The sequence below is a fragment of the Schistocerca gregaria genome, chromosome 3 (genome assembly GCF_023897955.1).
Source record: "Schistocerca gregaria isolate iqSchGreg1 chromosome 3, iqSchGreg1.2, whole genome shotgun sequence".
Taxonomy (NCBI): Eukaryota; Metazoa; Arthropoda; class Insecta; order Orthoptera; family Acrididae; genus Schistocerca; species Schistocerca gregaria.
Window position 1 is genome coordinate 612,750,048 of NC_064922.1, and position 1,105,762 is coordinate 613,855,809.

The window sequence follows — 1,105,762 nt, forward strand, 5'->3', positions numbered from 1 at the left end:
GCAAAAGATCATGTTATTATTGTATAGTGGTCAGTCTGTGTAGTTGTCTCTGAATACATATTATCTGATGCCCTCTGTTCTTTCAAATTTTTCTTGAAAGTGTACTATTGCCCCCTTCAGCTGCAATACCCTTGAAATAACTGAGCACAAAACGTACCTTTATAAAATCGTCCTACCATTACGGAAGCAACCTAGAGGATACACTTGGGAAGTAAGTTGGATGCAGCTCACTGTGGTTGGTAACTTAGGAAATCGTTTGGATACATTTGACTTATTTCCTACTTTTAATTATTCAAGCAATTCCGCTGACAACCCATTGCCAACACTAGCTTTCTTTCTGTTTAATTTCTTTTTGTCTTTTTGAGTTCCTCCCAATTTTTCTGAAATTCCTTTCACACTTTCCAAATCTGCAGAGTAGGATGTGCGGACCGTCAGAACTACCTTTTCATCAGTTATGTCACACACTCTCCCCTTCAAGTTAGCCATCACTTTAAATTTCCATTTGTTAACCACACTCAATTGTATATCATCATTAGCCTCTCAAAATTATTTATCAACTTCGTTTCTCACATCACATTGCTTAGTTATTTCTGACCACAACTCATCAGTAGTTGTTTGCAAGTTATAAACCATATTATGAGTTTCCTCTTTCCCATGTCTACATTCCTTTATATGTTTTTTTAAACTCAAAATCACTGCAGATAATTTTTGTTCTAAGATATGCCATTTCCATATCATCCATAGTAGATAGTTCTGTTCTAAGAACTACCATGTTTGTATCTAACCCTTCAATTGCCTCATAGAATTCCACAGTCATATCTGTAAAAACATTTTCATCCATCTTCCACAGCTTGTGACATAATTCAGGTGACTATAGACATACACCAAACAAAAACAAATTTACTGTTAAACCTTCACTGTGGTCAACTGTCTCAGCATTCATTGACCTTACGCTGCATCAAACAAACAAACTTAATAAGACAATTGCATTCCTGATTATCTCACCACAACACTGCAATGACACACACGCACAGCAAGTACATTTGAGTCAAACACAGCTCACCAAAGGTTTGTGAGAACTCACCGCAAAGAGCCGCTATTGAACACAATGGGTTAACTGCTACTCTGCTGTTGTCACTTAGTGAACAGCTGACCAGACCATAATTGGTTGCCAAACATTGACAATAATCACAGATCACCCTAACTGTGAACTTAATCCCCCTTTTGATTCTCAAGTATTGATAAAAACTCTTCAATCGTTTGACTCCTTGTTGCAAATTTTCCATTTCAACTGCTGTGCTAGTAATGTAACCCAAGCACTGAGTAATTGGAGTTACTAATTGCTATGGACAACAACTAAAAATTTTGGAGGAAATTTTCTTAAGAGAATGATATCCATTTAATTTTGTCTTCTTCTCAGTCAAATTGCATTACTTGTTGACTCATACACATCTGTCCGTGCTGCCGTGATCACCAGATACGGAATATATGGAGCAGTTGTAATGTTTTATTTGAGTATATATTTTATGGTTGGTGTAGATTATAAACTTTACATCCTTGAACTTGGAAGCAGCTGCAGAAGTACCGAGGCTTCACTCTCTTTTTCCTCCATTGTGATGCCTATGTCAGCAACTGCTACTGAATGATTTTGGACTCTCTTTCTTTGCAATGCTTGTATTTAATTCCCATTACAACAAATACATTGCATTTTTACAGTTGTGTACAAAATAGAGTACAGTTGCTTACAAATCCAAGTTATAGAACATTAGCCTTTTACTACGCCTGTCAGCTGATTTTTTTTCCTAGAGACATCAACAGCAAAGTCTCCCACTTGAGATTCCGTGGACCTGAGCAAACCTCCTAGGTGGGATGTAAGTGGCACTGAATAATTGCTCATTGCAGCAAGTGCTGCAACACACTGTGATAGAGCCACCCCATTTGGCAGATATGCTGCACTCCAGCTCAGGATACATGTACAAAGAAAACAAAAATTCCGTACTTGGAAGGCAGGTCACAAATGTCTAGTAAGTGAAATAGAAAATTCTTTGTAAAAACTGTGGACATCATGTTCAGATTGAAAGAGCAAGGTATAACACATCACTTTAAACCAAATCTATTTGTTACACATTTTGATATATCCTTGAGCATTTTTTCCCGTTTGTGAGATATGAGCTGAAACAGTTCAGAGGGATACTCTGATGCCATACAACTGCAGTTTAGGAGAATTTTGTAGTCTAAGATGTCAAATGCCTTTGACAATTGGAAGAACCCAACTGTGTATGGCAAAACTCAGGCGATATGCTTCTTACATGACAGGAGAGAAAATGTAACATGCTCTCGATCTTAGCTAACGTATACTGTAATTAAAAACAAGAGTGATGAAAATTACTGACATTAACAAGGGTAATTTTTCTGCATCAGCTACTTGTGGTGTAAAAGCACACTGGTGATTTGCTATGTAGTTAAATATTGAAGCCACCAAAGGTGTTAACGTCAGTTGTCTGGTAATGTCTGAACTCCTTCCATATCAGACTCCGAGGAATACATTACATTTCAGTACTGCTACATTGATAATGAGGCAATCAGCAATAGAAACCCAAGCCACCAAACAATCCACATTTCCGTCTCCTCTTTTATGATGTGCTGTTCTGCGCTTCGCAATCATTCAGCAGAGATGTGTCACAAAGCGTCATGCATTAGTTCCAGTATGTTTGGCAGCTTAAATGTTTTGTTATTTCCCACGACTAATTCCTTAATTTGGCTCCAGATCAATTCTGTTGGGTCCAGATTGCTCTGTTAATGTGACAACTGTAAAAAAGCAGCATTTGTACAGTGTACTCAAAAATTGTTTTCCATATTTCTATGACGCTTGTCACTCTGGCTCGTGTGAAACCACATTTCTCCTACAAAACAATTGGCATATTCAAATAAAGAGTATTTGATTTTTCATTTTTCTCCAAAAAGTTCAATTGAGTAATGTTTTCTTAACTTCAGCAATCTTTTATAAAATACCAATAATCAAGAATGTATATTTGCAATGACAACCAGAATTTTGTGTGCAACGCATAATTAGAAACTAGAAGACAGGCATTTTTCTTGAAAAATTATGGTTACATATGAGTTAATTAAAGCATATTTGATGAATTTCTCATTTAAGTGATTTAGGTATTCAAACCGAAAAGAAAAAAAAATGTTTATTACAATGAGTTTCAAACCACCGCCCACTAACATACATGATTATCGTATCTGGAAGCTACCATTTACGTGACACATACAACAATTATAATGCTTCTTATATTTAGTATACTGTTTCTCGAAAAAGTAAAAGCTGATTTTTCTCTTCAATCTTGTGACAAACATTAAGAAAAACTTGTTTCTTGCCCTTAACGGTGTTCTGCGTGTGTTTCACTATTAAGCAGGAAGCAGTGTCATCTACTTTCACAGTACCTGTGAACGGTGAGACAAATGGAGCACAAATAGCATTTACAGAGACTGTGATTGTGCACAATTTTTGAAATACAAATTAGGTAGCTCAAGTATGATGAAAAAAACATTGGCTGTTTAATATGCCAGAATGTGTTTGGTTAACTTCCGAGAGCAGAACAATGCCAGTGCATGACAGCTATGGCTGCTGACAAATCATTGCGTTTGTGTTTGTTAACATCAGGTATATTCTTATGATAAATGAAGTATAGTGTCTGTAAAGTTGTTGTGGATGAGATTAGAGATTTCTTGCTTACAAGGCAGTTGATTTGTTTCATATGTTATGATACTCCACACTAGTTTTGTTTTGTCTGAGGATGTTGTCACATACATTTGTAAGACAAAAATAACAACACACAATGAAAGAATTATCTGAATGAGATGGAAATCGGCAGATGTGATTTACTTGTAGAGACAAACAAATGATTACAATTTCAGAAAAAATCGAATGATTTATTGGGATTTGCATTAATTGACAGAGTTGTTGGTTGTCCTCCTGAGGGATATTTTGCCGAATTCTGTCCATTTGATGTATTAGATTGACAAAATCCCCAAGCTGATTGGCAGGCCTGACCCACAATGATCCAAACATTCTCAATTGGGGAGAGATCTGGTGACCTTGCTGGCCAACATAGAGTTTGGCAAGCATGAACCCAAGCAGTAGAAGCTATTGCCGTGTGCAGATGGTGATTATTGTGCTGAAATGTACGCCCAGGATGGCATGCCACGAAGGGCAACAAAACGAGGTGTAGAAATTGTTGACATATCACTGTCCTGTAATGATGCTGCAGATGACAACCAAAGGATCCTGCTATTAAATGAAACGGCACCCCAGACCATCACTCCTGGTTGTTAGGCTATAAGGCAAGTGACAGTCAGGTTGATATCCCACTGCTGTCTGGGGCATTTAGAGACATGTCTTTGGTCTGAATCTCATTTACTGGAGCAGAAATGTCTTCATTGAATATTGAATCTGGCTTCAAACTGAATCCGGATGATGGGCAAAGACGTGCCTGGTGACACCCAGACCGCAGTGGGATAGCAACCTGATTGTCACCTGCCATGCAGCCTGACAGCCAGGAGTGATCATTTGGGTTGACATTTCATTTTGTCCCTTAGCTTGTCATCCACAGCATCCTTACAGCACATTGGTACATTGGCAATACTCTTCACCCTGTTTTGTTGCCCTCCATGGCAAGACATCCTGAGCTGACATTTCAACAAGACAATGCCACCCACAGAGTTCTACTGCTGGGCTTCATGCTTGACAAACCCTACCTTGTGGTCAGCAAGGTAGTTGGATCTCCACAGTTGAGAATGTTTGGAGCATTATGGGCAGGGTCCTCCAAACACCTCGGAATTTTGACGATCTAATGTGCCAATTGGACAGAATTTGACGCAATAACCCTCCGGACATCCAACAATGCTATCAAACAATGCCAAGCCGAATAACTGCTTGCATAAGGGGTAGAGGTGGACCAATGCATCTGTGTCTGTACAGCACATCTTCCAGTTTCCATCCCATTCAGATAATTCCTTCATGATGTGTCCCCCTTTCCTTTTTTTCTTTTGTCTTAAGAGTGTAGTTATCATTTGTCGTTCACTTGGTGTGTGCTATAACTTTCTTAATGACTTTGACATACTGCTTAATATATCTCTCTTGGGGGGGATTGTTGTTTAAGTATTTCAACATCTCTATCTTCCTTCTGCACGATTTCTTTATGCCAATTGTTATCCGTGACTTCCTTTTGTGTTATTTTAATTTAATATGTGTCAGTTTGAGAGGAAAAGCAATATTGAAGTGGTAAGGAACGTATGCTAGAGTTCTGTTATTTTCATTAATGTAATTTCCTGCTTTGGTTGTGTATTTTTTGCAGTATCCCAAAGGGAGGGCATTTGTAGAGGAGCTTGACATTGTGATCACTATAGTCTGTATCCACAGGTGCTGTGGTCACGTTGAGATAGTTCATCTGGTCCAGAGTTGTATTGGTACGATTTTTGCACCTTGTGGAGAAGCTTACTGTAGCTTTGTGAGATTCAGTGGAGATTCTCTCATATGCCTTGTAGACTGGATGTCAACATTAAAGTTGCCATAGAAAATTAGTATTTTTTTGGTTTAGAGAAGTTGGTTTTAGGAGTACTTCAAGATTTTTGAGGAAGATATAATCATTACATTGCCTCTTGGGAAATGGTAAAAGTATGCAGTAATTATATTTGTTTCTAAAATTTTGGTAGCAGCTCGGTCAAATTCCTGTCTTATTCAAAGAACTAAACTGATCAAAACCTCTACATTTTACAGAATTTTTACAAATATGCCAGACACCACCTTTCTGACTTTTTCTGCAATAGGTAGATTCTAACATGTAGCCAAATATGTAATCTGAGCAAATTTGGTCTCACTTCAGCCATTGATCTATAATGCATATGACATTTGCATATTTCAATTGTGTTGACAATAAGAGTTCAATGTCAGAAAACTGGTTTGTTATTGACAGCACATTTTGATGCTATAAAGAAAAATTGCGTCTTTTACTTTTTTGGCGGAGGTTGCATACTATATTATTGCCAATGCTACCTTGGTGATCGATTGTTTGTTGTGACTCCATCATATGTCTTTTTTCCAAGGTGTGTCTCCTCACATGCAGATACCGATGGCTCTTTATTATTACCTCTCCTGGGATAGAAGCACATTCTATCCATTCATTCAAGCAGAACTTTCAGGATGTGAAATGAGTCAAGATACATATTAAAAGTAAGAGAATTACAGGTATATGTAGGGTGCCCCAAAAAACACCAATAGTGCTTAAGTATGTTGTGCTTGAAGGCAACCTGTTACAACGTCAAGTTGAACAAATATATTTCTAAGACGACACAATACATGTAAGTCACAGAGCAAGTAAACAAGGTAAGATGAGTGTACACTGTAACAATCAAATCAGCACTGAGTCCAAGTCTAGCGGCCGCTGGCTGGCTGGCTGGCTGGCTGCTTAGGTGGCGCGGCTGCTGCATGGCTGGCAGATAGCACCGCATGTAGAGGATGCGCATATCTGCGCGGCGGCATTTTGAAAGATCGGTGAGTCACAAAACTTTTCCCCCCTTTGAATTTATTGCACAGGTCTTGATGGAGGTGGCCTGGAGATTGCTAACGTCCATAGGTGTTGCTTGACTGGCCGTAAAGCCTTGAGGAGGAGGCTTTCTGTACGGACGTAAGTGTTCCCAATGATAACGGGTTGAGATGACAGGAGACATAGGGGTCAAATCTGCTGGGGTTCCATGCACCAATTTGCCCGTAGCAGCAAGTCCGGTTGTTATAACAGGAGACATGGGCGATGTGTCGGCGTCCGTAGGAGAAGGAGGCGAGTAGAGTTGCTCCAACAGATGATGGTCATCCGGTTCCTGGATGGGCATGTCTCCTGGTGGCATTCGTTCTTGTGCTGGCACCGAGATGATGGTGAGAGGACTGCGTTGTGAGTAATGAGAGATGCCAAGATCCTGAGTGTCAGGTAGAGCCGAAGGTGGTGTGGCGGCATTCAAAACAGGCGTTGCCGCGGCACAAGAGGCCGAAGCTGGTCCGAATGACGCACTGCAACACCCGTGTCCGTCTGGATTTCATACAGGCATCGGCCACGGTGTCGTAAGATGCGGCCAGGACTCCATTTTGGCTGCCTGCCATATCCCCGTACCCATACAAGGTCGCCGGCGGTGAACCAGCCAAGCGAAGGCACCCGCGGCCGTGAGGTGGAAGGCCGCAGAAGATGAAGTAGCGTGTGGGGCTGTCGGCCATGTAAGAGCTCAGCCGGGCTATGGCAGCCCATGAGGGTGAAATGGTAAGAAGCCAGAAATTGGAGAAGAGCATCATCAGCAGCAGAAGTCAGGAGTTTCCTCATCTGAGCCTTAAATGTGCGGACCAGTTGTTCAGCCTCACCATTTGATTGTGGATGGAACGGAGGGGCATCAATTACGAGCAGCCAATAAGTACCTAAAAAAGGTCCCACGAAGTCTGCATTAATACGCTCCCAGGGCACGAAGGCCACGGTGCCAAACATGACTTCGGGGCAGCGGCCTGTGATGCACAACGGCCACAGGCAGTGACCATGTGTGCAATTTCAGAGTCGATGCCGGGGCAGTACACATGAAGATGCCCCAGAGATTTTGTGCGAGAGACACCCCAGTGCCCTTGGTGAAGGAGGCGTAAGACCGAAACATGCAAAGACGCAGGTACCACAACACGCGGCGAAGCACTGTCGGTGGAAAGGAAGATAACACCATCCCTAGCCGTGAGGCAGTAGCGCAAAGCGTAGTAGTTCCGCAACGGATCAGAAGTCTTAGCAGATGGCCGATCTGGCCAACCCTTCTGAATACAGCGTAAAACCTGGGAGAGGGTAGGATCAGAACCCGTAGCAGTCGCCAGCCGGTCCCCGGTGATGGGGAACCTGTCCACAACCCACTGCTCGGCAACATCCAGATGGAAGCACAAAAGTTCGTCCCTATTGAATGTCAGATCAGGACCCATGGGAAGGTGAGACAGTGCATCAGCATTCGCATTTTGAGCCGTCGGCTGGAAATCAGACTCATAATTGAAACAAGACAAGTAAAGAGCCCAACGCTGGAGGCGGTGTGCAGCCTTGTCGGGAAGCGATGTTGATGGATGAAACAAGGAAACAAGTGGTTTGTGGCTCGTAACAAGACGAAATTTGGATCTATAAATAAAAACACGAAACTTATGAAGAGCGTAAATAATGGCCAAAGCTTCTTTTTCAATTTGTGAATATTTTCGTTGGGCATCTGTGAGTGTTTTGGAGGCATAAGCAAGAACCGTCAGAAAAACGGTGCGCAAGGACTGCACCAACTCCATATTGAGAGGCGTCCATGGCAAGAACAAGATGTTGGCCAGGTCGATAAGTAGCCAGGCACGGGGCCTGTTTCAGCATAGTCTTCAATTTCTGGAAAGCTACACCGTATGACACAGACCAGTGAAAGGGCACATTTTTATGCAACAGGCGATGCAACGGCTGAGCCATTGAAGCAGCAGATGGTAAAAACCTGTGATAGTATGCTATTTTCCCCAAGAGGGCCTACAGTTACTTAACAGATGTAGGGTGAGGAAGGGCATCGATCGCAGCAACAGTTTGCTGAAGCGGACAATACCATCCCAAGAGATTTGAAACCCCAAGTAGATGATAGATTTCTGAAAAAATTTTGATTTCTGAAGGTTACACTTAAGACAGGCAGTCTGTAAGACATGAAAAAGTGTGCAGAGATTCTGAAGATGTTCTTCAATGGTGGAGCCAGTGACAACAGTGTTGTCCATGTAATTTATACACCCAGGGACAGGGAGCAATAATTGTTCCAAGAATGGCTGAAAGAGAGCAGGGGCGCTCGCTCGCAACCCCGAATGGTAATCGTTGGTATTGATAGAGGCCGAAAGGCGTGTTAAGTACCAGGAACTGCCGGGAAGCAGTGTCGAGAGGAAGTTGATGATAAGCTTTTGACAGGTCAAGTTTAGAAAAATAATGGCCTCCAGCAAGTTTAGTGAACAATTCATCAGGTCGAGGCATAGGGTAAGTGTTGATAAGGCATTGAGCATTTACAGTGGCTTTGAAATTGCCACAGAGACGAATATCACCATTGGGCTTAGCAATGATGACGACAGGAGAGGACCACTCACTTGAAGTAACAGGAAGCTAGACTCCTGAATCAGTGAGACGCTGCAGCTCCCATTTGACCCAATCACGAAGGGCCACAGGAATGGGCCAAGCCGGAAAAAACTTAAGCCGAGCAGTGGGTTTGAGCGTGATATGAGCTTCAAAGTTGTTTGCACAGCCCAACCCAGGAGAAAAAAGGGACAAAAATGCCGTCAACAAGGAATCCAGTTGAGCATAAGGAATGGCATCAGAGACGATATTTACTGAGTCATCTGTGGAGAACCCAAAAACGCGAAAGGCATCGAAACCAAAAAGATTCTCCGCGTTGCTATGGTCGACTACAAATTTGGTAACAGTGTGAATGACAGATTTGTAAGATACTTCAGCATTAAATTGTCCCAAAAGAGAAATCATCTGTTTATTGTACGTCCGCAATTGCCAAGTGACAGGTGGTAGGACTGGAGAACCCAACTGAAGATACGTCTGAGAATTGATGATAGTGGCAGCAAAACCAGTATCCACCTACATGCGAACATCCCGACCAAGGATTCGGACAGTGAGGAATAGCTTCCCTGAAAGGGAGGAAGTACCATTGACAGACAACACAGAAGTAGAATCAGCGTCATGTTCATGAACGTCAGGTATGCGGTCAGATTTGCAAACGGATGACACGTGACCCTTCTTTTTGCATTTGTAACACACAGCCCAACGTTGTGGACAATCTTCTTGCGAATGTTGCATAAAACACTGCGGACATGAAGGAAGTTACCATGAGTTTTGCTGCGGTTTCTTAGAGGTTTGTTTACGGTTAGGCTGAGGCTGCGCCTGGAAGCGTACTGCGGCCACGTCGGCTGTTGGGACACGCCGCACACTTCGTCAATAGCGCACAGAGGTTGTGCTTCCCCGACGTCACCCAACGCCTCTATTTGCGCCCCAGCGGCGTGAGAAATTTCAAAAGACTGAGCAATGGATAAGACTTCATCGAGAATCAGATTTGTTAACTGAAGGGCACGTTGCCTAACTTCTTTGTCGGGCGCCGATCCGATAATAGCATCCCTTACCATGCAATCGGCATAGGATTCTTTGTGAACTTCAGTAACAAATTGACACTTTCTATTGAGGCCGTGAAGTTCAGCAGCCCAAGCGCAATAGGATTGATTCGGTTGTTTTTGACAATGACAAAAAGCAACACGAGAGGCTACCACATGCAATTGATTTTGAAAATAGACGGACAGAAGTGAGCACATCTCAGCAAAGAACAAAGACGCAGGATCTTTCAAAGGAGTCAATTGCGACAACAACCAATACATTTGAGGTGAAATCCATGAAAGGAACAGAGACTTACATGTTTGTTCGTCTGCGACATGAAATGCCAAGAAGTGCTGTCTAAGATGTTTTTCGTAATCAGACCATTCTTCTGCCGTCTCATCGTAAGGAGGGAAAGGAGGTATAGACAATGACGAGAGATGTCCCGCATTTGATGCCACGACAAAATCACAAATTGCAGATGTGGGAAGCATTTGCTGTTCAACGAGACCTTGCAATAGTTGCTCTAAAGTAGCCATAAAAACCAGTGGGTCAACGACAAAAAAGAACAATCCACTACCTCACCGCCAATTATCAAGTTGAACAAATATATTTCTAGGACGACACAATACATGTAAGTCACAGAGCAAGTAAACAACGTAAGGGGAGTGTAGACTGTAACAGTCAAATCAGCACTGAGTTCAAGTCTAGCAGCTGCTGGCTGGCTGGCCGCTTAGGTGGCACGGCTGCTGCATGGCTGGCAGACAGCGCCGCATGTAGAGGACGCGCATAACTGCACGGCAGCACTTTGAAAGATCGGCGAGTCACAACACAAACTGATCAGATTTCAAGAAGGAACCCATATCCGGAAATGCACAGCTTGGGCACTGAAGACTGTTGAAGTCTGAGAACGAATGGTTGTCTCAGTTTGTTGTGATTCGTTTTGGAAGATATGCAACACTTTAGACATCTGTGTACTGTGGATAGATGATATGAGCCTAATAACATTCCTGGGCATATGCCGCATTCCTCCACACTTCCCTTGTGCGTTTCTTACTTCGGACCTTGTGTCGTCTGCCAAAGAGGTAATGTCATTGACAGCAGTGCAACTTGTACCAATAGATAGCTGTGGAGGTGATGGACATGGTGCTTGCATACAGCAAAGCAGATTGCATTGGAAGAGCTGCTGCAAGATTGTATCTGGAATACTTCAAGAGACGCCTCACAGAAGCTGGAAAGTTGCATATAGGTATTTTCTGTCTGAGATGTGTTCACCATACAATAAAGTAGAAGTACTTTGTGCTTGGTAATTGTTTTTGCTAATCCCAGTCTACTGTTTTTCCTCTGGTAAGTACTGAAATGTGATGTGGGTCGTCCATGCTACTACTGAACACTATAGCTGGAGGAAAATATGCTGACAACATTTCAAGAGGACCCAGCCACCAGCACTCAGCAGTTGGCATAGTCTCTGCACATGGGTGTAAGTGCCATGTGGCATGTTGTCCCTGAACACTGGCTCCATCCATATGATCTGCAGGAAGTCCAGGCATTACGGGAGGAGGAATACCCATGATGGGTACAGTTTGTGCAGTGGTACTTACAACACTGGTTACTCCAGCTACAATTCCTGAGCTTGGTGCTATTCATGAATAAATACACGTTTACTGGAGCTGGTGTATTACACTTCCACAACATGCATGTTTGAGCGGATGAAAATCCGCGTCACAGTTGATTTAAAATCACCAAAACAAAATGGATATTAGCATGTGGATCAGAATACTTGGTGACCATATCTACTGTCAAACAGACAAATAGGGCTAATCCACCTCACATGTTTTGCCTACCCAGTTGGATATAGTGCCACTAAACGTTCAGATGGGAATATTGAGCTCGTGAAGACAAGTCGTTAATTCTGTAATAACTGTCAATTGACTTAATATTATACTTTAACAAAGTTAATTAGAACCTATTTCATCCTATCTACTGAAGTTTCAATGTATTTTTCGGGGGGGGGGGGGGGATATCCTAAGGGTCAGCTTCCGTGTACTTTATACGTAGTTTTCATACAAATTTAAAATGTTTGCATAAGTATTAAGTGAAGAATTTAGGTTGTTTCCATTACACATATATTTGGTAGTCCCATATATACTCAGGAAATTAAAGGTTTTTATGTTCTATCTTTTATTTCGTGCATACACTGTTGTAGGCTTAATTTTTCGGTACACAAGTTCAGAGTTTTAACATTACCATATGTGCTTTAGATTTCTATATTAATAGTATACAGATATATTAGTGTTTCACATAACTTCAGTGGCTGTGATCTGTAGTTAATAGAATATTATTGTTACCGCCCATATAAATTTTGAAAAAAGATTGTGCACAACCATGAGTGAGAAGTATCTGAGCTGACATGGGAAAGTTAGTTCTGGGGTTCTATGGAGCTGTTGTGACAGATGGTTACATTGGAGGGGGGGATGTTGTGGCATATGGGAATTGGGGAAGTAAATGGGTCTCTTCCATGGTATTAAAAAGCATGCTCGAGCTGAACAGGAAGGGAAAGTTAGAGCCCTCAAGGCGAACTGGTTAGTGCTACGGACAAACTGATGAGGGGATTAAGAGTGAAGAAAGGTGAAGACAGATGGGAAATTGTAGCCAATGACAGTACCTGACAGTTTCATCATTGGCACAAACAATAAATTTGCCTTGCTACTTCAGTTAAATAAGAAAGGGGCTCGGGTAGATGTAAGTGTAGTTGATGCTCAACAGACCTTCACCAGGAAACCAACTGTTTAAAAAAAAAAAAAAAGTAGAAAGTAGGAGGAAAGTTCTGTTGTTAGGTAGTAGCCATGGAAGCGGTTGCAGGCCAGTTCTTGCAGGAAAATTTAGATGACAGTTATCTGGTCACACGTCTTTTCAAGCTCAGTGCATGTCTATGCTAAATTATAGAGGATGTAGGATTGTTGTGCAAGTGTTTTACAAAGCAGGATGATGATGTGATAGTGGGTGGAGCAGGAAATAGTACTGATAGGCACCAGGGCTACAATGTTGAGTGTGCCCAGTTACAAATAGCATCTGCAACAGATCATACAGATGTTGGCTTGGTTCCTGCTTTCATGCAGTATTATCGGCCCAAATTGAACAATGCTGTTAGGAGGGTCAATATGGAGTTAGGTATAGGTTTGTTTCCTGTTGATGCTATTAGTTGGTGGGACTTCATGAGGCATGAGGCATGGCCTGCATCTCAGTAGGAAAGGGAAAGGTAAACAGACTGGGATGGTAGCAAAATTTTTAAGGGGACTGGTTAAGATCAATATCCAAAGATTAGACATTGAACAAAATTACGCTTAATGAGAAACTCGGACAGGCAGGTACTAGAGATGTTAAAATATCACAATATTCTCATAAAAGTACATCTATTTGACATCATATAATCATAATGTGGAAAATGAAAATGCAGGTGGCTATAACATTTCAGCACATGTAAGTAGAGACACTATGTAGAGAGGAGGAGTTGCTATCTATGTTAAAATTTATCATAGCATGAAAAATTTAGAAATAAAAAAAAATGTGTAGAGCATACAGAAGAACGTGCCTGTGAGCTTAAACTAAATAATGGTACATTCATAGCTGCAGTTGTGTATACGTCCCCACTGGGAAATTTTCCGTTATTCTTCAATGTAGATTTTCTGGAAGAGTCTGACAGAAAACATCACCTTGAAGTATTACTTGGTTCTTTCAATTTGACATCAGTTATTGATTTTACTACTTGGGCAGTACAGGAAAGCACCACACTGAGAGATAATGCTTTTATAGACCAAGATAAATTTCATCAAATAAAAACTTTTCCTATTAAGAATGCTCTTTCAGCTCATGATGGACAGCTACTTTCAGTATATGACATACCTCCATACAGTAACACAAAAATGGCCCTCCAAAATAGTGCATTCATTTAACGATTTATCAGTTGCAAATTTTAGGGGAAGCATGCAACAGTTGGACTGGGATGAGGTGTACAGGGAATTTGATGCCATTTCAAAATTTAACCAATTTCATGATACCATTGTGAGTATATTTGAAAACAGTTTCCCCAAGAAAACTGTGAAGCATAGCTGTAAGACACCATCTAAAAAGTCCTGGCTTACTAAATGGATAAAAGTATCTTGTAAACAGAAAAGAGAGATGTGTCTTATAGCTAGAAGTAGTAACGATCCAGAAACAGTTAAACATTATAAAAATTACTGCACTGTGTTAAGAAAAGTTATTAAACATCCAGAAGTATGTGCATTATGTCTGATAATATTATCATCTTGTATAATAAAATTAAAACAATTCAGAATATTGTTAAATGGGAAACAGGGCAATGAAGAATACAGGAAGACTGTACTTCTATCAGTCTCAATGAAAATTTTGTTAACAAAAAGAGTAGAAAATATTTTTAATTATCATCTACTAAGTGTTGAGAGAAAATATGATCCAGCTGTCCATTAGAATATTCAAGGCTGTATATGGAAGAAGCAACACCTACGCAGTTTAATAAAATTGAAATTCACCTCACATCTCCTACTGATATTACGAAAATAATAATTTCACTGAAAAGTACAAGCTTGCATGGAATTGATGGTATTTTCAACAGAGTACTAAAAGCTTGTTTCCAACAGATGAGTAGGATTCACAGCCACATGTGTAGTAGCTCACTGAAACAGGTCCTTTTTTATGACAGATTGAAATATGCTGTTGTTAAACCACTGCACGAAAAAAGAAGGTAGGTGTAATGCTAAACACTACCGCCCTTCACACTTCTGAAAGCTTTATCCAAAATTGTTGAAAAAGTGATGTATTCAAAAGTAGCTTCACATATTTGTAAAAATGAAGTACTAACAAAGTATTAATTTGGTTTTCAGGAAGGTTTTTCAACAGCAAACACTAGATATGCTTTGACTGATCAAGTATTAAATGCTCTGAATAACCGAACATCACACATTGGGCTTTGACTACATGAATCATGAAATTCTTCTAGATAAGCTTCGGTATTGTAGTATGAGTGCATAAATGGTCTGATTCATGTGTAACTGGAAGAATGCAGAACATTGAAATTAACCATTTGGCTGCTGCAGCTGTGCATCCATCTAGCAGGGTCGAGCACGCTGTTGAGGCCGCCTAATCCTGGTACCTGCACTAATGGTTTTCCCCAGGTCAGGAGCACACAGGTGCCACTAAGGCGGTGCGCATAAACACGTTCAGAGTACAAGGTGGAAGGACTGCTGGCGCACGTAAATATGTTCAGAGCACACAGGGTCAGGTACAAAGGCACGCGTTAACACAACCATAGCAGTTAAAGGTTTAACAGTGCAGCAAGGCAATTAGAAACAATCAGGTAGGCCATTATGGGAGGTCACACTGCTGTTGGCTAATGCATACATTGTCAGTGGGAATAAGGTCCTATCACAGTGCACGAGGGTTTTAACACCATCATCATAAACTGTATGTTGTTAATGGCTGATGCACATTATTAAGCTTCACTTAATTCAAAAATTATAATAAATATACATTCATATGCCACCTTCAAAGACTTTACATAAAGAACCAGAACATGTTACTGTGTTCATACAGGATGGCAATACTGAACTATCTGGAAAGAAAAAAAAAAAAAAAAAAAAAAAAAAAAACGTAAATTAGTTACAAACTACAGTGTGCACACACTTTATTCAACATGTAAACATCGCTACAGATATTCGGTAGCAAAATTCCGCATGACCTGCTGAGGTGTCAGAACATCGACGCTGCTGATGACCTCCTGACTGGCTGTTTGCAGCTCAGCAACAGTTTTGGGGTTATTGCTGTACACCTTGTCTTTAAATATAGCCCCACATAAAAGAAGTCACGTGTGTTCAGATCCATAGAATATGGTGCCCAATTGAGGTCTAATGCCAGTGGCCTCTGGGTACCCTAGAGCTAGAATGCGGTCCTCCAAGTGCTTCTTCAGGACATCAAACACTCTCCTGCTTCAATGGGGCTGAGCCCAATCTTGCATGAACCACATCTTATTGAAACTGTGGATAATGGGGATGAAATCATCTTCCAAACCCTTCACCTACCATTTTGTAGTCACTGTGTCATCAAGGAATATCACACCGATTATTCCGAGACTGGACATTGCACACTACACAGTAACCCATTGAGGGTGAAGATACTTCTCGATCATGAAATGCAGATTCTCAGTCCCCCAAATGTGCCAATTTTGCTTATTGACAAAGCCATCCAAATGAAAGTGGGCTTTGTCGCTTAAGCAAATCATACAGCACACAATAATTCCCATCACCCCCGTGGCAAACTGTGCAGTTTGAACATCCTAATGCAAACCATTTAGAAATCATGACTATTTTACTTCCTATAGTTCAACAACTGTTACCCTGTAAATACTCAACGTAGCTCAGGAAAATCACGATGCAGCCCACTGAAGATTTTTCTTTGGGACAAGTTTTCTGTTTCCTGTTTTAGCTTGTATGTTCAGATGACTTATCCTAGTGAAGGTTCTTGGCCTTAAGTAGAGAGAAACCACTTTGTGACACATTTTGAGAAATTTTGAAGTTATTGTAAAAATTGTCTTTTGCATTGCTCCATCACAATTACCAACATGTTGCCCATTAAAAATGCAAAATATCACTTAAAACTCCTTTATATTATTGAACCTGTCAACTGAACGAGAAGTGAGCCCCCATCTGGATACTACGAAGATCTAGTCATTACTGGTGGTGTAATCTGAATCTGAAAGAACTTTCTCTGAGACTGGCCAACTACCAATGTAAAATCAAATCTTGCCTGCTGAGAAACATCTCCTGATTTGTTGTTTTACTGCAGAAGAAAATTGGCAATTGACTCTAAATAATGAAAAGTTTGAAGTCATCCATATGAATACTAAGAGGAATCTGCTAAATTTTGGTTACACAATAAATCACACAAGTATAAAGGCTGTAAGTTCAACTAAATACTTTGGGGATGAATAACTTAAATTGGAACAACTAGAAAGATAATGCTGGATGGCAAGCAAAGCAGAGACTGCAATTTATTGGTAAAGTGCTTAGAAAATGCTACATATCTGCTAAAGAGATGGCTTACACTATGCTTGTTCTGGAGTGTTGCTGTGCGATGTAAGATCTGTGTCAGATAGAGTTGACAGAAGGCATCGAAAAAGTTCTAAGACGGACAGCTCATTTTGTATTATTGCAAAATAGGGGAGAGAGTGTCAAAGATATGATAGGCGAATTGGACATGATCTCTCTGCAAGAGAGACACTCAGTAGCTCGGTAAGGGCTTTTGTTGAAGTTTCGAGAACATACATTCACTGAGGAGTCAAGCAGTATATTACTCCCTCCTATGTGTATCTCACGGAGATCATGAGGATAAAATCAAAGAGATTAGAGCCCACAGAGTGGCATACCAACAATCTTTCTTTCCACGAACAATACGAGACTGGAATAGAAGGGAGAACCGATAGAGATACCAAAAGTACCCTCCGCCACACACCGTCAGGTGGCTTGCGGAGTATGGATGTAGATGTAATAGATGTAGATCTTATCATGAAATTTCATCGCCAACTTTCTTCTCCAAACGTGAAAACATTTTGTTGGCATCCACCTACATAGGGAGGAATGATCATCATCATCATCATAAAATAAAAAGCAGAGCTCGCATGGAGAGATTGAAGTGTGTGTTTTCCTACCGAGCTGATTGAGAGTAGAATGGTAGAGAAATAGCTTGAAGATGGTTTGATGAACCATCCGCCAGCCACTTAATTCCAACATGCAGAGTTGTCGTGTGGATATGCAAAAGAAGTAAATCTATTTACTTCCACAACACTCATGGAATACTTGGTCGGTAGAACCTTGTTACTTCTTTTCAAAGCATATTGTTCTCACATCAGCAGTTGTATCTCAGTTTTTAATCTCTCTGTTTCATATTCAGCAGTAATGTCTAGGTCCAGAACTACTTCTGTGCTGATCCAACATAATTTTCTTCAGAGATAAAGCTTCTAAGGTAGACAGTGTACCCCGCTCCGCCCCTTTCAGTGTTCTCGCTTCTTGTATTTCTAATGACAAGGTGCCACTTCATTTCGCCAGAAGTCTGCACGAGAGGCCAATGTGGCACCCCCTTCAAAAGTCAGCAGAGTCCTCTGACTGTAGAGGTATCAAGAATGGTATCCCACAGGGTTCAGTCTTGGGTTCCTTATTGTTCTTAAATTATATTAATGACTTTCCACTCTATATTCATGGAGATACAAAGCTAGTCCTTTTTGCTGATCACACACATTTAATGGTCATACACACACACACACACACACACAAACAAACAAACAAGAACTAGCAGAGGAAATTGTAAATAATGTTTTCCAGAAAATTATTAAGTGGTTCCCTGCAAATGAGCTCTCGCTAAATTTTGAGAAAACACAGTATACACATTTCTGTGCAGTAAATGGCATAATGCCGTTGATAATACAGACTTTGAACAGAAGTCTGTAGCTAAGCAGAATACTCAGAATTTCTAAGTGTGTGCACTGATGAGAAATTGAACTGGAAGAAACACATAGATAATCTGCTGAAATATTTAGGTTCAGCTGCTTATGCTACTAGGGTTATCACAAATTTTGGTTATACACATATCAGTAAATTAGCCTTCTATACCTATTTTCATTCATTGCTTTCATATGGCAATGTATTTTGGGGTAATGTGTCATGAATTCAACAAAATGAGTAAAACAAGAACCAACTCCTTTCTTTTTAGCGAATTACCAATAAAATATGCTGTACCGCAGGGCTCAATCTTAGGTTCACTACTCTTCTTGATTTATGTGGATGACTTAGTTGAATATATGAGTCCCACAAAAACTATCCTGTTTGCCGATGACACCAGCATATTGCTCACTGGATCCAGCCCAGAAACTTTGCAGTCCACAGCAGAAAGTTCTATGAAAAGACTTTCTGAGTGGTTCACAAAAAACAAACTCATTATAAATACTGAAAAATCTGTGTGTGTCGATTTTCATTTAATTCCTCCAACTAATCAAATGTCTATTCAACCCTAATTAAAAAATGATCCCCTAGAAAATGTGTCACAAAATTTTTGGGTCTATGGGTTCAGCAAGACTTAAAGTGGGACTCGCATATCAATAACTTGTCTAGAAAACTGTCATCTGTGTGCTATGGCGTAAGAATTTTAAAGGCTACAACAAGCAAAACAACAGTACTGCAGGCATACTATGCACAGTTCCACTCACTAATCCGATTTGGGGTCGTTTTCTGGGGATACTCAACTCACAGTGTAAATGTTTTTAGAATGCAAAAAAAAAAAAACCAACTCTAAGAATAATTGGTGGCCTTAAAAAGACGGAGTCCCATTTTACTAAGCTTGGTGTTCTAAATGTTCCAAGTTTATTCATTTATGTAACCATCTTGTTCACTAAGGACTACCTCCTGAAAACAGGCAAACAAAAATGTACACAACTATAGTACCAGAGGGAAATCAAATATACATCAAAAATATCACAGAACAACCACCTATCAGAGGAGCATAATTAACATTGGTGTAATACTACACAATAAGATACCAGAGGACATCAAAAATGCTACTCATCCAATATTTAAAGCTAAACTAAAGGGGTTTCTAATAAAGCACTGTTTCTATTCTGTCAGAGAATTTCTGAATACATAACAAGATTAATTGTAATAGGTACCTATTTTTAATTTGCCTACTATTTTGCTAATACTACATATTATTGTAACTTATCTTTGACCTGTCCAATATCAATTGTACAATTTGTGCTGTATGATAAAACTAAACCAATAAAAAATCAAATCAAATCAAATCAAATTAAGAGAAAAAGTATTCAGTGCATAAAAGCAAGTAATCAGAATAATAGCTGTAGTCCATCCACGATCACCTTGCAGACATTTATTTAAGGAACTTGGGGTACTCACAGTATCTTCACAACACATATACTCACTTATGAAATTTGTTATTACTAACCCATCCGAACTCAAAAACAATAGCAAAGTGCATAGCTACAACACTAGGAGAAAAAATGATCTTCGCTATTCTGGGTTACATGTGACTTTGGCACAGAAATCTTTGCTCATTTACCAAATAGCATTAAAAGTCTGACAGATGGAAAACCATGCATTTAAAAATTATCATGTAAAGAAAACCTATGTTAATCTGATGAATTCCACATAATTACAAAATGTTGTATTCATGATCTGTGGAACAAGTATTAATATAATGTAACAATGGACATGACTCTGCACCACAACAGAGATCCAGCACACTTTGATCTTGACATGTGGAACCACCTCAACATCGCATATCCCAATCGATCGACTGGTAGAGGTGGACCATCTCCACAGCCAGCGTGGTCTCCAGATCTGACACCTCTTGACTATTTTTGTGGGGTAATATGGAAAGTATGGTGTATGAGGCACCAGTAACGCCAGTGGAGGACCTTATTGTTCAATTTCATGGAGCGATTGAACTATTTAAAAGACACGTTCTGGCCTAAATGTGTGAGGCTCAGCACCACTGATGTATGTTCTGCACTGAAGTAGGAAGCGCACAGTTCGAAGCCTGCTTGTAATGTAGACAGCACGAAGTGCTCCTCATGTTGAGTTTATTGGTGTAATGAGGAATGCATACCCATCTCAATCTTCAACTCTTTCTAGCACACAAGCCATGCATTTCTGGATACGGGTCCCTTCTTCAGAACCAATCAGAATGCCTTCCTGCACAACATACTAAAAGTTGTCATTTTTTCCCACTTAGGGCATCCCGTATAATGCACTAACAATAAACTAACTATAGTGCTTCATGCCTATACCATCCCGATTTAAATAAAACTAGAAAGAAAGCTGCTCCTATTGTTGATAGTTTAATATTTAGTTAATTACAATGATTTATTTCAAAGAAAATATTTAATAACACCTCTAAACTCTGAACCCTATTTATAGTCTGTTAGATGGGTCACACAAATCTGGAGAGCAGAAGTTTATTTATTAAAGATTTTTCATACACTTCTAGAAATGGCTTTACAGAGATTCCTCTAAATTAAACATTTAAACCATTCCAGTATAACTCAGACAACAATGAGAAATATACTATGGCTTCAGCAAGTGCTGCTTAACTTGTATATAAGGTTGGTACGTTGTTCATGAGAAAGTATGCCTTTTCCTTTTGCACAGCTGTGTTTTCGTACTGATCTAAACTCAAGGCAGATGCAAATCATTACAGAACAGTACTGAAACAGCCCCTAATCTTTATTATGTTCATTCCTGGTACCAGCTACTGTTGGGTACAGATCCAATTAGTGGGGACTATCCAATTCTACGTGATGTGTTGTTCGGACTAGTCTGCAAAGAATGTAGTCAATTTGTATGGTAGGTGTGTCTTTTCAAGGCCTTTGCACAATACTGTCAGTCTGAAAGGTAAGACACAAAACATTAATTAACCCCAACATTGTACAAATGAATTCATTAATTTTGTATAGAAGCTTTAATTTTTTAAGTTTCCAGAAAAATCTGTTATTTAAGACTTTTCATAAATTGTTTATTATAATTTTTCACAATTTTTTGCTTTTCCAAGCACATAATCAGTTGTCTTGTGAGCTTTTGTAGTCAATGAGATCAACCATGGATCCACAGGTAATTCTGATTGCGCCTTCTGACTTGACAATAAAAAGAAACTTCTGACTTGACTATAAAAAGGAAAAGTTTCATTTTGAAGGTCTGTAAAGAGGCCTGAAACAACAATTTGACAAAAAGACTATTTGTTGTATTACATAGTATAATATAATTGAATTGATAACAAATCTATCACCAAGCAGCAGCTGGAGAAAACACACACAAAATTTAAGGAAATGTGCGAGCTTTCAGAGCCAATGGCTGCTAACTCTTGACAAGAAGGGTTGAAGAGGAAGAAGAAGGGATAAAGTAAAAGGACTGATGAGGTGTAAGAAATAGGGAGATTTACACAAATTTTAGCGAGAAACCCAGTCAGGGAAGACTTACCGGATGAGATGAGAAGGAAAGATTGGTTGTCTTGGACTGCACCGGACAAGATTTGAAAAACTAAGAGCTTGAAGGTAGAAAATAGGGTGATTAGCAAGACAGAAATTACTCACAAAACATCAAGCAAGAGTTAATAAGAACGGAAAGCTAAGTGAGTTAGACGCAGAAGAGGTGTTGGAGAAAAATGACAGGTCAGGAAAAAAAGAGATAGAAAACTAAAATGGAGTAATGAAAGGAAAAGAAGAATTGCTGAGACTGAAGACATTAGTGTAAATAAGGCCTGGTTGTCTCTGGAGCACAGCCTTGTAGAAGCACTGTCTGTGTGGGTGGGGAGGCTTGTGTGTTCGCAAAAAGCTGAGGGCTATGCAGGTAGTAGCACAACTACTGGGAGGGTCTCCCATGCGGGACAGGCCTCAGTGGACTGACAAGGTGAAGAGTGTCTCATAATGCCCCATTTCTCCCATATCCAATCTCATAGGCCCAAACATTTCCCCAAATACTCAACCCAAGCTGTGATGCGATCCATGCCAATGAGTGTGCAGCACACAAGAAGATGTGTCATTAACAAAGCTTCAGGGAGATGAGGCTTATTACCTTCACATTGCATGGGGTTCTATGGTATTGACTGAATTGGCTGTTACATGGTAATCAAAAGGCCTTGGTGGAATTTAAATAACAGGACGAGTAAAGCTAACCACTCACTGTATAGTTGATATATTGAGTTGTCAATACACACGTATGCAAGACTAAGATATTGCTAAGCCTTCAGACAAATCCCTTCACAGCTAACGGAATACATTTACATTATTATTATTATTATTATTATTATTATTTATTGAAGAATCAAGTTTGCCAAGATCACTAGCAGTTCCTTTTATTACTATGACCAATTTCAACAGATTTATGATGTCATAATTGGATCTTGCAACATTATTAGTAATAAAAAGAACTGCTATCAATTTTTACAAACTCAATTCTTCTAGAATAATATAACTTTCAGATCATGCCCAGCAACTGACATAATCTCAAACGTATATAAGATGTGACAATGACAGCATAAATCTGTTGAAAACTGGTTGTAGTAATGAAAAGAACTGCTACCGGTTGTGGCAAACTTGATCCTTCAAGAATAATGTAACTTGCAAATCGTTCCCAACAACTGACACACACACACACACACACACACACACACACACACACACACACACCTGTATGGCTACATTGTTCCAACAGGGGCAATGTTGTTGAGCAGATGTATATGTATTATGCCTATCAATGACTTACTCCCTTAGCTATATAAAGATTTGACTATTACTTCAAATCTGAAGATAAATTAACTCATTCTGATACGACAGGTGATGAGTTTGTGTTGCAACACCAAAAATATTCAATCATAGAGGTTTTGTCACTTGGACAGGTATCTTGTACAAAAAATATAAGTAAATGGAGTAATTAGCTGCACCTCTTGACCAAAATGCCATGAAGTATGGCTACGGTGACTAAGGGAGGCGTGTCATTGGTCGTGTTTGTGTGTGTGTGTGTGGGGGGGGGGGGGGGGCACACACACACATGTGTGCAAACATGTTCATTGAATTATACATTAACATGTGTTCTACTATATCTGAAATTCTCTTATCATACTACACATTGACATTAAAGCAGCGCAAAAGATTCACTAATGAAAACAGAATTACAGTGACTGTGTACAAGGCACTTACACAACGATTAATTTTCTGTATCTTATACAAAAAAAGATTTTATTTGATTCATACACTGCTGCAGGAACTGCATGTGCCATAATGAAAATACAATAATAGTAATCAAACAGTACAAAATGTACTTAAAAAATTGAGCATAATTGTTTCTACTTACAGCTGTCAAATAATTAGACTTAAAAAGGAGTATTAAGGAAGAGAAAGGCAAAGAATGAACAGCAGAAGCACTACAAACAGTTCTTTCTTTCTTTCTTTCTTTCTTTCTTTCTTTCTTTTTTTTTTTTTTGCAATGAACACTCGAGTAATGAAGTATGAGCAGTATATCCTATATTGCAAATACCATTTCACTATTTTGAAATATGTTGTGATCATTACTAATTATTATGAGGCAATAATATTGTTGGAATGCAAGAAATATAATAGCTTTAGCAATGATGACAAAAAACAAATGAAAGAACAAAGTAAAAAACAAATGATTTTTTTTAAATTAAAGTTTTCACAAATTCAGTGGCTAATAAGCATTTTTTTCCAGAGGTTTTTTTTTCCTTGCTACAATGTAGATCCTGAAAACAAAATGTTTAGTATAATTCTTTCATGCCACCCTTGCCAAAACAACGAATTTATCAGTAGTTTCATGAGTTTACTGTTTACTTGCTTCCTTACAGAAAACTACAGAAATGAAGACTGCATCTAATGTGGAACAATGTTGCAGTCTGCTATCAGTAATTTAATATTTTATCTGCTTAATAGATTTATAACCAGGCAAAGTTTGCCTTTCACATTTTTCAGCAGAAATACGGCACTGTCATAAAAAACTCAAATCCATTGCTTGTACAAATCATGGCATTTGAAAGGTTATACTTGACCTATTATTCACTCAAGGTCACAAAACCTCACTGATAAATGTTATACTGCATCTTTTTTATGTGATGCAGGCAAGCGGTTATGAAGATACCATGTTACTGCAAACAAAAAACCACCAGGACTTCTGACATCTCCACTGGCCAAATACTGCTTTACTTCATCCACTGTCATTTCAATAACTTCAATGAATTCACCTTCTTCTATGATTCCACCACCTATATTAAAATTACATCATGATAAATTCAGTACTATTTACGCCTTCACAAAATTTTTGCACATAAAATAAACTGAATACTACTGTAAAAAATAACATGGCCAAGTACAGATATATCATAATAATTAATAAAATAATCAGCAAAGTTCTGCTTCAGCTTTGCAGTTCCCTATCTTTCACTTCTCTCACTTATTTTATCTAACTTCCTCACAATTTATAACTCCCTTGCATCATTAAACTAAAAAAAGTAGGTCAGCTTTCTTATCTTTTCTTAATGATAATTAATTGAAACCCTCAGCTGCCGACAGGTGTTGTTGATATACCCCGATGGGGACAGCTGAAAATGTGTCCCCCAACTCCCGACTGGGACCCGAACCCAGGATCTCCTGCTTACATAGCAGATGCTCAATCCATCTGAGCCACTGGCGACACAGATGAATAGTTCGACTGCAGGGACTTATCCATTGTTTCAAGTGCCACCATTCCCCAAAGGAGAGGAGGTGGTCAAAATGAGAGGAGGTGGTCAACCAAAAGTACAACAGCAGATGACTGCTATATAGTACAACAGGCAAGAAGGGGAACCACCCAAACAGCTGGTGCAATTGCAATCACATTTATCAAGCACACACTCTCAAATTCCACAGTAACACAGTGACTACATGGGGGCAATCTCTCTGCCTGATGACCAGTATGTCATGTTCCGCGGACATCTATGCACTGGCAACACCATTTGCGATCGTGCCAAGAGCAGTGAGACTGGAGCAGTGTGGAGTAAGAGCATGTGCTCTTCTCGGATGAGAGCAGATTGTCTGAGTAGCGATTCTGGATGCACCCTAATATGGCAAGAGGTGGGATCACACAATGCAGCCACAAACATTGTCAAACATGTTGCATTCACTGGTCAACATTATTCACTTTACTCTCTTCCCATTAGCATCTGTTCAAGGGTGCATCCAGCCCAATTTCATTTTTATGGATGACGATGTGTGACTGAATCAAACAGTACAGGTGGAGGAGCTCTTGGAATGAGGGGCTATTTGGCAAATGGACTGGCCTACCCACTTCCCCAACTTAAATCCCATCGAACACACGTGGGATACGTTGGGGAGACGTATTGCGGAATGTTCACATGCACCAATGACCATCCAGTAGTTGTCAACCATACTGTTGGAGGAATGGATTGCCCTACAACACAACTCCTACCAATCTTGTTGCCAGCATCAGAGCTTGTAGCAGGGCATGCATTGTTGTTCACAGTGATAATACATCTTATTATGATGCATATCCCGCTCTCTGGGAAGGCCAGCAGACCATCATAAATTGTGGCAACTTCAATGTAATTATTGTCTTTGAATAAAAGTATCATTTCTGTTCAACTCACTGTGTATTTTCTTCAATTACTTCTATACTATATGAAACAGTTCTTTCAATGTATGGTTCTAGTGCCATTGAGTTGCAGTATTTGGCAATGACACTGCATGTGAAAATTACTTTTCTCCTTAATTTTTGTACACTAGTGTAGTTATGCTTCAAGGCTCACTGATTTAGAAAAGAAAAAGTATGGTTTCAAATTGAATTTCTTTGAATCAACATAAGAAAATGCCCACCACCAACTATATCAATGATTTTTTAACTATTTTTGAATGCCCTATTTTTCAGATGTATATGGATTTAGGTATCTGAGGTCGTTTTGCACTGTCTACTGAACTGCAGTATACTGGCAGGAACATTTCGCATATTAAAAACCTACACATAAGAAGAAACTTCAACAAAAAGATTTGTTCATGCTCAGTAATAAGTTAAAACAGATAGAATGGACTTTTGATCACTGTATCCCAAGGAATACATATTTTGACAAATTCCTCAATAGTTTTCTAGGTATTTTCACTGAAACATCTCCACTTAGTATTTGGGACAACAATTAAAATGTAATAGGCTTACTGATTTCACCGAATACGTCTCTATAAAAAGGTTAAAAACCATTCAAAAGCCAAAAATGCACAATTTTTAAATTTAAGACAACCGATTTAAACACTTTTAGCCATTATCTTCAGGTCTTAAGTCAAGTGGATACAACTCAGCACATTATAAATGTCTGTCATCACTAAAATATTGAAAAACACACAGCAACTTGGCCAAAAAGCCAAGTCTATATACACATAAACATGTTGCTTACAGATGCTTCTTATATGATGCAAATATAGTACACATTAGCACATCTGTTTATATAAGCGGTGTCCAGCATATATAAACAGATGTGCTGTTGTGTACTGTATTTGCAACATGTAAAACGCATCTGTAACCAATATGTATATGGACATGGCCTTTTGGCCAAGATACTGTGTTTTTAAATATTTTAATTATGTCAAACATTTATAATGTGCTGAGTTTTATCAACTTGGCATCCTGTGCATGAGATCAGCGTAAAATGAACATGTTTTGCTAAAAAAACCAGTTAAGGCTGTTGAAACCGGTTGTCTTGAATGAAAAGTATTTTGTGCAATCTTGGCTTCTGAGTGGTTTTTAACAATTAAAACAGGTTACCCTTCAATACTCTCACATAATGAGAAAATTCATTCTATAAAAATGATAGCCTGCTACCACATAGAGGAAGCAGTGATTCACAGGCAGACACAATGGGTGCTGAGGGTAAAGAGGTGACATGGAGTGAGGTGGGGGAGGAATAGCATGAGAGGGGTAGGGGAAGATACTGTGCTGCTGTGGGAGCAAGCAGGGACATGGTCGGGACAGGATAGGGTTGCTAGGTGCAGAGTTGGAAGGCTGTGCTGGGGGGAGGGGGAGGGGGAGGGGGATGGAGAGAGGAGAGATGTAGAGAAGGGGAAAAGACTGGTAGATGTGTTGGTGGATGTAGCACTAAAGTTAGCAGGTCAGGGGGTGGAAGACAGGGACTAGTGAAGGTTGAGGCGAGAGGGGTTACACAAGTGAAGGATATGTTGTAGGGGAGAATATGTTGTAGGAAAGGTTCCCACCTGTGCAATTCAGAAAAGCTCGAGTCAGAAGGAAGGACCCAGATGGCAGTCACTGAAGTGGGCAACATGTTCAACAATTGTGTGGTCCAGCTGTCTTTCGGCCACAGTTTGGCGGTGGTCACTCTGGTGAACAGACAGCTTGTTAGTTTTCATGCCCATGTAGAAAACAGCACAGTGGGTGTAGCTTAGTTTGTAGATCAAATGGCTGCCAGACAGCTCTGCCTTTGATAGGACAGCGGATGGCTGTGACAGGAGTGGAGTAGGTGGTAGTGGGAGGATGTATGGGACAGATCTTGAATATGGATTGGGAGCAAGGGTGGAGTGTCAACGGACAAGAATATTGGTTAGGTTCAATGCCTAGCAGAATACCACTGTGGAAGTGGTGGGAGAATATAGGGTAGGATAAGCGTCATTTCAGGGCAAGACGTGAGATAGTCAAAACCCTGGCGGACAATGTGATACAGTTGTTCTGGTCCTGGGTGGTACTGACTCACTAGAGGTGTACTCTTTTGTGGCCAGACAGAGGGCATGTGGGAGGTGATAGGTGACTGGAGAGCACCCAATCCAGGTTGCTGCTCTCGCACATGCAGATGCAACCTGCAGTTTGGCCTGACTGGCTGTAGACAATAGCCATGCGTGTATCAGTCTTGCTTGCGTGAGTGTGGTATGTGTTTCCTGCATCTGAAGGAGGACTTTCATGCCTGAGAACAACAGATTTAGCTGTCTTTTCATTGAGTCTGCCTGTGTGAGTAGAAATCTATCATTTTAATATTGTTGTTCTTTCATTCTGGAATTTCAATTGTTACTCTCATATAAAATTATATGTAAAAGAGATGACAAGAGAGAAAAATGATTGGGAAGCAGTAAGATACTTTTAAACCTCAAAAATAAGATAAAAGCTGTGTGGTTAGTCATTATACCTGAAGTAAATGTTAAATGGAATCTTAGCATTGGAAAGTACCTGTGAGTTGGGATGAAATAGCATATAAAGTTATTGAAACATCACACATACATTATCTCAGGTAATTAACCAATGTCTTATAGAGGGCTAATTTCCACAGATACTGAAATATGACAAAGTTAGAGTACTTTTTAAAAAGGGATCACAACAGTCTGTGGAAAATTATTGTTCTATCTTAATTCTCCCAGTCATATCAAATATATCTGACAAAGCTGCGGTTGGTTTTCAACAGGGGAGAAGTACAATAGATGCAATAAACAGTCTTGTTCAGAAAGAAATTACATCTTGTGACCTCACAAAGGCTTCTGATTATGTAAACCATTCCTCACTTACTTACAAAATTGACAAGGATGACATTTGGGGCAACAGTCTACAATAGCTGAAATACTATTTACAGAACAGAAAACAAAGAGTAATTGTTGCTTATAATTGGACAAATAGTTATTCTGGTCAATAAATATTCCTCAGGGTGACCCACAAGGTGCCACATTAATATTTGATATTCGCTGGTAAATCAAACACATACAACAGAAATAGGACTTTCTGTCGTATGTGAATGATTTAACAGTAAATATCAACTCCCCATTAGTTTTATTTGTTTGTGTGTTAGTAGCAAATCAGAATGCAAAAAAAATCCTGTTTTATTAATCAATATTCTCAGTAGCTTAGAAACTCAGTTTCAGCTAAATGGGTTGAATCTGAACATATCTAAAACTCATGTGATGCATACAATACAGGTTTTCACAACCAGTATCTGCATCCTTGATGATTTTTGTTATATGAGGGGCAGTCAAATGAAAACCAGACACCTGTCACAACTGGACCATGAAATGGTTTCATTCAAAAGTAACTGCCACCTGCCTTATGACATTTATCCCACTGGGAGATGGAATGATCAGTTCTTGTTCTGTAGAATGCGGTTGGCTGCTGATAGATACACAACTGCGCCCACTCTTGCCCTTCTTCATCCAATTGAAACAGATGTCCATGCATGTCTTTTTTCATGTTGCCAAAGATGTGAAAATCACACAGGGAAAGATCGAGTTGTATGGAGAACATTGCAGTTTTTCCAACCAGGGGAATGGGCATCAACATGCAACAGGATGAGTCCATCCAGCAGCATTCTGACAGCCCAAGAGCAAATGGCAAAGCCAGCAGTGGAAACATCCCACATCTTCCCCACCAAAGAAATCTGAAGCTGCTTGCACAAGTTCTGGTAAAATCATGATGACCTTGTCCTTTGACAGCAGGGGGCCTTTGCTCATCGAGTTCCTCAGTGTGGAACCACCATCAGTGTGCAGCACTATAAAGACACTTTGCTAAAACTGCAACTTGCCATAAAGTCTAAATGCCCAGGAACACTGTTGGACGGAATTATCCAGTTGCATGATAATGCCCGCCATCACACTGCCAATCTGACAAAGGTTACGCTTCAGTGATTTGGTTGGGAAACACCGCAACATCCCCCTTACAGCTCAGATCTTTCAGCATGTGATTTTTTGCAGCTTTGGCAACCGAAAGTTTGTTTCAGTTAGACGAGGAAGTGAAAGAATGGGTGGATCATCTCATCTCCTAGTGAGATAAATATCTTAATGTGTGTGGTGATTACTTTTGAATGGAACTATTCCATGGACCCCTTGTGGTGGGTGTTTGGTTTTCAATTAACTGCCTCTTGCATGGATATTATGTCTCTAAGGCATGTTTCTGTGTCTAACATTTTGCCTCCTTATGCTGGAGACATCATCAGATGCTCTAAAAGTTCAGATAGTATTTCAGACTGAAAAAACTTCAAAAACCTTCACTGTTGATATGTATCCACACAACAGTCAAGGATGTGATTACATCAGATTGCTTACTAAGATCATAGAATCAACACTGTTTTCTACATTTAGCAACAAGGCCAACAACTTGTCTAATTTCAATCCTCCTACTTTTCTGTTCAAGTTGTTGAGTACTGAAATTAACAAGTTGTAGGCCTTAGCACTAAACATTGCAAACAGTGCTGAATCTGTGATCTTAGGAAGCAGCATTATTACACCACAAACTGACTGTTGCAACAATATGTACAAATAGTTCAGTTTTCTGATCTCGTTTGAAACAACTATCTGAGTCCATAAAGCCTCTAAGGAAGTCTCCAGCATTAGGAGACAATATCCAACGCATAGAAACATTCCTTGGACCATGGCCTAATGCCCATATAAGAAAACTCATCAAGGATTTCATGATGTGTTCAAAACCAAACAGTCTGAATGTTACTAGAAAGATTCCAGACTGGAATTTTCACCCTGCAGGAGAGTGTGTGCTGATACAAAACTCCTTAGCAGATTAAAACTGTGTGCTGGGCTGAGACTCCAACTCGCTATCTTTGTCCTTCACGAGCAAGTGCTCTACCAACAGTTTTAATCAGCCAGTAGGCTTCATATTAGGGCACACTCCACTACAGAGTGTTTCATTCTGGAAACATCCCCCAGGCTGTGACTGAGCCATGTCTCCACAATATCCTTTCTTTTGGAAGTACTAGTCCTGCTAATTTTGCAGGAGAGCTTCTGTGAAGTCTGGAAGGTAGGAGATAAGGTAATGGCAGGAGTCAAGCTGTGAGGACAGGTCGTGAGTCTTAGTTTAGTAGCTCAGTTGCTAGAGCACTTGGTCACGAAAGGCAAAGGTCCCAAGTTTGAGTCATGGTTCAGCACAGAGTTATCATCTGCCAGGAAGTTCCAAATTAAGATTATTCACAAGAACCAATATATAAAAGAAACTGAATCTAACATTATTAGGATAGAATTTATATAAATATGAGATGATAGATGCACACTGAGAATTTAGAAAACAAAATAAGCAACTTTGTATTTCCTGTGAAAATATTATCAACTGAAACTAACATGAAAATGGACACGGACATGTGAGAAGTGACACACAGAAGTTATTTTGAATCTATTACTAGATACAGCACTATTTTTTGGGGAAACTCAGCTAACACAGAGTAAATACACACTCACACAAACCCAACTAGCACACACGTCTGCAGTCTCAGAGAACTGAAATCACACTGTGAGCAGCAGCACCAGTGCATGATGGGAGTGGCGACTGGGTGGGGGTAAGGAGGAGGCTGGGGCAGGGAGAGGGAGGGATAGTATGGTGGGAGTGAAGTGTTGCAGTTTAGATGGAGGGCAGGAGAGAAGGTGCGGAGGGGGGAGGGGGTAAGTAGCGGAAAGGAGAGAAATAAAAATAAGATAAATAAAAAGAAGAAATTAGTAAAAAACTGGGTGTGATGGTGAAATGACGGCTGTGTAGTGCTGGAATGGGAACAGGTAGGGGGCTGGATAGATGGGGAAAGTGACTAACGAAGGTTGGAGCCAGGAGGGTTACGGGAATGTAGGATGTTCCCACCTGCGCAATTCAGAAAAGCTGGTGTTGCTGGGAGGGATCCATATGGCACAGGCTGTGAAGCAGTCACTGGGATGAGGGATATCATGTTTGGCAGTGTGTTCAGCAACAGGGTGGTTCACTTGTTTTTTGGCCACAGTTTGTCAGTGGCCATTCATGAGGACAGACTGCTTGTTGGTTGTCATGCCTACATAGAATGCAGCACAGTGGTTGCAGCTTAGCTTGTAAATCACATGACTGGGTTCACAGGTAGCCCTGCCTTTGATGGGATAGGTGATGTTAGTGACCAGACTGGAGTAGGTGGTGGTAGGAGAATGCATGGGACAGATCTTGCATCTAGGTCTATTAAGGGGTATGCGCCATGAAGTAAGGGACTGGAAGCAGGGGTTGTGTAAGGATGGACAAGTATTTTGTGTAGGTTCGGTGGATGGTGGAATACCACAGTAGGAGGGGTGGGAAGGATACTGGGTAGGACATTCCTGATTTCAGGGCACGACGAGAGGTAATCGAAACCCTGGCGGTGAATGTAATTCAGTTGCTCCAGTCCCGGGTGGTACTGAGTTACGAGAGGAATGCTCCTCAGTGGCCGGACTGTGGGACTTTGGGAGGTGGTGGGAGAGTGGGAAGAGAAGACACGGGAGATTTGTTTTTGTACAAGGATAGGAGGATAATTACGGTCAGTGAAGGCTTCAATATATTTAGAGAGGGACTGCTCGTCAATGCAGATGCGATGACCACTGGTGGCTAGGCTGTATGGAAGGGACTTCTTGGTATGGAATAGGTGGCAGCTGTCGAAGTGGAGGTATTGCTGGTGGTTAGTACGTTTGATATGGATGGAGGTACTGATGTAGATATTTTTGAGGTGGAGGTCAAATTATAGGAAGGTAGCTAGTTGTGTTGAGTAGGACCAGGTGAAGCAAATAGGGGAGAAGTTGTTGAGGTTCTGGAGGAATATTAATAAGGTGTCCTCACCTTCAATCCAGATAGCAAAGATGTCATCAATGAATCTGAAGTAGGTGAGGGGTTTAGGATTCAGGGTTTTTAGGAAGGATTCCTCTAGATGACCCATGAATAGGTTAGCATAGGATGGTGCCATGCGGGTGCCCATAGCCATACCATGGATTTGTTTGTAGGTAATGCCTTCAAAGGAGAAGTAATTGTGGGTGAGGATATAGTTGGTCATGGAAACTAGAAAGGAGGTTGTTGGTTTGGAATCCATAGGGCGTCTGGAAAGGTAGTGTTCCATAGCATTAGGAATGTCAGTGTACAGGGAGGTGGCATCAATAGTGACGACCAAGGTTCTGTGTGGTAAAGGGACAGGAACTGTGGAGAGTCGGTCGAGGAAATGGTTGGTATCTTTTATATAGGAGGATAGGTTCTGGGTTATAGGTTGAAGGTGTTGGTCTATAAGAGTAGTGCTCTCAGTGGGAGCACAGTAACCAGCCACAACGGGGCGTCCTGGGTGATTGGGTTTATGGATTTTAGGAAGCATGTAGAAGGTGGGAGTGCGGGGAGTGGTAGGGTAAGCAGAGATATGGACTCTGGGGAGAGGTTCTGGGATGGGCCTAAGGATTTGATTAGTGACTGGAGATCCTGCTGGATTACTTGAATGGGATTGCAGTGGCATGGTTTGTAGGTGGAAGTATCTGACAGCTGACGGAGTCCTTCTGCCACATAATTCTTGCAATTGAAAAAAAAAACGGTGGTGGAGCCTTTGTCTGCATGTAGGATTATAAAGTCTGGATCAGTTTTTAGGTGGTGGACTGTGGTTCTTTCTGCAGATGTAAGGTTAGTTTGCATGTTGAGGGAATTGTGGAATGATAGTGAGGCAAGGTTCGAGGTTAAGAAATTCTGGAAAGTTAACAGGGGGTGGTTTGGAGGCAGCGGGTGTGGATCACGGTTGGATGGAGGAGTTAAATGAGTTAGGCAAGGTTTAATATCATCGGTCTTTGGTTGAGAATGATTGGTCGGATTGGTGCAAAAAAGTGTTACCACTGTTGGTCCAATCAAATAGTAGATATACCTTGCAAAAGGTGGGGTAGAAGAGTTTATTTATTCAACTCGTTCATATGGTTGAAAAGATTAGAAAACCGAGTTTCGTCAACAAAATTTCGCTTGGGAAAACTTTCTGCATCCAAAAAACTTCGAAAATTTCGGACTTTTTTCAGTTTTTTCAAAATATTTCAATTTCATTTGCTCCTATTGCTTTAATGTCTAGTTTCATTTTTAAAGAGCACAAAATTCTCTATAAATATGATTCTTGCCATTTTTTTTCTACTCCCAATATCTAAAGGCGCTACAGCGCCTCAAAAAATACCAATTTTTCAAATTTTGAGCATAGTGGCAAGATACCTTATTTTTGAACACTACTTTTTCAGTTTCTGTTTGTATAGTATAAATACATTATACATCATGTTATAAGTTGGAATTTACCACCTCACTTTCAGGTATTCAATTCCTCTGCATGCAACATGAGGATTGCTGGCCACCCAACAATTGTGATTCTTACATAACTACCTGAAGTTCACTAGGGGCCACCTCAGCCCTAGTATTTGTAAAACTATAAATGTTAAAATACATCACTAAGAGACATAGACACACACACAAAATAAATTGTCTCAGGAAACTGAACTATTATTAGCTGCAATAGGCAACCTAATTAGGTAGTTAATTATTCTGGTGTATAAAAGCCACACGGTTGACATTAAAAATAAGTAGCTTTATTACAATTACAATGCATTGTCAGTCACTAAAAAATGTTGACAGTTCTGGGTGTGTAATACTTTTAATATTGCACTTAAGCACACTTGAGACATATATGAGCACCACTTCCAACGTTTTGATGGGCCAGGTTCCTCAGTGTCACCAGAAATACCTTGAGTTATGGATTCAGGGTCTGTACGTAGAGTTGATCCCAGATTGACCTCCTCTTTAAACAGCGAGTCAGCCTCAGCAAGTTCTTTGGCTTCGTCAGCGGTTTCCTCAACATCCTCCATAACATCTTCTTCATTGTCTTCATATAAAAATTTTGGCTCGTTTTCATAGTTGACCCCAATACATTTCTTGCAAATTAAAGAACATTTCAAACCCGCTTTTCTGCAGGAGCACGCTCCGCCACAGTTCAGCTTGCATGAGCATGAAACAATGTGAAGAAGTGCTTCAGGTGCTGAATCTTGGCTCATTATAACGGGTATTGGACCGTGGTCACTCTGATTCCAGCCCCTTGGACTTGTTGGTAAGTCCGCAACGAATGATGTTGTGCAGCATCTTGTGTAAGTGGCAACCGTGCAAGATTCAGTTTGCTTTTTGTGGCAGACTTGGCGAATAGCTGGTACCGCAAATGGTCTAGTGTGTTGGTACTGCTGACACCTCTACTATACAATGCGATAGTAACCTGTTCTCCTGCAGTTATTATTTCTTCACGGGTAGCATGTGGTTTATTGAACGTGCAATGCGCTGAGGTTAGATGTTCTTTTTTCGCAACAATATTGCAGCACATAATTTTTCCTAGACCAAAAAAAAAGCAGATGTTGTATCACATCTGCTAAAGGCGTGAGTGAACAGAATATATTCTCTGTCAAACTTATAAGATGCAGTGGAAAACCACTTGTCTTCTGCATTTCCTCTTCCTGGCTTTAAGAAAAATGTTTTCAATGCCTTTCCCCAAACCGGTCATGAGCACAAGCAGGTCAACATCTTCTCCTACAATGACAACACTTCCAAAACCTTTGGTTCTTGAAATGGCAGATGTTACAATTACAACGTCAGCATCTTCTTGTGCCTGGTGCACTTCAATGCTACACTCCAGAAATTCCATTTTAAGAAGTGTGATCAAACACATCTTGTTTCGTTCGTTGTACAAGTACTTGTTCTGAGGGACTTGGTTCACCGTCTCTGATTCAAACACAACGTCAACCGCCGAATGTTGTGTGGACCTACTAATCCTCTCAGTACTCTTTGTGCTACATTTGTCTCCCTCACATGATACCCATCAAATACAATAGCAAATTGAGATCCAAAATGACGATGCAGGTAACAAACATAGCTTTGGGCTATTGACTTGAAGCAAACTCTTCGAGTTCGAGTCACTTTGTGGATAAGGTACCCTCCACCAATGACAAAAAATTTACTCGGTCCAGCTGACTTCATATCTTCCACTGGAACTAATGCATTGTAGAATGAAGATTTTGTTCCTTTTCGCATGCCTTTTTCTGAGAATAGGGACATTGGGTAAGGAGCAAGTTCAGATTTCAGAAAGGCTTTTAACTCTTCTTCACTTTGTTTCATTAAACAAATCCTTTGGAAAAGAGTTAAAGGATCAACAGGAGTAATTTTAGTGCTCCCAGCTTTTACAGAATTGAATGCAGAAAGCAGAGTCACAAGTTTATCTTTTCTACGGAGCTTAACATCGTGGAAATAGTCACCAACTGTTCTTTGCTCGAAATTTAAAAAATTGGTATTTTGACGAGCCGTAGCGCCTGAGGTACTGGGAGTAGAAAAAAAATGGTAAGAATCAAATTTGTAGAGAATTTTGTGCTCTTTAAAAAAGAAAATAGGCGTCAAAGCAATAGGAGCAAATGAAACTGAGATATTATGAAAAAACTGAAAAAATTCCAAAATTTTCGAAGTTTTTTGACTGCAGAAAGTTTTCCCAAGAGAAATTTTGTTAGCAAAACTCGGTTTTCTAACCTTTCCAACAATATGAACGAGTTAAAAAATAAAATCTTCTACCCCACCTTTTGCAAGGTACAGGCTTTTTTTTTCTGACAGTTTCACTGGACTATGTAGGGACCGTGAGAAGGAGAGAAGGTCTTTAACTAGTCCTGCATGGTTGAATTTGGGAGTGGGGCAAAAGGTGAGGAATTTGGAAAAGACTGCTATTTCTGTGGGTCTAAGGCTTCTGGAGGAAAGGTTCATAACTCGTGTTGTGGGTCTGTTTAGGTTCTAGGTTCTGTGTGGTGGTGGGAGGGAGCTTTGGAGGGTGGAGTAAGTGTAGTAGAGGTCTGTGAGACAGGGTTTGTCAACTATGAGGGGGTGTGAGGGAGTAGGAAGTGAGCAGGATGTAGAGCTTTTTGAGGTGGCGTTGTGCATGTTGCTCAAGTTCCTGCAGGACAAGAGTTTCAATGTGTGTTATGGGTTACAGGAATTTAGGATTGCATAGCAGGAAAATTTTGCGGATGGTGAGAAGGTGCTGCAAGGAGGATTGGGCTTGGTTGATATGGTTTTGTACAACTATGTTGGTGAGGGCTAAGGATTGGTGGAATCTGAACAGGTGGAGGTCATTGTGGATCGAGGGGTGGCAACCAGAGATGGGTAATTTGATGGTAAGGCCATTAGGGGGGATATCATGAGCAAAGCAACAACACACGGAACAGTATGTCAGACTGGGACCTGGCTAGGGATAAGGAAACTTTTCTGTATTGATGCAGATGGAAGGAGCAAGGATCCATGGTGGTGCAAAAAATGCGAAAAATTATGTAAGACAGTGGAATTATGTCCGAAAAATTACACAAAAATACACCCAAATACGTGTGAGTGACAACTTTCCTTCTCTGGTATTGTTACATTCCATCCTGGATTTTCCATTGTTTGACAGAGTAGATACTAAAGATATAGAGAAAATTATTCACAATACATGCACCATAGATCAGAGAGAACCATGTTATCTATTATGTAGAAACATACAGTTACGTATTAACTCTCCTCAGCATATAGATTTATGAAATTATCATCATTCTGTACACCTGAGAGGAATGATTTAAGAAATATAATTTTGTTCACATATAAGACACATGAAATAAAGGAGACTGAGTTTCCCACTCACCAACTCAAACAACATGCACTAGACTCTCAATATATGGGAATCGAAATTTATAATAAACTATAAAAAAAAATGATAAATCAAAAGGGAACAAGCTAATGCAGATGAAGTTAACTGCACTGAAAAGAAAGCTACATCTGGTATTGATGCTAGCAGTTCATACAAATCTCATTTTAGTGTTCTATTATTATTTATTACTGTAAATATTATTGTAACTATAATGTAAATTTCTGAAATGTAACTAAACAGATTCCAAATGTATACCACGAGGTGAATAAACCACAATTCATAATTGCTTTGAACTTACATGAAAAATAGACTTTCTTGGTTTATTCAGAAATGTTTATCCAACAAATTTCCTTTCATATCTCTCACAACTATGATCTGTGTAACTCACATGTTTAAAATATAAAATTAAAGAAAATCTTTTGAGATTTAAGAAGCTCACAGGAAACACAGTGCAGATAAGTGATGAACAAAGACAATGTACTTATTTCTAAAATAAATAATGCATTACAACACACTGAAGACTGTTGAAAGGTTTACAACAAGACAATGAGCATTTCATAATTTAAAATCTCACCTGGGCCTTTCTGCATTTCATCAGTAACCTCAGCATAGAAAAGTGTTTGTCTGTCTCCAGTAACACCTATCCCAGATCTGTAATATAAACAAAATATACATTAATGTAAGCAGTCAAGACACACACACACACACACACACACACACACACACACACACAAAACAGTTTAAAGCTTGTAGGATAATGGAGACCTGAACTTAAATATCTAAAATTAATCATTATTTGTATATGTACGTCACTTGACAATCTGGAATGTGTCATGAATATTATACTTCAAAGGGAAACTCCTGGAAAGACTTCTCTATAACCGCATTGCCAACAAAATTCTGGAGTCAGTTCCCGTGCAGCAAGCCAGGTTCCAACCTATGTGCAGCTGTACAGGCCAGGTTATGTAACCAACATACATCGAGTCTTGGTACCAAAGGAAAGTAACAACATCAGCTGTTTTCATAGATCTGTCTACTGCCTACAACACTGTCTAGAGACATGGCTTATTGTAAAAATTCATGCGAACAATCCCTTGCCCTACCAGACTTATAGATGCCATGCTTCCTGACAGAACATTCCAAGTAGTAACAGGAGCACAGGTAAGCGCCCAAAGAACCCTGAACAACGGCCTACCGCAGGGCTTGTTGGCTCCACTACTTTTCAGCCTATATATTGCCGATATGCCATCCACATCCAGGGAGTTTGGGTACGCAGACAATTGAGTCTTGGAAACACAACACAAGAACTTTGATGTCATGGAAACAACACTATACACTGTGACATGCCTGACCTGGAAAGAAACAGACTTCGGTCTAGACATCCAACAATGATAACTGCCAAGGAATTGCAAAGTATAGACTTTGAAGCAATAAAGACCTGGAGGGAATAGTGGCGAGAGGTGTGTCCTGAGCATTGTCAAGCCCTCCCCTGCATCACTCAGAGACCACCCGGATATGAACTACTACGTAAAATATGGTCATCCCTTAACAGAATACGGACAAATCACGGAAGATGTGCAGATAACCTTTACAAATGAGGAAAAACACCAACTCCTAACTGTGACTGTGGAGCCAACAGACAGACCATCCGCCACATTGTCCAAGTGTGCGACAGAAGAGCATACAGTGGTAAGTTCAGTGATTTTCTGATGGAAAAAGACACCGCAAAAGACTTTATTATATATATTGTATTTAATTGTATAGATCATATATAATCTTGATGTCATTATTTAATTGTATTGCCCATTATCTGTATGTTTTATTGTGTTTTTTATGTATATCTTCGTTTAAGAAGATAAAATGATGTGCACTGCCATATGCCAAATAAAATAAATAAAGGGAAACTGTATTATTTCTAGGGATTGTCTTTGAATATTTGGTGCTAAATAATAATAATTATTATTATTAGTATTATTTTATTATTATTATTATTATTATTATTATTAAAAATTAGTTTGCATTGGGGCATAAATGTTAATTTTGTTGCTGAATCACAAAATACATCTGATGTACGTAACCACATGATTACATTTCTTAACTACGCTACTGACTGTTCAAAATACTTGAATGAGTTGTCATACAATCAAGGGATCTTTTTAAAGCTGAAACTGCCTTATTCCCACACCTTCAACAATCCAGAAATTAGCAACATGTGTCAAATTAAAGATCCCAGTAATTTAAATGTTTTAAAATACATGTTGAAGCAAGACTCCTGGATTGAGGTGTTCAATGATGATATATGTAAACAAAAATATTTGATGACAATGTCTGTCATTATTTTGATGTTACCAGTCCCCTCAAAAGACCGCAAATCGAAATCATAAGAAGAACAGTTCATAAAGAATGGATTACAAATGGGAAAATTATCTCCCATGCAGTGAAAATAAAATTATATGCAGAAAGCAAAGAAAACAATTAATCCACTTAAAAATGACAAAAAGATCCTTAGTCAATTCATAAGCAAGGCAAAGAAAAATCTGAACTAGCAAGAACGTAAGGAAAACAAACACACCTCTAGTACCATAAATAATGCAATGTGGGTTGTCAATGGTATCCTTGGAACAAAAATATTAGAAGGGAAGGAGATAAGTGGCACTTTTAATTTATGTTTTTCAAACACTGAAGCTAAGCTCTCATCTCAAATCACTTCACCATCACTCTCTATTCTCAATGAGCTTACAAGTTGAAACATATAACTTTTACTAACACCAGTGACAGCAAAAGTGGTACTGTAAATAATCAGAGAAAATAAGAACTCATCTTCATCTAGGCTTGATGCTATGTCTGATATCTTAATAAAAAGACTGCTGTAGCATTAAGAAGCTTGTTTGTGATGTAATTAACAGTTCACTAATCACAGGATGTTTCCCAGTCACATTCAAAACTGCAAAAGTAATTCCACTGTATAAAAAAGGAGACACAAATGATTCCAACAATAATATACCAATCTCTGCTCATCTTGACAAGTCAAAGATACTGGGAAAGGTCATGTAGAACCATGATACTAATATCCTGCTCACACACCATCATTTTGGGTTTTGCAGAAACAACTCCACCAACAAAGTGCTTTTTTTCATTTACAGATCACTTCCTTAGTCCTTTTAATAATAAACATCATATTTTTTTATCTGATCATTGCTCAGACTAAGGCCTTGAATTAGTCAGTGACCCATTGCTGCTACAAAAAATGGATCCATTTGGTATTAGAGATACTTGCAATCAGCAGTTTCAGTTTAATTTCACAAACAGAAGACAGGTGGTTGAAAATTCTAGTAAAGTGGCTACTAAAGTTCTGTCCGATGAAACTGTGATGAGATATGGTTTTCCTCATGGCTGCTCAGTTCTAGGGGGGCTCCTTTTTATTTATCAGTGATCTACCTCTGAACCTGACTGAAGTCTTACCTATACTGTCTGAAGGTAATACAAACCTTTTAAAATTCATTGATTCAAATATGGAGAGATGGATTAACTCACTCCATAAAGACACTAATTTCCTGGTTGTACAATAACAGACTATTATTAAATAAAAGCAAAACTACTTATATGCTACTCAGTGGCTCCAAAAATCATCCTACTTGTATGGACCCCATACTAGTAAATGATGAAGCAACAAAAGAAGGAAAGGAAATAAAATATCTTGGCGTATGGACAGCCAGTAACTTATAACGGAAGATTGAGCAGTCGGTGCTATGTTTATTTTGCAATAGTACATTCAAGTATTTCTTGTGGCATTCCATTAAAATGCACATTGTGTGGTAACTGGTAAAATGTCAGCCTAGTCAGCATTATTTAGATGCTTGTGAAATAATACAGGAAATATGAAACAAGGTCAACAGTCTTCTCAATAAAGACTACTATGGTATTTTGTATGATAGTCTCAGCCAAGGCCCAAGAAATCAGTGTTCTCCTAACATGTCTTCCTCAGGTAATCAGGACAAGAGTGCTCATACAACAGTTTGTAGGGTGGACTTATATCTGCGGGTGTGGTGTATTTTTAATATCTCAGAACACAAATAGCAACTTGTAAGTAGCCATAAAAAGTTCTAGTTTTGACCCTGCTAAAAACTTACATAATACTGACTTCTAAATCATTTTCTTGAAAGAAAAACACCCGACTGTACTATATTTTTTCCTTTCCCAAAGAGCTAGATCTGAGGCGCGGCCCCTCCTTGTCCCCCGGGTATGGCCTTATCAGGGATAAGGAACCATTTAAGTGAAACCCGAAAAGTTTACGGTAAAGTCTGTGGTGCGTGCCCCGAACTAGGCGATTGGCCTGACTGCATGCAGACAGAATCCTTTCTTCACTGTGGCAGTAGGAAGGAGAAGGTAGCAGGCCAATTGCGCTAGCAGCCTTTTCCTCCCTAGAAAGATTCTCGATGCTCATTTGACAGTAGGCCGAGTGCTTGTGGAACTGTTCTGGAGGAAATGGAATGAGGAAAAATCCCCACCCCTTTCAAGGATTGGACATGGGTCCTCAAAGGCTGCAGTCAAGTGCTCGACCTGCTAGAACACTGTATCCGCAGCTTTCACTTATGAAGAGTGAAGGAACTGTATACTATTGTGTAGTGAAGCGCATGAACAGGCATTTTGAACTGTTATGGTCATTTAACAAATAATGCATGGGTTGTCATCAGTGATGACTGAATGACAAAACAGAAGAAAAATTATGTTGTTGTTGTGGTCTTCAGTCCTGAGACTGGTTTGATGCAGCTCTCCATGCTACTCTATCCTGTGCAAGCTTCTTCATCTCCCAGTACCTACTGCAACCTACATCCTTCTGAATCTGCTTAGTGTACTCATCTCTCGGTCTCCCTCTACGATTTTTACCCTCCACACTGCCCTCCAATGCTAAATTTGTGATCCCTTGATGCCTCAAAACATGTCCTACCAACCGATCCCTTCTTCTAGTCAAGTTGTGCCACAAACTTCTCTTCTCCCCAATCCTATTCAATACCTCCTCATTAGTTACGTGATCTATCCACCTTATCTTCAGTATTCTTCTGAAGCACCACATTTCGAAAGCTTCTATTCTCTTCTTGTCCAAACTAGTTATCGTCCATGTTTCACTTCCATACATGGCTACACTCCAAACAAAAATTTTCAGAAATGACTTCCTGACACTTACATCTATATTCGATGTTAACAAATTTCTCTTCTTGAGAAACGCTTTCCTTGCCATTGCCAGTCTACATTTTATATCCTCTCTACTTCGACCATCATCAGTTATTTTACTTCCTAAATAGCAAAACTCTTTTACTACTTTAAGTGTCTCATTTCCTAATCTAATTCCCTCAGCATCACCCGATTTAATTTGACTACATTCCATTATCCTCGTTTTGCTTTTGTTGATGTTCATCTTATATCCTCCTTTCAAGACACTGTCCATACCGTTCAACTGCTCTTCCAAGTCCTTTGCCGTCTCTGACAGAATTACAATGTCATCGGCGAACCTCAAAGTTTTTACTTCGTCTCCATGAATTTTAATACCTACTCCAAATTTTTCTTTTGTTTCCTTTACTGCTTGCTCAATATACCGATTGAATAACATCGGGGAGAGGCTACAACCCTGTCTCACTCCTTTTCCAACCACTGCTTCCCTTTCATGCCCCTCGACTCTTATGACTGCCATCTGGTTTCTGTACAAATTGTAAATAGCCTTTCGCTCCCTGTATTTTACCCCTGCCACCTTTAGAATTTGAAAAAGAGTATTCCAGTCAACATTGTCAAAAGCTTTCTCTAAGTCTACAAATGCTAGAAACGTAGGTTTGCCTTTTCTTAAACTTTCTTCTAAGATAAGTCGTAAGGTCAGTATTGCCTCACGTGTTCCAACATTTCGACGGAATCCAAACTGATCCTCCCCGAGGTCTGCATCTACCAGTTTTTCCATTCGTCTGTAAAGAATTCGCGTTAGTATTTTGCAGCTGTGACTTGTTAAACTGATAGTTCGGTAATTTTCACATCTGTCAGCACCTGCTTTCTTTGGGATTGGAATTATTATATTCTTCTTGAAGTCTGAGGGTATTTCGCCTGTCTCATACATCTTGCTCACCAGCTGGTAGAGTTTTGTCATGACTGGCTCTCCCAAGGCCGTCAGTAGTTCTAATGGAATGTTGTCTACTCCGGGGGCCTTGTTTCGACTCAGGTCTTTCAGTGCTCTGTCAAACTCTTCACGCAGTATCGTATCACCAATTTCGTCTTCATCTACATCCTCTTCCATTTCCATAATATTGTCCTCAAGTACATCACCCTTGTATAAACCTTCTATATACTCCTTCCACCTTTCTGCCTTCCCTTCTTTGCTTAGAACTGGGTTGCCATCTGAGCTCTTGATATTCATACACGTGGTTCTCTTCTCTCCAAAGGTCTCTCTAATTTTCCTGTATGCAGTATCTATCTTACCCCTAGTGAGATAAGCTTCTACATCCTTACATTTGTCCTCTAGCCATCCCTGTTTAGCCATTTTGCACTTCCTGTCAATCTTATTTTTGAGACGTTTGTATTCCTTTTTGCCTGCTTCATTTACTGCATTTTTATATTTTCTCCTTTCATCAATTAAATTCAATATTTCTTCTGTTACCCAAGGATTTCTAGCAGCCCTCGTCTTTTTACCTACTTTATCCTCTGCTGCCTTCACTACTTCATCCCTCAGAGCTACCCATTCTTCTTCTACTGTATTTCTTTCCCCTATTCCTGTCAATTGTTCCCTTATGCTCTCCCTGAAACTCTGTACAACCTCTGGTTCTTTCAGTTTATCCAGGTCCCATCTCCTTAATTTCCCACATTTTTGCAGTTTCTTCATTTTTAATCTACAGGTCATAACCAATAGATTGTGGTCAGAGTCCACATCTGCCCCTGGAAATGTCTTACAACTTAAAACCTGGTTCCTAAATCTCTGTCTTACCATTATATAATCTATCTGATACCTTTTAGTATCTCCAGGGTTCTTCCAAGTATACAACCTTCTTTCATGATTCTTAAACCAAGTGTTACCTATGACTAAGTTGTGCTCTGTGCAAAATTCTACTAGGCGGCTTCCTCTTTCATTTCTTAGCCCCAATCCATATTCACCTACTATGTTTCCTTCTCTCCCTTTTCCTACACACGAATTCCAGTCACCCATTACTATTAAATTTTCGTCTCCCTCCACTATCTGAATAATTTCTTTTATTTCATCGTACATTTCTTCAATTTCTTCATCATCTGCAGAGCTAGTTGGCATATAAACTTGTACTACTGTAGTAGGTGTGGGCTTCGTATCTATCTTGGCCACAATAATGCGTTCACTATGCTGTTTGTAGTAGCTTACCCGCATTCCTATTTTCCTATTCATTATTAAACCTACTCCTGCATTACCCCTATTTGATTTTGTGTTTATAACCCTGTAATCACCTGACCAGAAGTCTTGTTCCTCCTGCCACCGAACTTCACTGATTCCCACTATATCTAACTTTAACCTATCCATTTCCCTTTTTAAATTTTCTAACCTACCTGCCCGATTAAGGGATCTGACATTCCACGCTCCGATCCGTAGAACGCCAGTTTTCTTTCTCCTGATAACGACATCCTCTTGAGTAGTCCCCGCCCGGAGATCCGAATGGGGGACTATTTTACCTCCGGAATATTTTACCCAAGAGGATGCCATCATCATTTAATCATACAGTAAAGCTGCATGTCCTCGGGAAAAATTACGGCTGTAGTTTCCCCTTGCTTTCAGCCGTTCGCAGTACCAGCACAGCAACGCCGTTTTGGTTAATGTTGCAAGGCCAGATCAGTCAATCATCCAGACTGTTGCCCCCACAACTACTGAAAAGGCTGCTGCATTAATGCTGTTTAAAGAGGAAGGAACTCTTTTATTTCATGTGAACCGTTCAAATCAAGTTTGCTCAGTTACTGTCATTATCATGTCTTGTGCACGAAGATGACAATAAGATGCGCAAAAAGCTCTTCAAGTAAAATTTGTTGTTAGGAAGTTAGTTAACCATTTATCTTCTATGGATCATAATCGTGACTACTCACTATTACGTAAAATGAATTCACTTTATAATTAGAGTACTCTTTCTCAGTGGAAAATATGGCAACATGTTGACTGGTTGCACAACTTATTAAGATTTTTTTTTTTTGGGCATGTTTACACTGATTTATACTTGCTATGTACTACATATTCAAAATGTGTCTTCAATGTCTGCACAGACACTGGAACTTAGTCCTTGAGAAACAGGTAATTTATATTGAACTACTGTCATGAGGTACTATCAAATAAATATGGAGGCAAGAATAAAATGAGAAAATAGTGTGTGTATTATTAATTAAATGAACTTTGTATTAAACAAATATGATGAGCCTGCTTTAGAATGGTAAAAGTAATGCTGTGAGTAAATCAGATTTTGGGTAACATAAGCAGTAAAATATCAGAACCTTGAGTAGAAATGAAAATATCTGAGGTGACTATATGTTATTGTCTTGCATACCTGTGAGTACTGATCTTGCGCAGAACTGAAAGTGGTACTTCATAGCCACATTCCTCTAGCAATTCATCTTTTGCAATCTCTTCCAGGCTTTTTTGCTTGTCCACAATGCCAGCACAGAGTTCAATTGTAAAGCCCTTTTCTACAGGATACTTATCGGTATCAACTGGGCTGTTTACATCAGAATCCGCAATATCATCAAAGTAAACAGCTAAAAACAGTTCACTAAATTATCATGATATATAAACAAATAAATGAGCATACAACACATTTAATTCACACACAATTTTTTGTACATCCAATCATACATAAGAGAATTTAGGGATGTGGAACGAGTTAGTTTATACATCAACCAAAGGAATTTTTCCTAGATTAATATATTAGCAGAACAGCAGCTAATTTTCAAGTAGACAACACTATTTCTCATGTATTTTACTACAAGGGTTCCTATTTTTGTGTTGTGACTTTGGATGTCCGCAGTGGATGTCAATGGTGTAATGCTAACGCTTGAACCTTCCTCTTTCATTAGTAGGTGGTTCTGTTGTTTTGTGGTTGTTGGTGACAGCAGAGAAGTGTTCCAAAATAGAGTCTGATATGGAAATATGTACACAACAGCGATGTGTAATTGAATTCTTGCAGAAACTGCCACAGAAATTGAGCTGATTGAAATTCATCAATGTTTGCTAAAGGTGTATGGAGATGATACAACAGACATGAGCAATGTGAGGCGGCGGGTACAGCATTTTCAAGGTGGTGAGAAGGGTGTGCATGACAAGCCATGGTCCGGTAGGCCCTGCACAGCTGTCTTCCCTTGGAATGAAGAGCTTCTTGGTCAACTCATCCATCCATGCTAGTTGGTGGATAACAACCAGAGAATTGTGTGCGAAGCTGAATGTCAGCTGTAATGCTTGGAAACAGTGTTGGAACATCTCGGTTATCGCAAAGTCTGAGTGAGACGGGTGCCGTAGATACTCACAGAAGAACAAAAAACTCATCAAATGGAAATTTTTCGGGACCTGCTGGACCAATTTGAAGCTGAAGGTGACAATTCTTTCTGAAAAGCATTGTCACCAGATATGAGACATGGTGTCACCACTACGAGCTGGAGACCAAAAGGCTGTCCACGGAATGGCGACATGTGAATTCTCTGTCACAGAAGAAATTCAAGACGATGTGCACAGTCTCCTGGGATAGCCAGGGTGTGGTTCTTTTGGATGGCCTGGAGCCTGGAGAAACTGTCAATTCAGCACACCAAGGATGACACTGGCTAAGCTGAAAGCCCGAAATTCCAGGGTACAGCCAGAGAAAAAGACCAAATTTCACCCGCAGCATGGCAGTTTTGCGGCCACGCAACTCGCTGCCTTACAACATCCACCGTACCATTGCAATTTAGCACCTCCAGTCCTCTGAAAGATGGACTATGTGATGAACATTTTCAAGACCTAGATGCTGTTGTCAAAGCCGTAAGGAAGTGGTTAGCCGTAAGGAAGTGGTTAGCCTCAGCTGGTTCCAATTTTTACAATCACAGCATGCAGGCTCCGGTTCATCGTTAGGAAAAAGTGCATAACGAATAATGGCGACTAACTGGAAAAATGACAGTATGTAACTGAAATATTGCTCTATTTAGTTGTGCTGTTGTAATTTATGCTATCAGAATACTATCAGCCTCTCCATACACTATAAAAGTTAAAACTTCTTTAATATCAACATCAGTGTTAACTGAAATTTACATACCCTTGTTCAAATTTTCAAGTATATTGAGAGACTTAAGATATGGCTACACTCATGCAAGAGGAATGCCTTTAATACTATAATGTTTTAGTTTGTCTAGTATGATTTTACGGTATCCAAAGGCCGTGGCAAAGTCACTGGAAATGCCAAGGGGGTAATTTTTCTCGTTTAGTTATTTTCTTTGTTGATACTCCCTTATGGAAGCCAAACTGAGCTGTTGTTAAATGGTTATTATCAGAACAGTAATTCAGAATCGTGTTATGACTTTCTCAAAAAAATTGCAAGGAGGTAGATGGGACTATTATTAGAGGTAATTTTTTTATCTTCAGTTTATAAATGAGTGGTACTAGTGTATATTTCAGTCTTGCAGGAAATACAGTTTACTCGTTGACTAATTATAAAGGTAACTCAAGAAGGCATTATCGAGTACACTTAAGATTTCAGTGCTTGGTTTCAAATTCATTTGCAGTCATCATATACGTTACTGATTTTCAGTGACATAAAGGGACATCTATTAATTACATGTGGGGTTGTTTTTTTTTATCTCCTCCTCCCCCCTTGGTGAGATGAAGTGGGGTCACACACCATCCCACTACACATGAGGTTTACCCTATAATGTTACTATACTACAATTTAAGGACAAGTTGTTCTTTAATGTTGTTACCAAAAATATTGAAAAGTTCTTGATCGAATTACTTCAGATTTTTACCCATTACTCTAATAAATAATTGGCCAGACATAAGATGCATATTTTCTAATATGTCTGGTATATAAATGTTTACATACTATACAAAGGGGAAAGGTTTCAAGAAGTTCTTAACTGATTTACTTCAAATTTTCACACAATACTCTAATAAACTTTTGGACACACACAGGTTGCATATTTTTTAAATATATTTGGTGTGTAACATTGCTAACATAAATCTCGAAACGTTCCTGACCTATTTTCTTCAGATTTTTATATAATATTCTAGAAAATGTTTGGACGAACATAGACTACGCATATTTCAATATATTTTGTATATAAATATTTATATGTACACTACTATATAAAGAAAAGTTGTTTAACTTTGTTACAAAAAACCAAGAAAAATTTTTGACCAATTTAATACAAATTTTTACACAATACTCTAATAAACATTTGGACAGATAGATATTTGTTTAAATATATATGGTATATGGTATACAAACACTTCTAAATTAAGACAAATCGTAGTTTAATGCTTTTACCAAAAATCTCAAATAATTCTTGACAGATTTTCTCCACATTTTTACACGATATTGTAAGAAATATACTTTTAATGAGAGAGAGAGAGAGAGAGAGAGAGAGAGAGAGAGAGAGAGAGAGAGAGTAATGCTGATGCTGGTGTGGGTGTTGCAGTAGATGGGTGCTGTGATACAACAATAGGTTCTCCTTGGAATACATATACAGGCTTCACTTGGTCCAACTAAATGGTACAGGGCTTGTTGTCAACAAGGACACTGATGATTCTTTTGCCTCTGTTGATTGCGCGGTGAAGGCCTGTGTACAGATGTGTCATTGCTGGTTTCGCTCCATCTACCCTTAGCATGACATGTGTGGATGATTTGCAACTCATGGTGCATATAGGTGGATGAGCTGCCATGGCTTGATGCAGTCAGATTTGAACGATTCATTCCCTGAGCCAAAAAACAAAATCTGCATGGTTGATATCATCTACGTGGACTGCCTGTGAATCGTTTAATTCATCCAGTAGTCACAGTGTTTCTTCATAAACCAGTTCAGCTGGCAAAGAGTCCAGGTCCAATTAATAAGTGCTTCACAGACCAAGCAACACCAATGGTAATGCTGTTGTCCAGTTTGAATTATTAGACACAAGCATGGTCATTAGAGAACAGTGCCAACATTCTACCTTCTCGATACTGACCAGGTGATAATTATTTATGGTGTATAGTGCCACAAAATTTGTTAAGCTGTGTGAACAGGTCAGATTTAAATGGAAGTCTGTGGTCCATCATGACATGCAGAGAGCAGCAGAAACACACTATCCAAGAGGGTACGAAGGCAGAAGCTAAAATCTCTACTGAAATGTTACTTACCTGTGCTGCTTCTGGCCTTCTGGTGAAGCGATTGTTCACCATCAATATGTAGCATTGACCACTGAAGGAAGGCAAATGGCCTGCTGCATCAATCTGGATGTGAGCAGTCATGTCCAGAAAGCCACCTATAGGTGTATGCGCGTGGTGGTGAACTTTGCTGCATTGACACCTGAAGCACATTTATGCCCATTCCTGGCAATCCTTATGGATGACGGCCACAGAAAATAGCTGGAGACTAGGTGAGTTGTTGGCTGGGCTCCAGGGTGGCACAGATTATGTGAGCTGTCTTCAAAATAAGTAAGTTAGAAAAAGATACGATTTATTACAGGACGTGTTACAATATAGCTTGATGTCAGCTCCAGGAACAGTAACTAAGTGGAGGTCTAATGATAAAGATGAATCCTTGAGCAGACTGTGCAGTTCTTGGTCAGTCAGTTGTGCTTCTGCAAGTTGACTTAAGTCAATCAACAGCGACTGTGAGGTGCTGTTACCATAGGAAAAGTAGTCAGTTACAATTTTTTTGACCGCAGAAATGTGCCTCACATATGTGCAAAACTGTGCTACAGTAAACCAGCTGATTGTGATGTCGATGTGAACAATTGACGTTCTTTTGGTGAAAGGCGTACGTCAGTAGCTTGTGGTCAGTATAAATGGTGAACACTCTGGCTTCAAGTTGAGGTCTGTAGTATTTAGTGGCCTCAAAGATTGCTAGAAGCTCTCTATCACAGGCACTCCATTTTCATTGTGACAATGAATGTTTATGTGAGAAGAAAAAGCTAGCAGCTGCTATGTGTCATCACACTGTTGTTATAGTGTTGCACCAATTTCTGTCTGGTTTGTATTGACCACTAATGCCAAGGGAAGATTTGGGCAGGTAATGCAGCATCTATTATGCTCTGTTGGCCATCTCAGAAGTGTAGATCATACTATATGAGAACGAGACAGTTGAGTTGCCTATAATCTTTGGGCCAGTGAGTGCAGCCATTAATGGTTCGTGCAATTTGGGTGCATGTGGCAGATGTTGGCAGTAAAAATTAAGAACACTGAGGAACAGACGCAATTCTGTGAGACAGCAGGTAACAGTATTGAACCTGTTGACGAGATTTTATGGCCCAGTAAATTGATCTCTGTCTGACGAAAAATGCACTTATTGGTGTTCATGACTACCCTTTACTGCTGGTAGTATGTCAGGAAATCTCCTCCCTGTGGACACCACCTTGATGAAGCACTGTCTGTGTGAGTGGAGAGGCTTGCGCATCTGCATGAGGCTGAGGGCTGTGCCGAAGAGAGAGGACCTATTGCCAAAAAGGCCTTAGCTGATGGATCAGATTGAGTGTTCCACAACACGTGTCTTCCTTATCCACTCCTAGTCCTTACCTAATTCCCTTCCTCAATCCAAGGTGTGATGCAATCTGTGCCAAGAGGTGCACGGCACATGGGAAGATGTGCCACAAATGGAGTCTCAGGGATACTGGGCAACCTCCCTGAGTAAGTAGCCTTACACCATGTGGGGCTCCTGTGGTGTGGACTGTGTAGATCCCCAAATCTCATGGGATCAAGATGGACACAACAGAATAAAATGAATTACAATGAACTGAGGGGCAAACTAAGACCTCAGACACCCAAAAATTGGGGTCAGGACCAATGGAATGCACTCCCACTAGTGAATCAGGGTCTAGAGCTGAGCAAGAAGTGTGAACTGTGATTGAGAAGTTGGACCAAATCAAGGGCTCAGAGGAGGAAACTTCTCAGGGAACAGAAACTAAAGTAAGGAAAAGAATAGCTTCCCAAACATAAGTGGAGGGAATTAAAAGGGCTTGAGCTCAAGACACCCAAGAAGAAACTGTCTCAGATCCCCACAATGTCAAAGACAGGTAACAAGAGGATAAGGAAGGAATCTAAGACTTCCTCCTCTCAGGATAAGCAAGACCAGAAAAAGCCGAGGTAAGAAATAGGGAAACAGACCTGTAGTACTACAGTCTTGGTTTTTAAGATGGCAGTTATCCAGGAAGGCTATCCACTGGTAGACATCAATTCGCAGCAGCAGGAGCTCGTACAGATGGCCCTCTTTGAAAAGATTGGACGGGGAGGGTAGGTGGAGGGGTAATGGATGGACGATGGTCCAGGACCCAATTTCAGGAGTGTCTATCTAGATTGCGGTGCTCTCATTTTTGTCTGCGAGGGTGTGCATATGATGGAATGGTTCAAGGACAAGGTTCCCCTGATATCCCCATGGGAGGATGCGAAGCTGCTGGTCAAGGCGACAGCTGAGATGCTTAAGACCACAAAGGTATCAATATGGGTACCAAAGATCCTTAAGGATGTCTCTCCAAAGACTCTGTTCGTGAAAGTACGGGTCTAGAACCGAAAAGTCTCAACAGAGGATTGGAGAGTAATCAGCCAGAAGGCTGTACTGGAAGGGTGTACCCTGGTGGTAGAAGTCCCTGAAGGCGGTGCGAGAGCAGGACCTGAAATTGTTTTTAGTGTTCTTGCAGGTCGTCGTCAGGGTAATCAAACACCTCAAAGGCAATAATAGCAGCAAGACGGAGACTGAAGATGCTGCAGATCAATCTGCAGCACAGTAAAGAGGCCACTGCAGCCCTTGGCCATTGCCTGGGGAGACAGGAAGTGGATATGGCCCTACTTATATGAAGGGGGCGTATGGGGCCTCGGTGGTATTGAAGGTAAGCTGATTTATGCTAGAAATCTAAGAAACTCCAGAACATGCATCTATGTGAGAAATGGAATTTCTTTCATGCCAATGAAACAACTTGGAGGTAATCCTTGGCAAATTTAGTGACACATTGAGGAATACGGCACAAGGTGCATTGGACATTGTCCAAGAATGGTGCATTAAACAAGATCTAAGGGTTAATCCTAAGAAGACTGTTGTGGCTCCATTCACGAAGAAGCATATCCAACACTCAAGTTGGAATCTAAAGTTCTCCAATGAAACTCTGCCTGTGAAGGGGATAGTGAAATATCAAGGATAATCTTAGATAAGAAACTAACATGGACCCTTCACATTAAGAGCATTTGCTCCGAGGCGAAAGGTACTCTAGTGAGTACTAGAAGAGCTTGTGGAAAAAACTGAGCCCTAAGCCCCATGGGTATGCATTGAATATACATCACAGTAGTTAGACCTAGGATCTCCTATGGAATTGTAGTGTAGTGGAAGAAGGTAGAACAGCACGTTAGAGCTAAGGAGCTTGCTAAGGTGCAGAGACTACTGCTTAGCCATAACAGGCAGAATTAGCAGCACACCAACCACTAGGATGGAAGCTATGCTTGACATGCTTCCACTACACCTTTGGGTCAAGATGGAGGCAGCAGCTGGTGCATACAGACTCAAAACTGTTAAAAACTGGATCTCATTGGGATATCCAGAATCACACACTAAAATAGTGAGTGAGGTAAATATAGGAATGGTTGCGGAAATGCCGGCCGACTACATCATAACTCTCAACTGCTTCAACAAACCTTACAATATATAATAATAGGTAGCATCTACAACTATTCAGACAGCAAGGCAGCCCTGAAATCATTGGTAACTCCTACAACAAGATCTAAGATTGTTGCAGAATGTCAGGGCTCTGGTGGAGCTAGCAGAAAGCAATAGGGTAAACCTAGTGTGGGTTCCTGGCCACTCAGGGATTGATGGCAATGAACAAGCCGACAGATTGGCCAGGATGGGGGCAATGACTCCATTCATCAGACTGGAAGCTGTCCTGACAATCACCAAGGTTGTGATCAAACTAGAATTACGATACTGGCTCAGAAGACAGTGTGCAGAATACAGAACCAAGGTCTATAAACAAAAACATGGCAAGGTAATGATGCCAAAGCTTTGTTTTAAAAGAAGCTCTGTAATCCTGGGCTTGAATAGGAAAGAGACTAAACTCATGGTTGGACTGATGACTGGCCATGGGAATTTCAAAAAACACCTACATACAATGGGTCTAATGGAAGAAGACCCTAAACGTAAGATCTGTGACAACAGTGAAGAAACTGCATCACACTAATCTTCCAATGCACGGTGTTGGAGAGCAAGAGCAAGAGAGAGAGAGAGAGAGAGAGAGAGAGAGAGAGAGAGAGAGAGAGAGAGAGAGACTACTTTCGAGACAACTAGACGTGAAGAAATTGTATCTAACAAAAAACTGGTAAAGGGACTCCGTGCACTATTTAAGGACACTGGTTGGCTTTATTAGATGTACAGGGAGTGACACCGCACAAAAAGCTCGGTTTCTGTTTGCGTAGTGTCGGGTTAGACCAAAACTATTTCAGCTTCCCTGCCAAAATCAAATCAAGTCAGATCAGGAAAACTGATCCTATTATGGATTCCGATACATCGGTGACCATAAAATCCCACCTCAGGTCACATGGCAGTCTGAGGTGAAGCATTATATGCAGCATGGCTTGCATCGTTATTGTTGAATTATTAGCTGCAATCAGGCAGAAAGTGTATGGTGGATGCTTGCTGTGTAGGTGTGTGCATGCAAGCACAAATAGGTCAGATCCAGTGTCCACTATGTATTTTTGTTCTGCAATGTAATCTGGCAATCAGTCGACATGCCTTGGCATTTGGATGAGCACACAGTATTTTACATTTATGTGCCTACTCTCTAAATATTCTGCGATACCAGCAGACGGTATGTTGGCCAGTCCCAGAGGTTGAGGAAGAAGTAGAAGAGTGGTTTCTCAAGCACCTCCGAAGGAGTTTCTATCCTTGCTGTGGTCATGATGGGTCAACAATTCACCAATCTGCTTCATCAACAAATTGACCTTGGCAGCCAGAACATCGTAATCCATGTGTGAAACCACTGGTGACTACAAGCTGTTACATGACACTACCACTGCACTTATTGGTGCAAACATTATTGTGGCAAATATCTTGTCCACCAATTCAGCCACTGCACCCAAGACCATGTCAGTTTGTGATGCAAAAATGGCTTTCACTTGAAGTTGTAGACAGCTGCTCCACAAGGTACGTAGTAGGCTATCAGGCAGTGTATCAGTATCAACTTTACTCTGTAAATGCCTCGAGTACTGTGACAGCCTCCTGTTGCCCATATCCTGTTGCATCAAAAGTTGCTAAACTCATTCCTCTTGTGAGGTGGACACCTTACAGATCAGTTCTATCTTCAATTTTTCGTAAGCATCAGTCACAAGTGGGGCTGTGATTACATCCTCAATTCTTGCAGATTTCACAGAGTCCACCATAATTCCTGCATAGCTACCCTTAACTTGCATGAACCACAGTACTGGATTGTGCAGACAGACAGGCGGTAAATACACGGCGAGCCAAGAGAGTGAAGGTACAGTTTCCGTTGGTGATTCAGTCATGCTAAATCTTTTCTTCCAATGTACAATGCAGCTGAGTTATGTAGAGGTCACAAGTTTCAAAACTTCTAGAAGATTAGCTGTTCGACAAACACTTGTGCATGTACTTGAAATTTTGCTGTAATACAAAACATAAATTCTGACATCACAGGAAAGGAAGAACTCTTTTACCACACAAAGAAGAACACAATCTCGTATGGAAATCAGTATTTCGTAGCAACTGAGAAGTTAACAGCAGTATGCAAACTGTCTCAAAAAACTAGAAAGAATCAATTTCTAAGAACAACTATCACAGAAAGTCATATAAATCACGCAGCACTAAACCAATGAAAGTGATAAACCAACAAAAAAACCATGTCTTTGACAGAGAGCACAAGAACTCTTTGACAGTTGATGTGTACATCAGCCGACAGCAAGTAGTGATTTTTTTCACTACAGAGTGACAGGACAGTCATTGGACGTACTACTGGTTGTGTATTCAATAGCCACATTATTTCAGTGTGCAACCTTATCATCATTAGATGTTCTCACAAACACCATGTGGGTGACTTATATCCCCTCCCTCACATCTCTGGAGCATGTTTCACATGCCATTCACACTCAAAGATGTGCACTGTCTGGGCTGATAGCAGTGTGTGATGTGCAACTACAGAGGTAGCCTCAGCAGCATCTCTTTTGGTGCTCTAGCCGCCTCATAAATCATTTCATGCTTGCTGAATACCTTATGCTTATCCTTAATCATTTTGAGGGCAGTTTCCCAGGCCTCATATAATCGAAGTTTATCAGTTAGTACTTGGTCCCAATAGTAGGGATTAGATTTGAAAAAAAGGAAGTGGTGGTGGCGGCGGTGGGGGTGGTGTGTTATTTCACAGAAAAAATATAGTGCCTAGATTTAAATAGGTTGATAAACAGTAATTTTAACATGTGGTTAAAAACACTTTATTTTAAGCGTGTGAATCCAGAGTAGTATTCAGACGCACAGGCACATATACAGACAGAGACAGACAATTGGAGAAAAAGCTCTGCATTGATGCACACAGAAGTCATTGGTGGCAGACCAATTATTAGTAGCCTAACATTTTTACTCTAGCAATCATTCTATATGTAAAACCTGCCCCCTATACCTGCTCACTACCATCTAATCCAGTCTAACCGCTAATAGAGCACACAACATCAAAAGCAAATAACTTACAACACCAGTTACGTTGTTTATTAACCAACAAGTGTCCACCGTATAGTGTGTTAGATAGCAAACACCACCTCTACACTGGCTTGTACGCATGAATGAGCATGGAAGAACTGTCCACCTTGGGGACCCGGAGTACACAATTGCTGAACACGTGCTACAGCAAGGATAGCCAAGAATTTTGCATGTGTGCAGTTGGTTGGTTGATTTGGGGGAAGGGACCAAACAACTTCATCAATGGTTGCATCAGAATAGGGAAGGATGGGGAAGGAAGTTGGCTGTGCCATTTCAAAGGAACCATTCCACATTTGCCTGAGGCGATTTAGGGCAATCGCAGAAAACCTGACTCAGGATAGTTTCCCGAATGTGAGTCCTGTGTGCTAACCATTGTGCCACCTCGCTCAGTTATGTGCGCAGTGCTCTGACTCGTGTGAAGTTGTCGCCTAGCTGCACACTTCCCACACTATCATGCCATGCTGTATGAGTTGGGAAAGGACGTAAGTGCCATTGCATCACATGTCAATGGCAATGCAATCACACAAGGAACACTGAATGATTTGAGTGTGGTTTGGTTTCATAAGAACATAGATCACAATCAAAAATAAATTCAGTATTATTTAACACTTCAGTGATCATGCCCAAACATAGCTCAGGCCCCAATGATGAGTTCAAAATACTGCACCTGAGTATATAACTTGGAATGCCATTTTCTTGATGTGTGAGCCACTTATTGCTCAAAAACTAAACACTTTTGTATGAGAACAATGTACAGACTCCTTGCTACCTCTCTCTTGATACATGCTACCTTCTGTTGTCAATTTCTACACCTACATCTATGTGATTACTCTGCTATTCACAATAAAGTTCCTGGCAGAGGGTTCAATGAACCACCTGTCTCTCTACTGTTCCACTCTCGAACAGCATGCGGGAAAAATGAGCACTTAACTTTCGTTTTATCATGATGATCATTTCTCCCTATGTAGGTGGGTGCCAACGGAATGTTTTCACAATAAGAGGAGAAAATTGGTGATTTAAATTTCATGAGAAGATCTCATCGCAACGAGAAACACCTTTGTTTTAATGATGGTGGTGGTGATGATGATGATGATGATGATGATGATGATGATGCTGATGACGAAGTCCCATACTCTGAGGAGTGTAGGGGACGATGCAAGAGACCCACACTGCCATACTGGGCAAGGCCCTAGAGGAGGTGGTTTGCCATTGCATTCCTCTGACCATAATGGGGATGAACGATGATTAAGACAACACAATAACACCAAGTCATCTCGAGGCAGGAAAAATCCCTGACCTCGCGGGGAATCGAACCCGGGACCCCGTGCATGGAAAGCGAGAATGCTACCACAAGATAGCCACTCCAATTCACATATCATGTCTCTGGCACTATCTCCCCTACTTCATGATAATACAAAATGAGCTGCCCTTTTTTGTACTTTTTTGATGTCATCCGTCAGTCCCATCTGATGCAGGTCCCACACCGCACAGCAATACTCCAGAATAGGGTGGACAAGCATGGTGTAAGCAGTCTCTTTTATAGACCTGTTGCACCTTCTAAGTGTTCTGCCAATGTATCGCAATCTTTGGTTGGCTCTACCCGCAACATTAGCTATGTGATTGTTCCATTTTAGGGTGAATTGTAATCCCTAAGTATTTAGTTGAATTTACATCATTCAGATTTGTGTGACTTATCACATAATCTAAATTTAGCGGATTTCTTTTAGTACTCATAACTTCATACTTTTCTTTATTCAGGGTCAATTGCCACTTTTTGCACCATACAGATATCTCATATAAATCATTTTGCAATTCATTTTGAACATCTGATGACTTCACAAGACAGTAAATGACAGCATGATCTGCAACAATCAAAGATGGCTACTGAGATTGTCTCCTATGTCGTTAATATAGATCAGGAACAATAGAGGGCCTATAACACTTTCCTGGGGAACAAAGGATATTATTTCTGTTTTACTCGATGACTTTCTGTCTGTTACTATGAACTGTGACCTTTCTGACAACAAATCACGAATCCAGTCACGCAACTGAGGCGATCTTTCTGTTTAGCGAGTGGTTGTATATAATTGCTAAATATGGAGATATTGTATCAGCATACTCTGAGAGGAACCTGATTGGTATACAATCTGGACCAGAAGGCTTGCTTTTATTAATTTCTAGAATTATTTAGTATGAAAGAGTGGTAAAAGTAATAGCTGTTGTTGCCACTGGCTGAGCCATTGAGACATGTGTGACTGCAGTGTTAGGTTTGTGCATGTACTCTCACGGTTTGCAGTCATACATGTATGTCTCATTTGATGAGTGAGCAAGAAATTTTGGAAGCTCAGGAAGGAGAAGTCAATGATTCTGGATCAGAAGGAGAAATATTTGAGTGGAATCAGAATGAAGAAGATCGATATTCAGATAAATTGCAGTCTATTATAATTTTTTGTCACTAATATTTTTGTTCATATACTGCTGCTATAATTACAATTTAGTTCTGTTTTATTTGTCTTAATCTTGCCCCCCCCCCCCTTTTTTTCAGGCGAATCTCATGACAATACATGTCCCAACACAGGTTTCCAAGATTTATTTGCAAAAGACAAGACAATTTACTGGCAAAACAAGCAGGAAATAAACAAACTAGTATTGCTCTGACTGCAGCAAACCTCTTTGTTTGCTAAAATACTTCACATTTTTCCATACAAATGCAAATTACATATGAAAGCACACACTTTTTGCAAGGATAATTACACAGTCCATCATAATTATTTTAAGATTTCACAAATTTTTGTCAATCAGGTTGCCACATAATCGTGACTCAAAAGCCTTTCATGCACATATGTTGATTGAAAAATTGTAGGTATCATGTCTGCACCCTTATTATGGAGATGTGGAAACTCTTCAGGGTGAAAACAATGTAGAACTTGTGGACAATTTTATTGTAAAAGAATTTATCTTTTAAACAGGAATAGCATTAGAGATCCATCAGTTCCATCTGCACACATACAGAGACTCTTGCAACTGAAATGGCAACTCAAAAACAGATGTGAGATTGGTAGTGTCCTCAAAATATTAGAAAACTATTCCTGCGATTCTTCCAATGACACAACAAACTCTTCAAAATTCATGTTTTCTTTTAACATATGGGAGATCAGGGAAATGGATGTCTTTTCTAGTCAGAAGTTGTCCCTTCTGTAATGCAGTTTAGTTTTTAAAAGCATCCCCGTAAAATCAGGAATACATTATTTCTCTACCTGCAAAACCTTATTGTAGATAGTGTGCAGTCAAGTCCACTTAAATTGAGATGTCTGCAATCCATTCTGGATGTTCTAATTTTTGCTCCTGTCTTCTTTTTTTCTTCAGAACCTCAACAATAGCGGGTCAAAAAAAAGTAAGTAAGTGTGTGTCTGACTTAACCAACGTTCTTTGCAGTAATATTTAATGTTTCCATACTTTGCTCAACTTCATCAAAACCTATTGCAGCTGACAGTGTAGTAATACTTGGACTTAGTAAAATTTCCTACTGCTATCACCAATTTCATTACATGCACATGCCTTCTACTTTTGGTTGTACTGAAAAATGAATGGCACACAAATCATCTCTCAACCGTTGTAATTTTTTGGTTTTTCATTGTCAACTAAATCCTTAAATTCTTTCTGCATTGTGTTGCATTGCTGTTACACAGTAAATCTGCAGTACCCATTGATTATGCAACTGCACAAAAGATATTGGAAACTCTCACCTGTTTCTTCGGGGGGTCCCATTTGTTTTTAAAGGTTTGGATGGTTGATCACTAGATTGCATGTTTTTGTGCGAGCCTTTTCTTCTGTGAGTCCCATTTGCTTTTAAAGGGTGGGATGGTTGTTCACTATATTGCATGTTTTTGCGCAAGCAATTAATGGACATATGAACTCCCTTCATACCACAAATAAACAGTGAAAGCTAACACCTCTTACACCATGATTCTGCAGAACTGAAAGAAGTCGTGACAACTGCAAAATGCCACACCAAATGCTGGAAGAAACTGTTGCACCACACTGTTGAATGATATGTAGTGCTGTCCTGAGTAGTTCAGGAAAGGACCGAGTAAAGCTGCGACGGGCTGAGCCTTGGAACACACACTTGCAGCACACCGTTCATGGGTAAAGTTCTGTATGCCATGGCCAACTCTGCTCTAGAGTATGACCCAAGAGACCTGAGAATAAATGTAGATAACTGCAACTAAGTCAACTAACAGACATGTCTGCTAGCATATGTTATGCAGATATTGCAATGATAAAATCAGAATAACAAATTTTATTTATGGTGGTTTAAAGAACATATTTCTTTCTGTGTTACATCCTTCTATGAATAAGGAACACAGTATCTGCTGCTTTCTGTATGTACTACAAAAGTAACCAGAGTTCCAGTTTTATTTGTCATCCAGTGAGACACCTAATGATCTGCTGAATTCAATGATCATCTTGGGAATTTATATCCTTAAGCACTAATTTTTCTGCAGGATTAACTGCTGTGGTACAACTAAATACTGAAATACTGTCTTAGTTTTATGTGGAACTATTAGTTAAACTAATTAAAATAATGAGAAGAGTTTCTACATACAGTGTACTCCCAATTATTTGTATGCAGATTATTCATGAAAAAAAAGCAATACTTTTGCCTAGCAAAAACGATTAAGGAACCCTCAATGAGACAGTAAATGCCATTTCCACTGTTTAAATGACTGCTGTGTGACAACAGAGTATCGTTTCCATTTTTATTGGCCAGTCTGTTGCGCACAAATCGAAAACAAACTCAGTTTTCTGATGTTAATTGGCATGTAAGTGTCGATGAAGCAAGTTGAAAGAAATTTGTACAAAAGATGATGGGGAAATTAAAACACATGTGCTAACATTAAAATAAAAATTAGAATTAATTGGAGGAAACTGCTGCTAAACTAATGTTGACTATGGTACTGAAATGAAGATAGTTCATGGCATTAAAAAGAGTACTGTAAGTAGAAAACACAGGATTTTCTCAGGAAATGTGACTGGTTCTGGACCATCTCCACAAAAGAACCATGAGGAGATCTACATTTGATGAATTAATGCTATTCTTTTGCAACGTTTAAGCCAAAAATGAGCAGAAGATATCAATGTTTCTTATGCGATGTTTGCTGAAAAAGGTAAATTTTTTTCATGAAGCTCTTGGGTTAGATGTAGAATTTAATGCCTCATCTGGATGGTTTACCAGATTTAATAACATCATTGGATTCACAAACTTTCTGTGCAAGCAGAGTGGCTTGGTCCAAATGTTGCAGCAGCTGATTGCTTCCGAGAAGAGTTCCAGAAATTTGTGGCAGAAGGGAATGTTAGACCAGGCAAAATTTATAACGCAGGCAAAAGTGGTCTCTATTGGAAATGTCTGCCAACCAGAATCCTTGCTATTAAGACAGAAGTTCATACTCCTGGATATGAATCATTTAAGGAATTCATTACAATTTTGTGCACTGCTAATTCTTGGGAATAAGCTGATATTGTCAACAAGAAACAAGAGCAAAGAATATATATATTCCAGAATGAGATTTTCACTCTGCAGCGGAGTGTGCGCCGATATGAAACTTCCTGGCAGATTAAAACTGTGTGCCCGACCGAGACTCGAACTCGGGACCTTTGCCTTTCGCGGGCAAGTGCTCTACCATCTGAGCCACCGAAGCACGACTCACGCCCGGTACTCACAGCTTTACTTCTGCCAGTTTGGAAGGTAGGAGACGGATACTGGCAGAAGTAAAGCTGCGAGTACCGGGCGTGAGTCGTGCTTCGGTAGCTCAGATGGTAGAGCACTTGCCCGCGAAAGGCAAAGGTCCCGAGTTCGAGTCTCGGTCGGGCACACAGTTTTAATCTGCCAGGAAGTTTAATATATATATATTGAGAAGCCAATGTCAGAATACCAAGAGACCAATGTCAGAATAACCAGACTAATTAACACGGGGCAACAAGAGGTTCGTAAACTTACACCATTTACTGCCTGAACCCCCTGTTTCTAAGCCAAAAATATCCTTTGGGAATGGGAAGAGTTACCCTAAAATATAATACCATATGTCACATGCAAATGAAAATAAGCAAAGTACACTATTTTTCATGCTGAACTATCACTTACTTCAGATACCATTTGAATAGTAAAAATGGCAGCATTCAGTCTTTTAACTAGATCCTGAACATGAGCTTTCCATGACAGTTTACTATCTATCTGAGCCCCTAGAAATATGAACTGTTCAGTTTCACTAATCATATGCCCATTCTGTGAAATTAAAATGTTGGGTTTTTTTGAATTGTGTGTTAGAAAGTGTAAAAAACTGAGTCTTACTGTGATTTAGCGTTAGTTTATTTTCTACAAGCCATGAACTTATGTCATGAACTGCACTATTTGCAACAGTGCCAACATTGCACACAACATCCTTTACTACCAAGCTAGTGTCATCAGCAAACAGAAATATTTTAGAATCACTTGTAATATTAGAGGACATATCATTTATATAAATAAGGAACAGGAGTGGCCCCAACAATGATCCCTGCTCCCACCCCATTTGACTGTACCCCATATCACAGCCATTCTCAACACTGTGAATAATGACCTTTTGCTTTCTGATGTTAAAATAAGCAACTCACCATATCCCAGTGAACGACCAACAAGGTGCGGAAAACCTGTCCTGGAGGATTTTTGGTACCTCACCAGGGCAAGGAATGGAGTATGACACCACAAAATGTACATACAAATGTAACCAGTTCTCATCCTCATCACCTGCAGATTCTAAGCTTAAACATCCAGTGTCTTAAAAATAAATCATTACAACTTGAGGTAGCTATGAACAGTGCAAATATTGACTTCATGTGCATTGTGGAGCATTGGTGCAGAAGTTTTGAACTAAGTAGCATTAATATTCATCTGTTTAAGTTGGCAAGCCAATACTGTAGAAAAAATACCAAGAATGGAGGTGTATGTATATTTACAAAACCAAGTAACAGCTATCATTTTAAAGCAGCAGCTCTGCAGTTGAATGAAATACAAGGAAAAGTCATAGTCATAGCAATACACAGACCACCTACTGGTGATGCAGACATATTCTTTAACCAATTAGAAATATTGCTTAACACACTGTTCACCGATAGACCTACTGTAGTTGTGTGTGGGGACTTCAATATTAATCTTATGAGTGAAAGTAGAATAAAAGACCAGTTCCTAAATCTGTTATGTAGTTTCAACCTGCTTCCACACATACACACACCCACAAGAATAACAAATAATACAGTCAGTCTTATTGATAATATATTTTCAAATGTAGGACGCACAAAACTTGAAGTAACAAATACTGATTTGGGATTATCAGACCACAATGCTCTTGTTCTCAAAATTCCTTCAAGGCCACTGAAAGAGAAAAAAAACACACTTCGTGTATAAAAGAAATTTTTCTACAGAGAACTGTCTAGAATTCATAAATATGCTAACTAATGAGGCTTGGGTAGAAGTACTATCCCTAACAAATACAAATGATGCATATAACACATTTTCTTCCATTTTCATGGGATATTTTGAAATGTGTTTTCCAAAAACACTGTCAAAAATCAGGTCACATGGCAATACAAAGCCGAGTTCTTGGATCACAGCTGGCATCAAAACTTCCTGTGGAACTCTAAAGAGACTAATTTCTAACATGAAAACATCCACAGACCCACAATTCATAGAATATGTCAGGAATTACAAGAGGGTATATAGAAAAAGTAATTGCTAAATAAATTTCATGAGTAATGATAGTTTTATAAGACAGTCTGTAAACAAATCAAAAGCCATATGGGGTATTGTGAAGACTGAAACGGGGAAGAGTTGTGAAAACCAGGACATTTGCCTCAAAAATTTTAAAAATATCAATATTAGTAAACAAGATCTGCCAAATTATATTAACAATTATTTCATAAATGCAACAACTTCATTTAGCTTAAAATTTACAAACGAAGAAAAACCTGAATATCCAAAAACAGCTTGTAGGATGAGGGTAGAGCCAACAAATGAGGGTGAAGTGTTGAAATTGATACAAAGCTTGAAACCTAAAATGTCGGCTGGCATAGATGAGGTGCCTTTGTCAATCATAACAAGGACAGCACTACAAATTGCAAAGCCCTTTGCACACATAGCCAATTTATCATTCAGTGAAGGAGCTTTTCCAAAAAGGCTGAAAATTTCAAAAGTGAAGCCATTATTTAAAAACGGCGACAAGTACAAGGTAGAAAACTATCGCCCAATATCTCTCCTCCCTGCATTTTCAAAAATATTAGAAAAACTGATGAAGCACCGAATCAACAGAAATCAGCATGGCATCCAAGCACGTAAAAATACCGAAACAGCAGTAATGTGCTACACTGAACAAATAACCAAAAATCTGGAAAAAGATTATAGTGTAGTAGGAGTAAATTTAGACCTCTCCAAAGCTTTTGACACTGTTAACCACGACATTCTTTTTGAAAAATTGGAAGCGTTGGGTATACATGGGATAGGAAAAAAATTGTTTGAATCATACCTAAGAAACACAACACAGGTTGTAGGACTGACATCAACTTACTCCAACCACAAAATAAATTCAGTATCAGAGGCAAAAAATGAAGAAATAGGAGTACCACAAGGCAGCATCCTAGGGCCCATATTGTTTATTGTCTATATAAATGACTTTCACACCTCAGATGATGCAGCCAATGCAATAATATTTGCAGATGATATTAGTGTGATAGTAAGTGTAGCAAAGCAATTGCTACCAACAATTGCTGATAAAGTACTAAATTACATCCACTCTTAGCTCAATGCAAACAGGTTGACACAATGTAAATAAAACAAATTATATGCAGTTTGGGAAAAAGAGGTCAAAATGTAAATCTCAATCTGGTGTGGGGTGACAAAGCCTTAGACAGAGTGACATCCACAAAATTGCTGGGGATTCATGTGGATGAAAACTTAAATTTTAATGACCACGTAATAAAACTTGCACAGAAATTTAATTCAGCCTGCTTTGCCCTCAGAATTATTGCAATTGTTTGTACCTCAGAGGGTGCCAGAGTGGCATTTTTTGGCTATTTTCAATCTCTTGCCATATACGGAATAATATTCTGAAGTTCCACAACAGGGTGCCTAAAACAAATTTTTTTGTTGCAGAAGAGGGCCATCCGAATAATAACTTACAGTCATTCACAGACACACTGCAAACCTATATTCAAAAAGCTTAGAATACTTACTATACCATCATTATACATATACAAATGTGTATTGTATGTCAGGACCCACATTGCAGATTTTCAGACAAATGCCGACTTTCGTAACTACAATACCCGTAATAGCGCAGCACTCCATACTAAGTGAACAAAAAGAACGAATACATAAAAGCATGTGAGCCATATCGGTGCAAAACTGTACAACGCAGTGCCAGTCAACACCAGGCAGTTAGAAGATGATAACAAATTTAAAATAGAATTTAAAAAATTTCTAGTAGAACAATGTTTTTATTCTGTAAATGACTATGTAGGTCAATAAATTTTTTCGGATGATATTTATAAAGGCAAAATGGAAAATACTCTATCTGTACCTAATCATTCATTACATTTACATACTTAAAGGACAGCTGTTGTGTGATGTAAATATATACTTAAGCAGTGTTGTGTACCTAAGGACTTGCCGTTTAGGGAGGACAAAACTAAAGCCTTATGAAAAACAGACTATGCATTTAAAATAACAAGCAGGGATGTATATAGGCTATAATAATTTCGTTGTATTATTTTGTTTTCCACTTTTTTATGCATATATATATATATATATATATATATATATATATATATATATATATATATATATATATATATATATATATATATATATATATATATTGTTTGTGTCCCATTTCTTTGAAATGGCTTACATGTACCCTTGACAACATCGATACAATATTTATTGTCAACGGATGGATAAATAAAATAAAATAAATAAATAAGAGGTGAACCATTTGTGAGCTAACCCCCCCCCCCCCCTCCTCCTCCCTGTATTCTGTAATTGTCCAGCTTCTGGAGCAATATTTTTCTAACTGCACCTGAAGTGCACAAATCTTACACTCCTGCTTCTCTTCAACTTATTTCTGCTAAAAAATACAGCTTCCCCACTGGATCCCCACCCAATGAAAATAATTGAACAAATCTCACATCGTAACCTACTACTCACAAATCTACGACAAAGCCCACACTTCTCACTCACGGCAAAATGTTAACAGTTACTGAAAAAACTAAATGTCTATGTTACCCAAGTTCAATTACAACAGTAGAACTATTTAAAGAACTAACAATAGTTACTTCTCACTCTCTACTAAGAAAGTGACTGCTTTTATTAATACTACAAAACCACAACTAATATCAATACCACAAAAACTTCACACAATTTCTTATCTATAACCAAAAATTCAAGTGACCACTGGAACACTCAATGAAATTAAACACAGCGAAAGGAAGTTTTACTGAAATATTACACTACAAACAATAAGAAATGTCAGCTGAAAACTACCACACTAAATATAGTAAATCACTTCAATACATGAACAACTCTATAAAACACAGTGGGTGAATGTTTCCAAAAGTTTATTAAACTGTTATTTCAACAGAAAGAGCTTGAGACACTGTTGAAAACTGCTAAATTTAATAACCAAATAACAGTGCAAGAACAACTTTGTCAGAATTTACGTAAGAACTCCTACAGCTGCAACTGCAAACCGCAAAATGTAACCACCACTGATAATATTTGGATAAACGACTGACAACTGCCAAATTCAATATTCGTACACAGTGTACAAACAATTTTGTCAGTACTTAGCTTTAGAATCACTACAGCTGCAACTGTGCACCATGAAATGTAAACACAATGCCTAATAACACCCCTGTTTGATAACAACCCTTCACATCCCAATGGGAGGATTCTCATATATGATGATGATCTCATCTTAACTAAGTTTTTACCTTCTAACGTGACTGCCATTACACAGCCAATGTACCCCTAACATGACTGCCTTTAAACAGCCAATGGACCAGGATATAACTGTGCCAGTAAATGGTGCTGCAGGCTGGTGTACTGAGAATATGGGCCTGAGGAGTTTGAGTACAATGGCATTATTACTGTAAGAAAAATTCAAAATGTCAACTCCTCTCAGAAGCAAACCAACATCACAGACTAATTTACAAAATAAACTAGCCTGCCATACCAATGCACAGAACATGAATAAACTTTCAAAAAAGGAATACATATTTGAAAATATTTTGATTAGTTATTTGTGCACCTTCTCCCCCACTCTAACCCAAATAATTGGGAGTATACTGTACTTCATTAGTGAAGGAAAGAAATTCTTTAGATAAGCCCATTATCATTACTTGCATTAATATGTATTTTCTATATAGATTGCAAAATATTTTTATTATTGCACTTTCCAGTCTTGGTTCATACTGTGAACAGAAAAAGACAAAATACAACTGAGATGCAAGACAATACTTAAAACCAGACTGTGACTCACTTAACAAGCCTCTGAACTCAAATATGTAGAGTTCAGAATCAAATGGGTCGTATCGCATAACATCAATAAGAAAGTGATGGCACTGTGAACTGGTGCAGTTGAAGAAAACAAAAATGTGTACGAACAGCGATCATGTGCAGTTATTAAATTGTTCACTTAATAACACAGCAAAGTAAAATTACAACTTGCCAGATCTAGGTATGTATATTCCACACACAAACAATGTCTAGGGAAATAAGTTAAACCAGAAACGTGACTGCTAAACACATGTACCTGTCATGGAAACCACGTTGGTGCTATATAAAGGTAACCTTTTCAGAAGACCACGGAAGCTATTCCATGGCTCTCAGCTGGTACAGATTCAGTGATAGAATGTTTGCTGTCTGGTCCCACTGGTCCCCATCCAAATCCAAAGCAATGGTCCTGGGTGTTGACTTCTATCTCATTAGGGCTCATGTCCAAACTTTGGTCCATGTCAAACCAACTATCAGGCATCAATATTTCTATATCAGCAGCTGCCACCCTTTTCTCACCAAATACCCCTCCCTTACAACCATAGGCTTTTGTGGCCCCAGTCTACTCCAACACCAAGTCTCTCAACACCTATACCAACAACCTTTCCCATGTTTTCATCTCCTGCTAGTCTGACTTTTTCTACAGTCTGACCAACACCAAACAACTTGGACGCATGAATGAAGACAAAACTGCACAGCTTGTAGATGTCCAGTTTCGGTGTAGACTTACCGAATGAATCAACAAACACGAGTGCCAGCTACACCACAACAATGACTTCAATAGCAGTAAATTCCCCAAAATGCAGGGATGGCAACTTGTTCTTCAACAAATCAACTCATGTTGTCACCCTAAGGTCAGCAAACTCCTTTGATCATTTATTCCCTTCTCTCTCTCTCTCTCTCTCTCTCTCTCTCTCTCTCTCTCTCTGATGCAGCTTCCTTGATCTAAGCCTCTGTTCTTCCTCACTAATGGTGAATCCCTATCAACAAAGGATTTGAGTAGATCTTTCCCCACGCATCTTTTCCCATCCTTCCTAAATTACTTCCACTTTTCTCTTTGAAAAAGTGGTATATAAATTCACAAGTTGGACGTATCATTGTCTTTCTCTTAAGTTTTTCTAAATCTAATGACTGAGTAATTTGTACACTTCTGTTGCAGGCTATTTTTCTATGTGTGACTTATGTCATCATTTGCCCATCATAGCCAGATTAGTACTCTTATTGTGCCAAAAAGTTAGAGAATTAAACAAAAAATGAAGTCAATAAACTTCTTATTTGTTTGGACAAACTTGAATACACAAATCATGGAGGTATAATACACATGAATTTCTTTCATCATGTTGTAGGAAAGCAGCCTACTCACGCCATATAGAATTCATATGCTTTCCATAGTGTGCCAGCCTAGTTTGCACTAACTAGCTATGAAGTCACGAATGTTGTGCATTACCTTAAAAGCACAGTAAAAGATCTGAAAGTTAATAGCATGTCAGGCAGGAGTGATGCTAAAATAATAATGTGTTAAGTTTCAGTTTAGTAACTTTAACAGTTTTCGAAATTTGGACATTTTACATAAAAATCATCAGTGCAACAGGAAGGAGCTAGAAACTTCAAAATTTATATTCGGATTCCTTTTTCATTGTAATTTAATGGAAACAGCATGCTGGATCTCACAAAATAATATTTTGGTTGAAATTCATGATTTTCTGTTTTTGCGTCCTAAAAGTACGGAAGCAAGATAGATTAAGTAAGTGATTAGATAAAGCTAGGATGTTTAGATTTAGGTAGAATGGAGATGAGCTATAATAACAAAGATGTGAGAAGTTTCCAAAAGGTAGCTATAAAACTATAACTATTGCATCCATATCTGAATTTTATTACAAATACTTACCTATGTGCTGATAGCACAATTAAATTGAGAGCTTCATTGGCCTTCAGTGAATGAAGTAATTAATTATTTAGTAACTTGAAGTGGTGTTCTGCTAGCCCCAACGGCTAGTCAGGAAGGCAAATGCTGTCAGCTGCGCCTTCAGTGGTCCACACCACGGCTATATAAATAAGAGCGCTGCGAGCTAGAGTAAGGCCTCAGTGCTCTTCTAGATTCATATCAGCATGCACTCCATGTCAGATGCTGCATTGCGTCTGTGCAGTTGCAAGGAACAGCCTTGGATGCCATATTATGTAACTCTGTATGCACGTAAGAATGAGTTTGCATTGTGGTAAAGTGTTAATGCGCAACAACTTCAGTGATTTATTCTCAGTTTGTGTATGTCATATTTTCACATGTCACCACAGGACAGACCTTCTACCATTACTAGCGTGGCATTTGATGAGTATTAACATCAAATTTTGGCGAGCATTCACTTTGAACACTTACATCGATAACAATTATTGAACAGTTTCATTATCTAGGGATAATAGGATCCACGAATAGAATCTGAGCAGCTCTGACAGTACAATAGCCGATAGTAGCACTGCTTGGATAAACATTTGTCTGAAACTTTACGCTTTATCATTTTCAGAATAAAGTGAAAATTGTTATAGTAAACTGCATTTTCTATGAATCCCAATCATCATCCTAAATCTTCAGCATAATGAACTTCAATGATCAATAACTTTATTTCTCCATCAGAGTGGGCACAGTGAACTTTAATTACAGGCATCACGTTTTTAATCACTTTCTGATTGCCAACATTGTAGTTAGAAAGCCTGTGTTGAGAATGGCAACAATAGAAAAATTTTCCACCCACCGCCCCACAATGTGACCACTGAAATAATAGTATTGAATACGCATGGACATAACATACAATTACTGCAGGTCAGATGTGGAGGCAGGAGGAGTTTCTACCTGCATGAACAAAAAATATAAAAAGTTACACTGTTAGGTTTCATGGATGTCAGCATTTTGAAGCTTACGTTGCATAAGCACACATTCATGGAAAGTTGACAGTAATAAATCATCTACGTCTGCACACCGCAAACCAATATAAAGTGCATGTCAGAGAGTAACTTCTTCTGTTCCATGTATTAGGACTTTTTACTGTTTCATTCACGTGTGGTGCATGGGAAGGATAACAGCTAAATGCTTCTGTGCACGCTCTTAGTAGTCCAATGTTGTCTTCGCAGTTCCTATGAGAAATGTACAGGAGGATGTTGTATATTCCTCAAAGTGCTGACTCTATACTGGTTCTTGAAACATCATAAGTAGATTTTCACAAGATTGTTGACATCTATCTTCAGTGTTTGCCAGATCGGGTGTCAAAAAAAATTTGGGACTGTATGTGCTGCCAGCTGTCCAGCTGACAATTTTCAGTTATTCATTATACATACTGTTGCACTGTGATTTTAAAATTTTCCCAGAGAACTGAACATTCAAACATATTTTGGGCTTATAGCCAGTCATCGTTCAATACATTCCTCAATATTTAATCAGGACAGCTAACAGTTATCCTCAGGTAAGCCATTGAAGATTTACAAAGACGTTTTCTGCTCTGCAATATATACAGTGAGTATTCTGCGCATGCATCAAAATCAAGTCGACAGACAGATCACACTAGTCGGCAGCAGTGCCACCGCTGGTGGAACCACGGATCTCAGCTGTCCTAAGGATGCTTCTCAGTGCAGACATCAGCATACTCTGTCATGTTCAAACAGAACAAATTGTGGAGATGACAACGTTCCATGCATCATCCAAATGGTAGCCACTATCCTGGTTCATCAGATTTTTGACCAGATGTATTTCCGCAGATTCTTTAACAGCAAAATCCCTACAGTATGTTGCCATGGCCATAATCATTATTCTACGATACTCCATTGAATGTCAGGTGTAAATACAATGTTTGAAATAGTGGACTTGCTTGGTAGTGAAAGATGAGTGCAACATTGATGTTCAATGCAGCATTCTTTCACAGTACATGTGGTCTGTTCTATGTAATCCATACCATATTGACAAGGTATTTTGTAAATTCTGGCCATCTGCAATAACTTCACTGAGCCCAGAAGGCCTCCAATCTTAGATGGTGGGTGGAAAACCGTTTCACTTCAAATTCACATATTACTCTTGTTATCTTACAGAAAATGTGGTCAAAAAGAAGGAAGAAAAGCTGAAGATGTTGCCTGCATGTTCTCCTGTTTATGCACATCCTGGTTCTTCGTTTTTTTTAATAGTGCCATGTTAATCTTCCGGGTAAAATATCCATTTTCCCTGAACACGGTCTTTAGTTGGTTGAGCTCTTTAGGCCCACCATCTACATCTACAGCTACACCTCCACGTACATACATGTTCCACAAGCCACCATAAGGCAAGTGGCTGAGGGCAACTTGTAACACTACTAGACATTTCCTTTCCTGTTACTCCCAAATAAAGCAAGGGAAAAATAACTTTATACACTCTGAATGAGCCCTAACTTCTGTTATCTTGTCTTTGTGGTCCTTATGCAAAATGTACTTTGATGGCATTAACTGCATTCTGCAGTCAGATGCAAATGCCATGCCCCTAAACTATCAACTCATTCACAAAAAAAATGTTATCTTGCCCCAAGGGGCAAGAAGCATATGTATAACACTCGTGTGTTCATAGAACCTACCATATCTAGCAGCTTGCCTCTGAATTGCTTTGATTGTCTTGCTTTAATCTGACCTGGTGGGAATTCCAAATACTCTGGCAGTACTCAAGAATGAATCATACTAGTGTTGTACATTCAGTCTCCTTTATGAATGCTACACTTTTCTAAAATTCTCACAATAAACCGAAGTCAACCACTCACCTTCCCCATTAATGAGTAATGTGCTCGCTCCATTTCATATTGCTTTGCAGTGTTATGCCTAAATATTTAATCGACCTGATTGCGTCAAGCAGCACACAACTAAAGCTGTATTCAAGAGTTACATGACTGTTTTTGGTACTCATTTGGATTAACTTAAATTTTCTACATTTAGAGCATGCTGCCATTCATGAAACCAACTGGAAATTTTGTCTAAGTCACCTTGCAGCCTTTAAAAGTCACCTCATGATGATACCTCCCAGTACGCCACAGCATCATCGCAAATAGTCACAGATTGCTGCTCAGCCTGTCCACCAGAACATTTATGTATACAAAGAATAAGTGTCTTCCTCTCACACTTCTCTGGGGCACTCCTGGTGATAGCTTAGTCTCTGATGAACACTTATTGTCAAGGACAATATATTGTGTTCTATTACTTAAGAAGTTGAGAACTTACTCTGTATAGTTGGACCTTTGATGATAGTTTGCAGTGGGGCACTGCATGAAACGCTTTTTAAGAAATATAGGAATATGGTATCTGCTGGTTGCCCTTCATCCATGATACACAGGATGTCATGTGAGAAGAGGGAAAGCTGAATTTTTCATGAGCAATGCTTTCTTAATTATGCTGACTTGTAAACAGAGGCTTTTCTATCTCCAGGAAATTTATCAACAATGTAGGAAGAGACAGATTGCTAATTACTGTAAAGAACACATGTTAAGTTGCATACAGGCACAATTAAAAGACACTTACATAAACTTTAGGCTACAGCCTTCATTGCAAAAGAGAGAGACACCCCATTCATATACGTATGCAACATGCACACATGATTGCCAACTTCAGCATCGGGCCTGCCTGCAACTTAAAATGTCTTCTTTATGGTAAGTAGCAATCTCTCTTTTCCTACTTCGTTGATATTCCCACCTAGAGTTGCCATTGTTGGATTTCAAGGAAATTTATTGCATTCGAATTGAGAATACTTTTCAGAATTCGGCAGCAAATCAGTGTTAAGGATATTAGTCTGTGATATTGTAGGTCTGTTCCCTTTTTACATGCAGGAGCCACCTGCACTATTTTCCAGTCACTTGGTACTTTGTGCTGTTTAAGAAATTTGCAATATATGCAAGCTAAATAAGTGGACAATGCCATAGGCACTCTTTGAAAAACTGAACTGGGATTCCATCTGTACCTGGTGACTTATTTGTTTTCAACTTTTTCAGCTGCTTCTCTAAACCAGGAATGCTTCCTATTACTATGTACTCCATCCTGGAGTCTGTGTGATGCTCAAACAATGGTATGTTTGTACAATCCTACTGCACAAATAATTTTTTAAATGTGGAATTTGAAACTTCAGCTTTCCTTTGGCTATCTTTCATTGTCATACAAAACTTGTGAATAAGTGACTGGATACAAACTTTCCACCAGCTTAGCAATTTTATGTAGGGCCAGATTTTTCTCCGGTTTTTGGCAAGATCTTTTGCAAAGGTATGATGGTGGTAGTTGTACGCTTCCTTCATTGATCCTTTTTACAGATGCACGAATCTCTTCTAACTTTTGCCTGTCATCATTTGTGCATTCTCTTTTGAATCGAGAGTGCAACAATCTTTGCTTCTTCAGTATTTTCTGATTTTTTTTTTTATTAAACCACAGTGAATCTTTTCCATCCTTAATCCACTTACAGTCTGCACATACTTCTCCAGAGCACAATTAACAATTCATTTAAACTTTGCCACTAATTCCGCTATACTGATATTACTGGAACTAAATGGTCTCCGTCCAATGTCTAAGTGCGATGCTAACAACTCCTTACCAGCTTTTTTCTAGCATAACTACTCTCCTAGCCTTGTTGAAAGATTTATTAACTTTAGTAACCATCATCACTAGGATGTCATGATCACTAATCCGTGTGTCTATACTGACATCATCAATACGGTCAGTCTGTTTTATGATGTGCTGGAGAGTAATGGTTCTGAATACTTTATTCTGTTCTCAATATCAGCTGAGATATTACTTGTCATGCATAGTCCTTGGTCGACTTTCTAACTTTGCTGATGCAAATTGCAAACCTCTGCCACTAGAGGACTCCAAATTGCAGTGTAACATGTCAGTGTGTCAGAAACAGCGCACTGTAGACAAGTTTTACAATTTCAAAGAGACTGTCCACGCAGGGAACATCCTCTCCTTCAGCATGATAATGCCAGGCCACGCAAAAGCACTGTGACACTTGCAACAATTCCACGCCTTCAGTTCACTGTCACTGATAAGCCTGCACACGGTCCCAACTTCGTCCCACCCGAAAAAATTTTGTGGTAAGGTTTTATGAGACCAAACTTACGCTATGGACAACACACACACCCATGCCCGAGGGAGGCCTCGAACCTCTGAGGGGGAGGGAGACGGCGAGGGGGAGAACTGCACGGACCATGACAAGGTGCACTAGACCATGCGGCTACCCCGCGCGGTGGTCCCATCAGATTTTCAACTGTTTTCAAAATTAAAGAACAGTGTAAGAACTCCACTACCACAGACATGAAACGGTGCAAGTGGAAGTCAGACTGTGGCTGCATCAACAAAGTTAAATATTTTGCAGTGACTGTATCAGATAAATATGATTGTCACCAGGGTGACTATGTTGAGAAATAAACATACAGATGTGAAGAATAAAAATGTAGAATGTTAATAAAGTTTGTTTTATTTAAAAAGAGAGACATTACGTTAAATATGAGACATTACTTTTCAGCATGCCCGTGTAATTACAAGGTCTGAAATATTTCCATGGTGTTTATGCTCTAGAACTAGTTGCTCAAGGCAGTACTTCAGAAGACTGTCTCTCCTTACTCCCTGTAATGAATCCATTGACATCCCACTCTATACTTAGAAGGTTAAAGTGACCTCCTACTAATATTGCATGACCTGGATATTTCCACACTACAGAGCATAATCTTTCTTCGAATGACTCCACAACTGTGATGGTAGGATCAGGTAGCTGGTAAAAACATCCAACAATTAAACTGTTTTCAAGTACACCTGTTATAGGCATCTAGATAACTTCACAGTCACACTCAAATTTGATCCTCCTATGATATCTAATCTGTCTTTCTGATGTAGATTCCATGACTTGCTAAGTATTTCAGAGATCCATATTTAAGATTTCAGAACTTCTGGGCTTAGTGGAGGACAATATGTTACTGCAGAGTATAGCTTAATAGCTTACATGGGCCAGACCGCACACACTCTGAAAGAATACAGTACAGTACTGAACGTCAACACTGCACTTGCCTTTTGCAACCAAGAAAACCTGGTATTGCTGAACATTCAGTGCTGACATTCAAAGGAGAATCATGAAACAAAGAGTCTGACTACAGAAACATTGTTTTTTTGGGACTCCATTATTAAAAAATCCACGGAAATACTTCTGGCAGAAAATCTGATGAACCACGATAGCATTTACCAGTTGCACAGGGTGAGGAACCCTATCATGTCCACAATTAGCTCTAACCAAGTACAACAGAGTATACTGATGGCCACTCCAAGTGGCAACACTAAGGACAGCTAAGTTCTGTAGTTCCACCAGCAAGGGCATTTTCACCACTTGGTGTGGTCTGTCTGTCAACTTGATTTTGACACATGCACGTAATACTTACAGTGCACTATACACAGTGTCTCACAAAGGGGTTTACACTATTTGAACCTTAATAACTCTAACAACAACTATTAATTCTGAAGTCGAATAGAGGGTCATGACATTACTGATGTTTTACTGCTGATGGCATTCAAAACGTCCTGAATCAGCAGCAATATTGTGCCTCAAACACTGGGGAACAGGTCAACATGTGTTATGGTTGCTATTGTAATGGATTCACAGTCCCCTATTCCATGTCATCCAGTGTACATGGCTTTGTGGTGTAGACAGTGTCCTTCAGAGTTCCCCACAAAAAGAGGTCTAAAAGCATTACACTGGGAGATCGAAGTGGAAACTCAATACTTCTTTATTGGTCTAGTCATCTCTCAATAGGTGTTTTATTCAGGAATTGCCACCCATCACAATGGTAAAGCGACAGTGCACCGCATTGTTGAAAACAAAACAATCCTCATCTCGGTACAGTTTGTTCCTGCAACATGGTAGGGTGTTTTGCGTCTGTCATTGTTCCTTAACAAAAGAATGGCCCTCCAAGTCATCTGACAGATATACCACATCACACTGATAACCTAGGAAGGTTATCAGCTCATTCTTCCATAAAATGGAGATTATCTATTGCCCTACACACACGGTTATGATCACTAATAGTTCCATACAATTTGAATGCCGTCTCATCAGACTAAACAATGACACCAGTCAATTGTTATTTGTTGCAAATCTATTCATCTATTCACAAAATTCAGGGGGCCTATTGGGATCTTCCTCAGGCATCATGTGAAACAACCTGGAAATGTAGGGTTTCCACTTGTTTTACTCACGTCTGATTCATGCACAGCTTGCCTTATGGACTTCTTTGGGGATCCTGTGAAAGCTTATACTACCACTCTCTGTCCACCACTATTTCATTCACTAATTATTTCTTCCTTCCACACTGCCCCTTCTTCACAATATGCATACTTCTTTCCCTCTCACATTTGTTGCATAATTTCATTATTGGATAGATAAAAAATCTACTCACCAAGTGGCAGCAGAACACACACATAAAAGAAGGTTAAAATTACGCAAGCTTTCAGAGGCAGTGGCTCCTTCTTCAGGCAGAAGGGTTGAAGGAGAAGGGAGAGAAGTGAAGGAAAAGGACTGGAGAGGTCTAGGAAAAGGTTTAGATTCTGAAAAGCACTCAGAACCACGAGGCAGGCGGAATTTTCCAAAATCTACCCCTTTTCCTAGATCTCTCCAGTCCTTTTGCTTCACCCTTCTGCCTTCCTCTTCAACCATTCTGTCTGAAGAAGGAGCTACTGGCTCCAAAAGCTTGCCTAATTATAACTTTCTTGTATGTGTGTGTTCTACCAGATGGGATGAGAAGGAAAGACTTTCCTTCTCATCCAATCCGGCAAGTCTCCCCTGACCTGCAGTTCTGGGGGACTTTCCCAAAGCATAACCCTTTTCTTAGATCTCTCCAGTCCTTTTTCTTCACCCCTCTTCCTTCCCATTCAATCCTTCTGCAAGAAGAAGGAGCTACTGGCTCCAAAAGCTTATAACCTCCTTTTATGTGTGTGTTCTGCCACTGCTCGGTCAGTAGATTTTTTATCCATCCAATTACATTACATTGTCAAAAATTGTTTTCATTGTTAATAATTTCATAATCATTATACATGGTAGTGGTGCAGTATCAAACTCTCCCCCCCCCCCCCCCCCCCCCCCACTGTCGCTGCACTTCTATCGTGTTTTCACATTTCCAATAACATTTGAAGATTCATTTTCTTTGCTTCAAGGACAACTTTCCAGCCATTATGTTATTTAAGAGTAGTTACTGGCTACACTAGTCATGTGAGCACAATATAATCATAACAGTATCAGATTGTCATTAATAGCTCCTCATTTACTGAAGTTCAAACAGTGTAAACACTTTTGTGGGACACCCTGTATACTGCACAATGGAGGACATCTTTGTCAGTCTTCGATGGCTCACCTGAGGACGACTGGCAGATGCCTCATTGAAATAGCATGGAATGTACTGAAAATTAACTAGCTCAAGACTGAAATTTGTTTCAACATACTGATGCAACATTAAATTTCCTTTTGTCAAAACAGAATGAGGTAATAAATAGTGGATATTTTAATTTTTAAAGTATAGCTATTCTAGACCTATACTTATGAGTCTCTTACCATTTCATACCCCACAAACCAACAATCCCTGAAAAAGAATGTCAATATCTGCAGAGCAAGTTATGAAGAAAACAACTACATGATTAGCATATATGACACTAACTTTCCAAAGAAACTCAAAGGCCACTTGGTGGAACAGTAATTTTATAGTGTTAAAGACTACCTATCAAATTAAATTTGCATAAATTGTTCTTTCCAATCAAGGTGTCAGAGAGACATCAAAATGGTTGCAACTTGTGAAATAAGAGATACTGAATGTTTTCAGTTTTTGATTTGTCTTAAGCTACACATACACTTGCTATATACAATTGAATCTTACAAGATCAAATTAAATTCAACTCAATTCAGACACTACAGTCTAAATCTTCTCGTACAACTTACGAGATTACAGGAATCACCATCACTGCCATTAATATTATTTTTAAAGATATATTAAGGTCGCAAAGTCATAGCATAAGTCCTGTAGCTCATTGCGTCTCACACCATTATACTCAGCTGATGACATTTGTTATCAGGATTCACAACATAAATCAAAAGAATTGAAAAACTAAAAAGCTAACAAATGAAAAATAAATTGAGAAATTAAAAAAAATATTTGCTGAACACAGTATGGGAATATACAATGCCCGACAAAAACACTGAAGCACCCAAAGATATTGTCAGACGTTAATTAACTTCTTACACATGTACCCTATTGACAAGTATGTAAAGGATTAGAGCTGCAGCCCTCTGTAACAGGCAGAACAGCATCAGATGTTGAGTGATCACTGTGAAGGACATGGATATGTTAGGTATTTGTGTGAGACAGCGCTATCAGCACCTGACAAGAGTCTGAAAGGAGCCTTTGTTGGAAAGTAAATGAAGAAATAACTGGATGGATCTTGAGGATATGACCTTCTGCCTGAAAAGGAAAACCTATATTTTGGAATCTAAGAATATAGAAAGACGGGAAGGTTAAGACAAGTTGAAAAAGACATGAACTGCAAATAGGATATATGAAATAGGGTGGCCAGAATCGTGGGAAGCTCAAATACAACAAGGCGGAGTGCTACTGTATGTAAGAGAGAAAAATGGTGAAAATCATAGGAATGATGTAGGGCTATTATTATCTAAAAACTGCAAAAGAATTTACTGGGCTGAAAACCAGTCTCAGGAAGGACAACAGCTGCATGCTTTAAAACAAATGTGCAAAATATCACTGCAATTCAGAGCAACGCACTTACTGAACTTACGGAAGGAAAGTTAAAACAGGCATTTTATGCAGAGCTAAATGGAGTCCCTGGGCAAACTAACTGTAGTGACATAAACATTGAAATGGGAGGCTTAAACACAGAAGTTGGTTCAGATAATGGAGAGCTTGAATGCACCTTGGGTGTTAACAACAATGAGAACAGAAATACTGCTGATATGTATGTGCAGTGAGCATGACCCAGTCATTGGAAGTACTATGTTTCCACATCGCTACTGACAAGGTAACGTGGCATCTTGCCAGATCGTGTTTCTGTAAATCAAATAAATTACATAGCTGTGAGCCATCAGTTTCAACACTATCTGTTAAATGTGAGAAACAAGAGAGAAGTGGACACTGGAAGCGACCACCACCTAGTAGTGATAAATACACTAAGCTTAATCACAGTTCAAAAACATAGATGTGGGAAGATCAAAAAACTGACAAATCAAAGGAAGATTTCCCCTTGAACTAAGACAGATTCCAGATCCTCTGTGAAGAAAACTGAAGCATGTTGGCAAAAATTTAGAGACAATTATCTAGATGTTGGTGAGAATATCTTTGGATTTAAGGGAATCAGTGCAATGCACCTACTGAACTCACAGAAGGAAAGCTAAAATATGCATTTTATACAGAGCTAAATGCAGTCCCTAGGCAAACTAACTGTAGTGACATAAACATTTCAATGGGAGGCTTGAACACAGAAGTTGGTTGAGGTAGTGGAGGGCTTGAACACACCTTGGGTGTGTAGCTTGCACCTACAGTTCCAAACATAAATCGTTATACATCTTAAACTTCTTAATGCATTTCAATGGACATTTTATTATACAAATAATATATCTTAAGCAACATTGCTGTAAATTCAAAACCAAAAATAATTAGTTAATAAATATTAATTTTTTAGTGTTAAAATACAGTGTTTTTAGGTACAATTTTCTCAAAAAGTATATGCTAGTTTTATGAATCTTTACATGTGGCTTGTATGGTATATTCTTGAGAAGTGTGGGAAGAATTATGTCCTTACCCTAAACAGTTCATCAGTTATAATATTTTTGTTTGATAAGGAAGTTATCTGAAAATCTAGTATAGTTTCTCACTCACAAAGCACCACACACTGGGGTGATAGAAGCCATTGGATAGCGATATGCACATATACAGATGGCGGTAGTATGACATTCACAATGTACAGACGGGCAATGCAATGGTGAAGAAATCATTTATACTCAGGTCTCAAGTTATTCACGTGAAAAGTTTTCTGAAACGGATCTGGTCACACAAAGGGAATTAACAAACTTTGAATGTGGATTGGTAGTTGGAGGTAGATGCATGTGACATTCCATTTCACAAATCATTATGGAATCCAATATTTCAAGATCCACAGTGTCAAGAGTGTTCTGAGAATTCCAAATTTCAGGCATTACATCACACCACAGACAATGCAGTGGCCAATGCCTTCACTTAATGATCAAGAGCAGCAGTGTTTGCGTAGAGTTGACAGTGCTGACAGATAAGCAACACTGCATGAAATAACTGAAGAATTCAATGTGGGACATTAAAGTAACATATCCATTAGGACAATGCAGTAAAATTCGGCATTAATGGCCTATGGCAGCAGGTGACTGACGCGAGTGCCTTTGCTGGTACTACATCACCTGCAACGCCTCTCCTGGGCTCAAGACCGTATCAGTTGGACCCTAGTTGACTGAAAAACTGTGGCCAGGTCAGATGAGTACTGATTTCAGTTGGTCAAAGCTGACAGTAAGGTTTCAATGTGGTGCAGACCCAAAGAAGCCATGGACCCAAGTTGTCAACAAGTCACTGTGCAAACTGGTGGTGGCTCAACAATTATGTGGACTCTGTTCACATGCAACAAATTGTGTCCTGTGGTCCAACTGAACTGAATGTTGATTAAACGGTTATATTATGCTTCTCAGAAACCATTTGTAGCCACTCATGGGATTCATGTTCCCAAACAGTGATGGAATTTTTATAGGTGACAAAGTGCCATGTCTCCCAGCCACAACTGTTTGTGACTGGTTTGAAGATCTACCCACCTAATCTTCAGCATTCTTCTGTAGCACCACATTTCGAAAGCTTCTATTCTCTTATTGTCTAAACTATTTATCGTCCATGTTTCACTTCCATACATGGCTACACTTCACACAAATACTTTCAGAAATGACTTCCTGACAGTTAAATCTATACTCGATGTTAACAAATTTCTCTTCTTCAGAAACGCTTTCCTTGCAATTGCCAGTATACATTTTATATCCTCTCTACTTCGACCATCATCAGTTATTTTGCTCCCCAAATAGCAAAACTCCTTTACTACTTTAAGTGTCTCATTTCTTAATCTAATACCCTCAGCATCACCCGACTTAATTCGACTACATTCCATTATCCTTGTTTTGCTTTTGTTGATGTTCATCTTATACCCTCCTTTCAAGACACTATCCATTCCTTTCAACTGCTCTTCCAAGTCCTTTGCTGTCTCTGACAGAATTACATTGTCATCGGTAAACCTTAAAGTTTTTATTACTTCTCCATGGATTTTAATACCTACTTCGAATTTTTCTTTTGTTTCCTTTACTGCTTGCTCAATATACAAATTGAATAACATTGGAGACAGGATACAACCCTGTCTCACTCCCTTCCCAATCACTCCTCCTCTTTCATGCCCGTCAAATCTTGTAACTGCCATTTGGTTTCTATACAAATTGTAAATAGCCTTTCGATCCCTCTATTTGACCCCTGCCACCTTCAGAATTTGAAAGAGAGCATTCCAGTCAACATTGTCAAAAGCTTTCTCTAAGTCTACAAATGCTAGAAATGTAGGTTTGCCTTTTCTTAATCTAGCTTCTAAGGTAAGTCGTAGGGTCAGTATTGCCTCACGTGTTTCAATATTTCTACGGAATCCAAACTGATCTTCCCCTAGGTCGGCTTCTACCAGTTTTTCCATTCGTTTGTAAAGAATTCACAGTAGTATTTTGCAGCTGTGACTTATTAAACTGATAGTTCGGTAATTCTCACGTCTGTCAAGACCTGCTTTCTTTGGGATTGGAATTATTATATTCTTCTTGAAGTCTGAGGGTATTTCGCCTGTCTCACACATCTTGCTCACCAGATGGTAGAGTTTTGTCAGGACTGGCTCTCCCAAGGCTGTCAGTAGTTCTCATAGAATGTTGTCTATTCCCGGGGCCTTGTTTCGACTCAGGTCTTTCAGTGCTCTGTCAAACTTTTCACACAGTATTGTATCTCCCATTTCGTCTATATCTACATCCTCTTCTATTTCCATAATATAGTCCTCAAGTACATTGCCCTTGTGTAGACCCTCTATATACTCCTTCCACCTTTTTGTTTTCCCTTCTTTGCTTAGAACTGGGTTTCCATCTGAGCTCTTGATATTCATACAAGTGGTTCTCTTTTCTCCAAAGGTCTCTTTAATTTTCCTGTAGGCAGTATCTACCTTACCCCTAGTGAGATAAGCCTCTACATCCTTACATTTGTCCTCTAGCCATGCCCGCTTAGCCATTTTGCACTTCCTGTTGATCTCATTTTTGAGACATTTGTATTCCTTTTTGCCTGCTTCATTTACTGCATTTTTATATTTTCTCCTTTCATCAATTAAATTCAATATTTCTTCTGTTACCCAAGGATTTCTACTAGCCCTCGTCTTTTTACCTACTTGATCCTCTGCTGCCTTCACTACTGCATCCCTCAAAGCTAACCTTTCTTCTTCTACTGTATTTCTTTCCCCCATTCCTGCCATTTGTTCCCTTACGCTCTCCCTGAAACTCTGTACAACCTCTGGTTTAGTCAGTTTATCCAGGTCCCATCTCCTTAAATTCCCACCTTTTTGCAGTTTCTTCAGTTTTAATCTAAGGGAGGGGAAAAAGAATAGCAAGAGGATAGACATGCAGCACTAAAGGGAAAAATGCTGCAAAGGCTGGGGCCCTGTGGTAGCCAAGCATGAACCCGCCAAATAGTGGTGTCGGAAGACCATTATGGCAAAACAGAATCATCATATGAAAAACAGGAATTTGCATTTTTAATACAAGTGTGAAGACTTTCTGTACACCAGTGAAAGTTAGAAAGCAGACATGAAGACAGATTCGCAGTTACAGAACTTCATGAACAGATATCTCTGTCACATCCTGGAGATCTGGTGGTCAGATAGAATAGTAATGAGGAGCTCTGGAAGACAAGAAACCAGATACGTTCAGAAGACGGCAGGAGCACACATTGCGAAAGCTAGAGAGAGCAATGTAGAATAAGGTATTCAAATGGAATCCTGAGAGAACAGGGAAGAGATTTATTTATTCTTCATTGCAGTCTCTTACCTGAGAAGCTAAAATAGGCCACATATTCCACATTTCTGTGGATGATAGCAAATACTGAATATGGATTAATTATTTATTCCTGGTATGTAGCTAAAAAAGAATTGCTAATATTAAAATGTTAATACTATACTGCTTGACAATTTCTAAGGAACTGAGACATCATGGGACAGGAATAATCAGAGGCAATGAGGTGGAGTGGTAAATTTGTAACTAAAAAATGGCACACATTTCATCATATGGAAAATACAGGATAACAGACAGATGTAAAGTTCATGTTTGCCTCAGATCATACTCCCAAGATAAAGGTCAATATTGGACTCTCAGCAAGGAATATGCCCTTCCCAGCCACTAATGCACATTTTGCAGCTGTTATTTATGGTATCTACCAAACTGTTGAGGAGTCTTTGGGGGATACTGTCCCATTCCTCTCCTCAAGGCAGTTTCCAATTCTTGCACAGTCCAGGGAGGGTGTGTTTATTCAGAAACACATCTGCATCCCAGGCATGCTCTATAGCGTTTAGGTCCACGAAGTACGTAGGCCATTCTACATGTTCAGTATCTTCATTTTCCAGTGTGTCCGAGACCTCATTGTTGCCGTGTGCGCAGGCATTGTTGCCCATAAACAGGACGTTGGCACCTATCACACTCCTAAAACAGATTGACGTGTTCTGGAATGATCCTCTGCAATACCGCTGTCCTGTAACGGCACCTCGCGCAAAGATATGCAGCAGTGTTTGGCCATAGGGCATAATGTTTGCCCAAACCACAACATCTAGGCAATACAAGTGACTCTGTGAACATTCGGTGGTGCGTAACGTTTTTGCCTCTGTCCCCACACAAAATGGTGTCCAGAATAACTTGCCACATTGAAGTGGGATTCATCAGAAACCGTCACTCTGGACTACTATTGCTGACCCCAACATACACACTTGCTACACCAAAAAACTCTTTCTCGACAATGGCTTGATTGAAATCGGATGCATTTAACTGACTTCCAAGCAGGCAAACTAACCAGATTTAATTGCCAAAAAATGCTTCTGACAGATGTGTGCCAGTAGCAGTTGAAAGGTCCACAGTGATCTGCTTAGGAGGGATATGTCTGTTCCTTTTTGCCACTTGAATTACATATCAATCCCCTTATAGTGTGGTGGTCCACCTATGACCACTGGCATACTTTCGCATAGTGTTTCCACAAACAGTGGCATTTTTTAATACCAAGATGAAATTTTGGACGCACCCTTTACTGTGGCCACAGCAGTGACATTGACCAGCTTTGAGCCTTCCAACTGCTCGCCCATGATTATAAGCACTCAAATGATGACTTGCAGACATGTTGACATACCTCACAGAATGTTTCATTAATCAGTTCCACAACAACGTTCGTCAAACACTGTAATGGATGAACTGACAATGCACACAGAGTGTTTGTGCACAGGCTTCACTGAAGTTAACATGTCCCACCATCTACATTTCCTTTTACTATCACTGGTCCGGTGTAACTTAGCAATTGTCAGTTGTTTCATAGCAACTGGCAGCTGCTCCTTAGCAAGCTTCAGTTGTTCCTTAGCAACTGTCAAGCAGTATACAACTACATTCTACCACTATAAAACTACAATAAAGCCCTTAATCAATTACCCAACTACTAACACTATTGTCTATGTTACAGAATCTGTTCTGTTTTTGTTCATTTATTAGATTACATTTTAACTGTAGGTGGTTGTTTGCAGTACTGGATCTGCCCTCATAATACCATGGTCAACAGCCACTGTCTGCTGGATTCCTTGAACATAGGGCAGCATGTCAGCAGCATTTCCGCTATAACAGCTGTTTCCAAAATTCATTGTAATGTCTTAGGACCCATACTTCCATGGTCACTTGCACCAGTGCAAAGTGCGAAGGAAGAGGAGGCGGCCTACAGGTACACGAAAGAAGATGGTGGAAGGAAAAGCAAAGAGAGTTGCCAAGACCTGGATGGAATGAGGGAAATGGTCAAGACAGAGTTGGATAGCAAGTTCTTTTCGATACTCTACCACCCCCCACTCCCCCTTCCCCTCTGGGACCAAAGGAATTATATAAGTAAGTCATTGTGAGTAGTGTTTGGGTGGTTGGTTGAATCATGCAATATCCAGTTTTAAGGGGTATTCAGGTGTGACAGTGGCCCAGTGTTGGACTGCACAGGAACATAAAGGCAGGCATATTCATTGTCAAGATTATTCTGGTTGACAACATCTGACCACCATAAACAAGGATCACTGGCATCACTGCATCGTGCACTAACACATAACCCCTTCATATCTACACCTCCCATCCAAGAACAAGTAATCGACTCTAAAAAACATTCTGTGCCGTCCTGCACCTTTGGTCCGATACTAGCAGCAGCAGGACTAGCATAGGTTGCCGTTATCACTACAACACAAACAGCTACATCTGGAATGGTCTTGTGACTGGAAAACATAGATCATTAAGGAATTGCCCCGCAGTGCGTTCAGCGATGAGTTGTGTTGTTACACTACCATGGATGACCATCATCAGTGAGAATGGTGGCGATCTGGAAGAGGTCTCACTCTTCTGATGTTTTGGAGAAGCACAACAGTGGTACTTCTGGCATTGTGGTGTGAGAAATCTATACTGGCTCAAAATTAGTACAACATTAGTTCATACCTACAAAGGTATAACTCTAATTTCAACGATTTTCAGGTTATGTTATTGTCAGAATGGCACATTTTCTGATATTCCATGTCACCTTTCATTGATCTTGTACTAATATTAGAAGTTCGTCTTTTTTTAGTCACATAGCTTCTTATATTTTGATGGAAGGTGCTAAACAACTGCTCTTTCAGACCCAAATATTTGTCTAAGATTCAGTATTTGTCTTAGCTAGTAGGTTTTTCAACTGTAACTAGGAATATGCAGCTCTCTCTTTTGGAAGAATTCGCCCTAAGAAGAGACAAAGAAAATATGGGATAGCTCTGGGATGAGATTGACACTGCTTCAGTCAGACTAGAAATTAGCTATGCAAGCAGCTTCTTATCACAAATACTAATTTGTTGATCAGGGAGTGTGTAATGTGAAGGAGTGAGGGACAAGACACTAATCACATCTATGCATAAACCCCACTATCTCATGAACTATTCTCCGAACTCTTTACTAACATAGAACAACTGATGCCAGGTCTGTTTAACAGTATAAAGTGCAACACAATATTGACACTAGTGTGAGGAGTATTCTAAATGGTGTGCGAGATGTCATCCTCAACTACATGATGGTCGTTGTGCTCAAAACTGTTGGCTGCATACCCAGATATAATGATGTGATCTTGATCTTTCCCCAGGTAACTTAAATTACAGGTGACAACACCGAATCTTATTATTAACATATCTAAAATAATCAATTTTTGACAGAATAATGTAATTGGATAGATAAAAAAATCTACTTGCCAAGTGATGCCCCTCTTCTGCTGCCGCATGGGGAGTAAATTTTTTTATCGATACAGTTATATTATATTCACCAGTTTTACAATTTATTTACATTTTCCAGTAACCCAAGATTATAAGTGAACTTTTATTGTCTTTCGTCATTGTGCCCACTTGTACACACATTTTCCTCAATATTTCCTCCTCCAATCAATGTCTGAATTTTTTTTGTATGCATGTTGCCAGTGGTCTCCTCCCTTTCTTCCTTACTGGTGGTTTCTATTCCGTGATGTCTCATCTGAAATACTTTTCATATATCCATTCCACACGACTTGTTTTTCTTCCATAAAATCAGTAATTGAACTTGCGACTTCCACTTTTTTTTTGTGATTTCATATCCGATACTTTCCTGTCTGCAAATCCCTGCAGACTATCTCCAAAAGTCCATCTCAGTTGCCACCAATCTTTTCATTATTTGGGATTTAACTATCCATACTTCTGACTCTTTCTAATAATTATTTTGACAATATTTTTCCTTGGTTTTCCTTTCAAATCAGTTGATCTGTAATACACACAACAAAAAAAAGTTTTGTATCACCTCGGTTCTGACAGTTCTGGAACCTGTACATAAAACTGGAATAGAGATCAACATAATCATCATTTCCACCCTTTTTATTGCTCAGGAAAACCACAGGTTTTATGCTGTACCGCCATACAGCGAGACTTCAGAGGTGTGGTCCAGACTGCTGTCCACACAGGTGCCTCTAATATCCAGTACCACATCCTCTTGCATTGATGCATGCCTGTATTCGTCATGGCATGCTATCCAGAAGTTCATCAAGGCACTGTTGGTCCAGGTTGTCCCATTCCTCAATGGCAATTTTGCGTAGATCCCTCAGAGTGGTTGGTGGGTCATGTTGTCCATAAACAGCCCTTTTCAATCTATCCCAGACATGCGTGATACGGTTCATGTCCGGAGAACATGCTGGCCACTCAAGTCGAACAATGTCGTTATCCTGAAGGAAGTTATTTACAAGATGTACACGATGTGGGTGCAAATTGTTGTCCATCAAGACGAATGCCTCGCCAATATGCTGCCAATATGGTTGCACAATCGGTCGGAGGATGGCATTCACATATCGTACAGCCGTTACGCGACATCCATGACCACCAGCAGCGTATGTTGTCCCCACATGATGCCACTTCAAAACAGCAGGGAACTTCCACCTTGCTGCACTTGCTGACCGGGTTGCCTCCAAACACGTCTCTGATGACTATATGGTTGAAGGCATATGCGACATTCATCACAGAAGAGAACTTGATGACAATCCTGAACGGTCCATTCAGCATGTTGTTGGGCCCATCTGTACTGCACTGCATGGTGTCATGGTTGCAGAGATGGACCTCACCATGGACGTCGGGAGTGAAGTTGCTCATCATGCAGCCTATTGCATGCAGTTTGAGTTGTAACACGATGTCCTGTGGCTGCACAAAAAGCATTGTTCAACACGATGGCGTTGTTGTCAGGGGTCCTCCGAGCCATAATCCATATGTAGCAGTCATCCACTGCAGTAGTAGCCCTTGGGCAGTCTGAGCGAGGCGATTCATCGACAGTTCCTTCTCTCTGTATCGCCTCCATGTCCTAACAACATCGCTTTGGTTCACTCCGAGATGCCTGGAAACTTCCTTCGTTGAGAGCCTTTCCTGGTACAAAGTAACAATGCAGACGCGATTGAACTGTGGTGTTGACCATCTAGGCATGGTTGAACTACAGACAACATGAAATGTGTACCTCCTTCTTGGTGGAATGATTTTAACTGATCTGCTATCTGACCCCCTCCATTTAATAGGCACTGCTCATGCATGTTTACATCCTTGGGTGGGTTTAGTGACATTTCTGAATAGTCAAATGGACTGTGTCTGCGATACAATATTCAGAGCCAACGTCTATCTTCAAGAGTTCTGGAAACCAGGTTTATGCAAAACTATTTTTGATGTGTCTATAACATCGAACGTTAGAATAGTAAACTTCTCAGCATTTATTCTTGAATTAATTTCCTTATCTTGATTATCCTCTTATGTGATTTTTACTCCTAAATATTTGTCCTATTCAGTATGCGCAATCATTCCTCTCCATCCTTCCAGTGTCAAATCTCAGTTTCTTCCTTCTATTAACATTTATTTTGTTTTATCTGTGTTGGGTTCAAGGCCCTTATTTAAACTACTCCATTAATTTCTGGGTGACATATTCAATGTCTTCTTCATTTTGTGCCAAAATTAGCTGGTCATCATCAAACTGTAGTGAAGATATAGTACCATCATTTATTAGAATTCCATGTTCTTACATGTTTTCTTTCAATTTCCCAATGCATTTTCTGAATATATTGTATAAAGAGACAGCGATAGGATGAATCCCTGATCTAATCCCTTTGTAACTTTAAATCCAGGTGAGAGATAGTTTTGTACTTTTGTTCCTGCAGTAGCATTTTCATATAGGTTCTGAATTGCTTTATTTATGGTAGTATTAATATTACGAGACTTTAAAGGCTTCTACAAGTTGCATAACGGTATATCATCAAAAGCTCTTCCTGTGTCTGCAAATACAAAGTGAAGGGGTGATATCAAATTCTTTTATTTTCCAGCATTTGTTGCAAACAAAATATATGGTCCATAGTTAAATCTCCCTGCTCTGATGCTAGCTAGCTTTTGATCTCCTTTTCCCTATATTCTTTCTCTAAAAATGTTTAATTATCCTTCCATAATGTCTTCTAAATATATTAGTGACAGTTATTCCTTGTAATTGTCAACTCATCCTTTTTTCCTTTTTTATGAATTGTTGATATAAATCCTACATCAAAATCTTCTGGGGTGGACTCACTATTTAAAGATGTTTCAAAAAGGTTTCTCAAAAATTCATATAATTTATCTGTACCACTTTATTTAGGGTTTGTCCAATTCTGTAGCTCTTCCAAAGATTTGATTGAATCTTTTACCATCTGTAAAAATGTTTCCATAATTTTTTGGTATTTCTATGTCACTAATAATTGTTTCCAAAAATCCTTCTCTATTTTCTGTCAACAATTATTTAAAATATTTTTCTCATGACTGAATGAAGTGCTTGGTTTAAAAATACTAGTGACCTACTAACCATCACCCAAGGTGTTATACGTGTTTTCGTATTGTCCTTAAATGAACACAATGTAGCACTAAGGAGCTCCCATTCTTTTACACTTAGCTTGCAATTTATACTTTATATTGGCAGACTGCTTCTAAATTTGATGTACTATCTGAATGCTTTCGTCCACAATCTCTAAATTACTAAAACTGTTAGAGATACCCAGACAGCAAGACTATTGACTTTATGTAGCCCAAGTTTAGCAGAAAACTGGCAGAATGTCAAATCTGAATGTAATCTAGGTAAATGCATAGAAAAAGCCAAACATCTTGATCATAGAAAACAATTCAAAAATTTGTAAATAAATATTGTGAAAATACTGCAACACAAATAGTATTTTTCATTGTCATGAAAAAATGAATTTTGGATATTCACAAAACAGTATCAAATGATGGAAGGGGTGAAGCTAACCACTAGCCATATACTTGATGTCGACATCAACTGCATTATAAGATTGAATTCGCAGCAAAGCTTTCAAACAGTGTCCTTCCTTGGAGCTGACAGACTAACAAAAACATGCTTAATCATAAACAAAACAGTCCTGTTGGTATGTTACGTAGCTCTGATTGTGCAGTCCATAATATTATACTTCAGGAAACTAAAATGTTGTAGGATTAGTGTCTTCCCTCTTGCAGTGATGGAATGTTACTCTCATAGCAGAAAGCTGAGCATCCAACTGATAGATTGCGCCATACAAATTCAGAATGCAGGAATGTAAAATGCTGTTCCAAGTGAGCTGAACAGTGGTTAGCATACTGAACCTATATTCCTAAGGGCTCTAGCACCCATATATCCAGCATGATTTAAGGTTTTGGTGTTGTCCCTGAATCGATTAAACTGAAAGCAAGGACTATTTATCTAAAAAGTGCGTTGTTTGTTACCTCTAAAAGAACAAGTTATCCAAATGCTACACCATAAATTCAAAATCTTGTTTATGTGCTTGTTGACTGCTTAACCCACCAGTAACAGGGTGTGCTGTTGCCTTCGCACCTACCATTTTTAATTCCCTCCATGAATTTTCACTGATGTAAATCAACATTTTTAGTCATGTAACCAAATTAGCCTTGCAAAATCTAACCAGCTAATTCACATCCCCCCCCCCTTTTTTTACTGTTTGTCACTGCTGAATACTTACCTGGTCGAAACTGTCTAACAAATACAAACACTTTCCTTGTCGTGTTGAATAGTAAAACTGCTACACTGAAAATCAGAAAACATTGCATTAAATATAGCAATAAGAGTGTTAAATACATATAGGAAGAGTAGAGCATCTGTACCTGTCATGAATTCTCAATAAGTCCCAAGCTTTGCGAATGCCATTCTGTAAAAGAAGATGAATTCTGTAATCGAACTGTTCTCTCTCAGAGAAGTTTCCTAAGTATTTCTAGCAATCTTAGGGATACATTATATTCATACTGCATGAGAAGAAATACTTGCTAGCAACACACACTCCCAGAAACTCAACTGACTAATTTTATAACTAGTTCTGTATTAGTTTGCTAGCTACAAATTCATCCATCTTTATGTTTCATCGGTAACACGATTAAATATACTGATAGTTGCTACTCACCATATAGCAGAGATGCTGAGTCGCAGATAGGTACAACAAAAAGACTATCAAACAAGCTCTGTCTGGCCTTGACAGCCAGAGACTGTGGTTCTGTATGTGTCAGTTGCGTTTGTGTGTGTGTGTGTGTGTGTGTGTGTGTGTGTGTGTGTGTGTGTGTTGTCTAATCTGATGAAGGCGAGTTTGGGTGAAAGCTTCATTTGACAGTCTTTTTGTTGTGCCTCTCTGTGATTCAGCATCTCCACTATATGGTGAATAACAACTATCCTTTTCATAACATTATCCTATCCTGGATTTTCCATTAAATATACTGAGTTAGTTACAAGGAATACAGTCAGTGCTGGCATTAAATAATGGTTGTTTCAAGGCAATTCCAAAATATTAGATTTTTTAGGTACACAAATAACCATTTACTTTCTGTAATAGTTACATCATTTTATGGATAGAAGAATTCTTTATTTTTGCACCCAATTGTCATTTTGTTGATGCATTTTTGTAGACATTGTGGCAGTTTTACAACATCCATGCTATACCAACTCACTGCCATGTCCTTCAGGAAATGCTGAAACTCATCTTTCAGCTCATCATCAGAGCAGAACCACCGCCAGACAAATGTTCTTTCAACTCAGGGAACAGGTAGTAGTCGCATGATGCCAAGTCCAAACTATATGGTGGGAGGGTGGTGACATTCCAATCACTGTTTGCAGGAGATGGATGGTTCAATGGGTGATGTGCAGAGGGGGTGTTTTCACGGAGAATGCTTACACCATTGCTCAACATTCCTCTTCTAAGGTTCTGACTAGCCCTTCTGAGTTTTTTTCAGTGTTTTAGAGTACCTGCCAGCATTTATTCTTGTCTGTTGCCACAGGCTTACTGGCAGACTGTGTTTGCTTTAATTTTTGTAGCTTGGGCGAAGAGGGATGGCGCCACTCTCGTGAGCATTGTTTTGTCTCTAGTGTTGAGTGAAAGTCCAGGTTTCATTACCCATGACAATTGACTCCAAGAAGTTTTCCTTACACGATGAAGAAATTCATGGGAAGATCAACTCGTCATCATTTGTGGTTTCCTGTCAGCATACATGGTACATGTCTTGCACACATCTTCTGATACTGCTACTCTTCAGTTAAAACCCTGTGGATGGCACTTAAGCAAACCTCAGAAACCAAAATGCGGAGAGCACCTAGAGTGATCCTTCAATTTTTGTGCAAAGTTTCCTCTAATTTTATGACTACCTCATCAGAAATTGACAGCCTACTGTTCTTCCTTTGAGACAAATATAAATAAGACTGGCTGTAAACTTTCTCCACTGCTTCCAAATGTTTTTGGATACCCATGCATGACTGTCCATACATACCTGTCAACTGACAATGAATTTCAACCGGTTTAAAGCATTTTGCATTCAATGGGAAATTCACAAATGTCAGTAGCATTCAACAGGAGCTCCATTTTAAGTGGTTGCCATGCCAAGACTGAGCTTCTGACTGAAGTTTGCATGTGCTTATTTTGGAGTGGACGAAGTACCACTCATAAAAGTGTGGCCAACAGTTTCTCTACAGCCCCAAAACAATAGGAGACTTTCCTTGGGAGCGCCCTTAGAAATGAGAACAAAACACAGACCTCCCTAATGTGTCAAAAATGTGTGGAACATTAAGGCATGAACAAGAACCCTTGATGCATGGGCAATGCTCTTACTGAGTAAGTTATCTGGGCATACTTTACAGCCTGATTCATAGCTTGTCATTACCACTCTCCTACTTTCTGTACCCCCACACACCATCTTCAGTGTACCTCACTGAATAAACACCAACGGATAAATGATTCCTTCTGGAAACAACTACAGGATCTACATTCGAGTCCTTGCCTATCACACAGTTTTAGTTTATCAGACATTCTCATTACAGTGTACACAATGATGAAGACTGGAAGTGTCTTTCTGTTCTGCAACAGTAAATAGAGAAAATAGCGGTTGCCCTCATGGGGAAAACAATCTCTCTCTCTCTCTCTCTCTCTCTCTCTCTCTCTGTGTGTGTGCGTGTGTGTGTGTGTGTGTGTGTGTGTGTGTGTGTGTGTGTGTGTGTGTGTGTGTGTGCATGAATAATGAAATTTCAATCACATCTTGTACTGCCCCAATGGAAGTGGATGCAGATGTCACACAGATCGCTGATTCAAGCTCATCCAGCGTGATGGGACAGTGCTTCATAACTGTACATGTTCATTTTTAAATTCACAATAATCTAATGGAATGAGTCTATTTCCAAACTATTCCTCAAGAAAGCAAAATAATTTATTTGGTGCCAAGTGATCTGGCCCAATCTTGCATGAACCAGTCGGTGCCCGGTCGATTCTCCAGTGCCAGCTGTGTGGTGCCAAATTGTTCCAAAATTACAACATAATGTTCACTAATGATCTTTAGTGCATGAAAAAAGGGCCAATAATGACTCTGCTCTACAGCCCAAAAAATAACTTTGGGAGAATACAGTGGTTTTGCTTCACACAAATGGGGATTTTCGAAATCCCAAAATCACCAGTTTTATTTATTCATGACTCCATTCAGGTGGAAGTGTCCTTCACCTGTGAACCAGATGTAGCCAATATCAAATTCTTCATAATCAATTGTGACAATCTAGCTCACAAAGTCAGCCCTCTGTGTCACAGCTCCAACAGTTATGGCCTAGTCACTTTGGACTTTGAAAGGAAATATGTGTAGACTCTTCCTCAGTATTTTCTACATGCTGAAATGCTTCTGCTGCAATGGTTCCAATGGATTTCTTTACATTTCGCTGAATAACTCCAGAAGCTCTGGCAGCAATTTCAGGTGTAACTAAAGGTTGCTGGGTCAACATTCCTCGCTAGATCATCAGACATGCTGGCTATCCACTGAAATTTGGTGAAGAGCTTATGAATAATTTTGGCATCAGGTCTTCTTGAACATTAAACCATGTTTTAAAACAATGTCTTGTTGCCGTAGGACTGTGTTCTAACTTGTGGTATTCTTGTTCCACAAAACCACGTTGTACATTGCAATACGATTTCAACCTTTTCCTTCAGCACACTAACCTCCTTTCATGTTTCAGCAGTTACTGTAATTGCAGCACAATTTGAAAGCAGCTTGTATTTCAAAACTAGTGTAGAACTTCTGTATAATATTCTTACACCTTTCACAATAATCATGCCATTTGCTGCACTTGTCTATCAATCTTAGTTTTCAAGATACTTAATTTTAATTTACTGTTTACTTTTTGGCCTAGACTATTTCTCCCTACTTAATTTTAGTTCACTGTTTGGCATAAACTATTTCTCCCTGCACTTGTTTACTCATCTCCTTCTCCTTATCTTGTTGTCCTTTCCCCACTTTTTTGCCCAATACAACCTACAACCTACCTGCTCCATATCACTTAACTGTCCTTTTGTCTTATTCCACTTTTACATTCTCACACATTCCCACCACATCATTCTCTCCTTCTGTGCCATCTTCTATGATTTTTTTTACTTGTGGTGGACCAGTGTTTACTTACCTAAGTGTAACCTGACACAGCTACTATTACCATCAGTTTCAAAGAATCTGAAGTTCTCTGTCATCCACTCTCTCTTCATCAGCCTTTCTTACCTCCCCCAGCTTCTTCCTCCACTGTTACCATTGAGTAGTACGAGTGGCTGGCAAAGTTAAACCCTCCCTAAGTGTTTTATGGGCCTCTGTATATTCTGTACTGAGAGCTACCACTTCTGAAAATAGCTACTGACCGACTGACCTTTCTTGTTTTGAGAAGCAGTATGGAGGAGGGAACATCCCGGACCATTGTTATCCTTACAACCTGCTTCTCCTTTCCAGAATACTAGGCCAATGCGACATTTGACAGTACTTATGGCCCATTTCTAACATTGAGCTAACACAAATGAGTACTGTATTGAATGCTGACTGGGCCTCGCAAACATTCTACGAGGATACTCTTTCCATTCACATTTAAGGGTAGATCTAAATGCAACATGAAGTGTCTCTCAGTTTCTTTGTTAACACCACAAATGTCTTTGTTGCTTGAGGGTAATAACAAGACATCTGATGCTCAGTTTGTGAAGCCGAATGATAGCTATAATAGGACTCTGATGTTGACCAATATGCAGCACACAATTAATAGCTGTGTAAAAGTATCAGTCCGAAGGCTGGTTATGGTACTGCTACATCAAGCACTATAGCCACTATAATGACCTCATCGTGGTGGATAGTGGTTGAGATCATAAAATAGGAAGGCCTTGCAATGCTATACACTGAAGAATGAAGAAGAATGAAGTCCCATGCTGCTTGACAGAGCGTAGGGGAACGATGCGGGAGACCCACACTGCCATACTAGGTAAGGTCCTAATGGAGATGATGATGATGATGATGATGATGACACAACAACACCCAGTCATCTCGGGCAGATGAAAATCCCTGACCCTGCCGGGAATCGAACCCGGGACCCCATGCTCAGGAAGCGAGAACGCTACCGTGAGACCACGAGTTGCAGACTGCTATAATCTACACAGTCGTAAATAAGTTGCATACAAATAAAGGCTCCATAAAATAGCAACAAACTGGTTCGATCTGCGCCCCAATTCTTATCACTGTTGCACTTTAAGAAGTTTAGTGCCCTCAACTTTTGTAACAGAACAGATACCTGTCAGTAATGAGCGTATTTCTAAAACTTTGAACAGTTATCTTACCAAAATTTACCATACATAAAAAACTCTTTTCTTTCTGTAAAGAGCTTAAAACCATTCTTATGAAACCGCTTCTGAAGCATTCTAAGTCATTGTAACTGACAAGCATAATTCTCAGGCTGGAGGAAGAACAAAAAGCAGTGGAGTCATCCTGAACAGCAAATAGTGTCAGAGTTACTACTGTGGGAAGAAAACACTATTAACCTTTTGACTGTTGTTGATGAGTTAGCTCATCATTCTCCTTTGCTGCTCATGATCTGCTGATGAGTTTAAGTATGGCTTCAAGGCTTTTCTTCTGTGCTACAGAAGAGTTAATTCAGAACTTCCTGCCAACCCCTGAGTACCAGTGATGAGTACAGATATGCCACCATTACAGTACCTCAGTGTTCTGATGAGTAAAAGCATAATGCAATACTTCTGCCCATTATCTCAGTAGCTCTTCACAGTTCTAGATATTGTGTTGCGTTCTGATACTTTGTCTGGAGTGATTTTTGTTTTGCCACATCTGACTACACTTCACATTTTACTGTTTATCGAGCTTCGCACCGCAGTGTTTTTATCATGTATTCTAAAAACAAAATGTCAACAAAATGTGGATGCATTGACAAAGAGATCAGGAAGATACAAAGAGGGACACTGAGGAAGAATTATTCGATGTTGAAGTAGGACCTTCACAGACTGAAAGCAACACTCCTAAGCAGGTTATGTCAGCAGATGTAACACTACAGTTCATGGGTGAATTGCCAGATGTCAAGTGCCCAACAGGCATATATTTTGGCAAACAACCATGTTGCCATCATCGGGTGTGCTTATGAACTGACTGACGGTGCCGGTGCTCACTTTTATCTCCTGCCCCTCTCCCTCTGATCAGCTGCTCCTATTGGCTATCTGCACCCAAAATCCCAACCTCTAATCCTTCTGCTGACACAGTGCTCCATTCTAGGTTCGTGCCCAGATGCACGTACTGGCGACATCAGTTCAATGTCTGATATCTCATTCCTCTTCTTGATCACTCTAGTAACGGAGCCCCATACCTTACTCAGGATGTACCTGCTATCACAATTTATCAGCAGTTCCCTTATTCAAATCTCAATAGATCCCTTAATAACACAGTCTCATAAGCTGCATGTCTGTTTCAGAACCTTGGTGTGGTCATGGGGCATTCCATGCGATTTCATCAGGCAATATTCTGTGACTGCCAACTTGTTAGGTTGTTCCAGTCTAGAGTGCTGTTGATGTTCCTGGCAACGATCTTTGACAGTATGCACCATCTGAGGTACTAAGTATGTCTCACAACATTGACCTGATAAGACCTCAGATTTCCATAGCCTATGATCATCTTTCACCCTAACAAGCAGTGCCCGAGTTTTTGCTGGTGGGCAGAAGACAGTTTTCATTTGGTTTTTCTGGAATATTTGTCCTATCTTCCCAGATAATGTACCACAAAAAGGAATAAATGCAATGGCTGCATCCTCCTGAGCATCCTCTTCTGGTTCCGTCAGTTGTACAGAAGGTATAAGACACAGGGCTCTCCAAATTTGCCACTCCTTGTTGTCATTCTTTTGGAAAACCTCCATCAGATGTTCAAATTCTTTGTTGATATTTTTGCTATCAGAATGGGTGAGAGTCCTATGCACCAAAGTTTTGAGCACACTGTTCCTCTGAGCTGGGTGGTGACAGCTGTCTAAGTAAGTACAGGTCAGTGTACATCTTCTTGCAGTACATGCCGTGGCCTAAAGCGCTGTATGCTCTCCTTTTAACCAGGACACTCTGGTGTATGGAAATGAGATGTACAAGGAAGTCACTTGGCTTGTCTCTTCATGTGGCTGCATGGTAAAAGTGTCATCTACATACCAGAAGAAACAAGTAGGTTTCCACTCAACTAATTCCAGAGCTTCCTTCTCAAAATATTCCATATACATATTGGCAAAAACTGGTGGAAATGGGCTCCCTATGGCTACTCTTTCTGTCTTCTCATAGTTACCATCGTCGAAAATAAAGTATGTCATCAAAATGTATCTAAAAAGGCTGCTTGTCTCTGTGTCAAATTTCTTGACAATAAGTTCTAGGGATTCCTGTAAAGAAACTCTGGCAAAAAAAAAGAAAGATAATGTCGAAACTCTAAAGGATGTTGGTATCTTTAAGCTTATTATTGCGGAATCCCCCTAAATCTACAGACTTGCAAATATGATATGACTACTTCCTGTCATAACGACTAAGCAAATCCTTTCAATACTTAGTGAGTATGTCAGAAGAACAAAGTTGCTGATAATGGGGTATAAAGGAACCCCATCCTTGTGAAACTTTGTCAAACCATAAAGTCCTGGTGGTACTGATACACTCTGTTTTGTTTTTTAACAACCTCTTCTGGCAAGTCAGATTCTTTGAGAAGTGGCACGGTCTTCCTCTCCACCCTCTTGGTCGAGTCAGTGTCGATCTTCTGGTATACACTGTCTTCTAACAGGCTCAGCATTTTCTCAGTGTAATCCTGGCGAGACAGGACCACAGTTGTGTTGCCTTTGTTGACTGGTAAGATCACAATATCAGGATCTCCTCTAAAGTTTCCTTATGGCTATCCTCATCTAAGGCCGTACTGACAACAGTAACTGATATGTGTCACCAGTACTGGCTGGATATTTTGTCCACATGAGAGAGAAATATGTCAGCATGTCATTACTTCTAGAAAATACACGCCATTGCAAATACTGCTTGCATACCTGTGCTGATTTGAAAGTAATCACTGCTCTCATGAGAATGCAAACAGGGTACACAGTATGCTGAAATTCCACACCGAGTGGGGAAATACAGGTAAAAGGTACCTAACATAAAGAAGAAATGGCAAGTCAGACACAGGATGCAGCCAGAAAGTAAATAGTTTCTGGGTGAAGTGTTCCTTAAGTGTGACAAAGATATCAAACCCCACTTCATATATAGCTGACGGACACGCATTTTACGAAAGTGCCAAACTCACAACTTACACCGTTTTCCATAACCAAGGTTCATACGGTGACTATGTACATCAGGACATCTCGATGACGGAGTCGCGCTATCACAGTTAGTGAAAAGCGGCAAAGATGACTGATTACTTATAGACGCAGGTTCAGCACAGGTGCAAGTCTAGTCAAGGAACTCAGCAGACAAGAGAACTTATACTCTTTCCAGTTGTTAGAGGATATTCCCTCATGTCTTTACCTCCCACAGAAAGCCTGATAGTGTAGAAATCTGGGATTCAGGCCATCAGAGGATATGAAATCACAATAAAATTTCACTGTCATCTGAAATATGTCACTGTCTAGTTCACTGGCCACATTCCTCAGAACAACTGGTATGTCTACTTTATTTCTATATCTTTCTTGATAGAGTGGGATAACTGCTAGATTACACCTAGCGCCAACTATGCAACTGATACCTTCAGAACCTGGGAAACTTGAGAATGTATATACTGATCAGCTAAACCATTATGATCACCTAATTAACAGGATGCTGGTACACATTTCAAACACAATATAACAGCGATTCTACACTGCATGGAGTTGACAAGTCCTTAATGGGTTTCCAAAGTTATGTCTCACCAGATGACTATGCATAGGTCACACAATTCCTATAAACTATGAGTCAGTGGTTTGTGGGTCTGGAGCTGGGATTACGGAAGTGTCCGATTCCACCCATCTGCTTTGACCCATGACGTCATCAATATGGTGGAAATGGCTACTCTAAGCGTCTCCAATATGGCCCCTATGATGTCACTACATACACACGGCAAAAAACACGAAAACACATATAAATAAGACAATAACATCGCCCTCCAAAAATAAAACCGCACTAATGGGACAACTGGGAAACTGTGGGTTTTAGCGACAAGCAAGCTTTTCTTTTTTTAAAAAAAAGAAAAACCAACAACCACAATCGTAAAACACACAACATTATGAACAAAATAAAAATTACAAAAATATACAGGAATTGGACACCTCCCTAGACCTATATAGGTCAACCATAGCTGACGATACCTAAACACCAACACTTACAGCAAAAACTACGGAGAATGGAAACAGACAATTCCTTTGACCACAGCTGACAATACCAAAACACCAATACTCGCATATTAAACTGTACGAAAATTGTAATCGGTCATTTACCTTGACCTATTTAGGTCATCCGTAACTACTGATATGAAAACACCAACACTTTCAACTACGAAAAACAGAACCAAAACCACAACACCTCAAAAAATCAATTGTAATCCCTATGTAAACTAACACATTCGATAAACAATAAATACATGAAACATTACAACTCGAGAAAAATAGACAAAAAAAATAATTAATTACCACCAACAAATTTTGGCGCTGTGAAGTAGGTTGGCCATCCCAAACACACACACACACACACACACACACACACACACACACACACACACACACACGACGCCATCAAATACAACATGTACAAACACAACCAGCTCATAAACTGCACGCCTTAATTTTGTCGCACACCACAATACCCTTATGTCATGGGTCAAAGCAGATGGGTGGAATCGGACGCTTTGGTTGACCCGACAATGATCCTAATATTCTGGCTCCTCATTGCATTTCTTCTCCAGTGTATAGCAATGAGAATGATGATCAAGTTGAGTAGAACCCCTGAGCAAATCTCACTTACATGTTGCAGGGGATAGTGTTCTAGAAGTTGCTGGTTAATGACTGTCAACATCCAACTACTACTTGGCATATATACACCCTGTTATTAAAAGCAGGTTTCACAGGGGATTGTATCTTCCTTATGATCCAAGTCCAACATGCAAGAAAATTTTTGCTTAATCTTATCCAAAGCATGCACGATTTTACAGTAACAGATAGACTTCTTAACAGTACTGACAACTCACTAGCTCAGGAATCCAGGTTTCACAATCCAAACACAAACATTAACCTATTTGTTGAATACTCTGCAGTGTTGGATATTTGGTGCCATGCCGGGGAGGAATATTAAATGCAAAGACTGCTAAGTATAAAGTGAAAATGACCCCACCATGCAGTTAATATACATGTAGGCTTAGAAATAAAATCTAGCACAATGTGTCAATTACAGTCAACAACAGACTACTAAAAATGTAGTGTCAGCTGATGTGCCTACATTTTGTCCTTCTGTGTTGAACTTTAGGTAGTATGGTTTAAAGGCACAAAAACATGGAAATTGGGTATCCTTCTTGCGGCAAGTAAGTACGTACACCAATCTGTAACTACTGCACTAATATTTCTTTACATAATAATGGAAGAAGAGCTATTTTGGAGTAACATTTACTCATGAAAAAGAAACAAAAAACTCAAAACAGCATTTTATATCAGAGGGGTAGAACTGTATAATAAATTGCCAAAGGAAGTGAAAAAGATAACTTAAAAACATTTCTTCACATGGGAAGGTCAAATGTTATTCACAAGTAATGCATATTACACAATTAAAGATTACTTAGTTTACTCAGAGAAGTGGACAGTAATAAAAGGGGATAACTACAGCACTTTGACATATTTCAGTACACGGTTATGACTTAGTGATTTCACAAGAATCATGCGTCAAGATGTCTAACGCATGATAGTAATGTTCCCTGGCTTAGATTTTCAGGTGGGCAGTAATTTGGAGTACAGAATTGAGGCAAGGGAGCATAGTAGCATGTTATCAGTCCACGAGTCATTGGTGGGTGTCTTAGTGAGAGTAGCACCGATAAAGAGTGGAACTATGATTTAAGGGGAGTTAGAAGAGTTTTTTTTCATATTTTCAGATTTGTATCTGATTATTAAATTTGCAGTTTTCCAAATAAAAATGGGAAGAATTTTATTGTGGATTGGTGTGTTACAAAGGTTAAATTTCCTGTTTGTATTGGTCATGCCCAGAAGATGATGGGCACCAGGTTGAGGAAGTTGAAACAAAGTTTGAACGACAAAAACTTTCTTATGGTAAAAACCATAAGAGGCAGGCTGACACAAAAATGGTTAATGAACTACAACAATATAATGGGGTAGCCATTATAAATAACACTGAGGACTTGAAAATGAAGCAGGCAATATGGGCTACCTTCTTCCACAGCCTGTCCAATGATGAAAAACTAGTACACCACCTTTGCGCACCTGGGCCTGATTCATGGTGCAATTACCACAATGCCCAGTACTCAAACAGATCATACAGCCATAAATATACCATCCCAGCAGCAGTTATGGATACCATAAAACCTGTTTACAGAGACCTGGTAAATTCTGAATTGCTGAAGAAGTGTCTGCATGGTCAGACTCAAAATCCCAATGCGTCATTCAATAATCTCGTATGGACTCGATTGCCAAAAAATGTTTTTGTTGGAATGAAGACACTAAAGTAGGAAGGGGTAAGGGGGGGTCAGTAATGCTGTTATTGCTTTTAATGATGGTAACACTGGTAGGGTAAAAGTGCTACAGCATATGGGAATTAATCCTGGAGCAAACTGCATTAGAGAACTTGAACGGGCGGACAAAGTACACATTGGTAAATCAGAGTATGCAGCACAGTTGGCCACTAAGAAGTCCAGAAAGAAGAAATAAACTTGGAAAAAGATCAGGAGGATAATATACAGTATTGTGCAGGGTGCTTCTGAGTGACTAAAAATAAATAAAAATAAGGCATATATTAAGTGAGCTAAACTCTTTTGAAACTTTAGAAGCAATTCCTGAAAATTTACATTTTCTGTTGCATTTTCCCCTAAATCTCAGAAACCACTTCGAGTAGGGTATTCAAAATAGTGTCCCTCAAGGATCAGTATTAGGACCCACTGTGTTTCTCCTCTATGTCAATGATCTTATGTACAACAAGTATTGCCAAACTACCCTCCAATTTTCAGACGATACAAGCTTCCTTATCAGTGGTAAAACAGAAGAAAAACTAAAAGACTCAGCTATCCAAACAATGAACAGTGTAGAACAGTTGTTCAGCTATAACAGGCTAATTATAAACAAAGAAAAGACAGTAGCACTGAACTTCTATAATGTAAAAGAAAGACGCAACCCAAACATACAAATAGAACTTACGGACAAAGTTTTTGAAAGTGTTGACAGCATAAAATTTCTGGGACTCTGGCTCCAGAACAAGACAAAATGGGAGGTACACATTGAATATTTGCAAAGAAAACTAAGCAAAACCTGTTACATGATAAGGATCTTAAAAACTTGTTGCAGCAAAGCCAGCCCGTTAAATGTATACTACTCCTATGTGCATTCTGTAATTAAATATGGCATAATCTTCTGGGGCAATGCAACAACAAATATTAAACTTTTCAGGATGCAAGAGAGAATGTTAAGAATTATTGAAAGGGTAAACAATACGAAATCATGCACACCCATATTCAAAAAACTGTCAGTTCTTCTCTTCTTTGCATTTTTATCTACAAAACATCAGTTTTCATCAAACAATATATTGATTGATAGACACCCAGATATCTTATTAAAAAATGAAGATTTACATGCATACAATACAAGGCAAAAATCTGACCTTCGTGACACAGGTGAGAACGACATTGTGCCAAAAAGGCACACTACATACTGGGATAAGGATTTACAATAATCTGCCTAACCATACTAAATCAGCAGGTAAACTCTGTAGTTTTAAGGCTGAAGTAAAGACATATTTAATTGATCATTGCTTTTACAGTCTGAAAGAGTACATAGAAGCCAAATAACAAAAATAAAGATGCATTATGAATATTCTACTTTGTATGTTGCCTCTAATGTTTGTTGTATGTATGAGTCTTTGCTAAATTACTTCAATATCTAGTCCTTAGGATTGCAATACAAACTGTATTTTATCTTGTAAATACCTAAACATGTCCAATATCCTTGTATATGCTCTATACATGTAGGATTTGAAGGACTAAATAAATAAATACAAATTTTTAGTGAGTAATAACATAAATGTCCTGAGCCTACTGAAATAAAATAAAAATATATAAATACGTATAATTAAAATTATTTAGGATAATGAACAAAAAAAAGTACACAAAATTTTAACCGTGTGATTAAACAATTGTATTTCTGAAAGCAGTGGCCGAAATGCAAGTATTGTAGTTCAGTAGACTCACAACATACAGTTTCATATCCTGTAAAAGTTTCATGTCAATGGCTACAGTGGTTCCTGAAATACAGCGAATCCAAGTCACTGAATTTAACATTGTCAGGATAGGGCATTCCAACTCCCCTTAATTTCAAGTCAGCATAAACTGTACAGACATCATCAGCAGGTTTCTTCAGTGTGTGGGCAGTGAAGAAGGAAACTATTTTATATTGCAAGTTATTTGAAACAATTTATGTATAAATGAAGGAACATTACACAATAGATATTACTGAATGAGGTAGTGCAGTTGCTAGGACACTGACTTCATATTCAGGAAGATGCAGCAACTTTGTCCCATCATCCTGATTTGGGGTTTTCTGGATCACTAAGGCAAATGGTTGGCTCTTCCATCTAATTACCTGTAGGCTACCTGTTATACCCTCTTAAAGCATGTTATGTATACTGTGTCCTATATTTTGGTGTATTGATAGGCACTGTATTACATTGGCAGATCCTATATTGTGATATGATCCTTGGATGAATAAAGATAAGCACATTTCAATGAATGTATTACGAGAATGTCTATATAGCTGTTTTATATAGCAATCAGTTCAGAGAGCTTGATTATTTACAATATCTGTAGAATACATATATAAGATACTTATATTTTTGAAAATAAATTGCAATACTTTTTGAAATAGGAATTTGCAGCTTCATAACATCACAACAAGGGATTGCAGCCTCATTTATAGCACATACACAACTTTTGAGACTTACCAATACACTGACTGTTTCATACATGCAATAACAAACATCTTTTGGTTTGTTTGTCCACATAGTATTGTGGATTCCAAGAACACTGAAATAACTATAAAAATGTTTGTAAAGGGCAGGAAATTCTTATTTCATTTGTATTTAACCCAAAAGAGTAGTAATAATAATATGCTACGTACAAAACAGTTACACGACTATATACCATAATAGCGACAATGTGATGGGAAACGGACGAACGATTTTGTGCAACGAACCGATGACGAATAAATGTTACAGTATTTCGGCAGAGTACAGTTCTATTTTGTTGTATAAGCGACGGAGTAGTAGTTGCATGTTCCCTCTAATTCCATCAGTTTGTAGCGGGAAATTTAATCATTACTATGTGCAATGTTGACTAGTTCATTCTTTCTTGTTGCTTGTATTTATCGTTTTGACCGCCAAATAAACTACAGTTATAATTAAATATTCAAAACAGTGCCTACCCGCAACAAACTATGTCAGTTTAAAGGAAAGTTGGATGCCTGTTCAACACAGTTCCTGTGTCGTATTTCTTGATATTTGTCAACCTAAGTTGGTCTACTCGCAAACTGAAATAAAGTTATTTATTGTCATTCCGTCCTCAGCATACTTGTCAGACCCAATTTTGTTTTACTCAGAGAAACAAATTATTTTTTGCTTTCCATATTTTTGTCAAAAATACCTGTGTATAGAGCATTCTCAAAGGTTTGACATAGTTGGATTGAACTAGAGGTTCGAAACTTATATCCTTAATGTTATGCATTGTCCACTTTGCGCTATTTCGATAGATTTCAAGTGCTCCACACCACGTTGATAGTCAAAACTCCTCCCGACTCGATGGAATACCGCGTGACACAACTCATCGAAAAAAAAAAAAAAAAAAATCAGCTGCGATATTTCGATATTATAAACATCGATTGTCAGTGCGGCCTGCAAGCAGGAATTGGAAGTAGAGTGGAATGTTGTGATGGGAAGAGAAGTTGACAAGTAGGGGAGAGGGAAATGTTTTGGTGTCAAAACGTTCATGTTTTAAGAGACTTCGTCGGCGTGTACTTAAGAACAGTGTTGTTGAGGATTTGATGCTGTAAATTAACCTGCCTGGGAAGGTAATATTAATTAGCTGTTTGTTAACGAGATATTCACACAGAACATGTGAATAAAAAGACGAGCGATTATTCTTATTCAGAGCGTTCCTGACATAGTATCCTTTTAGTGGTTTCCATTTTCCCAGCAACTGAAAAGGACTGGACTATGACACTGTAGCTGTCATAATTTATTAGCAATGTCCACTTGTCAGAGAAATGCGATGTAATTAATAGGGTAGACATTGATATTTTGCCAGTTGTCATATTCATCCAAATGCGTTATTCAAATTTTCACACACATAGACTGTAATTCAAAGTACTTTATGAATATTTCAAACCTTTGTGATCGACACATGGTGTATCTGTATATCCTGTAGACTGCGCGCGTTATGTCACAAGGAAGAACATTATTACAATCCCCCTTAACATATAAGGACTGCAAAAATACGTGTTTTGAAGTGAAAATCATTGCATCAGCATAGCGATACATAAAAAATTCATCGGAAATTCAACTTGATCTAAACCAGTTTTATTAGAAGTATGTCATATTGTCGAGAATATCAAGTAGTGCACAGGTTTTGCTGCCACCCCTTAATTACTGACACCTTTGATCAAATTCATTGAGATGCAGCAATGGTTCAAATATTGAATCCTGGTAGATGTATTAAGTTCAAATACGCATTCTACTGTTTTGAGCAAGGCCTTTTTGTTGTTTGCCTAAATTGCTCGTGGTAAATGTTGTAAGAGTTCCTTCAACAAAACCAATGCACATGCCGTCACTCAAATTTCTACATGTACATCCATACTATGGAAACCACCGTGTTGTGTATGGGAGAGAGTATGTTCCATTGTACCAGTTGTTAGGATTTCTTCCCGTTCTGTCCACATTTGGAGCACAGGAAGAGATCATTTGATTGCATCTGTGCTGTAATTATTCTGATCCTTTCCTCACAATCCCTATGTGAGTGATAAGTAGGGGGTTGTAGTGTATTCCTAGAGTCACCATTTAAAGCTGGTTCTTGAAACTTCGTTAGACTTTCCCAGGATAGTTGGTCTGTCTTCAAGTGTCTGTCAGTTCAGTTCTGGCTAACTTATGCACTTCATGAGACATACATGTTGGAGAGGCATTAATTTCGGTTTTCCTTTCATTTTGAATGTGACAACTATGTCATGATCTTTGTACAACTTTCACACACATGACCACTGTTTCTGGCTGCTGATGCCAGACTGCAAGCAACTGTGCATGATGGGAGAAGCAATCTGGACTGTGGGTGTAAGGAGGAGGCTGGGGCAGGGAGGGGTACAGATAGTAGGCTAGGGGTGGGGGGTGGTAAAATGCTGCTTGTGGGATCATACATGGATGAGCTGGTGAGAGGGTAGGACAGATAGGTGCTGTCGGGAGGTTAGACAGGGGAGGGGGGTCGGAGCAGAAAAGGAGATAAGTAAAAAGTCTGTCAGTGCTTTGGCGGACTAGAAGGCTTGGTACTGGGTAGTGCTGGAGTACGAACAGGGAAGGGGATGGAGGACAGTGACTAATGAAGGTTGAGACCAGAGGGGTTATGGGAACATAGGATATATTGCAGGGAGAGTTCCCAACTGCACACTTCAGAAAGCTGGTGTTAAGAAGGATCCAGATGTAACAGGTTGCGAAGCAATCATTAAAATGTAAGACGTCGTGTTGGGCAGCATGCTTAGCAACTGGGTGGTCCAGCTGTTTCGTGGTGACGGTCGTCAGTTGCCATTCATGCAGATAGACAGCTTGTTTGTTGTCCTGCTTATGTGGAACACAGCACAGGGATTGCAGCTTAGCTTGTAGATCATGTGACTGGTTTCACAGATAGCCCTGCCATTGATGGGGTAGGTGATGCTTGTGACCAGACTATTGGTGGTGGGAGGCTGTTCGAGACAGATCTTGCATCTAGCTGTTTTAGAGGGATATGAGCCATTAGGCAAGAAGTTGGGAGCTAGCGTGGAGTAGGTATGAATGAGAATATTGGGTTGGATTGATGGGCAGTGGAATACCATTGTGGGGGCAGTGGAAAGGATAGTGTGTATGACATTCCCCATTTCAGGGCATGACCAAGAGGTAGTTGAAACCCTGGCGGAGAATGTTATTCATTTACTGCAGTGCTTGGGAATGACGTCTGTGACCAGATGATGGGACTTTGTGAGGTGGTGGGTGATTGGAGAGATAAGACGTGGGAAATCTGTTTCTGTACAAGATTGGGAGGCTAGTTTTATTCTGTGAAGGCTTCAGTGAGAACCTTGGTATATTTTGAGACAGACTGCTTATCATTATGGATGTGATGGGTACTGGTGGCAAGGCTGTACAGAAGGAACTTATTGTTGTGGAATTGGTGGCAGTTGTCAAAGTGGAGGTATTGCTGGTGGTTGGTATGTTTGATATGGCTGGAGGTGCTGATATAGCTGTTTTTGAGATGGAGTTCAACATAGTGTTAGGTGGCTTGTTGGATTGATGAGGACCAGGTGAAGCGAATGGGGGAGATAATGTTGAGGTTCTGAGGTATGTAGGTATGTTGTTCTCTAGATGATCAATGAATAGGTTGGCATAGGATGGTGCAGTGTGGGTGCTCATTGCTGTACTGCAGATTTGTTTGTAGATTATACATTCAAAGCTGAAGTAATTGTGGTTGAGGATATAGTTGGCCATAGTGACCGGGAATGAGGTTGCAAGTCAGGCATTGGGGAAATATAGTGTTTTATAGCAGCAAGGCCATGGGTGTTGAGTGTGTAGGGAGGTGGTATCAACAGTAGTGAGTTTGGTGGTAAAGGAACTGGAACATTGGATAGCTGGTGGAGGAAATGTTGATGTATTCTATAGAGGAGGAGAGGTTAAATGTTACAGGCTGAAGGTTTTGGTCCACAAGGGCAGAGATGTAGGGGCAAAGTAACCAGCCACAGTGGGGAGTCCTGGGTGGTTGGGTTTATATACTTTAACAAGCATGTAGAAGGTAGGAGTGCAGGGAGTGGCAGGGGTGAGGAGGGATATATACTCTGGGAGGAGGTTGTGGAGTGCTTATAAGGGTTTGAGGAAAGATTAGAGATCCTCTTGGATTTCTGGAATGGGGTCACTGTGACAGGTTTTCTAGATGCACAAATTTGACAGCTGGCGGAGTCCTTCCACCACATAATCCTTGCGGTTCAAAACTATAGTAGTGAAACCTTCATCAGCAGATAGGATTATAAGGTCAGGGTCAGTTTTTAGGTGGTGGATTGCAGTTCTTTGTGCAGATGCAATGTTAGCTTGCATTTTGAGGGATTTGGGGAATGATGGTGAGGCAAGGTTCAAGGTTGAGAAATTCCGGGGGGCTAAGAGGGGTAACTGGGGGCTGTGGGGTGGATCACAGTCGGATGGAGGAATGAACTGAGTCAGGCAGGGTTCAACACTGGTTTTGTGTTGAGTCTGAGGGGTAGGATTGGTGGCAAAAGTGTGTCAGTGATAGGGGTTGGGAGAAAAAGAGAAGGTATTTAACAAGTCCAGCATGATTTAGTTTGGGAGTGAGACAAAAGTAAGTCTTTTGGAAAAGACAGATACTTCCGTGGGACTAAGGCTTTTGGAGGAAAGGTTAATGACTATGTCTCAAGTCTGTTTAGGTTCTGGATTCTATGTGTTGGCGGAAAGGAGTTTTTGAAGGTGTTGTAAATACAGCACGTCTGCAAGATAAGTTTTGTCAGCTCTGAGGGGCTGTGAAGGATGTTTGGAGGCGGTTGTAGAGATGGTGGATAGTGGAAGTCCGAGGCGAGAGTAGGTGGTGAACAGTTTTAATCTTCGAGGATTTTTTTTTTTTTTTTTTTTTTTTTTTTTTTTCCGCGTTCTATTGCATGGTGGAAATATTATTCTGGCAACACCCCCAGGCTAAGGCTAAGCCACATCGCTGCAATATTCTTTCTCCTGGGAGTGTTAATTGTGCAAGTTTCACAGGAGAGATTCTGTGAAGTTTGGAAGGTAGGAAATGAGTTACTGTCAAAAGTAGAGCACTTGCCCCTGCCAAAAGTAGACCACTTGCCCGTGAAAGGTGAAGGTCCTGAGTTTGAGTCTTGGTCCAGCACACAGTTTTAATTTGCCAGGAAGTTTCACCTCAGCGCACTCTCTGCTGCAGAGTGAAAATTTCATTCAGGAGCTGAACAGATTGGAGAGTTTCTTGAGGCTGCTATAGTTCCTGAAGACCAAGAGTTTGTGTGAGAGATGGGATACAAGAATTTGGGATTGCACAGCAGATAATATGGCTGGAGAGGAGGTACTGCAAGGAGGTTTGGGCCTGATTTACATGGTTTTGCAGGACTAGGTTGGTGTGGGTTAAGGCCTGGCAGAATCTGAATAGGTGGAGGTCGTGTGGAAGGAAGGGTTGCTGCCAGAAGTGGGTAATTTGATAGTATGACTATTTGGAAGGATTCCATGAGCCAGGCAGCAAAGCAGGAACAGAATGTGGGACTGGGTTCTGTGGAGATATCAGGAAACTTTCCTGTATTGGCACAGATGGAAGGAGCAGGGATCCATGGTGGAGGATAAAAATGCATAAATAATGTAGAAAACTGTGCAAAATTTTTTAAGAAAATATACCAAAAATATGTGGGAAAAATCTCATACAGCACAAACAGCTGAAGTATGGGAAAACAAGATGAAACCTGAGGGCGCAGGGCTGACAGTGACAGGCGAAAATGAACTGGCATTGAAGTGAAAACACCTTGAGATCAAAGATAGAAATAAATGAAACAACTATAATGTGGATTGCAGGTCAGTGGGCGGATATGAATGAGGAAAGGGGGAAGCAGAAGTGACTAGATTAGTTAGGTTAGTATGTGCAAACTGGAGGGGGAGAGAGAGAGAGAGAGAGAGAGAGAGAGAGAGAGAGAGAGAGAGAGAGAATGAAGGGGTTGGTAGGATGAGGTAAAAGTACACGTGGCACAAGAAAGTAGAGAAAATAACATGCTAAAGTGACAGAGGAAGAGTGATCCATTTGGAGGTCTAGGATTAATGATATTGGCTGGAGTAATGTGGGACCTAAAGTGCAGCACAAACAGTTAGCACATATGTACCATAAACATCATCAACAATAACACTTTATTATCCTCCCCATAGTCCATGCCAAAAAACCTATCAGTATCATATTTATGTGGCCTTACACTCTCAGAATAATGACATTTATCTCAATGAGCCACCATAAACTTCACAATTACAACCCTGATTTGGCTTGAAATGTCTCATCCATGTCCCTCTTAGTCCTGCAGCCTCCCATTATGATGGAAGGTCTAACTGTTAATTCTTGATCTCTTACTTGTTACACAACAGTAATGTTTCAGAAGATTTATAGGGAGTGCACTCTTTCATTTACAGCAGTTAAAAAATGTGTGGTTTAATTCAAATATGTCGTAGTGCTCTTGACAGTGGTACATAGGATGTCTCAGACCTACAATCAGAGATATTGTGTTGTCTGATGGGCTGTTAAGTGTCTTTGAAATAGTGGAAATCACACTCTTCAGAAGAAAAGAGTTGTTGTGGTCTTCAGTCCTGAGACTGGTTTGATGCAGCTCTCCATGCTACTCTATCCTGTGCAAGCTTCATCTCCCAGTACCTACTGCAACCTACATCCTTCTGAATCTGTTTAGTGTATTCATCTCTTGGTCTCCTATGATTTTTATTGTGTAGTTCATGTGAAGAATCAACTATTAAAAAAAACTTTGGGCAAAATGGACTTTGCATTTGTTGAATGCTGACAGAAAACTGATACTGAAACAAATTTCTCATAAATTTGTACTGTATACAAGATAATTAACCAGTCTGTACCAGAAACAATTTATCAAAGCAGTGGTGGCTAGCCAGTATCTTTGCAGAAAACCAGGTGAAATAGGTGTCATCTATTGGAAAGATAATGGCCTGCATTTGCTGCTATACAAAAGCTATTTTTCTTAAATTTAACCATGAATAAGTAAAACAATTGACAAATGCTGCGACAATCTCATGCACCATATGAATGAATAAACAAATATGAGAAGTGGCCGGCAGCCTCTGTCTTCCAACTGTTTCTCACAACTGAAGAAATCTGTACCTGGAACACAATTTTTTTAAGTTTAATGAAGAGATTGTAGCAGTTGTATGTGTGTCTTGTGAAGACCTTACAAAATCACACTTCAGTGATGTAACTGGAAAAATCTGGACTAAGTAAAGGCTGCGGGAAAAATTTTTTTAACTGAAAATTTGGAGCAAGGTATGCTCAGCATCTATATCTATGGCAGAGCAGGATGTAGGTTCGGTTTGTGAAGATCAACCTTATCTGTACACTCTCACTTGCACCCCACTGGATCACCTACAGTGTTCACAAATGTATATGACATGCATTTGCAGGTGAAGCTGCGAATAAAAAGCTAATAATACAGGGTGATTCAAAAAGAATACCACAACTTTAGGAATTTAAAACTCTGCAACAACAAAAGGCTGAGCTAAGGGAGCTATAAAGTTTCATTTAGTTGTACATTTGTTCGATTGAGGCGCTGTTGACTAGGCGTCAGTGTCAGTTGATGCTAAGACGGCGACCACTCAACAGAAAGCTTTTTGTGTTATTGAGTACGGCAGAAGTGAATCGACGACAGTTTTTCAGCATGCATTTTGAACGAAGTATGGTGTTAAACCTCCTGATAGGTGGTGTATTAAACGTTGGTATAAACAGTTTACAGAGAATGGGTGTTTGTGCAAAGGGAAAAGTTCTGGACGGCCGCCAGGCAGCCCGTGACAGAGCACTTCATCACTGGCCTCCAAGAAGCCCTGATCTTACCCCCTGCGATTTTTTCTTATGGGGGTATGTTAAAGATATGGTGTTTCGGCCACCTATCCCAGCCACCATTGATGATTTGAAACGAGAAATAACAGCAGCTATCCAAACTGTTACGCCTGATATGTTACAGAGAGTGTGGAAAGAGTTGGAGTATCAGATTGATATTGCTCGAGTGTCTGGAGGGGGACATATTGAACATCTCTGAACTTGTTTTTGAGTGACAAAAAACCTTTTTAAATACTCTTTGTAATGATGTATAACAGAAGGTTATATTATGTTTCTTTCATTAAATACACATTTTTAAAGTTGTGGTATTCCTTTTGAATCACGCTGTATATATGTGCAGAAAATTAACTGTAGTGAAATTTTTAAAGGAAGTTCTTACTTACGAACCAAGGGTGTGGTGATGGGAAGTCCATTATCACCAGCATGGCAAACTGATATATGGGACACTTTGAACATCCCTTCTCTCTCTGTCCTATCTGCCAAATTCACACCAGTGTGTTTCTATCGATATGCTGACAGCGCTTTTGTGATCTGGAAACATGGAATGAAAACACTTGAGAAAGAGGGTCAGCTATCTTCCCTTGACAAGTCATTGGATCACAGTGTATATAGAAAACTGATGTACACTGACCTATGTTCTTGCCTCAAGCTATCACCATTCATCACAAATATACTTTATGTGAAAGACTAGTCCATAGAACTTAAACATTTTCAGACAAGGAGAACCTCACCGAAGATTTGCATACCTAATAATTGTGTTTCAAAGGAGTGGGTACTCAGATTGTCAAACTGAGCAGGTGTTACAGTCAAAATTAACAACACCAGAAAAATAGGTTGAGACTGTGACAGAGGAAGAGAAGGCAATACTAGCTAACTGCCTTATGCTGACCCAATATCCAGAAGATTGATAGACTTCTTTGGAAACATGGAACCCAGCGTATTTCTTTCCCATTAGAAAAGAAGAGAAGTCTTCCTTGCAATGTTAAAGACAATCTGGGTCTACAAAGGCCATGTGTAAATTACATTCCATGTGAATGTGACATTTCTTACATGAGGCAGACTATTAGAACAGTTGAGGAGAGATGCAAGGAACATCAGCAATACAGCCCACTAAAACAACTAAGCAAATCAGAGGTAGCTGAACATTGCCTCAAATATAATCATGACATGAAATATGATGAGACTGGTATTGTGGTGCAAATATGAAGTTTTTATGTAAGTGTAGTCAATGTATGTACTGCAATAAAAATATTGGAAAATCTACTAAATAGGGTTGGAGGTGCCAATATGAAGAAACTGTGGGGTCTGGTGCGTAATGAAATCTTCCTGGCTAACAAAACAATCTTTGTTCCTTTTTTTTGTTGTTCTATCAGTAAGTCATTCAAAGTGGCCTCTAGCTCTAGATTAACTGAGATGTCAGTAACAAAGTTATTTTAGATGAAGTGCAAAAGAACACTTTATACACTTCGCCAAAGAACTGTTGCAGTCACAGCTGACTGAGAAATTGTCACAATCTCTCTCTCTCTCTCTCTCTCTCTCTCTCTCTCTCTCTCTCTCTCTCTCTCTCTCTCTCTCTCTCTCTCTCTCCCCCCGCCCCCTCCCCCACCCCCCTGCCCTCACCCCTGGGGGTAAGAATAAGCCCGAGGTATTACTGCCTGTAGTAAGAGGCAACTACAAGGAGTCTCACGTTTCGGCCTTTATCTATGGTTCCCTGTAGGGTTTGTTTTTACCGAAGAGCAAGCCAGTTGGGGAAGGGCACCTTACATGGTACATCGTGTCCATCGTGCCTTGAGATCTGTAGCCCACTTTTTCGCCATCGCATTGCAGTCGTGCTCATCCTCCATCTCTTCAGTGAGGAACCTTCCTGGGTGTGTTTTCCACCATGCACTATCCAGTGCTGCTTTCTGCACTGACGATGACCATGGACTTTTTTGCACCTGATATCCAGCATGGTAGCCAGTCCATTGTGGTGGGGCCGCCGTGTACCCTGTTGGTTGTAGCCCCCGGACAACACGGGGATCGCTCTCCTGATGCCTGTGACGTTAACTCCCCACACATGTCAAGAAGTAGATGCCTGTCACCCTGGGGCATCTGGACTCCCAGCAATGGCTATCCTGCCAGGTGGCCTTTGCTGCAGCTGGGTGGCACCCATGGGGAAGCCCCCTGATTGGAGTGGGTGGCATCAGGGTGGATGACGTGCAATCAAGCATACCACATCATCACTTGCTGGTTATCAAACACCAGCAGTCTCTAAGTGTTCTAAGTCTCAGTACAATGCAAGGAAGTATGACACTAATTCATTCCCCTTCCTGGCAACACCATGGGACGAACGTCAGGCTAAGGATGGCAGCGAACCTTATTAACCCCGGCACCTTGTATGTATGAGAACTGATGGGGACACATTTGTATTGATGAAGCCACAGTTTTTTGTAGACCATTTAGAGACAAGTTTGGGGAGGTGGAGGGCTTGTCCAAAATGCGCTCAGGGTCAGTCTTGATAAAAACAGCATCCTCTGCACAGTCATGGGCATTACTCTCTTGTGACAAGCTGGGGGATGTTTCTGTTACCATCGTGCCCCATAAGGGCTTAAATATGGTCCAGAGTATTACATTCCACAGGGAAATTCTTTTTCGGTCTGATGACAAGCTGCGTGCCAACTAAGAGCGACAAGGTGTACATTTTGCCCGAGAAGGTCAAGGTGATGGTCTACCTCTATGATGTAAAGCCATATGTCCCTCCCCCTATGCAATGCTTTAGGTGCTGGAAGTTCGACCATATGTCTTCCCGCTGTACTTCCAGCGTCATATGTCAAGATTGTGAATGTCCATCACATCCCAATACTCCATGTGCCCCTCCTCCCATCTGTGTCAACTGCAGAGAGCATCATTCTCCTTGCTCGCCAGACTGCAGGATTTTACGGTGTGAAAGGAAAATAATGGAATACAAGACCCTGGACCGACTGACCTACACTGAAGCTAAGAGGAAATTTGAGTGTCTACATCCTTTGGCTATGGCCTTCTCTCATGCCGCCACTATGAGAACAGTTGTAGAAGTGTCCAAAAGTAGCTGTTCGTAGAGCTCCACGGTCATCCTCAGTCCCAGAGACTGACCCAGTCAAGCCCTCCCAGCCAGAGAAACCCAAGGAGCAGTGAGAAAAATCCAAAAAGAAGACCCTCAATACCAAGGGGACTTGCAGTGGCACTCACACCAGTGCTACCTACAAGCTTTGCTTCTGAGCATGAGGTGGAGATTCTGGCGTCTGCTGAGGACTTAGATCTCACCAGACCCTAAGACACCATGGTTACAAACTGATCAGGAAATAAATCGGTGGCAGCAGGAGACCCTGAGGCATAAACTGCCTCATTTAATGTTCCGTGCCTTCCCAGCCTCATGACCATTTCATCCTCCAGTGGAATTGTGGCTGTTTTTTCCACTGCCTGGCTGAGCTATGGTAACTGTTAAGCTTTACACCTGCCTTCTGCATTGCCCTCCAGGATACCGTGTTGTGGAACCCTATCCTCCGCAGCTATAAGGGATATTACAGGAATCTTAGCGACTATAATCGAGTGTTAGGTGGAGTTTGTGTCTATGCCCTGAACTCAGTATGCAGTGAACCTGTGCCCCTTCAAACCCCTCTTGAAGCTGTGGCTGTCAGGATAACGATGACACAGGAAATAACTGTCTGCAATTTATATCTTCCTCCAGATGGTGCAGTACCCCTGAACACATTGGCTGCAATAATTGATCAACTCCCTAAACCTCTCTTACTTTTTGGAGATTTTAATGCTCATGGCTTGTGGCACCATGCTTGCTGTCTGAGGCAAAAACATCGAAAATTTACTGCCCCAACTCGACATCTGCCTCTTAAATACTGGTGCCCCACACATTTCAGTGTGGCACATGGTACATATTCGGCCATTGATCTCTCGGTTTGCAGTCCTGGCCTTTTCGCATCTATCCAGTGGAGAGCACTTGACGACCTGTGTGGTAGTGACCACTTCCCCATCTTCCTGTCACTGCTCCAGCAACAGGCCCACAGTTGCCTGCCCAGATGTGTTTTAGACAAGGCAGACTGGGAAAAACTTTCATCTCTGCTGTCACCACTCCTGTCACCATGCTGTCTCCCCCCCACCTGTAACATCGATGTGATAGTTGAGCAGGTGACTACAACTATCATTTCTGCTGCAGAAAACGCGATTCATTGCTCTTTAGGGTGCCTGCGGCGAAAGGCAGTCACTGAAGCAATTAAGGAGTGTTGGTGAGCTCTACAACAGCATAAGCGGCATCCTTTCCTGGAGCACCTCATAGCCATTAAATGGCTCCGTGCCCATGTTCACCATCTTATCGAACAACGGAAGTAGGAGTGTTGGGAGAGATTGGGTGCCATACGTCACCTTCCCAAGTCTGGGCAAAGATCAAACATGTTTTCAGGTACCAGACCCCAACAGGTGTTCCCGGTGTTGGCATAAATGGTGTGTTATCTACCAACTAAAACACGATTGCTGAACACTTTACTGAGCACTATGCTTGTGCCTCTGCACTGGAGAATTACTCCCCCCCCCCCCCCCCCCCTCCCCCAAGCGTTTTGCATTCTCAAACAGCGGCTGGAAGGGAAAGTGATTTCGTTCACTACACGCCACAGTGACTCCTATAATAGCCCATTTACAGAGTGGGAGCTCCTCAACGTCCTGGCACATTTCCCTGATACAGCTCCTGGGCCAGATTGAATCCACAGTCAGATGATTAAACTTCTCTCATCTGACTACAAGCAACATCTCCTCGCCATCTTCAACTGGATCTGGTGCAATGGCGTCTTTCCATTGCAATGGTGGGAGAGCACCATCATTCCATTGCTCAAACCCAGTAAAAACCTGCTTGATGTGGATAGCTATTGGCTCATTAGCCTCATCAATGTTCTTTGTAGGCTGCTGGAACGTATGGTGTGTTGGCGGTTGAGAATGTATGGTGTTTTGGCGGTTGGGTTGGGTCTTAGTCATGTGGCCTACTGGCTCCATGTCAGGGTGGCTTCCGCCAGGGTTGCTCTACCACTGATAATCTTGTGCCCCTTGAGTCTGCCATTTGCCATCTTTTTTGATTTACAAAAAGTGTATGGCATGACCTGGCAACATCATATCCTTGCCACATTATACGAGTGGGGTCTCAAAGACCCGCTCACAATTTTTATCCAAAATTTCCTGTCGTTTTGTACTTTCCATGTCCAAGTTGGTGCCTCCCATAATTCCATCCGTATCCAGGACAGTGGAGTCCCGCAGGGCTCAGCACTGAGTGTGTGTCTATTTTTAGTGGCCATTAATGGCCTAGCAGCAGCTGTAGGGCTGTCGGTGTCCCCTTCTCTGTATACGGATGACTTCTGCATTTCTTACTGCTCCTCTAGTACTGGTGTTGCTGAGTGGCACCTACAGGGAGCCATTCACATGGAGGAGTCATGGGCTCTAGCTCACGACTTCGTTTTCAGCTGTGAAGTCGTGTGTCGTGCACTTCTGTCGGCATTGTACCATTCATATGGAACCGGAGCTTTATCTTACTGATGGTCCACTCACTGTAGTGAAGGCATATCGATTCTTAGGACTGGTTTTCAATGCTTGGCTACCTCACCTTCGTCAGCTTAAGCGGAAATGCTGGCAGCGCCTCAGTGCTCTCCACTGCCTGAGCAACACCAATTGGGGAACAGATTGCACTATGCTGCTGCAGCTCTAGAGAGCCCTTCAATCCCACCTTGACTATGGGAGTCTGGTTTGTGGTTCGGCAGTGCCCTTGGCATTGCGTTTACTAGACTCAGTGCACCACTGTGGCGTTCTCCCTGCGACAGGAGCTTTTAGAACGAGCTTGGTGACCAGTGTCCTGGTGGAGGCCGGAGTCCCTCCTTTGAAGGTTAGGCATGCACAACTGCTTGCCAGTAATGTTGCACACATTCATAGTTCTCCTGCAAATCCGAATTACCATCTCCTTTTCCCACCCGCGGCAGACTGTCTCCCACATCGGCGGCTGGGTCAGGACTAACAATTGCGGTTTGTGTGCAATCCCTTCTGTCTAAACTGGAGTCCTTCCCTTTACCATCTGTACTTGAGGTCCATTCACGTACACCTCCATGGTGTACACCTAGGCTGCGGCTTTGCCTGAATCTTTCACATGGCCCTAAGGACTCAGTTAACCTTACAACACTCTGCTGCCACTTCCTCTCAATTCCTGACATGTATCGGGGTGATGAAGTGGTTTACCTTGATGGCTGATGGTCAAGTTGGCTTTGCCTATGTTCGTGGAGGACATATAGAACAGCACTCCTTGCCCGGTGGCTGCAGTGTTTTCACTGCAGAGCTGTCGACCGTACTTCGTGCTCCTGAGCACATCTGCTCCTGCCCAGGTGAGTCATTTCTCCTGTGTACTGACTCCTTGAGCAGCCTGCAAGTTATTGGCAAATACTACCCTCATCATCCTTTGGTAGCAACCATTCGGGAGTCCATCTATGCCCTGGAATGTTCCAGTTGTTCATTGGTGTATGTCTGGACCCCAGGTCACGTTGGAATCCCAGGCAATGAACTCGCTGACAGGCTGGCCAAACAGGCTACGTGGAAACCCCTTCTGGAGATGGGCATCTCTTAACCTGACCTGTGTTCTGACTTACACCACAGGGTTTTTTGGCTTTGGGAGATGGAATGGCATAACAGTACACACAATAAACTGCAGGTCATTAAAGAGACTACAAATGTGTGGAAGTCTTCCATGCGGGCCTCTTGCGGGGAATCAGTTGCCCTCTTCTGGTTCCATAGTAGCCACACTTAGGTGACCCACAGTAACCTCCTGTGCCGTGAAGACCCACTTCAGTGTTGGTGCAGCGCCCGGTTGACAGTGGCCCATCTTCCGGCACACTGACCCATTTTAACTGCCCAGTGATGGAATCTTGGGTTACCAGACTTGTTACCACTAATTTTACCTGACGACGCCTCATCGGCATTTTATGTTTTATTCGTGAGGATGGGTTTTATCATTTGATCTAAGTTTTAGCGCATGTCCTTTGTCTCTCGGTGTCCTCCACCCTAGTGCTTCTAGGGTTGAAGTTTTAATGTGTTTTCAGAGTGTCTGGCTTCTCCTTCTTTATTTTCATTGTCAGCCAGCCATGGTAATCTGCTTTATTGTTTTAATCTCTTCATCCTGTTTCTTGCATTTCTGTGGTTTTTATATCCCCTTTTGTCCATTTACATGTTTGTTGCCCTTCATCGTTCTTGTAATTTATCCTTTCATTCTGTTTTGTGTTGTCAATCTCGTTTGTTTTATTCTCACACTTGTGGCATTGTTTTATTCAGAACAAGGGACTGATGACCTCATAGTTTGGTCCCTCCCCCCCCCCTCTTTTAATCCAACCAACCTACCAACCGCCCCATCCCCCTCTCCCTCCCTAACTCTCTTTCTTTCTTTCTCCCCTCCCCTTCCCTCCCTCCAGATATTTGTGTCATGTTGTATGAAAATTAGAAATGCCAGAACCTTGAGATATTACCAGTGCACTGAGCACAAAAAGTTGTTTGTTATTAAACCTCTCGCCACGTTACCACTTGTCGCCTTAAGCCATCTTGCATTTGGCCAGTACTGTTGAAGGTAGTGCAGGACATTTTGTGGCCACTCACTTGATGTCTCTTAAAAGCTTTAACTTTTTAAATTTTCTTTCTTTGATCTTGAGCTCAAGTTCCCGTACTATACTAATGTAAATAATTTATGAGTAAGAAAGACCACACACCAAATAGTGAAAACATTGAGTTGTCAACAGACACATACAAAAGAGAATGATACATTTGCTGTCTGTCTTTTAGAATATTGGTGACCTGCTGTGACTGCCCGATGAAGACTTCTGGCAACTGCCTAGCTGCTCCACCGACAGCTATGCCAGAATGATCCCACTCCAGAAGTCTAAGATAATCTCCAGTCTCTACTGAAATCCTTAGGCCTGTCCTAGAATCTCTCCCTTGAATACCCCCATCCTCACCCAGTGGTTCCCTGCACACCCGCCTTCTACATGCTCCCCAAAATCTACGAACCCAACAATCCCGGATGCGTCATTGTAGCTGGTTATTGTTCTCCCATTGAAGAAAGTTTTGTTCATGTCAGCTAACACCTCTAGCCGCATCCTTCACGGGATCTTGACTACCCCCACCCCGTTAACACCTGGATATCTATTCATCATTGTTGAAGCCTCCTCCCTATACACCAACACCTTTCGTCCCCATGGTCTTGCTGTTCTCAAATGCTACCTTTCCCAATGTTCTTCAGACTCCAAACCCACTACCTCATTCAATTTACAAACTACATCTTTACACACAATTACTTCTCCTTTGAGGGGAAGGTATATTAACAAATCCATGGCACAGCCACGAATACCAGCATGGCACCTTCCTCTGCCAACCTGTTCATGGGCCATCTACAGGAAACCTTCCTAGCCTCCCAAAAACTCTCAACCCCTTGTCTGGCACAGGTTAATTGATGATACCTTGATGACCCAGGCCCAGGGCCAAGAACCTTATCCTCATTCCTCCGCAGTCTCAGCACCTTCTTTCCCATCCACTTCACTTGATCCTCCTCAGTTCAATGTAGAACCTTGCTGTGCATTAACCTCTACCCCTCTGGTGGCTCCATCCATATTAAACCCACTAACCACCAACAGGACCTGCATTTCAGCAGCTGTTGCACATTCCACAAAAGATAAGGTCACTCCCGTACTATCTTATCTGGTCATCTACTGATGGTGTCTCAGCAGTGACAAGAATTGGCCTGCCCAATGTGCTGAAGGTCTCATGAAGACCATCACACACACACATATTATCCCTCCAATCAACCCCCCCCCCCCAAGCCTAGTCTGTAAACAGATTTCCTGTACTGTACCCTCACACACCCATAATCTTCCCACCACCTCCAAGAATCAGTTGCAAAGGAGCACCCCTCATCACCCAATATCAGCTTGGACAACTGAACCATGTCATTCGTAGGGCTTTATCATGATGTGCGGAAATGAGGGACATTCTGCCCAAGATCCTTCTCACTCCTCCTAAAGTTGTATACCAGTGCCCACCCAACATACATAACATCATGGTCCATCCTTATGCCACATCCAACTTCTTCCCACAAGAGTCATATGTCTGTGGAAGACACAGGTGCAAGACTTGCCTGATTCACTCATCCAGCACATCCTATTACAGTCTTGTCACTAGCTTATCCCATCTCATCAGATGTAGATCCACCCATGGAAGCAGCCATGTCATTTACCAGTTCTGCTGCAATCACTTCACAGAATTTTATATGGGTGTGACCACCAACTGTATGTCTACCAGAACAAATGGCTGCTGCCAAAGTGTGGCCAAGAATGAAGCTGACCACCCAGTGCAGCAATATGCTCAACTCCAATAGCTGCTTAACGACCTGTGACATGTGCATCCTTCCCTCCAGCACCAGTTTTTCTGAACTACATAGATGGGAGTTATCCTTGCAACATATCCTTCACTCCCATAATTCTCCTAATTTTAGTGTCTGCTAACCCACTGTCACCACACCCTCTACCCAACAACTTCCCCTTTCTCTGTCCTGTCAACCCCTTCCAATCCACCCTTCCATGTCACCTTCATTGTGTGCTGCACCTCACCGGCTCCAGTACCCATTTTTCACATCCCTAGCCCATGCACCAGCCACCCCATACTCCCAAGTTCCTAGCATGCACACTTGCTGTCTCCCTCCAAGCTTCTACCTAACCATCCCTGAAAATCCCCTCCCCCTACCCTTCTCATTCTTCCTCTGATGTCTTTTTCCCTCTACCCACCACACCCAGCACAATCCCCACCTCAGTCCACATACCAAATTACAGGCCTGACGTTTTGTGTTCAGCCAGCCCAATATAGATTCACATAGTAGAGGCTCCCTGCACTTTGAATTCCTCCTATGTTGTCATATACACTTCGCTGCTTGATGGCCTGACCGAAGCTGAAATAAACAGCCAGGGAGTGACTGCAGTTCACCGCATCATGAAAAGGGTTGATAAAAAATTGGTGGCAACATACATGCTGTTCCTTACTTTTGACCATGCGGTACTTTCAAAAAATAATTATTGCTGGCTATGAAGCTATTACTGCCAGACCATATATCCCAGATCCCATATGTTTCTGTGAATGTCAGCACTACAAACACGCCCATGAATCTTGTGAAAATCCAGCCAAATGTGTAACATGTGGCAGGGACCTTTGGTAGGGATGCTCATGAGGATGATGTCTACCTCCTTTGCCTTACTACTACACTCCTGGAAATTGAAATAAGAACACCGTGAATTCATTGTCCCAGGAAGGGGAAACTTTATTGACACATTCCTGGGGTCAGATACATCACATGATCACACTGACAGAACCACAGGCACATAGACACAGGCAACAGAGCATGCACAATGTCGGCACTAGTACAGTATATATCCACCTTTCGCAGCAATGCAGGCTGCTATTCTCCCATGGAGACGATCATAGAGATGCTGGATGTAGTCCTGTGGAACGGCTTGCCATGCCATTTCCACCTGGCACCTCAGTTGGACCAGCATTCGTGCTGGACGTGCAGACCGCGTGAGACGACGCTTCATCCAGTCCCAAACATGCTCAATGGGGGACAGATCCGGAGATCTTGCTGGCCAGGGTAGTTGACTTACACCTTCTAGAGCACGTTGGGTGGCACGTGATACATGCAGACGTGCATTGTCCTGTTGGAACAGCAAGTTCCCTTGCCTGTCTAGGAATGGTAGAACGATGGGTTCGATGACGGTTTGGATGTACCATGCACTATTCAGTGTCCCCTCGACGATCACCAGAGGTGTACGGCCAGTGTAGGAGATCGCTCCCCACACCATGATGCCGGGTGTTGGCCCTGTGTGCCTCGGTCGTATGCAGTCCTGATTGTGGCGCTCACCTGCACGGCGCCAAACATGCATACGACCATCATTGGCACCAAGGTCGAAGCGACTCTCATCGCTGAAGACGACACGTCTCCAGTCGTCCCTCCATTCATGCCTGTCGCGACACCACTGGAGGCGGGCTGCACGATATTGGGGCGTGAGGGAAGACGGCCTAACGGTGTGTGGGACCGTAGCCCAGCTTCATGGAGACGGTTGCGAATGGTCCTCGCCGATACCCCAGGAGCAACAGTGTCCCTAATTTGCTGGGAAGTGGCGGTGTGGTCCCCTACGGCACTGTGTAGGATCCTACGGTCTTGGCGTGCATCCGTGCGTCGCTGCAGTCCGGTCCCAGGTCGACGGGCACGTGCACCTTCCGCCGACCACTGGCGACAACATTGATGTACTGTGGAGACCTCACACCCCACGTGTTGAGCAATTCGGCGGTACGTCCACCCGGCCTCCCACATGCCAGCTATATGCCCTTACTCAAAGTCCGTCAACTGCACATACGGTTCACGTCCACACTGTCGCGGCATGCTACCAGTGTTAAAGACTGCGATGGAGCTCCGTATGCCACGGCAAACTGGCTGACACTGACGGCAGCGGTGCACAAATGCTGCGCAGCTAGCGCCATTCGACGGCCAACACCGCGGTTCCTGGTGTGTCCGCTGTGTCGTGCGTGTGATCATTGCTTGTACAACCCTCTCGCAGTGTCCGGAGCAAGTATGGTGGGTCTGACACACTGGTGTCAATGTGTTCTTTTTTCCATTTCCAGGAATGTATATCAACTGCGAGGGTGATCATGCTGCTTCTTCCTGTGGTTCGACAATCTACCTCAGTGGGTGATCTGTTCAGGAGATCCAGGCAAAGGAAAAATTTCCTATCCACATTTTTGGAAAATGTTGGCTAACTGCAAACCTTGTTCACCACCTTCTGGCAAGCAAACCTTGTTCACCACCTTCTGGCAATTACAGTACAGTTCTCAGTACACCCCAACCTACGGAGGACATGGCTACAAAGACTTGTGACTTCTAGTTTAGTACCGAGGTTGTGAAATCATTCAGCTCCAGTGTCACAAACTCATCTGCACCCACTACAGGCGCATGCTGTGCCAACAAACCTTCTCCTGTGCTAGCAAAATCATGTGCCTCAGAAACAGAAGCTCGGAAATCTGAAAAGGAGTACTCCTGTGATGACTTTCTGTGCACATCTAGCCAGCCAACATCTGAGTTTGCAACTGACTTATTCCAAGGCTCTAAACAGTCAAACAAGGACAACAGATCTTCCCCTTCTCCACCTCAGCATTTTTCTTCAAAGGTGTCACTATGAGATACCCTCACCTGGCCGATCTCCAGTGGCCAGCTGAAGGCGAATACTAATTGCTCTGTTGAACTAATGGACTAGGATCCTTCAGCCTCTGAACCTGGTTGTTGTGTACATTTGAAATCTGGAACTCAGCAGTCACCAGGGTGACTGGCCCCATATTTTGACCCATCTCCTGTATATCATTGTACATGGTTATTCCATCCCACTATCCCCCTTGCAGCATTCCACGCCCCTGTCTGAGAAGTTCACTCCTAATAGATATCTTCAACCAGCTCAGTCTGATCTGCTAGTACACGAGTACGCCTACATTTCTTTCCAATTTGGCACACTCCTTTTCCCACTTGGATCTTTCGATCTGTACTGCTGAGCTTGTTCACTGTCTCAAGTGGTCTGTTCTCTCCAGACACACATTCAAGTGACCATTTGTGCTTTGTCATTTGTTTGCTATGCCTATTCCATCTGTGCATCCAACCATTGGGCAGCTTTCTAAAGCTGACTGCCAGCTCTACTCATCACTGGCCACTTTCAAACCATTTCCTGTGCAATGATGGCCAGGTAGGATACATTACAAATGCTGCCCTTACTGTCACTTAATATTCCATACCTCACACCCCTTCCTTGGCATGACGTGCCCCCATCCTCTGGTGTACTGAAGCATGCCAAGATGCAGTTTGAGAGTGGAGATGAGCTCTCTGTGTTTTTAAATGCCATCCCACAATCCAAACTTTATCTGTTATAAACAGCTATGTGTGCAGTGTCGCCACATTTTCAGACAGCAAAAAAGCTGGTTGGCTTTCTTTTCAAAGTCTTAAGTTTTGCTCCCCCTTCTGTTGTCAGAGGTAATCTCCATCGGCTTTCAGGAACTGTGGTTTATTCCTGGGTTCCTGGTCTGACTACAGTGTGAAGAAAGTCATCGTAGATCCTTCTGATTTTTCCAATACCTTGGGCTGATATTTTGCAGACAGTGAGTTCCACCCAATACCATCCTACATTCCTTTCTATGGATCTGACAGTGGAGTCAAGGAAGACATCTTTCTCATCCCAGAATCATGAATGCTATAGTACTGCTTTTATTATGAGTGGGCTTAAACATGCACTTTCTTCGTCCTGGTAATCAGCTCCAGGACTGGACAGAGATGACATTCTGATGTTGCATCACCTCAGTGTCATCTGCTCAGATTCCCTCAGTGCTCTTCAGGACCTTTGCGTGGTGTACTCTGTTTACCCTTTAGTACAATGAATCTGAGAATGCCTTCACTCACTTATTGTGGGGGGAGCCAACATTGTTTTCCTGTGGGTTCCTGGTCATGTCGGTGTGTCAGGGAACGAGGCTACTGATGCTGCTGCAAAGGCTTCTGCCCTCCTCCCTCGGCCTTCTAGTCATTTTGTGTCCTTGGATGATCTTCATTTCACTGTCTGTCAACATGTAGTATCACTTTGGAGTACACAGTGGTCTTCACTCCAAGGCAAGAAGCTTCAGGACGTTAAACCTTTAAACCTCTTCCAGTAGTGTGGTCATCTTATTCTCAGCCCTCACTTTCTTAGGTGGTCATTCTAGCCCAGATGTGTATAGGATACTGTCATTTTAGTCACCAACATTTATTAAGTGACGACTCTACCCCACTTTGTGCCTACTACTCTCAACTTATTTGATTTGTTTGGTTTTGCTTTTAGCTAAACAGCCACTTCCCTCAGCAAAACAGAGTTTATTGTGCAATATCACTCTCTGTATATCTAGTAAAGCCAACCAATGCCCTTAAATAGGGCAATGAGTCCCTTTATCAGTTCTTTGTTAGACACAATTTCTTCAGGCCCAGTTGTCCTGAAAATTCTCTCTCTCTCTCTTGCTCTCCAATGCAGAGCATTCAAAGATTTGTTGTGATGCAGTATCTTCACTGTTGTCACAGATCCTACATTTAGGGTCTTCTTCCATTATACTCATTGTATGTAGGTGTTGTTTGAAATTCCCATGGGCAGTCATCAGTCCAACCATGAGTTTAATCTCTTTCCTATTCAAGCCCAGCATTACAGAGCTTCTTTTAAAACACAGCTTTGGCATCATTACCTTGGCATGTTTCTGTTTATAGACCTTGGTCCAGTATTCTACGTGCTGTCTTCTGAGCCAGTATCATAATTCTAGTTTGATCACAGCCTTGGTGATTGTCAGGACAGGATCCAGTCTGATGAATCCTGGCCAATCTGTCGGCTCGTTCATTGCCACCGATCCCCGAGTGGCCAGGGACCCACACTAGATTTACCCTTTTGCTTCCTCCTAGCTCCACCAGAGCCCTGTGACATTCTGCAACAATCTGAGATCTTGTTGCAGGAGCTGCCAATGATTTCAGGGCTGTCTGGCTGTCTTTGTAGCACCTATGCATATTCTCCTACACACACACACACACACACACATACACACACACACACATACACACCCTATGATTTTAGTAATTTCAGCTTGGAATACTGAGACTAGTTTTCCTAGAGAGATGATGCCCTGCAGTCTTGGCTGAACCCCATACATCCCGGTCCCAGCGTCGTGGTCTGATTTCGACCCATCAGTGAACCAGACAATGTTTCCCGTATAGTGTCGAACTGTTTTCTCCCACTGCTCCCTGATTCAAATTATTATATTGTAAGGCTTGTTGAAGCAGTTGGGAGTTGTTATCTAGTTGGCCAGCATTTCTGCAATCATTCCTCTATTTACCTCACTCACTGTTTTAGTGTGTGATTCTGGATATCCCAATGAGATCCAGTTTTTAACAGTTTTGAGTCTGTATGCACCAGCTGCTGCCTCCATCTTGACCCAAAGAAGTAAGGGAGGCATGTCCAGCATGGATTCCATTCCAGTGATTGGTGCGTTGCTAATTCCGACTGTTATGGCTAGGCAGGCCAGTCTCTGCACCTTAGCAAGATCCTTAGCTGTAACCTGCTGTTCTACCTGCTTCCACCGCACTATGACCCTGTAGGAGATCCTAGGTCTAACCACTGTGGTGTATATCCAGTGCATACCTCTGGGGCTTAGGGCCCAGTTTTTTGCCAAGCTCTTCTAGTGTTCACTAGAGAACCTTTTGCCTTGGAGCAAATGCTTTTAAAGTGAGGGTCCATGTTAGTGTTTTTTTTTTTTTTTTTTTTTTTTTTACTAAGATTACCCCTAAATATTTCACTATCCATTTCACAGGTAGGGTTTTGTTGAAAAGCTATAGATTCCAACTTGAGTTTTTGATATGCTTTTTCATGAATGGTACCACAGCAGTCTTCATAGGATTAACCCTTCGATCCAATTACGTGCACCTATCTTGCACAATGTCCAGTGCACCCTGCCATATTCCTGACTGTGTCAGTAAATTTGCCAAGTATTACTATGACGAGGTCATCTGCATATCCTTGGAAAAGCATTGTCTGGAATTTAGTTCCTCAATGATATCATTCACCACTAGATTCAACAATAAAGGGGACAAAATGCTTCCTTGTGGACAACCTCTAGTGGTGTTAATTACCATCTTTTTATTCAACATGGTGGCCTCTACCTTCCTTGCACTAAGCATGGCCCTAGTCCACTTACATTAGTGGTCCCAAGGTCATGCATCTCTGCTGCCCTAACCATGGAATCAAAGGTTGTATTTCTAAAGGGCCACTTGATGTCCAGGAAGATGCAGAGGGCTATTTCTTGAAAGTGAAGTGCTTCACCTTCCCAACAAGTTGGTGAAGAGCTGTCTCACATGATTTACCTGGTTGAGATGCAAGTTGGTTAGAATGTAGAGGAGCCCAAGTTAGCCTCCTCTCCTCAGCATATACATTAACCATTTTTTCCAATGTTTTAAGAATGGAGCAGGACAGACTGATTGGTCTCATATCCTTGGCTTTGATATGATCAGTTCTCCCTGGCTTTGGAATAGAGACAACCTTCACTGCCCTACAGGCATTGGGAATGATTCCTGCTGCTAGGCTAACCCTGAATAACCTGCATAGGACTCTTATAAGTTTCTCTCCTGTTGTTGCAGAAGAGTTGGAAAGATTCCATCTGGGCCAGGTAACTTGAACGATTGGAATGTTTCCTCTGCCCAGTGGATTTTACTGAAGTCGACACACTGCTTGACTGATTCCCAATCCTCTCTTCGAATGCCTGAGAACCATTCTCTCTCATGGATCGCATTCTGGTCTGTTATCCACTAGAGCATATTGATGGAATGAGTTTTGAGGGGCAATTCCAGCGTCTCATATGCTGTCTTTGTATATTCCCCATCTTCCTTCCTCAGTGCACCTCCTGGATTAGTTGGTACCATAGTGAGGATTTTGTGGAGTCTGGCTTGAGCAACTGTGCCCTCCACCTCCTCACAGAAATGCCTTCCAGGATGCCTCCTTTGTTTGTCTAATTGCAAGGTTGTAGTTAACAAGGGCCTCACCATATTTTACCCATTGTCCTTTACGTCTCGCTTTGTTAAACAGTCTTCGTACCAGTCTTCTTTGCATTTCCAAGTTGTTGTTCCATCGAGGCACACTCCTATTGGTGCACTTATTGGTGAGTGCACAGTTGTCCTGGTGACCTCATACCAGGTCTCTATGGCAGAGGTGACAGCCTCTGCTACTTCCTCAAACTCCGCTGGATTCCTTATCGAGGTTTTAATTTCCATAAGCGTAAGTCAAGGTCCCTCCTATGTGTCTTTGTCTGTTTTCCTGGGATTCTTGTAGGCCGTGGTCTGTCTGATTCCTATTTTAACTTTCAATTTGATATACATGTGGTCCAATGAGGATGGCTATAATGCCACGTGCCATTGTTCGAAATAGCTGCCCATCGTAATGGAACCAAAGGTTATGTCAATTACTTCTTCCCTTCTGCTGTTCCTGAATGTAGGTTCATCACCCCTATTCAGGACCTTCAGGTTGTTAGACAAGAGAAATTCCTTGCTGCCCCTCACTAGGTTGTGGACATGGGCATAACATCCAACCAACGGTTGGTCACCTTGCCCATGGCAATCTTCCATCAGTCTTCTCACCTCCAGAGGAAGGGGGGGGGGGGGGGGGGGGGGGAGAGCTGTCTTCAAAAGGAAGGTATGCTGAGGCCAAAACAATTTCCCTCATGATACCTTCCTTACTTTGCTGCATCCTGATGGTCACCAGGTCCCGGGAACCGAAATCCATCATTGGCATGAAAGAAATTCCATTTCTCACATAAATGCATGTCCTGGACTTCCTTAGATTTCTAGCATAAATCAACTCCAGTACCACCGAGACCCTATACATCGCCTTTACGTAAGTAGGTTTCTTGTGTTAGGGCCATGTCCACGTCCTGTCACTCCAGGTGATGGCTCAGGGCAGCAGTGGTCACTTTACTGTGCTGCAGATTAATCTGCAGCACCTCAAGTCTCCATTTTGCTGCCATCATTGCTTTTGAGGTCATTGATGACACTGAAAGCAACCTGTGAGAACATTAAAAACAATTTCAGGTCTTGCACTTGAGTTGCCTTCAGGGACTTCTCTCTGACCTCCACAACCAGGTTTCATCCTTCCGGTACAGCCTTCTGGTTGATTACTCTCCAATCCTTTGTTGACACTTTTGGGGTCTGGACCCTTATTTTCTCAGAGTCTTTGGACAGGCACTGTTAGGGATCTTTGATACCCATATTGATACTTTTGCAGTCTTAAGCAGCTTAGCTGCTGTCTTGACCAGCAGCTTCACATCCTCCCACAGGGAAATCGTGGACACCTTGTCCTTGAGCCATTCCACCGTATACACCCCGTCACAGACAAAAATAAGGGCACCGCGATCTAGATAGAACCTCCTGAATTTGGGTCCTGGACCAGCATCCCCCCCCCCCCCCCCCCCCCCCCCAATCTTTTCAAAGAGGGCCATCTGCATGAGCACCTCGTGCTGTTAGGTGATGCTTATCAGTGGAGAGCCTTCTTGGATAACTGCCATCTTAAAAATCAAGATTGCAGTACTATAGGTCTGTTTCCCAATTTCTTGCCTGGGTTTTTTCTGGACTCGCTCGCTTATCCTGAGAGGAGGGAGTCTTAGATACCACCCTTATCATCTTGTTACCTGTCTTTGATGTTGAGGGGTCTGCATATTCCCTACAACCTGAGACTGTTTTTTCTTGGGGATCTTGGGCTCAAGCCCTTTTAATTCACTCCACTTTTGTTTGGGAAGCCATGCTTTTCCTTCCTTTTATTTCTGTTCCCTATGAAGTTTCCTCCTCTGGGCCCCTGACAAGGCTTTCATCTTGATCTGATCCTACTTCACAGTTACAGTTTCCACTTCTTGCTCAGGTCTAGACCCTTATTCAGTAGTGGGAGTGCATTCCATCAGTCCTGACCCTGGTGTTTGGGTGTCTGACATTTCAGTTTGCCCCTCAGTTTCTTTTAAATTATTTTTGTCAGTTGTGTCCATCTTGGTCCCATGAGATTTGAGGATTTACATGGTCCACCCCACTGAAACCCCGTGTGGTGTAAGGCTACTTACTCAGGGAGGTCACCCAGTTTCCCTGAGACTCCATTTGCGACACATTTTCCCATGTGCCACGCACTCCTCACCATGGATCGCATCGCACATTGGTTTGGGGAAGGGAATTGGGTAAGGAATAGGAGTGGATAATTAAGACAGGATGTTGTGGGACACTTTAAGTCTGATCCATCAGCTAAGACCTTTCTGGCAGTAGGTTCTCTACCTTCAGCATAGCCTCAGCTTCACATGGATACGCAAGTGTCTCCACCCACACGAACAGTGCTTCGTCAAGGTGGTGTCCCCCCAGAGAGGTTCTCAGCCCTTGATGGTGCACCACTGTCTGATCCAGTGCCCACTTTTTAACTGTTTATGTTTATGTCTGTGTTTGCCGTCTCCTTTCTCAGGTGTTTTAGCAGATGACGAGCATTCTGTTGATCGTGTCTTACTTTTTATTTGCCACAGCGGTGCAAATTTTTTTCAGTTGGGTTTTTGCCTTTCACATCTTAGTTTTTTCTTGCATTATGATGTGGGTGGTTATGACCGTAGTAGCTTTGTGCCCTCAAGCACCAACCAAACAAAATCCCTCCAACTATGCTTTGGTCTGCAAGTGTTTCTACCCTGAAAATAATGTTAGATCACTGGTGAAAACAACTTGCAAGCACTTTACTCTGACTGAAATTCATTACAGAATTTGGTATATTACAGTGTTATACTTCATAATTCTTAGAAACTTTCTATAGGTATATAATAAACTGTGTAGGGTATATTTTCAATTCAGAAATAAAAGGGGAAAAGTTAAGAAAACATTAAATGGTCTGCTTATAGTTGGAAATTTGACACACGCTGTGGGAGCTGTAAACTTTAACAAACAAGTAACAAGCTCACAAGAAATACTAATTATAAACCAATAATAACTGAAGTTAGCAAGGCTTTATGGTAAAGAAATTTTCCAAGGGATGAATACCCACGATGAATAAAAATTTCCATAGATTTGCTGTATGCTGTACAACCCTTTTTGTATTTTTGTTTTGCAGAATCTGTGGCAGAAATGTCAGAATCACTGGCATCTGGTTACCAGAGAAACTATGGATCAACAAGTACTGTACCGAATGTTGAAATTGTAGGTCAGCAGTTCAATTCAGAAGCAGTAAAGCATTTATCAGAGAGTGTTGCAACAAATATATACACCATTAACAATGGCTGGAAAAATCTGGAACAAGCATACAAAAGTATTGGAACTGATAGAGATAGTCAAGGTCTCAGGGACAAAGTGTAAGAAAATAGTGATCACTTAAATTAGTTTAGATATCCCATCAGCAGCTGTATTAAAAATAAATAAAAATTAGGTGACAACATTACTTTAGGTTGTAATTGCTTGATCTTTTCCTTCTAGGCATGTCACACAGTTGAGTTGTAATCAGATAGTAGCACAAACTACAAAAGATCTTCATAAAATTACATCTCTTGTGAGAAAGGGAGACAAGCAAAATAAGCTTCGTGTAGAGAAATTAACAAGTGATTTTAAGGAAGCATTACAATGTTACAGTAAATTCCAGAAGGTATGCTGATGACGTAAAAAAAAAAAGGGATCTCTCTTTTGTAATTTACATTTTATTTTGTTTTCTAATTGTGTTGTATTAGCAAGTTGCAGAAAAGATGAAGATACATTTGCTCACAAGGCAGACATCAACAACCAGTTATAATGAGGACACAGAACAAGCCTTTTTTGAGCAACAAGAAAAACTGGCAGCCCAGAAGAATTTACAGAAAAATTTGGAATTTGAAACAGAAATGCTTTTGGAGAGGGAACAGACAATGAGAAAGATAGAAGAAGATGTTTTGGATATAAATGAAATAATGAGAGAGTTAGGTGCAATGGTACATGAGCAAGGTGAAACTATTGGTAAGTGCCACATTTTGAGATAGTGATATGATTTTTCTCTGTCTGTCTGTCTGTCTGTCTGTCTGTCTGTCTGTCTGTCCTCTCTCACACCCTGTTCCCCTCCCCTCATTGCTCTGTATTCCCCCTCCCCCATTGTGTCCCCTGTTTCTCCCCCCTCCAAATCTTCAGTCCCCAATTGCTGCTCCCCCTCTTGATCCCCTTATGAGAAACGCTTCTTGTTGCTGGACAGGCACACCATGAAAGTCAGCAGTGGTCCTTGGTGGCAGTGCTATGGCTGAACCAAAGTGTTTTATTTCTATATATATTGGATTTGCGCCTGCACTACCGACCATTAAATCAACACATCTAAGGTTTCATTCTCACATTCATTGGCTTTGCTAACTTACAACCAGTCACCTTCCAACCTAACCTAGAGCTTGGCCCATTGGGCTGCACTGCAGACATTTGTCACCACCAACTACATTCCAAAAGCTAATATAGACACAAAAGAAATATTGTCAGTGTTCTGTTCTTCTTATATTTTTATATGTATGACTGAACTTACCAGATCATCTTTGTGCTATGGGCCAAAACTGATTCTTGTATCGCTACATTCAATTGACCTAGAGCTACAGTCTTCTGGCCTAGTATCCAATGCATGTTCTTTTGGGTTTAAGACCAGAGCTATAATCTGTCCATTCTAGATACATGCTGTCTTCATGTTGCAAATACTTATCCATAAGGCTAGCCTCGTGTTGTTAGGCGTCATCATTCATCACGTGGAACCAGTTTTGTGTCCACTCTCATTCTTTAAATTCTGTATACTGATGATATCTATCATTGTGGGTTTCATTCCTCCAAAAAGCACTGATAGTTCTTTTTGCTAACAATGGAAGTATTATAACCAAGCCTAATGGAGAAACTTTTATACTTGAAATTGTAAATAAAGCTTTCAATTACTGTGCAAATGGAGTGTTGCTGAACATAGATCAAACTTCATACATGCAATTCTGTACTGCATAATGTCTGTCTACACTATTATACGAGGGCTATCCACAAAGTACATTACATTTTCGTTTGTGTCCGTTGGGGACGGGGCTAGTGCGGCCATCTTGGTGTCATGGCATTCCGCCCCTCAGTCGGCATCCTGCCGTGCTAGTGAGAGGTTCGTGCTGTACTCCGTTGAGTTACTGTGACAGTTTGAAATGTCAGCGTTAATTGAAAATGCCGGGAAGTGTGAAGTGTGTGCTGTAATAAGGTTTCTGACTGCAAAAAACTGTACACCGATAGAAATCGGCAGCTTTGTGAAGTGTATGGGGACAACATAATCACTGATGGTGGAGTGTGTCAATGGGTCATAAAATTAAAAAATGGCCGAACTAATGTTCACGACGAAGAGCAAAGTGGAAGACCCAGCATAGTGACTGCCGAACCTGTCAAAAAAGTCGATGCCGTGGCCTGTGAAAACCGTAATTTCACAATAACAGAACACTCTGAGTTTTCCACAAATATCACGAAGTTTATTGCACGTAATCATTACCAAAAAGCTTGGTTACCACAAGTTTTGTGCAAGATGGATACCAAAAATCTTGACAGGGATTCACAAAAAATCAGCGAATGGCTGCAGCGTTAACGTTTTTGGATGCTTACGAGAAAGATGGTGACTCAGTACTCGATCGCATAGTTACTGGTGATGAAACATGGGTTAAGCATGTGAACTGCGAGACAAAATTGCAGTCAATGCAGTGGGGGCACACAAATTCCCCCCAAAAACCCAAGAAATGCATGCAGACAATGTTGGCAAGGAAGGTGATGGCAACTGTCTTTTGGGACAGAAAAGGTGTGGTTTTTGTGGATTTCCAGGAAAGAGGCACTGCAATAAACTCTCAAAGGTATTGCCAAATTCTGCACAACCTTAGAAGAGCAATACAAAACAAGCGTAGGGGAAAGTTGGGCTCAAAGATCTTACTGATTCACGACAACACCCGGGCCCACACGGCAATGCCACTTGTGAAGTTCTCGAATATTTGATGTGGGAGTTGTTTCCTCATGTGCTGTACAGTCCCGACCTGGCACCGAGCGACTTCCACTTATTCGCAGCAATGAAGAAGTGGTTAGCTATGCAGTGTTTTGATGATGACGCACAGCTTCAAGAAGAGGTAACCACGTGGTTGAAGGTGCAGGCGGCCGAATTTTACAACGAAGGAATTTCCAAGCTCGTCCATCGCTACGATAGGTGCCTTAATTTAAATGGCAACTATGTAGAAAAGTAATATTTAAGTGTGGCTTTCAACTGTATATAATAAGAAAACTCCAATACTTTATTTATTTTTAATTCCAAAACATAATGTACTTTGTGGATAGCCCTCGTAAGTAATACATGAGATCAGTAAATGAAACAGACTATTCTGCATTCTTAGATGTTTACACCCCAGGGGTTCACAACTCTTTTGCAATTACATATGTACTAAGTGCAGGGTCCCAAGGCAATACAGCATCTACTTCTTTTCCTGTGCTGCAATCTTTCATCTCTGCTTCCTTCTTTTGCTCTCTTTTTCATGGTAGCAGCTTTTGATGTCAACCCAGCTATTCCCTGCCGTTTTTTTCCTGGAACATGCTTTCTTTCACCATCTTTGGCTGAAGTAGTTGTGCTTTCTGGACCTGACCTTAATTTTCCAAATTTTCTATAGTGTGAACTGACTAGGGAAACACCTTAAATAATGACTACTGCATGCAGAGTTAAAGATCTGCACAAATACCTCTCTAGGCCCTTATTTTCACTTCAAAGCTAACACAGTTGCCAATCCATCACGACGAGGTTGTCATGTACCCTTTCGATTGAGCATCTCCCCCCCCCCCCCCCTCTGCCCTTGTCCCCACCAATCTCCTCCTACAGCATAGGGATCACACTGCTGATGCCTGATGCCTGAGCTGCTAGTGCCTACAGCCCCATGTGTGCCAAGGAGTAGATGCCCATCTTCCTGGGGCATTTGGGCCCCTGGTAATGGCCATTGTGCCAGATTGCCTTTGCTACAACTGGGTGGTATCCACAGGCACAGCCTTTGTTCAGAGTGGCTGGCATCAGGGCAGACATTTTGCACAGGAAACACACAAAATCACAGTAAAATAAAAGCCATTCTGATTTGGCTGTCTCTTCCATATGGGTATCAAAACTACAGTGTGGACAGTTACACCCCTACTGTTTTCCATATCACTGCTCTCCCATGGTAAGAGGAACAAGTCACACATCCAGGGGTGAAACAGTTTATCCAGTATTTACATACTCAAACTGATGGGCATACTTTTACTGTGTCAAAACCATTATCTTTTGTGGAAAATGTTTAACGTAAATTTGGAGAAATTGAACCATTAGGAAAGATTAGCAATGATCACTATTATTTAAAGTCTCTTCTGCTGGCAATCTACTGCTCTTCAGGCATGTGAACATCTAAGTGAGATATCAGTAACCATTGCCACACACAAGACTGAATATGGTTCAAGGAGTTATCTTCTATCAAGACCCTACACTCCAGAGAGATGAGGAGCTATGGACTAATCTTGAGCAGTAAGGCATACATTTTGTCTACTGCATCCAAAAAAGTCTTGAGGATAACAGAATAGATGCAATTGCTTTTATCTTGACCTTTGAAGGGAATTTCCTCCTGGAAAAGGGCTAATGTGCAGGTGTGACTTGAAACTTTGTGTCTGACTGTCCATGACGTGTTTTCTATGCTTGTGCTTTGGTGATATGTCACCCAGCTGCATTGTGGACTCAAAATGTGGTACTTGTGGATGATCACTTTACAAAGGTAGTCCTTTTGAGCACCCACCTTTGTGCGTAAATGGCGCGGAACACCATCCTTCACATTCAGTGGTTTTCCCAGTCTTCAAGAAAATTAAAGGAAGTATTGGAATATAAATCTGTTGAACACCTGTCATATGCTGAGACAAGTAAAAAATATGAACACCTACATCTTGTTGATATGAGGTCCAGTTTTGTGAAAATCACAGCCATCTCTCCTGCTACCCTCAGTTTTTTCGAAACCAGTTCTCCCACCTCTCTCCTCTCTTGTGGTTCCTTTGGCATGCCTTCAGGGTCCACTTCTCACACTCGGCCGGAGGTATAGCTTCCTCCTGTGGTGTTTACCAGTGACAGGGCTCCCTCTCCATTGAAACCCATAGATCAGATATGCAATGTAGGCCAGTTGCTGTAGGAACTGTGATCTGCGGGTCCCAGGCTGCCCCCTCTTCATCCATCCACACCCTCATTGTGGATAGGCCTTGCAAGAATCCTGGCCACAAAGGCTGTGAAGGAGAAGAAGAAAAAACAACAATAACTGGGACAATGCTGCCCTGGTGACTCCCCTGGCCACGCCATGGGAGGAATGTCAGGCTAAGGATGGCAGCGGATCTTATTCGCCCCGGTACCTTGTATGTTCGAGAGCTGATGGGGAATCTTTCATGACGATGAAGCCTCAGCTCTTTGTTAAGCATTTAGAGGACAAGTTCGGGGAGGTAGAGGGCTTGTCCAAAATACAGGCGGGGTCAGTCTTGATAAAAATGCTGCCCTCTGCCCAGTTACAGTAATTACTTGCTTGTGACAAGCCGGGAGATGTTTCTGTAACCAACACGCCCCATAAGAGCTTAAATATGGTCCAGTGTATCATATTTCACAGAGACCTTCTTTTGCAGTCCAACTATGAGCTGTGCATCAATTTAGAGCAGCAAGGTGTAAATTTTGTCCGGCGTGTCCACCAGGGTCCAAAGGATAATCAGGTTGCCACTGGTGCCTTCATCTTGGCCTTTTAAGGTGATACATTACCAGAGAAGGTAAAGGTGATGGTCTACCGGGGTGATGTAAAGCCCTATATCCCTCCCCCGATATGGTGCTTTAAGTGCTGGAAGTTCAGGCATATGTCTTCCTGCTGTACTTCCAGTGTTACATGCCGTGATTGTTGATGCCCATCACATCCCAATACTCCAAGTGCCCCGCCTCCCATCTGTGTCAACGTGGAGAGCACCATTCGCCTTGCTCACCTGACTGCAGGATTCTCCAGCAAGAAAGGAAAATCATGGAGTACAAGGATCTGGACAGACTGACCTACACTGAGGCTAAAAGAAAATTTGAATGCCTGCATCTGTGCGTATGACATCTTACGCCACCGCTACAATAGTTCTGGCACCATCAGCTCCGCCAACCCAGGTCACCTCTCAGAGCCGGAAGTCTACTCCTGCCCCCTTCATGGTAGGGGGCATTCCCCTCCCTGTTGCTTCTGCACCACCTACTTCGGGAGTAACACAACACCCCCCCCTCTGCCCCCCCCCCCCCCCCCCCAACCATCGGGGACATCTGTCCCCATCCCCACTTCTAAGACGGAGAAGCATAAGTCTTCTTCGGCTTCTCCCGCTAGGAAGGGGTTCCTTCGGTCACTCCCTTCCCAGTTTTATTCTAGTGGGAAAGACGACACCCGTTAGTGGCTGAAGAGCCCAAAAGCAGCTGGTCATACGGCTTCATGCTCATCCTCAGTCCTGGAGACTGAGCCAGTGAAGTCCTCCCAGCCATGGAAACCCAAGGAGCCGCAAGAAAACCCCTAAGACCAAAGAAATTGCGGTGGCACCCACAAACTGCTACCTACAAGCTCTGCGGCTGAGGATGGGATGGAGATTTCGGCATCCACTGAGGACCTAGATCTCACCAGACCCTCAGATACAATGGATATAGACTGCTCAGGCAATAAATCAGTGGCAACAGGTTACTCTGAGGCCTAAACTGCCTCATTGAATGTTCCATGTCTTCACAGTCTCACAATGTGATCCTCCAGTGGAATTGTGGCAGTTTTTTCCACCAGCTGGCTGAGCTACGGCAATTGTTAAGCTTTACACCTGCTATCTGCATTGCTCTCCAGGAAACCTGGTTCCCAGCAATGCGGACCCCTGCCCTCCACGGCTATAAGGGATATTACAGGAACCATAGTGAGCATAATAGAGTGTCAGGTGGAGTTTGCATTTATGTCCTACACTCTGTCTGTAGTGAACATGTGCCCCTTCAAACCCCTCTTGAAGCTGTGGCTGTCAGAATAAGGATGACGCAGGAAATAACTCTCTGCAATGTGTATCTTCCTCCAGATGGTGCAGTACCCCTGAATGTATTAGCTGCGCTGACTGATCAACTCCCCAAACCTTTCCTACTTCTAGGAGATTTTAATGCCCATAACCCCTTGTGGAGTGGTCGCATGCTTACTGGCCAAGGCAGAGATGTGGAAACTTTACTGTCGCAATTTGACCTCTGCCTCTTAAATACTGGGGTTGCCACACATTTCCGTGTGGCTCATGGTAGTTACTTGGCCTTTAATTTATCAACTTGCAGCCCAGGACTTCTCCCATCTATCCACCAGAGAGCACATGATGACCTGTGTGGTAGTGACGACTTCCCCATCTTCCTGTCACTGCCCCAGCATCAGGCACATGGACGCCTGCCCAGATGGACTTTGAACAAGGCAGACTGGGGAACTTTCACCTCTGCTGTCACCGCTGAATCTCCCCCACATGGTAATATCGATGTGATGGTTGAGCAGGTGACTAGCACCATTGTTTCTGCAGCAGAAAACACGTTTCCTCACTCTTTAGGATGCCAGAGGAGTAAGGCAGTCCCTTGGTGGTTGCTGGAAGTCACTGAAGCAATTAAGGAGCATCAGTGAGCTCTACAGCGGCATAAGCGGCATCCTTCCCTGGAGCACCTCATAGCCTTTAAATGGCTCCATGCTCGTGTTCGTTACCTTATCAGACAATGGAAGGAGGAGTGTTGGGAGAGATATGTCTTCACCATTGGTGCCACACGTCACCTTCTCAAGTCTGGGCAAAGATCAAACGCCTTTTCAGGTACCAGGCCCCGACAGCTGTCCCTGATGTCACCATAAATGGCGAGTTATGTACCAATGCAAACGTGATTGCTGAGCACTTTGCTCGAGCCTCTGCATTGGAGAATTACCCCTCAGCCTTTCGCACACTCAAACAGTGGCTGGAAGTGAACGTCCTCTCATTCACTACATGCTGCAGTGAAGCCTATAACACTCCATTTACAGAGTGGGAGCTCCTCACTGCCCTTGCACATTGCCTCAACACGGCTCCTGGGTCTGATCGCATCCACAGCCAGATGATTAAACATCTTTCATCTGACTACAAGCGACATCTTCTCGTCATCTTCAGCCAGATCTGGTGCGATGGCTTCTTTCCAAGGCAGTGGCGGGAGAGCGCCATCATTCCGGTGCTCAAACCCCGTAAAAAGCCGCTTGATGTGGATAGCTATCGGCCCATCAGCCTTACCAACGTTCTTTGTAAGCTACTGGGAATTATGGTACGTTGGCAGTTGGGTTGGGTCCTGGAGTCAGGTGGCTTGCTGGCTCCAAGTCAGGGCAGCTTCCGCCAGGGTCGCTCTACCACAGGTAGTCTTGTGTCCATCGAGTCTGTCATCCGAACAGCCTTTCCCAGATTGCAACATCTGATTGCTGTCTTTTTTGACTTATGTAAAGCATACGACACGACTCGGTGACATCATATCCTTGCTACATTGTATGAGTGGTGTCTCTGAGGACGACTCCTGATTTTTATCCAAAATTTCCTGTCGCTCCGTACTTTCTGTGTCCAAGTTTCCGACTCCCATAGTTGCATCCATATCCAGGAGAATGGAGTCCCGCAGAGCTCTGTATTGTGTGTGTGTCTATTTATGGTGGCCATTAATGGGCTAGCAGCAGCTGTCGGGCCCTCCGTCTCACCTTTTCTGTAAGCAGACGACTTCTGCATTTCTTAAAGGTTGCTCCAGTACTGTTGTTACTGAGCGGCACCTCCAGGGAGCCATCTACAAGGTGGAGCCATGGGCTCTAGCCCATGGCTAACAGTTTTTAGCTGCAAAGTTGTGTGTCGTGCACTTCTGACGGTGTAGTACTGTTCATCCAGAACCCACACTTTATCTTAATGATGATCCACTCATTGTAGTGGAAGCATATCAACTCCTAGGACTGGTTTTTGATGCTCGATTGACTTGGCTTCCTCATCTTCATCAGCTTAAGCAGAAATACTGACATCACCTCAATGCCCTCTGTTGCTTGTGCAACACCAATTGGGGTGCAGATCGCTGTACACTGCTGAAGCTCTACAGAGCCCTTGTCCAAACCCGAATTGGCTATGAGAGTGTGGTTTATGGTTCGGCAGCGCCTTCAGCATTGCATTTACTCGACCCTGTACGCCACTGTGTGGTTCTATTAGTGACAGGAGCTTTTAGGACGAGTCCGGTGACCAGCATACTGGTGGAGGCTGGTGTCCCTCCACTGCAGATCAGACGTGCACATCTGCTCACCAGTTACACAGCACACCTTCATAGTTCCCCTGAGCATCCAAATTACCATCTCCTTTTCCCACCTGCAGCAGTCCATCCACCACATCGGCGGCCCAGATCAGGGCTAACAATTGGGGTTCACTTGCGGTCCCTTCTCTCTGAACTGGAGAGCTTCCATTTACCACCTCTACTTGCCCTCTGTTCACGTATGCCTCAATAGTGTACTCCTCGGCTGCACCTTTGTCTGGACCTTTTGCATGGCCCTAAGGACTCCATTAACCCCACGATTCTCTGCTGTTGCTTCCTCTAGATTCTTGAGGTGTACTGGAGTTCTGAAGTGGTTTACACTGACGGCTCAATGGTTGATGGTCATGTAGGCTTTGCATATGTTCATGGAGAACATACTGAGCAGCACTCCTTGCCAGTTGGCTGCAGGGTTTTCATTGCAGAGCTGGCGGTCATATCTCGTGCTCATGAGTACATCCACTCATGCCCTGGCGAGTCATTTCTCCTGTGTACTGACTCATGAGCAGCCTTCAAGCTATCGACCAGTGGTACCCTCGCCACCCTCTGGTAGCGTCCATTCAGGAGTCCGTCTATGCCCTGGAACAGTTCTGCCATTTCGTGGTGTTTGTGTGGACCCCAGGACATATTAGAATCCCCGGCAACGAACTTGTCGACAGGCTGGCTAAACAGGCGACGTGGAAACCGCTTCTGGAGATAAGCATCTCCGAAGCTGACCTGTGTTCTGTCTTACACCGCAGGGTTTTCCGGCTTTGGGAGACGGAATGGCATAACAGCATGCACAACAAACTGCATGTCATTAAGGGGACTATGAATGTGTGGAAGTCTTCCATGTGGGCCTCTCGCAGGGAATCAGTTGTCCTCTTCTTGCTCCGCATTGGCCATACATGGCTAACGCATGGTTACCTCCTCTGTCGTGAAGACCCACCTCAGTGTTGCTGTGGCTCCAAATGACAGTCATCCACCTCTTGCTGGACTGCCCACCTTTAGCTGCTCTGCAACAGACTTTTAACTTTCCCAGCACCCTGCCTTTGGTGTTAGGCAACAATGCCTCCACAGCAACTTTAGTTTTATGTTTTATCCATAAGAATGGGTTTTATCCGTCTATGTAGGTTTTAGTGCATGTCCTTTGTCCTTCTGTGTCCTCCACCCTAGTGCTTTTAGGGTGGAGGTTTTAATGTGTTGCAGAGTGACTGGCTTTCCCTTTTTATACTCGTGCTTGGCCAGCCACTGTAATCTGCTTTCATGTTTTACTCCCTTCTGTTTCTAGCGTCTGTCTGTTTTTTTCTTGTTCTCTTTTGTTCCTTTTAGTATTCATTGCCTTCCCTTCATTCTTTTGGCTTTTCCTTTCTTTCTGTTTTGTGTTATATGTTTTGTCCATTTTATTCTCACCCTTGTGGCAGTGTTTTATTAGGAACAAGGGACCAGTGACCTTGTAGTTTGGTCCCTTCTCCCGCCTTTAAACCAACCAACCAACCAATCAATCACACGTTCATCAGCTAAAGACCAGTTGTTTGCAGAAGCGTAATGCACTTTTTTTCCCTGCCCATACTTTTTGGATGCAGATCAAGCACTTCTCCATATTTACTGGGCCCTGGTCTAATCCTGACTGGACTATGGCTGCCAGGTTTTGGCTCTGTGATGTCTTCCACTTTTGAAATTGTTAGAGCCAGTCCATCATTGTGGAGTCCATCAGTCCACTGGTGCCTTCCTGACTAGTCCTGTAGACAGACTTTTTTGGTGAAGTGGGTGTCTTACTTCTTCAGTACCAACTCTTTGACTGCTATTCAGTCACAATTAGACAATCCTGTGATCATCCTGTGTGTCCCATTCTTTTTGTATGGACCTCTTGATGCTTGCCCTCAGATGGGATTACCAGTTGGAATGCGCCTCGTGCTTTCTCATGCTTACCTGAACTGGGGTTCTGGGTAACTTTTCTGAACTCTACCCCTTTTCCTAAACCTCCCCACTCTTTTTCCTTCATCTCCCTTCCTTCCCCCTTAACCCTTCTGCCAGGAGGAGAAGTCACTGGCTCTGGAAGCTTGCAAACTGTAATACCTTTTACTTGTGTGTTCTCCTACTGCTGCTTGTTGTTTGTTGAATAGATTTTTCATCTGCCTAATTACATTATGTTTACAGAAGGGAGTGAGATATTCAGTTATAAAAATCATTGTCCACTTGTAGAATTTGCAATTATAGTTCATTGTGCTTGCAAATAACTAACTAACCAGTGGTATATTTATGCAATCTTTTGTGAAAGACAGCTACAAGAGATGTACAGAGAACAGCAAAAAATCCTCTTCCCTGTGTTGTATGAATTAGAAAAGTCTTTCACTCTAGACTTAGCGGTGTTATGAGGATTTTAAGCACTTTTACTTTCTGCACCTTCTGCATAGTGTTGCAGTTCTGACAAGGGCACAAATGAACGACATAAAAGCCACCATCACTAATGATCACATGTATGGTGAAATGTTTCCTGGGTATCTCCGCGACAGTTTTTCTAAGTAGTGCAATACTTTGGACCAGAGGGTAGGCTTCTAATGTCAACTTTTTATACTCTGGAAACAACTTCAAACAGTTCTAGTTGGATGACAATACATTAGCAACAATTGGAGTCCCAATTCATAGCAGACCCTACTGACTTGAACTTCTGTTATTCCTTGACTTTTTCATGTATTGTCATGGCAATCTTTTTCTGTGGAGGCTGCAGCAACTACGAGGTGGGGGTCTGCTGCACGGAGGAAACATTAAGAATAGGAAGTGTGGCCAAAAGTGAGCTACTGCCAGTGTTGCCCCAAACAGTAGCAATGCTGTCTCCATTGCCATTCAGTTAAAATGGACATCAGAGAAACCCCATGCTCAGAGTGCGTGTCTCACTTCCAAACTACATTAAATTGAGTTTCTTCAGCAGTCGACAATCTTCATTTATCAGTCCTAAATACATTGTGCAACACATTACTGTAACAAAGTAGGGTGTTACAGTATGACAGATGAATTGGCCACATCCTACACATGAGTGATGGCACTTTATCAGTAAATCCTCTAAGGCAAGTTCACTACTGGGGGAAGGTGGTGTTTCTCTAAAGTGCTGTAAGAAGCGATAAAATGATGTTGTAGATTATAAAAATAAATCCAAAATACTGGGTCTGCTCTAGCAGAAGCTCATAAGCTCTTGGCACAAAATCACTTCAGGTGAAGTCAGTCCATTAGAATAAGATTATAAAAACGGAAAGTGGCCATCAGCAAAAATGGAAACTTTGGGAAAGATTGTCTGCCTGGTTGAGGGCAGTTCAAAGATGTAGGTGCTTCAGTGGGCAGGCTAATAGGGCCAAACCAGGATAAATTTTCCATGGTATGTCACTCTACTCAGTGCAATTCTTTTAGATTTTTATAAATTATCAGGTAATCAAATGTGTTGACATGCTTCTCACTGGGTAAAACTCACTTTACTAATGATAAACCATAGGTACTAGCATTGAACAAAATGTATTTGTTCAGTCAGCTGCATAGATCATTATTTATTAATCTATTACAAAGGGTTACATTTTTCAAATTTTGCTTCTGTGTAGTCCCTGTGGCTGTATCATACGAATAGTTTGCATATTTTGTGATGCCTTGGATGAGTTGTTCCAACCTAGTTCTCATTTTAGACCATCTGCACCTGATTCACTGTGATTTCAAACACTTGTCTCTGCCTATTGTCAACATTTTCCCCTTTGGTTTGCTCGGGATTCTGGCTGAAAGTGTGTATCCATACACAAGAGTGTACACAATAATATGCTCATATATGTGAGCGGTGGGCACAGCAGGTCAGGTGCAGCATGTCCAAGAGGGTTATGATGTGGACCCATGTAATACTTTGACTAGTAGATGATCATTAACTTTGATGGAATCTTAAATTGTGAGGGAGTTAGTGAGTGCTTCCACAGGAGTGCTTGTCACTATAATTTTGCACTGTTGCATTTGGAATGTCCCCATGAGCAACTTCTCTTCAGAATGTGATACGTGGTGGGACGGTGTGCTCATCAGATGGTATATCTTGTTAACAGTAGCAAAAATCCTGAAGTGTGCATGCTGTAAATGGAGGACTATTGTTATCTGAAAATTATTGCAGCAAGTGTCCCCTCTGTTGCGAATATTGCACAGATGGTCATTGATGTTGTGTTTTGTAACCATCTGTGCTACATTTGGGAAGTAAGAGGGGCCATCGGCAACTAGGAACCTCATTGCTCCCTGGAATCAATGTGCCCTTTTAGCTCAGACTGGGACCAGGCGTTGAGGTGTTGCTCTATGTCTACGTGGTTGTGGGAGCAGCCCTCGTACTTCTGGGCCATATGTGCATGAATGGAGGACTAGTAAATAGGAAACTGTACTGGTGCCTTCTTCTGTGCATTTGCTGTATGAAGCAGCCCAAGTGTGTTGGGACAGTATGTGAGCAGAATAACAACCTAGTATTGAGTCATTTCTAGCTAATTGTGTAGGCACAGTGAGAAAATCGTACACCATACCAGATCGTGTTCTCGTTTCGGGTTCGATTCCCGGCAGGGTCAGGGATTTTCACCTGCCTCGAGATGACTGGGTGCTTTTGTCCCATCATTTCATCATCATTCATGCAAGTGGCGAGACTGGACTGAGCAAAGGTTGGGAATTTGTATGGGCACTGATAACTGTGCAGTTGAGTGCCCCACAATCCAGTAATCATCATCATCATCATCATCATCATCATCTTAGATAAATTCTGTGGCCAGCCATGCTCACCAGCAGTCACTACTCCATAAAATTACAGGTCATGGTCTGTTTCAGTCATTACTACTTTCACCTTGCTTGGGAATTCATCAAGGGCTGTTTGGAGTTAGAGAGAATACAGTACTTTGTGCCTGTCAAGTTTCATGTCTGGTCTGCAAGACAGATGGGGAACAGCATATGTGTTTGCATGCTGAGTGGTGGGCTGATAATTGATGATGTAAATTTTGTCACTAAGAAACAGTGTACACAGTTCTAGCCATTCCACTGTCTTATCAGGAGGCTTAGAGTGGGAAACGCTAAGTGTAATCGGCTTATGATTGGTGATCAAATAAAACTTTGTCCCATACAGCTAAAAATGGAATTTCCTGCTGTCCTATATTATTGCTAGTGCCTCCTTCTCAATTTTTGGATAATATCCAACAACAACAAAACAACATTCATGGGCCTCCAGTAACATTTAAACGCAAATGAAATAGACTGCACTGTACTGTTTGTGCATTCATTTGACAACCGTTGCCAAAATCTGAAAGTTCTGTCATTATGGGAAGGCATTTGCTTGTGGTGAATGCTACTACACAGCCGGCTGTTGTAGGGCAATTTCTAAGCTGAAGGAAGGCTTTCTGGGATGTACAAATTTAACACCATTTCTTTTATGAGACTAAGTGAAAAGCAGATTTGGACACAATGTTGTATGGACTTTTCATAATAATTGACTTTTACCTAAGAACAACTTCAGTTCCCTTAATTTCATATGGAGTGGAAAGATATTAATTGCATACACATGGTGCTGTGAATTAATTGCATCCACATGGTCCTGTGAGTTTGTTAGCCCTTCTTTATGTGTGACAGGTATTTTAAGTTCCGCTTTCAAAAAATAACTTATTGAGGCAGCAAAGCAAGCGATAGGTTGAAGTTCCTGGAATAATGCTCATAGATTTTGCAATTACTGCTTCCATGTGGCCCCTCATGCAATCATGTAAATAGTTTGTGCAATTTGGGATATCCTAAATCAGTTGCTCATTGTTTATCTAAAATATAATCACTAAAAGTTACTTAATTTCATAATCTACAGGCAACTGCAAATAAGTGTGAGCATAATCTGTGATGGCCCCCAGCCAATTTAGCTGGAATCTCGTCTGATCTAGGGATGGAAACAGATCTATGTTTGTTTGGGCATTAATGGGTGACTTAACTCATTACGTGTACTTATTGACACCTTGGTCTTTTCTTATAACTGCCATTGACATTGCCCATATATATTAAGATAGGTGGATATTACTCCCGTGCTTGGTAATTTATCTATTTCTACCTTGACTTGCTTGTGCATTGTAACTTAAGTAATGTTTATTGTTTCAATGATATGTACATTTCAAAGCCTATTGCACAGCCCAATATAGATTCAAACACTTTGTTGCATTGTGCACATGTTGTCTAAGTTCCTGGAATGGAATCATAGTTGAAACTAGATTACTTGCTTTTAAATTTGGAAACCAAAAATGCAAAACTTATAATTTTGGTTGCTATCAACAAATTTGCTGTTAACAAGGTAAATTGTCCAGCTGGTTTTGTGGATCATTGCAGATGCTTTTCTTGCAGACTGGTGCTTTCTTCCATTTAAGAGACTCTTTGTTTTGTCAGAGGGGTCTAGGGTATATTATGGTTAAAAAAAAAAGGGGGCCAACATGGCTGCAAATTCTGTACAGAATGTGATAAGTATTCCATTGGGTCCTGGAACTTTGTCTTACAGGTTTAAGCTGCTTCTTAAAGCCACTTGACTAATATATACAACATTAGTCATTACAGTGGCTCTAGAATTAAACATGGATGACACTTCTGGATTTTATTTTGTAAAGGAGTGTTTGTAAATGGAGTTTAGTATTTCTGTTTATGCTTTGGTACCCAATTTTCAATGCCTTTGTCAGCCATGAGTGTCTGGACTGACCACCATTACATATGGCTAGAATTTCTTTGGGTTATGGGAGAGATCTTACAGTAACATTCTGCTACATTAGACTTTGAAGGCTACACACACTGCTCTTTTGACAACCAAACATGTTTCATTTAGCAGACCATTTTGAGCCACTCATGGACATCATGTTCCTAAACAATGGAATTTATATGGATGACAGTGTGCCATTTCACTGGGTCACAATTGTTTACGATTGGTTTGAAGAACATTCTGACCAACTCAAGCAAATGATTTGGCCATCCAGATCGCCCAACATGAATCCCATCGAACATTTACGAGACATAATCTAAACATAAGTTCATGCACAAACTTCTGCACTGGCATCATTTTCACAATTATGGATAGCTCTAGAGCCAGCATGGCTCAGTATTTCTGCAGGGGACTTCAAACAACTTGTTAAGTCCATGCCACATTGTGCACTCGACAAGAAGGCTGGACACGATATTAGGAGGTACCCCATGAATTTCATCTCCTTAGTGTAATTTTTTTTTAACGTCAGTTACAATTCCTCTACAAGCTCCTGTCAGTGTTTAAACTTCCTCATGCCTCTTTATCTATTTTGTTGAACTTTGGTAATAGCTGCTGCTACAACTGTCCCATGTTCATTGATACCAACTTCAACTACATCCTCAGAGATAAAGTCTATTTGTTTCCATTAGATTTAATACATTTCTGTTGGAGTAGACTTCCAAACTCCAAACTGGTAGTTTTCAGAGGAGGCATTTAGTAATGTTTTGCAGGTTGTCATGCCCACCACTTACAAAACTTTAATTATCTCAATTGATTATTGGATGATTTAACTCTCCCTCATTAATGACAGCATGTTAGGAACATACGTAATAGTGAACTAATGTTTTCTCTAAAGCTTTCCATTACATCTGGAGCTGAGCAGTAGTGGTCAGTAAAAGGATCCTAAATAAGTTCACGCCCACCTTTGATACTGAATTTTGCCCAGATAATATCTCATGTAACTTCAGTTTCTCTGGATTTTAGTTTTCCACCTTCTTGGACACACACACACACACACACACACACACACACACACACACACACACACACACACACACACAACCGTATGCGTGCACTACCACCACCACCACCACCACCACAACCATTTCCACTTCTCATTAGTCTATCCTCTCTATACGCACTAAGATTTTGCCAAAAAAATCTCACTGTTGTTGTTTTGGATTTTAACCTGCTCTCTGTACATAGTATTATGAGCTCCACTGCTATTCAGGGCCAAAGTTGTCAATTTATTAGCATAACCAGTCCAAAACATAACTAAAGCAAGTCCAAAGGATACAGTAGGGCTGAGAGCTAGAGAATAGTATGGCAAATGACAAAGAACTTCACACAAAGGAACGAACGTCTTCGTCTTCATGGAGGGTACTGTAGCCAGATATTTCCACAGAAAACAATATTAAAATATTATAAGACACACCACACACAAAACAGAACCATTAAATAAAATTAGATGTGACAACTGCAGCAAAATGTATTTGACAAACTGGCAGGGATTTTAAGATTAGATGAAAATAATCAAAGTACATTTGCCATGTGTCTAACACATAATAAAACATCATTTAGTTAATAATTATTTATTGCTGAGAGTTTAACAATCATTCAGTCTTCTTTCCAGTGCTGCCTAGTAGTGAAAATGCTGAGTCTGCATCCCTTGAAAGTACAAAGCAGTACATCATTGTCTGATGAGGGGCTCGCTAAGCACAGGTATTGGTATTGCCTGTGGTCAGTACCATAGCCCATAGGAAGGAGCGGTGGCCATGCGTCTCCGCAGCCTACACTGATTGTGGACACCTGTCTGAACCTTAGCGCTCTTGATGAGTAAAACTGTGCTTAGGCTCAGTCCCAGAATACTGCATACCATTGTAGTCTATAGCTGGTTGCTGAGATGGCATGATGATGGAAGACCTAACAAAAACACGAAGGACAACCCGATTTGCAATCCCAAGATACTACCAGTATTTCAGTACTTGTTCTTCCCCAATGGTGGTGACACAGGCCACCAGTGCCCAAGTTAGTTAGCTTTCAGGTGGACAGATTGATTCTACAGCCACAGAAGATTGGCCTGGCCCATCCTCAGTTAGTCACCATTGTGACTGTCAAGTCTTTGGCTTGCAGAGCAGAAGTCCCCTCCATAGCCGATGATGGAGGACTTGAAGCAGTGGAATCCAAGTTCATGACAGCTTCTAGACACTTGTGTTCACCAGAGTATCCTGCAACTTAATAGAGCTGGTCTTCCATCAGAATCTTTGGAGGAGATGTAATGGCCTCAAAATGAGCCTGAGGGAGACAGAGGTTTTATAGCAGTGGGGTCAGCCCTCAGTGTTGACTAATGGGCTCAGAGCAAGGATTGAAACAAAAATCCGAGAACATAGGCACTTCACTCATATTTCCATGCATTTCAAGAACTATGTTTTATGAGATTGTTAGTGCAGATCTGAGCTATAAAAAATTTGTCTCGGGTGGGTTCCTCATATTTTGTCAGATGAACACAAGACCAAATGAATGACAGCTTTATTGACATATCTCACTCACTCCGAAAATGATGGTGATGGGTTTTTTAATCACATTGTCACTGCTGATGAGACTTAGATATCACATTTCGCTCTAGAAACAGTGCCAGTTAATGGAATGGCGTCACCAACAATCCCAATTGAAACCAAAAAAGCAAAACAAATTTTGAGCCCCAGAAAGATTATGACTTCAGCATTTTGGTATCAAAACGGTGTCCTGCTCATTGACTACGTGCCTAGAAGTGAGATCATAAATGCAGAAGCCTACTGGCAGATTCATCAATGGCTTTGCCATGCCATTAAAAATAGCTACCATGGAGTTTAAACCAGTGGAGTCATCCTCCTTCATGATAATACAAGCCCGAATGTAGTCAGTGACACAGGACTTGTTACAGCAGTTTCAGTGGGAAATGTTTCTACTTCCACCGTACAGTCCGGACTTAGCCCAAGTAATCATCAAATATTCCCCAAAACTGAAAGTTTTTTTGAGTGGACAAAACTGTGGATGCGGTGATGAACTTAAAGAGGCTGTTAAGTAGTTGTTCAACAGATTGGTGGTAACTGAGTATGCAGATGGCATAGAAAAGCTGGTAAAATGGTACAAGGAGCGCCAATTTGAATGGTGACTACCTAGAAAGGTAGCTTGTGTATCAAATATCTGTGTGTAGAATACCGTTTCATTTAATTATAGTAAATAAAATTTACTGTTGGGAAAAGATGTTCTTTATTTTATGAGTGACTCATACATTAATTGATTTGTTCACATTAAAAAAAAAGTTCCAGAATAACCTTTAATTTCAGACTTTTCTGAATGTTTTACAGCTACATTTACATCTATACTCCGCAAGCTACCCAACGATGTGTGGCGGAGGGCACTTTACGTGCCACTGTCATTACCTCCCTTTTCTGTTCCAGTCGCGTATGGTTCGCGGGAAGAACGACTGTTTGAAAGCCTCCGTGCGCGTTCGAATCTCTCTAATTTTACATTCGTGATCTCCTCAGGAGGTATAAGTAGGGGGAAGCAATACATTAGATACCTCATCCAGAAACGCACCCTCTCGAAACCTGGCAAGCAAGCTACACCGCAATGCAGAGCGCCTCTCTTGCAGAGTCTGCCACTTGAGTTTGCTAAACATTTCCGTAATGCTATCACGGTTACCAAATAACCCTGTGACGAAATGCGCCACTCTTCTGTGGATCTTCTCTATCTCCTCCGTCAACCCGATCTGGTACGGATCCCACACCGATGAGTAATACTCAAGTATAGGTCGAACGAGTGTTTTGTAAGCCACCTCCTTTGTTGTAGGAGTACATTTTCTAAGGAATCTCCCAATGAATCCCAACCTGGTACCCGCCTTACCAACAATTAATTTTATATGATCATTCCACTTCAAATCATTCCGCATGCATACTCCCAGACATTTTACGGAAGTAACTGCGGCCAGTGTTTGTTCCGCTATCATATAACCATACAATAAAGGATCCTTCTTTCTATGTATTCGCAATACATTACATTTGTCTATGTTAAGGGTCAGTTGCCACTCCCTTCACCAAGTGCCTATCCACTGCAGATCTCCCTGCATTTCGCTACAATTTTCTAATGCTGCAACTTCTGTGTATATTACAGCATCATCCGCGAAAATCCGCATGAACTTCAGACACTATCTACTAGGTCATTTATATATACTGTGAAAAGCAATGGTCCCATAACACTCCCCTGTGGCACGCCAGAGGTTACTTTAATGTCTGTAGACGTCTCTCCATTGATAACAACATGCTGTGTTCTGTTAGCTAAAAACTCTTCAATCCAGCCACACAGCTGGTCTGATACTCTGTAGGCTCTGACTTTATCAGGCGACAGTGCGGAACTGTATCGAACGTCTTCCGGAAGTCAAGGAAAATAGCATCTACCTGGGAGCCTGTATCTAATATTTTATGGGTCTCATGAACAAATAAAGCGAGTTGGGTCTCACACGATCACTGTTTCCGGAATCCATGTTGATTCCTACAGAGTAGATTCTGGGTTTCCATAAATGACATGGTATCTGTTGATGCAAACTGCTTTTGGAAGATAGTGCATTGTAATAAACTGTTTCATTATGTAGTGGTTCAGAATAACTTGACTGCTGGTAGGCAGTGTAGTTGCTTGGCAGTACTGACTGCTAAAATTGGGACTGGTAGTACAATTGTGGCTTATGTCACTGGCAGACATCATCCGTAGCATTAGGTAGCAGTGTGGAGTTGGGGCAGCAAGGTGTTCCAGCTTATGAGTAGTGGGCTGATAAAGGAGATGACTTTCCAGTGTTTGTTTGGCAGCTGCTGCTGGTGGTAGTGTCACATAGCAGAGTTGGCTCATCACTGCCTCAGCACCACCCTCCATATCACATTGCTGCAACAGATGGCAAGCTGCTCTGGCGATGGTGGTACCCACAACCAATTGACATAAGGCTGTGTTGATGTAGCATTACCAGACTCTTGCCACACATTGATGTTATGTGTGGGGCAATTTCCAGATGGACTGTCATCAGTTGCATGCTTTCAGAGCTGAAAGTGGATAACTGTGTCGTGAGATTCCTTTGGCATAACAACACACTGCTCCACGGCAACACATCTTCTCATCAGAGGAATTTGGTTGCCGATAAAAGCTAGATAGATTGTCCACTCTGGGACATTTAGATATGGCAAGTCTCTCTATAGTTTGTATAATTCTACACGGCTGATTCCGAAAACTACATACACGTGCTGTGAACAGACAGTAGGAAAAGCTGATTAATTTATGCATTTGGACTCCAATGGTTACTTGCGTACATGTGCTCTTGTGTGGGTCTGTGTTTTACATAATCTGATTACTGCTTATGTTGTACCCCTGAGTGTCTAGGTAAAGCTAGTCCAAAACACATATATGGTCCACAAAATTCTGTTGTTTGTTCTGCTCGTAGAGGTAGGGTCTTGGCATTCTAGGAGGTTTTGTCCTGTCATGTAATCTCTACACCATACCTATTTTACATGTCTAAAAGTATAGAATTATGTACACACTCATACCTACAAACCCCCCTGTGGGTTCGGGGGTAAGAATAGGCCCGCAGTATTCCTGCCTGTCGTAAGAGACGACTAAAAGGAGTCTCAAACGTTTCGGCCTTCATATGATGGTCCCCTAAAGGGTTTGACCACTACCTTTCAAAATTTTCTGTTAGTGTGTACCATTTGGCGAAGGACGCCTTACGTGATGTATTATATATCCATCTTGTCCTAAGATCAGGCACAGTTGTTATTGTCATGGAGTTGGACTTACACCGAGCATCCGCCCACATCGGTTGCAGTGTGCTCCGGTTAACGTACATTCACTCCATTGTGCTCTTCCATCTTTGCCCTCGTGATATACATGGATATTCGACACCCAACATCCAGCACGGTAGCCAGTCTGTTGTGGTGGCGTCGTCATGTATCCTCTTGGTGGTAGCCCCCTGACTACATAGGGATCGCACTGCTGATGCCTGAGCTGCTACCTCCCCACGTATGCCGAGGAGTAGATGCCTATCCCTCTAGGGCATCAGGACTTCCGGCAAAGGCCATCCTGCCAGGTGGTCTTTGCTGTGGCTGGGTGGCGCTCGTGGGGAGAGCCCCTGGTCAGAGTGGGTGGCATCAGGGCGGATGAGCCGCAGTGAAGCATGGTACATCATCTCTCGCTGGTGGGCCTCCACCAGCAGTCTCTAAGTGATCGATGTCTAACCTCAATGGGAAGAAATTTGATCCGAGATCATTTCCCTCCCTGACCACTCCATGGGAGGAACGTATGGCTAAAGAGGGCAGTGCACATTATTCACCCCGTTACCTAGTCTGTACGCGAGTTGATGGTGACTCATTTATATCGACCAAGCCCCAGTTTTTTGTGGAGCATATAGAGGACAACTTCGGGGAGGTGGAGGGCTTGTTCAAAATGCGCTCTGGTGCAGTTCTCATCAAAACAGCATCCTCTGCCCAGTCACGGAGGTTGCTCACGTGTGACAAGTTGGGGGATGTTTCAGTTAGCATCACGCCCCATCAGAGTCTCAACATGGTCCAGGGTATTATCTTCCACAGGGATCTTCTTCTGCAGTCCGACGATGAACTACGTGCCAAAATAGAACGACGAGATGTTCACTTCATACGGTGCGTCCATAGGGGTCCGAAGGATAATCAGGTAGCCACCGGTGCCTTCATCTTGGCCTTCAAGGGTGATGTCTTACCCGAAAAGGTTAAGGTGATGGTTTACACCGCTGTGATGTGAAGCCATATATCCTTCCTCTGATGCGGTGTTTTAAATGCTGGAAGTTCGGGAACATGTCATCCCGCTGTACTTCCGGCATCATGTGTCGAGATTGTGGACGTCCTTCGCATCCCAATACTCCATGTGCCCTGCCTCCTATCTGTATTAACTGATAGGCCTCATGGTCATTGTCTGTCCCTGAGACTGACCCAGTGAGGCCCTCCCAGCCAGACCCACCCAAGGCACAGCGCGTGAAGCAGACAAAGAAAAAGGCTCCCGAGCATCCTGACATTGAGGTGGAACCTCTCCCACTGAAACCTTCCAATTCTGCGTCTGAGGATGAGGTGGAGATTTTGGCGTCCGCGGAGGACTTGGATCTCGCCAGTCCCTCAGATGAGATGGATAGCTGTTGCACAGGTCGTGACACTCAGTAGCAGCAGGGGCCCAGGAGGCATAATGTGCCTCCCCAGTCCCTTCACGCCTTTCTCAGCCATGGACAATTGGACAATATCATCCTCCAGTGGAACTGCAGCGGTTTCTTCCACCATCTAGCTGAGCTCCGACAACTTATCAGCCTTCACCCTTCCTTCTGCATTGCTCTTCAGGAAACTTGGTTTCCAGCATTGCGAATTCCCGCCCTCCATGGCTATTGGGTGTATTATAAGAACCGGGCAGCTTATGAAATGGTGTCTGGTGGCATCTGCATCTATGTCCCTCACAGTGATTCTGTCCCTCCACAAACACCTTTAGAGGCTGTCGCTGTTTGGGTGTGGACGCCACAGGCTGTTACTGTCTGCAGTCTTTACCTTCCACCAGATGGTCATGTCATGCAGCATGTCCTGGCTGGGCTGATAGCCCAATTTCCGCCATCTTTCTTTTTACTGGGTGACTTCAATGCCCATAACCCTCTGTGGGGTGGGTCAGTGGCAACAGGTCGAGGCGCCACCGTTGAGCATGTATTGGCACAGCTCGAACTTTCCATTTTAAATGATGGTGCCTTCACACATTTCAGTGTGGTGCATGGCACATATTCCGCCATCAACCTTTCGATCTGCAGCCCTAGCCTCTTACCTTCTGTCCAATGGAGTGTGCATGATGACCTGTGTGGTAGTGACCACTTTCAGATCTTTCTGTCACTGCCACAGCATCACTCTCCTAGGCACACCTGCACATGGGCTATGATTAAGGCTGACTGGGACTTGTTCTCCTCCATTGCCGCTATTGGGCCTCTCTCTAATGATGACATTGATGTGGTGGTTCACTCGGTCACCACCAGCATTGTTACTGCCGCAGAATCAGCCATTCCCCATTCTTCTGGGTCCCCTTGGTGGAAGACTGTGCCTTGGTGGTCGCCTGCGATCGCCGAGGCGATTAAAGATCGCTGGCAGGCGCTCCAGCGTCACAAGTGGCATCCATCTTTAGCAAACCTAATTGCATTTAAATGGCTCCTTGCGCGGCCCCGCCACATCATTCGCCAACACAAGCAGGAGTGCTGGGAACGATATGTGTCCACCATTGGCCTCCATGTCTCTCCATCGCAGGTGTGGGCCAAGATTCGACGCCTCTATAGCTATCGGACCCCTGTCAGCATCCCTGCGGTCTCACTGAATGGAGCAGTTTGTACTGACTCCGTCGTAATTGCCAATCACTTGGCAAAGCATTTTGCTCTGAGTTCCGCTTCTGCCAATTACCCACTGGGCTTCCGCTCCATTTAAGAGCAGATGGAATATCGGAGCCTTTTCATTTCGCACCCACCATCCTGAATCCTACAATGTTCCATTCAGTGAGTGGGAATTTTACAGTGCCCTAGCTGCTTGTGCTAATACCGCTCCTGGGCCAGATCGCCCTGATACCGCTCCTGGGCCAGATCGCATTCTCTGTCAGATGCTGAAACACCTTTCAGTGGACTGCAAGCGGCGCCTCCTCGACCTTTACAACCGTCTCTGGGTCGAGGGTGAGTTTCCATCGCAATGGCGGGAAAGCATTGTCATCCCTGTTTTGAAACCTGGCAAGAACCCTTTGGAGGTGGGCAGCTACCGCTCCATTAGCCTCACCAATGTCCTTTGCAAGTTGCTCGAACGGATGGTGAGCCAGCGATTGAATTGGGTACTCGAGTCTCGAGGCCTCCTGACTCCATCTCAGGGTGGGTTCCGTAAAGGCTGCTCTGCCGTTGACAATGTGGTGAGACTGGAGTTCGCCATCCGTATGGCCTTTGCCCGCCGTCAGCACCTTATCGCTGTCTTTTTTTGACACGCGGAAGGCGTATGATACAACGTAGTGCCATCACATACTCTCTACACTTCATGAATGGGGTCTACGGGGTCCACTGCCGATTTTCATACATAATTTTCTGTCGCATCATACCTTCCGCATGCAAGTCGCGGCCTCCCATAGTTCCTCTCAAGTTCAGGAGAACGGGGTACCACAGGGATCAGTCTTAAGTGTCTGCCTGTTTTTAATTGCAATTAATGGGCTCACTACGGCGGTGGGAATGTCTGTCTCCGGTTTGTTGTATGCTGACGACTTCTGCCTCTACTATAGCTCCATTGGCATTGCAGCAGCTGAACGTCAGCTGCAGGGCGCTATCCGTAAGGCGCAGTCTTGGGCTGTAGCTCATGGCTTCCAGTTTTCAGCTGCCAAGACCTGCGTTATGCATTTCTGCTGGCAACGCACTGATCACCCGGAGTCGTGGCTTTATCTTGACGGCGAACTTCTTGCTGTGGTGGAGTCACTTAGGTTTTTGGGTGTGGTTTTTGATGCCCGGTTGACTTGGCTGCCTCATATTCGGCAGCTTAAACAGATGTGTTGGCGGCATCTAAATGCTCTGCGATGCTTGAGCCACACCGGCTGAGGCGCCAACTGATCTACCCTCTTACGGCTCTACCAGGCATTAATCCAGTACCATGTGGGTTATGGGAGCCTGACTTATGGTTCAGCATCCCCTTCGGCGTTGTGGGTGCTGGTCCCAATCCTTCACAGCGGGATACGCCTTGCCACTGGTGCTTTCCGGACCAGCCCTGTGGACAGCATACTTGCGGAGGCTGGTGTCCCTCCACTGCGGTGACGATGCCAATGTTTGCTGGCCGCTTATGCTACGCCTGTTTGTAGCTTGCCCGGGCATCCAAATTATCGTCTTCTGTTCCCACAATCGGTCCATCTGCCAGAACGTCTGCTCCGGTTGGGTTGTACAATCGTGGTCCGCGTCAGAGAGCTTCTCTCCGGGCTTGGGGTTGTCCCTCTTTCACCTCCTTTCCGGGCCCCTTTGCGTACACCCCCATGGTGTATGCCTCGCCCTTGCCTTTAGCTCGAATTGGCACAGGGCCCGAAGGACTCAGTCCCTCCAGAGGCCTTCCGCCGCCGCTTTTATTCCATCCTCGCCATGTACCAGGGCTCTGGCATTGTTTGATGGTTGCTGGTCGAGTCGGTTATGCTCTAACTCTAGGGGACCATTACGAACAACGATCCTTGCCGGCTGGCTGCAGCGTTTTCACTGCTGAGCTGGTCGCCATCTTTCGTGCTCTAGAGTATATCCGCTCCTGCTCAGGTGAGTACTTCGTTATCTGGGCGACTCCCCGAGCAGTTCACGAGCTATTGGCCATTGTTTCCCTCGTTCTCGTCTGGTGATGGCTATCCATGAGTCCCTGCATATTCTTGCCTGTTGCGGCCGATTTGTGGTCTTTATGTGGACCCCAGGTCATGTTGGCATGTTTTCATTGCCGAGTATCCCATCAGTGAACCAACCCTGGAGATTGACCTCCCAGACACTGATTTGCGAGCAGTTTTACGACGCCAAGTTTTCATGCTATGGGATGCTGAATGGCGCAATCTGACCACACCCAATAAACTCCGTGCTATTAAGGAGACGACGACTGTTTGGTGGTCATCCATGCGGGTCTCTCGCAAGGAGTCTGTTGTCCTCTGCCGGCTGCGCATTGGGCACACTTGGCTGACGCACAGCCATTTATTGCGCCTTGAGGACCCACCTATCTGTCACTGCAGCTTTTATCACTCAATCTAAGTGTTTGTCCTTTGTCTATTGATTCTGGCCTTTGGCCTACGATTTTAATGTGAGTTTTTAGTGTGTTTCTCAGTGGTTGGCCTTTCCTTTTTTGTCTCTATGGCTGGCCAACCACTGTCACACTCTGTGTGATTTTAATTTGTTTTGTCTGAGTCTGTCTTGTCCTGTGTGAATGTTTTTAAGTTTTGGAACAAGGGACTGATGACCGTAGCAGTCTGGTCCCTCTTCTCCTACAAACCAACCAACCATACCTACAAAATATTCTCTTTAAATCTGTATTTGTTTTCAACAACAGAACACTCATCAGTGTATTCATATGAAATGTGATTTGTTCATCTCATTACATGTAGTTTTCACATCATTTGATCGGATGTGCAGGAAACATGTCCAGTTTTACAATAAGAATATCTTAAAGGGGAAATACAAAAGTTTATTTTTTATACTTTTCTGAGATACACCTACACAAATACTTACTATAGTACACAAAATATGTCCTCCAGACTGTGAAACTGTCCTCATTGAATTCAATAGAACACCACCACTTTTTCATCTGAAGAGTAAAGAGAAATTTTTCCAGTGAACCAATCTCCATATTAAATATGTTAGGCCTACTTCCTTTTGTTTTATTGTAAAGTTTCAATCCAAAACTACTCCGTTTGAACATAGTTTTAAATGGTGTGTCAAAAGTTTAAAATTATTTCTGTGGTGAGTGCTGTAGTTTTGGTGAAAACAGAAAGTGTCAAGAATATATTTCTTTTTGTATAAGACAATCAGCACCTCATGTATGTGAAGGGAGTGAACGGATAGTGGTTTTGAAGCTTTGATCACTGGTCAGCAGTATACTTGTTGTTTGGCAGCCCATGTTTCTAATTGTTTTCTTTTGTAATACTGGGAGTCTTGTAACATTTGCAGAACTTCTTCAGAAGATTATACCATGATGAGTAATCAAATCGAAGTAGCAGTGATAGACTGTATTTCTGGTGTCTGGGTTTATGGCATATTTCAGAAAACACCTCTTTGTTTTTACTCAGTAATTGATATAATTCTACCTTCTCAACCTCAGAAACCCCCTTTCTACCATTTACTTTACTCCTCTCTTTCTCAATCCCCTTTCTACCATTTACTTTACTCCTCTCTTTCTCAACCTCCATCTTATCCATTAAGCACTGTGCTACATGTAAACTAACCACCAATTCTTCATCATTGAGTGCATTTTTGAATTTAACCCTTTTTTCTCCCCTCAACAATGTTGAGTTCTACCATCTGGTCCTTACAATCTACATATGCCTCATATTTACTCAGGAAATCAATCCCCAACACTAGATTCATACTTAAATTTGGGATCACCAAAAATGAGTGACTAAATACTTCACTTCCAATGTGTGCGCCGAGAACTACCTCCTTTCTCACTGGTTTACTGAAAGTTCCTGTAGCATTTTTAATTCTCAACCCAGTGAATGGGAATTCCACAGTTTCCCTGTTCTTAATATGATCTTAAAAGCTCTCTGCCACCCCAGACACTCAACTTCCAGTATCCACCACACGCCACACAAACAGTTATTATTGGCTGCACCTTTTCAATAAAATCATGCTTCAGTTTTGTTTTGGTCCACAAGTCCTCCTCTATCTCATGTATGCAATTTTTAGTCATGGGGCACACCTGCTCTTCACTAAGAGATTCAATATCCTTATCCCCTGAAAATATTAAATTGAAGGCCTCTTTAATTCCACAGTTACCTACACTCACCCCCCCCCCCCCCCCCCCCGCCCCCCAAGCTTTCTAACAACACTCTTTTTTTCTTCCTCCCAGGTCTCTGGTATCAACTGCTGGTGCAACTTTGCAAACTCCATCAAACTCCTGACCCCACCGACACCTCGCACTCCTACTTCCTAAAATTCACAAACCCAAACATCCCGGCCGCCCCATTGTAGCTGGTTACCAAGCCCCCACAGACCGTATCTCTGACTGCGTAGATCAACACCTTCAACCCATTACATGCAGTCTCCCATCCTTCATCAAAGACACCAACCACTTTCTCGAACACCTGGAATCCTTACCCAGTCTGTTACCCCCGGAAACCATCCTTGTAACCATTGATGCCACTTCCCTATACACAAATATCCCGCATTTCCAGGGCCTCGCTTCAATGGAGCACTTCCTTTCACGCCGATCACCTGCCACCCTACCTAAAACCTCTTTCCTCATCAACTTAGCCAGATTCATCCTGACCCACAACTTATTCACGTTTGAAGGCCAGACATACAAACAATTAAAGGGAACAGCCATGAGTACCAGGATGGCCCCCTCGTATGCCAACCTATTTATGGGTCGCTTAGAGGAAGCGTTCTTCATTACCCAAGCCTGCCAACCCAAAGTTTGGTACAGATTTATTGACGACATCTTCATGATCTGGACTCACAGTGAAGAACAACCCCAGAATTTCCTCTCCAACCTCAACTCCTTTGGTTCCATCAGATTCACCTGGTCCTACTCAAATCCCATGCCACTTTCCTTGACGTTGACCTCCATCTGTCCAATGGCCAGCTTCACACATCCATTCACATCTAACCCACCAACAAGCAACAGTACCTCCATTATGACAGCTGCCCCCCATTCCATATCAAACGGTCCATTCCCTACAGCCTAGGCCTTTGTGGCAAACGAATCTGCTCCAGTCCTGAATCCCTGAGCCATTACACCAACAACCTGAAAACAGCTTTTGCATCCTGCAACTACCCTCTCGACCTGGCACAGAAGCAAATAACCAGAGCCACTTCCTCATCCCCTCAAACCCAGAACCTCTCACAGAAGAACCCCAAAAGTGCCCAACTTGTGACAGGATACTTCCCGGGACTGGATCAGACTCTGAATGTGGCTCTCTAGCAGGGATACGACATCCTAAAATCCTGCCCCGAAATGAGATCCATCCTTCATGAAATCCTCCCCACTCAACCAAGAGTGTCTTTCTGCCGTCCACCTAACCTTCGTAACCTCTTGGTTCGTCCCTATGAAATCCCCAAACCACCTTCCCTACCCTCTGGCTCCTACCCTTGTAACCGCCCCCAGTGTAAAACCTGTCCTATGCACCCTCCCACCACCACCTACTCCAGTCCTGTAACCCGGAAGGTGTACACGATCAAAGGCAGAGCCACGTGTGAAAGCACCCACGTGATTTACCAACTGACCTGCCTACACTGTGACACTTTCTATGTGGCAATGACCAGCAACAAACTGTCCATTCGCATGAATGGACACAGGCAGACAATGTTTGTTGGTAATGAGGATCACCCTGTAGCTAAACATGCCTTGGTGCACGGCCAGCACATCTTGGCACAGTGTTACACCGTCCGGGTTATCTGGATGCTTCCCACCAACACCAGCCTATGCGAACTCCGGACATGGAACTTGCCCTTCAATATATCCTCTCTTCTCGTTATCCACCAGGCCTCAATATCCGCTAATTTCAAATTGCCGCCACTCATACCTCACCTGTCATTCATCATCATCTTTGCCTCTGCACTTCCACCTCGACTGACATCTCTGCTCAAACTCTTTGCCTTTAAATATGTCTGCTTGTGTCTGTATATGTATGGATGGATGTGTGTGCGTGTGTGCGTGAGTATATACCTATCCTTTTTTCCCCCTAAGGTAAGTCTTTCCCCTCCCGGGATTGGAATGACTCCTTACCCTCTCCCTTAAAACCCACATCCTTTCGTCTTTCCCTCTCCTTCCCTCTTTCCTGAAGAAGCAACCGTTGGTTGCGAAAGCTAGAAATTTTGTGTGTGTGTTATTTTATTGTGTCTGTCTACCGGCGCTTTCCCACTTGGTAAGTCTTGGAATCTCAACACTCAGCTTAATTGTGTGGCTCCAGAGATGTGGCTGGTCTCAGTGTTTGGCTACATTTTTTGTCTTGGTGTGCCAGCTCCCACGTGTCATAAACTCCATTTTCAAGCTAGAATAAAAAATAAAACTAAAAAAATGCAGGCAGTTATTGCAGTGAAATTTAAAATATTGAGTTACTCATGTTGATTTATATTTTGAGCAAGTAGTTAATTTCTATTTTTCCACGAATAGTCTTCAATATATTTACTAAACATTTAAAATGCAATCTGAGGTGCTTTTACATAAGTGGCCGTTAATGACAGATGCTGCAAAACTTTGCTACAAAATTCATATGTCCGATCACAGCAGTCTGTTCACAATTCACAAAATACTCTGTTGTCTGCTGTCCTAAACCACTATGTTGCCCTCAACTTGATCTTTTTCGAACATCCCTACATACTTGTCTCTGATCGTTGTTACCAACCCAACACTACCCCCAGATGGGCAGCACATGGGGCGCTTAGCATTGCTCGGACCCCACTGCCCCAAATCTGTATCTGCCACCATTTTTTCACAAATAATGTTCTTGCATGATTTTACTTTTCCTGGATTTTTTATACTAAAAGTAAATAAACAAATAAAATACATCCATAAACACTTTGCTTGCTAATCAGCTGAAACATTGCTGAGATATTAGCTTTTGAACTTCCATAAATTTACAATTTTTATGACAACAATAACTTTTAAGCAGTTATATATTTTTGTGGCACGTCTATATAATTTAGCATTACATATTTTTCTGTCCATGGGTGCCAATACACACCTCCGTGTCACTCTTAGTTCTGTTTTTATTAATTTGTCTCTGGCATATAAATTCACCCAAGCTCGCAAACATGACCATGTGCTCCCCTGCCAAGCTTCCACTTGGGTTTTTCCACGGCCGCATAACTATAACTACTCTACACATCTAAAACAGGTAATGCTGGAGGAAATATATAAGAATGCATGAACTCCATAAAGATTTAAGAATGATTAGCACAGGGATTGATCAGAGTTTTTGGATTGACTTCTTGAATGTTTCATTGTATTCCTCCATTTATAGCCCCCCCCCCCCCTTAATCTCCCACTGCTGCAGAATAATCTACTTGCACAAACATATGTATTGTGTAAGGATAACAAACATAAGTTAACATAATGTAAAAGCTTGTATGAAGGCGAATAATGTTGCTCGATTTATGAGTGTAACAGGAAAGGGAACAACTGGTTATGTAAATGTAATCATAACACTTGAACTACTTCCTGAACGTTAAAGCTTCACCTATCCTCCCAGATAGGACCTTTCAGCGTATTGTGCTCTTTCAGATCCAACCTTTGATACCTTATTTCAACTACTGTTACACACCTATCCCTTTCTCATTATTACATTTTGTCCCCTAAACTTGTCAAGTTCTCCTTTAATGACAGTCTTGATCTTTTGCCCATAATGCCCTACACTGGTTCTGACAATTATCTCGTGCAGATTGTTTGCTATCATAGAGGGTGTCATGATCAATGACCCATCTCTTATGCATGCAGTATCTCAGCTCCAAGCTGTACTGTTTTGAGTCAGACGTTGCATGATGAAAAGACAAAAAATCTTATCATAAGACACTTGCAACTGAGCAGTAACTGTTTGGATTCTGATGCATGCTGCGTCACGTATTTCACCTACCTAACTAGAGAAGAGTATCACAGATAGAAACACAAGGAGTGCAGTACAGAATTAGAAATGTATATAAAAGGTCCGCACACAGCTCTGGCACTCAGTGATATTCAACCTACATTACTAGCATAGATCTCTGGAGGACTGTTAACTATTTAACTTACATGACAGTGCAGACACTTATCTGCTATTTACACTTGCTTATACCTCCACAACATTCACACACCTTTAATCCTGGATTATGGTGTTTTTCTAGCCAGAAAAGAAAAAAGTGGAGAGATACTTAATCAGAAACATAGAACAGAAAACTCACGAGCATCTTAAGTTTGTACAAGTTGCTATTTGCTCATGATGGCATTGATGATGTTGGTAGTAACACCACTGATCCCACTTCTGCCACCAAATATAACAGTAGGGTTTATAATTGTCCATTGTTTCAGAGATGCTCAGCACAAGGATTGATAGTGTTAAAGAAGACTTCTTAATTACTCATCACATTAGGGCAAATACAGACATGCACCCTCATCTGGTGGTTGCAGCCTATGTATAGGTATAGTGAAAGCAGACATGCTTGAAGGACCCAGCTCAATGTTGGGAGGGATTGTGATTGCTTGAAGGTGGTGACACACTGGATGCTAAGATAGCAGACTCCCACTGCTTGCCTGCTACTGGCCAGTGTCATCCACAGCAGCATGGAGGCAGAGCAGCACGATGCCCTGAACTCCAACTTTGGCATACAAGTGATGGGCTGATGATCACGTTGGTTGCTCGGCAGATTCTGGAGGGTCCAGCAGCATAGCAGCCACCTAGTTACAGTCACTGTCTGAAACATCGCTGATGACTGGGTTGGCAGATGTATATGACTCTCAGTGAGCATTTGTTTCTCTGCTGCGGAAGGGGAGGAGGGACCTCATAGTGTCAAATAGGGAATTAAATGCAATGCTGACTCAGCACCACTCTGCATGTCATATTGGTGCAAGACTGCCCTGTTTCAGATGACCAGACGTTTCAGCAGTGGTGGCTTGCACAATCAATTGACGTAATGTTGCATCAGCACGATGTTGCTGGAGTCTTGCCATATGTTGGTGTAAAATGTCAGTAAGTTCAGCTGTTTCATGAACCATGTGCCTTCGGCACGGTGAATGGATCACTGTGTCCCAAAATTCCTTGATGCTACGCCATTCTATCTGTACTGTGACAGTTAGTTAAAGCACAGTAATCTCAGATTCTTTGGTAAATTTGTAAGATGTAGTTGTCCAGAACAAAGTAGGAGCGCGAGCGCGAGCGTGTGTGTGTGTGTGTGTGTGTGTGTGTGTGTGTGTGTGTGTGTGTGTGTGTAAGAAAGAACAATTTGTCCATAAGCTAGCTCTACTTGTACAATATTTCGGCTGAAAACCACTCGGCCATCTTCAGGTGAGTGTTTTGCACTGGAGATTACTAGCGCACATCACTTCCTACAAACAGCATAGTGAACGCATTATTGTGGCCAAGATAGACACGAAGCCCACGCCTAATACAGTAGTACAAGTTTATATACCAACTAGCTCTGCAGATGACGAATAAATTGAAGAAATGTATGATCAAATAAAAGAAATTATTCAGATAGTGAAGGGAGACGAAAATTTAATAGTCATGGGTGACTGGAATTCAAGTGTAGGAAAAGGGAGAGAAGGAAACATAGTAGGTGAATATGGATTGGGGCTAAGAAATGAAAGAAGAAGCCGTCTGGTAGAATTTTGCACAGAGCATAACTTAATCATAGGCAATACTTGGTTCAAGAATCATAAAAGAAGGTTGTATACATGGAAGAACACTGGAGATACTAAAAGGTATCAGATAGATTATACAATGGTAAGACAGAGATTTAGGAACCAGGTTTTAAATTGTAAGACATTTGCAGGGGCAGATGTGGACTCTGACCACAATCTATTGGTTATGAACTGTAGATTAAAACGGCAGAAACTGCAAAAAGGTGGGAATTTAAGGAGGTGGGACCTGGATAAACTGAAAGAACCAGAGGTTGTACAGAGTTTCAGGGAGAGCATAAGGGAGCAACTGACAGGAATGGGGGAAAGAAATACGGTAAAAGAAGAATGGGTTACTTTGAGGGATGAAATAGTGAAGGCAGCAGAGGATCGAATAGGTAAAAAGACGAGGGCTAGTAGAAACCCTTGGGTAACAGAAGAAATATTGAATTTAATTGATGAAAGGAAAAAATATAAAAATGCAGTAAATGAAGCAGGCAAAAAGGAATACAAACATGTCAAAAATGAGATCGACAGGAAGTGCAAAATGGCTAAGCAGGGATGGCTAGAGGTCAAATGTAAGGATGTAGAGGCATCTCTCTGTAGGGGTAAGATAGATACTGCCTACCGTAAAATTGGAGACCTTTAGAGAAAAGAGAACCACTTGTATGAATATTAAGAGCTCAGATGGAAACCCAGTTCTAAGCAAAGAAGGGAAAGCAGAAAGGTGGAAGGAGTATATATATAGGGTCTATACAAGGGCTATGTACTTAAGTACAATATTATGGAAATGGAAGAGGATGTAGATGAAGATGAGATGGGAGATATGATACTGGGTGAAGAGTTTGACAGAGCACTGAAAGACCTGAGTCGAAACAAGGCCCCGGAGTAGACAACATTCCATTAGAACTACTGACAGCCTTGGGAGAGCCAGTCATGACAAAACTCTACCAGCTGGTGAGCAAGATGTGTGAGACAGGTGAAATACCCTCAGACTTCAAGAAGAATATAATAATTCCAATCCCAAAGAAAGCAGGTGCTGACAGATGTGAAAATTACCGAACTATCAGTTTAATAAGTCACAGCTGAAAATACTAACGCGAATTCTTTACAGACGAATGGAAAAACTGGAAGAAGCTGACCTCGGGGAAGATCAGTTTGGATTCCATAGAAATGTTGGAACACGTGAGGCAATATTGACGCAATGACTTATCTTAGAAGAAAGATTAAGGAAAGGCAAACCTACATTTCTAGCATTTGTAGACTTAGAGAAAGCTTTTTACAATGTTGACTAGAATACTCTCTTTCAAATTCTGAAGGTGGCAGGGGTAAAATACAGGGAGCAAAAGGCTATTTACAATTTGTACAGAAACCAGATGGCAGTTATAAGAGTTGAGGGACGTGAAAAGGCAGCAGTTGTTGGGAAGGGATTGAGACGGGTTGTTGCCTATCCCCGAAGTTATTCAATCTGTGTATTGAGCAAGCAATAAAGGAAACAAAAGAAAAGTTCAGTGTAGGAATTAAAATACATGGAGAAGAAATAAAAACTTTGAGGTTCGCCAATGACATTGTAATTCTGTCAGAGACAGCAAAGGACTTGGAAGAGCAGTTGAACGGAATGGACAGTGTCTTGAAAGGAGGATATAAGATGAACATTAACAAAAGCAAAACTAGGATAATGGAAGGTAGTCGAATTAAGTCGGGTGATGCAGAGGGAATTAGATTAGGAAGTGAGACACTTAAAGTAGTAAAGGAGTTTTGCTATTTGGGGAGCAAAATAACTGATGATGGTCAAAGTAGAGAAGATATAAAAAGTAGACTGGCAAGTGCAAGGAAAGCATTTCTGAAGAAGAAAAATTTGTTAACATTGAGTGTAGATTTAAGTGTCAGGAAGTCATTTCTGAAAGTATTTGTATGGAGTGTAGCCATGTATGGAAGTGAAATGTGGACGATAAATAGTTTGGACAAGAAGAGAATAGAAGCTTTCGAAATGTGGTGCTACAGAAGAATGCTGAAGGTTAGATGGGTAGACCACATAACTAATGAGGAGGTATTGAATAGAATTGGGGAGAAGAGGAGCCTTTGGCACAACTTGGCTAAAGGAAGGGATCAGTTGGTTGGACATGTTCTGAGACATTGAGGGATCACCAATTTAGTAAAGGAGGGCAGCATGGAGGCTAAAAATTGTAGAGAGAGACCAAGAGATGAATACACTAAGCAGATTCAGAAGGATGTAGGCTGCAGTAGGTACTGGGAGATGACACAGCTTGCACAGGATAGAGTAGCATGGAGAGCTGCATCAAACCAGTCTCAGGACTAAAGACAACAACAACAACAACAACCACTTACTTTATATCAAAAACTGCTGCAGACACACATGCACAAAGTCAGCCACTACATGAGTGACCTTTGTCGAGTTTTGCACCCTCTTCAAATATTGCTCTATCTGTGGCACGCAGGGCCATGTGTATTGGTAATGCTACATGCCCACTCTTTTGGAATGCGCACTTGCTGAGTTGTAATTCAGATGGCAGAATTAATAGAATTAACTGTTACTAGATGAGTCACTGGTCATGAAATGTATTCTTTCTGAAGAAATTAAAAACGTCATTGAGTCTCACACCTTATCCATTTGAAAGCCACCATCATGATTAATAATATCTTGGGCTAAACATACTTCCACCAATTCCTAATGATTGAATCCCAGAAGGCTCTCAAGGCCAATGTGTCCATGGCAGAGTAATTCATGGAATGTCCTTTGGAGATGCACTTCTTAGCTTCTAACTTACTGTGCAGCAAAAGACAAGTGTGGTAATCACGTTCAATGCATCTTTCAGAAACTGTGCACATTGTTTGACCAAGGTAAGCTTTGCTCCACTGTCAAGGCATTCTGTAGAATCCAGTCTTCCACAATCACAGATCATAGTTTACTGAACCGAGAAGAGCACAGATCTTTGTAGGTGGGTGGAAGATTACTTTGACACGAGTTTCCTTGAGATTCTGCCTAATTTCAATGAAATATTGCTGACATACGGGAGGAATGCCCTGGACTTGCACTGCTTCTTCTCCTCTTGATTCTGTGGGTTGTCGGGTTCCTCCTCCTTAAAGCTGTACTGATCTGATGTGGAGAATATCCATTATGTTTGAACATTGATTGTAGGTGTTCCAGCTCCTTTGCAATGCTGTCTGCCTCACACACATGTGCCTGGAGTACCGACATTTGAAAGATAGCCGTAGTTTGTGTGATTGGTGGTGGCAGCTAAAAACCTGCAAATATAGGTCTGTATGTGTGGGCTTATGGTAAATGGAATGCCCCAATGATACATCCACTTCCTGATTGACGAAGTTGTCCAGAAACAGCAGCCAGCCATCCTTCTCCATTTTCATTTTAAATTTGATATTCTCATGGATAGAATTCAGTTGTTGCAAAAAGGTTACAGTTCTCCTTAACTGTGGGACCACACGGCAAAACTGTCATCCACATATTGCCAGACGACTTCCAGTTTAAGTTCAGCTGAATCGAGTGCCCTCTCCTGAAAGTCTTCTGTAAAAAAAAATTGCTACCAGAGGGGTAGAGGACTACCCATGACAACACTGCCAATTTGCTCAAAATATTCAGTGTTGAATAAAAAGAAAGTTGAGGAAAGGGCATGCAGAAATAGGGCTTTTACATCAACTTTGAACATAATGCCAATGAGTAACAATGAATCGATGAGACACGCCCATATGAAAAGTGAGACAACATGAAAGCTTACGAATAAGTTAGATTCATTGAGTCAGAGTAACTTCATTTTATTAACAAAGTCATCGGAGTCGCAAATATGATATGAACACTTCCCCACTTTCTGTTATCTGTGCACAGTATGCCAGTCTAGTAACGAAAATTATCTTGCCTTCAGTTCAATAGAAAGCAATTATTTTCATCTGGAACCAAAGTGTCAGTTCACATAAAAAGTTTTGTCAGATCTTTGACAGCCATCTGAAATTATGTTGAAACCAGTAGCAGCATGATAAAGCTTACATGAGGAGAAAGATCTTTTGATACCATCACAAGAGGATTGCAAGCAGCTGTAATTGGATAAATAATGCAGGAGGGATTGCTGAAGAATCTTAAGATTTGCTGCTTGTTTATAGTGCACACTTTTTTGGGATAATGTTTTAAATTATGAATTGTGAACTCAATAACTTAAAATTTCTTTACAGATACAATTGAGGGCAATATAGAAAATGTCCATGGTAATGTAGAGGGTGGACGAACAGAACTGCAGAAGGCTGAAGGATATCAGGTAGATAATCATTATAGTCATAACAGAAATTTGTTGCTTGAAATTTGTATTGTCTACAATTAGTTCTCTAATAGAATTCAATTTTCTTTTTCCTAGGCAAAATACCGCAGAAAAATATGTGTGCTGGTCTTTATAGCATTGGTTATCAGCATCATATTGGCAGTTGTTATCGCTGTAGAAGTCAAGTCAAAGTAATGCTCTCAGATAACTGTATTTTTAATGAATAAATTTGCTAGGAAACAATCATGTAATGCGAGTGGCATGCATTTTGAAAGTTGTATGTTTATAACATGAGAATAGTTTGTAACATAGTGATTATAAGATTTTTAAACACTTTTTACTTGTATTCTAAATATTGTTCTTTGTTTATATAGCATCATACTGCTTTGTTAAAGATTGTGCCAAGCTTGAGCATCCAAAAGACTGTATATAGAAAACACACACACACACACACACACACACACACACACACACACACACACACACACACACACACACAGGAAACAGTACGTTTTCGTCTGAGGCCATTTACTGTGTGTGAGTGCATAGTGTATTAAAGTATGTATTCCATGAAAAACATTTTATATTGAAAAAATCATGAAAATAAATTAAGTATTGGTAGACTGTTAATGATTCCATCCTATTTCATTTGAATACTTTCGATAACTGTCTATTGTGCTGCATGGGCTCTTGCTTCACTGATCAAATGGGCTTAGACAAATAATAGGATAAGGTGGTTCTATTTGCCCACAAATATGGGTGTTGCCGAGGTGGTGAACATAACACCTTCATATTACATAATTCCATTATATCATGTAGTGTAAAATAACTTACTATAAAACTACTTTTATCATTTTCCTATTGTCCATAATCTTTACTATTTTGCCACTGTTGGGCAAGGTATTTAAATTTAATGATGCTTTCTGGGATTTGACTGAGGATATATCCTGGTAACATGTTCCACTCCTTTATTCTATTACCAACATAACAGTATTTACATGTGTTATTGTTCCATGATTTTACACTTCGTCCTGATGGTCCTTTGTTACCTTATGTACTTCATCAGTTACATGTATTTGTCCTATGTCTTCAAATGCATCCTCATCACATATGTTTGGTAAAAGCCCTCAAGTCTTGCATTTACCATTCACAGAAAAAACCACATACTTGGATAGATAAAAAAATCTTCTCATGAAGTAGCGGGAAGAGAACACACAGAGGTATTAAAGTTTGCAAGCTTTCGAAGCCAGTGGCTTCTTCTTTTGGCAGAAGGGTTGAAGGGGAAGAAAGAGGGGTGAAGAAAAAGACTGGTGAGTTTTAGGAAGAGGGGTTGAGTTCAGAAAAGCCACCCAGAAGTGCTTGTTTTTCCCACTTGCCATTCAAGAGTGGAATGGTAGAGGGAGACAGCTTAAAGGTGGTTCATTGAACCCTCTGCCAGGCACTTGTGAATAACAGAGTAATCACATAGATGTAGAACCCTGGGTCAGGGGAGACATACTGGATGGGATGAGAAGAAAAGACTGATTGTTGTGGGCTGCACTGGACAAAATTTGAGAACCTGAGACCTTAAAGGTGGCCAACAAGACAGAATTACTGTCAAAACATTATGCTTTAGTTAATAAGAGAAGAAAGCTAAATGCATTGTATGTGCTAGAGGTGGCAAAACATAAACAAATCAGAAAATGAAATATATAAAAAGCTAAAAGGAGTCAAGAAAGGAATAGTTACTGTCAGGAAATGCTGAGACTGAAGAAATTAACAGGTTTTAAGACCAGATAGGTGACGAGAACTAAGGACATGTGTTGCCAGTTCCCGTCTGCGGAGCTCTGAGAAACTGGTATCTGAGGAAGATGACTGTCATGTTGTAGAACAAGCTATGCAATAGGATATTATGTGTTTCAAGTATACAGCCTCTGCCTCTGCACATTCATCTTAACTGATAACTTGATGGTAGCCATGCCGATGTAAAAGGCTGAACAGTGTTTACATAACAGCTGCTATGCGACATGTGTCATTTTAGAAGTGGCTCTCCTTTTGATAGCATATGTTTTGCCAGTTACAGGGCTTGCATGGATGGTGGTAGGAGAGTGCATGGTGCAAGTCTTACAGCAGGAATGGTCACAGAGGTAAGAACCATATGGTAGGAAGATGGGTGCAGAAGGAGCACATGGTATGCCAGACTTCACCTCAAAAAACTGTCTCACCTTCCCCTAAACTATCTCAACAGTGATGTTTCTCTTCCTGCACCTCTGCAATCCCCTGAGCGGTCACTCCATCCACCACTGCTCCTCACCTACAAACCAAGCTTGGCCAACCTCCTTAACCATCCCCCAGCCTTCACCTATGTCTCCCAGACCAATGAATACTCAAAACACCAGAACGAGCCACAATAGTATAGTGCCCCTCACTTCTTGCATAAGTGTCTCTCCCCTCTTAAATTATCTGCATCATCCAAGGGTCTCGCTTTCTGCCCTAAATCTGCTTTTGTGAAGGACGTACTTTCCATCACATGTAGTGTCAATTGGAAATACAAACTTTGCAGTCTGATCCCAAAGCCATTTCAACATATAACCTGTCATTGAGTCCTACCTTGAACAGTTCCGATCGTAATCCGTAGTGAATCCACCACAACTATCTCAAAATTATTCCTTGCTAGCCTTCCAAGAATTCATCTAGAATTGCTTCACAATCTTCCTCAGGTCCTTACAACATGACCCTAAACTGTCCGCTGCAGAACTCCAGGCTCTTCGTTCCCTAAAATCTGATGACTTCATCATTATCCTCCCAGCCGACAAGGGGCCTAGCACTGTGGTACGTGACTAACTGGAGGATGGAAACGAAAGCCTACGCCAGCTGTGTGGCACCTGTACGTACAGAATGTGCCATCAAGAACCCATCCCTGTCATTCAAACTGACCTGCAGTCCCTCCTAAAAACCGTAGGCCCTTTACAAGGATTCCTTACCCCCAACCAAACCACACACCTCCACCTTTAACCTTGTGCATAAGGTTCACAAACACAGTCACCCTGACTGTCCCATCATTGCTTCAAAGCGACCACTGAACATATATCTACCTTAGTTGATCAACACATGCAACCCATAGTGCAAAGAATTCCCTCCTGTATTAAAGACACCCCAGACCACCTGAAATCTCTACCTGTTCCACTCCCACCATACAACTTTCTTGTCGCCATTGATTACCCCTCACTGTACCAGCATCCCCCGTATACGTGGTATGTCTTCTGCTGAACATTTCTTCATTCAATGTCCACCTGATTTCAAACCTATGACATCCTTCCTGCTCACCTTAATTGACTTTATATTTATCAACAACTACTCTACCCTTGAGTGGCAGACAAACAAACAGATCAGGGGCATAGCCATGGGAACCAGCATGGCTCCTTCCTGTGCCTGGCTGACCTGACCTATTAAAATTCCTGGAATCTCTAAATACCTTCTCCCTATTAAATTTCACATGGTCCTATACCAAATACCATGCCACTTTCCTGGACAGTTTTGTCATCATCACCAAAGGTCAGCTTCAAACTTCTGCTCACATTAAACCTACTAACAAGCAACAGTACTTACATTTAACAGTTGCCATCATTTCCACGTCAAACATTCCATCCTATACAGCCTTGATAGTTGGGGCAAATGTATTTGTTCAGATGCAATCAGCAGACTCTTTACATCAAGACACAACAATTCCCACCTCATCCTTCACTGGGTGTAATTTCCTTCCCAGCCTAGTTCAAAAGCAGATTTCCTGGACCACCACATCCAGTGTTAGTACTGCTGATCCCTCCAAGAAACAACTTGGGAGTACACCAGTTGTCACTTAGTGTTATCCTGGTCTTGAATGCATTTATCAGCTGCTTCAACAAGGCTGTTAGTTCCCAAAATCATGCCCTGAAATTAGACCCATTCTGTCTGACATTTTGCACACACCTGGAGTAGCTTTTTGTCACCCTCTCAATGTCGACCATATCCTTGCCAGACAATATGCTTCTCCTGCATCCAATTCCCTACCCAATGGCTCCTACCCCTGTAAACATCACATCTGTAAGATTTGCAATATGCACCAGTCTGCCACCACCTAAACCAGTCCTGTAACTAGCATAACATATACTATCAAAGAGAGAGCCACTTTTGAAATGACAAATGTCATGTACCAGCTGTTACATAACATTTTTCAGCCTTTTACATTAGCTTGACTACCACCGAATTATCAGTTAGGATGAATGGGAATAAGCAGAGGGTGTGTTCGGGCAACACATAATATCCTGTTGCAGACTATGTTTTGCCACGTGACAGTCGTGACCTTGGTGCCTGTTTCACCAGAGCCATCTGGACTCTTCTGAAGACAGCGATTTCTCAGAACTCCACTGATTGGAACTGGCACTACAACATGTCCTTGGTTCTCGCCACCCACCTGGCCTTAATTATGTTTTTTTCTTCACAGTATCGATTACTTTCTGTACTCCCAGTTAGTGTTCTACATCTTTTATTTTTTAACCCCCCCCCCCCCATACCTCTATCACGTACAATGCACTTAGCTTCCCACTCTTAACAACTCTTGCACGATGTTTTGTTAGTAATCTCTGTCATGCTTATTACCCTATCCTTCACCTTTAAGTTTTCAGATTTTCAAATCTGGTCTGGTGCAGTATGCAAAAATCAGTCTTTACTTCTCACCCCGTCCAGTAAGTCTTCCTTGACCCATGATTCAGGTAACTTTTCCGAACTCTACCCCATTCCCTAAACCTCACCAGTCCTTTTTCTTCGTCCCTCATCCTTCCTCTTCAACACTTCTGCCTGGAGGAGAAAAACTTGCAAACTTTAATACCATCACGTGTGTGTTCTCCTGCTCCTACTTGGTGAGTAAATTTTTTACCTGTTCAATTACGTTATATCTTGCTCTTCTATGTGAGAGATCTTTCCCATTTCAATTTCTTAGTCATTTCAGTGACACTACTTGTTCTACAGTAGATTCCCATTATATACTTAGCTGTTCTCTGACTTGACAGGTACCTTTGCTGGGGATCCCATCCGTGCGCAGCATGTGGCAGGTGGGCTATCTCCTTTGTACCTCTGCTACATCTACATCTATACTCTGTGAACCACGGTAAGGTGTATGGTGGATGTATTTATGGCGGAGGTATTCCCATTGTCCCAGTTATTAGGGATTCTTCCTGTTCCATTCACAGATGGAGCGTGGGAAGAATGATTGTTTGAATGCCTCTGTGCATGCTGTAATTATTCTCATCTTATCCTCATGATCCCTGTGTGAGCAATACATAGGGTGTTGTTGTACATCCCTAGAGTAATCATTTAAAGCCAGTTTTTGACACTTTGTTAACAAACTTTCCTGGGATAGTTTAGACTCGTCTTAGTCGGCCAGTTCAGTTACATCAGTATCTCTGTGACATTTTTCCATGGATTAAACAAACCTGTGATCATTCATGCTGCCATTCTCTGTATATGTTCAATATCCCCTGTTAGTCCTGTCTGGCATGGGTCCCACACACTTGATCCATATTCTAGGGTGGGTCGCATGAATGATCTGTAAGCAAACTGTTTTGTGGACTGATTACACTTCCTTAGTATTTTGCCAATAAACCGAAGTTTACCACCTGCTTTATCCACTTCTGAACCTATGTGATCATTCCAGTTCATATCCGTACAAAGTGTTACACCTAGGTATTTATGAGTTGGCCAGTTCCAACAATGACGCATTGACATTATAATCATAGGATACTAAGTTTTTTCATTTTGTGAAGTGCAAAATTTTATATTTCTGAACATTTAAACCTAGTTGCTAATCTCTGCACCATGTTGAAATCTTATCAAGATCTGACAATATTTATGCAGCTTGTCTGCAAGGTCATTAATATAGAACATGAACAGCAAGAGTCCCAACGCACTTCCCTGGGGTACACCCGAAGTTACTTCTACATCTGACAATTACTCTCATCCAAGATAACATACTGTGTCCTCACTACCAAAAAAGGCAGTCCAATCACAAATTTCACTTGCTTGTACTTTTGACAATAAATGTAGGTTCAGTACTGAGTCATATGCTTTTTGGGAATCAAGAAACACTGCATCTACCTTGTTGCCTTGATCCAAAGCTTTCAGTACGTCATGGGAGAAAAGTGTGAGTAGTGTTTCACATGAGGGGTGGTTTCAAAAACCATGCTGGTTGGTGTTGAGGAGTTCATTCTGTTCAAGACACCTCATTATGCTTGAGCTCAGATGATGATCTAATATTCTACAACAAACTGATGTCAAGGATACTGGATGCTAGTTTTGTGGATCACTTCTACAACCCTTCTTGTAGATGGGTGTGACCTGTGCCTTATTACAAGAACTGTACCCCCCCCCCCCCCCCCCCCCCCCCTGCCCTCACCACCACCACCCACCAAGGGATCTACTACAGATTGTAGTGAGAAGAGGGGCTAACTCACTCGCAAATTCAGTGTAAAATATGATAGGGATTTCATCGGGGCCTGGAGCTTTGTCCAATTTTAATGATTTCAGCTGTTTTTCAGCAGCACTGACAGTAATATTTATTTCATTTATTTTTTCTGTGGTACGTGGATTAAATTGGGACAATTCTCTTGGTTTTTCTCTTGTAAAGGAATGTTTGAAAGTGGAGTTCAGCATTTCAACTTTTGCTTTGCTGCCCTCAATTTCAGTTCCTGTCACATTCACTAGGGATTGGACACTCTATACATATGACCAGAATTTCTGTGGGTTCTGTGAAACATCATTTGACAATATTCTGTTATGGTAGTCATTGAAGGTATCATGCATTGCTCTCTTGAAAGCCAAACACATTTCATTCAGCATCTCTCTATGTATAGCCCAACACTTTTTTACATCTATCATGCAATAATCTGTTTCTTTAGCAGTTTCTTTATAGTGGCTGTATACCATGGAGGTTCCCTCCAATTATGAACTGTTCTACTGGGTACATGTCTGTCCAATGTCTTTTAAACTTGAGCCAGAGTTCCTGTACTTGCTCGTGATTTGTGCTGAAAGTTTAAAGTTCCTCACTGAGAAATGACTCTACTGATTTTTTTATCTAGTTTATTGAACATGTATATCTTTCTGCTTGTTCTAGTTGTCCTTTGTATTTTGGTAATCATTGTTGCCACAACCGCGTCATGGGTACTGATACAGTTTCGATGTGGACATCCTCAAAGAGGTCAGAACTCACATTAACATGTGTCAAGACCTACATGCCTCACATATTGCCTCACGTATTGCCTCACTAATGTAGTCTCCAGTGTAATTTCACTGCACTCTGTGTCACACGGAACTGCACTCTGTGTCACACGGATGAGGGTGATTTGGAAAGTTCTCGGAATCATCACGAGAGGTCAGCGCTAGCGCAACAAGTTGTTCATGTGATATTCATTGGACTGTTGCCTGTAAACACGTGTCATGTCAGTGCTCTTGGAAGAGAGCTATGGTGGCGATGTGGCTCTGTTGTTGCTCCCACATAGTGATTTGCGAAGATGGAAAAAATTGAGATCCAAACAGTGATTAAATACTTCGTAAAGAATGGTATGAAAGCAAAGTACATTCATGTCGATTTCCAGAATACACCAGGGGCTCTGGTCCCTTCATATTCAACTGTTGCCAAGTGGACAAATGAATTTTAATTTGGTCGGGAGAGCTTTGATGATGATCCCCACAGTGGTCGGCGAAGATGTGTCACTACTCCAGAAATCATTGCAAAAGTGCACAAAATGGTCATGTAGGATCGCCAATTAAAGTGCATGAAATTGCTCATGGTTGTCAATTGTCATCTGCAAGGGTGTATCACATTTTAACTGAAGAATTAGAAATGAAAAAATTATCTGCAAGATGGTGTCGCGACTCTTGATGCGCCCCCGCACACATGTGCCGTCCCTATGGCAAAATTACATGAACTAAGGTATGAGTTGTTGCCACACACACCTTATTCACCTCACATGGCTCTGTCAGACTTCCATCTCTTCCTAAAACTGAAAATTTTTCTTGGTGGATGAAAATTCACTTCAAACGAAGAATTGCTAGCCGGAGTAGACAACCATTTTGCAGGCCTGGAGGAAGTTAGTTTTCGAGATGTGATCAATGCACTGGAACATCGTTGGACCAAGTGCAATAATCTACAAGGAGACTACATTGAAAAATATTAAAAAAAAGTTTCAGTGACGTACGTACTTTTTTGTATTTTGTTCCGAGAACTTTTCAAACAACTCCTGTAGGTAACAGCATTGTTGGATACTGTGATGTCAGTTCCCAGCATGTAATCATACCATATAACATTCCTGCTACTTTAGAACGTGATTATACTTCTGTGCATTTGTCAACATCCCATTTCTGTGGATCCAGTTTTTGATGACTTGTAGGTCTTTCTGTAGATTCTCATAGGCTTCGAAGTTTTCTAGTTCCTTGCACAGTAAATAAGAGAGAGGAAGTGCACTGGCTCCTCACACTTTAACGCATGTAGCATAGAACAGGCAGCGTGCCTATGAAGTGTGAGTAGGTTTTTCACTTTAGGCACACCTTGGAATTACTCTGCTTTATTGGATGGTGTAGTTTGTGTCCTTATTTTGTGAGTTTGCATTCAGTATTGTGTGAACATTGAGGAGTTGAAGTGTGTGATTCTAAAATGGTGTTAAGACTTCTAGTTATTCATATTCATATAAGAAGTGGCAGAAAAAATGTACACTTATTAAGTTCCAGCCTACCAATCCAGTTGTAGAGACAGTAAAGATAAATATTTTTTAGACCTTCAAAATATGGATTAGTTTAATTTTATAAATAAGAAATCTACTTACCAAGCGGTGGCAGAATGCACACACAAAATGAAGTTATAATTAGGGAAGCTTTTGGAGCCGGTGGCTCCTCCTTCGAGCAGAAGGGTTGAAGGGGAAGGAAGAGGGGTGAAGGAAAAGGACTGGAAGGATCTAGGAAGAGGGGTAAATTTTGGAAAAGTCACCCAGATCTGAGGGCCAGGGGAGACTTATCGGATAGGATAAGAAGGAAAGACTGACTGTTGGGGACTGTATCAGATGAGATTTGAAGACCTGAGAGCTTAAAGGTGGAATATAGGGAAATATGCAAGACAGATTACTGCTTAAACATCGTGCATGAGTTAATGCGAGGAAAAAGCTAAGTGCACTGTAGTAACACATGTGGGAGGGGGTGAAATAGACAGGTAATACGATGAAAGATGTATAAAACTAAAACGGAGTGCAGGGAAGAGTAGTTACTGTGAAGCAATACTGAGACAGAAGAAATTAATGTAAATTAAGGCCAGGTGGATGGCAAGAACCAAGGACATCATGTAGCCCAAGTTCCCACCTGCGGAGATCAAGAAACTGGTGTGTGGGGGAAGAATGCAGATGACTGTCATGTTGTAGAGCACTGCTACAGGATATTGCATGTTGACAGTATATGTGCTCTGCCAATGCCCATTCACCCTAATTGATAATTTGGTGGTAGTCGTGCCGATGTAAAAGGCTGAACAGTGTTTACATAACAGCTGGTATATGATGTGTTGTTTCACAGATGGCTCTCCCTTTGATAGTATAGTTTTCCAGTTACAGGGCTGGTATACGAGATGGTAGTAGGGTGCATAGAGAAAGTAACTGTCCCCACTGCAGGACTTGCTCTATGCACCCTCGTACTACCACCTATACCAGCCCTGTAACTGGCAAAACGTATACTATCAAAGGGAGAGCCACATGTGAAACAACACTTCATATATCAGCTGTTGTGAAAACACTTACAGCCTTTTACATCACCATGACTACCACCAAATTATCAGTTAGGATGGATCGGCATAGGCAGAGCATGTATACTGTCAACGTGCAATATCCTGTAGCAGAGAATGCTCTACAACATGACAGTTGTGACCTTGGAGCCTGTTTCACTACTGGATTCTTCCCCCACACAACGTTTTCTCAGACTTCTGGAGGTGGTAACTTGGGCTACGTCATGGCCTTCGTTCTCTTTACCCACCTGGCCTTAATTTACATCAAGTTTCTTCCATCTCAGCATTTCTTAATAGTACCTAATCTTTTTTTTTCACTCCGTTTTAGTTTTATACATCTTTCATTGTCTTACCCACCTATTTCACCATACCCCTCCCAACTCCGTTACATACAGTGTACTTGGCTTTTCACTCTTATTAACTATTGCTCACTGTTTAAGCAGTAATCTCTGGTGTGCATATTACCCTGTCTTTCACCTTTAAGCTCTCATACTTTCAAATCTCGTCCAATGCAGTCCCCAAAATCAGTCTTTCCCGTCTGGTAAGTCTCCCCCGACCCGCAGTTCGGGGTGACTTTTCCATTATTTTGTGTGTGTGTGTGAGAGAGAGAGAGAGAGAGAGAGAGAGAGAGAGAGAGAGAGAGCGCACGCGCGCTGCCACTGCTCGATGAGTATCTGTCTAATTAAATTATTTTGTCAAATATTGTCTAATTAAATTATTTTGTCAAATATTGATTGTTTTTGTAGTTATATTAAAACATGGAGTAGGATTTCAAAATCAGTGAAAGCAGTCCTATAAATTACAGAGATCTAACCAACAGTTGTGTTGTGTGTGACTTATGTTTCACAGATGAACTTACAACAAAAACTGAATTGTTTATCATTGATGGTAAACAAGTTCAAATTCACATAATAAACTGAGAATAGTGAATGCCAAAATCAATCTTATTGTGAAAGCAATTGAAAAATAATAAGGGAATGTGGTATGAAAATGTTTCATCTGGACGATGTACTCTTAAAAATTAGTTGCTCAAAGGACACAGATGTTCTTTGTGGTGTGAATAGTTCAGTACAATCTCTGAAATTTACTAATGTGGCTCAAATGCACATATAGAATTAACACAGGTGCTGTGGAAGCAATTGATTACTATTTAAAGGTGAAACAAATGCATGGGTGTGCTGATATTACAAGAACAACTGCAGTTCACTAACACTTTGGTGTGAAACTAGTTGTTTCCTGTAATTTTGGGGAATACGCCCCAGACAGTTGTAAGAGTAAACTTGCATATCATGCTCTAGTGCTAGTTTGTTGCTCTGCTTCATAAGTGACTTCAACCTGTTGCAGTGTATGCAAGTTGCAATGCCACTTCTGGTGATGCCATCTTGCAGGTACTGATTCAAGTGATTGTCTAGCTTGAGCAAGCTGAAAAAAAAAAAAAATTATTTAATCAACCCCGATGACAGTCAACTGATTAAAAAGGTCTGTGATGTCTAGGAAATGGTGGCTTAAAAAATAACTCGTTCTATACAATTTACAAACCTGAAGAATATGGGCTTTTCCAGTTTTAATTTAATTATAATTTTTATTGACGAGTTTGTCAACAGGATAATTCTCAAGAATTCACAGGGCTGAAAGTTCACCACAAGTCAACTTCCCATCATTTAGATCAGATGTCAGTTCAACAAATAATGTAAGATTAGTTCTGCAGTTGTTCAGTAACTCATCAGCAAATGACACAATATTCTTTAGAGGAAAAACTGTAGGATTAGAAGTTGGTGAGTTAACAGTATCTCAGCTGATTATTCATTACATGAAGTCCCAAAAATATTGACATCTGTGCAGAAGATATCAAAACTAGATGACAACCAGTGTTCACTGAGATAAATTAATTAAACCCACACATTTTTCATTTCATTACATAAATTTCTGTTAATGAATGAATGAATGAATGAATGAGTTCATGCACTGTGATTGCTGTAGTAAAGTGTGCATCCTTGGGTCACAAGCAGAGCAACTAATACCCGGCAGTGGAACTGGTCAACTAGGGAGTCAGCTCACTTTCTTTTCCATTGCTGTGTTTCTTGTAAACTACTGCAGCATCAGCAAACAGTCTCATCTGTGAGTTTACCCGTTCTCTAATACTGTTGTCATTAATCAACTGCAATTATCCTAATGTACTGCCTTGTGATACATCTCTCTATCATCACTACCACTAATATGAAGTTTCTCCAAACTCACCAACTGTTTTCTGTGGTCTAGTTGTTTTGTCACGCGGCAATACTTTTTCATCAAGAACAGATCCTAGAAGTTTTGTTATAAGTACTGTGTGTTTTTGCCCTATCAGTAGCTTTGGAGAGATCAGTTGCTAAACAGCCAACTTGCCCTCTCCTGTCAATTACCTGTGATACATCCTGCTCTGAATCTGTGCTGCTAGTGACACTTGAACAAGAAGGAAGACTGACCATATGTTCTTATTTTTTAACAAAAGAATATCAAAATTTACATTAATATTTGTGATATTGACATAATGTTCATACTCTGAAATATAATCTTATCACTAATAGTATTGAAACTCAGTGATTTGTTACACTACCCCCTTGAATAGCGGAGAAAATTTCTGTTATAGTACATGTATATACCATTCAACGTCATTTTACTCACTTTACTCAGCGAGTTGGAAACAGTCGACATACAGTAAGAGTAATCGTGCAGCCAGTATTGAAGAAACATGGAGTAGTTTTATTAAAAAATAGTCTTGTTATAGACTAATAATAGTTTCTTGAAACAGTTCGGTAAATCAACGTGACAAGGATTGATCTCTACGCCATGACGTTCGTGCAGCTGATATGAGGACCACAGATTTTCTGAAGTTTTCCAGTATAATGTGAGGTGTGATCAAAAAATAAGGTGAATAATTTCATTAGAAACAAAGTAAAAAGCTTGCATGGAACCTGATTTTTAATCTTCTTCACTGTTGTTGGCTAGCAGTGCACTTATTCCAACATTGAATACATGATTAGAAGCATTTCTGGAGAGCTGCTTTTGGAAGGGTGTTCAACTGCTCTGTTGTAGCCCTCAGAGTATGAGGAATAGTGTCAAAATGTTTTCCTTTAAGCACGGTTTGAATTTTCAGAAAGATTTGAAAGTTGTGCAGTGGTAAATCTGGTGAGTAAGGCTGATGTGAGAAGGCAGAAGCACTTTTTCCGGCCAAAAACTAGCAAATCAAAAGAAAGGTGTGTCACAGTTCTTACCTTGATTAAGAAGGAAGCCATTGGCCCATTTTTCTGGCCTCTTCCTTTGTACATGATTTCACAAATGTAGTATGCCTTTGTAAAATTTGACGTTCATAGCTGTTCCCCTTCGAACAAGCTCTGATTGCATTATGTCCTTGATATTGGGGGAGGGGGGGGGGGGGGGGGGGGAGAGAGAGAGAGAATGATCATGGCTTTGGTATTCCATTTTCACTGACATGCCTTTTTAGGGCACAGAGATTCACTGGTTTTCCATTGGGAACTCCGAATTTTCATGCCACTTTTACACATTTTCTTCTGTTTGAAGTTAATGGAAATCTTGAACAGTGCTTATCTTCTACTGACCCATTTCCACTTCAACACTTCATGAGTTTCTTTAGCATTTCTTCTGTTTGAAGTTAATGGAAATCTTGAACAGTGCTTATCTTCTACTGACCCATTTCCACTTCAACACTTCATGAGTCTCTGTAGCATTTCTTTGCAACTTCAGAAACGGATCTTAATGTTCATGCTTTGTTCAAAAACCATGAAGTGCAACAGACACAGTAAACACCATCACACTCTAGTGACTCTGGATGCTGACAGACAAGTCAGAACGTGTTACAACTTACCGCCGCCTGTCACAACAGCTCCGGCTATTGGTCAAATTGCATTAAATGGTTGTAGCATCAGCAGTTGCTGCCGAAAAAATACGTTCACCGTATTTTTTGATCACACCTCAAACAAGGTGTCTTCACTTAGTGTTAAAGTCTGTATTTAAGAAATTCTCATTCAGTGAATTTATTTCGAATTAAAAACATTGTAGTGCATTTCAAGTGAATTCATATTCATTCAGAATTTTATACAAAATACAATACGACTATTGACTCTTTTACTTGATGGATCCAAGGACAGGATGTAGGTGACAATTGTCAGCTGTACAAGGACCTTTAATGATGGCAAGGATCCAGGCAGTGAGGTCAATGATTGGAACAGCCGGTAGGATGCTCCAGAATAACTTGGCTGCGTCTTGGAGCCATCCGATAACCCCTCATAGTCAGGTTACATACAATTGTTGTACAAAGGAATTGGAACTGCATAATGCATGACAGGAGTTGTGCTGAAAAGAACAACTTTGGTGACACACAAGTAATCTTTCACATTGATAAAAATAATAGAGATGAACTTAAATACGTGGAATGGATCAGTATACTGAGAATGAAACAATATATTATCACTTTGAATCAGTCGAAGAGGTCAATATCAGTTTTGTATAGTCAATGTCCACAATGTGCACTGAGAAAGTGTCTGTCTGGCTTTAAATCACTAATGACAATACAAACTGCACTCCACATTAAGAATCAAGTTTTGCTTTTGGCAGATGGGATTGTCAATTGCTCTAGCTAAAATAGCTACAACACAGTGTTCGTCATGCATCCATCAGAGTCACTCATTGGGTGCTAGTGTCCACACAACACTCTTATCTTACTTGGATAGGACTTCAACCTCTGACACAGCACCTCAAGTGGGATAACAGTTTGTTGATCTCGGCCCAGGTAAGTGCAAAATTCTTCAGTTTTTTTTCCCCTCTCTACCACCATACTTGTTTACCAGCGTCTTAGAGCTGCACTATGCACTCACTGCAAAAAGGTGGGAATTAAGGAGATGGGACCTGGATAAACTGAAAGAACCAGAGGTTGTACAGAGTTTCAGGGAGGGCATAAAGGAACAACTGACAAGAATGGGGGAAAGAAATACAGTAGAAGAAGAATGGGTAACTTTGAGGGATGAAATAGTGAAGGCAGCAGAGGATCAAATAGGTAAAAAGACAAGGGCTAGTAGAAACCCTTGGGTAACAGAAGAAATATTGAATTTAATTGATGAAAGAAGAAAATATAAAAATGCAGTAAATGAAGCAGGCAAAAAGGAATACAAACGTCTCAAAAATGAGATTGAAAGGAAATGCAAAATGGCTAAGCAGGCATGGCTAGAGGACAAATGTAAGGATGTAGAGGCTTATCTCACTAGGGGTAAGATAGATACTGCCTACAGGAAAATTAAAGAGACCTTTGGAGAAAGGAGAACAACTTGCATGAATATCAAGAGCTTTGATGGAAACCCAGTTCTAAGCAAAGAAGGGAAAGCAGAGAGGTGTAAGGTGTATATACAGGGTCTATACAAGGGCGATGTACTTGAGGACAATATTATGGAAATGGAAGAGGATGTAGATGAAGATGAAATGGGAGATACACGATACTGCATGAAGAGTTTGATAGACCAGGCCCCGGGAGTAGACAACATTCCATTAGAACTACTGACAGCCTTGGGAGAGCCAGTCCTGACAAAACTCTACCATCTGGTGAGCAAGATGTACGAGACAGGCGAAATACCTTCAGGCTTCAAGAAGAATATAATAATTCCAATCCCAAAGAAAGCAGGTGTTGACAGATGTGAAAATTACCGAACTATCAGTTTAATAAGTCGCAGCTGAAAATACTAATGCGAATTCTTTACAGACGAATGGAAAAACTGGAGGAAGCCGACTTCGGGGAAGATCAGTTTGGATTCTGTAGATATGTTGGAACACGTGAGGCAATACTGACCTTACGACTTATCTTAGAAGAAAGATTAAGGAAGGGCAAACCTATATTTCTAGCATTTGTAGACTTAGAGAAAGCTTTTGACAATGTTGACTGGAATACTCTTTCAAATTCTGAAGGTGGCAGGGGTAAAATACAGGAAGCGAAAGGCTATTTACAATTTGTACAGAAACCAGATGGCTGTTATAAGAGTCGAGGGACATGAAAGGGAAGCAGTGGTTGGGAAGGGTGTGAGACAGGGTTGTAGCCTCTCCCCGATGTTGTTCAATCTGTATATTGAGCAAGCAGTAAAGGAAACAAAAGAAAAATTTGGAGTAGTTATTAAAATCCATGGAGAAGAAATAAAATTTTTGAGGTTCGCCGATGACATTGTAATTCTATCAGAGATAGCAAAGGACTTGGAAGAGCAGTTGAACAGAATGGACAGTGTCTTGAAAGGAGGCTATAAGATGAACATCAACAAATGCAAAACGAGGATAATGGAATGTAGTCGAATTCAGTCGGTTGATGCTGAGGGAACTAGATTAGGAAATGAGACACTTAAAGTAGTAAAGGAGTTTTGCTATTTGGGGAGCAAAATAATTGTTGATGGTCAAAGTAGAGAGGAAATAAAATGTAGACTGGCAATGGCAAGGAAAGCGTTTCTGAAGAAGAGAAATTTGTTAACATCAAATACAGAGTTAAGTGTTAGGAAGTCTTTTCTGAAGGTATTTGTTTGGAATGTAGACTTGTATGGAAATGAAACATGGACGATAAACAGTTTGGATGAAAAGAGAAAGGAGCTTTTAAAATGTGGTGTTACAGATGAATGTTGAAGATTAGATGGGTCGGTCTCATAACTAATGAGGAGGCACTGAATAGAATTGGGGAGAAATAAAGTTTGTGACACAACTTGATTGAGCAAAAGAAGGGATTGGTTGATAGGACACATTGAGACATAAACAGATCACTGATATAGTGTTGGAGGGAAGTGTTAGGGCTATAAATCATAGAGGGAGACAAAGAGATGTATACAGTAAGCAGATTCAGAAAGATGTAGGTTACGGTAGTTATTTGGAGACTTGCACAGGATAGAGTAGCATGAAGAGCTGCATCAAACTAGTCTGTGGACTGAAGAAGAAGAAGATGACGACAGCAACAATACCAACATGTACTTCAATAACAAATCTTTTAGTTTGGTTTGCTTTTAACATGTGTTTGATTATGAAACCATTTCCCAATAGCCAACAGCCTTGTCAAAGAGGGAGGTTGAGCGGACAGAGGTTCAGAGCACACTCTTGCTTTTGGTGTGAGAAATTGCCCCTAAAGGCAGAAGAAGCAGCAATGATCAATGGCATAATGCTGCAGAAGGCATTGGAAACCTCTGCATTAAAGATACATAATGTGTATCCACAGGACATTTGGCCTCTAAATGAAGAAGTGTGATGATCTCTCTATTGGCAAGAGATACCACAAATTTGGATGTCTGGGAGGATACTGCCAAGGAGGAGGTGGTCAGGAGAACAAGATTGAATAACCAATGGAAGGATTACATCTAAAAGTCAGGGCATCAAATGTCAGAAGTTAGAATGTGGAAGGGAAGTGAGAAAATCTGAAAAGGGAGTTGCTAAGGCTCAATCTAGATACAGCAGGGATTAGTGAACTGAAATGGAAAAAAGACAAGGATTTCTAGTCTGATAAGTAGAAGTAATATAAACAGCAGAGTAGGATTCATTATGAGTAGGTAGGTTGGGCAGTGATTGAGTTCCTATGAACAATTCAGTGGTAGGCTTGTTGAACAACACCAAACCAACAGACAATAATAGTTCACAAGCTGAAGAGGAACAGGTAATTAAGTACATAAAGGGAGGTGGAAATCTAATGGCCATGGGGAACTGGAGGGTGTTTGTAGGGTAAGAAGAAGAAGAAAATGGGGTTGGTACTACGACTTAGAAAGGAGAAAAACTGAGTTCTGCAGTAAATTTCAGCTAGTTATAGTGAATACTCTGTTCAAGAATCGCAAGAAGAGGAGATATACTTGGAAAAGGCTGGGAGACATGTTAAGATTTCAGTTAGGTTACATCATGGTCAGGCAGAGATTCCAAAATAAGATACTGGATTCTAAGGCATACTGAGAAGCAGATATAGACTCGGATAACAATTTAATAACTCTGTATAAAAGGTTGAAATTTGAGACACTAGTTAGGAAGAACTAGATTGCAAAGAAGTGGGATATGGGAGTATTAAGAAATGAAGAGATATGCTTGAAGAGCTCTATAGCTATAGATAATGTGATAAGGAATAGCTCAATAAACAGTTCAGTTCCAGAGGAATAGGCATATTTAAAAAGGATACTCACAGAAGCTGGAAAGAGAAACACAGGTACAAGGAACATAATTTCAAAGAACCTATGGGTAACAGAAGAAATACTTCAGTCGATTGATGAAAGAAGGAAGTACAAAAACTTTCAGGGAAATTTAGCAATACAGAAACATTTACCTTCCCTGCAATTCCTATTTATTTTATCCTAAGGCAAAAATGGCTGAATGAAAAATGCAAAGAAATTGAAAAAGAAAAGATTGTCAGAAGGACTGACTCAGCATAAATAAAAGTCAAAACCGCCTTCTGTGAAATTAAAAGCAATGGTGGTAACATTAACAATGAAATGGGAATTCCACTGATAAACACACCAGGCATGTAGAAAGAGTAGATTGAAGACCTCCATGAAGGGGAAGACTCGTCTGATGATGTGATAGATGAAGATTCAGGAGTCTATGTAGAAAAGACAGGTGGTCCAGTATTCAAAACAGAATTTAGCAGAGGGGATAGATAATATTCCATCGTAATTTCTAAAATCATTCATGGAAGTGGCAACAAAACCAACTACTCACACTGATGTGTAAAATGTGTGTGTGTGTCTTGTTAGGTACCACCTTACTTTCGAAGAAGCATCATCCACACAGTTCCGAAGTTCACAAGAGCTGATGAGCGAAAATTACAGCATAGTCAGCTTAACAGCTCATGCATCCAAGTTACTGATAATAATGTGCAGAAGAATGTAAAAGAAAACTGAGAATGTGTGGAATGAGATCAGTTTGGTTCTAGGGAGGTAAAGGCATCAGAGATGCAGTTCTGATGTTGCGATTGATAATGTAAGCAAGACTAAAGAAACATTGTGACATGTTCATAGGATTTGTTAGCCTGGAAAAAGTGTTCGACAATGCTAAATGATGCAAGATGTTCAAAATTCTGAGAAAAACTGGCATTTGTGCCAGATGTGTGTCTTATGGCAGCAGTGAAAGGAAAAAAATGTTGTGATTAAAAAACACTGCACAGCCACATATATTGTTTGTAGAAAACAAAAACATTAATTTTTTTTTGTTTCAGCACAAAAAGCTGTGCAATGTCTGTTTCTTTTGCAAAAAGATATGTGCACCGAGCAGCCCATTCACTGATAGAATATGACAACCAGTAGGTTAGACTGGTGTGGATTCAGCTCAGAACTCCATAAGGCACAATGTTCTGACTTGGATTTTAGAATTTATGCATTCAGTATCTGCCTTTTCCACATCGTGGAATAGAGCCCCTGGCAAACTTATTGAGAGCACAATGGCTTCTATTCACAAGCTTCCAGCTATCTTCCTGGGTGACTCCATTACCTATCTAGATTCTAGAGCTCCCCCTCCCTCCTTTATGCTTTCCCAGACTTGGGAGGAAGATCCGGCACAGGCACAAGCACAGACGCTAAGATATCCCACACTGGCATATATGTGTCATGAACACTGGGTAGCACCTCACGTCTGTTGCTAATTTAAAAGGGGACAGCTGTGACTTTTTCCAAAAATTCATAAACTCACCATCATCCAACATTCACCCGTGAATGACAATGAATTTACCAGTTCATGAGCATCGAGCACAGTCCCTTTCCACAAAAGAATGTACTAACCCAAGAAATTGGAGACTAACTGAAAAATTGGAAGGGGACTGCAACAAAAAGAGCTTACAATGCAAGACTACTAAGCTCCAGGTTGTTCAGAGCCACTCTACTAAAATTTACAACCTAAATAGAATAAAAACAAGGCAAGAAAGAGAGTTCTGGTGACTCTTATGTGGTGTAACAACAATGTGCTAAACAATTTCATGAAAACAAAAAAAACTTAATCTGCTGCGTAAGATATAACATCTGCATTTCACTGAGGCAGACAATAAAATTAAGTAACTCTACAACATTAAAACTATGACACCAGCCTGTACAAAGATGACACCTCTGATTGTTTTAACAACTCTTTCCTGAACTAGAAACATTTTTAAATGCTTGTCAATAGACCATAATTTTTTGGCAGAATAATTCTTTCACTGTTCAGCACTGTGTGCACTGGTGTGAAACACCGCCTCCCTCCTCCCAATTAAAACCGTGTAGTAGGCCTACACCAGTCCTTGAACCTAAGCTTGCTCTTACAAGTGCAGCTGTTCAGATCAGATACAAAATCCATTTTCACAATTTAAATCCTGCTTATACCTTTCTTTTTCTACCAGACACTATGGAATGAATGATCCATTCTAGAAATAAAAAAAAAACCTATAGCCTGTTTATAAACAATTTTCTGCAGTAACTGTTCCCATAGGCATGTTGGGCAGCAAGGTATGCTGGAGAGTTTGGAAAGTAGAGAAGAGGTTGTAATGTAATGTGTTCCATTCATCTCATAATGTAAAAAATTTCAGAACATATGTCTGATGTACAGGAGACATAGCAAGGTTACAATTTGCTTATTTAAAATTTTGTCACACTTTGTGGATCGTTTACTTACTTGAAATTCGTCAAACTTACAGTATTTACACCTGCTATAACAATCATACATTTTTATTCCATTTTAGGGATCCAGCTCAAAGTATCACTTCATCCTTCATGAAATCTTCCACAGAGTAGTAGCACCGTTCAATTAGAAAATCGTGTAACTTGCTTTTTAAAATATTTATCTTCATATTTATTATGTCACACCCTTTCATTGTGTTCTGAATTTTCATAGCTATATACTGAGGAGTCTGAGCATGCAGTTTTAAGCAATGAGGTGTGCATAAAGTTCTCTCTCTTTCTTGTATCATATGAGTGTTCAAAATGTTTTTTTTTAATTTTTTTAAAACATAGATCAGCTCTGCTGTGTAGGAAAAGAATCACCTCAAAGATGTATAAAGAGGGGACAGTTAATATTTTTAGATCTTTAAATAATGGTCGACATGATGCCCTCAGTTGTGCAGAGCACATGTTGCGAATGATTCTTTTTTGCAACTTTCAAATTCGTGTAACATTTCCCGAGTTTCCCCAAAAAATTATGCCATATAAATGGCACAGGCTAAAATTTCCATTGCAAATGCAAGCCTGTTTAATTTATTTGCTAGATATTCTATATGAGAATTCCAACTCAAAGTTCTGTCTAAGTCTATTCCCACAAACCTGACTGAGTCAAGTTCTTCAATTTTTTTTATTGTTGTTAGCCATATTTCTAGGTTACTTAACGTATTCATGACTCACTGTGGTATACTGTGAGAATTTTCATTTTCAATTAGGGCAGAAGTATCATCTGCAAACAAGGTTAAATGAGTATTTATATCGATAGGCAAGTTATTTACATAGAACAGAAATAAGATGGGTCCAAGGACTGAGCCTTGAGGAACACCTTGTGTGACAGTTGTCCATTCGGAGAAGTCATCTGCTCCATTTGATGTGATTACTACCCTTTGTTTCCTCTCAAAGACATGTGATTCAAATCAAACCATTTTGAAGCAACATCCCTTATTCCATACCTGCTGAGTTTGAAAAGCATCAGGGCATGGTTTACAGAGTCGAATGCTTTTGTAAGATCACAGTATATTCCTGCGACCTTAGCTTTCCCATCTAGTGATGAAGTAAACTCATTTATCACATCTACTGTGTTTTTGCCTTGTTGGAAGCCAAATTGGTTATGTGAAAAGATAGCATTCTGTGTGATAAAGCTTTGTATCTGTAAAACAGTAATTTTTTTTCTAATATTTTTGATAGGACAGGGAGTACAGAGATGGGGTGATAATTCCCCATATCATCTTTTGAACCTTTTTTAAACAATGGTTTTACTTACGCATATTTTAAGAGATAAGGGAAGTAACCTCCTACAAAGGATTTGTTTATTATGAGAGAGAGAGAGAGAGAGAGAGAGAGAGAGAGAGAGAGAGAGAGAGAGAGAGAATGAGCTATTATGTTGTAAACTTTTTTATTTATTCTGGTGGGTATCCCAATCCCATCCACGCCAGCAGGGTTTTTGTCTTTTAACGAGAGTATGACAGTTTCAACAAATTTTGCTGAGACTGTGTTGAGCCGCACGGGATTAGCCGAGCGGTCTTCGACGCTGCAGTCATGGACTGTGTGGCTGATCCCAGCGGAGGTTCGAGTCCTCCCTTGGGCATTGGTGTGCGTGTTTGTCCTTAGGATAGTTTAGGTTAAGTAGTGTGTAAGCTTAGGGACTGATGACCTTAGCAGTTAAGTCCCATTAGATTTCACAAACATTTGAACATTAGACTGTGTTGAATCTTTTGAGACAGTCAGTCATATTGCCTTTTAACCTAAAACTATATTTACTTTCTGCTCATAATTTGCTATGTCTAAATAAGATTTTGGTACATTTATGAAATATTAATTGAAGCACTCAGATATTTGAGCTGGATTTACAACCGATTTTTTTCTGAAGTTTGATTTCTAAAATGTCTTGTTTATGATTTCAGACAACTAATTCAGACTTTTTATTTATTTGTTAATGATCCTTGATGTCGACGTACTACGTTTTGTGATACTGGCTGAAAAGTAGGGGGGGGGGGGGGGGGGAGTTCAACACTGACTACTTTAAATCATGTGGCCGACAGGTGCACATTTGTGTTTCACAGTTCTTTACTTTTATTCTTCACAACCCCCCCAAATATACACAGTTAATATGGCCAGTGCACTATTTGTTAACTTTTGATAAGCCTCATTAATAGTCCCCCCCACCCCCCATGAACAATGGACCTTGCCATTGGTGGGGAGGTTTGCGTGCCTCAGCGATACAGATAGCCGTAATGTAGGTGCAACCACAACGGAGGGGTATCTGTTGAGAGGCCAGACAAACATGTGGTTCCTGAAGACAGGCAGCAGTGTTTTCAGTAGTTGCAGGGGCAACAGTCTGGATGATTGACTGATCTGGCCTTGTAACACTAACCAAAACGGCCTTGATGTGCTGGTACTGCGAATGGCTGAAAGCAAAGGGAAACTACAGCCGTAATTTTTCCTGAGGGCATGCAGCTTTACTGTACGGTTAAATAATGATGGCATCCTCTTGGGTAAAATATTCCGGAGGTATAATAGTCCCCCATTCAGATCTCCGGGCGGGGACTACTCAATAGGATGTCATTATCAAGAGAAAGAAAACTGGCGTTCTACGGATTGGAGCATGGAATGTCAGATACCTTAATCGAGCAGGTAGGTTAGAAAATTTAAAAAGGGAAATGGATAAGTTAAAGTTTGATATAGTGGGAATTAGTGAAGTTCGGTGGCAGGAGGAACCAGACTTCTAGTCAGGTGACTACAGGGTTATAAACACAAAATCAAATAGGGGTAATGCAGGAGTAGGTTTCATAATAAATAAAAAAATAGGACTGCGGGTAAGCTACTATAAACAGCATAGTGAACGCCTTATTGTGGCCAAGATAGACATGAAGCCCACACCTACTACAGTAGTTTATATGTCAACTAGCTCTGCAGATGACGAAGAAATTGAAGAAATGTATGATGAAATGTAATAAATTATTCAGATTGTGAAGGGAGACGAAAATTTAATAGTCATGGGTGACTGGAATTCGGCAGTAGGAAAAGGGAGAGAAGGAAGCGTAGTAGGTGAATATGGATTGGGGGTAAGAAATGAAACAGGAAGCTGCCTGGTAGAATTTTGCACAGAGCACAACTTAATAATAGCTAACACTTGGTTCAAGAATCATAAAAAAAGGTTGTATACATGGAAGAAGCCTGGAGATACTGACAGGTTTTAGATAGATTATATAATGGTAAGACAGAGATTTAGGAACCAGGTTTTAAACTGTAAGACATTTCCAGGGGCAGATGTGGACTCTGACCACAATCTATTGGTTATGACTTGTAGATTAAAACTGGAGAAACTGCAAAAAGATGGCAATTTAAGGAGATGGGACCTGGATAAACTGACTAAACCAGAGGTTGTAGAGAGTTTCAGGGAGAGCATAAGGGAACAATTGACAAGAATGGGGGAAAGATATACAGTAGAAGAAGAATGGGTAGCTGTGAGGGATGAAGTAGTGAAGGCAGCAGAGGATCAAGTAGGTAAAAATAATAAGGGCTTGTAGAAATCCTTTGGTAACAGAAGAAATATCGAATTTAATTGATGAAAGGACAAAAATATAAAAATGCAGTAAATGAAGCAGTCAAAAAGGAATACAAACATGTCAAAAATGAGATCAACAAGAAGTGCAAAATGGCTAAGCAGGGATGGCTAGAGGACAAATGTAAGGATGTAGAGGCTTATCTCGCTAGGGGTAAGATAGATACTGCCTACAGGAAAATTAAAGAGACCTTTGGAGAAAAGAGAACCACTTGTATGAATATCAAGAGCTCACATGGAAACCCAATTCTAAGCAAACAAGGGAAAGCAGAAAGGTGGAAGGAGTATATAGAGGGTCAATACAAGGGCAATATACTTGAGGGCAATATAATGGAAATAGAAGAGCATGTGGATGAAGATGTAATGGGAGATACGATACTGCATCAAGAGTTTGACAGAGCACTGAAAGACCTGAGTCGAAACAAGGCCCTGGGAGTAGACAACATTCCATTAGAACTACTGACAGCCTTGGGAGGGCCAGTTCTGACAAATCTCTACCATCTGGTGAGCAAGATGTACGAGACAGGCGAAATCCCCTCAGGCTTCAAGAAGAATATAATAATTCCAATCCCAAAGAAAGCAGGTGTTGACAGATGTGAAAATTACCGAACTGTCAGTTTAATAAGTCACAGCTGAAAATACTAATGCGAATTATTTACAGATGAATGGAAAAACTGGAGGAAGCCGACCTCGAGGAAGATCAGTTTGGATTCCGTAGATATGTTGGAACATGTGAGGCAGTACTGACCTTACGACTTATCTTAGAAGAAAGATTAAGGAAAGGCAAACCTACATTTCTAGCATTTGTAGACTTAGAGAAAGCTTATGACAATGTTGACTGGAATACTCTCTTTCAAATTCTGAAGGTGGCAGGGGTAAAATACAGGGAGCGAAAGGCTATTTACAATTTGTACAGAAACCAGATGGCAGTCATAAGAGTCGAGGGGCATGAAAGGACAGCAGTGGTTGGGAAGGGAGTGAGACAGGGTTGTAGCCTCTCCCCGATGTTGTTCAATCTGTATGTTGAGCAAGCAGTAAAGGAAACAAAAGAAAAATTCGGAGTAGGTATTAAAATCCATGGAGAAGAAATAAAAACTTTAAGGATCACCGATGATATTGTAATTCTGTCAGAGACAGCAAAGGATTGGAAGAGCAGTTGAATGGAATGGACAGTATCTTGAAAGGAGGATATAAGATGAACATCAACAAAGGCAAAACAAGGATAATGGAATGTATTTGAGTTAACTTGGGTTATGCTGAGGAAATTAGATTAGGAAATGAGACAAAGTAGTAAAGGAGTTTTATAATTGGGGAGCAAAATAACTGATGATGGTTGAAGTAGAGAGGATATAAAATGTATACTGGCAATGTCAAGGAAAGTGTTTCTGAAGAAGAACAATTTGTTAACATTGAGTGTAGATTCAAGTGTCGGGAAGTCGTTTCTGAAAGTATTTGTATGAAGTGTAGCCATGTATGGAAGTGAAACATGGACGATAAATAGTTTGGACAAGATGAGAATAGAAGTTTTTGAAATGTGGTGCTACAGAAGAATGCTGAAGATAGATGGGTGGATCACATAATTAATGAGGAGGTATTGAATAGAATTGGGGAGAACAGGAGTTTGTGGCACAACTTGACTAGAAGAAGAGAACGGTTGGCAGGACATGTTATGAGGCATCAAGGGATCACCAATTTAGTATTAGGGCAGCGTGAAGGGTAAAAATTGTGGAGGGAGACCAAGAGATGAATACACTAAGCAGATTCAGAAGGATGTAGGCTGCAGTAGGTACTGGGAGATGAAGCAAATTGCACAGGATAGAGTAGCATGGAGAGCTGCATAAAACCAGTCTCAGGACTGAAGACCACAACTACAACATGTTAATGGTAATTCTTTCAAAAATGAAAAAAACTAATTTGAGTAGCAGATGGCAAAACACGAGGGGAAATAAAATTATTTCATCTTGCATCACAATTTCTGTACAGACATTAAATAATGCCTAGCAAGTAAATTTCAATTGTGTACTCGCCTCAGTGACACTGCAAGCATTTCTGGAGGAGAAACACACATCTGCATATTAGTGTCTTCAAGTCGTAGATAAAATTGTAAAATTGACAATTTTTCAAACATTGTTCTAGACACCCTGAAAAAATTAACATGTTTTCGTTGTCCTGTTGTAGTTTTTCATATGGCATACTGATGGCATCAAATTTAAATCGTCCTTACAACACAGGATCCACTCAACACTTTATACATTCATGCTGTTCCATTTTATAAAGTAATAGAGTGCAGTGAGGGTGCTAACATGTGTGTCATCTATCCTACTGCTGTCTTGCACAGAGCTCAACTGTAGTACTTCTGGCATGCCTGCTGTCTCTGTAGACAACATTCCCCATTTTCCTACCATCAGGTAGAAATGCTGGTCTGGTGAAAATTCTTGTTGTGGACAAGGGTCCATAATTCTATTCGCAAAACATTTTGCGGACTGTATCCCCAGATGCTGCTTAATGTCCCTACAGAATTACATCATTCTATGAAAAACAGGGCAGGAGATACGTGGTAAATACTGAGATGTATGAAAAACTGCCAAATCGTGCATGAAGTTTTAATACATTTACTCTTTTCTACTAAGTCTCTCCTACAGTCGAGTCAGCTTATGGAAATTCATGACACCAGGCAGTGCTTTGGACAGCTTTCAACTGTGAATCATAAATGAGTGTAAGTGGAAACAATAGCCATCTATAGTCGTGCATGACATTTTAATACATTTATCCTTTTGTACTATGTCTCTCCTACAGTCGAGTCAGTTTAAGGAAATCCATGTCACCAGGCAGTGCTTTTGGACAGCTTTCAACTGTGAACCATAAATGAGAGTAAGTGGAAACAATAGCCATCTATAAAGCTATGAATAGGTGTTGCCATAGAGATGTTTATAAAATCGTGTTGAGACAGATGCGTCCAGTGTACAGAAACACTCCGGGATCATCTCACACCAAGTCTACTGCAAGAGTACTGTACATATAAAGTTTAGTATCCAAAACAAAATTGACAAAATGAGTAACTGGGCAGTGTCAGTTTTCTCAGCTAGTATCCCATAAATAAAGCACAGAACACTCTTAAACATTCAGGATTGAGGTTCTTTTTGATGAAATGAAGGCAATAAGCAGGAATTTATTGTGGGCCCTCTGGAAAGCTCAGCTATTTCGCCCAACAGTTACTAGAAAGAGAGTAATTATTGTCCAGTGATTACTTACACAGAGGTAGGAACAGCTTGAAATAAAAATACACATCGTACATTATTTTCTTCCAATACGAGGGCAGTAAAAGGCATGCTCTGATTTTATTGTACAACAAATGCTCTTTTATGAATTTATGGCTATAATTATAGTACATAATTTTTTTTATTTCTAAAAATTGTTTGTTATGTTATGTTGGTTCTGTTGACAGATAACACAGAAGTATAGGAACTTGGTCAAACATCTCAAACACATAATAATAAATGTTACATTTATGTACACTCACATATACATGAATATACATTTATCAGAAACATATTTTAAAAAATATGTATCAATTTAGGTATTATTACATATTCACACATTCCAGTTTTTAATTCCTGCTTTCTTTATCTATCCTTGGTTAATGCTCTGTACAGTGATACTGACCACACACACATAATGTTGACTCCTTTCGAAGCACTCTCTCAATAAACAGGCTTAAGATTCGAGATTGAGGTTACAGTTACATCTTATGATTGTTGTTCCCATGAGACATTTGCTTCCTAAAGAATGGCTGAACATGTATATATAGTATTAGAGTTTTACAACTGAATTTTACTGACAATTAGAACCACGTCTATTGAGATGGTTTTTATTTCCAATACATCAAGACATCACAGATATATGTGGATCATAGTGTCAGCACTGGTGCTATTTGGCCTTTGGTCGCTGTGGGCTTGCTGACATGTTACGCGCTTTGATGCGTGCTTGAAGAGTAAGCAAGAGTCCAGCTAACACATCATGGCTGTGAAGTTTTTTGCCAAACAGCAGTCTCTTTACAGAATCGTCATATGTTAGCAGTGCCACCATATTCTGCAGCAGAAAGCCTTGACAGTACTCCAGAAGTTCACTAGCATTATAAACCTGAAAAATGTAAAAAGCCAACTTCAGTGCGAGAATGGAGATTTCATCAAAATTGACACAAAAGAGCATATAAATATATTATTTGTCTTTATAATTGCTCAACTATCAATATTTTGAACAAAATCCTCCAAAAATGTGGAATGAGTCAGGGTATGCATTAACAAAGAGAAGCAGCTGGTAGTCAAGAATTAATACGGTGTTTCTGCACTTAAACTTTAATACAGTGTTTGCACTTTTAATTAAACATTGATGTGCAATGTAAATGTAGGTGAGTGCAAACTTTGTGATTTGGCTTTTGTTTGGCAACTTGTATGTCAATTTTAAATTCTGAAATGCAGTGCTAAAAACTAGTGATAAGGATGTGAATTAGTCTTAACACCAATATTATGAGGTAGTAAAACTTAAATTCAGTTTGCATCTTTTATCTCCGTATAGCACAGAAGGCAGCTTTTGCATGGCTGACTATAATAAGTCAGTCCGAATTATTTTGAACCTGTGAAAGTGTGAGATGCTGGAAAGTTAAATATTCATATGTAATGGTACCAATAGTGTGAGAAGACGAATTAGTATCTACGTTCCTGCAGTAAATGCAGTGTTGGTGGGAAGAAAAATGAAGGAAACTTTGCTTCTCACCATATTACTAGTGTGAGAAGTTCCATATTATTCTGTAGGTGGTACAATGGGTAAGAAGTGACCAGCTTATTTAGCATATCCTCTCTTCTGATGTCTTCCATCATACCTTGTAACTATCTTACCTGAGTAGTTTCTCTACATAACTAATCCTGCTATACTGTCACCTATTTTCACTTTAATGCCTTATTGCATTCACAATTGCTGTTACAGTTTAAAATCTTCACCACCAAGAAAGAGTTGTGAAATGTAATCAGAAGTTGGTACACAAGTTTTTACACCTGAAAAATGATATATATTCAAATTTTGTGTCAGTTGCATGAGAGAGGCAATAGCAGTGCCACTATGAGGAGGCAAATCAGGTCTGCTTTAAATACAGACTGTAACAGTTCTGAGCATTACTTACCTTTGAGATTGAATGTGGTGAATTTTAGTCGAGAATGCCTTCAAGATGACAAAGACACCACTTTCAATGCCTCACTAAGTTTGAACAAGATCACATAACAGCACTGTGAGAAGGCGACGATTCCTTCTGTGATAGTGCACAAAGACTTGGCAGGAAGGTGGTCACTGTATGTGATTAGTGCCATTGGATGAGAATGTACAGTTGCAAGATGACTGGGCTTTGGAAAGCCGTATGATACTACCGAAATGGAGGACTATCGTGTTAGGCATTTGGCTCTGGTGCTTTGCACTGCCTCTGCAGCAGCAGTTTGAGCAGCAGTTTGAGCAGCAGTTGGCAGCACAGTGACGCAATGAAGTGTTACAGGTCAGTTACTTCAAGGACAGGTCTGAGCCAAAATGCATGTATTGTGTATTCCACTGGCCAAAAATCACCGCCATATGCTGCTTCAGTGGTGTCAAGTGACAGCTCATTGGGGGTCTGTGTTGGTTAGGAGGAGGCCAGCTGATGGCCTGCAACCAATCTGTCTGCATCCTAAACAGACAGGACCCGCACCTGGAGTTATGATCTGAGGTGTAATTTTGTGTAGCAGCACGAGCATTCTTGTGTTGAGAGGCCAGACAAACATGTGGTTCTTCAAGAGGGGCAGCAGCCTTTTCAGTAGTTGCAGGAGCAACAGTCTGGATGATTGACTGATCTGACCTTGTAACATTAACCAAAACAGCCCTGCTGTGCTGGTACTGTGAACGGCTGAAAGCAAGGGGAACTACAGCCGTAATTTTTCCCAAGGGCATGCAGCTTTACTATATGGTTAAATGATGATGCATCCTCTTCGGTAAAATATTCTGGAGGTAAAATAGTCCCCCATTTGGATCTCTGGGTGGGGACTACTTAGGACATCTTTAAAAGGAGAAAGAAAACAGGCATTCTATGGATCGGAGTGTGGAATGTCAGATCCCTTAATTGGGCAGGTAGGTTAGAAAATTTAAAAAGGGAAATGGATAGTTTATAGTTAGATATAGTGTGAATTAGTGAAGTTCGATGCCCGGAGGAACAAGACTTCTGGTCAAGTGAATACAGGATTATAAACACAAACTCAAACAGGGGTAATACAGGAGTAGGTTTAATAATGAATAAAAAAATAGTAGTGCGGTAACCTACTACAAACTGCATAGTGAATGCATAATTGTAGCAAAGATAGACATGAAGCCCACGCCTACCGCAATAGGACAAGTTTATATGCCAACCAGCTCCACAGATAACGGAGAGATTAATGAAATGTATGATTAAAAAAAAATATATTCAAATAGTGAAGGGAAACAAAAATCTATTAGTCATGGGTGACTGGAAGTTGATTGTAAGAAAAGGAAGAGAAGGAAACATAGTAGGTGGATATGGATTGGGGGCAAGGAATGAAAGAGGAAGCCTCCTGGTAGAATTTTGCACAGAGCATAACTTAATCATAGCTAACACTTGGTTCAAGAATCATGAAAGAAGGTTGTATACATGGAAGAGGCCTGGAGATTCTGGAAGGTTTCAGATATAATATATATAATGGTAAGACAGAGATTTAGGAACCAGGTTTCAAATTGTAAGACATTTCCAGGGGCAGATGTGGACTCTGACCACAATCTATTGGTTATGAACTGTACATTAAAACTGAAGAAACTGCAAAAAGGTGGCAATTTGAGGAGATGGGACCTGGATAAACTGAAAGAACCAGAGGTTGTAGAGAGTTTCAGAGAGAGCATTAGGGAATGATTGACAAGAACAGGGGAAAGAAATACAGTAGAAGAAGAATAGGTAGCTTTGAGGGATGAAATAGTGAAGGCAGCAGAGGATCAAGTAGGTAAAAAGATGAGGGCTAGTAGAAATCTTTGGGTAACAGAAGAAATATTGAATTTAATTGATGAAAGGCAAAAATATAAAAATGCTGTAAATGAAACATGTAGAAAGGAGTACAAACATCTCAAAAATGAGATCCGACCTTGGGGAAGATTAGTTTGAATTTCATAGAAATGTTGAAACACGTGAGGCAATACTGACCTTATGACTCATCTTAGAAGACAGATTAAGGAAGGGTAAACCTACATTTCTAGCATTTGTAGCCTGCTTTTGACAATGTTGACTGGAATACTCTCTTTCAAATTCTGAAGGTGGCAGGGGTCAAATACAGGGAGCAAAAAGCTATTTACGATTTGTACAGAAGCCAGATGCCAGTTATGAGAGTTGAGGGACATGAAAGAGAAGCAGTGGTTGGGAAGGGAGTGAGACAGGGTTGTAGCCTATCCTCGATGTTTCAGAGTAGGAATTAAAATCCATGGAGAAGAAATAAAAACTTTGAGGTGCGCCGATGACATTGCAATTCTGTCAGAGACAGCAAAGGACCTGGAAGTGCAACTGAATGGAATGGACAGTGTCTTGAAATAGGGATATAAGATGAACATCACCAAAAGCAAAACGAGGATAATTGCATGTAGTCGAATTAAATCGGTTGATGCTGTGGGAATTAGATTAGGAAATGAGATGCATAAAGTAGTAAATGAGTTTTGCTATTTGGGGAGCAAAATAACTGAGGATGGTCAAAGTAGATAGGATATAAAATGTAGGCTGGTAATGGCAAGGAAAGTGTTTCTGAAGAAGAGAAATTTGTTAATGTCGAATATAGATTTAAGTGTCAGGAAGTCGTTTCTGAAAGTATTTGTATGGAGTGTAGCCATGTATGGAAGTGAAACATGGACGATAAATAGTTTAGACAAGAAGAGAATAGAACCCTTCAAAATGTGGTGCTACAGAAGAATGCTGAAGATTAGATGGGTAGATCACATAACTAATGAGGTGGTACCGAATAGAATTGGGGAGAAGAGAAATTTGTCGCAAAACTTGACTATAAGAAGGGATCAGTTGGTAGGACATGTTCTGGGGCTCAAGGGATCACCAATTGAGTATTGGAGAGCAGTGGGGAGGGTAAAAATTGTAGAGGGAGACCAAGAGATGAATACACTAAACAGATTCAGAAGGATGTAGGTTGCCGTAGGTACTGGGAGATGAAGCAGCTTGCACAGGGTAGAGTAGCACGGAAAGCGGCATCAAACCAGTCTCTGGACTGAAGACCACAACGACGACATGCAGCTCTTCATGAACAGCACTCCAGGGGATGTTTTTAACAGGATAACATCCGCCCACATAATGCTTTTGCAACCCAATGTGCTCTTCAGAGTGTAAACATCTTGCCTTGGCCTGCTCAATCACCAGATCTGCCTTCCACGGTGCACATATGGAACATAATCGGTCGACAACTCCAGTGTCGTCCACAAACAGCATTAACTGTTGAACTGACCATGCAACAGGCATGGAACTCTGTCGCACAAATTGACATCTGGCACCTGCAGAACACAATGCATGCACATTTGTATGCTTCCATTCAACATCGTGGTGGTTACATTGGTTATTAATGTACCAGCATTTCACATTGCAATTACTTATTTTGGCCTATGATCTTGCAATGTTAATCACTTAAGAACGTTACCTATACTAGTGTATTCCTGAACTTGCATTACTCTACATTAATTATTTTTTGGGGTAGCAGTTTTTTTCCGTAAGTGTATTACAGCACATATAAACGGAATGGAACCTCAATCGAAGAAAGTAGAGGCTACTTTGGAAACCTTGAGCAGTGAAATTACTACACATAATAGAGATCTGATAAACGAAAAGCCACTTTCCTCTATCAATACTAATAAGTTACTACTGTCAGTTACTGCTGACAGATTAGTATCATCAGTTACTACCGACAGATTTTAACCTTCCCTTCCTTCTGAGAACTTTCTGTTATCTTTAAATACTGTGTGTGCCAGCTGACGTCACTATTGAGGTTCGTTGTCATCACCACCATCGTCACATTATTACTACAAGACTGAATTTACTATTGTCAACAAACCAGAGAGAACTTACAGAAAATCTCACATCTGGTTGCTATAATGCCCATATTACTTTTTTATGTAACAATACCAGAGGCATTTTGGAATATTGTGGCTCTGGACTACATTGACCCACAGCCTTTTGGCCCGGGAGAGTAGTAGGCATTTCCACTGGCATGCATTGGTTTAGCTGACACACAATTAGTGACGAGAGATATTACAGGCATGACAGAGGGATGAGATGTAATTTCAGATTTGTGACAAAGCCTTACCAAATGACAGCAACCTTAATTTCAAAATTTAGGGTACTGAAGTATCTACAGGATTTTCAAACCATGTTTTGTCAGCTAGAGAAGTAAACATTTGCATTGCAACAATTTAAGATAACATATTTAGGAAGTTTCATAGATAACAATGTTTTATTTTTATTTTATTTTTTTAACTGTAGGGAACTGTTACGAAATAAGAAAAGCTTATTTGATAATCATAGTGGAAAGAATATTATCACAATTTTCAGTTTTGAAAATAAAATGTAACTGGGTAGACTAAAAAAATCTACTCGCCAAGTAATGGCAGAAGAACACACACATATAAATGTTAAGGTGAGAGCTTAGAGGTGGAAGACAGTGTAATAAGAAAGACAGAGATTACTGACGAAACATGGTGCAGGAGTTAGTAACAGCAGAAAGCTGAAGCGCATCGTATGTGGTAGAGGTAAAGGGTGGAGAAAAGTAGACAGATCAGAAAATAAAAGGTATAGAAACTAAAAGGGAGCGAAGAAAGGAATAGTTACTGAGAATAAATCAAAGAAATAAACCTAAATTAAGACTAGGTGGATGGTGAGAACCAAGGACGTGTTGAAACGCCACTTCCCACCTGCATAGTTCTGAGAAGCTAATGTGCAGGGAAGAATCCAAATGGCACGTGCAGTGAAACAGGCATTGCATTCATGATTATCATGTTGTAGAGAATGCTCTGCCACATGACAGTTGCGGCCTTGGTACCTGTTTCACCACAAAGTCTCCAGCATTGTAGTTATGAATTGCAGCAATTACCAGGCTGATGGACTCCCGCAGCTGTCACAAATGTACACCTACAAATGCTGACACAGTAACGCTATTCCAGAAATCGAGCAGTTCCTCCTGAAATCTTTGGTCCTCCCCTGAGTCTGTTCGTCTCCTCACTCCCACCACTCCAACCTCCTACGTGTTTGCCAAAACTCATAAACCCAACCACCCATAATGCCATGTTGTGGTTGGTTACTGTGCTCCCAAAGAGAGAACCTTCACTCTCAAGTACTAGCACCTCAACCTATTATCTGTAACCTGCCCTCCTCTATATAAGACACCAATTACTTCCTCCACCAACTCTCCTCAGTTCCCATTCCTTTATCATCCAGTGCCCCTTCTAGACTAACATCCCCAATGCTCATGGACTTGCCCCTATTGAACCCTGTCTTTCTCAGCACACACATGACACTAAGCCCACTAACGCCTTTCTGGTCACCTGACCAACTATATCTTCACCCACAATTATTTCTCCTTTGAAGGCACCACACCACCCACAGACAAATCCGGGGTACAGAAACAGGCATCTGCATGGTACTATCCTATGCCAACCTGTTTGTGAACATCTCCTCCATCAACCCGATCTGGTGTGGATCCCACACTTATGAGCAATACTCAAGTATATGTGGAACGAGTGTTTTGTAAGCCAACTCCTTTGTTGATGGACTACATTTTCTAAGGACTCTCCCAATGAATCTCAACCTGGTACCCGCCTTACCAACAATTAATTGTATATGATGATTACACTTCAAATCGTTCCAAACGCATACTCCCAGATATTTTACAGAAGTAACTGCTGCCAGTGTTTGTTCCGCTATCATATAATCATACAATAAAGAATCCTTCTTTCTATGTATTTGCAATACATTACATTTGTCTATGTTAAGGGTCAGTTGCCACTCCCTGCACCAAGTGCCTATCCGCTGCAGATCTTCCTGCATTTTGCTACAATTTTCTAATGCTGCAACTTCTCTGTATACTACAGCATCATCTGCGAAAAGCTAGGTCATTTATATATATTGTGAAAAGAAATGGTCCCATAACAGTCCCCTGTGGCACGCCAGGGGTTACTTTAACGTCTGTAGATGTCTCTCCATTGAGAACAACATGCTGTGTTCTGTTTGCTAAAAACTCTTCAATCCAGCCACACAGCTGATCTGATATTCCGTAGGCTCTTACTTTGTTTATCAGGCGACAGTGCGGAACTGTATCGAACGCCTTCCGGAAGTCAAGGAAAATGGCATCTACCTGGGAGCCTGTATCTAATACTTTCTGGGTCTCATGAACAAATAAAATGAGTTGGGTCTCACACAATCGCTGTTTCCGGAACCCTGAATCCTGGCCAACCTTGGTCACTGCATCTGTAGTGATAAGTGGTGCCTCTCCAAATATGCCCAGGGTCTAATTGAGGCCTTCACAGGCTGAAATTACCCTCCCAGCCTTGTTCAGAAACAAATCTCCCACACCTTGTCTCTCCAGTCACCTACCACCTCCCACATACACAGTTTCCAGCCAAAGAGGAGCACTTCTCTCTGGACTCAGTTCCACCCAGTGCTGGAATAGCTGAATGACATTCTCCGACAGGATTTCAACTACCTGTCATCATGCCCTGAAATGAGAAATATCCCCTCCTCTATCTTTCTCACCCATCCCACAGTGGTATTCCACCATCCACCAAACATATGCAATATCCTTGTCTGTCCCTTTGGGGGTGGGAGCTGGATGGGTATTGGTAACCTCACCAGATGGCAATGCACTGAAAAACCAGGCAGTAGCAGTAGTAGCTCTTCCTTTTTAACTCAATGTGCAAGTCTTAAAAAAAAGAGAGAGACACCTTTGGTGTAGTTAAATGAAATGTGGCAAGCAATTCCCATATGGGCAATGGTACTGTCCACATTCCAATTTAGAATGATGATGCTACAACAGAGTTAAACTTATGAGTATAGAAATGCTTGAGAAAAATATTGTTTGATTTACTTCTCAAATATGGTGCCATCAAAAGCATTTGTTAGTTAACAGACATTTAGTGGATCTACTTGTGTTGGCCTGTACCGATAGGTAAATAAAGAGCCATTTTATTCTTTCTTTTAGCACTGTAAAATGTAAATGGAAACACCTTAGAAACAGAGAGAACAATTAAAAACAGGCAAGATGAGGCCTGGTGATCCAGAAAAAAAGTCTTCTGAAATGCAGTTCCACTTGTCCTTAGGTTCATACTATACTTTTTTAAAAGTTAATATTCCCCATAAGCTGTGCACACTTCTTTTGATGTGAAGACAGGTTTGATCTACAACATGTAGTTATTTGCAGTCTGTGGAACTACAATGATCTAGAACCACAAAAGCAAAAATTTCAAAAAGTATCATGTAGGCATATTGGGTAAACTGCCTTGGATAACATTTAGCATATCAGCCAAATCTGTACTCAGAAACATCTATAAAAATATTTGTACTTTTGGCATCTGCTGCTTTTTATCTCCACATATAAAGTAAATAAGTGGAACGTCACAGGCTTACATTATATTCTGTACACATCAAAAGCTTGTTAAACATTAATTTATTTATGGAAATTTTTCACTTCTTGATACAGCTATGTAATGTATACAAACTGCCTGTTGCCTTCTGTCTCGGGTTCTTCGGCCGACGAACCGAGACAGAAGCCAACACGCAGTTTGTCAACAAGTGGCAATGAAAGCCTTAACAATTTTGTATGTAATGTAAATTCCACTTAATGTAAATTCTGCAGTAATTAATTGCTTGCCTTTTACAGTGTAAAGTGTGAACCATTGTAAGAACACAGAAGGTGATTGTATGGTTTAAAGGGCTCGCTAAGGGAAGATTCATATATATTTGCAGTTTGTATTCACAAATGATTAAAACTGCATGAGGGTACAATGCTAGGCTAGCTATGATCTATAGTAATTCAGTCTCTATACTGTGCAGTTTGGCACTGCATTGAACCTGAATGGAACCCCATCAGTTTGAGATACAGCATTAGAACCGTTCAATAAAACTCATTCACCTCTGAAAGGAGATTGATATCAATGTCTTTTGTACTTACAGCTACGTTTCATTCATAGTAACATGTGGTCTAGAAGATAGCAAATGTTAAGCTGCTTGCTATCACCTTTTATCGATACAAAAGTTGTATATTTACTTGACCAGGGTATAACGTGGACAAGGAAAAAAAATTCCCGGGTTTTTCCCGGATTTCCCGGTTAAAAATAAACTTTCTCCCAGTGACAGTATATTTTCCCTTATCAATCCTTTGAATGGTTATGGTTTTATATATGGGCATACAATTTCCTGGCGCTTTAGAAAACGAAACTCAGGGAAAAAGACACATTTTGGAAATATCTCTGAAGTGCAGCAACATCTACGCTGCGTATTTTCGTATTACAAATGTATACATTAAAATTCCACCAAACACCACATGTTGCTTTCCGAATCACTGAAATCGAGATTTTGATGCGCTTTTCTAAGTCGTTTGTAGCTCATGTCACGTGATCTCGTCAGCCGATGACGGCGGATATTCAGAGCATAGGACACGCGATGTAGTCAACCAACAGCAACACCACTGTTAAGTAGCATGAACACACAAACAGGGAAAGTTAATAGTTTAAATTAATATACATCATGTTACTACAAGAAAAGAAAAGCTTTCACATATAATATTGGTCTCAAGCTGCAAGAGAAGCTAAGCTTTGGCATACAATCTTTATCTTTTTTGCGCGTGTTAGACTTTAAGACATATCACACAATTGTGCCAGTAAAGTTTGTATAATGACATAAATGTCTGATCTTCAGGGTTCGAAATTCTTCTAAATGGCTCGTCATCAAAGAGTTTATTTTTTAAATGAGAGTCAAACGCTCTGTGATTTAATAAATTAATGGTACATTCTTGCACATTGTTCAACTTACATAAAAGGATATTTACTTTTCAAACCACTATTCGCAATATTTTCCGTGACCTGTTAGAAATAGGTTCATTTCAGCAGTTGCTAGAGAGCGCAGATAACAGGCGACACAGTGCTTGGGTAGCTATCATGACATAGGAAGCCCGTACATACGTGTAAAATATTAAAAGATCATACATTATGGCATAAAAGACACAAGACATCAGAGGATACTGCAAGAGCATCAGAATTTCGTAAACCATATTAAAATGTGCACATTTAAAGTGCATACCTAAAGGGCACATTCGTATGTCCAGATTCCCAATGAAGTAGACCTCGACCTGATATTAAACTTTTCGGTATGTAAATTTTCTTGGAGCACCAGTACTGTATTATATCATAAATGGTTAAAATGGCTCTGAGCACTATGGGACTTAACTGCTAAGGTTATCAGTCCCCTAGAACTTAGAACTACTTAAACCTAACTAGCCAAAGGACATCACACACATCCATGCTCGAGGCAGGATTCGAACCTGCGACCGTAGCGGTCGCGTGGTTCCAGACTGTAGTGCCCAGAACCGCTCAGCCATCCTGGCCGGCTATTATATCATTTTAGGGTTCTTTATTATGCCATAATGCCATACGTGCTAGAAGATGAAAATGTGCACTTAAAATGCAGCGAACAGTTGAAACTAGGCAGTACTATGGAATTAAACATTTCGTTTCAAATATATTGACTGTCCCTGCGGAAAAGGTTAACAAAAGTCAAATTTCTTTAGCAAACAGACAAAAATAACTTCATTGTTCCGCAAGGCGATTAATGCTTGACTGTCAGAAATGTGGAAAGAAAATAAAATCTGAAACTAGTGACATATATCAGCCTTCCGTAATTACGTGAATGTGTTTTAATTCACTTGATAGCACCCGGCTACAGATATCCATTTTGTCTTTATTTGACGTGAGAGTAAACGAAGGGGAAACAACAAAATCACTTAATGTAAAGGAGACTACCCACTATAACTCAGACTGCTCTGCACATCAACCCCGGATCCACGACATTTGCGAACCGGGTCAATATCACAAAAAAATCAAATTTTCAAGATATGTTCATCTTGTAGTGCACATCTTTCTCGAAAGTCTGAAACACAGAACATGTGTATTCATGTAAGACATATTATTTGGTCTGAAGTATGCCAAAGTGCAGTGCCACTCCTCTTCATAAAGCATTTTTCTACCACACGTCCAAACTATATTCAGGAGAGTGGAAATTGAAATGTCTTGTAGTGCCTCTCCTGCTCCCAGTCGGCCGGTTTGACAGCCTGCCTCTCTTTTTTTTAAAAAAAAATCTCGCAATTAATAGCTGATGGGATTATTTGTAATCGAGAGAGCAAGAACTCTTCAGAAAATCTGAACTCTTTATTGCCTATTAGTTAATAACTTGTTGTTTTGTGTGACATAAAATCAAATACAGGATATATAAAACCAATACTGACAAGAGATAAGCAAGAAATTACACATTTCTTCAAACCTTAGCTCCTAGCATTTTTTTCTCTCTAATTTTGCTACAGCTTTACATGGCATGCTTTCCTTTCTGTGAAAGAATCTATTACGTCATCAAAGTTCATCAAACATTTTGCTACATGAAAAACCGAAATGTCATTATCTAATACTGAAAAAGCTGTTAATACAAATAATGCCCAAGACTGGTTTGGTTTCTCAATCTGATTACCTCTATTTTGTCATTGTCTGCTAGGTAAAACAAAATAGGCCTTTCTAATATGGCAGCAGTTTTGTAACACACCAAATAAACGAGACTGTTTTGGCACAAATGGCCATTTTTATAACACAACAGAATATAGTCCATGAAGTACCAATATCAAATGCCTATTAGGCCTACTACAATCAAAAATCTGTATATTAGTAAATAGTTTCACATTTCATTCATACGCACCAGCTTCTCAAGCATGAGATTCAAATGTAGTATTACGAAATTTTTATATAAGTTTGGAATCGTCTTATTCTTCCATAATTTGTGTGATGTTCACGTTTCTTTTCCTTCCTCGTTCCAACAAACACTCTTGTCATCACCAATTCTGTAGCCCCTGTTAGAATCACAGGATTAGTTATCCCACGATTATTTCCCGGTTAGGCGTTATTACGTGTTCGAACAACACGTTTTCCGCGTTACTTCAAGAATAGAACTTACGTGGCTGTTAGCCGCAGACTGTACTACTGGTCCTTACTAGTGTAGCGATCTGGCCAAAACTTTTCTGTCAAAATTTCATTTTCTTGGATACACAGAGAAGATAACACGTAATCTTTCTCACCTGTTATTTCTGTCAGCCATTTATTTCTATTCTGATAGTCTGAATCTTTGGATTTTACTAGTAATTATAACAATGCTGATCATTCGCAAACCCAATCAACCACATAATCAGACAGCATTTGGCATTCATCCGTTCGGCTTTACTCTGCTCAGCTCGTATAGCCCCGTCCCCCTTTGTCTGCGGAAAGTTTATTTCTAGAAGCGACAAGGATTCTCCTAACAGAGACATCACGCACACTATGCATGTATTCAAAAGTCAACTTATGGTTCATTCAGAAATCAACTTAAAATATGTTCAAAAACCAACAGGGAAGCCTTTCAAAATCATATGTATAATAGATAGACAAACGTGCGCTGGACACTAGGTGCTTTTTCCTCAAGAATATGAATTTGGCGCTCCCTTTTCCTGGTAGCATCTAGCTGCTTGAACAGCCAACAGCCACATTCCTGTAGCCAGAAGCGGGATAATCTACTACTCAAACATGACTCAACTGCGCATGCGCATGAGCCCGCGTGTAACTGCTAAAACAAATCGAATGTAAACATTTGCGACTTCACGTTCATTGGAGGCAATTTGTTGTTATGAAGCCCTGTATAGTCTTCCTAAAGCCCTTGACACATTTTCATTTGGCAGACACTTGCATGAGCATTGTGTGTCGTTGTATATGGTGCATTTCCTTTGCAAATTAAGTTATTTTCGTTTTTTATCTTGTTTATGTTTTATTGTTGAAGTATTATTCCGCAATAGCGGGATACAGTAACACTCTTTGTTAGAGTATCGGTTCTTACCAGTCAAAATTACAAAGTTTAACTGAAAACTGAAAAATTCCTGGAATTCTTAAAATATCCCGGGTTTTTCCCAGTTTTCTCCCGGATGAAATAATTCCCGGGTTTTCCTGTATCTCCCAGTTGTCCCGGGACGTATACACCCTGTTGACAAATAGTGTCTTTTCGCAATGATTGTTATGAATTATGTACAGCTAAGATGGCACTCTACCAGATGTAAAAAAAAAAGTCAGTTTTTAAACCAAATACTTTCTTTAACATTGAATGGAAAACATTATGGAACTAAAAAGTAATGTGAAATAATAAGTTATCTTTTCTGTTTTGAGAAATACTAAATATTTTGCCTCCTGAAGGTAGGTACATATTTCTACATCATTTGCTTTTTTAGGTGATTTTCCAGTTTGGATGACTTCCCCAAGGCATTTAAATTTCTGAGCTTTATTGATTTTTTTAACAAATTATATTTTTAGCAACTAGGGTCTATTCAAAATGTTGGCCATATGTTTCGCCAGCTAACTCAGCAGTAAGACACTGCAGCAAATACTAGGATGCTTCTTTCGAAAAGGAAACAGCTAACTTCTCTTCCTATCCTTCCCAATCTGAGCTTGGTTTCATCGTTAATGAGCTCACTGTTGACAGAACATCTATACAACTAAACAGCTATCCCAGTTCATGGTTCGTGGTTCTTGGTTTGCCTATCTAATGGCTTCTAAGGGCAACAAAAATTTCACATAATTATTGTCTGAGTTTAAAAATTTAAAAACCTGACAAAATTATGCATTAAGATGTACAATCTTATGTTAAAGGTTTAACACAATAAAACAGTAATTACAATTAGCAACTGTGTATACTTATTGAGACAGCTAACTCACTGCATGCAAGAATGCAGACTAAATTTTCCGTTATTTGAGAATACGAGTACTTAGCGAATTGCAACAAACTTTACACATAATATACACCCCCCCCCCCCCCTCTCTCTCTCTCTCTCTCTCTCTCTCTCTCTCTCTCTCTCTCTCTCTCTCTCTCTCTCTCTCTCTCTCTCTCTCACACACACACACACACACACACACACACACACACACACACACACAGGAAATGATGAATGGAGAATGTTAATCTCTTACTACATTACCACTGTTAAAGTGAAACTGCAGCTGCAGCTTTAAGCAAGACAATTAAATTTACTACTTCTTTAATACGAACCCTGTTTGCAACACATTCTGCCGACAGAATCCACATACACCGCTGAAATAATCCCCACCCCCTTCCAAATAAAATCTTACACAAGCTCGTTGTCCATCAGAAATCACTCTCCTTTTTATCTGTTCTCAACTTACCAAAACAGAAAAGATCACATGGGACAAGGTCTGAGTGCCAAGAAGTTGAAAGCCTACTGCAGCTAAATACATATTTTCCAATGTGCTGAGACAATGGCAAAAAACCACCTAACAGGTATTTTCCTAGATGATGGAGTAAAGCATTTCTGAGACTGAAGATGTGAACTGATCCACATATCACTTCTCAGACTTTCAATTAAATAAACCCATATCTGAAAGAAAATGGCCACCACTGTCAGCAGAACAGAACATGATTTTCACACTACAGCAGGTGCCCTCATTATGAAATGTCTGTGACTTGTTTTTGTCTGTCACAACACAAAAGTAACCACCCCAGCTACTAAAAAGTTCTTTATTTTACTCGTAACCAGTTTCAGCTGTTAATGTGCATACTAACATCTGGGTGCAGCTTTGAAATTGCAGAGTGCCTTTGAAGAAAGCTGCAAATAACAACGCAGTATATATCTAGGAAGCTGGTGTTTCTTAATGTGCACTGCCCGATGAATGTCTTTTTCCCTGGATTTTTGCACTTGGCAATAAATTTCTATTTCTTCATATATATCAATGAAGCACCACTTCTTTACTGTATGAAGAATTACAAGGTAGTTTTAGATACTGGGCACCATGTGACTACCTTGTACGAGATCAATGCTGAAGGTGAATTTCGTTCCTGTGTTTTTCCTTTTTAATATTGTGTAGTCCTTGCAACATGTTTCAAAATTCCTTCCCATCTGTCCAATGTAGCTAGCATTACAGTCAGAGCAGTAGATTTTGTATGCGCCACTGTTTTGTTTATAAGACATGTGTTAAAAGTGTTAGCAGTGAAGGTTGTGAATAATATGCGAAATGTACACTATGTTTGACCAAAAATTAACATTGACCTGGACACAGCATCCCCTACAAGTATTTTACAATTTCATTAAATTTAACAACTATCTTTAATTTTTTGTGGTAAAACACACAATTTAAAATTTCAAACATGTAAAAATATATTTCCTTTTAATGCTAAAACATGCCAGTTTGTAATGTATCAAATTGTATGGTTTTTATGAGTCTGACCCAGCCATTTTTTTATGATATTATTGGGTGTATTACTTTTAAATCTACCCCAACATTTATTCCCATGATCATTTTACTTTGCTTTACTACAGCACAATGCATGTTTTTTTTTTCGTATTTCTGTACTTATACTCCATGTTGTTGTTGTGGTCTTCAGTCCTGAGACTGGTTTGATGCAGCTCTCCATGCTACTCTATCCAGTGCAAGCTTCTTCATCTCCCAGAACCCACTGCAACCCACATCCTTCTGAATCTGCTTAGTGTAGTCATCTCTTGGTCTCCCTCTACGATTTTTACCCTCTACGCTGCCCTCCAATACTAAATTGGTGATCCCTTAATGCCTCAGAACATGCCCTACCAACCGATCCCGTCTTCTGGTCAAGTTGTGCCACAAACTTCTCTTCTCCCCAATCCTATTCAATACTTCCTCATTAGTTATGTGATCTACCCATCTAATCTTCAGCATTCTTCTGTAGCACCACATTTCGAAAGCTTCTATTCTCTTCTTGTTATACTCCACATGTGTACATAAAGATTTTTCTTGTCAAAACTCATATAATCCTCTTCATTTTATTATTATGTACAACATTTGGTTGCATTTGCAATGTCACAGTCAAGATTCCACTACAAAATGGCTTCTACACAAAAGCCAAAATTAGTTGTGGAGTAAAATAATAAAAAGGATAACTCTTTAACAACTCAACTGGTGATTCATCAATTCAGTACACAATTGCAGAGCAGGAGCACTCTCCAAACAGAGAGAAACTAATAATATGGGAAGAGTCCTTTACACTTAACAATGCTGTTCATAAACTGTAGCTTTTTTTAAAGCAAGTAAGCAAACTGCTCCACTGCAACAGAAAGAAAGTTGCACATTTTTATGTGGTCTTCTAGTACGATAAGAATGGTAGCTGATGTAGACGGCCCTGAAGAGTCGTCGTGTGTTACAACAGAATGACCACTGACACTCTTTCACTAATTTTTAGTGTGTAATCTGTTCATTAACAGGTGATGATAGTAGCTGGCCTGAGTGGGGGAAACCTCTACACTCTCAGAGTCATCAGATCATCTGAATATGGTTGAATGTTGCAGATAATCTTCTCAAAGCTCGATGGAAAATGTCTTGAAGCACTAACTATCTGTTATTTCGCAACAAATATTATACTGCAACTCTCTCATTTTCACCTTTGTTTCAAAAAACATATAATGAGGTCGATGGACCATGCTTATGGCAAAATACCAAATTTCTCATTTTCACCTTTGTTTCAAAAAACATATAATGAGGTCAATGGACCATGCTTATGGCAAAATACTATGTTTCTTCAATTCTTGGTTACACATATAGATGTACAAACGGACTATGTCTACGAAGAACAGATTGCTCATACATGCTTCTATTTGCAGAAAAGTTTGCCTTGGCAGTACTTAATTAATAATAAGCAATAAATAGAAACAATAAGAGAAGTAATGACCCAAGAGATCATCTCTATGTTGTGACAATTACAACGTTTTACACCATGTATTGATTGGGTACTTCAATACTGAATATGGTCACATGCTGTGGACCGAGTTCATCATTAAAAGTTTGCACAATAAACTATCGGTATATAAAACTCACTAATTATTGGAAAGCACAGAGGATGGAGTATTCACAGTGCACTTTAATTTTGTCAAATTTATTGCAGAATGTTATAATTCAAATATGATATATGTAAACTGCATTGTAAATCAAAATTCCAAAACACACTTGATTTTCACAAATATTGATACTAGAATCCTATCTGGATATTTACAATACTAAAATAATATATAAAATATAGGAAATCACTTTCATAGAAAAGTAGACATTAAAGCTGACCTTCTATTCAAAGGTTTCAAAAGAACTCGCAAGTTCATATTCCTTGTATTTTTAAAAACAAGAACGATGAATTAGACTTTTATAGCTTTTTGATCACTATGTAACTGTAGAATTATTATGTGAAAATCACCAACATCTATTTAGTATTTAGCATAAATTTAGTCTTTCAGTGGTCACCTGTGTAAGGGGGTTAAAATATAAACACTCTGAACTAAGTTTTGCTTCAACAAGTCAGAAAGAGAGAAGTAGTTCGTATGTTACAGAATGTAGAGATATTTTTGTAGGGCTCACTTATGTTCAAAGTATTGTGGAATATTGGCAATTATTATGAAATGTTCATCACCTCAAATAATATGTGTGGAGTCTGCTGACAGAATAAGCCAGGAGTCTTTAAAATTGATGACAGATCTCTTATTTCTGGCAAACATCTACAACATACCCTGAGCTCCACAACATGGAGAAGACAAATGTGCAGTTTTGAAGCCAATGAGAACACTGAGAGCAGGCTTGGTTTTTCCTGCAAAGCATGGAGTTGGTAGTGCTGGACTCATGTCAGCAGTGAAGGCACATACTAATTCCAGTTTAGGTCTCGAGAAAGTTACATCTACACTTTAAAGTAAGAGGCAGAGGATACATCCCATTGTACCAGCTATACTATCTGGAATTAGAGGCCTAGTCTGTGTAATTAATAATTACCACAATTGAGTTTTTATTGCCAAAATAGGATTTTTTTAAAAAAGCTGAAAAGACTTCCTTCAACAGTTTGGATGTACGCAAATATTCGACTGAGGATTTACTTACAGACTGTAACATACAGATAGGTATTTGTTAGCAGCCTCTCTCACACAAGAATGAAATATTGGCTTCAGATTTTCAGTATGATGAGTTTGGAAGTGTCTGAATCAGTTATGGAATTGTTTGATTAAAAATCTTAAAAGGTGACCATGAGAGCTGAACCTCTGAACATTAAATGGCTTCATTTGATTAATGAAAATATTTATTCTGTCAAGTGTGAAGTTAGACAAATTGTAATAATATAGTTGTAGAACCACCAGAACTAATGCAACAGAATTCAACAGGTTGACAATTAAAGAATGTCATAGATGTCAGCTTCTGTTGAATGCAGAAAGTATAAATAATAGAGCAGTACGCGGAAATGCCAGATAATATGCAAAATGTGCTTCAGTGCAGAGGTGTAATTAAGTGTTACTCAAACATGATGTCACAAAATACTTATTTATAGTGTGTATGCTATTTTACAGGCAGAAGGTGTGAGGTACCCAATAAAAGCAGGAACAATTTATGATATGTATACAACTAACTTTTAATTTAAAAAAAAAAGGGAAAAGGAAGGGGGGGGAGGGTGGTGGTGCAGTAATGATCGTGTTGTCATAGGTCATACTTGAATAAATTAGCAGTTTGTTATGTAAGGCCATCAGCCAGTACATCTTAAGCTAACTGGTTCAGTGGCTATAAACTGAAACCATTAAAGTTGTTGGGTGAAGTAAATGCATCACAATGTCTCCTCAAGAAATGCTGTTAATATTTAAATTTTAGTAGTAAGGTGTCTCCAATATTTGTGTTCTTTCTAACACTTTCTTATTCTTAATGAGTACTTGTCTTGAAGGAAGCCTCCAAAGAATATGTTATGGTAACAAAAGAAAGAGGTGAATTTCTTGGAAAAAATATGTAGTCTTCATTCATAATGCCCAAAATGACAGAGTATCTTTAATGATGAACAGAACAGGGAATCAGTGATCATAAAGCAGTTACTGCATCGATGATTTCAGCCATAAACAGAATATTAAAAAAGGTACGAAGATTTTTCTGTTCAGCAAAAGTGGCAAAAAGCACATTTCAGAGTACTTGATGGCTCAACACAAAAGTTTTGTCTCAAGTACAGATAGTGTTGAGGATCAGTGGACAAAGTTCAAAACCATCGTACAACATGCATTAGATGTGTATGTGGCAAGCAAGATCATAAGAGATGGAGAAGAGTCACTGTGGTGCAACAAACGAGTTAGAAAACTGTTGTGGAAGCAAAGGGAACTTCACAGCAAACATAAACATAGCCAAAGCCTTGCAGACAAACAAAAATTACATGAAGCGATATGTAGTGTGAGGAGGGCTATGCAAGAGGCGTTCAATGAATTCGAAAGTAAAGTTCTATGTACTGACTTGGCAGAAAATCCTAAGAAATTTTGGTCTTATGTCAAAGCGGTAAGTGGATCAAAACAAAATGTCCAGACACACTGTGACCAAAATGGTACTGAAACAGAAGATGACAGACTAAAGGCTGAAACACTAAATGTCTTTTTCCAAAGCTGTTTCACAGAGGAAGACTGCACTGTAGTTCCTTCTCTAGATTATCGCACACATTATAAAATGATAGATATCGAAATAGAGGACAGAGGGATTAGAAAAAAAAAAAAATAGGATTACTCAAGAGGAAAGGCCACTGGACCTGATGGGATACCAGTTCGATTTTACACAGAGTACGTGAAGTAACATGTCCCCCTTCTTGTAGCGGTGTACCGTAGGTCTCTAGAAAAGGGCACAGGTCATCCCTGTTTTCAAGATGGGACGTCGAACAGATGTGAAGAACTATAGACCTATATCTCTAACGTCGATCAGTTGCAGAATTTTGGAACACGTATTATATTCGAGTATAATGACTTTTTTGGAGACTAGAAATGTACTCTGTAGGAATCGGCATGGGTTTCGAAAAAGACAATTGTGTGAAACCCAGCTCACACAATTCGTCCACGAATCTCAGAGGGCCATAGACACGGGTTCCCAGGTAGATGCCATGTTCCTTGACTTCCGCAAGGCATTTGATACAGTTCCCCACATTCGTTTAATGAACAAAGTAAGAGCATATGGACTATCAGACCAATTGTGTGATTGGATTGAAGAGTTCCTAGATAACAGAACATAGCATGTCATTCTCAATGAAGAGAAGTCTTCCTAAGTAAGAGTGATTTCAGATGTGCTGCAGAGGAATGTCGTAGGGCCATTGCTATTCACAATATACATAAATGACCTTGTGGATAACATTGGAAGTTCACTGAGGCTTTTTTTGGATGATGCTGTGGTGTATCAAGAGGTTGTAACAATGGAAAATTGGGAAAATTGTACTGAAATGCAGGAGGATCTGCAACGAATTGACGCATGGAGGGAATGGCAATTGCTCAATGTAGACAAGTCTAATGTGATGCAAATACATAGAAAGATCCTTTATCATTTAGCTACAATATAGCTGGTCAGCAACTGGAAGCAGTTAATTCCATAAATTATTTGGGAGTAGGCATTAGGAGTGATTTAAAATGGAATGATCATATAAAGTTGATCGTCGGTAAAGCAGATGCCAGACAGATTCATTGGAAGAATCCTAAGGAAATGCAGTCCGAAAACAAAGGAAGTAGGTTACAGTACACTTGTTTTCCCACTGCTTGAATATTGCTCACCAGTGTGGGATCCGTACCAGATAGGGTTGATAGAAGAGATAGAGAAGATCCAATGGAGAGCAGTGTGCTTCATTACATAATCATTTAGTAATCGCGAAAGTGTTACGAAGATGACAGATAAACTCCAGTGGAAGACTCTGCAGGAGAGATGCTCAGTACCTCGGTACGGGCTTTTGTTGAAGTTTCAAGAACATATCTTCACCGAGGAGTCAAGCAGTATATTGCTCCCTCCTACGTATATCTCGCGAAGAGACCACAAGGATAAAATCAGAGAGATTGGAGCTCACACAGAGGCATACCGACAATCTTTCTTTCCACAAACAATACGAGACTGGAACAGAAGCGAGAACCGATAGAGGTACTCAAAGTACCCTCCGCCACACACCAGCAGGTGGCTTGTAAGGAGTATGGATGTAGATGTAGATGAATATGAGCTGTTACAGTAAATGCTTTTTCTGGAGAAACTTCAAGAAAAATTCTCTGCCTTCAATTGTAATTGATACTAATAATTCTTGAAAATGTTAATTTCCTTTTAATCTAACACAGTAGCACCTTTTAAGCTACCAATTGCCTAACAACAACATACAAGTGGCAAGAGAGAGGATTAGAGGGACATAAATAATAAAATGAAAGCATTGTTAACATGTTGACCACCGAAAGGCCCCTGGTGGCCACAGCAAAGCCTTATGCCTGACACCGTGTGCTCACTGGCACTCACAGCAGAAACTCACACCTGACAATGTGAGGCAGTGGAACATCCATCACTATGCATGCAGCAGTCAATGTGCTGAATCAGGAAAGCTAGAAGCAGCAGAGGCACGAATCAAGAAGCGAGCAAATGTTTTGAACTATTATACAGGTATTAAAACACAAACAGTATACCTTGGCATGTATATACATAGACACAATGTTGTCTAGGTCCACCATTCCAGAGCACTGTGCTTCACAAAATCTCAGCAAGCCATCAAGTTGGAAGAAGTTTGCAGCAGCCATAAGCTCAAGCACATCTGCTGGCTCTACTCGTAAACCTTCACAGCCTCCATGATACAAATACTGCATCACTAACTGCAGAACACAAAGACAAAAAGAATATATATTGATAGGAATGACTGTCCAGTTTTAATTGATTTTGCAGATTTTTAAGCCATATTTTTATGCAAACAAAATTACCATATGCCTTTATTAGAACTATATTATTTCTGATTAGTGTGACTGCTACTGTACCTGGAATATGTGATATCGTATGTCATTTATGTGCACAACTGGGGGATTTCCATCACAGAGTTTAGAACTAAGCATGGCTCTGAATCTTGGTGACCATGTGACAAGTACTATTTTATGTCCATAAAACACACGTCCTTCCACTCTGAACTGCACGTCACTTAATTCTGGATTATTTACAAACTTGGGGTCTATTCTTGTACCGCCAGAGAAAGAAGTGTCTCTAATGGCTTTAATTGCTTCCCAGCCATAGCATGTTGAAAATATATCAGCCAACAATAATATTGTGCCTTCATTCTGTAAAAAATACAAGAATAGTTAGCAATTAGAAAATTTCGGAAGTTGAAGTACCATCAATGTTCAAAAACTTAAAAATATTGAGGAAATATTGTATTTTAGGCTTCAGCTTACCTTTACACAAAATAGCATATCAGAATACAACTGAAAGTTGCATATTGTTTCACATATAGAATTCAGAGGATTGTGGTACTTATAATGTAAGATTCTGAGTGTAGTGTGGATAACAAAAGAACATCCACTGACAATGTACAATTAATTTGAAACTTTGTCAGTATTTAGTCAACTGTACAATTGTCTAAATATTAATTAATCTAATTCTGATCATATAATTTGAACACCCACAGCTTTTGAATGAAGAGTTATCACACAATATTTTATTTCAGCTCTATTGGAGGATAGTTAATTCTGTGACAGGGAAAATTCAGTAGAGATAATTGTTCAAATTATAAAGGATGGCCAGTACTAAACCTCAGAAGGTACAACTCACAGTAAAGCTGGTAGAAACACCTAAAGTAGAAAACAGTACTGCTACCTTCTTTGCTTCCTTCCCTCTTTACAGCATATGGGTGTGAGTGACCTGCCGCCCCCTCTCGCATGAGAAAGGATACTAGAAGTAATATTTTCTAGTTTAAGTGTTTCTTTTGTTTGTATTCAAGACACAACTCCTGAATGTAAACACTGCCCAGCTTTTCTGTCTTTGTAATTTTATTGAAGGGTAGCTCTATCAAAGGTTTCAGTTTTCATTAGATAAGTGACATTATTCGACATAAAAGTTTTCTGGGTATGGTACCGCATCATAATGTATAAAACTGCTGCTTCTGCAGAAGAACCAACATTTCGGTCATTGTTGCAGCAGCCTTCTTCTGGGTCTATTGGCGCGTTCTAGCTATGCAGTGTCCTTAATATTTTGTTGCTACTGTTCACCGCACATGCCATTACGTCGTCATTTTAAAAAGGTAGTTAGTTTCATTGGTCACTTAAGGAAGAAGAGGAGGGAACTTTATTTTAATAGGTTATTGCGACAGATGGAGAATGTAGCCTCTGTTGTCTCTTGGCTGTTGTGTTTATGTGCCATGACTGGTGGTCACCATTGAATAAGAAGTTGGCTGCTGTTTACCTACTGCTGGACGTAGGTCATGCTGCGGCAGTTATTTGCCAGCAGTACTCGTGCTTCATGTTGACAGTGTGGTCTGTTGGGCTCTGATTGCTGGCAGCCAAGATGGGGTAAGCCTGAGTCCATCCTCCTTATTCATGTTATTAGGGTGTTTAAGTATTTTGATGGCCTCTCTGATTTTGCGTTTCGTCATAACCGGCTGCTTGGCCAACAAACAGGCTTCGCTGAATTTTATTTCTTTTCTGCAGTCTTGCTGATGTTCTGCCACTGCAGATTTGTTGTGTTGCCCTAGACGAATATAGCGCTCATGTTCCCGAATGTGCGTTGCTATTGGCCTACCAGTCTCGCTGATGTATGCCTCTCCACATTCGCATTCCACCTTGTAAACGCCTGCAATGTGTAATGCATACACTTTGTCATTAGTGGAGCCTAGCACGTCCTAGATCCTATGACCACTATAGAAGACAGGCTGCATCCCAACGTGGTGAAGGTATTTGCCTATTCGGCCAGTAACATTTTTCACATAAAATAAGTGCATTGTTGGCTGTGGTTTGTCTATTTCTTGCTTATCTTTCTTACTTGTGTTTGTTGACAAGACAGTAGTTTTATACATTGTGCTTTAGTTTGGTTTATATGAAACAAGACAAGACAATTTTGATGTAATGGCAGCCTCCACATACCATTTATTATACAATGTTTTATTTCTTGGCATAAAAGTTGCTCTCGTGTTTATAAGTTTCAGTTGCTACACTGAATAATTAGTGGCACTTCTCAACATTAAACAAGAAGTGCATGTCATTGCCTTGGATGACATAATCATCTCTTCTGAAATAGTTTTAGATGTGACAAGAGTTCTTCATAGGCCATTGCCTGCACTGTCTTTCTGTTTCTGAAGCATTTGTTTACAAATTATCATCTGGACGTATACTTTTGTACAGGTATACAGAATGCAATAACTTTCAACACTGCATACAAATCTTTCTTCTGTTTTGCCAGTCTTAGTTTAATAACACTCTTAATAAAAGTTTACATTATATTTCCATCACATCCAGCCAAGATAGGTTGTTAAACTTTGCCTGCATACTATCACCCCTTCTCACTTCTCTCTCTCTCTCTCTCTCTCTCTCTCTCTCTCTCATATTGAATCTGGTTAGTGTTAGCTTTTGAGACACGGTATAACAACACCAATAGAAGTATGTTCTGGAGTCTAACTGACACACTTTGGAGGGGATTGAAAAGGATGTCAAAGCTTATACCAAACCCAGACTAATTAATAGCAGGCCTTGGATGACAAGATTTTCCTTTGCCAGCAAATAGAAGCAATTGCTTTTTTACGCAAATATTATGTATACATAGGGACAGGAAAATTTTGCAAAAATGATAAAGTGAAAAATAAGGTGAAATTGACAAGTTTTAGCAAAATAATACTAAATTTGATGTTTTTACAAAATACTGGGAAATTTTGTCATTTTCCCATTTTTTAAAAAAATGTTACAAATCTGAGGATGACAATATACTAATATTTGTAACTGATAGTTATTCTACACTAAAATTACATTCTGACTTCTTTATTCACCAAGGTTGAGGTTTGTGTATGATCTTAAGATGACAGTTCATTTCTTGCTTAACAAACTGTGACGTGACATCGAAAACAGGGGGGAGGGGGGGGGGGGGGGGGAGACTGGCAAAAAATTAACGCAGGGAAAATATGAACAAATTTAACAAAAATATCACCATAATTGGCCTAAAACAACACAGAATTTATCAAAAAATATCAACTAATTTGGATATAAAATAAAACAATTTTTTTCCTGTCTCTATTCACAAACTGTCTCCAAACGGGAAGAGAAAAAGAATGAAATCTGACTGAAAACATACACTGTCCATTTGTGATGCTCATTCGTTCATAGTGAGTCAAGATACACACTTCCACACAAAAGCATCCACTGAAAGCAACTTCAGAGAATACTAACGATAAATTGTACTACTCAAATTGATAATCACAGGTATTAATTCCAGGTTACTTTGTATAAGTATTCATATGTGAGGAGAAAATTGCAAAAAAAGGAGGAGGAGGAGGAGGAGGAGGAGGAGGAGGAGGAGGAGGAGGAGAAGAAGAAGAAGAAGAAACATCGCTCCTCACCTTACAATACTCAGCTGCTAGTTGCACATACTACTTACCCTAAGCATTCATATCAAATAACTGGTTGAAACCATTTTAGCTGTCTACGAACAGGTGGCAGGGGCATGCCACCCGTGTGTGCGATGCAGCACACAGGTGCGAGCTATGCAGGGAGACCCCCCCCCCCCCCCCCTCCTCCCTGATTGTGGCTAGGAAAAACTGTTGGTTTCTTTTAATGAAATGGAATATTTGGAAATGGTGTAATGCAGAACAACACATAACAAAACAAGAAGTCAAAATGTGGCATTTGGATGGTATCATATATTGTGTTATTGATCAGCTACTCATCAGCGTCAAAGATGGCAGTTCCACTGATGCAGAGATGGAAGAAGTAGTATTGGCAAGCTACTCTGCCACACAAAATGTAAGGTTATTATTATATCCAAGCATACACTGCTGAGGCTCCTTGGAAATAAAATCCAGTAAGGTAATAGCAAACACGGAAGAACAAACCATATAATGTTTACATCAGAATTGTTTTTAGTAATTTTGAAAAAAAAAACCAATTATTTGGCTTTTGTTGATGTTATAAGCATGTCTGGTGTGATTTTTCTCAATTAAACATAGAAACAATGGCATGCTACACATATTTTTTACCAGCTAATGTACATTTTCAACTGACAAGGAATAGTTGTTCTGCATGTGTATTAAAAACTCACTAGATACTGTAATTAAATGCATATTTTACCTTGCTAAACCTAAATATATTAAACAGTAGAGGCAAACACTCGTCGACAAACTGAGTGGAGTAATCATCAGGCCAGACTTGAAGAAAATCTTGCAGCAGTTGATCAATAACACTGTCTAGACGTTGCTCGTGTGCTGTCGCCAATGTATGCATCCAACAGTGAAGAGTCCATGGGATACCCAGGTTCCGTAGATCCAGAGTTATATCTGTTGGGAAAATAAGGAATCTAAAACAGCTTGGAAGGCTACTATTAACTGTCAGTGAATAACAAGGCAATGAGTACAAGGCATTACCTGTTTAATATATCTAAAACATACTAAGTCATCACCTTAAAACAGTTAGTGAATGGGGAACCATGTTTGTAGCTGTGTTCTCACCTTCTTTCTGAACTATAAACAAGACACTGTCAGGACACAATTTTTAAATCTCAGATGCTACAATGATTCCAGAATGAGATTTTCATTCTGCAGCAGAATGTGCGCTGATGTGAAACTTCCTGGCAGATTACAACTGTGTGCCGGACAGAGACTCGAACTTGGGACATTTGCCTTTCGCAGGCAAGTGCTCTACCATCTGAGCTACCCAAGCACGACTCACACCCTGGCCTCACTGCTTCACTTGTGACAGTACCTAGTCTCCTACCTTCCAAACTTCACAGAAACTCTTTTGCAAAACTTGCAGAACTAGCACTCCTGGAATAAAGGCTATTGCAGAGAGATGGCTTAGCCACAGCCTGGGGGATGTTTCCAGAATGAGACTTTCACTCTGCAGCAGAGTGTGTGCTAATGTGAAACTTCGTGGCAGATTGAAACTGTGTGCCGGACCGAGACTCGAAATCAGGACCTTTGCCTTTTGTGGGCAAGTGCAAGGAGACCAGGTACTAGCAGAAGTGAAGCTGTGAGAACAGGGCATGAGTCATGCTTGGGTAGCTCAGTGGGTAGAGCACTTGCCTGCCAAAGGCAAAGGTCCTGAGTTCGAGTGTCAGTCTGGCACACAGTTTTAATCTTCCAGAATGTTTCGCTACAATGATCGTTTATGGGGCATATTCCTGCCCTAAAACTGTACTGGTAATGTGTTTTTACCAACTTCTATCTTAAGTAACATGTCCTATGTCCTCTTTTGGTAGTTAAATAATTTGAGGAGCTCATTAGCAAAGACAGACAAGTACATTTTTTAACAAAATATGAATGGTAACTGATTCCAGTAGCACTTTTCAAACTGAATCTAAATTATAATCTTCTCACGCTTAAAAAACAGTCTGAAATGTGTTTAAAATTAATGTAAATCCTTATCTGTGAAAAAAAAGGTTAACTCCATTATATTTCTGTTTCACGTTTGAACAATTTTAGCAAGATCCGGTAAGATGACAGAAATACTTCTCCGGCGTTTCCACACTGCAATTTGAATCCAATATGGCAGAATGTCTTCCTTTGTAAGACACTGTATTGTGAATCATACCTTATTTTAGTAATTTGACATATTTACATGCAACCATGACAAAGACTGTGCAAGACCAAGTACTATGGAACAACGTGGCATGACATTCAGATGTTGCAGTGGTCTAAAAACATACCTGAAAAGAATTCAGCCCAAGGTCAGAATGAAGCTGAAAGTGCTGTCCACAGTCAAAGCTGTGAATCTGAAAATTTACAAGGTTCTGGTCATGAAGAAATTGTGATTTCCAGTATTACCTAGCTCAGCGGCACTACATTAATTGATTTCTGCAAATCTGTATTATGTTTGAGTATAGTTTTCATAAAAAAATAAATTTAAAATTTTAAAAAATTAGCCCACTGTGTTTTTGTTTTGTATATCTAAGTGTTTCATACTATAGGCTGGTAATTTATACCAATCAAACAATGAAAAATCCAGGATGGAATAATGAAAACGGATGAAAAGGATAGACTGCTGCTCACCTTATAATGGAGATGTTGTCACATACAGATACAACAAAAAGACTGTTAAACAAGTAATGTTTCAGCCAAAAGAGCTTCTTCTGAATTACTCAACACACACACACACACACACACACACACACACACACACACACACACACACACATGTATTCATGCAAATGTAACACATACTTTCATGACCACTGTCTCTGGCTGCTGAGGCCAGACTATGAGCAGTAACAATGCACAATGGGATAAGCAATCTGGGTGGTGGGAGTAAGGAGGAAGCTTGGGGGGGGGGGGGGGGGGATAGCAGGGTAGGGGTAGGAGACAGTAAGTGTTGCTTATGGGAGCATACAGGGATAAGGTGGGGAGAGGTCAGGGCAGCTAGATGAGGTTTGAGTGTGTTGATGCAAAAGAAGGCTGTGTAGCACTGGAGTGGGAACAGGGAAGGGGATAGGTGGGTGAAGGACAATGACTAACAAAGGTTGAGGCCAGAAGGATTACGGAAAAGCTTCAGAAGAGTTCCCACAGGCACAGTAGAGAAAAGCTGGTGTTTGAAGGAAGGATCCAAATGGCAAAAGCTGTGAAGCAGTCAATGAAATGAAGAATGTTGTGTTCGGGCAGTGTGCTCAGCAACTGTGTGGTCCAGCTGTTTCTCAGCCATAGTTTGTCGGAGCCATTCATCGTACACACAGCTTGTCGGATGTCGTGTCCATGTAGAATGCAGCACAGTGTTTGCAGTTTAGCTTATGTATCACATGAATGGTTTCACAGGTAGTCCTCCCACTGACAGGACAGGTGATGCTTGTGACCGGGCTGGAGTAGATGGTGGTGGGAGGATGTATGGGACACGCAGTCTATTACAGAGATACGAGCCACGAAGCAAGGGATTGGGAGGAAGGGTTGAGAAGGGGTGGACAAGGATATTGTGTAGATTTGGTGGTCAGCAGAATACCACTGTGTGAGGGGTGGGAAGGATAGTGGGTAAGACATTCCCCACTTGAGGACATGACAAGAGGTAGTTGAAACCCTGGTGGAGAATGTGATTCAGATGCTCCAATCCTGGGTGGTACTGATTCACAAGGGGAATGCTACTTTGTGACCATATGATGCGACTTTGAGAGGTGTCAAAGAATAGGGCAGATGCTGTTCAAAGTCACCCCTTGAAAGACAAACCTTCATATTTTCTTTTACATCACCAAATAATAAATTTAACATTTTATGCTCTCTGTAAATGTTCATTCAAGTGTTAAACTTGCCCATAAAAACTTATTTCAAATTCTAAATTCAAAAATGCTTATAATAATAGGCAAATGTTTTTGCACTTGTGAATGAACTTACATTTCCACAAAATTATTTTATTTTCTGGCGTTTGTATACAATGTTATTTCACATCGACTGTCATATCATCTGAAAATATTGATTATTGGCAATATTTAATGACTCTGGCCTTAGTTTCATATTTACACACTAGAGTGCAGCATTTATTTTAAAAAGATGCTAAATTTCTGTTCAAAGTTCCTCGCTGTTCAAAGTCATCCCACTTACGGTACTGTAAAAGATCAAACACTGCTATATGGAGTGCTGAAAATTATTGTGGAACAACATCAGCAGCACTCCATGATTATGTGATTACATTTGCTTGGTAATTACAGTTTCGCTGTAGCCTAGATCAAAAGGTGATGACTGAAGGAACAGATAAACAAAATTATTAAATTTTGTACCATCAGGAATATTAACTTCTTCCCTTCAAAATTGGTCAAATGGTGTATATCCGCTCAAGGATACTGCATATAAAATTTGAGTAAATAAAAACTGAAACATTTGCTAATGTTCTTAGCATTACATCTGCAACACATTCCTTGACTTTCATTTAATTTTACATTAATTCTAATGAGACAGCAGAAAATGGATGACTGTGTAACATTTTCTTCTGTCATTAACAGACGTCTTACAGAAGCAATCGGAGGCTCTGTGTCTCCCTACTTAAGTGTAATTCATTGCTTCCATATTGCACATTAGTCATCATTCTCATGGAAAAAATATGTTGCCAAAAACAAATAAACTGAAAAACCTATGTAGCAGCCATTCCCAGGATTTTAGTCAAATAGAATGTCCTCAAAATAATTATGATATGCTGTATTTTATTTCCTCCTTCTGTACAAGTTTGTTGAAGCTTTTCATTTTGCTATCTATTTTCACATTCTTCCTGCTTCCTACATTGTAGACCTCTTTTCTCTTACAACCTTCTTTTTCCTATCCATTGCAACTATGAAATAAGTTAGTAGTTTCAAACTGGGATGTAATCTTTTCACCTGCCTCTTTTCTTTCTCTTAAATATTACTTTCATTCTCTCCTGGACACAGAACAAGAAGTTATCTGTGTTACTTTCTCTTCAACATACAACATGTCTTATCAGATGGTGCAAGGGGAATTAAGCTAACTAACTGTGTGAACTGTAATAGGCAAGAGTAGTATAAATCAATGCCAAATATGGTATTATGATCTGTATGTACTACAGGGATATAACTCGCTTGGTTCCAGCCAGGCATAATGAAAAGACACTTACACATAATCTTTCGGCCAATGCCTTCAACAGAAAAGGAAACACTCAGGTAAATACAGATTTCCTACAACTTATACAGAAACTGTACTGCAGTTATAACAGTCAGAAGAAATGAAACGGTGGCAACAGTTTAGAAGAGAATGAGGCAGTGTCACAGTGTTCTCCCGTGTTATTCAATACATACACTGAGAAATTAGTACAGGAAACCAAGAAGAAATTTGGAAAAGGAATTAAAATTCAGGGAGCAGAAGTAAATACTTTAATGTTCATTAATTTTGTTTGTGTGTCTATCAACATGCCAATGCTTTTGTTTGGTAAGTTACATCGTCTTTGTTTTTAGATATATTTTTCCCGCCTGGAATGTTTCCCTCTATTATATTCATATCATTAATGTTCATTCAGGTGGACATTGCCAAACTGTGGCCAAGAGCTGAGTTGACCATCCAGTAGTGGAACACATTGCTGAGCACAATATGTATTTGATTTCATTTTCTGCTTTACAACACTCACCAGCTGGATCATTCCCCCTTAGCACCAACTTTTCTGATCTACATGGATGAGAAGGTATTGTTACAACACATATTTTGTCCCCATACTCCCCCTAACTTCAATCCACACTATCCGGTAATCCCATAACTGACACTCACCTTAAGGACCCTAACTTCACTTATTATGCACCCATGCCCTCTTCCCCACTGTCTCCCCATCATCTGCTCAGTCACCTTGTGCAAATCCACTCATCATCATCATCATCATCATCATCACCACCACCACCACCACTATGTGTGAGACAAACTCACCGCATTCCTATCCCGTACACCTGCTGGATTGCAGCTTATAATGATGTGAAACATGGGTGATAAGCAGCACAAACCAAAAGATAATAGAAGCTTCTCAAATACAGTGCTATAGAAGCACAATGAAGATTATATACGGTGTGATCAAAAAGTAATGGGAATTTTTTAATTTCATGGCCGCTTTGCATCCATTTTTATCGCGTAGCACATCACTTACTGACAATGTGGAAGAAGTAACAAAAATGGTTCTGGAAAATTGCCGTATTAGATCAGAGATGTTGCTGGTGATGTCAGCATATTTTTTCAGATGTCCTGGGAATGAAATGTGTAGTGGCTATGTTTGTTCCAAAACTGGAGAATTTCCACCAAAAACAAAGTTGCATACACATCACTCAGCAATTGTTGAATGAGGTAGAAAATAAAACAGAACTTCTAAAGACGGTTATAATAGATGATGATACATAAGTAACCGGGTATGACATTGAAACTGAGGTCCAATCGTTTCAAAGAAAATTGCTTGAAAAACCAGACTGAAAAAATTCAACAATTTTGATAAAATGTTTTTTTTTCATTTACAATGGGATAGTGCGTCATCAGTTCCTCCTTATGGCCATAAAGTCAAAAAGGAATTTCACCTAGATGTTATGTGCCATTTGCGTGAAGCAATCTGAAGAATAGAGTCAGAAATGTAGCAAAACTATTCATGGAAATTGCATCAAAATAATGCTCCCACTCACACCTCGAGGCTTGCTTGTGACTTTTTAGACAAAAAACAAAACTGTTACATCACCTCAGCCATTACATTCACCTTTTTCTATTCCCAAGGTTAAGGAGAACCATGAAAAGACATCATTTTACCACCACTGATGAGATGAAAACAGAATTGCTGAAGGAGATGAACACCATAACGAAAAGTGAGTTCCATAAGTGCTTCCAAGAGTGGAAAGGCACCGGCATGAGTGAATTTTATTTGAGGGGGATTACTTTGAAAGGGACAAAGTTGATGTTGATGAATAAATAAAGATTCAGACAGACGTTAGAGATAAAAAAAAACATTAAGGCAAAAGGTATTTGCTTGAAAAGTTGGTCAGAGGGAGATTAGAAAATGGACTGAAACACCATGGTCTGATGAAAGAAAGAGACTACATTCTGAAATTATGAAACAAATTTGGATCCAAAGGAAAGTCAACCATCAAAAGTGACATTGATGGATTGTACCTCACTTGGTCCTATTGGGCCCATACGTGAACAATAATAATAATAATAAAGATTCTTTAAGAAAAACAAAAATTCCTGTTACTTGTCAATCACACCTCATATGGATAAAGTTGGTAACTGATGAAGGGATACTGAAGTAAGCCAGAGGGAAAATAAATTTTTGTGGCACAATTGAATAAAAGAAGGGATCACTTGATTGGACACCTCCTTTGAAATCAAAGAATCAGGAATTTGATAACTGAGGGGAAATGTGGGGGCAAAAAGCATAGGAGGAGACTGAAGTTTGAATAAAGCTAGCAGATTCAAGTGTATGTTGGTTGCAGTAGTTAAGCAGAGGTGAAAAGATTTGTGGAAAATAGACAAGTGTGAAGACCTGCTCAGATCTGTCTTCAAACTGAATGTCACAACCACAACAACAAAAAATAAATTGATGCTAGCAACTTACAACAATATCTATGTCTCTACAAGGGTCATTCAGAAATTAAAGAATTTTTTTTCTGTGGAAGTTATTATTTGATGTAATTAAATGAAACTGTATTTTACATACAATTTGATACCCTAGTGGCTCTTCTAGTCAGTTACCATCCAAATTTTACCATCTTTTATATGTATCCTGCGTACTCATTTGGCCACCAGGTGTTGAAGACTTACTAATGGCTTCTTTAAGTTCATCATTAGTTCTGTGGCACTGTCTACTCAAAAAAACCTTTCAGTTTCGGGAATAGGTGATGATCACTTATGGCTATGTTCAGACCATATGGTGGATGTGGATGTTGAAACATTTCCCACTGAAACCACTGAAGCAAGTCCTGTGCCACTCTTGCTGCATGCAGACATTGATTATCATGGAGGAGAGTGACTCCATGGGTTAGCATTCTGCAGTGCTGGTTTGTAATAGTGCAGCAAAGTTGTTGAAGCATCTAATAGTAGTCCACTGCACTTCATTGATTGTGAAACTACTGCCTTGGATTTTTGTTTCAATTGCTGCTTTGAGTCTATCAGTCACTGAGGATCAATCTGACAGATCATCGTAAACATTCTTCGATCGGCCATTAAACATCGTGCACCACTTTTGAACTTATGCTTCATTCATCATATTACTGTAAACCTCAGTTACATGTCTTTAAATTTGGAAAAGTTGGACTTGCATATTTAAAAAGCAGATAACACTGTGCACCTCATACTTAGTGGGATCATCAATTTGTCGCACATTTTAATGTCACACAGCTAATCAGTACTCAACTGTATTGGATTGAAGGCACAGCCAAACTGAAGCAAATGCATACCAAGCAAATGAGTACCAAGTTTGCCGGCCACTGTGGCCGAGCGGTTCTATATGCTTCAGTCCGGAACTGTGCTGCTGCTATGGTCGCAGGTTCGAATCCTGCCTTGGGCATGGATGTGTGTGATGTCCTTAGGTTAGTTAGGTTTAAGTAATTCTAAGTCTAGGGGACTGATGACCTCGGATGTTAAGTCCCATAGTGCTCACATCCATTTGAACCAGTATGAAGTTCAGTGGTTGGTCAATATGGTGGTGGGAGGATACGGTCATGTGTCAAAACAAAATGTCCTTTATTTTCCAAACAACTTTTGTATGTATGATGCCAACAATTCATCACAATAGAAGGTCCTGGCAGCCTTCACTTCATCACTGCTTGTACTGTTTTGATGACAACAAGCACCAGTCCAATCACTACTTGGCACTCTCTTCAGGGAAGCTGCACCAAGAATAAATAACCTATCCAAGCAGCAGCATAAGAATAAATCCTCTATCTAGGTTGCAGAATAAGACGTCTCAAAATATCTATTCTAATAATGTTTCCAAAGTCAAACCAAATGGTCATCTATATTTTTCTTCCCTACACACCATTCAGCATTATGTCTCATACGACTTCCAGTTGCTTCAATAATTATATCAGTCTTCGGTATTGTATTGAAATAGTTTAAAAAGATAGAAGAGAGAAACTTCTGCACTCACCAAGATGATTGTTCTCTGCGCTGTGGTACATTGCTTCCTGTAATGATTTAACCTGAGGTTTGCTTAATTTCAGTGGTTGTGCACTTTCACTGCTAGAGGAGCATCCACTAGCTTCAGGAGTGGAGGAACTAGAAACCTGTAAATAAATTTTGTGGAAGTGTTTTGCAGTGAACAGCAACTAAAAAATTTGTTATCAGATGCATAACAGTGTTTAACGAAAATAACACTAGAAATAGTATTAAAAGCACATAACATATCATACGGCATGGCTCAGACAAGACTAATTTCAAATAGGACATCAGTGTGATGCAGACAGAGTGCTGTGTTTAGTATAGGCTTGTGCTGAAAAGAATAGCCAGTCGCAAGAACAACAAATTGTAAATAAGTAACATTGATGATGATCAACTGCAGTGCACAATTCTTGTGTGTAAATAAACTTCAAGAGGTAGATTCTTTAACTCATAAATTTTACATCAGTTACATTCTAATGAAAGTGTAGTAGTTTTACAGTAAATGTGGCAACTTTTACTAATGAACTATGGGCTCTCAATGAAGCAAACATGTTCCATATGGAGATATAGACTGTGTCCTAACAAATGCCTTGCAGATGCAGATTATTTATAGGAGTTGATGTTTCCACATTCGGAGGGGAAAAAGTCTTATGATGGAGAAAGTTTAGGAGAGAAGCAAAATAAATACTGATAAAACAGTACACTTCTAACTTAAAGATGAAGCAATGATTTGGAGGCAAAATTAGTAAATACGGTCCCTTCTGCAATGGCATAAAAGAGGTAAGGCCAAGCTTTGGAGAGCTCTCACGTTGCCTCATCACTTGACGCAACAGCAGAGCTCCTAGCATTTAAAGTCAAAACTGTATGGTCCATGATATTAAAGATTATAAGGTAATACACTGATATGAAAGAAACCTCTTTCCCAATATGCCACACCAAAAAATTATCCCTCAAGACACATGTTTTTGAGAGTGCATTCATTTTGTGTTCTCTTCATCTTTAGATGTTTATGTTTATTTTTTTCTTTACTTACAATGTTTTATGACAGCAGCCTTAAAAACTTCTGTTGTAAAATTCTGCAATGCTGTTATTAAGGAAACAACATTCACAACACATAAATAAATGTAAAATCTGAAGATGGCATTCTGGGCATTCTGAAATGTCATCATCAAAAAATAAACACTATAAAAGCAACTGATTGCTGCTAATTCATTATAAATTAGACTGTAAATGTGTTTCTCTTTATTGTTCGAATCCAGTGAAGGCAAAACAGCATTGTACATGTGCAGAGTAAGCAAAATTTCCACTGGTCTGGTTGATAGTGTGTGTTGGTGGTGGTGATGATGCCAGAGCATCAGCAATGAGTTTACAAGTAATATCTTTCCCTTTGCCTATTGCTTCTAAATGATTAGACAGTGGAAAGACAGTATGGAATAATACAGTTGGGCACCAATGCCCGGAGACAGCAGCCACGTGTGTGTGTGTGTGTGTGTGTGTGTGTGTGTGTGTGTGTGTGTGTATGCTTCCACTTCAGAAGAAGGACTTTGTGCAAACACTTATAGTAAATATTTTAGCAGTCTTTATCTTGTTCCTGTTTGTCACTCAGTGCCTCCTCTATTTTGTTTCTACAGGATTCTTCTGATTACAATATAGTAGAGATGTTGATTTGCACATAGGCACAGCAAAAAGACGGTCAGAAAGTAAGCTATTGGCCAACAAGACATTCATCACACACAAAATTACGAGCTTTCGCAACCGGCCAGGAAAGAGGGAAGGAAAAGGCGCGTGCGCGCGCGCGCACACACACACACACACACACACACACACACACACACACACACACATTTTGTGTGTGTGTTTGTGTGTTATTTTATTGTGCCTGTCTACCGGCGCTTTCCCGCTTGGTAAGTCTTGGAATCTTTGTTTTTAATATATTTTTCCCATGTGGAAGTTTCTTTCTAAAACAAAGATTCCAAGACTTACCAAGCGGGCAAGTGCTGGTAGATAGGCACAATGAATAAAACATACAAACACACACATAGAATTTGAGCTTTCGCAACTGGCGGCTGCTTCGTCAGGAAAGACATATGTCTGTGTATGTATGGATGGATATGCGTGTGTGTGTGTGTGTGTGTGTGTGTGTGTGTGTGCGCGCGCGCGCGCGAGTATATACCTATCCTTTTTTCCCCCTAAGGTAAGTCTTTCCGCTCCCGGGATTGGAATGACTCCTTACCCTCTCCCTTAAAACCCACATCCTTTCATCTTTCCTTTTCCTTCCCTCTTTCCTGACAAAGCAGCCTCCGGTTGCGAAAGCTCAAATTCTGTGTGTGTGTTTTATTCATTGTGATTATCTACCGGCGCTTTCCCACTTGGTAAGTCTTGGAATCTTTGTTTTTAATATATTTTTCCCATGTGGAAGTTTATTTCTATTTTATATAGAAAGAAACATTCCACATGGGAAAAATAAATATGTCTGCTTGTGTCTGTATATGTGTGGATGGATATGTGAGTGTGTGCGAGTGTATACCTGTTCTTTTTTCCCTCTAAGGTAAGTCTTTCTGCTCCCGGGATTGAAATGACTCCTTACCCTCTCCCTTAAAACCAACATCCTTTCATCTTTCCCTCTCCTTCCCTCTTTCCTGACGAAGCAACCGTTGGTTGCGAAAGCTTGAAATTTTGTGTGTGTGTTTGTGTGTCTATCGACCTGCCAGCGCTTTTGTTTGATAAGTCACATCATCTTTGTTTTTATATGTATATGATGTGAATTACCAAACAAAAGCACTGGCATCTTGACAGACACAAACATACACAAAAAATTCAAGCTTTTGCAGCCAACGGTTGCTTCATTAGGAAAGAGGGAAGGAGAGGGAAAGATGGAAGGATGTGGGTTTTAAAGGAGAGGGTAAGGAGTCATTCCAATCCTGGGAGCGGAAAGACTTACCTTAGGGGGAAAAAGGATATGTATATACTCGCACACACACACACACACACACACACACACACACACACACACACACACACACACACACACACACACATATCCATCCATACATATACATGGATGGATGGATGGATGGATGGATGTGTGTGTGTGTGTGTGTGTGTGTGTGTGTGTGTGTGTGTGTGCGCGCGCGAGTATATACCTATCCTTTTTCCCCCTAAGGTAAGTCTTTCCGCTCTCGGGATTGGAATGGTTCCTTACCCTCTCCCTTAAAACCCACATGCTTTCATCTTTCCTTCTCCTTCCCTCTTTCCTGGCGAAGCAACCGCCGGTTGCGAAAACTCGTAATTTTGTGTGTGTGTTATTTTATTGTGCCTGTCTACCGGCGCTTTCCCGCTTGGTTAGTCTTGGAATCTTTGTGTATGTATATTATGGCCACAATCTCTGGATGCTGAGACCAGACTCAGGTGGGATAGTCTGGCCTCAGCAGCCAAAGCCTGTGGTTGAGCATGTGCGATTTGTATGCATGAGTGTTCGTATGAATGTTGTCTGTTTCTGACAAAGGCCTTGTTGGCTCACTTTCTGAGAATCTTTTTGTTGTGCCTATCTGTGACTCAGCATCTCCACTACATGTTCAGTACCAACTATCCTTTTCATAATACTGTTACATTCTAACTTGGATTTTCAATTGTTTGATTCTTCTTCTTCTTCTTCTTTGTAGCCTTTTCCCATTTCTCTGAGTGGTCAGCATTGTTTTAGATGGGTTTTTGCAATGTTAGTGGTAGTTGATGAAGCCCTTCATGATGCCACAACTCACACCAGGACTGAATTCGTGTGCCCAATCTGTTTGCATGTGGAGTTAATCAAATTTTCATGTGCAAGAATGTTTTTCTAAATGTCTGTGTAGTGTGTCTCTGACGTGGGACATGGTTACTGGACCACTATTCACCTACCTGGATGTGGGAAACTGCTGAAAAACTACATCAAGACTGGCTGACTCACCAGCCCCCTCATTGCTAATATGCAAGGCGAATTGGATCTGGGGCAGGGTTGCTTACCCAACCCTGAAACCAGCAATTTTCACACTGGGTTGTCCAAGTGGTTCTGTTTTTCTTGTTTTTGTAAATGATTCATGGCTCCAAAACAGTAATGTTTAAATAAATAAAGCAGTTGTGTATGTTAATTCAGTACAAATGTCTGGCACTTTAGGATCACTAAGGAAAATGTGCAATATAATTTTGTGTTTTTTTCCGTGCATTGTGCAAGATGAGACAAAACAGCCAGAAGAAATAATTTTAGCATTTAAATAAAATTCTAACTACAATGTGATATCTGCAATCAAAATTAGTTACAATTTGCCTATCTTTCTTCTTGTGACTTCTCCTTACAATTTGCTATCAAAAACAATACATGTTACTACAGAGTAATGTACCTGAAGACGCCCACACTGTCGGCGATCAGCAGTTAGCTGGTTTGCTCCTTCTGCCAAAATCTCTTCAAGTGACAGAACTTCTTTGTTGTTGACATCCAGAGGGTGGGACAGCAACTTATGGAGAGTTGATCGTTGTCCATGAGCTGCTGCAACTGAGATCGCACTGCAATATATGAAGGGCATTTGCTGTATTTCCTTTCTTGTATCTTCACTGTGTCCTTATATTATTAATTCAGAACATATTGAAGCATCTTTACTTGAAAATCAACAAGCTCACTCAGTCACTGCCCACTGTTACAAAACTGAATGAGGCTGCGACAGTTACACAACAGATGTTTGTACTATATCTTTGAGAAGGAATTACATAATGCTTGTTACCATGAAATGATTATTTGATAGTTATCTAATAATTTATTTTTCATCTCATTACTTATGAGTAAATTTTGATAGTACATTTTCTCTCTGGTTTTTAAAATTTGGTGAAAACTAAAAAAATAATGTTGCAACATAGGTGCAGAAGGTCCCATAAACATTAAATTGTGTGTTTGAATAGAAACATGAAAGAGGAAATGATGTTTTTAATTTATGATTTATTTTTGGAAACTACATGATAAAGGTATGAACATGAGGAATGGTGCAGCAGTTAAGCCAAATGAATATTATTTGCGAAGAGCTGGGCATACTAGCAGGCTGCTTCTGGGATCAGAGACACTTGCCAGCCCTGGACCAAATCCATCTCACCAATTACCTATCATGGCCAGTGTGTCAAGCAGCGTTGATGTGATGTTCAAGCAGTTTCCCACATCGACTAGGTGAATACTGGGCAGATATCCACATGCCACATTAGTTATGCAATTTTCAAACATTTAGAAAACATTCCCACACTTTTGCATGAGATAACGTAAGATACAGACAGATGGGCTACACAAATTACATCTCCAGGGAGAAACAGTGGCGTCAGGTAGGGTATCTGACCACCCTCTACCACTAACATTGCTAGATGCAATAAATAACATGTCAGTCCTGTGAAGATAAAGGATAAAGGTCAGGAAAAAGGAGGAGATTAAATTACAATCAAGCTTTCTCGTTTCTAAAGCAGTATACATTTTAGTTGGGCATGAGATTTTTATACATCAACCATGGCCTACCAGCCCAGAAGTTTTAAGACAATACCAGCTGTGAAACTCTACATTGTATGTTATACTTAGATTTATAGGATCACTTATTTTCATTTAATGTTTCAGCACACTCTATTTCAATCTTTTCTCAAAACACTGTAGTGTCTCAGGCCAGGGACTTAAAACCTCTTTCAGTGAACTGCTCCACTACCTTTCTCCTTTACATATGAAAGAAAATCACCTTACAGACTTGTTACAGTGTAGCACATTTATTTTATGGTAACGCTTTAACCTGTGGCTTCTCCTCCATTGATCCAAATACAGCTACTTTTAATACCATCCCATGTGCTGCAACTGCAGCAGCTCTATGTATGTTACCCAATATGTGATTTTTTCTCCAAATTTCCATCAAGTTCTATTTCTGCTCCTTCATCACAGCAGGCACTCTACTGTTTTGCTCAAAATTATACATCTTTCAGGTCTGAAATCAGATATGTGTTCCATATAGAACTGCAATACTCAAGATGAGGTCATGCCAAGGAACAGTATGCCTCTTTCTCGATCTACCCTTGACTGGCCCTTCAAAATTCTCATTATTCGGAGCAGTAAACCATTGGTCTTGCCAACTATTGTTCTCACAGGAATACCTCAATGCAATTTGGTATCAAATGTAACTCCTAAGCATTTAAAATTAAGTGACGCAGAGAGTATATCTTTCCCTAACTTATACTCAAACTGACCACCTGGCTATTACTTACATTGATGCTCATTCCATTTGTGTTTACTCACTTCTCTACTGTTGCAACACCAGCCTTGAGAGTGCCATAATCTCATGTTTGTCTAACACCAGCCAATGATCTGCAAACATTCTAATATTAGATAGATTTCAGTACATATGCCATTTACATAATAAACAACAGAGTCCCAAAACACTTCCCTGTGATACGCCTGACAGCACCTCAACTTTCTCTGAGATATTTTATCCTGGACTCTGCTCTGCAGAGCTACCTTTACCCAAGCTGCTAGTCTTTCTTCTACTTCAGCAGTTCATAATTTATGTAACATGAGTTCATGATGGAATCTGAAAGGCTTTTAAGAGGTCTAGTCACCCCCCCCCCCTCTCCCTCGTCTAATCTGTCTGCTACATCCTGAATGAATCATACATGTCATGATTCATGAGAGGGTTATTCCATAAATCCATACCAAGTATCTTTAATTCATTGCTTTGTGTTGCATATTGTATAGATATACAGTACTTAACTGCTAAACTTTCCATCATTATTATGGCTATGATGTTAGACTGACAGGCCTGAAATTTCCAGCATCATGAGGGTCACCTCCTTTGTGCACAGGGATCATAATGGCTATCCACTAATTGTTTGACACTTACCTCTCTCCAAGCTTAAATAAATAATTATTTCAGGTAGAGCTTCTGGGTCAGCTATTTTGTAGACATCAGCAGACACACTGCTCTACCCACATGCCTTTCCAGTCCTGCTGTATCTGAGTACCGTATTTTCATTATTCCCTTCATATGAGTAAGTATATGGAAATTCTCAGGCCATTTCCTGCTACTTGCCCTTCTAATTCCTTATCATTGTCTGTTCTATGCTCCATAGACTACCCTCCATATTTCTGAACAATTGAGTAAAGGCGCCTGTTTTTCTCCTTACCGTATATTATTGGATCAGCCCCCTCCCCCACAGATATGAAGTATGAGGTGGTACCCAAAAGAAACTGAACTAATTTTTTGGTGGGCAGAGCTTTAGAAGTAAGTACCATAAGAATCCTGGAGATACTAAATGGTTTCAGATAGATTATATAATGGTAAGACAGAGATTTAGGAACCAGGTTTTAAATTGTTGGACATTTCCAGGGGCAGATGTGGACTCTGACCACAATCTATTGGTTATGAACTGTAGATTAAAACTGAAGAAATTGCAAAAAGGTGGGAATTAAGGAGATGGGACCTGGATAAACTGAAAGAACCAGACGTTGTACAGAGTTTCAGGGAGAGCATAAAGGAACAATTGGCAGGAACAGGGGAAAGAAGTACAGTAGAAGACGAATGGGTTGCTCTGAGGGATGAAGTAGTGAAGGCAGCAGAGGATCAAGTAGGTAAAAAGACGAGGGCTAGTAGAAATCCTTGGGTAACAGAAGAAATATTGAATTTAACTGATGAAAGGAGAAAATATAAAAATGCAGTAAATGAAGCAGGCAAAAAGAAATACAAAAGACTCAATAATGAGATCGACAGGAAGTGCAAAATGGCTAAGCAGGCATGGCTAGAGGACAAATGTAAGGATGTGGAGGCTTATCTCACTAGGGGTAAGATAGATACTGCGTATAGGAAAATTAAAGAGACCTTTGGAGAAAGGAGAACAACTTGCATGAATATCAAGAGCTTTGATGGAAACCAAGTTCTAAGCAAAGAAGGGAAAGCAGAAATGTGGAAGGAGTATATAGAGGGTCTATACAAGGGCGATGTACTTGAGGACTATATTATGGAAATGGAAGAGGATGTAGATGAAGATGAAATGGGAGATACGATACTGGGTGAAGAGTTTGGCAGAGCACAGAAAGACCTGCGTAGAAACAAGGCCCAGGGAGTAGACAACATTCCATTAGAACTACTGACGGCCTTGGGAGAGCCAGTCCTGACAAAACTCTTCCATCTGGTGAGCAAGATGTATGAGACAGGCGAAATACCCTCAGACTTCAAGAAAAATATAATAATTCCAATACCAAAGAAAGCAGGTGTTGACAGATGTGAAAATTACCGAACTATCAGTTTAATAAGTCACAGCTGCAAAATACTAACATGAATTATTTGCAGGCGAATGGAAAAACTGATAGAAGCCGACCTCGGGGAAGATCAGTTTGGATTCCGTAGAAATGTTGGAACACGTGAGGCAATACTGACCTTAAGACTTATCTTAGAAGAAAGATTAAGGAAAGGCAAACCTACGTTTCTAGCATCTAGCATCTGTAGAAAGCTTTTGACAATGTTGACTGGAATACTCTCTTTCAAATTATAAAGGTGGCATGGGTAAAATACAGGGAGCAAAAGGCTATTTACAATTTGTACAGAAACCAGATGGCAGTAATAAGAGTCGAGGGGCATGAAAGGGAGGCAGTGGTTGGGAAGGGAATGAGACAGTGTTGTAGCCTATCCCCGATGTTATTCAATCTGTATATTGAGCAAGCAGTAAAGGAAACAAAAGAAAAATTTGGAGTAGGTATTAAAATTCAGGGAGAAGAAATAAAAACTTTGAGGTTTGCCAATGACATTGTAATTCTGTCAGAGACAGCAAAGGACTTGGAAGAACAGTTGAATGGAATGGACAGTGTCTTGAAAGGAGGATATAAGATGAACATCAACAAAAGCAAAACAAGGATAATGGAATGTAGTAGAATTAAGTCCGGTGATGCTGAGGGAATTATATTAGGAAATGAGACACTTAAAGTAGTAAAGGAGTTTTGCTATTTGGGGAGCAAAATAACTGATGATGGTCGAAGTAGAGAGGATATAAAATGTAGACTGGCAATAGCAAGGAAAGCATTTCTGAAGAAGAGAAATTTGTTAACATCGAGTATAGATTTAAGTGTCAGGAAGTCGTTTCTGAAAGTATTTGTATGGAGTGTAGCCATGTATGGAAGTTAAACATGGACAATAACTAGTTTGGACAAGAAGAGAATAGAAGCTTTCGAAATGTGGTGCTACAGAATAGTGTTGAAGATTAGGTGGGTAGATCAAGTAACTAATGAGGAGGTATTGAATAGGATTGAGGAGAAGGGGAGTTTGTGGCACAACTTGACTAGAAGAAGGGATAGGCTGGTAGGAAATGTCCTGAGGCATCAAGTGATCACAAATTCAGCATTGGAGGGCAGCGTGGAGGGTAAAATTCGTAGAGGGAGACCAAGAGATGAATACACTAAGCAGATTCAAAAGACCATAGGTTGCAGTAGGTACTGGGAGATGAAGGAGCTTGCACACGATAGATTAGCATGGAGAGCTGCATCAAACCAGTCTTAGGACTGAAGACCACAACAACAACAACCATGTTTTGCCACTAGAAACACATAGAGCAAACTTCCAGAGTCAGTAAACCGAGTGTCATCACTGAATAACATCAGGACTAGTTTCAGTAGAGTTTATAGTGACAACTGTTTTGTGTGATTGTCATTTGTGCAATGGTTGATTTTCATGAACGGCATGCAGAGATGAAATTCTGTTTCTTACTCAGAAAAAGTGGAACAGAAACTCCTAAAATGTTAAAAATGGCATACAAGGATGACGCTATTGAGAAGATTGATGATGGGCCATTAAAGAAATTGTGGAGCTGCTGGGAGTGACTTAGAATACAGTGCCAACAAATTATGACAGAAGATTTGCAAATGAAAAGGATGGCTGCCAAATTTATGCTAGGACTGCTAACTGTTGAACAAAAACCAGGTCACATGGAAGCATGCTGCACTTTGAAAGAAGAGTTTCAAAATGATCTATTTCTTTCTTTTTTTTTCAAAAATTATCACAGATGAAAAAACTAGGTGCTGTATCAAAGCAACAATCACGCCAGTGGAAGGCTTCAAGTTCGCCTTGTCCCAAGGAAGCTCGTCAGGTGAAATCAAACATTAAGACAATGCTGATTTGTTTTTTTCAGTGTGAGAGTGGTTGTCCATTCATAGTTTGTTCAGCAGTGTCAGACAGTTAACCAGGCTTTCTACTTTAAAGTTTTGAAAAAACTGAGTTGTGGCAGTCGGGTGACCAATTTTTCCATCATGACATTGCCCTTGCCTGTATGACAGTGCTTGACCAAAAATGGTAGGACCCATGTTCCTCACCCAACAATGCCGTGTGTGATTTTTATTCGGTTCCTAGAATGAAAAAAAGACATATAAGGAAAGCATTTTGCTGATGTTGCTGAGGTGAAGAGAAAAATAACAAAGTCACTCTAAAAAAGAGATGAATTTAAACACTGTATTGAAAAATTGGATAAAAGAATAGACAAGGGTAAAGAATAGACAAGGGTATTAGTGTAATGGAGAGTACTTTGATGGGGTCGAAGGTCTGTGCTTAAAATGTCCCTATAAGTTAATGTTTCTCCTACCATGCCCAGCACAAAAGCATTTTTTGATGCCTGTTTTGCTGCCAGAAGTTATCTCCTTATTTATGTTAAATAAAACCTGTTCCCAATCCCTTTTTTGACCCTGTTGTGTTCTCTACAGCATTTTCTTTTTAACCTTCACTTGTTTTTGTTATAATATGCTGGCAGTGTCTTCTTCATATTTCTCCTTTTCAGTACTCACAAGGGGAAGGCCTCAGACACGGCCAACCAATTCGGCTCAAATTTGCCAGGTCACTTGTGTACAACCTAAAACGAAGGAATCTAAGATATTTTGGGTCAACACTCCCGCGTTATGATGAGCATTCGACTCAAAATTGGCGGCATCGAGATAATTGTAAATAGAGCATTTTTCATTATCAGGTATGGGGTGCGAAAACGCATACTTTTGCAGAAATTGAGGTAAGAAACTTTTACAACTGACGCTTCTATACCCACATTCTAACGCTTTTCACCGACAGCACTGATAGCGCAATGGCCAAAGTAACTGGCTGGGAATTGGAAAACCCAGGTTCGAATCTCAAAGAAACCTAGCGGATATTCTTCTTTTGGTTTGTATTTTTCCATATCTCAATTTATAAGGATAGGAGAGTTAATAAGGTAAGTAAATTAATAAGGAATGATAATAATAAGGTATGCAAATAAATTTCTCAAACCTCTTGGGTTAGTAAACAACTAAAATGTTACTCCAGATCACTTTGCAATCGCTCTTCCAGTCACTGATCCGAGTCCTCACTTTTCTTTGAACAACTAGATGGATGGTACTTGTCATATAAACATTCGAAACAAATATACTAACGGCACCAAGAACATCTAATGAATGCAGTCTTTCGACAGCTACACTGTTCCTTCCGAAGAGTCGGCGGAAAACAAACGTGGTTTACATTTAAAAATGTCTTTTACGGGAATTAATTTTGATGCATACCACGCATACGATATCATTCCCTGAAAATTCGGTGATGAAAGTTGGTTATGAATTATGCTGTGAATAGTTATTGCATCTGTGCGGTTGTGTAATTCCCGCTGGATTTCCAGAAGCTCTCTGCAATTCTGAAGACTGGAAATAATCCAGAATGAGATTTTCACTCTGCAGCGGAGTGTGCGCTGATATGAAACTTCCTGGCAGATTAAAACTGTGTGCCCGACCGAGACACGAACTCGGGACCTTTGCCTTTAGCGGGCAAGTGCTCTACCAACTGAGCTACCGAAGCACGACTCACGCCCGGTACTCACAGCTTTACTTCTGCCAGTATCCGTCTCCTACCTTCCAAACTTTACAGAAGCTCTTCTGCGAAACATGCAGAACTAGCACTCCTGAAAGAAAGGATACTGTGGAGACATGGCTTAGCCACAGCCTGGGGGATGTTTCCAGAATGAGATTTTCACTCTGCAGCTGAGCTCTTGGTAGAGCACTTGCCCGCGAAAGGCAAAGGTCCCGAGTTCGAGTCTCGGTCGGGCACACAGTTTTAATCTGCCAGGAAGTTTCACTGGAAATAATGTTTTCAACCTGGCGAATCTGGAATGCCTAGAAAGAGAACTGCCTGCTTTTGGTAGTGCATTGATAATGCATCTGTCTCGCAACACTTTTACAAACCAAAACACAGGGTCGGTAACTTTCCGCTTGCCATCGTCTGTGACAGGCTCCCAGCTATATATTGCAGCACTAGTCGAAAGGTGTACATCCTCCATTATTCAGATTATGCACCTGAAAGATATTCAGATTATGCACCTGAAAGATATCACATAACAAACATTAACTAGTTACTATGGCATAAACAGACGAGCTAATTACTACAAACTACATACCGTACTCGTCATATGTTGCTTACAGAAGAACACTGTATTCATTCACAAAACGTATTTCATACGGCGCATTAACGATGGGAAAATCACTACATGTATCCATGAGGTTTGGGGCAGCCTAATGATGGAAAACAACTGTTTCCGATTGACTTCTATAAGGCTCGTGCTGGACACCTTCACTCTTCCAGGTTCACAACTATAATATGATGAAGAGGCAACCGGGACAAAATTAATCTCCCCATGTGCGTTCTGTCCCATGTCTCGCTGTATACAAGCGTCGTGCGGTTGGCTATCAGTGATCCCTCATGAGGAATACGCAGCACTCTTACTCGGAGTTATTTCCAGGTGACAAAGCTTAAAAGTTTAATACTTTACTAACTCACGGCGTTGGAAAAATTTGTTTGCCTACCTTCTTATCATCATTCCTTATGATTTACTTACCTTATTAACCCTCCTATTCCTATCAGTTGAGATCTGGGAAAAAAACGAAAAGAATAACATCTGTGAGGTTTATTCGAGATTCAAACCCGGGTTTTCCAATTCCCAGCCAGTTACTTTGGCCATTGCACTATCGGCGCTGTCGGTGAAAAGCGTTAGCATGTGGGTATAGAAGCGTCAGTTGTAAATGTTTCTTACCTCAATTTCTGCAAAAGTATGCATTTTCGCACCTCATGCCTGATAATGAAAAATGCTCTATTTACAATTATCTCGATGCCGCCAATTTTGAGTCGAATGCTTGTCATAACTTTTAGGAGAGATTTTCTCAAAAACGCGGGGGTGTTGACCCAAAATATCTTCCTTCGGTTTAGATTGTACACAAGCGACCTGGCAAATTTGAGCCGAATCGGTTGGCCGTGTCTGAGGCCTTCCCCTTGTCAGTGTTACTTTTATCACTACTAACCACCAACAGTTTCTTTATGTAGCACATTTTCTATGATATTAAGGTTATTTACCTGTAACATCCACGATGAGCTGCACCTGAGTAACACAGGGTATCCTTCAATAATGTGGATAAGAAAGTATGTGCTCCATGTGACAAGAGGAGAGCCACCATTTCAGCATGACCACTAGCTACTGACACCTATAACAACAATGTATTTTCACTTGTGATTAGAAATGGAAAATTTATTATAAAAATATAATCATCAGTAAGAAAGATAGTTTGCCATCATATTTAATCATGTAACTGTGCAAGAGCTCACTGAATGGTCACAGAAGGAAAATATGGTTTATCAACATCACTTACAGTCTAAGAGTATTCCTTAACGGTGTACAGAAAAATTTATCCTGTTCTTACATAAGTTTTGTTCATGAACAAATACAAATTACATATTATCTTAAAGAAATTTTGTTGATTTGTTACAGTATTCTTGCCTGCTTCAGAAATAGACCCTTACAAAAATTTTCTGAGCAGCCCAAGTTCCATTCTATGATATGCATATCATAGAGGTTTTCTTCTTCTTGACATATATACATATACCATGAAGTGCTACTCACTGCCACGAGTTTTTCTTTCATCAGGATAATTGAAAAAAAACAATAGGCCACCAATCAGCATCGTTACAAATTTCAGCATAAAGAGTAATGAAATAAAAATTGAGTTAAGTTCAGAAGGAGGAGGGAAGTACCAGCAGAAGTAAAGCTGTGAGGGTAGTTTGTGTGTTATGCTTGGACAGCTCAAGTGGTACAACACTTGTCCACAAAAGATACACTTCCAAAGTTAGAGACCCAGTCTCATACACAATTTTAATGTGCTGGAAACTCTCAAATTTTAAAAACCTTAATAGTGACTGGGTGCTGCAAATAATTCAGTAATAATTCCTCAGAAAATCTTGATAATGTTGCTTTGGAAGGGTGTGAGAACAGTGTGCACATTTATGACATGTAAAATTCATCTGATACAGCTGTATATAAAGGCCAAAGAAGAGTTGTTTTTACAGGAATGGGTTCCAAATTGGAACTAGTGTCAACAGTAGTAACTTAGTTGAAAAGCTTGCAAAAAGTAACTGTTTCTTGTCAAAGTAAGAAATAAAAACACACTATAAGCTCAAGGAAGTTCTGCTCTTAAAAATTTCATTTGCATGTAGGTAAATTCTTAAGTGTTGAAGATAATATGTTTTCCACCGACGGCAAAGAGCAACAACAAATTTCAGCTAGACACAGTTAAGATAGTCTTATCATTAATTTCTGGTAAATATGAAACAATGCATGAACTATTTCCAACTTGTTGAAATGAAATACTAAATTAACTTTAATGGTACAGAAAGTAGCCTGTGTAACAAAGGTTATAAACAAAATATATGGGTCGCTTAGAGGAAGCCTTCTTGGTTACCCAAGCCTGCCAACCCAAAGTTTGGTACAGATTTATTGATGACATCTTCATGATCTGGACTCACAGTGAAGAACAACTCCAGAATTTCCTCTCCAACCTCAACTCCTTTGGTTCCATCAGATTCACCTGGTCCTACTCCAAATCCCATGCCACTTTCCTTGACGTTGACCTCCATCTGTCCAATGGCCAGCTTCACACATCCGTCCACATCAAACCCACCAACAAGCAACAGTACCTCCATTATGACAGCTGCCACCCATTCCATATCAAACGGTCCCTTCCCAACAGCCTAGGCCTTCATGGCAAACGAATCTGCTCCAGTCCTGAATCCCTGAGCCATTACACCAACAACCTTAAAACAGCTTTCGCATCCCGCAATTACCCTCCCGACCTGGTACAGAAGCAAATAACCAGAGCCACTTCCTCATCCCCTCAAACCCAGAACCTCTCACAGAAGAACCCCAAAAGTGCCCCACTTGTGACAGGATACTTCCTGGGACTGGATCAGACTCTGAATGTGGCTCTCCAGCAGGGATACGACTTCCTAAAATCCTGCCCCGAAATGAGATCCATCCTTCATGAAATCCTCCCCACTCAACCAAGAGTGTCTTTCTGCCGTCCACCTAACCTTCGTAACCTCTTGGTTCGTCCCTATGAAATCCGCAAACCACCTTCCCTACCCTCTGGCTCCTACCCTTGTAACCGCCCCCAGTGTAAAACCTGTCCTATGCACCCTCCCACCACCACCTACTCCAGTCCTGTAACCCGGAAGGTGTACACGATCAAAGGCAGAGCCACGTGTGAAAGCACCCACGTGATTTACCAACTGACCTGCCTACACTGTGACACTTTCTATGTGGCAATGACCAGCAACAAACTGTCCATTCGCATGAATGGACACAGGCAGACAATGTTTGTTGGTAATGAGGATCACCCTGTAGCTAAACATGCCTTGGTGCACGGCCAGCACATCTTGGCACAGTGTTACACCGTCCGGGTTATCTGGATGCTTCCCACCAACACCAGCCTATGCGAACTCCGGACATGGAACTTGCCCTTCAATATATCCTCTCTTCTCGTTATCCACCAGGCGTCAATCTCCGCTAATTTCAAGTTGCCGCCACTCATACGTCACCTGTCATTCAACATCATCTTTGCCTCCACACTTCCGCCTCGACTTACATCTCTGCTCATACTCTTTGCCTTTAAACATGTCTGCTTGTGTCTGTGTATGTATGGATGTGTGTGTGTGTGTGTGTGTGTGTGTGTGTGTGTGTGTGTGTGTGTGTGTGTGTGTGTGTGTGTTTTTTCCCCCTAAGGTAAATCTTTCTGCTCCCTGGATTGGAATGACTCCTTACCCTCTCCCTTAAAACCCACATCCTTTCATCTTTCCTTTTCCTTCCCTCTTTCCTGACGAAGTAGCCGCCGGTTGCGAAAGCTCGAAATTCTGTGTGTGTGTTTGTGTGTTTTATTTATTGTGCCTATCTACCGGCGCTTTCCCGCTTGGTAAGTCTTGGAATCTTTGTTTTTAATATATTTTTCCCATGTGGAAGTTTCTTTCTATTTTATTTATATAAAGTGAATGGTTTGACATAATGACGTAAAAGAACCAGTTGTCTGTAACAGGCTCCTAAGAGTGCTAAAATCAGTAAACAACAATATTCATGAACAGGAGTACAGTAGCCAGTATTTGTTATTATAACAGTAGATTACAAGAACATGAAAATACAACAGTTTCAAGTAGGTGCCATTTATCACCAAGTATGTGACACACACAATTAGTACAATAACCTTAAATTAAAGCTCAGTCTACTTAATTATTCAAAAGGAATTGATGAATTACATGATGATGAGGAAGGTGTGTTAGGAGTTCTACATTTGCTGATAATGACGTCTTGTCTCTTCCTGGCTTCCATAATACAATACCATCAATCTCTGTACAATCTAGACAGGTTGATGAAGTCACACAGTGGTAGCAAGTAACAATACGACCTGATATCAACATCATTCATGGAACTCCTAACCCCACCTTGCTCCCCCAAGCAATTGCTATACTGTACCATAAAGTAGGTTAATTATCACTTTTAACCAATCAATTAATTTTGTACATCACATGCCTGATGATAAGAACAAACACAAAACATATCAGATTTTCAAATTGTTACAACATTAAGTTATGATAACCTCGTTTGACTTGTGTGGCACAATTAATAAGTAATTCTGTAATTAATACATGTTCCTAATGCTCACATTCAGTCACCATGGCTGACCAAAAATTAATTTAGTCACCATGCTTGCAATATTACATTTGGTAACTACCTGCAAAGGAGTAAGTGTGCACTTATCCTCACTGAGACGAGCACCACCCTCAACATTAGCACCACGTTCCAACAACAACCGTGCTATATTACAATCCCCCTGGAGGGCAGCATATGTAAGGGCAGTCCAGTGTTGGGTCTCTGCATGCACTGCTGGACAGTTAGTGGAACCATGAGGAGGTGTCTCAATGTCAGGATCTGCTCCTGCATCCAGCAGATTACGTACACATGATTCATCATGGGATATAACTGCTATCATGAGAGGAGTCATTCCATGCTCATTCACACTGTTCAGTTTCTGTAAGTAAGAAATTATGATATTTTATTATGTGTTCAGATGTCTCAACTTTACTGAAATAAAGTGCCTTGCATTAAAAGGTTATGAAGCACTTCAGCAAGATTCCACAATTGAAGATTACGGCATATACTAAAACAGGCAGCTAGGCAATATAGAGAGAAAACAACATACACAGCTAAACCTAGTTTAAAATATAATAAGAAATTATTTCCATAAATTCCTTACCAAACATTACAACAATCAACTCTACAGTAAAAAAAAATAATAATATTTTGGGCTTTTCTTCCAAATGTTACCTTTTCATGGAATAATTCATGTCACATTCATATGAGGCAGTAAAAATTGGCTGTTTGTAAGTAACTCACCTCTATTAAGATGACAGTGTTTATACTAGGTCTACACCACAAACCATGGCAACAACTCAGTTCCTAAAGATTTAACATAAGACAAAAATATATGACAGAATATCCACAGAGTGCAAATTCTGTAATGCATCTAAACAAAAATGATAGGAACCTCATGCAAAGTTCCTGCATGAAGTATGCATGAAAGTCAGTGATGAGCCAGCCATTAGGCAGGAGGTATGTCCTTGCATTTTCAGATGGCAAAAAGAAGAAGAAGCCTTATTAGATTGAGCCTCAACTTGTGACAAAGCAAGATGGGATATTTTTACTTCCCCTCTTGTTTTGCCATCTGTCTTCTTAGAATTCATGTTTTCAGTTTCAACTAATTACCATTAACATATGTAAATATTATCTGCATTTCCACAAAAGAGAAATGTTGGTCCTCAGTTTTATGTATGTAATTGATTTTTTAATTTATTTTCACTATTCCTAGTTAGTATCTTTCATTATAGGGTGAAATCAGTAATTGTTTCGTAACTTAAATTCTACTGTTGACTTACAAACAAATATCAATTGTATAATAATTATAAACATTTGGGGGAACAACTAATTGTATTCTTAAAGTATCTATTTGGCTCTATTTGAAAACATGTTAGCAAAGCTAGTCCTTAACTAATTTCAAAGTAATCAACAGTTTTGTCGAAAGTATTGTTTGCATAACTATATTTATTAATTTCATGAGTTAAACAAATGATTCAGCTTAACCCTTGTAGTAGAAAAACTGTTAACAAGAACCAATTTTTCGATATATTCAGTTAATCGAATGAGTTAAGCTTTAATTGTAATTTCTGTAGATTAAACATCGAACAATGTGACATTTCAGTACCTATTATTGTGATGATATATATGGGCCTGATTTTTGGTGAGGGAACAGTCAGTCCACAGCTGACTTTCAGACATGGAACTGTGTTGGTTAGAATGACAACAATGCATCAACTTAACAATGAAGCAAGTGTTACACCAATAGGTCATGTGTTAAAGCAATGACAGTGACTGTTCAATTTATTTGAAACACTGTGAACTGTGTGGTTAGGATTTTACTGATCGTACATGTACAACAGTAAATTATTCTAGCAGTATGTGGATATTCGCCTGCAAACTATTAATGAGGCTTATGGAAAGTTAAAACTGCAACATGCTTCAGATGTTAATTATTCTCCACATGTTGCGGTTTGCCTGCTTTATTTTCTTCATTTGTTGTCCTCGGTGTTGAGGTACTGCATTGCTACATTTGGTAAAAAATGGGATTTTTAATTGGACACTGACTACAGTAAATAATGTAGCCGACAAGTGCACAGCTGTGTTTCACAGGTGTTTACTTTCACTTTTCACAACCCCCCACATACACATTTAATATGGCAAGTGCACTGTTGTTTAACTTTACATAACCCTCATTAATAGTTTGCAGGCGAACTTCCACATACTGCTAGAGTAGTTTACTGTTGTATATGTATGAGCAGTAAAAGCCTAACCACACAGTCCACAGCTCTTCAATTAAATTTAACAGTCACTGTCATTGCTTTAACACATGGCCTCTTGGTATAACACTTATTTCACTATTAAATTGATGCATTGTTGTCATTCTAACCAACACAGGTTCCTCATTTCAAACTCGACCATTGAGTGACTGTCTCGTGACCAAAAATCGGACTTTTATATTTCATCACAATAATAGGTACTGAAATGTCACATCATTTGATGTTTAATTTACAGAAATTAGAATTAAAACTTAACTCATTCGATTAACTGAATACATAAAAAAATTGGATGTTTTTAACAGTTTCTTCTACTACTAAGGGTTAAGACAAAATATCTGTTTAAATCATGAAATTAACAAATAAAGTTATGTAAAAAATAGTTTTGACAAAACTGTTAATTACTTTGAAATTAATTAAGGACTGGCGCAGATAACATGTTTGCAAATGGAGCCCAATAGATACTTTAAGAATACAATTAGTTGTTCCTCGAAATGTTTATAATTATTGCACAATTGATATTTGTTTGTAAGTCACCAATAGAATTTAAGTTATGAAACAATTACTGATTTCACCCTATAATGAAAGATACTAACTAGGAACTAAGCATGAAATTAGATCTGGTGTTATACTCTTTAAAACTGAGGGCCAAGGTTTCTCTTTTATGGAAATGCAGATAATATTCGTGTATGTTAATGGTAATTAGTTAAAACTGAAAAAATGAATTTTAAGGAGGCAGATGGCAAAACAAGACGGAAGTAAAAATATCCCAGCTTGATTCATCACAAACTATAAGCATTACATCTACATCACGTGTCTCTGACTTGTTTGGAACCATCTGGGAAGTCATGGGTATTGCAGAGTTCTAAAAATGGTTCAAATGGCTCTGAGCACTATGGAACTTAACTTCTGAGGTCATCAGTCCCCTAGAACTCAGAACTACTTAAACCTAACTAACCTAAGGACATCACATACATCCATGCCCAAGGCAGGATTCGAACCAACGACCGTAGCGGTCACGCGGGTACAGACTGTAGTGTCTAGAACGGGTTGGCCACCCTGGCCAGTGCAGATTTCTGCAAATGGATGTAAGAATGCAAGATTTAATGTTTATGATCAACTTTCTCGTAGTATAATTGATATTCAAATCTTTTTTGGTACTAAGATGACAAAGCAGCAACTCAGAATCACTCTGTTTTGAGACTACCTGATGTTAACAGGTAAGATGGAGTTTTTCATGATCTGCAATGCAAATGTTACTAATGCCTCTTTCAGCAGTTCAATTAATTTGAAAAATTATTCATTTCACAGTCTAGTCCAGAAAGCCAGTCTTCTTCAGTTCAATCTTAATTTAGATTCCTACATTAATCCTATTGCACTTTTGTATAAGAAGTGATTTATCCTGTCAACTGGAGTATTAAACAATTGTCAGCTCAAGGAAAAGAACGTGGGTCATTTAGCTAATTAACGTCAGTTACAAATAGTTAGATAACAGAGCAATTCAAGTCTTTATCTTCAGCAGATTCTGTTGATAGTTCAAAGATATCATTCGTGTAATAATACATTGAACTATGATATTTGCACCTGGAATTATAGCTGAACAGACTTCCTAGACACTGAATTCTAGTTACAATTAATTTATGCATTTTACTGAATTCTAATTAGAATGAAAGTATGGCTTTTGCTGGTAACACATTTGTTTATGCTGTGTTGGCGATAACTGCAGATTACTTTAAAATTAAATAATGTGAATATGTCTTGAGCAGTGCTTCTCAAAATCAACAAATATTATTTTAAGAGACTGAGTATCATGGCTTTTTTCACCGCAAGGTTCAGGCTTGATAATTGAACAGTGAATCAACATAAGCAAATAAACTTCAATGATTAATTTTTATTTTGTTCAAATATAGTCAATACGAGATAAAACAAGAAGAAGAATATTATTTTGAAAAATAGTTTAGCTTATTAAATGTTGAAAGTGAACTGTCCGCTGCATTTTATGCATGTACTGGAAATGCTCTGATTCTTTGTGCTGCCTCTGGACTACAAATAAATGATAAATAGATACTCCTTGCAGTCTTATGATTATGCACTGTAATTAATCATTTGTGTTTCTGAACAAACAAACTGTATTTACACATAGATGGCACAGTGGTTAGCACACAGGGCTCACATTTGGAGGATGACAGTTCACACCCACATTCGACCATCGAGATTTAGGTTTTCGGTGATTTCCCTACATCACTCCAGGCAAATGCTGGGATGGCTCCTTTGAAAGGGCATGGGCTTTTCCTTTCCCCACCCCTCATACAATCAGAGCTTGTGCTTCATCTCTAATGACCTTGATGTCGATGGGATGTTAGGTGTTAAACCCAATCTTCCTTCCTTTTCCTTTGTATTTAGACATGATATTTGGTGACCCCATGTTTCCAAATCATCTGCCATAATGGTCACATCACATGCCAGAATGAAAACACAATTTTTTGTGTCAACCATGCCACACAGAACCACTTCTGAACAACCGTATCTTGCAATCAATGCCTATGATGACAAATGTACAGAAACTTGCAAGCACTGGCTTACCACTAGGAAATGTGAGTCTTAGTCTGATAATCTAGTATTGTGGTTTGCCCAATTTGAGAGTCAGTTTGTCTTTGCCCACATCACCTCAGACAAAACTAAGTATAGTCACATTGTAGCTGCACTTAATGAGCTAATGTCTATGGAAGTACAAGACATTCTTATTTCACCATTAAGCACTGAGAAATACATCTCTGTCAAGCATGCACTTGTAATGTGCTTGTCACGACAGAAGCTAAGCAACATGCAAAAAGGGCCAAACTGAAGAAATCGGTGACTGTAACCATCTCAACTACTTCGTCGTCTTTGCACTCTTGCAGGCAATGTAATTAGTGATGATATTCTGCAGAATACACGGTTTCCACGATTGCCCCTGGATGCACAGAAAACACCCTCAGCTTGCACTGCTGACCTCGATCCTTCTGCTCAAAATGCTGACCAAATGCTTGAGATATATCAATTGACAGGCATCAAAACTGTGACCAGCAGAACAGATACTTCTCTGAAGGCACCGTAAGCTCAAGTAACTGAACTACTTAATTAAGTCGTGGCTCCTATGAACACTGCACTCCTCATATGCGATGGTGAGACTTTTCCAGCAGAAAATGGCGTTTGTCCACAGGGGAGAATACCTCTGATGTTACAAAAAAAATTGGCGTTGCAGCTTGGCAGTGTCGACTAATCTTTGACAAGGGAAATGATGCTGGGAACTGGTAGCAATGGTGTCTTGATTTTAAACTGGACAGCCATTGACTGTTTTATAACAGAGTACTCCACAAAGCTACAATTTTTCATTGATACACAAGCTGATCTCTCAGTTAACCCTTCTCACCATCTTCCATGGCAAAATACTGATGGTAGTTATCTGCATACTGCAAATGGGTCTTCCGACAAGTCTTACAGCTACATCAACTTGCATCCAAACTTCAATGTTCAATGTGGGTTCATATGGAGATTCATTGGTGCTGACGTACTGTATGAGTGTTGGAAAGCATTTCTTATCACTGTACAGCCTCTTCCGACATTTTTGTAATCAACAGGCACCACACGTACCTGATTCTATGATACAGTTATCTAGACTTGGGAACCTATATAATGGAAAACATGTTGACATCAAGGTGATGGTGGGTCTTCATCATACAATGACCTGATTCATCAGTTCCCTGTATTCACCTGTCCATCACATACTCCAATACTGGTAAGACACTCAACGGTACATCGTACTGTCACCTCACCAACACCACCATTTCCTGGACAGTTTAGTGTCTGCACAGGCATGACAATGCTGCTGAAGAACACTGTTGTCACAATAAATGGTACGGGCTTACGGTGGCTCAACACCAGGCCAGGAAACAGAGCCCTGCAAGAGGAAACGAAAACTCGTCATGCAAGACAGTCTACAGGAAAGCAGAAAGTCTGAAACTGTATAGAGATGTGCACAGGGGTAAGCATAACAAATGGTAGTTGTGAGTGGCAGACGACTAATCACATGGATACGTCATACGACAATGAGGTGCAAGGCGAGGTTCACAGTGGCTGAACTCAACATCAGAGCTGCCCTGTTGACAGGTAAACACTTCCATCAGCAGGTGTCTTGCCCCCCCCCCCCCCTCTCCCAGTTGTCTGCACTATTCTGCTGTAATAACAAACATCAGTTCACCTGAGTTTATCGTGGGTACTAAACATGGCTTTGCCATCTGCAGACCACAACGCAAGAGTTCTCTCTCAAGATAGCATGAGGAATCTGTCGCCCCTAAAATAGGGCCTCTCCACTCCATATTATCCCTAACAAGAGTAACGAGCGGCACTGCTGTGGTGACCATCGTCACCTTAATGCCAAAATGATACCTGATTGTTATCCTGTGCCACATATTGAAGACCTTGCTAAGCACATTTATGGTAGACTGTTTTATCCATGATGGACCTCATGCGTGCTTTTCATCATATACCAAATGCACTGGATGACAGTGAAAATCACTGTTTGAACTCCCTTCAGACTTCATTAATTTCTCTGAATACCATTCAGGTGAGCTACACTTCCCAGATTTTCCAGCACTTCATGGCTGAAGTAACTAGAGACTTCCTTTTATGTCTACATTCATGACCTACCAAGAACATGATTCAGTGATTGACCCATAAAAAATGTATCTTTGGAATGAAAGAAGTAAAATTCTTAAGGTACCTTATCAATGCATGAGAAATCTTGTCCCCTCAAGACAGAGTGGAGGTTATTTCTTAGTTTCCCCAGCCACTACAATACAAGAATTACACAATTTCTTGGGCTTGACAGACTTTTATTAACATTTAGTGTGCAATCATTCATTGTTGTTAGCACCACTCAATGAAATGCCTCAGCAGCCTGACTGTGGTCATGTGCGTTTGAGTGAGTGAGTGAGTGTGTGTGTGTGTGTGTGTGTGTGTGTGTGTGTGTGTGTGTGTGTGTGTGTTTCATCTGTTTCTAATGAAGACCTTGTTGGCCGAAAGCCCACTTTCTGAGTCTTTCTGCTGTGCCTATCTGCAACTCAGCACCTCCACTATATGGTGAGTAGCAACTATCCTTTTCATCCTGTATTTTCCATTTCTTGAAATGCAAAAAGGTTTGCATAAACATGGAGACATGCTACATTGGACTGTTGAAGAAAAAGCATCTTTGGCCAGAGTGAAAGCTGCTATTTCAGAGGCTGTATTGTTAGCTCATCCTCTTCCTGACTCTTCTCTCGCAGTGGTGGTGGACACATCACCAACTGCAATTGGAACCATTTTACAAAATGTGTAACATGACTGGCAACCTCTAACTTTCTCCGGGAAAAAAATTATCAGTTTCATGGGCAAACTGCTCAACGTACCATCATGAGCTCTATGTGGCATATGTTACAATCAAAAAGTTTAGATACATGTCTGAAGGTAGACTTTTATGCTTCTTACAGACCATAAGGTTCTTCTGTTTGGTTTCTGCCAGATAAGGCACCACCATGCCACTTGCAGCAGTTTGACTTCATTGTGCAATTTTCTATGGATATTTAACATGTTGATGGTGAGCCAATGTGCCAGCAGATGTACTATCTTACAGTAAGTCCACGGCGAATGAACTTGACTTCGTAGCACTTGCCAATGTTTAGGAAGGAAACAGCAAATTGAAGGCATGCATTGAAAATTACAGTTCCAATGTATTAAAATATTGAACTTCAACGTGGTGATACTGCAATGTATCAATGCCACAAGTGCAACCTTGCATTAAGGTAGATTTTTGCAAACAAACATGTTTCTCTCTTCACAGTTTCTCTCACTCAGGAGTATGGGCTACTGTATGACATGTGAAGAAGGACTTTGTTTGGACAAACACTGAGAATGATGGCAAGGCATTTGTTTGGGAGTGCAACACTTGCCAGTACAACAAAATAATTCAGCTTGATACAGCTCTGCTTGGTACTTTCATCCCACCAAGTCAATGTTTTGAGCATGTCCACATTGACATCACTGGACCTTTACCACCAGCAAAAGGGTACTAACACTGCCTGACAATCACCATTTCTGTCATTGATCTGAAATCTAATTTATAAAAAATGCAATGGCAGCAGCTGCACCTACAACCTTCTTTCATGAGTAGATGCCGTGCTTCAGCACTCCTCTCTGCATCATTACCTATCATGGCAAAAAAATTGAGTCACATCTCTTTAAGCACTATCAGTCTGCCATGCCATGCCACACAGCACTGGACTGACAGGCTACTAGGCCAACGGCAGCTTTCAAAGGAGATCTTAATGTAACAACAATTGAATTAGTGCATGGACAAATTCTTGAACTACTGCTAAAGTTCTTTACAACATATCAAACAGTGCTATTGAAGCCTTTGGATTGGTGCAACATCTTCACCTGGTGCTACCCAGAGATTATTTGTTTACTGCAACTTACAATCATGTGAACAGGTTTCTATGTCACACAATGCCTTTCACAAACCTCTCCAACCACCATATGAATGTCCATACATGGCACTGGCATGCCATGACAAAAAATTTGGTGTTGATATCAACAGCTCGTTCATCAAAATATTCACAACAGACTCAAGCCTGCGTTCACCCCAATTGCGACTTAGACCAGTACAGAGACAGCAGCTAATACCTAGATATATGGTTATTCCACAAGGATACTGGGAACACCCAGTCTTCCGCTGCCACAGCCTGTGCCACCAAGTAAGCCTAAAGTTACAATTTGTTTCGGGCATTGCATACGTTTAAACCCCGGATATCATTGACACTTGGAGGGGTGTGAAGTGGACAGTGAATTGTCCGCTACATTTTATGTGTGCAATGTGAATACTCTGATTATTTGCACTGCCTCTGAACTACAGACAAATTATACATAGATGTTCCTTGGTGATAATGCACTGCTTACATTATGTTGAACATATAAATTGTATTTATGGTTGAGATAAATACCCAGTTAGTTCTCAGTGTGAAGACTTACTTTATTTGCTGGCAAAAGCTGCAAAGCATGAGGAATAAGATCTGAACGGCCACTGCTTAGCATTTTAAATGCTAAATCTGTTTTCAACTTTCGTACACAGTCTTGCTCATCACAGTGTCTCTTTGAACATACAGCTTCCTCTATTCTGTAATGAAGAAAACAAAAAAAGACTTTAACATGACATGAAACTTCCTTGCACTAATGAAATATAGCTGTGCATTAAACAAATATGTACTGATAATTACATTTTTATCTTCAGAGATGCTTTTTGTGGCTTAGGTATTTCAATATGCACAACAAATAAAGCCTTTTTTAACCAAAATAAAAGATTCTTTATGTATAAGAAAGAATTAAAAGTACTAGTGATCAAAACATATAGCTGGAGACTTGTGCTTCATTTCTGATCTTGAACTGACCAATTTACCACTAAGAACCAATTTTTAGAAGTACCTGCCATAAGAAAATTATGAGTTCATTCTTAATCAACTGCAGTATCAAGGTTCACTCTGCAATGTCTCTCAAAGAGTGATCTCTCAGGTTTTATTGGTACAATAGATTAATGGTGTTCATTTGGGTGTTCAACTGAGTCACTGTTTCCATTTTATGTGCGTTATTTCCATGACCAACCCAGTCATATTCTTCAGGTGCTGTGAGTTGTGTTGTTAAATGTACTGGCTGCCTGGCCTTCACCTAGACAGTGACTACACATAACAGCACAAAACCCCGCAGCACCTGAAGAAGGTGGCTGGGTCACTCATCTAAATATTGTGCAAAAATTGGGACAAAAACTTGGCTGACCAACTGGAATAACACCAATAATTGATTATTGATTATAATAATTGTACTGATTGCAACTGTGACAAAGAAATGAGATAAACATTCTATACTCTTCACCAATAAAAAATCACATGAGATAATACAGCTAAGAATCTACTGACAAAAGCTAAATGTCTAAATCAGTTTTTATTTTGGCATTTACTTTTGAACTCCTCCTGTCTCAATATAAGTCTGCTAAAAGGTCACTGTAACAATATGGCTTATAACTGCGCCTCCCATCTCATTCTTCGTGGTCAGGATGTCCAGTGAAGGAGTCTCTGGTTTCAAAATTAAATATTTATACAAATGAGACTGATAGATGACTACAACAAACAGGATGTTTATTCTTAAAGTGGTAAGAATTTTATACAAAAGTTTTGAAATAGTCTGAAAATCTACTAACAGATGATACTGGAATCACAATACGTAGTGCCTATAAATGGTGCACCATAGCTTGGAATGTTCAGTTCCACCACTGAAACATGAAAGAAGCTTAGTGCATCAAAAGAAGAGCCTGAAATCATCCATTGAATAATGAGTTTTTCTGGCAGAGGACAGTCCTATGGCAAAAAGGTGCAGTGGTCAAACACGATTTAATGTTCTAAAAGGGCCCAATGCAGAAACTATTCACAAGCTCTGCAGAAACCATTCATAAGCTCTTCATCACATTCCAATAGATAGAGAGTGTGGCTAATGATCTAGCAAGGAATTTTGGCCCCAGGCAAATTGTAGTTACTTGGAAATGTCACCAAGGCTTCTGGAATTATTCGGCCAAATCCAAGGAAATCCATCAGAACAATTGCAGCAAAGACTGGTTTGAAGTGTTCCAGGTTGCAGAAAATACTCAGATAGAGCCCACACGTGTTTAGATTCAAAATCAAAAGCCATCAGGCCATACCTTTTTGCTATTTCCTGATGATATTGTGGTTCATAGAACCAACAGTAAGGAGGTACAAGAACAGACAGACATATTAAATGGAAAAAATCAAGAGATATGGAATGAAGTACCATGTATAGGAAAGGAAAACTATAACAGAAATCAGAGGAGAAAAGACAAGGGACAAACTTAACATTAAAGGGCAGGATATTGAAATGCTGGTTAACTTTAAATGCCCAGGTAATGTAAAATTCAAATATAATCCCTGTGAATGTAAATGTGAATAAATGTAAATGTGAAATGTAAAATTCAAGAATGGAAGTAGAAGTTAACAAAAATCTACAATTGAGCAATACGTGTTACAAGTCTGTGAAAGGATGAGTCTGGGGAAGAGAGGTGCCTCTGAAGTGTAAGGAAATATTGTACATGTACTTGGCAGCTATACTGACATACACATCAGAGACCTTGACAGTCGCAAGAAGAGAGGAGAGTAGAATCCAAGGTAATGAAAAGTACATTAGGGAAAACAAGGAGAGACATAGTGAAAAATGAAGATATTAGAAACTAAATTCAAGTAGAAAAGCTGAATGAGAGAATTGAAAAGAACAGATTAAAATGGTTTGGAGATGAAAAGAGAATGGAGGATGGAAGAACACCAAAATGAATGACAGAGGCCAAATTTGAGAACAACATAGAGAAGAGCAAGACATACTGGCTCAATAAAGACTAGTTTAAGAAGGAATCTGGACTGGAACAAAGCTGTTATAAAAGAAGAATGGTGGTAAGTCAGGGGGAAGTGGAGTAGTACCATTAATGTTCCATCCTGGTCTGATGCAGGATAAAGGGGAAATTAAGGTGATGACAACCAGGCCATACCTGTATGCGCTGTGTGTCAAAGGAACAACTCCGTAAAGCAGATTTGCACCATGATTGATGATCACATATTTTATGTTGGCTGAATCTAGTTCACAGATGAAGCACATTGCCACCTGAACTGAGTTGTGAGAAAACAAAATTGACAATTTTGGAGTTCGAAAAATTTCATTTGTGTGAAGTTAAACCACTGTAATCTCCAAAAGTTACTGTTTGGGCTGCAGTATGCAGCAGAGACACCATTGTCTCTTTTTGCAAACAAGAAATTATCACTGGTGAACATTATACTGCAATTTTGGAGCAATTTGTCACTCCACTGTTAGCTTTGAAGGATTGGACAGGCACAGAGTGGTTCATGCAAAATGGAGGTAGACCATTTCACACCAAACAAGTGTTTCACTTTTTTGATGAATACTTTGCAAATAGAGTCATTGCATTGGTATATTGCAATTTTACTGGTGCAGGGATGGATTAATGGATTAGCCTCCATATTCCCCTGATGGGGCTCCTTGTGACTAGTTTATGTGGTACACATCGAAAGACACTGTCTACCGGAGCTGTCCCACCATCCTGGATGAGCTCTAATTGGCAATCTATGTGTCATCTGAATCCATTTCCATTGAGATACTACAGGATGTGATCGCAAATTTCACTGTTTGTTTGTACCACCTCCATACTACAAATGATGGACATTTCAAAGCGATTGTGATGCGATTGTAAAGACTGCGCGCAGAGGACATGTTTACTTATGCTGCACAGCGTACAGCACCATCTATCAGTAGCTTTTTGGACTGTTTCAAAACTTATGTAAAAAAATCTACAGCTTTCATAATAAATGTATCATCTGTTGTATTTGTCTATTGATATTAGTTTTTGAAATATTTAATTCTGAAATCAAGGACTCCTTCACTGAACACCCTGCACATTCTGTGTAGTAAATTGAACACAAACATCACTACAAATCTAACAATTCTGCATGCCATTAAATAATAGTAATAATAAAATGCTTTGAGAAAAAATCATCTCTCACTTGGTAAATGGAAATGTTGCAAACAATTAAAAATATACACATTTGAGAGGAAAATTAAGCTGTTTCAGTCTTTCATAATTTACAAGTTTTATTTACTGTTAAGCAGATGGACAGTAAATTGAATTAATAAATCCAAAGTAATTAATAGAGTGACCTAAGAACAATAAAATATGGTAACTCTAGTGATTTTTTACTGCATATATGTTTTACTCATGAGATAACCCTTCACCGAATGTAACTTTAGTTAATCCACAGCAAAGTAACAATAGATGCACAATTATGACAATTTTTACTGTACTGTGGAATATAACTTAACCTACAATGGAACATTAAATCTTTACTACAGTTTCTCAGTCCACAGGAACAATAAATGTTGTGAGATTGATAACTGTCATCATTTAACAATTCACAATTGACAAGCAATTAATTACTGAAATGCTGAGAAACCTGTATGTATTCTGAAAAAAATTTATCAAGAGCCAACAATAAACTGTACAACAACAACAGATCATAATTTTCTCCCTGGGAGAAGACTTGTCCTGTGCCAGATTTCATGTACAGATAAACAGCTAATATCATTCTGGACTTTCCACTGTTTGATTTTGCTGAATGGTTTTTCTTCCAACCCATAACACTGTGTTGTTTTCCTTTGCTATTATTTTCTAGCAAATTACTTTACTCAGTGCCTGTCCTTTTTTTTCTTCTTTTCTGTTTAACATGTCACCTACCAAAGAGTACCACATACTCTGACTTATAAGCCACACTGTATCAACGATCTCATCCATGCACAACACGTGGCTACATGACTGTGCTGGTTATTGGTGCAGCATCTCATGTCCCACATTACTCCCACCGATGTCATTAATCCTACACTTTTAATTTGATCTCTTTTCCTACATCACTCTCACATATTTTCGCATGTTATTTTTCATACCTTCCTGTGCTACATGAACTTGTACCACATTCTACCAACCTGATCCCCACCCTTACTCTTTCTCTTCTCTTGTTCCAGTTCACACATACTAAACTCATCTTATGTACTCACATTTGTTGTCCCCTTTCTTCATAAATATCTGGCTGACCGCAGTCTCACATACTGTTCATTTGTTGTTGCTTGAATCATGGAATACCAACAAATGGCTTTACAATGAAACTATCCACCTCAGCTGCAACCACTCCCACAATGACCTCCATCTGTTCAAATTCTGACAATCCTTAAACCTCACCAACCTAGTCCTGCAAAACCACGTAAAACATGGCCCAGATCTGCTTGCAGTACTTCGTCACCATCTGCAAAATTCTTCTACTGTGCAGTTCCAAATTTCTGTATCCCTTCTCTCACACTGAACAGCATGTACAACACACTTCAAAAAACTCTCCAACCTATTCCCCTGTTACTTCTGTCTTGGACTACTAGTACCTACCACAGCTTCCAGATTTTCTCCACATCCCCTCATAGTTGACAAACCCTGCCTTGCATACCAACCATATTTACCACACCCTCAAAAACTCCTTCCAAACACCATACACAATTGAGAACTTAAACAGACCCAAAACACAGTCATGAACCTTTCCTACCACCAACCACTTCCAAAGAAATTACCTTTTGCCCCACTTCCAAATTCATTCTTGTTGGACTTGTTAAAGGCCTTCTCTCCTTCTCTTGGTCCCTAAAATGCAAACTTTCACCACCAACCCCACCCATCAGACTCGACCCAAACCCAATGCTGAAACCTGGGTGACTCAGTTCATTCCTTCAGCCAACCATGAACCATCCCCACTGTTGCCAAATCGCCTCCTGGTAACTTTCCAGAATTTCTTAACCTCGAACCTTTCCCCACAATCATTCCTCAAATCCTTCAACATGCAAGCTAACCCTACATCTGCAAAAAGAACTGCAATCTACCACCTAAAAACTGATACCAACTTTATAATCCTACCTGCTGAAACAGTCACCACAATGATTTTGAACTGCAAGGATTACCTGCCAGCCGTTAGATCTGTCCATCTGCAAACCCTGCCATAGAGACACCATTTCATAAATCCAACACAATCTGTGGTCTCTCTTCAAATTGTTAGGCCCATCCCAGAACCTCTCCCCTGGTTCTGTCTCACTCCTCACTCCTACCACCTCCCTCCCTCACTCCTACCTTCTACATGTTTCCTGAAATCCATAAACCCAACTTCCCAGGACATCACATTGTGACCAGTCCCCTACCTTCTACATGTTTCCTGAAATCCATAAACCCAACTTCCCAGGACGTCACATTGTGACCAGTTACTGTGCCCTCACTGAGAGAATCTCTGCTCTTCCAGACTAAAACTTTTAGCCTATTACCACAACCTACCCTCCTATATAAAAGATACCGCACATTTACTCCACTGACTCTCCACAGTTACTCTTGCTTTATCACATGGTGCCATGTTCATCATTATTAATGCACCTCCATTTACACTAACATTCATAATGCCCATGGCCTTGCCGCTACTGAACACTACCTTCCCCTACAGCCAACAGATTCCAACCCACAACCTCCTTCCTTGTCACCATGATCAACTGCACCCTCACCCACAATTATTTCATCTTTGAATGGATCGTCTACAAACAAATTGTGATGTGGCAATGGCCACCTGCATGGCACCATCCTCTGCTGAATTATTCATGCGTCATCTAGAGGAATCCTTCTGAAGCACCAAAAATCTCATATCCCTCAGCTGGTGCAGATTTATCAATGACATCTTCGTGATCTGGATCATGGGTGAGGACACCCCATCCACATTCCTGCAGAACCTCAACACATTATTGTCCATTCATTTCACCTGATCTTCCTCAATCAACAGACAACCTTCTCAATGTTCACCTCCATCTCAAAAATGGCTACTTCAGTAACTCTGTCCTTATCAAACCCACCAACTACCAGCAATAAGTCCACTTGGAGAGCTGCCACCCATTCCATTCCAAGAAGTTCCTTCCACACAGCCTAGCCACGTGTGGCCATCGCATTTGTAGTGTCAAGCAGTCCTTCTCGAAATATATCAAGGGCCTCACTGAGGCCTTCTCAAGCCAAAGTCCTGTCATCCAACCAGACAGGAGCACTCCCCTCGTGATTCAGTACCACACAGGTCTGAAGCAAGTGAATCACTTTTTCCACCACAGTTTTAACTACCTCTCGTTGTACCCTGAAATGAGGAATTTTCTAACCAGTATCTTTCTCACCCCTCCCACAGTAGTATTCCACTGACTACCAAACATACACAACATCCTCTTCCATTCCTATTCCACCCCTGTGCCCACACCTCTTGCCTCATGGCTCACACCACTGCAACAGACCTAAATGCAAGACCTGATCCACACACCTTCCCACCATTATCACCTACTCCAGTCCGGTCACAAGCATTACCTATTCAACCAAAGGCAGGGCTACCTGTGAAAGCAGTCACAAACTAAGCTGCAATTCCTGTGCCATGTTCTAACTGGGAATGATAACAAACACGTTATCTGTCTGTATTCAGGGTCACTGACAAAATGTGGGCAAGAAACAGCAGGACCAGCCAATTAGTAAGCATGCTGTCCAAACATAACATTCTTCACTTCAATGACTGCTTCATGAGCTGTGCCATCTGGATCCTTCCTGCCAACACCAGCTTCTCTGAATCGCACAGGTGGGATCTCTCCCTGCAATATATTCTACGTTAAGTTCCCATAGCTCCCCTAGGCTCAACCTTCGCTAGTCACTGTCCTTCACAGACCTATCCCCTTCCCTGTCCCCACTCCAGCACTACATAGCCTTCTATTCCACAACACAACGCACCCATAGTCTATATCTACATCTACATCCATACTCCGCAAGCCACCTGACGGTGTGTGGCGGAGGGTACCCTGAGTACCTCTATCGGTTCTCCCTTCTATTCCAGTCTCGTATTGTACATGGAAAGAAGGATTGTCGGTATGCTTCTGTGTGGGCTCTAATCTCTCTGATTTTATCCTCATGGTCTCTTCGCGAGATATACGTAGGAGGGAGCAATATACTGCTTGACTCTTCGGTGAAGGTATGTTCTTGAAACTTTAACAAAAGCCCGTACCGAGCTACTGAGCGTCTCTCCTGCAGAGTCTTCCACTGGAGTTTATCTATCATCTCCGTAACGCTTTCGCAATTACTAAATGATCTTGTAACGAAGCGCGCTGCTCTCCGTTGGATCTTCTCTATCTCTTCTATCAACCCTACCTGGTGCGGACCCCACACTGCTGAGCAGTATTCAAGCATTGGGCGAACAAGCGTACTGTAACCTACTTCCTTTGTTGTCGGATTGCATTTCCTTAGGATTCTTCCAATGAATCTCAGTCTGGCATCTGCTTTACCGACGATCAACTTTATATGATCATTCCATTTTAAATCACTCCTAATGAGTACTCCCAGATAATTTATGGAATTAACTGCTTCCAGTTGCTGACCTTCTATTTTGTAGCTAAATGAAAAGGGACCTATCTTTCTATGTATTCGCATCACATTACACTTGTCTACATTGAGATTCAATTGCCATTCCGTGCACCATGCGTCAATTCGCTGCAGATCCTCCTGCATTTCAGTGCAATTTTCCATTGTTGCAACCTCTCGATACACCACAGCATCATCTGCAAAAAGCCTCAGTGAGCTTCCGATGTCATCCACCAGGTCATTTATGTATATTGTGAATAGCAACGGTCCTATGACACTACCCTGCGGCACACCTGAAATCACTCTTACTTCGGAAGACTTCTCTCCATTGAGAATGACATGCTGCGTTCTGTTATCTAGGAACTCCTCAATCCAATCACACAATTGATCTGATAGTCCGTATGCTCTTACTTTGTTCATTAAACGACTGTGGGGAACTGTGTCAAACGCCTTGCGGAAGTCAAGAAACACGGCATCTACCTGTAAACCCGTGTCTAAGGCGCTCGGAGTCTCGTGGACGAATAGCGCGAGCTGGGTTTCACACGACCGTCTTTTTCAAAACCCATGCTGATTCCTACAGAGTAGATTTCTAGTCTCCAGAAAAGACATTATACTCGAACATAATACGTGTTCCAAAATTCTACAACTTCTCTCCTTTTCCATTCCTTTGCCTCCCTCCCTCCCCCCAGCAGCCCACTATCTAACATTCCAACATGACCTGTCTGCCCTACCCTCTCCCCACCATGTCATTGTATGCTCCCACAAGCAGCAGTTTACTGTCCCCCTCCCCTATTGTGCTATCCCTTCCCCTCCCTGCCCCAGCCTCTTCCTTGTCGGCACCAGCCAGATTGCTTCTCCCATCGTGTGGTTGCTCTCAGTCTGACCTTGGCAGATAGAGATAGTGCTTTTATATGAGGTGGAATTCAAAATTTTCAGGACTGACACTGCCATCTGGAAAGTAGGAGTAGTAGCTCTTTGCACTGCTAGGTGGCGAGAGTTGCGTAACTGATGAGTCAGCATGCGGAGTGGCACTCAGCTGAGAGGACATGTTGCATGTCCACAGCAATTTCCGTAATACTCTGTGTTTGATGTGTGGCAATTTTACAATGGATCCGCACACAGAACAGTGTGGGTGTATCAAATTCAGTGCGAATCTCAGAAAAATTCCTAAGGAAACCCTTGCAATGATTCAACAAGTGTTTCAGGGACAGAGCATGAGCCGTATGCATATGTTTGAGTGGCATGCTCGATTCAGGGCACCATACAGACATCGAAGATGATCCAGAATGAGATTTTCACTATGCAGTGGAGTGTGCGCTGATATGAAACTTCCTGGCAGATTAAAACTGTGTGCCTGACCGAGTCTTGGTCGGGCACACAGTTTTAATCTCCAGGAAGTTTCATCAAAGACAATGCTCACACTGGAAGGCCCGTTAGCCGCACAACGCCAGACACTGTTGCAAAACTTCAACAATTGGTTTGTGTGGACTGATGTTGAACCATTCAAGACCTAGCACATCAAGTTGGTATTGGTTATGGGACATGTCAACAAATGTTGACTGATGAATGGGGCATGCATCGTGTCGCCACAAAATTAGTGCTAAGGGTCTTGACTGCCGATCCGAAGGCACAGGATGTTGAACTGTGCACGGACATTTGTCAGACCACATCTAATGATCCAACCTTCTTGTCATGGGTTATCACCAATGACAAGAGCTGGATTTATGGTTATGACCCAGAGACAAAGCAACAATCGTCCCAGTGGAAGAGACCTGGCTCTCCACGATCCAAAAATGCAAGACGGGTCAAGAGCAAAGTGAAGAGCATGATCATCGTTTTCTTTGATACCAAGGGAATTGTGCACGAAGAATTCATCCCACCCAACCAAACAGTGAATTGCACACACTACTGTGACATTTTGCGATGGCTCCGTGAAAATGTGCGGCGATGACGGCCCATACTTTGGTGTCAAGGGAACTGGCTGCTGCATCATGACAGTGCATCCTGTCACATGTCCTTGCTCACCAGGACCTTTTTGCCAAAAAACAACATGGTGGTTGTACCCCACCCACTGTAATCGCCAGATTTGGCACCTTGTGACTTTGCACTATTCCAAAAACTGAAAGTCAAGTTGAAAGGCTGTCAGTTCAACACTCTAGAGAGGATTCAGGAAGCATCGCTGGTGATGATAAACACTCTCAAAGAATGGGACTTCCACAAAACGTTTGACAATTGGCAGAAGCGCTGGGACCGGTGTGTGCATGCTCATGGGAACTACTTTGAGGGTGATGGTGACAATTAGCCCAAAGGTAAGGTTTTCAACAGATGGCTGCAACAGGCCCAAAAATTTTGGATAGCACCTCTTATGTGTGAGTTATGTTTGTGTGAATAATGTGTGTGTGTGTGTGTGTGTGTGTGTGTGTGTGTGTGTGTGTGTGTGTGTGTGTGTGTGTGTGTTTTATCTAGTTGAGAAGAACACTTTTTGGCTAAAAGATTATTTGTTTAACAGTATTTTTGTTATGCCTGTCTGTGTCTCAGCATCTTCCCTATATAGTGAGTAGCAATCTATCCTTTTAATACTGTCTTTATTCCATCCTGGACTTTCCAGTGTTTAATATCATCATAACCTTTGATTTCTGCAACAGAAGTCATACTTTGTTGGTACTGCACGTTTTTGTCATTTTGGCTGAAATAAGTTCACACTACAGTGTTATTCTTCAGAATGGCAATACAGAAGTTGGTACAGAAATAGCTAAGTAAAAAATTCGAGCAATTTGCACATTTATTTATATGTGCAAGGTGACTTCAGAATTTTCCTCTGTGTGAGAGCGCATGTGCAAGATTCTGTGTCAACTTCAAATTCTAGGTTTGTAAATTTTACTGTTCACATTACTTTTGCATAATCTTTCATTGATTTATCACTTAACAGGGCATAGAGGGTGCTCCACTGAACAATATGAGGTGGGAACCTGGGGTCAGAGAAGCCAACTTAAAGACATAATAGGAATAAAATAACCTTACTCTGTACTTTTTTATTTACATTACTTTCAGATAACTGCAAATACCATCACTGACAAAATTTGTACAGTATCTTACAAAATATGCTGAATCTGATGTTCACCAACCTCAGTGCAAACATGACTTCAATGAACAAGATTCTGATGCACCCTGACATATATCCCTGGTGCATTTCGAATCACATCACAGACAGCTAGATTTCTGGTGACTAATTCCATCTCTGTATCCACTGGAGTCTCATTCACAGGAGACTTTAGATATCGCCATTGGAAATAATCAAAGGGATTCAGGTCAAGTGACCTCACAGGCCATGGAACAGGACCTCCCTTTCCAATCCACCGCCCAGGAAGTACAGCATTGGGATGGTCGCAGTCATCCACGCTGAAGCGAGGCGATGCACCATCATGTGGTATCGAGATCCTCTCATGAAAAGCCAAAGGGACAATGTAAATACAATACAACAGAGCCACCTTATGGACAAGCAAATCAAACAAAAACTCATTATGACTTCCCAGTAATCAGGCTCATCTCCTTGTTTCCTTGCAGGAAATAAAGAACATACATGTAAATAAATAGCACAGTACGTGCTAACCTGTGCACATGTTAGTTGTAAATAAGATGGAAAACAATAATGCTAGACAAAGTGGTAGACAAGTTTAATTCCATATCTTCTTAAGCTGGCTTCTCCAACCCCAGATTCCCTACCTCAAATTGTTCAGTGAAGCACTCACTATGTTCTGTTACATTTTTGCATGCTCTTATGGGGACACCCTGTATTGTTATTGTCAATTGTAAGGTTACACTTATTTGTGCTCTTTTAAAATTTTTGAGATCAGTAGGCATGTCCTCTTGCAAAACAGCCATACTCTAATTTAACTGTATAATTACATGAGAAATATGTTATTTTTGAGAATTTTTGGACATTTACATACCTGTATTTTCTTTAGTTTATTGGTACAGACTGTGATTCACAGTTACTGCCAAAAAATATATCATGCTGAACTTTGTTGTAATTTCAATGCAATTAAATGTGCATTTTTTAGAATTTCGGAAGTTACTGTTGTCCTGTGCATGACCTAATTTGTAGTAAACTGGCATCTGTGATCTAGTTACAGTAGCAGATATAGTAACTAACATATTGTGTTACATCTTGTTTTCCCTTAAAGAGGAGTTTATAAATCTATTTTTATCATAAATTAATTGTATTTTTGAGTTTGCTAACAACTATAATTAACCTCAAAAAGTTTTAGGAAACTAGTAATTTTTACCACAGATTTTTCTGTTGCCTTAAGAGAAAGCTTATTTTGTGTATTTGCTTCAGATTTCAGAGGAAATTAGTAATTTTTTTAGCTCAGCTGATTAAAAGATTTTCAGCATGCTTAGTTTAAAGTTATTTGTTCACTGCCCTGTAATATATTGCACCAACCAAAATGCAGCCCCACTGAGAATGCTGTACTCGAACACGGGACGAGTTCCTGTCAAAACGTTGACAGCCAATGCAAATCAGTATGTTGGAAGAGCTCCCGTGAGCCATGTACTTGTGGTATCAGTGTCAATGGTACCTCAAGTACTATCCTTGCCTGTGGATCCTGTCTTCTCAGCAGAAAGTATGGGATCTGTCATTACTCATCCAACTGATGAGTTGCATTTTTATGGTACATCTAGGCATCCTGTTCATGGTGTACACTTACCAGGGAGGACTCAGGGTATTATAACGATCCACCTAATCAACAAGTTCAAGGTGCTACCTTCAATCAAACTGAAATTGAGCCAGTGGGACTCACTTTAACTGTTTTGGAGAAATCTGTTTCATCTGATATAAAGAGGAGGCAAACACGAAAGGGCAGGGGTCTACTGATCATTGGAAGTTCAAACATGCAGAAAATGATGGTAACACTGAAGGAAATGGCATCAAGAGACAAAAAAGAACAACAGGAGGACTCAATGTGTAAGCCTGAAGGCCTCATTAAACAGGTTGAAGAGGCTATTCCAGTAGCCACTGAGGGGATAGTGTGCAACCAACTGCAGATTGTGGTGCAGGTTGGAACAAACAGATGATAGAACAGAACAACAGATGACAGGCATCATCTGGGCTCCAAGGTCATACTTGGATCATTCCAAGGACTGGCAGAGCAGTTTAAGAAGAGCAGCCTTCCATGTGGAGTTTCAACGAAGCTCACCATTTGCAGCTCTGTTCCCAGACCTGGTTAGCAGTGAGATTTTTGTGGGAAATTTAAGTGCATGTTGAAAAGAGAGGCTAATAAGAAATGGAGGTAGTATATTTGTTACAGTAGACAAGAAACACAAATCCACTGAGATAGAAATTGAAGCTGCATGAGAGATTATCTGTGCAAGACTCAGTATCAGGGGTGGGCATAAAATGGTAATTAGATCCTTCTATTGTCCATCAAACTCATCTCCTGATGTAACTGAAAATTTCAGAGAAAACCTTTGTTTCCTCATACGTAAATTCCTCAGTTGTGATTTAATCATCAGTTGAGACTTTATTCATCCAATGATCAATGGGGAAAATTACACTTCTGTTAGTGGTGGGCATGATAAGACATCCTGTGGAACATTACTAAATGCCTTCTCTGATAACTACCTAGAACAAATAGTTTAGAATCCCACTCATGACGGAAATATACTGGATCCAATGGCAACAGACAGACCTGACCTCTTGAAGGGTGTTCACATTGAAACTGGTATCTGTGACCATGGTACGGTTGTGGCAGAGTAAAAAGGGCAACTAAAAGAAGCACAAAGATATGTATGTTCAGTAAACTAGATAAAACAATCAGTAGTGTCATATCTCAATGATTAATTTAAAATTTTCAGCATAGGGCACAAGCATGTAGAGGAACTATGGCTCACGCTTAAAAGACTAGTTTACGATGTACTGGATAGGTATGTACCCAATAGAACAGTTAATAATGGGAGTGAACATCCATGGTATATACTCACTGTAAAGAATCTTCTAAAGAAACAGAGATTACTGCATGATAGGTGTAAAACAAAATGTAGGGGAGTGGATAGAGAGATGCTGAATGCAATGTGTTTGACTATTGAGAGAGCAAAGCATGAAGCTTTCAATGACTACCACAGCACAATATTGTCAAATTCTATTTCACAAAACCCAGGCTGTTAGTGGCACCAAAGTTAGTATTCAGTCCCTAACTAATAAAAATGCTTATGGGTACTCAATGCCAATGTTATCAATGCTTAATTCTGTTTTCAAATGTTCCATTACAAAGGAAGACTCAGGAGAATTGCCACAAGTTATTGCCAGTATCACTAAAAAGGGGGAGATGACCATGAGAAAAAGATTGAATAATCAATGAAAGGATAATGTTCTATGAGTCGGGGCATGGAATATCAGAAGCCTGAACATGGTGGGACAACTAAAAAATTTGAAAAGGGAAATGCAAGACTCATCAATATATAATAGACATTAGTGAAGTCAAATGGAAAGAAGACAAGGATTTCGGGTCAGATGAGTTATACGGTAATATCAACAGCAGCAGAAAATGGTATAACAGGAGTAGTATTCATTATGAGTTGGACGGTAGGGCAGAGAGTGTGTTACTGTGAACAGTTCAATGATAGAATTGCTCTTATCAGAACTGACAGTAAGCCAACACCGACAATGGTAGTTCAGGTATGCATGCCAACATTGCGAGCTGAACATGAAGAGATAGAGAAAGTATATGAGGATACTGAAAGGGTAATATAGTATGTGAAGGGAGATGAAAATCTAGTTGTCATGGGGGATTGGAATGCAGTTGTAGGGGAAGGAGTAGAAGAAAAGGTTACAGGAGAATACTGACTTGGGACAAGGAATGAGATAGAAGAAAGACTAATTGAGTTCTGTAATAAATTTAAGCTAATAGTAGTGAATACTCTGTTCAAGAATCACAAGAGGAGGAGGTATACTTGGAAAAGGCCAGGTGATATGGGAAGGTTTCAGTTAGATTTCATCATGGTCAGACAGAGATTCAAAATCAGGAACTGAATTGTAAAGCATACCCTGGAGCAGATATAAACTCAGATCACAATATAATAGTGATGAAGAGTAGGCTAAAGACATTCATCAGGAAGTATCAATATGCAAAGAAGTGGGGTATGGAAGTACTAAGGAATGATGAAATACACTTGAAGTTCTCTAAGGCTATAGATGGAGAAATAAGAAATAGCTCAGTAGGCAGTACAGTTGAAGAGGAATGGACATCTCTAAAAAGGGCCATCACAGATGCTGGAAAGAAAAACATAGGTACAAAGAAGGTAACTGGGAAGAAACCATGGCTAACAGAAGAAAAACTTCAGTTGATCGATGAAAGGAGGAAGTACAAAAATGTTCCAGGAAACTCAGGAATACAGAAATACAAGTCGCTGAGGAATGAAATAAATATGAAGTGCAAAGTGCAGGAAAGCTATGACAAAATGGCTGCATGAAAAATGTGAAGAAATCAAAAAAGGAATGATTGTCATTAGGATAGAGTCAGCATGCAGAAAAAAAAAGCAACAACATTTTGGTGACATTAAAAGTAAGCATGTTAACATTAAGAGTGCAACAGGAATTCCACTGTTAAATGCAGAGTGCAGAGGAGAGAGTGGATAGGTGGAAAGAATACAGTGAAAGCCTCTCTCGGGGGTGGGGGGGGGGGGGGGGGGAGGGGAGGGGGGGTATTTGCCTGGTGGGATAGAAGACGACACAGGAGTCAATTTAGAAGAGATAGGGGGCCCAGTATTAGAATCAGAATTTACAAGAGTTTTGGAGGACTTAAGATCAAATAAGGCAGAAGGTATAGTTAACATTCCATCAGAATTTCTAAAATCATTGGGGGAAGTGGCAACAAAACAATTATTCACATTCGTATGTAGAATGTATGGGTTTGGCAACATACTATCTGACTTTCAGAAAAACATCATCACACAATTACAAAGACTGGAAGAGCTGACAAGTACAAGAATTATCGCACAATGCACTTAACAGTTCATGCATCCAAATTGCTGACAACAATAATATACAGAAGAATGGAAAAGAAAATTGAGGATGTGTGAAGACTATCAGTTTGGCTTTAGAAAAAGTTAAGGCAGGAGAGATGCAATTTTGACCTTGCAGTTGATAATGAAAGTAAGACTAAAGAAAAATCAAGACAAGTTCATAGCGTATCTCCAACTAGAAAAAGCATTTGACAATGTAAAATTGTGCAAGATGTTCAAAATACTGAGAAAAATAGGGTAAGCTATAGGGAGAGATGAGTAATATATGATATATACAAGAGCTAGGAGGGAATAATAAGAGTAGATCACCAAGAATTAAGTGCATGGATTAAAAAGGATGTAAGGCAGGGATGTAGTCTTTCACCCCTGCTATTCAATCTGAATATCGAAGAAGCAATGATTGAAATAAAAGAAACATTCAGGAGTGGAATTAAAACTCAAGGTGAGAAGAAATCAGTGATACAATTCGTTGATGACATTGCTATCCTGAGTGAAAGTGAAAAAGAATTACATGATCTTCCAAATGGAATGCACAATCTAATGAGTACAGAATGTGGACTGAGAGTAAATCGAAGAAAGACAAATTAATGAGAAGTAGTAGAAATGAGAACAGTGAGAAACTTAACATCAGGATTGATGGTCATGAAGTAGAGGAAGTTAAGGAATTCTGCTACCTAGGCCGAAAATAACCAATGGCTGACAGAGCAAGGAGGACATCAAAAGCATACTAGCAATGGCAAAAAGGGCATTCCTGGCCAAGAGAAGTCTACTAGTATCAAACATAGGCCTTAATTTGAGGAAGAAATTTCTGGGAATGTACCTCTGTAGTACAGCATTGTATCGCAGTGAAACATGGCCTGTGGGAAAACCAGAACAGAAGAGAATCAAAACATTTGAGATGTGGTGCTACAGACAAATGCTGAAAATTAGGTGGACTGATAAGGTAAGGAATAAGAAGGTTCTGTGCAGAATTGGAGAGGAAAGGAATATGTGGAAAACACTGATAAGGAGAAAGGACAGGATGATAGGGCGTCTGTTAAGACACGAGGGACTGACTTCCATGGTACTAGAGGAAGCTGTAGAGGGCAAAAATTGCAAAGGAAGACAGAGATTGTAATACAACCAACAAATAATTGAGGACATAGGTTGCAAGTGCTACTCTGAGATGCAGAGGTTGGCACAGGAGACGAATTCATGGCAGGCCTCACAAACCAGTTTGAAGACCCACAAAAAATCACCAGAAAGGTGAGTGAAATCAGTATCAGTGTCATTGGTATTGAGAAAGAGTTGAAGTTGTTAAAACTGAACAAAGTTCCAGGATCTGAAGGAACCTCTATCAGATTCTGCACTGAATTTGTCACCAAGTTGGCTCCTCTTCTAATACTAATCTAACATAGATCCCTTGAACAAGAAATTGCAAGAAAACACAGGTCATAGCCATCTACAAGAAGGGTAGTAGAAGTGATCCACAAAACTATCACCAATATCCTTGACATCAATTTCTTGTAGAATTTTAGAAAACATTCTGAGCTTAAACATAATGAACTCCTCCAGGCCAACCAGCATGAATTCTGAAGATTTTGATCATGCGAAACCCAACTCATCCTTTTCTCACATGCCATACTGGAAGCTTTGGATGAAGACAGTCAGATAGATGCAGTATTTCTTGACTTCAGAAAAGCAATTGACTCAGTACCACACCTATTGTTACTGTCAAAAGTTCAACCATGTGGGGAATCTACTGAAATTTGTGACTGGACTGGGTACTTTTTGGTAGGAAGGCACAGCATGTTGTCTTTGATTGAGTATCATTGTCAGATATAGAAGTAACTTTGAGTGTGCTGCAGGGAAGTGTGTTGGTACCATTGCTGTTCCTGCTGTATATTAATATTAATAGTGACCTCAGGTTTTTGCAGGTTATGCAGTTATCTATAATGAAGTACTACCTGAAAGAAGTTGTATAAATATTCAATCAGATCTTGATAAGATTTAAAAATGGTGCAAAGACTAGCAACTAGCTTTAAATGTTCAGAAATGTAAGATTGTGCACTTTACAAAACAAAACAAAAATGTAATATCCAATGTCTATAATATCAATGGGTCACTTTTGGAGTCAGCCAACTCAGGCAAACACATGGGCATAACACAGGCTCAGTTGTGGGTAAAGCTATTGGTAAACTTTGGTTTATTAGTAGAATACTGGGGAAGTGCAATCAGTCTACAAAGGAGATTTGCTTACAAATCACTCATCTGACCTAGTCTAGAATATTGCTCAAGTGTGTGGGACATGAACCAAGTAGGACGAACAGAGGATATTGAAAGTATACAGAGAAGCATGAATGGTCACAGATTACTTTGACCTGTGGGAGAGTGTCACAGAGATGAAACTGAACTGACAGACTCCTGAAACTAGGTGTAAACTAACCCAAGAAACTCTACTAACAAAGTTTCAAGAATTGGTTTTTAAATGACAACGCTTTGATTATGCTACAACCTGTATGTATTGCTCACATAAGAATCATGGGCACAATATTAGAATAATTACAGCATGCATAGAGGCAGCCAAACAATCATTTGTCCTGTGGTCCATATGTCAGTGGAACAGGAAGAAAATCTAATAACTGGTACATGACATACTCTCTCCCATGTACTTCACGGTGGTTTGCAGAGTACAGATCTAGATGTAGATGTAAATGTAGATGATTTTAAAATCCAAACCACAAATAGTCTTTATATTACCAACAGTATTCCAGTATTCATATTTTCTCATTAACAGTATGCTTGTTTTTTGCTTATCTCATTAACTAAGAATCTTTCACCTATAGTAGTCCTAAATAATGCTCTCGCCAGTATCATCTTAAATGAGAACAATTTGTTAATTCCACTTGCCATTCATCAGTTTGTCTTAAATTTTTGGTATGAGAACATCGTCAATAAAGATGGATGAATGGATGCAGACTTACATTGCCCAATGAGACACTGAATATACTTTTATTGATACTATATTATTCTAACAAGAACTGTCTTCATCGTCTAATAGTCAAAATCAGTCAGGTGTATACGCAAGTAAGAAAAAAATTTCTCAGATTTTTCTCAGATTTCCTGATTAAAAATACACTTTTTCCTGGGTGAAAATATGCAATACCTCAGGTTTTCCTGTGTTAATTGACAATATACTTACCCTCAGAGCTGTAAAATTTATCAATTGTTAGAATACTAAAGGTTTCATACACTGGTGTAGAACTTCCCAGCACTTTAAGAAACTTTAAAGTAGCATGAACAATCAATTAGGAAAAGTTAATGGTTAAATTAAGACACACACAGTATACCTACAAGATGAGCTAAGCATTCACATATAATATTGATCGTCAAAAATTTGTTTGTTGTTTTTTTTCTCCGAGTGGGTGGTTAGGCAGGATCCTAAAAGTACAGCTTAAATTTCAGTAGTTGAATATTTCTGACAAGCAGGGTCATAAATTTCAGTGCTGCGCACCAAACATTTTGTGGGTAATCTGACTGAATACATGTTCTGTCGAGCACTTCAACTTTTCCATAGAGAAGCTAATTATGTGTGAAATTGCTCAAGACATCAACTCACACCTTTTTATAAGGATAATTATCCTTTTTGTCATTCCTTTTGTATAATTTTGTGTGTGTGTTTGTGTGTTATTTTATTGTGCCTATCTACCAGCACTTTCCCGCTTTGTAAGTCTTGGAATCTTTGTTTTTAATATATATTTTGTATAATTTGTTATATATGAAAGAATTAAAAGAAATACGGAAAACTAACCTAGAAGTTTGACCTCTTTTAGAAAGTGTTACTCTTTAAGATATATCAGACATAAATTTAAGTGTAAAATTTTAAATAATGGCATAAATGGTTGGTCCTCTGGGCCCAAAGTTGCTAGTACTGAAAGTGTTAAGGTTTGAATGAGAGTCAAATGCTCTGAAATTTAAGAAATTCATCTCACATTCTCTCACATAACATAATTCATCTTGCATAAAAGGAAATTTACTTTGAAAGTAATGCTTTTCAAACAGTCATTCACAACAGTTTCCAGAAACTTGCAACAAATATAAACATTTGTGATGTCGCGCTCATTGAAAGCAGTTTGTTGTTATGAAGTACTGCATAATCTTCATCCTAAAGCCTTTAGACATGTTTTGCTGCTGGCAGACACTTGTGTGTGCACTACATTTTGTTGTTATAAATGGTGCATTTTCTTTGCAATTTAAAATTTATTTTGGGGCTATTCTCTTGTTTATGTTTTACTACTGCAGTATTAGTCTGCAATAGTGGGCTAAAGCAAAATTCTCTATTGAAGTATCAGTTCTTACCAGAAAAATTACAATAATTTAACTGAGTACCAAAACAGTGAAAAATCTGCAGAGATCTAAAAGATTCCCAGGGTTTTCCTGGATGAAAAAATTCTCTTGTTTTTCCCACATTTCCCAGTTGTTCCAGGGTGTATACATCCTGTCAGTAGACAAGGAGGACTTGTGTTCTATTCTAAGTTAGTATCTGAACTTATTTTCTGCAGTGGGAAGAACTGTAGTGATCCACTTTAGTCTTCTGAGGTCCAATATGGAGTTTCTTAAATAAACAAACAGTGAAAGTGATACATCATCCACTGAGCGATGTTAATTTGAAAAGCTTGCCCTAAGTTAGGATTTACATGACTTCTTATACAAATTTTGTGCAGCATCTCACAGACATAAGCAGATACAACTCAAGTGAGATAATTACCAGAATAGTCTTCACTTATTTATTCACTTACATGTCCATTTTTTAACCACACTCTTAATTAATATCATAAAAGCAAATTGCCACAAAGGATAATTGGTAGTTATTTTAGCATACAGAAGCTCCCCCAATAAAGTACTCTTCACCTGTTCCACAGCTATGAAGATTCTTCTTCACACTGATATCTATGTAACATGATGTGTATATGTATGTATCCATAAATGAATGAATCAATAATTCAACACATGTGAAATTCCTGATATGCCAATGAATATCTAATAATTCTTGTTTTAAAACTGAAAAATATGAAACTCCAATTGTCTCAATTGAATTAATTTGGTCAGGCAAGAAATTGTCAAAAACAAATACAACCTTAAAGCAAACATAGGGGGAACTGTAAACAATTGTGAGTCATTACTCAGAAAATAACAGTTCTCCTCCTATTACAATACATTCCCTTCACTCTCTTTCCCCCACATAAATTTCTTCAGTATTCTTTCCATTAAAACATTACTTTTCATTCCTTATTTATTGTTGCTTTCATCTTCAACTCTAATCTCTTTTGATTATTTTTATCATCTTACACTACTTGCTTCAGTCTTTCCTCAACAGTTTCTGTCTCTCATTACCCAGAACACCAGCTCAAGCGAAAACAGCAGTACAAATTGACAAAGAAGCCATACTACTCTGAGCTGTGGTGCATGAACTGTGCCATAGTGGTTAGCCATGCTGCCTTGCTGTAGGTCTCCAGTTCAAACACAACCATCAGCAATTTTTTGTTATTTTGCATTTATCATTTCTGGAATCTTCAAATATTTTATTTTGTAATGTTAGTAGATTCTGGAATATTGTACGTTTGTATACATATTAGCATTCTGGATAATCTACACTTGTATGCTAGGCCATAATTAGGGGGAGGAAAACCGGGCAACGTTCCACGGTGGCAGGTTTTAGGGGTTAGCACCATTTTTGAAAAACTGTATGAAAACCATGGGCATCAACCAAGTTCTTAAAATTTAAATCTCCTGCTCACAGTGGAAAATTAACTGATGCACATTAGCAGTACTAAATAGCATCCACACCATGTACACATTCCTCAAATTTAAATTTCTCACTCACTGGGAAATATTTGTTGATGCAGACACAGATGTGTGTTACTTAGCATCGTTTATTCTTGATACTATTAGTAAAGGTAAAAAATAGCTTGATACAGTGATGTTAAACAATTCCTTCTTTAAGTTATGAGAGAGCACTCTTACATGTTTCATTTTTGACTGATAATTATGTTACACTGTGTCGTTTAGGTACAGCCTACCAGCATGGTCTTGTTAACTTATTAAAAAGACCTTAAGAAAAGACATTCATGCACGTTTCCCCTGTTCATAAACAAAATAATGTATTTATTTAAACTTTCCAGGCATATTTTATAACTTCTGGAAGTCAAATGATGAATTGACTTATCATCACAGTTTTGTTAACTTTTTTACAGCATGCATGGGCCTATAACAGCAGAGAGTAGCAGATGCACTCTGAATAATTTTCAGGTGGACAACTGAATTCAGTTAGGTTTAGTTTATTAAATGAAATGGCAAGTGAATAAGAAATGCAATAAGAGAAACAAAGAATTCTTTGATGAATCTGATTCAAACATTAATGAAACTAATGAATCACACAAGGTGCAGGTATCCTTCCTCTCTGGTTTTAGATAAATTGACTGAAAAATGGAATACAAAGAGTTTCTTCTATAAGGACTTCAGCAAAAACAATTTATGTTTTTGCCAGGCTTGAAGAAGCTAAGTCCATCTGAAATCCAGGAAATGTCATCCAGGCTTCAGCAAGTCTACAGTTCAGATCTTGAAGATTCAGCATTTGTACTTGAATGTTTACACCTCAGAAGCTGATCTCTTCTGTAAAGAATGAAAATGAGTCTTATTCTCTTCCAGAATTGGGCAAGTAGTGCAACTTAGAAAATGTTTACCCAAATTCTAAGCTAGATCTTCAAATATACTTGAGTACTCCTGCATCCAACTGCTCAACAGAAAGATCATTTTCTACTCTAAGATGCTAAGTAATTATTTAAGGACATTGCAAAAACAGGATCATCATAGTTACCTTGGTGTGCTTGCTACTGATTCAGACTTGTCAGTGAAACTGGACTATGAAGAAATCAAGAACTTGTTTGCAAATGACAGAGCAAGGAAGAAAAACACCTTGTTATTTAAATAATTGGTATTTTGACCCTAGTACCTTTCTAAATGTAATGTAGGTAACACTGATCACCTACCTAATAGATTGTATGTCCACCACTGGCACAGATAATGGAAGCAGTGAGGCCTTGGTAAGTCACTGGAGGGAGATGGCACCAATCTGCCCACTAAAGCCACCTAATTCCTATAAATTCAAGGTGGGCAGGGGGGGGGGGGGAGGGATTAGCTCTGACACAACATTCAATTACATTCCAGATGCGTTCAATTAGGTTCAGATATGGCGGACTGGGGGGCCAGTTCATTCATTGCAACTCAACACTGTGTTCCTTGAACCACTCTATCACATGCCTGGCCTTGTGACATGGTGCTTTATCTCATCAAAAAATACTACTACCTTCAGGAAACGTGACTGTCACGAAGAAGTGTACATGGTTTGCAACCAGTGTATAACACTCCTTGGCCATCATGGTGCCTTTGCACTGGACCCATGGTTGCCCACGCAAATGTTCCCCAGAGCACAATGGAGCCACTTGTCAAGGAGCTGTTCCCCTGGATTCACACCCTTCCACCAGCACAACGAAGAAGGTATTGTGATTCATCAGACCACGCATCTGCTCTGCCATTACATCATCGTCCAGCTCTGAAGGTCACATGCCCATTTAAGTCACAGTTGCCAATGTCGTGGTGTTAACATAGGCACATCCACGGGTTTTCAGCTGTGGAGGCTCATCGTTAGGAGTGTTCAGAGCACTGTCTGTTCAGACACACTTGTAATGTGCGCAGCATTAAAGTTTGATGTTACTTCTACCACTGTTCATCACCTGTCCTGTTTTACTAGTCTGCTCAGCCTAAAACATTCGACATCTGTAATGAGGGTTGGCCACCCAACTCCATGATGTCTGGGTGTGGTTTCACCACAGCACTCCTCAAACACCCAACAAGTACTGGATTTCCGAAGTACTTGTGCTCAGCCTCTGGGTCATTGCAATATGCCCTCAGTCAAACTCTCAGATCACGTGCCTTCTCCAGTCTATACATGGACAGCATGCTCACAGATACTACATGCACCGTGTGTGTGTGTGTGTGTGTGTGTGTGTGTGTGTGTGTGTGTGTGTGTGTGTGTGTGTGTGTCTTCGCCAGGTGATGCTGCTATTGCCTGGATGGGTTTATATTGATAGTAGGTCAGTGGTCATAATGTTCTGGCTGATCAATGTCCTTGTTAAATAAAATAATAAATATCTGTACTTCAAGTCTTTGGGGGTTGGGGGAGGGTGGGCACCAGAGACCTTTTTTTCCCCAGGTGTGTCAGGAGTCCTAAATATGGGTCAGTTTGTATACACAGTTGTACTATCTGCCCACTAGTTCAGTTATGTTCTGGCTGTACATTAGGGTCACTAATAAACTTATTTTGAGTTTAAGTGTTGTACTTCACTGAAGACCCTGCCTTCAGATTTGGACTTGATCATGGTTTTGTCATTACATTGTTTTGGTAGAGATACCAGCTACTTCAAAACATTTTCATCACCGTGGCTCCAATTATGCAACATGAAAACCGTCACCTACATGGACATTCCTAAGATCCATATATTCAGGAGACAGGCAGATCCCAAACATCAGGCATCCATCAGTGTTTTCTGCAAACCTGGCTGGGATCTGATGAAATGGATGAAAAGTTTTGGCCAAGACACCAAATACAAAGGATGGAATTACACTGATGTGCTTGGCAAATGTGTACTTTTACACAGCTGGCACAGACCAGTGGTTCAAGAACAATGAAGAGGCACTCAAACAGCTGTGACAAATTGCACATTTTACTGAAGAAAATGTTTGGTGTCAATTCGCAACAAGTCTGATTATCGAAAAGACAACTGAATAACAGGGGTCACTGTCACGGGGAAACTACACAGTCATAAATGCAGATGTTGTAACACTACGCCACTTCATAAATCCAAATATGACAAAAACTGACAAAATGTCAAACTTTATGAAACAAGTCATAGAAGACATGTACCAAGCTCTTCTGGTAGAGGATGTCACAACAGAGGAATTCATCAAGTGGGGCATGTGAATCAAAAACAGAAAAGGTATGGGATGAAAGAGGTGTGACAGACTGCCAAATGTTGTACCTAGGGCAGTCGTGGAAGACTGCTGTGAGCTCACCTCTTTCATATGCCATTTAGTAAGGAAAGAGGTACAGTATTGTATGGCAGCCAGAAATGCCAGACTGACTACACAAGAGATAGTAACTGTGAATGTCGACCCCATATTGATCCTTGGCACTGATCTCTGCCAGTAGTTGAACATGCCCTGAGGAGTGGGCTCACCCAACTCGAACTTGTGCCGTAACTGTCAAACGACAACCCAGCATCCGACCAATGCACCGACAACCAACTCCTCCACCAAGTACAACACCCCCACAGAAATGCAGACATTTGGAGGATGGAGAACTATCACAACAGTCCTACTCATGTCACTCAACTGTGCACAATTATTGGTGAACTATGGGGCAAAACCTATCACTGTACTGTGTATGAGGTCATAGGCATTTCCTGTCACTGTACACAGGTGCTAGAATAGAGGAAGAATAAGCAAGGCAACTGTCTATGGAGGTGAGGTGGAATTGATAAAAATCTTGGCTGAAGAGGACTATATTTCATGATACAAGAGCTACTGTGCTGAAAGTCGCAAGTGAAAAATATGTGCAGCCATCAGGAATATGAACTGCAAGAATAACCATTAATGACAGAATGCAGCCTTACAAATCTGTTGTTTTAGCAGAATATAGTTATAATGTTATTCTCAGTTCAGATTTTCTGCAGGCACCACAGGCTGCCACAGACTATGGCAAGTCAGAGCTTCAGACTGACAAAGCTATTCCAAGAAGTACACATACTGAAAATTCCTCTGGGCAGTTGTCTGCCACTGAAGATGTTATTATCCCAGCATTATCAATAAAACAAATTCCAGCTGTCCATTAAGATTTTCAGTTAAACTGCGAGGCTTTTGTTGAATGCAAAAACTACTCAGGCTCAAAAAAAGAGATCTGCGTGCCAGTGATGATCATAAACATTGTATATGATCAAGGAGAACTTTGGATCGCTAGCTGTTCAAGCAGCCACAAACCATCCCTTCATGTATGTGTGTAGCGACAGCTGGACCAATCCATAAAGGGTGGCTTAGTCTCATCAACAAAGAATCTTGCGCTACTCCTGAAACAGACAACATAGACGGGTAAGCTACTATTTAACTACCAATAGTATCTAGCCTGACTGAGGTATGTCAGTGAAAGCTGTTCTGCATCAATTTTTAATTGCTTTCAAATCAAGATCAGAGAAAAGACAGATGAATCAGCCCCCAGTAAATCAAAGTATCAGGACTGGTAATCCACATCAATCAGATAGTGCTTGTATAGGGTCCAGGCAGCTGAATACTTGATAATCCAAAAGTAAGTAGAAGATGCTGCAAGATGATGTCACTGAATCTTCAGTGTGTCCTTGATACTCTTCTGTGGTTCTTGTGAAGAAGAAGGATGGCACATCGCATTTCTACATTGACTATTGACAGCTGAACAAAATCACAAAAAAGATGTCCATCCATTGCCATGCACTAATGACACCCTAGACAGCTTGAAGGTGCACAATATTTCTCAACTATGGACATGCAAACAGGCTACTTAGAAATCGAGGCTGACAATGCTGTCAGGTAACAGACTGCCTTCATAACCCCTGATGGCCTCTATGAATTTGTAGTTGTGCCATTTGGACTTTGTAACACTCCAACTGACTTAGAACGTGTGATAGACTGCCTACTTTCCTGCTTTAAATGGAGAATGTGTCTGTGCTATCTGGACGACACTATTGTTTTTTCAACAACATTTGAAGAATGTCGAAGCTGTCTGACAACCTTGTTGAAGTATGCTCGTCAGCAAGCCTCCACATGAATCTGAAAAAAAAGCCTCTTCATTGCCCAAGAAATAAAAATCTTGGAGCATCTAGTTCATGGCAATGGAGCCTGTCCTCGATCCAAGAAAATAGCAGCAATTGCAGTTTTTCCCCATTCTCAGCACATTCATGATGTGAGAAGTTTTCTTGGAATTTACTTGTACTACTGGTGATTTACAATGGACTTCTGTATCAAGGTGTGTCTCTTGCATGAACTACTGCTGTGAGCCCCAAATTTGCCTGGAACCAGGATGCATGAAAGATCTTCCCTTGTCCTTATAACTTCTTCTACAGTCCTAGCACTGTATGATGAGAATGCTGAGACAGAACTTCACACCAAAGATAGTAGTTATAGAATAGGTGCAGGTCTAGTACAAATTCTGGAAGGTGCTGAAAAGGAGAACTTATGCTTCCACAGTACTCTCCAAGACCAAGATGAACTACTCCACAACAAAGAAAGAGTGCCTTTAAGTTGAAACTTCCTGGCAGATTAAAACTGTGTGCCGGACCGAGATTTGAACTCGGGACCTTTGCCTTTTGTGGGCAAGTGCTCTACCAACTGAGCTACCCAAGCAAGACTCACGCCCCATCCTCACAGCTTTACCTCTGCCAGTACCTCGTCTCCTACTTTCCAAACTCTACAGAAGCTCTCCTGCAAAACTTGCAGAACTAGCACTCCTGAAAGAAAGGATATTGTAGAGACATGGCTTAGCCACAGCCTGGGGGAGGTTTCCAGAATGAGATTTTCACTCTCCAGCTGAGTGTGCGCTGATGGCAGATTAAAACTGTGTCCCGGACCGAGATTCAAACTCGGGACCTCTGCCTTTGGCGGGCAAGTGCTCTACCAACTGAGCTACCCGAGCACGACTCACGCCCCGTCCTCACAGCTTTACTTCTGCCACTACCTCATCTCCTACTTTCCAACAAAGTTCAAGAACATGGATATTGGTCTATCTTTCATATTCCAACATACATATATTGTAAACATAACAATGTATTTGGAAAATGGGTTTTTCTTTGAATTCTCTATTTTTAAACAAAGCACTGTCTATTTTCAAAGATACTTGTATGATATAATTTTTCCTTACAAAGGACAAAAAAATGACATTAATAATTTTTGGCCAGACGATAAGTTCAATGCACTCAAAGACTAATCTCACAGTAGCAAGAGAAAACGAGAACACTATAAATTTCCTAGACCCACAAATAACAAAAAAAAAAAAAAAAAAAAACAATAAGCACTCGTTTGGCATTTATAGAAAACTCATCACTGCACACAGCATAATCCATGCAAAATCATGCTATCCTCAATTATACAATAAAAGTTTTCTTTAATTCAACGAACCTTCACAATATGACATGGCTCCCTTTGTCACAAGAAGAAATAGATAAGTAACTCAACATCCTTAAACAAATAGCATATGTTAAGGAGTATAAAGGTAAAGATGTAATTTACATGTATTACAGGACTAAAAAGCAAATGAAAGCAAATGGAAACAAATAGCCGAATAATGACAGCAAGACAATAAAATGTGATGGAGCATCAATGCAAGTGTCCCATAAAATGGAAAATTATTTCTGCAAATCCAGAGTAGTAAAATTATGCCCTCAAACTAACACACTTTTCAGATGTGTCTTTGTCATACAACTGACCAGAAAAACAGTAAACATTCAAATTCACGCATTTATAAAATTTCATGTGATGACTGTAATTGCTTTTACATTGGACAGATTGGATGTACTTTTCAAACAAGATTTATGGCACACAGGTATTCTTGCAACAAAATAGCTTTTGGTGATCACTTGAAAAATCAGAAATACAAATGACGGACACAGTATACAATTTGAAAATTTTGCATGCCTCAGCAATTTGGCAGAGCTGAAACCTTTTGGCAGTAAGAGACAGCATCCCAATTGTCTTCTTAACAACCAAAGTGATTTCAACCAAAACTTTTACTTCAAAAACTCTGACTTGTGAATTTCTAGTCTGAAGTGCTCCTGTGCACCATAAAAGGCTTGAAGAGTTCAACAGTGCCACTGTCATCTACAGATCCTTGTGGACACACAGCACAAGTGGCAGCATGCTGCTCCTTGCAGGAACATCTGTTACCTCAAATAACAGAACAAGGGCTGTAGCCAAAATAAGCACGACACTACGAGTAGCTTGCACCATTTGGCACTAACTGATGCACTTCACTACTTTCCCGCTACAAAATTTTGGTATGTCTCATTTATTTTATGGAACTGTTGTTGCAATTTGCTTATTTTGTATCACTTCACACTTTTTTGTTTTATTTTTGTTTTTATTACTTATTGTTTTAATCACAACATATACTGGAATATGAGAGACAGGTCAATATACAGGGTGATTATAATTAAAGTTAAACTTTCAAAATGCTGTAGAAATGACACCACTGGTCAGAATGATGTAAAATTGCAACAGAATATTGTCGGAGAAGGGGGGAAATGTATGGCATAAGAAAAAAAGTGTATAAATTGATCAATAAATGGCACTATATGTGTCAGAATACGTAAATGAAAACACCCATAATGTGCACGGCCCATTGCAGTTGGTATAAACATGCTGGGTACACGACTTTTCCTCCTTTCACGTCTATGACATTCACCATGACTGTCTCAATGCAGGATCACGCTCTGCTTGTAAAGCTGTATTAAAAGAATGATAACTGTGCACACATCGCTCTGCAGAAGTTCCAGACATTGAAGGGTTTGAAAAAAGGTGTTGGTCCGATGACTACCATGGGTCTGGAGAAAATGATTTGGAAATTCGAAAAGACGGATTCTTTTAGTGTGCAACCTGGAAGAGGGAGGAAATGAATTGATTCAACATCAATGGAAGCAGCAATGCAGGAGGGGACAAGTGGTGGTGTGCAGACGTGTAGTGCATGGAGAATTGCCCGAAAATTGGACATACCCGTGAGCACGGTGCATAAAATCCTACAAAACCTCCTTCTTTGCTACCCTTTCAAAATTACCCACATGCATGAGTTGCTTCCTGTTAACCTGCAAGCAAGAGAGGACTTTGCTTTAGAATTTATTGCCTGCATGGAAGTGGACAATGACTGGCCACGGAAGATTTTGTCGACAGATGAAGCCTACTTCCATCTGACAGGATATGCCAGTACACAGAACTATTGAATACGGGCAATGGAAAATCCACACACAAATCAACCAGTAACACTTCATCCTGAAGAGGTAGCTATGGTGTGGTGTGGGCTTATGACATCATTTATCATGAGTCAATATTTTTTCGAAGAGACATGTACTTGTGGCCCTGTTACCTGTACCATCACTGGCAAGTGCTATGATGTCTTTTGAGCAACCACGTCATTCCAGCTCTCCAACAGCATGGATGTGTGGATGGGATCATTTTTATGCATGATGGTGCATCTCTGCACATTGCAAATCCACTTAAGCAGCTACTGAAGCGCCATTTCGGAAATGCTAGAATTATCAGCTGCCATTTCCCTACAGCCTGGCCAGCCTCATCACCTGATCTTAATCCATATGAATTCTGGCTGTGGGGCTATCTGAAAGATGTTGTGTTCAGCATTCCAATTGCAAACTTAGCTGCATTGAAGGCACACACTGCGGCACACATTCTAAATGTCACCCCAGAAACACTTTGATCAGTTGTGGAACATGCTCCAATTTCAACTTGTTGCAGAAAATGGTGGACAGCATTTTGAACAGTCACATGGAAAATAACAATCTGATTTGATTTTGGCTTATGCTTTTTATGCGATTTTTGGCCTCAGGACATTTAAAAACCAGTGTGAGTGATGCTTTTTATGCAGTTTTTTGCCTCAGGACAGTTAAAAACCAATTTTTCACATCTGGTGTGATATGACCTTGCTGTGGAGGATGGGCTTATGTAACTAACAGTATCACGCCTCTAAACCCATGTACACTGAGTACAGTTTGTTTAACGTCAAACATACACCTTAGACATTATTTACTTTAATTATAATCACCCTGTACATAAATAAAATCTACTCCGTTATCAAGCTGTGTCAATGCAAACAAAACTCTCGAACCTTTGATGGCTGTCTCCGCCTTCTTCATCAAGAATAAAACTACTGACTGCCGGGGCTGGCACGATTTTCTACTTATATAGCCATGGCACCAGTCAGAGAGGACTGAAAAGATGCATGCACAGAAGGTGAGTTGGGCAGCTCATAGCAACTCCAGGCCACTGTGGGACCAAGTGATTTCAGGTGCCATGAGGGGCCAGTGCCACATCTGAAACTGCTGTTCCTGCCTCCCTACAAGTGTTAAGCATCCATTGTTGCTTCCTTGCGCCATCCAAAGCCCACCCCCATGTCCTATTCAGTGTGTACCACTGCTCTCTGTTTAAATTGTTGTTGTTCATTCTAACCTCTTTTATAATGGAATCTCAGTCTGTTGACGCATGAATCAAGACTCTTAGTGTTCTCAGACGGTATTTTGTGTCCGTTTTCCAGGCAATGACCAGTTATGGTTAACTTGTTGAGCTCCCTCTGTTTAATATGTCTCTTGGGCTCAGAACAATGCTCTGCATCTGTGCAAATTTTCTGACTTATATAGATGCTGCCACACTCACAAGGGACACCGTACACACTGAGCATACAAAGAGTTCTGACATCATTAACAAGGCGCAACATATCTCGTATCTTGGGGGTGAGCCAAAACACTGGTCCACAATCCACGTCTCTGCAGTACATATCCTAATTAGCTGCTCATTGCCCTACAGCATCACAGGACAGCCACCACTTAGCTTCTTCCACTGATTCACGAGGTGTCCTCCTTCCATGCCACCTGAAAGCATTTGCAATGTTCCTCTTGCTATAATCATTCTCTCTGAACATGTGTCTCAAATGCTGCAATACAGACTGTGATGGTCATCATCAGAAATAACTTTTTCTCTGTGGATTAATGTGTTCAAGACCCCTTTCTCATGTACAAGGTGGTGGAAACTATCAGAGTGCCAGTACAAGACATGGCGCATCTCTTGGACCAACTGTTTCCAGATTGAATTGTAAAGTTTTTCTGTAGTGTTCTGCAGAAAACATATAGCTTGTATTGTGATGAATGTTATGAAATGAAGGATGGTGTTGTAATGGGCTCATCACTGTCTCCTGCAATCATGAATTTCTTCATGGAACACCATGGGGAGAAAGGGTCTAAACTCTGTGGTGTTGCATCTGTCTTGCTTCCTAAGGTACATCAATGACACCTTCCTCATACGGCTTCACGGTGAAAATAAACTGCAACAGTTAATCAATAACATGAATGGTGTCCATCCCAACCTTAAATCTACCATCAGGATGGAGAAGGATGGGAAGTTACTGTTCTTGGATGTTTTAATTGAGCAGATGGCAGGAGGCCAGCTTAGTCAATTGTTGTATAGAAAACTGATGCACATTGATCGATATTTAAATGTTAATAATTTTCAGCACCCTGTACACAAGGAAGCGGTACTCAGTATGTTAATACACAGAGTAAAAGTTATTTTTGGCGATGATTACCTAACTGAACTGTAGCACCTGAGACACGGGTTCAGAAAGAATGGTTATACCAAGAGAGACATTGCATATGCTTTCAGTTGTCACCAGAGAAGGATATCACGTGAACTGACAGAAGAATCAAAGCCAACAGCTTTTCTGCCATACTGTGGGGCAATGAGCAACAAGTTAGGACATCTACTGCAGAGACATGGATTGAGACCAGTGTTTCGGCCAACCACCAAGGTACAAGATACGCTGCACCCTGTCAAAGATGACATAGCTCTTCATGTGCCTAGTGTGTAAAGTGTCCCTAGTAAGTGTGGCAGCATCTATATAGGTCAGACAATTCGCACAGTTGCATAACATTGTACCGAGCACAAGAGACATATTAAACAAAGGGAGCTCGACAAGTCAACCACAATTTATCACTGCTGGAAAATGGACACAAAATACAGTTTGAGAACACGAGTTTTGGCTCATGTGTCACCATACTGCGATTCCATTATAAAAGAGGCAGCTGGATTAGAATGAACAGCAACAATTTTAACAGAGACCAGGAGAAAACACTGAGTAGGGCATGGGGCCAGGCTTTGGATGTCGAAAGGAACGATGGATGCATAATGCTGTAAGAAGGCGGGAACGACAGTTTCAAAGGTGGCGCTGGTGCCTTGTGCCATCTGATGTCACTTGATTCTGCAGCAGCCCAGAGCTTCTGTGAGTTCCCAACTCACCTTCCATGCATGTGTTGTTTCGGCCCTCTCTAATTGGTGCCAGTAGCCGTAATTGTGGCTATATGAGCAGAAAATTGTGCCAGCCCCAACAATAGTGGAGACAGCCATTGAAAACTCAAAAACTTTATTCAAATTGATATGGCTTGAAAACCAAGAAGATTTTATTGAGACATGCCACCATGAAAGACTCTGAGGACAGACCAATATACGTGTCCTCAAAGTTTATTCCATTTTCTTCCTTTATAATACTAATTCTACAGCCATCACACTATTTTTCTATTCTAGCATGATTCCCATAATCAGTGTTTATTTTTAAGCATTTTGTTAAATTCTGACAATCCTGAAAATGATACTTCCTGGCAGATTAAAACTGTGTGCCGGACCGAGACTCGAACTCGGGACCTTTGGCAAAGGTACTGTGATGGGCCCACCACTGCACCTTTGGCAAAGGTCCCGAGTTCGAGTCTCGGTCCGGCACACAGTTTTAATCTGCCGGTAAGTTTCATATCAGCACACACTCCGCTGCAGAGTGAAAATCTCATTTTGGAAGCCTGAAAATGTCAGAAGACAATTTTTCAGATTGTTAAATATAAAAATATTTTGCTTACTCAGTACAACTGAGAATACTTTAGGGAATAGTGCTTTTAAATGAATCTTCTTTTAATTACTTTGTACAGTTATCTGAATGTTATGCATGCACCATTGACCTAACTAGGATATCTTTGCATCCTCTACACATCCAGCTGAAGCATGCATGGCAGTTTTGACTCATTCTTTTACATGGTTATAACTTATTGCAGTGCATCAGAATGAGAGATATTAGTGTGGGTGTGTGTATATATTTTGTGTCCTTTGTTTTTATTCCTTGTGTTATTGTTGTGGTCTTCGGCGCAAAGACTGGTTTGGTGCAGCTCTCCATGCTAATCTATCCTGCGCAAGCCTCTTTACCTCTGAGTAACTACTTCAACCTACATCCTTCTGAATCTGTTCAATGTATTCATCTCTTGCTTTCCCTTCTACGATTTTTGCCCACTAAACTGGTGATGCCTCGATGTCTCAGGAAGTGTCCTACCAACCATTCCCTTCCTCTAACCAGGTTGTGCCACAAATTTCTCTTCTCCTTAATTCTATTCAGTATCTCCTCTTTAGTTACATGATCTACTCACCTAATCTTCAGCATTCTCCTGTAGCAGTGCATTTCAAAAGCTTCTATTCTCTGCTTGTCTAAACTGTTTATCATCTATGTTTCACTTCGATACACAGCTATACTCCTTTCAGAAATGACTACCTGATATTTGAATCTATATTCTATATTAACAAATTTCTCTTCTTCAGAAACACTTTTTTTACCACTGTCTGTCTACATTCTATAGCCTTTTTACTTTGAACATCATCTGCCATTTTTCTTCCCAAATAGCACTACTCATCTACTACTTTAAGTGTCTTGTTTCCTAATATAATTCCCTCAGCATCACCTGATTTAATTCGACCACATTCCATTATCCTTGCTTTACTTTTTTGATGCTCATCTTATATCATCCATTCAAGACAGTGTCCATTCTGTTCAACTGCTCTTGCAAGTCATTTGCTGTCTCTGACAGAATTACAATGTCGTTGGCAAACCTCAGAATTTTTATTTCTCCTCCCTGGACTTTGATTCCTACTCCAAATTTTTCTTTTGTTCTCTTTACTGCTTGCTCAACATACAGACAGAATAACATCAGGGATAGACTACAACCCTGTCTCACTCCATTCTCGACCACTACTTCCCTTTCATACCCCTTGACTCTTATAACTGCCATCTGGTTTCTGTACAAATTGTAAATAGCCTTTCACTCCCTTTATTTAACTCCTGCCACCTTTAGAATTTGAAAGAGAATATTCCAGTCAACATTGTCAAAAGCTTTCTCTACGTCTATAAATTCTACAAAGGTAGGTTTGCCTTTCCTTAGCCTATCTTCTATGAGAAGTTGTAGGGTCAGTATTTCCTCGCATGTTCCTACATTTCTCCAGAATCGAAACTGATCTTCCCTGAGTTCGGCCTCTATCAATTTTTCCATTCTTCTGTAAAGAATATGTGTTAGTATTTTGCAACTGTGACTTTTTAAACTGATAGTTCAGTAATTTTCCCACCAGTCATCACCTGCTTTCATTGGAATTGGTATTATTGTATTCTTCTTGAAGTCTGAGGGTATTTTGCCTGTCTCATACATCTTTCTCACCAGATGGAAGAGTTCTGTCATGGTTGTCTCTCCCTAGGCTGTCAGTAGCTTATTGTAGTAGATTTCTTTTACTTCTACTTTAGATTCTGAACACATCTATTTTATAGTCAAAACCAGTAATTCTGTTCAAGATCTTTGTGATCAAGACAGTTAAATAAGAAACTATGCAATCACATGATCACACTCCAAATAGACATTTATGCAATATATAAGATGCTGTAGTTGGCCTCAATGACATCATAACTGGTGGATTACCTGTCATTATCCAGCTGCTATCGCGTCTGTCTGTCAATGATTCCATGGTCTTGGGATGACACTAATGTCGGTAATCTTTTACTGTTTTCTATATCAATACCTTCCTATGTTCACCCCAATGCAAACACATTTCTTTCTGCCAGTTAGTAAGTGATATCTCACCCCCATGCAAAAGTGTTTCTGTCACCACCCCACACTCCCTCATGTACAAAGTTTGTTTGAAAGTGCAAACACATGTTTTATAATTGTGTCTACACGTCACCAATTCCAATTCCAATCCTAACCCCCATGAATGGGCTTTTAAGAGGTGTTTTCCTCTCATGTTAATTATCTTCAGGTACAAATTCGTAGGTGTATGTGTGTGTGCCAAGCTTGGATGAAATTATTACAGGCATTTCAGTGCTATGCTCAAACACACACACACACACACACACACACACACACACACACACACACACACACACTCGAAATTCCTCCTCCACTTGACATTTGACAGTGTCACTTATGATTTTTCACCATTAATGCTGCTCCTGAATAATAATAGTATTAGTAGCAGCAGCAGTAATGATAATAACAACAAGAATAACAGAATGAAATATCAAAATAATAATACCACGAAGTCCTAAAGACTTACCCAATTTGTCGTACAGGGCAGTCTACCCCAGGTAGCAAAAGCCGAGCAGCCTGAAATACATCATCGTGATCCACATGAAGAGCATGGCGATGATCAGCATGGGCAGATGCCACTCGCAGCCACTCAACCAAAGGTGGTAGCACAACATATGCTCGCTCATAAACAAGCTCCTGGATTGGGGCTGAGTATTCAGCATGTTCCAGCTATTGCAACAACATGTTTCAAACAGCGTAATCAGATATATGAAATTTCTATCATGCTATACATAACAAGCTGGTGAATGGGTTCCTTGTGGAGTACAAAATAGCTTCATATTTTTAAATAACAAATTATTTGTCTTATCTCATGAGTTTATAGAGTAAGAAGTATAATTATTCATACAATCTCTCATTTTTGTTTTCCAAATGAAACTTTCCATCCTACATGGAATTGTAGTTTAAACAGCACAATTACAAGCACATGCATAAATATTCCTGGTCTGAAAGTGATCAGAAATAATGAAATGGCTAATTTCACAAAGTTAAATGCAGTTAATATTCCTACAGAACACACCTGTGAGCACCTCATGAAGTAGAAAAGAGCCTGTATAGCAGCGGGTGTCCAAGTGAGAGGTCGACTGCCAGCAGTGCGTGCCAACAGCTCCGTCAACTCCTGTGCTGATCCAACACATGTGGTCAGCAGTGACTGTTCCACAGACTTACCACTCACCTGAGTGGCATCTGACCCCACACTAGACACACTTGGCCAGCGAGGCATTGCAAGAGCACCTACAGAAACATATTTTTAGTAAGGCAATGTAAAAGATCTTTTACATTCAGAGGTAATAAAGTTGATGATGTTAGGAGCAACACTAAAACATATTGTTGTCATGGTCTTCAGTCCAAAGACTGGTACAATGCAGTTCTCTATACCAGTCAATCCGCTGCAAACTTCTCCCCCTCTGCAAATCCACATCCATTTGAACATGCCTACTGTATTCAGTTCATGGTCTCCCTCAACAATACTGACCCCCCCCCCCCCACCCCACCCCACCTCCCCCCAAATAAAAAATTAAAAAATCCTTCTGTTACCAAACTGCAAACTGAAATTCCCTCATGATGTGTCTTATCAACCAATCCTTTCTTTAATCCATATTTTTTTTCTTCAGTTCAATTCAGTACCTCCTTATTTGTTATTTGATTTATCCATCTAATTTTCAGTATTATTCTATAGCACCACATTTCAAAAGCTTATATTCTCTGCTTGTCTGAATTGCTTATCAACTGTGTTTTTTCTCTGGTATAAGGTTGTGCTCCACACAAATACATTAAGAAATGATTTCCTAATACTTATATTGATATTATATGATAAATTTCTCTTCTTCAGAAACACTTCTCTTCTCATTGCCAGCCTACATTTCATATGCTTTCTACTTCGCCCATCATCAGTTATTTTACTGTTTAAATAGCAAAACTCATCTGCTACTTTTGGTTTCTCATTTTGTAATCTAATTCCCTCAGAACTGACTCATTTAATTCAACTACACTCCATTACTTTTGTTTTAGTTTTGTTGATGTTCATCATATAATCTCAGAGTCAGAATCAGAATTCTAGTGTCTCATAACGTACAAGTTAAATCATTGATTTTATGTACAGGAGACTCATCAGCTTACAACTATGATAAATTATACATGGAATACAATATTTTTATATAATCACAATAAAATCTGAATATTATTTATTGTTGTTGTTTTTATCTGCTCAGATGGTCACATCATTACAAAATTCATCAACAGAGAAATAACATTTCTGTATCAGGGTGCTATACAATTCTCTTTTTACTGCCTCAGTTTGGACCTTTCTAAAATTTGTGTCTTTCAGTTTATTGTATACTTTCATTCCCATATATTGTGGAGTCTGTGCAAAAAGATTAAGCCTGTGTATAGGCAGCATGAAGCTTTCTTTGTTTCTAGTTTTGTAACTATGCTGGAAATTATTTGACAAAAAGAATTTAGGGCTATAACTTGTGAAAAGAGTTATTTCATACAGATACACTGAGGGAACACTTCATATCTTAAGATCTCTTAATAATGGCCAACTGATAATTTTTATAAAGGAGATACTGGAATTTACCTAAGAATAATGTATTTACATCACCTCCTGGAATTCTGCATATAGAGATTATTATGATATTCTGTTGTTCTAGCTCTACATAACAACTTTCAAATACAAGCTCTTCATTTAGAAATTTAAAATCATCTCTTTCTTTATATTCCAACGAATTGTTAATCAATATACAGAAGCCTTCACAAGTACTGTTTTGCTTACAATAACACCGTTTTGAAGATGCTATACATTATGTTCAATTGTTCTTCCAAATACTTTGCTGCCTGTGACAGAAGTTCTACATGAACTTATTTCCTTTCCAAATTTTTCATTGGTTTCTTTAACTGCTTGCTCAATCCACAGGTTGAATAAAACCAGGAATACAGTACAATACTGTCACAGTTCCTTGTGAACTGTGGTTTTCCTTTCATGTGTTGACTCTTATAACTCAGTTTGATTTCTGCACATATTGTAAAAAAAATAAAAATAAAAAAAAGAACACCTCCTGCTTCCTTTATTATATAGCTGCGACCTTCAGAATTTAAAAGAACGTAGTTTGTTCAATATTGTCAAAAGCTTTCTCTGAATTCACAAATGCTACCATCTTAGATTTCCTTTCTTTCAACCAATCTTCATGGATAAGTTGTAGGGTTAATATTGCCTCACATGTTCCTACTTTCCTCTGGAATTCAAACTGACCTTCCCCAAGATAGGCTTCCTCAAGCTTTTCCATTCTTCTGTAAATAATTTGTGTCAATATTTTACAAATACAACTTATTAAACTGATGGTTCGGTAGTGTTTATGCCTGTCAGCACCTGGCTTATTTGGAATCGAAATTATTACTCTCTTGCCTGTCTCCCATATCTTGCATACCAGTTGGAACAGTTTTATCTTGGGTGACCCTCTCTGATAATAAAATTAAAGCAATTTGGAATATTATTGAAAGGGAAACAGGGCAACCAAGAGCACAGGAAGACTTTAGTGCAATAAAATTGAATGACAAGTGCACTAACAAACAATCAGAAATTGAAAATATTTTGAATAATCATTTTTTAAATGTTGTGGAGAAAATAGGATCTAGATCTTCACTAGAAGAGGCAAGGCTATTAATAGAAGAGGCCATACCTGCACAGTTTGAAACAGCTGTAATTCCACCAACCTCTCCCTCTGAAATCAGTAAAATAATAAACTCACTGAAAAGTAAAAGCTCTTACGGAATTGATGGCATTTCCAGCAAAGTACTTAAAGCTTGTTCCCCACAGATAAGTAGAATTCTCAGCCACGTATGTAATAGCTCTTTGGAGCAGGGTGTTTTCCCTGATAGACTGAAATATGCCATTGTAAAACCATTGCATAAAAAGGGGGATATGTCGGATGTCAACAACTACCGCCCAATCTCTCTTCTGACAGCTCTATCAAAAATTTTTGAGAAAGTAATGTATTCAAGAGTAGCCTCCCATATTTGTAAAAATAAAGTACTAACAAAATGTCAGTTTGGTTTTCAGAAAGGCTTTTCAACAGAAAATGCTATATATGCTTTCACTGATCAAATATTAAATGCTCTGAATAACCGGACATCACCCATTGGTATTTTTTGTGATCTCTCAAAGGCCTTTGATTGTGTAAATCATGGAATTCTTTTAGATAAGCTAAATCATTATGGTTTGAGTGGGGCAGTGCACAAATGGTTTAATTCATACTTAACTGGAAGAATGCAGAAAGTTGAAATAAGTGGTTCGTGTAATGTTAAAACAGCTGATTCCTCAAACTGGGGTGCTATCAAGCACGGGGTCCCACAGGGTTCGGTCTTAGGTCCTTCACTGTTCTTGATATACATTAATGACTTACCATTCCACATTGATGAAGATGCAAAGTTAGTTCTTTTTGCTGATGATACAAGTATAGTAATAACATCCAAAAACCAAGAACTAAGTGATGTAATTGTAAATGATGTTTTTCACAAAATTATTAAGTGGTTCTCAGCAAACGGACTCTCTTTAAATTTTGATAAAACACAGTATATACAGTTCCGTACAGTAAATGGCAAAACTCCAGTAATAAATATAGAATTTGAACAGAAGTCTGTAGCTAAGGTAGAATTTTCAAAATTTTTAGGTGTGTCCATTGATGAGAGGTTAAACTGGAAGCAACACATTGATGGTCTGCTGAAACGTCTGAGTTCAGCTACGTATGCTATTAGGGTTATTGCAAATTTTGGTGATAAGAATCTCAGTAAATTAGCTTACTATGCCTACTTTCATTCACTGCTTTCATATGGCATCATATTCTGGGGTAATTCATCGTTGAGTAGAAAAGTATTCATTGCACAAAAACGTGTAATCAGAATAATTGCTGGAGCCCACCCACGGTCATCCTGCAGACATCTATTTAAGGATCTAGGGATCCTCACAGTAACCTCACAGTATATATATTCCCTTATGAAATTTGTTGATAATAATCCAACCCAATTCAAAAGTAATAGCAGTGTGCATACCTATAACACCAGGAGAAAGGATGATCTTCACTATGCAGGGTTAAATCTGACTTTGGCACAGAAAGGGGTAAATTATGCTGCCACAAAAGTCTTTGGGCACCTACCAAACAGCATCAAAAGCCTGACAGATAGCCAACTAACATTTAAAAATAAATTAAAAGAATTTCTAGATGACAACTCCTTCTACTCATTGGCTGAATTTTTAGATATAAAGTAAGTAAAAAAAAAAAAAAAAAAAAAAAAAAAAAAAAAAAAAAAAAAAAAAAAAAAAAACACAACTTAATCATTAGTGTCATGCAATATTTTGTGTAATGTAATCTTTTATTAACCTGACACGTTCCACATCATTACGAAGTGTCGTATTCATGATCTATGGAACAAGTATTAATCTAATCTAATCTAATCTAATCCTCATAAGGATATCAGCATTTCTGAGGGAATGTTGTCTACTCTAGCAATCTTGTGCTGGCTTAGGTCTTTCAGTGCTCTGTCTTAATTACTCTTGCAGTATCATATCTCCAATCTCATCTTCACCTACTTAGTGTTCTTTTTCTGTAATATTTGTCCCATGTTTCTTCTTCTTTTTCTTGTGTCTTTGTCCTGCAACAAAATATGGTCAACATTGTTATGAATAGATTTGGCATGGTTAATTTAAAAGGTGGGCAGAAGCCCTTTCCGTTACCCTCTGGGACGGAATAAGTCTCCTGCAACTGTCTGTGTGCAGTGTTGCTCAAGTGAAAGTCTGCAAATGGTATAACTGGGGCAGGACTTGGGCACCGGCCCAGAATTCATACAGTGATAAGTGGGAAACCACCTAAAAGCACATCCAGATTGGCTGGCTCTCTGACACTCTTGATCTGCAGCCTGCGCACCTGCCCACCCCTAAAGCACATCTTAACACACATGGCTTTCGGGGCTTTGATTAAGTTTGTTCCCCTTATATAAATCCTCTATATATTCCTCCCAACAGTCAGCTTTCCTTTCTTCACTTGGTAATGGGTTGCCATCTGAACTCTTGATATTTATGCAGCTGCTTTTCTTTCCTCTAAAAGTCTCTTCAGCTTTCCTATACATGTCATCTATCTTTCCCTAGTTATGCAGGCACCTACAGACATACTTTGACCTCTAGCCATCCTGCTCAGCCATTTTGCACTTTCTGTCAGTCTCATTTTGCAGATGTCTGTATTCCCCTTCACCTGCTTCATCTGCTGTAGTTTCATGTTTTCTCATTTCATCAACGGCATTGAATATTTTCTTTTTTCTATTGATTTCCACTAGGCTTCAGCTTTTTAGCTCTGTGATCCTTTGCTGCCTTTCCTATTTTATCTAATGAAGTTAGTCATTTGTCTTCTTTTGTATTCCTTTTGCTTGTTTCAGTCCAATGTTGTCTAATGTTCCCTCCAAAATTCTCAACAACCTCTGGTTCCTGTAATTTACCCAGGTCTTATTACCTTACTTTCCTTTCTTTTCGCAATTTCTTCAGTTTCAATCTGTAGTTCATAATCAAAAATTTATGGTCAAAGCCCACATCCACCCCTGGAAATGTCTTACAATTTAAAACCTGGTTCCAAAATCACTGTCTTACTATACCTTTCCCTATAGTCAATGTTATCCTGCCATTTCTCCTTCTTTTCCTTTTCTACTACCAAATTCCAGTCACCCACCACAGTTAAATTTTTGTTTCCCTTATCTATCTGAATAATTTCCCTTATCTCATCATACATTCCTTCAATCTCTTCATCACTTACAGAGCCAGTTAGCATAAAAACTTATACTAATGTGGTGTATGTTGGCTTCATGTCCATCTTGGCTATCATAAAACTTTCACTATGCTGTTCATGAAAGCTTACTTGCATTCCTATTTTCCTATTCATTATTAGACTTAATCCTGTGTTATCCCTAGCTGATTTTGTGTTGATAACTCTGTACCAGCCTGACCGGAAGTTCCCGTCTTCCTGTCACTGGTTTCCACTACATCTAACTTCAACTTATCTATTTCCCTTTTTCAATTCTCTCCACACTCTAACCATAGAATGAAACTTTGTTTTCCTGATGACGACATCCTCCCGAGTAGCCCCCTAACCCCCTGTTCACCAAGATCAAAATTGGGGACTATTTTAACTCTGAAATATTTTACCCCATAGGATACCATCATTATAAATCTATCTAGCATAACTGCAAGCCCTCCTAAAAAAAATGGCTGTAGTTTCTCCTACTTTCAGCCATTTGCAGTACCAGCACAGCAAGGCCATGTTGGAAAATGCTACAAACAGACAATTGTCTAGCCTGTTGCCCCTACAACTACTAACAAGACTGCTGCCCCTTTTCAGGAACAATTTAGACTGGGCTTTCTACAACCCCCCCCCCCCCCCCCAACCCCACACCCCTACCTACAATGTGGTTGCATCAATAGTAAGGCAATCTGTGTTGTTGAGGCACCCAAACCTCTCCATCTGGACAAGACCCGTGGTTCACTAAATTATTCATACCTGTGTGCTAGCTATTTTGTTTTAGTATTGTAGTGTTAGATTCTGAAAAATGGAAATCTGGAGGCTAAACCTGATAAAAAAAGCTTTTATTGGTAAGCACTCATTCCTTGGGTTCCATTGATCCCAACAAGAAGGAAAACCTTAAGGATGTGGAACAACTGAGGTGTACATTAACAAAAGATGAGGTAATCATAGAAATTTAACCTGCATACTTTATTAAGGGATTAAAATTATGCTGATTATTGCTGTTCACACTTATGACAGCCAAATTTAACTGCGTACATTAGGAATAAAACTGCTACTTTCAATTAGCTGGTGCCTCCTCTGTTAAACCGAACACTGAGGTGACAAAAGTTATGGGATAGAGATATGCATACAAACAGACGGCAGTAGTATCACATACACAATGTATAAATGGGAGTGCAATGTTGTCATTTGTACTTAGATGATTCATGTGAAATAGTTTCTGACGTGTTTATGGCCATACAATGGCAATTAACACACACTGAAGCACACTGAAGGTGGAATGGCATTTGGAGCTAGACTCATGGATTATTCCATTTTGGAAATCATTAGGGAATTCAATATTCCATGGACCACAGTGTCAAGAGCATGCCAAGAATACCAAATTTCAGGCATTATCTCTCACCACAGACAATGCAATGGCCAACAGCCACCACTTTGCAACCAAGAGCAGCATCGTTTTTGTAGAGTTGCCAGTGCTAACAGATAAGCAACACTGCATGAAATAACTGCAGAAATCAGTGGGGCATGTACAGTGACCATATCTGTTAGGACTGTGCAGCGAAATGGATTTTATGGGCTATGGCAGCAGATGACTGATGGGAGTGCTTTCACTAATAGCACAGTATCACCTGCAGCCCTCTGCTGGCCTTTTGACCAAATCGGTTGGACCCTGGATGACTGAAAGTTGTCAACAGAGTACAGTGCAAGCTGATGGTGGCTCCATAATGGTGTAGGCTGTGTTTACATGGACTGAACCAATCACTGACTGGAAATGGCTATTTTTGGCTATTTGGAGACCATCTGCAGTCATTCATGGACTTCACATTCCCAAACAATAATGGAATTTCCCTGTGTATAGCTGCTGTTTATCTGTTATTGGTAGTGACAGGAATTTTTTTCCTGTATCAATTGTATTTTTTGCCTATTTCAGTATTTTGGCAATATTTTTTACTGATTTTTGGAATTAGTTTCTGATGGCATTTTTTCATTTTTTTAAAGAACTGTGCAATTTCCTTTTTTTTTCAGTGGTTCCCATGTTTTGTTGAGAATTAGATCACAGTTATCATTTACACTATACACTGATGGAAAAAAATTGCAGCACCAAAAAATAATTAAGGAAGAGTTAATTAAATTTCAGGAATACATTGACCTAAGTGCAACATATTTAAGAGATTAACACTGCAAGATCACAGATTAATGTAAGCACAAGATAAGCCATTGCAAATGTGAAATGATCGTACATTAATAAATAGTGTAACTGCCAGAATATTGAAGCAAACATGCACATGTGCATGCATTGTATTTTACAGGTGCTGGATGTTAGCATGGGGGACGGAAATTCATACCAGTTATACTTGGTTGGTCAATACAGGGATGTTTAATGCTGTTTGTGAATGACAGTGGAGTTGTCGTCCAATAATATTCAATATTTTCTCAATTGGAGACACATCTGGTGCTCAAGCAGGCCAAGGCAAGATGTTGACACTCCGTAGGCCACGATCGGTTACAACAGTGTTATGTGGGTGAGCATTATACTGTTGGAAAACACACCCTGGAATGCTATCCATGAATGGCAGCACAATTGGTTGAATCACCAGACTGACATACAAATTTGCAGTCAGGGTGCATGAGATAACAATGAGAGGGCTCCTGCTGTCATACTAAATTGCACTCCAGATGACAATTCCAGGTGCAAGTCCAGCGTGTCTAGCACACAGACAGGTTGATTAGCAGACCTCAGCTGGCTTCCTTCTAACCAACATATGGCGATCACTAGCACCAAGGCAGAACCAACTTTCTCCAGAAAACACAATAGACCACCACCCTGACCTCCAATGAGCTCTCACTTAACACCATTGTAGTCGCAAAATATGATGGTTTCGGCTCAGTAGAAAGCATGCAACAAGGTGTCCGGCTCGGAATTGTTCTTGAAGTAACTGATTTGTAACAGTTCATCCTGTCACTGGTGCCAACTGCTGCTCAAATTGCTCCTGCAGATGCAATATGAATTACCAGAGCCATTCACTGAACATAGTGCCATATGCCTGTCTGGAGCACAGTTTTCTTACGACTGTACATTTTCGTGACCATTGCTGCCATCAGCCAAGTCTTTCTGCAGTATCACAGAAGGTACATAAAACTTCTCGTAGCCCTATTACTTGACCTCATTCAAACTCAGTGAGGCATTGACAAAGGTGGCTTTGTCGCCTTAAAGAGGTTCTTGACTAACATTGACTCACCACGTCCAGTCTCAAAGCTAATTAATGCTCATGAATGTTACAGCATGTATTTAAAGCAAACTTAATTTGCATCCTCATGGTGGCACTACTTGCATCACTCTTACATGATAGATATAAAATTTGAATAGACTTCATCCTTCAGATGTAGAAACACACCTACCAACTTTTGTTTACATCACAAATTCCTTCTCTCTGTCCATGTATATATTGACATTATGCAAAATGTTTATTTACATTATTAAAAATCATATATTTACTTATATTATTCAGGAATTCATGAGAAACCCATTAAATCTAATGAAACTTTGTAACAGCATGCTGTTGACTGTTTTTGGAAAAAGTAAGCATGTTATAACTTCAATGTTCCTTTCTGAGACTTAATGGTACTGATCCATCAATCCTTCATTAAAGTGTGAAAACACCAGTTTGGCATCTAAATTTGAACACACGGAAGACAAACCACCTTCAGCACAATACAAGATACCTGAAAATGTCCACATATTCCGCTGATATGGAAAGTTGCTTTTCCTCTATATTATGAAGGGATTTGCATCCCTTCAGGATATCTCACATAGCTGAAACCTGCCATTCTAGGTACATGTAATAAACACTTTGCTGTATCACCACTAATACAGTTCATTATCACTCCATTGTTTAGACAAGAATCTAGAGCTGTGAACACAAACTTACAAGGGTGGTTCAAAAAGTTCTCAAAACAGAATAGAAAAAAAGTACTTGCATCACAGAAACTTTTTTATTTTTCAATTTATTTCCTTGTAGATTAATGCACTTGGTCCAATGATGTTCCAGTGCCTTGATCCCATCTCGAAAATCAGTTTCCTCCAGGCTAGCAAAATAGTTGTCAACTAAGGCTATCAGTTCTTCGTTTGAAGTAAAGCTTCGACCACCAAGAAAAATTTTCAGTTTTGGGCAGAGATGGAAGTCTGATAGAGTCATATGAGTTGAATAAGTTGGGTGTGGCAGCAATTCTTACCTTAGTTCGTGTAATTTTGCCATGGCAACAGCACATGTGTGCACTGTCTTTTCGCAGCACCCATCTTGCAGATAAATTTTTGATTTCTAATTCTTCAGTTAAAATGTGATATATCCTTCTGTATGACATCTTCGAAGTGTGAGCAATTTCACACAATTTCAATTGGTGATCCTCCATGACCATTTTGGGCACTTTGCAATGATTTTTGGACTAGTGACACATCTTGGCCAACCACTGCGCCGATCATCATCTAAGCTCTCCCAACCAAATTTTAATTCACCTGTCCACTTGGCAACAGTTGAATATGAAGGAGCAGAGTCCCCCAGTGTATTCTGAAAATCTGTCAAGAATGTCCTTTGCTTTCATACCTTTCTTTATGAAGTATTTAATCACTGCTCGAATCTCGATTTTTTCCATCTTCGCAAATCACAACAGAGGCATGTCACTGCCACAGCTCTCTTACAAGAGCACTGATGTGCCACATGTTTACAGGCAACAGATGAATGAATATCACGGGAACAACTCTTTGCGCTAGCTGACCTCTCATGGTGATTCCGATAACTTTTAAAACCACCTTCGTAATATATGGATCTGTGACAGTAAGAGCTGTTAGCCTTATTTGAAGGTGCTGCTCAGTATGTTTCAGTGTTTCCTTCACCTCTACCTGAAGTATTTTTACCTTCATATTTCTAAGAAGCTTATTATTTTGTTTACCAAAACTTCATTTTCCCCAAAAATAAGGCAATCTTCAGTTGTATCTTGGATTATAAGTAATGTTTTATCCAGCAGCATCAGATTTCCTCGTATTTTTGCACAACAAATTACACCAAAAATTATAGAGATTTTTAATGACAGGTATCAACTGCCAGAGTATTTTTTAGAACACTATTACAAATACAAAAATAACCAAATACAGCATTTTGCTTTCACAAAAATGTCCACCATTGTGCCCATTTGGCTTGCTTCTGCAAGCCAATCACAACACAGGACACAGGACATCATGCAAACATGTTTCTGGTGGTAAACAGAACATTAAGAATATTTATTTTACTGTTACACATATTATTTTTACTATTTTGTAAATGAAATTTGTAGAGGTATCATGGTCTGTTGCATAATCTGGGGCCATAATAGGTTGAAAGGTATCAGATGCCATGTTGATATATGTCTGTGCAAATGCTAGAGCCATGTTTGGTGTTTTTCATATTTATACTAGTATACTACAGAAATATCATATGTAACTGACACACCCCATTAAAGACGTCTTAAAAACCCACCATTTTTGTACGATGTTTTTCACAGGAAATATTTACCTGCATCTATAAATGCTGCATCCTACTTAAGTACATTAGTACTTGTCATGTAGCTTTACAATGATCACTGTTACTTGCCACGTAGCAAACAAAACTTTTCAATCCCTGAACCTAGACATTCAGATAATTCATGTAAAAAGTGTCTAATGAAGCATATTTTTAATTTTCTTTTGAAATGCTTGGGATTCCCAATTTCTGGCACTATGTTAGATGGGAGATTGTTGAATACCCTTGCACTCTGAACACTAGACAAAGAAGAAATTCTACATGTAGCTTACTTATTCTACACGTAAATTATTTCTGTGTCTTGTATTGCAGTTATGTGGGTAACAGAACAGCTGAATCTAATTTTTACTGTAAAAAAAGGAGAATCGTTACGAATTAACTGCACTGAGAAATAAATGTAAGAGTTCTAAGAGTCTACAAATGCCTTCAGCAACACGTAGTGTCATTAGTGGACACAATATTTTTACTGTTTGCTTCTGCTGAATAAACGTTTCATTGATTTTATGTACACTATCCAGAATTCTGTAGGACGTCAGAGAGTGAAAGATGCTAAAAATCAACACTCTTGTCTTTAGAACAAATCAGTGAAAGATGCTTCTAAGGGCATAACATCCTGAAATGAGCTTCTTGGTTAGTTTATCTATGCCTTGACTCCATTTTAACTTGTTAGCCATCTGGATCCCAATAAATTTTATGTAGTGTGTATCATTTCATGTACAGTGATTAATGTCTACTTTTGATGCTACAGGGCTATTATCATTTCTTTGAGTGTACAATATCAGGCTTTGTGAGAATAAAGCAGTAATGACAGTGCACATAGTGAAAATTATTGTGGCACAAAGTGTTCCAGGTCTGAGATGTGAAATGCATGTTATTTGGTGTTAGTGTGGCTGTTAATGTTGTTTATTCTTTGTTTTTCCTTAGATGCTATGTGCATCCAAAGATACGACTCACTCACATTTTGCTGTATGTTGCATTCATTAAATGTTGGGAATAAATATCTTGTTATGACACCCAACATATATTGGTGACCTCAATGTGGTCATAAGATAAGTGCGCGGGATACAAAGTGTTTAGTAAGCTACAACTGCACTGTCATGTGAATGTATAACAGCTGCACTGCTTAGTTACTGTGTGATTTACATAACATACTAGACTTTGCAAATGGCAGCACCAACAACCACACATGAAGAGCCAGAAAGCAAAGTAATTAGCCCCACTGCAGTGAAGCCAACTCCTTCCTGGAAACAGAATCCACTGCTTTGGTTCATGAAGTTTGCTAGTTAGTTTGAGCAGGCACATGTTACTGCCATTGAGACCAAATACAGTTACATTGTTGCAGCACTACATGAAGAGATAGCGGCCAAAGTGAAGGACATTCTAATCATGTTAGCAGTTAAAGTGCAGTATACAGCACTTAAAATGCATTGATTGATTGCATATTACAGACTGAAACTAACAGATTAGAGAAGTTGTGAATGGAAGAACTAGGTGATCACACACCGTCGCACTTGATACACTGTCTGTGGACACTGTTGAAGAGAGCAACCAGTGATGACATTCTGAGAAAAAATTTGGTTGTCATACCTGCCATCAAAGCACAAAAATACTCACAGTGAGCATGGGAGGATTGTATGCACTTGCACAGACAGATGACCGCATTGCTGAAATGTATCCATACGCAAATGTAGTTGCTGTCAGCCCACAAGCAGATAATACCATGTGGTAAAGCAAGCTGGGATAAATTTAATTCCCCTCTTGTTTTGCCATCTGCCTCCTTAAATTCATATAATCTGCATTGTCATAAGAGTGAAGGAATGGCCATTAGTTTTGAAGAATATAACACCAGATCTAATTTTGTGATTAGTTTTATGTATGTAATTGTTTTTCCAATTTATTTTGACTATTCCCAGTTAGTATCTTTCACTATACGGTGAATCAGTAATTCTTTCGTAACTTAAATTCTATTGTTGATGTATAAACAAATATAAATTCTGTAATAATTATAAACATTTGGAAGATGAAATGCTAGTAATCTTAAAGTATCTATTTAGCTCTCTTCAAAACCATGTTAGCAATACCTGCCCTTCATTAATTCCAAAGTAATTAACAGTTTTGTCAAAAGTAATGCTTACATAACCATATATGTTAATTTCATCATTTTAACAAATAATTTGGCTTAACTCTTCCAGTAGAAGAAACTTTTAAAAAGATGCAATTTTTTGATGTATTCAGTTAACTTAATGAGTTAAGTTTTAATTGTAATTTCTGTAAATTAAACTTCAAACAATGAGTAGTTTCAGCACTTATTATTGCGATGATATGTAAGGGACCAATTTTTAGTCACAAGACAGTCAGTCCACTGCTGAGTTTCAGACGAGGAACCTGTGTTTGTTAAAATGACAACAATGCTACAAATTAACTGTCTAATAAGTGTTACACAATTAGGCCATGTGTTAAAACACTGACAGTGTCTGCTCCATATGTACATGATCATTCTTCAAGAACTGTGAACTTTGTGGTTAGGTTTTTACTGTTCGTAGATGTTCAACAGTAAACTATTGTAGCAGTAGTGGAGGTTCACCTGTTAACTATTAATGAGGCTTACTGAAAGTTATAACAATAGCACACTGGCCATATAACTGTGTATTATTAGGAGGTTGTGAAAAGTGAAATTAAAGTATTGTGAAATGCAGCTGTGCATCTGTCTGTTACATTATTTACTGTAGTCAGTGTCCAAATTACAAACCCCAATTTTCAGCCAGTGTAGCAATGCAGTACATTGACACAGAGGACAACAAACAAACAGATAAAAGGCAGGTGGAACCACTACATCTGGTGCCCATGAATAGGATGGAAAATAGCGTGAAAGAAGAAACAAATAGGATGGAAAATAGTATGAAAGAAGACGTTAGCAGAATGGAAAAGAAAACTGATACCATTAGAACTGATATAGTTAACTTAAAGGGTGAACTGGAGAAAGAAATTAAAAAGGATATTAAGGAAGTCATGTCTAATCTTGTAGAATTAAGTAAGAATTTTGAAGTGGTAGCTAAAGATTATGATGAAAAGATAAAGACAGTAGTACATAACACTAATGAGAAATTAACACTGATGAGTACTAAATGTCTAGAAGAGAGAAAGAAGCTTTGTGATGACTACAGTAGGAATGTGGAGGCTTCTGAAAAACAGTGTAAATAGGAAGTTGAAGCTGCCAGGAAATTTTGTGCTGAAAACAGGGTTAAACTGGAGAACCAAATAGATCAGACTAAAATTTATTTTGAAACAGAGATAGAAACCAAGTGTGCAGTAGTGGTACAGGAAAAACTGGTAAAGGTAAATAAAACTGTTGATTCAAAATTTGTTGGAATAGAAAAAAAGATGAAGAGGTACAAAATTTAAAGTATAGAGTATGTAGTGTCCCAAACACCCCCTCATTTGTCAGTTGTAAGACTTTTAATAACTTTGAACCATATGGGGAAGTGCATCCACTGGATTTCATTAGGAAATTTAATGATTTGCCTGAAACATGGAACAACAAAGAGAATACATCATTTGTGAGAGGTTTTTTGAAGGGGGATGCTTATGGATGGGCAGTGCAAGTAGCTGACAGTTTTACTTCATGGCAAAGCTTTGAGAAAGCATTTTTAGATGAATATTGATCCAAAGAGAAGCAGCAAAGAATTTTGAATGAATTTTGGGCAGGAGAGAGATTTGACTCTAGGAAGGATATGGTGAAAGGTTTCTGTCAGCTTTGGATAAACAAACTGAAATATTTGGACAAAGAATGAGGTAGTGCATCAATAATTATGGGTTTAGAAACTAAGTTGCCTCAGAAAGTTAGAGAATTACTTGTACCTGCCCCTAGAGGTAATATTAGTGATTTCTTAAATTGTATTGATAAAGTGGAGAGGGTGAAGTTCTCAGTGGAAGATTGTAGGAGGAATTTTGATGACAATCATCAATCACAGAGAGAATTTCAGGTAAATAGGATGAACAGGACTAATTATAGTAGAAATTCATGGAATGATTGGGTGAGGATAGCCAGAATGGGCACGGTAACGGTAGGAGAAATTCAAATAAAAGAAATGGAGAAGATGACTTTAATTCTGGACCAAACCATTTAAACTAGATAATGCTCCAGTTTTGGCTCACACTCGTGTAGGTAGTGATGAAGAGCCATTTGTATATAAATGTGCTGTAATCACAGGTAAGGGTAATGAAAATTATAGTAGTAAGATGAATGTAATTTATGATTCTAGTGAGATGTTGAATGATAGTCTGGGTAGCAATGTTTATCCCATAAAAGATGAGGAGGAACTTACTAAAATAAAATTAAGTGATGAAACAGAGTGGGTTGATGTTGTTCAGGAGGTCCAAAGTGTCAAAATGGATAGTAAATTTTTAAAGGAACATGAGGAAATCAGGTGTTTTGCTTTGTGGTCTAATACTAGAAACAAAGATCAACTAATTAGCCAAATATTTGAGGACAGTGAAAGTGACAGTGGGTCTGATTCTGACAGTAGTTGTAATGATGATAGCAGTGACGAATCCAGTAGTGATGAGGATGAGGCATTTTAATTTATAATTGATAATGATGGCCATGTGGTAAGTAAAGAAATAATAAAGGAGGATAATATTATGCTTAATGCAGAGTTGGAGTTTGAGAGGGGTAATGAGGAAGAGGGCCATGCTATCTGTCATTTGACCGTGTCTAAAAATCAATTTGGTAATCAGGATGATAGTTTTTCCAGGGAAAGGATTAATGAGGATTTGTTGTGTGAAGAAGATTACATGGTAAGTAAAAATGAAGTGTGGAACCCTGTAATAACAGCAAGTATACAAAGTATACATGTTATGTGTTTACTGGACAGTAGAGATTTGAATGGTATTTCACATGCATTTTTGAATCTATTAAGAACTCAAGAGGGTATAGTAGTAATGCAAATTTCTGGAATAAAAATTATTGGTGCTACTGGCAAGCTCTCAAAGAGTTAATGATATTAAATACTGTACTATAAATTCCAAAATTGTTCTGTATGCCGATGACAGGTCCATTGTATGTAAAAAGGAATCATGTAATGAAATAGAGGCTGAGTGCAATAATGTGACAAAAGAAATTGTTCAGTTTTTTAATGAAAGCCATTTAAATGTAAGCACCAGTAAAACATGTTTAATGGAGTTTAACAAAAGTAGTTTGAATACTGAAATTAAATTATACATGGGCAACGAATTGGTAAAGAAAGAGTCTAGTGTAAAATTCCTTGGCATAACAATCCAAAGCAACCTGAAATGGGACACCCATATTGACTCCCTAGCAACTAAGTTGTTAAAAAATATATTTGCAATCAGCACTATTAGCAAGTTCATGATGTAAATAAAATAGAAAGAAACTTCCACATGGTAAAAATATATTAAAAACAAAGATTCCAAGACTTACCAAGCGGGAAAGCGCCGGTAGACAGGCGCAGTAAATAAAACACACAAACACACACAGAGAATTTCTAGCTTTCGCAACCGACAGTTGCTTCTTCAGGAAAGAGGGAAGGAGAGGGAAAGACGAAAGGATGTGGGGTTTTAAGGGAGAGGGTAAGGAGTCATTCCAATCCCGGAAGTGGAAAGACTTACCTTAGGGCAAGTTCTGTAGAGACACCGTAGTCCTAAAGACTGCATACCATGCTCTTTTCTCCTCTCACTTGAACTACGGTATTGAAATTTGGGGGGCAACAACCAAAGCTAATCTAGATAAGCTACTCATTCTTCAAAACAGGGGTGTGAGAATAATCTGTGGAGCAAAATATAGGGAATCTTGTCGCAACTTGTTTCCAAAAACAGAGGTGTCAACTGTTATAAACACATACATTCTAAAAGCCATATTGCTTGTGAAAAGACTGAACCCAAACACTTATTCAGATTTCCACCAGTACAGTACTAGAAATAAAGAAAGATTTTACATTGGCAGCCACAGAACAGCAACAGCACTTTACGAAAGGGGCCCTCAGTACGCAGGTATAAAATTAGCTAATGCACTGCCTTGTGCAGTCATGGCTCTTCCTACAATTAAACTGAAACATCAACTTAAGAAATTTTTAGTAAAACACCCTTTCTACTCATTAGAAGAGTACCATACTTATATGAAGAACAACAAATGCTTTGTGAAATTATGTGAATAGAAATCAGTAAACATCTTATTGTAATTTTGTTCTAAATTAATGACGTATTCAGAAGAATGTGTCTTGCACATTGTACAAATAACTTTAATCATTACTGTTTCTTTGTACATGTGCAGTGTACCATTTGATGTTGAATAAAGCTATTATTATTATTATTATTATTATTATTATATAAGAGGTACTATTAACTGTGAAACTGGCAGAACAGCTGTTGGAGAGCAATTTCTTGGTAATTTAAAATCTGAGCATTGATGTAATATTTGGAACTAATTTCTTGTGCAAGTGGTGTGTAAATATTGATTTTGCTAGCGATAAGTTTAGTTTTAAGTGCAATGGAAGTAGGTATGAAGTATCATTTCTGGACAAGTCTGTGCAAACTGAATTACATATGCCCTTAAGAGTTTTGACCACTCAGCAGGTTACTGAGGAAGAAGAGGGGGAGAGAGTACAGTTGGAAATAATAAAGAGAGTTAAGGATATTGCAGGTATTGCAAATAGTCAAAGGGAGGAATTAAAAGGTATTCTCCAGAGAAACTGTAAGGCATTTTCAGGCAGACCTGGTTTGGTAAAAGATTTTGAGTGCAAATTAAAGTTTAAGGATCATGAACCATTTTTCAAAAAACCTTTTAGTATTCCATTTTTGAAAAAAGAAGCGCTGAGGAAAGAAATTCAGAAAATGGTCTCACGGGGGATAATTGAAACAGCAGGTATAATAATCCACTTGTGGTTGTAAAGAAGAAGATTGGTGGTATCAGGTTGGTCCTGGATGCCAGGAAGTTAAATAAAATTATAATAGGAGAGAGTGACAGACCAGCTAACATACACAAAATTTTCAAAAGTTCATGGAAGTAAATTTCTGACTTCTTTCGATGTGACTTGTGGCTATTGGAATATCAGTTTGACCACAGAATCTAGGCCATGTACAGCATTTTTACATGGAGGTAAGTGTTACCAATACTGTGTGGTGCCATTTGGTCTGAACTTGTCTGTGTGTGTGTTTATCAGAGCTATTGACAAGGTGCTAGGTGAGATATCAACCAACGAAATAACCTTCTATGTAGATGATATCCTAGTAGTGAGTGCAGAATGGTTCCAGCATGGTAAGATTCTGAATAAAATACTGAGAGCTATGTATAGAGGTGGTATAAAACTAAAATTAAGTAGATCTGAATTTGTAAGGAAGGAAATTCCATTTTTGGTTCACAAGATTAATGAGAAAGGTATACAGCCTGATCCAGAAAAGTTTAATGCTATTGCAGATTTCCCACCCTCCGAGGAACAAATAGGATCTTAAAGCTTCTACCAAAAGTTCGTTTCAGATCAGTCATTTAACTGTCCTTGCCTTGGTAATTTGTTGAAAAAGAATGCAGTGTGGAACTGGATAGAGAAATGTGAAAAAGTATTTTAGAGTTTGGAAAAAGAATTAGTAAATAGTAAGATTTTAGGACATCCAAATTTTTCACTCCCTTTCTGCATGAGTTCTGATGCAAGTTTTTGTGGTTTGGCGGTAAAAATTTTCCACTTAGTATCTAATGAGATGGGGGTTGAACACAAAACTATTGCTTTTGTTAGTAGAACATTAAAGCCATGTGAAAAGAATTATTACATTTCAGAATTGGAGGCTTTCACAATTATTTCTGGATTTCAAAAGTTTGAGTACTATTTGCTTCAACATAAGACCACAGTGTATACAGGTCATAAGGCTTTGAGTTACCTTCAGAAGTGCAGGCTGAAATATACCAGGTTAACTAGGTGGGCTTTGTATGTGCAACAATTTGATTTGGAGGTAAGGAAAAGACAATATTGTGGCTGACGCATTGTCTAGGATGCCAGCAGGGAAGAAGGATACTGACAGTAATGAAAACCATGAAGAGCAGGTAAGGTTGTTTTATTTGCAGTAAGTGAAGGATGACAAGTTTATTAGGAGGATTTGCAAGCAAATGAGAAGGGAGCAGAATGAGAATCCAAATTTAAGGTTAGTTAAGCAGAATTACAATTCAGACAACGTGCAAAACTATACATAAAGGTTTGCTGTTTAGGAGGAAAAATTTGAATGGTCAGGCCTGGAAGTTATGCTTTCCTGAATAGCATGTTGATAAATCTATTGACTACTTGCATGAAAGTTATGGACATTATGGGACCAGGAAAATAGTAGCTAAGACACAATATACAGTAATATTTAACAACTTGTGGAAAAGGGTTAAGCAGAGACTAGAAAGGTGTGATAAATGTCAGAGACTAAAGACAATTGGTGTGCTGTCGAAAGTCTTAATGCACTATGTCCTTCCTAGTGAACCTAAAGAGCTTATAGCAGTTGACCTTCTGGGACCATGGCCTGCATCTACATGAGGTTGTAAATATATTTTTGTTGTTTTGGGCACATTCTCAAAATACGTAAAACTCTATCCAATTAAGAAGGCAAATACTACTTCTGTAATTGAGACGTTGACATCGGATTACTTTTGCAATGTAGTGGTACAAAAATCACTTTTGTCTGCCAATGGTCCACAGTTTGTTTCAGAGGTTTGAATATTGTATGGCAATACACAAGATAAAACACATCAAGATTTCTACCTATTTTCTACAAGGTAACATGAGTGAAAGGGTTATGAAGGAGATTAATAGACTGTGCACGACTCATTGAAGAAAGAAACACAATGCTTGGGCAGGCCATATTCAACATTATTAAACATTATCAACAACTTGTAGAACAAGTCAACAGGGTATGCTCCATGTGAGCTTATGTTCAATGAAAGACACAGCAACATCATCAGAGAAGAAGTGGATTTCCCTCAGGCAAGTGAAGTAGCCCAGGACGAAAAGATCAGATTGGCTAAAGAGATGATGAAAAAGAAAGCAGCAGCAAGGAAGAGAAGGCATGACCAAGGGGTGAATCCGACTAGTTTCAAAATAGGTGACCTTGTCCTTGTCAAAACCAAAGAAAAATTTAGCAAAGTAAATGATGAGATTAAGAAGTTTTTGCATGTGTATCATGGTCCTTTCAAAGTGGCATGCACTGCTCAAGACAACTCTTATGAATTGGCTTATACAAAAACTAACAGGATTTTTGGATTAAAGAATATTATTGACCTGAAACCATATGTATCATCAATTAGATGTTTAAATATTATTCCACCACAGTTTGAAATGTTTCTGAGCTGGGTAGTATTGATTTTGTTAGGAGAATGGAGTGTGCATTGAACCAGAAATAAGACCTACAAAGCAAGGAGGGGATTCAACATTCTGTGTTGGATTCATTATATGGTGATAATGCTTACCCCAACTGTATGTATCACTTTTCATGTTTCCCGAGGCAGCCAAACTCTTCTCCATCCTATCTGTAGTTTATAAGTAAATCAGAAACAATCTTGTACTTCTATGTAATTTGGTGCAGTAGGATACTTAAGTATAGGAATATGTTAGAAGACATTTCTCCAATGTGTATATATAGACACACACAATGTTGTGTTAGAAGAAATGTCATCATAAGAGGATGGATAAAAGTAAATTGGTACAATGGTTATATAATTTCTGTCAAAAACGTGTGTTAAACAGAAAATGAAAGGTGTCAGCATATGTGGAGGATAATTAACATCTGAAGTAATCAGCTCATGAGCGCTGCAGCAAAGGCAATATGCAGTATAAGCTATCTTGAATACCAGATTTTAATATTAATTATGGTATAGTAGAAGTGTTTGCGTTCAGTGCAGTCAGTATATTTGAGATAACTGTCTACCTATAACAGTGTGTCATAGTACAGCCTTTTCTAACATTAAGGTTCAAATGGCTCTGAGCACTATGGGACTTAGCTTCTGAGGTCATCAGCACCTAGAACTTAGAACTACTTAAACCTAACTAACCTAAGGACATCAAACACTTCCATACCCAAGGCAGGATTTGAACCTGCAACTGTAGCAGTTGCGCAGTCCCAGACTGAAGCACCTAGAACCTCTCGGCCACTCATGCCGGCTAACATTAAGGAATTCCAACTATAAACATTGTTGCCTAGAATAATGCTTGTGGAAAGAGTAAGCAATATTTGTATATACATTGCTCTTCAGGCTAAAAAACTAAGCAATTTGATGGAATACAGTGAATTAATAGTTTTTCTGAGTGATAATTTTGTCTGATCAGTAATGAGAGTTAAGTTTGTCTTAGCATAAGGATCTGTTACTGTGCGAGTGTTTTTCAGTAGAGTCAATATTGCATTAGATAAGCAGAGCAGGTGTTTATTAATTAGATAATGAAGCAATAAGGAAATCATAAAATAATGAATAATATTATGGTTGTAATGGTTAGGAGGCCTGGCTCTGCAGTGGGGATATTTTTGAGAATGCACTCCACTAGTTAACTAAGTGAGAATGGTCAGAAATGTAAGTGAAATAATGGTGCTGACAGACATGATTAATGAAAAGATAACAGTATACAAACAAATGTGGTGTAACTGTATTGATGATCTAATTGTGAACTAGGCACTGCTTATATTGTGCAATTCATGAAACTAATAGCGCGAATGGGATCTTAACACAAAGAACAATATTTTAGTGATGTACAAGTAATATAACACTGCATCATTGTATCAATAGGTTACCTGAAAACTTCTATTAGTGCTCTGAGGAATTATAAGCTGAAAGTGGTAACACTGGGACAAAGAACAATAATTTTGCTGATTGCCTGATAACTGTGGTGCTAAACTGATGTGGATATTCTGACAAGTCAACTTTTTGGTAACATCTTGTGATTTTGCGAGGATTTAATTTTCTGTTTGAATGAGAGTAGTGTTCTAATTTGAGTTGAGAAGTGGGACAATGATTTGAAACAACTTCCATCCCCTTAATTTTGATTCAATAGTAATTAAGTTGTGTAATGGTGACTCTAATCTTTTTTCATAACGTAATGGTTAGTAAATCTATGCTACCGCACAACTTGAGTTTTTACAAGAAGTAATGTACATATTTTATGTGACAGTTTGCAAATGGAAAAGAAACCCAAACCTTTCAAGTATAACCAGTTTCAGACAGTTAAGACTTAGAGTAATGTTTTGTAGTGTAATGTGCACTTGATTTAAACTTTTCTAGTCCACACCTTTCATACTATGGTCAATTTTAGTGTTAATTAGGGTACTGTTATGAGAACTATGTACATATTTATGATGTAATGACTATCATCTGCTATTAGTGTTAAACAATTTTTTCTTAGACTTATTCAGAAGTGATAGTGTACAAAAATAGGGTATTTTGTCTGAATTTTTCATATTCTGCTGCAGACAAGAACCACCTCCAAGGGAACTGATCACAGTGCATTTCCTAACTAACCGCCACTTGGACCTGTTGAAGGTGTGGACAGCTTGGTGAGAAAATGTGTTGTTGTTGTTGTTGTGGTCTTCAGTCCAGAAACTGGTTTGATGCAGCTCTCCATGCTGCTCTATCCTGTGCATGCTTCTTGATATCCCAGTACCTACTGCAACCTGCATCCTTCTGAACCTGCTTAGTTTATTTGTCTCTTGGTCTCTTTCTATAGTTTTTACCCTTCACATTGCCCTCCAATACTAAACTGATGATCCCTTGATGCGTCAGAACATGTCCTACCAACCAATCCCTTCTTCTAGTCAAGTTGTGCCACAAATTTCTTTTCTCCCCATTTCTATTCAATATCTCCTCATTAGTTATGTGAGCTACCCATCTAATCTTCATCATTCTTCTGTAGCACAATATTTCGAAAGCTTCTATTCTCTTCTTGTATAAACTATTTATCGTCCACATTTCACTTCCATACATGGCAAAACTCCATACAAATACTTTCAGAAATGACTTCCTGACACTTAAATCTATACTCGATGTTAACAAATTTCTCTTCTTCAGAAACGCTTTCCTTGCCATTGCCAGTCTACATTTTATACCTTCTCTATTTCGACCATCATCAGTTATTTTGCTCCCCAAACAGCATAACTCATCTACTACTTAATTCCCTCAGTGTGTTAAAGATCATTAAAAGCGTGAAAGTGCTTGGGAAACTTTTCTCAACCCATGAGTATTTATTTTGTTCAGTAAGACAGGACTTGCACAAAAGTGTAGCTTGCAAGTATTTTGTGATCTGTATGTAATTACTTTGTGTGGGGATTTCTGTATGGCCAGTTCACATAAGTTATAATTTGAAAAACATATGTTCTGTATTCTTTAATAAGATTTCATACGTAACATTTCGGTGTGTAGATTTTAAACTCAATTTCTGGTGTCACTTGTGGTCATTGTATTGCCCATTTGGATATTAGCAATATCTATCTGGTCGTTCCAATGAGGGGCTGATGTGACGAAGCAAGCTGGGATAAATTTAATTACCCTCTTGTTTTGCCATCTGCCTCCTTGAATTCATTTTTTTCAATTTTAACTAAATACCATTAATGTACATGAATATAACCCGCATTTTCATAAAGGAGAAAGAATGGTCCTTAGTTTAAAAGAATATAACACCAGATCTAATTTTGTGCTTAGTTTTGTTAGCTTAGTTTAGTTAGCTTGTATGTAATTGGTTTTCTAATTTATTTTGACTACTCCTAGTTAGTATCTTTCATTATAGGGTGAAATCAGTAATTGTTTTGTAGCTTAAATTCTATTGTTGAAGTTAAACAAATATAAATTCTGTATTAATTATAAACATTTGGCAGGTGAAATGCTAGTAATCTTAAAGTATCTATTTAGCTCTCTTCAAAAACATGTTAGCTAAACCTGCCCTTCATTAATTCCAAGTAATTAACAGTTTTGTCAAAAGTATTTTTTTCACAACCATACATGTTAATTTCATCATTTAAACAAATAATTTGGCTTAACTCTTGCAGTAGAAGAAACTGTTCAAAGGAATCAATTTTTTGATGTATTCAGTTAACTTAATGAGTTAAGTTTTAATTGTAATTTCTGTAAATTAAACTTCAAACAATGTGTAGTTTCAGCACCTATTATTGTGACGATATATAGGGGCCCGATTTTTGGTCACGAGACAGTCAGTCCACAGCCGAGTTACAATGATAACTAAGCTTCACATTAACTGTGGAATAAGTGTTAAACAATTAGGCTGTGTGTTAAAATGCTGACAGTGTCTGCTCCATATGTACATAATTATTCTTCAAGAACTGTGAATCTTGTGGTTAGGTTTTTACTGCTCGTAGATGTTCAACAGTAAACTATTGTAGCAGTATGTGGAGGTTCACCTGTCAACTATTAATGAGGTTTATTGGAAGTTATAACAATAGTGCACTGGCCATATAACTGTGTATTATTAGGGGGTTGTGAAAAGTGACACTGAAGTACTGTAAAACGCAACTGTTCATCGGTCAGCTACATTATTAACCATAGTCAGTGTCCAAATTACAAACCCCAATTTTCAGCCAGTGTAGCATTCACTATGTCGACACTGAGGACAACAAACGAAGAAATAAAAAGCAGGTGGAACCGCTACAACGACCATGTCAATATTTGCATTACTTCAAGCACAGCTGGTGGAACATACTATGCAAGCCGCAACTTTGCAGGCAATTACCACCAACGATGTTGCTATCGCTCAACAAGGAGTTGCAGTCAATTTCCATTACCTACAAAATTATGCTTGTACCATACATGGTTTGTTATAGAGGCAAGGAAGTGCAACTCATCATGTGAAATAGGAAACACTATTGGAAGTCAGTAATGATGGTGATGACTTTCCAAATAACAGGTGTTAGCTTTTTGTTACCAAACAATTCATGACACAACTGTTCTTTGTGGACACAGGAGCCGATGGTTTGGTTTACCCTGCCAGCCACTTGCCTTGCTGTAGCCGTGGTGATTACTATCTCTTCGCTGACAATGACTCCCCCATCGATAAGTAACATTAGTGCTCAACATCGGTCTCCGGTATAGATTTGAATGACAGTTCATAGTCACCAAAGTGGTACACCCAATACTAGACGTGGACTTCTTGTCCTTTCAGGGCTGCTCACAGACCTTTGACACAACCATCTTCTGGAAATGACAACCAGTCTAAACAGCTACAGTGTATTTCATCACAGTGGCTGTGCTGGAGCACGAACAATAACAGTTGATTTACCATATATTACACTTCTTAGGCCATTTCCAGAAATTAGGACAGTCACCCACGCTTTCGCTAATGCAACATAACACAGTGCGCCACGTACTGACAACACCAGGCTCATCGATTCATGCACCACCACGATGTTTGAAACCCATAAAGTTAAAAGCAATGAAACAAGAGTTTGCCTCCAACCTGATGCAGGACTATGCACATAATGGGTACAGTACATGTGTCTTCTCTATGATTCATTTAGTGTGTGCATACTACCAAGTAACGGTCGCACTAAACAACATCCCCAAAACAGCTGTGAGTGCACCATCTGGACTTTCCAAATGAAATGCTGAGTGCTATTGACAAGGGATTTCAGATTGATTTCGTATTTCTGGATTTCTGGAAGGCTTTTGACACTGTACCACACAAGCAGTTTTTAGTGAAATTGCGTGCTTATGGAATATCGTCTCAATTATATGACTGGATTTGTGATTTCCTGTCAGAGAGGTCACAGTTCATAGTAACTGATGGATTGGTGTTCCTTATGTATATAAACAATTTGGGAGACAATCTGAGCAGCCGTCTTCAATTGTTTGCAGATGACGCTATCGTTTATCGACTAATAAAGTCATTAGAAGATCAAAACAAACTGCAAAATGATTTAGAAAAAATATCTGAATGGTGCAAAATGTAATTGTTGACCCTAAATAACTAAAAGTGTGAAGTCATCCACATGAGTACTAATAGGAACTCATTAAACTTCAGTTACACAATAAATCAGTCTAATCTAAAAGTCGTAAATTCAACTAAATATCTAGGTATTACAATAACAAACAACTTAAATGGGAAAGAACACATAGAAAATGTTGTGGGGAATGCTAACGAAAGGCTGCGCTTTATTGGCAGGACACATAGAAAATGCAACAGACCTACTAAGGAGACTGCCTACACTACGCTTGTCCGTCCTCTATTAGAATACTGCTGCGTGGTGTGGGATCCTTACCAGGTAGGACTGACAGAGTACATTCAAAATGTTCAAAGAAAGGCAGCATGTTTTGTATTATCGCGAAATATGGGAGAGAGTGTCACAGAAATGATACAGGATTTGGGCAGGAAATCATTAAAAGAAAGGCTTTATCGTTGCGATGAAATCTTCTCAGGAAATTCCAATCACCAACTTTCTCTTCTGAAATCGAAAATATTTTATTGATACCTACTTATTTAGGGCAGAACGATCGCCATGATTAAATAAGGGAAATCAGAGCTCCTACGGAAAGATACACGTTTTCATTCTTATAGTGCACTATACAAGATTGGAATAATAGAGAATTGTGAAGATGGTTCGATGAACCCTCTGCCAGGCACTTAAATGTGATTTGCAGGGATGAGCAGTCCCTCTCAAAATATACTGAGGGTCTCACTGAAGCCTTCACTGACCGTAATTATCCTGCCATCCTTGCACAAAAACAAAGCTCCCGTGCCTTATCTTTCCAGTCTCCCGCCACCTCCCAAAGTTCAAATGTGTGTGAAATTTTATGGGACTTAACTGCTAAGGTCAACAGTCACTAAGCTTACACACTACTTAAACTAAATTATCCAAAGGACAAACACACATACCCATGCCAGAGGGAGTACTCGAACCTCCAATGGGGAAAGCTGGACAGTCCATGACTGCAGCGCCTCCCAAAGTCCCACAGCCTAGTCACAGAGGAGCATTCCCCTCATAACTCAGTACCATCCGGGACTGGAGCAACTGAATTACATTCTCTGCTAGGGTTTCGATTACCTCTCATCGTGCTCTGAAATGAGAAATGTCCTGCCCACTATTCTTCCCACCCATCCTACTGTGGTATTCCGCCGTCCACCGAACATACACAATATACTCATCTTCCTTACACAACCCCTCTCCAAATCCCTTACCTCATGGGTCATACACCTGTAATAGACCTAGATGCAAGACCTGTTGCCGGCCAGAGTGGCCGTGCGGTTCTAGGCGCTACAGTCTGGAACCGAGCAACCATTACGGTCGCAGGTTCGAATCCTGCCTCGGGCATGGAGGTGTGTGATGTCCTTAGGTTAGTTAGATTTAATTAGTTCTAAGTTCTAGCCAACTGATGACCTCAGAAGTTAAGTCACATAGTGCTCAGAGCCATTTGAAACAAGACCTGTACCATTCATCCTACTACCACCGCCTACTCCAGTCTTGTCACTAACATCACCTAGCCCATCAAAGGCAGAGCTACCTGTGAAACCAGTCATGTGATTTACAAGCTAAGCTGCAACCACTGTGCTGCATTCTATGTAGGCATGACAACCAACAAGCTGTCTGTCTGTATGAATGGCCACCGACAAACTGTGGCCAAAAAACAAGTGGACCACCCTGTTGCAGAACATGCTGCCAAATGTGATATCCCTCATCCCAATGACTTCTTCACAGCCTGTGCCATATGGATCCTTCCCACCAACACCAGCTTTTCTGAATTGCGCAGGTGGGAACTTTCCCTGCAGTACATCCTACATTGCTGTAACCATCCTAGCCTCAATCTCCATTAGTCATTGTCCTAACCCATCCAGCCCCTCCCTGTTCCCATTCCTGCACTACACAGCCATCATTTCACCACCACACCCAGTCTTTTAATTTCTTTTTATTTCTCTCCTTTCCGCTACTTACCCCCTCCTCACCTTCTCTCCTGCCCTCCATCTAAACTGCAACACTTCACTGTCCGCCACTCCAACCATACTATCCTCCCTCCCCCCTCCCCGCCCCAGCCTCCTCCTTACCCCCGCCCAGTCGCCACTCCCATCATGCACTGGTGCTGCTGCTCGAACTGTGGTTTCAGTTCTCTGAGACTGCAGAGGTGTGTGCAAGTTGCGTTTGCATAAATGTGTGTACATGTGTGTATGTGCATCTACTGCTGACAAAGGCCTTTATGGCCAAAAGCTACAATTGTGTGAATCTTTTTGTTGTGCCTATTGCAACTTAGCATCTCCACTATATGGTGAGTAGCAACTTTCCTTCTCTGGTATTGTTTCATTCCATCCTGGATTTTCCATTGTTTACATCTACATCTACTTCTACATCCATACTCTGCAAGCCACCTGACGGTGTGTGGCGGAGGGTACCTTGAGTACCTCTATCGGTTCTCCCTTCTATTCCAGTCTCGTATAGTTCGTGGAAAGAAGGATTGTCGGTGTGCCTCTGTGTGGGCTCTAATCTCTCTGATTTTATCCTCATGGTCCTTCATGAGATTTATGTAAGAGGGAGCAATATACTACTTAATTCCTCGGTGAAGGTATGTTCTCGAAACTTCAACAAAAGCCTGTAAAGAGCTACTGAGCATCTCTCCTGCAGAGTCTTCCACTGGAGATTATCTATCATCTCTGTAACGCTTTTGCGATTAGTAAATGATTCCATAACGAAGCGCACTGCTCTCTGTTGGATCTTCTCCATCTCTTCTATCAACCCTACCTGGCATGGATCCCACACTGCTGAGCAGCATTCAAGCAGTGGGCGAACTAGCGTACTGTAACCTACTTCCTTTGTTTTCGGATTGCATTTCCTTAGGATTCTTCTTATGAATCTTAGTCTTGCATCTGCTTTACCGACGATCAACTTTATACGATCATTCCATTTTAAATTTCTCCTAAAGCGTACAGCCAGATAATTTATGGAATTAACTGCTTCCAGTTGCTGACCAGCTATATTGTAGCTAAATGATAGAGGATCTCTCTTTCTATGTATTTGCAGCACATTATACTTTTCTAAATTGAGATTCAGTTGCCATTCCCTGCACCATGCGTCAATTCTCTGCAGATCCTCCTGCATTTCAGTACAATTTTCCATTGTTACAACCTCTCGATATACCACAGCATCAACCGCAAAAAGCCTCAGTGAACTTCCGATGTCATCCACAAGGCCATTTATGTATATTGTGAATAGCAATGGTCCTATGACACTCCCCTGTGGCACACCTGAAATCACTCTTACTTCGGAAGACTTCTCTCCATTGAGAATGACATGCTGTGTTCTGTTATCTAGGAACTCTTCAATCCAGTCACACAATTGGTCCGATAGTCCATATGCTCTTACTTTGTTCATTAAACAACTGTGGAGAACTGTATCGAACGCCTTGCGGAAGTCAAGGTACACGGCATCTACCTGGGAACCCGTGTCTATGGCCCTCTGAGTCTCGTAGACAAATATACGTGAGCTGGGTTTCACACGATCGTCTTTTTCGAAACCCATGCTGATTCCTACAGAGCAGATTGCTAGTCTCCAGAAAAGTCATTATACTCAAACATAATACGTGTTCCAAAATTCTACAACTGATCGACGTTAGTGATATAGGTCTATAGTTCTACACATCTGTTCGACGTCCCTTCTTGAAAACGAGGATGACCTGTGCCCTTTTCCAATCCTTTGGAATCCTATGCTCTTCTAGAGACCTACAGTACACCACTGCAAGGAGGGGGGCAAGTTCCTTTGCGTACTCTGTGTAAAATCTAACTAGTATCCCATCAGGTCCAGTGGCCTTTCCTCTTTTGAGCGATTTTAATTGTTTCTCTATCCCCCTGTCATCTATTTTTATATTTACCATTTTGTCATCTGTGTGACAATCTAGAGAAGGAAGTATAGTGCATTTTTCTTCTGTGAAACAGCTTTGGAAAAAGACATTTAGTATTTCGGCCTTTAGTCTGTCATCCTCTGTTTCAGTACCATTTTGGTCACAAAGTGTCTGGACATTTTGTTTTGATCCACTTACCGCTTTGACATAAGACCAAAATTTCTTAGGATTTTCTGCCGAGTCAGTACATAGAACTTTACTTTCGAATTCATTGAATGCCTCTCGCATAGCCTTCCTCACACTACATTTCGCTTCGCGTAATTTTTGTTTTCCAAATTATCTTTCAGGTGCTCAGCCACAACAGCTGCTGAGCCAGGGGGCCTATAGAGACATCCAATTACCATGTCTGAGCCTGCTTTAAACGTGACTTTCACCCAAATTATTTCACATTTCGGATCTCCGTCAATTTCCTTCGATACTATTCCACTTCTTATCGCTATAAACATGCCTCCCCCTTCACTGTCTGGTCTGTCTCTGCGGTATTCATTCCAAATAGAGTTTAGAATTTCATTACTGTTTACATCTGGTTTCAGCCAACTTTCTGTCCCTAGTACTATGTGGGCATTGTGACCGTTTATTAATGAGAGCAGTTCTGGGACCTTTCAATAGACACTCCTGCAGTTTACTATTAGCACATTAATATTGTTATTCCCTGTTGCATTTTGCCTACTCCTACCTTGCCGTGTCTCAGGAGGCGTCTTGTCTGGCCTAGGGAGGGAATTCTCTAACCTAAAAAACCCACATGTGCACTCCACACATACTCCGCTACCCTTGTAGCCGCTTCCTACTTGTAGTGCATGCCTGACCTATTCAGGGGGACCCTACATTAAATACTGAATATGGAAGATTGAAGGAGTCACTGTCAGAACATGGACACAGTTGTTGCCAGCAAATGTGAATTGCAGACCTGGCCATGGTGGCAGCATGGGACAGGAAGTGGTAATTGAATACACTCCAGATCTTACAAGAAGAGTGATGCCACATTCTTTACATCTAACATGACAGCTTCAGGGGTAAGACATAACATTGCAGAATAGTTCTGTGAAATTTAGGTATGGACCCTGGTGTCCCTATATCAATAGCCACCTATGGCAACCACTAAACCACAGAGAAAGTCATTTTATAAACAACATATTGATTAATGTCCTTTGTCATTACCAATATTTCTCTGTTCTCAAAAAATAGCACTAATAATGATTATTGAAATAGTACTATAATTAAGCTACACATAAACTCCAAGGCTGAAAATTAGTATGAAGGAATCAGATGCATAGTTGCACATGTACTGACCAACCTGCCATAGCCTGTTTAGTGTCTGAAATATAGAGAATTTTAACAATATTTTAAAAACCCTTGTGATGGTCAGTCAACACCTTGTACGTCAATTAGGAAAATTTTGTAGGAATTCTTAAGACTTATGAAGTAGGTTACAACATAATTTGTATTATCATTACAATCTAATATTTCATGATCTTTGATATTACACTTAAACAATGGACATTTCTGATTCCTTTCCACATTCTAAAAACTTCTTTTTGTGGGCTCCATGGAATGCAGTTTGTGTCATGAAATGTCACAAGTCAATCACAAAGAAATTAAATTTTATTTTTGTAAGGAATTTTAGATAAGCACCTTATTGCTACTCTATGGGATACACTACTCGCTGTTATCTAGTTTTATCTTACCTGAAGCAATTCTTCCAGCATTAAGATGAGCATATGGCTGTAGAAGACCCCACAAGTCACCATTATTTGCTATAGCATGTTCAAACATTGTTGCAGAAAGTATAGTGTCACATTCATTTGGCAGACACTGCAAAATTATTTCTTCTAGCAGATTTTCGATACCAGCAGCCAAGTAGACAGCAGCATATCTGTGGATAGTTTATGGTATCAAAATATTTACTGTTCTCAGGGATAAAAAATACTTTATTATATCAAGTGCTATGTTGAACAAGCATGTTAACTGTATACATTGATGAAATAAAGCATTATGAACACTTTCCACCACAAAATTTTCTCTCTGCAGTGATGTGTGCTGTTATATAACTTCCTGGCAGATTGAAACTGTCTCCGCAATAGCCCTTCTTCCAGGAATGTTAGACTTCCAAGTTTCACAGAAGAGCTTCTGTGAAGTCTAAAAGGTAGGACATGAGGTACAAGTGGAAGTAAAGCTCTGATGACAGGTTGTGAATCATGGTTCGATAGCTCAGTCTGTAGAGCACTTGGCCACAAAAGGTAACGGTTGTGAGTATGAGTCTCCGTCTGGCATATAGTTTTAATCTGCGAGGCAGTTTCATTATGAATACTTATTTGACAAGTAGGTTTCTGGAGGTACAATTACTATATTATGGAAAGGATATATTACTACTCACCATAGAGCGGAGATGCTGAGTTGCAGATAGGCTCAACAAAAGGCCTCTTTGGTGGAAAGCTTACTTATTTGACAGACTTTTTGTTGTCTCTATCTGTTACTGAGCATGTCTGCTATATGGTAAGTACTAATCTATCCTTTTTATAATACTGTAACTATTCCATCCTAAATTTTCTGGAGGTATGTGATACCAAATGTCTATTCCCACAAATCATGGCTTGGTGGTTAGTGGGTACAGCACTGGTGACCGACAGAGTCCCTGGTGTTCTCAGATCAGGTGAATTTGATGGCCAAGATATCAACATCCTCCTCAAAACACTGCAGCATAATTATGGAATTGAGACATGGAAAAGTATCCTGATGGAAGATGTCATCACCATTAAGGAAGACATTAATTATGTTTGCATAGTCCACAACTGTCATGGAGCCTTTGATTATTACCACACATCCCTTGGAAACCCCAGTAAACATCCTCTACAGAATAACATTGCGTCCACTGGCCTGTGTCCATGGCACGGTGCACATTTCTTCGAGTGATGTGCCTGGATGATGCCTATCCATATACAACCATTGACTTGGTGTAACAATAAATATGATTCATCTGACCAGGTGACACTTTTCCACTGATCCTTCAATCTCAATGATCTCATGTGCATTGCAATCACACTGATGATGTCATTGAGTCAACACGGGAACATTTAGGAATCACCTGTTGAGAGCCCCCACATTCAACAATATGCGCTAACCAGTGTGTTCCAAAACATTTGTGCCTACACCAATGTTGCATTCTGTCATCAGAGCTGCCACAAGATCACCATCTATCATGTGTTACAGGGTGAGCAAGCCTGCAATCTCCACATCCTGTGATGAGGTGTAGTGTCCAACCAACTTATAACCTATTTGTGGTTTCACTAGCCTTCAACTATTTTCCAATAGATGCTCATCACAGTAACTCAGGAACAGCTGACTAGCTTCACTATTTCTGAAATGCTCATTCCTAGGCACTGGATTACAACAGTCAGTCCTTTGTTGAAGTTACTTATGTCAGTGAATTTCCCTATTTGCACTCACAGCTCATATTCCACTGCTTAGTGTCACTCCCTCTAGTAGGTCACAGAGTCTCAGGTTTGATTACTTGTCAACCCAGAGGTGGTCCCTCCCCCCCCCTCTCTCTCTCTCTCTCTCAAGTCAGGGGCTAAGTGTTTGTGTTTTCCTAATCACTTCATGCCATCTTCATCTATACAATAAGTCCCTGAGGTGGCATCCAATATAATGACTTGAACCACGCAGCCAGACAATCCCAGATGGCATCTCCTGGCCATTAATATCATATTGTCATTTTCCTTCTTACCCCCTATTTATGACCTGTATTATCACTAGAATGATTCCCAGTTTGTCTCTGCTCTTTTATATGTTTTCCTTACCATATCACATACTGACAATGCTGCAAGGCAGAATTCGATCTAGTTGCGGGCAGTGGTCATAATGTTTGGCTCATCAGTGTAAGTGCTGAAATGACAAATTCATGCATGAACAAATTTATGCATGTAAATAAAGTTCCTATGAAAGAAGAGGAAGAGAAATAAATCTTTGAGCCAAGATGGCCCTTCAGACTATCTGTGGGCATCGATATTATGTGGTACACTCACTGCAGTATACACAATTCAATTCTCTATCAATTCAAAGTGAAGCCTTTATCAACATTGTTGTTGTTGTGGTCTTCAGTCCTGAGACTGGTTTGATGCAGCTCTCTATCCTGTGCAAGCCTCTTCATCTCCCAGTACCCACTGCAACCTACATCCTTCTGAATCTGCGTAGTGTAGTCATCTCTTGGTCTCCCTCTACGATTTTTACCCTCCACGCTGCCCTCCAATACTAAATTGGTGATACCTTGATGCCTCAGAACATGTCCTACCAACCGATCCCGTCTTCTGGTCAAGTTGTGCCACAAACTTCTCTTCTCCCCAATCCTATTCAATACATCCTCATTAGTTATGTGATCTAACCATCTAATCTTCAGCATTCTTCTGTAGCACCACATTTCAAAAGCTTCTATTCTCTTCTTGTCCAAACTATTTATCGTCCATGTTTCACTTCCATACATGGCAACACTCCATACAAATACTTTCAGAAATGACATCCTCACACTTAAATCACTACTCGATGTTAACAAATTTCTCTTCTTCAGAAACGTTTTCCTTGCCATTGCCAGTCTACATTTTATATCCTCTCTACTTTGACCATCATCAGTTATTTTGCTCCCCAAATAGCAAAACTCCTTTACTATTTTAAGTGTCTCATTTCCTAATCTAATTCTCTCAGCATCACCCGACTTAATTCAACTACATTCCATTATCCTCGTTTTGCTTTTGTTGATGTTCATCTTGTATCCTCCTTTCAAGACACTGTCCATTCCATTCAACTGCTCTTCCAAGTCCTCAGCTGTCTCTGACAGAATTACAATGTCATTGGCGAACCTCAAAGTTTTTATTCCTTCTCCATGGACTTTAATACCTACTCCGAATTTTTCTTTTGTTTCCTTTACTGCTTGCTCAATATACAGATTGAATAACATCGGGGATAGGCTACAACCCTGTCTCACTCCCTTACCAACCACTGCCTCCCTTTCATGCCCCTAGACTCTTATAACTGTCATCTGGTTTCTGTACAAATTGTAAATAGCCTTTCGCTCCCTGTATTTTACCCCTGCCACCTTCAGAATTTGAAAGAGAGTATTCCAGTCAACATTGTCAAAAACTGTCTCTAAGTTTACAAATGCTAGAAATGTAGGTTTGCCTTTCCTTAATCTTTCTTCTAAGATAAGTCGTAAGGACAGTATTGACTCATGTGTTCCAGTATTTGTACGAAATCCAAACTGATCTTCCCCGAGGTCGGCTTCTACTAGTTTTCCATTCGTCTGTAAAGAATTCGTGTTAGTATTTTGCAGCAGTGGCTTATTAAACTGATTGTTCGGTAATTTTCACATCTGTCAACACCTGCTTTCTTTGGGATTGGAATTATTATATTCTTCTTGAAGTCTGAGGGTATTTCGCCTGTTTCATACATCTTGCTCACCAGATGGTAGAGTTTTGTCAGGACTGGCTCTCCCAAGGCCGTCAGTAGTTCCAATAGAATGTTGTCTACTCCAAGGGCCTTGTTTCGACTCAGGTCTTTCAGTGCTCTGTCAAATTCTTCACGCAGTATCATATCTCCCATTTCATCTTCATCTACATCCTCTTCCATTTCCATAATATTGTCCTCAAGTACATCGCCCTTGTATAGACCCTCTATATACTCCTTCCACCTTTCTGCTTTCCCTTCTTTGCTTAGAACTGGTTTTCCATCTGAGCTCTTGATGTTCATACAAGTGGTTTTCTTTTCCACAAAGGTCTCTTTAATTTTCCTGTAGGCAGTATCTATCTTACCCCTAGTGAGATAAGCCTCTACATCCTTACATTTGTCCTCTAGCCATCCCTGCTTAGCCATTTTGCATTTCCTGTCAATCTCATTTTTGAGATGTTTGTATTCCTTTTTGCCTGCTTTACTTACTGCATTTTTATATTTTCTCCTTTCATCAATTAAATTCAATTTGTCTTTTGTTACCCAAGGATTTCTACTAGCCCTCGTCTTTTTACCTACTTGATCCTCTGCTGCCTTCACTACTTCATCCCTCAAAGCTATCCATTCTTCTTCTTCTGTATTTCTCTCCCCCATTCCTGTTAATTTTTCCCTTATGCTCTCCCTGAAACTCTGTACAACCTCTGGTTCTTTCAGTTTATCCAGGTCCCATCTCCTTAAATTTCCACCTTTTTGCAGTTTCTTCAGTTTTAATCTACAGGTCATAACCAATAGGTTGTGGTCAGAGTCCACATCTGCCCTTGGAAATGTCTTACAGTTTAAAACCTGGTTCCTAAATCTCTGTCTTACCATTATATAATCTATCGGATACCTTTTCGTATCTCCAGGGTTCTTCCATGTATACAACCTTCTTTCATGATTCTTAAACCAATTGTTAGCTATGATTAAGTTGTGCTCTGTGCAAAATTCTACCAGGCGGCTTCCTCTTTCATTTCTTAGCCCCAATCCAGATTCACCTACTATGTTTCCTTCTCTCCCTTTTCCTACACTTGAATTCCAGTCACCCATGACTATTAAATTTTTGTCTCCCTTCACTATCTGAATAATTTCTTTTATTTCATCATACATTTCTTCAATTTATTCGTCATCTGCAGAGCTAGTTGGCATATAAACTTGTACTACTGTAGTAGGTGTGGGCTTCGTATCTATCTTGGCCACAATAATGCATTCACTATGCTGTTTGTAGTAGCTTACCCGCATTCCTATTTTTCTATTCATTATCAAACCTACTCCCGCATTACCCCTATTTGATTTTGTATTTATAACCCTGTATTCGCCTGACCAAAAGTCTTGTTCATTCTGCCACCGAACTTCACTAATTCCCACTATATCTAACTTTAACCTATCCATTTCCATTTTTAAATTTTCTAACCTACCTGCCCGATTAAGGGGACTATCTTTACCTCCGGAATATTTTACCCAAGAGGACGCCATCATTCTTTAATCATACAGTAAAGCTGCATGCCCTTGTGAAAAATGACGGCCGTAGTTTCCCCTTGCTTTCAGCCATTTGCAGTACCAGCACAGCAAGGCCGTTTTGGTTATTGCTACAAGGCCAGATCAGTCAATCATCCATTCCTCACATATGGAGTAGTATATGAAGAGGTTGTGTCATGCTGGAGATACTTTGATTCTATGTGCCAGTTACGTGTTCTCTAGTTGTTCAGTTAAAGTATCGAAAAAGTAAGGATGTAATGAAATGTGATATGTACCCAATCCAGCAAAATTAGTGCTCATACATTCTTTTAGCATCAGAAGAGCTACACATCAGTAAGGCAACTCAAACAATACTCTACACTGCTGGTATTACTATTACTGCTAAATTCTACAGTGTCAAATAACTGAATTTAAAAAAGAGCTATAAAATTCATCTACCGACTCCAAACATACAGCCTACGTATGTTATTAAACCCCCCCATGAACCATGGACCTTGCCATTGGTGGGAAGGCTTGCGTGCCTCAGCAATACAGATAGCCATACCGTAGGTACAACCACAACTGACAGGTTTCAGATAGATTATATAGTGGTAAGACAGAGATTTAGGAATCAGGTTTTAAATTGTAAGACATTTCCAGGGGCAGATGTGGACTCTGACCACAATCTATTGGTTATGACTTGTAGATTAAAACTGAAGAAACTGCAAAAAGGTGGAAATTTAAGGAGATGGGACCTGGATAAACTGGAAGAACCAGAGGTTGTACAGAGTTTCAGGGAGAGCATAAGGGAGCAATTGACAGGAATTGGGGAAAGAAATACAATAGAAGAAGAATGGGTAGCTTTGAGGGATGAAGTAGTGAAGGCAGCAGAGGATCAAGTAGGTAAAAAGACGAGGACTAGTAGAAATCCTTGCGTAGAGAAGAAAAATTGAATTTAATTGATGAAAGGAGAAAATATAAAAATGCAGTAAATGAAGCAGGCAAAAAGGAATACAGACGTCTCAAATACAAGATCGACAGGAAGTGCAAAATGGCTAAGCAGGGATGGCTAGAGGACAAATGTAAGGATGTAGAGGCTTATCTCACTAGGGGTAAGATAGATACTGCCTACAGGAAAATTAAAGAGACCTTTGGAGATAAGAGAACCACTTGTACGAACATCAAGAGCTCAGATGGAAATCCAGTTCTAAGCAAAGAAGGGAAAGCAGAAAGGTGGAAGGAGTATATAGAGGGTCTATACAAGGGCGATGTACTTGAGGACAATATTATGGAAATGGAAGAGGATGTAGATGAAGATGAAATGGGAGATACAATACTGCGTGAATAGTTTGACACAGCACTGAAAGACCTGAGTCGAAACAAGGCCCCCGGAGTAGACAACATTCCATTGGAACTACTGACGGCCTTGGGAGAGCCAGTCCTGACAAAACTCTACCATCTGGTGAGCAATATGTATGAGACAGGTGAAATACCCTCAGACTTCAAGAAGAATATTATAATTCCAATCCCAAAGAAAGCAGGTGTTGACAGATGTGAAAATTACCGAACTGTCAGTTTAATAAGTCACAGTTGCAAAATACTAACACGAATTCTTTACAGACGAATGGAAAAACTAGTAGAAGCTAACCTCGGGGAAGATCAGTTTGGATTCCATAGAAATGTTGGAACACGTGAGGCAATACTGACCCTACGACTTATCTTAGAAGCTAGATTAAGGAAGGGCAAACCGACGTTTCTAGCATTTGTAGACTTAGAGAAAGCTTTTGACAATGTTGACTGGAATACTCTCTTTCAAATTCTGAAGGTGGGAGGGGTAAAATACAGGGAGCGAAAGGCTATTTACAATTTGTACAGAAACCAGATGGCAGTTATAAGAGTCGAGGGACATGAAAGGGAAGCAGTGGTTGGGAAGGGAGTGAGACAGGGTTGTAGCCTCTCCCCGATGTTGTTCAATCTGTATATTGAGCAAGCAGTAAAGGAAACAAAAGAAAAGTTCGGAGTATGTATTAAAATCCATGGAGAAGAAATAAAAACTTTGAGGTTTGGCGATGACATTGTAATTCTGTTAGAGACAGCAAAGGACTTGGAAGAGCAGTTGAACGGAATGGATAGTGTCTTGAAAGGAGGATACAAGATGAACATCAACAAAAGCAAAACAATGATAATGGAATGTAGTCGAATTAAGTCGGGTGATGCTGAGGGTATTAGATTAGGAAATGAGACACTTAACGGAGTAAAGGAGTTTTGCTATTTGGGGAGCAAAATAACTGACGGTGGTTGAAGTAGAGAGGATATAAAATGAAGACTGGCAATGGCAAGGAAAGCGTTTCTGAAAAAGAGAAATTCGTTAACATCGAATATAGATTTATGTATCAGGAAGTCGTTTCTGAAAGTATTTGTATGGAGTGTAGCCATGTATGGAAGTGAAACATGGACTATAAATAGTTTGGAAAAGAAGAGAATAGAAGCTTTCGAAATGTGGTGCTACAGAAGAATGCTGAAGATTAGATGGGTAGATCACATAACTAATGAGGAAGTATTGAATAGGATTGGGGAGAAGAGAAGTTTGTGGCACAACTTGACCAGAAGAAGGGATCGGTTGGTAGGACACGTTCTGAGGCATCAAGGTATCACCAATTTAGTATTGGAGGGCAGCGTGGAGGGTAAAAATCGTAGAGGAAGACCAAGAGATTCAGAAGGATGTAGGCTGCAGTAGTTACTCGGAGACGAAGAGACTTGTACAGGATAGAGTAGCATGGAGAGCTGCATCAAACCAGTCTCAGGACTGAAGACCACAACAACAAACAACATGTGAGGAAACACGTTAACTACAGTTTTTGTAATAAGTGGATTACTAAACCTGGTACGATTGTCTGAAGACCAAGATTTCCAGACCTAAAACTTAGTTTTTTTTTTTATTTATGGTGTTGGATGATGATGAGAGTGTACATGAGAAAAGTTAGATGTCTCAGATGAAACATAAGCTGCATCATGAATACTGCTGCTCCCATTAAGCAACACTGATATACACTGAGGTGATAAATCTCACGGGTTACCTCCTAATATCTTGGCGGACCACCTTTTGCCTGGTGTAGTGCAGCAGCTCACTGTGGCATGGACTCAACAAGTCATTGGAAGACATGTGCAGGGATACTGAGCCATGCTGCCTCTATTGCTGTCTGTAATTGCGAAACTCTTGATGGTGCAGGATTTTGTGCATGAACTGACCTCTCGATTATGTCCCACAAATGTTTGAGGAAATTCATATTGGGAGATCTGGGTGGCCAAATCATTCGCTTGAATTGTCCAGTATGTTCTTCAAAGCAACTGTGAGCAATTGAGGTCCAGTGACATGATGCTTGTTATCCATAAAATTCCTTCGTTTTTCGGGAACTTGATGTTCATGAATACCTGCAAATGGTCTCCAAATAGCCAAACAAAACCAATTCCAGTCAATGAATGCTTCAATTGGACCAGAGGACCTGGTCCATTCCATGTAAACACAGCCCACACAATTATGGTGTCACCACCAGCCAGTACAGTACCTAGTTGACAACTTGGACCCATGGCTTTGTGGAGTCTGCACCACACTTGAACCCTACCATCAGCTCTCACCAGCTGGAATTGGTACTCACCTGGCCAGGCCACAGTTTTCCAGTCATCTAGGGTCCAACTGATATCAGCATGAGCCCAGGAGTGACTCTGAAGGTGATGTCACGCTGTTAGCAAAAGCACTCACATCACTCTTCAGCTGCCATAGCCCCTGAACACCAAATTTTGGTACACTGTGTTAATCAATATGTTCATCATATGCCCCACAGGAATTTCTGTGGCTATTTCATGCAGTGACGCTTTCCTGTTAGCACTGACAATTCTACACAAACACTGTTGCTCTCAGTCATTAAGTGTAGGCCACTGACAACTCTGTTGCCCATGATGATGGGTAATGCCTGAAATTTGGTATTCTTGGCACACTCTTCACAATGTCAATTCTCTAACAATTTCTGAGATGGAATGTCCTATGTGTCTAGCTCCAACTACCATCCCACATTCATGCAGCTATAATCACGTTGGAAATCTTTTCACCTGAAGCATCTGACCACAAATGATAGTTTCACCAAGGCACTGCCCTTTTATACCTTGTGAACAGAATCCTACCACCATCAGTAGATCTGCATATCACTGTCCCATGACTTTTGTCATCTCAGTGCACACAAAGACAAGAAACGACACGTCCTCTTGGGCGTACAAAAATATGCTCTGATGTTAATATTCCACTGTTTGAAAACTAATTATCAGCTGTTTAAGATTGATTTCAGTATGTGGTAATCATACTGTGAACTGCTGAAAATATCTTATAAACTGTTGTAAATTTATAATTTGACACATAAAAACGTCAATAAAAAACACAAGGAAATAAATAAGACAACAAAACCAGTTGTATAATATAAATAAACATTTACAACCTTCTGGTTCACAAACACTTCAAAAACAAAGTACCTGGTCATATGAACATACTTTGCTATAAATGACAGTTTAAGTTGCCTTGTGATATACTGACCATTCCTTCAAAGGCGTCTTGCATACATATGTAACATTGCTCTTCTAGATATGCTCTTTAGCCCATGCTTGTACCAATTACGAACACCCCATACTTCTAATTATTTATACAGCCACTTCTCTGTATGTCAGGCTTGTTTCATACCATCTACATTATTATCTTCATATAATTTGCACCAATATTGACATCCGCATTTATGTAGATAACCTGAAACCACAGTCAAGGGCATGCCAGATTTCATGGCAGAAGATACCTGACATAGTGCCACATTTTAAGGTTTCCTCCCATTGCATTTGGGCATGGAGTGTCAGAAGACAGAGGTTTAAATGCCTCTGTGCAGACTGTAAATAGTTTAACTTTGTAGTCCCTATGGGGATGACACACATGGGGCTCTAGTATATTCCTAGATTCCTCACTTAAGATACTCAAAACTTTCTAAAGAGGCTTTTGTGGGATACCAGGCATCTAACTTCAAGTTCTGCCAATTCAAGGTTTTCAGAATTTCCGTGATACTCCAACGTGAGTCAAGCAAACCTGTGGTCTTATTTGTATATATTCAGTATCTCTTGTTCGTCCTATTTGATATGTGTACCAGGCACTTGAACAATGCTAAGGTAGGATGCAGCCTCCTCTATATACTGACTAGATTTCCAGAGTATCCCCCTAATAATCCAAAGCCTGCCACTTGCTTTACTCATGATTTTGTTTATGTGATCATTCCATTTACATTGCCACAATTTTTTACATCAAGTTATTTGTGAGAGCTGCATCAAATCAGTCTCAGGATTGAAGACAACAACAACAACAACAACATTTGTGTGAGTTGACTCATTTGCATTGCATTGCTACTGTGGTCATAAGATACAACTTTTTTGTGTTTTGTGTAGAGCGCGTGCGCACCCACTCACACAAGCACAATGTGCACATACATGCGCACACGCGCACACACACACACACACACACACACACACACACACACACACACATGTAAATCAACCTTTACTTTTAAATCTACATGCATACTTCATAAACTACTGTGAAGTGCATGGCAGAGGGTACTACTGGTAGAAATGTTAGGGTTTCTTCATGTTACAATTGTATATAGAGTGTGGAAAGAGTAACTGCCTAAATGCCTCTGTGCATGCTATAATTATCTAATTTTGTCTTCACAGGCCTTACAGTGGTGATTTCTAGGGTGCTGAAGAATATATCTACATTCTTCAGTTAATAAAGGTTCTTGAAATTTAATAAGGTTTTGTGGGATGGTTTGCATCTGTCTTTAAGAGTATGCCAGTTCAGCTATTTTAACATTCCCATCAAACTCTCCCATGGGTCAAACAAAGCTATAATCATTCATACCACCCTTATTTGTACACATTCAGTATTTCCTGTTAGTCCTGTTTGGTATGGATCCTACACACTTGAGCAGTCTCCTTCATAAACTGACTGCATTTTTACAATATTCTACCAATGAACCAAAGTCTATTACCTACCTTACCTATGATTAAGCCTATGTGATCATTCCATTTCATATACCCACATATTGTCACATCCAGTTACTCATTTGAGATGATTGATTCCATTTGTGACTCCATGATAATGTAGTCACAGGTTGCTACATTTCTACGCTTTGCAAAATGTATGACTTTACATTATTGTATGTTGCAAATTGACAACCTTTATACCTGTCTGAAATCTTATAAAAATCTGTCTTGATATATGTGAAGCTTTTTGAAAACTGTTACAGATAAATGTATCATCTGTAAAAAGTCTCAAGTTACTATTGATATTCTCCACTTGGTCATTAACATGAGCAGCAAACATAATTGAATCTGCATTTCACTGATGAATCTACCATTGTGAACATTAGAAAGTGGAAACAGAAGAACATTCACATATAAAAGTAAAAATTTAGCACCAACATAATCCACGCAATACACTCAATTAAAAGACAACATATTTGTTAAGAAGCTGATTCATACTTCCATTTCTTAATTTCTTATGTGCATTCACAAAAATTATTTTCACAGTACCTTTGTCAGATAGAATATTTGCACATAAGTTTAAAACTTACTCATGGATAAATTTTCCCAGTCTCACATCAGCCATCCAGCGCTGAAATTTGCCAACAGATAACTGCAGACCGGCTCGGCATGACTTGCTCTGCTTGAGTTGTGAATCACCAGATACAGCAAACATAGCAGCAGCGCGCAGACAAGCCTGTTATTTATATGGTGTGAATAATTTATTATGAAGTATTTCATATCTTTGAACACTGAAGCATTTGTTATAATAACTTTAATTAGCCATTTTCATTTATCGTCTAACTAAAATTTAAAAACATGTTACTTAAGAATTTAGCAATGATTGCTTGCATTATGTTGCTTTGTCAAATATTTGATTACAGCTGAAATTTATTACTGGTTCACATTTTGCAGTTGAAATAGGCATTATAAATATCTTAGGATTAAAGGAAACCACTTGTAGAAAAGCAGAACCACTGAGATATCAAAAGGCACTGTTGATAGGCACACACACAAGAAAGAAAACTTTCTAGCTTTCGGAGTTATCCTTAGACGAACTAGAGTAAAATAGAGACAGAAAACACAAGCGCACATATACATGCCTCTGCCCCTATGTGATACCTATTGGACTAACAGTGCCAATCTTTGTTTCTCAGCAGGTGGACTGGTTGTGGAGCAGGTGGAATGGGTACAGGGGGAGAGAGGTAGGAGGCAAGGAGAGGGACTGGGGGAGAACCAGTGTAGCTAGCAGCTTGGAGGGAAGCATTCATTTTACTATCTAGGAATGTGAGAGGGAGGAGTTGCAGGTATATGGGCTAGGCATGTCATGATGCACGATTGTGTGGGCTGGCAGGGGAGTGGTGCACATTAAACTGATTTGGAGACGTAAATTGGGAGGTACTGTTGGGATGGAGAGAGGGGAAACTATAGGGTGGAATGTGCAGGGACAGTTGGTTACCTGAACTGAGGCCAGGATGATTAGGAGAGCAGAGATGTGTTGTAAGGATAACTCCCATGTACATAGTCCAGAAAATCTGGCAGTGGAAGGAAGGATCCAGATGGGCCGGGTTGTGAAACAGCCACTGAAATTGAGAATGTTGTGCTCAACTGCATGCTGTGCTACAAGATGTTCTTGGCAACAGTTTGGCAGTGGTCATTCATTTTAGTGAATAGCTGGTTGGTAGACGTATCAACATAAAATGCTGTGTAGTGTTTGAAGCAGAGTTGATATATGAGATGGTTGCTTTCACAGGTGGTCCGCCCTCTGATGGGATGGACAAGCCTGTGACAGGTCTGGAGTAGGAGGCAAGCTATGACCCCTTTGGCAATGGTTGGGAGCAGGAGCGGCATAGAGATGGATCACGGTGTTGTGTAGGTTGGATGGGCGACGGGACACCATTTTAGGAGGGGTGAGAAGGATCTTGGGTAGGATGTCCCTGATTATAGGATAAGTTGAAAGATAATCAAAGCCCTGGCACAGGCTGTGCTTCAGTTGTTCCAATCCAGGGTGATATTAGGTGCCAAGGGAGGTGCTCTATTGTGGCGACTTCTTGGTGTTGGTGGAAGGCCTGGGGGGAGGGGGAAGGAGGTGAGAACAGGTACACCTCTGATGAATTTTATAGAATTGTTAATATTCTGTCCTATCCATGAAATCAAAGTTCCTGTAGCTTTGAAGGTGGAAGTACTATCTCTTATTGAAAATGTAGGGAAAAAATTGATGTTTACCATAAAGAAGACAAGTCAAGTTGCAGATAGGCACAATTAAAAGACACTGACATACAGCTTTCAACTACAGCCTTCATCAGTAAAAGAGAGACAGACACCTGGCCTGAGATGCTGCAGCTGGCAGTAGTGTGTGCTTGATGTGTGTTTGCTTGTGTGTGTGTGAATGGTGTGTGTTTCTCTTTTACTGATGAAGGCTGTGGATGAAAACTTCATGTAAGAGTCTTTTAATTGTGTCTGTCTGCAGCTTGACATATCTTCTTTACGGTAAGCAGCAATCTCTCTTTTCCTACACTGCTGATATTTCTATCTGGAGTTTCCATTATATGACTATCTCTTATTGATACAGAAGAACTATGGATGCAATGTCAAAGAAGGTACAATATTTGGGAACAACACTGAAGAATAATATCTTTTTCGGTGTTGTTCCTGAATGTTGTACTTTCCTTGACAAAATGTTTTACTTTCCTTGACAACGATGGTCAGCTAATGTCTGAAGAGGGCCTTGTAAGCCAATGATCAAAGTGGTTCTGACTTTGGGAGATTCTACCTATGAGTGACATTGGCCAAAGACTACTGATCTTTTCAAATCAATACACCAGTATGTGTGCAGTATCATTGTATCCAATCAATGTCCATACATACAGACGCCAGATGGCAGTAGGTCCTACATGAAAAGCACGAATTGTGAGAAATTTTTAAGTTTAGTCCAAAATAAATAGGAGTCTGTGGCTTCCTGAGAATAAGAAAGATAATAACAGGAATATGTCTCCACATTATAGCCCCAAATCGCCACTTTATTGGAATACACAAGCTTTGAACAACTTAAAGACAAAATAATAATTTATTTAATGTTATCTTATGTTACATTATGCATGTTCTGTGGGTGTCTTGATATTTCAGTCTATGTCTATATTTTATGCAGTACATCATCTACAATACAAACAAAACTGTACCAGAAATTTCTGCTCTAAATCTAAAAAGGATGGATTCATGGGAGAAAGGCGGCATGTGTCAGTTTTGGTGCCTGACGGTACTGTAGTAGTTTTACTTTGGGAGATATGGGTGGGCATTAGCTGTCTAAGAAGAATTATTATTGCTTGCTGGTGTTTTTATGCCAGTAGAGTGGTGATTCTGTTACATAAGGTGGTTTGCAAATGTGGTGCATGAGTTTCCACTGTTCAGTGCTTTAATGATTCAGACTATCTTATTCTAAAATTTATGTTTGTCTCTCACACCTATGCTGAAGAAGAGTCATTGAAGGTTAATTCACACATATCTGTTTTGCTGAATTTAATTGAAGTTTTGCAGAATGTTTGAAATTTTGCTTTTCAATGTCACCACAAATTGCCTTTAGTATGTAACACAACATTTCTATGTTCATCACATATATACCATAAAACTTGTCTGGTTATTTGAATAACTGAGGGAAGAGTGTACTGCACTCACCATGTTCTTTTGAGACAGACACAGCTCATTCACATACGTGGCATCTATTTTTTAAGAGCAAAAGCTGCAATGCAGCACTCTCCTTCAAGCAGGAAGAGGCGTGTGGCATCCACCCCACTTAAGAAGGTTAAAATAGATTCTAACCTCCTTGATAGAATAGGCTCTAATCTAACTTAACCTCCTTGATCCCTCCGAAAATTGATGAAGGAGATCAGGTGCAACGTCTGTACGTCTGTACGTCTGTTGGCTAATGTAATCGGGTGATCTCTGGTGGCAATGTCTGCTAGTCCTGGTCATTGTCACTGTAAACACAGCCTAAGCCAAAAACTGATTAATAAAATAAATTAAATCTGTAAAACATACATAATATTGCATTTTTCATTTACAATGTATAGACAAGTTTGTGGGTTCCAACCCGTAACTGTTGTTGCAAGAGAGAGAGAGAGAGAGAGAGAGAGAGAGAGAGAGAGAGAGAGAGAGAGAGAGAGCAGGAAAGCTCAATGTTCCAGAAGTGCAGCAGATCATTGTCTATTACCATACATCTGGGCACCTACCAATCATCTTCAGGTGAACCATTAAAGGTTGATCGTGACAGTGTTTTATATAACCTTGGGTAGCTTAAAAGTGCTTTCCCAGTGAGTCAGCAACTGAAGAGGCAAGTATTGAACAAAGGTTAGGTTTGTCTGACTCCACTGAATCATATTAAGCAGACAGCAAAATGAAATGGTGGAATAGTATTGATGGTGATTATCATACCTGCTTCCCCAACTGCAACTTTCTCCCATTGTCTCCAGATAAATAATAGCTTACCCTTGACCATGGCAGCCTCAAAGACTGGAATCTACTGCAAATGTGTCAGCCAGAAAGTTCTTGCAGAATTAGATACAGAGGAAAGGCCACAACAAATAGCAGAGCGGCAGAAAGTCAATTAATTTTTAAACTTATTAAAACCATAAAAACAAAAGAAATTTGTGGCAACCTTTACAGAGTGTAAAAATGCCACTCCGCAAGGCCAGATTTGTCTGTAGTAATTGCCTGTCCTCCGCAGGATTCTGAATTTATAAAAGAAGGATACAAAAGATGAATGACAAATTTTTCCAGTCCCTAGAGTGTTCTAAATGGTGAAAATTGTGGGAAACTGCTCTGAGAAAATGAAAGGAGGTATTGATTGACCACTAGGTTTGAGTGTAAAGGACGACATGTACGGCATTCTTACTGAAGTAGTGTCGGCGCACAGTCTGTGGTCTGCTTGTGAAGCAGACTGCTTACGCACTGAATTTAAAGTGACTGTGGTAGTCGAGCACATCCTCTCACAATGTGACTAGATTGCTATCTTGATTATTCTTTGTAGATCTGCCCAAGGTGACAGAGGTTAGAACATTCTGCTATCTGACATGGTGGCAGAATTCAGCATCAATCTTCACAAACCATTCAAAACCAAATGGGTGACATGACAGAGTGCATGACAGTGGGGCTGGACAGTATGTCTAGATGGTATGCCTCCAGCACTAAAACATAGTTCACACAGCCAGCCTTACAGGGAAGACTGTGCTGGCCTCTCCCACAGCTTTTTTTGCAGTGGAGTGGAGGTGACTTCCAGGTTCTTGGGTTGACTATTTTAAAGCGACCCCACTGAAGGATGCACAGAAAAATGGTCCTCCTCTGCACTATGAGCCAAATCTGAAAAAAAGCTTTTTTTTCCTTTAATTGTCCACACTATGAAGAACTTTTTTCAGCAATATGCTTCACAGGTATCCAAACTACTCATCCAATGGTTCTATAATTAGCAACACATCAGTCGGCTCACAATCTCGAGCAAAATTGATTTTATATAAGAAATTTGCATATTAAGTTTTCCAACTCAATTAATATGCAGACAATCGACCAGTGATTATGGTCACTGAATTTGTCATTTATCCTTGTATCTGAATCTGTGACTAGATTTTATATCAGTTAAAAGATGAGGTTTTCCTTTTTTTTAGGACATAATATGGTTACTAGGGCCTCTCCATGTTGTGGAAAGTACCTAGGAAAAGTCTCCAGTTTTTAATTAACATTGGCTGCCCAAGTCACACACTTTATTGATATGCTGTATGCATTAGCTGTACACATCGTTATCATAATTGCAAGACCGATGGCATTGCCAGCAGGTAATGCACTCAATGGTGGAAATGTAAAATGTAGATGACAGGTTGGTTGCTGCTCCCCATGGCCCTCAGTGTACTCTTTTCTCTTCAGTCCAAGCAAATCACAGAAACAATGGGATTCAATGTGTCACCAAATTGATAGCTGTTGTTACAAAACTTTTCTGCCATGTGTATCACTAGAGAATCTTTATGGAACCCCTAATAAATCACCAGCAGCTAAAATTTTTGTTTTAAGGTATTACATTATATAGAACAATTCTGGAAACTGTTGTGCAAACAGAATTCAGTATTTACATATATGGATAGTTAATTGCTTTGAAAACTATCGGTATAATCACATACATCTGCAGCTAACAATACACACTACATACCAGCGAATTAATATACCTGAGGAGGCAGCAGCTGTTCTCAAAGTTTATTGATAAAATTTAGCAAGTGTAAGCATAAATAGTATTGAGCAGTACAGTAATAATTTAATGTTCCAGTACATAAATGTTTGTATAGGTATAGTTTTGTTCAAACTTTTAGAACTAGAAGCTGTGATGAGGGTCTTAGTTCCAAGGGACTGATTACTATTAGGAGTGCACTGGATTACTGGCATTGTACTGTAAAAATAAAACAAAGTAATTTGGATTCTTAATCATAATTTTAATTGGTTGAATGTACCAAGTTTCTTAGTGGGAGGAGATGAGAAACAATTTTAATATAGACAGATCTGTTCTTCCAATTCACAAGTTAGCTAAAGGGTGGTGATTCCAAACATGGTGTTCACTGTGCCCAGGAACCTACTGAATGCTGCTATTGTTAGGCTACTGTAAATACAGTAACAGTCAATGCCACAAACCATCCAATGTTATGATGCGAAAATCAATTACAGTGCCCAGTGACAATATGTTGTAGTTCTGTACTGTGCAGTTTGAGGTCTAATCTTCTCTGCCAATCACATGTTTATAGCATGCTACATTTGAGTAATTGAACTGTGCATTCTGAATTTATACATTTCTAATTTATAATACAAGAAATCATGATAATTATGACAAATCATATGTCATAGATGGTTGTAAAACTAACAGATAATCAGCACCAGCAGCATCTCTCAATGGTTACTCATATGGTGGTTGGAACTTTAATAGTGGCAACTATTTATTTACATCCCATACAAATGAACCATAGACCACAGAGCTTGCTGTTGGTGGGGAGGCTTGCGTGCCTCAACAATACAGATAGCCGTACCGTAGGTGCAACCACAACGGCGGGGTACCTGTTGAGAGGCCAGACAAACGTATGGTTCCTGAAGAGGGGCAGCAGCCTTTTCAGTAGTTGCAGGGGCAACAGTCTGGATGACTGACTGATCTGGCCTTGTAACGATAACCAAAACAGCTTTGCTGTGCTGGTACTGTAAACAGCTGAAAGCAAGGGGAAACTACAGTCGTAATTTTTCCCGAGGGCATGCAGCTTCACTGTATTGGATAAATGATGATGGCGTCCTCTTGGGTAAAATATTCCAGAGGTAAAATAGTCCCCCATTCGGATCTCCGGGCGGGGACTACTCAAGAGGATGTCGTTATCAGGAGAAAGAAAACTGGTGTTCAACGGATCGGAGCGTGGAATGTCAGATCCCTTGATTGGGCAGGTAGGTTAGAAAATTTAAAAAGGGAAATAGATAGGTTACAGTTGGATATAGTGGGAATTGGTGAAGTTCGGTGGCAGGAGAAACAAGACTTTTGGTCAGGTGAATACAGGGTTATAAATACAAAATCAAATAGGGGTAATGCAGGAGTAGGTTTAATAATTATTAAAACAATAGGAATGCAGGTAAGCTGTTACAAACAGCACAGCAAACGCATTGTTGTGGCCAAGATAGACATGAAGCCACACCTACGACAGTAGTACAAGTCTATATGCCAACTAGCTCTGCAGATGATGGAGAAATTGAAGAAATATATGATGAAATAAAAGAAATTATTCACATAGTGAAGGGAGACGAAAATTTAATAGTCATGGGTTACTGGAATTCGGTAGTAGGAAAAGGGAGAGAAGGAAACGTAGTAGGTGAATATGGATTGGGGGTAAGAAATGAAAGAGGAAGCCGCCTGGTGGAATTTTGCACAGAGCACAACTTAATCATAGCTAACACTTGGTTCAAGAATCATAAAAGAAGACTGTACACATGGAAGAAGCCTGGAGAGACTGGCAGATTTCAGATAGATAATATAATGGTACGACAGAGATTTAGGAATCAGGTTTTAAACTGTAAGACATTTCCAAGGGCAGATGTGGACTCTGACCACAATCTATTGGTTATGTATGAACTGTATATTAAAACTGAAGAAACTGCAAAAAGGTGGGAATTTAATGAGATGGGACCTGGATAAACAGACTAAACCAGAGGTTGTATAGAGTTTCAGGGAGAGCATAAGGAAACAATTGACAAGAATGGGAAAAAATTACAGTAGAAGAAGAATGGGTAGCTTTGAGGAATGAAGTAGTGAAGGCAGCAGAGGATCAGAAGGTAAAAAGATGAGGGCTAATAGAAATCCTTGGGTGACAGAGGAAATATTGAATTTAATTGACACAAGGAGAAAATATAAAAATGCAGTAAATGAAGCAAGCAAAAAAGAACACAAATGTCTCAAAAATGAGATCAACAGGAAGTGCAAAATGGCTAAGCAGGCATGGCTAGAGGACAAATGTAAGGATGTAGAGGCTTATATCACTAGAGGTAAGATAGATACTGCCTACAGGAAAATTAAAGAGACCTTTGGAGAAAAGAGAACCACTTGTATGAACATCAAGAGCTCAGATGGAAACCCAGTTTTAAGCAAAGAAGGAAAAGCAGGAAGGTGGAAGGAGTATATAGAGGGTCTATACAAGGGCGATGTACTTGAGGACAATATTATGGAAATGGAAGAGGATATAGATGAAGATGAAATGAGAGATATGATACTGCGTGAAGAGTTTGACAGAGCACTGAAAGACCTGAGTCGAAACAAGGCCCCAGGAGTAGTTAACATCCCATTAGAACTACTGACTGCCTTGGGAGAGCCAGTCCTGACAAAGGAAGTAGGTTATAGTACACTTGTTCGCCCACTGCTATCCGTACCAGATAGGGTTGATAGAAGAGATAGAGAAGATCCAACGGAGAGCAGAGCGCTACGTTACAGGATCATTTAGTAATTGCAAAAGTGTTACAGAGATGATAGATAAACTCCAGTGGAAGACTCTGCAGGAGAGACGATCAGTAGCTCGGTACGGGCTTTTGTTAAAGTTTCGAGAACATGCCTTCACCGAAGAGTCAAGCAGTATATTGCTCCCTCCTACGTATATCTTGCGAAGAGACCATGAGGATAGAATCAGAGAGATTAGAGCCCACACAGAATCACACCGACAATCCTTCTTTCAATGAACAATATAAGACTGGGACAGAGGGGAGAATCGATAGAGGTACTCAGGGTACCCTCTGCAGCACACCGTCAGGTCGCTTGCGGAGTATGAATGTAGATGTAGATGTAGAACTCTACCATCTGGTGAGCAAGATGTATGAGACAGGCGAAATACCCTCAGACTTCAAGAAGAATATAATAATTACAATCCCAAAGAAAGCAGGCGTTTACAGATGTGAAAATTACCGAACTATCAGTTTAATAGATCATAGCTGCAAAATACTAATGCGAATTCTTTACAGACGAATGGAAAAAGTGGTAGAAGCCGTCCTTGAGGAGGATCAGTTTGGATTCCATAGAAATATGGGAACACGTGAGGCAATACTGACCCTATGACTTATTTTAGAAGCTAGATTAAGAAAAGACAAACCTATGTTTCTACCATTTGTAGACTTAGAGAAAGCTTTTGACAATGTTGACTGGAATACTCTCTTTCAAATTCTGAAGGTGGCAGGGGTAAAATACAGGGAGCAAAAGGCTATTTACAATTTGTACAGAAACAAGATGGCAGTTATAAGAGTTAAGGGACATGAAAGGGAAGCAGTGGTTGGGAAGGGAGTGAGACAGGGTTGTAGCCTCTCCTCGATGTTGTTCAACCTGTATATTGAGCAAGCAGTAAAGGAAACAAAAGAAAAAATTGGAGTAGGTATTAAAATCCATGGAGAAGAAATAAAAACTTTAAGGTTCGCCGATGACATTGTAATTCTGTTAGAGACAACAAAGGACTTGGAAGAGCAGTTGAACGGAATGGATAGTGTCTTGAAAGGAGGATATAAGATGAACATCAACAAAAGCAAAACAATGATAATGGAATGTAGTCGAATTAAGTCGGGTCATGCTGAGGGTATTAGATTAGGAAATGAGACACTTAACGGAGTAAAGGAGTTTTGCTATTTGGGGAGCAAAATAACTGACGGTGGTTGAAGTTTTCCTTTCCCTGTTGCTTCATAACCTGGGTTGTGAGTAACTAAATCCACTTTCCCTTCTTCCCTTTCTTTCCCCTCTCTCCTCCCTGATGAAGGAACATTTATTCCGAAAGCTAGGAGCTTAAATTTTCGGTTGTTTTTTGTGTCTCTATCGGCTGTACTGAGCTGAGGTAAGTACTGGCCAGCCCCTCTATCTCTTTGTTAGTAATTGTTTCACATCTTTATATGAGATTTTCCATTAATTATTTAGGTGGTTGAAGTAGAGAGGATATAAAATGAAGACTGGCAATGGCAAGGAAAGCGTTTCTGAAGAAGAGAAATTTGTTAACATGGAGTATAGATTTAAGTGTCAGGAAGTCGTTTCTGAAAGTATATGTATGGAGTGTAGCCATGTATGGAAGTGAAACATGGACGATAACTAGTTTGGACCAGAAGAGAATAGAAGCTTTTGAAATGTGGTGCTACAGAAGAATGCTGAAGATTAGATGTGTAGATCGCATAACTAATGAGGAGCTACTGAATAGGATTGGGGAGGAGTTTGTGGCACAACTTGACTAGAAGAAGGGATCGGTTGGTAGAACATGTTCTAAGGCATCAAGAGATCACAAATTTAGTATTAGAGGGCAGCGTGGAGGGTAAGAATTGTAGAGGGAGACCAAGAGATGAATACACTAAGCAGATTGAGAAGGATGTAGGCTGCAGTACGTACTGGGAGATGAAGAAGCTTGCACAGGATAGAGCAGTCTGGAGAGCTGCATCAAACCAGTCTCAGGACTGAAGACCACAACAACAACAATAACAACAAAATAAATACATGTTTCAATGTTTTACTGACCTCCAAAGCAGTCACCAGCATTGTGCATAGCCCATTGCCAGCGATGTGGAAGTCGTAGGATACTCTTAGCAGTGCCACTTCTGTTGATAGTTCTAGTGATGCAGTCTAGTGCCTAATGAATTTGTAGCAGCTGTGAAGTGAATGGCGTGAAGTGTTTCCTTCAGTTCAGAAATAGAGTTGAACTTATGAGGGCTTCAGTCAGGCAAATGCAGTAGGTGATATAGCACTTAACAGACCCATCAGTCAAACAAATCAGTAACAGCTTGCACTGTATGTGCTTGAGCATTGTCCTGCAAAATGATGGTCAGGTCCTGCAGAAAGTGTCTTCGCTTCTGTCTCTAAGCTGGTCATAGGTTGTGTTCCAAAAATGAACAGCATAGATTTCTAAACTGAAGGAAACAATTCACAGCATTTGCTTCAGAGCTGCTACAAATTCGTTGGGCAATAGACCATGCCACTCAAACTGTCAACACAACTGGCACTGCTAAGAGTATCCTACGACTCCCACACCGCTCGTAATGGGTTATAAACAATGCTGGTGACTACTTTGAAGGTCAGTAAAACTTTGAAACACGTATCTATTTTGTAACAGATGTAAATAAATAGTTGCCACTATTAAAGTTCCAACCCTTATACTTTGTCGTACTGATACAGTTACACAGTAAGTCGAACAACTGTGCACAACTGAAGCTTCACAAGCTCTGCAATGAATGAAAATAATAAATAAAACCGTTTCAATATTTAGATTGCCCTCATGGTTATTCCTTTTTTTTCTAATTCGAATACTCTTAGTTCATTAAATAAAGTACAATGAAATACAAATATTTTATCAAAAATATCAGATGATGATAAAGCAACATTTAAGCTGCAGTTAATACCTTTGTACAGGAATCAGCAAGTGCAGGACATAAGGTGATTCGGAGAGCAGAACTGACTTCTTGTTTGCTGCACATGCCAAGAGGGCGAGAGAGCCTTTGTGCCTCACGGCCGATGCGCACTAGTGCTCTCTGCAACAGGTATGACAGACGAGGGACAGTCTCCATGCTGACACGTTCCATGTGCTCCTTTAATCGACCATTCTGTATGACTTTTAGTACGTCATGATTTGACCAAGGAAGATGTTGGAGTTCCACAAGTCTGCACAAGACAATTGCATGAGTAGTTAATCTCCTGATTATTTCACTATTATTTCACTACATCATGAACCTAATTAAAACTACTACTCCTCTTCCCTTGCGCCCCCTCCCCCCCCCCCCCTCCTCATGACACATGTCAGTCATAAGTATACATTTGGATAACAGAGAATTATTTGTGGTGTCAATTTAAAGTAACTGCAAACATCTGAATTGTGTTCCCTCTGCCACTACATTCCTCATTTCCCAAGAAAACAGAAAAGTAATAACATGCAAATATTGTTGACTTCATAAACAGCACGCATATGGAGGCCAAATTGTTTTTAAGGATGATAACAATACAATAATCATTGATAAAACATAAGAATGTCTGATAGAGAAAGCAAACCAAACACAAAAGGTTGTCTTACAAACAGTCAACACAGAATAAAGTCACCCTGTGTGTAAATAAGCAACAAAACAACTTTTGTCATAAAAAACTGATACTGCTAGATTAAATTAGAGCACCACAGCCACATAGTGAGGAGATCCTCAAGAGTGAGGAACGTATCATAAAAACAAAAAATATACATGCAAATACACTTCTTGGGTTTGCTGCCAGATCGTATTGTGTAAATCATACAATATTTCATCAATGCAACTGCTCAAAATCGTCAGGTGGTGGCAGCTGCTGCTGTCACTGCTGCAAGGCATGACTGATGATAATCATGCGATGGCATTGAAATTTATCAGACCAGGAATATCATGCTTGGGATAAAATTTCAGTCTTTTTGTAAAACATTCAATTCCCCATTTTTAAGCAATGTTCCATTACTGCTAATCTATCAGGTTGCCCAGGCATGTATGACGATGGTGTTTGACACAACATTCTTGCACGGTTGGCATGTCTGTCCAGTATAAGATTTTCCACACTGGCACCGTATATTATACATGCCACATTTCCTAAGGTCAACGTCATCTTTGACTGAGCACAATAAACTCCTCAATTTTGCCGGTGGCCGAAAAACACATTTGTTGTCATGCCTTTTGATGATTCTTTCTATTACTGAAGACAAGCCACCAAAATAGGGCAAGAATGCCATTGCAGTGGGTGCCTCCGCAACTTCATTTACATCCCTGCTTCAAATTTGGTTAGAACGGAATGCATGACATAGCTGTCTATCAGAATGGCCAAGCTGCTGGAATACCATTATTAAGTGTTGTAGCTCACCAGGTAGACTGTCAGCATCTAAGATCAAATGTGCTCTATGCACCAAGAAGCGTAAGACACTACCACATTGTGCAGGATGATAACAACTTGTGGCCTGCCTCCATATGGTGCTGTGTCCCAGTGTACCATCAGCTTTTCTTCTGACTATGATGTCCAGGAAAGGTAAAATGCATCCTTTACTGCTTCCATTGTGAACAGAATATTGGGTTGTGAGTTCAGATGCCAGAGAAACACAGGTAATGTCTTTATCCTACGGGGACACACCGTAAATGTATCGTCTACATACTGCCACAAGCACAAAGATTTGAGACTTGCCAATTGCAGTGCTGATTCCTCAAAGTCTTCCATAAAGTAGCTGGATACCATGGGAGACAGAGGACTTCCTATGGTGACACTGTCCATTTGTTCAAAATACTGGTCACTGAATAAGAAATAAGTTGAGGTAAGAACTTGTTTAAACAATGCCACAATGTCTTCCTCAAACTGCCTGCTGATACGCTCTAATGAATCCTGCATAGGCACACTATGTGATCAAAAGTATCTGGACATTGCCAAAAACATGTTTTTCATATTACGTGCATTGTGCTACCACCTACTGCCAAGTACTCCATTTCAGCAACCTCAGTAGTCATTAGACATCATGAGAGAGCTGATTGGGGCACTCCGCGGAACTCGCAGACTTCAAATGTGGTCAGGTGATTGGGTGTCACTTGTGTCATACATCTGTACGCGATATTTCCACACTACTAAAGATCCCTAGGTCCACTGTTTCTGATGTAATAGTGAAGTGGAAACATAAAAGGGCACGTACTGCACAAAAGCGTACAGGCCGACCTCCTCTGTTGACTGACAGAGACCGCCACAGTTGAAGAGGGTTATAATGTGTAATAGGCAGACATCTTTACAGACCATCACACAGGAATTCCAAAAGTGCATCAGGATCCACTGCAAGTACTATGATAGGCAGGAGGTAAGAAAACTTGGATTTCATAGTCAAGCAGCTGCTCATAAGCCACACATCATGCCGATAAATTCCAAACGATGCCTCACTTGGTGTAAGGAGCGTACACATTGGACAATTGAACAGTGGAAAAACATTGCATGGAGTGATGAACCACAGTACACAATGTGGCGATCTGATGGGAGGGTGTGGGTATGGCAAATGCCCAGTGAATGCCATCTGCCAGCATGTGTAGTGCCAACAGTAAAATTCAGAGGTGGTGGTGTTATGGTGTGGTTGTTTTCCATGGAGGGGCCCTCCAACCCTTGCTGTTTTGCGTGGCACTATCACAGCATAGGCCTACATTGATGTCTTAAGCACCTTCTTGCTTCCCACTGTGAAAGAGCCATTCGAGGAAGGTGACTGCATCTTTCAACACAATCAAGCACCTGTTCATAATGCACGGCCTGTTGTGGAATGGTTACATGACAATAACATTCCTGTAATAGACTGGCCGACTTTGTGCCAGACCTCACCACCTGACATTGATACCTCTCCTCAGTGCAGCACTCCATGAAGAATGGACTGCCGTTCCCCAACAAACCTTCCAGCACCTTATTGAACATATGTCTGTGAGAGTGGAAGCTGTCATCAAAGCTAAGGGCGGGCCAACACCATATTAGGTTCAGCATTATCGATAGAGGGCACCATGAACTTAGTCAGTTTCAGCCAGCTGCCTGGATACTTTTGATCACTTAGTGTACTTTCACAAATAAAGATACAACATTAAAGCTAACCTAAAGACTCAATAGTTATAGCTTAAGTATCTTCAGGAGTGCTATGAAGTCCTCTGAATTCTAGATAAGGTGATCACACTTGCCTATGAGAGACCCCGTTGTAAAATGTTTGGCCAGAAAATAAGTTGAAGCTCCAATGTTGCTCACTATTGGGCGAAGAGGAGTCCCATCCTTACGTATCTTTGGTAGGCCATACAGTCTTTGTGGAACCAGAAGAGTTCTATTTATTCTAAAGTGACTAAGAGCCTATGCCAACAGGCTGTAGTTCCCCAAAGACTGCACAGCCTTCAACCACAGGAGCTTCTGGCAACACAATCATCGCCCACAGTGCATGCATGGAAGGCCTTTCTGCAGCTTCCAGTAGGGGGCACTAGGAGCACCGCTTTCTTCCAACTGCAAGAGTCTTCCTGCGCACATGTAATGCTTGCTCCTGGTCTGATAAATTTCAGTGCCACCACACAATTATGATAGGTCATGCCTTGCAGCAGTGACTGCAGAAACTACCACCGCCTGGTGATGTAGAGCAGTTGCAGCAATGAAATATTGTGACATTTACACAATACGATCCGGTGGCAAACCCAAGAAGGGTATTTGCAACAGATCTGTCTGGAAAGCATAAAACGTCACAAAAATATACATATCCAAGCAAAGAACTGACACATAAATATTCCTTCTTCAAATCCCATATGAGTTGTTCCTCAAGGGCACAGAAAAAAGTAAAAAGATTCATGCTTTTTTAATTTACTCTTTAATTAAAAATCTTACCACTAACATTAAATGTATACATACAAAAGAGCATAAGACACTTCCGAGGTAATTTTAGCCAAGTTTTGCAAAACAAGTAAAAATAAAACGAAATGTGATAGGAATAAAGAAAATAATTAAAAATATGAATTACTTCTTACAGGTGATTTCCTTACAAAAATTGTGATAGTGCCAAATTCTACAACAGATGTTCACACATGAATCAGGATTCGCCAGATGAACAAACACTTCAACAACATAATAAGTACAATGAAAAACCAGCCAAAGCTGCAAATTTTCCTTTTTTTTCATTTGACGACTATTTCAGGCCACGACCCATTTTCAAATCACAATAACATAGTCAAAGATGGTAATTCCGAAAATGCAAAAACCATGTCAAAAATGTGCATACTAAGAGTTAGAGCGCATGCTGGAAGTTCATAAACATAGTAAGTGGTTCAACAGACACACCTAGAAAGAATCACAAAAGTGTCTTCATCAATGTAGGTTCTGTATGTAAGACTGAGTCTCACATATTGGAGTATATGATGCACATAACTTCTAATCATCACAATACAGACTTTTTAACGTATTATGCAAACACAGTACTGAGAGTTGTAATATCTTATAACACCATTTCACATTTATTGTTTGTTATTTAATGTTGTATGGAAATATTATGAATTATAACAGTTTTGATGATATAGACAAAGAGCCATTAGCAAATGCACAATTTTTAATGATTTGTAACAACATTTTTATGAGTTTATAATTAGCTAAATGGACCATGGACCTTGCCGTTGGTGGGGAGGCTTGCGTGCCTCAACAATACAGATTGCCATACCATAGGTGCAACCAAAATGGAGGGGTATTTGTTGAGAGGCCAGACAAACTTGTGGTTCCTGAAGAGGGGCAGCAGCCTTTTCAGTAGTTGCAGGGGCAACAGTCTGGATGATTGACTGATCTGGCCTTGCAACACTAACCAAAACGGCCTCGCTGTGCTGGTACTGCGAACAGCTGAAAACAAGGAGGAAACTACAGCCATAATTTTTCCCGGGGGCACGCAGCTTTACTGTATGATTAAATGATGATGGCGTCCTCTCGGGTAAAATATTCCGGAGGTAAAATAGTCCCCCATTCGGATCTCCGGGCGGGGACTACTCATGGAGACATTGTTATCAGGAGAAAGAAAACTGGCGTTCTACAGATTGGAGTGTTGAATGTCAGATCCCTTAATCGGGCAGGTAGGTTAGAAAATTTGAAAAGGGAAGTGGATAGGTTAAAGTTGGATATAGTGGGAATTAGTGAAGTTCGGTGGCAGGAGGAATAAGACTGCTGGTCAGGTGACTACAAGGTTATAAACACAAAATCAAATAGGGGTAATGCAGGAGTAGGTTTAATAATGAATAGGAAAATAGGAATGCGAGTAAGCTACTACAAACAGCATAGTGAAGGCATTATTGTGGCCAAGATAGACACAAAGCCCACGCCTACCACAATAGTAAAAGTGTATATGCCAACTAGCTCTGCAGATGACAAAGAAATTGGAGAAATGTATGATGAAATAAAAGAAATTATTCAGATAGTGAAGGGAGATGAAAAGTTAATAGTCATGGGTGACTGGAATTCGGTAGTAGCAAAAGGGAGAGAAGGAAATGTAGTAGGTGAATATGGATGGGGGTAAGAAATGAAAGAGGAAGCTTCCTGGTAGAATTTTGCACAGAGAACAAATTAATCATAGCTAACACTTGCTTCAAGAATCATACATGGAAGAAGCCAGGAGATACTGACAGGTTTCAGATAGATAATATAATGGTATGACAGAGACTTAGGAACCAGGTTTTAAATTGTAAGACATTTCCAGGGGCAGATGTGGACTCTGACCACAATCTATTGGTTATGACCTGTAGATTAAAACTGAAGAAACTGCAAAAAGGTGGGAATTCAATGAGATGGGACCTGGATAAACTGACTAAACCAGAGGTTGCACAGAGTTTCAGGGAGAGCATAAGGGAACAATTGACAGGAATGGGGGAAAGAAATACAGTAGAAGAATAATGGGCACCTTTGAGGAATGAAATAGTGAAGGCAGCAGAGGATCAAGTAGGTAAAAAGACAAGGGCTAGTAGAAATCTTTGGGTGACAGAAGAAATATTGAATTTAATTGATGAAAGGAGAAAATATAAAAATGCAGTAAATGAAGAAGGCAAAAAGGAATACAAACATCTCAAAAATGAGATCAACAGGAGGTGCAAAATGGCTAAGCAAGGATGGCTAGAGGACAAATATAAGGATGTAGAGGCTAATCTCGCTAAGGGTAAGGTAGATATTGCCTACAGGAAAATTAAAGAGACCTTTGCAGAAAAGAGAACCACTTGTATGAATATCAAGAGCTCAGACGGAAACCCAGTTCTAATCAAGGAAAGGAAAGCAGAAAGGTGGAAGGAGTATATAGAAGGTCTGTACAAGGGCAATGTACTTGAGGACAATATTATGGAAATGGAAGAGGACGTAGATGAAGATGAAATGGGAGATATGATACTACGTGAAGAGTTTGACAGCACTGAAAGACCTAAGTTGAATCAAGGCCCTGTGAGACAACATTCCATTAGAACTACTGACAGCCTTGGGAGAGCCAGTCCTGCCAAAACTCTACTATCTGGTGAGCAAGATGAATGAGACAGGTGAAATAGCCTCAGACTTAAAGAAGAATATAATAATTCCAATCCCAAAGGAAGCAGGTGTTGCCAGATGTGAAAATTACCGAACTATCAGTTTAATAAGTCACGGCTGCAAAATACTAACGTGAATTCCTGACAGACAAATGGAAAAACTAGTAGAAGCCGACCTCGGGGAAGATCAGTTCGGTTTCCGTAGAAATATCGGAACACGTGAGGCAATACTGACCCTACGACTTAGAAACAAGATTAAGGAAAGGCAAACTGACATTTCTAGTATGTGTAGACTTAGAGAAAGCTTTTGACAATGTTGACTGGAATACTCTCTTTCAAATTCTGAAGGTGGCAGGGGTAAAATACAGGGAGCGAAAGGCTATTTACAATTTGTACAGAAACCAGATGGCAGTTATAAGAGTCGAGTGACATGAAAGGGAAGCAGTGGTTGGGAAGGGAGTGAGACAGGGTTGTAGCCTCTCCCCGATGTTGTTGAATCTATATATTGAACAAGCAGTGAAGGAAACAAAAGAAAAATTTGGAGTAGGTATTAAAATCCATGGAGAAGAAATAAAAACTTTGAGGTCTCAATGTAGACAAGTGTAACGTGCTGCAAATACATAGAAAGATAGATCCCTTATCATTTAGCTACAAAATAGCAGGTCAGCAACTGGTAGCAGCTAATTCCATAAATTATCTCGGAGTACGCATTAGGAGTGACTTAAAATGGAATGATTAAATAAAGTTGGTCGTTGGTAAAGCAGATTCCAAATTGAGATTCATTAGAAGAATCCTAAGAAAGTGCAATCCGAAAACAAAGGAAGTAGGTTACAGTACGCGTATTCACCCACTGCTTGAATACTGCTCAGCAGTGTGGGATCCGTCCCAGGTAGAGTTGATAGAAGAGATACAGAAGATCCAACAGAGAGCAACACGCTTCGTTATGGGATCATTTACTAATTGCAGAAGCGTTACAGAGATGATAGATAATCTCCAGTGGAAGACTCTGCAGGAGTGACGCTCAGTAGCTCTTTACAGGCTTTTGTTGAAGTTTCGAGAACATACCTTCACCGAGGAGTCAAGCAGAATATTGCTCCCTCTTACATATGTCTCGCGAAGAGACCATTAGGATAAAATCAGAGAGATTGGAACCCACACAGAAACATACCGGCAATCCTTCTTTCCACGAACAATACGAGACTGGAATAGAAGGGAGAACCGATAGAGGTACTCAGGGTACCCTCCGCCACACACCGTCAGGTGGCTTGCGGAGTATCGATGTAGATGTAGAGGTTCGCCGATGACATTTTAATTCTGTCAGAGACAGCAAATGACTTGGAAGAGCAGTTGAATGGAATGGATAGTGTCTTGAAAGAAGGATATAAGATGAACATCAACAAAGTCGAATTAAGTCAGGTGATGCTGAGGGAATTAGATTAGGAAATGAGACATTTAAAGTAGTAAAGGAGTTTTGCTATTTGGGGAGCAAAATAACTGATGATGGTCAAAGTAGAGAGGATATAAAATGTAGACTGGCAATGGCAAGGAAAGCATTTCTGAAAAAGAGAAATGTGTTAACATCGAATATAGATTTAAGTGTCAGGAAGTCGTTTCTGAAAGTATTTGTATAGAGTGTAGCCATGTATGGAAGTGAAACATGGACCATAAATATTTTGGACAAGAATAGAATAGAATCTTTCAAAATGTGGTGCTACAGAAGAATGCTGAAGATTAGATGGGTAGATCACATAACTAATGAGGAAGTGTTGAATAGAATTGGGGAGAAGTGAAGTTTGTGGCACAACTTGACTAGAAGAAGTGATCGGTTGGTAGGACATGTTCTGAGGCATCAAGGGATCACCAGTTTAGTATTGGAGGGCAGCGTGGAAGATAAAAATCCTAGAGGGAGACTGAGAGACGAATGCACTAAGCAGAATCAGAAGGATGTAGGTTGCAGTAGGTACTGGGAGATGAAGAACCTTGCACAGGATAGAGTAGCATGGAGAGCTGCATCAAACCAGTCTAAGGACTGAAGACCACAACAAGAACAACAACAATTAGCTAAATAAGTATTGTCAAATATAAAAGAATATTATTTCAGTTTCATAGTGCAGCTACCTTCTTGTAAAATTACCATTTTGAATGTTCTACAGAAATGACAAAGTAATAGTAGATCTGTTTAGTAATTTATAACACAACAAACTAAGGAACCAACCAAACTAAAATATATGATGAATCAGTCACATCTCGTTAAATGTTAGTAACTGCAATGGTTATGCAGTCAAGTTTTTTAAAGCTAATATTTAAGTGTCACATTTTACCAAATTTTGCATATAAAATCAACTCTTGTTAAAATTCTGTTTATGTTAAATATCTTCTTCCTTTTTTTAAAAGCACAAGTTTATGCTTAAATATTTGTGAATAAGTAGTATTTCATCATAAGGTAACTAAAGCAACTGTTTTTCTTACAATATTGTATTGTTACATCTTTATACAGGGTGTTACAAAATGCTATTTTAAAAATTTGAGAGACTGTAGATGATGAAAACTGAAACATTTTGCAATAACAAACTCACATTTGGAAATGTGAAATAAAGTTTCTACTGCACTACAAGGTGTTAGGCCTCCTATCACTTTGTAGCTACCCTTCCAGTCAATGACATTATATTATTGTTGTGGATGGAAGACTGTAAACACACAACTACAGGAGTCTACCTGACTTTGTGTGCAGGAAGTTGTTTACTTAGTGCTTGTCATCACTTTGTTGCTACCCTTCCAGTCAATGACATTATATTATTATTGTAGATGGAAGACTGTAAACACACAACTACAGGAGTCTACCTGAGTTTGTGTGCAGGAAGTTGTTTACTTAGTGCTTGTCATTCTTCAGTTCACCCCTTTCATCCACTGGTGCTGTGCTGTTAACACTTGCTATAGGATTGTCAGTTCCGGGATGTGGTGTGAGGGTTGTTACAGGTTCTTTCATGTGGCTGACTGTAGTGGTGTGGGAATTGGAGAAATAAAAAAGGCTCAACCGTTGTGTAGGATTTGCTGTAGAGATAGGAAGATACTGGAACATGAGGAGAAGATTGCTGCAATTCACGTGGAACTAGATAAAGTGAAACAAGATCTGGAAAGATTAAGGGGAGAGAAGGGAAAAGACAGGTGGGAAGCGACAATAGGTTATAGAAGAAATAGGAATAGGATGTCCTCAGACAGTGTGGTTGTGAATGTGGAAAACAGGTTTGATCTGTTGACACAGTTGGAAACTGATGAGCCACAAATAGATATAGGAGTAGACAGGACACAACAAACTTTCAATAAGTGTTTGAAAAGTAAGAAGTCAGAAAAAGCTGTGAAGAAGAAGAAAGTTTTGTTGTTAGGTAGTTCACATGGTAGAGGTGTTGTCCAACTGTTGCAGGACGAACTAGGGCCTGATTACCAGGTAACAAAAACCCAGTGCAAGTCTGGTAAAGACTTCACAAAGGAAGACACCATGATAATAGTGGGAGGGGCAGACAACAGCATAGATAGGAACTCTAATAATTCGATTGAGAATGACCTGGTAAAGAAAGCTTCACCAACAAGACATAATGGTGTTTGGCTTGTGTCTGCTCTGAGGCGGCATGACAGGCCTCATTTAAACTCTTCTGTTAAGAGAGTAAATTTAGAGGTGGAACAGCTGCTTGGATCAGATATGGAATCTCACATCTGTGTGGTTTCTGCTGACTCTATCAGCAGGTGGGACTATACTAGGCGTTGCCTTCACCTCTTCAGAGAAGGTAAGAGAACTCTGTCTGGGCTATTAGCAAATAACTAGGGGGAGGGGGGGGGCACTGTCACAAGTGATAAAGTAGCAGTGGTTACAAGTGACAAATCAGCAGTTATTTTAGGGTAGGAAGGGCTGAAACAAAAAAACAAAAAAGATGTTCAGAGACAGGCTGAAAATGACATTCACATTGATAAAACAGGCAGCCAGAAATCAAATTTTAATGTCCACAATTCATGCAGACAGCCTCTGATTCAAACTAGAGATACTCAAAAATTTGCAGGAAAATTAGGTTCATCCAGTTGTAATTCAGCCAGTCCACAAAATCAGTCATCGTTATTGCATTAGAATATCTGAAGACTAAGGAGTACGCTTAATGAGTTGCTTATTTGTGTTGAAGAGTTGAGCAAATCAGTTGATATAATCTGCCTCTCTCAACATCATGTGACCACTGGTATAGATATGTTAATGTTACAGGATTCAAGTTAGCTTCTTATTTCTGAAGAGAAAATATGGAGAAAGGAGGAGTTGCCATATTTGTCAGAAACTGTTATGATTACAAGAATATTGATATTAATAAATTTTGCTCTTAGCAGCACTTCAGACACTTGTGCAACAGAAGTAGTATTTCATAATAAGTCATTTAGAATAGTAGGTATATACAGATCACCTTCAGGAAATTTTAACCTCTTCATAAAAAATCTGGAAGCTCTGTTGTCCCATCTCATGGTAAAAAACAAGGAAATAGTGGTTGCTGCTGATTTCAATGTGGATTTATTGAAAAGCTCTGTCAGTGAACAATTATTGCAGTCAGTAACACCATCAATCAGTTTAGTTCCTACTGTGAATTTTGCAACTAGGATATGCAAGTGCTCTGAGAATGCTATTGATAATATCTTTGAGGACAAATCTAGGGAAAAAAGTCATACTACAAAACCAACAGCAAATGGGCTATATGATCATGACATGCAGAATCTTGTATTAAATGTTAAAACTTGTCAGGATAAAAAATCTATTAAATCTGAGTACAGGAGGGTAATAAATAAGTCAAAAATTGAGAAATCCATGTTATTGTTAAAAGATATGAACTGGATAGATGTTTACAATACTTCTGACTCAAATGGAAAATACAAAGCATTCATTACTAAAGTTACCACCAATTTTGAAAATTGTTTTCCCCTAAAGGTAACTAAACTCAAGTCAAAAATACACTGTAGATCACACAAGGAATAAAGATATGTGATGCAAAAAGAAGACTGTATCTAGGAACACCTCTGATGTTAGAATTGTAATGTATTACAAAGAATACAGCAAGAAACTGAAGCAAGTAATCCAGAAATCGAAGCAGCTTTATTATGAGAAAAAGATAATTACATCAGGTAACAAAATAACACCTGTATGGGGTACAGTGAAGGCAGAGACATGATGGACCAAAAAGGAAGAGGAACAGACAGCTCTAAAAATAAATGAGACTTTGGTAACAAGTACATGTAGTGTTGCAAACCACTTAAACAAGTACTTCATTTCTGTTACAGACAGTTTGGGGTTATCAGGTTTGGCGAACAGTGCAATGGAGTATCTGAGACCAGTCTTTAAAAATAACTTCAGTAAAATGGAAATGCCACTCATGTCTCCCAAAGAAGTAGCATCACTCATAAAATCCTTAAAATCTAAGTTTTACAGTGAGTATGATAACATATCAATGAAGCTAATCAAAGAGTGATCATGCGAGTTGGGTTCTATCTTAAGTTATTTGTGTAATCTATCTCTTATCAGCAGAACATTCCCAGACTGGCTAAAATATGCTGAAGTTAAGCCTCTTCACAAGAAGGGGGACAAAGAGATGCTATCAAACTATCGACCAATTTCACTTTTGCCGGCTTTCTCAAAAATATTTGAAAAGAATGTGTTCAAGCATCTCCTTAAGCATCTGACTGCAAATAATATATTTCCCATGTCACAATTTGGGTTTCTTAATAAATTTGAGGTTAATGGCATTTTCTGTGACCCGTTAAAAGCCTTCGACTGTGCGAACAACAGCATTCTTGTAAGTAAATTAGGATATTATGGTTTCACCAGCAATGCTGCGAAATGGTTTGAGTCTTATCTATCTAACAGGAAACAAAGGGTGTCATTGCAAAAATACCTGTGCAGTAAGCGGTCAGTCTTCATCTGACTGAGAATTAATCACATGTGGTGTTCCTCAAGGTTCCATCTTGGGTCCACTGCTTTTTCTTGTCTTTCTCATCTGTTACATTGCCAGATGCTAATTTTGTTTTGTTTGCAGATGATACAAACATTGCAATAAGCAGCAAGTCAAGTACAGATTTAGAAAGAGCTGCTAATCAAATTTTCACTGACATTAATAAGTGGTTTAAAGCTAATTCACTGTTATTAAACTTTGAGAAGACACACTATATGCAGTTCAAAACCTGTAAGAGATTTTCTTCTAGCAAGTGCATAACATATGAAGACATACAAATCGAAGAGGTTGACAGTGTTAAATTTTTGGGATTACAATTCGATAATAAATTCACTTGGGTAGGGCACACCACAGAATTGCTTAAGCACCTAAACAAGTCTGTATATGATGTGAGAATGATGTCAGATGTAGGAGATATAAATACAAAAAAAAACTTGCATACTTTGCTTATTTTCATTCTATTATGTCATATGGGATCATATACTGGAGCAACTCTTCAAATGGAGCAAAAGTTTTTAGGGTGCAAAAGCATGTGATAAGAATCATTTGTGGTGTAAATTCAAGAACACCATGTATAAACCTGTTCAAGGAACTTTGTATTCTAACCACCGCTTCTCAGTATATTTATTCCTTAATGAAATTTGTTGCAAGTAATACGTACATCTCTATTTCCAACCAATAGCTCAATACATAGTATCAATACTGGGAATAAAAACAATCTACATAAAGACCTAAAATCACTTACCTTGGTCCAAAAACGGGTCAATATTAAAGAACACACATTTTCAATAAATTGCCAGCAATCATTAAAAACTTGATTTCAGATAAAGCATAGTTTAAACAGAGTTTGAAAGACTTTTTGATAGGCAACTCCTCCTACTCCATAGATGAATATCTTAACAGAGACCGTTAAGACAGCTTAAGTAAAAATATCTGTTAGATTTCAGTTTTGACAGCAATTTGTCACAACAGTCAAGATTATGTATTTTATGTATGATAAATTTATTAATAACAGTGTTTCTGACAGTATGTTAATTCTGTACATATTAGCTATTCCAGTTTACTGCACTGTATTCACCTATTTCGAAAATCTCCTAACAAATGCTCAGGGTAGTAAGTATTATATTCAAATGTTTTAAGTTTTTATGTTATATTTTCTGACATGTTCCATGCCCATGAGAATCATCTCATTTTTTGGGTATATGGAACGAAAACTGAATGTAATGTAATGTAATCTAATCTAATCTAAGATAGTCATGTGAGTCAGTGTAGAGTTGTCTGCTATACGTGCTTTACAAAGTGTAGTTAAGATCTGATTTCTTGGTGTGTAATTACATGTAATTACTTACATGTTTGCAAAACTTCCCGATACGCATTTGTGCTATGGTGAATATCATGAGAATGCCAGTGCAGCTCATTCGTTGTACACAGGAAGGCAACCAAGCAGATGACGTCCCAGCATTCCATTATTCACTAATGTTAATCATCAAATGAAGGAGAGGAGGACATTGTCAGCTGATGCACATCTGACAGATGCAAGGAGGACATGAACCCCTGAATTTGAAGAAAATGTTACGGAATACATAGATGACCACCAATAACAAGCACATAAGCGATTGCCAGTGAAAAGCGCATAAACCACATGTGTCTAGTGGGTTTTGCATGGTACACACCTGCATCCATTTCATGATCAAACAGTTCAAACCATGGGACAGCCTGATTTTGAACCACAACAACAATTCTCACAGTGGTTCCTTCATCAATGTGCTGCTCTTCTCAACTTTTCTAGACTTAATGTTGTTTACTGATGAGTCAAATTTTATAAGAGAGGTCATTTTTAACTCCCACAACAGCCTCTAATGGGCTGTTGAAAATCCATGCATTACCTATATGAGATGCTATCAGGTGACACTATTACAAACAGGAAACTTGCTACTCACCAAATAGTGGAGATGCTGAGTCGCAGATATGCACAATGGTGGTGTGATTTCCATTTTCTGAGATTGCAGTTGTGTGTGTGAGTTGCATTTGCGTGTGTGTGTGTGTGTGTGTGTGTGTGTGTGTGTGTGTGTGTGTGTGTGTGTCGTCCATTTTTGACAAAGGCCTTACTGGCCAAAAGCTATATCTGTGACAGTCTTTTTATTTTGCCATCTGTGACTCAGCATCTCCTCTATATGGTGAGTAGCAACTTTCCTTTTCATAATCATGCTGTCAGGTGAGATTCTCATGAACATTTGGGCTGGAGTTCTTAGATTCACCTTATTGGGCCACAGATCTTGCCAACTCATTTGAATGTTGCATGGTATTTGAACTTTATGGACAATTCCTTGCCTGAACTGCTGGAAGACATTCAATTGCACACATGCTGATGGTTTGAACACAATGGTGCTCCAGCACATTTAGATCATCGCGCCAGTGCGTAAATCACTGACCACTTCAGGCAGAGACCGAGTGGATACAGAAAAACCTCAAGGAGGGAGTGCTAAAGATATCTTGAGCTACTTTTACTTTTACTGTAATAAAAAATAATCAAGTCACATGATTATACACATATACAAGACAACGCCACCTTACAACATAAAAATGTTACAGTTGTGGTTCTCTTCCTTAAATGATGAATTCTATGCATGTATTCTCTATGACAGGGTGGTTAATTACATCATCAATAGGACAATCAATGTTAAAGTGAGAGTTCAACGGAATAGACAGAATAACATATCAAAATCACTAGAATGGCCGTGACTTTTCTCATAGGTATGTGTTACCTATCCATGGCCAGACAGAAATGTATAAAATACAATGACGCGGACACGCGTCCTACATAGGAAAGTACAACTATTCGATAACTCGATTCAGTTGAGTTGACTGACGAAAGAAACGAATGAATAATGTGTAGGCTGACTGGTGGCGGTGGCAATGTGAGCAGCCCTCCAATGTGGGGGTGCATGCCCCGTATGTCCCCCCCCCCCCCCCCCATATATACCCACCACTGGGCAGAGAATAATTGGACGGGGATGCTCAGTCCCTTTGCCTCTGCACTCTCCTGACCTTGCCCCTATTGAGTTTTTCCTCTGTAGAGTTGTACTCTAATGTTTGTCACTAAAAGTTTTGCAGACTACAGCACTTTGGTGTTCCATTTAGCCTACCAAAAGCACAGAAAGTGCATAGTGCCACTGAAATTTTATTTCACATATCTGTTATAGGTTCCCTATTGCAAAATGTTCAGAATTTCAATTTCTACAGTCTACCAAAGTTTTGAAACATCATTCTATAACACCCTATATATATGATGGTGGCTGTGTCCACGCAGTTAGTGCTTGTTTAAAGTTGTAATATGGCATCTGAAATTGGAATGGACTCAAAATTTACTAAAATTTGTAAACTTATCTGCTGCACCTGAAGAAAATTATTAATGGGAAGTCACACACAAAATCTGTCAGGCGATTCTTTATGTTGAAGAACTTGGGACCGCTTTATTAAAAAATGAAGTTAACTATTTATCTTATTTAACTCTTATTCTATTTTAACACTATCCAATCGAATATTGAGTTAAGGCAAAAAAAAAAAAAAAAAAAAAAAAAAAAAAAAAAAAAAAAAAAAGGTTATTTGTAAAAGGCCAACAACTATTTTTATTTGGACAATTGGATAGTAATGTTAGAGTATAAATTCTCTTTGAATCAGCAGTGAAGTGGAAATTGTTTGTGAAACAAAACACTTAATTCGATTTGCCAGAAGCCTCTACAAAATATTTAGAATTGTAGTAAGTGGCAGTGTCTGCACAAAATCTTTCAGTGACTGATATACAGAAAAAATGAAATATGATCCAAACAAAAGCCATAAAGGTATAGGAGCAGTGCATACAAATCAAAATATGTTCTTAAGTTATAAGTATCTGGGTGAAAATGGTTTACATATAAATATGGTAAGATCTAAAATTCTTAGTAAAATTTCACTGAAAAATGTAAATAATAGGAAATACTTATAAGGATTAGGTGATAAAGTGTCTTTAAGAATAACCTAAGAAAAACTGTGCTTCAAGAAAAACCCTGCTTCAAGAAAAACTATGCTTCAAACCACATGAAAGTAAGGAATTACATATATTATGCATTGTAATATTGAGGGTCTAAATGCTGAATTTAAAAACAAAAGTTATAACTTAGTCAATGCATTACAAAGTATTCTTTCTCTCAACGTAAGAATAGCAAAATTATTTGTCTCAATGAACATTCGCCTAGGTGTGTTAACAGTGAAATTTTACATAAAATAAAAAGATATCTGTATGTAGGAGAAATCACATAGAGGCTCATTCCAAAATAAAATAAGAAATGACCTCAGTTATTTGAACGAAGAATGTATATTTGAGAATTACTGTCTCATACTGAGAGACATAAATATCATCGTAGTTTCTATTTATAGAACACAATTGAACCTGATCTGCTCAAATTGCAGTGCCTGTTTGAAAACCTCAATAAAGGAAAGAGAAAAAAGATAGTCATAGATGCTGACTTCAATATCAATTTCATTGTTAAAAATGATTACTTGTCCAAATTTACTGACTTCCTTAGTATCTGCCGAAGATATGACAATGCTGCTACTCAACATGGTAAGTGCAGGTACTCCACAAGCTGTCAGTGACTTTGTATCAACCAGGGAATGGAACTCACTGCATGAATTAAACTATGTGAAGCAGAGTGTCCAAATCCACTTAGATTCATGCACAGCAATATACTAAGCAAGTAACTGGTGCAGATGTATGACTACCATATTTACTCAAATCTAAGCCGCACCTGAAAAATGAGACTTGAAATCAAGGAAAAAAATTTTTCCCGAATCTAAGCTGCACCTGAAATTTGAGACTCGAAATTCAAGGGAGAGAAAAGTTTTAGATGACCCCTCCAAATAGAAACAAAGTTGGTCCATGGTAACATGAGACACAATTGAGGTCGAATGGATGAAGATACAGCTACAGTAGTGTGGTTCCAGTCGTAAGCTTAACAGTTAAGCTTTAACAAGTAGCCATTGCTACGTGTCAGGCGCTCCGTCTGTATTTATACGGGTACCCTTCCTTTTTCATACAGCTACAGTAGGGTGGTTCGAGTCGTAAGCTTAACAGTTAAGCTTTACCAAGTAGCCATTGCTATGTGTCAGGCGCTCCGTCCATATTTATATGGGTACCCTTCCTTTTTCAAATGCTTTGTCTGGTTTGAAGAGATTGCTTATTTTGCTTTGGTATGATAAGTGCCGTTCTCTTTGTTATAGGTGTTTACATCACTCTAAGCTGAAAATGCATTATTGTACTGTGGCATGCATTGTTTGTTGCATTCTCATCATGAGTGTCGCCCCTCGCGGCACGGCTTGCTTTTGTGCGTGCTACCGCGGCTTACAATTAAAAAAAGAGAAAGGAATTGTCTCATAACCAAAACAACGGCAAGAGACTGCTATTTTTTGCTACTTACACTTACAAGAACCAAATAATAGAATGTGTATGATAGAATTTACTCCGAAGGAGAGTTTAGCGAAAATTTTTCTCCGTTTGAAAATCTTTGCAGACACCTCTTCAGTACATTACATTCTGCACAGAAATTAAAATCACCATAGATTCGTGATTCATTTCTGACTGTATCACTATTCAGCATAAGAATAATACAAATATAAACATGACTTATATGTATATTCTTCCGCGTTTGCTGTTGTCTCACTCTAGTTTCGTAGTTTATTAGGCGGACAGGATTTAAATGAGATAGCAGCAAACACGAAAGAATACACGGCATAATGTTTACAGTCTTCTACCTTTTCTTTTAATTTATTTACTGAAGCATAGGTTTTGGCGCCAGTATTTATCTTTGTGCGTGCAAAGCATGCCTGTGTAGTGCTACATATATTAGACAGCAGAAGCTAGTTGTGGCGGCATTTACCAACATTTTTCAGAACTTCCGCTTACTTTGCACTCGATTATAAGCCGCACACGGTCTTTTGGATTACAAAAACTGGAAAAAAAGTGCAGCTTAGATTCGAGTAAATACGGTAAGTACAGGACCACTCTTGGTGCGAAGCACATTGTTAGGCCCATGGTCGTTTAACTCTGCAGGAGCGCTGACCTGCTCTGCTTACTGTTGCTCACCAGGAAACACTTCCATCAGCAGGTCTGCCCATATTATGCAATGTGTGCCACTCCATGGCAGGTTTCTGAATTACTCCCCTGTTCTACCCATGCCAGCTCATCTGCCTCCATAGTGGCATCTGCTGATAGGGATACTAATGCTTCAAAGTACACTTAACTCAAGTCACTAGAATAAATGCACTGTCAGCAACTTGTATTGATAATCCTTTAGCTAACTATGTGTTAGAATATGTTTATAAATTTTGCTTTGATTAGGAATCTCTGACCACTTTACACTGTTTATTAAACCACCAACACCATTTATTAATAAGGTAAGAGAGCTTAAATTGTCTTTTGACAGCTGTATTTAAAGTAGTGGTAACTTTGAGAAAGTTCTGAATTCTTGAAATGTTCAAAGAAAGCTTTCCTTGATGATATTTCAAGTAACTAATTCCACTCCATTAAAACTTTCCACAATAGGTGGGGTATTTGATAGTGTTTATAAGAATAGCACACCATTGTTAAATTTTTTGGCTTACTCCAAGCAAGCAAAGTGAACAAACTCACTGGTACTCTGTAATCTTGAAAAAAATCAAATGTACTGGGTGACAGGGGTCTAAGATTTGTTATCCAATCATGGCATAAAGAGCATATAGCATTACTGCATGTTAAATCATGTAATTGCTTGGTTGGATTTTAATACTGATTGAGTAAAATTAAGAGATGTTACTGATGTTCAGTTCTTTCAGCTGTTGGTGAAGACTACTAGTGATTATACAATCTCTGGTTTAGTACAACCCACATAAGCATCTGTTAACAATATTCTTGCAGGCACTTTTAGTGTGGTTGATTAACACACACATCAAAAAAAGTTTTGCATCACCTCAGTTCTGAGAGTTCCGGGACCTGTACAGAAAATTGGAATAGAGATCAACATAAATATCATTTCTGCCATTTTTATTGCTCATGAAAACCACACATTGCATGTTGCACCACCACACAGCGAGACCTTCAGAGGTAGTAATCCAGATTGCTGTGCACACAGGTACCTTGAACACCCAGTAGCACATCCTATTGCATTGGTGCATGCCTATATTTGTCAAGGCATACCATCCACGAGTTCATCAAGGCATTGTTGGTCCAGGTTGTCCCACTCCTCGACAGCAATTCGGTGTAGATCCCACATAGAGGTTGGTGGGTCACGTTGTCCATCAACAGCTCTTTTTCAGTCTATCCCAGGCATGTTCAGTACGGTTCATGTCTAGAGAACAAGCTGGCCACTCTAGTCAAGCAATGTTGTTATCCTGAAGGAAGTGATTCACAAGATGTGCATAATGGAGGCACAAATTGTCGTCCATGAAGACAAATACCTTGCCAATATGATGCCGATATGGTTGCACTATCAGTCTGAGGATGGCATTCACATATCATACAGCCATTACAGTGCCTTCCATGACCACCAGCAGCATATGTCGGCCCCGCATAATGCCACCCCAAAACAGCAGGGAACCTCCACCTTGCTGCACTTGCTAGACAGTGTGTCTAAGGCATTCAGCCTGACTGAGTTGCCTCCAAAAATGTTTCCGACAATTGTCTGGTTGAAGGCATATGCGACACTCATCAGTGAGGAGAGCATGGTGCCAATCCTGAGCGGTCCATTCAGCATGTTGTTGGGCCCATCTGTACCGCACTGCATGGTGTCATGGTTGCAAAGATGAACCTCACCGTGGATGTCGGGAGTTAAGTTGCACGTCATGCAGCCTATTGCGCACAGTTTGAGTCGTAACGTGATGTCCTGTGTGCACGAAAAGCACTGTTGAACATGGTGGCATTGCTGTCAGGGTTCCACCAAGCCATAATCTGTAGGTATTGGTCATCCACTGCGGTAGTAGCCTTGGGGCGGCCTGAGCGAGGCATGTCATTGACAGTTCCTGTCTCTCTGAATCTGCTCCATGTCCAAACAACATCGCTTTCACTCCAAGATGCCTGGACACTTCCCTTGTTGGGAGCCCTTCCTGGCACAAAGTGACAATGTGGAAGCGATCAAACCGCAGTATTGACCATCTAGGCATGCTTGAACTACAGAAAGCACGAGACGTGTACCTCCTTCCTGGAGGTTTAACTGGAACTGATTGGTTATCGGACCCCCTACGTCTAATAGGTGCTGCTCATGCACGGTTGTTTACATCTTTGGGTGGGTTTAGTGACATCTCTGAACAGTCAAAGGGATTGTGTCTATGATACAATATCCTCAATCAGCATCTATCTTCAGAAGTTCTGGGGAACAGGGTGATGCAAAACTTTTTTTGATGTGTTTATTTTTGGGATTTACTGTCATTAAGTACCAGAAGTAGTATGAAGGACCTGTGGAATACTAATTATTTAATCACAACGTAATAAAAATAAAATGAATTATTAACATCATTAAGCTAACCCCCCAATCATTGTGAACCAACTCTATGAATAAGATTGATTAAGAAAGTATATGATATTGAGGTTTAAAATGCAATATATAATCCTGCCAATTTACCCCATATGCATAGATATTAACAAATAAATAACATATATTTCTGACTATGCATTCACAGGGAGATGGAAAAACCAGCATGTTACTGTCATCATATAGAATGGGAGAACAGTTTGGCAGGCCCAAATAACAGGAGCCATAGCTAAAGACATGGTAACATACTGGTTATATCCTAGTGAAGATGGTGTATCAATATCTGAGCTTCACAACATCTGGAGGAGCACTCCGGAGTATTTATAGTGGATGTGCAGGTTCAAGACATAAAAGTGAGTAAGTTACATAAAATGGAACAAAGATTGATGCCTCATATGGAACAGGATAATGCACCCTATATTTCTGTACGAGAAAGGTGGCGTGGACCAAAAGAATGACCTACACTAAAAGGGGAATGAGGGAAGGAATAAGAGGACACTGTTTCAGTGAAGAATTATATGAGGTGTGATTAAAAAGTAATGGAAAGTTTTTAATTTTGTAGGCTTTATAATCAGATTTTCAAAAACAAATTTTATCTTGCTGATACACAGGTTCCAGATGTGTGATTGCATTTTCAGCTGTTTAGAATGCTTATTTTATTTTTTACAGTCAAAATTCTTATACATGTTTTCAAGTGCTTGGTGAATTTTTACTTTCAAAAAAGATAGATCAAAGAATTTGTATTAAATTATGCTTAAAAAATGGAATAAAGTGCAGCACCACATTCAAAATGTTGACTGTGCTTTCTGTAGAATCTACTAGGAGTAATAAAAGAGTATAAATGCTTCAAAGAGGGTCAAGAAGACACTGAACACAATGACTGCCCTGGGCATCCTAACACCTCAAGTACTGATAATACTGTGGTAGAGATAAGGAAAATAACTCTGGAAAATTTCCGAATCACCATCAGAGAGGTTGCTGATGATATTGGCGTATCCTTTTGCTCATACCAAGGGTTCTTGGTTTTTCTTCTTCTTCTTCTTCTTCTTCTTCTTCTCTCTCTCTCTCTCTCTCTCTCTCTCTCTCTCTCTCGCTCTCTCTTTTTGACACAAAACATGTAATAGCAAAGTTTCTTCCAAAATTGTTGAATTTCGACCACAAATGTCATTGCATAGACATCTCTCAGAAATTACTAAATGAAGCCAACAACGATCCACAACAGCTGATGAAGCATAGGTATATGGGTATGACATCAAAATCAAGTCCTCATCGTCCCAATGGAAGTGCCTGAATTGCCAAGACAAAAAAAAACCAACAAGATCAATCACATGTGAAGGCTCTTCTCGCTGTTTTCTTTTATTACATTGGGATAGTGCATTATTAGTTCCTGCCATATGGTCATACAGTCAATAAGAAATACTACCTGGAAGTTATGCACTGTTTGCGTGAAGTAATCTGAAGAAAATGACCAAAAATTGTGGGAAAACCACTTGTGGAAATTGCATCATGATAATGCTCCCATTCACACCTCAATGCTTGTTTGTGATTATACAGCAAAAATAAAGAATCATTATGATGCCTCAGCCACTGTATTCACCAGACATGTCCCTCTGCAGCTTCCTTCTACTCCCAAGGCTGAAGCGAACCATGAAAGGATATTTTGCCATCACTGATTAGATAAAAGAAGAATCACTGAAGGAATTGAACACCATAATGAAAAGTGAGTTCCAGAAAAAGTGCTGGCCCAGGTATGTAATATCTGAGGGGAATTACTTTGAAGGGGACGAAGCTTATGTTGATGAATAATTATAGATTCTTAAGGGAAGGCAAAAATTCTTGTTACTTTTTGATCACATCTCATAGATATATATGGGGGGGGGGGGGGGGGTTGTTTTATCAATAAGTGGTGTATTTCATAGTGTCTTAATAAGGATAGTACAGCACTGTTAAATTTTGTTCTTACTTCAAGCTAGCAAAGTGAACAAATTCACTGGTATTCTGAAGCAGGGGGACGGGAGGGGGGGGGGGGGGGGGGAGGGAGATAGATGTCTGAGCTTTGTTATCTAATCATGGCACAGAAAGCATAAGTTTGTTGGTAGCAGTACAAGCAAGAAAAGTTTGCAAATACAGCTCAGCACGTAATTCTTCTGGGCTGAGAATAAGGGAGAGACTGAATATGATGATACATATGTAAGTGTAAGTTGCAGAGCATATCCAAAGAATAATCTAGGGACAAACGTTCCTCAATCATAAAGAGCTGTCAAGTTTACTTTTTGCACTGTGGAGAATACATATGGTTGAGCTGGCAGACTCTGTTATAAGGAAATTAATTGCTTGTGCATGGAAAATTTTATAGTCTTGTGGAATATAAGAAGTACCTGGTGGATGTTTGAGTTGGTAGATAACTGTTATAAGGGAATTAATTGCATGTACCTGCAAAATTTTATTGTTTTGTGGAATATAAAAAGTACCTGGTGGGGTTTATAAGTACTTTCTCAGGGGAGCTTAGTTTTAATTTAGGATAAGTTACCTATGACTTTTTTACATAAATTGCTGAGCAAAATGAACATAGGAATAAGTAAATGACTGGTAGGTATATTTCACTATTTCTTGAGTGAAACAGATAGAAGAATGAAGATGGACTAGATGCCCAGGAGGTAGTGTTAAGTAAGTGAATGTTATAAATAATGGAACAGTTGTCTTGGGTGACTAGTCCTTGCAGATTATGATAAAGTTAACATAGAATGGTGTAGTCTGCAAAACATTGTTGGGGCAAGTACTGTTAAGGACCTTGTGAAAAAGTGAACATTGAAAATCCAGGATGGAATAATGACAATATTACTACTTGTTTAGCAGTCTTTTTGTTGTGCTGTCTGTGAATCAACATATCCACTACTTGTAAAAATCAAAATATATAAATGGAAAGGTATGGCAATGCTGAGTAGTTACTAAGACTTACAACTTCCAAAGAATGAAGTACAAATGTAAGGGTGCAGGATTTAGCGTAAGCTGTGTTCTCATTTCAACATGAGCTCTAGAACACCATAAAATTAAGTATTGCATTTTTTTAAAAAAGTAGTTATAAGGAAGGCACAGAAAGAATTATGGTCCATGTGTAAAGAGTTAAGTCAAAGTCATTCATAAAATAGTTAAAGATATTTTTAGTTGTTTAGGTATTTGAACTGTCACATCTTCCATCTAAGTGGAGAGATATGAGGGGTAACATACCCCTTTGAAGAAAGTGAGATGCTATTCCCTCTGTCTCTCTGTTCAACAAAGAATAGTCATGACCTTGACCAACCCTTTTGTTATTTTAGTAAGTAAACATTTGTTTGGGACCACTTATTGTATGGGAGATTTTCTGTTTCTTTTGCACATATCAAGAGAGCGAAAGTGGATGCAGCATATTTGCAAGGTGGGGGCAAGTGGAATCTGGATTCCCGAGCATGGAGACTACAGAACCTCATCCGGCAAGACAACCGTCATGTTGTCACTTGTCAAGGGAAACAGAGTGAAATGACAAAGGGTAACATCGTGAGCTTTATTTAAGTCATACACTGTAGTAAAATCTAACATCAAATGTAGGAGCACATTAATTTATTTTGTAGTGATTGGTGTTTGAGATTACCAACTGGCATGGTCTTGGTATCCTCTAGAATGGAGCATGTTGCCTGAAGATAGAGCAACACAGTCCATTCAAATAGTTAATATAGATAAGTAACAACGACTACAAAAACGTGTACATATTCCACCTCCATATGACGCCTGAACAACATTAGGTGAGTTACATTCCGTAACACAAGGAACAATGAAAATTTTATGATTTCCACACACAATTTAAGTTACATGCACAGCTGCTAAAGCATATGGGGATGAAAATATGTAATAAAAAGGCAAAAAAAATACTTTTTTTAACATAAGGTTGTACAATACTTCATGGAAAAAAATAATGGATAAACTAATAATTTGAGTTATGTGTAACTTATTCCTTAAAGTCTTTATCTCTCACAAAAATCATGTGAAAAGTTTGAAATTGATGTATGGTATAGATCTCTATAATGTCTGCAACTGCTGTAGTGTAACATATCACTTTGGTGAAGTGATGTGCTGCAGAAGCATTTACCCAGGATGTTAATTCTTTAGTACGAACAGTTACCCCACTCTATCACATCGCACTTTAAATTACGTAGTGTGAAATCTATCTTCTCTAGATTGCATGTGTGCCACCTTTAAACATTTTATAGAACAGGTTACAATGGTTGCCTCTCATTACATTAACTATCCTGATGATATTGTTGTGACAGATGCTACCATAAAGTACCACCTTCATTACCTCCATTCTTTGTTTACTGTTATACAGGCCATGGGCCTCAAATGTAATCTCAGTAATTTTCACTTTTCCCAGCCTTCGATTGTTTATTTGGGTCATGAAATTTCCCTGCATGGCATGCATGCTGCTGCAGCTGTGCCCTGACCATTTAACCCATGAGAACTTCAGGAATTCCTTGGTAAAGTGGCATTCTATCACATCAGAGTGGCTACTATTGCGCATCCCTAGCACCCGTCGCTTGGAAAAAGTGCTGCATTTGTTTGATCTGAGGCCTGTGAGTGTGCTCTTGTGCAGCTTAAGGATAATCTTCACATTGCATTGTGGCTCGCAATGTTTCAGCCCAGTAAGCATCTGGTCCCGGCCACAAACGCACCCCAAACGAAGTGGGGGCAATACTAGCCTATAGCCACTCGGATGGCTCCAAATGACCTATTGCCTTGGCATCAAACAGACTCAACTTGGCTCAGCGACAATATTCTCGTGTGGGGAAAGATCCCTAAGACCTGGATTTCCCTGTTTAGCTCATTAGTGTCTTTACCGGACCAAGCTGCTCATTGTCTCCAGCACTGGGCTCTGCTCTTGTGACGCTACAATTATGAGAGCCATTTCTGTCCACATGTGAACATGAATACTCTGTCCCAGTTCCCCATGGGCCTTGAACCCTTGTATGACCAGAAGAACTACTTGTTTCAACTGGATGCAGAGGCAAGGCACACAATGGATGGCTCCCCCATCACCACTTCCCATATTGCCTCTACTGTCATGGCAAATCTGGTGCTCTGGTGAGTTGAACACACGATACAACATGGGTGGCCTGACAATCGACCAGGTCAAACATAGACCCTCATCAGATTTTTTACGCATTGTGCCATCGCCTCTCTCTGTTGGATGGCATTATTCTCCGGATGGAAAGAGTTACTCCCCACATTATGGTTCCAGCAGCTCTGCGGTAGGAGGCCTTCTGCTTGCTACATCAGGGTCACTGGGGGATCTCTCACTGCTCCTTCCTTAGACACTTTCTGGTTACTGGCAATTGATGCTTTTACTTACTTTCCTTATGTCATTCATTGTACATCAGCTACAAGAGATACAACTGTCACGGCTCTGTTGAAGATATGCTCTATAGAAAGCTTGCCTTGCACCCTGGTTTTAGACACTGGTCCTCAGTTTGTGGTCCAATATTTCAAAGACTTCTGCATACACAATGGATTGCCCCATGTCACGGTGCCTCCCTTCCACTCGCACTCAAACAGGGAGGTGGAACACCTTGTTCAAATATTTATGATGCAGATCAGATGCAAAAGCATGTAAAAGATTTCCCATTTGAGCAGGCTTACATATTCTTCTTACGCTTTTACAGAACAGCACCGACTAGGACCAACAATCTGCTGAGCTCCTGCACAGCCGCTAAAAATGGCTACTGATCAACCTCTTGCTGCCAGGCAGGCGTCTCCCAGCACCACCCATTTTGTCAGTGTTCATGCCTGGCACAACAGTCTGGGCCAGGGCATTTGGACAGCACGCTCAATGGATTCCAGCTTGTGCACCCATCCCACGTCTTCATGATTTGCACTGAAGATCAACTTGTGGCACATCACCAGAACAAATTACATCCCAGGATGGGCGCAGGAATCCCTCCTTGGGCCACAGACCTGATGCCTCTTTCTTTGTCAGCTCTGGCACTCCAAGCTTGGTCATGGCCCCCAACCCAGTAGTCAGAGCTTCATCAGTTCCGACAGCAGGTTTCCTTCCAGCAGCTGATGCTGGCACCTCTCACTGTACTGAGTAGGCACCCCTGTCAGAGGGGATGTAAGCCAGATATCCAATGCCAGAGCTTCTCCTCTCCTGCTGGCACCCCTCTTCGTGGACTCCAACATCCAGATGGTTCCCACCCTCTACTGCTGATGCTGTCTGCCCATCGCCCCGGGATCCACAGGCAGCAGGGATGCCCTCATCCCATTCATTTTTGTCTGTACATGCCCATCCAGGCAAATTGAGAATTTCTCGCAACTCTTTGGCTGCCACTGATGGAACTGCCAGGGACACCACAAATGTCTCTTCAGTCACAGCATCAAGGATAGCAGCACCTGGTCTTCCTTCCCTGCAAGGAACGAGGAGTGTAGTAACCCACCGGTTACTACACCTATTGCCCTCAGCAGATATAAATCAGGCCACTACAGCATGCATAGTGTGCACTGACACCTGAACAGCATGTGCCTGTAACTACTTGAGGTGGCCGCCAGGGGCAGCTCGGTCGCTGACCAGCATCACCAGGTGTGCATGCATGCGCAGCACCATGCCAGCAAAACCTGCCATTGATAGTGACTTTATAAGGGCATGTATGGCCCTCCAGGCTCTCAGTCGTTAAATGTGTCTGAAATATATAAATTACTTTCATTAAATTCTTGTGGATATCACTCAATGACCCAATAAGATGTACCTCTTTATAATGACAATATGTTTCCTTGTGTTCCTAGTTAGAATAGTTTAAGTAGTCAATGAACAACTATTAAATCCTTTGACTACAATTATGATGTTGAAGAAACAGACTAGTCCATGAGTTGGAAGATTTTCGACAACTCACTTTTGGCAATGGAGCCCAATCTACACACCAATCCAGCTTCCTGTTAGCATCTAGGCATGGCAAGATTATGGTGACCTGCATAAAACCTGATTTCATTAGTAAATTGAAAAAAAAATAAAACCAACAAACATGACACTCAAAGAGCATATTGGTGAGTGAGACATGTAAGTAAAAATGAGAAATCCAAAGCAACATATTGCAGTTCCACTTTAAAGAGTAGCTAAAATCTGAAATATTGAAACAGTGTGACTTAGTCATAATGAAACAATTAAATGCATTCTCCAAGCAGAAATTTAACTCAATACATGACCAGGCACATGAGTAAGGTTAAAGGGTATTGGAAAAAAGCAAAACCTCAGATATGGCTACTATTTCAGGATCTACACTTGCTAATTTGGAGTGTTGTGTAGTTGATTTTGAAAATAATAAAGAATGGGAAAAGACTGAATTATCTGTAGATACACCTCATTCTAGTGCAGAAACAGACAGAATGGAGAGTGAACTACAGAAAATTTGGGATGAATTAACTAGGATAAAGTAGGGATTATACAAGTGAGTCACTAACTATTGCCACCTAGAATAACACCGAAAGTATGATACTAGCTGAAAAGTTTGTGGGCCAAATGTTGCATGGGACAATGGGGGCCATAATATGATGGTGTTTTGTTGCTATGTGGGGTTGCTTCAGAGATATGAAGATCAACCTTTTATATATATATGGATATAAGGAGGGAAACATTCCACGTGGAAAAATATATCTAAAAACAAAGATGATGTGACTTACCAAACGAAAGCACTGGCAGGTCGATAGACACACAAATAAACACAAACATACACACAAAATTCAAGCTTTCATCAGGAAAGAGGGAAGGAGAGGGAAAGACGAAAGGATGTGGGTTTTAAGGGAGAGGGTAGGGTGTCATTCGAGTCCCAGGAGCGGAAAGACTTACCTTAGGTGGAAAAAAGGACAGATATTCACTCGCACACACACCCATATCCATCCACACATACACAGACACAAGCAGACAGTTGTAAACGCAAAGAGTTTGGGCAGAGATGTCAGTCGAGGCGGAAGTACAGAGGCAAAGATGTTGTTGAAAGACAGGCGAGGTATGAGCGGCAGCAACTTGAAATTAGCGGAGGTTGAGGACTGGTGGATAATGAGAAGAGAGGATATCTACATGACTACTCTGCAATTTACATTTAAGTGCTTGGCAGAGGCTTCATCGAACCACAATCATACTATCTCTCTACTATTCCACTCCCGAACAGCGAGCGGGAAAAACTAACACCTAAACCTTTCTGTTCAAGCTCTGATTTCTCTTATTTTATTTTGATGATCATTCCTACCTATGTAGGTTGGGCTCAACAAAATATTTTCACATTCGGAAGAGAAAATTGGTGACTGAAATTTCGTAAAAAGATCTCGCCGCGACGAAAAACGTCTATGCTGTAATGACTTCCATCCCAACTCGTGTATCATATCTGCCACACTCTCTCCCCTATAACGTGATAATACAAAACGAGCTGCCCTTTTTTGCACCCTTTCGATGTCCTCCGTCAATCCCACCTGGTAAGGATCCCACACCGCGCAGCAATATTCTAACAGAGGACGAACGAGTGTAGTGTAAGCTGTCTCTTTAGTGGACTTGTTGCATCTTCTAAGTGTCCTGCCAATGAAACGCAACCTTTGGCTCGCCTTCCCGACAATATTATCTATGTGGTCCTTCCAACTGAAGTTGTTCGTAATTTTAACACCCAGGTACTTAGTTGAATTGACAGCCTTGAGAATTGTACTATTTATCGAGTAATCGAATTCCAACGGATTTCTTTTGGAACTCATGTGGATCATCTCACACTTTTCGTTATTTAGCGTCAACTGCCACCTGACACACCATACAGCAATCTTTTCTAAATTGCTTTGCAACTGATACTGGTCTTCGGATGACCTTACTAGACAGTAAATTACAGCATCATCTGCGAACAGTCTAAGAGAACTGCTCAGATTGTCACCCAGGTCATTTATATAGATCAGGAACAGTAGAGGTCCCAGGACGCTTCCCTGGGGAACAACTGATATCACTTCAGTTTTACTCAATGATTTGCCGTCTATTACTACGAACTGCGACCTTCCTGACAGGAAATCACGAATCCAGTCGCACAACTGAGATGATACCCCATAGCTCCGCAGCTTGATTAGAAGTCGCTTATGAGGAACGGTGTCAAAAGCTTTCCGGAAATCTAGAAATACGGAATCAACTTGAGATCCCCTGTCGATAGCGGCCATTACTTCGTGCGAATAAAGAGCTACCTGCGTTGCACAAGAGCGATGTTTTCTGAACATATACTGAAGGGCAAGTTCCCATCTCCAGAGTTCTGACAGGTTGGTGTTGGTGGGAAGTATCCAGATAACCCGGACGGTGTAACACTGTGCCAGGATGTGCTGGCCGTGCACCAAGGAATGTTTAGCCACAGGGTGATCCTCATTACCAACCAACACTGTCTGCATGCGTCCATTCATGCGAATGGACAGTTTGTTGCTGGTCATTCCCACATAGAAAGCTTCACAGTGTAGGCAGGTCAGTTGGTAAATCATGTGGGTGCTTTCACATGTGGCTCTGCCTTTGATCGTGTACACCTTCCAGGTTACAGGACTGGAGTAGGGGGTGTGGGAGGGTGCATGGGACAGGTTTTACAACGGGGGCGGTTACAAGGGTAGGAGCCAGAGGGAAGGGAAGGTGGTTTGGGGATTTCATAGGGATTAACTAAGAGGTTACGAAGGTTGGGTGGACAGCAGAAAGACACTCTTGGTGGAGTGTGGAGGATTTCATGAAGGATGGATCTCATTTCAGGGCAGGATTTGAAAAAGTTGTATCCCTGCTGGAGAGGCACATTCAGAGTCTGATCCAGTCCTGGGAAGTATCCTGTCACAAGTGGGGCACTTTTGGGGTTCTTCTGTGGGAGGTTCTGAGTTTGAGGAGATGAGGAAGTGGCTCTGGTTATTTGCTTCTGTACCAGGTTGGGAGGGTAATTGCAGGATGCGAAAGCTGTTTTCAAGTTGTTGGTGTAATGGTTTAGGAATTCCGGACTGGGGCAGATTCGTTTGCGACGAAGACTTAGGTTGTAATTCTAGCTTTCGCAACCGACGGTTGCTTCTTCAGAAAAGGGGAAGGAGAGGGAAAGACGAAAGGATGTGGGTTTTAAGGGAGAGGGTAAGGAGTCATTCCAATCCCGGGAGCGGAAAGACTTACCTTAGGGGGGAAAAAGGATAGGTGTACACTCGTGCACACACACACATATCCACCCGCACATACATAGACACAAGCAGACATTTGTAAAGGCAAAGAGTTCGGGCAGAGATGTCAGTCGAGGCGGAAGTACAGAGGCAAAGAAGTTGTTGAAAGACAGGTGAGGTATGAGCGGCGCAATAAGTTGCAGAGACAATTCCCAAATTGTGGTATTGGACACAGAGCAGATGTGTCGAGGCTGTCTCATTCACCAGACTTGACGTCTCTGGATCTTTACTTATAGGGATTTGTAAAAGACATTGTTTGTAAAGACGTTCCAACTACACCGGAAGATATGCAAGAGAGAAATGTCAGAGCATGTGCTTCAATAGGTGCCAATGTCATAAGGAATATCGCTCAATCCATGATAAGAAGATTGCAACACTGCAATGATACCAATGGTTATGACTTCAAACACCTTCTGTAAACGGACGTTTGTGCCACCTTTGTGATCTTTGTTGTCCTTCAAAGACCTTACTGTTACACATCATTGGATTTGACTCGATAGCCGCTATCAAAAATAAGTGCCAAACTGTAGCATCCCATTTAAAAACACAAAGCTGACTTTCATATCTCTGAAGGGACCCCACAAAAAACCAACGTCATTTTATAGCCCCCATTGTCCCATGCAACTTTTGTCCCACAAACTTTTCAGCTCCTATCATACTTTCAGAGTTATTCTTGGTGGCAACAGTTAGTGGCTCACCCTGTATAAGAGAAATCTTGGTGGGAATAGTGGACTGCCAACCAAGCAAGAACAGGAGTTACAGCTGGAAATGGAATTAGTCCATCCAAACAATTCTCTAAATTTAAGCCAGATGGGGAGATTCACCCCACGCACTTTTTACAAATATTTTCTAAATCTTTGCAATGGGATGATTCGAAGAGGATTGCTTTCACACTAATTTCTTCAGTGTGTGGTGTGGTAGAGGAGGGAAACTGGTCATGCCAAAGAATTTATGTCCTGTGTTGATTTTCAGAAAAAGTTTAAAAAGAAATACTGGTCTCCAAGTACTCAAGAGAAATTGACCCTTAAGCTTCTTGACCCACAGTATTCTCATAATATGGAGAACTTACAAGAAATAAGAAGCTGAATGGCACTTAACAACGTCTAAATACTTAAGACAAGAGGAGAGTCATTTAGTTAATGTGTTGATATGTAGATTACCTTTTCATGCAAGGAAAGAGATCTGGTATAGGGGTTGGTCAGCAATTAATGACTTGTTGACATTTGTCAAAGAACATTGGGATTATACACTGGCAGATAATAGTCCAACACATAACAATGAAAGAAACTGTTATCCACCACAATTTCAATAAAAAACAAAGGCAAATATTGTAAAGTAAGGAAGCATAATACCAAACAATGGAAACTTCACGTAGGAATATCAACAATGTAGGAGAAGATAAATTGCTACTTACCGTAAAGATGACACATTAAGTTGCAGACAAGCACAATTACAAGACACTTACATGTAAGCATTTGACCACAGCTCTCATCAGAAAAAGAAAGAGAAATACACACCATTCATTCACACAAGCAAGCATACCTTGCACGCATGACTGCCAACTCCAGCAGCTCAGGCCAGAATACAAGTAGCAAGTGGGATGGAAGCAGCCATCCAGGGGGTCGGGGGTAGTGTGGGAGGTGGGGGGGTGGGGGGGGGTGGGGGAGAGATAGCAGTGTACGGGTGGAGAGAGGAGTGCTGTCTGACGGGATGGACAAGGACTAGAATGCCAACAGGAGCAGTTCGGAAGGATGTGGGCAGGCAGGTGGGCAAATTGGAACAAACAAGGAGAGGAGGCGGGAAATATGGGTGGGTACATTGGCAGAGGATGGCAAACGAAGTGGATGGGAGATGAGACTGTGGAGAAGGTGATATGACAGATGGGGTGGAGACTGTGGAGTAGAGGGTGTGGACCAGGATGATTGTGGGAGCAGAAAATGTGTTGTAAAGATGACTCCTGTGTGCACAATTCAGAAAAGCTGGTGGTGGAGAGGAGGATCCATATAGTTTGGGTAGTGAAGCAGCCACTTAAATCAAGCACTTGTTGTGCCACAGGGTGGTCTACTTTGCTCTTGGCCAGTTTGGCAGCAGCTGCTCATCCTGGTGGACAGCTGGTTGGTAGTCATACCAATATAGAAAGTTGTGCAATGATTACAGCAAAGCAGGTAAATGACATGGCTGCTTTTACAGATGGTCTGGCCCCTGATGGGGTAGGATAAACCTGTGACAGGACTGGAATGAGAAGTGCTGGTTGGGTGGACTGGCAGGTGTTGCACCTGGGCCTTCCACAGTGATATGGTCCTTGTGGCAATAGATTGGGATTGGGAGTGGTATAGGGATGGACTAGGATATTGTGGAGGTTAGGTGTGCAACAGAACAAAATTTTAGGAGTGGGAAGGATCTTGGACAGGATGTCCCTCATTTCAGGGCATGTTGAGAGATAATCAGAGATAATGGTTGCTTGTGTGAATGAATGGTGTGTGTTTCTCTTTCTTTTTCTTTTTCTTTTTCTTTTTCTGATGAAGACTGAGGTCAAAAGCTTATGAGTAAGTGCCTTTTAATCATGCCTGTCTGGAACTTTATGTGTTGCTTTTACAGTATATAGCAATCTATCCTTCCCTACATCGCTGAAGCATAATACTCACAGATAAAGCAATCTATGGAGTAATCAGTCATCAACGACTTCTACAAAGATTATAAACAATGAATGTACTCATACACTATCAAATCATTTGATTTGGAATCAGTTAATCATGAATGTTGGGTCCAGGATAGGACAATGGAACAAAATATAGACATGATCAAAAGACATGCACCACAAGAAACACCCCTCAGATAAATTCACTTTCTGCTTGAATTTGCCAGATTCATGCCCACTGGGTATCAAGCTGTCTGCTGTATTTCTTCAGCTTTAGATTTCCATATATAGCAGTCTCTTACTTCTTTCCCTATGTTCTTTAAAACTGTAATACCTCTTAACTATTCAGTACTTCATGAGCAACATGATAAGATAATTAATGGATACAAAATGAGATAATTATATGTAATGACTGACATAGTGTAGTATATAAATGATTAATGGAAAATCTCATATAAAGATGTGAAACAAATACTAACAAAGAGGGGCTGGCCAGTACTTACCTCAGTTCAGTACAGCCGATAGATAACACAAAACAGAACAGAAAATTTACATTCCTAGCTTTCGGAACATTGTTCCTTCATCTTGGACGAGAGAGGGGGGAAAAAAGGGGAAGAAGGGAAAGTGGATTTAGTTACTCACAACCCAGGTTATGAAGCAACAGGGAAAGGTAAACAGGGAGGGTAGCAAGGATGGAGGCATGGTTGTCAAAGGGAAGCCAAAGATCTATCGGCTGTATTGAGCTGAGGTAAGTACTGGCCAGTCCCTCTATCTCTTTGTTAGTATTTGTTTCACATCTTTATAGTGTAGTATGTGGCAAACAATAGACATTAACACACTTTGGTCAGCAAATGGACTGCAGAACAAATGGTACTAGCTGTTAGCCTCATCACACTTGACTGGAGGAATATGATGGAGTAATATCTGTGTCCAGTTGTTGACATCAAGTGGTACTAGCTGTTAGCTTCATCACACTTGACTGGAGGAATATGATGGGGTAATATCTGTGTCCAGTTGTTGACATACATAATAGGAGGACAATCAGAGTTACCGTAGTGAGCGATTAAGTACATAGGAGCACAATAAATACAGTACAGAAGACAGATTAGAAACAGGGTATGGGTACAGGATATGATAGAGGTAGATTACTTTGATATCTGTGTGTAGGAGGCAAAGGCAGAGTTGTAAATGATATTAACTGTAATCTGTATGTAAGTATGGTGTGTTGGAAAGGACAGGTGAACCTAGAGGAAAAGGACAATGGAACAAAATATAGACATGATCAAAAGACATGCACCACAAGAAATGTGAAATTGTGAAAGGACAATCCTCCTGCAGAAAGAGGTGTATCTTGTTGGTCACTAAATAAGTTGGTCTCATTAGTTTAGAGATTGCACCAAAGTAGCAAAGTAGATTAATTTACATTAGTTCGAAAACCTTTTCCATATAGTAGTTTTAAGATGAAATAATAAAGAGGCAAATGTCTGAGTTTTGTATGCTATTCTCCAGGACTGAAAAGATAGGTAACTGGTTACAGAAGGTTCAGCAACACAGGCTTATTAATTGTTCAAAATATGTGTCTTCTTTGGTTCAGTGACTGTTTAAAATACTGAAAGTGTTTGATAAGGAACCTGCTCCATGACAGTGGATGCTGTGCTCTCTTTAACAACTGCACAGGTTAATATCTGCTTATTAAAACCTGTATTCACAGGTTTGCCCAAAGGGTAGCACATCCCCAGTGATTTCCAAAAGTGTTGCAGGTATGGCTACTAAAACCTGACTTCTGGCAGGGATATTGTTGATTAAATAAAATATGGGTGATTAGATTAAATGGCTACTGGACTGTAGGTCCTAATAATGAATATTTCGTGAGACAAACAAAGAAATTTCATAAAACAGTTTAATGAACTGTATTGGTAATAAACATTTGTTATCAAAGTTTCCATATCCACAGTAAGAGAGTGGTAGATGTGTTAACAAACTTAAAGTTAAGGCAAATACATGTCTATAATTAATGGTTAATAATTCAATGTGGGGAATTTCACGTATGATAAATGTAAATAAACATATTTACTACAAATGAGATGCAATTACAGCTGTGATTATACATCAAATTGACACAAGATGTTGATACTTGTAGTTAAGAAGGTTAAAACTAGTTTTGGACTATTCAATGTGGGGCATTTTACATATGATAAATGTAAATAAATATGTTTACTACAAATGAGATGCAATTACAGCTGTGATTATACATCAAACTGACACAAGATATTGATACTTGTAGTTAAGAAGGTTAAAACAAGCTTTGGACTTTGAATGTTCATTGTTCGTTGGCATTTCACAGTAGTTATGAAATCATTTGCTCATAGGAAGGAATCTGTAGCGATATGTCAGCTCACTTAGCTGCAGGGTGTGGGCGTCTGACTGCCATGCAGGGAACTTGGGTTTGATTCCCAGCGGGTCAGAGATCTTCTCCACTCAGGGACTATGTGTCGAGTTCTGCTCATCATCATTTCATCATCAATAAAATAAAACTCACCCAATTTGGCGTCAACTGAAAAGACTTGCAACTCGGCAGCCAAACTTTCCTAGATGGGGGATTCCCACCCATTAATGCCATATGATCATCTCGTTTTTTAGTGTAACAAATCACTTTGATGAAGTGGTGTGTTGCACAAGCATTTATCGAACCAACAAATATGATCACCACTATCAAAAGTTTATTTTCATAATGAATTAATATAATCTACTATTTGATGTATGTTTTATTTATGAGAATGCTTATGAAATGGATGGACGCAGCACATCTGGAAGCTGGGACAATGATAGACGTCTTACCATGTTTACAATATTTGCTGGTTGCATGGTTTATTCCATGTCGTTGGGTCCTGCCTCAGAGATATGATGTGAGCCATGGAGGAACAGTGGCTGTGACAATGCCTGTGACATCATGGGGACAAGCAAAAACTTGTCAACCAGGTATTCAGTTGGAAAATGTTAACTAACACAGATAATATCTGGACATATTCCTTATCGATGTATTGTGATGTTCTGAATAATTGAGCAACTTTGTTTTGCATAGGCATTATAAATGAGAGTACAATATACATTATGTCATTTATTAGAAACATTGTATTTATTTTGAGAATTGGATGTTGGATTGTACTCCTAACTTCCAGCAATAAGATATTGGCGAGTGTGAGACTGAATAATAGGAAGTCTCAGCTCTGGATCAGACTTTACATTGCCAACCAGTACCACAGTAAACAAGCAAAAACACTTCACAGCATATCAGAAACCTATTCTTAATTTTAATAAGGGCCACATTTTATTAATTTTTTGTAGGGCATGAAATTTTCCTGGCTGTGAAACACCTTAAAATTTATTATATCATATCTCAAAAACTATTTGACATAATGATTTTTCTTTGTATTCCTTTTGGTTAACTAAATACCTAAATACCTAGTTTGGTAACATATCTATCCAAAGTTATGTATTACATTGTATTTCACACGTGTAAGCTTCAGAAAGTGGCCTATTATTGCAAGTTCGTCCACAATTAACTCTTAACAATCATAATCTTTTAAGTCTCTATCTACTACAAAAATTACATAAAAATTAAAACATTCTATCTCAATAGTGTCAAACTCCATGTTGTCTCCCCTGTGCTCCTCTTTCGACTACTCTCCTTGCACACTGTAAGGTATGTGAAACTATATGTTACACAAATCTCTTACTGCAACAGTTGACTGAAAACTGGCAGGCACAATGTTTTGCGTAGTGAAGAGGAAACACAATGGAAGCTGACAATGCTAGTACACCTCCCACAGGTGTACAGCTCGTGGGAGCCCACTGGATGTCAAATGTCAACTACAAGATATTGTTTTTAGTGTCAGTTCTTTGTTTGTGGTGGAATTTTACAACAAATGTTTCACATGTCTCCTATACCTGAATCAAAGAATTTATATTGTGTATCATTTGAGACTAATAAAGCACTATTCACAAAAACAGTTCGCACGGCCAGATAACTGCACTTCAGTTGAATCAAATTCTGGTGTTATGTTGCATGCAATTTACAGTACTACTAAGTACAGTAATTGATGTTTCTAAAAATTTATCAGTTAAGTAGGAGAAGTTGGGCACCAATAAATCCTTTACTATCCTCTCAAACTGCATTTTCAAAAAAAATTATGGTTGCTGGATACATACTGAAAATATGTATTCCTAAATAATGAACAGCTTTCTAGACGAAAGTGAATAAGTAAGTCTTTATGAAGAGTGTACTTATTTCTAGTACTGATTATGGGAAATTCGCAGTTGGTTTGAAAGAGAGATGTAATATGTGGTGACATAAAAAAGTGGGTTACATGTCATCCCACACTAAGGCCATTGTGCAACAAAAGGGCATATTGCCTGAAGAGAGCACATGTTCTGCATTTCCTGCAAACACAGTTCTGCAAGGAAGAGAGAACAGTCATTTGAGAAAGTTTAAAAAGGAAGGGCGGTCTCTCAGAATGAGAGAGACATGCTTGCTGTAAGACAGTTCTCAGACAAAAGCTAGGCTAGTACCATGCACTTTCATGTCTATTCGCAGTATTGAAGATTTTGTCTCCTAAAGTAATTCTATCTCATAATTTTATAGACTAAAAAATAAGATAGACAGTTACATACAGGAAGATCAGTTTAGATTTGGACTAGGAGGAGGAACTAGAGAAGCAATTTAATCCTTTCAAATGACCCTAGAAGATTTATTGCACTTGAACAGAAATACCACTGCCAGTTTCAAAGAGCTGGGAAAGAAAGTTAACCTGGCATATTGAAAATTTCTGTTTCCATGTACAACAAAGATATGGACTCACTGAAAAAAATACAAGGCTTACTTGGAACTGCATCAGCATCAGTTCACATCAGTAATTGCAAACAGGAAAAAAAGTTCTTTACAGGATTGACCCCTTTCATCATATCCATGTAATATGTTTATTGAGAAAGGGATTGACAACTTAAGACATAAAATCAAAGAAAAAGATAAGTGGAGAGCTAATTCACCGCATAAAACTTGATGGTGTTATTGCACTAGCTGTGGACTCAGAAACGGACATGAACAGGATGCTGGATGTACTAGATGCTTCATTCATTCATTCACCACATTATACAATTCCCATCATCCCACTGCAGGCTACTTCTGTACACTAACAACCAATTACAATTAGTGCTAATCTACTGACATTGATAATCATGAGAATTACTTCTAGATTACTTAATAGCAATAAAGGGTCAGTCAGGAGGAAAGGTACATGCTTTAAACAGTGATAGGATGAGTGCTTCTGAACAAAAATACTCATATAGACATACGTCCTATTCTGAATGCTTTCTGAGATAGAACACATTTAATATCACTTTTGTACATTTTTCTTGAATAACTAGAAAATGCCAGCTTCCAGCAAAAATGTGTCACAGTACATCAAATTTCCTACAAGAATGGTCCTATTCATTTGTTTTGCAGAACTAATAGGCTGCACAAAGACAGTGCAAGAATATTGAAAATCTTGCACAACGTGCATTCACTGTACCTTATGTAGCTCCTGTATGCCAATTTGAGGTAGTTTCTCGACTTGATAGACAACAAATGTCCGTTATCAAATTGTTTGTCCCAGCTTCCTCTGCAATACTGTGGTATGTCATACACAATGGCAATGTTTGAATAATATAGGAAATAAATAAAAATGTACACTAAATGTGTTCTATCTCAGAATCATTTGGAAGAGGACATAAGTCCATATGAAGTATTTTGTTCAGAAACACTAATACTAGAATAACCACTCCTCCTGACTCACCGTGTATATAGGGTGAACCTAAACTCCATTGAAAAAATTTCACAGGTTGTTCAGAGATATTTTCTGAGTGTTTTAGCATAAGGAATCAGTGTAATTATTATTTACTCTGTTATAACCCAACCATTGTTTCCATATGAACATCATGAAAATGGTAAAAAAAAGCTGTAATATGCAATCATCAAACCATAGAGTAATGCAACAATCCTCAGATGAAATATGTACACTTTTATCATAGTGTCAATCCTCCACTGCATTCAGTGAATAGGTACCCCATAGAATAAACAAATCCAGAACAGATATGAGTAGTACTGAATGCAAGCTTGATGGCGAAAAGTACAGTACGACCATGTTTGAATGGAACAAGAATGTTTTGAGACAAGATACACAGTGCATACTGGTATTCTCAACATTTTCAATGTTGTGCATATATTTTCAGTGGACTACAAAGATAAGTGATATTAAGATATCAAATGAAATACAATTACACTGTAATGAACCATGGAGACTCTGGCTCCTTGTATCAAAATAAAAAGAAAATATTCTTGAACAACCTCCAAAATTTTGGCAGTGGAATTAGTATTCAACCTGTATATTTAGGAAAACAACAACTTTGGTTGAAGAGAGAGAGGAGGAGAGGGAGGGAGGGAGGGAGGAAGGGAGGGAGGGAGGGAGAGAGAGAGAGAGAGAAAGAGAGAGAGAAAACACAGGGCACAGATTAATTGAAAATAAGGCAAAAGGTATTAGTATAAGTAAGTGCCACTGTTCAACTACCATAAATGTAAAACTGGTTAACTCGAATCTGATAAAAGTGAAACATTTTTGTTGGACAGGGAGCACCATTTTGGAAGATAAAAGGTGCAACTCAGAAATTAAAAGAACACCTTCCAGAAAAAAGAAGCTTATCAACAAGTAACCCTGTGAACATCAAGATAAGGAAGACTTTTGCCAAGGCTTACACATCTGGAACATATTCCTGCATGAAAGAGAAAACTGGACAAAATACAAAATGTATAATCAACAGAAATGTGGATATGGAGGAAAATAACCAAACAGAGCTGCACACAAAGGAGATGAATTGAAGCAAAGTAAAAATGATAAGCTATGCTCTCAGACACCTTGTCTTCCTTGCAAACATCATCTTTTGGGGGAGGTAGAGGGAGCTGGGGGTGGGGGGGGGGGGGGGGGCAGGACACAACAAGTGGTAGACCCAGGGGATTTTACACTTAAGATCTTGGAAGCACAATAGATTCAAAAACTATCAAAAAACAAAGTTCCAAATGGAAGACAGAAGACAATGGTTGCAAAGATCAGACTTGGCCTTTAAAACATGACAGGACACTTACCATATGTATGTGCACTACATGATTAAAAGCACTGAACAATAGCAGTTACCTGTTGTGTGAATCCACCCAAACAAATTCATCAGCACTGGTAACGTTAGTATTTATTGTCTCAAGAGAAGAATGTCTCATCAGCCGACGTACTGCTGGCTCACTGGACTCACTGCCACTCAGACTGGAGTACGTAGATGTGGAATACCCAGTATTAGACGTGTGTGATCTCATTGTCAGCTGCTGGATAGCAAGTTTGATGTCTTCCAGCCCTGAGCCAGCCGGAACCAACTGTTATCAGAAATTTGTTTTTGCAGAGTATCTGATTTTGTGGCATGCTCTAAGTGAAAAAGTGTAATTTTTATAAATAAGAAATACCTTGGCTGGGGTAGCTCTGTGGCGACTTCGGTTATGGGTAGCTTTTCGATTTGTTCGTGACTGATTTGGCATCACACTAGCAGACAACCTATAACAAACACTTCATTAATTTCCATTTAACAAGTTCATTTAATTATACAGACATACTTGGAATAATATTAAAACACAGTAGCTATCAACCACATCTCAAGTGCTTTCTCTATTTTGGGCTTAAATAAATCCACTACAATGCTATCACCTGTATGTAAATTGATGCTAATACATGTTGTGTTAATTATCTGACAGACGAAGTATTTCCCTGGGGAAACAATTTATCTGTAGAGAACATTTTAACATGAAATTGATCAGTATCACTGTAGCACCATTTAAAAGAATAAGAAAAAATGGAGGTCTCTTTTAGGAACTTGTATATTTCTTTTTACCTTGAGTTTGAGTAACTCTTCTGTTTGTTATTCCCCTCTGACCCATTTTCCCCACTAATTCTTTTCACTAACCTCCAGTGGCACTACTCCTTTGTTTTGTATTCTCATACCTAATCTGTACTTGCTCAAAAAATGTGTCACTGCAAGCTTACTTTTTGTAATTTGGGTGAGGACAACGGGAAAAGTTCTGATCCTGGTTCTGGATGTGTTTCAAAATAAGGTACATATCAAAATGATCTGCAGAACAGTCTTTAACACACCTTTTCAATGTAGCTGTGTGTCTTTTGTTCAGTTGTACAAACTGGAAAATAGTTTCACTACAGAATTTTATATTTTGGAAAGTTTATTCCATTCAGAAATTCATACAGAACTGGTGAAATAGCTGTTGCCATAGTTGTATGAGAAAGTAGAGTACAAATGAAGAATTAACTATTAGAAAGATTTAGACGAGATCGGTGATGCATTTTTTGGATCCTGCACAAGCAAAGTGCAAAAATGAATTACACATTAATGGTTGCCGCATTTTAAAATGAACAAATGATTTTATATGCTGATTTGTCACTGTGGATGACACGGCTTCAAACCAATGAATGGGAGACAGTGGTCGTGTGAGAGAGAGGAGGCAGTGTTTTCATGAAAGAATACAAAGTATTTTTTGAGAGGCAAAACTGATTCTCCTAATTAATTACCTTTTAGTGAGGTCTTCTGGACCAATTGTATGAAATAATTAGTGAACTGTTTTAGATAAACTGTATAAAAAAATCCATGAGTATAGGTCTGGATTGCGAAAGAAATTAGAAAATCATCTTTCATCAGAATAATGCACCTGCCCACAAATGTGCTTCAACAGTGTAATGTAATCATCTTTAACCAGAATAATGCACCTGCCCACAAATTTACTTTAACAATACAATGTTAAGAGATCTAAAATACAATTAAGTGGAACACCTGCCCTATATACTGGATTTTGCACCTTCTAGCTTTGACATCTAAAGGAATTTATGGTTGGAAAATGTTTGGAATCCAACAAAGAAGTTATCAGACTGTTGTAGATGTGAATTTTAAAGAACTTCAAAAGTCATACTTCAGGCTTTAGGGATGGACATCACTAGCAAAAAAAAGTTGGACAATGCACACTGAGTTAAAAGTGTGCTATGTATACAGTCTGTCCTGCAAGCAATTAACATAAAGTTTATATTTTCATAAAATTCTTCTGGTAGATCATATCATGTTGTAAAATTATGTAAAACCTATTCAGTCAGTGTTGTTAATGGTCTTCATCAGGACATTTAATACTAGTGGGCAACAGAACTTTAATTCCACTATACTGACACTACTTTCTTAGAGAGAATATAAATAGAAACTTCCTGGCAGATTAAAAATCTCACTCTGGAAATATAAATAGAGTTTGGCATGTGATTGGATGTTGGAATTGGAGAAGAAGGGGTTGGGTTGACCACCTTCATTGACTGTAGTTTAAAACATAAGTCTCTGCAAACTGTGCACTTTTACCACACTCAGTTCGGTGTTCTTCCACTGTGAATTAGTGATGGTCTCCGTGTTGTACAGAATGCTCATGCTATTTTACCTGTGTTCTGATAGGTAGCCTTGTCTTCCCAATGTAGACAACTATACACTCAGAAAAAAACTCCCAGCACGTTCAGTGAACTGATGAAACCTTTAGTGGTTTATCAGGAAGTCATTAATTTTGTTGTTCCTGTGATAGTTTGATTTAATGTTCACCCAATGAAGAATTTTCCTCGAATGGTTAAGATTCCTTCCGGGTAAAATACAAGGACAGAGTGTGGTTATTCCACCTCATATTTGTTGCTCTTGTTCTTTGTGGACATTACTTTCTTCATAGTTTCTTAACTTAGTCTGTTACTGTATGTTTTGGCTCTGAAATTGATTGGCAGCTTCTGTAGTTCTATTTTACGTCAGTGCTTTAGATTCAGTGAGCTCTCTTAGTAAACCAAGTGGGTGGTGGTGGTACACAGGTTGCAGGTATCTATCAGTGCTTATCGGCTTCCAGTAGACTTTGTGCCCAAGGGAACCATTTGGAATAGGAAAAAAAATAATAAATAAACAAAAAATAAAAATTAGATCCATAAACGAAATGCATTGTTGTTTTAAAAGTACAGTGATGTGGTCTGAATCCATTACAGTAGCTAGAATATTGACACAGCATTTTACGTGACTATATAGTCTACAATCCAGAAGAATTCTACTGAAATGAGCACTCTGGAAAAAAAAGTACAAAATTACATAGAGTTAATACCTTCAATTCTTTTCATGACACACACACACACACACACACACACACACACACACACACACACACACACACACATACATACACCATTATCCTTTTAATGAGCATCAACAGTATTTTGACAAGAAGGAACCTATTTAATAATAAATAAGTAATAATAAATGAAATAATTGAGCATTTAGAATCAAAATCCCTGGCTGGAGAAAACTTCATACAGCAAACAAGATGAGGTCACAAACAGACACAAAATATAGAAAAGCAAAGCCATCCAGAACCCTAAGTCAAGATAGACACACAGAATAGGTGACTACTTATGTGTACCTCAAGGGCCTTTCTCAATCTGGAATTCTAAGTGTCTCTTCCTTACAATAATAATAAATCCATTCTTTCTCAGTCTTTTCCAGTGTCACTTCCTCCACAATTAAAATTCATCATTTTTTATTGAATGTCCACCAGCTATGTCCAGTTTCAGCGACTAATAAATGAGCATTCTTCTTCTGACTTACACATTCACTTCAGTTTTAACAACTATATTCCAAATGCAATTTATAAACTGATTATATCATCACGACATTCTGACTTACTTACATACCCATAAAAAATAATAGGCTTCTTGAAAGTAAAAAGAGCTGTTGAAGTAATTCAGACAGCTGCCTCACCTCTCATCTTCTGGTACAGAGTTCAACGGTGACCTGTAATGCTGATGACGTTCAGAGGATGGTGATGAACTAAGATGCCCATCCGACATGCTAGCATGGCCAGAACTTCGTGCACCATCATCAGATGAGCTCCCATTAGAATCTTGTCTCCGCTGTAAGGAGATACAGTTAAATCAAACAATGGGAAATCCAGGATGGAATAATAACAGTATAATAAAAAGGATAGTTGCTACTCACCATATAGTGGAGATGCTGAGTTGCAGATAGGCACAAATAAAAAATGTGAAACAAAGCTTTTGACCAAGCCTTCAGCAGAATAGACAACACACACACACACACACACACACACACACACACACACACCTATGGCCATGGTCTTTTTGTTGTTTTTATCTGCAACTCAGCATCTCCACTATATGGTGAGTAGCAACCAGCCTTTCATAATATTTTCAAATACAGTTAAATGTTCCATATATGTGTATATGCAGAATAGTTGTTCATTCATTCATTCATACACTGCATTACATAAATCCAGTCATGAAGGAGGAATTTATTTATTTATATACATATTCTGTAGATCCTTTCACGCATGTGAGAAGCTCATATGTGGAAAGAGTCAACAAATAAATAGATGTAAATCACACAGAACTTGTGATACAGGAAAGTGCAGTTAATTTACAGAGACAGTTTCAGGGAAAGAAAAACATAAAATTAGAACAAATACAAAAGAATGGAAAAAAAGATGTCTTTCAAGTATTGGCACATGCCGAGCAACAATAAATAAACAAATAATGAAACTATATGCATAAACAGTGCATATGCCTTTGTTAAAAATTTATTTAATGAATGAAAAGTTTTGAATGTTGTAGGAAAGTTCTGGTCAAAAGGAAATGCTTCTGGATTAAAAGAGACAGCTCACTGAAAAGCAGAAGCGTTGAGTTATCAACAGGCACACACCAAAAGAAAGAAAAATTGCTACCTTCAAAGTAATCATTTTTTGAGCTAGAGTGAAACACACACACACACACACACACACACACACACACACACACAGGCATGCATGCATACAAGCGACCATCCACCTACGTGGTGCTGGCTGGACGAAGAGTGCCAGGGTTGCATTTCGGCACATCATATGTCATCTAGCAACTTTGCTGCAAACACTGCACAGCTTTTTACGTCAGTATGATTACCAACCAAATGTCCACCAGGATAAATGGCCACTACCAGACAAAGCTGACAACCCAGTAGCACAACATGCAACTGAAGGCAGATTTGAACAAGTTACAAGCACGCAAAATGGAATTACTGCAATCAACCTTGCAGAAGACTAACTGAGATAAAATTAGGAAAGAAGACATCAGAGGAGAGATGCAAATGGATCTGTCAATGAAAAGTGGTGAGTACTGGATGGCTCAAGTGGTTTAGGCATGTGAACAGGATGATGGATCATTACTTGCCCAAAATGAAACTCAGATAGGAATGTGTGGCGAAATGACCAATAAGATGGCTCAGAAAAAGATTAAGGAAGATCTGAAAACTAGAGGAGAAAACAGGGAAACAATACCCAGACATGAAGTACATCAAGATGGAGCAAAATGGATGTAAATTATTCATAAACATACTACCCCACTCTCTGGAAGGATATGAAGATGATGATGAAGAAAAATCGAATACTGCACACCTTTCTGTAACTGGTTTAAATTTTTAAATTCACAATTGACGGTAATCTTTTCTCTTCTGTTGAGGTTATTAGTTTCACAGTGCACTGGATTATCAACCATGAAGTTCATAGTGGAATAAATTTATTGGAAAGTGGTGGTAAGTATCCCAAGTCCCTTAAGAGGATTGCAGTATGTAGTTCTCAGTGAAACTGCATATACTTTGGACAATCATTTTTGTTTTTGTAGAACAATCATTTTCTTTGATGTGAATGAATAAAATAACTCCATTGCCCATAATAGATTGGAAGTACACATAGTATATGACCCTGTGACAATGCAATATGCGAGATTGTCCTAATAGCAAATATAGCTGCGCAAAAAATTATTTTATGGTCTGGCACACATGATGCACCCAGCTAACCCAGCTACTGATAAGGAAGGCCAAAGAATTTGATGAAGTACACTCTTTGTATTTGCCAGCTGTCTTGTACAATAGATATCTCCTGAGTGATTTTGTGATTGGAGCTGAAATGGATATAATTACTTTTGCTCAGCTTTACAGAGACAATTTACTTTGAAACATCTTATGAGTGTTTGTAACATAGCAAGGTGGGACTATCTTACTTGTTCCCATAGCCCTCCTGACAGGAATATATTTGTTTTTCCTTTATTTAATCTTGCTTTGTTAATAGCACATACACGACAGTTACATAAAATAGCTAATTTATTATTCATGCTTTATTTCAACAAACTTTATTATTTACTGCACAGTTTCACTATTACCAATGATAATATTATAGTTAGTTCACCTGGAAATCTAAAGAAATATTCGTCCTTTACGATCCATACAAAACATGTGAGGATAAAGTGTCAGTGAGCAAACAGCTGTTTATTTCTAAATGGGTTAGTTTATTTGAACACCCTATTCCACTTCTCTGAAAATGCTTAACTTTTTCAAAGAGATCATGTTTAAAAATTTATTCATATTCAAAATCTTGTGTTCCAGAAAGTTCGAATCTTAAATACCGATTATTTCCAAAATTCAATACCATAATTTTGTAGCCCAGCTTTTTTCAATTCTAAAATGCACAGTTTCACGTCCATAACTTATTAGTTTGCAAAAACAAACAACAGAATCTCCAGGGCCCAACGTTGGTGCTCAGGTGTGTGTGAAGTGTGCCTGCTTGTGTGAATGAATGATTTGTGTTTCTCTTTCATTTTCTGGCAAAGGCTATGGCAAAAGCTTATGTGTAAGTGTCTTTTAATTATACCTGTCTGCAGCTTAAAGTGTCATCTTTATGGTAAGTAGCAATCTATCTTTTCCTACACTGTCAGTTTGTTAATTATTCAGTTTGGAAATTTTCACTTTCTAGAAACTTTTTGACAGGCTTTAAGAATTCCTATGCAAGTGGAAATCATTTTCATAAAAAAATACCTATAATTTACCTTTTAGAAACTGTGTAGCTCATAGCTAAAAAAATTTGCTCTTCTGTAAGTTGTAATTTTGTATCCATTAATTTTGCTACCTTTTACATTAATATTAAAAATGTAACAACCAAATTTTGATTTGTCATCTTATGCACATCACACAACAATAAATCGGCCACTCTGCAGTTAGTTATCAAAATGTAAACTTTGTGTTAGAAGTCAACACCCGATAGTCAAAATGTACAGTACTATGTATAAGTCAGTTGCCAGGTATCAATCATTTCGTTTACGTCTCTGTATCGCTCTCAGTCAGTAGGTAGTAACCATTCAATAAGTACAATTCATGGTGTAATTCGCTAACAACATGCAGCAAGTCAGCATATTGTACAGTTACTATATGATATTATCTGTGTGAAGTGTTCTGCACTCAGCCATCAGTATTGCAAACTTGCAAAATGATTTTACATTGTTTGCAAGTCAGAGTAGCTATTGCATGAGTGGTTGCAGTAATGTGCATGCGTGTGTTGGTATTGCTGCTACACTTTGTCTGTCCCACAATTTCTTACCAAAAAAGGAAGATGTTAAAAGATCACTCTGACTTGGTCTTCAGATAAAAATAGGTGCATTACATGAAGAGCATTGTAATCAGGCATTTTATTCAAACTTACTTAATATGTCTGCACAATTAATACTAACATGCCAGTATTTGATGCTGTCTGAAGATAAATAAAATGGTGAGACTGTTCCATGTAATTATGGTTTTTCAGAGGTTAATTTATCATTATATTAATCCCCTTTCTGATAACTGAGATGACTCATGTGGTATGGTATTAGATACTGGCTCATGGTCAAGTGTAATAACAAATAAAAAAGCTTGATGCTTATCAGTAGCTGCATGGCTCTACATGCATTTTGATATTTGCCCTGCCCCCCCCCCCCCCCCCCCCCCCAGTGTAATAAGATCTGCTCACACAATAATAATAATAACAATAATAATAATAATAATAATAATAATAATAATAATAACAATAACCAACATTTCTGTCATAGAAATTAATTAAATTTTGAGGCTGATGTAGTTCAGATTGTCATCTACTTGTGTGAGACATATTTCAGTATGTATATTTAGACCAAAATGGTGAAAATGACAAATAAATATAGAGAAATTAAAAATTTATTACTGCAGTGTGACATACATTATTTGTCATGTATCTGTAAGATGCTTCCACAACTGGTAGCCCAACAACACAGATATCAGTGCAGCTACCAAAAGCTTAATACCAGGTGAGCAAAGTTACAAGTTGTGAATGTAATTTGTTGGCATCAATCTATAGATTTGTTGAATGTTTGTTATATAGCACAGTGCTAGTGCCAGCAGTGAAGATTGTGAACTTACATGTTTCCTATGATAAGAGTAAATCATTTACATGATTAAAAGTATCAGGATATCCCTACATAACACAGATTTGACCATTAGATGTCACGAGAGGTGGATTCATAAGAATAACAGAAGACAGTCAGTAAAGAAGCAGTAACAGCACTATAGGTCACTCAGGAGAGTTCAGTGACTTTGAACATGGGCTAGTCATGGAATGTGATTTAAATAATAAATCCATTCTAAAGCTGCCCAAGTAGACAGTTGGGACATGATTGTGATATAAAAATGTGAAGGAACAATCAAAACCTGGTGGTCCACATGTTCTGATGGATAGATACCGTCAAGCAGTGCAGAGGGTTGTTATAAAAAAAGTTCTTGAAATCAATATAAGGAATCAGTTATGAGTTACAAAGTACTACCAGCAGTCCAGACAGTGCAACGACTAAGCATAGTGAGTTAAAAAGAATGGGATACAATGGTTGAGCTGCTCCTCTTAAGCCACATTTTTCTGTAGTAAACACTAAGTGAAAGTTGAGGAAGTGTAAAGAGCAATGCCACTCGACCGTGGATGCCTGGAAATAAGTTACCTGGAATGATGAATCATGCTGTATCTTGTGACAATCTGATGGAAGGATTAGCGTTTCGCGAATGCCTGGAGAATGTTATTCGCCAACAAAGAAGTATGGCGGAGGTGGTGTTACAGCATGGGCATGTTTTTATGGTTGAGAAGTGGACCCCTTACTGTACTGAAGAAAATGCTAAATGTGGAAGTTTGTGAGCACATTTCACAGCTTTGTGAACTGTGTGCAGCAGAGGGGCAGTTTGGATGTGATGATCTTTTGAATCAATCAGCATGACACTGCACTCTGTCATAAAGACACATTTCTGCAGCAATGGTTGGTGGACAACAATATTCCTGAAATTGACAGGCCTGTCCAGAACCCTGGCCTGAATCCAATGGAACACCATTGGAATAAGTGAGAAAGCCGACTTCGTGCCAGACCCCTGCATCCAGCATCTCCAACATCTCTGATTTTGGCTCTTGAGGAATAATGGGCTGTCATTCCTCCATAGGCACTAATACATCTCATTGGAAGTGACCACACGAGAGTTCAAGCTATCATAATGGTAAAAAGGTGGACACAGCCCATTTTAATGGCCACTAATAGGTGTCTACATAGCTTTGATCAGATAGTATGTATGAGAAGCAGCAATAGAACAAGGAAGCACAGATCCCTGAAGAACTCCGCAGAGATTAGTGCCCCACTTGGACTCTATCCCCCCACCTGCTTTGCTGACCTCATCCAAAGTTACCTTTCCTTCTTATCTTAGATGTAATGTTTTAGCCAATTTCCCACTGCTCCTCTAATGCCATAGTGACATACTTCATCGAGAAGTCTTTTGTGAGACACACAGTCAAAAGCCTTAGAAAGATTGCAAAATACACTGAATAGCCTTTTTTTACCCTAAGGATACTAGTACCCAGTTCCAGAAAGAAAACACAACTTCATTTGTGGATATATTTTTCAGAAACCAAACTGTTTATTTACTGCTGATGTCAAAGTTTAAATGGAAAGCTGGCAAATCTGAACTTTTTGGGTAACATGTGATGGTAAGATTTGAATATGTTATCCACCCAAATGCCTAGGAATGTTACATACAGAGTTTCATTTAATTTGCATCCATCGACATCTAGGTCTCACAACTGTAAACAATTTTTATTTTTTATAGAAATGCATAATAAGAGTTTCTGTAAGACAGAGTTAAACAGTTATGAGTTTGTGTGAACCTTAACTAGTGGTTTAAGAAATAAATGCCATTCAAAACACATAGGTTGTGTGTACTTGCAAACTGAACAGCAGCTTGTCATAAATTGGCATTAATATTTACTCTAGCAAGAACCAATAATTACAGGCAGTCAACATATTTTAAGAATCTGTATCTGTTCAAAATCCAAAATACCAGAGACAGACACAAGTCAGGAAACTGGCAGTTCTCTGTAGTTCATTAACAACCGAAAAACATTTCTTACTAGCCATGCCTCCTGTAAGTTATGTGGATATTTTGAGTGAAATGTACGTCTCCCGCATGCTCTATTCTGAGTACTTTGCTGTGACATTATGTCTGAATGAGTGAGAGGAGCAGACATGTATAGTGACCAGTTCAATGCAACACAAAATAGTGCTCATGATAAAACAGCATACGTCCACTGTTGAGTGTTATGTAAAGCACAATTTGTGGAAAACATTTGGGGAATTGTGTGGGTAAGAGTTTAAGACAAAGTATTTTGGTAAAACCTCCAGCAAAGACTGCAATGCAAAACTTGCTTGCAAAATAGCACACGATAAGATGTGTTGCGAATAAAAACCATACCTATCCAGAAAGAGTTTGGGACCTGCATCAGTTAAAGCATCCAGATGAATGTAAAGCATCCAGATGAATGTTCATATGTTGCATACCTCCAGTGGTTCCTGAGAGAAGTGGTGTCACGATTTTGGATCCTCAGTCCTGGTTCATCCTGTCTGGGTATGTGAACTCACAGGATATGTTCCATTATTTATCAGAAAATTCCCATCAGAACTTTGAAGAGCCATTGCATAATCTCAAGAAGTGTTTAATGTGCAATGTCTGGTGTCCGCATTGTAAAACAGTTCTTTCATCAAACTATTAATGCTAACTGGTCTGTCCAGAAACAGTCTGATCCATAATTACGTGGATTAAACGACAGAAGATGAATGGCTGTTTGGGTAGTTTCACCTAGATGAAGTAACAGCACACACTACTTTGAAAACCTTTCATGGGTGCACGAGAGGTCTCAGGCACTCAAATAATCCTCACATGCCATAAAATCTATAGAAAAACTACTGCTTCGATCCCTCAGGCAGAGCATCTATGCGTGTGTCACAGCCTGGTAAATTGAACATAGCTTTGCTTGATGTCAATGGCGGCCATTTCCAGCATCTTATGTGATGTTTATTAACAAGGGCCAAACCCAGGTCAGTCTTACTGGAAATGTTTTCCAGACCATATCTATTTTGCCCATCCTGTACAACTAATCATACCTTCAATTACAACTAGTACATCTAATCCATAAGCATTTCATATGGTACACTGTTATACACTGAGACATAGCATGCCGCATGACAAGCCTGTTGATCTGACATGCTACAGTTTTATTGAAATGCATGATCTGATATATATTTTAATACTTTCACCATATTTATTTCTGAGCTTCAATATAGGTCATGAAGCTACTTAAACATTCATTTTCCAATGTAGATTTGAAGTTAGTTTGTAAAATAATAATAATCTATACTCAAAATCTGTACTTGTGGTCCTGATGGCTAACAAACATTACGTTGCAATAAAAAGTGATCATAAGTCTTCCCTGGACACAATATCATTTTGGATGCAACAAATGAGTCAGCTTAAGGAGCTGTACATAATTCTTGACTTTCAAAATTCAGTGTGGTTATTATTTTGTTAGAGAATTGAACAATACAAACTGTAAGCACATACAAGGTTCCAAAGACAAAATAAAGCTCATGTTCTACGTGTATTTAAGAGGAAGCTTATCTAGAAGTAAGCAGCAATGATTTATTCTTCAGAAGTTTGAGTTACTTCTTAAAGTGCGTGCCAGACTGGTAAGAGCAGACTCTGATACACATGTAGCATAGTTTTCAATTCCTCCTAGTCACTACCATCTAACTAACATTTCAGGTAACAAAAACTCCAGGGTGCAATATCAACAATATAAGGAAGAAGATACACTGCTACTCATTGTAAAGATGACACATTGAGTTGCAAACAAGCACAATGAAAAGACTGTTACACATTTAGCTTTTGGCCAAAATCTTCTTCAGAAAACGAAACACATGTACATTCATTCACACAAGGACATGCATCTCACACGCACATGACGACCACCTCCACCACCTCGAACCACAATGCAACTGTCACATTGATCAGAAGCAGCAACCTGGAGGGGATGGGGAAGGGGAAGGGACAGAAGACATAGGAGGGTAGGGGGAGGGGGAGGGGGTGGGCGGAAAATGAGAGGAACGGGGAAGAGGAAAGGCAGGACGATGTGTTGGCAGAGAGGGGCACACAATGAGTGAAAGGGGATGTGAACTGGGAGGAAGCATTAGGACAGAGGGAGCAGAAACTTTAGGGGAGACTAGTTTACCATAGGGTAAGGCCAGGATAGTTTTGGGAGTGGTGAATGTGTTGTAGGAATAACTCCTATCTGTGCAGTTCAGAAAAGGTGATTGTGGAGGGGAGGAACCAAACAGCTCCGATTGTGAAGCAGCTATTGAAATCAAATACATTATTTTCAGCTGCATATTGTCCCACAACGTGGTCCATTTTGCTCTTGGTCACAGTTTGGCGATGGCCGTTCATCTTGGTGGGCAGCTGGTTGGTAGTCATACCAATATAAAAAGCTGTGGAAATGATTGCAGCAGAGCTAGTACATAACATGGTTTCTTTCACAGGTAGCCCAGCTTCTAAACAGGTAGGGTCAGCCTGTGACAAGACTGGAATAGGAAGTGCTTGGAGGATGGAGTGGGCAGGTCCTGCACTTGGGCCTTCCACAGGGATATGGTCCCTGTGGCAAGGGGCAGGAATTGGAGGATGTTATGGAGGTTGGGTGGGTGGTGGAACACCACTTCAGGAGGGGTGGGAAGGATCTTAAGTAGGATGTCCCTCATCTCAGGGCATGATGTCATGTAATCAAAACCCTGACAAAGGATGTGGTTCAGCTGTTCCAGCTCGAGGTGGCACTCGGTGTCGAAGGGGGCACTTACTTATAACTGGTTCTAAGGGGTGGTGGGAGGATTGAGGGTGTGTGGGGCAATGGCATAGGAGATCTGTTTGTGGACTAGGTCTGGGAGTAATGCCTGTCTGTGAAGTCCCTAGAGAGAACCTCAGCATACTTCGCAAGGGAGTTCTTGTTACTGCAGATCCATGCCCAGGTAACCGAGGTTTATAGAAGTGATTTTTTGGAGTGGAAGGGATGAAAGCTGTGGTGTTGAAATGCAGGTACTGTTTGTGGTTGGTGGGTTTAATATGCTCTGAAGTGTGGATGGAGCCATCAGAACTGTGGAGGTAAAAGTCAGGAAGGTGGAAGGCTGGGTTGAGGAGGACCAGATGAAGTGGATGGGAGAGAAGGTGTTGAAGTTGTGAAGGGTGTCTTAGCCCTGAGTCCAGATCTTGAAGATATCATCAATGAACCTGAATCAGACTAGTGATTTGGCATTTTGGAAAGCTAGGAAGTCTCTTCTAGATGACCCATAAACAGTTTAGCATGCAGTTGCCCAAGGCTGTTCCGCAAATTTTTTGTATATCTTCCCTCTAAAAGAGAAGTAGTTATGTGTTAAGACAGAGTTAATTAGGTGTATGAGGAATGACATAATGGGTTCAGAGTCTGAAGGACACTGTGAAAAGTTGTGTTCAATAGATGCAAGACTATGGGCATGAAAGATGTTGGTGTATAGGGAAGCACTGTCAGCAGTGACCAGTAGGGGACCAGGATGTAAAGGGGTAGGGATGATGGAGAGTCAGTGAAGGAAGTGGTTGGTATCTTTGATGTGAGAGGCTAGATTATGGCCATATGGTTGGAGGTGTTGGTCAGTGTAGGCCAAAATCCTTTCAGTGGGGCACAACAACCAGCTACAATGGGTCTCCAATATTGTTGAGATTGTGAATTTTGGGGAGCATATAGAAGGTGGGTGTGCGCAATGAGGAGTGAAATGGATTGAGGGAAGAGTTTCTGGGAAAGGCGTAAGGCTTTAAGCAGGGATTGGAGGTTATGTTGGACTTCTGGGATGGGATCACTCTGGCAGAGTTTATAGGTGGACAAGTCAGACAACTGACAGACACCTTCCACCAGGTAGTCGCTGCAACTCCTCATGGCAGAGGAGGAGCTTTCGTCTGCAGGGAGGATGATTAGGTCAGGAGCTGTTTCAAGGCTGTCCTTTCCTCTGCTGAAAGGTTGGTGTTCTCAGAAAGGGACCTGGGGAAGGATGGTGAGGTCAAGTTAGAGGTAAGGAATTTCTGGAATGTGACCAGGGGGTGGTTAGGTGGAAGGAGTTGAGGGTCACGATTGGGTGGTGGTAGGAAATGGGAGAGGCACAGTTTTATGCTGGAATTAGGTTGTCTTTGGTTGGAGGAACTGGTGGCAAAGAAGTGTTTCCACTGCATGGATCAGCAGAAGAAGGGTATGTCTTTGACAAGTCCAAAAGGTCAAATTTGGGTGTAACACTAAAGGTGAGGTCTCTGGAAAGGACTGAAACTTCTATGAGGCTGAGGATTTGGTGGAAAGGTTAACAACAGCATTCAAGAATTTGGACAATTGTTAGGGAGTTCTGGAGGGCGTGGCAGGTTGAAAAGATCTGATAGGCAGTATGTCGGTGCTATGACGGGTGGACAAGGAAGAACACGATGGCTGGATAGTGGTGCCCCGTGGTGGCAGTAGAATGTCAGCTGGTTGGATAATTTGTAGAGTTGATGTCAGGAATGCTCCTCCAGATGCTCAAGAGCAATGGATTCAATTTCAGAGATGTGTTGTATGCAGCAGGGATTGCATACTAGCAGCATCTTGTGGAGGGAGCAGAGATGGTTCTGGAATGTCTGTGCCATGAAAATGTGTTTTTGCAGTACCAGGTTTGTGAGGGACAGGAATAGTGGAATATGAAAAGGTGAAGATCATTGTGAAAGGAGGGGTCAGATCCAGAGAAAGAAATTTTTATGGTTAGGTCACTGGGGGAGGGATTCTGTGCTTTAGGTAGCATTTAAGAAACAGGATGTTGGGCTAGGTTTTAGCCAGGGAAAGGGATACTTTTCTGAGCTGGTGCAGAAAGATGGATCAGGTACCCAATGTACGATTGGGGAAAAAGGAATGATGCAGAAATGGGCAAATGAAGGTGCTGGGTGGTTATAAGGGAGTTTGATAAGAGAAAAACATGTAAAAATACATAAATACATGCAAAAACAGACACAGACATGCAAAAATATGCACAGATACATAAAAATATGCAAAAATACATTAAGCTTTACAAAACTATGCACAAATATGTTAATACTTGAGTGAGCATGCTGTTGTAAATGTACAACAGTAGTAGTTTTTATGCCTGCTGCCATGTATTTTTTTGTTGACTTTTTCTTGACAATCTTAAAGCAACTTCAGTTCGTTTGGTTAGCTTTCTCAGTTTGTTTCCTGATGTAAGCAATGAGGTAGCAAATGTTGTGAAAAGTACAATGTACACCTGCTGGTGTGACAGAGAGCTCTGTAGCAACAGTCAATGTCCAGAGGTAAGTGTAGTAAATAGTTAACTATACTTATTGTTTTTTTATTCTGCATAGGTGCACATTAAACAATAATTTGGTTATACTGACATCTGAATTCACTTATTTATTGCATTTCTTTTGATGTTTTGTTTCAGTTCAAATGTGTATCAAAGGAAAATCGCAAACCATTTGAAGACAGTCATGATGAAGTCCATCCTGACTTTTCACACCTGAAGGAAAGTGAAGTGGATTGAGTAATGAACACATTGAATATGAGGGCCAAGGCAGTGAACAAGAACTTGAAGGTGAAGACGTGACGATCTCGGAGAGGTAGCAGATGTGCAGGAGTTCTTTATTGGAAAAGATAAAGTTAATTGTTGGTACAAAAGCGAGGTTGCTAAAACATCGAAAACCAAGAGAAAAACAATGAGCAAATTCTACCAGGTGCAAAGAGAAATGTGATGGATACAGCCAACATAGTTAGTGCTTTTCTGAAAACAAATGATCTGAACATTATGATGAAATTGTAAACCTTACAAAAATGTATATTAAAAAAAACAATGAGACACACAGCAATTCTCATGCAGAAGAGGTAATAAAATGACATTATGACACAAAATAACAGCTGTTATTTTAGTTGGAACAAAAAAAGGCTATCATGCTTATATACTGAAGCTCTGGGAGGTAGGAACAAGAATGCAACTGCTTAGGACTCCAGTGAGTTATAAAAGATTTCTGTTTCTTCTACCCTGTATGTGGTTTGATGAGATGGAAATGAGGAAGACAGGAGAAAAACGTATATGTTGGCTGCAATTCATACAGTATTGGATACTTTTGTGGGTAACTTCAAAGTTCTTACATCATGAGTAAATTCACCACAATAGACAAAATGCTTCACCCATTCAGAGCCTGCTGTGGATGGATTCAGTACACACCCAGCAAACCAGTTACATATGGGATCAAATGTTTCAACTACATGATGCAAAAACATTGCATGGCAATAATCTGGAGGTTCGCTGTGGCATGCAACCTTAGGACACAGTGAAAAAACATGTGGGGCAAATAGAAAATTCTAACAGAAACCTTCTAACTAACAACTACACACAAGCTACCTCCTTTCTGAATATTTGCTGCAGAAGAAAATCAGATGCATTGGAACAATGAAAAAGAGTAGGTGTGAAATTCCTTCAAAATTTCTCCCAAGCAAAAGAAAAGAATTTGGAAGTGCAATGAGTCTACTATGTGTCACATGGGGACAGTTGTTGAAGAAACACACAAACCTCAAATCATCATTGACTGCAATGTGACAAAGGGTGGAGCTGACATTGTAGATAAACTGTGTGCCTGTCACTCCATTTCAAGAATTACATTGAGTGGCGATTGGCTTTTTTTTTCATTTTTGTGAACACTGCTGGAATTAATTTACAAATATTGTTTTCATTCAAAAAGCCAGAGATAACTTCATGAAGACATATTTATCTCAAGAAGCATGAGGTCATATTTAAGAAAAATTCATATCTGGAGCTCAACTTAGATCATTGCCAGCCGATCTCATTGTATTTTTATGCAGTTTTATGCTGAAGCATCAACTTTTGAAGATAATCACCCTGACTCCCAGTGAAAAATGTTAGTTGTGAAAAAAAATCCATCCACATCAATTAAAGGTGATAGATGTAATAAATTTGCCTGTAAACAGCACACTAAAAAACAAATTGTCTGTGAAAGGTATTATAAAAGTGAACATATGTCAGAATAATTGGCTAAATTGTTATTGAAAGCACTAAAAGAGCAAAAAGCTTTTGTTACACATGTTGAGGATAGTAAATGTGAACTACTTTTTTTAAATAAATATGACTGTTCAGTGAAGGCTTGTTTTTATTGACAAATGACCATGTCGTAAATTTCATAATTCATGCCTGCTCATGTGACAACAACAGGCGCTGGAGAGTCAAAAATGTACAAAAGAGAGGGAGAAAAGTAACTGGTGAGATATGGGAGTATGCACGTGTTGGGATAAGGGAAGAGAGGGGGAAGGGGACTGGGTAGGTTGAGGATGACATGTTCAAGTGGCACAGGTAGATGTGGAAAATAAAATGTGAAAATATGCGAGGATGAAGAAAGAAGTGAGATCATTGGAATAATAACAATTATCAGTGAGAATAATTTGGGGTATCAGATGCTGCATCAACAATCTGTGCAGTCATGTAACTGTGTGTTGTGCGTGTAACAGCGGAGATAGCGGTCATGTGTGCATGAGGTGTGCTTGCTTGTGTGTGTGTGTGTGTGTGTGTGTGTGTGTGTGTGTGTGTGTGTGTATGTGTGTGTGTTTCCTTTTCTGAAGATGTCTTTGGTTGAAAGCTAAATGTGGAACATTCTTTTTGTTCCATCTATCTGCAACTCAATGTGTCATATTTATGGTGAGTAGCAATTTATCTTTTTCTTTATATTATTGACTTTCAGATAGAAAATCCAAGAAAAATCTCAAGAAATGAGGCTAGTATTCCCTCTCAAGCAACTCAATATCTTCCAAGTTGTCCACTAGCTGGTGTCTGCGAAGAGGAGATCCGGAATGGTGTCTTGCTTGGCTCAACACAGGACTAGCATGCTGATTTCAGCATTTTTTTCACCATGATACTGGAGGTATTAAAGAAACTTTTTCTGGACTTGTGTCTTCTGAGCTGCATATACAGGGTGGTTAGAAGAAGTCTGAAAGGGCTTGTAAGGATGTTGCAAGCAAAGCTGTGCTGAGAGATAACTATATATATATAAAACAGAAAGAAACTTCCACATGGGAAAAATATATTAAAAACAAAGATTCCAAGACTTACCAAGCGGGAAAGCGCCGGCAGACAGGCACATGAACAAAACACACAAACACACACACAGAATTACGAGCTTTCGCAACTGGCAGTTGCTTCGTCAGGAAGGAAGGAAGGAGAGGGAAAAATGAAAGGATGTGGGTTTTAAGGGAGAGGGTAAGGAGTCATTCCAATCCCGGGAGCGGAAAGACTTACCTTAGGGGGAAAAAGGATATGTATATACTCGCACACACACACACACACACACACACACACATATCCATCCGCACATACACAGACACAAGCAGACATATTTAAAGGCAAAGACTCTTTGCCTTTAAATATGTCTGCTTGTGTCTGTGTATGTGCGGATGGATATGTGTGTGTGTGTGTGTGTGTGTGTGTGTGTGTGTGTGTGTGCGAGTGTACACCTGTCCTTTTTTTCCCCTAAGGGAAGTCTTTCCGCTCCCGGGATTGGAATGACTCCTTACCCTCTCCCTTAAAACCCACATCCTTTCATTTTTCCCTCTCCTTCCTTCCTTCCTGACGAAGCAACTGCCAGTTGCGAAAGCTCGTAATTCTGTGTGTGTGTTTGTGTGTTTTGTTCATGTGCCTGTCTGCCGGCGCTTTCCCGCTTGGTAAGTCTTGGAATCTTTGTTTTTAATATATATATATATATGATGGCCATTTCCATGACATTTAACATTGAAGTTAGCCAATCAAGTTGTCGTGCATGCAAATTCAAGCAGTCTGGCAGAGCCAGTGTCTCAAATGTGTTCTTCCTTTGGTTTCCTCACACCAAACCAAATGTAGGTTTTGCTCACCCAGCTTAAATTTATTAATTCCAAAAAAGGAACATTTTAACTGGTAATTTTGAACAAGTGAAAACTCATTACCCACAGATGTTTGTGAATTACCACATTTTAGTGTGTGCAAATACTTGAATTTGTGCACATAATCACCCACTTCGCTAACTTTAACTCGTAAATGGTACAACATATTGATTTTTTTCCTTAACAATTATTTCTCAGCACAACCTACCATGAAACACCCTTACAAGCTTTCCAAACTGTTTCTAACCACACTGCATGTCAAAGTAGTCAGGAAGCTTTATTGAGGTCTACTTTTTTTCTCTCACACCTTGCAGCAATTTCTCGTTATATGTTTGTAGGTGTGATACCAGCTACATGGTAATCTTTATCAACATGTGTTGTATCATACACCCAGTGATAGCTCTGTTGATTTCATTAAAGGCTGTATCAAACAGGCTTGTATGAGATGAACTGAATGACACAAGGTCCACAGGCTCTGTCATCAAGAAAGCTCTGAGATTGTTAACACATATAGATGGGCTAAACTTTGTTTGAGATGTATTTTCACACAATGACAAGGTGAGATGAATTGCATGATATCAACACAGCATTTATTATATGTTTAAGTCTGAGTTAATATGACTACCTAATACCCTAGAAGACAGCACTAATCCTGTTGCCTACCCTTCTACACAACATGAAGCTATCTACTAGCTCCCTCATTTTTGAAATATAATGCGTGCACCTGGGCTTTTGTAGGATTTGGTACTATCTGCTTCTGGTAATGTACTGACATATCATTAAGTAAAGTTGCCAGGAGTCTTTCTGTTGTCTGAAAATTATTGCACTAAACTGCAGAAACCAGAACATTCCTAAAAATGAAACTTTTGATGTGAGGTGGTCTTCAAGTCGATATTGACCTGGATGGTCAAAAGGAGGTACACTGGAGTAGCCACTACATACACTTTCTTGCCTCATAATTCAACAAATAATTCCCAATACTGTAGAAATATTTCAATAATAATCAAGAAACTAGATTCTTTTGTGAGCTTCATAATTTTCTGTGGTGAACAAAGTGTCATAAATTCTTGAACAGTCTGGAAAGTCTCACTTCAGTAATCTTCTGGCTCTCAAAATTACACTCAAATGTCCTAGGTGAGATTTATAGCTGATGTGCAGTTTCACTGATATCCAAAATAACATCAACCAAGATAAGATGTTGCTCAACCTCCAGTGCCAGTCACTAAAAGAGTATCCTCTAGAATATCTTATTCATGTGGCAAAGTAACATTACCAGCTTATAGTTCTTATGGTCTGGTGTGTATTTGCCTGGATTACAAAAAGCAATTGCTCAGGACTGTTTCCACAAAATTAGTTATTTATTTTCCCTTATCACTTAGGAATTCACTGAGCCACTTTCTTGTTTTGTTAACAAATTGTTTAATCTGGTCCTCTCTCATATTACCTAGAGGTGCAGCTTTGTCATATTTTTAACTTGGCCCAAAGTCATGGAGAAATGATGTTGTCTTTCATACAGAATGTTCTGTTCCTACGCCACATTGTGAATCCTAACATGGGAGAAGTCTACAAAACTTCACACTTGATGAAAGGCGTCACAAAAGATATGTACCGAGTTCTTCTAGAAAGAAATGTTAAAACAACCAAGAAATTTATCAAGCAGTTTATAGAGGAAATGCAACATAAAAGAGACATGTGAAAGAAGTATCCTCGACAAAAGCACTCTTCAGCATGCCTCAGCCACTCCCCATTGCCATAGAGAAGTACCAGCTGCTTGCCTAGCCACCGCATTCAGGAAAAGTAGGTGAAGTGACCATCCTTGGATGTGAGGCTACCAGAGATAAAAGTCCTCAATGGACAGCAGTCAGGTCAGGAAATCTCACTGACAGCCAGTCAGGTGTGCTAGCCAAATCAGAGGCTTCCTTTTCTATAAATTTGGATGCTTACCATCAGCAGCTGAAGAGGACTATGGAACATTTTCCATAACATGAAAGTAATGGTGCTGAAAGTCACAAATTCAAACAATGTGTGTATGGTTTGTAAGGAAGCATACAGTCAGTTGTTATTCCCTTATTGTATTTGCGAGTTCAACAAGAAAAGAAATGACTACTAGTGGTACAAGGTACCCTCCGTCATGATGCACCATATGGTGACTTGTGGAGTATGTACACAGAGACAGATATGTCCATTGGACAGGAACATACATTGCAAGAATAACCATCAATGACAGAAGACAGCCCCCCAAATTTGTTGTTTTAACAGGACCTAGCTATAATGTTGTTCTTGGATGGAACTTTTTGCAGGCATAGCTCCAAACTGATGAAACTATTCCAACATGCACACATAACGAAAATGCTCTGAGCAGTTGTTTGGCATTGAAAATAGAATCAGGTCCGACTGAAGAACAGTGTCAGTGAGCATTCACTGTTTTGTGCCAATTTTAAGCTGCTTCCAAACTTGGACTGGAGGAAAGACAGACCAAATGGCCCATGGTAAAACAATGTATTGACACTAGGACTCATCTATCAATTAGCCAGAGCTACTAATGAGTGTCAATGGCTGAACAAAGGATAATTTTCAGAATGAGATTTTCACTCTGCAGCGGAGTGTGTGCTGATAGGATAATTTTGGTTGAAGTGAAGAAGATACTGCGAATGACATCACTGAATCTTAAGAGAGTTCTAACTCAGCTCCTGTGGTTCTTGTGAAGCAGAAGGATAACACATGGCATTTCTGCCTCTGCTACCAGTGCCTGAACAAAAACTCAAAAAAAGATGTCTACCCATTGCTGTGCACTGAGGACATGCTAGACTGCGTGGAAGGAGCAAAGTATTTCTCAACTATGGATATGAAGACAGTCTACCCAGAGGCTGACAGGGAAAAAGACTGCCTTCATAATGCCATCGAAGTTATGCTGTTTGGATCACATAATGATCCAGTTACCTTTGGATGCATGACAGACAACCAGCTTCAACACATTAAATGGACAGTATCCTTGTTTTTACGAAAACATTTTAAAAACATCTAAGCACCTGACAATCACACTGAAATGTGTTTAGAATGCTAGCCTCCGCCTGAATCCGTAAAAGTGCCTCCCCGTCACACAAGAAAGAAAAATCTGGAGGTATCTAATGAAGATCATCTCCCATAGTTTATAGGGGTAGGGTATGAACTATTTATAATATTCTGGAAGACTAACTGTGAGGCATAAAAAGTTTCATTTGTGACACTGTTAAAAACCTGCATTATACTGGCTTTTAAATCATTTTCTTGGAAGAAAAACACCTGGCTACATTATATTTTTTCCTTTCTCTGACAGTCAGGGGGGTGCTGCAGTTCTCCTTTGCCTTTGCACCTAGTTAACAGACAGAGACCATCCCAGTCCAGAGAAAATAAGAACAGTCACAGATTTTCTGACTTCTTGGCACATTTGAGATGTCAGAACTTTTCTCAGAATATGCTCACACTACCAGTGAAAGATAAAGGACTTCCATACCAAGGGATGCCCCCATGCAAAACTACTACACAGATATGCCAAATTTTCCCAAAATGAAAAGCAGTAAAGATCTTTCCTTGTCCTTAAGGAAGCACTAACATCTTCTCCAGCCCTAGCACTGTGTGACGAGAATGATGGATAGGTGTGCAGTTCTAATACAAATTCAGAAAAGTGTTCAAAAGGAAATAACTTATGCTTCCATAATACTCTCCAAGTCTGAGATGAACTACACTATAACCAAGAAAGAGTGTTGTTAAATTGTCTGGGCCATCAACAAATTCTGGCCATATTTATTTGCCAACCCATTCACAGTTGTGACAGATTATCATTCACTACACTGGATGACTAGCCTGAAGGATCCATTGGGTTGATTGGTGAGGTGGGCAATGAGGTTTCAGAAGCACTAAGACACAGTAGTATACAAAGACAGGCACAACACAGGATGCTGGCTGCCTTTCAAGGAATGCTTGGTAGAGAACAGCAGTGTGGATTAAATTTCTGTCAGCACTTCATCAAATGTCTTTGTTATGGAACAGAGGGAAGTTCTAGCACTACAGAAAACCATAGAAACTTTGAAGAATCAGGAACTGCAGAAAAGCATACACCAGTTAATTAATGGAGCATTATATAAGAGGAAGTATGATCCATTAGGGTGGAAATAGTTGCTCATATTCCCAGCTCATCTACAGCCAGTTATTTAGAAGTTTTTTATCCATTAGGCTTCAACATCTGGTCACCTGGGCAGCATGAAGACTCTGAAGAGAATTAGATACAGATATCTCTAGCCAGGTCCCTGCTGATCTGTTAGATACTATGTGAACCACTGTAGAGACTGCCAGTGAAAGAAGCATGTGCTAGAATTATCTACAGTACACCTGATATCAATATTGGAGAGCTCCTCGTAGAAGGCATCATTTTGAAGTACCGAGAGATTATCTCTTATCTCAGGAAATTTTTTCCAATGGAGACTAGTATCAAAGATAATTTACACTGCAAGATCACCCACAGGATGACAACTGCCTAGCACCAACAGACAAATGGCAACACTGAATACTTTAATAAGACACTGGCAGTTACGCTCTCTATGTACATTGATGTTGAACAGAGAGGATGAGACAATACTGCCCATCCTCATATTTGCATATAAAACCATGAGGCAAGACACTACAGGCTTCACACCATTCTTTCTAATCCACAGTCATGGAACCAAAACAACAATGGATACACTGTTTCAAACCAACAATACTCAGAATCATTAGATGAAAAGCTTCATCATCACAACTGAAGAAGACAACTGACTCGCACGCGGGCCCAGGAGACCCAGAAGGATGACATCCACTATCCAGTGATTTTTTTTTATTGCAGTGATTTTTTTTATTGTTTCCTTCAGCCATGTTAAATAAAGGACATTATGATTTCTATGAATAGACCACAACAAATTTTGTCCACTCCAGTGATCAAGTTCATATCACACTGAATATAATCTCTGCCTCTTAAAACTCAGTATGATGTTAGTCTCCAAAGGTCATGGCATAAAATTGAAGAGTGCCTGGGGAATCTGCCTCTACATAGCCTTTATGAAAAGGAAAGTTGCTACTCACCACATAGCGGAGATGTTGTCGCAGATAGGCACAACAAAAAGAATGTCACAAATAAAGCCTTCGGCCAGTAAGGGCTTCATCAACAATAGATCACACACACACAAACACACACAAACACACACACACACACACACACACACACACACACACACACACACACACACACATACACAAATGCAACTCATACACACAACTGCAGTCACGGGCAACTGAAACCACACTGCAAGCAGCAGCACCAGTGCATGATGGGAGTGGCAACTGGGTGGGGGTAAGGAGGAGGCTCAAGCAGGGAGGTGGGATGTAGCATAAAAGGAGAGAAGTAAAAAGACTGGGTGTGATGAGGTTATGATGGATGTGTAGTGCTGGAATGGGAACAGAGAAGGGGCTGGATGGGTCACGACACTGACTAATGAAGGTTGAGGCCGGAAGGATTATGGGAAGGTAGGATGTATTGTAGGGAAAGTTCCCAACTGCGCATTTCAGGAAAGTTGGTGTTGGTGGGAAGGATCCACATGGCAACAACTGTGAAGCAGTCATTGAAATGAAGAATGTCATGTTTGGCAGCATGCTCAACAACAGGGTGGTGCATTTGTTTCTTGGCCACAGTTTGTCAGTGGCCATTTATGTGGACAGACAGCTTGTTGGTTGTCATGTCCACATAGAATGCAGCACAATGGTTGCAGCTCAGCTTGTAAATCACATGACTGGTTTCAAAGGTAGCCCTGCCTTTTATGGGATAAGTGATGTTTCTGACCAGCCTGGAGTAGGTGGTGGTGGGAGGGTGTATGGGACAGGTCTTGCATGTGTTACTGAGTTACGAGGGGAATACTCCTCTGTGGCTGCACTTCACTGTCCGCTACCCATGCCATACTATCCCTCCCCATCCCTGCCCCAGCCTCCTCCTTACCCCCGCCCAGTTGCCACTCCCATCATCCACTAGTGCTGTTGCTTGCAGTGTGTTTCAGTTGCCTGAGGCTGCAGTCATGTGTATGAGTCGCGATTGCATGAATGTGTGTGTGTGTGTGGGGGGGGGGGGGGGGGGCTATCGTCTGTTGTTGACAAAGCCCTTACTGGCTGAAAGCTTTATTTGTGACATTCTTTTTGTCGTGTCTATCTGCAACTCAGCATCTCCGCTATATGGTGAGTAGCAACTTTCCTTTTTATAACACTGTTACAATCCATCCTGGATTTTCCATTGTTTGATCTACATAGTCTTTCTTTTTTCACCCTTAGTAAATATCTTTGAAAGAAAGTTGACTAGATACATTTTCATTTAGACACAAGTCTTGTGCAACAATTAATTAATGAGATAAGTAGAATATTAATGTTTATATTACAGCAAATTTAAATCAAAGCTCTGGGTACTGTACCTGTACCAGGCGAAGCTCTTCTATACTGAGATGATGATGGAGATGACTAGTTCCTCCCATTCCCATGGTTCTTGCAACAGGTGTACCCGTAGCTGATCCACTAATAGTCTGTTGCCTACACATTGCAGAGTTAGAAATGTTTCCCTGTACAGCAAGTTTGTGTTGTTGGTGCTGCTGCTGTTGTTGCTGCTGATGATGCTGCAGCTTAAAATTCCGTGCTATTGCAGTATCTTCAGTAGCTGCTACACGTTTCATGTCATGGTTGCCAGGTGATCCACATAAGTCTGCAGCTGAAAACCCTAAACAGACAAAAAAAATTCAAAAAACATGTGAACTAAATTACAAAGAATATATATTTTCACATAATTTTGAAACTGGCCACTCCCACATTAATATGAAATTGTCAAATTTTAAATGGAAACTACAATATAAATATGAGGGTGATTCAATAAGTAATGCAATACTTTTTTTATGAAAGTAGTTGGTTTTCTTCAGGAGTCCAATACATCACATTATTCACTACTCTTTTGGCAACAGAACCTTATTTTTCAACATAATCTCTGTTCAGTTCGACCTTTGCCACCTTACTGGGAGGGCCTGTATGCATGCATGATACTCTCTACTGGTCAACATCAGAGCCAACTTCTTGCAGCATGAATAATCTCTCTATCATCCACATACTGCTTCCCACAGAATAAATGTTTCATTATGCTCAACAGACAAAAGTTGGAAGGAGTAAGATCTGGGCTGCTGGGTGAATGAGGAAGAACAGTCCAATGAAGTTTTGCAAGCTCCTCTCAGGAGCACAGACTTGCACTGTGCAGCAAAGTGTTTGATTGTGAACTGTTGATCACTCTGACAGAGCGTCTGCATGTTCCACAATAGTGTACGCACATTCCAACACTGCAGCAGGTGCAGCTGTTTGCGGCCAATAGGCACACAGGAGATCAGACAGGTTTACACGGCCTTGTTATGATGATGATAGATGCCTTGTCCAATGATTCACTGTGCTTCTTTCACTGCCAGGTCTCCATAGACATTCTGCAAGAGCCTATGATTATCTATGATGATTAGGTTTTCTGCCAGAAGAAACTCAGTGATAGGTCTCTGCATGGAAGGCACCTCTGTTTCAGAAGCCATTTTGAAAGCTGCATACAATGCCGCTATCTATTGGAACTTCATGAAATTATAGCAGCTGAAGTGGGAATATTCCATGATATCTCACAACAATTTCTGCATTTGTACAACTGAAATTGACCAAGAAAAGAATGTGTTGCATTACTTGTTGAACACCCCCCCCCCCCCTTATTTGTTTTCTGATGTATATGGAAGAAACTAGAAATATACAGAAATATACGAAATATGATATTATGTGTAAATAATGAGTTGTCTTATATATTGACTGGCAAATATGGAAAAAATAATGAAGTTCTCATCTAACAAAGATCTATCACTAAACATGTGATCGACTCTGTGCAAGTCAGTGCCAACCATATTAATGATCTAAAATTCTTTACTGTGAACTAAGATACATTCATGAAATTGTGTTGATCTCTGATAATATTAATGTTCTTTTAACTGTTAGTGCTACTACAATTGAACATCTAATCTGAGTGAAACTAACAAACTTTTGAACTGTCATTTGCAAAGTGTGTCCATTTAAATGGATTAAAAGCCACTGAGATTTAAAAGAAAATGAAAATCACAGACCATAAAAAAAATTATATTAAGTAATGTCAAAAGTTAAAACAAGCAAGTAGTATGAGTAGTTATGGAATATGAATGAAAGGAAGGCAAACAACATTCAGGAAATGGTGAAGAGGTGGATGAAAAAGTGAACTGCCTGAAGAAGAAGAGCAAATAAGTTTGAGTCTCGGTCGGGTACACAGTTTTAATCTGCCAGGAAGTTTCATATCAACGCACACTCCGCTGCAGAGTGAAAATCTCATTCTGGAAACACCCCCCAGGCTGTGGCTAAGCCATGTCTCCGCAATATCCTTTCTTTCAGGAGCGCTAGTTCTGCAAGGTTCACAGGAGAGCTTCTGTAAAGTTTGGAAGGTAGGAGACGGATACTGGCAGAAGTAAAGCTGTCAGTACCAGGTGTGAGTTGTGCTTCGGTAGCTCAGATGGTAGAGCACTTGCCCGCGAAAGGCAAAGGGTCCTGAGTTCAAGTCTCGGTTGGGCACACAGTTTTAATCTGCCAGGAAGTTTCATATCAGCGCACACTCCGCTGCAGTGTGAAAATCTCATTCAGCAAATAAGTTATTACCCATAAATAATGGAAGTAGTAAAGGTAACCACTCACCATATATCTGATACGTTGATCTGTCTAGAGACACACAAATAACATGTCCGTATTGGCTGCTGAATGCCCCATATATATGTTGAGTGGTTATCATGACTCCATTCACTATTTGTTATCCACCCATGACTTCCCAGTATCATATTAAGTAACTGTCCATGCTAATGTTATCCATTCAGGTCTTACCAGTATCATATTAAGTAAATGCCCATGCTAATGTTTTTAGTCAACCATTTGCACATTTGTCAGTATTATATAAAGATCACTAACACTTCTTCAGGAAAAGGAATAAGTTGAAAAAGTATTTTTGGTTGCATATTTGTGAGAAGTGAATGAAGTACAGTTTTACAGTCTTGTAACAACAGACAAAGACAGTGTTTACATGGTGCCTTGATTGGTCAGCTGGTAAGAATGTTGCCCACAAAAGACAAGAGTTTGAACAACAGTGGATTCTCTACTGTAGAGCAAAAGAACTGTTCTGGATCACTTTATCGTAATCATTCTGAACCCAAAATTTTGAGTAAAAAATAACACAAAAAGTTCCATGAACAGCAACATGCAAAGAAAGACATGTTGCCATTTTGTCACCTCAATTATTACTTTTTTTCCCATGTGGAAGTTTCTTTCTGTTTTATTTACAATTATTACTTTAATATCACTCATTAATGTTACAGAGGCTCACTAGTATGACACTGTGTAAAAGTGATAAAGGTATCTATCAGTTAGCACTCGGTGCTTCAGTTTGTAACACCAAAATAGAGAATATTGCATTAATGTTGAACAGAGCTGTATAACATCTACTCTATTCATATGACTTTATATGTTGACAACTTTATAACTCTGAAAATAATGCACTCCTTCTAATTTCAACTGATAACCTTATTTATACAAAGGGATAGTGTTTTCCTCCTTAACTTATGGTAATACATTCTCTGAAGGCAGACTACAGAAATTCACCATTTGGTACGAAGCAGCCAGGCAATCAAAAATTATATGCAACAAGAAAATATGATACCTTTGGCTATACCTGAAGCACTGGTATTTGTATCTCTTTCAGGTACCAGCTGCTCAACAACAGATTCAACAGAAGTATCTGCTGACTTTCCCGGTAATGGTGTCTGCGAGGTAGGTGCAGTAACAGCCTTCGAAGGAGTAGGACATCCCCGCAACAGCGCTGGTGGTGGGGCTGGGCTTGCCGTTGTGCAGAGGCTGAAGTTCTTCTCATCTGACAGTTTGCTGCTTTGAGATCGCAATGGTGTCAACTGGCTCTGGGGCTGACTGTTTGAGAGCCTCTGCAGGAAAAAAAAAATTAACACCACATTTCCAATATTACACAATAGTGCAACAAAAGTCAGTACATTAAACTATGTTAAGGTGACAGAAACAAGCTCATAAAAATCAAAGAATATTGTTTTGTACAGTAATTGATATTTCGGGTGGCATTGCTGTTGTCCTGAGAGTCAGTTTAATAAGAAACTACATTTACAAAATTGCATAATATGTGATATTTAATCCAACTTGAAGCAAAAATTACACACTACTCTTTGAGAAAAGTGAAACACCAAGACCAAGATATGTGATCACAATGAATCTTATTCCCACTTATTAGGGGCATGACACTATATAGACAGTTGGCATTATAGACCCGCACATGCGATCTGACTGTGGAAACTCAATATGGGGCAGTGTCACCGCATGCTGCCATCAGAGCCACAAGATGTCATAGCATGGAATCAAAGAGCTGCTGCTGGGGAATACTCTGCTCTGCAGTTTGTAGGCATGTCGACAAAGCATCAACTTTGGTTGCAGGAGGACCTGAAGAAATGAGTTCCTGACCAACCACATCCAATACATGTTCAATGGGTGACATGTCAAACAAACGGGCAGGCCAGAGAAGAATGGTAACTGTCATTCTTTGAAGAAGTTTTGCACACTCCTCACCACAGGTGTCAGGGCATTGTCCTGCTGAATATGGCATGTGTAACAGCCTGCAGGAAGGGCAGTGCTTCAACCTGCAAAACCTCCATAATATGTTGGTAACTGTTCAGATTGCCCTCACGCCATAGGAAGCGAGATCACATTTTACACACAACGGAGTCGCAAAACATCAGACTTGGTATTTGTCTGCCATTCTGCTCAACAAAACAGTCTGCCATATTGCGTTCAACACAGTGGTGTTGAATGAGCATGCCATCATCATTGTAGGGCAAGTTGAAGCAGAACTCATCTGAAGACAGTGTTGGTGTTCATGTGCCCATTTCAGTCTGCAGCATTGGTGGGTTCTGGTCAATGGAAGCCAATACAACGGCATGTGTGCCACCCATCTGGCCCGCTCACACATTGACGCCTGTTGCACTGCTCCAGCATCATGCTAACACTGCAGACAAAGCTGTTCTCACTGTTATGACCAAGTGGACAAGACAGAGGCAATCTTGTGCTCTTGTGACGTTGTGTCATCCAGTGCCCTGTCAGCAACGTGTACGGCCCTCTTCTCTCCACTGGTTCCACATATACCTCACTGTTCAAGCAGCATGCCCTGTATGAGCCAAAATGTCACAGAACGACAGACCCTCCTCCCAGAGACCAATTATTCTGACCTGCTCGAATGCACTCACGTGCCAATATTCCATCATGTGACATTAGCAGGATATAGTGGCACTTGGTTACACATTTCCACTTCATACGATGGCTCTGCACTGAATGAGCATTGTGTAACATTGATTTGTCCAGTTACACAAAAGAGGACACTTCTGGGACTATGTGCAAGCCACCTCTCTGCCATTAAAATCACTTATTGTGGTTTTGCTGTGCTACACATCCTCTTATCACGGCATGTTTTCTTTTTACAAACAGTAGTGTATTTACATTGGAAAAATTAGGTGAACTGTCAATATGCAATATGCATCAATGTATCATGGCCCAAAAAAGGTAACTCAGGTAACTCCACAATCAGGCCCAGAGAACCACATAATGCTGGCCACTGCCATGTCATCATCCACGTTACAGTATCATTTGGAAGTAGTACGCGAGACATGGAGTCAGCCAACTGCTCTTTCAGCTGATGTCAGCTTTTCATTCTTTGGAGCCACCACTGCTCATTCAATTAGCTCCTCAACTGACCTCACAAAGCCATATGCACCTGGTTCCAGTCCTCTCACCATGGAAAAATCCCTGGCAGTACAAGAAATTGAAGTGAGTCCTCATTTGACAATTATAAAAGCTAAATTTTAAACTCAATTTATTGAGCATAGGCTTTTTATCATCACCTTCTTCTCACCTCCAACATAATAGCGAATGGGGATTAAATGTTATCAGAACTGTCATCAGTACAACAATGACAAAGGCATAGAATATTTATAGCCACTTTCATTTATTTTCTATGTCACTTTTCAATGCTATTCAGTGTGGGTAGAGCATGGTTTATGAATACTTGCACTGGCAGTGGCCTAGAGACCAGTAGAACAAACAAGCAGAGTTATATTTACCAAGGAACAGTATCTAACATTGCACTGTACTGTCTTATTGGGTACCCCCAACTGAGGGTCAAATAGCGAAATGATGGGCTTGTCATCGAGGATTAGGAGAAACTTAGTAACACAGAGATCTATATGAAACTCCTTGGCACCATGTGTAATAACCAATGCCTTTTTCTCCATTTGGGAGTAATTTTTCCGGGCCACTTGTAATTTTTTTAGATACAAATGCAATGGCATGTTGTACCACAGGCATATTTATTAGACAGTACTGCTCCAGTGCTACAATCTAAGGCATCAGTTATTAGTGTTAAACATTTACCTGGATTGGACAAGAGGCCAACCTAAGGCCCTCTTTTAAGTTTTAAGAATACTTTGTAGCTCACCTCTGACCACACAAATTTAAGTACTTTTTGTGCAGTTAATTAGGCAGATAGGAAATCTAGGTTGCTTTGGGAATAAATTTAACATAATAATTAACTCTGATCAGGAAAAACTGTAATTCTTTAATCCCTTATCACCAGACATCAAGTATTAGGGTTGTGGCGTCGAAAGGTCACATTGACCACACAAATTACAGTCTTTGGAATATTAACTGCTCTGACAAGCCGCCATGTTTAATTCAGTCTGCCTTTGTACTTCAGGCAGTGTTCATGTGTATCTATCTTTATAGTGAAATATATGTATATATAGAAAACTTTGGAACTGTTTATTACGTATATTATGATCCTTATCCAGAATCCCACATTGGTGACCCCGGACAAAAAAGTTCTACATCTTCCGTGACTTCCGCACCGGTCATATAGAATCAACAGGTTTCACATATAACACCATGGCTACATCACTGAACATTCTTTATGAAGATTTGGAGGCCCAGCTCTTACAACCAGCCCAACACAACCATCCGCCATAGGTTATTTTGCAGCTAACAGACAATGATCTACGATCTCTGACAAGGATAACCTCTACTTTAACAACTCCACAATTACCGAATGTTATGCAGTTACCTCAAACAATGAACTCAGGCTTTGTTATGCCAGATTACGCACAACAACAAGTGAAAAGTGAAGTGGATGATCTACTAAATAGTTTGACGATTGATCACTCGTACAAAGTTCAAAGTGACCAAAATTTGCACACATGCTTTGGTCCTCTACGTGCCACGACGTTGGTTATAGTAGTGCCATGTGCAATGCTGCCATTTGTGCAAAACCAGACGCAGTCAACTATTACCAAGCTACGCCAGCCTTGCCTTCCTCACAAATCAGCAACACTACATTTATATGCAGCCAGTTCGCCACAACAAACCACCAGATCGGCGGCCCACTTTCGCAAACCACATGGGTACGAGTGCACCCAACATAGCTTCTTCACCCAGCAACGTTGTACTATGACAGTGCAGCCACCAACATGTTTCACCAGTGTTTTATGGTCCTAACACGAAGGGTGCGTGGCCAGTGTGTGCGGAAAACTCTCGTTGTTGCCACTTTAAGCTCCAGGCCAATCCCCCACCCCCTACCCCTCACCTCACCCACGGGAGGCCTCAATTCTGACCATACAACTGCACACTCCTTCTGCAGTATCCTCTGCGTCTGCCACACTGGCCTTCTGCATCATTTCGGAGTTGGACAATGTCAGTCCTATTCCTGCAATTTCCGGTCCAGTTTACAGGACCTCATTATGCGCCGCTTGCCCGTGTGCAGCCAACCTCTAGAAACAAGCGCAAGCCGCACTCGCATAATAGGCATGTGACTTTCGTGCTGCCTCAAGCTAACGGCTACGCCTCATCACGCCCCACTCGTCCCAAGACTCCACGTCAGAATATGCGTCAGCCTCTTGTGTAGTACTCAGTCTCTTCCGTCACTTGACAGAACAACACACAAGATAATTACCACTGCCGGCCCTCCTATTAAACACAAGGTTAGACACCTCAACCCCATTAAGTTGCATGATGCCCGGCAGCAAATTAACAAACTTCTGGAGACAGGCATTCTGTAGCCATCGAACAGCAATTGGTCTTCTCCAATGTGCCTTGTCACCAAACATGACAGTCCTTTTTTAATGTGTGGTGATTACTGACATTTAAATGCTCGCACACTCATGGACAATTACCCCCTGCCAAACACAAATGATTTCACTCATATGTTATTGGGCACCACAATCTTCAGTGTGATTGACTGCATACGTGCTTATCACCAGATTCCGTAGCACCGGAAGACATTCCAAAGACTGCGATCATCACACCGCTCGGTTTGTTCCCATACAACTTCATGCCATTTGGTTTAAAGAATGTGGCACAAATGTGGCAACGTTTCATTGACTCAATCTTACAACGATACGAGTTCTGCTTCGCATACCTGGATGTCATACTCATTTTCGGCATATTGACTGAAGGCCATGAAGATCATTTATCCCAAGTCCTCCAGACTTTGGCATCCAACCGGTTTCAAGGTCAACAAAGAAAAATTCCAATTGTGTGAGTCTTCTGTGAAATTTCTGGGTTACACTGTCTCCCCAGATGGAATACAGTCTCCCAAATCCTGCATGAAGGCTATCACGTCATTGCCACCTGTAGCTACGTATAAAGAACTCAGACGTTTCCTAGGTACTATAAATTACCACCGCCGTCATCTACTTTCTGCCACTACCATGCAGCCCCCGCTGACGGACTTGCTCCCCGGCGAACAGACTTCGGGTGTTAAAGCAGTCCGTTGGACTGAACCCCTGATAGAGGCTTTCAGGGCTCTTAAAACAGCTTTAGCTCACACAGTTGTACCTGCCCACTCTGGTCCGTCTGCCAATTCGTTCATCACTACAGATGCCAGCGACATCTCGGTCGGGGCAGTATTACAACAGAGCAAAGGCAACAGTTTCACCACTTCATTTCTTCTTCAGAAAACTGTCTACAGCACAGAAGAAATATTCCGCTTTTGATAGAGAGCTTCTGGCAGTGTACAAGGCCGTCAAACACTTCCGCACTGACATCAAGGGCTGTCCTTTCTTCATTCTTACTGATCCCAAACCACTGGCGAACGTCTTCTGCAACCCACCAGAGGATTCCCCCCCCCTCCCCCCCCCCCCCCCCCCCCGGTGTTTCTGCCACTTAGACCCAGTTTTTCAATTTACTACTGACATACACTACATCAAAGGCACGGAAAACATCCCCACTGACTTCCTCTCGCAAAAGCCGTTTCAAGTATCGTTGATTTATCTGACCTCACCACTCTACAGGAGGCTTCATACGAGGACACTCAGTTTCTGCTCACGGACTCGTAGTCTTCGCTTGTGTTTACCAAGGCTAAGTTCCCAGAAGTGTGGTGCGACTCTTCTATGGACATTCTGTGGCCTTTGCTTCCACCCACACTGTGCCGACAGGTTTTTGACACCTTGCATAATCTCACCCACCCTGGCATCCAAGCCAGCACTCATCTCGTCACCAAGCATTTTGTGTGGAAAGATGTGGAACGGGACTGTCAAACATGGGCATGCAGCTGCATTTCCTGTCAACGAAACAAAATAGGATGTCAAACCTCTCCACCACTTGGCACTTGGTCACTCCTAAGGGATGTTTCCATCATGTACATATCGACCTTATCGGTCCCTGCCTCTGTCGGAGAGCCACAGGTATATCCTATCCACAATAGATCAAATGTCTCGTTGGGCAGATCCATCCCCTTAGACAACATCACAGCAGAATCTGCGATGAAAGAATTTATTTCTTTATGGATCACTAGGTTAAGCTGTCGGTCCACCATCACAACCTACCAGGGTCGACAGTTCGAATCTGCACTTTTTACGATTCTCTGTAACCTTTTTGGTATTAAAAAGATCCATATGACAGCCTACCGCCCTCAAAGCAATGGGTTGGTGGAACGATGGCACCGCACCCTTAAAACTGCAGTCAGGTGCCACAACTGTCTCTGGTCCGAGGCACTTCCTTGGGTGTTGCTGGGGCTACATTCTGCATTTAAACCAGATTTACATGGGACAACTTCCGAATTTGTTTTCGGCAAAAACCCCGTTTTACCTGGCGAACTAATTCTCCCACCAAGATCCCGGGGATTCCCCCTCCTTCCTTGACCTTATCAGAAGGATGCGTACACACTTTAGAAACACCCCGCTATACCTACCTGTCAGCCATTCCCCTCCTGACACTTACGTGCCAACCGCACTCAGCTCTTGCTTACACGTCATACTCAGGGACGACTCTGTCAGACAATCCTTACAAACCCCCTTACCTCGGCCCCTTCTACGTACTCCCGAGGGGTGAGACGACGTTTAACATTATGATAAAAGATTGCCCGCAAACTGTTTATCTACACAGACTCAAGACTGCCTTCGTAGACTCCAACACCGCTCTGCTGTCCCAGTCAGACTTCCCGAGCACACGTTCTTTAGACGAACCCGCTAATGAGTCCGTTCAACCTACGGTTGGGTTTTCTCCATCCAACGATTCACCACCGCAGTTCGCGGGTTCCTCAGGCATGTCATCATCATTGCCTTTGTACTTCATGCAGTGTTCATGTGTATCAGTCTTTGTGGTGAAATATATGTGTATATAGAAAACTTGGGAACTGTTTATTATGTATATTACAATCTGTATCCAGAATCCCATAGGGTCATATTAATGCGACACTAACAAGTGGAAAGGTAACTGTTTTTGAGTGCCAGTGCTGGCAGGAGCAGATTCTACATGAAGCTACCAATACTTCTGACAAGTGCTGCCTTCTCTTGAGTGCTTCGGGTACTTCTAGAGACACACAAATTTCAATTGTGTTCTTCCATGAAGAAACTTATTCAGGTATTAAGGGGTTAAGGTTCTTGTGAGCTGGTAAATTATTGATTGCATCCACATGATCCTGTATGGATGTGAGTTCTTTTTACTTAATGTATGTCTACATACTTTGCATTTGGTTCAAAGAAACTACATTTCTTGAGGCAAAAAGGCAGCCTGTGGGACTGAAGCTGCTCAAACAACATCTGTAGATTTTGCTGGTAATTAGCAACTCATTTACATACATAACACACTGGAGATACTTAGATGAGCTGCCCAAAGTATCCATGAAATATTGTGGGGGCTGAAACATGCCAAATGGGTTATTAATGACTAAAAAACTTCTATCTGATCATCCACAGATAAATAAAGAAAGGTATCACTGAGATCTATCTTGGAAAAGCAGTAGCACCCAATTAATCTATCCAACAATTTCTCTGGCCTAGGAATTGGATGCAAATCTACATTAGGTTGGGCATTAATGGTAGACTCAAAATGACTATAAATGATAAGTGATGCATTTGATGTCTTTACTATCATGGATGTTGCCCATTGGCTAGATGACACTGGGGATATTACTCCCATACTTTGCAATCTATCCAGTTCACATGTGGCTCTACAGGTTTGTGGGCTTGAAAGTCTGCTAGACAACCTAATTTAGATTCAAACAGTTGCTTAAACAGTGTAAATAACATGTCAAGTTCTTTTAAATGAAACTTGGTTGAAACCAGATTTACTTGGTCTTGAATTTCGAAACTAAAAAATGCAGGAGCACCTAGACCAAGAGTTTTTACCAGCAGGGTTTGTTCACAAGCAACATTTTTATACTTGTCTTGGACTATGTAATCTGACCACACAGTGGGATTGACTATCCATTGTACACCGAAGACCCAAAAAAACTGGTACACCTGCCTAACATCATGTAGGGCCCCCACGAGCACACAGAAGTTCTGCAACATGATGTGGCATATGGCATGGACTTGACTAATGTCTGAAGTAGTGCTGGAGGAAACGGCCACCATGAATCCTGCAGAGCTGTCCATAAATCCATAGGAGTACGAGGGGGTGGAGATCTCTTCTGAACAGCATGTTGCAAGGCATCCCAGATATGCTCAATAATGTTTATGTCTGTGGAATTTGGCAGCAACAGAAGTGTTCCTCGAGCCACTCTGCAGCAATTCTGGACATGTGGGGTGTCGCATTGTCCTGCTGGAAGGCTTCAGAATGCACAATGGACATGAATGGATGCAGGTGATCAGATAGGATGCTTAAGAATGTATCACCTGTCAGATTCGTAGATGCATAAGGGGTCCCTTATCACTCCAACTACACACGCCCCACACCATTACAGAGCCTCCAGCAGCTTGAACAGTTCCCTGCTGACATGCAGGGTCCATGGATTTATGAGGTTATCTCCATACCTGTACACATCCATCCACTTGATACTACTTGAAACAAGACTCGTCCAACGAGGCAACACATTTCCAGTTATCGACAGTCCAACATCGGTGTTAACAGGACCAGGCAAGGCATAAAGCGTCGTGCAGTCAACAAGAGTACATGAGTAGGACTTCGGCTCTGAAAGCCCATATCGATAATGTTTCGTTGAATGATTCACATGCTGATACTGTTGATGGCACACCACTGAAATCTCTAGCAATTTGTGGAATGGCTGCACTTCTGTCATGTTGAATGATTCTCTTCAGTAATTGTTGGTCCCGTTCTTGCAGGACCTTTTTCTGGCAGCAGCGTTGGTTGGAGGTTTTATGTTTTACCGGATTAGTAATATTCACAGTACACTCGTGAAATGGCCGTATGGGAAAATCCCCACTTCATCGCTACCTCAGAGATGCTGTGTCCCATCGCTCATGCGCTGACTATAACACCACATTCAAGCTCACTTAAATCTTGATAACCTGCCATTATAGCAGCAGTAACTGATCTAACAACTGTGCCAGATACTTGTTGTCTTGTATAGGCAATGCCGACCACAGCGCCACATTCTGCCTATTTACCTATGTCTGCATTTTAATATGCACACCTACACCAGTTTCTTTGAAGCTTCAGTGTTTGTGAACATATTATGCTGAGGATGCCATGGCTATGGAGAGCCAATATGCCACTACGTGTTCACATTAAACACAAGAGACTGCCATGCCTTTATTGAATTGGAATTCCGCCACTGCTCCAACAAGTTCCAGTTCCTGCATGAGCTTCTGAATCCCAGCTGCTGCTGCTATTGGCTCTGGTAAAATATTGTGCAGCACGATGGTGACCCTTGTTATGTTGTTGTCTTCACCTGGTGGCCAGGGCAGACACTTGCTAGATGCCCCAGTTTGTGGTGTGCAAAACAGGTGAATCTTGGAGCAGGCAGTGATTTCCTTGATCCCTTGAGCCACAAACTAGAGATAATTTGATTGCACTGACTTTTCTGGGACTCTTTGATAATGACATGGAGGGAACTTTTGTACGCAGTTCCACTCATTTTGAGACACACAGACAGTGAAGAAAGAGCTTCTGTTTGTGCACGACTATCAGTGATGAGGGTGGTGGATGGGAGTACTGGGCGATCAGGTGCCCAGTAAATCGGATTATATTGTTTGATTGTCATCAGTCGGTCAGTGTGTGTTTTATATATATTTTTAACGCAACTGCCACTAGTGCTCCTTATGGTGTGATTCGGTACTAGCTAACTACATGAGACAAATCTTGGTACATTTCCCTATAAATTGACACTGCAATCACCTCTGTAGGTACTATGAATTAATTTATATGAATTTTCAAAGCTGTAAAGTCCTTTATGAAACACCCTGTATTGTGGTCAGGCATAGGGCATAGTTTCTGCATTACTTTGTACAGTTTATTACTAGAAGTAAGAGTGCTCTCTGACATTCATGGTCTGTTATGTGACTTGCCTTGCAGTGAAGAACAAAATGTCATACATAGACCTCCCAATTCTTGTCTGCCTTTTCAAAGTAAGCAAATGGTTAAAGGGGATGTGATGATGGAGCTGCACACTACTGTTGCTTTCTCAGTAATTACTGCTGCTGCTGTTAGAATTCTCACTTTTTTCCTTGCTACTGCTGCAGTAGTTGCTGCTACAATTGTGACTGCTCCTGTTATAACTTTAGAAACATGGGATCTCTGCTTTGCAGTGAATAGGTTCATGGTGAGACATCAATTTTTTGTAGAATCTTAGCACATATTCTGAGGTCAAAAATAGAGGTATCTTGAACAGCACGGATTCTGAAAATATCACTCATGTGAAACCAAAATTGCCCTTTTTTCACATGAAATTCTGAAAACTTTGGATCAAGATAGAGAAGTAGACGCAGTATTTCTTGATTTCTGAAAAGCATTTGACTCAGCAATGCAACTGTGCTTATTGCCACAAGTTTGATAATATGGGGTGTCAAGCAAAATTTGTGACAGGACTGAGGACTTTTTGGTAGGGAGGACATAGCTTGTCCTCTTGGATGGAAAGTCATTGTCAGTTGTAAAAGTAACTTCAGGTGTGCCCCAGGGAAGTTTGTTGGTACCCTTGCTGTTCACATTGTACATTTATGACCTTGCAGACAATACAGTAATAACCTCAGACATTTTTCAGATGATGCAGTTATCCATAATGAAGTACTGTCTAAAAGAAGTTACTTAAATATTCAATCAGGTCTTGATAAGATTTTAAAGTAGTGCAAACATTGGAAACTTGCTTTAAATGTTCAGAAATGTAAAATTGTACACTTCATGAAACAAAAAGGTGTAGTATCCTATGACTATAACACCTATGAGTCACTTTTGGAGTCGGCCAACTCGTACAAATACCTTGGTATAACACTTTGTAGTGATATGAAACAGAATCATCACATACACTCAGTTGCGGGTAAAACAGGTGGTAGAGTTCAATTTATTGGTAGAATAATGGGGAAGTGCAATCAGTCTACAAAGGAGACTGCTTACAAATCACTCATGTCACGCATTCTAGAATATTGCTCAAGTGTGTGAGACCTGTACCAAATAGGACTAACAGGGGGTATTGAACATATACAGAAAAGGGCAGCACAAATGGTCATAGGTTTATTTTGCCCATGGGAGAGTGTCACAGCGATGCTGAAGAAACTGAACTGGCATATTCTTGAAGATAGATGTACACTATCCTGAAAAAATCTACTAATAAAGTTTCAAGAACCAGCTTTAAATGATGACTCTAGGGATATACTACAACTCCTTATGTATCCCATACACAAGGATCGTGATGACAAGATTAGAATAATTACGGCATGCACAGAAGAACTCAAATAATCATTCCTCCTACACTACATATGTGAATGGAATGTGAAGAAACCTGTGTGAGGTTATTACTGTATTGTCTGCAAAGTCATCAATGTACAGCTTATTGGTACAACAGGATGTGCCCCTCTACTTTTCACTTTGTGTTGGTTTGCAGAGTATGGATATAGAGATAGATGAGTGTGTCCTCATTGCCACATTTCTATCCTACTTGGAATAAGAAGAATACAATTTATGATTTCTGGTTGATTGGTTGGTTGGATAATTTGGAGGAGGGACCAAACAGTAAGGTCGTTGGTCCCATCAGATTAGGGAAGGAAGGGGAAGGAAATCTGCCATGCCCTTACAAAGGAGCCATCCTGGCATTTACCTGAAGGGATTTAGGGAAACGAAGGAAAATCAGGATGGCTGGACATGGGTTTGAACCATCGTTCTCCCGAATGCGAGCACAGGGTGCTAACAACTGCGCCACCTCACTCAGTATGATCATTCACACTAGCGTTCATACGAAGATCATTAGAACAGTCAGCCAGTTCCTGCAGCCAACAATTCCAGAGCATAATAGAAGTTGTCTAAGAGTGCACAAACAGTCCAGGGAACAATCCAATTTAAAAAATGTAAACACTGGCATGATCAGTCACTCTATAATCATAGGCTCAATCAAAGGCTTCAGAGAAATGGGAGAACTGCTGGACAAGAGCAGGGCTGTGGTATTTACTAGTACTCTTACTTCAGCAGACAATCCCAATCCCATGCCTGCAGTGGTAGCACTCTCCACAGGAGTGAGCTATGATGAAGCTGCTAAGCCGAGTGTCTCTGATTTGTCCTCCAAATTGATATTCACAATGAGCAGATAATCCAAGTCATTGTCAGATACTAAACTTACCTTGTTCCCATGTCCATCCTCCCACATAGGAGTATTATGCATGTCATGCACCAGTGCTTTTTACAGACAGCAAGCTATCTATATGTGTATCATGTGTGGATGAAATTGTTCCACATGTTCCACATTCAAGCTTCAAATGTCAGCCCCTCTCCACCCCCACTGTCACCACCACTCCCATCATTAGAGGTCAATGTTCATCAGCACTGCTAGGGTTTAGTCATGGAAACACTGAATACTAATTATTCACCATTCTTTATTATTTTTGTATCACCCATCTCCACCACAAATCCCACACCAAACTCCTAGGGATACAATGTCATTGGAATGATGGCCAAATAACCAAAACTATGCACTCAACACTAAAGCCAGTCGTTTTCATACCAAACCTTCACACAGTACCCTAAAGGTGGAAGCAATATTTTATCTCAATAGATACTAAAACATATTTGTACTAAGTTTGGTTGAAACTGCTTCAGCTGTTACCAAATCATACTTATATATTACCACTTTCTCACAGCCTCCCCTACAAATAGAGAAGAGACACATGTGTTACTCACATGGTACTTATGGTACCTGAGTTTTGTTAAAATTGTTGCAGCCATTATGGATGCATGACTCTAGTGGACAATGCCAGGAGTACGACAACCCACTGGCCACGAGTGTATGTGTCGATGGTGGCATTGGCCGGGTCATAATGTAATAGACATAAAGAGAATTAATTGATATCTTACGATTTAATTCAACATCACTAAATCCATATCCCTCATTCTTTTCACAATGGGTTTCTGGTTAACAGCTGAAATTTTTCGCTATGACATTTCCATTAATGGATGGGTAAACAAATAACTGGGTGTTACTAATCTGATATATGAGTGCTAACAACATCATAAATCTTCTGATGCATCAAAAACAGTGATTCTAAAATAAAGCACTTCAGTACCTAAATAAGTGGTGCTGAATCACTGGATAATTCCAGTGTGAGCTGGAGAATAAAGAACAATAATTGTACTAGCGGTATTAGGTTACTGGGTGGCTCTAAGAATAGTTCTCTCTTATTGTGCAAATCAACAATAACTGTAAAAATAGCTCACACAGAGGGGGCAGGAAATGTTGTTTAAAATCAAGAACAAGCTGACTTCATTAACAATTTCAGGTTCCATGGAAAATAACAGAATCACTCATGTAGGAAGCACAGCAGCTAATTCCAAAAAAGCAATTGTCTATGGAGAGCAAAGGATTGTGCATCAATTAGTTTGATGCTTGGATGGAAGTCTTTTAAATGTTTAAATGAGAACTAAAACAACAATAATCAGGGAGCAAAAAAAATGAAAGTTCAGAACAAAAATGCAATGTGGAAATAAACCATTTGCATATTACGAAAAATTTAAATTGGAAAGAACACTAGCAGAATGCTTAGAAGATGCAGCAGATCTACTAAAGAGACTGCCTATACTATGCTTGTCCATCTTCTTCTGGAGTACTGCTGCACAGTGTCAGCTTCTTACCCAATAGGATTAACAGAGTACATCAAGAAAGTTCAAAGAAGAGTTGGGCATTTTGTATTATCAAGATATAGTGGAGACAGTGTCATTGACATCATACAAGATTTGGGGTGTACATCATTAAAACGCATGCATTTTTTCTTGTGGCAGAATCTTCTCATGAAATATCAATCACCAACTTTCTCCTCCAAATGCAAAAATATTTTATTGACACCGATCTACATAGGGAAAGATGATCATCATAATAAAATAAGGATAACCAGATCTCACACAGAAGGATATAGGTGTTCATTTCTTCCATGTGCTGTTCAAGATTGAAATAATAGCAACTTATTGTGAAGGTGGTTCAATGAATCCCCTGCCAGGCACTTAAGTGTGATTTTCAGAATATCCACATAGATGCAGATGTTGATGTAGATAAGCTTGAAAAGTGGTACTAAGAACCCAGTGAAAAAAAGAATAAGTATTAAGCACCTAGAAAAAGCAATCAGAAAGTATTTTTACACTGAAACTACAATTACAGGAGTTCATAAAACTGCGGATGACTTCGTGCAAGATGCAAAATGTACGTAAGTTATAATTCAGGAAGCTGATAACGAGCAGTAGATATCCTATCAAACCTACAATGTTTTCATGTGGAGAGAAATTCTGATTGTGATATAACTAGTGACATTTTTGTACAGTTTTATACAATATTTTCTCCAGATTTCTGTCATATCCTCATGTATATGAAGAAGCAACCTTCATTATTCTCTGCCATCTGTGTGTGGTACCACTTATGATGACCTGAGGTTTTATTCTACCGTCATTTATGATTATCCATTTTTTACTTGTTTCTCTATGTCATTGTGTGTTCTTTTCTTTATTCTTAACTTTCCCTTGTTTTTTTTTTTTTTTCTCTTTCTCTCTAATATTCTCTTTGTTTCTCCTCCTTTGCAAGTGATAATATGATTCATCTATCAGAGCCACTACTATATCTGCCATCTACTGTTTATTTCTCTTGCTGTTTCTATGCAGTGAATGGTTTCATTCTTCATGTGATCAGTTTGTGTACTCTGTCACTTGGTAGATCAGGCTCTTCTGAAATGGAAGACAATTTGTGTGGAAGCTTCATGCTGTGTAAAGTTCCAGTTTTTCAAGTGAATATTTACTTCATGGTTCTATGTAACAATTTTTATTCCTATTTTACAGTATGGAAAGCAAACTACTCTATGCTTTGCTATAATATTAGCAAGTTAGATTCTTATGCATATAAAATCTATAATACATAGTATACATTCTCCCATTGGCAAGCTCCAAGTAGACAAACATTGAGGGTGATATTTAAAACTTTGCAGAAGCGGATGATTATTGGTTGTCACTAGAAAACTACATATACCTATCCTAGTCTATTCCTTCCTAGAACATTTCAAAAGCTCTTTCTCAACATTGGTCACTTGAGTCATCTTGTCTTACTCTGTTAGCTAAATGTTTTCAGTTCCTTAATACTGTTGCAAAAGTTTACATCCAGAATAATAATATGAAATACACTAATTTCATGTTTTCTCTCATAATTTCCCATCATTTGATCTACTGCTGTGACATTAAAAGTGCAGGAAAGTGGATAACAAGTATACTTGTAGAATACATACTATAAATAAACTGGAAAATAATCTATTTCTCTTCACAGAGTGGTCAGATAATAATTTTTAAATGTTTTATAGGTGGATACATTCTAGCAGGGATTTGAGTTTTGACTTGACTCCACTGACTGATCATCATTCAAGAAAAATGACAGCAACTGGATCTCAACAATAATTCAAATTATTCATAATGAGATAAAGAAAAATAAGGTCCAATTTTACAGCAAGAACAATTACATCTACGTAAAGCTAATGGAAAATTTCATAAGAGAAACAAATGTGATTAGTATCATGAATGTTATTCATAAGATAAGGACCTGCGAAAATTCATGGTGGCCCACAGTACTGCTGGCCTGCTGCTGTTGTTGTTGGTGCTGATACACTGGATATCCTCCATTTGGAAGGATTTCTCTGCTTCCACCTCCCGGCCTGAAAGAAGAAGTAACTGCAATGAACAATCAATTATTTCACTCAATTTCCAAATGTTTCGTTTGCCAGAATTTGTATCAGTTTTAACTCTACAGAATAATAAACTCATTTGCCTTTATTCAAACAACATCTGACCTGTAAACAACTTCAGTTCTCCACCATAAGCCTGTTACAAAGCTAACTTTCATAACTTATCATTCACTCAATTCTCAAGAAAGAAAACTAAAATCTTATTTTATTTTTATGTAATGCTACAGATAAAAGTAATATTCCATGTAAAACACATTCATAGGGTAATCTGACTGAACATCTAATCAATTGTTAAAAATAATTCAAAATTATTTAGAAAATTTTAATATTTTAATATTATCTCATCAGCATAGTTCAAAAGATTTCATAATGCTTACTCCTATCTTCTAATACTGAAAGTATTCAGTGAAAACACATCTGCATCTGGATCTTGTAATATTGCATCTACAAGCTCTGTTAGAAAAGCATCAAACTTTGCTCCCCCCCCCTATGAAACAAGTACTAAACTCAGAACACTCCGAGAACAGAAGACGCAAGGAAAGTGATTTTGTAAATGCCTCTATGGTAACTTCTCAGATGCAGCTCTATACATGAATATTGGTCTTCCTGCAGCCATTAACATCTCACAGTTACAAGGTGACAGGGATCTTCTTATGCCATCGTGACCATAGAATTTCTCAAGCATCACCTGAGGTGCACAAACATGGCCAACCACCAAAGACCCCTGGTAAACATGGAAGATCTTCCACCAACACTGAAGGCAGAGAAATCTGTGAGAAGGGCCATAACAGAAATGATAGTTCAGAAGCTTGGAATTACGTGAAAGAATATTGGGAAAATTCTTTACTGACATTAACACTTTCCCTACCAAGTCTTGCCCTGTTTGTGATCACCAATGGTTTCACATCTTTTCATTTGGCTTCATGCTTTCTGAACAAAAGTTGAAAATAAAAAGTTTGCAAAAATAGTATAATGTTTTCTCAAACCATTTGTCTAAAAGAAAGAAATTACATAAATTAGAGAAATATTTGACGCTCCAAACTGTGTGTATCAGATAAGGTGCTTACTGAAAATTTAATGTTCAGTGTTTAAATTATAATATCAATATTATGAAGAGGAAGGTTGCTACTCACCTTATAGTGAGACGCATATAGACATTGCAAAAAGACTGTCACAATATAAGCTTTCAGCCAACAAAGCCTTTGTCGAAAATAGATGACAAGACACACACACACACACACACACACACACACACACACGGCTGCAGTCTCTGGCAGGCCTTTGTCAAACATAAATCACACACACACACACACGTTTTGTGGCCTTGACATATTTCTATCATCTATGCCCAAATGTTTAAAAAAGTTCCAACAGTTTTCAATCTCTAAAATGCTTCAATAGAGAATTCTTCAAATAGCATGAAGATTATGCATGCAGTGCACAAAGTAATGTCTCCTTTAAAAGCTCGTGTCATCATCACTGTTCTTGCTCTCTCACTTTTCCCAATAAAAAAAGGAAATGATTTTAAACATTTTTCAGAGCTGTATGAATTATGTCTCTACTGTAATTTATTTCTTATTTTTACACAAATAATTTCACAAAACTGTATGCATTTCATTTTTTATTTTTTTATGGAATTTTTAGGCCTAAGAAATTATAAATGAAAAATTTTACCAACTTGTTCTATGTGTGTTAGTGTGCACTAATTTCCTTTAATGCCTTATTGTAACTTATTTTCAGGCAGACTCTGTTACGTAATGGCTAATGTTGTGTAGTATTGAAAAAAATTATATAATCCAATACACATGAATATTCCCATTCATGATTCATCTTGTAATCCTTGCATTGTATTTGAGTTTCACTTTAGTACTTTGCAGTCATTTAATTCCTATAACTTGTGTAAAAAGATATCAGTATTGTAAAAGCTGTATTTACTGAAAAGGTAAACACACTAATTAATGTTCAAATTGATGTGGGTGAATGTTAAACCGGTTATCAAATAAGAAAAATGTTAAACTGAGAGAAGTAACAAACAAGTGTGAAAGGATTAGTACCAGTAACTTAGGCAAAACAAAAATTACCAACAGTCACTGCAATTATGATAGTTAAAAACATCGAATAAATTTTAATGTGACTCTTATAGTGGAATTACTTGAGTTACAACAGTCTATCTTAATTATATTAATTACATCTTAACAAAGAAGTAGATTTATTTTCACTTCAAAAACTAACACAGACTGACATGGCGACATCTGCAATGATCAGTTCAGAACAGATTATGGTTGATTACATTTGCTGAGTTTAGTAGCTTTTTATGAAGGTAGAGATTGGTCTCGAATTTGTATGTAAAATAGAACTGGTGGAAAGTTGTGAATTTATCTGTCATATCTAGAATAAAAATAGAAAAAATCTACATCTGAGTTAGGTTATTTGATTTAAGGATCTTGAAGATGTTCATTCAACATACAAGTATGGTTTTTATTGCTGTCGTAACGATATCCATTTCATCACTGGCATGTGGTGATATACTTTGGGATGATTTGCAAACAAAGTCAGCCACAGAATTAAATTTTTCATGGTATTTAAAATCTAGTGATGTTAATGATGAAAGATTTATGTTAGGACAAGCACATTTGCTCTAAGCTCTTCCATCAATTAATTAAGTATGTCTACAGAGACACACAACTAAAGATCATCAGAAACTCAAAGGTGCTTCAGATATGTTCCTTTAACATGAGTTCCTCCTTCCTTATCACGGTTAACAAGTTTGATAATTTCCACTAGTACTGCTAAGAGTGGTGCTGATAGTATGAAATCCCTTTGCCTGGATCTTCTGTCAAGTTTTGAATTTCCCATAGTCCTGATGTAGCCCAATAAAAATTTCAACTCTGACTTACATATTCTATATCTACAACAGTCGCTGTAAAACCATTGTGAAGTGCACGACAGAGGGTACTTTAATTGTACCACCTTTAGGACTTTTTCTTGTTCCATTCACATATGAAGTGCAGGAAGAATGGCTACTTAAATGCCTCTATCTGCATTGTAATTAGTCTAATCACATCTATACAGTCCCTAAGGGAGCAATACATATGGGATTGCAGTACATTTCTACATTGCACACCTAATGCTTCATTTATGTTATTTGGTATGTGTATCCGTACATGCGAGTGATTCGCCTGGATGTAGAACGTGTCCATACAATTGGAAAAATATAATTAATGCTACAAAATAGTAATATAATACAATGATATAGATATTAATAAGTATCACTTTTTCTTATTTACAAGCTGTCATTTAACTAGTACAACAATTCACACTATAACATTAAAAACAAAGATTCCAAGACTTACCAAGCGGGAAAGCGCCGGCAGACAGGCACATGAACAAAACACACAAACACACACACAGAATTACTAGCTTTCGCAACCGATGGTTGCTTCTTCAGGAAGGAGAGGGAAAGACGAAAGGATGTGGGTTTTAAGGGAGAGGGTAAGGAGTCATTCCAATACCGGGAGCGGAAAGACTTCCCTTAGGGGAAAAAAAGGACAGGTGTACACCCGCACACACACACACATATCCATCCGCACATACACAGACACAAGCAGACATATTTAAAGGCAAAGAGTAAGGGCAGAGATGGCAGTCAAGGCGGAAGTACAGAGGCAAAGAAGTTGTTGGAAGACAGGTGAGGTATGAGCGGCGGCAACTTGAAATTAGCGGAGGTTGAGGCATGGCGGATATCGAGAAGAGAGGATATACTGAAGGGCGAGTTCCCATCTCCGGAGTTCGGATAGGTTGGTGTTGGTGGGAAGTATCCAGATAACTCGGACGGTGTAACACTGTGCCAAGATGTGCTGGCCGTGCATCAAGGCATGTTTAGCCACAGGGTGATCCTCATTACCAACAAACACTGTCTGCCTGTGTCCATTCATGCGAATGGACAGTTTGTTGCTGGTCATTCCCACATAGAAAGCGTCACAGTGCAGGCAGGTCAGTTGGTAAATCACGTGGGTGCTTTCACACGTGGCTCTCCCTTTGATCGTGTACACCTTCCGGGTTACAGGACTGGAGTAGGTGGTGGTGGGAGGGTGCATAGGACAGGTTTTACACCGGGGGCGGTTGCAAGGGTAGGAGCCAGAGGGTAGGGAAGGTGGTTTGGGGATTTCATAGGGATGAACCAAGAGGTTACGAAGGTTAGGTGGACGGCGGAAAGACACTCTTGGTGGAGAGGGGAGGATTTCATGAAGGATGGATCTCATTTCGGGGCAGGATTTTAGGAAGTCGTATCCCTGCTGGAGAGCCACATTCAAGGTCTGATCCAGTCCCGGGAAGTATTCTGTCACAAGTGGGGCACTTTTGGGGTTCTTCTGTGAGAGGTTCTGGGTTTGAGGGGATGAGGAAGTGGCTCTGGTTATCTGCTTCTGTACCAGGTTGGGAGGGTAGTTGCGGGATGCGAAAGCTGTTTTCAGGTTGTTGGTGTAATGGTCGAGGGATTCAGGACTGGAGCAGATTCGTTTGCCACGAAGGCCTAGGCTGTAGGGAAGGGACCGTTTGATATGGAATGAGTGGCAGCTGTCATAATGGAGGTACTGTTGCTTGTTGGTGGGTTTGATATGGACGGATGTGTGCAGCTGGCCATTGGACAGATGGAGGTCAACGTCTAGGAAAGTGACATGGGATTTGGAGTAGGACCAGGTGAATCTGATGGAACCAAAGGAGTTGAGGTTGGAGAGGAAATTCGGGAGTTGTTCTTCACTGTGAGTCCAGATCATGAAGATGTCATCAATAAATCTGTTCCAAACTTTGGGTTGGCAGGCTTGGGTAACCAAGAAGGCTTCCTCTAAGCGACCCATAAATAGGTTGGCATACGAGGGGGCCATCCTGGTACCCATGGCTGTTCCCTTTAATTGTTGGTATGTCTGGCCTTCAAAAGTGAAGAAGTTGTGGGTCAGGATGAAGCTGGCTAAGGTGACGAGGAAAGAGGTTTTAGGTAGGGTGGCAGGTGATCGGCGTGAAAGGAAGTGCTCCATTGCAGCGAGGCCCTGGACGTGCGGGATATTCGTGTATAGGGAAGTGGCATCAATGGTTACAAGGATGGTTTCCGGGGGTAACAGACTGGGTACGGATTCCAGGCGTTCGAGAAAGTGGTTGGTGTCTTTGATGAAGGATGGGAGACTGCATGTAATGGGTTGAAGGTGTTGATCTACGTAGGCAGAGATACATTCGTGGGGGCTTGGTAACCAGCTACAATGGGGCGGCCAGGATGTTTGGGTTTGTGAATTTTAGGAAGTAGGTAGAAGGTAGGAGTGAGAGGTGTCGGTGGGGTGAGGAGTTTGATGGAGTCAGGTGAAAGGTTTTGTAGGGGGCCTAAGGTTCTAGGATTCCTTGAAGCCTCGCCTGGACATCAGGAATGGGATTACCTTGGCAAACTTTGTATGTAGAGTTGTCTGAAAGCTGACGCAGTCCCTCAGCCACATACTCCCGACGATCAAGTACCACGGTCGTGGAACCCTTGTCAGCCGGAAGAATGATGATGGATCGGTCAGCTTTTAGATCACGGATAGCCTGGGCTTCGACTGTGGTGATGTTGGGAGTAGGATTAAGGTTTTTCAAGAAAGATTGAGAGGCAAGGCTGGAAGTGAGAAATTCCTGGAAGGTTTGGAGAGGGTGATTTTGAGGAAGAGGAGGTGGGTCCCGCTGTGATGGAGGACGGAACTGTTGCAGGCAGGGTTCAATTTGGTTAGTGTCTTGGGGAGTTGGATCATTAGGAGTGGGATCAGGATTGTTTTTCTTCGTGGCAAAGTGATATTTCCAGCAGAGACTACGAGTGTAGGACAGAAAATCTTTGACAAGGGCAGTTTGGTTGAACCTGGGAGTGGGGCTGAAGGTGAGGCCTTTGGATAGGACAGAGGTTTCGGATTGGGAGAGGGGTTTGGAGGAAAGGTTAACTACTGAATTGGGGTGTTGTGGTTCCAGATTGTGTTGACTAGAAATTTGAGGTGTTGGGGGGAGTGGAGCTGGAAGTGGGAGATTGAGTAAATGGGAGAGACTGGGTCTGTGTGCAATGAGAGGAGGTTGAGGTTTGTTGGAAAGGTTGTGGAGGGTGAGTGAGTTGCCTTTCCGGAGGTGGGAAACCAGGAGATTGGATAGTTTTTTGAGGTGGAGGGTGGCATGTTGTTCTAATTTGCGGTTGGCCTGTAGGAGGATGCTATGTACAGCCGGTGTGGATGTGGGAGAGGAAAGATTGAGGACTTTGATTTGGGATAGGAGTTGACGGGTGTGTTCATTGGCCGAGTCGATGTATAGGTGAAGGATTAGGCAGGTGAGGGCTATGGATTGTGCTGTTTGGAACTGGTATAAGGACTGATGGAAAGAAGGATTGCAGCCAGAGATGGGAACTTTAAGTGTGAGGCCTTTGGGAGTAATGCCAAATGTCAGACAAGCATGAGTAAATAAAATATGGGAGCGTAATCTGGCTAGGGTGAAGGCATGTTTGCGGAGGGAATGTAAATAAAATTTAATGGGGTCGTTGTAGGGATGTTGTGGGGTTGACATGGTATTAGTAGGTGGAAGGGGTAATATGAGGTTAAAGTGAAAGTAAATAGAGATTTATATAGGGAGAGATAAAGGTGTGAAAAAAGTCGAAAAAGTGTTGGTTTGAGATGAGCTATGTTGATCATGTGCTGAACTTAGGTTGGTGAACAACAATGGGTGCAAAGGTTGGGTAGTTATGTTGTCTCCAGATCACGTTAAAGGGTGGGGAAATTCAAGAAAATTTCGAAAAAAAAATTTTTTTCGAAAAAAGTTTCGAAAAAATAATTTCCGAAAAAATAAAATTCGAAAAAAATTTTCGAATAAAATCTCGAAGAATATGTGTGTAAATGTATTCAAAGGACTGGTTATGTACTGGCAGGTTATGAGAATGAGGCTAACAATTGTTTGATGAAGAAATAATAACGTGGAAACCTGTGGGAAGCTGCTAAAAAATGATCGGTTATGTGGGAAAAAACGGGAATGGAAATAAAACGAAAGTTGTTGAAAAAAATTGAACCGTCCTCCATCACAGCGGGACCCACCTCCTCTTCCTCAAAATCACCCTCTCCAAACCTTCCAGGAATTTCTCACTTCCAGCCTTGCCTCTCAATCTTTCTTGAAAAACCTTAATCCTACTCCAAACATCACCACAGCCGAAGCCCAGGCTATCCGTGATCTGAAAGCTGACCGATCCATCATCATTCTTCCGGCTGACAAGGGTTCCACGACCGTGGTACTTGATCGTCGGGAGTATGTGGCTGAGGGACTGCGTCAGCTTTCAGACAACACTACATACAAAGTTTGCCAAGGTAATTCCATTCCTGATGTCCAGGCAGAGCTTCAATGAATCCTCAGAACCTTAGGCCCCCAACAAAACCTTTCACCTGACTCCACCAACCTCCTGACCCCACCGACATCCCGCAACCCTACCTTCTACCTTCTTCCTAAAATTCACAAACCCAATCATCCCGGCCGCCCCATTGTAGCTGGTTACCAAGCCCCCACAGAACGTATCTCTGCCTACGTAGATCAACACCTTCAACCCATTACATGCAGTCTCCCATCCTTCATCAAAGACACCAACCACCGTCTCAAACGCCTGGAATCCTTACCCAGTCTGTTACCCCCGGAAACCATCCTTGTAACCATTGATGCCACTGCCTATACGCAAATATCGCACACGTCCAGGGCCTCGCTGCGATGGAGCACTTCCTTTCACGCTGATCACCTGCCACCCTACCTAAAACCTCTTTCCTCATTACCTTAGCCAGCTTCATCCTGACCCACAACTTCTTCACTTCTGAAGGCCAGACATACCAACAATTAAAGGGAACAGCCATGGGTACCAGGATGGCCCCCTCGTATGCCGACCTATTTATGGGTCGCTTAGAGGAAGCCTTCTTGGTTACCCAAGCCTGCCAACCCAAAGTTTGGTACAGATTTATTGATGACATCTTCATGATCTGAATTCACAGTGAAGAACAACTCCCGAATTTCCTCTCCAACCTCAACTCCTTTGGTTCCATCAGATTCACCTGGTCCTACTCCAAATCCCATGCCACTTTCCCTTGATGTTGACCTCCATCTGTCCAATGGCCAGATTCACACATCCGTCCACATCAAACCCACCAACAAGCAACAGTACCTCCGTTATGACAGCTGCCACCCATTCCATATCAAACGGTCCCTTCCTTACGTCCTAGGCCTTCATGGCAAATGAATCTGCTCCAGTCCTGAATCCCTGAGCCATTACACCAACAACCTTAAAACAGCTTTCGCATCCCGCAATTACCCTCCCGACCTGGTACAGAATCAAATAAACAGAGCCACTTCCTCATCCCCTCAAACCCAGAATCTCTTACAGAAGAACCCCAAACGTGTCATTCAACATCATCTTTGCCTCTGCACTTCTGCCTCGACTGACATCTCTGCCCAAACTCTTTGCCTTTAAATATGTCTGCTTGTGTCTGTATATGTATGGATGGATATGTGTGTGTGTGTGTGTGTGTGTGTGTGTGTGTGTGTGTGTGTGTGTGTGTGTGTGTGTGTGTGTGTGTGCACGCGCGAGTATATACCTATCCTTTTTTCCCCCTAAGGTACGTCTTTCCGCTCCCGGGATTGGAATGACTCCTTACCCTCTCCCTTAAAACCCACATCCCTTCATCTTTCCTCCTCCTTCCCTCTTTCCTGACAAAACAACCGCCGGTTGCGAAAGCTCGAAATTTTGTGTGTGTGTTTGTGTGTTATTTTATTGTGCCTGTCTACCGGCGCTTTCCCGCTTGGTAAGTCTTGGAACCTTTGTTTTTAATATAGATCCCTTAATCAGATATGTAGGTTAGCAAACTTAAAAAGGGAAATGGATACGTTAAAGTTAGACACAGTGGGAACAAGTGAAGTTTGGTGGTCTTATAAATACAAAATCAAATAGGGATATGCAGGAGTAAGTTTAGTAATGAATACAAAAATAGGAGTGCGGGTAAGCTACTATGAACAGCATAGTGAATGCATTACTGTAGGCAAGACAGACACGAAGCCCATGCCTACCATAGTAGTACATGTTTATGTGCCAACTAGCTCTGCAGACGATTAAGAGATTGAAGAAATGTATGATGAGATAAAAGAAATTATTATGACGGTGAAATGAGATGAAAATTTAGTAGTTATGGGGAACTGGAATTTGGTAGTATGAAAAGGAAGAGAAAGAAAAGTTGTAGGCGAATATGGAATGGGGGTAAGGAATGAAAGAGGAAGACATCTGCTAGAATTTTGCACAGAGCATAAATTAATCATAGCTCACACTTGGTTTAAAAATCATGAAAGAAGGCTGTATATGTGAAAGAGGCCTGGAGGCACTGGAAGGTTTCAGAAATAGATTATATAACGGTAAGACAGAGATTTAGGAACTAGGTTTTAAATTGTAAGACATTTCCAGGTGGACTCTGACCACAATCTATGGATTATGAGCTGTAGATTAAACTGAAGAAACTGTGAAAAGGTGGGAATTTAAGGAGATGGGATCTGGATAAACTGAAAGAACCAGAGGTTGTAGAGAGTTTCAGAGAGAGCATTAGGGAATGATTAACAAGAACAGGGGAAAGAAATACAGTAGAAGAAGAATGGGTAGCTTTGAGAGATCAGCAGAGGATCAAGTAGGTGAAAAGAGGAGGGATAGTAAAACTCCTTGGGTAACAGAAGAAATTAAAGAATGGAAAATCCACGAAGGAAAGTAATGTAACTCAGCATCTCCACTATATGGGTAACAGAAGAGATATTGAACTTAATTGATGATGTAGAGACAGGTATCACTAAGGGTAAGATAGATACTACCCACTGAAAAATTAAAGAGACCTTTGGAGAAAAGAGAACCACTTGTATGAATATCAAGAGCTCAGATGGAAAACCAGTTCTAAGCAAAGAAGGGAAAGCAGAAAGGTGGAAGGAGTATATAGAGGGTCTATACAAGGATGATGTACTTTAGGGTGATATTATGGAAATTTAAGAGGACGTAGGCGAAGATGAAATGGGAGCTACAACACTGCATGAAGAATTTGACAAAGCACTGAAATACCTAAGTCGAAACAAGGCCCTGGGAGTAGACAACATTCCATTAGAACTGCTGATAGCCTTGGGAGAGCCAGTCCTGACAAAACTCTACCATCTGGTGAGCAAGATGTACGAAACAGATGAAGTAACCTCATACTTCAAGAAGAATATAATAATTTCAATCCCAAAGAAAGCAGGTGCTGACAGGTGTGAAAATTACCGAACTATGAGTTTAATTAGTCAAGGCTGCAAAATACTAACACGAATTATTTATAGCTGGCAGAAGCCGTCCTCGGGGAGGATCAGTTTGGATTCCATAGAAATGTTGGAATACGTGAGACAATACTGACCCTACAACTTATCATAAAAGATAGATTAAGGAAAGACAAACCTACGTTTCTAGCATTTGTAGATTTAGAGAAGGCTTTTGACAATGATGACTGGAATATTCTCTCTCAAAATCCGAAGGTGGCAGGAGTCATATACAGGGAATGAAAGGCTATTTGCAATTTGTACAGAAACCAGATGGCAGTTATAAGAATCAAGGAGCATGAAAGGGGAGCAGTGGTTGGGAAGGGAGTGAGACAGTGTTGTATCCTATCCCCGATGTTATTCAATGTGTATATTGAGCAAGCAGTAAAGGAAACCAAAGAAACATTTGGAGCAGGAATTAAAGTCCAATGACACTGTAATTATGTCAGAGACAGCAAAGGACCTGGGAGAGCAGTTGCATGAATTGGACAATGTCTTGAAAGGAGGATATGAGATGAACATCAACAAAAGCAAAACGAGAATAATGGAATGCAGTTGAATTAAATCAAGTGATGCTGAGGGAATTACATTAGGAAATGAGACAATAAAAGTAGTAGATGAGTTTTGCTACTTGAGGAGCAAAATAACTGATGACGGTCGAAGTAGAGAGGATATAAAATGTAGACTCGCAATGGCAAGGAAAGCGTTTCTGAAGAAGAGAAATTTGTTAACATCAAGTATAGATTTAAGTGTCTGAAAGTCATTTAGTGTCAGAAAGTCATTTCTGAAAGTACTTGTATGGAGTATAGCCATGTAGGGAAGTGAAACATGGATGCTAACCAGTTTGGACAAGAAGAGAATAGAAGCTTTCGAAATGTGGTGCTACAGAAGAATGCTGAAGAATAGATGGATAGATCACATAACTAATGAGGAGGTACCGAATAGAATTGGTGTGAAGTGGAATTTGTATCACAACTTGACTAGAAGAAGGGATCAGTTGGTAGGACATGATCTGAGGCATCACGGGATCACCAATTTAGTATTGGAGGGCAGTGTAGAGGGTAAAAACTGAAGAAGGAGACCAAGAGAGGAATACACTAAGCAGATTCAAAAGAATGTAGGTTGCAGTAACTACTTGGAGATGAAGAAGCTTGAGCAGGATAGAGTAGCATGGAGAGCTGCATCAGACCAGTCTCTGGATTGAAGACCACAACAACAATCACATCATCATATTAAACAGAATATCCAATTTAATTGTAGGTAATGATCTTCTAACCACATTTATGCTTGGAAGAAACCACAAAACACTGATCAAGTGCAACTAGATCTGTCAATATCTAGTTTTGTTTTGCTCCTTACAGTATCGTTCAGAACAAGGGTAGAACGATACAGTTCAACAGAAATTGATAATTTAGTTCTAAATCCAACTGTCCTTCATGAAATTGTTGTTAGCCACAGAATAACTGGTTTGTTTGACCATGACGGTCAAACTGAAGTAATAAAGCATCCCTCTCATTCAATTAGATTTAGCTAAGAAGGTAAAAGTATAGTTTCATAGAATCACAGAAGCTGGATTCAGTCAAAGTAGAGAGAATTTACTTCTTACATGAAAATATTCTTCCACAAATATGAATTCAGTTTCCTTATGCAATAATTACAGTGGAAGCCAAGACAAATGGCAACAGCATCTGGAATCAAAGCGTCTCGTGCCATGAAGAGAGCTTTACACATTGTGTCTCTCCTAAGAGTTAACAGGAGGATTTTCTCTGATGTTTCAGGAGATATTTGCAATTTCATTTTTGCACTGTGTATCTGGAGTTAGCGCAGACAAATAAAGCTCATTGTGTCTTTCACTTGAAGGTCATTGTTGACAAAAAGCATCAATTTATTTCCATTACAAACAAAATCATTTTTAAACAGAAATTTTATGTGCCCTTTCAACACAGCGGTTCCAGATTAGATTAGAGTGGTATTCATTTTATTGCTTTGTATTAACAGGGACAGTAAAACATGAATACTAACCAGCAGCCGGCCACGGTGGCCGAGCGGTTCTAGGCGCTTCAGTCCGGAACCGCACAACTGCTACGGTCGCAGGTTCGAATCCTGCCTCGGGCATGGATGTGTGTGATGTCCTTAGATTAGTTAGGTTTAAGTAGTTCTAAGTTCTAGGGGACTGATGACCTCAGCTGTTAAGTGCCATATTGCTCAGAACCATTGGCACAATTGGAACTAACCAGCACTCCAGCAGTGACAGAACAGCCCTGGCCTGTGCTGACAGTTACTGCCAAGCAGGCAGAGCCGCTGAGTCACTGCAAGACTGCTGTTTTTCTTCATTTTTTACTGTTCCTAGTAATACATATGGCTATGCCAAATACAGCAGTAGACAACTTAGGAGTGCTCTATTGAATGGTCACGTAAAATTCTGATTTAAAAATGATCTTGTTTGCACTGACTCCTGCTACACAACGTAAAAAAGAAATCGCAAATATCTGCTGAAACACTAGAGAAAATGTGCCTGATGACTCTTAGGAGGGACACTCAGTATAATCAAAATTTAAGCTATAAGCAACACTGCAAAATTATTGAGCATGTCAGCAAAAATAATAAGTACCTATCACAAATTTAAAAAAATTCGAAGAACAAATCACATGCAATTTGGCAGGCATTAAATAGAAGTAAATAAACTCCACAGCTGCAAGAGTGATGATATTAGAGTCAAATCTTTGACCACAAAATTCAATGAATTCTCCCTAATGCTAGCAGAAAAAACAGGGACAACAAATGGAGCACCAACAAGAAAATCACATTTATGGCAATGCTATGAAAAGGACAGATTGCCACTCTCCATACAGTGGAGACATTGAGTCATAGACAGGCGCAATAAAAAGACTGCAATACACTTGAGTTTTTGGCCAAAGGGTATTCTTTTAAAGTGGAATACACACACCTCACGTAACCGCAACTCACACAAACATGACAGTATCTCTGGCTGCTGAATCTGGACACATGTGCGAGAACTGTGCTTATGTCAATTGTGTGTGTGTTTTCTACTTTAGAAGAAGGCCTTTTGGCCAAAAGCTCAAATGCATAGCAGTCTTTTAGTTGTGCCCATCTGTGACTCAGTATCTCCTCTATATGGTGAGTAGCAATTTATCCTTTTCATAACATTATCATCTTACTTTTGTTGATTAGTGTTGGAGAGGTACTGAGTGCAATGCTTTTCACATTTCAAGAATTTACAGCAGTTATCGTATTGCATTGATTCATTTTTCTCAGGATATCATAGCAGACAAACACAGATTGGTTTCCACACAAATGATGTATTTGGAATCCAGTCGGGTTGGCATAGAGGAGGTCATTCTGTTTCAGATACCTCATTATGTCTGAGTTCAATACACTATAAGATTCTACAACAGACAGATCACAAAATCTAACTATGGAAACTAAAAAGACTTGACATCCTCCTTGTGTGGATGGTATCACATTTCCACCTAGCATTAGCAGTCTATAACCGCAGAGTAAAATGTTTAATGATGGTAAACATTTGTATAGCCAGTAACATTATTTTAAAAAATTCAGGTAGCTCACAGGTATGAATTCTCCGAGCAAACATCAGTGTATGTGCATGAAACAGATACAAAGGAAATCAAGACAGTCATAAATAAAATGTGAAATAAAGTCCTCAATTACTTTTCAAAAGAGCAAACACTAACTCATTCTTGTTCTAATTCATCTGTTCAATTAAAGTTTAAATGAAGGCAAGTTTCCATGGGAATTAAAATTAATATTAGTTAAGCCATTGCACAAAAGAAAATCACTACCAACAAAGTTTAAAACTAGCTAAAATTGGAATTAAATTAATTGGTCACTAAAAGGTTAGAAAAATTATTTACTGCTTAGAAAACTTTATTGTCAAAGAGAAAGTATCACAAGAAACACAGCAAGCTATTAGAAAAGCTCACGCAATGCCAATTCCCATATGTGATCTAGACATAGTACATACAATATTAATGAAATTGAGATTATAAAGGAAGAGTAGTATGTTTGTTCCTTGATCTATCACTTGCCTTTGATAGTTTCTGATGAGCTGCAACTAATAAACTTTAGCTTATGGTATCAGACGATAGGTAAAAGAATCTTATTTCAGAGACAGATACAGGCTACACAAACTGAACACAAAAGGGCTAGTGTTGTTAGGAAGTACAACTCTAGTCCAGCTATTGTAATGTGTGGTTTTCCCCATGGGTCAGTTCTATGATCCTAATTGTTGTTATTATATATTAATGATCTATCTTCAATGTACAATAGCAAGACAATTAACTATGCAGATGACTGAATAACAGTCACCAGGGAACTCAATGAAAACGATCTCTCACTGAAATGCTCTAGTGTCTTAAATGCTTGAAGAATTACTGCAAAAGTAATTTATGAAGCTCAAACCTTAATAAAACAGGCATGAAGTACTTTCAAGTACATTACCAACATGGTGAGGTGCAACAAAATAAGACATTGTAATATAAATGACATCATCCAAATACACCAGAAAGGCCCTAGCAAACATATCAGACATTCCATGTTCACTTTCATCTGGCTTGCAGTTGTACAATGGTAAATTACAATGATGGTACAGAAGAGTGACAGATTACAACTTACATAATACACTAAAACAGTCATGAACAAGAGATGCCACTGGTTCAATTTTTCCATGCAAAGAAAAGTAAGTACATGAGTAAAAATAGATAAATTGAGTTGAAGAAGACACCTGTTTCCAAAGTCATCGGCTACTTTAAAAATGGAAGTAAAAAAGGATCAGTAAAATGTAGTGGCATGCCAAAATTGAAGTTATTAGAGAAAGAACACTAGGTCACTTGAAGATGCTGACGAAAGTAATAGGCTCTGCCTTATTTACAGATCTACCCTAGCATTCACCTAAAGTGATTTAGAAATTATGCTGGTTGCAGAATAACCTGAACTCTGCTTACAAATGCAAGTTCATACTCTTAAGTACAGCACTAGTGAAAATGCATATTGTATCTTTAATTCTAAAATTAAATGTCTACAGAATGTGGAGGCTAAATCCTCTGATTCATTCATTGTGTTTACATAACTACTTGTAATTTACTCTGTATGATAAGTGATGGTACACCATTCTTATAATTATATGACAGATTTGACATTGCTTCTTGACATCCAGTGCATTCAAAATCTTAAGGTCTAAGGTTAGAACATGACAAGTAACCCCCCCCCACACACACACACACACACACAGAGAGAGAGAGAGAGAGAGAGAGAGAGAGAGAGAGAGAGAGAGAGAGAGAGAGAGAGAGAGAGAGGTGCCATCAGTGAAGTTGATGGTATACTATGAAGCCTTTTGATGATCAAGTACCAGTGTGTCGCTTTAATACACTGGGTCAATGCAAAAAACAATGCCAAATCTATAGAAAATTCCAGATGGAATATAATTATGTATTATTGTTAGCAAATATTTCAGCTTCTATCTGGCATATGTTATCCATAGATATGTAGAATCACTGGTAAAACCTCCTCTCCATCAATAGGGTAGCCTATACTAACTTAATTTTGAATCATTACAACTAAACATATAAAATTTGAAGTTCTGTTCAGAGTAACTGTCATCATTTACCAAAGCTCTTTGTCTCTGGAAGACTGTCGCTTGTTCAGTATGTTTTGCTGAAAGAATATGTAGTGATAACCTGCATCAAATACTGAAATCTTCTAAAACATTACACAGACACCATACTGAGGATCTCCCATACTAGTTATCACATGCCTGTAACCACTGTTAACATGTAATATCCTTCATTGAGTGAAATGTGTGGAAATAAAATGTTAGGGTGCTAGCATTGGCTTGGTCCCAGTTCTGCATCAACAATGGCACACTACCTTTACATGAAATGCAGATAAATAATTTCCATTTCACACAAAAAATTCCAGAAAAGAGACATGTTCTAGAAGACTTTGAGGAGCACTTGTTGGATATCCTACATCTAAACACATTTCAAAACTGCCTAAAGCCCATAAGAGAACAGTTTTCATATAATATGAGTGCCAAAATGTTTCTAAAGGATGTGATGGTTCCATGTTTTCACACTGACATAGTGTATGACTCTTCCATATATGAAATTCAGTAATGTTTCACAAATTTTATCATCATATTCACTGAAAAGAACACAATTTAAGATGAGATGATATCCTCCAAAAGTCATACACATGAATATACCACCACTCTCGAACAAAAAATAAATTCCATTAACTGAGTCACCCCTCCAATTTTAAGCTTTGTCTCTTTCTTACATATTTACCTCCCTTCTTTCCACTTTTCTTCGGCTGAAATGTGATTACAGTTAGTGCTGAACTCACATTCATTGTATGTAACATATAGTTAAAAGTATAATTAACTCTAAAACAGTTGTTCAAAAATATCCACAACTACTAAGCTGTACAGCAAAAGATGTCTTTCCCAATAATTTACATTTTTAGAGATTCTATAATACCAACTAGAAAATATGTAATCAATCACAATCAGGATTCAAAACTATGAACACTCACAAAAAAGCTTCCGTCTGGCATTAGTCTTAAAAATTTATTTCCTCATGCAGTGATCTAACAGATCATGAAGTAAATATATTAAAAACAAAGATTCCAAGACTTACCAAGCGGGAAAGCACTGGTAGACAGGCACAATAAAATAACACACAAACACACACACACAAAATTTCGAGCTTTCGCAACCAGCGGCTGCTTCGTCAGGAAAGAGGGAAGGAAAAGGAAAGATGAAAGGATGTGGATTTTAAGGGAGAAGGTAAGGAGTCATTCCAATCCCGCGAGCGGAAAGACTTACCTTAAGGGGAAAAAAGGACAGGTATATACCCACACGCGCGCGCGCGCCCACACACACACACACACACACACACACACACACACACACACACACACAGACACAAGCAGACACAAGCAGACATATTTAAAGGCAAAAATCATGAAGTAACAATTAATTGTTATGTCCTCCTTAATTTCTTTGAATTTACATTTTTTTCTTGTTTCTCAAAAACTTACCCAACGGCTGGTGAAATCTGACTGTTGACCACTGATTTATCTTCAGCAGCTGCAAGAGTTTCTGACAGTTCTATGCTTTGTAGCTTCTCCATTAAATGATCAATATTTCTGTCGTGAGAATCATTCACTATAACTCTGTCCCCAATTTCTATACGATCAATGCTAGGTATTTTAAGTATGTTTTCATTTAAAAAATTACATTTGCACTCACAACTAAAGAAATTGTCATGTTTTGGTTCACAGTAAGTGATACTGCTTACACTAGCTGAATCCGTTTCTGAACTACTTTTCTCACTTTCACTATTTATGCTCAGCTGTTCATAAGAAGTCTCTGGATTGTAAGAATACCCACCCTGTGATTCACAGTCTTGTTTGATTTCACTTTCACAGTTAGCCATTGACACACAACTAGTATTCTCACTGTCTGCATTGTAAGTTCCACTTATTAGAGGATTTTTAAAGTGTGTTGCAAAATTTCGTGTTCTATGATCGACAGGACTGGAAGAAGACCAATCTGAACACAAATGCCACATATTACTACCCATATCTACCCCAAACCTTTGTTGAAATTTTTTAGGTGTCCTTGACAGTTTCACTTTAGGTAAAAACTTCCTTTGGGGTTTTATAAAGTAAAATGTTTTGTCCAAAATAGATGAAAATGAACTAGTTTGCCTGTCTCGATGAATAATATCCTTATGCTGTGTGCCTCCTTTAGGTCGTCTAAGGATGAAATTACTATTTGACACTTGTGAATGCATAAAATCTCCATGAAGATAAAATCCGTCAAGTTCCTTGCATATTACGCACTGGCAATTATGATTACAAGACATCTCTGGTTAACAACAACAATCTCATTTTTGTAAAATTCTTCAGCAATACTTAAAAACAGATCTGAATCAAAATTTTCATTTCCATTCAAATGGTGCATTCACTTCACTATAACCACAACTACAATTTCCTACAATAATCACACTTAACATAAATCTTGAGAAAGCCACATGTCATTATTATTTCCTCCATATTATGAACCGAAAACTGAAAATCATTTACACAAATTCCCAATCCATTAGCACCAGTAACAGACTGACACTGTCACACCACACTGCTGAGTGCACTACACTGGCAACTGCTCCTGCCACTGAGCACTCAGGGCTCACTGCTGGCTGAAGTCAGAAGCAGGACTACTCAAGGTCTCAACTTCCTCCCATTGTGCAGCAGCTGGCTTCTCCCGGTGTGATGCCCTGGTTCCAGTTCTACACTCACTCAAGGTTTCTCCTCAGACCCAGACCTTGGGGGCATTCAGGAAAGGAAGCCAGACCACTTATACTGTAATTACAGAGGTGGAAGTACACTTCCTTCTGAACAACACTTGCAGTGTTACATGCAACTGTGTGGAAAGTATCAAACCCTGTTATAAGCTAACAAGTACACCTAGCACTGTAGTCAAAAATTGTTGTTAATTATTTGTCAAACACACAACACAGTTCAGATTTTTAGAGATTAGCCATCTGTTTAAATTAATTAGTTCATCTCTCAGAGAAGTGCTCATAGGTGGCAAGATAATACTGAATTTCTCAATTATCTTCATTTTTTGGCTTTGAACACAAACTCATAGAACTTTGTTTCTATTATTTTTTCTCCATCTGCATCTATACTTTGTTAGTCACTATAAATAGTGTGGCAGAGGATACTATTATTCTACTATGTGTTGTATTTCAATGAGGCATGAGATAAATTATAGCATTCGTGAGTATGCACAATGTTACTAGGTTACCAGTCTCATTTTTAAATTTGCTGTCTTCTACAGAAGTGTTCTGTAGTGGTCTGAAGAATATTTATTTATTTATTTATTCCATGTGATCTGACAGTACACAGTGTGTTGCAGATGTTGGAAAATATCAGTTAACATTGTTAACATATAGTATACTAATGTATTACATTGCTCAATGTTTTCAATTTAACACAAATAGCAAGATTACTGTTCTAAGTATTCATTTACAGAGTTAAAACAGTGACACAACAAATATGACTTCACGGCTTTGCTAAATTTTATGTTGTCTTCGATGGACTTAATACTAGTGGGAAGACTGTTGAACAGTTGGAGGCCCATGTGGGAAGCTCCCTTTTCACACAGTTGAGTGTTTGTATGTAAAACATGCAGATTTGAGAGTAGAGTTGTAGAGCCCATCCTGAGTTGTTCTTTGATTTTTGAACACAACTATTTTCTTTGAGTGCCTGTCACTTGACAGTAATCTGTCATAAATAGTCTTATAACCATGCCTTGATTGTTTTCTATTATCTGACATTCTAGAATTTACATTCCAGTATTGCTACTGCCTCTATTTACTTGATCCCATTATATGTTACTTAATGTTTCTCTGTGACGTAACCTACTTGAAAAACAGGAAATATTTTGTATATTTCATCTAGGACTGTTGTTGAAAACATATGGCATATTTCGCAATAATCAACAATGCAACCACATTTCAATGTATTAGTATTAATCTTTTCTTCCCACGTCCACTTCATTATATACTCAGGTTCTTTTATGAGTACAGAAAAGCAAAATGTGTGTCTTTATTAGTTTTTCACCTTCTTTTCAGAGGTTTCCTGCTATTTTTGGGTAAGTTACAAATATTTAATATTATAGTCTATCTGACCAAAATATTCACACATCTATTAGTGAACATAATATAGCTTGTGTTCATCCATCTCCATTGCGATTGGTTGAACTCTGTTGGGGACACTTCCAATGGCATGTCTGAATGTTTGTAAAGGAACAGCATCCCATTCTTGTTCAAGAGTCAATAAAGTAGTGATATTGGGCACTGGAATCTGTAGTAAAATCAACTTTCTAACTCAACCCAAAGGTATTCCATTGGATTGAAGTCAGGACTCTGGGCAGGCTAATTCATTTTAGGAATGTTACTAACCACCAACCACTGCCTCACAGATGCTTTTTTACCATAGGGTGCACTGTCACACTGATACAAATAATCATTATCTTCAAACTGTTTCTCTACCATACACAGAATTCAAAGTTGTAAAATGTCTTGACATTCTTCCACATTCAGCATTTTCTTAAGTGCAAAAGGGCACCGCACCCTAACCAGGAAATGCACCCCCATATTGTAACACCACTTCCTCCATATTTCACAGATGGTACTATACATGTTGGGAGGTAATGTTCTTCAGACATACACCAAACCCAAACCCTTCCATCACAGTGTATAGTGTGATTCATCACTTCAAGCCACTCTTTTCCAGTCGTCCACCAACTAGTGGAATCATTCTTTTCATCACCCCAAGCATCATGAAGCACTGAACACACAAACTTAAGGCTTATGAAGAGCTGCTCAACCATTGTACCCTATTCTTTTTAACTCACTATGTAAAATCACTGTGCTGCATGGATGCTGGTAGCAGTTTGAAACTCTCAGGTGTTTCCTTTGACTGGTTTCATGGATTTTTTACAAATGTCCTTCTCAGTACACAACAGTCCATATTTGTCAGTATGCCTGATCTTGGTTTGGCTGTGGTTGTTCTTTCACTTTTCAGCTTCACAATTACATCACCAACAATTGAGTCCATGTTCAAAATCACTGAGATCTCATAACCCATCCACTGTGCCGTTACTGGATCTCTACTGACAACGCAATATTCTCTGCCCCCTTTTACACTTGCAGGTCCACCTCTCATGCCATCTAGTGGTCAATTTTACACTGCAAAGCAGCATCTGGATACTTTCATTCAGATAGTGTATATGCTCTCGGTGCTATACATAATTCTACAAATCCATTACTGCTATGCACAGACGTGTTTAAAACAGAATGTCAATTAAATGAAAATCCTAATTCAAAGTATAGTAGTAAAAATTAATATGATGGAAGGAAGAGGAGGTTTTAACATTCTGACAATGATGGTATCATTATAGGCAGAGGACAAATTAAAGTAGGAGAGGGATAAGTAAGGAAACTTACTCTGTCAATTTGAAAGGAATCACCCTAGAATATCCATTAATGGGAATTCAAAAGATTCAAGCAGCAGACTACATACTTTGGAAGGAACCACCCCAGCATATGTATCAAATGATTCATGGAAATCAAAAGAAACTAAATCTGCAAGGCTGGAGGGAAATTTGAATAACACTTCTCCCAACTGCAAACTGATATGGATCATGTATCTGAAAGAATACATGTTTTGTATGTAGCAACTGCTGAAACAGTGACTGACTGGTAATATGTGGCTACTACACAAATAAAAATGAGAAGAAGAATACAGAAGTTGAATCTCTAGCTTTCATAATCTTTTAAAAAATTCCTGTTAGCAGAAGATAAACAGTAGAAATTAAATGTTCAGTTTTGCAACATATGATAGCAAGTTCAAAGATCACATGCTGCAGATTTTTCGGATTTATAAACTTAATTCATTCATTTGTTGTGTTCTGTGGATCCCAACAATAACCTTCTGGGATATGAAATAAATCAATTATACATTAAGAAAAGACAAATATTACAGAGACTTAGTCTGTGCAGGCCTACTGTGTTAACAGTAACACTATTCACAATTATGCCAGCTAAATTTAATCTGATAAATGAGAAAGAGAGTGATACTTTGAAAAAATCTTGTGTCTCCTTAGTTATACTAAATAGCTGTAGTTTATTTCCAATTGGTAGCTCAATATTTACTCCAATTTCAATGATTCTCAGATAGTTGTGTTTATAGAAGCTGACAACATATTACCGACTTCTTTTTGAGTTCACAAAATCATCATTCAGCATGTAACATTTCTATTTTTGCATAGACCTGCTATAAGAGTGTTTGAATCCAACCTATCACACGACACTAGGCACTTCTACTCATCTCAGCTGGTCTTACTGCAGAGGAAAAGCTATGCCTTTCTCTTTTCATGTTGTGTTGGCAGATTCCCACAGAAACCAGAGCAGTGTGTTTCTCCTCCTAGTTCTCACAGCTAATCAGCTGCCTGACTGCTTCACATTTGCAAGTTAGTCCACTGCACTTCTAACAGAGAAACTTGCCAAGTAAATCTCATAATGTCAACAATGTTGCTCACTACCTGCATAAATAACAATACAACTTCACAAAAGTCACTTTCTCACGTTACTTTAGGAAGACTATAATTCATCTAGGTCACAGTGGCATACTGCAAATGAAGCTGATTTGTAAATTCTGCAAAGACGTAAAAAATAAATTACGTCTGAAGCCCACATTCAAATTTGAACATCATTACGTTATAACTTTCTCTTACCTTTTCACACTGTCCAGATAAGTTGAGATGTTTTATACTTGGTATTCTGCCTCTGTGTTAAATGTTGATTGTTTCTTAGAAGTACATCAGTGATCTGTTTTGGAACCTTGCAGACTAATACAGTTTCAAAAAGTAAACTGCGTATAGTTCTTTTTTAGCATATTGTATCAAAAAGTGTCAGTTCATGCTTAACAAAAGTAAAATCTAGTAGTTATATTAAAATAATGAAAACATAGCACAATTATTTTTAAATAATTATTTGACATAACTGTGCTCCTATATGACTCATTACAGTTTTACAAAAAATTCTGTTGCATGAGTTTATAGACTTAATACTACAAATACACAAAAATTTGAAAAAATTTACTCTAATGATATTTGTAGCCAACCTGCTGTTCTAATGAGTTAGAAACTACATGAACCCCTTTCTTTTGAGTTTTAATATGAAATGCTGGATGAATTGACTGAAAGAAACTTATTTTTTCCTTGCTTCTTTTGTACTGCCATGACATCAATTGAAATAATGTTGGGCTCTGAGCATCTTATGTTTCCTATCACTGTATTCTGTTTTATTGGCCTTTAATGTAAGTGTTACTCACCTTCTGGGCTTTGGTCTAACAATCTCATGACTGCCTTCGGTCATGCACAGTGGGCTGAGTGCACTGCGGTAGTGGTCGGCATCCCTAAATTCGGCAACTGGTTGGCTGTGTGCTGGTTGAGAATGTGGACCAGAGGCTGCGGTGGGTCCTCCAGAGGAGCAGGGAGCCGACACAGGTGTGGACATGACTACTGCTCTGCCTGAAACATAGAATGCCCATCATCAGGTTACAAGCTGTACTGCAAACTGACAAAGATATCACTAGTTGTCAGTAGCCATCGAAGAAAGCTTAAGCATCATGGGTGCTTGTGCTGAATTGTGAAAGCTGGAAGTCTGAGATGATCAGGGATGTTTATGACCTGTTCATGGATATTAAGAGTGCATAAACGTACATCCCAGAACATTTACTCCTTAATGATACTTACAGTTTTAAGGAATCAGTTTCAGATGAATTGCAGCTCTCACATTTTTTTGTGACTGTATAGCTGCAAACGTAGTTGCCACACAGGCTTTGTACTTTTCTCAAAGGGTCATTAGGGAGTCCTGTACTAACACTTTTTTCCTGTAATTACTCACACTGATGAACCAGGAAATTGAGATGTCCAAAAATTAGGAAATATGTTTAATGTATTTCTTGTAACTTTAAATGAACATATAATCTGGATACTGGGAATATAAAGCCCTAAAAACCTCACAACAGATGCAAAATATGATGAATAAGATTGTTAAGGCATCATACTTTATTCACTTTGATCACAACAGCTAGAGGTCAAAACAGCTAGTATTTCTGTTATACTGTACAAATTTCTTTTGGCTTACATGTGTGGTGCATGATTCATTATTGTGTGGCTGAAGGGACTTCATAAAACCATATTCTTATTAAAAACTAAAGATGTTATTGCTTCAGAAAACTGCAGTGAATTGTTTATAACTATGCCTAACACTATTAGGTATCAAGAAAACAGAACACCTCTCAAATCTTTTTTAGCTAGTAATAAAAACTAAATGAAAAACAAATACTTCCATGTTTTACTGCACATCTGTTATATTCAAGCTCCTGCATCTAAGAAATATGTGTGTGTGTGTGTGTGTGTGTATGTGTGTGTGAGAGAGAGAGAGAGAGAGAGAGGGGGGGGGGGGGGGAGAAGGGGGAGGGGCACGTTAACAAAATGGTTCAGATGGCTCTGAGCACTATGGGACTCAACTTATGAGGTCATTAGTCCCCTAGAACTTAGAACTAGTTAAACCTAACTAACCTAAGGACATCACACACATCCATGCCCGAGGCAGGATTCGAACCTGCGACCGTAGCGGTCTCGCGGTTCCAGCGCCCTGAACCGCACGGCCACTTTGACCGGCGCACGTTAACGATTGCTTTATTTGAAGTAATGCGCGGAAACACAGGCTAATTCTCAAATGTAAACACCAGGGGTGCAACCAATGTCAATTTTGATAGTTTCCTTATCCCGCAACAGATGGCAACACATATCTCTAAGCTTTTACATTTGAGGGTTTTTCTGCACATGTCTTCATATGTGCTATCTACACACACACACACACACACACACACACACACACACACATACGCAACATTACTCCGGAGAACTTACGGCCTTTCTACTGCATGTTTCAGAAACGTTTCTTTAATCGTATTAGGCGTAGCTCGACCGGAACATTTCTGCGGATTGTATGGCAAGGTGTTATGTGACCCAAATCAACCCCTTGGCGCTCCAGCCAACGATCTTTGCAGCGTCGGTACGGACATAAACGCAGGAATTTTCAGGGACATATGGACCGGTTCCGGAAGCCTGCTTCCTCGGGTCGTTTCCCGACACTGCTGCAAGGAAGTTCTTAATGAAGCGACGTCCTTTCGCCCTGGTTTCGTCTTTGCACGCGCTGAGCATCCAACATGACACACTTGTTTCAGAATCTTGTCCAGAAATTTCCGTAAATAACATGCAAGAAACTGAACTTGTTTAATATATTAAAGTATTTGCTCAGCGCCGTCCGAGGCTTTGGCTGGTTCATTGTCGCTATTGTAGTCGGTTGCATTTTATCAGCAATGGTTTACAGGCTGTCACTGATTTTCCTTAGTCTTGATTTGCATTCTCTGGTCTTTTACAACAGCATTGTTTTCCCAGTTTACCTCCAATCTACAGGCGTTCCGTGTCACACACAAAATTTTTCGGTATCTCTTCCGTTTCCTTCTACAAATTACTTCGGCTTATTTGATACTGCTACATGAAATCAGGAAAAACTCCAAACAGCTAAGATCGCTAGTAAATTCCTTTTTAAAAAAAACTATTCATCTCAAAAAATGCTTTACTAGCTGTTAGGAGTTTTCCTGAATTCATTATACTACAGATCGCCCCCATTCTGGTAACGTCAGGAAAATACTATTAATATATGTCTAAACGATTCAATTGTCTTCGTTCTGTTGGTCATTCATTCGTGACATGAGGCTTCTTGCCTCCGACATTATCGAGGCTTCTTGCCTCGTCTTTTTGGCAGTTTAAACAGGTTTCCTCTGACGGCCAATTTTTTCGGGGAAAATAAAAATAGCTGCCAGCCGTTCTGTAATGAAAATAATAATACTGTTTACGATCATTGTGCATAATGTTTGAAACAGTCAAAGTAAAAAAAAATGTACGTAACATAAGATTGTGTGTTTTTTTTTTTTTTTTTTAAGTTTGACGAATACTTTCGTCATAATTCCACTGTATTGAATAACTAAATTTTACGTTTCAGAAATTGATACAAGGGTTTTAATTGCAAATTCTCTTCCATTCTGCTCTAATGTGCAATGTTACTGGGGCTGCCATCGTTCGGGTCTCCCCGGATTTGTCCCAATGTACTGGTGGTACAACTGTCCGGAGTAAACTCAGACTTTTGGTGTCTAGAGAAATTCGATCGACTGGAAATAAATAGAGTTGAATAAATCTTATTTAAAATTCAGTCAATGAGGACTTGCGACCGCGCGGTTTAGGGCGCCATGCTACGGATTGCGAGGCCCCTCCCGCCGGAGGTTCGAGTCCTCCCTCGGGCATGGGTGAACGAAAGAAACGAACGAATACCCTTCAGACCTTGACATGTAAACACGTCTGCGATAAACCCTTCTCGGTTTTCGCCTTTTGAAAGTGTGCAGCAAGTAAACGCAGTGATATTACCCGTACTTGTTTACTTAGAACAATGAAAAGCAGACGACAATCGAGGTCAACATGCACCGCGCCGCCTCACCACGCAATCGTCGACAGGCTCTTTTTGTGCTCAGAAAAGTACCCCGATTTCACCCAATACGAGACGATTTCGAAAACTACGTCCAAACGATTTAAGTGCTGAGATGCCTAAATATTAAGAACTGATTCCAAAATACTGTCAAAAGAAGTAGCTTACTTTGCATATTAACGAGCAACGCCTAAAAATCGTTTGTTTACCCTTGCACTATTTTTTGTTATAAATGATGACAGCCTCTAAGCGAAACAGTCGGACATTCAAAATACTCCTAGTCTGATAGATATGCCTTTCAATTAAGATTCAAGACGATTACGTTACTTTAACATTGGCCCCATTCAGATATGCCAGTATGGTCGTTCCCACATCAAACGTTGCAAAAGAACTCATTTTACTTTTGGAAGTGAGCTTTTCTGCTCGCCAGTAATTCGAGAGATGCTGAATACCTGGAATCTTACTCTTCCCACTCACTGAGAGCAACTGTCAGAACATTCTGGTCGCTTGGTCAGGTTCAGTGCGTACACGGTCTAAGTAGGTATTCATCCCGAAAATTTTATTTCAGTTTAATGACAGAAAGAATTATTAATCGTAAAAAGCAAGCTGAATAAACTTTTCACACTTCTTGGTTCGAGGGCCACTGTACATGCCGGCCGGAGTCTCCGAGCGGTTCTAGGCGCCATAGTCAGGAACCGCAGGACCGCTACGGTCGCAGGTTCGAATCCTGCCTCGGGCAGGTGTGATGTCCTTAGGTTAGTTAGGTTTAAGTAGTTCTAAGTTCTAAGATGTTAAGTCCCATAGTGCTGAGAGCCATTTGAACCACTGTACACAATGGTGCTTCGTTATCTATCGCGCGACTGCAATGAATGGTGGTCAGCAGTAAGGAGCGCACTACTTGCTTACTTCATTATTTATGTGCCCCATAGACGTTCAGTGATACTGTACAATAATAATGTTCAATATTATCGATGTTCTCCCCAGACTGCTTTGGATGCTAAAGACGATGCTGTTGTGATAATTGCTCTACTTGGTTGCAAACAGAAAAAAGGTGGATGAAAAAACGGATCAAGGAGCGTCAAAGACAGGCCTGCCATCACTTAATTACTGACCCCACACAAAGACTTCTAAAATTGCGAACGTTTTGGTCAAATCGGATTACTTTCCCGGAAGCATATAGTCTGCGGACGATAAATTGACAGAGACAAATAAAGTCATGACGAGTTAAAAAAATCTTAACGAATATAAATCATACGAACTTACGTACGTGGGCGTACTGCAGTATCGAGATAAGTTTGCGACAAGGATGTGAGGAGCAGTGGTGCCAACTCTCCAAAACGAAATAACCTACATTCGTCTACAAAAAGAATACGGAAAAAGCTGCTATACGATCAGCTGCAGTTTTATTTTTGCAATAATTGTATTGTGTAACAGACTAGCATGAATTTATATTTATTTTCTTAATTTGGAATCGACTGCATATTACAGTAATACGAACAGTTAACTCTGATGGTAGCCTAAAAAAATGGTTCAAATGGCTCTGAGTACTATGGGACTCAACTGCTGTGGTCATCAGTCCCCTAGAACTTAAAACTACTTAAACCTAACTAACCTAAGGACATCACATACATCCATGCCCGAGACAGGATTCGAACCTGCGACCGTAGCAGTCGCACGGTTCCGGACTGCGCGGCTAGAACCGCGAGACCACCGCGGCCGGCAGATAGCCTAAACATGATTTTAAACACATATCCTTGATTACGACTTTTGATTCATCCTGTATAAATCAAAGTCTGCTTCGCTCCTAACAGCTTTCTTCATTATTGTGGACTTGCGATATTTAGCTGTGTGAGCTACGCCCCAACAGTATTTCCGGTAAAGCTCTCAACTGTTTATATTTCGTAGTTATGCTTTTGTTCTTGTGTTTGTGTGTTCTGACGAGCCGGGAATGCACACAAACACGGCTTTCGTTTGCATTGTTGTGCTTTGTAATTCAATCTAATAATACATTTTCATGGTACGGGCTGTTCAAAAAGTCTCTCCGCAGTGCCGTATGATTGTTAGCCGCGCGTGCCGCATGCCGCAGTGAATATACCGAAATGAAACTCAGTGAAATATAAGTTATTAATTTATTGAATATTCATTTTTACTTACAAATTGACACATTAAATGTTGAAAGTGTCCCCTCTGTTGTCGAATATACAATTCAATTCGCCTATTCATGTTTCCACATAAAAGTTTCTTAATCAAATTTCGCACAGTATCGCGATGTGGGAGTGTTGTATCCGGCAAAACTGAATTAAATGTTTGACGGACTGAAACTGTGTATTTACCACCAGTTTTCAACACTTGTTCGACTAAAAGCACACGTTCTTCAATGGTTAGCATTTTCACAGTGACAAAACCGAAACAAAGGAACTAAAACGTTTAAATCAACACGTAACGACACACACCAACGATGCTACTGACGCTGGTTGAGACAAACGGAACAGTGGAGTGTTGGGAGAGTCCACTTGAAGGGAGGTAACCCAGGCAGGCGAACAATCATACGGCACGCGCGACTAAATCCATACGGCACTGCGGAGACTTTTTGAAACACCCCCGTATATTAAAGCGTGTTTTGAAATCTCCGTTCAACGTAAATAATTTCATTTAATGAATATAGATTTTAATGCTTTACTAAAGTCATGAAGAAGACAGCCGAGTGACTGTGAACAAAGCCATTACTTCCGAACCCCAGCTAAATCACTCCTTTGCCAGCTAAATGGTTTTATAAAGAAGCCAGAGTTAAATCTGAAAGAGCTGATTTGGCAACACTGGTGTGGAGTGAAACGAACACTTGCATAATTGGCACATAACTGTGTGGCGGCGGCAGTGTGCATGCGGTCGTCGATTGTCGGCGGCTTGCCATTCTTCGCAACAAAGAAGAATGGAAAATTTGTAATTTGTATATAGGAGAGCGTCTAAGCATGCGTGGCTGCTTGTCGCTGATTTCTTAAGATAAAATCGACGAACTACATACGCGCCAGTTCCTGTTTTGCTTTACTGAAGAGCCACAAGGTTATGACGCTATTCCGCCTCATGGTATCCATCGTTGGTTCACCAGCATACAAGCTGGCGAAGTACTTGGCCAATCTCCTCTCTCCACATGTGGGACATTGTGAACATCATATTAAGAACTCAGCAAATTTTATCAGCAGGTCTTCGACTTAGTGGGGGTGCAATTATGGTAGTTCTGATGTGGTGGCACTTTTTACGAATGTAGTTATTAAAGACTCTTTGGCTCTAGTATTTCAGTTCTTTGTAAGCGACATGGGCGAGCTATTGAGGCACACTCTTGCGTCTTCTTGTTTTCTGTACAACGGCCAGTATTACGATCAGCCGGACGGCGCTGCAATGGGTGCCCCGTTAGCTCCAGCTGTTGCAAACCCCTTCATGAAAAATTTTGAGGATATTGCCTTAGACACGGCACTATTAAAGCCTAGTTGGTTCTTTCAATGGCCTCAAGGACGTGAGAAACTTGGTACACCTCGACGGCATTCAACAGTAACATCCAGTTCACCATGGAGGTAGAAAAGTCAATGCATTGCCCTTCTTCGACGTCCTCATCCTCTGCAAACTAAATGAATGCTTTGTCCACAGAATTTACACAAACCCACCCACACCGGTCTGCACTTGCACGCCATCAGCCATCATCACCCGGCACAGAAGCGCACTGTATTACAAACATTAGTGCGTCGTGCAAGAATGATATTAGACGCTGGTAACCTGCCTCATAGCTGAGCAGCCCACACAGGATCTTCAAGGACAACGGCTATAATGTCCGTTGAGTCAATTAAGTGATTTCAAGCAAGAATCATAATAAGACCACCCACAAGGAGCGGGTGGCTCCGTATCGGGCAAAATCAGCCGCCTATCGAAAAGACACAAGTTCGAATCAATATTCAGGCCTCCGACAAAAATCCTTCAATTACTGAGACCAGTTGAAGTTGCAGTAGGTCTCAGAACACCTGAGGCCTGCAAGACACTTCGAGGGTGTGACCAGTCTTACGTCGGACAAACAGTAGGCACTGTGGAACAACACAATAAGGAGCATGAGATGTTTTATCGCCTACTTTGCCCCGAGAAATCTGCTTTAGCTGAGCGTGCTTTAGAAAAAGGGCACCGAATAAAATTTGACGAAACATCCGGGACTGTGTAATTAAAGAAGCCATAGACACAAAAATCACCGTAACACCCTAAAGAGAGACTGTGACTTGGAGCTCACTATAGCAGAACAGTATGGTTCATGTAGGTAGCATTATTAAAGTCGTTTATGTATTGGTACGTTTCATTTCTACAGCATGTATGTATGAGACATATTCTTATTCAATGAATGTAGTTTTCAGCTGGTTTACGTGGTTGGTAAGACGATCAACTGGCATTCGGCAGGAAAGGTGTTCATATCTCTGCCAGATCACCTGGATTTGATAGTAATAGTAGTAGTTTTCGACTCTGTTGAAAATGACAGCCAATTTCGCTCACCATCCTAGTCTTGTACAGTGGAAACCCGATTATCCAACCCTCCCTAACCAGGATTTTTTTTTAATGGGCAACGATTATTATTGAATGTAAATAAATTTAGCCAACCGTCATACACGGATCCTGGCACAGTGTCACTTAAAACACTGACACTGAGCAGTACAGTACCATATCGTCCCCATTTGTTGCGAGTGTAAAATGATGCCCAAGAGAGCCATGGGCAAAAAGATCGAAAAACGTTGCTGCTAAATGTGGTGTTGGAATCCCCACGGCGATATATTTGTGAGCCCGTGGACGCAGTCTGCACGAAGAAAAAGGAAACTGGTGAATTTTTAACATTGTGCAGCCCTGTCAGCAACTGTGATAATTGAACATGTAACATGTCTGCCTCAGTTGCAAACAGTAACCAATCTTTACCCAGGTTTCAACCAAAATAATTTGGCCTACTTCAGAAGCCAGTGACACTAAACTATTGCATGCCAAAGTTTGTGTTACATGTTCCGGCGCAGCTCTCGCGGCCTACCGACCTCGTCCGCGCAGTGGGGGCCTGCTGCTTCTCTTCAGCCCAAGTAATGTAGATTTATGACTGCTTACTGCGGTGCTACAGTTTTATACTTGACATGGCCAAACTTGGCATGCAGTAGTTTAGTGTCACTGGCTTCTGAAGAATGCCAAATTATTTTGGCTGAAACCTGGGTAAAGGTTGGTTTCTATTTGCAACTGTGGCTGACGTCTTATATGTTCAAGGAAACTGGTGAATATGTCGACGCGCACGATTTCTTTGATGCGTTTGCAAACATCCGAGTATGTTCAGTTACAGGTGTTAGTTATGCAAATGACTAGCTGTAAAATGACAATGTACAATTTCTAATAACAAGAGGGCTGGTGTTTGTTCGATTGCACACATTGGACATAGGTTAGTGGATTATACTGGCGCTCAATAGGAAGACGCTATGTCTCTAGTTTTCTCTTTGTATATAGGAGAGCGTCTAAGCATGCGCGGGTGTATATCGCCGATTTCTTAAGATAAAATCAACGAACTACATACGCGCCAGTTCCTGTTTTGCTTTACTGAAGAGCCACAAGGTTATGACGCTATTCCGCCTCATTGTATCCATCGTTGGTTCATCAGCATACAAGCTGGCGAAGTACTTGGCCAATCTCCTCTCTCCACATGTGGGACATTGTAAACATCATATTAAGAACTCAGCAAATTTTATCAGCAGATCTTCGACTTAGTGGGAGTGCAATTATGGTCAGTTCTGATGTGGTGGCACTATTGAAGACGGAGTGCATGTCCCATCATTACCACTGGATCCCCAAAAGCTGAGACGCTGAATTATTGTCGCAGCTGCAGAAGTGACTCCAGATATGCTGAGCAGAAGTGTGACAAGAACTTGACTACATATGGGACGATTGCTGTGTGATCAATGTCAGTCACATTCAGTCAAAGTTAAAGCGAACGTATTGGATGAAACTTGCAAAATTTTACTGTAAGACGACGTCCCTACAGCCTGTATACGGCCTCTCACCAAAATTCTGTATGTAAGTCAATTTGCAAAGTCCCTCCATAATCGCCCTGTATTTGCTTATCTACGTGGTGTAGCAACTATAATGCAGAGTAGATTTGGTTCTATCTCCGCAAGGTTTTGTACATGACGTCGTTGCCGTGTGCTGCTAGAGCTCAAAAATGGCTCTGAGCACACCTGAGGTCATCAGTCCCCTAAAACTGAGCTCAAAAATGGCTCTGAGCACACCTGAGGTCATCAGTCCCCTAAAACTTAAAAGTACTTAAACCTAAGGACATGACACACATCCATGCCTGAGGCAGGATTCGAACCTGCGACCGTAGCGGTCGCGGTTGCAGACTGAAGCGCCTAGAACCGCTGGGTCACGGCGGCCGGCCGCTAGAGCTCTTGGGGCCGCTGGCAGGCAGTGGCCTGTCGACAATCCCTCGGTACAGCTTCCGGCTTGGTGCCAACTTCCGGGGCAGGGCTGTCTGCCCGTCCGCGTGTGACGCCGTCGCCGGTCGGGGGTTCCTGTACACCTTTGTCTTACGGCGAGGGCTCTGCGCCACTGGAGAGGAAAAGAGAAAGCGGACAACAGTCTTCCGCCGTCTGACTGATTTATGGCTACCAACAATGAGGAACGGGCCACAATGTCGGGCCACACGCGGCGAAATATACCCATGTACGAAGTACCGAGTGGCTAGAATTAAAGTGCAGCTACGCACGAAGGTTCAGTGCGGGCTGTTAAGTATCGTATGGCAGCGAGTCTTGGTAGATATTATAACGCGTTAATGAGGAACCGATTTGCGCTGTAAAAAAATTAGTTCAAATTTTGGCACCAGGTGCAAATCTGGCGTTATGAATCCTAGAAAGATGTATAGAAATATCCGTAAGCCGACGTGATGAACAGTTACTTGCAGCAGTTCCAGTGGACTCTGAGAAACGTGTTCTTGTATATTGGCCTTCAGATCAGGTAGAGACGAACGTGTCCCTGGTAAACGCTTTCTTTTAGATACCCCCAGAGTCAAAAGTCACACGGATTCAGATCAGGTGATTTTACAGGCCACGCAACTGGAAAACAACTAGAGATAACACGCTGCATTAGGCAGATCTTTCACCAGGCGAGCTACATGAGGTGTTGCCCTATCTTGCATGAAAACAATGGTTTCCACACAGTTGCGCTCTTCCAACGCAGTTTTGCTGTGTCAAAACGCACGAGGTACGCTCGCCCTTACTGGTGCTGAGCGTCCTGCGTGATAAATCAATGATAACACCTGATGGTCACGATAATACACGTGTATGACGTGGTAAAACCAAAATCAAATTGTGTTCTAGATTATATGAGAGCGTATACGGAATAGTAGGTGGCGAGCATGCGCGACTGCAGCGATATACCACATCGCCCTCGCTGCGTCCAGAGATGCTGCCTGAGCGACGCACAGCAGCCGGCCGCTATTGTGAAGAATCGACAGCATCGTTGATTATTACATTAATTGTTAAAAGTTGGCGTAGCGTTGCGTGTTTGTTCGTTTTAAATGGTTCCTATTGTACAACGAAAAGGGTTAGTTAGTTCCCGGGTAGACCTCTCACCGATCAAGTGGTGGTAGTGGTGTATATCAGATCTGATCTTATAGCGTTTCACTGGGTGGTGTAGTGAGGCTACTCAGTTGACACCTGAGTCTTGGGAGAGTGCACGGAATGTTGTTGCTTATAGTTGTGGGAACAGTTTCGTTCGTAAAATTTGCTGGGGTGAGTCCCGCATGAGCCTGATTTAATTGAGAGATTCATTCGTTAGGTGCTGAGTTTTGTGGAATCGGTGAGACCGATATCCCGTCTACATTGTATGTTGAGTGGTCGCGACGCGCCCAGAGGTAATTGGGTTGCTTGTCGTTTTTATTGAAGTGATTTGGGTATTGTGCGTATGTGTATCGAGAAGGGAAGCCTCGAACACGTGTTGGCAGTTGTATTTTCAAGACCGCTAGCTTGCAGCACACAACGAACTGGCTCATAGAACGACGAACTGTTTCACTATACGGTGATGGTGTGCACGTATCACTGGGTAGACAAGCGATAGTAAATTGAAGGAACCATTTAACGAGCTACACGTAGCTAAACCAAAACTTGAGTCATCAATGTGACGAGTGGCCGATTTAAATGTTAGGGAACTTAGCGGGTCGCGTGTGGTCAACGCCTGAAGATGTCAAGATTTGCTTTTAAATTGTAACTTAAGGTTAGCTGAAAAGTGGCGGCGACATTTAGGAATTTTGTTTGATTTTTTTTTTTATTACTTGTTTCCGTATTGTGGGAACTGATAATATATTTGCTGGCACTCGCTCACTGGTGATAACCAACGTGTATTGAGATACCTAGAAGGAAAATAAATCCCATTTTATTGAGGTTAAAGGAAACTTACCAGTCTATTTAACTGGTATCTAGTGTGAATATATCTATATCATTTTCGGAAGTATAAAAGAGTGTAATTCAGAGATATTGATACAGTGGAGTCACGTATAATGTGGTGTTTTTAAATGTGTTTGGCAAAAGGTTCTTGAACGGAAAAAAAAAATGGTTCAAATGGCTCTGAGCACTATGGGACTCAACTGCTGTGGTCATCAGTCCCCTAGAACTTAGAACTACTTAAACCTAACTAACCTAAGGACATCACACACATCTATGCCCGAGGCAAGATTCGAACTTGCGACCATAGCAGTCGCACGGTTCCGGACTGCGCGCCTAGAACCGCGAGACCACCGCGGCCGGCTTCTTGAACGAATGAAATTATAAAGAAGTTACTGAAAATAGATCTTCTCAATATTATAGAAAAGATTTCAATTAAGGGGAGAAAAGTTTTCTAAATGATGAATAATTGAAGTAACTGAATTATTTACGGAAAGACCAAAGATTTTGCTACTAACAAAGATTCGTTATTCTGTGACGCATGCGAAGTCTCATCACTTGCATATTATCGCTGCGTCGAGTTGGAAAAATATTTAAGGACGAAATAAAAATGTTTTAGTTCCTTCCTAACAGTAGTGATGGAAGTGTCCATAAACAGAATAATCATTACAAGACGGTAGACAGATTGGTATTTTAGTACAAGTAATAATATAGTTCCGAGTTTATGTCAGAGAGTACGTACTGCGTTGTGAGCTCGTTGCGAAAGATAACAATTGCTAGTTGGATGTCGCATTTATCATCACGCAAGATAATCAGGTACTGAAATTAAAGTAATTTGTTGCTCTGACGAGATCAGTATCGTAGACAACGAGAGTGGTTCACTAAATAGGTCCATTTATTCACTACTGCTTAACTTCAGCAATCATTGGTGTGTGAATATTGTTAAGTGATTATTCGTAGTCCTATCGAGGCTTGGTACGATTTCGGCGTCGTGTCTGGGCAGGGTGTTGTTCCCCTTATTTGGCAGACAGGCTGTTTGCATGGTCAGCGGTTGAGGAGGCTGCAATGTTAACTGTACTGAGGGTGGTTTCGTGTCCGATTAGTTCACTGTCAGTGTGATTGCGGCGCGGGCTAAATTCTTGTCGCCATCAGAGGCTCCTCTCCAACTGGAATCTCCTGCAATTAGATAGCGTTCTGCAGTCTTAACCTCTGGTTAAAAATAAGAAACTGTACCTAATTAAAGGTGTGGTGGTCGACTGGTGCCTAAGTACTTTGCGCAACAGCATACTCTGCAGTAACGGCATAGAGACGTTGATACAGTACGATCCCTTGTCGTTGTCAATCGATCTTGGGTACTGCCAGTCACGGACCAGTACAGAGTCACACGCTGTCGAAGGAGGTGTGGATAGCGTGCAGACGTCACGTTGCACCTGACAGGCTCTCTGAGTGTATTCTCTCCAAAGAAGAACGAACCGAGAAAGAAGGTGCTTGTGAATCCAAACCACACGGTCAAATACGACGAGTGCGTAACATGCGTTTTACCAGTAGCCTAAATTCTGCAGTTACGTATATTCACTGTGCCCAGCAGCATAAAATGTTCCTCGCCACTCCATAGAATACTGCTCCGCCACTTTTCATAAGTTTGGTCTGTGCCCGAAACTGAAGAGTAAATTCAGAACGTGGCTGCAAACAGGGAGGTTTCAGTTGCTGCACCGTCTGGATCGTCTACCCCTGTAAAATAGACCGCAACACTTTCCATACTGTTGACCATGGGACGGACAAATTTCGTGGCACTGCACGAGCACTGGCATTACAATGAAATGAACACCCTTAGCTGCTTACAGGCGTTGACATCCGTCAACGGGGACAAATGAAAATGTGTACCCCGACCGGTGCACGAACCCGGGATCTCCTGCTTACATGGCAGACGCTCTATCCATCTGAGCCACCGAGGACACAGAGGATAGCGCGACTGCAGGGATTGATCTCTGGCACGCCACCCGGTCGGGGCACACAGATATTCTTTCGGACATGTCCGAAAGAACAGATACCACCTTAGTATATATATAGCACTGGCATTACCCGGCACACGTGTTGTACAGTCAGCTACGAGCACAACGACAGCAACCTAGCCAATAACTTCCACGGGGACAGGAAGCCCTCCTCTTCCAGGTACCACACCGAGCTCATCCATGTTTTCGCCTTCATTATCATCTCCTTTAACCCATTTTATGAAATGGTAAAAATGGCTCTGAGCACTATGGGACTCAACTGCTGTGGTCATCAGTCCTCTAGAACTTTAGAACTACTTAAACCTAACTAACCTAAGGACGTCACACACATCCAAGACCGAGGCAGAATTCGAACCTGCGACCGTAGCGGTCGCGCATTTACAGACTGTACCGTCTAGAACCGCTCGGTCATCCCGGAAGGCCCATTTTATGACACTGGGTCTGTCCTCAGACCTTACAGTCGCCGACACTCTCTCAGTGCTGTACTGCAATTGCTGCCGCTCAAAACAGTTTCACAAACAGTACACGTAGCATGCCTACCAAGTTCTGCCGCCATACAGTTCACAATGGAACTAGTTAAGTTGCTGAACTTTAATTATAAGCACTCAGTATGTCCAAGTTCAAAGGACTCTGTGTTTTTCTCAGTAATAAGAGCAGATAGAAATAGGCAGTCTGGCTTAAAATGGGGATACTCCTGTTATACGAGGTGCATTCAAGTTCTAAGGCCTCCGATTTTTTTTTTTTCTCCGGACTGGTAAGAGATAGAAATATGCGCATTGTTTTAAAATGAGGCCGCATTCATTGTCAATACGTCCCAGAGATGGCAGCACCGTACGGCAGATGGAATTTTACCGCCAGTGGCGAGAATGAGAACTGTTTTAAACACTTAAAATGGCGACGTTTTCCTTACTTGAACAGCGTGCAATAATTCGTTTTCTGCATTTGCGTGGTGTGAAACCAATTGAAATTCATCGACAGTTGTAGGAGACATGTGGTGATGGAGTTATGGATGTGTCGAAATTGCGTTCGTGGGTGCGACAGTTTAATGAAGGTAGAACATCGTGTGACAACAAACCGAAACAACCTCAGGCTCGCACAAGCCGGTCTGACGACATGATCGAGAAAGTGGAGAGAATTGTCTTGGGGGATAGCCGAATGACTATTGAACAGATCGCCTCCAGAGTTGGCATTTCTGTGGGTTATGTGCACACAATCCTGCATGACGACCTGAAAATGCGAAAAGTGTCATCCAGGTGGGTGCCACGAATGCTGACGGACGACCACATGGCTGCCCGTGTGGCATGTTGCCAAGCAATGTTGACGCGAAACGACATCATGAATGGGACTTTCATTTCGTCGGTTGTGACAATGGATGAGACATGGATGCCATTTTTCAATCGAGAAACAAAGCGCCAGTCAGCTCAATGGAAGCACACAGACTCACCGCCACCAAAAAAATTTCGGGTAACCGCCAGTGCTGAAAAAATAATGGTGTCCATGTTCTGGGACAGCGAGGGCGTAATCCTTACCCATTGCGTTCCAAAGGCCACTACGGTAACTGGTGCATCCTACGAAAATGTTTTGAAGAACAAATTCCTTCCTGCACTGCAACAAAAACGTCTGGGAAGGGCTGCGCGTGTGCTGTTTCACCAAGACAACGCACCCACACATCGAGCTAATGTTCCGCAACAGTTTCTTCGTGATAACTTTGAAGAGATTACTCATGCTCCCTACTCACCTGATCTGGCTCCTAGTGACTTTTGGCTTTTTCCAACAACGAAAGACACTCTCCGTGGCCGCACATTCACCAGCCGTGCTGCTATTGCCTCAGCGATTTTCCAGTGGTCGAAACAGACTCCTAAAGAAGCCTTCGCCGCTGCCATGGAATCATGGCGTCAGCGCTGTGAAAAATGTGTACGTCTGCAGGGCGATTACGTCGAGAAGTAACGCCAGTTTCATCGATTTCGGGTGAGTAGCTAATTAGAAAAAAAATCGGAGGCCTTAGAACTTGAATGCACCTCGTATGAGGTGCCAGAAGCGGCACCATTGTTCATCCGACAAGACTCTGGTGGTAGCGGCAAGATTGAGGAGTGGTTTTTAATGCTAGAAATAGCAACGGTTTCATCACAAGAGCAGAGAATATTCATTCATTTCTCCACCTGTTTGGTGGGATACCCATTAAAATTCATCTAAAGCTGAATGAGAAGATGGTGTCGTACATCTGAAAAATGTGCTTTCATGGGTGCGGCAGCTCAATGAAGACCACATGTCATATGATAACGAACCGAAACTAAGTCGGACTCGCACCTCCCAGTTGGACATCACGGACGCAAGGGTGGAGTTGTTTCGAAGGGTCGCATAAAACATCATCCGAAATTTGTGCTAAACGCATTCTCTGAAAATTATTTCGAGCAGTTAGTTCATGAGCTCACGCGAAAAGTAAACGGTCGTGAAAACACCTGTTAGCAACAAATAATCCTGAGTAGCGAGATTGAATATTGTAGCCGCCAAATCCTCCAAAAATAAACGAAAAATATAGCTACTCAAAAAAGCAGATAAAAATTCACTTGACGCCTTCCTGCGGAAGAATTTTCACTCCTTCCAAATTAATAATATAAGTGTAGACCAGATGTGGCTTGAATTAAATAAATAGTATCGGCAGCAATTGAGAGATTTACACCAAATAAATTAACAAACGACGGAACTAATCCTCCTTGGTACACAAAACGGGTCGGAACACTGTTGCAGAAACAACGAAACAAACACGCCAAATTTAAACAGACGCAAAATCCCCAAGATTGGCTATCTTTTATAGAAGCTCGAAATTTAACGTGGTCTTCAATGCGAATGCTTATAACAGTTTCCACAACGAAGCTTTGCCTCGAAACCTGGGATAAAATCCAAAGAGATTCTGGTCGTGAAGTATGTTAGCGGTAAGAAACAACCAATGCCTTCTCTGCGCGATAGCAATGGAGATACTATCGAAGACAGTGCTGCCAAAGCAGAGTTACTAAACACAGCCTTCCGAAATGCCTTCCCTTAAGATGACGAAGTAAACATTCCAGAATTCGAATCAAGAACAACTGGACGAAGTAAATATTCCAGGATTTGAATCAAGAACAGCAGTCAGCATTTGTAACGTAGAAGTAAATATCTCGGAGAGGTGAAGCAGTTTAAATCACTTAATAAAAGCAAATCTTCTGGTCCAGATTGTATGCTAATTAGGTTCCTTTCAGAGTATGCTGATGCATTAGCTTTATACTTAACAATCATATAAAACTGTTCGCTCGACGAACGATCTGTACCCAAAGACTGGAAAGTTGCACAGGTCACACCAATATTCAAAAAAGGTAGTAGCAGTAACCCACTAAATTAAAGGCCAATATCGTTAAAGTCGATATGCAGCAGGATTTTGGAACATATATTGGTGTTCCAACATTATGAATTACCTCGAAGAAAACTGTCTACCGACACACAGTCAACATAGGTTTAGAAAACCTCGGTCTTGTGAAACACAACTAGCTCTTTATTCGCATGAAGTGCTGAGTGCTATTGACAATGGATTTCAGATCGATTACGTATTTCTGGATTTTCGGAAGGCTTTTGACACTCTACCACACAAGCGGCTTGTAGTGAAATTGCGAGCTTATGGAATATCGTCTGAATTATGGACTGGATTTGTTATTTCCTTTCAGAGAGGTCTCAGTTCGTGGTAATTGACGGAAAGTCATCTAGTAAAACAAAAGTGATTTCTGGCGTTCCGCAAGGCAATGTTACAGGTCCTTTGATGTCCCTTATCTATATAAACGATTTGGGAGAAAATCTGAGCAGCCGTCTTAGTTGGTTTGGAGATGACGCTGTCGTTTATGGACTAATAAAGTCATCAGAAGATCAAAACAAATTGCAAAACGATTTAGAAAAGATATCTAAATGGTGCGAAAATTGGTAGTTGACCCTAAATAATGAAAAGTGTGAGGACATCCACATGAGTGCTAAACTTCGGTTATACGATAGATATCAAATCTAAAGGCCGTAAATTCAACGAAATACCTAGGAATTACAATTACGAACAGCTTAAATTGGAAGGAACACATAGAAAATGTTGTGGGGAAGGCGAACAAAAGACTGCGTTTTATTGGCAGAACAATTTGAAGATGCAGCAAATCTACTGAAGAGACTGCCTACACTACGCTTGTCCGTCCTCTTTTAGAATACTGCTGCGCGGTGTGGGATTCTTACCAGGTAGGACTGACGGAATACCTCGAAAAGTTCAAAGTAGGGTAAGCAAGTGTTGTATTATCGCGAAATATGGGAGAGGGTGTCACTGAAATGATACAGGATTTGATATTGGCATCATTAAAAGAAAGGTGTTTTTCGTTGCGACGGAGTCTTCTCACGAAATTCCAATCACCAACTTTCTCCCCAGAATGCGGAAATATTTTGTTGATACCGACCTACATGGGGAGAAACAATAACTGCTATAAAATAAGGGAAATCAGAGCTCGTACGGAAAGATAAAGGTGTTCGTTCTTTCCGCGCGCTTTACGAGTTTGGAATAATAGAAAATTGTGAAGGCACTTAAATGTGATTTGCAGAATATCCATGTAGATGTAGATGTCGCCAGAAGACACTGTAGTTACTGGTGCGGTAGAGCATTACATGCGAGCCACCAAGATGTTCTGAGGAATAAGCTATCGACAGCATTTAGAGGAAAATGAGCGAAAAGACTACACGTGTAATCTTTCAAGACAATGTACCAGCGAATCGGGCAAACGTACACACGAGTTACTTGGTGAAAGTACGTTTGAAGTGGTCCCTCATGCTCCTTACTTACTTGATCTGGCTCCTAGTGATTTTTCGATATCTTCAACGGTGAAAGACTCTCCGTGGTTGCACGTTCTCCAGCTGTGCCACTATTTCGTAAGCGACTTTCCAGTAGTCAAAAGGGGCTCCTACAGATTATTCGCGGCATGGGAAGTATGTACGGCTTTACGGGGATTCTGCGAGGCTATTTTGTGAAAAATTAAATGGGAGTCCTAAGCACATGAACGCATCTCGTATTAGCGAACAAGAAGTACTTATTCTTAAGGCACTTCCCCAAACAATTAGTGGTTAGGCGTGCCGATTTGGCCCCGCTGATAACGACGCGATGAGTTCTGTCAGTCATCTGCCACTGACACTGGCGTCAGTTACTACATTTACGAGGTATTCACGAAGTCGGTTTCTCCATATCGATTCTGACTGGTCATGTAAATATTCCATTTTCGTGTGTAAACGTAGGCTTCTGGGTTTGTGACCGCATTGTCAACTATAAAATTCCGACGTTTCGGCGACTATTGCAAGACGTCTTCCTCAGAGTGTATTGCTAACTGCTGAATGGGCGGTAGTATAGTTACTTATATACTGTGAAGGAGTGCTATCATTGGATATGGGGGTGAGGAGGAACGGTATTACGTGTTTTTTATTGGTCTTTGTGTTGCGTCTTGTCACTGGCGGAAATGACGTTTTTCATTGGAGTTTCCTTTATTGCTTGCCACCGGTGAAATCGGCGAATAGGAAATTGAACGGCGACTGCAGCGTAGCGCTGTTTACTAGCTGCCTAGTGTCGGCTAGGGAGCGTCGGCACTCTGTGAACCCTCGGCGGCTGTGGCCTGCCGCGCGCCTGTTTCTTTGCGAGAGCTGTCCTTTCGCTAAGCTGTCACTGCTGGCAGCCAAGACGTTGGGAGTGGGTACCTGTCTTCTCTATTCATGTTGTCGGGTCGCTCGCCTCTCTAATCTTCCTCCTCAAGCTAAACGGCTCTTTCGCCAATACGCGGGCCTCAATGTTCATCCTGCACTATTCCTGGTGCTCTGCCACCGCTGATGTATTGTTTGAGACGAATATATCCCTCGAACTGTTTGCAGCAAGTCAAATATCCACATGGATAGTGCAGTGACGTCTGGCTTTCTCAGAGGGACAGCAGAGTGGTCCGATGACAGTGATGAGCCCAACGACAACGGTGAACTCTCTGGGCTGGCGACCATGAAACCCGCTGATCTAGTCCATCTCTAAATACGAGGCGTGCTCAAAAGTAATGCCTCCTTACTTTTTATGTGAAAATTCATAAAGCTTTTTAAATGAAACGAAAGTTATTAACATTCTACATCTTTATTCTTCATCTCTACGTATTTGCAGCTCATTCTACGTCTTTATTCTTCATGTCTGCATACTTGCAGCTCTCTGCCGCGTAACATAACGATGTCGGTGCGTAAGAAACAGCGGGCTGTATTCGAGTTTCGAATTCGAAGAGCCCATCCACACATGGAGCACCCTCTCCTTGCGCACAAGAATGCCAGACTACACACGAGCGCTGCGACATCTGCACCAATTCGCTGTCATCGTTTATCCTCAAACAGTCCCAAATTAGCTCCAACCAGTCATCATCTGTTTCCAACACTTAAAGAATACCTTCGAGGATCCCACTTTGATAGTGCTGAAGCAGTACAAGCGGAGGTGAGTTTGTGGCTCCGTCAACAAACATGATACAGTGACGGGTATCAACAAACTGCTCTCGTTTGCGAGAAATGTGTTCGTCGCAAGGGTGACTACGTTGATACATAAATATGTAGGGATGAAGAATAAACATAACGTTAACTACGTTTGTTTTATTTAGAAGGCTTTAGGAGTTTTCAATCGTAGACATTACTATTCAGCACGTCCTCGTAGTTATTCTTCGATGCGAAACATTTTTTCAGAGTGTATTAGATGGCAAAGACTTTCGTTGTAGAAGACAGCATTTTGCATCTCCATGAAATGTTCCACGTCGAAAATTACGTTGTCGTCATTCTAGAACTTACTTCCCCCAAGGTCGGGCGCTACGAGTTTTTCAATTCTTCCGTAAATCTTTCGTGTGAATATTTTGTAACCACATTTCATTAAGGTGATGGTCAGGGCCTTCCGGATTGTGAAGGAGCGCCTGGTCCCCGGCACGAACCCGCCCGATGGACTTGTGTAGAGGTCAGGCGAGCTGGCCAGTCTGTGGATGGTTTTTAGGCGTTTTTCCACCTGCCTCGGCGAATGCGGGCTGGTTCCCCTTATTCTGCCTCAGCTACAGTATGTCGCCCGCATCTCGTGGTCGTGCGGTAGCGTTCTAGCTTCCCACGCCCGGGTTCTCGGGTTCGATTCCCGGCGGGGTCAGGGATTTTCTCTGCCTCGTGATGGCTGGGTGTTGTGTGATGTCCTTAGGTTAGTTAGGTTTAAGTAGTTCTAAGTTCTAGGGGACTGATGACCATCGATGTTAAGTCCCATAGTGCTCAGAGCCATTTTTTTTTTTACACTATGTCGGCGATTGCTGCGCGAACAAGTTCTCCGCGTACACGTACACCATCATTACTCTACCACGCAAACATAGGGGTTACACTCGTCTGGTGTGAGACGTTCCCTGGGCGGGGTTTCACCGGGGGTAGAATCACACAATAACCCTGAACGAGTAGGTCGGTGTGGGGCGGCGGAGGGGTGAAGTGGACTGAGGTAGTCGTCGCGGGGTTGTAGACCACTGCAGCTGCGGCGGGGACGGAACCTCTCCGTCATTTCTAGGCCCACAGTTAACAAACAATACAATACAGCACAAGGTGAAAGTTCGGTAATATTCACACCTGTCAACACCTGCCTATTTTGGAATTGGAATAATTAGATTCTTCTTGAAGTCCGATGGTGTTTCGCCAGTCTCATACACTATGTGATCAAAAGTATCCGGACACCCCGAAAAACTTAGGTTTTTCATATTAGATGCATTGTGCTGCCACCTACTGCAAGGTACTCCATATCAACGACCTAAGTAGTCATTAGACATCGTAAGAATGCGACGCTCCGCGGAACTCACGGACTTCGAACGTGGTTAGGTAATTTGAGTGTCATACGTCTATACGCGATATTTCCACACTCCTAAACATCACTAGGTCCACTGTTTCCAATGTGATAGTGAAGTGGAAAAATGTAGAGACACGTACAGCACAAAAGCGGATTGGCCGACCTCCTCTGTTGACTGACAGTGACCGCCGACTGTTGAAGAGGGTCGTACTGTATAATAGCCAGAAATCTCTCCAGACCGTCACACAGGGATTCCAAACTGCGCCAGGACCCACTGCAAGCACTATGACACCTAGGCTGGAGGTGAGAAAACTTGGATTTCATCGCCAGGCGGCTGCTCATAAGCCACACATCACTCTGATAAATGCCAAACGACGCCTCGCTTGGTGTAAGGAGGGTAAACATTGGACGACTGAACAGTGGAAAAACGTTGTGTGGAGTGACGAATCACGGTACACAACGTGGCGATCCGATGACAGGATGTGGGTATGGCGAATGCCCGTTGAACGTCATCTGCCAGCGTCTATAGTGCCAACAGTAAAATTCGGATGCGGTGGTCATGGTGTCGTCGTATTTTTCGTGGAGGGGGCTTGCATCCCTTGTTGTTTTGCGTTCCGCTATCACAGCAAAGGCCTACATTGATGTTTTAAGCACTTTTTTGCTTCCCATTGTTAAAGAGCAATTCGGGGATGGCGATTGCATCTTTCAACACGATCGAGCACTTATTCGTAATGCACGGTCTGTGGCGGAGTGGTTACACGACAATAACATTCCTGTAATGAACTGGGCTGCACAGAATCCTAACCTGAATCCTATAGAACACCTCTGGGATGTTTTGGAACGCCGACTTCGTGCCAGGCCTCTACGACCGACATTAGCATCTCTCCTCAGTGCAGCACTCCGTGAAGACTGGGCGTTCATTCCCCAAGAGACCTTCAAGCACCTGACTGAACGCATGCCTGCGAGAGTGGAAGCTGTCATCAAGGCTAAGGGTGGGCGAACAGCATACTGAATTCCAGCATTACCAATGGAGAGCGCCACAAACTTGTAAGTCATTTTCAGCCAGGTGTCCGGATACTTCCGATCACATACTGTATCTCTTGCACACTTAGTCGACCATAATCGGCTCCCGAAACATACTGATTTTAAAATCAGAGACTATATGCATTTCTACAACCACAATCATTCTTACGAGAAATTTGTTAGCATCTAATATTAACTTCATTGTGAAGAAGGGGTTTTTGATTATAGTTGTTTGGATTATAGACTTGTACGGAAAGAGACATGGACGATAAGCAGTTCAAACAAGAGGAGAATACAAGCTATTTAATATGGTGCTACGGAAGAATGCTGAAGATTGTATAGGTAAATCCAGTGGGTAAGATGTATGAAGCAAATTGAAGAGAAAAGAAATTTATGGCATAAATTGACGAAAGCAAGTGGTTGATTAATAGGACACATTTTGAGGCATCAATAAATACACTACTGGAAATTGAAATAAGAACACCGTGAATTCATTGTCCCAGGAAGGGGAAACTTTATTGACACATTCCTGGGGTCAGATACATCACATGATCACACTGACAGAACCACAGGCACATAGACACAGGCAACAGAGCATGCACAATGTCCGCACTAGTACAGTGTATATCCACCTTTCGCAGCAATGCAGGCTGCTATTCTCCCATGGACACGATCGTAGAGATGCTGGATGTAGTCCTGTGGAACGGCTTGCCATGACATTTCCACCTGGCGCCTCAATTGGACCAGCGTTCGTGCTGGACGTGCAGACCGCATGAGACGACGCTTCATCCAGTCCCAAACATGCTCAATGGGGGACAGATCCGGAGATCTTGCTGGCCAGGGTAGTTGACTTACACCTTCTAGAGCACGTTGGGTGGCACGGGATACATGCGGACGTGCATTGTCCTGTTGGAACAGCAAGTTCCCTTGCCGGTCTAGGAATGGTAGAACGACGGGTTCGATGACGGTTTGGATGTACCGTGCACTATTCAGTGTCCCCTCGACGATCACCAGAGGTGTACGGCCAGTGTAGGAGATCGCTCCCCACACCATGATGCCGGGTGTTGGCCCTGTGTGCCTCGGTCGTATGCAGTCCTGATTGTGGCGCTCACCTGCACGGCGCCAAACACGCATACGACCATCATTGGCACCAAGGCAGAAGCGACTCTCATCGCTGAAGACGACACGTCTCCATTCGTCCCTCCATTCACGCCTGACGCGACACCACTGGAGGCGGGTTGCTCGATTTTGGGGCGTGAGCGGAAGACGGCCTAACCGTGTGCGGGACCGTAGCCCAGCTTCATGGAGACGGTTGCGAATGGTCCTCGCCGATACCCCAGGAGCAACAGTGTCCCTAATTTGCTGGGAAGTGGCGGTGCGGTCCCCTACGGCACTGCGTAGGATCCTACGATCTTGGCGTGCATCCGTGCGTCGCTGCTGTCCGGTCCCAGGTCGACGGGCACGTGCACCTTCCGACGACCACTGGCGACAACATCGATGTACTGTGGAGCCCTCACGCCCCACGTGTTGAGCAATTCGGCGGTACGTCCACCCGGCCTCCCGCATGCCCACTATACGCCCTCGCTCAAAGTCCGTCAACTGCACATAACGGTTCACGTCCACGCTGTCGCGGCATGCTACCAGTGTTAAAGACTGCGATGGGGCTCCGTATGCCACGGCAAACTGGCTGACACTGACGGCGGCGGTGCACAAATGCTGCGCAGCTAGCGCCATTCGACGGCCAACACCGCGGTTCCTGGTGTGTCCGCTGTGCCGTGCGTGTGATCATTGCTTGTACAGCCCTCTCGCAGTGTCCGGAGCAAGTATGGTGGGTCTGACACACCGGTGTCAATGTGTTCTTTTTTCCATTTCCAGGAGTGTAGTTAATTTGGTAAAGAAGGGAACAGTGACGGTAAAGTTTGCAAAGGCAGACCAAGGTTTGACTATAGTAAGTAAGGTCAAAAGGATGTACGTAGCCGTAAATATCTGGAGGCGAAGAGGGCTGAGCAGCTTAGATTAGCCTGGAGAACTGCACCAAACCAGTATTCGGTCTGAAGACAACAATGACAATAACAACGGTATGCCGTAATATATTTATTCCCTCTGCATGTGCCCTTCTTGATTTTGCAGTAATTTGAAGCATTGGTCTATCTTTAAATTGTATGGTTTACATGCGGCACAATTTCAGTACGACGGAAATGAAATTTCGGGAATCGTGCTATGCTGACAGGTTAAATATGGAGGGTTGATCGATTTTGCTCATTACGTCGCAAACTCGAATCCGACCTCTGCCATTTGAAGTAGCCTAAAACATTAGATTCAACGCATTCATACCTCCGTTGTTCGCCGCAATGATACTTCCCCGTTGACGTCACTCTGGTGTGCCCATGCCCAGTTTCGACCGTGTTGGGTGGTTTGATTGTGTGGAGACGTAGCATCAAAAATGTCAGCTTACGTTGTTTATGGATGTACTAATCAATCCAATCGTAGCCTAAAGTTTAAAGGAATTATATTTCATTTGTAAGTGGAGCCGTTCACGCAATATGTTCTTTTGTATACATGAATTATGGTTTTACTGTTTACTATTATTATAGTGGTTTTATTTCTGTCTTTTGAGTTTAGATGTGCTATACGTTACTCAGTGTTCGTTCTTTCTTTTCTCTCCTGTGGTTTTAATAGCTTTCCAAATCGCAAACGCTATGACATCCGAGTCGTGTGTTGTTATGAGCACTTGTTCATTAGAAGAGTTGTGTTTCAAAATCGCGAAGATGAACAAGTGCTCATAACTCTTGAGATATGCATTTTAGAGCACATGTTTACTGGACATTTTATTCTTGTTTTGGTCCATACCACCACTTCCTAAAATTTGGAAAGCAAAGAGCTTGATGTAGAAGCGATTTGTTTCACAGAATCGAAGATCACGAATTGCTCATAGCTCTTAAGGTAGCTAAGAGCCCAAATTTTCGACTGAAAATTCCTGTCATATTTCTGAATATTGAGTATCAGTTCTGAAACACCCTGTATATTTTAGAAACCCATTCTTTTCGAGGTAACTAAAGTCACTCTGATTTTTTAGCACACAAATGTCGGAACTGGACATGTCTACGAGGACGTTAACATGTTGATTATGTTACTAGCTAGAATGGTTTTCAAACCTGTTTTTGCACAAGATGGTTTGCAAGAAATAATTGGTACCGCCCCCCCCCCCCCCCAAATGAACCATGGACCTTGCCGTTGGTGGGGAGACTTGCGTGCCTCAGCGATACAGATAGCCGTACCGTAGGTGCAACCACGACAAAGGGGTATCTGTTGAGAGGCCAGACAAACGTGTGGTTCCTGAAGAGGGGCAGCAGCTTTTTCAGTAGTTGCAGGGGCAACAGTCTGGATGACTGACTGATCTGGCCTTGTAACATTAACCAAAACAGCCTTGCTGTGCTGCTACTGCGAACGGCTGAAAGCAAGGGGAAACTACGGCCGTAATTTTTCCCGAGGGCATGCAGCTTTACTGTATGAATAAATGATGATGGCGTCCTCTTGGGTAAAATATTCCGGAGGTAAAATAGCCCCCATTCGGATCTCCGGGCGGGGACTACTCAAGAGGATGTCGTTATCAGGAGAAAGAAAACTGGCGTTCTACGCATCGGAGCGTGGAATGTCAGATCCCTTAATCGGGCAGGTAGGTTAGAAAACTTAAAAAGGGAAATGGATAGGTTAAGGTTAGATATAGTGGGGAATTACTGAAATCCGGTGGCAGGAGGAACAAGACATCTGGTCAGGTGACTACAGGGTTATAAACACAAAATCAAATAGGGGTAATGCAGGAGTAGGTTTAATAATGAATAGGGAAATAGTAATGCGGGTAAGATACTACAAACAGCATAGTGAACGCATTATTGTGGCCAAGATAGATACGAAATCCACACCTACTACAGTAGTACAAGTTTATATGCCAACTAGCTCTGCAGATGACGAAGAAATTGAAGAAATGTATCATGAAATAAAAGAAATTATTCAGGTAGTGAAAGGAGACGAAAATTTAATAGTCATGGGTGACTGGAACTCGTCAGTAGGAAAAGGGAGAGAAGGAAACATAGTGGGTGAATATGGATTGGGGCTAAGAAATGAAAGAGGAAGCCGTCTGGTAGAATTTTGCACAGAGCATAACTTAATCATAGCTAACACATGGTTCAAGAACCATAAAAGAAGGTTGTATACATGGAAGAATCCTGGAGATACTAAAAGGTATCAGATAGATTATATAATGGTAAGACAGAGATTTAGGAACCAGGTTTTAAATTGTAAGACATTTCCAGGGGCAGATGTGGACTCTGACCACAATTTATTGGTTATGACCTGTAGATTAAAACTGAAGAAACTACAAAGAGGTGGGAATTTAAGGAGATGGGACCTGGATAAACTGAAAAAACCAGAGGTTGTATAGAGTTTCAGGGAGAGCATAAGGGAAAAATTGACAGGAATGGGGGAGAGAAATACAGAAGAAGAAGAATGGATAGCTTTGAGGGATGAAGTCGTGAAGGCAGCAGAGGATCAAGTAGGTAAAAAGACGAGGGCTAGTAGAAATCCTTGGGTAACAGAAGAAATATTGAATTTAATTGCTGAAAGGAGAAAATATAAAAATGCAATAAATGAAGCACGCAAAAAGGAATACAAACTTCTCAAAAATGAGATCGACAGGAAGTGCAAAATGGCTAAGCAGGGATGGCTAGAGGACAAATGTAAGGATGTAGAGGCTTATCTCACTAGGGATAAGATAGATACTGCCTACAGGAAAATTAAAGAGGCCTTTGGAGATGAGACCCACTTGTATGAACATATAGAGCTCAGATGGAAACCCAGTTCTAAGCAAAGAAGGGAAAGCAGAAAGGTGGAAAGAGTATATAGAGCGTCTATACAAGGGCGATGTCCTTGAGGACAATATTATGGAAATGGGAGAGGATGTAGATGAAGATGAAATGGGAGATACGATACTGCGTGAAGAGTTTGACAGAGCACTGAAAGACCTGAGTCGAAACAAGGCCCCCGGAGTAGACAACATTCCATTGGAAATACTGACGGCCTTGGGAGAGCCAGTCCTGACAACACTATACCATCTGGTGAGCAAGATGTATGAAACAGGTGAAATACCCTCAGACTTCAAGAAGAATATAATAATTCCAATCCCAAAGAAAGCAGGTGTTGACAGATGTGAAAATTACCGAACTATCAGTTTAATAAGCCATAGCTGCAAAATACTAACACGAATTCTTTACAGACGAATGGAAAAACTGGTAGAAGCCGACCTCGGGGAAGATCAGTTTGGATTCCGCAGAAATACTGGAACACGTGAGGCAATACTGACCTTACGACTCAACTTAGAAGAAAGATTAAGGAAAGGCAAACCTACGTTTCTAGCATTTGTAAACTTAGAGAAAGCTTTTGACAATGTAGATTGGAATACTCTCCGATAGACTATTTACAATTTGTACAGAAACCAGATGGCAGTCATAAGAGCCGAGGGACATGAAAGGGAAGCAGTGGTTGGGAAGGGAGTAAGGCAGGGTTGTAGCTTCTTCCCGATGTTATTCAATCTGTATATTGAGCAAGCAGTAAAGGAAACAAAAGAAAAATTCGGAGTAGGTATTAAAATCCATGGAGAAGTAATAAAAACTTTGCGGTTCGTCGATGACATTGTAATATTGTCAGAGACAGCAAGGGACTTGGAAGAGCAGTTGAATGGAATGGACAGTGTCATGAGAGGAGATGAAAATCAACAAAAGCACAACGAGGATAACGGAATGTAGTCGAATTAAGTCGGGTGATGCTGAGGGAATTCGATTAGGAAATGAGACACTTAAAGTAGTAAAAGAGTTTTGCTATTTGGGGAGCAAAATAACATGATGGCCAAGGAGAGAGGATATAAAATGTAGACTGGCAATGGCAAGGAAAGCGTTTCTGAAGAAGAGAAATTTGTTAACATCGAGTATACATTTAAGTGTCAGGAAGTCTTTTCTGAAAGTATTTGTATGGAGTGTAGCCATGTATGGAAGTGAAACATGGACGATAAATAGTTTGGACAAGAAGAGAATAGAAGCTTTCGAAATGTGGTGCTACAGAAGGATGCTGAAGATTAGATGGGTAGATCACATAATTAATGAGGAAGTATTGAATAGGATTGGGGGAAGAGAAGTTTGTGGCACAACTTGACAAGAAGAAGGGATCGGTTGGTAGGACATGTGCTGAGGCATCAAGGGATCACAAATTTAGCATTGGAGGGCAGTGTGGAGGGTAAAAATCGTAGAGGGAGACCAAGAGATGAATACACTAAGCAGGTTCAGAAGGATGTAGGTTGCAGTAGGTACTGGGAGATGATGAGACTTGCACAGGATAGAGTAGCATGGAGAGCTGCATCAAACCAGTCTCAGGACTGAAGACCACAACAACAACAACAACAATTGGTACTGTTGAAAACGATCTAGACGATAAAGTTATTGCTCTAGGTTCAGAATGTTATCGTGTCTTGTTAAAAATTAAGCTCGAAGAGGTAAAGTTGCTTCAGTTGCAGATCAGAGCAAAGCAATATATTATGATACTAATTTACCATCTCCTCCACAAACTTGCATCATTTTAGGAAACTCCAACATTTAAGTCCTAAGGTATGCCTGTCACAAGCATCAGAAGTGAATTTCAAAGATTTGCCATTTACAGATATTAACATAAATTGATATGGATATTATTGAGAATCAGTATAAGTCCATTTATCAAGTTAACTGGTCTGACTTTTATGGACACGACATTTTGACAATTTTGTACAAATTTTGGCCAAAAGGGGTTACACCACATAAATGCCGGAGGCTCTGTAATTTTCAAATAGTTAGCTGCATCTGCGTTTATTGTTGACGTCACTACCTATTTTTAACGCTGCGGTGGGAAGAGTGTTCGGAATTGTAGATGCAACAAAAACAAAAGTCAGAAACAGAATGAAAACAGAAATGCTTACTGCATTGTTACGAATTAAAGTTCATCTCCACCCTATGGATGTACTAATTTTGCGGTTACTAAAGACATGTTATAAAGATTCAATAACTCAACGTATTCAACAGCTGTAAACAGCAATATTGAAGAAAGTGAAAGAGATTTTTTTGTGTTGAAGCTGTGCATGAGAATATCCTTTGCGCAAGTTTGGTATAGTGATTTATATTTGGTATAGTGATTTATACCGTTTTATAACTTTTCTAAGTTCTCAAAGTAATAAATTTGATAATTAAATGTAACTATGTTTGAATTCAGTAACTACTGTATCTACCAGATTCTCGGGTAATGTGAATATATTTTTACTGGCTTCATAGCTCAGTTGTTAGTGTGCCTGGATTCAGTTCCCGGCTGGATTCGAGAAATGTTTTTTTGAAGAATAAGGTTCCTCATTGTGTCCAGTGTGGCGTGTGTGAAAGTGAGCCTGCTGTTGTGTCAGCAGACAGCTCATTTAACTTATTTCAGGATTGTTGCTGTCGAGTTATATGACAGTTTAATCTGAAATTGGTACAGCTAAGTTAACTGATTAAAATGGAGATAATTTGGCTATTTTTACGATAAAAAGATGGCGATATTTTGGCTTTTTGTTTCAACAATTGGTTACAGAGGAATGGAAGGACGAGGAATAGAAGGACGTGACAGCCCTTGTTTTATGGTAACTTATTGTTCCATGTAAGTGCGTCGCAGCATGGCGCTCCAGAGGTGAGAAAATGATGTACGTCAGTTTTTTTTACTGCTTACATGTTTCCGATGTTTTTCTTTAACACTGTATGAAGAAGAATTTCAAAACGAAGAATCAACGAATTACTCGTTGATGCTACTGCATTTAAGTTTCACTTTCGCGTGGAAATAATATTGTTCAAGTTGGTCCCCAAACTCAACAATGCCACATTTGTCAGAAAAACACGAAAGGGCGCAAATGCCCGCAAGTGTTTTGCGATAAATCCCCCCAACTCCAATAATTCTTCAGTGATAATCTCCGCAAAAGGTGCCATTTAACACACACTGTGCGAGATTATCTCTACTGAGAATATAATTTCGCCGACTAAAGTTAAGATGTAGGGAAAACTTTCTAGCAGAGCATTGGAATCTGTGCTTTTAACGTCAACACCCAATAAAGAACGAATAGAAGAATAATGCATGGGAAAAGAAAAGCTTGCCACCGAGAAAGAATGAAGTGCCCAAGACAGCGTGCTATACAAACAAAACGACGTCAGCTGGATTTCACTACATTAGTGCAAAAAAAAAGAAGACAGTAGATAAAACAGCTACCTGATTATCCTTCAGTGTCAGATTCAGTCTTACCACATTATGACAGTAGTTCAAATACAGATACGGACTTACTATTTGGCGAAGAAGAAACCGAAGAAGAAGAACAAGAGCCTAGGACTTCAAGGATGAATCAGAGAAGTTAACAAAATTACTCTACAGAATTTACAAGGTAGCTTAGCCTCAGTAACTGAACTCTTTCAGGTTATCCTACTCTACAGTATTTACTAGGTACCAAGTAGCTTAGCCTCAGTAACTGAACTCTTTCAGGTTACCCTATGAATCCTCCTTTTTGTAAAAGTATTTTTAAGCATTGTGTTCAAATTTCAGTTCAATGTTGTGTCGGCTCACTTGGCTACAACACAATAACGTTACAAAGGGTTGTTTAAAGTGTTTTCATTTTGCAGCTATCCATGTTTATCTCAAATACTGCGAGGCTTTACCCCATTTTGTGCGGTAAAACCTCGCGGTTTTTGTTTTAGCTAAACTGTAAATTTGTCTGTAATTAGTAGTCAGGTGGAGCTGGAATGTGGATGGGTTATAGTAACAACCCAAGCTACGACTTCATTTGGAAATGGCGGGATAATCTACCCGTTATTAACCACAATATTAGGAAAAATGAATATGCGAGACTTTACCTCCCCCCCCCCCCCCCTACCCTAAAACTATCGTTACTTGCAGAAGAGAAATAACGAATGAACCATTGAAAGAAACACTTTTTAATTTACACACGAGAGGACACATTTGTCAATTGCGTGCCATGTTTACGTTCCAGGTTGCAAACGTCGCTCAATGTGACGATCATTTGCATCTACGACAGCTTGGAACCTCACTTGAGGTACCCTTTCGCAATTGTTCGCAGCACTTGCCAATGGTGGACCGTGGAATGTTCAGCTGTCATGACACATTTCGTGCACCGCTTGAAGACTGCATATTGCATCCATCATTCTCAGCCATGGCAACAATAATTTCTTCAACAATTTGAGGCTCAATTTACCATCTGTCTCCATCAGGAACAATTCTCAAATCGTCAGTTAATTCGAACTTCCTATCATGCACTTCAAACCCGGTGCAGAAAGAGAATCTCTCCGTATTCCCTTACTGCGCTGATACTAGCGAAGGGCAGCAGCACTGTCGCTGTTGTTATGATAAAAAAGCTGTATGGGTAAAGTCCTGATAACGTTCAGCCCGCATCTCGTGATCGTGCGGTAGCGTTCTCGCTTCCCACGCACGGGTTCCCGGGTTCGATTCCCGGCGGGGTCAGGGATTTTTCTCTGCCTCGTGATGGCTGTGTGTTGTGTGATGTCCTTAGGTTAGTTAGATTTAAGTAGTTCTAAGCTCTAGGGGACTGATGACCATAGATGTTAAGTCCCATAGCGCTCAGAGCCATGTGAACCATTTTGAACTTTGTTCAGACCCATGTTGACTGTCTTCAGCTGAAAAGCACACTGATGCTTGTATTTCAGTTGTACGTCGTCGTACCAGAACCGGCGCCTAATGGCAAGTAATAACATTAATACTACTAACAATGCCGCGCATTGTCTGAACATCATTCCTGCAAAGTTGGGTACCCAAATACACTACTGGCCATTAAAACTGCTACACCAAGAAGAAATGCAAATGATAAACGGGTCTACATTGGACAAAAATATTATACTAGAACTGACATGTTATTACATTTTCATGCAATTTGGGTGCATAGATGCTGAGAAATCAGTACCCAGAACAACCACCTCTGGCCGTAATAGCGGCCTTGATACGCCTGGGCATTGAGTCAAACAGAGCTTGGATGGCGTGTACAGGTACAGCTGCCCATGTAGCTTCAACACGATACCACAGTTCGTCAGGAGTAGTGGCTGGCGTATTGTGACGAGCCAGTTCCTAGGCCACCATTGACCAGACGTTTTCAATTGATGAGAGATCTGGAGAATGTGCTGGCCAGGGCAGCAGTCGAACATTTTCAGTACCCAGAAAGGCCTGTACAGGACATGCAACATACGGTCGTACATTATCCTGCTGAAAAGTAGGGCTTCGCTGGGATCGAATGAAGGGTAGAGCACGGGTCGTAATACATCTGAAATGTAACGTCCACTGTTCAAAGTGCCGTCAATGCGAACAAGAGGCGACCGAGACGTGTAAGCAATGGCACCCCATACCATTACGACGGGTGATACGCCAGCATGGCGATGACGAACACACGCTTCTAAAGTGCGTTCACCGAGATGTCGCCCAAACACGGATGCGACCTCCATGATGCTGTAAACAGGACCTGGATTCATCCGAAAAAATGACATTTTGCCATTCGTGTAGCCAGGTTCTTCGTTGAGTAGACCATCGCAGGCGCTCCTGTGGGTGATGCAGCGTCAAGGGTAACCGCAGCCATGGTCTCCGAGCTGATAGTCCATGCTGCTGCAAACGTCGTCGAACTGTTCGTGCAGATGGTTGTTGTCTTCCAAATTTCCCCATCAGGGATCGAGACGTGGCTGCACGATCCGTTACAGGCATGTGGATAAGATGCCTGTCATCTCAACTGCCAGTGATACGAGACCAACGCGAGCAGCAATGTCGCGATGCGATAAACCGCAATGGCGATAGGCTGCAATCCGACCTTTATCAAAGTCGGACACGTGATGGTACGCATTTCTCCTCCTTACACGAGGCATCACAACAACGTTTCACCAGGCAACGCCGGTCAACTGCTGTTTGTGTATGAGAAATCGGTTGGAAACTTTCCTCATGTCAGCACGTTGTAAGTGTCGCCACCGACGCCAACCTTGTGTGAATGCTCTGAAAAGCTAATCATTTGCATATCACAGCATCTTCTTCCTGTCGGTTTAATTTCGCGTCTGTAGCACATCATCTTCGTGGTGTAGCAATTTTAATGGCCAGTATAGTAGTAAATAGTTTACCGTCTACGCTACTTCAAGTAGCGAAAGTTTAATTATAACCAACCTGTACTTTGTCCGGTTGCTTTGAAATACCAATCATTTGTATATCCCAGCATGAGTACACTTGAAGCCACTTCGACGCTTGTCGCATACAGCCTTCATAATGTTGCAGTTTTAACGGCCGCTTCGCTCGTATATTTCTAACGCGTGTAATTCATTTCTTCTGCGGCTGTCACCAAATGATTCTGTGTTCAGCTTCTTTTTATACGCAATGTTTCCGCTCCAGTTACGCGGTACGCAATGGTACACGCTACATTTAGCACCAGTGCCGAGAAAGTGAAAGGCCAAAGGTGCAAGAGCTTGTTGGCCTAGATCAGTTAGCGGCTATCGTGGGCGAACTGCATAACTGGACAGTTGGCAAAAGTCGCTGACATAGATTTCCACCTCTTAACTTCTGAGACTTGCGTTTATTCGAAATCAAATCAGATTTGTAAACGTCGAGTTAACTCTTCAAGTGTTATAGTTCTTAGGTAGAAATAGAGGTCTGGCAGAAAGTTTTAGTCTCCTTGAGTATGGCATAGTAGCCTAGGGAAGCAGGATACAGAATATTTGTAAAAATCAATGAAATTGGGGTTTAAATGCTCTGAAACCCGTATACAAGTAAACAAATTTGGTAGCTATCTGGTACAACTTTTTTCACTTGCACAATGAAAACCATTGCTGTACCCACCAAATGGCTTAGAAACTACAGAGGCATGATCGGAAAGACAGTGAAGTAAATTGAACTACATGCTTTATGTCGTCGAAAGAACAGGGGCGTGGTACATACATCTAGCTAAAAGAGTTTCTCCTCAATCTGTTATTTATCTGTTCATTATGTAGCTCCAAACTTTTGCAAGTTGACTACACGTCCATAGATCTAAATAGGAAGATTCGATATCGGAGTATTTTACATTTTATGCTTTGAACTTGACATACAAAGCGCTCCCCTTAAGAATGGAATAATTTAAATATAGTACCAATCTCTTCACAGGCAATTACAGGCCTCTCTCCTTCGGGAGGACGGCGGTACAATCCCGCGTCCGGCCATCCTGATTTAGGTTTTCCGTGATTTCCCTAAATCGGTTCAGGCAAATGCCGGGATGGTTCCTTTGAAAGGCCACGGCCGACTTCCTTCCCCATCCTCCCCTAAGCCGATGGGACCGATGACCTCGCTGTTTGGTCTCCTCCACCAAATCAGCCAATCAATCAGCCAGGCCTTTCTCTCTCTGTAATCCCTATTTTCTAATGTGAATGGATACTTCACTTAAAATTTAAGAGAAAACTATAACAACAATTACTGGAGCAATGCCTGTTGCAATCATCAAAATCTGAATGAGTTTTTCTAGCATACTCATAAAGAACTGAAGTAACTAACCATTCCTTCCATCCAGCAACGACGTTTTCAGTCGCAACAAAAAGAAGTGTGACATGTTGCCAGAAAACTATTAGAATAAAAACTTCTGAGCATATCATTCAGAAGATTTATAAACGTTAGAATTGCACACCTTTGTCAAGATTATCCATGGTCACATAGTTCTGATTCTTAAGGTATACGGCCAAAACTTGGTATGAAACAAGCTATATTACACTAGTAAACAAACACGGCAGTTGCTCAAAATACACTGATGAGCCACACATTATGGTCACTGCCCACTGTGAGGCAGAATACCAGCAGGTGGCGTGCTGAGAGATTGGTAAGTAAAGTACGTAAACGGGGAAGAGACGAATGGGGAATCATGCTAGCGACGATACGGATCGCAGATGGGGAAATGCACTGCCGTAAACGACTCTGAGCAAAGGAAGATCGTTTAGGCCTGGCGCATTGGAACGACCTCGGAATCGGCGAAGCTGGTCGGCTATTGCGCGCGCTACTGCCGTGAGCACATGGAAAAGTGGCTGAAGGACTGTAAGAGCACGAGCAGACGACAAGGCGTTGGACAACAAGCCTCGTCACAGAACGGGGAGATCGTAGTCTTGTCCGCTGTGTAAAGGAGAACGGTGACGATGTGGGCACGATATTGCAGTGTCTGTGTTATTCCGAATTACGATGCAATGTTTCTTCGGACCTGCATCATAGTTCGGAACTACACAGGCTCTGCAGTATCGTATTTATCCGCCGACACCTGGCAAGCAACTTACAAGTAAAATGTCTCCCCTATACAGGAATATACCAAATGGATGTAGGAGTACAGGTTGTAGACACGTGGTTGACGGCAATTGGAAGTTTGGGTTTGGCCGTGGGTCGTACTCGGATAGCCTAATCGTAAGGTGACCGCTCGCGATAAGCGAGAAATCCGGATTCGATTCCCAGTCCTCCACACATTTTCACTGTCGTCATTCCATTAATGCTTTCGGGACGCGAGGCCTGTATACGTGGACCGATTGTCGCGTCACATACCCAGCGCTGCTAGGGACGGTCTTGGAGTATCGACACGAGAGGGGGCACATCCTGACAAAAGGGTTATTGTACTGGCTAATTTCGGGTGGGGATCGTCAACGCTTTCTTGCTATATGCCATCGTAGCAAAGAAAAGAGGAGAGACACCAAAGAGTCATTTGCAGTTTTGGAAGAGCCTCGTCAAGGAGCATGTGGGCGACGTCAGGGCTCTACCAACCGATCGAGGAAGAGGCCACGCTCTGAGCATGGTGACCTACACAGGATGGACGGTCTGTTGCATCCTATGGCAAGAACATACATCGTAATACAGGGTGACTCCGTTGTCTGCAGTGATCGCTCCAAGCCAGGGGGGCGAAAACGGTCTCCCTTTTTTGCGAAACTTGGCCGTCCAACCCTTCTCTTCATGTGCCTGAGTGCTTCAACAGGTATCACAAACTATCAAAGTACCGAAAGGACTTGTAAAATATGGTTGCCTATCGAAAAATCGATATGCCAAAGTTGGAAAGTTTGTTTTAAACAAATTTTATGAAATTTGGTGGTTTATTGACATAAATTAAATTTTTCATCCCTCAAAATGGACTTCTTATTTTTCTTCCCACGGACGTCCTATAAGAGATAAAATTTATTTTATATGTCGCTTTAAAGCTAAAACTTTAAAGAACAATATACAACTAATTTTAATATGTCTAGTTCAATTCATCACCTCTCAACTAAAACAAAAAAAAATTCATTTTTTTTTATTTTAACTCTACCACAAAGTCAAAATGTGGGCGATATGTAATAATGAAAATAGAATGCTAGTAAAGAACGTGTTTTAAGCTTCATTTACAAAAGAAATTACACCGATACGTCAGAAATTGTAGATTATAATGAAAGAAACCTAAGGGATATGGAACCCTCACAGCACCACCGAATTGTTCCGCTTTAGGGAAACGCGCTCCGCCCCGAGAGAGTTAAACAGCTGATGGTTGTTCGTAATCGCAACTGCGAATACATTTCACATATATGAAATCAGTGCTGATACTGGCAGAACTGTTTCGGAGCACACCAATCAGCGCAAATTTTTGAACACAAGGTTCTACGGCAGACGAGCTGTACGTGTTCCCATGTTGACCGAATGACACCGTCAATTGCGATCGCAGTGGGCACGTGGTCATTAATGAGCACCGTGGATCAATGGAAACTTGTCGCCTTGGAAGGATGACTCACGTACCTTGATACACCACGCTGACGGTCGTTTCTGGGTAAGGTGTCTTCCACGGGAACAGCTGCTTGAAGCATGCATCGCGCTACGAACGCATGGACCTCCTACCATCGTGTCGAATCTACTTTTGCCCTGCGTAGTGTAGCAGCTGGACGTAGCATGGGCTCACCAACTCACCAACTCATAGTTGTCCATAACTGCTAAAGTGTTGTCGGTGAAGGATTTTCTGCACGAAATGACCTCTCGCTTACGTACTATAAATGTTCGATGGGATTCATGTCGAGCAACCTGGGTGGCCAATTCATTCACTCAAATTGTCCAGGATGTTCTTCCAACGAGTCGCGAACAACTGTGCCCCAGTTACATGGCGCATAATCATCCGTAAAAATTCCATCCTTATTGGGCTGCAAATGGTCTCCAAGTAGCCGAATATAACTATTTCCAGTTAATGATCGGGTCATTTGTACCAGAAGACTCAATCCACTCCGTGTAATAAACACAGCTCACATCTTTATGGAGCGTCCACCAACTTGGACAGTGGCTTGTTGACAACTTGGATTCGTGGCTTCGTAGGGTCTGCCACACTCGAACCCTACGATCAGCTGTTACCAGCTGTAATTGGGACTCATCTGACCAGCCCACGATTTTCTACTCGTCTAGGTTCCAGCAGATACGGTCACGAGCCCAGGAGAGGCGCTGCAGGCGATGTCGTGCTGCTAGCAAAGGCACTCGCGTCGGTCGTCTGCTGCCATAGCCCACTATCGCCAAATTTCGCCGCGCTGTCCTAACCAATACGTTTGTCGTACGTCTCACATTGATTTCTGCGATTATTTCACGTAGCGTTGCCTGTCTATTAGCAAACGCCGCTGCTCTCGGTCCTTGAGTGAAGACCGTCGGCCACTGCGTTGACCGTGCTGAGAAGTAATGTCTGAAATTTGGTATTGTCAGCACACTTTCGATACAGTGGACCACAGAATATTGAATTCCCCAACGATTTCTGAAATGGTGTGTCCATTGTGTCTAGCTCCAACTACCATTCCGGGTTCGTCGTCTGTTAGTTCCTGTCATGCGGCTATAATCACGTCCGAACCATTTTCACCTAAGTACAAACGACAGCACCGCCAATGCACTGCCCTTTTATACCTTGTGTACGCGATACTACCGCCGCATCGACATTCCGTGACTTGTACCACCTCAGTGTACAACAAGGGACATTCGCCTGAGCTTCCATGGGACCTGTGGCAGTAATGAAAGCTGTGGACTACCTGATCTTTATTACGGACGACCTGCACCCTTTCATGCGTGATGTCTTGCCCGACGGCGATGGCATGTTCCAGCAGGATAAGTGTGCATGTCACAAGTCCAGAATAGTGCTACAATGGTTTGAGGCAGTGAATGCACATTGACCTCTCGGCCACTAAATTCGCCTTACCTGAACTCGACTGAACACATCTGGGAAGCTATCTGGCACCAGCTGCGCGGCGACAAAAGGCCGTTCTATACTGTACGGAGCTGCGTGTTCTGTGTCTAGGTATCAGGTGCCATATACCTCCCGAAACCTACCGAGCAATCCATGACACGCACAGAAAAAAAAAAAAAACTGGTGCATCCCGTTCCGTAGGTGGACTAACATGCTTCTACAGGTGGTATAAAACGTTTTGGCTCCCACAGTATAGAAGTTACGGAACATAAGTAAAAACAATACACTGTCGGGAAAATTGCAACACGCTCAAGGACACGTTACTTTTATTGACAAGTGCGGTGATAGGTAGTTCATCGTATTAGGAGAACATAACAAATTCAGACCAAATGAAACTCAGATGTCACAGTAAAAAGAGTGCAAACATTCGCATGAATGTATCTCTGGCGTGAACGCAGGAGTGTAACTGCCATGCAAACGACGGTAAAGGTAGCGAGCACAGGCACTTGCCTGCAGGAGAACAGCAGCCATTACAAAGTAACATTGAAGAGCCACCCCCACCCACAAGTCGCATGTAACTTTTCCTTTATTTTACATGTTTCACTCGACCAATGCGAGCATCGTCAGAACTATGGAAATACAAAGTGTTACACCACCTTGCATTAGATAAATTAAAAGATTCAACTTACAACATGTAACTTACATTACGTGGACGAGGGCCACTCGTTACAAGCATTGGGTTATGTATAGCGTCGCCGTCATACATAAAATGGAGTAAGCTGGTTGTGTACAGTTAATGTAAACTATCTGCCCAGGTGCATTCTAAGATTAAACAGCAAGAGACACCATTTCTTGTTGTGAGACTCAAAGCCCTATCGATACGCTCTTTCGTTGGAACCACTTCATGAAGCTTAACATAAAGTTATGTAGTACAATAAAACAATAATATCACTAAACTATGGCAAATATCTGCCGCTTTTTCGGACGTTAATTTGTAATTTTACTACGTCTCTTTAAAATTTTAGTATCTGGGTACGTTTTGGGGACTGTATGCATGAACGACCGAAAAAGAGGAGGTATTCGCCATAGTTTAGTGACATTAGTGTGTTTTGTATTACATGGCTTTACATGAGGCTTCATGAGGTAGTTCCAACTAAAGCGCGTGTCTATAGGGCTTTTACGAGCTCAACAAGAAATGGTATCTCTTGTTGTTTAATCTTAGGATGCACCTGACCACAGAAATTACATTAACTGTACACAACCAACGTACTTCATTTTATGTATGATGTCGGCGATATACACAACCGAGCGGTTCTAGGCGCTTCAATCCGGAACCGCGCTGCTGCTACGGTCACACGTTCGAATCCTGCCTCGGGCATCGATGTGTGTGATGTCCTTAGGTTAGTTAGGTTTAGGTGGTTGTAAGTCTAGGGGACTGATGACCTCAGATATTAAGTCCTGTTGTTGCAATTCGGCAATGGTTCTTGCAGGCCCTGGAGGACGAGTAAGTTCCAGCTTCATCATGTCCCATAAGTGTTAAGCTGGCGATACGGTGACTTACTGGCCAGGGAATTTGTACAGTTTGAAGCGCCAAGTTCCGTTGCAGCATCCATGTGTGGACGTACACTGTGCTGCTGAATAAGAACATCGCCGTCCCGTCGAAGAGACGGCAAACCTGTGCAAAGTAACGGACACAGCTTACTTTACCCCGCGGAAACACCAAATGTGACTACGAGTTGTAACTGATGACACCCCCCCCCCCCCCACACACACACACCAAACAAGCTAGGGATGGGACCTATGTATTATGTATTGTGGGCAAATGCACTCTACACTAGGCAGCTCACCAAGTCTGCGCCATACACGTGTGCGTCCATCATTCGCATACAAAAGGAATATACTCTCATCACTGAAGACAACAGAACACCATTTCACTCTCCGGTCAACTCTTTCACGATGCCAGTGCAGCCATGCTTGGAAGTGTCAGGCAGAGTGTGGGCAGAGGTGTTTATAATCTTAACGCTGCTGTAAGCAGATGACTCCCGATGGTCTCTGATGACACGGGAGATGAAGCATGTGTCTGAATTTCGTCCCTGGATGAATTTCGGTCGGCCATCGCTGTTCGCACACTGCGTCCGTCTTAACGTGCGTCTGTGCAGTGCAGACGTCCGTAAAATGGTCAACAAGTGTGGATATGCTCCACAGACCACTGTTGACAACAGCTACACGCCACCGATACATTGTACCCAACACGTGTAACAATCCTTCGATACGTCCACCCATCTTCCCACAGGCCCACAATGTGACCCCATCGCCGCGCGGGATTAGCCGAGCGGTCTTAGGCGCTACAGTCATGGACTGTGCGGCTGGCCCCGGCGGAGGTTCGAGTCCTCCTCGGGCATGGGGGTGTGTGTTTGTCCTTAAGATAATTTAGATTAAGTCCCGTAAGATTCCACACACATTTGAACATTTTGTGACCCCATCGAAATGGCTGAAGCTGCTTCCACAGACGTACATACTCGTCGATGGGGCATGACCCTAGAATGAATGTTGCGACCACTGTTCACCTCTAAACTGAGCACAGTTACTGCCTGCGTAGTCAAAACAGAGGACACACAGCTGGGCCTCCGGAGCACCATCCGATCGCCGATCAAAGTGACAAATGACTCGATAACACTACAACCTCTCAGTATGGCTTATTATACCCTTGTGACGCTGAACATAGTCCCTGAGGGTGTTGCAGTTGCTTTTTCTGGCAGTGTATATGGCCAATCTTCAATCTTCTGTCCTGACTGGTGTTCCACAGGAATGACTTCGAACATCAGTCGTTCAGTTCACAAAACCAAAAACGTAATTTCTTAATTTGTAGACAACTGCAGGGTGACTACATACAATATGGCGGCTAATAAGATGGTCTGGCAGCACATGGAGTGCTGAATAACGCGATAACGCGCCTCAGCCTCTCCATTCATTCTCTCTCTCTCTCTCTCTCTCTCTCTCTCTCTCTCTCTCTGTCTTTGGTTCCGTTTCTTCCCCTTTTGATCAGCGAGAGACGTCGAATTTCCTTCCTTGTAAGACAATCAAAGAGGAAGGGTTGCACACATGCACAACGCCGTTACCTTTTAGACGGTAGCTGAGAAATTCCCCTTTACCTTTTTCTCGCGGATGTATAGTTCTTTTACACATCAAGCCGGCAGTGTAGCCGTGCGGTTCTAGGCGCTTCAGTCTGGAACCGCGTGACCGCTACGGTCGCAGGTTCGAATCCTGTCTCGGGCATGGATGTGTGTGTATGTCCTTAGGTTAGTTAGGTTTAAGTAGGTCGAAGTTCTAGGGGACTGATGACCACAGATGTTAAGTCCCATAGTGCTCTCAGCCATTTGAACCATTTTTACACATCAAACGCTTCTCAGAAGTTTTTCTTTTTGGTTTATCCCACTGCTGTTCTGTGTGTTAGGGAAAACGTGGTGAGAATTCTGCATTCTTGTCCCAGGAGAGATCGTTGCGGAAGTAAGTTGGTGTTGCCCCCTTTCGACCTGTGGCTCTTGTGTCCGGTTTGTGATTGTGTACTGTGGGTGACTGATTAGCGCTTGGACAGAGTAATGCTTGTTTGTCTTGGGAGCAAGATGGAGAAGAAGGAGTGGCAGACGAAATCTTTTGACGTCCCACAGATACGAGGATTATTAGTGGCGGACAACAAGGATAACAGCGGCTGTCGTCCATTGACTTGCAGAAAGAACCGCCCTGGCGCTCTCCCGAGCGTTCTTTAGGTAATGCAAGAGAAGTCTAAATAAGTTTGACTCGACACTCGTTTGAACTCTAACCCTCTACAAGACGAGTCCTGAGCCACCTCACTCGCTCGTTCGAATGTGGAGTGGAACAAAGCAACAAGACACAAGCCCCGTTCGCCACATAGTGGATTAGCAGCTGACGCCCTCACCACATGAGGCTCTGCCCTGGGAGACATGAAACGAACATACGAGTACAATAATGGCGTTCAGTCAGATACTCGCTGAAGGCACGCTGCCATTATCTCTTCTCTTTCAGGTGCGTTATTCAACACAGACACAAATTAAGCCCAATATGTGAAAATACCTCAGAGGCTTTATGGTATGATTACACGATTGCTTAACAGTCACTGCAAGCAGTGAAGAGTGCATCAATAGAATACCTGGCAGTGTGTGTACGGAGCGATTTCAAGTGGAACGACCACAAAAAATTAACTGCGGATAAGGCAGCTGCCAGAGTAGTGAGATTCATTGTGAGTATTCTGACGAACTGTCAACAAAGGAAGTAATTTACAAAGCACTCTTTCCACCAATACTTACATATCGCTCATTAGTCAGGGATGCGTACCAAAAAGGACTGACAGAGAGAAAAGAGAAAATTGAAAGAAGAGCACCACGTTTCGTTATAGGTTCATTTAGAAAGCGAGAAAGAGACGCTCAGACGCTCCAAGAGAGGCGTCCTGCATCACAGCATGGCTTACTAATCAAATTACGAGAAAGTACGTTCCTAGAAGAGTCAATCAGTATATTGCTTCCTCGTACGCACATCTCCGGAAAAGACGATGAAGATAAAATTAAGAGAGATTCGAGGCCACACGGAGGCTTACCAGCAATCATTCTTCAGGTCAACCATACGAGCGTGAAACAGCAAAAGGGGGAAGTGACAGCGCGAAGTGTGGCACACCTGGGGCTGGAGGACAGCGGGGAGGAGATTTGGGGTGGGGGGGATGGAACTCCAGCTCTCAGGAAATTGAAAAAATATAGTTCCTTCCCCCCCCCCCCCTCCCATGAACTCCGGACCTAGCCGTTGGTGGGGAGGCTTGCGTGCCTCAGCGATACAGATAACCGTACCGCAGGTGTAACCACAACGGAGGGGTATCTGTTGAGACGCTTTGCTTAGGACTGGTTCCTGAAGAGTGGCAACAGCCTTGTCAGTAGCTGCAGGGGCAGCAGTATCGATGACTCACTGATCTGCCCTTATAATATCAACCAAAATGACATTGTTGCGCTGGTACTGTGGTACTGCGAACGGTTGAAATCAAGGGGAAACTACAGCCACAATTTTTTCCAAAGGTATGCAACTGTACTGTATGGTTAAATAATAATGATGGCCTCTGGGGAAATTTGCACCTATAAAGATTAGAGATGTGAAAAAGAGAGAAACTGACAGCTCTAGAAAGAATGAGACAAAGCGTGAAATCTCCAAGCGTAAGTGCTGAGGCAGTCCAAAAGAAAGGCCAGCTGAGCAAAACAAAAATGTGGGTAATAAATGGCATCAGAATATCATGATAAACTAAAAGAAGATTGACTACTTTACATAAACGGGCATTAATGATGACTGGCTTAAATTTTGTAACAAATAATACAGCAAAAATCCAAGTAAATTTATCACAGCATTAATTTATACGTACTTTCAAGGAAAAATAAGCTACTCCAACAATGAGTTAATAACTGTTTAGAATGTGGCACAAAATGAGACGTTGAAAATGAATCACGTAAATTCCATAAAAGGGAAATAATTTGCCACTCTGAAATAGCCCTTGGAATGACAGACAATACTAGTAATTATGTCGGTAGGTAAAGCATGAAATGAACAGGTCCCAGAAAGAATAAGGGGCGAACTAAGTCTGTGAAAAATACTTGCCACAAGAAAAGATGAGGTCATGAGATATGTTAATGCACATCATATTAACCCCGTCCCCATGAAGCACGCACCTTGCCGCTGGTGGGGGAGGATAGCGTGCCTCAGCGATACAGATATCCTATGTGCAACCACAATGGAGGGATACCTGTTGAAGGCCAGACAAACGTGTGGTTCCTACATAGGGGCACCAGGCTTTTCAGTAGTTGCAGGGGCAACAGTCAGTGATTGACTGATCTGCCCTTTTACCCTCAACCAAAACGGCTTTTCTGTGCTCATACTGCGGACGGCTGAAGGCAAGGGAAAACTACAGCCGTAATTTTCCCCGAGGACATGCAGCTTTACTGTGTGGTTAAATGATGATGGCGTCCTCTTGGGTAAAATGTTTCGGAGGTAAAATAGTCCCCCATTCGGATCTCCGGGCGGAGATATTCAGAAGGACATCGTCATAAGGAGAAACAAAACTGGCGATTTACGGATCGGAGCGTGAAATGTCAGCTCCCTCGATCGGACAGATAGGTCAGAAAACTTAAAAAGGGAAATGAGTAGATTTAAGTTAGATATAGTAGGAATTAGCGAAGTTTGGCGGCAGGAGGAACAAGACTGCTGGTCAGGTGAATACACGGCTACAAATTGGAAATCAAACAACGGTAATGCAGGAGTAGGTTTAGTAATGAATAATAAAAACAGGAGCGCGGGTGAGCTACTACGAACAGTGAAGGGAGATGGAAATTTAATAGTCATGGGGAACTGGAATTTGATGGTAGGAAAAGGAAGAGAAGGAAAAGTTATAGGTGAATATGAAATGGGGGTAAGGAGTGAAAGAAGAAGAAGCCTGTTAGAATTATGCACAGAGCATAAATTAATCATAGCTAACACTTGGCTTAAAAATCATGAAAGAAGGTTGTATATGCGGAAGATGCTTGGAGACACTGAAGGTTTCAGGAAGATTATATAATGGTAACACAGAGATTTAGGAACCAGGTTCTAAATTGTAAGACATTTTCAGGGGTAGATGCGGACTCTGACCACACACTATTGATTATGAACTGTAGATTAAAACTGAAGAAACTGCGAGAAGGTGGGAATTTAAAGAGATGGGATCTGGATAAACTGAAAGAACCAGAGGTTGTAGGGAGTTTCACACAGTGCATTAGGCAATAATTGATAAGAACGGGGGAAAGAAATACAGTAGAAAAAGAATGGGTACCTCAGAGAGATGAAATAGTAAAAGCAACAGATGATCAAGTAGGTAAAAAGACGAGGGATAGTAGAAATCCTTGGGTAACAGAAGAGATATTCAACTTAATTGATGAAAGGAGAGTATATAAAAATGCAGTAAATAAAGCAGACGAAAAAGAATTTAAACGTTTCAAAAATGAGATAGACGGGAAGTCCAAAATGGCTAAGCAGGGGTGGTTAGAAGACAAATGGAAAGATGTAGAAGCATGTATCACTAGGGGTAAAGTAGATAGTGCCTACAGGAAAATTAAAGAGATCTTTGCAGAAAAGTGATCACCTGTACGAATATCAAAAATTAAAGAGATCTTTGCAAAAAAAGAGAACTACCTATATGAATGTCAAGAGCTCAGATGGATAATCCGTCCTAAGCAGAGAAGGGAGAGCAGAAAGGTGGAAGGAGTATATTGAGGGTCAATACAAGGGCGATGTACTTGAGGGTAATATTATGAAAATGGAAGAGGACGTAGATGAAGATGAAATGGGAGATATGATACTGCGTAAAGACTCTGACAGAGCACTGAAAGACCTACGTCGATACAAGGCCCAGAGAGTAGACAACGTTCCAATAGAACTACTGATAATCTCAGGAGTGCCAGCCATCACAAAAGTCTTCCATGTCTTCCATCTGGTGAGCAAGATGTATGACACAGCAGAAATACCCTCACACTTCAAGAAGAATGTAATAATCCCAATCCCAAAGAAAGCAGGTGTTGACAGTCTCCGAACTATCAGTTTAATAAGTCACGGTTGCACAATACTAACAGGAATTCCTTACAGACGAATGGTAAAATTGGGACACCGACGTCTGAGAAGATCAGTTTGGATTCCGTACAAATGTTGAACACGCGAGGCAATACTGCGGCTAAGAGTTATCGTAGAAGCTAAGTTTGGGAAAGGCAAGCCTACTTTCTGGCATTTGTTGTCTTAGAGAAAGCGTTTGACAATGTGGACTGGATTACTCTCTTTCAAATTTTGGATTACTCTCTTTCAAATTCTGAAGATGGCACGGGTAAAATACAGGGAGCGAACAAATTGTACAGAAACCATGTGGCAGTTATGTGAGTCGAGGGGCGTGAAAAGGAAGTAGTGATTGGAAAAGAGTGAGACAGGGTTGTAGTCTCTCCCCGATGATATTCAATCTGTATATTGAGCATGCACTAAAGGAATCAAAAGAAAAATTTGGAGTATGAATTAAAATCCATGGAGAAGAAATAAAAATCGCAGGAGAGCTTCTGTAAAGCTTGGAAGGTAGGAGACGAGGTATTGGCAGATGTAAAGCTGTGAGGACGGGGCGTGTGTCGTGCTTGGGCAGCTCAGTTGGTAGAGCACTTGCCCGCGAAAGGCAAAGGTCCCGAGTTCGAGTCTCGGTCCGGTACACAGTTTAAATCTGCCAGGAAGTTTCATTCAGCGCACACTCTGCTGTAGAGCGAACATTTCATTCTAGAATTTAGTATCACCTTGTCAAGACACTAGATCTGTTTAATTAACTTCTTTATTCTGGCCCTCAGCCTCAGTACATCAGGAACAGCTTAGCGGACGCGTGCATTTGCCTCTCATGCGAAACAATAGACATTGGCATTGCCGACAGCACAAAGAGCGGTGCCGAGCATGGCGTCTTTCGAATGCCATTGTCAGCGACGTCTCCAGCTGCGATCATGGTGACAACATGGCAACACAGCTGACGATACCATGGAGGCGGCCGTGATCTCCCTCCAGCGAGTGGGAGGCTCTCATGACACAGGGCAGGGTGCCCCATCCCGTGATGAAACAGTGGACCACATACGGCATTCGGGGATGTCACTCCGGGCGTCACACAGTCCCATGATGTAGGCTATGATACTGACACAAGAATGTTTTAGTATAATGATTGGCTGAGTACTTCTACTGTCCAGACTATGTGCGTTTAGGGCTTAAGGCACATACTCTAAACGCCTCTATGGTGGCAAGCGAGGGAAGGCTTCTGCCCTTCTACCACGTATTGTAGCACACAACTGGCTCTGCTTTGCAATGCCTATCAGATGTGTTTTGCTTCACAATGCATAACGCTCTTGCCTGCTGTGGCGGGCAAGGAAAGCGTTTCTCGAGAAGAGAAATTTATTAACATGGAATATTAGGAAGTATTTTCTGGAAGTATTTGTATGGAATGTAGCCATGTATGGAAGTGAAACGGGGACGATAAACAGTTTAGACAGGAAGAGAATAGAAGCTTTCGAAATATGGTGCTACATAAGAATGCTGGAGATTAGATAGGTAGATCACGTAATGAAGAGGAGGTACTGAGTAGATTTGGGGAGAAGAGGTTGGTTCAAATGGCTCTGAGCACTATGCGACTTAACTTCTGACGTCATCAGTCGCCTAAAACTTGGAACTAATTAAACCTAAGTAACCTAAGGACATCACACACATCCATGCCCGAGGCATGATTCGAACCTGCGACCGTAGCGGTCGCTCGGCTTCAGACTGCAGCGCCCAGAATCGCACGGCCGGGAGAAGAGGAATTTGTAGCACAACTTAACTGGAAGTAGGGATCGGTTAGTAGGACACGTACTGAGACATCAAGGGGTCACCAATTTAGTACTGGAGGGAAGCGTGGAGGGTAAAAACCGCAGAGGGAGACCATGGGATGAATACGCTAAGCAGTAGTTATTCGGAGATGAAGAGGCCTGCACAGAATAGAGAAGCATGGAGAGCTGCATCAAACTAGTCTTCGGGCTGAAGAGCACAACAACAACAAAAACAACAAGATGTAGTCATGTGCTTTTCTTTCAGGAAAATAATTTAAATATTCGGTATAACGCAGGTTTTTAGAGGATCGGAAAAGTAAATTTTTATGGGTACTTATAAGGCGCTATTCGTCTTCCAAAATGTTAAAAACGCTCTATATCCCTAGGTCTAGTCCCCCGACACCCTACAATTAACGTATGGGCGCCCTTGGACAGTGGTACACAGTATACCCCCTGCCACACAGCGTGAAGTTTACTGCAAGAAAAGATGTAAGGATGTCGAAACGAAGATAGATGACTGTCGTATCGTTACGCTAACCTCTTGAAGTATTTCCCGGAAATGGTTGAACGTGCCAGGAAGTTGGGTGACATACTTCAGCCCAATGTTTCTTTGCCCCTGGCGCCCTTTACTCGTAAGTTCTTTGGGGCTTACTAATCTCCAATCGTTAAATTTTAGGAGTTTTGAGCCAAATACTGTTACAGTGTTATCAGCCTGATTGCTGAAGTTCCATCACTTCAGTTTCATACAACCGTGCGTATAGAAATTTATATTGAAGTAATACACTGTCGACTCATATCTCGACACTCATGAACTGTATAGCATGATCAGTGTACGTGGTGGCTTATTTCATGGAACGTATACACACTAAATCGTTATGCTGTGGAACGTGTTATTACGCCGAAAAGTCATCAAACAGATTTTCCAAGTGTTTTTAAGCTCTCTCTCTCTCTTCAGCTTTGCAGTCTAACGCAGGTTCGGTGACTTCTACGATTTGAGACTACGTCTAACCCAGCGACCATTGCTCCCTTTCACTGTCGAAACGGCGACAGTTCTTTACAGAAGTTTAAAGTTTCGTCTGAATTGGCTAAATTACCTGCAACGATGCGTTTCGCACATAGTAGGGAATAACCACAAATTTTTCGAAATGACTCTGAGCTTCGATCTCATACTTGGGGTCTTCGATTTGCTTTATTGGTAAGAAATACACCTGGTGTTCAACGGCCCGTCGGCGACGAGGTCTTTAGAGGCAGAGAACCAGCTCGGGACCAGCAAAGTGAAGGACCAAGGTTCAAATACCCGCCCACGCTCCAGGTATAGTTTTCTTATGGTTCCTCTAAATCAATGTTTCACAACCTTTCTAAGGCCATTACCCCCGGTGGCAATTAGCACCTAAACTTTAGAATGAAAAAGAATATTCTTTAAGCACTTATTTTTTTAAGTGAGGAAAGATAAATGATATTTAGTTGTTGTGTGTGTTTTAAAAACCACAAGGTAATGAGTAGTGCGATAATTAGTACTGTTTCTTTCTAACAATTTTTTTTAGAATGAGGAAGCGATTCTCAGTGAATCACGAGTGCTACCTACAACTCCTTCTCAGAAAAGAGAGGTAGCTACTAACTATTCACATTGAGGGTAAGACACTTTCTACGAAACACACATGTTCTGCACAACCCCTCTCCCTAGCGACACTGCTTCACCAACACCTTACACCGTCCTTTAAAACCAGCCAAGTTAAATTTGTACACTTTAGTGTCTGTTAGTAAATTCGTTGACTGCTTATTTCTGAAATGGCTGAAACTGGAAGACATCAGGCGCCAATCCTTTGCGTATGACCACTACCATTAATAATGATAATAATAATAATAACTTCATAACCTGTAGGCCCAACACCATTGTAGTAATCATTACACAGTTACTGTTGTGTTATATTCTCAATTTGTTCCCTTATTGTTGCGAAGTGAATAATGAAACCATTTGTGGTCTATTGCAGGTACTACCTACAGCACGGTGAAGGCATTTTCGTGTGATAATTGAAGCATATGTGATGTGTACGTCAATTCTACTACAAGCATGGTCCAAAGTACAGGGTGGCGCAAGAAAAACCGGCCCCGAGTACAGACTACTCGCCAATCACGCACGAATTGTCACTCACCACGAGCAGACACAACAACAAATAGATAAACAAGGGATAATTAGATAATAAAGAAATAACAAATACGCTAATGCAAAGGTCTATGTTTTCTGAATTGATCTTTTCTTTTATATTACGTTACATTAGGTGCTAAAATAACCGTGTCCTTCAATGGACTTTTGCACTCGCCCTAACATGTTGATACACACTTTCCGCAATCTGTGGCATCAGTTCTCAGTATTTCATTACGAATATTGCCCTCAGGTCTTCTAACGTTATTAGATTATTTTCGTACACTTTTCCATTTCGACTGCTCCTCATATAGACGTCACAAGTTGTTAGGTCCGGCGATCGCAACGGTCACACTCCTTTGCTGACAGTCCTTGCTGCGAATCTTTGGTGAATTCGTGAGACTGACTCGAGCAAGGAGTGAAAAGTCGGCCCATCTGTTGAAACACTTCATAGGTACGTTCATATGGGATCCACTGTTCCTGTAACATTCCTCTAAGATTCGCATATACACAGCAGTTTTTACTGTTCTTTCAAAAAATATGGGATTCACAATCCGACTTGATGACACGGCATACCACACTCATTTTTTACCGTGAAAAGGTGCCTCATTAATCCCATAAGGATTGTTTGTTGATTAGTACCTGGTGTTCTGGAAGTGCAAATGTTCTTTCAGATGGAACCAGGCTTCATCACTTAATGAAATACAGCAGCATATCCAACATTCCTCTCGCACCTGTTTTAAGTAATTCACACGTTTTGCCTTATCTTCTCCTTGATTTCTTTGATGCATGTCAATTGTAAGGCTTCATTCCTATTAGTGTAAAACACGATGACAAGACGTACCCCGAAATGTTCACTTGTTGCAACAATTTTAAGTGTCGATTTCTTTGGACTCTGGATCATTCGTGCTCGAATATCCTCAATAGCAGCCATGGCGCTCGATTCCTTGTTGCGTTTGCAACTGACCCTGCAGTACGCCACTTTGCCACCAAGCTTTATATACTGCTCTTCGTTGATATGGAAACGCCAGGAAACTTCTTTGCAAAAATTCCAGCGTTTCCTTAAATGAACCAGTAGAGACACACACCTCCAGTATTGCGGTTCTTTCTTGAAGAGGATACATCTCGCTGAGATATTGCGGCTTTCGTGCTGTCAATAGGAAACGTAGTGGCAACTGCTTCGAAACAACAGATGACAATCGGCGGGCGAAAGTGAGCAGCTAGTTGTCGAAGCCAGTTTTTGTGCACCACCCAATACAAAGTATGTGTATAACGGTCGGACTGTGTGAAGAACGCGTTTATACATTCGTTTCAAATACTGTCGGTTCCACCACATTTTCTTACGCATTAATGCTGGGATTTGAAAGAAATGGTATTATTGTTAACTCACGTATTCAATATTACATTCTTTCAAAATAGTGATAGGCACTAGTAATGACCGTTAAAAAATAATTTAGTTTCGCGGCAAATTGAATGCTTTTGTTTTTACCATCAGAGCATTCAGGGGGGTAATTTCCCAGATTGTGAACCACTGATCTTGAGGCTGGTAGAGACGTTGTTGCTCAAGCTTGTTCCACTCAATGACAGTTATCCTTCTGAGATCACGCAGATTATCATTGCATGTGCTCCTGCAGTACCATCTTGGAAAGTGAAGCCACCGCCGAAATGTTGGAGAGACGGATGTTAGAGTGGAGGATCTTGTGCAGATACGGCGCAGCCCTCAAGTTACACTCGGCTGCGATGAGAGGCATCGGACGTCCGAACATGATACTGTCCCAAACGCGACTGACCTGTCTCCTCGCTGAACCTGAGAGACCGGTTACCTTGCAAGTTCACTGTCACACGGCCGCCTCCAAAGTGTTACGTATCATAAGAAGTGCTCCACGATACACACGCACCGTGTCCTTCACAAAGAATACCGCCTTGAGACTGTCGTGGAGGTTCTATGAAAACTCGCCACACGACTGTACAAGAAATCGAAACACTTGAACAATCTCTTCATCCTTAACCTGGGAAACTACGACCACAACCATAGGTGCCGGCTTGTGTGGCCGAGCGGTTCTAGGCGCTTCAGTCTGCAACCGCGCGACCCCCCCCCCCCCCCCCCCTACGGTCGCAGGTTCGAATCCTGCCTCGGGCATGGATGTGTGTGATGTCCTTAGGTTAGTTAGGTTTAATTAGTTCCAAGTTCTAGGGGACTGATGACCACAGATGTTAAGTCCCATAGTGCTCCCCAGAGCCATTTGAACCACAACCATAGGTGGAAACACAACCGCCCAAAAACACTTCTAGCTAGTGACAATTAGCCATCCATGGACTGTACAAGCTCACAAAGAATATACTGATAAACCTCTACATTACAGCAAAACTAACTGGAACTGTGCCGGCCGCGGTGGTCTCGCGGTTCTAGGCGCGCAGTCCGGAACCGTGCGACTGTTACGGTCGCAGGTTCGAATCCTGCCTCGGGCATGGATGTGTGTGATGTCCTTAGGTTAGTTAGGTTTAAGTAGTTGTAAGTTCTAGGGGACTGATGACCTCAGAAGTTGAGTCCCATAGTGCTCAGAGCCATTTGAACCATTTTTGAACTAACTGGAACTACCAGCTGCAAATACCTAGCCGACCAAACGACAACGCAGGGAGCCGTACTGCACACTAAACTCAAACAAACATAGTGCGATCGCCCGCTCATATGAAAACCTTGGATTGTTACAGCTACAGACGCTGCAGGTGGCCCAGGATGCTTCATACATGTCCAGCACAGCAGTACCCCTCCTCGGTAAGACTGTCACTCCTTATGAGGACCTAAACTATGACAATGGTACCGAGCATTGGACAAAGTCCAAAACTAACACCCTGGCACGATCTGTCAGAGACAATAAAAAACCGCTACTGTTCTTACCGCCCGTCCACACGAATGCCGGACATTTGCCACACTTGCCCCTTCGCCAGGTAGCTTGACTAGCGATCCCTCAGGAAAGGGACGCCCTTCCTCGTACTACTTCTGTCCGCTTTCAAACCGCCGTCTCCACACCGTACGTAATACAACCAGTACGTTAGGGACCTTCTTCTTCGACATCTTGGCCAAATACAGAGCTTCTTTTCCGAAATCGAAATATTTATAACTTTTGGGAAACGAAAGCAATACCGACGATTATGTCATTATGTAATTAGTTCTGCCAAGTATAAATATAGATCCTTGTGTCTGTACGATAGCTTCCTTTCATGCTTACTGATTGCGATAGAAACAGTCCATCGCCATGGGAGCAGCAAGAAAGGAATGATGTAAAGAGAATGCGAATGTACGCTAACCATTTCTTTTTGATCACTGCATTTGTGCCTACTTTAATTACTCCAACTGCATGCCCAAAAGACAATAAGGAAAGAAGAAATGGGTATGTGAATGTTTGGAAAGAAGAACGACATACTCCATATTAATTTATTCTCTAAAATCCGATATCCTTTCCGGCGAAACATCAGTTAATAAAGTGTACCGGGACAATGTCCAAAACATGACTGAAAATACGTTTACTAAATAGAGATAAGAATGTCTGTGATTGACATGTCATCTAAAATCGACATACGTTTTCAAAATGTTAGAAATAAGGAAATGAAGTAACACAGAATGCTATGCTTGTAACGTACGTTGTTGTTCTACATTGTTTAGCTCTGGTATTTACAGGATCACAGAGAAAGTATTCTAGGTTTTGGAGGGAAAAGCCGTAATTGTGATTATCTGCACTACAACAGAAACAAGAAGCACAACTTAGGAAAAATAATGTAATGTGTGTTCCTGCTTACAAGCGACATTGAAGCAGATGGTTCCTGTGACTTAGTATTGGCAGAGGTTATATTCGACAACCGGAATAAATCAATAACTGGCTCCTTTTACCGACCCCCGGTCTCAGATGAAACTGTTGCTGAACAGTTCAAAGAAAACTTGAGTCTCATCACAGTGTGGCAGAGCGGTTCTAGGCGCTTCAGTCCGGAACCGCGCGACCGCTACGGTCGCAGGTTCGAATCCTGCCTCGGGCATGGATGTGTGTGACGTCCTTAGGTTAGTTAGGTTTAAGTATTTCTAAGTTCTAGGGGGCTGATGACCTCAGATGTTAAGTCCCATAGTGCTCAGAGCAATTTTCTTCTCATCACAAACACGTTCCCTACTCATACAATTACAGTGGGCAGTGACTTCAATCTACCTTCCATATGTTAACAAAAATACATTTTCAGGCTCTATTGTAAATAGAAAACAACACCTGTAATTGTTCTAAATACATTTTTTAAAACTATTTTGAACAATTAGTTCACGCGGCCATTCAAATTGTAAATGGTTACGAAAACACACTTGACCTCTTAGCCACAATAATCCTGAGCACCACGACGGATACAGGGATTAGTGAGCACACAGTAGTAGAGAGGCTCAATTCCGTAACAAAGTAATTCACCAAAACTAAACGAGGAATATATCTATTTATAAAAGCAACTAAAAATTTGGTTGACGTCTTTCTAACAGACAGTCTGCAATCCTTCCAAATTATGTAAGTGAAGCCCATATGTGGCTTAAGTTCAAAGAAATTGTATCAAGAGCACTCGAGAGATTCATACCAAATAAGTTAATACGATACGGAACTGATCCTACATGATACACAAAACACGACAGAAAGCTGCTGCAGCAGCACCAAAAAAGGCACATATAATTTAGACGAACGCAAGATCTACCAGATTGTCGAAGTTTTACTGAGGCTCGAAATTTGGTGCGGATTTCAATGCGAGATGCATTTAATACTTTCCACAATGAACCTCTCTATAGAAATGTGGCGGAAAATCCAGAGACTCTGGACCTATGTTAAGTAAACCGGCGGAAAGGCTCAGTACGTACCTTTACTGCGACGGTAATGTTACCGATGACAGTACCACTAAAGTGGAGTTACTGAATGCAGTTCCAGGGGTCGGGCGGCGGGTGAGGAGGAGGAGGGGGAGACAGGGGACGCAACCCTCGGAGCAGCTAAAATCGTGGCAGCTGTCCGGCGCGGCAAATGTCTGCACACCGTCCACACTACCGCAGAGGTTCTTTTTGCCTTGGCACTCCTCCTCCCCTAAAACCGCTACTCTTCGATCGCTTTTCGACCATTTCTGTCTCCTCCGTGCGCCCTTGTTAAAGGGTAATACCGCACAGACGTACGAATAACACCACGGCCCCAGATCCTGTGAACTCTTAGACTGTAACTAACCAAACAGAGATGACAGATGAACTTCTGTGGTGCTCACCACGTCGGTGTGGGTGTAGAGGGTCTGCACCCTCTTCTTTCTTTTTTCAAAGGCCGCATCCATACTCTTCTACGACTATCATGAGACACTCGTCGGTGAAGAGGTGTCATTGACCCAAGTGTTCCCTTTACCATCTCCTTCCAGCACCTCTTACGATGCCGGCTGAAGGTTTGCATGACGTCACTATAGTGTATGCCAATTCGGTGGACAGTTTTCCACGCTGTCAGTCCTTTCTGTTGTAAACTGACGATGCGTGCATAGTCTAAGCTCGAGACAAATCTTCGCGATATCTTGATAGATAGAACAGTCTACAGAAGCTACATTGTCCAGTTCACGAGTGGCGTAGATTTACTTTTACATTCATTAGATAGACAGCTTTCCATACTGCTTTCCAAACAAAAAACGCAAACTAAGGAAGTATGAAGATGTGCAAAACTTTTTTGAGCAGTCTTATTCTTCACTTCACTGTTTAAGTGGTCAAAGATTCATACGTCTGCACACCTCACTCCTCTCCGTGGCACATTGAGGTCGGGTATTTCCTTTCGTATATTGTAAAAAGTGTTCAAAATGATTCACCGATTTCATCGCGTCAGTGGTATTAGTGCAGATATTTCTACTAATGATTGAGGACAGTGTACTGAACAACATAACATCAGTATTTACTTCATTTGCAGACTTAATAATTATAGCTATTACTGGTATTGTTTTAACGTTGGTTAGTAAATCGAAGTAACTACGGCACAGCGGTCGTCTAGCGGTTCTAGGCGCTCAGTCCGGAACCGCGTGACTGCTACGGTCGCAGGTTCGAATCCTGCCTGGGGCATGGTTGTGTGTGATGTCCTTAGGTTAGTTAGGTTTAAGTAGTTCTAAGTTCTAGGGGACTGATGATCTCAGGTGTTAAGTCCCATAGTGCTCAGAGCCATTTGAACCATTTGAACTACGGCACAAGCAAGCCACTAACGTTTATTTTCCACTGGACAGCAGGTCAGGTATTGAACTGGACGGATGGACGCAATACGGCTAGTCTATACCGACACACGTAGTCCACTTAGTGGCTTGTTTACGACTGTGCGGAAAACATGAGGCCGTAGATTATGTGATGTGTTTGCGGGAAGACTGACGCAGAGAAGAGAGAACTAATACACTAAAGTGGGTACGTATTAAGGTACCAATTATTACAATATCTGTCCCTATTCCCCTAATACCGAACGAGATGGAGTAGTGGCTAGCGCACTGGACTCTCATTCTCGAGGACGATATTTCAAAGTCCCGTCCGACCATCCAGATTGAGGTCTTCGTGGTTTCCCTATGTCGCTCCAGGCACGTGCTGGGATGGTCTCTTTGAAAATGGCTCTGTCGATTTCTTTCCCCATCCTATGTTAACCTGAGATTGTGCTCCGTCTCTAATGAAGTCGTTGTCGACGGGGCACTAAACTCTAGCCGGCCGGTGTGGCGTGCGGTTCTACGCGCTTCAGTGTGAAACCGCGTGACCGCTACGGTCGTAGGTTCGAATCCTGCCTCGGGCATGGATGGGTCTGATGTCCTTAGGTTAGTTAGGTTTAAGTAGTTCTAAGTTCTAGGGGACTGATGACCATAGATGTTAAATCCCATAGTGCCCAGAGCCATTTGAACCATTTTGAACTAAACTCTAATCCCCTCTTCCTATTACCCTAACACCCTGTATGTTCTACATGAAAGAAGATACAAACTTGAGATGAAATTTTACTCAAGAGTTGAAACTAAAAGTTTACGTTGGCGCCAGTTGCAAAAGACCAGTTCATATGGACGGCGGTAACTGCAGGATGGAGCGCCACCGCGCTGGCACTTGTATCTGTATGTAAGAGCATTTCATAACAGCTGTCTCAGCAATAGACTGGCCGCACCGCACCACTGGTACCTGACACTGGCGTTTTTTTTTTTTTGTTTTTTTTTGTATGTTTGTCAACGACTGGGTCTACGCGTCTCGTCTGCTAACAGCTTTGGGTGAAATGCTGCATCGAAAAGCGACAACAGTAAAGGCAGTAACTCACGACAAGCTCATAAACGTATGGGACGAGTTTGATCATCGCCTGGTTTGCCGTAGTTCCTGGGGAGGGCACATTAACAATTTGTGAAAGGTGAATTTAAGCTTTGATCCTAAGCCTAATTATAAAAAGTACCTCAGGTTCTATGTGCTTGAAGGTAAAAAGATACGCTCTTGTAAAATCGGATAGTTATTTTGAAGACATAGTCTGCCTCCGTTGCTGTGTGGTCAGTGTGGCTCACTGCTATGCGCGGGATCCCGGTTCGATTCCCGATTACTGCCACAGATTTTCCCTCGGCGGGCGCAATCGGACGTGGTGCATTCACAAGGGGACCGCACCTACTCGTCATCACCGATTTCAACTAAATTTATGGGGTATACAGGACTTGGCCAGAAATGAAAGTGTCAGCTCCAGATGGCCAGGCGTTTAGGAATGAGTCATTTATGTTAGCGTAGTTTCCATTAGGGATCGCGTTTATCACAGAAACAACCGATTTTCGGTTACATCGGTTTTTTCAAGGCCAGTTTGATCGTAGTGTTAAAACCACCAATATAACCGGTTTCTGAAATAACACCATCGGTTTTTTCAAGGCCAGTTTAATCGGAGTGTTAAAACCGACAAATATAACTAGTTACTGAAATAACCGATTTTCGGTTTTTTACTCGTATTATATCTTACTATAAACGTAGAAATCGAACAAAGATTGATTTCAGTTTGACTCCCTCAGTTTCAAGGTACATAGAATCAAAATATTAAATTAGATACGCAAATAATAGGAGACTTAGTGCTACCACTGTGCGCTGCTTTTCTCGAAAGTTCACAAGTGGCTGACAACTGCAAAAAATCAGCATTATTCTCCAACTCATCCTAATTTTTTTGAAAGTCTGATCAAAAATCATGTTGTAATTGAGGATCATACCACTATTCGGACATTACAATGAGTCGGTGGTAATAGGTGAAAACTGATGCTGAAGAACTCTAATTTTCGTGTTAATTTGCCCGTTTTCAAGGCTACAGGCAGACAAAGCCACGTTACGTAGACGCAGATACCAGATCAGCTGCTTTATATTTTTATTATAAACTATGGATGAACTATTAAGTTTTAAGTTTTCTTGTTATATTATATTTTGTTGTGTGGCTTCTTCAGTTTTTAATCTTTTAAAGCAAATGGAGCATTGTACTTCATTGATACTGCACTTTATAAAATACTTCCAGACTAGGGACGGTGCCATTATTTAATACAAATTATGTCCGATGAAGACAGAAATTACCGTATAGACCAGATGGCGACAAGTCTTGCAAACTATATGTATTTGAATACCGTCTAATAGACCACGCCGCAAGGTAATAGGTACAAACCTCGAGATGCCAGATTGTCAGATAGACACGAAATGTTGTAGATTGACAGAGTATCAACCAAAATTCCGATGTATTTCGTTCCACATCCATAAACGGTGTGTAATAAGTCAGTGTTCAGTAATCAATACAAACACCATCACACCCACACACATTGTCGTTCATTCAGGAAGAAGGGTTTCACAATAGTAGTTGCACACAAAGGAGAGTGCGAAGCAAATTACTCCCATACACCAAGTAGATGTGATGAATCCCATATTTGCGCATCCAACATGTAGATTGCAGAATGGAAACTATTATCTGAAACAGAACTGTATCTAAGTTTCAAGGGCTCTGGATTCATTAACGAGTTTAGCCATTATCCAGCCATAACAGTGAAAATTACAGAAACATGAAGAACACAATTGACTGTATGTAACGGACTGCAGATTAAGAAGACTATTCCGTTGCAATGTTGTATTCGCTGTTTCGATTGTTTATGTTCATTCTGTAAAAACTACAAATGTGCTCTGTAGGTTTGCTACTTTCAAGTAAACGAGGCGAAAGTGGATTGGTAATATAACTTTACTATAATCCGCGAACAGTCCTCTTACATCTCAGCAACACATTGTCCCATAAAACAATTTCAAACGTACTACAGTACAAAAACTGGGATGACCAGGGCTCGAACCGGGATCCGTGATACGACAAACTGACGCTCTGCCGCTTCTCTGCGGGGCTCTACACGATAGACGCTCTCAGTTCTGCTTTTCCTGTGTTTGGTAGGTCAGTTGTTACTTATTACTTGCCGTTTACGCACGTTCACCTGGATGACAGCTCATAGAACAAACTATATCGGAGTTTTGGTTGATACTATGTCGATGTACACCGTTTTGTACCGATATGGCAGTCTGACATCTGCAGGTTTGGGTGTCAGCATTGCTGTAGCAATTCTTATACTACGTGTTTGATGTTTATTTCTGTTGGCACTGTTATTAAAATAGTGCTTGTCGCTTTTCCCATTTTTATAATGACGCAATATTTCAAAGCAATGCAAATTTTACAAATAAAAATTACTCGTTCTTTAAAAATGTATTATTTGCAAAACCGAAAAATTTTAGCACAGCAATTATGGCTAACTGATATTTCGTTTTTTTCCCGGTAATTAGAAAAAAATAAAAACACCTGTTCTAACCGAGACCAAACAAATACCAAAAAATGCCTATTATTCAGAATTAAAACACCGGTATCGGTTTTAACCGGTCCGTTTTTCCAGTACCTAGTTTCCAGTCAGCGGTTGGCGCAGCGGAAAGAGAGCAGTACGGTAATCCGAGGGTCGTGGGGTCGATTTCCTACGTGAAATCTTTTCGACTTTATTATTTTCAACTTTTACCTTACTTACACCGCAATTAAACAGAAATAATGAGCAACATATTTTATTTATTAATACTTTCATAAAAGATAGGAAAATAAAGAAAATTTAGGATTGCAAATAAATTTCCAGGCAGGGACTGTAAGGCGCTTACGAGCACTTTATATATAAAATTCGATACTTTTATTATTTAACAGGTGACGATTTACAAGAGCTGGGGTAAAAATACGGGAGGCAGTAATTTTTTCGGCGTCTTGCACACGTCATAATGTTTATTTTAAAGCTACGACAGAAAAACACAATGATTTACATTCATAAAAGGTTCGACAGCAAACCACGCGTAGCGCAGCATTTTGCCGAACAGTGGCGAGGACAGGATATATCTTGATGCAGATTTCTCGGAATGCGATTTCTTTTTCTCTCTCATCGAGATAAGAACAGTTTTGAATGTCTTTGGTAAAATTGCTTACCCGACGATAAAAATAAGGAAAAAAAATGTTTTCGCGTGGGCACTCGAGTCCTTGTCCCTCTGATTACCCTTCCGTGATTTTTCTGCTGTGCCAATCGCTGCCCGGCACCTACGCTTAGACAGGTATTACACTATCAAATTTCTTTGTCAAAGTAGATATGTCAAATATTTATCTGAAAGAAGTTTGATGGTATAATAGAGCACTTTGTCAAATCTCGTCTGTCGTCAAATAAATTTTATCTAATTTAGGACCTTGTTGTAGATTTGATCATAAAAGTTGCTTGTCTTCTGTTCACTGTACTGTGACATGTTACCACGTGGAGGGCTAGCATCGCTGCAGCGTTCTGTCATCTGTAGTGTGTTTATAAACATGGTCGGTAAATACAATTGGTGTGTACCGACAACTATAAAATTAATAGAGATGTATGAAGCTGATGAGGTGCTTTACAACGCGAGGCACCTTGAATAAAAAAATAGATTAAGAAGATTGGAGACCTAACCTAACCTAACCTAATCTAATCCAACCTAACCTAACTCTCTCCTGTAGCAAGGAATCGGAGTGTTACGATGAGCCTGTCTTCCGCAACTATAGCAGTTCTTAAGTGAGTATTGTGCTTTGTGACAGGAGAATACACTTCACTGAGCAAATACTGAAATGTATGCTAATCGATTCATAAGTAATTTACGTACGACTTGACGTCCTCCACTACAAGCTCACGTAACAAGTTTTGTTGAAAACTTTTATCGTCTCGTCGTAAAACTCACGGCTTCACCCAGGTACGTTTCCTTTTTTCCCCCGCTTCTCTTCCACATGTGCACATTGTGCAATTGTGGTATAAGTAACTGCTGCGGTTAGTAACAAGTTTTGCTGTCAGCCATCTTGAACTTTGACGAAAAATATGATGACAGTGTCATACCCCTTTTTAGCGTCATGCCAAAAGATATTTGTCAAATAAATTTGACGAATATTTGATCATATCTTTGATCAAATCTTTGACAAAGTAATTTGGTAGTGTTAATACCGACCTTACATAAATCAACGCCTCTCTCGAGCCCATCCAAAAATGCTATTTTTGCTAACCGCCTGGAGCTTCCTCATCTATCACTTCCATTTGTGGCCAAGTTCTGCATTCGCCATAAACGTGAACGAGTAGGTGTCAGCCTCATGGTGCCAGTCGCGGAGCTACTTGACCGGGTAGGAGCGGCTGCAGGTCACGAGAACAGACAACGACGGCCGGGATAGCTAGAGTTTTGTGAATTTTAACAGCATAAAACAAACAGTTGCATCGTTGTATTCGCCACGTCTTCTAATTACGAAACTACTGAGCTTGTAAGGGGTAGTTTACACCGAAATGTCAGAGTAATTAATTTCAGTGCAACGTTTACAAAAGTAGTTTTTCGATGAGTTCTGCTATTTGGGGAGCGAAATAACTGTGGTCGAAGTAGAGGGGATATAAAATATAGACTTGCAATGGCAAGGAAAGATTTTCTGAAGAGAAATTTCTTAACATCGAGTATATATTTAAATGTCAGGAAGCCTTTCTGAAACTATTTATATGGAGTGTAGCCATGAATGGAAGTAAAACATGGATGATAAATAGCTTAGACAAGAAGAGAATAGAAGGTTTCTAAATGTGGTGCTACAGAAGAATGCTGGAGATTAGATGGGTAGATCACGTAATTAATGAGGAGCTAGTGAACAGAATTGGGGAGAAGAGGAATTTGTGGCACAACTTGACTAGAAGAAGGGATCGGTTGGTAGGACATGTCCTGAGGCATCAAGGGATCACCAATTTAGTATCGAAGGGAAGCGTGGAGGGTAAAAATCGTAGAGGGAGACCATGAGATGAATAGACTTAGCTGATTCAGAAGGATATGGGTTGCAGTAGGTACTGGGAGATGAAGAAGCTTGCACAGGATAGAGTAGCATGGAGAGCTGGATCAAACCAGTCTCAGGACTGAAGACAACAACAACAATAACTACAACAACAACAATAACAACGACGACGACGACGACAACAACCCCTACAGGCACGTTTAAATTAATAATGTTAACGAAGTTGCCGATTATACTGGTGGCGTAAGAGGCCAATCAAAAGAGATCAGAAAAGGTCGAATATCTGGGATAGTTCGTGTAGCCTGAAGTTTTTGTGCAGTGGTAGGAGGGAGTGCTACAAACAGCATACTAAAAATCCTGACTGGTGAGGGATGAGTGTGGGTGTAGGTGCGCTTGAAGGTCACTTTGTACATTTTTCGTGAACAACTCGAAAACAGTCACCTCCAGCGAAAACGAATCACAATACAATTGATGTAACTACACAAAATTTCCCACAGAAAGGTCCTACTCATTTTTCTGCAGGACTAATAATTTGAGCACATCGACCGAGATAATATGAAATTGTCACGCTTGATTTATGAAGGCCACCTATATCATTGAGGGTTGCATAAAACGACAGCTGTGGGGGAAACTGAATCGTCCGGTATTTTTGAAAAATCGGATGAAACTTTTTGAAGCACCCCGTATTTTTCAACGTTGCTGCTGTTTTCAAAACGTGATTGATTAATAAAAACAAGCCTTCCGATCCAGACTGTATACCAATTAGGTTCCTTTCAGGGCATGATGATGTAATAGGTCAAAACTTAACAACCATTTGGTGTAGAACCGTCTTCGAGCCACGAAAGATCTATACCACCAGAGGACTGGAAAGCTGCACGAGCCGAACCAATATTCAAGACAGGCCTAGGAGTAATCCACTAAATTACAGGACGATATTAACGTCGATACGCAACAGGAGTTTGGAACATATATTGTGTTCGAACATTGAATTAACTCTAATAGAACCGTCTATTGACACATAGTCAACACGGATTTACAAAACATCGTTCTCGTAAAAAACAGCTCTTTACTCACACGAAGTTCTGAGCGCTACTGGCAAGTCATTTCAAATTGATTCTGCCTTTCTAGATTTCCGGAAGGTTTTTGACACGGTACTTCCCAAGCAGGTTGTAATCAAATTGCGTGCTTATGGAATATAGTCTCTGTTATACAACTGGATTCGTGATTTCCTGCCAGAGAGGTCAGAGTTCGTAGTAATTCACGGAAGATCATCGATTAAACGGAAATGATTTCTGGCGTTCCGCAAGGTAGTGTTATAGGCGGTCTGTTATTCCTTATCTTTATAAAAGATTTAGGAGACAGTCTGAGTAGCCGTCGTAGGTTGTTTGGAGATGATGCTGTCAATTATCGTCTAGTAAAGTCATCAGCTGATTGGAAGATCAAACCCAATCGCAAAAGGATTTAGATACCTGCATGGTGCGAAAATTGGCAACTGACTCTAAATAATGAAAGGTGTGAAGTCATCCACATGAGTGCTAAAAGGAATTCGTTAAACTTCGGTAACACTATCAACCAATCAAATCTAAAGGCCGTAAATTCAAGTAAATACCTAGTAATTACAATTACGAGCACATTAAATTGGAAAGAACACGTAAAAAGTGTCGTGGGAGAGGCGAACCAAAGACTGCGCTTTATTGGCAGAACTCTTAGAAAGATGCAGCAGATCTACTAAAGAGACGAAGCTTGCCAGTCCTCTTGATGAGTACTGCTACGCAGTGTGGTATCCGGATCCTTAACAGATATGATTAACGGACGACATCGAGAAAGTTCAAAGAAGGGCGGCACGTTTTGTATTATCGAGAAATAGATGAGTGTCACGGACATGCTTATGATTTGGGGTGGACATCATCAAAAGAAAGGCGTTTCTTTTCACGATGGTATTTCTCACGAAATTTCAATCACGAACTTTCTTTTCCGAATGCTAAAATATTATGTTGGCGCCGACCAACGTAAGGAGAGAAGATCACCATTGTAAAATAATGGAAAGCTGAGCTAGCACGGAAAGATGTAGGTATTCGTTTTCTCGGTGCTCTGCTCGAGAGTGAAACAATGGAGATTTATTTTGAGGGTGGTTCGATTAATCTTCTGCCAGGCCGTTAAAGTGTGATCTGCAGAGTAGCTATGTAGATGTAGATGGTTAACAACTAAGTTCATAAGCCGTCTAGCCGGCCGTTGTGGCCGAGCGGTTCTAGGCGCTTCGGTCCGGAACCGCGCTGCTGCTACGGTCGCAGGTTTGAATCCTGCCTCGGGCATGGATGTGTGTGATGTCCTTAGGTTAGTTGGGTTTAATTAGTTTTAAGTTCTAGGGGACCTCAGATGTTGAATCCCACAGTGCTTGGAGCCACTTGAATCACAAGCCGTCTACGTAGGTGTGCGAAGTGGACACGACGCATCCCGCTTCACCGCCAGCCCCAGAAGCACTCGTCCCTCCCTGCGGCAGCGCGCAGAGAGAGCGCCGCTAACCCGATGCCACGGCAACAATGCACGGCTCTGAGAGCCGTCCCCTGGGAACATACAAGTACGCTACTTTCGCACGGAATGAAAGTTAATAACGGAGCCAGCTCTCGTGCCATACTTTTTTTCCGTCGGTCTCAGGTACCCACCAGAGAGGTGTAAAAGTGAAATTCTCGCAAACCGCTCTGTTCTCTTATTACAAAAAACTATTTTCGTAATTAGACGGATTAGAACCTAGGTGCATCAACTCCTTTGTTCACGCAGAATTAGAAAATTGTGGGAAAATCAGCAGTAACTTCCGCAGAAAAACAAAGGTCGTAATATTTCGTAGTTTTGAATTATAACTAGAAAAACGAAAAAGAAATGAGTACTAATGGGGAATGCGTGAACCACCTTCAGTTTGCAGTAGGACTGTGCTCTATACTCAGACAAGGTAAGCACTCCCGATTGAAAGGCTTAAACCGAATAAAAATTATTTGAAATTACGAAGATGTGTTTGTACCGCCACTCAACAAAATAATTTATTTGTAAAACTCTGAGCTACGGTCGCAGGTTCGAATCCTGCCTCGGGCATGGATGTGTGTGTCATCCTTAGATTAAGTTAGGTTTAAGTAGTTCTAAGTTCTAGGGGACTGACGACCTTAGATGCTAAGCCCCTTAGTTCTCAGAGCCAGTTGAACCATTTTGAAAACTCTGAATTTGTCTGCAACTGATGTTCGAAGTTAACAGATCTAAAACTGCTGCAGCACAAGTGGATGAAGAAATAATATCCAACAGCAGACAGTTATAACCGAGAGGTACCCAACAGTCGCAAATGACGTAATAGTTTCAAAAAAGTTAAACATTTGTTTGAAACAATGCATGCTAAACATATTTCGAAAATGGTCCCCTTACATTAATATCACTACCGCCTACTTGCACTCGTTGTCGTAACTTGTAACCGGGGCGATTTATCTGACGTCCGAAAGGCTTGTTGGCCAAGGGTGGAAGCATTTCCGAAACGGCTGTCTGTAAACTGTTCGCATGCCGCGGTGGGCATAGTATACCGTCCACGACACAATGACGCTATCCAAAACCGGCACGGAGGCAACTGTGCTGCGCCATGGACCATAGATGACAGGATGAACTTTGTAACATTATGTGTGACCATCGACCGAATTTAACTGAATAAGTTCTCCAGAGACTGAAAGATTGAGTGAAATTGTAAAAGTTGCGTGATATGACGTGACCTGTTCTGGCGCAGAGCGCCAAAGATTACTATTCCGATCCGATGTACTCAAAAGCGGTGCATTTCTTAAGCCCGACCGCGGTGGACAAAATATGAGTTGCAATGTGAAAAGAAAATGTGTACTAAATCCTACACCACTGATGTTTTACCTGCCTGTATGTGTTGACGCACGTTGTTACAGTTCGCTGTAATTTATAATTAAAAATATGCAATGTGAATAGTTTCTATGTGAACGTCTCAATATACAGGGTGATCCATTGATCCTGACCGGGCCAAATATCTCACGAAATAAGCGTCAAACGAAAAAACTGCAAAGAACGAAACTTGTCTAGCTTGAAGGGGGAAACCAGATGGGGCTATGGTTGGGCCGCTAGGTGGAGCTGCCATAGGTCAGGAACCCCCACTTTTTATTACATACTCGTATAGTACGTAAAGAAATATGACTGTTTTAGTTGGACCACTTTTTTCACTTTGTGACAGATGGCGCTGTAATAGTCACAAACATACGGCTCACAATTGTAGACGAACAGTTGGTGACAGGTAGGTTGTTTAAATTAAAATACAGAACGTAGGTACGTTTGAACATTTTATTTCGGTTGTTCCAATGTGATACATTTACCTTTGTGAACTTATTTCTGAGAACGCATGCTGTTACAGCGTGATTACCTGTAAATACCACATTAATGCAATAAATGCTCAAAATGATGTCCGTCAATCTCAATGCATTTGGCAATACGTGTAACGACATTCCTCTCAACAGCGAGTAGTTCGCCTTCCGTAACGTTCGCACATGCATTGACAATGCGCTGACGCATGATGTCAGGCGTTGTCGGTGGATCACGATAGCAAATATCCATCAACTTTCCCCACAGAAAGAAATCCGGGGACGTCAGATCCGGTGAACGTGCAAGCCATGGTATGGTACTTCGACGACCAGTCCACCTGTCATGAAATATCCTGTTCAATACCGCTTCAACCGCACATCCATCATGTTGAAAGTACATCGCCATTCTGTCATGCAGTGAAACATCTTGTAGTAACATCAATAGAACATTACGTAGGAAATCAGCATACATTGTACCATTCCTCCCATAATGCCGCACCACACATTAACCCGCCAAGGTCGCCGATGTTCCACTTGACGCAGCCATCGTGGATTTTCCGTTGCCCAGTAGAGCATATTATGCCGGTTCACGTTACCGCTGTTAGTGAATAATACTTCAATGCTAAATAGAACGCGTGCAAAAAATTTGTCATCGTCCCGTAATTTTTCTGTGCTCAGTGGCAGAACTGTACACGACGTTCAAAGTCATCGCCATGCAATTCCTGGAGCGTAGTAATATGGTACGGGTTCAATCGATGTTGATGTAGCATTCTCAACACCAACATTTTTCAGAGTCCCGATTCTCGCGCAATTTGTCTGCTACTGATGTACGGATTAGCCGCGACAGCAGCTAAAACACCCTACTTGGGTATCATCATTCGTTGCAGGTCGTGGTTGACGTTTCACATCTGGCTGAACACTCCCTGTTTCCTTAAACAATGTAACTATCCGGCGAACGGTCCGGACACATGGATGATGTCGACCAGGATACCGAGCAGCATACATAGCACACGCCCATTGGGCATTTTGATCAAAATAGCCATACATCAACACGATATCGACCTTTTTCGCAATTAGTAAACGGTCCATTTTAACACGGGTAATGTATCACGAAGCAAATACCGTCCGCACTGGCAGAATGTTACGTGATACCACGTACTTATACGTTTGTGACTATTACAGCGCAATCTATCACAAAGTGAAAAAAGTGGTCCAACTAAAACATTCATGTTTCTTTACGTACTACACGCATAAGTAATAAAAATGGGGGGTTCTTATTTAAAAAAACGCAGCTGATATCCGTTTGACCGATGGCAGCGCCTTCTAGCGGGCCAACCATAGCGCCATCTGGTTTCCCCCTTCAAGCTAGACGAGTTTCGTTCTTTGTAGTTTTCTCGTTTGATGCTTATTTCGTGAGATATTTTGCCCGGTCATTATCAATGGACCACCCTGTATCAAGAAGAAAGACATATAAAAAAAACAATGGATATTTGCCTGTTTCCGAGGAATTATAATTAATAGCACAAAAGCTGGTTTATGTGGCATCGTCAGCCATGATAATGTGTGAAAAAATGTTTAAAATAAGTTTCTCTTTAGTTTATTAAAGATTAATTCTAAACTGATTGCAGTTATTTGACTTGTTATTTAAATAGCAATCACCAGTCAATTTCTCATGCCCTTTGTTCATAAATGCTTAGTTGTCATTTTAGTACAAATGTTCATAGAAACCATCGACGGTTCCACAGGACGACGGAACTTGAAAGAAGTTGTCGTAATCAGCAAACTACAATCCGTCACTGAATGGTAATTCGCTGTACTTTATTTCCAAACGTAGGTCCCTTCGGTAATCTTATTACGATCCAGGATCAGAAGCTATCCGGAGAAAATTTGATTACAATCCCCGTTTTTGTTTGCCAGAAAAGCGTATCAAAAGTATTGTTCGCTTCGTTCATGTATCAGACACGTTACTGCACGTAACAAGGTGCGCTTATGTCGAAATCCGGCGTACTCGCACGAGGCTAAAAAACGACATCTTCTAAAACATCAGATACCATAGTTAACTGCAAAATACTCTCTCCATTTCCCTCTATTCAAAATATTATAATGATATAACGACGGCTGCGGAAATGTGCACTGGCGAACAGACGTGCAACGTTTGAGCAACTGACCGCCCAGACGAAAAAAATGGCTCCAAGCACTATGGGACTTAACATCTGAGGTCATCAGTGCCTTAGACTTAGAACTACTTAAACGTAACGAACCTAAGGACATCAGACACATCCATGCCCGAGGCAGGATTCGAACCTGCGACCGTAGCGATCGCGCGGTTCCAAACTGTAGCGCCTAGAACGGAGTGTTACAGTGAGCCTGTCTTCTGCAGATATAGCAGTTCTTAAGTGAGTATTTTGCTTTGTGATAGGAGGATACAATTCACTGAGCAAATACTGAAATGTATGCTTATCCATTCTTAAGTAATTTATGTACGATTTGACGTCCTCCACTACAAGCTCAAATAACAAGTTTTGTTGAATGCTTTTATCGTCTCGTCGTAAAACTCACGGCTGCACCCAGGTACGTTTCCTTTTCCCCCCGCTTCTCTACCACATGTGCACATTGTGCAATTGTGGTACAAGCAACTGCTGCGGTTAGTAACAAGTTTTGCTGTCAGCCATCTTGAACTTTGAGGAAAAATGTGATGACAGTGTAATACCCTTTTAGCGTCATGTCAAAGCTCTTTGTCAAATAAATTTGACGAATATTCGATCATATCTTCGATCAAATCTTTGACAAAGAAATTTGATAGTGTTAATACCGGCCTTACAGATATGAACGCCTCTCTCGAGCCCATCCAAAAATGCTATTTTTGCTAACCGCCTGGAGCTTCCACATCTATCACTTCCATTTGTGGCCAAGTTCTGCATTCGCCATAAACGTGGACGAGTAGGTGTCAGCCTCGTGGTGCCAGTCGCGGAGCTACTTGACCGGGTAGGAGCGGCTGCAGCAGACAACGACGGCCGGGAGAGCGGTGTGCTGACCTCTCCAGACCGCATCCAGTGACACCACTCGCAGAGGATGACACGGCGTTCGGTCGTTACCGATGGGCCCGCCGGGGCCTGTGGAAGGAGAGGGAGGGGGGGGGGGGGTCCGGAGACGAGAACTAAATCGTCCTGTTAAAATGTATGCGGTGTTTCTAGCCTGATTCAAATAGAACATACACGGGGTGATTGAGCTAGCCCTACCGATGTTTCATGGAACCTGAAATGTTAATTCTGGCCTCCCATAAGCCATGCGGGAGACTTTGTTATTCTCTTGCTCACTACGCGCAAACTATTAGTCATACATAAAAAAATGAGCAGGACCTTTTTGTAGAAAATTCAATGTGGTTAAATTTTTTACTGGGATATGTTTTAGCTAGAGCCCATACTTCACCGGTTATTCCAGAAAAATGTACAAATGTGACCTTCAAATGTACCCCCACTCTCATATTCAGCCCCCGCCAACCCTAGCAGCAGCGTGGTTCCGGACTGGAGCGCCTACAACCGCTCGGCCACAGCGGCCGGCCGCCCAGAGGAACCAGGGCGCATACCAGCAGTATCTCCCTCTACGACCGCTCATTGAACATTGCCACGTACGGGCCTCTACAGCACTCGCCTACTTCATGCAACCTGCTGACTGCCTTCGTCTTCGACGAAGGCTGGGATGTGTACTCCAGTACTGCAACTGGACATCGACTGAGTTGTGACAAGCGGCCTTTTAAGACTGATGACGTTTTATTCTCTACCGGACAGATGGAAAACACCTGCTCCAATCATAGTAAGGGTCCAGGCAGAAGGAGGGGCCGTCATGGTCTGATGAATGTTTTTGTGGCATTCAAAAATGGCTCAAATGGCTCTGAGCACTATGGGACTTAACTTCTGTGGTCATCAGTCCCACAGAACTTAGAACTACTTAAACCTAGCTAACCTAAGGACATCACACACATCCATGCCCGAGGCAGGATTCGAACCTGCGACCGTAGCAGTCCTGCGGTTCCGGACTGAGCGCCTGAACCGCTAGACCACCGCGGCCGGCTGTGGCATTCCGTGAGTGGTCTCGTCATTATGGAAGGAACCTACAATGGATCAACACAAGTATGCTTCTATGCTTGTGGACTATGTGCTCCCCAACATGTAGTTTGATTCTCCTCGGCACGACGTAACCTACCCGCAGTACAATGGAGCGTGTCACAGAGTTCGCAGTGATCGTGCGTGCATGGTTCAAACAGCGGAGGATGAGTTTACCGTACTCCGTCCGAACAGGCTGTAGAAGGCCCAACGGCACCGACCGGCCTTCGTGTCATCCTCAGCCCACAGGCTTCTGACACGTGATCAGATTAATGTGACTGGACAATGCATAATTATTTTTATATTCAAATGTAGAAATATGTAATGAAATGTTGTTTCAGACAGGAGATTGTAATGCTATAAAATGTCAAGCATATTTCATAATTTTAAAGAACAAAAGGTTCGAATGGCTCTGAGCACTATGGGACTTAACACCTGAGATCGTCAGTCCCCTAGAACTTAGAACTACTTAAACCTAACTAACCTAAGGACATCACACACATCCATGCCCCAGGCAGGATTCGAACCTGCGACCGTAGCGGTCACGCGGTTCCAGAATGAAGCGCCTAGAACCGCAGGACCACAGCGGCCGGCTTAAAGAACATCGTTAATTATTATTATTATTATTATTGTTATCCTTACAATTGTGTGTGATCCCTTATTACATTTATAATGTTAATTATCAAAATTATAAATTACACAAAAATTTATTTTCCATGTACACAACTGTTTCAAACAACATCTCTGTACAGCTAAATGCAACGCTGCTCTCTTTGCCTTTTTTGCTGAGTTTTCAGCACCGTTGAGAAAGACGTATTGTGAGCGGATGTGGTGTTAAGACTGACATTTTTACAGAATTTTTTTTATGCTGGGTTTTCTGCGTTGTAATGGGTCCTTCAAAACAAAGTACTAAGAGATATAAATAATCATGAGAAAAGGTTTTGCAAAAAATCATTTCTATAGTTGACACCAAGAAAAATACAAAGAAGGAATGAGGATAATTTAATAAAAGGTTTTACGGGATTTGGGAATTATTATACTATATAAAGCTAATTCGCTGCTCTTGTTTGTGTTCTCAAGATGTTGAGGATTATTTACGCAGACCATAACAGTGGCCACCATTGCGGTTGGCTGAACAGCGCTAAATTATTTTTATACCACTTAGACATTGTTAGTACTCCAGTATCACAGCCACGGTGGTCACATTGTCCAGACATTTCCCACGACTGTTCGTAACAACTCGTTCCTTACTGTACACTGCAAAGACACGTTAACTGTTCTTTTTTTCTTATGGAGCCGTTACCAGGATCTTCAACGCTGATTGAAGAATCATCAAATGAGCGTTTTGTGGAACATTAGGGAAAAAATGGCGAGGTTCGAACGCGGTAGGAGCAGACTTCTAATCTGGTGGCTTAGGCAGCTACGCTGACGCTGCTCTTCGATGGACGGCGCTTTCGTATGGTATTCAACATTTCTTTAAAACTTTGATCCTAGATTTGTTGAAACGCTCCAAAACGCATCGTACTAGACCAGCATTCTACGTATGTACTACAGCTGTGCGAAACATGAGCAGACTCAGTGACCCCTTGAGTTCCCTTCCTAGTCGATAACAGCACTACTTGAGAAAGACAGGTGTCAGGGTTCGTGTCACGGTCCAGTACACAGTTTTGCGCTGTCAGGAACTCAGCAGTGACGGATGGTACAAGAGGGCTAACTCAGCAAAAGTGTAAGGCATGATGTACTCATTGTCACCAATGATATTTAATTCGTGTATCTAAGAGGAAATTACGTAAGTCAAGGAGAATCTCGATGCCGGAGTTGCCTGTCACAGGCAGAAAATCAGCGCAACGCGGTCCGCTGATCACAGGGCAGTGGTCGCCGAAATTGGCCAGGTGTAGCGAAAAGGCAAGTATGCTTAATGTTGGCTGCGATACGCTCGTAAACAAGAAGAAAGCTGGTGGACACAGCGCCCGAGATTGGACAGGTGATTCCCGAATCGGTTGGTGAATTTTGCGTCTCGGAAGTAGAACAGATCGGAGAAGTAATTTCAGTAGGGACTGTGCAAGTCAAAAAGTAGTTCCTATAAAAGAAGACAGATGCTAACATCTAAATTCTTGAGATTAGAATTTTGATAGAGGAAATACCGATGATCCAAAGAAGAGCAGTGCGTTTCGCCACAGGTTCGTTTAGTAAGCGTTATAAGAGAGGTGTCGTGCATCACCATGTGGTTTACTCTTAAAATCCCGAGAGCGTGCGTACCGCCGTCCTCCAGTATGCGAGTCCAATATGCTAATCGCTGCGCTACATCGCTCGGTTACTATTGTAAAAAACACACTGACAAATGCAAAATAGAAAATTAAATTTTTAATGAAACCATGACGCCTTTATGCTTCAAAATGCCTGTCGACAAACACTATCAAACCATTGGCTGAAATAGAAAAGAAGGAAAGGAAAACAGGAAAATCTTTAGACCAAAACATGAAGGTGGAAAATTGGACTTAAGAAGTAATAAAGAAGTTTATGAAAGAATAGAACGAATATTAGACACAATGGCAAAGAGAACAGTTCTGTATCATGCACACCTAAAAGGCTGTAAGAGAAACAAACAATAAAAAGCATTCTTAACTGTTTTCACACAAATTCAAAAAATGTGAATTGCGGGGATCAAAGAAGTAAATGCAGATAGATGTAAGGGAAGTGATAGAGAAAGAAACAGGAATAAGATAAAACTTCAGAGCAAAAATAAAAATGTTGCAAGATCTCCCAGAAGAAAACAAAAAACAGACGCAATATGGACAGAAGGAAAAAAGAGAGCAACATAGGGAAAGAATGACATCTACTGTAAAGAAACAAAGGAGGAAAGAAAGAAGAAATACATTATTTCATGCAGTCCTCAGTAGGCCAAATCAACAAAAATGTTTCATATATTTTGTCGTTGTTATGTCCATGAATTATGGTCCTTTCCGTTGGTGGGTTGGCTTGTATCCTTCAGCGACACGGATAACCGTACCGCACATGTAACCACAACGGATGGGTATCTATTGAGAGGCTTTGTTTAGGACTCATTCCTGAAGAGGGGCAACAGTCTCGCTGACTGACTGATCTGCGCTTGTAATATCAACCAAAACGGCCTTGTTGTGCTAGTACTGCGAACGGTTGAACCTTCCCTCAGGCTCGCCTATCGTTAATTCGTGACGTGCATCATTATATTACATCTTGCCCTGGAATGAGTCTATAAAATCTACCTGCTTCATCTACTACGGATCTTCAGATATAGGCCAGGGGAGAAGCCTGCCTCTGAGGTCGACTGGTTTTGGCCAAAAGAATGACAGGACCAACAGTATTTTCTATTCTAGTGTCTATTATGAACCAGTAAACACAAGGATATGCAACTGTACTGTATGATTAAATAATAATGGTGTCCTCTTGGGTAAAATATTCCGAAGATAAAATAGACCCCTATTCGGACCTCCGGGGCGAACTACTTAGGAGGATGTCGTCATCAGAAGGAACAAAACTGGCGTTCTACGGATTGGAGCGTGGAATGTTAGGTCCATTAACTGCTCAGGAAGATTACAAAATTTTAAAAGGGAAATGGATAGGTTGAGATTAGATATATTCGAAGTTAGTTAAGTTCGGAAGCAAGAGGAGCAGGACATATGGTTAGGTGAATACAGGGTTATAAATACATAATCAAATAGAGATACTGCATGAGTAGGTTTAATAGTAAATAAGAAAATAGGAATGCGCTTAAGCTACAATGAACAGCATCGTGAACGCATTATTGCAGCCAAGATAGGCACGAAGCCAGCACCCATCGCATTAGTACAAGTTTATGTACTATCTAGCTCCGCAGATGATTAAGAGATAGGAGAAATTTACATTGAGATAAAAGAAATTATTCAGATAGTTAAGGGAGAAGAAAGTTTAATTTTGATGAAGTAATGGAATTTGGTAGTAGGAAAAGGAAGAGACGGAAAACTAGACGACACCGCGTGGTAATATTTTACATAGCCCATAATTTAATCATAGCTTACACTCGGTTTAAGAATCATGAAAGGATGTTGTATACGTGGAAGAGACCTGAAGACACCGAAAGGTTTCAGATCGATTATATAATGGTTAGACAGAAATTTACGAACCAGATTTTAAACTGATAAACTGGAAAAGGGTAGGAAATTAAGGGGACGGGACCTAGATACGTTGAAAGAACTAATGGTTGTTGAGAGCTTCAGAAAGAGCATTATACAACGGATAACTAGAAAAGGGAAAGGAAAACAGTAGAAGACGAAGATATGAAATACTGAAGGCAGCAGAGTATCAAACAGGTAAAAAGATAAGGCCTAACTGAAATCCTTGGATAACACAGGGGATACTGAATTTAACTGAAGAAAGGAGAAAATATAAAACTGCGAAAGGGAATAAAAAAAATCCACAAACGAGATTGACAGGAACTGCAAAATGGCTTAGCAGGAATGACTAGAGGGCAAACTTAAGAATTTAGGAGCATATTTTACTAGGGGAATAAATATATAGGCTACAGGAAAATTAAGAAGGCTTTTCGAGAAAAAAAATTAGCAGATTTAGGAATATCAAGAGCTCAGATGGAAAACCAGTCCTAAACAAAGCAGGGAAAGCTGAAAGATAGGAGTATGTGGAGGGGATATACAGGAAAATTAAGGATGCTTTTCCAGAAAAAAAAGTAGCATATTTAGGAATATCAAGAGCTCAGATGGAAAACCATTCCCAAGCAAAGCAGGGAAAGCTGAAAGATAGGAGTATATGGAGGGGCTATACAAGGGAGATGGAGGCAATATCATAAAAACGGAAGAGGGCATATATGATGAGATGGGAGATATGATACTGCGAGAGGAATTTGAAATAGCACTGAAAGGCTCAAGTCGAAACAAGGCCCCTGGAGTAGAGGACATTCCGTCAGAATTATTAATACCTGCCGCACGTAGTGGCCGCGTGGTTTGAGGCGCCATGTCACGGATTGCGCCGGCCCCTCCGCCGGAGGTTCGAGTCCTCCCTCGGGCATGGGTGCGTGTGTTGTTCTTAGCATAAGTTAGTTTAAGTAGTGTGTAAATCTAGGGACCGATGACCTCAGCAGTTTAGTACCTTAGGAATTCACACACATTTGAACATTTTTATTGATACCTTGGGAGCGGCGGCCATGACACAACTTTTCCTTTTGGTGCGCAAGATGTATGAGTCAGGCAAAATACACTCGGACTTCAAGAGGAACGTAATAATTTCAATTTCAAAGAAACCAGCTGCTGACAGGTGTAAATATTACTGAACTATTAGTTTAATAAGTCATGGCTACAAAATACTAACACGAATTCTTTATAGAGAGATGGTAAAACTGTTAGATGCCGATCTTGGAGATCAGTTTGGGTTCCGTAGAAATTTACAAACACACGAGGCAGTATTGATGCTACAAGTTATCTTACAGGTTATCTTAAGGAAAGGCGAACCAACATTTATAGCATTTGTAGAATTACAGAAAACGTTTGACAATGTTGACTGTAATTCTGTATTTGAAATTCTGAAGATAACAGGGATAAAATACTGGAAACGATAGCCCGTTTACGACTTGCAGAGAAACCAGACGGCGAGTATAGGACTCAAGCGGTATGGAAGAGAAGGAGTGTTTCAGAAGAGAGTGAGATAGGGTTGTAGCATATCCCCGCTGTTGTTCAATAATCACACTGAGCAAGCAGTAAAGGAAACAAAAGAAATTTTGGGAGTAGAGTTAAAGTACAAAACAAGGAGAATAAATAAAAACTTTGTAGTTCGACGATAACATTGTAATTCTGTCAGACACAGCAAAGGACTTGGAAGAGCAGTTGAACGGAATGGACAGTGTCTTGAAAGTAGGACATAGAATGAACATCAACAAAAGCAAAACAATATTAATGGAATGTATTCGAATTATATCAGGTGATGTTGAGGAAGTTAGATTAGTAAACGAGTCTCTGAATGTAGTAGGTGAGCTTTGCTATTTGGGCAGCAAAATAACTGATGGTGAGCGAAGTAGAGAGGATATAAAAATATAAACTGGCAACAGCAAGGAAAACGTTTCTCAATAACAGAAATTTATTAACATCGAATATTAGGGAGTCTTTCCTGGAAGTATGTAGCCATGTAGGGAAGAGAAACATGGATGATAAACAGTTTGGACAAGAAGAGAATAGAAGCTTTTGAAATGTGGTGCTACAGAAGAATGCTGTAGGTTAGATGGGTAGATCACGTAACTAATGAGGAATTACTGAACAGAACTGGGGAGAAGAGAAATTTGTGGCACAGGTTAACTAGAAGAAGGGATTGGTTGGCAGGACACGTTGTGAGGCATCAAGGGATCGCCAATTTAGTACTGAAGGGGAGGTGGAGGGTAAAAATCGCAGAGGGAGACCGAGGGATGATTACGCTAAGCAGATTCAGAAGGATGTAGGTTGCAGTAGTTGTTCGGAAATGAAGAGGCCTGCACAGTATAGAGTAGAATGGAGAGCTGCATTAAAACAGTCTTCAGGCTGAAAACCAGAAAAAAATAACTGTTGTTGTTAAAATTATAGACACTAGTGGCCGTTAAAGTTGCTACACCACGAAGATGACGTGCTACAGACGAAAATTTTAACCGACAGGAAGAAGAGGCTGTGATATGCAAATGATTAGTTTTTCAGAACATTCACACAAGGTTGGCGCCGGTGGCGACACCTACAACGTGCCGACATGAGGAAAATTTCCAACCGATTTCTCATACACAAACAGCAGTTGACCGGCGTTACTGGTAAAATGTTGTTGTGATGCCTCGTGTAAGGAGGAAAAATGCGTGCCATCACGCTTCCGAGTTTGATAGAAGTCGCATTGTAGCCTATCGCGATTGCGGTTTATCGTATTGCGACATTACTGCTCGCGTTGGTCGAGATCCAATGATTGTTAGGAGAAAATGGAATCGGTGGGTTCAGGAGGGTAATACGAAACGCTGTGCTGGATCCCAACGGCCTCGTATCACTAACAGTCGAGATGACAGGCATCTTATCCGCATGGCTGTAACGGATCGTGCAGCCACGTCTCGATCCCTGAGTCAACAGATGGGGACGTTGGCAAGACAACAACCATCTGCACGAACAGTTCGACGACGTTTGCAGCAGCATGGACTATCAGCTCGGAGACCGTTGCTGCGGTTACCTTGACGCTACATCACAGAGAGGAGCGCCTGTGATGGTGCACTCAACGACGAACCTGGGTTCACGAATGGCAAAACGTCATTTTTTCGAATGAATACAGTTTACAGCATCATGATGGTCGCATCCGTGTTTGGCGGCTTCGCGGTGAACGCACATTGCATGCGTGTATTCGTCATCGCCATACTGGCTTATCACCCGGCTTGATGGTATGGGATGTCATTGGTTACACGTCTCAGTCACCTGTTGTTCGCATTGACGGCACTTTGTACAGTGGACGTTACATTTCAGATGTGCTACGACCCGCGGCTCTACCCTTCATTCGATCCCTGCGAAACCCTACATTTCAGCAGGATAATGTACGACCGCATTTTGTAGGTCCTGTACGGGCCTTTCTGGATACATAAAATATTCGACTGCTGCCCTGGCCAGCACATTCTCCAAATCTCTCACCAATTGAGAAAGTCTGGTCAATGGTGGCCGAACAACTGGCTCGTCACAATACGCCAGTCACTACTCTTGATGAACTGTGGTATCGTGTTGAAGCTGCATGGACAGCTGTACCTGTACACGCCATCCAAGCTCTGTTTGACTCAATGCCCAGGCATATCAAGGCTGTTATGACGGCCAGAGCTGGTTGTTCTGGGTGCTGATTTCTGAGGATCTATGCACCCAATCTGCGTGAAAATGTAATCACATGTCAGTTCTAGTATAATATATTTGTCCAACGAATATCCGTTTATCATCTGCATTTCTTGTTGTTGTAACAATTTTAATGGCCAGTAGTGTATAATTATGCCACCTTAAAAGTGGGGGGGGGGGGGCGTGAGAGGGGGGGGGGGAAGCTAAGAGAAAGAGAGACAGTAAGAAACTGAGACACCCCTCTCGCCCAGAATCAAAACCTGGACCCAAGCCTGTCGACAGATGTTGTTGCCGCGCACCATTCGCGACTTATTTATAAAATGAGGAAGTGACACCTCCGGCACACCCCGTAAAGTGGCTTGGGGAGTATCATTGTATACGATTAATACCGGCAAGCAGCGCCCTCAGGTGGAGCCCGCTTTCAATACGGAGTGCAGAGCGGAAGCCGGCGTGGCTGTGACGAGCGGTGGCAGAGGCCAGGTGGGCAGGTTTCTGGACGTGAGGGCACGCCACGCCACACCACGCGAGCTAATGAGGGGCCGGAATGCCACACAGCGCGACCACCACGACAGCGATGTGGGCCGGTCGCGGCAGTGCCCTCGCAGCCTCCGGCAGCACCAAAGTGCGCACTCATTCCGCTACCAAATCGGCGTTTTCCGCTTTGATCCTTTGCCCCAAATAAGACGAGCAGGCCGAGACACAGCTAAACAGAAGTAACGTCTTAGAGAAGCAACATGACGCCAGTCGTTACGACGTTAAAAACTTACATGGTGGCAATAGGTCATCGAGAAAATTTGTTCGTAGCAATTGACGGAAAGTCATCGAGTAAAACAGAAGTGATTTCTGGCGTTCCCCAACGTAGTGTTACAGGCCCTTTGCTGTCCCTTATCTATTCAGGGTCGTACAAAAAGACACGGCCAAACTTTCGGGAAACATACTTCACACACAAATAAAGAAAAGACGTTCTGTAGATATGGGTCCCGAAACGCTTATTTTCCATGTACGAGCTCATTTTAGTTTCGTCAGTATGTACTGTACTTCCTCGATTCACCGCCAGTTGGCCCAATTGAAGGAAGGTAATGTTGACTTCAGTGCTTGTGTTGACATGCGACTCACTGCTCTACAGTACTAGCATCAAGCACATCAGTAAGTAGCATCAACAGGTTAGTGTTCATCACGAACGTGGTTTTGCAGTCAGTGCAATGTTTACAAATCTGGCGTTGGCAGATGCCCATTTGATGTATGGATTAGCACGGGGCAATATCCGTGGCGCGGTACGTTTGTATCGAGACAGATTTCCAGAACGAAGGTGTCCCGGCAGGCAGACGTTCGAAGCAATTGATCGGCGTCTTAGGGAGCACGGAATATTCCAGCCTACGACTCGCGACTGGGGAAGACCTAGAACGCCGAGGACGCCTGCAATGGACGAGGCAATTCTTCGTGCATTTGACGATAACCCTAATGTCAGCGTCAGAGAGGTTGCTGCTGTACAAGGTAACGTTGACCACGTCACTGTATGGAGAGTGCTACGGGGGAATCAGTTGTTTCCGTACCATGTACAGCGTGTGCAGGCACTATCAGCAGCTCATTGGCCTTCACGGGTACACTTCTGAGAATGGTTCATCCAACAATGTCTCAATCCTCATTTCACTGCAAATGTTCTCTTTACGGATGAGGCTTCATTCCAACGTGATCAAATTGTAAATTTTCACAATCAACATGTGTGGGTTGACGAGAATCCGTACGCAATTGTGCAATCACGTCATCAACACACATTTTCTGTGAACGTTTGGGCAAGCATTGTTGGTGATGTCTTTATTGGGCCCCATGTTCTTCCACTTACGCTCAATGGAGCACGTTATCATGATTTCGTACGGGATACTCTACCTATGCTGCTAGAACATGTACCTTTACAAGTACGACACAACATGTGGTTCATGCACGATGGAGCTCCTGCACATTTCAGTCGAAGTGTTCATACGCTTCTCAACAACAGATTCGGTGACCGATGGGTTGGTAGAGGCGGACCAATTCCATGGCATCCACGCTCTCCTGACTTCAACCCTCTTGACTTTCATTTATGGGGGCATTTGAAAGCTCTTGTCTACGCAACCCCGGTACGAAATGTGGAGACTCTTCGTGCTCGTACTGTGGAAGGCTGTGATACAATACGCCATTCTCCAGGGCTGCATCAGCGCATCAGGGATTCCATGCGACGGAGGGTGGATGTATGTATCCTCGCTAACGCAGGACATTTTGAACATTTCCTGTAACAAAGTGTTTGAAGTCACGCTGGTACGTTCTGTTGCTGTGTGTTTCCATTCCATGATTAATGTGATTTGAAGAGAAGTAATAAAATGAGCTCTAACATGGAAAGTAAGCGTTTCCGGACACATGTCCACATAACATATTTTCTTTCTTTTTGTGTGTGGAATGTTTCCAGAAAGTTTGGCCGTACCTTTTTGTAACACCCTGTATAAATGATTTGGGAGACAATCTGAGCAGCCGTCTTACGTTGTTTGCATATGACGCTATTATTTATGGACTAAGAAAGTCCTCAGAAGATCAAAACAAATTCCAAAATGATTTAGAAAAGATATGTGTGTAGTGCGAAAATTATCTATTAACCCTAAATAACGAAAAGTGTGAGGTCATCCACATGAGAGCTAAAAGAAGTCCGTTAAACTTCGGTTACACGATCAACCAGTCAACTCTAAAGACCGTAAATTCAACTAAATGCCTAGGAATTACGATTACGAACAACATAAATTGGAAGGAACATATAGAAAATGTTGTCAGGAAGGCTAACCAAATACGGCGTTTTAATGTCAGGACACTTAGGAAACGCAACAGATCTACTAGGGAGACTGCCTACACTACGCTTGTCCGTCCTCCTTTAGAATACTGCTGCGCGGTGTGGGATACCATACAGAACTGACGGAGTACATCGAAAAAGTTCAAAGAAGAACAGCACGTTTTGTATTACCGCTAAATATGGGAGAGTGTGTCACTGAAATGATACAGGATTTGGGCTGGACATCATTAAAACAAGGGCGTTATTCGTTGCGGCAGAATCTTCTCACGAAATTCCAATCACCAACTTTTTCCTCCGAATGCGAAAATATATTGTTGACACCGACCTACATAGGGAGAAACGATCGGCATGATAAAATAACGAAAACACAGCTCGTTCTTTCCGCGCGGTATATGAGATTGGAATAATAGAGAATTGTGAAGGTGGTACGATGAACCGTCTGCCAGGCACTTAAATGTGATTTGCAGAGTATCCATGTAGATGTAGATGTAGAATGATGGCACTGTTATTTCGACATAAGAACAGACCATGCAACCCAAAGAAAATTAACGTTGAGCAATGACTTTGGATAAGTTAAAATCCTTGTCATTATTGCGGTTGTGGCCATTGATCTGAAAAGTTCAGTTCTCCGTTGTACATCTATATTCCATCCATACACGGCTAACATGGTTCATGGACTAAATTCCAGTTGTAGACTACCTATATGACGGCTTACAAGGCCAACAAAAGTTTTAGTTCACGTAATTATTGACCTAATTTAAAAAATTTATCTGCTGTCATTGTTGTTCTAGTTGTTGTCTTCAGTCCTGGGACTGGTTTGATGCAGCTCTCCATGCTACTCTGTCCTGTGCAAGCTTCTTCATCTCCCAGTACCTACATCAACCCACATCCTTCTGAATCTGCTTAGTGTATTCATCTCTTGGTCTCCCTCTACGATTTTTACCCTCCACGCTGCCCTCCAATGCCACAAACTTCTCTTCTCCCCAATCCTATTCAACATCTCATTAGTTACGTGATCTATCCACCTTATCTTCAGCATTCTTCTGTAGCACCACATTTCGAAAGCTTCTATTCTCTTCTTTTCCAAACTAGTCCATGTTTCACTTCCATACATGGCTACACTCCAAACAAATACTTTAAGAAACGACTTCCTGATACATAAATCTATATTCGCTGTTAACAAATTTCTCTTCTTCAGAAATACTTTCTTTGCCATTGCCAGTCTACATTTTATATCCTCTCTACTTCGACCATCATCAGTTTCTTTTACTTCCTAAATAGCAAAACTCCTTTACTACTTTAAGTGTCTCATTTCCTAATCTAATTCCCTCATCATCACCCTATTTAATCTGACTACATTCCATTATCCTCGTTTTGCTTTTGTTGATGTTCATCTTATATCCTTCTTTCAAGACACTGTCCAATCCGTTCAACTGCTCTTCCAGGTCCTTTGCTGTCTCTGACAGAATTACAATGTCATCGGCGAACCTCAAAGTTTTTACTTCTTCTCCATGAATTTTAATACCTACTCCGAATTTTTCTTTTGTTTCCTTTACTGCTTGCTCAATATACAGATTGAATAACATCGGGGAGAGGCTACAACCCTGTCTCACTCCCTTTCCAACCACTGCTGTCCTTTCATGCCCCTCGACTCTTATAACTGCCATCTGGTTTCTGTACAAATTGTAAATAGCCTTTCGCTCCCTGTATTTTACCCCTGCCACCTTCAGAATTTGAAAGAGAGTATTCCAGTCAACATTGTCAAAACTTTCTCCAAGTCTACAATTGTAGAAACGTAGGTTTGCCTTTTCTTAATCTTTCTTCTAAGATAAGTCATAAGGTCAGTATTGTCTCACGTGTTCCAACATTTCTACGGAATCCAAACTGATCCTCCCCGAGGACCGCATCTCCAGTTTTTCCATTCGTCTGCAAAGAATTCGTGTTAGTATTTTGCAGCTGTGACTTATTAAACTGATAGTTCGGTAATTTTCACATCTGTCAGCACCTGCTTTCTTTGTGATTGGAATTGTTATATTCTTCTTGAAGTCTGGGAGTATTTCGCCTGTCTCATACATCTTGCTCACCAGCTGGTAGTGTTTTGTCACGACTGGCTCTCCCAAGGCCGTCAGTAGTTCTAATGGAATGTTGTCTACTCCGGGGGCCTTGTTTCGACTCAGGTCTTTCAGTGCTCTGTCAAACTCTTCACGCAGTATCGTATCTCCCATTTCGTCTTCATCTACATCCTCTTCTATTTCCTCAAGTACATCGCCCTTGTATAAGCCTTCTATATACTCCTTCCACCTTTCTGCCTTCCTTTCTTTGCTTAGAACTGGGTTGCCATCTGAGCTCTTGATATTCATACACGTGGTTCTCTTCTCTCCAAAGGTCTCTTTAATTTTCCTGTAGGCAGTATCTATCTTACCCCTAGTGAGATAAGCTTCTACATCCTTACATTTGTCCTCTAGCCATCCCTGCTTAGCCATTTTGCACATCCTGTCGATTTCATTTGTGAGACGTTTGTATTCCTTTTTGCATGCTTAATTTACTGCATTTTTATATTTTCTCATTTCATCAATTAAATTCAATATTTCTTCTGTTACCCAAGGATTTCTAGCAGCCCTCGTCTTTTTACCTACTTTATCCTCTGCTGCCTTCCCTACTTCATCCCTCAGAGCTACCCATTCTTCTTCTACTGTGTTTCTTTCCCCCATTCTTGTCAATTGTTCCGTTATGCTCTCCTTGAAACTCTGTACAACCTCTGGTTCTTTCAGCGTATCCAGGTCCCATGTCCTTACCGTTATATAATCTATCTGATACCTTTTAGTATCTCCAGGATTCTTCCATGTATACAACCTTTTTTCATGATTCTTGAACCAAGTGCTAGCTATGATTAAGTTTTGCTCTGTGCAAAATTCTACCAGACGGCTTCCTCTTTCATTTCTTAGCCACAATCCATATTCACCCACTATGTTTCCTTCTCTCCCTTTTCCTACTGACGAATTCCAGTCACCCATGACTATTAAATTTTCGTCTCCCTTCACTACCTGAATAATTTCTTTTATCTCATCATAGATTTCATCAATTTCTTCATCATCTGCAGAGCTAGTTAGCGTATAAACTTGTACTAGTGTAGTAGGTATGGGCTTTGTGTCTATCTTGGCCACAATAATGCGTTCACAATGCTGTTTGTAGTAGCTTACCCGCACTCCTATTTTTTATTCATTATTAAACCTACTCCTGCATTACCCCTATTTAATTTTGTATTTATAACCCTGTATTCACCTGACCAAAAGTCTTGTTCCTCCTGCCACCGAACTTCACTAATTCCCACTATATCTAACTTTAACCTATCCATTTCCCTTTTTAAATTTTCTAACCTACCTGCCCGATCAAGGGATCTGACATTCCACGCTCCGATCCGTAGAACGCCAGTTTTCTTTCTCCTGATAACAACATCCTCCTGAGTAGTCCCCTCCCGGAGATCCGAATGGGGGACTATTTTACCTCCGGAATATTTTACCCAAGAGGACGCCATCATCATTTAATCATACAGTAAAGCTGCATGTCCTCGGGAAAAATTACGGCTGTAGTTTCCTGTTGCTTTCAGCCGTTCGCAGTACCAGCACAGCAAGGCCGTTTTGGTTAATGTTACAAGGCCAGATCAGTCTATCATCCAGGCTGTTGCCCCTGCAACTACTGAAAAGGCTGCTGTCCCTCTTCAGGAACCACATGTTTGTCTGGCCTCTCAACAGATACCCCTCTGTTGTGGTTGCACCTCCGGTACGGCTATCTGTACCGCTGAGGCACGCAAGCCTCCCCACCAACAGCAAGGTCCATGGTTCATGGGGGGGGGGGGGGGGGGCTGCTATCATAATCTACTCATTAATATACGAAATTTAATCACAAGTGCGTAGTTTTTCAGACATAAGCTGCGTTAGGAATGAAGATATTACCTAGTGGTGACACGAAACTTTGTGCCGCACTTGGGCCCGAACTCGGATTTTCCGCTTGTCCGAGCGGACGCCTTAGCCACCACGGCTATTCGAGCACGTTTCCACGCCTGAGGTGTACTATCCACAACGCTATTGCTTGCAATTTTACTTTGATTCGCGTCATAGGGTTTCAACGAGACGTATCGCGATCATCATTTTGATCGTCGAGGCTTCAAATACTTAGCTCTAATTGTTTAAATCTGTTACAGCTGAAAGACCGTCACCAACGTCTACTTCCTCAGATATTGTTAAGAATAACTACTCATCAATAGCTGTTATCTAATGTTAAAGGTTTAACACAGCAAGACCAGTACTAACTTAGACGCTGTTAATACACTCCTGGAAATGGAAAAAAGAACACATTGACACCAGTGTGTCAGACCCACCATACTTGCTCCGGACACTGCGAGAGGGCTGTACGAGCAATGATCACACGCACGGCACAGCGGACACACCAGGAACCGCGGTGTTGGCCGTCGAATGGCGCCAGCTGCGCAGCATTTGTGCACCGCCGCCGTCAGTGTCAGCCAGTTTGCCGTGGCATACGGAGCTCTATCGCAGTCTTTAACACTGGTAGCATGCCGCGACAGCGTGGACGTGAACCGTATGTGCAGTTGGACTTTGAGCGAGGGCGTATAGTGGGCATGCGGGAGGCCGGGTGGACGTACCGCCGAATTGCTCAACACGTGGGGCGTGAGGTCTCCACAGTACATCGATGTTGTCGCCAGTGGTCGGCGGAAGGTGCATGTGCCCGTCGACCTGGGACCGGACCGCAGCGACGCACGGATGCACGCCAAGACCGTAGGATCCTAAGCACCGCCACTTCCCAGCAAATTAGGGACACTGTTGCTCCTGGGGTATCGGCGAGGACCATTCGCAACCGTCTCCATGAAGCTGGGCTACGGTCCCGCACACCGTTAGGCCGTCTTCCGCTCACGCCCCAACATCGTGCAGCCCGCCTCCAGTGGTGTCGCGACAGGCGTGAATAGAGGGACCAATGGAGACGTGTCGTCTTCAGCGATGAGAGTCGCTTCTGCCTTGGTGCCAATGATGGTCGTATGCGTGTTTGGCGCCGTGCAGGTGAGCGCCACAATCAGGACTGCATACGACCGATGCATACAGGGCCAACACCCGGCATCATGGTGTGGGGAGCGAACTCCTACTTTAGCCGTACACCTCTGGTGATCGTCGAGGGGACACTGAATAGTGCACGGTACATCCAAACCGTCATCGAACCCATCGTTCTACCATTCCTAGACCGGCAAGGGAACTTGCTGTTCCAACAGGACAATGCACGTCCACATGTATCCCGTGCCACCCAACGTGCTCTAGACGGTGTAAGTTGACTACCCTGGCCAGCAAGATCTCCGGATCTGTCCCCCATTGAGCATGTTTGGGACTGGATGAAGCGTCGTCTCACGCGGTCTGCACGTCCAGCATGAACGCTGGTCCAACTGAGGCGCCAGGTGGAAATGGCATGGCAAGCCGTTCCACAGGACTACATCCAGCATCTCTACGATCGTCTCCATGGGAGAATAGCAGCCTGCATTGCTGCGAAAGGTGGATATACACTGTACTAGTGCCGACATTGTGCATGCTCTGTTGCCTGTGTCTATGTGACTGTGGTTCTGTCAGTGTGATCATGTGATGTATCTGACCCCAGGAATGTGTCAATAAAGTTTCCCCTTCCTGGGACAATGAATTCACGGTGTTCTTATTTCAATTTCCAGGAGTGTATGTCTTGAAACAGTGTGACTCACCACACTCTGATTATACTGATCCAAATTTGAGAATGGCAGCACTTAGTGATTTATAACAATCATTACACGTAATTGAGAAACCTTTAAGGAACGTTTTCTCGCTGACACCGCCCAAAACCTGATAAAATCAAAAATGTTTGTGATTACTATATTTTCGCTGTGGATGTAGTAAAACTTCCGCATGAGACGTGAGATTTTAATTTATTTGTATAGTAATCAGAAGTCTGACACTGTTTTACACGTAGCATTTCGACTATTTAAAGAGTGGAAGGGCGGTGGGGGGGGGGGGGGGGAGAGGGGGGGCGCTACATGTACTCTGCTGTGATGTGCTCGGCAGAGGGTATTTCCCATCTATCACATGTTGGGCTTCCCTCCCGATCCATTCGCATAAGGAGGCGATAAAATGACTAAATGTCTGCGCCTGCAGTAGTTAATCTAACCTTGTGGAGAGGTATGATGTTGTAGTATCTTCTTGGAATCTTCACGCAACACTGATTCTTCAGAGTTTGTAAGTAGGCTTTGACACATTAGTTGACGCCTATCTTCAGGCGTCTGCCAGTTCGTTGTTTTAGTATTTCTGCAGTGCTCACCTTTGTGACAACAAATCTGTGACCATTCGCGCCCCCGTTCTTATTGTTATTGCACCCGTTCAGTAGCACGTCAGTAGCCAATCAAAGCAACTGGTCGTTGGCAGAGTTTCTGAAGGATCAGAGTTTTTTTAAGCTGAAGTCAGATGAGGTATGAATGAGAGTTTTTCGCTTTCATGCAAAATAACATAACCTGCTTAAAGTTATATATTTCGCGTTTTCTGTGCGTCATTCTGCTCCGCAAATAATTTTTAGCCTCAACAGGAACTCCTGGCGAGCTAAAAGAACCCGCTTGTCAATGGCTACATTAGAAGTTGAATTAATGGTGAAGATGAACTACTAATTTACTCATTTACGCGCCAATATTTTCATTGTTTTCTAAGGAGGAATGATTGCACCGGGTGGTTATAAATAAAGTGCAGCTACTCAGAGAGATCCAGTGTGGGCTAGTACAGCAGCGAAACACGGTAGATATGTTGTTGTTGTGGTCTTCAGTCCTGAGACTGGTTTGATGCAGCTCTCCATGCTACTCTATCCTGTGCAAGCTTCTTCATCTCCCAGTACCTACTGCAACCTACATCCTTCTGAATCTGCTTAGTTTACTCATCTCTCGGTCTCCCTCTACGATTTTTACCCTCCACACTGCCCTCCAATGCTAAATTTGTGATCCCTTGATGCCTCAGAACATGTCCTACCAACCGATCCCTTCTTCTAGTCAAGTTGTGCCACAAACTTCTCTTCTCCCCAATCCTATTCAATACCTCCTCATTAGTTACGTGATCTGTCCACCTTATCTTCAGTATTCTTCTGTAGCACCACATTTCGAAAGCTTCTATTCTCTTCTTGTCCAAACTAGTTATCGTCCATGTTTCACTTCCATACATGGCTACACTCCAAACAAATATTTTCAGAAATGACTTCCTGACACTTAAATCTATATTCGATGTTAACAAATTTCTCTTCTTCAGAAACGCTTTCCTTGCCATTGCCAGTCTACATTTTATATCCTCTCTACTTCGACCATCATCAGTTATTTTACTTCCTAAATAGCAAAACTCCTTTACTACTTTAAGTGTCTCATTTCCTAATCTAATTCCCTCAGCATCACCCGATTTAATTGGACTACATTCCATTATCCTCGTTTTGCTTTTGCTGATGTTCATCTTATATCCTCCTTTCAAGACACTGTCCATTCCGTTCAACTGCTCTTCCAAGTCCTTTGCCGTCTCTGACAGAATTACAATGTCATCGGCGAACCTCAAAGTTTTTACTTCGTCTCCATGAATTTTAATACCTACTCCAAATTTTTCTTTTGTTTCCTTTACTGCTTGCTCAATATACAGATTGAATAACATCGGGGAGAGGCTACAACCCTGTCTCACTCCTTTCCCAACCACTGCTTCCCTTTCATGCCCCTCGACTCTTATGACTGCCATCTGGTTTCTGTACAATTTGTAAATAGCCTTTCGCTCCCTGTATTTTACCCCTGCCACCTTCAGAATTTGAAAAAGAGTATTCCAGTCAACATTGTCAAAAGCTTTCTCTAAGTCTACAAATGCTAGAAACGTAGGTTTCCCTTTTCTTAATCTTTCTTCTAAGATAAGTCGTAAGGTCAGTATTGCCTCACGTGTTCCAACATTTCGACGGAATCCAAACTGATCCTCCCCGAGGTCCGCATCTACCAGTTTTTCCATTCGTCTGTAAAGAATTCGCGTTAGTATTTTGCAGCTGTGACTTATTAAACTTATTGTTCGGTAATTTTCACATCTGTCAGCACCTGCTTTCTTTGGGATTGGAATTATTATATTCTTCTTGAAGTCTGAGGGTATTTCGCCTGTCTCATACATCTTGCTCACCAGCTGGTAGAGTTTTGTCATGACTGGCTCTCCCAAGGCCGTCAGTAGTTCTAATGGAATGTTGTCTACTCCGGGGGCCTTGTTTCGACTCAGGTCTTTCAGTGCTCTGTCAAACTCTTCACGCAGTATCGTATCACCCATTTCGTCTTCATCTACATCCTCTTCCATTTCCATAATATTGTCCTCAAGTACAACACCCTTGTATAAACCTTCTATATACTCCTTCCACCTTTCTGCCTTCCCTTCTTTGCTTAGAACTGGGTTGCCATCTGAGCTCTTGATATTCATACACGTGGTTCTCTTCTCTCCAAAGGTCTCTTTAATTTTCCTGTAGGCAGTATCTATCTTACCCCTAGTGAGATAAGCCTCTACATCCTTACATTTGTCCTCTAGCCATCCCTGTTTAGCCATTTTGCACTTCCTGTCGATCTCATTTTTGAGACGTTTGTATTCCTTTTTGCCTGCTTCATTTACTGCATTTTTATATTTTCTCCTTTCATCAATTAAATTCAATATTTCTTCTGTTACCCAAGGATTTCTAGCAGCCCTCGTCTTTTTACCTACTTTATCCTCTGCTGCCTTCACTACTTCATCCCTCAGAGCTACCCATTCTTCTTCTACTGTATTTCTTTCCCCTATTCCTGTCAATTGTTCCGTTATGCTCTCCCTGAAACTCTGTACAACCTCTGGTTCTTTCAGTTTATCCAGGTCCCATCTCCTTAATTTCCCACATTTTTGCAGATATACTAATGCGTTAATGTAGAACCAGTTTAGGCAGGAAAAAATAGTGCCAATTTTGGCCACCAGGTGCAAATCTGGCGCTGTACAGCATCCCGTCGACGTCTCCAGAGCTCATATTGACCAAATTGTGAAAATGGCACTTAATCATAAGATCAGCATAATGCCTTTCTCGCTTGTTTGACCTTTTCTGCTTTTCTGCCCACGTCCCATTCGTTACCCATTACATATGGAAACATTTCTACACAAATTTCTCGCATTCACAGCGCGAGATTCGCATCTGGTGGCCAAATTTGGAACTAATTTTTTCCAGCGTAACACATTAGAATATCTACCCTGTTTCACTGCCAAATGATATTTGCAGCCCAAACTGTACCCCTGTGAGTAGTTGCACTTTAATAACAGCCACCCAGTACATTCAGTATCCACTATTATTATAACCAACCGGTATCAACATCCTCTGTTAGTCGCGCGGGGCGTGTTAGCACTCCGCTTTCAGGATTCGGGCAGGCGCACTGGTCTCAGATCGAACCGTCTCGGCGGCTCAACGGCGATGGCTGGTTTGCTGGTCAGCTTGGATGTGGTTTTTAGGCCATTTCTCACGTCCAATCAAGTGAATACCAGGGTGCCATCCACGCCCCGCCTGAGTTACATAGTTCGCAAAAGTTTAGAAAATGTTTGCACTCTTTCACGTGGATAACACTACACGCAGACGGTTGTGGTAGACGAATTCCGTCCAGGAGTGGGATGGGCTAGGGATCCCAGGGATCCCAGTGATCCTAAGCGAGTAGCGCCCGAGAGGACAGACACACTGTTCACTTGACAGTGCAGACCGTACAACCTTGGCATTTACTTTGAGTGAGGAAGTTGGCTATTTTTCAACATGATAGAGTCCGCACGGACAGTGCGATGATGTCTGCAGCTCCATGGACTGTGAGCAAAGCGACCAGTATTGAAGCTTTACTTGGTGCAGCAGGGAGAGGCGCGCCTACAAGGGTGTACTCTAAGACACCGCTACACGCGGAGTGGCGCCAAAAAATCTATTCAGGTGAGTCTCTATCCTGCATACAGCGTTGGTGAGAACGAATGTTGCCGGACTGAATGGAGCAGCACCTGGTGTGATGATATGGGGTGCAGTTGGGTACTAAATGCGACAAACATTGGTATTTTGGATGGCAGGTGTTACATTTCTGATGAGTTAAGGCCTATGACTGTGGCCAATCTTAGTAGTCTCTGTGAAATCCTTCAACAAGATAATGCCAGACTATGTTGCCCATGCCATCCTGACCTAACCCAATACAGAATGTATTCAACTCTTTCTCAGGCCAATACATTCTACAATAGTCTCAGGCACTGAAGGTAAGTAAAATCATACGGCATGATTGGTTGGGAGTTCCTCAAGAGGAATGTTCAGCCACCTGTTTGTAATTCTTCCAATATGAAGCCACATCGGCGATTTGCGCGCCCTTAACCTATCTTAGTAATCCCACTGGAGAAAAGGATCAACAGTTTAACATGGAACCGAACCGCGTGCCGTTTCTAGCATATCTGCACTTCACTGAAAGATGAGTGCTAACGTGAAGGCAAACTGAAAAATCCTATGTCTGGCCGGGATTTGACCCTGTGACAGTACAGTCTCCGGGCTTGCACTTTACTGCTAGACCACCAAGCCTGATGCAGCCACTGATGTCTGGTCATAGGTTGCTGAGAAACTGGCATGCCACCACTCGCAAGCGGCTGCAATGGATAAACACTGGTTTGGAGTTGAAGTAGTGTGGAATGACGTACTCGTATCTGTCGTCCATGCTTAGACACGATGCCCTCCCGGCTTAGAGCCATTGTTGCTGCCACAGCTGGCAGCTCTGTGTACTAAATTTTGCACCCTGTATATATCCCGTTCACCTACAAATAATGCATTCCTCTTGCACATGGGCAATAAAAAACTTTTTGTTGTCTGCCATATCTCCTGGAGTTGACATTTTAATAGCCAACAATGCACATGATTGGACAGTAGGTGCTGTATCGTGCCAGTAAGATAAGATAAACAGACGTATAACGATCTGTGTAGATATCCTACACATGAGAATGCCTTCACCACATGGCTGGATGGTGTCCTGATGGCAAACGCCTAACGTGGCTTATACTATCTACTCTGCAGTCACCAAGTACCAGCGTGACCAGATTTCTTTATCCAAGCGAACTTCTACGAGAGATGTCCCGAAAGTAAATATCTTCATTGATTTTCAAATGGAAACTTTACTGCCTAAAGCAAATACAGACGATGGCGTCATGAACTATGTCTATCTTTCGCCATAATCGCCAATGTCATTGAGATATTTGTCGTAGCGGGTAGTCAGTTAAAAGAATCCACTCTGGGGAAACTCGGTGCCCTGCAACAGAAGGAATTGTCGCACAGGTTACTCCACCTCATCATTGGTGTGAAAATGACGTCTGCAGAGTGCAGCTTTCAATAAAGGGAACTGGTGAAATCTGATAAGGCAATATCGGGGCTGTAGGTCGAGTGATCCAGTCTCTCCCGTCCGACGTGACAAATCTGATCCTGTGTGAGCCGCGCTGTGTGTGGTTTCGCGTTGACCTCCAAGAGCTCAACACCTTCACTCAAAAGCCCTGGTCTCTTTCATCGAATGGCGGACCCGAGCTCGGTGATGGCGTAGCATTAGCATGCAACAGTGACGGTCGCTTGCTGGAAGACATCAAGGAGAATCACACGTTTGGCATCCTAGAACACTGGCCAAAACCTTTCCTGCAGAGGTTACACTTCGATTTTTTTCCTCACTGGTGACCTGGGATGCTTTTACGTCGCTGAGGCGGCCTTGGATTCTCAAGTAAAGCGCTGAACCCATGTCTCAATTGCTATGACCATTCTGAACAAGAACTCATTTCCCTTTCGTGTGTACTGCACCAAGTGATCGAGGCTGATGCCCATTCTTGCATTCTGGTGATCCGGTGCCCCCTTTCTCGGCAAACATCTAGCAGACACTTTTTGGTAACCCAACACATCATGGAGCATGTGGTAGGCTGAGTACGGCCAATGCGCAGTGTGGACACCACATCTGACATCGCTATGCACCTGTCCGCTAACGTCATGTTCTGTACACTAGCAGTGTGGCTTTCATTATCGGATGTGGAGGGGTGCCCTCTTCGACCTTCATCCTCCCCATTTTGCCTTCCTTCTACCGAACATACAACACCAGCGACCTACTATTTGACTTGACCTCTTCGTAGGCGTTCACTGATGGCGTACTGACTAGCGCCACGTCCCCATTCATACCACATAATAGCACGCACTTCCGCTGACGACCACGTTGTTAGCACACTCCCGTCTGAAATCGTGACGTGTACTCGAATCACCTCGGGTATGCCGGTCTGCTGCTACTGTCTCGTCTTCGGCGCTCTGCACATACGCCATTCCGCTGACGCCTCTTCCGTCGTTGGCCAGCAACGGGTGTGGATTCATATGGCGCTTGTTTGTGTCACCTCGCGTACTATCTTCTCTTTCAAAAACAGGAACTTACTTACGCAACGTCTCTTGTATATTTCAAGCGTACAACGGCGGTGCTGTATGTTTGCAAACTATAAAAGTGGGCAGTCGCTTCTCTACCGGAAAGAAGCTACTCAACAGATGTTATCGAGGATTCACTTTTCGAGTGATTTGCTTCTGCGTGACCCTTTCATCCGATTTTACAGTCCCATAGGAAAGATATCTATGGAGCGTGCATTCAGATGAGCAGGACGGAATTCCTTGAACAGCACAGGACGTCTCCAACTGTCATATGACTATGGAGCGGCATGGGGTCTGTTCGCAACTGTCCTGCAGATTTTGAATTGCTATTACAGGCAGATACCATTCATAAGTATCGTATATTTTGTACAAGCGTTTCATAGGCTTCTTGTCAATTGTGGATCTATTTGAGCGAGTAATAGTGGCTCGTTGTCACGAAATCTGACAACCACCAGGACAGCAGTGTGCTGACCCTAAGCTCCTACACACCGCATCCAGTGACGCCACTGGCGAAGGACGGCACGTTGGTCGGTCGGTACAGATGGCTCGGGCAGGACGTTTACGTTTCATAGCCATCTTAACAATTACCATGCATAAAATTTATTCGTATTTGCAAATACGGACACCATCAGCTGTGCAATGGAATGACGTCAATGAGAATTTGTTCCAGACCGGAATTCGAACTCGGATTCTTTATGCCATCAACCAGGTCGTAATAATTAGTACTCTTTAAGTGGAATGGATGCAACGTCATTTCCCTTGTATGTGACATGTGTCACAGCTCAGTAGTCCCTATTTTTTCGATATATGAAAAGAACGGATAGCCACCGCCATTTTTTTGGTTTTGTGCTACGCTTTATCACACTGGTGCGTCTCTGTTTTTATATATTATGTCGCGGTGGCATCGCGAAATGGGTTCCTAGTATAGCAGAGTGACAGGGTCCCGAAAAACATCGAATTTAGAATTACGGCGTGCGACAAATTCTTACATTTTTGTTTTCACTATGTTTTTATGTGCTTAATCTGCCTTCTTTCTCAGCGAAACAGAAATATTAATCGTACATTCTCATTCTGCATGTAATAGGTACTTGTGCAACAGTTGCTATTGTGAGAATACTTATTTAAACATACTAGTTTGGAGATATGTATAATCCAGAGATAATGACTCAGACTGTCATGTATATTTTTTTCATAGTTGAAAATTGCTCGGAATGTATATTCATTTGTTTATTCATTCAACTTACTGGCTGACAGCACAGCCCGAAAACAATACAATTTATCTAGCACTTACATAAAAATATATGGTCATACAGTCATAAATTAGACCTACGATTTTATGCCTTCATTACACTGCGTTTCGATATTAATAGGCATATAAAGCACTTCTTATTAGTTTGATAACTATAATTAGGCCTCTGGAATACGTATCTTAAGAAATAAACTTTTAGTATTTTGAGGGATTTTGAAATGCATTCGTAGTAGCACCAATTCAGCATCATTGCTGTTACTAATGAGTAAATGTGTAAAAGGACAGCAAATAAGAGGAACATTAAAGTTTATGTATTAGCGCAAAACGTAGTGTCATACCAGTACCACGTTATATTTTGATGTGATGTTGGCCACATGCGCACTCATTACACATTCCTGCTCTACCGTTACATTTCACCATAATTGACGGCGAACCTTATTAACAATCTGTTGCCCTCGGCAGTAGACACTGGATGAGATCGCTCCCGTCGAATCAAACGATTGCGTTGGCACGAGAATAGACCAGTGGCTGCAGAAACTCTTGGGATGGTTACTGAGCGTCGGGCGACACGATTCGGCCGCCATCTCGTCCATTCTGCGCTAGCCTGTCTAGCGCGCGGCCAGTGGCGACATTCCACACCCTGCGCGTCGGCCTCAACCGCACTGAAGACCGAATAACACACTACTGGCCATTAAAATTGCTACACCAAAAAGAAATGCAGATGATAATCCGGTATTCATTGGACAAATATTTTATACTAGAACTGACGTGCGATTAAATTTTCCCGCAAATTTGGGTGCATAGATCCTGAGAAATCAGTACCCAGAACAACCAACTCTGGCCGTAATAACGGCCTTGATACGCCGAGGCATTGAATCAAAAAGAGCTTCGATGGCGTGTACAGATACAGCTGCGCATGCGGCTTCAACACTATACCACAGTTCATCAAGAGGCGAACATTTTCAGTGTCCAGAAAGGCCCGTGCAGGACCTACAACATGCGGTCGTGCATTATCCCAACATGCGGTCGTGCATTATCCTGCTGAAATGTAGGGTTTCCCAAGGATCGAATGAAGGGTAGAGCCACGGGTCGTAACACATCTGAAATGAAACGTCCTCTTTTCGAAGTGCCGTCAATGCGAACGAGGTGACCGAGACGTGTAACCAATGGCACCCCATACCATCACGCCGGGTGATAGGCCAGTATGGCGATAACGAATACACGCTTCCAATGTGCGTTCATGCGATGTCGCCAAACACGGATGCGACCATCATGATGCTGTAAACAGAACCTGGATTCATCCGAAAAAATGACGTTTTGCTATTCGTGCACCCAGGTTCGTCGTTCAGTACACCATCGCAGGCGCTTCTGTCTGTGATGCAGCGTCAAGGGTAACCGCAGCCATGGTCTCCGAGATGATAGTCCATACTGCTGCAAACGTCGTCGAACTGTTCGTGCAGATGGTTGTTATCTTGCAAACGTCCCCATCTGTTGACTCAGGGATCGAGACGTGGCTGCACGATCCGTTACAGCCATGCGGATAAGATGCCTGTCATCTCAACTGCTAGTGATACGAGGCCGTTGGGATCCAGCACGGCGTTCCATATTACCCTCCTGAACCCACCGATTCCATATTCTGCCAACACTCATTGGATCTCGACCAACGCGAGCAGAAATGTCGCGATACGAGAAACCGCAATCGCGTAGGCAACAACGCGCCTTTTATCAAACTCGGAAGCGTGATGGTACACATTTCTCCTCCTTACACGAGGCATCACAACAACGTTTCACCAGGCAACGCCGGTCAACTGCTGTTTGTGTATGAGAAATCGGTTGGAAACTTTCCTCATGTCAGCACGTTGTAGGTGTCGCCATCGGTGCCAACATTGTGTGAATGCTCTGAAAAGCTAATCATTTGCATATCACAGCACCTCCTTCCTGTCGGTTAAATTTCGCGTCTGTAGCACTTCATCTTCGTGGTGCAGCAATTTTAATGGCCAGTACGAGCACACGTTAGGAATGACTCCACTGGCAATATTAAAGACAGAGAGCAGCAGTAGCGTGGTGCAGCAATTTTAATGGCCAGTACGAGCACACGTTAGGAATGACTCCACTGGCAATATTAAAGACAGAGAGCAGCAGTAGCGTGAGCAGATTGGACGACGGTGACACAGGTGAAAAACGGTTCAAATGGCTCTGAGCACTGTGGGATTAACATCTGAGATCATCAGTCCCCTAGAACTTAGAACTACTTAAACCTAACTAACCTAAGGACATCACACACATCCATGCTCGAAGCAGGATTCGAACCTGCGACCGTAACAGCAGCGCGGTTCCCGACTGAAGCGCCTAGAACCGCTCGGACACATCGGCCGGCGACACAGGTGAAGATCAATCGACGTAGAATAAGTACCAAATGTAAAGTGCGTAGGGACTTCAACTAATAAGTTACGCGTTATTATGGCAGGCTGAGTAATTTTATAGAATACTGCATTACACTTCAGATTACACAGATATATGACACTATTTTTGAAGACAGTCACCAAGTCATGTAAACAACAGTCGGAACGTTCTACCAATCATCCAGTTCCTCGACGATAGAAATCCGCTTCTTGGTCACGGAGCAAGAGTACAGATGTAGACGTAGAACTGGCATTTAATTATAACAAACTGCATCAAAAGTGACATGTTTGTGATAAATCTTCAATGCACCGTTGCCTCGAAACGGCATACTGTCATAATAAGCAAGTTCTAATACGGGAAAGACTAAATACGATGAAATACAAGATGGTATCAGCGAAGCAGCGAGCGAAGGACATCACGTGACTGATTCCGCTGACATCCGAACGCCGCTGTAGCGTCCTCATTTTAGCCATTTGCATTTTAACATCGTAAGATTCGCAGTTATATCATTTTATTTCTCTGGCCTTCTTACTACGAGACTACTGTGCTTGTAAGGGTAAAATTTAGATCGAATTATAAAAGTACAAAGTTTTTGTATAGCCCTCACAAAACTTTGTTCACTATCCTTATGGCAAACTTTAATTTATTAATGTTAACAAAATAAAAATTTCAAATATGTAACCGACTATGCGGCTGCCGTTAAGAGATCGGAGAACATTCGAAATCTCGCACAGATTTTGTAGGCCAATTCTAAGTTTTTTTACTTGGCTTGACAGACCGTAAGTGTCCTATATCAAACTGTTCGTCACGACTTCCCTTACATCACTGAGGTCCGTAGTAAACAGTATCGTCTACACCCTGTAGACAAATATATATACATACGATAAAAATCAAGCAATTAATTTGCTAGTCATGGTTAGGAAACCAGTTTTGTTGAAAAATAGATCAGGGCGCATGAAAGCAGTTGGTGCGATTATTTTGGCGTTTTAACCGTAAATCTGAGCGCTATGCTAAAGGTATTGTAATTTTTTTGTCACGATGAAACAGCCTCCAGTGCCTAGAGCAATGCTTTAACAGTTATGATGTTAATCCTTTTGCTCGCCTCAGCAATGAAATAACAAGAAAATATACAATTAATTGACTGAGTAGCTGATTGCGTCTGTTCGCAGCCATAATTGAGAACTGGTGCTTTAGTACAGAAGGCAAACGTGACACGGTCACTAGCAGTAATTGAGTACCAGCTTTTATCACTCGACGTGCATCTCGACAGCGTTGCGTGACCACAGCAGTGAAACTCACTGCAACTCACAAACAACTCGATTCGTTTCTCCGGTCGTCTGCTTCCACATCTCTCAGAAAGCGGGAAAGAACGAAAATAAGTCCAGGCTTCCTCTGCTACTCTCATTGCCGTGGGCAGTGTTCCCCAGTGAACCTCTGCTCAACAACAGGATCTACTGCGTTGATGCGTTGATCACAATCCCTGAAAAATCAGCAGCCACTTGGGAGCTTTTCCCCATTGAAATGCGTAATCATTCAGCATATTTGAAGCCATCACATAATACGTTTTTGTGGCACTCGTGATAATAGGGGCTCTAAGCAAAGGTTTTTGCCCTTATTTTAGTGGCAAAGTTTTGTCTACATTTAACTGCTTGAATCAACTTTACAACTTTCATGACGATAAGCTCGTAGTCAATCATTGCTGAGTTGGCATATGCAGGCGAGTGCCTTGAGTTTTACCCCGTCGTATAGAGGCTGTTGTTTTCATGATTTGACAAATTTATTTTAACTGTTCTTCCTGTTATATTCTTGGTACAAATGTCACTGATGGTCGTCACTTGTAGCAGTTTTTATCTTTCGTTTCTTCCTAATCGCACTGAAGTCACAAAATCAAAGTACACTCTTATATGTAAACAACCTCTAATATTGCGGAACATACTACTGTTACATGAATAAGGAAGTTCCAGAATCTGTTACAAACGTAAAGATGAAAAAGAAAGAAAAAGAGCATGTAGCAGGACGCGAACCTACTTCCTTCGACTCCATAACTGCACGTTTCGCGCCACAAGACCAACGTGACCACACATACAACCCTGAACAATATTATTTTTGATCTGAGAATCTCCTAAATGCTTTTACCGCCGACGGGTTATTAACTGACATTTCATTGTGACAAATCGTACGAGTTACTGATAAATCTTCAATGTGCCGTTATCCTAAAACGGCATACTGTCCTAACAAGCAAGTTATAATACGGTAACAACGAAATACGATGAAATGCAATACAGTGTCTCCAAGATACGGGCGAAGGACGTCTCGTGACCGAACGCCAGCCCAACGCAATTTTAATGTCCTCATTTTAGTCACCTGTGTTAAAATTCACAAAAAAATTACGTATAATATATAGAAATGTCGGGTTTAGAATCTCTAAGTGCATGAACAAACCGTGTTTACTATTGAAAGATGATTTTAGCAAGAAAAATAAATGAGTTTCGAACGGTTTACTCCGACTTAGTCCTTTCAGTATGACGGCGGAGGATATTCAAAAACTCAAGTGGCGCCAAGCGCTGTAGCTTAGATAGTTTCTTGTAGGCCAATTTGAGGTTGTTTCCTGGCTTGATAGATCACAAGTGCCCTACATGAAACTGGTCATCTCGACTTCCGGTACACCCCGGTGGCATAATGTAAACAGGTACCGTTCACATCCTATATGCATAACATAGTAACCCATGGGTCGCACCGAGCAAGCTGCGGTTGAGGATCCATGACACTAACAGCAAGATCAGGACGGTCCCCCAGAGTCTCGACCAGCTGGCCGGTGTGGCCGAGCGGTTCTAGGCGTTTCAGTCTGGGACCGCGCGACCGCTACGGTCGCAGGTTCGAATCCTGCCTCGGGCATGGATGTTAGTTAGGTTTAAGTAGTTGCAAGTTCTACAGGACTGATGACCTCAGATTTTATATCCCATAGTGCTCAGAGCCATTTTTTGAAGAGTTTCGACTGGGTTTTAATCCGGGGAGTCCAATCGCCAGCGTAGTGCGGTAAAATCATCCTTGTGCTCTTCAAATGGTGCTAGTATGCCACGAGCTGCGTGGCTCGTTGCGTTGTCGTGCTGGTAGATGCCATCATGCCGAGGAAAAACAAACTGCATGTCGGGACGGACATGATCTCCAAGGATGATGCATACTTGGGTTGATTCATTGTGCCATCCAGAATGCTGAGATCACGTAGGGAACGTCACGAAAACATTCCCCAGACTATAACACTCACTCCTCCGGCAAGGAACCTTCCGACAATAGTTACAGGGTGTTTCCCATCTATCCGATGGAGCATCAAAAGTGATTCATCTGGAAAGACCATCTGTCGCCATTCAGTGAGTGTCCAGTTACGGTACCGGCGTACACATTCCAGCCTTCGTCTCTGATGAACAACATTCAGCATGATTGCATGAAATAGGTGCCTACTGTGGAGGCGCATACGCAGCAACGTACGCTGAACGGTGATGAGGATACATTGTTGGACGTCCCTTGGTTCATCTAGGTGATCAGTTGCACGTCTATCAGCCCGCACACACTTCCACGGCTATCTTTCACAACCGTCATCTATAGGCCGTGCTGCACCACAGTTGCCTAGCACCATTTCTCCATGCACGGTATACTTCAACCACGGCAGCACGTAAACAGCTAACAGAGTCAGCCATTCCATAAATGCTTCTACCCTTGGCCCGAAAGCCAATGTTCATGCCCTTTTTGATGTCCGATAAATCGTTCCGTTTTGCCATTACGGTAACGACTGCGCTGTTTTCGCGTCCCCCAGACACTGGTTGCTGCACGATGACGCCGAACGTAGGCGGTGTTCACATTAATGTGACTGGACCGCCTATTTGTTGAAAAACTGAGCTGGCCAGTTGTTTCTTTCTTGCTCACGTCGCTAACAGTCAGTTTAGTTGATGGAAGAAAAGCTTTTCTTATGACCTGCTTATACTTTTGTCAGTGTCGCCAGTTTTCTGGCCCCTTAATGAACACCTTGGTGGCGGTGGTGGTGGTGGGGGTGGGGGAGAGAGAATCGGCTTTGAAATCCTGCGACAGCTTGTCATCGGATAAGACTACGTCCACTCATACCTGATGGTTGACCACAATATCTCAGCCGTCGTGTCACATTTTGTAGCTGTATCCTATGGCGGAAAATACTGTTAGCATTGCGTGAAAATACTGTTGCAAGCTCAAAATGGTTCAAATGGCTCTAAGTACTATGGGACATCTGAGGTCATCAGTCCCCTACAACTTAGAACTACTTAAACCTACCTAACCTAAGGACATCACACACATCCATGCCCGAGGCAAGATCCGAACTTGCGACCGTACAGCAGCGCGGTTCCAGACTGAAGCGCCTAGAACCGCTCACCCACAACGGCCAGCCTGTTGCAAGCATTTCTTTAATTCGTGGCGAAGTACGTGCGACAAGGGCGAATTATTCACAATTATAAAGCGAACTATGATCAAAGTTAACATGTATAACTGAAACCAGTCCTTGTGATTTGATTGTATTTGAAATATGAAGATGATATAATCATGACAGTGTATGACAAAAAGTCTATTTACGGTGGATTGTACTCAAACATTTTAAAGTAGAAATGCAGATGGATTATTATGAATGAATTTGCAAACGGCACGTACCTGTTACGAATTCGAAAAAGAGAAAGGAGATGGAATGCAATTAACAGACTCATAAGAAAAAACATATTGATATAAAAAAGTGTGTTTATAATCTGTGCTGTTTCTCAGAACGGATGTCAATGCAGCTTTGTTTAAGTTGAGCCAACAGCATAGTGCAAAATATATGATTTACACAAAGCGGCAATTCGTACTCTTAGCTCCGTTGTATAGTTTCGTTCTCTACTTGCAAATGAACCGCCATGTTATATCCATGTCTACCATCACCTTATCCATTTGCTTGATTAAACTCCAATGTTTCTTCACCGCAGTTGGTGTCAATTTTTGTGAATGTCTTCTACGTTTAGGAAAATAGCGTGATAGGTCCAGTTCTTCTTATCTTGTGACTCACTTCGTGCACAAAAAATAATAAAAAAAACTATTGTTTCAGTTTTCGCTTCTTCCACAGATAATCCGTCAATAATTTTGCTATTATATACAGTATTACTTTTCCTCTAGCTCTTACAGCTACATTTATATCTACATAGATATTCCGCAATCCACGGAGCGTGGCGGAGGGTAGCCCGTACCACAATTAGTCATTTCCATTCCTGTTCAAGATACAAAGAGAGCGAGAGAAAACGACTGTCTATATGCCTCCGTATGAATTCCAATTTTCCGAATCTTATCTTCGTGGTCCTTACACGAAGTATATGTTGGAGGCTGTAAAATCGTTCTGCGGTCTTCAAATGCTGCTTTTCTAAATTTTCTCAATAGTGTTCCCCGAAAGAATGTCGCCTTTCCTCCAGGTATTTCCATTTGTCCGCAAGTTTTTAGTTCCCGAAGCATGTCCACAAAACTTGCAGCTTACCTCTGAACTGCTTCGATCATCATCATCATCATCATCATCATTTAAGACTGATTATGCCTTTCAGCGTCCAGTCTGGAGCATAGCCCCCCTTATAAAATTCCTCCATGATCACCTATTCAGTGCTAACATTGGTGCCTCTTCTGGTGTTAAACCTATTACTTCAAAATCATTCTTAACCGAATCCAGGTACCTTCTCCTTGGTCTGCCACGACTCCTCCTGCCCTCTACTGCTGAACCCACGAGTCTCTTGGGTAACCTTGCTTCTCCCATGCGTGTAACATGACCCCACCATCTACGCCTGTTCGCCCTCACTGCTACATCTATAGAGTTCATTCCCAGTTTTTCTTTGATTTCCTCATTGTGGACACCCTCCTGCCATTGTTCCCGTCTACTAGTACCTGCAATCATCCTAGCTACTTTCATATCCGTAACCTCAATCTTGTTGATAAGGTAACCTGAATTCATCCAGCTTTCGCTCCCATACAACAAAGTTGGTCGAAAGATTGAACGGTGCACAGATAACTTAGTCTTGGTACTGACTTCCTTCTTGCAGAAGAGAGTAGATCGTAGCTGAGCGCTCACTGCATTAGCTTTGCTACACCTCGCTTCCAGTTCTTTCACTATGTTGCCATCCTGTGAGAATATGCATCCTAAGTACTTGGAACCGTCCACCTGTTCTAACTTTGTTCCTCCTATTTGGCACTCAATCCGTTTATATTTCTTTCCCACTGACATTACTTTCGTTTTGGAGATGCTAATCTTCATACCATAGTCCTTACATTTCTGATATAGCTCTGAAATATTACTTTGCAAACTTTCAATCGAATCTACCATCACAACTAAGTCGTCTGCATATGCAAGACTGTTTATTTTGTGTTCACATATCTTAATCGGACCCAGCCAGTCTATTGTTTTCAACATATGACCCACAAATAATATGAACAACAGTGGACACAGGTTGCAGCCTTGCCTTACCCCTGAAACTACTCTGAACCATGAAGTCAATTTACCATCAACTCGAACTGCTGCCTGACTATCCATGTAAAGACCTTTAATTGCTTGCAAAAGTTTGTCTACTATTCCATAATCTCGTAGAACAGACAATAACTTCGTCCTAGGAACCCGGTCATATGCCTTTTCTAGATCTATAAAGCATAGATACAATTCCCTGTTCCACTCATAACACTTCTCCATTATTTGCTGTAAGCTAAAGATCTGCTCCTGACAACCTCTAAGAGCCCTAAACCCACACTGATTTTCATCCAATTGGTCCTCAACTAATACTTGCACTCTCCTTTCAACAATACCGGAGAAAATTTTACCCACAACTCTGATTAAAGAGATACCTCTGTAGTTGTTGCAATCTTTTCTGTTTCCATGGTTAAAGATTGGTGTGATTACTGTTTTTGTCAAGTCTGATGGAACCTGTCTCGGCTCCCAGGCCATTTCAATTATCCTGTGTAGCCATTTAAGACCTGACATTCCACTGTATTTGATGAGTTCCGACTTAATTTCATCCACCCCAGCTGCTTTATTGCACTGCAATCTATTGACCATTTTCTCCACTTCCTCAAACGTGAATCTATTTCCATCATCATTTCTATCCCATTCTACCTCGAAATCTGAAACATTACTGATCGTTCTTTCACCTACATTGAGCAACTCTTCAAAATATTCCCTCCATCTGCCCAAGGCATTCACAGGATTCACCAGCAGTTTTCCTGACCTGTCCAAAATACTTGTCATTTCCTTCTTACCTCCCTTTCGAAGAAATGCATCAATGTCTTTCTTTAATCCAAACTAGCACGGATCCCAAACACTCGAACAGTACTCAAGAATAGCTCGAGTAGCATCCTATATGCGGTCTTCTTTACAGATAAACCACACTTTCGTAGAGTTTTCCCAATAAACGTATGTCGACCATTTGCCTTCCATAACATAATCGTCACATGCTCCTTCCATTTCATATCGCTTTGCGACGTTACGCCCAGATATTCAAACTACGTGGCCGTATCAACCACGACGCTACTAATGCTATTCCCGGACATTACTAGTTTTTTTCGTACTCATCCGTATCAACTTAGGTTTTCCTACATTTAGAGCTAGCTGCCATCCATCACATCAACTAGAAATGTTGTCTACGTTATCTTGTATGTTCCTAGTCACCCAGCTTTGACACCTTACCGTACACCACAGCATCATTAGCAAACAACCGCAGATTGCTACTAATCCTGTCCGACAAAACACGTATATAGAGAATAATGCCGGTCCTGTCATGCTTCCCTGGGGCACTGCTGGCGGTACGTCTTTCAACCATGTGACGCTCCTGAAGGTACCTCTTTCAACCATGTTTACTGAAATATTAGCATCTCCGGACGTCTTTCCTTCCTTTTGACATCGAACAACTTTATACACCCTCATACTAGTTTTATCGGAACGTCATTATTTTCAATTTTAGCTATCTGTGTCGTCAAGTCATCTCTTGACCTATACGAATATTTAAAGAATTTCTGAATTCTTTTACAATTTCCTGACTGTTATTAGATACTGCATCATCTTGAAATATTAAATGCTATTTCTACTACACTCTCTTTTCCCCTTCAGTCGCACGTCGTTTTCAGTTGTTTCTCTTATCATATCTTCTCAAATGTTATCGAAGACATTTCTGAAATATCTTGTTTAATTTCTCATATGCCTATTATATCTGTTTAAACTTTCGTCTTCCCTTTAATTACTGCGTTGTTCTAAATGAGGTTTTCTTTTCTTTTGCTTTCTTCATAATTACAATGACTTTCGTCGTTTCATAAGTAACACTGGAACAGGTCGCATTCTTCTGTGTACGTATATCTTTATTTTCTAAGCTGATTAACTTTTGCTTAGTTTATTCAACAGTTAAAAAACAGACGGCTGTATCATATCGTGAAGAGCGTCCTAAAAAGATAACTGTGGTTGCATTCATCGAAAAAATGTTGATAACAATACTGAAACGTGTGTGTGAAACAACCAGTGATCTCTAGAAACAGAAAACCCCATACGCATACAAGAACAAAGATTGCGGAACGCTTTACATGAAGAAGTACGTAAGAGTAGGCTTTATCCATTTGTTGAATGCTGTCCAAAAGCAAATGCAGAAGCGAATTCTTTACCAGTGGACCGTTATTTATTTATATATTTTAAATGCGTCCTCCTTTTTACGGCAGGAACGAAACAGCAGTCAAAGCAATGAGGGGAAGCCTGTGTCAGTCCTGAACCAAAAAATTCAAATTCTGTTACAGCTCCTAGAATAGTTACGGACCACCCTTGCTGGGACGTTAAACCGTTATTCTTGTTGAATAGCTTACAAAAAAGACGAAAACAATAACCGACGAATACCAAGCATGCCTCCACTCCAGCAGGGACGAAAAACATTGTTTGAGGAGCTATAGTTTTGATTTGTTGTTATATGCATTTCACACTTGATAGCAAACTTAAACACGATTTTAAATTAAAACTCTGACATTCCATGGATTAATGTGTGTATAATTTGTTGCACATTTCGTTTGAACAGCAGCTTCAATTTCTATTGTTGCAAACGAATTGCATGCACGTCGGACACCTGCTTAGTGTCACAGTCTGCGAGAAACTTGATAATGCTCGTGCAAGTACGTTCTGCCACTTTTATCTGAAGTCATTCGACATTTTTACGATAATAGATGCGGTTCTTCCAACCATATTTTACGGCTGTGAAGTCAGGGCAAGACCGGAGATTAACATCTCGTGAAACTCCAAAACTAATAAAATGAGGCCATCAAAATTATTGTAGATGTTTCCTGGCTAAAGCCAAAGAGACTTGTCCGGCAAAAAGTTGAACATCTCCCCACATCACATCATCACTCAAATCTCGACCTTCTACACAACGCCGCGCCCAGCGAGGGGCAGCCTTTGCGTTGCTGCTACCTTTGAACTGACTTACTCAGCTAGTAATACGGGGACCTATAGTTTACCTGGAACTTCGACTCATTACTAGAGATGAAACAGGGGATAAATGACTGAAAAAAACCTGTTCGATTGATTGCGTATCGAATTCCGAAGCTTTATATTTACAGTCTTGCACTTCTTGTAATACGAGAGCTATCCACAAAGTACATTACGTTTTCGTTTGTGTCCGTTAGGGGCGGGGCTAGCGCGGCCATCTTGGTGTCTTGGCATTCCGCCGCTCAGTCGGCATCCTGCCGTGCTAGTGAGAGGTTTGTGCTGTACTCCGTTGAGTTACTGTGACAGTTTGAAATGTCAGCGTTAATTGAAAATGCCGCGAAGTGTGAAGTGTGTGCTGTAATAAGGTTTCTGAATGCAAAAAACTGTACACCGATAGAAATCTATCGGCAGCTTTGTGAAGTTTATGGGGACAACATAATCACTGAAGGTGGAGTGCGTCAATGGGTCATAAAATTGAAAAATGGCAGAACTAACGTTCACGACGAAGAGCGAAGTGGAAGACCCAGCATAGTGACTGCCGAACTTGTCGAAAAATTTGATGCCGCGGTCCGTGAAAACCGTAATTTCACGGTAACGGAACTGTCAATGAGTTTTCCACAAATTTCACGAAGTTTGTTGCACGAAATCATTACCGAAAAGCATGGTTACCACAAGTTTTGTGCAAGATGGATACCAAAAATCTTGACAGGGATTCACAAAAATCAGCGAATGGTTGCAGCGTTAACGTTTTTGGACGCTTACGAGAAAGATGGCGACTCATTACTCGATCGCATCGTTACTGGTGACGAAACATGGGTTAAGCATGTGAACTGCGATACAAAATTGTAGTATATGCAGTGGGGGCACACAAATCCCCCCCCCCCCCCCCAAAACCCAAGAAATGCATGCAGACAATGTCGGCAAGGAAGGTGATGGCGACTGTCTTTTGGGACAGAAAAGGTGTGATTTTTGTGGATTTCCTGGAAAGAGGCACTACAATAAACTCTCAAAGGTATTTCCAAACTCTGCACAACCTCAGAAGAGCAATACAAAACAAGCGCAGGGGAAAGTTGGGCTCAAAGGTCTTGCTGATTCACAACTCCCGGGCCCACACGGCAAATGCCACTCGTGAAGTTCTCGAATCTTTTAAGTGGGAGTTGTTTCCTCATCCGCCGTACAGTCCCGACCTGGCACCGAGTGACTTCCACTTATTCCCAGCAAAGAAGAAGTGGTTGGCTATGCAGCGTTTTGACGACGACGCTCAGCTTCAAGAAGAGGTAACCACGTGGTTGAAGGTGCAGGCGGCCGAATTTTACGACGAAGGAATTTCCAAGCTCGTCCATCGCTACGATAAGTGCCTTAATTTAAATGGCAACTATATAGAAAAGTAGTATTTAAGTGTGGCTTTCATCTGTATATAATAAAAAATTCCAATACTTTACTTATTTTTAATTCCAAAACGTAATGTACTTTGTGGATAGCCCTCGTAATTTTCGGGTGTGCAGCCGTATGCCGTCCACATTCTCCCACGACGTTCGGTCCATGGACATCCGGCCGTCATCAGGTGAGTAGACAACTACTGAAGAACCCAGGTGCATTCACTGTATTTGTGCCGAGTCGCGTGCATGCGAAACGTGCTGGCGCCTTTCGGCGCATGCGTTACGTGATGACATGCGCGGGAACAGACGAGTTTTGTGTGCTGCCCTCGGTGGTGGAAGTGAGAGATGATCTAATCTCTGAAATCGAATGACCCCGTCGATTCCATTGTGAATGGATAATTTTAATATTATAGGATTTCAGTATTAAGAAAAACTGTTGCTCTTCTGAACGATAGTTCTCTGCCTAAACAAGTTATCAAGAGGCTGAGACCGCCTCCCAGATTCACAAGGATGGTGTTCCACTACGATTAACAGTGAGTAATTATTAGTGCTTCGACCTATTATACTGCAAAACATCTGGCCTCTCTGCTCAAGCCGTATGTTGGAAGTGTTGCCACCGTATACGTAATTCTGTGGACTTTTTCTGTGGACTTTGTCAATCGCTTGAAGCTCGGATTTACTACCTTTGATGTGGTCTCAAAGTGCCTTTAATGGTCTCGTTACATCTTATTTGCAACTTATTTAGCGCTGACCTCACGCCCTTATTTGAACGTACTCTCTCCTCAACCTACTTCTTGTTTAATAAAGAATTCTTTGAACAAACAGATGGCGTCGCCATGGGGAGCCCGCTGTCCCCTGCGGTGGCCCATTTTATTGTGCAGGACTTTGAGGAGAAAGCACCTGACTCTGCAGTTTTAAAGCCCACGGTTTTCTCGCATTATGTAGATGACAAGAACTAGAGAAATTCCCTTGTAACTTAAAGTCATTAAACGAGAACATTAAGCTTACGGTGGAAATTGAGAAAGATGGGACTTCGCCCTTTCTAACGTGCTAATACGCTATAAAAATGGTGGGTCCTTGGTACTCCTGTGTACAGAAAACCCATGCACACAGATCTGTATCTTCAGGCGTCTAGCTGCCATCACTCCGCACACACCGCCGGTGTTCTTAGTACCTTAAAACATCCGACGCACGTAATATCGGATGATGAAAACCAGCAAGCAGAATTAGAACACTTGGAGAAGGTCTTTTTTTTTAAGAGAATGGCTACACTTCACGCCAAATAAGGGAGGCCATGTGTACATAACAAGAAGCAACGCACTGAGAACATTAATGACAACTATAAATCAAGAGGGTTCCTCCCAGGCCGAGAATGTGTGTTCTAAAATAAGTAGAGTGCTTAGGAAACACAAAATCAAGGTTTTAAACATTTTTGGAAGATTACTGTCAATAGCCGTAAACTAATGTACACTCCTGGAAATTGAAATAAGAACACCGTGAATTCATTGTCCCAGGAAGGGGAAACTTTATTGACACATTCCTGGGGTCAGATACATCACATGATCACACTGACAGAACTACAGGCACATAGACACAGGCAACAGAGCATGCACAATGTCGGCACTAGTACAGTGTATATCCACCTTTCGCAGCAATGCAGGCTGCTACTCTCCCATGGAGACGATCGTAGAGATTCTGGATGTAGTCCTGTGGAACGGCTTGCCATGCCATTTCCACCTGGTACCTCAGTTGGACCAGCGTTCGTGCTGGACGTGCAGACCGCGTGAGACGACGCTTCATCCAGTCCCAGACATGCTCAATGGGGGACAGATCCGGAGATCTTACTGGCCAGGGTAGTTGACTTACACCTTCTAGAGCACGTTGGGTGGCACGGGATACATGCGGACGTGCATTGTCCTGTTGGAACAGCAAGTTACCTTGCCGGTCTAGGAATGGTAGAACGATGGGTTCGATGACGGTTTGGATGTACGGTGCACTATTCAGTGTCCCCTCGACGATCACCAGAGGTGTACGGCCAGTGTAGGAGATCGCTCCCCACTCCATGATGCCGGGTGTTGGCCCTGTGTGCCTCGGTCGTATGCAGTCCTGATTGTGGCGCTCACCTGCACGGCGCCAAACACGCATACGACCATCATTGGCACCAAGGCAGAAGCGACTCTCAACGCTGAAGACGACACGTCTCCATTCGTCCCTCCATTCACGCCGTCGCGACACCACTGGAGGCGGGCTGCACGATGTTGGGGCGTGAGCGGAAGACGGCCTAACGGTGTGCGGGACCGTAGCCCAGCTTCATGGAGACGGTTGCGAATGGTCCTCGCCGATACCTCAGGAGCAACAGTGTCCCTAATTTGCTGGGAAGTGGCGGCGCGGTCCCCTACGGCACTGCGTAGGATCCTACGGTCTTGGCGTGCATCCGTGCGTCGCTGCGGTCCGGTCCCAGGTCGACGGGCACGTGCACCTTCCGCCGACCACTGGCGACAACATCGATGTACTGTGGAGACCTCACGCCCCACGTGTTGAGCAATTCGGCGGTACGTCCACCCGGCCTCCCGCATGCCTACTATACGCCCTCGCTCAAAGTCCGTCAAACTGCACATACGGTTCACGTCCACGCTGTCGCGGCATGCTACCAGTGTTAAAGACTGCGATGGAGCTCCGTATGCCACGGCAAACTGGCTGACACTGACGGCGGCGATGCACAAATGCTGCGCAGCTAGCGCCATTCGACGGCCAACACCGCGGTTCCTGGTGTGTCCGCTGTGCCGTGCGTGTGATCATTGCTTGTACAGCCCTCTCGCAGTGTCCGGAGCAAGTATGGTGGGTCTGACACACCGGTGTCAATGTGTTCTTTTTTCCATTTCCAGGAGTGTATAAAATGCATATTTGGACCATCAGCTATTGATTTACACCGAAACATCTGCCGGTTTCGGTCTTGGACCATCTTCACGGATGAAGGGTTAAAATGGTTTAAGCCACCATATTGCATTAGTCATTATTTAGAATGTGTCGTGCATGCCGTGAATGTAAGTAATGACTAATGCAATATGGTGGTTTAAACCATCAGTGAAGATGGTCCAAGATCGAAACCAGTAGATGTTTGGGTGTAAAATAAAAACAGATGATGGTTCAAATATGCATTTTGTACAAAATCAAGGTTATCTTCCCCCACCAGCGAAGAACTTTGCATTTTATACAAAATCATGGTTAACTTCCGCCCACCAGCGAAGAGCTTGGCCCTGGTTGGATCCGTTAAAGACGACTTAGAATTGAAAAAAGTCAGGAGCACACGATCTGTCCAGGAGCGTCTTATGGAACACGGAAGCAGTAGCAGAACACTGTATTTCCATGAGACATTCCATAGAATACAACAGAACAAAAATTTTAGCTCCAGTTTCAAGTTTATGGAATTCAGTAATCAAAGAATCTGTGGAAATACGTCTTGCCGATAATGTTGTAAATCGTAACATGGGCTTTCAACTGGATAGAAATTGGAATCCTATAATTAAAATTATCCAGTCACAGCGGAATGGACGAGGTCACTCGATACTCAACGTCTAGTTCATATCTCACTTCGTCACCGCGGGCAGCCCACAGAAATCGGCTGTTCCTGCGCCGAAAGACGCCAGCACATTTCGCAAGCCCGAGAGTCCTCATAAATATTATGAGTACACCTGGGCTCTTCAGTAGTTGTCTACTCACCTGAAGATGGCAGGCCGTCTCTGTGCCGAAATATCGTGACAGAATGTTGAGAGCATCCGGTTGCACGCCCGAAAATTATTAGAAGCAGAAACACGCCATGAAAATTTCAGAAGTTACACTCTTATATTCAGCTTTTATTCTTTTTTTCCTTACTGAATTACCAAGCCACAGCTCGAAGTACAAGACATTAATGCATAATGATTTTAATTAATGTCTAGTCAGAAGTAGCAATACGCAAAAAACATTTCCTGCCTTTTCGTTTTCTAACAGGAAGAGAGGTGGGACATGTAGGGCTATAGACAGGTACATGCAGGGTTTCAGAAGGCGACTGCACAAAAAGTACAAGACATAAAGAAAACAGGCACGCATCAGTGAATTGAGCAATGCTCCAAGTTTTTAACTCACTCTACAAGTGCTCAATATGTGCACCGTTTGTGACAATACGTGCGTGCCATTTGTGACACGAATTGTATGGGAAGACGCGACAGCCTCCCGCTTTGCGAGTTGCCTATCTGCAGGCGCGAACTAATTCGACGCGACAATACGGAGCAGCGTGAAGCCGAGCGTTCACAAAAACACTTGAAGACAGTTCAGTCTACCTGTGTAAGTTGTAATTGTAAGAATTCTACAAACCATTAACATGCTTCGCTTCGCCAGTGGGACACTGATACGTAGCAATAACATACAGCAAATTCGCACTGGTTCTTCGACAACCTATCGTGGGATACATATGTACCATTGGTGGTGTAAGGGTTAATAGGATACATTAAAAACATGTGTGTTTATCTGTTCTATCCCAGTACACTACATTGTACGGCGAATGGTCTACAGAAACGTAAGTAACAGCGAATGTGTCCCAAGGAAATGCAATAGGAACTCCAATCTTCTCATTACGCACAAACTAAATGGTTCAAATGACTCTGAGCACTGTGGGACTTAACATCTGAGGTCATCAGTCCCCTAGAACTTAGAACTACCTAACTAACCTAAGGACATCACACACATCCACGCCCGAGGCAGGATTCTAACCTGCGTAGCGTTCGCGCGGTTCCAGACTGAAGTGCCTAGAACCGCTCGACCACAGCGGCGGAAACGCACAAACTATTTATCAGATTTGATCAGTACTATTTAAGAATGTCTTCAGATTCTGCTGTTGTCTAAATGAGCGATGGTAAGGAATTTCAGTGAGACTTTAACCAAATTTCGGCTTGGTGTAATGAATGGCAGATCTCTTTAAATGTGGGCAAATGCCACCTAATGACTGCAACAAATAGAAATAACGCAATAGTATACCATTAGAATGTTGTTGGTTTACACGTTGAGCACGTCAAATCGTGTAAGTGTTTAGGCGTAACACAGAGAAATGAAATGAGACATAACATCAGTGCCAGGGTAGGGCAGGCGAATGACTTATACGTGTTGGAAGGGTTCCGAGAAAGCGCAGCGCATCTTTGAAAGAAATCTTATACGAGACACTAGTATAACGAATTCCGGAATATTGTCCCAGAGTTTGGTGTCTTTATCAAGTAGGCATGACAACAGACATCGCGAGGATTACGAGGTGTGCTGCTAGGATCGTAGCAGGTGGGTACAAAAAAAAAAAAAAAGGTTCAAATGGCTCTGAGCACTATGGGACTCAACTGCTGTGGTCATTAGTCCCCTAGAACTTAGAACTACTTAAACCTAACTAACCTAAGGACATCACACACATCCATGCCTGAGGCAGGAGTCGAACCTGCGACCGTAGCAATTGCACGGCTCCGGACTGCGCGCCTAGAACCGCGAGATCACCGCGGCCGGCGCAGGTGAGTACAGTTTATACGAAAGTGTAACAGAAATGCTCAGGGAATTAAATGAAAACCCTTGGAAATAAGATGACTTACGTCTCGCGGTACATTCTTGCGTAGATTTAGAAAACCTGTATTCCGAGAAACTATGCGTCAGTTATGCTGCTGGCATCGTGTATCTCACATGCGGTGCCTATTCACGCTCGATACTTATTGACAATACTAGGTTGTCAAACCTTCAATATACTGAAGAGACCTCCAATTGTCAATAATACTGACAAAATTGTTAGTTTACGACTTGGTTTTACTATGTTAAGACGTCGGACACCCAAAAGAAAGCATGTATTGCAATTACATTGGCTGTAGCTAGCTAGCAACAGAAAACGACGAAAATAAGGAAATGAGTCCGAGAATGGTTGAAAAAAAATGGAGCGAATGGTCACATGTTAATTTACTGATTGAAATCAGAATCACGGACCCAGAAAATTCCATAAATTATTTTCCACCGAGTCCTGTATCGAATGGCACGTTATTAATGTTGATACGAGATAAAATACATTAATGAGAGAGGCAATAGCCGTCGACGATATATTAGGGATAACTTTGAGATTTCTGACGACAGGCAGTTCTATCTAACGCTCAAAGTTTAGTACTGTAATACCAGCAAAACAAATTAGTAAAATTCTTTAGAGCAATTATATCTGTCTGGCAAGAACATGTTCAGGTAGTTAATGTAAAACTTTTCTTTTTTTCGTTTTGTGATAAGTTGGTGAAACTGACGAGCATTTCGCAGTCCTCTTACAAGTCATTGCAGATATACTTGTATGACGTATATTTCGAAGTGGATGCGTTTCTGTGACTGCTATGTAATTCACTATCCTATACTTTATTTTCAAATTAATAAAGTGAGCAGGCCCATAGAGAACCCTTCGTTAACTGTCCTACAGTGGTTTATACAATCAGCTTTAGGAATCATAAAAACAGTATGGCGTCTGAAGAGTAATTTTTCCCAAGATCAATACGTGAATGAAATAGGACAGAAACTCAACGTTATAGATACTAATTGCTTGCGGAGAAAACACTAAGCACGAAGGACATGGGATACCTCCTAATATCGAGTCGGACCACCTTTTACCAGGGGTAGTACAGCACCTCGACGTGACATGGAGTCAACAAGTCGTTGGAAGTCCCGTGCAGAAATATTGAGCCATGCAGTCTCTATAGCCGTTCATAATTGCGAAAGTTTGCCGACTTGTGCATGAACTGATCTCTCGATTATGCCCCGCAAATGTTCGATGGGATTCATGTCGAGTGATTTCGATGGCCAAATCATTCACTGGAACTGTCGAGAACGTTATTCAAACCACCTGCGATCGGTTGTGGCCCGGTGTCATGGCGCATTGTCATCCACAAAAATTCCAGTTTTGCTTGGGAGCATGAAGTCCATGAATAGCTGCAAATGGTCTCCAAGTAGTTGAACATAATCATTTCCAGTCAATGATCGGTTTAATCCATTCCACGCAAACACAGCCCATACCATTATGGAGCTACCACCAGCTTGCAGTGTGCGTTGTTGACCACTTGGGTCCATGGCATTGTGGGTTCTGCACCACGCTGGAGCCCTACCATCAGCTTTTACTTGCTGGTATCGGGACTCAGCTGACCAGGCGACGGTTTTCCAGCCGTCTAGGATCCAACCGATATGGTCACTAGCCCAGGAGAGGCGCTGCATGCGATATCGTGTTGTTAGCAAAGGCACTCTGTCGGTCGTCTGCTGCCCTAGCTCATTCACTCCAATTTTCGCCACATTGTCCTCACGGATACGTTCATCTTTGATTTCTGCGGTTATTTCACGCAGTGTTGCTTGTCTGTTAGCACTAACAGGTTCATGCAAACGCCGCTGCTCTTAGTCGTTAAATGAAGGCCGTCGGCCACTGTGCTACCCGTGGTGAGAGGTAATTCCTTAAATATGCTATTCACAACACAATCTTAACACCGTGGATATCGCATCTTTGAATTCCCTAAAGATTTTCGAAATGAAGGGACCCACGCGGATAACTCCATCTGCGATTCCGCATTCTGAGTCTGTTAATTCCCGTTGTGCTGACATAACCACCTCGAAAACCTTTTCACATAATCACCTCAGTACAAATGACAGCTGCGCGATTGTACTGGGCTTTTATATCTTGTGTACGCGATACCACCGCCATCTATATACACTACTGGCCATTAAAATTGCTACACCAAGAAGAAATGCAGATGATAAACGGGTACTCATTGGACAAATATATTACACTAGAACTGACATGTGATAACATTTTCACGCAATTTGGGTGCACAGATCCTGAGAAATCTGTACCGAGAACAACCACTCTGGCCGTAATAACGGCCTTGATACGCCTGGGCATTGAGCCAAACAGAGCTTGGATGGCGTGTACAGGTACAGTTTCAACACGATACCACAGTTCATCAAGAGTAGTGACTGGCGTATTGTGACCAGCCAGTTGCTCGGCCACCATTGGCGAGACGTTTTGAGTTAGTGAGAGATCTGAAGAATGTGCTGGCCAGGGCAGCAGTCGAACATTTTCTGTATCCAGAAAGGCCGGTACAGGACCTGCAACATGCGGTCGTGCATTATCCTGCTGAAATGTAGGGTTTCGCAGGGATCGAATGATGGGTAAAGTGAAATCTAATGTCCACTGTTCAAAGTGCCGTCAATGCGAACAAGAGGTGACCGAGACGTGTAACCAGTGGCACCCCATACCATCACGCCTGGTGATACGCCAGTATGGCAATGACGAATACACGCTTCCAATGTTCGTTCAACGCGAAGTCGCCAAACACCAATGCGACCATCATGATGCTGTAAACAGAGCCTGGATTCATCCGAAAAAATGACATTGTGTCATTCGAGCACCCAGGTTCGTCGTCGAGTACACCATCGCAGGCGCTCCTGTCAATGTGATGCAGCGTCAGGGGTAACCGCAGCCATGTTCTCCGAGCTGATAGTCCATGCTGCTGCAAACGTCGTCGAACTGTTCGTGCAGATGGTTGTTGTCTTGCAAACGCCCCCATTTGTTGACTCAGGGATCGAGACGTGGCTGCACGATCCGTTACAGCCATGCGGATAAGATGCATGTCATCTCGACTGCTAGTGATACGAGGCCGTTGGGATCAAGCACCTTCCAGAACCCACCGATTCCATATTCTGCTAACAGTCATTGGATCTCGGGCTACGCGAGCAGCAATGTCGCGATACGATAAACCGCAATCGCGACAGGCTACAATCCTACCTTTATCAAAGTCGGAAACGTGACGGTACGCATTTCTCCTCCTTACACGAAGCATCACAACAACGTTTCACCAGGCAACGCCGGTCAACTGCTGTTTGTGCATGAGAAATCGGTTGGAAACTTTCCTCATGTCAGCACGTTGTAGGTGTCGCCACCGGCTCCAACCTTGTGTGAATGCTCTGGAAAGGTAATCATTTGCATATCACAGCATCTTCTTCCTGTCGGTTAAATTTCGCGTCTGTAGCAGGTCATCTTTGTGGTTTTAATGGCCAGTAGTGTATGTGCGAGTCGCTATGCAATAACTTTCTTCACCTCAAGGTATGTAAAAAGTCCCTGTTCCTTTACTTCGAAACCTGCTAGATGGGACAGAAGGCAGGAAAGGAATGTAACTGATTTTTAAAGTTACACGGGCACTAGCCCGAACATGTCGTCTCCCCACTTCGCTGGGTTGACACGAGCGGAATGTCTGCGGAACTGCAGATACGCGGCGAGTCGACGCACTGCTAGGGCGCTGGGAGTCGATGCGGCAGTTAGCCAGGGTGGGGAGGTGCGGTTACAGGGGGCGGCTTCGTGAGGGAGGGGGGGAGGGGAGTGTGTGGCGGCGGCTGCGGAACGTCGCCGCCTGCCGGCCGCGGCGCTCACGGCGGAGCGGAAAACGCGCGGCAACAGCGCCGAGCTGTGCGCAGCTGCCGCGGCCGCTGCGGCAGTTGAGCGGCGAGGGGTCGGCTGGGTGCAGGCGCTGGTCAACCACATAACTTCTCTTATCGCTGGCGCTACCGTACAAGCACACTATGTGTCCCCTCGACATAGAGAGAATAGAGGGAGAGATTTTAATTATGGCCGTGGAAAAAAGGCCCTGCATTTGGGACATACGGATCGAAGACTATAAGGACAGAAACAAGAAAGACGCAGCATGGCGCGATATTTGTTGCGAATTGTTTCCGGATTTCAAAGAGCATACGAGGACGGAAAGGAAATCCGTTGGTAAGTATCGTTTTTCATCTGTTTGTTATTCATTACGGCCTCGTCGGAATCAGTGTTGCTAGGTTTATTCTAGACAAAGATATTTCACTCTCCCTTCTTTTTAATCTGAGAAGTGTCATCAGTGGCCAGTTTTGAGAAACCTACCTCGTTTCTTTCTTTAGTAGCACGAAGTAACGCAAATGCAGCTCAGGATCGAATTAATTCGCTGGGATTCGATCGAATCCAGCACATATACTAAAATATCTACCGAGTGGTTATAGTTAAAATGCACATACTCGCAGAGGTCCAGAGTGGGCTGTAATTATCGTAAGGCAGCTAAACTTTGTAGCTATGCTAATGTGTTAATGCGGAACCGATTTAACAGGAAGACATTATTTCCGATTTTAGCCAACAGGCGCAAATCTGGCGCTGCAAATGCGGATTAGGAACAGGGCCTGGGCAGGAAAGGTCAACCAAGTGAGACAGGGATAATGTTGATGTTATTATTAAATGGCGCTTTACAATTTGTTCAATATGAGACGCCGATGAGATGCTATATAGGGACAGATTTACGCCTGGGGCTAAAATTGGAAATAATCGTTTTCCAAAATTAAATCGGTTCCGCATTTATGCATTAGAATATCTACCAGTTGGCCGGCCGCGGTGGTCTCGCGGTTCTAGGCGCGCAGTCCGGAACCGTGCGACTGCTACGGTCGCAGGTTCGAATCTTGCCTCGGGCATGGATGTATGTGATGTCCTTAGGTTAGTTAGGTTTAAGTAGTTCTAAGTTCTAGGGGACTAATGACCACAGCAGTTGAGTCCCATATTGCTCAGAGCCGTTTGAACCATTTTTTGATCTACCAGTTTTCCCTGTCATATGATAATTGCAGCCCACACTGGATCTCTGTGAGTAGCTGCAATTTAATAATTAGCACGCAGTATATTCATCAAGCTACATTACGGTGTATGGTGCAAGGTACTGTACTGCGTGTACACTTATAATGTATTCCCATACTTATTCCATTCGCAGAAGGTGCGTGGGAATGACTGGTGCAGTAAGGCTTCGTATAACGTCTTTTCGCGAGGTGTAGCGTGTGGCAGGAAGAAATGCCTGGTTAGCATTCCAGACTCACGAGGAATGTTAAAGAATTGGCTGAACAAGAGTGTTTGAGCTACCCCGTTCATAGCTGAATTACGCGTTTCCTTCGAATTCTTCCACTGATTCTCGAGCAACTGTTTCTGCTGCAATACCATTTATATCGTTGTACTTTAAATCGCTCCGGTCGCATATTCCCACGCATTTAGCTGCTAAAACTGTTTACATGGGCTACCTTCAATCGTGTATCCAGTTTATGCACAATATGTTATGTTCATGTTAGTCTTAGTTGCTGCACCAAGAACGGGCGACAATTGTCTCAAATAACTTCATAGCGCTGGGCTGCAAGGTTACCTGTGTATGTGTTGATGGGCTGCGAAGCTGCCTGCCTGTGTGTGTGTGTGTGTGTGTGTGTGTGTGTGTGTGTGTGTGTGTGTGTGTGTGTGTGTTGACAAGACATAGCGTCACTGCAAAGAGAGTTGGGAGGTGGAACTGCAAGTACACTCCGTTCCAAAAGATTATTGATATTGGGAAAACTGAAGCGTACACATCGCATGCTTGGAATTCGAATTAACTAAATTATTGCTACCCATATTGCTTCTCACTGATTGCTGCACATAGTAGAACAACGTATGGTGTATCTTAAAGGCTGTATCACTATCTTCCTTTACTTCTAGAGTATACCGTGCGTGGGGGACGGTACTTTAGGTACAACTGTTCCCTCCTCCCCTTTTCCATTGGCGAATGGTACGCGGACACAAGGAATTACTGGTAAACCTACGTAAGAGTCCAGATTTTTCCGGTTTCTCATCTTGGTCGTTTCACGAGACATATTTGGGGGGAGGTAGTCTACTGCCAACCCCTTCAAGCCACGTACGCACTCGAAATTTCAACAGGAAACCTCTCCTCGCTGCGCAACGCTATTCTTGTAGCGTCTTACACAGGTTTGTTGAGAGTCTCCATTACATCCTAGGACTTATTAAACTGTCTCGTAACTAAACACGCTGCTCTTAGTCTGATCTTCTCTATCTCGTCAGCTAATCCAACTTGGTGGAGATCGCATACAGCTAAGCAATACTCAACAATCGGTCGAACAATGTTGTTGTGCACCACCTCTTTCTTTGATTAATTACTTTTCCTTAAGATTCTCCCAATGAATCTGGGGCTGGCATCGGCTTTTCCTACAGTTTGGTTTCAGTGGTCCTTCGAGTTTGGGTCGTTCCGGATGGTTACTTTTAGATATTTCACTGTTTTCAGTGAATTGTTGCAGTAAAACAGTAGTGGGTTTCTTAGCCTGTACGCGACATATACTTTCGTTCAGGTTCAACTTACAGATTCTGCACCATCTGCCATATCGCATCTCTCATCTGGTGGCTGAAACATCGACAGAGTTTGGGTAGCTCTCATCGTCACAACTTCCATGTCCAACCTGTGTTACAGCGTTTTCTAGCTCGCGTTGCATTAAAGCACGAAGATGTTAAATGTTTGTGTTTAGTGTTTTCAACGTGCGGACACGCTTTCGCCCAGTCGTCCACAATTGCTTCTTTCATTTATCTCTCTCTCTCTTAGTAATTTTCAACCCAAGATTAATAGAAATAATATGGCAAGTGAAAGAGAGAGAGAGAGAGAGATAGCGAAAGGGGTTTAGGTGTGTATGATAAACCCTTCCCTCGAAAACTTCCGTCCTTCATTACCTCCTGTGTGTTACCACAGACGATGTGTTATTGATGTCATTTGTACTAAGACTGCAGTGCACGCGACGTGCCTAGTTGCTTCCAGCGCCCGGAGTGGAAGGCAGAAGTTCTGAATAATGTTCACCAACTTGCATTCTTCTATAGGTGTCCCATGCGCAGAAAACAGCACGAAGAACTGGTGTTGTATGAATAATTAAATTTTGAATTCGTTTGCTTCTACGGTTTTTATTATCAGAATACGAGAAACTGCACAATTATAGTCCATTATATGAATCACAAAACAAGCAAGCAAAGAAAGCAGGTGTTGACAGATGTGAAAATTACCGAACTATCAGTTTAATAAGTCACAGCTGTAAAATACTAACGCGAGTTCTTTACAGACGAATGGAAAAACTGGTAGAAGCCGACCTCGGGGAAGATCAGTTTGGATTCCGTAGAAATGTTGGAACACGTGAGGCAATACTGACCCTACGGCTTATCTTAGAAGCTAGATTAAGAAAAGGCAAACCTACGTTTCTAGCATTTGTAGACTTAGAGAAAGCTTTTGACAATGTTGACTGGAATACTCTCTTTCAAATTCTGAAGGTGGCAGGGGTAAAATACAGGGAGCGAAAGGCTATTTACAATTTGTACAGAAACCAGATGGCAGTTATAAGAGTCGAGGGACATGAAGGGGAAGCAGTGGTGGGGAAGGAAGTAAGACAGGGTTGTAGCCTATCCCCGATGTTATTCAATCTGTATATTGAGCAAGCAGTAAAGGAAACAAAAGAAAAATTCGGAGTAGGTATTAAAATCCATGGAGAAGAAATAAAAACTTTGAGGTTCGCCGATGACATCGTAATTCTGTCAGAGACAGCAAAGGACTTGGAAGAGCAGTTGAACGGAATGGATAGTGTCTTGAAAGGAGGATATAAGATGAACATCAACAAAAGCAAAACGAGGATAATGGAATGTAGTCGAATTAAGTCTGGTGACGCTGAGGGAATTAGATTAGGAAGTGAGACACTTAAAGTAGTAAAGGAGTTTTGCTATTTGGGGAGCAAAATAACTGATGATGGTCGAAGTAGAGAGGATATAAAATGTAGACTGGCAATGGGAAGAAAAGCGTTTCTGAAGAAGAGAAGTTTGTTAACATCGAGTATAGATTTAAATGTCGGGAAGTCGTTTCTGAAAGTATTCGTATGGACTGCAGCCAAGTATGGAAGTGAAACGTGGACGATAAATAGTTTAGACAAGAAGAGAATAAAAGCTTTAGAAATGTGGTACTACAGAAGAATGCTGAAGATTAGATGGGTAGATCACATAACTAATGAGGAGGTATTGAATAGGATTGGGGAGAAGAGAAGTTTGTGGCACAACTTGACCAGAAGAAGGGATCGGTTGGTAGGACATGTTCTGAGGCATCAAGGGATCACCAATTTAGTATTGGAGGGCAGCGTGGAGGGTAAAAATCGTAGAGGGAGACCAAGAGATGAATACACTAAGCAGATTCAGAAGGACGTAGGTTGCAGTAGGTACTGGGAGATGAAGAAGGTTGCACAGGATAGAGTAGCATGGAGAGCTGCATCAAACCAGTTTCAGGACTGAAGACCACAACAACAACAACATAAATCACAAATAATTTCCATTCTTCATATTTTCCGCAGAGAATAGACAAAATAATGAACTTCGTGTTAGCGTAATTACTGTCAAACTAGTTCTCAGTTACATCTCAAAAAACAGAGGTTACTAATTAAGTTCTTAACGAATACCGACCGCGGCAGACTACACGTCTGTCCTCGGCGACTGGCGGTGGAGCTCTGATCTTAACAGTCGAACCCGCTCGACCGCCATCCAAGTTAGGCGCGACCCAAACATCTCCGTGGTGCTTCGCCTGCCTTTACGTTTAACAACTGTTTATTATTCTGCAGATAATTAACCCTCTTGAAATAAAGCATTTAGAGACACTTTTGTATGAAAGGCAAGTAATTCTAGTGTTTAGTTTTCTCATATTAATAACAGAAGTTTATCATTTTGGCACGCTACTTCCGAGCACAGCACCCAATCGCGGAAAAGGACCACGATTTAGCTGTCTGTCTGATGATAAACTGCTCTAAGAAGAGCTCCTTGCAGGTGAATACGATGGTTTTAAAGCCAGCAATATTACAATGTCTTGCTGAATTTTTGTTCCATTATGTTTCCAAATCAGTGTCATTAGATTTGGTCACAGTTGAGTTGCAGGTAACTGTGATACAGAAAACGTATTTTTAAATCATGTTCACAGTGTGCAAAGAGACTGCCTTAACATATTTCAACGGATGTAGTGCCCCTGTGTTGTTACTCGTTTCTCTCAACCGCAACAACGTATTTTCTTTGTGAGACGCAATCTCGGCAGCTTCACAGCTCAGTCAGAGACCTACTGTTGCTTTTACTTACACTCTCTTCGAGGAAGCGAAGAATGTAGTTACACCAAAAAAAAAGGGTTCAGTTATACAAAAAAAAATGGTTCAAATGGCTCTGAGCACTATGGGACTTAACTTCTTAGGTCATCAGTGCCCTAGAACTTAGAACTACTTAAACCTAACTAACCTAAGGACATGACACACATCCATGCCCGAGGCAGGATTCGAACCTGCGACCGTAGCAGTCCCGCGGTTCCGGACTGCAGTGCCTAGAACCGCATGGCCACCGCGGCCGGCAGTTATACCATATTCGCAGTAAACTAGAACGCTATGGTTAATTTTGCCGTCTCTGTAAGGAACTGTGGCCTTTTGAATTATTTTTGTATATTTCGTAGACAATACGAAAAGTTAAATGTGCTTCGTTAACTGTCTAATCAAAACATAGGAAGCGAAGTAATTAGACATCCAAGGATGTCATTAAATCATCCTCAAGAATGATCCTACGTTATTACTCTGTACACGTCTAGTGTGTACTTTGGAATGTAGAACTGTTGTCTCTGCTTGTCCAAGCTCATTATTATATCAGTTGAATTCTGCGGCCGCGTAATACTAGAGAGCCAACAAGAGGCTTCCTATTCTCGATATGTTGGATGCAAGGGAAGATTAGGGGGTAGGTGAACATGGCTGCCGACGTCTTTTGAGATCTTGTTCGAGAACCCCTTATTCTACGCGGAAAATAGTAAGTAATTTGCGTACGTAATATGTCAATCTCACGCACATATACGTCCAATATTATTTTAATAGTATTCTTGTACTCATATTCTGTAGCTATATATACGCGTCAAAATCAAAATGTGTAAACCTAAGTAACTGAAAAATTATTATAAAATGAACTTAACGATTTCAGAATTACATTTTAATCATACCAATCACGCTGAAGAAAAGCGCATCTCCTGCATATGTACCTAATTTTAACAGTGCCAGTTTCAAAAGCCAAAGAAAGTAGCGCAAAACAGCAATTTTAATAATTAAATATTGCTGCACTTGCTTCTTTAACGACACACTAATCCGATTGATTCATTTACGCTCCATTTGTGTATCACAACATAAAAATGTCCAAAGCAAGTTAGGAACAGGGCAGTCTGACACAACAGAGAAAGCTGTTACCAATGGCAACTCCTTACTCCAGTGTGTAACTCTTCGCGCTCGGGCGTTAGTGGGGCAAAGCGAGTGATAAACAAACACTGCGCGGAAGTTCAAAAGCTGTACTTTCAGGAGGTCATAACTGCATATTATCAGAATTATGGCCCAAATTTTCACGCGGGACTGATTGCTGGGGCTCGTATCTTTTTTCTCCTTAAAATATGAGGTCCAGTTGGTGATGTTTCCTTGTCAGCTTATGGGATCACACCTATTCATATTCCTACAAATTGTTACACCTGGTTACTTGCAAGAGATGACTGATTGTGCACCACTTTCAATTTTTTTTTAATTTTTTTTTTTACCTCAGTGTACAAGGGGCATTTCTTAATCATTTACACTTCATCTTTTCCCAACATTCATAGTGCACCATTTGACTCATCATTACAGCTGCAAGTCTGTAGTGCTTTGGCCTAACTGCAGATTGCAGGACAATCACTAGAAGTGGTGTCCCTGCACAGTACAGCCCATTTTCTCAACTGCTGTCATTACGTGAGCGGACATGGAGGTTGATCATCAGGTTCACTGCTGGACAATGTGGCTTCTGCGGAAGGAGGGTGTAAGCAATGCAGATATTGACAGACGATTGGTGGCAGTGTGTGGAGAGTGTGCACGATCACACACTATTCGGAAAGCCACGGCTGCCATCGCTGAAATGCCGTTCCAGGAACTGCCACACACACCATATTCTCCTGACTCAGCCCCTTTAACTTCCGTAGGCCCTCCTCAAACAACATACCTGGAGTCCAACACCAACGCAGGACAGCTGCTCGCAGCTCCTGGAAGTCTGCGAAACTGTCTGCGCAGAGGTTTCTTAGTATCCCTGATTAGGTGGTAACTGGAAGGAACCACGTCAGGAGAATAGAATGCATGTGGCGGTACCTGGAATCCCATTCCAGCGATGGCAACCGTGGTTTTCAGACTCGTATGGGGACGAGCGTTGTCATTTTGCAAGGGCACTTCTCGTGACGGTGGACACACTGTCACCAATCGCCTATAGATATCTGCAGTGTTTACACCTCCTTCCCCAGAAATCACGTCATCAGGCACTGTCCTCGATGATCACACTCCATGTTGTTCGCTCGCGCAATGACATCAGTTGGGAAAATGGGATGCAATGGACATGGACTACACCTCTAGTGATTGTCCTGCAATCTACGGTTAAGCCAAAGTACTGAACAAGCTCAGCGGACAGAACTTCAGTCATCCCAGTCCGTACTCACAGATGCATCATTAAGCCTTTACAGATGTCGCAGCGATCGAATCACGTGTTCAATCGCCTCTACGTGAGCATACAAAAGTAGCGATCAGTGCGACATTCATGTTTCATGCGGACATTGTACGTCAACGTGGGTAAATGTAAGGACGTGACAGTAGCAAAAAGAGGCAATTGTGTTTGGCGGTCCCATAGCCATAAGGTGCGTCAGGTTGCTGGATTTGTTGCTGTTTCACGGCAGACTGTTCACGTGTCTATAAGCAGTACGACGTTCGAATTGTTATCGGAAAGAGATGCTGACTGGGAGGGACCAGAGATGCGTTTCACGGCTTGTGAATCAAAATAACTTCCCAACCCGACAGGAATTGCTGCAGACATTGAATGGAGGCCCATCCCAGCCTGTTAGCAAGAGAAAATTGCGACGGGAACTGCACGCAATGAAGATTTGGAGTCGGTCGCCTCGCAAAAGGCCATTGTTCACACAGGCACATAAAGCTGCACGTCTTCAGTGGACCAGAAGTCGTCGCAAGTGGGCATTAGCTGACTGGCGGAACGTAATGTTGTCTGACGAATCACCTTTTTACTTAGATTCAAGTGACGCTCGTCGAGTGCACCGAGGACCAAACGAAGCATTTCATCCTGAATGTGTGCAAGATCAGCTGCAAGCCGGATATGGCTCTGTGGTGTTTGCGGGGGAGGGGAGGTTTTTTTTAACATGAATTGGGCCCACACACTGAGGTCAACACCATCATGAACCAGCTTAGTTACTTAAACCTTCTGAATGATGATCAGGTGCTGCCTTTCAGTCAACATTTGCATGACGAATATGCTACTGATGCCGCTATTTTCCACGACGACGCCGGCCGGAGTGGACGTGCGGTTCTAGGCGCTACAGTCTGGAACCGAGCGACCGCTACGATCGCAGGTTCGAATCTTGCCTCGGACATGGATGTGTGTGTTGTCCTTAGGTTAGTTAGGTTTAATTAGTTCTAAGTTCTAGGCGACTTATGACCTCAGAAGTTAGGTCGCATAGTGCTCAGACCCATTTGAACCATCCACGACAACGACAGCAAAATCCGTCGGACTGGAAGAACGTGAGACAGGTTTTCTGAACATTCCCCCACCCTATTACATCTCGAATGGCCTGTAAAATCACTTGATTTGAACACCATAGAAAATCTGTGGGCATGTTCGAACAGCGATGAAAACATCGACATCGGCATCGTCGCAACTTCGTGGAACTGCGCGATTAAATCGTCTGCGAGAATCCAGGAAGCTATAGAGTCCAGGGGCGGAATTACGTGGTGTTAAATGACGCTTGTAATGATTTCTCTAGGGATGAGTAATTTTTTGTCCAGTGACCTGGATCATCCATCCTAGATAACTGCATCATCTACAAAACGTCTTAAATTATTATTAATATTGTCTGCCAGCTCATTAATATACAACATGTATATAGCAAGGCTCCAATACAATTCCCCAAGGCACACTTGAAGTTACTTCTACTAGTTACTTCTACATCTGTCCAAAGACTTTCCATCAAATGTAACATGCTGCATCTTCCCTCCCATAAAATCCTCAATAGTTGCAAATTCCGATTGTTACTCTATATCATCTTAATTTCGTTGATAATTGTTAGTGAGGTATTGTGCCAAATGCTTTTTTGAAGTGGACAAATACTGCAGCTATCTGACTACCTTGATTTATATTTCTCAAGAAGCAATGTGAGAAAACTGCGAGTTGGGTTTTACATGACCAGTATTTTCTGAATCCATGCTGATTGGCATGGTTTTGTTAGAAATACCTCACTACGTATGAGCTCAGAATATGTTCTAAGATTCTTCGTCAGATGTTCTGGGTATGTAACTGGAAGCAGTTTTGTTGCGTCACTTTCCCTATCCTTATTGTAGATGAGTGTGACCCGAACTTAATCACTTTCCTTTTTTCTACGAGGTGCATTCAAGTTCTAAGGCCTCCGATTTTTTTCTCCGGACTGGAAAGAGATAGAAACATGCGCATTGTTTTAAAATAAGGCCGCATTCATTGTCAATACGTCCTAGAGATGGCAGCACCGTACGGCAGATGGAATTTTACCGCCAGCGGCGAGAATGAGAACTGTTTTAAATACTTAAAATGGCGACGTTTTCCTTACTTGAACAGCGTGCAGTCATTCGTTTTCTGCATTTGCGTGGTGTGTAACCAATTGAAATTCATCGACAGTTGTAGGAGACATGTGGTGATGGAGTCATGGATGTGTCGAAATTGCGTTCGTGGGTGCGACAGTTTACTGAAGGCAGAACATCGTGTGACAACAAACCGAAACAACTTCGGGTTCGCACAAGCCGGTCTGATGACATGATCGAAAAAGTGGAGAGAATTGTTTTGGGGGATCGCCGAATGACTGTTGAACAGATCGCCTCCAGAGTTGGCATTTCTGTGGGTTGTGTGCACACAATCCTGCATGACGACCTGAAAATGCGAAAAGTGTCATCCAGGTGGATGCCACGAATGCTGACGGACGACCACATGGCTGCCCGGGTGGCATGTTGCCAAGCAATGTTGACGCGCAACGACAGCATGAATGGAACTTTCTCTTCGTCGGTTGTGACAATGGATGAGACGTGGATGCCATTTTTCAATCCATAAACAAAGCGCCAGTCAGCTCAATGGAAGCACACAGATTCACCGCCACCAAAAAAATTTCGGGTAACCGCCAGTGCTGAAAAAATGATGGTGTCCATGTTCCGGGACAGTGAGGGCGTAATCCTTACCCATTGCTTTTCAAAGGGCACTACGGTAACAGGTGCATCCTACGAAAATGTTTTGAAGAACAAATTCCTTCCTGCACTGCAACAAAAACGTCCGGGAAGGGCTGCGCGTGTGCTGTTTCACCAAGACAACGCACCCGCACATCGAGCTAACGTTACGCAACAGTTTCTTCGTGATAACAACTTTGAAGTGATTTCTCATGCTCCCTACTCACCTGACCTGGCTCTTAGTGACTTTTGGCTTTTTCCAACAATGAAAGACACTCTCCGTGGCCGCACATTCACCAGCCGTGCTGCTATTGCCTCAGCGATATTCCAGTGGTCAAAACAGACTCCTAAAGAAGCCTTCGCCGCTGCCATGGAATCATGGCGTCAGCGTTGTGAAAAATGTGTACGTCTGCAGAAGTAACGCCAGTTTCATCGATTTCGGGTGAGTAGTTAATTAGAAAAAAAATCGAAGGCCTTAGAACTTGAATGCACCTCGTACTTTCCTAACAAAAGATACAGTAGACATTTGCAGTGTACACGAACAGAAATTGTGTTACGGACCTATGACGGAAGGCACGCGGTTCCCCCAACTCCTATCCATGTCATATCTTGCGAATAGTTACATGCTTGAAGTCGGTAAGAATATTTCAGACAGATCACAACTAGTAAGCAAATAAGGACAATGTAATTAAAAAATTTACTAAAAATGCTCATTAACGTTTCCTGTTTTCCCTGTGACGAACTTGGTTGCAGATTTGTCGACCGCCGCTTTAAGTTACAGAATTGCATGATCTCTCTTAATAGGTTCGGTGTGCATTATGAGTGGCGTGCAAATGTAGGGGATTTATGGCAGAGAAATTCATCCACAGGCCCGATAAACGTTCTAATTTCAGAGATGGAACAACAGCAGCTCAAATAATCACACTGAAAAGCATTCGTGATGATACATCGGAAAAAAAGAATGTGTGCATAGTGCTACTTAGCTGCAGGAGCATCCAAGGTAAGATCCGAAAGCTTATCCCTCTTATAAAAGCAACAATGTCCACATAGTATAGGGACAGAAAAGGTGACTGAAACCATATGTTAATAGCAATGACATTCTGAACTCCGACTGTACATCGCAAAGATAGGTTGGACGCCTGTCGTGAAGGCGTTTTATACCCGTGAAACGCTGATAGCAAAAATCTCGAAAAATTATTGATAGATTTACTTCATATTTTTATTTATTACTCTAATAAACGTTTAGACAGACATAGGCTATATCCGTATACATTATACAGTATATAATAAATAATAGAGAAACGGTGTTGGCAAAACGCTCGAAAACTTCTTGACCGATTTACTTAAGATTTTGTCACGATGCTCTAAAAGTCTTTTAAACGAAGTACAGATTTCCTGTTAAAACCGAATGTGAGAAATAAAATGTGAGGTGTGCACTGTCGTTAAAATGTGCGTTTTTGTTTTCCTTCTCAGAACCAGTTTCAACTACAATAGCAGGACATTTAAACCATTACGCAAATTGTTTCTCCTATTCTTTATCCTTATACAGGGTGTTACGGGTATTAAGCGCAGATACTGTGGTCTTTGGTACCTTAATATGTATCCACTATAGCGTGTTACTTGTTTTTTCTCTGTGTCTAATAGTCTTCCCGCAAACACGTCACGTAATGTACTATCTGATATTTTCTGCACGGTCGTAAGTGCAGCACTAAGTAGATTATGGCTGTCAGTAGAGATTAACCGTATTGCGTCCACGCTTCTATACCTGACCTGCCGCCCGGAAAATAAGCATTAATGGCTTGCTCTATCCTGTATATACTTTTAAACAAAAACTGGATACACATGAAGGTGGTGGTGGTGGTCAGTGTTTAACGTCCCGTCGACAACGAGGTTATTAGAGACGGAGCGCAAGCTCGGGTTAGGGAAGGATTGGGGAGGAAATCGGCCGTGCCCTTTCAAAGGAACCATCCCGGCATTTGCCTGAAACGATTTAGGGAAATCACGGAAAACCTAAATCAGGATGGTCGGAGACGGGATTGAACCGTCGTCCTCCCGAATGCGAGTCCAGTGTGTTAACCACTGCGCCACCTCGGTCGGTGATACACATGAATGTGCTGTTTTTTCCACACAGCCGGTTTTCGCAGAAAACAGTAAAGTTGTAGATATCGATAATCGGCTTATGATTGGAATACTACTACAGAATCTGAATTTGCAATAGCAGTGAATAAGGTCCAAGGTCAGAGAGAGATGGGAGGAGGAGTGGAGGAGGGGGAGGGGGGCGGGGGCAGAGAAATTGACACAGAGAGGGAGAAGGAGGAGATGGACAGGCACAAAGGGGGAGGATGAGGAGGAGAGAGGAAAGAGAGGGGGAGGAGGAGGGGCCAAGGAGATTAGGATGTATATCCTGTTCCTGTGAATATTTACCACTTGCGAAGCATTGCCGGATTCTCTAGTAGACAAAATAAACGGAAGTGCTGTACGTCCATTTTACATGATACAAAAAATGGTTCAAATGGCTCTGAGCACTATGCGACTTAACTTCTGAGGTCATCAGTCCTATAACTTAGAACTAATTAAACCTAACTAACCTAAGGACATCACACACATCCACGAGGCAGGATTCGAACCTGCGATCGTATCGGTCGCGCGGTTCCAGACTGTAGCGCCTAGAACCGCTCGGCGACCCCGGCCGGCCCCAATGTGTCAAATCACGGAGAAAATTTTTCAGACACTCATTCCTACACGGCAAACGGTCTTTGTGCCAAGCAGTGCCTTCCTCTGTAGTTCCAGGTCTTTCTTCCTCTAGGTTTACAGAATACTGTTAAGTTATTTACAGCTTTGAACTCATTTCGTTTAATTCCAGTGCATGCAAACGATTGTTCTGATTTTTAAAGATGCTTCTGGAACACTGATGTGAATGCAGACGTGTAAGACATACAAATGTAGTATGATCAGTGTTTCTTACTCGTGCCTCTCAAACAACTGTTAATAACCTTTACACTGAAACAGAAGAATGGAAAAATGTCTGTGTATATCCAACAGAGTAAAGATCATGGCGGATGTATGCCATCCCGTGCTTCATCTGAAAGATAAATAATGCTTATCGGTTGCAAAACAGAAGTCTTGCCACTGCTTCCGTAACAGCGAAACGCGCGGGATAGTCGTGCGGTCAGGGTGCCATACGACGTTTCGCGCGGCTCAACCCCCCTCCCCCCCCGGGCATGGGTGTGTGTGTTGTCCTTCGCGTAAGTTAATTAATTTAGATTAAGTAGTGTGTAAGCCTAGGGACCGATGACCTCAGCAGGTTGGTCCCATAGGAACTTACCACAAATTGGCGGCCGGCTCCCCCCGCATGGGGTCTCCCGACCAACAATGCCATACGATCATTTCATTTCCTATTTCCTTAACAGCACAGAGAGTTCTATAGCACACTTGGCAATATTTGATCCCAAGGATGGAGTTGTGAAAGGTGATTTCAGTACCGAGAGACTTTTTCTTGAAATTAGTTTTGTTATTGTCGTGTAAAAATTTTTAAAGATATGAGGAGTGGGTTCTGTTGACAGCAGTTCAGTTAGTTAAAACATTATTGCCGTATTTCCGTACTTATATTATCACAAATAAAATATTGTGCCTCAGTATTACTGCCGCTTGAAACAAAACTTTCTTACTAGCACATAGAACCAGACAGTTTCCTGGTACGGCACCTGGAACGTTCTCATAAATTACGCTGCCCACTCACATTATTATGAGCGCCGCCTACGTTCGGCGTCTACGTGCAACAATCAATCATATACGGCAGCAGCAAGCACTGGCAATGGGGGGAATATAAAGCGCGTCGCTGGACAACGGAAAACTGTGCAGTAGTTGTAATGCGGAAACAGAGCGATTTATCTGACGTCCAGAGAGGCATGATTGTTGTCTTTCGGGCCATGAGAGGAAGCGTTTCCGAAATTGCTAAGTTAGTAAACTATTCGAGTGCCGTGGTTAAACCGTACCGTGCACGGAAAAAATGGCTATCCAAAACTTACGCCGAGGCAACTATGATGCATCACGGGCCACAGGTTACAGGAAATGATAATTTAATCAAGACCCTAAGCTGTCGACAGGCGGTGATATACATCAACGGGGACAGATGAAAATGTGTGCCCCGAACGGGACACGAACCCGGGATCTCCTGCATACATGGCAGACGCTCTACCCATCCGAGCCATCGAGGGCTCAGAGGACAGTGCCACTGCAGGGATTTATCCCTTGCACGCTCTCTGTGAGACCCACGTTCCCAACTTATTGTATACACACTACATTCGTAGTGTTCCTGCCCATTACAATCTTACCGAGTCCCGTAAGAGTTCGGGCGATGCGTGTGCATCCAGCATAGAAGAAGGTCAATGGCCGGTTAGCCTTAATTATATGAAGATGGTATGTGTTCTTTCGGACATGTCCGACCATCTTTATATAGGTGACAGGATTGAACGGCGGCTGGACGTCCACTGAGTTTTATGCTCCATCGGGCAGATGGCTGTTGGTGTGTACGGCGTGAGGGCCCGCATCTCGTGGTCGTGCGGTAGCGTTCTCGCTTCCGACGCCCGGGTTCCCGGGTTCGATCCCCTGCGGGGTCAGGGATTTTCTCTGCCTCGTGATGGCTGGGTGTTGTGTGATGTCCTTAGGCTAGTTAGGTTTAAGAAGTTCTAAGTTCTAGGGGACTGATGACCATAGATGTTAAGTCCCATAGTGCTCAGAGCCATTTGAACCATTTTTTGTACGGCGTGAAACGTCTGTAAGCAAACACCCTGCAACAATACTCGCAAGGGTCCATGCCGAAGGAAGGAGCGGGTCTGGGGAATGTTTTCGTTATTCTGGAGGACACACAAGTATTCATCGCTGCTTGGGAGCATTTCCACTGCCACATGCAGTTTGTTTTTCCTCGTCACGATGGCGTCTACCACGAGGACAATGCAGTGTATCACACAGTTCGCAGCAACGTGCGTCGTTCGAAGAGCACCAGGATGTGTTTACCGTACTCCCCGGATTTAAACCCAGTCCAGAATCAGTGGGACACCCTCGATGGGGCTGTTCGCGTCAGCCATCCTCAACCGAGAACCTAGCGCAGGTCACCACGGCACTGCGGTCAGCATAGGTCCACATCCCTGTCGATACCTTCTAGAACCTTATTCATTCTTTTCCCACTTGTCTCACAGCGGTCCGGCTTTTGACAGGGGGTCACATTAATGTCACAGGACAGTCTACTTATTTACTAATCTGTCTCATTTTTTTGCAGTGATGAGGTGAGTAGAATAATTTTAAATTTTCTCAACTTTTTGGGGTGCAAATAGGTACGCACAAAAATAAATATTATTTGTTTTATTCTTCTGATAAATCTGAGATTTGGCACTTACGAGAACGTTTGACATTTCCACTCTGCATAAGGTTTCGAATTCCACTTGCAACATCCTTCCTCGCCTCGTCGGTCAAATGAAGCCAAATTTGCCATACAAGCAGTATCATACTGCTCAGCACAGTGCTTTGCCCGTAACTATCCAACCAAAACTTCACCAACGAAAATCGGGAAATTTTACAGCGATTCGTTCCATGTAACCGTAAGTGACCACTGGTCTCTGATGGCCTGTTGCATTGTTGGTTGTACGTTAACAGTGATACACAGCAATACGGATAGGTGTTCTGGTGAAGAGCTGGTCGATATGGACTTAATGTATCGATTAACTGAATGCAACCGATGACCAACGCAATGTTGAGCTCTTGACATAGCGAGCAAACACGTCCCAGTACTTTCGGGCCCAGTACTTTCGCGTACCAGATGGAAGTGCGGTAATGGAGGGAGGGGGTGGGAAGGGAGGGCGATAAATATTGTAGAGGCGGAGATCACAGAAAGCAAATTCAAATGGACGTAGGTCGCAGAGATAAAGAGGCTTTTAGAGGATAACTCAGCGTGATAATCTGCATCAAACCAGTTTCCAAAAAAACAACAAACAACAAAGCATCTACGAGAAACCAGATGCTTTCATGTTAGGTATGGTGATGGCGTATTACAGGTTTTTTCATCGTGGTGAAGATATTTTCACAAAAGCAATGGTAATTGGAGTAACAAATGAAATAAATCATAATTACATTATTACTCTAACGCCTTATCGGAGACCAAGGATCCCTTATAGCGAATACTCGTATAACATCTCAACATTCTGAGAAAGCCGGCCGGGATGGCCGAGCGGTTCTAGGCGCTACAGTCTGTAACCGCGCGACCGCTATGGTCGCAGGTTCGAATCCTGCCTCGGGCATGGGTGTGTGTGATGTCCTTGGGTTAGTTAGGTTTAAGTAGTTCTGAGTTCTAGGGGACTGATGACCTCAGAAGTTACGTCCCATAGCGCTCAGAGCCATTTGTACCAATCTGAGAAATTTTGTCGGTCAATAATATTTTCTGTTAAAAGTTTTGTCGTTTTAAATATTTTATGTTTGATGTTAATTTACCGACTCTTTTCTTCACTTTTTCAGGCCAGAAGGCTCAACAAAAATGGCGTAATATCAGGGACTACTACCGCAAATACACAAAGAAAGTGAGGAAACCTGGTTCGGTAGCATTAAAAAGATTTAAATATGTTTATGCCGACCAGCTGGGTTTTTTGGATCCAGTTTTAGAATCAAGGGATTCAGTTCCGGACCCAGTTCCAAGTCTGCAGGAAGACGGTATGGAGTACGTGGAACAGGCTTTGGAATTGTCCCTGACAGAAGACAACACGGATAATCAAATAGCATCAGATGACCCACTAACACCCGACCAGCCTTCGGTGGGCTCAGCAGCTACACGGAGAAAAATAAACAGGAGTATCAAACCCGACCCTGATGCGAACTTCCTGGACAGTACTGCTGCTCGTGGACCCTCTACTGAGGACGAAGACAAATCATTCCTCGATTCCTTGTTGCCCACCCTTCGAAGTTTTGATACGGATCAAAAACTGGAGTTCCGTGTGGAGGCCTTACGGCTACTTCAGCGCATCCGAATCTCAAGATCACAAACAATTCACGGTTTTTATGCACCTTACCAATCACCTTTACAACATGTACCGGTGCATCCAGGAAGTCCGGGATATTTTCCATTGTTACATACGTTTGGGAATTTGTACAACCAACCTGCAGTTCCTCAGTTAGGACAGATGCCGTCTCAACAGCATCATCCTAAAAGAAGTGCGTCCGCAGCCAAACAGTCGTCTGCGGTTTCGCAAGACCGCGTTGCATCACCAACAGATACTGAACTGTCAGCATTTTCAGAACATTCCAATTGAGCTGAAATGAGTTAGTTTATTTGCTTCACTACTTGCATTTGTACTATTTTCCTTAATTTTATTTCAAGTAGTTTGTGAGTAAGAAGCAAATTGTTGCCTGTACTTTCTTGTGTTGTCAATAAAGGAATGAAAATTCAATTCGTTCATTTTTATCCTTAGGAGGCGTCCACTAACCATGTGACATCTTTTCTTTAAAATTTTGGCCCCCCTGCCCCCTTGGTGAGATGTGCTGGGCCCTCCTCCCTCCCTCCCACCTGAGGCTTACCCTAGTCGGGTAAAAATACGTAACATTTAAATTTCTTATTTTAAGACTAATTAAAACACATTAATAAACCATGTTTTATTAACAAGTGATTAAAAACAATTTATTTTAAACATGCCAACTCAGAGTAGAATTCGAACAGTCAGACAGAGACAAAGGTATACGAATTATACATCCATTTTGACGGTTCCCTAAAAAACTGACCTCTTACTGGTTTATTATATTCATTAAATGTTTCGAAACTTCTCTTATTGCACAGGAAAGACAACAATGTTTGTACCTTCCTTTGAACAGTATGATTACGGTGTTTTTCAATCTCTTGATTTATATACAATCTAAGAGAATTCTTGTCGGTGAACTTCAGTTTAGGTTCTTTCCAGAAACGGTTAATTTCTTGTTCACGTGTGTGTTTCGACTTGTCATGCCGCTTAACAGATGCATTGTAAAAGTTTTGACACAAATTCATGTTGAACACATTAACGTCGACTTTATATGCGTTGCAGAATATCACTGTAGACTCAATAAATGACGCGGAGTGATTTCAAACGCTGCAGCAGAGACCTCCCCAAACGACACGTGTGCGGCACTTGTTTCAAAATGGTGAATCCCGGACACGCACGCGTGTAAAGCTTTCAGTTCAGTTCAGAGAGGCCATAAAGACTGATGGGCACTTTAATACTGTCCATGCCTGGGATCAGTTATACACGGTGCAGTAATACTAATGTGATCAACGTCTATGTTCGATGTCAACTTGCAGTAACCACTCACAGACGGCAGGTGACAGCTGTAGCACTGGACGTATATAAAGCACGTCGTGGAGGAAGTGAAAAATAGTGCTGTCATCATCGTAATGCAGAACGCAGCGACTTACCCGACGTCCAAAAGGGCATGATCATTGGCTTTTGGGTCAAAGGTGGAAGCCTTTCCAAAATGGCTAAGTTTGTACACTGTTTGCATGCCGCTGTAGTTAAAGTATACCGTGTATGGCAAAATGGCGCTGTCCAAAACTGGCGCAGAGGTAACTGTGGTTTACCACAAGCCATAGATAACAGAGGTCAACGACAGCTGCGGAGAAGTGTACGGGCGAATACACGTGCAATAGCTGAGCAACTGACTGCTCAGATTAACCAAGGGGCTACCAACACTGTCTCCTCAACGACTGTTCAGTGAACGTTGCTGCTTATGGGCCTCTGCAGCAGGTGCCTTGTTCGTGCACTCGTCCTGACTGCTATTTATCGGCAACGAAGGCTGGAATTTGCTCTCCAATATCGCAAATGGACGTCCTCTGAGTGGTCACAGATGGCCTTTTCAGGTGAACCACGTTCTATGCTCCATAGGACAGATGACGTCTACGTCTTGAAATGTCTAAAACCAAACAGCTTGCAACCAGGAGGGAGCGTCACAGTCTGGGGAATGTTTACGTGGCACTCCCTGGTTGATCTCGACATTCTGGAAAACACAATGGATCAACCCAAATATGCTTCTATCCTCGGCGACCGTGTCCATGCCTACATGCTTGTTTTCCTTGCCACAATGGCGTACACCAACAGAACAGTACAATGTGTCAGAGTGTATGTGCGCTGTTCGAAGAGCACCACGATGAGTTTACCGTACTCGCCTGACCATCATATTTCCCGGATTTAAACCCTGTCGAGACTCTGTGAGGCCACGACGATCGAGTTGTACGTCCCATGGATTGTCAGCCGAGAAATCCAGAGCAGCTGGCCACAGTATTGGAGTTGGGAACGCTCCATGACTCTGTCCGTACCTTCCAGAACCTCGTTGACTCTCGTCCTGTTTGTCTCGTGCCGCAAAAGGTGGTTATTCAGGCTTTTGACTGGTGGTCACATTAATATGACTGGACAGAGTATAAAACAAGACGTTATCTTTTATAACGACATATATTCTTTGAATTAAATACACTCATGGTCATAAATTAAGGATAATTGCAGAATGTGCTGCCACACAACGTGGCACTACACAAAACTGGCGCTAATAGCATAGACACATAGGGAACACGCACGACACAGATCTGTAAGTTCACGGTATTGGCGATAAGTTGAGAAAACCGTCCCGAAACACATGTGCTACAAAACGCCACTGTTTCCTGAGCATGTACCCCGACATCAATAGGGGATATGATCACCATGCACACGTACACCGGCCGCACAAAGGGTTGGCTACTCTGGGTCATGTGGTCGAGCAGCTGTTGGTGTAGAACCTCCCATTCTTGCGCCAGTGCCTGTCGGAGCTCCAGAAGTTTCCTAGGGGTTTGAAGACGTGCAACTATACGTCGACCGAGAGCACCCCTGACGTGCTCGATGGGTTTTAGGTATGGAGAACAGGCAGGTCACTCAATTCGCCTGATACCTTCTGTTTCAAGGTACTCCTCCACGATGGCAGCTCGATGTGGCCGTGCGTTATCATCTACCAGGAGGAAGGTGGGACCCCCTGCACCCCCTGAAAAGGCGGACATACTGGTGCAAAATGACGTCCCGATACACCTGACCTGTTACAGTTCCTCCATCAAAGACATGCAGGGGTGTACGTGCACCAATCATAATCCCACCCCACACCATCAAACCACGACCTCCATATAGGTCCCTTGCATGGATTTAACGGGTTGGTATCTGGTTCCTGGTTCACGCCAGATGAAAATCCGGCGAGAATCACTGTTCAGACTATACCTGGAGTCGTCCGTGAACATAACCTGGGACCACTGTTCCAATGACCATGTACTGTGTTCTTGACACCAGGCTTTAAGGGCTCTCCTGTAACCAGAGGTCAGTAGAATGCACCTTACAGGTCTCTAGGCGAATAAATCATGTCAGTTCAGTCGTCTGTAGACTGTATGTCTGGAGACAACTGTTCCAGTGGCTGCGGTAAGGTTACCTGCAGTACTCCATCGCCGTCTGCGGGCACTGATGGTGAGATATTGGTCTCCTTGTGGTGTTGTACACTGTGGACGTCCCGTACTGTAGCGCCTGGACACGTTTCCTGTCTGCTGGAATCGTTGCCGTAATCTTGAGATCACACTTTGTGGCACACAGAGGGCCTGTGCTACGACCTGCTGTGTTTGACCAGCCTCCAGTCGCCCTAGTATTCTACCCCTCATAACGTCACAAATATGTGTTCTTTGAGCCATTTTCAACACACAGTCACCATTAACACGTCTAAAAACGTCTGCACACTTTCTCGCTGCACCGTTCTCTGACATGCAGCAACACACCTCTGCATATGTGGACTGCTGCCAGAGCCACAGTGCGACGATCGCAGGTCAAATGCACTACATGGTCCTACCCCGAGGTTATTGAAACCCGCAAACCGCCCACCAGAGCGTTTTTTCACCATGTATCAACATTATCCTTCATTTATGAGCATGAGTGTAGCTGACGTGAAATTTTCACCCCCCCCCCTTTAAATGAAATTTGGTAAGATTTTTCTGGACCCTCCACCAGTTTGAACTCAAGTAATTAATGGGCGAACCCTTACACCGTTTCCTTTTGATTGTAATACGGTAAGTAAAAAGACCAGGGCTAGTAGAAATCCTTGGGTGACAGAAGCAATATTGAATTTAATTGACGAAAGGAGAAAATATAAAAATGCAGTAAATGGAGAAGCAAAAAGGAATACAAACGCCTCAAAAATGAGATCGACAGGAAGTGCAAAATGGCTAAGCAGGCATGGCTAGAGATACTGCCTACAGGGAAATTAAAGAGACCTTTGGAGAAAAGAGAACCATTTGTATGAATATCAAGAGCGCAGATGGGAACCCAGTTCTAAGCAAAGAAGGAAAAGCAGAAAGGTGGAAGGAGTATATAGAGGGTCTATACAAGGGCGATGTACTTGAGGGCAATGTTATAGAAATGGAAGAGGATGTAGATGACGATGGAATGGGAGATATGATACTGCGTGAAGAGTTTGATAACTCTACCATCTGGTGCGCAAAATGTATGAGACAGGCGAAATACCCTCAGACTTCAAGAAGCATTTGTGCACCGCCGCCGTCAGTGTCAGCCAGTTTTCCGTGGCATACGGAGCTCCATCGCAGTCTTTAACACTGGTAGCATGCCGCGACAGCGTGGACGTGAACCGTATGTGCAGTTGACGGACTTTGAGCGAGGGCGTATAGTGGGCATGCGGGAGGCCGGGTGGACGTACTGCCGAATTGCTCAACACGTGGGGCGTGAGGTCTCCACAGTACATCGATGTTGTCGCCAGTGCTCGGCGGAAGGTGCACGTGCCCGTCGACCTGGAACCGGACTGCACCGACGCACGGATGCATGCCAAGACCGTAGGATCCTACGCAGTGCCGTAGGGGACCGCACCGCCACTTCCCAGCAAATTAGGGACACTGTTGCTCCTGGGGTATCGGCGAGGAACATTCGCAACCGTCTCCATGTAGCTGGGCTACGGTCCCGCACACCGTTAGGCCGTCTTCCGCTCAACCCCCAACATCGTGCAGCCCGCCTCCAGTGGTGTCGCAACAGGCGTGAATAAAGGCACGAATGGAGACGTGTCGTCTTCAGCGATGAGAGTCGCTTCTGCCTTGGTGCCAATGATGGTCGTATGCGTGTTTGGCGCCGTGCAGGTGAGGGCCACAATCAGGACTGCATACGACCGAGGCACACATGGCCAACACCCGGCATCATGGTGTGGGGAGCGATCTCCTACACTGGCCGTACACCTCTGGTGATCGTCGGTGGGACACTGAATAGTGCACGGTACATCCAAACCGTCATCGAACCCATCGTTGTACCATTCCTAGACCGGCAAGGGAACTCGCTGTTCCAACAGGACAATGCACGTTCGCATGTATCCCGTGCCACCCAACGTGCTCTAGAAGGTGTAAGTCAACTACTCTGGCCAGCAACATCTCCGGATCTGTCCCCCATTGAGCATGTTTGGGACTGGATGAAGCGTCGTCTCACGCGGTCTGCACGTCCAACACGATCGCTGGTCCAACTGAGGCGCCAGGTGGAAATGGCATGGCAAGCCGTTCCACAGGACTACATCCAGCATCTCTACGATCGTCTCCATGGGAGAATAGCAGCCTGCATTGCTGCGAAAGGTGGATATACACTGTACTAGTGCCGACATTGTGCATGCTCTGTTGCCTGTGTCTATGTGCCTATGGTTCTGTCAGTGTGATCATGTGATGTATCTGACCCCAGGAATGTGTCAATAAAGTTTCCCCTTCCTGGGACAATGAATTCACGGTGTTCTTATTTCAATTTCCAGGAGTGTAATTCCAATCCCAAAGAAAGCAGGCGTTGACAGATCTGAAAATTAGCGAACTACCAGTTTAATAAGTCACAGCTGCAAAATACTAACACGAATTCCTTACAGACGAATGGAAAAACTGGTAGAAGCCGACCTTGGGGGAGATCAGTTTGGATTCCGTAGAAATATGGGACCACGTCACGCAATACTGGCCCTACGACTTATCTTAGAAGCTAGAATAAGAAAAGGCAAACCTACGTTTCTAGCATTTGTAGACTTGGAGAAAGCTTTTGACAATGTTGACTGGAATACTCTCTTTCAAATTCTGAAGGTGGCAGGGGTAAAAAACAGGTAGCGAGAGGCTAGTTACAATTTGTACAGGAACCAAATGGCAGTTATAACAGTCGATGGGCATGAAAGGGATGCAGTGGTTGAGAAGGGAGTGAGACAGGGTTGTAGCCTCTCCCCGATGTTGTTCAATCCGTGTGTTAAGCAAGCAATAAAGGAAACAAAAGAAAAATTCGGAGTAGGTTTAAAATCCATAGAGAAGAAATAAAAACTTTGAGGTTCGCCGATGACATTGTAATTCTGTCAGAGACAGCAAAGGACTTGGAAGAGTAGTTGAACGGAATGGACAGTGTCTTGAAAAGAGGATATAAGATGAACATCAACAAAAGCAAAACGAGGATAATGGAATGTAGTCGAATTAAGTGGGGTGATGCTGAGGGAATTAGGTTAGAAAATAAGACACTTAAAGTAGTAAAGGGGATTTGCTATTTAGAAAGTAAAATAACTGATGATGGTCGAAGTAGAGAGGATATAAAATGTAGACTGGCAGTGGCAAGGAAATCGTTTCTGAAGAAGAGAAATTTGTTAACGTCGAGTATAGATTTGAGTGTCAGGAAGTCGTTTCTGAAAATATATGTGTGGAGTGTAGCCATGTATTGGAAGAGAAACATGGGTGATAACTAGTTTGGACAAGAAGAGAATAGAAGCTTTCGAAATGTGGTGCTACAGAAGAATGCTGAAGATTAGATTGGTAGATCACATAACTAATGAGGAGGTACTGAATAGGATTGGGGAGAAGAGGAGTTTGTGGCACAACTTGACTAGAAGGAGGGATCGGTTGGTAGGACATGTTCTGAGGCATCAAGGGATCAACAATTTAGTATTGGAGGGCAGTGTGGAGGGTAAAAATCGTAGAGGGAGACCAAGAGAAAGAGATTCAGAGGGATGTAGGCTGCAGTACGTACTGGGAGATGAAGAAGGTTGCACAGGATAGAGTAGCAAGGAGGGCTGCATCAAACCAGTCTCAGGACTGAAGACCACAGCAACAACAACAACGGTATTATATGTACTAGGTGTGGTGGAATTATTTCACATTTAGCTAAGACAGTATAACGCTACCGGCGGTTATTAAATTAGCAATACCAGTTAATTTTACTTCTGTGAGAGGCTCGTTTCTCGAAAGAATTATACTGAAAGGAAGCAAGAGCAGAACAAGCGGGATTCGAACGAAGGTTCTATTAGCTATAACTAAACTCCAATTACGTAAAAGAAAATTGTCGCCAGCCTAATTATAGAAATTTATAGCAAGAATTTTTTCGCTGTTCATAAACAAAGTTAACTCTTGGTATTTACGTTACTTGACACTGAAATTATGTTCCCTAAATGGGATAGCAGACAGCAGCACACTTTAGCTAGCAATGTATCAGTGATTTGACGTGAACAATACAGAAGTAATATTAAACGTTTTGGCAACAACTGGCTTTCAGTAACTCTTACTACTTGCATATTGGGGTTGGAAAGCTAATGGTCGTACATGGAATGGATTAGTGATGGTGGAGCACTATTAACATGGACATGAGCTTCTTTTATCAGTTTAATTATTGAAAAATACTGTCATTGAAATGGTTTTCCGATAGTTATTTTCTCTGTTGTGATTACTATTTGTTTTCTCAAGGAGCATTCACTTCTTTATGCCGTATAGCTCAAATGAAACACATGGTCCCTAGATATGTTACAGTTTGAAACGTTGTAGTCAGCTGCTTATTGTAGCACACACTGTTATAAAACTGTTAGTTGCACTTCATTAGTACTGTAGTTGTAACGTAAAATGCAAAGCTGGCTCAACAATTATGAAAAGAGGGGGGGGGGGAGGAGGCAGGGGAGGGACGACAGAAACTGTTTTATCAGTAACTAAGGCTGATTACTTTTGTTATAAGGCAATACGAAAAACACTTTTACCAACCAACTTACGAAAAATATAAATATTATTTCAAACCTGCACATTAATTATTTCAGATTTACTTGCCAATAACTGCTCTGAATAATTATAATTTTATGGAGGTATCTTTAATACTGTACTGAGATTTCAATAAGGACAACATTTAAGCAAGCACTTTCGACCTTTTCTTGGCAGTTATACTTTGGTGAAACTTTCTACTATCATTCTATGAAAAACGCATGGAGTAATTCAGACAGAAAACCTCACTGAATATTTAAGAACTTCACTACTTCTCAGTAGTTATTAAAAGTTGTTACAGATATCTATTACTTTTCAGGTCAGTAAAATAGGATTCTCGGAAACAATGCAGCACTTGGAAAAGGGCTCTTTGTAGGTGAATGATTAAGGATAAAATATATCCCTCAATATAAAGTATGAACAAAACAACATTATTATTTGGATGAGAAACCAAATAACTAGTCCTTGCAGTTTTACATTACTCAAACGATTATTTAAGAAGGTGGGGTTTGTGCCTATCTTCTCCGGCAACTAAAAACTGGCAACTTTTTATATAAGAAGCTCTGAAAATTCTCTTCTTAGCGTCGAATTTTCGTAGTTCGAAGCTAACCAAAGTATACCATGAATAATAAGCTAAAATTCTTCCACATCGGAGGCTATATGGAATAATCTTGCTGCTCTTCTTGCCTCATTCAGCACACAAGTTAGGAAGAGTTTGCAGGCTATTTCATTTATTTTATTTATATTTATATGTCACGTTCCTTAGAACCAAGCTGAGGAGCAAGTCTCCATGGTCTTGGAACGAGTGAGTGCGTGAAATTGTAACAGAAGAGTGGTAACAGATAAAATGACGCAGACGATGAGCTTTAAGTTTAAAGAAATATAATCAACAATGTAACACAGAAATTAGCTTAAGTTTTTAGGGGAGTTCCTCCACAGAATAAAGAGAGTGATCAACGAGGAAACTGTTCAGTGTACACTTGGAAGTGCGTGGATTACTGCTACGAGTTTCGAATTCTTGTGCCAGCTTACTGAAGATGGATGCAGCAGAGTACTGCACACCTTTATGCACAAGAGTCAATGAGGTGCAGACTGGAATGGTTCGAATGGCTCTGAGTACTATGGGACTTATCTGAGGTCATCAGTCCGCTAGAACTTAGAACAAACCTAACTAACCTAAGGACATAAAACACATCCATGCCCGAAGCAGGATTCGAACCTGCGACCGTAGCAGTCACGCGGTTCCGGACTGAAGCGCCTAGAACCGCTCTGTCACTGCGGCCGGCGCAGACAGGATTTCTGTAAAGTATTAACTGAGTGAAAGCTGCTAACTCTCGGGAATGAGTGGATATTGTTAACAACAAACGCCATTGAAGCAAATACGTGTTGAGAGGTCATTGTCAGAATTCCCTCACCACTGAACAGAAGTATACAAGAGATTTGCGATCTTACACCACATATTGCTCGAACCGAATGTTTTAAGCCAAAAATGCCCTTTTTGAATCAGAAGAGTTACCTCAAAAATAATACCATATGTCATAAGTGAATGAAACTACGCAAAGTAGACTCCTTGCCTTCTAAACTAGCACTTATTTTAGATACTGCTCTAATGTTAAATAAAGAAGTATTTAGTTTTTGAACAAGGTCCTAAACATGGGCTTTTCACAACAGCTAACTACGTAACTGAACAGTTAGGAATTTGAACTGTTCAGTCTCACCGATCAAAATTCTGTGTAATCAGAATGTCAGTTTTCGTTGAATTGAGTGTTATAAACTTTAAACTGAGTCTTGCTGTGATTTAGCACCAATTTATTTTCTACAGGCCATGGACTTAAGTCTTGAACTGCATTATTTGACGAGTCAATATTGCACACAGCACCCTTCACTACCAAACTGGTTTCATCAGCAAACAGAAATATTTGAGATTCATCAGTCATACTAGAAGGCATAAATAAGAATCAGAAGTGTCCCGGCACCGACCTCTGGGTCACCCCACACTTCAAAGTACTCCACAGGGACTGCACGTCATAGCCATTCTCAGTACTGCGGAGAATGATCTTCTGCTGTCTGTTCTTAAAGTAAGAAATGAACCAATTGTGAGCTGCTCCCCTTATTGCATAGTGGTCCAACTTCTCCAGCGTCAGCAATTCTGCTGTAGAAAGTGGAAGGTAATGGAAAGCTTGTGATTTACATACAGGCTGTTTCTAAAATGAATGTAAGAAAAAAAAGGTCGAGCAGAGTTGGTCATAACAAGAAACATTCGTATAGCAACCCATGTCCGCATTCCTTAGCGTTAGGCGCTAGCAGTCATTTAACAGCGTAGAGCAACGCCTGGAATGTAGGCATACGACTCGCCATCCACGTCAACATGGTAACAGATCTACAGACCAACGTTTATAGCGTAGGTATAAGCGAAGTGGGGTTGACGTTACATGACCCTTTCAAACATCCCTGGGAAAGTGGGGATTCCTTCAGTGGCTGCCATAACTCGTGCTATCAGCTCTACGTCCGCTCTCTATTAACGTTTTACACCAATTGAGCAGGATGGCTGGAAAACAGGTTTCCTTCAGAGGAAACCTGCTGAACATTCACACAAGATCTTAGACGTATTAACGCAAACTTCATTATAATCAAATCTTTCATTCCTTGGTACTCAAAACATATACATTGATAAAGCTTCAATTCAAATAATCAGTAAATGTATTATTCTTTAAATAACAAAGAACACATAACCAAGACCCAGTAGAAATAACACTGACGTAAAACGGAAAGCTACAAACGGCAACTGTTAACCTACCGTTATGTTTTAAAAGAGAAAAATTTCATTTAACTCCTCGTACATCAAATAATATAAGACATTACAACATTGCTACTGAAGGAAAGTCTATTCACACGAAATGTTATCGTTGGCAAATATCGCATAAGGTGACCTTTAACCACCATTCTATTAGTACAAACAAAATCACGTAATTTCAAATCTAGGAAAATTATACTGTCATCTATAAACGACAATATCACCACCATAAGAAGGAAGCAGTAAAATACCCTCGAAATCTTAAGCTCGGAAAATTCGTGTACCACCATACCACGACATCGAGCTCAGTTAAACATTACAGGACCAGAGCCAGAATATGCACAATCCCGTTCGCTGGTCAAGAGCGGGCAAACCCGCTGCAGGCCACGTGAATTAAAAAACAAACCCGTGGTAGCATGGAAAACCAGTGCTTCTACAACAAACAGAGAAGTGGAATTAGCTAAATCAAGTAACACACACTTCATTATGGGCACCTAATTAACAGGTGCATTGTGCACAATCGAAAACACAGCCATCAAAAACAGTTATTCCACAAATATCATACTTGGAGGTGAAATATGCCAACCCTGCCAAAACAGCTTCTTTTTCAATTTCAACCTCTGGCAATAAAGCAGGCACTTAAATAGAGCGTGTGGTGAGATGCCACTAGCAATTACATTTTTCAAATGCACACAAGATATAAATTGAAAATCCAGCGCCTGCAGCGAAGGCAATGTATAACATGTCTAATGAGCCGCGACGCCAACACAGTCTCCCTAAGCTCAAGATTCCAGCTCACTATAGAAACAGCTGTCCAACTTTGCTACCGAACGTGTCACTCCTCGCAGAACGTCCGCACACTGATGTCATCAGAACAGCTCGTCTAGTGCTGCTCGCACACTCCCGTCATCCCTAACGGCTTCTCGTTTTTTACTTTTTTTAAATTTTTTTGTTGTGTGTGGTGGTAATGAAATCTGATCAACTTCGCTGATTTCTTCTTCTATAGGGAATGGAAATGGTGAAAAATTGCGATTTATTTATTTGTTCTTCTATCACCTTTAGTTTGGGCACACAGAGGGGTCCTTCAACTCGCTGCTTTTGGTGTGCGTTTGAAAACAGTGTGTAGAAGTGTTAAGAGACTTTATGTCCGTAAATTATGTAGAATTACTTAGGGATAACATTTACGGGGGCTCAAATACTATCGTCTTCGGTACTTGATATTTGTGGTTGCGTGAGGGTTCTACCATACCTACTGTGGTGAGTTGTGGTGTACTGTCGCGTATCATGTCCAACTTCCAAAATAAGGTTCGTGCCTTCTCTTGACCTTGTCTGAGAGGTCAGATTCACTTAAGGCTCGATAAATATCATGATTCCGGATCCACCACTGGGCTCCAGTGAACCATCGTAAGCATCTGCTTTGTATAACCTGTAAGTTCTTGTAGTTAGTGGCACACGTAGTACCCCAGGAGGTCGATCCATACAAGATAGATGGTTCGACTGTGGCATGGTACAGCTGGCTGAGGTACGAGTTCTTCAGGAATGGGGGAGAGCATGTTGAGGCCAGTCGTCTTCTTCTCCATAATGTGATGACTATACAGCAGTTTGGGGTCCAGATGCACTCCAAGGTATTTTACAGTTGTTGCGCAGGGGAGTGGCTGGTCTGATATCCGTAGGCGTACATTGACAATAGGTCTCGGACGTGTGAAGGCAATAACTTTGGTTTTCTGTGCATTTACCGTTATTTTGTTCCTGTGGGTCCAGTGGTCCACTAAATCTAGTTGGCGCTGCAACCGTGGTCCATTCTGGTTCCTGCAGTCAGGAGCGCTGTGTCGTCGGCATAGAAACTGGCAGTAACGTGTGGCACCGTCGGGAGGTCGTTTATGTATAGATTAAACAGCAGTGGAGATATCACCGATCCTTGTGGAAGTCCTTCAAGGACAGGCCGTGTTGATGCATTCTTGTCACCAATGCGGACATATAATCTGCGATCCTGGAGAAAATAGCCGAGAAGTTTTAAATAGCAGCCCGGCAGGGGAGCTTGACGACCAAGTTGCGTCGTCATACTTTATCGTAAACATTATCTATATCGAGAAAGACTCCAATGGTGTTTTCTCTTGTTGAAATTGTCTTGGATAGATTCCGTGATGCGTAGTAGTTGTAACTCAGCCGATAGCTTCCCCTGGAAGGCAAACTGCTCCGGTCGGATGATGTGAGCCGCAAGGATGTCCAGCACGCGTTTCAGGACACGTTCCAGTACATTTCCCAGCGTCGCCAGTAAGCTTATGAGTCTGCAGCCGTCAGGGTGTGAGAGATCCTTGCCCGGTTTTCGTATTGGCACTATTCTGGTAATCTTCCATACCTCGGGGAAGTATCCAGTCCTGAGGCAGCTGTTCACTATCCGTGTAAGAAGCACGATAGGCTTTCTCGGTAGGTGTTTCAGTTCCGTATTGCCGATTCTATCTGTTCCGGGTGAGATGCGTTTGGTATACTTGATAATCCCTCGAATTTCCTCCGGCGTTGTCGGCTGGGGCTTAGAATTAGTCGGGGCGTCCCGAATAGCTTCCCATTCCTCCACTGTGTCTTCCTCTGCACGGTGCGGCGCATCGTCTCCATCCCCCATGAGGGGAGGGGGGGGGGGGGCGTGGTCATCACGGCCTCTCGTCGCTGCCCCACACACAAAGCCACTGCCAATTGCGTAGAGAGCCTGTATAGGGAGAGAGTGGCCAACCGGGCGATACGGCGGCCATTTTTCTGCCAAACTGCGGGCGGGATTTTTGAATGGCCAGTAGTGGAGTACACACTCACCGAATCAAAGCACAAGACAATAAGGCGAAATCATTCGTTAAATGCCTTTCTTTACAGCTATAATACACTCGTATTAGCCTACTACGTACACCACAGGAAAATTTCATACAGTGGCTGTAAAAATTATTCGTTACTTGCATTTATCTCCTTTAAAGTTCGTTTACTGGACATATTGCAATGAAAGTAACGTAAATAAAAAAATATAGTGTATAGCATTTGTTTTGTATCAGAAGTGCATAACGCTAAAGTTTTGACGTACCTGTATTACGTCAGATGAATTAAAGTCGTAAGCAGTTGTTTACTTGTGACATTCGAAAAGTGTGAGACGTATTAGTACTTCTTGTCACGTCTTCACACTTTTTGCATGTCACAAGTAAACAACTGCTTACGGCTTTCATACACCTCTCGTAGATAACAAACGAAAAAGGTTACAAAAATCAGGTAATGGTAAATGTAGGCTACTGTAATAACGATGAAATATAACAAGAAAACTACCGTATCCCTTCTACCCCACAGTGAGTAGGCCTATTAAAAACTGTCTTCAAGAGCACCTACAATTATTTACTACGAATAATGTTTCAGTAACCACGACAAATGCGGAAAACGTGCTTACAACCTGCCTACGTCAACAGTCAGGGAATGACACTGAAACCAAAATAATGGCTAGTGTTCTAATTCGGAACAAAATAAAGTTTGATGCTATAAAGTCGAATGAGCATGGCACAACAATTGCAGGAACTTTCCGTTTCCAGCAAGGATTGTCAGATATTGGCTTCAAGCTTGTGATGCTACCAGTATGCACGAACTGTTTAAGAAATAAGAGCTTAAAAATGCAGTAAATTGTAATACGCCTACCTGCTTTTTGTGACTAAAAATATTTAAAAAAACTGACACCTTAAAATCAGAGTTTTCTGAGCTTAACTAAATAAATATTTCGGATAATATATACCATTAAGAAAGTTGTACCTGAACTTTATTACAAGAGTTACGCATTCCTTCCTGACTGGGCATTTCAGAGTGCAACAAGAAGTTACAAATTTTGCCATATTCAAAACGCTAATTACGTACTAAAAACGATATACAACTAAATCGAACATGCATGCACAACGCATAACAAGTCAGTCAATAATTCAAATACCTTTTAATCGTTTCCAAAAGTCTTCTGAACTTCAACTGAAAAGCACGGCGAATATAGGAAGCTCGAGATACGTTTGGCAGAAAAATGGTGCCAATGCTAATCAACCAATCACGGCAACTTCACCTATGGCCACACTCCCTGTATGCAGGCTCTCTACGGCTCCGGAGCCCTCCGCGCCACCTAGCGGCCCGCCCGCCAACCTTCCGCTCTGTCCGACCGCCGCCCTTCGTCCAGTGCTCTGCCTCAGATCCTTTTCCCCTCCACGGAGCACGCTCCCTCCGCTAACCCACCAGCGATATCACTGGAGTCGACTGCACCAGCACCAACATCGATTGGGACGTATCACATCTGCCTCGATAAGTGTTCCGTGTACAACATATTTCAGGTGTTCCCACACAAAAAACAAAGAAGCGTCAAGACGGGGGAACGAGTGAGCACGCCACCCGGCCGACACACTTTACCCAGGTCTCACCAAAGCTGTCATCCAAATGATTTCGCAGCGCACGAGCGAAGTGCGCAGATGCATCGTGTCGGTACCATATGTCCTGTTACACAGTGAGTGGAGTGTCTTCCAATAACTCTGGCAGTGTTTAAGTCACGAAGCGCTATCGATGAGCGTAAACAAAGGCGGCGTGAGGATTTTCCCGTATCCACTAGTGTTTACTGTTAGCTGTTGAACATACCTTCTCTTGTAAACGATGCCCCATCCGTGAAAAGTACAAAATGTGGGAATTCAGGCTGAATGGCACACTTCCGCAAAAACCACAGGGAAGTCAATGCGAGGCGGGAAATCTTCTGGATTAAGGGCTTGAACTTTCTGAACGCGGTAAAGGTGCAAATCATCTTCACTCCTGCCGGCCGCGGTGGTCTCGCGGTTCTAGGCGCGCAGTCCGGAACCGTGCGGCTGCTGTGGTCGCAGGTTCGAATCCTGCCTCGGGCTTGGATGTGTGTGATGTCCTTAGGTTAGTTAGGTTTAAGTAGTTCTAAGATCTAGGGGACTGATGACCCCAGCAGTTGAGTCCCGTAGTGCTCAGAGCCATTTGAACCATCTTCACTCCATACATACCAGATCGTTTCTCGAGCAACACCCCGCGAGCTTGTTTAGGCCGTGTTTTGCAGCAGTACTAGCGCCTCCTCTTCAAATTCTAGTGTATGCGTTGAGTGTTGACGACCGCCTCTTCCGGCTTTTCACTTGTATCACAAAATGAATGCATACCTTAAATGCACGTGCCCCATTACGATGTCATGTCAGTGGACATCTCACCTCAAGTGCATCTGTCTCTCTTAGCGACCTGTGGACGGCGATGAACGTGCATAGACCTGGCACTCTACGATTCAGAAACCACTGAACATGCAACTGGTGAGCAGCAATAGCATTTCCTTCCGCCGCTCCGTAAGCACAGTGCTCTGCCCTTCCCTCCGAAGAAAAACGTTCCATTTCCCGCCCGCTCCCCACAGTACCAAACACAGGTGTGTCCCCGTTTCTTGACGCACTGACGCAGGGCGAAACAGGCTGCACTAGCACAGATGCCGACCTCTGCGCGGCGTCGTATCAAACAGCCCTTTGCGCTGCCCATGTCGGAACAAACTCCGTGATGTTGTCACAACCAGAAAACCTGCGACCATTTCGATTAGGATGGTGGGTTGTATGCCTACCTCTCCGGCGGCGCGCGATGCTGTTAAATGACGCCTAGCGCTGAATGCTAAAGGCTTCGGCACACGGGATGAGGTAGCAAACGTTGACTTACACGCAGAAGGGATATCCCACGTCACGAGACACAGTCCCAACGGCACACGGGACGAGTTGATTGACGTGATTTTCGCTATCTGGGCTCTCCAGCGGCGGGTGTCGACTTTATATGGCTCGCAAACCATACAGTTTCTTTACAAAAATTGACGCGTGTAGAATTCATACGTTAGCTCTATTAAGACGAATATTTCCTTTCCTGACCATATGTTGGTCATGTTGAGGTCTGTGGTATACGCGAACAAAAACTTTAATATTCGTAAATGCGTAATAAGACGAAAACGAAAGCTACATATCCACTCAGGAAAGACATCAGCTTATAAAAGTTCATCAAATCAAACTCACTCCTGACAGAGAGTGCATTTATGGCGGTGCCTCAACCAACTACGATCTGCTGGAAGTCGAATTATATCATCCTCGTTTTCCATACTTTCATCGTCTAAATGTTACTAACAATTAATTGAAACAAATTTTAAGAAGAACGACAAGTTTTCATGAATCTTATATGATTCGTTGTTTTAAAAAGGTTTACTCTCATAAAAAGAGAGTTATAACGCGAAAATAACTAAATACGAAAACTTTTTAACCAGTAATATAACGTTACCCTTCATTTTATTACAACAAGTCGTACCAATAACGATTCGTTCTCTAGACATTCAACGTACTGGTGCTTACAAACAGCATATACGCATAATGTATAACATATAACCCATCGAATATGGGCTTCTGCTAAGAACGACAAACAGTATGGCGTCTTGCTTTCTGCTTGTGACGTAGGGAACTTTATTGCCTCCTCTTGGTTCTACTTTACTTGGCACGTTGCCGAAATATCGCAGAACTTATGTTGTATTTCACGTGGCGAAATGGCTTCTCAACGAGAAATAGCAGGAAGTGACGTGGCTAAACTCGTAGAGCGCCACGTTAATGTTAGCTAAATCGTCCCTTGTGCCTGACCACTTGAGAGATTGCTATGTAATAGTTGCCTGTTATCGCCCACTCCACCAGCTGCCATTTTAGAAACATCCGGTATAAATGTTTTGTTTATTAAAAAAAATTGCACATATCGCTAGTGCTTACTTAGTGTGTCTGTAATACGTAAAGGGAAAAAAATGTGTGGGTGGCTTTCTGGAAGGCGTGCTTTCCGATATGCCACGACCACAATTTGTGGCTCAAAACAAGCAGTTTTGAAAGCAGACTGTAACGAAAAGTAACAATTAAAACCTAAATAAAACTGTTGGAACGTAAATAGTATGACATATGAGGCAACTGGATAAACAGATTGTGCAATGCAGTTTAGTAGTTTCAGCTCCAAAATGAGGTTTGATATATTTTTCCGTACAATCTTAATAGGAGGTTCAAAACATGGCTCTGAGCACTATGGGACTCAACTTCTGAGGTCATCAGTCCCCTAGAACTTAGAACTACTTAAACCTAACTAACCTAAGAACATCACACACATCCATGCCTCAGGCAGGATACGAACCTGCGACCGTAGCGGTCGTGCGGTTGCAGACTGTAGCGTCTAGAACCGCTCGCCCACCCCGGCCGGCTCTGCGTTCAAAAGGATATAGCACGTGAATATTCCTTACTGTTATTTATTACAAAGTATCTTTCTCCGTGCTACTGCTGTTGGTGTTTGAGGTTTCTATATAGGAACTGTCAGACCATCATATGCCGACACTTATCTTTATTGTAAAGTTTTTCGCTTCTTGGGGGCTTTCAAGCTGACGTAGGTACATTTCAAGTGTTGTATAGAATCCTGTTATAAACTGAGTTGCCAAAACCGCCACTAGCAAGGTTCGCCATTTTGAAATTCGCACCCAAGGTGACCAACTTTAGCCCTTCATTTGTCATCTGATTCACAATACCACAGAAAATTTGTAGTAATACAGATGATTTTACGAATGATTTGTACTTCCAACTTATGCTTATAGTCCTTTATTTATGCAAAAATTTCTTTGTCTTGTTTGACTCATCCTTTTGGAACCATATTAAAATTTAAGAGATTTATTACGCCCCCAAAAACCTGCCGGACAGTGGCACGCCCCCCCCCCCCCCATCCCCCGCTCCCCTAAGAGACGGTTCTGTGCTCACTCCACTCCAGCAGCGTAACTAGCATTGCAGAGGGAGGGCAGTGGTTGTGAGGTGGGCCAGTACGGTGCGGACGGACAGTGCAGAGGCTGCGCGCGCTTCTCGACTCAATAACGCAACGCATTTTTTGTTTCAAATGAAGTGCATACCTCTACCACTCCTACACAGTGCCAGTGGTGGCGGTAACGCCACAACTGGGGAAATTGTTTACAGCGCATTTTAGTGCTGACTTGTGAAAGTCCGGAACCGTGCGGCTGCTACGGTCGCAGGTTGAATCCTGCCTCGGGTATGGGTGTGTGTGATGTCCTTAGGTTAGTTAGGTTTAAGTAGTTCTAAGTTCTAGGGGACTGATAACCACAGCAGTTGAGTCCCATAGTGCTCAGAGCCATTTGAACCATTTTTTTTTTTTTTGTAGTAACGCTCCTACAAGGACTTCTTGCCATTATTTACAATAATCTTCTGTAAGGCGGTCTTACAGGGACGTCTTTGTTTTTAACACACTATAATTCAAATACTGGAGCAAATTCCTTACCGAGAAACAAAGACTTGGTATATAACAAGAGCTATTTGCTTAAAAAAATGCATAGTAGTAACTGTTAAAGAGTGAAGTTCTCGTATTTGGATGCGCTTTTGGTTGACGATCACGAAAAGTGGGTATTTGGAATATTGTTGGGGGAGGAGGAGAGAAATCAGTTAAAAACTGTAACAAATCACTTCAAAATTATAAATAGCAAAGGCAGTTAGTCATACATTGGAGTGCTTACAGAAAATACCGTGACATCATTAAATTATACGATGAAGCACCAAAGAAACTGGTATAGGCACGAGTATTCAGATACAGAGATATGTAAACAGGCAGAATACGGCGCTGCGTTCGGCAACGCCCATGTAAGACAACAAGTTGTTAGATCGGATACTGCTGCTACAACAGTAGGTTATCAAGATTTAAGTGAGTTTCAACGTGGTGTTACAGTCGGCGCACAGCTTCTCAAAGGTAAAGATGAAGTGGGGTTTTTCCCGTATGACCATTTCACGAATGTACCGTGAATATTCAAAATTCGAACAATGGGTGTGCCCGAACACGAGACCCTGGACATTTTGATTAGTAGTCACTACCCCCCCCCCCCCCCCCCGCCTTTTTTTGTTCGATATAGTTCATTGCGTTTGGTGTGGGCGGACGTTACAAGACATCCGTTCAAGTTGATCGTTGATTCCTTGACTCAGGTGTTTTTTTTTTTTTTTTTTTTTTTTTTTTTTTTTTTTTTTTTTTTACCGAACACTCTGAGCTGCCGTGTTGGCTACCTAGACCATTGAATAACCCGTTAAATCACTTGGTCGTCTGAAATTGTCTGTGACTATTTCGAGCAACTGTTAGAGCTATGGTGTTTAATAATCAATGAGCGGCTTCAGCTGGGTACTGTGTTCCTGAAGAAAGTTGTGGACTCCCTTCCTCGCCTGAGGCCATTATCAAGACCAGAGGCGGTGTTCGTCGATATTTTGTTCGGTGTGCTCACATTGCATTCGCATTGTTGGTGAAGGCTTTTGAAAATGTGGAACAGGCTAAAATGTATCCAGTACTTTGGCAGTGTGCTAACACCTGCAGCCGTGGGTGGTGAATGTGAACACCAACTGAGTAGAATGCTTACAGAGAGCATGTGCTGTCTGAGGGCTGTAGCAGAAACATGCACAAAACCAAAACTAAGGTGATGGTTTATGCACTCAGGTCGTTGTTTAAAATTGTTACCAAAAATCTCGAAAAGTTCTTGACCGATTTACTTCAAATTTTTTTCACAGTACTCTAATGAAAATTCGAACGGACATAGGTTACCATTTGCTTGACACATTTCAAAACTGCTTGTTTTGAGCCACAAATTGTGGTCGTGGCATATCGAAAAGCACGCCTTCCAGATATCCACCCACACATTTTTTTCCCTTTACGTATTACAGAAACACTAAGTAAGCACTAGTGATATGTGCAATTTTTTTAATAAACAAAACAAGTGCTGTTTCCGACAATCTTGAACACTGAGGTGGCTAATATTAATACAGTTAATTATAACACTCTGAAGAAGTAATACTTTATTAATTACAACGAAACTTATCTTTGCTCGCCAGGCTCGGCTGCAGCTACGGAACTGCGCACGTCCACTTTTGGTTCAAAGCACACTAAATGAGCCACGATTACTCAGCAACGACCTGATACAAGTTCAGAGTGGCCGTACTGTGGCTTCAGTACTGTCACCAGAAAATCTAAGTTGGTAGGCACTTGTTGACACAGTTCTGAGAGCGTTGGCGCGTAACACAGTTCACAGGAGACGGAAGTCTCTTCACTCCCCTCCGATTGACAAGGGCTGTATCACGGCGAGTAGGCAGCGCAACAACGTTACTCCGACAGGAACTTCATGGAAGTGGGCAGGACCCGACCTCGAGCACAGCTACTCTCCTGTCCTGTGCCGAAGCTGTTTCATGGCAGAGGCGCGGCGGAGCGTCTCAGAATTCCAGGAGGCACGGCTTTTTCCTAGCCTCTCAATGGCCGCTCGTGATACCGCTTTGCTGCGCAGTATCTCTGTGGTGGTCGATAATTCTCGCAAAACTGCCGATACTCGGCGACACCGCAACGGGGAAAAGTTGTTTCCAAAAATCTCGAAAAGTTCTCTTGACAAACACGTGCTTTTCCACATCACTGTCTTCACATAGTGTCAGCGAGGGGGGACAACGATACGACTTGTGAGGCTGCACTTCAGATACATTACTTCACATTTCTCACACATTGGAATAAAACAGTATATAAATCACATGAATTCCGTGAAACGTATGATGGGCAGCAAACTGTCGGTAGTACCCAGTACTTCAAGTTTTTGTCACGTTGATACATCAAAATGGGGAGATGGGCTTTCGGTGGGCAGGGAGACAAAAATCGTAAGCATATTTCTTTATCGGTGTTAACATGACATTATGTGTACATACGAACCTGTTTGTGTCTAAACGTTGTCCTCATAGTTGTACTATGTTCCATGTAAATGTTTCCTGATGTTCCTGATTGTCAAACAAAAGCTTCTAACCGGCTAGACCAGTACTAACAGCTCTTAATCGTTGGCAGGACAGGCAAATGACATCCTGCTTCACACTCACTGTTACAAATCAGTAGAGGCCACAGACCATAATAGTTTTCGCACTGGCTACGTGACAGTTTCTGTCTACCAGACACTAGGATGACGAAAACCGTTTTACATTGTTGTCGTCTCCACTAGTCTGTAACATTTACGGTAGACGGAGCAACTAAAATATTAATTTAACTTCAAGACATATATAAGCTAGCTGTATTGATGAGAATATCATTTATAAATGCATAATTAACACAATAAGCTGCTGGGCATATTGGATCGATATGGAAATAATAGTTCTAAAGAAACCCAAAGAAAAATAAACCTTTGAGTAGCGAAATACAGTGGTTTCTACTTCTATTAATAGTGCGTCTAGAGAGAAAGAAAGGTAATTGAGGAACGATTTTTTCTAACTTCTGAAATGACAGTGGCAAACTACAGCACGCTACTGTTTTATAATATCCATACATTAATAATCCACGACTCAAAACGGTGACAATCAATAGTAAACCTTTACCGCAATAGCTAATTGATACAAAATCGGCATTTTATTACAATAATTAATTATAATCGTACAATAGCACACTGGGACTTAATACTAACACACGCAATTATTTGAATTAATTATTTAAAGAATCGTGTTTTGCTACAAAGAGAAGCTTACTTATTAACTTTGATAAGCTGACATAGGCCGGTCGGAGTGGCCGTGCGGTTCTAGGCGCTACAGTCTGGAGCCGAGTGACCTCAACGGTCGCAGGTTCGAATCCTGCCTCGGGCATGGATACGTGTGATGTCCTTAGATTAGTTAGGTTTAATTAGTTCTAAGTTCTAGGCGACTGATGACCTCAGAAGTTAAGTCGCATAGTGCTCAGAGCCATTTGAACCATTTTGAAGCTGACATAACAATGGTCAGTGGACTGAAACTTCGAGAGTTCGTGATCTGATCTTATCCCATTTCTGTTGCATTTCTACATATTGCCCATCAACATTTTGCGATCACAAAGAAAAGAGCATATGTAGTTTTATTAATACTGAAGGATCACAAACACTACGAAGAAATTATTGTGGTCATTCACGGTATCTCACCTTGAGAGAATCTGGACAATAAGAAAAGAAACATAAAACTGTGTAACACCAAACAAATTTCGCAAAGCCATCTGTTCGCAAACGGATAATGATTTTTCAGATTTCTTATTTTTCAATAGTGACACATGAACCAAACTTCGTGTGTAGAACTTTTCGTTTGCTGTGACACCAGCCACTGTCATTGCCTAATCTACGTCGACTACATTCTAATTAGAATCGGGTGACGTTTAAATGGGATTTCTAAATCAACATTTACATTTTCTGCAGTTCACAATTAAGTACATGGCAATATGTTTAACGAACTACCTTCAAGCTCCTTCTCTACCGTTCCACTTTCCAGAACGCGAGGGAAAAACGAACTCATATCTTTCCGTACGACCTCTGATATTTCTCTTATTTTATGATGATGTTCATTTCGTCCTATGTAGGAGGGCGCCAACAAAACTTTTCGCCCTGTTGTTGAATACACAAATCATTTCGTCTAATCATGTTTCCAAACACAAGCTGTAACATTTCTTCTGCAACAGAAGCAGTGAAAATTGATATTGCAGTTTTCAATTCATCGATGGATTTTTGACGGTTTTAATAGACAATTGCTTACGCTGCACCCCAGAAAAAAAAAGTCAGGTGGTGCTAGGGCAGCCGATCCTGGAGCCCAAAGTCGCTGTGAAATTATGCGATCACCAAAAACATTAGCAAGCAGTGACATTGAAACGCGCGCTGTATGCGCGGTTGCACCATTTTGTTGAAAATAACCGTTCAGTATTTCACTTAAACCAAGTGCTCCTATGAATGGGTACAGAATATCACTACAATATCGTTGTGCGTTTATTGTTTCGTTGAAAAATATGGGACCCACAATCCGACGTCTAGAAATTGCAATCCAAACTCCTATTTTCACATGGTTCCTCATGAATACACAATGGATTTGCAGTACTCCACATACAAGGATTTTGCGAGTTCATGTACCCGGATAAATGAAACCACGCCTCATCAGTGAAAAACGTTTCATCAAGAATATCCCTTCTATTTTCTTGAACGAAATTTTTGAACCATTGACAATAATGCAGTCTCTTGCCATGATCAGTATTTTTCTGTTCTTGCACGACTGTCACTTTGTATGGGAAAAGTTCTAATTTTTTCCTCACAGCTGTGTGGGCCGTTCCGACACTAAAATCTATTTCCTGGGCGAGTTTTCTGACTTGTTCGGGCTCATGGACATTTTATCGGAAATATCGAGTAGTTTATCCTCAGACAAACCGCTAGGACGATCTCTTCTCAGTGCATCTGTCACTGAACCCGTACTTCGACATTTGTTCATCAAATCTCGCACAGTATCGCGATGTGGGAGCGTTGTCTCCGAGAAAACAGAATTACATGTTTGACGAACTGAAACTGTGTGCCGGCCGCTGTGACCGAGCGGTTCTAGGCACTTCAGTCCGGAACCGCGCAACTGCTACGGTCGCAGGTTCGAATCCTGCCTCGGGCATGGATGTGTGTAATGTCCTTAGGTTAGTTAGGTTTAAGTAGTTCTAAGATCTAGGGGACTGATGACCTCAGATGTTAAGTCCCATAGTGCTCAGAGCCATTTTTTGAAACTGTGTATTTACGGCCAGCTTTGAACACTTCTTCGACTAAAAACACACGGTCTTCAATGGTTAGCATTTTAACAGTGACAAAAACCAAATAAACGAACTAAACTTAAACGTTCACGTCGACACGTAACGACACACACCAATGATACTACTGACGCTGGCTGAAATAAACTTAACAGTGGAATGCTGGGGGAGTCCACTTGAAGGGAAGTAACCCAGGCAGGCGAACAGTTACACGGCATGCGCGGCTAACAATCATACGGCACTGTGGAGAGATTTTTTGAACACCCCGTATATGTGAACTGAAGAGTAATGGGTCCATCAAACAATACGACTACGAGAAAGAAATTTATTCTTAATAAAATTTACGTACGCTATCTGACTCTGTGACAAAATGACTTGGTGTTAAATGTTGGCCCTGAATGTTGCGAATCTTTGGTAGTTTAGAACACATGCTGTACCAGAGCTATTACCGTAATTACACAACAAATGACTACTGAATAAAACGCATCTGACTTTTAAATCTGTTTGAAATCAGAACGCAGCACTTTCATAAAATATTTCTCTCGCGTTAAACTTCTGGACTCGCATTGCGTAAATGCACTCTGACAATCACTGTGCATGACTTTGTATTTGAACTACAATGGTAATGAAATTTATGGCTTACCTGTCCGCGCAATGAGCAGCTCGTCTGCTCTGCAATCCTTTTTTGTATATAAAAAATGATCTGACTGTTAAAATTAAATTTGATTCAACTACCCGCGGCGTGCAACGCGAAAAGGGATTTCATCAATACTCATAAATATTACTCAGCACACAACTCGCGATATGGAGTGCGAGTGTGAGTCAAATAAAACCACGAATGCAAATGAAAAATCGGGTACTAATTTCATCGACAAAGAAATAATTGAATTGACACTTTAAGTCTTAAGAGAGCTTCATTAAGTTGTAGCAACAATACAGTTTTCCATACTTTCACGCACGTGAATTAATCCACAAAATGTGTCTTTAGCATTTATCACAGCAATGAAAGACAGAACCAAGTAACTTCATTACAAAAACCTTACAGAAAATCTAAACCATAAGTACTCTATTAACAATCAACAACAAATCATGCTACCTTCAAATTTTACCTTTTCTCATCCATACATAATTATAATTCTCCTGCTTATTATCTCTCTTTGAACAGCACATTACAAACATTGGTTCAAATAATGCTGCCTCCACTCCAGGGCAGGCCAACTTCTGTCCATTTCTAACCAAGTACAGAGTGCAGTCTGCTACCAGCACACTACTCTTACAAAATTAAGCTAACCTCTCTGACCAATATCTCTGGTCTCGAACCTGGCTCCAAAGTGTATGACTAGAAACGCGATGTTAAAGCGACCTTACAAGGCTTGAGAACATTTATCAAATTTACAAATTAACTCATATTTGTGGATCACTCATTCTCGGAATTATCATAGTAAATAGGACAGCCACCTTTAACGGTTTAATGTGAGCACTGGCCTCCGAACAGACTCGACCCAAGGCCCAGTTGCTGTCAAAATCAATCTGTCACGGGGACACGTTGTTATTACGTTTATCACAGAAGTACTGACGAGCATTTCATTGCCTTTTTCCGCCATAGGTGGGTCCGTCTTAATGTTGCAAGTGTCGCGCTGATAAGACAGCACCCGTATTGTAGACCTCCAACCCAACATGTCGTATTGACTCTCGCAGTAGCAATAGAGGAGGAGGGAGGGGGGGTAATTTATGCCAACCTTTTTAAAAATATTGTTTGTTTTAAATTGTTCCGTAAAACATATTTTCTACTTCAGAACTCTTCTTACACACTTATAAACCTCCAAAAAGTATATTATAAATAAAATTCAACGATATTTCACGAAATATGTACTTTAAAATTTTTTGTGGTGGTCATATTGTATACGTCATCTCGGTATACACATTACGGATAATGTGCCGACTGTGCTAAGACAGTACTAAAAGATATTTTCTGGTTCTGGACCCTACTTATACATCAGTACCTATTGAAAAAGGATGTTGTTGATAAAGATTATCAACAATTAACGAAACTTCCATTTTGCAGTGGGCATAAAGTACCCCTCCCCCCCCCCCCCCCCCCCCCTCTCCCTGGTAGTACACGTGATGGCAGTGGTCGTCAAACTTTTTTGTTCAAGAGCCAACACTGACGTACCGATCGTATTACTGACTGGTGACCTACATACATTAGCTTGTTATGATCCCAGCAGACTAACTATAATAAGGGTGCCGGCCCCTAAGTGCTCGTTCTACATGAAGAAATAACGCTCGTCGATATAGTGGCTGGTTCTTGGCTTTTCTCCTGGAGGGCGCCGATGATGAAACTACAACACATAAAACATTGGATCACTTCATTCCAGCTTGATCGAGATGAAATACTTAATTTTGTAACAATCCACGTCCTCAGGAACGTTTGAATATTTGCTACTACCACTGAACAAAAACGTATCACACAATACAGAACGAGATACTATTCGCTTCTGACAAAGTACAGTGTTTATGCTTAGTTCTGTCTAATAAAACTGTCTCACCTACGCACGTCCCATAAATTGTGTCTACCTCGTCGCATCCTTTCTCACTAACCGCTTGTCTTATATCACCACCAACAACACCAACTCCCTAATCTTCCATCGCACTGCTTGTGTGTCCCAAGGTTCTGTTCTCTCACCTCTCCTGCATGTCCTCTACACCGCCAATATCCAATATGCCACAGCCCCCTCCTCCTATTCATCTCCTCCAGTTTGCCGATAACACAGCCTCCAAAACGCCCAACTATCTCTCCAGTTCCATTTCAATGAGTTCATCTCCTGGTGAAACAAGTGGATTCTCAAAATCAACCTTAGCAAAACGGAGGCAATAATTTGGGCCGAACCACCCGCGGCTTCTGTCGCCACGACTTTAACCTTACAATTTATGACCGTCCTATTCCGTTAACTAACACTCTAAAATACCTTGGACTAACACTTGATCGCCAACTAACATGGAGGCCCCATCTACTAAACTTCAACAGAAAGCACACAATAAACTAAAATCACCAAAACTACTAACTGGCCGAATCCTCCACGCCTATAGAGCCCTGATGCGACCCGTCCTCTGCATACGAATGTGGCATGGACTTCCGATCCTCTCTCCCTTTATCGCGGCCTACAGATCCTCAAACGCCACGCATTCCATCTAGCATTTCGGATCCCTGCCCATCCGCATCCTCTACCAACTTATAGAATTCCCCAGCCTACTCTTCCATCTTGAAAACCTCGGATATCCTACGTTACTCATAAACTCGAAACTACCCCTCTCTAGCTACCCCATGCTCACTGATCCTCGTACTTTGTCGCGTATCTACCACCACATTCCTCCAACACTACACCTCCTCTCCAAACGAAACTTTAGTCTCCTTCTTTTACCCGACCACGAAATCCGCTCTGATATGTATCCGTCCTACCAGATCTAGGAGATTCCTACCACCCATCCCTTGTCAGGACTCCCTTCCCCTCCCAACCTCTGCACCCACTTCCTAAGTCGTGGTTCGGAACTGCATTCCTTTCCACTCTTCCCCCATCTCTCCCCAAAACATCCGTGCACAGAAACACCCTCCTACACACTACCTTTAAGGGCCATGTTCCCCTTGTACCATTCTCCCTGCCTACATCCACTCATCTCTTCAGCCATCTATGTATCTCTTTTAATCAGTCATACACCGGCCTTTCCGCTTTGCTTTATGTAACTATCCATTTGTTTTTATATCTTCGTGTGTGACACTCGTTTCCCATTCATCTGTGTCTATATTTAAATTAATCACCATATCAACAAAATTATTTTAATTGAGGATCTGTCTTTTTGCTGAACAAAAAATTTCGTTAGTCAACCGCCTATCCAAATTGGATATTATGTTGTTGTTGTTTTTTTTTTAATTTTCCTCTCATGTGGCTTAAGAGTGGCAAATTGTATCCGCTGTCAGTCCACCCCTGCTCATATGGGGCGGGAGGGAGGGGGGAGGGGATGAAATAACAATAAAGATAAAAATGCAATTGGCGAACTGCTGGCTCAGTAGAGAGCCGATTACGCTTCAGCGATGAGTGCTGATAAGACTGTGCGGCACTGCGCTCAGGCGTCAGCGAGCGAACTGATGCTGTGGTGTATGGAAACTGTTCTGGGCAACTGTCTGTCATTCGTCATTGCTTCTACAGTATCAGTGACTATTTTTAGTTGTAGTTCCGTCATGCGGTATCAACTCTGCCACTGTAGCTTTCTTTTTGGACGACAACAGTACCGATCGTTAGAAGTCGACACCATTCGGAACACTTCGAGCCAGCTGTTCTCTGTTTCACAATGCTGCCCCCTTGACAAAAGCCAAAGTTCTGACGCCCTAATTTCCAGACAAAGTGTTGCAGTGTTGTGTGAGCAGATGATTAACTGATTAGTAACAGTAATTGTGATTATCTTTAAATGCATTACGCAGTGTGCAATATCATTACAAATATTTACTGCCTGTTTTGAATGTCGCTTTTCTTCTACTCATTGTGCTGCATCACAACAGCCTTGATTTAATTTCATATTCCCTGCTACAAATATGTACCGCATTTGAAGTTGACCAACTCTATAATGCTCATCACTATACCATGTTACTTCCGCCTGAAATCTGTACCATAGCAGCTGATCGGTAGAACGAGGCATACATTGCCATGAGTTGTCAGCAATGGACGATAAAGTACACAACATTCCCCCCTGTCACATCCTCTAATCCTGCAGTGATCGTGCTATATACACCTGAGTTAAGTGGCCAACTTTACTTATTCATAGCCTAATTCACCAACGTCGATTAAAATTAAGTGCATCTTAAAAAAGTACTGACTCTGTAGGTACTTTTATTTGTTACTGGTTGAGAGCAGAAAAACTGCACTCTTTCTGTATTCGGGTGTTAAATGCTAGTAGCACAGTGTTATAAAATTCGGAGGAGAATCGGAGGCCACTGTTCTACGACAACTGCGTCACGGAAGACGGGTTGGTATTGCTACGGTTGCGCTTCGATACGCGTCGGACGTACCGCGCGTCCGTAAAGTGTCTCTGCAGCGGCGAGCCTCGTGTGGCACTGTACGTGATTTATTTCACACATGTCAGACAACAGGTTCAGTTCATGATGCACCACGAACGAGTAAGCCTACAATTTTAACAGGACGTAAGCTTGACGACATTTGGACATGGTGTTGGCGGAGACCAACAAAATCAGTGAAGAGATTACCGCCAGAGGCTAAAGCCTCTCGTACGACACAAGGCCGTAACCAAAGAAATGGGGCTGTTTCCTCACAACATTACTGCTGCGCAACAATCACATTGAATGGACTGTGCAAAATGAATAGCGTACTGTGAATGGTTTCAGCTATTTGTTAACCGACATGGCGTTGGTGTTTTACATCGAACCTTTTTCACTGACGAGACTCGGTTTCAATTATCTGGCTACATTAATTCCCCGAATCCACGAATTTGGACATCAGACATTTACATGCTTTAAGAGAAACGCCACTGCACGTAGAAAAAATCGGAGGGTGGATTGCCATAACGCGAGCGCGAATTGTAGGGCCCAGTCTTTTTCGGTACTACTGTCACCTCCGATGTCTGTCTTTTGTATGGCCATCCTTTTAGCAGGACGTCTCTGGGATGACGGCAGTTTACTATCTTCACAAAAATTAAAAACACACACAGCCGTCCTTAAGATTTTATTTTATTTTGTCGCTACCAGTTTCGACGCTTCATTGCGCCATCTTCAGGCTGTTTTGATGCGGTACAGGTTGTACTCCCAATGGAGTGCTGACACATTTCAGACTATCTGCGAATCCAGTAATGCTGGCAACTGCTGGGTTCTGCATGGCGAGCGAATCAACCTCTACCGCATCAAAACAGCCTGGAGATGACGCAATGAAGCGTCGAAACTGGTTGCGACAAAATAAAACAAAATCTTTAGGAGGACTGTAGGTGATTTTATTTTTTGTCCGATGTCTGTTGTTCCCAGACAACTTATTCATTCATTGCTCTGCCCAATAAAACTGAAATCAATCATTCATTTTTCCAACAAGACGTTTAGATGAAATATTAGGAGACATAGTAATTACGAAAGGTCTGTGGCCCCGCGTGCAACGGATTTGTCTCCACACGGCTACTTCCTTTGAGGTGCGGCTAAAGCAGTTGTATTCCAAAATAACCAAAAGACAACAGATGAACTGCAAACAGCGATAATTGATTACCTGCGTTCAATTACATGTGAAACGTTGGTAGAGATTTTCGAAAATAAATGTAAAAATTTTTGAACTATGGCATCAAGAAAGAGGAAAACATTTCCAGCACCTACTGTGATATTGGTGAGAAACGTGTATTTAATTGTAATTAATAGAATTAATTATTTTCATTGTTTTAATTGTGATAATGCCGAATCCCCTCTCCCAAAATAACTACAGTCTCTAGCAGTGAATCCCGACCCCTAGCTTATATAGCGACATGGGTGTGCTGCCAACCTTATGCATCCCGTAAGGCGAGACAAGCGGGGGTCGCATACATCCTGAGAAATCAGTACCCAGAACAACCACCTCTGGCCGTAATAAAGGCCTCGATACACCTGGGCATTAACTCAAACAGAGCTTGCAGCTTCAACACGATACCACGGTTCATCAAGAGTAGTGACTGGCGTATTCCAGCCGCTACAGTCTGGAACCGCGCGACCGCTACGGTCGCAGGTTCGAATCCTGCCTCGGGCATGGGTGTGTGTGGTGTCCTTAGGTTAGTTGGGTTTACGTAGTTCTAAGTTCTAGGGGACTGATGGCCTCAGAAGTTAAGTCCCATAGTGCTCAGAGCCATTTGAACCATTGACCAGACATTTTCAATTGGTGAGAGATCTGGAGAATGTGCTGGCTAGGGCAGCAGTCAAACGTTTTCTGTATCCAGAAAGGCCCGTACAGGACCTGCAACATGTGGTCGTGCATTGTCCTGCTGAAATGTAGGGTTTCGTAGGGACCGAATGAAGGGTAGAGCCACGGGTCGTAACACATCTGAAATGTAACGTCTACTGTTCAAAGTGCCGTAAATGCGAACAAGAGGTGACCGAGACGTACAACCATTGGCCCCCCATATCATCACGCCGGGTGAAACGCCAGTATGGCGATGACGAATACACGCTCCCAATGTGCGTTCACCGCGATGTCGCCAAACACGGATGAGACCATCACGATACTGTACACAGAACCTGGATTCATCCGAAAAAATGACGTTTTGCCATTCGTGCACCCAGGTTCTTCGTCGTTGAGTACACCATCGCAGGCGCTCCTTTCTGGGTAACGGCAGCCATGGTCTCCGAGCTGATATTCCATGTTGCTGCTGTTCGTGCAGATGGTTGTTGTCTTGCAAACGTCCCATCTGTTGGCTAAGGGATCGAGACGTGGCTGCACGATTCTTTACAGCGTGTGGATAAGATGCCTCTCATCTCGACTGCTAGTGATACGAGGCCGTTGGGATCCAGCACGGCGTTCCGCATTATCCTCCTGAACCCACCGATTCCATATTCTGCTAACAGTCATTGGATCTCGACCAACGCGAGCAGCAATGTCGCGATACGATGAACCGCAATCACGATAGGCTACAATCCGACCTTTATCAAAGTCGGAAACGTGATGGTACGCATTGCTCCTCCTTACTCTCGAGGCATCACAACAACGTTTCACCAGGCAACGCCGGTCAACTGCTGTTTGTGTATGAGAAATCGGTTGGAATCTTTCCTCATGTCAGCACGTTGTAGGTGTCGCCACCGATGCCAACCTTGTGTGAATGGTCTGAAAAGCTAATCATTTGCATATCACAGCATCTTCTTCCTGTCGGTTAAATTTCGCGTCTGTAGCACATCATCTTCGTGGTGTAGCAATTTTAATGGCCAGTAGTGTAAATGAGTCTTCTGTTTTTCAAAATAATAATAATGAACATTTTGCGGAGGTATATGCAGTGTCTGTTTCCAAAACAAATTGCCATTTTTGTCTAGACGAAGTAGGACAAAGGACCACAGACTGATGACTTTAGCCGAAAACCCTTGGCTTCTGTGGAGTCACGGCGGACAGCGGTGCGCAGGAAGAGCCACCGCTTGCGGATTAGCCGGCAACTGAATGTGAGTGACGCGACAGACGCTCCCCGGGTAACGGGAACAGAAATGGAGCTGCAGGATCTGGGACGTGCGGTCTTCCTAACCACCGCAACGCAGCAAAAACTGCTGCCCGCGGCTCGCGTCTAACTAGCATAGCAGCCGTGTTAGCGACCCGAGCCGGAGACTGGAAATAACCAAATAAAAAGGCGCCAGGTCGTCATCCCGCTCCGTGGTTATTACTAAGTGCGTTTTCTCATATATCCGCGTATATCTTCTCGAGCGCTCTTTCTTTTCTGAACTGCCGTCCGGGATCACATACAGGACATGTTCCTCTGCAGGTGGCTGACTGGCTCTTGAGTTCCACATTCCGTGCACCACAGATAATGTGGTAAAGGAAAGATTGGAAAAATTTCAATTTTTTTAAATTATAAAACAAGCGATGGGTAGTGGTCATTTGGTAGTTGCAATTACATTAGGTTTTTGTCTTTCATTTAGTTTAAATCGCTTTCGCCATTTCAAAGTCTTTGAAATAATTTTTTAATAATCGATGTCCTAGATTCATTATTGTTGTTGTCCGACCCGATAGCTGAGTGGTCAGCGTGGCGGATTGCCGTCCTAGGGGTCCAGGTTCGATTCCCGGCTGGGTCGGACTGGGTGTTGTGTTGTCTTCATCATCATTTCATCCCCAACCCATAAACAGTTTAGACGAGAAGAGAACAGAAGCTTTTGAAATCCCATGAGGAGCTTCCCGGCCAATGACGCCAAACATTCATTTCCATTTTTACATTATTGTCGTGGTCTTCAGTCCGAAGACTGGTTTGATGCGGCTCTCCATGTTACTCTACCCTGTGCAAGCCTCTTCATCTGCGAGTAACTACTAGAACTTATATCGTTCTGAATTTGCTTTCTGTATTCATGTCTTGGTCTCCCTCTACGACTTTTACACTCCCCCCCCATACACACACACACACACACACACACACACACATTTCCTTCCAGTACTAATCTGGTGACCCCTTGATGTTTCACAATGTGTTCTACTAGACGGTCCCTTCTCCTAGTTAGGTTGTGTGCCATAAATTTCTTTGCTGCCCAGTTCTATTCAATATCTCGTCATTAGTTACGTTATCTAGTCATATAATCTTCAGCGCTCTTCTGTAGCACCACATTTCAAAAGCTTCTGTTCTCTTCTCGTCTAGACTGTTTACCGTCACAAATACTTTCAGCAAATGCTTCCTGACACTTAGATCTTAATATGATGTTAACAAACTTCTCTTCTTCAGGAACGATTCATCGTCACAAATATTTTCAGCATTGCTTCCTGGCACTTATATCTTAACATGAAGCTAAGAAACTTCTCTTCGTCAGGAACGATTTTCTTGCCTTTGCCTGTCTACATCCTCTCTACTTCCATCATCAGCAGTTACTTTGCTCCCCAAATAGCAAAACTCATCTACTACTTTAAGTTTCTCAGGTCCTAACCTTATTCCTTTACCATCACCTGATTGAATTCAACTACATTCTATTATCCTCGTTCTGCTTTTGTTGATATTCGTCTTACATCGTCGTTCCAAGACACTGTCCATTTCGTTCAAATGTCCTTTCAGTCATTTGGTGTCTATGGCAGAATCACAGTGTCATCGGTAAAACTCAGAATTTTTTATTCTTCTCCCTGGACCTGGATTCCTACCTAAATTTGTCTTTCATTTCCTTTCCTGCTTGCTCAGTGTGCAGACTGAATAACGTCGGAGATAGGCTACAACCTTGTCCCACTCCTCCCTCAACCAGAGCTTCCCTTTCACGCTCCTCGACTCTTATAACTACCCTTCGGTTTTTGTACAAGTTGTAAATAACCTTTCGCTAACTGTATTTTACCCCTGCTCCTAGATTTATAAAATTTATATTTGACACCCAGTTAATAGCAGAAATACTTTCACGTTCTTTTTAAATAGGATCGAAGCTCTCTGAGTCCAGGTAACTTACTTCCTGAAAACCAGGGTAAGATAAGAGTTGTGGATAATCAGGACAAAGGCAGCAGGTAACATCAGAATACCTTTCGTTGAAAATTTTATTGAGTCATTAGAAAGGTACAGTCTGCAAAAGCATCAAGAGTGCAGACTGTTCACCGTTATGCGACTATAAAACTGTGCTGTGTTAAACATGCTATTATCATAAATAAATTGTCCTCGTACTTTTGTGCTACTCTCCCAAAAATGCCGAAAGGTATCCCGCGAATGTTAACTGAAGCACGAAAACACGTGAAACTAATAAAGATGATTGGAATTTCCGTCGATTAAGCGTTCTCCCCGCGCTTCATCGTTGAATCATTTTGAATTTGCTGTTTAGCGTGACCGTGTGCACAGAACTGTTGTTTGGCTGAATACAGCTTACAATCAACGTTGTCTGGGTTGCAGCCTACGACACTGCGCCACAAAAATTTCGAAGATCATCTCTTTTTAACAGTATGATGCCGCCCTTCCTGTCATAATAAAAGGTGGAGACTTAGTAATTTTGTACGGTCTCATTGGGCCCAATTTTTCACTGGGCACCTGATTTGAATTAAGCCAGCGTCCACATCTCTCTCCCGACGCCTCTCTTGTCAAAGGCCCAGTGGCACCTGGTCAAACGTTTGGTGTTCCAATTGGAAAAATCGCTAAGACTTTCGAAAAAAGAATGGTTAACGGAGGTTTGTAAGTTTGAAGTGAGTTAGATTTTGCGGAAATCCAATTAAAAAAAAAAAAAAGAAAGGTTCAAATGGCTCTAAGGACTATGGGACGTAACATCTGAGGTCATCAGTCCCCTAGACTTAGAACTACTTAAACCTAACTAACCTAAGGACATCACACACACCCATGTCCGAGGCAGGATTCGAACCTGCGACCGTAGCAGCCGCGTGGTTCCGGACTGAAGCGCCTAGAACCGCTCGGCCATAGCGGCCGGCAAATCCAATTTCTTCCATACCTTTCATCCATAACAGGACCGATAATATTCTTTTGTACTTGGCGTCGCCAGACGCTAATCCTGAAGCTCTTAAAGCTGGGGAAAACTATTTTCAGACAACTTACTCGCTAACGTGTAACTGCGACAAATGTACTAGATGTCTCAAGATCCACATTGTCAAGCAAGAGAACGTAGTGCAGTCCTTCTCAGCCCGAGAGGAATTACCAGCTGAGGGGTAACACGTAATTTTCTGAGAGGTGAAAACAAAGGTTCAACTGTGTTTCGCTAACTAAACTACATTATTTTCGAAACATCATTGTATTAAATCTATTTTGTAAGACCGTAATATTGATTACATACACTGATGTGACGAAAGTGATGGGATAGTAACATGCACACAACCAAATGGCTGTAATATCACGTACAGAAGGTATAAAAGAGCAGTGTACTGGCAGGGCTGTCATTTGTACTCAGGTGATTCAAGCGAAAATGTTTCGCCGTGTTTATGGCCGCACTTATTAACAGACTTTGACCGCAGAATGGTAGTTGGAGCTTGACGCATGTGACATTCCATTTCGCAAATAGGGAATTCAATATTCTGAGATCCACACTGTTAAGAGGGCGCCGAGAAAAAAAAAAAAATGTCACGCGTTATCTCTCACGACGGCTTGCTCTTAACGACCATGAGCAGCGGCGTTTGCGCATCAGTCGTAACAGACAAGCAACACTACGTGAAATGTGGGACGTACGCACAAAGCGGCGAAATTTGGCGTTAATAGTCTACGATAGAAGACGACCGACGCGAGTGCCTTTGCTAACAGCAAGATATCGCCTGCAGCGCCCCTCATGGACTCAAGACCATATCTGTTGGACCGTAGACCACTGGAAGACCGTGGCCTGGTCAGATGGGTCCCAGTTTCAGTTGGTAAGAGATGATGGTGGGGTTCGAGTGCGGCGCAGATCTCACGAGGCAAGTTGTCAGCAAGGCACTGTGAAAGCTGGCGGTGGTTCCATAATGTGTGGGTTGTGTTTACAGGGAATGGACTGGGTCCTCTGGCGCAACCGAACCAATCTTTGACTGTAAATGGTTATGTTTGGCTTCTTGGAGACCATTTGCAGCCATTCATGGGCTTTTTTTTATATTGGTGACAATGCGCCATGTCACCGTGTCACAATTGTCTGCGATTGGTTCGTAGAACATTCTTGGCAGTTCGAGTGAATGATTTGTTCACTCAGATCGCCCAATATGAATCCGTAGAACATTAATGGGACGTAAAGGAAAGGTCAGTTCGTGAACAAAATCGTGCACTGGCAACACCTTTGCAATTGTAGACGGCTGTAGAGGCAATATGGCTCAATATTTCTGCAGGGGACTTCCAACGACTTTTTGAGTCCATGCCACGTTGAGTTAGTTCACTACTCCGGGCAAAATGAGGTCCGACACTTTATTAGGAGGTATCCCAGGACTGTTGTCACCTCAGTGTAAATTACCAACAATTGCTTTAAAAAAAAAAAAATAATAACATGAACGGATGACGCAGTGTAGTCGAAGTTACAGCTGCCGCGCGGAATTAGCCGAGCGGTCTCAGGCGCTGCAGCCATGGACTGTGCGGCTGGTCCCGGCGGAGGTTCGAGTCCTCCCTCGGTCATGAGCGTGTGTGTTTGTCCTTAGCATAATTTAAGTTAAGTAGTGTGTGAGCTTAGGGACTGATGGCTTTACCACTTTAGTCCCATAAGATTTCGCACACATTTGAACATTTGAAGTTCCAGCTTCTGAAACGAATGTATGAACAACATCTTCTTCACATAGTCCACACACTACACACATGCTTCTTTGTACTTCGTACCATGCATCAACGACACTAAAATTGAGACATATACATCACATACTTTTAGATATCTCGTGAAAACGCCTTCACCGAGTTGTAGCTATTTCGCGCAGTAGAAACTGCTTCATTTATCACTTCACAACAACAAACGAACCAATTGCCATTACAACAGTAGGTATCTAATGACTGCTACACTATTGTAGGACCTACTCAGTATTATTATTCTTATTATTATTATTGTTATTGTTGTTGTCAATGGCCACATACAAAGCATTGTCAGCTTTAAGTGTTGCAATATCTGCCACCCCAACATTCAAATTAGTTACGAATTGCGGGTAAGGTACACACATTCGTACTTGGTTGATTTTAAGTGAAGGTGTGTGTGAAGCACTCGACGCTAGAGATAGGAGTGCTGCCGAGGAAGCATATCTTGAATCAAGTGTCTATCCTCAATGTGGACTGTTAGCTTTCTTTCCCGACTGCGAGGAGGAGTCGTAGATCGATAGTACTCGCGACGCACTGATAACTGCTTCACCATTGTACAAAAAAGGTCGTTAGGAATAATCAGTGCGAACTATCTCGTCGATTCATAGTCCGTGGTTTACTGAAACACCTACATAAACTAAATATCAACTGTCTTTAGTCATTTTTAAAATGAAAACCTTCAATGAAAATTCTTTTTCATTCTAAAGTTTAGTTATGCACTAATTTGATGATGGTGAGGGTTGAGGCAAAGGGGGGGGGGGGAGACAACAACCACTGGCATAGTAAATCGTGACGTCATAGGCGTAATGCGACCACCGTTTCTATTTAACGAGAAAAACTAGTGATATAAATTAATGCATTTTATATAGAAAGATATTCTTATGAAATATTTTTGGTGCAATAATTACACTAGTATCAACTGTGAAAAAAAAAGAAATGTGCGTGTAGCATTACTGGTCGGGAGATTTCATTTGGGATGTTCGCCTGCCTGGTGCAAGTCTTTTTATTCCGAGTGACTTGTTCGTCGATGATGAGAACGACACACTCAGGCAGTCCCGAGCGGAGAAAATCCCCGATCCGGCCGGGAATCGGGCCCGGGGTGATCCAGAGTCAGGAATGTTAATCGCCAGATGCTGGCGACCACCTGGAAACAACTCCTGTAACTGACCGACATCCCTATTACCCGACAATGTAGCGCAACACACTGAACTGCCGTGGTGGCTGCATCTGCCATCGTAAGCGAATAACAATAATAAACAGCAAAGAAGAGCTGTCATTAGAATAAAATGTTTTATATATATATTTTCACGAGTAATCTACTATTGCAGACCGTTATAAAATACAAACTAATCGCCATCAAAACAACGAGGAATTTACATCGGATGTGCCAAACGGAACTTCTTTTCATTTTTTTATGTCATCAGTTCATTAAATTACAAATTGTATAGCAAAAGTTTATGTAATACAATAATAAACCTTAAAAGTTGCGTTACAGGCTTTTAGTTGGAAACCAAAACGCCATTTTTGCGTGTTTTAGCAAAGGTATGGAGCGCGCCACAGGTTCAGATTAAAAATACGGGCCCTTGGATATCACTCAAGATTATATTAAAACATCATATTTTCGAGTCAGAACACTCGAGAACATTGTAGAACCTATCAGAACATCCACAAGTATTCGAAAACGTTGCTATAATTACCAGTAAATTCCAGATGATAGCTGAAGCCTACAGAACATTTCCGGACAGCAGTATTTCCGGCACTGAAAAATGCGTTATTATCATTTAAGTAAAGACCCTCCCTCCCTGCCTGATACACCCACTCACCAGCCCACACACACACACACACACACACACACACACACACACACACACACACACACACTTTGACACTCCGCTTATATCGAGCGTCTTAAATTATTAAAACCACTGACCGAACCGAGTAATCGTGTCAGAACTGGAAATTACATATACAGCTGCGAGTGGCAATCACTTTTCCCACGTTTGTTTGTTTTATGTTATCGTAATTCAAAGTCACCCTTGTGAAGCTTGTGAATAATGCTCAAGAAGTACAACAGATCCATGGAAATAACGATACCTCAGTACACCACAAGAAGACTGCCACGCCGTAAGAACAAAGATGATGACAGCGGTCATGTAAAGAAACTTTAATTTCTGTATACACTCACTTTAATTGTAGCCTGATGGTGAGATATCACCTCCGAACAAGTCCCTAAATATGTAAGTTGTTAGTCAACAAATTTGTGACTGGTAGCGGTGTTTGAAAACCTTTTCATATTTTTGAAACAGTCACGGCCAATTAATGGTCAATATGGCTTGAAATGACAGTTTCTTGAAGTTTTGTGTAAAGTCAAATATAGCCCGGCAGCAACAGCTGTCCAGTTGCGTACAGAGAACGTCCATGTGTTCTCCGTTATTGTACACGATCGTAATAGTCTTTTCGCTTCCCTAAGCACTTTCACAGTTAGCTCCACACTTTCTGTAAAAGAAAAATACCACACTAAACAACGCATACGAGAGCGAATGAAAAACATTGTGTTACAGGCCGCATTGTTGTCTAGCCGTTGCGAGGCTGTGCATCAGTATCTGATGGTGAGTGGGTAACATTCACGACGCCATACGGAAGGCATTTGAGTCTGTGATTAACGCCATCTGGTGAACTCCGTCTTTTGACGCAAGTGATGTCACTCACCTCTCGAGCTTGTAAACAGCAGAAGAGCTGACATCTCGTGGAAATCGGGTTTTCTGCCGGATATCAGCGTCTTCCAAACACGATATTTCGACGTCATTATCGTGTTTGGAAGACGCTGATATCCGGCAGAACACCCGATTTCCACGAGATGTCATCAAATCGCCGGGAAAGTGTAAGATAATAGAAGACCTATCAATAATTAATGGAGCTCCAGCTATGAGTAACTGAAATGTATTAACAAGATTTGAATGTAATAAATCTCGATTGTAGATACAGACTGATCCGCACTGCAGGTACAGATTTGACTGAATGCAATGAAGGTAAACTTACAAATTATTAGCCGAATGACAGGCTGATTTGCAGCACACACTGTAGTCTAGTCGTCAGCTCAATCAGAAGACTGATGAGAGCACTATAATAATCTCCATTTTCTTCGAACTCAGAAAATGAGTTTAGGTGCACATACTTTAGAATGGTTCAGATGCCTCTGAGAACTATGGGACTTAACTTCGGAGGTCATCAGTCGCCGTGGACTTAGAACTACTTAAACCTAACTAACCTAAGGACATCACAAACATCCATGCCTGAGGCATACTTTAGAATCTGATAACTGACTTGAATATGGTCAATCAGCATTATGTTATTATGCTTTAATTACACATTCAGTATCTATGTTTTTGAACAAAATTATTACTTTTCTTCATTAAGAATATAAATTCAGTTAACTGATGAGGCCGTCAATACCGCCTCGCCAACTCACAACTAAACTACTACCTTTCAGCCTAACCTTGGCTTTGGAGCAGACTACAGTCCAGTATGCCGCCACGAGCTGCTTCCAGATCACCGTGTCCCGGGTTCGATTCCCTGCCGGGGTGGGGATTTTTCTCTGCCCGGGGCTGGGTGTTTGTGTTGTCACCATCATTCACGCCAGTGGCTAGCTTGGACTGTGAAAAAAAATTGGACTGAGTAAAAATTGGGACTTTGCACGGGCAGTCGAGCACCCCACAAACCAAACTTACCAAACTAGTAAGATATGGTAATCACATTCGCTAGCTTGGCAAAAACACTACCAAGCTGTACTCGCCAGCAACTTCATTCTTCATTTTTTAATCAGACATAAGTCACAAGATCGAAGAAACTCATTCCTGAAATAGCGCGCACTTATATAAAAAGAAATTCGAATACTGCCGAACATATTCTTATTACATTAATAAGAAAATCCAAGAATCTGTTAGAAACGAGAGGATGAAGAATATTAGCATACAGCGAGATGTTAATGCGTGCAGCTACAAACAATATCGTCTTTCATATTACGACCTGTTAGCGGCTTTTACCACTGATGCGTCGTTAAATGACATTTAGTTATAAAAAAAAGCGTCAAGGTGAAGTGTTTGTGATAAACCTGTGCCGCTGACTTGAAACTCCATACTGCCATAACACGCAGTTTATAATACCAAAAGAACAAAATACGATGAAAGCAACATGGCGTCTCCAAAGTAGTCACTTGCCGTGGCTGCTTTTAATGAGTATATGGGAAAAACCGACTGGGTAGAACCGATGCCGGCATTTTAGTTCTAAATAACCAGTATTTTTCGGTATTTGTTTGGTCTCGGTTGTAAAAGGCCTTTTTCTTTTCACTGATAAATGGGTAAAAATGTCCAAATATAAATTATCCGTAGCAACACTGCCAAATATTTAAAAAAAAAAAAAACAAGAAACATGTGATTTTTATACGTAAATTTTTCCACTGCTTTGAAATATTACGTTCTTATAGATAATGGGGAGAGCGATCATTGATATTTTAGTAAGAATGTCGATAGATAGGAGAAACAAACACATGGCATAAAAATTTGTATTATTCGACCAAAATATTATTGCACCTGGCAGTGAGGGAGCTTCGGTCGGCCTATCGTGAGTCTTTATCGTGACATTTCGCTAGGATTCGCCAGTTCAGTTGATAGTGTACCCACAACTGTCCTGAAATCATTTACATTGCGATGCGTTTCCCTCAGTAACCAGTGTATTTGTTTATGTATCGTGAACGCGTGTTTCTGGTAACGGTCACGGGAGGGCAAGTGCAGTACTACTCGACCACGATACTATTGCACTTGTCCTCCCGTGACCGTTACCAGAAACACGCAGTGACGATGTTGTTGTTGCTGTTGCTGTTGTTGTTGTGGTCTTCAGTCCTGAGACTGGTTTGATGCAGCCCTCCATGCAACTCTATCCTGTGCAAGCTTCTTCATCTCCCAATACCTACTGCAACCTCCATCCTTTTGAATCTGCTTAGTGTATTCATCTCTTGGTCTCCCTATACGATTTTTACCTTCCACGCTGCCCTCCAATACTAAATTGGTGATCACTTGATCCCTCAGAACATGTCCTACCAAACGATCCCTTCTTCTAGTCAGGTTGTGCCACAAACTCCTCTTCTCCCCAATCCTATTCAATACCTCCACATTAGTTTTGTCATCTACCCATCTAATCTTCAGCATTCTTCTGTAGCACCACATTTCGAAAGCTTCTATTCTCTTCTTATCCAAACTATTTATCGTCCATGTTTCACTTCCATACATGGCTACACTCCATACAAATACTTTTAGAAATAAATTCCTGACACTTAAATCTATATTCGGTGTTAACAAATTTCTCTTCTTCAGAAACGCTTTCCTTGCCACTGCCAGTCTACATTTTATATCCTCTCTACTTCGACCATCATCAGTTATTTTACTTCCTAAATAGCAAAACTCCTTTACTACTTTAAGTGTCTCATTTCCTAATCTAATTCCCTCAGCATCACCCGACTTAATTCGACTACATTCCATTATCCTCGTTTTGCTTTTGTTGATGTTAATCTTACACCCTCCTTTCAAGACACTGTCCATTCCGTTCAACTGCTCTTCCAAGTCCTTTGCTGTCTCTGACAGAATTACAATGTCATCGGCAAACCTCAAAGTTTTTATTTCTTCTCCATGGATTTTAATACCTACTCCGAATTTTTCTTTTGTTTCCTTTACTGCTTACTCAATATACAGATTGAATAACATCGGGGAGAGGCTACAACCCTGTCTCACTCCCTTCCCAACCACTGCTTCCCTTTCATGTCCCTCAACTGTTATAACTGCCATCTGGTTTCTGTACAAATTGTAAATAGCCTTTGCTCCCTGAATTTTACCCCTGCCACCTTCAGAATTTGAAAGAGCGTATTCCAGTCAACATTGTCAAACGCTTTCTCTAAGTCTACAAATGCAAGAAACGTAGGTTTGCCTTTCCTTAATCTAGCTTCTAAGATAAGTCGTAGGGTCAGTATTGCCTCACGTGTTCCAATATTTCTACGGAATCCAAATTGATCTTCCCCGAGGTCGGCTTCTACTAGATTTTCCATTCGTCTGTAAAGAATTCGCGTTAGTATTTTGCAGCTGTGACTTATTAAACTGATTGTTCGGTAATTTTCACATCTGTCAACACCTGCTTCCTTTGGGATTGGAATTATTATATTCTTCTTGAAGTCTGAGGGTATTTCGCCTGTCTCATACATCTTGCTCACCAGATGGTAGTTTTGTCAGGACTGGCTCTCCCAAGGCCGTCAGTAGTTCTAATGGAATGTTGTCTACTCCGGGGCCTTGTTTCGACACAGGTCTTCCAGTGCTCTGTCAAACTCTTCACGCGGTATCATATCTCCCATTTCATCTTCATCTTCATCTACATCCTCTTCCATTTCCATAATATTGTCCTCAAGTACATCGCCCTTGTAAAGACCCACTATATACTCCTTCCACCTTTCTGCTTTCCCTTCTTTGCTTAGAACTGGGTTTCCATCTGAGCTCTTGATATTCCTACAAGTGGTTCTCTTTTCTCCAAAGGTCTCTTTAATTTTCCTGTAGGCAGTATCTATCTTACCCCTAGAGAGATAACCCTCTACATCCTTACTTTTGTCCTTTAGGTTAGGTTAGTGTTGTTTAACGTCCCGTCGACAACGAGGTCATTAGAGACGGAGCGCAAGCTCGGGTTAGGAAAGGAAATCGGCCTTGCCCTTTCAAAGGAACTATCCCGGCATTTGCCTGAAACGATTTAGAGAAATCACGGAAAACCTAAATCAGGATGGCTGGAGACGGGATTGAACCGTCGTCCTAACGAACGCGAGTCCAGTGTGCTAACCACTGCGCCACCTTGCTCGGTATTTGTCCTCTAGCCAACCCTGTTTAGCTATTTTACACTTCCTGTCAATCTCATTTTTGAGACGTTTGTTTTCCTTTTTGCTTGCTTCATTTACTGCATTTTTATATTTTCACCTTTCATCAATTAAATTCAATATTTCTTCTGTTACCCAAGGTTTTCTACTAGCCCTCGTCTTTTTACCTACTTAATCCTCTGCTCCCTTCACTACTTCATCCCTCAAAGATACCCATTCTTCTTCTACTGTATTTCTTTCCCTCATTAGTGTCAATTGTTTCCTTATGCTCTGCCTGAAACTCTGTACAACCTCTGGATCTTTCAGTTTATCCAGGTCCCATCTCCTTAAATTCCCAAGTTTTTGCAGTTTCTTCAGTTTTAATCTACAGTTCATAACCAATAGATTGTGGTCAGAGTCCACATCTGCCCCTGAAAATGTCTTACAATTTAAAACCTGGTTCCTAAATCTCTGTCTTACCATTATATAATATATCTGAAACCTGTCAGTATATTCAGGGTTCTTCCATGCATACAACCTTCTTTCATGATTCTTGAACCAAGTGTTAGCTATGATTAAGTTGTGCTCTGTGCAAAATTCTACCAGACGGCTTCCTCTTTCATTTCTTATTCCCAATCCATATTCACCTACTACGTTTCCTTCTCTCCCTTTTCCTACTTCCGAATTCCAGTCACCCATCACTATTAAATTTTCGTCTCCTTTCACTATATGAATAATTTCTTTGACTTCATCATACATTTCTTCAATTTCTTCGTCATCTGCACAGCTAGTTGGCATGTAAACTTGTACTACTGTAGTAGGCGTGGGCTTCGTGTCTATCTTGTCCACAATAACGCGTTCACTATGCTGTTTGTAGTAGCTTACCCGCACTGCTATTTCCCTATTCATTATTGAAGCTAACCCCTATTTGACGATGCAATAAACGAACACACTGGTTACTAAGGAAAACGCATTGCAGTGTAAATGATTTCAAGACAGTTGTGGGTACACTATCAACTGATCCGGCGTATCCTAGCTAAATGTCACGATAAAGACTCACGATAGGCCGACCGAAGCTCCCTCAATGCCTGGTGCATTAATATTGTGGTCGAATAATCATACCGTGGTCGCGTATTACAGCGTTGCTCTGACAATAATGTACGTGTTACCATATGGTGTGGGCTATTGGATGGTAAGTGCGTACATCCAGTGCGCGGATTTGTCCCCAACTACTCTATACAGTAATTCCTCGTTGTTGTAATCGCACATTAGTCTTATTACATAAGAGCACCATCCATAGTTTGGATGTATTTTACGAAGTGCCATTTGATTTAACAGTTCAAGGACGGGGGACAGAGGGGGGACCACAACATATTTTCTGCATCATATAAGGAGAAAACTTAAAAACTGGACAATTAATTCAGAGTTTACAATAAAAATAGAAAATAGCTTATCTGCTGCCTGTGTCTGCATAATATGCCATTACTTGCTTGTAGCTTTGGTGAAAATGGACAAATTAACATTAGATACAGATTTCGTCAACCTCACTTTTCACCCTCTTGCACTGACTATTTGTAATGCCCAAACATTCGTATGATCCTCGGTTACAACGAGATTTTTGAACAGCGAACGGTGGACGGATTAAATTTTCTTTTGTTTGCCTTTTAAATTCAGTACTTTGATTCTGTGTATTTTGAAATAGAGGGAGTCAGAATTTTTCAATCTTCGTTCGATTTCTATGTTTATTACAGGAAATAATAGGAATAAAAAACAGAAAATTGTAGGTTGTTTCAGAAACCGGTCATTTTGAGAGGTTTTAACACTACGGTTAATCTGGCGTTGGAAAAAAAAAAGAACAGTGTAACCGAAAACCGGTTGTTTCTGCTTTAACGGCGTCCCTAAAACAGTGACACGTCATTTTGACGTCACTTCTGAGTAGTAACTCACGAATCACAGCCTCGCATCGGCGAGACAAAACTGGTAACAGTGCTGCCAACTCATTAAAAAACTAATCACGTATTGGATAGAACAATTTCTACGTTGTTAACAATTTTGTACACTGAAAGGCCGCTGTTTTAGAACAAAATATTCTTAATGTTATTTTGGAAGCTTGCTGCTGTTAGTCCCTATGCCATGTGCTGCAGTACATATTTTTTTACTTCCTTCTAATGGCACCACCAGACGCAGCGAAATGGAGTCTTCCTTTGGGAAATGACTAAATGACTCACTACTTCCTGTTATTCTCTACTGGAAGTTCTGAAAAGACTCATTTTTAGTTTTTTACGACGCAGCAGCAAATCGGCACGAAGAGCGCCAAGCAACAAACAAGTATTTCCCTTGTCAAGCTTACCCTGTGTAGACAGCGACTGAGAAACTTTCCTTTTGCACCCTGTTTCGTCCCTGAGGAAGGCCCTAATAAGTCAACTTTCCGTACCCAGTGGTGACAGACGTATACAGCGTTTAAAATTTATACTGTTTGACGACTTTTTCCTTTTTAATTTCTTATATTGTAATTTTTCTTTCTTGGGCAAAAACCCCTAGTTTTACAGAGGGACCGGAAATTCGCGCCTGCGTCCTTACATTTTGGAAAAAAAGAGCGAAAAGTTCCTAGGTATAGGGGCAGGGTCGCACGGGTGGCAACTACGACTGATAGACGGACAGCTGCGGTGGTTTGGTGATATGACAACTGTGAAAAGGCCAAGTGTTAGAAAAACTCACGGTCTGGTAGGATGTTGCTGTGGTAGCTGTCCTGTAAGCAACCAGCTGTCAGTCGCTTTGTATCCTGATTCAGGTATAGGAGTGGGAGTGACATTGCTGTTAGTGTCGATGCTCGAGAGATATTAAACGCGGGGGCTCGTAATCGTAGCACGGAGACCGCAAAGTTCTGAAAACGAGCCGGCGACAAGAGAAGTCGCGAAGAGTGTCACGAAAGTCGAAAACTTTTGAGTGGGGCGTCGCCTCGAGCAGCGACAGTGAGCGCCGAGTGGGCAGTGACCTGCGCGAAAGGTCACCCCCGCGGACAGGGGCTGCGACAGCAGTCAAGGCCCGGCGGCCGCACCGCGTGACCCCGGCCGGCGGCTCGCGGCGTTAGCAGGCGACACGTGTTTTCCGGAAGGGCGCGCTGGCCCAGGCATAACCTGTTCCCCAGGCGCAGGGGTGGCCAGGCGCAGCGCCACGACAGTCGAACGGCCGGCGACCGCGACCGACAGCGATGCTCAGTGCCAAACCGCAACGAGTCGATCTACACACCGCACCTACGCGGCGCCCCACCACGAGCACTCCTATGAAAGCGCCGACTGGGCTAATTGTGGTCGTACCGCAGCGTTTCCTAGCCATTGTGTCAACATGAGGCTATCGAAGAACGCAGCCTTGTCGAAAACTGTTATTACGACATGGCGGCTGCCTGTAACTACAAGAGGTTTCTTATATACAACATTGTGCAGCCACTGTTGGTCACTCTATTTGTACAAAACCACTTTAGCAGCAACATGTTGCACTTCGGCAGACAGATGTTGTGGACATAGCGTTACTTGCAGTTTCCTCATGTGTTCCAAGATGTATAGATTGCACCAATAACGAACAGTAAAGTAAATTAGATTGGAAACCAATAAAGGGCTACGTGCCAAAAAACGGATTCCGTGTTATTCAGTTTTTTTGTCTTAACAAAAATATGTTAGTGATAAAACCTGAGCATAAAATGGTTCAAATGGCTCTTAGCACTATGGGACTCAACTGCTGTGGTCATCAGTTCCATAGAACTTAGAACTAATTAAACCTAACTAACCTAAGGACATCACACACATCCATGCCCGAGGCAGGATTCGAACCTGCGACCGTAGCAGCAGCTCGGCTCCGCACTGGAGCGCCTAGAACCGCACGACCACCGCGGCTGGCCACCTGAGCATATTGAGCATATTTTTTATTCATTGTCTACAGTAAGCGTCACACGACAATTACAATTTTTTTAAGTTCCCTTCCTTTTATCAATGATTATAAGTATTTCATTATGTAAAACAGAACTTGCTAAATGCCACAAGTTAACTCCCAACGAAAGTAATCTGAAGTATTTATCAGTTTTTTAACAACAAACATTATTATTTCGCTACATCTGGTGGCACCTTTTTAGTAGAAAGTAAAAAACGATGTACTGCAGCACCATTCAATATTTCAATCCTCTTAATTTTATAGGGCACAAAGTAATTTTAATAGATTAAATGCCTGAGAAATGTTCTATTAGCTACTTTTAAATATGCCATCATCTGTTGCAGATCCTTTTTCTTCTCATTTTGTAAGAGGTCCATGACTAAGGAATTTATTGCTAGCGCACTCGAGCAGATGTAACTTCGACGGACTGCTCACTCGCTGCCTGCGATGTGTAAGCTACAAGAGAATCGCAGACCAGAGAGCAGTGTCGGCAGCAGTAGTAGTAGTAGTAGCTCGTAGTCGGGTGGTTGGCTCAGGTCGCTCTTAGAAAGCAGTTGTCTAGTTGTATAGCTCACAGAGAGCACTTGTGTCCTGTATGGAATTACCAAGGCCGGTCGTGGAGAACGATGGCCGTGCCTGCGCGATGTAGTACAAGGTAAAAGCAAAAATTATTACTTACTGCCGCACCCATATGTAATTTGCAACAACTCATTTTGTATTATTGTTACATCAAAGTCAAATGTAAATAGTTTCAATAATAATCTTCCTTATAAAGATAACTTTTGATAGTCATTCATCTGAATTTAAAGTTTTTACCAATTTCTCCTATCCATAGTCATGCCAATTATCGTAAATAAAATCAATGGTTTTTCATGCATATCAAAATCTAGTGGCCAGCTTTGCACTGGGCTGTGCCAGAAAAATTTCTTATAGGAGCAGATATATACGCGTTATCCGGCGACTTAATTGAGGTAAGAATTTTCAGTTTATTCAGAATGACTTTCCAGGGCCATGAAGCAGCATTGCTGACGTCCGGATTTACCAATTTAGGTTCACAGTCACTTAAGTATTGAAAGGTTATGTATGAGTCACATTTTCATTGGGGGGTTAGTCAGATTTTTATTGCGAGGTTATGGAAATTAACTGTTGGGAGGTTACAAGCTGGAAAGTTAATTTTACACTGTTGCGACGGTAAAACAATGTTCTTTATCAAGCCAGTGGTTAACCTTTTCTTGAAAATCTTATAGATGCTCTAGCCTTCCAGTCCGTTAAACATTGTTCTCGTCTTGACAACACCAGGTGCTTTTTTTTTCCACTTGAATCCAACACCATTCTGAAATATTTCTTATCGTCGTGTAAATCTATGTATCGGCTGCTTTTTTTTTAAATAAAAAAGTCCTCAGGGTGGAGCACAGCAACCACAAATGGATTGTTAGGTCCCATAAGATTTCACACACACTTGAACATTTGATTGTTAGGTATCGCATTCTCCATAACTTTTACGAGGTCGTTTGGTACTCGACATTCTTTGCGTCTTTTAAGCTTTCAATCTGGGCAAAATCTCTGCCACACGCTGAAAACTGTTATAAAACTTTTTGGCACTTAGCCCGCTTTAGCGTCACTAGTGGGCCGACACGAACCGCTCATGCCGTATTTCCGGCCTTATATGAACTACTAGAAATGATAGTAGCGTATAACCCGCTTTTCAGGATGTTGGCGACAGCACTTAGCTTGGTTTTTCGCGTCTATCTTAAAAAAATTGTTTGGCACTTAGATCGTTATTAATTTCCACTCTACAAATGTCAACTCACGCCAGAGACGTCAACGGAACGGAAGGCGACGTCATCGCCAAATGGAGGTGTGTTCATTCTCGAAGAAAGGTCGACACAACGTAATATCACTAAGTCAAATACAGAACGGTAAAAGTGTGGTTTTGAGACTCCACGGGTGAGAGAAATAGGGGGAATATAGTATCAGAATTAAGGAACCAGCAACCATGGAGTTTATTAATGGTCAAACCAAATTTCATAACTGATGTTCTTGAGATAGATAGATATATATATATATATATATATATATATATATATATATATATTCGATTTTCAATCAATTTTGCAATCAGTCTTTTATGCGACGCCCAGTGTCGAAAAGTGTAGATTTGTTTCCAGTTACAAAATGATTTTTGAGGCAGAATTTTACGCGCCCTGTTGATAGAGTGGTCTCAGAGTACTGTAGTGCAATGTTCGTTTTATCTATACGTATTAACAGGGAGAGCGAATCACCAAGAATAACCAGTACTCCAGCAGCGATAGCGCCGTCCTGACCCGCGCTATTACCGCCATGCAGCAGCGCTACTCAGTCGCTGGTGGAGTACTGGTTATTATTGGTTTTTTAATGTCCATGCTAACAGATGCCGATAAAAGGAATTTCGCACTAGACCATTGGTTTCCGGCATGGGGATACTTACACTCTGAGAGGTAAAAACTAAATGATTCGAATATGTTTCAGTCACGAAACTAGATTATCTTCAGGAGAGCATTCCTGTTATCACAATTTTGTGAGACTCTGATATTGAGTATATTCGTTATCAGTAATTACTTTTTCTCAATTAGTAGCATTAATGCGACGGAGGTTCCTCACCAAGTCCACCCACTACAGACACATGTCGTGCTTTGTCCCGTTCGTCGCTGATGATAAAAGTGAGTAACATACGTAACAAATTCTAAATATCTCAAGAGCATGTCTTCTCCAAGTTGTAGATAGTACCTGCAGTAGTCCAGAAATTGCTTCATTACTCACTTAGAAACAGGTAAATGAATCAATTGGCACCACGGCACAGCAGTAACTATGTAAGGGCTATTATAGTGCTTTGCACTATTTTTTAATTATTATTACTAGAGTCGTTTGACACAAAGCATTAACAGCCTGAAGTCGTCCAATTCGTGCCAGTTCAGAAGTAAGGAGAGCAGCAATGAAGTGATTTACGAACACGAAGTAGAGTGCACACAACTGAACCTATTTTATTTTAAGTGAGGTTGTAATGTGCAGGTAAGGCAAGTGCCGCAGTGGACAGGAGCAATGCAGGGGAAGCATGTTTTGTGTATCCTCACTGTGGATTGTTAGTTTCTTTTCTGAGAAGGAGTTGTGGGTTGCACTTGCGATGCACCACGAATTCCTCCGTCATTTATTCTCTCTCTCTCTCTCTCTCTCTCTCTCTCTCTCTCACACACACACACACACACACACACACACACACACACACACACACAAACTAAATCTCATTCATCTTTCTTGATTTTAAAAATAAAAGTGTTCCAAGAAAAGTTTACAGTTTAGTTAGGTGCCAAAGTTGGTGATAGTGTTGGAGAAATGGAGGGGGAGGGGGGTGTAGGTGTAACAAATGGCGGGAGGGCGGGAGTACCAGCTGACGTCTGATTACACTAGTGGGTAATGGTCTAAGAAAGGTTGGGACCACTGGTACCGTTCTGTCGACTGGGCACGGAAAATTCCGCTTCAACAATCATATCGTGTGTAACAGGAAACAAAACGACGCCCACCGTCGACACTGGGTGTCGCATGAAAGATGTGATGAGCAATATTTGTTGGGCAGACACAAACTACATTGCAAAACAAAAGTTGCAGATGTCTGCCGAGACACCAGAGAAATGATAAATCTTCTCAGATGATAAGCCGAGAGGTGAAGTCGTCCTGTCGCAACGTTTCAGTGAGTTTTGTGGGCCTCATCTTCGTTTCAGGATGACAGGCACGAAACTCATGAAACGTTCCGAGAAGACGACGCCATTACGCAGCTGGTCACCCGAGAAGATTGCAATCCGCGGAAAAGGCCTACAACCACATATATAAGCGAAAATCCGTCTGGCGACTCTTGAGAGGGACTTCCCAATATATCTACACACTCCTGGAAATTGAAATAAGAACACCGTGAATCCATTTCCCAGGAAGGGGAAACTATATTGACACATTCCTGGGGTCAGATACATCACATGATCACACTGACAGAACCACAGGCACATAGACACAGGAAACAGAGCATGCACAATGTCGGCACTAGTACAGTGTATATCCACCTTTCGCAGCAATGCAGGCTGCTATTCTCCCATGGAGACGATCGTAGAGATTCTGGATGTAGTCCTGTGGAACGGCTTGCCATGCCATTTCCACCTGGCGCCTCAGTTGGACCAGCGTTCGTGCTGGACGTGCAGACCGCGTGAGACGACGCTTCATCCAGTCCCAAACATGCTCAATGGGGGACAGATCCGGAGATCTTGCTGGCCAGGGTAGTTGACTTACACATTCTAGAGCACGTTGGGTGGCACGGGATACATGCGGACGTGCATTGTCCTGTTGGAACAGCAAGTTCCCTTGCCGGTCTAGGAATGGTAGAACGATGGGTTCGATGACGGTTTGGATGTACCATGCACTATTCAGTGTCCCTTCGACGATCACCAGAGGTGTACGGCCAGTGTACGAGATCGCTCCCCACACCATGATGCCGGGTGTTGGCCCTGTGTGCCTCGGTCGTATGCAGTCCTGATTGTGGCGCTCACCTGCACGGCGCCAAACACGCATACGACCATCATTGGCACCAAGGCAGAAGCGACTCTCATCGCTGAAGACGACACGTCTCCATTCGTCCCTCCATTCACGCCTGTCGCGACACCACTGGAGGCGGGCTGCACGATGTTGGGGCGTGAGTGGAAGACGGCCTAACGGTGTGCGGGACCGTAGCCCAGCTTCATGGAGACGGTTGCGAATGGTCCTCGCCGATACCCCAGGAGCAACAGTGTCCCTAATTTGCTGGGAAGTGGCGGTGCGGTCCCCTACGGCACTGCGTAGGATCCTACAGTCTTGGCGTGCATCCGTGCGTCGCTGCGGTCCGGTCCCAGGTCGACGGGCACGTGCACCTTCCGCCGACCACTGGCGACAACATCGATGTACTGTGGAGACCTCACGCCCCACGTGTTGAGCAATTCGCCGGTACGTCCACCCGGCCTCCCGCATGCCAACTATACGCCCTCGCTCAAAGACCGTCAACTGCACATACGGTTCACGTCCACGCTGTCGCGGCATGCTACCAGTGTTAAAGACTGCGATGGAGCTCCGTATGCCACGGCAAACTGGCTGACACTGACGGCGGCGGTGCACAAATGCTGCGCAGCTAGCGCCATTCGACGGCCAACACCGCGGTTCCTGGTGTGTCCGCTGTGCCGTGCGTGTGATCATTGCTTGTACAGCCCTCTCGCAGTGTCCGGAGCAAGTATGGTGGGTCTGATACACCGGTGTCAATGTGTTCTTTTTTCCATTTCCAGGAGTGTATGTATACTTCACACCCTCAGTTCACCCAATACATTCTAAATGAGCAACTGGAGCTATCTCCTAAACAATTTATACACTTTTCCTTGAGCTGTTGACGCAAATTAAACATACCATGAAGCCCCAAAAGTAAAAAATCACAACAAGAATATCCTCATTGCGACAAAAAAACACTTGGACTAAATAATATCGAAACTAGTATAAAAAAAGAAACAGAGATGAAAAGTGACCCACTCGATGTACACTAACAGTAGCTTCATGACAATTTTTTAATATTTCCGAAAATGTGTAATAATTATAACTTGCGCATATTAACACACACATAAAAAAAAACGTTTCCTTCATCTCGGTTCCGAGAGTTCCGGAACCTGTACAGAAAACTGGAATAGATATCAACATAAACATCATTTCCTCCCTTTTTTTGCTCATGAAAACCACACATTGCATGTTGTACCACCATACAGTGAGACCTTCAGACTGCTGTACACACCGGTACCTCTAATTCCCAGTAGCTTGTCTTCTTGCATTGATACGTGCCTGTATTCGTCGTGGCATATTACCCACAAGTTAATCAAGGCACTGTTGGTCCAGGTTGGCCCACTCCTCAACGGCGATTCTGCGTAGATCCCTCAGAATGGTTGGTGGATCACGTCGTTCATAAACAGCCCTTTTCAATCTATTCCATGCATGTTCGATAGGGTTCTTGTCTGGAGAACACGCTGGCCACTCTAGTCGAGCAATGTCGTTTCCTGAAGGAAGTCATTCACAAGGTGTGCACGATGGGGGCGCGAATTGTCGTCCACGAAGACGATTGCCTCGCCAATATCCTGCCGATATGGTTGCACTATCGGTCGGAGGACCGCATTCGCGTATCGTACAACCGTTAACGGCGCTTTCCATGACCACCGGCGGCGTACGTCGGCCCCACATAATGCCACCCCAAAACATCAACGAATCTCCACCTAGCTGCTCTCGCTGGGCAGTATGTCTGAGGCGTTTAGCCTGACCGGGTTGCCTCCAACACGTCTCCGACGATCGTCTGCTTGAAGGCGTAAGGGACACTCATCGGTGGAGAGAACATGACGCCAATCCTGAGCGGTCCATTCTGCATGTTGTTGGGCCCATCTGTACCGCGCTGCATGGTGTCGTGTTTGCAAAGATGGATCTCGCCATGGACGTCGGGAGTGAAAATGCGCACCATGCAGCCTGTTGCGCACAGTTTGTGTCGTAATACGACGACCTGTGGCTGCACGAAAATCATTATTCAACATAGTGGCGTTGCTGTCAGGGTTCCTCCGAGCCATTATACGTAGGTAGCGGTCGTCCATTGCAGTAGTAGCACTTGGGCGGTCTGAGCGAGGCATGTCATTGACAGTTCCTATCTCTCTCTGTATTTCCTCTACGTCCGAATAACATCCGAGACGATAACTGGAACTGATCGGCTGTCGGACCCTGCCCTCCGTCTAATAGGCACTATTCATGCATGGCTGTTTACATCTTTGGGCGGGTTTAATGACATCTCTGAACAGTCAAAGGGACTGTGTCTCTGATACAATATCAACAGTCGACGTCTATCTTCAGGAGTTCTGGGAACCAGGGTGATGCAAAACTTTTTTTGATGTGTGCATTAGAAATAACATGCTTATGATGTCAATACAAAGTTATAAAATTAGTTAAATCTAAACTCTATCATCACGACGAGATCCAGCATGGATAATAAAATACCGCACGATGGATTTTAAAGATGACTCAACCGCTATTTGTAAGGAAATGTTTCTTAAGCGTCATAAGATCAAGAGTGGTTCTTTTTAATGAAGTTATTGCGGAATGCACGGCCAACTGCCACAACTCGTATCTTTAAATGGCAAGCTCACCTTTACCCTTACAATGAAAGGAACCAAAGTTTCACCTCATCGGTGCAGAGACCCTTAGCTGCTGAGCAGTAGGTCGATTGCAATATGAAGGGAGAAGAAATCACTTGTTCACTATTCGTCACACGTTCTCTGTATTTTATTACGCAAACTAAGTACTTAAAGATTGCTGCATGAAGATGTGAACACAGAGATCTCGCTGTATGAGGCCACTGATTTACTGTACAAAATATTTCCCATAACCGGTGCTGTACGGTTTCAATGCATTTAAACAATTGTTTCACGGAACCACAAAAAGCTGCTGTGATGTGTATATATTCGTAGAGAATCAGTTTACATCCAGCAAATATGTGGCAGATGCTACAACTAATGTATGTATTTGACACCAAGAAGCCTTCCTTGATGGAGGTGGCTGAATATTAATAAATACATATTACACCGGCTTTTCATGCTCCCATGATGCCGTTCTTTGATTACTGAGCGACCTTCCTTGAACTCTGGGAATGAAATGGGATATTTAAGTAAAGTGTCACACCGTCAAAAAGGAGCAACGTCAGTATTTACAGCAAGCAGCTGAGAAGAATGGTGAGACGGGGAGCGGACAAACAGTCGTTCCTGCTACCTTCTGCCCCGTCCGAATAAAGTGGCTTATTAACAGATTCTGTCAGCCCTGTTGTGTTTGGTTGAAGGCTACTGTTTTTCTTTTTTACGTAGCCTCTGTGTCAAAGTGGAAATCTAGTGAAACGTGTATGCATGGGTCACATCTCAATTTAACGAGAAATGGACAAGAACACCCTACCATTAGCGTTATTTTAAGTGATTGAAACAGAATGTGTATCATGACGAAAAACCGTTTTTAAATAGTTGCATACGCGATTCCAGTCTTTATAAACTACGTAGTCGACAGCGACGAACACCGTGCACATATAAATGAACAATCTGACTAATATTATTCTAAAAGTATCAAAATGCTGAAGAGGTTAGATGACATGATTTAATAACACCAAGCTACAGTTACAATTTTTACAGACTTTAAATTCATGAAAATGTTTTTATAAAATGTTGTCTGAGCAGACACGCTCGCAACAACCGTCTGCATATCTGGTTCAAATGGCTCTGAGTACTGTGGAACTTAGCTTCTGAGGTCATCAGACCCCTAGAACTTAGAACTACTTAAACCTAACTAACCTAAGGACATCACACACATCCATGGCCGAGGCAGGATTCGAACCCGCGACCGTAGCGGTAGCGCGGTTCCAGACTGTAGCGCCTAGAACCGCTCGGCCACTCCGGAAGGCTGCATATCTGGTTTGCAGTATTCAGTTCGCCTTTACACCCTCCAACCGCAACGCAGCTTTCGCACACTGCTGAATCGGTAGTCCGAGAGCGCAGGTATTTTCTGATCATGGTCAAACTAATTAAATTTGCTTATAAGATAATTATTCTGTATATTCCTATTATTTCTGAAGTTAAAAAAGGAAAAAATATCAGTACACAGAAGGACAAAAAATTGGCTTCCAAATCGTGTATCGCTTCCGCATGTTAATCTTTTGAAAGAGATAAAAATTAAAAAAGAGGTCTAATTTAGCAAGCTAGGATGAAGAGACATTCTTTGTGTTGTTGCAGTACATTACTATTGAAATGAGAAACTAGGTAAATGCGTGTGAAAGAGTTATAGTATTAAGTAGGCAGTAAAATTAACGTACTCGACAATTGACACAAGCTATGCTGATCTGAAATTTTCTGCTGTGATATCACCTTCATCGTTGATCCACATCATGCAGGAAACATGTCGTGGCACATATGAAGTACTGAAGCACCTCATCTGGTCTGCACATACGGCTTGGGTCAATCCAAGCGCCGTCAAACTTCGCACAAACAAAATTTTCGGGCGGTGATTCTTCACGCGCAACGTGTTGTCTGTGCAAACACTGCAGCACTACCAGTACAGACATGTCGGTGCAAATATCTGAGCGTGTGAAATCCCCGTATGTCACATCACACATCCGGTTCGTTGGCCCATTCCGTAGTCTTCTCAGCAGAGGACAGTACATCGCCTATGCCGCTAGCGCCCAGGCTAAAGGAAACAGGTGGTGACTTCAATGCTCGAACAGAGCAGGAACTCGCATTTGGTTTGAAGCTGTAAAGGAACTCGCTGCTCTCAAGTTGCAAATAAAATAAAATAAAATACATCTGAGGCCGCAGCTGACGAAGTAATTAGAAACGGAACAGAAGCAAATAGCTCCGATTTTTTGTCTTTCTTTCTTTCAAATGTATCATCTCGGTAGTCGCCTTAATCGTGTTACAAAACCTACGGGAAATCTAAATTTGGACTGCCGCTGCCAGTCGGGAATTTGAACCTCGCTTCCCCCGATGCGAGTCCGATGCCTTAACCACTGAATGGCTTTATTTTGTGTGAGATTTGGGTACCGAGCACGATGACTAAACTTCAGCAATTCATACGCTTAGTTTCTAAAATCCTATTTACGTTATCAAAATCTGTTTAGAAAAATGGTTCAAATGGCTCTGAGCACTATGGGACTTAGCATCTGTGGTAATCAGTCCCCTAGAACTTAGAACTACTTAAACCTAACTAACCTAAGGACATGACACACGTCCATGCCCGAGGCAGTATTCGAACCTGCGATCGTAGCGGTCACGCGGTTCCAAACTGAAGCGCCTAGAACCGCACGGCCACACCGGCCGGCAAAATCTGTCCAGATCAATTTTATTCCACTGTTTAGTAATTTTCGGGATTATCCACTCGTTGTCTTCAATTGCCTTACACCTACACCGAATTTATTGTTTTCCTTACACCTGCATCTTAATTATTGTTTTCCAATTCACATGGGTTAGGCAGACGGTTCATAGAATCACTTTCGGACTAATTTTCGACGGTTTCACTCTGGCGCGTGAGAAAACTGAACTCCTAAATCTTCCCGCGCGAGCTCTGATTTATTTTTTCCGATGGTCGTTTCTCCCTATGTACATGAGAGTCGACAAATATTTTGGCATTCGGAGGAGAAAGTTGGTGACTTAAATTTCGTGGCAAAAAACCACAACAGCAAAAACTCCTTTGCTTTAAAAGTTTCCACCCGAGCTTGTTTATCCTATTCGTGATACTTTTTCCCTTATTTCGCGACATTACAAAACAGTGTTACCATCCTTTGACGTTTTTTGATGTCATCTGTCAATGCTAGTGATAAGCATTCCACATCGCACAGCAGTACTCTACAAGAGGGCGGCCAAGCGTAGTGCAGACAGTTTGTTTAGTAGATCTGTTGCACTTCTAAGTATTCTGCCAATAAAGCGTAGTCCTTAGTTCGCCTTTTCCACAACATTTTCTATGTCATTGTTACAATTTAAATTGTTTGTAACCGTAATCCTTAGGTATTTAAATAAATCTACAAACTTTAAATTTGTGTTGTCTATCGTGCAATTGATCATATTTTTTTATTGTGTAGGGTCAACTGCCACTTTTCGCACCATGTAAATATCTTGTCTAATCATTTTGTAATTCGTTTTGATTTCTGATACTTTTACTAGAAGGTATATGACAGCCTCATCTGCAAATGGTCTAACAGGGCTGTTCAGATTGTCACGTAAATAATTTGTATAGATTAAGAGCAGAAAAAGGTCTGCAACATTTCCTTGTGAAGCACCAGATATCACTTCGGTATCGCAAGAGGACTTCTCATCAACTACTACCAACTGTGACATTGTTGAGTGTTTATGGAAAAAGTTCAAGGCAATCGTAAAATGCGTTTTAGACAGGTACGTGATAGCGTTACGGAGATGTATAGCAAACTCAAGTGGCAGACTCTGCAAGAGAGGCGCTCTGCATCACGGTGTAGCTTGCTGTCTAGGTTTCGAGAGGGTGCGTTTCTGGATGAGGTATCGAATATATTGCTTCCCCCTACTTATACCTTTCGAGGAGATCACGAATGTAAAATTAGAGAGATTCGAACGCGCACGGAGGCTTTCCGGCAGTCGTTCTCCCGCGACCCATACGCGAGTGGAACAGGAAAGGGAGGTAATGACAGTGGCACGTAAAGTGCCCTCCGCCACAGACAGTTGGGTGGCTTGCGGAGTATAAATGCAGATGTAGATGTAGGTTCCTGGCAGCACATATGAAAACTCAATAACTAGTTCAATAACTTTTTTTTATTTTACAATTTTGTACTTTACTTTAGTATTACTATAACTGGTCTGCTGGCATACTTTCAGACCTGTTCTACTATGAGCAACAAGAAAATCCTGCGTCCCTCACCACCTTTCAAGCGCTAATGGCTGAAAAGCGGTTGGCGCTGCATGAATATTAAGCATAATATTACAGGTATGCTGCACTCGCTAGCGTCCGCAGTATTGCCTCAGATGAGTCTGTTGCGTACGCCGTTGTTATGGACCGGAGGAAGGCCGTGCCCGTAACTCGACTACTTAGCGGCGACGTAAGAACAGGTTTGCTCCGCTTTCCGGCCGGTATGACGCGGTAGCGAAACACGGCAGGTTAAAATTACCGGCGCGATAAAGAAAATTGCCGACCCAGTATGTGGAGCGCGCGGCACACGACCTCCGACAGAGACGCCCCCTTATGCAAACCACTCGGGAAACTGGCAGGCATTCCCTCAGCCACTGCGTTGTCTCGTGTCCCCCTCACTTCTTGAGCAGGGGGGTTTCTTTCGTAACAGAGACTCGCAACTCCTATTGTTCAGCATAAGGAGACTCTCTATATGCTTAACTCTTTGAAATAATTTAAAAATAACATCTTTAAAACCGCCATTAGCCGTTGTATTAATATATCTTCATTCAATCTTCGATCAACATCAATACGACATAGTGTAGCAAATATACCATGGAGAATCAGTTCTCTGGCATCATATGTACAACCGAGATTTTATCTGTGGATTTATCCACCCCAAAATCATCAGAGAAGCTTTAGACAACACGACATACGTAGTTGGTATACAAAGTAAAAAAAGAAACTTATTACGTCGGAATGAAAACGGTAATACACTGTCGAGTTACATTAATGTTACCACCAGTAAAAAAACCAGAAGAACACATTTTGCAGCTGGGACCGCTACGAGTCGGGCAAGAAGAGAGTCAATGAGGTTCTGAAAAGTACCGGGAGGGATGTCGAGCCATGCCGACAACAGGGTCGTGGCCAGCTGCGCTAGATACCTCGGTTGAGGATCCGTGGCACGAGTACTCTACCGAGGTGGTACAACAGATTCTCGACTGGGTTTAAATCCGGGGAGTTTAGTGGCCGGGGGAGTACGGTCAACCCATTCTGGTGCTGGGTACACTGAAAGCCGTGTGACACGTTGCATTGTCCTGCTGATAGCTGCCATCGTCTTGAGGAAAAACAAACTGCGTAAAGGGGTGGACGTGTTTCCTGAGGATAGATGCATACTTGTGCTAATCCATTGCTCCTTCCAGAATAAGATCAGTCAGGGAACGTCACGAAAACATTCTCCAGATCATAACGCTCCCTCTTTGTTCTTTTTTTTCTGACGTTTCACGCCGTTCACGCCAAAGGCAAAGGCAATGTACCCGATGGAGCATGAAACGTCGTCACCCGGCGGACTTATGATTGTAGTATAGGCGTGCAGGTAGCAGTCCTCGTTGCTGACGAACAGCTGTCAGCATCCGCGGCAACGTTCGCTGTACGGTTGTTGAGGAGACACTGCTTAGCCCCTCGGTTCACCCGGGCAGTTAGTTGTTCAACAGTTGCGCATCTATTCACTCGTGTACACCTCCGCAGCCGTTCTTCACTCCTGTCATATATGACCCCTTGGCGCCGCTTTTGGATCCATGGAGAAGAATTGAAAACGTTGAGGTTCGCCGATGACATTGTAATTCAGTCAGAGACAGCAAAGGACTTGGAAGAGCAGTTGAACGGAATGGACAGTGTCTTGAAAGGAGGATATAAGATGAACATCAACAAAAGCAAAACGAGGATAATGGAATGTAGTCGAATTAAGTCGTGTGATGCTTAGGGAATTACATTAAAAAATGAGACACTTAAAGTAGTAAAGGAGTTTTGCTATTTGGGGAGCAAAATAACTGATGATGGTCGACGTAGAGAGGATTTAAAACGTAGACTGGCAGTGGCAAGGAAAGCGTTTCTGAAGAAGAGAAATTTGTTAACATAGAGTATAGATTTTAGTGTCAGGAAGTCGTTTCAGAAAGTATTTGTATGGAGTGTAGCCATGTATGGAAGTGAAACATGGACGATAAATAGGTTGGACATGAAGAGAATAGAGGCTTTCGAAATGTGGTGCTACAGAAGAATGCTGAAGATTACATGGGTAGATCACATAACTAATGAGGAGGTATTCAATAGAATTGGGGAGAAGAGGAATTTTTTGGCAAAACTTGACAAGAAGAAGGGACCGGTTGGTAGGACATATTCTGAGGCATCAAGGGATCACCAATTTAGTACTGGAGGGCAACATGGAGGGTAAAACTCGTAGAGGGAGACCAAGAGATGAATACACTAAGCAGATTCAGAAGATGTAGGTTGCAGTAGGTACTGGGAGATGAAGAAGCTTGCACAGGGTAGAGTAGCATGGAAAGCTGCATCAAACCAGTCTCAGGACTGAAGACAACAATAACAACAACATTTTGCTTTGCACGGTATGCTTTAACCACAGCGAAAGGCCACCATTCTACAGATTTAGTCGTTTCGGAATTTCTTCCACCCTTGGTCCGAAAGCCAATGATAATGCCCTTTTGGACGTCAGATAAATCGCTCCGTTTCCGCCTTATGACAACGACTGCACTGATTTCCATGTCACCCCCCCCCCCCTACCCCCCCGACATACTTTATGTATCCTCCACTGCCAGTGCTACCACTTGCCGTCTGTGAGTGGTTCTTGCACGTTGACGTCGAACTTATGCGGTCATCACATTGTGAGTGGTTCTTGCACGTTGACGTCGAACATAGGCGGTCGTCACATTGTGAGTGGTTCTTGCACGTTGACGTCAAACATAGGCGGTCGTCACATTGTGAGTGGTTCTTGCACGTTGACGTCGAACATAGGCGGTCGTCACATTGTGAGTGGTTCTTCCACGTTGACATCGAACATAGGCGGTAGTCACATTGTGAGTGGTTCTTGCACATTGACGTCGAACATAGGAGGTCGTCACATTGTGAGTGGTTCTTGCACGTTGACGTCGAGCATCGGCGGTCGTCACATTGTGAGTGGTTCTTGCACGTTGACGTCGAACATAGGCGGTCGTCACATTGTGAGTGGTTCTTGCATGTTGACATCGAACATAGGCGGTCGTCATATTGTGAGTGGTTCTTGCACGTTGACGTCGAACATAGGCGGTGGTCACATTGTGAGTGGTTCTTGCACATTGATGTAGAACATAGGAGGTCGTCACACTGTGAGTGGTTCTTGCACGTTGACGTCAAACATATGCGGTCGTCACATTGTGAGTGGTTCTTGCACATTAACGTCGAACATCGGCGGTTGTCACATTGTGAGTGGTTCTTGCACATTGACGTCGAACATCGGCGGTTGTCACATTGTGAGTGGTTCTTGCACATTGACGTCGAACATAGGCGGTCGTCACATTGTGAGTGGTTCTTGCACGTTGACGTCGAACATATGCAGTCGTCACATTGTGAGTGGTTCTTGCACATTAACGTCGAACACAGGCGGTCGTCACTTTGTGAATGGTTCTTGTACATTGACGTCGAACATAGGCGGTCGTCACATTGTGAGTGTTTCTTGCACATTGACGTCGAACATAGGCGGTCGTCACATCAATGGTTGTCACATTAATGTGACTGGACCGTGTACAAATTGATTGAGTCGTGTGACTAGGGCCTCCCGTCGGGTAGACCGTTCGCCGGGTACAAGTCTTTCGATTTGACGCCACTTCGGTGACTTGTGCGTCGATGGGGATGGAGGAGGAGGAGGAAATTAGTGTTTAACGTCCCGTCGACAACTAGGTCATTAGAGACGGAGCACAAGCTCGGATTAGGGAAGGACGGGGAAGGAAATCGACCATTTTTTTTCTAACTGCCGGGAAGAAGTTGCAACACCTTCAAGAACTGTATCAGTGGCACCCTGTGTAATATGTGCATACTGAGGGGTGGCAATGTTAGTGATACATGTGTCATTCCCGTCGGCGATCGGATGGCGCTCAGGTGGCCTGTGTATGCAGCCTCTGTTTTGATTCTGCAGGCAGTAACAGTGTTGAATTTGGGGGGAACAGTGTTTGCAAATTTATTCTTTAGTACAAGCATAGCTTCAGCAATTTCAAACAGGTTGCACAGTCACGTGATGTTCGAGGCAGTGAGTGAGCAGCAGTGGCTAACCGAAAGTCATCCAAGGACGAAATATGGACACATTTTGCACGTACCGTATCATCAGGGACCATAGCTTGCAGTAGTACTAACATCACGTGTGCCTCTGGCCAGCCGAGGCCAGGCGCTACGACACTACTTTCTGTCAGAATGGCACAGGTGATGTACACGGGGTACGCCGGGAAAGCTGCCTAATCCGTAGTGCATTTGTCAACGACACACAGTTTCCATCCCAGGCTTCTTGGTGTGGCGAGCCATCAGTGACGCGCGGTCGTGTATGGTGTTTCCGAAGCGGAAAGTGACCAGTACAACGCGCAGCCTGTTACACCCGCGCCACTGCCGTTTCTTCGAAAGGAAGGTGACGCGCTTTTTTAGCAGGACAGTACGCCTCCACATACGGCTGCTGTGATGGAGTGTGCTCTTTGTGGTGCACAACAACTGCTCTCGCCAGCAAGATCACCAGATTGCTCGCCAATGGAACACGTATGGCACATGCTCAAGCTAGAAGTAACTCGTTCTCCATGGCCTGCAAGAACCGTTCACGAATTGCAACAAAAGGCGCGAGATTCTTGGGACAGTCTATAGCAGGATGCCGTCCACCACCTTTACGATCGTTTGCATGCTAGAATACACGCCTGCGCTGCTGTCGTAGGGGAGTGCACTGTGCATACGTGCGAGTGTCTGGGCAGCCTTTACTGTGACGTGTGTTTCATTAGGTCTGAATTTGTTATCACATACTCCTAAAATGATGAACTATCTATCACCTCATTTGTCAATATAACGATTTTGCCTTCTGTTTGATCCCTGGCGACTATAGGAACTTTCATTTGTGATTAATTACTTTGTTCACTTCTGGCAATGTTTCTTAATGTGAAAAGTGCCAAATTGCGCCACGTGTCCGGAGACAGCATCAAACTGTGTGTTCCTCTATTACTGGGTGCGCAAGGTAGCTCAAAAGGTCGGAGGAAGGCAACATCATTCCATCTCCAACAGAACCACGCCTAGTGAAGCATTGTGCCGTTCGAACCCATCTTCGGATTTAAGACAGTTTTAGTGTACGTTACACTGATGAGCCAAAACATTGCTTTGGAATGCAAAACAAAAGCGATTCTGCGCGAAATGGATTAGCTAAAGCCCGCACAGGATACGGTGGCCGATGCGCAGTGACTAATTTTCGTCCAAAGCTCTGGCCGAAGTCATTCGTTTGTTCGGAAGTACAAGGGCACGGCGATAATGTTTGCCGTTGGACTGCGCGCTACGTTCGCAGTATCGAAGCTCATGCCCTGTAATCTTTGTCAAACGATTTTACAGTAACTAATCGGTAAAAAAAAAATCGTTTTTTTATTACTTATAACTGGCCGCGGTGGTCTAGCGGTTCTAGGTGCTCAGTCCGGAACCGCGCGACTGCTACGGTCGCAGTTTCGAATCCTGCCTCGGGCATGGATGTGTGTGATGTCCTTAGGTTAGTTAGGTTTAATTAGTCCTAAGTTCTAGGGGACTGATGACCTCAGATGTTAAGTCCCATAGTGCTCAGAGCCATTTGAAGCATTTTTTGTATTTCTTATAGATTTATGTCAGCTTCATGATGACGTGCCCATCATTTCGTTAATGGTCATAATTATTGAAATGTGTTTGGAACGACTTAATGAAGGCATTACACGTTTATTTTTGTACTGAGGGTGTGATTTTTCATAAGCTATTGCCCATACGTTTCCTCAGTTCCTCACTTACCAAACATAATAAACCACTGTCTCAGAATTCTCTTGCAGTTACGCCTGCTCTACGTCTTAGTGTGTTGACATTTTGTAAACTCTGCTGTGTTTTGGCAAAAGGAGCAAATTTTAATATGGCAACATGAAAAACGTAGGTTTTGCACAAAATTCGTCACTCGAGATGCTTCTTGGAAAGTTACAAACGATTAATACGTCAGGCGAAAATTAATCGCGTCTTTTGTTACATTTGCAGCGGAATTCCTTACAGAATCTAACCAAAGCAGACGTGACAGTAGAGCCTTTTGACTGGTTACCACAAGTGTAGATGTGGAGGGGCTACACTTAATATTTAAAAAAATGAGCGAAAGCTTCAGTTTAGAACGGCACTTCCCTTCCAGGTCTCGGCGTTTCTCCCTACAGCGCCTGTCCGCATCCGTGCAGCGCGTGCGTGCCCTGCTGACTGCCCATCTACCGGTCACGTTGTTTTGCCTGCACTCTGCTTGGTAGTTCCAGGGGTATGTAGCACCATACGTCTATCCATAGACCATACAATTCCCATAATTTGAGAGCCGATGATTTTTGGGCACAGAAATGGCGCCCGGTGGCGCCCCACATGTGCCCGTCGAGTTCAGACCAGATTAAATGTGAGATTCCTGCCATGGTCTTCAAACCACTGCACTAAGATTCTGGACTTTTGACTCGGACAGTTATCTTCTTGGAAGATGTCATCGCTCTCGGAGAAGACATCAGGTATAAAGAGATGCAAGTGGGTCGCATAGTTTTCACACAGCTCACGGCTGTTAGCATAGGTCCCAAGATAGCCCAGGTGAATGTTCTCTAGAGCATAATGCTGCCTTCAACGCCCTGCGTCTGTGGCTCAGTGCATGTTTGGACCAGCTGTTCACCCGGATGACTGCATATCCGGAAACGACCACCAATCTGGTGTAGCAGCAAAAGTGTACACTGCAACCGAAGAAGTCATGGCTGATCATGGGAATACGTAGGGGGATGTCTGGTGCGGAACCTTATGTTTAACAATGTCCGCTGAACAGTACGACCCAAAATACCCGCTCCTGCAAAAGTATTGTGGCCTGTCGTCAGTTTGAGAAGTGGACAAAAGAGAGAACAATGAATTTTATAAATGCGACTCATCTAAGAGCTACGGGGCGTCGAAAGTACTGAATAAAAAGATTGCAGTCTGAAAAACAAGTTGGAAGTGCCATGTCGCGTATCGTAAGGCCCCTCTCGCCGGAGGTTAGATTCCTCTCTCGGGCGCGCGTGTGTGTGTGTGTGTGTGTGTGTTTGTGTGTGTGTGTTGTTAGTTTAAGTGGTAAGTCTAGGGACCGATAGCCTCAGCAGTTTGGACCGTTAGGAGTTCACACACATCTGAACTTTTTTTTGGAAAGAAAACAGTTGGCAAGCGGAATCACTGTTGATGAAGCATACGAAAATTTCGTAGGCTCTAAATCTACGCCAAATGCGAGGCAAAAAAAAAAAAAATTGCACAGGAAGAGCGGAAGCACGGTGGCCTTTATCCTCATGGTCTGTATTTGATAACATGAGATTCATACTATGTCGACATACACCTGAACCAGGAACTGGTAGTGTATGGTGGTGAATAAACATAAAATAAAAATAAAAACGGCATTCTTCTTTCAAACTTTACATAATGAAATCCGTCAGTAGTACCAAAGCGTTTTTTACTTCTGGTCCATAAGGCCTATTGGTGGATAGTGAACTTCGACAATTTTGGGGGACTGTGACAACGAGTAACGACAACAGTGAATGCATTAACTCCAGACACGTTCGCAAAAGTATGGCAAGTGTTTGACTATCGTCTCAAAGTTTGTCGCGTGTCTGCTCAAGATGCATTGAACACTTGTGAAACGTAAATCAAATCTTTGATTATAAACATAATTGCAAAAAATACCCAAGGATGCATGTGTATGAATGTAAAAGATATACCCTTGAAAATCAGATGATTCTTTTGAAAATAAAAAGTACGGTCCTATGTGCAACCTAAAATTCACAACAAGTTTCTCACTTCATTCTTGTAGAACATGTAGGCTTATGAAACTGACTAGTTTTGTTAATAGCCAGTGCTATGTAGATCTGATAATGACTGGTCTAAGATCGACACTACTGGCGCACAGAAATTTATTTATACATAAACTTTCGGCGATTTGAATGTATCATTTTTGACTCATTTGGGAGCTGTGGAACACTTTTTGCAGAAAATATCTCTGAAATGGCTTGAGACGTTTACATCCACGTGGATTACTCTTTTTCATTGAATCCCAGCACAGATACTAGACAGCAAGATCAGTTCCACAGAGAATTCCACTATTGTTGTTGATTCTGGAAGCAGCTCTAACGAGCGAGCGTGTGCGGTGGATTAGTCTCCCAGCTCGGATGCAGGTGGGACGCGGTTCAAATTCATGTCCCACCTTCTCCACTTGTGTTGTGCTCAGTTTCCCTAAGCTCGCTCCTGTCCGTTACAGCTGTGAATTACCCTGTCCGTTACAGCTGTGAATGCCAAGACCACCAGAAGCCAGAAACCACTCACTGAAATAGTTTTTACGCCGATGACATGGTGTAACCAGAAACCAACGAAATTCCAGAGGATATAGCGCGTGCCGCGTTGCATATCAATAGTACTAAAGCAAAATTCGTGCCATCTAAATTCGATTCCTGCGATAATACACCTACACTAGAAAGATTTGGAACTGCTTCTTTGGATATTCAGTGAAATATGAGGAAGGGGACAACGTACGGAGTAATAAAACTGCGCGATCAGTCCCTGAAGCCTAAGTGATGTCAACAGGTTGCTGTGTAGTCCTCTGCCGTGTGGCTTCATACGGATGCGGTAAGGATGTCCATAGGATCAACATACCGCTCTCATGGCGGAGAGGAGGATGCAAATTAATACGTTTATATCGAAATGTGGGGATACTGCCAAAATGCCTTCATCGTCCAGACCAATTGTTTTGTTCTCTTAGGTCAGGAAATCTTTTGATAGATGTACCAAAAATCGTCAAGAGCTAGGGGTGCAAAGTAATGAATTATTACGTTAGTTCCAATTTGGCTTCCTTAAAGGTCATCGAACGATGAAAAAATAACACATCTGTGAGATGATACCCAAGAAAAGAAGTTCTTAATAACATTACTCAATCTACAAATCTGTTTGTAACCTTTTTTACCAAAGGAAAGTTTAATTATTACGTCCGTGTTTACAAATTAAGAAGCTTTCCTTTTTTTTGCTAATCTTGAAGAAATATAGTTTGGTTATTTTAAAGTAATATATTCGTTTACAAATTTTAAAAAAATAACTTCTGTAATCGTTGAAAGCTAAATAGTATAATCATTCAAGAAAATTTAGTATACTTCGACTCCATTAGACCCCTCCTTACTGAGGATAACGTCAGTCTTGATGGAGTCTTTTATTTTGTAAATTCAAATCCCTCTTCTTGCTGCAACAAATATTCATTTACGTTCCAGATGCGTTTCACATTTTACATTAAAGACATCTTCAGAGGACTTTTTTTGTGGAATACTACACTTTCATTTCTGCATGTGACGGTTGAAGATTCGAGAGGGTACGCAACGTAATTTTTAAATGAATAAAATGTTACTTACAGCTGCTAGTTTGTGCTGCCAAAATCTGTATTTTCTCCCATCTGGCCAAGGTTAGAGGGCGTGCTTGCACTTCATTGTGACCAGAGGAAACTAATGCAGTTTCTGGCAGGTCAGACGAGCTAATGTAAGAAAAATTTTATTCGGTCTGAACTCTTTAGGATCGATAAGTATCACGCGTAAACGCAAAGCTGTATTATTCCAATAAAAAAAAATCCGCTGAAGGTGCCTTTTCTATTAAATGCGAAACGTCAGTTTCATTTAACACCCAGCTTCGGGCACAATAATTAATTTACAGTTAGCAGAAAGTTATGTCTTCAGGCAAACCATTGTTTCTGTAAAGGAGATACCTCTTTTATCGATAAATTATGGTACCCCTTACAGGAAAATTTTAGTTTTTCGTTTTTTCTTTAAACAAGCGAGATGGCGCTAATTTATATAAGTTAAGGACAAAAACAGGTTGAAAAACAAATTTTGCACTAGTGGCATGTGAAAATACAACAGCTTTCAGAATCAACACGAACTTTATAATAGATCTACCTGTGAAACTTCCTGGCAGATTAAAATTGTACACCGCACCGAGACTCGAACTGGGGACCTTTGCCTTTCGCGGGCAAATGGTAGAGCACTTGCCCGAGAAAGGCAAAGATCCCGAGTTCGAGTCTTTGTCCGGCACACAATTTTAATCTGCCAGGAAGTTTCATATCAGCGCACACTCAGCTGCAGAGTAAAAATTTCATTCTGGAGATCTAACCTGTATATAGAGTATAACTGAGTGTCTATTCCCACTGAGAGCTTCTACACCTTTCCATAGACCGTCTGTCACGGTATAGTGCATGTGTAATACAGGGTGAACGTTAATAAAACCGACAAATTCCAGGGATGGATTCCTGACTAGAAATAAGGTGCTGTATGAATATATGGCCGGAAATGGACAGTGTGCGTGCAACAACAAATCGTCCCGGAACACAGTACAGAGCTGCATCGCATCTACGTCACAACAGATGTTCAAAGTGGCCAACATGGAATGCAATGCACGCGTTCACACTTCTCATCACTGACTGACGCATTCAAGGGGTTTTAGTCTGGTGATCTAGCAGGCCATGCTACAAGGACTCCGCGTCCTACCCAACTTCCGGTTAAGATGTTGTTGACATGTCGGCGAACTGTAATGCGGAAGAAGGGTGGTGCTCCGTCGTGCAGAAAGCACATTATCTGTCGTATTGCCAAAGGCATATTCTCAAGGAGCCCAGACGGAGTATTCCGCAGTAAGTCCAGGTATGTTCCTCTGTTGAGGCACTGCGGAATAATGACCAGTCCAAGTATGTGGTCGTCAAGTACCCCTGCCCACTCACTGATGCTGACCCAATGCTGATGAGACGTCTCAGCCAATCCCCGAGGATTATCTATAACCCACAGATCAAGATTACGCAGATTGATTATGCATAGGTTGCTTCGTGAGTAAAGATGACTGATGACAGAAATCCCATAAATGTGATGGTCTGGTGCGAAAGCCGTCGACAAAATCTTCCCGTAGAGGGAAATCCGCTGCTGATAATCCTTGCAATCGTTGTACGTGACAGGGATAGTAGCGGTTGTCATGCAGGGTTCACATAATCATACTTTGACGTGCTCCATGTTGCCGCGTGGAGCTTGTATGAGGATTCGTCTCAATATCCTGTAGAACCCAGTCCTCCATGTCTGGTACACGCACAGCCCGTCGCCCCCCCCCCCCCCCCCTCTGCACGGTCGTCTGTCTGAAAGGATCCCTGATCACACAAACGCCCAAAGAGTGTTTGAAATGTTGTGTGATGTGGTTGGGGGCAGAGATGACACTTGTTTCGGTATAGCCATGCTGCCTCCCGACCGTTTCCGTCTGCTTGGATGGACACAAACACCATCTCGGATTCTTCCCGACATGAATACCGGATCATTCCGCTGCTTACAGTACGCTGTGTCAATCACACAAGCCTACAACGCATAAGGAACACGAGGCGCGTGGTCAGCGTCATTTACCGTGGCAAAGATGCATTTCCGGACACATGTTCCTGTCAGGTATCCCTCCTGCATATTCATCTTTATCTTGTGGAAACTATCGTATAATCTGAATCTTATGCAGCAATTTCAACAGAGAACCAATACGAGTATTGTTACTATGTATATCTTTTCACTCGCAACAATCAAAAAGAATTGCATTTGTCGCCATTTGTCATGATATGTAAAGATCTACTGGATAAGAGAAATGCTACATGCATCGCACTCGCAAGTCCCTTATCTGCATTAAAAATTTGTAAAGCACTTAAATCCGTTTGGCATACCGGAGCTCTCATAGCAGGCTTGGACGTAACTTGAGCTTTCATCTGCCGACGTCGGACCTCGTAAGTTATGTTCCGTAGACAAATAAAGTAAGGGCTAATAACGACAACAGTCTAACACAACATAGCCTGTCACATTCTTGATACGTATCAAGTTACAACTGTCTGTAGTAATTAATTAAACGGAGTTTGTGAAATTTTCTTGGAAAACTTCTGGAACACTGAGAAATCGCATAGAAGCGTCGCATCTACTGTTAAATAATAGTCGTATAAATCATTTATAAAATTTACGTCAATTCTATTTAATGTGCTGTACTTATCACTTTAATAAGCATTTGATGAAAGGCCGCTCAAGTTGCTGTTATACACTCCTGGAAATGGAAAAAAGAACACATTGACACCGGTGTGTCAGACCCACCATACTAGCTCCGGACACTGCGAGAGGGCTGTACAAGCAATGATCACACGCACGGCACAGCGGGCACACCAGGAACCGCGGTGTTGGCCGTCGAATGGCGCTAGCTGCGCAGCATTTGTGCACCGCCGCCGTCAATGTCAGCCAGTTTGCCGTGGCATACGGAGCTCCATCGCAGTCTTTAACACTGGTAGCATGCCGCGACAGCGTGGACGTGAACCGTATGTGCAGTTGACGGACTTTGAGCGAGGGCGTATAGTGGGCATGCGGGAGGCCGGGTGGACGTACCGCCGAGTTGCTCAACACGTGGGGCGTGAGGTCTCCACAGCACATCGATGTTGTCGCCAGTGGTCGGCGGAAGGTGCACGTGCCCGTCGACCTGGGACCGGACCGCAGCGACGAACGGATGCACGCCAAGACCGTAGGATCCTACGCAGTGCCGTAGGGGACCGCACCGCCACTTCCCAGCAAATTAGGGACACTGTTGCTCCTGGCGTATCGGCGAGGACCATTCGCAACCGTCTCCATGAAGCTGGGCTACGGTCCCGCACACCGTTAGGCCGTCTTCCGCTCACGCCCCAACATTGTGCAGCCCGCCTCCAGTGGTGTCGCGACAGGCGTGAATGGAGGGACGAATGGAGACGTGTCGTCTTCAGCGATGAGAGTCGCTTCTGCCTTGGTGCCAATGATGGTCGTATGTGTGTTTGGCGCCATGCAGGTGAGCGCCACAATCAGGACTGCATACGACCGAGGCACACAGGGCCAACACCCGGCATCATGGTGTGGGGAGCGATCTCCTACACTGGCCGTACATCTCTGGTGATCGTCGAGGGGACACTGAATAGTGCACGGTACATCCAAACCGTCATCGAACCCATCGTTCTACGATTCCTAGACCGGCAAGAGAACTTGCTGTTCCAACAGGACAATGCACGTCCGCATGTCTCCCGTGCCACCCAACGTGCTCTAGAAGGTGTAAGTCAACTACCCTGGCCAGCAAGATCACCGGATCTGTCCCCCATTGAGCATGTTTGGGACTGGATGAAGCGTCGTCTCACGCGGTCTGCACGTCCAGCACGAACGCTGGTCCAACTGAGGCACCAGGTGGAAATGGCATGGCAAGCCGTTCCACAGGACTACATCCAGCATCTCTACGATCGTCTCCATGGGAGAATAGCAGCCTGCATTGCTGCGAAAGGTGGATATACACTGTACTAGTGCCGATAATGTGCATGCTCTGTTGCCTGTGTCTATGTGCCTGTGGTTCTGTCAGTGTGATCATGTGATGTATCTGACCCCAGGAATGTGTCGATAAAGTTTCCCCTTCCTGGGACAATGAATTCACGGTGTTCTTATTTCAATTTCCAGGAGTGTATTCTTTACTGAAGCCCACGATCGATTTAGGTCTTCACACCCAGCATCGGAAACTGCCATTGCTAATGTTTTGGATAAAATACAAAACATTAAACTTGTATAAATAAAAGGCCACGTAAAGTTAATTACTCATGTACAATATATTGAATCAACGTCAAATGATTGAGAAAAATATTTACAGAAGTTGTACTTTCTTAATGATTTGACGCTGCTGCACAACAGCACTGTCAGTGTGACTGAGGAGGAACGTCACGTAACTTGTGAGATGATCCTACATACGAAAACAAACCGAAAAAGTCCTATCAACACGTGTCCGATTTTCGATCGTTACGGAACTGGAACGGGTTGAAGGCTGCACAGATCCAGGAATGATTATGAAGACAATTACTTACCAAAATGCTGTGTAGGCACTGTGGCGGACAGAATAATGTTAAGACAGATGACTGAACCATCGTACAAGAGGTGTGGGGATTCTTCAACAGATGGCAGCAATGTGACATTGCAGCTGCCAATCTGCGTGCAATCGTGGGTTGGATCAGTGAGCAGTCCTGAAGCCGTTTGCGTTGAGTGTTGTTCAATTGAGCAAGTCTGCTGTGTCTGTGAATTCCAACATGTCACATATGTTCACTAATGCAGAATATGCAGACACGTTGTCTGTGTATGGGACTGTCCGTGCAGCTGTGACAGAATACCACAGACGTTTCCCTGATTCACGACCCCCTCCCCCCCCCCCCTGCCCCCCTGTGCCACGTATTTCCCAGGGTTTTTTAAAAAAAATACGTGAATCCGGGACACAGCGAGTGTGGCGTACTTACATTCCGAGGGCTTGTACCCAATCCATGTGCACTCCCTCTAACATCTGCATCCAGGTGACTCAGTAAGCAGACAAGAATTTTGCCGGCCGGTGTGGCCGAGCTGTTCTAGGAGCTACAGTCTGAAACCGCGCGACCGCTACGGTCGCAGGTTCGAATTCTGTCTCAGGCATGGGTGTGTGTGATGTGCTTAGGTAGTTAGGTTTAAGTAGTTCTAAGTTCTAGGGGACTGATGACCTCAGATGTAAGTCCCGTAGTGCTCAGAGCCATATGAACCATTTTTGAACAAGAATTTTGTGAGTGGTTAGCTCTACAAAGAAACATCGTCCAATAGACTTTATTTACAGATGAGACTACTTCTACACGCTACGGTGTCATGAACACTTGCAATTCTCATACATGGACCATAGAGAACCGTCATGACACTAGGGACACAAGATTCCAAGTTAGTTTCTCAGAGGACATCTGGTGATAGGTCCTGCCAAATCGCATGACAGCCGCAGCATACGCACATTTCCTGATAGAAGACTTACCTGCACTTTTGGAAGACGTAACATTAGAGCAACGCCGATTAATGTATTCGCAACATTATGGACCACCGATTCACTGTACCAGACAAGTATCCCTGCATCTGAATAATGTATTTCCTCAACGATGGATTCACCGTGGCGAACCCATTAACCAGACTGCAACATCACACGACGTAACACTATTAGATCTCTATTTACGGGGGTGGCTAAAGGGGGATGTGTAAGCTACGTACGACGCTGTTTGTTGCCCGCATTAAGACCCACTAGATGATGTTCCATGTGTAGCAAAACACCCCCCCCCCCCCCCAATGCATTGACAAGTAAATTGAGATGGGTGGGGGACTTTTTGAATTCCTCTTATAGAATGGATAAATCATCAGTCTGTCCACCACAGCGAATACACAATACTTCGGTAAGTAATATTCACACTTTCCTTCATAATCATTCTTTGGTGTTCTTGTACAAATTAATTTAATCGTCAAATGTAGCACCACCGAGCGAGGTGGCGCAGTGGTTAGCACACTGGACTCGCATTCGGGAGGACGAAGGTTCAATCCCGTCTCCGGCCATCCTGATTTAGGTTTTCCGTGATTTCCCTAAATCGCTTCAGGCAAATGCCGGGATGGTTCCTTTGAAAGGGCACGGCCGATTTCCTTCCCCATCCTTCCCTCACCCGAGCTTGCGCTCCGTCTCTAATGACCTCGTTGTCGACGGGACGTTAAACACTAAGATCCTCCACCTCCTCAGATGTAGCGGTCACGTGATAAGGTACTAGCTACTTAGTACGAACACGAAACAAAGAAGAAAAAAAAACAAGGGACTAATTACAAAGCCGTTCAAACCACAACTTCCTCATTCTTATTACGATGACGCACACGGACGCTTCGTCTCTCGTTGTCTGCTGAAAGAACCGGCACAGGATGACCGGGCGCTTATGAACACTTGATGACGAAGCGGGATTTAACTGTAATGGCACAATGGGCAGGCATGACTGACGGCAAGCAGCCACGTTAATTGAACATCAGTACGATTCCCCGAAGCTTAATTCCTGCACATTGTAAGTCCGACAGAGTTACGGGTCTTCGTCCTCCGAGGAAGCGATCATCGCTAGATGTCCTTCCTTGTACACGTTGCACCGACGCCTACTGTCGCGAATAGCCTAGGATTCTGAAACGTCTTCCGACTGGAAGTTTCTGCATGCTAGTTTTCTAATATGTTCTTGGTCACTTGAACACGCGAAGGCTCCAGCAATGGGTTCGGTTGCTCTGCAAAAACAACTAACAAATTTCACGAGATTTTCTTAAGCCACACTCGAATATGACCATGTGCGATTTTTCGGGTTATTTGTGTGGAGACATAGTAAGGCTCTGATGTACTGACGAAGTTTCCACGAGATTTAGCAGAGTTCAGATGCTGAGTTCGGTAGGGCTTCAAGTCTTTGTGAGAGATCAAAGATATCGTTCAGAGATCATCTTCAGAATAAGCAAAATTATATGTGTTTATCGGCAGTGTTGCCATAAAAAATTCAAAACATTGCCGCTCTTGTGTGTACCCATGCTACTTTTATTCTCGGCGTCGGAATTTGAGCGAAGTTCTCCGGAAGTCGTTAGTTTTTATCTCTGTCTTCCAAAGTATTCTACACGCCCTTCAGCCGTATTAAAATGGCTGCCTATATTCTCATCCATGAAGCACGATGTTTAGAAGCGCGATTAGCTCAATGATTCTAACATTCCCAGTCCACGTCGGGATTAGAGCAACATTGTAATTCCCGAGCAAAGCTGTAGGGTTATAATAATAAAGACGCAGGCGAGTTTAGATGTCAGATAGATTTTATTGCACTAAGGCACGAGTTAAAACTGACATATATGGCAATGTACAATCGTAAAGAAAATAAAATAACTTCCCACTTTAGGGCGACATATATATGAACAAAAATAAAACTTCACATAAATGTCCACTACACTGCGCCGCGTACGTGTTGCCAGTCAGATGGAGGAACAGATATCGGAAGATCTCGGAAAATATGGCCCAGAGGAAAGGGCACAGATGTAAAAACGTCTCCACCTGATTTTTATGAGGCGAGAAGAAACGTGTCGACCAGGAGAGGAAAAGCCTGGAGAATCCACATGAACATATGTAATCTGTCCAAGTTTCACATTAAGCATCAGACTCTCTCATATCAATCCAGTGCGCACTAACTTATTGTCAGCAAGAAAAGATTACCTTCGCTTTCTGTCCCCCCCCCCCCCCCCCTGCCGTCGATTCTTTTTTAGAAACGAAACTCCCATGTATAACAAAGCTTCAGATGTATAATTAATTAATGTGTTAAATATTTGGTGTTAAGCACGTAAGCGAGAAAAAGTTTGGAAAGGTATGAAATTATTCCTGAGAGTGTTTTCGTTCTGTCGTTATTACTACAAGAAAATGTGTTTTTTCTCACCAGAACGTGTTTAGCTTTACTGGAATAAAGCATCATCAGTCGTCTGTAATTAAGGATGTTTATAGTTTTATTTGGTTAAGATCGAAAAACAGTCTGTTGACAATTTGTTGGATTTTACTTACGGTTATTTCTGCTTGGTTTTACGCCTACATCAGGAAATGCCGTGTGCTAGCACGTGTTTGATTTCCTTCTTCATTAGACTCTGACACATGCAGTGTAATTTTTCGCTGCTTTGCATTTTCTACGTCAAACAGAGCACACTTTATTACTTCAATAAAGCGAAACACGTCTGGTGAGAAGCAAAAGAAAGGAATAACCACATTTTCTCGTTATTATGACAAAAGAACAAAAAGCTCTGACACTTCTTTATACATACCGAATATGAAGTATGTACACGTTGCACCACGTGCACACTTGAATATACACACATCAAAAAAAGATTTGCATCACCCCAGTTCCCAGAACTCCTGAAGGTAGACGTTGACTGTGGATACTATATCACAAATACAGTCCCTCTGACTGTTCAGAGATGTCACTAAACACGCCCAGAGATATGAACATCCATGCATGAGCAGCGCAGCGCCTATTAGACGGTGGGGTCCGACAGCCGAGCAGTTCCAGTCATCGCACCAGGAAGGAGGTACACGGCTCGTGTTGTCTGTAGTTCAACCATGCCTAGACGGTCAATGCCGCGGTTCGATCGCTTCCACATTGTCACTTTGTGCCAGGAATGGCTCTCAACAAGGGAAGTGTCCAGGCGTCTCGGAGTGAACCAAAGCGATGTTGTTCGACATGGAGGAAATACAGAGAGAGAGAGAGAGAGAGAGAGAGAGAGAGAGAGAGAGAGAGAGACAGACAGGAACTGTCGATGACATGCCACGCCCAGGCCGCCCAATGGCTACTACTGCAGTGGATGACCGCTACCTACGGATTATGGCTCGGAGGAACCCTGACAACAACGCCACCATGTTGAATAATGCTTTTTGTGCAGCCACAGAACATCGTGTTACGACTCAAACTGTGCGTAATAGGCTGCATGATGCGCAACATCACTATCGACGTCCATGGTGATATCCATCTTTGCAACCACGACACCATGCAGCGCGGTACAGATGGGCCCAAAAACATGCCGAATGGACCGCTCAGGATTGGCATCACGTTCTCTTCACCGATGAGTGTCGCTTATACGTTGAACCAATCGTCGGAGACGCGTTTGGAGGCAACCCGGTCACGCTGAAAGCCTTAGACACACTGTCTAGCGAGTGCAGCAAGGTGGAGGTTCCCTGCTGTTTTGGGGTGGCATTATGTGGAGCCGACGTACGCCGCTGGTGGTCACTGAAGGCGCCGTAACGGTTATACGAAACGTGAATGCGACCCTCCGACCGATAGTACAACCATGTCGGCAGCGTACTGGCGAGGCAATCGTCTTCGTGGACGACAATTCGCGCCCCCTTCGTGCACATCTTGTGAATGACTTCCGTCAGGAAACGACATCACTCGACCAGTGTGGCCAGGATGTTCTCCAGAGATCAACCCTATCGAACATGTCTGGGACAAGTTGAATAGGGCTGTTTATGGACGACGTGATCCACCAACCATTCTGAGGGATCTACGCCGAATCGCCGTTGAGGAGTGGGACAATCTGGTCCAACAGTACCTTGATTAACTTGTGGATAGCATGCCACGACGAATACAGGCACGTATCAATGCAAGAAGACATGCTACTGGGAATTAGAGGTACTGGTGTGTACAGCAATCTGAAGGTCTCGCTGTATGGTGGTACAACATGCAATGTGTGGTTTTCATAAGCAAAAAAGGAAATGATGTTTGTGTTGATCTCTATTCCAATTTTTTGTACAGGATCCGGAGCTCTCGGAACCGACGCGATGCAAAACTTTTTTTCATATGTGTATATCTCTGTCGGCTACTCGCTGAAAAGATTACCTAAAGAACGCCAACATGTTAAAAATGGAAAAAATACTATAACAGTTGTCTTACTGTGTTAAACCTTAAGAAAAGTTTATTGGAGTAGATTATGATAGCATTTAAAATTTTTAAATTCGGACAGTAATTATAGGAAATATTGAAAATCAAATTTTTGTTGGCCCTAGAAGCGTCGAAGCCCCGTAATTGTCTCGCATTGCGACGCAAAAGTTTGGAATTTGGCTCAAAGGTGCCTACAACCTTTCTCTGTAACGGTGAAAAAGCATGTTGCCCTACGATGTCACCATGGTATTCGACGATGCCTCAGGCAGCAAGGTGTTGACACATGCGGAAAAAAAAGGCCAGACCTCAGAAGTTCATGTGGGCTGTAAGGCGGGTTAATGATGTCATCATTGGCACCAAATTTGACCACAATTCTTCCCAAAGGCACCTTGGTCGGGTGATACGACGGGAAGGTCGTCGCGCCCCCTCTTACCCACATTTTATCCCTTCTTTTGACGCTTCCGAGGTAGTCAGAAGCGCGATGCCCAGCGCTGAGTCTCGCTGTTTTCTTACGCGTGGCCAAGGAATAGATTTCAGACACAACCGCCGCTCAGAATCGACACGAGAAGGGCTCGGCGGATAACGTAAAGGGCGTCAATGAGACCACCCCTCCCTTGGAGCGTTGATTCCCACACAATTTGCGGCGAAAAGAACAGTTCGGAATGCTATGAGGAATAGAACAGCGTTTGACACTGCTGACCCCCTTCCCCGTACATCGTCGGCCAGCTACCACACCGAACATGATCGCACTCCTTTATAGAGTACAGTGTGTTGCCGAACTGGGGGGAAGGAGGATATCTGGATGTCTTAGAGGGACACTTTTGCCGTTTTATTCACGCATACGTCAATGTCGCACCCGTCAGAGAACGGCGCGGAACAGAAAGGCTGAAAAAGCATAAACATCCTTTGCTGCTTCGGATAATGTTCAAATTTCGTGAATGGTTTGAACGGTCTTCAGTGGCCCCATTGTAAACACCAGAGCAAAAGGTGCACTCCAAAGCGGTGCGCCCGCGTTCAATGGGGATGCAGCCGCACAAAGTCCTTAGAAAACGGTTCTTAGGACTATGGGACTTATTATATGAGGCCATCAGTCCCCTAGAACTTAGAACTACTTAAACCTAACTAATCTAAGGACATCACACACATCCATGCCGAGGCAGGATTCGAACCTGCTACCGTAGCAGCCGCGCGGTTTCGGACTGAAGCGCCTAGAACCGCTCGGCTACATCGGCCGGCCACAACGTCCTTAGAGAAAGGTTCGAAAGTCCGGGCCGTCAGCAGTGTCACAGGCTGTCAACAACGATGTCCCGTCGCTCATCAGACTGCCAAGTGACTTTTTCGATACCAAATTGTGTGGGAATCAACGCCCCATCGAAAGGGGTGCTTTCAATGACGCTCTTTATGCCACCCCCTAGCGCGTTTCCGTGCCAGTTCTGAATGTTGGTGTGTCTGAAATCTTTTCCTCGCCCACCCGTAGGAAAGCCACACGATTCTAATGCTGAGCGCCGCGCCTCTGATATGCATCGCGGAGGCGCCAAAAGTAGGGGTCTGATGACCTTCTCATCGTGTCACACGTCCACTGTGGAGCTGGACAGGATGGTGATGAAATTTGGCGCTAATGTGACGTCGTAAACTTTTGAGCTCTGGCACTTTGTTTCGCACGTGTCGACACGTTGCTGTCTGAAGCGTCGCGTGCCCGAGTGTGATGCCGCAGTGCCCCACGCTTCCGCACCGTTGCAGAAGATCGTTGTAGGCACCTCTGAGCCAAATTTCAAATATTTGCGTCGCAATCAGAGTCAATTGCGGGAGTTTAAAAATGTGATCCTTTGTGTCGGGCGGTGTAGTTTTCATGTGCCGGATGCTCGTCCTGACACAACTCGTGCCAGCACGGATATCTCTGAAAGCATTCGCGAGCCTGCTCTCCTGCGCAGTATGGAATCTTATCTGATCTTCCAGTTTTCTTCTCGGTTTAGTGACTGGACGTGCTCGGTGCGAAGGGGCCTCGTGGCAGAGTGTGGTGCCATTAGCCAGGTGGCCGGCCGGTGTGGCCGTGCGGTTCTAGGCGTTTCAGTCTGGAACCGCGTGACCGCTAAGGTCGCAGGTTCGAATCCTGCCTCGGGCATGGATGTGTGTGATGTCCTTAGGTTAGTTAGGTTTAAGTAGTTCTAAGTTGTAGGGGACTGATGACCACATACGTTAAGCCCCATGGTGCTCAGAGCCATTAGCCAGATGGAGATCCTATTTACTGAATGAGACGGGGGTGGCGAGGTTCTAATTGAAAGTAATAAATTCTATTGGTTGCCATTGAAACCTGAAGCGTGGTGTTTTTTCCCTTTTTAGCAATGAACTGTTATCTTTTTTTTTTTTGAGGTGTTTATTGGCGGGATTTGCTAGAAACCAGTTGGAGGCGGTGTAATGACTGTTTGCTGTGTATGTGTTACAGTATAGTGGTAGGGTCTGAAAGCCCTTCTGAAAATGGCATACATACACTAACAACAGAGACGAACAAACACAAACACTTGAATGAAAAAGGCTCCGATCGCAGCACAAAAAAGGCGAATGTCCTGGGCAGAGTTAGGGTTGTAAAAGAAGGGAAATAGCTTTTCTACTTATCTGTGAGTTCCAAAGATATTTTAATCAAAACGCCTTGACATATTCGCTCTTTTTTACTTGTTAGTCTTAGTACCCAAGTCATGTAATTAAATGCATCGTGTCAAGTAAAATAACATGATAAACGGTGTCACGTCGTATAACATGACACAAGCCGTCACGTCATCCAACACGGCATTTGTTACGTCGTGCAGTACGACGCAACGTGTCATTAAAGTTAAGTAAGCAAGCATCCCTATTCTGGGATACCTCCTATTACAGATGCACCTCCACTCTCGGATACTTCCTATTGCAGATTCTATCCGCCATCAGCAGCACAAATTTGTGCCTATTTGATGTTATATATGTGACAGGAATAGGTCTAAGAGAGTTCACTCCGCTAGGGTTAACTCGTAAAAAGCACGAATATGTAAAAATCAAATGTCTCGGAAGCTGCCAGATGAGTCAAAAAGCTGCTTCTCTGCTTCTCTTCTTTTAAGTCCCTAACACTGCCCAGGAGATATTCGCCCTTTTCGTCCAACGATAGGTGCATTTTTCATTCTGGTTCTCTACTTTTACTCTACCAGAATTCTGACATTAGACCGCCACAGCTTAGCAGCCGATGTAGATTTTTGTTGTCTCGTGCGACGACTGATCCGATACAGGTTTTCTTGTTGTCTTTCGAATCATGTTGGTTATATTGTGATAACGGATAAAGCTTTCACAAAACAACAAGACGACCCTTGATTACATGTACTTTTTCATCCTCTTAAAACATTAGACAGATTCGCACAAATTTGAAACACAGAAGTGGCGTGCGCTGCACGTAAAATGCAAACGAAGCAAGATTTTTTTTTAAAACGGTTAAAACTCACCTTAGAATAAGATCCGATACACCAGTGGCCCAAATGTGAACCATCAGTCATGCTGCAGTCCGAAGATATTTAAGGGTGACTGATGTTTCAAGTAAAATCCCAACGGTGCACATACAAATGATGCCATTAGTGTGCATTAATTTCAGCCCAATTAAAATCGTTTGCAAAGGGAATTAATCGGTTCGCACAATTGCCTGGGCGCAGTTTCCGGTTCGTCGTTCAAATCTTGCTTAATATACTATAACATAGCTAGGGTAAAATAGATGTTTGAATTGCCATGCAAATGACCGCTGGTCCCAGCTATACTTTTACCCGTATTCCTAGCTTAAATAGGAACCGTGCGCCAAGACCGCGATTCTACGTGCAGTTTTTTCAGATATATTTGTTCCGCGCTGTAACGATAAAAGTAAACGTACACATTTCATCTGTAAAGTACCTGTTACGTACAGAAACATAATGTAATACTCGTATTATGTAAAAACAAAGTTTGTATATGTATGTAAAACGTAACCGCAATACAGAGAAGAATAATCAAATTTATAATATATAAAATACGTACCCACATTACAAAGCTGCCATATTTCACTCCTCCAGAGCTCAGTGCATACTGCAGCAGTCTTACTGTATTTCACAAGGTCCTTCTGAGAGCACGCCATCAGGTATTCCAGAAGGTGCTCCATGGTCTGAGCTTCACCACAGCCCCACTTATCACTGTATATTTAACACCATTTGGCTCTGAGCGAGCACTATGGGACTCAACATCTGCGGTCATAAGTCCCCTAGAACTTAGAACTACTTAAACCTAACTAGCCTAAAGACATCACACACATCCATGCCCGAGGCAGGATTCGAGCCTGCGACCGTAGCAGTCGCGCGGTTCTGCACTGAGCGCCTAGAACCGCGAGACTAACACCATTTTCTCGTAAATTATTTGGACCGCCCCATGCCTGTTCGAATTTGGTTCAAAGTTCTCCAATGCCACCAGTACGGATGAGAACCGGACAGTAGAAAGTCCACTTTGTTAACGGCATTTGAACGTTCGTATTGACAAACTAATTTTATGGGAACGACACTTGATTGCAACGAATTTATAAATCTTCGCTTAGATTTAAGTCATTTGTGTACGTGTTAATGGTGGTACAGTGGGTGACATTGTTACAGTTTGTTCGTTCTTTTGAGCGCAGGAACGATCTTCTGATATGTAGCGCAGCAATACCCGATTATGAACACAAATGATCCGCTTTAGTTGGCTTAAGGGAGCCAGTTATGTTTCTGCAGGTGTCATTAACGACCGTGTCAATTTTCTAGGCTCTTTCCGAAACAGAACACCCACACTCAGCCATCGAGAAATAGGTGGCGAGAGCTGTGCCGCGTCGTCTCCCACTTTGTAGATGTTTATTCGTTTAGTATGTCGTTACGTGTTTGAATTTTTGCTTTCGTTTTGTCAAAAAAAATTGAATTATCGTATGTCATTGATGGCTGAGAGTCCAAACCCGGGGAAATAAAGAGGTCATAGCAGAAGCGAAGCCGTTGGCGACACCTGCCGAGTCTAAGCTGTATCATTCTAGAAATTCTGCACTATTGCAGCGACTAACTGAATTAAACAAACAATCGTCTCTTGTCAGTGCCCACGCTGTCTATTGTTTCGCTCGATACTGAATGAACATCAGCAACTAAACAAGATTTAACTGCAAAAGTCAGCCGAAATAACAGAGGTGACATCCTTTATCTACAAGAGATCATTATGGGTCCCTTGCACACTAAGCTCAATATTGTTACTATGCAGCTAGTAGGTGAGGTAGCTCATGAAAAGTACGGAAGTGTTATTTTTTTGACGAACACTGTAATCCATATATATTATAAAAACGCATGTTTTAGGTTTAAGAACCCCCCTACCCCTCCTAGTTCAGGAGATATGGCTTCATAAACAACGAGATGCGCGAAAACCTGCCGCATCTTACACGACGTTTAAATTTATTGCATCCGTGCTACTACTATTATTCGCTATAAATTTCTGATGCAGTATCCACACACGCCACTAAATGCAGCTATAAAATCATACGATACCACACATGACTCTAAAATCATACGGTACCACACATGGCTCTGGAGATATGACGTCATAAACAGTGAGATGCATGAAAACTACCGCATTGTGGATTATGTTTAATTTTTTTTCTTCTTAGCTACTCATTCTACTCGCAACACATTTTGCAGACAGTACCCGCGTATTCTGCTGAATATACTTCCAAATTATATCATTGTAATAGCTCAGAAGATATGACGTCATAAACTCTTAGAAGCGTGAAAACCTGCCGCATCATGCATGAGGTTTAATTTTTTTTTCCTACTCTCTATATTCCCAAGATTTTTCGCAGGTAGTACGAACATATGCCGCTGACTGTACCTATATCACTTTAAGCACATAGTTCTAGAGATATGACGACATACAGACTGAGATGTGTGGAAAAATGCCGTATCATGCATGAAATTTTAATACGTTAATTCTTTACTACTAACACACACGCACAGACGAGTCAACTTAAGGAAATCCCCGACACCTGGCAGGGCTTCTGATAACTTTGAATTGCGAAGCGCACGACGGCTATACGGGAAAACGATAGCTGTCTATGGAGCTATAAATAGGCGTTGCCATAGAGTCGTTTATAAAATCGCGTTCTAGACACACGAACACCTGCGCCCAGCGTGCAAATATACTGTTTCTTAATGTGGATACTGCACTTATACATCACTACATTACGCACATTTCTTAGTACGACTGTTTCGTAATTTCAAAGGTGTTTTCAAGAATACATGGAAATGAACGTTTTTGATATTACATTACTAATACAGTTCATTTTTGTTTTCATTTCTAATAGAAAAATTGGCGAAATGGATACCCGGGCAATGCCGGGTTTGTCAGCCCCCAGATGAAGCTATTCAGCCTTGTCTCGCAAACGTGTCACATACGGCTGACTACGATCCCACTTTGCTTTACTACAGTACACAACGGAGATATAATTAAACAAATAAAGATGGTGAATTACTCGAGCGGGGGCCAGGGGATAATGGAAAGAGTCTGATCCATGACTATACGATCTCCGCCCTTTAATAGTGTACGGTGGAGAATGTTTTACAGCCCCGATCTGATTTTTGTCATCAGGTAGTTGAACAGATTGATATCACAAACGAATTATGAAATTAGTTGGCAATTACTAGTGCTGTAGGAGCACTGACAATTTCAATCCTATTTCACGACTCAAAGCGAGGCCGGCGACCCTTGTTGATTTAATAGCATAGCAAAACAGTGGATTAATCATGGGTCGCCAGTAAGCCACTCACAACACATGGGGAGCAAAGGGTCAAGCAATTTCTTTCGGGCGCTGCCGCGGCAAGTGGGACTTAGTGCTACGTACGGAGACTCCGAGGAGGCAGCAGGATTATTTACAATGAGTTACAGCGGAGATTATTTATCCCACTAGATGGAAGTGTAATCATTTTCACTTCGAGTGTTGTAAAACAGCGTTATTAGCAGAACAGACAAGAATTTAACATCGTCGTGGCCAGTAAGGACGGAACACCAGTTCAAATGATGAATGTTGGGGTAAAGGAAATTGTTTGAAAAACCATTCCAGACCTATGGAAGCCATAGACAACCTAATCGGGACGGTCGCCCGGGCATCAGAAGCTTCCTCGTTCGAAACCGAGACCAGTGTTAAAACCACTTTTCACTGCGCAGGGAATCAGGCGTACACAACTATTAGCATCGCGCGAATTTCTCACAAAGAGTCGAAGTCGAAGGGTTCCGTCCGCATATTGCAGGACGCTAATTTACGTAGCTGACCTAGTACGGAAGGGTAGATTGTGCTACGAACTGCCGAAGCTATTTTGCAGGTGAATGACAGACACAGGTGAACGACTGACACACGTGAGCGATGAAACCATTGTCTACACCTACGTACATCTGTGCCTCGGTTACTGGCTGCCGTGAAACCAATTCCTTTGAGTAACCTAGGCCTATTTCCGTCTGCGGCTATTCAACAGAATCTGCGCCACGTACAATGTGCCTTCCTTTTTGAATGCAAATGTCTCCCCTAATGGTAACCGGTCCTGAATCAGTCGGGATAGTTGTAACCTGTCTTCACAACATGTAGACATTTCCGAACCATTACTATAACCGGTCCGAGAGATAAGTAATTCACAAACCCAGCGAAAAGTCTCCCTAAGCATTCGGATTAGTGCTTGTCCAACAGGTCCTTCTACAGCAAGACGAACTTCATCGCTACCAATTAAAAACCTATAGCTTCGGGTGGTTTTGCTACTTCACTAACAAGATGTCGTCGATCATCAGTTGGCTTCATTATGATAGACGTGTGTTCGTTGTTGGTTGACACTGTTTTGGAGGCCGCGCGGGTTTAGCCGAGCGGTCTGGGGCGCTGCAGTCATGGACTGTGCGGCTGGTCCCGGCGGAGGTTCGAGTCCCTCGGGCATGGGTGTGTGTGTTTGTCCTTAGGATAATTTAGGTTAAGTAGTATGTAAGCATAGGGACTGATGACCTTAGCAGTTAAGTCCCATAAGATTTCACACACTGTTTTGGAATATATATAAAAAAAACATACGGAACAATACAGATAACCACACGACCCTCACGAGGAACTCAGCCAACAGCATTATTACTAAGCATGCGACCTCATACGCGCTACCTAATATATTCCAAAACGCCGCGCATACAAGCGGGATTTTCCTGAGGCACATACCTCGTGTTCTGTTGGTGATAAAGATGTTGAGTCAAGTGTTTTGAATAGCTCTTGGGCTAGGGACCATATATATACGCAACAGAAGAACCGTCTTACTTTAAATAGTACACACTTCTGCTGCCGCTAGGAAGGGTAGCGCAGCTCACTGACAGTTCAGTGCCGCTTGTGTCGTCGACCTGGCTTGTCCTGTTCATCTGCAATGATTGTTTTTGCTACCGCCGTTTTTTTTCTTGTTTCGTTTTTTATGATTGTAAGTTTAAGTGTACAAACTGCAGTTGCGAAATTGTTTTCTATTCGGTAAAAATGATGCTGAAACTGTTTTAATGCCGAAAACAGCTTGCCAAGATGACGCTAAGGGAAAAAAATCAAGTGCACGAGTGGTTTGCTCGATTTTAAAATGGCGACATGTCGATTGATAACAAACCTCGGGCCGGCCGCTGTGGCCGAGCGGTTCTAGGCCCTTCAGTCCGGCACCACGCTGCTGCTGCGGTCGCAGGTTCGAATCCTGCCTCGGGCATGGATGTGTGTGATGTCCTTAGGTTAGATAGGTTTAAGTAGTTCTAAGTCTAGGGGACTGATGATCTCAGATGTTAAGTCCTATAGTGCTTAGAGCCATCTGAAACATTTTTTGAACAAACCTCGTTGTGGACGTCCACCAACTGCCCGAATCGACGAAAATATTGAAAAAATTCGAGAGCTTATGCTCGCAAACCGTCAACGGGCAATTGCTCAACTGTCGGAGATTAGTGGGTTATCTTGAAGCTCGGTTCAGCGAATTTAAACGGAAGATTTAGGAATGAGAAGGGCTGCTGTCAAGTTTGTTCCTCGGGCTCTGACAATCAAAAGAAAGGTCGAGTTGAAACATATCATGCTTTGAGACAACAGCTTGAAGTTGATATAGATTTTGTGTCAAAGGTCATTTCATTATTGGTAATAAGTCACGGTACTACGGTTGCGGCCCAGAAACAAAGAACTGTCGAGCCAATGGAAGCCTTCTTCGCTATCCCTTAAAAAAAAAAAAAGTCGGGTCAAACATCAAAATAGCGCTGATGGTTTTTTGATGCCAAGAGCATACATACACTCCTGGAAATTGAAATAAGAACACCGTGAATTCATTGTCCCAGGAAGGGGAAACTTTATTGACACATTCCTGGGGTCAGATACATCACATGATCACACTGACAGAACCACAGGCACATAGACACAGGCAACAGAGCATGCACAATGTCGGCACTAGTACAGTGTATATCCACCTTTCGCAGCAATGCAGGCTGCTATTCTCCCATGGAGACGATCGTAGAGATGCTGGATGTAGTCCTGTGGAACGGCTTGCCATGCCATTTCCACCTGGCGCCTCAGTTGGACCAGCGTTCGTGCTGGACGTGCAGAACGCGTGAGACGACGCTTCATCCAGTCCCAAACACGCTCAATGGGGGACAGATCCGGAGATCTTGCTGGCCAGGGTAGTTGACTTACACCTTCTAGAGCACGTTGGGTGGCACGGGATACATGCGGACGTGCATTGTCCTGTTGGAACAGCAAGTTCCCTTGCCGGTGTAGGAATGGTAGAACGATGGGTTCGATGACGGTTTGGATGTACCGTGCACTATTCAGTGTCCCCTCGACGACCACCAGAGGTGTACGGCCAGTGTAGGAGATCGCTCCCCACACCATGATGCCGAGTGTTGGCCCTGTGTGCCTCGGTCGTATGCAGTCCTGATTGTGGCGCTCACCTGCACGGCGCCAAACACGCATACGACCATCATTGGCACCAAGGCAGAAGCGACTCTCATCGCTGAAGACGACACGTCTCCATTCGTCCCTCCATTCACGCCTGTCACGACACCACTGGAGGCGGGCTGCACGATGTTGGGGCGTGAGCGGAAGACGGCATAACGGTTTGCGGGACCGTAGCCCAGCTTCATGGAGACGGTTGCGAATGGTCCTCGCCGATACCCCAGGAGCAACAGTGTCCCTAATTTGCTGGGAAGTGGCGGTGCGGTCCCCTACGGCACTGCGTAGGATCCTACGGTTTTGGCGTGCATCCGTGCGTCGCTGCGGTCCGGTCCCAGGTCGACGGGCACGTGCACCTTCCGCCGACCACTGGCGACAACATCGATGTACTGTGGAGACCTCACGCCCCACGTGTTGAGCAATTCGGCGGTACGTCCACCCGGCCTCCCGCATGCCCACTATACGCCCTCGCTCGAAGTCCGTCAACTGCACATACGGTTCACGTCCACGCTGTCGCGGCATGCTACCAGTGTTAAAGACTGCGATGGAGCTCCGTATGCCACGGCAAACTGGCTGACACTGATGGCGGCGGTGCACAAATGCTGCGCAGCTAGCGCCATTCGACGGCCAACACAGCGGTTCCTGGTGTGTCCGCTGTGCCGTGCGTGTGATCATTGCTTGTACAGCCCTCTCGCAGTGTCCGGAGCAAGTATGGTGAGTCTGACACACCGGTGTCGATGTGTTCTTTTTTCCATTTCCAGAAGTGTAGTTCATTCAAAGTTTGTTCCCCCAAGTCAGACCGTCATTCAAACCTTTTATTTCGAAGTATTAAGAAGATTGAACAACAGTTTTCGTCAAAAAAGACCCGATCTGTGGCAGATAGGAGACTGGCTGTTCCACCACGATCACTCACGTGCACACACTGACTTCTCTGTTAGTTTGTGGCCAAAATTGGCACGGTTCCCCTGCTCCACACACCTTACTCGCCTGATCTGGCTCCATGCGACTTTTTCTTATATCCATGCATGTAAAGGGGCATTGAAACGATACCGACTTGACAACACCGAAGAAATCATGAAAAAAACGATGGAGGAGCTGTCAGCCATTTCAGAAGATAATTACAAAAAATGTTTCGAACAGTGGAGGCACCGGTTCAAATGGCTCTGAGCTCTATGGGACTTAACTTCCGAGGTCATCAGTCCCCTAGAACTTAGAACTACTTAAACCTAAGGACTTCACACACATCCATGCCCGAGGCAGGATTCGAACCTGCGACCGTAGCGGTCGCGCGGTTCCAGACTGTAGCGCCTAGAACCGCCCGGCCACACCGGCCGGCGGAGGCACCGGTTCGACAAATGTATTAGTTAGTGAGGAGTATTTTGACGGCGATAAGATTGTTTTGTGCACAATTTAAAAATATATAGCTTTTAAAAAATAAATCCGGTTTTTCTTGGGTACCTCCTCGTATATGTGTTCGTTCTTCTGCGCGCTGTTCGAGAGTAGAATGATAGAGGATTAGTGTGAAAGCGATACGATGAACCCTCTGCCAGGCACTTAAGTGTAATTTGCAGAATAGCCATGTAGATCGTACAAAATATGTTCTTGCTGTAATCCAATATTCCTGTGTGGGGAAAGTTCACACGAGCCCTGGCAAAACGGTGATTTAGTGAGAAATTTGATAAACTGGGGTTACCGGCGGGGAAACTGAGTAGAGTGTGAGGCAGCCGACTCGACGCCGATGCTCGTCCACCGCGTAACCCGATCCGCAGCTGATGGGCAGCCGCCTCTGAACCGCCCCAGGCGGGAAGGTGGAGGGGCAACACACCTGCGGCAGCCAGGCTCCATCAACACGAGAGAGCGCGTGGAAATCCTTCGATCAAATTGCGCCAGCCTACCTACAAGAGAAACATCACAGCAAGGAGGGCTCTTGTACGTCGCTTAAAAGTTCTCCCAGAGCTCACACATTTATGAACAGCCGTTGGCTTCGAGGCGGGCAGCATCTGTCTCTCCCAAAGACCTTTTCTTTTTGAGCTGCAGATGTAGGAGGGATAGAATAGTTTCCACTCATTATTTGAGCGGCTCTGAGGAGAACAATAGTAAGCGCCACTGCCTTGTATCTTGAGTTATAGGGCAATCGGCGCTATCTATGAGGAGCAGAATACAATACACCAGGAAAAAGTTCTGATTTTACTCAACAATCGCAGGCGTTGAGATAAAAAAAACGGGACATTTGTAGACTTAGAGGAAGCTTTTGACAATGTTGACTTGGAATACTGTCTTTCAAATTCTAAGGTAGCAGCGGTAAAATACAGGGAGCGAAAGGCTATTTACAATTTGTACAGAAACCAGATGGCAGTTATAAGAGTCGAGGGACATGAAAGGGAAGCAGCGGTTGGGAAGGGAGTGAGACAGAGTTGTGGCCTCTCCCCGCTGTTATTCAATCTGTATTTGAGCAAGCAGTAAAGGAAACAAAAGAAAATTCGGAGTAGGTATTAAAATCCATGGAGAAGAAATAAAAACTTTGAGGTTCGCCAATGACATTGTAATTCTGCCAGAGACAGCAAAGGACTTGGAAGAGCAGTTGAATGGAGTGGACAGTGTCTTGAACGGAGGATATAAGATGAACATCAACAAAAGCAAAACGAGGATAATGGAATGTAGTCGAATTAAATCGGGTGATCAGATTAGGAAATGAGACACTTAAAATAGTAAAGGAGTTTTGCTATTTGGGGAGCAAAATAACTGATGATGGTCGAAGTAGAGAGGATATAAAATGTAGACTGGCAGTGGAAAGGCAAGCGTTTCTGAAGAAGAGAAATTTGTTAACATCGAGTATAGATTTAAGTGTCAGGAAGTCGTTTCTGAAAGTAATTGTATGGAGTGTAGCCATGTATGGAAGTGAAACGTGGACGATAAATAGTTTGGCCAAGAAGAGAATAGAAGCGTTCGAAATGTGGTGCTACAGAAGAATGCTGAAGATTAGATGCGTAGACCACATAACTAATGAGGAGGTATTGAATAGAATTGGGGAGAAGAGAAGTTTGTGGCACAACTTGACAAGAAGAAGGGATCGGTTGGTAGGACATGTTCTGAGGCATCAAGGGATCACAAATTTAGCCTTGGAGGGCAGTGTGGAAGGTAAAAATCATAGAGGGAGACCAAGAGATGAATACACTAAGCAGATTCAGAAGGACGCAGGTTGCAGTAAGTACTGGGAGATGAAGAAGCTTGCACAGGATAGAGTAGCATGATGAGCTGCATCAAACCAGTCTCAGGACTGAACACCACAACAACATGAGTTAATAATGTAGTTGTTATTTTCACACGATTTCGCATCTGTTGGTTCTAAAACGGGACATTTTCCCCTATCTAAAGCAGTGTTGAAATTTCGATTCGGGCAAAAACAGAAGTGTCACAGTGACAAGTTCCTATACTGCACGAAAGAACCTGACGCGTGATGGCAGCACTGTAGCACGATGCAGTAAACAGCTGTCGGATTTCGAAACGGCTTTGCCGATGGAACCTTCGTACGAGTCAAGAGACAGTTTACATGAATTTATAAAGAAGAACGACGCCCTGAATTGTGGATGAGAAGTGTGATTAAATAAAATAAGGTCATAGGTTAGGAGCATATGAACTGGAAAGGAAACATTGTCCGTAAAACGGAACAGGTACAGACTGCACACAAATGGTCAAGCAATGTTTAACGCTTATACTCTGTATAGAACCATTGCACTAAAATATGACTATAAATTAATTAGGCTGTTTCACAGTACAAAACACCTGAGTAAACTGTTCTGTCAAAACGCATCACTGTTTCACACACTAGCAGAGGACTGGTGAAATATAAAGTTCCTCTGGTTACGACTGGGATAGTTCCTCATTTATGTATTGTCATTCGTCTTAAACCTGTGAAACTGCAGGATGTTTCACGCATGATTGACGTTACAACTTTGCGTTTTCGTGAGTATTTTTGTAATATTCCAATGAATGTGCCATTAATGAAGTGATTGGTGAACAGGAAGATAGTGAACTTAGAGCTGAAGTTTCGGACGGTGTTCAAGAGTGACAAGTTCATGAACATGCGTGTCTTTCAAAACAAACAGGGCTGTTTAGTACGTCAAAAATGTGGAATTAATTCTCCATTGTTACAAGCCAAGGCACTAAAAAGGATACTGACTTCCATTATATTGTCTATTTTGATATGTATTGTTCAATTGTGAATGGCACAAATAACATGAGTATGTGAGAACATGTTCAAATGATAAAAAAAATTATTTTGCTTGAAATTATACTATTTTTAGTTACACTATATCTACGATAAAACGAGTGTTGTTTAAATAAAAAACGGGATCTCAGTCACTTTCTACTACCTTTTCTATTATTCGATGATTACAAATTTTTGTATAAGATTGTACTCTTCCTGATGAGCACGTGGGAGGAACTATAAGGTTTGTGACTATTTCTATTCAAGATTAAACAGTTCATTTAATATATCTCAAAACTACTGTTGAGTGACATGCTCCCTTCTGATCTGGTTGGTTCAAATGGCTCTGAGCACTATGGGACTTAACTTCTGAGGTCATCAGTCCCCTAGAACTTAGAACTACTTAAACCTAACTAACCTAAGGACATCACACACAGCCATGCTTGAGGCAGGATTCGAACCTGCGACCGTAGCAGTCGCGCGGTTCCGGACTGGAGCGCCTAGAACCGCTCGGCCACTGTGGCCGGCTATAGCCTTCTGATCTCAAACCCTAAAATTGTCAGGACTGTGCTTCACGGTAAACGCCAGTGTTCGCCTGCCACAGGACATGATGGAAGCCGACAGGTAAAATGGCTGGCGCTAAGAGGGACCCTTGTACGTTTTCCGAGATTAAAGCCACATTTGAGGAGTTGCAAGAAAACGAAGACGTTCTTAATTATTCTTGTACCTCCGACTACGAATCATGAGTACACTCCCCATAACTCAGATGACTCAGAGGTATGTACTTTTTCATGTCTGTTGTGATTAATATGTTTCACTAGCATAATGATAAGTGCAAGTAGACACCATTATGTTCCTCAAATGCACGAAATATGAAGCTATTACTGAATGACTGCTGTAGAAGACTTGATGGCTTGTACTTGCCTATTTCTTCATTTATATTCGTGCAAATAATAATAGTAATAATTATCTTTATAGCTATTCAGGTAATCTGCGAAGGACTTCGAATTGGCCTAATATCGGGCAGTCTGTCACTGTCTCAGATATCTGTCACGAAGAGGCAGAAGAACAGACAAAGAAGAAAAGGTCGGTATGCACCTCACAACGGAAGAGGTGTAATACACGTGAAAATATGTAACTTGTACTGGAACAACTGTAAATAAAAAGGCTGTAGACCTAATTGCCCCTGTCCTCTTAAATGTTTTGAGAAAGGTGATGAAAGCATTGTCAGGCAAATGTTCAAAACTTCTTGGAAATTGGTGACGTTGATGTGCCGAATGCATGTGGCTGCCAGCCTAAGGAATGTATGCAGGTGGAAGGTGACTTCTCAGACCCCTTCAGCCTTATTCTCGTGTGAGACTTTACGTCATGACATCCGGCGCAAAGTAAGCTTCAGAAAACATGGGAGATAGAATCCAGTATTTAATTTTCGATTAAAATATTACAAACCCAAACTCACTGAAATTAACACAGCTGCTGACCTTCAGTTCCTCTCAGATTACATCCCTCCTGATCATCATGGATTTTTCTTCTCAGTAAAGCCAACACGCTTGGAAAAGGGGCACATCTGTGATAAGAGTGATAAGTGCTTTCAGTTAAGCCTTCTAGTAACTGTGTGTAAATGTTCTCACATTATTATCTAGCATTATGTTTTGTTGTCAGCGTATTTGATTTAAGCAACATAATGGTACCTCCACTACAATGCCGAATATATTTTTGTATATGTTATAAGCTAGTCTTTTTCGCGTTCTTTTTATGTATGAGTGGAAGAACATAGATACTGAAAGCCATCCAAAACAAAATGGATGTACACTAAAATTATTTACATTTGTGGCTCAAACGCAAACTTTAATAGTTGTATCTCTAAACTTTCATTTTGGCTGCAGTCCGGAACCGCGCGACTGCTACGGTCGCAGGTTCGAATCCTGCCTCGGGCATGGATGTGTGTGATTTCCTTAGGTTAGTTAAGTAGTTCTAAGTTCTAGGGGACTGATAACCTCAGATGTTAAATCCCATAGTGCTCAGAGCCACTTGAACCATTTTTTTGAGCACTTATCACTTTCTTCCCCTAGCAACTGATATTTGAAGGGCGCCGGCCGGTGTGGCCGAGCGGTTCTCGGCTCTACTGCTCGCCTTGATGTGCAGGGGCTGACTGGTCTAGTTCACAATACCGCCATCCGAGGGCGCTGGAAATTGTGACATCATGAGTTTTTCCCTTTCCCCATCTGACAAAGGTCAGTTGCCAGTTCAGACATGTCAGACTGTTTATATGAGTGTCGAATTCTGAGGAAGACTTGAGCAGAGGTCGACTTGCCTAGTCCACAATACCACCCCCTGCCACCAGTTTCCAGCGGCACTACTTTGATGTTGGTGGAAAAGGTTCAGTCTGTGTTGTGGAAGGATATACGGTAGTTCTTTCTCCTTATGTGGGGAAGGTGCAACTGTTATACTTTTGAAATGATTCACAAAACCACTCCCACTCCCACTTTCGGCCACGCCCACCTTTTTCCGATGGCGCCGGGGCGTCTGACTCAGAGGTTCCGTCGTAGTGACCGATTTTTATTGATCGAAATTTTAACAGTTTATTGATTTTTAACAGTTTCTTGATACCGCCACTAGAGGGCGCTCAAATTTCTGACGTCATGGGTTTTTCACCTTCGAAAGTTGGTCGAAAAAAAAATAAAAAACAGCTGTTGGTGTGGAAGGTGCAAGTATTATCCTGCTGGGCGGTGCCCTCATTCCATACAGGTCATAAAAAAATCATAAACATCTATATGCAAAGATACAGATCCTAGCATATTGCAAATATCACGGTAAGCCTCGGCTAAACTTCATCTAGAGATCATAAAATCCTCCCTACATAAAGATAAACACAGTATTCATATTTTATGTTGTTTCTGTGGAAAAGCAGGATCAAATTCTAAGATATTTCTGTTTTGGTCATCCTATGGGTGTTGACGCATTTTATTTCCGTCAAGAATATTCCAGAATACCAAAACAGTTGGTTATGGATAATGCAAACCTCGTAATAGCCTTCAAACAAGACAATTTGAAGTTAAAGCACATTTACCAAGTATAGCAAGCAACTGATATGTCATTTAATGAATTTATAATGATATGTGGAGATTGCTGGAATCACACACAGTAAGGGTTTTTCGTTATTGATAAAACGAGAAAACTGAATGAGGGTGGGTACAGACAAAACTTCACTTCTCGAAAAGAAGTGAGTACATCAGTATATTTCACACCATAGACAAATTGGCACACGTGTCGGGCACTCAGCAGGATGGGATGTGTGTACAAAGACGGAACATTTGTAACGGTTTTTGTTTCAGGCTCTTACAAGGCTGCTGTATCGACTGAATTGCCGTTGGATGCTGCTCCGTAATCTCTAGGGGCTGTGCAGTCACCGTCTGCTAACAGCTCCGAGAAGAAACCCTAATACTGCACTGCGCCGAGTGCCGGGATCACTGGCCGCTCTGAAGGGAACCTGACTGCGTCTGGCGGTGCGAGAGGCGATTGCCACCGATTCGGCAGGTAGATAATATTATTCTTAGGTGTTACACTGTGTGATGGACAGCACGACAACGCTGAACTAATATAAAAATTCGATTTGCTCATTCTTTGTTTAATCAATTTACGAGGGACAAGGCGGGGGTTGGACTGACGATTTGCATTGTAAGAGAGAAACTGGATAAATTTAAAGATATTTTCGAGTGACGTGAAATTTACATCTTCATAACAGGTGTTTTTGTTGTTGATCTGTAACAGTGTAATTACGTGCGAGTGTTCTGCGATCTATTTGCATTGCAGTTTTGGATACAGAAGCTCACTGCAGATATTGCTAGACATTTTACAGCAATTAACGCATCTGATGACAGTATACGGGATTTCTAGTCGTATAAATCTCCAATAGATTTAGTTACATTCAGATCAACTATCAACTCCACCACATGTCTTCCCACATGCATGCCGACAACTCCATCACATGCTAACATCCTACATCTAAAACAAATACGCTGGAAGTGACTGTACAGTGCATGACGGTGAGTACATCGCAGCACGATTATTGATTTACTTCTTTCCCAATCCCATGCACTGAGTGAGTAAAAAAATGGTTGTCTACGTACTTCCATACATACCCTAATCCATACCTACGTTTTTGGGAGAAATACTAAATCTTTCCCAGCCATTTTATTTTTTTCGTCACATATTCTAAGGGGGTATGCCAACCTACACGAACCTAGCTACAGCCACATGATTTTGCTTTCCATATCAGCCATGTTATACGAACAGATGTGGGCTCATAGGACTGATAGGCAGCAACTATGCAGAGTTGAGTTACTGTTCACCAGTACATATCATTTAACCACACACATGTCTATGCACGTTAATGTTCAGATAGCAGCTGTCAATGACATCAAAGTTGTAGTGGAAATTGAGAGTGTTTGGAAACCACGCGATAGTATTTCGGAAATAATTGTTTTTTGTGTGCTCTGAATTCTACATTTATTGCATGCAAAACCTGCTGGGGTAGATATACCATCTTACACCGAACTTTGGTTGATCTTAGAATGATTGAGTGTCATAAATTACGAGCAGTGCTTCACCATCTGAAAGCTCCCACTACCTTAAGCAAAACAATCACACAGATATACTCTGGCTCCACTGCAGCACATACCACTTCCTGCAGACCACACGTGTTCACTGACCTTTTGATGCTTTACAAACATGTCATGCGATGACTCTCCAACTGTTACTTTTAATGTAGCAACATCAAGCACAATGAATATTGATGCACTAACACTGCTGCTGACCAAGATGGGAATGCTGAGACAGAATGAGCTGTTCTGCCGTCAACTACCCCTCGATATGTATGTCAATTTGTTACACAGCTTCCCCCACTCTATCCGAAGGAGCCCTCACCTTCCTACCTTACTATACATTCCCAATTTCCACTATAACTATGAAGTCACCGTCAGCTGCTATTCCGACATTAACACGAATAGGCCCGTTTGTGATTAAATTATACATACTGACGAACAGTAACATCGACTGACAGCTCAACACTATATAACCACTGTCTACCAGTACTGTGAGCTCACATTTGTTCATGTTGCATGGTTGATCTGCGAAGCAAAATCATCATGTACTAGGACTGCGTAGGTTGTCATACTCAATCTTTATACGTGAAATAAAAATAAAAAAAACTCTGGGAAAGACGAAGTATTTCTCCCAGAAACATAATGGTGAATTGGAGTATGCATGGAAGTATATAGACAATCTTTTTTTTACATGATCTACTTGTGGGATTGGGATCGAAGGGTAATCAATAATTCTGCTGCAAAGTACATCTACATGTACATCTACATCTACGTGATTACTCTGCTATTCACAATAAAGTGCCTGGCAGAGGGTTCAATGAACCACCTTCAAGCTGTCTCTCTACCATTCCACTCCCGAGAGGCAAGCGGGAAAAACGAGCACTTAAATTTTTCTGGGCGAATCCTGATTTCTCTTATTTCATCGTGATGATCATTTCTCCCTATGTAGGTGGGTGCCAGCAGAATATTTTCGCAATCAGAGGTGAAAACTGGTGATTGAAATTTGATGAGAAGATCCCGTCACAACAAAAAACGCCTTTGTTTTAATTATTCAATTCACGTATCATGTCTGTGACACTGTCTCCCCTATTTCGCCATAATACAAAGCGAGCTGCCCTTCTTTGTACTTTTTCGATGTCATCCGTCAGTCCCACCTGATGCGGATCCCACACCGCAGAGCAATACTCCAGAATAGGGCGGACAAACGTGGTGTAAGCAGTCTCTTTAGTAGACCTGTTGCACCTAAGTGTTCTGCCAATGAGTCGCAGTCTTTGGTTTGCTCTACCCACAATATTATCTTTGTGATCGTTCCAATTTAGGTTATTAGTAACTGTAATCCCTAAGTATTTAGCTGAATTTACAGCCTTCAGATTTGTTTGACTTATCGCGTAATCAAAATTTAGCGAATTTCTTTTAGTAGTCATGTGAATAACTTCACACTTTTCTTTATTTAGGGTCAATTGCCACTTTTCGCACCATACAGATATCTTATCTAAATCATTTTGCAAGTCGTTTTGATCATTTCATGACTTTACAAGACGGTAAATGACAGCATCGACTGAAAACAATCTCAGACGGCTACTCAGATTGTCTCCTACGTCGTTAATATAGATCAGGAACAATAGAGTACCCTCCATTGCCACTTGCAGCGTATTTGTTTTAGATGTAGGATGTTAGCCTGTGATGGGGTTGTCTGCAAGCATGTGGGAAGACATGTGATCCAGTTGATACTTGACCTGGAAGCAAGTGAATGTATTGCAGATTAATAGGACTTGAAATCCCATACACTGTCATCAGAAGCGTTATTTGTTGTTGTTGTTGTTGTTGTTGTTGTCTTCAGTCCTGAGACTGGTTTGATGCAGCTCTCCATGCTACTCTATCCTTTGCAAGCTGCTTCATCTCCCAGTACCTACTGCAACCTACATCCTTCTGAATCTGCTTAGTGTACTCATCTCTCGGTCTCCCTCTACGATTTTTACCCTCCACGCTGCCCTCCAATGCTAAATTTGTGATCCCTTGATGCCTAAAAACATGTCCTACCAACCGATCCCTTCTTCTAGTCAAGTTGTGCCACAAACTTCTCTTCTCCCCAATCCTATTCAATACCTCCTCATTAGTTACGTGATCTATCCACCTTATCTTCAGTATTCTTGTGTAGCACCACATTTCGAAAGCTTCTATTCTCTTCTTGTCCAAACTAGTTATCGTCCATGTTTCACTTCCATACATGGCTACACTCCAAACAAATACTTTCAGAAACGACTTCCTGATGCATAAATCTATATTCGATGTTAACAAATTTCTCTTCTTCAGAAACGCTTTCTTTGCCATTGCCAGTCTACATTTTATATCCTCTCTACTTCGACCATCATCAGTTATTTTACTTCCTAAATAGCAAAACTCCTTTACTACTTTAAGTGTCTCATTTCCTAATCTAATTCCCTCAGCATCACCCGATTTAATTTGACTACATTCCATTATCCTCGTTTTGCTTTTGTTAATGTTCATCTTATATCCTCCTTTCAAGACACTGTCCATTCCGTTCAACTGCTCTTCCAAGTCCTTTGCCGTCTCTGACAGAATTACAATGTCATCGGCGAACCTCAAAGTTTTTACTTCGTCTCCATGAATTTTAATACCTACTCCAAATTTTTCTTTTGTTTCCTTTACTGCTTGCTCAATATACAGATTGAATAAACTGCAGTAAAATGCCTAGCAGTAATCTGGAGCAAGCTGAAGTATGCATATTTCGAGGTCTTATTCGTTTGCCCGAATCTTAAGGGAAGTAACCCAAACCCTAAGAACAGATGGGTCAGTGAGCTAAACAGAAGAACACGTCAGCTCCAATTCATTTGCATGGATTTTAAGGGGGGGGGGGGTGTTATCCACGCATTAGGAAGTAAATGTAAATGTCGTGTGAGTAGGGCCTCCCGTCAGGTGCAAGTCTTTCGGTTTGACGCCACTTCGGCGACTCACGTATCGATGGGGATGAAATGATGATGCTTAGTACAACACAACACCCAGTCCCTGAGCGGAGAAAATCTCCGACCCAGCCGGGAATCGAACCGGGGCCCTTAGGATTGACATTCTGTCGCGCTGACCAGTCAGCTACCGGGGTCCGACGCATTATGAGGTGACAGTGTAGGAGGCGAGTGGCTGCAAATGTTATTGGCATTTCGCCTGAAGACAGTGGCACTACGGTTCGGATTGAGGTGTAAGAGACACTAAGATGACTGCTGTTACTGGAGGTAACATCGACATTGATTTGGTCTGGCTCGTACTGGTTAGTTAATGGCTATCGATGTACGATAGTGGGATATGCGTGTAGGTACTGGGTTTGTTTCTAAATTAATAATTGCACTATGCATATGCGTACTACCATGTGGATACACTGTTCCATATGGAATACGGTATCATGGTCGGCCACTCCTGAAAACCACGGGAGGAAGAACTGAACAATGCGATTACTAAACGCTGAAGATTTCGCTACTGTTGCAGGAGCTCTGAACTGTGCGTGGAAGTGCGACGCCGTTGCACTGATATAAATGATTCAGTGGATAGTGTGCGTGTTGCAAGCTCTGTGATGCTGTTAGAATTGTATTATAGAGATTTAGCTTAACTGAAAACCTGGTGATGCATTTCTCACGATACACTGTACTATAAACAAAGACTCTGATACCTTTTTGCCGTCGCATATCTAGCGTAGCGATCATTGGAATACGTTAAAGGAAATTAACGCACGTACAGGGACATATTTATAGACAATCATTCGATATCGATGATATGCAGATGTACCACATTTTCTTTATGGTGTCCTCGTATTGTAAAGGTGCAGCAGTAATGCTTCCTTGGTCACTAAAAACCAACATCTGACGCAGTGATTATAGATGAGATTAGGGTATATACAGAGGCATACAGACATTCATTTTTCCTCGATAATTAAGCATGTTACTAGGAAACGAACGAAAAAATCGATATCACTGCTATGACATAGTCCACATTCTGCAGTGGTTTGCGAAATGGTTATTTGGATGTACGTTCCTGTTTATAGCAGGTTTGCGATTCTGGTGGCTATAGCAAATTGCAGAGGACTGCTGGGTGTTAGAGCTGAATGTAACTATTGAATCTAAAATAGCCGAAGAAGCTTGCTTCTGTTCTACTACGTCTCTGACTAGAAATCACTAGAAGCAGTACCAATCGTAAAAAATATATGGACGCGAGCATACACAAGGCGGTTAATTTCTCCCTGAACGTCAGTGTGCTATTGTTTTGTTTTCCTCCTAAAAATAGTTTTCTTCATAGCCAGTGACGGGTAGAGGGCTAGACGGCTTTCTAACTTATGGAACAGGGCTGTAGCAACGTGATAGGATTTCGAGAGAATTAGCAGTGATATGTGAGCTGGCTGTGGGTATACATACCACTACATAAAAATGGTTCAAATGGCTCTTAGCACTATGGGACTTAACTGCTAAGGTCACGAGTCCCCTAGAACTTAGAACTACTTAAACCTAACTAACCTAAGGACATCACTCACATCCATGCCCGAGGCACGATTCGAACCTGCGGTCCCCCGGTTCCAGACTGTAGCGTCTAGAACCGCTCGGACACTCCGGCCAGCACCGCTACATACTGAAGACTAGAAGATTCGTGGGATTATGAGCGTAAGCGACGCTCGGACAAAGGCTGAGAGGTGATCTGTTTATTGTTTCTTCTAGTTGTTGTTAGCAAACATATTATTCCCTGGCACATACGTCTCGAGAAGTGACTACACTAGGTGTGTGGCGCGGCTACCGGCTAGTGACACCCCGCTGGCCCCTGTTAGGCACTGCCCACAAGATGCAGTGCTCGTTGGCGGACAGCTGCGGCCTAAGGATGGCGGTTATCAATGAAACAACCAGTTTTCAGTTACATCGGTTCCTTCCACTGACCGTTAAAACCGCTCAATATGATTAGTTTTGGAGGTACCCGATTTCCAGTTTCTTCTGTTATTTCCTCTAATAGACGTAGAAATCGACCAAAGATTGAACAATTTTGACTCGTCAGTTTCAAGATACATACAATCAAAATATTAAATTAAGTAGGAAAATAAAAGAAAACTTACTGAGTCCAGAGTTCGCTGCTTCTCTCCAAAACTGGTATGTGGTCGAATATTACAAAAAATCGCCAGTTTTCTTCTACTGATTCTAAGTTTTTGAAACTCAGCTCAAAAATCATGTTGTACCTGTCATCGGGGATCGTATCACTATTTGATCATTATGAACAGTCAGTGCTAAATGTGTGAAAACTAAGGTTGAAGAATGTCTGTCGTGTTCATTTGTCAATTTTTAAGAGCTACAAGCAGATAGAGGCATATACGTGGACACAGGCAACTGATCAGCAACTTTCTATTTTTATTGTATGCTACGAAGGAATTATTAAGTTTTCTCCTTGTATGATGCTGCTATTTTATTGTGGCTCCTGCCGTTCTTAAACTTTTAATGCATATGGGGCGTTTGTACTTCATTGATACCGCACTACGTAAAATACGTCCAGACTATGGGTGGTGGCGCTGTGTAATTCAACTAATGTCCAACGACAACTTCGAGAGACGACAGTATAGACCAGATGGGGCCAGTCTTGCACACTGCTTGTATCAAGCATAGCTTAAGCCACGACACACGGAAACAGGTCTCAATAAAGCTGTTCCAATTCGTACGCAATGTATTTTTAACTCATTTCTGTTATTAAAATCGCACTCATCGCCTTTCCCATTTTCTATAATAACGCAATATTTTAAACCAATTCAAATTTTACGAATAAAAATTACTCCTCATTTAAAAAAAATTTGTTGGAACACGAAAAGTTGTAGGATTTTACTGTGGCTAACTGACGTTTGTTTTTTACTCGGCTGCGTTCTCGCTTCCCGCGCCCGGGTTCCGGGGTTCGATTCCCGGCGATGTCAGGGATTTTCTCTGCCTCGTGATGGCTGGGTGTTGTGTGTTGTCCTTAGGTTAGTTAGGTTTAAGTAGTTCTAAGTTCTAGGGGACTGATGACCATAGATGTTAAGTCCCATAGTGCTCAGAGCCATTTGAACCATTTGAACAGGTTGCATGGACAGTTTCTTACATATTACGCTCCTGTTCCATGTTTGGTGTTCTTCTTCTTCTTATGAATGCCAATTTCCGGTTTTTTTTCCCACATTCCACAGCACTATGAACTGAACGCTTGTTTCAATGCAATGTTTTGGTTTTGTTGCCGACTGTCAAATGTTTCTGCCAAGGATCGAATGTTATTGCGAAACTTTCGAGTGTAATTATTGAAGTATCTGTGATCTGATCGTGTATGTGTGTGTGTGTGTGTGTGTGTGTGTGTGTGTGTGTGTGTGTGTGTGTATGGTGTGGGTTTTTTGTGTGTGTATGTGTATTTTGGTCTTTTTGTGGTCTGTGTGTGTGTGTGTGTGTGTGTGTGTGTGTGTGTGTGAGTGTCGAGATGGTGTGGGGAAGAATTTTTTTGTTTTATGTTATCATTTCCTTTATTAAGTGTAGTAGGGAGCCAGTGCTGACGCGTGTTTGTTCATTTATCACACGTTTGTTTTCTGCTATGGCTTTCTGGATGTGGAAGTTTTCTTGCGTTTGTATAAGATGTTTGTCATGGTTGCTTATTCTCATTATTTTCATTTCTTGTTCTATGTCTGTAGGATGATGGTTATGGTGTTTTAAATGCTGTGTAAATGTGGAATGGTTTGTTTCATACTTCCAACATCTGATATGTTCTTTGTATCGTGTTTCAGAAATGCTGCATGTCATGCCTATGTATGGCACTAAAATTGTGTTTTATTCAATTGCTGTCAGACGGTCCATAAAAAAGATTATCAATGTACCGTAATACTGCGATGTATTTGCATTCCTTGTTTGAAATAAGATCTGGATCTAGATGTTTATGTTGAACGTTTGAAGTAGTGTAGTTACTTATTGATCTGTTCGTTGCGGTATTGCGCGCACACACACGAATTTTTCCAAAATTAAATAATAAATATACAATTATACGTTGCACGCGACCATCCTGTCCATCCTCTTCCTTGTATCCCGTAAACTGATTAAACTTATTTTTTATATAAATATATGTCATGAGATCCTCCCAGTCCTGCAGCTCACCACGCGCCCTCAGCGATATTTCCCGCCATTTTTTTCCGGGAGGGATGAGGGGGAGTCGAGGTGGCAGGAGCCCAAGACGTCACAATCTCGAGCGCCCTCTGGTGGCAGTACAGTGAATTTGGTCAGTCGGACTGGGGTTGTGAAGGATGACCCCATGTGTTTGGCTACTGGAAGGACCATTATTACATCGGTATATTACTACATCAGTGCGCTGTTTACCATGCAATGTAGCACCTAAGAATAATACTACCTACCTGCCACATCGGTGGCAATCGCCTCTTGCACTTCCAGACCCCTGACAGTTACCGCAGGTGGTCGGCGGACCTGCGGTAACCTGTCTGTGATCCGGTGCAGTGCAGTCAGGGTATTTCTGTTCGGAACTGTCAGCGGTCCCTGCACTCTGTGCAGTCCAGTAACGGTGTTTTCTAGCACCGCGCATCTGCTCGCAGCTGTTAGCAGACGGTGCAAGTGATATCATCGTCTCAATTTGTGGTGCATGGTAGCTGTGTTGGCATACTGTTTTCAAGGTCATTGTAGGTGAAATTTAGGTGATGACTTCGGGATCGTTTCTCACAATAGGTTTGAGTCTTTATAAGTGATGTTTTGGTACTGTTTTTGCAATATATTTGGATCTTATTTCCAGCTAATTCTACATCATGACTTCCTGCTGATCTGTTGATTAATGACACACATCATGCATCCATACATATTCAGTTAGTTTTCTGTATTTTTTTTTTATTAAGCCTTCACCTTCTTTTTTTGAATCTGAATAATCTGAACTTTAAAATCGTTGCCTTAATTTTGGAACATATTCTTCATCAATTTCCTTTTCAAACTTTTATATTTTCTTATCTTTACTTGACCTTATTTTGTTTGGATTATGTCAGAATATAATGCTCCTAAACTTAATAATATATCTGCGTAATTTGATACAGCAAATTTCTCACCAACATCATTGACAGTAATCTGTTTTTGAGTTGACAGATTAATTAAACCATCTGTACCTTAAGATTCTTTTCCACCAATGTATGTAAATATACCAACAGGTTTCAATTGAAAAACTTTACCTTAAATATGATCACTATACTTCAGCATTCTTTCAACTATATCTGTCGCTTTCCCCCCCTCCCCCCCCCCCCCAAATATTATTTGCCGCTATCCCTACTTAACGTGCCACATGCAAGGCACCCATTATTTTCAACCATCGTTATTCCATCATTTTCGAGATTTATATTTTATATCGCGTCTGCAGATATCAGTAGATTTAGTAAGTACAGGCAGTACTGCAGAACGCATAAGATTTCAGTTCGCATGTTGGCTGAAGTAGCCGCTGGACCATTTGGCAAGCAGATGGTGGGCTGAGACGCTGTGGTTAGCTGTCAGAAAGACAGTTACATCAGCGTACAATACGTAGGGAAACGACAGCCATTCTGGTGTGAAGCAAGAAATTTTGTTTAGTAAATATTTACTAATGAAAGTCACTTTTTTCACTACAGATGCTACGAGAGGCCTACTGGTTATAAGCACTTTCTTATGACAATATTACAACGCGAGAAAGTAGTAGTTTCAGTAAGCAAACGAACAATGCTTAAGATAACGAAGTTGTAGAGTACGAGATCTGGGCTGCGCGCCATAGTCGCCAATCGCCAATGGGATGTCTTCCGAACTGTTCTGTCTTCTGTCGTAACACCGTGTCTCAAGAAATTGATAGTTTTGAGTTAATAAGTGATATATTGTCTCTGTATTATGAGATTTCAGTGTACACATCATAAGGGCATTCACGAATATTATATCAAGTAATATAGCTTCCCGCATTATGACTTAGAATTAAAGGACAGGATACAGAATTGCTCTTTCCAGATAATCTGATGGCGCTGATACTGTTTCTTGCGAGGGACATCAGCCACGAGAACTTTGCGGCAAAACTGGCAGACAGAAATCCTACGCGTCGACTCACTAACATAATCCAAGGACGGGTTATCTTAATCGCTGCAAATCTCCGATTGAAAAGCACGGCCGCTGGTAGTGTTGGCTTCTTTTGCTCGTACAGTCTTCTACGGACTCATCACCTAAGCTGAGACACTTCAGGAGGTAACTAAATCTTGCACACAGATCTGTACCATTTTAATAATAATAAAACTGAAATATACTAAATATTTTCTTGTAATAATAATAGTTTCATAATATCTCTGAAGAAAAACCTGCTACCAGTCACACTTTTTGAACTGATGATTTATTTCACTTTAACCAGGGTTTTGGGCCCGAACGCATATTCAGACGCAGAGAGGATTTCTTCTCAAAATTTAATATTTTTCTGCAATAATATAACAGAACATTCACGATTTTCTTGTTTACGAAATATTTTATATATTATACGAGGTCTTTACGTTTTAAGGCATAGGTGTCTCCTCTGTCGCGAGGCGTGTGGTATTCGTACCAGTAATCACTTTTAAAAAATTGTTAGAAGTAACAGTATGATTACCTGTAATTATTATTATTGTCATTGTTATTATTATGTTATGGTTTCCGACTATAGAAGTAATAGTGCGGTTGTTGTGAGTATTATTATTCGTTCATAATCCTGTCTGTCACTTGTGCCTAGTCCCACAGTTTTCGCAGGGTCGGCATTGTTACAATCGGATTTGGCACGCTTAATTTAAAGGTGTGGCCGGATGCCCTTCCTGCCGCCACCCCATACCCCCTGGGACGGAATCAGTGTACCGCAGCTGTCGGTGTCTAGTGCAAACCATGAAATAGCGCGAACGTGTTCGAAATGTCTGCGAGTCGCGTATCTGAGGTGGAATGTGGGGACCAGCCCAGTATTCACATAGTCATCATAATAAACTAAAGGCTATGCCTTGTCGATTTAGCCACGTTCCCCTCTCTCCATTGTCATCCTCTTTAATTCTTCATACGATTTTATCCCCATATCTTCTTTGATGTTATTAAAATACGTTGCTCTTGGCCTGCCACTTCGTCTTTTCCCTAAAACTTTTCCTTCAAATACATTCTTTAGGAACTGGTTGTGTCTCATTATGTGCTCCATCATTTTTTATTTTCTTCTTCCTATATAATTTAGCAGCGTTCTGTTCTCATTCACTTCTCTTAAGACCTGTTCAGTACTTTTTCTATCTGCCCAGTTTGTTTTCGTCATTCTTCTCCATATCCACATTTCCACTGCTTCCAGTCTCTTTTTCTCTGCCTTTAGTTTTGGCAAATTTTTCCTACTTTCTAGACTTATATGATTGTCTGTTAGTAAATTCCTTTTAATTTTGGAAAGCTTGCTTTGCCAGCGCTATCTTCTCTTTATATCTGTGATACATTTATTGTCGTCAGTGACTGTGCTCCCCAAATAACAGAAGTTCTCAACCTGCTCTAGAACATCATCTTCTAGTTTAATATTAACTTTAAACCATTTTCTTTTGTCTCCCCTACTACTATAGTTTTTGTTTTCTTCTTATTTATTTTTAGACTAAATTCTATTAGGATTTTAGCAAATTTTAGCATCATAAACTCCATTTCCTTTACTGAGTCATCAAGTACTAGTATATCATCTTCAAAACGAAAACAGTGTATTCGTTCCCCGTTACTTTTAATTCCTTTGGTTATTCTTTTCAAATTTTCAATGGCTTTTTCAATAAATAAGTTCAACAAATATGGTGATAATGGGCATCCTTGCCCTACTCCCCTCCTTACCTACCGGGATGTGGAAAACCGCATATAAAACACATCCAGGCTGGCTAGCACTCCGGACCACGTCATTAATCCGAACCGGAGCCGGCGCGCATATCAGATGGGCTACAGATACAATGTGCTACAGACCATTAATATGACGATACATGTAAAATACCTGCGCGAGAGATAAATACTCCGTGGAATTTAAGCATCTCCCTGCGAACTCGATAGCAAAGATACACAGACTTTATTAAGCTACGGCAAAGAGATAATTATGCCATGTTGGACATTGGAAGAGAGATGTTCTATATCGGATTGAGAGGAGATTATTGCAAGCCGCCATTAAGGCAGTAATCTATGTCTTATGGTATTGAAGAAACTAAACACATATAAAAGCACAAAAGGAGTATCAGGTATGTAGAGTTCATAACCGTTAATCATTTCGAAAGAAATATTCAGTGATTGTAATTACGCAAGTCGTTCGGAAGTGTTGTGTGGTTTGATGGTGCAAACCTGCAGTTTTACACGGTTTTGGAATTCGTCGAGAATATTTCTCCGAAGACCTATATAATTTCAAGAACTTAAGTTGGGCGCTACGTTCCATACACATGACACAGCATAGCACTTGGCTGTACCGATCGATTTCCGTAGAGCGATAAATTATCTTTAGCGGTTTCAGGTGGAAAAGTTCCAGTAAAGAGACTCAACGAGACCTGCTGGTGCGAAACGAATATAGTATTATCGTATTCTTAACTTACTGAGAACAGTAAGCAATGTAGACTTCATAACCACCGCAAACATAATTAAAAGGACTCAAATAAAAGGGGCAAACAGTGAAAAGGAATCGCTAAACCAAACCACAAACCATAAATAAAAAAATCAATTAATAATAATACGCAATCACATTAATAAAACGCTCATTAAATAATGGAGAGAACAAAAATAAGGACTTTAAACAGAGTCCAGGAAGCAACGCATTAGCGCTCTCGGCTAACCTGACGGGTTGTTATTCATCCATAATAACCACAGCATATGCCGTTTCTTTCAGTTCTTTCGAAATTTCTGGACGAATGACTAACAATTGAATCGATGAGGTATGTAACATTTATCTTTTTGTGCCATTACGAGTAAGAGATCAACATAATTGCTCTAATTATCACTGACCTTTGTTTCATCGTGTTCTCTGAAGGAAAGTTACAGTGCATCTCGGAAGTTTCGTGCCTTTTTCTTAAGTTGTTGAAGTTGTTCATGTCAGCACGCCATTTTTTGTCCACAACACATCGGAAGAATACAAACGTAAGGCCAACAGTACAATATTTGTCTCTCTTTACAGTCCTTAGGTTAGTTAGGTTTAAGTAGTTCTAAGTTCTAGGGGACTCATGACCATGGATGTTAAGTCCCATAGTGCTCAGAGCCATTTGAACAGCCACATACCATTCATAAGAGGAGTTCCAAGGTTCCTGAAAATGCCTGACGTAGTTCTTAGTTCGTATTTAAATGTCGAAGATCTAGTGTAGGCCGTCCCCGTTCGCCCTCAAAACTAAGCTCTCCAAATGGTTGTCCATAGACTTACTACCACACTTTTACAAATGGCTCTGAGCACTATGGGACTTCCACTAGTTCCCCTAGAACTTGAGAACTTAAACCTAACTAACCTAAGGACATCACACACATCCATCCCAGAGGCAGGATTTGAACCTGCGACCGTAGCGGTCGCGCGGTTCCAGACTGTAGCGCCTAGAACCGCTCGGCCACTCCGGCCGGCAGATTTTGACAATGTGGTATGTTTGTATCTTCTGAGGAGCCCGCTACTTCGATTATATTACTTCAGCAATCCAACTTCACACTTCCGCAGGAACTAATTTAAAATAATTAACAAATGCACCTCATCACTAAAACTATACTCAATAAGTAATAATACGTGAAACACTATGTACCATAACTTATATCTCAGCACCTCCAGAACTGTAGCGCGAACGATAAACACGTGCCTTTAGAAGAACTAGTGATTATCAACTGCCTTTAACAGCTTCCGTAGGGAAAGCGAGAGAAGGATGAATCCAGCAATGGGATGCGCTCACACCGTTAATCGCTGTTGCTGGGAAGTTACAGGAGGGTAGCGTGTAGCTGACCATCCCCTGTGGCCTTCCAAACTGGCGCCTGTCACACTGACAGCTGCCAGCCGTGGTGGTCTCGCGGTTCTAGGCGCGCAGTCCGGAACCGTGTGACTGCTACGGTCGCAGGTTCGAATCCTGCCTCGGGCATGGATGTGTGTGATGTCCTTAGGTTAGTTAGGTTTAAGTAGTTCTAAGTTCTAGGGGACTAATGACCACAGCAGTTGAGTCCCATAGTGCTCAGAGCCATTTGAACTGACAGCTGTTTATGTCTTGAATCCCCCCCCCGGGTGAACAGAGATTTTACAAGTATGAAGTATGACCGCAGCTGAAACTGTAGAAAAAATTTATACGAAGGATATTGAAATGTAAAGAAAGTGTGTCTTATCTATAACGCCACGACCGTGGCTTTACCTCAGTGATATGGATCATTCTGAACACGAGTACCACTCGAACTCCTGTTGCGCGGTGTGTCGCGAAGTACACGTGTGGGTGTGAGAGGGGCTGCGGCAGGTGAGGTGGGAACGCGTGTTTTTTGGTGACGGACAAAGGCGGCCCTCGCCCGCCTGCCCCGCCCCGTCGCCAGAGCACAGCTGGGCCGGCGAGTCCTCTGGCAACGCCGCGGCACAGCCAGCCCCGGGCGCGCACTGCGGCCCGTCCACCGCACAGCTGCCAAGTGCGAACCTCCCGAAGCCGACGTCTCGCTACGACGGCACCGTGCACCTGTTCTGACAGCTCTTTACTTCCGGTCTACTCAGTGTCTGTCACACTTTACCGTCCCCTGGCGTCTCTGATGTTTATATTGGGTGATCCAGAAATACACTACTGGCCATTAAAATCGCTACACCACGAAGATGACGTGCTACAGATGCCAAATTTAACCAACAGGAAGAAGATGCTTAGCTTCTCAGAACATTCACGCAAGGTCGGCGCCGGTGGAGACACCTACAACGTGCTGACACGAGGAAAGTTTCCAACCGATTTCTCATACACAAACAGCAGTTGACCGGCGTTGCCTGGTGAAACGTGTTGTGATGTCTCGTGTAGAGAGGAGAAATACGTACCATCACGTTTCCGACTTTGGTAAAGGTCGGATTGTAGCCTATCGCGATTGCGGTTTACCGTATCGCAAAATTGCTGCTCGCGTTGGTCGAGATCCAATGGCTGTTAGCACAAAATGGAATCGGTGGGTTCAGGAGGGTAATATGGAACGCCGTGCTGGACCCCAACGGTCTCGTATCACTAGCAGTCGAGATGACAGGCATCTTATCCGCATGGCTGTAACGGATCGCGCAGCCACGTCTCGATACCTGAATCAACAGATGGGGACGTTTGCAAGACAACAACCATCCTCACGAACAGTTTTACGTTTGCAGCAGCATGGACTATCAGCTCGGAAACCATGGCTGCGGTTACCCTTGACGCTGTATCACAGACAGGAGCGCCTGCGATGGTGTACTCGACGACGAACCTGGGTGCACGAATGGCAAAACATTTTTTCGGATGAATCCAGGTTCTGTTTACAGCATCATGATGGTCGCATCCGTGTTTGGCGACATCGCGGTGAACGCACATTGCAAGCGTGTATTCGTCATCGCCATACTGGCGTATCACCGGGCGTGATGGCATGGGGTGCCATTGGTTACACGTCTCGGTCACCTCTTCTTCGCATTGACGGCACTTTGAACAGTGGACGTTACATTTCAGATGTATTACGACCTGTGGCTGTACTCTTCATTCGATCCTTGCGAAACCCTATATTCCAGCAGGATAATGCAAGACCGCATGTTGCAGGTCCTGTATGCGCCTCTCTGGATACAGAAAATATTTAACTGCTGCCCTGGTCAGCACATTCTCCAGATCTCTCACCAATTAAAAACGTCTGGTTAATGGTGGCCGAGCAACTGGCTCGTCAGAATACGCCAGTCACTACTCTTGATGAATTGTGGTATCGTGTTGAAGCTGCATGGGCAGCTATACCTGTACACGCCATCCAAGCTCTGTTTGACTCAATGCCCAGGCGTATCAAGGCCGTTATTACGGCTAGAGGTGGTTGTTTTGGGTACTGATTTCTCAGGATCTATGCACTCACATTGCGTGAAAATGTAATCACATGTTATTTCTAGTATAACATATTTGTCCAATGAATACCCGTTTATCACCTGCACTTCTTCTTCTTGTAGCAACTTTAATGGCCAGTAGTGTATGTGTAGAATTTTGTGGGATGATAGGTCGGATACAGGCAGTCATTTTAAGCATACGAGCTCGGGGTCTCTGACTCGTATTTAGGGCGCTAGACTCCGCCAAAGCGCGTTCGCTTTGCCTCTAGGGAACATCGCTACGCATTGAGTTTACTGCTGTAAATACGCGAACTGTGCGCCACTAACCTGATGGCATAACTCATGCCGTCGGACCACGGAACGGAGTACATGGGTAATGTTTCATTGGCTTGATCACGGACGTCTCCTGCAGCAACAGTAATTCGGGCTACGAGTTCTTCCACAGCGTTTACAGGTCTTTGATACGCAAGAGCCTTCACGGGGCTGCAAAGGTGAAAATCAAGCAGTGTGAGATCCGGGGACCTTGCACGCCAGTGAAAACGTTCTTAACGTCAAATCCAGCGTGCAGACTGTTTTCCGTCCGATAACGTCTCACTCGATTCGTGAAATGGGGATGTACCCTATCATGCTTGAAGAACATTCCACTTCTGGCTTGAAGCAGCACTTCTTCGAGAAGACCGTGAAGTACGTGTTCGAGAAATACACGGTAAACACTACCAGTTAGACGGCGTGGTAGAATGTAAGGCGCGGCAACTTGGTTGTGAATAATTCCAGGCCAAACATTAACTGAAAATCGTTCCTGAAGGTGGTGTAACGCCGTACCTTGAGGATTTTCACGACACCATACATGGGAGTTGCCGCTGTTGAATTTTCCTTGGCGGGCGATAGTCGATTCCTAAGCCCAGAGAAGAACGTTTGCGAGGCCGGGAGTTAACATTTTTTGTTGCAAAAACCATATGTCGAAGTCGTTTCTAAATGGAAAATCAGTGGGTAGAAGGACCTGTAACTTACAAAGCTTGTCAGGATGACGATGAAGATCGCGCAAAGTTCTTCAAACAATGCTGGAACTAGCATTTACAGCATGAGCAACGGAACGTACGCTATCTGAAGGATTGTTGTTGTATGTTTTTTGTACAGGCGACTAACCACGTCAGCAAATGTGCTTTGGCTTGGTATTCGTCTGCTTGGATAATGTTCTGCATACAAACAGCGTGCTCATCCCATAATTCCTACAGCACTGAAGGCCAAGTATATGTCTGAAAGTTCATTCCACGTGAGGCGTTCCATGTCCTACGCATGACAACACAGAGTAAACGATCTTTTTACATTTGAAAGTGCATATCATTGTTCCATGACATCTTTGGCGCAACACTTGATTACGAACTACGTTGAGTTTGAAGCGAAGTACACAAATGACAGCTCAGTTCAGCTGCACTTAACCGAATGAGGAGAAAGTGAAATGGTACAGAATTTCATCGTTAGGGCGCGGGTACCAATGTAAACAAATGACAATAGACATCCAAACTTTGGGGTATTTCATGCCGGTTAATTACACCACCAGGCAGGCCGATGACTTTCGAGGTCGCCTACCGTCGTAAATGTGAGACAGCAATCGCACGTTTACAATAATTGCCTGCGCCAAGCCTATCATCCCACAAAAATTCTTTACTCATTTCTGAAACATTTGGTATAATTTCGGATTGCTGCTGGGCATAAAGTCGTCGACAACCGATAATACTTCGACAGATGAACACCCCGTCATTTTCAAAACACAAATGAAACGTGGATCGGTGGCTGGGGTGACGCCTACCACGAAGTCCAAAGAAGGCGTATACAGATAGGGAACTCGCGCTGTAAACAGCTGGCGCAACGACACAACCAAAGATTAACCAATGTCAAATGTTACAGATACTGAAATATTAATTAAAAATGGGTGAGTAAGTAGTGCAAACTGCGTCCCTCTGTTGAGCACGTAGAGTTGACGATTTCAGGCAGTACTGAAGCAAAAACCTCCAGCTCTCTATATAAGGTCACTTGCTAGTTTAATCTCAATAGCTTCCTGATAACACTATCCATGCAACTGGAAGAGCACGTCTGTGTTGTCATATTCCATTGGGTAATCGGTACCAAGACAATATTTATTTACTGGGTAGCTTAGCGCCTTCTGTTTCCCTCGCGTAGACTGTATAGTCTGCACAACTTGTTTTCTTTAATCGAATTTTTATGTTGTTCACAAATTGAAAACTTTCTCAACTTTTCAGGCTGATTAAGGCCATAGAAACATGGTCTTTTCCGAAGATACTTGTGACCAAAAAGCGATTCTGGTAGCTGGAGTTCAAAAGGTTTCCGTTCATCAGATCTTTTGTGTTCTTCTGGCGATACTTCTACAGAAATCACATCACCTAACACGTATTTCTTTACATGTAAACGAGAAGTGAAACATCAATATTCATAGATTTTGCTTTTTTTAGTGTAACGAAATATTTTCTTAAAAATTTTAATCCCTTATTTCAACCCCTTGGCGATTGAATTTCCAGAAACAGTGAACATGTATTTTTGTAATTTCTAACAAAGAAGCCAAATACAAGTTTGCATAGATTTAGCTTTGAAAATACTTTCATAATGAAACAATTCCATAAATATTTTCATCCATTTTTTCTCTCCCTTCCGAGTGGAATTTCGAAGAATCCTTCCCTAACGGTGCCCACAGTAATAAATCAACACTGTCTCCAAATTTCAAGTTCCTGTCGTTAGCAGTTTGTGCAGAGTGATACCCTGTTTCACTTCTTTAGGGGTTGAATTTCCACAAACACTGAAATGAGAATTTTTTAATTTCCAACACAGAAGCGAAATACAAATTTTCACAGATTTAGCTTCAAATATGCTTGCATAATGAAATATTTCCATAAATACTTTCATCCCCTTGATGATTGAACACTTATTTTTTATTTCCAACCGAGAAGCCAAATTCAGATTCTAATAGATTTAGTTTTAAAATACTTTTATAATGAAATATTGTCATCAACATTTCATCCACTATTTTATCCCCTTAGGAGTTGAATTTTGACACTGAAATAATTTTTTTTTTTTTTTTTTTTTTTTTGGAACCGAGAAGTAAAATACAATTTTTCACAGATGTGGCTTTAAAAATACTTTAGTAGTTCTTTAGTAATGATTTATTTTCAAAAACAAATTTCACACATTATTTCACGCCATAGGGAATAAATCCCAAATATGCTGAAACATGTAATTCTTTATTTCTAAGAAACGAAATATCAATTTTCGTAGGTTTAGATTAAAAATCGCCTTAATAGCGCCATATTTTCAAAAAAAAAACTTTCATCCCATATTTCACCCCCTCAGGGATGAAATTTCAAAAAAATCCTTCCTCGTGAAGGTGTAGGACATTTCTTTATGTGATCACTGCTAAAGAATTTCACGTGCCATATCTTGATCGACTAAGCGCGAACTCTTATTTACGTATGCAGATAAAGTTTTTGAACTCTCGCTGTTGGTGTTATCAGTCGTAAGAGTAAAAAATGAATTTATTTTTACAATGATTAATGTGTACGAGTCCAAGTGACAGATTAGTGTATAATAGTTAAATTACAGTAAAAGATTAAGCATCGTCCGTATTTTTTCTTTACTGAATACTCTTATCCAAACCCACGCTTCGTATATTAAAAAACAACAGAGAGCTGAAAGCAGAATCCTTTGGGACATGATGTCCGACTGCTTCAAATTGTGTGTGCCTCTGTGATCGATATGGAACTCTTACATTCTGGTTTCTGCCACGCAAGTAAGATAAATTGCGTGAATTGTCACAGGATATGTGTGGATGAAAAGAGACATTGTGAGTAAACACTTTTGCTTAAACACTCTGAGTATTCGAGGATGTCTGTTTAACAACATGTCTCGCGTAGGAATCATGCGAATAAGGTGCGAGAGGTAAGTTCGTGCACCAAGGCTTTTAATGCACTTTCTATACCACCGGAGCCACTGTCATCGGTAAGAATGAATGCCTGGAGATAAGACGTTTTAGGGCAATCATTTTAAGGAGGCCATGTTCCCGTAGAGCAGTCTACAACATCAAAGTCATTTTTATGTTTCTGTTCTGCCCTCCACAAAAACTCGTATTTTCTGCCGAACACAAAGACTCCCACGGACTTTCCTCCGGATAACATATTTATGAAAACAGTAGGCCTATGTCTTTTTAAACAATAACATACAAGAAAATAGACTCCTCGTAATTACCCATTAATTACTTATATTTCAACTCCAATACGTAAACAAGAAAAACGTGTGGTATTTCGTTCCATATGGCTAATCACTGCCACCCGGATACAGCAAATGGTAGTTGGTTCAGACCTCTCTCTCGCGGTTCTAGGCGCGCAGTCCGGAACCGTGCGACTGCTACGGTCGCTGGTTCGAATCCTGCCTCAGGCATGGATGTGTGTGATGTCCTTAGGTTAGTTAGGTTTAAGTAGTTCTAAGTTCTAGGTGACTAATGACCACAGCAGTAGAGTCCCATAGTGCTCAGAGCCATTTGAACCTTTTTTTTTTCAGACCTCTCTAGAGAGCAGCACGTTATGGAATGGACTTATTTCTATTGTGCACGGTTTGCGTCATATATTCCATCACAGTTTACAACAGAGAACCAGAAATCTAAAAAATGGTAGTTGGTTCTCTCAATTGAAAATCTACGTCGATTTGTCCGCCACTCCACATGCGACGAGAATATTGCAGAAAGGAGCTAATAATCATACGAAGTACCCTCCACCAAGCGGTGCACAGCAACTCACCGTGTGATATGTGTAGATGTAGACTGGAGATATTAAAGCTACCTTTAAATATGTCAAAACGAAAAGTTTAAGGCCTGGGGCTTTCGACGGGGGAATCCCTCGGTCCAGCTTGAGACTGGGACTATTGTGCTGCAGCAGCCAGAACATGAAGGGTGAGAGAGGGGTTGGCCAGATGACGCACCGGGGCGGAAGTGAGCGGCGACCCTGGCCTTTCTGGAGGAAGCTCCGGCCGTGACGGGGCGCGCTCGCCAGGGATTTTGTCACGAGGGCGGCTGGCCCGCGGCACGAAGCTTCTGCGAAAGCACGCCTGTTCTTCTGTTATCTGCCTCGACTCTAAAGTCAAGGCCGACTCCCTGCCGTGTTAATATCACATTCACAGGCCTTAAACTTTTCGTTTTGAGCACATTTAAACTAGTTTAGACTTCATCTCTATTCGACGTCTACACTTACGCACAGCGAGTAACTGTGCATCGTTTGGTGGAGGGTTCAAAAATGGTTCAAATGGCTCTGAGCACTATGGGACTTAACAGCTATGGTCATCAGTCCCCTAGAACTTGGAACTACTTAAACCTAACTAACCTAAGGACATCACACAACACCCAGCCATCACGAGGCAGAGAAAATCCCTGATCCCGCCGGGAATCGAACCCGGGCGTGGGAAGCGAGAACGCTACCGCACGACCACGAGATGCGGGCATTTGGTGGAGGGTACATCGCATACGATTATAAGCTACTTTCTGCCATATTCTGTTCGCATATGGAAAGACGGACAAATAATTGTCTATATGGCGTAGAGAAACAACTGCAGGAGTTGAAAAGAAGTAAGTCACCAGCTCCAGATGGAATCCCAATTCGGTTTTTCAAAGAGTATTCTACGGTGTAGGCCCCTTACTTAGCTTGCATTCATCGCGAATTTCTCGCCTTGCGCGAAGTCCCAAGCGACTGGAAAAAAGCGCAGGTGACTCCTGTGTATAAGGACAAAAGAACGGAACCGCAGAATTACAGGCCAATATCCCTAACAAGAGTTTGCTGCGGACTCCTTTAATATATTCTCAGTTCGAATTAAATAAATTTTCTTGATATCGAGGAGTTTATGTCCACGAATCAGCATGGTTTTAGAAAGCATCACTAGTGCGATAATCAAGCTTGCCCTTTTCTCAAGTAATGTACTGAGAACTATGGATGAAGGGCAACAGGCAGTTTCCATATTTCTATATTTCTGGAAAGCGTCTGACACGGTGCCCCAATGCAGGCTATTAAAGGACGTACGAGAATATGGAATAGGTTCACAGATATGCGAGTGGCTCGAAAACTTCTTAAGCTATAAAACCCAGTATGTTGTCCTCGACGGTGAGTGTTCATCGGAGACAAGGGTATCTTCAGGAATGCCCCAGGACCGCTATGATTTGGCAGACAGGGTGGGCACCAATCCGCGGTTGTCTGCTGGTAATGTTGTGGTCTACAGTAAGATATCGAAGTTGAGTGAATGTAAGAGGTTACAAGATGACTTAGACAAAATTTCTAGTTGGTGTGATGAATGGCAGCTAGCTCTAAATGCAGAATAATTTAAGTTAATGCGGAAGGATAGGAAAAACAAACTCGTAATGTTCGGATACAGCATTAGCAGTATCCTGCTTAACATAGTCACATCGTTCAAATACCTGGGCGTAACGTTACAAAGCGACGTGAAATGGAACGAGCATGTGAGGACTGTGGTAGGCCAGGCGACAGCTCAACTTCTGTTTATTGGGAGAATTCTGGGTAAGTGTGGTTCATTTGTCAAGGAGACCGCGTATAGGACGCACGTGTGACCTATTCCTGAGTACTGCTCGAGTGTTTGGGACCCCTATCACGTCGGATTGAAGGAATACGCCGAAGTAATTCAGAGGAGATTCTTCGGTAACTCAAATGGGAATCCCGGAAGGGAAGTCAACATTCCTTTCAAGGGAACGCGTATCTGAAGATGACAGCAGAACGATTCCGTTGCCTCCAACATACATCGCGCGTAATCGAAGGGTTTGAGATGTGATGTTACAGACGAATGTTGACAATTAGAGGAACTGATAAGGTAACGAATGAGAAACTTCTGCACAGAAACGGAGAGGAAAGGAATATGGGGAAAAACTGACAAGGAGAAGGGACAGGATGATAGGACATCCGTTAAGACATCAGAGAATGACTTCCATGATAGTAGAGGCAGCTGTAGACGACAAAAACCGTATAGAAAGATAGATATTGGAGTACACACAGCAAATAATTGAGGAAGAAAGTGATACTCGGAGATGAAGAGGTTGGCACAGGAGAGGAATTAGTAGCAGTCCGAATCAAAACAGTGAGAAGCCTGATGAAAAAAAGAAAAAGGAGGCTATAAACAATCTTTTTCTGTTTCTGTTTGAGAAATGAAAAATGACAAGTAGTGGTACGTGGTACACTCAGCTACGCGCCCTACGGTGGACGGCGGAGTATCGTTATAAAATGTCCAAATGTGTGTGAATTCCTAAGTGACCAAACTGCTCAGGTCATCGGTCCCTAGATTTACACACTACTTAAACTAACTTATGCTAAGGACAACACACACACCATCCCCTATCGTTATAGATATAGATGTAGATTGGTTAATGACTGAGAAAAAATTATTAATGGATAATGCGAGTGATGATAATGCACCGAGTGGCCAAAAGTCCCGTGAAGACAATGGATGTGACGTCGGTGGTCAGCTGTTGGAGCCTAACATACCGGTGTATTTGTGTCCAAGTTACGCAATGAAATCAATGGCGGTAGGTCTCACCGTGGAACGGTGCTTCCCAAACTTTTTCGGACCGCTGCCCCTGAACGAGGACAGATATCATCTGACACCCTAAACAAAGTTTAGAACCTAATTAGGATAGAATCCACAAAATAAAAAAATCTTATTTTTTAAAGTGACAAGTTATTTATAATATTTAATTAACACTCAAAGAAAATAAACTTATACACTTTTAATGAAACCAAGAAATAATGAGTCAGTGGGATGTTTGGTTCTGTTTACTTCTAACAATCCTATTTTATATTTGGTTTGGTGCTCGCCATTGCACGTCCGAAGTCATGTACAAAGTTCATATGGTTCTTCACTTCTGTTTTCATTGCCACTGTAGCCGAGAGTCTACTTTCATGCCTGTAAGTTGTGGCGAATGGAATGCGTATTCTTAAGAATTTTTCCAATAATAACAGCTACTAACGACAGACCGTGCGCTAAAACAATGTCAGTTCTGTCGAGGTTCGTAGCGTACTGTCTTTGAAAGGTCCTAAAAAGTGCACCATGACGTAAACCCAGGTCAATTATGCAAATGTGAAAAAAATACCTACTACTGGAATTTATTACTGATGACAGGTGATTACTACCACGGGATACATAGCAAAAGTAATAAATAGAAGACTAAGCTGACCTTGAGTGCTGTAGGTAAAATGAGTAAATCTGCAAAACGAAGCCCTTAATGTGTATGAAACTGAACGTTAAAAAACAGTTCACACTCATGACCATCAAACATCAGTGACTCATCAAGTAATAGATAGCTGCAGGTTGCAAATTACTGGGAGATATAGGAAAGCAAATGTATGGTTTAGGGAACAGAATAGAATTGAAGACGTAACTATGATGATGATGAAGAAACGTGGAAGATGGACAATACCCAGGAAGACAGATGGTAGACGGGCAAGGGAAGTTCTTTGCTGAATTCCAAGAAATAAGAAAAGCCTGAAAAAAGAAAAACAAAGAGGAAGTAGGTAGATGACATTATACGACATGCGGGAGCAAGGCTGCTTGTTATTTCTGAAGATTGCGATGTATGGGAATCTCTAGAGGGGGCTTTTATCCAGCAGTGGATAAACAGCTGCTGCTGTTTATGATGTAGTGCTATGTACACGGTTCATCCACATTAATGTTACCACCGCCTATCTTCGACGTCAACGAGCAATCAGCACTCACAGACAACAGGTGCGAGCACTACCAGTGATATAAAGCGTGTCTGGGGGATGCGGAAAACTGTGCAGCTGTTGTCGCAATGCAGAAACGGAGCTATTTAACCTGACGTCCAAAAGAGCAGGATCATTGGTTTTCAGGTCCAGGGTGGAAGCTTTCCGGAAAGGCTAAGTAGGTAACCTGCTCGCTTGCCGCCGTGATTAATGTACTCCCCGCATGGCAAAATAGCGCTATCCAAAACCGGCGCCGAGTCAGCAGGGGTGCCCACGGACCATAGATGACAGGGGCGAACGACAGCTGCAGAGATGTGTACGGGCGAGTAGGCGTACAACTGTTGAGCAACTGAGTGTCCAGAAGAGACTACTAATGGTGTTTCTTCAACGGTCGTTCATGGGCCGCGAGCCGGCCGCGGTGGTCCCGCGGTTCTAGGCGCGCAGTCCGGAGCCGTGCGACTGCTACGGTCGCAGGTTCGAATCCTGCCTCGTGCATGGATGTGTGTGATGTCCTTAGGTTAGTTAGGTTTAAGTAGTTCTAAGTTTTAGGGGACTAATGACCACAGCAGTTGAGTCCCATAGTGCTCAGAGCCATTTGAACCATGGGCCACGAAGGCTGGAATTTGCACGTAAATACCGCACCTGGACGTCCACTGAGTGGCGACAGGTCGTCTTTTCAGATAATACAAGTTTTATGCTCCATCGGATAAGATGGCCGTTGGCGAGTATGGCGTGAAATGTCTAAAAGCAAACACCCTGCAAGCGTTATGGTCTGGACGACGTTTTCGGGGCATTCCCTGGCTTTTATCGTCAGTCCGGAAAGCAAAAAAGATCATCACAAGTATGCACCTATCCTTGGGGACCGTGTCCACCGCTACATGCAATTTGTTTCTCCTCGGCATGGCGGCGTCTACCAGCAGGACAAGCAACGTGTCACACAGCTCGCGCTGTGTTAAGTGCGTGATTAGAAGAGTACCAGCATGAGTTTGCTGTACTTCCCTGGCCACCGAATCAGTGGGACCAGCTCGACTAGGCATTTCGTAGGCCTGCCATGGACCCTCGACAGAGAAACCTAGCGCAGCTGGCCACGTCACGGGAGTGGCCACAGCTGCACTTCCCTCTCGGTACCTTCCATAACCTGCAGGTCGCGCGGCAGCCCACGCTGCAAAATGTGGTGATTCAGGCTGTAACATTTATATGTCTAGACGGTGCACTAGAGTCTACCGAAATCTTGGTAACAAAGATTATTTTTAACAAATTAAGTTCGAGTGATCACTAAATTTTTAGCGAATTCATTTCGTTTTTCCTTTCAAAATTTTCGTTTTGCCCCTCAGGATGTTGTTACCCCCAGGTTGGGAAGCACTGCCACAGAACGTCGATCGCCCCGCATGGTTGTGCGGTGGCGATGCGACTTCCTTTCGTCAAACACTTGTGGTCAACCCGAGCAGCGGTTTACGCTTGTGGAAACATTGTCTCTGCGATACTGAAGGTCCACCCTAGACGGTTTTCACGTCGGAAAACCGAATTCTTGTGTTATCTCTGATAGACTAGGAACCATGTCTCTTGTAGTGATTATCATCCTACTTCCAAGGTCGGTTAATTCAAAAAATTCTGACACGCTCACTACATAGCTGTCTGCAAAAGGCTGCTTAGGTATTGTGTCTAGTTTACAGTCGCGCCATACCTGACATCTAGCCACAGCATAAGGCCGTCAACACAGCACATCTTCAAATGGAACAACCTTTCCCAGAACTTTTCACAACGTTATACTATGCGGCGAACATTTAGCAAGATCGAAAGCAACATACCATACGTTTCAAGGAAGCAAAGAACCTTTAACGTTCTCAATACACATAAACAATTTATCGGATAGGATCAAGAGCACTGTCAGGTTGTTCACTGAGCTTGCTATTACTTACACAAAAGTTCGTACGGAAACACAAAAAGACTTGGGCAAAGTTTCCATTCGGTTTAAAGAATGACAACTCACTTTAAATTTGAATAAATATGATACCCTTAACAAACAGAAGCAACACGATAGCATCCCATTAAAACATTGGTGGCGAACGCCTTGATCACGCCAATTGGTTTAAATATTGAGTGGTAATACTAAGAACAACCACGAGATGAGGCGAACACGTAAAGGCAGTATTAGGGCAAACGTACGAGCGCCTTAGGTTAGGATGAAGCGTGCTAGGATACTGCAATGCATCTGTTAAGGAAATAGCATATAAGACGCTGTAGTATTAATTCAGTGATTCAAATGGTTCAAATGGCTCTGAGCACTATGGGACTCAACATCTTAGGTCATAAGTCCCCTAGAACTTAGAACTACTTAAACCTAACTAACCTAAGGACATCACACACACCCATGCCCGAGGCAGGATTCGAACCTGCGACCGCAGCAGCCCCGCGGTTCCGGACTGCAGCGCCAGAACCGCACGGCCACCGCGGCCGGCTTAATTCAGTGTTTGCAGCCAGTATCCTTTTCTTTTTTAGTTTGTTCGTCATTGTTCGTTGTGTTTGGTCGTGGCAGACGTCACATGACATCCGTTGAAGTTCGTTGTTGATTCCTTCACTCAGTTTTTTTATCACAGAGACCAGCTCTCTGTCCGAACACGCTGAGCTACCGTGCCGGCTCTATGTCACACTTTCTTTCACCTCAAAATTTAACCCTTTAACCAGAGGACCACCGCCACTTCTATCAAGAAGGCATGCCAACAGTCGTCAAATGAATTCTGAGTGACCGTGTTAGGACCCTAAAAGCCCATACGCATGTGTAACAGAGATAGTTACAACAATTTCTTGTGGCTCAACGACCAGGTCTTTCAATCGGCCGCAACTTCGGTGACTCAAGTGTGTCTATCCTTCCCCAGTAATACTACCGGTGAAAGGGGGCCGTCAGTTTAACGTGGAATCCGAATGAAGTCCCGTTCTTTCTGGATCGCCATACAACTTGGTTTCCAGTCAGGCGTTTTACAATCAGTTCAACAGACCGGACGTTTGCTGGAGGAACTTAAATAGGAATCTTTGCGAGAAAGGCGCCGTTTTTCCAGCAATACCAAGTTAGATAACTTTAGAGAAATTGTATTCGAAATAGACCATGTGACTATCCTGCTGATTCCACTGGACATCTTACATAGGAATAACGAGAATCAGATACAGATACTGCTGAGAATACAGAGACACACAGTCATTTTTTTCTCGTTCAGTACGTTAATGGAATAGGACAGAAAATTACTACTAACGGTATGAAGCATTTGCCGCCATGAACAGTACAATGTATTAGAAGTGCATATGCAGGTGTAAGAAGTATAGCGAAGAATACAACGCAAGCTTTTACTTTGTGGTATTGCAGAAGAATGTTGAAGATTGGACGGATAGATTTGCTACCTAATGAAGAGATATTTAATCGAATAGGTAAAAAAAGGTATTTCTGGAACAACTGACTAACAGAAAGAGTCACTTGATAGAACACATCAAGGAACAGAGGTTAAACTTTGGCGTGACAGATATTGATATCGATTCAAACAATAAGTTTACTATTACCAGTCACTGTTTATTTTACCTCCACTATGCGTTTCACTGGTCTACACTTCCATCAACCCTTTTGTCGGCAACATTTTTATTTTGTACGTTTTTGGACTTCTTCGATTCTAGACGCCATCTTTCCTCATTTCAGTCTCTACGAAGTGCATCTCGTTTTAAACGCGATGTAACACGACAAAAAAGAGACTATGGGCACAGGAGGAATTTTGACTTTCTGCAATTATATATTTTTTAATGTCTTCAATCAAAGACATCCACAAAACTATTTGCCATGTACTGAAATAGTGTTTTGTTTTATATTCTTCTACAAGACACAGCTACAGTTTACCACAAGGGCGCGAAGGCAACAAATACAAGTCGTATTAACTACATACATCCACCTGCTGCTGCTGAAGTGAAAATAACTTAATTCGTAACTGGTTACAATAAACTTGATGTTTCAATCTATAAAGAAAGTAGGTCAGAGGGATGGCAGGTTTGCACAGATTAGTGAGACTTGCACAGAAAAGACTAGCTGGAGTCCTGTATCAAACCAGTGTTCGGACTGAAGGTACAACAATAACCATGAACCATAATACATTTCCTGTCCTCTAGAAATCCAGTATGTAGTGGATGGATTAGCTCAGACTGCCCCGACATGGTGTGTGGAAACACATTATGATATTCCTAAAACTGAAGTCTGGTGTATTGTAGGGATTGCGGTTATCTCTGAAACAACTAGTTTCCGGTTATATGTTTTTTTTTTTTTTCAAACGCCAGTTTAATCTGAGTGTTAAAACCTCTCAAAATAGCCTGTTTATGACCTCCTCAGTTTCAAGATACATACAATTAAGATACTAAATTAAATAGGCAAGTTACTCCGTCCATCGTTCTCTGGTTTTCTCGAAAATTAGTGAATGGTTGTAAACTCCTAAAAATCAGGAATATTCTCATATTGATTCTAATTTTTTGAAACTCTGCTCAAAAATCATGTTGTAATCGAGGATCATACCGACGTGATACGTGAATTGGAGTGGCAATCATTAAAACAAAGGCGTTTTTCGATGCGATGCGACGGGATCTTCTCATGAAATTTCAATCACCAGTTTTCTCCTCCGATTCTGTTGGCACCCACCTACATAGGGAGTAATGATCATCACGATAAAATAAGAGAAATCAGAGCTACCACACAAAAATTTAAGTGCTCGTTTTTCCCGCGTGCCGTTCGAGAGTGGAACGGTAGAGAGAGAGCTTGAAGGTGGTTCATTGAACCCTCTGCCAGGCACTTTATTGTGAATAGCAGAGTAATCACGTAGATGTAGATGTTTGGACATTAGGAATGATCAGTGCTAAAGGGTAAAAACTGAGACTGGATAACTCAATTTTTAGTGTTAATTTGTCCGTTTTCAAGTGTTACAAGCAGATAAAAGCATACTACGTATACACAGGCAACAGATCAGCTACTTTCAATTTTTATTGTAAACTGTGAATGAATTATAAGTTTTCTCCTTACATTGTGTCACAGGTTTGTTGTGACTCCTCCAGTTCTTAATCTTTGAAACGAAATGCAGCATTGTACTTCATAGGCAAAGCACTTCGTAAAATACTTGCAGACTAGGGCTGGTGCCCTTCTGTAAGCCCTGCGACGACTGCCTGAAACTACCATATAGACCAGATGGGGCAAGTCTCCTACACTGCATATACACACGTACCATCCAATAGGCCACGCCACATGGTAACAGGTACATTATTGTCGCGGCAACGCTACACCGATTCTTATGCTACGTGTTTGGCTCGCATCTGGCGGCATTGTTACTGAAATAGCACTGATCGCTTTTCCCATCTACAATAATAACGCAGTATTTCGAATCAAAGGAAATTTTACGAATAATAATTACTTGTGAAACTTCCTGGCAGATTAAAATTGTGTGCCCGACCGAGACTCGACCTCGGAACCTTTGCCTTTCGCGGGCAAGTGCTCTACCAACTGAGCTACCGAAGCACGACTCACGTCCGGTACTCACAGCTTTACTTCTGCCAGTATCCGTCTCCTACCTTCCAAACTTTACAGAAGCTCTTCTGCGAACCATGCAGAACTAGCACTCCTGAAAGAAAGGATATTGCGGAGACATGGCTTAGCCACAGCCTGGGGGATGTTTCCAGAATGAGATTTTCACTCTGCAGCGGAGTGTGCGCTGATATGAAACTTCCTGGCAGATTAAAACTGTGTGCCCGACCGAGACTCGAACTCGGGACCTTTGCCTTTCGCGGGAAAGTGCTCTACCAACTGAGCTACCGAAGCACGACTCACGTCCGGTACTCATAGCTTTACTTCTGCCAGTATCCGTCTCCTACCTTCCAAACTTAACAGAAGCTCTTCTGCGAACCATGCAGAACTAGCACTCCTGAAAGAAAGGATATTGCGGAGACATGGCTTAGCCACAGCCTGGGGGATGTTTCCAGAATGAGATTTTCACTCTGCAGCGGAGTGTGCGCTGATATGAAACTTTCTGGCAGATTAAAACTGTGTGCCCGAGCGAGACTCGGTTATCTCCGTCGAAACGGCCATAAAATAATGGCAACACGTAGACCTCCAACGCGCACGTTAATCGGCTAGTCGTCTGGCACGCTGGTAAAGCGGTCAAGTGCGTGCATGGAAACCGAGACGTCGCGGTATAGAAGCCCTGTCAGACTAAGGAAACTTCCTGCCTGCCTTTTAATCTAGCCTTCACCTCTCAGTACCGTGAAGAGTCGCCTGAAGCGACACGCGGTACTGATCCGTTAAACTGAAGGTTTCCTTTCCCCAGTTGTGCAACTGGCGTAGATAAGGCACACACAAGTCGCCGATGTGGCGTCCAATTGAAATACTTGCTTTCGACCACTGAGCCACACGGAAGTACCACTATCGGTCAGTCGCAAGAATGTCTTTCAAAAGGAACCACTAATTAAGAAATGTAAGACGCGAAATGAATTACAGTCATTGGCTGTGAGAGCAAATTGATTGAAATCAATGGGGAAAGTTGAAAATTAGTGTCGGATCGAGATTAGAAACGGGGTTTCCTGCTTACTAGACAGACGCTCTGACCACTACGCCGTCCAGACACAGTGGTCCTGCATGGAACATCCTAGCACGCCTCAGCTTATCCACGAACTACTTATGTAATGTTCCTTGCCAATCTCAAAAATTTTACATATCTGTAATTAAGGGGAGACAGCTAACGATTTCTTTAGTATAGATGCACACCAGGCTCGAAATCTTACGGGAATCGGCGAAATGCCGCGTGTAATGAGATTTTCCAGATGATGCTTTATACAGTTTCCCAAGCTTCATTAACTTCCTCAGGTTTTTTACGGTTGTCCTTATGACTGACATATGGGCATTAATTAAAGTGTATGCTTTATTTGCGTATTTAAGAGAAATTGTCACTGGTCTATTATTAATGGGTTCTACCTCCGTTATTGAATTTAAAATATTTTTGGAGACTGCACAAGCAACTCCCAGATGTGGTGTATTATTAACTATTCTTTTATCAGTTACACCGTTAAAAAGACGATAAATGCCGAAATCCATAGTGGTACTGTCCGTCATTCGTGTTTCTTGAAGTACCAAAGTTTGAATCTTCCGTTCTTTCAATGTATCTCCCAATTTATGAAGTTTACTTGGTTGCAAAAGTGTTTGTATGTTAAATTTTGCAAAAAAAAGTATAGGTTTTGGTTTTCAGTTGGCCAGAGAACTCTGATTTCCTCTACATTTTAACCTGGCCGCCAGAGAATCCGAAAGACCAATTGCGCCAGTAATACTGGCGGTGGATTGACCACCTAGGGTAATACTTGAAGACTGTACCTGGAATCAGATGGTGCTGAAGCATCCTATCGTAATGTAACTTGGATCGTTGGCTTTACGAGCATAATTTATCACTCAGTGGTTTGACTCTGTCCTAATTTTGTGACTGACAGAAAAGACGCCAGCCACATATTTATTGGCTGTGTCAGCTGGTGTGAATACAAAATCTCAAAGTTGACATTGTTTCGCAAATATCGATGTTACTCTTTTCTTCGAAACTGTACAGGAATCCTTCGTTGTTGTATACCTTCTCTGTGAAGCTTTTTTTAATAGAAGTACGGTATATTGAATTAATATTTTTGTAAATTGACAGCCTGTTCAATTACTAAACAAAGGTGCCATTTAACACTAGACGTTTATAAATAAATATCGTTAATCTTTATACGGATGTTTATTGTATTTTCACCTCATTGCGGGAATCTAGCGTGTTTCCAACTGTGATACTGCCGTTGTGTGTTGATGTGTTATACAGGGTGAACCAGAACGCTGCATACCAACTTTCAGAAGTGGTAGTATGGACTAAAACAAGAAAAAAAGTGCAGAGAAGATGTGTTCCAAAATGCACGCATTAAGAGCTGTGGGCACACTTCATCTTCTCTACTGCGAAATACACCCCTCCTAATGTAAACTCTTAGCTATTGCAAACGACCTACAGAGTGCAGTAAATTAAAGAGGACACGTTCCTCTGTTATTCAAATGGTTCAAATGGCTCTGAGCACTATGGGACTCAACTGCTGTGGTCATCAGTCCCCTAGAACTTAGAACTACTTAAACCTAACTAACCTAAGGACATCACACACATCCATACCCGAGGCAGGACTCGAACCTGCGACCGTAGCAGTCGCACGGTTCCGGACTGCGCGCCTAGAACCGCGAGACCACCGCGGCCGGCTCCTCTGTTATTATCCACGGTTACAGATGCAGTAAACAGCTGTGAGTACTAGATACATGACACTTCTTGCGAAATGTCATGACCAGAAGTTTTGTGCAATTGGTAATGCTTTTAATTTCAAGGTTTGGATTCTTGCACATTCGTGTTTTTGTGGTCGCTAATCAGTTGCCATAAATGATGGCACATCAACCTGAAAACAGGGTCGTAATAAACAAATATTAGTGGAGCGTAGGCAGTTTGTTTGCTTTTTACTGTACAGACAAGTTAATTCCAGTGACATTCTGACTGCCTTAGGCTAAAAATAATTTCTCATCGTGCCAAACACATCCACATACTTCGATTTCGACCTTCCCTCGGTTCCTTTACGAATGACATTGGGCACGCAGATTCGTTCAAGGCAATGAAAGTATGATACATCAGAAACAAGACGTTGTCTTTGACCTGTTCCAGTACTGCACAAGAAACAATATTATTGTTTCTGTGTAATAGATGGAACACAAATAGAGGGAATAAGGTCAGCTGCAAGTTTCGTAGACATCCACCGAGGAAATAAGCCATGGCGTTAGGAGGAAATACCACCGAATACGACCATTTTGTTTAGGAAAGAAACGGAGAACATCAGGATGGGCGGTTGAGAATATGAACTCTACTACTCCTGAATCCAGGGTCTTACTCATTGTATCACTTAGACGTGTCCTTAAATATGTTCATTTTTTTCAGACTTACATTAAATGGAGTTATAAATAATGAACGAAACAGCCGTGCGATATGAAGCTTACTTAACCAGTAGTCGCTCTTGGAGAAAGGCACTCTGCCCCCGCCGAATACTCGGTTTGCTGACGTCATTACGAAAATGTCAAAGGTGTGCGGTGCGCAAGATAAGGTAGCGCTGGAGCCTGTGGACGTTTGGGTCGACACTCGACCGCCCGCTTAAAAACGAATTAACAAGTTGTCTGAAATACCACCGAATTTGTTGCTAACAGCAACAACATGTATGCTTCGTATCACATTAATCTGCCCGTATCGTTACTCAGGTCCTGCGAGCTCGCCGCTGAAAAGAGCTTAAAATGGTGGATAATTAGGATAAACGAGAATGAAGAAGGCAAGCAGTGAATTAACATGGGAACGCACTGGATACATTAAGGATAAGTCTTTTAACACAAGGTGAAGAAACCAGTAACTAGTGGTTCGATAAATATGAGTTTATGAAAAGTGTAAGACACAATAAGATTTGGCACGAAAAACTACGAAGTGTGTTGACAATTGTAAACTGGACGAAGCCGAGATTTTTTCGAGACTGACGTTTTTCAGGTTGCAATTAACACATACATAGCTAAACTTAGGATACATTTCCTACAAATATAGTTTCAGTATTTAATCCTTGAAGTATTATGACGACACAGATAACAGTATAACAATTTTGAATTGAAGCAATGCACTGCATTTTATCTTATTGATATTTCTGCTCGCTTTTCAATCTTATTAGGGCAACCTCCGCTTCTCCCCTGTCGAGAAATCGACGAAATTACTAGCACGCAAATTAAGAAATCAGTATTTCATGTTCGCCATTAATTCAGCTTCCGTTGTGGTCATTGAGAAACGGTTTGCTTAGCTCATGAGGAATTTCTCTTGAGGCTAAAAATTGCATCCTCCGCCCACTGAATCCTCGACGCCCTGCATCATTTGAAAATGAGGCAAAATCCCGACTTGTCGGACCACAAGTCAACTATTGCCCGGTTTCTGTGTGCTCGGCCCACTGAAGACCTGCAACTTATGTGACGATGTAAGCGATGGACTTTTGCGAAGTATCCGACTCCAAATGTTCGCTGCATGCAGTTCTCCTCGCAGTTATTGCTCGGCTACTGATTGAGATAGACCTGCATTCACTTACAGCGGCAATACCTGTCGTGTCGGAGACGGAGTACCGTTGACAATGCGTGTTACTCGTCTACGGTCCCTGTCGGTTAAGAATCTTTTAACGACGACTTATCTTACGCGGTCTTATATGGCTGCGAATTTTAATATTATTCCTTGGAGACACGTTGGATAGTCCACGCTGATACACACCAACAGGTCGTACAACTTCATTCCTCGTATGGGAATGGGCACTTCCAAACACCATTGCTCCTTTCTGTCATGCTGTTACGTCCTCATGTAGGTACATCTTTTACTGTGTGCGACCTCTCAGTGAAAGACGGTATCCTGTCCATCACTCTTGTGAAACACAACTAGCTCTATACTCACACAACGTGTTGAATGCTACTAAATACCTAGAAATTACGATTACGAACAAATTAAATTGAAAAGAACAGACAGAAAATGTCGTAGGAAAGGTGAACCAAAGACTGCGTTTTATTGACAGACCACTTAGAAGATGCAACAGATGTACTAATGATGCAGTCCACACTACGCTTTTCCGTCCTCTGCTGTGCGGTGTAGGGTCCTTACAAGATACGGTTAACGAAGTACATGGAGAAAGTTCAAAGAAGAGCAGCACCTTTTGTACTATGGCGAAATAGGGGAGAGAGTGTCAAGGACATGATACACGATTTCGGGTGGGGCTCATTAAAACAAAGTCGTTTTTCGTTGCTGCGGGATCGTCTCATAAAATTTCAATCACCAACTTTCTCCTCCGAATGCGAAAATATTTTGTTGACGTCGACCTACATGGAGAGAAACGATCTTCATAATAAAACAAGGAAAATCAGAACTCGCACAGAAAGGTATAGGTGTTCTTTAGTCTGCGCGCTTTTCGAGAGTGGAATAATAGACCGTTAGTGTGAAGGTGGTTCGACGAACCCTCTGCCAGACTCTTACGTGTCTTTTTCTTTTTTATTTAGGGGGCAAAAAACAACTGGGGTCACACGCGCCCACGCTTACGTGTGATTTGCAGAGTAGCCATTTTCACAGCGAGGGACGTTCAGTGAAACTTGCACGAAGTAGTCCCGTGCGGTTCCCAGCAGAATATGGAAGCAGTATCTCGGTAAACTGGCCAGGCCGATGTGCGCCCAGTTGCCGAACCGCACTCGCCGCAGGTCACCGGCTTGCGCCAATATCTCCGGGCCGCCTGTCACGAGCTGCGCATCCAGCAAAGGCTACGGTTCGCCGGCTTGCAGAGTTCGCCGCCCACGTCGCAGTAAGGCCAGGCGCTCTTTGGGACGCGAGATAGGGGCAGGTTTCTTCCGATGCAGTAGCGCGAGCTGGGGAGCAGGCAAGGCAACACAGTTCACTGCGTGCGTGGCTTGTAGACTTTCGTGCTCGGGAAAGTATATGAAGACCACGGGACCCGTGCGAAACTTACGCCGTTGCATATTTTTAAATAATACAGCACTTGGAGTAAGGGTAGTTCTGGAAATAAATAGAACATATATTGAAAATAAAAACGAACGACGTGAAACAATAATGAATTTATGATACATCCTCGTACATACATTTCAATGCACATAATCTTGAACAAACGTCTTTACAGAGCATTACAGTACCTCGGTGTAAACAACATTCGACGCAAGAATGTAATCTTCGTGTACTTCTTGTTTTTCATTTTCTTTAATGTATACAAAAATGTTACTTGATTTAGTTACCCTTGAAAAAGCTACAGTTGCCCGTGAGCAAAGAAACACAATGCTGCTCTTGAAGCGTTTGCCCAGCGACTTATTCATTGTGATCGCGAATGCAGCTTTAATACGAACCTGCCTTTCTGTCAATTGAAAACACATGCTTGGGTCAGACGGTGTTAAGTTTATCCGTGGTATTACAGGAGTTTTGGCGGTGTCAATCAGCTGAGCATTAATTGTATTTTCATTGAGTTTTGTTACAACCATACGTGCTCCACTGACTAAGCCATGTTTAGCGTTCAGCTTTCTTAGCAACCTCATAACCAGGTTTATCTTAGTAAAAGTTCGTGTGGCGGTAATACTGACGTATGTAATGAATGTAAGATCGTTTATCGTTAGGAAAGTCAACTTGTACAACGGGTTGAGATAATGGATTATAGCTATCTATGATAATTCTGTTAGCAAATTATCCGTTAATAACTACTTTAAAACAAATGAAATTAAATGATCCTAAGGCGTTATTGACCGGGGGACCCCTATCTGGGGTTGTTCGACCGCCTAGTGCAAATCTTTCTATTTGACTCCACTTCAGTGACTTCCGTGTCGATGATGTTGAAATTATGACGAAGACAGCATAAGACACAGTCCCCAAGCGGATAAAATCTCCTACCCGACTGGGAATCGAACCAGAGGCTCCTACATGGCACTCAGCGGCGTTGACGACCCAGCTACGGAGGCGGACTTTAAACAAATAAATCAGTATTTATAAAAAGATGACATGAAAAGGGAGTCTCTTATTCGTGATTAATAACTTAGCTTCGTAAATATAGGAATGAAGCTGGGCATCCATGATGACATTTTGCCTATGATAGCTCTAAGTCTCTTTTATATTAAAATTTTCCACAGATAGTAAGTTTTAGCGGAAAATCAGTATGCAGTGTAAGGAGCCGGTTGAAAAATCTTTCAAACGATATCTCATTCATCCCTGTACGATTAGTATGTGTTGAGAAAAAGCGATGTTGACTTGAGAAATAACATATGATGCGCCGTAAACTAAAATATCCATCCTGGGTATTCAAGAGTCGTCCTGCTCAAGAATAATCGAAAATGCTTCGTCTTACGACGCTATAGTCCCTTTAACTCTATACAGCTGTTCATCTTTTAACTTATCAGCTCCCCAGACGTGCCGGAGTTCATCTACTGGACCTCACGCTTAACTCTTAAACACTGCCAACAACTTTCCTAGTTAGTTTTCTAAAGCTACATATGAATTTTTTTTTCAAATACCGATATGTGAAAATAACTTTCACATTTATGCGTAAGATTTGGTAGGAAGGACATCAGCAACTGAGTCTCACAGTAGAATCAGACAATTAATCGCTCCAGTTGTAAACAGTTTTATTGGTTCGACAATATGGCGGATTTCGGGCGACTGTAAGCTCATCTTCTGCTGGACAAGAAGTGAGGGGCGCGTGGTCGCCACGCACTGATAACAATAGGCTGCGGGCTGGTGACCGCCGCATGTGAAGCCGATAGACGGGATTTCGGATCTTCATATTCCGTATTTCACATTGAGGTGATCTATGTAAGAAATTGATGTCGCTCTTATCTCAAGAACAAAGCCGGTTTTTCTTCACTGTCAACTGGTATTTGGGCATTACAGCCCTCAGAGAGGATAGATTTATGCACAGGTTCGTGAACTTCGTAGAATTGACTCCGATCTAAGCGAAACCATTAATGAACCGTTTATCAGGAAACTCACACATCAAAGTGGTTTTAAGCAATAGCTTTATTCGACTACATGTATTTGGCTATCCTTTCTGAACCTTCTGTCTCAATGTGTCGTATAACTACTGCGCCGAGCCTGCCCTGCGTCGCCTGCTTTAAAACGTGCGTCGGCAGACGAACCGTGCATTCGAACGTTGGCGTTGAGCGTGCCGTGTCTCTGACGTCTTGAGAGTGGAAAAATCACGTTGGAGAGTCTTTCTGAATGTGCAGAGCAATATCTAACATGACAAATATTCTGAACATGCTTTTGAACACTGGTCGGAAAAACGCCACCTAAGCCACATGCACGCCATCTCTCTTCAGTACAGACATGCGGGATACCATACTGACTTTCAGTCGAAACCCATGCGTATATATGCCGTTTCTAAGCATCAGAAAATTGAGTATCTCTCGAAAACCCGTTGTTAATTGTAAGATTTGTTGTAATAAAACGACGGGTAACGGCATATTGGTCGTTAAGGAATTATTGTAACTTGCATATTATGAAAGTAGCTTTCCGAAATGCCTTCACAAAAGAAGCTGAAGTAAATATTCCAGAATTCGAATCGAGTACAGCTGCCAACATGAGTAACGTAGAAGTAAATATCCTCAGAGTAGTGAAGCAACTTAAAACACTTAATAAAAGCAAGTCTTATGGCCCAGACTGTATACCAATTAGGTTCCTTTCGGACTATGCTGATGCATTAGCTCCATACTTAACAATCATATACAACCGTTCGCTCGACGAAAGATCCGTATCCAAAGACTGGGAAGTTGCACAGATCACACCAGTATTCAAGAAAGGTAGTAGGAGTAATCCACTAAATTACAGGCCCATATCGTTAAAGTCGATATGCAACAGGATTTTGGAACATATATTGGTGTTCCAACATTATGAATTACCTCGAAGAAAACGGTCTATTGACTCACACGCAACATGGGTTTAGAAAACATTGTTCCTATGAAACACAACTGGCTCTTTATTCACATAAAGTGTTGTGTGCTATTGACAAGGGATTTCAGACCTATTCCGTATTTCTGGATTTCCGGAAGGCTTTTGACACCGTACCACACAAGCAGCTCGTAGTGAAATTGCGTGCTTACATAATATCGCCTCAGTTATGTGACTGGATTTGTGATTTCCTGTCAGAGAGGTCACAGTTCGTAGAACTGACGGAAAGTCATCGAGAAAAACAGATTTCTGGCGTTCCCCAAGGTAGTGTTATAGGCCCTTTGCTGTTCCTTATATGTATAAACGATTTTGAAGACAATCTGAGCAGCTGTCTTCGGTTGTTTGCAGATGACGCTGTCGTTTATCGACTAATAAAGTCATCAGAAGATCAAAACAAACTGCAAAACGACTTAGAAAAAATATCTGAATGGTGCGAAAAGTGGCAGTTGACCCTAAAAAACGAAAAGTGTGAGGTCATCCAAATCAGTGCTAAAAGGAACCCGTTAAACTTCGGTTACACGATAAATCATTTTGATCTAAAAGCCGTAAATTAAACGAAATACCTAGGTATTAGAATTACGAACAACTTAAATTGGAAGGAACACACAGAAAGTGTTGTGGGGAAGGCTAACCAAAGACTGCGTTTTATTGCCAGGACACTTAGAAAATGCAACAGAGCTACTAAGGAGACTGCCTACACTACACTTGTCTGTCCTCTTTTAGAATAATGCTGCGCGGTGTGGAACCCTTACCAGATAGCACTGACGGAGTACATCGAAAAAGTTCAAAGAAAGACAGCGCGTTTTGTATTATCGGGAAGTATGGGAGAGAGTGTCACAGAAATGATACAGGATTTGGGCTGGACATCATTAAAAGAAAGGCGTTTTTCGTTGCGACGGAATCTTCTCACGAAATTCCTATCACCAACTTTCTCCTGCAAATGCGAAAATATTTTGCTGACACCGAAGTACATAGGAACGATCACCACGATAAAATAAGGGAAATCAGAGCCCGTACGGAACCATAAAGGTGTTCATTCTTTCCGCGCGCTATACGAGATTAGAATAATAGAAAATTGTGAGGGTGGTTCGATGAACCCTCTGCCATGCACTTAAATGTGATTTGCAGAGTATCCATGTAGATGTAGATGTAGCAGAGCTTAGCCGTCTTCGCTCTGTGTTTGTACAAAACGGGCACTCTGATAAACGCATACATTTCAACCTGGACGCACTAAACCTCAAGAATAGCCAGAAGAAACGGAGAAGTCCTGGAGGATAGTTTTTCGACATGTCCTTTAAGATCGACAGGCTTCTCAAGGAACATCAAATAAAATGCCTTCCGTCTGCGAGTACAAATGATGTTTAGTTCTGTTAAAGACTACCAACACCTAAGGAGGACAGGGATATATAAAATTACATGCCAGTGTGGGAAATGATACACTGGCGAGACGAGTCACACTGTTAAAGATTGATGCGCTCAGCATAGACGTCACACCATATTGTGTCAGCCAGATAAGTTTGCTGTTGCTGAACACTATCTTGACACGGGACATAGCATGAGCCACGGAGAGACAAAGACGATTTCGTCTGCCTCCACATACTGGGACTCCATAATTAAACAAAAAATCGAAATACGTTTGAGTAACGACCTGATTAACAGAGACACGAGATTTGAACACAGGAAGGCACGGGAACCGCCACTGGCGGCACCAAGGCAGAGTCTACACAGACAGGGGATCGGAGTCCGCACACTTACGCTGGTCGCCTACCCTCTGCCCGCTCGCTGATTTGCAGCCGCGCTTTTGCCGTGTCGCACATTCGAAGACCGTGGCCCGTTTGTACGGCTCTATAATTCGCCTACGATGACGTTATGGCCCACCACTTGACGCATGCGCTTTCCTAACGAACCAGCTCATATATTGCCGAGCCACTGTAGTAACACGTCCCCGCAACGCTCCTCGCCCCGACATCCGTCATAAACTTGTCCATGACTACTCCCGTGCCAACTGGGATGCCTACTGGGACTCCATTCACACCCAGGTTGACGGCCACGACCTTACCCTCCAATCTCCTGATGACATCTCTCGCACTGCTGCTTTCCTGCACCACACCTTGTCTGACACCGTCGCCATCCATATCCTTACCAAAGCCATCCACCCTCACCGCCCCGCCCTGCCTCCACAGGCCGTCCTTCTCCTTCGAGCGTTCCGCCGCCTCTACCGCTCTTTTCTCCGCACTCGTGACCGGGATACACTTACCCGCCACCGGCAATTACAACGACACATCCGCAACCTGCTTACTGCGAAGAAACGTCGTGCCTGGCGCCAGACATGTACAGAACTCAACACCACGCTCCCTATAAACTCTTCCAAGTATTGGCTTGCTTTCCACCGCCTTACTGGGAACCACCCCAGTACCCTCTCCTCCTTGATGACCGTCCCTTTCCTGACAACCTCAGTAAGGCCAGCCACTTCGCCTCTCACCTCTCAGATGTTTTTTCCATCCCAGATCATCCCCACTTCGATTATTCCCTCTTCCCTGACGTCATGGACCGTACGAATACCCCTGTTCCTCCCCTTGCTCCCAGCTTCCAGTACTTCGGCCACACACCATCTGAACTTAACACTCTCATCACTACACAGGACATCAGCCTCACACTCCACACTAAACGCAACACTGCTCCCGGCCACAACTGCATTACCTACCGTCACCTGAAACACTGCCTCCCTCCTTCCTTTCAATCCTTGCCACTCTCTACAATGTCATCCTTGCCACTGGGTTCTATCCCGACCTGTGGAAAACCTCCCGTATCCTGATGTTCTCCAAACCTGACAAGCCTCCATCTGATGCCTCTTCCTATCGTCCTATCTGTCTCACATCAGTGTTCAGCAAGCTCTTGGAATCCATCCTTTCCCGGCGCATCCATTACCACCTCTGTCAAAACCACCTCCTCCCCGACACCCAATGTGGCTTTTGTCCTTCCTTCTCTGCCGATGACCGACTCCTCCGCCTCACTCATCTCCTCTCCCTCTAGTTTAACTCCCGTTGCTCTGCCATTTTTGTCTCCCTCAACCTCGAAAAGGCCTATGACCATCTCTGGCATCCCGGTCTCTTGTTTAAACTCCAAACCTATGCCCTTCCTGTCAACTACATCCGTCTGATGGCCTCCTTCCTCTCCCACCGCCCCTCCTATGTTACCATCCATAATGCCAATTCCCACACCTTCTACCCCTGTGCAGGTGTGCCCCAGGGCTCTGTCTTTCCCCCTCTCCTCTACCTCCTGTACACGGCAGATATGCCCCAACCTCCCCCCCCTCCAGTACACCTCTTGCAATATGCCGATGACACTGCATTCCTCGCCCTCGCTCCTACCCTCCAATGGTCAAAATGCCTTCTCCAAAATCACCTCGACCTTTTTGCCACATGGTGTAACCAGTGGCTCCTGAAAATCAATCCTTCCAAGACCCAGGCAATCATCATAGGTCGTACCACTTGCTCCTTCCGGCTCCTGGATTTCTCCCTTACTGTCTGCACCTGTCCTGTCCACCTCACCCCCACCCTCACCTACCTTGGCCTCACCATTGACCGTCACCTCACCTGGATCCCTCATCTCCGATCCATCCAACCTAAAGCCCACAACCGCCTCCAACTCCTCAAACTCCTCTCTGGCCAGACATAGGGGTTGCACCCCTCTGCCATCCTCCACACCTACAAATCCTTAATCTGTCCCATCCTCTGTGATGCCAGTCCCGCCTGGATATCTGCCCCCCCCCCCCCCCAAAAGTCTATAAGTTCCTCCAGATCCTTGAGTGTCATGCACTCCGCCTCGCCTTCCCTATACGCCTCCTGTCCCCCATGTGGATCCTCTATGACCTCATTCCTTTCCCCCATCTGCTCCTGTTCCTTGAATGTATCCACATACTCTACACCTCCCACCGCCTTGATCCCCGTCACCCTCTTGTTGCTCCTCTCCTCTCCCATCCCCACCCCCTGCCACATCTTCACTGTTGTGTCCCCCCTACCCTCCATCTCTACACCCTTCATCTCCTTTCCCAAGGTGGCTTCCATCAACTCCCCCTCCTGGATGATGGCCTCTCTCCCTCCATCTATCCCTCCTCTGGATGATGGCCTCTCTCCCTCCATCTATCCCTCCTATCAACTCTGACCCCCACCCCCCCTCCTTTCCTCCGTCCTTTCCCTGGGCTCCCTCTTCCCCCCCTTTCATCCTGTTTTCTCCCCACCGCGCCTCTCCCTACTTCCCATCTCCCCCCCCCCCTCGAGTCCTTTTGTATTCCCCTCCTCTGCCTTCCCCACTCCCTGTCGCGTCTGCCCAGCACCCCCCCCCCCCCCATCTTATGGCTCCTCATTCTCCATCAGCTCCTTTCCCGCCTCCCCCCTTCGCTCGCTTTTCCTCTCCTTCCCCCCTTTTTTTTCTTTTCCCATCATCCATCCATCTCTCCCTCCCCCCCTGCTCTCGGCTGTGGTCTGTCACATTTGCCAACTTTTTAGTGCAGTGTTTCTACATATACATCTACATTCATACTCCGCAAGCCACCCAACGGTGTGTGGCGGAGGGCACTTTACGTGCCACTGTCATTACCTCCCTTTTCTGTTCCAGTCGCGTATGGTTCGCGGGAAGAACGACTGTCTGAAAGCCTCTGTGCGCGCTCGAATCTCTCTAATTTTACAATCGTGATCTCCACGGGATGTATAAGTAGGGGGAATCAGTATATTCGATACCTCATCCAGAAACGCACCCTCTCGAAACCTGGCGAGCAAGCTACACCGCGATGCAGAGCGCCTCTCTCGCAGAGTCTGCCACTTGAGTTTGCTAAACACCTCGTCTACATCTACATGACTACTCTGCAATTCACATTTAAGTGCTTGGCAGAGGGTTCATCGAACCACAATCATACTATTTCTCTACTATTCCACTGCCGAACAGCGAGCGGGAAAAACGAACACCTAAACCTTTCTGTTCGAGCTCTGATTTCTCTTATTTTATTTTGATGATCATTCCTACCTATGTAGGTTGGGCTCAACAAAATATTTTCACATTCGGAAGAGAAAGTTGGTGACTGAAATTTCGTAAAAAGGTCTCGCCGCGACGAAAAACGTCTATGCTGTAATGACTTCCATCCCAACTCGTGTATCATATCTGCCACACTCTCTCCCCTATAACGCGATAATACAAAACGAGCTGCCCTTTTTTGCACCCTTTCGATGTCCTCCGTCAATCCCACCTGGTAAGGATCCCACACCGCGCAGCAATATTCTAACAGAGGACGAACGAGTGTAGTGTAAGCTGTCTCTTTAGTGGACTTGTTGCATCTTCTAAGTGTCCTGCCAATGAAACGCAACCTCCGTAACGCTATCACGGTTACCAAATAACCCTGTCACGAAACGCGCCGCTCTTCTTTGGATCTTCTCTATCTCCTCCGTCAACCCGATCTGGTACGGATCCCACACTGATTAGCAATACTCAAATATAGGTCGAACGAGTGTTTTGTAAGCCACCTCCTTTGTTGATGGACTACATTTTCTAAGGACTCTCCCAATGAATCTCAACCTGGTACCCGCCTTACCAACAATTAATTTTATATGATCATTCCATTTCAAATCGTTCCGCACGCATACTCCCAGATATTTAACAGAAGTAACTGCTACCAGTGTTTGTTCCGCTATCATATAATCATACAATAAAGGATCCTTCTCTCTATGTAATCGCAATACGTTACATTTGTCTATGTTAAGGGTCAGTTGCCACTCCCTACACGAAGTGCCTATCCGCTGCAGATCTTCCTGCATTTCGCTACAATTTTCTAATGCTGCAACTTCTCTGTATACTACAGCATCATCCGCGAAAAGCCGCATGAAACTTCCGACACTATCTACTAGGTCATTTATATATATATATTGTGAAATATGTATAATATTCAGACTGTTCAGTGTTGTTCGTCTTTCTCGTGTTGCGAACAGAAACCATGCTGTCGTTAGGTGTGAATTTGATATCTTTTGCGAACAGAAACCAGACTGTCGCCATGTTTTTCTTAATTGTCTGTCTATTGTTTTACCTGTCTGCTCTGTATGTATTTTATTAGCATTATCATGCCTCTGTTCTTTGTTTTAACTTCCACGATTTTTTTTCGCCATGTTACTCTTTAAGTCTCCGATTTTATCGCCTGTTTTTATTATTTATTCTCTTCATCTTTTTAACATAGTCTGTAGGCTGAAGAGCGGCATACTAAGCTGCTGCCAGCGCGCCCCCTTCGGGGGGGGGGGGGGGGAAATTGAAATTCAATAAAGAAAAAAAAATAGTAACACGTCAGTAAGCACCTGAAGGCGAGCAGTTGTCTCGCTGAAATATTCTGCAGCTTTCACATCATTATCCAACGCGACGCCCGGGAACCAATGAAGCACTTCGTATCTGCATACCTACAGCAGCCTACAACCAGTTAAATGCGCTTGTCGCATTCAGGCCTTACCTCCATTTACAAATTTTACCCCAACCCCCACTTCCCTTCAGTATCAAATTATTGTTTTTTGTGCTGTAGAATGAGGCCTATTAAACTATTCCTACTTCTAGCCAAGTTGTGGCGCAAAGCTCTTTCCTTCCCCTTCAGATTCGGACGATAATACACTCATCGATACGACGGTGGGTTCTTTTGTTTGTTTCTAGAGGAGAGCGAACGGATACTATAAAACATAAAATATCGGTTTACTTTATTACAACAAAGATAAGAGGAATTATTTAACTTTGCACAATCCTTTGCCGCAGGGATGTCACAATTATATACAACTGCTTTCTGGACATTAACGTTTCACTTGATACAGACGAATTACAAGTCCGTCACTCAGAACATATTTAACAGTATCGTTCACCGTGTGTTGTGCCCAAATCATTGTTCATGCAGCTGGCCTACTAGAAGACGATGCTGTCGTCTTGCTCAATAATCGCGGACCGGGCTGATTGGCATTTTTTGTGCGTGTGGTGCAACTGAAGTGCTACCAACTTAGTGGCTGGACTTCTGTGTGGCAGGTAGAACGGTAACAATATCTTTATGTATATCTTGTGAAGACAGTGGGCTCGTGGTCTTTAAGTTATAATGACATGCAGATTACTGGGTCGACGTTGCTGAGGAACGTCAATGATGGAACGAGGCGCCATAATGCGGTGGCAGCGCTCGGGTCTGACTCAGCCCGCGTATTCCAGGTGTGTCGAGTGCGGTCGCAGGAATTCGACCTTATCCAGCAACTTGTGTGTGGTGCGTGGGACCAACTCACGAACAGTCAATTGTTTCAGCTCAGCGTGTACACCCACGACTCGTGCCCATCTCGATGCCCTCAAGATGCTCAGAATGAGAAACGGGCACCGGTTCTGAAGCAGTTGAATGGGTCGGAGATTGGAAGGAGATGTTGTTCCCCATGAAGAACAGCTGTACAACCTCGCTGGGAGGACCATTGCTTGAAGAAGCGAAGCTTCATGTGGACTTGCATATCGGTGTTGGCAAGCAGAGGGTACAGTTGTATGACGAGGTGAGGATCTGCGCCCATTTCTCGTGGAAGTATTGTTTAAAGAGTAGTTTGCTGTCCACGATGAGCCCCTGATATTTGAAATGGTCAGCCAATTCTAGTTCTCTATGGTGAAGGGTGCCGGCATGTAAACATTACAGTGTGGGTCTTGACAGCGTTAAGGGTGACGGCATTGTCTGCAGCTCACTGATCAGAGGCAATGAGCTGTTGATGAAGGCGCTTAATTCACGCAACGACTGCTCGTCAGTAGAGCGGATTATCAACGAATTGGGCCAATACCACTCGCGGTAAAGTTAGGGAATCGTTCGTAGATGAATAGTATCGATCCCTGGGGGATGACGTCCATGAGATGTTTCAAGCAGGAGTGATGTCCTTCGATCTTAACTAAGAGTTGCCGATGCTGGAGGAAGCTGTCAATGAGATGGAAGCACTAGGCCAGAACTGTTCCCAAGCAGTACAGTTTGACGAGTAATTTGTCCTTCCAGACACGAGCAAAAGCCTGTCACCTGTAGATGCTAGAGTTCAGTGGACAGTTTTTGCTAGACGGCGGACTGATCGGGACTGATGATTATTTACGGTTCGTCCCAAATAGATAAGTGTTTCAAAATTTTACTGACCTTCAAAGTAGTCACTATCGTTGTGTATAGCCCGTTGCCAGCCATGTGGAAGTCGTAGGATACTCTTAGCAGTGCCAGTTGTGTTGACAGTTCGAGCAGCGCCGTCCATTGCCCGACGAATTTATAGCAGTTCTGGAGCGAATGCCGTGAAGTGTTTCCCTCAGTTTAGAAATCGAGTTGAACTTCAAATGGTTCAAATGGCTCTGAGGACTATGGGAGTTAACATCTTAGGTCATCAGTCCCCTAGAACTTAGAACTACTTAAACCTAACTAACCTAAGAACATCACACACATCCGTGCCCGAGGCAGGAGTCTAGCCTGCGACCGTATCAGTCCCGCGGTTCCGGGCAGCGCCTAGAACCGCACGGCCACCGCGGCCGGAAAACCGTCCACGGACTGGCCGGTTCACTGGACCTCGACACAAATCCGCCGGGCGGATTCGTGCCGGGGACCAGGCGCTCCTTCTCGCCCGGTTAGCCGTGCGGTCTAACGCACGGCCAACCGGGCGGGCTGAGTTGAACTCACGAGGGCTTAAGTCAGGGGAGTGCGGTAGGTGGTATAGCACTTAGCAGCCGCATCAGTCGAACAAATCAGCATCGTCCTGCAAAATGGTGGTCAGGTCCTGCAGAGAGTGTCATCACTTGTGTGTCTAAGCTGGTCGTAGGTTGTGTTCCAAAAATGTCTAACGGTTTCCTTATTTCGCAGGAAAATTCTGAAGTTGCTCAAATGCCCAGGCGGCAGTCTTCTTGAAAATTTCTACTGACCTTCTCTGCATTATTTTCAGTTTTCGAAGTGAGAGGACAGCTCGATTTCGGACCGTCTTCGAAGTTTTCTCTACCGTCCTTGAACCTCTTAACCCACTCGGAAACTTGAGCACGAGACTGATCGACATAAACTTGTTTCAACAAATCGTTAAGTTTCTGTGGCAGATTTTCCAAGTTCTGTGAGGAATTTGATGTTATCACGTTGTCTCAGTCTAGCGCGTAGCATAATTCCGACGGATCTCAGACATACGACCCGTTTATAAGAACGCTCACAGCCAGACTAAACACAACAGCTGCGTGAAATTTTGTAAGCGTGTCAGGGAGAGTCCCAATCCTATTCTCCCATCCTTCTCTTTGTCATCGACGAAGCCGCAATCCTTCTCTTTGTCATCGACGAAGCCGCAAATGGGCACAACGACCGGTCCTGTTTCTTTATTGCCACAATTGGTATATATCGTTTCCTATCCTAGTTCATTTATGTCTTATTTTATTATTGAGGACGACGACGTAAACTTCCTTATCAGAGGCAACACGTGAATGGGAGGTAACCCGAGGGGTGACAAATAGCTGTGGCACACTACAGTTTCAGTCTGTTATTCTCCTGTGATCTGCGTCTTACCAGCGAGAAGCGGCGCGGAACAGGTTAGACGGTGTCTTAAACGCGGAATGAATGCCACGCAGGAGCGTTTCCTTCCCGATTTTCGAGGCCAAATGCGTCGCGAACACTTTTGGAGGGAGGGGAGGGGGTGCATGAATAAGCAAGAAATTTCCAGCAACCAGCCACTCTCCGGATTGCTAAGGCACCGGAGACGACTCAGCGCCTTTCTGCCGGCTGACAGGATGCCGCAGGCGATCAGCTGGCACCAGCTTCCGACCTCGGAGAGCACGGGTTCAGACACTGGGGATCTATGCTCTGTTTCGATTAAGGTTACGCATCAGACTGCATTCTGTCACTGACCTTGTCTTGAACACGCTCTACCAACAAAGATAGACCAGGACGGCTTGTGCCACTTCATCAAGTTCCCATTCCCAGACTCCACACCGGATCTAACACGTTGCTGTACAAGCTATAACCGTAAGAGAAATGATGGCGTGTAGGATGTATGTAAAGAGTCATCCATTTGTCTATATAGGTCTACACAAGATATTTGTTTTAATTTGACCAACTAAACAGCTCGAAAAAAAGTTTCGTGTGAAAAGTTAATACTAGTGAAGTGGACATCTGTCTGTGCTACAACTGACCACCTCCTAACCACCTCTTCTGCGTGGGCGGAGTCAATTTCGAATTTTCAGATGGAAAGCCCCCATTGTACTGCACTATCGGATTCTACTCCAAAAAACACGTACGGGCTGCTCAAACCATTGTTTCCCATTCGTGGTAGATGTCGCTGTTATCTAAAAAATATTAAGTGTGCCTGTTTTTGCAATTAACAACCCACGTATTTAATTCTACATTTTATTTACGACATAAATGTAAACGGTGCTGTTCTAATGACATTGATGTTGAAACGTTAGTTTAGTGTAACAAATGCGATTGTACGTACAGATAATATCATAGACATTGACATTTGTGGCAAATAAGCAACTTGAATTGTAATGTAGTTTTCTGTTCCCTACGGTGTTGATCGTGGTGAGACCCTAAACCATCGGAATGCTTGTCCGTCCTCGATCTCCGCCATCAGCATGACTGATTTCGGCATGTGTTTCCATCCAACCGTAGTAACTCTCGCGCTAGCCGCTACGTGGCTACCGGCGGAATACAAAATACAACCATTGTAATGAGTTAAAAGTCCATGATGATCCTGCTGGCGGATACTCACTGAAATCAAGCATCACAATGGTGAGATGCAAGGGGATTCACCAAAACCAAACATCCCGACGGCAACAGAAAACTATTACATCCATGATGTTGTTCCTGGATCACGCTAAAGGTAGTTTCTAACTAGATACTGAAACGGCTAACCTGTACATTCAGATATGCAACACTGAAGTAAATTCCGAACATAAATATCAACCGTTAGAATACAAGGTATATATTTACGTCGTAAATGAAATTTAGAATGAAATGTGTCGATTCTTAATTGCATAAACAGCCACACTTAATACCTATCGACTACAGCGCCATCTACCATGAATGGAAAGCAATGGTTTGGCGTAGGATCCGAACATGTAATTAAATTGGGGGGGGGGGGGTTCCCGGTGGCCAGTTGTAACACAGATAGATGTCTCCTTTAGTAATATTAACTTCTCGCCTAGAAGATATTTTCCGTGCGATGCGTCGTTTTCGAAATATTTAGCTGTCTCAAATTAAAACAAACGCCGGTGACCTACTTATACTATTCTACACAACGAGAAAGAACTTTCTCCTCTTCTTGTAGTAGGTTGTTGGAAGAACAAAGCGTTGCAAGTAATAGGAAAAGTGCACAGGTCATTCCCGATTCCAAGATAGGTTGTCTAACTGACTCACAAAACTATAAGTCTATATCGTTGACGTCAATCTGTCGTAGAACTTTCGAACACGTTTTATGCTTATATATTATGGCCTTTTGGAGACAAAGAGTCTCTTTTGCAGGAATCGAAAATGTGCACCATCCAGAAGACATCGTTGGATGTCAATGTAACATACCAAGCGCGTTTTCGAGCAGGTAGAAATTGTTGTGATCAAGTGCTGTTCCTTCTCATGGATCTTACATCAGTGTAGGATACACTATAGACTGAGGGGCTACTGCTTAAGCTAACTAGAGTCATTAAATGTAGACAGACTTGCGCCTTACTCAAAAGCATCATAATACAAAGGAAAATCAAGGTTTCACTTCACGTCATGAACAGCAAGAGCATGGTTCTGAATAATGGCCCGCCACAGGGTTCGGCGCTAGTACCCTTCTTTTAAATTTTCCCTCTACATCTACATCCATACTCCGCAATCCTCCTGACGGTGTGTGGCGGAGGGTACTCTGAGTACCTCTATCGGCTCTCCCTTCTATTCCAGTCTCGTATTGTTCGTGGAAAGAAAGAATGTCGGCATGCCTCTGTGTGGGCTCTAATCTCTCTGATTTTATCCTCATGGTCTCTTCGCGAGATATACGTATGAGGGAGCAATATACTGCTTGACTCATCGGTGAAGGTATGTTCACGGAACTTCAACAAAAGCCCGTACCGAGCTACTGAGCGTCTCTCTTGCACAGTCTTCCACTGGAGTTTACCTAACATCTCCGTGACGCTTTCGCGATTACTAAATGATCCTGCAACGAAGCGCGCTGCTCTCCGTTGGATCTTCTCTACATCTTCTATCAACCCTATCTGGTACGGATCCCACACTGGTGAGCAATATTCAAGCAGTGGGCGAACAAGTGTACTGTAACTTACTTCCTTTGTAATCGGATTGCATTTCCTTAGGATTCTTTCAATGAACCTCAGTCTGGAATCTGCTTTACCGACGATCAACTTTATATGATAATTCCATTTTAAATCACTCCTAATGCCTACTCTCAGATAATTTATGGAATTAACTGCTTCCAGTTGCTCACCTGCTATATTGTAGCTAAATGAAAAAAGGATCTTTCTTTCTATGTATTTGCAGCACCTTACACTTATCTACATTGAGATTCAATTGCCATTCCCTGCACCATGCGTCAATTCGTTGCAGATCCTTCTGCATTTCAATACAATTTTCCATTGTTACAACCTCTCGATATACCATATCATCATCCGCAAAAAGCCTCAGTGAACTTCCGATGTTATACACAAGGTCATTTATGTATATTGTGAATAGCAACGGTCCTATGACACTCCCCTGCGGCACACCCGAAATCATTCTCACTTCGGAAGACTTCTCTCCATTGAGAATGACACGCTGCGTTCTGTTATCTAGAAACTCTTCAATCCAATCACACAATTGGTCTGATAATCCTAATGCTCTGTTCATTAAACGACTGCGGGGAACTGTATCGAACGCCTTGTGGAAGTCAAGAAACACGGCATCTACCTGGGAACCCGTGTCTACGGCCCTCTGAGTCCCGTGGACGGATAGCGCGAGCTGGGTTTCACACGATCGTCTTATTCGAAACCCATGCTGATTTCTACAGAGTAGATTTCTAGCCTCCAGAAAAGTCAATATACTCGAACATAATACTATACTCCCGGCATGCCAGACACAATGACGTGGCCATCACATATCAAAGTAAAAATTTTAACGACCTCGACAAAATATTGAGTGCAGACCTGGAAGTACTGAACACCTACAACTCCAACCAAATCCCAACAAAATGACCAGTACCATAATGCACCTTAACAGTAGAGACTGAAATAGAAAACAATAACTTCCTACGAATGGCCGAAGCATCAGTCATGAGGGTATCTACTTAAGAGTGAAATTAAACTGCACTCTAAGGTAAAGCTCAAATCTAGAAGACACAAAAGAGAAGCTATCTGGAAGGGCATGAGGTGGTGGAGCGCGTACTTTGAGGATTTGAGTCCTAGTCCTCGTCTACACCGTGGCTGAATACTGTTCGCCAGTGTGGATGAGGAGTGCAAAGGTAGCGAAAGTGGATGTCCAACTACAGGAGACAAGGCGGATAATCTCTGGAACACTCCCGACCACCCCATGTGCCAGGCTCCCCGTCCTAGCAAACACAGAGGCCCCTCAAATTAGGCGATCACAATTAGCCACAAGATCATACAGTAAAATCAAAGGCATCCCAGAACTCCCTACTATACACCAAGATATAGCACTTCCAAACAGAATTAAGTACAGGTCATCGTTATGGAAAATCGGCGAAGAACTTCAAAGCTTCAACTAGAAGACAGCTTGGAAATAACTATGGAGTAAGTTGACATAACAACCGAAACTTGTGGAGGACACCGGCAAGAAGATACACAGATTCGACCTCCCGACTCGGGCATGGATGTGTGTGATGTCCTTAGGTTAGTTACGTTTAAGTAGTTCTAAGTTCTAGAGGACTGATGACCTCAGATGTTAAGTCCCATAGTGCTCAGAGCCATTTTTTTCAACCTCCCGAGGAAAATGTGGGCAACCTTGAACCGTGTCAGGACGAGTGTTGATAGGGGTAAGCACCTAATGATGAAATGGGTCGTATCGGACATTACTGGATGCGAGTGCTGGGAAATCCGAGCAATGGACCATTTACTTGTGTGTGCGTAGCTATGAGGGTGATCTGAAGGACATACACGGACTATCTGACTCAGCCATAGAGTGATTCAAGAACATTTGCAATATTGTATAGATTCTAAGAACACCTATAAAGAATATTGTAAGTCAGTATAGGGCTATCACAATATTTTAGTTAATTTATTACGAGATGAATGCTTTTGGAAATGCCGAAAGAGTAAATATATATAAAAAAATGTAACTTCGTACATCTACAGACCATCGGCGGGTACGTAAATGATAAGAGTTGCAATTCTGAGGGAATGTCGTCTACCCCAGCGACTTTGTTCCGAAACTATTAGGTACGTACGATAGAAGTTTGTGAAAATGATAAGACGGCATCCCTCCCCCACTTACGTGCCGGAGGTTTCACAGACAACCGCAGCAATAAAGACGGCTGCTGAGAGAGGGGAAGCATGACTGCTGAGCAGTGATTCACTTTCCGGCGCCCTGGGCCGGAAACACAGTGAGTGGACTGCTGCCCCGACTAAGTGCCGCGCTGCGCCTGTGGCGAGGCGCTGACGTAACGCGCTCACAGACGCACACAGCCGACGGCCACGCCTCGCTCCCTTCACAGCAACTACCACACCACACGTAATATTCATTTCTTGCGTCATATCCTCCACTCCGGGAAACAGCCATTTCAGGTAGCACTTTATAAATGGGACGAGTGATGTCCGCGTTCATATGAAGCTGAAGAGTTACGACTGAAACATTCCTTTCGGGGAGATCTTGCTTCCCCACAAAGGAATTGACTAAAAATGACGTAGACGAGCGCTTGTGTCCAATGTTCGATATTTACATCCACTGTAGCTATTACTCTGAAGAACTTCCTGGCAGATTAAAACTGTGTGACCGACCGAGACTCGAACTCGGGACCTTTGCCTTTCGCGGGCAAGTGCTTTACCATCTGAGCTACCGAAGCACGACTCACGCCCGCTCCTCACAGCTTTACTTCTGCCAGTATCTCGTCTCCTACCTTCCAAACTTTACAGAAGCTCTCCTGCGAACCCTGCGGAACTAGCACTCCTGAAAGAAAGAATAGTGCGGAGACATGGCCTAGCCACTGCCGGGGGGATGTTTCCAGAATGCCAGGAAGCTTCATATCAGCTCACACTCCGCTGCAGAGTGAAAATCTCATTTTACTCTGAAGAAGTTCGGAGACGCCATATTGGATTTCTTCGTTTCTAGCTGAAGTTCATAGTTGGTGATGTTTATACAAGGTGCGTCGAAAAGGACTTTACAATTTTGGAACGCTTTAGAAATTTATTGAGATAACTTACTCAATCGGTAGTGTGTCATTTTGTAGCAAACGACCTCAAGTTTCACGTAAAAGTGCCAAGTGTCATTTTGGTTCTATGTGACTACCATTTGCGATGCGGCAAACATACAACCGGTACTCAATATCTCCCCACATTCGTTGCAGCAAATCGGGCGTATTTGTGCAACGGCAGCCTAGATTCGATTTTTCAGGTTGGATAATTGTTTGGTAGGGGAAGAACATACGCATTGTCTTTAATGGAAGCCCAGAGAAAGAAACCCAGAGGCGTCAAGTCTGAGGAGCGAGGTCACCAAGCGATCGGCTCTTCACGGCCAATCCACCGACCTGGGAAGCGATTATCGACCAAACCTCGAACTTCTGAGAGGAAATTAGGTGGCGTCTGTTTAGAGATTCTTTAATGTATTCCATGCTACATTTACAATGAACAGCTGTTGTGGAGTTCGTTTCATGAAACCAAAACATACAGTGACCACGCTTTGCACCAGTGAGAGAAGCCATTTTAATTGTGCACTACGTGACCACTCCTCTTGGTGGAATGGAGTACTGATGCACTACATGAATCAAATCACGAGCTTGTTTGCTACATAATGACAAATCTACCGATTCCGTAAGTTATCGCAATAAATTTCTATACAATCAAAGCTGTACTGTCCTTTTTGACTTACCCTGTATTATAGCTTACGTATTATGATTATAGGCTGTTTCAAAACACCAGCACATGAGGATCACTCAAAAACACGTCGGTATTGGCACGATATATTGTAATAAAATGACGGAAAACACCACATCGGTGTTACAGAATTTTCGTATTATAATCTGAGAAGTATGAATGTACGCCGTTTCATGGCAACGGTACGTTGAAGATTTATCAAAAACACTTCGTTCTTGTTGCGATTTACTGCAATTAAATATTAGTTAATGACATGTTTGCAGTTAAAGCCTTCAGGTTAGTGGACTACACTGATCAGCCAGAACATTACGAACACTGACCTACTATCGATGTACACCCGTCCCGGCGATAGCAGCGTCACCTGGCGAGGAGCGACTGCTAATCAGAAACACGCACGGTGCACGGTGCATGCTGCATCAGTAAGTGTGCTCCCCGTGTGTAGAACGGGGAAGGCGCGCGATCTACCTGAGTTTGACCGAGAGCAAATTGTGATGGCCCGAAGACTCGGCACGAGTATTTCGGAAACTGCGACTTGTCGGGTGTTCGACGAGTGAGTGCTATGACAAGTGCCTTCAACACGTGGCAAAACCAAGGTGAAACCACGTCCACACGTCATGCGGTTGGGCGGCCACGCCTCATTACAGATGTCGGACGCCACAGGCTGGCAAAACAGGGCAGGTGGCGAACTGTGGCGGAACTAACATCAGACTTTAACGCTGGGCAGAGTACAAGTGTGTCTGAAAACACAATGCGCTGAACATTCCTACCGACGACCCATGCATGTGCCACTCTGCATGGGACAACCCATGCATGTGCCAACACGAGATCAGCAACTACAACTGAAGTGGGCATATGACCATCGGCACAGGACGTTGGCGCAGTGGCAGAGTGTTGCATGGCCTGGCGAACCCCGATACCTCCTTCATCATGCCAATGGGAGAGCGCAAATCTGTCGTTTTCCAGGAGAACAGCTCCTCGACACCTGTACAGTGGCACGGAGACAAGCTGGTGGTGGTTCCACTATGCTCTTGGCTACATTCACATGGGCATCCATGGGTCCAGCAGCGCTCGTGTAAGGCCCCATGACGGCCACGGAATATCGTACACTGGTTGCAAACCACGTACACCCCTTCATGACGATCATATTTCCTGAAAGCTGTGACATGTTTCAACAAGATAATGCGCCGTGTCACAACGCCAGGAGCGCGATGGAGTGGTTCGAAGAGTGGCGAGTTCCAGTTGATGTGCTGGCTCCCATACTCGTCAGATCCGAACCTGCTCGAACACGTCTGGGATGTGACTGAACATGGCGTCGGAGCTCATAGCCCCCTCCACAAAATTTACAGGAATTAGGTGACTTGTGTGCGCACATGTGGTGCCAACTACGTCCATCGACTTAGCAGAGCCTCATTGCTTCCATGCCACGACGCATCGTCGTTGTCACCCATGTCAAAGGTGGACATACCCGCTATTAAGTAGGTGGTAATAATACTATGACTGATCAGCGTCTGGTTCACGTTCTGCTATTTCCAAATATTATTTTATGCAACTTTGCGTTTCTAAAAGATTGTGGGACTTTCTTATTAATTTAATAGAAATGCGTTCTGCAATATTCGGTGTGATGTACTATCAGAGCATCCTGCCTCAGCTGTGAGTGGTTTCGATTTTGTGAACATGCAAGAATGGTCATCTCACCCACACGAACATTAACTGCGATAGTTGCGAAGACAGAGTGATAATAAATCTTATAAATCACATGCTGATGTAGATAGTTTCATATGTTCACTAGCAGTTGTATATAAAGCACTTGAATTGTGTGAAAACTTTCATTTTTTAATCTGACTGAAGTGTATACTTTGCAACAAATTGCCTTGTGTCACATTGTGCCAAAGCAGCTGCATACGTTTTTGGATTCTATATGTACTGTTTCTAGAGTACGAGCATTTCATTATTCAGGCATGGAGAGCACGCAGAATTTCGTAATTACAACTGGAAGATATATGTAGAATGGGTGTAGTACCACGGATCAATCACCAGACACAGTCTAATTAATACGAATACGACGAGAGAAGGCATTATGATTTTCCCACGTGTTAACCACTGATTTTATTTCTTGATGCAATAATTTACCAACAGCCGTATGTATTGCAGAAATTTATTTTATTTTATGAACTTCTATGTGCTACCAGTTTCAGCATTACGTTGAAGCCATCTTCGAGCCCCACACGTCATAGTCGTAAAATCGCTACACACGGAAGGAGCCATATAACTGGATCCGTGTTTCAAATCGTCCTGCAACAGCTCTTGGTTGCTGACAGACCGTCGCCTGGCCACCGAGAGCTGTTGCAGGACGATTGATTCACTGGTAGCACATAGAAGTTCATAAAATCAAATAAATTTCTGCAATACATACGGCTGTTGGTAAATTATTGTATCAAGAAGTTCGCGCCAGCCGTCGTCTCACGATCCATAATGGATCAACGAAGACTCATTTTATTTGTGAATGGTAACAGAGTAAATGTAATAATGACGAAGCACTTCATCACATACGGAAAACTAATACTGCCTGGTCAACAGACAGTCCGGAGCCCGCCTATGCCACTTTCACATTATCTCGACTTGCATTCGCCAGTCGACACATGTCGACGCCTTTCGGCCACAAATTTGGAAATTTGTGGTAAGTTCCTATGGAACCAAACTGCTAAGGTCATCGGTCCATAGGCTTACACAGTACTTGATCTAACTTAAACTAACGACAACACACACACCCGTGCCCGAGGGAGGACCCGAACTTCCGACAGGGGGAGCCGCGCGAACCTTGGTAATGCGCCCTTAACCGCGCGGCTATTACGCGCGGCAACACACGTCGAGAACTATACGACAGGTACTATATTTCAGTGCCTGTATTATTCCGAATTACGATGCAATGCTTCTTCGGACATGCATCGTAATTCGGAATAACACAGGGAATGCAATATCATATTAATTCGCCGACACCGGGCAAACGACTTTCAAGAAAATGTCTCCCCTGTACGGGAATATACATGATGGATGGACGAGTACAGGCTGCAGACACATGGTTGACGACATACGTGTGTGGCCGTGAGTCGTGATCGGATAGCTAAATAGTAAGGCGACCGCTCGCGATAACCCGGAAATCCGGCACAAATTTTCCTTGTCGTCATTCCGTTCAAAAGCTAATGGTTGTTCATATTTGCAACCGCGAATACATTTCATGTTGCACATCGGGAACGGTCGACACCAGCGTGATGTCACTGCCACCACTTGCATTTCGGCTGAAAACTAGGTCTCCCATCAACGAGACTTTCATAATGGACCGGCATGCGCGCTGATATGAAACTTCCATGCAGATTAAAACTGTATGCTGGACGAGACTCGAACTCGTGGCCTTTACTTTCGCGGGCAAGTGCTCCACTGACTGAGCTACCCAACGGCACAGCACTTTGCCCGCGAGAGGCAAAGATGCCGAGTTCGAGTCTCGGTTCGGCACCAGCTTTAGTCTGCAGGAAGTCTCAAGGTCTCCCCTCCCTTCGTCCGTCCTTCAGTACGTGGCGTGGCGCGAAGTCCCGATCACGGCCGTTGCCAGAACCGTGCGGCGCGCGAGACGAATTACGTGCTGTACTGTTACATACTCGGCAATGTTTACTGGCGGACCCGGTTTAATTTTCTGAGTTGCTATTCTGCTACATCAGATTATGAAACGGTCGCTAGCCTCTCTTTGACAGGTGAGAATCCGTTAAACTTAATAATTACTCAATAACTAAAGTCCTGAAACTATCTAATTACTTTAGATAAAACTACAAAGATCCAAGCACAGAACTGGAAAGATACACTCCTGGAAATGGAAAAAAGAACACATTGACACCGGTGTGTCAGACCCACCATACTTGCTCCGGACACTGCGAGAGGGCTGTACAAGCAATAATCACACGCACGGCACAGCGGACACACCAGGAACCGCAGTGTTGGCCGTCGAATGGCGCTAGCTGCGCAGCATTTGTGCACCGCCGCCGTCAATGTCAGCCAGTTTGCCGTGGCATTCGGAGCTCCATCGCAGTCTTTAACACTGGTAGCATGCCGCGACAGCGTGGACGTGAACCGTATGTGCAGTTGACGGACTTTGAGCGAGGGCGTATAGTGGGCATGCGGGAGGCCGGGTGGACGTACCGCCGAATTGCTCAACACGTGGGGCGTGAGGTCTCCACAGTACATCGATGTTGTCGCCAGTGGTCGGTGGAAGGTGCACGTGCCCGTCGATCTGGGACCGGACAGCAGCGACGCACGGATGCACGCCAAGACCGTAGGATCATACGCAGTGTCGCAGGGGACCGCTCCGCCACTTCCCAGCAACTTAGGGATACTGTTGCTCCTGGGGTATCGGCGAGGACCATTCGCAACCGTCTCCATGAAGCTGGGCTACGGTCCCGCACACCGTTAGGCCGTCTTCCGCTCACGCCCCAACATCGTGCAGCCCGCCTCCAGTGGTGTCGCGACAGGCGTGAATGGAGGGACGAATGGAGACGTGTCGTTTTCAGCGATGAGAGTCGCTTCTGCCTCGGTGCCAATGATGGTCGTATGCGTGTTTGGCGCCGTGCAGGTGAGCGCCACAATCAGGACTGCATACGACCGAGGCACACAGGGCCAACACCCGGCATCATGGTGTGGGGAGCGATCTCCTACACTGGCCGTACACCTCTGGTGATCGTCGAGGGGACACTGAATAGTGCACGGTACATCCAAACCGTCATCGAACCCATCGTTGTACCATTCCTAGACCGGCAAGGGAACTTGCTGTTCCAACAGGACAATGCACGTCCGCATGTATCCCGTGCCACCCAACGTGCTCTAGAAGCTGTAAGTCAACTACCCTGGCCAGCAAGATCTCCGGATCAGTCCCCCATTGAGCATGTTTGGGACTGGATGAAGCGTCGTCTCACGCGGTCTGCACGTCCAGCACGAACGCTGGTCCAACTGAGGCGCCAGGTGGAAATGGCGTGGCAAGCCGTTCCACAGGACTACATCCAGCATCTCTACGATCGTCTCCATGGGAGAATAGCAGCGTGCATTGCTGCGAAAGGTGGATATACACTGTACTAGTGCCGACATTGTGCATGCTCTGTTACCTGTGTCTATGTGCCTGTGGTTCTGTCAGTGTGATCATGTGATGTATCTGACCCCAGGAATGTGTCAATAAAGTTTCCCCTTCCTGGGACAATGAATTCACGGTGTTCTTATTTCAATTTCCAGGAGTGTACATCGCTGACAGTTTATACACCGCCTCCAACTGGCTCCCACCTCCTTTCGCCGATAATATCCACAAGAACAAAACAAGATAAAATTTTCAGGACAATGAAAAACAAGCTCACAAAAACATCAAATTCAAATTTCCACACAAACTAGTGGAATGCGTTAGTTGTAAGATATAGTTACAGTTAGTCTCATGTGGAATGTCATGTTATGTGTTAGAACGAAAGAAAAGTTCCGCGTTCTGGCCCTGATGGACAACTCGGTACCGACCGACCGCCGTGTCATCGTCTGACAATGTCACCATTCAGATGCGATATACGGCGGCTTAGGGGGTCAACACACCGCTCTGCTGGGCGTTGTAGGCTTTCCTGACGTTGGAGCCATTACTTCTCACTCGAGTAGCTCCCCAGTTGTTACCAGGAAGCAGACTGCGTCCCATTTCAAGCCTACTATCAACTAAAATCTCTGGCAGCAACAGAAATCGAACCGGCATAGCCGCCACCTGCTCTAACCACTCAGCTACGGAGGCGGAGAAGTTTTTAAACAGGCTCTGTGGTATTTACAACCAAAGTTGTTGATACATAGTGTTGTGGTTGGCAGGAGAGCCAACCGTATGGTTAAAGGCCGATATGCATGCGTTTTAGCTCACGCAGGCTGACGTGAGGTCTGGAACATGACAAGGGAATTAGAAGTGAGAAAAACGGACGTAGCTGGTGGAATACTTAACTTTAATCCATTAATGACGAACGTCGCTCTTTATGGTACATGATTCACAATATCAATAGTACGGATACTGGCGCCTTGTTAGGTCGTAGCAAATAACGTAGCTGAAGGCTATGCTAACTATCGTCTCGGCAAATGAGAGCGTAGAAGTCAGTGAACAATCGCTAGCAAAGTCGGCTGTACAACTGGGGCGAGTGCTAGGAAGTCTCTCTAGACCTGTCGTGTGGCGGCGCTCGGTCTGCAATCACTGATAAAGGCGACACGCGGGTCCGACGTATACTACCGGACCGCGGCCGATTTAAAGGCTACCACCTAGCAAGTGTGGTGTCCGGCGGTGACACCACACATAGTGAGTCGAAAAGGGCTTTACAACATTGAAATGATATAGAAATTTATTGAGACAACTTACAGTATCGTTGGATGCGTCATTTTGTAGCAAATAACCTCAAGTAAGATTCACGTAGTGCATCAGTACCTCATTCCCCCACTATGAGCGCTAGTGTAGTGCGCAGTTAAAATGACTACTTTCGCTGGTGCGGAGCGTGCTCGCTGTGTGTTTTGGTTTCGTGAAGCGAACAGCCCCCAAGTTAATGTGTCTTGTGCGCTTAGCAAATTGAAAGTACACAGCCCTTTCTTCTTCATGGAGGAAACTATCAATGTATTGTGTACCTGGATGTGCCTGAAAACTTTTTAATTCAATAGATCGATGAAGAAGACTGAAATGGGATGGCCTACTACCAGCAAACTGGTGTTCCACCTCATTTTCTCACGAGAGTTCGAGGTGCCCTCGATATTCGCTTCCGAGGTCGGTGGATTGGAGGTGAAGGGTCAATCGCAAGGCCACCTTGCTCCCCCAGACTTGACACCGTTGGATTTCTTTCTCTGGGGTTTGATTATAGACCGTGTGTGTGTTCCTCCCCTACCAAACAATTTACCTGAAAAATCGAATCTACGCTGCCGTTGCACAAGCTACGCCCGATTTGCTGAGACGAGTGTGGGAAGAAATTGATTACCGATTGGATTTTACCGCATCACAAATGGTAGTCACATCGAACCAAACCGGCACTTAAGACTTTCATGTGAAACTTGACGCTGTTTGCTACAAACTGACACATCTAACGATCCCGTAAGTTATCTCAATAAATTTCTGTATCCTCGAAAGTTGTAAAGGCCTCTTTGACTCACCCTGTATTATATTTTACAACAACGTGGTTAACGTATGTTTTCTGGTTACTAAATCGTGTACGTTCGCCCCTTAATAAAATAGGAGCTGATCCGCCTAAAAATTGTCAAAGTTATCGTTGAAGACCCGTATTGTGGTGTAGCAGAAGTTGGCAACCCTACGCCACGGTTAAATTCCTAATCATACGAAACACTGCGGAATATGTTTTAGAGTTGCAGCGTCATCTCCATTGAGGACTTAGAAGACGATCTGTTACACTCTGTCTTTCAATGTCATTTGTGAAAACAGAAGAGGGGTGGTAAACAGAACTGCGCTGAAGACTTGGAGGCTTGCTCTGAGCTACCGTGAAGGTGACTTGCTGTCAGGCATAACAGCCGTGGCAGAGGCGGTTGCTGCGCCGGGTCGGTGTTTATTCTGATTCCCAACCGCATACAAAATTTGTGGTAAGGTCTTATGGAACCAAACCACTGAGGTCATCGTTCCCTAAGCCTACACGCTACTTAATCTAACTTAGGCAGTGGACAAAATGCCCGCGGGAGGACTCGAACTTCCCTGGGGTGAGCCGCACGAACCGTGGCAAGGTGCCTCAGGCCATGCGGCTCCCAATCGCATAGCTCATCCACGGTAGCTGTTATACATTCCATGGTGCCACTTTGCAGCTAGTAACTGCCTCAGAGGACGACGAATAATGAGGGCCTGGCCACACGCCCCTCTGAGCGGATAGCCGGTATAATTCAAGCCTCGTTGCATACATTTATTTACGCGATAAATGCAATACGTACAGAAAGCGACGTAACTTCATTCTTTCACAGAGTCACCTGTACATGTTTTTCACGTTTTTTGGCAACGAGCAGGAACCTGCGTGACATTACGTTTGGACCAACACTGGAAAAATTCTTTCTTACGATTGTTACGGCGGTGTTGATTTCCCGAAGACGAGAAATTACCCAAGCCCAGAATGTGCTGAACCCTTTTTCGCTTGAAACAGCGGGTAAGGTTCGATTCCTGAGATGGTTTCTTTCCAGTTCGAGCGATGTGGTTGTGTTTATCACATCCTTCTGCAATTTATGTCTATGAAACCAGTGATAATTTATGTAACTTATCCCAAACTGCGACACTCGTTGGTGAAGAGACGCTCGTTGGTGTTAATGGCAGACGACTGAAAAAGAAAGCTTCCTTCGTATTCTCAGTGTAGCATCCCAGTCTTGAAAAGTGGAGGTCGTAGTTTCCCATCTTGCTTCAGACATGGGTACGGATCAATAAAAATCGATGTCAGCACCACCACCACGGCCACCACAACCACCATCAGCTATCCGACATCCATCTGATCAAAAGAAGCGAGATCAGTTGTAGAGAAGGCGAGCAGCTGACGAAGAGAGGGAAGGCGCATGGCAGTATTTGATTTGTTGGCAATATTATGCAACAACATTGTAATGAACTTGTGTTCAAAATCGCTGTCAAGTCAACGTAAAGGCAGAAGTTGAACGTCCTCATAGGGGCGCTGTCAGGATCAGACAGCTCGGTACAGTCCATTCGAAATTGTACGAAATGGTAGGGGAATCTAAACGGGAACAGAAAGGAGAAAGACGACATTCACGTGGATATCTGTCGACCAAAGGTAGTTAACTAGTGGTCGAGGTAAGATTGTGCAACAATTCTACAGCGTCCATCGTTTATCTCGCCAGGGTTCAAATGGCTCTGAGCACTATGGGACTTAACTTCTGAGGTCGTCAGTCCCCTAGAACTTAGAACTACTTAAACCTAACTAACCTAAGGACATCACACATCTCCATTCCCGAGGCAGGATTCGAACCTGCGACCGTAGCGGTCGCGCAGTTCCAGACTGTAGCGCCTAGAACCGCTCTGCCACTCCGGCCGGCTATCTCGCCAGGGATCAACACAGATGAGAGAGATTAGAACGCACACCGAGCCATACCAACAGTAAATTTTCTCTCGCTCTTTACACAAGTAAAATATACTAGGGGACTGCAACTGGAATTCTAAAGAGGTTTACGGAATATAAACGGTGTTTCAGATATGGTGTTTTTTGTGAACTTACAACATATTAAGTGAAAAATATACGTATTGGAACAAGTAAATGCAAGAAATGTATCTTTTCGTGCCGAGGTATGAACATAGTTTATTTAGTTGTTTGCCAGACAGTTACTACAACTACTTATAATTTTTAAACAGGACATATTTTCGCTATCGTGTAGTTCATGTATTTAAACCAAACGTGTCTAAATCAAATTCACACATAACAAAGCAAACTAAACACTAATCTGCTCGCGCAGTCAGCAGTGTTCACGGGTCCAGTATGAACACTTGAAACATAACATGCAGAACATCCGTAAAATATTAGTACCAGCGTTCAGGTTTTCCACTACAAACTACGCACATAGCACTGGAATGTACGGGGTTAGAGTTCGAATGGAGACTTTCTGAAAAATTAAAACCTGGGAATTTATTAGGTTACATCGAATCTGCATGGGCCGTCTTCCTTCTTCTGATGTAGTGAAACGCCCTTGAAATACCTGACTCTGTAGCCTGCAGCCGAGGGAGATCTAGAGTCTCCACCGGCACTGCGAAGGGCAAGCGTGCAAGTAATTACTTTTATCAGCAGCGGCAGAGCGAACTTCCCGAGGACATCCGGGCGCTTTCCAGGAGACAGGAAACTTGTTGAACGTCGACGCTGCATCGCGGGGCGTCTAAAGGACAATGCCACATCTGTTTAAGGTTCAATCCACTTTCGGCTTTAGCTAAATGAAATTTTGGTAGGGCAGCATTACATTGCCATCGGCGCGTAAGTTCGAGCGTTCGGTTTTGGACACATGGCACAGAAGACCCAAAGTCCTTCTGGGCCAAGACGAAATCCTTAGGCAGACTGACAGACGTGCAGTATTTCTAGGTTAAGCAAAGGGATTATATAGCTAAATTTTTTATAGAAATGACGGGGTTCCTCCAATTTGGTGCCCTACTGTTGATGTCCAGAGCTTTAATGATTTTAGAGGTTAACCACGCTCTGAAACGTCGAAGGAATTAGTCTTCTGTATTGACGCGCTAGCCAATGGGATCGTGTCAGATGCATCTCTGATGTTTGTGATTAACTCAAATGGTTCAAATGGCTCTAAGCACTATGGGACTTAACATCTGAGGTCATCAGTCCCCTAGACTTAGAAGTGCTTAAACCTAACTAAACTAAGGACACCACACACATCCATGCCCGAGGCAGGATTCGAACCTGCGACCGTAGCAGCAGCGCGGTTCCGGACTGAAGCGCCTAGAACCGCTCGGCCAGAACGGCCGGCTGTGATTAACTCTGTCTTGTTCACAGAGATCTTGAAACCAACTTTTGCTGTTATATGGGGGAGGGAGAAGAATTGACAACTAGTTGTTTCAACACTGAATGGTAAAAGTGCGAGGTCATCTACGAAGGCTAGGTAATTGACTAATAATTTGTCCTTTTTGAAACCGATTTTCAGTACATTGTTATCTGTGTCTCCGTCGATTCGCAAAAAACGTTCTCCAGAAGGCTGTTGAAGAGAACTGGAAGCAGACCGTTCTTAAACTCGAAATTCCTTGGCGACTATGTTCTGAATTTTCCTTTGGACATCGTATTAGCAAGCGTTGCTTTTATAAGGTCGGAGGTCTTGTTACCATGGCCCAGTTCGAGTAGTGTCTGAAAGAACGAATGGCTGTCTAACGGTTCTTAAGGCCTCTGAAAGTCGACGAAGATTCCTACGTAAAGAGAGGCTCTTCTTGTATGTGAGGATGGTTTTGAGGTTCAGTGGCTGGTATGCATTTCCCTTTTTTTGCTTTCATACCGTCCTACGCCAGAGTATATTTGATCCTCCACTGTTGTGTGTTGCCTTTAGGAAGATAATATAGGTCACTGAAAGGAAAGAGAATCCTCTATAGCTGTTATGGTATGACGTGTCTACCTTCTTGTGTAACAGGTGGACGAGAACGAGGTCCGGTCGTTTGGAAGCTTGTCTTCCAGACCTCGGCTTTGACGTCATGGATACTCTGCAACTAGAGACGCACAACAAGGATCTGCAACTCTGACTTTGGAGGTGACGCGAGTGTATGGAACACTCTTGCCGTTTGTGCCTCAGATTTAGCAACAATTGTGGAATTGGTTTCTTCTGTGCTGGGGAACAGCTTTAATACTTTTGAGGATTTATTATTACGTGTGTGTGGTTTTTCCTTAATCTGCAGTAGTCGCTTACTTCGTGCATTAAATATGTAGGGCTTACATTCCATATACGTTTCCTTCTTTCCACATTCTATAATTTGGCTGAAAGTGTACCGCACAAAACCGTGGTTTGTTAGATAGATATACGATATTTTTCTACAAAAGGTCGTATCTTCTGGTATTTACTAGTAATTTGTTTGTTTTTAAAGAAAAACGACACTATTCAGCAAATATCTGTACGTTAGAAAGAATTGTAAATACACTGACCGGTAACGTACCGTTTCGTACGTCCCACGGTCCTTAGGAAATTAGATAACGACAAATGTGGTGTATTTTTTTGTTATTGTTGATTTTCATGACACTACACATACTCCCTATCGTAAACATTGTTACAAATGAATACAAACGTTAGTATTCGCACTCGTCCGATACCGTATTCAGAAGTGTTGCTTGGTGGCCGCCTGGGGCGCTGCTGTTGCTATTAGTAACAAAACAAAAACGAGACGGAGTGTCGTGACTGTAATGCATACATCAAATGATAGTTTCGGTTTGACGCTGGAGGCATACGCAGTATGCTACATTCACTGCATAAATATTCCTAATCAACGGGCATTTCCAGAGATAGTAGAAAGGGGAAAAGAATAGAAACGTTTAATGTGTTAATAAGTCAGAGAAGCTAGGCTACACTTTTTTCGTAACACTTCAAGAAAACGTGAAGTCATTTTCACATGCAAAACATCAACTTTATGACAAGAATAACAATGTTTAGATTCACTCGCAGCAATTTAAGTTGGCCCTTTAGTTTCCTGCCTAACCACACACTCGGAAATCGCAGCAACTTCGGAAAAAACAGCGAAATATTTGTGACAAGGAAGAATATGAATATTATTGCTCTTCGTTTCACTCGCAGCAATTTAAGCTGTCCTCTTACGCCCCTGCCTAACTACACACTTGGAAATCGTCACTTATTCGTTTCACTCGCAGCAGTTAAAGGTATCCTCCTACGTTCCTCCCTAACCCCATATTCGGAAGTCACCACATAAGCGGAAATAAAGAGCCAAATATTCGTTAGAAGGAAGATTATGAATTTTATTGCTGCACGTTTCTGTAGCAGCAATTCAGTTTCTCCTCTTATGTTCCTGCCTGACCAAAGACAGTACTTAGAAATCAATAAATATTTATTTTATCTTTTGTTCTCTAGTCAGGCAAAATTTAAATAATATCGAAATTGCAGAACATACTTGTATTACATTCATAAGAAAGTCCCAGAACGTGTTAACAAGGCTAACATGAAAATAATAATAATAATAATAATAATAATACACTACTGGACATTAACATTGCCACACCAACAAGAAATGCAGATGATAAACGGGTATTCATTGGTCAAATATAATATACTAGAACTGACATGTGATTACATATTCATGCAATTTGGGTGCATAGATCCTGAGACATCAGTACCCAGAACAACCACCTCTCACCGTAATAACGGTCTTGATACGCCTGGGCATTGAGTCAAACAGAGCTTGGATGGCGTGTACAGGTACAGCTGCCGATGCAGTTTCAACACGATACCACAGTTCATCAAGAGTAGTGGCTGGCGTATTGTGACGAGCCAGTTGTTCGGCCACCATTGACCAGACTTTTTCAATTGGTGATAGATCTGGAGAATGTGCTGGCCAGGGCAGCAGTCGAACATTTTCTGTATCCAGAGAGGACCGTACAGGACCTACAACATGTGTTCGTGCATTATCCTGCTGAAATGTAGGGTTTCGCGGGGATTGAATGAAGGGTAGAGCCACGGGTCGTAACACATCTGAAATGTAACGTCCGCTGTTAAAAGTGCCGTCAATGCGAACAATAGGTGACCGAGGCATGTAACCAATGGCACCCCATACCATCACGCCGGGTGATACGCCAGTATGGCCATGACGAATACACGCTCCCAATGTGCATTCACCGCGATGTCGCCAAACACGGATGCGACCATCATGATGCTGTAAACAGAATCTGGATTCATCCGAAAAAAAGACGTTTTGCCATTCGAGTACGAGGTTCGTCGTTGAGGACACCATCACAGGCGCTCCTGCCTGTGATCCAGCGTTAAGGGTAACCGCAACCACGGTCTCCGAGCTGATAGTCCATGGTGCTGCAAACGTCGTCGAACTGTTCGTGCAGATCCGCTACAGCCATGCGGATAAGATGCCTGTCACCTTGACCTCTAGTGATACGAGGCCGTTGGGATCCAGCACGGCGTTCCGTATTACCTTCCTGAACCCAGCGATTCCATATTCTGCTAACAGTCATTGGATCTCGACCAACGCGAGCAGCATTGTAGCGATACGATAAACCGCAATCGCAATAGGCTACAATCCTACCTTTATGAAAGTCGGAAACTGATGGTACGCATTTATCCTCCTTACACGAGGCATCACAAAAACTTTTCACCAGGCACCGCCGGTCAACTGCTGTTTGTGTATGAGAAATCGGTTGGAAACTTTCCTTGTGTCAGCACGTTGTGGGTGTCGCCACCGGGGCCAAGTTTTCTGTAAATGCACTCAGAAGCTTATCATTTGCATATCACAGCATCTTCTTCCTGACGGTTAAACTTCGCGTCTGTAGCACGTCATCTTCGTGGTGTGGCAATTTTAGTGGTCAGTAGTATAATAATTATAATTGCATGTTGCGAACCTACATCTACCGACTCCAGGAGCCACGACGTTATCCATGAAGGTAATACTTTGTCACATGAAACCATAGTATCTTTTGAATGACGTCGCGTGTACGGGGTGTTGTGAAACGAGTTTTACCGCAGAGGATCTAGCTCCAGGAACGAGGTTTTTATACGAGGACTTCCATACTGTGTAGATACAGCTGCGAGCTCGGTCTGCAAGAGGCGGTCGTTTCTGAAGCGAAATTTGGGCCCGGCAACTGGAGAGGCGGCACCAGGCAGGGGTGAATGCCCCGCGTCGCAGACTCAAGGCTGCGGCCAGTTCCGCGCTCCACAGCTGCGGGGGGACACAGCAGACACACACGTCTCTGGAACCGGCGTCTCTCGGAACCAGGCTGCCGGTGTGGAAACAGAATAAAATGATACGGAATGCGAAGGAAGGAAATCTGGAGACCACGGGCGTACAGTACACAACGAGAGGCAGAGGAGGTCCCTACCCTCCCTCCCCCCTTTCAAATTGAACTCGTATCCTGCGCCGCCAAACATACGGACGTACTCATTCAACATTAGTTTGAAGAAAGCCAGAATACTTAACGGATACAGACTACATAGCACTAAATATGCGCAGAGCCCTTTATTGTGAAATCTCACAACCACTTCGTAGTGCACCGCGAAACTAGATGAGTTGTAGCCTCCTCTCCGCCCCCCCCCCCCCTATCTATCCATCCTCTAGTTTATATCCTTGTTTCGATCTTGCCGTCGGCACTGTAGTCAATTGAGACATAGCATGTTGGGTTGGCAGAAGAGGCAACACCGTGTTACTAGAGGAGGCCGAAATGCACGCGTTTTAGCTCACGCAGGCTGGCGTGAGAAGGGAAGAACTATACTGACGTGAGGTGTGGAACATGACAAGGAATGAGAATTCAGAAAGCGGACGTAATTAGTTTCATACTTAACTTCAATCCATTAATGATGAACGTCGCTCTTGAAGTTACATGATTCACAATATCAGTCTCAATAGTAACTGAATATGGCGCCTTGCTAGGTCGTAGCAAATGACGAAGTTGAAGGCTACGCTAAACTGTCGTCTCAGCAAATGAGAGCGTCTGTAGTCAGTGAACCATCGCTAGCAAAGTCGGCTGTACAACTGGGCGAGTGCTAGGGAGTCTCTCTAGACTAGACCTGCCCTGTGGCGGCGCTCGGTCTGCAATTACTGATAGTGGCGACACGCGGGTCCGACATAGCACTAACTAGAATGAGCTAAGACTGAAGAAGGCGTTAGCCTTGATCTTGTTGCAGGATACGTTCCGGAATTATTTAGAGGAGTCACGGAACGTCTAGAATAAAGGATTTTGAGCGGCGTTTGAACCTCATTCCTCTCTAATACGAGGCAGTGTGCTGATCTCTGCACGGCTATCTGGAACGTTCATTGCAAGACAATGGTATGTGGCTCATCACGCCACACTAAAGTCTCCCGAGTCCAAAAGCGTGTAAGACAAATTACCTGTGTTGTGAATTCAAGAACATCCTCCAGAAACCTATTTAAATAACTGAGCCTACTTACTAATGATTAATCACTGTTTATTAATTGTCGCAGGTTCGAATCCTGACTCGGGCATGGATGTGTGTGATGTCCTTCGGTTAGTTAGGTTTAAATAGTTTTAAGTTCTAGGGGACTGATGACCTCAGCAGTTAAGTCCCATAGCGCTCAGAGCCATTTGAACCATTTTGTTTATTAATTAATGAAATTTGTCGCAAGTCTCTCTTTCAAATCAACAGCACCTATCACGAAATCCATATCAGTAAAAAGAAGAGTCTGCATAAAGACAAAGTAACGCAGTTTGCTCTATAAAGGTGCCCGTTATTCAGGAACCCACATTTTAAGTAACCTCCCGAAACCTTTAAAAATTTAGCTAATAACATAGTTAAGGAACACCTGAAATATTTATTGATTTATTGGTAGCCGACTGCTACACCACTGATGAACTTCTTAAGAGAACCAATTGACGTATATGTAACTAACAATGTCACATACTGTGTTTCCTAGTTTTGGGCTCCTGCACTCATTCATGCAGTAATGTGCAAGTAAGTAATGCGTAAATAAGCACTGGAAACTTGTCGTCCTCGGCTCTCACAAGGTAATTATCACAACGGAACAAAGTCAAGGCGCCACAATACGGTTTTCAAACCAGAAGGATCACGAAGAGACCTCGATTATCAGTAGAAAGCTGGCAGTCACTCAGTTGGTAAAAAGAGCAACAGCTGGGTAGACCGACAGCTGCAATTCATCTAATGATGAATTATACAGAATCGTAGAAACAATAACATCCTCAATAAGAAAGAGAATATTGATGTTCTATGGGCACATACACAGAATGGCTGGGGCGTTTCTGCCATTAGGCAAGATTAGACGGCGCATTGGGCGGTAAGATTTTAGGGGTGGAAAAAATTAATTTAAAATCGTACATCGAGAAAATTTTGCAAATGAGGAGAGAAAATGGCAAAGAGATAAATTAAAACATGGAATTGTTTTCAAAAGGATACGGAACAGTTGCCTAATAAGTCTTTGTTTAGTTTGACTAAAGTAAACACATTGCTTCTTCCAACCTGAAAACTAAAACAGCCGTTACTGAGTGCGAAACGGAAATCACTTTGACCACTGATCCACCGGGGTGGCCAATTAAAGTTACAGAACTCTTAATAAAAATTGCAAGCAAGGCGTCATTTATTTATTTAATCGCAAGAAAGTGGATGTCGAAAAAGATGTGATTCTCTTCTCGTTGTAAAATATTTCAGTGAAACGAAATAACACCACGATTATTCAGATGCCCTAAGTTTGATGCTTCGGCATGTCTCGCATCAGTATGGCACAGCTTCTAAAGTAAATCATACCAGAGAATTGTGCCGCATCTTTATTAGTCCATTTTCTTGCAATTTAATAAGTAATTATACCAAATTTAGTTGCACTGGTATATTCAAATGAGTTCTAGTTTAGAAAGTCCAGCACATTCTTCCTAATCAATTATTTTTGGAATTTTCAAAAATTGAGGACAAAAATAAGAAATTGAGGACACTTAATATGTAAATATGAAAGAAAGCAAAGGTATTAGTTTAAAAACTTCAGTTTGTACTCATAAACATGGAAAAGACGAACTCCTCTGGCAAAATTTTGGAGATCGTTCAGGGATATTTTCCGAGTATTTTCGTGTAATCCACGCCAAGTCTCCGGTGGATCGTTGTAGAGTAATAATGTAATTATGATTTATTCTGTTTGTTATCTGAGTTACTTTTATTTCTGTGAATGAAGAACCCTGTAATATTCAGTCTCTGAAATGTACAACGGAAGTAAAAATGGGGATGAGAAATCTCTACTGTGATGACGTTGTCACTGCTCCGAGGACAACTCGGGACACTTCGCTGTGGCGCTCTTCCACTGGATTCAGTCGACCCTCAAACGAGCTGCACAGCAGTAAACCTACAGTAATCAAAATAACTGCTGCACATTGTTTTAATGTCAGTACTGGGCATAATAGGAACCAAAACTGGTCCACAATCATAAGAAAATGAAAATAAAGAAGATAAACCCATTTCCATTTGACAAACACAACCAAAAAGACAAAAACAATACCTTCCACAAAATTCCACTACAAACACTACAGTTTCTCCTCGCCGCAATCTTGCGCAACACACAGTTTACTCACCAATTGGTCCTCCTCGTAACTAGAGACACTTTCTGACTGTAGTTAGGCGTACTTCTTACCAAATTGTACAGATTGGCCTGTCCCGTTCCTCGACAGCCGTGTCTATGATGGCCTGTATGGTCTCTTGTGACACAGGACGATAGCAAACCGCTCGTTTGAGCATGGCCCATGCATTCTTGATGCAGTTGAGATGTAGAGAATATGGTATTCATGCTATCCAACTGGCTCTATGCTCCACTAGGAAGGTGTTAACCATTTTGTGACGATGGTGGCGTGCATTGTCGTCTATCAGCATGGCTCGTTCTCCAATACGTTCACAAATTGGGGCCACAATGCGTGTAAGAACGTCGTCCCGATACTTCACACCAGTCATCTTCGCGTGTAATGGCACATGTGGACACTCGAAAACATGACTGAACTGCCTTGATAAGAGCGGCAATCTACGATACAGTTAGGGTATCCACATTGTTACTGTGGAGATTCTTACGGATCTCATCAGCAAACAGGGTTGTGACCCGTTATTGCCACTCTTGTCGACAAAGAGCCGTTTCGTGGCCATGCGACATAGCCCTTCTGCGAGCCAGGTTTAGGGGAGGAGTCTTGAGAGATCTTCCGGCACGTAATCCCTGTTCACAGGAGACTATTTCGTATCGTTTGTGTAGTCACCTGCATTCCTGTAGCTGTTTTGGGACCGCCACCGTAGACGTGTACCAATGTGTTGACGTTTCTGCTTGCTGTTATAAGCAGATATCGTTCCAACACACCTGTTGTTTTTCTTGCGCGGCCACTTCTGTAACGATCCTCAACTGATCCTGTTGCGAGAAACTCGTTCCACATTCTAGAGACAACGCTTTGACTCACAGCGCAATTCGCTGGGACGCCCACATGTCTCATTCCCAGCTCCATTAGAGTGACTATTCGGAGCCTCTGACAGTATTTTATTGTTGTCCGAGCAATCCTTAAGCAGTGCAACTCTCGTAATGGCACACGGCACAAGTACTGCAATGTCTACAGGTGACATGGTTGTTATAGACTGCACATACTGACCCCCTAAAAGCAGAAACATGGACTGTTTCTGCTAGAACTATATTACAAACAAATCAATGTATTGATACCATAACGTATTTCGGGATCACACCGTTCCATGTTGAAGTTTTAGCAATGTGCAACATCCATTTTGACCACTGTATCTATACTATTGTGTATCAATGTTGACATAAAACACTGCCGGAGACACAAACGCGGGACACACCCGCACAGTCCTGAATGCAAGCTTGAGGGCGAAGAGTAAAGTAGGCATTGCTGCTGTCAACAGCAGGTACCGCAAGTGAATGGGACAAGCTTTTTCTTTTCAAATAAAATACATAGCGCATGCCTTCGACATTTATCCTGTTGTGTAGATATTTTCTGTCGATGCAGATATAAAGATAAATGGGCACAACAAACGAAACAAAAAATGATTATTCTTTAGCGAGCTACCGCAGACAGACCATGTGTCCCTAGTGCCAAAGTACTTCGAAAATACCCAGAACAACCTCCTAAATGTTGCCGGTTCTGGGTTCTCCATTGTTTCTCTACACCGATTAAGGCGAATACTGGGACGGTTCCTTTGAGGAGGACACAGTCCACTTCCTCCCCCATTCTCAGTCACTCCGAATTTTCACTTCGTCGTTAACGACCTCGTCAGCGACGAAACATTGAGTCCTAATATTTGTTCTTTCCTTTTTCACTTAGGATCTGTGGAATCAATATCACCCTACTAGCTGTTTTGTAAGTAGGTGTTATGTATTGTTCTTTTCCTGCGTTGTTTCACGTCCTCAATGATCATTGCATCATGCGTCTACATAATGAACAGTGCTACTAATCTAATGATTCCAAAACTTGTTGGCATGCAGCAGCTGTCAGAGAATAGTTTAACATAAAGTATATCCAGGTCGATCTTGAAACAGAATGGGACACCGAACTTAGTCGCACCGTCAGCCAGAAGAAAATACCCGGGCCAGCACGGACTGCAATCTAAAAGATTCCGATTAGGAGGTCGGCCCAAATGCTCTGCTACTTCAGTGGAAAAGTAAATAGTTAAACAGACATTGAATGTTTGTGTCATGGAGAAGATAGCGTTGGCTCGTTCAAGGAAGGTGAAAGGAACTACTGTTCTCTTCCCACTGGACACATCTAGAAGTTAGCCTAAACGGATCCCGAAGAAGTGGAGTGGTAAGAATGGCATCTGAATTTCGCTCAGTCCAATCAGAAACTCTCTCCCTTCCCCCTCCCCCTCGCTTTCGTAACCAAATTTGACGTTCTTGACTTCCACGTACTCCTACATGAGCAAATGTATGGTCGGGAAACATTTTGAGTCCAGTGAAGATGTTTCGAAAGCTGTACGTGAATATTTTACAGTCTTTCATGATATTATATCTGGATAAAATGTTGGGGGAACGTTGATAACCTAACAAGTACATGCGAAGAAAAATAGCCTAAGGAATTTTTACCGTCACATTTATTCAAGTTGATCTTTTATGGAGACATTCGATCGGACTTCCGGAAAAAAAAACATTGTTCAGACAATCCCGAAGGTAGCAATTCCCAGTTTAACTGCTCATGCATCCAAGTTGCTGTCTAGAATAATATTTAGAAGAACGGAAAAGGAAAGTGAGGCTCTGACAACGATCCTTTTGGCTTTGGGAAAGGTAGAGAGGCAGTTCTGACAACGCGCTTGATAATGAAAGCAAGATTTAAGGAAAATCAAGAAAAGTTGATAGGATTTATCGTCCTAAATAACGTGTTCGACAATGTAAAAAGGATGGTGCAAGATGCTTGAAACTGCCAGGAAATAGGAGTAAGCTGTAGGGAGGGGCGCGTAATAAACAATATGTGTAAGAAGTAAGACTGGGAAAAATAAGAGTGGAAATCCAGGAATGAAATGTTTGGAGTAGAAAGTGCGTAAGGCAGTGAGGCAGGTTGGTTGATTTTTGGGAGGGGACCAAACAACGAGATCATCAGTCCCATCGGATTACGCAAGGATGGGGAAGGAAGTTGGCCGTGCCCTTTCAAAGGAACCATCCCGGCATCTGCCTGAAGCGATTTAGGGAAATCACAGAAAACCTAAATCAGGATGGCCGGACACAGTGAGGCAGTTTTGCGCCTCCTACATACATCAAAGAATCCATGACAGAAATAAATATTCAGAGCTGAGATTAAAAGTTAAGGTCAAAGAATATCAATGATAACATCCGCCGATGACGTTGCCATCCTCGGTAAAAGTAAGGAAGATCTATTGAATGGAATGGACAGCCTAATGAACACACACTAGGGACTAAGAGTACACCAAAGAGAGGAAAATGCAATGAGGAGCAGCACAAATGAGAACAGATCAACTTAACGGCGAAATTGGGAACCATGAAGTAGACGAAGTTAAGGAATTCTGTCACCTAGGCAGCAAAATAACCCATGATTGAAGGAGTAAACAGGACATAAAAACCAGACTGGCACAGACAAGGTCTATTAGTATCGAACATTAACCTTAATTTGAGGAGGACATTCCTGAATATGTACCTTTAGGACATTGCATTTTACGGAAGTGACTGACGAACGTTTTGTAAATACCGTAATCTAGTCGTGTCCTAATGAGTTTATTTGCCGTGGCCATCATCCGCAGCCAGTGCAGAAATGTATTTGTTTTGTAAATAGAAACAGCCTTTTTTGCTGCACTGTATTTTATTTCTCTCAGATGCGATTCGCCTTTTTCACTTTAAGACATCGTCAGCGATACCTAGAATCATACAATTTTATTTTGACATGTGTTATTTGCAGATTATAAAACAGTTCATGTTTCGATTTTTAAGTAAACAAATGATTACTTTAAGTTCTTCTGGGTTTTTGTTGGCATCTACGTTTCCTGTCGTCCGGTCACATGCTGGAGGTCGCATTGCATCTCTATTTACGAAATATAAGCATGTTTTTTATGTTCCGAACTTTTTTCTTCCCGCTTTTCATTTTGTTTGCCCTTATAATTTCAAACCTTTACAAAATTTTTTGTCGCTGACACCTCTCCCCCGCCCCCTCCCCCCACAAAGTGATGACAGGATAAAAGTTTATCGCTCATTATATTTCCACTGTTAATGCAGTAAGACGCTGGATCAGGCATAACGTGTCAGTTCATTATTTTTTTAATTCTAACTCTATTCGCAACACATTTTCCAGGTACTATCCATGTATACCACTGAACATACCTAGAACACTATAACATTTACGACATATCCGATGCAAGGTCGGAAACTAACGCCCAATAATTTCATTACCAAAAAGTTACATAGGTAACAAAACAAAAAAAAATCACAAACGAACTTACATATTTTACCTCCTTTTGTACGTAGTCACCAACGTTCTCAGCACAGTTCTCCCATTTTGGAATCAGTTTCAATATGCCCTGTTCTTAGAAGTCCCTATGGTTGGAGTACACTGATCTGTGGACTGTTGATTTCATTTCCGCCATCTGTCGCAAAGCGTTGGCAGGACAGGAATTTCTTCATGGGACTAAAAAGGTGAAAGTCCGACGGTGCATGATCCGGACTGTGTGGTGGATGCTGGAGCACCTCCCACACAAATTTGGCGATTTTCTCAAAAATAGGAGCAGAAGCATGGGGACGAGCGCTGTCGTGAAGAAATTTGACACCGTCAGCATGAATGTCGTGGCGTTTATAACTCAGAGCAACTTAACCAAAGTTTTAGTTCCGTGTTCAGCAATGTCCACCAATAACACACCCTGCATATCCCACAACACTGTCACAACTGCAGACTGTCACTCTGAATTTTTTTCGTACTGGGAAACCGGCATGTTCCCACTCCAGAGGGGCCTGCTTCGTTTCGGGCGTGTAATGCGAAGTCCACAACTCATCAACAGTGACGATTCCTTTGAAAAAGTCATGTCCTTCTGCGGCCTAACGCACTAAGTGACCGAAGCTTGTCATCATTTGCTGGCTCTTGTGGTTGCCTGTCAGGTTCTTAGGCACCCGGCGAGCATTAACTTTACGAAATTTCACCGTGCCGACAACAATATCGTACGCCGCACCATAGGATATGTTGAACTGCTGCGATAAGGTTCGCAGTTTGCACACGCCGATCGTTCAAAATTGCTGCGCCAATAGCTCCGACAGTATGCAGGGTTGCAGGTGTTACCGTCCGCCCGGAGAGTGGTGAATGACGAACGTCCACACGGCCATCTTGGAAGCATGCACACCAGCTAGAGACCGTGCTACGGTTCATACAGTTCTTCCCATACACGCCACGCATGACCCCGTAAATTTCACTGAGTTAACTCCCTTTGGCCTACAAGTATCGAACTACATTTCGCTGTTCTTCGCAAACTGACCACAGTAACATGCGCGCCATTTTTGTTCCGTAGTTCAGAATTCTCTCGCTAGAGCTGCACATAAAAGGAAAAATACGTTCTGTAGTGCAAACTTGAAACTATATCGTCGTGGAATTTAAATATTTGGATGCAGTACTAGGGGAGGAAAGAATAATTGTGTGTACCTTCCGTTCCCCCCTCACAGTTTAGGAGCTATTACGTAATAAACATTTACATGCATGAAATGTAACTTTTGTTTAGCGCAAATTACCCAGACTGCACTCAGCCAGCATGCGCCTCCGTAGCTGAGCGGTCAGCGCGGCTGACTGCCATGCGGGGAAGCCAGGTTCAATTCCCGGTACTGCCTCTGATGGGATGGGAGGAATGGTTAGGGGAGCACTTAGCGTTGAGAGGCCAACTTAGGAGCTACTTGAGCGATTGGTAGCGGTTCTAAAGTCAAGAAACCTGCCAACGACTGGGAAAGCGGTGCAATATCCACAGGTCCCTTCACACTGCGTCCAATGGCGCCTTTGGCAGAAGACAGCACGGTGTCGGTCCAGTCCGAGCGGTCCGTCTAGCGCCAGACGGCGGAACTTTAAGAGGGGCGCTCAATAAGTAGTGCAATCCATTATTTTTCTGAAAGCAAGTTGGTTTTATTCGGATTCCAATACATCTTACTATTCCCCACGATTTTGGTCTACGAGACCCTGTTTTTCAACATAATGTTCGTTCAATGCGACGACCTTACGCCTTGTTACTGTGAAGGTCGCTATGCTCCGACGGTACCACTCTACTGGTCGACGTCGGCACCAACTTCTTGATGCATCAATAACCTCCCCATCATCCACATACTGCTTCCCGTTTTCATCCTTCATTGGGCCAAACAGATGGAAGTCGGAAGATGCGAGATCCTGGTTGTAGGGTGGATGAGAAAGAACACTTTGAGTATTCCAACTGGTTTACGAGTGTGTTAGCACAACGAACAGAGACATCAAGTTGAGCAGCGAGGTGTAGGATTGTGATCCATCGCGCACCTCGAATGAGAGTGTCCGCACGTTCCAACATAACAGGAGTCACAGCTGTAGGCGGCCGGTCGGCACGCTGGAGATCGAACAGCTTTGCGCGACCTTGTTGCGACGATGACAGACGCCTCGCCCCACGACTCACCGTGCTTTTGTTCACTGCCAGGTCTCCGTATACATTCTGCAAGCGCCCAGTTAGATCCGTGATGCTCTGGTTTTCCGCCAAAAGAAACAGACAGCTCTCTGGAACGCACCTTCGTTACAAAAGCCATTTTGAAGGCTACGTACAGCGCCGCCACCTATTGGAACTTTATGAAACTATAGGGGCCGAAGCTGGAATACTGCAGGATGTCCCACAAAATCAGCGTCTTTTCAACCGAAATTGGCTGAGAAAGAAAAATATTGCATTACTTATTGAATGCTCTTATACTTTACCTTTACCTACTCATCATGTGTTATAATGAGAGCACTTACCCACATCCAACAAACTTTAAACATATTTCAAACGTTTTCTAAACTACTTCTACTTACATGCTTCAGGCGTTTGAAGCTGTTTTATACATGAAAGTTCGACTGTGGTAGGAGGGGGGGGGGGGGGGGACGGGGACGGGGAGGAAGGAGGAAGGTGGTGGCGGGTTGTTCACTGGTACGTTGTTGAAAATACTTTGGTATTGTTAAGACAGCGCTGAAAAATATTTTTATATCCTGGACCGTATATAAGACATCAGTAACCCTTTAAATAGTTCGTTGCTGATAAAAGCGAACTACAAATAGTGGAAATTTGTAATGTTTTAAATTTATTCTTGTGGTGGTCATAAAATAGCCCTCGCCATTGAGGTAGGCGTTCCTGAAAATCGATGGCTCATCAACAGAGCTAATTCGGCAGTCAAAGGACACCACACTTTTAAGTTTCGTTAAGAGAACAACATTTGAGTTTCTCTTCATTAAAAGTAAGTTGCCAGTCCTTGTACCGGGATATTTAACCGAGATCCAACGTGATGTTACACGAAATTTTGCGGGATAGAATTCTCTCATAAATAACTCCATCGTCTCCGAAAAGGCTGAGATTGCAACTAATACCATGCATTAAATCAGTCACATATAAAAACAACAGTCCTGTTACAATCCGCTGGGGCACACCAGATATTACTACAATGTCTGTCCTTAATAACGTGCTGCGTCTTGCTTGTCAGAAAATTTTTGATCCAGTCGTAAATGAGGATAGACTTGCCACAGATACGTGTTTTCTTTAAGATGCATCGATGTGGTCCTGAATCAAAAGCTTTTCAAAAGTTCTCGAGCATCGAATCAACCTAGTTAGCTCAGTCTGCAGGTTATGTTAGAAGAGGGCGAGTTGATTTTCGGTGGTCGGTGTTTACAGAAACCAAATTGATTTCCGTGGAGAATATTATTTTGTTGCAGATAGGTCCTAATATTGACCACTTCTGAGCCAAACTTAAAGACGACAGTTAACTTTCCCATGACGTTTCACTGCCAACTAACGCAGCTCGATCAAACTTGGTCCATACATAGGAAGAACTGTTGCAGTATAGTACGGAAAGCAACTGAAAGATATATGCAGCGAGACGAACCGACATGACACTTTTGAACGGAATGGGCAGTGCCTTGCAAGGAGGATATAAGACGAACATCAACCAAAGCAAAACGAGGATAATGGAATGTAATAGAATTAAATCAGGTGCTACTGAGGGAATTAGATTAGGAAATAAGACACTTAAAGTAGGAAAGGAGTTGTGCTATTTGGGGAGCAAAATAACTGGTGATTGTCGAAGAAGAGTGGATATAAAATGTAGACTAGCAACGGCAAGAAAACCGTTTCTGAAGAAGAGAAATTTGTTAACATCGACTATAGATGTGTCAGGAAGTACTTTCTGAAACTATTTGTATGGAATGTAGCCATGTATGGAACTGAAACATGGACAATAAATAGTTTAGACAAGAGAATAGAAGCTTTCGAAATGTGGTGCTACAGAAGAATGCTGAAGATTAGATGGGTTGATTACGTAACTGAGGAGGTACTGAATAGAACTGGGGAGATGAGAAATTCGTGGTGTAACCTGACTAAAAGAAAAGATCGGTTGGCAGGACACATTCGGAGGCTTCAAAAGATCAATAGTTTAGTACTGGAGTGAAGCGTGGCGGGAGCAGAGGGGGGGGGGGGGGGGAGAGGTTACAAATTGTAGAGGGAGAGCAAGGGATGGATACGATAAGCAGATTCAGAGGGATGTAGGTTGCAGTAGTTACTCGGAGACGAAGAGACTTGTACAGGATAGAGTAGCATGGAGAGCGGCATCAAACCTGTCTTTGGACTGAAGACCACAACAACAACAATTTCACTGGAATCAGTGCGATTTGTAATTGTCTCCTACACATAAAAAAGGCGGGACATGGTTCTTAATAGGTTGTGCGATCAACAAGGATGGCAATGCATGCTCTGCAACGTGTTTCCGTGATGGTCACGTAGTTAGTAAGGAGTTCCTGTGGTGGCCGCTTCACTCGTCTACCAGCGTGGTTGACAACTGCTGGACGATCGTTGTTGCATGTGAACTTGCTGCAATACGTCGGTCGTTTTGGTAAAATACATGAATGACATAGTAAATGCTAGGCTTACAGGTAGTATTGATAGCACTGGTAGAGGAACAAAGATAATTGAATGTGTGAGAGAAAAACAGGTAGCCGACGACTTCTCTTTGTTTTTTGTTTGTTTTGCACATAATTACAACCGCGTTTCGTTCCATTGTGTATTCTGTTTCTTTCTAAGGTATAAATTGCGTTTTATAACTAATAAAAATTAGCTGATTTCGAATCTTCCGCGCTTCTGTTGTAAGTACAGTTTACATGCACAAACATAAAAAATCTATTATTACTGTTGTCTAACAGAACGTTCATAATGATCGAAGGCAAGTTTCCTTTTATTACTGATAAGTGTGAGACATGTTTTACATAGGCGCGGCGAAGTATTGAAGCGATGTCTGATGTGTTTTTGTTTTGCATATTCTTTTAATTTTACCGTTTTTTTAGGAAATTGCTTTTTCTAGTGCTAGATCATAAATCTGTATATTTATTTATTTTTACTACAACATTTTGTAAATCTGCAATTTTTGTGATAACTTCACATGTGGCAATTTCTTTTTCGCGCGCACGCGCGTATGTGTGTGTGTGTGGTTCTTTCCAAAATATGGTGATGAACAAATTACATAAGTGCTGGATATATTTTGGAATATGCGAAAAATACAATCCTGCAACTTCGCAACAAAATCGCGCGGAATTTTCGACGCCAACAACATACCAAAAATACATCGCCACAGTGTAAGAATAAAAATATAAAACGGACGATAACGTAAAGTGTATCTTGAAAATCATGTGAACAGCCGTCTGATGATGAACTTACCAGTTCGAAACCGGTAACGGCGCTATTTACCTAAATAAATAGCAGTATTGATAGTGGCTGGTTGCTGCCTTTTTCTTCTTTGTAAGAATTAACCTATATTAATTGTACACAGCCACGGTCTCACCATTTCAGTTTTAGACCAAATAGCATTCCTCTGTTTCACGCTACAAATCAACAATTTTCAGGTAAAACACGAATTAAATATTGAAAATTTCAGTTTAATTATATATATTGTTTACTTTTAAGTAAAAGGTTCACCTCTTCCGATTTCCAGGGAAACCTAGTAAGATACTAACATACGCAAACAAAGGAATCGAAATGAAGTATCATCCGATAGATATGCAACATCTTAACTGACCGAAGCTACTAGGAGAACTGCCGCAGTCTACACTTACCTGTGATAGTCTACAGTAGCCTGTAGTTTCCCAACTCTACTCCGGACCAACGGAGAACTGAACCTCGCTTTGTTTCGTTAAGTTCACCGTACAAAATTTTAATCACCCTCTCCCCACCCACCCACCCGTTCAAAGAATTCACTGGTAAATTTAGAGCGCTGCTGATGGTGTAGCTCTCAGTCAAAGTTATCCTCCACTGCCGGCGTAAATCGTAGTGAAGTGGCTTGTACGTGCGTGTCACTTGTGTGGAATTAGTGCAATAAGAAGGGTCAGCGTGGAAACTTATCAGACAGAATGCAAAGAGTTAGCATATATTTAAATGGCGTATATTATTTTCTTGACTGAAAAATATATCTCATGGAGTTCCACAAGGCTCCATATTAGGTTCAGTCCTATTTCTCTTCTATGTTAATGACTTACCATGAAACATCAGCTCCCCATCACTTCTGCTCGCACATAATACTTCTGTCTTAGTTGAAAATCAGTATTAGCAAGAAATTCCCAAATCTGTGATCAGTACTCTCAGTACCTTAGAAACTTGGTTTCAGCTAAAAAGGTTGAATCTAAACGTATCTAAGACTCACATGATGCAATTCAAAACCAAACAGTCAAAATTTTGCTCACAACAACCAAGATATAGAAGTTGATTCAGATTCGTAAATTTAAATGTAGATAAAAATTTGAGTTGGATGGAACACATTGAACACCTAGCAAAGGAACTGAGCAGCTTTATATCTGCAATGCAAATATTATCAACTACAACTGACATGGACACACGAAAAGTAGCATGTACAAGCTACTTTGAATCCATTATTAGATATGATATTGTTTTATGGGGTAACTCAACATAGTACGGGTACTAAAAATACAGAAAAAAATCATTCGAAATATATGCACTGTAAATCACAAAGAAGCGTGTCGTCCATTACTTAGAAAAGAAAATATTAACTCTGCCATCCCTGTACATATATGAGATTATTATATTTTTGTACACCAGACATGAATTATTTGAGGGAATCAATTTTGTCCATTCACATGATACTAGAAACAAAGGAAATTTTATGCTCCCCACCTCCCGCCTCAGACTGTATGCCCAGGGACTTCAAAACATGGGAATGAAAATTTGGAATAAATTAAAAGAGAACAAGTTAATGCAGATGAATTTAGATCCACTTGAAAGAAAGGTATCTGACGCACTGGTGCTGAAATGTTATTACTCAGTGGATGAATTCATGCGGAACAAACTGGAAATTTGTGCTGGAAACAATGTGTTACATATTCCAAGAAATATCCTTATAGTGTTATTATTTTTTACTGCTATTACTTATTAGTATAAAAATCGTTGTAATTGTATATAAATTTTTGACATGCCTTCTGTACGCAAACCAAATGGATTGCAAATGTACGTCATGAGATGAATAAAACGCAACTCCGTAATGGCAGAAAAGAGTTATCGAGCTTGGACATGCCCATTACCACACTGTGAATGTAGTTGTCCAATTTGTGGCAATGTAACGTGCCTACAAGGAAAGGTGTCGCGCTCATGTAACACGGCGTAAGAGCAGTGGCTGCAGAAAGATCCTAACCGACAGCGGCCGCATACGCCACGCCTTGTCAGTGACTAACGTTTTCAAAACCGGGCAAAAATTGCTGCTGTCAGTCAATGCAGGTCCTTTTCAACCAGTATTCAAGCGAACACTTATAAGAGAACTGCATGTAGTGGATGCTTATAGTCACCGTGACTTGTGTCCACTTATTCAGGTTACCGAGAACATGAAGGTGATTTATTTCAGTGTTCTCAGTGATCGAGTTTTGCTCTTTCTTCTACACCTGCCTGACAATTCTGCGATGAACACTTCCATCTTCCAAGATGGCAGCAGCCTTGTTCACAGGGTTACACGCGTACGTTCCTAGTTTGACGAACGCTGAGAAATCCTGCTGCACTTCGAATGGCTCGTTAAATAATGATGCAACCGTAGAAAATGTCTGTAACTATTTGAAACAGAAGGTGAAACGTAACATTATCTGATTTTTTTTTCCGTCGGTGCTTGGCAGAACATGATAAGAATGTAAAAAGGAAAACAAAATTATATTTATTTGATCACGAACCGTCTTTCTGCCTCCCAGACCATTTTCATGTGACAGCTGAATGTTGCAAACACGGATAAACATCATGTTCCACTTACGCCGATATTATTTGTACAGAAGATACAAAAATGACGAAGTGTTTACATGGGAAAATATTGCATTAATTCCATTAACTAAAAAGGGGATAAACCAAGTTTTATGTGGAGATACATATAACAAATAACATGAAATAAAATTAATTCACAATTTGCATCTAGTATTTGTAACGAAAACTTAATTTAGCAAATGGGAAAACGGAAATTGAGTCTGATCATTTAATACTAGGATGGAATTACGCGGATTGTGTTTTTTTTTAATTTCCAGTACGGTCATATTTCTGCTTAATATAGATATTAATACAAGATAATACGTATTCAGCACATACAGGAAAAACATAGCTCCTGTACAGTAATCCCTGCAAGCTCACAGCGTTCACGCAGCTACGAACAGGTAGCTTTCCATTCAATGGTGCATCGCTTCACATCTGTTCCATTATCCAAATCGGCCTTTCAAACAGAACTACCAACCATCAAACAAATCGCTTCCAGCAATGGGTATAGCTCTACCTTGTTTGATAACATTCTACAAAAAAAGAAAATTACACCAGTTCTGTGCGCTGGCCAACAACAATCACTCGATAGTTTCAAAGCCTGGTGCAAAATTCCATACTTCGACAACATTTTAGACAATTTTGGAAAAAAGTTAAAAGTCTCATAGCTACAGGCCTGCATTTTACAATACCAATAACATGTTAAAATTTTTATTGAATATTAAACAAAAATGCAACCCTTGGCAAAGAGGGCTGTATATACAATCATTTGCAAGCAGTTTGAAAAAGTGGGCATTGGTAAGTCAGGCAGATCTGTGGCAATAAGGCTACGTAAACAAGAGAGAAGCTGGTCATTAAAGAAGAAAGAGTCGACTTCTGTTGCTCATCTTTTAGCAGAATGTGAAGTTTTACATTGTCAAAAAAAAAAAAAAAATCGAAAAAGATTGCCCTACTGGAAACATAGGAAATCCACAAACAGATGACACAAACAGAATGAAGAATGTCAGTCTAGTACAAAATGATCAGTCTCACTCTCCGCTTTTGTTAAATTATGTTTTCGTTACAAATATTAGATTCAAACTGTAAATTCATTTTATTTTTGATCATTTGTTATACCTATCTCCACATAAAAACTTTGTTTACCCCTTTTTAGTTAATGTAAATGTTGTAATATTATACTAGGTACAAACTTTGTCATTTTGTATCTTCTGCACACATAATATCTGTGCAAGTCGCACACCATGTTTACCTGTGTTTGAGGCTTTCAGTTGTCACCTGAAGATAGTCCTGAGAAGTCGAAAGCTGGTTCATGACCAAATATATGTAATTTTGGAGAACATTAGGAACTGTTTTCCTTTTTAATACCGAAATGTAATCATGAACATCCCTGCAATCAGGCAGCTCTGTAGGATCTAGTTAACAATGAGTGTCTTCAGTGGGATGTGGCATACCTGAAGACCACCTTTATCAATTACAAGAACTTATAACTGTGCAATCTTCGAATCAGTACTTTGCTTTTGCAGCCAGTACATCGACACACCGATTAACTCCCATCACGAACAGAACAGCTGTTAAACGGGCCCTTTACACGTTCAGATATTTGCACTGACAGTGTTTGTTGAGACAAACCGTTGCTTCAGTCAGCTGCCAAGTACCTCAGTGTTACTGCCTCAATGTTACTGAAACTCTTTCAAAAGAAGTTATAGTTTTTCTAATTTCTGTGTCATTTCTGCTTACGTCATGGTGTAACATACCGCAACAACACAAAGATTGTCTCTTCGTCCTAGGTAGTTAAAGCAGTTCCCTTTTTTTAGTTTTTAATCCCTCAAAAGAGTAACATGCGAAAGTGATACACATTTTAGAATCCACTTTCTGTCCTTATCCTCCTTGCTGAAAAGTTTCTTGTTGTAACTTCCGAAACAATAGGAGTGGACAGTATAATGATCTTATAAGCAAATTTAATTAATTTGGTCATGGTCAGAAAATACTCCGCACTCTCGGGCTACTGGTTTAGGACTGTACAAAAGCTACATTTATTTATTTATTTATGCATTTATTTTACCTGGCAAGATTAGGGCCTTCAGGCCCTCTCTTACACCTAACCAGGCATACTCAGATTGAACGAGTTACAGTTTCTACATAACATTAAGGACATATAGCCTATTATGCAGTATTGATGTTAAAGAAAAAAATAGATATAACAGTAGTACAATGATAATTATAACAATAAAAAATAATTATAACAATAAAAATAATTATAACAATCAATAATAATAATAATAATAATAGTAATAATAATAATAATAATAATAATAATAATGACTATGTATATGAAAGTAAACATACTTTTCTTTTCTGAATGTCAGTCCCATTGTTAGTTGGGAATTTTCTCGTTATGTTCTTGCAGCTTGTGAGTTATTCTCATCGAGCAGAGACATAAGACGATAGAATGGGGTGAAAGAGATATATAAGAGGTAGATAGGTTAGAGGAAGAGAAATAGAACGGTAAAATTCGAAGCTATGATGGAGAGGAGAAAGAAAGAGATGAGAGGGGCACAACAATGGTGGCTATAGCGTCCCTAATATGTAAGTCTTGAGTTCCCTCTTGAATGTTGAGTGGTTCTGGATAAGACGCAGATTACAGGGGATAGCGTTCCATAGTCGTATGGCTGAAATAGAGAATGACACGGAGAAAGATTTTGTGTTATGTAAAGGTACAGCCAAGATGCTAGACGTATCCGATCTGGTATTGCGGTTGTGGAATGATGATAGGTGTTTAATGTGAGAAGATAAGTATTGGTGGCACCAGTGGCTAAGAAATCGATGAAGTAAGCACATCGTGTGGAGATCGCGTGCCGTATGTGGGCGTATCCAACCTAGCTGGGAGTATGAAGGGCTGATATGATCATACAACCGAATATTGCACACGTATCTAACGCAAGCATTCATCACTAGCTCGAGGCATCTAGAATTTTCACTATTTGTGCCGTGTTGAACTACATCGCAGTAGTAAAGATTAGGCAAGACTAGTGTTTGGACTAATTTTTGTTTAACATGGGTTGGAAATATTTTTCTAAATTTTTGAATTGCATGTAGGGAGCAGAGCGATTTTCGGCAAGCTGTGACTGTTTGTTCTTCCCAGTTTGTAGTTGGGAGATGTAAATGTAAATGTGAATTGAATACTATACCGCAGACCTGATGTGCAGATGTGCAGACGGTCGTTGAGAGAATGGTCTGCTCAGACAAACCTGAGTGTGTAAAGGGCCATTTAGACGAGACAAAGGAATTAGGAGTGCCTTGCTTATACTATCAGGGGCATTAGCAACCACTCGGTGAAAGATACTCGATTGATATTACTATTAGATACCGGGATGCAACGTACTGCTTAAAGATGGGTGGTCTGGACCAGGTTAGACCGGTAACCAGTGTACCTCTTAATACCAGGCACCAACTTCAACTCTGGCGTAAGGAGACCTAGCAAGGTGAACGAGAGGTCAGCGATAAGGGAAGAAGGGCCGACGCAATTTTCCCCGACACCTCGGAGCGGTTGAGAATAATCATGTCGACCCTAACAGCGGCGTGTTGCACTTATTAACTAGAAACAGGCCTTATCTCAACCGCGTGGGTCCACAAGGTCAGACACAAAACTGCACTTGTGGGGTATTAAGAACCCAGAACATACAGTCCTATTCCGCGGGTATTACAGGGGCGCATCACAGGTACACAACATAACCACTGAACGCGAAATACATGAAGCCATTAGGAATGTTGATCAGTGGAAGCATCTAAAAAACCAGCAGATCAAATTTCTATAACAACTTACAAAGAATACCTACACAATTGGTCACACAAGAGCAAGTCAATATGCAAAAAAACAAGGGACATCATAAGGTGGAAGAAGAAGAACAAGAAGGAGGAGGAAAACTCACTGAAATTAACTCGGACGACAGATATGTTACAAATTGACATATTAGGCTAAACAGAGATCGGTCATTAAACAGTACGTAAGTATAAGGTAGTATTTTCAACAGTGTCCGCGTATTGTTACGCAAGAATAGAAGCTTTTTAAATGCGATGCTTCAGAAAATGCTGAAGATCAGATGGGTAGATCACGTAACTAGTGAGGAGGTACTAAATAGAATTGGGAAGAAGAGGAATTTGTTGCAAAACTTGACTAGAAGAAATGATCAGTTGGCAGGACACGTGCTGAGGCATCAAGGGAGCACCAGCTTAGTATTGGAGGGAAGCTTGAGGCCGGCCGGTGTGGCCGAGCGTTTCTAGGAGCTACAGGCTGGAACCAAGTGACCGCTACGGTCGCAGGCTCCAATCCTACCTCGGGCATGGATGTGTGTGATGTCCTTAGATTAGTTAGGTTTAAGTAGTTCTAAGTGACTGATGACCTCACAAGTTAAAGCCCATGGTACTCAGAGCCATTTGAACCTTTACTAAGCAGATTCAAAAGAATGTAGCTTGCAGTAGTTGCCCGGAGAAGAGGCATTTACAGGGTAGTGTAGCACGGAGAGCTGCATTAAACCAGTCTTTGGACTGAAGACAACAACAGCAACAACAAGAACAATGACATAACCTTAGTCCTAAGTATATTACACTCAGCAAATTAGATGACCTTAATCAAGTTATCTACCACTAACACACAATCAGGTGTGGTGTCTGCAGATCAACGGCTCGATGGCAAATAATGAGGTATTCACCCTCAGATATCAAAGATACGAAGGTGGCAATTCTAACATCTGTCATCTAGCCTAACTTCTCTTTCTCCTTCTAAATTACACAATTTAATTATATCACCATTTCACGAACGGTTATTGTCTTTTAAGTAAAAAGTTGTTGCAACAAAAAACAGAAAAAAGTAAAGAGTAAAAGAAATGGGGCCTCCACGAGACGGACTCAGGCGACGGTAGGGGTCGACGCAGAAATTGGTGGTGGCCACTCTTGACTCCTCCAATCTCGGCGGACAGATGCAGCGACTAGGAGCCCAAAAACGAACCATCTCGATCATTTTTCAGACAGCAGCTGTCGATATTATCCATCCGAATTTTCTGCTTTGTTTTTACTATATAATCTCCACATATTATTGCCAGAATGTGTGCGCATCTACAATGCCGGAAACAAATTGTGTACATCCGGAAAACTGACGTATATTTCGATCCGATGACGGCTTATGCCACCTGGGGGCTAGTAGATGTACTGATAACGGTTTCAGCGTAGTCCGCCAACAGATGGCGTAGTGGCACAGCTACCAGAGCGCCATCTGTGTCTATTCTTTAATACGGACTGGTCATGGCCAGAATGCTTAGTGTCGTGCAAACGTATGAAGCAGCAGGCAACCGTACCACGCAGACGTGCTCGATCTTCCTACAGCCAAGTGAGTGAGGCTACGGACACACACACCTCTAGCCTGTCTTCACTCATGCCGCAGCATGGACGTGCACGACTCCATTGGCGCCGTCAGAGGATCACTTGGAAGATGGAATAGCACGCCCTGGTTTTCAGCAAAAAATATTCAAATGATTGCGAAATCTTATGGGCCTTAACCGCTAAGGTCCTCAGTCTCTAAGCTTACACACTACTTAATCTAAATTATCCTAAGGAGAAACACACACACCAATGCCCGAGGGAGGACTCGAACCTCCGCCGGGACCAGCCGCACAGTCCATGACTGCAGCGCCTTAGGCAGCTCGGCTAAACCCGCGCTGCGGTTTTCAGCAATGAACGCATGTTCTGCGTGCACGTAAGTGATGGTCGTCTGCGTGTACGACATGGACCTGGTGCGCGTTGTCTCGTTGAGTGCACTCTTCCAAGACACACTGGCCCCCGCCCCAGGCCGTATGGTCTGGAGTGCGATGAGCTACAACTGTCGTTCACCTATGGTGTTTCTGGAGGGGACGCTAGCCAGCGCCGGGTACATGCAGAATGTTGTTAGACCTCTTCTTTTGCCATTATTGCTCCAGGAAGGCGATGTGTTTTTCCAACAGCGTAATGCCCGCCCACACCCTGTCCATGGAACTCAACGTTTTCTGCATGACGTGCAGCAACTTCCTCGGCCAGCATGGTCTCTGGACTCGTCTCCAATCAAGCACGTGTGGGATATGATAGGGCGAGAATGACATGTACGACCAGTCAACCAACAAGTCTTACAGAACTACATGAACAGGTCGAGCAGGCGAGGCATAACGTATCCCAGGACAGTATTCGCCATCTGTGCAATCGACTGGATATCTGAGCCGTACTAAAACTGGTATTTCAGCGTGGGTCGATACCTGCTACCTCAGAACCGCTCATGCTATTGACCTGTAAATGTAATCATTTCATGGACTTCATAAGCGCTGTTGCAACAATAAATTCTGAGTGGACAGGAAACCTCTGAAAGGGTGTACTAATTCTTTTCAGGCACTGTTCAAATGGCTCTAAGCACTATGGGACTCAACATCTGAGGTCATATGTCCTCTAGACTTAGAGATACTTAAACCTAAGGACATCACACACATCCATGCCCGACGCAGGATTCGAACCTGCGACCGTAGCAGCAGCGCGGTTCCCGACTGAAGCGCCTAGAACCGCTCGGCCACAAAGGCCGGTGGCAGTGTATATTTACGTCTATAATCCAGGAGTCACCTTACGGCCGGTAAGTAGTTGGTGTTTTCTGATCATCGTCATTTCGCTCGATAATCGTGGACGGATGTAACATGATTCCTGGTTAATCTTGGGATATAAGCTCTCGGAATTTTAAATGCAAATCTCTCCTACAAGATGCACAATACTTCTCTTCCCCGTGACGTTCTTGCGCTTATCACACAAACACATTAGGGAAAGTGTTACTCTCCTTTGGACACACTGTTAATTCGATTTGGTAAATATCCCAGACGGACGAAGAAGACTCGAAAATAGCTCTGAGCACTATGGGACTTAACATCTATGGTCATCAGTCCCCTATAACTTAGAACTAGTTAAACGTAACTAACCTAAGGACATCACACAACACCAAGTCATCACGAGACAGAGAAAATCCCTGACCCCGCCGGGAATCGAACCCGGGAGTGGGAAGCGAGAACGCCATCGCACGACCACGAGCTGCGGACGAAGAAGATTCGATCGATTATGTAATTTCATGGATGAATTACACCCCCTTAAGAATCTCCTAATGAATCTCAGTTTGTCATTCACTTTTCATGCAACCAAGTAAGTAATTATTGTTGCTATATGCACAGCCTCTCGCAAATAGTGTAAGTAACGATAAGGAGTCTTTCTTACTATTCTTACTGTCTGTACAGTACCGTATATTTGTTTTGAGGCTCAATAGTTGTCAGTCCCTGCAAAAAGCCTCGACTGTTTGGAAATCATTCTGTATTGGGCATAGTTCCTACGCATAGCAGAATCAACAGCAATGAGCCTCATACAGCTTTCGATATTATCCACTAGGTCATTTAAACATTTCGTGAAATGTATCAGCCTTTGGGGTACTACCAAAGTTACTTTTACAGCTGTAACTTTAGCAACTTTAAAAATGACGCGATGAGTTGTATCTTCTAGAGAGTCCTGAATAAAATAGTAATGCTGCTCCGATATTCTGTAACCTAGTATTTGGTTCACTAGGCATCAGCCTGGAATTGAAAGAAATACCTCGCAGACGTCAAAGATTACGGCCTGAACCGCTGCCTTCTACACTGAAGAGCCAAAGACACTGGTACACCTAGCTAAAATCGTGTAGGACCCCGCGAACACGCAGAAATGCCGCAACACGACGGGGCCTGGACCCGACTAATGTCTGACTCCATGAATCGTACAAGCTGTCCATAAATCTCTTCTGAACAGCACGTTGCTAGGCATTCCAGATATGCCGAATAATGTTCATATCCGAGGAGTTTGGGGCCAGCGTGTTTAAAATCAGAAGAGTATTCCTTGAGCCACACTGTAGCAATTCTGGATGTGTCGGGTGTCGCATTGTTCTGCTGGAATTGCCCAAGTCCATTGGAATGCACAATGGACATGGAATGGATAGAGGTGATCAGACAGGATACTTACGTATGTGTCACCTGTCAAAGTCACATCTAGACGTATCACTGCAACTGCACACACCCCTCACCATTACAGAGCCTCCACCAGCTTGAACAGTACCCTGCCGACATGCAGGGTCCATAGATTCATGAGGTTATCTCCATATCCGTACACGTCCATCTGCTCGATACAATTTGAAAAGAGACTCGTACGACCAGGCAGCATGCTTCCAGTCACCGACAGTCTAATGTCGGTGTTGACGGGCCAAGGCGAGGCATATAGCTTTGTGTCGTGCAGTCATCAAGGGTACACAAGTAGACCTTTGGCTCCGAAAGCCCATGTCAATGATGTTACATTGAATGGTTCACACGCTGACACTTGTTGATTGCTCAGCACTGAAATCTGCAGCAGTTTGTTGAAGGGTTGCACTTCTGTCACATTGAACGATTTCCTTCAGTCGTCACTGGTCCCGTTCTTGCAATATCTTTTTCTGGCCGCAGCGATATCGGAGAGCTGATGTTATACCTGATGCCTGATATTCACAGTACACTAGTGAAATGGTCGTACCAGAAAATCCCCACTTCATCGCTACCTCGGATGATGATGATGTTTGGTTTGTGGGGCGCTCAACTGCGCGGTTATAAGCGCCCGTACAAATTCCCAACCTTTGCTCAGCCCAATCTCGCCACTTTCGTGAATGATGGTGAATTGATGAGGACAACGCCAACACCCAGTCACCTCGAGGCAGATGAAAATCCCTGACCCCGTCGGGAATCGAACCCGGGACCCTGTGCTCGGGAAGCGAGAACGCGATCGCGACACCACAAGCTGCGTACGCTACACTGTTCGTTCGTTGCGTCTGGTCTGGGCAGCCGTCAGATGATATCCGTTCAAGTTAATCGTTGATTCCTTTAATCCGTTTTTTATTGCAGAGGCCAAGCAGCCCTCTGACCGAACGTGGTGAGCTACCGTGCCGGCTCCTCGGAGTTGCTCTGTTCCATCGTTCCTGCGCAAACAATAACACCACGTTGAAGCTCACTTAAATCTTGATGACCTGCCATTGCAGCGGCAGTAACCGATCTAACAACTGCGCCAGACACTTGTATAGGCATTGCCGATGCAGCGCTGTATTCTGCCTGTTTACATACCTGTGTATTTGAATACTGATGCCTATACCAGTTTCTTTGGCGCTTCAGTATAGAATCCATGGACAAATGGAGCTAGTTTGTGTTGAGCAAACATCACCGGCAGTTGTCAGTTCAATGGACAAAAACAAGCAAACAAACAAACACCGCCCGAACAGGCCTTGAATGTCCAATGGTAGCGACGGTCGCCATGTCATTCTCAGCGTCAGTGGATGCGGATAGGAGGGGCTTGTGGTCAGCGCACCGCTCTCCCGGCTGTTGTCAGTTCTCGTGACTGGCGCCGCTACTTCTCACGTTGCTCTTCAATTGGCCTCACAAGGGCTGAGTGCACTCCGTTTGCCGGCAGCATTCGGCAGACCTGGACGGTGACCTACCCACGTGCTAGTCAAACCCGACAGCACTTAACTTGAGTGATCTGATGGGAAACTGTGTTACCACTGCGATAGTGGAAAACAAAAATTGTGATTGGGCCACTGTGCAACAAAGACGAGTTGCCCTGTTAGGCGACTCTCTTTTTGTGTCAAGTCACTTCGATGGGAGTCTTCCGGGAGACGTGCGCCGCGAGCATATACATGCGAGGGGACACAACTTTGTATTAGGTTTTTCTAGGGCCTTAGCGTACCGGTATTACAGGAGATATATATAAAAAAACTGCTAGCGTCGGTACTCTAGCTTCTCAACTGCGATGCTTCGCAGCTAATCCTTTCCTCACTGGACATGGCATTTTCCAGCATGACAGGTTACAAATCACCAACTTCCAATCTCCACTAAATGTACGTGGGCAATAGGTGCTCAGTACTTGGCAACTATGAGCCAACGATGTAGAGTTTCCATGCCACAAAGAATTTCTTGTTTTCTTAACAGTTCTTTCGGCATTCAAGGTTAGAGAATAACAAGAAAATGCTTGGATGTGAGCTGTACTTGTCCCATTTTTTTTACGTTCAGTATAATGTGGATGTGGTTGCAAAATGTTCGACACTGGTTCTTGAAATTTTGTAATTAATTCGCATCTAATTTAGCACCCTTCTAATAGAACCCCCCCCCCCCCCCCCCCCGGTTCAAACTTTTCTAAATTTCTTTGAAACTGTCTCGAGTGGTTAAACTAGCTATCAACCGTATTGCCACACGACACCCCACTGTCGATACGCCGTAAGTAGCAAACCCATGGACTCTGTTATACACTGTACTGGTGATTTCTCTTTTGTTTTCCCCAATCCCCTTCGTACAGAATGCTACATTCATGACATCATTTGCTCAGCCCACAAATGAATCTGTTTGTTCACCACATTTTATATCCTGAAGTATATACGGGTGAAATGGACTGTATCCAGTTGTGATTCTCTAATCCTGTAATACTATTACATTTTTATGTTACCATGCCCTATTTTCCTGAGTTACACTTCTACTGTGGCCAATATACAATTAAAATAATCCAATTTCTTAATTTCGTTCATCATAAACGATATTTTAGGGAAGTCTCTAACCGTGTCATTTACAATTTAAATAATGAGAAACTGTACCAGATACTTAGTTTTTCATGCTTAGCATACATAACAAGTTTCGAGAATTTATTCTCATTTTCAAGTGCATTTGTTTACACGAATATTGCAAACACCAGCAGAATATTCATGTAAACAAATGCACTTGAAAATGAGAATAAATTCTCGAAACGTGTTATGTATGTTAAGCAGTAAAAAATAAGCAACTGATGCAGTTTTTCATAATTTAAATCATAATAATAATTTTACTGACTAAACCATAAATGTAATTTATGAAGAGGTACGCTCCAAATACGCTTTCCTGGAACGAGCGGATAGTTACGTCTGTGCCTGTTTGGTAATAATCTTCCTTGGGATAATGCGTTTTGTTCTGCTAATCAAATGCTTCGACACACTCTCACAGCTGATTAGATGACCCAAATTGGTGCAAATCTTCAGTGCGATTTCATGTATTACTGAGTTTAAAGCTCTTCGAAAGTTAAGAAAAATTGCATCCACCGCTGTACATGATCTACAGTCTCGTCTGCCCCAAGTTTTGGATGACGATTAGAATGATTGTCATTAGCAACGAGCACGACATCTGGGTGCGCTATTCTGTACTGAGACTGACACAACTTATATTTCTTTGTTGCAACAATTACTGCACTTATTGCGTACTATATATGGCACAATCTGTTTACTTATTACCACAGGGCTAGTAAACTGTTACCGGGAAAAAATACACACTGTTGTCATAAAAATGATTGAGTACGCGTTTGCGCGTCTGGTTATGCATCTGAATGGCAGTAACGTGAGAGGGTAGTACAGAAATCTTCCTTAACATCAGAACTCTCGCTTTCAAACAATCCACGAACGTATATTCATGTCTCATATTTCAAAACTACCTTTGGGCAGTGTGCACTGTAGGTTTATTACACGAACTGGAGTCGGCTCGGTCTCCTCTCAGAAATCTGATGTTGCTTACAGGCACTCAACAACGTGTTTAACACAAACTAATAACTCGACGTATGAAGACTGTTGAGTACGGAAAATCAAGTTAAATATTCACCACAGCAACTGCAGTATGCGATGCCACTTAGGAAGATCAACGCTCTCCTCAATAACAATACAATAAACAGTGCAATAACAATACACAGTGCATACACCAAGGGCAGTCTCAGAATATGTTTTAACCGAAACAGGAATTTTCCGTGTGCGTGCCCCAAGACAGCGTGCCTCCGTTGGGTTGATTGTGCCCCGAGGCAAGACATTCCACAGGGGTGTCCAAAGGCACGAGCAGTAATTATTTGCTACGAAGAACAACTTACGCTAATGCAATCACATTATCTTGTGTTAACTGCTACCGCGCGTTAAGTCAACGCAGCACCGCAAACATTATTTGCGCAATGAATTATTATTTCACAATTACTTACCGTCTATATTCTGCGTCCTGCTAAGGCCATCGTCGGTGTTTTCTGCAGTTTCGTATCACACGTATTGTCTGGCTCGCTGGTGTGAGAGGAAACTACGGGCACTTTGTTTCGCGATACATCCCATGCAACCATGTCGGGTTGTCACCCTATGCAGTTGCGGAGGCACTGACAACGATGGATGTAAACAATGTGCTCTTGCACGAGCAGTCAGCGGACACTTCTTCGAAACACTGAAATCAAAGTGTAACTTACTAGAAACCGTTTTCCTTTTTTCAAAATGTTCATCTACACCTATAACACGCAATTACTTATGAAAACAACTAAAGCGATTGAACAGTCCTCGTGACAGCAGGCGGCAAACGCACTGCTAGTTCGCGCGGTGGGCGGCAGCACTGTTTTCACCTCGTCCACCTGATGGCAGCACTAGTCGGTAACTCCCGAGTGTCGAGAGCAGCGGTTGGTCGTGATAGGACGAAGGCGGCAAGGCGCGATTTTTTTTTTTTTTTTTTTTGCTCGCTACATGTTTTATAGGTGCGCCACTATGTCATATTTATGAAAACCTGTAACGTAACGCAAATTTCCGAATTGATAAACTGATAAAAGTCTACAAGTTTCGAAAATTTGAAAACATCTGATAAAGACGGCTAACAGACACAGCAATATATAATTTAAAGTACATGGGAACAACTGCTTGCTTGTCTGTCCTTATCACCCACTTATTTGATTAACTGTTAAAGTATCCCGTGGAAAAATTTTCCAGGCACTATTGTAAAATCACGACTGCTACGAAATTAGCGATAATTATGCTTTGTTTCGGATTGTTAGTATACAGAACGACGATAACATCGTCTTACCTGGCGGCATTTGGCATTGGATAAGCCTTCTAATTTCTGTAGGCTTTAATCTGAATGTTTGGATTTGACCTGTGAAGCAGGTCTGTCGATCAGAAAAATAAAAAATAGTCAGAAGGTGGCTATGAAATTCTAGCTCTCCACATATGATCACGAAATTTGCACCTCTATTTTTAATTACCGAACTATCAGTTTAATAAGTCACAGCTGCAAAATACTAACGCCAATTCTTTAGAGACGAATGGAAAAACTAGTAGAAACCGACCTCGGGGAAGATCAGTTTGGATTCCGTAGAAATGTTGGAACACTTGAGGCAATACTGACCCTACGACTCATCTTAGAAGCTAGATTCAGGAAGGGCAAACCTACGTTTCTAGCATTTGAAGACTTAGAGAAAGCTTTGGACAATGTTGACCGGAATACTCTTTCAAATTCTGAATGTGACTGGGGTAAAACACAGGGAGCGAAAGACTGTTTACAACTTCTACAGAAACCAGATGGCAGTTATGAGTCGAGGGGCATGAAAGGGAAGCAGTGATTGGGAAGGGAGTGAGACAGAGCTGTAGCCTCTCCCCGATGTTATTCAATCTGTATATTGAGCAAGCAGTGAAGGAAACAAAAGGAAAATTCGGAGTAGGTATTAAAATCCATGGAGAAGAAATAAAAACTTTGAAGTTCGCCGATGACATTGTAATTTTGTCCGAGACAGCAAAGAACTTGGAAGAGCAGTTGAATGGAATGGATAGTGTCTTGAAGGGGGGATATAGGATGAGCAGCAACAAATGCAAAACAAGGATAATGGAACGTAGACGAATTAAGTCGGGTGATGCTGAGGGAATTAGGTTAGGAAATGAGACACTTAAAGTAGTAAAGGAGTTTTGCTATTTGGGGAGCAAAATAACTGATGATGGTCGAAGTAGAGAGGATATAAAATGTAGCTTGGCAATGGCAAGGAAAACGTTTCTGAAGAAGAGAAATTTGTTAGCATCGAGTATAGATTTAAGTGTCAGGAAGTCATTTCTGAAAGTATTTGTATGGAGTGTAGCCATGTATGGAAGTGAAACATGGACGATAAATGGTTTGGACAAGAAGAGAATAGAAGCTTTGGAAATGTGGTGCTACAGCAGAATGCTGAAGATTAGATGGGTAGATCACATAATTAATTATGAGGTATTGAATAAGATTGGGGAGAAGAGAAGTTTGTGGCACAACTTGACCAGAAGAAGGGATCGGTTGGTAAGACATGTTCTGAGGCATCGAGGATCACCAATTTAGTATTGGAGGGCAGCGTAGAGTGTAAAAATCGTAGAGGGAGACCAAGAGATGACTACACTAAGCAGATTCAGTAGGATGTAGGTTGCGGTAGGTACTGGGAGATGAAGAGGCTTGCACAGGATAGAGTAACATGGAGAGGTGCATCAAACCAGTCTCAGGACTGAAGATCACAACAACATTTTTAATTACTCACGATTGAATTACAATTAATATTTGTTAAGTATTTCAGTGGTAAGGATCGGTAAATAATTCATAAATAAACCCGCAATATGGATTCTTCACTTAAGGGAACCTGGGCGTGAACGGGCTGCATTTTTATTCATTGCTCTCAGTGCACATAACGCTTGATCTACAATGCGGAGGAAATAGTGGTTTTTGATAACAATGAATGACATTAACTCGAGCTGTAAAAGGAAATTTATTGAAATATCTGTTATAGATTAAGGATTACAGTATTTTGCCTAATAGATGTTTTTATTATACACATTCCCATTCTGGTACCATTTTCTGGTCCATCATCAGTGTAATAGCATTCAAACAGTGGCAGACTGCTGTCAACATTCATAGGAACACATTATGCCTCTCAATTTGGAGTCTGGACTATATCTGAGGAAATAGAAAGACCCTTATTATACCACATTACTATTTTGTCAAAAAATACCGCTAAAATTATATACAGAATGACAAACATACATCATTTCTGCGGTGTATTATGCATAATACAAAGATACTATCCCATTCTTCACTTGAGAGAAATTTGGTGAACATGGATAAAACCATTGTGAAGTTATATGCATGTATTGTTCTGAAAGTGTAGTTTCGAGAAAATGAGAAAAGAGTGTTCACAGTGTTTTTACTCGCCGTATGCCTCTTTCAGAACATTCCACCAGCATAATCTTGCTGTCCAGCTGCTTCTTTATCCTCTGTAGGCTTCTTCAGGAGCCTTTTCCTTACTCTGGACTCTTTAGTGGTGGCTTCCACAGCCCTTTCAGCTTCAACTAGTCGCTGACGATCTATAGCAGTCAGAGCAGCTATCATATTATTTCCTGGCTCGATGCCTAATTTGTCCATTACTTTTGTCTTGCTGATTACACCATCACTGAAACAGATGACAGCATCCATCACAGCCGGCCAGTGTGGCCGAGCGGTTTTAGGCGCTTCAGTCTGGAACCGCGCGTCCACTACGGTCGCAGGTTCGAATCCTGCCTCGGGCATGGATGTGTGTGATGTCCTTAGGTTAGTTAGGTTTAAGTAGTTCTAAGTTCTCGGGGACTGATGACCTAAGATGTTAAATCCCATAGTGGTCAGAGCCATTTGAACCAAGCATCTATCACAACCATTTTGAGTACTTTCCATTCAACAACCACTGTTTTTGGTACTCACTGCCATACGCAGCTGTTGAAACTTTCATTAGGGTTTCGTGTACGGCCATGTAGACTTTGCTAAGTAATTTTGTATCTGCAAGGTCCCTGTATATTGACTTTATTGTTTCCAAGACTGTGGCAGGCAAGAAATGTTTATGGTGACATTCCTTGCCTGTTGCATGAGCGTGCTGGTTTGCAGACATTTGTTCAAAGAGCGTTTAAGACCAAATCAACAACTGAAAACTAGATAAAAATACATTTTTTGTAACAAGATAAAATTCTCTTTCAGATGGTGACAAAAAAACTGTTTCCGAAAATTTCAGTCATTTCACGTCCAGGTCCTCTTAAAACGCCTTCTTCTCGCGAATGGTTAGAGGTATGAAGTTGAAATTTATGTCATGTTCTAATGTGTAGGTACCTTGGCGGTGTACTAAAGTGAAGCTTCTAAGTCAATGCAATGAAAATATACGGCTGTTTATGTCACATAACTAGATACTCAAAAACACCCTTACCGTAACCTACAGGATACAATTTCTTGTTCTAGGATTGTCAGTTTGGCAAAGAGCAAGATTTAATAACAAAAGCACACGAGAAAATCCGAAAATTGTTAATTTGTAATTATATCACACGAAAAAAATCTCAATGTCATTTGCTGTTCGACTGCCGGTCCTTCCGTCCATCACTTAATACGCGGTTTTCTCGTCAACAGGTGGAGGTATAATTTGAGACTATTGTCACGTACTAAGATCTACGCTCCCTAGGTGGTGTACAAAACTGAAACTTCCATGTCAATGCGACCAAAAGGTACAGCCACTTTTGTCACGCATTTGATACTCGAAAACTGTCTCACCGTAACCTGTAGGGTACTTTCTGTTGATCTAGGATCATCAAATTTGGCAGTAAGCGAGATTTAACAGCAAAAGTTCGCGAAAAATCAGAAAAGTGTTAATCTGCAATAATAGCGTACGAAAGGATATCTATTTTGTAATTTATTCTCCGACTTTCGGCCTGTCCGTCCATTTATATCTACATCTACGTCATTGCAGAAATCCCCCCTTGAAACGGAGTTTGTTGGGCATCTCCGTAAAGCTCTCGCGCCAGCTAAACGATCCCGTGACGAAATGGGCCTCTCTTAGTTTGATCTTCTCTATCTCTTCTATCAGTTCCACTTGGTGGGGATACCAAATGCATAAATAATACTCAAGAATCGCTCGAACATGAGCCCTTATAAACAACTTCCTTCGCGGATGAGTTACATTTCCGTAAGATCCTTCCTATGAATCTGAGTCTGGCTTCTGCTTTTCCCACTATTTATTATATGTGGTCATTCCACTTAAGGTCTCTCTGGATAGTTACTCCTAGATATTTTATGGCAGATACTTTTTGCAGCGGTTTGTCATCAGTAGGGTAGCTGTGCGGTAGTGGAATTCTTTTCCTGTGTGTGCGCAATATTTTACATTTATTTACGTTCATCCTCAACTGCCAGAGCCTGCGCCATTCATCACCTCTCTGGAGGTCGTTCTGCAAATCGTTACTATCTTCTGGCGTTGCTACTTTGTTATAGACGACTGCGTCACCTGCGAACAGCCTTAAAGAGCATCCGATGCTTTCTATTAGATTATTTGTATGTATTGTAAACAGCAACGGTCCTATCACACTTTCTTGGGGTACTCCGGAAATTATGTTTACACCTGTCGATTTTATTCCGTTAATAGCGACGTGTTGAGTTCTATCTGCAAGAAAGTCTTGAATCCTCTCGCAAATCTGCTCCTACACTTGAGAAGCTCGCATTTTTTCACTAAATGACAGTGCGAGACGGTGTCAAATGCCTTCATGAAGTCAAGGAACACGACATCAACCTGAGCGCCATAGTCTACGGTGCTGTGGTTCTCATGAAGGAACAGAGCGAGCTGAGTTTTGCAGGATCTCTGTTTGCAGAATCCATGTTTGTTTTTATAGAGGAGATTTTCATTCTCCAAAAATTCATAAATCTTTAGCAATACAACAGACTGACGTCAACGATACAGGTCTGTAATTGTGTGCTGTCCTACGGCCCTTCTTGAAAATGGGAACGACATGCGCTTTCTTCCAGGCGCTAGTTACCATTCGTTGCTCTAGCGATCTACGATAAATTGTTGCTAGCAGGGGAGCAAGTACTTTCGCATAATTTTTGTAGATCCTTATTGGTGTCTCATGTTTCTACTACTAAGCGATTGTAGTTGTTTCTCTATTCCGCAATCGGTTAACTCTCTACCTGCCATTTCGATGTTCGTACTACAGTTGAAAGGAGGGAACCGTGTTACGATCTTCAGCGGTGAAGACATGCACAGCGGTGTCACACGAATCCCTTTGGCACCAGTTTTGATAGCATGACACTCGCACACTATACCTGACTAATTGAAGTCATCCCTATTACAACGGCATGATCAGGAAAATTATTACCGATATTCTGCAAGTTCTGTCTGAAACGTTCTATCACTAGATCTCTTGACCCACGCGGTCTATAAAGCATCCGATTACCATTTTTGACCATTCTTTGATACTTCACCCAAATTAATTCACCATTAGAATCCCTGATAACTTCGGTAGATTTTATCGAATTTTTTACTGCAATAAACACGCCACCACTAATGGCGACTTCCCTATCCTTACGATTAACATTTCAATCTGAACTTAGGATTTCGACGTCATTAACGTCCGGTTTCAACCAAATTTCTGTTCCTAATGCTATCTGCACATTATATCCTTCAGTAAGTGATACTAATTCTGGAACCGTTCCTTGGAGGCTCCTGCAGTTTACCAATATATTAACCTTTTCTATCTCTGTGAGACCTGAGTTTCTCCGGACGTATCCAACTTTCAAATAACTTCCGGGAATTCAGCCAGGTAACACTTTCAGAGACCGCCGATATTTCGGCGGGAGAACACCCCACCATTTTCAAGGCAAACTGCAACGGACAGGCAACAGACATGCAAATTTAAAACCTTACGTATTCCACACTCTAGTAAATTCTTCCTGTGCGTACTGCACGCCTCGCCTATTAAGAGCAACCTATAGTGGAGGTCAAGAAATTCGCATCCATTTCCGTCGAAGAGTCGTCTGAGCCTCTGATTTAGACTTTCTACTCCACTCCAAACCAGAGGAACATGATCAATCCTGGGTATGATGCTATAAATAGACAGCTTAGCCTGCAGCCCGCATACAGTGCTAGTTGCCCTCATCAAATGAGCCATCGACCGAATCGAACCGTGGATGCCCTCAGGACCCAAGCGGCAGGCGTCATTCGTGCCGGCATGTGACACACGCGGTCGGCTGCTCCCAGTGCGCTCGCTAGCCGCCGGCTGGGCCTCATAAACATCACGGATGGGACCCCCAGCAAACATACCGAATGCATACTGGTATTCTTTCCCGCCTTGTCTGCAATTTTCCTAAGGGGCTCCATCAACCTGTCTAACTTTGAAGCTCCCATTGACAAGCATACCCTCCCTCTGCTCTCGTCCGGGCTGGGCAGGAGAGGCATAGCGTGCTGGCTCAGAGCTGTCATCAACACTGGGTAGCACCTCGTACCGGTTGCTAAGGCGTAGGGACCTGCTGCCTCTTCCGCCTTCCACCCAAGGACACGCGAGTAGTGGGATAATAGGACTCCAGAGCCACTTTTGATATCAAATTGATATGCAAATTAATTAAGTTGATCAATTAACTTCCCCCCACCCCCGCTCCAGCCCCGTAACGTGAGTCCCCGCCCCTCCTCCCTCCCAATTCCTCCCGCTTCCCCTCCATCACCTAACCTTTTGATGGAAATTTCGAATTTTGGAAGGAAGATAGATTTTTAGCGTGCATTTCGAATTTTGGAGGGAATTTCCAGTATTGGCGGGAATTTCTTTGTCCCAGGGCTGTGATGAGTTCCCACCCCACCCCTATCCGGGAATCGGCAGGAAATTCAAAATGGCCGTACCCTTTCCACTACTCGAACCCCGGTTTTTCTGGATGGAAATACCAAGTGCACACCCCAACACAATTACACCACCAGAGGCGCTTGAAGTTTGCTTTAGTTAGTTGCAGTGTAGCATCCAATCACATTCTGGACATAAGCCACAACAGCTCTGCAGCCTCAGTTACAGTCAGTCAGTCAGTCAGTGTGAAGTGCCAGCTGAGATTGTCCAGAGCTGCCCAGCCACGACAGTAGCAGAATAGGAAGAAGATGCAGAAGAGTAAGTATTCTTTGCTTGTCACATGAGAAAGATGAAGGCTTTGTGCCTCTATTATCGCTTGTAACTGTTTTTCATCTTTACTCATCAGTGGATGCTTTGTCCTTCAGCCTGTCGGGGTCTGCAGCAGTGACGTATTCCAGCCCGTCGGGGCCCACAGCAGTGGCAGATCCTGTCGCGCATCTGGTCAGCTTGTTGGAGCAGGACACTGAGCAGTTGTTGTCAGCTGAAGACACCCAGCCGCCCCCTGACGTATAGAAGTGCACCGGGGGTCCTAATCAACATGACACGTCTTAGTACTGGAGCCCATCGTACGTGCCATCACAGAATATTCCAGTGATACTGCACGCACAAAGTGAGGATGTAGTGGGTGAGAAGATATTAGTTAAGCGTTATGTACCACTACTGTTCACTTCAGTGTATAATTTAACCGCTAGTGGTTCAAAGCATTTACATACTAGTATAGAAGCATTCGCACACAGAGACTGGTGTATGGTGATAGAGATCGAGAAAGTGTGAAAGCGTGGTTTATAGAGATGCAAAAGCCTACATCAAGCAGCAATTTCTCGTCGGTTATCATCCGAGCCGTCCTCCTCCGGACATTTATTGTCCTGATCTACCTCTATCTATTACAACAGTGTACAGTGATTCCGCACTCTGTGTGAAATCAGGTGACATATCCATTTATCTACAGCACTCCACTGTTACAGCCTAGAGCTGTCCTCAATGGTGCTACCCATGGTGTCGGAAAGACTGAACACATGGCTGCCTTGTGTTAAAGCTGTGTGTAGGGACATTGCAGAGCGTCTCCATATGAACAGTGTGCATGTTGACGACTACGAACAGTGGGTCAATATAGTACCATCGAAAGCTAATATACTGCCAATAAGTTTGAGAGAAATACATGCTGAATTCTGTGATTACAAGAAGGCTTAATTTTCTATATTCTGTACTGGTATTAAGGAAGGAACCTGTTGATGTAGTGCACGCTATGTATAAGTACTGAATAAAACTGTGTGTATCCATGTATGTGTTTTATTTCTTACCTTTCATTATATATCAAGTACTGAAGCATTTGCTACCAGTATTTTCACTGCAAACAGGCAACAGCAGAAAATTATGTCATTTAACTGAACCCTCCGTAAATGCCCATTGCACACCAGTATTTGAAATAGTCGGTTTCATGGCAGGCCATAGTGTTCATTATTTTCTATAAAAACCCATTACACGCTAGTACCAGACGTAGCAGGATCGTGGCAGGGTGGATGAAGCATCAAGACTTTGAGCTGTGATGTTGTGCAAGAATACTAGAAGAAGAATGGCGTACTGCTTTGTGACAGCATACGTGCAATAATTGTAGGTCCATCCAAATACTGCAAGACAAATATTCTCATGTCTCTGGTAACACATGCGGATGGAGTCCGCTTTGAGCATGTATGTATATTTTTAAAACACTGTTTCAGCCCAAATGACAACTATCACAGGAGATATTGCAAGGTGTAGATGGTGCGAAATACACGGCGTTCAGTGAGGGCAGTGATATCCCTCCACCAGAAAAAGTAAAGTCAAACACTTTGTTCATATCTGACAATGTTGCTGTGGAAAACCAAGAGCAAATTCAACGATATTTCTGTTTTGGTCGCCATACGGCTGTTGATGCATTTTATCTGAGACAGGCATATGCCAGAATCGTGAAACAACTGGTGATGGATAGTGCAAACTTAATTATACTACTAACCAGTAAAATCTCAATTTAAAGTACATTTACCAGGCTCATGTAGGAACCTATATGTTGTTCGATGATTTTTCGTTATTGATAAAACAAGAAAATTGTATGATGGCAGGTAAAGGTGGAACTTCCAGGAGTTCCTATATGTAATAGCCACGGGAAGAGGTGAGTACATCAGTATACGCACCACCATGTATAAATTCACACCCCTTAGAAAAATTATACGTGAATGTGCTTAAACTGACACACAATATTTTTAGCGCAACGCAATCTGACTTTCAATAATCCATACAAAAGAATGGCCCTGACTAACATTAACCTATACCTTTCACAAATCACTTACCTCACCAAAAATCTTCGTTACTAGAACTACTGCAATACAGCGAGCGCCACTACTGCCAACTAAATAAAAGATTCAAACTACTGAAGGCACTAACTACTGATAGGCATAGTTAGTAAATGAAAGATTTTGATAGAGAACAAACAATGTATTTACCTTAAGAGTCATAATATATATAGCAGTTCATGACATCCATTCTTACAAATTTCAAAACTCCGCCATCTCTCTCCCCACATTCACCACTGCTGGCGGCTCACCTCCAACTGCCCACCGCTACGCGCTGTTAACATCCAGCTGCCCAACACTACAATGGCGACTATTACAACAATGCCAACCAGCCACTGACTGCACACAGCACAGCCAGTGATTTTTCATACAGAACGCTATGTGGCGTTGCCAATAAAAAAACCTAAACAGCCTACTTACACACTCAATGCTGGGAGCTCAGTTTGATAGGATGGGTGCACATAGACAAACGTTCGCTTGTACATTGACGCGAAAATTCAGACTCTCGAATGGAAAGTTGGAGGCGTACGCAAGGAACTAGAGACGTGTTGTCATACCCTTCTGAGACTGAACAATTCACTGAATGTTGGGGTTAATACAATCTAAAAGAAAGTAAGTGACTTAAGGGGAAATAGCTGTTTTGCGAAAGAAACGTTATAAGAAAGGGTTAAGGCAACTGAAAAAAGGCGACTTAACTGAAGGGAAAACAGCTGTTACCGAGAAGGAGAAGCAGCATAAGAAGGTGCATAGAAGTCCGATTAGTATACAACCAGATGTCGAGGCACGAAAGCCCGTTAGAGAGAAGTTACGGTTGCTGGGGTTAGAGCATTTGAAGTTGGAGCAGACACTGCAAGAAACCTTTAAACCAGTTACTCAATCTCTCCATGAACTCTCAGCGAGATTACACAACGACGACGATGACCCTATTTCCGATTTCATAAATCGTCACAGCGACGCTAGGATAGACAAAACATTCGGTGTCAATGGTGAAAAACCATACATGTTGGGCACACAGCCTATAGCTTTAACTGAGAACTTAATAAAGATCGGCGATAGACAGTTTCAAAGAACACCCGGTCTTTATTTTCCTAAGACCCACAAAAACTGTAAATTAATCGCCTAAAGATCTGGGAATGTATCGTGAAATATTGCTTTTGGCTGGTCTGCATAAGAATGCAAAAAGCAAAAGCAACGTGAAATACGAATCCATTATAAAACCTCTATTGGATGGTAAAAAAAAGCAGCAGTGGTGGTATTAACATTCAGCATAAAAGAGTGAACAATCGACTCGTGCAGTATGCATATTACGACGACCCCAATGAGTTAATAGATCGGCTACGAACTGCTCATGGCATCGGCTGCCGTTGGTAATACAATTCATTCGAATGAAGTTGATACAGTTACTTTTCAGCTTACAGAGAGAGGTATCGTCGAAGAAGTATGGAGACTGTAGTTCGAGAACTGCACAAACCAACACGAAAAGCATACCCTCGAAAATGGAAATGAGCGTTTGGCGTCATTGGCCGGGAGGCTCCTTACGGGGCAGGTCCGGCCGCCTTGGTGGAGGTCTTAGTACATTCGACGCCACATTGGGCGACCTGCGCTTCGGATGTGGATGAAATGATGATTAGGACAACACAACACCCAGTCCCTAAGCGGAGAAAATCTCCTACCCAGCCGGGAATCGAACCCGACCCTTTAGTAAGGCAGTCCGTCACGCTGACCATTCAGATATGATTAAAGGTTTGGAGGTACTGTGACAGGCGGACCTTGTCGACATGAGGGAATATTCACATGTGAATAATAGATTCAAATATATTTTAATGTTCATTGACACTTGTTCTAAATTTTCCCTGGGTATTACCCATGAAAACAGAAGCAGGGACAGACAACCTCCAAACAGATCACGGCGACGAGTTTTACTACAGATATTTCGACAGTGTGATGAAGCTGTAAGGAATGCATTACTACTCGACATTCACCCACCTGAAGGCCAGTATCGTGGAACGTCTGAACAGAAGAATGAAAGCCCAAATGTGGATGCCATAAATCTCAGTGGCTCACAAAAATGGAACGGTATCCTGTCGCAAATAATTGCACAGCATAATCAAACCAAACATTGCACAATAAAAGTGAGACCAATCGACATTCGTGATAATAGACATCTAGAAACAGTATACAATCGTATTAAAATGTTAGATCCACAAAAACAGTAGGTTAATGTAGGTGACACACAAGACAGCATTTGAGAAGGCATACATGCCAAACTGGTTAACCGAGATATTCACAGTTTTCAAAGTGCAGAGAACCAATCCTAGAACCCACCTCTTAAAGGAGAGCAGAGGTGCTGAAATTGCAGGATGCTTTTACACAGAAAAGTTACAGAAGAACTCGGAACCAAATGTGTATCTGCTAGAGAGGGCCATACGGCGTCGAGGGAATAGGGCATCTATTAAATGACTTGGTTTACCCGCATCGCAAAACAGCTGATTCAAAGCTGACGATTTGTTATAAAACAGGATGTGCAGACCACAGCTGCCTCAGTAGCATAACATGCGTGATAGGAGACACATTAGAGAAGAGAGCAGAATTCTTGGCAAGCTACCAGTCGAATTACACATCCACGATATAACTGCTGTGGACATGTAACAAAATTTCTGAAATGATTATCAGGCGGTGATAAGGAGACAAATCTGCTCGACGAAGCATGCATGGAACAGGACATCGCATGCACAGCAAATAAAGATCGTCACACCATCGCATTGCAGCATTTGTATTTGAAAAAATTATGCATGGTAAAGTTAAGCTGGGCTTGGATGTGAAAATGTTCAGCCAAGTTATGAGCACTGCACATAGGGCGGTAAGGAAGAAGAAGACAACCAAATGGTGCATGAAAAACTGCATCCTGACACAGATATATGCAGCTAAAAGCGCCCTGTAGCAGAAAGGAGCGAGAAAAGGAAGATCAGTTGAACCACCTAGGGTTCTACCACTACCTAAGACGTCAGGTGGAATTATTCCCTTCGTCATTCCTGCCTTAGCCGGATTCTCAGCAGTGGATTCTCAGGTTGGGGTGCTGCGGCTATTGCCAGGAGAGTCAATGATGCACACAACTCTCGCAAACAACTGCAGGAGGCACGAAGACATAACTGTAAATAGTGGGACTAGGAGAGTGCCAGAGCATTTGTTTGTGCGGGTTGCCTACATCAGGGGCAGGTATGCACTCAGAGGCAAACCTATTGTTCTCATTTGATTGACAGGTACTTAACCTATTGCTCCCCTTTGATTGACAGGTACTTAACCTATTGTTCTGCTAAAAGGTTCCTTCCTTTTTGATTGACAGGCACGTAACTTATTGCTCCCACCACTCCCTCTTCCTCCCACAACCTCTTCCCCCCTCATTGCTACAGGTACACTTTCAGGTTTCAGTTATTGGAAGAGGCCCCCCTCTCACTCTTACCAAGTTGATTGACTAATTAATTAAATTGATCAATTAATTAACCTCTCCCCCAGTGCTATACCCCCCCCCCTCCCCTCCCACCCTCCCTCCTGGAAATTGGTGGGAAAAAGGCTCAGTCGATCGGTCATTTTGAGGCAAATCGATTGCTATGTGTGGAATATTCTTTATTTCAACTATTTAGAGGATTCATAGAGGTAAGAAAAGGGGTTCATTATACATTTTTATATAGGTAAGAAAAGGGGTTGACTATAGTTTCATAAAGGTAAGAAAAGGGGTTCACTATATTTTCAGCTACCTAGTTTCAAATACTTTTCAAGGTCATCCAACCCCTTGCTTCCAACATCCGAAATACAGGCACATGTATCAATGGATGTAGGAAATCTCTTTGGATTTTTGGTAGGTTAGCGAATAAGACAGGTAAATATCCTTGTGCCAAATATTTATTAACTATTGCATATACATTTACACACAGAAATCAACTCCTTCCTTATTTTTGTTCAGTGTAGTTTTAATAATGTCCAATTTAACTTTTAACTTATAACTTAAATCCACATCTGAATTATCTATTTCTTTCTCCAACCAATAATTTGACAAATACAAAGAAGGTATATTCTCGAATTCTAACATATATCTAATTTTATTCCTGTAAAATACTTGTTTTATGGCTTTAACTATTAGCACTGATCCCTCCTGCAGTTCTTCTAGGCGAGAGCATTCGAGGATTTTAATTTTTTCTCGTATCTCCTCCGTTCCATGTCTTCCTGTGCGTATGTCGGCAGCTCTTCTGCACCACATTCTTGAGGGTTTTCTGTATAGAACTTTAAGTTTACAACATTTGCAAACGAGTTACCTACCATTAAATGTAGTTATTCCATCAATTTTAAACTCAGCAAATGGCTGTTATGTTGCTAGGTGGGCAACATCTAGCTCGCCACACTTACTTAGATAGAATATAACCATTCTTTTTAAGCCGATCCAGATGGGAATAGAGCGTAATAAACATATTTTTCGTGTATCCCTTAATATAATAAATGTTCTCGATTCAGCTGATTTCGGCCAGTACACCAACACGTGACCAGTTTCCATGGCTGTTTACTGTAAATACCAATATTTTGTATTCCCCTTCGTAGTCAGATTTTTTCATGCAGAATGTTTAAATCCGTACGTAAACCTGGCCTGCACATCGACAATAGCTTCTTCCTTTTCCAACTGCAGCTTATATTCTTCCTTTATAACAGTTGTCTTCTTCATAAACTCCAGTTTCCTTTTCTTTACTTCGAGGTCCTCCATTTCCAGTTTACGTTTCCGTACACTTAATACATTAACTGCACTCAATTTCTTGAATGGGGAATGGTTTAAGTCTGTTTGATACATTGGTCCTTTTTCTTAAGACTTGGGGTATAACGTTATTTGTAGGAACCAGTCCCAATTCGGCGATATCTATATCGGACGGTACTGTGGAGAACAGGGTTCTAGACTGAGAAAAATAAGTTTCTTCCGATTTAACATAATACTTATGCGTAATACTTATATTGTCTTTATTGGGGTCAGAGTTAAGAACCTCCACGTAGTTTACAGGTAGATAATTAAAACTGTATGCAGACAGACCATAACGTATAAGCTTTTCTCGGTCCTGAGAGTCCGGCAGACTCACTTGCACACCTGTCAATTTTTGGGTGTTCTTATTACCCCACTAGACAAATTGTAGAACGTTGTTGAACACCACACAGCAACTGTTCTGTAAATTATTAGTTAGCTGACACCACATGGATGCGATTGGAACAGAGTAAAGTGGAGCACATTGTAAATACCGCTTGTTGGTGTCTAATACACTTAAACAGCTTTATGGCTATACCATATAAAGTGGAATTAAGGAAAAAGTTGGAAATAAGGAAAGAGTTGTTTTCTGTGTGTAAATACATAAGCAGGTGTTAGTAAATATTTTGTATGAGGATATTTACTTGTCTTATTCTCTAACCTACCAAAAATCCTAAGACATTTCCTACACTCATCGATCTATGTGCCTGTAACTACCATAACTGCTCTTAATCTCTCTTCTACCAGCTCATGTTATAGGAGAAAGTTTCGTTTGGCATTGGTGTTACACATAGTACACGGTTGGCTGAGCTATGACAACATGTTCCCATTTCCACCGAGTGATCAAGACATGGTTCTGTCGCATTAACGCAGCTCACCATGTTTCCCCATGTGCTGCAGAAGGACTTAGATATAGCGCTTTCCGGCTTCTGCTCCGTTCTAACTTGAACTGGAATGATCACAATGACAAAGCAGCAGGGGAGGGGTGGGGGTGGGGTGTTGGGGGGGGGGGGGGGCACAGACTGAGGAACAGTTACAAGATGCGTAGGGACTGTCAAAAAAAACACGCTGGAGTTTAGCTGTAATGGTTCCTTAGCAGACAGATTCGAAAAAAGTGACTCATTTCGAGATATAAGAGTGACACGAATATGATTCACCGATGGCTGTAATCATTAAAAGACATCTCCATACGACCCAATTCAAGTATGTGATTGAATGGATAGACTTGATCCGAAATTGCAGACAGAATTTTTACCAGAGACCATAATGCTATCAGAGACTCTTCTGTGTGCCTGTAGAACCAGGCTGCCGGTAACATAGTCATGGTGATAGTGCTTTTAATAGCGCGGTCCTTACACGAAATGTATATTTCCGGCGGTAGAATTCTTCTGTGGTCTGCTTCAACTGTTGCTTTCAGTAGTGTTCCTCAAAAAGAACATCGTCTGCCCTCCGGGGATTCCCACTCGAGCCACTTGCTAAGCGTAATCCGACTGCTGAAAAAAAAAGGCTCGCCAAGCAAACTCACTCTCATGATCAATTTAATTAATTAGTCAATCAATTTGTTATCAATGACATGCCACCTGGCAGGTGGAAGCGATGGCTAGGGTACCAAGGATATGATTCTTCACTTAGAGCGGTAATCAGGCTTTCTTTTTGTTGCAGCGATATCTTTTAACGAAGTATCAATCTCCCACCTAGACAGGGAGAGATGAGCATCGTCATGAAATCAGTAGTATTCCCGAATTTATAAAGCGATACATGGTATCAACCTGATATTTACAACTTCTCTGCGCTGTTTCCTTAAGAGACTTTGTATGTGGTGACGCATTTGGCTACTTTAAGAGTTCGAAAGTGAGGAGGTTGTACTGTGGCAGAGGTAGATCTTAGCACACCTTTATGAGCCAAAAATGAGTTTACTCTTCTAGTCGTGTGATGCATGGTATAACAGATTAGAGCACATTTATTATACCTGATGAGAAATGGGAGGAAATGTAGCCTATGCCATACTGTTACAAGATTTTCACAACAAATAACGATACTTAAGCGATGTGAAAAGCGTGTTGTAAGAGGTCCATGGCTAAGGAATTTATCGATAGCGCACTCGAGCAGATGTAATTTCGATGGATTGCTCACGCGCTGCCTGCAATATGTAAGCTATAATAGAATCGCAGACCAGAGAGCAGTGTCGGCTGCAGTAGGAGCAGTGACGGCTGCAGTTGTAGCTCCGGAGCAGTAGTGGTGGTAGCTCGCAGTCGGCCGGTTGGTGCGGTCATGCCTGAGAGATGTAGTATACGGTAAAAGCAGCAGCGCGCATATCGAATTTCTTACAACTAAATTTGTACTATAGTTATATCAAGTCCCATGTAAATGTTTTTAAAAATCTTTTAATAATTATCTTTCTTATAAAATTAACTTTTGACAATCATTCAGCTGAATTTAAAGAATTTCCTAATTTCTCCAATCCATTATCGTAAGGGCAAATCAGTTGTTTCTTTTTATACATATCAAATCTGGTGGCTAGCATTGCACTGGGCTGTGTCAGAAAAATTATAGGAGCAGATACATGCACGTTATCCGGCCACTTCATTGAGATAAGATTTTTCAATTTATTCAGAATGAATTTTCAGGGCCATGACGCAGCATTGCAGACTCCATGTTTACCAGTTTAGATTCACAGTCAGTTAATTATCGAAAGGTTATATATGAGTCACGTTATTATTGCGAGGTTAGGGAATGTAAACTGTTGCGAGGTATTCGAGGTTTATGGTCAACAATATTGCTGTCTTGGAATGGTTAAAGTGGTTCTATAAGCTGGGGTGGGACCTATGCCAGGGTGGAACTGGTTAGAACTACTGTGTACATGCAAGTTGCAGCTGTTTTTTCGCAGTACACTGCAGATGGCTGCAAGGGTGGTCACAAGGAGTGGGCCACCGTAAGTAATGGATTAGCTCACCCTTTAAGAGGCATGTGGGTACAAAATATCATGCACTAGATCTTCCTCCTCCGCCTCCTTTCGAATATGGCGGAGAGAAACAATGTAGAATTTCTATAACGCTTTACAAACCCAATAGCGACATTCAGCTCCCGACTGATAGCGATCTACGATGTCTATCCACGGCAGCTGCTACTACTACTACTACTAAGAATTAGATCGTGGTTTAAGTGTGTCGTCGTTTCGTGCTTCTCAATACATTGCAGTGGACTCTGTCTTGCACACCTACTTGTCGTTGTTGTTGTTGTTGTATCTATCCCATCACGCACTAGGCCCTTCCTCCTCCTTCTGAATGTAGCAGACAGAACAAACTTAGGACTTTGCTTTAAAAATCCATTCGCAACATCAAATTCCCGACTGATCAGTTTATTGTTTCCACTAGTGGTATTATGAACACAGAAATGTCCAACCGTGAACCGTATGTGCAGTTGACGGACTTTGAGCGAGGGCATATAGTGGGCATGCGGGAGGCCAGGTGGACGTACCGCCGAATTGCTCAACACGTGGGGCGTGAGGTCTCCACAGTACATCGATGTTGTCGCCAGTGGTCGGCGGAAGGTGCACGTGCCCGTCGACCTGGGACCGGACCGCAGCGACGCACGGATGCACGCCAAGACCGTAGGACCGTACGCAGTGCCGTAGGGGACCGCACCGCCACTTCCCAGCAAATTAGGGACAGTGTTGCTCCTGGGGTATCGGCGAGGACCATTCGCAACCGTCTCCATGAAGTTGGGCTACGGTCCCGCACACCGTTAGGCCGTCTTCCGCTCACGCCCCAACATCGTGCAGCCCACCTCCAGTGGTGTCGCGACAGGCGTGAATGGAGGGACGAATGGAGACGTGTCGTCTTCAGCGATGAGAGTCGCTTCTGCCTTGGTGCCAATGATGGTCGTATGCGTGTTTGGCACCGTGCAGGTGAGCGCCACAATCAGGACTGCATACGACCGAGGCACACAGGGCCAACACCCGGCATCATGGTGTGGGGAGCGATCTCCTACACTGTCCGTACACCTCTGGTGATCGTCGAGGGGACACTGAATAGTGCACGGTACATCCAAACCGTCATCGAACCCATCGTTCTACCATTCCTAGACCGGCAAGGGAACTTGCTGTTCCAACAGGACAATGCACGTCCGCAAGTATTTCGTGCCACCCAACGTGCTCTAGAAGGTGTAAGTCAACTACCCTGGCCAGCAAGATCTCCGGATCTGTCCCCCATTGAGCATGTTTGGGACTGGATGAAGCGTCGTCTCACGCGGTCTGCACGTCCAGCACGAACGCTGATCCAACTGAGGCGCCAGGTGGAAATGGCATGGCAAGCCGTTCCACAGGACTACATCCAGCATCTCTACGATCGTCTCCATGGGAGAATAGCAGCCTGCATTGCTGCGAAAGGTGGATATGCACTGTACTAGTGCCGACGTTGTGCATGCTCTGTTGCCTGTGTCTATGTGCCTGTGGTTCTGTCAGTGTGATCATGTGATGTATCTGACCCCAGGAATGTGTCAATAAAGTTTCCCCTTCCTGGGACAATGAATTCACGGTGTTCTTATTTCAATTTCCAGGAGTGTATCTTCTCTGCTTCGACCATTATCAGTTATTTTTCTGCCCAAATAGCAGAACTCATCTACTACTTTAAGTATATCGTTTCCTAATCTAATTCCCTCAGCATCGACTAGATTCCACTACTTTGTTTTGATTTTGTTGGTTTTTATCTTGTATCCTCCTTTCAAGACACTGTCCATTCCATTTAACTGCTGTTCCAAGTCCTTTGCCCCCCTCTGAAAGAAATACAATGTCATCGACAAATCTCAGTTTCTTTTCTTCTCCCTGAAGTTTAATTTCTGCTTCAAATTTTTCTATATTTCTTGCTCTATGTACATGTTCAATAACATTGAGGATAGGCTACAACACCTTTCGCACTCCATTTTCAATCACTGCTTCCTTTTCATGTCCCTCGACTCTTATAACCGCCATCTGGTTTATGTGCAAGCTGCAAATAGCGTTTCGCTCCTTATTTTACCCCTGCTACCTTTATAATTTCAAAGAGAGTATTCCAGTAAACATTGTCAAAAGCTTTCAGTAAGTCTACACTTGCTATAAATGTAGGTCTGCCTTCCCTTAACATATCTTCTAAGATAAGTTGTAGGGTCAGTATTGTCTCGCGTATTCATCATTTCTCCGGAATCCAAAGTGATCTTCCCCATGGTCGGCTTCTACCAGTTTTTCCATTCTTCCATAAAAAATTTGTGTTAGTATTTTGCAGCTGTGATTTATTAAATGGAATGTTCGCTAATTTTCAATCCTGTCAACACCTGCTTTCTTTGGGATTGGAATTACTACATTCTTCTTGAAATCTGAGGGTATTTTGCCAGTCTCAAAAATCTTTCACACTATATAAGACTTTTGTCATAACTGGCCTTCCCAAGGCTCTGACACAATATCGTCTACTCCCGGGGCCTTGTTTCGACTTAGATCTTTCAGAGCTTTGTCAAATTCTTCTCGCAGTTTTATATCTCCTATCTCATCTTCATCTACGTCCACTTCCCTTTGTATAACATTGCTTTCAAATTCATCTCCCTTCGACCTTTCGGCTTTCCCTTCTTTGCTTAGGACTAGTTTACTATCTGAGCTCTTGGTATTTATACAGTTGCTTCCCTTTTCCAGAGAGACCTCTTTAATTTTCCTGTATACGGTATCTATCTTTCCCCTAGTGATATATGCTTCTAAACCCTTACACTTCTCTAACTATTCGTGCTTAGCCATTTTGCCCTCCTGTCAATCTCCTTCTTTAAACGTTTGTATTCCCTTTGGCCTGCTGAATTTGCTGCATTTTTAAATTTTCTCCTTTCGTCGATTACATTCAGTATCTCTTGTGTTATCCAAGAATTCCAACTAGGCCTTGTCTTCTTGTCTATTTGATCCTTTGCTGCCTTCACTATTTCATATCTTAAAACAACCTGTTCATCTTCTACTGTATTCCTGTTCCCTGTTCTAATCAACCGTTGTATAATGTCCCTGCAGAAGCTCTCAACAGTCTCTGGTTCTTTCGGCTTATCCAGATCACATATCCTTAATTTCCTACCTTTTTCCAATTTCTTAATTTAAAATCTGGTTCCTAAATCTCTGTCTAACCATTCTATAATTAATCTGAAACCTTCCGGTGTCTCCAGGTCTCTTTCACATACACAAAATTCTTTTATGACTCTTAAACCAAGTGTTAGCAATGGTTAAATTATGCTCTGTGCAAAATTATACTAGGCGGCTTCCTCTTTCATTCCTTTCCCCCATTCCATATTCATCTACTATTCTTCCTTATCTTTCTTTTCGTACTATCGACTTACAATCCCCCATAATGATTGTATTTTCCTTTAACTATATGAATAATTTCTTTTATCTCATCACACATTTCTTCAACCTCTTCATCATCTGCGGAGTTAGCTGGCATGTAAACTTGTACTACAGTGTTAGGTGTGGGTTTGTGTCTATCTTGGCTATGATAGTGTATTCACTATGCTGTTCATAGCTTATCCGAATTCCTATTTTCTTATTCATTATCATACCTACTCCAGCAATACCCCTATCTGATTTTGTATTTGTGACACTGTATTCATCTGACCAGAAGTCCTGTTCCTCTTGTCACCGAACTTCACTAATTCCTACTACATCTAACTTCAGTCTATTCATTTCCCTTTTTAAATTTTTAAACTACTTGTGTCATTAAAGGATCTAACATTTCACTGTCGATCCGTAGAATGCCAGTTTTGTTTCCCCAGATGACGACATCCTCCTGAGTACACACCACCCTGAGATCCGAATGGGGGGCTACTTTGCGTCCAGAATATTTCACCCAAGAGGACGCCCTCATCATTTAACCAAAGAATGGAGTTACATGTCCTTGGGAAAAATTACAGCTGTAGTTTCCGTGTGCTTTCAGCCGTTCGCAGTACCTGCACAGCAAGGCCGTTTTGATTGATGTTACCAGGCCAGATCAGTCAATCATCCAGACAGTTGCCCATGTAACTATTGAAAAAGCTGCTGACCCTCTTCAGGAACCATACGTCTGTCTGGCCATCATACGAAAAAAACATCTCTTTTGTCATTTATTCTCCAACTGTCGATATGTCTGTCCATGAGGTAACACGGCTTGATCGCAGGCATGACTAGAGATATTAAGCTGAAATTTATATCTCATACTGAGATCTACATTCCCTTGGTGGTGTACAGAGTTGAAGCTACCAAGTCAATGCAATCAAAAGTTATTTCTATTTACGTCTCGTATTTCATACTCGAAAACTCACTCATCGAAAACTGCAGAGTACTTTCAGTTGACCTAGGATCGTCAAATTTGACAAGAAGTAAGATTTAGTAGCAAAGCTACACGAGGAAATCCGAAAGGCGCATATTTGTGATCATATCACACGAAAAAATATCTCTTTCGTTAATTGCTGCGCAACTGCCGTTCTGTCCGCCCATGAACTAACACTTTTTTCTTCTCAGGAATGGATAGAGGTGTCGAGTTGAAATTTATTTCACGTACTAAGGTCTACGCTCCGACGGTGGTGCACAAAATTGAATCCTCTAAGTCAGAGCAATCAAAAGATACGGTCATTTAAGTAACATATTTTGATGCTCTAAAATTCGCTCATCGAAACCTATAGGGTCCTGTTAGATGACCTAGAATCTTAGAATTTGGTAACAAAGAAAATATAACAGGAAAAATACGCGAGAAAATCAGATAAGTGTTAATTTGCAAAAATATCAACCAAAATGTACGTCTTTTGTCATTTGTTGTCTGACTGTCTGTCTGTCCGTCCATCATTTAACACACCTTCTTCTCCGGAATCGGTAAAGGTATCAAATCGAAACTGTTGTCGCATACTAAGGTCTACGGTCCCTTAATGGTGTACAAAACTGAAGCTTCGAAGTCAATGCAATCAAAAGATACGTCCATTTATGTTACATATTTTGATCGTCGATTACTCACTCATCGAAACCTATAGGGTACTGTCAATTGACCAATGATCGTCAAATTTGGCAAGAAACATGGTTCAACAACAAAAATACGCCAGAAAATACGCAAAATGTTAATTTACAATGATATAATACAAAAAAATCTCTTTTGTCATTTGTTGTCTGACTGTCGGTCTGTCCGTCTATCAGTTACCACGCCTTCAAGAATGGGTAAGGGTATCAGGTTTAAAATTTTGGTCGCATACTAAAGTTTATCTGGCGGTGTATAAAATTGACACTTCTGAGTCAACGCAGTCGTAAGATAACGCCCTTTAAGTCATATATTTTGATATTCGAAAACTCATTCATCGAAAAGTGTAGAGTAGGCCTACTTTCAGTTCACTCAGGAAGGGCACTTGAATTTTGCGAGGCTTTTTGCTCATCTTATGGCCCGCAGTGTTTTGTCTGGTATTCATTTTGGACCCACTGAAGTTCATAGATGTTTTTTTGCGCAGTTATAAGCTCCCTACCGTTTCCAGAATGCCTGTGGTGGAAGTGAGGTGATGGTTAACGATTAGTGTTGGTAACTGAGAAGTTTTTCGACAGTGATAGCTTACGTTTACCCTCTGCCAGTTTGTTGTGCCGACTATGAAGGGTCTCGCGTAAAAAGGAATTCTCCTCTTGCAATGCTAGACTTTTTTTGTGTCTGTGTACAACTGACTTGTTGCCATCACCTGACTGTTCAGTAAGGACTGTAACAGTTGAAGTTTTTGAAAAAGAGGTTTGAATGCTTCTGTGTGCCACGGAACAACTTGTGCCGAAGATCAAACGATCGTACCTCGAATGCTATAGCCAGAGGCCTGTTGAAAAGGACTCCATATTTCAAAACAGGGCGCCGGTGACTACAGAGCAGATATTCTGTCCCTAAATGGTTGCATTATCTTCCACTAGCAAAAAGCTCACGTAAATGTATTTCCAAGGTCGAAATCAATGGTACAGGTAGTATAGCCATACGACGTAATAATTAGACCACTTGCTAACTTGACGAGAGGCAAATATTCTGAAGTGTGAGGACAGACAATGTTGTTTGGGATCGTGCTTATCTCGAACCCGACTCGATCAGAAAATGATGGTTGGTACTAAGGTCAAATACGCAGAAGTGGCCAGAATGGTAAGGTGCGAGAAGCAAACTAGTTTGATTCACATGCCTAATGAAGACCACCAGTAGCATTTCCGTGCTCGCATGGAGACGTGAACTTGCGCGTGGATGCACTGAAACAGGCATGGAATAAGCACCGGGCGCGCAATCTGTCAGTTGCCGCTACCACTCCCCCTAGTAGTGTGTGGTGCTGGCTAGTTCGTTACTGTCAGCAGACCGTGGCTCATCTTGGTAGCCAGCAATCGTTGTTATGTGGTGGGAGCGTCGTGGGTCTTCGGACGGGCTTGGTCCTGCTCGGTTACCACCAGCCGTTGTGTAGGCCAAGATAGCTGCCGTGGCTCTGTAGTTAGTTTTTCACGAAACACCTGGAGCATTTGGATCTGCTTGGTTGCTGCTTGTCATGTAGCACAGTGCGGCTGCCAGGCGCATGGTCACTAGTGGCAGCAGGGTGTAATGGGTCTGGGAGATATGTTATTTTCTACCGGGTTTGTCGATACCAAGTTGTAAATGTTTTCTTATATTTTTTGTCAGAAATTTTTTTAATTGTAACTTGCCTTATTTTTTGTTAATTAACTTATATTTCTGTGAGTGAAAGCATATTGATTACTATTAGTAAATGTGACGAAGAATATCAAAGAGACTGATTACAAGTGAAAGCTTGTGTGTTGTGTAAAATGTCTTTGATGCCGGAGACGTCTTTGACTGTAGTCAGTCAGCAGTCGGCAGTGAAATCGTGGTGTGTGTTGACGGTTGAACACTGTGCACGTCGCCGTCATAATAATTTGGAAGTGAATAAAAAAAATGAATTATGTTACTACTTTTTCTATACAAGCTTTAAGAAGAAACCACATTTGAAGAAATGGTATTTGAAGCACCAAAAAATGAGGCAAACACATTGAACCAGGACATTTCTGCAGCCAACAAAACTGCATAGTGGAATCATACTTCCACTAGACAACTGAAGCCAAGACAAATGTCGCCTTGTAAACATTTTACGGAAAAGGTACTGTCACGAAGTATGCCAAATTTAAGTAAATAAAAATAGTGACATATTTCAACTGTGGTCGTCAGCCGGGATAGCATATTTCAAGGGTAACAAGGAAATTCATCTTGTAGTGCGAAAACATGGTCAGCTGTTGCATGAGTCCTTCATTAGTAATGAAACTGGGTTCTGTGAAGCAGTTTCCATACCATTATGGCCTGCAATGTTCTGTCTGATATTGGTTTGTGATTCAATAGTACATACATGGTGCCGAAATAGCAAAGGTGTCTGTCTGTTCAAATACTGTCAGAAAATTACTCGGTAGATTTGTTATTCAGACTTGTATAATCATTGTAATAATGGTGCCTTAGCTATCTCAGATTTGCAAAACACAGGTGATTGTAGGATTAAATTGCTGATAATGAATGCGTGCTCACCTATAAGGCACAGTACTGAAAAATATTTTGCAGTGCTGTCACTGACGTTGTGAATGGAAAACACAGATTCCACAATGGCGAACAAAGTTTGTGGTTGTTCTGGCCAGAACTGAGGTTGTTTTGGTAATGTGCTGGACGGTGGAAATATTGTTGAAAATGTGACCCTATGGCACTAACTGAGTCGATCTAGGAGGGGATTGTCGAACATAAGGCCACTGATAGGCTACTACACGGTATAAAAACCGGATATTTTCCTGTTTGGCTTGGCCTGTTCCATCAGTGCAGTCAGGCAGGTGCACACAACAAATTACACTGCTGGCCATTAAAATTGCTACACCACGAAGATGACGTGCTACAGACGCGAAATTTAACCGACAGGAAGAAGATGCTGTGATGTGCAAATGATTAGCTTTTCAGAGCATTCACACAAGGTTGGCGCCGGTGGCGACACCTACTACGTCCTGACATGAGGAAAGTTGCCATACGGTTTCTCATACACGAACAGCAACTGACCGGCGTTGCCTGCTGAAACGTTGTTGTGATGCCTCGTGTAAGGAGGAGAAATGCGTACCATCACTTTTCCGACTTCGATAAAGGTTGGATTGTAGCCTATCGCGATTGCAGTTTATCGTATCGCGACATTGCTGCTCGCATTGGTCGAGATCCAAGGACTGTTAGCAGAATATGGAATCGGTGGGTTCAGGAGGGTAATACGGAACGCCGTGCTGGATCCCTACGGCCTCGTATCACTAGCAGTCGAAATGACAGGCATCTTATCCGCATGGCTGTAACGGATCGTGCAGCCGCGTCTAGATCCCTGAGTAAACAGATCGGGACGTTTGCAAGACAACAACCATCTGCACGAACAGTTCGACGACGTTTGCAGCAGCATGGAATATCAGCTTGGAGACCACGGCTACGGTTACCCTTACGCTGCATCATAGACAGGAGCGCCTGCGATGGTCTACTCAACGACGAACCTGGGTGCACGAATGGCAAAATGTCATTATTTCGGATGAATCCAGGTTCCGTTTACAGCATCATGATGGTTGCATCCGTGTTTGGTGACATCGCGGTGAACACACATTGGAAGCGTATCGTCCGGCATGATGGTATGGGGTGCCATTGATTACACATCTTGGTCACCTCTTGTTCGCATTGACGGCACTTTGAACAGTGGACGTTACATTTCAGATGTGTTACGACCCGTGGCTCGATCCCTGCGAAACCCTACATTTCAGCAGGATAATGCACGACCGCATGTTGCAGGTCCTGTACGAGCCTTTCTAGATACAGAAAATGGTCGACTGCTGCCCTGGCCAGCACATTCTCCAGATATCTCACCAATTGGAAACGTCTGGTCAATGGTGGCCGAGCAACTGGCTTGTCAGAATAAGCCAGTCACTACTCTTGATGATCTGTGGTATCGTGCTGAAGCTGCATGGGCAGCTTTACCTGTACACGCCATCCAAGCTCTGTTTGACTCATTGCCCAGGCGTATCAAGGCCGTTATTATGGCCAGAGGTGGTTGTTTTCGGTACTGATTTCTCAGGATCTATGCACCCAAATTGCGTGAAAATGTAATCACATGTAAGTTCTAGTATAATATATTTGTCCAATGAATACCCGTTTATCATCTGCATTTCTTCTTGGTGCAGCAATTTTAATGGTCAGTAGTGTAAATGTATCATTGTAGTAAATAATTAGAACCTGTCATACATTCTAAAAGAACTGTTGCAAGTATAATAAAACCTATGTCTTATTATTTGTGGCAGTTATTGTATATTGATGTTATCATGATGTATAAAAAAGAACGGATTTTATTTGCTCCTATTAAATTATTAACGTAGTAAGAATCATTAACAGAAAATAAAAGAAAAAATCTGTTATTAAATGTTAAGAACACATTTCTTTCCAAGAAATATGTTTTTACTGTAATTTTTCTTTCAGTTTCCTTGCTTTGAGCGCAGCAGACTCATTGATATCGTTATTGAAGTAAAATTTAGCAACTGTGTCATATTCTACCGACAATATAGCTAAATTTGACTGTTTGCTTCACCTATACCCGACCTTAACTAGCGTTACATCATCTTTAATTTGCTGTAACTGCATTGAAATTGTCATAAATATCCTCAAAGCTATTTCGATGTTTGGATAGACACCTCTTAAGCCGTACCTTGAAAGAAAGAAAATTCGAAATACTCAAATGGAAGTCTGTGTAGTGTTCTTCACCAGCTCTTTCTATTGGAATCTGAAAGCAGCTATTCCGCTAACTACATCTGCTGTTTTGATATTTCTGTTTTATTGAGAGCAAAGTCTGTTGTATATTTAAAAAATAAGATACTGACCTTTCATTTAACACTTTCCTGGTAGGAAATTGATATGAGATGAAATGGTGTGTTGTATGTGAAATCTGTTTCTCATTTCACTTATTTTATCAAGCATTTTTGACCAATCTAGCTTAAAACGTTTTACTCAAGACCTCAACTCGCAGGAATCAGTAACTCTTGGAAGCATTCAGTTACACAACGTTTAATTTGCTTGAAGACCCAGTGGCCGATCTTTAATATCCTACAATAATGTAGTAAAGTAACAGCAAAAATTCCATTATTGAACGTGATGGCAACAGAAAAAGAGGCTGTAAGGTAGTTTGTTGGGTTCTTGTTCCACCACTGCCATAAACCTACCTGATACCAACTGCCGACATTTAAATCATCTTCTTGAACGAGAAACAAGTGATTACACTATATTTTTTTCTTTTGCTGAGAGCTGGGAGGGGTGAGGGGGGGGGGGGGGTGGAGGTCCAGCACCCCTTTGCCCCAGGTATGGGCACCCTTGGGCAACAGCCGTATGAACCAAGCATACTGTTGACACACAACCCAAGTGATGCGTGTTCTTTACGTGCTGCTTGGACGAAATGACATAGTGACAACAGTGTACATTTCCGTTCTCCTGCTAAGGAAAGGGATTCTTCTCTAGAGTCGCAGATAGGAACATGTGAGGTAGGAAAACTCACATGCCATTACCAGTTGAGTCTTAAATCGTTGTCCTCATTTATTTATTTTTAACTTCTCAGTTTTTTTTGTCCTCTCTGTGTTAGCGCCCTTGGGGGAAGGGGGGGAGGCATATCTCACCACGGCACTGGTACATCCCTGCCTGTAGACCTATTTTTAACTGAGATCACTTTCCATATTTTGGCGCTGTTTGGTTGAAACTCAAGTACTCTTACACTGATTTTAATGAATAAAGTAGATTGTTTGCTAAAAATGCCCTTTTATTTACTAAACATAAAAGAGAAGCTATAAACCAAGCAGATAGTTGCATATCAACCAGATACAATATTACATCCACTACACGAAAAGAAACAAAAAATTGTTGAGTTCTCTTCTGCATCAATGTCGATGTTTTGATATGTTATTTTACTTCTAGCACTTTACCACACAAAACTGATCAAGAACATACATTATGAAGTTCGTTTTGGCCATTAATAAACTTTGTCATTTTTAGTACAATGGAATGAAGTCGAATTAAGTCGGGTGATGCTGAGGGAATTAGATTAGGAAATGAGACACTTACTGTAGTAAAGGAGTGTTGCTATTTAGGGAGCAAAATAACTGATGATGGTCAAAGTAGAGAGGATATAAAATGTAGACTGGCAATGGCAAGGAAAGCGCTTCTGAAGAAGAGAAATTCGTTAACATTGAGTATTGATTTAAGTGTTAGGAAGTCGTTTCTGAAAGTATTTGTATGGAGTGTGCCCATGTATGGAAGTGAAACATGGACGATAAATAGTTTAGACAAGAAGAGAATAGAAGCTTTCGAAATGTGGTGCTACAGAAGAATTCTGAAGATTAGATGGGTAGATCACAGAACTAATGAGGAAGTGTTGAATAGGATTGGGGAGAAGAGAAGTTTGTGGCGCAACTTGACCAGAAGAAAGGATCGGTTGGTAGGACATGTTCTGAGGCATCAAGGGATCACCAATTTAGTGCTGGAGGGCAGTGTGGAGGGTAAAAATCGTAGAGGGAGCCCAAGAGATGGAACACCAAGCAGATTCAGAAGGATGTAGGCTGCAGTAGGTACAGGGAGATGAAGAAGCTTGCACAGGATAGAGTAGCATGGAGAGCTGCATGAAACCAGTCTCAGGACTGAAGGCCATGACAACAACTATTCCGATACTATACACCAATTTTTGCATCGCGCAGTGGCAGCTAGTGGCCATTTCCGCTTGTGGGGCCCAGATAAGAAGCCAATAATCAGTATAATGGAATTGTTTTGAACTGTTTGTTATATAACCTTTTATTAGTTCATACTACATAAAAACATTAGCGAAGTAGGCCTATATTAAATGTGTATAATTACATAAGCAAATATATGCATAGAAATAATGTCCCATGGAAGAAGGTGTAATTAGATGAATGACGAACAGTAACTTCTCTTAACTAAGGTTTATTCAGCACTTGCACATACAAGAGTGCGGAGCGAACTGCCTCCGGCCAGAACACATACGGTATATATACAGCTACAGAACATTCCTGAACGATGATTCTTACTTCTGGAATGTACTCGAACCGAATATAGGAATTAAAATTGTACAGTCCAGGTCAGTTTTGAACTTACGACCCTCCATGCAACAGTTTAGTATCACAACGACTACACTACGGTGTTGCTCAGCTTCTTCTGCGATCTTGCTCCCACCTTCAGAGAACAGCGTCTCGGTGTTCGTCGTCCTAGTCCGGGAACGAGTCATTGGTCGTGCATACTCTTGACCCCTGATGACCGATACTCGCTATGGCGGTGATCTTCTTATAACTTCTTTTGACACTGCGCTCTTCGTCACCTTTCCGCTTGTTGCCTGTCGCTGGAGCTTCGAATTTACCCTGGATTGCAGGATCCTTGTAGGGCTTCATTAGAAAGACATGGACCGTATCTCTGATCTTTCGTCGTCTTACGTCGGGGTCGAAATCTTCAACTTCATAAGTAACATCAGATAACTGTCTTATAAACTTATAAGGTCCGAAGTAGCGCCTGAGGTGCTTCTCAGAGAGACCAACCTTCCGAACAGGAGTGAAGATCCAGACGAGGTCACCAGGCTGGTAGACAACGGGGCGGTGGCTCGCGTCATACCTTCAGCGATCGTTTTCTTGAGATTGCAGCGTGCGGAGTCGTGCTAACTGCTGAGCTTCCTCAGCTGTGGCCGATGTAGTCGTCGTCCACGTCAGCAATACGTAACGGGAACACAGTATCCATCGTCGTAGTCACCTCACGCCCGTGCACCAGGAAAAATGGCGTGAATCCTGTGGTGTCTTGCAAGGGCGTACCAAGGATCTGAACTAGGGGGGGAGGGGACAGGTCATACTAGTCTCAGGAAACAAGGACTCGAGACACCATACAGCACTTCCTATTAAATAGAACAGTAAACCAGTAAAAAACTGCTTTTAATAAGCATTTTAAATACAAGAATGCACTTATACAACCCGAGAAAACATGCAGCATTTCTTATTAAATAAAACAGTTAACTAGTGAAAAACTGCTGTCAATAAACATTTTAAATATAAGAATGCACTTGTTTAAAAATACAACTTTTTAATTCAGTAATAATCTTCTAGGATTTGCCGCAAATTTATCAATTACTTTCTTCTCTAACATCTCGCAGTTTTCTTTTACATAATTGCGGTGTATGCTCATCAGGCACAATCCTGTGAGCCTTTCTTCTCCCATTGTGCTTTTGAGCCACGTCTTTACTCTTCGAAATGTGCTGAAGGATCGTTCCACAGTCGCTGTTGTGCATGGAATAGTGCTCAAAATTTTTAGTGCTTTTTTCATGCTAGGGAAAAAAATATTGCTCTCGCTAAACAGGTCAACGACTTCCATATCCTTTAATTTAGCTTCAGTTATATTCTTTTCCTCCACAAATTGTACCATAGTTCCACTTCTCCGGCAATATCATCCAATCCATAAAATGTTTTAAACAATTCTCCACTTTTAAGGAAGTCTTTACAATAGAATTGCTCATATTCAAGGGATGTAGCTTATTTAGAGACAAAAGCTGGTGTATTTTCTGGTGAAAATCGTATATGATGACACGAATGATTCGATGTATGGTATTACCAGCGAACGTCGCCAGTATTCGTTGTCATTTTGGGATGGTAGATTGTTTCTGAATTTTTGCTTACAAGCAAAACGTGGAACAGTAATTTCTATTTCCAGTTCCTCTGCTATAACTTGTGCTTTTGCAAGTAATTCGCTAGGTACTCTGTCTGCTTCCTTTCGATCATTACTGAGCACGTCAAGGATTCCTCTGATGTGTTTCCTCACCGCGATCATATCTACAGACCTAGACTGCTGGACATTAGCTACTGGTTCCAAAACTGCTGAGTACTTGGCTATTTTTTTGTAAAGATATGATGAACGCTGGTTTGGTAATGGCTGAATGCAACTGATACACAGATTCCCTCGTTGCGTAATTTCCCTCAATAGACAATTTTTCTAGAGCTCTCACAACCTCTCGGAAATTTTGAGAAAATAGTCTTATAGATTTATATTTTTCAGACCATCTCGTCTCACACATTCTTGTTAAATTGGGAGCGTATTTCCAACGTGTACTCGATTCTCCAAAACGTTTATAGTGTCTTTCACAGTGGCAACAGTATTCCTAATTTCCGGCACTGCGTTTGCATCTTTCACCACAAGGTTGAGTTTGTGGCTTGAGCAATGAACGTATGATGCTCGATAATATTTCTTTATTAAAATGGCTTGTACACCATTCTCTCTACCTGCCATTGTAGAACAGCCATCGAAGCCAATTCCTACACAGTCTTCTGCTGGAAGATTATTACTGTTCAAGAAACTGTCAATTGCTTCGGCGATTGAAAAGGCATTTTGTGACTTCAGTCCTATAAAACCTACAAATTCTTCCCGGATTTTCACTTTTCTTTCGTCGTAGAACCACACGCCTATTGATAGCTGTTTCTTCCCAGCTGTCAGCTGTTCCATCAGCCAAGACTGCATAAAACGTCACTTTTTAATGTCAGTGATTATATTCTCCTTAATAACATCGCCATACTAATATATGACTTCATTTAGTATTTTTGGCGATGTGTAAACAGCATTCGGCGACATTTTACAGATTACTCCCTTAAATTGTTGTCGCTAGAATCGATTCTTAAGTTCAGTAAATCTAATAAAACACCTTCCTCTGTCTGTTTTCCTCTAAGAGACATATCATGTATGCCGCAAAACACTATACAAGAAAGAATGGATGACAGTATTTGCCTGTTTTCATCGATCACTCTTTGGTGCACATTCTGCAATTGGACATCCACAGGTACATTTTCAAGAAAGATTTTGCTGCAGCTGACACTGTTAAGTGAATGTGGGTTTTAACATCTTTCCGAGAGTCTTCATGCATATTCTTGAATTTTGTGAATGGCGTAGTGATAAATGATCCCAAAACGCCTCTAACAGTGCCAGTGGCAGGAGGGAACAAAACACAGTGCTTGCATAGGGCGCCTTTCACAAACTTGGAGTATACTAGCCATGGTGCATATTGACCTAACCATGCATGATTAAATTTTCTTTGCAAAAGGCTTGCATCACTTTCAAAATCATAATTATTTTAAGGGATCCAAGGATTTAGTAAGAGATCCTTCTTCTTGTCGACTGGTAGCTGGATAGTTAGCCCAATAAACCAACCTAGATCATTTTCATTGCAGTAACTATTAATTACAATTTCCGAATCGTCTTTGGACACACAAGTTAGTTGGGCTGTTGAGTGAGATTAGTGAACAGGGGCTGCTATATTTACAGGTGCTGCTGATGAATTTGATTGTTGTTCAACGTCACCTTTAGGTGATGATTGTGACACTTCATTTTTCTTATGATCGTCATCGCTGCCACTGTTACTATTCCGCCACCTTTTCCTTTCGTGAGCAGTAGTCTCTACAAAATAAATACATGTAATTTATTTTCCTACTACTTAGCCATAGAAAGAAAACAGGGTTAAGAGAAATAAAGGGAAGACTTATAGGAAATAGAGGAGGGTTGCCTACATTGGACCAGCTTTAGATTTTGTCACACCGAGTCTTCAATATGTGTTTAATTGAAACAAAATATACTGAACAATAATGTACAAGCTATACACTTCCATCAAATGATATTAAATGTACTCATCGAAAAGCAGGCTTGATTGATTCTTGTCCTTACCAAATAAGGAGTTGCTCTTTAAGATCAATGTTCACGTCACAGACCTTTTTATTCTTGCAAACGTTTCACAGATATACGAGGGTCAGTCAAAAAGTAATGCCTCCTATTTTTTTCTACGTTTAATTGTCAGGAAATTTAAATGCAATTACATAGGTTGAAAACCACAACATTGAGGATCATTTTGTCATTTTTCAATGTAATCTCCGCCCATCTCTACAGTTTTGGTCCATCTTTGAACAAGGGCATGTATCCCAGCACGGTAAAAATCACAGCTCTGCTTCCTAAGCCATTGACGCACGGATGTTTTGACGGCCTCCTCATCTTCAAAATGAATCCCACGATGAGCTTCTTTTAGTGGCCCGAACAGATGGAAGTCTGATGGTGCCAGGTCAGGGCTGTATGGGGGATGAGGCAAAACTTCCCATCCAATTTTGACAATCTCGTCAGAGGTGTGACGACTGGTGTGTGGTCTTGCATTGTCATGCAAAAGAATTTATTGTGCATCCCTGCTCCAAAAAATCAACCAGAATCACACCCTCTGTATCCCAGAAAACTGTTGCCATAACTTTCCCTGCCGATCGCACAGTTTTGAATTTTTTCTTCCTCAGCGAGCTTGTGTGACGCCACTCCATTGACTGCCTCTTTGATTCGGGTTCAAAAAAATGCACCCATGTTTCGTCCCCGGTCACAATTTTTTTCAGAAACTCATCTCCCTCCAAACGGAAGCGCTGCAAGTGTTGGGAGGCTATTGTTTTCCTTGCCTCTATATTCTGATCGGTTAACATTCTTGGAACCCACCGTGCACAAACTTTTGAGTACCCCAATTGTTTAATAATCGTGATCACACTGCCTTTACTAAGAGAAATAATGCGACACACTTCATCTGCAGTCACCCGACGGTCACCACGAATGATGTCATCAACTTGCTGAATGTTGTGTGGAGTCACTGCACTCACCGGCCTGCCGCTCCGCTTTTCGTCAGTCAACGGTGTTTGCCCTTCAGCTTCCTTACAACGACGAACCCATCGTCTAACAGTGCTGACATCCACTGTCACAACACCATACACCTTCTTCAGTCATTCATGAATGCGTATGGGCGTTTCACCTTCTGCATTCAAGAATTCAATCACACAACGCTGTCTCAAACGAACATCGATGTCGGCCATCTTACAAACTTCTGCTGTGCTGCCACCTGTTGACACAGAAAGTTACTACTGCAGTGGATTGCAGAAGAAGGTTTGAGCAATGGCGCCAATTTCAAATTTATCACTTAACTTAATTTTTTTAAGTAGAAAAAAAATGGGAGGCATTACTTTTTGACCGACCCTCGTATTTTTATAGCAGTGTCTCCGGCACCAGTTCATTTTCATGCGTGCCACCGTGCTGTCTCTGGCACCAATGTCGAAGTGCCTTCCTTACATTAGAGTTGGCCAACACGATTCTTTTTCAGCAAACGATTCCTGCTATTCAATCGCAAAATCTCTATAGATTCCTACGATTCGTTCATGATTCTTTCTAGTCTGCAGTGACATGATTCTTACAGAATGTCAAAACGTTCTACATCTTACTCATAAATGGCAGAGCATGTCTGAAAATGTCAAGGGGGTTAGAAACACGCCTATAATACACTCCTGGAAATTGAAATAAGAACACCATGAATTCATTGTCCCAGGAAGGGGAAACTTTATTGACACATTCCTGGGGTCAGATATATCACATGATCACACTGACAGAACCACAGGCACATAGACACAGGCAACAGAGCATGCACAATGTCGGCACTATACAGTGTATATCCACCTTTCGCAGCAATGCAGGCTGCTATTCTCCCATGGAGACGATCGTAGAGATGCTGGATGTAGTCCTGTGGAACGGTTTGCCATGCCATTTCCACCTGGCGCCTCAGTTGGACCAGCGTTCGTGCTGGACGTGCAGACCGCTTGAGACGACGCTTCATCCAGGCCCAAACATGCTCAATGGGGGACAGATCCGGAGATCTTGCTGGCCAGGGTAGTTGACTTACACCTTCTAGAGCACGTTGGGTGGCACGGGATACATGCGGACGTGCATTGTCCTGTTGGAGCAGCAAGTTCCCTTGCCGGTCTAGGAATGGTAGAACGATGGGTTCGATGATGGTTTGGATGTACCGTGCACTATTCAGTGTCCCTCGACGATCACCAGAGGTGTACGGCCAGTGTAGGAGATCGCTCCCCACACCATGATGCCGGGTGTTGGCCCTGTGTGCCTCGGTCGTATGCAGTCCTGATTGTGGCGCTCACCTGCACGGCGCCAAACACGCATACGACCATCACTGGCACCGAGGCAGAAGCGACTCTCATCGCTGAAAACGACACGTCTCCATTCGTCCCTCCATTCACGCCTGTCGCGACACCACTGGAGGCGGGCTGCACGATGTTGGGGCGTGAGCGGAAGACGGCCTAACGGTATGCGGGACCGTAGCCCAGCTTCATGGAGACGGTTGCGAATGGTCCTCGCCGATACCCCAGGAGCAACAGTGTCCCTAATTTGCTGGGAAGTGGCGGTGCGGTCCCCTACGGCACTGCGTAGGATCCTACGGTCTTGGCGTGCATCCGTGCGTCGCTGCGGTTCGGTCCCAGGTCGACGGGCACGTGCACCTTCCGCCGACCACTGGCGACAACATCGATGTACTGTGGAGACCTCACGCCCCACGTGTTGAGCAATTCGGCGGTACGTCCACCCGGCCTCCCGCATGCCCACTATACGCCCTCGCTCAAAGTCCGTCAACTGCACATACGGTTCACGTCCACGCTGTCGCGGCATGCTACCAGTGTTAAAGACTGCGATGGAGCTCCGTATGCCACGGCAAACTGGCTGACACTGACGGCGGCGGTGCACAAATGCTGCGCAGCTAGCGCCATTCGACGGCCAACACCGCGGTTCCTGATGTGTCCGCTGTGCCGAGCGTGTGATCATTGCTTGTACAGCCCTCTCGCAGTGTCCAGAGCAAGTATGGTGGGTCTGACACACCGGTGTCAATGTGTTCTTTTTTCCATTTCCAGGAGTGTAGATATAGAAATTCGCATTATTATATGAAAATGTTTTTTGTGTAAAATCGCGTTCTTTTAGGAAAGATGCATATATACAGATAAACATAAAAACCAAAATCTTAGCTACATTCAGTCATAACACAGATTTACGAGATGCCGTTATAAAAATATGTAAAATCGCGTTTTCATATAATATTTTTTCTAAAATTGCGTTTTTACGAAACATACAGCTAAGTTAGTAAACTCAAAAAGCAAAAAACTGTCTAAATACAAAATTTCATCCAAATCATTAGAGCTGTTCCCAAGATATGTGAAATATTATACGGTATGTACAAGAATTGCTGTTTTAAATATATGTAAACTGTAAAAAAGAACGTATGTTTGTGTTGCATTGCATCTGGAACAAATCAGATGTACATATTTATTCATCATACTTTGATTTCTTGATTTTAATCGTGTGTATTGGCAGCTACTTATTCGCTGTATTTCGTTTCTGTTTTCAGTATCTTGTGTGTTTAAAAAAAAAAAAAAAAAACTTTTTCCAGTTCATGGCGGATTTTGGTACAGCAACCAGTGGTGAATTGACAGAAAACAAAACAAGACTGTTTTGTTTTCTGCCTCCTGTATTTAGTCAACGGCCCATGATATTCGTTCCGTGCTTCGTTTGTTCACAAGAGTCCCCCTCTTGACTGCTCTTTGGCGTTCGTAATCATTCGGCAAGATTCGGCAGTTGCCATTGATGCATAGCGTTCTAATCAACGACCTATATAAACAACTTAGACTGGCTATGGCACCGCCAGCTTTGAAGCAACTTGAAAACTGAGCCGCTGTGGCTTGTAACGTCCAGGTGCAGCCTACTCGTCGTCTGCTAATACCGAATGTTGTTATTGTTTACTATCCATGGCGTAGCAAAAAGGAATCTGCACTCCCATTCTGATTACTCTACTGTAAAACATATACTGATGAAGGCTAAAAGAAATGAAACACACTTCTGACATCGATTAATTGAAAAGCTTATTTCGAAATGTTGCAGTTCATTTCGCTGCAATGCCATATAGATTAGGTCAAAAACAATTTTAAATAGTTCAGTAGGTCCAAAAACGATCAATTCACAGCGCAGGACGTTTCATTGTCCCTTGAACAATATAACTATGTATATATTTGTCGCTCTTTCTTCCTTTGGCCTGGTTTTTGCACAAATGGTGTGACCTACAATTAAAATACTATTTTAGCGGCATCCTGACTAGAAAAGAGTAAAGTGACTCTTCTCTAAATTCAGTTGGCACCATTAGATGGTCAAAGTCAGTAAATAAATTTGGCCTGTCACCCAACATTCTGAACAGTTCCACATACAGTTGCAAAAGAAAGTTCTTCTTCCATATTAAATTTTGGCAGCTCCTGAAGACCCTTTCTGCCACTGTCAACAATTTGATTACATCCTTAGGAGCAGTATACAAACTATTGTTGATATCTTTTACTTCTATTAAACCTGTTTTTGCTTCGGTTTGGGCAGAAAGGAGAACTTGTAAGCAATCTACACATCTAACCTTTTTACAAACTTGCCTGACAACACTTCCAGAAATGTACTCTACCACCCTTTCCGAATATAGAGTTAACCTTTTTTGAGGGCTCTATTTGTGTTATTAAGCACTTTCTGTATGCTGATCTGAACTGCAAGGCATTGGGATTATTCCTATTGCCCCCACTTCTGCGAATGCTAGAGAAGAATTTTCTAAGTGATCTTGGCTCATCCTCCTTATCAAAATAAACTGAAGCACTGGAGATTCAGTCCACACATGCATTTCAGCCACTTTTTTTAAGCTTAAGAGATCTAACACCCATTTTTCTACGTGATATATATATCACCATTACAAAGTTTCAATTCATAAAATGCTGAATGAATTTTTCAATAATTTTACAGACTGTTGTTTTAATATCTTTAAACACTGGTGTTTTGGTGCCTTTGTTCATAAGGTTGCACGAATTAAGTAAATCAAAAGCAGTATCCACCATTTTTATGAACTTAACAGTGCCTTCACAATTGACAAGCTCTAGTAGCTTTAAGTTTCTACAAAAAATCATTCCATCAGCAACAGAATTACTCAGATTCTGGGCAGCCAATGCTACATTCATTTTCTGAGATTCAAATTGAATGTGTATCCTCCTCATTTTATTTGCCACATACAATTCTTCCTGTTCTTGCAATTCAACTAGCCTATTAAAATATTCCCACTTAATTACTTGACCATCCCCATCCAGTAATTACTTTTTTTCCACATAAAGTATTCCTCATTAATTTCAACATGTGAGCAGCATCAAAAAAAAAAAAAAAAAACAAAATACTTTTTTGTCATCATTTGAGGGACGAGGAAACCAGCATTGGGAGTTAATTACACCTACCATAATTCCTAATTTGTCCATAACACATCTGTTAGCTGCAGCACCATCACAAACAACACCAACTATATGCACTCCAGTTTCCTCCAATTTACAGAGTCACTGCTGCAATAAATAAAGTTTCACACTTGCTGTTAAACCATTAAGAAAACAATAGCCAACAGGAATTTTCCAACTCCTATTAATCCCAGTGACCATAAACACTAGTGCCTCTTTTGCTATTTAGCTATCATCACTTTCCGCACATTCTTGCCCTAAGTCAACATAACCCCAGACCTTATTACCATCCCATATTAAGTCTTTTTTAATAGCCATCTCATTGAACATAGGTGTAGCTAAAATAGGTCCTGAACTACGTTGAACCTCATCTGCTAATTTTTTAAAGCTTTCTTCTGTGAATGCAGGACTGCCATTTACTGCAGTTGCTCACCTGCGGAGTGTTCGAGGATGAGGTAATTTAACAAACTTCCTCAAATAATTATAAGCTTTGGAGGAGTAAAAACTGAGTGTAAGGGCAAACTGTCTTATTTGTTTAGGATACTCAGGAATTGAACATTTGTTTTGCATTGCAAAAGTTGCTTCGGAATATCACTATTTTTGTCACATCCTATCACTTCAGAAGCACAGTCTTGAAGTCTCTTATTTATGCGTGCAATCACTGTTTTGTATGCAACAATTTCTTTCTTCTTTCTTCAAACACTTTGCCTTGCATGTTTCACTTGCTTCCTCAGCTTCTCGGTCCTTTTCTGTAGTGCCTCATAATTCTGTTCAATTTTTTGGGGCTCGGCAAACAGTAAGAATGATCTGTATGATTTTACCTGGTTCATTTGATAAGGAAGCTGATTCTTCACTGACAGGCCGCTTCCTTAGTTGTCTCTTTACTACATTTGTTTTCTGCAGATGGTCATAAAACATAAACATTGTCGACACTGCATTTGCCAGAAGTCGCCTTTTCTCGTTTGTAGTATACATCTACCTATCTTTAAAGTGAAACGAGCATCTGTAGCGATACTGAGTTGGCTGCCACTTGTCTCACCTCATATTGGCTACCCACCGACTTAACAGATCTTTCTTTTTCAGAGGAAATCTAAAAATAAAGAGACGTGTAGCCTGTACAGTAGCTTATTTACATTTTGTATACAGCTTAAACACGAAAATGATGGACAAGATGCTAAGTACAACATGCATTTAGATACTCATCTTAAATATGATATTCAAGTTGTTTTATCACTTCTATTAGCGCAATTGTACGCTGCACATACACTGGGTATGATTCGCGATCGGTCAATAAGTCTTTTAAAACAAATTACAACCAGTAAACAGTGATTTTCTAACACCAGTACTATACACCAAATGTAAATATACTGACATGTAGACGTTCAAAAACATGGCGGCCGGTGTTGCTTTTTGCTGCCGCTGGGGGCGCTGTTACCTCACAGATAGCCACTCTATGTAGTTTATATACCTCCTTGGTTCTAATGAATCGTTGAAACTTGGAATCGCCATGAGACAGAAATACGCAATCGTTCTTACGATTCTTTTGAACGACGATTCGTCCCTACCACGATTCGATTCTTACGATTCTTTATTTATTTGCATTCAAATGAACGATTCGTTCACAAATCGTCACAACTCTAATCACTAGCACCAAGACATGTGGACACGGTGGATAGCGCAGCTGCAGGAGCTACCCTAGCACACTCCCAGGTAGCCGCAAATTTTCAACTTTTATCCTTCACTACTATTGTGAAACTTCCTGGATCCTAGAAGATTAAAACTGTGTGGTGGACCGTGACTCGAAATTGGGACCTTTGCCTCTATAAAAATAGCCTTCTTCCTCAAGGAATTCAAATGTACAACACAAATAAGGCAACAATTTTCCGTTCGGCTAGAACAGTATACCTTTAAGTGCTTTCTAGAGGTATTTTATGACTAATGTATAAATGTAATCGTAGGATTCATTATGTACAAGTTTAAATGGTAGCTTTATTCAGAGCTGTTAACAGAGCTATATTGAAAGTAACATGGTTATACACCTCTGTCTCCTTTCCCAATTGTAACTGCAAGTTACACCAAAAATCACATGCTTTTGACAGATCTTGGAAGCAACAGGGTTTTAAACGTGGCATTTTCTTAGTACGGCAATATTATAGAACTGCCAAGCACGGTATATTAGTTTTGGAATAATGAAATGCACCAGGCCGTGGAAACAAATTGGGGGTTGAAAACTAGCACTACAAGTGACCAAGGAACTAAATTCCAAACAGAATTGAGATAAGAAGCGTATGAGCAGAGCAGACAGCAAGCACTGGTTTTTACGTCATCATAGCTGCGCTTAAGCAGAAACGCGTTTTCTAGCGCTCGAAGGTAGCTCTTTGGCAGTCACTTGAACGAACATGATAACGCTACGGGAACATACAAAATTAAATTCTAATTTGCTATGTCCAGCTATTGACTAATGAAAGGCACTTACGAACTATACTGCCTATACAGAAGTTTGATTTGTAACACAATACTTATAACAAAGACGGAGAGAATACAAGAATGGCAGATATTCTTGCTTCACTGGGTAGGGTCAATTGACCACTGGGCCACACGACTTTGACAGAATTGCTCACCAGTATAACTAATTTGAAGGTTTTAAGTTATCGACACATAGCGAAATACGAATGTGGTCCAACTAAGGAAACTCTCCCCTATAATAAGTTTCAATTACCAAGTTATTACTTCCACCTGACCGTGGGCCATGGGCGTACCCAGCGAGGGGCAAGGGGGGGGGGGGGGCAGCTGCCCCCCCCCAAAAGATATTCGCAGTTTTTCAATAGTTTACTGTTTTATTAAATAAGAAATGCTGCATGTTTTCTTGGATTGTACAAGTGCATTGTTGTATTTAAAATGTTTATTAAAAGCAGTTTTATTTAATAAGAAGTGCTGTATGTTGTCTCAAATCCTTGTTTCCTGAGACTAGTATGACCTGCCCCTTTACGTTATAAATCACTTGCACTAAATGTCTCGCCATCAACTGCTTGTCACAACCTGCACATCAACTGCTATTAATCTACAGCTAGCGTCAGCTATAACTAAAAAAATTAATAGTTTAGGAGCAGAAAAGCATTTTACATTTAAATATGGTAGGAGAAACGATGTTGTTCGTTAGAAACTTCACATAGTCATGATCCCTTACTGCCTACAAGTGAATACGCTGTTCCTTGGCAACGTAACATGGCTGCGAATAGCAGAGAGGATTGCTTATCGCTATATTTATTATTCACTTCCCTGCCGACAGTAACGTGTCGAAGACGAAAAAATTGCTCCCGGATCTGCGCAAACGAGTTCGAATATCTGCCCCCCCCCTGCCCCTCGCTGGGTACGCCCATGGCGTCTTGTTTGAGGGTGTTGTAGGCTACTTATCCCAGTTGCTCTGCTCAACATTGACGAACATTGACAGCATGTCGGCCAAGGTCTTACTAAGGCGTTCAGTTAGCCGGTTAGTTTGAGGATTGTGGGCAGTCGTCATGTGATGAGTAATGTTACACCAACAGTTTACCTCTGTCACAAGATTCGATTGAAAAACTTTCTCTCAATCCGTAATTAAAGACCTTGGGGTACCGTATTTTAATACAATGTCTTCCGCGATGAATTTGGCTGCCTCGGATGCTTTGACTGTTTTCACTCTTTTGTAATAGCGTAGTGTGTCAGATCAAAACAGTGCAAACAATAATCCACCTATTGCCACTAGCAGACTTTGCAAATCGTCCGAGGAGGTCAATCCCAGCACGCTGGAGGGGCGTTTTGGCTGGTGAAGTTGGTATGAGTCGGCCAGGTGGTTTCTGAGGAACTGCCTTTCTCCTCTGGCTCTCTCTACAGTGTGACATATCATGATAGACGCTCCTAACTAAACCTGGCCAGAAAAATCTCCTGAAGGTTCTATCCTAGGTCTTAATAAATCCTAAATGTCCGGCCACGGGTATGTCATGGAATTTCTGTACAACGTCTAAGTGCATCTGTTTAGGAATCACTGGTAGACACCTCCTTCCAAACGGATCAAAGATATTCTTGCAAAGTAATCCATTAACTACCTTAAATTGTCCTTTCACATCCTCTGACTGATTTAAGGCAAGCGTAATTTGAGATATCTTGGCGTCCTTCTTTTGCTCAGTAGAGAGATCCTGGAGTACAGCGAGACAGTCACTATCTTTATCAAAGTCTTCATGGTCTTGCATAGAGTTTCTTGAGAGACAGTCGGCATCTTGATGTTTTCTTCCACTTTTGTACACTATGGTGATGTCATACTCTCGAAAACTTGGTGATCACCTGGCGAGTCGTCCTGTCGGATTCTTAAGGCCTGTCAACCAACAAAGTGAATGATGGTCTGTAACAACTGTGAATGGCCTTCCATAGAGATACTGTCGAAATTTGCTCACGGCCCAGATCACAGCAAGTTATTCTCTTTCTGTATTTGAGTAGTTTCGCTCGGATTTTCTAAGTGTCCTAGAAGCATAGGATATAACATTCTCTTTTCCATCCGAAATTTGCACCAGAACAGCACCGATCCCATGCCCACTGGCATCTGTGTGCAGTTCTGTAGGTGCTCTCTCATCATACAGACCAAGTACAGGGTCAGTCGTCAGAGCTTTTAGCAGCACATCGAAAGAAAGGCTGACATCATTCTAGACATCATTCACCTTCCAGAAAACGATTTACTGACATGTAGTCAGCACGGTTTCAGAAAATATCGTTCTTGTGAAACACAACTAGCTCTTTATACTTGTGAAGTAATAAATGCTATCGACAGGGGATGTCAAATTGATTCCATATTTTTAGATTTCCAGAAGGCTTTCGACACCGTTCCTCACAAGCGTCTTCACACCAAACTGGTTACCTGCGGAGTAACGCCTCAGCTGAGCCACTGGATTCGTGTTTCCTGTCAGAAAGGTCACAGTTCGTAGTAATAGACGGAAAGTCATCGAGTAAAACAGAAGTAATATCCGGCGTTCCCCAAGGAAGTGTTATAGGCCCTATATTGTTCCTGATCTATATTAATGACATATGAGACAATCTGAGTAGCCGTCTTAGATTGTTTGCAGATGATGCTGTCATTTACTGTCTTGTGAAGTCATTAGATGAGATGATCAAAACGACTTGTGCGAAAAGTGGCAATTGACCCTGAATAAGGAAAAGTGAAGTTATTCACATGCGTACTAAAAGAAATCAGCTAAATTTCGATTACACAATAAGTCACACAAATATTAAGGCTGTAAATTCATCTAAATACTTAGGGATTACAATTACAAATAACCTATATTGGAACGATCACATAGATAATATTGTGCATAGAGCAAACCAAAGACTGCGATTCATTGGCAGAAAAATTAGAAGGTGCAACAGGTCTACTAAAGAGACTACTTATACCACGCCTGTTCGCTCTATTCTGGAGTATTGCTGCGCGGTGTGGGATCTACATCAGGTAGGACTGATGGATGACATCGAAAAAGTACAAAGAAGGACAGCTCGTTTTGTATTATCGCGAAATAGGGAAGATAGTGTTACAAACATGATACGCGAAATGGAGTGGCAATCATTAAAACAAAGGTGTTTTTCGTTGAAATGGGTTCGTCTCATGAAATTTTAATCACCAGTTTTCTCCTCCAATTGCGAAAACATTCTATTGGCACCCACCTACATAGGGAGAAATGATCATCACGATAAAATAAGAGAAATCAGGGCTCCCACAGAAAAATTTAAGTGCTCGTGACGTTCGAGAGTGGAACGGTAGAGAGATAGCTTGAAGGTGGTTCATTGAACCCTCTGCCAGGCACTTTATTGTGAGTAGCAAAGTAATCACATAGATGTACATGTAGAAGCAGATGTAGGAAGAATCTTGTTGAGAACCACCCAGATAAATTTAGCATCAGCTTTTAACAATTCTTGGAGTGGCCTTGCTTTGATACAAAGTCTTTGATAAAATGACAGTAATAAGAACATAATCTGAGGAAGCTTCACACAACTCTAATACTTTTGAAACGTCCCCTTAGAAAAATTTATGAATGACTGTGCTGATAAATTTGATTTTCAAACAGCTCATCAGAACTGTACATACTCAGACATCTCTCTCTTTACTTATTCTGATGAACACTAAATTGACACGCAATCTGACTTTCAAAAATCCCTACAAAAGAATGGCCCTGACTGACACTAACCTATACCTTTCATGAATCACTTACCTCATATAAATCTTCGTTACTCGAACTACTGCAATACAGAGAGCGCCACTACTGCCAGCTAAATAAAAGATTCTAACCACTGAAGGCACTAACTACTGATAGGCATAGTCAGCAATTGAAAGATTATGACAGAGATCAAGCAATGTATTTACCTTAATAGTGTTCAAAGGCATAATATAGATATCAGTTCATGACAAGCAGTCTTACAAATTTACTCTCTCTGATAGACACACGTCCAGATCATCCGCTCTCAAAACTCTGCCATCTCTCTCCCCACATCCACCACTGCTGGCAGCTCACCTCCAGCTGTGCAACGCTACGAGCTGTTCACATCCAACTGCCCAATACTACAATAGCGAATATTTCAACAATGCCAACCAGCCACAGACTGCACACTGATTTTCATACAGAGTACTACGTGGTGTTACCAACATAAAAACTTGGTATGCTCTCTGGCTTACTGGTTGATGGTCTCCAGTGCGAATCGGGTGCTTAATCATCGACGTATTGCCAAATGCATTGAGGTTGATGGACATCATTTTGAGCATTTATTGCATTAATGTGGTATTTACAGGTAAGCACACTGTTACAGCATGCGTTCTCAGAAATAATACGTTCACAAGGTGTATATGTCACATTGGAACAACCGAAATAAAATGTTCAAACGTACCTACGTTCTGTATTTTAATTTAAAAAACCTACCTGTTAACAACTGTTAGTCTAAAATTGTGAGCCATATATTTGTGACTATTACAGCGCCATCTATCACAAAGCGAAAAAAGTGGTCCAACTAAAACATTCATATTTCTTTTCATACTACACGAATATGTAATAAAAAATGGGGTTCCTATTTTTTAAAAAACGCAATTGATATCCGTTTGACCTATGGCAGTGCCATCTAGTGTGCCAACGATAGCGCCATCTGGTTCCCCCCTTCAAGCTAGACAAGTTCGTTCTTTTAAGTTTTTGCGTTTGTCGCTTATTTCGTGAGATATTTGGCCAGGTCATGATCAGTGGACCACCCTGTTTACAGCCACAGAACATTCCAGTACAATGATTCTTGACATTTGTGGATACTTCTAGAATGTACTCAAACCGAATTTAGAAATTAAAATTGTGCAGTCCAGGTGAGTTTTGAACTCACGACCCTCCATGCAACAGTTTAGTACCATAACCAGAACAACACAGTGCTACTCAGCTTCTTCTGTGACAATATATCAAATAAACATAACCTGTTTGTTTTGTCCATTGCATTTTTTCTCTCATATAACTGGTAATGTTATAAACAACTGTACTTTTATCCTCCACTAGAGCTGACCTCTTTCATGTAAAATGTTAATTAATGTGAGTTGCTTCATCAATGTATGTTCTTATTTATATAAAGTGTGGGTGCTAGCTCTATTCTGTTGATATAAAACCTAAATAATTTTTCGTTTTTAGTTACATGGCGTTATTCAGTGGAAAAAATACAGAAGTCGCCATGGAACATTTACAATTTGTCGCGAAAATAAAGCACAGTAATAAAATATTGATTAAGAAGACACAAAAGTACGGAAGCTATCTCTATCACATGAGTGAGCGTGGCGAAAAAGGGTTAACTGCAAATGTTAGCAGGCGTCACAAACGTTAAAACTTTTTTCCTGAGATACCCTGCCGTGACGTGACTGTCCGTTGAAGGTCTGCGCCAATGCCACCATTCGAAACGTATTTTGGAATGTTTTGACATAACATTATGGGCAGTGTGGATTGGCCTTAACTTCACTGTGAAAATTGTTCTAAGCAAGCCCACTCTACATAAGAGTCCAGAGTCTTCAAATGCTTTTATAGGATCATTCAAGCTTCTACTGTCGTATTCGTGCCTATCATAAAGGATTAATTATCTTGTCTCTTTTCTTCCAAGAATCGTCGAGTTTCGTCAAATCTAAAAGAGAATTTTCAATAACATTCCACGGTCCGTCATGGATTATCCTTCATGGCAAATTTCCGCGTCGAATATTTTCACGTCCGGTCAGCTATCATAAGTACAGATGAACTGTGCCAATCATTTTCAGTCTGTGTGTGCGAAATACCAGTCAGTCTTGCTAGTGTGAATGATCAATCGGGTGTGTGTACCGGGTGGAGGCAAGATTGGCACACACTTTCCTTAGTTAGAATCTGAATCCGGATTTCCGTCTATGGCTCCATTGCTTCTACATATACACTCCTGGAAATTGAAATAAGAACACCGTGAATTCATTGTCCCAGGAAGCGGAAACTTTATTGACACATTCCTGGGGTCAGATACATCACATGTTCACAATGACAGAACCACAGGCACATAGACACAGGCAACAGTGCATGCACAATGTCGGCACTAGTACAGTGTATATCCACCTTTCGCAGCAATGCAGGCTGCTATTCTCCCATGGAGACGATCGTAGAGATGCTGGATGTAGTCCTGTGGAACGGCTTGCTGTGCCATTTCCACCTGGCGCCTCAGTTGGACCAGCGTTCGTGCTGGACGTGCAGACCGCGTGAGACGACGCTTCATCCAGTCCCAAACATGCTCAATGGGGGACAGATCCGGAGATCTTGCTGGCCAGGGTAGTTGACTTACACCTTCTAGAGCACGTTGGGTGGCACGGGATACATTCGGACGTGCATTGTCCTGTTGGAACAGCAAGTTCCCTTGCCGGTCTAGGAATGGTAGAACGATGGGTTCGATGACGGTTTGGATGTACCGTGCACTATTCAGTGTCCCCTCGACGATCACCAGAGGTGTACGGCCAGTGTAGGAGATCGCTCCCCACACCATGATGCCGGGTGTTGGCCCTGTGTGCCTCGGTCGTATGCAGTCCTGATTGTGGCGCTCACCTGCACGGCGCCAAACACGCATACGACCATCATTGGCACCAAGGCAGAAGCGACTCTCATCGCTGAAGACGACACGTCTCCATTCGTCCCTTGATTCACGCCTGTCGCGACACCACTGGAGGCGGGCTGCACGATGTTGGGGCGTGAGCGGAAGACGGCCTAACGGTGTGCGGGACCGTAGCCCAGCTTCATGGAGACGGTTGCGAATGGTCCTCGCCGATACCCCAAGAGCAACAGTGTCCCTAATTTGCTGGGAAGTGGCGGTGCAGTCCCCTACGGCACTGCGTAGGATCCTACGGTCTTGGCGTGCATCCGTGCGTCGCTGCGGTCCGGTCCCAGGTCGACGGGCACGTGCACCTTCCGCCGACCACTGGCGACAACATCGATGTACTGTGGAGACCTCACGCGCCACGTGTTGAGAAATTCGGCGGTACGTCCACCCGGCCTCCCGCATGCCCACTATACGCCCTCGCTCAAAGTCCGTCAACTGCACATACGGTTCACGTCCACGCTGTCGCGGCATGCTACCAGTGTTAAAGACTGCGATGGAGCTCCGTATGCCACGGCAAACTGGCTGACACTGACGGCGGCGGTGCACATATGCTGCGCAGCTAGCGCCATTCGACGGCCAACACCGCGGTTCCTGGTGTGTCCGCTGTGCCGTGCGTGTGATCATTGCTTGTACAGCCCTCTCGCAGTGTCCGGAGCAAGTATGGTGGGTCTGACACACCGGTGTCAATGTGTTCTTTTTTCCATTTCCAGGAGTGTATGTAACACTTACAAAACATTGTTTTCACACCTGGGCCGTAGCATTTTGCGGTGAATTTTTAGTTAATTAAAGTAAAAGATTTGTGAAGGAACATTTCATTAAATGAAAAATCAGCACATACACCACAATGTCTATACATATTCACGGACACACAACCACACAGTAACATAAGTAACAAACCACTGTCGACATCAATTTCTTTAGTCCAACAGTATCTCGAACGACAAATTACTCAAGATGAGTTCGTTTCTTTTACAGACAGATATGTAATGTATGTCTGTGGTTTCTTTTTATCTGAAGAAATACTGAAGGCGGCACTTTAAAGGAATTCGCTGGTTTTAGGAAAATCTTTTGTCGAGGAAATCTACAGAGAGGTTCCTATAGGGACCCTCACATGTTCAATAATATAGTCAAACTGTCAATATATTGACTGCCTGTGGGCGTGTATTGATGTATTGTCAATCCTAGAAATATTGACGAGCAATGTCAATGGAGCTCAAAATATTCTCAATACTATCAATACACATTGAAAGTATGAGGTCAAATATTGACTGTTTAACAATATTTTCAATTCAGATGTTGCCAGAGCTTCAAGAACCAGCCACATGGCGTTCGTGTGCACTGTTTATTTTTTCAACATGGCATGGTGCACATCATTGTTAATTTTTTCAACTAGCTGTGGTGTATATCATATTGTAGGCTCAATTTTTAAGGAGTCTTTTAACACAATAGAATTTTAATAGGCAGGGGTAATTGTTGTATATGCCACTCTCGGATGATTAACGGAGGATTCTCTGTAACATTACTTACATCATTAATTTGAAAATATAGTATAGATTGTTTTGTTACATAGCATTTTTGAATAACTCACCCATTTCAAAAAATACGCCTTATATCTGCAGTGACTAGTAAGATGTCTGGGAAATGCATGTCAGTTTCACCGAATTATCAGAAAGCGCAAAAAATTTGATGTTCGTTTCCTGAACAGGTTATTGCCAGGCAGATAGAATTGCTTCACATGTTTCATTAGAGTTTCACTAATTGTGCTTGCTGATATTACACAACTAAACTTCGAGTATTAGAATCTGTCTGTCGCCAGATAACTCTAAGTTACTCTTTGTCGAATGTGATTGCCTCTTTGATTAACGTATTTTGCTTTTTTGTTTTATCTTGTATCAACACTAATAGCTTATCATACAATACAGAATTAATTGGAAAATAATATATAAAATCTTTTGGGGTCCCTAAATCTGATTTCTGTCAGTAAATTAACATGCGACCAGTGGCTCCTTTTTTCAATCAATTTCGGATCCATTTCCTCTTTTTCGTCTTTTTGTGTTGCTTGCAAGCTATAGCTAGGACACATGCAGAATACACTTTCTTCTGGGCGTTCGACATCTTAACTTTTGAAATCGCGTTTCCAACTGACAGTTTTTGCCAATGTTATTGATGGTGTGAGGTAACTTCAATATATTGATGGTTTGACAAACTAGTATTCTCAATATATTTTGAATGTGTGCGGGACCCTTAATAAAGAGAGAGATAGTACCAATTTGGTTCCTACAAAAAATCATCTTGGATACACTTCAGAGACACAGTCTAGACTCTGGAGCAGGGTTGGCGTTGCATAATATGCAAAGTCTCTAACTGGCGTTAAAAAATCCGCTAGATATGTAAAATAGTGCTCACTAAAAATGCCCAAGATGTCGCTAAACTTTCTTAAGTGCAAAGATATGTCGGCGAGCGGATTATTATATTTATTTTCAGCCCTTGCGTATTGCCAGAGAATAATGTACTACAACGCCTACAGCATATTTTTAATGGTCCTTTTTGCTTTCATTCCAGCGATATTTTAGAAACTTGGTATGAAACACTATAAATCACATTAATTTATTGATAAATGGTACTGAAAGTTTATTATTTTCAACAGCAAAGTTAGTCTGACATATCTACAGTTAGAAAAATCTGAAAAAAATTAAATTTGTAAGCAAATCCATTAAATGTTCCACTCAATAGAAATTATTCCCCTCTTAAGCTTCCGATCTGAAAAGACAAAATGAAAAGTATGTTTTTAGCTATTAAAATTCTGTAGTTGTAACTATCTACATGAGATTATTAATAAAATAAAGTACATAACACTTTGACATTTTAAACGTGTTACATTGAAAGCCCAAATAATGTAGCTACTCATAACTCCAACTTTTATTATGAGACAAATCCTGAAACCGCCGAAAAAATCGGCTGATTCACATAAAAAGACCAATGCTGCTCAAAAAATATATGGAATAGCTAATTTTTTTTTCGCGATTTCATGGCTGGTCCCATAGCAGAAGTTGTTCGCAATGATAAGTAACTTTGTTTCGATTTTTGATGCAACATATCACGATGTATGTATTACGCTGCACTTTTATGAAATAAAATATAATTATTAGCGGAATGCTTTTACCTAAATTTCAAAATCATTTAAGAAGTCTTCAGTATCTTCAATTGCATTAACTGAAGAAGTTGATGCCTCTCCAGTTTCTCTTGGTCTTCCTTTGCCAACTTAGTTAGTAACATCTTCTGGGAGATCATAAGTCGAGCAACTCATGTTTTTAATCTTGAGTTGCTTTCTGATGAGAAGAAGAGAATTTACAGTTTGTTCAGAAAGTCTGTTCAAATGCATAGAGCTAAACACCCTTTCTAATTCGGCATTTGAATGTGGTAAAGATAGAACAGCAATAGCGAAATCACTTAAATCCTCGAAGGTGTTTATTCCAGTCACATTTTTGTATTCAGGTACTTTAGCCCAAAAGCTAATAGTGTCCCCGTTTAGCAGATTCCAGTCAACAAAGTGAATGGTTTGCCACTGCTGCAAGATTTTGTCAATTTTTTCGTCAGGGTATCCCATTTCCTTTACAAGATTAGTTAATGATGTGTCTTTTCATTGTTTCAAAGTTTCTTCCTCACTCAAGAGTGTAATTTTTTCTAAAGTTTTGTAGTTGACTGGAAGTCTTCTATTGGATTTGTTCTCCTAACTTCACATTAAAATCAGTATGCCGTTTTTTTATTCCTGCAATAATAACATTATGATTTACTGGAAGCTTCTGTACATGTCACTCAAAAAGATATCCGAGGTAGGGGACGGGATTAAGGTAATCTTATTTTGAGATCTATGTAGACTTGGTCGGTTGTTGCTGCTGTTGGCAACATAATACTTTGGCAGACTATACGTAGCAAAGCCATCAGACAGCTTAAAAGTTTTACAGTGTTTGCTTTTTCATTCTCAAAGATTTTGACTGTCTGTTGCACCTCACCAAGAATTGTTTTCGAAAAGTATATATAGAGTCCATTTTGTTCATTTAGTAAAATCAATTTTTAGTAGTCTTAAAATACAATTTTAATTCATCCCACTGGGATAAAATTCTTGCTATAGCCGGATCGATAGATAGCCATGGAGTGTCACATGCTTTCAGTATTTATAACAGTGGGTCACTGCAAATTAATTAGCTGAAAAATATTTTTATACTCAGTTTGGCGCTTTGATGTGTGTGAGAACCAGGTGTAAGTTTCACGGACCAGAAACTGTATGTTTCGTGGCAAAGTGATTTCTGATGAATGCATTACTGCCACCTGTAATGAGTGACATACACAAGGTATCAAAATGAGATGTGGAAGATTGTGTTGCGCTTTCACAATTGTATACACGTTGTGGCTGGAACCAGTCATAACAGCTGCATTATCGGTTCCCATTGCAATTAAATTTTGTAGTTTGAGGCCCTCAGCTTTTAAACACTGTAAAAGTGCTGATACCGTTCCAACGGCATCAGAACCCTCCAGGAGTTTCAAAGCTAAAACCGCAGACACTACCTTTTTTTTATTTAAACTGAAATATCTTACGACGGTCCCGAGATATTTCCTGATGCTTACATCTGTTGATTCATCTAATAATAAACTATATTTTTGGTCACCTATGTCACTTAAAAGTTTCTTTTTGAAATGAGGTGCTAGAATAAATTTATTAGCTCTGTACATGTGGTTGTATGTAATTTCATGTCGTTTGTTGATTTCGAATCCTTAGAGCATTTTTTACACACGTCAATCAAGTGATCAATGTTGGAAATTGAGCAATGTTTAGCAATGTACAACGCTAGCGTACACTCAGCTCTTGCACATGAATTACATGTTTTCACTGGTACTGCAGAAAATGTCAGCTGCTTATTTTGAGAAATTAGTTCATATTTTGCTGTGTTTTTTTCGTTTCCAAATGCTTTTTTAAATCATTAATTTTGCATACATTCCGGACTTACAATAGCTACAATAGGCTTTAGTTGAGTTACCTGGCACAGGCTTCAAGCAATGTTTGAATTCCATGCAGTTTTCCCACTCTTTTCTATAACTCTTGCTGTAGACCTTTCTTTTAGGCAGCACTTCCATGATTTTTTATAACTGCGTTAATTCCACACAACTACTATCGTTACACGATAAAAACCGATAATTTGTAAACAACCGCAATAACTAATCACACCGCAACACATCGAGATAACTAAAATGTCATTTCAAACATTCCAGTTCCAGTGCAGTATTCTTGTTCTCACTCATTGTTGAGTCACGATACTCATACAGTTTTTCTGCAGGTTCTCTACTGCAGTGCCGCCAAGCGGCTGTTGTGCATAAACGCTGCGAAACGATTGTCCGTTTTGTAAATGAAGTGTAAAAGCACATTAAAAATAAAAATTCGGTCGTATTTCGGACTTATTATGGCACTATAAATTGCAGCAGCTTTCAAAACTATCACTTTTTCGATTTCCAAAGAATGCTGTGAGGAATGTGAATAGTTATTAGAGGAATTTTTAAAAATGTCCATTTTAAAGTACCTACACTTTTAGGCTTGCGAGAAAATATATACATTTTCTATTCACTCGTTTGCCTTCAGAACTTTGACACTTAACGAGACTGGCAAAAATCTCTTTATCATCTTTTCATGATGTTACTACTGTGTAAATAGCTGACCGTTTCTCGGATACAAATAAGCTTGTCAGTTGACAACTTTTCCAATCTGTACCTATTAATATACTAGTATGTGGTTTCATACTTCAGTTTCATTAAAAAAGAAAAGTAAACACAGCTGTGCATTTTTGTACTGGATTAAGGAAATATGTGGATCTTTTTGTACATAATTAAGATAGCCGTGTATAAGTTACCAAGAAAATTGTTATTAGCAGGTTGTAAGAAACTTCATGACGAGAAGGAAGATTTTTGAATCGTAATTGACTACATTATGCGAGTATAAACTAAGAATTAATTAAAGTCTCTAGCGGATACTGGTGGTGTAAAGTAATTTGCGGTACAATATGCATGTGTTGAGTTTTTCTTCATAGACCAATCTTTTATTTTCCCTCCCCACAAGGGGAATTAGGGAAGTAAAGGAATGTTGATATTTATTAGGAAGAGAAACTTAGCACAACACTGAGGATGTAGCGGTGGTCCATAGCCGAAAGTGACTGAGTTTTAAGACCGACTCATGTGCAGAAGATTAAAAAGGTAACGTAGTCTTGACTGCCTAAAAAGTCGCTATAATTTTTTCCGCTAAAGCCGCAATTTTGCTCGCTAAAAGTTCATAAAATCCTCTAGTTCTAGCGACTTTGTTGCTAGAACGGCAACACTGCTCTGGAGACACATTTCGTGTGTCTCCACAGAAGTGAGATTGTGCGGAGACAGTGTAGCCAACTATACATGTGTTACAAGTGGAAGTTCTTTGAGACAAGCATGCTGTCACAGTTGGTTATAGTGTTGCAGACACGTCAAATCGCATGTGTTGGTTTTGATAAATATATTGACGCCTAGGAGGTGTGAGCCGCAGTTTTGTTGGTGAAGCCAGGAGTTAGCCAAAGAAACTACTAATTAAAGGGCGCATCAAGTTTTCTGCGCAATGGGTAAGTCTTTCTTCACTATTTTAAGCGTGCGTTGTGGATTAAGATAGTTACATGTTATCTGTGTTGTACAGCCCGTAAAGTTAAAGAAGTATATCATCTAGTGCTAGCGCGACGGTGTTATTGTGTGGACACACTTTTCTGTATTAAATTTTTGAATTTGCCGGCATCTGAAATCGATAATTGTTTTCTCCTTTTGTTTAGGTGGATTGTTTAGTTACTTTCGAAACCTGTTAGGCAGTCGTGAAATGAGAATCCTCATATTAGGACTTGATGGTGCTGGCAAAACCACCATTCTGTACAGGTTAGCACATGCTTGAAATATTTCTGCACGCTTTCTATTTAGCAACTGATGGTTACTATGTTCTGCATCTTGTATTTAGGATGTTCCTTTTAGATTACAGGTAGGCGAAGTTGTGACAACTATTCCTACCATTGGATTCAATGTAGAGCAGGTTACATACAAGAACTTGAAATTCCAAGTGTGGGATCTCGGTGGACAGACGAGTATAAGGTGAGAAGAATGTCAAGTTCTTCAAGAATTGGATTGAACTTTGAGCAGATTGGTTTCTGATAGACTTAATGTTTGCCACCGACTTATTAGTGTCCTGCCATTCGAAAGGCTGTAAGAAGAGATTCTTAGTGATCTAGACATCAGAAACTGTTTTGGCCTACACACTCAGTTTTTTGGTCACTAGTTTTAAATTACTACGATCAATGCTCATGCAAGAGTGTTTGTTTATTGAAGCACTTTATTTGGATGCCTTTGTTTTTGTTTTGAAGTTATTATTTCAGAGGATGTAAAAACAGTGTGTGTCTATCTTCATTTGGGTACAGTAGAGATACTTTGTACACAAATAAAATTTTGTTGCACATTGTAACCAAGTAGTGTGTTTCAAAACTGATGCTCAGAGTTAAATGTACTTAATCACTGTTTTCATACATCTATAATACTGGTATCTTATGCATTATTTCAACAGCTGAATATTGCATTTTTCTGCTTGCTGTGTTACATCATGCAAATATTTTTCTTTCCAGTTAAAAAATACTTCACATGGTAATGATTACATGCCAAAAATCGGGCAGTGATTGCTTTGAAAGAGTATGTGAACTACATTTATCAAAATTAGATTTGAAGAAGTCTTTGTTATGGAAATTCCTTGTACAGTATTAAGATGCAAAAGCTTTTTATATAAAGTATACTGATCATAGGTACATTCTTCCCGTATGAGAAATTACTTACTTATCACTGGAACTGTAAATGTGTCATGACAACTTTTGCAAATCACACATATTCTCTCTGTTGTGTTTACAGTTCACCAATTACTACCAACTGCCTTTAGTAGTATAAGAAAAAGATAGTGCTACTCACTATAAAGATGACATGTTGAGTTTCAGACAGGCACAAAAAGAAAAAAAGACAGCATAAGATGTGTTTTCTTGTGTGAATAAATATAGAGTGAACATTAATAAAGCCTACAAACTGCTGGGATATATTCCTGACTGTACATGAAGGGGAAAAGGTCTTCTGAGCATGTATCTAGAGATCAGTCAGTACCACAGTATAGAGCACTGACAAATTAAAGTTCCTCTGACTACGTGTTGTGTGTTTCTTGTGTGTTGCAGGCTGTGTGAGTGACACGGTGTACTGTAAGCAGCAGAATGGTCCGATATTCATGGAAGCGTCAGATTCCACCCCTCTGCTTTGAGCAATGACCTCACCATCATAGCGGAAATGACCATTCTCAACTACTCCCATACCGTTACTATGACATAATCACGTAAATTTGGCAACAAACGCAAAAATAGATCGAAAAACCACCAAACAGATATTCATCCAAAAATATAATGAATCTAACGGGAGAAGCGAGGGAAATTGGGGGTTTCTGAGTGGGGGGAAACTAAATATAGACACACGCCACTACACCAAATGACAAAAAACACTAAAATAACAAGACCCCACAACCTTCCCAAATTCCACTGCACACAAAAGCCACTGGAATTGATCACTTCCCTTGACCTATATAGGTCAACAGAAACAACCGATACCACACTATAAATCTCAAATTTCACCACTGTGCTTAACCATACCAAAAAAAAAAAAAAAAAACGCACACTAGAAAATCAAAATTGGAATCGAACATTTCCCTTGACCTGCTATCCTAACGACATTTCCAGATATAGCTGTCCCTGGTCCGAGACACTGAAACTTTATTAAGCCCAATTTTTTCACGACGCACTGAACACTTCACGACTTCATCCAACAATCCGGATAGTTGAAAAAAATTGTATTAGAAACAACGCGCTGTCCCCCATCATCGCCGACAACCGAAAACTGTTGACCTTGTGAGTCATATCCATACCTACCAAAGACACAAACAAAGCAATTTACCAAAATTCACACACAACGAACAGAAAAAACTACAATAATGTCGACATAACAAAACCAATATTGTTAATCCACTGAAAAATATTCCACTGAAAGCACAGTCACTACCAATACCACACACATGCAATGCTACCCCGCAAGTGAATCCTATACACCACATAACGTGCTACCCATAAAGACACCACCAGAGAGAACCACCGACCGCAACATCACCTCACCTACAAACACGCCACACAAGCAAGATTAATGATAAACATCACCTAACACACACACACTACCGGAGAGCACCACCGATCACATAAAAATGACACCTACAAACATGCCACTCTCTCAAACTAAATTCCGCACTGTCATGACGTCACACACAACCATCACCTTACGTCATGGGTCAAAGCCGATGAATGGAATCGGACGCTTCTGGTAACCTGGTTTGTGTATGGCCAAGCGTCTGGAAATGGACGAGAGGCAGAACCCAGTCATCTAAATCTGGTGTACGCACAGTCCATCACTTCCCTGGACATTCATCCGTTACACAAAAGCCCAGAAAGGGCTTGGAATGATGTGTGATGTTGTTGGTGTCTGTGAGGGTACTTGTTCTGGTATAGCCATGCTTCCTCTTGACCATTTCCATCTGCTTGGCGTACACACGTTCCACATCATTACGAAGTGTCGTATTCATGATCTATGGAACAAGTGTTAATCTAATCTAATCGTGATCATCATCTCGGCTTGTTCCTGACATGAATACCGGACCACTCCGCTGCTTACAGTACGCTGCATCAGTCGCACAGTCTGCAGCACACAAGGAATACACGGTACATGCTAAGAGGAACTTTCATCCATCAGCACCATCCTCCATGGCAACAATACAGTTCCAGATTCATTTTCATAGGTCGTCTTTTTTTTTTTTTCTCCTCCCTGTTACAGTCAGGAATTCGTCCCTGCAGTTTGTTGACTTTAATAATGTTCACTGTGTGTGGTGTGTAATTCTGATGGATGCCTGTTTGGCCGAAAGCTTTATTTGACAGTCTTTTCTTGTGCCTGTCTGTGACTCAGCCTCTCTGCTATATAGTGAGTAGCAACTATACTTTTCGTAATATTTACCTTATGTTGTTGATTTTCCATTTGAGAGTTTCTATTGATTAATAACTGCCTTCATCATGTGATGAACATCTGTAGTCCTAAATATTGTTCTTGAAATGTCCTGTTAGTATAAGTTTTTCTGAAAATATTTAAATTTTGTTTCAGTTACAGCATTTGGCAGGGTAGTTTGACAGAGATTTGACATTTTCCGTATTTTTGGGTCACAGGTTTTTGTCAGTTTTAATGAATTTGATGCACAAACATGTGACAAATGCCGTAAACAGTATGGTGACTATAACTTGATTGTGGCCTTCTCCCCCCCCCCCCCCCCCCCCCCCGCCTCCCCCAAATGGGCTACACTGCAGGTCAGTCTGTCACCCCAACCAGGTTTTTCTTAGTATCATGTTGGCTTCAACAGTGAACAACAAAACTGTGAATATGTGCACTGTGACATGACAGCAGCCATTAATATTACGTCACTGGCAAAAGCCAATGACTCGTATCAAAGATTAGTCTTGTCCTGGTGTTCTCTATGAAAAAACAGAAATAACTTTAAAAAAAAGGGGGGCTGTGCAGACAAGCATTTACTTACTGATGAAGTGTGGGTGTCCCATAGGCACATTTTAGAATAAAATCATATGTTCCTTTCATAGAGTAAAAATATTACACTACACTGTTTACGCATTGATATTAAAAACTTATTTCCAGGCATTAATTGTAATTTAATTTTGACTATTTCAGGCCCTACTGGCGTTGCTACTACTCCAATACTGATGCAATTATTTATGTAGTTGATTCAGCAGATAGAGACAGAATAGGAATTTCTAAGGACGAGCTACTTTATATGTTAAGGGTAAGAGATTTTTTTACTAAAATGTTCGTAGTGTTGCACAAAAATTATCTGGAATTTTATGAGGTTTAAATGGACTTCTGTTCAAAGGCTTATGCATATTAGGCGAATTTGTATAAATTTTTAATGTTGAGCCATACTGAAAAAAGTCAAGGAGTAGTATGTAACTTTTTTCAAAATAGACAACCCAGATAATTAATGTTACATCAAATCTTGCTAAGGTATGTTACTGGAAAGGAATTATTTCTGTTAAAGAAAGTGAGAACATTGTGAACAACAGTTCTTTTCTGGTGGCAATTATAATGGTTATATTTTAAAAATGGGTGAGGTAATTGATTAGAATAGTCAGAAAAATGTAAATCTATTAATGGCAAATTCCATAAATTTCATTGCTTCTCACACTGCTGCATCCAAAGTCAGAAACAGTCTCAGACTTGGACATATCTTGCAGTTAGGCACTAAAATGTGACAGCATTAAACATTAAATGTTTTTAGAAAAGGCACCCACTTGGTGCTGTGTGTGGGTTGAGAGGGAACTTTTCCATTGTCCACTAGGAATGAGGACTACAGTATCTATGTTACAGAACTCTTACAATTCTAGAAGTTAACGGATAATCATCAGTTCTCTAGGATAAAATATTTCTTGTGGCATTTCATGTCTTGAAAATGACCAATTCATTTATATAAAGAATGCCAATTTTATGTCTAGTCTCCGTCTAGCCAGTCTCATTGCATCCATCGTTGGTTCACTGATGAACAAACTGGTGTACTGCTTGGCTAATATTTGTATGTGTATGACTATGCACACCACATAAAGAATCTGGTCAAATTTATCAGATGAATTAAGTCTTTGACTTGCTTCTAGTGGTGATGTGGTCATTTTTTATGTAGAGGCACTGTTTGTAAAAGATTCTCATTGAAGTTCTTTGAAAGTGGCAGTGATACAAAGATTGGTAAATAGTGCAGTGCCAGAATGATATTACATACTGATAACCTGTCCCATAGCTGAGTCATCTATTCAATGTCTTCAGGAACAGTAGTTACAACAATAACAAAATAAATTAAGACCTCAAGTAAGGATCACAGTATGATTGCTGACGAGAATCGGCCACTCTGTAGCTCAGTCTTGAGTAAGATGAACGTCCTGTCGAAACTCTGGCAATTAATTAGGCATGTTAAAGATCCAGCAGACCTTAGAAAACTTGTTATGTACAGATGCCTTGAGAGTGCAGCCAACCTTAAGTAATACATACAGTGCACTCTCTAGAACAACACAGGAAGGAAGGTGAGAGATTTATCACCTACACTACACCGAAATCTCTGCTTTAGCTAAACATGCTGTAGTAAACGGTCACCAGATCAAATTTTAAGACATTAGTTGTAGCTGATGCTAATGGTTTCTGGAACAGTGTAATTAAAGAAACCATTGAAATAAAAATTAAAAAAAAAACAGATAACTAATGATAGCAGTAGCTTACAGCTCAGTGTGGTGTGGGATCTAGTTGTTGAGAGACTGAGTCTAGTGACTCAAATGTGTAGTTGCATAGCCCCTTATATGGTGTACCAGCAGTGCATGAGCAGCTGTTCTGCACACTGATAGCTAAAGAGTACTTGGTCGAAAACTTTTGGCATTTTAGCCACCTGATACAGCTGAAAGCCTGAGTACATTTTGTTGGATGTTATTGCCACGATGCTTTGCCTTTTTACATTCTTAGTCAAAATTTTAATACACAGTTAATTCAGGGCAATCTTCTAGATATTAAAATATGGCATGTATAATACGGTCTGAGATATTTGCACCAAAGCAGTCATCTTATGACAATTTCCGCTCATATTATTTCAAAATATTTCTGAAGCGGTGATGTACTTAACAGTTACTGTTCTCCTGTGCAGTGGTTTGACTTTAGTTTTTTCATTTTGCTGCGAGCTGAAATTCGTCCAAGTTTGGTTGTAGTTTGTAAGAAATACTTCTTCATTTGCAGTGGTTGCCAAAACGTGAATGACGTAGTGAGTAGCATACGCGTGTGCCAGATCAACAGATATGGTACACTTGGATGAACTGTGAGAAACTTTCGTGAGATATGGGTGCCACATTCATTGAGTAGTGATGAAAATGAAATGCTCATTAGTGTTTGGCCCATTTTAAATTAATCAAACTGATTTGGTACATTAATTTTTACTGTGGATAGGGTGTGGGTTAAGGACTTCTCATAGTAAATGGAATTGTCAAAGTAATGGGTGGAAGCTGGAGTCCTCAGTAGTGAAGTCAGCCCATTTAACAGGCTGGACTGGTTTTCACCAATGTCTCCCAAAAGAGATTCCTCTTGCTTATTACTATGCAAAAGCTAAACCAGTGACATGAGATATTTTCTTTAGGGAAATGCAGCTGTCCAGGAACTAAGATAATGGGAAAGATGAGGGATTTGAGTAATTCAGATTGCAGGAACACAGATTTGTTTTCCAGACTTAACCTTTGGTGGTTGCAGATACTTCCCACTAACTGTACTGAATGCTCCATCATTATCATTAATCTGGCTACCTGCTTGCTAAGTACCTTGCCAGGCCGAGCTACCTGCACGGCCTGCCAGACCCTGCGCTAAACATTTTTTTTGGAGCGCAAAGTGAAGATTCTTCCCGTTAATCACTCAGTGTCTGATTCACACTGATAGAACAGATTGTATGTAACAATAAGAATGTATTTAAGTTATTCACACATACTTTCTGAGTAGGGTGATTCTCTTGAGATAAAGTTTTGTTCATACTCTGCCTTTAAAATTTTTTCCCCCTAAGAATTATATTTCCAGTATTTTGTGAAGGGACTTTAGTAGTTTGTGGCAAAAATGATGTATTCCCCACTTTACCAACCCACAACACACAACATAATTTTTTTGAAAATCCACAGTTTACTTTGAATGTTTTCAGATCAAAACATATGTTATTTGACTATTTGTCTTTTCATATATTGGTATTTCTCAGTTGTCTGAGACTGCACGTGTGTGTGTGTGTGTGTGTGTGTGTGTGTGTGTGTGTGTGTGTGTAGAGGTGTCCAGTGTGGCTGCCTTCCATCATGACCCATGGTCAATGGTTTTTATTATTATAAGCATGACATAAAACACCTTGTATTCATATCTGGTTTCTTTGTTTCAAACAAGTGGTGCATCTATCCATTTGTGCACTTTTCTTTTGAGTGTTTGTGCTTAAGTGGCTATTGATCACGGCCGTAAACAAATGAAAACTTAGACTCCCCAAGGGGGGGGGGGAGCAGTGGTGTGGGCAAATAACCTCCACCTCCCTCTCGATGGGCTGCCATTCTATGCCCACATGCTGTGCTTCCATGAAAACACAACTGACATAACAGTCATAAGGATCACCGATTCATTTTGTTGTGGTGAGTCATATTCGACTACCTTTATGCATCAGGCTTAGTCTTTTCACTCATTTCAGAATAAGAAAAAAAAGCAATCTGCAACACTAGGCAAATTGGAATAACAAAGCATTTGGTAATTAGTGGCTACAGCGCAATTGTTAGCTGCGGTTGGCAGCTGTAGGTCAGGCCCGACCTGTACCGGTATTTTACGCAACCATAGATCAGAACACTCCCCACTTAAAACTGCCACATTAATACCGCATGTAGTTGTTCGATTTATAGGAAGCCAGTGCCAGGTCTGGGCACCATACAAATTGTCAATATAAATTGTCGTCATTCCAAAAACAGCTTTATCTGAGTTGCTACTGTGTAACCTCTATTCTTGCAAATTGTGTAAGTTAGTTTCCTTTGTTGTGCCTGAGTGCACAATAAAATGCAGACCATAACCAGTCAAACAGCATGTTTTAATTCCAAACCCACTTAGTTTGGACAATATAGTTTGAAACACAATTGCCCTTTGAACAGAGGGCTTTTGATATAGATGGTTTCTAATTTTAAACAACCTGTCTTCATAACTGCCACAGGTCACTAAAGTGAAGCATTGCCCCAATTAACAGAAAGTGGTCTCTTGACATTGTTTAGCAGACAACTGGAATGTTTGTGTCTCTGAATCAATAAACATTAATTTTCAGCTTCTTCATGTGAAATATAAACAGACAAATGGTGGTGCGATGGGGAGTTGCCCTCGTAAGCACAAACCCTGCAGAGCTCGTTCTTTACTAACAATTAGAAAATTGAAAATAATTTGTTATTGGATACTTATTGGAAACTCAGTTGCCTAACTGCGTAAGCATAGGCCAGCTTTGGTTTGAATCCAAAGAAATAGTATTGACGGCAGTTGAGATATGTATACCACACAAATTGTTAAGAGATGGTTCTGATCCCTATCATCATCATCATCATAAACTAAAGGCTATGCCTTGTCGATTTAGCCACGTCCCTCTCTCCAGTGTCATCCTCTTCAATTCTTCATATGATTTTATCCCCATATCTTCTTTGATGTTATTAAAATACATTGCTCTTGGCCTGTCTCTTGGTTTTTTCCCTAAAACTTTTCCTTCAAATACATTCTTTAGGAACTGATTGTGTCTCATTATGTGCCCTATCATTTTTGATATAGCAGTGTTCTGTTTTCCTTCACTTCTCTTAAGACCTGGTCATTACTTTTTCTATCTACCCAGCTTGTTTTCGTCATTCTTCTCCATATCCACATTCCCATTGCTTCCAGTCTCTTTTTCTCTGCCTTTCCCAGAGTTCATGCTTCAATGCTTCACATCCGTATGTTAAGACACTCCAGAAAAAGTTTTGGCAAACTTTTTCTTTCTTTCTACGCTTATGATTGTCTGTTAGTAAATTCCTTTTATTTTGGAAAGTTTGCTTTGCCAAGGCTATTCTTCTCTTTATATCTGTGATACGTTTATTGTTGTCAATGATTGTGCTCTAGAACATCATCTTCCAGTTTAATATTAACTTTACCATTTCTTTTGTCTTCCCTGCTACCATAGTTTTTGTTTCCTTCTTATGACCCCCATTATTCACAAAAAGGGTGAGAACACTCACAGAAGCAATGAAAAAAGAATGCCAAATTTAAAAGAATGCAAAATCTCCAAGGTTGGCAAAGTTTTACAGAAGCTCAAAATTTAGCATGAACTATAGTGTGAGATGTTTTCAATAGTTTCCACAGTGAAACTCCATCTCAAAACCTGGCAGAAAACACAGAGATTCTGGTCATATTTAAAGTACACCAGTGGCAAAACACAATCAGTACCTTATCTGCATGATAACAGTGGTGGTGATACTGATGACAGGGTTCACCAAAGAAAATGAAGTAAGTATTTCTGAATTCCAATCTATAACAGTTGCCAACATGAGTAACTGAGAAGTAGATATCCTCGGTGCAGCAAAACAGCTTGAATCAGTTAATAAAGGCAAGGCCTCTCCGGTCTAAATTGTATACTAGTCAGGTTCGTTTCAGAGTATGCTGACATAATAGCTCCATACTTAGATCATATACAACTGCTCACTCTTCGAAATATCCGTACCTAAAGACCAGAAAGTACCACAATTCGCCGCGGAATTAAATACCCCTATCAGTAACGTCATTTTGCTGTAGGATTTTGGAAGATATGCTATGTTCAGACATTATGAATTAGCGCTCAAATGATTTATTGACAAATAATCAGCATGGATTCAGAAAATGCCATTCCTGTGAAGCACAACAGCTCTTTATTGTCGTGATGTAATGAGTGCTATCAGTAGATGTGCCAAATTGAATCCATATTTTCAGATTTCCAGAAAGCTTTTGATACTCTTCCTCACAAGAATCTTCTACGCAAATTTCTTTTATGGAGTATTGCCTTGGTTGCATGATTGGATTTGTGCTTCCCCAGCAGGAAGGACACAGTTCATAGTAATTGATGGAAGTTATAGATTAAAACACAAGTTATATCTGACATTCCCCAAGGAAGTGTTATAGGCCTTTTGCTGTTCCTGATATACATAAATGACGTAGGAGACAAACTGAGTATTTCTTCCTTTCTTTCTTTCTTTTTTTTTTATGATGCATACATTTACCATTTCGTAAAGTTATCAAAACAATATTCAAAATGCTTCACAGGCTATCTTAATGATGCAAAAAGTGGCAGTTAACTCTAAATAATCCCCCTAGGGGGTCCACAACTCTTTTTGTGGATACGTGCATAACGAGCACGGGGCCCCGAGCTAATGTGGCCCTCCTTCCTTTCCGGGCTGCATACCTTCCTTTTCCGCATCCTTCCCCATCTACCCCCCCCCCCCCCCCCCCTGTCAACTCCGCCTTTCTCCACCTCTGGGAGCATGTTTTGTGCCTACGTCCGGAGACGGACGCTCGAAAATGTAACACATTCTTCGCTTTCTCTGCTTGCAAGTCTTCGTCCTTTCTTTGTCCTCTTCTCCTTACCTCTTCTCTTTACCCTTTCTCCGCTATGACGTTTGAGAAATCTCTTCTTTCCTTCCCCTTTCCTTTTTTTTCCCTTTCTTTTTTTTTCTCCCTGTGTGTGTGTCTGAAGGCCGACCCACGCATTTCCATGCATAGCCGGTGACAGGGTTACACGTAATTCCCCGCCCCGTGTAGACAGGTACATATCCCCTAGCAACGGCCAGGCCCATGGAGCGGTGATTACCCGAGCTGATACCTTCCGAAAGTGCCGATTGGTCCCTCCATCCGTTTCTCGGGGGGGGTGTGACCTGAGGTGTGAACAGTCACCTAAGGCGGGAGTGTCCTCAGAGGGCCCCCACAAGGGAGGAGCGCCATCGGAGACGCCGGTAATCATGGGGGATACTTCCGCAATGGTTTCCTCATCTTCTACTATGTCTGCTCACAAGCGTAAGTTCAATGAGCCTCAGCCACAGACAGTTCTACCATCGTTACCACAGTTCCTTGTTATTTCTCGGTCTGACAAAGGTCACGACTTCTCCATGGTCAACCCTTTCATTATTCAGAAAGGTGTTGACGCAATTGCAGATCCTGTAAAGTCTTGCTCCAGATTACAAAATGGCACCTTGTTGTTGGAAACAGTCAGTGCCCTCCAGGCACAAGAATTGCTGCGTGCTTCACTGCTACACACCTTCTCTGTCCAGGTGGAAGTGCACCACACCCTAAATTCCTCACGTGGGGTCGTTTATACACGCTCCCTTGGCAGATTGTCCGACGAGGAAATTCAACATTACTTGTCTGACCAGGGCGTAACAGCTGTTCATAGAAAAGGGTTGACATGAACATTGTTCCAACCCGTACTGTCTTCTTGACGTTCGCGTCGCTACAGCGGTTCAATCATAACAGCCAGTCCTGTTCCAATCCGCCCAAATGTTACGTGTGGCAAGGATGCCCATGGGGGTGCTTGTCCACCTCCATCCCCTCGTTGCATCAACTGTATGGGTGACCACACTGCTTCCTCTTGAGATTGCCCCATTTTTAAAGACGTGAAGCTCATTCAGGAAATCGGAGTGAAGGAAAAGGTGTTTACCTTTGCTGCTCGAAAATTATTCGCCAGTTGAAAGCCCACTGTGCCTCAGACAGGTAAATACAGCACTGTCCTTGCCTCTCCTTGGCCAACAAATGAGGCGGCCACGCAGACTTGTGATCTCACCTTTAGTGCCACAGTCGTCAGATCGGCCAGCGCAAAGATCGCCCATTCAACCTCCCCACTTTCGCCTGCTCACTCTAAGGCTCACCCTTCATCGGGTTCTGCTAAATCTTGAGCCCGAAAGTCAGACACCCGGACTTCCAAACACAAGCCTACACGTGAAGATTTTTTACATACCCCAAATTCACAACCATCAGTTCCTCCTCCATCTAAACATCCTGTTTCCAAGCAGGCTAATAAGAAACCCAATTCCTCTGCCACAACGCGTCTCGTCTACAGCACCACCTGGCGGTAGCCGCCCTCGGCCGTCTTCTGTGTCGCCGAGGCGCACTGCTGGCGGCCGATCAACCGCCGATCGCTGAAGGTAGAAGCTGCTCCTGAACAACCTATGGATCAGAATCTTCTGCCTTCGGCTGACTGCCATTCCATGCTGTCAGTTGCCAGCTCTGAGCTGTCGTTGAATTGAGGGCAACCTTGGTCACATTATTCCATTTTCTGTCCACCCTATGTCCATTATCCATTGGAATATACGCAGCATTCGAGCCAATCGAGATGAATTGTTGATCCTCTTACGATCCTACTCGCCAGTCATCTTCTGTCTTCAGGAAACAAAGCTGCATCCCCACGACCGCTTTGTTTTCCCCCATTTTCAGTCAGTCCGATTTGATTTCCCCTGTGTTGAAGGCACTCCAGCACATGGAGGACTCATGATACTCTCAATTATCACCCAATCCCCTTAAACACTTTCTTCCAAGCTGTCGCTGTCTGTCTTCCCCTTTCTGGATATACCTTCTCCCTTTGTACTGTATACATTCCATACTCCACACCAATGGCACGAGCTGATCTCCTTCATCTTCTTGGTCAGCTTCCACCTCCCTATTTGCTGGTTGGGGACTTCAATGCCCACCAACCACTTTGGGGATCTCCACATCCTTGTCCGCGTGGCTCACTATTGATAGACGTCTTCCACCAAGTGGATCTTGTTTGCCTCAACACTGGGGACCCTACATTTTTGTCTGCCTCCACAACAAATTTCTCTCATTTGGGCCTTTCGGTCGGTACTGTTCTGCTAGCTCGGCACTTCAAATGGTTCGCCCTTGCTGATACACACTTGAGTGACCACTTTCCATGTGTCCTTCGATTGCAGCCACACCTGCCATATATGCGCCCGTGGCACTGGAAGTTTGCCCAAGCCCATTGGACACTTTTTTCGTCTCTAGCGACATTCGATGACCGTCACTTTCCTAGCGCGACGAAGAGGTCACTCATATTACAGACGTTGTTCTTTCAGCTGCAGAACATTCAATACCTCGCACCTCCGAATTGCCCCAGTGCCCCCCATTCCTTGGAGGAACGAGGCATGTCGTGGCACAATACGTGAGCGGTGGCGTACTCTTCGTGTTTTCAGACACCATCCTACATTGGCCAACTGTATTCGCTATAAGCAGTTCCGTGCGCGATGCCGTCGCGTCATGCGCGATAGCAAGAAGGCAAGCTGGGACTTCTTTACTAGCTCATTTAACATCTTCACTCCCTCCTTGGAAGTTTGGAGTCGGATTCAACGGTTGTCTGGCGCACCTAGTCTCTCCCTGGTCTCTTGGCTCACTGTCGCACATGATACATTAGTGGACCCTGCCACAATTTCTAACTCATTGGGTCAACACTTTGCTGAGATTTCGAGCTCTTCAAATTATCCGCCAGAATTTCTCCCGAAGAAACGCGCTGCGGAAATGAAACCTCTTGCCTTCTCCTCTCAAAATCGCGAAAGCTACAACACTGTTTTCTCCATGCGGGAACTCCAACATGCACTCTCTTCTTCTCACTATTCCACCCCAGGACCGGATGGTATCCACATCCAAATGTTGCTGCATTTACCATACCATAGTCTGCGTTACCTCCTTCGCCTTTATAATCAAATTTGGACCGACAGTACTTTTCCCAGATGGAGGCAGGAAGCTATCGTCGTTCCTGTTCCGAAACCTGGAAAGGACAAACATCTCCCATCTAGCTATCGCCCCATTGCTCTCACGAGTAGTGTATGTAAGGTTTTGGAGCGTATGGTGAATTGCTGTTTAGCTTGGTGGCTGGAGTTCTGCAGTCTTTAACACCTGTCCAATGCGGTTTCCAAAAGCATCGTTTTGCAGTTGACCATCTTGTTGCCCTCTCCACTTATATCATGAACAATTTTCTCTGGAAACGCCAAACAGTAGCAATATTTTTTGATCTGGAGAGAGCATACGATACCTGTTGGAGGACAGGCATCTTCTGCACACTGTTCTCTTGGGGCTTTTGCAGTTGGTTGCCCCTTTTTCTTCACGAATTTATGGCAGATCACATATTAGAGTGCGGGTGAACACTACTGTCTTGTACTTTCTCCCAAGAAAACAGGGTACCCCAGGGCTCCATGCTAAGTTTTGTACTGTCTGCCATTGCCATAAATCCAATTATGGATTGTCTTCTTCCTGATGTCTCGGGCTTCCTCTTTGTGGACGATTTTGCGATCTATTACAGCTCTCAACGGACAAGCCTTCTTGAACGACGTCTTCAAGGATGTCTCGATCGCCTCCACTCTTGGAGCATCGAAACCGGCTTCCACTTTTCTCCCAGTAAGACCGTTTGTGTTAATTTTTGGCATTGTACAGAATTTCTTCCACCTTCCTTACATCTAGGACCTGTCAACCTTCCGTTTTCGGACACCGCTAAATTCTTGGGTCTTATGTTTGACAGAAAACTGTGCTTGTTCTCCCACGTTTCCTATCTTTCGGCTCGCTGTCTGATCCCTCAATGCCATCCGTGTCCTGAATGGTATCTCCTGGGGAGTGGTCCTTCTCTGCCTCTAGCGCACCTTACTGCGCTCGAAATTGGACTATGGAAGCATAGTTTACTCCTCTGCTCGGCTGTCTATTCTGCGGTGTCTCGACTCTACCCACCACCGAGGATTACGTTTAGTGTCTGGAGCTTTTTACACCAGCCCTGTGGAAAGCCTTTATGCTGAGACTGCTGAACCTCCGCTGTCCAATTGGCGAGCTGTCCTTCTGAGTCGTTATGCTAGCAATCTGTCACCCATGCCTGCTAATCCGGCACATGACATTTTTTTTCGACACCTCCCTGGATTTAGGGTATGCAGGTCGCCCTTCCTCCTTTCTACCACCGGGAGTCCGCTTCCGTCAACTACTTCATTCTATTTCCTTCCGCTTTCCTAAAACTTTCTTGACAACTTGGGGTACAGCACCGCCTTAGCTCCATCCCAGGACCTGCCTGCTCCGTGACCTTCGTCAGTTTCCCAATGATGGTACCCCTTCACTTGTTTATTGTCGGGCATTTTCTGCACAAATGAAGGAAGCCACATTTATTTGCACTGGTGGCACAAAAACATCGTTAGGTGTAGGGAGTGCTTATATTGTTGGTGACACCCCAAATCGATTTCGGCTTCCCGACCAGTGTTCGGTTTATACTGCGGAGCTTTACGCTGTTCTCCAGGCTGTCCAATACATCCGTCGCCATCAGCGGTTACAGTATGTTATCTGTTCAGATTCTCGCAGCTCTTTCCTCAGTCTCCAAGCTCTCTAGCCTGTCCACCCTCTGGTCCACTGGATTCAGGACTGCCTATGCTTGCTCCACTTGGGGGGCGTCTCTGTGGCATTCCTCTGGATCCCAGGACACGTTGGTATCTGTGGAAATGAGGCGGCCGATATAGCGGGCAAGGCTGCAGTATCTCTCCTTCGGCCAGCTATTCGCACGATTCCCTTTGCCGATCTATGGAGTGTTTTATGTCGTCGTGTTGTTCTTTTATGGCATGCACATTGGTCGACACTTCCCAGTAATGAATTGCAGGACGTGAAAGCTCTTCCCTGTGCTTGGACCTCTTCCTTCGGAACACGTCGTCGGGAGGAGGTAATTTTAAGTAGACTTCGGATCGGCCACTGTCTTTTTAGCCATCGACATCTTTTAATTGGCGATCCTCCACCACTCTGTCCCCACTGCTCTCAGCTGTGGACAGTAAGACACCTTTTAATTGAGTGCCCCTATTTTACTCAGTTACGTGCCCGTCTACAGCTGTCGCCTGATATATCTTCCATTTTAGCAGATGATATGCGCTCAGCTGATCGCGTTCTCGAGTTTATTAGTGGCAGTGAATGACGTCATTTGAAGCTCTTTTTGGGGACAACCAACCCCCCTCTATAGTGGTTTTTTAAGCTTTCCTTCTGTTTTTAGTTTCTCCAATTTTTTGAGTTTCGTTCCCATTGCTGCTGGTTTCCTGTTTAGTTTTTTTACCTTTTCCTAAGTCACAGACCAGGCGCTAATGACCGTAGCAGTTTTGTGCCCTAAAACCATACAAACCTCTAAATAATGAAAAGTATGAAGTCATCCAGTTCATCATACTTAATGTTTATAATCACAAATAATTTAAATTGGGATAATCACATAATGTTACGGGTAGAGGAAGTGGAAAACTGTGATTTATTGGTTGAACATTTAGAAAGTGCAACATGTCTACTAGACTGCTTAACACAACACTTGTGTGCCCTCTTCTGGATTATTGCTGTGCAGTGGGAGATCCACATCAGAAGGGACTGATAGACGACATCGAAAAAGTTCAAAGAACAGCAGCTCGTTTTCTATTGTCAGGAAATAAGGGGGCGTGTGTGTCATGGACAAGATACATGAATTGGGGTGGCAGTCATTAAAACAAAGACATTTGTCATTGCATCAGGATTTTCTTATGAATATCTATTGCCAACATTCTCCTCAGATTGTGAAAATATTCTGTTGGTACCCACCTACATAGGGGGAAATGAATAAAAGAAATGTGAACTTGCACAGAAAGATTTAAGTGCTCGTCTTTCTCACACACTTTTAGAGAGTGAAACAGTAGAGAATATTTGAAGATGGTTTATTGAGCCCTCCACCAGGAATTAAACTGTGAATTGCAGAGAAATTGTGTTGATGTAGATGCTCTCAAATATCTATGGACTTACTTGTAGTTTTTACTGCAGCAGCATTGAAGTGTCACTGTAGTGACTCCGAGGCTGTCCTGTAGTACTGCTTTTTTTGCTTCCTGGTACTGATGCAGACTATGATTAACTGACGTGGTCTTGTGTGCTAGCTGCTGATATGCTGTTTTTAGGGACTTCTGGCCAAGTTACTCTAGCGCTATTGCTTTTGCCTAATGCTACTGAAGGTCTTCCTAATTTCTGGAGACTTCCATCCTCAGTTGAAATGATTGTCAAACGTGAGTCTTGTTAAGATTTCAGTGTTAGCCTCAGCGTTGTGACTGCTGCTATAGCTATTGCATGCCAAGCATGTTAGTCTGTCGGTGACCATGGCTGTGAAATATTCACTTTTGGCTCTGTGTGGGAACACTGTTATTTTTGCTCCACTCTCACTGACCCAACATCACTCGCATCATGCCTTCCCAGCTCTGCGTCAACTTGTTAGTTAACAAAGTTTATTTTCATAGGTCTGTGGTACTTTTTGCATTAATAGCATTTGACAGTCATGACACCTTAAGTTAATAAAAGTTGAGTCATGACTTATTCCACACAAAAACATTGTATCAATTGCATTGACAGAAAAGAGTACTATGTCAAACCCTCACAATGCCATTGGTTGTTAGATATGTCGGTTATGATTGAGCATGTGGCTACTTCATTCTTTTTTAAATAAAATAATACAAGGAGTTGGATTATGTAGTTCAGATGTTTATTTGCAGAAGGATGTCTTATACTAAGTAAACGCAGAAATTGTATGTTGTGTGTATGCCAATCAAACTATTAGGTGGAGGACTTTATTTTGATCAGTTGAGGGCCAGTATCATATCGATATAAGTGATTTTTGGAGTTGGTGTAATTCTCTTGTTTTTAGGTAAATTATATCAACTCAATTTTGTATTTAATTCTTTAGAATGCACACACTGAGCAGCAACTGTTGATTTTGTGTATTGTAACCATATTAATCACAGGTGGACACTAATCTGTCATAATTTCATCATTTGTTGTCACTTTGCTAGAATTGGAGCATAGAGTAGTTATTTTACAAGTCATAAAAGTATTGTTATTAAGCTGTGCAAAGAATACTCAATAAAGGAAAAATAGGAAAAAGTTTTCTTTTGGAAGTCAGATTTTGCAGAAATCAACTTGCTTTAAAATGTGAAAAATACATTTCATTCAGCTTTGTTCTGTCAGATAACTTTAGTGTTACATTTTAACAAGAAATTAAAAACAGAAACTGCAGGTCAATTTTCATACATATTGATGAAACCATGGATTAAGCTTGCTGAAAGGTTTGGCTACGTCTACTTTTTATACTGTCAAGTTTGGGACAGTAGAACTTAGTAAATTAACTAATTTTCATTCAGTTATCTCATATAGAATAAATTATATTATGCAGTAAATTCTAACTTTGGACATTTCATAATGAGTTTATGTAACAACTAGCTATTCCTGGCCATGTGTTGTGGATCAGTTTGGCTAAATGAAAAAGACAGAAGAGAGCACACATTTCTAATATGTATGGTAATTAAATATGTCCTAATCTTCTCCCCCTGTCTCTTTCCATCTCCTCACCCTCTCTTGGCCACCCCCTCCTCTTTTCCACTCTGTGTCCATTTCCTCCCATGCCTTCTCAACTTCAGCCTTGGTTGTCGTTATTACCAATTCAGGTTCTGTTGTGGTATTCAAACATAGGCTGATAAAGCAGAAATACAACTTCCTTGTTTTCTGTGAAAACCATCTGTGAGGAAGAAACAACAGCTCATTGTTGTAGATACAAATCATGTTGAAAAATACATATAATGATAAAGAATATACAGGATGTTACAAAAAGGTGTGGCCAAACTTTCAGGAAACATTCCTCACACACAAATAAAGAAAAGATGCTACGTGGACATGTGTCCAGAAATGTTTAATTTCCATGTTAGAGCTCATTTTGGTTTCTTCCACCTACGCTCAATGGAGCACATTATCATGATTTCATACGGGATACTCTACCTGTGGTGCTAGAACATGTGCCTTTACAAGTATGACACACATGTGGTTCATGCACGATGGAGCTCCTGCACATTTCAGTCGAAGTGTTCGTATGCTTCTCAAAAACAGATTCAGTGACTGATGGATTGGTAGAGGCAGACCAATTCCATGACCTCCACGGTCTCCTGACCTCAACCCTCTTGACTTTCATTTATGGGGGCATTTGAAAGCTCTTGTCTACGCAACGCCGGTACAAAATGTAGAGAGACTGCGTGCTCGTATTGTGGACGCCATTCTCCTGGGCTGCATCAGTGCATCAGGGATTCCGTGCGACGGAGGGTGGATGCATGTATCCTCACTAATGGAGGAAATTTTGAACACAAACTCATTATGAAATGTCTTAATCTTTACTTATGAGTAGATTCCAGTGTGACACTTCTCAAACTTTTACTTTTTAAATTTTTCATTTATTAAGTATCTTAATACCCATAAATGATGTTGTTGCATTATTATACAGGAAGATGAACTACAGGGAGCAATTTTAGTAGTTCTTGCTAATAAGCAGGATATTGAAGGAGCACTGAGTGTAGCAGAAGTCCATCAGGCACTTGGGCTCGATGCTCTGAAGAACAGAACTTTCCAGATATTTAAAACCTCAGCAACAAAAGGTGAAGGGCTTGATGCGGCGATGGACTGGTTGTCAAATGCCCTTCAAAATCGCAAATAAAGGTTCCTTTTGGACGATTTCCTCTTGCCTCATGGGTCAACGTGCACATCAGTTGTAAAGTGTGTCTATGATAGAGTAGCAAAGACTGTGATGAAGTGAACTTGTGAAACAACAGTGAAATTAAGTGTAAGAATGTGAACAATGTCTGTGATGATAGCAGCTCATGAAATTGGGTGAGTGAAGAGTTCCACTTCGTTTTATTTTTAATATCCATCACAAAGTCACTTATTATTAATTATATATTTCATTTACATTTTTCATGTCATTGTGTGCTGGTATGAGTGCAACAACAGTGAGTCAAGCCTGTGTATTATTTTTACTGTACAAAATGTTATGAAACACTTAACAGAATATACTATTGTACCTCTTTCTGTGGTATCTGACTGAAATGGATGGGCTTAAAAGCATGTAAAACAATCAGTTGGATTGTACTGTGGCATCATTAGTTGTTAACTTTGAGAACAACTTACCACAAATCTTCAATGTGATTGGCAAGATTGTATTTTTAATTATAACATTATTGCTGTGCAAAACAGCAAACCTGTAAAGAAATGAATTTCTGTATTGAAATAAATATTCATGATGTGAAATCATGTCCACTTAACTCTGGTGCAGACTGTAACCTTTGTAAATAGTAAGAACCTCGTCATCTGTTGTTTCAAAAGTTGAGATCTATTCAAGTCATTACATGGGAATGTCCAGCAAATATATTTCATATGTAGTTTACATATTTGATAGACAGTGCGCTAAAAATAAATTTAGTCATAAACTTTGTTGGAAAACAGTAAAGTTGCATTTCTTAGTGCTTGTTTAACATTACATTATACAAAGGTAAGAGAACTGGCAGACATATGAATGTAGACTTTTCATGTTATTATTACCGCACAAGAAATTCTATGGACCTCAAGATGTGTCTGTAGTAATGGTTAAAATAATATAATGCAACATGAGGAAACACCTTTACTGACCTTACAGCAGAGGTATTGAAGTGAGTAGGCTTATAAATAAGAACTCGAAAATTGCTGCTTAGCTAGTGAATTTATTTTCATGGACTAACCGCAAGGACCCAGACCCACAAATAGATTGTCTCATCACTAAGCCGCATACATGTCATGAGGCACTTTTGCCTAAGATTGCTATCTTTTACATGTACGAGATGTGATTGGAAAATTTTAAGAGTGGCTTGTAATTGTACAATGGTGGTACTTACAAGCTATTGTGATTCGTCTCCTTCAAAATAGAGCCCCTTATGACTGAACACACAGACTCTAACAGTGTTTCCACTTTTGGAAACATTCCTGGAAATTTTTTTCCTGAAGTGTGTTAAGGACACTTTCTGTAATTGCCTGGTTGTCTTAGTCAAATCGCTTCCCTTCCAGTGAAAATTTCAGTTTAGGGAACAGGTAGAAGTCCGCAGGGGCCAAATCAGAGGAATATGGTAGTTGTGGAAGAACAGGAATTTTGAATTTGGTCAAAAATTCAACAATAGAGAAGGCACGATGAACCGGAGCATTGTCATGGTGTAGCACCCAACTCCTGTCTTTCCACAATGGAGGTCTTTTCTTCCACAACTTTTCGCACAAATGCTCAAGGGCACATTTGTAGTATTCCTGGTTAATTGTCTGTCCTCCAGGGATAAATTCATGATGCACAATACTGGTAGAATTGAAAAGAGTCACTAACATTGTCTTCACCTTCGACCAACTTTGCCCTGCTTTTTTCGTTCGTGGTGAACCTGGAGTCTTCCACTGCGAAGACTGCACTTTGGTTTCAGAATCATATCCATGTACCCACGATTTGTCACTTGTAATTACCCAATTTAACAAATCTGGGCCTTTTTCAGGTTGATTAATCAGTTCTTGACACACTTCAAGTTGGTATTGTCTCTGGTCACTTAACACTTTTGAAATGAATTTTTCCAGACACTCGACGCATGTTCAGCTCTTCACTTAAAATTTATTGAACTACATAGAAACTTAAATTTAGTTCATCAGCCTATGATCAGAGCACACTGTCATGAACTTTCATGACATTTTCACTCGTTTTTGAGGTGGAAGGATGGCTGAACCGTGGTTCATTTTCAAATGATTCACAGCCGTTTTTAAATGTGTTGAACCAGACAAAAACATTTGACTGGCTCATATAATTATCTCTCAAAGCTGTTTTTAGTAGTTGGTAAGTCTCAGAAGCTGATTTCCTGGTTTTAAAACAAAATTTCACACAAACTCGTTGCTCTGTTTTCCTCGTCCATTTTCAAGCAGACAGAATCCGGCAACAAGCCCTAACAGACCCGCACTCAACCAGCTGCCACAACGAACTGAACAAAGAAAATGTAGTTTCCTGTCAGTGGGCGTTCAAGGACAAGGCAATGACTCACTCCCCACCCTCCATGTAACTGCCCACCAAACCAGTAAGCAGTAGCGGATCCATTCTCAAAACTTTCCAATCACACCTCGTATATGTAATTATTCATCTTTCATGTTGCCCATATAGATATTGCACATCATTAGTCAAATATTTGCCTTGTTATTACCAACTTAGTGATTTGACCAAATGAAACTATATGGCTCCAAAGACCTTGTCAGGTCTATGAAAATTTGTACCAAGGCCAAGATTCGAATGTGCATCTCCTGCTCACTAGGCAGATATGTGCTAACCACTACACACCCAGGCATAGTGACTTCCCACAACTGCAGAGACTACCCTAGCATGCCTCCTTCCTTGATCCAAATTCCCATTCTCATCTCAGTGCACTTGGGATTTCCCCCTAAACTTACACAGCATTGCAGAGACTAAACAGAGATGGTACTTGGTGCAGATTTGGTTATTCTGATTTTTGTGTGTACAGTTTCTAGTTTGTTTATTGCCTAAACATCTTTACTTAGGGATCAGGGGATTGCCTATAACTTGCATGAGGAAACACAACCTCTTCGAATAAAAAAGCACATTCCACAATAATAAAAGTCAAAGGCGGTAGACAATACCGAAGCTTTTTTGATGTGCAAATAAAAGTTTTGGCGATAAACTTCTTATACGTACCATTCCTGTCTTCACATCTATTTCTTTCATAAAGTGTAACTAAATATTTTGTGAAGTGTTAAAATATACTCAATCTTTGTACATTAGGCCTATAGAAATCTCAGTCTAAATTTTGAAAATGCCTTTTATCACCGATTGGTATTAATATAACCTAGTATCATTTGCAGTAACAGATATCATTCCAAAACTTTTTTTACCTCTATTATGAACCTGCTGTGGATCATGTTATCACAAACCTGCCTGTACTGTACTTCTAAACTTTTTGATACCAACAAAAAATTTTCCTCTGGTCATATAAAAAGTCAATGGAGTGACAATAGAAAGTCAATTTTCATTTGTGCTATAGCTGTTTCTTCATTTCAGTTTTAAGCTACTTCAGATTTGAAAGCAAAATTGCAAATATACCCATATTTCTGTTGTCACAATTGTAGAATTATGCCTTTTGTAACATATCCTTTTTTTCATGCAAAAGTCAACAATTTTGTTGTTTGATAACGCAGAATATAAGGCTGAAAATGGAGCAGTGTTTATACATTCAGACAGCACTTCTCTGGCTCTGCTGTCTTTGCCATCAGAATCGTGGCAGTCAACACCTTAACTGAAGAGTTTGCTTTGCTCTGAAAGTGTTGGCTCATTTAAGACAGATTGACAGCAGAGGCTGCTGAGTCCCCAAACACTAAGACACTTGAGTGAATGCTTATAGGCATTTCCATTACAAACAATTGATATTTATGTTGGATTAGTCATTTCGAAAATTCAAGAATGTAGATAAACACTTTAAGTAATTTCTAGTGGTGTTCATGACAAAATCTGCCATGGAAGCCACTAGGGAACATACAGCACATGGCATAAAGTGCTGCAACACAATACAGCATGAGAACAATGTTGAAGTTCCCACAGTATATGCCAGCCACTTCCCAGTAGCTTTACGAATCGCAAAAGTTGAAACTTTAGGACTATAGAAAAACGTTAGGTGTAGCTATTACAGCGTAACCACACCTACCAGTTTTCCTTTAGTCCTAAAATTGTTCACCGGGAACTATTGCAAGTTTATCTTCAAATGATAGACAATATGACTAGCAGTCCAGTTCCATGGAGGGCAGAGTGGGGGAAATGAACAAAACTGCTGAGTGAGGGAAGCAATGGTGTCAATCAGTGTGTGAAGATAATGACAATCTGTCAGAGGAGGCCCCAGAAATGCCTGAAGAAGAGACTGACATGCAGCTTCACACAAAGCATTCTAACTTGCCTTATGGATTCATATCAGCCTATTGACAACTTAGTTTTCAAATTGTCAGATTTCTGCATTCATTCCAATGTGTATTGTCACTATATGACATCACGTGCCACTCAATGTCAGGTGGATGTTGCTGTGGTCCAACACTTGAATCTTCAAGTATCTGAGCTTTCCTAATTATGTATTCACATATTTATGATTTTTGAATTTAGTTCATTGCATTTTGGCACCCAGCATGGGACCATACCACCCTCAACAGGTCATTACTTTACATCTGCTCTATTTCTATCTACACTGAAGAGCCAAAGAAACTGGTACACCTGCCTAATATCGCACAGGCTCCCTGTGAGCATGCAGAACTGCTGCAAGATGTGGAATGGACTCTACTAATGTCTGAAGTAGTGCTGGAGGAAATTGACACCATAAATCCTGGATATCTGGGGATTTTTGTGGCCAGAAGTAGTTTTTAAACTCAGAACTCCATCGGAATGCCCAATGGCCATTAATGGATACAGGTGATACGACAGGGTGCCTGCAGTCATCAAGGGTACATGAGTGGGCCTTAGGCCCCGAGAGTGCATATCGATGATGTTTCATTGAATAGTTCGCACATTATCACTTGTTGATCACTCAGCATTGAAATCTGCAGCAATTTGTGGAAGGGTTGAACTTCTATCATGCTGAACGATTCTCTTCAGTTGTCATTGATCCTGTTCTTGCAGGATCTTTTTCCGGCCTCAGTGATGTTGGAGATTTGATGTTTTACCAGATTCCTGATATTCGTGGTACACGCGTGAAATGGTCATAAGGGAAAATCCCCACTTCATCGCTACCTCAGAGATGCTGTATCGCTACCTCAGAGATGCTGTATCGCTACCTCAGAGATGCTGTATCGCTACCTCAGAGATGCTGTATCGCTACCTCAGAGATGCTGTATCGCTACCTCAGAGATGCTGTATCACTACCTCAGAGATGCTGTGTCCCACTCTCTTGTGCCAACTATAACACCACGTTCAAACTCATTTAAATCTGATAACCTGTCATATCAGCAGCAGTAACCTATCTAACAGCTGTTCCGGACACTTGTCTGATATAGGCACTGCTGACAGCACAGATGTATTCTGTCTATGTACATCTCTCTGTATTTGAATACACATATACACATGCCTATACCAGTTTCTTTGGCACTTTAATGTATATTCCTAACATTCTTTCTTTACACAACTTCTTAGTCTCTAGGTTAACCTTTAAGTCTTTCTCCTTCTATGACAGCCAATAGTATAAGAATTTTATTTTTAGTTGTGTAATACAGCAGAACCACAGGCAACAATACTGCTATAGCTTGGGACCTTGCAGATCACAACGTGCTTCAGAATGAACTGTGGACCCCATAATGTTTTGTTCTTTAGTTGACCCCACCATATACCACTTTTGATCCACAATTTTTCTGATGCCTAACATTTTGTGGCCCTTGAATAAACTACTTTATAAAGCATTATTTAATGGGTTACTGACTACCTCAAAAGAATTGAAGTACACCTACTAAAAACTTTTTTTCCCCTCTGAATATCTTCTTAGATCTGCCGGATGGTCCTTGGATATGGAACCAACCTTCTAAAACAAAAACTGATGGATAAGGAAAAATTATAATTCAAGTAATATTGCAGTGGGCTGTTGTGCACGCAGTGTAATGGAGTGGTTAGTGTCACTGCCTAATGTGCTGCAGGTCGCCATTATCATTTCTGGGAGATTCTTGAAATATCTCATTCTCATAATGTTTATATTTTCTGGTATATTTGATGTTTGTATAAATACCAGAATTCTGGAATAGTTTATTTGTATAAATAGCCCCACTCTCCAACTACGAAGTCAGTTCTGTTCTGGGTGTGTTTGTGTCCGCAATGAACATGCTTTTAATGTAAGGTGTAATTCACTTATGGTTCTGCCATTTGATTTGGACTTGATTGCAGTTTTGACGTGACATTGTTTTCTGGAGATGCCGTGTTCTTAAATACATCTACATTGCTGTAGGTCCAGTTATAAAATGTAAAAGATGTCGCACACTTCCACAGGAACTGGGATAAAAGCAATACGTCATTCATATCATCTGCTTTTCAGGAAAGAGATGGATTCCAAAACAGCAGTAAGTCAGCTGCACATCAGGCATCCTTCAGTGTTTTCTGGAGATGATGGTCAGGACCGGACAAAATGGTTGTAGTCGAACCTGTTGTATTTGGCAACTCTATGGTATCTTTACATGATGTGTTTGACAAATGTATACTTTTACCAGCCAAGTCCAGTAGTAATGGTTCAAGAGTAACAAAGAGAGGTTCTATAACTGGAACAAAAACATTTGGCCTCAATCAACAAGTTCACTTAGCAGGAGGACAATAAAGAACGGCTCCCAGTGTCATGGGGAAATGAAGAATGTTTTGGTCATTTAAACATTGTGAATTCGAAGATGACAGTCACAAAATCTCACATTTGATGAAAGGAGTTGCAGAAGATACATGACAAGCTGCTCTGGTAAAGGACTTGATAACAGAAGAAGTGATGCCAGTACATCGAGGAAATGCAACAGAAGAGTCAGATAAAGAGGTACGACCGTCTCCTGAGTGTGGTCGCTATAGCAGTTAAGAAAGACAGCAGTGACCTTGTTTTTCTAGCATGTCAGGTTGTAAGACAAGAGATACAGCTTTTCATGGCAGCCAGAACTGTTGGACTGAGCACACAAGAGATGCAGCCATCAACATTGACGCTATACTTCAGGAGGTAATAGAGAATACTTCAGGAGGTAATAGAGAATACTGAAGAGATGGTATGTCAATCTTTGGCATCAATCTTCACCACCAGTCGACTATGTCATGTCATGAAGAACTTGAAATTACACTGCCACTGTCAAATGACAACCCAATGTCCAACCAACACAGGTACAACCAATTCTTCCATTAAGTGAAAAGCCCTGGAGAAGAACAGATATTTGGAGACCGGAAGATAAAAACCGAGTCTGATTCTGCTAGGATGCCGTGTACGTATTGTGCCCTAATGCAGAAAAAGGAGAGTTTCTGACGACTGTTACAGGGCAAGATGTCAACCATAACACTCCTGTTCACGCCAGCTGACTGCAGACGTGTACAGTTAACTGTGGTATAAAGCCCATCACTATATCTTGGACAAGGCCACTCCCCAATGCAAACCTACTCATTTATTGTCACCACACAGAGGTATCAGCTACTCATCAAGCTGCCAGATTCAGAAAAGTAAGCAAGGCAACAATCTATGGGATGGTGGAGATTATATACTGAAGGATGGATCGCCAGGGAGAAAGTGGAGAAGATGCTGCTCTGATGATGCCATTGATCCTTCAGAGCATTCTTGCTCTAGCCTGTGGTCTTAGTGAAGGAGGAGGAGGAGGAGGAGGAGGAGGAGGACACACAGCTGTTGTGTTAACTACCGATGACTGGACAAAGTCCCGAAGAAATATTTCTATCCATTGTTATGTGTTGGTCACACACTAGATTGCATGAAATGAGCAACTATGGACAGGCTACTGGCAAAATGAGGCTGAGTAGGAAATGTCCGCCTCCATAAGTATTGATGGGTTCTATGAGGTCAGAGTTATGCTGTTTGGACTGTGTAACACTCCAGCCATGTCTGAATCTGTGATGGATAACCTGCTTTGACACCTTAAACAGACAACATGTCTTTAATATCTGGATGACATAGTTTTTTCGAAGACACTAGAACAACATCTAAGCTGCTTCATGACCTTGTTGGAAGTATGTTCAGCCAACACATCTCCATCTGAATCCAAAGAAAGGCCTCTTTGTCACCCATCCAGATCCAGAGAAAATGAGAGTAGTGGCAGATTTTTTCTGACTCCTTGCCACATTCTTGATGTGAAAAATTGTTTTGAAATTTACACATACTACTGGCTATTCATAAAGGACTTCTGTACAAAGGCACATATTTGCAAGAACATATGCAGGGAGATACCAAATCTTCCTGGAGCCAGGTACAAGAAGGATCTTTCCTTGTGATTTAGGACATGCTAACATCTCCAGTGCTAATATTATATGACAAGAGTGCCAAGGCAGAACTTATCACTGGTGCTAACACACTGGTAAAGGGCACTTCTAATACAAATTCAAGAAGGTGCTGAATTGGTGATAACTTACACTCCCAGAGTACTCTCCATGTCTGAGATGACCTACTGTGTAACTGAGAAGGAATGCCTTACAGTTGTCTGGGCCATTAACAAGTTCCAGCCATATCTGTTTGGCAAGTCATTTACTGTTTTGACAAGTCACCACTCTGTATGCTGGCTGACTTTAATGCAGGTGTCAATGTTGCCAACAACATATACGAGGTGCTATCCAAAATTATCGGGACTGGTGCTGCCATCTGTCGAAAACCTTACCTCTGGACTAGTGGTCACCATCACCCTCAAAGTAATTTCCATCTGCCGGTCTCGGCACTTCCGCCACTAGTCAAACGTACTGTTCTTTGAGAGGGTTAATTACCACCAGCGATGCTTCTTGAATCTCCTCTGGAGTGTCAAACTGACGGCCTTTCAATTTCAGTTTCAATTTTGGGAATAGCGCGAAGTCGCAAGGTGCCAAATCTGGCGGGTGGGGTACAGCTGCCATGTTGTTTTTTGCCAAAAAGGTCCTGGTGAGCAAGGATGTGTTGTCGTGATGCAGCAGCCAGTTCCCTTGACGCCAAAGTTCGGGCCGTCGTCGCCACATGTTTTCACGGAACCATCACAGGACGTCACAGTAGTACACGGAATTCACTGTTTGGTAGGGTAGGACAAGTTCTTTGTGCACAATTCCCCTGGTATCAAAGAAAACGATGATCCTGCTCTTCACTTGTCCTGATGTTTTGGGTCTTTGAGAGCACGGGCTCTGCCCCTGGGATGATTGTTGCTTTGTCTCTGGGTCATAACCGTAAATCCAGCTCTCATTGCCGGTGATAACGCATGGCAAGGAGCTCGGATCATCAGATTCAGTCTGAGGGAGGTCCGTGCACACTTCAACATGCTGTGCCTTGTGATTGGCAGTCAAGATCCTCAGCACAAATACTGTGGTGACACTATGCATGCCCAATTCATCTGTCAACATTCGTTGACATGTCCCATAACCTATATCCACTTTATTGGCAAGGTCTTGAATGGTTCAACATTGGTCCGCACGAACCAGTTGTTGAAGTTTGGCAACAATATCTGGTATCGTGTGGCTAATAGGCCTTCCAGTGTGAGCATCATTTTTTATATCTGTACGGCCAGCCCTGAACCAAGCATGCCACTCAAACAAAGGTGTACGGCTCTTGCTCTGTCCCCCAAACAATTGTTGAATCATTGCGCGGGGCTCTGTAGCACTTTTCCCGAGATTCGCACAGAGTTTGATACACATGCGCTGTTCTGTTAGCAGATCCTTCGTAAAATCACCACACACCAAACACAGAGGATTACTGAAATCACTGTGGACAGGCAACACATCCTCCCAGCTGAATGCCACTCCGCACACTGACTCATCAGATATGCAGGTCTCGCCACAAATCTGAAAAGGGGCATGTTATTGCGTTGGGAGAAGAGGAGATATTCAAATATAATAAATGAATAATATGAGTGGTCATTGATAACAAACTGCAAGAATGAACTTAAATACCTCATCACGACTTCAGTGCAATCTTAAGAATCACGTGATTAATCCACAGCCTACTAAACCTGAACACTTTGCTTGTTTTGAAAATAAAAGACTATAACTCAGTTATAAAACGAAGAAACGGTAGTGAACTCGGTACAGATACTTACTAAAGAAGGTATCATGGTAAAGAATTTAGAGAATCGAACCAACACCAGATGCATAGCGGGCACCATGCATATTATGCATTTTTGCAAACATCTATGCACCTCCTGGTACTGCGAATAGGAGATGATGAGGGATTTTTCACCACCAGGCTACCCCAGGCACACAGCTTAAGATATGAGGCTCTGCTGTGGTTGCCAACAACCACATGGCAGTTAACGTGTTAAATATGACATAGCCCTCTCTTCATCAGACATTATGGACAAAATAGTTTTTCCGTTGACTGTAATTGTTTGCTCTCCCTTAAGACTAGACACCACATTTTAGTAATCTGAATCTAGTACATAGTTAAAGACTTCGGGAAATGGCCACAGAGTTGTCACAAGAAAGTTACAATTTACACTCAAAATTCAAAGAATTAACCCAAGATAGGAGCATATTTAATTGCACACCACACCATCTGACATTACTATGTTCACTCTGCTATACACCCCGTGTGGGTCCAGGCATTAGACTAGGCCCGAGGCATCCCTGCCTGTTGTAAAAGATGATTAAAACGAGTGTCTCACTTTTCGGCCCTGTAAGTTCAGGTCCCATTTCGTGGTTTGACCTGCCACTTTCCAAATTCTACAGAAGTGCGGGCCATCTGGGGAAGGACGCCTCACGTGGTGCACGAGTCATCCATAGTGCCCTCAGATTCGATATCCTGAACCTTTTGTCATTGCTTTGCATCTCCACCTGTAATCACCTATTTGGGCTAGGACACTTTCCAGGGTATGTCATCTTCTGTTGTCTTCTGTCCTCTTTCACCCCCATGACTATTGGATTTCTTTGTGCACAACATCCAGCATGGTAGCCAGTGGTGGGGCCACTGTGTACCCATTTGGTGGTAGCTACCTGACAACACAGGGTTGCACTAGTGATGCCCGAGCTGTAAACTCCCCACGTATGCCAAGGAGTAGATGCCTGACAAAGGCCATCAAGCCAGGTGGCCTTTGCTGTGGCTGGGTAGCGCCCGTGGGGAGAGCATCAGGGCGGGTGACCTACAGTGAACTGGACTAAGTTATCTCTTGCTGGTGACCATACGGCACCAGCAGTCTCTAATAAGGGCAAGATCGAATATAATGCCGACAGGTATGACCCTAAATCGTTTCCCTTGCTCGCTACAGAACGGAGAGATCCATATTCGCCTCGGTTTTTAGTCTGTAGCAGAACTGATGGGGACTCCTGTCTACCTATGAAGCCTCAATTTTTCATTGAACACCTTGAGGGTAAGTTTGGAAAAGTGTCAGCACTGTCCAAGATGCTAAACGGCACAGTCTTGATTCAGACAGCATCCCCAGCCCAATCCCAAGGGTTACTCATTTGTAACAAGCTGGGTGATATTCCTGTTTTCTTCACTCCCCATTAAAGCCTCAACATGGTCCAGGCGATAATTTTCCATTGCAATCTCCTCTTGCAGTCTGACAAGCTATGTGCCAATTTAGAAGGGCAGGGTGTTCATTTCATGCAGCACATTTACAGGGGACCCAGAGACAATGATTCCTTGCCTGAAAAGGTCAAGGTGATGGTTTACCGCTGTGACGTTAAACCATATGTCCCTCCCCCCTATGCAGTGCTTTAAGTGCTGGAAGTTTGGGAACATGTCTTCCTGCTGCACTTACAGCACCACACGTTGAGACTGCGGACGTCCACTGCACCCAGATACTCCATGTGCGCCTCCTCCCACTTGCACCAACTGTTGAGAGCACCACTCCCCCTGCTCGCCAGACTGCTCAGTACTCTAAAAATTAGCGGAAAATCATGGAGTGCAAGGCCCTGGACCAGTTGACTTACACAGAGGCTAAACGTAAATTTGAAAGATTACACCCCATTCGGTTGATGTCGACATATGCTGCAGGTACATCACCATCACCATCACCATCCCAAGAGCCAGTGCTTCCTCACTCTGTGCCTCAAACAGTGGGCACTTGCGGCCACCAGAATACATCTGCCCCCGTGGTGGTAGGGGGAAAATCTTCCTCTGTTGCGCACTAAGCACCTACTTCGGGAGCAGCCCCCCCCCCCCCCCCTCCCAAATGCAGGGGACATTGGTCCCCTCCTCCCTGCCGGAGAAGCAACAGCCTCCTCTGGCTCCTCTTGCCTCTTGTGCGGGTGGGGTCCCTTAGTGGACACTTGCCAGTGGCTGAAGGAGCCAAAAGCTGCTGGACAAAGAGCTTCACGATCTTCCTCCATGGCCTGAAGCTGCTTTGGAGAAATCTTCAGCAAGCCCCTAAAGAGATGTGAGTGAGCAAGCAAATTAAGTAGTAGTCTGCTATAAAACAGGACCCTCTGGTGGCCCAAACACCCCCAATCCCTGTCAATTCTTCATCTGAGGGTGTGATGGAGATCTTAGAGTCCCCTGTAGACCTGGATCTCACTCATGCCTTATCCACCATAGAAATGGCTACAAATACTCAATTGGTGGCAGCAGGTGACGCTGAGGCATAATCTGCCTCCTTGCATGTTTCATGCAATCCCAGCCTATCAATAACGTCATCCTCCAGTGGAATTGCTGCAGTTTTTTCCACCACCAGGCTGAGCTACGGGACCTGTTAAGCTTTACACCTACTTTCTGCATTGCCCTTCAGGAAACCTGGTACCCGGAAATACGAACCCCTGTCCTCTGCAGCTATAGGGGATATTACAAGAACCATAGTGACTATAATAAAGTGTCAGGAAGAGTTTGTGTCTATGTCCTGAACTCAGTATGCAGTGAACCGATGCCTCTTCAAACCTGTCTTAAAGCTGTGTCTGTCATTATAAGGATGACACTGTAAATAACTGTCTGCTACATATACCTTCCTCCAGATGGTGCAGTACCGCTGAACGCATTGGCTTCACTGACTGATCAACTCCCTAAACCTTTCCTACTTTTGGGAGATTTCAATGCCCCTACCGCTTTTCAGGTGGCACTGTGATTACTGGCTGAGACAGAGATGTCGGAACTTTACTGTCACAACTTGACCTCTGCCTCTTAATACAGGTGCCCCAACACATTTTAGTGTGGCACATAATCGGCCATTATCTCTCGGTTTGTAGTTCCGGCCTTCTCCCATCTATCCACTGGAGAGCACATAACGACTTGTGTGGTAGTGATCACTTCCCCATCTTCCTGTCACTGCCCAGGTGTCAGGCCCACGGACACCTGCCCAGATGAGCTTTAAACAGTGCAAACTGGGATGCTTTCACCGGTGTTGTCACCACTGAATCTCCCCCACATGGTAACATCGATGTAGTGGTCGAGCAGGTAACTACAACAATCGTTTCCGCGCTCCCTCTTTCTTTAGGGTGCACCAGCGAAAGACAGTCCCTTTGTGGTTGCCGGAAGTCGCTGAGGCGATTAAGGAGTGTTGGCTAGCTCTACAATGGCATAAGCAGCACCCTTCCCTGGAGCACCTCATAGCCTTTAAACGGCTCCTTGCCCGCGTTCACCAGCTTATCACAAGATGGAAACAGGAGTGTTGGGAGAGATACATCTCGACCATTGCGTGCCATACATCACCTTCCCAAGTCTGGCCAAAGATCAAACGAGCTTTTGGGTACCAGACCACAACAGGTGTTCCCAGTGTTAATATAAATGGTGTGTTATCTATTGACGCAAACACGACTGACGAGCACTATGCTCGTGCCTCTGCATCGTGGAATTACCACCCAGCCTTTTGCACTCTCAAACGGCGGATGGAAGGGGAATTCCTCTTGTTCACCATGTGTCACAGTAGACCCTATAACACACCTGGGAGCTCCTCAGTGCGCTTGAACTTTTCCCCGACGCAGCTCCTCGGCCAGATCGGATCCACAGTCAGATGATTAAACATCTCTTGTCTGACTACAAACAACGTCTCCGCATGATCTTCTACCGGCTCTGGTGTGATCGTGTCTTTCACTAGCGGGAGAGCGCCATCATACCAGTGCTCAAACCCTACAAAAACCCGCTTTATGTGGATAGCTATCAGCCCTTCAGTTTCACCAATGTTCTTTGTAAGCTGCTGAAATGTATGTTGTGTCAGCGGTTGTGGTGGGTCCTGGAGTCATGTGGCCTACTTGCTCCATGCCAGGGCAGTTTCTGCTTGGGTCACTCTACCACAGATAATCTTGTCTCTTTAGAGTCAGCCATCCGAACAGCCTTTATCAGACGCCAACACCTTGGTGCTGTCTTTTGTGATTTATGAAAAGCATATGACACTACCTGGCGACATCATATCCTTGCCACATTATACATTATCCTTGCCACATCCCGAGTTTTATCCAGAATTTCCTGCCGCTTCGTACTTTCTGTGTCCAAGCCGGTGCCTCCCATAGTTCTCACCATATTGAGGACAATGGTGTCCTGCAGAGCCCTGTATTGAGTGTGTGTCTATTTTTTTAGTGGCCATTAATGGTCTGCATTTTGTACTGCTCCACCGGTACTGTTGTTGCTGGGCAGCACCTACAGGAAGCCATCCACAATATGCAGTCATGGGCTGTAACCCACAGCTTCCAGTTTTCACCCACAACATCACGAGTTACACACTTCTGTCGGCATCCAGTCCAAGAACTTTACCTTACTGATGATCTCCTCTCTGTAGTGGAGACATATCGATTTTTACGACTGGTTTTAAAAAGACACCTGACTGATTTGGCTTCCTCATCTTCGTCAGCTTAAGTGGAAGTGCTGGCAGCATCTCAACGCCCTCCGCTGACTGAGCAACACCAACTGAGGTGCAGATCGCTCTAGGCAGCTTCAGCTCTACAGAGCCCTTGTTCAATCCCATCTTGACTATGGGAGTCTGGTTTACGGTTCTGTGGCATCCTGAGTGTTCCTTTTACTTGACCCACTGCCCATTGTGGCATTCGGCTAGCGACGGGAGCTTTTAGGACGAGTCCGGCGACCAATGTCCTGGCGGAGGCTGGAGTCCCTCTATTGCAGGCCAGGCATGGGCAATTGCTCGCCAGTTACAATGCACACGTTCATAGTTCTCCTGAGCATCCGAACTACCGTCTCCTTTTACCACCCACAGCAGTTCATCTCCCGCATTGGCGGCCCAGGTTGGGGCTTAAAATTGCAGTTTGTGTCAGATCCTTTCTGTCTGAACTGGAGTCCTTGCCTTTACCACCTATACTCGAGGTCCATTCACGTACACCTCCATTGCGTACACCTAGATCGGAGCTTCGCCTTGACCTTTCGCATGGCCCAAAGGACTCTGTTCACCCCATGGCTCTCCGCTGTCACTTCCTCTCGATTCTTCATATGTACTCAGGCCATAAAGTGGTTTACACTGACAGCTTGATGGCTGAGGGTCACGTCGGCTTTGCGTATGTCCATGTAAGACATAGGGAACAGCATTCCTTACCCGATAGTTGCAGTGTTTTCACTGCAGAGCTTGTGCCTGTATCTCATGCTCTTGAGCACATCCGTCCATCTATGACCTGGGACAGTCCGGTCATTCAGTGGTGTTTGTATGAACCCCAGGACACGTTGGAATCCCAGCCAATGAACTTGGTGAAAGGCTGGACAAAAAGGATACACGGAAACCACTTATGGAGATTGGCATTCCAATAACTGACCTGCATTTGTTCTTACATCGCCAGATTTTTCGGCTTTGGGAGGTGGAATGGCATAGTCTCAGCACAAGCAACAAAGTGTACACCGTTAAGGAGACTACGAAAGTGTGGCTGTCCTTCATGCAAGCCTTTCGCAGGGACTCTGTGGTTCTCTACCAGCTTCACATTGGCCATGCTTGGGTGACCCACAGCTACCTTCTGCACCCTGAAGACCCGCCTCAGTGTCGATGCAGTGCCCGGTTGACAGTGGTCCATATTCTGATGCACTGTCCCACTTTGACAGCCCTGCGACAAAATCTTCATTCACCGAAGTCGTTGCCACTAATTACATCTGATAAAGCCTCATGGGCTGATTTAGTTTTACATTTTATTCATGAGGGTGGGTTTTATCATTTGATCAGAGTTTTAGCATGTGTCCTTCGTCCATTTGCGTCCTCCACCCTAGTGCTTTTAGGGTGGTTTTAATGTGTTGCAGAATGGCTGGCTTCTCCCTTTTATTCTCATGGTCAGCCAGCCATGGTAATCTGTTTTTTCGTTTTAATCTCCTCTACCTGTTTCTTGCTTTTCTGTGGTTTTCTTTTCTCCTTTTGTCCATTTAAGTGTTTGTTGCCCTTCTGTCGTTCTTGTGGCTTTTCCTTTCTCTCCGTTTTGTGTTGTCAGTCTCGCTTGTTTTACTGTCACCCTTGTGGCATTGTTTTATTCGAAACAATGGACCAATGACCTAGCAGTCTGGTCTCTTCCCCTCTCTTTTAAACCAACCAACCCTGCTATACAACTAATTTGAGCGTGAGCTGTTTCCTCGTGTAAGATTGTATAAATCTTTAGTTATTCTTTTTTTTATTGTAATAACTCTCCAAAATTAATGATTGGTGAGAGCCAAGGAGGTGAGAGTGGTGAGAGCCAAGGAGTGGATATTCTGAACAGATAAGTGCTGTGAGTACCAGAATAATTATTGAATTTATTCAGTTCAGCAGAGACAAATTAGATTGTTATTAAAAGTTTTCCCGAAGTGGTAAGAAGATTCTGACTGATATCAGTCATCATCGGTGCTAAAACAAATACAAGAGACTGGGCATAAACAACAACTGCTTTAATGAATGAAAAAATTGACAATAAAACGTACTTCCGTCAATTACAACATATACAGATGTCTGAAATTAAAATTCAAAGTCATACATGCCGTAAGTAGAAGTACTGTCCTCGACAGATTTCTATCATGAAGTGACACAATAAGATATGAAGTGGCGCCACGTTGCAATAAGTGCCCTCTACGTAAAATACAAAAGTAATGTAAAATGCAAGCAATAAGGAATATATCACACTACAAAAAATTATACAGTGATTGTAATTGATAATACCAAATTAAATAATTACAACAAATGAAAATGCCTGAACATTATTTGTCAGATGATAATAACAAATTTAATATATATGTCAAAACTACAATTGTCAAAATTGTAAGAAGAGATAAACTCACTAAAAATATGATTCCATTCACACAAATTTAGGAAATGAAACTTATTTGTCATAATGATGGAACCGAATGGTGGTATCAATGGCCATTCTGCCGTTCTACATACGTACTACAAGTGCATCAAAAGGCACATTTATGTTAATTCCAATAGATGACGCTATGTTACTGAATGCACAAATCCAATGTTGACAGAGTTCAGATAAAAATTACTGTATGAGATGAACAATCGTACTACTTAAATAATTCTATTAACAAAGTGTTGCACATATTAAGAACCATATATGTGGATAACGACGTTAGATCTACTATGCGAATTATAGCCTCATGAACAAATGTGCCATGCTATCTTATATTTCTCATGAGTGTGGTGGTAACCAATACAAGGATTACCCTATCACTGTCAACCACCGGCGATAGAATAGGTGTTGAAAAGTCAAACAATAAACAAGAGCAGCATGCTCAAAATATGTAAAACCAACTCTAAACACCGAAAACCATTTACCATCTAACAACCACGTTTTTGAATAAGAATGGCTCAGTTTATGTGTGAAAATTGACAATTGCATCAGATTTCAGAAAATACATATTTTCTTTAAAAGTTAACACATGTAAGGAGATACAATACTATTTATAAAACCAAAAGTTAAAATTATAGAATAAAGAGACGTCACTCAATGTAAGGTGACACAAATAATTATCAGGAAAAGTAGACAACCTACTGTATTATATCGTTCTAATGTGAACAAATGTGAAACAATCTTGCTCAATGCAGCAAACTTACATTCTAATGGCCCAAAATATTCATTGAAACATTGATTAGCTACGTAAGTTTGCCCGAAAAATATAAAGGCCCCCATAGACTATATATCGAGTAAGGTGATAATGATAACAACATGTCAACCGGTTGGCCGGTGTGGCTGAGCGGTTCTAGGCGCTTCAGTCTGGAACTGTGTGACCGCTACGGTCGCAGGTTCGAATCCTGCCTTGGGCATGGATGTGTGTGATGTCCTTAGGTTAGTTAGGTTTAAGTAGTTCTAAGTTCTAGGGGACTGATGACCCCAGATGTTAAGTCTCATAGTGCTCAGAGCCATTTGAACATGTCAACCATTAAAAAATGGTGAAACAGTAATGACATAGTCAGTTAATCTACCCCTTCAGTGAACTACATCAAAGCACTGAGGCCATCTACAGGGAAAAAGCATAGTTATTGATGAGCACACATCATTTCCACAATAGTAGATGGAGCTGCAAGAGAATAGAACTATCAAGTAGGGTGTGCATTTTTTACTTAGCTAAATAGCTGTTTCAATACCAGCAAAGGAAAGTTGCTACTCACCATATAGGGGAGATGCTGAGTCGGGATAGGCACTATAAAAAAAAGATTCACACAATTAAAGCTTTCGGCCATTAAGGCCTTTGTCAACAGTACACACACACACACACACACACACACACACACACACACACACACACACACACACACACACACACAAAAAGCATCTTGCACACACGTCTGCAGTCTGAGAGAGCTGAGACCACACTGCAAACACCAGTGCATGATGGGAGTGGCGACTGGGTGGGGGTAAGGAGGAGGCTGGGGTAGGGAGGGATGGTACGGTGGGAGTGGCGGTCAGTCAAGTGTTGCAGTTTAGACAGAGGGCAAGAGAGAAGGTGTGGAGGGGGGAGCGGGTAAGTAGTAGAAAGGAGAGAAATAAAAGAAAAGAATGGGTGTGGCAGTGAAATGATGGCTGTGTAGTGCTGGAATGGGAACAGGGAGGGAGCTGGATGGGTGAGGACAGTGACTAAAAAGGTTGAGGCTAGGAGGGTTATGGAAATGTTGGACGTATTGCAGGGAAAGTTCCCACCTGCGAAATTTAGAAAAGTTGTTGTTGGTGGGAAGAATCCATATGGCACAGGCTGTGAACCAGTCATTAAGATGAGGGATATCGTGTTTGGCACCATGTTCAGCAACAGGGTGGTCCACTTGCTTCTTGGCCACAGTTTGTCAGTGGCCGTTCATGCAGACAGACAGCTTGTTGGTTGTCATGCCTACATAGAATGCAGCTTAGCTTGTAAATCACATGACTGGCTTCACAGATAGCCTTGCCTTTGATGGGATAGATGATGTTAGTGACTGGACTAGAGTAGGTAGCGGAAGGAGGATGTATGGGCCAGGTCTTGCATCTAGGTCTATTACAGGGGTATGAGCCATGAGGTAAGGGATTGGGAGCAGGGGTTGTGCAAGGATGGACGAGTATATTGTGTAGGTTCGGTGGATGGCTGAATACCACGGTAGGAGAGGTGGGAAGGATAGTGGGCAGGACATTTCTCATTTCAGGACATGACGAGAGGTAATCAAAACCCTGACGGAGAATGTAATTCAGTTGCTCCAGTCCCGGATGGTACTGAGTCAACAGGGGAATGCTCCTCTGTGGCCGGACTGTGGGACTTTAGGAGGTGGTAGGAGACTAGAAAGATAAGGCACGGGAGATTTTTTTTTGTACAAGGATGGGAGGATAATTACGGTCAGTGAACAGTGAGACCCTCGGTATATCACTGCAGATGTGACGAGCACGGGTGGCTGGGCTGTACGGAAGGGACTTCTTGGTATGGAATGGGTGGCAACTGTCGAAGTGGAGGTACTGCTGGTGGGTAGTAGGTTTGATATGGACGGAGGTACTAGCCATCTCTGAGGTGAAGATCAACATCTAGGAAGGTGGCTTTTTGGGTTGAGTAGGACCAGGTTTAGCAAATGGGGGAGAAGTTATTGAGGTTCTGGAAGAATGTGAATAAGGTGTCCTCACCTTCAATCCAGATAGCAAAGATGTCATCAATGAATCTGAACCAGGTGAGGGGTTTAAGATTCTGGGTTCATAGGAACGATTCCTCTAGATGGCCCATGAATAGGTTAGCATAGGATTGTGCCATGCGGGTGCCCATAGCCATACCACGGATTTGTTTGTAGGTAATGCCTTCAAAGGAGAAGTAATTGTAGGTGAGGATATAGTTGGTCATGGAGACTAGGAAGGAGGTTGTTGGTTTGGAATCCATAGGGCGTCTGGAAAGGTAGTGTTCGACAGCAGTAAGGCCATGGGCATTAGGAATGTTACGTGTACAGGGAGGTGGCTTCATCAGTGACGAGCAGGAAACTGTGTGGTAAAGGGACAGGAACTGTGGAGAGTCAGTCGAGGAAATGGTTGGTATCTTTTATATACGAGGTTAGGTTCCGGGTAATAGGTTGAAGGTGTTAGTCTATAAGAGTAGTGCTCTCAGTGGGAGCACAGTAACCAGCCACAACGGGGTGTCCTGGGTCATTGGGTTTATGGACTTCAGGAAGCATGTAGAAGGTGGGAGTGCGGGGAGTTGTAGGGGTATGTAGAGAGATGGACCCTGGGGAGAAGTTCTGGGATTGGCCTAAGGATTTGAGTAGTGACTGGAGATCCTGCTGGACTACTGGAATGGGATCATTGTGGCATGATTTGTAGGTGGAAGTATCTGACAGGTGACGGAGTCCTTCTGTCTTGAGGTTCAAAACAACGGTGGTGGAGCCTTTGTCAACAGGTAGGATTCTAAGATCGGGATCACTTTTTAGATAGTGGACTGCGGTTCTTTCTGTGGATGTAAGGTTGGTTTGCATGTTGAGGGATTTGGGGAATGATGCTGAGATAAGGTTCGAGGTTAAGAAATTCTGGAAAGTTAACAGGGGGTAGTTTGGAGGCAGTGGGGGTGGATCACGGCCAAAAGAATCTCATCCACTCTTACTCACATTGTCAGCTGCAGATATGTCTTTAAAGTGAAATATGAAACTCTAACATTAATTAGTCAGTGGCAGTTTAAACCTTACAGATGTGTACAATAAAGCGCAAGCATTATACAGCATTGGGGGTAATGTTCTTATGAGTGCAGTCTGCATTTATTTTCAAATTTATTCTAGATGGTGAGCCCCCACCTCCTCTCTCTCATCTGCTTGTTCCACAAAACCTAAGAGTTTATCTCTGATGCCAACACAAGGTTCAAAGTACCTGATTACTACAGAAAACATTTTCCTATTTTTGAAATTCGACGCATCTGAACCCACAGAAAAAATGGTGTTACACTTCTCTGGATCATTAAGCACATCTAAGAAATCACTTGCACTTCTAGGCGCTAATACATTTCTCACAATAGACTCTGCTTTCGTCCGACCACAATATATATATTTTTTGTGACATCCGAATCCATAAATATGATCCTTACAATTTTATTTGCACAGTCCTCGTTAATATAACATAGGTTGTGTTTCACTGTATGACACACAAACGATAACTCACCCACTGCAACTCGGATTGACCACTTGTGGGACTATCAATTAGGCACTGAAAATAGCTGATTATCTTAGATGTGTTACTTTCCCTAGCTCTGCTTTTGTGTTCTTCGGTGTTGGCGTGCTGCTGACAGTCTGTATTACCACCATGTGCTACGCTGAATTCACGCTTACAAAGGGTGCAATACGTCTACGTTTACGTGATTACTCTGCTACTAACAATAAAGTGCCTGGCAGAGTGTTCAATGAACCACCTTCAAGCTGTCTCTCGACCATTCCACTCTCGAGCGGCGCGCGGGAAAAACAGCACTTAAATTTTTCTGTGCGTTCCCTGATTTCGCTTATTTTATCGTGCTCATCATTTCTCCCTATATAGGTGGGTGCCAACAGAATGTTTTCGCAATCGGAGGAGAAAACTGGTGATTGAAATTTCGTGAGAAGATCCCGTCGCAACGAAAAACGCCTATGTTTTAATGATTGCCACTCCAATTCACGTATCATGTCTGTCGCACTATCTTCCCTACTTCGCGATAATACAAAACGAGCTGGCCTTCTTTGTACTTTTTCGATGTCACCCGTCAGTCCCATCTGGTGCGGATCCCACACCGCGCAGCACTACTCCAGAGTCCAGAATAGGTCGGACAAGCGTGGTATAAGGAGTCTCTTTAGTAGACCTGTTGCCCTTCCAAGTGTTCTGCCAATGAGTCGCAGTCTTTGGTTGGCTCTACCCACAACATTATCTATGTGATCGTTCCAATGTAGGGTATTTTTAATTGTAATCCCGGCGTATTTAGCTGAATTTACAGCCTTCAGATTTGTGTGACATATCGCGTAATCGAAGTTTATCGGATTTCCTTTAGTGCTCATGTGAATAGCTCACACTTTTCTTTATCCAGAGCCAATTGCCTCTGTTCGCACCATACAGATATCTTATCTAAATCATTTTGCAAGTCGTTTTCATCATCTGATGACTTCACAAGACGGTAAATGACAGCATATCTGCAAACAATCTAAGACGGCCACTGAGATTGTCTCCTACGTCATTAATGTAGATCAGGAACAGTAGGAGGCGTAAAGGACTTACTTGGGGAACGCTGGATATTATTTCTGTTTTTCCGTCCATGAGAGTAGCATGGAGAGCTGCATCAAACCAGTCTCTGGACTGAAGACCACCACAACAACAACAACAACTACGAACTGTGACCTTTCTTACAGGAAATCACGAATCCAGTCGCACAATTGAGGCGATATTCCAAAGTCACGCAGTTTGGTTAGAAGACGCTTGTGAGGAACGGTGACGAAAGCCTTCTGGAAACCTAAAAATATGGAATCAATTTGACATCCCCTGCCGATAGTACGAGTGTAAAGAGCTAGTTGTGTTTCACAAGAACGATATCTTCTGAATCCGTGCTGACTGTGTGTCAATAAATTGTTTTCTTCAAGGTACTTAATAATGTTCGAATGCAGTATATGTTCCAAAACACTACTGCAAATCGACGTTAGTGATATGGGCCATAATTAAACGGATTATTCCTACTTCCTTTTTCGAGTATTGATTTGACTTGAGCAATTTCCCAGTCTTTATGTACGGATCTTTAATTCAGGAATATTTACTCCGTCGGTTTTTGTGAAGGAGTTTCGGAAAATCGTGTTTAATAACTCTGCTTTAGTGGCACTGTCATCAGTGACTTCACTGTTGTTATCACACAGTGAAGGTATTGATTGTGTCTTGCCACTGGTGTGCTTTATGTATTACCTAAATCTCTTTGGGTTTTCTGCCAGATTTCGAGACAGAGTTTCGTTGTGGAAATTACTGAAAGCATCTCGCATTGAAGTACGCACTATATTTCGAACTTCTGCACAACTTGGCCAGTCTTGGGGCTTTTCTGTTCTTTTAATTTGGCATGATTTTTTCACTGCTCCTGCAAGAGCGATCTGACCAGTTTTGTGTAACATGGGAGTTTAGAACCATCACTTTATGTGGTATATATCTCTCAATTAGTGATGGGCTAAACTGCGATTTTCCGATATCAGTGATTTCTGTGAATGCTACTTTTCAGTATCTGTTATTCTTAACTGTGATTTGTCGCAGTTAAGCAAAGTTGGTCGTGTATCCCTCCTCCACTGCTATTTCTGCGATTTTTGCTACTTCCGCGATTTCTGTGACATGCTACTTCTGCGATTTCTGTGACTTCTGCTACTTCTGCGATTTCTGTGACACCTGCGACTTACCACCGTATGAAAAAATACATCTGCCCACAATGAAAATTGCATCTCAACAAACCTGTCATTGGTAAGTAAGTTTTATGTTTCTTCTTCCGTTGGCTTTAATTATGTATTAAAGAAACAACTGTGAAAATATTAATAGTGTAATTAATATGTAAGTAGCCATATAGTAGCGTAATAGTTCGTGTTCAGAAAATTAATTCTAACATATTGTTATGTTCACAAGTACCCGAACTACATTTCAGTCACTCAGTAAATTGATAACTCAAAATATAATTGTCAACAGATCTGGAGAAATTGCCACTGCGTCTTTAGACCGTTTTCGTCAGACGAGAGGTTAGTTTCTAAGTGTTTCGATGGACTTAATTGCTTCAGTGAGATCGTTCTTGCAAATGTGAAATATACCCCATTGAGTGGCTTTCATTACAGCAAATATTAGCAATCTACTCTGTCAATTATATTGCTTGTAATTAGTGACAGCTAAAGTTGTTTAATAATCCTTGTGATTTTGCAGACACAGTTCTGACTCTTGATTACTGGTTGCTGTACATATCTATCCACATCAAAGCTGTTGAGAGAGACTCGTGAAGATTCAAGACAGCTCTTAGAGGAATTGCAGTTTAAAAGCGACATAATTGTGAAATAAGTGTGCAGATGAGTGATTAAACTGTGTTTTATTGAAGTTGTTATGCGATTTTAAAGGAATAATAAATGTTAAATACAGTGAGTGAATAATGAAAATCTCATTTTCCACATGTTTAAGTCGTCCTATACCCGTAATTTTCCGCCACTTATTTTTTACTGGTAAACACTAGTTGGAGAGTGACACCCCCCCCTTCTCCACAATCTTGGTGTGACACTGACCTGTAACATAGCCCAAAGTCTATATGCATTTTGAGGCTATTGATATGCAAGTGGGAAGTACAGATCTTCCAGCTAAATCAGGAATAGCTTAAGTGCATTACTTGAAAGTAACACAGGAAAAGCTTACTTATGTAGGTGGTAGTAGTGTCGGCAAAAAGCTCGTATGTGTGAAGTTGCCTTGTAGAACACCAGGTGTAAAACTTTTATACCGAGTCTTGAACTGTGTCTGAATAAAAGTGAGGCATTCATATGACCCAATAATGCTGTTTTCATTTCACTACACTTATACAGATGTCTGAGTTCTGCTGTGTTAACATTGCAAAGTCCTGTAGGCATGTGGAGTATTAACCAAAACTCTCATATTGGAAGCAGAATCACATTTGTTACATTACTTGATATTTTCAGGAGAAAAAGGCAATGTTGCTTCTTATTAATATAATACATTCAGAGTCACAGCTGCGTTTGACCAACCATAACTGATGCTGAATGTGCATGTCGTCATTAATGTGAAGGGCTTATTTCAATAATGGTACAAGTCCATTACCTGCACTTTTCTGTCTATAATGCTTCTGAAATTAATGATCCAAACAAACATTAATAAAGGTTCATTTATAGCAAGAAGCCATAAGCTTGATTATTTCTGGTATCTCAACTGCAGATTTTTCAGCACTCATTTAACTTTATGACTCCGTATCTCAAAATGAACAAAAATGGGCTTGTACCACTAGTGAAATAAGTCCTTCATATGCACACACAGCACACCAATGTCGTGAGGCACAAGGCTCTCATAACGAAGTACATACATCCTTCAACAGATGGCACTAGGAAAAGAATGTTAACTGCGCTTTTTAGTTGCTACTCGCGACTCTTTTTAGTTGCGTTTTGTCACGGAAATCGCAGTTTGACTCGGTAGCGAATAGCATAGTATGAGCTTTGCTCAACAGATGGCACTGCTAACTGCGCTTTTTAGTTGTTACTTGCGACTCTTAGTTGCGACTTGTCATGGAAATCGCAGTTAGACTCGATTGCGTGTCGCAGAGATGAGCGTAGTACGAACTTTGGCCAACAGATGGCATTGTTAACTGCGCTTTTTAGTTGCTACTTGCGACTTCTAGCCGCGACTTGTCACTGAAATCGCAGAAACCAGTACGGATTTTGGCCAACAGATGGCTCACGGCGTTGAATGTGAAATGCTACTTGCGTCTGCTAACTGTGACTGAAATTTAGATTTTGTAAAGTTGTTATTGTGATATCTCTGACTTCTCAATCACTGTGATTTCTAACAGATACGCGATTTCCTGCCCACCACTACTCTCAATTGCTGTCGATACTATCGCTTTGGAATAATTCCACAACTTTTCTACATTTATATGATCAGATCGGAAGGAGTGCAGACTGTCTCTTAGAGCATTAAGAGCATTTTTATCAGCTTTTTAAAAAAATAGATATCTTTGTGTTTCTTTTTGATGGTTGTAGGAGTTACTGTATTCAGCACAGCAGCTATTGCCTTGTGGTCGCTAATCCCTGTATCCGTAACGATAATCACTATTTGTCCAGGACTATTTGTTGCTGAGAGTTCAAGTATGCTTTTGCAATTATTTACGCTTTGAGTGGGCTCATGGACTAATTGTTCAAAATAATTTTCTGAGAAAGTATTCAGTACAATTTCGGATTACGTTTTGTGGCTGCCGCCAGCTTTAAACGTATAAGTTTTCCAGCATATTGAGGGTAGATTAAAGTCACCACTGAGTATAGTTGTATGAGTGGGGTACCTATTTGAAATGAGACTCAAGTTTTCTTTGAACTGTTCAGCAACTATATCTTCTCAGTCAGGGGGTCGGTAAAACGACCCAATTAATAGTTTAGTCCAATTGTCACGTATAATACACGATTAATTCATAAACGAGTTTCTTCCCATTTCTGCTGATACGTGCAGAAGTACTTTCCTCTCTTTTTATGTATAGTTTTCGATACTTCCATTTTGCGTAACTCGTATTACGCGGAACGAAAAGAAAAAACATAACCACAACGTGACTCGCGACACCGTGTTATGTTTTGTTTCCTACATATCGCTGTAGAAACTATCAATAATACTACACCGTATCGATTAATTTGATGAAATGTATGATGAGATAAAAGAAATTATTCAGATAGTGAAGGGAGACGAAAATGTAATAGTCATAGCTGACTGGAATTCGATATTAAGGCCCGTCCACACGCAACGATCTGTCTGCGCACATCACGCCAAGACCAAGTGGGAGTACAATTTAAGATGAAATTAGAGTGTCAATGTGCCAGGAAATGAAACACGAGGTAATGTAAAACAAAGCAGGTTCGCCCTGCAACTCTCGCTGTAAATGTAAGTGGGAAAACTGCTTTCGCTTTAGCAGCCACTGTCTACACCATTTTGACCACTTTCCTTGTTTCCTGCGGTTGGTGTGAATGTTTTTGGCAACACAAGTTGCGAATACAGACCACAACAGAACTCCCTCCATTTCTATATTTCAAAATAACTGAATTAAATTTTTGACGTTTACGGGGAGCATAGTCGCTTGCCACTGATATTTCTTTTCTACACCGACAGATGGCGGCCGAGTAGTAGATTGGGGTTTGTGTCGTGTGAAAACACCACATTTGCAGCGATCTTTTGCATGTACAGACATCTGCGACGATGTCTGCGCAGACAGATCGTTGCGTGTGGACCGGGCTTTAGGAAAAGGAAGAGAAGAAAAAGTAGTAGGTGAATATGGAATAGAGGTAAGGAATGAAAGAGGAAGCCGCCTGGTAGAATTTTGCACTCAGCATAGCTCAATCATAGCTAACACTTGGTTCAAGAAGTTTGTATATGTGGAAGAGGCCTGGACACACTGGAAGGTTTCAGATAGATTATATAATGGTAAGATAGAGATTTAGGAACCAGATTTTAAATTTTAAAACATTTCCAGGGACAGATGTGGACTCTGACCACAATTTATTGGTTATAAACTGTAGATTAAACCTGAAGAAACTGCGAAAAGGTTGGAATTTAAGGAGATGGGACCTGGATAAACAGAAAGAACCAGAGGTTGTAGAGAGACAGCATTAGGGAACGATTGACAAGAACAGGGGAAAGAAATACAATAGAAGAAAATGGGTAGCTTTGAGAGATGAAGTAGTGAAGACAGCAGAGGACCAGGTAGGTAAAAAGATGAGAGCTAGTAGAAATTCTAAGGTAACACAAGAAGTACTGAATGTAATTGCTGAAAGGAGAAGATATAAAAATGAAGTAAATGAAGCACGTAAAAAGGAATACAAACATCTCAAAAATTAAATCGACAGGAAGTGCAAAATGGCTAAGCCATATAGCTAGAGAACAAGGATGTAGAGGCATATATCACTAGGGGTAAGATAGATACTGCCTATAGGAAAATTAAAGAGACTTTTGGAGAAAAGAGTACCATTTGTGTGAATATCAAAAACTCAGATGGAAACCCAGTTCTAAACAAAGAAGGTAAAGCAGAAAGGTGGGAAGAGTATATAGGTGGGCTATACAAGGACGATGTACTTGAGAACAATATTATGGAAATGGCAGATGATGTAGATTAAGATGAAATGGAAGATATGATACTGTGTGAAGAGTTTGACAGTGCAGTGAAAGACCTAAGACGAAACAAGTCCCCAGGAGTAGACAACATTCCATTAGAACTGTGATAGCCTTGGAAGAGCCAGCACTGACAAAACTCCACCATCTAATGAGCAAGATGTATGAGATAGGCGAAATACCCTCAGACTTCAAGAAGAGTATAATAATTCGAATCCAAAAGAAAGCAGGTGCTGACATACGTGAAAATTACCGACCTATCAGTTTAATAAGTCACAGATGCAAAATACTAACACGAATTTATTACAAACAAATGGAAAAACTCGTAGAAGCTGACCTGAGGGAAGATTAGTTTGGATTCCGTAGAAATGTTGGGACACAGGAGGCAATACTAACCCTAAGATGTATCTTAGAAAATAAATTAAGGAAAAGGAAACCTACGTTTTTAGCATTTGTAGACTTAGAGAAATCTTTTGAGAATGTTAACTGGAATATTCTCTTTCAAATTCTGAAGGTAGCAGGAATAAAACACAGGGAGTGAAAGACTATTTACAGTTTGCTCAGAGACCAGATGGCAGTTATAAGAGTCAAGGGACATGAAAGGGAAGCAGTGGTTGGGAAAGGAGTGAGATGGGGTTGTATCTTATCTCCGATGTTATTCAATCTGTATATTGAGCAAGTAGTAAATGAAACAAAACAGAAGATTGGAGTAGGAATTAAAATCCATGGAGAAGAAATCAAAACTTTGAGGTTTGCCAATGACACTGTAATTCTGTCATAGACAACAAAGTACCTGGAAGAGCAGCTGAACGGAATGGACAGTGTCTTGGAAGGAGGATATAAGATGAACTTGAACAAAAGCCAAACGAGGATAATGGAATGTAGTCGAATTAATTCAGGTGATACTGAAGGAATTATATTAGGAACAGAGATGCTTAAAGTAATAGATGAGTTTTGCTATTTAGGGAGCAAGTAGAGAGGATATAAAATGTAGACTGTCAATGGCAAGGAAAGCATTTCTGAAGAAGAGAAATTTGTTAACATCGAGTATACATTTGTCAGGAAGCCGTTTCTGAAATTATTTGTATGGAGTGTAGCCATTTATGAAAGTGAAACACGGGCGATAAATAGTTTAGACAAGAAGAGAACAGAAGCTTTCGAACTGTGGTGCTACAGAAGAATGCTGAAGATTAGATGGGTAGATCAGATCACGTAACTAATGAGGAGGCACTGAATAGAATTGGGCAGAAGAGAAATTTGTGGCTCAACTTGACTCGAAGAAGGGACGTGTCGGTAGGACATGTCTTAGGCATCAAGGTATCACCAATTTAATATAAGAGGGCAGTGTGTAGGGTAAAATCGTAGAGGGAGAACAAGAGATGAATACACTAAGCACGTTCAGAAGGATGCAGGTTGCAGTAGTTACTTGGATATGAAGAAGCTTACACAGGATAGAGTAACATGGAGATCACATAACTTAAACCATGTCGTCTTGTTTGAGTTACGTACAGCAAACATCGTTTTAATTCTCTTTATGGCATTTTTTCAGGGATTCTCTTGCGAACTTCTACTTGTCTGTAATTCAGTTTCATAGGTTTTTTGACTGTGTTACATTCATTTATACCAAACCTCATCAAAAGATTTTGCAAATACGTTTTCTGGACCAAAATTATTCCATTCTCCCTCTTATCTATCTCACTTCCCAACAACATTTTCAAATCACTCAAACGCTTTCATTCTAAATTTACTTGTTAAAGCTAATTTGAATTCTTCAATTTTCATCTTATCGTTACCTAAATTGATAATGTCATCTTCATATGACAAAACATATAGCTCACTGTTTAAGATTATGTAAGCATACAGACACCCATCAGTGTTGCTTTGGAAAAACAGGCCTGAATCTTTAACAAATTTTTCGAATGTTAAATTCTCAAATCTTGAAGCCTGCTTTAATCCATTACTTCCTTCGTTGAGCTTACTTACAGTACTTTGTTCTACATAAAATTTCACTGGTATCATTAGATAAATTTCTTCATTTACATTTCCATGAAGAAAGGTACTTTTTACATCCAACTGATGTGCAGCCAGTTATTCTTGATTCATAACAGCAAGTAATGTTCTCAGAGTTGATGTCTAATTCCACTGGGAACTGTGTGCACCATGGCTTTATTATTGTCAGTATAATTTAGATTAATGCTAGCATTGGTCATAAAGATTGAAATCCTTTAGTTTACAGAAATTGATCACTAAAGTAAATGACATAAATCTTTATGACCGATGCTGCCATTTATCAACAATATATTGTTCTCAGAGTTATCAACCTTGCTACTGCAGAATACATTTCATTACAATCACACTCTTTTCATTGATACCAATCTCGGCCAACTAGTTCAGTTTTATAACTACTTGCCTACATAATCACGTTTCACTTTAAAGAGCGACTTAGTATCAATTGCCCTCCTGTTTTCGAGTAATTCATATGCTGTCCAGGCCTTGTTTTCGTTTATTACTTCCATCTCATCTGTTACAGAGTGAAGTCATTATTCTTCATCCCATCTGCTGTAAATGTCACTGAATATCTCCTCAATACACTCAACGAACATGCCTGCATTTAATGCTAATGGAGCACAGTCTTCCATTGACATAGGACACTTCCCTCATCTGGCACTTCTGCAGATTTCAAGTGGTTTAACATTCTCAGCTTCATTTTCACTTGATATGGAGTCATTTCTGCAGTCATAGACATTCTCTTCATCGATGAGAATTTCATTGTTTGTGTCTTTTTTGTGAGAAAACCAATTTTTATTATTAAAATCAAAACTATTTCCATCAAGCTTGATATTTCACAAATTTTACAAGTATGATTCATATCTCTTCCAGATAACATAGCCAATATCCATTAACACGGTATCTAACCATGAAGCACTTTTTCTGGAATTAAACTTACCAGTAGTGATGGGCTAAACTGCGATTTTCCGATATCAGTGATTTCTGTGAATGCTACTTTTCAGTATCTGTTATTCTTAACTGTGATTTGTCGCAGTTAAGGAACCCAGGTCGTGTATCCCTCCGCCACTGCGATTTCTGTGACTTCTGCTACTCCTGCGACTTACCACCGTATGAAAAAGTTACATCTGTCCACACAGAAAATTGCATCTCAACAAACCTGTCATTGGTAAGTATGTTTTATGTTTGTTCTTCCATTGGCTTTAATTTTGTATTAAAGAAACAACTGTGAAAATATTAATAGTGTAATTAATATGTAAGTAGTTGTACAGTACCGTAATAGTACGTGTTTAGAAAGTGAATTCTAATATATTGTTATGTCACAGGTATCCAAACTACATTTCAGTCACTCAGTAAAGTGATGACTCAAAATATCATTGTCAACAGATCTGGAGAAATTGCCAATGCATATTTAGACTGTTTTCGCCAGACGAGAGGTTAGTTTCTAAGTATTACGAGGGACTTAATTACTTCAGTGAGATCGTTCATGTAAATGTGAAATATACCCCATTGAGTGGCTTTCATTACAGCAAATATTAGCAATCTACTCTGTCAATTATGTTGCTTGCAATTAGTGACAGCAAAAATTGTTTAATAATCCTTGTGATTTTGCAGACACAGTTCTGACTCTGATTACTGGTTGCTGTACATATCTATCCACATCAAGGCTGTTGGGAGAGACTCGTGAAGATTCAAGACAGCTCTTAGAGGATTTGCAGTTTAAAAGTGACATAATTGTGAAATAAGTGTGCAGATGAGTGATTAAACTGTTTTATTGAAGTTGTTGTGCGATTTTAAAGGAATAATAAATGTTAAATACAGTGAGTGAATAATGAAAATCTCATTTTCCACATGTTAAGCCGTCCTATAGCCATAAATTTTCTGCCACTTATTTATTGGTAAACACTTGTTGGAGAGTGACATGCCGCCCCCCCCTTTCTCCACAAACTTGGTGTGACACTGACTTGTAACATATCCCAAAGTCTACAATATGCATTTTGAGCCGGCCGCGGTGGTCTCGCGGTTCTAGGCCCGCAGTCCAGAACTGTGCGACTGCTACGATCGCAGGTTCGAATCCTGCCTCAGACATGGATGTGTGTGATGTCCTTAGGTTAGTTAGGTTTAAGTAGTTCTAAATTCTAGGGGACTGATGACCACAGCAGTTGAGTCCCATAGTGCTCAGAGCCATTTGAACCATTTTTTATGCATTTTGAGGCTGTTGATATGAAAGTGGGAAGTACAGATCTTCCAGTTAAATCAGGAATAGCTTAAGTGCATTACTTGAAAGTAACACAGGGAAAGCTTACTTATGTAGGTAGTAGTAGTGTCGGCAAAAAGTTCTTGTGTGTGAAGTTGCCTTGTAGAACACCAAGTGTAAAACTTTTCTCCCAAGTCTTGAACTGTGTCGGAACAAAAGTGAGGCATTCATATGGCTCAATAATACTGTTTCCATTTCACTACACTTATACAGATGTCTGAGTTCTGCTGTGTTAACATTGTCAAGTCTTGTAGACATGTGGAGTATTAACCAAGACTGTCATATTGGAAGCAGAATCAAACACATTTGTTACGTTATTTGATATTTTCAGGAAAAAAAGCAATGTTGCTTCTTATTAATATAATACATTCAGGGTCACAGCTGTGTTTGACCAACCATAACTGATGCTGAATGTGCATGTCGTCATATAATATGAAGGGCTTGTTTCAATAGTGGTACAAGTCCATTACCTCCACTTTTCTGTCTATAATGCTTCTGAAATTAATGATACAAACAAACATAAATAAAGGTTCATCTCTAAGAAGAAGCCAATGCTTCAATATTTCTGGTATCTCAACTACAGATTTTTCAGCACTCATTTAACTTCATGACCCTGTATCTCAAAATGAACTTGTACCAGTATTGAAATAAGCCCTTCATAAGCACACACAGCACATCGATCTCGTGAGGCACAAGTACGTACGTCGGTCAACAGATGGCACTAGGAAAAGAATGTTAACTGCGCTTTTCAGTTGCTACTTGCGATTCTTAGTTGCGATTTGTCACAGAAATCGCTGTTTGACTCGGTAGCGAATAGCGTAATATGAACTTTGCTCAACAGATGGCACTGCTAACTGCGCTTTTTAGTTGCTACTTGCGACTCTTAGTTGCGATTTGTCACTGAAATCGCAGAAAGCAGTACGGAATTCGGCCAACAAATGGCTCACGGCGTTGAATGTGAAATGCTGCTTGCGACTACTAACTGTGACACTGAAATCTCAGTTAGATTTTGTAACGCTGTTATTGTGATATCTCTGACTTCTCCATCACTGTGATTTCTAACAGATACGCGATTTCCTGCCCATCACTGCTTACCAGCAATTACTTCTGCAGGAAGTTGTAAATATGCTGCATAGACAAACACTCTAAGTTTCTGCAACTTTTACATTTCACCACACTGCAAAGTACCAGGAGCTGTAATTCTTATAGCACATGTCAGTGTTCTGTTTGTCAAGTAAACAGCAGTTGTCACTCCTTCTTACTGAAAACATTTTTCAAGTTTACTGTTCAACAACATGCATAGATCCGACAAGTTCCATATGACCAACAAATCTCTGAGGTCATGGAATGTGTCAGTACATGAAATGAAAACATAAAATTAATAACAGATAAAAATAAAATCTTTATGAACCCAAAAAAGTCAGTCCATAAGTTTAAATAAACACAATCAACAATACAACAACAATCAGCTCACTGATCCATGGAACTCCTCGACAGAATAGAAGGAGCGACCCATGAGGAAACTCTTCAGCTTCGACTTGAAAGCACATGGATTACTGTTAAGATTTCTGATTAGAGTGGTAGCTTACTGAAAACGGATGCAGCAGTATACTGCACACCTTTCTGCACAACAGTTAAGGAAGTCCGATCCATATGTAGGTTTGATTTCTGACTAGCATTAACTCAGTGAAAGTTGCTTCTTCTTGGGAATAAGCTAGTATTTTTATCAAGAAATGACAGTAAGGAATATATATATTGAGAGGCCAATGTCAAAGTACCAAGACTTGTGAACAGGGGTCCACAAGAGTTTCATGAATTACACCACTTATTGCTCAAACAGCCCATTTATGAGCCAAAAATATCTCTTTAGAATGGGAGTTACCCCAAAATATAATACCATATGACATAAGCGAATGGAAATAAGCAAAATACACTAATTTTTGTGTCGAATGTTCACTCGCTACAGATACCCTTCAAATAGTAAAAATGATTGCATTAAGTCTTTGAACAAGATCCTGAACATGGACTTTCCACAACAGTTTACTATCTATCTGAAAACCTAGAAATTTAAACTGTTCAGTTTCACTAATCATATGCCCATTCTGTGAAATTAAAACGTCAGGTTTTGTTGAATTGTGTGTTAGAAACTGTAAAAACCGAGTCTTAGTGTGATTTAGCGTTAGTTTATTTTCTACTAGCCATGAATTTATGTCATGAACTGCACTGAGCCAATGTTGGTCACAACATCCTTTACTACCAAGCTAGAGTCATCAACAAACAGAAATATTTTAGAGTTCCCAGTACTACTAGAGCACATATCATTTATATACATAAGGAACAGGAGTGGCCCCAACACTGATAAGTGTGGCACCCCCCCCCCCACTTGACCGTATCCCACACAGATGCCACACCTAAGCCATTCTCAACATCGTGAATAATGACCTTTTGCCGTGTGTTGCTAAAGTAAGTGGTGAGCCAATTGTGAGCTACTCCCCATATTCCATAATGGTCCCAGAACTCATGAAGATAGCTGTTGACTGTGGATATTGTATCACAGACACAGTCCCTTTGAATGTTCAGAGATGTCACTGAACATACCCCTGCCGGCCGCGGTGGTCTCGCGGTTCTAAGCGCGCAGTCCGGAACCGTGCGACTGCTACGGTCGCAGGTTCGAATCCTGCCTCGGGCATGGATGTGTGTGATGTCCTTAGGTTAGTTAGGTTTAAGTAGTTCTAAGTTCTAGGGGACTAATGACCACAGCAGTTGAGTCCCATAGTGCTCAGAGCCATTTTTTTTTAACATACCCATAGCTGTAAACAACCATGTATGAGCAACATCTATTAGACCGTCAGGGTCTGACAGCCAATCAGTTCCAGTCATTCGACCAGGAAGCAGGTACACGGCTCGTGTTGACTGAAGTTCAACAATGCCTAGATGGTGTGTATCCCGTCGTCAGTTTGTACTGAATTCCCTTCTTGTTAACCCAGGAGCACTCGCGATTGAGAAAAAAATCTAACTTTCATGATTTTACTGAGATATTACAATTTATTTTAAAGATATAGAAGTATTGATCTAGGAATGCTTTCTTTGATATCTCTACTTTCAGTCCACATGGCTTTCGTCGGTGTAATTACAAGCATTACTATTAGACGGAGGGTGTCCAACAGCCGATCATTTCTAGTCATTCCACCAGGAAGGAGGTACACAGCTTGTGTTGTCTGTAGTTCAACCATGCCTAGACGGTCAATACCGCGGTTCGATCGCGTCCGCATTTTTGCTGTGTCCCAAGAAGGGCTCTCAACAAGGGAAGTTTCAAGGCGTCTCTTAGGGAACCAAAGCAATGTTGTTCGGACATGTAGGAAATACAGAAAGACACGAACTGTTGATGACATGACTCACTCGGGCTACCCAACGGCTACTACTGCAGTGGATGACGGCTACCTACGCATTATTGCTCTGAGGAACTCTGACAACAATGCCACCATGTTGAATAATGCTTGTCGTGTAGCGTCAGGACGTCGGGTTACGATTCAAACTGTGTGCAATAGGCTGCATGATGCACAACTTCACTCCCGACGTCCGTGGCCAGGTCCATGTCCATGGCGAGGTCCACGACACCGTGCAGTGCCGTAAGGATGGGCCCAACAACATGCAGAATGGATAGCTCAGGATTGACATCACGTTCTCTTCATCAATGAGTATCACATATGCCTTCAACCAGAGAATCATCAGAGACATGTTTGGAGGCAACCTGGACAGGCTGAACGCTTTAGACACACTGTCCAGTGAGTGCAACAAGGTGGAGGTTCTCTTCTGTTTTGGAGTGGTATTATGTGAGGCCGATGCACGCTGGTTGTCGTGGAAGGTGCCGTAATGGTTGTACGATACGTGAATGACATTCTCCGACTGCTAGTGCAACCATATCGGCAGCATACTGGTGAGGCATTCGTCTACATGGACGACAATTCGCGCACTCATCGTGCACATCTTGTGAATCATTTCCTTCAGGATAATGACATACCCGATTAGAGTGGTCAGCATGTTCTCCAGTCATAAACACTATCGAAATTGCCTGGATTAGATTGAAAAGGGCTGTTTATGGACGACGTAACCCAGCAACCACTCTGAGGCATCTACGCCGAATCGCTGTTGAGGAGTGGAACAATCTGGGCCATCACAGACTCGATGATAGCACGCCACAACGAATACAGGCATGCACCAATGCAAGAGGACGTGCTACTGGGTATAGAGGTACCGGTGTGTACAGCAGTCTGGACCACCACCTCTTAATGTCTCGCTGCATGGTGATATAACGTGCAATGTGTGGTTTTCATGAGCAATAAAATGGGCAGAAATGATGTTTTGTTGATTTCTATTTTCTGTACAGGTTCCGGAACTCACGGAACCAAGGTGATGCAAACCTTTTTTTGATTTGTGCACATAAAATCTGCCGGGATAGGTGTCACGTCAGATGAATCGATATTGATGTGGGTAGAGGATCTGCTGGATGGGACTATCCATATGGAAGGCCTGTCTTCAGATACCGATGCACAGTCTGAACATGAAGAGATAAGACACAACAACAGAGCAGTCTGTCAGCAATTCTGAAACTGGGTCTACACTAGCCCCAACATCTGCTTATCGTGATACTTATCATGGTAGGGATATAAAAGCAAAATGATTCAAACATAAAGCCCCTCCATCAAAAACTGATCGTCAGAATATTGTGGCATAACTTCCAGGTACAAAGGGGAAGCAAAAAATCCGAAAACTGCTCTCAACTGCTGGAAAGTATTTTTTCCAGACAGTGGGTAATTGACCGCATTGTAAAATACACAAACCAAGAACTAGACAGAATGGCAGCAGGTTATTCACGGAGTGCTCTAAACTGCCCACAGACAGATTTTGAAGAATTATCTGCTCTCCTAGGTGTTTTATATCTCGCTGGAGTGAAAAAGTCATAACACTTCAATACCTATGAACTAAAGGCCACTGATGGAACTGCCCAGATATTTTTATTGCATAGATGAGCAGACGAAGATTGCATACTCTTCTACAAGCTGTACAATTTGATGACAAGTCTACGAGGGTGCAGACGATGGAAGCTGATAATCTGGCACCAATTAGGGAAATGTTCGACACGTTTGTTAACGTCTGCAAGGAGAGTTACAATGTAGGAGCACTGAAACAATAGACGAGATGCTGGGAGATTTCCGTGGACGTTGCGAATTTAGGCAGTACTTTCCCAACAATCCAGCAAGATATGGAATAAAAGTATATGCACTACGTGATGCTAGATCTTTTTACACGCTGAATAAGGAAATATATGCAGGCAAACAACCTTCTGGTCCATGTCAAGTGCTTAATGATGCTAGGAATGTGGTGTTACAATTAATTCGACCCATTTAAACACAGGCATGAACATGACTATGGATTTTACATCTATGCCAGTCGCTAACGACCTATACACTAATCATCGACTCACTGTAGTAGGTACTCTCTAGATTAACAAGAGAGAAATTCCACCAGAACTACTGGCTGTATAGGGTAGGTCAATAAACAGCATCATTTTGGCTTTTGGAGAGAAGCCAGGTAACAAGTGCCTCCTTTGCTCATGTTTCGAAAAAGAAACAGGAAAAGATTGTACTATTGATATCCACCGTGCACCGAGACGATAGTATAGATGTGGAGAGCGGCGAATCAAATAAACCTAAAGTGATTACATTTTACAATCTTAGAAAACGTGGTGCAGATGTTGTCGACCGTCTGAAATCGTAATATAAGCAACTGTTAACTCCTTAGCTTGTTTTCACCTTGCTGAACATCGGGGCGATAAATACTCAAATAATATACAAGATGAATATGAATAACTTAACGCCAAGCGAAGAGTCCTAACTGAACTGAGTATGGTGCTTACGAAAGCACATATGATCAAATGCATACAAATTCCTAGCAAATCACAACAGTTGACGGAGAAAATAAAAACAGAAAAAGCAAGTGAATCAAGAGAAAAAACAAGCTGTCACAACTGCCGTAAAGCAAAAAAAAAAAAAAAAAAAACAAAAAAAAACAGATGCACACAGCATCGCTGCCATTTTTGTTCCAGTTCCATTTGTAAAGAACATACAGCAACGAGTGTTTTTACTTGCCATGTTTGTTCGTCACGTGAAGCTGGAATTGACTCATATTAGTGAAAAGGGTCTCATGGTGACCCTGGATGTTCACTTACAGTCATCTTTCGAAGTGCTGTTAGGAGATGTGTTGTGATGTAATGATAAACTGTGTGTAACCACTACATACTGAATTTTTATAACTACAGCAAGACATATGTTTCATCTCATGTTTATATGTAATTATAATGTTTTGGTAATAATAAAGAAGTAATTTACTTGCTAATTTAATCTCTGTATGGCACTTACAGCCATAACGGTAAAGAAATATCTTTGTTAGAAAAAATGTAACACCGGAATCTGCGCGACAATAGGTACGAGCGATCTTGGGTTAAAGAAGTTTCTCATCTCATTTGACAGATATTCACCTCCCATATCACAGCGAAAGCTACTGATCCAAAATAAGCAGTTGCCATTGCTTCACACTGTTTAATACATTCCAGTCCTACTGATTCATTTTTCATCAGATACACGGCTGTAAAATAAGTATCGTCACCTACAAATGTGTAAAGTCTAATGTATAAACATCAAGTATTTCTGTAATCATAGTTGACAACGCCGATATAATTCTCAAAGGTGAATAAATCAATTCAATTCTATTCTAAAGAAAATGCATTCAGCCCGCAGAAGAGATTGCTTACAAAACACTTGTGCAATCCCTCCAGGAACATTGCTCAAGTATGTGGGTTCAGTAGGAAATATGTCTGTCAGGGTACATTTGAAGGTATAGACAGAAGAGCAGGACACAGGGTCATTGCTTTGACAAAAAGAAGAGAGTCACGAAAATGTTGAACAACGAATCTGTTAAGAAGCTTTCAACAATCCCGTGCAAACCTGCTTTCAAAGATTCAGGAACAGGCATTAAGCGAGAAATCAAAAAATATAATTCGGTTCGCTTCTGTATGGACGGTGGAGCAGAGACCAGATCAATTACAGTGCCCTCAGAGGCATTTAAGCAGCCACAGGAAAAAACGCTACTATTGAGTTCATTTGGAAGTACCCTGTGCCATGCTCTTCATAATGGTTGTATTATTATTTTTTAATAGAGTTCCAGGTGATTGAACAGCGCTCCTCCCAAATAAGATTTTAGCGCCTTGAGCGTTGCAGCATCTGTCTCACCCTATTAATGCCACAATTATATTTATTTGAGTTTTACTTCGATTTTTGAGTGCTGTGGCAATATAATTTAGGAAATAAAACTTTGATCCAACGCGAAAGTTCAAGGAATATAATTTAGGTTTAGTGAAGTTTCTTCGTATTCGAGATGTTTGCATCGGGAAACACCGTTGTTTGTTATTGTTTTTGGTGGTGGTGGTCAACATAATGTCGAAAAAATCAGTTTTACGCTTTACGCTGAAGGAGTTGAATGCTTTGATACAGGATGAAAAGGCCCGTGTTGTGCTGCAAAGGAGTATTCGAAAACTACCTCTCCAACCTTACAGCTTAAGCGATTTGCAAGGTTCTATACACGAGGTTTTGGATGCAAACTTGGCTAAGTTTGACCACGAGTAAGTGTCGTTTTGGAAGTTACTTCTCTGTAGAATTGAAGTAAGATTTTAGATTCATTATAAAAATATTGCCATTGTCCCTCAGCCCTTTTACCTCGATATACAAGCTTAGCCGTTCGTACCCAGGAAGGTTAAGACGTGTGTAATGGAAATGTTTTTTTTTTTCCTCTATACTTTTGCCGTTGTTATAAATATTACTGTCGTTATTGTATTGTAGTTATGTTAATAATCATTGATGTGGAACGAACGTCAAAGTATTGATTTATCTGTCAACTGATATGTGGTATTCAAGTTACTGTCTACTTTTTTTAGTGTTGCAGTGTGTGCATGCCCTATAAAAATTTCGACAGTGTCATATTAGGACGCCTACTCTTCCCTCGCCCTTTCCCTGAAATCTTGTTTTTAGTTACAGGCTCAGGTGATAATCCAAGGTGTAGGTTAGGGTGAAATGTGATAACTTTCTTATGGGTTGGCAAACCACAAAGATGAATGCCAAAATAGGTTTTAGTAACAGATTAGTCTACAGTGTAACACACTGATTAAGTTTCCGCCCTCTTTAAACAGACTGTGCCACTCTTAACGCACATTTTGACGTAAAAACGAAAACTGCAAGGTAAACCTGGAAAGCTTAGATCAAGAACAAGTCATTGACGAGTATGTAGATGTGTATTATCTACATACATCATATGTAAATTACAAACAACGACTGAGGCTCATTGTGTAACTTTCAACTACATTTGACCAGTAATTATGATTCACCTAATATATATTTTTGAACACAAAGTTATAGTCGGTCAGTATGCCAACTTGCGAAGTTGATATTCCATAAAATAAACTAGCCTATATAGTTTTATTTGTCACAACAGCATCTTGTATAACAGTAGACATGCCTCAGAATGTTCTCTCACATGTCATAAGTGACTGGTATAACTGTAGCTAGAACTGGAACTTTTTGCTCCAAAATCAGTAATTTCAGCTGCTTGGAACAAATGTTGCTTTACCTGCCTGTGTTCTATTTCATAGAAGATTGGTACTGCATGGTTTTCTGGTAAAAGGCCTTATTGGTATGTAGAGTCATATAAAGTGTAACACTGATATTTTGATCGTGCAACTCATAGGCACATTATGTCCAGTCTTATAAAAATGAATTATGAGTCATTTTATGTTACTTAGACTGCATTTCAGTCTGCTTAAGACCTCTTAACAAGTCTGTCAACACTTCTCTGCTAATATTATCACCAGTGCAAATTCTGTAGAACCAAGTCTAGCATTATGTTATTAAAATTATGCTTTCCATCTAGTTTATGATGGAGATTTTGTATAGCTAAGCAGGCTTTTTTTGTGAAAGGTATAGTTTTTCTCAGTAATCTGTTTATTTAAAGTACTTTTAAAGCGGTGATTTGTGGGAAGAAAGATAATTAGTATAATTATGATTTTTATTTCGAGGACATTGGAGATGCCATTACAAATTTTCTGTGGTATAAATGGGAAATAAGGGCAGGGTGTGCTTTTTTGCACTGCAAAAAAGCTTAGATGGTGAGGGGTTGACAGTGATAAAAGATAATTGGAGATGATGAACTGAAGATTTACTGCGAGAGAACACTGCAAAAAATGGAGGAGAAATTCATCTGTTTTGTATCAGGAAGAATTTGAAAAAAAAAGGGAAGAAATTAGTATTCTCCATTTGGTAACACTATTATAAGGAAAAAAGTAGCAGAATTGAGAGAAAGAGAATTTTACGAACTGTGTTACAATTTACATTAGTGAACCCATGCAAAAAGTTATTTTGAAGTCTGAAATATATAGGAAGTATAAGGTACCTGGTTCACAGTGTCTTACTCAAGGAGGAGATGGATGTTTAATTGTGACGGTGTTGCCAGAGCAGAATTAAGTGTTTTGCACAGGATCTCGTCAGTTTTCAGTTGTTTTACTCCATAACAACATGGTTCTCTGCAAGATTTTAACTCTGTTTTTATTTTTAAGGTCACATTCCTCATTCGGTCAAAATAAAACCTTTATTGGATCTTTTCATTGTCTGTCTGACTGCCTGTGAAGCATTCCACAGAACAATTTGACATTTGTGTAATAACAATAGCCCAACGGTCCGACTGTACCGTTTTTGTATGTGGAGACTTTTGTCAGGTCTTACCAGTCACCACAGTAGGGGCAGGAGCAGACAAAGTTAATGTCTATGATTGCCAGTTAGCATAGCATGTTAATATAAATCCAAAAATAATAAAATAAATGAAAATCTACAATAGTGAATGTAAAATTACACAAACATTCAAACTGAGAACTTAAAATTAAAACATTCTAGAAAGTCTTGGAATTCCTAAGGCTAATATCTTGCCACTATTGATGTCAATAATGGCAAAAATCATCAAGATCCTCGATTCCTAGGATGGAAAGGTTCTTGATTACTAGGATGGATGAACTGTCTTTATTACAAATAATTACGTTTTTATGGGACCCTTGTAGTGCTTGTCATACTTGCATCTCACCAGGTTTCCCCATCCCCCCAATATAGGCTAGACAGAATAGTTTTCACATGAATGTTTGTTTCTGACTCTTCAGATAATTTTATATTTCTAGCATGGATGGCTGACTTGTCATCTACAGATTATGAAATGGGGCACCTGGGCTATGTGGGACCAGTTAACCCTCGTAGTCTAGTTACCCCATTTAAAAATATATATATATATATATATATATATATATATATATATATATATATATATAATGGGAAAAATATATTAAAAACTTGAAATTAGCGGAGGTTGAGGCCTGGCGGATATCGAGAAGAGAGGATATACTGAAGGGCGAGTTCCCATCTCCGGAGTTCGGATAGGTTGGTGTTGGTGGGAAGTATCCAGATAACTCGGACGGTGTAACACTGTGCCAAGATGTGCTGGCCGTGCATCAAGGCATGTTTAGCCACAGGGTGATCCTCATTACCAACAAACACTGTCTGCCTGTGTCCATTCATGCGAATGGACAGTTTGTTGCTGGTCATTCCCACATAGAAAGCGTCACAGTGCAGGCAGGTCAGTTGGTAAATCACGTGGGTGCTTTCACATGTGGCTCTCCCTTTGATCGTGTACACCTTCCGGGTTACAGGACTGGAGTAGGTGGTGGTGGGAGGGTGCATAGGACAGGTTTTACACCGGGGGCGGTTGCAAGGGTAGGAGCCAGAGGGTAGGGAAGGTGGTTTGGGGATTTCATAGGGATGAACTAAGAGGTTACGAAGGTTAGGTGGACGGCGGAAAGACACTCTTGGTGGAGTGGGGAGGATTTCATGAAGGATGGATCTCATTTCGGGGCAGGATTTTAGGAAGTCGTATCCCTGCTGGAGAGCCACATTCAAGGTCTGATCCAGTCCCGGGAAGTATTCTGTCACAAGTGGGGCACTTTTGGGGTTCTTCTGTGAGAGGTTCTGGGTTTGAGGGGATGAGGAAGTGGCTCTGGTTATCTGCTTCTGTACCAGGTTGGGAGGGTAGTTGCGGGATGCGAAAGCTGTTTTCAGGTTGTCGGTGTAATGGTCGAGGGATTCAGGACTGGAGCAGATTCGTTTGCCACAAAGGCCTAGGCTGTAGGGAAGGGACCGTTTGATATGGAAAGGGGAGCAGCTGTCATAATGGAGGTACTGTTGCTTGTTGGTGGGTTTGATGTGGACGGATGTGTGCAGCTGGCCGTTGGACAGATGGAGGTCAACGTCTAGGAAAGTGGCATGGGATTTGGAGTAGGACCAGGTGAATCTGATGGAACCAAAGGAGTTGAGGTTGGAGAGGAAATTCTGGAGTTGTTCTTCACTGTGAGTCCAGATCATGAAGATGTCATCAATAAATCTGTACCAAACTTTGGGTTGGCAGGCTTGGGTAACCAAGAAGGCTTCCTCTAAGCGACGCATAAATAGGTTGGCATACGAGGGGGCCATCCTGGTACCCATGGCTGTTCCCTTTAATTGCTGGTATGTCTGGCCTTCAAAAGTGAAGAAGTTGTGGGTCAGGATGAAGCTGGCTAAGGTGACGAGGAAAGAGGTTTTAGGTAGGGTGGCAGGTGATCGGCGTGAAAGGAAGTGCTCCATTGCAGCGAGGCCCTGGACGTGCGGGATATTCGTGTATAGGGAAGTGGCATCAATGGTTACAAGGATGGTTTCCGGGGGTAACAGACTGGGTACGGATTCCAGGCGTTCGAGAAAGTGGTTGGTGTCTTTGATGAAGGATGGGAGACTGCATGTAATGGGTTGAAGGTGTTGATCTACGTAGGCAGAGATACGTTCTGTAGGGGCTTGGTAACCAGCTACAATGCGGCGGCCAGGATGTTTGGGTTTGTGAATTTTAGGAAGTAGGTAGAAGGTAGGAGTGCGAGGTGTTGGTGGGGTGAGGAGTTTGATGGAGTCAGGTGAAAGGTTTTGTAGGGGGCCTAAGGTTCTGAGGATTCCTTGAAGCTCCGCCTGGACATCAGGAATGGGATTACCTCGGCAAACTTTGTATGTAGAGTTGTCTGAAAGCTGACGCAATCCCTCAGCCACATACTCCCGACGATCAAGTACCACGGTCGTGGAACCCTTGTCAGCCGGAAGAATGATGATGGATCGGTCAGCTTTCAGATCACGGATAGCCTGGGATTCGGCTGTCGTGAAGTTGGGAGTAGGATTAAGGTTTTTCAAGGAAGATTGAGAGGCAAGGCTGGAAGTGAGAAATTCCTGGAAGGTTTGGAGAGGGTGATTTTGAGGAAGAGGAGGTGGGTCCCGCTGTGATGGAGGACGGAACTGTTGCAGGCAGGGTTCAATTTGGATAGAGTCTTGGGGAGTTGGATCATTAGGAGTGGGATCAGGATTGTTTTTCTTCGTGGCAAAGTACTCAGGCTTGTCTGACATTTGGCATTACTCCCAAAGGCCTCACACTTAAAGTTCCCATCTCTGGCTGCAATCCTTCTTTCCATCAGTCCTTATACCAGTTCCAAACAGCACAATCCATAGCCCTCACCCGCCTAATCCTTCACCTATACATCGACTCGGCCAATGAACACACCCGTCAACTCCTATCCCAAATCAAAGTCCTCAATCTTTCCTCTTCCACATCCACACCGGCTGTACATAGCATCCTCCTACAGGCCAACCGCAAATTAGAACAACATGCCACCCTCCACCTCAAAAAACTATCCAATCTCCTGGTTTCCCACCTCCGGAAAGGCAACTCACTCACCCTCCACAACCTTTCCAACAAACCTCAACTTCCTCTCATTGCACACAGACCCAGTCTCTCCCATCTACTCAATCTCCCACTTCCAGCTCCACTCCCCCCAACACCTCAAAATTCTAGTCAACACAATCTGGAACCACAACACCCCAATTCAGTAGTTAACGTTTCCTCCAAACCCCTCTCCCAATCCGAAACCTCTGTCCTATCCAAAGGCCTCACCTTCAGCCCCACTCCCAGGTTCAACCAAACTGCCCTTGTCAAGGATTTACTGTCCTACACTCGTAGTCTCTGCTGGAAATATCACTTTGCCACGAAGAAAAACAATCCTGATCCCACTCCTAATGATCCAACTCCCCAAAACTATCCAAATTGAACCCTGCCTGCAACAGTTCCGTCCTCCATCACAGCGGGACCCACCTCCTCTTCCTCAAAATCACCCTCTCCAAACCTTCCAGGAATTTCTCACTTCCAGCCTTGCCTCTCAATCTTTCTTGAAAAACCTTAATCCTACTCCCAACATCACCACAGCCGAATCCCAGGCTATCCGTGATCTGAAAGCTGACCGATCCATCATCATTCTTCCGGCTGACAAGGGTTCCACGACCGTGGTACTTGATCGTCGGGAGTATGTGGCTGAGGGACTGCGTCAGCTTTCAGACAACTCTACATACAAAGTTTGCCGAGGTAATCCCATTCCTGATGTCCAGGCGGAGCTTCAAGGAATCCTCAGAACCTTAGGCCCCTACAAAACCTTTCACCTGACTCCATCAAACTCCTCACCCCACCGACACCTCACACTCCTACCTTCTACCTACTTCCTAAAATTCACAAACCCAAACATCCTGGCCGCCCCATTGTAGCTGGTTACCAAGCCGCCACAGAACGTATCTCTGCCTACGTAGATCAACACCTTCAACCCATTACATGCAGTCTCCCATCCTTCATCAAAGACACCAACCACTTTCTCGAACGCCTGGAATCCGTACCCAGTCTGTTACCCCCAGAAACCATCCTTGTAACCATTGATGCCACTTCCCTATACACGAATATCCCGCACGTCCAGGGCCTCGCTGCAATGGAGCACTTCCTTTCACGCCGATCACCTGCCACCCTACCTAAAACCTCTTTCCTCGTCACCTTAGCCAGCTTCATCCTGACCCACAACTTCTTCACTTTTGAAGGCCAGACATACCAGCAATTAAAGGGAACAGCCATGGGTACCAGGATGGCCCCCTCGTATGCCAACCTATTTATGCGTCGCTTAGAGGAAGCCTTCTTGGTTACCCAAGCCTGCCAACCCAAAGTTTGGTACAGATTTATTGATGACATCTTCATGATCTGGACTCACAGTGAAGAACAACTCCAGAATTTCCTCTCCAACCTCAACTCCTTTGGTTCCATCAGATTCACCTGGTCCTACTCCAAATCCCATGCCACTTTCCTAGACGTTGACCTCCATCTGTCCAATGGCCAGCTGCACACATCCGTCCACATCAAACCCACCAACAAGCAACAGTACCTCCATTATGACAGCTGCCACCCATTCCATATCAAACGGTCCCTTCCCTACAGCCTAGGCCTTTGTGGCAAACGAATCTGCTCCAGTCCTGAATCCCTCGACCATTACACCGACAACCTGAAAACAGCTTTCGCATCCCGCAACTACCCTCCCAACCTGGTACAGAAGCAGATATCCAGAGCCACTTCCTCATCCCCTCAAACCCAAAACCTCTCACAGAAGAACCCCAAAAGTGCCCCACTTGTGACAGAATACTTCCCGGGACTGGATCAGACCTTGAATGTGGCTCTCCAGCAGGGATACGACTTCCTAAAATCCTGCCCCGAAATGAGATCCATCCTTCATGAAATCCTCCCCACTCCACCAAGAGTGTCTTTCCGCCGTCCACCTAACCTTCGTAACCTCTTGGTTCATCCCTATGAAATCCCCAAACCACCTTCCCTACCCTCTGGCTCCTACCCTTGCAACCGCCCCCGGTGTAAAACCTGTCCTATGCACCCTCCCACCACCACCTACTCCAGTCCTGTAACCCGGAAGGTGTACACGATCAAAGGGAGAGCCACATGTGAAAGCACCCACGTGATTTACCAACTGACCTGCCTGCACTGTGACGCTTTCTATGTGGGAATGACCAGCAACAAACTGTCCATTCGCATGAATGGACACAGGCAGTCAGTGTTTGTTGGTAATGAGGATCACCCTGTGGCTAAACATGCCTTGATGCACGGCCAGCACATCTTGGCACAGTGTTACACCGTCCGAGTTATCTGGATACTTCCCACCAACACCAACCTATCCGAACTCCGGAGATGGGAACTCGCCCTTCAGTATATCCTCTCTTCTCAATATCCGCCAGGCCTCAACCTCCGCTAATTTCAAGTTGCCGCCGCTCATACCTCACCTGTCTTCCAACAACTTCTTTGCCTCTGTACTTCCGCCTCGACTGCCATCTCTGCCCTTACTCTTTGCCTTTAAATATGTCTGCTTGTGTCTGTGTATGTGCGGATGGATATGTGTGTGTGTGTGTGTGTGTGTGTGTGTGTGTGTGTGTGTGTGTGCGTGCGTGCGTGCGTGCGAGTGTACACCTGTCCTTTTTTTCCCCTAAGGGAAGTCTTTCCGCTCCCGGGATTGGAATGACTCCTTACCCTCTCCCTTAAAACCCACATCCTTTCATTTTTCTCTCTCCTTCCCTCTTTCCTGACGAAGCAACTGCCAGTTGCGAAAGCTCGTAATTCTGTGTGTGTGTGTTTGTGTGTTTTGTTCATGTGCCTGTCTGCCGGCGCTTTCCCGCTTGGTAAGTCTTGATATATATATATATAGCTCCACTGCAATTAGCAAATGTGGATTAAAAATAAATTTAGGGATAACCTGTATAATAAAATTAACACAACTTTCATCCAGGATAGGTCATGGTGTGGATATACAGGAGAAAAATGCAATGTGAGCTGAACGTAGCTAACAGTGCTGGAGACCTGATGCATGCACAAGATGTGAAAATTGGAAATAAGATTTTTCTGCAACATCCCTCATTCCATCTTAAAACATTACTTTAATGATAAACAAGGGAATGGGCACACACTACAAGGAGGCAGTTGTGGTGGTGTCCATGTCATCATATCTATCTCCAAAAGATGAAGGACAACTGGCAGATGCAATCAAACAATAGGCAAAAATGGATTTGGGCAGAGGATCAGAAGACTGAATACCACTGAGTGAGTGTTATATCAAACAAAACAAACGTCAATCACGATTCAGACATCAGTGACTGGGCATGGAATGCTTTTTTCATCTGGGATAGGCACTTGCTTTATATAAAAACACCTTGAAACATCGAACATCCTCATTTTGATCAGACCAACTTGTGGGTAATTTATGACTGTGATGGAACTAAATCTGCCGGGAAAGCTAGAACACATATATTACTGTGATTAAACCTCATTTTTTCGACTCCTCTAAAACTACAGTTTTTGGAGCAGTTGGCACATAGAGCAAACATAAGATGGGTTCTTCTGGGTGAGGAAACACTAGTCTTATTGTGTTCATCAGCAGATAATGAAATGATGCCAAATGTTTTGTTTGACTAAAGGAAATGTAGCTAATGGAAAACTGGATTAAAAGGGTACCTACACAAACTACAATGTCGGAAAATGTACATAGTTGGATGAAGATTTTCAACTGGGATTTTCAAGAATTTGTATTTTAAAAGGATATTGGCTCATAGAAGCCAGCATAGGTGATGTATGATGGATTCACAACCTACATTTTAAGTAAATCTGCAATCAAATAAATTGTTCTGGATAGCTCAGGAACACAATGCAACCATCTTGGCTGCGCGCAGTAGCCATGCTGTCTAAGACGCCTTGCCACAGTTCTCGCGGCTCCCCGTGTCGGAGGTTCGAGTCCTCCCTTGGGCATGGGTGTGTGTGTTGTCCTTAGCGTTAATTAGTTTAAGTTAGATTAAGTAGTGTGTAAGCCTAGGGACCAATGACCTCAGCAGTTTGGTCCCATAGTACTTACCACAAATTTCCAATTTGCAACCATCTTGAAGCTGCCGCATCACATCACATGTCTTATAGCACCTCGACATTGTGTAGCTATAAACAACTGTCTGTCTGCAATTTCTCTGACAGTGGAAATAACACAATTATTGAAGTAAGTGTGATCTTTCTGTTTAAGTTAATAATGTTCATCAGTAGGCAAAGATATCCCAAATCAGAATAACACTACTTATATGGAGTATCTTGAAATAACTAGGCCCACTTGAAAAGAATTTTTGGTTTGAATTTTTCTTTAACTCAGACACTCAGAGAAAATATCAGCATGAACATATTGTTCTGAAATAAAATACTATGCTAAAGACTATTTTGAATAAAACATAAGAAATACCTGACTTTAAAGTAAAAAGGATTGATGAGGTTCATGTTGTGAAATTGTCGCTCAGTTACCCCATGTCTCCTTACTGATATTGTACAAAGAGCAGTTACTGACATTCACACTGCAACTTTGTGTAAATAATACATTTGTACTGATACTTTATGAAATACTGAAATGTGTGCTCTCATTAGTACTTGTTTTCAGGTTGAAAGGAATACTTTTGAGCTACAAGAACATAAAAATTGTGAAGAATATTGCAAATGTGTTATACGATGATTCTCGACTTTACCTTACTATCCAAGCTGATTTTTATCTGTTTAGGCCTGAAGTAGGATGTGTTCTACGTGGTAATTATTTTGTTTTCATGTAATCCTGCTGCTTATTAAATTGCTTATTAGATTATTTGCTTCTGAATAATATTACATTATTTGTTGTATGCAGGTATTGTGAATAAAAGAAGTGCAGATCACGTTGGATGTCTTGTGCACAAGGCATTCAATGTGTCTATACCTAGACCAGAATGTGAAACAGATGGAGACTGGCAAGGATATTATGTTGAAATTGGACAGGAAGTCACATTTAGAGTAGAATCATTGGACCTTACTGGTAGCCTTCCATATATGTTAGGCTGTTTGCTTGATGTTGGGTAAGTAATTGCAAATATTAAGGAAACAAACAAAGTGAATGCTCTCCGCGCGCACGCGCGCCCACACACACACACACACACACACACACACACACACACACACACAGTGTTTGTTTTTGATAAAGTTGTTATGTATTTATTTTTATTTTTTGCACATTGTAACCTAATTCACTTTATTAACACTTATGTGTAACAATATTTTTAATATTATTTAAACGAGGTCATCATTTACAGCCTTTAAATATATTTGAAAAATAATGATTTGTGCAATGGCTGTATGGGTATTTATTAAAATTACTAGTTTGTCATAAAAAAGCACATGTCCTGTAATTTTTGTAAGTGACGATGATCCGTTGTTTGACCAAAATTGCTAGTTTTAAGAAAGTGGCATACAGCCATTGTAAAAAATCAGTACTTTTCCAAAATATTTAGAAGCTTACAGATTAGTACTCATATGGGACATGATAGCTTGTGACATCACCTCAGTATGTATTCTGTGAAACGAGTTTATTGGACTTTCCTGCTGTCATATAATTAATTTTGTGTTAGCATTTATTTGTAAACATTTTGAAAAGACTTTGAGGATTTCTACAATACATGAGATCTGTGTTGAGCATTTTCAGGATAAACCCTAGTTGTATATTCAGCTTATTGTAATTACCATATGTGTACGACGAAATAAATCTCGGGTGAACAGCCTGGTATGAAGAATCATGTCACATACCTCTACGGGGAGGAGATGTATCATAGCATGAAAAGGCTCGACAAGCTGCGTCATCAGAGAAGTCGTCTACTGAGTTCTTCGAGTTCTTTTGTTTTTCTTATTAAGTGCCGAGAAGAATGCGTGGTACCGAATTTTGCTAAGGTCAAGTATCACATCGACTCAGCAGCGGCCAGAAGAATCAAGACATGTGCCAGCCTAGCTTTGGTACGAGAGAGAGTTCGCTTCAAGTGGTGGCACTTGGACACTACCAACAAAGAACTCCTACAGTTATATCTACAACTGGCCAACCGGCTCAACCCCTGGATGTGCGATTGGGTTGATGATGTCGCATGGGCCACAGCAGACTCAACCCAGAGGAAGTCAGCCGAACGACAGGCATCCAAGTTTGAACGTATATCAGAGAAACAACCTTCCGATGGCAGTGGAAAGACCATCATCAATCTCACTAACAAGGAACTGGACGATGATGCTATTTCGGTTCTTATGAAACGATTGAATTTCACTCCGACTTCTAAAGATATACCCATTTTTGACATCATTAGCACAGTTGAACAAACAGCTGCTCAACTTCCACCTGAAGCTGCTGAAGCAGTTCGTTGCGAAACCTGCAGAGCTCTAACCAAAACAAAGCTGATGAAATTGAACATCTTCTACAGGGAGAGGGCCGCCATACGGGACCTAAGACAAGATCCAGACATAGTAATATTACCTGCAGACAAGGGCAATGCAACAGTGATCCTATCCCGACTGTGCTGAGAAGATGCGGGGCCTACTTGATGACAGTGCATGCCACGAGATTGACACCAATCCTACCAAGAGGGTCGAGAGGAAGACTCTGGCGCTTCTCAAGGATTCCAGCTTCCTTGGCGAGATTACCAAGAAGCTACGCCCGAGGGCTGCTATTCCTCCTAGACTTTATGAACTGCTGAAAGTGCACAAGGAATCGATTCTATTACGTCCCATTGTCAGCAATGTTGGTGTCCCAACGTACCTTCTCGCCAAGCACCTCAAACAACTGCTTAGCCCTTACGTTGGGAGATGTACACACCATATCCGGCGGAAACTGAGGATGACCCTCAGGAGGAGGCGGCCTTGGCTATTATTCCATTTTGTGGGGCCTTATCCAGAAAAACTGGACGCATTTTACGTAAACACCAAGTGAAAACCATCTTCCATCCTCCAAGAAAAACGAAGAGCCTTCATGGTAGTGTCAAGGACAACCTCGGTGTATGTAAATCAGGGGTTTATCAGATACCTTGCCAGTTCGGTAGTGTATACATAGGGCAGACCTTTAGTACCATTGAGGACCGATGCCAAGAACATCAACGGCATACTAGACTGCAACAGCCCAGCAAGTCGGCCATCACTGAGTATTGCCTGTCGGAACTCCACAGTATGGATTATGACCAAACCAAAGTCCTGACACAGTCTTCCAAATACTAGGACTGTGTCATCAAAGAAGCCATAGAGATCAGAGTAAGGGAGCCACAACTAAATCGTGACAGTGGTTACATCCTTAGCAAGGCATGGGAACCCGTGATCACCCGGATTAAGAAGAAAATGGATATGTCCCAGAGTGTACCGACTTTGGGGGAGGAGGGAAGAATAACGAGAGTGGTGCCGGCAGACCCTCCTGAACGAGGAGACGTAGGACGCAGCGCCCAGACGGCGAGAGAATGGATGCGCTGTACCTGGACCGCACGCGGGGCGTGGACCACACCGACTCGTAGGAAGTGCCTGAGGGAGGAGCGGAAGGGAGATTGTCCTATATATAAGTGGCGCTGGCCCACCGTCAGTCAGTACATCAGCGCACCTGATGATGGCAACTTGGTTGATTGCCAAAATATTGTGTCCTATGCACACCCATACCAGGCTGTTCACCCCAGATATATTTCGTCATAAAATACGCCTGGAGAAATTGAAGAATCACCATATGTGTAATTAATGATGTGTTTTCGATTGGTCAGTTGAGTTGCTGAGTCTATTTTCTGCTGGAATATGGAGTCAAGAAGTCACCTGAGCACTTGAAATCACACCAGTATTCAGTCATGCCAAGAAAACCAAAGGGAGGGAGACATCATGCTGTATGCTTCCCCAACCTCCTCACCCACTGTTTCCTTCCAGTACTACTGGACATGTATAGTATATAGTAATCTGTTTTTCACAATTTACACTATATCTTCTGCCCCATGGGGTATTTCAAATTACTTCTTTTCAATTTTATTGCTGTCCAGTATCCTGGATTTGCTTCATTTAACAGTTTGTTGCTGTGTCATTTTTTACAGAAGTATCTTAGGAATTTTCACTATCGTTACCTAACAAGGTGCCACAGTGTTTAAAACGTGCAGCTTTATGTGTCTGTCTGAACTGTGTTCTGTTGAGGTGATCAACTCCAAATGTTCATTGCTAACAGGTTAGGATGGACTTTAATTTACTGCCTAGAAATTCCAGTCAGGTTTGAATGTGATTTTGAGTAGCATGCATAGGAAAAACATTACAAGTATTGTTAAATGGACTCTATAACTACCTGGATACAGTTTTAGAAGTGAGTGCACAAGGCTGTGCAGGTATATCACATGAGGATTTGGTCATGCAACTCCAGCAGATTGTAGGCATTCTGAAGTTGGTGTTTTACCCAGTGTTCCAATATGTCCCACAGATTCTCTATGGGCTTCAAACCAGGTGATTTTACAGGTCGCTGCGTCATTAGAGGCACCACGTCACAGACTGCACGGGCCCCTCCTGCCGGAGGCTCGAGTCCTCCGTGTGTGTGTGTGTGTGTGTGTGTGTGTGTGTGTGTGTGTGTGTGTGTTGTTCTTGGCATAAGTTAGTTCAATTAGTGTGTAAGTCTAGGGACTGATGACCTCAGCAGTTTGGTCCCTTAGAAATTCACACACATTTGAACATTTTTTACATGTCGGTACGTACTCATGATCCAGATGTTGACTGAAAGGCAACACATGATCATTCAGAATGTTTAAACATGCTACTTCACACTAGTGACCATCTCAGTGAATGTGACTAATTCCTAATAAGAAAAACACCCCCAGAACATCACAGACCTACGTCGGGGTTGCATGTGACTTTGCACACAAACAGACAGAAATGTTTCATTTCGCCTTTGATGCACTCGATCATGTGTCATTTGAATAAAGGCAAACATATGATTTTTTGCTGCCCAGTTTGAAAATTTATAATCCATTGAAAATGTGCAGCTTTATGTGCCTGTCTGAACTGTGATTTTTGGAGGTGATCATCTCCAAATCTTCATTGCATTTAGTTCCCATTGCAGTGTTCTTTTGCTAACAGGTTGGGATGGACTTTCATTCACTGCCTGCAATAATTCCAGTCATGTTTAAAAGTGATTTTGATTCACAACCCATGTAATATGTCTCTGGTCCCTCTCAGTCAGAATCTTTTTCTGGTCACAATTCTGACATTGTGTTACGTGGCCATGTTTATTACACCACAACTTGTAGGTACATTGAACAGTCCGCCTCGAAACACCATCAAATCCAGCAACCTCACACACTGTATGGTCAAGGACATGGCCAAACAAGATGTGCAGTTTATGCCACTCTGACACATCCTTACATTTACCCATGTTTACGTACAATGTCCACTTGAAACATAAATGTCTAGCTGATCGCTACTTACTTTCGCTCGCGTAGAGACAGTGCACGCGTGGTTGAGCAACTCGATTGCTGTGCCATCTGTATAGGCATAACAGGCATCTGTGCTTGCGCGTCACTGGAGCAACTATATTTTTGTCCAGTGAACTTATACTAAATTTCCATTTAGGAGGTGTTTACCAGTTTATCGATTCACATCATCACCTTTGCAGACTCATTGTTAAGATGTGTGTATCATCGTTACTCTTTTCATTGTTCTTTTCATTATAGGGTTTCATATTTCGATAAAATGGGTTTGTGACTTTCATGATTGAAATAGATGATTGAACAAAAATTAAATCTGTACTACTATCCAGATTTAAGGTTTCAGTGTTTTTCCTTAACTGCTCTGTCAAATGCTGGAATGATTCTGTTGAAAAAGCTACAGTTGATTCCTTGTTTTATCAGAGCTTCAGTTCATCTGTGATGATCTGTTTGCTAATGGAACATTAAACCCTAATCTTTAATTCTTGTCTCGGTCCACTTGATGGCTTAATGGTCAGTCAGCATGACAGCTGTGATTCATCACCACCTGGCAGTGTAATTCACAACAAAATAGTTCATGATGAGCAGCCCGATATCAGGGTCTAATGGGCACAATATTTTAGTAACTGACCATGTTGCCATCATCAGATGCACTGATGAACGGATGACTTAGCAGTTGGCGAGTTTTATCTCTTTCCCTCCCTCCCTCTGACCTGTCAGCCAACACCTCCTGTCCCCCTCCTCCCGCTGACACATTGTCAGTTTGCAGCCACGGAAGTGTGCTGGTGGCACCTCTGCTGTTGCTCCGCCTGCTTCTGAAGTCAGTTCATTATGGCAATCTCCTTTCTTTTTTAATCGGACAAAATGCAGTTCTCAGGCCGTACTAAGGATGTAGCCACTATCACAATTGATCAGCAGGTCCTTTACTTGAATCTTGATAGATTCGTGAATGCCAAAGGCCCAGAAGTTAGACATCTGTGTCAACCTTAGTATGATTGCAATCCATTCCATGTATTTTCAATAGGCATTGTTCCACGACCTCTGCCTTGTTAGGCTTTCGCAGTATGGTGCACTCTTGGTGTTTTCAGAAAATGATCTTCGGCAGAACACACCATCTGTTCTACGTATGTCTTGCCACATTAGCAGGGTATCGGATAGACCCCAGAGTTCCGTAGGGGGATTGTCTCTCACACAATCCAGCAGTACATGTGTTGTAGCTGGTGGATGGGAGAATCACATCATATACCTATATGGGGAGAAAATGAAATGTGGGTAAGGCATATTTTGCTGGGAGTCTCCTTTCAGAGAATTTGGCCCTCTGGTGCAAGTCTTTTTATTTGATGTCACTGTAGCGGCTTGCGTGTTGGTGGTAATGAAATGATGATCAGGACAACACAACACCCCATCCCCAAGCAGGGATAATGTCTGATCCGGCCAGGAATCAAACCCATTCTTCTTGCTGGCATACAGCCAAGCTGACCACTCAGCTAAAGTGGCAAATGTTTTGCAGCACAATAAAACCTGACAAGCTGAAACACCTGAGGAGTTGTTTGCCGAGTGCCTTGCGTTCCCTATGAGATTCCATGAAGAACATGTGGTGCTGATCTTTGTCGAGGGGTAATGCATCACACTGACTCATCAGCAGCTGGCAGTAAAATCAAGAAACCTGGCAGCCTAGCCGTTGAATGGGAAACAGTATGCTGAAGTCATAGGTTGCTGGACTCAAGTAACGGAGAACTATTCAAATTACATCTACAACAGGGCAGACAGTTCATTCTCTGGTTGTGGGACTAGACTGGTGGTGTCAAATGGCCCACACTGAACTCTGCATGTCAAATATCAAAATTTGAATGTATATCAGAGAGGCAACCTTCTGGTGCTCCCAGCATCAATCTTACGGCCAAGCAACTGGATGACACATGGTTTCCATTCTTAAGAAAGGCCTCAATTTTGATTTCACTCCTAAATCCATATCTACCATGGACATCATCATCATCTTTCATCTGAAGCAGGTGAAGAAGTATGTACTGAAACCTGTTATGCTCGGATGCGAAGAGAAATGTTTAAAAAAATCTATGGTGTCTATATGGAAACTAAGAGAAGATCCAGATGATGAGTTCTCACCAACTGATGAAGGCAAAGCAACTGTGGTCCTATCACACAAAGATTACATTGTGAAGATGTGGAGTCTGCTAGAAGACTCTGATCCAAATAATAGGGTGTAGAGGAAGACTATGGCACATCCCAAAGAAACTGGCTTGTCAGACTAAGTATTAAGAAGCTGTAATAGAGTGTACCATTTCTGCCAAGACTTCCTGGGCACCTGAAGGTTCACAAAGATGGGGTGCCTTTATGCCCCAACATACTCTCTCACTAAATAGCTTACATCGGAAAGTATTCACATCATATTCACAACTGTGTGAAATTTATTGGAGGCTTTAACGACCTTAAGCTTAAGATGTTGACATCCTTGTGAGCTTCAACATTGTCTCTCTTTTCACCAGGATGCCTTTACGAGAATCCTTGGAACTCATTGTCCAGAATTAACATGCAGATGACCAACCTTTTTAGGCTTGTCTTGACATTGACATACTTTCATTTTGACGATAGTTATATTGAGCAGACGGAAGGAGTAACCATGCTGAGTACACTGTCACTAGTTGTTGCCAATGTGTACATGGAACATTTTGAGGAATAAGTTTTGGAATCGGCCCAATGGAAATCTACCTGTTTTTCCAGTATGTAGACAACACTTTTCAACGTATGTCCAAATGGAAGAGACGAGTTGAATGACTTTCTCATAAATTTCGGTTCTATACACCAGAACGTCAATTTTTCCTTGGAAGTCAAAGTGAATGGATGCTCCCCTTTCTGGATGTTCTGGTGAAGAGACAAGTGGATGGCACATTGGGTCACAACATATGCCTGAAGAAAACATACAGTGACATATAAGATACGTGAGAAACCTAACAAGCCTGAGAACACTGTGAGCGATCTGGCATGCTGTGTTGCTGTACTTGTGCAGACCGGTGTGTTCCTCACTTCCAGGTGCTTCCGAGTTTCCACTAACATTTCTTATCAAGAGCACATGTTTTTTGCTGGCACAACTCACTTTTGGAAAGCTGAGAACACGTTGAAAATGAACTTCTCTCAGGGAGACCTTCAACTTTGAAAAGAGCCAAACGTGTTTTTGCTCTTGTAAGATCAGACCAATATTTAACAGTAAGGATGATGGTTGACCACTTAAACTTAAACACTTTCACCATACTTCAAATTTTGACCAAAGATATGCGCATGTGAAAGTTTTGTGCAAAAATGCTGAGCAAAATGATGATCGAAGAAACTTGTGCATTGTAGTTTGATGAATCTTGGATTTTTCAATATAATCCTAAGGCAAAATGGCCAAGTGAAGAGTGGCACACTGAGACAATCTCCTCAACCAAAGAAACCTCGAATCAGCAAATCAAAGAACAAAACAATGCTGATTTTTTTAATACAGTAAGGGGATATTGTGCATAAAGAATCTGTTCCCCAGACAAACTATCAGCCAAGTGTTTTACAAAGATATCGTTGAAAGGCTCAGTAAAAGAGTGAATCACGTGAGCCTGGATATTGCAGACAAGTCGTTGCTGCATCATGACAACACCTCATGTCACACAGTCAGTTCCCTCACGCATTTTTTTTTACCTCAAAAGGTGTTCTCGTTGTCCCACTGCCCTCCTGTTTCGATGCGAGTCCTTGTGACTTTTTCCTTTTCCCGAAATTGAAAAACGACTTAAAAGGATGTCATTTTGGGACTGTGGAGTACATTCTAGAGAATGTGACCAACATATTACAGGCCCTACCAGTAGAAGCCTACCAAGACGGGGAAAAACAAATCCGCTAGTATATAGCTGTCAAATGGAATTACTTTGAAGGGAGCGATGTCGTTGTTTGAAGAAAATAAACATTTAGATAGATAAAAAAATCAGTGTCATTACTTTCCTCTCGCACTTCATATATCCACATGCAGACAGCTGCCACCGTACAGTGCAGAATAATGCAGTGCTCAAAACATGACAGTAGAAGTCTCAAACAGGAACTTGAACATCTGAGGATGATTGTCAATAAGTACATACACACAGAGTGGCAAATTCAGAGAGCACTATGTCCTACACAGACTGTACAAATGGCAGGAACAGAAGAGAAACTCATGAGGATGTGACCAATGTATTTATTCCATTTTGTGGTGTATTATCTGGAAAGACAGGACAAATTCTCTGCAGACATCAAGTGAAGACAGTCTTCCACCTACCAGCTAAAACATGTCAACTCCCTGGAAGTATCAAAGATGACCGTGGATATGATAAACCTGAGATCTATAAGATACCCTTGTAATGTGACAGGACATACATATGTCAGCTGGTGTGTACTACTGAAGATTGTTGCCAAGAACACTGACAGCACACCATACTGCAGCATCCTAGCAAGTCAGTAGTCATGGAACATTGTCTATCGGAATTACACAAAATGGATTATGAGCACACTAAGATTCTGACACAGACGCTCAATTTCTGGGACTGCTTCGTTAAAGAATCTGTCTTGCAGTTCTGTCCTCATGAGTTTCTCTTCTGTTCCTGCCAGTTGTACAGTCTGTGTAGGACAGTCTTCATAGTGGCTACATCCTTGTTAAGACCCTGGAACACACACTAGTCTGATTAATAAGAGGAAGGAGATATTCCTCAATGAACTAAGTTTGGGCATGGGTGGAGTAACAGCATATATGCCACCAGCATGTGTCCCTGGGCACAAGCCAAGGGCAGAACAATGTGTTGGCAGGAGGAAGGTGGAGGAAGATACTGGGAGCAGGTAATGGATAGTGGCAGGTTGGAGGGAGGGGGAGGATGGGGGGGGGGGGGAGGAGAAGAGATAAAAGCAGCAAGCTGACCCCTAAACAGTTGGTTCATCAGCACAGCTGTTGATGGCAACATGGTCACTTGCCAAAGCAATGTGCCCCTCGTACACTGACATGCAGCCCTTCACCTGTGAACTATTTCATCAACATGTAGTTTTTTTCACTGTGGCAACAACTAATCTTGAATTTTATTTTTATATTTCCATTTCCCAGAACTTTTTTTCTCATATTGTTCTTGACTTGTATGTTCACCTTCTTTATCAACTATTGTTAATATATGTCTGTGGTCGCCATTTGTGTTTTCATGCAAGTCACTTTGGATGAATATGCTTCTTGTATATAGACTTTAGACACAGTATGGATGCTAACATACCTGTATCATTTTTGGGTAACTGTCCAGCAGAGACAAATATTTTTGTCTCTCCAAATCTTATTTTTTTCGTTCCAATACAGGTTTTTCTTAATTTATTTCTGTATGGACAGTTTCTATGGCAGAATGAATGTATGTTTTACAAATTTTGTAATTACTATTTATCTTGCAGCTATATTCAATTTAAAAATTGTAAGTAGAAGTAGGATTGTGTTTCTTTTCATATTATAAGTAAATAATACTGTAATTTGTAAGATGACTTCATTCATACACATTATGGAAAACAATGCTGTTACATCAGACAGTACTTGTAGCATTCTGCACACATGCTTTGCCTGATAAAACCAGAACATTGCTTGTTTTTTTCCCTTTGCCCAGAAAAACTAATGAACAATGTAACTACTGATGCATGATAGATTATTATTTGGCCAGTAATTATTTTTGTCAAGGTGTAGCAGACAAACATTAACAATATGAAATATTTCATAGCATTAACTTGGTATTTTATAATGGTATATATCAGAAAGTGGGAACATACAATTATTTGTTATTGGCTGTAGTGCAGTCTAAAATTTTTGTGTGGTTTCTCCATAGTGATCCTTCTCTCTCACTACAGGTCATTGTCCGGCCCTCCCAGTGAGACATATGGTGAGCAGAAGACCACAGAAAAGGAAGAAATTTTTGCTCCCTTTAGTAAATGTAATGGACTTCTGGAGCAGCATGAAGACACTTGTGCATCTGTACCCACAACAGAACACAAAAAGAAAAAGAAACATAAGAAGTATGGAGATTTAGAAAGTGGAGGAAATGTCCAAGACTCAGTATTTGTGAAACATGAAAAATACGATAGTATTAATGAGAAGGATGATGAGGGGCATGACGAATCTGGCAGTCTCCTGAAAACACCCAAGAAGAAGAAAAGGAAAAATGCTGACCAGATTGATCCAATAAAACATGAAGAGCAGACATATGGGCTACACAATGATAGGGGAACTTTGTACCAAAATCAACAAGAGGAAGAGCAACAACAATATGAGGAAAAGATCTTACTCAGTAAAAAACAAATTGATAGCTCTTATCATTTATCAGCATTTGATCATTTAAATAGGTCTGTTAATTTGGAAAAGAAAAAGAGAAAATATGGTGAAGCATTTTATGATGATGATTATGATGATGATGATGAAAATCATACCATCAGTACACAAAATGAAGGTGTAAAGCATAAGAAGAAGAAGAGCAAGAAAGAAAAACATGTTATTGAAGTAGCTAATGCTGATGAATCTGTTGAAGATGATTTTAGCATAGATACATCAAAAGAAATTACAAATCAGGACAAGAAGAGAAAAAATAAAAATAAAAGGGATGTTACAGAAGAACTATCTGCAGAGTTGAGTGAAGAAACTACTAGTCCATATGTTAATAACACTCCTGAAGAACTGCCATTGAAAATGCAGTTCAGCCAAGAACATTTTAAAAAATTATGTAAGAAAGTGAAACCACTTGTGACAACTGAACTTGTAACATCAACTCCTGTTGAACACAAAACCAAGAAAGAGAACAAATTTTCTCTTATTAGTAGCACAGAAAGTCACTCAGATTTCAAACCAACAAATTTATCTGAATCGATGGACCCTTTTTCACTAATGCATTCTCCTATTTTGAAAGCAAAACACCCAAAGAAAGAGAAAGAAAGTAATCCTGCTGTTCAAAGTGATACTGTCCCAGTAAAAGTAAAAAAATTAAAGAAAGAGAAGAGGCTAAGTTTGTCTCAGCAGAGTCCAGCTAAAAGAATTTCAAAGAAAGAGAAGAGACTTAGTTTGACTCAGCAGAGCCCAACTAAAAAAATTTCAGAGGACTGTCAATTTTCTGGAAGCCATTGTGTTTCGTATCACCAAGAAAGCAACTCAAGTTGCTCAGACATAGAAAATCAGACAAAAGGTGCAACTACACATCTAAACTCGAGTAACAAATCAGTAACTGATATACAAGAAACAGAACATAAAAATAAGATGAGAGAGAGTGCTGATAAGTCTAGTAAACAACTGACAAAAAGTGTTTTGGAGTCACCTGTAGAAGGTAAAGTGAAAATTAGCAAGAAGGAGAGTCATTTATCTGCAAAGAAGAAAAATAGTATCTTAAATGAACCTAAGAGAACAATGAAAACAGATAACAACATTAATGACAGTTGTGATAATCAAGATTATGGAAATAATAGCTATAATCAGATGGTTGCTCAGTGTGGAGAATCTGGAAAAACACAAATGTCAAATAGCCTAGCTGAGTACACGACAAATATTAAAAAACAACCTTCCATTACCAGGAAAAGTTTCACATCTAGCTTGGTACATAGTGAAAATACACCAGAGGAAGGAAGTAATTCAGATGAGGATAATGTGTTAAAAAATATTCTCAAATTAAATAGAACTCCATCATCAGAAAGATCTCCCGGACACAAGCGAGTAGCTGCAGTTAATCAGTCCTCCAGCCAGACTACAAAAACTTCCCATCGAGCATGTAGCCCTGACAGTGGTCTGAGTTTGTCAGCAACATCTGCTGAAAAAGATTCAGTTAATTTAACAAGTAGAGACAGCAAAAGAGATGCTCATTACGTGTACAGTGCAGAATTTCCCAAAGATAGAGGACATGTAAAAGAGCAGGCCAAAATCCTACCAAAGACACCTAAAAGAAAGAAAATGGCAGATGCTGAGGAAGGTGGTAGTCATCTGACTGTTAAACATAGGATCAAGAAGGAAAAAGAAAGTCCTGTTTCTCAACCTTCGAGACATGAAACTGACAGTATAGGTCCTTTAAGAGAAGATGGCTCACTGGAAGCTGAAAGGATGAAAATTCTTGCTGATATGATCAAAAAGTTAGAATATGGGAATAAAGAAGATCTTTCTATGAAAGATGAAAATCATAAACCATTAGGTTCTTCAGCAGTCAAAGCAAGGCGAAAAAGTAAACTGGAAGATAGTGATCTTGATAGCTCAAAATCCAAGAAGGTTCACAAAAGGAAGGAGAGCAGCAAACTTAAAGATATGAAAAGCACTGTTAGGGAAGTAGATAATATGCAGCATCTGGATGCTACATCTTACTTCAAACCTTCTGCTGAAAAACTCTCTAGCAATTTCACAGCCCAAGCTGGAGAGCAGGTACTTGATAGGAATAGAAATAATTTGGGAGAAGGGAGTCCAGTTACAGTGCAAGCTAAAATTTCAGGAAAGACACCTAGAAGAAAGAGTACTACAGAGACTGAAGCAAGCAACTCCAGACCAGTGACTAAAACCCCAGTTAAAATCAAGAAAAAGGAAAGTCCAAAGAAAAGGAATGTTACGTCGTCCCCTGAAAGTGACAACAGTGGGGGAAATTTTCAAAGGGAAGAATCACCTGGAGCAATGGCAGAAAGGCTTTTGCAAGAATTTGTGAAGAGGAGATCACTGTGATGAATAAAAGCTTTGTTATTATGAGAGACTGTGTATGTAACGAGAGAACCATCACTAATTCTGATTTCTAGTGAATGTATATCTCGTAGCATATTGTGCATCCTTTACTGTAATCACATAAATAATTGCTGTGTAGAATGAGAGGTGGAGAGTAATGTGATTCAAAGTGGCAAAATTTGTTCAGATTCTGCTTAACTTCCACTTGCACTATGCTGTAGTGTGCTCACGATTGCCAGATCCAATACAATATTTTATTTTGTATCAGTTTTGATGAAACATAGCATTTTGTACATATGTATAGTTATATGTACTTCAGTAACTGCAAAGATCTTTGTAATAAAAGTATTTTTTTGTAGTACTTCAGCTGAAAGGCAGCCACTCATATATAGCCGACTAATGTGTGGAGCACAGAGATGTGTAACAGAAAACAGTTTTCACAGTAGCTTTTGAGTTCTTGCTCTTTTCCTAGCAAAAGTACACACACACACACACACACACACACACACACACACACACACACACACACACACACAAACATGCACTACCATGGCATGGGAATTCCATTATTGAAAACTCAGTTGAGAAAGCTAACAAATTGTGATACAAGATTACTGGCCTTCATTTATCTTCAGGAGGTGAAATGTTTAGTCCTGTTGATAAGACACAGATCCTCGTCTACCCTCATTCTCACTACTCCCAGTAGTGCCACGGATTTTTCTGTGGGAGGACTTAAATGGGATGCATTTAAGCATCATGATGCCAGTTGAGAACCTACTTGACAACAGTGGCTTGAGGCTACAAAAACTGACAATTCTGGGAGAGCTGTGTGCTGAACTGCCCACACTGCTCCAAACCACTTCCAAGGATGCCATTCCTGGAGGATAACATGCGAGTCAGACAGTACAGGTGGGTCTATAAGGGTCTGTGGACAGAGTCAAGAATTTGACAAAGTTTTGAGTATCTACATATTTTGATACAAATCAGTATACAGATTGATATATCACTGGAAATAGATATCAAAGATTTTTACTGTTCCTGGTGAGTACAAACACTACATTTTCCTGTATTATCACATTGGTGCTCTACCAAGCACCAAAACGATTATCATCAAAGTGAAACTCTGTGTGTAAAGGAAGTGAGTTGTGTGAAAAATAAAAGGGAAGAAAAGCAATGACACCCATTAAGTTCGTACCAGTAGATTAATAGGAGCTATACTGAAAAGAGTAGCATTAGAACTCATGTACTTTCTGCCACTCCACACTCACCCTCTCTCCCCTAGCTGACAATAGTGTTTTGATTAGCGAGTGAAACAACATAAGGAGATGATCTCATTCATGGGTTATTTTCAGACTAAAATGTAACTCTGATACCATTTTTCCCCCCTAATACTTTGTGTGATGTCCTCACATGACTTAATGATTATCAGGAGAAAATTTGACACTATTAAAACACATAAGATACTAAATAAAAAAATAATAATGTGTCTGAAAATAACACCATGGAAGAATCTCAGACATTTGTGGAGTAATTTTCAGACAGCTACTTCCTGCACTGCATTTTTTAAAGGACCATTTCGAGTATCAACTGCAGTAACTGCAAGACAAAATATGTACAGCCGAAACACTATATTGAGGTATTTATCAGGCAATTGTGAAAATGAGTATAAAAAGATACGAGTGTTTAAAACAGAAATAGTATTTCAGAACCACAATTTAATGTTTCTAAACTTCAAAGATCTCTGTGTGATACTTTTTGACATTACAGTTGTGTTCACATCATAAATGGCTTTAATATTAAACAGGTCAATCAACTCTGTCTTCATTAGCCCAAAAAACAAGGATTTTGCAACATCATAATCTTGTTCTTTCAGTGGTCACCAAAACCTATCCCAACCTAACCACTTTAAAAACTCATTTCAGCTTTCATCAAATGTATCTGTTGTTGCAGTTGGATCTAGGTAGAACTGGTCTCATCAAGATTGTAAATATATTTTGCAGTGCCGTTTACAGCAAGTCACTCTATTTTGTCTTTCACCAAATCATAAAAGCTACATCATCTCCTTGAACTTTGAGAAGAGGAAATAACAAGTCCTTTAGTCTGTATTTCCTGGCAACACTTCTGATGCTTAAACTGTGATTTTCATTCTCTTTCTGAAAGAAGAATGTAACAGGCAAAAATCCAGATTCCTGTGAAAGTAGTGATGCCGTTAATCACCGAAAACTTTACCTGTCTGAAACTTAGCCCATATTATCTTACCTACTTCAGTGTAATTATTGCTCAGTGTCTCCCTTCCTTCAATCACAAGAATATCATTAGTTGTTGTGTCTGAATTTAGTGACTTCTTTGTCCAAGCATTTCCACTTGGAGGCATTTGGCTACTCCTTGAAACAGAACCACCAACCTATGCATTCGTAAGTCACCAAGAAGGCTGCAGTTCAACAGAACATCCATTTGTTTGTAATGAGACAACCTTTAAGCCGTCCCCCCCCCCACCGGTGCCGCAGGTTCTGAGACAGCTTGGCATGGGTCTCAGCTGTGTCAGCCTTCGAGCGTGACACCAGTTTCAAAGTGAAGCACATTTGTAAACTACACGTGCATATTTTGTGGCTTGGTGAAAGTCTCATAATAATGAGGTGCAGCTTAACTGGAACCATTTTGTTCAGAGTGTTGGACTGTAGAGACATTGTAACTGTGATTTCCAAGCGACAGTTTTAGTATGCGCATGAGCGTCTTCAGCTTAAAGAAAGCATATATCTTGCAAATTAAGTCCCTCACTTCCTTATGCGGAATGTATCACTTACCACAAACATCAGTGATGACAGCTTGCAACAAATGGAACAAAAATTCACTAAACAGTTTGCTGTGATAATGTTTAATGCTTGCATTAGTTATGGCATTCACAGTAGAGTGCTCAGAATGCTACAGAACACTCACTGGCTGTCGGAGAATGCATATTGTAGTTGCGCAGAACAAGCCTAAGCTCGACCATCATCGTTTGTGACTCCAGCTATAGTATGGGAGAGGTTAAGGAATTTCTAGAGATACGAGCCAAGTGAGGAGGGGCTGAGTGCTACACTGGGAGGAACAAGACGTTGTAAAAGGGAGGAGGCTGTGTAAGGTGGGGAGTGAAACTGTCAAATTTAAAAATAGGTAGACGCATATCCTAAGAGAGTAGTATAGGGCTGGAACTGTTAATGGTGCAAATAAATGATTTGGTGGATTTTGGCTGTTTGCAGGTGATAATACACATAGAAACTATAGCAAAATGCAGGAAGACCTGCAGAGGATTAATATCTGGTACAGGAACCAGCTGCTGGTGCCCAGTAAAAATAAATATAAGATTTTGCACATTATTAAAGACAGAAATTAAATGGAAGAATGCAAAAGAAATGTAATTCATTCACAAAATAAGTAGCTCCTCCAGGAGCTCAAGGCTCTTTCATGAGTTCTTGCATAGCACACACAGGGCCCGAGCTGTTACGGCCCTTTATTCGTTCCAAAACTGCATATCCTCCTCATGCCCCTCAGTGCCTGACCTCACAGCTTTCTCCTCTGGCCCCTACTTCCCCTTGTTGCAGACTGCTGATGAATGAATCCGGGACTCCAGTTGGCAGAGCTGAAGCTTGGGCCACCGCTCCGTTTCTCGTTAGGAGGCCGAGCAAGTTCAATAGCATCAAGGGGCAGTGCAGAGTGATACAGCGGTATTCGGAAGTATTCCTTTATTCAGCTAGTTTACAGCGTAATGTCAGCTCACCGCCCACGCACTGTTCCGCCAGTCCGGCCATCTCGGCACTTCTGGACTGTCAACACTGCTGCTGCGGTCATAAAAACCGCCCGAGAATGGAAGTCAGCTGCACTTGCCTGGTCGCTGCCTACTGCCGCGATTCCAGAGACTTACACTCCCTGGTCCCCTCCGCCCTGTTTGCACTGCTCTGTTTGACCATGGCGACAAAGGTGGTTGTACTGGTCACCTGTAGCCCTCGGCCACTGCTGCTCCCAGGACAGTACTGGACTCGAACCCGCACCCTCCTGGACACCGTGCCGCAATTTGCCACTAGTGGTGCTTGCCGGTTGGCAACACCCACTGCCATCCCTAACACTGTTTCAGCACTGCTTTGCCTCCAGTAGCACACGCCTTGCCCAGTCCCCCTTATACCAGGTGGGAAGCGAATTTCGCCCATCCTGGACCCACTGCAGACTGCTGTCACTGCCCTCTTTCACACAGACCATGCAATCTCCAAGTACCCGGCTGCCGTTTTGCCCCGCCCTGGTGTTGCATCCCCGGAGGCGGAATACAGCCCAAACAAGAAGCAAAGTACAGGTTTACACACAATATTTACAACATTGCTGCCAGACTGGCCCCTATAAGTGTAGACCAACATAGGTCTGACCTGGCTCCCAACTGACCTGGTACACTCCTCAAGTTAAAAGTGCCTGACTATTTATACTGCTTCTTCCCTCGCTTCTGATGTAGTGTCAGAGAGAGACACAAACTATGGCCGGGGTAAATTCCCATACATCGGCTGCTTACACATTGCCACTCCCAGCTCTGTCGTACTGCCTCGCCTCATACATCACAGTAACTTAAAGCAACACACTCCACTAGAAACAAATCATACGTGCAATACGCCACTGCAGCTCCGCGCCATGTTTACCCATCCTGGCCTACTGGTTGCCGACTATTACAACACATTGCCAGCGGCCCCAGACTTCATCGCCCAATCCCGCCTTCACTGAATTTTTAACAAAATTCCCATTTCCTACAACTAAGGCTAATACTAGCGCAGCACACCTCCTCCTTTCAACAAGATTTGTCCCGAATTGAAATATAACAGTCGTGGCCTGTGGCTGCTTAAACATTCCTTGTTCACAAAACTTATATGCTACAGACTAAAAGGAAGCAGAACATAAAACATTAACACTACCGCTATACACTGTTTGCCATGCGCAACTGATGTGTTGGTACCTCCTCTACTGATGCACGTTTCCAATCTCTCCAAAGAGGTGTTCTCAAGAAAAATAGAAAAACAGCACACCCTGTGGGTGAAATGACTGTCATTATTCTGTCAGTGCGATGCTGTTGTAATGTTCGAACGTGTTTCAGTACTTTATTAACTGTGATAGATCCTTCCTGTGCATTAATAAAGGAATGCAATATTTCCAAAAACTCTGGACTTAACATGGAGTTTAAATATGTCAGATTCTGCATTGGTAGTATCTCCAGAACCTCTTCTGGATAAAACAACATTCCCTGTGACAAAGTTAAAGCTGTTTCACCCGTGCGTGATGCTAGAAGACGGAAATCCTTCCCCACAATGTCACAAACCGTACCATTTATATTTATTCCTCTCTCCCGCAGTCGCAACCTCCTTATTTTATCCGCTCTCTGATTGGTATAACAGGTGACCATCACCCATAGCGGCATAAATACCGAATATAATCAATGCCTCCCTACCTTCTGGAAGCAGGAATGTGTCGATAACATCTCTTTCTCACAATCTGAGACATTCGTATTCCCCAGGAACCAACTTCGCATGTACTACTATCCAAAAAAACTGGTCGATTAGGCAAATCATCACTCGTCCTTGCGTATACTGCTCCAACTCCCCACCAATGGTAGTACTTCATGAGCTTCTCTGTTCACCGAAATAAAAAGTACGTCTTGCATCCTAATCAGAACCCATTTGCCGATCTCCTTCCATTTCACTGAGTATGGATGAATAGTGTAACACTCATAACTCTAATCAACTCCGGCCACTGGAAAATTGACATTGATGTAAACTCATGCCCCATTCCATCCTCACCTGTGCCAATGACACATGAAAGAATATTGGTATAGTGGCCTGTGTTACTTCCACTACATGTTCTATATATGGTGGAAATTGCGTCTTTGCTAACTGTAATCCTCTGAAAAGTTCGTTTGGTGTGATTAACACTGGACTAAGATGCCCGTTTACTGCATGATATACTGCTTCCTGTAATATCACAACTTCTGTATGTGCATCACTTAATCAATTTGCTAATGCCCTGAGCAACCTGGCAATAGCCAACTTACCATCCAATATGTTTAATTGTTTCTTCAGCATCTCTAAATCACTATTTAGAATTTGCTGTGTCTCTCCCGCATATCGAGTCAACTCTTTTGCTAAGGTGCGTATGAGCTTGGTGTTATTAAAGACCCTCGTTTCCAGGTTTGACAAGCGTGTTGCGTGGCACTCTATGGTTCCTCTAACATTACTGAGTGCTTGCTCCACCTGCATTACTGATTGATCCAATGCTCGGACATCATCATCATCCGCTGCCTTGAACACAGTTTTCAATATCTTTCCCCCTGCATTTATCCAGCCATTCTTGCACCTAGTCACTGCCTGTGGCACACTCACCTCTAAACGAGACAATTGCTCCTTCAGTTTACCATAAGTCAACTGTAATTCTTGATATTTCCCTTGCATTTCTTTTAATATGTGATTCCTTTGCCCCTCTGTATACAATTCCGAGAATGATTCATTTAATTTCCGTACTTCATTCCTGATCTTCCATATCTCTATTGTTGTTCGCAGCGACCACTTATGACTTGTTACTAATATATCTGGCTGCTGTGAATACAGTACTCCCGACTGCAAGGTCTGAATCGTTATCCGTTGATGTCCGGCTCTGCCATTGTGACCACAGGTCAGCATCCCCATGGTTATCATCCAGTCCATCCACATACGTACTGACCCTGTGAAGAAAGGAATGAACTTGCTTGCACCACCTCTTTTCCACTACAAGTTACTACATCCTCAAAAATTCCCGATAGTACACTCCGCCCCTATCGAACTCTGAAAATAGTCTCCCCCATACAATGACAGAACTAAAACAACAAACAAGAAAAATGCAACTAAACATGCCATACAATATTACAAATATAATAATTTACTCCCTACATGGCCGTAACGCATACAGAACATTATGCATCCGCTTTTGTCCCTCTGCCGCAACCTTCTTCTTCCGTTTGCTTTGCCTAGCCTCTGTAATTGGATCGCTTCCTTGTAATTGAGGTAATCCATCCACCATTCCTTTAAAAGGCTTTACTCTACTTACATGGATAATTGATGTTTTTGTTGGCAGCTGCACTTTAGCATTTACAGGCGAAGTCATCTCCACGACCTGGTATGGTCCGTGGTACTTTTTCAAGAATTTTTTCGTCTTTTCCTTAGGTGTTTATGGATTCGTGATCAGTACCCATTGACCTACCCTGTACTGTGGTAAAGGTCCCAACCGCTTATTCTGTTCTTCGTGCCTTTCCAACGCTTTCGTATTGGCCTTCTGTACCCTCTTCCAGACTTTGTCCATGCAAATTTCCTCACTGCATCTCCTTTAGCTACTGATTTTGGACATAGAACATCAAACGGTGATGGCATCTTTCTTCAGTAGACCACCTCGAACAGTGACATTCCGACTCCTAAATATATTTTGGTGTTATAACTTGATAGCGTGTATGGAAGAGAAACGTCCCAGTTATCATGGTTTCCATGCACATAATAACTTAGCATTTTTTAAATTGCCATATGTACTCGTTCCATTCTCCCATTTGCCTACGGATGAAATTGACTGGTCTGTAATTTTTTATTTCTCAGTAACCAACATAATTGTGTCATTAATTCAGACATAAGTTCGTTCCCTGATCCATAATTATGGTATCAGGCACCCCAAACTTCAATAACCAGTCATTGACTAAAGCTTGTGCTACCATACTTGCCTGTTGGTCTGGTGTTGTAACCATGGCTAGAAACCGTGAAAAGTGATCAACTATAGTTTTTGGTCCCACACCTGGTAACTTTACACAAAGAATTTCCCTCCACAATGAAATGTGGTTGAGTTCTAAAAACCTGGCACTAATCCTCTGCTTGTGCCCTTTGCCATTCCGCGACACTCTTACCCTTTACTTCTAATGCGTCTAACTTGCGATTTAATGCATCTGCATTCCCATGTTTCTTCCCTGGCTTATGAATTACTGCAAAGTTAAACTCACTCAATTTTAGAGCCTACCGTGTTAATCGACAAGAAGGATCCTTGCGTCCCAGTAACCATCTCAATGCTGCATAATCTGCCCCAACCTTAAACTTCCTACCATAAAGGTAATGACGAAAATATGTTACTCCATATATTACAGCCAACATCTCCTTTTCTGTTGTGGAATAATTCCACTCTGCCCTATTTAACTGTCTGGAAGCATACGCCACCAGATGCTCCTGTCCCTTTACCATTTGCCCCAGAACACATCCTACTGCGCTATTTGAAGTATCACACTGAATTGCCCCCTCTGTTTATTGATTGGATAGCCACTGAATTGCTATTTATTTAATGGGATAATAATAATTATTAAAAGGTGGCAATTTTATTTAAGCACCGTTTTTTACTCTTTCGATTGTTGCAAGTCAGCGATAGTGCAATGCTGCTCACTTTTGAGAATACACATTTTATGAGAGTTATTTGGTCCAGGAAACACTTTTGTGATCATGGTTGCGATTTAGACAGTATTCATGTAATTGCACTGATTAAAAGTTATCGTTTCTGAAAGACGCAGGTTCGATTAAAGCTGTGTGCACTTTTGCGTGTATAATGAAAATATTCATAACACGTCGCGTAACAAAAAGAAACATGCGAATCACAACCGTGATCAAACGAAAAGAATATATGATAACATAAATGTTCTTCGCTGTTATTCAGGACAGGCTCAGATTAGACCTTGCAATTTTTAGTTATAGGAAATGACAAGACATTACACTTAGGAGATATTTGTTTTGAATAAATTGTATTTACCTTCTCTCTCTCTCTCTCTCTCTCTCTCTCTCTCTCTCTCTCTCTCTCTCTACCGACCAGTACGAGAACAAAATTCAGACTCAACAAAATGTCTTACATCAAACTATTACATGCTTCACCCTTAATAATCATATATAGTTTCGTACTACAAACAATGCTAATTTATTCCGTGCACTAGAAAGTCTTTGATACACTGAGCACAGCCCGCATCTCGTTGTCGTGCGGTAGCGTTCTCGCTTCCGACGCCCGGGTTCGATTCCCGGCGGGGTCAGGGATTTTCTCTGCCTCGTGATGGCTGGGTGTTGGGTGATGTGCTTAGGTTAGTTAGGTTTAAGTAGTTCTAAGTTCTAGGGGACTGATGACCATAGATGTTAAGTCCCATAGTGCTCAGAGCCATTTGAACCATTTGAAAACTGAGCACAAAAATGAAAATAATAAAATTATAATTACATTTTTAATATCATGAATACTTCTTTAAATAATGAAAATAAGGTTTGACATCATCGTAATATTAATTTTCATAGTTGTAGCACAACAACACGATAAGATAAAGTCTTCATCAAAATTCGGAAACACCAACACTGAACCAGAAACTAATGTAATTTTTAATTCACCTAAAGCTTGCTGGCATTCCTCCATCCATTGAAATTTAACCCCTTTCTTTAAAAGCTTTGTTAACAGCTCGGCTGTTATAGCAAAATCCTTTACAAATTTATGATAATGTGAACATAACCCAATATACTATTGTAATTGTTTTGTTGTAAGTGGCGTCGGAAAATTTTGAACTGCCTCTGTTAATTGAGGATCGGTTTGAACCCCCTGACCTAAATATTTGACCTGTGTCTGCGCAAGATTACATTTTTGTAAACTTAATGTTAACTGTGCCAATCACAATCTTCTAAGGATGTCTCTTAAACACGATACGTGTTCTGGTATATCGTTCGAAAATACTATAATGTCATCTAGGTAAACCGTACATATCTTTGGTTTCAATCCCCTTAAAATCCTGTCTAACAATTGCTGTAATGTTGCCGGCGCATTCTTCAACCTGTGTATATACTGATAGTGACCCCCAGGAACAGTAAAAACTGTCTTTGCCCTATCCTCTGGTGCTACTTCCAACTGGTGGTATCCACTCCATAAATCAATTGTCATAAAATACTTAAATTGTCCCAGATTATGCAATGTGTCCAAAATGGTTTTCGCATTCATAAACCTATAATCACAACAAAACCTATATTTTCTTGTACCATCCACCTACTTCTTAGGTACGAGGACTACATTGCTTGAATATGGACTATCGCTATGCTCTATGATTGCATCCTGTAGTTATTGTTCTATAAACTCCACTAGTAGCGGTTGTATATGTTGTGCTACCCTATATGGCTTCCTAAACACTGGTATAAAATCCTCCGTTGGTATGTGATGCTTCGTAATCAGTGTTGCCGGTAACCTACCCTCCAGTCCAAATAAATCACTAAATGTCAATAACAATTCCTCCAACACGACTCTTTCGTCTCCCTGCAAATGCTGTAATTTTCCCCTTAATTGCACTGCATCGACGTTTTGCTTATGGCTCGCCTCTAAATCCTCCCTATTGGGGTCGTCTTCATCAAAAAACCCCAATGTTGCCAATAACAACCCTTTCGACAAGCTATCATCTGCTCTGCCGAAGTTATCTATACTTACAGGAACCCTATAATCTCCTTCCACATAACTTTCCTGAGCTAAACTCCTCATTACTTGAAAGTGGCTCTACCATGTACAACGTCTCCTTTGTAAGTCTGTATTTATCGAAACCCAGACTACCTTCCCTGTACCTGCCGGTATGTTATCCTAAGTGCGCCTTGTGACATTCGTCCATTTACAACCGTTTCCCCCATGCAAAACATTGTTCCACTGAGTTCCACTGTTTGTTGCCAAAGATCTATCTTTGCACAATGTTTGTCACAGAAGTACAGTCCGAGAATCAGTGAATACCACTCACCCACACATTGTAACACCTCTACCTGCTTACTAAATTTAGTTCCTGCGATCACAAATTAAAGTACAACTGTACCCAATGACTCCACTTTATTACCCCCCACCCCATGTAACGTGGTGGCTCAAGCCTTCTCCTGCTAACCAGGTCTAAACTAATAGCAGACACATGTGCCCTCGTGTCAACCAGAAACCTCTGTTCCCTTCCGTTCACCAAGCCTAATAAGCAACCGTCGGTGCACCTAGAAGTGCATTATCTAATTTCACTGGGACCACCCTCCAACGCTTAAAGCAGTCCCGTTCTCGTATAACGGCTGCTGTCGCTGGGGTTCCCCCCAACTTTTACTCCTGCAATTCACTGCCCAGTGACCCATTTCCCCACATGAGTAACACCGCAACTGATGCTGACACTGCCTCCTAATATGCCCTACCTGGCCACAACCGAAACACTCAATTTCCGCTGCCAGAACTTTTTGCTCCACCCTTTGCTTTGTCACATAATCTACCTCCTCTAACTATTTGGCAATCCTTAGAGCCGCCGCAAGATCACTGGGATTCTTCATTCTCTCACAACGTGACATCTCCTGCTGTACTCCCTGCAAAAACACATCTAAACGCCCTATTCTCAGCCTCCTGTAACAGCACTCTATTCGTCTCCCGATTTGGTGACAGTTCAAACATTTGTGCATCCAGCTTTCAAATCCTGTCTGAGAAAACCTCTACAGTCTCATTTCTTCTCATAACCAATGCACTTAATTTTTTCCGAAAAATGTGGTACTATTCTGTTTTTGGTACCTCAGGCATAACCCAACCTCAAGCTCTGCAAACGTCCCCACATTGTTCAACCTTTCATGGTAAGGTACGTACGACTTGGCATCCCCTATCAAGTGTAACTTCACCACTCTCAACATTACAACATCCGACCACCCATTGGCCTCAGCCAGTGTGATAATGTCATGAAGGAATACAGACACATCCTCCGTTGTTTTACCCAAAAAGGAGTTAATCAATGCTGCAATTGCAGCATTGCAAACAGTCAATGACACTCCCTGTCCTGCAGTTTAGTTTCACCAAACGTCCCTTCCCCTACTGCTGATGCCTCAAATCTCCCCACTAATTCTCCATATCTTTCTTTGTCCCTTATTCTTACCTCAGACAATACCCGAATTTGTTCAGATAGAGCGACTACAGCTTCTGCTGTAGTCACTGCCGCAGCCTCCGCTGCTTGCCGTGTTTCCACCATTCTTGCTTATAGCTCTGCTGTTAGTATTAATTCCACTCTACTATTTCTAAAACTTATTTCTTGCATTGAATCATCGCCTATCTACATTCTGAACAACTGCGCACCAAATGACCAAATCTCGTACAAATAAAACAATTCTTTGGCACCTACTTTGTACACGGTAATCCGTGATCTGACAGGTTACAAAAATTACGTCACTTAGGCGCTATGTTGTCATGTCCCCCATTTCCCTTCAACTCAGATAAATCTACAGGCTCCTCCAGCCTTACAAAAGACACTTTCAAAAAGTCTGTCTTAATTGACACTTAACCCCTTAAAACACACAAGAATTATACATAAACAATAAATCAAATGCCACTCACCCATCCCCATCGTGCTCATTCGCAGGTGACAGTCCTACGTTCCTCCCTATACTGGCATGGACGAACACTTCCCGAACAACAAAACGTAACAAGAAGTGTATGACCACCCATCACGAACACAACCAAACACCTCAACTACCACTCTACACAGGCACACCTCAACACTACTTGCTCGACATAAGATGTTGGAGTGGATATCCGGTACCAGCGTTGTTACTGGCACAACTTCTGACACCACTGTTGCGGACCGTCACTGGTCGAACCCGGGACTCCAGTTGGCAGAGCTGAAGCTGGGACCCACAGCGCCGTTTCTCGTCAGGAGGCTGAGCAAGTTTAATAGCGTCAAGGGGCAGTGCAGAATGATACGGTGGCATTTGGAAGTATTCCTTTATTCAGTTAATTTACAGAAGCATAATGTCAGCATGCCGCACTGCGCGCTGTTCCGCGAGTCAGGCCATCTCCTCACTCCTTGAGCCGACACCACTGCTGCAGTCATCAAGGCCACCTGACAATGGAAATCAGCTGCACTCGCCCAGTCGCCGCCCACCGAGGCGTGGCGACTGGTGCCACTCTACTGCCCGCGATTCCGGAGACTGTTACAGTCCCTGGTCCCCGCCCTCTGCCCCATTTGGCCTGCTCTATCTGACCATGGGATGAAGGTGGTTGTACTGGTTGCCTGTGGCCCTTGGCCGCTGCTGCTCCCAGGACAGGATCGGACTCGAACCCGTGCCCTCCTGGATGCCTTGCTGCAACTTGCCACTAGTGGTGCTTGCCAGTTGGCAACACCTGCCACCGCCCCTAACACTTTTCAGCGCTGCTGTGCCTCCTGCAGCATACGCCTCACCCGGACCCCAGTACACCACGTGGGAAGCAAACATGGCCCATTCTGGACCCGCTGCAGACTGCTGTCACTGCCCTCCTTCAGGCAGATGATGCAATCTCCAAGTACCCAGCTGCAGTTCCGTCCTGCCCCAGTGTTGCGTCCCCAGAAGTAAAATACAGCCCAAACAAGTACGTAGAAACAAAATACAATGTTTACACAGAGTATTTAAAACATTGCTGCCAAACTGGCCCCTATGAGCATAGACCACCACAGGTCCGGACCTGACTTTCAACTGACCTAGCACACTCCTGAAGCTAAAAGTGCCTGTCTGTTTATACTGCTTTTCCCCTCACTTCTGACTGTGTCGGAGAGAGACAGAAACTATGGCAGGGGTAAATTCCCATATGTCAGCCACTTACACATCGCCACTCCCAGCTCTGGCCTACTGCCTCGCCTCATACATCGCAATAACTTAAAGCAACATTGCAGTTCCCTGCCTTGCTATTGTTCCACCCCAAACAAATCGTATGTGCAATATGCCAATGCTGCTCCGTGCTATGTTTACCCTGCCTGGCCTACTGGCTGCCGACTATTACCACACACTGCCAGTGGCCCCAGACTTCATCACCCAACCATGCCTTTACTGAATTTTTAACAAAATTCCCCTTTTCTATCACTAAGACTAATATTAGTGCATCACCCCTTCTCATTGTACTTGCTTGTCAGTTCGGCTATCCCAATGGTTTCTGTTTTTTTTTTTTTTCTCTTCGACAATCCTTTTCAGCATTTTTGTCCCCCTTTGTCTCTACATGGGGAAGAACACCTTATGTATCATCTTCAGCATGTGGTCATTCTGCCTCTTCCATCTTTTCCTCAATGCCGTGATCCTTTTAACACTATGGCCAACACAGTAACCAGTCCGTGTGGTGGAGTTGTTATGTACCATTTTGGTTTTCATGATACCTTAGCTAATACCTCTCTGTGCATGCCTAGGACTGGTTGTTTGTCATTCTGGAGCATCAAAACTCACAGCAAAGACCACCATTCAGGCAGACAACTTGCATATCAAAAGCATTAAGCTTCAAGCTGGCTGTTTCTCTACTGTCATCTCTTTAGGTGGCAGTGGATCTTTTAATGGTGCTTCCTATAACCCTTCCCTTCCTGGCTACACCCTGGGAGGAGTGCAAAGCTCAATGACTTGGGGTGAAACCCTTTCCCTGCTACCTGGTCTGCACCAGCACTGACAGACACTTTCACGAGCACCAAGCTGCTATTTTTCGTGGAAATTATTGAAGACAAGTTTGGCAAAGTGGACTCTCTGAGTAAGGTGCAGTCATGGTGGCTTTTGATAAGAATTTCCTCTGCTGCCCAGCCTGTGGGCCTTTGTGCCTGTGACCATCTTGGTGACCTCCCAGTAACCATTATCATCACCAGTTTTTGAATATGGTTCAGAGAGTCAGTTTTCATAGGGACTTCAAACTGATGAGGGTCCCCAGGCCAATCTGAAATGGCAGGCCATTCACTTTTTTCAGTGTTTCGGAAAGGCTGTAAGGACAATCAGATTGATACCATCTTGCCTTTATTCTGACATTTGAGGGGGACACCCTCCTGGAGAAGGGCAAGGTTATGTGTTATTAGTGTGATGTGAAACCGTACATCCCACCACCCATAGGTGATTTTGTTGTTTGCGTTTCGGGGATGTTTCTCCACTGTACAGCGGACAACATGCATGGTTAACATGGATACCCACTCCATGAGAGTAGCCCCTGTGTTCGCTGCCCACGTGTGTTAATTGTCAAGACCTTCACTCTCCATGCTCACCAGATGTCCAGTTTATAAGAAGGAGAAGGAGATACAGGAGTATAAATCCCTTGATCGTTTACCCTACACTCCTATACTGAGGCTCATATTTCTCTCTCTCTCTCTCTCTCTCTCTCTCTCTCTCTCTCTCTCTCTCTCTCGGTGACGACTCCCTCTGTGCATCAGACCTTTTACAAGGATGGTTTGAAAAATCCTTGGAATCACCACGAGAGGTCAGCGCTAGCGCAACGAGTTGTTCACGTGATATTCATTGGTCTTTGCCTGTAAACATGTGTCATGTCAGTGCTCTTGGAAGAGAGCTGTGGTGGTCACGGTGTTCCCACATAGTGATTTGCGAAGATGGAAAAAAATCGAGATTCGAGCAGTGATTAAGTACTTTCTAAAGAGAGACATGAAAGCAAAGAACATTCATGCCGATTTTCAGAATACACTTGGGGACTCTGCTCCTTCATATTCAACTGTTGCCAAGTGGACAAATGAATTTAAATTTGGTCAGGAGAGCTTAGATCATGAACTGCGCAGTGGTCGGCCAAGATGTGTCTTTCTCAAGAAATCATTGCAAAAGTGCACAAAATGGTCATGGAGGATTGCTGATTGAAAGTACATGAAATTTCTCATGCTTACCAGATGTCATCTAAAAGGGTATATCACATTTTAACTGAAGAATTAGAAATGAAAAAATTATCTACAAGATAGCCCAGTTTCTTCTGGACCATGGCCTGTGCCTTCTTACTGATGGTCCCCTACACGTCAGTGCCACTTATGCATGAGAATAGACATATCGGAACAATGTATGGCCCGTTTTAGGAGAAACAAATACGATTTTTTACTCCAGTTTGTTACCACAGGTGAAACTTGGGTGCACTACTACACCCCAGAGACAAAACAACATTCAAAGCAGTGGAAGCATGCTGATTCTCTGCCACCAAAGAAAGCAAAGATAATTCCTTCAGCGGGAAAGGTCATGGCATCAGTGTTCTGGTATGTGAAGGGTATTCCGTTTGTAGATTATCTCCCCACTAGGCAAACAATTACTGGAGAATACTATGCTAATTTCCTGGAAAAATTGCAACTGGCAAATTTACACAAACTAAGGTATGAATTGTTGCCACACCCACCTTATCCGCCTGATATGGCTCTGTCAGGCTTCCATCTCTTCCCAAAACTGAAAATTTTTGTTGGTGGACAAAGATTCACTGCAAAAGAAGAATTAATAGGCAAAGTTGACAACTCAAGGCACTGGAACATCATTGGAATGAGTGCATTAATCATCAAGGAGACTACACTCAAAAAAGTTTCAGTGATGCAAGTACTTTTTTCTGTTCTGTTCTGAGAACTTTTCAAACCACCTTTGTATTTATGAGTGTCACCCCGTCCTTGTTGGTGATGGATAGTGACCTGGCAGTGTGATGGTTTTGACCTATTTGCCTCCAATTTGGATCCCTATCCCATGTTTATTCAATGTAATTGTACTGAATACTACCATCACCTTCAGGAGCTGCAGTCCCTTATTTCTTTTCACTAAACAGCTTGTGTCCTCCTCCAGAAATCGCTCAACTGATGCTCACTTACTGACACTGTGTGGGTTTCACACTATCTGTCGGAAGTGGGTCAGTCCTTGGAGGACTTCCAGTGGCATCTGTGTGTTGGCCTGTATGGACACTGTTAGTATACGAAACCCCCTTCATACTGAATTGGAAGCAGGTGTCATCCACGTCCATTTGGACTCTGCAGTCACATTTTGCAATCGCTTTCTCCCTCCTCACAGGTCACATATGCCCACTGCCCTAACGTCCCTCCTTTAGCAACTACCCCCTTCATTCCTCATCTTTAAGGATTTTAGAGCTCATAATCCCTTGTTAGGCAGTGCCTCCCTATCTAGAAAGGGCCTCTTCATAGCCCAGTTTCTTGTGGACCATGGCCTGTGCCTTCTAACTGATGGTCCCCTACACGTCAGTGCCACTTACGGCACTTTTCCTTCCATAGATATTTCGCTCACTCCTCTCCCCTTCTCCATTCAATATGGTTGCCACAGCATGATAACCTCCCCAATAATGACCACTTCATGTTGATTCTCTCATTCCCTTCCTGCCTCCGTGGCCAGTTTATCCCCTAGGCTTCCCAGCATGCTGATTGGCCTCTGCGTACCTCCCAGGTCATGTTTACCCCCTTTTTGTCAGGTTTTATTCACAAAGTTGTCTGTGACCTGTCCAATACAATTATTCATGCTGTCAGCATTAGCACTCCCCACTCTATGGACCCCTTTTGCTGCAGGCCTGTCCCATGGTGGAATGTTGCCATTGCCATCTGTGATCGCCATTGGGCCTTGCAATGCCTTAGCTGACATCTGTCCTTCACCAGCTTATTGCCGTTAAATGTCTTCATGCCAAAGCCCATTACATAATCAAACAGAGCAAGCAAGTGTGTTGGGAATGCTTTGTTTCCACCCTAGGTTCTTCTGTCCTTTTGTCATGGGCTACGGCTACGCTCCACACCCTCCAAGGTTGCCAATACCAGTCTTCCATCCCGGGCTTTGCCCTTCTAGGCAAGGGTGTAGCCAGGATCTGAACTGGGAGGGGGGTGGGGGGGCAGGTCATACTAGCCTCAGGAAACAAGGACTCGAGACAACATAACAACATACAGCACTTCTTATTAAATAAAACAGTAAACCAGTGAAAAACTGCTTTTAATAAACATTTTAAACACAAGAATGCACTTGTACAATCAGAGAAAACATGCAGCATTTCTTATTAAATAAAACAGTAAACTACTGAAAAACTGCGAATATCTTACCCAGCCCCTCGCTGGGTGTGCCCATGCTTCTAGGTGGCCTTTGTGTGGATCCATCGGATCTCACAGAACACTCTGTGATCCATTTTACAATGGAAGTGGCATCAGCCTCCTAACCAGCCACCACCTTTCTCCTCCGGAAACACAGGGATAAAGCCTCCCACTTATGTTTTACTCCTTGTCAGGCAGAATCCTACAATGAACATTTACACTCCAAAAGTTGGGTCTTCAAGGCCCCCCTCCCGGTTTTTATTCGGCAGTTCCTGTCCCACTGGTTGTTCAGAGTTCGGTTTGACAATGTTATCAGTTGTCTTCAGACCCATGAGAATGGTGTTCCACAGGGCTCTGTATTAAAGCTTCCTTCTCATTGCTATTAATGGAGTCGTAGCCTCCATTGGACTGTTGGTCACCCCTATCAGTATGTGAATGATTTGTGTATCTGTGCTGGATCCCATTAGGTGATATCTGCGGAATGACAATGCCATGGTGCCATCCAGCACACTTCTGCATCTTCACTCTCACATGGTTTTCAGTCGTCCCCCCTTAAATAGGGGGTGGTGCATTTCTGTTGCCATATTACGGTCCATCCATCAGAGCCCTACCTCAACACCCAATGCCTGGCCGTGGCCCCCCAGTTTCGTTTATTGGTCTTTTTTTATGACAACAAGCTATTTTGTTGCCAAATGTCCACTTTCTGAAGATTGGCGTTTCTGTAAACTCAATGTCCTTCGCTTTGTAGCCCACACCTTTTTGGGTGAGGATTGTTTGACTGTTCTCGGCCTTTATCTGGCTTTAGTTCTGTCCTGTCCGGTCTATGGTTGTCAAGTTTATGGCTCAGCTGCCCCTTCCACACTGCTTCTCTTGGACTTGATCCAACATGTGGTTTCCATTTAGCCACCAGTGCCTCTCGCACTGGCCCTATTGATAATGGATTACTCCCCAAACCCCGCCCTTTCAGTTTGGTGGTCCCAACTCCTGGTTTCCTAAGCCATCATTATCTGCTCTTGCTCTTCCTCTGTTCACTCTTTCAAATCTATTCTTCTCATGGCTTTTGGATGTTGACCAACCCCTGCTCTCTCTCTTGGGTGGGTTTATCAGGTGGGCTCCACCTCACTTTTCTCCGCTGTGATTTCCATGTTTCCTCTGTCCTCTTCCCCACGTTCTCTCCTAAACACCAGCCTCCCTTTTGTTAGTTTCTCAGTCCTGGATTTGGATGGGTCCAAAAGCCTCCATGGAGTGGTGTTCTGTTGTTTGTTCTGCCCACTGTTATGGGTTTTTGGGATGCTACTTGTTTTTACAAAATGGCTCTAATTCCACTGATCACGCGGGAAATGCCTTCACATGTTCAGTTAGCATGGAAAACAATCTCTTGTCTGCCATGTGTTGGTTACTGTGGAATTGATAGCCATCTATTGGGGCCTATGCTTTATTTAACAGTCCCCGGACGTGGTGAATGGTCATCGGGTTATCGCCTAATGTTTTTTCCCAGCACCGATCGATCTCTGTCATTCATGACCTTCTTGCTGATTTTCACTGTGCTGCTTGTTTGGTTGATTTCCTTTGTATTCCCGACCAAGTGGGTATCCTGGCTAATGAGCTTGCCAGTTGTCTGTCTGGAGGGCAACCTATTGCAGCCTGGTCTCCACAACCCCTACAGGGGCAGATTTGCGGCTTCAGGTCATATTCCTTTTTGCTGTCATGAGTTGGCTCTTGGAAGATCACTCACATGTGTAATAAACTTCATATGATCAAAGTTGCTCCTTACCATGTGGCATTAGGACCACCCATGTCTAATAAAATTTGTGGTAACAAAGGGACTCCTATCATGTGGTGTTCTTCCCTCTGCCTCTCCCAGCAGTAATCGTACCATCCTCGGCCATCTCCATATCGGCCATACGAGATTAATCTATTGTCTTTTACTCTGTAATGAGCTGCCCCTTCCCCTCTTTGTAACTGCATCTCCCACCCCCTCATGGTGATCCATATGTTGCTGGGCTGCCGCCACCTTTTAATCCTCTGCACTAAATATGCCCTCTCACCTTTCTTGGCATCCATTTTAGCAGCTGACCCTCATATGGTTACACCCATCCTTGGTTTTCTTCACAAAACTGGTTTGTCCTTACAGATTTAGGTACCTGAATTTCCTTCTGGAATTGGAGTCCCTCGGTTAGTACTGGCAGTGGCAACTAGTAGGTATATATTCTGGGTGTTGACAAATTTTTAAATTCAGATAAATGTGAGAGTGCAAAATTAATAGCATCTGCTGTATAACACTTACACTTAATAATAATAATAATAATAATAATAATAATAATAATAATAATAATAATAATAATAATAATAATAATAAATAAATAAATAAATAAATAAATAAATAAATAAATAAATAAATAAATAAATATGCATAACTTGTCTGAAAAAGGAAGAATTGTTTTTGTGGAATTTTGTTGTATTGTACATAACTAAATACAGTTTATGGCACGAATGAAATGATGTTTAAGCTTTCACTACTCTCCGTTTTGCATTTTTTTGTATATGAGAGTTTTCGTGCCTTTTTATTTGTTTTGAAAAATGTACATGATCCCTATTCATGTGTTAGTTAATGAATAACTTCCAGACTGAAAATCAGGCATTCTTACATTGCATCCATACGACAACTTACACTTATTATACACTACTATGCTAAATGTTCACTTACCTGCTTACTTGATTTTGTCACTTTCTCAAACAACAGCTTGTCTGTGAGGCCCTACTTCCTTTACGGCAAACATTTCCAAATAATTTTCTATTCTGATAGTGCTCAATACAGGTTCAACAGAGTTCATGTTGACATTGCACAGGAAAGCCAATTCCTGCGCAATAAACAACCAACTCCAAACACAAATCACTGTTTGCAGAAACTATTATTTTCAAGTAGTTCCATCTACCAACAAGCTCAGTTAACTAGAATACAAATGCACATCATCTTCGGCCCTTGTATTTAAGTGAATATGAGAGAAACCAGTGAGAGAGCTTTTTGCGAAATGTTCAGATATACATACAATGTGGGCCTGCAGTACAAATAAACCTTACCCATCGTAAGATCAACAGACATCAGAAGCACGAATATATGCCACAGTCCCACAATCGATGATGTGCTTTATGGTTCTCAGAGCCTCAAATGGATCACTGTGAAGCAAAATCCAAAACTTAATGTTCTATATCTCATTCAGAATCGCACAAAACATGTTTTTTCTACCAGTATAACTATAACATAAACTGATGTCCAGTCTAATGCTGCTATAATAGTGAGTGAATTGGCATATCTGTGCAGTGTGCTGCTGTCTAGGGGGATTTATTGCAAGCGAACATAGATAAAAGTCTTCCGCAGTGCCCTGCCACCTGTTGGCATGACATAAACTTTTGGTTGAGTGGTAAGGGCTAGCAGTGCATGCCATGAACTGTGCACATTGCTTATCAAATCCATATGTATTTGGCCTGTAAGACAATTATGTCACGTCAGTTGTTCATGAGCAGAAGCTCCTTAAAAAGTGTGCAAGTGAAGGTGTGCTCGCGACCCTGATGCCAAGTTTCACTGAGTCTGCAATGTAGCACAGCGCGGTAGATTTAGTGCCATGTTATTTCAGATTACCGCATCTACATTACGTTTAACAGCATTAAAAAGAAAAATAACCAATGAAATTGCAAGGTGTAAAAAGCTTGGGTGTTTATATGCTCTTGTGCCTTTACACAACAGCCGCCACTGAGTACTGATATTGGTTAGGGAGACCTTCAGCCGTGCTTCCAAGCCAGCCATGTTTCCTCCACTTTTCCTGTTTTGCCTTTTGTGCCATGCAGTACGGTGGAGACTGGGATGGATTGGTGGTAGTGCTGGTGTCCCACTGTGCATAGTTCCTTTGGGGGGACCCATGTGGTCGGCCTACACCCCCTTCCCCCTCCTGTTTTTTACTCTTCCTGCTGCCCAGATGTTACTTTTGTCTGTTTCTTTGCCTGTTTTCCTTTTCTATTGACTAGACAGTGCTGTTTGTGTTGTTCCTCCCGTACTTCCTGTCACCTTAAAAAGTGGGACCGATGGCCTCACTATTTGACCTCCCCCCCCCCCCCCCCCCCCCCCGACACACTATCAAGTAAGATTAAGAGAGGAAATAGAGAATATCCCAAGAAGTGTGGCACATTTCATCATAGGTTCATTAGACAGGCATTGTGCCTCATGGAGAGGCTTACTATTCGAATTATGAGTGTGTACATTCCAAAAAGAGTCAATCAGCATTTTTGGTGCAATTATGAGATGACCTATACTGAACATCAGAGGAATTTGAGCTTATTCAGAAGCTTACTGAACATCATTCTTCTCACACAAAGTTTGTAAATGGAACTGGAAAGGGGGCGGGGACAACAGAGGTGTCCAAATGCCATCTGCCAGCTACCATAAGGTAGCTTGCTGAGCATATGTGTAGATATTGGATGGGAATTACTGAAGCCAGCAGATGTTTGTGATGCAACAATGCACACGGTTTTTACCTAAGCAGTTCAAAGCAGTGTACCATGCGATCAAGTTAGACAGTGGGCCACAACAACAGGAGTACAGTTTAGGGTTATAAGAATGCATACCTGATACACAAGTGGTTTGTTTAGAGAGGGCTACAAGGACCCTACTTAGAGGAAAGCATAGTGGTAGACTTCAGTCTCTTGAATGTGAGGTTGGTCATGGGTTGTGGCCAGGAACAAAGAGAGTAAGCAGCCTCACAGGCCTGCTATGAGCAAACATCAAAAGATTTGGTTGCGGGAAGCTGATTGGTTATCTGTGTAGTGCCGCAAGATCAGTGCTGATACGCTGTCAACACTGGCAATAGGGCATATGGGTCCTTGTCCTGGCCTGGATGAAAGGATCAGAAGGTACTGAGACTGATACACTTCTGTTATTAACAGTCAATCTTCGTTCCTCGTACTTCACAAATACATGTGATATGGTGATTATGCTCTAATTGGGAGCATATAACTGATGGAGGAAGGATACAGTAAAAAAGAAAAAGTTGGACTGTGCTACATTTGAGCACCCAGATTTCCTGGAACTCAAATGAGCATTGTAACCGAGGGATTGCTATAATATCAGCCTACAGAGAGTACTATAGAACATTATGATTTAAAACCTTCACGAGATCCACTTCTGTGAGCTTTTAGCTGACACAGAGAAGTTATAAATTCACAGTAACTGCTCTAATTTTTACTTGTATGCTTCAAAAATGAGATGAGAACATGTTAAGAATAGCAATAACAAGATCTCGGCTAAATAAATCATACAGCTTAACTGGAATGGTGGAAAAGTGACATCAACTAAATCTACTTATGGTAATTCACCATAATGTGACAGATTAGGTCACCTAACTAGGCACACATTCCGAGTGTTCTTTTAGTGTCAGAACTCTGACTGAAACTGAGTAGAAACTAAACTGATTTCTTGTAGATTAAGAATAGATTAGTACAGTAAAATAATCAACCTTATGTTTATAACTAAACTGATAAAAAGGGTAAGAGGCTTCCTATTGAAGTTACCATAATAACCATAGTATCCTCTTCTAGTTACTCATATTCACAGAAAATCAATCATGACACAATGTAAGAAATGGCCTTATCAGCAGTGAGGCAGTGTTGGAAAGCTCATGGATGTACAAATAAATCTGAGGTTAGACCAACGTTAATGTAAGTTTGAAACTAATAGAATATGTGTAGGTTTCTGTATTCGAGCATTACATGCACTCAACATCCCACATTAGTACGGGTGACAAGGGAAAAGCAGATAATATAATGCCAACATAGATTTTTCGATACCTTGCATGCAGTTTTAAGTACACCCATCTCTCAGAGAAGTACGCCAGTAAGGTGGTGCTAGTACGTTAAAAGTAATCCAGCACCGTCTGTACCTTAACCCTAAAGCAGACGCACCTATCTATAGAGTGTTGTACCAATCACACACAATATTGTCTTATGCTTCTCCATTGCCGCTTTAACAACTGTGAGCCCACATGTATTCCGTTAAAATTGCTTCAGCTAACACAGTAATAAGTTGTGTTGTCATTTGCAAAATCTCACAATGAGGCAGCTAGCTACGAAATAATTAGTAAACAAGTAAATCGTTCAGGGTCTGACACAACTGTACTGTTTAATGCTTTGAGTGGGTCTTTGATGTGGGGTAACACTTATATGCAGCAACAGGGTGATACAATGAAAAGTTTATTTTATCATTGTTTTATTAAACAGCAATTTAGCTTATATAAAGTAAATTTATTTTATCATTGTTCAATTAAACGAAGATTAAACTGTGGTTTTGCTCATACTTGTTTACCTTCGTAACATAAAGACAGCTACTCTTTAGAAGTGTAGTACGTGCTCCTCGCACCCGCTCGTGTTGTGAAAACCGGCGCGCCCATTCGAAGGTTAACAGAGAAACACTTACACTAGCAAATGAAGTACTAAAATCAAATAGTCAGGAAAAAAAATCTTCCAGGTGCGACAGCTAACATATGTGGGAACAAACTTAAATGTTAATGATTTTACTTACTGTATGCGTCCTCACCCGCTACCCGATTTGTCAGCAGGAGCTGACAGTCCACTAGCCTGGGTAGCATTTCATCATGTGTCTTAGCCAGAGCTTTTCAAACTTTTACCGATGTGCACTGGTATTTTCGCACATTCCTTTTGCCTTTGCGCAGCTGAAAGACATTACTTTACAAAACTGTCGACAGAAAAATAGAGGGCGACTGTCATTTTTAGAAACAAAAAAAGTACAAACGCGCAAGGCGCACCTGTGATATAGTGCTATGATAACTTATTTTAACCCGAAACATCGGTCTCTCAGACTGCTTGTTTATTCTAAATGTCGAGTGTGGTAGCACTGTAAAAAAGCGCGGCTTCACTTTCCAAATACTTGCCGCGTCTAAAGCAGCAATCAACAATCAGTTTTACTTCATCATGGAAGACGTACAGAGTATTGTTTAGAGAGGTGCGCGAAGTTGCGTGCCTGAGATACCGCATGTTTCGTATTACGTACAAGAATTTGGTATGTCAAATAGACCGCATGTTTCTAATTACGATATATTCTGCTTTCAGTGACTGTTATTTTATAGTGCCTTGTTCTATGCGTGAATTTGTGTCATATTTCAGGTATAACATGGATCGACATTCTAAGAAGAGTAACATATCTGCCTCTAATCCAGATCTGAAAGCTTGGATGCAAGCGCAGTTACAGGATTTAGATGGAGAAGAAAATGGGATCGATGACGACACATTTGACGATTCTGATGATCCAGATTTCGTGATAGGTGATAGTCACCATGAAACAGAGAGTGATACTGGCAAAGAAAATGTTTTATTGGAAGAAGAGCCTGGAGCGGTCTATATTGCAGATAATATCTCACTGCAAACACAATACTTTTATGGTAAAAGTAATTTCCAAAGGATACGTTCTGAGCCTGTTAGAACGAGAAGAACACCAGAGCACAACATCCTAAAGGAGGAAAGCGTGGGCTAACAGCCAAAAGTCGAAGTTTGGGACAAAGTCCTACTAAATCTCAAATATGGGAGAATTTATTTGATGGTGACATGATAAATAAAACAGTTTTACATACAAACGTAAACTGAATACAATAAGGGCAAAGTTGTAGGAAACAACTAATCCGTTCAATTACAGAGATACTGACAACGTTGCAATCAAAGCTTCCATAGGCCTTCTAATGATGACATCAATATTCAAATCGTCTCATGAAGATGTGTTCTCTCTTTTCGAAAAGGATCTGCCGGTCGCCCTATATTTGTGGTGACAATGTCGGCAAAGCGTTTTGAAAGACTTCTAAGCAGTCTGAGACTTGATGACGCGACTACGAGAGACGAAAAAAAAGTCAGATCGCGCAGCTGCAATATCAAAACATTTTTGATAAATTCATTTTCAATTCTCAGCAATTATACCGTGTAAAAGGCAACGTTACAGTGGATGAAATGTTAGTACCATTCAGGCGCAAATGTCTTTTCCGCGTTTATATGCCTAGCAAACCAGCCAAATACGGCACCAATTCGTTTACATCTATACAAACCATTTGTGAGCTGAGCAAGAGAGGAAAAACACAACGTAGAAAGAATAAACGCGAAATTCCCCAAGAGTTTTTGGCTTATAAAAGTAGGACAGTTGGATCTGCATTATATAGATTGTCTGAGAATACAACACTGGTTTCATTTGTTCCTAAGAGAAACAAAGCAGTGATTCTTGTGTCTTCAGTGCATCATTCCACTGAAAATGATACCACAAAAAATAAGCCAGAAATTATTTGTTACTACAATGCAACGAAATCTGGAGTAGATTTGCTTGTCATTAAATGTGCCAATCCTCGTCAAACAGATGTACAAGGTGCTGGCCAATGGCAGTCTTTTACACACTTGTGAACATCAGTTGCATGAACAGTTTTGTTCTGTATTTGTGCTACAGGGGAAATCCCATGCTAACTCGTCTCAGATTCATCAAAAGTCTGGCCATGGAACTGATAGAGCCACATCTAAGAAGACGCCTGGAAATTCAAAAATTACCTAGAAATATCAAGGAAATGATCCACCAATGTTCCTGAGAGATACTCAGCAATCAAGTGAAGACATACCAAGTGATAGAATGGACAAAAAGAAGTCGTGTATGAAATGTCCAGCGTACAAGAAGAGGAGAACGGCACATAAGTGCGTCAAATGTGCTCACCCAATTGGCCCGGAATGCGACAGTAAGATGTGTGCTAACTGTGCAAAAGAGTTGTGATTTAATATTTCAGTTCAGTTAATTATTATAATTTTTTACATTTTCTGCAATATTTTTTTGATATTTTGGAATATACTGTCTATTATATCAGTGGTGAAAATCATATGAAATCTGACACTCAATAACTGCACATACTTGTAATATTTTGTGTTTATTTTTTTTATAATCTAAACAACAAAGTGTTTATATGAGCTGAAAAGTATTAAATTTACTTGTAACATAAATTAACTGACTATTTACTTGATTTCTGTCGACTTGTGTGGAGTTCTGTGATATAAAATATTAGGTGGTCTGAGAGACCGCATGTTTCTTGTTACGCACATTTCAGAGATGTTAAGGGTTAATCAATATACTAAACGAGAAAAAATCTATTTTATTCCAATAAACATTATATCTGTGGGACAGTACTTAACATTTTTTTTGCAATTGCCGCTGGCATTTTTTGCATATGAACTGCCTAGAGACATGTTTGAAATTTTCCCGGCGTACTGATTGTTCCATAAAAACACGAGAGAACTGCTGTAAGTCAGTAACATCTTGCCACGATATTTTGGCACAAAGCCTTTTGGTCATTTTCAGGAGAGTACAGCCGGAGAAGTACTGGCCGATACGTGCTGAGCTCTGCTATTTAAAGCCAAAGGGGGCTACATTGCACATGCGCTGCGCATGTACTGTTTAGCGTGTGCGTTCACAACTCTGTGCGCTGTGTCTGGTGCTCTCCGCGGTGAAAACTTGGCATTTCGAAATCAGATTGATCTTCATCTTTATACCGATAACTATGTTGACTACGAAGTTTATCTGCAATGGGATTCAAAGTGGTTACCAGTTAAATTCCGCTTGGAATCCCATTGTAGAGAAACTTTGTAGTCAACATAGTTATCGGTATAAAGATGAAGATCGATCTGATATCGAAATGCCAAGTTTTCACTGCGGAGGGCACCAAGCGCAGTGCACGCTAACAATACATGCGCATCGCATGTGCAATGTAGCCCCCTTTGGATTTAAATATCAGAGCTCAGCGCGTATTCGCCAGTACTTCTCCAGCTGTACTCACCTGAAGATGGCCAAAAGACTGTGCCGAAATATTGTGGCAAGATGTTACTGACTGACGGCAGTTCTCCCATGTTTTATGGAACAACTGTCTAGAGACAGGTTTTATTGAATTAAGAGTAGGACTGTCTAATGTTAGAAACAGTATTTGGCTTTCATAGTTGTTGCAGCTGATGGTTAATGTTTGTTGCGGGACCACTTCCAGACTGCCTTTTCATTAGAATTGTGCAATTACCGTTCTTGGCGTGAGCCACCGTCCTTTTTCTTGAAGTTGTGCAGGACATTGTGACAGCCGTCATCTTCGTACTTTTATATCGTTGGTACTTTTGTTGTGGCGAGTCATAAGGCTGTGCATTATGACGAGACTGCGTTGCATTGGAAGAAAGTACGTCCGTAAGTGATCATTTGTGATATACTTGTGAATCAAGACAGTGGGGTGAGAGTTGATTTCAAAACTTTATTTGTGAACACCGAGTACAAAAAGTATATGTCATTCAAAATAATGGACACATTGTTGCGCATCAGAGATATATATCTGTTAGAGAGCTTATATATGTGCAACAAAGCAGTATCAACAGTGCTGGTAATCACCATGTGCATTATGATCAAGATCCTGGACTTTTCTAGTGACTGTCTTAAGATGAAACATAGAAGACTGCACCAGGTACTACGAGTTGTAACACTCGATAATGGCGTAAGACCGAAATCTGGATTGTGAAATAGAACCTGTTCTACAGTCAGATCGCGGTTATATCTTTCAAAAAACTTAAATGTGGAGAAGCATTTCACATGTCTTTTACTCACACTCTAATAATACACATAGGCAATATAGTATTAATCGTATACATTTAAACACTAGTACCGGTACCTGCTGATTCATAGGGGACTGTAACTGCCTTCACCATGTGGACTGCATAGAGCAGCACCAAGAGGTTAAGTATGTTTAATTCCCCAACAACCCTTTATGTACAAGTAACAACCAAACAATCCTTCAGTTAATAAAATTCCAGTTGTAAATGAAGTACCATGTAGCTTTGATTTGAGAATTTTGTTGTGTTAATGCAAATCTACAGTATAGATAATTGTACTTTCCTATGATATTTGCTACTTGTCTTTGTATAACAGAAATAATTATCATTAGTAGACTTAGGCAATTATGGCAACAGGCCCATGATACTTTAAACTAAATATAACAATATGGACATATAACAAGAATGGCTGCAGAACACTATTCGAAGAGTGTCCCAGCAAGGCAGAGTACATGAAGCCAGTGTCGACAATGTCACACTTATAACTGTTGAAAAGCAATCCACTGTCACTTGAGGACAAGCAATAAGTATGTGTAGTTATACTTTCTCATAACAAGTTATTTAAATTTTTAGGCAACAGACAGTGGTGTACAGCCCCAACTATTACTGATATTAGTAAAAAATGACTGAGCTATGGCGGTGATCACTTATCGACCAAAAGGAATTGCAGTTTTGGCTAACTACAATGTAATCACTGCAAAATCCATTGGAAGATATTTATATAAATTGTGTCAACAGCAAGAGTATTTAATAGATATATTGCTAAGAGTAAAGCAATTCCTGAATACACACTCATGTTTATCACTATCTCAATGCTTAATTGTCTACAATATCATATCAAAACAACAAATTAGTGGCATGCTAACAAGAGAGACAATGTACAGCAGTACACATTCAGGGCCAGAGAATATAAATTAAAATTTTTAAAATGATATGAAGTAGTATAGAAAGTTTACAAAAAGATTTTTGTTAATATCATTATTCCTAAAAGGCCATCTGTTTGACTGGTGATTGCCTGGATTCTCATAAGTATGTGAGTGTGAAGGAAGAGAATTCCACTGTTAATGTTGTTAGCATGTTGCAAGCATATGGTATAAACTGTGAAGTAGGAGTATGTGGCTGCTAGAGATTGTACAGCAATACTTAGCAATGACAGAAGAGCTGAGCTTTAACAAGGTACAGTAGTGTAGCCGTGACACAGTGCTTCCATGCATTGGTGCAGCGTTTGCAATCAGTTGATTTTCACAACAGCTCTGACCTAACAGTGCTGGGCAGCTTGCTTTTGCCTGTAAGTGTGGCATACATGCATTGAAAATTGCAATAGAATTCAGCTATTCGACATACTCTCTACTAATAGACGCGTCTGATTTCTGCTCTTCAGGGGAAATTAAGGATAAAAACTGTAGTATAAATGTGAATAGTTATAGATATTGAAAGTATTATTGTGTCATTCAGAAAAAATCAGTGTGCTGATGAAGCTGAGATCTATAATTTTGGTAGTGCAACTACTCAAAGGTCTTACCTGGCTAGACAGAAAAAAATTATAATGTCCTACACATAAGTTGTACCTGTTGGGCAAAGAATAAAACACAGACATCTCATTTAATAAAATGAAGGTAATGTAATTTAAAGGAGTTGAGCCAGTTACATCAGAAACTTTTTTCAGTAACAGAATAATTGAACAAGTACACAGTTTGAACTAATTAGGAAACCAAATAAGTCACCAACGTAATACAGATAGAGACAACAATCTTCATCGGTTTCAGTATATCATATAATAGTGTTGTCTTGATCACTGACTGCAAACTGAGGCCAGTGCTCTTCTGCTCATCCATAAGTAGACCATGGATGGTGATGGCCTAGTGAAGCTCTGGCAGGTGTGTCTATGCCGGTGTTTCTCATTTGTTGGTGTGGCATACAGTGACTGTGCTTTTCTGTGGTTTTGTTGTGAGGCACCGACATTGCTTTGGCACCCCACTCTTTGGATGACACCACAGTTTTATTATACTTATACGGTGCTGGTACCATCCAGAAAACCCAAGAAACCTGTGTACTTTTTCTGAGGAAGTGGAAAGCAGAGGACACACTGAAAACTACCGTAGTACATCTTGGAAGGTATGTAGAAATCACAACAATATAACAAACAGCTGTATCATTATCCTCCTCACAGTAACTCCTGCTAAAAGATCCAAGTCCAGACTAGATCGTTTTCTTTGTTTTCTACAAGTGAACCTTTAGTTAAAAGAAAGCATAGTATGATCAAGTTTCATTGCTCAGGACTGTCACTACATGAGTGTTGCATGGCTTCTCGTCCTTATGCAAGCATACCCACTGATGTTCATCTGTTGCCACAAAGCTGTACTGCATGCTGCTGAAATCTATACTAATACGTTGTACTCAGGTGAATCGTGTGCATTAGATCAGTGATTACATGCTAAAGCCAACATTACAAACATCAGACATGAAAGGAACACATTTGTCAAAGATAAATCGTTAGAACCCAGTACCATTCTTAACCGTTTTACCATTGAGTAAGGCTGAAAAAACACATTTGTAACTTTCCATTCAGTACACAAGAAAATAGTGGAGACTATAATGGCATCTTGACTTCTCTATAAGGAACAAAGTGAATAATATATGTATTATATCCTGGCCTGGATATAACCAGAGTTAAAGATGGGCAACACTTCAATACATTTATTAATAAGGCACTGATAATTGAATAATGTTCATGAGCCTGTACAAAAAGATTAGTTGAAATGATATTGCAGTGAACAATTCAGAGTTCATAGTTAACTGAGTGAAAAAAATTACTGGGCAACACTTGCAGAAGTTCTTGGTGATGACTAGGCAAAATGAACAGTCACTTCTGGATTGATCAAAGTGAATTAAATAAATAAAATTCTATTCTGCAGTACCGCTCTGCTAGACTGAATCAAAACAGTTACAATAAGAAGACATCATAAGTCAGAAGTAGGTAAGCAATTGGAAAAGTCTAAGTCCGCCACACCGCCACATGCTTAGTTAGACACAGCCTTGACAGAAATCGGCACATTAATGAAATATGCCGGTAGTATCCTGGGAGTCGCTCAGTGCACCGAAGTGAAATCCCATTACGTACACTGCAGGGCAAAGCTACGATGTCCCATTTTGATGATGATGATTTCATGGTTGTAGGCTGTGATGTGAGAGTTGTGGTGAGGGCCTAAGTGGCCGCTAGTGCAGTGGTACAATTTTCTGATTGATTGCACTTGTACCCTCAACGGCAGGCTGTAGTGTGGCCTGCGCACATCTCCAGGTTATGTGTACATGTCTCAATGTACTGGCTGGTCTGTGGCTGCCACCCTCTGTTGACCAAGCTCTGTGGCTTCTGCTTGTGTTTGTCTGATGGCTGCTGCTGTATAGCGTGCACTGGCTGGGCTGATGCGATGAGAGGTTTTGTCGCTGTGGAGTACAGAGTCTTTGATGATGTCACAGTCCTCTCTCTCTGGAGGGTGGGAGGGAGGTGGCAGGGCTGGGATCCACATCCATTGGAATGGCTGGCTGGCAACATGTGAGGCTATGATATTCCCAAATGTAGTTCCCCAACTGCCTGAGATTCTGGAACAGAGTTGTGTTAGGCAATCATGTGGTCAGCTAGGATCTCTGCGGGGATGTGATTGGTTAATATGCTTCCAGCCCTGGGGGCCAGAATTCCACCTCCAACATGGCTCTGCTGAGGAGATGGGTCACTGCCACAGGTAACCCGTGGGGCTCACACTGGGTCTTGCACGGAGAAACTGTGAAAGTGGCAGCACCCAGGAAGTGGTTCATCTGCTCAGGACAAAGAATGGAAAGCTTGAGGCAGTGTGGTCAGCCATGAAGCTTCTCTGCTGAGGAGAGGGGGTGAGGGAAGGGGAAACCATCTTGTGGTGTACCCTAATATGAGGCCTAAAAAAGGGAAACTGCGTCCTCCATCTGGTAGTGGTTACAGAGCTTAGTCAAGTTGGTCTTAAAAGTGTTGAGAATCTTTCTGCTAATCTGTTCAAGGCCAAATGGAATAGCACAGTGTGGATTAAAGAGATGCCATTGGTTTGGCAAAAGGCTTGAAATTTGGCAGAGTTATGTGACAATGGACTCAGAATCCCCCAAGGCCTAAATCTTTGCCAATGTTCAGGTGGTGTGGCCTGAAGAAATAGAGAACAGTTTTTTTCACTAAAGGGAATCCAGTATCATGTCCACTGCTATGATACAACTGTTTCCCAGAAATGGCCAGCAAAGTTGGGATGAATAAGGGACGATGGGGATGAAGTAATAGCCCATGGGAAGTAGCGATGGGGCAGGGCAGATTGTTTGCTTTAGTAAGTGGAGCACATGGCAAGCATGAAGGAAATACCAGCATCCACTCTTCACCAAATCTCCATGGATTTTAATACCTACTCCGAACTTTTCTTTTGTTTCCTTTACTGCCTGCTCAATATACAGATTGAATAGCACTGAGGAGAGGTGACAACCCTGTCTCACTCCCTTCCCAACCACTGCTTCCTTTTCATGTCCCTCAACTCTTATAACTGCCATCTGCTTTCTGTACAATTTGTAAATAGCCTTTCGCTCCCTGTATTTTACCCCTGCAACCTTCAGAATTTGAAAGAGATTATTCCAGTTGACATTGTCAAAAGCTTTCTCTAAGTCTACAAATGCTAGAAATGTAGGTTTGCCTTTCCTTAATCTTTCTTCAAAGATAAGTCGTAGGGTCAGTATTGCCTCACGTGTTCCAACATTCCTCCGGAATCCAGACTGATCTTTCCCGAGGTTGGCTTCTACCAGTTTTTCCATTCGTCTGTAAAGAATTCGCGTTAGTATTTTGCAGCTGTGACTTATTAAACTGATAGTTCAGTAATTTTCACATCTGTCAACACCTGCTTTCTTTGGGATTGGAATTATTATATTTTTCTTGAAGTCTGAGGGAATTTTGCCTGTCTCATACATCTTGCTCACAAGATGGTAGAGTTTTGTCAGGACTGGCTCTCCCAAGGCTGTCAGCAGTTCTAATGGAATGTTGTCTACTCCCGGGGTCTTGTTTCGACTTAGGTCTTTCAGTGCTCTGTCAAACTCTTCACGCAGTATCATATCTCCCATTTCATCCTCATCTACATCCTCTTCCATTTCCATGATATTGTACTCAAGAACATCGCCCCTGTATAGACCTTCTACACTCCTGGAAATGGAAAAAAGAACACATTGACACCGGTGTGTCAGACCCACCATACTTGCTCCGGACACTGCGAGAGGGCTGTACAAGCAATGATCACACGCACGGCACAGCGGACACACCAGGAACCGCGGTGTTGGCCTTCGAATGGCGCTAGCTGCGCAGCATTTGTGCATCACCGCCGTCAGTGTCAGCCAGTTTGCCGTGGCATACGGAGCTCCATCGCAGTCTTTAACACTGGAAGCATGACGCGACAGCGTGGACGTGAACCGTATGTGCAGTTGATGGACTTTGAGCGAGGGCATATAGTGGGCTTGCGGGAGGCTGGGCGGACGTACCGCCGAATTGCTCAACATGTGGGGCGTGAGGTCTCCACAGTACATCGATGTTGTTGCCAGTGATCGGCGGAAGGTGCACGTGCCCGTCGACCTGGGACTGGACCACAGAAATGCACGGATGCACGCCAAGACTGTAGGATCCTACGCAGTGCCGTAGGGGACCGCACCGCCACTTCCCAGCAAATTAGGGACACTGTTGCTCCTGGGGTATCGGAGAGGACCATTCGCAACCGTTTCCATGAAGCTGGGCTACAGTCCCGCACACCGTTAGGCCGTCTTCCGCTCACGCCCCAACATCATGCAGCCCGCCTCCAGTGGTGTCGCGACAGGCGTGAATGGAGGGACGAATGGAGACGTGTCGTCTTCAGCGATGAGAGTTGCTTCTGCCTTGGTGCCAATGATGGTCGTATGTGTGTTTGGGGCCGTGGAGGTGAGCGCCACAATCAGCACTGCATACGACCGAGGCACACAGGGCCAACACCCAGCATCATGGTGTGGGTAGCGATCTCCTACACTGGCCGTACACCTCTGGTGATCGTCGAGGGGACACTGAATAGTGCACGGTACATCCAAACTGTCATCGAACCCATCGTTCTACCATTCCTAGACCGGCAAGGGAACTTGCTGTTCCAACAGGACAATGCATGTCCACATGTATCCCGTTCCACCCAACGTGCTCTAGAAGGTGTAAGTCAACTACCCTAGCCAGCAAGATCTCCGGATCTGTCCCCCATTGAGCATGTTTGGGACTGGATGAAGCGTCGTCTCACGCGGTCTGCACGTCCAGCACGAACGCTGGTCCAACTGAGGCGCCAGGTGGAAATGGCATGGCAAGCCGTTCCACACGACTACATCCGGCTTCTCTACGATCGTCTCCATGGGAGAATAGCAGCCTGCATTGCTGCGAAAGGTGGATATACACTGTACTAGTGCCGACATTGTGCATGCTCTGTTGCCTGTGTCTATGTGCCTGTGGTTCTTTCAGTCTGATCATGTGATGTATCTGACCCCAGGAATGTGTCAATAAAGTTTCCCCTTCCTGGGACAATGAATTCACGGTGTTCTTATTTCAATTTCCAGGAGTGTATATACTCCTTCCACCTTTCTGCATTCCCTTCTTTGCTTAGAACTGGGTTTCCATCTGACCTCTTGATATTCACGCAAGTGGTTCTCTTTTCTCCAAAGGGCTCTATAATTTTCCTCTAGGCAGTATCTATCTTACCCCTCATGAGATAAGCCTCTACATCCTTACATTTGTCCTCTAGCCATCCCTGCTTAGCCACTTTGCACTTCCTGTCAATCTCATTTTTGAGAAGTTTGTATTCCTTTTTGCCTGCTTCACTTACTGCATTTTTGTATTTTCTCCTTTCATCAATTAAATTCAGTATCTCTTCTGTTACCCAAGGATTTCTACTCGCCCTTCGTCTTTTTACCTATTTGATCCTCTGCCGCCTTCACTATTTCATTCCTCAAAGCTACCTATTCTTCTTCTACTGTATTTCTTTCCCCCATTCATGTCAATTGTTCCCTTATGCTCTCCCTGGAACTCTGTACAACCTCTGGTTTAGTCAGTTTATCCAGGTCCCATCTCCTTAAATTGCCACCTTTTTGCAGTTTCTTCAGTTGTAATGTACAGTTCATAACCAATAGATTGTGGTCAGAGTCCACATCTCCCCCTGGAAATGTCTTACAATTTAAAACTGGGTTCCTAAATCTCTGTCTTACCATTATACAGGGTTATTACAAATGATTGAAGCGATTTCACAGCTCTACAATAACTTTATTATTTGAGATATTTTCACAATGCTTTGCACACGCATACAAAAACTCCAAAAGTTTTTTTAGGCATTCACAAATGTTCGATACGTGCCCCTTTAGTGATTCGGCAGACATCAAGCCGATAATCAAGTTCCTCCCGCACTCGGCGCAGCACGTCCCCATCAATGAGTTTGAAAGCATCGTTGATGCGAGCTCGCAGTTCTGGCACATTTCTTGGTAGAGGAGGTTTAAACACTGAATCTTTCACATAACCCCACAGAAAGAAATCACATGGGGTTACATCGGGAGAGCATGGAGGCCATGACATGAATTGCTGATCATGATCCCCACCACGACCGATCCATCGGCTTTCCAATCTCCTGTTTAAGAAATGCCGAACATCATGATGGAAATGCAGTGGAGCACCATCCTGTTGAAAGATGAAGTCGTCGCTGTCGGTCTCCAATTGTGGCATGAGCCAATTTTCCAGCATGTCCAGATACACGTGTCCTGTAATGTTTTTTTTTGCAAAAGAAAAAGGGGCCGTTAACTTTAAACCGTGAGATTGCACAAAACGCGTTAACTTTTGGTGAATTGCAAATTTGCTGCACGAATGCGTGAGGATTATCTACCACCCAGATTCACACATAGTGTCTGTTGCCTTCACCATTAAGAAAAAATATTGCTTCATCACTGACAACAAGTTTCGCACTGAACGCGTCCTCTACCATGAGCTGTTGGAACCGCGCCGAAAATTCAAAACGTTTGACTTTGTCATCGGGTGTCAGGGCTTGTAGCAATTGTAAACGGTAAGGCTACTGCTTTAGCATTTTCCGTAAGATTTTCCAAACTGTCGACTGTGGTACGTTTAGCTCCCTGCTTGCTTTATTCGTCGACTTCCGCAGGCTACGCGCGAAACTTGCCCGCACGCGTTGAACCGTTTCTTCGCTCACTGCAAGCCGACCCAGTGATTTCCCCTTATAGAGGCATCCAGAGGCTTTAAACTGCGCATACCATCGCCGAATGGAGTTAGCAGTTGGTGGATCTTTGTTGAACTTCGTCCTGAAGTGTCGTTGCACTGTTATGACTGACTGATGTGAGTGCATTTCAAGCACAGCATACGCTTTCTCGGCTCCTGTCGCCATTTTGTCTCACTGTGCTCTCGAGCACCCTGGCAACAGAAACCTGAAGTGCGGCTTCAGCCGAACAAAACTATATGAGTTTTTCTACGAATCTGTAGTGTGTCGTGACCATATGTCAATGAATGGAGCTACAGTGAATTTGTGAAATCGCTTCAATCATTTGTAATAGCCCTGTATAATCTATCTGAAACCTTTTAGTATCTCCTGGGTTCTTCCATGTATACAACCTTCTTTCATGATTCTTGAACCAAGTGTTAGCTATGATTAAGTTATGCTCTGTGCAAAATTCTACCAGGCAGCTTCCTCTTTCATTTCTTAGCCCCAATCGATATTCACCTACTACGTTTCCTTCTCTTCCTTTTCCTACTGTCGAATTCCAGTCACCCATGACTATTAAATTTTCATCTCCCTTCACTGCCTGAATAATTTCTTGTATCTTATCATACATTTCATCAATTTCTTCATCATGTGCAGAGCTAGTTGGCATATAAACTTGTACTACTGTAGTTTGCGTGGGCTTCGTGTCTATCTTGGCCACAATAATACGTTCACTATGCTGTTTGTAGTAACTTACCCGCACATCTATTTTTTATTCATTATTGAACCTACTCCTGCATTACCCCTATTTGATTTTGTATTTATAACCCTGTATTCACCTGACCAAACCTCTTGTTCCTCCTGCCACAGAACTCTGCTAATTCCCACTATATCTAACTTTAACCTATCCATTTCCCTTTTTTAAATTTTCTAACCTACCTGCCTGATTAAGGGTTTTGACATTCCACACTCCAATCCGTAGAATGCCAGTTTTCTTTCTACTGGCAACGACGTCCTCCTGAGTAGTCCCCGCCCGGAGATCTGAATGGGCAACTATTTTACCTCCGGAATATTTTACCCAAGAGGACGCCATCATCATTTAATCATACAGTAAAGCTGCATGCCCTCGGGAAAAATTACGGCTGTAGTTTCCCCTTGCTTTCAGCCGTTCGCAGTACCAGCAGAGCAACGCCGTTTTAGTTAGTGTTACAAGGACAGATCAGTCAATCATACAGACTGTTGGTCCTGTAACTACTGCAAAGGCTGCTGCCCCTCTTCAGGAACCAGACGTTTGTCTGGCCTCTCAACAGATACCCCTCCGTTGTGGTTGCACCTATGGTACGACTATCTGTGTCATTGTGGCGCACAAGCCTCCCCACCAACAGCAAGGTCCATGGTTCATGGGGGGGGATCATTCCGCCCAACGACTGTTCATCATGGGAATCAGAATCCCCTGATCTTGTAAGTGTTGCAGTTCAAGATGTAACTTATCGTGAAGCGCATAGCACACATTATGCGCCTTAGAAAGCTTTGGTGTAGTCGTAGACAGAGAGGTAATAGGTATCTCAGAATTGGAGACACCTGTGGGGGAATTCGCAAAAACAGATGGAAATTTGTCTTGCAAACCTGATATGTCCATGCTTTGGTGAACCACACAAATGACCTCTGCAGAGTCATGAATTTCCAGTCCTAATATATTAAAAAAGATCCAAGCGAATAGACAGCACACTCATGGGGCAGCAACTACCAAAATATGGCCTGAAGGATGTAGTTCCTCATTGCACTCTGGCACAGGAAAAACCTGAGACTGATATTAAATCATTACTGAAGCTGTGGAGAGGGGTGTCAAGAGCATGTAACTGTGGTGCCCCAATTTCTGGGAGATTGTCCAGTTGATGATGATGGCTGATGAGCCAGTGCCCATGTGAAGCAGCACAGGGACCTCGTTTAGTGAGATGGTAATAGTCATAAGCTTGTTGGACTGGGGAAGCACTGCCTGTATGAAACATACAACAAGGGAAGTGTCATCAGTCTAGGGCTTAACCAGGTTGGTGGGCTCAGCATAAGCTCAATCCCCTGCCATGGGTGAGGCTGACTGGCTAACCTCATCTTGTGTCGCAGCTTTTCACACAATGAACACTTGGTTCTCTGGAAATGACACTGGCAGTGTTGGTGTCTTATAAAACATAGCCCACATGAGAGTAATCATTGAGGCCATCAACCCCTGGGAACCTCTTTATCACCTTTGTGTGTCTGCTGGTGGGACAGCGAACTGGACCTACTGATCAGGAGGTGAACACCAGTGCTGCCTCTTGTATTGTAGTGATGATGTGAACGATTGTTCGAAAAACCCTGAGAATTGGTAAACAAGTGTCCAGGGAAGGGTCTTTCAACTTCAACAAATCATATTGGAGTACCTCATTGGAGGAATGAACTAACACTGTATCATGAACCAGAGCCCAGGCATAAGATTTCTTACATTGTTGATTGGTATCCAGAATCTGAATTCCCTGGATAATCCCTGTAGTCTTTCAATCCATTGTTGATTTGATTGAGAAATGAATTCGCTGCAATTAAAGAACATATGATGGATTGCCGCCACGTGGACTTGCGAGTCAAAATAGTCTACTAGGCTAGACTTCCGAGAGGCACAAGGCTCAGATTCCGGATGGAGCTGTTGGATTATCTGTTAGCTAGCTGGGCTGGCAGGGACCACAAGGAACATGACTTGCTATGTATCTTCTGTGATATCATAGACCAGGAAGTGCTGTTCCATGCACACAATGTAGAATGCCTATGGTTCCACCTTGTGATCAACCTTTTGAAAGGGCAGTGGTGGTTCCCTGAAGTGCACACTAATGAGTTGATTGGGATGAGGTGTCCTCACAACTACTGGTGCTGACTTGGTGATTCGCATCACCCAATCTACCAGTAACTCATTCGCCTGTTGCATTTTTTATAGTCGGACAATCACTGGGTGCAGGAGGACCAAGGGGGCCACAGCCATGGCCATTGCAAAAAGCTGAATCACAGAACAGGGCTACCTGTAAAAATGTGTGGTCAATACTAAAATCCTTGTTGCCAACATTATATCTGGTTCCAAGGCGGCACTTCAGCAAATTTATTAAGAAAGCAATGATAAGTTAACAAAGTACGTGTAGAATAGTCAAAATGATATCATAGTGAACAATTCAGAGTTTGTAGTTAATTAAGTAACTGGACACAAACTATAGGACAATGCTTACAGGTGTTCTTTGTGACAATGAGGCTAGATGAACAGCCACTTCTTGATCAATCAGAATGAATTAAACCCTAAATAATGAAATCAAATTCCATTTAACAGTGGCAGTCACGTAGGCGAAATAAGATGAGGCCGGCCTGTACGCTTTTGTGTTGTACGTGTCCCTTCACTTTTCCACTTCACTATCACATTGGAAACAGTGGGCCTGGGGATGTTTAGGAGTGCAGATGTATGACACAAGTGACTCCCAATCACCTGACTACCTTCGAAGTCCTTGAGTTTTGCGGAGCGCCCCATTCTGCTCTCTCACGATATTTAATGACTACTGAGGTCGCCGATAAGAAGTACCTGGCAGCAGGTGGCAGAAAATGCACCTAATATGAAAAATGTGTGTTTTTGGGGATGTCTGGATATCTTTGATCACATAGTGTATGAAAACTGAAGCATAATAGTATTGTCTTTACTATAAAGTACTTCTTGGATCATTTAAAATGACAGCTGTGATTACTAAGTTTCATGGTTCAAAATCATTATTGTGAAATGTATCAATCATCATCATCATCATCATTTAAGACTGATTATGCCTTTCAGCATTCGGTCTGGAGCATAGTTTCCCTTATAAAATTCCTCCATGATCCCCTATTCAGTGCTAACATTGGTGCCTCTCCTGGTGGTAAGCCTATTACTTCAAGATCATTCTTAACCGAATCCACGTACCTTCTCCTTGGTCTATCCCGACTTCTCCTACCCTCTATTGCTGAACCCATGAGTGTCTTGGGTAACCTTGCTTCTCCCATGCGTGTAACATGACCCCACCATCTAAGCCTCTTCGCCCTGACTGCTACATCTATAGAGTTCATTCCCAGTTTTTCTTTGATTTCCTCATTGTGGACACCCTCCTGCCATTGTTCCCATGTACTAGTACCTGCAATCATCCTAGCTACTTTCATATCCATAACCTCAACCTTGTTGATAAGGTAACCTGAATCCACCCAGCTTTCGCTCCCATACAACAAAGCTGGTTGAAAGATTGAACGGTGCACAGACAACTTAGTCTTGGTACTGACTTCCTTCTTGCAGAAGAAAGTTGATTGTAGCTGAGCACTCACTGCATTAGCTTTGCTACTCCTCGCTTCCAGTTCATTCACTATGTTGCCATCCTGTGAGAATATGCATCCTAAGTACTTGGAACCGTCCACCTGTTCTAACTTTGTTCCTCCTATTTGGCACTCAATACGTTTATATTTCTTTCCCACTGATATTACTTTCGTTTTGGAGATGCTAATCTTCATACCATAGTCCTTACATTTATGATCTAGCTCTGAAATATTATTTTGCAAACTTTTAATCGAATCTGCCATCACAACTAAGTCATCTGCATAAGCGAGACTGCTTATTTTGTGTTCACATATCTTAATCTCACCCAGCCAGTCTATTGCTTTCAACATATGATCCATAAATAATATGAACAACAATGGAGACAGGTTGTAGTCATGTCTTACCCCTGGAGCGTCTTTGAACCATGAACTCAATTTACCGTCAACTCTAACTGCTGCCGGCCTATCTGTGTAAAGACCTTTAATTGATTGCAAAAGGTTGCCTCCTATTCCATAATCTCATAGAACAGACAATAACTTCCTCCTAGGAACCTGGTAATATGCCTTTTCTAGATCTATAAAGCATAGATACAATTCCCTGTTCCACTCGTAACACTTCTCCATTATTTGCCGTAAGCTAAAGATCTGGCCCTTGCAACTTCTAAGAGGCCTAAACGCACACTGATTTTCATCCAATTTGTCCTCAACTAATACTCACACTTTTCTTTAACAATACCTGAGAAGATTTTACCCAAAATGCTGATTAAAGGGATACCTCTGTAGTTGTTACAATATTTTCTGTTTCCACATTTAAAGATTGGTGTGATTACTGCTTTCGTCCAGCCTGATGGAACCTGTCCGAACTCCCAGGCCATTTCAATTATCCTGTGTAGCCATTTAAGACCTGACATTCCACTGTATTTGATGAGTTCCGACTTAATTTTATCCACCTCAGATGCTTTATTGCACTGCAATCTATTGACCATTTTCTTCACTTCATCAAATGTGATCCTATTTCCACCATCATTCCTATCCCATTGCACATCGAAATCTGAAACATTACTGACCGTATTCTCACCTACATTGAGCAACTCTTCAAAATATTCCCTCCCTCTGCCCAAGGCATCAACAGGATTCACCAGCAGTTTTCCTGACCTGTCCAAAATACTTGTCATTCCTTCTTACCTCCCTTTCAAAGACTGCTAATTACACTCCAGAATGGTTTTCCAGCAGCTTGACCCAAAGTCTCCAACCTGTTTCCAAAGTCTTCCCAAGATTTCTTCTTGGATGCTGCAATTATCTGTTTGGCTTTGTTTCTTTCTTCAACATAACTTTCTCTGTCTACCTGAGCTCTAGTATGTAGCCATTTTTGATATGCCTTCTTTTTCCTTTTACAGGCTGCCTTGACTGTGTCATTCCACCAAGCTGTTTGCTTCATCCTACCTTCACACACTACTGTTCCAAGACATTCTTTAGCCACTTCTAGTACTGTGTCTCTGTACCGTGTCCATTCATTTTCCAATGACTGTAATTGACTACATTCAACTAACTGGTACCTTTCGGAGATCACTGTTATGTACTTGTGCCTGATTTCCTTATTCTGAAGTTTCTCCACTCTTATACTCCTACATATGGACCTGACCTCCTGCACTTTTGGCCTCACAATACCAATTTCACTGCAGATTAAATGGTGATCAGTGTCATCAAAGAATCCCCTGAATACACGTGTGTCCCTCACAGCCTTCCTGAATTCCTGATCTGTTATTATATAGTCAATGACAGATCTGGTCCCCCTGCCTTCCCAAGTAAACCAGTGAATGTTCTTGTGTTTAAAAAAGGAGTTTGTAATTACTAAGCCCATAGGCACAGAAATCCAAGAGTTGTTTCGCGTTCCTGTTGGCATCCATATCCTCTCCAAAATTACCCATAACATTTTCATACCCTTCTGTTCGATTTCCAATCCTGGCATTAAAATCACCCATGAGCAGAACACTGTCCTTGTCCTTTACTCTAACAACTACATCACTGAGTGCCTCATAAAAGCTATCCATCTTATCTTGATCTGTCCCTTCACAATGCGAATATACTGACACAATCCTAATTTTCTTGCTAGACACTGTCAAATCTATCCATATCAGTCGTTCGTTTACATACCTTATTGCAACTACGCTGGGTTCCATTTCTTTCCTGATGAAAAGCCCTACACCCCATTGTGCTATTCCTGCTTTGACTCCTGACAGGTAGACCTCGTATTCTCTCACTTCCTCTTCTTTCTCACCCTTTACCCGAATGTCACTAACAGCTAAAACGTCCAACCCCATCTTACTTGCAGCCTCTGCCAGCTCTACCTTCTTCCCAGTGTAGCTCCCAAGGATATTAATAGCTCCCCATCTCGTTACCATTCGTTTGCCGAGTCATATCTTAGGAGTCCCTGGTTTGTCAATTAGAGGTGGAACTCCGTCACCTCCAAAGGTCCGAAGCATTTTGCTCTGACTGTTGTCAGCATCATATTTAAAATACCAGGGAAGCAGGTTGCTAGCCTTACTTGGATCAGTATGGAAAATAAAAATATATTATCAGAAAAGTAGTATTTTGGCAATCAAATATATGCAAAAATATCTCCAGATGTGGAAAACATAATTGAAGTATGAAAATTAACTCAAGTCAGGACAAAATTTGTATGGAATCAAACATTTCAAGTAATATATGAAAGTTCCAAGAAGGCAAGGTTCATTATGATGTCAGCCTCACAGAATACTGTATCAGAATGTGTACAATGTTTTCTGACTTTAGGTATGACATGTGAAACTTTGTTGTTTTGCAGATAGTTTTGCTATAAGTTGAAGGTTTTGGAAGCCTTTGATTTGGAGACAATTTAAATGATTTTTGTATTGTTTACAAGTAGTATTGTTAAAGATACAGAGTTCTTAAGTAAACAGAAAAAGAAAGTCTTTGAAATAGGGTATGCACTACTTGGATAGCATTGAAATCTAACATCTCAGTTGTAAACAATTAATATAAAATCTTAAGAAGACATTTCAAAAAAATATTATATACAATAATAACTCTTAAGAATCACCAAGAATATTTTTTTATATAATTGTCTTAACTAGTCCAAATAATTTCACATTTTAGTAAAACAAGTCACACACACTGATCAGCCAGAACATTATGACCACCACCTACTATTGATATAAATACATTCACGTGATACCAGTGTCACCTGTTGAGGAATGACTGCTAGTCAGACATTCACATGGTGCTTGAGTGTGTTATCTGTGTGAAGAATGGGAAAGGTGCATAGTCTATCTGCATTTGACTGAGGATGGATTCTGATGCTAGGAGGCTCAACACAAGCTTTTCAGAAACTACATGATTCGTCGGGTGTTTGAGAAGCGCTATGGTGTTTTCATCATGTGGTGAAACCATGTCCAGATGTTGTGGTTTTGGATGGCCACCCGTCATTACTGATGTCGGACATCATAGGCTGGGCAGACTGGTAAATCAGGACAGGTAGCGAACTGTGACGGAACTAATATAAGACTTTAATGCTTGGCAGAGAATAAGTGTGTCTGAACACACAGTGCACTGAACACTCCAAACGAGAGGTCTCCACAGCCGATAACCCAAGCTTCTGGCAATGTTAACACCCAACTTCAGCAACTACGACTGAGATGAGCATGCGACCATGTACACTGGACACTGGTGCAGTGGCAGAGCGGTCTGATAAGTCCTGATACGTTCTTTATCATCCATGGGTCCAGTGGAACTTGTGCACGCACTATGATGTCCAAGGAGTATCATACACTGGTTGCACACCACGTGTATCCCTTCATGATGATCATGTTTCCTGGCAGTAGTGGCATTTTTCAACAAGATAATACATTGTGTCACAAGACCAGGAGCGTAAAGGAGTGTTTCCAGGAACACAGTGGCAATTTCCAATTGATGTGCTGCCCCCCCCCCCCCCTCCCCAACTCTCCTTCCTCCAGATCTGAACCTGATTGAACACATTTGGGCAGAACTCATTGTTCCTCTTCTCTGAATTTATGGGAATTGGGTGACCTGTGTGTGCAGGTGTGGTGCCAACACCCTCCAGCGATCTACCAAGACCTCTTTGCTTCTATGCCTTGACATTCTGCAGCTCTTATCCATGTCAAATGTGGACATACTGACTATTAGGTAGATGGTCATAATTTTTCTGGCTGGTCAGCGTATGGCAAATCTGTATCCTTTGTACTCCTTTTAACAAAAAAAATAATCTTATTTTATGCTGAGAAATCACCCACTTTCTAATTTTTGCAGCTATGCCTTTACAGTGTCAAACAACTTTGAAGATTTTCACAAGGTATTAATACTTGATATCAGCAACTAAATATTCAGTAGTTTATGTCAACTATTTCATAATGTGACTAACTCTTTTTCATGCAAATGCTATGGGCTCATACAGCTGTTTGTTACAAGTCAAATATTACCAATAAATAAGACTCAGCTCAAACTTCATAACCATCAATAAGATAATGACATAGACCACTATTTAGCATCATTATTTTACTTTATTTCCATGTTGTCATTTCTCAGAATTTTATACAGCATACTGTCACAAATAAAAATACAATGCTTTACAAAACTGAGCACAAATAAGTTCCTAACATTCCATTTCCCTAAATCCTCATCACTGTCACCATTATCATCATCATCATCATCATCATAACTGTAGAATCACTGCATGCCTTGCAAAACAAACCTCATCTCAGTATCATAAACCTCCAATATCACAGAACATTCCATGTCAACATAAATCTCATCAACATCACAGATCCTCTCAAGAAACTTTTTCGTAACATAACCAAGATACACAAACAGATAACTGCTCTGAATTATAAACATCACACTCCATTCGTAATAGAACAGCCGGTTTCAAATTAAGAAAAAATGTATTTTGCTTCCTCCTTTGTGTATTTCATGTAACCATTGACTTTGCATTTGTCTAAAAATTGACACTCTCCAGTACGCATTTCTCTTACAAAGATGCTACAGTAATGACTGAAATAACACAGCATACAAAATTCTTAGATTTTCCTTATCTATAAACATTTTTCATCTACTGAGACACTGGATTTTTTTGGTATTGCTAACACTGGCTGACTACAGTATCATTTCCTCAGTATGACTTTCATTTATGTAAAAATTTAAATATTTTTCTTCAAAATGCACATTTTTTTTAACTTCCCAAACATGACCATAATTTCAAATCTATTTCCCTCCAATTGATTCCAAACAACAGTAACACAAAACAGCAAACCATACTTGATATAATCCATTGCAAAATTTTCCCATTTATGTCTTTGGCTCATACACAGCATGAGATACATAAATAGTGAAAAATCCAAAAATACTAAAAAAATTTTAAATATCAGAGATTTCCCATTATAAATAGTAAATAAATCTTATTTTCTGCTTTCCAGTTTCCAAATATACTTTCAACTCAGCATGTTTAAAAGTTATGAGCTTATTAGACCACTACATAAGCACATGGTTTTTATACTGAAATGGTAGAGACAAATGCATAGTATAATGTAATGATAAACAGATGACTAAGAGAAATATATTTCAGCATGGAAATCCAAACTGTTGAAGTAATATTCCCTAACAAAACATAACTTTTGTCGTGACAGTTTGAAATGTGAAACATTTAATAATCTTATTTCATGGTGGAGAACTGGCGTACATGTTTAAATTTAATATTTACCTGTATATAAGCTGCTGTCTAAAGGGTGTGAATTTACACAAATAATAAACATCATGTGTACAGTAAACACAACATAATATTTTACATTACAAATCTAATCAGATTACTTGAATTCAGTGCATAAAGATGTCAGAGCATTTTAGTTTGTAATAAAAATATTTGAAACAATTATACAACACAATTTTCAGATTTGTGTGTGACATATTCAATAACAAGGAAGAAAAATTATTGATATTCAAGACAGGACTAATTTTAGGACTATTGTGAATCCACACTGGATTACTTTGTGAAATTTCTTTATATTCACCTGATCACTGACAAAAGGAACAAGCTAATTTAGTGGTAACTGTATAAAAAATTGGGAAACCAAGTTTCCTCCTCCTTTCCTTTCATTCATTGTCTATTAACTTCACAATTTATGGCACAGAAAATAAAACATGAAATACCATTAAAGAAATTATCATAGATAAATTTGCATATGTAAGAATGAAGAGTCTCGTGATTGCAGTGGCAGATACAGAAAAACTTAAAGGAGAGGGCAATAAAGATATTTTGAGCTACCTTTACTTTTATCATAATAAAACATAATCAAGTCACATGCAAAGTTTAAGAAAGTTTTATTTAGATGGGTTATACAAATATAAAAGACAATGCCACCGTATGATATAAAAAAGTTACAATTGTGGTTCTCTTCCTTAAATGATGAATTCTATGTGCCTATTCTTCCTGGAAAATTGGTTAATTACATTGTCAATAGGATAATCAATGTCAGGGTGAGTGTTCAACAGAACTAAGCCACGAAGTCAATCCTCCTTCATTGTCGACCTCAGCCATGTCTTTATATGCTGAAATATTGAGAAACTTGTTTCTGCTGTGGCAATAGATGAATGTAAACTAGCTTCCTATTTGGTGAATAGCTGTATTTATAATGCTATGTATCAAAGGTTCTCTATATAGGAAAAAAGTAGCATTTTGCGACTTTTCTCGAACAAATGCCAGACCGAATAACATACTGAAATCACTAGAATGGCCGCAACTTTTTTCATAGGTATGTGTTAGCTGTCTATGTGCCAGACAGAAACGTATAAAATACGGTGACGAGGATGCACGTGCTACGTAGGAAAGTAGAACTACTTGATAACTCGATTCATTTGAGTCTACTGACAAAAGAAACGAATGAATAGTGTGCGGGGCAACTGGCAGGGGCAGCACGGGTGGCAAAGCAGGCAGCCCTGCAAGGGGGGAGCACACGCCACCAATATGTATCTGCTGCTGCATGGTTGTAACATTGAATAAAGAGTTCTCAGGTTTCCATCTGTGTCAAGTGATTAAAATTACATGACCTTACAGCCAAACACCCCTTGTACATTGTCAAGTGGTATGACTATCAGTGAGCTTCGCTGCCCACTGTGACATCACTGGTGCTGTGGCATCACCATGTATGGGCATATGTTGTCTCAGCATTTTATGCACCCATTTCAACCATGCGATTTGCTGGATCCCATGCTATGCTGAGCTGCAAGCCACCATTTCTATTTAGAGCGTTATTGGCAAGTTTTATTTCAATGGCTTTATTTCAGTTTTGCACAACCTTTCAAGGTGGCCACTGTACTGGTCTGATTTGTAAATATATAATGATTCTTCAGGGCTTACACTGTGCCAATTTATCTCAGTTGTACTAGTGCTTGCTTGTTATCTGGATGATTTGTGGCAAAAATTAATGTGATCAATTTGCTTACTCTGTCAGACGTTGTTATACCTGGAACTCTTTTTCCACAGTGACAGCAATAGAATACTCAAGTTAAGTATATATTCCACAAGTTTATCTGCCACTTCACTTTCTGCAGATACTAATATTTAACTGTATACCTTGGAGCACTGTATGTGCATAATTCTGTAACTGTATGAAGTTCAGTGCAATAATTGAATTTCAAGTATTTGATTGCAGTCAGTTTCAATTTCTTTAAGGACAGGAGGAACATTATTGTTTTGTTTTTGTTTTGAAAACTTTTCAAGAGAGAGATAGGCAATTTAAAAAGAATAAAAGATGAAGGAAAAATGTTGAAAATTTGTAGGGGTGTTAGAAGAAATAAAACAAAAGGCTAACTGGAGATTATTCAAGAGATGGTTAGGTAAAAAAGGAGCAGAAAAAACACATCAACACTACAAAGTATATAAATCAATTTTATTTAGGAGACTAAAACCAGATGTCAATGACTGGAAACTATGTTGGCCTGTGCAATGCATTGATCTTTTAATTACATACACACATGAAAGTTTTGGACACTGTGGAACATCCAAATGTATTCAAAAAATATAGGGAAATGTGTCTCTATGAGACTGGGAAGTGAGTAAAGAAAAGACTTGTAACCTGTGATACATACCACAGAGTAATGGCTCTGAGCACTATTGGACTCAACTGCTGTGGTCATTAGTCCCCTAGAACTTACAACTACTTAAACCTAACTAACCTAAGGACATCACACCCATCCATGCCCGAGGCAGGATTCGAACCTGCGACCGTAGCAGTCGCACGGCTCCGGACTGCGCGCCTAGAACCGCGAGACCACCGCAGCCGGCCGCAGAGTAAAAGTCAGTAGCCAAACTAGTAAAGGGTTAATGAAGAACATATTATCAAACAATAACCTCATAGCTATCAACATTTATGATCCATTACCAAAACTGAGAGGGGATACTGTTGTATTTTTGTGATATGCAGCATATTGTATGTAACCAAAATTGGATAATGATCCCTCTACCTAATTCCATCCAAAGATGGATTACAATATCTTTTTTTGAAACTTCACTTACTGACAAATGGAGTAAAATTTCTGTTTAGATTGTAATAAAATTATTTGTCATTTTGACTAATGTGGGGAATGAAAAACCTATGTACAGTAAATGAAATGGTATAAACAAATATCACATAGTAACAATGCAAATTGTTTGTTGCATCTTGAGAAATACAGTTTTTTAATCCAGTAAAAGCAAATACTGATGTAACATCAGTGCTTGATCATCTGGCTATTTTCTATAACACTGAAATACTCTTAACACCATGTTATGAAAGTTCACAGTCATGTGTGTCACAAGATAATTCCTAAAACTATAATGAATATTCATTCAAAAAATTATTAAACTTTGTGCTAAAGTTTTGCAGTAATGTAATTTTTGTGAATAATTAGCCTAATAAGTAATGTATCAGATCACAAGCTGCAGTAAAATATATTTATATTGAGCCATTAGATCAGACTGGTTTTGAAACATCATTTAAAGTTGACAGAAAATTTAGCTTTCATGTGTCACCTATACAAAGTTTTAATTCAGTGATGTTATGCAGTCCAAATAATTTTCTGGATTTTGGGTAAACAAATCTCTATGCATGTGGATAAGGATTCTCAAGAATTTCAAAAGGGCCAATATAAGTTTTAGTAGCTCAGTTGGTAGAGCACTTGCCCGCGAAAGGCAGAGGTGCCAAGTGAGAGTCTCAGTCCGGCACACAGTTTTAATCTGTCAGGAAGTTTCACATCAGCGCACTCTCTGCTGCAGAGTGAAAATCTCCTTCTGGAAACATCTTACAGAATGAGCAAATTGCCCACATTAATTTGTGCCACAAATCATCCAGATAATGAGCAAGCCTTAGTACAACTGAGCTAAATTGGCACAGTGTGTGTCTTGAAGAACCATAATATTTACAAATCATACCAGTACAGTGGCCATATTGAAAGTTTGTGCAAAACAGGCATTCAAAAGCAGTCCCGCATGTGCCTTATATACATTTAGCTACAATGTCGATGACTGTTGAAACCAGAAAATTAATGAAATACAATTAAATTTGACACATATCTGAGCAGATAATGACATAGTATGAATCATAAAATGAAATGTCATTACTCAGTAAATGAATATCATTACATAACAGTCTCATTCACAAAGTAAATTGTCAGGTATGTATTGAATTTTGGTAACTTACATTAAAAATATTGAATAAATTCCTTCCTAGCATGTGTCCTATCTTCAGTAAAAATGTACTTCATTTCAGTAATAACAGTCTTTCAAAAATCAGTCTGGAGTTTCCTTAAAGCAATTGATTTACATATTTGCAATTAGCCTTCCTGCTAATAACAGTTTTTACATTTCACCCAGACAGGAAAATGCTTTGTAATGATGCAGCAAGATTCATATTTTAATTTAGCTTGTTTTTATAGTTACAAATAATATTGGGTTTAAAATATGTGGCACAGACTAAGATCGTAACTGTATTTTAGTGATTTTAAGTAAAATTGCATGGCTTCAAACATTTCTACCAATTACATTGTCTACTCAAGTCATAAGGAATACTTTGTACAAGTTTATTTTGTCATAACAGTCTCCTATATGCACATATTTGGGTATTCCTATTATATGTTATTAGCTTTTCAATTAATTAAATATGAGCAAGACTCTGGTGATGATAAACTTTAAGGAAGCAGGAAAGGTCCTAGATGTTACGTTTCACTCCCCACTATTGTTTTCTGAATCATTTCCCATGGGTAGTCTTGACAGAGAATAAGCAATAACATTTAATATATCAAACTCCATATTGAAATTTTTGTAAAAATAGTTCCCACCTTCTTATTCTGTTGTGATACAATTTGCATTCCTATATATAACATAGTGCTTTATGATCAGCATATACAATTACTTTATGACCCAGTAGATAATTTTTAAATTTGCTAAATGCCCAATGAACAGCCAAAAAGACTTTTTCAGTCACAGTGTATGCCTTTTCAACAATGGAAAATCTGGGATGGAATATAACAGTATTATGAAAAGAATAGTTGCGACTAACCATATAGCGGAGATGCTGAATTGCAAATAGGCACAACAAATAGACTGTCATAAAGTGAATGTTTGAGCAACTAGGCCTTCATCGTAAATAAACAAGATACACACACACTCACGCCAACGCAACTCACACACTCTTGACCACAATCTCTGGCTACTGAGGTCTCACTGCATGGAGAGGCAATCAGGTGAGGATAAGGAGGAGGCTGTAGTGGGGAGGGGGAGGAACAAGAGAGTAGGGAGGGGGTATGGGAAAGTCCTACTTGTGGAAGCCTACAGGGACGAGATGGAGAGAGGGTAGAGTAGCTACGTACAGTAGGGAGAGAAGTAAGAAGACTGTGAGTGTGTTGATGGACTGGAGGGCTGTGTAGTGCTGCAATTGGAACAGGGAATGGGGCCAGATGGGGAAGGGCAATGACTGATGAAGGTTGAGCCCAGGCAGGTTACGGAAATGTAGGATAACTGCAGGGAGAGTTCCCACCCGCGCGTTTCGAGAAGCTTGTGTTGGTGGGAAGGTTCCAGATGGAACAGGCTGTGAAGCAGGATCCTTCCCACCAACACCAGGTTTTTTGAATTGCACTGGTGGGAATTCCCGCTGCAATACATCCTACATTTCATAATCCTCCTGGCCGCAGCCTTTGTTCATCATTGTCCTTACCCATCTAGCCCCCTTCCCTGTTCTAATTACTGCATTGCACAGGCCTCTATTCCACCAATACACCCACAGTCTTTTTACTTCTCTCCTTTCCTCCTAACATCCCCCCGCCCTCCATCTAACCTCTCGGCTGCACCTGGCCCCTAAGACTTCCCCAAGTGGCACTTTCCCGTACCCACTCCCTACCCTCATGATCCTCCCCCTCCTCACCCCCAGTCTCCTCAGCAGCCAGAGATTGTGGTCGAGAGAGAGAGAGAGAGAGAGAGAGAGAGAGAGAGAGAGAGAGAGTGTGTGTGTGTGTGTGTGTGTGTGTGTGTGTGTGTGTGTGTGTGTGTGTGTGTGTGTGTGTAGGTTGTCTGTTTCCAACGAAGGCCTTGTTGGCCACAAGCTCATTTTCTGACAGTCTTTTTACTGTACCTATTTGAGATTCAGCGTCTCCACTATATGGTGAGTAGCGGTGCTTTTCATAACATTGGAAGCGTTTTTGGAATCTTTATAATACTCTACTTGCAAAAGCTAATGACTTACGTTCAGTTTCTGTTTTTGACGTAAACTAGCACCAAGCTCTATGTCATTTCTATCACTCGTAGTAAAAAAGGGAAGAGACAAATTTGGCCTATTCAGTATTTGACTTTGACATTACTGTTTATTTAATTTCATCAAATGCAATCTCACATCCCTGATTCCAAACCCACATGGCATTTTTCTTTAACAAATCACATAAACAAGTGTCAGTTAAAGACTGATTAACAAAAAAATTTCTATAAAATCCCATTAGTACAAAAAATGGTTTGAATTGCTTCTTGTGCCCTGGTATTGAAAAGTTAGCAACAGCTTCAATTTTATCTTTATCTGGTGAAATCCCCTTTGTTGAAATAATATGCCACAACACTGTTAGTTCACTTAACCAAAATTTACACTTTTCTAATTTTAACATCATTCCCCCTTTTCTTAATCTTAAACATACCTTCGTTAGTAATTCAAAATGTTCATCCCATGTTTTTCCAGTTATCAAAATATCGTCTACATACACACTTAATTTTGAATGTACTTTATTCCTTAAAACAAAATCCAAGCCCCTAATAAATTCACCAACAGATACATTAAGTCCAGATGGTACAACACAATACTGGAAACTACTTACCTTCATATAAAAATGCAACATATTTTCTAGAGTCAGATTCAAGAGGAATTTGTTGAAAGCCAGAGGTCAAATCTAAACTACTCATGAATTTCCCACAGTTAAATTCATGTAGAAGTTCATCCATCTCTTAGTAAAAATTTGTTAAGTTGCCTAGAATGAAGTACAAGTCTAACACCTCCATTTCTTTTTGTTACAACACCTACTGGATTGTTATAAGCACTTCTACTTCTTTCTATGACTACCCAAGTTTCCATTTTCTGTATCTCTTTCCCTTCTTCTTTTCTTTTAGAGAATACAATACCATATGGTTTTAAAAAGAATTGTTGATGAGTTTTGAAAAGAAGTTTACACTAATAATTTTTCACTTTACCTGGGTTTTTACTGAATATGTCCTGAAATTCTAACATTTTCTTACATTGTAACAATATTAGGAAAAGCTTAGTTGCTACTACACAAGCAAACGCAACTCTCACACACATGATCACAGTCTGTGGCAGTTGAAGACTGTGGTCATTTCTGTGCGAGTCGCGTTTGCGCATGTGTGTGTGTGTGTGTGTGTGTGTGTGTGTGTGTGTGTGTGTTTTTGTCTACTTTTGACAAAGGCCATATTGGCTGAAAGCTTATTTTGTGACAGTAATTTCGTTGTGCCTATCTGCAACTCAGCACTCCGCTATATGGTGAACAGCAACTATCCTTTTCGTAATACTGTTACATTTCGTCCTGGATTTTCCATTGTTTGAATTTCCTACAGTCATTTTTCTGATTGTCAATCAGACTTACAGATAAATTATCTTGGAATTTACTAATTTTTTAAAATCCTGTTCATCTGTGTAATCAAAATTTGTGTCCTCACATAAAAGTTGCTACTCATTATGGTTCAGTATATTCTTTAAATAATTACAATTATTGCCACAATTTAAAATATACAAGTTCATTTTCAAAGTAATATTATTTTTAGGTTCAGTAATGACAAATTTATTTTCACCCCAGATAAAACTTGCATCAAGTTTCATCACCGAATCTATACTGAGGTTGAGATTTTCTTCCAAATTTAGAATCATCATGTATCCTTGCTCAAAAGTAATCTCTTCTATTTGGAAAGTTGAAAGTACTTTTTTTGTTTCTCAATCTTCCCATTGATCTACTTTAACTTTAATGTAAGGACAACCTAATCATTTTTCATCTCTTTTTTTTTCTTAGAAATTATAGAGAGTATATCACTTTCATTGTCTTAAAATTTTCTTCAACTGTATTTTCATTAAATTTACAGGAGCACCCAAATTTACTATACTAATTGTAATGAACATCAGAATCTACTTCACTTGTTGTAGTATTGGACATAGACTGAATGCAAAATAAGTTACTGCTGGAAATACATTTTTAGGTTCTCTTCATATCACTCCACGTTTGTGTATAAAGTTTTACTGATTTTTGCTAATTGATGTAACAAAATTATCATCATCACATATTTCTGACATTTCATTCTTCTTTATTTCAACAAATAGTCTGTACTCACCTTCATGTTCATGTACAACTTGCTTTCACAATAATATTCTTGATATCGTTACCTTTACAAAATTTACTATCAACATCACTATGTACATTCTTTACTTCCATTTGTATCATCATTAAAGTATCTAGTTGCCTAACATTCTTGAGTCATCATTTTATTCTTAATTAAACTTTCTTCTCAATTCAGAACCAATACATTCATTATTCATTTCAACATTATTATTTGCCTTATTCTCAGCCCAGAAAAATTCCTTTATATCCTCTAAACCCAAATCTGGACCTTCTAACTATTTTACCTTATAATCATTTGTAATGAATTACTGTGACAAATAGTGTCCCAAAATTGTTTGTCAAAACTTATATGACCTATCTGATGTTCACTTTGGTTCATTTGATTTGTTTTTCCTATCTGATTTCCAGTATAAGTTAGATGTCCTGTTATCATTTGCATTGTTTTACCCAAAATTGTGGACCCTCATTGAGGTGATCTGGAGTTTTCTGGATGATTCCCCCTGTTATCTTGTCTCCAATTAGATCTTACAAAAGTATTTCATTCATCTGTTTCTACTACTAAAATTGGGACAATTTAAGGATTCACTTTGTACTCCACCTTGTCCTGACTCAGAACACACCGACTGCTACCATGACGACGGAATCCTCATTACAAAGACTAGAGGGCACCTGATATACCCTTTGTAATCCATGGCAACGGCATCCTCACCACAAGGAGTAGAGGCAATTGTAGTCCTTCCATATTAGACATTTTAGTAAATTGACACAAATGTTTTCTACGTAAATGTATGAATAGATATATTAAGAACAAAGATTCCATGACTTACCAAATGGGAAAGTGCTGGTTGATAGACACAATAAAAAGACACACACACAAAATTTCAAGCTTTCGCAACCAACGGTTGCTTGGTCAGGAAAGAGGGAAGGACGAAAGGATGTGGGTTTTAAGGGAGAGGGTAAGGAGTCATTGAGTCATTCCAATCCCGGGAGCGGAAAGACTTACCTTAGGGGGAAAAAAAGAACGGGTATACACTCACGCACACACACACACACACACACACACACACACACACACATTGAAATATGTCTGCTTGTGAGTATATATATATATATATATATATATATATATATATATAATCTGTGTGTGTGTGTGTGTGCGCGCGCGCGCGCGCGCGCGCGCGAGTGTATACCCGTTCTTTTTTTCCCCCTAAGGTAAGTCTTTCCTCTCCCGGGATTGAAATGATTCCTTACCCTCTCCCTTAAAACCCAAATCCTTTCGTCTTTCCCTCTCCTTCCCTCTTTCCTGACGAAGCAACCATTGGTTGAGAAAGCTTGAAATTTTGGGTGTTTGTGTGTCTTTTTATTGTGTCTATCTACCAGCGCTTTTCCGTTTGGTAAGTCATGGAATCTTTGTTTTTAATATATTTTTCCCATGTGGAATGTTTCTTTCTATTTTATGAATAGATAGATTGTTATACAAGACGACACCAGTTTTTGTGTGTCACAGATTGTTTTACTTTATATTATGACACATAATGTAATGTACTTTTACGAATTTTACGAGTTGACTACGGAACATTTGTTATTATTCTCAATTAACACTATAATTTTAACTCTTTTTTTTTTAAATGGAATAGTTCCGTTTTCTGTTATTTACTGTCACTTAAATTTAAGTTAAACCAAGGTGACTAGTAATTACATATAATAAACTGTATTAAATGCCGTTGATCGCTGGTGGTGGTGGTGTTGCCGTCTATTCATGTGATCTCGGTATGCTATTTAAGCCCATACGAAGGGTTAATTTCGCATAGTTTCCTGCTCTTATGTACACAGGAGTGACACCACCAGCAGTCGACCAACGGCTACCATATTTTAAATTTACGTAATTTTAGCTATTTTATAATAGATCCTTTCTGACGGATATCTATAATTTCACAGTGTAAATGCCCAGAAGATTCCCTACATTAGGTTGAAACTGGTTGGAGGTATAATAATAAAAATAAATGCGATTAAGACTGTTCTTGAATTATTGACACTCTAGCTTCATTAGGGAAAATGTGCAGTCCTTCAAGTTCATTTAATAGAATTGTAAAGTAACAGAAGAAATTTTTGAATATATTTTTATTTTAATATAAAAATGCTTTTGGTTACAAAACATTTTGTACAAAATATTTTACAACATAACAACACTTATGGCTATGCCCTGAACTTTTTGAACAGAGGGTGTTTGACATTTGAATGTGATGTCTTTTTATACTCCAAGTACACTGCATCATCGGCTCCAGATAAGGAACTCATGTTTCCTGGCCGCCTATGAACCTAAAAAGTAGAGAGAACAGAAAACAGGTAAACAAAATGTGGCAATGTTTGACAATGTTAAGATACCAATGAAAAAAAAACTGCAATCACTTCAAATTATTTCGATGGCTGGATTTTAATTTTAGACATATTTTGATCAGGGATAAGAGTTTAGCATGACACTTTGTCATACATTTCTGGTTCCGAAATAGAAGTTGCCATACAGGAATGGCGAGACCTCTCATCCAAGTAATGAAGTCCAAGTCGCATAAAATGTTTAAACTTCTCAAAAAAAATGTTTCATTAAAAGACTCCAGTGAAAAATTGTGCAGTATAATTTGTGTACATCACAGACAATATAGTTTCTTTCCTTGTTTCCAGTGCTCTGTATCCCGCTAATGCAGGACTGGAGGATTGGTACGGGGCCTTTATATTTCCACACAGAACCAATTATACTTGCACACATGCTATTATTACGACGGGGTCCGCACTCCCAAAGACATTTTAAAGCTACTGCTAGCTCCCGTCCACCGCTCCATACCCCAAGCAGGAATCTACACTCCTGGAAATGGAAAAAAGAACACATTGACACCGGTGTGTCAGACCGACCATACTTGCTCCGGACACTGCGAGAGGGCTGTACAAGCAATGATCACACGCACGGCACAGCGGACACACCAGGAACCGCGGTGTTGGCCGTCGAATGGCGCTAGCTGCGCAGCATTTGTGCACCGCCGCCGTCAGTGTCAGCCAGTTTGCCGTGGCATACGGAGCTCCATCGCAGTCTTTAACACTGGTAGCATGCCGCGACAGCGTGGACGTGAACCGTATGTGCAGTTGACGGACTTTGAGCGAGGGCGTATAGTGGGCATGCGGGAGGCCGGCTGGACGTACCACTGAATTGCTCAACACGTGGGGCGTGAGGTCTCTACAGTACATCGATGTTGTCGCCAGCGGTCGGCTAAAGGTGCACGTGCACGTCGACCTGGAACCGGACCGCAGCGACGCACGGATGCACGCCAAGACCGTAGGATCCTACGCAGTGCCATAGGGGACCGCACCGCCACTTCCCAGCAAATTAGGGACACTGTTGCTCCTGGGGTATCGGCGAGGACCATTCGCAACCGTCTCCATGAAGCTGGGCTACGGTCCCGCACACCGTTAGGCCGTCTTCCGCTCACGCCCCAGCATCGTGCAGCCCGCCTCCAGTGGTGTCGCGACAGGCGTGAATGGAGGGACGAATGGAGACGTGTCGTCTTCAGCGATGAGAGTCGCTTCTGCCTTGGTGCCAATGATGGTCGTATGCGTGTTTGGCGCCGTGCAGGTGAGCGCCACAATCAGGACTGCATACGACCGAGGCACACAGGGCCAACACCCGGCATCATGGTGTGGGGAGCGATGTCCTACACTGGCCGTACACCTGTGGTGATCGTCGAGGGGACACTGAATAGTGCACGGTACAACCAAACCGTCATCGAACCCATCGTTCTACCATTCCTAGACCGGCAAGGGAACTTGCTGTTCCAACAGGACAATGCACGTCCGCATGTATCCCGTGCCACCCAACGTGCTCTAGAAGGTGTAAGTCAACTACCCTGGCCAGCAAGATCTCCGGATCTGTCCCCCATTGAGCATGTTTGAGACTGGATGAAGCGTCGTCTCACGCGGTCTGCACGTCCAGCACGAACGCTGGTCCAACTGAGGCGCCAGGTGGAAATGGCCTGGCAAGCCGTTTCACAGGACTACATCCAGCATCTCTACAATCGTCTCCATGGGAGAACAGCACCCTGCATTGCTGCGAAAGGTGGATATACACTGTACTAGTGCTGACATTGTGCATGCTCTGTTGCCTGTGTCTATGTGCCTGTGGTTCTGTCAGTGTGATCATGTGACGTATCTGACCCCAGGAATGTGTCAATAAAGTTTCCCCTTCCTGGGACAATGAATTCACGGTGTTCTTATTTCAATTTCCAGGAGTGTATGTACCCTACCTGTCAGCATATAGTGCACTCTGCATGTTCAAATGCGACAAAGTGTTTCAAAATATTAGCACAGTGTGTGACTGAGGCAGCATGTGGAAACTAGCCTGATATTTAGGTACAGGGATGTAGAAAAATGCCTAAAAGCTACATCCAGGCTTGCCAACACACATGCTCCCCTCATTAATCATGGGACATTCCTGTGTCCTAGAAAGTGACGTTTTAATATGCTTAGATATTCAGGTCAGTCAATCAGTGTAATTATTAAGAAATATCATGCCTATTTGAGAATTTTTGTGGAAGATCAGGCCTTTTTCATTTTGTGTAATGTACTCTTCAGAAGCTGCCTAACGTCTATGGAAGTATTGTCTGTCTGAGCTTTAACTTATCATTTATTTCAGTTCCCTACCCTATTTTAAACTGTGCTGTCAAGTGTGGACTGAAAATACTTAAAATTATTCTGCTCAGTGAATACAGAACTCTTGTTATCCTAGCTGTGTAGTCACTGTCTTGTGTCAAACACTTCGAGAAATATTGTGTAGTGCAAGATCTTCACTCATGACATTTGGCCCCCAACGGCAACAGTCATTTTGAATGGCTACTATAGGTGACAGAATAAAATGTGTGTGTCTCTATCACATGTGACCTAGTGTGAGAGTCAGTGTAGTTAACTGATCCATTCCCCTCCTCCCCACCCCATTTCTGAAACTACATGGTACTGGAGGTTACTTCCAGATGATAATCAAACAATGTGTTCTTGGCCAAGTGTCGGCATGTTTTACGCTATGTTATCTTCCTTCACCCATATCGTCCTATGTCTCCAAACACACTGCAATATACATACTAGTAAATACTTACTGATGGACCAGAACTTGAAGCAGATCGGGGCCCTTCTCCAGGGATACGTTCCTCATCAGCATCTGCATCACTTGCTGCTAGTACCTGCTGTAGCAGCTGTCCTTGTTCTTCACGAGTTCCATATAGTAGATCTGGTTCCTAAAAATATAAAAAAAGAATTTAAGACTTGGTGAAATACTTCTTCCTGTTTTATCAACTCTCTCAAAAACAACAATTCTCAGATTACAAAAATGACTTAAAACACACACACACACACACACACACACACACAAGCACACGCACACGCACACGCATGTAGCATCATTTTCCGTGCTTTGTGAGTCTTCTGAACCCTTGTTTCAAAGAACTTTTTTCTCTCTTTCAATATGTTTTTCTTGTTCCAAACCTTCATTCCATGTGAATGAATTTTAGAAAAATCCGGTAGTCTTTTTAGCCTTGCTTCAGTGGTAGATAAGTATATTAGTTATATATAAATTGGAACAGCATTGTTAACATGTGCAGGGCATAAATCAACAATATCATTCTGGAGTATGTTGGCCATCAAGAGGCAAGTAAATTAAAAACTTTTCTTTTGTAAAACAATTTTCACTTTTCTAATTTCACCTGCTTACTACTGTTTACTTATTTCTTGGGTATATCTTCACATTTAAACATATTAAATGTACATCTAAAAAAACACTACAACATAAGAAGTTGAAGACAAAATGAAGCAATGATAAATAAAATAGAACTATGGTAAAACTTTTCTCATATGGCAATTAAGACACATTTTTCAAACTCTAGAAATATACAACCATCAAGGAAGGAAGGAAGATTACAGTCAAACACCGCATTGATGAGGTTTTCAGGGATGAAGCAGAAACTCAGGGGATTGGGGGGGGGGGGGGGACGCGAAGTAAATTCGATGTGTCTTTCTCAAAGGAACTCTAACATTTGCCATATGCGATTAAAGGAAACCACAGAAAACTTAAATCTGCATGCCCTGATGTGAGTCCAGCATATTACCAACTGTGCAACTACAGAAACAATGCCAACATCAGCTGGTATTATTTTACACTAATATAGCAGCTGCATGATTTTTGCCAAACATTTTTGTGGATTCTGTACAGAATCTGAGTCATATAAAGACTGGATTAAGGAGCCATTTGCTCTTGATGTGAGTGAAATGTATGTGTAGACTTCTGCAGAATGAGAGAGTTGGTTGGAATTACCTGTGCTATCCAACAAGCCTGGTCAGCTGCAATGACTTATGCACACAGCTAACTTTTAAATATTCATCTCATGTGCAATGAGTTGTTCTCATCTTCTGACATAATAATTTTAACTATGACTGAAGTTTTTTTTTACAGTAAGGTGAAGATTGTAAAGCAAAACCACCTGAAGTCAGTGCAATTCAGACTGTAAAGGGTACAACTAAATGCAGTGAACTATATGACATAGTGGTACACTACTGAATCCAAACTTAAAAAAGAATTTAGTTTAGGTATACAGAATTACATTCCACGCTGGTATTTAAAAAATATTCTTTTTTGTATTGATTATATTCCATGCTTTTTTTAAATTATTTTTTGTAGCATAATGTGAATTCTTCAGGGACATTTTGGGTAAACCTTTTAACGAGCTTGAACCCTTGTTCCGCCCCTAATAAACTCATTACTTAGTAGGAAGTTTACAAAGCCACTTGGGGCATTGGGTGATTTGCTCAACTCTCATTTGGAAGGAGTAATTTTCAAATCCACATCTGGCCACCCAGATGCTGTCTATAAATCAACTGAAACGGTTCTCATTAAAAAGGACACAACCAATTTCCTTCCCCATCATTGTCCATTCTGAGACTGTGCTCCATATCTAATGACCTTTTTAAGAGTGGAACATTAAACTACAATTCAATCATAAAAGTTTATGATTGAGGCACAACTAGAGTTCAGCATAAAGACAAAATGATGAGCACTCAACATGGGAGGAGAATTCAATGTTTTGTTCTTACACAGAATGGCAGCAGTTTTACATATCCAGGCACATAAATACACTGTTGACCATCGAATATATTCTCTACCAGTTTGGTTATCTTTTTTAGATACACATCTTCTGTGGTTGAGAAAAATTCCTAAAAATATTTTAGGATTAAAGGAGAACACTAACCAAATAGCAAAAACATTGAGTTGCCAAAAGGTACACACAAAAGAAAGAAACTTCGTAACTTTCAGAGTTATCTTTTGATGAGCTACAACTGTGGTAGTCAACCTGGTTCCTAAAGCACAATAGCATGCGTTCCACCTTTCACGGAAGGCAGTAGGGATTTTTAAAAACATTTTCATTAGATTTCATAAAATTTTGACATAAAGTATTTGGTATGTAATTCTTATGATATGCTCTACCTTGCTGTAACTCTGCTTTACAGATTTTATGAAGTAAAGTTACTTCCCTTTACAATTCATCTTTGCTGTGGAAATGGTGGGCAGTTAGAAAATTTTACAGTTAACAGAGATAGAAAAGTGGACAGCAGGTAAAAAGGTTCACTACCCCTGAGGCTAGGGTATGGGACGAGTGGCTAGCAGCACAGAGGGAGGAGGCCAGTTAGCTGGCTAGGAATTTAGGAGGGAGGGGTGGCAAGTATATGGGCTGGCATGATTGTAGTGACTGGTGGGAAGCAGCACATACTGGAGGTAATGTGGGGACGTGATATGGTAGGGGTGACAGTACAGAAGAAGGGGAAACTGTTGGGTGGAGGGGCAGTGGGTTACCTGAGATTGACGACAGGACAATTACGGAAGAGGAAGATGTGTTGCAAGGGCAGCTCCCATCTGTGCAGTTCAGAGAAGCTGGTGGCGAAGGGAAGAATCCAGATGGCTTGAGTTGTGAAGCAGCAGTCGAAACTGAGCATATTGTGTTCAGCTGCATGTTGTGCCAATGAGTGGCCAACTTTGTTCTTGGCACCAGTTTGGCAATGGTCATCCATCCTGATGCACAGCTGGTTGTAGTCATACCAATATAGAAGGCTGTGCAGTGGAGTTGGTATATGACACTGGCTACTTTCACATGTGACCCAGCCTCTGATGGGATAGAATAAGCCTGTGGCAGGACTTGAGTAAGAGGTGCCAGGTGGGTGGACTGGGCAAGCCTTGCACCTTGGTCTACCACAGGGATATGACCCCTACGGCAATGGGTTGGGAAGGAGAGTGGCATAGGGATGGACTACGATGTTGTGAAGGTTGTGTGTGGGCGATAGAACAATACCTTAGAAGAGTTGGAAAGGATCTTGGGTTCGATGTCCCTCATTTCGGGGCCAGATGAGAATAATCAAAGCCCTGGCAAAGGATATGGCCCAGTTGTTCCAGTCCAGCGTGCTAATTGATGATATAGTAATGTTTTCTGTTTACAGCTTGAACTGATCAAAAAATAAAATGGGAGTTGCTTATCAAACACAAAAAATATGGCATGAAATACTGTATAAAATGAAAATCTACTGCACATTACCTCTTCCATTCCAGCAAGTTTAGTAATAACTTTGTAGCTATACCCTTGGTTAACAAGGAATCGTTGTCTTTTTCGTGAGTAGCTCATTTCCATTGTATCCTGTGACACCAGGGTGTAGAAGAAAGCATTATATTCCTCTGCTATTGCTCCTGTACCAAACATATAAAATATACAGCTAAAATTCTTCATATAATTTATATCTTGCAGAAAGTATAAGAGTAGATATGAATGATTTCTTAAGCCCCATAACATAGTGATTTTTTTAAAAATTGTGTTCTAAAAATAATATTTTTTTATTAATAAAAAACAACCTATTCTTTTTCACTTTCTGGGCCGCTAAATTCAATGTCAAACTCAGGATTATTATAACCATCCTTTTCTGAAAGCACTGCCTAAACAACAATACAGGAGAGTGAATGAAGGCTCACATTTTGTTGTCAAGTATCCAAAACTGCACACAGTAAAAACAATATCTAGTGATAGCACCTCAACCAAAACATGACAGCCAGGCAACACACGTAGGATCAGAAGTGCTCTAGCAGCTGAACACTTAACTGTCACTGCTGAAATGGATATATGAGGTGTGACTGGAAAGTTTTAAGAATGCATCCACTACTGCTTACTGGTTTGGTGGGCAGGTACATGGAGGGTAGAAAGTGAGTCATTGCCTTGTCCTTGAATGCCCTCCGACAGGAAACTGCGTTTTTTAATTCAGTTCATTGTGGCACCTGGTTGAATGCGGGTCTATAAGGGCTTGTTGCTGGATTCTGTCTGCGTGTAAATGGACATAAAAATGGAGAAATGAGTTTGTGTGAAGTTTTGTTTTAAAACTGGTAAATCAGCTTCTGAGATTTACAAACTATTAAAAACAGCTTTTGGAGATAAGTGTATGAGCCATTCAAATGTTTTCATCTGGTTCAACAGATTTAAAAATAGCCACAAATCATTTGAAGATGAACCACAGTCTGGCCATCTTGCCATCTCTACAACAAATGAAAATGTTCTGAAAGTTCATAACTTAGTGTGCTCTGATCATAAACTTACAATTAGGGAGATGGCTGATGAATTTAATTTAAGTTTCTATGCAGTTCAGTCAATTTTAAGTGAAGATTTGAACATGCATCGAGTGTCCGCAAAATTCATTCCAAAAGTGTTGTTAAGTGAGCAGAGACAATACCGACTTGAAGTGGGTCAAGAACTGATTAATCAGACTGAAAATTACCCAAATTTGTTAAATAGGGTAATTACAGATGACAAGTCATGGGTATATGGATATGATCCTGAAACCAAAGTGCAGTCTTTGCAGTGGAAGACTCCAGGTTCACCACGACCGAAAAAAGCACGGCAAAATCGGCTGAAGGTGAAGACAATGTTGGTGACTTTTTTATATCCTACCAGTATTGTGTATCATGAATTTATCCCTGGAGGACAGACAATTAACCAGGAATACTAAAAATGTGTCCTTGAGCGTTTGCGCGAAAAGGTGTGGAAGAAAAGGCCTGCATTGTGAAAGGCAGGAGTTGGCTGCTACACCATGACAATGCTCCGGCTCATCATGCCTTCTCCATCGTTGAATTTTTGGCCAAATTCAAAATTCCTGTGTTTCCACAACTGCCATATTCCCGTGTTGTCCACTGCGGACTTCTATGTGTTCCCTATATTGAAATTTTCATTGAATGGTAAGTTATATGACTCGACTGAAGACATCCAGACAAATACAGAGAGCATCCTTAACATACTTCAGGGAAAAAATTCCAGGAATGTTTCCAAAGGCGGAAACACCATTGCAGTCAGTGTGTTCAGCCAAAGAGGGGCTATTTTGAAGGAGATGCATCACAATAGCATGTAATTACCACCATTGTACAATTACAAGACCATTCTTAAAACTTTCCAATCACACCTCGTTGGTGGGGTTTTATTTATTTTTTCTATTTTTATTTCTTTTAATGCCTGCTCTTAAGTTGCCCAAGTATACTCAAGATTTTAAGTTTCTGTCAAAATGATAAAAATTAAACAACTCGGGATTTTATGTTAAGGGGTTAATGTGTAACCAGTGAATAAAAAGTAAAAGACTGCAAATAGTTATTTCTTACACCAAGATTTTAAATAAAGTTAATAAAAATAATGTTAAAATCACTAACCCTTCTTAGCTCGAAGAATACGACCCAGTCGCTGAGCTTCCTGTCTACGGGAGCCTCCATGCGATGAGATTTGGATCAACACATTTGCTTCTGGAAGATCAAATGATGTGTCAGCCACTTTACTGACAAATATGGTGTTCACTTTTGGGTTGAATTTGAAGTTCTGAAGTATCTGTATTCTCTCACTCTGTTTAACAAGAAAAAGATATTAACATTCATCTTGATGAAGAATAATTTGGTATAATTTAGTCACTGAGCACCACAAGTAAATGTATTTATTTGCTTTTTAATTAGTTTACAAAGAGTTATTTAAAAAATCAAATTCAAGAGCATCATCAGTGAACCTAAAAGTGTTTGTGCTATATGTATAAAAGCAGCAAAAGACAGTTGCAGTGTTCAAAATATAGTCAATAAAAATGTTGTACTGATGAAAACATAAATGTATTACACCAGCTGAAGATGACTGAGTATTTCTTCAAGTAATTAAATTCACAGCCATTCACTCAACCACCATTAACATGGATAAATTAATGTGAACACTATTTTTAAAATTAGAACAGAAGAAAGTACATTTGAGTAAGACAGAAAAAGACAAAAATGTACCAACTGAACTGCATCAAATCAATGATTTAGAGACAAAGTAAACAAAATACTGGAATTCAAAAGTGTACTCAGGCCTAGATTTTGAACATTATCAAGCAGTGATGAACAATAGGTTGAAATTCCAAAGAATAAGAGGGAACTAAGCAGGAAGATACTGTCAAATTAAGGAAGAATGAAATGAACTGGAATTCTGCAGCTGAGTAGCCAGCAGCCTTCAGAGTATTAAGTAGGTTATCAGTATCTGAGTGGAGTATAAGACAGAAGGATCTAATTATGACTAGAGGCACTTCTGTACATAATGCATAGGCAGTGATGACAAAGCCAAAGATAACATATTAAATATTGCAGTTTATTAACAAAGATGGGAATAAAAGGAAACAAGTATAAGCATAGATTGCTTCTAAATTAAATCTACAAAAAGAGCAAAGAAGTATCTACATCTACATGGATACTCTGGAGGTGAAGGTACTGAAGAAATACGGATGGAGGAAAAATACATGTTCTGTTGTGGAAGATTTAACTGGTGTTGGTCAAATAAAAAGCGAAGATGTTAATTAACAAAGTGTAACTGAGAATCCTGAGTAGTGGAAAAAATAGCATATATACAGCAAGATTACACTAAGACTGGAAATAGCAGTCCTATAGCAAAATAGGAGAAGTAGGAGAAGGAGAAGGAGAAGAAGCAGACAGAGGAGGAGGAGGAGACTGATAGGGTATCAATAGAAATGTGACTTGAATAAGACCAAGCACTGAATTCAAGCAAGTCAACAAGAATCATTGCAATACCTTCAGAGATATTTTAATCAGTGAGTTCATACCAGAACACAAATATTATTTCATCTTGTGTTCAAAATCTGTGAAAACCATGAGACATACCCTGAGACTTCAGAAGATTGGAAAGAAACACCGAAGAAGCACTGGATAGAGAACTGTTTTCTTTAAAGTGAAGTTAAAGAAACCAGAAGCATCTGTGATGCTATATTTAGTAATGGAAGGAATAATAAGGGAAAATAAATGTTTTCTTGACATTTTTGACCTAGAGAAAGTCATTAGCTTGTGTCCAGAAGGACCAGCAGAGAACAAGCTGTAAGCAAGATGAGAATTAATTTACAAATGATGAGAGTATTGATGTCAACGGATTTAGTAAGTATACAAAGCTAAAAAGAATAATAGTACACAGGAAAAGATGGAAGATGGAATCAGATAACTTAAAGGCTTGAAACCAACAATTATGTGAACTTTGTTACAGACTCATTGCTTATTAGACAACTGAGAGAAGAGAGGCACAATTGTAGGTCAAGTATGGAGATGGGTCGTGATATTTTGGAAGGCAAGAAAGTTAGAGGCACATGGCTCTCAGCATCAATGGAAACAGTCACAAATCTGAGAGGACTATAGTGCAGGAGACAATGACAGATACAAAATGCTGCACGATAAGTACCAACCTGGGATGTGGGGCCATAGATGTATGGTTTGTTCATTTTGATGGCATAATGTTTTAAAGCAAAAACATTATCAGAAAACACAATCGTCTTGTCTCCACGCCTTTCATGGTAGCGGACCAGGTACTGCGTTGCACGAAATTTGTTTGGATTCATCACATACAGAAGCTGTTGGGATAAAATAAATTACTACCTTATATAAATAGGCCACAAATCAGAATTTTTCTCAGTAGTATATATACCAAATTATACAAATTTTATGGCTATTTCAATGGTCGTAACTGATACAATATTTCCCAGCCATTTCTACACTAAATTATATATATTATAGTTAAGTAGTTACATCTGATAGCTGGTATACGGCCACAGAAAGAATCATGGTAATATAAATAAGACAGAGTCTTAGGAAACAACACTGGAGAATTCAGTAACATTTCAACTATAAATCTGTCCACGTCTCTTGATGCTGTCAAGCAGACATCTGCTTGTGTCTGTGTATGTGCGGATGGATATGTGTGTGTGTGTGTGTGTGTGTGCGCGCGAGTGTACACCTGTCCTTTTTTTCCCCTAAGGGAAGTCTTTCCGCTCCCGGGATTGGAATGACTCCTTACCCTCTCCCTTAAAACCCACATCCTTTCGTCTTTCCCTCTCCTTCCTGAAGAAGCAACCATCGGTTGCGAAAGCTAGTAATTCTGTGTGTGTGTTTTGTTCATGTGCCTGTCTGCCGGCGCTTTCCCGCTTGGTAAGTCTTGGAATCTTTGTTTTTAATATATTTTTCCCATGTGGAAGTTTCTTTCTATTTTATTTACATCAAAATGATGGGTGGGTTACACAGAAAGTGTCACTGCTTCTTTCACAAAGCTGGGCACAGGCGATGCTCCAGAATGAACAGTAATACTGTGCACTGACGGTCTGCCATGGAGGAATGTAATGTGTTAGGATAAGACCATCACAGTCATACACGAGAATCACCATAACTTCCACCATATTTGGGCTCTGACGCACTTTTGCAGCGATCCATAATGATGCCATTCGTTGGATTGGCGTTTCAGTTTTGACTCAAACGATGTGGCCTGTGTCTCATCCAGTGTTACGATACTGCATAACAACGCCTCTTCTTCACGCTCATACCGCTCCAAGTGCGTCTGAGCAGTGTCAAAATGCGTCCATTTCTGTCAATTCATGCGGAACCCATTGTGATGCAATTTTTCGATGTGAAGCATAGTTGTACGAGCTAATCCGGTTTTCTGGGTGAGCTCACAAATTGTATAGCATCGATCACTGTCCACTAACGTGGCAACAGCATGCACTTCCTCTTCAGAGACGCTACGATGACCTGTCCGATGCATGTCTGCCACAGTTTTCTGACCTTCATTGAAGGTTTTTACCCAACGTGCCACTGCTCTCTATGGCAATGCCGATTCCCCGCATCCCTCTTGAAGACCTTGATGACACTGTTGTGCTGTACGACCTCTGGCACATTCAATCTTGATCCAACTCCATCGTTTCTCTTTTGAAAACATACTGACACCGTTATGTTAGACCGCCCACTCACAAGTGACTGTGTTTCCCTCGATTGCGCACACACTGGTGACGTGGGACGGGCAAGTCGACTTGATCAGAGGTAAGGTAGGTATGTCAACAACGTGTGCTATCAGCGACAATAGTAGATTCCATTGCATAGTGTCTCCACAACAGTGTTGCCACTATTTAAGTTCCAATCTATGTACATACTTGAGAACATAGAGGGAGCAGCTCACCATATGACTGAGACACTGGATTATGAACAAGCATATAAAAAATATTTGATTTAGGACAAATCCTTCTTCAGTGCTAATATAGTACATACACATATGCCTGAACAACAACAATGTACTGGCTGACTACACTGTGCTGGCACTAGAACCTGACTAGGTTGAGCAGTTGTGTCTGGTCGAAAGGGCAAATGGAGAAAGGAGGTGACAATTGGGAGGGATGGTTGGGTGTGTTGCAAGGACAATTATTATCTACATAATTCATGGAACCTGGTTGGTGGAAGTATCCAGATGGCCTGTTTTTTTTTCTTTTTCTGGCAATGCAATGTCAGTATATGGTACTTACCAATTTTTTGCTGGTTCTACAGACCAAGTATTCACGGTAAAATTCAGGTGTCATTGGACACCACACTTCTGCACACTGAACTCTTGCAATAAAACCCCGTTTCTGCAACTCCAGCCAATTAGCTTCATAGAGCTTGGGGCCAATCAAGAAGTTGAGGTCCGCAATTTTATCATCCTCACGGAGCAATGTTGCAGTGAGGCCTAACTTACAATGTGACTGGACAATTGTAAGGACACGCCGAAACATTTTTGCTGGTATAGTGTGAACCTCTGCGGGGAAGAAATGAGTTTTGTTTAAATGCAATATAGATTACAACAGATGAAATTTAAAAGTTTAACATAAAATACTTTGTGATTTTATTTTTCTAGTGGTTATAAATAATGTTTGGAAACATATCTAATGGAGGAGTATTGATAAAAACCAAGCACTGAGAATTGTACTCTGAGTATTTCTTTGTTCTGTGCTACAATGGGACACTGATCATAATTTTTCACATTTAATTTCTGCAGTAATACAAAATTTTCCAAGCAACTGGACTGCACAAGCTGTGAGTTCTCAGCATATATACAATTTAATATTGCAGTCATTTCTAAATTACAACTATGACGTGACCAAACTGTTGTATTTTGAAGTTAATCATTTATGGCAAGCACTTCACATTCTTGAAAACTTATGACCAAAGTTACAATTCACATCCTTCTAACAGGCCAGCTCAAAGCTCTGTTTGTGTTTGGCATATATGACTGTGTCATTAATTTAAATTCTGACAAAAGGGATAATATACATTATCATCAGGCTGTGTTTTGTCTCCCCACTCACAAATCTGATGTTCACTAGTTAATGCTTATTATTTTTCTTCCTTCAAGCTGAAGACTGTCATGTATCATGTTAACTACAGAAGCAAGTACCAAGCCATTAACACTTTAGAGGCTAAGCCCAAACATAGCTCAGGCCACAACACTGATAAGGACAAGAGGAAGAAATTGCTCAGTAACTCAACGCACACTTTTTTTTTGAAAGGATACTTATACTACATGTCAACGTTATTTTAAAATTTATAATCTGTCAAAGAACTAAAGGAAATATGCAAAATAAATCTTGACACTTGGTCTTTTTTTTAGTATCTATTACTCTTTCAGGTACATCAATTACTTATGTGCCAGTAACACTTTAAATTAAGGTATAAATGGCTGGTTTCTTTGGCTCAATATTATTCTAACCGGCTATTCTAACCGATTGGTTTCTACTGTGTGCCTGCATTGTTCTATGCTTTAGAAAATTCTGGTATGTGAAAAATGCCACAGAAAAGAGCTCGTTTGCCTACTGACAATCCATTGCGTCAAGGTGTGCTGCTAAACAGCCAGGCACTGACTTTTATGAGCAGGAGAAAGGATACACAAATATTCATGGACAGCTGTTGGTTCCTGCCAATAAAGCAGTGGAACACACATCAAAAACTCTTTGACTTAGTGCAAAAACAGCAGTAAGTAAAGGAGTGCTACTGCAAAAGCTGAGAGATGTAGAAGTGAGCCATAATGCTTATGAGGCATCTGGATCGAATAATGTATTTTTAGCGCAACTGGAAAGAAGAAAAAGCAACCTCACCCCATCACCAACTCAGATTCTTTCCAGACTGATGCCATTCGCAGGCATCTTTACGCTTACTACAGCAGCGAAGAGTATCCTACTGTTGCAAAGTTGCTAGTGTCATTACAAGAAAGTGAGCTTTCCATGGGTGCGAAAACTTCACGGAAAATTGAACTGTAAAGTATGGGTTTTGTTCGCAAATGGCTAGATGGGCAACGTCCTGTTAGAAAAGGCACATACAGTAACGGTTTGAAGCATATTCTTGCACAAAATTGTGGGCAAGGATTCTCATTTCATAATATGGCTAGACAAAACATGGGTTAATGACAGGGAAGCTCTCAGTAAATGCTGGACAGATGACACTCCAAACAGCAGTGGTGGAGCGAAGCAAGATTAATTGTGGTCCGTGCAGGTTCTTCTGGTGGTTTTGATGTTGATGCACTTCTAGTTTTTTGGTCAAAAAAGACAGCTGATTACCATGAAGACATGGACCATATACAGTTTGTTGAGTGGTCCAGCAACCTTTTAAAACAGTTTTCAGTACTTACAACTCTAATGGACAGTGGTCTATATCATTCAGTGATACTGAAGAAAGCTCTAACAACCAACAACCGCAAAGAAGTTTTGGTACAGTGGTTACAGGCATGAAATATTTCTGCAGACATGAGCATGATGAAGCTTTTGTTATATTTGCTTGTTAAAGAAAATAAGCCTGATGATGCCTAAGTATTTTGTTGTTGTGGTCTTCAGTCCAAAGACTGGGAGAAGCCCTCAATTCTATTCTATCCTGTGCAAGCCTCTTCATCTCTGAGTAACTACTGCAACCTACATCCCTCTGAATCTGCTTACTGTATTCATCTCTTGGTCTCCCTCTACAATTTCACCCCCCCCCCCTCCCCCCTGCCCGCCCCATGCTTCCCTCCAGTAGTAAATTGGTGATCTCCTGATGCTGCAGAATGTGTCCTACCAACTGATCCCATCTTTTAGTCAGGTTGTGCCACAAATTTCTCTTCTCCCCAATACTGTTCAGTACCTCCTCATTAGTTACATGATCTACTCATCTAATCTACAGCATTCTTCTATAGCAGCCACTTCAAAAGCTTCTATTCTCTTCTTGTCTAAACTGTTTATCATCCATTTTCACTTCCATATATGGCTACACTCCATACAAATACTTTCAGAAATGACCTCCTGACACTTAGATCTACACTCGATGTTAACAAATTTCTCTTTTAAAAACCCATTTACTAATTTAAATTCTTTATTTCCTAATCTTGTTCCCTCAGCATCACCTGCTTTAATTAGACTATATTCCATTATCCTCGTTTTGCATTTGTTGATGCTCATCTTGTATCCTCATCTCAAGATACTGTCCACTCAGTTCAACTGATCTTCCAAGTCCTTTGCTGTCTCTGACAAAATTACAATGTCATAGGCAAACCTCCAGTTTTTTATTTCTTCTCCCTGGACTTTAATTCCTACTCCAAATTTTTCTTTTGTTTCCTTTACTGCTTGCTCAATATTCAGATTGAATAACTCAGGGATAGGCTACAACCCTATCTCATTCCCTTCTCAACCACTGCTTCCCTTTCATGTCCCTCAACTCATAACTGTCATCTGGTTATTGTACAAATTGAAAATAGCTTTTCGCTCCCTGTATTTCACCCGTGCGACCTCCTAATCGTATAGTAATTATATAGTAGACAAAACTGCCAAGGAGCATCATCATACTGTAATAAGGCTGCCACCTTACCAATGGCTTTTCAACCCCATCGAGTTAGTATGGAGTGGTGTGGAGACATATATAAGAAACAATAATAAGTCCTTTACAATAACTAAGGTGGAAAGGCTGTTGCATGAAGCTATTGCGACGAAAAACTTTTTTGAGCAGCACAGACAATGGAAGGTATCATTAGTGACCATCAACAGCTAATGAATTGTCTAATGATGTGATGACAATGAAGATGGTTTTGCTGATTCCAACAACAGTTGCGATGTGGTGCTGGATGGAATTATGCCACTGTCGGCGTAAACTGGTGTTCAAAATCTATGAATATCGGTTATTTCTTGCATCACTGTCATAAGAAAACTTAGAGTGAGGAGTTACTACCTCAGTTATTATTCATTTTCTAAACTATGTACCAAGATATCAGTCATCATCAAATGTTTATTCCCTATATGTCTTTGCTCCGTTATCGAAAGCATGTGTTATACTTATACCTACAGTATTATATGGTTGTTTATCTGCTACCACTGTAGTAGGAACTCAAAAACAAATTGCTATTGCACAGTAGCTTAAATTTATGAGGTGGAACAAAAATCCATATTGTCTGCTACATGTACAGAGACTGCTGTTGCAACATCGCTACTGCAGTATAGCCAACCTTATTTGTCATATCATAAACTGTCAAGTGCAATGTTTCACCGGTGCAGATATAGTGCACCTTGCTCATAATCTTCATTACTTGAAGCAGTTTGCCGATTATCGTAAGAGTTCACTGAAGTGATCAATTGGTTGTCCTTGCCTTAATTATATACTTAACTACAGCTTTGTGTGCCATTTTTTTTTTTGTACATGCCACTGGAGTAGACTCAATTTGAAATACACAAAAACACTAGGGAAAAGTGTGACTCTCATCCATGGACATACTCTGATAAAGAACGTAGATTTGAAACCTGTGATTGTTTATGGGTCTGCAGAACACTTACCAATCCTGTATACAGTATTTCTGTATCCCTTCCATTAATTTTCTCAATACATTTTATAGTTTATATGCTTTTATAGAATTTACAGACACCCATAATATCTTACCATCAAGGACCATAATACCCCACTCCTGCTCTTGAAGCCACTTCATGGTCTGGTCAGCTTCCCACGAACGTTTCTGTGTATGCGTAATCATTGAGTATGTTGTAATAAGAATGCTGCATCCCATTGGTTTGTCTTTAGCTTCAGATGTGAAACGGCATATCATGCTGTCATCCGCTGTGACAAAAGATCACAAATGTTTAATATCGTCATTCATGTGAAGGGGCAGCTGTTATAGTCAATTGTTGCTGTCAACAAACTTTACAGCAATATTCATACAACATAGCAATGCATTTTGAGATTCAAGGCTCCTACCATCAGGCTTTCAGTGTTCAAATTTGAACATTGACTGTTAAGTAGTGGGAGCTTTGAATCTCACAGTATGTTGTTGTGTAATGCAAACATTACTTATATGTTCTGAAAGCTACAAAGCTTTAATAAGCCAGAATCATAATTAGTTTACATAAAATATAAAATACTTTATTAGTCAACATCTGAAATTCATGACAGCACATTTTATAGCTACTATGAAATTGAAATTTATTGTAGATAAATATTCTTTCAAAATAGTGTGAAAGAAAAACCTCTTCTGCAGATGTAAGTACATCAAATTTAATATAGAATCTTGAAGCCCGGTGCAAGATTGAGAGAAGAACTACACATTAGAAATGGAATGCCAATAATGACAAAGACTGGATGCACAGACAATTCAGATATCAAGCAAAAATGAAAGATAACTGCCAATCGAAAAGTATTCTTTGTGAGCAGAGCAGTTTTTCTGAACACTAATAGAGTTAGAAAGGAATGCATATTGAAGTGAACAGAAAATATATGAAAATCTGAGACAACATAAATAACAGAACTGTGATGTATAAAAACAAAGGGAAAACAGCAATGACAGTTTTTGGAAACAAAAGTTTTATTATTATGGAACTAGAAAGTAAAGAGAAATAACAATATCCTCTAGCAAAATTCCAAAGGGAAGGTAACTTGCCTACAAAAGAGCAAGGGATAAAACATGCTTAGAGGATGAACAAAGAAAAAACTGATTAAAGGGGAGAACAAAGGAAGGAAGAATTCATAAGTGCAGCTAGAGAGACAGAGAGTGTGTGGATAAGAGCAGAAAGGCCTACAACAACTAAGAATTACATTTCAAGTGTAGTATCATAAACCCATTACTTATTTGGCCACCCCCAGACAGAATACTGTGACATAATAATACATAAAATTAGTAAGGAAAGACTTGTTGTTCTGGAATTTCATAAAGGCTACAACTTCGACAAATCTGCTAAAAGTTTCATACCTAACAGTTGAGGAAGACGTGCAGAGATAACCAAAGTTCACGGGTTCACAAATTCATTGTCTCTTAAAAGTTACGGTAAACTTTGAATTTCAATTCCATCAGAACTGTGTAGCTACTGATGATAACTACTGAAGACAGAAATAACCTGGTGAATAAGAATTTACAATCATTTATTATCATAGATAATTATTAGAGATTTTTTTTCTTTGCCATAGGAATGTGCCTTTCTGGTGTATTTATCTCACCTCACATTTCTGCTCAGACAATGACAGTTCACTAGAAATTGGCGGAATAAAAAAATTACAATTTTTATGGAGAATGCAATCTGCACACTCCATCAACCAATCTGCACAAACCTGCAGCAGGCAAATAAGTTTCTCTTAAGTACTTTTTCAATGGCAGACATGTAGAACTACAAAATTATGTATACAATTAATAATGAAGAAAACTTGTGATTTCTGAAACCATGTATCCATATTGGCCACACCAAGCCACGCAAAACCATGGAAAGACGTTCAGCACAGCAAGGCGCATCCAATGTGGGTGTCACACTGCACCGTGCTGTGTCAGTACATTAAAGGAAATAGTTCACTGGCACTTTTTTTGGACGGCATTCCTCACGTTTCCATTTTTTACTGATGCGCGTGCATGCTGGAACACTGCTGTGCACCTATGAATGCTGTGCTTTATTCTGCGCACTTCAGTACTCGTCTGCCCTATTCTGCAATACTCTGTGCTATTATTTGTGTGTGGCACAGCACTGCGCATTTCGTGTTAGTAGCTTCATGTTTTTTGCTGTGTGTGTGTGTGTGTGTGTGTGTGTGTGTGTGTGTGTGTAAGTGCACACAGTTTACAGCAGCCACTTACTACATTATATGTTCTGTAGATCATCTGAATGATTTTCTTTTTTTTTTTTTATCAAAATGATGTAGAATGAGTCATTTTACATGATATGTATAGATGATTAATTTTGACCATAATTAACATATAATTTTTTATTTTATTCATGCAGCTACACTGTAAAACAAGTGTGTTTTTAACAATATATCAGTTTATAAATAAAAACTGGAAACAGAAGTAGTAGTCCAAAAGAAATAATTTCCGATTATATTTAAAACTTGCTTTGTTACCTACAAGACCTGCAAGATGTTTATGTTATTGGATAAATTATCATAAGTTATTTTTGCTGCAATATTTAACTCATTTCTTTAATAACATATAATACAGATCATTTTTCCTTCTAGTGATGTAGGCATGAACATCACTATTCTCAAATTGTGATGGATTATTTATGACAAATTTTATTAGTTGATATATGTATTGAGATGGCACAGTCCAAATACCTAACTCGTTGAAGAGGTTCCTACAAGATGACCACGTATGAACACCACATATTCTTACTGTATGCTTTTGTGCAATCAATACTGCCTTTCTAAATGATGAGTTGCCCCAGAGAATTGTTCCATAACACCTCAATGAGTAGAACTACGCAAAATATATTAAGTGGTTGATTTGTTTGTTTCCAAGACTAATAATTATACAAAGAGATAAAGTGTCTGAACTTAATTCTCTGCACATCTCAGTATAATGTGCTGCTTCTGGTTCAAGTTTTCATCAATATGTACACCCAAAAATTTGGAGCATTCTATCCAGTTTAGTGACTCCTGTTTATGTGTTACATCAACTGCTGGTATGACTACTTGTTGTACAGAACTGAATACAGTGAGTTAAAATTTAGGGAGAGAGTATTTTCTGAGATCCACTTTATGAAATCTACATCTACATCTACATCTACATCCATACTCCGCAAGCCACCTGACGGTGTGTGGCGGAGGGTACCCTGAGTACCTCTATCGGTTCTCCCTTCTATTCCAGTCTCGTATTGTACGTGGAAAGAAGGATTGTCGGTATGCTTCTGTGTGGGCTCTAATCTCTCTGATTTTATCCTCGTGGTCTCTTCGCGAGATATACGTAGGAGGGAGCAATATACTGCTTGACTCTTCGGTGAAGGTATGTTCTCGAAACTTTAACAAAAGCCCGTACCGAGCTACTGAGCGTCTCTCCTGCAGAGTCTTCCACTGGAGTTTATCTATCATCTCCGTAACGCTTTCGCAATTACTAAATGATCCTGTAACGAAGTGCGCTGCTCTCCGTTGGATCTTTTCTATCTCTTCTATCAACCCTACCTGGTGCGGATCCCACACTGAGAGACGTCATTGACAATCTCTTCTGTAGTTTTCTCTCTGCTGGGAGTTACTGTAACACATGTATCATCTGCCAACTTTTTGTATTCTGTTTGTTGTCTTGGAAATATCACCCAAAAAATATGAACTGGGGATATTTTAGTATTTAAGGTTTGTAATATTTGGCAAGTGAATGTATGAGCTGAGGCCCACGTATGGAATAAACTGGATGTTGTGTGGATGAATGTCAAATATGTACTTAAACTGTGATGTATGTGGTTCTCCTATATGTATTAGAAACCTTCTGTTCATTTTCAAAATATGATTGCATAAATGTATATGTAGGGTTCCTTATGCGGACTGATAGATTAATTTGTGTATCACTTCTGTTGCAACATGTTGTAGGGAGATAATCTTTAAGTTGCTCGATAATAACTATATGGTTGAAACAGTCTGATAGTAAAAAAACTGAAAATTTTACAGCCGATAATTGGCAATGTTTTCTTTTGAAAAATATGTCAAGGCTGTGGACCTGTGTGCAAACAAGAATTATTTGTTCAATGTGACAAGGGTTTCTGATTACATCTGTCACTTGATCTGTATATAGAACACATCAAAGCACAATTAATATTATGGAAGGTGTAAGAATGTGGCCTGCAGGACAACTATACATATTTGGTCATATCCAGATTGAAAAATATGGCAATGAAAGTTATCTACTTCTACATAGATACTCTGCAAATCACATTTAAGTGCCTGGCAGAGGGTTCATTGAACCACCTTCACAATTCTCTAATATTCCAATCTCATACAGCGTGCAGAAAGGACGAACAACTATATCATTCTGTACGAGATCTGATTTCTCTTATTTTATCTTGGTGATCGTTTCTCCCTATATAGGTTTGTGCCTACAAAATATTTTCACATTTGGAGGAGAAAGTTGGTGATTGGAATTTTGTGAGAATGATACTGTCGCAACGAAAAACGCCTTTCTTTTAATGATGTCCACCCCAAATCCTGTATCATTTCAATGACACTTTCTCCCATATCTGGCGATAATACAAAAGTGCTTCCCTTCTTTGAACTTTTTTGATGTACTCTGTCAGTCCTATCTGGTAAGGATACCACACTGCGCAGCAGTATTCTAATAGAGTATGGACAAGTGTAGTGTAGGCAGTCTCCTTAGCAGATCTGTTACATTTTCTAAGTGTCCTGCCAATAAAATGCAGTCTTTGCTTTGCTTTTGTGTTCCTTCCAATTTAAGTTGTTTGTAATTGTAATTCCTATGTATTTAGTTGAATTTATGGCTTTTATATTTGACTGATTTATCGTGTAACCGAAGTTTAACGGATTCCTTTTATTAGAGCACAGTTGAGCCGAGAATACTTAAGACTAAATTTTCATTTATAAAACAAGGTGTTCCTACATCAAAGATCAGGAATAATTTATTACATACTATTAAAACACTTACCTACTACAAAAGTTAATTTTTGTATTGCGAGATCTCTGCCACTATATTGATTACAGGGACTCAATAATACATTTTCACATATTCCATACAAATATAAGACATCTCCATAGGTAAAGTGATTTTCCATATTCATTATTATGTGCTCAAAGGTAAAGAGCATTTATGTGAAAAGTAGTCTACCGAAGAACATTTCTAGTTAGTGACCTTGTTACTATACCTGTGGACCACATTTTGAACTGTTGCTTCCACTGTTCCACAGAGACTCCAGAGTTGCACAGGACAAGTGCTCTCTTTCTAACAGTGCAACAAGCGGTAACACCCACAAGACTCTTCCCAGCACCTGCAATACAAACAGAGTGATAATGTTTACCTCGCATATGAGTAATGCACAATAAGATCCAAGTTAAGTTAAACACATTCATACAAAGAAGCACACTATCTCCATGGCCCACTACCCCAAAAACACAAGATACCAATTTTATTTCATCCATACTAGATCTTGGAAGTTCACAAGATACGGCATGGATAAAATAACACTGAAATTGCCTGGCAAGGGATTCCAAACTGTTTATACCTTCACATTCACCAACAAACATACCACTTTATCAAGCAAGGTGACCTAATGGTAAGACAAAGGACTTGCACGATAGCAGTTCAAATCCCGGTCGGGTCACTTTTAAACTACCTACGACAAAGATTGTTCCTTTGAAATTGCACAGCCTATTGCTACCACCGTCCTTACCCATTCCAAACTTGAGCTCCATCTTTAATGACTTCATCATGGATGGAACAGAATCAGTTAGCTTACTTCTTTCAGAATATCAACTTTCAGAAATCACCAATATAGGAGTGAAAGAGACAGTTTCATAAATATATCCATTAGGCAAAAAACGTGTTGTTTGCAGCAGCCTCTGGTGCACAGGCTGCCCTCCATGACAGGCATGTTGTGTGGGAACAATATTGGCCTGCTAAATCAACTTGCTTTGCAGGGCAGCCTAATGTCAGGCGAAAGAAAAGGTTTACCCAGACCCAATGTATAGGCTGTCCTGCACGATGGCCTGTATATCAGAAGCAAATAAATAGTATTATGAAACGGATAGTTGCTACTCATCATATATCGGAGATGCTGAATCACAGATAAAAAAACTGTCACAAAATGAGCTTTCGGCCAACAAGACCTTTGTCGAAATTAGAAAACACACAATTGTCGAAAATAGACAAAACACACACACACACACACACACACACACACACACACACACACACACACACACACACACGTGTGTGTGCGCGCGAGTGTATACCTGTGCTTTTTTCCCCTTAAGGTAAGTCTTTCCGCTCCAGGGATTGGAATGACTCCTTACCCTCTCCCTTAAAACCCACATCCTTTCGTCTTTCCCTCTCCTTCCCTCTTTCCTGAAGAAGCAACCGTTGGTTGTGAAAGTTTGAATTTTTTGTGTATGTTTGTGTATCTATTGACCTGCCAGCGCTTTTGTTTGGTAAGTCACATCAACTTTGTTTTTAGATATATTTTTCCCACATGGAATGTTTCCCTCTATTTTGCACTTGCACTCACGCAAACACAACTTATACATGAATAAATGATTTTCAAGCCACTGATGTGCCACCTGCTCTGCATGACAGTTGTGTTGTAGGAGTAGTACTGGCTTGCTTCACTGAACTGTATTGCAGGGGCTACACATGCCGATGAGCATGGCTGGGGTCAGGTTGAGATGGATACAGGAGAGAATGTACTGAATGAGGTGGAGGAGGAAATGGATGGAGAGAGCAGAGGAGGGGGAGATGAACAAGGCAGATGGAAGGTGTAGATGGGAAGTGGGCAGATGGGAAAGGAGAAGGGGAGTCACAGACACATACTGAGGGAGGAATGGAGGTATGTTCAATATAAGTGTCAGCCGCCTATGCATGCAAAGTCGTGTGGAAAAGGTTAGTTATATTATAACACATGAATTTATAGATCATGTGTTCATATTAAATGTAATGTTAAACTTAATTTACTTAAAGCTCCTTGGATGTATGCTGGAACTACCTCTAGCAAGGGAGACTGACCCCCTAGTTATAATCAGCCAAGATCTTATCTGCCAACATAAATTGCAAAATTAAATGCTTCCATATCATTCAGGACCGTTATCACAACCCAAATGAACATCAACGAGTCAGCCTGGTCAAATAAATTTCACACAACATCACAATGTACACAGAATTCATATTTCAGCAGATGACAAACTCTGAGACCATCCATAATCTGTTCACTGTTTGTGTAATATGGTTATGAATATGAGCAAAGAATAACTATAAACTATATTTCTTAAGTAAGGTTACAGAAATTTGGAAGATTTCCATATAAAAACTACAGGATTGGAATAATTAACATACAAACATACATTTCAAACTTGGGTAATCCACTAAGTTTGGACTTTCCAAATAATCTATTACTCAGTGGCTGAGAAGTCTGAACAAGGAAAATTTACCTCTGAATATTTCCCTCCAAGCTAGTAAATTATAAAAAAAAAAAAAAAAAAAAAAACACTGCTCAGTTATTTTAGCAGTAGAAGAATATGCAGCACAGAACAAGACATTTTATTGTAATCACATGTCTGGAACTGATTTTATTTTGGCCAAAATCTATCTGCTATGGTTAGTGTGGTGTTTTGGTGGTTGTCGTTGTTTTGTCTTCAGTCCGATGACTGTTTAATGCAGCGCTTCATGTCTCTCACTCTTGTGTAAGCCTCTTTAGCACTGAATAACTATGGTAATATACATCCATTTGAATCTGTTTACTGTATAAATTTCTTGGTCTCCGGCAACAATTTTTAACACCATACTTCCTTCCACTAAAGATTTCTTCTGCTCCTGAAGGTGTACTATCAACTGATACCTTCTTATAGTCAAGTTGTGCCATAAATTACATTTTTATCTCCAGTTCATTTCATTACCTCCTTAGTAGTAATTTGACCTACCCCTCTAATCTTCAGATTTCTTCTGTAGTAGCACATTTCAAAAGCTTCTGTTCTCTTCTTATATCAGCTGCTTATTGTCCATGTTTGAATTCTGTATAAGGCTACACTCTATGCAAATACCTTCAGAAAAGACTTCCCAACATGAATTTATGTTAGATTATAATAAATTTCCCATTTTTCATATCTGCTTTTCATACTATGGTCAGTCTGCATTTTATAACTTCTCTGTTTCAGACTTCATCAATTATTTTGCTGCCCATGTTTAGTGTCTCATTTTATAATCTAATTCCTTCAGTATTAACTGAGTTAACTTGACTGGCATCCTGTACTCCTGCTTTACTTTAGCTGATGCTGATCTTTTAACATATTTTCAAGATACTGTCCATTCTGCTGATCTGCTCCATTCCAATCTGACTGAGTTACAGTGTCACTAGCAAACCTAAAAAGTTTTTATTTCTTCTCCCTGAATTTCAATTCCCTTTCCAAATTTACCCTTGTTTTCCTTCCTCGGCTTGCTCAATATACAGACTGAATAACATCCGGGAGAGGCTATAACACCATCTCATTCCCTTCTCAACTATAGCTCCCCTTTCATGTCCTTGACTTACTTGACTATAAATCTCATTTTTTCTGCCCCACACCCTTGATAGGTCACAGGTGCACTACACAAAGAACACAGCTACTTGCATAGCAGAGAACTTGTGGAGTGCAAATGAGGTTTTTTTTTTGGCTAGTTGGTAGTTTGAGGTACTCTGATGAACACTCACCAGTCGATACACAGCAAGGCATGTCAGAACCGCATTCAGAGTAAAGACACTTAGACTGTCAAAATCTTATTACTAGATTGTCAAAGTATTTCTAAGAAAATTCTCAGATTCAAATTATTCTGAGGGCTGAGAGCTGGATGAAACCAAGTGGAAAGTTCTGCGTTATTTAGAAAGACATGGAATGTATATCGAAAAGACAGATTAGAGGCTGTAGGAGGGGGAGTGTTCATAGTAGTTGATGCCTACTGAGGTTGAAACTGAGTGTGACAGTGAAGTTATCTATTTGCTTATAACAGGTCTAGGTGAAACCAAGTTAATTGTTGGATGTCTTTACCAGTCACCCAATTCTGCAATTATAGTTCTAGAGTCATTCAAATGAAGTCTACAGTCATAGCTTGTAAATATCCAGATCATGCAATACCAGTACGAGGTGACTTTAAGCTACCGAGTATAGGCTAGGAGTGTCTGGATTCTTTGCAGAGGGTACAGAGAGACAGTTGTGCAAAGTACTTTTGAACAAGTTTCCAGAAAACTGTCATGAGCAACTAGTTTGGCAGCCCACATGCAATGCAAAAATCTTAGACCTTGTAGCCACAAATAGGTCGAACCTTTTCGATGTCAATATAGAAACAGGGATTAGTGATCATGTCATTATAGCAACTATGGTAATGAAAGTTAATAAGATGATTAAGAAGGCCAGACAAGTGTTTCTGCTAAAAAGAGCAGATAATCAGTTATCAATTCACTGTCAAAAGCCAACGTTATTTTCTTTCAGGAGAATTGGCAACGTTTAAGCAGACTGTAAATCATGGTCTGGAGAGTTATGTGCCTCATAAATGGATTAAGGATGGGAAAAACCAACCATAGTTTCATAATGAGATTAAGAAAATTCTGAGAAAGCAGAGGCTGTTGCAGTCTTGGTTCAAAAGAGAACACACAAATGACTACAAGCAAAGGTTAGTCGAGATTCGTGTGTGTGTGAAAAGATCTATGCATGAAGCATACAACAATTACCACCATCATACCTTAGCTGAAGATCTAGCAGAGAACTCCAGAAAATTCTGGTCCTAAGGTATTGCCAAGTGGTCTAAGGCTTCCATCCACTCACTTGTTCACCAGTCTAATGTGGCAGTGGAAGATAGCAGAACAAAGTCCGAAATCACGAAATTGTTCACACACAAGAATTGTGAAAACATACTGCCATTTGAGGATTGAACAGACTCCTGTATGGGCGATGTAGTAATAAGCATCCCTGTGTAGAGAAACAACTTAAAGAGCTGAAAACAAATAAGTCACCTGGTCCAGAAGGCATCCAAATTCTGTTTTTCAAGGAGTACTCTACAGCATTGGACCCTTCCCTACCTTGCATTTATCACAGGTTAGGTTAGGTTAGGTTAGTGTTGTTTAACGTCCCGTCAACAACGAGGTCATTAGAGACGGAGCCCAAGCTCGGGTTACGGAAGGATGGGGAAGGAAATCGGCCGTGCCCTTTCAGGGAACCATCCCAGCATTTATCACAAATCTCTCAGCCAGCACCAAGTCCCAAGTGTCTGGAACAAAAGTGCAGGTGACTCCTGTATATAATAAGGGCAAAAGAACAGACTAGCAAAATTACAGACCAATACCCCTAAAATCAGTTTTCTGCAGAATCCTTGAACATATTTTCAGTCTGGTAGATTTCACATTTCTAGATTTCTGGAAAGCATTTGACACGGTGTCCCATTGCAGGCTGTTACAGAAGGTACAAGCATATGGAATAAGTTCATAGATATGCAAATGGCTCAAAAACTTCTTACGTAACAGAATCCAGTATGTACTGCTTGATGGCGAGAGTTCATCAAAGGCAATGGTATCATCAGAAGTGTCCCACGGAAGAGTGATAGCACTGCTGTTGTTCTCTATACATGTAAATAATTTGGCAGACAGGGTGAGCAGCACTCTGTGGCTGTTTGCTGATGGTACTGTGGTGTATGGTAATGTGTCTAAGGTGAGTGACTGTAGGAAGATACGAGATGACTAAGACAAAATCTCTGGTTGGTGTGATGAGTGGCACCTGCGGATGCGGATGAATAGGAAGAACAAATTTATAATTTTCAGGAACAGTATTACTAGTCTCCTGCTTGACACAGCCAATTCAGAGATTGGCTGCTAGATTAGTTATCAGTAGGTTGAAACAATACATAAGTGTTACGGAGATGCTTCAGGAACTCAAATCGGAATCCTTGAAGGGAAGGCAATGTTCTATTCGAGAAACACTTCTAAGAAAATTTAGAGGACCGGCATTTGAAGCAGACTGCCACAAAATTCTACTGATGCCAAATACATTATGCGTAAGGACCATGAAGATAAGATACAAGAGATTAGGGCTCATATGGAAGCATATAGAGAGTCATTTTTGACTTGGTCTATTTGTAAGTGGAACAGGAAAGGAAATAACTAGTAGTGATACAGAGTACCCTCCACTACATACCGTATGGTGGGTTGTGGAGTATCTATGTATATACAGATGTTCAGGTAGAAACATGAAAACTTAGTAACATCATTGCCTAAAAACCCATAATGAATTCTCTGATGCAAGCTGGTGACTGAACTAAACTGTGTTGTAAATACTAGAAAGGTTGGACAATCATGGTCATTAGAACAATTGATTATTGTATGTTATGTCTTTCATTAAGGACTGGACTGAATGAAAAGTCTCTGTGTAACTTTTTCTTTGGTAGATTTATGCAAAACACTGTATTTACTGTGACACACGATGTAAATATGAATTGTGTTCTGTGCTGGTTTTGTTTTGATGGCTTTTATAACAACACTCAATCCACTCATAGTATTTCTAAAAACTGTGCTTCAACATTGATATAATTTATCTGATAAATTGCCACTGGCCTGTTGTTCGATGTGAGAGTTAACCTGATTTATGTGCTACTTTTTCACAAAGTTACAGAACTGGCTGTAGTCCGAACAATATGGCATCAAGTTTAATACAAAATGTATGTAAAAACGAATCCAAAACTGTGAAATTCCATAAATTATTAAAAATCCACTATTTGTTAAGCTTCTCAGTTTCATGGCTACAGAGGAAAACAAGAAGAAATGACAAAAAATCGAGTTGGTTATCTTAGAAGTTACTGCGACATTTCACATACCGTAACATCGGAATGCACACTGTATTCAAATTTCAAAAGAAGATTAAAACTGCATGTCCATCCACAATCTGTCCATACATTTCCATTTATTTTGTTTCCTGCAATTTTTAAACTAATGGTGGTTTGCAATATAAATCACAGTTCAGCTTCAGCTATGCAAATTTTCATAACTGCATGAACAACATGGTATCTTTACCACAAATATTTATGATAGACCTAAGTGTTACTTACCACATGGCAGAACAATAACACCAGACCGAGCTCTACCATTGCCAAACATTTTACGGAGGCTCTTCTCTTGATAAGGGCGTAGGACTGCGGAAGGCTTCAAATCAATGCTGAAAAAAATAATGCGTGCTAATATATACCATTAACAATGCAAACAAGAACATTACAAAATTGAGAAATAAGTTAGTCATTCACTGTTGCTAAGGCACAAATGACTACTTGGCAATACACACATCTACCAATAATGACAAATGATTTAACTGGCTTTGCAACTATGTTGGATATAATCAACCAAAATGAGGCTGGAGGGAATAAATCTCTTTATTTCTTTGACCGGTGTGTATGATTCCAGTTATCTGTCAATTTTCACACCTAAAAGGGTAACTGGACAATAAGATTAATAAACCACAGACTGGAATGTTTATCCATTAAACAAATTTAGGTGGTATTTCAATTACATTTCAATTGTATGAGGGGCATTTGTGAAATCAGTTTGGTTTTATTCTGGATTCCACTACACCAAATTACTCACCACTCTTTTGGCAACAAAACCCTATGTATCAAAATAATCTCTGTTCAATGTGATGGCCTTGCGTAACCTTATTGCGAGGGCCTTTATGCCTGCGGGGTACCACTCTACTGGTTGAAGTAGGAGACAATGTCTTGCTGCATCATTGCCCTCACGTCATTAATGTACTGTTTCCTGCACAGAGCATCCTTCACTGGGCCAGATGGAAGTTGGAAAGTGCAATGTCCGTGCTGTGGAGTGCATGAGAAAGAACTGGCCAATGAAGTTGTATGAACTCTACTTGGGTGTGCAAACTTACACGAGACCTTGCAATTTCATGGTGTCACGGAGAAGGAGAAGCTCATTTCAATTTTTGAAGTGTCAAACACATTGAAGTAATTTCTTCAGTTTCCTAAGGGAACCACAATACACTTCAAGAGTTGGTCGTTGCACCTTGAGGGAGGACATCAAACAGCACAATCACTTCAGAGACACAGAAGATCGTAGCCACGGTTTTACTGGATGAGGATGCGTGGCTCTGAACTTTTTCTTCAGAGGAGAAGTGGTGTGGTGCCACTCCACAGACTGCTGTTTTGCTTCTGGTTCAAAGTGATGAACCTGAGTTTCATCACCCATGAATACGTCTGAGAAAAAATTGTCGCAATCAGCCTCATAACGTACAAGCAACTCCACACCAATGGTCCTTTGTTGGTCTTTGTGGTTTTCTGTTAGGTGGTGAGGAACATAGCGAACACAAACCTTTGAGTACCCAAACTGGTGGACAAGTGTGTCAGCACTACCAATAGGGACACCCAGTTGCAGCAAGGTGTTGATTGTGATCCATCGATCACCTCGAATGAGAGTGACCACACATTCCAACATTGCACGAGTCACAGCTGTGTGCAGTTAGCCGGCATGCAGGAAATTGGACAGGTTTGCAGCATCCTTGTTCCAATGATGACCAAAATTCTGCAAGTGCCTTAGAATATCTGGAAAGCTCTGGTTTTCCATCAAAAGAAACTCAATGACAGCTCTTTGCTTGGAATGTACCTCCATTACAGATGCCATTTTGAAGGCTATGTATAGCATTGGTACCTCATGAAACTACAGAGGCTGGAGCAGGAATATTTCATTATGTCCCACAATAGATTCTACATTTTTTCAACTGAAACTGAACAAGAAAATGAATGTGTTGCAGTAATTATTGAACACCCTTCGTACATAACATACAGTTTTGAAGACAGCATAATTCTGTTCACAATTTTCTGAGACATTTTGCAACAGAGATAGTAATTAACCAAGCACATCTGGATATCTCAGCAAAATCAGTACACAGTTCCAGGTCTCTGTTTAGTGTACATATCAAGATAGACTAATATTTCCAAAATGAACCTTTAACTCTGCAGTAGAACATGCACAATTTCAAAACTTCCTGACCGATTAAAACTGTAAACAAGTTGAGAAAAATAATCCATGAAACACTAGATCAAGCACATATCTGACAGGAAGTACACTAAAAATTTTAGAATATAAAACTTTGCAGCTGGTTACTTCATTAAGATCATCTAGTATAGTTTATTTGCATACCTTATATTGCACCATTTCAGTAAGAACAAATTTTAAACCTATCATATTATCCTAAAGAGGCAGCATGTCAAACTACCTTGGTACATGTGTGCAGATGCAAGTAAATTATTTAATATAGTGACATTAAACTTTAATTTATTAATTAACATTCATCTCATTAAAATTTTAACACCAGAAACACTTCACAAACATCATGCATGCAAATAATATGCATCAGCATAATAGTTTGTCAGTTTTTAATTTAAATTGGAAAATAGTTGTTTTTACTTGTTAGACCATTCTGTTTTAGCAAACACAGTTCAATTATAAACAGTGGATCCATATACAAAGAACTTACCACATTTAAAATTATAATTTTTCATTTATTTCTGGATTTCAATAATACTGATTAAAAAACAACTTCTATTGGAAAATTTTGTTTTTGTGTCAGAACCAATCCAGGCAGAATGTGAACTGGACAAGTAGCACTTATTTCAGTCAGATAGATAATGTTTTTATCAATTTTTAGTGTGCAGCATTATCACCCTTGCAACATGCGGATTCTTTCAGTGCCATTAGTTCTTTCCTTAGGAAGGTAAGAAGGATAGGCATTGGGGTGGTTAGAAGGAGTGGCAGGTAACTCAGACCCAGGATGACTAGGACCCACCTGTTGTGAGGATGAGAGTAAAGAAATATGAAGTGATCTTCATTTCCCTCATCCTCATAACAAGCGTGTCTAGCTCATCCTGATGACTGAGTGACCTGCTGATACTTTCTAATCTTCCCTTAGCTGTGCTCTTGCCTTCCTGTGGAAGGAACTGATAGTTTTGAAAGCTAGGATTAGTGTTTTACATTTTATATGTGTATCACCAGTATGGGAATTTTGCCTCAAGATTAGTACCAACAAGCCATTCTGTCTCTTTGTAAATTTTTAGAATTATTTTGTAGATAAAAATTCTTTCACCTGTGACATTTACTTAAACTATAAAATTACAAGATGTAACTGCTGGTCAGTACTTAAGTTCAGTGGGTGAAATTCTTACTACAGATACATATAAAAGTACAAGGAACAATCCTAGCCTTGGAACTGTTAGCTTCTTCCTCAGGGAGGAAAGGGGAAAACATTGAAGAAGGTTAAAAAGGGAGAATAGAACACTCTGGCCCCAAGAAAGTAGACACACACCTGTTGTGAAGAGGAGGAGGGGAGATACAAATGAAGGTGGAGGCATCAGTGACACACACACACACACACACACACACACACACACACACACACACACACACACAGAGAGAGAGAGAGAGAGAGAGAGAGAGAGAGAGAGAGCAGGGGGGGGGGGTGGAAAAGTTAATACATTGAAATATTAGTGAGCATTGTGCAAACTTCAGCTGAGTGACAAAAAATGAGTGTGAAGTAAATATGGAATATTAGGAAGAGAAATAAAATATGTAATTCAATTAAGAACTAGGAGGAAAGGGAGATGGAGGGAAAAAAAACAGAAAGTGAGGCTTTTTGTAGTAGGGGTGGTGGTATTTGGAGGACATGAAGACGAGTACAAAGATGAAAAAGTAAAAAGCATTAAAGAAAATAATCAAACAACTTGGTCTAAATATCACTGACTGTCTGGAAACAAGCACTATGGGGGTAAGAACCACCTGCCTGCCATTGGGGTTGAGGTGAAAAGGGGGGTGGCATAAAAGCACAAGTTATGACTGCCCAGAGCAGTTTTAACCAAATTTTATATGTACTCATATAGGACTCATTATGTATACAACAATACTGTGGGGGAAATATATCCCCACCAATCCTAGAGGCTGCTATGAAATGTTAAATTATTTGAGAATATCCAATATTAGTAGCAAATTGATAGTTTTCTGAGAGCAAGGTTGAAAATGTGTGACATACAAGCAAAACTCAGGGACACCTGGAGCAACTTATACCAAATTTGGTATATACACACCTCATTATTTGTATACATGTGGTGCGGGAATAAACTACCCCTAGAAACAAGGACGAGGATAAGAAGGTGTTACATGTGAATTTTGCAATGACCTGTTGCTATTTCTTTCATGTATTTAGTTGCCCTGGAATACTTTGAAAGTATGAAGTGCAATTTGTCTCTTGTTTGTGCTGATCAGTGTGGCAATCAGCACTGCAGTGAGCCAATAACTTTGCCTACGTGATTTGGGACCAAACATCATGCCACATGGCTGAATACCACAGATAAAATTAACATTCTCTCTGTGGTCACATGGTGTAAAACAGTGGGGAATCAGATTTATATGAAGGAACAATGCATATGGGAGTGAAGCAGTGAGCAATTAGCTAGTAAATAAATACAACAATAATGAAAAAAGACGGGGGACTGTATGTGAAAGGAGGTTAAACCCAAGAGGATGTCTGGAATTGAAGATGTGTTGCACAGCAAGTTCCCCTCTCTGGAGTTCGGGGAAAGGAAAATTCGGTGAAGGTTCTAAAAGCCTGTGTGTTACAGGAAGGATCCCTTGTGTCACATGCTGTAAAGCATATTCAGCAACTGGGTACAGCACATCTCCAGTGCAGACAATTCTGCTAACAGCCATTTATACAATCAGGAAGTATAGTGGTGATCAATTCTTGTATAAACTACTGGACAGCACACAAACATTTGTAGGTAAACAAACTGTAGTTTCATGTGTTACTCTGTCTTTGATACTGCAAGATTTAATTGTGGTGGGGTTGGAGTAGTTGGTAGTGGATGAGAGTGCATGGAGCAGATTTTATGGTGGGATCAACTTCAGAGGATAGGAACCCTGGGTTAGGGATAATGGTCTTTGAATAACAGATGGTCTGACATGGATATTACAGAGGCAGGGAGGATATCAGGGAGAAAGGATCTCATTTGAGAGCTGCAAGTGTGGAAGTAATAACCTGGGTGAAGTACTATATTGAGGCAATAAAGGCTTGGATGATACAGGTGTTTGTTGTGGATGCCTAGTCTGTATGAAAAGGAGCATTTGACATGTCGACATGGAGTCAGCTATCAAAATGTAGGTACTGTTGCTTGTCGGTTGGTTTTATATCGACAGTGGTTTGGATGTGAACTGCATTGAGGCAGAGGCCAACATTGAGGAAGATGGCTTTGGATTTTGAAAGGGACCAGGTGAATATGAGCTGAAAAAGGAGTTAAGCTGTTGCAGGAAGTGAAAGAATTGTTAACCATCAGTCCAGATCACAAAGATGTCATTCACTGACATGTGCCAAGCCACAGGGTCCAGCTTCTGGGTCTTGAGGACTGCCTCTCGCATGCAGCCTATGAAAAGGTTGGCGTAGGACAAGGGTTATATCCTGGTTCCCACAGCAGTTTCTGTGACTTTTTGAAGGTTCAGAGCCTTTGTCCACAGGAAGGATGATGGAGTGATCTTCTTTCAGGTTACTGCAGCTCAGCTTGAGTAAGGTACGAGTTTCAGTGACTTTTTCAGAAAGGATTCAGAGGCAATGCTGGAAGTGAGGATTTCTGCAGATGTTTTTAGGGAAGAGGATGATACTTTTGATATTTGGGTTGGAAGTGTTCTAGGCAGGGTTTGATGTTCACTCTGTTGGTTCCGAGCTGTGATTGTGTGGTGAAATAGTATTTCCAATTGAAGTTAAAGTGAATGAGAGGAGATCTTTGACTAGGACAGTGTGACTGAATTTGTGCTCAAAACAGAAGATTAGGCATTTGGAACAAACAGATGTCTCAGGATTCAAGAACAACCTGCATGTGAAGTTGAAGACTGAGTGGGGGCTTAGGCTGTGAGGTGTTGGGAATTAGTGGTGTTGGCAGTGAGGATGGTGCTGGTGGTGGATGATAATTATAAGAGAGGATGATAGTGACAGCACTTCAGACGGATGTGACCAATGGGTTGGACAGATTCTTTAGGTGGCGTCGGGCATTTTGTTCAGTTTATGGCTGGCTTCATTGAGAATTAGACTGATGGGTTAATACAGTTAGGAATTGAAAGGTGGAAGATTTTATATAGAGGCAACAGCTGTTGGGAATGGCAGAGTTGATGGAGGCAATGAATTGGTCAAGGGCTAGGTGGGTAACAGTTAAGTAGTGAACAGTCTGGAATTTAAGGAGCAATTGATGCAAAGATGAGTTGTACTCAAAGATGGGAACTTGCAAAGCAAGGCATTTGGGAGTAACACCAACTCCGACTGGAATGGCAGAATGCAAGCACCAATCTGGATGGGGCAGGAAAGGGCAAGGGATAGCAGGGTACGCATCGAGGAAGAGCAGAATTCTGTCTAGCAGACCGTGAAGGGAGTACACTACCAACAGGCATAGCATCGAGAGTCCGTGGGGCAGGGATGTGGGGAGGAGGGGGAAGGAGAAAGATGGGCAGGCGCTTTGACAGAAGGAACCACAGAAAGAGGGTAGGAGACAAGAATAGAGAGGTGATGGGACATGGGGGATGGAAATTGTTGAGTGGAGGGTATCGGGATAGTAGGTTACCATAGGTCGAGGCCAGGATAATTTCAGGAGCAGAGAATGTATTGCCGGCCGGGGTGGCCGAGTGGTTCTAGACACTACAGTCTGGAACCATGCGACCAGAGCCACGTGTGAAAGCACCCACGTGATTTACCAACTGACCTGCCTACGCTGTGACGCTTTCTATGTGGGAATGACCAGCAACAAACTGTCCATTCGCATGAATGGACACAGGTAGACAGTGTTTGTTGGTAATGAGGATCACCCTGTGGCTAAACATGCCTTGGTGCATGGCCAGCACATCTTGGCACAGTGTTACATCATCCGGGTTATCTGGATACTTCCCACCAACACCAACCTATCCGAACTCCGAAGATGAGAACTTGCCCTTCAGTATATCCTCTCTTCTCGATATCCGCCAGGCCTCAACCTCCGCTAATTTCAATTTGCCGCCGCCCATACTTCACCTGTCTTTCAACAACTTCTTTGCCTCTGTACTTCCACCTCGACTGACATCTTTGCCTTTACAAATGTCTGCTTGTGTCTGTTTATGAGCAGATGGATGTGTGTGTGTGTGCGAGTGTACACCTGCCGTTTTTCCCCCTAAGGTAAGTCTTTCCGCTCCCGTGATTGGAATGACTCCTTACCCTCTCCCTTAAAACCCACATCCTTTCGTCTTTCCCTCTCCTTCCCTCTTTCCTGAAGAAGCAACCGTCGGTTGCAAAAGCTAGAAATTCTGTGTGTGTGTTTGTGTGTTTTATTTATTGTGCCTGTCTACCGGCACTTTCCCGCTTGGTAAGTCTTGGAATCTTTGTTTTTAATAAATTTTCCCAAGTGGAAGTTTCTTTCTATTTTATTTACCAATATAAAAAGCTGTGCAATGATTGCAGCAGAGCTGGTGTATGACATGGTGGCTTTCAAATGTGGCCCAACTGATGTGCGGCTCACACCAGCACTGGGAAAATGGCAATCAAAGTTTATAAAAGTTGATAGACTAAGGAAACAAACATCTGCTTTGTTGATAACAAAATCACAACCACTGTGTCTAACAAATATAAAGACTTAACAGTATGGCAATTCCGGAGCCTGACAAAGTAACACAATTAGGATCTTCATAGACAAATACACTTGTATGGAAAATATTCTAAGTTCGATGAAGCTGTCTTGAATGAACCCTCCATAGGGTCAGAAGAGTCTGTCCTTGATACAGTTTGATGGCAATGGGAAACAATGACAAATGCTGAATACAGCAGTGTCAGTCCCTATGATGTACTTCGAGGGCATCCTAACACGTTGGGGTGTGCAGCACCCATCAGAAGGCTAGAAGACGCTCTTGAAGCTGGAGGAACTGACTCGTGAAGCTTTGGCCCCGACTTTTATAGCGGCCAGCGGTGGAATAACTATGGCACTCCGTACCTTTCTGTGACAGGGCAAGTTGGCAATGTTGTGGTGTGTCCAAGGTGCCCCAATGGTTGCTGATCACTTTTGCGAAGATCTCCAGTATAGAATCAGCCTCTGATGGGGTAGCAAAAGACTGTGTCAGGACTGGAATAAGCAAGTGCCGGAATTGGGCAGGTCTTGCATCTGCAAATGATCCCTGTGGGAAGGGATTGACATTGGGAGATGCATGGGGATGAACTAGTACACTGTGGAGGTTGTGTTGGCAATGGAGCCCCACTTTAGGAGGCATGGGAAGGATCTTGAGTAGAATGTCCTTGCAGATATGCTGTCCCCAAGTGGCCAGGATGTATGGGTGGGATTTATAGGTGTGTAAGGGATGATACCTGTCAAAATGCAGGAAGTGTTAATGGTTGGACAATTTATTGAGGAAAGAGAGGAGGAGGTCAACATCCAGGAAGGTGGCACACTGGCTTGGGGAGGACCAGGACAAGAGAAAGGGAGAAGAAGGTGATAAGGGTGTGAAGGAATTAATATAGGGTATCTTGGTCCTGAGTGTCCACATCTAAAGATACCTTAAATGAATCTCAATCAGACTAGGGGTTTGACGTTTTGGGAGGCTGTGAAGATCTCCATTACATCGTCTATGAAAAAGTTGGCATAGGAGCTCGTCATGTGTGTGCCCATGGTTGGGCGGGGGAAATGTTTATATACCTCCCTTAAAAGGAGAAGTAGTTGTGAGTTACATTAAAGCTAGTATGGTATATGAGGAATGATGTTCAATAGGGGCAAGACTAAGCGCATGAGGGATGTTGATGTATAGGAAAATGGTGTCAATTGTGACGAGTAGTGATCCAGGAGGTAAAGGGATGGGGATGGGGGAGAGTCGATGAAGGAAGTGGTTGGTATCTTTGATGTGGGAGGCTAGATTACAGGCAACTGGTTCGAGGTGCTGGCCAATGAGAGCTGAAATTCTTTCAGTGGGAGCGCAACAACCAGCTACAGGATTGTTGAGATGGTGGATTTTGTGAAACAGATAGATGGTGGATGTGTGAGGTATTGTAGGGGAGAGGAGGGAAATGGATTCAGGGGAGAGGTTCTGGGAAGGGCCTAAGGTTTTAAGTGGGGGTTGGAGGTTACATTGGGCTTCTGGTATAGGATGACTCTGGTAGAATTTATGGACAGAGGCATCAGATAATCGGCAAGGCCTTCTGCCAGATAGTCAGACTGATGACCTCACTGTACGGTCCCCCCCCCCCCCCCCCCCCCTCCTTTAAATCAACCAACCAGATAGTCACTGCAATTTAATAACAGCTTTGTCTGCAGGTAGGATGATTTGGTCAGAATCTGTTTCGAGGTCGTGTGTCATCCAAAAGAACAGATACCAGGAAAATCAAATGGTCATTTCAGTGCAGATGCACACTGCACTTTAACTCATACCAGAGTCAATGAAATGTCATGAGTAATGAGGATAGTGGGCACAGGGAACTACATCAGTAGTGTGTGGGTAGGTTGAGAATTTGGGTCTGGTGGGAGGTGTGTTAGCATAGTCCATGCAGTTGTGACGACCATTGTGTCCAGATGGTGCAGTGGTCTGCACATCTGCCTAGAAAGCAGGAGACCCACATATGAAACTTTTCCCATTGATTTACATCGATGCCCACTAGCAGGTAATGTCATTTATTTCTCTGTGTCTTGATCGTTGTATATTCTTTAAGCTCTTCTTTGACCAGTCTTGACAAAAGTTGAAAGGATTTGATGGCAGCCACTATTTCAGATTTGGTTTTGAAATTCTGAAACAACTAAGCAGCAGATTCTCAAAATGCTTTGTTTATGAATTCATCACCTTCAAAGGGTTTTCCCCCTTTTATCAATACATGCAAAACATGATAAGAAGCGAGAGTGACAGCAACACTTATCTACTTGTTTTGCGACCAAATTCTGCTGAAAACTTGATTGATTTTTATGTTTCTTGATTTTTTCTTTCGTCAGTTCAAAGTATAAAGGAAACTTGGCATTTTCACCTAGATGCACGGTTTTGAAATATCTCTTGACATTTGTCTTTTTCACAAATTCAAAAACAGCTTGACACAATACACAAATGCATGTGCCACTTTTTTCTGTTACAAAAAAAAATCATGTACCCATTTGGAACGAGAATGATAAATTTTACATTTTTTGATACAAAACTCATTTTGACTGAAGTTTTTGTACTACATATTATTTTTCTGATACAAGGTCACATTTGAAGATTTGTCACAAAATGTCCCTGATGACAAGCCACAAACTTCAAACATACAAGCTGTCATGGCGAACTGTGATGACATTTTTGCAAAGTATGTCAGCATGTATGCATGCTCAGTGCTGACAGCACACAAAAACTATTTACAGGGCTCTACCTGCATTCATTCCATACAGTATTACATCGTAGAAGTTGGCACTGCACAATAATGCATGGAAATCAGAGACTTCTCCCATCACATATGTACCAATAATGCACAAAGATAAATGAAATAATGTAACATCAATTGGCACACAGTTGGTGGCTGACAGAACTAATGTGACAGACATGATTAGGTATCATTAACATACGATTAGAGGTTCAAAACAGATGTTAGTAGCAATTTTACGCAAATGTTAGCAAAAAACAAACTTGTGTTGAACAAGGAAGCATTTTCGGTGCCATGAAAAAATCTTATTCAACCATTTTTCTTTTGTACTCTCAGTACTCACCTGATCTACCAAATAAGCACTTGTGACCTACCAACAGATTGTGATCGACATTTGTCCAACCCCTGCCATAAAACTATTACAGAAAGGTATATAATTTAAATTCAGATTAATATTATTTTTAATGTGAGAGAAATGTGTACTTTCCATACATGCACGAGTCTTTCCATAGTCACGAGATTGTGCCTTTGGGTGTCTGTGTGGTTGTGTGTGAGAGTGTGTATACTTTTGCTAGAAAAAGAGCTACTAGTCACAAAAGCTATTGCAAATGCTCTTTTCTGTTACATGTTTCTGTGCTCCACACATCGATCTGCTATAGGTGACTGGTTGCCTTTGCCTTATTTTACATATTGCTCCAGCCAGGAATTTCCATTATTGTAATAATAAAAGAATAAGTGTGCATTAAGTATTATTCACATTAAATATCCCTGTTCCCTGTCCTGTTATGTATTCTCTTAACACAGTAGCCTGTAGGACTTCCTTGCTTGCGACGCAAAGTAATAGATATCCATCTGTACATACACAGACACAAGCAGACAAGTAGGTCTGCTTGTGCCTGTGTATGTGCGGATGGATTTGTGTGTGTGTGCGAGTGTATACCTGTCCTTTTTTCCCCCTAAGGTAAGTCTTACCGCTCCCGGGATTGGAATGACTCCTTACCCTCTCCCTTAAAACCCAGATCCTTTCATCTTTCCCTCTCCTTCCCTCTTTCTGACGAAGCAACCATGGGTTGCGAAAGCTTGAATTTTGTGTGTATGTTTGTGTTTGTTTGTGTGTCTATCGACCTGCCAGCGCTTTTGTTTGGTAAGACACATTATCTTTGTTAAATAATTTAGTTAGATGTGAATGTGTTGAGGTTAACTTCTTTAGCCAGAAATTTGCTGTTTTATCTTTTCCAGGGGTTTTCCAATTGTGCATAGAATTAATTGCTCGGGTGACTTCATGTTGCAAAATTATCACCTCAGGCATTTGAGGTACCATGTTGTATGTGTATGTTTCTGCTTGTATCCACCGTGCATATCTTATGTTGTACCGGGTTTGACCATATGTTGCTCCAGAAGTGTTCCATGTCTGTTATGTTTGGCGGATTGTCTATTTTAATTTGTGTGTTATCTATTGCCTGGTAAAATTTCTCTTGGTTTGTGTTGAATGTTTAGTTTTGTTTCCTTCTATTTTCACTTTTTTTTGTATCTTATAAGTCGTTTGACCAATGCTTGTAATTTCTGCTTCTTTTCATCTAATTGCTCTATCGCTTCTTGTTGTGAGATTTTACCTAACCGTTTTCGTTTTTTGTCTGATATTTCATTTCTTATAAATTGTGTTAGCTGTCCAATGTGTCCTCTCAGTTTTTCTATTCTGATCTGTAGCCTGTGTTGCCATGCTGGTTTTGTGGGTTTCTTCTGTGTGTTGGTTGGTTCTGATCTCTGCCTAGTGTGTATGTTTAGTGTAGTGAGTGCTCCTCCCATGAACCCTGGACCTTGCCGTTGGTGGGGAGGCTTGCGCGCCTCAGCGATACAGATAGCCGTACCATAGGTGCAACCACAACGGAGGGGTATCTGTTGAGAGGCCAGACAAACGTGTAGTTCCTGAAGAGGGGCAGCAGCCTTTTCAGTAGTTGCAGAGGCAACAGTCTGGATGACTGACTGATCTGGCCTTGTAACATTAACCAAAACGGCCTTGCTGTGCTGGTACTGCGAACGGCTGAAGGGGAAACTACGGCCGTAATTTTTCCCGAGAGCATGCAGCTTTACTGTATGATTAAATGATGATGGCGTCCTCTTAGGTAAAATATTCCGGAGGTAAAATAGTCCCCTATTTGGATCTCCAGGCGGGGACTACTCAAGAGGATGTCGTTATCAGGAGAAAGAAAACTGGCATTCTACGGATCGGAGTGTGGAATGTCAGATCCTTTAATCGGGCAGGTATGTTAGAAAATTTAAAAAGGGAAATGGATAGGTTAAAGTTAGATATAGTGGGAATTAGTGAAGTTCGGTGGCAGGAGGAACAAGAGGTTTGGTCAGGTGAATACAGGGTTATAAATACACAATCAAATAGGGGTAATGCACGAGTAGGTTTAATAATGAATAAAAAAAATAGGAGTGCGGGTAAGCTACTACAAACAGCATAGTGAACGCATTATTGTGGCCAAGATAGACACGAAGCCCACGCAAACTACAGTAGTACAAGTTTATATGCCAACTAGCTCTGCACATGATGAAGAAATTGATGAAATGTATGATAAGATAAAAGAAATTATTCAGGCAGTGAAGGGAGATGAAAATTTAATAGTCATGGGTGACTGGAATTCGACAGTAGGAAAAGGAAGAGAAGGAAACGTAGTAGGTTAATATCGACTGGGGCAAAGAAATGAAAGAGGAAGCCGCCTGATAGAATTTTGCAAAGAGCACAACTTAATCATAGATAACACTTGGTTCAAGAATCATAAAAGAAGGCTGTATACATGGAAGAAGCCTGGAGATACTAAAAGGTATCAGATAGATTATATAATGCGAAGACAGAGATTTAGGAACCAGGTTTTAAATTGTAAGACATTTCCAGGGGCAGATGTGGACTCTGACCACAATCTATTGGTTATGACCTGTAGATTAAAACTGAAGAAACTGCAAAAAGGTGGGAATTTAAGGAGATGGGACATGGATAAACTAAAAGAACCAGAGGTTGTACAGGGTTTCAGGGAGAGCATAAGGGAGCAATTGACAGGAATGGGGGAAAGAAATACAGTAGAAGAAGAATGGGTAGCTTTGAGGGATGAAGTAATGGAGGCAGCAGAGGATCAAGTAGGTAAAAAGACGAAGGGCTAGTAGAAGTCCTTGGGTAACAGTACAAATATTGAATTTAATTGATGAAAGGAGAAAATATCAAAATTCAGTAAATGAAGCAGGTAAAAAGGAATACAGACGTCTCAAAAAAGAAATTGACAGGAAGTGCAAAATGGCTAAGCAGGGATGGCTAGAGGACAAATGTAAGGCTGTAGAGGCTTATCTCCACTAGGGGTAAGATAGATACTGCCTACAGAAAAATTAGAGAGACCTTTGGAGATAAGAGAACCACTTGTATGAACATCAAGAGCTCAGATGGAAACCCAGTTCTAAGCAAAGAAGGGAAAGCAGAAAGGTGGAAGGAGTATATACAGGGTCTATACAAGGGTGATGTACTTGAGTACAATATTGTGGAAATGGAAGAGGATGTAGATGAAGACGAAATGGGAGATACGATACTGCGTATAGAGTTTGACAGAGCACTGAAAGACCTGAGTCGAAACAAGGCCCCGGAGTAAACAACATTCCATTGGAACTACTGACGCCCTAGGGAGAGCCAGTCCTGACAAAACTCTACCATCTGGTGAGCAAGATGTATGAGACAGGCGAAATACCCTCAGACTTCAAGAAGAATATAATAATTCCAATCCCAAAGAAACCAGGTGTTGACAGATGTGAAAATTACCGAACTATCAGTTTAATAAGCCACTGCTGCAAAATACTAACACGAATTCTTTACAGACGAATGGAAAAACTAGTAGAAGCCGACCTCGGGGAAGATCAGTTTGGATTCCGTAGAAATGTTGGAACACATGAGGCAATACTGACCCTACGACTTATCTTAGATGTTAGATTAAGGAAGGACAAACCTATGTTTCTAGCATTTGTAGACTTAGAGAAAGCTTTTGGCAATGTTGACTGGAATACTCTCTTTCAAATTCTGAAGGTGGCAGGGGTAAAATACAGGGAGCGAAAGGCTATTTACAATTTGTACTGAAACCAGATGGCAGTTATTAGAGTCGAGGGACATGAAAGAGAAGCAGTGATTGGGAAGGGAGTGAGACAGGGTTGTAACCTCTCCCCGATGTTATTCAATCTGTATATTGAGCAAGCAGTAAAGGAAACAAAAGAAAATTTCGGAGTAGGTATCAAAATCCATGGAAAAGAAATAAAAACTTTGAGGTTCGCCGATGACATCGTAATTCTGTCAGAGACAGCAAAGGACTTGGAAGAGCAGTTGAACGGAATGGATAGTGTCTTGAAAGGAGGATATAAGATGAACATCAACAAAAGCAAAACGAGGATAATGGAATGTAGTCGAATTAAATTGGGTGATGCTGAGGGAATTAGATTAGGAAATGAGACACTTAAAGTAGTAAAGGAGTTTTGTTATTTGGGGAGCAAAATAACTGATGATGGTCGAAGTAGGGAGGATATAAAATGTAGACTGGCAATGGCAAGGAAAGCGTTTCTGAAGAAGAGAAATTTGTTAACATTGAGTCTAGATTTAAGTGTCAGGAAGTCATTTCTGAAAGTATTTGTATGGAGTGTAGCCATGTATGGAAGTGAAACATGGACGATAAATAGTTTGGACAAGAAGAGAATAGAAGCTTTTGAAATGTGGTGCTACAAAAGAATGCTGAAGATTAGATGGGTAGATCACATAACTAATGAGGAAGTTTTGAATAGGACTGGGGAGAAGTCTGTGGCACAACTTGACCAGAAGAAGGGATCGGTTGGTAGGACATGTTCTGAGGCATCAAGGGATCACCAATTTAGTATTGGAGGGCAGCGTAGAGGGTAAAAATCGTAGAGGGAGACCAAGAGATGACTAGACTAAGCAGATTCAGGAGGATGTGGGTTGCAGTGGGTTCTCATTTATTTTGTTGTGTATAATTGTGTTGATAGTTGTTATTGTTGTTTCGACTTGTGGGTTATTTGGCGGTCTATTCAAGAATGGTATAATGTCTGTATTTGTGTCTTTGTATTCTATATATGTCAGCTGAAATTTTTCTTCTATATCTAACATATGTGTCACTTTGTGTTCTGTTTGTGCTTGTTCTGGTGGCTGTCTTAAGATTTCGTTTTCCTCTGATTGTTTAATTGATGCGTGTTGTTCTTTGTTTGTTTGCTCTTAGATGTTAGAGTCCATTACTGTATTTTCTTCTTCTTCTGATTGCACAATATTTTGTTCCAGTATTTGTTGTACTTGTTTGATGTTTTCTAATTCTGACTGGGGTATCCTGTTATTTTTTATTATTACACGGATCTGATCAGCTAGTCGTTGTTCTGTTAAAAATTTAATTCTGGGTATCTGGTAATAAATGTTGTATATACTTGTGATCTGTATCCAGTTGTGTTGGTTCCTAAGTTTGTTGCTCGGTAATAACAGAACATGAGGTGTCAGTTAACTTCATCTGACTATCTCATCCTCTGTTTTTGTTTTCCTCCTAGAGTGGTTGCACTAAGTATATCCTGCAAAACACCTCTATTTGGATTTATATCATTTTCCATGTGGCTAACAGTGTCATTACCATTGTGAATGGTCATAGGGTTCAAGCGTCGTCCCCGACCATGACAGCGATTGTCGGAGGCTTCGTTAGTTCTGTCCTGAACTATATAATCACACTAAAAGGGGGGTTAGCCCTATTAGTGGTTTGTTCTTTTCATCGCCTTTTACGACTGGCAGAACATACTGGAGGCCTATTCTTTTCCCGGGCCTCCACGGAGACACACTGAAATATCTATATACAAACTTTGTGCCAAAGAGGAATGCATTGCTTATTATTATTTCAACATAAAATTACTCATTTTTATTGTACCTGGGCAAGTAAATGAAAACTTTTAGTAAAAATGAATAATTGTTGATGTTGTTATTATTTATTAATTTTATGGCCTTCATTGCACCACTTTAATCATTTATACAAAGGTTTATACAACGAATTGCTGTTACCCAATAACACAATTCAATTCAACAATACAATAGTTACACAAAGGTTTACTGTAATTTATTATTATACAAAGGATTCTTCTTGCTCTTCTGTCTTTCCCATATATCTTCATTTGTTCAGATATAAACAAATGCATTATAAGCTGTTTTATTTCTTTGGTTGAGATCAATCTTGCTGTAGTACTTTTATTTATCTTCTTTCGTGGTCTGTTTGAATGTCGTGCAGCATTTTGGTTTTGTCTGTTGTTTTTTCAGTCATCTACTTTAAATTTCATTTCTCTTAAAACTTCCTTAATTTCTGTAATCCATTTAATGTTGCTCTTAGTATTCCACATGTTCTCTATTGTTCTCTTACTAACTGTGTTTTCTGGTGTTCTGATCAGATGTCCAAAGAATGAGGGTCTCTCTTTCTGATCAAGTTTATTACCAGTTCCGTTTTCTTGTATACTGTTTAATCTGAAGCTATTCTCCATGCACTTCCTAATTATTCTTCTTTGTGTCTTTAGTATTCCGTAACTTCATGTTGTATTACCTCTTCTGAAGATGCAAATGTTATTTTAGGTTGTGTTACTGTCTTATAAGATTTTAATCCTGCAACTGTTGATAGGTTTTTTTTGTCATGTGTGTTTTTGGCAATACCATTTCTTTGTTCAGGTTTTTATTCTCTTTGCCATGCCAGTTTCTTGTTTAGGTTGTGTATTATGTTTCACCAAAATATTTAAATTCAATCAACAGTTTTGATTCTGTGTTTTTCTATTGTACTGTTATTTGAAAGTGATGGATCAGTTAGTATTATTTCTCTCTCTCTTTTTTTTCCAAACAATATTCTAAGGTCAACTTATTTGCAGTGATTTACTTTGTTGTCTGGTTTCTTGAACACTGTTAACTAGGAGAGCACAATCACCAGCAAATACTAAGCAGTTTAGACTCATTTTTGGAGCTTCTACTTCTTGTGTTATTTAGGTTAGTCTTATACCATTATCTTATTACGCACTTCAGTGCACAATTAAACAATAATGAGTTTCAAAGGTTAGTTACTTTTGACAGCCAAATAAAGAGAATTAATAAATTGAAGCAGATTTAGTGTAGAGACTGTGGCTGTGCCCCAGAGAGGGACAGCGGGTTGGGGTGAGTTGGAAGATGTTCGAAGGCAAGTAGTTCAAGCCCACATCTGGTGGCATTGAAAGGTGTGCCTCTACCCACACATCTGGCGGTGAATTATTGTTGTAGGTCACAGCAGCTGCTACAATCAGTGTGTCTCAGGTGCAGTGAAACCTTGAATAATCAACAACCGTGGCCGGTGGTAAGGTATGTGGGGGCTGATGCCACAGGCTACCACGGCCAGTCAAGTGCGAGATGGCTGACTGGACGTGACTGATGCTGGCTTGGTGTCTGGGAATCTAGGAGCCATTAGTATGCAGTCCTGTCAAGATGCCGGTGGAGCACAGAAGCCTCATGGGGAAAGCCAACCCTGTCCTGGAAACTATCATGATCAGAATACCAAATTCTTCTATTTGATTGTCGTCTCCCTGTTCTTGTCAAATGGATCACATATATCATCACATTCTCAAAATTATTTGTCTACAGACTGTTTCTGGTATACGATTTTAATGGTCTTGGGTTGCTGACAGTTTGTCGCCTTTCCTACAGCTCACAAATAAGGAACTACCAGTTTTTCAATTTGAACATTTTGTTCTTTTTCCTCGAAATTATTATTGACAAAACCAAGCAGGTATAACCTCTTTGCTCACATTTATCTAGTTTTAGTTCAAGAAATTAGACACGCATAATGTCTTTAAAAATAACAGCAATGTAATATTATAAAAAAAACTAGCTGAATACACAGGATTGCCAGGTATATATTTATTCCAATCTTCTATTAGTCCATCTCCTCCTTCCCCCTCTCTCAGTCCATATCCTCCTCCTCCCTCCTATCTGTCTGTCTGTCCATCTCCTAAAACGCTCTTTTCTTTCCACCTTATCACCTCTGCCTCAACAGGAGGTTGCTGGTTCTTACCCCATTAGTATTTCTTTCCCGATAATAAGTAATACGTGTACCAAGTTTCATTTATATCGATCTAGGGGTTTAGAAGAAGTCTTTGACACATACACTATGTGATCAAAAGTATCCGGGCACCTGGCTGAAAATGGATTACAAGTTTGTGGTGCCCTCCATCAGTAATGCTGGAATTCAGTACAGTGTTGGCCCTGATGACAGCTTCCACTCTCACAGACATATATTCAGTCAGTTGCTGGAAGGTTTCTTGGGGAATGGCAGCCCATTCTCCACGGAGTGCTGCACTGAGGAGAGGTATCTATGTCGACTGGTGAGACCTGGCATCAAGTTGGCATTCCAAAACACTCCAAAGGTGTTCTATAGGTTTCAGGTCAGGATTCTGTGCAGGTCAGTTCACTACAAGGATGTTACTGTCTAGTAATCACTCAACCACAGGTGCGCGGTCGTGTAGAAAGATGCAGTAGGTGCTTAAAACATCAGTGTAGGGCTGTGATGTGATAGCGCCATGTGTGATAGTGCCAAGCAAAACAACAAGGGGTGCAAGCCCCCCTCCATGAAAAACAGGACTGCACCATAACACCACTGCCTCCGAATTCACCGGGCTTTCGCCGTACCCACACCCTGCCATCAGACCGCCACACTGTGTACCACAATTCGACACTCCACACAACATTTTTCCACTGGTCAATCACCCAATTTTTACACTCCTTATACCAAGCAAGGCATCGTTTGGGATTTACCAGTATGATGTGTGGCTTAAGAGCAGCCACATGAAAATTAAATCCAAGTTTTCTCACCTCCGTCCTAACTGTCATAGTACTTGCAGTGGATCCTGGTGCAGATTGGAATTCCTGTATGATGGTCTGGATAGATGTCTGCCTATTACACATTACAACCTTCAACTGTTGGCAGTCTCTGTCAGTCAACAGACGAGATCAGCCTGTACGCATTTGTATTGTACGTGTCCCTTCACATTTCCACTTCACTATCACATTGGAAACAGTGGACATAGGGATGTTTGAGAGTGTCGCACACAGAGGTAGGACACAAGTGACACCAAATCACCTGACCACGTTCCATGTCCGTGAGTTCCGCGGATCGCCCCATTCTGCTCTCTCATGATGTCTAATGAGTACTGTGGTTGCTGATATGGAGTACCTGGCAGTAGGCAGCAGCACAAGGCATCTAATATGAAAAACACATGTTACTGGGGGTGTCTGAATACTTTTGATCACCTACTGTAGGTCTGTGTTCGTATGCATGTCATGCATATTTAACATACACTCATGGAAATTGAAATAAGAACACCATGAATTCATTGTCCCAGGAAGGGGAAACTTTATTGACACATTCCTGGGGTCAGATACATCACATGATCACACTGACAGAACCATAGGCACATAGACACAGGCAACAGAGCATGCACAATGTCGGCACTAGTACAGTGTATATCCACCTTTCGCAGCAATGCAGGCTGCTATTCTCCCATGGAGATGATCGTAGAGATGCTGGATGTAGTCCTGTGGAACGGCTTGCCATGCCATTTCGACCTGGCGCCTCAGTTGGACCAGCGTTCGTGCTGGACGTGCAGACCGCGTGAGACGACACTTCATCCAGTCCCAAACATGCTCAATGGGGGACAGATCCGGAGATCTTGCTGGCCAGGGTAGTTGACTTACACCTTCTAGAGCACGTTGGGTGGCACGGGATACATGCAGATGTGCATTGTCCTGTTGGAACAGCAAGTTCCCTTGCCGGTCTAGGAATGGTAGAACGATGGGATCGATGACGGTTTGGATGTACCGTGCACTATTCAGTGTCCCCTCGACGATCACCAGAGGTGTACGGCCAGTGTAGGAGATCGCTCCCCACACCATGATGCCGGGTGTTGGCCCTGTGTGCCTCCGTCGTATGCAGTCCTGATTGTGGCGCTCACCTGCACGGCGCCAAACACGCATACGACCATCACTGACACCAAGGCAGAAGCGACTCTCATCGCTGAAGACGACACGTCTCCATTCGTCCCTCCATTCACGCCTGTCGCGACACCACTGGAGGCGGGCTGCATGATGTTGGGGTGTGAGCGGAAGACGGCCTAACGGTGTGCGGGACCGTAGCCCAGCTTAATGGAGACGGTTGCGAATGGTCCTCGCCGATACCCCACGAGCAACAGTGTCCCTAATTTGCTGGGAAGTGGCGGTGCGGTCCCCTACAGTACTGCGTAGGATCCTATGGTCTTGGCGTGCATCCGTGCGTCTCTGCAGTCCGGTCCCAGGTCAACGGGCACGTGCACCTTCCGTCGACCACTGGCGACAACATCGATGTACTGTGGAGACCTCACGCACCACGTGTTGAGCAATTCGGCGGTACGTCCACCCGGCCTCCCGCATGCCCACTATATGCCCTCGCTCAAAGTCCGTCAACTGCACATACGGTGCACGTCCACGCTGTCGCGGCATGCTACCAGTGTTAAAGACTGCGATGGAGCTCCGTATGCCACGGCAAACTGGCTGACACTGAAGGCGGCGGTGCACAAATGCTGCGCAGCTAGCGCCATTCAACGGCCAACACCGCGGTTCCTGGTGTGTCCGCTGTGCCGTGCGTGTGATCATTGCTTGTACAGCCCTCTCGCAGTGTCCGGAGCAAGTATGGTGAGTGTGACACACCGGTGTCAATGTGTTCTTTTTTTCCATTTCCAGGAGTGTATTTCATCCATATCTGTACACATATAACTGTATAGACTTCTGTGCCCAGAGTCAGTCAACATAAAAGTTTTCTGGGTATGATACCACATCATACTGTATAAAACTACTGCTGGAGAAAACCAACATTTCGGCCATGCTTACAGCGGCCTCCTTCTGGGTCTACCGGTGACAGTAGACCCAGAAGGAGGCCGCTGCAACCATGGCCAAAACACTGATTTTCTCTGGCAGCAGTTTTATACAATATGACGCAGTATCATACCCAGAAAACTTTTGTGTTGTCTGTACACATAGTTCACTTGTATCGCTAATGAATTTTGCCTGCAGTTTTGTTTTCATGTACCTCAATGTTTATGACGTCATATCTCCTGAATGATGTGTCGTAAAATGATATAATTTTGTAGGTACTTTCAGTGGCATATATACCATCTGTGAAATGTGTTGCAAATAGAGTTAGTAGCCAACAAATAAAACACAGCAGTTTTACAGCATGGACAATGAAAATGTAGTAAGTGATAAACTTTTTTTTATTTTCATCATTTTGTGGGCATTGTCAGTGAGAAAAGGTTCTGTAGTTTGAAATTATGTGTACAGTTTGTTGCAAGTCACTAAGTGCTCTCATTCTCAAATACTGGACAAGTAAAGTCTGGATACTCGCAAGTCGTGCCTAGTGCCTACACTTCTTTTTCATGACACCCACCTCTCCCCCCCCCCCCCCCCCAAAAAAAAAATCCTTTAATAGGTAGGCAATTCTTTCTAGATGTAAGAGATACATGTACCAAGTTCGGTTGAAATCAATCTAGTGGTTTAGGAGGTGATGTGGAACATACATACATACATACCTTTTTGTAATAAGTATAGATCTGACAATTATACATATGAATACTAACTTGATATCTGGATTCACAGTGTCATTTCGAAAATCATACTCTGCCAGCAGAGGATGCTCCAGCTCAATACAACGCTTCTGGATCACCTCAATTTTTTCCTGTAACAAGGAAAGAAGGGAAAAGAAATTTATTAGTAAATCATTTCCAGTATCTTAGATAAATGTAAAAGAAAGTCTACAGACATTGCACAAAAGTTGTCCCCATTCCTTTCAAAATTCAGCATTTTTCTTGGTCTTATTTTTTTAAAATTATTTTACAGTGTCAGAAAAAAAGATTAACACAATTTCACAGGCTTAAAATGAGGATTGCAGGGAGACCTGAAACTTATTTCATACTCCCACAGAACAATACTCAAGGGCATGGAAAGAAACTAAAACAGTTGAACTAATGTACATTCAATGTTCAATGCAAATTTCCTAAAAATATCAGTAAATTTAAATGCTGACTAAAGGAGAAAAATCTTACAACTTAATAGGACTTGGAGCTGTTAGTAGGTGTTTCCAACTAAGTGTTCTTTCAATTTAGCCACTGCAACTTCGCTATTAACAGTGCGAAATTTCCTGAAATTTCCTTTCCTCTTCATGTGAACATTTCACAAAGTACTAGCATGACAGCACAAGTGTTTTCCACAAATGCTGGCATCCAGAACTACAATACGTTCCTTTAAAAGTGTGGATAAACAGTGAGAGGAAAATGGATTATCTAATAGTTAAACCTGAACTGAAATAAGAACATGAGTGACAGCTCACTAACAAAGCAGCTGCTTTTGCAAAAACCAATGAAAGTCTGTAGTCATATTTTATTTCCTGGTTACCATCTACTTTACATTCCAGATACATACAGTTTTGGACAATGCTTGTGGTTGGTGACACAACTCCAGGAATTTAATTCAGTTGTAAAATTTATTCAACTCCATGGCACATTTATATTAAGCAAAATAATGTCTCAAGCTACCAGAGAAGAATATACAAAAGTGTGGATGGAAAACAAAAAAGTTCAGTAATTGGCTCAAATTTTCTTATATCAGACGTGAATTAGTACAGTAATTTTTTGAAACAGAGAGAGAGAGAGAGAGAGAGAGTTCTGACTATTCATAGTAAAACAATACTCATATTTTTTTGTGCTCAATATCTTTTGCAATTATTTGAACCAGTGGACAATATGTTTAAATTCTTCAACATGTACCAACACAACTTTGTTGCTAAAGATTATGATGATGTACAAACTGTAAACAACTACACTAAGAAAAAAGCTGACCTGGTTGACTTCAAATGACACAATTTTTGTAACAGAATCCTCTTCGTCCTCATCTTCCTTATCAATCTTGTCATAGAAGCTAGTTATGTCCTCCGGTACAGCCTGGCCATCTGTATCTGTTGGCGCTGCACCTTCTGCAGGAGGTGCACTGCTGCCAAACTGCTTACACAAATAATGCATATAAAGATGACAGGAAATTCAAGTAGAACACATTTATGATGCAAATGGCATAAACACCATATTGAGAGAGAGATTTAAGAAATGCTGGAACTCAACTGACCTGTGTTGTACCTTTCTTGTCCTGTGTCTGTGTGATCAGCCCATCACCCTCAGCACCATCTTCCACATTTCGACGTAACCGGCATTCTTGAATTACTGGATCTTTCAGTAGCTTCTGAAGCACTTCAGGAAATGGTGACTCAACAAAATAACGATTGTGTTTTAAAACCAGTTTCACCTACAGAGAAAAAGAGTGAAACATTGTACAATTTTACTAATTTTCTTCCAGGATATAAGGGAAATGTTATGGAAAACTGATACAGCATTCCACTTGATGGTAGATATTTACAATAACAAAATCAGAGGAATACAAAAATTCCACATCCACGAATTTGGCCAATTCACGTGTGTGTACGATTAGAACTAGCGAATAATAAATTAAAAACATGGACTCAGAGAAGAAAGCAAATGTGGATATTAGGCAGCAGTATAACATTTACAAAATTAACAAATAATATACAACTACACTAACAATAGAGAAAATTGCTAGGGAAGATTCATACTATATGGGTACACTAAAAGAATAGGCCGTAAGAACAGTGGTTTAAAGCAACTGTTAAAGTTCTTGAACTCTGTTGTGTTATAGTTTATTTCACAACAATCACTGTGGTGTGATTAATTTTAGTACAGGGGCAGAGGTTCCCATGTAATTAAGTTAAACAAGGCAGCTTCGTCAGCACGTCAAGCTCCTCGAACAGTTACAGCAAGGTACTGCAGTCAACATCAAAGCTATGATTGTGCGCACAAATGGAAACTCAACTGGAACCTCCATGACTGAACTGCCTCAGCCAGCACTGGCTGTTCCATCAAAATTGCAATCCTCTGTTTTGTTCTCAATACTGTAATGAAAAATCAATAACTGTAATAATTTATAGCATCACTATCACACATTGCTCGTATAAATATGGAACAATATTTTAGTGGTTGGTCCACCTTGTTTTTGGCAACAGTTTGGCAGTGGCCATTCATTCTAGTTGACAGCTGGTTAGTTGTCATACCAGTGCAAAATGCTGTGCAGAGGTTGCAGCAGAGCAGCTATCACACGTGGCCCAGCTTGGAACTCTTTGCCTTTACAAATGTCTGCTTGTGTCTGTGTATGTGCAGATGGATGTGTGTGTGTGTGTGTGTGTGTGTGTGTGTGTGTGTGTGTGTGTGTGTGCGTGTGTGTGTGCGTGTGTGTGCGTGCGCGTGTGCGTGTGTGTGTGCGTGTGTGTGTGTGCGTGTGTGTGTGTGCGCACGTGTATACCTGTCCTTTTTCCCCCTAAGGTAAGTCTTTCCGCTCCCGGGATTGGAATGACTCCTTACCTTCTCCCTTAAAACCCACATCCTTTCGTCTTTCCCTCTCCTTCCCTCTTTCCTGAAGAAGCAACCGTCAGTTGCGAAAGCTAGAAATTTTGTGTGTGTGTTTGTGTGTTTTATTTATTGTGCCTGTCTACCGGCACTTTCCCGCTTGGTAAGTCTTGGAGCCTTTGTTTTTAATATATGAACAATATTTTTATTTTTACAAGAGCTGTTGAAAATGTAAATTGATTAGTGAAAGAAGGTAATTTTTGTGTTAATGAGTTAATGATGCCAGTAAGGTGTATTAAGAGTGTCAGTTCACGAGTTGTTTCTTCAAATGTATTTCCCTCTGTTAGTAATGCTGTTACAGTTAATAAAATATCTAAATGGGGATGTACACTAGGACATGTCAGAGCTATTATAATCAGCCCAAAAGTTCAGGAATGCTATCATATAAAATCACTTTGTCATACTGCTCAAAACGTATTCAACAGTTTGATCATTACTGTGGATGACATAGTATGTCATCACTGTAAAGAAGTAGGGGGAGGGTAGGGTGGGTTGACGGAGAGAGGCAGGAGGCAGGGAAGGGGTTAGGGGAAAGTGTCTAGCACCTCGTGGGAGAGTGGGGAGCTATCTCTGGGCTAGTTAGGGAAACAAGTGGCAGACAGCTGAGCATGCGATTTCACTGACTAGGGTAAGATAACAGCACCCCCCCCCCCCCTCCCCCTCCCCCATCCCCCCCAAGACACACACAGTTTTGGCCAAGAAGGTTACAAGAGTGAAGGATATGCTGTAATGATAGCTCCCATCTGTGTAGCTCAGAAAAGCTGGTGTTGGTCTCTAATGTTGTGCTCTGCTGCATGTTGGGCCACCGGTTGGTCCACCTTGTTTTTGGCAACAGTTTGGCAGCGGCCATCCATTCTAGTTGACAGCTGGTTAGTTGTCATACCAGTGCAAAATGCTGTGCAGAGGTTGCAGCACAGCAGCTATCACACGTGGCCCAGCTTCTGATGGAGAAGGATAACCCTGTGACAGGACTGATGTAGGTGGAGCTACTAGGATGTGTGGATTGATCACGTCTTGCATCTGGATCTTCGCCAGATTATGATCCCTGTGGGAGGGGATTGGAGACGGAAATGACATAGGGATGGATTAATGTGTGATGGATGTTGCGTGGACAGCGGAACACCACTTTGGAAGAAGTTGGAAGTATCTTGGGCAGGATGTCACTCATTTCGGGGCATGATGATAGACAATCAAAGCCATGATGAAGGATGTGGTTCACTCGTCCCAGAGGCGCTTCTTTAAGACTTGGGTAGATGTGAGGATCAGGTGCGTGTGAGGATATGGCATGGGAGATCTGTTTGAGGAGTAGGTTTGAAGGGTATTGTCTCTCTGCAAATGCCTTTGTGAGACCTTCAGCATACTGGGCGAATGAGTTCTCATCACTGCAGACGCATCAACTAAGGGTGGTGGGCTGTGTGGGTATGGGAGGATGTTTGGTATGGATGGTGTGGCAGCTATCAAAGAGCTGGTACTGTTGGTGATTGGTGGGTCTGAAGAGGACCGAGGTGTGGATGGAGCCACCTGAGAAGAGGAGATCAACATCTAGGAAGATGGCACGATAGGTGGGGGATGACCAGGTGAAGTGGATGAGAGAGAAGGTGTTGAAATTGTGTGGAATGAGACTAACATGTCCTGCGCTTAGGTCAAGATTACAAAGGTGTCAACAATAAAACTGAACCAGACCAGGGGTTTGAGGTTCTGGGAAGCTAGGAATGTTTCCTCTAGGTGGCCAACGAAGATGTTGCATAGGAGGGTGCCATGCATGTGCGAATGGCTGTGCCACAAATTTGTTTGTATACCTTACCTTCAAAGGTGAAATAGTTACGGGTTAGAATGTAGTTGGTTAGTTATACGAGGAGTGGAGTGGTAGGACTGGAATTTGCGGGGCTTTGGGAGAGGTAGCGTTCAACTACAGTAAGGTCACGCACACGAGTGATGGTGGTGCATGGCGAGGATTCATCAATAGTGACGAGCAGGGATCGGGGAGGTAAGGTTGTGGGGATGATGGAGAGTCAGTGCATGAAATGGTTGGTATCTTTAATTTGGGAGGCTCTAGGTTTTGAACAACTGGCTGGAGATGTTGATCAACAAGAACAGAGATTCTTTCAGCGGGGGCACTGTAAACAGCCCTCCCCTGTCATTTCTTCATACACACCTGATCCTCACATCCATCCCAAGTACCATCCACAAAGAAGTGCACCCCATTGTCACCCAATACCACCCCAGATAGGAATGACAACCACATCGTTCGTCAGGGAATTAACGATCATCATGGCCTGAAATGATGGACATTCTGGCCAAGATACTTAAAACCCCTCATAAAGTGGTGTTCCACCACCCTCCCAATCTCCACAACGTCCTAGTCCATCTCTAAGTCATTCCCGTCCCCAATCCCCTGCCTGTGGAAGTCCCAGTACCAACTACTCCAGCACAATCACAGCCTTATTCTACCCCATCAGAGGCTGGGCCATCTGTGAAAGCAGCCATGTTATATACCAGCTCTGCTTCAACCACTGCACAGAGCATTTTACATTGGTACGACAACCAACCAGCTGTCAACTAGAACGAATGGCCACTGCCAAGCTGTTGCCAAACCCTAGGTGGACTAACCAGTGGCACAACATGCAGCAGAGCACAGCCAGTGAGACTACAATGGCTGCTTCACAGCCTATGCCATCTGGATCCTCTTCACCACCACCAGCTTTTCTGAGTTGCACAAATGGGAGCTAACCTTATAGCACATCCTTTGCTACCATAATCTTCCTGGAAAAAATCTAAGGTAACTCGCTGTTCCCCACCCCCTACCCCAGTACCGCACCGAATTTGTGTCCCCACATTAGCCAGATGCCTGCTGCTATCTCATGCCCTTGTTTATGAAATCGCATGCCCAGCCATCTGCCACCTGCCCCCTCTACCTGTACCACTAGCTAGTCCACAGATGGCTCCCCAGTCTTGCACAAACTGTTGGATGCCTCCCCCAACCCCCTTCCTGCCTCTCGTCTCTTTCCATCTCTCACCCCCCCCCCCCCCCCCCCCCAGTACACTCAACATGGACCACAAAAGAGCTGGCAGTGGACTGAGCACAATGTAGAGAGACAAGCATGTGCATGTGAGTGACTGAGTAAGTGAGCAAGTGTGTGTGTGTGTGTGTGTGTGTGTGTGCGTGTTTGTTTTTCCTGCAAGCTTGTAAAAGGCAGTTCATTCTCAAAGCTAGCCAAGCTCTATACCTTTTGTTTGTGTACCTATTAATGATGCAGCACTTCCGCTTTTCAGTGAGTCATCACTATTAAAATATACTTACACGTAAGCTTCATGCTACAGCTTTCACCAGAAAAAGAAAGGGAAACACACCTTCATCCACACAAGCAAGATCTTGAATGTTACTTCTTGGTAGAGCTTACACACAAATTTACAGAACATGACCTTACACTTTTTTTTTTTTTTTTTTAATAAGGCCACAATCTGGCAGAAAAAGTTCAAGTGGAAACAAATACTGAAACTCTTATTACAGAATTTAAAAATGTTCTAGGTACCTTATTCAATAAGGTGTTTAAGACTCAAAATAACCAAATCCAAGGCATAGAATACCATAAACTAAAAAGATCTCAAAGGCCCCAAGTCAATGGAATGGTAGATGATCCAGATTTTACATAGACAGAATACAGGAAATAATAATTTGTTTGCAGACAAACTCCTGGTAAAAATGGTGTTACTAGTAAGCTCCTTCATAGAATACCTAGTAAGCTCCTTCATAGAATACACAGCAAGTATCTTACCATTTTATATAACAGTTGGCTACAGAATGCCTGCTTTCCAAGACTGTGGGAAAGAGCCAACGTAGAACCCACTCCCAAACCCTGTAGTCTCCAAATTCTGTCCCATCAGTTTTCTGTATATGGAGGGGGGGGGGGGGGCTATTGGAAAAGCTCTTAATTAACAGAAATATGTAGCATGACTTCCATAAAGATCTCCCAAGTAAAAATCAGTACGGATTTGTTCCAGAGAAAGAGACAGAAACTGCACTGTTGGCAGTTAAGAACTTCATTGAGGGAAGTATATCAGAAGGACGATATGTAATAATGGTCAGTCTCGACATTAAGGGTGCTTTTGGTGCAGCTTGGTGGCCCAGCATCATAAACATGCTACGCAAGTTACAGTAGTGTTACCATTTATCATCATCAAACTAGAGGAGGTGACAAAAGGGTGCCCACAGGAGTCTTGCTGTAATCCATATTTTTGGAGTACCCAGTATAATTCTCGGCTGAATTTGGATTACACAGATAAAACAAAGATGGCAGCATCTGTACATGACAATCACGTGCACAGGAGAACAACAACAGAGAAATAGAAAAAAATCACAGCTTGTGCTCTAAACAACAAAATCCAATTTAATGTCCTAAAATCAAAAGTATTGCTAATAATGATGAGAAGGCATAAAGACAAAGCAATAATTAGTACAGTCCTACACAACAATGTTTTGCAACAAGTTGAACAATAACAATGTTTGGATATAATTAATGATTCTAAAATTACCTTTAATGAACATATACAAAACATGAAAGAAAACTGTACAAAATTAATACATTCTTTATCTAAATCAGTATCATTCAGGGGCAATGAAAATAATTTACTAAAGAGCTATAATACCAACATTGGCACATGCAGCTCCTGTTTAGATCCACACACTAAGAAGAGAATATAACTGTACGAAGATTTGATGGATTCAGAACTTTATCAACACTTAGACTGCTAAGGCTTCAGAACAACATATACTGAAGCACTGTGCAACCTACCAAACCTTATGCCAATAATTACTAAGCTCCAGGCAACAGCTGAAGAAAATAAAATTATAAAAAATGGAACACATGGCCCATTCTGTAGTCAGTCCTTCAGATTGAAAACTGTGCCCCCCATCCAGCAAGTACACTAACTTTAGAAGAACATTATAATAAAGGAATATTCAATACAAGTTTACGTCAATATGACTTATTTAAAGAATGAAACAGGTTCAGGAGTGGCAAGATTGCTTGCCAGTGAAAGTACACATTAAGAATGGCTTCACTATTAGCCAATCACAACTATTAACAATTTTTTAAGCTTTAGAGAAACTAGATAACTTATGAGACATAAATTTTAAAATGGTAGCTGTAATACTCACGGCAACCTAATTACACTGGACTCATTAAAAAATTCCAGACTCATACATTTTTGTTAGAAAGGATTAGAAACAAAATTTGGCAGTTGCGTCAGGGGAACGGCATATTAAATTTGAATGGGTAAAAGCCCATGTAGGAACTCCTTGAAATGAACTGGCAGCCAAGCTTGACAAACAAGGAGCTTGAGAAAATTCAGTAGAAAGCTACAACAGAATTTCTCTGCCTCTGATCAAAAGAAAATTGCGAAGCACACAGAAAGAATGAGCTGAAACTACAAAAGTCGCAAGCACAAAATTTTTTTTTCCGAATCTTCGACTTTGTCTTTACAAATTGTTACTACATTCATGTAATCTTATTACAATATTAACAGGGCATGGAAATTAACTACAGCTGTTTCAGTCTAGCCTAAGTGCTGTTTGTACATTTGCAGACAATAATCAACCAGTAGAACACCTTTTATGGACGTGCTGCAAGCTTAATAATGAGAGAGGTACACTAAGAAAGAGTGTTATAGAAACGGGAGACATGTGGCCCATCAATAAAGCAGTTTTAGTAAAGATATAGATGAACAAATTTCACAACTTTTGTAAAATAATAATTTTTTCTAGCATATGAATAACAATGCTACTTGAAGTTCTACCTGAAAATATATGGGTCATACAGGGGTTTATTATTGTGAATATAAATATATACCTCCCACTCTTTCTTCCGTAATTTGTTACAATTAGACTTGTTCCTAGTATATCTTGTATAAAAATTAAACCTAAATATGGTAATATTACAAATATTGTAATGGGGAACATTGCAAATAAAAATAAAAACTTTGTTATACTTCAGAAAACAGTAAACATAACTAGTTTAAAGAAATACATGTACATAAGAATATGGAAGTGATTTACACAAATTAACACAAAATTAAATACAGAACAAAATTAAGTATTGGGCAAACTCAAGAACAAAAAGAAGCAGATGGACAGTAGGACGAAAAGGGGAGGATAGTGAAATCAAGAACAAAGGAGTAATTGAGAAAGTGGAAAGTTGTCTTAGCAGATTAAATCAAGTCTTCATTCCCCCACAACTGAAACAAAGAAAACAGATGGATGATGATGAAGATGATGTTTGGTTTGTAGGGGGCTCAACTGCGAGGTCATCAGTGCCCATACAGAGTATCAATTTTTTCACAGTGTGGACAAAACAGATGGAGAAAAAGCTACTGTTTCAAATACTTTCTTGGTATCACAATATACTCATTTGGAACTGGTGTCTGCCTATCATTCTCCCACTGAGTGATTGTATTGAAAGTGGTTCTGTCTGTCTGTCTGTCTGTCTGTCTATGCTCGCTCACAAGCACTGAGGCACCATTATTATCTTTTGTATATGAGCAACGAGGGGTAAATACATACATCGAAAAAGTTTCGCATCACCCCAGTTCCCAGAACTACTGAAGACAGACGTTGACTGTGGGTATTGTATCACAGACACAGTCTCTTTGACTGTTCAGAGATATCACTAAACCCACCCAAAGATGTAAACAACCATGCATGAGCAGCGCCTATTAGATTGAGGGGGTCCAACAGCCGATCAGTTCCAGTCATTCCACCAGGAAGGAGGTACATGGCTTGTGTTGTCTGTAGTTCAACCATGCCTAGATGGTCAATACCGCGGTTCGATCACGTCCGTGTTGTTACTTTGTGCCAGGAAGGCGCTCAACAAGGGAAGTGTCCAGGCGCCTCAGAGTGAACCAAAGCAATGTTGTTTAGACACGGAGGAGATACAGAGAGACACAAACTGTTGATGACATGCCTCACTCAGGCCATCCAAGGGCTACTACTGCAGTGGATGACCACTATCTACAGATTACAGCTGGGAGGAGCCCTGAAAGCAACGTCACTATATTGAATAATGCTTTTTGTGCAGCCACAGGACGTCATGTTACGACTCAAACTGTGCGCAGTAGGCTGCATGGTGCGCAACTTCACTCCCAACGTCCATGGCGAAGTCCATGTCCAAGGCGAGGTCCATGACACCATGCAGTGCGGCACAGATGGGCCCACCAACATGTCAAATGGACCGCTCAGTATTGGCATCATGTTCTCTTCACCAACGAGTGTCGCATATGCCTTCAACCAGACTACCGTCAGAGAGGTGTTTGGAGGCAATCCTGTCAGGCTGAACGCCTTAGACACACTGTCCAGCGAGTGCAGCAAGGTTAACGTTCCCTGCTGTTTTGAGGTGGCATTATGTGGGGCCGACGTATACCACTGCTAATCATGGACAGCGCCGTAATGGCTGTATGATACGAGAATGCCGTCCTCTGACTGATAGTGCAACAATATCGGCAGCATAAGAGAGTTCTTTGTCTTCATGGATGACAATTCATGGCCCCATCGTGCACATCTTGTGAATGATTTCCTTTAGGATATCGACATCACTTGATTACAGTGGCCAGCATGTTCTCAAGATATGAACCCTACCAAGCATGCCTGAGATATTTAACTTTTAATAACTGGGATTCACAGTCATGTGAAATTTCTTGAAAGACATCATGTTTATGCCAGTGACTGTTAAACTTTTTATTTCCACTATTGCAATTTCAGCCTTAGGCCATTATTGAGTGCAGATGTTTTGCCTTTAAGCCATGTCTACTTTATACAATGTGTCAGCTTGTATAAAGTAGACATGGCTTAAAGCCAAAACATCTGCACTTGATAATGGCGTAATGGCGAAATAGCATATTGTAAATAAAAAGTTTAACAGTCACTGGCGTAAACACGATGTCTTTCCATGCCTGAGATAGATTGAAAAGGGCTGTTTATGGCTGACATGACCCATCAACCACTCTGAGGGATCTAAGCTGAATCGCTGTTGAGGAGAGGGACAATTTGGACCAACAGTGCCTTGATGAACATGAGAATACTATGCCACAATGAATACAGGCACGCATCAATGCAAGCGGTCATGCTACTGGGTATTAGTGTTACTGGTGTGTTCAGCAATCTGGACCACCACCTCTGAAAGTCTCACTGTATGATGGTACAATATGCAATGTGTGGTTTTCATGAGCAATAGAAATGGCGCCAATGATGTTTATGTTGACCTCTATCCCAACTTTCTGTACAGGTCCTGGAACTCTTGGAACCTAGGCGATGCAAAACTTTTATTGATGTGTGTATTATTATGAGAAGGACACACACACACACACACACACACACACACACACACACACACACACACACATGAGTTAGCCACACACACACACACACACACACACACGAGTCACAGAAAAGCATGGCACGGAGACCACCACATGCAGGAGGATTAAGACTAAGAAAGGTAGAAGCCACCACGACGAATGACACAATGGTGTCCATGAGAAAGGGTTTCGTCCCCATTACTGTGGAACCTAGCCGGGAATGAACTAAAACTCCACCTGAACAGGCCATGAAGGTCCAATGGTACAGGCCAGCCGCCGTATCATCCTCAGCCTTCAGGTGTACTGGATGCAGATATGGAGGGGCATGTGGCCAGCACACCGCACTCCCAGCCATATGTCAGTTTACGAGACCGGAAATAAACTCATTAAAGAGTTAAAGATTAGAGGGTACATCTGCCATGGATATGCAGAAGATTTAATTACAGTAATACTTGACAAATTTGCTAGTACTGTTGGAAAAAATGGCATGGTTTGCACAGAAAAATGTGCAAAACTGGTGCAAAAACCAAATCTGAGGGTTAGCCCCTTCAACACTAGTGAAGTATCTACGGGTTACACTGGGTGCAAAACTATCATGGACCTGAAACTTCCGAGACTCGAACTCGGGACCTTTGCCTTTCGCGGGCAAGTGCTCAACCGACTGAGCTACGCAAGACGACTCGTCTTCACAGCTTTAATTCTGCCAGTACCTCACCTCCTACCTTCCAAACTTCACAGGAGTGCTAGTTCTGCAAGTTTCGCAGGAGAACTTCTGTGAAGTTTGGAAGGTGGGAGATGAGGTACTGGCAGAATTATAGCTTCGAAGACAGGGCGAGAGTCGTGCTTGGATAGCTCAGTCGGTAGAGCACTTGCTCGTGAAAGGCAAAGGTCCCAAGTTCGAGTCTCAGTCCAGCACACAGTTTTAATTTGCCAGGAAGTTTCACATCAGCGCACACTCCGCTGTAAAGTGAAAATTTCATTCTAGAAACATTCCCCAGGCTGTGGATAAGCCATGTCTCCGCAATATCCTTTCTTCCAGGAGTGCTAGGTCTGCAAGTTTCGCAGGAGAACTTCTGTGAAGTTTGGAACGTAGGAGACGAGGTACTGGCAGAATTATAGCTGTGAAGACAGGGCGAGAGTCGTGCTTGAATAGCTCAGTCGGTAGAGCACTTGCCTGCGAAAGGCAAAGGTCCCGAGTTCGAGTCTCGGTCCGACACACAGTTTTAATTCGCCAGGAAGTTTCACATCAGTGCACACTCCGCTGTAAAGTGAAAATTTCATTCTAGAAACATTCCTCAGGCTGTGGATAAGCCATGTCTCCGCAATATCCTTTCTTCCAGGAGTGCTAGTTCTGCAAGTTTCGCAGGAGAACTTCTGTGAAGTTTGGAACGTAGGAGACAAGGTACTGGCAGAATTATAGCTGCGAAGACAGGGTGAGAGTCGTGCTTGGGTAGCTCAGTCGGTAGAGCACTTGCCTGCGAAAGGCAAAAGTCCCGAGTTCGAGTCTCGGTCCGACACACAGTTTTAATTTGCCAGGAAGTTTCACATCAGTGCACACTCCGCTGTAAAGTGAAAATTTCATTCTAGAAACATTCCCCAGGCTGTGGATAAGCCATGTCTCCGCAATATCCTTTCTTCCAGGAGTGCTAGTTCTGCAAGTTTCGCAGGAGAACTTCTGTGAAGTTTGGAACGTAGGAGACGAGGTCCTGGCAGAATTACAGCTGTGAAGACAGGGCGAGAGTCGTGCTTGGGTAGCTCAGTCGGTAGAGCACTTTTCCGCGAAAGGCAAAGGTCCCGAGTTCGAGTCTCAGTCCGGCAAACAGTTTTAATCTGCCAGGAAGTTTCATATCAGCGCACACTCTGCTGTAGAGTGAAAATTTCATTCTATCTTGGACCTCTCACATAAGAATGTATGCTCCAAGGTGAAAGGTACTCTTATGAGCACTAGTAGGACCAGTGGTAAAAACTGGGGTCTAAAGCCCAGGAGTATTTACTGGATATACACCAATGCAGTAAGACCTATGTCAGTTTATGAGGCTACAGCATGGCGGAATAATGTACAACAGAAGGTGCCTGCTAAGGAGCTTGGCAAAGTGCAAAGATCAGCCTGCTTAACCATAAAAGGCAAAATTAGCAGTACATGCACAGTTGGGATAGAGACTATGCCGAACATGTCCCTGTCACCACTTTGGGTTACAGCTGAGGCAGCGTTATGAGCATAAGGGTTAAAAATGGCACATAACTGAACACCTTTATGATAGCCAGAATCTCACACCAACATAATGAGTGTGGTACATATTGGAGTGGTTGGAAAAATGCCAGTTGATCATACAAGAACTTCCAGCTGCCTTAATGACTCTTCGAATGTAATAGTTGGTAGAAGGGAGATATAATCTAGTTTACTGATGAGTCAAGAACATAAGAATATTCTGGTGCCAAGTTATACGGGGTGTAGCCTAGATGAGAGAGAGAGAGAGAGAGAGAGAGAGAGAGAGAGAGAGAGAGAGAGAGAGAGAGCAGAGCAGTCTCTCTAGGGAAGTTTATCATGGTATTCCAGGTGGAAATATCCACTATCAGACTGTGCATGGAACAGAATTTGCATAGGTGCTAGAGGGATCATAGCATCTACATTTATTCATACAGTCAAGCAGCTCTGAAATCTCTATCAGTCTCTGCAATGAGATTATATATCATAGCAGAACATCTTGATGCCTTTGCAAGACTAGGGGAAAGCAACAGGGTAAACCTGCTGTTGGTTCTCAGTCAGTGGCAATGAACAAGCTGATAGGCTAGCTAAGACAGGCATGATAACTCCATTTATTGGACTGGAACCTGTCCTAACCATCACCAAGATGATCATAAATCAAAACTACATAGCTGGATCAAGAGGCAGCATATAGAATATTGGACTATGATCCAAAAACAAAAACTTAGCAAGGTAATGATGCCAAAGCCATATTTCAAGATAAATTCTGCAAGCCTGGACTTCAAAAGGACACACATTAGACTCACGGTAGGATTAATGACTGGTCATTGGAGCTTAAACGTCTACAAAAAATTGGCATAGAGAAAGAAGCCATTAAGTGTAGACTAGGTGGTGAAGGGGGATGAGACTGTGTCACACTTAATCTTTCAATGTAAATTGTTGAAGGTCAAGAGACACGAAATATTTGGGTCATCATGTCCCAAAGAAATCATGTTGAATAAGGAATTAGTACAGGGTCTCCCATTAGTTTTGAAGGGTATGGTTGGCTTTATCAAAACTAGACAATAAATTCAGTTTGGTGCAGCCAACAATGGGCTAAGATTACTGTTTTTTTTCCTCCCTATGCAAATAAAATATATTTCAATACGTTCATATACATATCTCTTTGGTCAGTATAGTACCAACAGGAACTGTGACAATGCATTATTATTATTATCATTTACTTTTGCTTTTCCTCAGCTGAGGTATACCTTTTTAGTGCTAGTCATTGCTACATATTAACCAAAGACCTCAAACAGATGACAGCTGCTATTTCAAGAGCCTTATTGGGCTTTATAGGAATAATAAAGCACAACTGAAACCATTAAACATTGAAAATAAGTGATGTAATTCATTTCATGAAATAGTTTAGCTGTTTTATGACTGCCATGGCATATAACTTATTTATATACTGTATTAACACAGACACAAGGACATAAGTGAGAAATAGGGGGTGAAAATGAGATAAACGAGACAATTTGACTATCTTACAGGAAAAAGTGACAACTTCCTTATGAGTAAAAGGGTATACTTGTATGCCTTAGGCAGAAAGAATTACTTTTATTTTTATTTTTGGAGGATTTGGGATTAACACAGAGAAATGTAAATAACCAGAATGAGATTTTCACTCTGCAGTGAAGTGTGTGCTGATATGAAACTTCCTGGCAGATTAAAACTGTGTGCCGGACCGAGGCTCGAACTTGGGACCTTTGCCTTTCGCGGGCAAGTGCTTGCCCGCGAAAGGCAAAGGTCCCGAGTTCGAGTCTCTGTCAGGAACACAGTTTTAACCTGCCAGGAAGTTTCAAATGTAAATAACATTCAGGCCAGAGGATAGAAGTGTCTCTTGTTAAATTATGGAAATTAAACTTATACTTTTTTGACCAATGAAAAGCAAATTCCGGATATTCTTGGTTGCATTTGACATATATTGCATGTGTTACACCTGCATCATAGAGAGAAGCCTTATGCATAATATTTTTGATCATTTGCCCAAGTAATATGGCCGACTCTAAGATGTCACAAATGGCAGTCATCCATTGTCCCTATGGTGTGGCTCACAACATCAACTGAGTGTTTATCACAAGGTCAGGAGGATGGGGATGGAGTGAGGACCTGTGCAGACTTCTGGAAGTGCACTTGGTGATGGCTGACAGGCTCCAGCTTGTCTCAGAGGCCTTGCTGACTAGTCCATGGGGCAGATATCTAAGCAATGAAAGGTAAGTTTTTGAAAACAAATCTTCAGACAGGTACAATTCATCCCTGATGCATCCGCTCTCTATATTCAAAGTCCTAACTTAACATTGCTGGCAGTAAAATAAGCATGCCTATGTCTGCACTGACAGGACACACACTACTGTGGGTCTGACATTCAGATCAATTACTATGAGTCACTGATAAGCACAGAATAAACCTTGTGAGGGTATGGGATTTTCCATGATTTTATAAGTAATAATTCTGATGGATGTAGTGGACTGGGGGGAATATCACTTACTACAGTAGCAAATGTATGAACAAGCTTGACATGGTTGACATTCGCGGAAAGAAGAGCTCAAGGATTAAAGTTATCCCCAGTTGGGATCATAGTTTCTTCAAACTATGTATAGCTGTTGTTATGGTTTGTATGTGTGAGGTGTTTGTTTTGGGCTTCATGCAGCCCAGAGTTTGATCAAGCTGTACCCGACATCACTCACAAGTGTAGCAAAGAGACACCTGTGCCATACGCTGTGCGTAGGAACACCAATGACCTGAATGTCCCACAGACAAGAATGTCTGTGACATGAAGACTTCTTTGTATCTCTGTGTTACGAGCTTTCAGCAAAACACAATGAGGGTGAGTTGTCGTATAAGAGTGAATATTTTTAGTGCTTTATCCACAGGTTGTTGAGATGCTCCTTCACAAGAGTTACTAAGGATGAATTAGTAAGGAAGATCTGTTGGGAGCCCATCAACTTTTATCGCATCAGAAGAGTCTGACAGGTGTGGCCTATAGCAACCTTTCACTCTGAAGCAGAGTGTGTGCCATTTTGAAACTTACTGACAGATTAAAATTGTGTGCTAAAGGGACTTGAATCCAGAAACTTGACTTTCACAGGCAATGCTCTTACTGAATGAGTTATCTGGCAGGACTCTAGGTCCATCATAAGAGTGTAACTTCTGTCAGTCTCTCTTTCTTCCTTTCCAAACTTCATAGAAGCTTTCCTACATACTTTGCCCTCTGGGAAGAAAGAAGATTGAAGAAAAAAGGCTTAGTCCCATCCTAAGGGACTGTTTCCAGAACGAAACTACCATTCTACATAAGAATGTGCCCTATTTTGAAACTTTCTGTCAGACTAAAACACACAGTATATACAGGAGTGAAATTTGAAAATAAGAAGAGAGATAATGGGAGAAGCGAGCCCGAGGGAGGGGGGTGGGGGGTGCATTGAGTCAGGCCTGGATAGCTTGATCAGTAAGAGCACTGCTCGTTTAAGACAAGGTTCTGGGCGAGTCATGTTCTGATGCATAGTTTCAATCGGTCAGGAAATCTCAAGTTTCATTGATAAAATACTTGTCAGGAAACTGCAACATCTGTGGCAGTTAGAAGCACCAATGATAACTAAACTGCGGATATTGTTAGAAATTGTCATGCAATTAACTCTAGTTTTTGGCCCTTTGTGAAGTAATTACCCTCTGTTACCTTAATGCTGTATTGTGAGGAACACTGCCTGTGTTTTGAAGGGAGAACCGATAGAGGTACTCAGGGTACCCTCCGCCACACACTGTCAGGTGGCTTGCAGAGTATGGATGTAGATGTAGATGCTGCTGAGACCCTAAACTCATATCTTTTGGCAGACTCTCTCAGTTGCTTTGAGGCCTGTGAGAATTCTGTTTCACAAAACAGGAGCAAAAATGGATCTTTGTGGCACTGCATTGTAAGCTTCACCAACAGACAACACTTACTCCGCAACCAAGGTACAAACATAGCAGGCATTTTTGGTTTAATGCACTACCTTTCATTATCTTTGAATCATGTGGTTAATCAAGCTGGGAAGTACTCCTTCTCTGCAAAGATTGTACACTCTACACAGACATTTATAAGTGAAAAAACTTACACTTATTATCACAAAATTTTATAAACAATCTCCAATTAAGGAAATCTGATGAAATGCTCACTCATTGAACCTACCTTTCCATATGACAATGTACAAAGCTTGATGAATTCCACAATGCCATCAGGAACACTGCATTTGCTAAGGCGTTTTAGGTACTCTACTATGTCGTGTGTCTGAAGTCCAACACTCACAGCAGCATAAAGTGAGTAAGCTGTGAGTTTGTACTGAAACAAAAGAATTAACTAGAGACGTGTACTTGCAGAATAATGAATAATATTTTACACTGTGATCACATCATAAAAAATTCTGCATATTAAAATTAAATACTGAGCTACTTTGCCATGCAACATATGCTCTTCAGAAGGTTATTACAAAGGAACATGTAAATAAGATCAATAAGCTTGATGGTCTAGAACTAAATCACAGGCTATAAATCTAAGAGTAAGATATTCTGAGATGGAGAAGAAGAAGAAAACCAGGCATAGCACAGTTTCTCTTAGGAGAGTTGTGGAATACCTGTGACATACCGAAGGTCAGGGAGAAATGATTCTTCATCACTGTCATATGGCACCAAAATGTAGCACATTGCAAAATAAAGCAGTATATGCTACATATTACTTATTTGCTGCTAAAAAAAACCTGCTAACAAGATGTTTAGTCTATTTTATTTCATTTTAGATTTATTTGGTCATTTACAATATTCAACTAAATGACATCAAAATCTGGTTATCTTACATACAAACTGATTTTATATTATGAAAACTCCTTTGTACTGTAATACACTCAGGAACTTAGTTACCTCAATACAAGGTCAACGAAACAGTTGACTACCACCTAGGAAAAAAAGTCAAAGCATAGTGACATGGGAAGGACGCCAATTTATAACATTCATCTTTATAGTTGCATGCTAATGCAGGAATGCTTGATCCGTAAGGCAACTGGCAAATTTTTCATAGCGAGTATTTAGCTAACAAGAGAAGTAGAGGTGACAGTGTTAAGTACTTGGATATCTGTGCCGCTCACGTGTGGTCCTTATATCTGGCCGGCGTAGCTCCGTCTACGTTCGCCTTAATGGTTTTAATTTTGACAGACATAATCTTATGATTATGCGTCTTTATTGTTTTAATTTTTAATCTGTGACATGGCCAGTGTTTGGCTCTCAAAATAATTTAATTTTTTGTTCTGAAGAAGATTCCATTCCTGGAATCGAAACCTAGGTAAACGAGTAAAAATTATCTTGCAACTGAAGGCTGAAAAAATTGTTTATTTTCTGTACATTTCACGGTTGCTGTACGTGCTGCATTATGTTAAAGACAAGTCAGAAGTACTACTTGTGCCAATACATACATTCTTCCAGGAGAAGTTCCCTCCTGTTATGTTAATGGTTGCTCTATAAAGAATCCCTACAAAGCCTAGCCTTCATTGTAATTATCACTAAAGCAAGAATTCTGTTTAAGACTATTCAAATGACAGAAATTGAAGAATCTGATGACCTGAAACAGACAGTAATTTTTCTGTTACTGTTATATCTACAGTTTAGGCCTAATAAGAGCAGGTTCAGATTTATGGAGCCAGATCACACCCAGTCATTACCATGGGGATATTCTTCGTGTATGAGAGTAAACTTAATGTAGAACACTATTCAGTGCTAAAGGGAACAGACTTCTGTAAGTATTACTTGTTTAAGTCTTGCTTACAATGATCTTAATGGATTGAAGCAAGAACACTGCTTTGTACAAAACACCTTTTTTTTTGGGGGGGGGGGGGGGGGGAGATACTGAACTGTACCTGCAGTTTCATGATCAAAAGATGGTTGCAGTATACTTTGATCAAAATAACTTTGTGACTGATGTTTCAGTGAATCGAGTGGTAGGGTATCAGACAAGGCTGTCACATGGGGTGGGGAACAGTAGGGAGGGGAACAGTAGGGAGGGGATTTTCTATGGATTCTGAATGTTTTTTTTTTTCCTTGTATTCACAATCTACTTATGAAAACAATGTTACCAGGAGATAAAGTAAGTGAACTCAATACAGCAGCAAATTGATTGTTGGGGTATGTAAAATTTCACATCACTCATATATAAAACAAAGATTCCAAGACTTACCAAGCGGGAAAGCGCCGGCAGACAGGCACATGAACAAAACACACAAACACACACACAGAATTACTAGCTTTCGCAACCGATGGTTGCTTCTTCAGGAAGGAGAGGGAAAGACGAAAGGATGTGGGTTTTAAGGGAGAGGGTAAGGAGTCATTCCAATCCCGGGAGCGGAAAGACTTCCCTTAGGGGAAAAAAAGGACAGGTGTACACTCGCACGCACACACACACACACACACACACACACACACACACACACATATCCATCCACACATACATAGACACCATGGATGGATATGTGTGTGTGTGTGTGTGTGTGTGTGTGTGTGTGTGTGTGTGTATGTGTGTGCGCGCGAGTGTACACCTGTCCTTTTTTTCCCCTAAGGGAAGTCTTTCCGCTCCCGGGATTGGAATGACTCCTTACCCTCTCCCTTAAAACCCACATCCTTTCGTCTTTCCCTCTCCTTCCTGAAGAAGCAACCATCGGTTGCGGAAGCTAGTAATTCTGTGTGTGTGTTTGTGTGTTTTGTTCATGTGCCTGTCTGCCGGCGCTTTCCCGCTTGGTAAGTCTTGGAATCTTTGTTTTTGATATATTTTTCCCATGTGGAAGTTTCTTTCTAGCATGCAAGTTGCCAAAGAAAAAATTGTCCATAAATTTCACTACCGGGAATACACAGCACAGTCAACATCAGCTGACTTGGGAGCACTTTACGTGCTGACCTCTACTTTTGGCATTTGCATTAACACTATATTTTTAGCATTCCAAAACAATTAAACAGACGGACTGTAAATGTCATCAAAGTATTCTATAAAATGCAGGACATTTCTGGAATAAAACTGACCTCATGAATGTGTTCCGGTCGGCATACAGGTTCGGATATTGCGATCAAGAAGTCATGGGCATGTTTATATACTGGGGAAAATGATTCTAGAAAAATATGGCCATTTGGAGCCTGGAAACAAAAGAATATGATTTCATCATTGTCACACAACAGAGCTTTTCATCAATGATATATGCTGGAAAAGTCTACATTCAGATAATAATTATGCAAGTACCACAGAATATTATGCTGCACAATACTCTACTAAACACACATTTGCAAAGTGAAATAAATAAAAAATGTACTAAAATAAGCTACTACAAAAAGACCTCAGTATGAACTAAGCAAGTGTGAGATAATTCTGTTTACCAAAAAAATCCATAAATTTGGACCTAAGGACTCTACTCAGAGCAATATCCAAACAAAAATTAGTGCATCTGAATCACAAGAAATTAATTCTCCACGCAGAACACTATGAGAAGTTTAACAGTCAATCTCAGTTTTAGATCACAAGGAAATTAACTGAGTAAGTTGAATAAATTTAAGATAAGTGCATTCCTAGAGTATCGTAAAGATGTTATCCAATATTTCCAACTAATTAATACTGAAGTTTCCATACAACTGATGGTCTTCCGCTAGTCAGAACAAATAAGTTATAGAATTTGGTAAGTTAGGAAAAAATTACAGACGGCAATAAATACAAGGGCAAGTCAATTATTATCCACAATTTAGTTACATTTTTGGTTATTTTGGTAGTACTGTCATTTTACATTGATGACGCACGCTTTATTTATTTGATGTTATATCTTTGCAATTTTCAAGTTGCTAGTTTAGTTTCGTTATCGCTGTTCTGCTGTTAATCATGGCTGCTTCGCTGTCTTTTTGCACCAAAGAAGAGCAACATTCAGTTATCCGTTTTTTTGTGGTTGGAAGGCATATCAGGGGCCAAAATTCATTTAAGACTTTCGGTACAGTACGGGAACAGGGTCATTTCATGTCAATTCAACCAATTTGAGAAAATGTTCCAGCTAACAGTCTCAGGTTTGGCTGAAATTTAGCACACCAATGCTACCAAGTGTGGAACACTCATGTACAAAATTTTAAGTTCCTCTGCCAATTAGTTCCAGAATTATGGCTTGTAAAAGAAGGTGGCGTGACCCGGAAACCGCAACCCACGTCTGGTAACCTATCTTCAGACCCAACTTCAGGTCTTAATAACTTTGGAACTATTTTGCACAATCCAGTGAAATTTTTACAACCCAGTAACATCCACTTAGAGAACACACACTATGAATCAAAACACCAACAACATATTTCTGAGGGAAAATAAAAAATTCCAAAATGTGATTTAAAAAATTCAATACATTAAAAGGTACATATTGTAGGTGCCCTCTATGCCAAATATAATTCACTCAAAAAGGGTATAATTTTTTGTGGTAAACTTAATGTCGCCTAAACACACACAGAACTCATCTTGCCCATATCAGTCAAACAAACAGAGTTACATGCACATGAAAATACAAAAATTTGAAAAATTACCTGAAAACCATGGATTTTCTAAGTGTGGTAGCACAAAAGGGACAAGTGATGCCCAAGCCAAATTTCAAACACTGCATAAGTAGACCATAATATAATATGTGGCAAAATTTCGACTTGTTATTGCAAGGCATTTGTGTACAATAAAAGTTGACAGAGATGTATTTGGTTTTGTTTCTTTTAACAAGATTTAGCAAATAATAGTGATTATGCAGACAGCTTGTTTCTCATAAAGCTGCAGCAATTGTTGGAAACCATTAGACAACAGAAAGTTAAACAATGGTAGTGTTCTGGACAGAATGAGTCATTGTTAGGCAGGAACAATAAAGTGTACTAGTGGTGCTTTCGTTCAAACAAGTTGCAGTATTGGTAGAGCACAAGCATATGAATGTCATAAAACAACATATGGAACAAAATGTGGCATTTTCTTTGTACTGTATGATCTGGATGAATCGGACCAAGATTTGTTGCTATGGAGATCCGGGATACACCCTGTGGGCACAAGAAGTACAGTTCCAGGAAACTTTGGTGTTTGTTATCATCATATGTAAGTGTTTCTGGATACGTATTCTTTCCTACAAAGAAGTTGTTTTGATCCATTTCGGATTCATAAGAAGACAGTGAAGTGCAGCCTCAGAGAAATTGATACAAAATCAGTACTGAAAGTGAATCAGTGCAAGAGACTTAACATGAAACCAGGACAAAAGTTATGTTCCAAGTGTGTTACACTGCTAAAAAATGAAGAATATTCTGATAATTTACATGACAGTGACGAAGAGTATCAGCCACCTACAACCACAGCGGATGAGCAATTAAATACTTCAGTGACTGCTCTTGCTTTGTCTCCCATGAAGACACACAAAGTTGAGAAAAGAGACAGGCCCAGCTAAGGTAGAAGAAAACTACAAGAAGCTCAAATGGAATTAAAACACAAAATAGTTGACACACTAATGGTGGAAGAGGAAGAACTATCTGCTCCAAAGGAGCAGAAATCATGCCAGAAATGCTCTGATTTGGACAAAATTGTGCATGATTTGAAAGAAAAATGTGCCATATACACACGCCAGAAAAAAAGTAGCTATTCTTACCCTTGCACCTTCCAGCTGGTCTATTGACTACACTGCAAAGAAATTCAATGTTTCTACATATATAGTAAAGCAAGCTAGGAAAATAAAAGCAACCCAAGGAGTGCTTCCACAACTTCAGCAGGCTCAGGGTAAGCAATTGAGTTCAGAAATAAATATGCTAGTGTTGGAGTTTTTTTTTTGAAAATAATGACTACAGCCAAATAATACCTGAAAAAAAAGGGCTATGTAATGGTGAAAATGGGAAATGTACGTGTACAGATGCAAAAAAGACTGTTGCTATGCAACATATCATAACTATATGTAGAATTCAAGGAAAAGTATCCCAATACCAAAGTAGGTTTATCATCATTTTTCAATCTTCGGCCAAAATGGGTTGTGCCTGTAAGTGCAAGGGGCACACACAATGTTTGTGTATGTGAGACCCATCAAAATGCTAAGCTGATGTTGCAGCTATAAAGGATTCTGGTCTGGACTACAAAGGTGCAATGAATATGCTAGTGTGTGACATCAGTTCCTGCATTATACACAGGTGTGAAAAATGTCCTGGTAAGGCAAATCTTGCAGAACACATGAATAACAAACTATTGTGAACTTATGGATGATGGTTAACTTGTTTGTAAGAAACAATGGACACGCATGGTCGCACAAGTCTTGAAACAAAGCAAAGTACAGTGGAAGATTTTGTTGAAATGTGTTGTCAAGAAATGGACAAACTGACCACACACAGCTTCACAGCAACAGCACAATCCGCTTATCTCCAGTTTTGTAGGGATAATTTGAAACAAGATGAAATCATTATAATACTAGACTTTTCTGAAAATTGTGCATTTATAGTTCAAGATGCCATCCAAGGGTATTATTGGGACAACAGTCAAGCAACTCTCCAGCCATTTGTGATTTACTATACAGATGAATCAAGTGATGTATCTGTCATGAACCTGTGCATTTTTAGTGACTCTTTAATTCATGATTATTTACCTGGGTACAGAAAAATATCTCTGGCATACAATCATTCTATGTTTTGAAAGATGAGGTGAAATCAGTCGAAGAGCTGCTAAAAAGCAGACTAGAACACGTTAAAACTGTCGCAGGCACAAGGAGCCATCACCACTTCTCTCCAGCAGACTCTGACAATGTGCAGATGAGCAGACTGTCCAGTTATAACTATAGGTTCATGCACAACATGTGTCTTCACAGTGTGTCTCACTCAGGATTCAGAAGCAACAGCAGCAACATACAACCAGGTTGCTATGTTATTGCTGTTTATGATGACAAATGGTACTTAGGATGTGTTGCAGAGTGCTGTGTCGCAGAAGGTGATGTATTTGTGAACTTCGTGGCACCAGCAGGACCAGCAAGATTATTTCACTGGCCATGTTTGGCAGACAGGTGTTGGATCCCTTTTGAACATATTCTTATCACAGTTCCAGTTCATACAACAGTGTCAGGAAGACAGTACAATTTAGGAAGACAGTACAATTTGCCACTCAAAGTACAGAGTACAGTAGCTTAAGTGTGGGAGAACTTCTGTTCTAAGCACAACTGATTGGTTTTTAGCAGTTAAGGTGCAGTAAACATTAATGGTAGGTTGTGTTAATCTGTCTATATGTTGTTGCTTAGTGATTAAACAGTTGTGGGAGAGGATAAGAAGAGGCAGAACAGTTTACAATATGTTTTTTACTAAATTGTGTTGTGATATATATATCATTATGGTCTACTTATGTAGTGTTTGAAATTTGGCTTGGATACCACCTGTCCCTTTCGTGCTACCACACTTACAAAATCCATGTTTTTCAGGTAATTTTTCAAATTTTTGTATTTTTGTGTGCATGTAACTCTGTGTGACTGACATGGGCAAGATGAGTTCTGTGTGTGTTTAGGCCACATTAAGTTTAAAACAAAAAAATTTATACCCTTTTTGAGTGAATTATATCTGGCATAGAGGGCACTTACAATATGTACCTTTTAACATATTACATTTTTTAATCACATTTTGGAATTTTTCATTTTCCTTCTGAAATGTGTTGTTGGTGTTTTGATTCATGGAGTGTGTTCTCTCTAAATTAATGTTACTGGGTTGTAAACATTTCACTGGACTGTGTGGAATAGTTCGAAAGTTTTTTAAGACCTGAAGTTTGGACTGAAAATAGATTGCCAGATGCGGGTTGCAAATTTCCGGGTCACGCCACCTTCTTTCACAAGTCATAATTCTGGAACTAATTGGCAGCGGAAACTAATACATTGTACATGATTGTTCCACACATGGTAGAATTAGTGTACTGAATTTCAGTCAAATCTGATACTATGAGCTGGAGCCCTTGGTTGAACTGACATAGAATGTCCCAACAATGATTTGCCACAACGGAGTGCATATGAATGGATTGAAATATTCTGAAATGGTCTCACAAGTGTTATGCACGATGAAGGAGCTAGGTGACCATTTACGGCCACAAATAAAGAAACCATTGAATGTTCACGCAAAATAACTCTCTTAGACAGATGATTAACCATTGACGAAGTGGCACATCGTCTGCAAATTAGTCACGGTTCCGCCTACGAAACCATCCACAACAGACTTGGGTTTCATAAAGTTTGTGCAAGAAGGGTCCCAAAACAGCTCACACAGCTGCATAAACAAACGCGCTTGAACATTTGCAAAACACATTTGGATCGCTATGGTAACAAAGGGACAACTTCTTAGACAGGATCATTACCGGTGACGAAACACGAATCCATCATTATGCGCTGGAGAGTAAACAGCAGAGTATGGAATGGAAACATCCAAATGCCAAGGATTGCTGTCAAAAGGTGTTGTGTTGTTGCATGACAGTGCCTGTCTGCATACGGCTGCCTACACTGCTGAAACGCTCCAGAAATTCAAATTTGAAGTACTGGATCATCCTCCATATAGTCCCAATCTTGCCCCTTCTTATTATCACTTGTTTGGTCCACTCAGACAGACATTAAGGGGCCATCGATTTGCTTCAGATGGAGCAGTACATTCCTAGCTTGCAGGTCAACCAAGAATCTTCTTTTACGAGGGCATCAGGAAGCTTGTACAACGATGGACTAAGTGCGTGGAAACGCAAGGAGACTATGCCAAAAAATAACGTTCTTGTAAGTTTCCTATTTGATTACAATAAAATTTTATAACTACTTTGTGGATAATAATTGACTTACCCTCATATGTAGACCATACCTGCCTCTTGCACACAGCTTATCTGTTCCTAGACACTGAATAAATTGCAAAACAGCAAAATGCAACAGTTAGAGAAATGCAAATATCAGTAATTAAGCAAATAGAAAATTACTACAGTAAGGAAACAAAAAACAAAAATGGTAAAAATAAACGGAACTCGGGAAACACATAAAATGAAATAGAACATTATAAGGCATCAATAAATCGTCAGTACATGTAATGAAGAAATGAACAGACACGGAGGAAACAAATACATCATGAGGCAGGAGGAAACAGGATGAGAACAGTCTGGGAAAGGTAATATAAATAAATAGAATCTCAGTAATGGAATGCCCATACTTACTACCCAAAGAGGCCTAGATTGATGGTCAGTTTTAAGTACCATCTGTGATCTGTAATCTTTAGCTCCAAATTCATCTTCCAGAGCAGACTGATCTTCTGCCTCCACATTTTTCTTAGCAGCATCTGGAATACCCTCTGTAAAACCAACATGATGGTATTGTAATGAAAATGCTGTTGAATGCAGTGAAGAAGTACAGCTGTCCTCCAATATTGGTTTCAGTGCAACAGGATTTTATTAGACATTATGCTGAGAAGGTAGTTACAGAGGCATCTATAACACAGACAGGCAGAAAAGTTACATTTGAAAATAAATTGAAAAAGGATCTCCTTCACAACTCCTATATTCCATAACAGAATTTCTATCCTTGTAATGTCTAAAGGGTGGTGGGTAGAGATTACTAATTTACATCTGTGTTACAAAAATAAAAAGAAACCACTTGTAAATGGTCAGCATGAAGCCATATTTACATACGAACAATGACTCACACCACATCATTACAATTAACTGTACAAATGATATATGGAACAGGAAACTTACTCTACTGAAATCAGAACCATGATGTTATTTGGTGCTGCTGTAGTCTTTGGACCGAAGAGTGGTTTGAGGCAGCTCTATATGGTAGTTCATCCCATGCAAGCCTATTCATCTCTGGATAACTACCATAGCCTACACCCATTTAAACCTACTTACTGTATTCATCCTTGGTCTCTCTCTCTCTCTCTCTCTCTCTCTCTCTCTCTCCAGTTTTTACCCATCACACTTCCCTCCATTATCATACTATTATTTGATGTCTCAGTATGTCTCCTATCAATTGATCCCTTATTTTAGTCAAGTATTCTAAAAAAAAAAATCCCTCAATGTTTTCAATGCCTTCTCATTAGTTATTCAATCCACCTATTTAGTAGTCAGCATTCTCCTGTGGCACAAAATTTCAAAAGTTTCTATTCTAGTGTGAAGTGCTACACTTTCACATTTCACATCCATACAAGGCTACACTCCAGACTAACACCTTCAGAAAAAAAATGAAAAATAAAAAAAATTAATATTATAAAATGGATAGTTGCTACTCACACTACAGTGGAGATGCCAAGTTGCAGATAGGCACAACAAAAAGACTGTGAGAAAGTAATCTTTCGGCCAACAAAGCCTTCGCTGGCGCTGGAGATAGACAACACACACACACACACACACACACACACACACACACACACACACACACACACACACACACAGCACAAAATGCACCTCACACACTCACTGTGGTTGCTGAGGCCACATGGCTGGCATTCGGACTTGCACTACTAAGGCAGTTGTTAAGTTTCACACCTACTTTGCCTACAATAATGTATTCACTATCCTGGTTATCCACTAGTCATATATGCAAATAAGTGCTGGAGGCAGAAGTGCAATTAATGGCCAGAAAAATCATAATACTGAGTGAGAGTTAACAGAACATTTGGATTTGTGGTCTGTGGCATGAATATACGGCTGGGCGCGTTAACACGGCCAGAGGCCACAGAGGGAAGAAACGGCAGTGCGTCTCAACACGTCAGGAGCACACAGGCGGCACGTGTAAACACGTTCACAATACCAGATAGAAGGACTAGTGGCGAGCGCAAATACGTTCAGAGCAGACACGGACAGGTGAAAGCCGCGCGCTAACATGTCCAGAGCAGTTAAAGGGTTAAAGAAAGGTTCTGGGTGCTAAATTTAACAGCAATCATTCCATTCCTCCTTTTTAAATGAACTATCCTCATTATTTTTGTTTTCTATCTCCTGCCTGATGCTATTGACGGGACGGTTTATGTCTGTTCTGTCAGCTCTGATTTCTGTTTCCAAAAATAAGTTTGCTAAAATAGCCACTTGAGCTTGAGTATATATTTCCCCTTCTTCTGAATCCACAAATGAAACAATCATGTCTTTATCACGATTTTGTAGGCTAACAGAAAGTTTATTGAAAGCTCATGAAGATTTGGGTTATTTAAGCCAGTTGATACTTAACAGTAGAGCAATATTTAAATTCAGTATTACCACAAAAGAATCGAGAAATATTTGCTCATTTACACCAAAGGCGAGTAACACGTCTTCAGTAACTGATTTGCCTTTACACCTGGTGATACCTACAACCTTGACTATTGGAACTGGCAAGATAGAACAATCCTATTGTTTATGTTCAGATTTGTGAAGTTCTTTGGCAAGGATACTAACCTCACTCCAAGAATCTAGAATAATGTTCACCCATGTTGTCATAAATCTTTCCTTTGATTATAGGTTTCCTACAGACAGCATTTCCACTGTTATCAGTGAACAAAGATCTTTCTCTTTTCATATCCTACGAAATCTATAACTATAGGCTGAGTGTTATTCACTGTTTGTTGCTTGAGAGCTTGTCCCTTCCTGAGAACGTCATTAGCTTTCCAAATTCTCAGCAATAACTTCCCCTTGGGATGTGGGTCCCCTGCACTTACTCGTTTTCGAACCATTCCGTTATCTCTTTTAATCCAGGTTTCGGGGTTCTGTCTCTTAAACTGACAATATTGGCTGCTATTCCTCCTTTGCTCTAAAATATTTTCTTAACCATACTCTTCTTATGTTCCAAAGCCTATCTTCTTTGAGGGTTTTATCCAAAATTTATAACTGCGCTATGTAGTTAAGTATATCACAAGCCCTTGATCATTCTCTTCTTATCACTTTTTTCTCTAACATATGTGGAAATTCAGCAAGTAAGTGCCATGATAAGCTGACTTTCACTAATAGGTTTGTCTGATAACTTTCTTTAATTTAAATGCAATACAACATATTTTCTAGATCCTCCCATCTCTTTTTATAAGGGTCATGATGTAATAATTCTAGACTTCTGCGTCAGCATCTTTACTCCGCAAGCCACCTTGCTGTGTGTGGTGGAGGGTACTTTGTGTACCAATGCCAGTTCCCTCCTTTCCTGTTCCAGTCGGGAACAATTCACAGGAAGGAGGATTGCCCTTAAGCCTGTGTGTGGGCCAGAGTCTCTCTAATTTTATCTTCCTGGTCTTTTCGCAAGATTACACATATGAGGAAGCAGTGTATTTGTTGACTCTTCTAGGAATGTATGCTCTTGGACCTCTAACAATAAACCATACCGTGATGCAGAACGTCTCACTTGCAGTGTCTGGCACTGGAGCTTGTTGATCACCTCTATGACACTTTTGTGCTTAACACATGAACCTGTAACAAAATGTGCTTTTCTTCTTTGGATTTCCTCTGTCAATCCTATCTGTTATGGTCATATACTGACGAGCAGTATACAAGTATTGGTCGAATATGTGTTTGTGGTCTGTGGTAGTAAAAGTGAATTCAAATTTGAAACTACATACGAGGCAGTAGGTCTAAACGATATTTATAATAACAGCATCATCAAAAATAATTCCCTTTATGCAAATGAGCAGTTATAGCATGAAAGGAAATGGGCGAATGAGTACAGGATTCAACATTCTGCCAACAACGTTGCCATTATTGACAGAGCTCCAGCTGAGGCATGTAAAGGATGGAGAATTATATTGGCCTTATCTTTTTTATATTAATAGCCCTGTAATTCACTTTAATTTAGGGAACTGAAGAAAGAACAATTATTTTCATTATATTGGCCATTTTACAATACAAATCCATTTACATTTTGGTTGATATTCCTTCTGTTGTACCTAATTTCTTTTTTCTAATTATGTACACAAACACAGGTCATTATTCACTAAATACAAGTGGCACAGACCAGAAGAAAATCACATAAAAGGACAATAATCTGCTAAGCTTTAGCAAGTTATTGCCATTTTGAGGTTGGAATGGCAGAAGAAAATAGTGTATGTTATTTCTGAAGCACTCTGCACAAATGCATAAGTTTTTGCACTTCAAATGTTCTTTTCTGTTGAATGAAGTTTTACTCTCCAGTGGAAAGTTTACTGATATGAAAATTCCTGGCAGATTAAAACTGTGTGCCTGAACATGGCTCAAACTCAGCACCTGTGCCTTTTGCAAGCATGGGATCTACTGACTGAACTACCCAAGCACTCAGCAAATTACTTGATGCAATGTTCCCAAGATCTATAACTAATTCTGGTAGGTCATCTGTAACTTTCCATCATCATTTCATTAGCCTTTATCAGTAAAAATTTAGCTACTCCATTGTGTGATAACCAGGTGACATTCTGAGAAGCACAGTGGCTTCCATAACAACCAAATTTCCTCATGCAAACCGTAATACAAAACACTGCTATAAGAACTGAAAATTTTGCTCCTTTTCCATTCATTTTCTAATCTTGTTTGGAAAAACACAACCACCTTAACATGTCTCAGTGGTATATCTGCAATAATATAGCAGAATTTTTTTCCAAGAAAGAAACTGGATGATAATACATCAGTAGTGGGCAATACCTCCTTCTTGTTCTCCATCGTCATCAGCATATGAATAATCATCATCATCTTTTTTCTTCTTTTTCCATTTCTTTGGATCTGAAAAAAAAAATACACGTGATCTTTTAAAAATCTGCGGAAACAAACAAAATTCTTAATAAATTCTCCTTTTCATCAATTGTCAACTGGTCATCATACAGTGATGCAAAAGAAATTGTTCACATCAGAACAGCAGGGTGCAAGTTCAAGTAATAACAAGTGTTCATTCACAATCATTTAATAAGTTCTCATTTTGTTGTTCTGTTTTTATAAAAGTGCTAAAAAGTGCAAAAATTGGCGAATTATTTTAATTCTGCGTGTTAATTTTAACTACGAAATTTCTTAGCTGGTACTTCTGTTAACTGGGATCAAAGTAAACATATAGCAGTAACATGTTACGGCCAACTCATTTAGAAAAAAAGTGAAAATAATGATGGTTATTCTGTGACTTTTGTGTTGTGACTTATGAGAAAAGTTATTTCACCTGGCCACATAAGCGACCAAGAATACATAAAATGTGTATAAAACGTAGTTGTAGGGACCTTGAATGCATTACACGGGTACTTTACATACTATTTGCAAACAAACTGGTATCTTCTTGTAGAAAATAGTGACGGACGAAAATTTAAAGTAGGAACATACTGCTTCTATATAAGTATGTACTCATACAGTGACGGTTAAAATTTTCAAAACTGAAGAGTTAAGGCAATATTACGGGCTTATGCATCGCTACCATTCAACTTGTTAGCAAATGATGTAACGAAATAATTTCACAATATGACATAGATAAAAGGAAGATCGTCTCTTTACCATCCTTCTTATATCTCTTCTGACCGCCCATTGCGACTGTATAACAACACAGTCATAAACACAACACTATCACAACGGCACAATGCTGTATATACAAATACACTGCGGCGATGTCACACTGACACAACACTGCCAGTACAAGAACTGCCAAGCCGCGCAGTAGTGTTTACAATTTGTTATGCATATTGTCTCTGACATACGTGTACAACATCTGTGATTGTCATCCTTCTCAGAAAATTTGCATGTGGCCCAAGGAGTATAAATATCTATGGAATGAGAATTTGGATGCACATAACGAGAGTTCTGTCCGCAACATCTCTTGCATCTCAAGTCATGTGATTTTGGGACGATGCATTTTAGCATGTACGGCGCTTAGCGTGTTTGAGTGTTATTTCCTCGCTGATATAGGCAACCACCTTCAGCCGTAGCCGTACCAGTACCGTGAAACTTGGTATATGCATTTTACAGTCAACTGAACAATTTGATATCAGGAACTGAAGTTAGATTAAGGATTTGAAGAGCAGTAGTATTGTGCTTTTTCTTCAAAGCACTGTAGCTCAGACTCCACTTTATTTACGCTTTTTCGGTAATAGGATAAGAAGTGACAGCAAACTGCACTTACTCGTATCGTCGAATCTCTGTTCCAATTAATTACGTTACAATAACTGAACGGTAAATACGGTTAGCGATTTACAACACCTACTTGTCCATTGTTGTTGTTGTTGTGGTCTTCAGTCCTGAGACTGGTTTGATGCAGCTCTCCATGCTACTCTATCCTGTACAAGCCTCTTCATCTCCCAGTACCCACTGCAACTTACATCCTTCTGAATCTGAGTAGTGTAGTCATCTCTTGGTCTCCCTCTACGATTTTTACCCTCTACGCTGCCCTCCAGTTCTAAATTGGTGATCCCTTGATGCCTCAGAACATGTCCTACCAACCGATCCCTTCTTCTGGTCAAGTTGTGCCACAAACTTCTCTTCTCCCCAATCCTATTCAATACTTGCTCATTAGTTATGTGATCTACTCACCAAATCTTCAGCATTCTACTGTAAAACCACATTTCGAAAGCTTCTATTCTCTTCTTGTCTAAACTATTTATTGTCCATGTTTCACTTCCATACATGGCTACACTCCATACAAATTTCTCTCCTTCAGAAACGCTTTCCTTGCCATCGCCAGTCTATATCTTCTCTACTTCGACCATCATCAGTTATTTTGCTCCCCAAATAGCAAAACTTCTTTACTACTTTAAATGTCTCATTTCCTAATCTAATACCCTCAACATCACCCGACTTAATTCGACTACATTCCATTATCCTCGTTTTGCTTTTGTTGATCTTCATCTTATATCCTCCTTTCAAGACACTATCCATTCCGTTCAACTGCTCTTCTAAGTCCTTTGCTGTCTCTGACAGAGTTACAATGTCATCGGCAAACCTCAAAGTTTTTATTTCTTCTCCATGGATTTTAATACCTACTCCGAATTTTTCTTTTGTTTCCTTTACTGCTTGCTCAATATACAGATTGAATAACATTGGGGAGAGGCTACAACCCTGTCTCACTCCCTTCCCAACCACTGCTTCCCTTTCATGTCCCTCAACTCTTATAACTGCCATCTGGTTTCTGTACAAATTGTAAATAGCCTTTCGCTCCCTGTATTTTACCCCTGCCACCTTTAGAATTTGAAAGAGAGTATTCCAGTGAACATTGCCAAAAGCTTTCTCTAAGTCTACAAATGCTAGAAACGTAGGTTTGCCCTTCCTTAATGTAGCTTCTAAGATAAGTCGTAGGGTCAGTATTGCCTCACGTGTTCCAACATTTCTGCGGAATCCAAACTGACCTTCCCCGAGGCCGGATTCTACTAGTTTTTCCATTCGTCTGTAAAGAATTCGCATTAGTATTTTGCAACTGTGACTTATTAAACTGATAGTTCGGTAATTTTCACATCTGTCAACACCTGGTTTCTTTGGGATTGGAATTATTATATTCTTCTTGAAGTCTGAGGGTATTTCGCCTGTCTCATACATCTTGCTCACCAGATGGTAGAGTTTTGTCAGGACTGGCTCTCCCTAGGGCGCAGGAGTTCCAATGGAATGTTGTCTACTCCGGGGTCTTCTTTTGACTCAGGTCTTTCAGTGCTCTGTCAAACTCTTCATGCAGTATCGTATCTCCCATTTCATCTTCATCTACATCCTCTTCCATTTCCATAATATTGTCCTCAAGTACATCGCCCTTGTATAGACCCACTATATACTCTTTCCACCTTTCTGCTTTCCCTTCTTTGCTTAGAACTGGGTTTCCATCTGAGCTCTTGATGTTCATACAAGTGGTTCTCTTATCTCCAAAAGTCTCTTTAATTTTCCTGTAGGCAGTATCTATCTTACCCCTAGTGAGATAAGACTCTACATCTTTGCATTTCGTCTCTAGCCATCCCTGCTTAACCATTTTGCACTTCCTGTCGATTTCATTTTTGAGACGTCTGTATTCCTTTTTGCCTGCTTAATGTACTGCATTTTTATATTTTCTCGTTTCATCAATTAAATTCAATATTTCTTCTGTTACCCAAGGATTTCTACTAGCCCTCGTCTTTTTACCAACTTGATCCTCTGCTGCCTTCACTATTTCATTCCTCAAAGCTACCCCTTCTTCTTCTACTGTATTTCTTTCCCCCATTCCTGTCAATTGCTCCCTTATGCTCTCCCTGAAACTCTGTACAACCTCTGGTTCTTTTAGTTTATCCATGTCTCATCTCCTTAAATTCCCACCTTTTTGCAGTTTCTTCAGTTTTAATCTACAGGTCATAACCAATAGATTGTGGTCAGAGTCCACATCTGTCCCTGGAAATGTCTTACAATGTAAAACCTGGTTCCTAAATCTCTGTCTTACCATTATATAATCTATCTGAAACCTGTCAGTATCTCCAGGCTTCTTCCATGTATAAAGCCTTCTTTTAAGATTCTTGAACCAAGTGTTGTCTATGATTAAGTTGTGCTCTGTGCAAAATTCTATCAGGCGGCTTCCTCTTTCATTTCTTTGCCCCAGTCCCTATTCACCTACTATGTTTCCTTCTCTCCCTTTTCTTACTACCGAATTCCAGTCACCCATGACTATTAAATTTTCATCTCCCTTCACTATCTGAATAATTTCTTTTATTTGATCATACACTTCATCAATTTATTCGTCATCTGCAGAGCTAGTTGGCATATAAACTTGTACTACTGTAGTAGGTGTGGGCTTCGTATCTATCTTGGCCACGATAATGCGTTCACTTTGCTGTTAGTAGTAGCTTACCCGCATTCCTATTTTTCTATTCATTATTAAACCTACTCCTCCATTACCCCTATTTGATTTTGTGTTTATAACCCTGTAGTCACCTGACCAGAAGTCTTGTTCCTCCTGCCACCGAACTTCACTAATTCCCACTATATCTAACTTTAACCTATCCATTTCCCTTTTTAAATTTGCTAACATACCTGCCCGATTAAGGGATCTGACATTCCACGCTCCGATCCGTTCAATGCCAGTTTTCTTTCTCCTGATAACGACATCCTCTTGAGTAGTCGCCGCCCGGAGATCCGAATGTGTTACTATTTTACCTCCAGAATATTTTACCCAAGAGGACACCATCATCATTTAATCATACAGTAAAGCTGCATGCCTTCTGGAAAAATTATGGCCATAGTTTCCCCTAGCTTTCAGCTGTTCTCAGTACCGGCACAACAAGGCCGTTTTGGTTATTGTTACAAGGCCAGATCAGTCAAACATCCAGACTGTTGCCCTTGCAACTACTGAAAAGGCTGCTGCCCGTCTTCAGAAACCACATGTTTGTCTGGCCTCTTAACAGATACCACTCTGTTGTGGTTGAACCTACGGTATGTCTATCTGTATCGCTGAAGCACTCAAGCCTCCCCACCAACGGCAAGGTCCATGGTTCATTGGGGGACTTGTCCACTATTATTTTCAATTTTACTTTATTTACTCTTTTGCTTTTTATAGACATGTAAAATATACATAACATTTTGTCGCTATTGCAACAGAAAAGTAAAACCATACACAGTGCACACAAAAATAAGAAATACGAGATCAATGCTCGAATTTTGGAGTAATAAAAGAAGTGATAGCCAACAATTTTTTATGTTTTACTGATTCATATTGTCGAGTTTGTTCTCACCAATTACTTTACAATGACGCTGCACAGGAGAATGTCTCATATAGAAATACTTAGATACATACAAGGGTTTGAAAACATGCATAAATTGGAGGAAATTAATCAGACTGTCATGTGTGAATTTTATCTGCATGTGAACTTAGCACTAATATACATGCACTGACTACTGGCAGTTTACTGAGGCATGCTTGAAGATTTATCAGGCACTTGTCTTGAAAACACATGCCCTAAAATCACAGAAATTATTCTTACATTAGCGTTTCTCGACACTTTTCAACAAATAAAGTGCTTCATATCAATATGAAATTTACAATTATACATTTGTTGTACACACTTACAAAAAGGAACTTGTTCTTTTTTCACATACTTCTCCTTACCCCTGTAGAAACGACAATACTGCATTGTGGCTGTTACTAAAACTCAGTGAATTGAGACCAGGATCACAAACTTGTCCACTTGCTGGAGTTGTCAGAAAACAAATGAAAACCAAGTAAAACATAACACAAAATTGACTTTGACTCTCCTGTACCATTGTCCTGGAGTACAACATTCAAATGTGCTCAATGTGGTGACCCTGGACACCGATACAGTGGTGCACTTGTTGAATGAAAAAATTATTTTCTGCTTCCAGTATTGCCTGCTGAAGAGAATTACAAGCAAGCACGATACATTCCTGTATGTCTTCTGGAGTTGTTGGAATATCGCAATAGACAACCTCTTTAATGTGTCCCCAAAGAAACAAGTCCAGCGGATTTAAATCAGGAGGCCTAACAAGCCAAGTAACTGTTCCTCCTCGACCAATCCATCTGGCAGAATATCTTCAGTTCAGATCATAACGTGCACACAAGGAATAATGCGCTGTACATCCATCAAGTTGATACCACATAAGCATTCTAGTACTTAGTGGCACTTCCTCCAGAAGAGTTGGAAGAATTCGTCTGAGGAAGTTGGTATACGCTGTGCCATTTAGACTACCATTGATGAAATAAGGGCTAATAACTGCAGTACCAAGCACCCCACGCCAGACGTTAACTCTCCATTGATGCTGGTGTTCCACCTGTCCAAACCATCATGGGTTGTCGCTGGACCAATAATGCACGTTCCTTGTATTTACCTGTCCTTTGGACAAGGAACATTCATTTCTAAATAGAACATTGGAGAAGAAATTTGGTTTGGTGAGGATTTGCTGCTGTGCCCACTGACAGTACTGGACACGATTCTGGAAATCATTCCCATTCTATTTTTGATGTTGGTGTACATGGTAAGTATGGAACCGGTGACGTGTAAGAATACGATGTACATTGGTTTTACGAATACCAATCTCGTGTTCATATTGTCGTGTGCTCACATGTGGATTCATAGCAACGAAAGCGAGAACAGTAACTTCGGCAGCTTCGTCTGTGCGAGTGCTACAATGATTGCATTGTCGTGGGTTGAAACTTCCCGTTTCCTGAAGCATCGCAAAAAGATGAGAAACATCCATTGGGAAGGTGAATTCTTGTCAGGATATTGCTCTCTGTACAGTTCCGCTGCCTGCGTAGCATTTCACCTACCTTCAACAACAACAACAATAAAAGAAACGTTATGTCGATGTAGTTTGTAGGAAGGACAGCCCTTACTTTATTCCTGCTCTACATAACAGTATTTAAATGGACTAAACTACTGTATTAAATGTACCCGTACATAAGAAAACAGTATTGCAATTACTGTTCTGCTAACTTACATTCCCCACAGATGAGTAGCATTTCTACCTTCTCCTCTATGGTGTAAATTCTACTCACACAACTCTTCAACTGTCGATGGTTGATGGAATGACGGGTGTGCATTCTACTTATGTTTACATTTGTCGTCTGTCAACGTCAGCACGTGGATGTGTTCCATTATGCCCAGTACCTGCACTAAGGGCTGCAAGTGTCAGCATCAATGTGGTGTTATGTAATTAATAACGTTGTGTTTCAGTTAATGGAACACTGTGATGGATTTTTGAGTAGGTCTTTAGGAGAGGAAATAAATTACTGAATAAATAATACTGGGTGCCATTTAAAAAAGTCATACCAATGTTCATATCTTTGTAAAAAACAGAGCTACAACAAAGGCAATCATGCTGATTGATGTCCCCCTGACGGCTAAAGAACATTTGCTTGAAACATTTTGTAATTTGCATCTGGACAAACAGTTATTTAGGGTGGCCAATATAAATGGGACACCCTGTATCATGAGTTCACTTTAACAATGTAACTTTCTATATAAGCATTTCTACAAGACAGTCTGGATGGTATTCATGCTATATACCCCGTTGCTCTTTTCTGAATTACAGTATTCTATTTTAGTAACCAGAATGTGCACTTCCCCATACATGAATTGAGTAGAACAGATATAGGAATACGAATTGATAACACATTTTCCACAAAATTTTACCACAACTTTTGCTGCTTTGTGTATGAAGACAATCTGTATGTTTATCTTTTTACACAGCACATCTGTCAAATGCTTATCTCTAATAGTTCTTAAATTTTTGTGCTGTTTGCTTCTTTAATTGCACTCTATTTATTTTCAGATTTGCATTACACATATAGTCACTTTGTTTTGAAACAGTACATAAACTGTTTTAGACTTTTGTATTATTAAAAGTTGTTTGTTAATAGATATTTTTTCCCTGTTCTCAGGAATTCTATCGTTTCAAATTCCTCCTTTGTCTAAGCTGCGTAGACAAATGTGTCACATACATGCATTACAAGTTTTTTATTTACATTGCCTGCGAACTCATTTATGTAGAAAATCATTAGTGTTGGCCCAAATACAGAACCTTGTGCCACATCATATTTGACAGTTTGTAGCTCAGATCTGTAACTGATTATTTTTCCCCCAGTAGTTCGTATGATTTCTGGACAATGTTTCTTATTTATAATGTATGATTTAATTGAAATCCTCTTCTGTAAACAAGGGTAAGAGATAGTCAATGAGAAACAAAGTTATTGTGTGTAAAATATGGTGAGATTTATTCATATTGGTTGACAGTTCCAAAACAAAATGAAAAATGGCATCTCTATGTCTAATTTCCGATTGTTACTAAAGTCAGCTTTGTCAGCATGTGTGCATGTAAGCAGTGGTAGGTGCTAAATACATGGCTGCCAGTAGTTGTAGCTTGTGTAGTGTTTCCCTAGAAAAATGTTTGACAGGGATGATATTATGAACCTGAGGATGATGTTGATAATTACAACTAAGATAAATTTCCTGCATATTTTCTTGGCCATAAATGTGCTTCAAAAGTTGTTGCTAATCAGGTAAATGGGAATATTTATACAAGCAAGTAAATAATGTTAAATTGCATCCCTACCAATAATTTACATGAATTTATGTGACAGGGTGATATTAGAAATGTTAAGGGGCATCCTTAACATTATTTACAAGTTGTAGTAAGGAGCAAGCTACAATTAATTTTAAATTGTGCTGCATCTTAGTCTAATTTTGAGGTTGTTATACTTTATTGACACAAAAATTGTTAATCTGAATCTTAGTATCAAATACTGAAACTATTTCATTTTCAGAATAATTAGATGATACAACAAATCCGCTAAAGAGACTGACTATGCTAAGCTTGTCCTTCCTCTTCTGGAGTATTGATGTACTGTATGGAATCATTACTAGAGAGAATTGATGGAGGATGTCGAAAAAGTTCAGAAAAGGGCAGCTCATTTTGTACTGTCGTTAAAAACGGAGAGAATGTCATGGATGTGATATGCTAGTTGAGATGTCAGTCATTAAAGCAAAGGCTTTTTTCATTATAGCAAGACCTTTTCATGTAACTTCAGTTACCAATGTTGTCCTCTGAATGCGAAAATATTTTGTTGACTCCCACCTGCATAGGGAGGAATCACCATTGCAATAAAATGAGAGGTATTGGGGTTTTCATGGATAGAGTTAGAAGTTCCTTTAGCCCCCATGCTGTTCGAGAGTGGACCAGTAGACAAATAGTCTGAAAATGGTCTGATGAACTTCCTACCAAGTACGTGAATTCATTTGATTTATTTTTGAGTTCCATTGATCTTTGATGTGAGTGTTACTGCTAGGATGTAGAATGTATTGGATCGCCGTACTATTTCGCTGCAACTGCCGGCCGTAGCGGCCAGCAGTGATTGCGGACAGTTGACTACTGCTCTTGAGCAAAGCAACGTTGTAACTGCGCCGCAGTCAGCGGTCGTGACGTCATCGCGACTGCCGCGTCTCGGCCGCTGCAGAAGCAGTCAAGCAGTTGGGCCACGACTGCCAGGTGTGTGACGACTACAGAAATCAACGACGCGCTATGTCGAAGAAAGGTTTTCGCGATGACGACGACGAACAGTTAGTGGAGTATGTGAGCAAATACTCTATGCTGTATGATCATAAGCATACGGATTTCAGAAATGTGATGGCAAATGATAAGGTGTGGAAGAAGATAGGAGAAGCAATGAAAAAAGATGGTGTTTTGCATATACATATTCATTTATTTATGATTTTTTCCTACTGTGGCAAATTGTAAAATATGGAGGCCACAACAATGCTTCCATTCTTTCTATCACCAAACGATTACAACAATAGTCGTTACGAGTAGTAACAATAATTTATTTACTTTATTTGAGCCGTAGTTCTTTTCCAGGTTGTAATCATTGATTTGTAAGGTCACAGAAGTAATTCTTAAATGTATCTCGTACTTGAAACTCTTCAGCTTGGTAGAATCCCCCTGTTCGGGGCAGGGGAATAATGTTCTGTGGTAAACTCACGTTATGGTCAAGTTAATAAAAAGGTCGTCCTCTTTTTTCTAAATAGGCGTCCCTGAGGAGATTGTGTAGACAGCAACAAGCTGTAACAAGTTTATCACATGTGTTAGGTTGCAGATTCAGATTTGTGTAGAACACTCGGAATACCTGGCACAAAAGTCCAAAAGCGTTTTCAGAAACTCGACGCGCTCGTGACAATTTATAGTTGAAGATCACTTTTGATTTATCTTACTGGGCAGACGAGCGAGTGTAAAGCTTGAGAATATGCTTTCGCAAGCGGAATGCCTCGTCGCCTACTATAACAAATGGCATCTTTTATGTCAGTTAATGGAAGCTCTTCATCTGCTGTAAACACGTCTCCTTTCATGATCATTTTCCCCGTTGCTGACTTATTAAATATGCCACTGTCTCCTTCCTTCCAATATGAACCTACGTCTATCGCAACGAATTTACAGTTCGCATCAACCAATGCCAAAAGTACTGCGGAGAAGTACCCTTTGTAATTCCAGAAAAGGGAACCACTTTTTCCAGGACACCGTATCCCATCGATCGCAGCACAGCAGTTAGGGAAACCCCAAAGAGTGTAGAATTCTTTCGCACCTTCCGTGAAAGATTGTCGAGACGGAGCAGGCAGGAAGATACGTGCCAAGTGTTGGCACACAGCTTCTACTGTTTCACGAACTGTGATGCTCACGTAGCTTGGTGATATCCAGAAACCATATCCAAGGGACACGAGACTGTCCCCTGTAGCACAAACCATAATTATTATTAATACACGAAACATAAATAATATGTCTTGTCCTCATTACACAGATAAACAAATATAGTTCCGTTTTAAGTAACCAGTGTAAGAAGAGATGGAAAGACATCAGATATAACTACTGGAAAACAGTTCGAAAAGAAACAGGTTCTGCAGCACCAAGTTCAACAACAAAATGGGCGTTGTTCAACAGACTAGGCTTTTGAGAGATGTAGAAAGGGAGCGGTCGTCTTTTTGTAGTGTTCCGCTAAAGGAGCCAACAAGTGTTGAAGGACTGCTATCTGATGAAGACGGACAAAATGCCAATGAAACAGGGCCTGACACTCCACAAGCCATTGCTTCCTTGTTCTCTAGTGACGCACCTGTTGCCAACTCTTATATCTCAGCTCGCAGATCGAGGAAAACACACTGGGATTCAATCAACCAAAGGGGTCAACAACGATTGGAATTGCTGCAGCGCTTGGCGAATAATCGGGAGCCGGAAGATGATGTGGAACTGTTCATGAGAAGCATCGCACCGTCCATTAGGGAACTACCATGTCACCTCATTGATAAAGCAAAAATTGACATTTTAAGCTACGTTACGGGACTTGACAGTTCTTCAGAATCATCTCTTGTGCCACTACCTTTCAACATCTGTCCTTCCGGCTCGTCTCCCCTTTCATCCCCGTTCGAACGAACGTCATCGGCTGGAGACGATACGTACACTTTCACCTCATTAATAAATGATTACCAATCATAATGTGAACATAGTGTAAAGATAATGTAAAAATAAAAAAGAAACTGTACTGGCCTTAATCGTTTCCAAATAAACCTATTATTTTAATAGAAATTTATGTTATTTCATAGAGATACAAAATTATCCATTTTAAACCACTGTTGATGAATACGTATGTTTTTATGCAACTACTCACCATAAAGTCACTGCCATTTTTTCGACGGCTTCTATTGGAGTTGGCAGACTTAAAACAAAGAAAACGCTGTGGGGACAAGATCTTGCAAGCATTGCAATAATTTCTTTCCTCTTCTTCTTCCTCGTCCACCAAAAAACCTACAGGGTGGCGCACGATATGTGTTACTAATTGTTTCTTTCACAACTTACGACGCACATTAGATATTCCGCTGGGATCTATACAGCAGTACCAGCAGAGCTTGGAAAAACAAATGATTTACGAAATGATGTGTAATTCACAATACTGCCGCTAGGAGACTAGTAAGCAGCAATGGCTGATAATGGAAGACTGACGGCACGGCAACGATCGGAAATTGTGTTACTGATTCATGAAACGAAAAGCCTTGTTGTGACTCAGAGGCGTTTTCGACAACAGTTTAACACACGATGGGTCCCTTGCAGAAAACTCATTTTCATTTAGAGGGTGTGGTTTACAAACAAAACCCCAAAACCCACAAGTGCTTCATGAACGACAACATTATGCTCCAAGGATTACAGCTTGGTGAGCAATTTCGTCACGGACTTATTGGACCCTTTTTCTTTGAAGAAACTGTGAACAGCGAGCGTTATTTGAGCATGCGTCGCAATAGCTTCATTCCACAGCTTCTTGCTACTGCCTTGCACTTCAATACGCAGTGGTTCATTCAAGATGGAGCAAGGCCACATACTGCAAACACTGTGTTGGAGTTTTTACACGAGCATTTCGACATGCGGATCATTTCAAGCAGGTTTCCAGGTCGCTGCAATGGCGGACAAAATTGGCCCCCCAATAGTCCATGCGACTTTTTTCTTTGGGAGTACCTAAAGGAAACAATTTTCCCGAAACGTCCACGTGGTTTGATGGAGCTCAGAAGACTTATTCTTCAAGCTAGCAGTGAAATTACGGCAGACATGTGCCGTAGGATAATCACTAACTTCAGTGTTCTTTTGAAGGAAGTTAGGAAACGAAATGGTGGACATACTGAGCATGTGCTGAGTTAGAACAAATCTCCATGGACGGCTCTTCATTGTAGTATATGTTCGTTTCAGATTGTATTGACAATAAAGTTTATATTCAAAACCAAAATGGTAACACATTTCGTGCGCCACCCTGTAGAATGGTATTAGCATCCATGTTGCGAACTCCCGTGCGTGTTCCTTACACAGAGGTAACTCACTGAGTGGGGTTTCCACTGCGGTCAGCAGTCTCCACAAACTACACAGGCAGTGACGGTCGGCAGTTACGGCTGGAAGTTACTGCCCGTCGCTACGGCGGGCAGTCGCAGCGAAATATTACCTTTAAGCTTACTGCCAGTAATGAAAAATAATTTCACATCAGACGCGTTTCGCTTTTATTTACAAAGCATCTTCTGTGTTCACTGGTTTTCCTGCTTTATTTTTACATCCTTTGCACATCACTGCTTTACCTCTCTTCATTAGCGGAGGTTGACATGAAGCAGGAAAACCAGTGAACACTGAAGATACTTTGCAAATAAAAGCGGAACGCGTCTAGTGTGACATTCTTCTTCTTTAACTGCAGTAAAATTAAGACGGCAAAGCTAACAACAATTAATTGTTAGAGCTGCTGCGGAAGTTGGCCATGCAAACAAACGTGATGTTTGTTTAAATCAGCAATGTAGCACTATGGTTCTTTTAATTTATGCTTAACGCATGTAATAGATTTAATGGCATCTAAGAAATGCAGTTCGTGTTTTTGAGAGTGCATTAACATTTCTGTAAAATGGCTGCAAAGTCAGAAACCATTTGTTGGAGCATCTTTCACACCTTCTGAATATGTTTTCCATCCTTCTTTTTGATCCGGGCTTTGGACCAACAGTGGCGAAGTAAAAAAAAAAAAAATTGTTTTTATTTTATTTTGTATACAATTCTTGTATTTTTATACTTTTTATTTCCTTTTTGTTGTCCTTTACTTTTAGAAAGTTATCAATGTCGCTTCTTCTCTTCTGAGTGATTATAGACGGTTAACAGTATGGTAGGCCTCAAAACATGGCACTACACGTAGTGATATGTTGCATGCTCTAAATTCGTATCTTGTTCGAGCATACTGCGCACCGACGCATTGGCGTACGTTTCTTCGAGTTTTCCATCTCAATGACCTTTGGAAGATGCCTCCCAGTAAATGTTAGAGGATTCTCGTTTTCAGAGCGCCTTCCTCTGCCAGCTTTCCTCCGTTCTTTTATGAAAGTTTCAACAAGCTCTCTTACCAGACACAAATGAAATTCCGCTAGTTGCATTTTTCGTCCTGTTACTACTCTGTGGAGAGCATGGGCATTTAAAATGCACAGATCCAGTTCGTGGAAAAAGTACTTTTTGTACCATTTGACAGTCTTTCGTACTGATTGCACTGAATTCAGCAGCATGTCACAGCGGTCAACAGCACCCATGCGCTTGTTGTAATCTGCAACACATTGCGGTTGCCTTGATCTTTCACCTGTCTTTCTGTTTGTCTTTTCCATCTCAACCATTTTTGCATCATCTTTTGCAGCATCTCTTTTCTCACACCATTTCATGGCAAGGATTGTGTCAGTGGACATAAATTGTATTTCTCCTCGTTTTAGTTTGTTTACTAATTTTGGCATGTTGCGTCTGTTTTTGCGAACAGAACCACATGCGTTTTCTCCATGGTTATGAAGCCAAAGGAACAGGTCTGGGCTTGAATACCAATTATCGACATAGAGCGTATGTCCCCTTCCTAAAAATGGTTTCATCAATGTTGTCACTATGTCGCCACTTTTCCCCATATTGTGCCCGTGTAAACAATGAAATCCAGAATATAACCCGTCTGGCAGTCGCATAGCACAAATATTTTTATTCTAAACCTACGTCTTTTGGAGGGAATGAACTGTTTGAACAAAAATCGCGACTTTAAACAACAAGAGACTTTCGACAATGCAGAGCTTTTGATATGGATGAAATGTGCTGCGAAATGTTGAGCGAATTTTATCAACAATATACCTAATTTTAAATAAATGTCTCCTTCATTGCCGACAGAGTTCTTAAAATTAACAGAAAGCGGTCCCTGGGCATAATTTCGTCGAAAACAGGAGTGTCCAAAAGTATGTCTTTGGACCAATAGTCACTGATTCACAGCTTTTTCACACGAGCCATTAGCGTACAAACAGCGACGAAAGAATACAGTTCCTTAAAACCCGTTTCTTTCCATCTGGACGAACGAGAATGCTCTGATTCTGGCGTATTTTCTTTCGTATACAAAAAAAAAGAAAAAAAAAAGAAAGCTGTTGGTTTCATCTGGTACAAATTTCATCGGTTCTTACATTAAAAATACTAGGAAATATGATAAAACACTTGAATCTGGCCATAAACCACTGTTGTGCCCAGAAGCTGAAGCATCGAACGCATGCATAAATGGACGAAAATCACTTTTCTTCCAGTCTAAAGAGTCGCTAGAGCGAGCTCTTTTCAATGGCACTTCACTATCACTCTCAGACCCATCAGATTCTGAATGATATCCGTCCCTTGTTGAGACATGCGTTGTTCCAGCTGAAGTACACGGCACAGGGCTGTTACTTCGAGATTCAGTCGAAGAATAATCACTACCATCGCTGTCGAAAATTTCATTCTCACTGTTGCTTCTCGTAAGAATTTCGAAGATTTCTTCGTCTATACAACCAAGATGGTGTGTCATTTTCTTCACAAAACGTTAACGGCGCCAACGGTCAGTAAAAGCACAGACAAAAATTGCAACAGCAAACACTCCGGATTTCAACCGTGCCGGCGGAACGCTGAACAGCTACCAGGCTCTCGGCACGAATATACGGCTGGGCGCGTATACACGTTCAGAGTACCAGATAGAAGGACTGGTGGTGAGCCTAAATACGTTCAGAGCACACAGGAACAGGTACAAAGGGGCGCGTTAACATGTCCAGAGCAGTTAAAGGGTTAAAGAAAGGTTCTGGGTGCTTGATTTTTTGTTTTCTCTGACATCCGTGATAATTGAGGGTTCATCAAAGCATATGGTGCTAAATTTAACAGCAATTCTTTCAAATCGTTCCATTCCTCCTTTTTTAATGAACTATCCTCGTTATGTTTGTTTTCTATCTCCTGCCTTATGCTATTGACGGGACGGTTTATGTCTGTTCTGTTAGCTCTGATTTCTGTTTCCAAAAATAAGTTTGCTGAAACAGCCACTTGAGCTTGAGTATCTATATCCTCTTTTTCTGAATCCACAAATGGAACAATCATGTCTTTATCATGATTTTGTAGGCTAACAGAAAGTTCATTGAAAGCTAATGAAGATTTGCGTTATTTAAGCCAGTAGATACTTAACAGTAGAGCAATATTTAAATTCAGTATTACCACAAAAGAATCGAGAAATACTTGCTCATTTATACCAAAGGTGAGTAACACGTCTTCAGTAACTGATTTGCCTTTATACCTAGTGATACCTACAACCTTGACTATTGGAACTGGCAAGGTAGAACAATACTATTGTTAATGTCCAGATTCGTGAAGTTCTTTGGCAAGAATACTAACCTCACTCCAAGAATCTAGAATAATGGTCACCCATGTGTCATAAATCTTTCCTTTGATTATAGGTTTCCTACAGACAGCATTTCTAACTTGACTGTTATCAGTGAACAAAGATCTTTCTGTTTTCATATCCTACGAAATCTATAACTATAGGCTGAGTGTTATTCACTGTTCGTTGCTTGAGAGCTTGTCCCTTCCTGAGGACGCCATTAGTTTTCCAAATTCTCAGCAATAACTTCCCCTTGGGATGTGGGTCCCCTGCACTTACTCGTTTTCGAACCATTCCGTTATCTCTTTTAATCCAGATGCCGGGGTTCTGTCTCTTAAACTGACAATATTGGCTGCTATTCCTCCTTTGCTCTAAAATACTTTCTTAACCATACTCTTCTTATGTTCCAAAGCCTATCATCTTTGAGGGTTTTATCCAAGATTTATAACTGCGCTATGTAGTTAAGTATATCACAAGCCCTTGATCATTCTCTTCTTATAACTTTTTTCTCTAACATATATGGAAATTCAGCCAGTAAGTGCCATGATAAGCTGACTTTCACTAATAGGTTTGTCTGCTAACTTTCTTTGATTCAAATGCAACACAAAATGTTTTCTAGATCCTCCCACCTCTTTGTATAAGGGTCATGATCTAATAATTCTAGACTTTACGTCTGCATCTTTACTCCGCAAGCCACCTTGCTGTGTGTAGTGGAGGGTACTTTGTGTACCAATGCCAGTTTCCTCCTGTCCTGTTCCAGTCGGGAACAATTCACAGGAAGCAGGATTGCCCTTAAGCCTGTGTGTGGGCCAAGGTCTCTCTAATTTCATGTTCATGGTCTTTTCGCAAGATATACATGGGAGGAAGCAGTGTATTTGTTGACTCTTCTAGGAACGTATGCTCTTGGACCTCTTAACAATAAACCGTACCGTGATGCAGAACGTCTCTCTTGCAGTGTCTATCACTGGAGCTTGTTGATCACCTCTGTGACACTTTTGTGCTTACTACATGAACCTGTAACAAGATGCGCTGCTCTTCTTTGAATCTTCTCTATTTCCCCTTTCAATCCTATCTGTTATGGTCCCATACTGACGAGCAATATTCAAGTATTGGTCAATTAATTGTTCTGTAAGCTACTTCCTTTACTGATTGACTACGTTTCCTGAGAATTCTGGCATTTTCCTTACCTGCAGTTAATTTTATATGATAATTCCACTTCAAATTGCTCTGCGGGCATACTCTTAGATGTTTTGTGGAAGTAACTACACTCCTGGAAATTGAAATAAGAACACCGTGAATTCATTGTCCCAGGAAGGGGAAACTTTATTGACATATTCCTGGGGTCAGATACATCACATGATCACACTGACAGAACCACAGGCACATAGACACATTCAACAGAGCATGCACAATGTCGGCACTAGTACAGTGTATATCCACCTTTCGCAGCAATGCAGGCTGCTATTCTCCCATGGAGACGATCGTAGAGACGGTGGATGTAGTCCTGTGGAACGGCTTGCCATGCCATTTCCACCTGGCGCCTCAGTTGGACCAGAATTCGTGCTGGACGTGCAGACCGCCTGAGACGACGCTTCATCCAGTCCCAAACATGCTCAATGGGGGACAGATCCGGAGATCTTGCTGGCCAGGGTAGTTGACTTACACCTTCTAGAGCACGTTGGGTGGCACGGGATACATGCGGACGTGCATTGTCCTGTTGGAACAGCAAGTTCCCTTGCCGGTCTAGGAATGGTAGAACGATGGGTTCGATGACGGTTTGGATGTACCGTGCACTATTCAGTGTCCCCTCGACGATCACCATAGGTGTACGGCCAGTGTAGGAGATCGCTCCCCACACCATGATGCCGGGTGTTGGCCCTGTGTGCCTCGGTTGTATGCAGTAGTGATTGTGGCACTCACCTGCACAGCGCTAAACACGCATACGACCATCATTGGCACCAAGGCAGAAGCGACTCTCATCGCTGAAGACGACACGTCTCCATTCGTCCCTCCATTCACGCCTGTCGCGACACCACTGGAGGCGGGCTGCACGATGTTGGGGCGTGAGCGGAAGACGGCCTAACGGTGTGCGGGACCGTAGCCCAGCTTCATGGAGACGGTTGCGAATGGTCCTCGCCGATACCCCAGGAGCAACAGTGTCCCTAATTTGCTGGGAAGTGGCGGTGCGGTCCCCTACGGCACTGCGTACGATCCTACGGTCTTGGCGTGCATCCGTGCGTCGCTGCGGTCCGGTCCCAGGTCGACGGGCACGTGCACCTTCCGCCGACCACTGGCGATAACATCGATGTACTGTGGAGACCTCACGACCCACGTGTTGAGCAATTCGGCGGTACGTCCACCCGGCCTCCCGTATGCCCACTATACGCTCTCGCTCAAAGTCCATCAACTGCACATACGGTTCACGTCCACGCTGCCGCGGCATGCTACCAGTGATAAAGACTGCGATGGAACTCCGTATGCCACGGCAAACTGGCTGACACTGACGGCGGCGGTGCACAAATGCTGCGCAGCTAGCGCCATTCGACGGCCAACACCGCGGTTCCTGGTGTGTCCGCTGTGCCGTGCGTGTGATCATTGCTTGTACAGCCCTCTCGCAGTGTCCGGAGCAAGTATGGTGGGCCTGACACACCGGTGTCAATGTGTTCTTTTTTCCATTTCCAGGAGTGTACTTTCAATGATTGTTCTACAATCGTGTAATCATGCAATAAATGGTTTTCCAGTCTACATATTCGCAATACGTTACATTTGTTTATGTTAAGGGTCAATCGCGACTCCATGCATCGAGCATTAATCCTTTGCAGGCCTTCCTGCATTTCGCTTCAGATTTCTGCTGTTGCGGGTTCTGTGTATACAAAAGTTCATGGAACTTCCGACGTTATTTGCTGGGTCATTTATATATATTGTGAAAAATAATGGTCCTATAACACTCCGCATAGCAATCTCCAGGGACACGCGCAAAGTTACACTAGTAGCCATTAAAATTGCTACACCACGAAGATGACGTGCTACGGACGCGAAATTTAAGCGACAGGAAAAAGATGCTGTGATATGCAAATGATTAGCTATTCAGAGCATTCACACAAGGTTGGCGCCGGTGGCGACACCTACAACGTGCTGACATGAGAAAAGTTTGCAACCGATTTCTCATACACAAACAGCAGTTGACCGGCGTTGCCTGGTGAAACGTTGTTGTGATGCCTCGTTTAAGGAGGAGAAATGTGTACCAACCCCTTTTTCGACTTCGATAAAGATCGGATTGTAGCCTATGGCGATTGCGGTTTATCGTATCGCGACATTGCTGCTCGCGATGGTCGAAATCCAATGACTGTTAGCAGAATATGAAATCGGTGGGTTCAGGAGGGTAATACGGAAAGCCGTGCTGGATCCCAACGGTCTCGTATCACTAGCAGTCGAGATGACAGGCATCTTATCCGCATGGCTGTAACGGATCGTGCAGCCACGTCTCGATCCCTGAGTCAACAGATGGGGACGTTTGCAAGACAATAACCATCTGCACGAACAGTTCGACGACGTTTGCAGCAGCATGGACTATCAGCTCGGAGACCATGGATGCGGTTACCCTTGACGCTGCATCACAGACAGGAGCGCCTGCGATGGTGTACTCAACGACGAACCTGGGTGCACGAATGGCAGAACCTCATTTTTTCGGATGAATCCAGGTTCTGTTTACAGCATCATGATGGTCGCATCCGAGTTTGGCGACATCGCGGTGAACGCACATTGGAAGCGTGTATTTGTCATCGCCATACTGGCGTATCACCCGACGTGATGGTATGGTGTGCCATTGGTTACACGTCTCGGTCACCTCTTGTTCGCACTGACGGCACTGTGAACAGTGGACGTTACATTTCAGATGTGTTACGACCCATGGCTCTGCCCTTCATTCGATCTTTAGGAAAATCTACATTTCAGCAGGACAATGCACGACTGCATGTTGCAAGTCCTGTACGGGCCTTTCTGGATACAGAAAATGTTCGACTGCTACCCTGGTCAGCACATTCTCCAGATCTCTCACCAACTGAAAACGTCTGGTCAATGGTGGCCGAGCAACTGGCTCGTCACTATACGCCAGTCACTACTCTTGATGAATTGTGGTATCGTGTTGAAGCTGCATGGGCAGCTGTACCTGTACACGCCATCCAAGCTCTGTTTGACTCAATGCCCAGACGTATGAAGACCGTTATTACGGCCAAAGGTGGTTGTTCTGGGTACTGATTTCTCAGGATGTGCCCACAAAAAAATTATACTACACCAAAATATACACACACGCACACACACACACACACACACACACACACACACACACACACACACACACACACACACACATAAGCAGAGCCCACCAAATATATCACACCGTAACACACAAACACACACACAGCACAAAAAAATTATATTACACCAAAACAGACACACACACACACATACACAAACGCACACACAAATGCATACACGAGAAGATCACAGATACTTCAATAATTACACTCGACAGTTTGGCAATAACATTCGATTTTTGGCAAAAACATTTGACAGTCGGCAACAGAAACCAAAACATTGCATTGAAACAAACGTTCAGTTCATATTACTGTGGAATGTGGAAAAAAATCGCAAATTGGTATTCATAAGAAGAAGAACAACACCAAAAATGCAACAGGACCGTAATATGTAAGAAATTGTCCACGCAACCTGTAAGTACAGTCCAAAACATTACTACTTAATGGGAAATACCAACCACCAGAACTGTTTACAACCTATAGGCGCACTAACAAACATGTAAATTAAATAGCAAACATATGTACATATTCCAGGCCACTGATGATGTCTTGCAGAAAATAAAGGCGAAACGCGTATGGCACTAAAATTGTATTTTATTCAATTGTTGTCAGACGGTCCATAAGGAAAATTCATCAATATACCGTAATATTATACGCAACTGAGGAAGACAGGACTACAAAAGTAAAGGCGAAACGCGTATGGCACTAAAATTGTATTTTATTCACTTGTTGTCAGACGGTCCATAAGGAATATTCATCAATATACCGTAATATTATACGCAACTGAGGAAGACAGGACTACAAAAGTTGAAGATGTGATTTATTCTCACTAGTATGGTGGAAACAGTGTGAACCTCTCTTATTTGTTTCGTGTTCCAGTGGCTCCCCCATAGCATTTAAAAAATCTGTTTATTGTTTTATTTGTTCTTTGCTCATTTTATGTTCTTCTGTCTGTAGTAGGTGGATTCCTCTGTTTAGAAAACTGAGAGAGCTATTTGCATACTTGTTGCAAATGGCCCTCTGCACGTTGTAAACATCCAAATAAAAGCGGCTTTTTCTAACCCACGATCTTCCTCTCAACATGAACTGTATTTGCTTGCACTGGTCTGTAAAACACTTACAAGGAAACCTTTGTGAGATGTCGCAAAATGCCAATAATGTTTACGGCATTCGACGACGCACGTATTGTATACCATGCTATCACAAAATTGGCTGCTAATGAAAACAGGGGGCGGGACTGGAGGTATCCAGTTGTGAGCACACCATGAGGCTACGGAGCGTAGTTTGGCTACTTAGTCGACGAGTAACTCACAACAGTGCTACAGTGCAAGTGGCGTTGACACGAAGCCGAGCAATGGCAACGATGCGTTATACCTGCAACAGTTGCCGAAGTTGACATTTCGTCAGAAAGGAACCAAAGGAATTTCAAAGAGTGAAAAAGAAGTGGCAGATGAAATATTAGCGTTTCTGCAAGATGTGCCTGTGGAATGTGTTGTGTTATATATATGCTCGACTGTGCAGACGATGTACATAAGGGGCACAAGGAAGACGACACGTCTTAGTGCGACTGCTACGGTCGCAGGTTCGAATCCTGCCTCGGGCATGGATGTGTGTGATGTCCTTAGGTTAGTTAGATTTAAGTACTTCTAAGTTCTAGGGGACTGATGACCACAGCAGTTGAGTCCCATAGTGCTCAGAGCCATTTGAACCATTTTGACACGTCTTAACAAGCGAAAGTGATACTGTAACAGGTGTCGAGCCGTCTGGTACATTACCCTCGTCGGACAGGGAGCCACAAGTCCCGCCTTCAGTGAAACGTAGTAAACGACAATCGTTGTTCAAGGAGCGGGTACTAATCATAATTACGTACATGGAAGATTATCCACAGCTTAGTAAAAATAAAATAAAATATGAACATATTTCGAATAAGTCCGCAGCAATATGACCGATCAGTGCATAAGGAAAACTATGGATATTCAAGGCAGGACAAGGCCCACTTTTTACAAACAATATGTTTGCACGTTTCAAGGGTGCTCGATACATTTTACCTGCTACGTCGTGCGCATGAAATTGCGCGCGACATAGGTTACAGTGATTTCAAGGGAGGCAGTAAATGGTTGAAAACTTCAATCAGTGCTACAGAATTGGTAGCCGTAAGACAACGAAACTTCAAAAAAGTGTCAATTTGACGATGCGCAGAAAACTGCAGTAGATGAGGCAGATGAGGTAAACAAACCTATCCCATCATTCAGAAAGGAACTGATTTTCAACTTCGACCAATAAGGATTTGAAGAGGAAATGCATACGAAAAGAATCCTGGAAATTAGAGATACCAAGAGAGTTGTATCAAGATCATCTAACATCAATGCCTTAAGCATTAGTATACAATAATGCCAACTGCTAATCTGGATGGTACATTGCGCGAAGTTGGAGATACTCTGTCCCCTACGATTCTTTCTCGTGTGAGTCATCTTGCAAGGGCAGTAAAGAATACTTACGTCACAGAAAGCAAGAGTTGCATAATAGGCGTAAGAGAATTATAACCATGCTTTGACCACAACTAAGCGTGCTGATTCTGCGAAACTGCGGGACAAAGGCACAAGCGAAAGAAGAAGAAGGATAAGGCTGAGTCGTCTCAAGTTCGTTCGCTTTTCGTTTGAGAGCAAACACAAAGAACGCCTGGAAACACACCTCCCCGCAGCACAGTTATGACAGAAAGTTAGCCTGCCTGTCTGCTTACACACTTGGCACATAAGATCGTCTACAATATAAATAGATAAGGCGGATCGGGTTTGTAAATAAACCATTTATTTCATGCAGTATAGCCCGTTACCGTTGGCAATATATTGTCATTTCTCTGGAAGCTTATAAATGCCATTCTCCAAAAATGTGGGGGTTTTCTGGTTGATGAACTCTTCGAGGTTCAGTCTGTAGTCCTCCCAGAAGGCGAGGCGTTTGCCATTCAGAAATTCTGCAGGGGACGGAATAGATGAAAGTCGTAAAGGGCAATATCTCGCGAATATGCCGTTTGTTGTACCAGCTTTTGACAGGACTGGCGTTGTCATCGTGAAAGACGACATCGTGTTCCAAATCCGGTTATTTCTCAGCTATGTCTGCCTCGAGACAATCGAACTACGAACAGTATTTCCTGGAAATGATAGTTTCATTGAGAAGAAGTTTGTAATACAGGCAAATGCTTAGGAGAACCTTTCTCGGATGCAGCCCTGGTTTAGGAACCGATAGTGATGGCTGCCCTGTCTTGCACCACGACGTACTCTGCCTGCGGTTATTGTACACAATCCGCTTCTCACCCCCGTTTACCAGCCATTCCAGAAAATAAGCATTTCTATTGCGTCCTAATAAGAAGTCCCAGATGGACATGCACTGAATCAAATTCGCTTCACTCTGATCATGAGGAACCGATACATCGTGAATATGTACGTAACAGAGCTTGTTCAAGTTCCTGGCTGCAGTAGCACTAGCGACATTGAGCTCCAATGCCAACAATCGCGCTGTCAATTATGGAGTGTTGACTATCATGTCATTAATCCGTTCCACGTCCGTAGCCGTTGGCCGTACAGATCGAGGTTTGTCTGTTAGAGCGAAATTCCCAGTTCGAAATCTACTAAATCACTTTTGACATCCTCGCGCCGTTACTGAATCATCTCTGTATACAGTACAAATCTTCTTGTGAGACGGTTTTCCTCTTACGATAGTACGAGGGCTGTTCGGAAAGTAAGGAACGATAGATCGCGAAATGGAAACCACAGCGAAAGTGAAAACGGTTTTAATTGCAGCAGTTAGCTACAACTACCAGCTACTTATCTCCATAGTCGCCGATCCGACTTAGACGTTTGTCGCAGTGTTGTACCAACTTTCCAATACCCTCGTTATAGAAGGCAGCCGCCAGTGCTTTCCGCCAGTTCTCTACGTTGCCCTACAGCTCGTTGTCTGTGCCAAAATGTTGCCTTCACAGCCAGCGGTTCATATGAGCAGAGATGAAACTCAGAGGGAGAGAATTACGGGCTATATTGTGGATAATCAAACATTTCCAATTGAAAACGATGCAGGAGCATCTTCATTGCCCCTGCAGAATGCGGCTGAGAATTGTCTTGAAGAAGAAATCGCACGACAGTTACGTAATGTTGGCTGCATAGCTTCAGGCGAAATTTCTCACCAAGCCCTCGTACTTGGCGGGAGACACTATTGTTCTAGGTATCTTCATGTGCTCCCTGTGTGCTCAGAACTAAAACGCACGACGTAACGCGATCGACGGGCACACTAGAGACACTGCCCAGCACACCTGTGCGAAACTTCGTCGGATTTTCACTGTGTTTTCCATATCGCGACCGATCGTTCCTTACTTTCTGAATAACCCTCGTAAAACAGCATTAGTTGTCGGAAACGTTCTTTCTCGCTTTCCGTAGCTTGTAAACACATATTCTCGTTGTTCCATCCAACGCTAGGCGAGCACACACACACACACACACACACACACACACACACACACACACACACACTCACACATACACGCAGTGACACATCCAATGGCGCGTTAGGTACCCATGTTACCTTGGGGGGGGGGGGGGGGGTGCAGAGTTTGCAGGCGTTATAGACGAAACGTGCTAGCAAAACGAACGAACTTTTAAGTCAACCGAAAACAATAATGTAGATGAAATTACTGGTATCTACTTGGTGTCTTCCTCTTCTTGGAGTATCGATGACAACCATTTAAATGAAGCCTAGTGCCTCAGAAAGGTGCACTTCTTTTGGGCTTCCTTACACTACATCCTTCTGTGTCACGATGCCTGAGAAGATGGTGTAAACAGGGCAGCGAAGAAAATAGATCATCGTATGCTCAGCATCACACGCACAGAACACATCTTGGTTTCTTCAGAGTGTGTAACATTACATTTTCACTCCGGCCAATGCCCAACCGAAGTCGATTAAGTGATCTCCACGTTGGCCGTGACAGGCTCTTTCCTGGAGATAGCTCCTCTTTTTGTCTTGTCCAATCACTTTTAACTCTTTCCTGACAGCGTTGAGACTCCCCTTCACCCTTGAAATTCACTGAGGGGGAGGTACTGGAGATGAAACTTTCCCTGCTGCGAAAACATCGAGCGACAGGTTCATGCCCGTGAATTAGGTGTGTGTCATTAGTGTTAACTTTGATCCTTCTAGATTTTGCTGTCACGGCCCGCATGATATCGCGAGGAGCTGTTCCGACCAGAACCTAGATCTTTTTGACTGATGTTGGTGCCAAGCATTCTGTTATCTGGTGCCAGGTTTGGCGAAGAGCAGTAGCAACTTGTTTTGAGGGGCAGGACTGGTACCACACGTGGGAAGCGTATTCTCCTGCCTAGTAACACAAGGCTAGAGCCGACGTCCGAAGTACTTGTGGCCTTGCTCCCCAACTTGTGCCTTTGAGGTGTTATTTTATGTTGTTTCATGCTGCCACCTGCACTCTGTCAACGTTCCTTGAGTTTCGGACTCCTGTCAAGAATAACCTAGTTGGTGTCAGTACGATGAAATGCTAATCATTTGCATAGAAAAAATGTCGTGCACTTCATCTCAGTTTGATGGTTTCTGCACACCATCTTTATGCTGTTGCAGTTTCAATGAACAGCAGTGTGTTTTCAGCCTCTACAGTTAGAATTCCTCAGAACAAGAATGGTGTGCGACCCAAGGAAGCTACCATATCACTTGATAGTCAGATGTACACTCAGTAAGGAATCTGTACTGATTTCCTAACCTGTTGCTCAGTGATCTAAACCGTTGCCCGTGCCATTACGAAATTTGCAATGTCACTCATAAAATTAGTTTTCATATTTTGTATATTTTTGTTCTATGGCAGAAGTCATTTAGTTTGCAATTTTACTAAAATCCTTTTATTTTGTAAATTGAAGGAAATACTTGCCAGACGGGTAGGAACTTTCATGTAAGATATATATATATAAAAAAACCACAAGGACCCAGCAAATTGCAAAGCAGCTCTGACAATGCATTTGACTGACAACTAACATCAGGTACAGGAGGTCAGTGATATCTTAACTGTCTTACACACTGCAAAGAAAGGTCGGATGCTCTGTGTCCTGGAAGAAACTGAAATCTTACGAAGTGTCCATTCCTGTCCTCTTTATACTATTAGGTAGTTATGACATTATGCAGCTAAGTTAACGTGTGTATGTAATGTAATATTTTTCTCTGATTCTAGACACAGAAGTTCTCATCTCTCCTAACGTTGTGATCGTTCCATCTTCTTTCTGCTGTTACTTCCAAGTTAAAATTGACTGCCAAACAAATATATGATTCATACCACAGCTGGGTAATGGGTCATGTGCACCCTCAGTGCTGACAGCTAGCAAGTGCAGGAGGGGGTAAATAAGACTGGCCCAGACGAATGGTTACGATTGGACGTGAATTTGTGGCGGAATTAACGTAGGAGGAAAAGACCTACAGTTACTTCCAGCAGGATTGAGCAACTAGCCATACAGCCGACTGAACCTTGGAGCACATTTACACAATCTTCACAACTCTAGCTGGGCGACCAGGTCGCCCGATCTGTAAGTGTGCGATTACTTTGTGTGGAATACCCTCAAGTCTAAGGTGTATTGCAACCCTTATGGTCTTCAAGAACTGCAGCAAAACATTTCGGATGAGCTTGTAGCAATTCCAGCTGTCCATCCTCGATCCGCTTCAGCAACTTGCAGACCAGCCTCAAAAAGTGCCAATAAATGAATAGTGGACACTTTCAACATCTGCTGTAATCAGGTTAGTAATAAATCTCCTTTCCTCTGCTGTGTTCTCCAGGCCTCTTTTGTTTGTCCCACCCTGTATTTACGATTGCTTACTTTTCCTGTCAGTGGTCCTGGTTGGGTCGACACTGGCGAATGGTTTTCGAGGAATTCATGTAATTAATTCCGCACAATTTGTGTTATCTCTTCCCATCTTTATTGCATGTTCTATGTTTTCTGGTTCTGGTGACTTCCGGTGTCCAGTTCTGATGCAGGTTGTTGGAATTTTTCTATGAGAGGTGTTAATTAATTAATACAATACATTTCTTCTTGGCCAATTTCGGTTGAAAAAGATTTGAAATTTGTTGTGGGACATCCTGGAATATTCGTGCTTCAGCTCCTATAGTTTCAGGAAATTCCAATAGGTGGAGGTGCTATATGTAAGTAGTGGAACAAGGGCAGCATCAGTACATTTTGTAAGTGCAGGTTGCCAACACCAGGGGCAGGTATGCACGCAGGGGCAAACCTGTTGTTCTCCATTAGACTGACAGGTCATTAACCTACTGTTCTTCTTTGATTGACCGGTCTTAACCTATTGTTCTGCTAAAAGGATCCTTCCTTTTGATTGACAGGCACTGAACCTATTTTTCCTCCACCCACTCCCCAACCCCCCACCCCTCCACCCTCCACCTCCTGAGAAACCTACCCACGCGCTGCCACAGGTACACCTTCAGGTCTGAGTTACTGGAATAGCCCCTCTCACTCTTATCAATTTATTGACTACTTGATTAAATTGATCATTTAATTAACCACTCCCCTCTGGTAAACCCCCTCACCTCCCAACCTCCCTCCTGGAAACTGGCAGGAAAAAGACTCAGTTGATTGGTCACTTGGAGGGAATTCGGTTGCAGTGTATGCAATATTGTTTAAACACTTTAGACAATGTATAGAATATTTTTTAAATTATATATGGCAGTGTATAGGATATATTTTATTTAGTTAGTTAAAGAATTTGTCTGTAAATCGATTGCTGTGTATGGAATATTGTTTAAACGATTTAGACAATGTGTGGAATATTGTTTATTTAAACAATTTAGGGGATTCAAGGAAGTGTATGGAATATATAGAAATTGGAGGCTCTTTGGAAGGATCTCAGAACAGGAAATTCAAAGGTATATTGTTTATTTATAAAAAAACTCAGTTTGTGGGGGTTCAATTTCTCTCGCTCATCATACTCTGCTGTTTGGAAACATGAAGGGCTTGTAAGTAGTAATTACATGGGGCAAACAAGTTGCATAACCTAATGTTCGGCACTGTAATCTTGGTGTATCAACCTAATGTTGGGTCCTTTATTGGCATTTAACCTATTGTTCTGTTAAGTGGTTTTCCATGTCACCCCCATTTCCTTAAACTATTGTACCTCCTTTTATACAAAATTAAGTAATTAATTCTGTCCTCACACGATTTTATGGTACGCACAGGCGTCCATTCGGGTCCCACAAGCAAGAGGTGGTAGCATCCCTTTCACACTTGACACCTGAGAAATTCCTGTCAAAATATGTGTTCACCTAGGCACTATTGCTGGTGCGATGACGTATAGCTTCAGTGCGGGTCCAGTGCCGAGAGATGTTTGCGTTGTTGTTGTTGTTGTTGTTGTAAAATGTTGTCAGTGTTATATGAAACGTCACATATCTACGTAAATAACAGCCAAGTCTCCCCCTTCCCTCCTCCCATCTCTAGATGCGTTATAGAAATCTGTTGCAAAGCTTCCTAGAATAACACATCCTGCATTGTCCCTAGCAATCCTGATGGGACATGCAAACTGTGTCTATCTGTGCACACATGCTTACCTGCCTAGTGTGGCTGATGCATCACCGTGACATGTTCGTCTGCTGTCAACATACGTATCAGAATCGTTAAAAGTCCTCACTACTAAAAGCCTTCATCTTATCTGTGCACACTCGTGAAAACACCATTAAACATAAAACCATTCTCGTTGTTTGGAAAGAGATTATTGTCTAAGCACAGATGGAGGAAATCAGAATAATTATGCAAACAGAATTTGAAGCACTGTCTTACAGAAGAGCAAAATGTCAGGAATTTTCGGTATCCTACAGCTACTGATCTGGAGATGTCCTTATGCAACAGTGGTGGATGAGTAACGGCATCCCCGACAAAGATGGATGGTCTGCTTCAACTTGTCTTTGAACACTAGCTTTCTCAGAAGTTTCCATAGATACCTTACCTCCATCTTGTTTGAATCAGTTTGTAGACACTCCTGTGTCCTAGCAAAAAGGATGTCTTGTGATTGAATGAAGCATTGTGACTAGCTCTTATGGCTTACCCACCGAATTACTGATACCGTCAGTGTGGGAGCACTGTCCATCTTTTTTTTTTTCTTTCTGCAGACGAGACTAGCGAGAATTAAACCCTGCAAAGTGGACTACAGATCGTTGAATAGGGGAAGACCCTTACTTAACTGCACTACTCTGCCACAGAGGATGTGAGTTTGGATATTAGAGCATGAAACTGTTCTCCAATCCAGTAATATATCATCGTGTACCATGTCGACAGACACTCATACATATACTGTGAAGACAGGCAGCATAAGCATATGCACCATAGGCATACTCCTCACTGCACTAGACATTTCCCACGAGGTTGGATAATCATCCACTCACGACACGTGACCTGTGCGCCCTCAGTGGACCAAAGTCACTCTCAGAACTGTTGTATAAAGACTGGGTCGGTTCTCCTCGGCACAAAGACGTTACTGTTTCTGGCCCTGACCTGCTTGCTTGCTTGCTTTTCTGCACCCATCTTCAGACTCTGAGATTAAAAGAACATATGTAATTTTGTATGGTTTGTCAGAATATCATACCATTTTCGCGTTACTTCTCGACATCAGTCATCAGTATATTCCTTACACAGCAGTATTACTCGCACAACATAATTCTGAAGATATAGACTGGAAATTATTTCTCTACAAACCCAAAACATTAGCTATGCGGGACGTGCTGTAAACCACTAAGTAGAAACTTGTCACGTCTTTGAAGACCTTCAAGCGAAAACTCGAAAAAAAATAGAGAAAACTGATATTTCCACTTGTGAATACTGATGTCGGTGATAAAGCAGATTCCAAATCATCCCCATAATTTACAAAGTCAACTAAGGTGTTTCTCATGTATAGAGAACCGGCATACGTGTCTTCCACGTGCTAGATGCACACACCATAATCGATCTTCTCTCAACTAAAAAAAAGCGCGAAATCTGCAGAAGCAGTCAACTGGACAATTTACATGGGAAGGAGTAATGGTCCAGCGCAAACACATGTCCATATTGAATCTTCTCAAATTTCCACGCCATCACGAAAGCTGCCCAACACATACTAAGTATTAGTTCGCTATTCGGCCGTCTAGATGACGACACGGTTAAGCTACATTCCTGCACCCCAACAGGCCTCTCTATTCGGACAGCTCCTATCATTAGCAGGAAAAGTGAATCATTCCCGCCACAGGTCGCTGGCGCTGCACGCCAAGCAGGCACTGGTAGAATCATCATCCTAGCAAATCAGTTACATATATATTTTATTTGATCGTTATACTTACAATTAAATGTTACAGTTGCGGTCTCAGCTGAACGACATTTGACAATGAGCGAAGTATCAGAAATACGTCCTGCTAATGGCTGTGGCTCTCGAAGTAGAAATACTATACCATTCTTATGACGTGACATACTCTTTCCTTTGCTATAACAGTACTCCACGTCAAATCCGTAGCTTCCTTACAACTGGACATAGTCATTTCCTTTGTACATGTCGGAACACAACCACATGGTAAACGAAAAAGAAACCATCGCAACAACTACTGTATGTTACTGTCACAAGCGGTGTTGGTTCTACAGGTGCAAACAAGTGTCCACGTTGAAAGCTGTACTGGCTTTACAAATCTATGAATGGCATTACCTCTGAGTGAAGTGTTTTTTTTCCAGACAAATAACGTGACACTGAATATATAGACGGTGACCACCAGAAGGTATAGTATCAAACCAGCAGTGTGGTTACACATAGCCCATGATACAACTTCGTAATAAAATTACCGAATTCTGAAAGTGATTCATCTAAGGAATGTGGTATGAAACCGGTATTTGCAACTCCTTCATGCCGCCATGGCTAGATATTTCTCCAGTAATTGTAATGCATTCTGTCTCAATGCCATGTCAGAGGTTCTGTGGTATACTCACTGAGTGTCATACAACTGTGACCGCAATTGTATCATTTAATCGTAAGTATAGCGATCAAATATATATGTGATCAATTTCCTAGGATAATGATTCTGCCCCCCCCCCCTCCCCCCCCCCCCACAAGAACCATGGACCTAGCCGTTGGTGGGGAGGCTTGCGTGCCTCAGCGATACAGGTAGCCGTACCGTAGGTGCAACCACAACGGAGGGGTATCTGTTGAGAGGCCAGACAAACGTATGGTTCTTGAAGAGGGACAGCAGCCTTTTCAGTAGTTGCAGGGGCAACAGTCTGGATGATTGACTGATCTGGCCTTGCAACACTAACCACAACGCCCTTGCTGTGCTGGTACTGTGAACGGCTGAAAGCAAGGGGAAACTACAGCTGTAATTCTTCCCGAGGGCATGCACTTTGCTGTATGGTTAAATGATGATGGTGTCCTCTTGGGTAAAATATTCTGGAGGTAAAATAGTCCCCATTCGGATCTCGGGGGGGGGGGGGGGGGGGAGGGGGACTACTCAAGAGGACGTCATTATCAGGAGGAAGAAAACTGGCATTCTACGGATCGGAACGTGGAATGTCAGATGTCAGATCCCTTAATCGGGCAGGTAGGTTAGAAAATTTAAAAAGGGAAATGGATAAGTTAAAGTTACATATAGTGGGAATTAGTGAAGTTCGGTGGCAACAGGAACAAGACTTCTGGTCAGGTGAATACAGGGTTATAAATACAAAATCAAATAAGGGTAATGCAGGAGTAGGTTTAATAATGAATAAAAAAATAGGAGTGCGGGTAAGCTATTACAAACAGCATAGTGAACGCATTATTGTCGCCAAGATAGACACGAAGCCCACGCCTACTACAGCAGTACAAGTTTATATGCTAACTAGCTCTTCAGATGACGAAGTAGTTGAAGAAATGTATGATGAAATAAAAGAAATTATTCAGATAGTGAAGGGAGACAAAAATTTAATAGCCATGGGTGACTGGAATTCGGTAGTAGGAAAAGGGAGAGAAGGAAATGTAGTAGGTGAATATGGATTGGGGCTAAGAAATGAAAGAGGAAGCCGCCTGATAGAATTTTGCACAGAGCACAACTTTTATCATAGCTAACACTTGGTTCAAGAATCATAAAAGAAGGTTGTATACATGGAAGAAGCCTGGAGATACTGACAGGTTTCAGATAGATTATATAATGGTAAGACAGAGATTTAGGAACCAAGTTTTAAATTGTAAGACATTTCCAGGGTCAGATGTGGACTCTGATCACAATCTATTGGTTATAAACTGTAGATTAAAACTGAAGAAACTGCAAAATGGTGGGAATTTAAGGAGATGGGACCTGGATAAACTGAAAGAACCAGAGGATGAACAGCGTTTCAGGGAGAGCATTAAGGGAGCAATTGACAGGAATGGGGGAAAGAAATACAGTAGAAGAAGAATGGGTAGCTTTGAGAGATGAAGTAATGAAGGCAGCAGAGGATCAAGTGGGTAAAAAGACGAGGGCTAGTAGAAATCCTTGGGTAACAGAAGAATACTGAATTTAATTGATGAAAGGAGAAAATATAAAAATGCAGTAAATGAAGCAGGTAAAAAGGAATACAAACGTCTCAAAAACAAGATCGACAGGAAGTGCAAAATGGCTAAGCAGGGATGGCTAGAAGACAAATGTTAGGATGTTGAGGGTTATCTCATTAGGGGTAAGATAGATACTGCCTACAGGAAAATTAAAGAGACCTTTGGAGAACAGAGAACCACTTGTATGAATATCAATAGCTCAGATGGAAACCCAGTTCTAAGCAAAGAAGGGAAAGCAAAAAGGTGGAGGGAGTATGTAGAGGGCCTATACAAGGGCAATGTACTTGAGGACAATATTATGGAAATGGAAGAGGATGTAGATGAAGATGAAGTGGGAGCTATGATACTGCGTGAAGAGTTTGACAGAGCACTGAAAGACCTGAGTCGAAACAAGGCCCCGGGAGTAGACAACATTCCGTTAGATTTACTGATAGCCTTGGGAGGGCCAGCCCTGGCAGAACTCTACCATCTGGTGAGCAAGATGTATGAGACAGGCGAAATACCCTCAGACTTCAAGAAGAATATAATAATTCCGATCCCAAAGAAAGCAGGTGCTGACAGATGTGAAAATTAGCGAACAATCAGTTTAATAAGTCACAGCTGCAAAATACTAAAGCGTATTCTCTACAGATGAATGGAGAAACTGGTAGAAGCATACTTCGGGGAAGATCAGTTTGGATTCCATAGGAATGTTGGAACACATGAGGCAATACTGACCCTACGACTTATCTTAGAAGAAAGATTAAGGAAAGGCAAACCTACGTTTCTAGCATTTGTAGACTTAGAGAAAACTTTTGACAATGTTGACTGGAATACTCTCTTTCAAATTCTGAAGATGGCAGGGGTCAAATACAGGGAGCGAATAGCTATTTACAATTTGAATAGAAACCAGATGGCAGTTATAAGAGTCGAGGGTCACGAAAGGGAAGCAGTGGTTGGGAAGGGAGTGAGACAAGGTTGTAGCCTATCCCCGATGTTATTCAATCTGTATATTGAGCAAGCAGTGAACGAAACAAGAGAAAAATTCGGAGTAGGTATTGAAATCCATGGAGAAGAAAGAAAAACCTTGAGGTCCGCCGATGACATTGTAATTCCGTCAGAGGCAGCAAAGGACTTGGAAGAGCAGTTGAATGGAATGGACAGTGTCATGAAAGGAGGGTATAAGATGAAAATCAACAAAAGCAAAACGAGGATAATGGAATGTAGTCGAATTAAATTGGGTGATGCTGAGGGATGTAGATTAGGAAATGAGACACTTAAAGTAGTAAAGGAGTTTTGTTATTTGGGGAGCAAAATAACTGATGATGGTCGAAGTAGAGAGGATATAAAATGTAGACTGGCAATGGCAAGAAAAGCGCTTCTGAAGAAGAGAAATTTGTTAACATCGAGTATTGATTTAAGTGTCAGGAAGACGTTTCTGAAAGTATTTGTATGGAGCGTAGCCATGAATGGAAGTGAAACATGGACGGTAACTACACTCCTGGAAATGGAAAAAAGAACACGTTGACACCGGTGTGTCAGACCCACCATACTTGCTCCGGACACTGCGAGAGGGCTGTACAAGCAATGATCACACGCACGGCACAGCGGACACACCAGGAACCGCAGTGTTGGCCGTCGAATGGCGCTAGCTGCGCAGCATTTGTGCACCGCCGCCGTCAGTGTCAGCCAGTTTGCCGTGGCATACGGAGCTCCATCGCAGTCTTTAACACTGGTAGCATGCCGCGACAGCGTGGACGTGAACCGTATGTGCAGCTGACGGACTTTGAGCGAGGGCGTATAGTGGGCATGCGGGAGGCCGGGTGGACGTACCGCCGAATTGCTCAACACGTGGGGCGTGAGGTCTCCACAGTACATCGATGTTGTCGCCAGTGGTCGGCGGAAGGTGCACGTGCCCGTCGACCTGGGACCGGACCGCAGCGACGCTCGGATGCACGCCAAGACTGTAGGATCCTACGCAGTGCCGTAGGGGACCGCACCGCCACTTCCCAGCAAATTAGGGACACTGTTGCTCCTGGGGCATCAGCGAGGACCATTCGCAACCGTCTCCATGAAGCTGGGCTACGGTCCCGCACACCGTTAGGCCGTCTTCCGCTCACGCCCCAACATCGTGCAGCCCGCCTCCAGTGGTGTCGCGACAGGCGTGAATGGAGGGACAAATGGAGACGTGTCGTCTTCAGCGATGAGAGTCGCTTCTGCCTTGGTGCCAGTTATGGTCGTATGCGTGTTTGGCGCCGTGCAGGTGAGCGCCACAATCAGGACAGCATACGACACAGGGCCAACAACCGGCATCATGGTGTGGGGAGCGACCTCCTACACTGGCCGTACACCTCTGGTGATCGTCGAGGGGACACTGAATAGTGCACGGTACATCCAAACCGTCATCGAACCCATCGTTCTACCATTCCTAGACCGGCAAGGGAACTTGCTGTTCCAACAGGACAATGCACGTCCGCATGTATCCCATGCCACCCAACGTGCTCTAGAAGGTGTAAGTCAACTACCCTGGCCAGCAAGATCTCCGGATCTGTCCCCCATTGAGCATGTTTGGGACTGGATGAAGCGTCGTCTCACGCGGTCTGCACGTCAAGCACGAACGCTGGTCCAACTGAGGCGCCAGGTGGAAATGGCATGGCAAGCCGTTCCACAGGACTACATCCAGCATCTCTACGATCGTCTCCATGGGAGAATAGCAGCCTGCATTGTTGCGAATGGTGCCGACATTGTGCATGCTCTGTTGCCTGTGTCTATGTGCCTGTGGTTCTGTCAGTGTGATCATGTGATGTATCTGACCCCAGGAACGTGTCAATAAAGTTTCCCCTTCCTGGGACAATGAATTCACGGTGTTCTTATTTCAATTTCCAGGAGTGTAGTTTGGACAAGAAGAGAATAGAAGCTTTCGAAATGTGATGCTACAGAAGAACGCTGAAGATTAGATGGGTAGATCACATAACTAATGAGGAGGTATTGAATTGGATTGGGGGGAAGAGAAGTTTGTGGCACAACTTGACTAGAAGACGGGATCGGTTGGTAGGACATGTTCTGAGGCATCAAGGGACCGCCAATTTAGTATTCTTGGGCAGCGTGGAGGGTAAAAATCGTAGAGGGAGACCAAGAGATGAATACAGTAAGCAGGTTCAGAAGGACGTAGGTTTCAGTAGGTACTGGGAGATGAAGAAGCTTGCACAGGATAGAGTAGCATGGAGAACTGCATCAAACCAGTCTCAGGACTGAAGACCAACAACAAAAATGATTCTGCCAGTGTCTGCTTGGCGTGCAGCGCCAGAGGCCTGTGGCGGGAATGATTCATGTTTCCGGCTAACAGTAGGAGGTGCTCGAATGGAGTGGCCTGTTGTGGTGCAGGAATGTAGCTACACGGCCGAATAGAGAACTAATACTCTCCCATGTAAATTGTACAGTTTATGCAACGTCCCCTTTGAAAAATTATACAAGACTGTGCTTAAACTGACACACAATATTTTTTTTAACACAACGCAATCTGACTTTCAGTAATCCCTACAAGAGAATGGC

The 1,105,762-nt window shown here is 41.5% G+C and overlaps 7 protein-coding genes across 10 annotated transcripts; 4 read left to right on the plus strand and 3 right to left on the minus strand.

The window, feature by feature from the left end:
- Nucleotides 1-23,944: 23,944 nt before the first annotated feature.
- LOC126354157 (uridine diphosphate glucose pyrophosphatase NUDT14-like) lies at nucleotides 23,945-107,313 on the minus strand. The gene is made up of 6 exons (XM_050003573.1): nucleotides 107,143-107,313; nucleotides 92,620-92,663; nucleotides 92,478-92,542; nucleotides 46,691-46,898; nucleotides 38,737-38,813; nucleotides 23,945-24,998 (listed from the first exon to the last, which is right to left on the minus strand). Exons 1-6 carry the CDS (start codon nucleotides 107,221-107,223, stop codon nucleotides 24,826-24,828), a joined length of 648 nt encoding a protein of 215 aa, XP_049859530.1. The 5' UTR covers nucleotides 107,224-107,313; the 3' UTR covers nucleotides 23,945-24,825.
- Nucleotides 107,314-107,350: 37 nt separating this feature from the next.
- Nucleotides 107,351-172,978, plus strand: LOC126354158 (syntaxin-7). Its single transcript, XM_050003574.1, has 6 exons — nucleotides 107,351-107,566; nucleotides 134,073-134,310; nucleotides 134,432-134,597; nucleotides 134,680-134,941; nucleotides 172,266-172,348; nucleotides 172,445-172,978. Exons 2-6 carry the CDS (start codon nucleotides 134,087-134,089, stop codon nucleotides 172,541-172,543), a joined length of 834 nt encoding a protein of 277 aa, XP_049859531.1. The 5' UTR covers nucleotides 107,351-107,566; nucleotides 134,073-134,086; the 3' UTR covers nucleotides 172,544-172,978.
- Nucleotides 172,979-200,195: 27,217 nt separating this feature from the next.
- LOC126354385 (ankyrin repeat and BTB/POZ domain-containing protein 2) lies at nucleotides 200,196-792,987 on the minus strand. 4 transcript variants are annotated; one of them, XM_050003989.1, is made up of 22 exons: nucleotides 792,616-792,987; nucleotides 462,751-462,949; nucleotides 439,332-439,443; nucleotides 423,498-423,762; nucleotides 420,169-420,467; nucleotides 398,317-398,468; nucleotides 394,964-395,051; nucleotides 394,647-394,876; nucleotides 353,444-353,702; nucleotides 342,094-342,239; nucleotides 330,196-330,383; nucleotides 298,342-298,556; nucleotides 297,790-297,992; nucleotides 261,495-261,639; nucleotides 252,275-252,571; nucleotides 248,577-248,704; nucleotides 239,577-239,739; nucleotides 235,193-235,328; nucleotides 226,736-226,941; nucleotides 222,455-222,748; nucleotides 222,113-222,295; nucleotides 200,196-200,483 (listed from the first exon to the last, which is right to left on the minus strand). In XM_050003989.1, exons 2-22 carry the CDS (start codon nucleotides 462,933-462,935, stop codon nucleotides 200,271-200,273), a joined length of 4,107 nt encoding a protein of 1,368 aa, XP_049859946.1. In that variant the 5' UTR covers nucleotides 462,936-462,949; nucleotides 792,616-792,987; the 3' UTR covers nucleotides 200,196-200,270. The 4 variants fall into 4 exon arrangements, with proteins under 4 accessions (XP_049859946.1, XP_049859945.1, XP_049859943.1 ...); XM_050003988.1 differs by having other exon boundaries at nucleotides 423,486-423,762; XM_050003986.1 differs by lacking the exons at nucleotides 462,751-462,949; nucleotides 792,616-792,987 and adding an exon at nucleotides 456,883-458,040 and having other exon boundaries at nucleotides 423,486-423,762.
- LOC126354387 (uncharacterized) lies at nucleotides 580,939-598,935 on the plus strand. The gene is made up of 2 exons (XM_050003990.1): nucleotides 580,939-581,209; nucleotides 598,039-598,935. Exons 1-2 carry the CDS (start codon nucleotides 581,017-581,019, stop codon nucleotides 598,824-598,826), a joined length of 981 nt encoding a protein of 326 aa, XP_049859947.1. The 5' UTR covers nucleotides 580,939-581,016; the 3' UTR covers nucleotides 598,827-598,935.
- Nucleotides 792,988-846,908: 53,921 nt separating the features above from the next.
- LOC126354391 (ADP-ribosylation factor-like protein 1) lies at nucleotides 846,909-867,250 on the plus strand. Its single transcript, XM_050003994.1, has 5 exons — nucleotides 846,909-847,081; nucleotides 847,283-847,382; nucleotides 847,476-847,592; nucleotides 851,292-851,403; nucleotides 866,437-867,250. The coding sequence occupies exons 1-5, from the start codon at nucleotides 847,078-847,080 to the stop codon at nucleotides 866,644-866,646; spliced, it is 543 nt and encodes a 180-aa protein (XP_049859951.1). The 5' UTR covers nucleotides 846,909-847,077; the 3' UTR covers nucleotides 866,647-867,250.
- Nucleotides 867,251-906,457: 39,207 nt separating this feature from the next.
- On the plus strand, nucleotides 906,458-931,968 carry LOC126354388 (uncharacterized). Its single transcript, XM_050003991.1, has 4 exons — nucleotides 906,458-906,704; nucleotides 916,506-916,648; nucleotides 916,743-916,947; nucleotides 927,208-931,968. Exons 1-4 carry the CDS (start codon nucleotides 906,520-906,522, stop codon nucleotides 930,032-930,034), a joined length of 3,360 nt encoding a protein of 1,119 aa, XP_049859948.1. The 5' UTR covers nucleotides 906,458-906,519; the 3' UTR covers nucleotides 930,035-931,968.
- A 55,129-nt stretch (nucleotides 931,969-987,097) lies between these two features.
- LOC126354389 (general transcription and DNA repair factor IIH helicase subunit XPB) lies at nucleotides 987,098-1,070,564 on the minus strand. Its single transcript, XM_050003992.1, has 17 exons — nucleotides 1,070,249-1,070,564; nucleotides 1,069,421-1,069,498; nucleotides 1,065,017-1,065,150; nucleotides 1,058,872-1,058,982; nucleotides 1,056,005-1,056,154; nucleotides 1,039,897-1,040,073; nucleotides 1,039,617-1,039,775; nucleotides 1,038,360-1,038,457; nucleotides 1,016,371-1,016,477; nucleotides 1,009,463-1,009,585; nucleotides 1,004,292-1,004,465; nucleotides 999,893-1,000,161; nucleotides 997,796-997,960; nucleotides 995,748-995,934; nucleotides 993,607-993,755; nucleotides 990,130-990,267; nucleotides 987,098-987,313 (listed from the first exon to the last, which is right to left on the minus strand). The coding sequence occupies exons 1-17, from the start codon at nucleotides 1,070,277-1,070,279 to the stop codon at nucleotides 987,191-987,193; spliced, it is 2,373 nt and encodes a 790-aa protein (XP_049859949.1). The 5' UTR covers nucleotides 1,070,280-1,070,564; the 3' UTR covers nucleotides 987,098-987,190.
- Between the last annotated feature and the right edge of the window lie 35,198 nt (nucleotides 1,070,565-1,105,762).

Bases quoted from the DNA above. Each gene is read 5' to 3' on its own strand.
- LOC126354157 (XM_050003573.1), bottom strand. From the start codon at position 107,223: ATGCATAACATTAAGGATATAAGTTTCGAACCTCTAGTTCAATCCAAC. The intron at 92,664-107,142 runs GTATTTTTGACA...CTTCTTTTACAG, and splicing joins TGAGAATGCTCTATACACAG to AATGGCATTCGCAAAGCTTG. The intron at 92,543-92,619 runs GTACAGATGCTC...TCTGATTTTCAG, and splicing joins TTATTGAGAATTCATGACAG to TGTAGCAGTTTTACTATTCA.
- LOC126354158 (XM_050003574.1), top strand. From the start codon at position 134,087: ATGTCAGAATCACTGGCATCTGGTTACCAGAGAAACTATGGATCAACA. The intron at 134,598-134,679 runs GTATGCTGATGA...GTGTTGTATTAG, and splicing joins GTTACAGTAAATTCCAGAAG to CAAGTTGCAGAAAAGATGAA. The intron at 134,942-172,265 runs GTAAGTGCCACA...ATTTCTTTACAG, and splicing joins TGAGCAAGGTGAAACTATTG to ATACAATTGAGGGCAATATA.
- LOC126354385 (XM_050003986.1), bottom strand. From the start codon at position 457,712: ATGTCTTGTAATCATAATTGCCAGTGCGTAATATGCAAGGAACTTGAC. The intron at 342,240-353,443 runs GTATTAACTGCA...TATAAATAACAG, and splicing joins TTGCTGATTCCTGTACAAAG to GCTTGTCTGCGCGCTGCTGC. The intron at 252,572-261,494 runs GTAAGTCTTCAC...TCTTACTTACAG, and splicing joins AGCTTTTGCCAGCAAATAAA to AAACTGAACAGTGTGAATGA.
- LOC126354387 (XM_050003990.1), top strand. From the start codon at position 581,017: ATGTGTCCCCTCGACATAGAGAGAATAGAGGGAGAGATTTTAATTATG. The intron at 581,210-598,038 runs GTAAGTATCGTT...TCACTTTTTCAG, and splicing joins GACGGAAAGGAAATCCGTTG to GCCAGAAGGCTCAACAAAAA.
- LOC126354391 (XM_050003994.1), top strand. The intron at 847,383-847,475 runs GTTAGCACATGC...TGTTCCTTTTAG, and splicing joins AAAACCACCATTCTGTACAG to ATTACAGGTAGGCGAAGTTG. The intron at 851,404-866,436 runs GTAAGAGATTTT...ATTATTATACAG, and splicing joins AGCTACTTTATATGTTAAGG to GAAGATGAACTACAGGGAGC.
- LOC126354388 (XM_050003991.1), top strand. From the start codon at position 906,520: ATGTCGAAAAAATCAGTTTTACGCTTTACGCTGAAGGAGTTGAATGCT. The intron at 906,705-916,505 runs GTAAGTGTCGTT...ACTTGTTTTCAG, and splicing joins TTGGCTAAGTTTGACCACGA to GTTGAAAGGAATACTTTTGA. The intron at 916,948-927,207 runs GTAAGTAATTGC...CTCTCACTACAG, and splicing joins GGCTGTTTGCTTGATGTTGG to GTCATTGTCCGGCCCTCCCA.
- LOC126354389 (XM_050003992.1), bottom strand. From the start codon at position 1,070,279: ATGGGCGGTCAGAAGAGATATAAGAAGGATG. The intron at 1,056,155-1,058,871 runs GTCAGTTTTATT...CTTTTGTTTCAG, and splicing joins GACCGGAACACATTCATGAG to TACAAACTCACAGCTTACTC. The intron at 997,961-999,892 runs GTAAGTACCATA...TTATCCCAACAG, and splicing joins GTAGAACCAGCAAAAAATTG to CTTCTGTATGTGATGAATCC.